Source organism: Kogia breviceps, chromosome 3 (genome assembly GCF_026419965.1).
Source record: "Kogia breviceps isolate mKogBre1 chromosome 3, mKogBre1 haplotype 1, whole genome shotgun sequence".
Classification (NCBI taxonomy): domain Eukaryota; kingdom Metazoa; phylum Chordata; class Mammalia; order Artiodactyla; family Physeteridae; genus Kogia; species Kogia breviceps.
In genome coordinates, this window is record NC_081312.1 from 187401707 (window position 1) to 188555139 (window position 1153433).

Sequence of the window (1153433 nt, forward strand, 5' to 3'; positions counted from 1 at the left end):
GGCTCCCGGAGCAGAGTCCGACTCTCAGTGGCTGAGCCCTGCTCTGGTCGGGACAGCGGTCCTCTCCCGACTGTCGTCCCGTGAACCTAACTCAGCCTCGACAGACCCATCCTGCCCGTTAGCTCACCTGCGCTTTTCCTCTCCGCTCTCAGGCATCAAGAGCCTAACCGTGCCCACGGCCCACGAAGAAATATTCCCTTTGAAAATCTTGACCAGGAAACAGGTGAATCTCTCAGTTTGCAAAAAGAGAACCCCCCCACCCCTAAAACGCTGGTTCTTAAAAAGGATCTTTTGCAGAAGTGCCCACTGATATGTTTATAGTGGATTGAGGTTGGGTTGCCTGACAATGGCTGCCTGGAGCTGTTGGCCACGAGAAACTCCTTCCCGTCTCCTTCTCTTTTCCCTGGAAACTGATGCGAAGGTCTCCTCTGGATCCTTAGGCCCAGTCTTCTTACCTTGCCCTGGTCTTGGTTCAGGGCAAAATCATCTGCGGCAGAACACATGGCGCCAGAGGAAAAGGGAGGGTGACGCTGTCCCGCCCCCCTCATTCCCATGTCCCCCGCTACTGCTGCCGCCTAACAAATCACCCCAAAACCTAACAGCTCAAAACAACCGTTTCTTTACGCCCACAAATTGTGTGGGTCAGGAATTTGGTCAGAGTACAAGGACGGTTGCTTATGTCTGCTCAGCAATATCTAGAACCTTAACTGGAAAAACTCTACAGCTGGAGCTGACGCAACAGCTGGAGACTGGAATCTTCTGGGGGCAGCTTCACTTACAGGTCCGGTGGTGGGTGCTGGCTGTCGGCTGGGACCTCAACCGGAGCACTTCCGAGCGCCCTCTCCCCCGTGGCGGGGGCTTCCTCGCTGCATCGCTGCCCGGGGCCCCGAGAGCGAGCGTCCCCGTCCATAGAGCAAAAGCTGTATCGACTCTTCCATCCACGCCACGAAGCTGTCAAGCAGCATTCCACGGGTTACAAGCAAGTCGCGAGCCCACCCAGGTTTAAGGAGAGGACGTGGACCCCCAACTCTCAAGGGAGTCGTCTCAAGAAACCTGCAGTCTTTTTGCAACGACCACACTTACCAGCACCATCCCTTAAAGGAAGCGATGTTCTTAGTGCTTTTTTCCAATCCACCTCTTCATAAGTCCTCACACACACACACACACACACACACACACTCTCCACCCAGGAGGCTCACGTCATGTCTTATTTTTCTCTGAAATATATCTGAAGTTTTCTCTTTTGTACAAAGTAACCCAAAAACTTACGGCTTAAAAAATTGAACCTGTAGGGAAAGACCGAACCAGGAACCAACAAGGAAGCCTCGCCTCACACCCAAATTTTAAACACAAACATGTGCACAGAAGCCCTCACTTTGTTTCCAGCAACTACAGAAAAGAATCTTGGAAACGTTCAACGAGCTGTAAATTTGCTTCAGGTACAGAAGGTTATGGAAGTAGTACCAAGATTATGGTCTATTTTCACGGCGAGATGAGAAAGAGAGTGTAAACAGCAAGAGCTGCAGATCGGTGAACAGACAGCCTGGAATCCTGGGGACACAGGCGGCCCCGGGGGCCAGACTGCACCGCGAAGGGACCCGAACGTGTGGTAAAAGACACCTCCCACCTCAGCCCGCCTGAAACAGCCCCACCCAATAGCACGGACACAGCGAACACAGGACTCCAAGGGGTCAGAGTTCAAATGTGCCATTTACTAGCAACACCCATGTACGCCAGCAATACCCGTGTATTGAAGATACCCCCGTGACGAAACTGAACTAGCACTCAGCGACGGCCACCTGGTGAGAAACGGCCGGATCCAGGTTCCAAATTTCTGCTCACCCCTGGGGCTCTCTTTACATGCTTCTTTCCCCTGACAGACTTCGGGCTCCTCCACACAAGTGCAGAAATCATTCATTCCTGAGTCTCTAGAACTTAGCACTGTGCCCAGCGCAGGACGGTGTTCAGCATACATTTGAAAATAATTGACAAACAAATGTCGTTCAGTCACAATAAACACATTAAACTCTGCAGCTCAGAGAGAAAGAGGATCGAAACCCAGGTTCCAGCTCAGGGCTGCTGACCACCTCTACGAGGTCCAAGCAGGTGAAGCTGAAATTCCTCCATGACGGAAAGCACCCGTGGGCTATGCTCAGATGACAATAAAAATAAATAAAACATCTATCTTGGTCCCAGACAGATTAGAAGTTCTTCATCTTTTTGGTCTCAGAGAGCTTTAGTAACTCTGAGGCTCACAGAGACATTGTAGGAACTTCTTCCGAAGCTCACTTATTCATTCATTCATTCATGGAACAAATATTTATTGAATTCTTTCTACGTGCAGTGATGTAAGCTGTGAATACAACGGGGAAAAATAAAGGCAAAGAAATAATAGAAGGTCTTATTTCCTAACTATCTTCATTAACTTGTCTCATCTCTGGCATTAAGACCCTTAATGGTCTAGATTATAAAAGGTACAGTAATTCAGGGCTTCCCTGGTGGCACAGTGGTTGAGAGCCCGCCTGCCGATGCAGGGGACGCGGGTTCGTGCCCCGGTCCGGGAAGATCCCACGTGCCGTGAAGCGGCTGGGCCCGTGAGCCATGGCCGCTGCGCCTGCACGTCCGGAGCCTGTGCTCCGCAACGGGAGAGGCCACAACAGTGAGAGGCCCGCGTACCACAAATAAAATGTACAGTAATTGAAAAATAAAACTTAATTCCTTTAACCTGCAAATTGCATCATCTTCTAAGTTAAATAACATGTTTGCCTTCAGTATATTATCTCAGAGGCCACGTAGCAACTGCTCTTTTGTGCTATTGGATAATCTGAAATGGAACAAAATTCCCCAAAACATATTCCTATTCTACTCATTTCACAGGTGACCACGTGCTCTTGATGCCAGCATTTTAATTTCGTTACCCGGTTACAATTTAAAGCCCACCAAGAGATGGCATGGTTTGGAAAATAAAATAGGCAATGTACAATTACGCACTGTATATTTTTCCCCAATTCTATAATGACACAATTGGCTGAAGGCCTTTTACGAATTAAATCTACAGTGAGAGTTACTGCAAATGAGAATGTTTCCATTTTCAAAGATTTCCCATCATTAGTTTACAGAAAGTAGCAACAGAATTTCCGCTCTTTGGGATACAGCATTCACGGTGCTCCAATCTTCATCATGGTTATATGTATGATGATATTTATAACAACAGATCCATTTGAGATCGCTAAAATGCCAAGTAACTATGTTATTTCCATTCTCATTCAACTCAGGAGCATGAAAATAACATTTTGAACTCATACGTATTTCTAACTAGTATAAGGGAAAAACGGCTAATGCAGCAGTGTCCATAGAGCTTCATCATATCTCATGCGAATGTATATCAATGTATAAATATTAATATAAGTATATAAAGAGACAGAGAGAGATTTTGCCTTAAACCACTTTAAGAACATTACATTATTACAATATTTGGTAAAGGACGCCATCCATCCATCCATCCATATAGATTTGGAGTTGGGCAAGATTCTGAAGATTATTGAATGAATGTTGCCAACTTCCGAGGCCGCTGAGGCCTCCTCTCCCAGCTACTCTTCCCACGACTCACAATATCTCTCGACAGCTGTATGTTTTCATTCAACGCAGATAAAAGATAAGAAGAAATTCCTATTTACTTTAATCACAGGTCTACAGGGGATGGTGTTCCTCTAGCACCGAGTAACTCTGGTCTCATCCTACTTCATTGTACATTTCCTCCACTACAAAAAAAAAATCAATGTCAAGGTTCAAACTATCACATATTGAACTTCCTTTCCATGTTGAGGGAGTCCAGAACTGTCTCCGTTTTGAGAATTCCCAGGGGTTATTAAGGGTTGTTCAGGTGCAGAACAGATGCGGATGCCTTTACTCCCCCCCCTGAGCTCCATCGAGACCTCGCTGCCCCATCAGCCAAGTTCCAGGGGACCAGGCTCGAGAGATGAGCCTCGTAGATTCGCTATCAGTCTGGAAAGCACGAGTGTGAAATGGAAGCCAAATTCGCTTCGTTTCCTTTACAGAAGTGTCGGTTCCACTCAAAAACCCAGTCTTCCCCGCCAGAGAAGGAGAAGAAACTGCTTTGTCTCATTCACTTCATCACATAAAACCATTTGATGGGCTTGACAGCTGCTGCTTGCTAATTACGGGGCAAACTTCTCAGCGGGCGGGAGCGCTGTTGCACCAGCGGGTCCCGGGAACAATCCAGCAATTGTTTGCGGGGGAAGCTGGGGCACTTGGGGTTGAGCATTTCCATGTCAGTGACCCCCACTGGCTGTCAGGACTTGGAGCTGCTCTAGCGGAATGAAGAGGCGAAAGTAATGAGGATCTGTGGGGCCGGCACACAGCTGATTGGCTCTAAGGACATTCTGCTTGCATCTCTGTTTCCGGCTGTTGAAGATATGATGAGAGGGCTTGGCTTCCCGCACCACCCCTGCTCCCGGAAAACGCTCAACAGCTCCCATGTACATAGAAAAGGGTCAAGGAAATGTACTATGTTTTCAAACCAGTGTATGTGTTTTGGAGATGTGACATTTTTGAAACAAAAGTAAAAAGGTTGAAAAAACGAATTCTCTTTATTTTGGTGCAGGGGAAGGTAGAGAGGGAGGTAAATAGGGAAGAGAAGGAGAGACGCAAACAACACGTTTTCTTGGTGGAATCTTGATGTTTGAAAGGAAGAAAATCTCAAGAACTGAGCAAAGTTTAGTGGAGAGTGCCAGCAGTCTACCAAAAGCCAAAGTCTCCCCGAGCACGAGTCCAGGCTTCACTTCCAGCCACCCTTCAGTCAGGTGTCATGGTCCGGTCCAGTGGCCCCCGAGCAGAGCCGAGTTACCCTGCGGGGCACAGGCAGCCCTCCCCCCCCCCGCCATACTTGTTCCCTTTCTCCCAAATGTACACTTGGACGTGGCTATAACCAGCTTCAACCAGGCAGATGAGAGTTCTTCCAGGGAGGACACAGCAAAGACTTGGAAGGAACCTATATCCTTAAATAACTGTGGAACTGAGCAGCCTGCATCTGGAATATTCACCTTGCACTGTCATATGAAAGAAAGAAACATCTCTGTCTTTTAAGCTACCACACGGGTGGATCTCTTTGAACAACTTAGCCTTTCGCCCTAAAACAGAAATGATTCTCAGATCAGATCAGAAGAGCATTCCCCAGGTCCCCCCCCCCCACTTCTTTACCAGTTCTTAAGATATCACATAGCATCTTGCAGAAAGCCAAACCTTTGCCAAGACCAAGGGCAATGATTCCCCTAGCCTCCAAAATGCTTCCTCAGGGAAGCAGCTCTCTCAGAGCCCCAGCGATGCCTTCAGCACCTTCCTCGGAAGAGTTTGCTGCCCTCAGCTGTGGCTGCGGCCAAGGGCTCTCAAGCTGTGGTGTGGAGTGACCTTCCTTCCAACTCTCCAGTCCAGGGAGCCTGTATCTCCTACCAAGAGGCCAGCAAGGAACTGTGAATCCGGGGTCATGAACTGTGTGGAAACTGCTAGCATGCCTATAGCTTTTAGATTCAAACGTGAGAAGAAAACAGTCACTTTAATAAATTAGATCATGGGCTTCCCTGGTGGCGCAGTGGTTGAGAATCCGCCTGCCGATGCAGGAGACGCGGGTTCGTGCCCTGGTCCGGGAAGATCCCACATGCCGCGGAGCAACTAAGCCCGTGAGCCATGGCCGCTAGGCCTGTGTGTCCGGAGCCTGTGCTCCGCAACGAGAGAGGCCACAACAGTGAGAGGCCCGCATACCGCAAAAAAAATAAAATAAAATAAAATAAATTAGATCATGAATATACTGTGGGGAATTCTGTATGGAGGGTTATTCATAGAACAGGGAGTACTGTACTTCCCAGAGACAGGCAATGAATTTAACAATCATTCCCTGAGATGATTTTTTTTATTGCGAAAAGTGATAGAGATCAAAGAACTTGATATGTTTGGGTTGTGAATGGATTGATATATGTTAATATATAAACTATCAATTCATATATGTTTCAAAAGAACGTTCTATAGGGATGGAAATAGTCTATCTGCACCGTCAACATGGTGGCCGGAATAGCCACAGGTGGCCAGTGCCAAGGGGGAACTGGATTTTTAATTACATTTAGTTTTGAAGACATTTGCATTTGCCTTGTCACATGTGAGTAGTGGCTACTGTATTAGACATCACAGCTTTGGACCAAAGGTCCACCTAGTTCTCTGTAAATGGTCAGCTAATGAATATTTTAGGCTTTGGGAGTCACGCGGCCTCTCTGGAAACTACTCAGCCCTGATCTTGCAAAGCAACAGCAGCCACAGTGCCACGTTAACGAAGAGGCACGGCTGCGATCCAGTAAGACTTGATTTGCAAAACCGGGGGGGCTGCTTTGGACTCACTGACAAACTCGTTAATTAATGCTTTCCATGACGTTTCCAGCTACTAAGGGTAAGAAATAAATTCACACCAAGGTGTTAGTGACAAGATCTGGATTTTTCCCCTGGGGAGAGGTGCTTAACCTAGAAGATTTCATCTCAGATTTCATCATCTCAGACCCCGTGGGACTTGGTAGGAGGAAACAATGGGAGAGCTGAGTGGCTCTCCTCCCGTGCGCTCCCACAAACCACACCCAGCACGGAGAAGCCCCGGCTGGTCTGTCTCCTCGCCAGGGCCCTGCGCTCACCCCCAGGGTCCTCTCCAGACTCAGAAGACATCTGTTCCCATTAGACCTTGATTCCCACACAGCCCAGAAGTGGATGGAAAACGCCCCGGCCATTTGGTTACAGAACCAAAACTATCCTTTCAAAGCTCATTTTTCTTGTCACTTTTATTTGGGGTCAAGATTTGAAGATTAAAAAGGTAAATAAATCAAAGCCTTTTCACCACACAGTAAAGGCAAATCGATACACTGAATTTTCTAGAGTCTCAGAGAAGCCATGTTTCACTTTTAAATTTTACCTCAAAAGCCATAACTGGTGAACACAGGATACACTATTTCCTGCACATTAGGGCTCAGTGGGAAAGAGAAATTGAAAAAAAAAAAGAGGGCTTTGGGGCCAAAGAGCCACAGGAAACAGACTCAGTAGGGAAGAATCCAGAGCAGTCTCAAAGGCGATGCTTTGCACAATCTGACTACTGGTTTAACATTAATTAAAGCAACACTGAACTTCAGCCCACATTTGTACCTTCAGACATTGCTATGTGCTTAGGGAAATGCCTCTTTCCCTGCCCAAGAGCAACGGAGATAATTATAGCCTGGCGAGTAAATACAAATCCTAGGAAAGTACACTGAGGATGCCCTATCAGAGTCACGCCCTTAACAGTTTCCTTTTGTAGTCATTCTGGAGGAAAATGCGTCTTTCGTGCAGTTATAACACTGTCAATGTTGAGTAGAGACGGTGATGTGCAGATGATCCCCGGGACAGATCAGACAGAAGTCGTTAGACTACGGATACACGGTGTTGCGTCTCCTCCCGCACTTAGCAGGAAGAGCTGGGGACAAAGCACTGCCTGGCTGTGATGCTTCTTAGAGCCTCGCACAGGAAGGGTCCCAAGGCCGCGGGAACAAGGTTAAAGCGAGGAACCGCAGCAGTGCCGGGCCCCTCGGACTGCGTCCTACTCTCTCGCCTCCTTCTCTCAGTGCCCCTTGCCTTCTAGACTCCCCGCCAGGAGCGCAAGCGCCCGCTGGGCCCGACGCCCCGTGGCCACTCCGCCTGTGCCAGCTGGGGAGCGGCCGGGGTCTGCCTGGCAGCGTCGAGTCAGGGTCAGCGGGGCCAAAGAGCGGGCACCCTCTTAGAATGGCCGACCTGGGCCTGTGGAGCCGGCCAGGGTGCCTGGAAGCCGGTGATGTAATCCTCCGTCAGGCGAGTCAACAAGTACGGGCGGAATGGAGGAGGGCAGTGCAAGAAGGGCCCCAAAGACACCAGCCCGTCTAACGCTTTGGCAAAGAAAGGGCAAGTCCAGGAGGAGAACTCCCTGCCCCAGAGGCGCCCTGATTGCGTTCTCCTGTTCACCTCCAGGCCCTCCCCTGTTGGGGCTCCGCCCGGAACCCCACGCTGCAAACCCGCCCTAGAAGGCATCTCAGAGCGCGGTCATCGGTGCAGGTCCCGTCGAGGGGATTTATCTGCCGGAAGTGCCCACGAAGATGTGCAACTCACAGTCACAAGGACGCCACCTCCCTCCCTGGGTCCGAAAGGCTGGGATCGCGCCCAGCTCAGAGCACTACAGCCGGAAGGGCCTCTCGCCCCACAGAGCCAAGATGTTCACTAAAGGGATGACAGACGTTTCCTTGAACCCCTGCCCCGCCAGGAGAAACACCTTCCCCACCTCGTGCCCCACAGAAGTCCGCTGGGGCTCTTGGCATCCCTGCTGGGTTGTCTTGGGCAGAAGAGTCTCACGGCCCCTGATTCCAAAGGGTGTGAGGTGTGAGAAAGCCCAGGAAATCCAGACCCCGTCAGCCCTGCTCCAGACACGCTCAAGAGCCACCGGCTACACAAACCCACAGGAGCTCCTTACTCTTGCTTAGGGCTTGCGGTGTGTTCTAATCGCCACAGACTCTCCCAGTCCCTGCACCCACACCTTCCCCCCAGACCCTAGCCACTGGCCAGAGAACTTGGATCTCCTGGCACGGCAACTGTTCCCCGAGTTCTGGCTCAGAAATCCCAGTCTCCACCGGCAGACGGGGCGTATCAGTGAACTTGACGGAGACGAGCTGAGTTCTAGCCCGTCATTGAGACACTCAACCGCTCAGCGTCTTCGTGCGGATTCAGGGACAGCTGAGGGAGCGTCCAGCTCTCCAATTCTAGGACTCTAAAAAGATGACCAGATCTCGGATGTCAGAATGTATTTTACAGAGATTGCCAAAGCCCTGAGCTGTGGGATAAAAACAAATACAACTGTCCTAACTAAAAGAGGAAAGGCGGCCAAATTATCTAGCTTTTATAGAGTTATCTGACAACTGGAGTATCTGATAGTTAGAGAAGTGAATACCTAAGAAAGTCAGGGTCTCAACAAGGACTTTTAGGTAAATTAAAGAGTAGGATAAAAACCTCTGAAGTTAACTCAGATCTAGAACGTAAAGCAGTCCGGTGTTTCCTTCCTATTATACAAGAAAAAGTGCTTTAGGTAACTGATTTAATAAGTGGTCCAGGGCTTCCCTGGTGGCACAGTGGTTGAGAGCCCGCCTGCCGATGCAGGGGACGCGGGTTCGTGCCCCGGTCCGGGAAGATCCCACGTGCCGCGGAGCGGCTGGGCCCGTGAGCCGTGGCCGCTGAGCCTGTGCGTCCGGAGCCTGTGCTCCGCGATGGGAGGGGCCACGGCAGTGAGAGGCCCGTGTACCGCAAAAAAAAAAAAAAAAAAAAAGTGGTCCAACCAGCGTGAAACGTTGTTCGTTGGATAAGAGAACATTTCCATGAAAGTTGAAAATTTGGAGAATTTTCAGGTGTGAAGGTACCGAGAAGAAGCACATGATTCTCCATGGAAATGAGATTCCACAGGAAGCCAAGGATCTGGGCATACATTTCGGTGATATCACAGGCCCCAAAGCCACCGCTGCTGCTATGGAGCCATCCACAAATTGGGGGCAGAAGTTCCAAACCCAGCTGTCCTTACATACTGTGAAATATATACAAGATATAAATACCAGGCGTGCTTTGTCCCAAGCTCAAGTGATTGGTGCAGGAGAAAGGTCACTGGCCAGCAGTCAGGGAGGACCCCAGCAGGCTCGGCGGGGAAGGCCTTCTCAGGCCATCTTCTCCTCCAGGGAGGTTTTGACCCAAGGCAAGGGACGCGCCCTCATTGTGGCCATGTGATCGGCCTCACGTTAGGTCAGGCACAGGCATCCTATGAACCCCTGGACGCTAACAGGCAAGAATTTTTTTTAAAAAATTAAACACCACCTGTATAGACAATTTTGTAAGCTCTAACTGCATTTCTCTTAGGCTGGAGGACAAGAGAAAGTGAAGCAGGCAGTTGGTGCGCTAGCAATCACCCTACAGCACGTTAGCCTGACCTTATTCTCTTAGAAATAACAAGAAGCATACGCATAAGGAGCTACACAACGATGTTTATTTGCAGCATTTTTGTTTTACTAAAAAAAAAAAAAGAGTCTAATCACCAAATGTCAGTATGGAAATGATAGAATAGTTTAGAGTTTATCCGTAACACAGGATACTATGATACCAGTAAAAAAATAATAAAGCCCAACCTTTGTACCGAAGTGGAAGAAACATCTCTAAAATATGTTGACATACATTAAAACAAACAAGTTATAGATTAAGACATACAGTGTGATATGGTCTGTATTTTTTTTTTTTTTTTTTTTTTTTGTGATATGCGGGCCTCTCACCGTTGTGGCCTCTCCCGTTGCGAAGCACAGGCTCCGGACGCGCAGGCTCAGCGGCCATGGCTCACGGGCCCAGCCGCTCCGCGGCATGTGGGATCTTCCCGGACCAGGGCACGAACCTGTGTCTCCTGCATCGGCAGGCGGATTCTCAACCACTGCGCCACCAGGGAAGCCCTGGTCTGTATTTTTTAAATCCCACAATAGGAAATCACATTACATATAAGTATATTACAAATGCATAAAGACAAAGATTTGGGAAACTCCTAAGAGCAGTTGTTTCTGGGAGGGGGGCTAGTATGAGATAGGGGGGTCAAGAGGAATTTCAACTGCATTATGAAAATGTTTTCAGCTAGAATACATGTGTGTGACATACGACAAAATGGTCGAGGTCAAGGGCTTTGAGGCAAGATTCTTTTTTAAAAAATGTCAGCTTCAATATTTAGTAACTGAAGCTAATCATTTAAGCTCTTTGAGCCTCAGCTTCCTCGCCTATAATATGGGGGAAAATCATAGCTCCTCCCTCACAGAGTTGTTATAAGAATAAAACAGCTATATATACACGTATGGACATATACCGTAACTCTGAAAACATGTCTCATAAGACCAAACAAAGGCTTCAAAACCAATCGGTGCTCAGGACAGCCAGGTCATGACCCGAGGGGCGTGAACGTCCAAAGTCCTGAGCCTGTTCCGCTCTGGAAAAGAGCGCTCAGGTTATGAGACCAGGGAGGGACGGGAGAGGGGGGAAGGCCGGGGCTGCTCCTTCTTTTATCTTATAAGTACGCTTCTTTTTTTTCCAGAAACCTGGAGTTAAGCATGCTTAATCAGACGGAGTAAATTATGCCTCAATATCTCAAGCTAGTCCAGAAGCTATTAGGCGACAAAATCATTTACTTTAATACGTGGTACACACACAGAGGCACACAAAGGGCCACAGTCCTGTCAAGCTATCAACTGCTGTATAGCCATTAGAAACCAAAGTATTTAGAATTAGTCCTTGACACAAGCGGAGTGATTCAAAGGCAATATGGAGATGTAATATACGGTTTATCTATCAAACTTTTATTCTTTTCAAGAGAAAGGGGGAAAAAAGGCTCATGTGTGACAGCACTCTCCTAGACGTTCCTAAACTTGAGGTTTTTTGAAAGCCTCCAGATAACTCCTTGAGACTAGCAGGGGCCAAGGATGTACTTAGATCAAGTGTTAAGTTCTAGAAGGGGTTTAAACTAACTAATTATTAACTACATTGTTAACCGGGATAAGATCTCATTTAAAGAGGTGGTGCTTTTACTCTTTGAGTACAAACAAGGAAACGCTGTAATACCTCGGTCGTATTTGCTGTCTGGGAAAACAAGAAGTGAATATGTATTTACTGAGAGAATTCAGTTCTCCGAGCAATGGCAGAGCGTCATTTTTTAAATACTCAACTTGTTCGGTCTCAGGGAGAATTTCTAATTACAGGGTTTACTGTTTGTTTTGTATTTATAATGACCTTGCAAAGAGAAGAGGCTTGAGGACCGTTGGACGAAACTCTTTCAGAAGCGCTCAATGTATACAAACTGTTCATTAACAAGAGCAGAAATCTCCCTTGAGATAAAATTTGGATTTCTGAAATGTGAGTTTTATTATATTTGGAGCCAAAGCACAGTAGGAATACGTATCAGATCATAAAAGAGAGATAAGATTTGAAATTCAATTATGGCAAGTACTTGAATTTCAACAGCTCATGAGCAAACTCTTAGAGAATATATCAAATGAAAAAAATGACAACTCGGAAACGTTATTATTAGAATAGGCTATCTGAGGAACGCTTTAAGCTAACTGGAAGTTTCTGTGGAAGATTAATTATTGTGAATATAAGCAATTCCAGAGATAATGGTTAAAGGAAGCATGAACTTCAGTGGAGGATAATCTGTAATTGCCATCCACTCTCGATATTTATCCATCTCCCCTTTGCACAACACTGTACAACAGTGCAGAGGGGATACGGCCAAGAAGTTTTCTCAAGGAGTCGGTGTTTTTTAACAGAAAACAAGACAAACAGACATGATAGGTATGTAACGACACATAGATGAATGATATCCACTGCATACACAGAAAACCCACCACTGCCTGGAGCACAAAATTATAACAACTCTCAAGAAAGTCACGATACTGCTTGAAAAATAAAACAGACACATGAAATAACTATTTTTGCAATAACTAAATATCAATATGTCAGAATCTCAGCATCCTGGAGGCACACGAGAAACTGGAAATGACAGACTAACCCTTTAATAGACGAAGAAATAGAGATATGCAGAAAAGAAGGGGAAAACTAATATTTAATGAGCGACTCCTCTGACACAGGTAGCATATGGTACATTATCTTATATACATGGTCTCCCAGATACTCGTGAGAGCTCTGTGAGGTACGCGTATTCCCCTCCTTTGACGATGAGGGGCCAGAGGGTTGGGGTTGAAGCGAGGCCGCACAGCCAAGAGGTTCCCGTCCCCTCCCTGCTCTCCCCTCAGACCACGCAGGACGGATTAAGAGCCGGATCGGAGCCCCCAGTAACAACGTGAATGACCGTCATGTGTGAGCCCGAGGGAGGTAAATCTGGGAAGCGTTCCCAAGAAAGCTGGAATCTGCACTAAGATGTAAGAAAAACACAAACCGGAAAATGTATTAAGAATAAAGTGAGTAGCAGCTGAGATGGCCTCTAGCTTCATGCTCGTCTGTCTCCCCGATAAAAGTGTAAACTCCTCAAGGGCCAGGCATGGTCTTATCTCCTCGGCAGCTTCAGAATCCAGCACCTTCGGAATCCAGCACGGTATCTGGATCACAGAACACTCAAGAAATGCGTGTTGGACCCCCAAATGCAGAGAGACCCGGCTATGATTCAGAGAACCTGATGTGAAGTAGCTGAGAAAGAGAAGGACAGATGTTATCTGCATGAAGAGGTAGGAAACTGGAAATGTGGAAATTTGACAGATTTATCCAATTACGGCGTCCCTGCTGCTGCCCTTCTAGCGCACGTGGGCGGCCAGCCTCTGACCCTGGCTAGAGGAGTGTCCTCTGTCTTCCTTCCGTGGCCTCTGGGGGGGCAACGACCACATCACCAGCTCAAAGGTGCAAGACGCTTCCCACCCCCGACGTCCTAAGAAGCCAGAGTGGAGGGGGACCCGGGACTCCCAGCCCCACCAGAAAAAACGCCGCTGACCCAACAGACCTGCCAGTTGCAAAACGCTGGCTGGCGACATTCTCGAGGGAGAGGTGGGCAGATGTAACTGGGGCAGAAGGGAGGTTACGGAACATGTTTAAATTGAGAAGACAATCTGTTTCAAGCAGGAGCCGTCTAAATCCCAGCACTAGGAATTAGGAACATCAAAGGCTCCGCCCTCACCCAAGTGAAAAGAAAAACACGAAGGAAAGCAGCCGTCCCTCCAACGCTCCTGAAACACGGGGCATTTGCGCTGTAGCCTGAGCCCACACAGGGGGTTCTTTTTCTGAAGGTGGGAGAGGATTCTTCCTATAGAGCAGTCAGGGCTTGTGAGAGTCTGAGTTCAGCTTCTCGTGGCCGGTGGGGATCGCACTCACATGATCCCACCTGAAGAGAAGAGATTTGCTCAAAACCGGAGGTAAAGGTGTAACAGGCTTCCTGGAGCTTCTCCAAGCTTTCCCCACCCGAAAGCATTTTCCTCATTTCTCTAACACTATTCTCAAAATATTATCACCTGTCAGGAATAAAGAACAAACTGTTCAACCCTATGAAGCTGTATCTATGATGGAGGATCTACCATCGTTGTCAGTTTTGACAACGTGACCATTTCTTTCCAGTTTGGGACGTGAAAGCCTCAAGAGTTGGTGAGAAATGAACAAAGGTGAACTTAAGTTGACCAAATATTTCAATTAGTGAAAAAGCTCGTGTCTGTAACCAGGAAACCTACCACTCAGAGGCTGGGCAGGTCACACACTTCGTAGAGACTGTTTACTTCTCTGTAAAGTGGGAGTAACACCCCATACGGTTGATCTGAATATTAAATGGTAGAGCATATGTGGATGCATCTAAGCCAGTGTCCGCTCCCGGCCGCATTCAAGGCTGTTTGTTAACTCACCGCCTTGTCTGAACCCCCAGTGCCCACACAGACACGGGTGGACACCGCCAGGGCTACACACTGCGCACAGAGAGGTGGGTGGCAATAACCTTCCAAGTTAAAGGAGGAAGTTCAAGTCTAATGGAGCCTCCGCGATGCAAGGCAGTCAGGAAGTAGTGACTAGCCCGGTACCCGTGAGAACACGAACGTATTTATTAAACTTTTGCCCCTCGTCCCATTAGATCTTTTCATTTTAAGGATATTTCTGTTGATCTCTGCAGGGAAATAGACAAGATTAAAAAGTCAACTTTTTCTTTCTGTTTTTTTAAGATAACTAATGAGAACCTACTGTAACAGCTCAGGGAACTCTGCTCAAGTGCTCTGTGGTGACATAAATGAGAAAAGTCAACTTCCTTAAACCTTGCTAAGTTTAAAGAGAATTTAAGTTCTCAGCTCGGAAGATATTTATTTTGCTCTTGATTCACATAAAGAGGGGAAGGTCAGAAGCACACAGAGAAGGAAGGTTGATCTAGTTTACTGGTAACAGGACAAAGAAGAGATGCAAATATATGCAAATGAAAGGCAAAACTTGAAAGGCTGAAAAATGGACAAGCTGTAACAAAATGAAATACAATGACCAGAAATGTAAGGCCTTTAATTCAAAAACAAAAATGGAGAGAAGGAAAAACGAAAGAAAGGGGGGAAAGAAAGGAAGAAGAAAGGGAAGGAGGGAAGGAGGAAACAAATTTTACAAACACAGTAAGAGGGCACCTCACTAATTGGGATGGCTTTGAACTGCATAAACGTACAGGGCCAGGGAGCAAAGCAGGGGTCCAAATCCAGCCCTGCTTTTCTTGCCAAGCTGTAACCATTGTCTACATCATCCCACAGGGGGTACTTTTTCCTAACAGCTCCCCCAGAGAGGGCGCCCTTTTTCTAATTCACACGCCAACCTCACATTAGCTAGCTATGTCCAAGCACAGATATCACATGTAAATAAATGAATAACAATTAACAGGTGCATTCGCAGGAAACTCTTGGCTTCCCAGTGTGATGTCACCGACCTAAAAGCCAAAACCATCTCAAGTTATGATTACAGATATTTACAGTCTAGAAAGATGGAGACGGGCATCCCATTCTCCAGCCTTCTGGTACCTACAGTATCCTGTTCGTTTCATGGTGTTATATTTTCAAAGGCAGATGCAGCAAAGGGAAATGGCAAACTGGAAAGCACCCAGAAAAGATGGGAAAACACGGCATCTGAGGAAGCCTTGAAGCTACAAGGGACGTGCGGTATAGACAGGAGAAGATAGTGCGTGAGGAGTGCCAGACCGGGACGGCGCCCTTCAAACGTCTCCCATGGAAGGAGCTGCCTCCTGTCTCCAGCGCTAGATCCAGAAAGCTTCCGAGAAGCAGGTTTGGGCTCAACAGAAGGAATGACTTAACCTAGAGGCAGAGGTCGAGTGGGCTTCCTGGGAGGAGACTGAGATCTCCTAATTGAAGACATTGGAACCAAACCATTTACAGCACCGTATTTACAACCCTTCTTTTGTTTTGTTTCCTGGTCTCAACTCTTGTTATTTCCCCCGTCAGCTCCCACAGGCAAGGCTCTTCCAGGCCCTTCGCCCTCCAGTGCGACGCCTACTCCTTCGTGTGCTCCCCGCCCTGCACAGCCTTTAACGGGGCGTCCTTACACCGTCCCAGCACCTGCCACGCCCTCGGCTGCCCTTCTGCCTTTTCCCGGAAGCCTCGCACGCGTGCACCTACTGCTCTGCGCAAGTGTACTCGGCAGAGCTTCCACTTTGACAGCCAGGTAACATATTCCAAGACGTGTGGCTCGTCTGTCCCTCCCGCGGGGATAATTAGGCGAGGAGACACCGGACGGACGTGGGGAATAATGAAGAGACAAAGCGGATGAAACCCGAGGAGGGACCAGAAAGAAAGCTGAGAGAAGTGAGCCGCAACCTCGGAAGCACGTCGAGGAGCCCGGGGCACGGGAGGACGTAAAGGGGCGCAGAGAGAGTGGACCGTCTGTGCCTGGAGTGGGGTTATGATGGTTATCGATGAGAAGATTACTCTTTTCTCTGTTTCAAACATCTATTTAATACATCACTTTTTTTCCATAGACGGAAGACAAGAATTCTAAAATGTTAACCACAGAGCACTGGTCACACTTTATGGAAGAAGAGCCAGGAAGACCTTCCCTTCAGAATCTTGGTCTAACAAGCAAAATCAGTTATAAACTGAACATCTTCTGGTAGATCAGTGAATAAAAATGGAAAATATCAATAGAACAGTGCAGGCGCTAATTGATTTAAGTTTTAAATTTCACCTTTTTTCTTTTTGTCTTAAATTAAAAATGTTTACTTGTGTAATATTTCAAAAATTCAGAAAAAAAATGGGCTCATGCACTGGTTCTAAGACCTGTTTGCCTTAACTGAAGTTTGGCTTCAGTTACCTTTTTCTTTTAAGAAAAAAAACATCTAGTGACAGTTGAAGCACACACTTCACTCCTCAACCTCCACCACCAGAGATGAAAAATAACTTGACTGTGTTTTATATTTTACATAGACATAAAACTTTAAGCAATGTATAGTAATGTTTGCAGATCTTTAAATGTTCAAATGTGGTAAATTACATTAAAAGATTTCCTAATGCAAGTTACTCTGCAACTTTGAGATAAACTCTCATTGGACAAAAATGTCTTTGAAAAATATTTTGATGGATTTAGTTCGCTAATAATTTATTTCAGAGCATTGCCTTCATGTTCATAATTGTCAATGGCTTACAATTTTGCTTTATTTCACCTTCCTTGTTCAGTTTTATTATCAAGGCTATATATGTAAAATGATGTGGGGAGTTGTCCTTTTTCTAATCTTTGAAAATGTTTATGCAAAGTCGAGCTTATCTGTTCTTCGAAGATTTTGTAATCTTGGCTGCGTCTGGCTTGTTTTCTGCAGAGGAAGGGGCTGGGGGAAAGCTGTAGATTATTAACTTGATTCACTTCTTTTGTGATTATAGGTAGATTCCATCTTTTTGTGTCATCAGTTTTTTGTAACTGACATTTTTCTAGGAAACTGTCCAGTTTCTCCAAGTTTCCAACATGCTGTCAAGAACTTATTCAGAGTATGCTCTGATGGGCTTGGAAATCTCCCTCTGTAGTTACGTCCTTATTCAGAGAATATGCTCTGATGGGCTTGGAAATCTCCCTCTGTAGTTACGTCCTATTTCTCTGTCATGCCTTCCTTCTTCCTGCTTTTGGTCGTTCTCACCAAGACGGCTTTATCACTCTTTTCAAGGAACTAGCTTTTAGTTTGGTGGATTTTCTGTATTATTACTTTGTTTTCTAGCCCATTAATTGCTACCCTTATCTTTATGATTTCCTTCCTTCTGCTTTCTTTCTGCTTGCTCTGTGGTTGTGTTTTTACTGTATTGTGGACAGTACTTAGCTCATGAGTTTTTAATCTTTCTCATTTTCTAATGTATGCAATTAAGATGATAAATATTCATTTAAAGTATCATTTAAGTGATACTCTGCAGGGCTTTTCCTGTTTAATGATTTCAAAATGTATACTATTCTTTCTTTCACTCTTATAGCTTTTCATTCTTATTGTGGAGAATTTCAAATATACACAAAAGCAAACATTGAATCATTCTGGAATGTTCCTAGTTCAACACGGAAACGGCCTTTGTAATATACGCTCTGAGGTAATAACGTTCCCTGGTTGTTTTTATTGTAGAAATCCACGTGGATGTCTTACTTCTTTTCCATGAAGACAAAAACTATACCTTACGTAAACTTGTGTCATACGTAGTAAGTGCTCAACAAAATCTGGGAGGATCAATTTCTTTAATTCCATAGGACCATATTCAAAGGTTATTTGACCAAAATGCAGCCTCAGCGTCACAGATGGTTAAAAATACTTTGAGAAATATAATTAGCATTTTAATGAGCACAGTTCCCATATCTGAACATCCACAAAAGTTCAGGAGCGTTGCACAGACGCCGTTTTAGGAGCGATAAACACGGCGGCCGCGGCCTCAGAAGCCAGCCGTGCTTTTTCCTCTGCCCGCCACCCTGGTCCCTGTCCTTCCTGCTTCGTGTCCAAAGGCTTCAGTGTGTGAGCTCCCGGGGAAGAAGCAAATCCGAGCCGCATCAGCCTCACGGAAAAGAAGCGGTTGCCACATGAAGGAAAAGGTTCCAGAGACTTCGGCCTCCACCACCACTGGCTCAACTGTTTCTAAGAATAGCATGAACTGTGGGAAAAAAAGGAAAGAAAAAAAAAAAAAAAAAAAAAGCACTGGCACCAGACACTAGTCTTTCATTGTCTCCAGGCTTTCAAATAGCAACAGGCTGAAAGGGAACTGGCCCTGGAAACCGTCTCCAGGCCTCACTCGGAGAGGACGGGATGCGGCTCCGGGGATTCTGGCTCTGCGGCCAGGGGGGCCGGTGCTCCCATCACCCAGGCCCCACCCCGGGGCAGGTCCCCCAGGGCCCAGGCCGTCCTCGGGATTCTCAGAGGTTCTCACTGGGCCTCTGCAAGGGAGGCCCTGGGAGTGTGAGGGGATTCCCCACCCAAAAGTTCAAGCTGGGTGCTGAATGCTTTTCTCTCCATTTCATTTTCATAATCTTAAAGGTAGCTTATTGGTTCGCAAAACAGATTTTGCAAATAGTTCCTCGTCCTCAGAAAACAACTGTCAGCTTTTCTATCAGGAGACCTCCGCCTAGAGGAGCCTGCGCAGTTGGGCCCTGTTCCGAGGTTGACTGGCCTTGTGCAGGTGTGTACAGTCAGTTGCAGAACCCCGCAGACACCATAATCCAGGGACGCTCGAGTTCCTTATACATAGTGACATAGTATTTGCCTATAACCTATTCACTCCGTATACTTTAAATCATCTCTAAATTACTTATAATACCTAAAAACAGTGTAAATGCTGTGTAAATAGTTAAAAATACAATGTAAAGGCTATGTAAATAGTTGCTGGCCCGTACCTAATTCAATTTTCGCCTTTTGGAACTTTCTAGAATTTTTTTTTTTTTTCCCGAATACGTTTGATCCCAGTTGGGCTGAATCCACGGACACGGAACCGCAGAGACAGAGGGCCGATTACACAGGGTTGAAGAACGTCACTCTTTACTTGCAGCGGGCGCCCGGCTGTGGGTTTTGTCCTAAGGAGGATGCGACATTAGTCTCAATACTAGACTTCTAACCAGAAACAAATGCCCAGACTTTGGGGACAGCTTCTGAAAAGAACAGTTCTGCATGCAGAAAGTCCAAAATATCCAGTTCTAATCTCTATGCATTCAAGTATCTCTTGACTATTAGATCCATCATTTAATGACAATAAAGGGGTTTTTTCCCCTGCAAAATTTCTAGTATTTATGTAATTACCCTTAGTTGGAAACATAAAATAAACCAACACTCAAGCTTCCTTTTTTCCGATTCCTAGACAAACACACTAGTGAAGAGGTTTGCTGGACTTGGGGCTCCCAGAAACCCAGTGCCAATTTCTGATGGATTACTTCAGCTCTGCTCCTTCCGAAGTGGCTAATTGTTGACCCAGTAAGAAAAAGAAGGAAAGAAAACCGACCTCTTTCTCTTTCATTTTCATTTGTGTGCTTAATATTCTGTAATGCCTCGAGGTCAGTGGCTGCTTCACAGGTGGGTGGTTGGGGGGAGGGGTGCACAATCAAAATAATGGAACTTCACTTATCAAGTCAAGAACTTAATTGTCAAGGCCCACATGGCTCCAGACGGTAACAGCGTGTCCCTTCGACCCAGACTCTAGGTTAAGACCTCTACTCAGCAAAGTCAGCGTGAAAGAATTCTGCTTTGGAAACACACAGAAAAAAGGAAACCCAGCACCGGGGCGGGGGGGGGGGGGGGGGGAGGGGGGAAACAGACAAGAATGGGGCTGGCCCACCCACGTGGAGCATTTAAGTCGTGGGTCTCCCAGGGGCCCCGCCTTTGGTTACAATCATCAGCACAGGCAGAAACTGATCATCCCCCACCCAACCCCCATCACAGTTCTCCCTGAGTCTTATCTGCCCAAGCTGGGTCACTAAAGCCAGAGCAGAGATTGACTGCCCTTCCCCAAGGTCAGCAACCCGAAGTCAGTTATACTTGTCCCATGCTAGGCTATCCCCAGCCCAGAAATCTGAGCGCGCGTAGCTGCACGTCGCAGCGACTCTACAAACGTGTGTTGACTTGAACGCCATGGCTGCTCTCGGCTGGCGGCCACTGCTCACCTGTTTCCTGATATCCAACTGATCCCTAATATCAACCACCACCCATCACTTGGACTTCTCTTGCCCACGTTTGCCAACAAGGTTTATGTCTTAGGATGCCAGCTCAACTCTCCTTTCACACCTTGAACTTGCCTGTTCTCCACTCCGACACCTCAGAGAGACCTGAGCTTTGACTCAAGACTCAGCTGTCTCCACCCACTGACATCTCCTGATCTAGCCACAGCCACAAATACCCAGCTGTGACATTCAGAGGTGGGATCAAGGAGGGGAGGGTGATGAAGCAAGAGGTAGGTACTAACATCTGTTTTCCCCAAAGATGTGTCTGTCTCTGTGCCCGGCCCTGACACATGTGAGATCTTTCCATTCTATCTCTAAAGAACACCAGGGAGCAAGGAGATGGTACCTTTTCCACTGCCTGATAACCAAGATCCCACATGATATCATTGGTGGAAACTAAACCATTCCCTTAAATTACTGATTTTCATTTGCAGGTCTGAGACTGGAGGAATATCCATAATGAAATATTTACCCACCTACAACAAAATGAGAAAAATAAGGGCAATGAAATGTATTTTCCATAGGCTGAAATATTCTATGTAAAGGATTATCCTTTGTTCTGAGACCATAGTGGAACCGTATCTTAGGATGAAGTAAAGTGATTCCTTATTGCAAAAAATTACATCCAGCTAAAATTACCCTTCAGAATTTCTTAGGAAGGTACAAAATGAAGTCCAAGCCAGTCACAGCCTGTTTTTCCTATAGCATGGAATAGATTGCTGGTTCTGTGGCTGAGCATATCTGATGAAATACTTGGCTTTCCTTTAAGTGCCACAATATTTTAAAAAACAAACAAACAAAACAAATGGGACCTAATGAAACTTAAAAGCTTTTGCACAGCAAAGGAAACCGTAAACAGGACGAAACGGCAACCCTCAGAATGAGAGAAAATAGTTGCAAATGAAGCAACTGACAAAGGATTAATCTCCAAAATTTACAAGCAGCTCATTATCAAAAAAACAAACAACCCAATCCAAAAATGGGCAGAAGACCTAAATAGACATTTCTCGGAAGAAGACATACAGATTGCCAACAAACACATGAAAGAATGCTCAACATCATTAATCGTTAGAGAAATGCAGATCCAAACTACAATGAGATATCATCTCACACCAGTTAGAATGGGCATCACCAAAAAGTCTACAAACAATAAATGCTGGAGAGGGTGTGGAGAAAAGGGAACCCTCCTGCACTGTTGGTGGGAATGTAAATTGATACAGCCACTATGGAGAACAGTATGGAGGTTCCTTAAAAAACTAAAAATAGAACTACCATACGACCCAACAATCCCACTACTGGGCATATACCCTGAGGAAACCATAATTCAAAACGAATCATGAGGCTTCCCTGGAGGCGCCGTGGTTGAGAATCTGCCTGCCAATGCAGGGGACATGGGTTCAAGCCCTGGTCTGGGAAGATCCCACATGCCACGGAGCAACTGGGCCCATGAGCCACAATTACTGAGCCTGCCCGTCTGAAGCCTGTGCTCTGCAGCAAGAGAGGCCGCGATAGTGAGATGTCCGCACACAGCGATGAAGAGTGGCCCCTGCTTGCCACAACTAGAGAAAGCCCTCGCACAGAAACGAAGACTCAACACACCAAAAATAAATAAATAAAATTTAAAAAAAAAAAAGAATCATGGACCACAATGTTCACTGCAGCTCTATTTACAACAGCCAGGACATGGAAGCAACCTAAGTGTCCATCGACAGATGAATGGATAAAGAAGGTGTGGCACATATATACAATGGAGTATTACTCAGCCATAAAAAGAAACGAAATTGAGTTATTTGTAGTGAGGTGGGTGGACCTAGAGTCTGTCATACAGAGTGAAGTTAAGTCAGAAAGAGAAAAACAAATACCGTATGCTAACACATATATATGGAATCTAAGGAAAAAAATGGTCATGAAGAACCTAGGGGCAGGACAGGAATAAAGACACAGACCTACTAGAGAATGGACTTGAGGACATGGGGAGGGGGAAGGGTAAGCTGGGACAAAGTGAGAGAGTGGCATGGACATATATACACTACCAAACGTAAAATAGAGAGCTAGTGGGAAACAGCTGCATAGCACAGGGAGATCAGCTCGGTGCTCTGTGACCACCTAGAGGGGTGGCATAGGGAGGGTGGGAGGGAGACGCAACAGGGAGGGGATATGGGGATATATGTACATGTATAGCTGATTCATTTTGTTATACAGCAGCAACTAACACAACATTGTAAAGCAATTATATTCCAATAAAGATGTTTAAAAATATCTTGAACTATTACAAAACAGAAAAAATAAAATAAAAAAATAAAAAAGAAACAAACAAACGTCTTAAAGACTTGAACGACACAATGCTGAGGAACAAGGGACTTAGAGGAGCAGAAGGTTCGCTGTAGACCAGCCCCAGCAGGAAAAGGGAAGGGTCACATCTTCCACACCTCATCACTCCAGAGCACATACTCTGTAGGTAGAACCACGGAAACATCGACAGACTCCCACACTCTTTAAAGTATTCACTTGTGAACGTATGTAGTTGGAGAGAAGTCACAAAAGTTAAGTGGCTGTGGGACACTTTGTTCCTCTCTTTCTTTTTGTTTTTGGTGAAAAAAAAAAAACCCACAAAAACCTTCCATTCACGACATGAGGTTGAGATCAAATAAAACTTATAGTTTAAACACAGTTGAGAAAATAAAAAAATTGGCAATCTTATGTCAAACCCTTTTAAAGGATACTTGTTTATGAAATTCAGAGATCTGAAGGTCATAAATTTAATATTAGAAAAGTAAGCAGGTGCCATATGAAACAGGGAAAAATGTTGTAGCCAATATCCTAAGGTCACACCTGGATTCCTAGAGAAATGATCAATCTAAAGACTGATTTTCAAAAGTGCTGAATTTAAGTACTATGACTTTGAACCTATTTTTCTAACTTACCATGGTTCTTTCTTGCAGTAGAGTTGAAAATTGAGCAAAAGGATAGATTTACTGTATAAAATCTAGTTCTCACTCCACTCGGATAAACCTCTTCTCCACTTCAGTCAGTGGAAACCCCATTTTAGCCACTCAACGAAAGCCTCTGAGTCATCCTTGTATATTCTTTCTCTTTCACCGGTTTCCAATCCAATAGCGAATATAGTCAGTTCTCTTCTTAAACCGTATCCAGATTCTAACTACTGCCCCCCACCTCCAAGGCACCGAGCGTTGTGCAGATTACGACCGCTTCCTCGCTGGCCCTCCCATTTCAGCCTTCACCCGTTCTCAACACAGCAGCCTCGGTACTCTTATTAACGTTTAAGTTAGATCGTCATTGATCTGCTCAAAACCTAAAAGTGGCTCCACATCACTCAGAGTCCAGAGTTCTTATTCTGGCCAACAAGGACACCATGTGCCTCGATCACCCATTTGTCTCACTCTTCCTCTCTGACCTCATCTCTTGCTGTCACCGTTTAATGAACTTGGAGCAGTGCCTGGCCAAAAGCAACTGTTAGACAACTGGTATTTACAACTGTTATATCATTATTTCTATTACTGCTACTACCACGACTATTAGCCCACCCAGCAGTTGCTCCTCTCCAGCCACTCCGCCTTTCTTGTTGTCCCCAAACACACAGAGTAGAGCTCTGCCTTCAAGCTTTGTCTCTTCCCCTTGACTAGAACACCTTTTCCCCAGATATCCACCAGACTTTCCCCAGATATCCACTTGACTTTTCCCAGATATCCACCAGACTTCTCCCAGATATCCACCAGACTTTCCCTAGATATCTACCACTTTCCCTAGATATCCACCAGACATTCTCCAGATATCCGCCAGACTTTCCCCAGATATCTGCCAGACTTTCCCCAGATATCCACCTGACTTTTCCTAGATATCCACCAGACTTTTCCCAGATATCCACCAGATATCCACCAGACTTTCCCTAGATATCCACCACTTTTCCTAGATATCCACCAGACATTCTCCAGATATCCGCCAGACTTTCCCCAGATATCCACCTGACTTTACCTAGATATCCACCAGACTTTTCCCAGATATCCACCAAATATCCAACAGACTCCCCCTAGATATCCACCACTTTTCCTAGATATCCGCCAGACATTCTCCAGATATCCGCCAGACTTTCCCCAGATATCTGCCAGACTTCCTCACTCAACACCTTCACCTCAAATAGCCACTCAGTAAGTCCTTCTCCGATCTCCTTATTTAAATTGCAACCTCTCCCTCTAAGAATCGCACTCCAGCCCCTTTCCTTGCTTTATTTTTCCTTACAGCAATCACCTCCTTCTAGTATAATATATACTGTATCTGTTTATGTTTGTTTATAAGTTGTCTCCGTACATTACAATGTAAGCTCCAAGGGGCAGTGACTTTGTATGCTTTGTTGACTGCTGTATACTGGCATATAGTAAATATTCAATAAATATTTGTTGAATGAATAACATTCAAATTTTCATATTCAGATAATTGAAAACCCTAAAAATTTAGTAAATTTAATACCCATTCATGGTATTTTTTAAAACCCCCAGCAAACTGGGACTATATGAATACTCTCTCAAATAAACAAAGAGCTGCTTCAAAAACATTCTACGGCTCAGATAACTTTTAATCATGAAATATTACATTCCTTCCCCCCAAGTTTGAGCATATAACAAGGATGTCCACTCTCACCATTTCTGTTCAACATGGCACCGGAGGTCTTAGCTAACGAAATAAGGCAAAAAGGAAAAAAAAAAGCATTAATATAATTATGGATGAAGTTAGACTATTTTATTCGAAGAAGACATGATTGTCTACGTAGAAAATCCAAAGGAATCTACAAAATTTTAGGACTAGGTGAGTGAATTTAACAGTGTCACAGGGTGTAAAGTCAACACCCCAAAATTCATTTTTTAAACTGAAGTATAGTTAATTTACAATGTTGTGCTAATTTCTGCTGCACAGCAAAGTGATTCAGTTATACATATATATATACACATTCTTTTTTACACTATTTTTATTTGTAAATACTAACAACAAAAAATTGGAAAACAAAATTTAAATATATCATTTACATCCTCAAAAAATTAAACATAAAATTAGCATACAATCCAGTAATTCCACCTCTGGATATAAACAAAAAAAATTGAAAACAGGGACTTGAACAGATATATGTACACCAATCTTCATGGCAACTTTATTCATAATAGACAAAAGGTGAAAATAATCTGCATGTCCATTGATAGACGATCAGATAAACAATATGTGATCATATGTACAATGCAATATTATTCAGCCAGAAAAAGGAACTAAATCATGACACAGGCTGCAACGTGGAGGGACGTTAAAGACACTATGCTACGTGAAATAAGGCACAAGAGGAAAAATACTGTATGATTACACGTATATGAGGTCCCTAGAACAGTCAGACTCACACAGACAGGAAGCAGCGATAGGGCTGCCAGGGACTGGGGGGTGGGAGTGGAGAGTTATTATTTAATGGGGACAGAGTTTCTGTGTAAGATGTTGAAAAAGTTCTGGAGCTGAATAATGGTGATGGTTGCAGTTAATGTGGGGACTTAATGACACTGAACTGTACATTCATAAATGGTTAAAATGATACATTTTATGTTACGTATATTGGATCACAATAAAAAATATCATTTACAGTATCATCAAATCCTTGGAATAAAATTAATGAAAGATGTGCCAATCCTCCACTCTGAATACTACAATTGCTGAGTGAATTTTACAAAAACATGAATAGATGGAGAGAAATACCATATTTATGAATGGAAAGACTCAATATTTTTAAGATGTCAAGTCTGCCCAAGTCAATCTATAGATTCAATGCCATCTCTGTCAAAACCCCTTGCTTTTTGCCTTTGAGCTTTGCATTTGCTTTGGAGCTACCTTTTAAATAAACAAGCTAATTATGAAATGTATATGAAATGCAAAAGATCCAAATAGCCACAACAATCTTGAAGAAGAGGAGGAGGAGGAGGAAAAGGAATAAGAAGATGATTAAGAGAAAAAGGAGGAGGAGGATTTACACTACCATATTTCAAACATACTACAAAGCTACAGTAATTAAGAGTGTGATGGTATTGGCATAAGAATAGACAAGTAGGTGAAGGGAACAGGATAGAAAGTCCAAAAATATACCCACACAATATGATCACTTGATTTCAACGAAGACACCAATGAAATTCAGCAGGGGAAAGAAAACTCTTTTCAATATAAGAATAATTGGATATCTTTATTACCCCACACCCCCCCAAAAAATTAATTCTCAATGGACATGAATCTAATATCTAAATGTGAGGGCTAAAACTATAAAGCTTTTTGGAGGAAATCATAGAATGATGTGTTTGGGAACTGTGGCAAAGATTTCTTGGCTAAGATGCAAAAGGCACTAATTATAAAGTAAAAAGACATGATAAAATAGACTCCATCAAAATGCAAAACTTTTGCGCATCAAAATCATCACTAAGAAGTGAAAAGGCAATCTACAGACTGGGAGAAAACATTCCCAATACATATATTTAACAAAGGATTTGTATGAAAAATACGTAAAGAATTCCTACAAACCAACAATGAAAATATAGTCATAAAAAAATGTAAGAATGGCAAGTAAGTACATGAAAAATACTCAACATCATTCATCATCAAGGAAAGTAAGTTAAAGCACAGTGAGATATTAAAAGATCCCCATCCGAATGACAAAGTTTGAAAGACCGGTGATCCCACGTGTTGGAGAGGGCACAGAGCAGCTACAACTTTTGTACATTGCAGCTGACAGTGTAAAATGGTATAATGAGTTTGGAAAACTGGTTAGCGGTTGCTGATAAAGTTGAACTTACACTTTAATTATGATTTAGCAATTCCACTCTTATACGGCAAAGAGAAATTAATCTCTATGTCCACAAAAAAAGCGTACAAAAATGTTCATAGGAGCTTTATTCATAACGAAAAAATGGTCAGCGCACAAACGACCATCAGCAGCGGTATGAATAATAATGTATCTTTTTTTTTTTTTTTTTTTTTTTTTTGCGGTACGCGGGCCTCTCACTGTTGTGGCCTCTCCCGTTGCGGAGCACAGGCTCCGGACGCGCAGGCGCAGCGGCCACGGCTCACGGGCCCAGCCGCTCCGCGGCACGTGGGATCCTCCCGGACCGGGGCTCGAACCCGTGTCCCCTGCATCGGCAGGCGGACTCTCAACCGCTGCGCCACCAGGGAAGCCCCTGAATGAATAACTATGATACAAAGGAACAGTGCTGTGCAGTTCAAAGGAAGAAACCATTACGACACATGGAAGAGTCTCAAATGCCCTGTGCTCAGTGAGAGAATCCAGTATCAGAGGTGACATTGGGGGAAAGGCAGCACTAGGGATGGAGAACAGCGCCCTGGTGGCCAGGAATGAACCTATGTATGTGTTAAAGCTCATGGAACAGTATACACAGGAAAAACTGATTTCAACTGTATGTAAATTTAAAGTCATTTACATCTAGTGAAAGAAGCCAGACACACTTCTGCAAGAAAGCATAGCATACAATTCCTTTCATCGAAAGCTGAAAAACAGACTAAACGAATCTAGGGGAAAAAACTCAAAATAGTGGTTGAATTGGGGTGGTGATGCAAAATGAGAAAGAGAACTCTCCAGGGTGACAGAAAGGTTCTAAGTCTTGATCTGTGTGGCGGTCACGTGGCTATCTACGTACGTATGATGTCCTTGAGTTCGATACTTAGACGTGTTCACTGTAAAGTGTTGTAAAAAGTGTTTACCATGCCCGGCACACGATTATGAAGCAAATCCTCAAACGTTCTTCCTTGTTGTCCCACCGCTGAATTTTAACCAATACATTTAAATCCCTAAGTTTTTGAGTTTTAAGCTTTCTCCTTGGCAGGAAATTAGGTACCTAAAGAAGCTTCTTAATTCTGTCAAATATTAGGTTCAGAAGCCAAAACCGTCTACAGATCTCTAACCTCTTATTACTCAAAACAGCCTCAGGGGCCAGGGAACCTGGGCTTCCCTGTACTTTATGAGGCTCTCCTTCATCTTAGCTAAAATAACTCAAAATCAGTATGTGACTCAGTCAAAGAGTAACTAACCCAGAAGGTAGACGTTTGCTTTCTGGGTTAAGAAGAAAAATGCTATAATAGTTAAGTTAAAAAAAAATCCCTCACATCTCCCATGAAAGGTGTGCTAATTCCTTTTTTAGTTTTACAAAACAGAAAATGTTCTAAACCTAGATTTTAAAAGAATTCAAAGCAACAGTTCATTGTTAGTATGAAAAATCTAGAAAACGATACAGTAGGAAAGCATTAGCCATCAGATTAGCTATTAAATAGACTACTTCCTTTCACCCTCTCAAATCACAGCCCCCATGGGAGAGTTTAACTTCAGGGGCCAAGTTCACATTAATTAAGCTTAACTGCCCTTGACCACTTAAACCGCTAATCTATAAAAAAATTTTTAAATTTTAAAAAGCAGTTGCTTTTGGAGGTATAGAAATCTCTCTCTCTCTGAGATCTACCTATAGATGTGCAGATGTAGGTATGTGTGTTTACATAGATATGTAATTATTGACAGCTTTTTTCTTTATTTTAATATTCCCATTGCTTCAGACTGCACGACAAGCACGCATCATTAGCGGATGAACTCCTAACGGTAAAGCATTTGCATTCACGTGCGCCGTCTCTCGTGCGGAAGAAAAGTGCAGCGCTGGCCCATGAACAGTGACTCCCTAGCCTTCCACCGCTGAGTAAGGTCAAGCGGGGCGTCCGTGCCAACCGTGAGACAGCCGGACACAAAGAAACATCAGTGTCCACCACCGTCCCTTGTCCACCGGCACCTCCCGCTCTGTTACTTCTCCCCCGGTCTCGTCAAGCCGAGCCCCCCAAGCAGATCGCTCGCTGCGCGGCAACCGTGCACTCAGCAAGCGCACTGCCCGTGCCCTGGGCCCTCCGCCCCCGCCGCTGTGCCCTGGCCCCTCGGCCGCCCGTGCCCTGGGCCCTCCTGGCAGCCGCCGGTGCCCTCCCCACGCTGGCCTCGGGCCCTGCTCTCACCTCGGCCCGATCCGTCCCCACGGCGCCTGAGAATGGGCTGCTGCGGCCGGCGCGCAAGGACGCGGCTCCGGGCCCGGCCCCTCGGCACAGGAAGTGCTAATAACCGTCGGAGTCCCGGTGAGGGCACGGCCGCTCCATTCCGTGACCGCCCTGTCTGGGCCGCAGCTCCCTCGGCCCTGTGGCCCCGAAGATGCCAAGGGAAGTCGCCCTCACAACACGCTGCCTTGGATGCATGTGCGGGGGCGGGGGGAAGGGCCTGGGATGAGTGTCCGTGACCTGGAGCAGCTCGAGCAGAGCCGGGCAGACCGCGGTCCCCGGGGAGGCCAGGGCCAGCGCCCCACAGGCGCCCCAAGTGGGGGACGAGGAGTCGTCGGCGCCCCGCGCACGTGCCCTCCTCACTTGGCTACGCGTGGTCAGCGGTCGGGAGACGTTGCTCTACGTGGTCCCTAACTGGACGCAGACGCGGCCACAGACACCGTGGGGACAGTCAGAGTCCCAGGCGGAGGCGCACGGGCGCCCAGAGTCTGTGTCCACTTCACGTCCGTCCTCCTCAGAACACGGAGGCTTAAAGAAACCAAGGCGCTTCCGCGGTTTATCTCCACTGATCATACCTTCCTCTGCCTCTAACCGGCTGACCCAGAGCATCTCCAGTCCCCCTCTCCTTCCTGCTACCGGATGTGCCAGTGCTGGACGGAGAAAAACACCGGGGCGCGGGCAGCACCTCTGCACTCGTGTGGAAGCGCGTGGACGGGTTCTCCTGGAGTCTGTGATAGGGGGATACGCTGAATCCGAGGCTAAAGGGGACGCCCCGCTCCAGGGCCCGTGCAGTTTCAGCAAAGACGATCGCCTACGTGACAGGGACACGCACACAAGTGCACAAGACCCCAGGGCCCAGGCCATCTCTGCCCGGCGTCCGCTCAGCCCTGAGGACAGGCCTCCCTGGGCGGTGCTGGCTTGAATCATGACTCGTCACCCCTCACCCCCCGCCTCGGGACCTTTGTGCTGGCCCCTCCCTAAGGCTCACCAGTCACCTCCCTACCGGGGTGCGGCGTCCGGAGAGCACACACCACAGTCAAAAATAATTTCCTCAAAATGCCTAGGGGCGTATCTGTTCTCAATCAAAAATATATCCGGAAGCCAGAGATCTTGATTTCCAACAGACACAGTGGTACAAAAAGAATTTTTAGCACATAAGATTTAGTACATAATAAGGGACATAAGGTTTTGTTAGAACAAATAAGTGTTAAGAATATATATAATATATACTAGGTATATGTATATATACTAGACAACCTTTTATTTAATAAAAATACATCATGTACCATGCAAATCCACTGAAGCATGCACTACTTACTGTTATTTTGTGTCAGTCATAAAATTCTAAGCTTGGCTTACCTGAAAATGAAAAAAAAAAAAGTCATAACATTAAACTATAAAAATTAGAGACAAAAAGTAACTCAAACTTTGTATTTATCCAATGCCGCCAGCCGCGGCGGGTCCTCAAAGTGTAGCAACAACCGACGAGAGGGGGGGTAGGGAACTGAACGCACCAAGGTATGGGATCAGAAGGGCACAGCCAACTGATGGTTGCAAGGCAAGTTGAATAACAAAGCGTAGCCGTATATATACCCCTAAAGCAGGGAATTTGCTTAGTCACGCCTTATCGGCATCAGCTGGTTGATTGGCTTCTCTGCTTAGTCACGCCTTATCGGCATCAGCTGGTTGATTGGCTTCTCGGCTTCTCCCTCAAAGGCACCAATTTCCCCTCCAGGGTTGCTTTTCCTAGCTTTAGGGAACAACCAGGGACTCCCAGTAACTGAGCAGGTCCCTGGAGCGATTTGGCCAAAGGCCATCTCCTTTTTTACATTCCTACCATAAAGTCCAGGATGCATACCAAGGAGAGTACAGTCGGGCCCTGAGGCTTATGAGGGTCTTAATGGCGCCTTCCTCAGAGGGCAATGCTCGCCACATTTCCCCCTCTTTTATTTTTTAAAGCTTGATAATGCAATTTCAACCCATACACCTCCTGACGAAGAGCAGCGAGACGGCCAACAATAAAGCGTAATAAACAAGCTAATGCAATTAACATCAACAATACACATGACCCCACGGTAATCAATCCTGTGAGTCCATTTTGAAACCAAATGCATTGGGTTTAACCATTGAAGCTGATCCAAGAGTCCTTGAATTAATTGTTGGGGCCTGTCTTCTCGTAGAGGAGTTTGAATTGCTTGTATTTCTGCATTAAGTTTTTGTATGTTCAAACTAATGTGTCCATCAGTCCATACACTTATTCCAATGAATCGTTTAGGTCTTTTTAAAGCTTCAGATAATTCTAGCCAAGCTTGCATGCTAGTACTATGATACCATGGTTCAGAAATATTAACAGGCAGCATTACATAGGAAGGTTGTTTTAACATCATAACAGAAAAAGTTCCTTTCATAGGCAGAAGGCTAGTACTAAAAATACAATTCTGACAAGTTATATTATATCCTAAGGAACCAGAAGTAAACTCAATCTGTAAATCTCCTATTAGCAAGGCATATGAGGGTGTAACACAAGTAATAACCGGTTGATAAGAATAAGACAATGCAAACTTCCCCAAATCCCAATGCTTATAAAAACCAAACTATTATTCGTAACAGAAACTGAAGAAATTAGAATGGTACCATTATTATAATTTAAGGTGCACCAGATTTGAGAATTCAAAATCAGATTGGGGAAAATCAGAAGGAAAAAAGGAGGGAAACTTCAAGCTTGTAACAGCTTTACCTACCTTTAAACTATGGCCGGCCAGTAAAGTCCCTTGTCCTCCTACATATATTTCAACACAAAAATAGTATCTTTACCAGTCTCATTCTTTCCATTTTTGTTATTGTTGCCCTGTGAAATCATTTTTTCTAGAACAGCAAGAAAATGTAAAGCTTTCTCAGCTTGGTAGGTTAATATATACAGGTCTACCAACAAAAAACACACTGCTTGGGCAAATTTTTCTTCAAAAGGTTCTATGAACTGATAAAGTTTTTCACCAACGGATATGGCTTCTGTATACTGTCGGACATGATACAGGATGACTGCTTGATTGTAATACAACATACTGTTTTCAAGATCATCTAGTCCATCCATTTCTTCAACAGCCGAGTGCACCTGATGCTTCAATTGGTTAAGTGTCTGTCTTAAACTATCTGTTGTTATCTGGTTACTTTTGAAAAACTCAGCTACTGCCGTATTCAAAATTATTTTATAATCGTCTTTGTTTATATCTTGTAGGCAGGCAAGATGTTGCAGACAGACATCATAATTTCCAGCTGTCAAAGCCTGGAAAGCACTGGTGGACAACTCCTTCTCTTGATCAGTGATCTCAGGTCGCTTCTTGGATACTTTTTGTCCTATATTTTTTTACTTCTGACTATTGCCCCGAGTTACTATCAACTTTACTATGTGGCCACACTTTCACCCCTAACTCCGGGGATTCACCTACCGAGATTCAGATGTCCCTCTCGTCCGGTCCCTGCTCGGGCGCCACTTGCCGCCAGCCGCGGCGGGTCCTCAAAGTGCAGCAACAATCGACGAGAGGAGGTAGGGAACTGAACGCACCAAGGTATCTACATCCCCCTAAAGCAGGGAATTTGCTGAGTCACGCCTTATCGGCATCAGCTCGCTGATTGGCTTCTCGGCTTAGTCACGCCTTATCGGCATCAGCTGGTTGATTGGCTGCTCGGCTTAGTCACGCCTTATCAGCATCAGCTGGTTGATTGGCTGCTCGGCTTCTCCCTCAAAGGCACCAATTTCCCCTCCAGGGTTGCTTTTCCTAGCTTTAGGGAACAACCAGGGACTCCCAGTAACTGAGCAGGTCCCTGGAGCGATTTGGCCAAAGGCCGTCTCCTTTTTTACATTCGTACCATAAAGTCCAGGATGCAGACCAAGGAGAGTACAGTCGGGCCCTGAGGCTTATGAGGGTCTTAGTGGCGCCTTCCTCAGAGGGCAACGCTCGCCACAATCCAATACGACCACACAAAAAATACAAGTTTGCATTACACATTCATTTACTTAACAGAGCTTTCAAACCACCATAATGAAATGATAGGAAATCAAACTTCCTGTTCATCCCCAGCAGCGGTGCGGCAAAGCCACGCAGGGGCATTTGTAACATCATCTAACAAACCAGAGCGAAGAGCAACGGAGCCCCGTTGGGAAGTCGGGGAAGATCCTAGTCTTTCTGCGGGTTTTCTTTCAAATTCTCTTCAAGCTTATACATCTGGACTGTCCTCTGCTAAATAGTAACTAAACATTGTTTTGTAACATTTATGAGATATTCGCAGGAAACGGGGACGTTTTGGATCCATTTTACGCGGCCGTAGACTGTGGATTCGTTTCCATGACAACACCAGCGGCTCCGTCACATCTTCACCCCTCCCCCTTCCCAACTGCCATGACCCACAACAAGCCATCAGTCAATTTCTAAGTAGATGAGCATTTAAAAAGAAATCTTTGAGGGGGCAATTCTGCTGTCTCGATGTCTCTAGTATTTAAATATCTGAAGAAACGGGTTTCTTCTCTATTTTGTAGTTTAGTGGCAGAGGGCGATTGGGTTTCTGAGCGCTGGGAGTCAGTCATTCCTGGTATCTTGGCATCATGATTTGGTAGAGCCAGCTTCCTGGGGGCCTTTCCGATGCATGTGACCTCCCCGCCCCCAGCATCTTTACAGATACACAGACTTAGACGCATTCATCACAGCAAGAACATTCTTGAGGCAGTGCGGCAACTGAAGCTTCATTTGTTAAAGGTTAATCCAAGTCTGCAGCAAAAATACTCAATAAGGGGGTTATGAAATTTTCCTATGAAATGTCATCAGGGAGCTTTGTTGTCTGGATGTCAGGTTAAAGCCACGACTGGGAAAAATTCTTCTGAGGACAAAAAAGCACGGTGGTATGACTATCAGCATATATCAAACTACTCTGTCACTTGAACTTGAGAGTTCTTTCATCTTCCTGAAAAGTATCAAGTGTTGAGTGTGCCTTTTACAGCTCAGAGCCATCAGCCGGGGGTTTCAGAGACGCCCTTGACCACAAAGCCGCTGACTGGGTGCAGGGGGTTGACAGGAAGGTGACAGGCCACTACGCCGTATCGGACCACGTTCCCGTTAGGGTCCCCTCCCCACCGGTCTGGATCGTGCAGCTAGAGGACTAGCCACGCAGGTGTTTCCGAATAAATTCCCAGTAATCACAGGCAATCAAGAACCTCACAGGTCACCTGTCCAGACCATTTATTTTATAAATAAGAACTCAGACACCCAGAAGAGGGAGATGGATCTCAAAATAAGGCAGAACCCAAACCAGAAACCGTGTTCCCAAATGTTGTCCCTTGCAGGAGACAAAGAGGCACCTGGGCAGCACAGGGGGTGACGAGCCTCGGCCAGCGGTGGCCCCCGGCAGCCGACAAAGGGGCCCGAGCGTGAACACGCCCAGCAGGCGACACGGAGGCTGAGAAAGGAGTCCAGCGGCGCCCACCAAAGGAGGGGGCCCGGGGCGGGGGGCGCCCGACTGGCTCTGAGCTTTAGGAATGAGCCCAGGGACGCCAGGATGCAAACCGGGTGGCTTAAAGAACACACGCTTCTTTCTGCCAGTTCTGGAGGTTGGCAAGTCCAAGATCAAAGTGCCAGCAGGTTCCGGGTTTGGTGAGGCCCCTTTTTCTGGTTCATAGATGGCTGTCTCCTCAGGTGACAGAAAGAGGCGAGGAACCTCTCTGGGGTCTCTTCTGTAAGGACACTGATCCCATCATGAGGGCACCACCCTCATGAACTAATCACCTCCCAAAGCCCCCTGCCGTCTAATACCATCACCTTGGGGTTCGGGACTTCAGCGTAGGAATTGTGAGGAATACAAACATTCAGGTCTCAACAACCCTGAATGTTGATTAGACTAATTTGCACAAAAAGACTCTCACGCACTCACACTCAGTACCAGATGGCGTTTAGATTTATTGTAACATGACTGAGTGAAGGAGTGGGTGCAGGGAATACACAGCTTTCTGAAGGGCCGTATTTCAGTACTTCTTGGTATCAGTAGGATGTTTCCAGCTCTGAGTAACAGGAAAGCACAACTAAAAGTAGTTTTAACAATAAGGAAATGTGTTCTCTCGCATAACAGGAAGTCCCAAGATAGGGCACGTCCTGGGGTGATGTCAGGGCCCCCGTCCAGGTCTCCGCAATTCTCTCCACCGGGATCCCCTCTGTGTATTGGCATCAACCCCAGCTGGAGACAGGGTGGCTCAGGCCGTGCCAGGGCTCATCATAATTCTCAGAACCCGAAAGCTTTGTTAAATACACGAAGCTCACTCACAACCAAAAGCATCTAGAGAAAGAAGATAAATTATCTATTTCTTAAACGGCTTTTAGGGAATTTGGAATTTTTCCCTGAAATCTCCCTCAGGCCCGCTCCCCACCCGTGCCTTTGACTTGCTCTCATCTCCGCTGGCACTGACTCGTATTAGGTCACTGTCCTGTTCCTAAACCGGTCATTGGTGTGAGCTCTGCGGGTACCGTCATTGGCTGAGGCCAATCCTTTGAGGCAGAATGGATAAAGAGGAGTGACCACATCAGCCACGACAATATCAAAACCTGGACCTAACAATTCCACCTCTGAAAGTTTATCTAAGGGAAGAATTTCAAATCTTCCCACCGGAACTATATTCAATGACTTGTAATAACCTATACTGGAAAAGAATATGAAAAAGAATATATGTATGTATATATGTATAACTGAATCACTTTGCTGTACACCAGAAACTAACACATTATAAATGAACTCTACGTCAATTTTTAAAAGTCTTCCCAAAAGGTCCATGGACCTGTCAGGTGATATTAAGCTTTTCTAGCCATACTTCCCCTTGGGAGGACAGAGCACCAAAGAGTTTCGCGCCGTCGTGGAAAGCTTCCGTCCCCAGTAGCTATTGCTCGTGACAACAACCTAAGACACCAGTCCCAGAAACGTGCTCTAAGTAGAACTGAGTACCAAGCTACCCTGAGGAAACATCAGAACAGATCTCACCACGCCCCACACACGGCTTTTCTTGGTGACCGAGGCCCAAGGTCAGGTCTCATCCTGCAGACTCTTGTCCCCACACACAGCCCTGTACACCTTCTGCTCTGGCCAATGTCACACCCGTGCCAGATCCCACAAAGGCTTCCACTTTGCCTTCGGAAACTCCTGGTCTAGGAGGACATAGCAATTCTGTAGCCTCCACCCCTTCTCTTTAAGGCTCAAACCCAAGCCTACATGGTTGGTTTTCTCTCATACATTCTGGGCTGAGCCCGGCAAAGGCTCTTTCTTCCTCTTTGGTGCTGCTTCCAGACCACGGGGACCCCTTCTCCACGACAGTCCCGGCCCCCCTGAGGGGCTCGGCATCAGACCAGACCTGGAGAAAGGACCAGGCGACACCGCCCTGGGTCCCGTCCTCCACGGCGCCGCCTTCATCCCCTCCCTCTCCTTGGAGACTCAAGCTCCGGGGTCTCTGTCTGTATCTTCACCACGTTTCCTGTCGTCATTCACGGGGAGTCCCACATCGAGGGCAACGACTCCTCCCATGCCTTGTTTTCTCATCTCCTCAACCTTCTCACCTCCAGTGCCACTTGCCTCCCTGCCCACTTCCGCCAGCCACCCCCGAGATCACACGTCTTAGAATGTCAGTATAAGTAACTGTACTTCTGCCATAATCTTAGTTTCAAGCGCTTCGCTTTCTAGACACCACTTCCTACGCGTGCAGAGACCCCCCGCCTCACTCCCAGAGCTTTTCTTCCCGCTGGGGTCACCGGGGCGCTGACCTGCGGCCGCCGTTATCCTTCGCCTCCCCTGTGTCCTCACATGCCTCCTCCTCCAGCGTAGACTCCGTGGTCCATCGTTTGACGTATTCCCTGGCACACACTCTCGGCCTCTTTCCCCCATTGGCACACTCAGCTGGAACAAAAATCAAACCCAGCTCACTGCTTAAACTCAACTCGCAGCCTCGTCTAAGCCTCTGCCCAAACAAGTGGCACGGATGGAGAAAAACAAGCCCACCATGGTCGCTGGTCTCATCTGCGAGACCACACACTTCAAATGAGTCCGTAAAGCTGCCCGTCAATCCCAGCTCATTTCCCACCTCTCAGCGGCGACTATTTCCCATGTTGTCTCTTTTCTAACCCTCCGCTCACGTCAACCAACGGCCTGGCTGCGGAGAAGGCTGGGGCCCTCGCCATCGGCTCGGCTGCTCCGGTTCTTAACCTGCGCGGCCTCCCTCCTTGTTTCGACAGCTGGGCCGCCCTTTCTCTCGCCCTCAAGGCCCGTCCTCTTGGACTCAAGACCTCCTTCAACTGTCCTCTGTTTCTTCTTCATTCATTGTTCCTCCCTCTCAACTGGAGCGTTCCCATCAGCACACAAACATGCTGCGATTCTTGGCCATTTTTAGAAAACAAAAACGAAAACTCCCTAAACATCAAACCCTTTCCAAGTCCATCCGCTTATTTCTGTTCCCCTTTGAAACAAAACTTCTCTGACCAATTGGTCTATGTTCTCCTTTCTCAAGCTGTCAGGAATCTACTCCATTTCAAGTTTCACCCCACTACACCGCCCTAGCGCGGTCACCCATGACCTCCACGTTGACAAAGGGAACGGTACACGTTCTCGACCTATTCTATCAGCGGTGCTTTGCACAGTTGACCAATCCGCCTTTCCTGAACACTTCCTGCGTTTGGCTTGGCTTTCTGCAAGACGCCGTTCTTCTTTATTTCTCCTCCTATTGCCTCCTCTCCACCGACGGTTCCCCTCCTCGTCCTAACTTCCGAAACAGTGGTTCTCAATCCCCACCTGCGCATTAGAACCACCTGGGAAGTGCCGACCACGTTCTGGTGCTTGGCTTCTGTACCAGGTAACGGATCCAGGAGCCCTGGGGGGGGAGCCCAGATACCACTACATGTTTTTCAACCTCGAGGGTGATTCTCCGATGCAGCCGGGGAGAAGATCGCTGCGCTACACACGGGCGTGCGCTCGCCTGACGTCCTCAGGCTCCTCTGTCTTCTCCATCCAGACTCGCCCCTACGTGGATGATCCCCTGCCGACGGCTGCCAGGTTAACACCTCTCCCTTACCTGACTCCCAAACTCCATACTCCCTCATACCCCACTGCCTACTAGACAAAACCTCCTCAGATGAAAACATAATTCCCCCAGAGCCCTTTCACAGTAAGAATTCTCATGAGTCTAAAAGCTTTTTAAATACACAAAGTTCATTCTCAATTCTTTGCCAGCTTTACCTGTTTTCAGCATATGCTCGTTAAACGATGGTGACTGATACACTTTTCTTTGTTCACGGAAGCAACATATGAATTTCCCTCAGGTTAAAATCCAATGCAAATGAAATGAACCAGACGATTCCACAGATAGAACACAAAATGGTGCCTAGAATTTAAAGGTTAAAATGAATTATAGAATAAAATGAAGAATTATATTGCATTCATTCACCGGGAAATGCCGAAGAATAACGGTGCGTTACTTTGTAACCTGGAACTGAGCTAAGACTGTTTTTCATGCTTTAGGTCTTATTCAAGAACAACCCAAACCACAAGTGTCTTCTTCAATCATCAAAACACAGTGAGCGCTGTCCCAGGGCTCAGGAGAACTGGTCCTGGTCCCAACAGCTCCCAGCTTTAGGCAAGTTCAGAGTTTGAATTTCTTCCAGCTTCTGTACAAAGGGGATATGTCTGCATGGCCCGTCTTACAGGGTTTTGTGTGGGTAAAACTAAGTATTTTTGGTAATAGTCCTCTGAAGACTATTAAAAGTGATATTACATTTATTATTACTGTACAACCTAGGGCTATATTTAAGAACTAATTATTTAAAATAGTGCTATGTTAGCACAGGGAGTTCACCTCTGTGCTTTGTGACCACCTAGAGGGGTGGGATAGGGAGGGTGGGGGGAGGGTGACACAAGAGGGAAGAGATATGGGAACATATGTATATGTACAACTGATTCACTTTGTTGTAAAGGAGAAACTAACACACTATTGTAAAACAGTTATACTCATATAAAGATGTTTAAAAAAATTAAAAAATAAAATAAAATAAAATAGTGCTATGTTAACAATTTATCCCAGAAACCCATAAAAAAAATCTTAAATTTGAGAATGTCTGATACTTGAGGTTTCATTTTCCCCATAATAATCGCAACAATGATTTTGTAATTAGCCCATGTCCAAAATAATTAAGACTACCAAGAAATTCCTTGAAGTTGGTCAAGCTCATTTTAAAGTACCCATTTTCTGCCAACATGTTGCATTATCATTATTATTACTATTTATCAGCCTTTTAATTCTGTGGATTCTTTTACACTGAAGTCCAATTAGGCAAAGTTTCCTGCCTTACTCCCACCAAATCCTTACAAAAAACTATCCACTTACCAAATGTTTTAGTTTCTCAAATAAGCTTTAAGAAACACTTTTATTTCAAGATGTAGTGAAGATTTCACGACACTCACTTGGGGACCACCTCTAGGTCACGCCTTCCCTGACTCCGGTGAGATTCCACGGTAGTTCCCACCTTTAGACTATACATCCTGTAGTTACCTCTATGCTCTACTTTGGGGCCAGAGCATTTATTCCTAAAATGAATTGTTTGACATTGCTCTATAATCATCAGTTGCTTCTATGGCAAACACAAATTTGAGATTGACCATATTTGAGAAACTTCTGAATTTTTTTTCAAAGTGAATATATAAATGTTTCTGTAATGAATTTATTTATTATTTATTTTTGGCTACATTGGGTCTTCGTTGCTGCACGTGGGCTTTCTCTGGTTGCGGCGAGCGGGGCCTACTCTTTGCTGCGGTGCGTGGGCTTCTCATTGCGGTGACTTCGCTTGTTGCAGAGCACGGGCTCTAGACGTGTGGGCTTCAGTAGTTGTGGCACGCGGGCTCAGTAGTTGTGGCTCACGGGCTCTAGAGCGCAGGCTCAGTAGTTGTGGCGCATGGGCTTAGCTGCTCCGCGGCATGTGGGATCTTCCCGGACCAGGGCTCGAACCCATGACCCCCGCATTGGCAGGCGGATTCTTAACCACTGCGCCACCAGGGAAGTCCCTGAATTTTTTAACAGGGAAAACAAAACGTGTTCCCAACAATTCCTTGGAAACTCAATATGTGTACATTCATACCTCCAAATAATCGTAACATCGTAAACTTGTTTCACAGCTCAAAGTGGGCATTAGCCAGAATACTGAACCTTTTCCTTCAGCTACATTCCACGTCTCCATCAACTGCAGTTCTGATTTTACAATAGCGGCACTGAATGCTTTTGTCTGCATTGGGGTCCACAGGGAGTCCCCACGTTTCAAACTTGTCTGGCTCAGGGAACTTTTCTCTCATTCTGGCTGCAATCTGTGTTGGCGTCAGATTCACTCCAGCTTCGAGGGCCTTGGTGTTTTCTTCTCAGGCATCAGACCCTTTCCGTTTCTGGAGTGTGGACCGAGGTTCCCAAGTACCCAGCCTGAGCAGATCCGTGGCACTGCCGCGTTGTAAACCAGTTTAAACGTGAAGAGCTACTCCTTTCTCCTTTTCATCCATGAGGCAATGTCAGCCTAATACTTTCAAAGATATTTTTATTATCTCAAGCCAACAGGAGAACACACATCCCCAGAACTTCCCGGGTCAAGGGCAGCTGGGGCCTCATCTTTTTACTTTATTGTTGAGGTCATTGCTTGGTGTCCTGTTCTCATAATTTATCAAGAATTTCATCAGCAGGGAAAGAGCCTCACCAGGAAAGATCTCTATGATCTTCTCAGAGTCTGAAAATCACAATAACGCTTCAAGGCAAAATATCATCCATATCACTTTGTCACAGAAAAGGGTAAACTGACTTCTAGGTAACAAAGAGTCACAGACGCACGGCAATTTAATTTCTCCATGTCTGGGTTTCCATTTTAAATATCAACACCCAGCATTCTGGAGACTAGAAAAGGGTTGTATTGCAACACAGCACCCTCTCCTGTGACGGGGGGGGGGGGGGGGGGCACCTTTTGTGCTGTGATTAGGCTGGCTCTGCTGGAGTCTGATGCTTGTCCCACTGAGGATACAGGGTATGAGCCCGGGGTACAGTGAGCCCCCGCCTGAAGGGCATGGATGCTCCAGGACCATGTCTTGCTTATTGTAACTGCTGCTGCTAGGAACGTGGGGTGCGTGTGTCTTTTTGAATTAGAGTTTTCTCCAGATACATGCTCAGCAGTCAGATCGCTGGATCATACGGTAGCTCTATTTTTAGTTTTTTTAAGGAACCTCCACACTGTTCTCCATAGGAGCTGCACCAATTTACATTCCCACCAATCGTGAGTTCCCTTTTCTCCACACCCTCTCCAACCACTTGTCATTTGTAGACTTTTTAACGATGTCCATCCGGAACAGTGCGAGGTGGTGCTTCACTGTAGTCTTGATTTGCACTTCTCTCATAATTAGCAACCTTGAGCATCTTTTCACGTGCCTGTTGGCGATCTGTATGTCTTCTTTGCAAAAGTGTCTATTTAGGTCTTCTGCCCAGTTTTTGATTGGGTTATTTGGGGTGTTTTTTTAAACAAAAATGGAAATTTTCAGGTTTGCTGTTAGGGAACAGGGTGAAAAATGTAGTGGACACACAGCGGAAAAGGATCTATGTCTGCCTGAGAATTCAGGAAGATACTCCTCACTAAGACTCATCCTCCATCCCATTATTTGGGGGCAGAAATTGCTTTCTTTAGCTTAGGCCCAACCTCTGTGGCCACCACATGTCCCACTGGTTATCCAAACTTGGCCACGATTTAAAATCAGCTGCCTCAAATGCATACAGTCTCGTTGCAAAGAAACAGTTCATCTCCACTCCGTCTCTCTGCTTCTTTTTTCCCTTTTGCCTCCACCCCAATGCCCATTGGGAAATGAGTGTGAACAGGGTCCATCTCACACACAGAAAGGAAACTAAAGCCAGAGATCAAGTGTGTCTCCTGGTCGTCTCGTTGTTTTGATTCATTCGAACTTTAATTCCAAGTAGGTGACAAACCACCTGGATTTTCTCAGGACTGATGGGTTTTCTGGGACTCAAGACTTTCAGTTTTAAAACTGAGACAGTCCCAGGCAAAGGAAGACCATTGGTGACCCTAAGTCAGCTGGGCAGGAGTGGGTTCAGGCCATCTTGAGGCTTATGCCAGCTTTCTGTAAGGAAGCTCCCCTGAATTCATGATTTCCAAAGCAATCATCTCAAATCACTGCTTTATGAAGTCAGGTTCTTGGCAACAAGAGGACGAAAGAGCAATCTTACCTGCTTTGCCTTGACCCCCATGTACCATTTTTAATTACAGCCAAAGTGAAACACAAAAACACCCCTCCAAGCCAGGTTCCAACTTAATTCTAAATCTAACCAGACCTGATTAAACCTCTCAAAGGATAACAATTAAAACAAAGGAGCAGACATACCCTTGGGCTTGGGATTAAGGCAAAGGGGAGTAAACACTCCCAGTTATTGCCTGGACAATCTCCACCAAAGCGAGCTTTGGGGTACAGTACAGCAGGTGCCTTAAGACCAGACCAGAGGCCACCTTCTTTATGTTTAGTCCTTGGGATTGTCTCTGTTTTAAATTAAATATGAAATTACTCCCACGGCTCTTATTGTTTTAGCGCCCTAAAAGCCAACCATTAGAACATACTGATTGCCTGTTTGGGAGTGAAAAGTTCCTTGACCGGAAGAAAAATACCTCAGTGCTCAAGATTGCCAAGCTCTGGGTATGGGGTCTGACTCTTGTTTTCAGCCGCTGGCCACCCTTGTTGGAGCAGTGAGCCAGTCCCAGGAAGGAAGCCACAGTTCCCTGGATTTCCCTTAGGTTATTGAGGAGATCCAAGCATAGAGCCCTCAGCAAACCTTCAGAACAGTCTGTCATTTCAGATCCTCTGACTCTGAAACCCCTATAGGGAGAGAAGTGGCTACTGAGTGAAGGGGATATGGGAGGAAGCTCTGAGAGCCTTGTCCTGACTGCTTTATCTCACCCCAGCGCCTTCTCCCTTTCAGCTCCCGGCCGTGCAGTGGTTACTGGAGACTGCACGTCAGGGCGACCGGGCACACTAAAGCTTGCCAGGAAGAGCGTGGAAAACTCTGAACTTCAGAAGGGCACTGAATGGGGGCCATTTCAGCAGAGAGAAAAGGCAGGAGGGAGAGACCCAAGTCTTAGTGAGCCTGCGTGCCCTCCATAACTATTACAGGAGAGGTGACTGGGGTAGAAAAAGTAGCCGAGTGGGAAAGAGGTCAGAGACCGAAAGCAGCCCCCCCCAGACCCACACACACACACTAGTGCCTGCATTCTGAATGCTCCGTTCCGAAGCATCTAAGTATCTGTTATAGAAAAGAACGCGTGCATCGCTGAATCGGGGAAGAGGACGGTCACAGCCTGGTGGGCTTGCTTTTTTATATTTTCCAAGCCTCCGCCCCACCCCACCCCCCGAATGACAGCCGCTCAGGACAGACAAATGCTCCCCGCCCAACACCAGGGGAGGGGTATTTGCAGAGAGAGGCCCCTGCCTGGTGCAGGGACTAATTAGAACACGTGGTCCTCTGCGCTTCTGTGCTGTGGGTTGGCCTCTGGATGGATTTTCCATTTGATCTTTCTTTTTTTTTCTCCTCACATTTTCCACCCTGAAATAAAATTACTCTCCAGAAAAGCATTTATCTTTCCTACTGCTGCTTCACAGCCTGTCCCCATTAGAGGATTTTCAGGAAGGACTAGCTGGTACCTGTAAAAATATCCACTGGCTTTCACAAGTGGAACTTGCCAAGAAAATCCTATTTTCTTTTCTCCTCCTATTCCTTGCCAGCTACCCGCTCAACTCATCAACTGAGGAAAAGGATTTCATCCTTTTTCTCATTTTTTTCTTCTACTATTTTTTTTCCTTGGTTGGGGAAGATTTATTTCAAGAAGCTTTACTTCCAGTACCTGTAGCCGGCTTCCAGAAACCGATGAGAAAACTCATAGCGAGACACCCAGCCTGTCCTGTGTACAATACCAGTACCTGCGTGTGGATCAAAGAACTATTTCCCAAGTTTATTATAAAAAATAATAAATCCATGATGGGATATTGGAAATATCAAAATAGGAAAAAAAAAACAAACTTTCACCAAGCTAAAAGCTAGAGATTACCGATATTAATATCTCAGCATATTTTTCCACTATCCTACTTCCTAAGTTACTGTTTTTAAATGCTGTTTTAGGTTTCTGTAGAGGTTCATCAACTCACTTCAAATATTTCCTTCTCTGAGAACCTTTCCTAAGCTTCCTCGGGCCCCAGAGTCGGCTTCCCCTCAGCATCGCACCTACCACATCAAATAGCAAACAGTCTCTGTATACACATTCGTGTCATTCACCAGACTGAGAGCTCCTGTCTGGCAGGAACTTTCTTTGGCTCACTCCAGGATCTGGCGCACAGCAATAAATTCAGCAATCAAAGCAAATATTTGTTCACACAGTCTCTGTGTTGTGGGCAGCTACCGGAGGCTGAGTACCCATCGTTGAACCAATGGAGCACACGTGAAGGGAGCAGCCACGGGCTGCGTGATGAAGAAGGAGGGGACCGCACACGAAAAGAGGGGCTGAAGAAAGGCGAGAGGCAGACCACATAGGGCCACGGGAGCCGTTCAGTGGGGAACCAGTGAAGGTTTTATGCAGGCAGCACACTTTCTCTGGGTGCTACGTGGTCGTGGGCTAGAGCTGCCTTCCCCACGCGGAAGCAGGGGACCAGTGCCGGAGCTGAGCGTGGCTTGGGCTACGGTGAGAGGAGAAGGGGGGGGGCTAAGTGGACCCGATCAAGATGGGCTTTGGAGATGGGCTAGACAGGAACGTCTGACAGACTCTGAGGATGAGACAAGTAGGTCGTCCACATTTCTGGATGGAGCAACTGGTGGGTGAAGGTGTGATTTATTGAGGTGGGGAAGACGGGGGACCCAGGGACTGAGGCGGCAGAACGAAGCGCTCATCCCGGGACCTAGTCATTTTGAGATGCTTGTGAAACAGCTACGTGGGAACGTGGAGCAGGCACCGAACGCAAGAGTCTGGAGTTCAGAGAAGCGGTCCGAGCTCAGGCTATAAATTCAGGAACCACCGGCAAATCAATGTTACTTAAAGATCTGGGTCAGGTTGAGCCCACCCACAGAGAGGGTGGCAAGAGAGGCGGGGCACAGGAAGGGGAGAGAGATGGGCTGGTAGATGGGGCAGAGCCAGAAGGCAGCCCAGGCAGGGCGGCGAGTGGGGCTGAGCAAAGCGGCGGCCAACGCCCACCTCCGGCAGGGCTAGTGCAGCCAGGCGGCAGAGGCGGAAGCCTGGTGCGCGGGCGAGGAGGAGAACTGAGACGGCGGGACAATGGCAGACAGCTCTGCAAGGACTTTAGGCGTCGAGAACAGAGATAGGGAATGGCAGCTAGAGATCCTTGGAAGAACCAAGAAGAAGATGAAGAATGTTTGCATGCTGACGGAGTGATCCCGGACAAAAGGAGGGCTTGTGCAATTGAAGATGGAGGCGGATAAAGGCAGGAGTCCTTGAGCAGGGGAGGGGGGTGATGTCCTGGGCAGAAGCACAGGAGTCCACCTTTCACGGGGAAGAGACATTTTGAGACTCGCGCCTGGAGGAAAGGAGGAGGGGCCGAGAGTGCTGGACCACAGAGCAGATCTGGTCGGGAGAGAGTTCCCGGTCCTCGGAGAGGCGTGGAGTGAGGCGTCAGCTGAGATGAAGGGGGAACCTGGGGTGAGCCCAGTGCAGGAGCACAAAGCAACAACCGAGCCCGGCCTTGGGGACACGGGACGTCTGAACGCAACACGGAAGGAAGAGTGAAATCTGCCTAAGACGAGCGGAGCAGAGAAAGAGGCCTGCGTGACCATGAGAGACGAGCCAGGCAAGGAAGGCTGGGCTCAGGGCGTCCGGGCTGCCCGAGTGTGGACGGGGCGACAGTGAGCCGCGACGGGAAAGCTAAGCTGGGTCTCTGCGCCCCACGGTAAGAAACCTGACTTGATCCCAAAGGTGATAGATTCTGGAGGATGCGAAGCAGGGAAGTGACCTAAAGAGACTGGAGTCCGAGAGAAGATTCCGGGTGGGCGTGGGCAGCAGCCTGGGGGTAGGCGGTAGGACCGGAGTGAAAGAGACAAGGCCAGAGGGTGACGAGGTGAGGTTCAAGGTGGGAGGGCATGCGGGCCTGGCAGGAGCAGTGCTGGCGACGGACAGAAGTGGACGGACTGAAGAAATACTTCAAAGGAGGGGCCAGCAGACTTGGAATGGGAAACATACCGACTTAAAATTTCCGCAAACAATCATTCTTTGATTTTAGATCACCAGGTATTATCACACGCACTCCGCGTAGTGTCCTCTCTGAAGTCTGACAGGACAAGCAGGCATCTGTACAAGTGGCCTGGCCGACTGGGCTGTGTCTCAATGCCCCCACCTCCACTATCCTGCACACGGCCGGGTGCACAGCTTTGGTTAAGTGATTTCTTCCCGCCAAGTTAAGCTGCCCGAGGGTAGGAAGGCACCTGTTCCAGCCCAGCCCTGCAGGAGGCGCTGCCAGGCAGAGTTCAGAGTCCCTGGAGGCTGTGCAACTGGGTCACACATAACAGTAAAGCCAGTCACGCCCTGTGTGTGTGCGGAACGTTACACAACACAGCAGGCTATCGTTTGGCATCTCTTGATCCTGTCCACCCAGAGACAAGGGCAGAACAGGATTGATTAGTCCAATGTTATAAAAATACTGAAAGCTTAGAGAGACTACGGGAATACCCTCACTTCCCAAAGCCAGGAAAAAAGGAGGGGCCCAAATCAGAGCCCAGGATCTTGTTGACTGGGGGCCTCAGTGTTACCCCTTATTTGGCCTTACACATTGCAAGCAGTGAGTTTTTCATCTTAGGGCCATACGCTTTAACATCTTCCACCCACAGTGAAAATATCTGACTCTGGATTCTCAGCACATGTGTTCTCGCTTAAAACCCTCCAACCGTACAGCTGGAAGGGCCTCCAGACCTCAGTGGCTCCCAGCCGGCACCCACACCATCAGAAAGACACCATTCAGTGTCTTCCTCTGCTTTTTACTATCTTTCAAAGGAATTTATTTTCAAGGGATGAACTGATCTTTTTCCCTGACTTAGCCACTAGGTTGGGTAAATCAGGGGATTATTCTATAATTTTCAGAGAATAATTTTCATCCATAGCCTCCAAATCCAGCATCACTCATGCAAATAGCTCACCCAAGAAGAAATGACAAACTCTGCCTCTAATCTAAGCTTAGGCTAATGGGATCACGAATACACCGGCCCTCAAAGACCTGCTCTCTTATCTCGAGTCTCTCTTGCTTTCATTGGAAAATAAACCTTTCGGCATCCCCTTAATTTCTTGTTTCTCCTTCCCATTTCCCTTCTGAGAGCTAGTAGAAAAAAGCTGGAGGGAATCAGAATTGAGAGGACAAAATGTCAAAGAAGTGAAAAGGCGCAAGGCGAGACCAAAACATGGAGGCCCGGAATAAGGGGGAATTGAACCCATTACGTCAGCTGTGACAGCATTCGCAACTACGGACAAATAGCTCCAGAGGCAAGGGCTTTTAAAATTAAAATTGTTTTCAATAGATTGGAGAAGATTGGTTTTTAAAAATTATGATACTTTTCTGAAAGAATGGCTTTAACGAGATGGAAATGATGGCAATGGAAGTTCAAGTATGGTGGCAGGATCCACTCTAGGGAGTCCTGAGGGGGCAAAGGTCAGGGAGCGAGATAGGAAGAAGGACGTGGGGAGCCCCGCCCTAAGGTTATGGGTCAGAGGGCACAGAGCCAGCCAGCCAGCCCAGAGGGCCAAGCAGGAGAGACCACAACTGAGGGGCGCAGGGGAGCCAGAGAGCAGTCCCCATGAACACCGTTCATCACCTCTTTCCTTTTCGGTCTTCAAATCATGTTAAATGTACCGCTGCTCATTCTACTTCAGACATTTCCCCACACCCACCCCATCGTTCGGTTATGGCGCCCTCCTCATTTGCTTTATCAACCTTGGGAAATGTTTAGGCTCGAGGAACACAAGACCACAACTCAAAGTGGCCTAAACAACAAGGGAACCTCTCAACCTGACAGCACGCCTCCCACTGAACGCATCTCTAGAGCTGTGGCTCGTTCAAAGGCACAAGATGCTCAAGGACACAGCCCTTTGGGTGCCCCTCGGCAACGCACGCCGCACTGGTTTCCCTCACCGCCTCCCCTCGCCGCTCGGGACGGCGGCCACAAAAGCCCCAGGTCCCCTGTTGACACGGTCACCTCCAGTACCAGACGCCTGGGCCCTCCTCCCGAGAGCCCCGATCAGTCAGGGTTTGGGCAAGGAAGCCGCGGCGCGCTCACAGAAATTACCTGCAGTGAATACGGTGGAGGGATTATTCAAACAGCATGAACAGAAGAGCGAGGAGGGCAGACCAACAGAGAGGTGGCGGGCCCGGGATCAGCAGCCGCAGGCAGCCATTACTACTGCTGGTTCTGAGGGCACGGAAGAGGAAATGAGATTCGCACCCCCGTCACGAGAGCTGCTGCTGGGGGAAGACGTTGCCCGACAGGTCCTGTGCCTCCGAGGAGTGAAGCTGCTGGCAGGGTCGCCCCAGGAGGAAGGGAGCAGGGGCGGGGCGTCATAAATACTCTTAGCTCCCAGCAGCGCCTCCGTTAGCCAGCCCCAGGGGAAACCAGCGGACGAGGAAAGCTTCCGGGGGCAGTGCTTAGAGGCCAGAAAGGCAGAAAAAGCAAAGGATGCTTCCGGATGCAGAGAGGCAAACGGTAAACGATCGGCATGCCTTCCAACAGCCCCCTGCATGCCCATCCTCGTCCACAGTGGGATCACGTGCCCGTCCTTAAGCCAGTCACCGTCTGGGATAGGATCATGTGCCCATCCTTAAGCCAATCACTGTCCCGAATAGGATCGTGTGCCCTAAGCCAATCACTGTCCCGAATAGGATCACGTGCCCATCCTTAAGCCAATCACTGTCAAGGGCGTGGACTTGGAACCTTAGAGTAGTCAAGGTTTAACTATGACTCACACGGGAGGGGGCAGACACGCAAACTAAACTGGAGTTTAGTTTGGAGGAAGGAGGAAATAACATCTGCTAAGATAGATAGTTCTAGAAAAAAGATATAGGTTTGATGATTTTTATTTTTTTTAACTTTTCTAACCTGGCCAAAAAAAAAAAAAAAAAAGTTATAAGCCAGTGTTCAAAATATTTATTGGAAATTTACTGGTCCATGAAATCTAAAAGTTTTGGAACAACTTGTATATACGTGTAAAAATAAAAGGCTGTTTAGTCTCATTAGGATTTGGGGATTGAGAGTTAAAAGAGGTCTGGAGGGCTTCCCTGGTGGCGCAGTGGTTGGGAGTCCGCCTGCCGATGCAGGGGACGCGGGTTCGTGCCCCGGTCCGGGGGGATCCCACGTGCCGCGGGGCGGCTGGGCCCGTGAGCCATGGCCGCTGACCCTCTGCGTCCGGAGCCTGTGCTCCGCAACGGGAGAGGCCGCAGCAGTGAGAGGCCCACGTACGGAAAAAAAAAAAAAAAAGAGGTCTGGAGCCTAAAGGATGCAAAATACAGATCCCCTTAATACTCTGGATGGTCTTCTGCGGAATGTTCGCCGGCACTTAGCTAGAGTTTTAAGTGGCTCACAGAGTGGTGATTCCCCGGAAGACTGAAACATTTCCTCTCCTGCTCTGAAATAGGTCACAATATGCAAATGCAGTTTAATCCTCCCCCAATGCAACGACTATAACAATAGCCAAAATGCAAAGAGAACGGTTTAGCACAGAGCCTAAGGCCCTCTGATTGTGACCTCTTTATTGAAAGAAGAACAAACCAGGAAAGCAAACGCGTGCGTTGCAGTCATCCAGAAGCAGCCTTAGAAAGAGCATCATTTAACCATCTTATGAATGGCTGTTCATTCCATCCAATCACAGTTCACAGGACATTTAAAACGTTGTCCTTCTCTTCCCGAGATGCAGATGTTATGGCTGTGACTAAATTACTGTGAAACTTCCAGCTGACTTTCAGACAATTCTGGTGTGAAGAATGAGGGAACGTTACACAGAACAAAAGCCAAATAATTTGGAAACATTTATTGAATTTTGACAATGTCTTAGTCTGTTTGGGCTGCTATAACAAAAATATCATAGACCGAGTGGCTTATAAACAACATAACTTTATTTCTTACAGTCCTGTAGGCTGGGCAGGCCAAGATCAAGGCACTGGCAGATTCAGAGTCTGGTGAGAGCCCACTTCCCGATTCACAGGTGACCGATCTCGTGTCATCACATGGCAGAAGTGGGGAGGGAGCTCCCTGGGGCCTCTTTCATAAGGACATTAATCCCATTCCTGAAGGCTTTGCCCTCATGATCTAATTACCTCCCCGAGGCCCCACCTCCAAACACCATCGCTTTGGGGATTCGATTTTAACACTAAATTTTGTCGTGTGTTGGTGCAAATGTTCAGTCTATGCCCGGCAGTACCAGGAACTAGGAACAAAAAGGCAAAAAAGAATGCTAGAGGTGTGGGTTAGTGCGACGATAAGTAAGTGGGTACATACAAACAGCTTGGTATAAGTTATGTTTCCTTATATATATTCTCATAGGTATGTTCTAAGTACAGGACCAACAGCAGCTAACCCTTCAGCACAAGAGAAGTATTGGCCAGACTTTGACTCATCACTCTGACTACTTACAGTATAATTGTTAACTTAAGTAAATCCCTTAGTTTTGACAGCACGTAACTGTCTAATACTCACAAAAAAGCCAAAACATTCCCTCAATCTACAAATGAAAGGTGGTGATTTTCAAGCATATTCTCCTTCATTCACACACATGTGGGAAGGTGAGGAAGGCAGGGTGGCTTGACTGTATTTATATGAAACAGCCAGTTGCTTCTCTCAAGTACAGGCATTATGCTTCCACCAAGTTCAGGTCTCATTACACCTGTCCAAACAAGCTCACGGATAAGGAAGCATTATGATAATGACCAAAGAAGGGGAAATCATTTGGAGACAACTAGAATAGACCTTTAGGAGGAAATGGGTCTTAAGAAGGAATCTGAAGGTTAAAAGAGATATTGGTAAACCCAGGAGGGCTGGCAAGCAGGCTGGTAATCTTCAGCATCAGAGGAAACAGGGCGAGGGATGTTGAAGCTGTTGTCTTGGCTGGAATATAAGGTCTGAGAAAACGTTAATAAAGAAAAAAGGAGGAGAGTGACAGACAAAGATGCAGTAAATTTCAAAGTCCACGTCTGATCGCCTATGTCCCCTGCAAAACTCACATGTTGAAATCCTAATGCCCAGTGTGATGGTTTTTGGAGGTGAGGCCTTTGGGAGATGATTGGGTCATGAGGGTGGAGCCCTCATGAATGGGATTAGTGCCCTTGTAAAAGAGGCCCCAGAGAGCTCCCTCACCCCTCCACCATGTGAGGACACAACAAGGAATCTGCGACCCTGAAGAGGTCCCCACCCTGGTGGCCGGCACCCTGATCTCAGACTTCCAGCCATCAGACTGTGAGAAATAGATTTCTATTATTTATAAGCCACCTGGTCTGTGGAATTTTATTATAGCAGCCTGAACAGACTAAGACATCATGGCTTGAGGGTCTTAGAAAAAGGAAAAGGAAAATGGGTGATGGGAAGTCAACGAAAGGATCTGAGAAAAAAGATTACATTCTCTGTATAAAAGTAATTTTGGAAAACTGATTTCATCCAGTAAGTGTCTGGGGGTGAAGACAGAGAAAGAAGGGCTGTCCTCTACCACTCTTGTCTGGAGCATCGTGATGAGCCATGTGACGTCTTCTGGGAGATATTGTCAAGGACCTTGAATATACAAAAACGTGGCAGCCACTTTTAATGCCATTGTCTGAGCCCACTGAATGTTGAAGATCATGGTGTCACAAATAGTACTAGGAAATCAGTAAGGCAAGAGAGGGTTGAAATGGAAAGCAAAGAGTTTATCCACTACCATCTTTAATTTTGCGTGACAGTCATCCAAGAGGAAGTAGCTCAGCCACAGAAGGTGTTTCATCTAAACGTGAGACCAGTTTAGTTTCGTTGCCTCTGAATTTAGCTACTTCAAAAACATATAAAGCACATTCCATAATAAGCAAGAAAAGTGTGTGTGCCATCCATAGAACACTAATCTAACTCTGGGTAAAGAAAGTGGGGTGGGTAGTGCTTACATTTCAAACAAAAATTTTGCATCTGTAATTAACTTAGATCTAGCTTCAATTTAGTTTTCCTGTTCAACTTCCAGAATATTTTAACTGTAAAAGTCCCTGAATGAAAAAAATTGTAATAAGAAAATCTGGTACTACTTTGTGAATCAACACTTTAAATGGGCATAAGTATTTCCATGTGTAAGCACGCCTCTGCTAGCCACTTACTGCATTGCACTGCCCTTATCTGCAGCTAAAAGCCTACAACCAGCTGGCTAGAGCATTGCATTGATGGGTCCCCCAGGAAAGCAGACAGTGAGGTTGAGTAAGAAGGACAAGAGATTGCGGATGGGGATGACGTTTGTGAAGAACACCCAAGGAGGGATGAAGACGACCCATGGTTCAGACCATGGTTCAGATCTGGCGCCTGTCAACGGTAAGGGGGTAGGAAACAAGATGGAGGAGAGAGAGACTCAGATCACGGTGGAGGGGGGGGTGACAAAGTTTTGGCCAACCCGATGGAGGACCCTGGAGCAAGATGACCTACTGGACAGACGGTGCTCAGTCATTGGCTGGATGCTGTCCGGGAAGTGTGGTCTTGGCTCAAAAGTCGAGGCAGATCCTAAAGATGCCGCAGCTGGAGGTGGTCAGCTGACTTCATCCTTGCATCCGCCAGGTGTGTTCTTTCCTGAATCGGTATCTGAGCAGCGCACCCGATGCCTGCCACAGCGCATCCCTGCATCGCATGGATTTACTTCTCCACACACGTGTTAGGAGCAGCTCCTCCACAAGTCCAGTGGGGCTCTCTTTGTGAGGGGAAACTTAAAAGAGGGAGTTCATGGGGCAGATTGCGGCCCCGTCACTGCCGTTGGCCTCGGGGCGGCCACTGCTAGTCTTCTTCCCTCCCCTGCATTATCCACTTTGAATTCCTTCACCCTGAGCTCTTACCTCCACTGATCTTGGTGACTTTCCTGGGGTACGAGCTGTGCTCTCGTTTCCTGAGGGATCCTTAGCGACCGCAGGCTTCTCAGGCTGGGGTCACTGCTCTTGTCCATTTGCGGTCATAAGTGGTCTAAGAAGCACCAAGAGGCATCCAAGTCATTCCCCTGAGTTCACACCTATTCCTCTCTGCTGCCTTTGGGTATCTTCCTTTTGATCAGACTCAATTATCTCTGCCAAGATGGCAACTCCTTTTCTTGTCCAGGGAGCAGCCATGGCTCATAGTTTGCAAGAACATTGTTGAGTCCCCTAGTAAGAGGCCTCTGCCTCTGAGGGGTCCAGATTTCTGGGGATAAGAAACACAAAGGAGCCCAGCGGGTCACTGTGAATGATGACAGGGGGCCATTCCATCTACCCCCCCCTCAGTTCCAGATCCCATGTATTCTTCCTACTGGGGACACAATGCCAGATAGGGATCTCTGATTCAGTAGGTCTTGGCATTCTCGGCAAGGAAGGCACCCCTCCTCCCAGAGCATGGCCTCCAAGCCAGAGCTCCAGACAGCAGCCCTGAAAAGTGTGGCATGTGATGAGACCAGTGCATGGCATGGCATGAGCCACTCCTGAGCCTCCTTTGCTGTGAAGGTGTTCCCTGATGGCCATTATGTTGTGTGGGATTCCATGCCTGCAGGTCAGCCACCCCATAAGCCACCAGAGAGTGGTGCTGGCTGAACAGTTACGAACAGGGAAAGCAAACTCATCCCCGAAATATGTGCCCATTTTTGTGATAACAAATCATTGGCCCTTCCAAGAAGAAAGAAGAAGATGTTGTAGCCAACTTGTCACCAAGAGGTTGGCTCGTCTTCTCGAGGAATTGTGACATAGTGGGGACTCAGCATTAGTCTCTGCTGCTGGCAGAGACAGCAGTGGCCAGGCCGGGCTTGGTGAGTGGGAGGCCACGGTGCTGGGCCTGCGTGCATCTCCTGTCTCTGCCACCGTGGCCACCCCGTCCACGTGCCCACGGGGCCATTCTAGGGTGGCCAGTTGCAAAGACAGGCTAATGTCGACTGGCGACATCATTTGGTCCACTTGGTTGTTCAGTGTCCCTTCCAGGACCAGTGCTTTCTGGCGGCTGTTAATATGTGGGACAAAGCTCTTCAAAGTTTATGCCCCTCTCCAAGGTCCATCTACATGCTCTACCCCAAGACTCCCTTGTCTGACTTCCCAAGCTTTGTCTTTCTAGACCTTTACTCATGAATCTGGATATATTCTCACCCCAGGACACTTCTCCTTCCACACGAAGCGGATAAACAAATATAGTGCTCAAAGCTCAGCCCACTGGGGAGATTTTCTGCTGCCACCATCTGATTTCAACCTGCACCCACCTGCCGAGCCAACCCATCCGGAAACCAAGTCTGGACGTCTTCTTCTTCCTTCAGCTGGTCATACAGGCCACATATTAGTCAGGGTTCTCCAGAGACACAGAACCACTAGGATTGGATAGATGGTAGATAGATAGATAGATAGATACGGACAGACAGGCAGACAGATACATACAGAACATGAGTCTGACCACTGGAGGGTGAAAAACATTACTCCAGTGGCAGGTCCCTAAATCTTGAAGGGTTTATCTCAGCCTCTGGAGCACATGTTCCTCACCAAGGCCCCTATCATTCTAGCGCCATCTTCCTCACCCTGTCTAGCCAGCCAGCCTGATGTTTTTGAAGTCGTGGATGGTTAGACGGTTTCTAAGATGAAATCTTCAGACTCTATTATGACAAAGTGAGCGGGACACTCAACCGAGTCTGGGGGCCGCTCCATGAGGTTATTACCTCTTTCTGACCCTGTTTCTTGATTGGGGTAGAAGAGGAAGCACACACCCGGATCAGTGGCTACACAGGAGCTCCCTGCGGCCGTATTATTCTGCTCCAGCAGAAATACCACATTGGACACCGTGTGATCAGACCTACTACTTAGCTGACTATTTGGGAGTTTACAATCATTCTTCAGGACCCAGCCATTTCTGCAGTGGTCAGACTAGCGCAATAAATGGAGATAAAATAGCAACGACCACCCATGTATCTCTGAGGTCCTTAGGAGTGCCTTTTTTTTTTTTTAGCATCTTTATTGGAGTAGAATTTCTTTACAATGGTGTGTTAGTTCTGCTTTATAACAAAGTGAATCAGCTATATGTATATATATATCACCATATGTCCTCTCTCTTGCATCTCCCTCCCACCCTCCCTATCCCACCCCTCTAGGTGGTCACAAAGCACCGAGCTGATCTCCCTGTGCTATGCGGCTGCTTCCCACTAGCTCTCTATTTTATATTCAGTAGTGTATATGTGTCCATGCCGCTCTCTCACTTTGTCCCAGCTTCCCCTTCCCCCTCCCCGTGTCCTCAAGTCCATTCTCTACATTTGTGTCTTTATTCCTGTCCTGCCCTGAGGTTCATCAGAACCTTTTTTTTTTTAGATTCCATATATATGTGTTAGCATATGGTATTTGTTTTTCTCTTTCTGACTTAACTTCACTCTGTATGACAGTCTCTAGGTCCATCCACCTCACTACAAATAACTCAATTTCATTTCTTTTTTGTGGCCAAGTAATATTCCTTTGTATATATGTGCCACACCTTCTTTATCCATTCATCTGTCGAGGGACACTTAGTTTGCTTCCATGTCCTGGCTAGTGTAAATAGAGCTGCAATGAACATGGTGGTACATGACTCTTTGTGAATTATGGTTTTCTCAGGGTATATGCCCAGTAGCGGGATTGCTGGGTCGTATGGTAGTTCTATTTGTAGTTTTTTAAGGAACCTCCATACTGTTCTCCATAGTGGCTGTACCAATTTACATTCCCACCAACAGTGCAAGAGGGTTCCTTAAGGCGTCTTTAATCTCCAATAGCCTCCACTCCTACTTTAAAATATAGTGTATTAATAGAAAAGTTGAGGTTCTGTAAGACAAACAGATCAGGAGACAATTGCCATTGGAAAAAAAATAGTTTGTTACCCGCCATTCCTAAGAGTGGGCACAGGTCACCACGGGGGTCACATGGGGCAGCGCCTGGGTCCGTCAGGAGGCAGAGGGAGGGCATTGTGGGTAAGAGCCTTGATTGTATCTTCCCTGGGAAGGAACGGGTGAGGCAGGGTCAGCGGGCTTGGGACTGGCTAGCTCCAATACTTTCAGCAGTTCTGCGACGTAGGGGGTGTGCCTAGCTGTGTGGTACGGGCTCTGGGGTGATGGCGCAGGTGGATAGTGACCTGGAATGTGAGCGCCCGATGAAGGAGAGGATTGGGCCCTGGACTGGCTGGTTTGCGTTTGAGACGCGTTCTCACAGACAAGTCGTTTATAACCTTAGTCGTCGGCGAGCCCTGGGAGGGGCAGTCCCTCCAGGCCCCAAGATGCCAAAGCCTCAGAATACAGAGAATAAAAGCCATGATTAGCATAATCCTAGGATGCAATATTGTTCTCTTTTTACTCTTTTGGCCCCAAAGAGCAATCTCAGCGGCTTCCACTTGGCCTTCGCTACTAAGTATGACTAAAGATTAACCAAGGACCCAAGGTCAGGGTTATTCCAATGGCCAAGTATGTCAAGACATTCTCCAGGTACATTCAGAACCTGGAGAAGTGACCATCGGGGCAGGAGGTCCGTGAGCAGCGATAAGCTGGACTTTGACCAGAACTCCATTCATTACCTGGGGCCCATACGCCATCCTTCTAATGGTGGGCTTATAATCACGCTTCAGGCCTCCAGCATATCAAAGCCCGCTCGGAACCTGTGTCCTATAGTCCTCCAGATGTTTGCAGATGTTTCCCCAGAGTAGAGTCACATCTGAATAAATGGTCTTTGGGGAAGGACGAGGGGGTAACTCCAGTGCAGCCCTGCTGTGGTTACCGGGTCTTTCCTCCCGGGAACCTGGTCACCTTTTTGACCAGTGGGTTCCGGGTCGAAACTGCGTGGAGGTCCAAAACTAGACAAGCGATTACAAATCCAGAGCCGCCACCCCCGGCTTCCTGGGCGTCCATTCCGGCTTCCTTTTGATTAGACACATAAGAAGTGGCCTCGCCGGCTTCCCATGTGTTTCACGCCATCGCCACTGCTGTCCGTTGGCTCGGCTCGGTGACAGCCCTCCCCATCCCTCGTGTCTGCAGACGGACAGCCACCACCAACTTTCCCAACGGCCCGGCCTGCCCACGCGACTAATCCCCGGGTGGGTTTCTGCTCGCGGTGTGTCCCCCCCAGCACGTCCCCTCCCCTGAGCCTCTTCACCCCTCCCTACGCTCTCGGCCACGACATTTTAGACTTTCCAACTCCACTCAGCACAGGCCTCTCTCCAGTCTTTTAAGAATGAGCCAAAGGGGCTTCCCTGGTGGCGCAGTGGTTGAGAGTCCGCCTGCCGATGCAGGGGACGCGGGTTCGTGCCCCGGTCCGGGAGGATCCCACGTGCCGCGGAGCGGCTGGGCCCGTGAGCCGTGGCCGCTGCGCCTGCGCGTCCGGAGCCTGTGCTCCGCAACGGGAGAGGCCACAACGGTGAGAGGCCCGCGTACCGCAAAAAAAAAAAAAAAAAAGAATGAGCCAAGCAGCAAGTTTACACCATCCTCGGAGGTTTTTGCCCATATCCTGAGACAGTGCTCCCAAATCCATAAACTCTCCTTTATTCGGTGTTACGATCCAGCCCCCTTGATCAACACACTCCAAATCCAGTCCCGATTCCCGCCAGTGTGTGTTGGCTCATTGTTGCCGTTCGAAGGGGCGGTGGTATGGTCTCTTTCTAACTTGCCAGGCTCACCAGAACGGCCCTGGCTTGGTTACGCTGTGCCTTATCTCCAGCGATCAGCGTGGCAACCAGCAAAGGAGGTGGGGTGCTGAGGAGGCCCTTCTTGCTTCGTGGGGACGCGGTCTGCGGTGTCCTCCCACGCCAGTGGAGTGCTGGCCCATGAAAGACAAAGGTGACTGCCTCTGCAGGCCCCAAAGGTCCAGAGGGCCCTGGGGGTGAGAATATTTGGAGGCACCCAGCCAGGTATGTCCATCCCATGGGTACGGGTCCCGTATTTTCCCAACCAGGGCCCTGACCTTGGCATAATGGTTCAGTTATCTTTGAATAATTGACATCTATTAAATCCTGAGTTTGGTCTTCTACTTCTTCCATCCTGACTACAGTAACAGGTCTCTCCAAGAGGAGGGAAGACCTCTGGCCTTCACACTTGGTCCTCAACTGTCCCCCAACTGCCTGCAGCTTCCCCTCAGCCCACCACAGGCCACCAAGGCAACTTAGGAACAACCGGCGGGCTCTACGGTCCTTGTGTGCCCTGCATCTCCTCACCTTCCCAAAGCCCCGAATCCTCTCTCCGGCCCGGACGCCCCCTCTGCTGGAACATTCTCCCGACTCACCAGCAGTGGCAGTCTTAGCAATGGGGTTACCACCTTGTGCCAGAGATCACCCACGCTCTGGGAACCCCTGGAATGGGGTCCTCACTGCCAGCCGAGGGAGGGCCCGCTCGCAAAGGCCGGCTCACCACCTCCTCCCTGGGGTACACCAAGAACCACCTGGGCTCTTCGGGAAGCAGACACCGTGAAGTGAAGAGGGTAAGCGGTTTATTGGGGGCGGGGGGGACACTCGTGAAAGCTAAAGGGCCCGATCCGACTCGGGCAGGAAAAACATTCAGGTCCTGACGCAGAGCTGACACCGGTGGGAGCACAGGGGAGCAGGTGGGCCGGAAGCACCCAGCCCACGGCGCAGAGCTGACACCGCCTCAGTCGGCAGGGCCCTTGCCTGGCAGCTGCCCAAGAGGTGTGCGCCGGCACACCTGTTTTCACACACACACACACACACACACACACACACACACAATGGAATACTACTCAGCCATAAATAAGAATGAAATTTTGCCATTTGTAGCAACATGGATGGACTTGGAGGGCATTATGCTGAGTGAAATAAGTCAGACAGAGAAAGACCAATACTGTAAGATATCACCTATATGTGGAACCTAAAACATACAACAAACCAGTGAATATAACAAAAGAGAAGCAGACTCATGGATAGAGAGAACAAACTAGTGTTACCAGGTGGGGGGGAGGGGCGATATTGGGGTAGGGGATTAAGAGGTACAAACTATTATGTGTAAAATAAGCTACAAGGATCCATTGTACAACACGGGGAATGTAGCACATGGTTCATAATAACTAGAAATTGAGTATAACCTTTAAAAAATTGTGAAGCACTATATTGTACAACTCTACTTGCATTTTAAAAATTTAAAAATAAAAAAATAAAACAAATAACTGAAGCCAAGCACTGACAACAATCTGTTTATATGATTTCTAGGAGAGTTGGTGGTTGGCCTTTCTTTTAATGTAGATCAAGTCTCTCCCTAAATTGAGAGTTTGGGATTAGAAGGTGCAAACCATTACGTATAGGGTGGATAAACAACAAGGTCCTACCGCATAGCACAGGGAACTCTATTCAATATCCTAATATAAACCATAATGGAAAAGAATATGAAAAAGAATATATCTATACACATATATATACATATATATATAACTGAATCACTTTGCTGAACAGCAGAAATTACTACAACATTTTATCGATATAATTCAATAAAATTTATAAAAAGAATAAAGAAAATAAATTCTGCCCCTAAAATACGAACAATCCATTCTGGAAATACAAGAGACATCCATTGTGGAAATGTGTTATCAAGCCTAAAGTGTTTTTTTTTAAGTAGAAAAAAAATACTAGCGTGATTTTTTTAAAGTTTTGTCTAATATCATTCCCGATAGTAATAAACTCTCTATAACTTTGTCTAATAATTCAATTCATATACATACAGAGAATACAATTCATTTGAAATCAAATATTTCTACTTCATGACGCCGCATGCAACACATAATGGATTAATGAAGCAAATGCTTGTAGGTGTTAAAACACAAAGCACAGTCGCTGTTTTCATACAATGGTGTCTATTCCCCACCACGCATTTAAGTCGGGTCAGGGCAAGGACCACCCCCTGCAACGGGTTACAGGATAAGTGGTAAATGGAAGTAGAACAAAAGTCCAATCATTCCTCTCAAGCTTTTCAGAAATCCCTTCCATTAATATCAGTAGCCAGTTTTCTTTAAGGCTTTCGTCTGAAGGAATATATTATCAGCAACTGTGACCAAAGATGTTGCAGTTTATATACAACCATCTCCAGACTGTACATATATTTGCTTTGACACACTTCAGAAATTCAAACAAAGCAAAGGTACAGTAGGTATATAAACAAGCAAGTCACGGGGTTCATATGGGATTCCAGCAATGATGTCTTATTTTTACTGCTCAGATAGCACACAAAGGTAGAGGAAGTACCACCTGGAAACAACAAAAGATAAACACTTCCCTACACAGTCAACCAGTGTGGAGCTTCCAAGAGATGAAAAATTATTTAATCGTTAAAGCAAAACACACACACCCCCCCCCCACACACACACACACACACAAAGTAAAGCCAGTAAATAACTCTTATTTTAACCCAATGAACTCTGCCCAGGGCCCAGAGGATGCCAGAGGGATTGACTCTTTCCAATTTTTAAATGAATTGGTAAGTATCACTTTAAAACTCACTTTATGGAACAAAAATCATCTCTTGACAGATCTGCATTAAAGTCTTTTTTTTTTAGTGTATTAAGAACCCCTCAGAAGATGGTATTTCTCAAATCCATTCATCTTTAGGAATGCATCTCACGTGAAGGCATCATGCGCATTATGGTGAATGATATTCGAGGGGAGGGAACATTGGCCAGGACCTGGGGTCTCTCCTGCCTCGTCCACCTCAAGACAGGGCTCTCCGGGGGCCCGGGGGCCCCCTTGATGCCCACAGCACGTGGCGGGGTGCACAGCCCAGAGCAAGGGCTCGGCGAGTCTTGTGTGGAATTTGAATTAAACAGGCGAGTCAAGGTTGAACCCTCACTCCTACCAACAATAACTGTGCGCCCTCTTCACTAGCCTTTTCTTAACTTCAAGTCAAAACTCCCCATCTGGGAGACTGGGAAAGTCGTCATACGGAGCAGGGCCGTGGTTACAGAGCCCCGAAAACCCAAAGGGCTGTACGACTCCATCCAGGCCCGGGCATGTCTGAGAAACTTGGATCCTAGGCTGCAGGAGGGCAGCTCCCATCCCTACACGTGGGAAGAGAAACAGAACACAACTAGCGCCGGGAAAGACGCTGGCGGAGCGGCCCCGATTTAGTGGGCGTGGCTTCCTAAGGCCCCGGTGCCGGCGGCGGCGTCAGCGGCGCCACGTCGCGCCGGAAGCCGTGCTCGCAGGGAGGGGAGCTCTTACCCGGAAGCGCTGTGTGCCCAGCGCTGTGTACGTTGGCAGCGGTTCTCTCTCTCCCCTCACTAATTAAATGAGGCTGATGAGTCCACAGCCGCGGGGAGATCGCGGGAAACCGTGCCGTCTCCAGGCCCGGCCTCCCCTGGCACTTCTTTCGTTAATATGGGGAGTAGATTTCACCCACATGGCGGCCCAGCAGCGCAGCTCGGGAAGAGCGTCAAATTTCCAATCAGCGTTTTCCTCTGAGCAGCCCTCCGTCAGCAAGAGTATCTTCACTTCTCAGACATCAGCCGCGTCTGCCCCACGGCCCCCTCACCGGGTGACAGACCCGTGTCCCGGTCCTCATGCTGCCCCCAGAAGAGCCTTCACCCCGTATTCTAACGTGGCCTCTGGAACATAAGGCTAAACACCCCGTAACACTCAAGCTCGAGTCCACCGCAGGGAGCGCTCTCCGTGAGTCCACGGTCGCGCTGTGAAAGCAAAGGCAATCCACAAGCCCGCAGCCGATCGCCTGTCTTCTCAAGTGATGAAGCTTGTTGAATGATCCCCCAAAGGACCCGTGTAATATCGCGAGGCGCCACTGCATTAATGCGTTGATAGCTTGACAAGAGCTCTACGTGTGTGTATGCGTGCGTGCGTGCACCTACGACCCAGGTCTGGCTTCAGATCTTCTAATTCAAAACACAGCCTTTATAGTCTTAATTTCTTCATTTTAGCTCTAGGCTCAACTAAAGGGCACACGGCAAGAAACTCAAATGCTGCGCCACATTTAATTTAAAAGGACAGATCTCCCCAAAACTTTCTTCAGGTGAGTCGTAGGTTAAAAATAGCTATAGGTCAGATTCTGATCTAAAATAACCAGAGAGTGGGGTCACCCTCCATGTCACGTGTCCATGGATCCCTCATAAACACCTATCAGAAAATAGGCATCACCCCAGCTGGGAATTTCCCATCTTCTTGCTGATGTTAAGAATTATTATTTATTGTAAAATTATTATTATGTACAAAATTTTAATAATTATTAAAGTTAATTATTTACTGTAAAATAACCTGACGGAACAAGCACACGTTGGCATCTCCCCGCATTCATATATTTACTACCTGGTTCTGTAAAGAGTCTTCGTACACACGGGTCTCCTCCAGACGGAGTCCATCATTTCCTCTCTCGGCTCTTAACCTGGGGCTAAAATCCTTTATTTCAAGTGTCTGCCTCTCCTGCAAAGCTTTGGCTCAAGAGTGCTTCATTCTAACCACGCACCTGAGTTTCAACAAAACTCTTTATCATAATGGAATAAATCATCTCCTTTGATCCTTGCAACAGGCCTGGGAGGTGGGCGGACGAAAAGGCCGGAGCTGGGAGGGGTGAGTAGCTGCTGAAGGTGTGACACAAGGTAAGTGACAGAGGACAAAGGCACGTGGTGCTAAATCTCATCTCACGTCACCACCCATGCACCTGATTTCACTTACTACTTAGCCGGTCAGTCGCCCTGAAACCTCAAAATTAGTTTTCACTCTGATGTGTTTTATGTCTCCACATACGTTGTCATTTCTCTGAGGGCAGAAGATGTTACATTAATAACACACAGTGTCCATTCGAGTTGATCTTGACACAGTTTGGATTCCTTACTCATTACAAGGAGTATGAAAACTCATATTTAATCACATCAACATAAACCTTAATTTGTAATTTATGAAAATTGTCCTGTGCCACTAAGAGAAATAACCATTGGGACCCACAGGGAGTGAGACCCGTGCCCCCTATGCCTGGCCTTCAGGCCACCAACCCCTGGGACTTTTCTCCCTCACTTTGTCTTTCTAAGACTATCGGCTTCCAAGCTGGAGACCAACATGAGCCTAAGGCTGGCAGTTCAACATTCCAGCTTCTTCTTTGGAAATGCTTATTCCGCCCCCAAACGCCACCCCAAGACTAGAGACGCAACCTCCCCATGATTCCCAGTCCTGGGAAAAGAGGTTCCAAGCTCAGACGGAGCCACTGTCACCGCGGCAACCTGCCACCTGTCACTTTCACTACTGAGCTTGGAGCTTCTAACGGGAGATGAAGTAAAGTTCCATCAGTGAAATCCCAACCAGCAGAACGAACCTTCGGTTGGTTCAGTGACTGACGTATCCCAAGGCTACATTCATTGTCATCCTCGCAGTATTTTTGTTTTGATCCCCGACTAAGTGCTTTGCTTCTACAAATTCTCATCATGATCCACTCGATTGACTTAGATTTTCCAACCCAGCACCCAACATTCACATATGTGGTTTAGTACATAGGAAGTGTTTCTTATGTATCTCACATACGCCTGTTCTGCCTTCTCCCACTAGGTGGTGAATAACGTGAAGGGGGGGGCGGTGTGGGCTGCCTCCTTTATTCTTTTGCATCTCTTTTACAACGCCCAACTTTGTGTAGCAGGAGTGTTCAAGACAGGCTGTTTACTCAGGGTATATGCCAGGAGTGGGATTGCTGGATCATATGGTGGCTCTATTTTTAGGGGTTTTTTTTGTCTTTAATTTATTTATTTATTTATTTATTTTTGGCTGTGTTGGGTCTTCGTTTCTGTGCAAGAGCTTTCTTCTCTAGTTGCGGTGAGCGGGGGCCACTCCTCATCACGGTGCGTGGGCCTCTCACTGTTGGCGGCCTCTCCCGTTGCGGAGCACAGGCTCCGGACACGCAGTTTCAGTAGTTGTGGCACACGGGCCCAGTTGCTCCGCGGCACGTGGGATCCTCCCAGACCGGGGCACGAACCCGTGTCCCCTGCATCGGCAGGTGGATTCTCAACCACTGCGCCACCAGGGAAGCCCTATTTTTAGTTTTTTAAGGAACCTCCACACTGTTCTCCATAGTGGCTGCACCCGTTTACATTCCCACCAACAGTGCAAGAGGCTCCCCTTTTCTCCACACCCTCTCCAGCATTTGTTGTTTGTAGACTTTTTTTTTTTTTTTTTTTTTTTTTGCGGTACGCGGGCCTCTCACTGCCGTGGCCTCTCCTGTTGCGGAGCACAGGCTCCGGACGCACAGGCCCAGCGGCCATGGCTCACGGGCCCAGCTGCTCCGCGGCATGTGGGATCCTCCCAGACCAGGAAACGAACCCGTGTCCCCTGCATCGGCAGGCGGACTCTCAACCGCTGCGCCACCAGGGAAGCCCCTGTTTGTAGACTTTTTGATGATGGCCATTCTGACCGGTGTGAGGTGATACCTCATTGCAGTTTTGATCTGCATTTCTCTAGCAATTAGTGATGTTGAGCATCTTTCATGTGTTTGTTGGCAATCTGTATGTCTTCTTTGGAGGAATGTCTATTTAGGTCTTCCACCCATTTTTTGATTGGCTTGTTTGTTTTTTTGATATTGAGCTGCATGAGCTGTCTGTATATTTTGGATATTAATCCTTTGTCAGTTGCTCCGTTTACAAATATTTTCTCCCATTCTGAGAGTTGTCATTTTGTCTCGTTTAGAGTTTTCTTTGCTGTGCAAAAGCTTTTAAGTTTAATTAGGTCCCATTTGTTTATTTTTGTCTTTATTTTCATCACTCTAGGAGGTGGGTCAAAAATGATCTTGCTGTGATGCATGTCAAAGAGTATTCTTCCCATGTTTTCCTCTAAGAGTTTTATAGTGTCTGGTCTTAATATTTAGGTCTTTAATCCATTTTGAGTTTATGTTTATGTATGATGTTAGAGAATGTTCTAATTTCATTCTTTTACATGTAGCTGTCCAGTTTTCCCAGCAGCACTTATTGAAGAGACTATATTTTCTCCATGGTATATCCTTGTCTCTGTTGTCATAGATTAGGTGACCATAGGTGTGTGTGTTTATCTCTGGGCTCTCTATCCTGTTCTATTGATTTATATTTCTGTCCTTGTGCCAGATTAAAATAAGACACATGCACCCCAGTGTTGATTCCAGCACTATTTACAATAGCCAGGACATGGAAGCAACCTAAGTGTCCATCGACAGATGAATGGATAAAGAAGATGTGGCACATATATACAATGGAATATTACTCAGCCATAAAAAGGAATGAAATTGGGTCATTGTAGAGACGTGGATGGACCTAGAGTCTGTCATACAGAGTGAAGTAAGTTAGAAAGAGAAAAACAAATATTGTATATTAACGCATATATGTGGAATCTAGAATCTAGAAAAATGGTACAGATGAAACTATTTGCAGGGCAGGAATAGAGACACAGACATAGAGAACGGACGTGTGGACACGATGGGGGGGGGTGGGGAAATGGGGGTGAGATGAATTGGGAGATTGGGATTGACATATATACACTACCATGTGTAAAACAGAGAGCTAATGGGAACCTGCTGTAGAGCGCAGGGAGCTCAGCTCGGTGCTCTGTGGTGACCTAGATGGGGGGAAGGGGGGGAGAGAGGTCCAAGAGGGAGGGGATACATGTATACATAGAGCTGATTCCCTTCATTGTACAGCAGAAACTAACACAACATTGTAAAGCAACTATACCCCAATTTTTTTTAAAAAAAGAAAGGCTGTTTAACTAGGTTATTTTCTAGAATTTGGTACAACTTAAACAGAGATAAGAATGTGCCTTACATGCTCCATAGAACAGAAAACACACCCATCCAAATTCTATCACTGTTCTAAGGCTTCATTTCTTTAAGAGCATGGACATAAAATATACACAGAACAACTCTCTTGTCCGTAGCCACCAGACTGCACCCTTAAAATGTACCCCAGGGCTTCCCTGGTGGCACAGTGGTTGAGAGTCCGCCTGCCGATGCAGGGGACGCGGGTTCGAGCCCCGGTCCGGGAGGATCCCACGTGCCGCGGAGCGGCCGGGCCCGTGAGCCGTGGCCGCTGCGCCTGCGCGTCCGGAGCCTGTGCTCCGCAACGGGAGAGGCCACGGCAGTGAGAGGCCTGCGTACCGTAAAATAAATAAATAAAATAAAATAAAAATTTTTTTTTAATTTAAAATTATATATATATATACCCAGAACAATCCACAAAAGAAATCAAGACTCCAGCCATTACATTCTGAGTTGCACCAGAGCTGAGGATGGGCAAGTAAAAATGTATCATTAGGCTTTGAAATTAAACACTAATCCCCCTCAAACGGGTTTGAGAACTAACGCAATAGCCACTGAAATTTAAATTCTTGTTTCCACGGTGCAATCCCTCCAAAGCTGCATTTTTCCTCTTTAATAAAACTGTCGCTGGAGGCCGCGTCTGCCCAGTGTCGTGTGTCCAGACGTTCCGTCCACGAAGTGCAAACCATCAAGAAAGCAAGGAAAACAGAAGTCTGCACCTGAAACATTAGTATATGTCTGAGATTAAAATATGCAATCCGGGCTTCCCTGGTGGCGCAGTGGTTGAGAGTCCGCCTGCCGATGCAGGAGACGCGGGTTCGAGCCCCGGTCCGGGAGGATCCCACGTGCCGCGGAGCGGCTGGGCCCGTGAGCCGTGGCCGCTGCGCCTGCGCGTCCGGAGCCTGTGCTCCGCAACGGGAGAGGCCACGGCGGTGAGAGGCCCGCGTACCGCAAAAAAAAAAAAAAAAAAAAAAAAAAATGCAACCCGTTCTGCCAGCTCTGTTTCCAAACTTGTGTACTTTTCTCCTGTGTGACCATCATCATCCTGTCACTACATCTCAAAACTGGAAACATCAGAAACTCATCACTCAAGTTTTGAATCTAATTCTCTATCATTCACTCAGTTTTCATTGTGGGCTACAGGCAGCGTTACGTGGCTATGAAGGATTAGTCACTAGATTAAATATACTATATAGTAAATGAACACTCAACACCTTTAGCAAAAGGAACAAGAAATTCATTTTAACCTCATTTTGGCCCATAGCTTCCTAACCATCCTCTATTTTTCTTCAAGTGATCCACAAGGACCAGACACATTTACATAACCCATGGCAGGTCAGCTGGCAGAACCCAGAACCTGAACTTGGCACCCTGCCCGGCGTGTGTCTACACCACGAGACAATAAATCAGGCAAAATGACAGACACCGTGGCCCTTGCATAGTCCTGTCCCTGACGACTGCAGAAGTCGGCCTTCCCTTCCCGTTCCTCAGCCATTTTTGCATAATTTTATTCTAGCCTCTGCCTATTAGCAAACAACCGATTTGGGAACATGTCATGATCTTGGTTGTGAAAACTCTGGAGTGTTAAGTAATTGCTAGTGTTTTGATCATTGTTGGTATGGCGTGCTTGGGCACACCGCATAATTTCCTTCATAAACATCCCGATGTGAACTTAATTAAGTTCTGGTGTGAAAAAGCAACAACGATCTCAAGAAATAGATTATTAAGAAAACTGCAACCAAGTTGGTTCTTGGCTCTGGCAAAACGGAGATTTAGATTTACTATAAATATACTCAATGATGCATACTGCCAAATACTGTATTTCAGTGTTTGTCCATAAAACATAATTTGAAATGCATGCAGGATGATACAGCCCTTTCTGTCAAAGGAAGTTATTATCTGTGATAAAAAGTGGTTGTTGACATTGGAAATGCAGACGCATGGATCCAGACGGGAAATTTAATAAAAAGCAAACAACTGTAGCAGGAAAAGGGGGGGTTAAGGACATGGCAAAGCCAAGCCAGATGTGATTGCAAATATCTGCCTGCAGGCCGAACCTGGACTCCTACCTTTCAGATGCACCATCAGCAGCCAGGAGAAGCAAAACACCGCCCCGGATTGAGGAAAGGAAAATGGACTCCTCAATGCATCACCGCTTGCCGTGCAGGGCTCCTGGGAGGAGTGGAATATGCGTTTGTTAATTCCTCAGCACCTTCTTCCGGTGTCTAATGTTAACTGCCTGTGGATCTCCACGTGGCCAGCCTGCCCTGCCCGGAGTCCTCAGCAGGCCCCATCCAGTAGTCTGATGAACTGGCTTTAATTATATTCCCCAAACAGTTGCAAAGATCTGAGACCACGCCGTAGGAACTGTATTTCGACATGTTTTACTAGGCTCAGATAATCTGTTAAATGTTCGCTTATTTAAATAAAACCCACTGGAAAGTTCTCCTCTCCCCACACCCATGCGGTCCTCATCCTGGAAATTATTATCACGGATCACCAGGACCGTGAGAGACTCCAAGCGTATCTTCCAATCCTCACCAAAGTCAGTTATCACAGTGGACGCAGCCCCTGGCGGGTGCCATTTGGAGCGAATGTTTTTCGTATTTCCTTTAAGACAAATGTGGTTTTCAGCTAGTGTTTTACCCCGGGCTGTCAGTGGCACTACTTTTTCCTTCGTGTCCAGAATAATTCCATGCCTACGCAAATAACTGAAAAGTCACAGATTCTTCCAAAAGGGGTTTGTGAGGCACCAATTTAAATTTATCACTGGATTCCAAGCATTTAGTAGAGTTTGGCTTTTAGGTTAGGGATTCTTTCTAAGACCCAGAAAGGATATACTAAAAGCATCATGAAAGACAGGTTTTCTGAGATACTTTGGTGCCAGTGCAAGCCTCTCAAGATGGAAGGTTTTGTATAGCTCTCCAACCTTCAGCCTAAGTTAGCAAACCACACAACAGTGCGCTTCTGGGTTTGTGAATTCCTATCGCTCGGGACAACCCGTAATTTTGAGTATTGCAGAGCCACTGTCTGTCCCTTCTCTTCCCAAGTGAGTTGCTGGAAGACTCCAATTATAGTGGAACTAATGAGCATGAAGCTCGTGGGTGGTGTGGAAACACTTGGTGCTGCATCAAACCCTCAGAAATTCCAGAAAGAAGGCAGCACCCAAGGGTGTGCACGGGACATTGTTGAAAAGGTCAGACCTTGCGATCCAGAAGGATTGGTTAAATTTCCTGAATCTGTATGTCCAACAGCACAGAAATGTTTCTAATAACGTGATGCTTAACAAGAATCAGACATTTCTCAAGTCTTGCCATGAACGTATTTGAAAACAACGATAGCCACGTTAATGGAAATTAGATCTGGAAAGATCTACCCAGGTTGTTGTATGGGTATCCAGGTTAGGGAATGTAAGAAAGTTTACTAGACCTTGAAACAAAGTCTTCTAAGCAATATTCATGGCACCCAATTGCTAGTTGAGGCCAATAGCGTTGGCGGCGGGGAGGTCCTGTGCTGAAATTCTCAGTCCTAGGGGCCGTTTTCAGCCTCTGGGTGGAAAGCCAGAGCTGGATCTTTGGGTCTGCGACTGCCTCTCTGCTGACATGGGCCGGCACTCCCACAGAGCGAGCACATCGTGGGACCAGCTGGTTAAACTTTGGCCCAATAGTAACCTTAGAGTGGGCACGCTGGGAACACGGGTGTGAACACATAACCGTTTCTTTTCAAGGTTTCAAACCCGTAGGATGTTGAATAAACAGGCGTTTAAGATTAGAAAAAAAGCAGATCTGAACGTGAACCTCAACTTCAAAGATATGTAATAAGCCCGTTTGTGATAACGCTGTCCTGGCTGTGACACAAAACAAGACGGTAAGATGCAGAGATACTAGTCTTTCATTTTAATTCTAATGATCTGCAACTTTTCTTATCGCAACAAGAATACATAAACATGATACAAAATGTTGAACATTGCCGTCCTCCCTACTCTTAGCGCACAGAGGTAACCGGTGTCGGGATTCTGGTGTATGTCATTCGTTCCTTTATTCCTTTATTCCTCATTCATTTATTTAGCACCAATTAAAGGCCAGGAACTATATATATCCTTTCTATTCTTTATCTATACATAAATATGTATATTTTTAAAACATGGACTTATATTCTACACAGGACTTTAACCTCATTTGTACTAAATAATATATCAAGAACTTTTTATTTCATCATCTACTTTACACCATATTAATAGCAATATACTATCCATTAAATTATAGATGGACCATAGCTTATCTAAACAAACCATGATTGTCAAGTATATGCCTTTTACGTAATTACACAAAGTACTGCACTAAGTGGGAATCTGTACACACATCTTAATGGTTTTATGATCATAAGTTCTAATAGGTAGACCTACTACATCAAAGACTACATTTTTTAGGACTTTCCACACTTACTATAGAACCAGCCGCCGCTTACAGTCTGCATCCCCACAAACAATATGTGGTTTCTCGTACCCTTCCAATGATACTTTTTCAAATGTTGTCAATTTGCTACGTAAAAATTCACATCGTTTCGAACAGCAGTGTTTTTACTTAATAGGGAAATTGAACTTTTTCTCCTTTGGCTAGCTTGTCGCTGCACTCAACTATAAAAGATAGTTACTGAGTGCCTACTGTGATACAGAGCAGTTCTAGGCACTGGGAAAGATAAATGCTTTGCAAATCATATAAAGAATAATAAAATACCAGGAGATACAACACGAGGAAAACAAGACATGGAAAGGACAGTCATTTCAAGAGGTACAGTATGAAAAGGAAATTGGACTGGATGCATTTTTTTTCTTCTTGTAATCTCTATTTTTTTTTACTTTTTGTTTTGTATGTATACAATATACAAAAGAATACATATAACGGGCTTCCCTGGTGGCGCAGTGGTTGAGAATCCGCCTGCCGATGCAGGGGACGCGGGTTCGTGCCCCAGTCCGGGAAGATCCCACGTGCCACGGAGCGGCTGGGCCCGTGAGCCGTGGCCGCTGGGCCTGCGCGTCCGGAGCCTGTGCTCCGCAACGGGAGAGGCCACAACAGTGAGAGGCCCGCGTACCGCAAAAAAAAAAAAAAAAAAAAAAAAAAAAAGAATACATATAACATATATGGACGCTTTAATGAACGATACTTTTAAAAATAAATGCATCGAATGCCCATCACCCAGCTTAAGAAACAAATACGACTGATTATCCTGACGCCCTAGGAATGCCACCACCTTCCCTTCCTTCCTTCTAAGACTTAACTCCTGAGTTTTATGTAAAACACTCCTTGATGTTCTTGCTAAATTTCCCAGACGTGCGGGCATCCCTGAATAACACACTGCTGAGTTTTGCCTGGTTTTGAATTGTGTGTAAGTTCTTCCGCACTTCAGTATTTTGTTTGTTTTGTCCCGTTCTGGCTCTTGCCTCCACTGTGTGTCTGACCCGCTCTGTGCTGAGTGTGGACTCATCATCTCTACGGCTCCAAAGTCTTCCATTACCTCACACGCCCCACTTGCTCATCCCCCACGTGCTGTCAGTGGACGTGGAGATTTAGGACGTGTTCTTTTCAGAGGTGTCACAGGCAACGTGGCTATGAATCGCCCTATGCGTGTCTCCCAGTCAAAAGGCGGAAGCGACCCTGGAGGAGATCTCTTAGATCCAACCACGTGAAATGGTCATTTCTGAAAGTCAAAAGTGGTCGAGTGATTGCTTTCCAGGATATGCATGCACTTGACCTAATTCCTAATAGGTTGTTTTCTAAAATGGTTTCACCGGCTTGCATGGGTGCAGCGGTGTGTGAAAGTCCCTTTGGTTCCATGCTCCTGCCACCGCTTGTGGGGTGAGACTCCAGGTTCCGGTATCCACGCCCCACTCTCACCCCACAGACTGAGGGTCCTCAGTGTTCCTTACCTGGGGGTGACAGTCTTTGTTGGCTTCCCTTCACCCTGGCTACATCTTTCTAGTCATCAGACTCTACGTTGAGGGTGCTACCAGTTTCCTGTAGACATCCCAACTGGGTCCAACTCTGTGTGTGTGTGTGTGTGTGTGTGTGTGTGTGTGTCTCCGTCCATGTGTGTGTGTGTGAGTTCTCATAATTTGTAGATTCTTTCGCTTTTTCTATATGGAAAAAATCATGTCATCTGCAAATAGTGATACTTTGCTTTTTCCTTTCTGAGCCTTGCACTTTGCTTATTTGACTGAGCTGGCTTATCCTCCACAGCAACGCTGATTAGCAGGGCTAAGGGCAGCCACAGCCCTTGTTTCACCCCTAACGTTAGAGGCGTTGCTTTTCATAATTTTCCATTAAAAAGTTATTTGCTGTAAATAAAGGAGGTTCCATCCTAAACTTAGCTTGCTAAGGTTTTATCATGCATGGTTGATGGATTTCATGAAATGTTTATCCGAATCTATTGTGATCACAAGATTTTCCTCCTTTAAACTGTAAATATGATGATTTACATAATACATTTTATGATAGAAAGTCAATCGTTCCAGAAATAAATGCTATTTGATCATTGCTGGCCCTAGTTATCGAATAGTTTATTTAGGATTCTTGCCTCTAGATTCACGGCCAGATTGGTCCATGGTTTTCCTTCTACTTTTGGAATCAAGGTCGTATTAGTCTTGTGGGTGAGAAGTGCTCTCTCTTTTTCGGCTCTTTGAAGAGTTTGTCTAAGCCTGGAAATATCTGTTCCTTGAAAATAGAGTATAAACAACCTATAAAAACATCTGGAACTGGTATTTATTTTGTGGAAAGATTTTTAACTACTGACTCAAATTCTTTCACAATTATAGGGTCCTTCAGGTGTTTGTTACTTCTCAAGCCTTTAATAATTTACACTTTGCTAGGAATTTTTCAACTTCATGGACGTTTTTAAGTGTTTGACATCAAGTCGATCATCATATTCCTTAAGTTTTCATCTCTGCTGCATCAGGACTTACGACCTGAATTCATCCTGATACTGTTTGTGACTTCTCTTTTTTTTCTTGACCCGTCAGAAGTTTGTCATTTTAAGCAAATTTGGCCTGGATGATTTTGTGGGTTTCTTTTTTATTTAATTTATTGCTACTCTTATTTCTTTTCTTTTTTCTACTATTTTTGGACCTATTCAGTTATTTCTTTTCTTCTGTCTTCCTAAAATGGACACATAGCTAATTTCTTGTCATCCTTTCTTCTTTTCTTTCTTTTTTTGTAGCTTTAAATGCTACAAATGTCACTCTAAAATATACTTTAGCCATGCTTGCCAAGTTTTTATAGCTAGTAATCCTGTGCTCATTATCATTCAACTTTAACTACTTTCAATTTCCATAATGATTTCTTCTTTGAGCCGTAGGTCCTTTTTTGTTGTTAATTTCCAAGTATATGAGGTTTCCTTTAAGTTTATCTTTTTGTTGTTAATTTCTAGTTCATTTGTATTGTGGCTAGGGACTTTGAAATTTGTAAGCTTGGTTTATGACTATTAAGAAATAAATTTTGGGGCTTCCCTGGTGGCGCAGTGGTTGAGAATCCGCCTGCCAATGCAGGAGACACGGGTTCGTGCCCTGGTCCGGGAGGATCCCACATGCCGCGGAGCAGCTAAGCCCGTGAGCCATGGCCGCTAGGCCTGCGCGTTCGGAGCCTGTGCTCCGCAACGGGAGAGGCCACAACAGTGAGAGGCCCGCATACCACAAAAAAAAAAAAAAAAAAAAAGAAAGAAATTTTTAAATAAGTCCATGTGTGCTTAAAAAGAATGTGTAATTTCCAGTAGCCAGGTGCAGTTGATACATACACATGTATGAACACATACGTGCATATATACATATGTGCGTATGTTTATGTCTCGGTAGGTAAATACAATATTGTTCTGTTCCGATCACCTATGTCCTTGTTGATGTTTTACTGGATCTATCCATTACTGAGAGGCATATTTTAAAACAGGTCAAACATCTCCTGAAAACAGTCAGTTTGGGCTTTATATATGATTAGGTGCCTACAAGTTTCGAATCAGAGCTTCCTGTTTGACTGAAACTTCTACCAGTATGTTGAAACTCTCTAATAAATTATTTTGCCCTTAAGGCTAGTTTTTTTCTGATCCGGTCCTTTGCACCTGATCACTGAGGACTCCGGCGTACTGACCTAGTTGAGTAATACAATGAACTCGAAGCCATCTGCCAGGCAGACAGGGTCCATAGCTTGATCACAATCTCCGCCAAATTTGACGGCTGAAATGCTACTTTGCTTTGCAGCTTTCCCCTTATCTCCATGCTCTGTAATTTGCTTTTCTTTTTTATTCACTCTCCATTACTTAAGTGCCTCTTAGATGAAGTCGTTCGGGCCAGGCTAATCATTGGCCAGCTTGAGACGCAAAATAAACTTCTCGGAGCCACACGTGGTTCTCTGACCTTGGTTAAAACACTACCAAAAAGCCTTTTTCACTCAACGTATTTTCAGGCCAATTAAAGACACAGAAATGTAAAAAATTCTCCAGGATGCCAACGGGTCCTATCATGTGGGGTTCTTTCCATTCCGTGAGCTTGAAAATCACGTCCACCTGACCTTGGTGGGAAACTTGTCCCAGAGGACAGAGGCACCCGCTGCAGCCTCTTCCTCAAGGTATGAACTGTGCTGTTTCTGGGGCCGGGGAAGAAACCACAAGACGGAAAAAGCTAATGCTCCCCGAGAGGAAACTGGCTTTCCGGCCACGTGTGGTAAAACAGAAATTGGCCTTCTGGGGTCTGGGTTGAGGGTGACTATGAGCTTGGGCCCCCTCCTCCTAAGAGGGGCGAGGAAGAGACAAGAAGAAGGACATTTGCCAAAGCAAAGAAATGTAAGGCAAACTCATTTCAGCTCCTTTTAGAAGCGTTTTCCCAGGATGTCTGCTGTTCTCCACCCTGCGTCGCTCACCCACGTAAACGGGTGTAAGTGGCCCTCCTCCTCACCCAAGGCTTCCAGGATGTTCCTCCTCGTCTGTAACGGGGCCTCCCGCCCCTCCCTCTAAATTAGGCTCCCACTCCCCATTCGGGGTCCCATCAACTTCCTTTATCGTCCTCGTGGCACTTCTAAAACCATCCTGTTCATTCATTGTCGTATTAGATTATTTGTCTCACCGACTAGGAGACGCTCCCCGTGACTGGGGACCTCTCTTGATCGCAGAGCCGGCCTTTCGTGGGCGCTAAATAAGTCATTGTTCAATCAGCCCACGAATGCATGGGTGAGCCCGGCCGCCGGCTGACTGCTTAACGGGCCGACGCCCAGCCGCCATAGCTTTCGGGGAGGAAGGGGCTATAGTCCCACTGTTGTTTTGGTTTTTCTTTTTCATCCTCGAACAAAACCGCGAGGTTATAACCTAGAAAAGCAGAACCCAGAGAATCTATCCCGTCAGTCTAGTCCATTGCAGAAGCATCCTGTCCCTCCTTTGAAAAACGGCGATTTTAAGGAGGAAACATTAACACTCTTGCTGAAGGAAAGCATTTGGATGGGCTGAAATTTGGATGAAGCTGTCTGTCGGGGATTCCTCGGGAAAAAAAAGTTATACATGCTGCCTGTGGTTGAAGATCAAAAAACAAACTTAGAATCGAACATTTTCTTGCTCTGTCCAATGTGTGTCTGAGAAGATACAGTGGAAGATAGAAATTGAAGTGACATGAAAACATTTCATTCCTCTCGCCTCAAATTAGTTTGCTGTCTGCAAATTTCAGAGATAAAATAATCGGGGTTTTCAGATCTTGTGACTTACAGGGAAGGAGGGATGGAAGGAGAATCAAAGACTAATGGGGGAGAGAAAGAGAAAATCAGAGGGAATGAGAGACAGAGGGAGACAGGGAGAGAGAGGAAGCAGACACACAGACTGGTATAAAGAAATGTGGGAGGGAGGGAGGGAGGGAGACGCAAGAGGGAGGAGATATGGGGACATATGTATATGTATAACTGATTCACTTTGTTATAAAGCAGAAACCAACACACCACTGTAAAGCAATTATACTCCAATAAAGATGTTAAAAAAAAAAAAAAAAAGAAAGAAAGAAAGAAATGTGCTCCCAGCCAGCATGGGGAGGAAAGGGGAGGAAACCCTATACCTTTGAGGTTTGTTTGTCTCTTTGTAAGTCCTGGGGAGACTAGATAAGGAGGTAAGGGACCCGGAAGAGGAGAGGGCAGAGAAAGTGTAACACATTTTAAATGCATTACGTGGGGGGAGGATTCCAGTGCTCTGGCTGAGGGTTCTTTCCTTGACTGAGACCAGATCCTGCTCAAAGGGGCCTCGGCGTTGCCCACCTCCCCTCCTGTCCCCGTGACAACCCCCGGGACATCAGTGCATCGGTGCATGGTTCACGGGCTCTGTTAGCCTGAGTGCAAATGGACACTCACCGCAGCTCACAGCCTCCAGCCCCGGGACCTCTGCCTGGTGGGCCTTCTAGCTCAACAGTATCAGAGAGCAGATGGAAATGACCCTCGCTTCAAGCAGAGAAAAGCAAAAGCTGCCAATTCACAGGAATCTGGAGAAACCCTTGCAGACCCAGCAGTCCTCGTGGGCGTCCAGCAGCAGCACTTAATTTATCCCAAACGGAGCGGACATCTCTGCCCTGCTCTCCCTGAGGCAGACTTCGTTGTAGGCTTAGCCCCGAAGGCCCAACTTCCCCGCCCCGCGGGGCTCGGAAGGGAAGGGGCCGTGCCTGACTCGCCTTGTCCATAGAGCGACTCCATAAACTGAAAATGGAACTGACGCCGGGGCCAAGCAGGAGGTCACACGGCTCATTACTGGGTCCTCCGAGGTCTCCTTCGAGCGCTCCTTCGCCCTGGCCCTGGCCTCACGCAAAACCCCAGCCGCCCTTCCTTCTCGCCGGCGGCAGAAGCGCTTTTGCTAGTGTTCCATCAATCACCGTCCACGTTCCAGCAACTCCCTATTTTCTTACGGGCCCAGCCGTTCATCTCGGGCCTCTCTCTCCCGAATCCATACTTTGCAACATCTCCAAACTAGCACTAAGCTTACAACACATACAAAAAAGAAAAAGGTCACCTGAATTAGACTCTCTGATGTCACAAGGATAAGACACACGGGTCGTCTTTCGTGATGGGACTTGACCTTAAGAATGAACACACTGGGAGCTGAGCCGGCCCGAAAGCGATCTCAGCAGCAACACGGGCATGAGAATTACAGCATCTCCACGTCCGAGGCGCTCCTCAGGCTTCAAGGAGTACTGAGACGGAGCTCACTCGCTGCTCTCAGCACGCCCGGAGCTCTAGGCCTAGGTCACCTGGTCGTCCTGGCCCAAGAGGAGTCTGCTGAGGTCAGTTGTTTCTCCGTCCAGTACGGACCCATCTTGCCGGGCAGAATTCCTTACAGGATAGGCCTCCCTCATTTAGATCCTTTGGTTCAGTCACTGAATCCCAGACAAACACCTGACACCTGGAAAGCAGCTGTGGCACTCAGTATTTATCTCTCTATCTATCCATCTGTCTTTCCTTCCTTCCCTCCATCCACCTATGTATCTCCTGGCTCTGCCTCCTCCTGTGTTGATGTCATTCTCAGGCAGATTCTACCCACGTGGTCCGAAAGCTGGTCCCCAGTAGCCCTGGAGTTTTATCTCCCTTGCAGAGACCATCGGAAAAAGGTTTCTGTCTGGCCTGACTGGTCCCATGTCCCCCTGCGGTGGGAGGGGTATTGCGAGCACTTAATTGACTGACCCACCAAAATGGTACAGAATGCAAAGGTCCTAAAGAGAAGAACAGTCCGACAAAAGAGCAAGAGATAATCCACTGCCCAGGCCTTCATTCTGTTGTAACGAAAACGGTTTTCTCTGTGATATGCAACTGGCATCACAATGTATCTACACAAATTGCCTCAAACTGGGACAGATATTTCAGTGTGCTTACAGGCAGTTTCCCATCACACACACACACACACACACACACACACACACACATTGGCTCCTGCAAAAGTATTAACTTAAAACTTTATTTGGGGGCTTCCCTGGGCTTCCCTGGTGGCGCAGTGGTTGAGAATCCGCCTGCCGATGCAGGAGACATGGGTTCGTGCCCTGGTCCGGGAAGATCCCACATGCCGCGGAGCAACTAAGGCCGTGAGCCATGGCCGCTAGGCCTGTGCGTCCGGAGCCTGTGCTCCGCAACGGGAGAGGCCACAACAGTGAGAGGCCCGCATACCGCAAAAAAAAAAAAAAAAAAAACAAAACTTTATTTGGGGACTTCCCTGGCGGTCCAGTAGTTAAGACTTCGCCTTCCAATGCAGGGGGTGCGGGTTCGATCCCTAGTCGGGGAGCTAAGATCCCACATGCCTCGCGGCCAAAAATCCAAAACATAAAACAGAAGCAATATTGTAACAATTTCAACAAAGATTTTTTTAAAAAATCTACTTCAAGGGGCGTTGGAAAAGCATTTTCCCAGGGATGTAAATCAAGTGTGACTTTACTGGATCTCAGAGCAGATCATTCTGATTTTTAACAAGTGCATATAACTGTAGGAGAAATACTCCTCGGCTGGCAAAAGGGATGGAATTGGTTTCCCTGCTGTCCTGCCCAAGGGCCATTTTTTAGACACTACATTCCTTCTTCCGCTTAGAACGGAGAAGCAAAGTTTGCACGGAATGAATGAAACCCAAATGAATTTCCCAAAGGGGGAAAGATTAAAAAGCCTCTGGATTTTGATATACAGTGTGGAGAGTACAGGTCAGGAGAAAAAAAGAGGGTCATTCAAACAGAGATACCCAAGAGGCCTACAAATGTGTCTCATTTTTTGAGCATTACACATTGTAAGGAGGGGAGCTTTGTTGGATACTGATTTATGCACCAGACCACCAAATGTAACTTTGGGGGATTTTTTTTTTATTTTTTAGGAGAATGAAATCCAACTAGCCAGCTTTCAATCACGCAGGAACTAACTGTCCTGGTATGAGTTGCCCAATCCTTTTCCCCACTGGCCACTGTACAGTTACATCACCCTGAGGAGAGCACAGGAGAGGAAAGAAAGTGAGGTCTGAAAATATCAGCTCCGGTATCGAGGCAGTAAGTCCACCAGCTAAGGTGGCAGCTATGAGCAGAGGGTTGGAGACTCTGCTCAGGCCCTCGACCCTTCCATCCCTGCACAGACTGTGAACAACACCCCTTGGGAGGCTGCCTCACCCTTATCAGGAAGGGGCAAGGCCCTGGGGTGGGGCGGGAAGGGTGGCCAGAGGTTGTGATGTCGAAAGGAAATAAATCCTTCCAGACAAGAAGGCAGAAGAGGACTCCATTACCCTGGTGACTAAGAGTGCCTGAGGCCCTTTACATTGCTTAAGTTTGGGTAGAGTGTCTTCTTTCTGAAAAGTGCACCAGATAATAATGTCATCTTCTTAAAATAATGTTTAATTACTTAACGAAGAATGAATATATTCTTCTAAATGTTCATACAGTACGAATTACAGGCACACCTCCGTTCGTTGCACTTTGCTTTAGTGCGTTTCGCAAATATTACTTTTTTTACTAATCGAAGGTCGATCAAGCAAGTCTATCGGCACCATTTTTTCAACAGCCTCTGCTCACTTCCCGTCTCTGTGTCACATTTTCGTAACTCCTGAAACCTTTCCAACGTTTTCATTATTATTACACTTGTGGTGATGATCTGTGATCTTTGACGTTTTTACTCTCACTGCGGCTCGGGTGAGACTTAGCATTTTTCAGCAATAAAGTATTTTTAATTAAGGTATGTACGTTGCTTTTTTAGACATAATGCTATTGCGCACTTAACAGTATAGTCTAAACATAACTTTGATATGCACTGGGAAACCAAAATTTCATGTGACTTGCTTTACTGTGACATTGACTTTGTTGCAGTGGTCTGCAACTGAACCCACATCATCTCCAAGGTTTGTCTCAACACAGGATTAAATTGTATGTATTGTTCCATCTGTACTCTTTCACATAGACATATATCTTTTTTTTTTTTTTTTTTTTTTTTTTTGGTATGCGGGCCTGACACTGTTGTGGCCTCTCCCGTTGCGGAGCACAGGCTCCGGACGCACAGGCTCAGCGGCCATGGCTCACGGGCCCAGCCGCTCCGCGGCATGTGGGATCCTCCCAGAGCGGGGCACGAACCCGTGTCCCCTGCATCGGCAGACAGACTCTCGACCACTGCGCCACCAGGGAAGCCCGACATATATCTTATAAATCTTTCCATGTGAACACTATAAGTCTACCTTATTCTCTTTTACTGCTGCATTTTATTCTGTAATATTGGACATATCACAATTTATTTCCCTAATTATGGACGTTTAAATGCTTTCTAATTTTTTGCCATTATAAACCATGCTGCACTGAAAATCTTTATCGACGCTTCTCTGTACACATGTGGAAAGAATCCTCTTGGACAGAAACAAAGAAGTAGAAGTGGTGGTTCAAAGAATACAGACATTTTTACTTTTGATATATACTTTCAAGGTGACCTCCAAAAGACTATACCATTTTATGCTCCCTCAACATTGAAAGCAACAGAATTTTTTAAAATTTCCAATCTAATGGGTAAAACGTGATCTATCATCATTACTTCGATCTTTGTTCATTACTTACTGAATAAGCATCTTTCCGCATGTAAATTGGTCACTTTTACTTAGATCAGTGACCGGACTGTTTATATTTTTGCCCACCTTTCTACTTTTTTATTTTTCTTATTTATTTTTATGAGCTCTTTATGAATTCTAATCTTTATTATGTAGCTTGAAAATATTTTAGCCCAGACTGTGGCTCATGTTTTATATACCTCACTGTATTGAAGCTTAGGGTGTCTAATATAGCCTTTAAAAAAAAAAAAAACTGTATCCTGTATGGGTTCTGGGTTTTACATCTTGCTTAAAAAAGACATTAGCCATCTAAGAATTACAAAATTTCTATTTTTGCTAATATTTTTATAGTTTTACTCTAGATTTAGCTCTTTAATCCATACAAAGTTATGTTTTTGTATTTATGGTGAGATTGAAATTTCCTTTTCTTCTTAGTATCCTGACACTGTTTATTGAATAGGTTCTCACTTATTCATAATTTGAAGTGTTACTTTTGTATTAAATACTAAATTCCTATGTAAACATACATGGATCTATTTATAGACTCTGTTCCATTGATCTGTTTCTCTACTCTTGTGTCAACAACACTGTTTTAATTGTTAACATTTTAAAGTATGTTTTGATATAAAATAGGATAAATCTCCTATCACTGTTCACCCTTTTTCAATAAACTTTTGATTAATCTGTGCATTTTCTAGTCTATATAAACTTGCAGATCAGCTTGTCAAGTTTCAGAAAATATCCCCTTGCCATTTTTCTTAGCATCGCACTGACTTAGTGGATTATCTGGGGGAAGAACTGACACCTTCACAGCTCTGAGTCTACCATCCAACACAGCGTGTGTCTCTGCTTATTCAAGTTTTCTTTGGTCCTTCAATACAACGCTATGGTTTTCTTCACATTAGGTTTATTTCTAGATTTTTTTTTCTCTTGCAATTAAAATATGTTCATGGCGTCCTCTAATTGTTTGTTGATAGCACATTGGATTACTAATTTTTCATCTATTCATTCAGCAAGTATTTGTTAAACGCTCACCGTGGGGGACACCCTGCAATCCTAACTCTACCGTAGGTATGCAGACAAATGATTGATTTTTGTATTGTTGAAAGAGAAACTGAAGCATATTAAAACCCTTCAGAGTTTACTTAAGCAAAAGTCGCTTATAATGGAGCTGCCAATCCATCAAGGGTTAGGAGCGCTCCACCGACAGGAGCGCGGAGACTTTTACACAGAAGGCGGGTCAGCAAAGCGAACACAGGATGTGATTGGCCCGGAGCGGCGCCTTCCTTGCTCGGAAAAGCCTGCTGGCTCTTCTGGCTCCCTCACTGCCTTAGGCCTCGGTTTGCCACCTGCCTCTCGTGGCCTCTTTGCTGAATTCACTTCGCAGCATTGCTCATCTCTCTATGAAAAGCTTCAGAATGAAGTATCAATGAGTACATTTTAATAACCGAAGCAAGTGGATACACAGGCCAGAAAGTTTAAAGGAAAAGCAAAATGGTTAGAAGACCTCCTGGAGTACATTTTCAACCCCATTTCTAGAGTGTTCTATAGAGAGAACAGCTTCTCTTGTTCTGTTGATGTGTTTTGACTCCGCAATTCTGAGTGACTCAGACGTCAAAACAACTCGCTTCTGGAGGAGAGGCCCCCGCGGGAGCTGCTGCTGTAATTTAGGGGATGAGCCTCAAATATGAGGCTTGGACGACACAAAACGCCAGAAGAAGCTGGGAAGCCATGTGAACTTACACGACAGGTTTGCACTGTTTCCACCTCTCTGCCTTCCCTTCCCCGTCCGCAGCCCCTGCCATCCACACCGCACGCCCTCCAGCTAAGCTTTCCTATTGCCAACGACCAGAGACACAGGATCTGCAGAAAAGCCCTAGGCATTTCCTCTGCTCCCAGCCCCGCAGACAAGTGCATCCTGGTTTGAGACCCTCGTTACCACCAACGGTGAAGCGAATAAGCGTATCTGATGTGTGAAATTTGAATAGAAGAAAATTACAAACTAATAGATAAAAACAAAGAGGTGCATTGTTGTGCATTTGTGAAGGGCGTCACCAGATGAATCACTGGCCTTTAGATTTTTTTATATCACGAGGCTTGAACAAGAGAACAATAACAAAGGATTTACCACCCCCCAAAAAAGTGATCAGGACAACCTCTGCAAAAGATTTTTAATCCTTGAATAATTCAGAACCCAGAGTCTGCTGAAGCTAAATTCCAGCAGAGACAGAGACAGAAGTGAATTTTTCCCTACAAAAATTTCTAGAAGAATCAACTGACAAATTGTCAAACCAAGTGGCCAAAGGAGAACTTTTCCATTGGGTTTATTGAATGCCGGGCGGTGTTACTTCAAACGGACTCCAGGCACTTAGTTCGGATTGCTGGGTGCGTGTGCTTTGTCCTTTTTTTTTTTTTTTTTTTTTTTCTACAGCTGATGTCAAGTCCAAAGTGGCTTGAGACGGGAGAATGACCTCCTAGCCATCCCCTCACCTTAATAAAGTCCTTTTTTTCCCTCAGCATTTTTATTCTTTAATAGCATTTCACCTGACTACAGAAGTAATGCATATACACTGTAGACATTTTGGAAAACACTGAAAATCACAGGGAAGAAAAGGTTAAATCATTTCTTTTTCCAGCACCCATCAATAACCACTATTAAGATTTTAGTGTTGAGTCTTCTAGCCTGTCCTTCTCCATGTATATATTCATATTCTTCACAAAAATGAGAACGTGCCACTTTTGTTTTTTCATAAACCATTGAAAATACTCACCATCATGGTTGCAATTAGATCCCACCCCTTGATGTGTCATAATTTTTTCAACCCATCCCCTCTTACGGAGCATTTGGGTTTTTCCTGGTGGCTCTTTTAAGCATGGGGTTCATGGTTAAAGATGTGAACAATACATATAAAGTGTATCTTAACTCACCCCCACGTGACACTTCCAGCTCTGTGACCAAGAACCCTCGTGGGGCACAGACCTGATGGGGAAAAAATTACAGGAATATATTTTACACACTTTGGGGGAAGGTGGCTCAATGAGAAGGTGGCGCCCTTATGAAAATGTCAACAGCTCATTGACTACACATACGGGGAAACAACCCACCAAAGAGGAAAACAATTCTTCTTGAGCCCTCAACTTACATACACTGTGAAAGTGCTCTGTTCCCTAAAACAGTGCGAGGCAAGGTCACTTGCACCTCTACATCCCTTTTATTTTTTTATTTTTTGTACGCGGGCCTCTCACTGTTGTGGCCTCTCCCGTTGCGGAGCACAGGCTCCGGACGTGCAGGCTCAGCGGCCACGGCTCACGGGCCCAGCCGCTCCACGGCACGTGGGATCTTCCCGGACCGGGGCTCGAACCCGTATCCCCTGCATCGGCAGGCGGACTCTCAACCACTGCGCCACCAGGGAAGCCTCCTGCATCCCTTTTAAATGCAACGACCTCCGACATTTGAATGTTCCCCTCCGACGGCACCTCCTCCATAAACCCCGGCCTGGGCCACGTCTCAGCCCCCACCCCGTCCCCACTGGATCCGCTCCTGTTGGTGACAGTCTTCAGTTGCTGCTGCGTCAGGGCGATTAGAAAGGACCCCTCTTCAGCTCCACCCCCATTTTCCCTTCCGCAAGAGTCCCTGTCTGATTCAGGGGGTACCTCCACGCAGCAGGCGCCCGATAAATATTTGCCGAGTGATTCTTTCAAGGCACCTGGGTGAGGGCCCCGGGCACTTTTTCTGCGTTTAGGTCTCTCACAGGCTGGAGGCCACAGTTCAGCAAAGCCAGGGCAAGGTCAGGGGGGCCCGGGAAGGCAGCTTTCAAGTTGAGTAATGAAAGGCGATGTTAATTACCGACATGGGCCATTTAGAAGGAAGAAAAATGCTATCTCTTATTAATTTTGCTGAAATGGACACACTCTTGTCAGTGGATAATGGTTAACAAAGCCGTTCCTTTCTGAAGACAGAGCAGGAAAATCTCAGAAAACGAGCTGGGGGCCACAGAGCGGAGGCCAACTTCTGCCCCCCGCGTCTGTGCAGGGCTGAGATAACGTGACTTGCTTTTGTTTGGGCTTTTTGTTCCTGTACCAAGTTAGACACAAAGCCATCCACGAGAGGTTAAAAGGTTCATTGGTACCAAGATGTTTAGGAAGGGCTTACAGGGAACCTCAGTCACCACCAGGCTCCCGCTGAGGACACAGGAATCGAGTTCACATTTTACTGCGGGAAGGCGAGAGGTAGAAAGAGAACAGAAATCAGCTTGTGGGGTGGGAATGCCTTCTCTCAGGGCGAAGCGCTAATTTAATCAAGAAGAAAGGCTCTGTGGAAGCAGCACTTTCCCTGGGATTTCGGGCTCCTGGATAATCTTGAGCGGACGTGCATAAACGCTTCTCCAATGCCCCGCGCGCTTTCCATCTGAATGCTGCCTTTGGCAGTTGTGAACTTCAAGTGGACCTATTTAAGCTGATCAGAGGAAACAGGCTGACAGTGAGCTGATTAGAAAGCTCTTAGAGACCCTGCTTTAAAGAGGGAATGGAGTTCTTAACTTTTTTTCCATCAGCTTTGCAGAGGGCCTGGGAGCCCGGAATAAACGAGAAAGGATGGGGTTGGGGGGAGGGGAGGAAAGCGTCCATTTTCAAACACGAAGAAAAACAACCTCCTTGCCAGACCTTTGCCAACCTTCCTGTTCTTGTCAAGCTCAGCTTTGAGGGAATGTTTGAAGATAACAAGAAAGGAAATCATGAAATGATACGGCGAGGCCGAGCTAGACTTGAAGAGACAAGTGCAAGCTGTTTCCTTGACCCGGGCTTTTCTGCAGGCTGCCAAAAAGGAACCATCTATCAGACCCATAAATAGGTTAGGAACCTCGGAGTAAAATGCTTCTTTTAACAATAAAACGATGATATCCCAGTTTGTCTAGAAAACAATGTTACAGCCCTAATCGGTCGCCTTTTCCATGATACACACAAAAGTGTGCTTTTGTCTCCAGGGATGGAAAAGGTGGGGTTGACCCCTTTCAAAAAGCTGAATGTTTATTAGGAGCGAGCAGTTCTATTTGAGAAATGTTACAAACATATTAACGTTTGGAGGGAACCTTTCAAAACCTCTCCAGGAAAATAGGAGTTGCTGACACGACATACATGCAGGAAAAGATTCCACTGCAAATTCTAAAGAAATGAGTAAGTTGTCTCTTTGCCATCCGCAGAGCCCTTATCAGCAACAAAAAGTCCAGGTTAAGGGATTGCTTTCCAAACTGATAGCCCCCAGCTGACCTAAAATCAAACAGGCAGTTGGGAGCTGGGGGGTCTGGGGGCGCGTGGGAAGAAGCCTGCACATCTGACCGCCTTTAAAACGCGCAGAGACTGAGCTGCCATCTGCAGGAAAAGAATAGCCATTTAGGTTCCAGACCTTAAACTGAAAGTGATGTTTACAAATTAGCTCTGAATAAATATTATCCTTCCCGTGAAGAGCTGCAGCCCCAAGTGAAGCCAGATTCGAAAAAGACGCAATGCAGCTCCTACATACACAGAACCAAACTAAGCCGACCTAAAACTGGCATATTTCTCTCACTCTTTCAAAATAGCACGGTGATGTCATGCTTTTCATCGTTCCCCAAAACCAACCACTTCTCCTTCCTGAAAATAGCTTGATACAGTTCTAAAGGAAAGGGAAAGGGGGAGTCCAATAGAAAAAAAATTTTAAGTTTAAACCAGCAACTAATAAAAGTCAATCTTTTCTTTCCTGTTTACTCATCTCCCCGACTCTGTGTGTGTGTGTGTGTGTGTGTGTGTTACTCCCAAAATCCCTCTGAAATTTGTGCAAGAAGGAAAAACTGTCTCCACAATAATTTACATAGTCTTACTTCTGAAGCGTTCTCATTTTTGTGAATTTCCCCTTTGTTCTTCACCAGTGAATGCACTGGAGTTGGGGTGAACCAGATTCTTGTCTTGGAGCCCTTGGAAAATTATAAACGTATTTGGAGGAAAGAGGAGCAAATTAAGGAAACTGCAGTAAATATCAGGGGCTGGGTCAATGGTTGTCTGTGCTGTGTGAGCCTCGGGACACCTGTAAGGCTTTAAGCTACAGACTCATAGGACTTGCTGGGGACCCATTACATCATCTGACTAAAGCCCAGGCATCTGCATCATTCAAAAGGAGCCCAGGTGACTCAGAGACACAGTCAGCTCTGAGGACCGCCGATCAGACTGGAGGAAGACCAGCGTTCCACAGAGCAGGTACTCACATCCCTCCCTCACGCCCTGTCCCACCTCTTACAGCCAGAGCAGAGGCCGGATCTTCCCATAGATTCACCACTTCAGACCCCGCCCCTTAAATAGCTTAGCATCCTCTCCTGCTTCTTTTGTTTCTCATAAATTGCTATAGATTGTCTTTGATCTCAGAGGCGAGCTCCCTATAAAAAGGAGGCAAAGGAACAGAGATGGAGAAAACTTGACCCAAGAATCCAGTAAGATTAGCTAGAAGGACCCCTGCCAGAGATGGAAGCTTTGGGTCAGTGAGTCTCGACTGGGGATAAGCGGAGAGAGAGGGAGGGGGAAGCACTTTGAAATGACACCCGCCACCCGGCTTACGACACTGTCAGGTACCTGAGGGCTAAACCAGAAAAAATCCAAGTCCAAAAAGGTGATTTCCAATAATGAAAAGATCTCTGTTTGGGGCGGACTTCTTAACTTTGTCCAGTACTTCTCCGTCTCTGTTTTTATAACAAATTCCATAAATAGCTATACGCTCACACAAGATCTGTTAGGCGAGCGAGTTTTAAGGTTGCTTTCATTTCGCAGCTTGATGAAGCGCAACAGGAAAATTTTCATGGGATTATGAAATTGATTTCTAAATTCCAGTATGTTTTTAATTTACTTTTCTAATTTTCACTTTCTCAAGCCAAATATCTGTCTGACATTTTAAAAGCTTTGCGTCTTTGGGCTACGGCTGACCATGAGAGTGCGGCGTGTTTTCCGACTTCTGGCTCTGGCGGAGCCTCTCCTGCAGCATCGTAGCCAACCTGAGAGACGCCCGCCGTTGAGGCCATTTCCTCACCTCCCCTGGCATGCCGTGCCCGTTTTTCTACCCTCACGTGTGGCCACGCAGACCGGGGACTTCATCAGAAACACAGATTCTTGTGAAATTACCTTCGATTTTTCCCCCTTCAAGTGAACTACCCCTGCTTCTTCTAAGCCCGCCCAGCCATCTGGGTTTCGAGCCTCCCATCACCCGCTCGGCCTCCTCCGACACCTCCAAGTCCCGCCAGGCTCCTCCAGGACCGCCGTGAGCTGCCCAGGCAGGAACGGGGACAAACGGGGTCGTGCAGGCTTCCGGTGACTTGAAAGGTCAGAGGAGGCGGCGGGTTCCCTGGCCACAAGCCCACCAGGGAGACCTCAGCGGAGGAGGCGGGTCCCGACCTCGCGTTCAGAGGGCAGGTTAGGACCGGGGAGAGGAGACTGCAGCTCTGGACGAGAAACCTTGCAGGTTCGCCGCACAACGGCCCTGGGACGGGGCAAACGTGGGGCGGGGCGGCGGTGCCACAGGGGACAAAACAATTAGAAGGCTCTTTGCGCCGGAGAGCTGGGTCTGCAGGAGAGCCCTAGAAATGAAGTTGGAAAGAAAGGGTGGCTGAACACCCGGTGAAGCTCAGGGCTAAGCCAAGGGCCTTGGCAATCCCCAGAAAGGCAACCGAGAGGCCGCTCTTGGATTTCGAAGGAGAGCGTGGCGTCGGGGACGTCTGAGCCGGCAGCCGTGTGCCTGAAGGGCCCGGGGCGCACTGGGGTAAGTGAACACGGATCTGCGTGTGAGGTTTGTTGATACGCGCGTTGCCCACCCGAGACGGAGTCGAAAGTCCCGCTCAAGTCGAGCTAGGTGACGTCTGTCCGTTGCCTTGAACCCAGCAGGCCAGCCGAGGTCTCCAGGGAGGCAGAAAGTTCATCTGACGGGTCTTGTTTCTGCAGCCGGGTGAGTCCCATCTCGCCTCTCAGAAAACACGCGCGGATCGGATGATCGTTTTCCTCCCGCCACTGCTAGGACCTTCCCGACAGAATCAGCTAAAAATATTTGAACCATGGAACGTTAGGACTCAACACAGCCTCAGGGATTGGGTGGCTCCTGTGACACGTGGCTTTGCACCGAGAGCCACCACGTGCCCGGAACTGTGCCGGATCGCAGCGGAAGCACCTCCCACGGAGCACACCACCGGCTCGTGCAACCCCTTCACCTCACAGACGGACAGAGCAGCTGCAGAGACGCTACATGACATGCTCGCCGTCACACGGAGGTTACGGAGCCAGGTTAAAGATGCAGGCAGATGAACGCACACAAGGAGGTGTCATTTTTATATGCACCAAGTGGAGACACTGTACATTTATAACCCCCCTGTCTACTTCTTTTGTGTGTGTGTATGTATGTATATATAGATATACATGTATATAGGTACACATATATGGGTGTGTATGTATGCGTATATAAATATATATGTGTATGTATGCAAAAAGCTCTATGGTAGCTGAGATTATCAAAGAGTTAATACGTATGCAACCTAATTTGGCATCCAGACAATGCAGATGGGGAAGCTTCCCTTTGATTCACTGACTTACGGAAAAAATATGAATGATCTTTATCGCTGGGCTTCCTGTGTAGACGTCGCCTGGGATCAGAAGGGGTGGCCTTTTAAGTAGCCCTCGCGTTTATTGTTAGTATCGCGCGTATCACCGCTCTGAGCGCCCCCCAGCCCCCAGCGCAAGTCGCTACAAAGCATCCACTCTCAGGATTCACTTTCCCATCCCGGAATGTTTGCACTTAAAACAGGCAGGAATTGGTTGCATCGGCAGCCAGTGGCAGCCCCGCTGATTGAGGCGTGGTGGCTTGTTTCCACGCTCCTTCGGATTTGGCTTTATCTGTGGGGCAGGACCCAGGCCCTGCCGATCTACCTCCCTTCCCACGGAATGAGAAGATTTGAAAAGCCATGTAGTAATAACTCGAACAACCAATTTTCCTCACCCGTGGGCCCCAGTGAAGTTGCCTGAATTTCTCACCTGGGTGTGGGTGTGGCTGTGGGTGTCTGGCGGGGACTCCGGTGGCCCCTGAGCGGGAGGACGCTGCTGGGAAGAGCCTGCAGCCGGCAGGGCTCAGGCCGGGGCCCCGGAGGCCGAGGGAAAAGGGTTGGTCATGATTTCGCTGCAGGTCAGACCAAACCTAGAGGTGAAAAGACGATCAGCACAGCCACAGTGTTGAGACTCCGGAAATGGAAACCAGCTGTCTCTGAATGAAACTCTGGCTGCGCCTCCGTACCACGGGCAGCCGAGGATTAGGGTTGGTTGGTGAGAGAGAGACACAGAGACCCAGAGACACTGGGTGATTAACCAGGCTTCCTGGGAGGAGAGCAAAGGTGGACGGAGAAAGAGTAAAGGGCAGAAACAAAGAAAGAAGAAAGCAATTCTGGAGAAGAAACGCTCAAGTTTGCTTACAACGGAACCTCTAGCTATGTGAAAGAACAATCTGGAACCTGGTGACTGTGAGCCCTTAAAGATCTGGGAGGGATCAATATAATTCCAGCCAGATTCTGGAGAAATTTGCTCAGGTATTTAAAAAAGGGTCTTCGGCAGCGTGAGGCCAGCTGGAGGCGTGTTCAACTGAAATGCATATGGTTTGGATGATTTTCAGCTGAAATGAAAATTTAGGCTTTCAAGGTCTACTTAAGAGATTTTTTTTTTTTAACCATCCCAAAATATAGCTTAAAGAGTAGAAAAACAATTGCACCAGGGGAAACAAACAGAGGATGGTTAAGAGAGAAAATGGGGAGAGAGGACACGATGGTAAGCATGAGTGAGGCTACAAAACTTTCCCCAGGGAAGCCCTGGGTTTCGTTTGTAATATTTAATAAATCTTTCTATATCAAAAGAGCTCTGGGGCTTCCCTGGTGGCGCAGTGGTTGAGAGTCCGCCTGCCAATGCAGGGGACACGGGTTCGTGCCCTGGTCCGGGAAGATCCTACATGCCGCGGAGCGGCTGGGCCCGTGAGCCATGGCCGCTGAGCCTGCGCGTCCGGAGCCTGTGCTCCGCAACGGGAGAGGCCACAACAGTGAGAGGCCCGCGTACCACACACACACAAAAAAAAAAAGAGCAAAAAAAAAAAAAAGAGCTCTGATAAATTAGGAGTTTGGGATTAACGAGTACACACTACTATATATAAAATAGGTAAACAACAAGGACCTACTGTATAGCACAGGGAACTATACTCAATATCTTGAAATAATCTATAATGGAAAAGAATCTGAAGAAGCATATATATGTGTGTATAATTGAATCATTTTGCTATACACTTGAAACTAACACAACATTGTAAATTAACTATACTTCAGTTTTTAAAAATAGACTTAAATTTTTTTAAAAAAAGAATCGAAGCACACACACACACACACAGAAAAAAGAGCTCTGAGTACAAAAACTTTACAGAAGCAGGAAGGGTTCAGGAGTCGGAGAACGTCATCTCCAGTGCGGTCCTAGTCTTAGAAGAGAGAGGTTACCTTGTGGACACCCAGGATAAGGCCCCAGCTCACCTCCAATCCCAGAGGCAAAGCAGGCAGCCCCCGCTGGTGACACCCTTGCCAAGTGGCACCGGAGCCCAGAATGAGATGTGTGTGCACACAGCCATGACTGCTGCACATGGTCTCCCAGGACAGGGGGACAGGCTGCCTTTGTCCTTTCGTGACAGAGGGTCACAGAAACAAGGAGCCAGGGGTGAGGAAGGAATGGAGGAAAATTATATGTTTGAAGGCAGAAGATGGAGACTCCGACAGCAAAGATGAACATTAAAGAAAGGGGGGGAGAATACAGATCTAGAATTTCTAAATTACCCTTGGCTCAAAGGTCTGGTTTACCACTGAAACAGTATAATTATAAAGTTGGCTTAAAACAGACCCGGGATCTAGTTACTAATTTCTTACTAGCAATAGCATCAAAACCCTTTCTGCTGGTAGCTGGTCTCTTGACAAAAACCGTGTGTCTCATCCATGATGTGACCTCTAGGGAGAACTGGTTTGAATCAGGGGGATCTATAAAGTGGTGTGCAATTGTGGTCTCCCTTCTCAGATGTCGACCAGAGCAGGGGAGAAAGTGAGGGCTGGAATTGTCAGAACAACTTGGGGGGGGGGGGCCGACATTTTACATAAATGCTCCCTTGTCCTGCAGTATATAGGCTAAGCGTGTCAGAAAATGCAGTGGGAACCCTCTGGTGCATTTGAGAAAAATGACCAGAAACATTCCGGTTGTGTTCATGTTTTTGGACCAGGTTCTGCTTGGCCTCTAAAAGGAGATTCTGGCCTGGTTACAGCCTTAAATGGGCGCTCAAATCCCTCGAATATTCATTGCAGAAATGCTTTCATTCTTACCCCACTTTAGTTAATAAGATCACCAGGCATCAAAGGCACATAGGCCTTGTGGTTTACTTTGGCAACTATATAGCCAGCATTCAAAGGAAGACCTGTTTATTTCTAAGGTACAAAATTCCCATTTGTAAAAATCTTTCTAGAATTTATACATGGTAAGCATTTTTGTCCCTTTAACTATTACTTTTGTTTCCTAGGAAAATGTCAGATTGCAAATACAGATTAAAAACAACAAAAACAACATGGTAGCCCTTTCAAAATCAGGATCCCAAGTTCTTTCCCCATGTAATTAACGAATCAGTCAATGATTCCTAAGAATTAACCACCACCCATTTTTAAAGGCACATCTCTGGTGGGAGGATTGTCACTGAACCCCAGGAACTCGGCGGAAGCGGGGTCGGGAGACTCCGGGAGGACCCGTGGAAGGTGATGTGTGGACAGCACCGGGAAGCTGGGGGAGGGGACAGAGAGAGGAGGCGCCGCAAGAAAGAGAAAGCCTTCATTCCATTTTTGCAAGGCCTCAGGTGATGCTGAGTGTCCCGTGAGAAACTGCAAGTAACCTTGTCTCAGCTTTGTATTAGTGAGACAGTTGTACTGGTATATTCCATGTTCCTAGAACAGGGATCCAAAGACAGACAAAAAACCTCAGTGAATTGGTGAGCCATTCCCATTATATAATACATAATATATAATACACATAATATTATATATTCTAATATGTAATTAAATAGAATCCATCCATTTTTATAACGGATGTATGCCCACCATGTACCAGGAACTATCCTAGATATTAATGAGAAAAAATGATTTTTATGCCATACCAATCGTACTATAATGTAGAAGCACAGTGTATAAAAGAGGTCATAATGGGGAGACCAGAATTCATAATTCTAGGAGTGACGGCTGAGCTAGACCTTCAAGGAAAACCACAGTTTGGCCGAGCGGAGGAGCTGATTGCCGCAGAGTGCTGGCTGATGGGAAAGTCCAGGACCCCTTCTTCCAAGCACACGGCTAGACTACATTTCCCAGCCTCCCTTGCAAATTCCGGGTGGCCCTGTGACTGAGTCCCAACCAATAGGATGGGAGTGGGAGGGACCTGCATCATTTTCCGTCCTGGCCGTGAACATCTCCTTCGCGTCCTGCCCAAAGGCTCTTTGCTCCTTTCGTCAAGCAGATTGGCGATGATCCCCGGGGCCGTCTGGGAAGCCGTCTATCAAGGATGGCAGAGCCTCAGCCACGCTAGAATCTGAAGGTCTGACATGTGGAAGGCTGCCTCAGCAGCGTGTTCAACCCCACAGTGCGTTACGTGAGCAAAAATAAACTTCTGTTAGTCTAGGCCGACGTGCATTGTCTGTGCGTTGTGGCAGTCGGGCCTCCTCGCTGCTGAAGTGCCGAAGACACAGCACGTGACGCTCGCCCAGGTGCTGAGGCGCGGGGCATGTTCAAGGGTGTTCAGGTGAGGCGGTCAGCAGGCCGGCAAGGCGGAGAGCACAAAGCACAGGCCAGTGGTTCTCACCCAAGGGCGAGTTTGCACACCACCCCCGCCTCCCAGGGAGCATTTGTCAGGGTCTGGAGACATTTATGGTTGTTAAAACCAAGGTCAGAGCAGGGGGTGCCACTGACATCTGTAGGTGGAGGCCAAGGGCGCTGCTGGACATCCTGCAATGCACAGGATAGTCCCCTACGTTAAAGAATTATCTGGGCCACATGTACTGAGGTTTAGAAACCCAGCCAGTCGGTGGGGCAGCAGCAACAGTTCTTAAGGGCAGAGGACCATAATCGTACTTGTGATCTGGAGAGAGATTTCTGGTAACAACCTAGAAGAGTCGCCGGAGACGGGAAACAGCAGTTTCATCCTCTGTTTATCAAGTACCTACCGTGTGTCAGGCACCAGGGATACAAAGGTGCATAAGTGGTAGTCCAGCTAGTCCCATAACGACGGCTTTTACGGGACTCGGGAAACCCCGACCTCTAGCCTCGGGGCTCCGTCTTCATCTTCAGCAGTGGCAGCAGCCGTGGCCGTGGCCTTTTGTTACCAGTGAAGAGCCGACTAAAGTAAACCAAGAGAAGGTCCTGAACTAGATCCGCGGTGAAGAAATGGAAAAGAGGGACTTATTAGAGAAACATTTCAGAAATTAGATAAACCAGACTGGGTGTCAGAGTGGATGGAAAAGCTGAGAGAAGTGGAAGCCAGCTCTGAGGAGACAGTGGTGCTAATAACCAGGACGTAAGGCGAACAACTGGCCTGGAAGGGCTGTGACATGCATTCTTCTTGAGACCTGTGAAAATCGGAGATTCCTCTAGGACAGGTACAAGCGACTTACGTAAGAAATACCAACGTCCGATAAGCATTTTAAAAGATGCTTCATTTCACTAATAATCACAGAAATGGATAGTAAATCAAAATGCTCTTTTGTATTTTTCAGATTGGCAAAAAATTTTAATTATTAATATCCGATGTTAGCCCTGATAGGAAACAGAAATTCTCACGCTCTTTTGAGTGGATGCATAAATTTATTAAACCTTACTAAATGGAAAATTGATTATTGACACCTGAAAAATGTATATAAATATATATGCTATATTTACATATATATACACACACTATTTAATCCAGTAATTTCACTTCTAGGAATAAATTTGAAGGAAATAATCAAATGAATATAAAAAATGTATACATGCCCCCAAATATTTAATATAGTATTGTTTATATGGCACTGGAAACAAGTGTCCATAAATAAAGATGGTTAAGTAAATTCCAGTACTTTTTGGAATAACGGAAAACTAGGTAGCTACTAAAAATAACATTTATTAAATGGAAAGATATTCACACTATTAATAATATTAACAAACTAATCATATTAAAGTGACTAAAATCAGGCTACTAAACAACTTGTATGGTCGGATCCCTTTTATGTTAAAAGATAGATAGACAGATAGATGGTTAGATAGATCGATAGATCATCTCATAAGAACAGAAGAATTTACATTGGTAGATTAAAAAAGGCAATAATGGTTGCCCGTGGGTGATGAGATTGTATGTGATCTTTCACTTCTGGGTGAATGTGTATAATCAACTCACTTTTTGGTTATACATATTATCGTCTGACGGTTTTGGTGAACATTTTTTTCTTCGATGCTGTAGAAACGGCACAAGTCCTTTAAAATGTACTTAAGATCCCCCAGCCCCCCAAAAGAAACAAAACCACAAGACAGTGGCCTATTGAATTCTTTGTGTTCAAACCGTTAGCCACGAAGACAGGTTCAAAGGAAGTGACCGTATGTGCTGGGGATCCCGTGCCGGTGCTGGGGTGTGCCCGCTGTCCTGGCCACTTATGAAAGCTGTCCACTCCCGCTCTCAGAGTTGCCTGCTTGGAGGATAACCTATACGACCATTCTATTCAAAGAAGAAACCTACACATGTGGCCCTGCCCGATCTTTACCCTCACAAACGGTGTTGCCAGCCCCCCAGAAGCTCCGTTCGCATCCCCAGACCTCTCAGCCTTGCTACTCTCGTCATGTCATGTATTATGTACGGAGGAGGAGACCCAGCTAAAACAGCCTGCCCTTTGGTTTCCTCTAGCCAGCAGCTGAAGGAGTTTGAGTCTCTACCAAAGACTAACTTGTAGCATTTAGGCTTTCATCTAAATCCTGTTATTTTGACTTTTTGACTCGCTTGGCACTCTCTGATACATAAAGTAGCAACACTCTCTACAATGAACAACTGTATTTGTTCACCAGAAATTCTTTCTGTCCCTCAGACTTCTTCCCAGTTTCCTAATGGTTATGTATTTGAAATTTTGAAAAATTGCCTGGCATGGTTTGAGTTTAACGGGCGCGTTTAAACAGACCTTCTCTACAAAGCTTATCAGTTAGTTACTTAACCTCTATGAATAGGTTAAATATTTTCCACAGTATTTATATAAATATGATACCTGGTTTCAAGTTAAACCTAATAAAAAGGACGTTATTCTTTACTTAAATTACTCCCGTTTCTTTTGGTTTTTTATCTTCCCCTTCTTTACGACCACTTGACTAAGAAAGAACCTCACAGGGCAGATGTGGAAATGTCACTTTATAAATACAAGATGCAGCCAGTACCCTGTTGTTGTCCTTGTTGTAGGGAAAGAAAAGGTGACTATTCGTCCAGCATGTATGCTTTGGCCGTGGAATTGAGGCCTCAAATCAAGTCAAAGGACTGTCGAGTTTAAAAACAACCTGGAAATAAAACAATCTGCGTATTGAATTCAGAGTGAAGATGCAGAGGCTTGTGTGACACACAGAAAGCATCCCAGCGCGCTCTCAGCTCTTAACAAAGCGCTCCTTGTTTCCCTTATTTCCCAAAGGCTCCGAGCAGACATACGCTACAAACTCCCTGCCAGTGGAGCAACGCTCCGCTAAGCGCTACATTCATTCCCACAGACTATCTTTATCCATTTTTTTCAACAAAGCGTGGCATATTGAATGTGCGCTCCTGGAAATTCCTGCAATCCATTCGTTAGGTTCTCAGCTCGTTTCTCAGACACCTCCACACCCCAAGAGCCAGCTCTGGCCAGCCCGAGTCCCAGACGCTGCAGAATGAGATGCCTTCAGTGCAGCTGCTGGACACGGGAGGCCGAGACTGCAGGACGGTCAGTCATCAACTAGCCCTGCGCGTCGCCTTTCGACCCACAATAAGCCCAGTCCCCTAACTAGGACACCACCCAGGTTACTGCCTCCGTCTGCAGGTCCTACGCCTTCTACCTTCTACCGGTTTCCCTAAGCTCAGAATAGAAGCCGATTAGACCAGCGTACATACGGCTGACACGCTTCTGTGATCTGGGACAGCCCTTGAAAGTAGGCAGGCGGGAGGGAGAAGTTTCAGGCCGGTGGGTCACCCACTGGAGACAGCTCACCCTCGCTCATCTCCTGCAACCCACGAGATGGTGTGGCATTCAAAGGTACGCAACAAAGACCTCGACAGCTCAAGGGCCACCGTGCACCCGACACGTTAACGTATCGCAGTAAACAGGAAAAGCAACTCCCCTGGAAATGCATCTAAAATTGGGCAGTTTCTCAGAATCCCGGACATAGAGAACAGACTAGTGGTTGCCAAAGGGGAGGGAAGCGAGGGAGGGCTGGACTGGGAGCTTGGGGTCAGCAGATGTGAGCTTTTATATATAGAATGGATAAACAACAGGGTCCTACTATATAGCACAGGGAACTCTATTCAATATCCTGTGATAAACCATCATGGAAGAGAATGCGAAAAAAAGAATGTCTATGTATGTAAAACTGAATCACTTTACTGTACAGCAGTAATTAACACAACATTGTAAATCAACTCGACTTCAATAAATAAATAGGGCAGTTTCTTACAGAACTAGAACTGAGAACCTAAACTTTAAAAAAATTACATTTTCCCATCTGTAAAAAGTTCTAGTCGGGAAAGACTATAGTTCTAGCGCTTTAATTTACCTATAAAACCAGAAACACCACTAAATATAGCTAGTAACATGTGACATCTTCAAGATGACACAGCTGATGTCTACAACGGCAATAGGCACATAGGGAATATTCCTCAAAAAAACAAATGTAGAGACGAATGAATTACCCAATGAACAAAAATAAGAGGGGACAATGCAAACGTCATTATATGAATGTCTCCACATTGGGGGTCCTAGGTGTCAAGTCCTGCTCTGGAACCCATATATGTCCTTGAACAAGTAATTTAATCCCTCTGGATTCTATGAAATAGAGGTTAGATTTAATGATCTCTAAAATCTCCATTCTGCTTGAAAGTTATATTGTTCTATAAAAGACTGGATTTTAAATGGAAACCCCCGTAGCATTGCAAAGAACTGTGACGATGACTTCTCCCTTCCTTCTCACCCAGAGTCCACAGGCTGTTTCTTAGATTCCCACGCCAGGTTGCCTAGGTGCTCGGCTGTTCTGGAAAATGCCAGAAACTTAGAGGCAGGGGCTTCTCTGGAGCTGAAGGAACGAAGGGTGCAAATACTAAGATGAAATGCTGTGATTTTCACTGAAAATTACCATATCCCAACAAAGCAAGTATTCACGCTTTCTTCTTAGCCTGGAGGTCTTTCCTGGAAAAGAAAAATCGCCAGCTAAACAACAGCCCCGAATCAGCAGGCTCTAAACCAGATCTTTTTGCAGCAACGAGGAAGGTTCAGAGGAGGCTGAGTTGCACTCCTGGGATGCCCAGCCGCCCAGCGCCCAGCACTTGCTCCAGGGGTAGTGAGGGAGAGAGGCCAGCCCCCCACAGCCTCCCCGCCACACCCCGCTTCACATCAGTGGAGAAAGAGAACCGGATTCTGGACCCCCCCCCCTGCACAAACCACAACTACCCTGATTCTAGCCCTTAAATCCAGTCTCCATTAAGAAGCAACCAGAAAATGTGGTTTGTACAGACTGATTCTGAACAAGGGAGGGCGGGGACGGGTGACCTTCAGTGAATCCAGAGCAGGGGAATGTCTTAAGCCAGGGGTCCCCAACCCCCAGGCCACGGACCGGTAACGGTCCGTGGCCTGTTAGGAGCCGGGCGGCACAGCAGGAGACGAGCGGCGGGCGAGCGAGCGAAGCTTCATCTGTATCCACAGCCGCCCCCGTCGCTCGCGCCACCGCCCGAGCTCCACCTTCTGTCAGATCAGTGGCGGCATGAGATGCTCCTAGGAGCGCGAGCCCTGCTGTGAACTGCACGCGTGAGGGATGCGGGTTGCTCGCTCCTTATGAGCCTGTAACGCCCGGTGACCCGACGTGGAGGCGAGGCGGTGATGCTGGCGCTGCGGGGCGGCTGCAAGCACAGGTTATCGCTAGCAGAGAGGTGGGGCTGCACAGGGAGCGTCCTAAATCCATGGCTCGCAGACGCGTAACCAAACCCTCTCGGTGAGGGGCAAGTGCCAACGAGCTCCCGCTGATTCTGCATTACGGAGAGCTGTATGATTATTTCGTTACATATCACAATGTAAAAATAACAGAAATAAAGTGCACAGTAAATGCAATGTGCTCGAATCATCCCCAAACCTTCCCCCACCCCATGCAGAAACTGTCTCTCACGACACAGGTCCCTGGTGCTAAAACGGTTGGGGACGGCTGTCTCCAGCTACGACAGAAAGCACTTGGGTTCAATAGTACGGCTATGCTTCGTGAAGGCTGAGATGGTCAAAGGACTGGGCGAGTCTCAGAAGGCCTGATAGATCGGGGGTCGGTCTGCATGTGTCAGGAGGCGTTTGAGGGCCCGGGATGGGACGCATGGCTCCTTGCCAGCAAATCCCAGCCCACGAAGCGGACAGGCGGCCAGCAGCTAGAGGACGCACAGGAGGAGAAAGCCACGCCTCTTCACCTCAGCTCAGCATGTCGGTGCGGGCGGACAGGAGGGATCCTGCATCTTCGGGGACTTGAGCGTGCATTCCCCTTCGCACGGGCAGTAGACTTCAGGCGGGCGAGCTGGGGCCGGGGCTCTGGAGCCAGAAGCTGCAGAGAACAGATACTTACTTTCCCTCCACGCTTGGTAGACGCAGAGGACAGGACGAGCCAAGTCCAGCCAATCTGCTCCCGAGCCGGAGTCGTGAGGAAGGACAGGGGTGCTGCCGGGCCATCGCAGCAGGGACAGCTGGGGACCCAAGGGGGCAAAGTCTGACCACGCTGTGCTGGTTATAAGACACTTACACGTCTTCCTGCTTCTTGGGTCTTTGAAGTACCTGTGGATCCATTTCCAAGGATCGTTCCCGTGGGTTCTGTGATCTGTGTTCCCTGCTGTTTCCCACCCTCCATGGCCGAATCGTCCATAAAATCCCCGTTTGCTTGTGTCAGTCAGAATCCTGTTCTGCGGCTGCAACTCAGAGCCCGGCGGGGGTTGGCCTATGGCTGTTGCACCAGCATTCTGCTGGGTAAAAGGCACGCGTCTTTAGACTCAAGCTCTGCAAAGGGAGCACTGAAAAATAAACAGAGAGAGCGGTGTCTCCATGCAATGGGGAAATGACCAGACGTAGACAGCAAGAATCCATAGATAAATAAATAGGGGGAAAGGTCCGAGGGCCTAACCTCGGGACACAGCTCTTTTCTTGGTCATTCGTAATAATAGCAACAATATAACTAATATTTACTGAGCTCTCACCACATGCTGGGCTCTATTCTAGAAGCTCTCCTTGCTTTAATTCATTTAATCCTCAAAGCGTGGTAACGGCAGTTATGGTGAAGACTCCCACTGCACAGGTGAGGAAGTTGAAGCCCGAAGAGGCCCACTTACATCCCAAGGTCCCACAGCGGGTAAGTGATTGACTCAAAATCCAAACCCAGCAGCTTGACTCTAATCCCACTGACTCACTCCTAAGCCCCTACCCCCCCCCCCCCCCCCCACAGCTCTAAAGCTAAAAGATTACAGGCCAAAAACTTCAGGACGGTGAGCTCAGTGTTGTCTGAAAATAGAGCACATTGGTTTGGGGATGGTTCTGATAGCAGTTGACAACTGCACAGACATAGGACAAATGTATAAATGTTACATATTAAAGCATTTTCTTTGGCCTAAAAGGTCGTTTGTTTTCCCTTCTGACTTTAAAAGAAACGTAAACATTGCTGCAGGCGCCTAAGAGTACAGCGGCCGAGCTCTCCGCCTCGGCAGGAAGACGGCCGCCTTGGTCACTGGTTGCACATGGGATCCATTTCGGGGGGCGGGGGGGTGGGTTACAACGCTCCTTGCCTTAAGGGAAGCTTAATTCCAGAAGCAGTGGAAATCCTGTACTACAGGCAGGCCTCGGTTTATTGGGCTTCACTTTATCGCACTCAGAAGATTCTGCGCTTTTTACAAATGCAAGGTTGGTGGCGACCGTGCCTGAAGCAAGTCGATGGTGCCATTTTTCCAACAGCGCTGGCTCACTTGGGTCTCCTTGTCACATTCTGGTAATTCTCACAACGTTTCAAACTTTGTCATTACTGTTACATTTGTTACGGTGATCTGTGATCAGTGATCCTTGACGTTATTACTGCAAAGAAGATTATGACTCCCTGGAGGGTCACGCGACGGTTAACATTTCTCAGCAATAAAGTATTTTTTAACTAAGGTACGTCCGTCGGTTTCCTAGACATAACGCTATCGCCCACCACAGAGTACAGTGTAGTCCACACCTAACTTTTACACGCACTGGGAAACCAAAACCTTCACGTGACTCAATTTACTGCGACAGCTGCTTTATTGTGGTGGTCTGGAGCCGAACCAGAAACATCTCCGAGGCCTGGTTATACGCTCCCCGGGAGCGGTGGGTGACGAGAAGGCCAACGGGAAGAAACCCCGGCGTTGTCACTAATATTCACGCGCCTCGACAAACCCTTTGCTGGCGCCTTAACAAAGTGCGTCTGTGTCTCTGGCGGCCCACGTGGTGACAAATGGCCCGGTAAGTTCTCTTGAATCCTGGTGCCACCATCCGGCCTTGGGTAAAGTCACTAATCTCTATGGTGTCTTGTTTGCAAAGTGACATGATAAACGTCTGTAACTCAGAAGGCTGCCGTGGGGACCACACGGAGGGAGCCGAGCGGAGCCGAGCGGAGCCTCTGACGCACGGTCGACGCTGGATAAATGTCAGCTAAAGCGACGACGACTTCTCCACGACCGTCATCGACGCTGCTGCCCACTGGGACACAGAGGAAAACACTCTCACGTGGAACGCACCCGGCCGGCTGAGAGGTCTGGGACCACACGGAGGCATCAAGCGGAGAGTCTAAGGTCCAAGTGTGTACCTCTGACTCCTACATTTGGACAGATTCAGAAAACAGCCAACGGACGTTAGAAGGGATAATACAGCACACAAACAATTTTTAAAAAACAAAGTCCAAAGAACAGAGCCACTGACTAAATGAGCCACGGCGAAAGGAGGAGACACGCTCGGGGGAAAACACATATCAACGAGGGTACTCGCACGCTCAAAACTAACGTAGGTAAACCAGGACGAGGCACGATCCGAGGAGGCCTGCGCCCTACCAAGCACCACCGAACGGGAGCCACTTACAGCTCCAGCTGCAATGCCAAATTTTTATCAAGTAAAATCGCAGGAGGAAAACAAAAGGCAAAGTAGAAGATTTAGCCTGTTGTCACAGATACTTGAAGTATTTGAAAACACATCTTAATCAATCCGAAGGAGTAACTCACTATTCAAGACGTAATTCAAGAAATTGCCAGAAAGTGTTTGAGAAGGAAACAAAAGCAAAACGGGCAGGAATGCTACCCTGGGAGGTGCAAGGAGATCCTGAGACAACGTATTCACATCCGGGGGGAGGAACTGCCCCTGAAGATGAAAGAGGCGCTTCCAGAGAGGGGAAGCTAAACGATAACGGGGAGGCGGGGGGAGGCCTGGGATACAGCCAGGAGCTTGAGAAGCCTAAGCGACAAATGCAGGGGAAGAGCGCGGACCCCGCTGTCTGCCGGGAGGCGGCCCCGTTCCGGCAAAAGGAGGCACCGAGCGCAGAGGCCAGGACGTGACCCGGCGCCGCCCAGGGTCGCCCGCCGCTGCCGCGCCAGCCGCGCCGAGAACAGGGGAGCGGCCCGCCAGCCAACCACAGAAACGGGGGAAGGCGCGACGCTCGAGCTGGCCGGCACCTGGCGCGATTACAAGACAGCGGAGCCGGCAGGCGCACCGAGACGCCCGGGGGGCCTGCTGGCTCTATCTTGTGCTTCTGATTGAATTTGTATTTTGTACTTTAGAAACGAGGTGATTTACAGCGGTGTGTTCGCCTCAGTTACATAGACACACACGTCCGTTCTCTTTCAGATTCTGGTCCCACACGGGTTGTCACAGAACACCGACTAGAGTTCCCTGTGCTGTACGGCACGTCCTGCTTGCCTATCCGCTCTCTCTGTGGTCGTGTGTGCGTGTCAATCCCAGTCTCCCAGTTTATCCCTCCCCCAACCTTTCCCCTTTGGTATCCCTAAGTGTGTCTTCAAAATCTGTGCGTCTGTTTCTGTTTTGAAAATAAGTTCTTTTGCATCATTTTTTTACATTCCACATATAAGTAACATCATATGATATTTGTCAATGCTTATTTTGTAGAAAAAAGGAAATTCTTTGATGCCAAAGGAAAGGACCCCTGACGTAGCCCGGTGGGAAGCCCGAGCAGGGGCGGAGGCCCAGGAGCTGCCCCGGGGAGAACCTGGCAGGTGGGGCCAGCGGGAAAGGGGTGTGCAGTGTCCCCCAGGCTGAAGCCCTGCCTGGACGAGTGGCACATACCGCCCCCCGCGTGTCCCTCACACCCCAAGTGGACGAGAAGTCGCCCCGTGGAGTTGGTGGGAAGGAAAGGAGAGAGAGGCGGCACCCTCACGTCATCACGTGCGCGGATCCAGCCCAGCTATCAAGAAGCACGTGACGCCACCCCGGTCCCCCCCTTACCGCCTGCCCCTGGACTATGACGATTAGGGTCTTCCTCTGCCTGTCCCGCCCCCGATGGAGCTCTCCCCGCGCCGCCCAATCTCTCTGCCACCCTGCCTGCCACCAGGGCACTCCTTCCGACGCCCCCATCTGACAGCGGCCCTTCCTGCTTCAGAGTCTCCAGTGGTTCCCATGGTCTACACGGCCAGCAGGCTCTGTGGACCCAATCCGACCTGCAAGTCACGAATGGTTCTTACGTGTTTAAAGATCTGTAAAAAAAAAATAAAAATAAAAAAGGAATAGGAGACAGATGTCTGCTCCTGGCCAAGCCTGAAATACTTATTCTCTGACCCCTTTCAGAAAGTTTGTCACCCCTCATACCTCCGGTAAAGAACAGAAGTATCTTCCACGATCTTTGCCTCTACTGCTTCTAGACCTCCTCCTGCACCTCCCTCCTTGCTTCCGCCCTCCACAGGTGCAGAAACCTACGCTCTCCTGCTGTTCCGTCCCCACGTCTTGGAACGCCAGCTCCCGACAGACGCTAACTCATCTGTCAAGCTTCACTCGCGGACTCCGGACCCTGTGAGACCTGCCTCGACTGGCTCAGTGATGTACCCGCTGGAACCAGGTGCCTCGTCGGTCCCCTCGCACCAGCACCGTGTAGCTGCGTCTCGAGCGCCAGCTCCCCGGGACAGCAGAGGCCACGGCGCCATCGCTGCAGCCCAGCCCCAGGCTTGGTATGTCGTCCACACACCATAGGTGGACATTTGCTGTATCTGTTACCAAAGAGGAGTTCATCTCACCCATGTCAATCTCCCTTTTCTCATCTTTGAAAGGAAAAGTTTGAAACCAATTACTTTTAAACACTTGTAGCTCTGAAATAATACGATTCTATGAGAAAAATAGATTTTAAAATGGAATGTGAACTAGAGAAAGATGTCTTGCCTGTGTCTCCTCAAAGAAATTCAGAAACTAGTGCTAGCCCAGCTCTTGGCAGAGAGTTTTCTTTGCTGTCTGGTGCATCTTTGAAAAGAGCCTTTTTTAAGAGAACTTAGGTTAAGGGGCAGAGGACACATGTGCTGGCACATGTGTTGATCTTACATGGAGGTTTGGTTGTGGAAGCCAAGCCAATGTTCGGCTATCCTGGTCCTGAAAAGCCCATTCCCGGATTATCTTTAAGCATCACTTCTCTAACTTTCTCTTACTTTTTAACCAAAAGATAAAATCCTTTTTTTTTTTTCTTGCTAGTAACGAAAAGATAAAATCAGGCAAGAGTCTGTCAATTAAAACTCTTGTAAACGTTCGGTAAGAAAGAGGTCAGAACTGTGGTTTAATTTTTATATAGTAGATGCCTACTCCGTTTAAAAAGTAAAAAATAACAAAGGATAAATTTTCTTCCCGTTCATGACCCCAGTCCAGCCCCCAAATAATTGTTATGAGGTTTCTGGATATCTTCCCAGAGATATTCTATGTATACATAAGAATATAGATTAAGTATCTATCCTCCCCCCCGTTTTTTTTGGTCCATCATCAAAAAGAACACAAATAACAAATCCTGGCAACAATGTGGGGGAAAGGGAACCCTCCTGCACTGTTGGTGGGAATGTAAATTGGTGCAGCCACTGTGGGAAACAGTATGGAGATTTCTCAAAAATCTAAAAATAGAACTACCATACGACCCAGCAATTCTACTCCTGGCGATATATCTGCAAAAACCAAAAACACAAATTCCAAAAGATACATGCACCCCAATGTTCATAGCAGCATTATGTACAATTGCCAAGATATGGAAGCAACCTAAGTGTCCCCGTGAGATGATGAATGGGTAAAGAAGATGTGATATATATATATATATATATATACACACACACACACACACGTACATACATACATACAATGGAATACTACTCAGCCATATAGAAGAATGAAATTCTGCCACTTGTAACAACATGGATGGACTTGGCGGACATTATGCAGAGTGAAATAAGTCAGACAGAGAAAGACAAAAACTGTCTGGTATCACTTATATGTGGAACCTAAAAAATACAACAAACGAGTGAATATAACATAAAAGAAGCAGACTCACAGATATAGAGGACAAATTAGTGGTTACCAGTGGGGAGAAGGAAAGCGGGGCCAATGTAGGAGTAGAGGATTGAGAGGTACAAGCTATTATGTATAAAATAAGCTAGGGATATAGTGTATAACACCAGGAATACCACAAATATTTTATAATAACTAACAATGGAGCATAGCCTTTAAAAATTGTGAATCACTATATTGTACACCTGTAACTTATGTAATATTCTACATCAACTGTACTTCAATACATTTTTTTATTTTTAAAAAGAATGAAAAACAAACAAAACAAAGCCTCTCCCATTTTTTTACACAAATGGTGGCATTCTGTTCACAACATAAGGTACTTTGCTATGTTTGCCTAAAAGTATATTCTAGTTTAGAATACTGAGTAATATTCCTCCAAGGACATCCACGTGCTTATTCCAAGAACCTGAAAGTCTCACACGGCAAGTGGGCTTGGTTGATGTGACTGAGTGAAGGGTCTCGAGGAGAGATTATTCTGGACCCTCCTGGATCACCCAGGAGGGCCAGTGTGGTCAAAGGGGCCTTGCAGGGAGAGGCAGAGGAAGACACGATTATGGAGAGTCACAGAGCAGAGTCAGAGATCTGAAGATGCTCCACTGCCGGCTTTGAAGATGCAGAGGGGCCACAAGCCAAGGACTGCAGGCGACCTCGAGAAGCCCGAAAAGGCCAGGAAATGGATTCCTCTCGAGAGCTCCCAAAGGGATCAGTGCTGCCGACGCTGGACTTCTTTCTGCCCAGTGAAACTGCTTTTTTAGACTTCTGACCTTTGTCTTAAACCACTGAACCTGTGGTCATTTGTTACCTCAACAATAGGAAGCTAGTACACCTAGGATTCTCCCATACCAGTACATACAGATCCATCCCCCTCCTTTTTACTGCCCACCTAGTGTTCATGCGTCTGAATGAACCACAACTTAAGAACATTTAGGTTGCTTGCCATTACAAATAGTGCTGCATGGAATATCCCTGTACATAAGTATGTACACACGCATGTGAGAACATTGTAAGAAAAAGTGAAGTTGCTGGGTTACGTTTTAATAAATACTGTCATATTTCCTTAAAGTGACATTTTTTGTGTGAGTGTGTGTCCGGTAAAACTTCATTTATGGAAATTTGAATTTCATATAATTTTCACATCACAAAAAATTCTTTTCATTTTTTCTCAGTCATTAAAAAATGTAGGGCTTCCCTGGTGGCGCAGTGGTTGAGAGTCCGCCTGCCGATGCGGGGGACGCGGGTTCGTGCCCCGGTCCGGGAGGATCCCACGTGCCGCGGAGCGGCTGGGCCCGTGAGCCGTGGCCGCTGGGCCTGCGTGTCCGGAGCCTGCGCTCCGCAACGGGGGAGGCCACAACAGTGAGAGGCCCGCGTACCGCAAGAAAATAAATAAATAAATAAATAAACAAACTAAATAAAAATGTAAAAATCATTCTTAGCTCAGGGGCTGTATATATCAGGTGGTGAGCCAGATTTGACCTTACCGGCCATTGTTTGCTGGGCCTGGTTTAGTTTAACCAGTCTATTTTGACTAGAAGTCTTAAAACAAGAAGCTTTGGCTACACCTATCTTCCCAACAGAAAAGTTCCATTTAAAAGAACAGGTTTTTGACTTATTCAAAATGTTTTTGAAAAAAACATTCGATAAATTTAGTCTACTAATGCAAACCACTCTGAACATTTTTTTACCGATTAGCTTGAAACAGTTCATGTTAATTTCTTTCTTTTTTCAGTGTGTTAATTTCCATTGCAAAAGTTATTAATACAGACTCTGACTTTATATCAAGATCAGCAAAATTTTGTTATGTGAGACCATTCTTGAGGTTATTGAAGCTTCTGAGCCCCCAACCACTAAAGCTTTCTGGCTCTGCTAAACTAATAAGCCCCACAGTATGACGGAGGTGCGAATGGGGCTTTGCAGGAAAAGCAGGAGTGGATTTGGCTTCTCATCCATCTTATTTTGCTAAAAGGTTCAGAGATGTATAGGTTTATCATTCTCTCTCTAAACGGATTCTCTCTCTCTCACTTCAACACTTGGTGTCGCATTTCCTTGTTTTTTCATGTTCCTTGAAGCTTTGTGCTGGTCTCCGCATTTGAAGAAGCGGTCACCTCCTCCAGCCTGGCTTCAGGAGAGAAATACCTTCTGTCCGTCCCACGAGGGATGCCGAGCCTTTCTCGGACTTTTCTGTGGATACGCCAGTCCACACTTCTGCCTCCTCGTTGTGGGGAAGCCTCACAGGCTGTGTGCCTTCTCTAGATCCTGTGAAGCCAGGCCGGGAGCTGACGGCCCCGCTCACTCTCTCTAGGGCCCTGCGGAATGTTCAGCCTGGCACACCTTCTCCCAATCCCACTTCCTGACATCTGCTGAAGCTCGCACCCCCGCCCTCAGCGGCACACACGGAGCGCCAGCCACCGGGTGAGGGCATGCGCGTGAGATGTGTGCAGGCTTCAGGGGCTCGCTCTCATGCTCTCACTCTGCGCTCTGGGGAAACCATGGGAGGAGGGCTCTCTTGGCCCAGGGCTGTGCTGCCTGGAGGAGGGGTGGGAGTCACTGGTGAAGTGGAGCTTCCTCTTGAGAGGGCTGGGACCCGGGCCCTTGGCTGCAGGGCTGGCACCTGGACACACGTCTCCTCCAGCGATGAGATACAAAGAAACTCTACGGGACTAAAAATAACTGCGTGCATGCACAACTGGGGCACACTATGGACAAGAAGACACAGAAAGACAAGAAACACAACTGCCACCTCTGAAGAGCCGGGAGCCAAAGCAGGGCACTGCGCACGCCCCCTGCACACGGCACCACCTGAGGGTGGGCAGACCGCCTAAGCCACGCCTCCAGCCCCACCCCTGGACACGCCCCTGCCCTCACCCCGTATATGAGACCAGCTCGCCCCGCCTGCTGTGTGCTCTCTCTCCCCGCTGCTGCAGCAGGGGCCCCGGTAAAGCCGTGCCTGCATTTCTTGTCTGGCCTCTTATCAATTTCTGTTGATTAAGGAGGCCAGGAACCCTGGTCGGTAACACTCTTACCCTCTTCATCGCGTCCAGTCTCGTGCTGGAATTTCTCCACTGCCCTCCCCAGGCCGCCACAGAGGCCCTCTGGTCTACAGGTGATCGTCAACATCAGTGTTCTTCGCGGGGAAGACGGGAGAAAACTCCGATTCCATCGTTTCGATGGTGTCCTTCTCTGTAAATGACGTTTTCACGTCTTCTGGGGCTTCCCTTTGCCTGAGAATTGCTTAAGCGGATACACGCAAAGGCTCGCGAGTCCTGTGCCAGGTTTTCTTCTGTCTTCTTTTTACTTCCATCATCAAGAAGCATCTTGGGGGCTTACTGGTGACATGCCAAGAAAAGTCACCTCGGAGATTTGGCCTGTCACCATCCCTCTACAAAAAGCCCCCTCGTTGACTAGAGAAGCCTGGCGCAGGGGAACCAGGGGCCCAGCAGTGCCTGCGCCCGCAGCCTCCACCTTCCTGTGTGGAAACAGAGCTGGCTGTGTCCTCCCGGAGCAGCCTCTCCTGTCCGGGTTGAAGCCCTTGAGGGTCAAAGTCCCTCAGCCAGCGCTCCCTGCCAAAGGGACTCGACACTGAAGTACTTCTGCGGTTTTTCTTCTAAATCAAGCCAGTCCTCCAAGTACAGCAATGTCTGAAATCAAAGTTAATTTACACAACACAGGGAGAACCCAGACGCACTGAAGCTGTATAATATTTTCTTTTACAAAGAAAGACGGCTTCAAGAGACAAATTCTCCAGTAATCCGGGCTGACTGCTAAGGCAATTAAATGGGGGCGGGGTGGGGGGCTGTGAAGGAGGGCTGCGGAGCAGATCCTCTCCCAGGGAGAGGGAGTCACAGAGACTTTACATAAATCTCCTCTCTGGCAATTCAAACCCAGAAGGAGATAAATGACTGACAGACCCAGCCATGCCTGCTTTCGCAGTGACTAAGCCATGGCCACCGTCCCTCCAATCCGGAGGAGGGAGTCTCCCTTCTCTCTCCATGAGGTCACAGTCCTCGGTCTCCTCGGTCTTATCACCTGACGCGGCCGCATCAGATGATTCCGCTACAGGCGCGGATGCGGAGCGCCGGGGCTCGCTCTGCCCCACGGAGACACCCACACTGCTTCCGCGGTGAACTGATCCAGCAAGCTTGGACTCCACCCCAGGCCCCAGCTTCCAGACGGGGACGCTCCCCCAGCCCACAGGAGCAGTTTTCTTCATCGTGCACTGACGTCTGCAAGCAGACCCGGCACGAGGCGGCAGGCGGTCCTTTCAGGTGCCCTTCTCGCTCGTTCATCCGCCTCTTGACCCTCAGAGAACGTCCTCTGTAACTGCAGCCCGAGCGACGGATAATTGCCCTCTCCAAGACCCAAGCCCCAAAGCCAAGTTTCCCTGCATATCTTGCTCTCTGGCCACAGATGCGGTCTGTCTCAGCCTTCCTGCCTGGAGAGGGAAAGATGAAGACAGTCCCTGTCCTGTTCCAGCCCATCCCCTCAGATGACTCCAAGGTCAGATGGATTTTCCATCCTGCAGAGAGCAGAGACTGAGTTTTCAAAGAGAGCAGGATTTTTTTTTTTTTTTTAGCCAGAGCCCCTATCCGCCGCAGTTGTTGAACCTGAGACGATTTTAGTAGTGCCCCCCAGAAAACAAGCACAGCGCGCATGTTCTGAAAAACGGAATTTGCTCCACTAAGAGTTACTCGCCTACAGTTTTCACCAGTGACTGATTTCCTCAACTCGGAGCTAAACTTCCGCCATTCTGTGCTCATTTCCTCACCTGCATACCTTTTCAAAGGCATCTCCCACTGCACGGGGGAGATTCCCTCACACCATCCCACCTGATCTTCCAGCCTGGTGTCCACACCCCGACGTTCACATCACCTGCATCTCTCACCTTCCTCAGAGTGTCCAGCTAGACTGCGCCTGGTGTTTCATGTAACTATTTCATGAGGGTCTACCGTATCTAAAATTCGGTTATAAATTCCTTGAGGACAAAAATGTTCATTTGCCACCTCTTTCGTATGCGTTTCATACGATTACCACATTCCCTCACATGTGGAAAATTACACATTTCTTTTTAAACTTGAAATTACTCCAAATGAGAAAGCAATAAATACGAGAGTGCCAGTGATCCTTTTCAATTTGTACTTCATTCCAGGGAACTTGATTTAAAGCCACTCACTTATTTTTTTCTGCTGGTCCAACATTTAGGGAAAATTTTATGCAAAGCGTGAGATCTAGAGACTTAGGGAAATGATTCCATTTCCCGAGGAGCTGACTTTCTCACCTCATCTCTCATACCCGATCAGCCCCTCGGCAAAGTGTGCTTTTATCATCACGATGGTAAACATTTCATTGACTCATCCTTGTGGGCTGGGTGCCAAGCTAAGGGCTTTACACGCCTTAATTCACTGAATCCAAGATAGGGGCTGGAATCACGCTCATGTCACAAAGGAACCAACCCGGAGATATGAAAATTGAGCTCCTTGTCTGAGCTCGTACAGACCTGCAATGGATAAAGCAAAAATGCAAATCCAAGACTTGTCTACACCGTGGTTACTCACTGTGTCCCTTGCCCAGCAGCATCTGCAGCCTGTGGGACCTTCAGGGATGCAAATTCTCACTCCTGCCCTAGACTCATCTCATCAGAAGCGCTGGGGTTGGGGCCCGGCAATCTGGGCTTTAACAAAGTCTCGGGCCATTCTGATGCATATGGCAGCCGACAAACTTTTTCCTAGAGAGCCAGATAGTAAATATTTTGCAATGGCATATGCCATACACAAACGCAGCCAGAGAGGATACATAAACAAACGCATGTGACTGGGCTCCAATAAAAGTTTATTTACAAAACCAGATGCCCAGTGACAGGGCTGTAATTCTTGTATAAGAAGTGTTCTGAGAGTAGTTGAGAAAAACATTACCTTATTAAAGATAGGTCGTAGTCTCCGAGTGAAAGTTTTGTTTTTATTGGACTATAGCTGATTTACACTGTGATGTTAGTTTCAGGTGTACAGCAAAGTGATTCAGTTATACATATATCCATTTTTTTTCAGATTCTTTTCCCTTATAGGTTATTACAAAATATTAAATATAGTTCCCTGTGCTATACAGTAGGTTCTTGTTGATTGTCTTTTTTACATATATTAGTGTGTAGATGTTAATCCCAAGCTCCTAATTTATTAGGAGTAACCGTAAGTTTGTTTTCTATATCTGTGCCTGTTTCTGTTTAGTAAATAAGTTCATTTGTATTTCTTTTTAGATTCCACATATAAGTGGTGTCATATGGTATTTATCTTTCTCTGTCTGACTTACTTCACTTAGTATGATAATCGCTAGGTCCATCCATTTTGCTGCAAATGGCATTATTTCATTCTTTTTTATGGCTGAGTAGTACTCCATTATACATATGGACCACATCTTCTTTATCCATTCATCTGTCGATGGACATTTAGGTTGCTTCCATGTCTTGGCTGTTGTGAAGAGTGCTGCTGTGAACATAGGGGTGTGTGCATCTTTTTGAATTACAGTTTTCTCCAGATACATGCCCAGGAGTGGGATTGCTGGATCATATGGCAGCTCTATTTTTAGTTTTTTAAGGAACCCCATACTGTTCTCCATAGTGGCTGCACCAATTTATATTCCCACTGACATTGGAAAAGTTTTTATTAACGAAGGTTAGAGTGGTCCAGAAAAATATTTTAGAAAATTTTGTCAATTTTCTTTTTAATTAACTTGCCCAGTGAAAAATTATAAGAATGTTTTTGGCAAATCGACTTTACTACAGATGACAGATTAAAACTTTTTTTTGTTTAACAGCCTTTAAGCTAATTTCATGTAATAAAGTCCCTAGCCCTAAATGGACTTTCAAGAGAGGTTTTTTAATAGTACTATTTTGTAAATTAAGGTAATACTTGTATGTGATAGAAAATTCAAACTATACAGATGACAGATTAAAACTTTTTTTTGTTTAACAGCCTTTAAGCTAATTTCATGTAATAAAGTCCCTAGCCCTAAATGGACTTTCAAGAGAGGTTTTTTAATAGTACTATTTTGTAAATTAAGGTAATACTTGTATGTGATAGAAAATTCAAACTATAAAGAAAGAAGTAAAAGTTCAATTAACCCACCTTCCCTATATGCCCACCCTCACATTCATTCACCAGAGGTTAACAGTTGACTTTTAGCTCTTCTGCTGATGGCCATGGTAACTCTAAACAGTACATGTCTACTTGTATTTCCTGAGTCCACTCTTTTTTCACCAAAGGTAAGAAATTTTGTGCACCTGTACTACTTCCCACCTCACCTCCTGCTTCAATCATCCAATTTTGTTAGTTACATTATTTTTCTGTCAAAGTTTATGTATTTACATCAGTTAGTGATTACGACAATATCATCAGTACTTTGTCCACTTATTAATTCTAAAATTTTAATCTCATAATACAGTACTTATGTCATTATGACTACAGGCAGACCTCAGAGATACTGCAGGTTCAGTTCCAGGCCATTGCAATAAGGCAAATATCACAATAAAGTGAGTTACACAAACTTCCTGGTTTCCCAGTGCATATAAAAGTTATATTCACACTATACTGTAGTTTATTAAGTGTGCAATAGCATTATGTCTAAAAAAATAATGTAGATGCCTTAATTAAAAAATACTTTATTGGGGGCTTCCCTGGTGGCGCAGTGGTTGAGAGTTCACCTGCCAATGCAGGGGACACGGGTTCGTGCCCCAGTCTGGGAAGATCCCACATGCCGTGGAGCGGCTGGGCCCGTGAGCCATGGCTGCTGAGCCTGCGCGACCGGAGCCTGTGCTCCACAACAAGAGGGGCCACAATAGTGAGAGGCCCGCGTACCACAAAAAAGAAACCAAAACAACCCCACAACTTTATTGGTGAATAATGCAAACCTTCACCGAGTCATAGTAGTAACATCAAAGATCACTGATCACAGATCGTCATAACAAATATAACCATGAAAACATTTAAAATATTGCAAGAATTACCAAAATGTGATACAGAGACAGCAAGTGAGCAAGCACTGTTGAGAAAATGGCACCATTCACTTGCCTGAGGCAGAGTTTCCACCAACCTTCAGTCTGTAACAAAAATCGTGATAACTATGGAGCATAATAAAGCAAAGAACAAGAAAAGGAGGTCTGCCTGTATTTACATATTATTCCAAGAAGAATTAAGTAATATGACTAAGCCCATAGAGAAGGGAAAGTAACCAATCCTAGGTCATAAACCATGGCCACTTTAAGGAGAATGTTCCAGACTCCCAGGTCATGCTCAGCTGCCGCTGTTTCTTCTACCTCATCTCACCCTCACTTAGCCTTTTTTTGTTTTGCTCAAACAAAACTTCTTGAGTATTTTTTTTCATATAAGGTGCCTGGTTATGAAACTTTCTTCTGAGTTTTTGCTCTCCTGAGAATGTCCTTATATTGCCCTCATCTCTGGTTGACAGTTTAGCTAGGTACAGAATTCTACATTCAAAATCAGGGGTTGGCAAACTATGGCCCGTGGGTCAAATCCAACACAGCCATGCTCGTTCATCTACATACTGTGAGGGCTGCTTTCGTGCTACACTGGCAGAGTTGAATCGTTGCAAAAGAGACCACCTGACGCACAAGACCACCTTACTATCTTGCCCCTTAGAGAAAAAGTGTGTCTACCTTTATTTAAAATCGTTTTTATCTCAGAACGTTGAGGTGCTGCTTCATTGTTTCTTGCCGATGAGAACTCTGTGGGCTCCGCATTATTGTCCTTTGCTGATGTCAGGCTGATTATTAGGCATCCAGAATAATCTTGCTTTTTTCTCTCTGGAAACTCTTGGATTTTTTCTTTAACTTTGTATATACCTCAAGAATCACCAGGTTTTGTCTTATTTTTATTGTAATTTACCTTTTTTAGTATTTAGTGGGACTTTTCCAATTAAAGAGTCATGTCTTCCTTTACATAAGGCAATTTTCCTCTACTATTTTTTTTTCTTTATTTATCCCCTTCATTTTCTCTGTTAGCTATGTCTTTCCTATGAGCTGGATGTGAAACCTCTGGTCCTATCCTCATACTTGATAACTTTTCTCTCATTTGTCTTTTTTTGTCTTTTTGCTCTACATACTAGAAGCTTTCCTTTATTTTCTTCCAAGTTATTTCTTTAGTCACGTCCAACATACTTTTCAGTCAGTTGTTGATTTCTTATTTTAACAACCTTATTTTAACTATCAGAAGCTCTTCTTATTTTCTGATCTCTCTTGTGTCATATCAAGTTATTCTTATTTTAAGGATATAGTATCATCCTGAATTGCTCTGAGAATGCTGAAGAGAATTTTTAAAGGTCTTTTTAGCTCTCTGACTTTTATCTGTTTTCGTCAGGATTGGTTGGTTATTCTATGCGTTCATATTAATCCTTCTCTTTCAAGACCTTAGTATTGTCAAACATCTAGTGCTACAGCTATGGCTGAAGGACGAAACGGGCCAGCACAAAGACATCGTTTCTCAGCGCTCTGTTAAATGATGGAGCTCCATGCAGACGCTGGGTGAATGGCAGTGCTGACCAGCGAGATTCCCGGTTGTACAGACCAGGCAACCGGGGAGCCCCCAGGCTCGCTCAGGGCATGAAGAACTCAGGCAGATGTGTCTCTGGGCAAAGCGTCCGTGTCCCAGCATTTGCTACAGAAGCCCAGAGTTACCTCCAGCTGTTTTGTTTCCGGCCAGCACCCACGCTGCCCTCCTCTTCAGCCTTTAGAAGTTATTTGGTTTTATCCAAGTGACACAATTTGTCCATGTTTGTTGTGAAACTGAGGAGCGGAGCAGAGAAGGAAGAGTGGGGAAAGGGAGTTCTAGTTGAAGAAAGGTGCCCCAAAGATCTGAATTCCGAACGTTAAGTAAACGCTCTAATGACCATCCTCCCCTGTCCCCCACCCACTCTGGTCCTTTGTGTCTGATAACTCCAAGCCTGGAGCTTCTTCAGCGGCCCTTATCTCTGGAACCCCCCTCTCTGTTTTTTTCTTTTGTTTGCTTTTCATGTAAGTCCATCTGCTTTCTATTTACTAGCATTTATTCACACTCTGTGGTTCCTTTATTGATGTCCAGACTGTTGTGGCTTCATTCGATAGATTTATGGATGGACAAACAGACAATGCACAATTAATCATGTCAGTCTTTCAATGGGACCTTGAGGAAGGGTGAGGTTTGAGGCACATGGTCTTGAACCAGACACTCAGCAAAGTTTAAAGCGTACAGAGTTGGTTTTGGGGGGCCATCTTTACCTTTCCTTCCTTCCACCCTGTCCAATTATATTTTCAGGAAATTATATGATAGATACACATACAATAAATATATTATCTGAGAAATACTTCTTTCAAATACATACACACACAAAGATAATGGGAAATTTTAGAAACTAAAATTTAGTAGAAACAAAAGTCTTGGGCTTTAAAAAAATGAGTTCTCATTTGAGAATTTTAGGTGCCCTGGAAGTGCAAATATTCAAACATTTTATGGAAATTTACCTTTTATTGTGACTTTAATTGACTTAGATCAATGAAGTTTCACTCTGAACATCTATCAATCAGATGAACTAATGACTTTTTGGTGGTATTTATGATCAACTAAAGAAGCAAGGTATATTTTAAGAAAAGCCATAGAACAGACCAAACCACATCAAGGTAATTCTAGACATCTCATTTTTCAAAATGTCTAATACTGCAGGAATCTTTAGAAGTCCATAGAAAAGAAACAGTGATAAATCTACATATATTTCAAACTTCTAAACCAAATAGTTTGCATCATGATAAATAATACCTTATCCAGATGTGAAAAAACCAGAACCAGGATACAGAGTTAGAATTGAAAAAGATAAAGGTGGCAAACAGATATAAACAAACAATTCTAGGGTAACAACTAAAAGAAAAATCACCTCTGGATTTTGAACTCTCACTTTTGTTCTGAATAGAAAAGAAAACACATAAGCTAACAGTAACGGTTGAATCTTGGTAATTTCACCCATTATTCAAAAGATCCTTGATTCTACTGTAACAGATGTATATTCTAATGCACTCATGTACGTTACTGTAAATGGCAGCTGTAGGACGATTAAGGTATAGGAACCTTTTTTAAAAGTTGGCGGTTGCCAACATTCTTTGGTCCCCTTCGCTCGGCAAAGAGACAAAAGTAATTTCTTAGCTCTCAAACCCATCTTAAATTCCGAACCTTTTTGACGCTGAAGCTGGTCTTGTCTCTCTTTTAAGCATGTGCGGGCACACACATACCCCTTGCTTTTCATATCGATGGTTGGGTGGACAAAGCCTATGGCCGGCTTCAGCTACACTCCACAGTTATCAAGCATGACAGAGCTGGAAGGGAAACATCTGCTCCAAGGCTGCTGCCTGCCTCTGTGGCAGAGAATCTCCTTTGATCTCCATCTAGAGTTCTCTATGGAGTCTAGCAGATCAATTAGTTAATAGCTCTTTCCCACTAGTAGTCCCACTAGCTGACTACCTAGGATAGAAAGAAGTTCTATTCACCAGTCCTTCGTTTCCCCTTTTACTTTAGGCGGATCCCCTTTTCCCTTGAAATGACATAATTATTAAACCACTTCAGTCACTGCTGTGATTAATGATTCCCCTCTTTCATGCTGAACCCCGCAGTGGGTTTTAAGTGCACCGCTCGATGGCTACAGTTTCATTCTGCGCTACAATTAAGGGTAGGAACAGCTTGAAATACCATTATTAAAACCAACATCTTGCCCAGGTTTTCCTAGTTCCCTTGGGGAATTGGAATTATCATCTTAGTATCTATTTCTCCAAAAATTCAGGGAAGCAGTATTACGTTTTCACCTGGATTTCATTCTAACAAGCTTGGTTAATTTTCCTTATATTACAAAGATCGGTTCTAAGAATTTAAGCAAACACATATTACCTTTCCCTAAGAATTTTTTTTACCCCGTTTACAATAACATTACTATCAGTGCTATTTAGGAAAGAATAATTACCTTCAGGAAACCAAACTGAATTATTTGGGGTCTTACACATAGAATTTCAATTAGCTTTAATGACTTTACTGGGGTCAAAACATTATACCTGAACTACGTTTTTTCACCTGAACACAAAATCATTACCTTGTACCATTTTAAGCGGTCCAAAAACTGCTCTAAAAGAGTTCCCTTTCTTAAAAACAAGATCAGGCAACTGACTGTACTTTTCAGGCACAATTATGCCAGCTGTGCCCGGAAGACACTCGGACACACGATGCTCCAGTGAGCTAGTGTCTGCTGCTCAATGTCTTTTACTGTAAGAAACCCCAGCCTGAGACCCCAGTCTGATCCAAACGCTGCGACCGAAGTCAAACTGCGCAGCGCTAACGCTGGCCATGATGATACCAACCCGGGGAAGAAACACGGCTCCCGAGGGCACGCAACACACAGGCGGTGCGGAGCGGTGCCCCGGATGCAACTGCAAAGGGAGTTTCCGGAGGCAGAACGTGATTACGTCCCCTTTGGAGTCTGGCGCGTGGACAGCAGGGCTGAACACTGCTGTCCTTTGTCCCCCAAAGAAAGCGTGCCGGCAGAGCTACGACAGACACGGGCAGAAACGTGAGGAAGGAGCTTGGAGTCTTGTTTGCTTTCGGTGCCCCATTTTTCACCTCCTTAGATAGATGCCTATGTCCTCGGACCACTGGAACAGTCCTCAGTGTGGCCCCTTGTATGCCACGTTACCACCACTTCGAGTGCTCTTGAGAAGAGGCTAACATAAATGCCCAACAAAGTCCTGTGAGCCACGCTCTCTGAGCCCAGTTAAAAGGAAGAAAAACTCAGAGCACCGGCCTCCCAGCTCTGCCTTGCAGAAATCTCTACACCAGGCGCTAATATGAACCTTCCGCAGAGGCCGTCTGAGGCAGGAACTACCCACGTCACTATTCTCAAAAATAGACATAAGGCGGCTGCAGACTCCAAAGGCCGTCCGGTAGCTCATTTCCATAAACTCTGTAATAATTAACACTTGTGATTAAGGTTGTAGGGGATTAACTGCTGAGGGTGGGTCTCGACAGGGCCACCATTGGGTAGCTTCAGAGAATTACTGAATGTCACTTAGCTGCTGGATTTACGGCAAAGTACACCCTCAAGGGCAGCAAGGCCAGGACACAGCAGAAGCCACCTTGGGCCGCCCCCGTGTTTCCTGAACACTGATCTGACTCCCTTTGCTGAAGGTAGCCCTGCCGTGACTCCCCTTCCCACCCTCTACTTCCTGTTTGGCTCTTCTGAGAAGGTCATCGACCTAAATGACTTCGTGCCGGGGTCGGACAAATGACTGCTTCTGCCGTCGTCTGACCCTGGTCCAACCGGCACCGCGGTGACAGCATAGCCCGGGTCCACGGGCCTGCCTCCAAGGCACAGCTTGCTGATGAAAGCTAGGAGACAGAATTCTAGGAACCCCGAGGTTAACTCCCACCAAGGCCTAAAACCTGACTTTCAAATTCGTCGTTCCCAAAAGGAAAAATCTCCCAAGCTTCTCAATCATAGCTAGTCCTGAACCACCTAATACCGATATGTTATAGCTGACTGGGTGAAACAGACATCAAACCTGGACTCGGGTCTCTACGGTGATACATTTTCCTTTAGACTTTGTTCTAGATAACAAATATCCTCCCGAGGATGGAACCAGTGAATTCCTCTTTCCCAAGAGCCATGCCTCATCAGGTGGCCCAGGTCGAATTTTATGACGTGCACACACAGGAGGGAGTAAACATCATGAGGGGCCAGCACATTTCTTACTGGTGCAATTTTGTCACCTCCAGTAAAAATGTTTTAGGTCACTTTCCCACAAGAAGAGTAGAATTGTGGTTCTAAGTTAGTCCTAAGTAAGTAAGTCTTTCAGGTCAACATTTTGCTGCCCCATTTTGATCTCTTTTTTTTTTTTTTTAGCAAAAATCTTGAGTTTTTTTAATCCAAAAACTGAAATGCTCAAAATAGGCAACAGATAGAATGTCTTCTACATGATGGTCCCAAAGGCATTGGTTGGTGTTAACCTCGGGGTTTCTAGAATTCTCCTTCTGTGAGGTCATCATCAGGTGGACTTCTTTGGGGAGGCTGAACTTTAGCCAGTCAGGGTGACCACAACATTCCACCCTGATGGAACTAAGGAAGCCCCCGCCCCAGTCCTGACACTATGCCCCTGAACTGTTCCCTCACGCCCCGTCTCCACACTCTACTTGCACTGTCTCTGGGAGTCTTTCTCTAGGCGGGTCTGCGTTTCCGAACCTTCTCATTTCTTGTGTCTTGGGAACGTTCTGTGTGATGCTCACTCCTCCCAGCTTCATGGGATACTCTCCAAGCGTTGGGTTTCATCACATATGTGCTAGCCGAGAGGCCTGCTTAGCAAACTCCTCTGGCTTACGGCCTCTGGAAAGCCCTCTGAGAAAGCAGCCAACCTTGAATGGGGCCCCTTCCTCCTGCTCTGGCCAAAGCCAGGTTCCCTGTTTTCTACCTGAAGTTCGTGGTGAGTTAAGTTTCTTTTTCGTACTTGCTCAAAATTCTTGTCTGATCTTTAAGGAGGACTTGTGAGTTAATGACATGTAGTCTAAGTAAGTACACTGAACGCTAATTAGGGGAGACTCCGAATTTAACACAAGCCTCCTAGGAAGACTAGAGGTTCCCTGACATCCCCAGGATTTGGCTCAGAGGCTCTGTGACCACAGTTCTAGAGTCCAGACTCTGTTTGGCCCCGGATGGACCGCCCATGGACCCGGGGTGTCAGGACATTACTTTAACCCAGGATGAACAGACACCTTCACTCTGGATGAACTGATGGGCTTCTTCCAGTAGTGTTTTTTGAAAGTGGATGCGTGTCACCTGGAAAAAGGACCCAAAAAGGTTCAAAGGTCAAATAGCTTTCCTTTGAGGCCTGTGTCCCAATGTTCTCATTTTTAATGGAAATGTGCAAGCTCATTTCTGTCTGAACTTTATTTTATACACATCAACCATTAACAACTTTTCAGTCCGGGGCCATAAACGATGAGAAAGCACGGGGTACTCAGGAAACCCTAACTTCTGCACTCAACCTTGATGCTAACTGTACAAGTGTCCCTGGGGAAGTGACATAGCAAGTTGACTTCTCTGCAAAAGAAGCCCTTCATCGGGCTGATCGCCTAGGTCCCTGTACCCTTAGGGAAATCAGACGGCTCTGTGCCAGCCCTGACGTCTGCCACCTCACACCCGATGCGAAGTTTTGTGGCAGGCGCCCCCGAAAAGGCACGGGCACCGCCTGGGAGCGAGTCTTCACGTGACCACTTCACTTTTCTCTCCGTCAAGAGACCATGACAGTCCCTTTGTAACAACACTACCAAAACCCCAGAAACAGGAGGGAATCTGGAAAGCTGCTCTGTAAACAGAAAACATCCCCATTGTAAAAAGCCTGCCTTGGAACAATTAAGGTAAACATCTTTGGGACTTGCTGCTGTTGACAAGATGTTTTCAATTTGCAACGCAAATTCATCGGAAGCCTTTCTGCCAGGGAACCGGATGGCCCAGGGAATTGGTAATTGCTAATGAGTCGTGCAGACTTTCAGGTCTCTGATACCATTCTGAACGGAGCCCAGAATTACCTGATGCTGCTGGAAACCCTTGCAACATGAGCCAAACCCCTAGATTCAATCCTCAGCGTAAAACATGAGCTAAGACAGTGTCTGACGGGCCTGTTTTTAAATATTTATTTTTGTCTTGGAGTCTAGTTGCTTTACAATGCTGTGCTAGCCCCTGCTGCCCAGTGACGTGAACTGGCCGTACGCATACACGTATCCCCCCTCCCTTTTGGATTAACCTCCCTCTGATGAGCGTTCGTATGAGGAGGGTTAGGAGAGAACCATGCACAGGGACAAAAGCGGACAATGAGAGAATAAACTCGGTGTTTCTGCCTTAAAGTCTGATGTTTTCCCCCCCAAGACATTCCAAGGGAAATTTCCAAGGAATGTCAGACCTAGAGAAATGCAATGAACACCCACCTCGCATTCTTAAATGGTCAAAATTCCAGTCTTGCAGTTTTCATTTCTTCCTAATCACTCTCCCAGTCCAGAGGGTCAATCTATTTATGCAGCAATTTTCAAGGTGAAATAGATTTTACTCTTTCTTATTTGTTCTATGAGCCCAACTTTCCCTTAAAAAACTAAAGAAATGCATCACTAGAGCTTTACAAACTAGTCAAAATCACGAATCTTCTTTTCCAAGAGTAACCAAAACGAATTTCCTCCTTAGGATCTGGGCTACAGCATTTTATTTTCAGTATTTGGTAGTTATCCTAGGGGAACCATCCAGCAGAACAAGAGAACTTTTGCGTCGCTAGCTTTCCCCGGCTATCCCAGTTCCATATTTATATCACTATTTTCCTTTACACTCTTTGGTTTATAGTAGCAGTAATTTCCCCTCCTATATGGCCCAACGAAGAACCAATTAACAAATGCCCAGAGCAGCAAGCGTTCTTGGCTGTCCTGCCTGGTCAGTCATTAATTTGGCGAAGGAAAGAGTAACAAACTCATAAAGAGGAACTTGAATTTTAGAAGTTAGTTCAATTTTACATTATTAAAAAGGAAAATGTAGTAAAAATAATAAGAGCTTTGCCAAAACTCCACAGCAAAGTCAATTAGTCTCACAAAGGGCCTGGGAGTCTGCAATCTGAAGTTGCATTTGGAACCACTTAGCCTATTAAAACAACTCCAAGCTTCATCTCTCACAAATCATATTTCAGTGCTCGTGGCTGGATCCTAATGAGTAAAATTCTTTCACCATTCTTGGTGCAACACAATTTAAAGTATTCCTTGTGTGTCTGCCTATTTCAAGTATACACGTGTGACTTCATATGTGCATACTTTCATACCCATATATGTACACACCTACAATAAAAGTATATTCCTACGCTAAGTATAGCCTTATACAACATATAGTAAAATACACGCTGCATTATATATTACCATATACCTTTAAGAGGCCTTTAGAAGCAAATTAACTTCAAACAGAAAAATAGTAACACTGACATTACAAGTCCACAGCAAAAATAAAATGGGTTGTATTCAGAAGACTTTTACAATTTTACCATATTTCAAACATGAGGGGATGCTGTTTCTTTAATTAAGACAATTTGGTAATCAACTAAAGACGCGTCATTTCTTTCTCAGTATACTGCTATGGGCAATAAATATTTTATTTTGCTCTGACTGATCAATGGGGAAAAGTTAAAACACTAAGTGAGATTATTTTCATAGATAATTCTTGTAAAATAGTGTTTTCCAATCAATTATATTCACTAACTGATAACGATTTTTAAATATTCTATTTCATTGAAACCTAACAAAAATCCTCCACATTCCTTAAATGAAAATGAAGTTGCATCATTTCAAACCCATGCTTCCCAACTCTTAGCCTCTATAAAAATTCCAAGCAATTTCTATAGGTTTTCCAAGGAAGCCTCAGCTCTAATTAACTACAATTTTGTCCCTATTTTGTTTTTCTCCTACACTGAAAGAAGAGCAGGGGGTTAGCCCTGCAGAAAAGAAGATTATTAAAACTTTAATAACACCAGCCTTTGAACCTTTCCAAATTCTTTACAATTTTCTCGCACTTCCAGCCCAGATGTCTACGTGGAGGTATAGTGAGTGCCAACATGAACTTTGTGTTTACAATTGTATTCACCTTGATTATTACCGCCTTAAAAAAAACCCCAAAACAGAAGAACACACAGTAATTTTACAGCTCTTCCAAACAAAGGAATTAAGTTATTCTTAAAAATAAATTTGCAAGAATGATTTTTTAATCCGTTTTTAAGTTGGATATTTCCAACAACACAACTCTTTCTTCCCTGCCGCTAGAGGTAAGTTGTTAGGCAGCCTAGCAACGGTGGCCAGCTGGATCACAACATTTTTTCCAATCAAGCTACAAAGCTTCGAACTACTGAAAAGATAGTTCACTTTGGAAATTTGAACTCTTGATATTGTTACAAAAGAAAGACAAAAAAGGAGGCATCCTTTAAGATAATTAACTGCTTGCTGTTTCCCCAAAGATGGGGATATTTGCATACCACAAAAGCCCTCACAGAATTGCCTTTCATAGACCTCAATATGGCAGCTGTGTTATCCCAACTCCAGATACTTGTAGCCCCCCAAGAGCCAATTATGACTTTTCTTTTAATGAAAGAACCCCAATTATTCTAATGAATTCACTGCCACCTAACTAAATGATTGCATTTCACAAGCATCTTTGCTTTGTAACCAAATGCTAGCATGTAAAATGTGAAATAGGTGTGTTGAAGGGTACTTCCAGGAAGTTTCCTAAAAGGGAGCCAGTGGACCTGCTTCTTCCCTTCCTCTTTCTGCTGAATGGAATGTTAATGTGATGGCTGGAACTTGAGCAGCCATCTTGGACCATAAGTCCAAGGGAAAAAACTACGAAAGACAGAACACCGAGATAGCCAAAGCTCGGGTCCCTGGTAGTCATGGAGCTACATTTCCAGCTATGCAAGACCTACTTCCAGAGCTATTTTATATATGAAAGAGAGCTAAACATCTTTATTGTTTAAGCGTTATTTGGGGATGTTGGTTTGTTTCATGTGACAAAACATAGTCCTAACTCACATATCACCTGATTGAAAGTTAGGCTGTATGTAGAGCTATATTCTGCTAGTTGAGGGAGAGAAAAGCAGTCCGTGACATCTAGGAGCTGGCCTGGTACTGTCAGCCAGGACTTGGTGTTGCTAGAAGCTGCCCCAGAATTCACAATTAAATCTTGGTGTTGAAATTAACATAAGCAATTTCACAAAACTTCAACCTCAGACAAGGCTACCTGTGACCATGAAGCATGAAGACAGAGTAAGACCACTCCATATCGTGTCTGAGCACAGACAAAGCATGAACATCATCGAAGCTTCAAAGTTTCACATCTCCCCCCCTATCCTGGCTAATGGGACGCTATTCTTTACCAGTCACAGCTCTAGCATGGCTTCGTTTCTCCTGCCTTCTAGATAACATTAAGATGCCCAATTATAGAATTAATTCCACTTCCTGACAGCATCCAGTTCAGACCAAAACATCACCTCCTTGAACCCATTCCCAAATCACCTAACACAGTCTAAATCCTACAATGTCTTTGCTAACATTCTCCTACCAATACTCCATGGTTTCCCACTGTGTGAGTTCTCCCCCGTTACTAGAAGTCAGCAAACCCAATTTGTTCAACTACAGGTGTGCTCCCGGAGGGCGGACGTTGACTAGCTATGCTTGTGTCTCCCTACGGCAGAAAACGCAAAATAAATCTACCATTGTATCCATCCATAATTCAAATGATCCCACCCGAATGGAAAGCCCCAATTCTTCAACCAACTCCAATCATTAAAAAACCAAAACATCAATTTGTAATCATCAGATTCATTGAAATGATCCCCTTGTGGTATTGCCATAGCTTGAACCACAACACCCAGGCTGAACCCTCACCGTGTACCAAGTTTTCAGGAACTACAGCCAGTTCAAAGCTCCTTCAAGTAAGGAAAGTCTGCAGTATGAGAGGTAAATGCTGCGCTCCATCTGCTTTTTCTCCCTTTCTTCCTTTCCTGCTTTTCTTCTCCCAGCTCCTTCTCTCTCTCTTTTTTGATTTCTCCCTTGCTACTCTTCAAACTTTTCAGTGGTTCCTGAGCCGAGTTCACTGAGAGTTCTAAGTGGCTCAGTCCTGGACTAAGTTCTGAAATCACAGTTATCACGTCCATCACTCCACGGCAGCTCTTGCTGTCCTGCCACACTTCTGTTTGCTCTTCACCTCCTGAAAAATGACAATCGCTTATCTTATCTTCTCAAGCAAAGTCACAATCCCCGGCAACTGTTTCAGAGAGGAAAGCTAGAGGTAACTCAATTTCTCTTCTAATGAAAGCCGGATCCACAGGCTACGTTCAAAACTTCTAGAGACGATGCCCTTGCTCTTCTTGTGCACATCAAAGTTACAACTCTCGAGACTGACGAGCAGGAGGGTAATACAACTTGCCCGTCTGAGGCAAAGAGTTTACAGCAAGTAGTGTCTTCATTTGCCTCTTCCCCTTTTGCTCCAAATAAGCATCAGTGCTAAATTATCACAATATTAAATGATGCTTAAAGTTCTTTGAGTCCCTGGTCCCACGTAAGACCTGGACAAAAGTAGGTAGTAAATAAAATTGGTTGAATGACTTAATTTATTAGTCATCAGTGCTAACAACCAGCACAGCCCACGTTAACCCAGTAGAAGAAAAATCAGTAGGGTGGGCAAGGAAGAAAGTGCCATGAACCAAAGACAAAGGGTCATTGTGCTATATTTTCTCAAGAAACAAACAACAGATTGGGAGTCTGGTTGTCCCGGCTTGCGGATCTTCCGAAGTTTGTTTGTGTTTTACTGTTCCTGCTTTGTATCTATATTGAAGGCTAACGTATGCAAAAAAGGAAACAAACCCTAAGTTCATACAGCTCAAAGAAGTAGCGCACAGTGAAATACACCTGTGTTGAGTACCATCCAGGTCAAGAAATAGAACATTACCAGTTTCAAAGGCTAACCAAAGACCATCATAGGTTCTATATTGAGGCTGAAAGGGCAAGGAAGAACCACGTCACTCTGGACGGAGATCAGAGAGCTGAGTGTGTGAGGAGAAGACACAAAGCGAAAAGAAAGGAGTTCCTTCCAAAGGACATCGGCTCCTCTAAGATCGTTTTGAATTGATTACAGAATGTGATTGGTCAGACATGTGGGCAGGCATTACACCCCACCCAGCTCTCGACAGGTTCAAGGGTCCTCCAACAGCCAAGCCCCAATGGACAAGTTCAAGGTTCCAGCAGGAGCTGACCTTGATCTGACACACCTGAACCTCTCTTCACTCCTCTTCCGACCACTGCCCTCTCCCTTCTCTCCAAATGAAACCACTACCCTAACTTCTGACTCCAAAAACTATTTGGACCCGTTTTTCAACTTTAGATAAATATACTAATATACTATATGTTCTTTTTCACTTTTTTTGAGGTAAAATTCAAAGGGCATAAAATTAACTATTTTTAAATGAACAGTTCAGTGGCATTAAGTACATTCACAATATTGTGCAAACACCACTTCTATGGGTTCCAGAACTTTTTCGTCATCCCAGAACCCATACCCATTCAGCCCTTGCTCTGCATTGGTCTCTCCCTCTGCTTCCTGACTACCACCATCTGCTTTCTGTTTCTATGAATTTATCTATTCTAGATTTTTCATATCAGTGGAAACATAAAGTATGTAACCTTTTATGTCTGGCTTCTTTCACTTAGGGTAATGATTTTGAGGGTCATCCACATTGTAGCAAGTATTAGTACTTCATTCCTTTTTATGGCTAATTATATTCCCCTGTATGTATGTATATACCACAATTTATTCATTCATTGATGGACATTTGGGTTTTTCCACCTTTGGTTATTATGAATAATGCTGCAATGAACATGTGTGTACTTGTTTGAGCCCCTGTTTTAACTACTTTGGGTACATACCTAGGAATTAAATTACTATGATAATTACCTATGATAGTTACCTATGATAATTCTGTTTAGATTTTTGAGGAATCACCAAATTATTTTCCATAGCAGCTGGACCATTTTACACTCCCACCAGAAATGTATGAGGATTCCAATTTTGTTATATCCTCACAAATCCTTGTTATTTTTCATTGTTAAAGTTATGGACATCCAAGTGAATAAGAGGTGGTATCTCATTGTGGGTTTGATTTGCATTTGAATAACTAATAATTTTGAACATCTTCACATGCTTGTTGGCCATCTGTATATCTTCATTGGAACAATGTCTATTCAGGTACTGTGCCCATTTTTTAAGTGGCTCGTTTGTCTTTACTGCCGTTGAGTTGTAAGAGTTTTTTATATATTTTGATACATGTCCCTTACCTGGCATATGATTTGCAAATATTTTCTCCCATTCTGTGAGTTGTCACTTTTCACTTTCTTGATCATATCCTTTGATGCATAAAAGTTTTCAATTCTGATTACATCCAAGTTTATCTATTTTTTTATTTTGTTGCTTGTGCTTTTGGTGTCGTATCTAAGAATCCATTACCAAATTAAAATCAGGAAGATTTACCTCTATGTTTTCTTCTACTCGTTTTATAGTTTTGACTCTTATATTTAGGTCATTAATCCATTTTGAGTTAATTTTTATCTATGGTGTGAGTTAGGGTTCCAAATGGATTGTTTTCTATGTGGATATCCACTTGTACCAGCACCACTTACAGGAGAGAGAATTCTTTCCCCATTGGATGGCCTTGGCACCCTTGTTGGAAATCAATGAGCCATATATGTATGGTTTATTTCTGGACTCTTAATTCTGTTCTATTGGTCTCTATGTCTATATTTATATCAGAACCACACTATTTTGATTACGGTAGTCCCTTCCTCTCTTTGGGAGATATATTCCAAGACCCCCTGTGGATTCCTGAAACTGTGGATACTACCAAACCCTATATATGCTATGTTTTTTCTTATACATACATACCCATGATAAAGTTTAATTTATAAATTAGGCACAGTAAGAGATTAACAAAAATAACTAATAATAGGGCTTCCCTGGTGGCGCAGTGGTTGAGAGTCCACCTGCCGATGCAGGGGACGCGGGTTCGTGCCCCGGTCCGGGAAGATCCCACGTGCCGCGGAGTGGCTGGGCCCATGAGCCATGGCCGCTGAGCCTGCGCGTCCGGAGCCTGTGCTCCGCAGCGGGAGAAGCCACAACAGTGAGAGGCCCGCGTACCGCAAAAAAAAAAAAAAAAAAAAAAAAAAAAAAAAAAAAACTAATAATAAAACAGAACAATTAAACAATACACTATAATGAAAATTATGTGAGTGTGGTCTCTCTCTTTCAATATCTTACTGTACATATTTAATGCTTTTCCATCTTAACTAAACATTTACCATACACTGAGGCTATAACATTTGCAGCTTGAGGTGTGACAGCAAAACTAGCACAAATTTCTTTTTCCCTCTTCACAATTTTACGGATAGGAGAATTGTTCTTACTGTAGATCTTAGCAAATTTAGCATATGATTTTTTTTTTCTTTTCTTGCTAAATTGAGAGTGTTCACCTTTTCACCTAAAGGAAGCACTTTATGGCTTCCCTTTGGCACATCCAAATTGCCAGCATCACTACTCTTGTGCTTTGGGTCATTATTAAGTAAAATAAGGTTACTTGAACCCAAGCACTGTGGCTGCAACAGTTGATCTGATAACCAAGATGGCTACTAACGGGCTGGACGTGCTGGACAAAGGGATGATTCATGTCCTAGGTGAGATGGAGCTGGACTGTGCAAGATCTCATCACACTACTCAGAACGGCATGCAATTTAAAACTTATGAATTGTTTATTTCTGGAATTTTCCATTTAATATTTTCGGACATCAGTTGACCACGGGTAACTGAAACCATGGAGAGCGAAACCATGGATAAGGGGGGACTACTGTACTATAACTTTGCAGCAAGATTTGAAATAGGGAAGTGTGAGTCCTCCAAATTTGTTCTTCTGTTTCACGATTGTCTGGGCTATTCAAGGCCTTTTACAATTCCATACGAATTTGAGAATTGGCTTTTCCATTTCCGAAAAAGAAAAAAAAGAGGCCATTAGAATTTTGGTAGGTATTGCATTAGATATCCAGATTGCTTTGGACAGTAATGCCACCTTAACAATATTAAGTCTTCCAACCCATGAATATAGGATGCCTTTTCATTTATTTAGGTCTTCTTTAATTTTTTTACGCAACATTTTATACTTTTCTAGTGTACAAGTCAGTCCCCTCCTTAGATTCCTCAGCATTTTATTCACGTGGATACTATTGTAATGAAATTATTTTTTTACTTTCCTTTTTGGACTGTTCATTGCTGATGTATAGAAACACAACTCATTTCTGTGTGTAGATCTTGGACTATGTGACTTTGCTGAATTTATTTATAAGCTCTAGTAGGTTTTTTGTTGTTGCATCTTTGGGATTTTCTATATATAAGATTTTTTACGTATTTGTCATCTGCAGATATATATAATTTTACTTCTTCAATTCTGATTTGGATGTCTTCCTTTTTCTTGCCTAATTCTCTGGCTGCACCTTGAGTGCAATGTTGAATTACAGAGGTGAAAGCTGGAAACTTTCTCTTGTTTCTGATTTTAGAGGTAAATCTTTCAGTCTTTCACCATGAGTATGATGTTAACTGTTGGTGTTTTATAAATGTTCTTTATCAAGTTGAGGAAGTTCCTTCTACAACTAGGTTTTTGACTGTTTCTGTCATGAAAACGTGTGGTATTTTGACAAATGCTATTTGCATCGATTGAGATGATCATGTGGGTTTTTTCCTTCAGTCTATTAATGTGGTATATTACACAGACTGATTTTCCTGTGTTGAACCAAACTTGCATTTCTAAGATAAATTCCATTTGGTCGTGGTAAATAATCTTTTTTAACATGCTGCTGAATTTGGTTTGCTAGTATTTTCTTGAGCATTTTAAAATCTATATTCAAAAGGGATGTTGGTCTGTAGTTTTCTTTTTTTGTGATGACTTTATTTGGATTTTGTATTAGTGTACTGTTGGCTATAGAGAATGAGCTAAGAAGTGTTTCCTCCTCTTCAATTTTTTTTGAAAGACCTTGAGAAGCATTGTTTTTAATTCTTCTTTAAATGTTTATTAGAATTCACCAGTGAAGCCATCTGGTCCTGGGCTTTTCTTTTGTCACGAGGTTTATGATTACTGAAGCTAATCAGTAATTAGCTTTTACTGATTAGCTAAAGGCTTGTCAATTTTATTGACCTTTTCAAAGAACCAAGTTTTGGATCCATTGATTCTATTGTTTTTCTATTCTCTATTTTGTTTATCTCTACTCTAATCTTTATTATTTCATTCCTTTAGCCAGATTTGGGTTTAGTTTCTTCTTTTTCTAGTTCTTTGAGGTTTAGTTAGGTTACTGGTTTGAGATCTTTCTTCTTTCTAATGTAGATGTTTACAGTTATAAATTTCCCTCTGTGCACTGATTTCATGGCATCTAATAAATTTTGGTATGATGTGCTTTCATATGTATTAATCTCAAAGTATTTTCTGATTTCCCTTGTGATTTCTTATCTGACTCATTGGTCCCTTAAGATTATATTGTTGAATTTTTACATATTTGTGAATTTTCTAATTTTCCTTCTGTTACTGATTTCTAGCTTCATTCCATTATAGTTAGAGATGATAATTCTATAAGATTTCAATCTTTTTAAATGTATGCAGACTCATTTGTGGCTTAATATATGGTCTCTCCTGGAGAATGTTTCACATGGACTTGAGAAGACTATGTGTTTTTCTGTTGTTGGGTACAGTGTTCTATATATTTTTTTTTAGGTCTAACTGATGTATAGTTTGTCAAATCTTCTATTCACTTATTGATTTTCTGCCTAGATATTCTATCCATTAATGAAAGTGAGCTACTGAAGTCTCCAACTATTACTGTAGAATGGTAGAATCTATTTCTCCCATCAGTTTTGTCAAGGTTTGCTTCATATACTGGGGGGCTCTGTTGTTTTGTACTTAAAACGTTTATAATTCCTGTATCTTCCTGATGAATTGAAACTTTTAGCAATATTTAATGGTCTTCTTGTCTCTTAAAACAGATTTTTACTTAAAGTCTATTTTGTTTGATATTAGGATAGCTACCCCTGCTCTCTTTGGTTACACTTTGCATGGAATCTTTTTCCATTCTTCCATTTTCAACCTATCTGTGATTTTGGATCTAAAGTTAATCTCTTGTAGACAGCATGTAGTTAGATCATGCTTTCTTATCCATTCTGCCAGTCTCTGCCTTTTACTTGGTGAGTTTAATCCATTTATACTCCAAGTGATTACTAAAAAGGAAGGACCTCTGCCATCTTTTGGTTTTCTATGTGCCATATATTTTTGTCCATCAGTTCCTCCAAAACTGGGTTCTTTTGTGTTTGGTTTATTTTTTCTAGTGCACCTTTTGGATTTCCACTTCATTTCCTTGTCTATATATTTTTTAGTTATTTTTTTTAGTTACTACTGTATTAGGCATTCTAAATTTGTAACAATCTAGTTTGCACTGATACCAATTTACCTTCAATAACATACAAACATTCTACTCCTATACAACTCTGCTCCTCTTGGGTTATTATTGTCACCAATTACATATTTATACATTGTGTGTCCATTAACCTCACTTTGTAAGTGTTATTCTATGCATTTCTCTTTTAAATAATATAGGAAATAAAAAGAGGAGTCATAGGGCTTCCCTGGTGGCTCAGTGGTTGAGAGTCCACCTACCAATGCAGGGGACACGGGTTCGTGCCCCGGTCCGGGAAGATCCCACATGCCTCAGAGCGGCTGGGCCCGTGAGCCATGGCCACTGAGCCTGCGCATCTGGAGCCTGTGGTCCGCAATGAGAGAGGCCACATCAGTGAGAGGCCCACATACCGCAAAAAAAAAAAAAAAAAAAAAAAAAGAGGAGTCATAGTCATAAGCCAAAACTTCAATAAAACTGTCCTTTTATTTACCTATACATTTACCTACCAGAGGTATTTTTTTATTTATATAGCTTCAAGTCTCTGTCCAGTGTCCTTTCATTTCAATCTGAAGGCATCCCTATAGCATTTCTGGTAAGACAGGGCTGGTAGCAATAAAATCTCTCAGCTTTCATCTGGGAATGTATTAATTTCTCTTTCATTCTTTAAGGATATTTTGGGGGTACAGAATTCTTTATTGACATTCATTTTCTTTCAACATTTTAAATATGTCATCTCACTGTCTTCTAGCCTGTGGCTTCTGATGAGAAATTGGGTGTTAATCTTATAGAGAATCCCCTGTATGTAATTAGTTGCTTCTCTCTTGCTGCTTTCAGGATTCTCTCTGCCCTTGGAATTGACAGTTTGATTATAATTATCTCGGTGTGGATCTCTTTGAGTTTATCTTAAGTGGAGTTCACTGAGCTTCTTGGATGTGTAGGTTCATTTCTTTCACCAAACATGTGAAGTTTTTGGCAATTATCACTTCAGATATTCATCTTGCCCCTTTCTCTCTCTTTTCTCCTTCTGGGAATACCATGTGTATGTTGGTACACTTGATGGTGTCCCAGAAGTTGTCTACCCTTTTCATTTTTCTTCATTCTTTTCCTTTCTCTTCTGATTATGTAATTTCAATTGTTTTATCTTCAAATTTTCTAATTATCTATTCTGCCAATTCAAATCCCCTGTTGAACACTTCTGAGTTTTCATTCCAGCTATTGTATTTTTCAGCTTCAGAATTTCTATTTGGTTCTGCTTTATAATTTTTGTTTCTTTATTGATAGTCTCTGTTTGTTCATACATTGTTCTCCTGGCTTCCTTTAGCTTTTTGGTCATTTTTAAGAGAGTTTAGTTAGAGTCTTTATCTAGTAAGTCCAATATCTGAGCCTCTTCATTGAAAGTTTCTGTCAATTTTATTTTTCCTATGAATGGGCCATACTTTCCGGTTTCTGTGTATGCTTTGTAATTTTTTTAAAAAATATGGACATTTTGAATAGTATAATGTGATAACTCTGGAAATCAGATTCTCTCTCTCCCCAAGATTTGCTGTCACTGATTGCTGATAGCTGCAATTATCCATTTGTTTAGAGACTTTTCCAAACTGTTATTGTAAAGATTGTGTTGTTTGTCATATGTTGTCACTAAAGTCTCTGTTTCATTACCTCAGAGGTCAACCAGTGACATGACAGAGATCCTTAAATACTTGGAGCCCAAAAGAAAAATCCTACTTCCCTGGTCTTTGCCACGTGGCTCTGAGCTAGGACATTCCTCCAACACTGTCAGGACATCTATAATTCTTCCTCAGCCTTCACCTCTTGATTTCATGGACCCCACTGATCCACCATAGGTGCAAGCATAGGGCCCTCTCAGATCTTTTCTGAGCACACACCCAGACCTATGCATATACGTTTCACTCCAGCTTCCCCACGTATATATGAGAATCCTTCCAAACCCTTATTCCCTCAAGAAATTTCCTCCTCAGTCTCTGCTCTTCTAGGCTTTTGTGTCCGTCTGGGGCTTGCTCCATCCACCATCCCTTACTCCAAGTGGCTATAGGTAGTATATGTCTTTTAAACTTATTTTTAACTAAACACTGTGAAATTCATTCATACTGTTGCATATAGCCCGAGTTCAATTTTTCAGCAAATTCTGCTGCTGTCCAGAAAACCACTGTAGCCCAAGGTGGACAAAACAAAGGCCAGCCTCTGTGCCAGTCCATCAGAGAACTCCCAGACAGGTCAAAACACACAACCACATTACTGTAAGAACAAGTCTGCATTAGGTTCCTGGCACCAGCAAGTCACACCAGGAAAAATAGCCACTGTCCCCATGGCTACCACCATTCTGGGAAACAGAGGATATTAGGCAGATGAGCAAAAACAGGACAGTGCTTTCTTCCTAAAATTCAGCTGCCTTTTTCTTCATTAAACACTCCTTTGGTTGTTATAAATTTTTATCAGATTCCACAGCTCTGAAAAAGTTTTTCATATGCATAAATATACTTTTTTAAAATAATAGCTTACTAAAGTAATAAACAAAACATTGACACCTCTCCTGGAGCCTTTTTATGCTAATGCAGAGCATTTGGCTTTCCTGAGCACATGTCTATAGAACTTTTTTTAAGTGTAATTAATTGAATCTTCACCACCCACATCATTTCATGTGATTATCCAAAACATGTGACTTTCTTTTGCAGGCAAAATAAGGATCTTCCAAAGATGTGGAGCATTCTGGGACATTCTAGGTTTTCCAGTCATAGAAAAACTGGGATATTGTTATCAGACTTGGGGGTAAACAATCATAATAAAAGATGACCCTTAATCACGTTGGAGCATATGAGCCGCTATGAACAAGTGGATTTACCTATATCTACCTACAGACATGGCTGATTTTGGAACCAAGCTGCAGGTTCTTATAGTACAAAATTCCAATCAACAAGCTTAACCTAAGTAAAGAGGACAGCTCAGACAGTGGTGTTAAATTTATCATTATACTTCTAGCCAAACATGCATCAACTGTGCATTCATTTGAACAAAAACCATACTGCACTCAGGAAGATGGCAGCCTCATGGGTGTAGGAATATGTAGCCTGAAAATCATCGTAAGAACAGCTCAGTAACTGTCCTGCTGCAAAGTGTGAGGACAGAGCCCTCTCAGAGGCACAGAAAGTGGTTTAAGAATAAGAGAGCTCTTCTGCCCATTGTCTCAAGAATGCTGAGCTCCTGAGGAAAGGGAGGAGGAAGCAGCAGGACCAGGTGGTTTTCAAACCTGAGCCACAAGGCATGAGCTCGTTCTGTCCTTGTCTGGCTCCTTTCTCTGCCCTCAGATGTTTGCTCTCGCCCAGCTGGAGCTGTGTATTCAGTTGCAGGAAGAATGAGTAGAGAACACTGAGGAGGGTTTGTTTAACTCTTGTTTCTCTAGGTTTCCATCTCTAAAGTGATTCAGCAGAGGGGTTTCTTACTTAGAGTCAGCTCTCCCCCACAAGAGTCTCAAAGAGACGTATAGAAATCTGCCATTCCCAAATCATGCCAGTTCAAGCTTCACTTAGGCTGCTGGCTCACAGTCATTCTCTGCCAGCTTTCAAGGTGACTGAACAATTGCTTTTCCTTAGCTAAAGCCAGACCTCAGCCACACTCTGACTCCCAGATAGAGGACAAACTGCAGAGACCCCCATCCTTTGGGGCAAAGTCCATCGCAGTGAATGGCCCATGACAGACAAAAACTACCTGTGTCTGTCACAGGTATTACTTTATAGTAGACCATAGGTATTACCAATAGACTTGGAAGGAACCCACAGACTGATTTCCATCGAAAACATAGTAGTGTTTCCCAGAAGCGAGGTTTCCTGAAGTTGTCACTTATACCCATGCCCTTTGCAGCCGTCAAGGTGCCTGCTGGCACCTTGGCAACTTCACATTCTCTCAGCCTCACCTGTTTCTTTTTGCCACCACTGCTACTGGGACCAGTTCTGTGTAGTATCTGACCAGCAGGTGCAACCAGACAGCAGCCAGGCTGAGGCACCCACAGCCAGCCCTGGCATGGTGGGTGACACGTGAGAACTAGCTTGGTGTTTGCACATATGCAAACTGGGAATTGGGGAGACGATGATTAACGTCCTATGGGCAAACATTTAGCTGGGAGGGGAACAGAACTGATGGATAAATGTGCCCCCCTTTCTTCCCCTGGGCTGATCGTCTCCAGACACACCTCAGGCAGCCCCACAGGGTCAGGCACAGAAGCTGTGCCCAGGTGGGCAACACGTCTTTCTTGCATCACATCTCTGACCTTCACTTCTGCTCCTGGATCATACGCCCCAGCAAAGCATGTGCACTTGAGCCTGACTACGTTGCCATATCTGCTTTCTGGAAAACCCAGGCTAAGACACTAGTCTATTAGCAATCTCCCGCATCTCTGACTGGGTTTTCATTTTGAGAGAGAGAGAGAGAGAGAGAGAGAGACCTGCTCCAAAATTATTCTATGCTCTCAAGATCCTGAAAAACAGTAGTCCTCATGTTTTAGATGGAAGGAAAGAAGGAAGAATGGAAAGAAACAAGGGAGTTAGAGAGGGAAGAGAAGGAAGAAGAAAAGAGAGGAAGAGAGGCCAGGGGACGGGAGGGCAAGGCTGAGGGAGGGAGGGAGGGGAGGGGAGGGGAGGAGAGAAGAACCTAGATCCCTCTTTATTCTTTACTCAGGAGAGAGCGGCCTGGCTCCCCTGCTGGGCTGCTTCTCCTGCACGTCCTGCCCCTGCTGTGTTGCTTCACCTCATCTACATCTTTATGCAGAATGTTTGCCCTGTTTTACCCTGTAAACTCACTCTCTTCACTTTAGGACCTTGCAGGGGGCACGATGCACTCAAGTTATTGCCATTAAGGAGCGAAGCCACGTACGTTTAATAAATTCCGGCTTATTCCTAATGAGCTGCTGTGCAAACACTACATTGATTTCTCAATCTTTACATACTTTGAATGATGGAAACAGAAACTTGACTAATCTTCTCAAATACCAACTTCATCACACCCCTCACCTGCACAACACGTGCACCTGTCCCGCCATGGCTTCGAATCCTCAGCCTCTCCATCTCTACACTTGTCACCTCTGAGAGTCCCCTGGGCGTTACACTCAGGCTTCCCGCTGGTCCTCCTTCCTGTCTTTCTCCAGCTGTGCCCCTCCCCCAGATCCAAGCTACGCTGTTGTCACAGCACAGGTAATGAGCCAGTTCTGCCGGCAGGCCTCCCCTGACCCGCTGTACCTTCTCTGGATGCATCTGATCCGCCACTGTTCTACCTCCTGACAACAGCCATACGCACAGTGGGTGTGCAGTAGAGACCCTCGTTACGGAGACAGGGAGAAGTCATCCCACGTCCTCCCACGCTCGTGTCACCCTACTGGACTTAGATGTTTTCATGCAATACGTATTTGGAATGATATTTATCTTCATAGTAGATTACCTATATATCATTTAGCAACTGGGAAAGTTGTTTTTATTTTCATTTTCTGTGTATCTTGCATCTCTATCCACAACCCAAATAGGACTTTATTTTTCCTACGCTTTCACACGCCATTCTCAGCTCATCCCCACACATCTGAGTCTCAGGCCACACCGAGGACATGTTCACTCAGTAGGTCGGAAGGTGTGCAGGGGTCCCACCCACATCCCAAGCCAGGCAGGCCCTGGGAAAGCTGACCCCTGGTCCCTCTCCTGACCATTTTTCTAGGAGTCAATGTTCATCTTTTGTCATCTGTGGAGACAAATACTCTGAGTTTTAAGCTAGAGAAAACATTTTCTAGATACACACACATATGTACATATGCATGGAGGCATGTGTGTATGTGTTTTTCCCCCACTTTGCTGATGGTAAAGTCAGTGCCTAGGATTTATATCATCTCTGCAGCCCTTGAACAACACCTAACTGATGTCATCGCATTTGTCCCGTTCCCTGACTGCCTTTCTGCTGCCATGAGGGCGTTGCCTGCTCTCCTCCAATTGCTGGGACCTAAACCTGGAGGCACCCTCAGCCGTTCTTTCTCTCACATGCCCATTCCTTCAGCAAGTCCTGTTAGCTCCGCCTTCCAAATACACCCAAACACAATGCGTCTCCCCACCCCGGTCCACACCTCCATTGTCATTCCCCTGAACTGTGTTTTCACAGCCTGCAAAACATTCTCACCACCTCTCCCGTCCCCTCCCCCTCAGCCTATCCTCCACAGAGCCCCTTGTGCGATTTCATTAAAACGTAGCTCAGATCGTGTCGCTCCTCCTCTCAAAAACCTTGCATGGACTCCAACTCACATGGAGCAAAAGCCAAAATCCACAAAAATGTCCTATAGGTCTGTCAAGTTAGGGGCACACCCAAGGTTCAGAGATTGGTTAGAAGGACTCAGAACCCAGCGATAGCTGTTATACTCACGGTTACGGTTTATCACAGCAATTCCATCAGCTGTAACACAGATTAAATCAGCCAAGAGAAGAAGGGTGGGGGGAAAGCCCAGGACAGTTACACACACGAAGCTTCCACTCACCCGCTTCCCGTGGAGTCCTGAAGAGCGTGACATCACACCTCGAGTACCGTCACCCAGGAATGCTCACTGAAGACTTGGGGTCCTGAGTTGTCATTGGGGCTCAGTCACAGTGACACGACTGACTGCCCACATGGCTGTGCTTCATCTCCAGCCCTTCCAGAGAGCAAGCTGATACCATGTGACCCAAAACTCCCACCCTAAATTACACTGCTGGACTATGGGTGTGACCCATGACCCGGGCCTAAAATGACATTCAACCCAAGGCCTTATAGATCACCTCCCAGGAGGCGGGGGCAAAGCCAGACCCCTCTCTGGGTCTTTCCTACGCAGGGTCTATGATGCGTCAGGTCCCGACCAGCGTTTACAGTCCAGGTTCAGGTTCACCAACTCTTCCTCTTGTTCATGGCCTCTCAGCCACCATCACTCTGCTGTCTCCCCACTCTCACTGGCCGGGCGGCCGCGGCCCCCAGGACACGGTGGCCGCGTCTGAGGGGCAGGAAGAAGGGAACGGCGCCCGACTCCTGCATCAAGTGTCAGCTTTCCCTCCCTGGGCCTGGGCACGTCTGAGGTGGGCGCGCAGCCTGAGAACGGCTACGCCCTGCGGAAGCCGCCTCTGCGGCTTTTTCAGTGGAGAAACTAACTTTTCCCGTGGAGAAACTTCCAAGGTCCCAGAGCTGCGCCCCTCCCAGACCCTCGGGCGGCCACCGACCCGCTCCTACAGCTGCCGTCCGCCTCCATTCCGCGGAGAAAGGCCCCTCAGCCCCTGTCTCCCTAAAGGCCACCTGTCAGAGCAGCTGATCCGGCCCGTCGTCAGGCCAGAGGAGCGAATTAAACCAGCCACACAAGGCCGGTGTCACAGGGCCAAGCATAAGCCTGCCCAGAAGCCTCCCGCACGTTAAGGGCAAAGAGGGACCTTCGGGGCTCAACGACCCCCTCTCCACGGCCCCCAGCTGCACATTAGCATCACGGCGGCGGCTCTTCTACAGACTCGGGCGCCCAGGGCCGTCCCAGGCCCACAGACTCGCGGCTCAGGGGCGGAAGGGGCGGGGCGGAAGGGGGCTGGGGCGGGGCGGAAGGGGCGGGGCGGAAGGGGCGGGGCGGAAGGGGCTGAAGGGGCTGGGGCGGAAGGGGGCTGGGGCGGGGCGGAAGGGGCGGGGCGGAAGGGGCGGGGGCCCGCGGTGCTCAGGGTTCCCAGGGGAGCCAGTGTGCAGCCGGCGCGGACCCTGGGCTACGGCTACCACGGGCCCTCTGGCGCCTCACCCCGCCGAGGCATGACCCCAGAGAGAACCGCCCACCCGTCAGATGGGCCCAGCTCTGCAGCTTGGCAGCTCTGCCCCGTGGACCAGGCGGCAATTTGCGGGGAAGGGCCCAGAACCACGTCCTTTCAGATACTGGCCGTGACTCAAAGCCAGGAGGTCTATTCATTGCTCGGCCCCTTTACTGGCCCCTCGCAAGCCCCTCAGCTGCCACCACGCCCCACCTCACCGGGGAGATTGTGAGCCCGCAGCCCTGCGTGTCATGACACAGAAAACCGTCTCAGCAGTGACACCAGGGAAAGGTGGGGGTGTCTGTCCAGACCTCAGCAGCATATTCTCAGGTGGCAGCGGCAGGCGCTGTCAGCTGCACGGCCCTGTGTCCAGCCGTGCTGCTGCAGGGGACTGAAAATTAAAGCAAACAACCCTCAGAACTCGTAGAGACAGGGATGCAGCCCCCCAAATTAGCAAAGGGTCCTACAGCAGAAAGGGAGAGCACGTTCTCTAGCCAAACAGCTCTGGGCCCATCCACTGGGCCTGACAGGGTTCTCTGCAGCCTGGCACGAAAGCTCTGACCCCTGGGGTCTCCCGATGGGCCCCTGTGATACGTGTGTGTAGGACAGAGTAGCAGAGAGCAGAAAAGGGAAAGGCAGCCCAACGTTGGCTCATTCTTTCCCTTTGGACCTGTCAGATGACATACAGTAGATACTGATCCGCATGGGTGTGTGTACCTGCTGAACCACCAGGCATAGACTCACTCAAATGTCAGCCCCCATGCCTGCCACGGACCCGCTTCTGTGCCCACCCTCCCATTCCATTGACGGGTCCCACTTGACCACTGCGTGGCGCTGGACAGCAGTGACCACTTCTTTCTTGAAACTTGCTCACCTGTGGCTTCTGCGAGGTCTCTCTTTCCTGATCCTCCCCTGGGCCCTCTGGCCGCTCCGACTCAGCCCTCTGCCTTCCCCCTCCGCGCCGATGCTCTGCGCGCTCTGCCCCGAGCCCTCTCCCATTCACACGCAGCCACGGCTCCACACACCGCCTCTGCCGAGGACTCGCACATTTCTCTCTCGCCTTCTTGAGTACCAGAGCGGTGCGCCCCCAAAGTCAACCTGCGCCCGACTGAACGCCCCTCCCTGCGTCTCCCAGCTCAGCCAAGAGCGCTCGCTCCGTCCTGCCGCTTGGGGCTCCTCCACCAGCCCACCCAGGACCCACACGTCGTCAGGGACCTGCCTCTTCGAGCTCCTCAGTCTTTCAAGGCCATTCCTCCCTCTACCTCCACACTGCGACCCCCTGACCTCCAGCCTCCTCATCGGTGTCCGGACTCCTGCGATGCTCTTCAAACAGGTCGCCTCCTCTCGACACAGCATCCCCCGCCCTTCTCCGCGGGTCACCGGGTCACCAAAGCAGCAGCTCCAAGGGGCAGGCTGGCTGTGCTTTTCCTCAGCCCGCCTGCAAGCCCTGCACCGGGAAGCAAAGCTTGGGTCTGTATCTGTCATGCTGTCGTAAGGCTTGTTGAATGGGGGCGGTAGCCGGGGTGGGGGATCAGTCAGGGTCCAGCCAAGAAAATGAACACTATTCTAGACACCTCCGGCTGAGGGAATTTCATACAGAGAAGCGGTTACGAAAGTGTTAGGGGGTCCAGAAGACAGCGAGGCAATCAAAGGATTAGCAAGGAGGTGGCAGCGTGACCCAAGCCCAGAATCCGGGGCCACCCAGCAGAAGGGATATCTCTAGGCAGGAGCCCAGAGGAGAGAGTCACTGCTGGAGGTGTTGCCTGGAACAGAGGAAGAACAGAAAACATCCGGGCTTCTCCCAACTCTTTCCCCGCAAGCTCACGCCAGCACCTCCTATTGGCCACACCAGCCGGAAGTCAGCTAAGGAAACCTGGGACATGCAGTTCCCTGCAACGCAGAGCACAAGGGAAAGGTGGAAAGTAGATGTGACTATTTAAACAAGCAAAGACTAGCATAGACATGTAGGGCATTCATACATCTGCGCGGGATGGGGGTGGGGGGGCTTCCCAGATAGAAAACTCAGTCACAGGACTGATTCCACACAGGACCTCGGGAAACCTGCCACTTCCTCAGCAGCCATGGCTTGTACAAACTTACCTTTCCAAAACCTCTTCAAACCAGGCAGCTCACATATTTGGCCCCTAGACACGGAATGAATTTTTCCTGGGTCACATCCTTTCCTCCTGCCTGGAATAACATTCTTGCTCTCCCTTGTTCCTTAAACCCAACGCACCTTTGAAATCCTAGTTTACTTTCCATCTCTTCCGCTAGCATTTCCTGACCACTACCACCAGCACAGGGTCGGTGCATGTTACCGATTCTAGTTGAACGTGGTACGGCCGCAAGTTGCAGGATACACAATTTAAATCTACTCGCTGTAACATTTGAGGGACTTCTGATGTTTCCTCCCATGTGAAAAGACTGTCATGTAATTTCTGGCCTCTCGCCACCTCTTACTCTCTCTGTCTAAGAGAATGTGGAGAGGCTTCTGAGAAGGTACTAGGTGTGCTTGGCTCAGCCTCACCTTTTCTCTCCCGGAGTTGAACTTGGCTGCAGGCGCCAGGAGCTCCCCGCTCCTCACTCTCTCACCTGGTCCTGGCCCACAAGGGTGTTGAATTTTGGAATTCTTTTGCAGTCCACTTAGTTCTCCCGATGGTCTACGCCTTCTAACTTAGCCTTTGATAAAGGACTATTGAGGCCCCACATCTGCTACTCTGAATGTCTCCGTTTTTTCAGAACTTGAGCAGGTTAGAGGGGGGCTCTTCCTCAGTCCCCCTAAGAAACTCTTACATATGACTTTTATCTCAGACTCCTAGCCATAGATTCTTTGATACCCGCTTTTCGTTTTTTAATAAAATACATCTCAATCTGTGACCTACTTCTTTCCGGACTTGGGCTCTGACCTGGCATTTTTCTGTTTTGAAACATCAGCAAAGTAGACCTTCACCTCTCCCTCTGCTATGACTGCTCAGGTCCTGAGTAATCCTATGATTACTAGGATGCCTTCAGGTCCTGCTTCCTTGCTCTTTACTGCAACAACCAACCCCAGTGGGACAAGTCATTTCCAGCCCACGGTGAATCTCTGGCTCTTCTGAGACCTTGGCGAGGCATCATAGTCTGGTGGCTAAGAACACGGGCTCTGGAACCAGACTGCCTGGGTCTGAATGGCTTCCCCACTTAACAGCTGTCTAGCCCAGGGCAAGACACTGAAACCCCCTATACTGCGGCGTTACATAATAATTGTTCTTCATAAAGAGGATGCGAACCCCCAAGAAAAATTCAAAATCTGTTCAACGTGCTTTAAGAAGGTAGAAAACACATTCTAGAAATATCTATATCTACAATGGTTTTCAAACTGTTGGTGCTTAAACGGCTAGGCTTTGATTATCTTGAAAAACAATTTAGAAAGGATTCACCATTTCTTGACACAATTATATAACTGAAGCTCAAAAGCTGAAACTTTGAAGGGGCCACTTAGTGCAGGGGAGGAGGTCTGGACTCAAAGGCAGACCTGACGCTGAACCCCATCTCTGGCACTTGGTGTGGAAACTCAGGGAAGCTATTCTACTTTCCTAAGCTCATACATAAAAGGGGACGTAGAAATCACTACCTTGCAAAACGGTCTTGAAGCTTAAATGAAGTAATGCAGGTGCAGGAAGGCACGTGGGCGGGGAGCAGAGCGTTCTGACCTCACCCCCAGCTCATTGAGATCTGGGCCCTGAGCGCTGCCGGGTGGCTTCTGTCCGTCCACCTATTTCCCCATAGAAACAGGGAGGCCCCTTGAAGAAAAAGAGATCTCTTCCCTTTATAATTCAAAACCATTTAAGTTTGTCAAATGGCCTTGAAAGTACCAACCAAGGCCTGATTACAGAGTACAGGATACTAATGTCCCTGAGAACGCCTCACGAGGGTAGGAGGAGGTGAATTACCAACGTGAGCCTCTCTCTTATCAAGAGGACAGAAAGGATGACGCATTCAGTCTGGGTCCATGAGGCTTAAACGCCATCCTGACCCAGCCACCATGGGGACAGGCTTATGCCTAGATAAGAGGCCCTGTGAGTGAATCTGAAGAGCTTTAATGAAGCCGTATGAAACCCACAGAGTGCATCCAAAGGAGGGCTCCGAGAGAAATGTATAGCCTTAAATACAAGAAAAAGTGAAGTATAAAACATTGTTTGATGCCAGTCAAACTGACATATAAAATTCACTGCCACACCAAGTGAACAGTAATCATAATATATTTTTCCCAGAGTAGTAGATGCCAGGGAAAACCTCTCCCAATCTCTTGTCCAGTATAATAATAGGATAACATGACAAAAGAACAAATGGTCCTTTTGGTTATTCACCCTGAAGTGTCTTTATAAGCTGAAGTCAGATATGGCCTTTTTGGCCGGGAGAGGCAGGAGCATTTCTGTCTTGTCTCTCCAACCAGATTCTGAACAGCTTGGTAAGAAGCATTGTATCTCAGACCTTGTGCAAAGCTCTAGGATTTGATATTGGGCTCAGGACATCACAGGAGATTCAACTATGGCATTTCTTTGGATTTAAAGTTGGATTGGCTTTTCTCTGAAGTCTGTCCTCAGACTTCTTGCTGTAGGACACCCCACAAGCAATACAAAGGTTATAGCCACATAATGATAATTTTTATATAAATTTCTAGGGTTTTCTGGTGTTGAAAGTCAAGAAATACGGGTTCCTGCCTCCAAAACTTTGAGAAATAAATGTTGCTGTTTAAACTTTAAAAAAAAGAAAGAAAACGACTTCCCTTGTGGTGCAGTTGTTAAGAATCCGCCTGCCAATGCAGGGGACACGGGTTCGAGCCCTGGTCCGGGAAGATCCCACATGCCGTGGAGCCACTAAGTCCATGCGCCACAGCTACTGAGCCTGTGCTCTAGAGCCCGTGAGCCACAGCTACTGAGCCCGTGCGCCACAACTACTGAAGCCCGCACGCCTAGAGCCCGTGTTCTGCAACCAAAGAAGCCACCACAGTGAGAAGCCCGCGCACCACAACGAAGAGTAGCCCCCGCTCTCCGCAACTAGAGAAAGCCTGAACGCAGCCACGAAGACCCAACGCAGCCAAAAATAAAATGTAAATAAATAAACAGATTTATTTTTAAAAAAGAATTATAACCAAAAAAAAAAAAGGAAAAGGAAGGAAGGAAGGAAGAAATACGGGTTCCACTGGCTCCTCTATGTCAACGATTTATCTGCCCCCTCCCCCCATGTTAAATACAACAGAACAACCCAGATCCTAAGCAAAGTTCTCATGCTTTCAGGAGAGTCTTGAGAAGCAAGAAGGGGGCTGCAAGAGTTTGAATCGGCTTTCAAGCCTACAGAGTAAAGATCAGTTTGACCATTTGGTTTTATTCTGGGTCTGAGTCCGCTGCATAATTGAACTCTGACCCCAGGACTGGCAACCAGAGTCCCTCCCCACCCCCAGCCCTCCCCAGAATATTCCAGCGCTGCTCCCCCCCCCCCCCCCCCACACACACACACAGACAAGAAGCACGAACAGCCCAGCTGGGAGGCCCGGGCCCAGCAGCTCACACCCCAGTACAGAATCCATTGTTCTCTTTGGAAGAGAAAATCATGCAAACTGGAGGACCACTGGCCTTCAAGAGGCCTCAGGCAGGCAGCTCTGCAGAAACAATTACCTCCCACACTGTGGAGGCACATTTTTTTCTTTCTACTCTTTGGCAAGACAGCCTTTAAGAAAAGTGACTTACTGTTGCCTAACAGGATTAAATTCTTAACTGAAGCATTTTCATCTAATCCATCCACTACTTTCTAATCCCCTGTGAGTCAGAATGTAAGGAAAAGTTTCTATCTTGACTCAAAACCCACATTCTTAGAAGTCCTCACACCCTGGCACGCTTCGGACCCTCCTTGCTCAACAGAGCGACCCCACTGGCCTCTCCAGCTGGAGGCCTGGGAAGATTCACAAAGGCACTGGCTCGCCCACCCTCCCCCACCCGGTGCGCTGCTCCGTCTACCACCGACCTTGCCTTGGGCCTTGACTTTTCTCTTTTCTTTTCGTTCTTTTTTTAATGCACACACATCAGAGATGTTCCTTCTTGAGGCAAATAACATTCCAGGGGGCTTTAAAGGAAAAGGCCCCCTGGAGGAGGCTCCTTGTAGATTCACTCCATGTTTCATTCTATGATACAGGTTTTATTTTGAAGGTCTTAACCAGAAACATAAAGCAACACCAACTCATTCAAAATTCCCTATTATGAGAAACGTAGCCAAAATTGTATTGAAGTCGGAATTAAAATATCTAGATTTTTAAGCCCAGTTCTCCTACCTACCAGCTGAGTCACTTAATATATCTGAACCTCAGTTTTCTCATCCATAAGGAGGGGCTAATCATACCCACCCAGGAAGCTTCACAGGTGGGGAAGATGATCACACTAGCTTCTGTATATGAAAGCGTCTCATAAGCTGCAGTGCGCTCTACAAATACAAGGTATGCATATTTTCCACTCTGAACTCTGCTCTTGTCTAAATTGCGTGGCGTCCCCCTCGCTTGCTGTCAACACAGACTGCTGTTCTAGTGTGATCTTCTGCAGGGCCTACCCAGCCACAAAAACCCCAGCTGTCACGGATCTTCTGGGCCATCCTGCCGGCCTCCAAAAAAGATGCTATTAATGTTATTGACTCCTAGATTATCAAGCGTTTTCTGTTTGGCAGGTGTTACTGCTGTGTTGGCATAATGTTAGACTATTGGGCAAGGTAAGTGTTTTACAGACGTATTTATTTCTCTTGCAGAGCAGAAATTTGCACAATTAATTCACTGGAGCTATTCACATTGATATACACTATGATTCTTCCCCTTGAAATACTGCCATTGCAGAGCAAAAAAGTAAAATCAATCCCTACTAATTGAGAAGCATTTTGGAGTCCCACTGAGGCAATGGGAGGGAAGAGAAATTTGTTCTGAATTTCACAAGTGTTGCTAGAGACAGAGTTCCTGGCCTTCTCTGTGCTGTACTGAGCGCTTCTACTCCACAGGACACTCAGGGGCCTTGGTGGCTCCCAGCCTCAGACTGAAAGCACACAGACCCGTGTGCCTTTTTGTAGCGACTTTTTACCAAGGCACTTACAGTGCTTGAGAACAAGAAAAAGCACAGTGACAAATGGCAAAAGCCAGACCACCGGGCCAGTGGGTGGTGCGTCCCGAGGTGCTGGGGCCCAGGTATTCCTGCCCTCCTCTGGTTGGATCAGAGAACATTCTGGCTGACTTACGGGTGCGTTTATCAAAGGACAAGACCCAGAGTGTCCCACATTCACCATCCTCGTCCTCCTCGGCTGTGGAAAGACAGGCTTGCAAACTGTACTCCTGACAGGTAGAGAGAGCTGTGGCCGGCGTGCATCTCGCAGGAGTGGTTAATCCACTTATGGAAAGAAAGTCCTTCCCCTTCTCTGCCAAACCGAGATAAGAAAGCAACTTTCCTTGATCACCTTTATGAAAATATCTCTCCAAAGAGCTTAATCCCCATTGTGACCTTTATGAAAGATAAATGCGTAGGGAGAAAACCTTTGATAATTCAGATGCTCTGGAGAGAAGCCATTTTACGGGAAAGGCAAGTCCCATGTCCTTTCTAGAGCCTCCTATAGGTTAATAAAAGTTGCTCTGTCGAGGCCTGTGGGAAACCTGTTCTGATGTCGAGGTGACATAAATCACACGTAGCCTGCCATCCTGTGTCTGTGCTTTTGGTGTTTCTCAGAACCCGTGTGTTCTCTTTGATCCTCCTTCCCTCAATGATGACTCACAGGTATCTTAGCAAAGGCGTCAAATATGCAAATGTAAGCTTCAGTCCCACATCTTTTCAACCTGATTCATCCCCAAACCTGGCTTTGGGAGGTTTAAATTAATGAGGTTTTTTCATCTTCCAACCAGTGAGCGCCAGGAATCCAGTCTCTGCCGAGTATTGGCTGTCAGGCGGTAAAGCGCCACATGAATCATTGATCCGTGTGTCCTAAGGCATGTTCCACTTTGTAGGCTACATGAAATTACTAATCCCTACATCTTTTAAAGGCATAAAATTTAATACCCACAGATCATTCATACCAGATTCTTGTTTATTGTTTCATCATTTCTGAAATTGTGCTCTGGAGTGAAGGTTTCCAAATATGTTTGTGTGACTGTGCCACCCTGGGAAGAAAAAACAAACGTGAAATGGTCCTCTCACAATATGTGGCACCAGAAAAATCATTTCCTACGGAATCAACCCCTGTACCCACTATCCCCTGATGCCTGTTTTGACTGCAGAACTGGTAACTACCGACCTTCTCCGTCCTTGCCTTGCCGGCACTTTCTTTGCTTGATCGCCCAAGTCCTGAAGACGCTCGCAGTCTGCGGATGTTTCTTCTGAGCTGCTTCTTGTGATTGTTTTGCCTGAGCCCATTTTTGCTACAATATATTCAGTTCCCTTACGCAAAAAAGACGCCAAATGCCTGTGGGCCTTTCTGTGTAGGGGCAGAGGAGGGGGAAGGGAGGGGTCTGTCTTGTCCCCTCTAAAACATGCAGATGAGGATAAAAGCCAGTCCCAGAAAACAGGGGCAAGTCTGCCTACGGAGAGTTTTTATTTTTGATTCAAAGTCTACCATAAAACAGAAGGAACATGCCTCTCCACATAGGGTCAAGCCTGAAGTAGAACAGGTGACAGAAGCGTCTTTCGGTCTATTTTGTAGAATTCTCAAACGTCCAAAGTCCCAAACTCCCAATTTAATGTCTTAATCTATTTTTTTCTTACCATCATTTAAAAGCATTTTTGTTGTTCATTTTGTTTTGCGATAGGGGGAAGGAGAGAAAAAGAGTTGTACTCTATCAGTCTTAAAATTAGACATACACATAAAATTCAATTTCAAATTTTCTGCTGTCTAGTAATCTACAAAAATTCCTTTGTTTAAATTTCTGCCTCGTCACAGGCGTTAATGCCACCATGTTCTAAGCTTAACTTTCTCTTACGCCAAGTATTTAATGACCTAATGTACAGCACTGCAAAATTCCTTCTTGGCTAGAATCTGCCTCCAGCCGCTACCTCTGTCATTAACAGACTGTCAATGTCCAGCGATAAGGGCTCCCACTGAATAGCTGCTACAGGTCTCAGGAATAACTCAGGTTCTGGCTGGTGTCAGGGTTGGCAACAGAAGTCAGTGGAGATAAACCCCAAACTAGAGTTGATCAACAGGTAGTTTCGAACCTCATTTTCAAGCACCCAGACAACCTCACCCATCTCTTGCCCGGGCATAAACTGGAATTAAACCCACAAAACAACTTTTTAAGAAGGTTAAAGAGGAAGGTAGGAGGCTAAAATCTTAAATAAGACTTCTTCTTGCAAACCAGGATACCATGTAACTACCAAAAACATTATTCCATATGGAGAAAAGTGGAAGGATTTATGTATTGCCTCATCAAAGTTGAGAATCTGGATAAGAGAGCACATCACTCGTTTGCATATAAAGTGCGCTAAGTCAAAGTGGTCCCCTTAATAGTAAATTAATAGCATATGAAGATGCTTTACACGGGGAAAAAATTAATTCTTCAAGCATCAAAGGGAAAACTATAATTGTAGAAATGCGGCCAAGTTCATCAACTTGAAAAGCTGATGAACTTTGAGTGGACTGTATTGACCTCATCCGTGCTCCTCCTCCAGAACGAGTTAGAAACATTAAGGATTCTGCAGCTAAGGAGCCAAGCCAGCCTCTTAGTCATCAAGAAGGTGCGGGGACTGCGAGGGCGTGTTCTTTCTTCCAAGCTACCGGAGTAAAGTGATTTCACACCCTGAAAAATCCTCCAGCATTTTGAGGGGAAATGCCGGAGCCAAAGGAAAAGAAAGCTATTTTTTAATTAAGAAGTCAATGTAACAGCAAAATGCCTTTGGTCCGGCTTCTCCCCCAGTCGCTAGGCGACGTGGGGAAAAGCGTGGGGGCTGAGCCACCTTGAATAATGACCCCAGCCCTTCGGCGAGCGGGCTCCTCCTGGGTGGGCCTGCCCCTCCCCCTCCGCAGGAATGCGCGTGACCCCTCGCGGCTCACCTGTCGCCTGCAGCCAGGGCCGTCCGCTCGGAGAAGGGCACCCGGGGCGGGATGCCCTTGGCTGCGGCGCTGGGGAGAAGCCGGGCCTTGCTCCCCCTGTCACACTGCGGAGGGGTCTCGCCCCGGCCCCCTGCCCGCTGCCGGGGTGCGCCGTCTCCATCTAGCCCGGCTGGGGGCGGGGCGGGACCTCACCCGGGGCGGGGGACGCAGGGGTCGCGCCCCGGAAGGGGAGGCCCCGCCGTGTCTTCCAGGTGCTGCGCCGGCCAGCCGGGGAAGTTTCCTTCTCGACGAGCCCCGCCCCGCCCCGCCCCGCCCCGCCCCGCCCCGCCCCGCCCCGCCCCGCCCCGCCCCCGGTGCTCAGAAGCCAGTCACCGAAAACACAGCCCCGAGCGGCCGCCGCCGCCGGCCCCGGCAGGCGCAGCCGGGCCTTGGGGAGCCCGGCCGGCGCCGCGGCGCTGGGCCCGTCTCAGGAGCTCGTCTACCCGCTCCCCGCGGCGGCTCATCACAAGAGGCCCTCGCGGACGGACAGCCCTCTCCCTCACACACGGCGGTTTGGGAGCATCTGTTGCTCTCTGCTCCTTGCTTTAATCATTTGGGCTGTAAAGTCATTCATTAGAGGGAGAGATATTCCAAAAAGAAAAAGATCTGCAGCCGAGCTTTCTAATTCTAACGTAAGCACACGTCTCATTTCAGGCTCTCCCAAGAGCCCTGGGCAGGTACGATTTCAATCCTCAAAGCGCTTTGCAGACCTTTCCTGAGGCTCACTCTGGCCCCTGGATTGTTGGTTTTGAACTTCAGAGCTCACCGGTGCCACAGAGGGTGGGCGCCACCCCCCTGCCATCCATCTCCAGGCTGCTTCTCTGCTCGCTCACTGCCCTGGTGCGCTCTGACCCACCCCGTCCCATTCCCCAAAGCACTGCATGGGCAAAGGAAAATAGTGTTTTGGGGGAAGAGGAAGGAGTGGTAATTATATTCCTAATCACATGTGATTTAAGAGAAAATGAGTAGCTGCGAGAGGCCACCGAGCTCTTGCCTCAGTGTAACCCCCCAGTCTGGGACCACAGGCCCCCCGCTGTCACCTGGGTCTTTCAAAGGCGCCCGCAGCTCAGCAGCCAAACGGTTAATCACCAGAGAGGCGCTGCTCCCCGGCGGCGTCTGCGGGCCTGACTGGGGGAACTGTCATTAGACGAGAAGGGCGACCTTTCCCCAGACCCGAGCCTCCCTCCCAGGGATGCAGGGAAGCCCAAGAGCAGCAAACACAGGTGCAGCCCCGCTTCGGGCTAAGGGCCTGTTCTAAGGACTTGAGCTGGGGAACACGAGCGGTTTGCACAGTCCGGTCAAGGAACAAATGGATAATGCACTGAGCACCGACTCGCGGGGCGACACCCTGCAAAGCAGCCATCTATGTTAGTTCACCTGGGAAGCCAGTGGCGTCCCTGGGCGGGGCGGGGCTGCCGGGAGACCAGACGGGCTGATGCAGGAAACTGGACCACCGCCCGCTCCATGTTAACGCTTCAGGGTCCGCGAGGCTAAGTTGTGTGTCCAGTGTCTTCTACTTAGTATTTACAGCAATATTGTGGAGAAGATTCCATTCTCGTCCACATTTTACAGAGAGATTTGAAAAGGTGCCAAGGTCCACTTAGAAGTGGGATTGGAACTCAGGAAACGGTTCAGCAGCCTATTATGAAATCAAAACCTTATTGCAAACTATTACATATAGGATGGATAAACAACAAGGTCCTCGTGTACAGCACAGGGGGCTCTATTCAATACCCTGGGATAAACCATAATGGAAAAGAATATGAAAAAGAATATGTATATAACAATTACTTTGCTGTACAGCAGAAATTAACACAACTTTTAAACAACTATACCTGAATAAATAAATTTTTTTAGGGACTTCCCTGGTGGCGCAGTGGTTAAGAATCCACCTGCCAATGCAGGGGACACGGGTTTGATCCCTGGTCCGGGAAGATCCCACATGCCGCGGAGCAACTAAGCCCGTGCGCCACAACTACTGAGCCTGCGCTCTAGAACCCACGAGCCACAACTAGAGAAAGGCCGTGCGCAGCAACGAAGACCCAACACAGCCAAAAATAAATAAATAAAATTTAAAAAATAAAATAAATGTTCTGAAAAATCAAAACATTACTCTCTCTCTCCCTCACTGACCCTGCCTCTTTCTTATCTTCTACGTATAAAAATATGTATAATGTCAAACATCTTTAAATGAGAGAAACCTCACACAAACGACCTTGTTGTTATTGGAACCTAAGGATTATTACTTTCCCTCAAAGAAATTCTCTTTTCTGGACTCACAGAGCATTTACTATCTCTCACGTTACATATATATATATATGTGTGTGTGTGTGTGTGTGTGTGTGCGCGCGTATACACAGAGATTTATACAGCTATAAATCATCCATAGATTTTTTTATTACGAATCATGTTTTATTTGTATGTATCTTAATCTCCAAAATTGTGTCTGACCCCCTGGAGCAGCGTCATGTCTGTCCCTCTTGGTACACAGCCCCACACCTGGTACTTCGTGTGCAGTGGGCATGGGCGTTAATTAAATTCAAAACAAATCGATAAACACGCATTGAATGCCAGTGGAAGGCACACTCACCATTCTCTTTTCATCCAAGAATTTGTAACAGACCCAGAAATAAAAATTACAGAGGACTTCCCAGCATTTTTTACACTTGGAACCAATGCCAGATGCCCTTAAATAAATATCATTCTTTACTTGAATGATGATAATCTTTTAGATATGGGGGGACATGTGATACAGAGACGATCCAATAACTTCAATCACAAATATTTACCAAAACTGGCACCCATGGCCGTGCACTCTAAGTGAAATGCTAATAATCCATTGACTTCCATGGAGAAAAAAGCAGAAAGAGGTGAAAGCGGGGAGAAGTAGGCATTTGGTGTTGCCCTTGTATGTTATGGTGACTGAAAATAAAGGGAAACTGTAATGGTAGAAGGAAGGACCTATTTATTCAATATGTAAGTATCGATCATCAACTATGTCTTCCACATCGAAGGGGACGCAAAGACATTTAAGACATGATTCTAGTGTCCACAAAGCCCTTTCACATTTTATTACCTGACTTCAGTACAGGAGAGTAAGCCGATCTTTCCATGGGCAGAATGAACACGGCAGCTTCCAGGGCTTTTCCTTCTTTCAATTCCAAGGAAGCTTTGAATCTGACCACGACACTGAGGCTTTGCTCCTTGGCCATCTTCCGGCACAGAAGGCAAAACAGAGGCTGTGTGTTATTACTAGAGGCCAGTGGTCTGGAACCCTCCGCTTGAGCACATAGACTGAAGGAAGCCCACCCAAGGCCCTCCACGCATTCATTAAACAAACATTGCTTGAGCATCCACTAAGGCGGCTATGATATCAGAAGATGGGCACATACCATGAATAAGACACCGTCCTCTGCTCAAGGAACTCAGACGACACAACGTAGCTGGTGGACAGAGACCGAACGGAATGCCCTGAAAGTACAGGAGAGGGTCCCCTCTGCACTAAGAAGCTTGGCAGAGGAGGGGAAATTTTAACCGGGTCTTGAAGGCTCTATAAGAGCTGGCCTGGTAGAGCGGGAGAGAAGAGCATTCCAGAAGGAGGCAGCAGCATGTGAACACACAGGGAGGATAATACTGACGCGGCACTCTCATACTCATCATCTCACTGAGCGACTGCAGCAGTCCGAAGGACAAACATTCTTATCCCCCATTTTACAAAGTTGGAAGTTGAGGGCCGGAGCGCTCCACTTCCCTAAAAATTAGTAGTAGCAGGCCATTTAACAGCAAGTGCAGTGTTCCTTTCTCTAAGATAGACGTGAGCCTCTGATGAAAAGGAGGAAACGTTCCTGAGAGGACCATCTTAAATGTTTTAAAGTTGGAATCTGTCAGTGCTGAAAGGGACAGAGAATGTTCATAATTTAATGGGGCTTAATCATATTATGGCTGCAGGTAGCGGGGTAAGGGTCTCTGGCTGGATGTGACAGCTGCCTAACTCTATACCCGGGTGTCAGAAAGGAAAGGAGGACCACTTCATCCACTGTGCTTTCAGGATTCCCCAGAAGGGTCTACACTTTGAAACAAAAGGTGGTTTTAAGTCCGTGCCTTTCTTGGTTTTGGCCTCCGTCCAGCCAATAACAAGTTGACGTTACCCATCCCTCGTTTCCTCCTCAGCACCTGCAGGCGCTTCTTCATTTCTTCATTAATCATCCTCGTTCAATGCCTTCAAGAGCTGGATAGATAGATACAGCGCACATTTTTTATCAATCAATGCAAAAATGAATTAAGCCCTTTATCACATGCCAGTGGCACTGGAGTGGGGTTTTTTTTTTTTTTTTTTAACATCTTTATTGGAGTATAACTACTTTACAATGCTGTGTTAGTTTCTGCTTTACAACAAAGTGAATCAGTTATACATACACATATGTTCCCATATCTCTTCCCTCCTTTGGCCGTCAAACAGTGATTCCTCATTACAAAAAAAAAAGCTAGCTCAAAAAAATGTTGCTCTTCTCACTTGATACCTCAGGAGGAAAATTCCATCGCTCTTCCCCAAATTCCAAGACTTTTTGCTTAAAATTTTACTTTCTGGGCATCAGAAAATTATAGCAAGGGTTTCTTTCATTTTAGCTTTACTGAACCGTGAAACTTGCTCTAAAGCTAAGTTTTGCCATTAAAAGATGCCATTGTTTGGGCTTCCCTGGTGGCGCAGTGGTCGAGAGTCCGTCTGCCGATGTAGGGGACACGGGTTCGTGCCCCGGTCCGGGAAGATCCCACGTGCCGCGGAGCGGCTGGGCCCGTGAGCCATGGCCGCTGAGCCTGTGGGTCCGGAGCCTGTGCTCCGCAACGGGAGAGGCCGCAACAGTGAGAGGCCCGCGTACCGCAAAAAAAAAAAAAAAAAAAAAAAAGAAAATTAAAAAAATAAAAATTAAATTAAAAGATGCCATTGTCACCTGCACACAGAGTAAACAGACCCTCCCGCATTGCTGGGAGGGAACCTATCGTACAGACTTTACCTCTGCTCCCATCAAACGTCTCCAGACGGGGTCTAAGCGCTTGCTCCCAAGATTAGAGAATGAGTTGAAATACAATGTTTAAATTGCTCATCCACCAGGGAACCCATCTTGCAATAGGCAAGGCCAATCCGCTGTTTTGCAGACGTAGAAAACCAGTATCGTGGTCGACATACTTCCGAGTTGTACTTCCTGTCTTCGAATTAAAAAAAGCAATTCTTGGGCTTCCCTGGTGGCGCAGTGGTTGAGAATCCGCCTGCCGATGCAGGGGACACGGGTTCGTGCCCCGGTCCGGGAAGATCCCACATGCCACGGAGCGGCTGGGCCCATGAGCCATGGCCGCTGAGCCTGCGCGTCCGGAGCCTGCGCTCCGCAACGGGAGAGGCCACAGCGGTGAGAGGCCCGCGTACCGCAAAAAACAAACAAAAACAAACAAACAAACAAACAAACAAAAAATTTAAAAAAGCAATTCTTGTGTTCTCCTAGAGGAGGGTAACATCAACTTCAAACAGCAGGTAGAGATGTGATAAATCCACCAGGGCCCCAGCGACTCCCGCCTAAGGTACCACTTCATTTCATTGCTACAGTTCGCCGCTGCTGTCATCACTTTCATGCCTCTAATTACCTTCCATCTGTTTCACGTTTGAAGTTTACAACACTTGCCCACTTTGGCTGTGCTAGTTTACGTCTAAACCAAACACATGTTTATGTTTACCACATACCAGTTTTGCCTTCTTGGACTTAAAATTATGTCAATTTATAATCCCATTAATGGAAAACTTATGAGAAGGATTCGGCTCCTTTAATAAAACTAGAAAGAACAACCATTTGGATGCTGTTAAGTTCAAGTCCACACCAAAGGCCAAATGCTTCAATTAGACGTGCCCTGCTCAGAGAAGTGGGCTTCGAGAAACACTATCTTGGCTGCTGTGTCCAGAGTGCTTGGGCTGGAGAAGCCTGATGATCTTGCATTTGCCGGGGCTCCACGCTCAAGCCCCCGTCTTCCGTGGCAAGATAAAGAATGATCAAAGTGAATCTGGGTGTGCTTTGTTCAAAGTAGATCCCATTGGAATTGGCATCCTTGAACTTGGCATTTTTAAGGTCAAGTTTGTGAACAAAAAAGGTTTTCAACTGGGAGAATGAAGGGGGAGCCAGAGGGGCGGTAGGTGTTACCAGCTGGTCACAGCTTCCCCATATATAGCTCCCCAAGACGGGGCTGCATGCATGTCTGGACATCTATATCTACTGCTGAAGGGTTTCCAAAGAAAACTACAGATAAGAACATTATTTGGATCTTGGATCAGTTCTAAAGGGTTTCAGCTCTAATAAAAAATTTTTGAAAAAAAAAAAAAAGAACTTTGGGAACTCTAAGGGATTAAATTCTGCTTCCTTCCATTTAAAGGAGAAACTACACTTTCCCTTCAACCTACTTTGTGAATTTCAATCCTTTTGGCGAGGACCTGGCATCCCGCTCTCTTTTAAAGCCCCACATCTAGTAACAGGAAACCTGATCTTCAAAACCAGTAAATAAACAAGAGGTCTGATGACCTTTTGATGATCTTTCTGAACAGCATTCCTTTAAAACAAAAAATAGCCTTCTGTCTAGAATAAACAAGTGGGTGACTGCTGGTCTAGAAGTCTGGATGATAAGAGCAGTAGAATCTTGAGGGAAATGCACTTTGCAGCCTTCTTCAGCCTGCAAAGATGAATAAGTATTGCATCTTCTGTCACTGCCTCTCCTGGACGGGCAATGGGCCCCAGGGGCATAAGAATGTTACAATAAAAATCACAGACATCGAATGAGATCAGTTTGTCCACTCACATTATTCTAAGAAAGTACTGGCCGAAAAGCCACTCTGGGTCTGTCGGAATTTTACGGTCAAAAGCGTTTTCCTCTCACCTCGTGGCCCACTCCACCGGCACGGAGTCTGGAGAGCATCCCCACCCTGGGATGGACGGCGGGCCTGCCGTCACCCCACTCCGGGAGGACTCTGCAATTCCTCTTACGTGGGAGGCACATGCTTCTGGGTCCTGTTCACCTTGCCTACCTGTGTAGAGCCACAGCTCCCAGTCGGTCCCGAATAAAGATGTCCTGGGCGGCACAGCGCAAAAGGCTGGAGGGAGGAGAGGGAGGGGACAGGTCCCCCTTCGATGCAGTCTGCAGCTGGGCCACAGGGAAGGCGGCCCCAGGCTCATAATTCATGCTTGCAAAGCGTATCATTTCCTTTCATCTGGGATCCTTTCCTTACACCTTGGGGTTTTAAGTGGGAACCAGAAGATCCTTCAGGAGCCTATAGCCCTCTTAGAAGTTCTGCTTAGACCTGGGAGACTATCTTGAGCTGTGGACCACTCGGCAGAATTCCAGTCCAGTACAAGTTTGAGCTTCACAATACTTTATGAGACACCGTGTAGCACTGGAACCCCCTATAGCACCTCGAAAGCACCCTTCCCCACCTTCCACTCTTAGTGCAGGCGCATTCACACACACACACACACACACACACACACACACACACACATCGCTCTTTAGAACCAGATCCCACACCCAGCTACCTGCAGACTCCTGCCAGGGGGTGTAAACGGGTGAAGCTAGCCCTACGTCCCACTCGTCTCTTAGAATGGAAAGCTACGCCTCGGCTCCAGAGAACAGGGCCTTGCAAAATGGACCCAGAGATGGCAGGTCTTACACATTTCAAAGAAATGCTGGAAATTTGAATCTGTACATGAAATCTCCTGAATTTAAATGTTGGCTCAAAAATACCAAGCGCTGTGCAAGGCAAACAAAAGGTATCAGTAAGCTGCCTCGGGCTGGGCCTCGGCCTGTCAGTTTTTCACTTTTGCTTTCAAACCTGGAGGCGTTTTCTGGGAGAATCACACCTTTCACCCCCCCTCTCTTTCTTAATAATAACTCTTGATGTTTATAACCTACTGACGATGGATGTGATGCTTTCACATGCGTGATTTCATCCGAACCTGACACCAACCCTACAAGTCAGTGGTTTTCTTTCTTACTGTCATTTTCAGATTAGAAAACTGTGGCCCTACAGGCACAGGACATAGCGGTGGCCCACAGACTCAGCCGGGCCTCGGGCAGACTGACCAGTTACTAACTGGGTGACGGCGGCCCGTGTCCTCTGTGTCCTGATTTCTAACACGGGGCTATCGTACAAAGTAGGGGTCATGTAAAGAAGAACTTAGCCAGGGGCCCAGCACAGCGTGTCTCCTAAACGATAATGAATGGTGGCTATGATGATGAGGACCAGCCCTGAGGTCACAGAGCGGCTCTGGCGGACCCAGGGCTCCGGACTAGGTCTTCTAGCATCAAAGCCTCACCCTTCAAACGCGGGCCCGCCCCCTGGCAGAGGCTGCAGGCGTGAGTAGCAACGCTGCATTCTTCCGGGGGGGGTGCCAGCAGCTAGAGTGAAGACTTGCCCACGACCTGGCTGTCTCAGTCTAGTCTGGCTGCGAGAAGAAAAGACCCTAAACTAGGTGGCTCAGGAACAACGAACCCTTACCTCTCGCGGTTCTAGAGGCTGGGGAGTCCGAGGCCATGGTGTCGGCAGATTTGGCGTCTGTGCGGTGCTCACTTCCCAGACTCCGGAGGTCTTTTTGCTGTAAAAGCTCCTGTGGCAGAAAAGGGGCAGCAGAGCTTCCTCGGGCCTCTTCTATGAGGGTATGAATTATGTCTGGGAGGACCCTGCCCTGGTGACCGAATCACTTCCCAAAGGGCTCCCCCTCCTAATCACCTTGAGGGTTAGGGTTTCCGCAGATGAATTGGGGGCACGCGAATCTCCTTTCCACAGAATTACCACTTGTGTAAACTGAAATTTGTATCGATGTCTTCTAGATCTATTATATTTTACATAGAAAGATATGTATAATAACACACTGATCATTGAAAAACAGCTTTCCAAACAGCTTATACAACATGTAACCATGTTGCTTTTTTTTTTTGTGTGTGTGTGTGTGTGTGTGTGTGTGTGTGTGCCAGTGTGTACATAATAAAAAAGATCTGGAAGGACAAATATCAAAGTGTTAACAGCAATGGTCTCTGGGTATTGAGATCACAGTGGTTTTTTTCTAATTTTCTTCTTTTTCTGTATCTGTAATTCCTAATTTTGCTCACATGCTCATGTGATACTTTTGTAATAAGAAAAAGTTATTTTATCTATTGAGAAATGTCTCTAGCATGGAATTTCTGCCCAGCGAAACGCCTCAGGTTGGAGTTGTTCACAGGCACCGTGAGATTTTTAGAGTTTGCAGAAACTTCACTGTCGGTGCCAGCTAAGGCCCTATCCCACGCCACTTAAGAGGAAGTGGAACACAGCAGCCACTAGGAAGACTTAAAAATCCTCGTTTGAGACTCCCCAGAAGATCCACTTGTAGGAACAGCTTCTGTAACGGAGGGAGCTTCTCACAGAGAAGATTTGCCGCGAGCATCTTCATGCGTCAAGCATGAAAGCAGCCTGCCCACAGACGCGGTGGCCGTTCCCTTCCACGTCCGTCTCTGTGTCCCAAATGACGAAAACAGTCCCCGGAATCAGGGACCCGGGTATGGAGCTTGGCTTCTTCGTAAGGATTTGCTCACTGGGGGCTCTGAGATTGCCTTCAGGGTGTCTTTCAGTAAAAAGAACGTGTGACAATATTAGCAAAGACGTGTCCTGAGCCCCCAGCTCTAAGGTGATGGGCTTGGGGTCCTTTGGGGGAAAGAACCAAGCTTCTCTGAAGGTCTCCAGCTCAAGCTTGTTGCTCAGAGATTCCCACCCTCAGGGTAGCTCCTCCTGCCGGATAAAGGTCTCCAGAAAGAGGACCACGTTTATCCACTTTGCTCATCCGTCCACCCGTCCAGCAAACCTCGTCCCCTCTGGACACCTTCTATCACTAGTGCCAGAGCCTTGACACCATCTCTGCCCTCCCCTCCTCACTCCGCGTATCCTAGACCTAGATCGGCTTCTTCTTGCCTTTCCTGAACCCCCCCGGGTCTCTTTCTCCTCATCAGAATTCCAGCTCTCAGCTGACTTTCAAAGAAGAAGATAATGAACTTGTTCATTCTGAAACCGCCAATGACCAATGCGGGTTTATGGGTACGTGTTCTAGGGAAATTTGCTCTTAGAGGGAGAAAACAACGGGAAACTAGAGAGAGCCAGGCCTCACCCTAAGAGAGCGGGGCTGAGGATGTGCGTGCGGGCATCTTGGGCAGGAGGAGGAAGCTTTGGCCCACCTGCGCGGTCCAGGGCCCCTGAACGCAAGCCACAGCGGTGCTCGAGGTGCCCTGCGCTGGACGCGGCCGCTGCCCGCTCGTGCTGCAAAGCCCGCTGCCGAGAGGACGCTGAGGGCCCCCCCGCTGCTAAGGAGCTACAGCACACTCAGCGAGGCCTTTCCCGCCGCGCCGGGGGACAGCACGATGCGGGAGAAGACAGCAGGCTGGAAGCAGAAGACTGCTGCCGAGCCGCCTCTGCGCCACGTCGGCGAGCCCGCGGAAGCGCCGTGGGCTTGACCCGAGGCCTCCACCGCAAGACGGAGGGGCGACGCCAAAGGGGCCCCGGACTCTGGGCTTCTATAGCAAAACTTTTAAAAGAAAGCTTTTATTTTGTGTCGAAAAAGATACTTAAAAAAAAATCATCTAATAAAAGAAGGTATTTTATACCAAAAAGAGGAAAGAACAAAATCTCAGAGTCCAGATTGGTTCTTTGAATTGAATAAATATAGTTGCTTGGGAAAACCCACTGTGGCCTGAATTTTGCTCTTTACTTGGGAAAGGTAGACACTCTGGCCTGGAATGACCCCCGCGGGCCCTTCCAGCTTTGTATCCCAGAGAAAGGAAAATGAAAAAGAAAAAAGAGAACCTTTAGGGCAGAGTCAGAGCAGTTCCTTCAAAGCTCAGGAGGATGCTTTAGAGCTCGGGAAAATTTCAGGCTCTCCGTTTCAGTAAAGGCTCTGCAATCCAGTAAGACTTTAAGCACCCATCTGTTTGCCTTCGGGGGCTCAGAGCCAGGGCACAGTTTCAAGCTGATGGGCCCATGATATTATACCGCGTTCATTAGGCAATAAAGGATAAGCTAGATGACTGTATGTTTGAGGGCTACTCCAGCCTCTCATTTATACAGCTTTTGGGAAACTCACTTTATATGCCCTCAGCTGGAATGGCTCCTGCAAAGCCATCCCCCAGATTGAATCATTGTTCATTAAATGTCTGCAGGAAGAGGCTTCCACCTGCAGCCACGGACCCTCAGGAACATCTGTGGGAAAATATCTCTGCTCTTTCATTACATCTAAAATGTGATCGCCCGACATGAAAACACAGAGAATGGTTACATTTTAAAGGTGAACTACAAAACTAAATTGAGAGTTGACTTAATCCCATTTTTATGGGCTGATTAATGTCCCGAGTAACCAGGCTGGGGAAGAAAGTTAATGCCTATTTCCTTTCACGGAATGCACCAGGCTTCTTGGCTTTTATCATGACAGCGCGGCGCTGCCACTGTGAATTGGATACAAACAAGATTCAAAGCCATCGTCAGAACTTTCCTTGTGCCAAATGGAGCCCGAATGAATCACTCACCAAAATTCCTACCAGTCAAAGCTTCAATCCTTGAGGGAAAATAAAAAGTAAAATAAATCAGAGATTGAGACATCTTCGCAAGAGGCTAAAGAAGTATGTTGGCTAATGTGTATCTTTGTGAGAGCTTGAAATCTGAATTACGGTGAAAAGACAAATTCTGCCTCCGTAGTAACGATAATAATTGCTTGTCCAGGAGCTACTCTGTTCAAGGAACTGGGCCAAGCGCTTTGTGCTTCTCCTCATTTAACCTTCTGAGACAGTGGGTACGAGCCCTGAGGAGGGTAAGCTTGTCCAAGGAGCAGAGCCAAGCCTGCCAGGTGCACAAGGCCACGCGGGTCCCCTCCTGCTGGCCCCTGGGCTGTGTTGTCTCCACCTACCTCGGTCAGCTTAGCTGACCTGCCCTCGCGCAGCGGTTCAAAGAAGACATCCTTTCACTCCTTCATTGATTCATCAGCCAAGAAGTAGAATTCTTCAGAGCTCCTTCCAGAGGCAACATGGCCAGCAGCAACTTTCCTCCACACCCTTGTCCCCTGCCCCCAACACTGGAAACACGGGGCTTTTTATGCCACCTTGAGGAAGCGCGTCCATAACCAGCAGGCCGCACTCACGCCCCTTTTGAAAAATATCAGTTATCACCGTAGCATCACCAAAACGTGTTTAGAGCGCTCCGCGTGTTGGAGAACGCTTTCTCATAAACTATTTCATTTGATAAATTACCTCGAGCAGAGGGTGGGAGCAAGGCGATGAATTATTCGGGCGGGGATTGCTTTGGGGGAGTGGCCCTTATGCAGAGTACCCAGGCCCACAGGGCACGGGAAGGGCTCAGCCGGTTATTACGGAATTCACCATGGCCACAGGTTACTGTCACTTGACTGTATAGTATTTCGGTTTCCAGGAGCTCCTACATTAGGCTAAATTGGGAAGGAGGTACCTACCATCTTCCAACACACCGGCCTTTGAACTCTGACCTTTTTTCTCCCCAGGTCAGTATCTCCAATATCCATCCCACCCCAACTCCTTCCTCTACCCTCCAGTCCCCTTAAAACTCACTTTCAAGAAAGAAGAGAACCTATTTGCACTAAAGTATAATAACGGGCAATAGACCAAAATGTTAGCTCTTGCCCCAGAATTTTTTTTTCGTGGTACGCGGGCCTCTCACCGCTGCAGCCTCTCCCTTTGCGGAGCACAGGCTCCGGACGCGCAGGCCCAGCGGCCACGGCTCACGGGCCCAGCCGCTCCGCGGCACGTGGGATCCTCCCGGACCGGGGCACGAACCCGCGCCCCCCGCATCGGCAGGCGGACTCTCAACCACTGCGCCACCAGGGAAGCCCCTTGCCCCAGAATTTTTAATAGAAGTTCAATGTCTTAATCTAGAGGAGTAATTGCTAAAGATCAACAGCCAGTAGGGTAGGGGAACAGAGGGCAGAGAGCAGCAGAGCTTCTGCAATTACCAGACACACGGCTGCTGACAGCACGTTCCAGTACCAGCCGGCCACCTGCCTCTGGTCAGGGGAAGCACACCTGGCGCCAGGCAGAACCTCCAGGGAAGGCCAAGCCAGGAGCCAGTGCACGGGCTCTGTCCACGTCTCCACCTGCCCTGGGACTGAAGGGACCCAGAGAGCAGGGCTGCTTCAGGCTCACAGTGATCCAGCACCCCTGCTGACCAGGATTTGAGGCAAAAAGGGACACAGACCACTGATGCTACCTGCCATTTCCACCTCAACTGGTTGTTTTACAACAGTGGCACATGAGAAGAGGTTACATCAACCTTTTTTAAATGAATGGTACCCTTAAAAAGAATAATAGTCCATAACATCTAGCATGTATTTAACATTTACTGTGTGCCAGGCATTGTTCTAAGCATGTGTAATTCATTTAATCCTCTCAACAGCCCTTTGGTGTAGGTGTTATTATTGTCCACATTTTATAGATGATGAAACGGAAGCTCAGAGAGGTTAGGTGACTCTCCCAAAGACACACAGAAAGTGACAGCTGAGATTCAAAGGAAATGTAACTGAGTTCCAGTCCTAGCAATTCCACTAAGTAGCTGTGTGACCCTGGGCCAGTCACTCAACCTCTCTGGGCCTATGAGAAAAGGGCATTGGACTGGTTTACCTCTCGCCATACTTAGCTCTACAATTTGATGAATCTAAGATCCTTTGAGAAGTCCTTCACACCACCCCTGAGAGCTGGAAGGTAATTCATTCTCTTGGTAGGAGGTGTGAACCAGATCCTCCTGTTTTAAAGCCCAGTGGAATCCCAGGCATGAAATGCATTCTATAAATGTCCAGTTGTTACCGCTATTACTACTGCTTTAATGGGAAACATCAGCACTAACTTCCCCTGCCCCCTGCAGGGCCCTGTCGTTTCCCTGGATCCTTTCTCATTTACCACTTAGATGATATCAAGGGCCAAGATGTTATTATTTGCGTTGAGCATCTGGCTTTGGGCTCTCTCCCCTCCCCAAATGACCTCCACCTGCCGGCCCCAGTGGTGGATGATTTATTCCCATACTGACTGCTCTTTGCATCCTAGGCTTGGAAAGAGGGAGACAGCGCCGTGCCCTTCCAGCTCACACTCAGCCGTCGGATTGCATTTTCTCTTTTCTAAGGTTTTCTTCTCTCTTTTTCAAGCAGCATCTCTGCTGGAGGAGTTGCACCCTTTGGCCACCCGTGAAGATCCCATGCCCAAATGTTTCTTTTATGACTTTTAGATAATCCAGGTGAACTGGGGCCTAACTAAACTGAATGCAAAGCACACTGTGTCCCACGTCAGTCCTGCATTCGTCGCACCGGGGCTCTCTCTGCTGGCCTCCTGCCGTTCTGCACCAGGTCTGACCGGAATGAGGTCCCCCTTAGGCGCCCCAACCCACAGCAGTTAGAATCTGGAATTTATTCTGCCACAGTGATGGTTAATTGCATGTGTCAATTGACTGGGTCACAGGGTGCCCAGATATTTGGCTGAACATTATTTCTGGGTGTGTCTGTGAGGGTGTTTCCAGATGAGATTAGCGTTTGAATTGGTGGACTGAGTAAAGTAGATCATCTTCCTCAGTGTGGAAGGTGAATTTGCTCTCTCTCGGCCTGACTGCTGAGCTGGGACATTGGTCTTCTCCCGCCTTTGGACTGGGACTCACACCATCATTGCTCTTGGTTCTCCAGCTTACAGACGGCAGCTTGTAGGACTTCTCAGCCTCCACGATCGTGCGAGCCAATTCCTATAATAAGTGTAAATATTTTTCCTACTGGTCCTGTTTCTCTGGAGAGCCCTGACCTCTACAGCACGCGTGACCCATAGGGTGTAGACATTCAAGTGTGCCCTAAACCAGCCGACGGCGCCCGGGGGGCTCTCACACGCAACTTAGCTGTCCGTCCCGCTAAGGACTGGAAACCTGATCCCGCCCCCCAAACCAAAATCATAACTTTATATTTCACTGTTTGAAGAACCACCAAACTGTTTTCCACGATGGCGGCACCATCTTACGTTCCCACCAAACATGCACTAAGGTTCCAGTTTCTCCACATCCTCCCCAAAAGTTACTTTCCCCTTTTCTGTTGTTTCTTATTTTAATAATAGCCATCCTAAGGGGTGTGAAGAGATATCGCGTTACGGTTTTGATTGGCATTTCCCTGTTGGTTAGCGACATTGAGCATCTCTTCATGCGCTCATTGGCCATTGAACACTTCATTCCTCACTTACCTGAAGCGTTGAAGCACCTGAATTTGTCCTGAGAAGAAATTGTATTTTGAAGTTCAGAGTTAGAACGAATTTAATATACCATTCTCCCTGGGCCTGCATTTTAAAGTCATAAATAACAATCATTAAGAAACAAAACAAGATATACAGAAGGACTGAGAAACGCCATAATGAGTCTTCCCTTGCCATCAACCAATGAGATCTATGTATTCATTCAACAAATACTGATCTATTGAGAATTATGTGCCAGGTAATACTGTAGGTCATAGAATGATCACAAGTGTGACCAAATTGAATAAAGTTCTGTCCTCATGGAGCTTTTGTTGTAGCAGACGAACAATAAAGGCAAAGAAAAGCATGTCAGTGGCCGACAGTGGGAAGCTAACCCAAATGCTCTTTCTCCTTTCGTGGTATGCAGCCTCCAAGGTGGCCCCAGTGACCCCCACCTCCTGAAATCCATGTCCTTGTGGAATCCCCTCCCCTTGAGTGTAGACTGGACCTGGTGACTTGCTTCTAACAAACACAATACGACAGAGTGATGGGATATCACTTCTGAGCTTAGGTTACGAAAGGACTGTGGCTTCTGTTATTGGCACCCCCTTTGTCCTCTCAGCTGGCCCACGCTGAGGGAAGCCGGCTGCCTGCTGTGAGCGGCCTGGTGGGGAGGCCCGCATGGCAAGGAACTGACGCCACAGCCACTCTGGTGAACTTGGAAACAGCAACTCCCCAACTTGAACCTTGCACTGACCGCAGCCCTGGCCAAGCCCTGGACAGCAGACCTGGGAGACACCATGAAGCACAGGCACCCAGCTAAGCCGTCCTCATTACTCTTCCTGACCTAGAAGAAACGGTGAGATGAGACAGGTTTACGCCTTCAAGCTGCTAAGTTTGTGGGTCATTTGTCACTCAGCACAAGATAACTAATACACCCCTCACGCTCATAAGCTAGAGGGTATCTGATGTCACCCTTGAAAACTGGGTAAAGGTAAACTGTATTCTTACATCCACCTGGAAAAGGATTGGAACCACACAGAAGTAGCCAAGGAATAGTCTACTCTCCCCATGAATCCAGTACCTGGTGCCCTGCTCCAGGACTGGGAAGGAACAAAGCAAACCCACCTGCTAATACCCTCATCCTGAAGGAGACTGGTTGAGGCGCAATGAACTGGGTGCTGTTACACGTGAAGCTCTCACGGAATTTCATCACAGAGTAAAACTCCTTGGGGTGATGTTTCAAGGTCTATGAGACCAAGATTCCTGCCCAGCAACTTCTCTCCAACTGCCAGGTACAGGTCCCCACGGTGTCCCCCTCACTCCAGGGCTAGCAGCTCCCATGGGGCCTCATGCACTGTCATTGGTACCACACCTGACACCTGGCCTCTGCCTCCTCCCAGACCACCGAGTTCATCTTGGTCTCATCCTTCGCTGCCCAAAACATGGGAGCAGGGCTCACAGAACCCTGGGGCAAGGGTCCCAGGGAGCAGAGTTTCAGTGTCTTCTGGCTCTCCTCTAAAGCAGCTACCTCCAAATTAGGGGCTGGGGCACACAGGATGGCAGGAAGGAAAGCAGGGAGGAATAGTACGATTTCTAGTTTATTTTATTTTTAGCTTCACTAATATATACAACATATAGATTGATGGTAGTCATATGTATAATTTAGAAACAATGGGAGGATATTCAACTTTCTGGGTCCTTTGGATTCGTCTAATTCGGCCACCTCTGGGCTTCCTAGATCTGCACGTCTGTTTCTTTGCCCAGTTTAGGGACATGTTCAGCTGTCATCTTTTTCAATAAGTTCTCTGCCCCTTCCTGTGCCTCTTCTCCTGTGAATACTGGTCCACTTGATGGTGTTCCATATGTCCCTTCATCTATTTCACTTTTTCACTCTTTTTTTTCTTTCTGCTCCTCTGATTAGATAAATCCCACTGTCCTGTCTTGAAATCCACTGATCCTTTCTTCTGCTTGATCTAGTCTGCTGTTGAACCCTTCTATTGAATTTTTCAGTTCGGTTGTTATACACTTCAGCTCCGTGATTTCTATTTGGTACTTTCTTACATTTTCTATCTCTTTGTTGAAATTCTCACTTTGTCATGCATTGTTCTCCTGTCCTCAGTGAGCATCTTTATGACCATTATTTTGAAGTCTTTATCAGGTAAATCACTTATCACCATTTCATTAAGGTCTGTTTCTGGAGTTTTGTCTTGTCCTTTTTGGGTAACATTTTTCTCTGTTTCTTCATTTTCCTTGCCTCTCTGTGTCGGTTTCTGCACGTTAGATAAAGCAGCCATGTCTCCCTCTCTTGACAGGGTAATCTCGTGTGGGAGATGAACCTTCTGGTTCAGCCCAGCCTGAGCTCTCTTGGTTGTCTCTCAAACCTTTGTGATCGTCCAACCTGCCTGCTTTGTTCCCCATAGCTGGGGAAGAAGTGCCAAGACCCATTTCATTGTGGGCCTTTTCTCATTCACCTGATGTGTGCAAATCACCTAGTTTCTGGACTTCTTTCAGAGGTAATTATTCCATAGGTAGGTGTAGAGTCAGTGTGTCCATAGGAGGAAGTGAGTTCAGGAGCTTCCTATGTCATCATCTTGAATTTTTTCAAGTCCACACACCCAACATTCACCAATATAGGACATATTCTGGGCCATAAAACAAATTTTAACCAATTTTTTAGATTGAAATTATACAAAATATGTTCTTAGACCATAATGGAATTAAATAAGAAATGAATTAAAATATATACTGGTAAAAATCCCCAAATATTTGGAAATTAAATAACACATTTCTGTATAACCCATGGATCAGTGAAGAAATCACAAGAAAAATTAGTAAATAGTCTTCATTAAATGGAAATGAAAACACAATATATAAAAATTCATGAGATACAGCTAAAGCACTGTTTAGAGAGAAATTTATGGCATTAAATTAAATTAAATTAGCAAAAGAAGTCTTAAGTCAATTACATAGGCTTCCACCTTAAGAAGACAGAAAAGGAGAGCAAACTACATCCAACACAAGCAGAATGAAGGAAATAATAAAAGTTAGAGAATTAATGGAATATAACATTTTAAATAATAGAGAAAACCAAGGAAGCCAAATCCATTTTTATATCAAAAAAACTGACAAACCTCTAATCAAATTTAATGAGAGAAAAGAGAAGGAAGACACAAATTACTAATATGAAGAATAAGAGAGAACTTTACTACATATCCTACAAAAGTTAATGGGATAGTAAGGTAATGTTACAAATAACCCTATGCCCATAAATTCAACTTGGATGAAATGGACAAATTCCTTGAAAGATATCAACTCCAAAGATTACTCAAGAAGAAATGGGTGGCTTAAACAGTCCCATATCTATGTAAGCAATTGCATTCTTAGCCTTTCAATTAAACAAAACAAAAACAAAAAACCTCCAAGTCCAAACTGCTTCACTGGAATATTTTACAGAACATTCTTAAGGAAGATAAATACCAGTTCTACACAAACTCTTTCAAAGCAGCACTTCCCAACTCATTCCCATCTCCCAGCATTACCCACATACCCAAACCAGACAAAAACATTGCAAGGAAAAATAACTACGTACCAACATACACTATGAACATAAATGCAAAATCCTCAACCAAATACTAGCAAACTTAATTCAGTAACATATAAAAATGACAATGAACTTGAATAAGTGGAGTTTATCCTGAGCATGCAAAGCTGACTCGAAATTCAAAAAGCAACGTAGTTCATCATATCGGCAGACTAAAGAAAGAAAACCACATGATTATTTCTATAGATGCAGAGAAAACCTTGATAGAATTCAACATCCATTCAGGATAAAACCTTGCTGCAAACTAGGGATTGAAGGGACTTTCCTCAGTTTCATAAAGTGCATTCTTCAAAACTACAGCTACTATCATACTTAATAGTGAAAAACTTAGTGCTTTCCCCCTAAGACTGGGAACAGGGCAAGGATGGCTGCTTCCGTCACTCCTACCCAACACTGTAACGGAGGCCTTAGTCGGGAAATCAGGCAAGAGAAAGAAAAAAGATAATACAGATGATAAAAGAAGAAATAAAGCCGCTTTACTCTGGGGTGACATGACTGTCTCTGTAGAAAACCACAAGGAATCTATTTTAAAAACGACTAGACCAAATATGTGAGGTTAATAAGGTCACAGAATACAAAGATAACCATTTAAAAAAACAACTGTGTTGCCGTATATTGGTAATGAACAATTGGAAATTGCATTTTTTTTTTTTTTTTTTTTTTTGCGGTACACGGGCCTCTCACTGCTGTGGCCTCTCCCGCTGCGGAGCACAGGCTCCGGACGCGCAGGCTCAGCGGCCACGGCTCACGGGCCCAGCTGCTCCGCGGCACGTGGGATCCTCCCGGACCGGGGCACGAACCAATGTCCCCTGCATCGGTAGGCGGACTCTCAACCACTGCGCCACCAGGGAAGCCCCTGGAAATTGCATTTTTAAGTCCTAAAACAAGTATGTTTGAGAATCATTGCTCTGAAGAATGCCACTCGCTAGAGGTCATCATTGCTAACTGCGCTCTTCAGGGTGAGAAATGTTTGACCCTCTTTCGCTTCATAAACTCCATCCACATTTGGAAGAGGATGAAACCTTTTCCAAAAAAAATGATCTCCTGGTTCTCCAGAGCAGTGACTCTCAAACCGTCTGTGATATAAAGCCATTTTTTCCCCAACTGATATCACAGACTGATATCTTATAAAATATAATCAAAATAAATTACTGGTTGAAATTAAATTAAAACCAAAGATATACAAAATGAAGCCCCATTTTAAAAATTAGATTCAACAAGCACAAAATGACTCCATCAAATTGTTAAAGAAGTTTCTAGACGCTTACTCCCGTTCTGTGCTCATCTCATCATGAAGATGCAAAACACTTCACAGACCAGCTCCGGCCATGGACCACACTTCAAGTCCCCTGGTCCTACAGTTTTGCCAGTGGAGCCAAGGAAAATGAAAGGAGCTATAAAAAATGGCGAGGAACCCAAGAGTCTAGAAGGGCCGGCGTCTAACTTTGCTGCAAATCAATACACATCCTGGGGAGAGAGTCTTTGTTGGCACCCCTGCATCTCTTTACACCGAAGTCTGATCTCTCAAAGCTCTAGACGCCAGATTTAATTGCTGCTTGGGAGCCCACGTGGGACCCTGGGGCTTGTTTTATTAAATGTTAATCTGTTCCTTTTGTTTCCTTTTTCCACGCCCAAGAAAAAAATTTAATTTCCTCCTAGTCTTCTAATATTCCTGTATGTTTTCCTTCTTCCCCCCTCATTCTTTTTGTTTGTTTGTTTTCATTTCATCTCCCTCTCTCTCTCTCTCTCTCTCTCTCTCCCTCTCTCTCTGTATGTACATGCAACCATGGAATACAGAAAACCAAGAGGAGGCAGGTCTGCGTACGGAGCACATGAAGTCTTTTTGAAAATGGTTCTTCTCATTCTGCATCCGGAGCACCTTTGAATGTGTCGAAGTAACCAACCAAGAATTTTCTCTCTCTCCCTCTCTTATACATTTAACTTAAGCAAAACTTGGAAAAGTTAAACATTGACCGTTTATATGCTGGGCATGCTGGTGACCCTTTGTCTGCTAGACTCCATGTAACCTAACATCTTATCTTTCTGATTCTAGCATTTTATCAGCACCTGACAACTCTTTTCACACTGCTTCACTCTAGTTCTGAAATATCAAATTTTCATCTTTCTGTGAGAGGCTCAATGTCACTGGACTTTTTGATTATTCTGGCACGGAATGCTACTCTTCCATGAGTTGAATTGTATAAAAAGTTACCTGTGTTGTGATCACTGACTGTAATCTGAAAGGAAATACTTTTCAGATAGCGTTATAAGTCAAGTGAATGAAGATGTCCAAGCGCGACCGTGAAGAAAGCTGTTTGAGTCTCTTGCTGAAAAAGACACTGTCCAGATATAATTACAGTGTCCGAGTGCTACTGAGGCTTTAAAAATACAATTTACATGAAGTCTGACGTTATATGACTTTGCAAAATATATCCTGATACGATTCACTGAAACTGTCCCAGGAATCCCCTGTTCTTAGCTAAGAATTAAAAATCAAGACTCGTTATAAATTCAACACATCATTTTTTTCCTGCGAGTATGTCTATGTTTCCAAGGAGGGGGGAATCTTTCAGGAAGGTTCACTAATATAAACCACAAAGGTCACGCAAATCAAGAGATTTCTCCCTCTTTGGGCTAGAAGGGCGGTTTGTAAGAGGCAACCAGAGGTAAGAGAGGGGATGAGGCTTGACTTTTACTGCCTCTCTGCCCCTTTGGGCCGGAGACAGGCCAGTTAAGAGGGGCCTCTCCTTATCTCCAGAGTGAGGGGGTCATCAGAGAGAAGACTGAAAATACTTTCCCCGTTGCTGCCAGAACAACATATAAAACATGGGCTCTTCCCTCCAGGAATAAAACCTCGAAAGAAGAGAAGAAATTTCTCCTCATCCCCCAAACCCCAGAAATAAGCTAGGCAGACAATTCCTTCCTGGCTCCGCTGGGAGGGATGAGGTGAGACTTGGCAGAAATACTGTGACTGGGGTTTAATACGGTTTTGCCTTCCCGAGAGGTAGAGACCCCATTTCACACAAAGTGCCAGTGTCCAGTTTCCATTCAGAAATAAAACTCTGTGAACTTGATTTTCTTTTTCTCACAATCTCTCAGGACCTATTAGGAGAATGTGGCCGGGAATGTAGGCCTAGGCGGAGATCCACGTTCACGGCATTTGCCTGGGGCCAGCCATTCGGTCAGTTTCTTCCAGCTGTGGGGTGGGCAGAAAAAGACCCCAATTTGCAATATTTAAATATTAAACACTTAGGTGTCGGTGGACAAGAAACATAAATATTTCTTCCTGTGGTTCTAACCACGACACAGTCTACTAATCTTAACATTTCAGCTAACTGTGGAAAACTCTCAAAAACAAGACAATTTCATCGCTATATAATATTTGCCTTAAGTAGAGGAAAAGTACAAAGGTTAAGGTGATTTTTAAGCAGAATTCTAAGGTTTTTGTTTTGTTGTGTCATTTTCTTTTTCTTTCCTTCCTCTTTTTTTTGGTTGCTGTTGTTGCTGAGCTTGATGTTTTGTTTTGTTTCATTTTTATTCAGGGTATTAAGAAAAGTCAGCATGTTTGGTTCAAACTATACTCAACAGTGCGGCTACCACTTTTGATAATTATACTGTTTGGACTTTTCTCTCTACCCATCTTGGCCTAAATCCTAAGCCTGAGGTTTTCTGTAAATGTAAAGTCAATTAGAAACAATACTCCAAACAGGTAATGCTTGTATTGGTGGAAAAAAAGGAGAGATGGTCCTAATCTTGTGACTGCTATGTAAACATGTTCTGTCTCCTTTATGTAAATTTCATAGTTTCATTATAAATATTAGAGAGAGAAGAAATGATTCAAAACTGATATTGAAAGAGTAATAGAACAGAAAGTATAAAAGAAATACAAATACAGAAACACGAGAATCTTTCTCTTTATTTCAAAATAGTACCTTAACGGTGATTTTGATTTTATAGTGCCTTTCCCAAGGAGCTCAAAAGGCCTTGCTAGCCGTGCAGAATTCCCAAAGCACACTTGTAAGGTGAGAAGGAAACAGCGTTACCGTGACTCTCATTTTACAGATGAAAAAACAGAAGCTGCAAGATGGCATGATTGACTCAGTCTCACTAGTCAGTGTGGAATTTTTGAACAAATGGCTTCTTTTTCAAAAACTAGAGCCGACTGCATCACAGTTGCGCCATAGTGAACAGGGGCCAAGAGAAAGGCGTTAGCAGAGAAACAGCAGTAGCTGCGGGAGCTTTTATCGATCCCTGCGCTGTGCAGGGCACCGTGCTACCCGAAGAACGGGCCAGAACGCGCAGGAAGGCTCTGCAGCCCCTCTCCACGGGCTGCCAAGGCTGCGGTGCGCCCCCAACCAGCCTGAGGCCAGCACTGCCCAGACCCCGCCTCGGCACAGGGCATCAAGGCGCCTGCGGCGGAAGCCCGGGGGCTTTCTGGGGTGCACTTCCCCACTAGGCCTGGCCAGGGCAGGGTGCTCACCCCCTCTGACAACCTGGGTGTGAACCACCCTGCCAGGGGAGCCAGGGGCTGACAGCCTGACCAGCTGCCTCCGGGGGCCAACAGTTTGGCCAGAAAACCCGTAACGTCTCATCCAACCAGATCCAGCTGGAGGTTCCTGGGCCCATGAATTCCGGGAGCCTCCAGCCATGCAGAGCAGGAGCTCCTGGGAAGGCTCAGGCTTCCTCCTTTCTCCCAGCTCTACCAGGAGCGCCCCCTTGACTCCTTAGAGAGGCCTCCCCGGTGGGTGCGGAAGAAGACGTAGTCCTCCTCCTCACGGGCAACTTAACAGGCTGGAGGGGACTGGAAATGTCACCGACCCCGTTTCATCAGAGAGCCAAAGAGTGGATGAGCCTACATTGCTCTGCCTGCAGCAAGAAGTAGAGCAATTATAAGAGATTTCAGTGCAAACCGTCAGACCAGGGCCTGGAAAAGGCGGACATCCCCTCTTGTGATGAGCTCAGGGGCCACCAGAGAAACTGCCAGTGTGTCCTCACTCCCAGCGGTGCGGGTCTCCTCCCTCAACCACCGTCTTCGCCATGAGGACTCCAGCTTACCTCTGACGCCCTAAGCCCACAGGGTCCAATCCTGCATTATCATTGGGTAAGGAAGGCCCACCAGGAAATGTAGGGTTAGATGTGTCTAGGTGAGGTCAGTTAACGTGGGATCCTTGAGTGTGAAGCCGAGTTTGTATCTAAGCAAGAGTCCAGGGTTTCCAGACCCGGGCAGGCAGGTCCAGCCTCAGGCCTGGCCCAGCACTGGTTGGCCAGCTTGATGGTATGGCACCAGGGCTGACACAGAGAGCATCCCAGTTGAAGCCGAAGTCAAAGGTCTGTGTCCAATCATATTCTTAGGAGACAAACAGGCTAGGCGGAAAAGCCAAACCTAGAGACACGCTCACAGGAGAAACGTGACGTTAAGTCAGAGCAAAAGAGCTTGAAACCGGCCTGATGCAGAGCCCCGAGAGGTGGCCTGAGCTGTGGAGTGTCACGGGCAAGACACCCCGAGCCCAGGGGGAGAGACGGGGGCCTGACGTTAATCATCAACAATGCAAGCCACATCCAAGCGGCTCTGAAGAAACGAGGGGCGAGACCTAGGATGGGGGAGACGGTTCCAGAGCTAAAGAGAAACGTGCTGCACCTGCCATCCGCCTCTCACACGCAGGCGGTCCGGGAAGAGGCTGGCGCTGCTTGAAAGCGCTGTGTCGACGGACACGCGACCCACAGACAGAGCCCTGGGCTGGGGAAGCCCCGCTGCTCTGTCAGCTTCTTAAGTGACATGCCCACGAGGCTGGCCCACAGGAGCGCTCAGAGACACAGAACGACGGCTGTCACCACATTCCTCATAAGGAACAATAAATGACAAATTGGTGGATTTATGATCGGTTCTCCTATTGTCAAAGCCGCAGTGTGTTTTTTTTTTAAATAAATTCATTTAGTTTATTTATTTATTTTTGGCTGCGTTGGATCTTTGTTGCTGAGCGCAAGCTTTCTCTAGTTGCGGCGAGCGGGGGCTACTCTTGGTTGCGGTGCACGGGCTTCTCATTACAGTGGTTTCTCTTGTTGCGGAGCACGGGCTCTAGGCGTGCAGGCTTCAGTAGTTGTGGCTCATGGGCTCAGTAGTTGTGGCTCGTGGGCTCTAGAGCGCAGGCTCAGTAGTTGTGGCGCACGGGCTTAGCTGCTCCGTGGCACGTGGGATCTTCCCGGACCAGGGATCGAACCTGTGTCCCCTGCATTGGCAGGCGGATTCTTAACCACTGAGCCACCAGGGAAGTCCCTGCAGTGTGGTTTTAGGCCAACAGATTTCGTAGAAGCACAGATTCTCATGAGAGCAGTCCTCACTGAGCTTATGGAACCCAGGAATGGTCCGGAACAAAATCTTAATATGCCTCTCGCCTTCCTGTGGCGGTGACTCTCACCAGCTCGGCACACGGACCCCCAAGTGGCAAAACGGGGGGCCAGGCCACGTGCTTGTGCTACCTGGCCTCGAAGCTGTGGACTGTGGCTGGCCCCTCTGTCACTAGGTCAGCCAGGCAGACTGGCACACTCGAGAGGTGTGTATTCATTAACAGAATGTGCAAAAACAGGCATTTGTTGTCAGGGAGCAGATAATATGCCCTTCCTGATTGTGGAGAGTGTTATACAATCTGCTCTGTGCTGATGTAGACATCATAATGGTTCCTAATGAGTCAACTTTTCCTACAAGGGCTATTGTACTTTCCATATTTTTTTCAATTAAAATGAAGAATCTTCCTACTGTCTTGAGCAAACTATAAACATGGAAGGTTAACGTGGACAAAGTAAAGACACACATATAAAAACGATGGCACGTCACGGGATCTCTGAATCTATCCAGTCTGTCTCTTGGTCTGTAAAGTGGGCGTGTGGACCCCCGGCCCCCGTGCGTCTGTTCTAAGCATCGTGAGGGTTTACGAAGGAACAACACCTCGTCATAATGGCTGACATTTGCAACTCCGCGGAGGATTGAGCTAAACCTTTACTTTCATTATCTTAGTTAACCCTCCCAACAGCCCAAAGTGCTGAGAACGTTATATCTCCGCGTGTCAGCGAGGAAACAGTGGTCGGTTAGGCCGAGGTCCCACCAAAGGTAACAAGCCAAGTCAGGATGCAAACCCAGGTCCCTCACGAGCCAAAACCATAGCACCGTGGCCCCCGTAAAGGCGATTAAAATGCCAGGACGAGCCCTTTGAACGACCGCTTTGACTACAGCAAGTTCCCACAAAGACCCACCTAGGGAGAGACTTCAGGGCACATCTTCTCCAAGCCCAGGAAGGAGGGGCCTTCCCCCAGACTAGGTGCGGGGGGGAAGCCAAAGGAAATGGCCCGTTTATTTTCTTCCAGACTCAGTACTCATGGGACGGCTATTCTGAAGACAGGAGTTCTCCGCTTTCGGTTGCCTGCTGCTGGGGTGGCTCAGGCCCAGCCGGGAGCCCGGAGAGGAGCCCCCCCCCCACCTGAGAGCCCGCGGCTCCGGGGGCCCCTCCGGCCAGGTGGGTCCAGGGACCAGCGTGAGCGAGTGAGAGCGCCGAGGCTGTCAGTCACTGCTGGGCTTCGGGCGCTGCTGAGGCCACGAATAGGAGCCCCATGAACCTTCCCCCACCGAGAAAAGGCCGCGCTTCCCACGTTGCGACAAACTGGACGTTGCAAAGCCACCGCTTAGGCACTCACCCCGATTTGCATACAAATGCCAACCAACAGCCTCCTGCGGTCACACAAGGTGGGTGAGGATCCACCTCTAGCGCTTGTCGCAAAGCAGCGCCCGGAAAGACGGACCTCCTAACCCGCTTCACAATCAAGTGTCAGGCCCGGGAAATGACCCTTGACATTTAGCTTCCCGAAGGGACGGACGACCCCCTTCAGACAGCGCCCCGACAGCGGTGCCCCCTCCGTGCTTTGTCCTGTGACATCGCGGCGGGACACGAAGCGTCGCAGGATCGGATCGCTGCCGAGGCGGGTTTTGCAGAAAATTTGCCTTTGAAAGTGCTGCCCCTCAACAGTGCTGCTTCTGAAGAAACGGCGTTCCTCTTTTCCACGCTTCACTCGGATTTCCAACAAACACTGCCGGAAGCGGGGTGACGGTGCTCTGAGCCAGGACTCATGGAAAATATAAATGCAGGTGCGTATAAAATGTTTTTAAATACATAAAAGGAATATGGGAAACTAGAAATAATATACGGATTGGAAAGGCATGAATGATTACCCTCTACACATACATTTTTAAATGTACCTTTGGTTGTTTAAGTTATCTATGCATGACTAAGTTTCTTAAGAGAAATAATATATATAATATAATAAACTATATAATAATAAAAAAATAATGAAATATAAAATATCAACTATATTATGTATTATCTTAATTATTAATATATTTATACAATATATTAATAAAATTAATGTTATTAATGCTGTATTAATTATATCATAGTTATATTATATTGATTATAATATTAGTATAGTATGTAATAGTATAATAATCATATTAAAATAATATAAACTATATAATAATGTAATAAAAGAAAGCTATACAAAGTCTAAATTATAAAACTGTAAATGGATGCACCAGAACCACTTGACTTTCAAGGTAAAAGCATTGGGCTTCCCTGGTGGCGCAGCGGTTGAGGGTCCGCCTGTCGACGCAGGGGACGCGGGTTCGTGCCCCGGTCCGGGAGGATCCCACGTGCCGCGGGGCGGCTGGGCCCGTGAGCCGTGGCCGCTGCGCCTGCGCGTCCGGAGCCTGCGCTCCGCAACGGGAGAGGCCCGCGTACCGCAAAAAAAAAATAAATAACAATAATATTAATAAATGAAGTAAAAGCATTTTCAGATGAAAATGCTAAACGTTTGAAGGGGGCAGGTAGTTTATTTGTAACTTTTGGTGTGTCCTTGAATAAAAGACGCAGCAGACTATTCTTTGCCTTTATTACAGCATCTGCTCCGAGGCTCATTTCCAGGAGAAGACAAAGAATTCGCTGAAGCTGCCCCAGTGGGGCTGAGACAGGCCATCGAGGATGAGCTCGCGTGGATCCGCCTGCAAGTTCCAGATCCTCGAGCTGTGACGGGCACAGCCTCACGCGCTGCCTCTCGACTCCTCGGAGAAACCATATTTGATGGAAATCTTGGATATTGAAAAATACTAAGATGAAAGTACAGCTCTTGGTTTCATGGTGGGGGGAGGATATACTTTTTGGTGAGAATCAGTTTCCTTTAATTAACCTGGAGGCTGTGCTGACGTTAAAAGGTGGCCGAGCGGTGGTTTCTCCCTTCACCAGCGATCTGCTTTCCTTTCGGCTCCCCAGAGAAAAGAATCACACACCCGGGAAACAGTAGTTTGGGGCAGAGAATCAAACACAAGGACAATGTTTCTTTATTTACCGACAGTCTAAATCCCGATGCCTGTTGACAAGGAGCCTGGATCTGTCCTTCATGTCACTCTCTCCCTGCACTGTGGAAGCCACAGAGGTGACTGACGCCTGCTCCTCCCCACGAGGAGTTCACAGTTTAATCCCTAAATCCAGGCGAGAGAGACCCCATTTGCCAAGGCAACAGTGAGTTAAAGGCTATGGTATCAAGATTACATCCACCGCGCGTAGTAAAAAAGGTTTCCCCCCGAATGTCTAATGCCTGAAAAGGTAGAAACGGCTTCAAGTGTGGTGTTTCTCCACCGTCCTCACTAGTCCCCAGGGAAATTCCAAGGGGAAGAGACCAGGGATAAGGGGTTTTCTGTATTCCTCTGGGTTTTGACTGCTAACACAATTTTTGTCCCATTAGGTTTGTAACGTGAGATCTTTCACAGTAAACCCACACGACAGCCTCTGACTTGATTAAGTCATCACAACTAACACAGTCTTCAAGTGTCTAAAAACAAATCACTGACAAATTCCAACATCTACTTACACGCCCCCCCTGAAATCTGTTAAACGTAAAATCATTCCAGGATTACAAAGACCATTTGGCCGGCGTGGCCTGTGTGTACATATGGTGTGTGTGATAAACAGTTATTGACTCGTCTTCCCAGGGTCCTGCTCAGGCCTTAGTCCAAGAGCAATCTAATCTGTAAGATACAGGCAACTAAATACAATCTGAAATGTGGCCCCCGGAGGCCGTGGGGCCGCTGGGTACTAGGGAGACGGAATCTCCCTGAGGTCTTGAGGAATCTCCTTAAATGCCTTGAGATGGTACCGAACTGCTCATTCAACGTACCTCCAAGACCCTCAGCGACACCTCTCTGGCTATCCGTGTTCACATGCACATAAAGGGGAACGCTTGCAGCTGTAAGGTTGGTAGCCCTCCCTTAGTAACAAAAACTTCTAAAGGCTACACAGCAGAACCACTGGAAAACTGCTGCCTTGCTGCAAGTAAACCCTGCTATCTGGTGAAACTCAGCTCTGTCCCCCTTCCCAATTCTATGTCCAAACTTCTGGAATGTCAGACAAGTGAACGATTAGCAAATTAACAATTAGAGGCGCTAAGGTTGTGGTTAGTCTAAAACTGTACCTCAAATAAAGAGTTGTCAAAATTCGAAAGAGCATTTAATTTCATTATCGCATTGGATCTCAAATTCTCAGGCCGAGGGTGTGTTTTTTGTCAGCGGGGTGCGAGGGCAACCTCCGCAGAAGGAATTGGGTGGCGGGGAGTGAGCGGGCATCGCAGCAGTTATTCTTCTCATGAGGGCTCTGACCCACAGAGCAACTCACTAAATTAACTTCATCCAGGGAAATTCAGTAGATTGTTTACCAAGCAGGGTGACCCCCCCAAAAAAAAATTCACAAAGTCCTCCAAACCAGTGGAACCACTGTATTTTGTGGGGAACACCTACGGGGCAAATTGTAATCGATAGCAGCACTTGCTCAGAACGCATCAGACACAAACTGTTCCAGCAATTCTGACACACTCTGTCACCTAACTTGGCTTTTGTGGTTTTCTCAATGGATTGACCACCGGGAGCAGCTGAAACTCCAAGAGAACTTCCTTCTGTCAAATATGCAACGGAACGGGTACACACAATGAAAATGTTCTTATCAGTAGCCATCTAGATTATTACAAAAGGAAACAATTACAAACCAACATGATTTGTAGCTAGGAGAGGCTCAAAGCAGTCAGCTGAAAGTGAATATTTAAAAAGTTAAATCCAGTCTGCAGGCAGCTGAAGGGCTTGCAAACCTCAAATATGCAAAGATCTGAAATACTAAAGAGTAAAATAAAAATATCCACTGTATAAATAATAGGTACCAGTTCTCCAATTTTGAGGATTTGGGGGGGGGACTTGAGTTCGTCCAAGACTTGAGTATTAGCAGGAATACCGCCTCCTACACCTCCTCACAACAATCACAATAAAGTGTAACGACAGCCCCCCTTGTGTGGGGAACGGAACTGAGTATCCAAAGAGCCTAAGTCCTGTGCCCGAGTTCCCAAGTTCCCGCGTCCAGTGGGAACAGAGGAGCACAGGAACCCAGGCCGTGAGACCCCCAAGTGCTACTTGGATGAGTTCAACCTCATCGCGCCACGTATAGCTTTTGTATGTTTAAAGTGATGTGGGCTAAGAGACACAGAAGAGGAACAATTAGAGGCTCTAAGGAAAAAAAGCTGTCCTGGCCCCAAAAAGGCTAGTTCCAGACTCATGATACTAGATGCCACTGCTTTCAAGCTTTTAGTCTATAATCAAGCCATATTGAAACCAGATTTACAAGCTCTTCAGAGGAGAGCTTTGTGATTTTCTAAAGCAGACATGTTTGGTATTTTAGGAGGGAGGTCAAACCCCCTACGGTGCAGTGTTTTTAATAAAATCAGTTCAGCAGAAATTAGAGACACACCAGTCAATTTCTAGGAAGCCTCTGAGCCATTCAAAATAAGGGAGGAAAAATCACATAAAAGATGTAACCATGGACAGATCAATTTTTTCAAAAGGCGCAGCATGTTTAAGGGGTGTACATACAGAAACATCATGGCAAATTTGGTCCCATTTGTCTCTGGTTTGGGCAAATTTCCACTTAGAAAGGGAAAATTACTTTTGGGGGGAGTTCTATGTCAACATTAAACAAGGACCGTTCCTGGTAAGCCCAGCCGTGTCCTGACACCTCAGAGTAACGGCAAACATCTCTATGAGGGAAAAAGACAAAAATCCATTACCATCCTTACATCACCGAATCAGCTAGGTCATTATTTCATGAAGGGTCCTTTATCTCCGCTCTTGGCAACCTCTACACTCTCGTAGGAAACCAAAAGTAGACGCTATATTTAGTTCTTAGAAAAATCAAAGTGGAGAAACCTGCAATATTTTCGTCAAAAGTCCAAGTTATGTGCAGATCCGACTTGAAAACTGGTGGCAAGAACGTGTACAAATACTAAATAAGGAGCTAGCAAAGGGAGAGGGTGTGTTATTACGGAAAGAGCCAGGTCCTGCCTATTACGTGGCTACAACTTGAGGACACCCTGAGCACAGAGCCACCGTCCCACCAACGGGGAGGTGTAAACAGCCTCCTTTACGGAAGAAAGAACCGGAAGCAGCTCAGCCCAAACAGAACCACGTGGAGACACTTTGTATTCACCTGCCACCAAACGTCCGTGATCTTAGCACCAGCCCAGACGCAGGCCTTCCCGGAGGATGGAATTCACTGATTTCAAAGTGTTTCCAAGAGTATAAATTTCAATCCTTCACTGTTCTATTTATTTCCTAATGAATTCCTGACTTCCTAGTTAACTGGTATTTGGAAGAAATGGGGTGAATAAAGAGTAAGAGCAGGGCAAGCAAGGGGACAGGCCGCTTCGGCATCATGGGACTTGGCGTGACGCGCTCCCTGACACGAGAATGCAGAAGGGGCAGGAAGTCTTTCAAAATTAGACTTTGTAGCAGGCTACAAAATTACTGTAATTTGATCTAAAGCTTGGAAGAGGCGGTGAGGGTGGAAATTTCACCAACTGGCCATTTTGATCCATTCTCTTCTCTTAGGTTTGGAGAGTGAGGCCCCCAAATTCTTTGGCTCCCTCAAAACTCGACACACATAAAACTTAATACCTTTTATAAATTGTAAGTCATGCGTGCAAGAACTGTCAATCTCAAAAAGCACAATACGAATGCCATTTATTAAAACGCATATTTATTCCATAGCCTAATTTGTTTGGGGCTGTGGTCCATTTAGTTACTAAATAGCCTAGGTATTCATTTTTAGACTCTAGTCATTTCAACTCAGAGGCTTCCATCAACTGGGCGACTGCACCTGTCTTCTTAAGGGACCCAAACTATACTGATCCTAAAATATCCCAGAAAAAAAATGCAAAAAATCCTTGAACATTCGTAAAAGAAAACCCCACATGTACTCAAATATGCAGGCTATAGGTTAATTTTTAAGCAAAAGTTTCAAATATACAAAAGAACTGAGAAAAGAACCTACAAATTATTCTCACATTTAAGATAACAAAGACCCATCTCGGGGGAAGAAGTAAACAAATGTGGTGGCATGGGTTTAAATTCAGGCTGGGCTATATTGCCGAAGTCCTCCAGGAGTGGAAACACTGTTATATAGTGTGTTAGTGGCTAAAATCAAGTCTATTTGATTATATTAATAAAAGAATCATTTGGGGAGGAAATTGTTATTTAAATCTCGATATATAACGTTCACTCTTGAAAATCTTTCTAAAGATTGAGAAGTAAAAAAATAATAATAACACTGTGTGGAAGGAAGGCTTAAAAACTAGGAACATGGCACAGTCATGTTTGGCTAATTTGGGGTCCAAAGTATTTAATTAGGTTTGAGACAGAATAAACTGATGAATTGAGAAATAAAAGTAGACAGTGACCTACTTTACCAAAAAAAAAGTTTCATTTAGTAAGCTTTTTTTCCTTTTTTGATTGGAGGTAGACACATTTAAAAACATATTCCAGAGCACCTAGATCAAGTTGATAAATACCACTCTTTGCTCAGGCAGCTTCAGAAACTGATCGGTGATATCTGACCCGGTATAAATAAGTTTCTGATTTCTATTAGATGAAAGTTAAAAACCAGCATTATCCTAACAAAAAATTGTGGGTAAGACACTGAACGATGGGCAGTACACTTAGAAATTCTCCACACTGTAAGAAAATGACACACGTGCCATGTCAGAAAAAACAAGATCTCGGTCTTGTTTGAAAAAAAAAATAAAAATAAAAAAGTTAAGCCAAAATCTATAGTTGAGATCCTACTCTGGGCAATGATAGGTCTTCATCTGTATAATTAACATGTAGTTCCTTACCTTTCCTACTTAGTTTTTAATTTATGACAAGACACTGCTAGATTTCAGACAAAACATATATATATATGTATATATATATATATATATTTCAATCTCTATGATAAATCAAGATGTGGGAGCTTCCATAGAGCACACGTCCTTTTATTTAGGTACTCAATTCCTGCTCCCTGTGGATGCAAATAACCCTGGTAACAGTGTACAGAGTCTTCTCTTTGCTTTTTATACTTTTAAAGCAAATAATACATTTTGACTGTATTTAAGTCTGTGCAAATAATCCTTCAGAAGAAATATCCAAGATTCTGTTTGCAGAGGTCATTCTATCCCTCGAAGGTCATGACGCGAGTTTGTTTTTCTTCAGATAAAGTGCTCCCGTCCAGCAGAACTCAAAGGGTCCCAGAAGGCCAGTCCCGTGAGGCCCCGTCATACGAGCTCCAGCTTCCCGCGCCCACTGTACACGCCCCAGTGCACAAGCGACAGGATCCGGTCGTGGCTGAGATCAGCCTGTCTCATCCTGTCGCAGGTCAGACAGCAGTTCTCGTGGCCGCGTGCGGGCACCATGCACTCCAAGTCTAGCTTTGCCGCCGGCCCCTTTCTGGAGTGGGGCCCGTGAAAGCCGTAGTGCAGGCGGGACAGCATCTGCTGCCGCTGGCTCTGCAGCCTGTTGCTCTCACTCCGCAGCATCCTCAAGGCCAACGTAATCAGCAGCACTAAGACCAGCCCCCCCGCGACAGGAACGGCGATCACCGCGGCCCGGAACCACAGCTCTTTGGAGGACGCCAGCTCCTGCACTTTGCTGATGAGGTTCCTGCTCCCACCATGCTGGTACCCGCTCCCTTGTCCTGAAGGAACACAAGCAAAATCATCAAGCCCGCCTGCAGACGTTCGCGAGCAGCCCTCCGTTTTCATCGTGGCACCCCATCAAAGAGAAGCTTACAGTTCAACCAATACTAGAACAGAAATGCTGCCAGTGTGGCAGAGAAGCTTCCAAAAACATTTGTTTACCAACTGTCATTACCGATTAGTAACGGTCTCTTAGTGGCTTCGAAATGTTGGAAAAACAGGCAAAACCCATTATGCAGACAGACATCGAACGCTCACGCAGACGCGAAAGCTACCCAGTAGAGATGCTCCTCTGCACCCAGCCATGCTTCTCCCTCTGCTATAGCCCTAATTACACTAACAACAAAATCAGCAGCAGGCAGGCAAAGTCGTGGCTGTCACAAGCCTAGAGACCGGGCAAGGGTTCGGTCCGAGGGCTTCTGCCTACCTGAGGCCTCCCCCTTGGGAGGGGCAAGGACGTCCTGCAGCCCCCTGTAATTGCACATGTCCTCGTGGCAGCACTCCAGCGTGGGCGCAGTGCTGCCAGAGTGGTTGTGGACCTGTCTGGCCTGGCAGACATCTGCTGTGCTTGCGAGGGAGTCCAGGCAGCCATGCGTGAGAGGGGAATCTGTGTTCTGAGGATCAAGAAGTCTGGAGAAGCAGGCGCTCAGCTCAGATTTACACATATAACCAGTAGCCACGCAGTGGGCGGCATCGCAGTAGCATCTGATTTCACCTGAAAACAAGGGGAAACTGCATCAAACTGCTTCAGAGACCAGATAAGGCATCCACTTAAGCAACTGCTAACCCCTCCATCTCAAAGACACTCACTTTAGAGAATATTCCGCTGAGGGCTTCGAAGGGCAGTCCACGTGGACAGGGAAAGCCCTTTGTGCACACGCCGGTGCTTGAATCCCAAGCCCGGGAAATATCACCTTAGAAATGTATTAACCCACGTAGCAGAGAAAAGTTCAATTTAGGATAAGTTAGCAAATGATGAAAAATAACCCTTTTGTTTCTGAAGCAAAATAATCATCCCCATAATTTCTCCTACCGTAAGGTAAATTACATTATTTACTCATTTAATCCTACCTGACCGTACAACATGAAATGCTTCGCTTTTCGATTCTGTCAGCGTAAGTATTTGATCGCAGCTGCTGAACTGGTTACCACCTCAAAGGGCTGCACCGAGATGTAAGAGCTTTAGCTAACACCTCATAAAGCTACTAACTAGAAACACAGCAATCTAGAAGTTGCTCCGGTCAGGGGGTCTGAAAACGATGAAACTGGGTAGCTATTTGCAACCTCTCTAGAAAAGGCAAACTCTGCCTATAAAGATCTACGCATGCAGGGGAGCTTTCAGTCAGTATATTGTAAAACAGGAACTAGGCAGTTTACAATTAGTGGTTCGCTTGCCAAAGTCAATTTCTTTCAGCCCAAATGGAAAGTCATAAAACTGGGAGCAGGGAGGAGGGGGTAAAACTGCAAGGCTCCCCACCCCACCCCACCCCCCGCCCTCCTCCCGCCCCAGGCTCCCCACTTTTATGTGTAATTCAACATGGGATCTAAAAGGGGAAACATTGAAACTGAAAAGCCTCGGCTGGTTGAATGAAAAATCCTTAAGGAAACCTCAAATTTTTCTACAGGAAGTGATTAAAAGTTTCCTTTACAAAACTTAGTTTGTGAGTTGCAAGTCACAGCGCAAGATCTGAGGCTTCCACGTCAACTTCTCGTTGAAATTATCCGGCTCTGGGAGAGCTCGCTCACACGCTACGTGACCCGGTGGACCGCGGCCATCGTCACCTGCCACGGCTGAAGCTGCTGTGAACTGAACTCGGCTACACACCTCTCCCCAGCTTCCTCATCTGAAGTTCGGCCTGGTTACAGAAACCGCCGCCCTGAAACTGAACACCAACACCAACGGGGCTCGACCGCTTTGCAAACCTCTTGCCAGCCTCGCCTTTCTGTCTCCCTCCTCCCGTGAATGCCTGAGTAAGAGGTCTCATTGAACTAGCCGTCCAAATTCCAGGCCGGCGGGCCCGGACCGAACGCTCAGCTCTCACCAGCACGTGCTAATGCTTCAGGTCTAAAAAACCAGCCGACTACACACAGATCTTCGGCAACCTGAGTGCCACCACGCAAAGCCGGGGGTCTTGCTCCTGTCCTGGTCCTGGGCCCAGGTCCCTTCTCCAGTAAGTAGGACCTTCCAGCCAGAAGCCCGCTTTGCAGGCGTCCTTTACTCCTCTTTGCAAGCTTGCTCGCTCTTTCGCATAAAGCTCACCGGTCTTAAGTGGAGATGACGGCAGACCCGTTAAGTCTGACAATTTCCACACACAGATTGAAGGTAGACATAAAACAGATTAAAAGTCAGTTTTGATCCCAGTCACCTCAGACCCCGTGCAGAAAAAAAGCTGAATCCAAGGAGAATGCTGCTTCAATGTTTACGAGAGCCTATTTGAAAGACTGCGTTTTCAGTGACCTAAAACAGTCTAATAAAATTGACAGGTAACCAGGAAAGCTCTAACAACTTTTTTTCTTTAATTGGAGCCACATTTGAGCAAGTTGAATGGACTTTTGTGTTACTGTATCAAAACTCTATTTCTGCCGTTTCATAAAGTTTCTTCCTGTGGCACGTGGAGGGCCAGGAGGGGACTGGTATTTTGAAACAGGGAACAATGCTCTTCTGTCTGCCCCCCTTTCTAGTTACTGTATGCGGTGATTAAACAAAAATGTCTGCTTCAGTCCGGACGGCTACAGGAGAGACTGCGGGCTTCTTCCAAAGCTTTTGAAGTCCGCAGCAGTCAGAAACCTCTGATCCCCTAATTATATCATTATCAGGCACATAGTTTCGGTATCTGCGACTTATGTCAGCCGCAGTCCGGCCCCGTTCGGCCGGCCTTTGATAGGGCCAGGAGGCTCCCCTCTGCACGCCGCGAGGGCTGTTATTTAGGGTTGATTACAGCCTTCCTTGCTAAGTAAATAAATACTGTAGCACATCATCCTCGCTGGCCTGGCTTATCCTTCAACCTCATGACTGCTACATGGCAATTAGAGGAAAAGGGGGCGCGGGATGCGGGGTGGAAAAAGCTAAAAATGCTTCCTATTTTCTAAAAAGGTATCTGTTCGGAAAAAAAAAAAAAAAAGTATCTGTTCGCAGAGCAAACAGCAGGGAGAGTTCCTGGCGACGGAGGCTGGGGGACCTTGAAACCCAGCGGCAGTTGTTTGGGTTATTTGGACCTAAACGGCGAAAGCCTGCAGGGAAAAAAAGAAACTGACCGCTGCTTTTTTTTTTTTGAGTAGCGTTTATAAAATATGAGGTGAGTGGGAAACACGACCGCTGACAGAGCCCACACCTCCCAACCCCTGAGAAGCAACACAGCCCACACTCCTGCACACACGCACACCCCTCGGACGGCACACACGCTCGCGGGCTCACAAGCACCCTCGATCGGAGACACACAAACACTCACGGACAGAGACACTGAAATACAGAGACACACACTCACGGACAGAGACATTGCAATACAGACACGAACTCGCAGCAGAGACACACTCAAATACAGAGCCGCGCAGACCACCGAGACACACACTCACGACGGAGACGTGCACACGCGGGCACAGGGCGACGGGGGCGGGGTCCGCCGTCCCTCCCGGCCGCCTCCGCCCCACACTCGGGCCCCGCTCCCCGGCTGGAGCGCTCGGAAGTTCACGACGGGCCGACCTGCACAAACACTGACAACTACTCGCCCGCAGGCTGTCACTCCACCTCCGCGCATCGGGCCCGGGACACCCGGGAACGGCCGCGAAGCCACCGCCGCGACATCTAAAGACGAGCAACTTGTCGCGACCTGCGGGTCCCGCGCGGGAGGTCACCTCTCCCGCCGCTAACAAAGCCCTGGCGGTGGGCGCCCCGGGATCCCGCGGCCCTCCCCGGGGAGCGCGCGCCCCGCCGGCTGGCACCAACCTTTGGTGAGCAGCACGGCCATGGCGCAGAGTTCGAGCTGCAGCCAGATGAAGATGTAGCTGGAGTGGCGATCCATGGACGCCCCCCACGGCCGCGGCGCCCCCGCCGGCTCCCGGAGCCGCGGCGCAGCTGCAGCCTACGGCTCCCGGCGCGCGCAGGGCATGGGTGCTGCCCGGGGCGCGGGGCCGGGCCGCGGCCGGAACATGGAGCGCGGCTGGAGGGCGCGCGGGGCAGGGACCGACTCCGCAGGACGCGCTCCTCCGCTCCTCCCGCTCGGCGCGGCGCGGCGGTCGGGGTGGGCGCCCGGCTCCGCTCCCCGCGTTCGGCCGGCCACTCGGCGAAGGCGCGAGCGCCGGAGCGCGTAGACACCCCCTGCCGCGAGCTGCCGCCTGCACCCGCCCGGATCAGGCCGGCTCCTCGCCGTAAATAGCGCCCCGCGCTGGGAGCCGGCCGGCGCCGCCCCGCCCCGCCCCGCCCCGGGCGCGCCGGCGCCGTCCGATTGGCCGCCGGGCTCCAGCCGCTCCTCCCGCAGCCGGGGGGCGGGGCCGGGCGCGGGCTGAGGGCGCTGCCCCGCGGCTCCGAGCGGCGCCGGCGTCTGGGCTGCGGAGGTCGCCGGCCGTCTCCCGCGCTCCCCCTCGCGGAGGCCGCGCGCCCGTGACCTTCGGGAACGGCGGGTTGAGCCGGGCCTCAGGCCCTGCCTCGGGCCCCCGCCTCCGTGACCCTCACCGCGCTGCCTCGGGCCGGCGTGCGCCAGCGCAGGTCTTCCTCGTTCCCCGAAACTCGCGAGTGACCCGCGTGGCCGCCTTCGGACCCCTCCCGCCGCGCGGCGCGCCTCGGGAGCTCGGGGGAGCGGGGGCGGCCCCCAGCGTGAGCCCCGCGGGCCGGCGCGCGCCCGGGAACGGCGTCCGGGCGGCGGGGCCGGAAAGGGGCGCGTTCAGCCCTCCCCCGGCCCCCTCCGCGCGTCCGCCCCGCCGAGTGATCAATAAGGCCCAGACAGACAGGCTGTTGGTCAGCAGGAGCCGCCGAGTTCTCCCGGGTAGACGGGACGAGTAGCCGGCCACAGACACTTAACGAAAATTAGCAAATCCAAAAGCGCCCGGCGCCAGCGAGACGACACTGGCCGAGACTGACACTCAATTAACCACCCCCCCGAACAGTCGCAGGCAAACACACCGGCTGACCCTGCTCAGTACCAGCCCCGCGGGGAGGGCCCTTCTGAGATGCTAATTCACTTACTAGGACTTGGGGGGCGGCCCGCCACAAAGTGCCCAAAGGCGGTCCTGGGAGGGTTGCTGTTGTTTTTCTATTTTTGTGGAGAGGAAAATTCAGTTTGAAACTCTTATCTGAGGGAAGCTCTTTTCTCCCCTCCCCCCCAAACCTGGGGTTAACAAAAGTCAACCATTTGCAAAATTTCCTTTTAGGATCAGCCAACTTTCTGCGACCTGATAAAATGTCAAGGGGTGGGGCGAGGGGGAAAGGCGCATATAATGCTAAGACAGGAGAAGCAGTCAAACCCTTGAGGACTAAAGAATGCAGAAATTAAGACTAAGAAGAAAAATGTATCTATCTCTATATATTTTTTGTATACATATATTTTTTTCTGTGTGTGTGTATATATATATATATACACACACACACATACATATATGTCTCGACTGAAAATCAAGGCCAGCCTTGTAAATTAATGTTGTTGAAAGTCCACAGAGCTGCAGGATGTAGTTAATGAAATTGCCTTTGAAAAATAACGTGTATATGCAGAAAAATAAAATAGTTTCATAAACGGATGTTCTTCCCATTACCTCACTGGAACAACACTGCATCTAAAAGGAGAGGAGCGCCAGCCCAGCAGAAGTTTTAAGAGGCAGTGAAACTGGTTTGGGCACCAGCTAAGCAGCAGCGGGCGTTTCTTAAGTGGGGGGCTGCCCAGCAGGTCCTGAGGGGAGGTTTGGTTGGTACTTCCTGACATGTGAGTATTTGACAAGTTAACAGCTCGAAGGGGTTTATGCAGACAATACTTGTCTTGTAATGACACACTCTCTTTTAACTCTAGAGTCCATTATTAGCCAACAGGAAACTTTTCGAGCATATTCATCCAACTATTTTGGAGCACCCACGGTAGGCCAGGCTCACAGCTCGCGGGGTCCAAAAGATGCCAGAACCTAAATAGTAAATCGCAAACAAGGGATGATAGAGATTACGTGCACAGTTATGATGCATAAAGACAGCAGAGATAACTAGCCCAGGAAGGGAAACGTCCAGAAGGTCTGCTGGAAGCAGTGACATCCGCCGTGACGCCTAAAGGATGAAAGAACTGGGAGGGGGACCATTACAAGCCCAGAGGACCACAGGAACTTAGGCGTGGAATTCACTGCTCGCAAGGGGGCATATGGGCGGTAAGTAGGAGGCGGCTAGTCGGGACTACAGGCAAGTCTTTGTTGCTGGACCGCAGACGGGCAGCAAGGAGCGGGCAGAGATGCACCAGAAAATCACCATATCTGCCTGCGATGAAGATAGAAATGCCTGTTTAATGGAAGAGGGTCTAGCGGGATGCGTTGATGAAAGTCGTATTGTAGTAAACTCTTTGAATGCCTTCCCAGCCCCCTTCAGAGGACGCCCCCTTTCATCCCCTAGGCACGTCCCCTAGGCCACTGTGCCCCTCTGGCCATAACTAGTCACATGACCCCAGCTGGACCAATTAGGTTCTCTCTTCGGGGTCTTTAGACTGAGGTGCTGGTCAGTCTCTAGAGGTCACTTCACGAGAGACAAACAAATTCAGAGTCCACCTGTCTGCAAAGCAAGAAAAAAAGGACAGAGATGTGCAGGGTGGCAAAGATGTAAGTCCAAATGGATTCCCAGTCCTTGGCTTAACTTCCGGTCCTTAAGTTCCATCTCAGGGTTAACTCAGGCTCCTCGATAAGGTCCTCTTGGTACTTAAGGTTCTTTTACTTTCAACCCAAAGGGTTCGTACTCTGATACTTACATTTTACTGAATTAACATCAGCTGTTGTTATTCCAGGATGTGTACTTTTTTTGTTCCAAATACAATTCAGAATAAGAACATCGTGATCAGACAGTGATTCCGCCTCTTTTGTTTTCATTATTAATTTAATGGGCAGGCTTTTTAAATGGCTAAAAATTCATTTTAAGAGAAACAAGTCTGCACCTTATCTAAGGGTTTTGGAGCGGACATGGACTTTTCAACTAAGTGAACAAGAGTGTTTGAATCAATATGGAAAATCAAAATTGGTTTAGGGATAATATGTCAACTATGAGGCCATATCAATAGTTGAAAGAATAAGCAACCGTTTTAATTCAATTTAAGGCTCAAGGAAAATTGCTTCTCTACAGAATTTTACTTGTGTTTTGTATGTAATTTGGTTATTACTTTCCCACAGGTAGGTTGATAAGTAGAGGGGAAAATAGTAAAATCTAGTGGGATTTTTTTTTTTAATCAACAAATGAAATCAATGAACAAATTCTTTTTACTCTTATGAAGGAAATTGTGAAAATATAAGCTGGGAACCAGCTATCTATACCCAAGAACAGAAAGCTGATTTTAGACCTAAAACCCCAAATAATGAAACATTATAATAGTTTTATTTTATTACCTTTGAACAGTGTTCTAGTATGATGTATATGAACATATATATACTATATAATCACAACCTGCCACTATGATGCATTTTCATGGTTGTCCTATACACAGAAAAACTCTAAATTTTATTTTTCTTATAATAGGAAAAACAAAATACCTCAAGGGTTTTTATGGCCCAAGTCATTTTGTTAACAAAGCTGTAAATACTCTAGCAATCTCTGCTTACCCAAATAATGCCATTGTTCCCCCAAATTATATGTGATACCCCATTTCAGCAATTCCTCTCTCCTCGATACAGATGAAAAATAACTCGGTACATTTTGTTCAGACGCAGTTGTGTTCAAGTTCCCAGCTAGCATACAAACTATTGCAGTCTAGAGATAGAATCTAACATTTCTCCCTGTTATACAAATCTTCTACCAACCAACAATCCACAGAGGTTAGATAACACTTAGAATTCCCAGGAGCAGTTTTGTTTTTTGTTTTTGTTTTTTTTAAGTCATTTGTTCTCAGAAGTTAGGAGTGCAGAGCTAAAATTTACTTTCTTTGGAATATGGTCAAAGGTGAGAGATTAGCCCAGCCCAAAGGAATGAATGTCTAGTGAAGTTTTTTCTTTTCTTTTTTCCTCCAAAATGGAGAAGGAGATAAAGGACAGAGTGCAGAGTCCAGGACAGAGTGTGACAGGACCTAGAAAAAAAGGGGAAGACTGAAGCCCACATTCCCAAATGCCCAGCCTCCTACAGACTAGCAAAAATGCTACTGAGTTTTGCAAATACCACAGAGTATCTGTTGTGTTGAGACTTTTTAAAGCAACTACGTTTAGAATACAGTAAGAAACAGATTAAAAGAACATCGTGAACTTAACAATGGACATTATTTATAATCAAATCGTATCAAATATTTCTGTGTGATCCTTGATATAGCCTTTGTTCTATTGATTTATGTTAATGTAATCTCCAATTAAGCCAGTAGAACTTTTCGAAATTATTCAATAATTTCTGCTAGTTTTGCCTATCTGATGTCAAATAATGAGGTTGATTCCTTTTGTTCTTTTAACTAAAATGGTAAATTAATCTTTTAAAGCAGAGAAATTACCTTCAATTCCTGCTTAAAGGAACATCCTCGACCCAGAATGCTGTTCAGATTCAAGCAATGAATAGTATTTGGCGTTCTATCTCCTTAGCTGGCAATTCTTGTCTTTTTTTGGATTTTTGTTAATGTTCATGTACAAACCATTCAAATTAAAAGCTTTGATATTTTCATCAGACAATCAAACATTTCGGCTCCTGCTTGACGTTGGCTGAAGCCTCGCATCCTGACCCACCGCCCCAAACCGGCCTGCGTCTCCACTGCTCCACCGTATCCAGGCTTACCGGGGGCTCTATGTTCCAAGACCTTCAGTGAGTGCCCGAAACCGCAGATAGCACTGAACCCGATGTATACTATGGGTTTTCTTCCTAATCATACATACCTACAAAAAGGTTTAATGTATAATTTAGGCACAGTAAGAGAATATCCGAATGCCAGCATCACTCTTCTTGCCCTTTGGGGCCGTTATTGAGTAAAAGAAGGGTCACTCGAACACAAGCACTGCGGCCGGGACAGCCCCATCTGATAACTGAGGGATAGGACACAGGGAACAAGGACATGATTCACATCCCGGGCGGGACGGGACGGCGCTGGACACCACGAGATTTCATCACACAGCTCAGGATGGCATGCAATGTAAAACTTATGAATTGTTTATTTCTGGAATTTTCCACTTAATATTTGTGGACAATTCATCAGGTAACTGAAACCTCGGCTATCAAAATTGTAGAAAAGGGGGGACTGCTGTAATGACTTCTCCTCAATCCATTCTATTGTAACACTTGGATCTTCCGAACTGAAATCTCATTAACGGAACAGAATGAGGCCTTTTGCAGTGGAACTTTGAAATTACTGAGATTTGCCATCACGTTTCTGTCCCTGCCACTGTTTTTATTTCGCAACAGTGTCCGAGGAAATAATTAGCTCTACAATATTTGTTTTGCCGTTTACAGAGTATCAAGATGCACGTTAAATTTGATGTATGTGTTCAACCCATGAAATGAAATGCCATCCAGATGAGCATCTCTTCTAATAGTTAATGCATTTCAGTGAAATGTTTCCTGTGGGCAGAAGTCGTGAAGAGAGCTGCAGGGTTGCACTGAGATCATCACTGACCAATTCTTGTTTTTATCCTTGATATTAAGGGAAGAACTTACAGTGCATTTTTCCCCGTATTCGATAATCTTCCTTTGTTCCATTTGGTCACCTAACACATAAGCTCCTATTCTGCTGTGAATTTGTTTAAACACAAATAACCCTCACTGGCCCCTTCATAGTTTGGTGTCACTTACCTATATTTTTAGCCTATCATTTCAAAGATATCATTTAAAATATGCACATTTATAGCTCAGTCAAACTTGTTTAATTAAAAGAATGAGAGACCCACTTGAGATGACTTAATTTAGGAGGGGTTTCTTGGGAGGATACAATAGGCTTATTGTAAGGATACAGCCAGTTGGTAATTTACAAGCATTACTTATCTTCCCGCGAAGCCAGTATCCCTGAAACCGGAAACTAGAACACTTGGGTCTCATTTTCCCAGGGTTCTCTTTGCTTCTCACCTCTCTACCAAACAGCTGGCATACCTTCCCTACTTCTAGTTTTTGCTCTTCATAACTTCTGCTTGCTTTTATACAATCACAAGCCTCCGTTACACAGGTTGCTGTTCAGCTGAGGGAGAGATCATCTCAAAATGCTCAGTTTACGGTCTGAGCAGCAGGGCAGGGTCCTGGCTGACATAAAACACGACTGCTGCCCGTCATAAAGGTCGTGGACCAGGAGGACCAGAGGTGTAGGCAGGGCAGCACCATAAGGCATTTATATATATATGTATATACGGCATGTATACGATACACACGTAAAAACAAGGTGATCATTTAACTCGCCTTTTTGATTTTTATCTTTATTTTTTGTTTTTGTTAGAATTAGGCTTGAAAAAAAGATTCACACATTGTAATTGATTGATATGTCCTTAAAACCCTTTACATTTATCGGTTCCACCTCCCCTCTGTCTTGTCTTTTTTCTCTGCTGGTTACTTATGGAAACAATCGGATCATTTGTCCTATAGGGTTTTCTGTGGCCTAAAATTTGCCGATTGCATCTCCATGGTGTCACTTAACACGTTCCTCCTTCCTGCTATTATTTCCTGTGAATTAGTTGTTAGATCAAAAGTCTCCATCAGATTCGGACTCAGTTGGTAAGACTACCTCCCAGATGATGATTGTACCTCTCTCAGAAGTTCAATCTGTCTCTTTGCCTCTATTTGTGTGATGTGAAGTTATAGATAATCATTGCCTACATCCATTATTTCAGTGGGGAATGCAAAACCGTGATATTCTATTATTTTATGTTCATTTATTAGCTGGAACACTTCTATAAAAAGAAACTTGCCCCTCATCATTAACTCGCCATTTTATTTTATTATTATTATTTTTTTTGCGGTACGCGGGCCTCTCGCTGCTGTGGCCTCTCCCCGTTGCGGAGCACAGGCTCCGGACGCGCAGGCGCAGCGGCCACGGCTCACGGGCCCAGCCGCTCCGCGGCACGTGGGATCCTCCCGGACCGGGGCACGAACCCGTGTCCCCTGCATCGGCAAGCGGACTCTCAACCACTGCACCACCAGAGAAGCCCAACTCGCCTTTTTAATAAGAAAAGTATTAGTGAGTGGAATTAAGATCATTCCTTTAAATTATTAATTTAGTGTGTTTATCACTTGAGTGTCTGCTGTCATCAGGATTTTAGTTCCCTGACCAGAGGCTGAACCCGGGCCCCAGCAGTGAAAGCGCTGAGTCCTAACCACTGGACCGCCAGGGAGTTCCCTCATCAAAAATAAACTTAAAGGACTTCCCTGGCGGTCCAGTGGTTAAGACTCTGCACTGCCACTGGAGGGGGCATGGGTTCGATCCCTTATCAGAGAATGAGGAGCCCACATGCTGCACAGCTTGGCCAAAAAAAAAAAAAAGAACAGAGCCTCAGTGCCCCTGTGGCTACGGTCAACTGGTCTAACACACATGTAATTGAAACTCCAGGAGAGCGACTCAGAAAATATTTAAAGACATGAAAGTTGAAAAATGTCCAAATTTTAAAAGTAAAAAATAAAAAACTTAATGTAACCCAGTGAAGGTGGCCCATCTTACGTGGACTAAAGACTCAGAACATTTCCAGAATCCTGGACTGAAAAACCACTTTGAACTTGGGTTATTTTTAATAGACAGCCATCTTGAATATCCTGTCTTTTCAGTTGACTGCGGCAACTAAAAGAGCTTTTTTATCAGTTTCCTGAGAGAGGTGGGTATTTGGGGTAAATAATCATCTGGCTTTCTCCACACAGGTGGTTTGGATACCAGAGGCCAACGTGCCTTCCAGTCTGTATGTAACACATGAGCCAAATCCATCAACTTTACAACCAAAAAGCCAAAGTGGTCACTTGCTTCCTTGGAGTTCCACGGCTCTGCCCTACCCCACACCACTTAGCTGTTCCTCATAAAATCACACGAGTATGAAGACGGTGCTCTAAAGAAGCAGCACTGTTTCCATCGCTACTAAATTCTCCTTTTCTATCTGGCTCCTTGTGGAGTTTATAAACCGCGAAAGACGAGAAAACCCAGCTATCACTCCTTTATTCCCTTTGATGCGTTTCACAGTGTGGTCCTGAATACGTCTTATTTTTATTTTTTATTTATTTTTTTTTTTTTGCGGTATGCGGGCCTCTCACTGTGTGGCCTCTCCCGTTGCGGAGCACAGGCTCCGGACGCGCAGGCTCAGCGGCCATGGCTCACGGGCTTATTTGCTCCGCGGCACGTGGGATCCTCCCGGACCGGGGCACGAACCCGCGTCCCCTGCATCGGCAGGCGGATTCTCAACCACTGCGCCACCAGGGAAGCTCCTGAATACGTCTTATTTTTAAGAAGGAGATGCCAATGAGTGCATTTCCAGTGGAAAGGATGTAACTTTGTAGACGAGGAAACAGCACTAACCAGGAGACTGGAGACCTGAACTTGCACCTAGGCTCCATCATTCAGTGTGTGATCACAGGAAATGAACTGGCCCCTGTGTGCCTCACCTCCCCCTTCCCGTGAGGAGGGACAAGAGTGCTGCGTGGCCTAGCTGCCTCTGTTAGTCCTGCACGAGGAACGGGAGACCATCTCATGAAGTTTCAAGTGTGAAACCCTATAGAAATGTTACATGATTTTCCTTAAAATCCAAGGCTTTATTCAAATCCCTTTTTTAACCGTCTGGATACACTGATGATTGCTTCAGGGCTTTCCAGCTGGTTTTAGGATTTTCTTCTCCCTGGAGCTGAGGATTGGAGGTACAAACGATGCCACGGCCAAGCCAGGCTAGCAGGGTGATGTCTCCTAAACACAGCAAGACTCTTGCCAACAGAGTTCACCTCCCATGAATGTAGGTGGTCCAAGAATCAGCCGAGACAAATTGGTGGGCTAACTTATCATTACACAAGAAATATAGCTGCTCCCAGGAGCCAAAATTCCTGCCTCTGGTCTTCTGGGAAAGACGAGAAGAATCTTCCGCCTTGGCATAGGACTCCTTTGGATTACCCATCTCCAGTTCAACAGCATTTTTCAAAAAAGTCTGATGCTGCTTACGCACAGTCAGAAGGAAGCATCTCCCGGGAAAACCCTGATTGATGACGGGCGTACTTGCCACGAACTGCTCATGAGCCACGCTCTTTTTCATGGATGATCAGTAAGATTACGGAAGAGCCTCCTGCCCTCAAAAACGCTTTCAACCCTGCCATCCTTCTTTTAGGTGACTGTCTAACAGATGTCTGGAGAAACTGGGGGCGGGGCGGGGGAAGAGGGGGTGCTGATATGCTAACGTTACTTTTTCCCTAACCCTTCAAGTCATCCCCGGACACCCTGCAACTTTTCTGGAAATAGGTGAGTTCAGGCCCTTGATAGATGCAGATAATGCAGAGAAAAGAACCTATGTTTTCATATTTTTGTCTCGAGGTGTAATCAAAGCCCTTTCAGGTCTAAAATCTTTTCGTTTCCATCACGCAGCCAGGAGTCCAGCAAGACAAGGGAGATTAGGGGGCAGGCGGTAGCCGCGGAGGGGGCGAGGGCCATCTTCCATCTTGACAGATCCAGGAACTTTCTCGGGAGCGTTCACCACAGGCTCTGCACATTTGTACTGGTTCCCGGTTTACTGGAAGCAGAGGAGTACCTGGAGATACTAGTGTGAGCAGAAAATAAATGCTAATGCAGGTTCCTCCGAGTTTCCGTTGCAAGTAGAAAAAAGTAGCAGCAGCATCGCCGTGTGGGCCAGTCGGTGGGACGTAGTGTCTGTTCCAGGGAGGCCTCGGGCCGCAGAGGGTGGGACAAGAAAAGATGGAGAAGCGGCGGGCGAGGCTGGGGAGGGAGCGAGATCCCTGGGGGAAGAGAACGCGGGGAGCCCCGCACCCTCCTCCAAGGTACCGGCGCCTCCCGCGCCTCCGCAGGGACCCTGCGCCCCGCCCCCGCGCCGGTCCTCCCGCGCCTGCGCCCCCGCGCCGGTCCTCCCGCGCCTGCGCCCCCGCGGCCGCTCGCCTGCCGGCTCCGGCCCGCTGTCCTCTGCCGCCGCCCCGCCCCGCTCCGCCCCGCCCCCGGCTCTTCCCGAAGTAAACAAGCGGCGGGCAGACTCTCCTGCTCTGGACAGATGCCCCCAGGCTAGAGTCTGCAGGGATTGGCGATGCGACCCTTGGGCCATCGCGCCCCATCAGGCTGGAGTTCTCAGCCCTGCCCGCACCAAAACCTCCTTCCCTGTCCCCTTTAACGCAGGGAACGGACGTGGGTCTTCAGAACGAGCCCGGTGCAGCGGGGGAGTCAGGAGGTTGGTGGATGGGATGGGAAGGGCCTGTATTATTGTCTAGCTCTTGGTCAAAACGGGATCCGGGAATCATTTAATTATTGCAGGCAGTCGAGGGTGCTGGAATAGCCGTTCCTGACTGGCACCCTGCAGCTGTAGAGACGAGGCCAGGGGAGTTTACGTGTGTTTGGAAAAACCACTGTTGTATGTAAATATAGTTATAAAATATACATATTTTCCTGATTGCAAAAGTTATGCATCATCGAAGGAAACTTGGAACACACAGAAAAGAAGTGTGAAACTTCTGTGGCCAGGGCAGGTGGCGGGGCACTGTCCCTGGTCCACGTCCCTCAGGAGCTCCCAACTCAGGGAAGAAGAGGGAGGTGTTCCCTGCTCCTGGGGCTCCGCATAGGTCTCCGGCCAGCAGTGTGTGGTTTGGGCCAAACATGGACAACCCTCCCCAGGCCTGTTTTGTCGTGCATCAGGTATGACCAGTAGAATGATCTCTAAGATCATTTCCAGATGTTGTGGAAGAGCCTCAAAAGTGAAATCAGGGTCCAAAACAGTGAGGGCCACCTTCTCTATCAAGTCAAATAAAGTGGAATTACTACTTTTCAAGAAATGCTTTACGAAGTCCTCCAAAAAGCAGCCATCTGACCCTATCTATCACTTAGGAGCTCTGTCCCTTAAAAACAGACGCAGATAATAGCACAGGTATTTGACAAGGCAACTTGGTGCCAGTGCCAGTTTAAAAAAGTCCACCGCCAAATTATGACTGTCCTACTGGAAACTGCACCGATCAGACCATTCTAGAACATGAGCTTAATGCAGACGGAGCACCTTAAAAGGTCTTTGAGATCAAGTTGGTAAAGGCACTCAGTGCCACGCTTAACAATAAATGTGAAGGGAAAACTTTCAATGATAAAAAAAGGAGACTTGGGCTTCCCTGGTGGCGCAGTGGTTGAGAGTCCGCCTGCCGATGCAGGGGACGCGGGTTCGTGCCCCGGTCCGGGAAGATCCCACGTGCCTCAGAGCGGCTGGGCCTGTGAGCCGTGGCCTCTGAGCCTGCGCGTCCGGAGCCTGTGCTCCGCAACGGGAGAGGCCACAACAGTGAGAGGCCCGCGTACCGCAAAAAAAAAAAAAAAAAAAAAAAAAAAAGGAGACTTGCTTGTATAACTGCAGAAGGCACACCAAGGACCAGTGGGTGCCAGCAGTAAGCTGTCAAGAGCACTTAAAAGTAAGGAAGACCTTGCTAGCATGATTGCTCTTGGGAGCCGGGAGGGGCTGTGGTTCCCCAGCACTAGAGGAAGTCCGGTGAAGGACGCGTGAACCAGTGGTTGGAGCAAGAGACCCTTTAAAATCTCTTTCAGCACTAAGATGCTAGAGTTACAGCCACAGGTTCTGGTTATAGATGAAACGCTGTGTCATTTTCCAGAAGTAGGAAAAATGCTGGGCCCTGGAACTCATGAAGGACTAAGGACTGAGGAGTCAACTCAGACCGTGCCAAGCTGTTCCAGACCAAGGACGTCCTGCTGAGGGCATGAGTGAGGGCTGAGGTTCAGCTCCCATCCCCAGAACCACCGTGCACCCTGGGCTTTGCCCTGACTGCCTGAGAAGAGGTGCCTTTTTCTAAGTCACAAAAAAAGCATAGTACGACCCAGCCCTTACTAACCTGGCAGGCCTAGTTCGTCGGCAGGGAATCCTAGCGTGGGCTGCAAAGGGTAGATGGACCACAGGAAGACAGCTGAGAACTGGGCTCTTAAGTCAAGTCTGGGATCCACACAAGACCAAGGAGAAAATCTCAAAACCATTTCAAACTCACAGACATTCTCCCAAACCTGCATCGTGTGTTACCGAAAGGCACTTCCTTTCTCTCTGTCCTGACAGAGTCCATCTCCTTTCACTTGACAAGTGGACAGATTTAACTTTCTATGGGGATAAAGACTCAGCAGACCTTAACAAGCCTCCTCCAGAATCATTTCATATCCATAGCATAATTCGAGACCCCCCCCAAAAAAAAAGGCAGAGGAGGGTGGAAGGAGAGATGGGGGAAGAGGAGGTGAGCCGGGGACCCCACATCTTTCTTCACGGTGGTGCTGTAGTTTATTTTCCCAGCTTTTGCTAACACGTTATTTTTTTTCCATTCTTTTTTTAAAATTGAAGTAGAGTTAATTTACAATGTTGTGTTAATTTCTGCTGTAGAGCAAAGTGATTCACTCATACATACACATACATTCTTCTGTTATATTCTTTTCCATGATGGTGTGTCACAGGATATTGACTACAGTTCCCTGTGCTGCACGGTAGGGCCTTGCTGTTTATCCATTCTCTCTATATACACTAGTTGGCGTCTGCTCACCCCAATCTCCCAGTCCATCCCTCCGTTTTGGCAGCCGCCAGTCTGCTCTCTATGTCTGTGAGTCTGATCATGTTCCCTAGACAGGTTCATTTGGAACATGTTCTTTTAAATTCTTGATAAGTTTGCCTTGAGATGCTCCTGGGACCGGGCCCTGCAGAAGCAGGAACAGAACTGCCAAGCGCAGGCTGTGTCCTTCCTGCTGCCGAAAGCTCTGGCCTCGCAGCGTCCTCCCCGCGCGTCACGGGCCCCTGAGGCCACGGCAGCAGCGCGGGGAACAGGGCCTCTGCCCCAAACCACCAGCTGCTCTTTGATCGCACGTGTGGGTTCTTAACTGGGTATCATTCAAGTCATTTAATTGTGTTCACTCTCTAGAGAACGTAACAAGGGTTTACAAATGAAAAAGGAACTGCACCGGAACATACGCAGCCATGATCAGTTTTATCTTCCAGAGAAGACGCACTGTCTGTGCAGCGCAGAGCTTCCTCCCCTTGGAGGGGCCACACCCTCTGGCCAGGGGGCGCCGGCCCGGGCCTGGGTCTTTCTCGCCCTCTAGTGACCGGAGCGGAGCGGCGCCCACCTGGGAGGACGGGCGGCTGCCCTTTGCTGTCGACGCGGAAAGCGAGGTCCTGCTGGGGGAAACCGAGACTCAGCGTTTCAGGGAACGTGTCTCAGCGTCACGCGCCGACCCCAGTAGGAGGGCTGCGAGCCGCGTCCCCAGAAGCTCCCTCGGGCCTGGGACAGCAACGAAGAAGCCCCGCCGGGCGTGAGGCTGCGGAAGCCGGTGGCGGCCCGCGAGGCGCGGGCCACGCCTGCGACCGCCGTTCTGAGCAGAGCGCCCCCCCCCGGCGGGGCCCGCGTCACCCGCCGGCGGGCCAGGGCGCCTCCCAAGGAGGAGGTCACATTCTGGGCCACCCCGGTTCATTCGTTGGCTGTTTTGTATTTTTGATGGAAATGCGTTTACTGCACAGACCCCCCGAGAGGCACTGCCCCAAACCTCTGAGAACTGGATGTGCGCGTTGTTCCTACAAATCCACAAACTCTTGCGGCCAACTTCAACTTTCAGAAGCAAAGAGAAAACCTCCAGACACGTGACTTAAACAGAGAGCCCCTCCTCTCCTGACCCACGCGGCGCCGGAGGAAGGAGACCGACGTGCCCAGGCGCCGAGGGCGGCAGTGCCTGGTGCCCCACGCCCCGGCCTCGCGGGACCTGAGAACCCGACCCCCGTTTGGGTCGAGAGCAAAGCCAAGGGGCTAACGGGATCATTCAGGCTCCACCTGCACGTGAGCTGCCAGTCTCGACTGATGAAATTCATCAACCAGTGCCTCTGGTACTAAGGAAGAGCCGCGCGAGGCCACGCCCGCCTCTCTGAAATTAAATCATGGAGATGATCGCGTCTGTCTCTGACTTCAGAGCTGAGGAAGCGAGCGGAGGTTCACCCTCCACCGCGGGGCTCACAGCAGCCGGGATGCCCACGCCCAGCAGGGAAGGGGTTTCCAGGGAAGGCACCCCTCAGGGCTCCTGACTGAGGTCCACACCTGATTTCCCTCTTGAGGAGGGGGGTGGGAGCCCCACCAATCACGCCTGGAGATGACGTCTCTTCCAGGCCACCAGGAAGGCGGCCGCGAGCTCCCCTGGGGCCCTGCCCTCGGGGACCCAGCTTCCCACCTGACCTTGCCGCTCCGGGGGTCCCTCCTCCTCCGAGCAGCACGGACTTGGAACTCTGTGATCGGATGCGAGAAAGGCAATGTGGGAGAAGAGCCCCGGGCTGATGGCACCTTGATCCCAGCTCTGGGTTTGGATCCGCTCTCTCTGAGCCCCTTGGGGCTGCAGAATCCTCAGCTGCAAAATGAGCCAACCTGAAAACCGGCTTCTCGAGTCCCTTGAGGCTCTAGAATCCAGAGCCTCCCTTGTGATGCCCGCTCGTGTGGCGGAGGGTTAGTAACAGGCCGGCGAGGTGGGGTCCTTCAGGAGGAGAAAAACAGGTATCACCAGGTAGTGCTCACGCGTGGAGTCTAATTTTAAAATGATACAAATGAGCTTACTTACAAGACAGAAACAGACTCGCAGATTTTGAAAACAAACTTACGGTCACCAAGGGGGAAACATGGCAGGGAGGGATACATTAGGAGCTTGGGATGAACACGGACACACCACGATGTCTAAGGTAGGTAACCAACAAGGACCTGCCGTAGAGCACAGGGAACTCTGCTCAGTCATCTGTGATGACCTACATGAGAAAAGAATCTAAAAAAAGAGTGGATATATGTGTATGTATAACAGAATTACTTTGCTGTACACCTGAAACTAACACAGCATTGTAAATCAACTAGACTCCAATAAAATAAAAAAAAAAAAAGCGGGGCCCTTGTTCTTGGTTTCTGCAAAGGCTCCAAGACCTAGTTCACGGTTCTCAAACGTGAGCAAGTGTTGGAATCATCTGGAGGACTTGTTAAAACAGACTGATGGGGGACTCCCCTGGTGGCGCAGTGGTTAAGAATCCGCCTGCCAAGGAAGGGGACACGGGCTCGAGCCCCGGTCCGGGAAGATCCCACATGCCGCGGAGCAGGTAAGCCCGTGCGCCGCAACTACTGAGCCTGTGCTCTGGAGCCCGTGAGCCACAACTACTGAGCCCATGTGTCACAACTCCTGAGCCCATGCACCACAACTGCTGAAGCCCGCGTGCCTAAGAGCCGGTGCTCCGCAACAAGAGAAGCCACCGTGATGAGAGGGCCGCGCACAGCAACAAAGACCCGACGCAGCCAAAAATAAATAAATAAATAAACTTATTTTTTAAAATTAAAAACCCCAGATTGATGGGCCCCAAGCCGGGCCTGGGAATTTGCATTCCTAATAAGTTCCCAGGTGCTGCTGACGCTGCCATGCTTGGAGAACCTTCGCCCTGAGCTTCACGGGAGACACCAAGTACCACCCCCCAGCCCCCAGCCCCAGAAGACGCGGTGAGAGCCAGTTGAGGGATGGTACACCTGCTCCACCAGCAAGACGGAGGCTCCTCTAGACAGACGCTGAGACCACACCTGCCGACAGGTTGCCAGCTACCCCATGACCTGTCTGCTGGCGTTAGCCTCACGGAAAAGCATGTGGTGACAACGAATATTTAAGTGACGCTTTACGGTCTCTGAAGAGTTCTGCTTTACCTCGTTTGTTCACCCTGACAATCCTATGATACAGAGAGGGGAGGTATTATTATCCCCATTTTCAGAAGAGGAAACTGCAGTTCCTAGTGGTCCCGTCTTTGATCTGCATCCCAAAGCTAAAAGCCAATGGAGCTGGGACCCAGGACCCACCCAAGGCTTTAGAGTCACTTCACCAAGCCACCCTTCCAGATACTCTTCTGGGCAATTGGGGCACTATTTCTAACCAAATCATTATTTCTCTGAGGTGCTAACTTGGTATCATCTTAACACAGGCAAACCCATATTATTCAGAAAGCCCTTCTCTCTGGCCCAACTGTCATAACCCAGTAGAAACCTGAGCGGGAAGCCTTACGCTTGCATTAGAAGGTCAGCCACTCTAGTGAAATAGTAAATTAATTTAGATCATATTTCAACCATCATTAGTATCACATAGTTTTTCTGCGCTGCCCCATGTGCTAGAGAAGGGCTCTCCGGGTAAGACTGCCAGAGGGAAAATTTGATACTTAGTTCTCAGTTTTGATTTTTAAAATCTCTTATCGCTTTCTGGATTCCTTTCTGTGTTCACTTAACTTGGTTAACGGCAAGTCCTCGGAGACGGTTGGCAGGCAGGTGGCATAAAGGGACGGCTGCAGCTGGAGGGAATGAAGGCAGCCTCCCCTGCGCACGCCCTTCACCCCCAGTGGCCATGAGCCCCCCAAGCACGCCCATCGTCCCCCCGGGCACGCTGCCTGGGATGAGTCTTTCATGCTGGAAAGCTCGGAATGTGGACCTATCTGTTAGGATAAAGGAGCCACACCAACAAATATCCCCCACCATCTTAAATGTTTCTACTTGAGGACCGATGGACTGCCTTACAGGGACGGAACTGTGGTTGTCGTGTTATGAAACACTGACTCGGGATAGAGCTTTTGCAAAGGAGATGAAAGGCCTTGCTCCTCCTTCTTGAGATTTTCACGCCGTCACGGGGGCCCGTGCCCTCATCAGCAATGCAGCAAGGCCGGTGGAGCCCAGGTTCTCATCAGTGGGATCTCCCAAGCCACACGGTACCGAGAGAGTTGAGCTCGCTGTCTTACAATCAAATCCCCGTCCAAGCAAGCCTGAGGCCCTGAGACAAGATTCTAAGCAGAGAGGGAAGGACAAATATCGTTGGCCTCCCGGCCGACATGAAGGTTGGATCGTCTCTAAGCACCAGCTGGAAAGAGGTGGGCCTGGGAGAACGGCAGTGACCAAGCAGAGGAGGGGAGAGGCTGGGTTGACGTGTGGCCACAGGGAAAGGAGCAAAAAAAAATACTAAAATAAGTGTTTAGTAAAAGCTTATTAAAGAAGTTTCAGCAAAATGATTTCTAGCAAACTGGCTGAGAGCCACCCGGAGATGCCAAGCGGTCTCTCCCTTGACATCTTCCGAGCCTGGGTTTTACAAACTCAGCTGACCACCTTCTCACCTAAATTTGGTAGCAGTGATGCCTCTTCTTCAACTATTACCTTGGTTTAGGATACAAAGCACTGGCTTCTGAGTTAACGGTTCAACGAGGATGCTTTTCTGCCTGTAAACCTCCCTGGCTTCACACGCCCTAAGTGTTTCTCGCCCAGGGTTTTAGGGGGCAGTGGACTGGGGTGAGGAAGGCACACTTGGACCCCAAACGCCACCTGCACCCTGGCAACACCGTGACTAGGTCTGTGATTCCTCCAGTCTTTTATTTTTCTTAATAAAGATGGATTTAATGGAGCCGTTGGTCATACACTTGGTGGCAGTCTTCACGTCTTCCTAAGCCTTTCTTTGTTCGTTTTTAAAATGGGAAAGAAATAACCCTTCCATAAGGTTACTGGGCGGAAAAAGAAGACGTCACGTGCAACGCGCGTAGCCCGACGGCCGTCACGGAGGACGTGCTGCGTTGTTCTCTGATTATCTGGCGAGGGCAGCCCTGGGTTCTGAAGGTTCTGGCCAGGAGCCGCGTGCCGCACAGGTTACGTGACCCGAGAAGTGATGCCAAAATGTGTTTCCCGCCCCAATGTCTCCCTGCGTTTTCTCGCGGACCAGGTGCAGGTCCCGATGAGACTGCCTGCTGCCCGGGAACGTGGTGGGGGTCATAACTACGACACCACACGACGGACGGTCTCCTAAGCTGCAAACACTGGCTCCTAGTATTCTAAGGGGCTGACGTGTGAGGAGGGACCATGGCCAGGACAATGAGGACGAAGAAAGAGGCGCCAGGACGACACTGAATACAGAGCTTTCCCACCCTACACCGCGCCCACGGGCTGCCCCGGCTGTCCTGGCAAACGCCAGCTCCCCCGATTCGGTTGTGCTGCCGCAACGAACGGGCTTGTGCCAGAGGCAAACGGCTTGGCATCACTCACGCTTTAGACCGAGAGGCCCCGGACTCACTGCTCGTGTTCCCGGATCAACGGCGCGCAGGTGACGCCGCAGCTCCGGCCTCCGCATTGCGGGCCGTGGGGCGGCCGAGTGCCCCCCCCACTCCTGCTACAGGAGCGTCCTTCCCTCCCCACGCCCGCCAGCACCGGAGAGGCGGGATGGCCAGGACGGCGTGGCCTGCCACCTCCCCTGAGGCACTTCTGTTCCACCAGCCAAGGCCCGCCAAGCAAATGGCGAAGTATATGGACACCTGCTGTCCTGCCCAGACTGACCTTTGAACACATGAGAAAATGAATAACCACAAAAGAGTTAGGGTATCACAAGGTTCATTCTCTTCTAAAGCAACAAAAGTCACAACCAGCGTGTTGAAGTCTGATACCCTCTCCCCCTCCCCCTGCGACAGGGCCCTCAGTAATAACATTACGAGCTCAGGCTGGAATGTCAACTTGAACTTTAGCATTTGCAGCACAACCAACCATAACTCCGCTGAAGCAGACTTTTTAAAATTTGATTGAGCATTCCAATTTACTCTGCACTTCCTGAGGCCCCTGGGTTAAAACAACATGATCTAATGCAATGAGAACCAGCAAGAAAATATATTCCTTACTTCCAGTAGCACCGGGCCAACTGAATCCACCCAAGCACGCTTCAACGGTGTTAATCAGCCTGGAGATGAAATGGTTTTCTCTCCTTTCTTTATGTCCACACATTCAACTCAGAAGCCCGCCCCCCCATCCTACTCAGTCTTTTGATGGTATATAAACGTTCAGTTTCAGGAACAACCCAGCATCTCCTGGAGCTAAAAGGTAGTATCACTGAATAGTTTTGAGGCATATTAGACCAAGAAGAAAAGACGTTCAGCCTTCAGTAGTTAATTCTAATTCTACAACTCCTGCCAGGAGTGTGGGGTAAAAGAACTTTATAATATTCTTAAAAAAAAAAATACTTATTTATTTATTTATTTTGGAGGCCTCGGGTCTTAGTTGCGGCATGCAGGATCTTTCGCTGCGGCACGCAGCCTCTTCAGTGTGGTGCACGGGCTTCTCTCTAGTTGTGGTGTTTAGCGGTTGTGGTGCGTGGGCTTAGTTGCCCTGCGGCATGTGGGACCTTAGTTACCCAATCAGGGATCGAACCGGTGTCCCCTGCATTGCAACACAGATTCTTAACCACAGAGAAGTCCAAAACTTTATAATATTCTTGAGGACATAAAACCAGGAAAGGGATCCGGGAGATGTTGGTACTGACTCGGGCTTTAGAGCAAAGAGAGGACTTGGTAGATGAAAAGGAGAAAAGAGGATGAACTGGCGCGTGGGGCCACACAGTGAGGGCAGGTGAGCACGGCACGTGTGCACTCAACCAGTGTTAACAGGGCCTGTTCCGTGTGCCAGGAAATGGGCCAGATCCGGGAGCCATTGATGGATGCAAATATCTCCCGGAATCTGCACTCTCGTGAAGGCAGACAGACAATAAAAACTAGGTGAGTCATATGTGGAGATGCCAGAGGGTAACAAGGGCTCAGGTGAGAGGACAGAGCCAGGAAGGGAGAGGGGAGCTTGAGGCACGGAGTCACTCTTCCCACACAGTGACCGAGGGATGCCTCTCTGAAAAGTGACCGTCTCAGTAAGACCTGGGGGAGGTGAGGGAGTGAGTTCGACAGCTCGATGGGGGAAGAGTGTTGTGCACAGAAGGTACAGTAGGTGCAAAGGCCCTGGGGTAGAACTACGTGCAAAGAGAGAACGCACACATTCTCGACAGGGAGCCATCATCCAAAGGGGCAGAAAATTCACTCTCGGAGGATGAAAAACACTTACTCTTTTAATGTGTAAAGCAGGGGTCCCCCACCTCCAGGCCACGGACGGGTACCGGTCCGCGGCCTGTTAGGAACCAGGCCGCAGAGCAGGAGGTGAGTGGCGGGCGAGCGAGCGAAGCTTCGCCTGCCTGCCGCTCCCTGTCACCCGCATGACCACCTGGACCAACCCCACCACCCGCCCACGGAAAAACCGTCTTCCACAAATCCGGCCCCCGGTGCCAGAAAGGCTGGGGACCACTGGTGTGAAGCACAAACACAGAGACGGAAGCTAATCGAACGTAGTATATTCATGGCATTAAGATCTCACGGGGTGGCATAAGAGGGCCATTAGGAAAAACGTATCTAAATGGGCATTTCCCCTCTGCTGCCGGCGGAGGCAGTAACGAAAGCAAGTCAAGAAACACGAGCTGAGGAACAGGAAAGGGGCCGAGATGGCTAGAACGGGGTGATCAAGAGGAGGAGGAGGAGGAGGAGGGGACAGAGCAGTTACGGGAAATGGTCTGGCAGGTCATTGTCAGCCCTCTGACGTCGACTCCGAGGAAACGAGCGACACTGCGTCACAGAGCGCGATGCGACTTCGCGAGTAAGAGAGCCCCTCTGGCTGCTGCGTGGGGAGCGGGCCGTGGGGCGCCCGCTGCGGGCGGGGACGGCGTCCAGGCGGGGTGGCGGGAAGCAGCGGGGTCTGTGTCCGTTGCAGGTGGGACAGACAGGAGACGCGTGGATGGAACGTGAGGGCGAAAGAAGGAGAAGAGTCGAGCATGACTCCAGGCTTTGGCCAGAAGGCCAGGAAGGATGGGGTGAACGGTGGGCAGGAGAAGGGAGATGGGGGGGGGGCTGCCTCGTCTTAGGGGGCCCCCGAGAGACGGGTGGGAGAGGGCCGTCAGGAGACTGGGTTCAGTATGCGTGTGAGACGCCTGTTAGGTGCCCAAAGACACACGTTCAGGAGAGAGTTGAACTTCGAAGTCTGGGGTCCGGGCGAGGGGCCCGGGCTGCAGATATAAATCTGGTCCGTGAGGCCTGGCAGTGAGATCAAGAGGGCTGTGAGGTGGGCAAGAAAAAGGTACAGAAAGAGAGTAGACAAAGCGAAAAGAAACTGAGCGGTGGATCCAAACGCAAGCATGTCAGGAATTACGTTAAAGACTGATGGATTAAACGCTCCCGTTGAAAGGCAGAGAGTGTGAGAAGAGCGATGTTATATATACGCGCTGCCCAGAAGAAATGCAGGTTTACATAACAACACATGGAAGCTGAAAGTAAGTGGATGCAGAAGGGTACGTGAAGCAAAGAGCAGGCATGAGACGGCTCAGTGGCTGTCTTACTACAGACAAAACAGACTTTAAGACACGAAGTACTTCCAGAGACGAAAGGGGACGTTTCATTGCGATAAAATGATCAGCTCATCCAAAGTCATAGCAACCATACGTGTGTGTGTGTCTAACTACAGAGATTCAAAACCCATGAAGCCAATATTGCTGTAATTAAAGGGAGAGGGAGACCGCTCCACAATTCTAGTGTGAGATTCTAACAGCCCCCTCTCGGCAATTGACAAGATTGCTAATAGAATAACTAGGCAAAAATCAAGAAAAACGAGAAGACCTGAACGCTACCACCTACGTTTTTAGGTACCTGACAGGGGCAGAACACCGTTCTTTTCAAGTACTCATGGTACCTCTACCAGTATAAACTATACGCTGGGCTATAAAAAAGTCTCTATAAACTTTAAAATATTGAAATCATATAAAGTATGCTCTCTGACTACAATGAAATTAAATTAGAAATCAATAATAAAAATATAACTAGGAAAACCCCAAATATTTGAAAATTAAATAACACACTTCTGAACAATCCACAGATTGAAGAAGTTAAAAGGGAAATTAGAAAAGGTTTCAACAGACTCACAGACACAGAAAACAAACTTATGGTTACCAAAGGGGAAAGGGAGTTTGGGATGAACAGATACACACGACTATATATAAAATAGACAAGCAACAAGGACCTACTGTATAGCACAGGGAACTATATTCAGTATCTTGTAATAAACTATAGTGGAAAAGGATCTGAAAAAGAATATATATATGTAATTCAATATATTTATATATATATATAACTTAATCACTTTGCTGTACACCTGACACTAATACAACACTGTAAGTCAACTAAACTTCAATTAAAAAATAAAATAAAAATGAAAGCAAACAAAACAAAGAAGTTTTCGAACAGAAGGATAATAAAAATACAGCATATCGTAATTTGTGGAAGGCAGCCAAAGCAATACTTAAATAGAAATATACAGACTGCAATCTTTTAATTTAGAATCCAGAAGTCCAGCACAGGTCACCCCATGCTATATTTTTAGTGCTTCTGACCTTTTAATCCTCCCTCAACAAGGGAGAAGCTCTCACTGAATGACTGAAGGTCTGCAGGCTTATCACATGGTCCTACCCCCAACGCCCGGAAGCCCAAGTGTCTCCAAGCAAGATGCTTGGGCTACAGGAGAAGTCGGGGCAGAAGGCAACCCTCCAACACCGTAAGTGCGGGCTTGCTTTGATACAGATCTCTGGAAGGTTGGTGAATGAAGGCCATGAAATACAGTAAGTTTCTGCAAAGTCCAAGAACTTTAAACATCACCGTCCCAAATAAACTGTGAAGGAGGAGATGCCACCAGAAGGCTCTGCACACTGTGAGGATGTTTTCCCAGCTCTGCTCTAGATACATCACAGTGTTTGGTTTTAGGTCCAAGCCTGATTCAGTTTTCTAGATAAATAAACCCTCCCCAGCCCTGATCCTGCAGCTTTGCTTGAGCAGAACTGGTCTGGCGTCAGTGGAAGGCGTCCAGAGCAGGACTTCACAGCTGAGGCCGGGGCTCGTGTTGAATCAGGCGCCTACGAGCCTCTGGGAGAAAGATCAGGCCCCGTCAACAGGTCTGCTCGAGTGGCACCGGTGACACTGCTGGCCAAGGCACAGAGAGTATCTAATTACAGTATCATCACAAAACTCATATTTCTCGCTCCTCCTTTGAATCAGAGCGCGACAGCGCTGGATCTCACGCCGCCCCTGTGCACACCTGGCACGTCGTGCACACGCCCGTCTCTCAGCCGCCTGCTGGTCCGTACAGGCTCTTCTCCCCCCTGAACCCACTTCTTTGTTAACTCAGATCCCAGCGCTTCCCCAGGCTGGAAGAGGCCTCCACACTCACACCCCGCCGGGCCCCTCGGGCTGCCCCAAGCAGGCCCTACCTTTCTCTGCAGCCCTCCTGGGGTTTAGCGGCCCTCCTGCCTGGAAAGTCTTCCTTTGCCAGACCTACAAACTTGACAGGATTTTAAAAATTACCCGTCCCCTCGGAGCATCCTCAGCTGAGGCACCAGCCCTGCCGGGACGCCCCTTCACCTGTCTGGAGACCACTGGACGTCATGGCCCGAACCTCTCCGGACGTGACCCGCTCCAGGTCTCTGCAGCTCTGAGTCGGGCCGGGCAGGGCCCCGGCTTGCAGAGCCCAGGGCTGGGCACCACGCGGGCTGGAGACGGTGTGGCGGGGACGGGACACAGCAGCCTCAGCTAGGCCGCGGCCCCGTTCCCCCTCAGCAGCGCCGCCCCACTGCCCGTCCGCCCTCCCGGCCCGCCGCGGCCCTGGTCGCAGAGCTGCGGGCAGAGGTGGCCGGGGGGCGGGGGTCTCCGTGTGACGGACCACACGAATCCGCTGCCCTCACTCCCGGGCGCCCCGGCGGGGAGAGGCCTCGCTGGCCGCCTCCGCGCCCAGGCCTGACCTCCCACGCACAGCCCCCGGCCCCGGCCGCCCAGGGGCCGCTGGCCTGCCCGCGGGACGGCTGAGCGGGCAGCTCCCCGCTGCAGAGGCCACGACCCCAGGCGTCCCGTGGCGCGTGCAGGGCGCTCGTGACCCCCGGGCAGGAGGGCCGGGGCCTGGGACCAGGCCCGCCTCTGCCAGCCTCCCTGAAGGCCACCTGGCCCCGGAGGGAAAAGCGTTCCTCCCAAATGTTTATCTGGCACCCGGCAGAACAGCGGGCGCCGAGGGGTCAGGAGTTTCCCGCACGTCCTGCAAACCTGGGTTATGAGAGTGCGGTCAGGCCTCTCGCCCTCGTGCGTGGCGGCAACGTCCCCCTCCGTGTGGACGGAGGCTTATTCACGCCGGGAGTGGGGCCGGCCGCGCGGGCGGGGACGCCTCCCCGCCTCCATTTGCTCCTTCACTCCCTTCTTACCTTCCGGCCTTTTAATTTTATTCTATTTGACTTTAAATAGTATTTATTTGTTTGTCTGTTGGGCTGCGCCAGGTCTTAATTGCGGCGTGTGGGATCTTTAGATGTGGTGAGTGGGATCCAGCTCCCCGGCTGCGGATGGAACCCGGGCCCCTGCCCAGGGAGCGTGGACCCTTAGCCACCAGGCCCCAGGGGCAGTCCCCCTTCCTGCCTTTCTGGTGGGTTTCTGGAGGCTTCCGTGCGCATGCCCCGCGTCCACGACCCGCCAGAAGAGGCCTTCCTTTCCCCCGGGCCCTGACTCTTCTGGAAAGGCGAGCTGGGTTCACGGCGGGAAGCACTCGGCTGCTCGGACTCTGCTAAGCGGCTGCGGGCGCCGTGGAGAAACAGGCCTTGAGCGGGTCAGCGAGCCCTGAGCCCCGCTTCGCTCGGCTCTCCTTGCGGGCGGCGGGGGCGTCTGCTCAGCCGGCGGCGCCCCTGGCTCAGGCAGCGTCGGGCTGGCGGCCCCACAGCCCGTCACCCACGCGGGGGCGGTTCCGAGAGGGAAGGTCGCGGTCCCCGGAGGCGTCCGCGGCGGAGCTGAGCCGCGCTGCCCCGGGCCGCCCGAGCCGCCCCGAGCCGCCAGCCCGGCCGGACGCTGAGGTCCCGCAGCGCCAAGGTGCGCTTTTATTCCCTCTGGCGTAACAAACCTCGCTGGGCCTGGTGGGCAGGTGCACGGGAGCCCTGCCTCCCCGAGGGCCTGGGGCCCTGACAAGGCAGCGCCGCGTGGCCACGCCCCTGCCCCCACCTGCCCAAGGCAGGACCCCTCCCTGGCGCACGCACGCACGCACTCGCACACGTACACGTACGCACACGCACACACGTGTGACACGCACGCGCGCACGCGCACACACACACATATTCCCCAGCGGACCCACCTCACCCGCCAGCATCGTGCCCCCCTGAGCCCCTCAGGGCCGCAGGGACTGAGCGGTGGGAATGGGGTCCTTCCACCCGGCCCCGGGCCCTTCGTGGAGGCCACCGTCCCGCCGTGCCAGCGCTGCGGGTGCCCAAGCGGCCCTGCGCCATCCGCAGTCCTGGGAGCGACCGGGGCCACCTCCCACCTCTCTCCTTCACTCTTCCCGGGACGGCGGGGTCACCCCCCGCCCCCCAGCATCCAGCTCACCGAGCAGCGAGGTCGACCGCCTTCCCGGTTCCCCCCCGGCATCCTGCTCCCGTCACCGCCCAGCCCCCAGCACCTCGCGCCCGGACCTCGGCAGTCGCTCCTAAGGGCCGTGCTTCTCCCCTCACTGCACCCCCGTCCGGTCTGTCCCCGGCACACAGCCCTCTAAGACGTCAGCGTGATCCGCTCCAACCAAAACCCTCCAACGGACCCGGCTCACTCCTCACATGCCTCCAGGGCCCCCCGTGATCGGGACGCGCCACCCATCCAGGCTCCTCCGATCACTCCGCCCGCCCCACGCCAGGCTTGCTCTAGCCGGTGGGCCTTTGCCCGGGCTCTTCCTCTTCGGGACGTCCCCCAAGTCTGGGCTCCGTGTCACCGCTCGACCGTGCTGACCCCCCAACACACTATGTAAAGTGGCAACGTGGGGCTCCCCAGTGGTCCAGTGGTTAAGCACTCTGTGCTCTCACTGCTGGGGCCGCGGGTTCGATCCCTGGTCGCGGAGCTCAGAGCCCGCGTGCCGTGGGGTGCAGCCAAAAAAATCAAAAGACAAAATAATTTTTAGAGTGAAATAAAACGGCAGTCTGTGCCTGCACCGCTCACACATCTGGATTTTCTCATCCTGCTCTTCTTGTGCTTTATTCATATCACTTATCACCTTCTAACTCACCACGTAATTTACCCAAGTGTGATGTTTACCGTGTGTTGTCTGTTCTCCCATGGACGTGTGCGCGTTCCGGCGGGCAGGGGGGTTTCAGTTCGCTGATGTGCCCCAAGCACCGGGGAAATTTTCTGGCACACGAGAAGGTGCTCAATTAATGTTTGCCGCGTGAATAGGCAAAAAGAATGTCACCCTTTACCAACAGACGTTGCAGCTCGTACTGGGCCCCGAAGCTGCTCTGCCAGTGCTGCTGGGCCCCCCAGAGCCCATGGTGCGAACCCCCCTTCCTGCTAGCTCGTAGGTGTGTCGGCAGCTCGGCCGTGACTGCATACTGGGATTACACCGGCATCACCGGTTTAAGCCAGAGACGGAAGGAAACACAGTTAAGTCCCCTACATCCGAACGTGTTCCATTCCAAGGGCGCATTTGTAAGTCTGCTTTGCTTATAAGTCCAACAAAGTCAGCCTAGGTACCCAGCTAACACAGCCGGCTCGATACCTCTGCTTTCACGCTCGCTTCCGGACATCCTGGGCTTGAAATAAAGATGCTACATTACTGGGTCGGCACAGTCCTGTACAGCAAAGTACACAAAGCACGACCGCTTGCGGAGGACGCACACACGTGACAACGTACGCCGGACACGTGAACTAACTCACATGACTGGACACACGAACGCACATTCGCACCTGTCAGAGCTCGCAACCTGAAGGTTCGTATGCAGGGACCCTCCTGCACGAGGAAGGGCAGGAGAGCCCCCTGGGGGTGGCCTCGCCTGTGCGGTTCCCTGTCAGGGAAGCAGAGGGCGCGGAGGGGGCTTGGTCCGCTTCACAGACCTGGCCTAACGCCCCGCCCCTCTACCGCTGCCTGGGCGGGTGGGCGACAGGCGCCCCTCAGGGTCGTTAGAGCAGCTACGGAGATGATCTTGTGCGACAACCCAATCTGTCGTAGGGACTCGATCGATGACTGAACGCAGCGGCTGCCTTTGTAGCCCAAGCAGCGTGGCTGCATTTGCCTCGCACGTTGGTCCGGCATCTCAGGCTCGGCACTGCTGTCCCGGCACGACCGGCTCGGCTGGTAGCGACCCCACGACAGCAACACCCTGGCTTCGTACATGCGCTGGCCTGGAGTGGAAAGCTGAAATAGCAGAGGAGTGCAGTGCACGGAGCAGTCACTTATACAAAAGCAACCAGGTAGTTCAATTTGCTAAGCCCCTTCACCGCTTCTCACCATAGCACGGTGTAAAGGAAGGCCCGAGAGAGGGTGAAGCAAACACACACGTTCCTGGTGAAAATGAAACATCCGCAGGAGGTAACTGCTACATCAAACTCATATTCTCTTCCCCTTCGGGAAGATTTTTCAACTTCCTTCCTCTTCAGCTAGAGAAAGTCCCAAGCTTTGTTTCTAGAGCCACTGCGGTACTGCTCACAGGTCTGCAAATACCGGACCCCGTCCCTCCCCGGCCTCTCTCTTCGGAAAAGAGAGGCATCTGTTTCATTCTGTCGATTTGGCTTCTCCTGGCTGGGTTCTGCTGCCTCCTGTTCCCCCTGGGATCTGAGCAGAAAAGCAAAGATCAGACCGAAGCCGGTCTAGCCCATGATCCGCCTACTGAGGTAACTTTCCCCCCTTTTAAATTCTTGCCAACTCCTAAGAGATACAGACCCCACTAACAAGAATGCCTGCTTTCCCCCAAATTAGAGAGATAGTAAGTACCATCGGTTTAGCACCTTCTGTTACATCCATCATCTCTCATTTAATTGTCACTGTCACCCTTCAGAGCAGGTCACACAATCCCCGTCTTACCCGCGAGGAAGATCACACTCCCCAGAGCTGGTTTTCACGGGGTCGCGGAGCTAAAACTCCGCAGGGTTGAGATGTGAACTCAGGTCTAGCTGAATTCCTTTGCTGACCATTCGGTGTCCCCAGCGGAGATTAACCGCATCTCGCCCTGGGCTGTAAACCTAGCAGGTAAGGAAAGCCAGGTACCCAGGCGCCAGCTGACTCTCAGCCTGTCCCCAACATCCTCTCGGGGTGTGGCTGCCTTAGTTTCTTCATCTTCCAACCCAGACCCTACTGAGAACAGAGAGCCCAGCCCTGAACTACATTGTGAGCTTCTTGCAAGCCGGGAGCTTCGTGCCCCTGATCTGGGCGCTGAGTGTTCATGGTGGTTGAACTCGATAGACCTTGGTCCCCTTGCCCAGGATCTAGTCTTTTTTCCCAGTTCATCCAGGGTCCCACCCCCAAGGACCAGTGCTGCTCTCACCCCCCGGCGGGCGTCTTCCCGTATAAACAGATCACTGTCCACTTTGGGCTACCGTCCCCCTGGACTCCTGACCCACCCCACCTCCCCGCCGGCGCCCTCATCCAAGGGCCCACTTCCCCGTCTCCTGTTTCCAGCTGGCCCGGTTGTTCCCCCTCCAATCCAGTCGCCAGCACGGCGGTCCTGGCCCATTGGACACTCAAGCCCACTCGCATGGTGAGAGTGGGTGGTGAGTAGAACCCGCCAGCCAAAGCCTTTGGATTTTTCAGGGTGGACAGAAGGGGGTAGGCAGACGGCTCCCAGCAACAGCCCAGCACATCCTTCCTGCAGGCCCTGCGTTGCTCAGACGACTTCCTCCTGTGTCCTTCCCTCCGTCCCAGGCACTACCCGAGGCCGCTCATCTCCACATGGACAGCCCAGTGTTCTGTCCATAGGGACATCAGAAGAGCGCCCTCGAGGCTGTTCTCCAGCTCTGAAAACTCCAACTATACGACTTAAACACCAAACAGTAAACCTACAGCCGAAGAAATAGCCAAAAACAACCAAGGAACTGCCGTGCCCAAGGCAGGCATCTCATAGGATGCAAATCCGAGCTACTCTCGTGGGCACGGCTTACCCTCCCGACAGCTCCAGAACCAAGAGAGCCAACGCGACGGTGAGCGTTCAGATGAAGGGGGAGAGAACTTAGCAGAGGGTGTGATTGCTTCCAGTTAAGGGGTGGGGGGTTTACTCATTCATCAGACCCTTATTAAGCACTTGCGTGCCAGGCTGCCTGTCCTATCCTAGGCGCTGGGGACGCCGCCGGAAACAGACGAGACACACACGGGCCCTGCCTTCGTGGGGTTTACTCCCCAAGCGGCGGGAGAGAAGCCACAGAGACACGCGACTCACCCTCCTGGGGCTGCGCAGGCCGGCTCTGCACACGAGGCTGCCGCCCGCCTCCCGCGCCTGAAGGGGAGCCCACCGTCCGCCCAGCACTCAGGTCGCTCTGGACAACGGGCGGCTGGAGCAGAGGCACGAGGTGTTCGGGAGGGTAAAGCCACCAGGGACTCGATGCCGGGGAGAAGTGAGCGGCCGCGGCTGCAGGGCGCGGCTCGCGCGTTGTGTCGGGCACACGCTAAGGACTCGCCGGGCGTCGTCACGTTTGTCCCGCGCAGCAGGTGCTGCACACGATCAGCAACACGGAGCCTCCTCGAGTCTATGGCGAGTCAGCTTTGAAGGGGCAGAGCCTGGATTTGACCTCAGGAGGTCAGACTCGGAGACGGTGCTGACTCAATATCCCCGCAAAGGAAGTGTGTTCCCTAAAATAAGTTCTCCGCCATTTCCCCCTTCCTGTCTCTCCAGGGTCTGCTCTCAGTTCTAGCAACTTCTCTGAAAGCGTAACCATCCTACCCCCACCGCCCCAGCCCTCAAGTGTCTGGGGGACCTTCCTGCGGGTTTGGAGGATCCGCCTGAAGGCAGCGCAACGCTGCCACCTAGTGTCACCAGCGGGACGGCCCAGCCCGCCCCGTGCTCACATCTGCGGGGCCTGAGGCCGCTTCAACCCCCCCCCCCTTTTTTTTCCTGACTGCAAAAGATGCTTATTGTAAAACTTTCAAGTATGCTTGTAGAGAATGATTCTAAAAGCCCATTTGCACAGTGGAAAGCCAAAGCAGCCCTGATTTGACCTCCATGTGGACGTTTCTCGAATTTTCCTTAGCTCCCAAACTCCACCAAATGGCATCTGTTCTTGTGATACAGCGTTATTGGTTACGTGAGGCGCTATCCTTATCTGTGGGAGAGTCTCGCTGGAGTGTGAGTGCTACAATGTCTACAGCTGACTTCCAGACGGTCTGGGGGCGGGGGAGGGGAACGGGGCTGTGACAATGTTAGTGACCGATTCCGGATGGTAGCACACAGGTGCCCGTTGGACAGTTCTCTTCACGTCTCATATGTCTGACATTTTGCAAAATAAAAAGTCACAAGCATCGCTGGGACGGGCGAGGAGAGAGGCCAAGCATGTTCCCGATGTCAATATCCAGATTCAGGAGTGGGGCCCGTGGGTGCCCTCGCGTGGGACTCCTCGGGGCCTGTGTGTTGCTTACGGGCAAAGGGGACCCTAGGGGACTGGATTCCAGCCAACAGCCTCAAGGGCAGCCTTGCACCTTCTTAGAGATCAGTGACTTTCCCTGCTTGGTAAGTTCGGTAGACCCTGCAGGGCATTAGACAGAAGATGGTGGACGTGACTGACTGTTTGGAAGCAGAGAGGATGCAGGGAGATGGGTCTCGCGCCGGCCTGCAGCACAGGCGCTGGCTTGAGTCGGCTCGTCTTTTTTCTTTTCAAGATTTATTATTTATCCATATTTGGCTGCGCTGGGTCTTAGTTGTAGCATGCAGGGTCTTCGTGGAGGCACACGGGCTTCTCTCTAGCTGTGGCGTGCCGGTTTTCTCTCCTCCAGTTGTGGCGTGTGGGCTCTGTAGTTTGCGGCATGCAGGCTCTCTAGTTGAGGCGCGTGAGCTCAGTAGTTGTGGCGCGCGGGTTTAGTTGACCCGTGGCATGTGGGATCCTAGTTCCGTGACCGGGGATCCAACCTGCTTCCCCTGCACTGGAAGGCGGATTCTTTACCACTGGGCCACCAGGGAAGTCTCAGACTTGACTGTCCCTTGAGCTCAGTTTCTCTCTCTCCCGGTTGGTACACAGGTGCCGCTCCGTCCCCTCCCAATGCTGGACACAGTTTCCCTTGTAGATGCTCACTTTTCGCTCTTGATCAGCTGACATTCCTTTTCTATTTCTACACTCAAGCAGGAGAGGAGTCAGAAACAAGATGGCAAGTAACAATAGTTGAAGGGACTCAGGGAGGGGCCCCGAAGGGTAGGCTGACCCCTCCTCCCGTGGGGTTCGGGGCACAGGACACAGCACGTGTGCGAGAGGAGAGTCCTCCGGGCTCCTGACGGGGCCACGTGAGCCGGAGGTTCCGTCACCGCTGAAGTTAATCGTGCCCGTCAGCCGAACATTCTTGCTGTGGCCCAACCCCGAGCTAAAGTGAAGGGTTAAAAAAGTGCGCTACTTCTTCGCGTCATTGGAAGCACCGCCGAGGGGGGGACACGGAGGCAGGGGGAGGGCACTTTGCAAGCGAGCTTCACGCCCGGATCCGCATCCTTTCCCTCCAGGCCTGCAGCGCGGCTCCCCTAACCGCGGTCATGCACGGAGCCCGCGAGGCGCAGGAGGCCGGCCCGGCCGAGAGAGGGTCTGGCCCAGCGGCCCGCCCGCCGCCTTCCCCCCCCGGCCGGGGCCGGGGCAGGGGAGACCGGCCCGGGGTCTTGTCGTCGCTTTCGTGAACTAGACATTGGGTAGGGCGATCACGCTGGTCAGGTCTGCGCAAGTGTGCGGATGAATATACTTAACAGCAGGCCCGGGCAGGGCGGGAAAAGCCTGGTTTGAGGGTCCGTCCATTTCCGCGGTGTCCGTGTTTCCACCGTGGCCGGTTCCGAGCTGCCGCCGTGCGGTCGGTAAACAGAGGTGGGAAGACATGCGCACAGCGGCACGGCCAGCGGCCCCGGGCGCGGCTTCCTCGCAGCGCTGAAAACCGCAGCGGCGCCGCCCAGAGTACCCGGGTAACAGAGGTGGTAGGGGCGGCTTTCTGCCCACGAGGTGGTCCGGGGCGGCTTCCGTGTTGTGCCGCCGAGCCGCACGCGACGTGGAGCCGGACGCGCCGCTCGTTCTCCCTCCTCGCGGCCCGGCCCGAAGGTCACGTCTTAGGCGAGGCCTTTCCGGGCTCCGCTGGAAGCCTGGGAGCGGTAAACCCCTCGCCTCCCTCCCCCGTGGGGCTCTCACTTATTACCGTGTTTCGTTTTCTTCACGGCAACTACGTCTGTCTGCGTCAGGCATTTTGTATCGAATTCTGAATTTTCTGTGCGCTTACGGTTTCCAATTGTTTATGATTGTTCTGCCTTGGCTGCAGCAAGCGCTCGACCTGCCCATATGCAGAGCCTCTTTCTACCCATCAGCCTCCCGTTTCCTCCCTGCTAAGAAGCCAGTGGCTGCACCGCAATCTCCTCCCATTTCCTTACCCCGACGTCGCCGCGCTTTCCTGCATCGCGAGCCCCGAGCCCGACTTCTGGGGACGCAGGTCTCGGTTGCTTCCACGTCACCAACGGTGCTTTCACCCCCTTCTCCCTTCATCTCTTGGTTAGATCTTGTCAGCTATCGCTTTCTTCAAGGTCCCTGACCCTTTTATGCTTGGGAGTGTCTGCTGTCTTTATATTTGAACAACTCAGTAACTGTGACATTTGGGTCACGATACGGTTTCTCAGACATCTGTCAGAACTTCACAGACGGAGCTGCATCACGTCCTGCCGGGAAGCGTTGCTGAAATTGGCACACTTTCCCTCGTCCCCTGTTGTGCTCGAGCTGGTGATTTGCTCGCTTGCGTTGCTCTCCCCCCGTTTCTTCCCGTCTCAGGGCTGCAGAGCACGTGCCGGGCTCTCTTGCCGTCCGGCTTCTGGGTGGGCTCTGCCGAAGCAGAGGCGGGGCGGCGGGCCTTCTCCCTCTCCGCGCAGCTGGCATCTTCATCAGTGGGCTCGCCTTTGCCTCGGACCCGGCTCCCCGGGCGGGAGCTGCCCCTCTGTCTGCCCTCCAGTCAGGCCTGCCTTGGTTTACCCCCCGCCAGCTTCAATTTCCCGCCTTTGGAAATACCCAGGGTGATTCTATCTTCGGCTGGGCCCTAAGTCAGGGGTCACTGGACGTGCTCAAGTCCACCAAAATGTTCTATCCGCTTTCCTCTCCAGCCGTCACCTTTCACAGATTATAGGACAGGTTTGTGCTTTTTTCATTGTTCTGAGGTTTGTGGAGGAATATTTTGGCTCTTCCAATACTTTTGTTTTGTTAAGCATCGGGGGATATTTCATCAGCTATCTTATGCTGTATCCATCATCAGTATTTTATATAATATCTTTGCCACCCTTGTGCTCGTCAAACAGGTAAAGAGAGACGGAGCCTGAGATTCTGCATTCGGCATTTTAAAAATTAGAGCTTCTCCAACCATGGAACGATCTGCGTTATCACTTTTAACAGTTTTAGCTCAAAAAGATGATAAAATATCAAGTGTCAGAATGGAAAAAAAAGTGAAATTTAAGCAAGTGGCCTGTTGATATTTCACAATGACTGTTCAAGCTCTCCTCTTTAATCGTGAACTTTTTAAAATAAAAATGTTTGAATGCATTACTTTTAAATATTAAATACAAATTTGAGCAATCCTACAAATAGTTAAAAATGTTTACTTCACTCATTCAGGCAAAAATATTTGAGCGTACACTAGGTGCTGGGAATACACAAGAAAGAAACAAACACTGTCCTTGCGTTCTGCCTTTTTCATCCAAGGTAGTAACCCTGGGACCACCTCGACAGGATGAGAAAACTTGAGGCCGCAACACGCCCGCACAGGCTGGTCAAACTGGGCAATTAAACAGTAGGCACACGAAAAAGAAGAAGAAGACGCCTGTTTCTGAAGTGCACCCAGTCGCAAAAGCAGGGAATTCTCACACCGCAGCTGTTCTCTAGGGTGGATGTGTGTAAGAGAGATGCTCCACCACCAGTGACACATCTCAGAACGCAGTGTATGTGCTTTTCTGCCTAAAACACCCGTCCTGAGGGGATCTGGTTGGATGTCAAGGCATCATCTGAACCGAGGACACGGGCCTAGCAAACCTTCCCTCCCTGTGAATCATCCTGGGCCCGGCCTCCGGCCCCCCTCGCCCAGCCACGCCCCGCAGCAGCAGGGCCAGTTTCGAGCTTCTGCTGCTCCATCCCCCCAGCCTTACCCCATCAGAAGTAGCATCTTGCTTCTCAGTGGCTTATTTAATCGTACAGTGTGTTCAGGTTGACTAACCTTGCTGAGAGAGAGCGCGCGCGCACGTTTCGTAACGCTAGCAATTAAAATGGGTTCGGAGTTCGGTTTTGGTAACCAACTATCATTTCTTAAAAGGAAAACAGAACTAGCTGCTGTTCCGTTCCTATCTCCCAAGGTGAGGACCAAAATTAACAACTTGAAGAAAAAGCTCCGTAACCTTTGTCAATCAATCCTCTTAAACTGATTCTGTCCATAGCCTCTTAACACTCATAATTCATTAACTATCTTCTGAATAATAACAGCGTGCAGGCGTAGAGTGGGGCTCCGATTTGGATGGGAGCTCGGGGAAGGCCTCGGAGAAGAGACTGAATGGGCGGCCAGCTAGCTGCGCGGGCCTCTGGGAACAGAGCTTTCCGGGCAAGAGAACGGAGGACCCTGGAGGACCGACTGCAGCGAGTGAGGGAGGAACCAGACGTGAGACAGCGCTGACGTTCGGGGCTTGGACACAAAAGCCACGGGGGGGGGGGGGGGGGGGCTCTGGGTTTTGTTCTGAGCTTTGACACCACCGAGAGCGGGCTGTGCACGTGTGCACGTGTGCGCGCGCGCGGACAGGAAGGCAGGAGGCCGTGGCAGCGCCGGGTGCAAAGAGGACCGAGGGCTGGGCTGGAGGGGCAAACGTGGACAGGGGCTCTCAGGCCCAAAGCACATCATGAAGGCAGAGCACGTGTGAGAACAAAAACGTCTGGGTCTTGAGCAACTGGGGGAACCTCGGCGTCGGTCCCTGAAGACGGGGAACAGGGGAGGATGAAAGTCTTAAGCGCGAGAGCTCCTCTTTTTCTTAAGAGAATTTGCCGTGCATGGTAAGGCAAGTGTTAAACTATCTTGTTGGGAGCTCAAGGAAGAGACCAGGGCTGGAGATAATCTGGGTGAAACCGACCTAAGAGTGGGATTCTTAAAAGCCAGGGGCCTGGACGAGCTCACCAAGGCAGGATGCACTTTTAGGGTACTCCCAATGCAAGCTCAGAATCAGGGGGAAGGGGTACAGCAAATCATAACAGGATCTAAAGAATCCCAACTCTAAGCCAAGTTTTTCACTAAAGCGGTGCAGTTAAGAAATTATATGAAACATGACCGGAACACAACTATTTAAAAGTTTTGTAGTAACCTGGTATTTGAAGTTTTCTTCTTCAAACGCATAAAATTATGCGCTCTTTCAAAACAGACTGTTCTGAAGTAACTGTAGTCAAATGTAGTCAAAACATATTTATTACTTTTCAGTGTCATTTTGTACACTCCAGTACAAATACAAGAATAGAGCCATATTTACAGGTATTGAAAAGAAATCCGTATATTCAAACCCCACATCTAAACACAGTAGCTTTAAGTCCTGAACTACAATAGTTCTGGTTTGCAGTGAATTGCTTCTCGCCCTGCCCCCTCCCCCTTTGAAATAATCCCTTGAAGTTAAGGTTGTGTTTAAAGACAACAACAGATTGTTTCTGAAATGGGTTCACAATTAAGTCTTTGAAAAATTTTAAGCACCTCCTTTCCAAGATTGTACAACTGTGAAGCAGATACATAAAATCTGGAAGATAAAATCACTCATTTGGGCTATTAAAAGCAGCATAATGTCTTTAAAAAGGGCTGACAGAGTTTTCAGTGTGCTTAAAATCTGGAGATATAGCCCAAGTTTTAAAATTAAGTTAGTCAAACTAGTTAAACAGAAAACAAAGGGGAAAACGGTAGGGAGGCTGGCTCCTCGGGGATAAGACTCTAACAGACCCACCTTCACAAAATACATTGTATTACAACAACAGTTTTTAAGGTTTGAATGTAACACCACTCATGTCCCTTTTTAAACAGAAAAATAAAAACCCTGAGGTTTCCCAGGGGCTATTTGTATTTCTATTTGCAAACTATCTGAACCAAGGTGTCCACCAAAATGAGATACATGCTCAAAGCCATGGCAACAGGACAACTAGATAAAGAATATTCTGGGATACTATGCCTATTTTAATAAATATTCCCTGGTTACCTCAGGAAGGTTAGTAGCTGGACACCATGTGTGTATTAAAGTGCAGGATTTAAAGTAATTCACTACAGAATAAGTGAATCAAATATTATAAAAATATTTCCACAAAATTTTTAATTCTGTTTAAAAATTCACCGGGAAAATTTCAAATTAGGCATCACATATGTGTATGTGAGCAGTTCCTTTAGGGATATAAACATTTTTAAAAGTCAAAACAATGAGGTGACATAGATCAATAAACAATTGGCAAATCAAGTTCAAAGTTAGCTTAAATCACAAGTTGCCATCTGACTGGGAAACATCTGCCTACTTACATCATCTCTCCAGAAAAGATACAGCACTACATCAGTAAGGGTTCTGACTTAACATAGTTCTCTGGAGTTTCATTTACATGCACTAATCAAGTCCAGCAAATATCAACAATCTCACAGGTATTAACATTTCATGGCGATATAATTTATAACATTTGTTTTTTCTTACACTTAAAAAGTATCCTCAAAGTTACAATAAAAAAAAATCAGTTTCCAGTATGACTTTAATTCTTAATTACACTGGAACATTTTTGGATTTGAGAAAGTATCATCCATACTGTTGCTTACAGTTACCTTTTTAAAGTTTACTGAAAAATCTGAGCATCATCTTCTATGCTTTAAATGTGCTTCAAGCACAAGAGCAATCTGGGGTTTGAGCACCCCAGAACGCAGTTAACAAGGTGTAACGTCACAAAGTAAGCCCTTGGTGCTGGCAGTTCTGAAAGCACATGAATACATTTGCCTCAAGAGGAAAAAAAGTCTCTAAATTGGCTAAATTAGGAGGTTTTTCAACATAAAGAAACGCTTGCGATCTGATTTAATACTGGCAGTGTCATGCTAAGGCCATGTGACCAATATTTTAGCAAAGAAAAAAAAAAAAGGCCAAAGTAATTTTATAGTAGCAATAGTTTCTTTTTTTATTTTAATATACTTTAGGAAACAATATACAAAGCTGAGCCTTCCCACCATTTCCAGGTAACAGCAGGAAGCTCCAATTACACAAATTTAGCGTTTTGTGAGGGCTAAGCACAGCAGTCAGCACCAGACTTGAACAGTCAGCTACAACACAAACATCCTTCAAATGAAATGTCATTAACAGCAAGACAGGTAAACCAGGGTTTAACAAATGACAACCACTTGGGAAGTGACTTAATCATTCTTGCTGAATTTCATATTTCATTAAATATTCGTATACACAATTACCTGCTAATTGCTTTAAACAAAACCTCCCTTAAGGAATTACTTCAATTAAGTATAAATGTCCAACAAGAACAGTTCTGACAAAGAATCCCCAGGTAGTTCAAATTCTAATATGCATTGACCGAAGGTAAAGAAAAATAACAATTTTTGTTTGTTTTAACATGTTTATTATAACAGATACAATTCACATCTGACTAGCTGTTTCCTCTCCCCCCCCAACCATGTTCATTGGGCCATTTCCTTATATTTGAGCCATCAATGTACTTTCAGCACACATGCCCAGCAGTACTTTTAAGTCCATTCTTACAGGGTGCAAATGGATTTCAATAATTTACACAAACAAGTGGGTTATGCTCAATCACTGCAATTTTAAGCTACTGTACACAGGAATGAAAAGGTTATAGAAAAGTGCCATAGCAACAGTGCCTTAAGAAAGGAGAAAAAGAGGAGCCTTAAAAAATGGATAAAATCAGATCAAGGATTTCAGAGGGAAATGGAACACACGGGAAATGAAAAACATTTCTCTGCAAAACAAATGGAGAAGCACTGCTCTTGATCGGGTGCAAGTGTGGAAACAGTTGTTTCATGGTATTTTGTACACTGCCCATATGGTTCAAAATTGTATCCTTAGACACAGATCGCCTGGCGCTTGCACTGAATTTTTTGAAAATGCAAGATTTCTGAATGATAAATTAACCCCCCAAATTTTTCTTTAAAAAAGCTAATTTTGCAGACAGGTTTACATGTAAAAGGCTAGGTATTTAGCCACCTCAGCATTGATTAGTTTTGGATGTCTAAGCTCTGTTACACATGGCTTCCCATGGCTTCACTCTACAAAACATATTTACAACGTGAAGAATACATCTACAAGAAATCTACATTTCAAGGGTTTTACAAATCAATCTTGTATCTTTCCCCTGAATTGAATCTCACAGACCCCCACCCCTTGTCATTTCCTTTGCCCAGCTTAACGGTCCAAAGTCTACTTAAATGCAGCTCAAAAATGTTAAGACCGGGCAACAGATTTACAGTCCTGCTCTCACACCATGTGCAATTATCCACATCTTCACACCATGAAGGAATTCTGATTTTTTAGCTTTTCGAGTTCCTTAATTTGTTGTCTCAAAAATAGTATCCTGAAATATAAAAGAGGGCATTAGAACCCATGTGGTCATTATAAATGTTACAGAAAAACCAGACTTTTAACTGTAAAAATAACTTTACAAAGAAAATGAGTAACCTGCTAGTTAAAGATGAAGTAATTTAAAACTGATTAGTTAGGACAAAATCACCATTTATTACACATATTAAAGTATCAGGATGACAAAAGTTAGAAGGTTTCCTAGTTTTCTAAAACCTGTTCTCAATAATTAGTTTGAATATAATGACTGACTTAAAAGGTAACTGTTGACTGTATCATCACCAGACACAAAAGGCAGCAGATAACATGAGAAAAACTTACACTGCATGTTTTCTGGACCACAATATATATAGTAAGCCTAGAATTAACTAGTGGCGAGAGGCTAATCATTTCTGAAGAGCAATTCTCAACATAAATGTAGGTTCATAAAAATGGAGCAAAGTCCAATTGACATGTATACCTAAACCAAAAACGGAAACACAGATTCCACAGCTAACTCGATTTCCATGAACTCTGTTAACACCGTTCCTCTTCTGACCCCTTTCTTCTGCGAACTATGACGATGACTGCTTTGATACAGCATGGTGTCTGTGTACAGTCAAACACGATACGTGACATGTGACTGATATGATACGTGACTGTTTCAGTAAGCTGCTGTAACGAGTATCACCTGCCTAGCAAGCCAAACTAAAGTTAAGTTTCATGTACATTAGAACTACTTTCAGAGCAATCCTAGAGTAGAAAATTCCCAACTGATATTCAGCAAGTACCTCCAGACATTTTAGTAGTTGAAAGGTTAGGTTAGATAAAAACTCACTTTTCCAAGTTTACTGTAAGTCCCAACTTGGCATTTATTAAATTTTTGTGATTTCATGACAAGATTAACTACTTATTGACCCAGTCACTCAATACAGACAGGAAGTGAAGCCACTGAAAGTTACGTCCTCGATTTTGTAATAGGCATTAAACAAAATCTATACTATTTAACACGATATAGAAATCCTACTTGAGTAAGATATTAGATTAAGAAATATGAGACAGAGTTTACGTGAAAACAATTAAAGAAAGCAGATATATATCATTAAACTTCCTGGACAACTAAGTTCTTAATGTAACTGCCATGGGATCTACTGATGCTGCGAGGACAATGTAGACAGTGATTTGAATTTCCACTGAAATATGCACCCTCAGCAAGAGAGTGCTGCTCTCAACCGAACAGGGGGCTCCTGGTAACTGGTTGCTGTCAACACCCCGCTTTTTAAATAAAACATTACTGGTACCGTATACTGTCATAACGCAAGAAAAAGAGTCTAATAATGAAGCATTTACCATGGGTTAAGAGAAATACAATCTAGATGCCACAACCATTCGCCAGGAGTATTATTATGAAAACACGGTTTACAGTATCATGGAATGTGATATATCAGAGAACTTTAAATTCCAGAAATGAAATTCGACTTACGTTCTTTAGTCCAATTTAAGATCTAATTATTTTAAGATATATAATTTTTAGAATTACCTAAAAAAACAGAAAAAATTCACTTCAGTGAAAAGCTTACCTTTGCTCTCGCAAAGTTGCTTGAATTTCACATACTCGGACTAAGGATCTTAAATTTTTTAATTCAGTACAAATTTCTGACATATGAACGCTTCCCATGTTATGCGCTTCCTCTCGCAATCTTGATGCCTATAATGAAAGAAATGAAAATCTCATGAAATGTAAGTCATATCCACATACAAAAAATAAAACATTAAATTTGAGTGTAACCTTATACCAAGATTACAGAATAAATCTTTTCCTTTAAATCCACCAAAATTCTCATGAATCTAAGGGGGAAAATGATTTTCTTTTAAAAAACTGTCTCTAATGGTGGAAGGTGTTCATTTTAAGATTTCCCCCCTTCAGGTTTCCTTGGGAGGATAGTATTTCCCATCTCACAGTAGTTTAGTGCTGGGATAGAAGGACTCATGATTTGTGGTTAAATAAAGATGCTGGATCAGCCAAAGTAAAGTTCAGGTATTAACACTGATAAAAAGGGCCTACTGTATCCCTGTATCAAGAGATACACGTCTTTCCGTGAACTTACAGAACATTTCAGATGGTTAGTCATTTGATAAAAGGGAAAAGCCAATGGCAGTAACTACAATGTCCTAAGGTCCCTCACCCCAAAGCAGAAGTGTTTCCTAACTCCAGCAGCTAGCTAGTCTGGAGGGAGAGTCATAAGATTAATAGTACAGCTGAACCTTGAACAACAGATGTGAACTGTGCAGGCTCACTTACACGTGGATTTTTTTCAATAAACACCCCACTGTTACTACACGATCCACGCTTGTTTGAACCTGGGGGGATGACGGGCTCTGGACACGGAGGGCTGACTGTCAACCATATTCGGATTTTCGACCACGTGGAGGGTGGGCCTCCCAACCCGAGTTGTTCAAGGGTCAACTGCACTAACAGGTTCTAAAACTACCAGAGTGGCCGGCGGAGTAGAAAAAGCACAACAGCTTTGAGTCTGAACACTGCAGTAACTGGGTGACCCTAGTATAAGTCTATTTGGTCTTAAAGGCCTCACTAGTAAAATGGAAAACTCATTATCTGCACTGGTTAGTAGTTTTAGAAAGTGGAGAAAACAAACATAAAGCACTTAGCACAGAGCTAAATGCCGAGCACTTGATAATGGGAGCTATACTGATAATTAAAATATTTTATGTGAAACCACAAAAAGTTACCTCACAAACACCCACACCAAATATTTTAAAAAGTGACCACAGACAATCTGATTAGAAATTAGTTACGTTAAATACAGCTTGAATCCACTGGTCCAGATTAGATTTTCTCAAAGTAGAATTAAGCTGCCAGTCATCCAAAGGTTAAACATCTGCTGTGATCATGTAACATACCTGCTTCTCTGCATGATCTGCAGGCCATCCTTGAACATGCTTGATGAGATTTTCATTGAAGTGTGCTGCTAGCGTAGGTGTTAATGAACACGTAGGACGGGCAGATGAATTCTGTGGTACAACTGCTGCATTTGATGCATTACTACTAGAAGTATGATTTGGACCAGGTGACGGACTTCTCTGGCTACTAGAAGAGAAAACACAACTGAATGTGTAGTATGTTTAAAAGTGGTCCCTGGGTATGTATAACTGATTTAGTTTGTTGTAGAGGGAAAACTAACACACTATTGTAAAACAATTATACTCCAATAAAGATGTTAAAAAAAAAAAAAAAAAAAAAAAGTGGTCCCTGGGTATCCTAGACCCTGTCTGTCAATACCTTTCATTAATTTAAAGGTACACAAATTCCTAACAAAAATTTATTATTTTAACATCAAATAAATAGAACTTGAAATTCGAAGTATACTTATATCGTGTATTCCTAATACACTTTTGGGGGGTTAAAAGAGCCCCTTTTAACACTAACTTCAGAGTTGAATTTAAAGTACCAGTACTCTCCCAAATTTGACAGCAGAACCTGTTGACTTCGTATACTACAAACACTAACAAGAATGTAACTAAGCAATGGTCACATTTGAACATTTGTAGATATAAGGCACATTATTCTACCTTAAGTACATGGGAGGGGGAAAAAATACACTGCCTTTGATTTGACTGTTTAATATCAGAATAAAGTGCTGAATCAGAGCGTGAAATTATGTGAAGCAAAATACTTTTAACTGCAAAACAATGAATGAGTTTAGTGGCAAAATAAGACCAAAAAAAGCAACACTCTGAGGTTGCTTATCTTCTTCTAAAACTGTATGGCTTGGGCTAGGATTCGGGGATATAAATAATCACCCAAGTTGATTTCCTACCTGATTCACATCAGTTATTTCCAAAAACTAAGTCTCCCGAAGGATGAAGCGTTTTCACCACTGAGGATATTTATAATTATACTGCAGCCTCTAATATGTCAATTTTAAAAAAGAATCTCCCCCAATGCTCTGAGCAATGGCAACACTGCTGAAGTAGACAGCTGCGCCCCACAGCGGTCACTTCAGGGGACACTCTCATGTGGACGTATGTGCTCTGAAACGCTTGTTCAGAAAACAACAATAAAAACAAGTTGAATTATGTTGCCACCTCATAACAAGAAATAAAAATAGGAAAATCAATCAAATGAAAATCATTTAAAGTTAATTAACAAAGAAAACCGACAACACAGTACAGCTCTACACAATACAGCTCTATATCTGACAAGCAATCCGTACAGGGTCAGAGTTGAGGCTATTAGGAAAGAGACAGACACACACGTGGGCGGACACACACACACACACAGCCCAGATGTAACACACACACACACACACACACACACACACACGTTGTAATACTGGCCCAAGTTTTAGATGTGAGATATTTGGCTTTATCAATACATTCAAATCTAAAACTGCTATTAGGAAGTTAAAAATGGTATCATTTCCAACTAATGAAGTAGTATAAAATCATGTGCCCTCTACAAGTGTCACATATTACTACTCCCATCATATTTCACCAAGTAAAATTCTAAAGAAAGAGCCACTTTCTTCAAATTAACCCAGGACTCATTACTAGAGACAATCTACTTATTGTAATAAGATTTGGCTTTGTAAATTTTATAATACACAAAACCATGGTTAAGCTATTCATGGATTCTTCCAAGATCAAGTTCTACTACACACACACACACACACACACACACACACACACACACATAAAATAATATCCAAACAATATGGCAGTAGGCCACAGTCAGGAAAAAGCAACGTGGCCTCAACACACAATGCCAACTTACTTTGAGCGCTGAAGACTTCGAGGAGAGGCCGGCTCATGGCCCTGCTGCCTGTCAGCAGTTACAGGCTGCTGTGTGGCGGACTGTGAAACTGGTCCTTGCTTAGCTACCGGAGTACTAACCTGAAACATCAAAATCTGGTGAGACAAGGCTTCTGCCACAGAGGCAAAAAGCATGAAAACTAGATAAGAACGAAAGTTCTACCAATGAAATTATTTCTATTATTATTCTATTATCTTCCCAATTATTTCTATTCAGTGATTTTTAAGGTAACAAGAGTAGTCCTAACTGTCCTTACCTAGTAAGATCAGTATACGTGATACAGCCACATTTAATTATGTAAACTATTGTCATTTAGGGCCAAAATCCACATACTCCTCTAAGTCTAGTTAGTAATCTTAAACACTTTATAATCCAGACATTTAAAGAAGTAGAATCAAATGAGTTTCCAAAGGTCATGTAGTTAGAAGAAAATCAAGTTTTGAGACTTAGATCTAATTTCATCAAACAGCCCTGGGCCAAAAAATTACTTAGCAAACCAGCATAAGAAACTAGTTCTCCTGATTTTGAGCCCAGTTTTCTTTCCAGTACACTATAATACCTCTTCTGATTTACTGTTGTTTCTGTATCAGTAAAAATAAATACGTTACCACATCACAGAAATACAGCTGCTCAAATTTCAACCACATACGAAGAGAACGTATACACCGGTCTATCAGAGAATGAGCTATGGCCCATACACAATTCAACTGGAGTGGGCTTCAAAGAGATGTCACTCTATACAGGCAGACCAAGAGGTCCATGACTGCAGTGGGAACACATACATTAGGGTGGCCAAAAAGTTCTTTTGGGTTTTTCCGTAAGATGTTATGAAAAATCCGAACGAACAATCTTTGGCCAACCCAGTATCACTCACATTCAGATATGACAGAGAAAACAAGGAGTCAAAAATGGAAGCCCGAAATTAAGGCGCAAAGGCAGACGGAGGCACCTGTGATTAAGTCACGCCGTTCAGCAGCTGAGGCTGTCATGCGGGGAGTGGCAGGGGGACAATTAATGTTGCCCCAAACAACTCTGGTTAGCACCGCGACTTCTGAATATAGAAGAGCATGTTCTTTCATAAAGAATATTTTTGCGAGATCAAATGTCCACTTACTTTTAAAAACTTGTAAGATTTTAATGCAAAAATCTCAGAGCCACCTGCTTAAAGGATTTGAAGTGACAATGTCAGGACCTACGGTAAAGCCAACATTGTCACTCACGCCGCGTACTATCAGAAAACCACCGCAAGGTGAGCTGTAAGCTCTAAGAATAAGGTCTCTTTTGCTAAAACTCACCTTTTAATTCTTCTCCCATCAAAATACAAGCAAACAATAAGGAACTGCACAAAAAAACTAACAACTGTAACTCGAAATTTAAAATCTTAATCTAGACTGACCCCAAAACACACACACAGACAAATGGCTCAAGTAGGGATGAGCCAACAGAAGACCTAAGAGCCAGCCCACCACCAATTTCAAGCTCTTTCAATACATTTTTATTTTTAAGCTTCTGCTTACGATTTTATTTGAATAAAGAGTTCTTTGGCAGGAAAGTCTGAAACAGCCCACTGTTTTACAACTAAAAAGAACTTCCTCCTATAATTACCAGTAAGAGTTAAAAAAAAAAAAAATGAAACCTGTACATTCCAACTTCCAAACAGCTCAAGTTTTACTGGTGGTAAAACCACATGGCCAAGAGTGAGCGCGACCGGGAGCCGCTTCTGAACCCGCGCGCGAGGCTCAGGGACGTAATACAGGCCCGGCCGTGGCACGCGAGGTCCTGTTCACAGTCCAGTAGAAGAGAGACCACCACCTTCCAGCCATGCTCTGAGGAGGCAGCCGTGCGTGATTTCGCTGGAACAACCAGGCAGTGTAGCTCAGTGTTAATGAAGTGGGTTCTGTGCTAAGACCTAGGTCTCAAAATCTGACTTGACCACAAACATCAGACTTAACTGAAGATTTCATTTTCTAATAAATGAAGCAAGCAGTAGCTGATGTGAAAATTAATATAATACATATAAGGCTCTTAGCACAGAAACTGACTCATTTCTATAATTTGTAGAGAGGTGGATGGACCTAAAGTCTGTTATACAGAGTGAAGTCAGTCAGAAAAACAAATGCCGTATGCTAACACACATATATAGAGAATGGGCTTGAGGACACGGGGAGGGGAAAGGGTAAGCTGGGACAAAGTGCGAGAGTGGCGTGGACATATACACACCACCAAATGTAAAACAGACAGCTAGTGGGAAGCAGACACATAGCACAGGGAGATCATCTAGGTGCTTTGTGGCCACCTAGAGGGGTGGGAGGGAGACGCAACAGGGAGGGGATATGGGAATATATGTATACGTACAGCTGATTCACTTTGTTGTACAGCAATTATACTCCAATAAAGACGTTAAAAAAGGGCTTCCCTTGTGGCTCAGTGGTTGAGAGTCCGCCTGCCAAGGCAGGGGACACGGGTTCAAGCCCTGGTCTGGGAAGATCCCACGTGCTGCGGAGCAACTAGGCCCGTGAGCCACAACTACTGAGCCTGCGTGTCTGGAGCCCGTGCTCCGCAACGAGAGGCCGCAACAGCGAGAGGCCCACGCACCGCGATGAAGAGTGGCCCCCGCTTGGCACAACTAGAGAAAGCCCTCGCACAGAAACGAAGACCCAACACAGCCACAATAAATGAGCAAACTCCTCCCCGCAACATCTTCAAAAAAAAAAAGTATGGAGAAAATCACTGGAAAACATGTTCTGATATCTCAGTCTAAAAATTCTACAAATATTAAGACTCAATGAGTATACCTTCTTTCTCCACAAAGCCGCTGAAGAGAAGAGAACAGTGTATAAAAGTGGCACAGATGCAAACTCCCTCCTCCAAGCCATCAACTGAGAGTCTAACCTGAACCCATTCTCGCTCACCCGTCATTCCTCCCACCACTACCTCATTCCCCAAAGAGGGCTTTTTCTCCAATACGTATTCTAAAACATTAGGCAACTTGCTTTAACCAGAAGTGGTTTCTTTCCCAATTTCCCTCAAAGGCGACATACCTTTGGCTGTGATGAAACAGGAGGGGTACTAGTCAAAGGCTTGACAGGGACTGCGTTAGTCTGAGGTGTGCTTATTCTCGGAGACACATAGGATCTCGGGGACGATGCATCAGACGTCAAGGACATCGGTGACTGATTAGACGGCTGGGCTGTGAAGAGTGAAACAAACCAAAAGCCGCTGCGGTTTATGTGCAGGAGATCTTCACATCTCCCCACATGCCCCACAGCCCCAGAGAGAACAGCTGTGTCTCAAGAAGTCAGAATCTAAGCACTCGCTGGGGTCACACTGACCAAATGAGCTGCTGAGCGAGACCCGCACACCCAGTGCGGCCCCCACTGCGTCTGAGAACATGCTCACCCGGAAGGCCTCACCTCACCCTCGCGGCTTCCTTCTCACCCTACAAGTAGGCGCGACCGTGCCCTCAGGTCCCCGCCCCATGAGGCCACCCGAGGGCTGGCGGCCCTCACTGCACACTGCGTCACTAGGGCAGATATTCCTGCTTGCCGCAGCGGCTTTCTGCGCCGGGGCTGGGGGCAAGCCAGGCAAGCCAGGCAACCCTTTCGCTCCCCGCTTGCCCCTCCAAGCCCCTTCCCCGCTGGGCACCTGCACGGGGAAGAGGGTGGGCTACCTCAAGGCAGGGCTTGAGCACCTCTGCATCCTCTGGTCAAAACCCATCTAACACCAACTTGAAGCAAACTGCAACTCTTAAAACAGATCCAATGATTCGCAAAGATTGAGGGTATATCATAGTTTATTTTAGCTTTGGAGTAAAATATCTCACTAACGACTTAAATGCTGAATTAAATATAGACTATATTGCAGATACGATGGCAACAGTGTAAGATATATGTCAAAAGCTTGTTTCATCTAAAAAGGTAAAAAAAAATACTACTTGTACACAGCAGTGTTAAAAAATCAAAATAAAATCAATATCATAGCTATGCTCTCTTCAAAGACTAAAAAAAAAAAATCTGCTATGAACCCCACCTGCCGCCCACCAAGATACAATGCTAGAGGCGTCTAAGAGTGTAAATACCTTGTGTAGAGAGCTGAGCAGCTTGAGAAATCAGAGAAGTTAGGTTGAAAGCAGACGGTCCCGCAGTAAGAAACTTATGAATGATAGACTGCAGTGAGGCTTGGGTCACAGCTGCTGTAAGAACTATAAACATATTATATCTTAAATTCAAAGAAAAACACAGTGGCATATGTGGTATCAGTTACAACCTGAAAACTCAAAAGGAACCCAGAAAAAATCTGGAGTGTTTCCGTACTAGAACTCCCAAGATAAAAGTCTAGAAGATTGAAGTAATACAATGAACCTACAGATGTGAAGTGATCTGAGGCAAAGAAATTTAATGGCTTTATATAATAAAACAGTAGAGTTTCCTTTACAGTAAAGTTTAGGTGTCCAGTTAAAGGAAACTCCTCTATGAGACTTTTAAAACAGCACGGAGTATTCCCCGGAACTTCTGACTATACCAGAAACGTATCCGTACATGGGCAACGTCTTAGTACATGACTTGGAACTGGATGAACAGCAGTCATTTCACGTGATTGCAGTATCCGACCAGCTGAGCCCGCAAACCCTATATCAACACTCACCCACTACAAGCTTTCAAAAATGGATATTAAAAAGCTGGGTACTTTGGAATACCATGTATTTCTGAAGCATAAGATCTTTTATTATTGACATTTGCTTAGGCTATCATTTCTTCAAAATGTTTAAAAGCCCCACTTTGCCCAGTAAAATGTTTACCTATCAAACAAGAAAATACAGAAAAGCTGAAGAGAATAAGAATGGAAGATTGATGACTGACTAGCCTAAGATAGCTCCATTTTCAGGACAAAGGAAGAACTTAACCACTTATGTGGAAGTGTTCACAAACAGAAAATTGTGCGATGTTCACAAGGCTTAATGTTTCAATCTGAATGGTTTACGAATTAAAAACTACATCCACTTTTATTCAGACTTCTTTGAGGTGGCTGCCCAAACACTTTAGCAGTACACTGAAAAGCAAAGTTGGAATTAACAATGCAATTAACTAGGAAAAATAGCATAATGTTATCCATTACTTTCCTTCTCAAAAGTGTTTAAGTAGTTTAAGAACTACGGCTACCTAAATTCCTATTCTTAGTAATTAGCTTACTTTAAATATTCCAAATAATCATTTACCGATATACATGAGATTTCTTGAAATATGTCAGAAACCAGGTGTTTTCATATCAGTTTTAGCAAATATTTTTTCTGTTTTCACTTAAAAAGAAAAAATTTGCCATATACATTAAGCTGACGGAACACTTATCTCCAGTAACTACCAGGTACACAGCAAGTCTTGAAAAACATACAGAAAATCCAAGTATTGCTCATTCAATTACAGTAACAAAGACCTTAAGCTATGGGGGATATAAACTCCAAAGCATGACGTTCAAATATGAACTTCAAAATGAAACGAAGACCATTCCTAGACTGGGCATTTTACTAATTGCGTAACCTCGCACAACGCAGATGAGCTTTGTAGAAATTATCACAATGACAGTTTACCTTCATTTATCTTGGATATGTCCACGTTAGAATTATTGAGCTGCAGCGTGGCTTGCAAAGCAGGAAGCAACTGTCTGAGCAGATTAGGGTCCTGCAGTAACGGAGGTACCGGCGACTGTGGGACAGGAGAGAGAGGCATTGCCGAGGCGGAGGCGGAGGCTGGAGGAGCAGGCGTGGGGTTCAGTCCAGAGGCAGAAGACGTGGAAGGAGCTGTGCAAGAGTGTGACACCGACTTGTCTCCTGATGTAGATTCTAAAGAAAAAGGAGATAATAACGCTGGAAAACGTTACTTCAATAGAGGAAACCGGAACCGACATCAAACAAGCAACACCCACGTGGCAGGCACCTAACTCAAGTAACCTCATTTCATGTGTACGAGGTAGCACAGAGGGGGCTCAGTAAACATCTGGCCGACTAGATACGAGGCAGACATTTCATATCCTGATTTCCCAGATGAGAAAACTGAAAAAGATCACATAACTTGCATGAAGTCACAAAACCTGGCAAGGCAGTGACTCCACCTACCCATGTGTGAGTCTCACAGTGCCACACGCTATTAGTAATGCTGTCTCAAACACACGCACAAGCACACCTTCTTGTATTGCGTTTTGCCTTTATTGCATTTTGCAGTTGCTGCCTTTTTCTCCCCCCACCCACCCCGCCCAACAAATTGAAGGTTCTGCAGCAACCCTGTATTGGGCAAGTCTCTCTGCGCCATTTTTCCAATAGCATTCTTTTCAAATTAAGGTATACTTTGTTTTCTAGATATAATGCTGTGGCACATTTAATAGACTACAGTATAGTGTAAACACAACTTTTATATTACACTGGGAAACCAAAAAATTCATTTGACTTGTTTTATTGTGAGATCTGCTTCACTGTGGTGGTCTGGAACTGAACCCACAATATCTCCGTGGTATTGTCCTGTATTAACTACACTTTCAAATAAGCGTCCATTAGGATATACAGGGACAATACAATTCTCCAAGACTTAATTTCTATGCATCATAAAATAAGGTGAAAATGCTTATGACCACAAAAACAACGTACTTAAACATGACCACAGCCTTAATACTGATCAGGACAGGCACGGCGGTAAAAGCAACCCCAGAGTGGACTAAGGATGTGGTGCCTAAGAGGAGACACTCCTACTTTGAACTTTCGTCCTTACAACTGAGTTTCAGAATTACATACTCCTATTTCAGAATTAAATATATAAAGTGATGAACTACCTCTATTTGTGTCACTTAATGATTATTAGCACTAAAAAAGATAGTTTTAAAAGCAAGAAATGGGCTTCCCTGGTGGCGCAGTGGTTGAGAGTCCGCCTGCCGATGCAGGGGACACGGGTTCGTGCCCCGGTTTGGGAAGATCCCACGTGCCGCGGAGCGGCTGCGCCCGTGAGCCATGGCCGCTGAGCCTGCACGTCCGGAGCCTGTGCTCCGCAACGGGAGAGGCCACAGCAGTGAGAGGCCCACCTAGCACAAAAAAAAAAAAGCAAGAAACTCCCACAAGACCCCAACCTCAGTGTTTAAAAAGTATTAAACATGCATAAAAAATTATCCTTTGAAAGCCATCCCTGCAAATTACTTATATAGATTCAATGTAACTGAAATTAAAAGCCCAATAACATTTTGGTAGCATTTGACAAGCCAATTCTATAACTTATTTTGAAGACGTATGGGCTAGTAAGAGCCACAAAATTCTTTAATAAAAAGAACACAGCTACTAACATGCCTTGCCAGACATAAACATTTTAAACATTTCAAACAAAACCAATTTAAGGCAGGTTAGACTTCTGTATATACATTTAAGTCTTTAGAACTAGTGAATGAAAACACAGGAAAATAACTTTGATGTGAGGATGCAGAAAATAACAAAGAGCAAGACAATTACATCCAAAGTACTGGTAACCAAAATACTTTAAGAAACTCCTATAAATCAAAAAAGACAAACTAAACAATAGAAAGGTGAACAAAAGACATGAAGAGACAATTCACAGAAGAAACGTGAATGGCTTAAAAAACACCAAGGGGGCTTCCCTGGTGGCGCAATGGTTGAGAGTCCGCCCGCCGATGCAGGGGACACTGGTTCGTGCCCCGGTCCGGGAAGATCCCACGTGCCGCGGAGCGGCTGGGCCCGTGAGCCATGGCCGCTGAGCCTGCGCGTCCAGAGCCTGTGCTCCGCAACGGGAGAGGCCACAACGAGAGGCCCGCGTACCGCAAAAAAACAAACAAAAAAACACCACACACACACACACAAAGGATGCTCAATTTCATTGATAATCAGGAAAATGAAAATTAAAAAGCAACAGAATATTCTTTTTATGTTCATCAGACTGACAAAAATGTCCAAAGTGTAACAATACTGAATGATCTCAAGTAGTAATGGAAACACCTAACATCCCAGGTGGAGAATAAACTCACATAACCACACTGGAAAACAACTTGACATTATCTAGAAAACTTGGAGCTACATGCACTTCACGACCCAGTAATTCCCCTTAGACACCCTTAGAGAAACTCTAATGTACATAAATTTGGAGAAATATTCAATAATTCTCATAACAGTGTTATGCTTTTTTATTTTAGCACAAAACTAGAAACACGTGTCCACCAACAGGAAAAAGAACATAAACTCGTATATTTATAGCATGAAATTTTACAATACAGTCACCATAATAGAGGAAAGAATTAGAAATGGGGGTCCAATGGGTAACGACATTAAGACTAGATTATTCAAGATATTCATACATAGTCTCTTACAATCTTGGCTGAAAGGCTCTAGAATTTCCCATATATACCCATTTCTTGCAGATTTTCAAGCTCATATATACATTATATAACTGAATTAAGACTGCTACTATGATGTATAAAAGTTTCAGGAACACTACATTTGAATATTACACTGCTACCTAATAAGTATAAATCTTCACTCCCAATTCTAGGAACTAAACATTCATTAATCATCATGGCCCCAAAGAAGCCATGATGAAGGGAATTACTACTGAATAGCAAGTTTACTGCCAAAGAAAACCCACCTCCTCTACCGCCTTTTTACATTACTGTAATGGTCAAAAGACCTAGGGACAATAGCTGCTTTCCGCAGATTTCACGGATGTGTTGATCTCATATGATCCACGCAGAAGGTCTAAGACATATTCATTTTTGTAAGGCAGATATTTTCATTTTAAAAGGCACACATTTAAAAGGAGGGTCTCTAAGTCTAGCAGATGGCCTACCGTGTTCAGCTTTGCTGTTTTGGAATCATAAACAAGTATAAAGAAACCTGAAGGAAATAAGAGACTCCTTGTGAAAAGTCTCTTACTTCCTTGTGTCAGTTGTCACATTTGACGAGGCAATTAGAGCCCCTACAACAGCGTCCTCTCCAGCTCACATACCTCAAGGTTCAGTTTAAGGAAGAGAGAGTTCAGGGGCTTCTTCATGATGCTTAGAATGAAACAGTTCTCTGTTTTTACTTCCTGCATGAACAATTAAATTAGTACTTATATCCCTCTGAAATGACCCTTTTGTTACGTTTACTATGGTTTTCCTCTGCCTTTAATGATAGGAGTTGGAGAAGGTATAAGTTGTTTCCAAATTTGTTTCAATGCTGCTAAATCTATCCACAGATTTGAAAAAGTAACACAGGCTTGAAAATTCTTCAGTGTTGCCATTCAATCCAGGAAAAGGAAAACACTCTAAAACAGAAGATACATATCACCACAAAGAAATACAGTAACAATGTAAACACGTAAGTGTATCCGGAGGAGGGATTTCATTGGCAGTGTTGTGAGAGATTATTAATGAACAGTGTGGAAACCAGTTACTACTACTCAATACTTACGGGAACCTTGAGCAAAAGCAACATCTCTGAAGGCCAGAATTTCTCTTGTTAAAAGGTCTGACTTGGAGTAGGACTTATCAAAGTTTAAAAACAAAAAACAGATACCAGGGCTCCACCCCAGTTCTAAGGAATGGGGCGGGGGTGAGGTGTCCGAGCATATGGTGAACTTCCAAGAGTTCTACGGGTGATTCTGGCACACCTTGTTGGTTATGAAAAGATAAAGAACTTCCCTGATTCCTTTTAACTTTAAGAAACAAAAGGAAACAAAACCAAAACAAAATTTTTAAAAATATAGCACAGCACAAACACAGAGAACTAGTGGAGAAAGGGCAAGATCAAAGACAGCAAAGCTAAACTGCTTTTCCAGGTAGGTCTTCAGCATGCTATTTTCACACTAGTTATTTATTTTTAAAAACAGCTCCACTCACCCCCTTCTTCCTAAAGGACACACCCATACAAATGCCCTCTGGAAGTATGTTACATCTTAAAACATTTTTAATACGACTTGCCTCCATCTAAAAGTATAATTGAGAAAAATGACTGAGTGTGATAAAAATATAAAATGCTACCCTGAAAGGCAGTCTTGGTTTCATCATTAAAATATAAACGAAAGCTATTGGTTGGGTGCCACTCCTGTGTGTTCAGAGCGCCCTACCACAGACACTACCCAGCACCTCCTATTATATAGCTTATTATCTCTCTCCCTTCTATCAGAAAATGAACTCCTTCAGGAAAAGAATTTTGCTGTATTTATCTCTGTGGCTCTGGTGCAAAATGGGATCTGGAACCAAGATAGCATCAGCATGTACTTGTTGACTGGATGCGTGATTCGGCAAGAAAGGTTCAGGTGCCTGTGTCTGTGCTGTTTTTCTTAAGCTTTAGGTTTAAAACGTATAATGGGGAGGAAAAGCCTAAGGTCTCCAAAAATAATTCATTGAGCAGGCAATGAACAGCTCACTTTATGCTATTTTTTCATAAAGCTAAGTAATACTACATAGTCTTAGAGACAAATTTAACTTATTTAGGTTTATTTTAATAATCATAAAATCCTCAACCCCATTCTTCTTTTTTTAAACTCTCAAAGGCAACAAAGCAACTCTTCGGAACAAATACACAGTCATTAAGTGTGCTTTTTCTACACAGATATTTAATTTTAATTAACATTTCTATTTGTCTTTTTAATCCGGAATCTGTTACAATGTTAACATACTTCATGTTTAAACAGTTTTGTATCAAACTAAAATGAAAAATCTGGATCTTTGAAAATAAAGACAAATAATGAATTTAAGAAAATTAATGTAGTGTTTTACATTACAAAGCCATTTCAAAGGCTCTTCTGCTTTTTAACATCAGCCTCTAGTCTCACTCTTTAAATGCAAACTTTTCCAAGCATTAAAGAAACCTAGGTTGCTTTAAGCCTATTTTTTTCAGCTTTTGGCAAAACAACGGTATCCAATTTTAGCTCTAGCATGTTTATTTTTTTATTTTGTGTGTGCCTGTGTGTGTGTGCGTGCCTATGATTTTTTTAACGATATGTGGAGATGTCATCCTACGGTATTTTAAACTTAAAATGAGATTTAAGGTCACTTTCCTACCTGATGTTTTTCTATCATTTGTAGATCTCTAACCAATTCTTATGGTAAGCCATGAAATAAGTATGTTACTCTTTGATTTTAATTTAAACTGTGTATATTAGCTTTGATAAAACCTTTTTCTCTCCCTTTATGCTTGTAATTATGAATTATTCATTTATACTTCCAATTTTTACCACTAGGGGGAGTAACCTACCAAAGACTAGACTTCACAGAGAAATGTACTATAACCTAACTTTTTAAGGCTTACGGTAATAACCACTCACCTCTTCTAATTATAGGTACCCTTTCAAAATACCCGAGACAACACAGACCAAAGTCAAAATTTTCTGACCTACATTTTTCTTATGCCAAGTAACTCCTCCTCAATCTGCAATAAGATCTGAGATACTGCACGAAAAGAGTAAAAGGAACTGACTGACTGCATTTCTGAACATTAATTTCCCACAATGTTCTGACAATTGCCGTCATAATACTAAACAGGATATGGGAACAAAGCTCAAACTACTGATGCAACAAGGGCAGCCTGCTTGTTCCATTGTGTAGTAATGGTGTTACAACATGGAAGAATCATAAGGGAAAACAAAGTCTACAAGTGTAGTAGAAAAAACCATAAAATAACTAGGTGACAACACCGGGTATATAATCTGTGACTTCCATTTTAATTTATTTTTTACTCTAATTCATAATTTTAAATGTGTCTGTCCAGAACTTTTCTATGCATTTAAAATGTACCTAGGGCTTCCCTGGTGGCGCAGTGGTTAAGATTCCACCTGCCAATGCAGGGGACACGGGTTCGAGCCCCGGTCCGGGAAGATCGCACGTGCCGCGGAGCGGCTGGGCCCGTGAGCCGTGGCCGCTGAGCCTGCGCGTCTGGAGCCTGTGCTCCGCAACGGGAGAGGCCACAGCAGTGAGAGGCCCGCGTACCGCAAAAAAATAAATAAAATAAAATAAAATGTACATAAAAATAAGTATGGCATTGATTGATGTTTTGTAACAATTATGTTTTTGCAACTTGCTCTTTTATTCAACTGAGAAAATATGCTCATACAAAGGATAAGCCTATTTTAAAACTTTTAACAGATTTTACTTAAGTGACCTCCATAATAACCATCTTATACAGTCCTACCAGTTTTGTTTCCCTATATTCAACTGTTATCACCAACTTTAAGAGTGAAAAATCTCATTTTAATTTCCAATATTGTATTGGTAATCTTTCTCTTGAATTCTTTTATGCTGGTAAAATATACAACATACAATATACCATTTTAACCATTTCTGGGTTTACAATTCATTAGCATTAAGTACATTCACAGTGTCATGCAACCATCACCACAATTCACCTCCAGAACCTCTTCATCTTTCCAAACAGAAACTTTCTACCCAATTAAACTAGAGCTCCCCATCTCACAGGACCAAAGTAAGCACTATTCTAGTTTGTCTATGAATTTGCCCATTCGAGGTGCCCCATAAGTGGAATCACACAATATTTGTCCTTTTGTGTCACTTAGCATAAGGTTTTCACAGTTCATCCACACACACACACACTCATCACATTCTGTTTATCCTTTATCTGCTGCTGGTGGACACTAGGGTTGTTTCCACCATTCGGCTATTGTGAATTGTGCTACAACAAACACTGGTGTATAAATACTCATTTGACTCCTTGGTTTTCAATTCTTTTGATTACATACTTAGGCATGGAATCACTGGATCCTATGGTAATTTTATGTTTCACTTTTTGAGGAACTGCCAAAATGTATTCCACAGCAGCTGTGTTATTTTACATTCCAACCAGCAATACACAAGGGTTTCAATCTCTATGGCCTCAAAAACACTTGGCTTCTATTGTTTTTTTAAAAAATATATATACAGTAGTCATCCTAATGGGTGTGAAGTGATATTTCACTGTGGTTTGATTTTCATTCCCTGTTGACCAATGATGGTGAACACCTTTTTATGTGCTTACTGGCCATTAGACTATGTTCTTTGGAAAAACATCGCATCAACTCCGTTGCCCATTTTTGGACTGAGCTGTTTCATTTTATTGTTCAGTTCCAGGACTTTGTATTCATATATTCTGGCTATTAATCCCTTATCAGACGTAACTTATAAATATTTCCTCCCATTCCATGGGTTATCTTTTCACTCTAGAGTGTCCTTTGATGCACAAAAGTTTTTAATTTTGATGAGGTCCAATATATCTATTTTTTTCTTCTGTTGCCAGTGCTTTTGGTGTCATATCCAAGAAATCATTACCAAACCCTGTGTCATAAAGATTTTCCCTTGCTTTCTTACAGTTTCATAGTTTTTAGCTCCTAAGTTAAGGTCCTTGTTCCATTTTGAGCTGATTTTTCTAACTGTTCTAACGCAAGACTGGCAATTTAAAATTCCTCTTCTGTAACTGCCTGTTCATATACTTTGCTCATTTTTCTATTGGATTGTTTTTTTTATACCGCTTTGATGAATTCTTAATGTATCCTTAATGTACTGTTATTCATTTGTTGCAAATATATTCTCCCAATTTTGTATTTTTTTTTCCAACCTTTGTTTATTGTATCTCTGTCACAGAGAAGTTTTAAATGTCTTACGTAGCCAAATTTACCAACTTTTTAAGGCACATGTGTTTTGGGCTCTCATTTGAAAGGTCTTCCTTGCCCCTCAGGTTATAAACAGTATTTTCTAACATTCTTTCATCACAGGTATTGCCCCCTGCCCCACTGCTCAAAATGCCATCTTTATTATGTAATGTAATTTTAGTGAAACTTACTAAATCAGACTAACATCACATCCCCCCCACCCTGCCGCAGGTTAACGTCCTCAGTTATTCAACAAATAGTTAAGTACTTCTACGGCCAATTGGTCTAATTTTACATGAACATTTAGTAATCCTAAAAGTAGTCTGAAAAGTAGTTTAAAGCAAAGCAAGGAAGGGCTAAATGTGTCCCACTGACAGCCAGCTATGACCTCCTATGTGGGTTATAAAAGAGGACTGCTGTTAGTTAACACACTGGGAAAAGTCTTCAGGTTCATTTTAACTTCACCCAGTCTACAAATATCACCAAAACACGAAAAGGAAGTTTATTTCAAGTGACTAACTCACGTCTCACATTAAAGAATGACTAACCCCGCCCCCGCATTAGATTAAGGCTACACAACAGTATGGGACTCTGTGACTCTTGAGAGAGGCTAATTTTCTGAGCGCTGCCTTGAGGTCGCTGAATAGGTCTGCTTCTGTGGCTGCTCTGTTTACTTTTCAAACTTACCTCTGTTAATAAACCGTAACTCTAAATTATTAAATAAGAAACTTAAAAGTCATTAAACCCTTCTGACCCTGGCACTTATATGGCTAAATCAAAAAACAAGGACCCACGTTTCCTGCCTATTTTGTCATTTCACAAATCTGGAAGAGAGGCTGGGGGGTCACAGGACCAGTTTAGAATGGTCAATGGGTTGCCAGCCTATAAAATTCTGTTTTAGACTTTTTTTTTTAAAGCACATCAGCGTTTCCCTGTACTTTGTCATATGGCTGTCCAATAAAGGAGTCTTGCCAAGAGATGTTCAAATGTTACCATAAGAAACAGATATAGACCTAAAAGGAGGGAGGCACCTGGCGCCCTTGCTTCACCCCGCCTAACACCAGGGCTACTCTCTGCAGAACCGGAGCGCTTCACAGCTCCTCCACACTTCTGTCCCTCAAGCAAAAAGCACAGACTGGTTTACCTAAGGTTCTTTTTATCGAAAGACACACTGGCATTAAACAGATCTAAATCTGTTTCTTTAATTAGACGCACAACACATAAAACACTCTTCTTTTTCTCCAAATGCATCTTTTAAACCATGACCAATGTAGGTGCTTCCCCAACTCTCAACACATGCATTACCATTCTTTCAGTTATTTTTCCGTATACCACAAATACTGACTGCCTGCCCATTACCTGCCAAGTACTAAGGATACAGCGGTGGTTGGGACACAAAGTTCCTGCTCTGCTGTTATTTATTAGCGCGTTCTACTGCTGTCATCCTTAAATACAGTTTAGCTATACTATTAGCACTTAAGACCAACAGACCTATCTTATTCGAGCCATCAACCTCTTAATATAAATTATTAGTTAAGGAAAATCCAAACAAGGAAATCACTATGTTGATGAGAACAGTCAATAGGAAGCGTTAACTTAAATAACATGGATGTCGTCTCCACTGAGGAAAAAAATATACCGCAAATTAATGGACCTTTCACAAACTTAGACTAGCTGGAAAACAATGTGAAAAGATCCAAATTGTTATACAATTTATTTAAGGAAATAATACTGTCTTCAATTCACATGCAAGGGGAAATACTTGGTAAGGCTGTACTATTTTCCCTCTACACCTAGGCAATTCCAAGGTAATCAAGTTTCTTCCTGTAAGTTTAAAATTACTATATTATAAAATTTTCAAATAAACTTTGTGATCAGCAAACACACTTTGTGTGTTTAAACATGAATCACCTAAGATTTGTGAGGAGTTTTGAATTACTGGAGTCCAAACTAATATAGATTGGTGATGTCTTTCATTACATACAGTTTTATGGAAAGAACATGGATTTTGGAGAAGCAGCCTCTTACACCATATGTTTAAACTTCAGCAATGTGCAGGCTCTTCATATCTAAGACAATTCTTTCCCTCACAATGTTGTTTTAAGGAATAACCTAAAATATGTACAAAACATTTAGCACCAAACCTGGTACACAGTTAATCTTTAATTACATTAAGTTTGACAGGAATAGTGCTTGAAGCTTCGAGGGAGGGGTTAGGGAGTGAAAAAATGTACAAAATGCAATAAATCATAATGCCTGACCCTACAGAGGAGAGTCTAATTGAAGGAACTAAAATTATACAGTGGTAAGTGCAGTAACAGACAAAAAAATCAAAGTGTTTGAGAGGTTAACTGACACTGAGACCCCAAGGACATCAACGCTGGCCCTTAAAGAAAGAGTACTGAGTTCAACAGAATGGAAGTGGAGGAAAGAATATGTCCTTTTCAGCAAAGGATCAAAACATGAAAGAGCATAACACGGTCTAAAAAACTCTGTACAAGTTTGCAGCAAATGAATTATACAGGGAATGTTTAAGAGTGAAATACTGGAGATCAAGCTAGTAAGACAGGCTTGCAACCAGACTGTCAAGGACTTGCTATCATCTTACTGAGAAGTATGGACTTTTCCTTTGGATAAAACCATTAAAAATTGTAAGCAAGGAAACAGCACAGTCCAATCTAAATTTTATCATGATGTCACTGTAAGTGGATAGACTGGGTAGAAGGAAGCACAGCAGTTATCAGAAGGTTACTTCAAGAGCAGTGACCTGAGTCTCAACAATGGCCGTGGCAACGACGAGAGAGAGAAACGATGCACACCAACAAGACGCGGGAGCAAGAATCCAAGATTTGTGGACGGGGGGATGGGCAAGGATGCTGAAGAACATGCAACGGCTGGGAGGACAGTGTTGTCACTGAGAACCTAAAAACTGTGGGAAAAGGGAGGAATCTGGGACACACTATATTCTGGGGAGACGTTAACAAATACCAACTGCTTGGAGAAGGAAGCAGACGTGTGTGAGTTAGAAATAAAGATTTGGGAGCCACTTATGGAGACAAGGTAGTCACGAGAATTGCTACCCAGCAAAAGAGGACATGTTGGGCAAGAAAAAAGAACAAAACACAGAAAAGACTGAACTCTCTTGATATTTAAGGAGCAAGAAGAGAAGAGGGCAGGGAAGCTGAAGTGCAGCAGCATCCCAGAAGTCAGGGAAGAAACACATTCCAAAAAGGAGGTAAGAGCTAACAACAGGTAAAACGAGATAAAGACCAAAGATCTTTCTGAAGGCCCAAGGTTGTTTTTTCAAACTGAGAAGTGTTTTTTAAATAATTTTTTTCTGTAACCAAAATAAAACTGGCAAAACTGAAAAACCAAAACATCCTTTAGAAAGTAGTACTACACTAACAATTAATGCATTAATTCAGATTTTCTCTCTCAGGAATTCTCTTTTGTAAATTTAATTCTGCATCAGGGCAAACAGGACTTGTACATATGAATTTTGGTACAAGCCATCTCTGGGGAATCTGACAACATTTCGAATAACCTGTTTATGTACGATGCACTATATGATGAAAGTATGTTTAGTACTGTGTAACAACTGCTACGGGGAAATTCAAACGACATACATAAAAGGAGAGCAAACTAGAAGCAAAAGAAACCCAATTACTTAAATCCTTTGCCAACAAATCAAATCAATGTGAAATAACGAGTCAGACAACAGAGTAAAAGCTTAAGTAAAAGACTCACTAGGTCCACAGAGCATCTCCTAAACCCAAAGGACATAAAAATTCCTCAACATTTACTGATGCTAATCTGCTAATTCATCTGCTAAGGGGTCTACCCAAGGTGATTTATTTACTTAATGCTTTTCAAATTTCCTTTGTGCCTTAAAACTGGGTTAAGTCTGGGACTGTGGCTGGTCTACGAAGTAGGCTTATCCCATCACCCTGCTTCTTCCATTATGCATCGCCCCCCAAGTGGTGGTTGCCACAGTTTTTCTGAACCTTCTATGGTTACTGGCACCGAGTTGGATAAACACAATTTGGGTTGCAAAGTTCAACTTCTACGCTTCAGACTTAACTCATAATTCAGACATTAAGACTCCTTATCTTATGGCCCACAACTCAGTTTTCTAATTCACAAACTGAAACCAATAGTTGCATGTATGCGGAAATGACAAGTTTTTAAATGTCTCTATTCATAGTAAATTTTAATAGAAAACTGAGACAATTTCTAAACTATATCATGAAGACAATTATCACAAAAACAAAAAATTACTTTATACAAGTATGATGGGACAGTCATTTAGCTGTGAAAAGTTATTTTATCCATTACTAACTGTTATAAATTAAGCACTTGACTTCAAAGTGTCAAAGGCAAAAAACAGTTCTGAGGCTTCATAATTAAAAAGAAAAAGAAAAAAGCTAAATATGGCTAACTCTACATCTAAATCTATGCAGTAACATTCTAGAAGACTTTTTAAAAGAATTCATAATCAAGCGTCTTATTTAAGCTAACGGAAATAATGTAATATAATCAGAAACTCAAGAAACTATAGTTCAACGTGCAGCATCTAGTAATAATGGCATACCTTTTCTCTCTGTTTTCTGTGCAGGGACAGAAGATGTGGGTGTAGGCAGTTTTGATAAAGTAGATGCTCCATTAGCATCAAATGATTTCTTTGGCTGGTGATCAGACTGTAGCGTAAATGGACTAGAAGGAACAGTGCTTGGGGTAGCAGTTGGATGAACCACTGGTTTGATGGGGTGCTGTACTGGCGTAGAACTACTGTGAGTCTCTGCTCTTGGCAGTCTGTAGTCTCTGTCATTGTGTCTGCTTGTTTGAGACAGAATATTCTGTGGGAGCAAACTACTGGCATCACTGGAATGCTTGTCTTCCACTTTAGTTCAGAGTTCGGAAAGAGAGATGTTGGAAATGACGGAAGGGGAAGAAAAAAGATTACGTTAGAATCCTGCCTTTAACATCAGCTAGTTTAGCAACATACTTGTATTTAACATCTTTTTATAAAACTGCAAGCCCAGTTAGCGTCTGCAGTTTTACCACTAGCATATAAATATTCAAATACTGGAAGAGGAATTTTAGCTCAACTATAAGTACTTAATCTATACTGAGATTTCAAGTGGGCTACTAGTTTTGGGGGATTCTTTAGAACCACACCATAGTTCAAACAAAACATTTTTAAAAAGATCAATATATGGAGAGGTGTAACATTTTACTCAAATTAAAAAAAATTATTTTAAAAACAGAAAAGGTAAACGGTCCATTCTTTTAAAATATGGCTCTTGGTTCTAATAATTGACTGAACTGTCCGCAGTGGTTCAACTACAAAGGAATACGACGCTGTTGTTAGCCTGATTGTTCTGGACACTGAAGTGGCTAAGGAGTGGGCTCTAAAGTAGCTGGTACTGGGGCTTAAAGGACCTCATTTGGGGATGTGGCTGAATTGTATAAAGAACTCTGCATTCAGTAAGTAAATCAATTCATAGTTTTAATGATGCTAACGAATACCAGAGTTAGTTATAAAATCAAGTTATAATAATGCTATCTGACAACAGGAGCCCTACATCTGCAGCAAAGTCAGAAAAATATACTTGGTATTGTCAGTCATGTTAAAAACAGATCCTCTTCCAATTTAAAGCCACAAAAATATTTTAAACTCAAAAGTACTTCTGCTTCCGCAAAAAGAGTACAAAAGAAGGAAAATTTCAACAGTCACAGTAACGAAATTTGTATTTGTCAAACACTCTCCAGCCTAAATTACAATAGTCTCATCAGTAACTGAAGGATTAAAGCAACTTCCAAGGAGAAAAACACCTTAAGACTCAAGCACATGATATGTAATGACATGACCAAAGGATGCCCTTCCTGCTGAATACTGTGTCGTTTTGTCCAGTTCATGGTTCCTCCAAGTCTAGAGAGCACGCGAGCACAAAGAAGGAAGGAGGCTTAAAACGCAAAGCAGTTTTCAAGCTGTCAACGCACACCTGCAGCAGAGACACCACCGCAGAGCACTACAGCACACGAGGGCGCTATGGCGCCCACAGCTTTCTCCTGCTCGCGGCTCGAGACGCGACGCCGTTCAGCAGAGACTCCATCCGCACAGCCCCACGACAAGAACACTCAGCAAACATCTGCAGACACTTCTGGGTGCCACCACTGGGCGAGGAGAGGTGTGCTACCGGGGCTGGCACGGAGAGGCCAGGTGTAACGCTCTACATCCTACAACACAGGATGGAATCCACACGCATTCCCTGACCCCCAGCGCCATCCGTGCCACTGCTGAAGAACCCAAGTTAAAGTTTCTCTAACCACAGAGCAATCAGTCTCTGAGGCACCGATTAAAGGTAACAAAAATAATCAACAATACAACTACGCCAGTACAATGACAGCAGCAGTAATACCAAATTTAAAATTTCACCCCTACAACTTCACTGTCAAACTGTGGATATTATTTGCTACATTTCCAAAACTCCCGAAACACAGAAATGCTCTTTAAGAATCTCTTTTTCCTACCTTTACCTCTGTACGTATGAAATGTTCCCAACCCTCCCTGTCCCCTCCACACGCACACCTCTTTAGCTGGCTGCTCAGGACAACAGAGCTTTCGGCCCTACCCTACACGAACAGCAGCGTACCGGACGTACGGGAGACTCTGCGCCAGCGTTGTTTGGAGAGACAAAGTTAAGCACCTCAGTGCCTAGTGACCATTATTACTATCACGCCAAGTACAGTCAGTTGACCAATTTAAAAATAAGTAGCAGCAATACAGCTGCAGCCCTTTCTCAAACATCACTTAAAACTCAAGAAGTGTGATAAAGGAGCACATTTCAGCACAAAGACCCACCGACTCCTCATCCGCACTTCTAGGAATTGACCTAAGGAAGTAACCGGGGAAGCGGGCAGAAATAGGAACAATAGCACGGCTCACGGCAGGAGGAAAGGCTAAAAACCACGCGGGCACCCACGGAGAGAGGCTTATTTACGAATGGGGGCATGTCCAAACAGGAGCACCATGCAGTTAACATACATTGAACTATAAAATGGCAAAAGGAAACAAATCCTCGGAAAACATTTTTTTATTAATTTTTTTTGGCCGCGCCGCGCGGCACTCGGGATCTTAGTTCCTCAACCAGGGATCGAACCCGCACTCCGTGCAGCAGAAGCACAAGAGTTTTAACCACTGGATCGCCAGGGAAGTTCCATATCCTTGAAACATTACTGAACAAAGAAAAAGGTTAAGAACAGTAACATACAATCTTATTTTTGGTGTAGAATACATGCATATGTAGTTTTTATATACTTTCACATGCAGCTAGAAAAAAGTGTGTGTCTCCAAGTGTTCCTGAGTCATGAGATTAAAATACTTTCCCTCTTCTCTACTTTTAATAACAAACATGCCTAACTTCTGAAATCATAAAGAAGAAATAAAAAACTGATTTCCCTTTTGAAAGAAAAAGATGCACACAGATAATTTGAAACCACAACTCTGATTTTATTTCCTTAAAGATTTTTATTAAGCAGCCAAAAGTAGTATTTTCACTTCCATCAACTTTTCTATCAGACCTCTAATTACCCCAAGGGAGGACGAGTGACTAGGTTATTTTGCAGAGAACATACTAGGCTCTGATCTCTTCTTCTCTGGGAACCATCAGCCACTATGTGGAGAGGCCTGGCCCAACAACTAAATAACGTCAGTTTTACACTCATCTAGCCACTCTTCCTGGATACCCACAATTCGTTCAGGAGGACCACAAGCTGGGCACCGTATTTTTTTTAACCTGGAAAGGAAAACCTCTCATTTTTAGTTATTCGCCAGGAAGTCACAGTTACTTAAGTTATTAAGTGAAATGGGACTACAACCCAATTCTTCTGTCTCAAAATACAATACTCTTAAATTTCCTAACTTCAGTGCTTTAAACCATTGTTATTTTCTAAGAATTAAGTACAATTTCACTAATATAAAAAGTTAAATGTTCCAGGGAACATACTTTAAACATTCAGCCCTATAGAACTATATTATTTGTTTCATCTTAAGTAATTTCTCCCATCAAAAATTCAATATCCTTCACTGGGACCAAATATAACCCTACTTTTTTGTTTTCAGTTACAGAAGGAGAATTCAAATGCTTAAGTCTAAGAATTCCCAAAACACATCTAAAAATTCTCAAAACTTCAAAATGTGATGAAGAGCCTAAGAAATCTATGTGGCATTTAAATTTTATTCTGGGCAAGACAAGCCATTGGGAATAGAATATATTTAGTAAAATCTTCAAACTCAAATTTTATTTGAACTTAAAAATAAATGTATGTTACCCACATTGTCCAACTCGGACAAAATCTGACCTCAAAAGACCCTGAAGGTGCCCACAGGATGGAGACGGCACACAGATCTACGATCATGGTGAAACCCATTTCCAAACACCAGGATGAACAAGCTTCTCGCTGATGACACAGAAGAAGACAGGCACTTCTCGTCACTCTCTGTGTGCGGCTATCGTTCAGTTACTGGACTGAAACCCAGAGGGTTTCTCAGTGACCAGTGTAAATGGGGGTGGGGTCTCCTGTCAATCCACAGCATGAAGTCTCACTTCTCCACCCACTCAACGGCACTGGAGCCGTCACGCGTAGTGACGGACACCTCCACGTGCACCATTTCAAGAACAAAACGCTGCACGGTACGAGGACAGACCCAACAAGGAAAGCCTTTTGTTTCTATTTCTTTTAGTTTACCTATATAAACGGCTATGCACGTAAATCTGTAAAGTTAACAAACTACAGGAGTGAATCACACATTATACTGGTTCAAAGAAAGAAATTAAAGAAATTAATACTTACTTCCACTGGCAAACCCACTAGTGGCTGTTGCTTGCATCACCTCTCTTCTGTAATCCCTATCTTTTGGGAAGCTATTAACTGCCATCTTGTTTGCTTCTTTTTGTCTCTGTTCTCTAAAAATAAAAGACACACCCATAAAAATTACAAGAGATACAATGAATCTATATTTATCACTTCTGGTCAAATGCTCAACTAAACTGTACATGGAACATAAAAGAACAAGGCAGTAATATCATTCAACTGGTGTGGGACATGGGATACAGCAAACAACATTAATGTTTCTCACTGATGGCAACATTATACCAATTATTTACATGCCATTAACCCTACAACCAAAACTGTAATAATTCTACATATATGAAGGAAACATATTATTGTCCTACAAGAATGATAGTTTTCTAATACAAATTATAGGGAGGATGTATGATAGATTATAGAATATAAACTTTTAAATTACATAAATACACTGTTCACAAGGCCCTTGTGGACAGCTGCTCGTCTGCCCTCGTTTTTTTGGTTTTGCTTTCTAAGGTAAAGAGAAATTATGGAAAATACAGACGACGGGCGAACCACTGCAATCAAGGAGTGATGAGCACCGCACTAAGAAACCTAACCTTAGAACGTGTAGCGCCCTGAGGTGTCAGCTGGTAGAATCTAGAATGAGAAATACCGTTCAATTAAATGAGCAAATACCTTTCAAGCCACTCTTTGGGTTTTTCCCACTGTGAAACTTCCGTCCGACAATTGTAGTAGTATTTTTTCCCAGAGGAGCTAATATGCTCAGACCAGTCATCGGCAGAATCATAAGGCTTAAAAACACATTTTAGAAAATTAGAAAACATTAATGAAAATTTAATCACTTGGTATGAAATATCAAGAATGTCAATGGTTTTCAAGGCATACATATGGAAAAAGACTTGAGATAAAAGTCCCCTGATCTAAGATGTCTAAGATGTAAAATCTGCATATATATCTTAGGTCTGAGACCCTAGTCTATGAAAACCTTCAAGAATAACAATGGAAAACTCTATAAAATATCAAATTAAACAGATTAGCAGGTTTACGAGGCACAGGAAGAATGACACGAAACTAACATCATAGTGACCTTAGGAAAGCATTACAAAGCCCCCCATTACCAGTTTTAATTGCTGAAATCTAGTCACATGGAGAAGCCACTCTCAACCGACTGATCTGATGGCATGAGAGCACATCAGTTCTAAACACTCTAAGGCACAGTAATCACAAATAGTGTGACAGAGAACAGCCTGCCTGTATTCACTGTTACTTAGTGGGAAAAAAAGCACACACAAAAAAACTTTTTTTTTTTTTTTTTTTTTTTTGTGTCTCTCCCATTGTGGAGCACAGCCTCCGGACACGCAGGCCCAGCCGCTCCGCGGCATGTGGGATCCTCCCGGACCGGGGCACGAACCCGTGTCCCCTGCATCAGCAGGCGGGTTCTCAACCACTGCGCCACCAGGGAAGCCCACAAAAAAAACTTTAATGTAAACACAAAGCTAATTAAAAGTTATGGATTTGTTTCAACTTCAAAATCCATGAGATGGGTCAAGTATTAACTAAACCTTGTCTCACATAGTATATAGGGTTGGCAGGTTGCTCACTTTCCCATAACTAAAACTGGTCTGGGGCTTCGCTGGTGGCACAGTGGTTGGGAGCCTGCCTGCCGATGCAGGGGACACGGGTTCATGCCCCGGTCCGGGAGGATCCCACGTGCCGCGGAGCGGCTGGACCCGTGAGCCGTGGCCGCTGAGCCTGCGCATCTGGAGCCTGCACTCCGCAACGGGAGAGGCCACAGCAGTGAGAGGCCCGCGTACCACAAAAACAAAACAAAACAAAACAAAACAGGTCTGTCTTCCAAAAGTTCTCAGATACAGTCTCTTGCTAGTAATTTCGCAGGCACTGTAAAATTGTAATGAAGTTAGAAATATCTGAAAGGCCCACTTCTCATGGAACTAACCTCAACAAAAGTAATGTTTTAACTGTCTGCACCAGCTCCAGGAAATCTGGTAGAACCCCAAGTACACTTGTACATGAATTTAACTGTTTTCAAAGGAGCTTTGAGGCGAAAATGAAATAAGGTTATACTCTGGCAGTCCATCCTTCTTCTGGGCTCACCACAGTTCAAAGGAACACAATTTTAAAGCTTAAGGAAAGGGACTCTTATGTACTGCCTACCCAGCTTTCTTTAATCTACCATGTAGGAAACAAGCTGAAAGAACTTACAAGTTGTCCACAAGTCACAAAAGTAATCAGTGGCAGAAGAAAGGATCAAAACTCAGGTTTCTGGACATCTATTATTTCCACTAAGTCAATACCAATTTTGGAAATGTCGTAAGAATTTTGAGGACAGTTGAAGAAACGATGCAGATTATGCTCTCAGGCTGGTGTGGCAAAATCATGAAGCTGCTGGAAATCAGCCCTGTGCTTCCAAACCTCTAAAGATCAGTGGAGAGTTACGTCTCAAGCCCTCTAGCTTCCAGGAGGCTTTGCCAGGCTGCAGGAAACCCAATCACAGAAGGCCCAATTCAAAAGGTTCTTTTCCACCACCTACCACTCCCAAGACCTAAATTAGTATGCCAACTACGCCCCTCCACGGATGTATTGGGAAGATTTGGTTTGCTGGGCAAGTGGCCACGTGGGGTTACTAGTTTGGTCTGGAGAGGCAGGGGAACAGAGGCCAGCAGAGTGGAGCAGAGGGTGTAAGCCCGTGCCCCGCTCAGCGGTGCTTGTGCCGTCTGTGGCCTGTCTGGAGAGAAGAGGAGCCCGCGGCAGAGCACACGCTGACACACTGCTTCCCGGCTTCCCGAGCCGAAGGCCCGCTTTCAGGACACACGCTGCCACCGCTCAGCTAGGCAGTGTTTGATGGCAGTTCATTTTCCACTCTGGCACAACCTCCAGGACAGTTCAAAGTTCACAGACCAGAACCTTGAAGAGCATGGGTTCACCAAACCCTAGGTTAGTACTAGTTAATGTCTTACTTAACAGAATGTGCTCCAGGTATAGCACTGCAAGCACGTACTAGTAACTTAAGCTCATCTTCTCCACCCTACTTCTATCTTCAAAAAAAGGTTAAGGAAAAAATCTTTAAGTAACAGGGTAATGTTTTTATAAATGCTGATATGCAACAGCAGGTGTTAAATTCCCCCTCACCCCGTTGTATTTTTTTCAGCCTTACTAAGGTATAACTGACAAATAAAATTGTAAGACATTTAAAGCGCACACAGTAACGACTCAACGCCCACATTCACTGGGAAAGGGTTTGCTCATCTAGTTAATCATCACGTCTGTCTCATCACCTCACTCACAGGCACTTCTTTGGTGAGAACGCTGACGCGTAACAGATTTCCATTACACAGTACAGTGTCACCAACTACAGTCATCATGTTATATATTCGATTCTCAAGCTCCTTGATTAAAAAAAGTACCTAAAATTAAGAATTAAACAAAAGTTTTGCAACTTTTCAAGTTTTCTAAATTAGGCTTGCTATAGTTGCCAAGTGCTGCCCAGGAACCCTCGAGGGACCCCGAGATCATTCACAAAACCACAACTATTTTCATAATAATACTAGGATAATTTTGTCTTTTTCCTCCTCATTCCATCACAAGAACACAGGGGAGTTTTCTCAGAGGCTTTATGGGAGGTCTGATATCACAAAAGACTGAAAGGTAGAACAACTATGAAATTCTATGTATCTTCTCCCTACTCAGGCATTTAAAGAGATGCTCAATGTCTATTTTTCAAAAAAATATATTACATGTGTTGACATGTAATAGCTTTACAATTTTAAAATTATCTTTCAAATTTATCAGTTTTAATTTTTAATATGGTTACTCACGATGGAGTCCACATAAGCAAAAGCTCTCAATTTTCCTGAATATAGAGGCCCTGAGACTACGAAGCATGGAACGGCTGCTCGATAAGAACGGCACTGAATAGTTACTACAGCACCCGTCTACTCTTTCAGCTCAAAATGTCTTTTAGAACTCATATCAATGATGCTTTTCTCTTCTTAAATAAAAAAGCATCTCCCTATTTACTCTCTCCAAAATACAAAGTTCCACCACTACTTCTCAAAGTTAAACTATGGAAAATAAAGTGTTAATCTCGGAAGTTAATTATGCACTGTTAATAAAGAATAGCTCATTAAATAACATCAAAGATGGCACTCACTGTAACAAAGAATTTCATGGAGTCCTAAGAGTTCTATGGTTAAGTAGAATATCTTCAGTCAAGACTGGTTACAGAGAGTAGATCTAAAGAAGAGCCTCCAACTTGAAACCTCCAGAAGATATTTAATTGATAACAGAAGATATTTAATTCATAACAAGGGGAGCTGGAGTATAAATGCAAAGTAACCTAGGACTGAATTTAAAGCACCTCCAGCAAATCAAAATTGGTAAACGATACATAAGGGAAGATTCCAATGATAATGTCTTTAAATGGAAATAAATTTCTCTTCCTAAATAAACATATTTTCTGAATAAAGAGATCTCTTAAAGAAATCAGGAATACGCACAACATAATCTAAGGCAGCCTACGTGATGTCTGTAAATCCCACCATGATTTATGTTAGGAAGGAGGAGGCGTTCAACAGGCTACATATTTAAATTCAACGAGGCCTACATGTGAATATCTTCATACGAAAAAAACAAGGTAATTGCAACTCAACTTCCAACAGTTAACCTGATAAATATAAATCATCCATACAACCACATATCTGTGTGCATAGCTCCAAGTAATACTGCTACTGATTTTCAAAGACAGATTTAAAACTTAGAAAGCACGAAATAAAAACCCACTTAAAAAAAAAGCTATTCCATATTTTAACCTGGGTTAAAATAATGTGTTAACCTGGGTTACCTGACAGTCTTCTGTTCATCTCTTCTTCCATTATGAAAGTATTAATGAAAGGTGACTTTGTTTTACTTTACTACTCAAAAACCTTCCATTGGAAGTGATTTTAGGACAAAGTCAGTTTACAAGTAACCTTCAGAAATGTTCAAAACCCAGGCTCTCAGGTAACATTAAATTTATAGTTTGTAAAAATGTCATTCCCCCTGGGTACATTACAGTGAAAAAGACCACTACTTAATTATATACCTAGAGCTGAAATCTACAGAAAGGGGAACCCTCATATTCTGAAAACACATGACATTTAATCCGTCTTCAGTTTCCACTCACACAGTGCAGTCCCCTGACACCCTTTAGAATTTGGATCTTTCAAACTTATCTGATGCCCATTATTTACTCTTTCTGATTTCATTATGCCAATCCATTTTTTGAAAATCAAAATAATCAGCAACTGTTTTCCCTGAATAAGGAATTTTTTCCACCAAAACAATGTCCACATGGCCTGCCTCTGTCCTAACAGCAAACAGCAAATCTAAATTGTCAGTAATAAAGGGAACATTAGGTTAGTGCTAGCCTGTTAATTTAATGGGGCCATTTTTCACAAAAACAGAGATACTCACTGCAAAATCCTGAGTATATGTCTTAAGTGAAAGTCATTCCGCGCAAGTAGTGTGATGACAACACCTGTGAAGGTTCATCAAGCTGTTGTCTCAGTCTCGATACCACCCTTTCTCTATTCTGTGACGCTAAGGCTGAGATAACGCCAATTACATTCTGTTTAGCCAGCTGGCTTCCTCTTAGATTCTGCCAGTACCAGGCATTAGAGGAGGGCTGAAAGGAAGGAGGAAGAAGCCTTGCAGTGCAGCGGGTTCCAGTTTCCAGCTCTCAGCCCAGAATCAGAACCAGCTTCATGGTACCTCGCAGAGGTACCGTCACCAACTGTGCAAGGCTCCTCCTCTGAGCAACTGGGTTCTGATAACCCCAACCTCTCCCTTTTGCTCCCAGCCGTCAGGGGTAATCACTATATGTTCCTTTTCCTTTCCTGTATTTGAAATTCTCTACGCTAAAATAACCGGTATGAGTCCGGTTTTCCTAATTGGACCCTAATATTTAAAACTACTCTAAAATTTTTATGAAAGCCACCGGTGTCTCAATTTTCTATGGAAATGTACTAACTACACTGATTCAACAAGAGACAAATAACAATAAACCTCAAGGGTTTTCAATACCGATTAAGGTAAGCCGATCACCTGAATAGCCGAGGCAACGTCTGCTGGATTCGACCTGCACGTCTACAGCCTCCTAGTTGTTCTTCCTTCCTATGATGTATTTGCCATGTTTTCTAAATTGCAAACATGGTACTTCACTGATTACACCCTTTAGTAGCCCTCCACTGCCTTCACATATAGTTCATATTCCCTGGAAAGGCAGAGACTGCTTTATAATCCGGCCCCATCTCTCTGTGTAACCTGAGCCCCTGCCGTTCTTCCACACCATCGAAATCCGCGTTCTGCAAACACGGGGTGTTATTTCGTACTTCTGTGTCTTCGTAGGCGCTGTTCCTTCGCATGCTACGCCAATTCCAGCCTCTTCCACTGCACGGGTCACAGTGAGTCCGCCGGCCGGCACGCCTTCCCCAGCCAGGCCGCCGGGCCACCCCCCACCTTGAGGGCTCCCCAGCAACATTAACATGCAACATTTTAATGGTTGACTTTTCAGTCTCCGCCGTAGGTCCAAAAGTTCCTTTAAGATGGGTTACGTTTCCTTAGTTCTATACATCGACAACCTAGCATATGCCTAGGAAATTGAAACCTTATTTTTGAATGAATGTATTAAAACTTTTGTTTGAACCTTGACTCTAAAAAGTTCAACCTGAGTTAATAGTTACTTCATTAACAATTACTTCATTTTTAGAAATACCTACAATTCCTCACTGGGTTTCATGCCTTTCAGGAGAGGGACCTCTATGTCACTAGTGTCTTGTGGAGTATGTAATACAAGTACATTATACAAGTACATATACAAGTACATCAATAAATTTACAGATTTTTTTTTAACAGAAGTTTATAGATTATGAAAAGAAGAAGCTCAAGTTAAGCCACAAGTTTCACAATCTGAAGTTCTTTGTATCTCAAATATCACAATGGCAAATTCTGCTCTACAGAGAAATGCAAACAGTATTATTTCTTGGTGCAACGATACCAAGATGACATATTTGGACCATGCTCAGTTTGAATAATAAGGCCAGCTCATTAGTTCAGGTGTGTTAAGATCAACTTTGATTTTAAAAAAATATTTTTTGCAATATATTCCAGAAACACAAGATCGGGCGTGCGTATGTACTTACTGCATCTGAAGTTTTGCTTGGGTTATTGCTCGGGTTAGAAGAGTGTGAATTTGAGCTATGAAGAGCACTGTGGTTGTGTGAGTTTTCTTGGGGAGAGTAACTGGTCCCTGAGAAAAATAAAAAGCAAAGTGAATTATAAGTCATGTTTGATGTTTACACTGGTTTCCATCATACTACAGATCATCCTATATCACTAACTCATCGTTGCAAAACCTCACTTTTATCATTTCTAGCAACTTGTAGCTTTTTATAAAAGTTCTAATAAAGACACAATGTACATACAGAAAAAGGCAAAAAAAATTCAACTGACAGAGAACTAGAAGTCACAATTATCCAGTACATTTTTGCAATTATTTTTCAACTTCTTAAACAGTTTCCACACTTGCTCTTAATTTTAAGTTTTGCCAAATTTCAACTAAAACAGTATGAAGTTTTCAAAAAGTTAAGTTTCAGGGAAGGTGCCTGCTTTGAAGATGATGAAGATGGCCTCATATCTCCTCACAACAGGACTAACTCTTTCTATAAACTGCTTAAAAGTAACTCCTGAGTTTTATGAATAATCTACACATCTCAGACCATCAGGGATGACAGTTTCTACTGTCTTAAGAAAAACCAAGATATAAATATCCACACTTGATTAATGATACAAAAAGGTCCACTACAAAAGTCTAATTGTTAGTACTACAATTTCATTCCATGTATTTACTTTTCAGCATCAAGGTAACATAATTCAACTCCCCACCCCCAAAAACGAGCTGGCAAGTGGTATGAAGGCTACAAGACAACGAACAAAAACTGTTAGTGGGGCTTCCCTGGTGGCGCAGTGGTCGAGAGTCCGACTGCCGATGCAGGGGACGCGGGTTCGAGCCCCGGTCCGGGAGGATCCCACGTGCCGCGGAGCGGCTGGGCCCGTGAGCCGTGGCCGCTGCGCCTGCGCGTCCGGAGCCTGTGCTCCGCAAAGGGAGAGGCCACGGCAGTGAGAGGCCCGCGCACCGCAAAAAAAAAAAAACCAAAACAAAACACAACACACTGGAAGTGGGAAGAGCAATTTAGATGGTCCAGTGGTCCTGGAAATTAATTAGCAGTCAGAACCAGAGCTGTCATGAGAAGAAATGAATAAGAAGTAACCATTTCAATCAACAGGAACAACTACACGCCTACCTCTGTTTTACGGGGCTTTGCTTTACTGCACTTCAGTTACTGGGTTTCTTACAAATCGAAGGTCTGCGGCCACCTTACATCTATCGGCGCCATTTTCCCAACAGCGCTGGCTCACCCCGCGTCTCTGTGTCGCAGTTGGGCAATTCTCGTGGTATTTCAAACTTGTCCGTGTGACTCTCTCTGTTACAGCGATCTGTGGCCAGTGACCTTTGAGTTGCTACTGTCACTGCTCTGCAGCGCCACCAACCACCTCCACGAGACAGCAGACCTCACTGATAAAGGCTGTGTGTCCTGACTGCCCCCGCCGGCCCTGCCCCAGACCACGCTCTTCCCTGAGACAGCAGACCTCACTGATAAAGGCTGTGTGTCCTGACTGCCCCCGCCGGCCCTGCCCCAGACCACGCTCTTCCCTGAGACTCAGCAATGCTGAAACGAGGCCAGTTAACAACCCCGCAAAGGCCTCTCGGTGCTCAGTGACACGAAGAGCCACACGTCGCTCACTCTGAGTGAAAAGCCAGACATGGTGTAGCTCAGTGAGGAAGGCAGGTCGAAAGCCAAGACGGGAAACAAGCTGGGCCTCTTGCACCAAACAGTTAGCCACGCTGTGAATGCGAGGGAAAAGTTCTTGAAGGAGAATTAAAAGTGGTGCTCCAGTGAACACACGGAAGAAAGAGCAACAGCCTTAACTGCCGATGTGGAGAAAATTTTAGTGAGCTGGACAGAAGATCAAACCAGCCACAACATTCCCCTAAGCCAAAGCCTAGTCCAGAGCAAGGACCCAACTCTCTTCAATTCTATGAAGGCTGAGAGAGGTGAGGAAGCTGCAGAGAAAAGGCTGAAGCTAGCAGAGGTTGGCTCATGAGGCTGAAGGAAACGGTCTCCATAACATCCAAGTGCAAGGTGAAGCCACAAGTGCTGATGTAGAAGCTGCAGCAAGACACCCAGGAGCTAATATCATCCATGAAGGTACCTACACTCAACAGATTTCCAATGTAGACTGAAAGAGCCTTCTGTTACTTTCATAGAGAGAAGTCAATGGCTGGCATCAAAGCTTCAAAGGACAGGCTGACTCTCTGAGGGGCTACGGCAGCTGGTGACTTGAAGTTGAAGCCAACGCTCATTTACCATCTGAAAATCTCATGGCCCTGAAGAACTCTAAGCTAAATCTACTCTGCCTGTGCTCTGTAAATGGAACAGCAAAGCCTGGATGACAGCAAATCATTTTATAAACATGGTTTACTGAATATTTTCAGCCCACTGCTGAGACCTACTGATAAGAAAAAAAGATTCCTTTCAAAATATTACAGCTCATTGACAAGGCATCTGGTCACCCAAGAACTCTGATGGAGGGGCTTCCCTGGTGGCGCAGTGGTGGAGAGTCCGCCTGCCGATGCAGGGGACGCGGGTGCGTGCCCCGGTCCGGGAGGATCCCACATGCTGAGGGGCGGCTGGGCCCGTGAGCCGTGGCCGCTGAGCCTGCGCGTCCGGAGCCTGTGCTCCGCAACGGGAGAGGCCACAACAATGAGAGGCCCACGTATCAACAACAACAACAACAACAACAACAACAACAAAAAAAAAGAACTCTGATGGAGATGGACAAGATTTGTGTTGTTTTCCTGCCTCTGTTAACACACATCTATTCTGCAGCCCATGGATCAAGGTTCATTTCAACTTGCTGTTCTTCACTGAAAAATACATTTCGTAAGAGGCTATAGTTGCCACAGACAGCGAGTCTTCTGACTGATCTAGGTAAAGTGAATGGAAAACCCTCCGGAAAGGATTCACCATTGTAGATGCCGTTAAGAACATTCGTGATTCAGGGGAAGAGATCAAAACATCAACATTCACAGGAGTTTGGAAGAAGCTGATTCCAACCCTCACAGATGACTTTGAGGGGTTCAAGACTGCGGTGGAGGAAGGAACCGCACACCTGGTGGAAACAGCAGAAGTAGAAGTGGAGCTGAAGGTGGGACTGAATTGCTGCCATCTCGTGATGAAACCTGAATGGATGAGGAGCTGCTTCTCATGGATGAGCAAAGAGGGTGGTTTCTTGAGAGGGAATCTACTCCTGGTGAAGATTGTTTGAAATGACAACAAAGGATTTAGAATATTCAGTAAACTTAGTTGATAAAGCAGCAGCAGGGCTTGAGATCATAGATTCCAATTTTCAGAAACAGGTTTTTTTTGTTGTTTTAACATCTTTATTGGAGTATAACTGCTTTACAATGGTGTGTTAGTTTCTGCTTTATAAAAAGTGAATCAGCTATACATACATACATACATATATATATATATATATATATATATATATCCCCCCATATCCCCTCCCTCTTGCGTCTCCCTCCCACCCTCCCTATCCCACCCCTCTAGGTGGTCACAAAGCACTGAGCTGATCTCCCTGTGCTACACGGCTGCTTCCCACTAGCTATCTATTCTACGTTTGGTAGTGTATATAGGTCCATGCCACTCTCTCACTTTGTCACAGCTTACCCTTCCCCCTCCCCATATCCTCAAGTCCATTCTCTAGGTCTGCATCCTGCCCCTAGGTTCGTTAGAACCCCCCCCTTTTTTTTAAGATTCCATATATATGTGTTAGCATACGGTATTTGTTTTTCTCTTTGACTTATTTCACTCTGTAGGACAGACTCTAGGTCCATCCACCTCACTACAAATAACTCAATTTCGTTTCTTTTTATGGCTGAGTAATATTCCATTGTATATATGTGCCACATCTTTATCCATTCATCTGTCGATGGACACTTAGGTTGCTTCCATGTCCTGGCTATTGTAAATAGAGCTGCAATGAACACTGCAGCACATGACTCTTTTGAATTATGGTTTTCTCAGGGTATATGCCCAGGAGTGGGACTGCTGGGTCACATGGTAGTTCTATTTTTAGTTTCTTTTTTTTCTTTTCTTTTTTTTGCGGTACGCAGGCCTCTCACTGTTGTGGCCTCTCCCATTGCAGAGCACAGGCTCCAGACACGCAGGCTCAGCAGCCATGGCTCACGGGCCTAGCCGCTCCGCGGCATGTGGGATCTTCCCAGACCACAGCACGAACCCGTGTCCCCTGCATTGGCAGGCGGACTCTCAACCACTGCACCACCATGGAAGCCCCTATTTTTAGTTTCTTAAGGAACCTCCATACTGTTCTCCATAGTGGCTGTATCAGTTTACATTCCCACCAACAGTGCAAGAGGGTTCCCTTTTCTCCACACCCTCTCCAGCATTTATTGTTTGTAGACTTTTTGATGATGGCCATTCTGACCGGTGTGAGGTGATAACCTCGTTGTAGTTTTGATTTGCATTTCTCTAATGATTAGTGAGTGATGTTGAGCATTCTTTCATGTGTTTGTGGGCAATCTGTATATCTTCTTTGGAGAAATGTCTACTTAGGTCTTCTGCCAGGGGCTTTTTGAATAGGGACTAGATTTCTTTTTTTTTTTTTTTTTTTTTTTTTGTGGTACGCGGGCCTCTCACTGTTGTGGCCTCTCCCGTCGTGGAGCACAGGTTCCGGACGTGCAGGCTCAGTGGCCATGGCTCACGGGCCCAGGCGCTCCGCGGCATGTGGTATCTTCCCGGACCGAGGCACGAACCCGTGTCCCCTGCATCGGCAGGCAAGGATTCTCAACCACTGCGCCACCAGGGAAGCCCCTTGAATAGGGACTAGATTTCACATTCTTTGTAACAGATTTATCTAGAACACTTAGCAAAACTAACAACTGTAACTTAACTTAAAAAAGGAAATGAGGAGGAAAAGGAATTTAGAAGTGGATCAAGAAGTCTCTTCCATTAAAAAGATGGGGGCTTCCCTGGTGGCGCCGTGGTTAAGAATCCGCCTGCCAATGCAGGGGACATGGGTTCGATCCCTGGTCCGGGAGGATCCCACATGCTGCAGAGCAACTAAGCCCGTGTGCCACAACTACTGAGCCTGTGCTCTAGAGCCCGTGAACCACAACTACTGAGCCCACGTGCCACAGCTACTGAAGCCTACGCACCTAGAGCCCATGCTCCACGATGAGAAGCCTGCGCACCGCAACGAAGACCCAACACAGCCAAAAATAAATAAATTAAATAAACTGTTTTTAAAAAAAGATGACAGTTAGGGGACGCACATAGAATACAATACACAAGCACTGCGAGCTCAGAATGAAGTAACGGCGCAGCAAGAGAAAAGGTAGTGACCAAGATTTAATATCGGAGAGGACATGGCCTACTGGGGAAACCAGAAGCAGATTCAGACCCAACAAAGTGAGTGATGTGACACAAGAGAAAAGGGGGTTAAGTGCCCAACAAAGTGTAGGTGAGACAAGAGAGGAAATTTCTCAGCAAGACCACTGCTGGAGATGCCTGACAGTTTCTTCATCTACTTACTTTTAAATTTATCTTGCTGGATGGTATGTATTAATGTAAAACACCCTAAACTTTTTTTAAAAAAATACAGTCGTCAATGAATTCTTCACTAAACACTGTAAGAACGAACACGACTGCAAAAAGCAATGGGTCGGGAATAAGCTCAAGCATACAGGAACGTCCACACGGCACCCGAGACCGCAGTCCTCGGAAAAGCCTGCCTGCAGAGCCGGCCCTGGGCTGGCACAGTGACCCTTCGGGAGGACCCCACAACAGTGACCGGGCAGCGTGGCCGCCTGGGGCTGCGCTGTCGTGCGGACAGTATGGCTTGTGCTGAACACCTGCTCTCCCGCCGGGACTCCAGACTTCTGGTTAAAAGTAGGCAGAGATGCCGGCCTCAGAACCCAAATCCAATAAAAACCCTGGGGACTAAATCCCGAATAAGCTTCCCTGGTAGATAGACAACATTTCACCAGTGTTGTCACAATTCGTTGCTGGAGGAAGAAAGCATCTGCTGTGCGACTCCACTGGGGCAAGATTCTTAGAAGCTTGCACCTGGTGTCTTCCAGGTTTTGCCCCAGATGCCTTTTCCCTTTGCCGACTACATTTTGTACTCTTTCATGGTTCATAAGTCATAGCCATGTTAATCAAGGTCCTATGACTCCTCTTAAGAGGATCACCAAACCTGGGGGGTGGTACGAGGACCCCAACACATTCAGTTACAAAGAAAAATCAATACTCCAAATTAGACTTTAAGGAAAATCTCTGCTCTATGCCAAAATCTGCACTTTTCAGAGGTAACTCATGGATGTTTTTTTCCAAAAAATCAAGCTTTACAGCTGCATGCAAATAAAAAAGGAACAGTAATGTGGACTACTGTAACACCATACTTCTACACTGTGAGTTGGGATTTCCATGGAAATTTCCACAAATATGTTGGCAACGTTGAAGAAAAGGCCGATATTACTGACTGAAATGACCCCCAGAGTAGCTCACTAAGAGGCCTGAGTTAGATGCCCGAACATTTATTTGCATACACCCTTGAGCAAGATGTAAGTCTATGAGATAAAAGTGCCACACAAAAGATTTCTTACAAGACATGATAGGGAGAGTACTCTATAAGCCTAAGATTTATTAGAAACGAAATCTATTGATCTCTCATGAGGTTAAGATACAGGAATTCACTTTAGTGTTATTCTTCATATCCATGAAAATTCAAAAAATTGACAAGCACCCAATTAATTAAGCTCTTAACCTCTGAAGAAATGACATGTTTTCCACCAGCCTGATAGATGTTATCGGATAGTTTTTAGGTCTACTCTGAGTGTTTTCAGAGGGCATGACGTAACAGTTAAAAACCATAAGCATCAAGGCACACTAGAATAAGACTTTATAATCAAGAGAAAAACTCAATCAGCTGTTAAGAGGAAAGTCATTTTCAGAAACAGGGGCTTTTTAAATGGGGACTAGACTCCACATTCTACGAAACAGATTTATCTAGAACACTTCGCAAAACTCACAACTGTTAACTGAAGAAAGAAGTGAGGAGGACTTCCTTCCCTGGCAGTCCAGTTGCTAGGACTCTGCCTTCACTGCTGAAGGCGCAGTTTCTATCCCTGGTTGGGGAACTGAGATCCCAGAAGCCACGAGGTGTGGCCAAAAAAAAGGGAAAAAAAAAACAAAAAGTGAAGAGCAAGAGTAAGACACGGATATTTTACTGAAAGACCAGGAATAAACTCACATTCTTAAGGACCAAACTAAGTGCAAGATTTTATAGGAAGCATGATAAAGCAGGTAACAGAGCTTTAGGTCAGGGCCAGGAGGATGCATTTAGGAACTGAAGGCTGGGCAGCTTTGCCTCTGAGTATCAAGACGATAAGCCGAACAAGGTAACTCTCCATTTAAAAAGCTACAGTTTATATTATCTTCCAAAGCACTGGCGGGGGGGGGGGGGAGGAATTAAAAGCACTGAGGTTTTTAATTTCTCCATGTAGTTCTTTCCAAAATGAAGTAACATGCAAGCAGGAAAACAAGGTCAGAGCAATGATTATGATTTTCTACAGCCATACCTTTAAAGTGCTACAAAACAGTATTTCTCTGAAAACTCCTATTTTATCTTAAAAACTCACATAAATTTTTGTATCCTATTCCATGATGGACGGATTTGTATGTTTCAGGATAAGAACAGAAGTGTTTTTTTTTTTAAAGTTGTAGTAGTAGTAGTAGTATAATGTAGAGTCTAAAGCCGAGAGAAAGAATAAGTGATTTGAGGATGGTAACATATCCAAAGAAAAGTAGAGCCATGCATAAAACTTGAACTCAGATTTTCAATGCTAAATCCAGAGATTTACATACATATATGCTGGTGAGAGATCATCTCATAGATGCTGTTTGGCCCAACAAAGTAATGGAAGCAAAAATTTATATGTCTGGTGCCCTTTATGCTTTCTTTACATTACCAAGAAAAAGGCATGCTACTTTAAAGAAACAGAAATTATCTCCTTGAGAAAAGTAGAATTTGTGGCTAAGTGGGATAAAACTGGTTTTAAGTAATACACATTTAAACCAACCTTAAAAAGTTAAAGTTAAGACTGATGAAGCAAGTATTCAAGACTTCTAAGAAAGGGATATTACTGAGAATCACTTGGGGTCTTGCTTTCGGGAGGGGGCAAAAGGCGGGGTGGGGGGCGGTTTACGTTTATCCTTGCAACTTGATCAACCTACAGGAGTGGGCAAAGTTCTCCTGTGCGGAGCGCCAAGCCAAGGCAGACATGAAAAGGAAACGTGGCACCATGACGGGATGCGAGTATCAGACTAGAACACAAGGCTCAGCAAACCACAACCTGCTGGGTGTGTGGTGCAGCCAGCCGTTTAAGTACTGTCTACGGCCACTTTTGCTCTTTTCATTGTGGCAATGACTACGTGGGCTGGAAGACTAGAATTTTTACTATCCAGCCCTTTAAGAAGAAGTCTGCTGGCTCCTGGACTGGACAATGTTCATCTAAGATACAGACAGTTAACCTAACAATGTAAGATGCTGACTTCGTCCCTGACAGAATCTTCACTGTTTAAAAGGCAGAGTAATCCCACCTACTTGTCATCCTCTACATTTCAGAAGGCAGACCTTAAGGGTGAGAAGGATGTAACCTACAGTCTGAGAAAGATGGAGCCCTAAGAGAGTACTATGGGAAGTGGACCCACAAAATGTAGCAAAACTCACTTAACTCAGCAAGAAATGGGCGTTAAGCAATTAGATTGCCCTCGCATTGAGAAAAGGGGAACTTGGATAGTAGGTGGCAAGTGGGAAGTATATACAATTCTATATAAACAAACAAGGCTGGGAAACGCAACCAGCTTTTCTAAAGGTGAAACTAGTTTCCACTCTACTCAGGGGAAAAATATTACGGCATTTGTGTCCTTATTGAGAACAAGACGCCCACTAGAATTCCCTACTACATCCTCAGACTGAGAAATTAAGTCTCCAAGAAACTGGAAAGAACACGTAAGGGACACCTATAATGATAATGAAAGATTTCAAGCACACCCACCACCCCGAACTTGCTATTCAAACTAACACAAGCAGATAATAGGCATGACTGAGTAAGGTTCAGTAGTGGACCTCAAACTTCAGTCTGTTAAAAAAAAGTCGAATTCAAAGTTGAATTTCACAGAGATTGTGATTCACACTATATGAGACAGGACACCTCAAGACCTGAATTATTAATAGGCACTCCCTCTGTCAAGATGGTTTTGGTGGTCCATATCCAGACTGCACTTTATTCCAAGTGTCCTCCTCTCATCACTTGAAACCAGAGACCACAAATATTTAAAAAATAAAGGGATTTCACAAATGAAGTCATGTATCTGTAATGGGTATTTTCTGCCATAACATAATAAACGTTTTCCTGAAAAACCTTAAACTCTGCAAAATTGCACACTAAAAGTTTTATGGGAAAAATAGGGTAGGAGCAAATCACTCAAAACTATGCAACTTTTACCACCACCAGAACACTAACAAAAACTTGAACAGCACAGGCAAGCAGCTCAGCATGGTTGCAGATTGCTTCAGGGGATATTAAATTGCTGGGGTTGAGAACATGTAAATGAAATTCTGAGCATTGAGGCTACAGTCCAAATGGACAGAGAAGAGAAGTGCAACTTGCCACAGAGGGGGGAGCCATGCAAGATGAGGGGAGCAGACTTGAAATGTTCTTTAGGGGTCCTGCCTGTACAGCTAGTTGAGGGCTTTTTCTTTTTATTTGAAGGTTATAACCTTACGCCTACTGTTTTGATTTGCACTGCCTAGAAAAAAAAAATCATGTATGAACCAACAAACAACTTCAGTTTATACTGATGCCATTTACCAACTGCGTATGAGCTAACTGGTGGTGAAAAGCAAAAGTTGTAGCTAACCAGACTTTCTCCTGGGGAGAGGGGAAACAGATAAGATGATATGTCAACAATGGGCTGGCATCTGACACTCCCCTGTAGCTGAGTTACTACTCCCTACCGATCTGCACTATCCAAATGACAGCCACTAGCCTACATATAGCTAGTGAGTACATGACATGCAGCTCCTCTAAACTGAGATTTGCCATTATGTGTAAAATACACACTGGATTCAGAGACTTAGTACAAAAAGAGTAAAACAGCACATTAATACTTTTATATTACATAATATATTGGGTTAAATAGTGTACTAATAAAATTAATTCCAGACACTGGCTACTAGAAAATTTAAACTTGTATCCGTGGCTTGCTGGACGGCACTGCTCCAGGTGAAGATGCCCACTGACTCTTAGTGAGAGGGCCAGGGCTGACTGCTGTGCACAGGACATCTCTCAAAGAACTGCTGTGCATCTGAAAGATCAGCTTCTAAGTAGCTGAGCTGAGAGCCTGATTCTGCTTAATACAACCTGCTGAGTTTTCTAGGAATGTAACTGTTGCACAAATTGTATTATACTTAGTTTTGTTTTGAACTTTTACCAAAATGTTCACCACTTAGAAAACTCTCATCACTAATAATGCCATACAATACACCTGCACTTGTATTTATTACAAAGAAATGGTATCAAGGAGACACCCTTGTTAAGAGCGTTAGGACCAAAAATAATTAAACTAGTAGAGATAAATGAAAGATAACAGCTCTCAATGACTTTCACTAATAAAGACTATTTTAAAAATAGTACTGCTGGGCTTCCCTGGTGGCGCAGCGGTTAAGAATCCTCCTGCCAAGGCAGGGGACACGGGTTCGAGCCATGGTCCGGGAAGATCCCACACGCCGCGGAGCAACTAAGCCCGTGCGCCACAACTACTGATCCCACGTGCCTAGAGCCCGTGCTCCGCAACAAGAAGCCACCGCGATGAGAGGCCCGCACACCGCAATGAGGAGTAGCTCGCCGCAGCTAGAGAAAGCCCGCAGGCAGCAACGAAGACCCAATGCAGCCAAAAATAAATAAATTTATTAAAAAAAAATAATATTGCTATCCTGTATGTTTATCCCAAATGAATATGCTAAATATTTTCAGCAAGGTGATACAAACTACTTAGTGAAAATTACATTTAACATTATTTCCTTTGAAGCTGCCCATATCTTTCCTACTCTTACATGTGCAGGTAGCATATATTATTCACGCTTGTCTACAGGCTAGAAACAGGGAATTTACAAAATACTTGAGAAGGTGCACATGCAACAAAATAAACTGAGTTGGCTCCTTTCCTCACATCATACACAAATATTCAAAATGAATCACAGAAATTAATGTAAGAGCAAAAACTGTAAAACTCTTAAAATACAGGCGTAAAATACTGCCAAAAAACAAGCGAAAAGAAAAACAAATTAGACTTCGTCAAAATTAACAACTCTGTGCTTCAAACTGTGTCAGTAAGACAATCCACAGAATGGGAGAACACATTTGCAAATCTTATGCAAAGGACTTTTATCTGGTTCTACCAGTAGGAACTCTCACAATTCAATTAAAAAAAAAAAAGACTTCAGAATAGTGAAACTGGCTTTCTTGGTGGTCCAGTGGGTAAGACTTCGCGCTTCCACCTGCAGGGGGCGCATGTTCGATCCCTGGTCAGGGAAGTTCCGCATGCCACATGGTGCGGCCAGAAAAAAAGCGTGAAACATCCCAAATTTCCCCAAAGACGTACAAATGGCCAAAAGGCACATGAAAAGATGCTCAACAACATTAGCCGTTGGGGAAATGCAAATTAAAGCTGCAATGAGATACAACTTCACACCCATCGGGATGGCTACCATCAAAAAGACAGACTGAACAAGTGTTGATGAGGATGCAGAGAAGCCGGAGCCCCTCTACACACTCTGCTGCTGTGAATCGAAGCACTCAGCTGCTTGGGAAAACAGCCTGGCGGTTCCTGCAAAGGTGATACACAGAGTTCTCATACAACCCAGCAATTCTACCTCTAGGTACATGTCCAATAGAAGCGAAAGCATGTGTCCACAAATGTTCATTGCACACTATTCGGAACAGCCAAGACACAGAAACAAACCAAATGTCCCACAAATGATTAACAGATGAATAAAACATGGTATATCTATACTACAGAGTATTATTCAACAAAAAGGAACAAGTATCGCTACAGGTTATAACATGATGAACCTTGAAAATAGTACGCTAAGTGAAATATGCCAGTAACAAGACTACAACATACTGTAGGATCTCGTTTATATAAAACATCCTTAATAGAGACAGAAAGGAGATGAATGGTTGCCTAGGGCTGCGGGCACAGGGGAGAGGGGGACAGTAGGCGCTACAGGGTTTCTTTCTGGAGGACAAAAACATTCTAAAACTGGCTGTGGTGACGGCTGCACAACTCTAAATGGGTGAACTGTACGGGAGGTGAATTATACATCAATAAAAATGTTACCAAAAAAAAAAAAAACAAAAAGGCTACCATACCTTACATGTGACTTTCACTCGTCTAGTTTATACAGAAGTCCGTCATCATTTCTCAAATTCTAGTCCTATCAGATGCTTTGAATAAACCATCTTGCATGGTCATGTGAACGTGGAAAAAGCTGTATATGATACTGTCTTACAGAAAACTTAAATGTGCTTTAAAGGCTCTGAGAATTATCGTTAGTGAATAAACTTTAACCTGGGGGAGGGGGGAGGGAATTAAGTACATGATACAACATGAACGAACCTCAAAAACACCATGCTAGGTGAAAAAAGCCAATCACAAAAGACCACATGCATAGAATCCATTTCTATGAAATATCCATAACAGGACAATCTATCAAGACCGAAAGTAGATCAGTGGTCTGGGTGTGGGCGGGGCAGGGGAAGAAAATGGAGAACGACTGCTATCAGGTACGAGAGGTTTGTTCTGGGGTGTGGGGGTGTGGAGGGGTGGCAGGGACTAATTGCGTGGTATGTGAATTATATCTCAATTTTAAAAAATAACGTTTAAAATATGTATATATATATTTTTACAGGATGGGGAGGTTGGGCCTAACCCAGTCGAGAACCACTCATTTAATGAAGAGTCCGCAACCAGCCAACCTGGGCTTCAGTCAAGATTTTTCCTCTACTTTACTAAAAAATGAAGAGGTCATCGAACTTCTACAGTTACCTCCACTGGTTTACAGAGTGCAGGGCTGCAAGAAAGTCACAACTAAACCTGAAATGCCACACTTATGAACGTTAACAACCTCTTTTGACCTCTGCCATCTTACTTTTCACTATGGGATTAATGAAGATTTTAGAGTAAGATTTTTATCCTCCTTTCTGTTAGCTCATCATGAGGGCTGTATTAACAAAGTAACAATAAAAGCCTACAGCCTTCAAACTGCCTATGCCCTCAAGATTCAGCGCCTTTTACTTCTACTTGCCTAAAAAAAATTATCAACACATGACTCTCAACTCTTGTCTCAGTGGCCTCGGGCACCTGGCTTGCTACCACACAGAGCAAACAGGCAGTGAGCAGCACAGGGCTCTGTAGACTTGGTCCTGGACTAACGATTCCCGCCTCCTTACTGACTCCAGCAGGAATTCCCTGGGTTTACCGTTATATTCTAACTGCTCTCCCACTATCATTCTTATCTCCATTTCACAACACTCTCTACAGAATAGTCAAAGTAATCTTTTAAACATGTATCTCAGATCATGACATGTGTTTTGAATTTTAATGAGTACAGAAGGAAGCCATTCACTACACTTTGGCTACACTGGCCTCTTTCAGTTCTTTGAATATATGCCCAGTTCTTTCCTACCGGAGATCCTTCATACATTCTACCCCCCTGACCGCTTATCTCCCACTCTTTGTCTGCCTATTTCTTCAGGTCACCGTTCAGGTTTCATCTTAAATGCCAAATCCTTAGAAAAGCCCTCCCTGATCCCTCAATTTAAAAACAAGCCCCCATCACAGCACACAACTTTCCTTAATAGCTATTTTTATGCAGTGTAATTAAGACTACATCTCACATTGCTCCCTATGTTTTCTTGTTTTTGAATTAGCTGACTGGCTAGCCTAAGGACAGAATGCATTCCTTTGAGAGAAAAATATAAGTTAGTATGGAGAACAACAAGCACTTTTAGTTAATTTATGAAATCACTGTAAGATTCTAAAAGGGAGAGTAGGAAACAATGCAACTGAAAAACTAAGTATCCTCCCAAGCTGATGCCTTTAGAGACAGAAAGAGGCAGGTGCTGGCATGCCTAAATGTCTCTCTCCAAGTATTTTCACCTCCTGACTCTAATCAACTGAGCAGGAAGTGGCAGAGTTCAACTCTGGAAGCTTCATGGAAACCCCTCACTCAATCTATTAAAGGATGAAAAATGACCAAAGGAATCTTCAAGTATGTGCCATGTCCTAAATGGATTTCATACACTTAAAACTCTCAGTTACACTAAGATAGTGAGAAACTATACAGATCTAAGAGATTTAACTGGGTACAATGAAATGGAGAATAAACTTCAGTCACGGGAAACAATATGAGCAACTGGCATAAAAAGAGGTAAACAGAGGGGTTTAGAGGGCAATGAATAAAACTAGTTTGACAGGAACGTGCGGTTCCCAAATGAGATAAAAGGGAATAAAGCTAAGTTAAGCTAAAGACATCAAGGGCCTTGGAAATCAAACTAAGGGGAAAAAAAAAACCAAACAGATTTTTATCTTCCGGACAAAGGACTGTCAACATAAATAATTAAAAACCGATTTTTTGCTTTTGAGGTTTTTTTTTTTTTTGGTGCTTTTTAACAGTACTGGGTACATCATGAAAAAGCAGATTAAAAGTAGGCATCTTTAAGGATAACATAAAAGACTACAGAAGAGGTTGAAGAGGATTCTTCCTAGAGAAATGGTTGTCTAATATTCTCCCCCCAACTTCAAGCCACAGAATTTCTTGCTTACATGGCTGGCTGCTCATCCTTCAGGTGTCAACTCACAAGCTGCCCCTCAAAAAGCCCTTCCCTGACCACCTCCTATATCTGCCTCCCTCTCTCCTGCCATTACCATTTTCAAATCATAATTCATTTCCTTCAGAGCACAGATCTCAGTATGAAATCATCCTGTTCATCTACTTTAGATCGTGTCTCTTCCCCTACGAGGGAAGCTCCCTGTGCACAGGGAGCCTTGCCTGTCAGGCCACGCTATAAACCCTGCACGCAGTTACAACGGTGCTGGAGTTTCTCAACAGACTCTCAAATAGACACATGAATGGGAGCCCAATACCTCAACAGGAGGTGCTCTTCCTGCAATGGTGGTAGTGGGGGATTAAGGACAATAATTAGCCCAGTCACATTCTTGGAACCTCTGGGCTCCATACAGTATCATTTAAAAAGAAATGACATAATCTCCAGAGATTAGCTGTCGAAAGGCTGGGTAGCAGTAACAAGTTCTATGTATCATAAGCAGGTATATAAACTTCACCTGTTAAATATAAATAACATGACACAGCAAAAAGGTTTTAACAAGACACTCATGACCTGAAACACCCACTGAAATTGAAAATTATTCTCGACTTCCCTGGTGGTGCAGTGGTTAAGAATCCGCCTGACAATGCAGGGGACACGGGTTCGAGCCCTGGTCTGGGAAGATCCCACATGCCATGGAGAAGCTAAGCCAGTGCGCCACAACTACTGAGCCTGCGCTCTAGAGCCCACGAGCCACAACTACTGAGCCCGTGAGCCACAACTACTGAAGCCCGCGGGCCTAGAGCCTGTGCTCCGCAACAAGAGAAGCCACCGCAACAAGAAGCCCGCACACCGCCAAGGAAGAATAGCCCCTGCTCGCTGCAACTAGAGAAAGGCCGTGTGCAGCAACAAAGACCCAATGCAGCCAAAAAAATAAAGGAAGAAAAGATCACTGAAACAGAGCCTTAGGCTTAAAAAAAACCCCTTACCCTCCATTCTATTATCTGCACAACTTAATATAAACTGGAAAAGCGCTTTTCCCAAAATTTTAAAGTATATGAAAGAAAAAAAAGGCAGCATATTCCAGCAGAGTCACCTCCAAGAAAACAGTAAGTTTCCTCTTACAGATGAGACACTTAATATTGCTCTTGTGTGTCCAATAGAGACATATGCAAACAAACAGCATTGACTCCATCTGTTTTTGCTGGGTGGTCATCCTGCGTTGCATCAAGGCAGGTCTGAGTTTGGGATAAGGTACCGGTGAACTAACATTGGACACTTTGTACCTAGGTGTGCTCCAACTGTGAAATGGTTGTCTGTTAAAGGGAAAAGTCAACACTGCCATATCACCTAAACCAGTTTAATAAACATTTCAGTGGCATATGCAAAATACTATGCAGTATTTTAAAAATAAAAACAGAAGCTCCGAATGGTCAGGGGGAAGAGAAGCCGCAACAGATCGATGCCACTTGCGGACAGCGTTTCAGCCACACACAGATTCCACGACAACACGCTTCGGACAAAGGACACTATTTCATCATCTCTTCACGCTCCCTTCAGTCCCAGCTTCCTGTTCCTAACCACCCTCCTTGTCCAATCACAGCTCTAGCCAGACTTAGATTATATAGATTTATTGAGGAGCTGTTTCAAACTTTCAAGGAAAAAGTATATAATCTGTTCCAGAATCAGACTCAAACATAAAAGTAACCAACTGGAAAATCCCGGCAAACAAGAATTGCAGAGCAATAACAGAGCAACAGTTGAATACTCAAAGTCTTGCGTGAATATACACCTTGAATGTTAACTTTTTAAAATATGCTGTCAACAGACAATGAAGGGCATTGGATAAATTTCAAAGCATTAAACAACTAACTGTAGAAATAGATGGATGTTTCCTTAATATGAAAAAGCATCTAATGAGAAATGATCTTTACATAATGATCATCTTATCACCAGGCAATACCTTTTTAATACCAAGAACCACATCGCAATTGAGTCTTTTACTGTTTTTTAATTGCAATAACTATTATTTGATTTTCTAAAATAAAGAAGAGGTATTAATATTATAACTGGAAGCTACAGAAAAACATTAGGAAGGATAACTGTATCCTCACAGGCTTTTTTTCTGCACACATATGTAATACTCAAAAGATAGAATCACACTACTTTATATGTATTTTTCTACTTAAATGGCTGACAGAAGAGGGGAGGAGAGAGAGGGTCACTCGGCCCAACTGAGTAGAGAACTACCTGAATCAGAGGAGAGCCCTGCCACTCTAAAACCCTGCCTGGATCCACAGACGTGACTCCTAAAAGAGAATTAAACACAGTGGAAGTTCAGGGATTCCCTGGCGGCGCAGTGGTTAAGAATCCACCGAGCCCTGGTCCAGAAGATCCCACAGGCCGCGGAGCAACTAAGCCCGTGCACCACAACTACCGAGCCTGCACTCTAGAGCCCACGTGCCACAACTACTGAGCCCGCGTGCCACAACTACTAAAGCCCACCTGCCTAGAGCCCATGCTCCACAAGAGAAGCCACTGCGATGAGAAGCCCATGCACCGCAACGAAGAGTAGCCCCCGCTCGCCGCAACTAGAGAAAGCGTGCGCACAGCAACGAAGAACCAAAGCAGCCAACAATAAAATCAATCGACCAATAAAATTATTTATTTATTTTTAAAAAATAAATAAATACAGCGGAAGTTTGGAGAAAACAGTATGAACTGCTACTTTCCCATATTATCACTCTCCTAATAGACACCTCCCTCACCTCCTTCCCTGATCTGGACTCAGTTTAGAAACCACCGACTTCTAAGGTTACAATTAAGACAGTGTCCAGGAGAGTAAGAAACAAAGAGAGGGCTTCCCTGGTGGCGCAGTGGTTGAGAGTCCGCCTGCTGATGCAGGGGATACGGGTTCACGCCCCAGTCCGGCAGGATCCCACATGCCGCGGAGCGGCTGGGCCCGTGAGCCGTGGCCGCTGGGCCTGCGTGTCCAGAGCCTGTGCTCCGCAACGGGAGAGGCCACAACAGTGAGAGGCCCGCGTACTGCGCAAAAAAAAAAAAACCCAAAAATAACCCCCCAAAAAACCACAAAGAGAATCTAATCACACTTTACCTATATATACATACACACATATTTAAAACCCAACAGAATGACTTCACTCCAGTACACAGAAACCATTCCACAGAGAGCCTGTGCAGAGACCAAAGTGGCAGTATATAACCTAAACAGTTGAATACTTTGCAAGAAATCTCAGGAAACCAGTAACTTCTTAAACAAATTCTCTTCTATCTCAAGAAATAAAGAGAACATGAATTACACAAAACAAAGCAAGAGATAAAAGGATACAAAGTAGGGGGGTGGAATAAATAAGAGGAGGAACTCAGTGAAAAGATGAAGTCAAAGAAACAAAAACCACCTTTGAAGTAATGAAAGAATCAATACTGCTGCAAGCAATGTCAACCACAAGGAACACAGACCTGAGAAATATCACAAAATACATGGGACAAAAGGACAGAGATGACAGCATTTAGAGGTAAGATGCCAGATATGAAAGATGAAGCCAACATATGCAGAACTGGAGGTCATGAAGAGGAGGACAGAAAACAGGGAGAGCGCCCAAGAGAAAAGAAAGCCTCCCTGAAATAAAGGAAGATCTCAATCTGGAGACAGAAGGGGCTCACCATGTGGCAGGGAAAACAAAGAACCAATAAAAACTGACATATATCCTCACATCCTGGTGAAGCTGCTGAATGTGAAGCACAGACAGAATTCTTCAAGCATCCAGGCAGCAGAAGCATGTCGCTTTTGAAACAAAGAAGGGTTCACCGCAGACCTCACCACAGAAAACACTAAATGCCAAAAGATAATGAAGTAATGTCATCTGCTAAGAGGAAAAAAAAGGATGTGACCCGGAGAATGATTTTTCCAACTAGGATGTCATTCATGAGTAACAGCAGAAAGAGGACATTCTCAAATATTCAAGAACTCAAAACTTAAAGTACTCGTAATTAGGGAGGTGATGGAGTTAGTAGATAATCCTAGAAAAACCAAGACGGCCACTGGCCAGCGGAGAGAAGCTGTGCTTGCAGGACAGGCAGCGCGCACTGAACCAAGTTAAACGCATCTCCTGAGCATCTGGGATCAACAGCCGCACGTTATCACCAAGCGTTTATTCTGATACCTGCCTTGTGCCAAACGACTGACATTTAACAGCAAATCATCGTCAAAATATCCTCTTTAAACTTTTCCTCTGTTACTGCTTTATAAAAGCCGTCAATGACATGACACATCCACCCCCCCACACAGAGCGCTCACTTAACAGATGTTTCATTTACTGAATAGTTACTATATAGCACAGGACAGAAGCTGTTCTCCCTGAAGCTTAGTATAGCTTCCCAAACTTAACTACAAATTTGAAGAAACTGAGGTGCTTTTTAAACAGTTAAAATTCCAAGTCCCAGTCACCACTTTTAATAATTGGAGGATTTTTAGGTCTGTTTGAACTTCTCGGGTGATTCTGATAGCCAGGTTGAGGAGCTGCAGGTCTGCCACGGCTACAACACCCACAGCTGACCCTTGAGCAAGGCGGGTTTGAACTGCACAGGTCCACTTACACTCGGGTGTTTTCAGTAATACTACGGTCCTACAGGGTCTGTGGTCGGCTGAGTCTGAGGACTTGGAGGAACCGAGGCTACGGAGGGCCACCTCTAAGTCACACTTAACCGCTGTGCTGTTCAAGGATGAAATGTACTGCAACCTCTCCAGGTCTCCTCAATCTTCAAAGGCAGATTAAATAACATCCAGTGATCTTACTGTTGACTGTATTTTATTCTAAGTTTTTTGACAATAGCAGTACAGTTGGGATGGCACTTTGCTATGAATGTCAGAGCCTAGATTGTGTCACTGCTTCTTGAACACTTTTTAAATGTCTTAAAAACAGAGTGAGAGCAAAACTGACTTCTGTGAAAATATGTAACAGCTCAAGAGTTTAAGTTAAAAATAAATTACCTTAAATACATACTTAAGTATAAATAAATACAATATAAACACATTAAATGTGAACAAAGTATATCTGTTCCACGGAATACACTGACCAAATATGAAAGTACAGGTTATCCAGAAGAGTCGCCTATAGTATGACCTGAGCAAAATGAAAAGCAAATCTGGTACATTAACTATCACTCCGTGTTAGATACAAATATTAAACATTAAATTAGCACCTTTCCTTTAAAAATAATTCAGCTATTTGTGTAATGACTTACAGAAGAATGTGATTAGAGAGACCACAACAGATGAAAATTAAATTCTGGCAGCAGTTAACAGTTTGATAATTGATGACAATGAGTGAAGATTTTCCTACTTGCAACTATGACTAAAGAGTTAAGCAGCAATACTCCAGCATTTGTAACAGAGAAATGAAAAGTTAGTTCACACAAAAATCTGTACGTGAATGCGCAGCTGTATCCGTAATAGCCGAAAACTGGCAACACCCTCAATGTCCCTCAGCAGTGAGCGGTTAAACCAGCTGAAGCACACTGTACCACAGAGCACTACGCGGTAATAAGAGAGAAACGCGCCACTGACACACACAGCCCCTTGGTTCTCAAAGGGAGTCATGCCGAGTGAAAAAGAAGTCAATCCCGAAGAGTTACCTACCGGGACTCCACTTATATAACAATCTTGAAATGACAAAACTATACAGATTGAGAACAGATTAGTGGTTGCTGGGGCTTAGGGAAGCGTGGAAGGAGGGAAGTAACTGTGGCTATAAAAAGAATAGCACAAGAAACTGTGCTGAACTGTTCTATATCCAGACCTGGGCGGAAGTCACATTAATCTACTCATGTGATACAACTGCACGGAAGGCACATGCGTGCGCGTGCACGCACACACACAGAGCATGTAAAACTGGTAAAACCTGAACAGTTAGTGATGGTGTCAGCATCAATTCCCTGGCTGTGACAGCACACTATAGTTATGCAAAAGTGCTTTTTTGGTTTTTTTCTTTTTTAAGTAGCCAGCCAAAACCAAGCAGCGGGGGTGTGAACCCGAGGGTGCACGCTCCTCTTCTCCTGCCTGCTGACAAGCACAGGTGGTGTGGTTTTGCTCTCTCGCTGCCCCTAATAAAAGTCATGCTTGCTGGAGGTGCTCTTCCATCACCGCTCTTCACTCTCCCCGCCGGACCCCTCACCTCCACCAAGGCGCGTTTCATCACTCCAGCTCGCGCATCTAACCTCCACAGCTTTTCTCTCATTTCACTGCCACGGAATCCACGTGCATCAAAACATCCTCCAAATACATCATTCGCCTTCTAGAGAAGCCCCAGTTATCAGCCAATCATGTCAATGAACTCCACACAACACTTTCCCACTGTTCTTGTTCCTTAATTTTTCTTTCAAGATTTTTTTTTAAACGCTTCTAGATTTAATGCCATTTCAGAAAGAAAATCTCTATTCAAATAATGTTTTACTATAATTATCCTTAAAAATACAAGTCTTGTGTTGCTATCATTAAATTGCCATAGGTCTGAAAAATTCCCAAATCTGTTTAGTGCTATAAAATATAGTTTTTTTTTTTTTTTTTTTTTTTTTTTTTTGCGGTACGCGGGCCTCTCACTGTCGTGGCCTCTCCCGTTGCGGAGCGCAGGCTCCGGACGCGCAGGCTCAGCGGCCACGGCTCACGGGCCCAGCCGCTCCGCGGCACGTGGGATCTTCCCAGACCGGGGCACGAACCCGCGTCCCCTGCATCGGCAGGCGGACTCTCAACCACTGCGCCACCGGGGAAGCCCAAAATATAGCATTTTAAGAAACACTTTCAATAAAAGAAGAAGTGCCACATTTAACCTTCGCCCTTCCTTCAACTCCAAAATCTCACCTGTCCTACCTCCCAGGGCACAATCACTATGGATTGACTGTAAGCCAAAACGAAGGAACTGCAGAAATATTAGGCATTACTAAACATCCTACATAGGGAGGAAGAATCGGATTACTTGAAAAGAGTAATGATGAAAGAATATGGTTCTCTGTGTCTAAACGGCATCATAAGACAGAAAAACAAAGTAACATTTTTTGATGACCATTTTTTGTAGGAATTGTTACAGATTTCAAGCACATTATTCTATTTAATCCTCGAGCACATCTTTGAGAGGATAGTAGAAACGCCTGTGTTACAATTCATAAAAGAGAGAAGTTTAAACAATGAGGCCCGGGCTACAGAGCTACTGCGTGGAGGACGAACAGGCCCCTGGCCCCGATGCTCCTTTTACAGCATCTGCTTCGCCCCACAATGGCGCCAAGGCACCACTATCTACATAAGTGACAGCGGGTACAGGAAAGCCGATACTGAATTAGTTTAACCCCTTCAAATAAGGGATAGAATGAAATGCCCAAATACTGCTGATTTTATTAATTTTTCTCACCTTTCTGATCTCCTAAAAGTATATTCTTAAATTATATTCAAATTCAGAAACAACTATTAACCATAACTATTTGCTCATTAAATCACCATATTATTCAGCAACTACTGTGTTCAAGGAGAACATGTACCAGACCAAAAAGCATGCTGCAAACGGTCTGATCACTCTATTTGCATCAGATTTTCAATTAATGTCACTGCCCTTAAGGAACTGGGGGAAAAACACTTAGAAAACCTATGAGAAAACAGAACTCATCTGAAGTGCCTGCAGCGTATCATGTATCGCAGTCAGCTCTCAGCCCCCGGCTTTCTGCCCTCTACCCTCTTACCCTTAACGCCCCCCTTACCCCACTGAAGCCATAATATCTCACCCACCATCCCTCCTAATGAAAAACCTTAAAAAGATCTGCGGTCCCTGTCCCCCCCTGGGGTCAAAGCCCATTAAAACACACATACATCCACATACCCTAATGTAAACTAAGTTTTAAACTCTTCTTTTTAAAAACACCAGTTAAAAGTGAACTTCTCTGGTAGTTTCTGTCAAAGGAAAATCTACAAAGGGGCCTTTAAGAACTACCATACGACCCAGCAATCCCACTCCTGGGCATAATACCCAGAGAAAACCATAGTTCAAAAAAACATGCACCCCAAGGTTCACTGCAGCTCTATTTACAATAGCCAGTACAATAGCCAGGACATGGAAGCAACCCAAATGTCCATCCACAGAGGAATGGATACAGAAGATGTGGCACATATCTACAATGGAATGTTACTCAGCCATAAAAAGAAACGAAATTGGGCCATTTGTACAGACATGGATGGACCTAGAGACTGTCATACAGAGTGAAGTCAGTCAGAAAGAGAAAAGCAAATATCGTATATTATTAATGCATGTATGTGGAATCTAGAAAAATGGTACAGATGAACCGGTTTGCAAGGCAGAACTAGAGACACAGATGTAGAGAACAAACGTATGGACACCAGCGGGGGGAAAACAGGGTGCAGGGGGGTGTGGTGGGGGATGATGAATTGGGAGATTGGGATTGACATGTAGACACTCATATGTATAAACTAGATCACTAATAACCTGCTGTATAAAAATAAATAAAATTATAATTTAAAAAAATTAAAATGTATTTATTCAAAATAAATAAAAATTAAATTAAAATCAAAGCAAAAGTCAAATTCATGGGAATAACAAACATCAAAACGAGGACAATTATATGAAACTAATCCCTCCCATGTTTGACTTAAAAAATGGTACGGGGCTTCCCTGGTGGCGCAGTGGTTGGGAGTCTGCCTGCCGATGCAGGGAACGCGGGTTCGTGCCCCGGTCCGGGAAGATCCCACGTGCCGCGGAGCGGCTGGGCCCGTGAGCCGTGGCCGCTGAGCCTGCGCGTCCGGAGCCTGCGCTCCGCAACGGGAGAGGCCACGACAGTGAGAGGCCCGCATACTGCAAAAAAAGAAAAAAAAGGTACGGCAGTGCTCTCTCCAGCTATAAGTAAGTAAATGGTAAATAATAATCTGTATATATTAGAGTAGTATACACACACATACCCCTACTTACTATCAATGGACTGTTAATGCCCAAGCTAAGGCCACCCTCTACTCTGCACTCCACGTGATCCGGCTTCTCTTATTCACATGGACTAAGCGACTCCACGTCCTCCAATGGCTCTTCACCTTATTCAGGGCACAAGCCGGCATCCCCTCCATCCCCATCCCCTGCAAGGCCTGTACAATGGGCCCTGCTGCCTCTCTGAGGCCATCTCCTGCCACCTCCCACTCTCATACGCTGGTGGTTATATCTTGTTTCTCCAACACATCAAACATGCTCTCACCAGAAGGCCTTGACCCTTACCTTCTAGAATGTACTTCCTTCATCCTATATTCATATGCCTACCTCCCGTACTTCCAACATTTCCATCAAGCAGCCCCAACTTCCCAAGATTATCTTATTTCCTCTTATTCAGCTCTATTTTTCTGCAAGGCAGTGCTTTTCTCTAACTCATATATTATCAGTTTATTATCTCTCTCTCCCAAGAGAGTGTGAGCTTTTTGAGGGCAGATTTAACTACCTGCAATATCCACAGTGCCTGGCACATAGGAGGTGCTCATATATTTACGTGTACTCTACCAGTGTCTCAGGGAAATATCATGCTCCCCCAAAGGTTTTCTACCTTACACGTTCCACCTGTTGTATCAATAAATTCACCTTGGTGGATGTGTACTACTACACATTCTTCACTCTATAGTTTTCTGTTATCTTCTCACCTTTCACTTCTAATCAACCTTTGACTTCTAGGTGCCTGCCTATTGTATCAACTAAAAAGCCTACAGTGTATAAAAATTATGTTCTACTCTTTGTACAGTGTCTTTATTCCCCAGGACAGCCCCACCGTGGGACGGATTCCCTGAACTCCTTGAGCACACCAGATTTTACTGATTCTGAAGCAAAATCATTATCTTACTTGCCTTCACTAATTATCAGCAATTGCAGTCCCTGACACAGTAAAGTGCAGTAACGTGAGCCAGGAAAAATGGAAAACCGTGAACTTACCTAGGTCGGTTCACTTACATAAAACTTCTCACAATTTATATTTATAGGGACTTCCCTGGTGGTCCAGTGGCTAAGGCTCCGCACTCCCAATGCAGGGGGCCCGGGTTTGAACCCTGATCAGGGAACTAGATCTCACATGCTGCAACTAAGAGTCTGTACGCCACAACTAAAGATCCCGTGTGCAGCAATGAAGATCCCATGTGCCGCAACTAATATCCGACACAGCCAAATAAATATTTATCAAGGTAGTTTGTTGTGCACAACACTGGAGAACAAAGTAAGCGGCAGCAGGAAAAAAAATGAGGAAAAATAATTTCACAGAAGTTTCGTCTCTAAAGACCCAAGCTTGCTAAATCTCATATCCTTAATATAGGTAATGATAACATATAACATTAATACAGTTTGATAATACTGTTGTTACATTGCCTCAATGTGATTTTTACTGGCACTGAAAATGCATTAAGTTATGCCTCAGAGCGGGGTCCTCAACCCCCAGTCTGCCGCCCCCCATCGCTCCCCTCCCCCGCCCCGTGGGAAACCTGTCCCTGGTGCCACAAAGGTTGAGGACGGCTACCCAAGAGTTTATTAATTGATAACACAGGTACTCAAGTTAATTTCTGAACACCTCAGGGTATAGATAACCACGTGTTTTTATTAGAAAAAGACTGTTTCAAGTTAAATAATATTGACTTATGCAATTACAGTCTCAAATGTTTAGGACAATCTCCATCTTAAAACTGTTATACATTTAATGACAAAAATGTGAAGTTTTCATTTAAGGAAACTACTGCTGGCAGGCAGGAAACAGTCTTCTACAACCCAAAATAACCCATTCACATCCAAGCCAAAAGCTGAGTGCTAGTGTAAAACAGTCCACAATTACTGTAACAAATGCCTGAAATTTTCTGATGCAACGAAAGCACTAAGACAGAAGAGACATTTGCCTAGAAAGCAGAGGTTTGTAAAAATCTTTACACTGTCCATATGACTCCAACACACTGTTTGAATCACAGGTTATTCCAAAGTTCTCTAGTGTGAGACACTAGAGACAAAATGTCATTAAGAATCAGAAGGCGTGTGAGGGCTGACGACTCCAACTGGATCCTATTCAGCCCCAAAGTTTGTCACACTTGCTTCCAGGAGAAAATGAAGGATACTTCCACAGACTTAAAGGGCTCATGTTTGCTTAGTATCCAAGTTTTAACTTAGAGTTCTTTAAAGTTTTAAATATATTTAAATTAAAACATTTTTAAGTGTTGAAAGATTTCAAGTTAAAGCTTCCCCCAGACTTTCTGCCACTAACATGCCATGGGATTCACCATGGGACTCCATCATTCATACAGCACAGCGCAGTGGTCGTCCAACTTTTATGTGCACCAACCTGCAGGTTAAATTTGCTGACATTCAGGTCTCAGCACCCAGAGGTTCTGACTCAGGTGGAACTGAATGGCATTTTAAACAACCCAAGTGATTCTGGGGCAAATGGTCCCTGGACCACAGTCTGAAAAACAATGATACATGTTTCTGGCCATTGAAAAAAAAACCAACAGAACGCTTCTCTAAAATATGACAAACAGATTTCTCTGAAACATACTTAAGTATATTCTGAAGAACACAGAAAAACTGACAAGACTTAAAATTACTGGCAGTATATTTCATTGTATATGTTCACTTTTTGTTCAAAAAACCCTCTGTAGACCTAAGTAAATGCACCGGATTTAGTCTAAGATTAGCTCTTCAGTCCTCTGAGGGGAGAAGATCCACGAGGAGCCAAGCATTCAAACAGAGTCTGTTGCTGCCCTGGGGGAGAGCCACAGATGTCCCTGTCATCCTTTCGACTATCCCGTTTCAATTCACTCAGTGTTATTACTCCTTAGCAATTATTGTGAACGGCACATTTTTAGGTATCATTGTCAAACGAGCTAAGTGGTTGACTGAAGCTATCCGAGATACCCAGTAGGAAGGCAGGCAGACCGTGAGGCAGGAGGGTGCCTAGCGTGCTCGAGGAGAGTCAAGGAAGTCAGTGCTGTAATCTCAGCAAGTCGAGAGGAGGATCTAGAGACAGAATGTCAGAGAGGTAACAATGCTGCAGTCACAAATCACACACGGGACCTGCGGGCCATTGTTAAGGACATTCGAGAGGGTCTGCTGCCCTGAGAATAAACTGAAGAGTCAGAAGGTAGGAAAGCAGAAAAACCGGTTAGGAGGCTCAAGATTATTGGTCTGAGCAGCTGAGAGGCTATAGTTTCTGCTTATCAAAATGCAGACGACTGGGAAAAGCAGGTTTGAGAGGGGAAAATGAGCAGCTCAGTTTGGGACACTACAATATAACCATCATGAATAAAGTGTTTCCTGAGGTAACAGACGTGCTAACTAACCTAGACTGGAGATTGGGAGGTTAGAGAAGCGACCTCTAAATTGAAGCCTGAAAAACAGGAAGGAATTACCGGGGCAAAGGGGAGTGGGGGAGAGACAGTATTCTAGAAAGAAACAGCACGTGTAAGTTACCCCTGTGTGACAGATCTCAATTAGCTTCAGAGAACTACAGGAGGGCTAGACACAGAGAGGTGCAGCAAGGTGTTCGCTGAAACATTTGTGCTTTACCTGAAGGGCGCTGGGGAGACAAATATTTTTTCATAAAGAACGTGAGCAAATGTGCTTTTCTTAGCAGGTGCTTGTGGCTGCAGCGTGGCTAATGAACGGGGGGGAGGAGGGGACAGCAGACCCACTGCTTTAATTTAGGCAAGAGGGGGATCACGATCCCAGCTAGAAAAAGATGAGCAAGATTCAAGGCTATTTCAGAGGCAAGATCTAAGCGAGTCAGTAAGTGGATATTGGGGGTAAGGGAGGATAACAGCATTAAGAAAGTCAAGAGCGAAGCAAAGGAAAGGAAACCAAGATGCAGTTAAATGGACACCCAGGATATTTCACCCACACCTCAATGCTTATTCCATTACACAGTTAAGCTAACACAGCATTACAAAAAAATACTTACCCATGCTAGATTATATGCATTTTGAAAAATTCATTTTCACCAAAAACAAATCGCCAAATTTAGGCATTAACATGTACACTCTACGTACATACTTTAAACTTAAAAAACCAGTAATGACTCTTCCCTTAACCTTAAATGGCGCTCTATATAATTTCATGACACCTTTGTTTTATAATTTTGTAAGTATCTCATCTATTAAGTAAAAACAAGAAAAAGCCATATGTCCAAAAGAACATACACTAGAATACATAAAACAAAGAATACAAAGAATAAAGAATACACAAGAATTTCTGAAATATGAAATCAGTATTTCTTCCCTTTTTATTTTTATTTATTTATTTATTTTTTTGCGGTATGCGGGCCTCTCACTGTTGTGGCCTCTCCCATTGCGGAGCACAGGCTCCGGACGCGCAGGCGCAGCGGCCATGGCTCACAGGCCCAGCCGCTCCGCGGCACGTGGGATCCTCCCGGACCGGGGCACGAACCCGTGTCTCCTGCATCGGCAGGCGGATTCTCAACCACTGCGCCACCAGGGAAGCCCTCTTCCCTTTTTAAAAGTAAATCCACCAGAAAATGGTATTTGACCAACAGAGTAAGTTTAAAATATTTAATACTCGGCATCTCGAGAGTCAAAATGATTATTTCCTGACAAAGCAAAAAAATGAACACTATCGTTAGTGGGCAACTTAAAGACTTAAATTGGAAGCTGTATTGACAGAGTCACAAACTAAATCACTTTTTTACATAAACAAAAATGATTTTTAAAGTATATACCATGCAGTGAAAACTTTAGGGCTTCTGTTTATAATAGTCTTGAAAGTCTCAGGCCTTATTTCCCAACGTAAACTTAATGAAGGCAGAGGAAGCTATCATGCTGGTGTATCCTTCTCTATATACAGTGATGAAGATACAACATGAACACTGGAGAGAAGTATTCCGAAGGTCCCCACACAAACAAAAAAAGCCGTACATACACTTCTGGCAGGGAGAGAGTTTTGGTTACCATGCAATGGCAGGACAGACACACAGCAAATATTTGAAAGCATAAATTAAAGCACAAAAATTCAGAAGGTTCTCCTGCACACATTTCAAGCCATTTATTTGGACAGGACCTTGGAGATTATCAAATTCAACCTTGCTTAAAAAAGGGGAAGGAAAAAGCAAGCAGTCAAAAAATTACAAGATTTGCCCACAGTCAAAAAGCTAAGCAGCAGCAAACAGAAACGACAACATCCAGACCTCAAGCCTGGTGCCCCTTCACCTCACAATGTTCTCACCTCAATCCTTGTTACCAAGTTAACAATGCTCTCTATCTCTTAACAGCATGCCATCCAAAAGATATCCACATATCCAAACCCCAAAAAAGGAACTTCCTTACAATTAGAATCCAGTCAATATTCAAAGAGTTCTGGCTCTATGATTCAACGTTTTCTTTTTTTTAGGTTTCAGATTTTACTTGGTAGTAGTTCTTTAACACGATGCTTTGATATGTGTATTAAAAACCCAAATGCCACCCAATGAGCGCCTTCTGAAATAACACTGCAGAACACAAAACAGAAGGTCCCCACATGCTTCCTGGCCTTCCTCCGCTGACAGCGGTCTTAGTGATACTGAAAGGTTACAGAGAGGTAATATCTAGTATGTCCAAAAAGAGACGGCTAACAAACCCAACTTAGGCACCACTCTGACCAACAAGCCTGATCTTCTCCACCTGACAGAGGAGAAAGCAGGATGATACACTTTTCCAACATCACAAAAATAAATTGGTGCTTTTAAGCCAGAAGATAGCTTTTTAAAAACCACACATATCCTTACGAATAAACAGTGAGAGAAAAAATTGGAAAGGTGATCAATTATGTGATGATCTTTAAAAAGACAATAAACACTAGAATACACACATACAGAAAAGAAGATAGGAACCTTAAAAGCATTCACCTTAAGGAGTCTCCAATGATGAAAACTCTTACACCTACCTTAAGTACTCCTCCTTTGAGAGCCTAGAGTATATTCACTCAAATATCTGAGGCCAATTCTTTAATCGTTTAAGATGTGTTTGACTATTAAAAATAACTAATAATTCAGTGAAAATACTGGTAACTAAGGTAGGAGAAAAGTTGGCTAATATTGTTTGGTTAACACTGTTTCAGATCAAAAACAAAATGGGACTTAAGAGAAATTAAGATTGATCTGTTACTATGGCTCTTGATTTTCAACAAGATGTGAATTCAACCCCAAAAGATTTCAACTGAGCCACTGCTGGACTGAAATAGTCTATGATCTTTAAATGAATTTACTTTTAAAAGTCGTAATTTTACTGTCAAGAGCCAAAGTATGCCATGTTATGGTCGCATTCTTTTTTTTTGCTGATAAAAAATGATCTTCAGTTAACATTTTAGTCACTCTTAGGAATAAAATCACAACACAATGAATCACTAATTAAAAATAATTAGAGCAGTAATTCTCAAGGGTGAAAGAAATGGAGCACCACATGTGAGAATTTCTGGGAAATTCTTCATTTCAGTCAGCTTGAAAAACCTTATTGAATATTCAAATACAAGGAAATCTGGGAAAAAAAAAAAAAAAAGCCCAACAACCAAAAAAAAGCCCTACAAAAGAACAAAAACTCACCTTACAACTGTAAGATCTCCTTAAATAGTCAGTGGTGCATGAATTTAAAAGGATTTGAGAAACGATTTACAAAAGGAACATTAAAAACATTAATAAAGAGTCTGTAAAGTTTTAAATGTCATTATTCAAATGAAATATAGTATATTATAGTTTATCATAAGGCAAATGATAGCAGTCTAACTATGAAGGTGACTTAAAAGAACTGGCAATAATGTGTTGGAATTAACATACCAATTACTATACACAATTTTTTTTTTTTTTTTTTGGGCAGTACGCGGGCCTCTCCCATTGCGGAGCACAGGCTCCGGACGCGCAGGCGCAGCGGCCACGGCTCACGGGCCCAGCCGCTCCGCGGCACGTGGGATCTTCCCGGACCGGGGCACGAACCCACGTCCCCTGCATCGGCAGGCGGACTCTCAACCACTGCACTACCAGGGAAGCTCTATACACAATTTTTTTTAAGTTGATTTAGATAGTTTCCCAAAAATGTGAATAAACTGTTTTCTTCCTTCACAAACAGTACAAAAGCAACTTCAATCCAACCTAAGAATTCTAGAATAGTAAATGCACCTGAAAACAAACTGAGGTTTACTACCACTCACCCGTTTCTCACATGTACCAGATATGTAAAATGGCATGTAAGTTTAACAGTACTGAGCACCTACATTTATATGCCAGGCCCTGATACAATTAAAATTAAAACACAGTCTCTGCCTTCTAAGAGCTTAGAGTAGACAAACCACTTATGGGAACAATTACAATTCACTGGACAGGAACTGTAGGAGAAATAGGTTCAAGGAAGGCTTCATACAATACAAGAACTGGGATCCTGAAGGATTAAGAGGTTTGCCAAGAAAAACAAGGTGGGGTAGGAGTAGTGAGAGGACAGTTTTGGCTGTGAAAAACACATACAAGGCGGACAAAAGCATATGATGTTCTAGGACCGGGCAAGTAGTTTCTATGCGACTGTAGTAGAGAGAAAGAAGGGGGAGGGCTGAGAAAAGTTTGGACTCTTGGCCACGGTGACTCGAAAGATTTTCAGTTCTTCACATTTTCTAGCTACGTTTACAAGCAGAAACTCTATTCTGAGATGCCAACTTTCCAGCGTGAACATAACAGCAGTTTCTTTTCACCTCAGTGTCCCCTGTGGCAGGAAGACCACCCAGGGAGGCGTATGAGGAAGCAGGGAGGAAAACTCCCAGGTCTGCACAGTCGTGTTGCTCGTATGTAATGTGCTTAGATTTAGAGCCTCCACGAGGTCTAGGATTCCTCCTGAACACAGGAGGAAAGGAAAGGAAAAGGAATCAAGGATAACTTTCTCAGTATTAACCAAGACAGAGAAGACTCAAGTTAGGAACGTCACATGAAACATGCCTAATGAGCAAAAAGGCGGGCGGACGTAGAAATCCAAAGAGAGGGTGCACACACAGCAAGGACAGAATGCCGCAGAAAACACTAATGTGTCAGTACAGATAAATGAGACTCAGAGCTCAGGAAGAGCTTGTAACAGCAGCACGGAAAGGAAAGACAGCATAATGAAAAACCAAAAAACTACCAATAAGGAAGGAGAAATCACTTCAAAGGACTCAAGCAAAAGAAAGACTGGAAGGTTTTCAGTGGACTTGGCAACCAAGAGATTATTAGCAACTGCGAAAAGAGAAATCTCAATATTACAGAAAGAAGACACCATAACAGCAATGGGCTAAATTTAAACTTTAAAACACTGAGGGCTTCCCTGGTGGCGCAGTGGTTGAGAATCCGCCTGCCGATGCAGGGGATACGGGTTCGTGCCCTGGTCCGGGAAGATCCCACATGCCGCGGAGCGGCTGGGCCCGTGAGCCATGGCCGCTGAGCCTGCGCGTCCGGAGCCTGTGCCCCGCAACGGGAGAGGCCACAACAGTGAGAGGCCCGCGTACCACCAAAAAAAAAATAAATAAATAAAACACTGAAACTGGGCTTCCCTGGTGGCGCAGTGGTTGAGAGTCCGCCTGCTGATGCAGGGGATACGGGTTCGTGCCCTGGTCCGGGAGGATCCCACATGCCGCGGAGCGGCTGGGCCCGTGAGCCATGGCCGCTGAGCCTGCGCGTTTGGAGCCTGTGCTCTGCAGCAGGAGAGGCCACAGCAGTGAGAGGCCCGCGTACAGCACACACACACACACACACACACACACAAAAAAAAACCCCAAAAAAACAAAAAAAAACCACTGAAACTTCTTAGTTGCATTAGCCACATTTCAAGTATTCAATAGGCACACGTGGCTAGTGGCTACCATATTGGAGAGCTCAGATACTGAACACTGTCAACTACACAAACGTTCTTTGATACAGTGGCTACCTAACCTAGACTCTCCTTCCCAGATATGAATGGACAACTTCAAACAGCAAACGTACGAGGAGACCAGTAACATGGAAGAGATAAACCAAACCCAGACAGAAAACTTTCTGAGGACACATATTTGACATGGGAAAAACTAGAATATAATATAAAATCTCAAGAGTATTTCTACTGAATCAGAGTCATCAAATTACAATAAGTTATTCAAAAATTAAATCATCCAAAATAAAACTTTCAACAGGTAGACAAAATGAACACAGCTTTCACTGTAATTATGGCACCAGGAGAACCTGCCATGGGATTCTTCTCCCCAGAGTACAATGTACTCTCATTCAAAAAGTATCCAAACACCTACCTTTTTTTTTTTTTTTTTGCGGTACGCGGGCCTCTCACCACTGTGGCCTCTCCCGTTGCGGAGCACAGGCTCAGCAGCCATGGCTCACGGGCCCAACCACTCCACGGCATGTGGGATTCCCCTGGACTGGGGCACGAACCCGCGTCCCCTGCATTGGCAGGCGGACTCTCAACCACTGCGCCACCAGGGAAGCCCCAAACACCTACTTTTTACTAAGCAAGAGACAAGAAGAACAGAACCAAAACACATCTAACACAAACCCCAAAAGGAGAAGAGTCAGAAATAATTTTTTAAAAAGAGGGGGAGGGTGGCAGGAGGAGGAGAGAGGGAATGACCCTTTCTAATTTCTAAGGGTTATCCTCGGACTAAAACAGCCCTAAGCAGGAAAAAAAAAAAAAAGGACCACACTTAACAAGGAGAGACTGGTGAAGGAGAAATCCTAGACTCTCAAGCTGGGGGTGGGAGAAAAGAGTAAAGTGAGACACACGCATCGTAACGGGTTAAGCTACCTATAAAAAAGAACTAGGTTTGACGTGGACTTCTCATCTGCAACTATGAATAGTAATCAATTTAGAAGTAGCTTCAAAAAAAATTAAATAAAAATTTAAAAGATTCAAGGAAAAATGATTTTAATGTAGCCAAAAGATCATTCTCCATGTATAGAAACAAAATGAAGACATGTTTGGGCATAGCAAAGCCTCATATTACCACCCGTTAAAAAATAATAGTTATGAATCTTTATGTAAACATAAAGAAAAAAATGCTGTTAAAAAATAAGAAGTGGGCTTCCCTGGTGGCGCAGTGGTTGAGAATCCGCCCGCCGATGCAGGAGACACGGGTTTGTGCCCCGGTCCGGGAAGATCCCACATGCCGCGGAGCGGCTGGGCCCGTGAGCCAAGGCCACTGAGCCTGCGCGTCCGGAGCCTGTGCTCCGCAACGGGAGAGGCCACAGCAGTGAGAGGCCCGCGTACCGCAAAAAAAAAAAAAAAAAAAAAAAAAAAAAAAAAAAAAAAAAAAAAAAAAGAAGTGAAATCAACTATCATGCTGGAAAACTTTCTCACCTGTCAGAAAACAGATCAAGTAAACATTAAGAATAAAAGAATTTCTATTACGCAGTAATGGACGACAGAATTAAAGAACTTGATCTAAACAGTTCTTTGTACCGAAGAGAAAAATACATTATTTTTAAACATATCAAAAATATCTGCTGTAATTAAAGTATTCTGAGATAACGAGAAAAAAATCTTAATTCCAGAAGGCCAATAAAATTAGAATAACAAAAAGCCAAATAATTTTTAAAATACCAATTTACAACATTCATTTAGAAATTTGAAGGCACACTTCTAAATACTCCTGGACTTAAAAAAAAAAAAAGGAAAATCAAAACTGAAATCACCTTTAGGCCTGAATTAAAATGAAATCACTCTACATTAAAATCTATGTAATATGAACAAAGCAGCAAAGTTTACAAAATTTACATGTCAATCCATTCTACATTATCAAAGTAGGAACCAGAAGTTTCTATATTAGTGAAGTTTTGATACGGTTCCCAAAGAAGATTGTAAGAGCAATAAAGAGGTCCCCCAATGACAAACACACATCCAAACCTATCTATCTAGATTTGACACCAGAAATCTGTTTTGCCCTCAAAACATGCATATCAACTGCAATCCTCTTTAAATTCTACTTCTACCACCTTAATCCAAATCCTAATCACCTCAAATCTATAGTACAACAAGCAGTGCTAACAATACACGGCTTTATATAAACTAAGGTTGGCTAACGGGCCCCGCATCAGCACACAAAAGGACAACCTCAAAGCCTAACTGTACAGCGTGCCCATGTGCAAGGACACGAGGGGAAGTCGTGAACGGTGTGTCATCCCGAGCTAATAACGACACGGTGCTGACAAAAGTCCAACTGAACAGCGAGCAGGAAGAGCCACCAGTAGTTCTCCTGCTCTAAGGAGACCATACTTAATGAAAATGAAAATCAACTAATACATAAATTAAACAGTAATTCCCTATCTCTGCACTAAAAATAACAGTTTGACATTTAAATACTAAAATGAGTGCTACACTTAAAAACCTGTTCTTCCCAAGATCAAGAACATCCCTATTTTATGAGAGTCAGTATCAGGGACTCACCCAACTCCTTGTCAAGGTAATAATAAATCAATCTAGCCCAGGGGCTTCCCCGGGGGCGCGGTGGTTGCGAGTCCGCCTGCCGACGCAGGGGACGCAGGGGACGCGGGTTCGTGCCCCGGTCCAGGAAGATCCCACGTGCCGCGGAGCGGCTGGGCCCGTGAGCCGTGGCCACTGAGCCTGTGCTCCGGAACAGGAGAGACCACGACAGTGAGAGGCCCGTACACCGCAATGAAGAGTGGCCCCCGCTAGCCGCAACTGGAGAAAGCCCATGCATGGAAATAAAGACCCAACGCAGCCAAAAATAAATAAATAATTTTTTTAAAAAAATAAAATAAAAATAAATCTAGCCCAAATCAAACTGACGAGGAAATCTGGAGGGACCAAGTACCTTGCGTCTACTTTTGCAAAATAATCAACACTAACATTTAAGTTACATTACAAAGGAACTACCATAATTACACAAAAATACAAAACTGAGGTTGGTCTACAGCTTTAGACAGTACAGCCTTGTGACTTAACCCTTAAGAATATTCTTTATAACTTAAATATCCCACGATAAACGAGATTCATCTCTGTGCATAGAGTATTAAATACGAATGCTTTCAAACCCTGCTAAGGAGCCAACTGGCAGCAGCGACACATCGTCACAGAAAAGGCTGTGGGACAGTAGAGAACACCACTTCTAACAGCCTATCTTACTGTGTTCTAACTCCCATGTTTTCCCCAGGGCTTCAATGAGTGTTTTCATAATCCACCAGCACATACTTTTATGAAGTTGGAAGAGTCTGGAAACTTAGTCTTCGCAAATGCATTATTAAATGCAGAAATATTTACCATGATCTTCTCATCTGAGCCAAAATATTCCAAAATAACATCTTTTACTCGCATTGCTTTTTGGCTACCACAAAGGATGAGTTCTCTGGGTGCAGTACAGGTCAAAACCCTTCAGAAGATGCCAACACAACGCCATGCTCTTCGGGCACACCGTCATACAATGCATAAGTAATCAGAGATTAAACCAAAAGACTAGCACTATCTAAATACATCAAACATGCTCATCCTAAGTTTCCTTCAAAATGCAATTATAGTTGACCCTTGACCAACACAGGTTTGAATTGCATTGGTCCACTTCCAGGTAGATTTCTTCCCCAATATACACATTTCACAGCACTACACAAGCTGAACTTCGTTGAATCTGAAACGCAGAGCTGCGGGTAAGGACGCTCGACTGTGAAGTCATACACAGACCGGCTACGGGGGCTGCTGCCTGACACCCTAACCCCACACCGTCCAAAGGCCCGCTCTGCGCCTCAGGGTCAAGTGCAGGAAGACGGTCTGCTAGCACCTGAGGTCAGCCTGCGCACGCCACCTCGGGTCAAGGTTCTGTTCTCCGCAGAAACCACCACCGAATGAAGCTTAGAACTGGGCTGTCTCAGGAAAGCCTGACTGCACGGGAACGCGGGTGTGTGTGCCGGAGACACTCGATCCAAGTGAGAGCGGCAGCTTCAGATGGGACCCGAACATACCCTGCTGGCCTGGCTGCTAATACTGGTTAAAAACTCCTCTACCTCCCAGCATTAGTTCTACTCCAAAGCAATGGCTATTACATTAGATGCCACAGGATGCTAACTGAGCTATTTAATGCATAACTGTATACAAATTATACTATTGTCTGTGCATCAGAAAAGAAGGTGACAGAGAAGAAAGTTCTCTGAAACTCAAGAAAGCACACAGTACCTGGCAAACAACCACTATGACTTCTAGACTCCTAACGAGAAAATTCACATTCCTTCATGTCCATCTCAGAGTTCCTCCTCTTGTGCATACTCTCCCTAGGCCTACAGTCTGCATGTATCTACATTAAACCAGTGTTTATTTAAAAATTCAGTTTTCTCCCCTCCCCTCCCCACCCGCCCCCCACTGCTCTGACTGATGATAATTCAGATGGAGTCAGGAACCTGTAGCTCTAGAAGCTCCCTACGTGATTTCAACAGACAGCCAAATTGGGGGAAATTACCCTAAATGTGTGTTTTGGTTTACCCTTCCATCGATCCTAAAACTCTCTCAACTGCAGAGCTCTGGATGTGAGCAGGTAACACGCTAGCATGGCCGTGCAGTCCCTGCGTGTAACTCTCACCGATCAGACTCCTCACCTGGCAAGTGCAATACCCGGGATGATCCTCCCTAGGGGAGAAAGAAGCAGTAGCCTGAGACTCTGGGGTTTTGCTGGTCTGACACCACCTGCTCATTAGTCACAGGAATGAGAATAAACATAGTAACGGACTATGTCACAGTCTGAGCACTTGGCTAGATGCTTCACAGGTGTTCCAAGGTTTGTAATTTTCATTCAACCCCACAGCAATCCTAGGGAGTGGACACAAAAACACAGAGCGAGTGACATGCCTGAAGTCAGCACCCAGCTACCTGTATCAGCGACTGCACGAACACACAAATCTAACTGAAAGATGGCTCCACCCATTAGTTAAGGGTAAGAGATAAGTATTCACACTCTCTGAGCACTAACTAAGAGTATGTCTGGTCAGTCCTCTCAGACTGATACTGCCAACACCAAGTGTCTACTGAATCCACTGAAAATATACTAAAGACGAGCCAAATAACCCCATGATATGAAACCATTTTTAATAAAAACTGCAAAGGCCATGTACAGGATCCTTCTCCTATGTTATGGCACGAGAATGAGTCCTATGAAAACTACCAACAGGATCTGAGGTGATTTCATTTTCCCCCTTCTCTGCATTTTCTAGTTCTTCTAGAATAAACTCGTACTGACAAAGAAAAATTGTAGTACAAGCAGCACTATACAGTTCAAGGGCCCATTCATTAACTCCAATCCTGCCTGGCATAAAGATGCTGTTTCAGAAATCAAGCGGATAGAGAATTTCTTTAGAAAAACAGGAAAACGTGTTAAGCTAAATAGGTCAACAGGGTGACCGTACTCTCCGGAACTGTGCTGTACAATCCAGCAGCCATGAACCACATGTGGCAATTAGGCACAGGAAATGTGGCCGGTCCCAACTGAAATAGGCTATCAGCGTAAAATACCAGATTTCAGACTTTGCACAAAAAAAGGATTATAAAAAAAATCTTCATAGTTTTTAAAACATCCAGTGCATGCTGAAATGAGAATATCTTGGATACGTCAGGTTATATAAAATATACTAAAGCTCACTTCAACGGTGCTACTAGAAAACTTGCCTTTGTGGCTCACTTTGTTTCTACTGGGCAGTGCTGCTCTACTACCCGTCACTCACGTGTAGCCAACAACATGGCAACATCTGGGATCTTGTTAAAAAGGCAGACCCTTGGGCCCTACCCCAGAACTGCTGAACTAGAAAATGCATTTTAGCAAGATCCCCAGATGTTCAGCATATACATGCACGTCTGAGAAACACTATTGCAGAAAACCACAATTTCATGTCGCTTTCAATCTTGACAATCACAACAGTCTCTCATCTACCTATTTACTAAAATCTGCCAAGGTGTTAGGCACTGTTCTAGGCAACAGGGATCCAAGGGGATAAAGTCATCAACAAATTTACTCCCTGTTCTGGTGGAGTATATTCCAGAGGACAAGCAAAACCATCAGTCCTGCTATAACACTTTTTTTCGAAAAATGCAAATTTGTTTGAGCACTATTGATTTATCAGGAAACTACCTGAGCATGACACAGATTTCCCCACTTACCTACAAGCAATTTCACCCGGGAGAAACACGAGCTGCACCCAGCTGGACCAAGCTACACGGGGATTCATGGCACAGACACATATGCCTCTAATACCCGCCAGCTACCCCAGCTCAGCGTCCGGGTTATGGGTCACATCCATCCACAGTCAGTGACAATTTTCAAAGGGTTATTTCAGATAACCCCCCCCTTCCATCACTTCACAGTAACTCACAAACTGCAACCCTTCCACAAGCTGCTAACTTCAGGTCCTCGTCAAGGTAAAATGCCGCATCTACTGCATTGTGTACTCCTTGACCGTTTAACAAAGTTGCGCAAGATCTTCGCAAGGCTCCCCCTCCTCCTAACGTGCCGCCGACTGTGTTCTTGGAGTCCTGTGCCCCACCCACGCCCCCCCCCATAAACCCTGGGGTGCACTATGCATGGCACGGCAACTTCCAGGAACACGTGCTGTAACACAATGACGAGAAGGCGGAAACATCAGGTCACGAAAGAACAAAGCAGTGGGAAGGACAGGTGATGACAGGACGGCTGTCTGAGTGACCGGAACGGCAGGTAAGGCCTCTGGGCGAGGGTGGCACTTCAGCGGACACCCTACTGGAGAGACGGCACCAGGGGGACATACAGAAAGGTGAACATCCCAGAAACGGGGAGCATAACATGCAGAACTCTTGAGACAAGAACAAACCTGCTGCAAGGCCAGTATGGACAGAGCAGCACAAACAAGGGGAAGAGGCCGAAGAAGTACCCAGACACCAGATTACACAGGGTTTACTACAGGCCTCGGTAAGTAACACAGTCAAGGGAGGGTCTCAAGCACGACAGGGATGTAAGCTGTCGTTTTCACTGGACCACTCTGGCTACGTGCTGTGTGAAGCATAAAAGATGTGGGACACCATTCAAGAGGCTCCTGCGGAGCCCAGGTAGGAGGGGGAGGGAACAACAGTTTTAAGTACAGAGGGTCCCAGACTTACCACAGTTCGACTTAGGACCCGTTGACCTTACAATGGGGCGGAAGCCAACAGGCAGGCAATGGAACCACACTTGCCATTCTGAATTCTGCCTTCTCCCAGGCGAACCACATGCGGTAGGGTACGCCCTCGGGATCGGAGCGCCCAGCCAGCCACGTGACTAGAAGGCGAGCCACCCCGACACTTAGGGCCATCCTGCTTTCCACCCTCAGTGCAGCAGTCAGTAAGTGACACGCGACACTCGACACTTCACTGGAAAGCACGCTTTGTGTTAGACGATTTCACCCAAAATAATTTTGCTCATGTGAGGGTTCTGAGCACATTTAAGGTAGGTTACGTGTATTAAATGCATGTCCAACTTACGATATTTTCAACTTTTGATGGGTTTATCGAGATGTAACCCCACTGTAAGTCCAGGAAGATTTGTACTAAGTGTTTACAGCTGGAGTACAACTTTAAGGTAGAGATAAGGTTTTATGTGTAGCAAAAAGACTTGCTTTTTACTTTCAACAATAGTAAGCTAAATAATTAGATTATATGTTCATCAGTAAAACAGAAATAATCCTAATCAGACTAATTCAATGGGTTATGGGACCAAGTGAAAAACAATGTAAAAGGGCTTTCAAGATTATGAAGCATCATATAAATCATAAAAAGGAGAGTCTTCACAGGATATATTTTCAAGCCCTAAATAACTGGTTTTGAAATGACTGACAAACAATATCTCCAGTTCTTAGCACAGAGTCGCAGAAGCAGAGTCCAGGTACAGATGTGGTCCCAGGTACAGAATCTCTACCAAGATACCCCAGCTCATTGCTAGCTCCACTCTTTCCAGCATCAAAACAAAATGGTTCACTACATAAATCAAAACCATTCTGCACGACAGAATAAGACAAACAGAGCCTCGAGAGGAAGACAACCTAGAATATATAAATTTTTTGTGAATTATGGACCAGAAATCCTAAGTATGTTACACCAAGAACTTTAAATACATCTTGCACAACTAAAACAGTTCAACTGAGACTGCCTTAAAAGATCACAGTGAACCACTCCAAAATATTTGATTGTGAAATTGAAATCCATCCTACCATAAATACATAACCACCTTTTTAAGAATAACAAACACGTTAAAATGTAATGACTACAAGACAAATGACATGGTATGTGTTCAAACACATGCACAAATGTTTAGAGCATGTATTTCCTAAAATTCCTAAAAGGAAATGAAATAGTAAAACTGATTATCCACCAACGCTACTCTGTTCCTCTTGAAATGGAATACGTATTTCTTGTGATCTTTAACTGACCTATGGAAACCCAATGCAAACCTATCTGCCTAGTTTATTACCTTACTACACATACACTGGACCAATAAAAATAGGTAATACTTATCTATTTTCACTAGACAGAAAAACACTTAATTCAAGTATCAGTAAATTTTAGATTCTGTATGAAATTTCCAAGTTGCTTTGAAAACAAGCCTCTGTATACGAGGGGTTAACTTGAGAAAACTGGCTTCTTCCTAGTAAAATTGGCAAGCTTTCCCATTAAAACTTATTTTTAAAAGTACACTAACATGATCATCTGGTCTAGAACTACACACAAACACACCAAACACACACACACACACACACACACACACACACACACACACACACACACACAGTACCACTGTCAATGCCCTGATGTTGATACCCTACTATAATTCGTTAAGATGTATCCAAAGCATTAAGATACAAGTCATCTTTATACTGATTTATAATATAATAAACACCCACCAAATAAAGTTCAAATATGCCTGAATGTTTCATCTCCAACAGCGTACACAAGTTACCAGAGTAGAGAGGACTAATTTCTAGACCAATCTGTCACTATGGGTTCCTTTCATAAAAGTAAATCTTCCCTCATCTATAAACTGTAATACCAGGATACTATCTGTACTATCTACCTTCCAAGGTCAATGAGGATCAAATGAGACTGTTCATTTTTATAGTACTTTCTAACATTACAAATGCACAGCATATTTCGTTTTATTCCAAATGTAAAGTTATATGAATAACTGTAAGACCATACTATGCAATTATCAGTCTATTATTTAATGTGACAACACTAAAACACCACTAAATTATACTTTAGTAACTATAACACCACCAATTATCCCCAAATACTCCCAACTGAACAGTTCCTTCAAATGTTACAGTAACTGTCATTTGACAACTATATTAAATACATTTCCAAATTTCTCCAGATATAGCTAAATGACAATAAATAAATAAATAAAAGCTTTCATTATGCAGTTAGAAAGTTTAAAATCTTTAGAAATGTAACCACTAAGGGCAATTTTTCCTTTGTACTCAAAGGTATTTGAATGCTAACTAAAAAGCTATGCAAAATCACTGTAAGTCCCACAAATCAGTGAACCGATAGAGTATTTTTCAATTAACCAATTGAGCTAAGCTATCTCCCCCCAAAAGACGTTTCTAACAATATGTCTCTGACAGTTAATTCTTAGAGGGATGATGAGGAAAATGGGACAACCCCCAAGAGGCTGAAGTTTTGTGGAACAGCTTTAGCTTTACAGAAGCCTTGTAAAGATATCCTTCATCCTAAACTCATTTGTACCATCAACATTCTTAAAGTTACTTGGTAAAATTATCCTCAGAACTAGTTTCGTTAAAGAAAAACATACTTTAACGAAATGGAAAGAGTTTTAAACTTCCACAGAAGTACAAGTTCAACCAGTATTGTACTGTCATACTTCTGAGGTGGGGGGATGTAAGCTGCACCTTTAAAAACATGTCTAAGCTATAAAAACAAATCCAGTGTACCTTAAGATTCTTGTTTTTGGTTATTTTTAAACAAAAGATATTATGCTGATAGATCAGGGAATATATAAAAATAACTTATCCCACCAAGTTAAACAACCTTCTAGGTAAGTTATAATGTCACATAATTTCCCTTAATTATGACAGATAATCTACATTCCCTTTCATAAATCCTACGGGATGAAAACCTCTAATTCTTTTAACTGCACATACTAAGCTGCAATAAGTCTTTTTTAGCTGCAGATTTCTGAGTGATCCTCCTCAATCCCTGCTTTCTGACTTTTTGTGATATACCTTAAAGTCATTTTATATATTACTCTGAATTGGCACTTTTCTAGGAAATGCAAGGTGCCATGGAAGAAATCTAGTAAATTACTAAAAGAAAATATGCTGTTATGTGGACAGATGCCAGTAAAGCCCCATTTTTTTTTTGCAGGGGGAGGGTACACACATCCTTAAATTAGATACTTATTTAAATTATTAGATGTTTTTAAATCCTAAAATAAAAATCAATTTGAAATTAGTTCAGTAAATACAGTAACCTGTTCTTACACTAAGTTGTTACTTACAAATGCTGAGAGCACAGATAATCCAACTCACTTGCATTTCACTTTGGATAATGGTTTTGACTGTTATGTGAACATTTATCTAAATATATTTGAATTCATATTTATTTAAAGATAAAAACCTCAGGGAATAAAAATGCCTGTAATAAAATTACATATTCCCTTTAAAATCTCAGTTTCAAACTCTCATTAGCAAGGGGAAAAAAGCCACACCTGGAGTCAAAGTATAATGACTAAATATATCAGTATTAACTGAGGGAAGAATCACCACTTCACATCTTTAAAACACAGAATTAACATCAAAGATGCACTCTGAGCTCAAGAATGTAGATCTGATTTTATGGTATTATTCCCACCTAGTGTAAAGTAATATGGTAGCCAGGTATATGAGAGAGACAGTCAGGGTTGAAGTTAGTATTAGTTAAAAGCCTCCAGAGAAAGAAAAGCAAACAGCTAAAAAAAGCAAATCAGAAAGTGGGGTTTAACTGATCAAGTGACTAGATCAGAAAAATAAGTTTCTTTACAAATGGAGCTAAAGAACCATCAGCAAGCAGATGCAAATAAAAAGGAAACTAAAAGCAAACAAGAGATATCTGGACTACACACAGGAAGGAAAACTAAAATCAAAATGAAGAAAGAAAAAGTACAAAAAAAAGCAAGCAGCTAGACTACCACCACCAGCTCTCCAGAGTCAGCGCCTTTAAGAATAGCTTCAAGGCCAGGATCACATCTTAGCATTACTTCCAGGAATACCACACAACTGCTGACACACAGCAGATGCCCAATGTTTGCTGAATGAATGAGCAACAAAATGTTCTTGGGATTATTTCACCTGTAAAAGAATTTACCAGGCATGGTTCACTGTAAATGTATGAAAGCATTTACAGAAGTCAAGTTTCCTAGAGTACTTAAAATGACCTCCTTCCTGGATTTGGGGATACATGATAGATTAATCAGATCATAATCACTAGAAGAGAACCTGGGATACTTATCCATAAGGAGATGAGATGCCACATCCTATTTAGTCACAGTCATCAAAATTTTAAAGATAAAACAAAATATGGTGCAAATAGTACTGACTTCTAAGAGCTAACATTTGAAATGAACTCCGCTACAGAAGAGTGGTTGCTAATAGAATCATCCTGACTACACATACACTATGAAAATTTATCCACAAAATTAAAAACGTTAATAGTTTAAGTAATTCTGTCCAAGAACTTGTAACCCTAAATAACCAAACCCATCTGCTGTTACTTACAAAAATACAGGTTATCTGTGTAAGTAGCACAAAGCTATACTATATTCAGTGGAGAACTATAATCCCCTCCCGTTCAATAACCATCCAAACATTCCATCTCAATGCAATCTCCTGACCATTATTAATTTCCTCAACCCGGCAATTATATACAGAGGAGGCCAAAGTTTCTAATATCTCACCACACTGAGGAGAGTTGACTTCTACCCTAGGAGGCAAAAAAGAGGACCAGAAGATGCAGAATTTTTTTTTTTTTTGAAATAAGCAAAATATTGAGAAGCTGAAAATCAGAAAGCCATGCGAGACTCTACCGAGTTTCCTTAGAAGTTTACAAAAGCACAATCAATAGAGTGTATTTATTTCGAACACGTTATCTATTAAACAATTTTAGATCTTATAGCAGGGAAAAATAGAGATTAATTGCCTCAGCGAAATTGGTTTAACCCTCAATGCATCCTTTAGACATGAAATCTGATTATTTTGGTAAATTTTGGCCACATTAAATGTGAAAACAGTTAAGAGTTTGTTAACTTTTTTCTCAGCCTTCCCACCTACCACAAAGTACTTGAGGCAAAGGAACAGCTGAAGGGTAACACCACTGATGCTAACTTTTAACAAGGTAAATATGTGAATAAATATAGAAGTTACATAATAAGATCCTAGGGAAGAGGTAAAATCTCATTTAAATGTTCACAGCAAAAACTTAGGAAAAATTTTCTGAATCACAAATGATTTTTTTAACCTGTGAACTGTCTCAAAATACCTACTAAATTTTTAAATTTGTACTTTACCATTAGGAGACACGGCTGAACTCCTTAAAAAAAAAAAAAAATTCAAGCAGAAACAAGGATCTCAAAATAAACCAAGCCAAATAAACTGAAATCTTTACTTGAAGAGATGAAAGTTCCTTTCTTGGAAAAATGTCCTGCGAAATTTCCCTCACCATTAATAAAGTACTGGTAGGCTACATTCATAAATGCATTCTCTAATTATCACCTACTGGAGTCCAGTTTTGGATGCTCAGGTCAGCATCTGTTATCTCTACATCACTTGTTTGGGAATCAAATAAATTAATAAAATATTCTGATGACATAACCATGAAGTAACGTCTGCAAGCTGGAAACATGACTGACACCTTTTGTTTTATACAGAATTATCAAGAAAAACAATCGTGAAAGTTTCAACAAAAAAGCTACTCACCACCATCCCTCTCTCTAACTCTGTGAATATGCACATTTTTGGCCTTACTGTGACCTGTGCTGTCACTATATTTGTTTTCAGGACTATCAGATCTCCGCAACATTTTATTTGGTGGTGAAGGATCTGCGGCGTCTCGCATTTTTTCATGTCTGTGATCACCGCTACTGGGGTGACTCTTCGATGAATACTTAAGTGCCTGTAAAACATCACCCCCCCAAAAATAAGAGGATTAAAACATTGAACTCAACTTTCTGGGTTAGTTCTATCGTAAAACTTGGCATATTAACTTCATTCAGTTTTATGAATCTGTATCAAGAAAATTAAAATTTCCTTTTCCAATTCTGTCTTTAAGTTATTCAGACAAGACCTAAATGCCTAAGAGTTACTGTAAGGCTCCTCATACAAATCAAACTACCAGGTTCAAAAAAAAAAAGATCCACTCCACTAATTATCTTGTAAATACAAGAAATCAGACACTTTGGTAAATTAACTCAACAAATTTTTCTGCGAATCATAAAGTTTAATCTAAAGGACAGTGCTACCGTCATCCCGTTTTTGCTCTGCAACTGCTACGCTAGACACAAAATACAAGCAAGCACGCACAGGTTTCTGCAATCTAACAAAACAAAAGCATCACTTTCTCCATTCTTGGATTCACGCACGTAAAGCATTTGAGACCTGACTTCACTGCTCTTGCAGGTGTGGGAAATAATTTTAAGAGGCAGAAACGCTGGCTGGTATTTCTGACCTATCACGGCGGAACTTAATGGAACTCCCTCGCAATAACGTATCTGAGACAACCACGACATGGCAGTCTTTCAAAGCGCATCATCAATTATACTTTGGAGGGCCCGGCTCAACAGGGTTTGACCTCTGACTTATGCAAACTAATGAACACTGTTTTGCACATCAGGGGGCCTAGGGTTTTTAACTTGGGCTTTTAACAAATCATGCTGGCCAGTAACACAACCATCAGCTTAGAAACCTGCTCTCCTACCCGGTAAGGGATCAGACACAGAAAGTATTTCCTTCTAGTGTCATCTGAGCGCTGCCAACCATGTCTGAGACCCGCCCCACCACCGGAACCAGGGGCCACTTCTACCAGGACTTTTTTTTTTTTTAATTTTAAATTACAGGTTTACGTGCAGCCACCACAGGCACACACTAGAAGCACCTTCCTTACTTAGAACGGCTGCCCCAACACCCAAAGACCTCAACTCCAGCAGGAACAAAAGCGCCATCTTCCACTAGCAATGCACTTAACCGCCCCGAAAACAAACTGCGAAGGGAGAGCGCTCCACCGCGCGCCCACGAGTCGCAAACCCGTCGGCAGCCTCGCCCCGGCCTCGCATCTACTCTGGACACCTTTCCGGCAACTTCTCGTCGCCCCGCTACAAAGGAGCGTGGCTCCAGAGGCCCCCGCGCCTCGCCCCACCGAATCCCTCCCGCCCAGAGGCCCGAGTCCGGCCCCGCCCGGCCGAGAAGAGCTCCGCTCGCCACGCGGAGCTGCGCTTCCTCCAGTCACCTGTCAAGATGAGCGCCCACACCTCGCCGGCGAGCGCCGCGGGGGCCGAGCGCAGGCTGCGGGCGCCGCGGAGCCGTGGCCCCGAAGGGCCTGCAGCAGCTCGCGAAGCCTGCGCTCGAGTAGCGGCTCCTCCCTCCCCGCCGGCCTCGCCGGCCCCGCCAGCCCCACCGGCCCCTCCGGCTCGCGCCCGGCCCGCTGGTACCTGGTAAGGCTGCGCGTCCCCCCGCCGGTCGTGACAGCTGGAAAACAGGAAGAGAGGCGGCCTGAGGCCGGGGGCCCCGGCGCCCCCCCCGCGGAGCCCCCGGAGCCCGCCCGCGCGCACACGCATACTCGCGCCCGCCGCCGCCCGCCCGCCCGCGCGGCCGCTCCCCCTCCCGGCTGCTCCGGATCAGGGTTAACAACAAAAATGGCGGCGCGGCCGGCCCAGATAAGGAGCAGCCGCCCCCCCGCCGCCCGCCCCGCCGCCCCGAAACGAAAAGACTATTTACCCATCACTGAGTCTCTGCTGTTTCCTCGCATACATTACCATCAATGCCCGGCCTGTGAGCGTGTGTCGGGGACGGGGAGCGGCCGCGGAGCCGGGCGGCGGGCGGGCGCGCAGGCGGCGGGCGGCGCAGGGCCCGGCGCGCCCTCGGCGACGCTCAGCACCTCCCCGTCACTGGCGCCGGCGCTCCCGGGCCATCCCCTCCGTCCGCACCACGCTCACGCTCAGCTCGGCTCGGCTCAGGCCGGGCAGCGGCAAACCGGGGTAGGGGGCACCAAGACGCGTCCGGCTCGGCCCCGCGCGCAGCGACTGCCTCCTGCGCCTTCGCCTCCTCCCGCTCCGCCGCCGCCTCCCCTCCTCCCCCCGCCGCCGCCGCCGCCGGGTCCTCCTCCTCCTGCCGCCGCCGCCGCCGCTGGTGCCGCCGCTGCCGCTCCACCAACTACATCCGGGCAACTCGGCCGCTGCGGCCTTCGGAAACCCTCGGCACTTTCCGCCGCGCCCCTCCTCTCCCACCCTCGCGCGCTCCGGAACGCCGCCTTCGGCAAACCTCGGCTCGCCGCGGCCCTCCTCTTCCTCCGCGGCCTGGCTCGCCTCCTCGCGACCCGTCCGCTCTTTCCGGTCGCCGCTGCGGGCCCGCACGCGCGCGTCCGGTCGCCGCCCTTCCACTTTAGGGGTAGTCCGGCTCGGGGAGCCGCCCGAGGCTGGTCCCGGGGGCCCCGGGGCGCGCGGGGCGGGCGACGCCTTCGGGAGGAGGCCGGTGGGGCGCGCGAGGAGCCATCGCGGACTTAATAAGGGCGGCTGCGCTGCTGCGCGTGCGCCCGGCGGCGCGGGGCGGGGAGGCGTCCCGGAGGAGCGCGCGGGCCGCCGCCCCCGCCCCTGCAGGCTCCGGCCGGGAAGCCCCTGGTTGGGCCGCGGGCGGACGCTGGCACAGGCGGCCGCTCCGCGCGTGGGGACGCGAGCTGTCCCGGAGGCCCGCTCTTCGGAGCCGGACCCGGGGCCTGCGCGGCGGCCTGGGGCGGGCAGGGCGCGCCCCTGGGCCGTTGGCGTCTTAGAAGTAAGTCACCGCCGGAAGCGCGGGGCGAGGGCGGCGTGCGTTCCGGGTCACTGCGCGGAGCGCCCGGAGCCCGTGGGCCTGCGCCCACCGGGTGGGGGGTCCGTGGGGGAAGAGCGAGCGCCGCCCGGGCCGCTGATTGGAAACGCGCGATGCCCCTGCACGCGTGGGGGAGGGGGGAACCTTGGAAAAAGTGTTGTTTACTGTTTTCCACCCCTAGCCGCGCCCTCCCCTCGGTCTCCTTTCTTCGTTAACCATTTTTCTCTCTTCTGACTCGTCTTCGCTCACGTGCGGTCATTTGGAGGTTCTGCATGTGAATGAAGGCCTGGGGAGTGCTAAGGGAATTGCTGTCAAGGGAATTTGGTAGCGCGCTCCAGGCACAGTAGCAGAGTTGGCACGTTGAGAGGGAGAAAATCAACTCTGTCCCCCCTGCTAGGCTTTCCTGGACGGCGGTGGTATCCAGGTGGTTTTATTTCTCCTTCTGTTCTAAACTTCTTGTAAGGCACCACTGAATGAAGAAAAGTGTAATAAACATACACTAAACATCCAACAGTTTACATGGAAGAAAGAGGCAAAGTAGGAAACAAATCAGAAGAAACAAGGTCCTTCCGAAGAACTGATTTAATTGGTATCCAACCAGTTACATTATGGCTGGCCTAATGAAGAGGTGGAACGACGCGGGGAAGAAGGCCCAGAAATCACAGCTGATGGAAAAAGAAATAAAAAATAATTACGTAGTCTTATTTGCCACATCTACCTGCCAAAAGCTAAGATTATTGCCGTTTGGGAAGACTAGTAAAGTCCACGTAAGGCCCACCGAAGCCGTCAGAAACTAAGAAACTGCTAGTTCCTGAAATGAGGAAAACAAGAAAAGAAAAACCAGTCTTTTAAGTGCAGTTTCTAAACACTTCTGTGACAATTGTGCTGAAGACGAAAGACATCAGATTGGAAGAATACAGAAAGTAATACATAAATCTCATGCAGAAACTTTTGGAAAGCTGGCAGCAAAATTTACTAATTTCTTGTTTGATGATTAGATGCCTGCTGAACTTGCTATATACCCTTTGATCAAAAGCAGCAAACTGGGCTGAGACACAACAGCAAACAGCTCTAGGCAGTGTACAGTCGGTCTTCGTTATTCACACATTCCATGTCTGCGAATTCACCTGCTCACTGCAATGTATTTGTAATCCCCGAATCAGTATGCACAGGGTTCGTGGAAGTGAGCAGTGAAAAATGTGACTTGCCTGACAGGCACTACTGAGGTTAAAGGAGCCAACACTCAGGCTTGTTATGTCAGCTCTTGTGCTGTGAACAGGTGTGCTTTTCACTACAGTACATACAGTGTCATGTTTTTAGCAACTTTTTGTGCTTTCTAGTGGTGGCTTTCGTGTTTTACGTGTCTCCACACCCCCACCCCAGGCGTATTGCTGAGCTGCTGTCTAGTATTCCTAAGCAGAAGAAGGCTGTGTTGTTTGTGGAGAATACGTGTGTCCTGCATTGGGTTCATTTACGGTTATCATTAGTGCTCTTGGCTGTGATGAGGTCAGTGCTGATGAATCAACAGTATGTTAAATAAGGTGTCTAAACAGGAACGCACATAAACAAAGTTAGGTATCGGTCAGTTGATGAAAATGTGACCGCAGGATCTTAGGAACTTAACCCTGTGCTCCTCCAGGAGAAGTTTAGCGTTCCCGGTGACTTTATAGAACACAGCTGCCTCAGATAACGAGAATCGACTGTTTACTAAAGGACACGTCTAAATGTTACCCGCATCTTTTAAAATCTCATCTCGTCGCCTGCTTTAGATTCCATTATCTGTTGTTGTGAGTCGTCCTTTGGAAATACCTTCCATTGCCTTCGCCCTCCACTTTACATATCTAACCCACAGACCCGCTCGATTCCCTGCATGCTTGAGGAAAATGTTAACACTTGCTGAGTCTGAAAAGAGCTCCCTTTGTTCCTCACCCCCTCCCACTAACCTCCCTGATCTGTTTACCCTGCCCTCTTCAACAGCTGTTCAACCTCTTCTAAACCTGACAGTACATCCCCAGTCCTTGCTGGGTTGCTTCTTGTTTCTCTGCGATGATAGACGGAATCAGAAATCTGTAACAGCTCTGGCCGACGCCCACCTTGCGTCTACCAACCTTCCTCCATCTGAATATGCTGCTAACCTCCATAGCTGTATGGATGGTCCAAATTGCTGTCCAAGACCACAATTGCCACTTTTGCATTGAGTTCCATTTTACTCTCGGAATTGTCCTCTTTCCTTAGCAAATTTCCCCCTCTCAACTTGCTTGTTTTTGTCAATAGGTAACATCTTGATCATATCTCCCTCCAAATACTACCCGATTGCTCTGATCCACTCTAGTATACAGAAGAACTTCATTGGCACACCTGCTACTCTCTTGAACCCACAAGTCAGACTTGATCCCCAGACTCCACTGAAAGTAAGGCTTCGGATCCTCGGGAGCCTCCACGTTCTCAAACCCGACTTTTGTTTCTCAGTCTTCATCTCATGCCACCTGTCAAGCAACATTTGATACAGCTGATGACTTACTCTCTTCCTCTTGAAGCCCCTTTTCTTGCCTGCCAGAATTCCATCCTGTATTTCTCTCTTGCTTCCTAAATGACTGTTACTTAGTTCCCTTGCTGCTTCCCCTCTTTTCCAGCCTCCAAATGCTGGAGTACCCCAGGATTCGGATCTCACAACTTGGACTGCTTCTCCTCTCTGTTCTTTCTCCCTTAGCAGCCCCATCCAGATCTCTGGCCAAATGAAACCCACGTTTGAATCTCCAGCCCACACCTTTCCCGTATACACTAAACTCTCACTTAACTGCCTACTTTACAGCGCGGCTTGAATGTCTAATAGGCATGGCAGATTTAATATAGTCTAAACCAGACTGTTAACCTTCCTCCCACCCCCACAAAGAACTGTGATTTAGTGCTCCCTATTTCATGAAATGGCAACTCCATTCTTCCAGACTAAAAACTTTGGCGTCATCCTTGATTCTTTCATACCTCACATCCACTCCATCGGCAAATCCCACCAGCGCTATCTTAAAAATATACCCAGAGTCTGATCTCACCTCACCACCTCCATCACAGCCACTCTGATCCAAACCGCCGTCTTCTTATACCTAGACAATAGCAAAGGCCACCGAGCTGATCTCCCACTTCTGCACTTGCTTCCACGTCATCTACTCACGGCAGCAGTCAGGGTGATCCCTTTGAAAGTCAACATCATTCCTATCTTAAAGCTCACTGATGGCTTCCCATCTCACTCAGCACAAAAGCCGTGGTCTTCCATTCTTACCGTGGTCTGCAGGGCCCTGTGTAAACCGCTCCCGCCCATGTTACCTCTGGTTTCACATCCAGTATGACATTTTTGCGTGCTCGGTCTTTTCCCACCACTCCATCTTCCACTTTCCTCCCCTATACCAAGCATGTCTCTGTCTCAGGGCCTGTGCACTAGTATCCTCCTGCCTGAATGCTCTTCCCCTTGGTACCCACTTGACTCACACTGTCACTTCTTCAGGTCTCTGCTCAAATCTCTCATCAGAAAGGTCTGAACTCTGAGAACTATGTAAACAGCACCCCACCACCGTCTCTCTCCCTTACCTTGCTCTGTTTTTCCTGTACCACTTGCCACGTAATATGTTGTGTATTTTGTTTATTGGTTGTCTCCCACTAGAATGAAGGTTCTGTGTGACAATCAGATAAATATTTGGTGAGTGAAAGAATATTTACCTACAAAAATATATACAAAGAAAATAGCAAAATATTGTAATTCTCACGAAGAAAAAGATACGTGGTGTTATTTCTGCTTGCTCTCTTAAAGAATAGAATTATAAATTGAGTCCTGCTAGGGCTTCCCTGGTGGCGCAGTGGTTGAGAGTCCGCCTGCCAATGCAGGGGATGCGGGTTTGTGCCCCGGTCTGGGAAGATCCCACATGCCGCGGAGCGGCTGGGCCCGTGAGCCGTGGCTGCTGAGCCTGCACATCTGGAGCCTGCGCTCCGCAAAGGGAGAGGCCACAACAGTGAGAGGCCCACATACAGAAAAAAATAAAAATAAAAAATAAATAAATAAATAAATTGAGTCCTGCTGTCACAACTTAAATGGGAGTAAAGCTGGATTATTCCTAATACTCAAAATATTGTAAAAGGTAACATTTGAAAATTCATATAAATTCACATATATCGCAAATCTTATGCAGACTACTTGCATTTCTGTTGAATGAGAGATCTCAGATTTGTGAATGAGCAGCAAGATCCATATTTCAGCCAATAAATTAACACGTATCAACCATTATGGGGGAGATCTATCAGCCGGAAGGCCATAGGTGACCCTGATTTTAGTGTGACCCTGTTGGTGGAGGAAGAATCAGAAAGTCACGTCATCAGACCTCTAGTTGTGAAAGAGACTTTAAAAGGTTTGCTAAAATTTTTAAAGGGTCACAAAATGAGAATACATTCTCTGAAATTTTTACCAAGCGCTTTTCCTTTCTTTTTTCTCTGTCCTTGCCCTTCTCTCAACTTGGCACAGCTTAGTGTTTAAAAGCATGGGTTTGGGAATCAGAATGACGTAATGTGGAGCTCTGGCTACGTTACTGACTGACAGCAGTGGAACCTTGGGCTAATTGTCAGAGTCTCAGAGCTTATGCTTCCTCACCCCTAAAACTGACTTAATAGGGTATAGGGCTGTTTGTAAAAAGTTAATGAACTTCTGTAAATAATTTAGCAGCACATGGCACATACATAACTCCACTGCTGGTGGATATCATTCATTCATTCAAAAAAAAGCGTTACTGAGTTTCTGTGTATCGTGTCTTGGGAACATAGTGTTAAGCAAATTCACTTGGTCTCTGCTCCTGTGGAGTTTTTGTTTTAACTAAGTGCAGTACATAACTAAAAGGGGACCCTTTCTGTTCTCAGATTTGTGATGTGAGGCTTTCATTCAACTGTGTTGAAAAATAGCAAAAATGCAACAAAGATTATGATTTAGAAAAGGGGAGTAAAAACTTCCAGGACAGCACCATATCAGTATATGGTATATCCTTCTAAGCTGGGGGAATAGTGTAAATAATGGAATCAGCAGGTCCTGGGATTCCCACCCTCCCCACACCCCACCAGGATCCTTATTGACTCATGTATTCACAGTTGAGCTAAGTTCTGGATTTACAACTTGCCCGTTTTTGTAAGTTTCTCCCAGTGATAGATAACAAAGTGCAGCCAAGATTGAGAACTATACCCTAAACCCTTTGCCTCTGGGAAAACTTCAGCCTCGATTAACCCAACCATTCACTTTCTTTGTACCTGGAAGCGGTTGCATGCTGCTGAAGGCTGTTGAGTGAACTTCTGAATAGACCGATTCCACTAAAATCTCATGATCACCAAATAGACGGACCCTCAGTATAGTGAGGCAGTCTTAGACATTTCTCTCTTCGACCCCCTCATCTACTCCAAAAAGTTTCTCTAACTTCCACTCTCCTCTCACTGTGCTGCCTCCCCTTCACTTTCAGAAGATAGCACCTCCTTCCTCCTAAATTGAAGCCCCCAAATGGAAATTTCTTCCTGCCTCAAAATAGCCAAATTTACCTACACGCAACTTATCTTTCCTTCTACTTACTCAACAATTTACTGAGAAGCCACTAGTGCTGGGAATACATCAATGAACAATACAGACAAAATACTCCTGGGGCTTATATATGAGTGGGAAAAAACAAACATAAATAAGTGATATGGTAATTTGGAAAATAGTAAGTGCTATGGAGAAGAGTGGAGAATGATAGGGAGAACTAGATTAGGAATAATTTTTTTTTTTTTTTTTTTTTTTTTTTTTGTGGTACGCGGGCCTATCACTGTTGTGGCCTCTCCCATTGCGGAGCACAGGCTCCGGATGCACAGGCTCAGCGGCCGTGGCTTATTGGCCCAGCCGCTGCGTGGCACTCGGGATCCTCCCAGACCGGGGCACGAACCCATGTCCCCTGCATCGGCAGGCAGACTCTCAACCACTGCACCACCAGGGAAGCCCAGGAATAATATTTTAAACAGAGTGGTCATTGAGGTGACATTTAAGCAGAGACTTAAAGGTGATGAGAGAGAGGAGTGTTCCTGGAAAAGGGAACAGTGAGAGCAAATGTGCTGAGGCAGGAATGTGTCTGGCGTGTTCACGAGCAATAAGGAAAGCTGTGTAGGTGAAACATATTGACCAAAGGGGAAAGTATGAGGAAATGAGGTCAAATAGTTTAAAGGAAGGGATGGGGGAGTAGGTGATGAAGGATCAAATAAGCCATTATAAGAAGGCTGGCTTTTATTCTGAGACAGATGAGAAGCCACTGGGGAGTTGAGCAGAGAAGTGACACTGGCTACTGTGTTGAGAATAGTCTTTATGACAAGGAAGGATGCAGAGAAACTAGTTAGGATGCTACTGCATTGTCCAAAGGTCACTGTTTCAAAATAGGAGTTAAGCCTCATCTCTAAGGCCATTTCCTTCACATATGCTTTCCAGCTTTCCACTGTAAGGAACTAGAACAAGAGAAAAGTAAATCCAGCAATAGCAGGAGAAAGGAAACAAGGTAAGAGGAGAGATAAATGATATAGACAACAGAAAACAGAACAATCAATGAAACCAGAAGTTGGTTCTTTGAAAAGATCAATAAAATTAACAAACCTTTAAATAGAATGACCAAGAAAAAAAGATCCAAATTACTAAAATTAGGATATTATTACCAACCATTTAGAAATAAAAAGAATTATAAGAAAATACTATTAACATTTGTATCCCAATCAATTTGATGACCTAGATGAAGTGTACAGATTCCCAGAAACAAAGTACCAAAACTGACTCGAGAAGAAATAGAATAGACTTAACAATGTTACAAGTAAGAATATTGAATGAGTAATCAAAAAACTTTCAACAAAGAAAAGCCCAGAATCATATGGCTTCACTGGTGACTTCTATCAAACATTTGTGAAAACACCACCAGTCCTCAAACTCTTAGAAAAATTAGAGGAAGAGAGAACCTCTTCCTCTAGGCCAGCATTACCCTGATAACAAAGCCAGACAAAGACATCACAAGAAAATAAAACTACCAATGTAGTCCCTAATGAATATAAATACAAAAATCCTCAACAAAAGTAACCCAGCAGCATGTTTAAATGTTACATACCATGACCGACTGGAATCCACAAAATTATTAGCGCTAATAAATTTAGCAAAGTCACAAGGTACAGGATCAACAAAAACCCGTTTTCTTCCTATACATTTGCAATGAACATTCCAAAAAATAACACAATTCCATTTACAATAGCATCAAATAAAATACTATGAAATAAGTTTAAATGAGACGTAAACTGCGTTGAAAACTACAAAATGTTGAAATAAAGCTACACAACATTGAAAACTATTTACAAAATACTAAAGACCTAATTAATGGAAAGACATTCTTGTTCATATTTTAGAAGACAATATTGTTTGGATGCCAAACTGATCTACAGATTCATTGCAATCCCTATCAAAATTCCAACTACTTTTTTTGCAGAAATTGACAAGTTGATCCTAAAATTTGTATAGAGTTACAGGGGACCCCAAAACAATCTTCAAAAAGAAGAAAGTTGGAAGACTCATACTTTCTGATTTCAAAGCTTACTACAAAGCTAGTCATCAGCACAGTGTGGTATTGGCGGAAGGTTAGATTGATAAGTCAGTATAATAGAATTGAGAGCCCAGAAATAAACCCATACGTGTGTGTTAAATTGATTTTTTTTTTTTTTTTTTTTTTGCGGTACGCGGGCCTCTCACTGCTGTGGCCTCTCCCATTGTGGAGCACAGGCTCCGGACGTGCAGGCTCGGCGGCCACGGCTCACGGGCCCAGCCGCTCCGCGGCATGTGGGATCTTCCCGGACCGGGGCACGAACCCATGTCCCCTGCATCGGCAGGCGGACTCTCAACCACTGCGCCACCAGGGAAGCCCTTAAATTGATTTTTGACAAAGATGTCAAAAGATCACTGGTGGAAGACTAGTATTTTCAGTAAATGCTGCTGAGAAAATTGTATATCCATATGCAAAGTAATCCATTTGAACCCTTACCTCACACCATATAAAAACATTAACTCAAAATGTAAGAGGGCAACTATACAAGTCTTAAAATATTGGGGGTAAATCTACATGACTTTGGATTTGGCAATGTTATTCTTAGATATGACATCAGAAGCACGAGTAGCAAAATGAAAAGTAGATAAATGGATTTCATCAAAATTTAAAACTTCTGTGCATCAAATGACACTATCAAGAAAAAGCCCACTGAGTGGGAGAAATATTTGCAAGTCATATACATGATGAGAGTCTATTATCTTAAATATATAAATAACTCTCATAAAGTTATCAATAAAAAACAACCCAACTTTAAAATGGTCAAAGCACTTGAATAGACATTTCTCCAAGGAAGATATTTTAATGGCCAGCAGTATATGAAAATATGCTCAATATCATGCCATTAAAGAAATATTAATACAAATCAAAACCACAATGAGATACCACATCACACCCACTAGAATGACTATAATTAAAAAACCAGTGTTGACAAGGATGTGGAGAAATTGGAACCCTCATAAATTGCTAGTGGGAAAGTAAAATGGTGCAGCCACTATGGAAAACTGGTGGTTCTTCAGAAGTTTAAACGTAGGATTACTTTATGACTCAGCAGTTTCTACTCATAAATATATACTCCAGAGAAATGAAAACAGGTATTCAAACAAAAGCTTGTACCTGAATGTAGCCAAATAATGACCAAAAGTGGAAACATCCAAAGTGTCCATCAACATATGAATGGATAAATTGTGGTATATACATACAATGGAATATTATTCAGCCATAAATAGGAGTGATGTACTGATAGAGGGTACAACATGGATCAACCTTGAAAAACCGGCCAAGTGAAAGAAGCCAGACACACACAGAAAAACACATAAGATTCTATTTCCATTGGTGTGAAATGTCTAGAATAAGCAAATGCATAGAGATAGATTAGTAGTCACCAGGGACTAGGGAGACATAGGATTGGGGAGTTACTGCTTGATATGGAGTTTCTTTGTTGAGTGATGAAATGTCCAAATTTAGACAGTGCTGATGGTTTCAGATGTGAATGTACTGGAAGTCACTGAATTGTACATTAAAATGGTGAATTTTATGTTGTAAATTTTACCTCAATTTAAAAAAAAAAAAACACAAAAAAACAAAGAATCGGTGCCTCCCCTCACTATTTTCTTTCCAAGCACTCTTGTCTACTCCCATGGCCTCTCTGTATAGTTACCACCTATACACAGGTGGCTCACTAATTTGTATCTAGCTCAGATCTTTTTTCTAAGTTCCAGGCCTGAATATCCAACTACTTACTTACCTAACACCGCCACATGAAAGCTTCAAATGCATCTTTGAAATGTAGAAAACCGAGATCATTCCCTGGCCTTTCAAACTGGGTCATCTTTGAATGTTCCCTATCAGTAAAGGTTAAAAATAGTTCACACTCATTGAGGGTTCACCTCGTGTTAGGGCTGAAATAAGTGCTTTACATCCATCAGTTCATTCAGTCCTCATAAGAACCTTATATATTATCTGCTTTTCACACAGAGAAAATGGAGAGGTCAGACAACTTGTGGATATCACACACCATGCAAGTAAAGCTATCTTTGAGCAAGGGCATCCTGACTTCTCTCTTTTTTTAAAATTAATTTATATATTTTTTTGCTGTGTTGGGTCTTCACTGCTGCATGCGGCCTTTCTCTAGTTGTGGCGAGCAGGGGCGACTTTTCGTTGTGGTGTGTGGGCTTATCATTGCGGTGGCTTCTTGTGGAGCTCGGGCTCTAGGCACTCGGGCTTCAGTAGTTGTGGCACACGGGCTCAACAGTTGTGGTTCGCAGGCTCTAGAGCATAAGCTCAGTAGTTGTGGCACACGAGCTTAGTTGCTCTGCGGCATGTGGGATCTTCCGGGACCAGGGATTGAACCCGTGTCCGCTGCATTGGCAGGCGGATTCTTAACCACTGCGCCACCAGGGAAGTCCTATCCTGACTTCTCAAAGTCTATGTTCTTAATACTGCTGGACCATCATCTACGTTTTTATAGAAACCTAAAAGTCATCCTTGTCATTTCTCTCCTTTGCACGCCATAGCCAATTCATTATTAGGTCCTATTGACTTGATTTCCTAAATATCTCTCATTCTATCTAGTTCCTTTTATCTATACTACCACCAGCCTCATCCAAGCCACTATCTTTTGTCTATACAATGGCTTCCTAATTGCCCACTCCATGTCTAGTGAGAACCACCTAATGAAAAATAATTATAATTTTGTATCTTCCAAGTAGGGAGTTCATATTGTCTTATGCCCATGCAGCATTTACAAATATTAATCAAATTTGGCCACATAGAAAACCTTACTGAATTTCAAAAGCTAGTAATCTTAAAAGTTACTCTTAAGATCTCAGTGCAGTAAAACTTGAAGTCAACAAAGGTTACCTTTATTTCTTTCTTTTTTTTTTTTTTAGATTTGTTTTTTGACATGGACCTTGTTTTATTTTGTCTTTATTGAATTTGTTACAATATTGCTTCTGTTTTATGTTTTGGTTTTGGTTTAATGGCCACGAGGCATGTGGAATCTTAGCTCCCCGACCAGGGATCAAACCCTCACCCCCTGCACTGGAAGGCAAAGTCTTAACCACTGGACCGCAAGGGAAGTCCCCTATTTCTTGATTTTTTTTTTTAACTTCTGGTTCATCGTCAGTATCTCCAACACTTCTGCCTTCCTTCTTGGTGATTTTAATATGCATATCAATGCTCTAATACCTTGGCTCCCATCTTCTTGAACACCTCTCCTTTTCACTCTGCCTAAGTCATTCCCTTGATCATTCTCTAGTTGGAGCTTCTTATACCAGTAACTATAAGCCCTCCATGTTCTCCATTTCATGCATCCCCTTCTCTGACCATCACCTCCTGTTTTCCAGCTCACCCCTCTAGATATCTGATTCTCGACAATTCTTCAAACTCATTGAGAATTCCAGTTATTGATTCTATCACTGTTTCACTGCCCCTTACCCTTAGTTCCCTCTTTACCCTGTTTAAATTCCATAGTCAATCATTGATCACTACCTTAGATATTCCCTTGATTTCTTCTCCTGATTCCTCATACTCTCCTGGCAAAACCATAACTCATACCTGGCTCCCAGGTACCTGAACATGACTGGAAGAAAAATGAAAGCATGGTAAGAGGTCTCACTTTAAATTTATGAACACAAACCTCAGCTGATCTCAAAATTCTGCCAGGCAATCACTCTCCCCTTTTCTTACACAACTATTTGATATAGTTCTTCAAATATTTACTACTTTCTACTCCCAGTCTTACCCTCAGTGATAACTTTTCATACTTCTGGAGAAAACTGAAACAATCAGAAGAGAGCTCCTGCCACTGTATCTATCTGCCTGTCAGCATTTGAACTCATGTACTCTGCTTTCCAGCCCATTACCGTATGAAAACCATCCATGTTCTCCACGTTCTTATCTAAAATCAGCATCTCTGCTTGTGTACTAGATCAGGGATCAGCAAACTGCAGCCTGTAGGCCAAACACTGGTCTTTGTTTTTATACGGCCCATAAACCAAGAATGGTTTTTACATTTTTTAATGGTTGCGGGGGGGTGGGGGAAGAAGACTATACAACAGAGACCAGGAGTGGCCCTAAGTTATTCACTATCTAGCTCTTTACAGAAGTTTTCTCATTCCTATACTAAATCTGTCCTCACTCACCTATCCGATGATATTGAGTCAACAATTCTCCCTTTCCTCTCTTACATTAACAAGTTTTTCCCTCCATACTGGATTATTTCCATCATCGTTCAAGCATTCTGTTATTTCTCTCATTTAAAATAAGTACAAAACTTGATCTCCCTTCCCTCGCTCGTTACTGTCCCATTTCTTTGCTCCCCTTTGCAGCGCAGCTTCTTGCAATAACAGTCTACAACTTGTCTCACATTTCTCCCTTCTAATTCTCACTCGAATCTACTCCCAACTAGGCTTTCACTATCATCAAAACTGCTCCTGTCAAGGTCACTGATACCCTCCATATGCTAATTCCAATGGCTAATATTCAATCCTTGTATTAGTTGACCTAACAGCAACACCTGACACAGTGGTTCACTCCTTCCTGCTTGATACACTTTCTTCACTTGATTTCCAGGACACCATGCTCCGTTTTCTCCCTGTAGTACTGGTGTGTCCTTTACTGGTCTGGTGCTTCTCCCTGGTCTCACATTAGAGTACCTGAGGGCTCAGTCCATTCTCCATCTGTACATCTCGTTTCATGGCTTTCAAAACCACCTATTTGCTGGCAACTCCCAAATTTAAAACTAGCCTTGACTTCTGAAATCCGGTTTCCTATATCTAACTGCCTACTCAGCATCTCCATTTGCAAGTCAAATGAACGCCTGAAACTTAACATCCAAAAAGCCAAATTCCTGACCTTCAACCCTAAACCTATTTAGTAGTCATCCTCGTTTCACTGATGCTAAATTCCATCCTTCATGTTTTTGAGGCTAAAAACTTTAGAGTCATTCTTGATTTCCCTGTTTTACACCACATGCCCATTCTATCAAGAAATTCTGTTGGCTTTGCCTTTGGACTAGAACCAGAGTCTAATTACTTCCCTGTTCCTCCGCTGCCACCACCCCGATCCGAGCTGCTGCCATCCCTCGCTGGGCCGCTGCTCAGCCGCCTACCCCATGATCTCTGTTTCTACCCTTGCTCTGCATCGTTTGTGCTCCATACAACAGCCAGTGATGCTTTAAAAATATAAGTCTTACTGTGTCACTCATCTGCTCAGAATTCTCCAGTGGTTCCCCATTTCATGAAGAATGAAACCTAAAGTCTTAACAATGGCCTCCAAAGGCCCTACATAAACTGGGCCCTCTTGCCTCTCTGACCTCATGCCCAGTCCTCTGCCCGAACCTGCCCCAGTGGCCTCCTTAGTCTTCACGTACTCTGGAGTCCTACTGCATAAGGGCTTTTGCACAAGCTGCTTGCAGTCTTCTGCTGTGTGTGTACTTGGGTCTCCTTTGCCTCCTTTCAGTTCTTGCTCAAATTTCACCTTCTCAAAGAGGCCTAATTTGATCAACATATTTGAAATTGCAGCCCCCTACCTGCCCTTATGATTCGTCTTTCTCTGCTCTGTTTTAGTTTTACCTGTAACATCTACCATGTCCTAGCGTGCTATATAATTTACTTATTATGTTTATTGTTTATTGCCTACCTCCTTCCCACTAATGTAACCTTTGGAGTCTTTGTCTCTGTTGCTCACTGATGTATCCCAAGCATATAGCTCATAGTTGATGCTCAATAAATATTTGATGAATAAATGAACAAATTTTTTTTTAAACTTAACTTACTAACTTTCCAAACAGCCTACTACACAATTATTAAATCATAGCTGCGATTACAAATTTTATACAAATTGAAAAACTAGAACAGTTTATATGAAAATACATGAGATATGAATAAAACTTAAACGCAGAGGAAAAAATTGTACCTTTAAAGGAATATAAAGCCAAACATACAAATTCTTTTTTTTTTTTTTTTTGTGGTACACGGGCCTCTCACTGTTGTGGTCTCTCCCGTTGCGGAGCACAGGCTCCGGATGCGCAGGCTCAGCGGCCACGGCTCACGGGCGGGATCCTCCCAGACCGGGGCACGAACCCGTGTCCCCTGCATCGGCAGGCAGACTCTCAACCACTGCGCCACCAGGGAAGCCCACAAATTCTTACTGTGATCAGAGATCTGACTTGTGCTGTCTACCATCATCTGTTACATCCATCTCAGCCTAGCTACTGGACTTTCTCTCCCAAGGCTACTGCATTAGAACAGTGGTTCTCAAACTGCAGTCATCGGGCTAATAGCATCAGCACCACTGGGAACTTGTTAGAAGGCAGATTCTGTTTTGGGGTGTTTTTTTTTTTTCGCGGTACACGGGCCTCTCACTGCTGTGGTGTCTCCCGTTGCGGAGCACAGGCTCCGGATGCGCAGGCTCAGCGGCCACGGCTCACGGGCCCAGCCGCTCCGCGGCACGTGGGATCTTCCTGGACCAGGGCACGAACCCGTGTCCCCTGCATCGGCAGGCAGACTCCCAACCACTGCGCCACCAGGGAAGCCTTGCAGATTCTGTTTTAATAAGTCTCCAAGTGATTCTGATGCACATGATTGAGATTCAATATATTAGAATCAGGGAATTTATTTCTTACTGACTTTTCTCCTTCCAAGATCCAGGAAGAGGAAGAGAGTCTACTTTTGACTCAAATACTTTGCCTTGCATAGGGAGACAAATTTAATGGATCAGATAAGTTTATCATCTATGTTAACCAATATAAAATATCTTTAATTCTTCATGCATGTAAACTTTGAGTACCTTCTGTTTTTTAATATGAGGCAAGATAAAAATATTGTACAGAAGAAAATTCACAATCCTAGGCTTACAGCTGTCTTAGAGGTTTTTATCCTGATTGAGGTTGATAATCACAGTCAGATCCTTATAGAATAGCCTGTTTATTTAACACCTAAGTTTAAAAGAAGTACCAAGACCTATATTGAGAACATCTTAAGGATTTACAGAAGGATGTAAAACAATTTGACTAAATTGAAAGCCATTTAATTTCCTAGGTGGGATAACTTCATATTGTATAGGTGGACAGTGCTTCCAAATAAACGCATAAATGTAATGCAGTTCCAATCACAGTCACAACTTTGGGGCAGTGAATGTTGTTTGGGCAAATTCATACCAAAATTCATCTTGAGAAATGAACTCATTAAAAACTCAAAGTTATGAGAACGGAGAATGACGAGGGGGAGCTTTTCACGCCACACGTTAAAGTTTACTCTAAAGCAGAAGTAACTTAGATTGTATGTTATGGATACTGGAAGAGACAAATACAAATGGAATGAAATGGCCAAAACTAGATCCATGTGGTTACAACAAATCACTGTATTATAAAGGAGAAATTGGAAATCAGTTGTAAAGTGATGGAATATTCAAGAAATGTTGAGATAGTTACCCATTCTGAAAGAAAGAAAATTAGCTCCTCTCTTGGTATCATGCTCCAAAATGAATTCTTAGTGTATTACATCTCTAAATATTAAAAATTAAAGTACAGGGACTTCCCTGGTGGCACGGTGGTTAAGAATCCGCCTGCCAATGCAGGGGATGTGGGTTTGAGCCCTGGTCCGGGGAGATCCCACATGCCTCGGAGCAACTAAGTCCGTGCGCCACAACTACTGAGCCTGCACTCTAGAGCCTGCGAGCCACAACTACTGAGCCCGTGAGCCACAACTACTGAAGCCCGCGCGCCTAGAGCCCGCGCTCCGCAATAAGAGAAGCCACCACAGTGAGAAGCCCGTGCACTGCAACGAAGAGTAGCCCCTGTTTGCTGCAACTAGAGAAAGCCCATGCGCAGCAATGAAGACCCAACGTGACCAAAAATAAATAAATAAAACTTATTTTTAAAAAAGAAAGAAAACTAGGACAAATAGTTGGCTAAACTCACAGATATAATAAAAGCAGGAGGGCTGTGGCATTTGGGCCCTAGAAAATACCCTCTCATCCACTACACCATGCTACCTCGAAATGAATTAAAGCAGAATTTTCAAGTGTGAGCTGGGAGTAGTCAAGACCCTTTCAAAAGATCTCTGAAGTCAAAACTTTTCATACTAATAAAGCGTTATTTGACTTTTTCACTCTCTTTTCTGAGTGTACAGTACAGTTTTCCTGAGGCTACATGACAAGCGTTATCGCAAAAGGCTGAGTGCAAAGCAGGTGTGAGAATACAGCTGAGTTCCACGAAGGCAGATATTAATGAGACTCACAAAGATGTAGACGAAGCCACTCTGTGTTTTGAAAAATACTAAAAATGTTTATGTTAACATGTAGTTTATTATTTTAAATGAATTAATAAACATTTTAGAATGTTCTTAGTTTTAATTTCTAACATGGTAAATATCAATAGGTAAAACCCACATAAACAAAAGTTCTTTGGAGTCTTCAATAATGTTTAAGGATGTAAAGGAGTCCTGAGACCACAAAGTTTGAGAACTACCAAATTAAAGAATTGCTTTCAGGGACTTCCCTGGTGGCACAGTGGTAAGAACCTGCCTGCCAATGCAGGGGACGTGGGTTCAAGCCCTGGTCCAGGAAGATCCCAAATGCCACAGAGCAACTAAGCCCACGTGCCACAACTACTGAGCCTGTGCTCTAGAGCCCGCGAGCCACAACTACTGAAACACGCATGCCTAAAGCTCACGCTCCGCAACAAGAGAAGCCAGCGCAATGAGAAGCCCACCCACCGCAACGAAGAGTAGCCCCCGCTCACCACAACTAGAGGAAGCCCACATGCAGCAACAAAGACCCAACACAGCCAAACATTAAATAGATAAATAAAAATTAATTAATTAATTAATTAAAAAGAAAAAAAAATTACTTTCAGACAAGAGACAGTTATGTCAGTTGGGCCTCCATCCCCCTTTTCTGTGTTCCTCACATAAACAGAAGAGATTCCATGGGGGAATCTGTGGCTTCTCCCCCAAGACTAAAATCTTGAGAACTCTTTTCCAGACTAGAGCAGTGTTTTCTGAAATGTGGTACGTATAGAAAGTTACTTGAGATGCTACTATCCCACGGTCAGCCCATTTCTACTCCCTGGGCACAAATCTGTGTACAGCCCCCTCTGTTCAATCAATAGCCCCCAGCGTGCCAGCACATGTGACGGAGCGCCCTGTAGGCAGAGCACATGCTTCTCTAGGGCCCATGTGCCATCGGGGCAAGTCCAGGATGACCAGGGAGTAACTGATGTTTGTAACCTGCTGTGGCCAGAAGGGCCCCTGATTCTGGTTTTCCATTTACAATGCTGATTTTTAAAGTTTTCTTTTGCCCGTGAGCCATGGCCGCCAGGCCTGCGCGTCCGGAGCCTGCGCTCCGCAACGGGAGAGGCCACAACAGTGAGAGGCCGGCGTACCGCAAAAAAACCCCACAAAGTTTTCTTTTGAGATCAATTTAAGTTTAAACACTGAGTTGATTTAAAGAAAAGTGTTAGGAAAAAATGTTATATATTATGTGAATATGACAGTAAAGAAAAATTAGATATTCTGTGAACATGGCAAAATTTAAGTGAGGGAAGTTTGAGAAACGCTGCTCTAAAGCGAATCACTGAGCTGTCTGGGGTGGGTCTTTACACGGTTGTTGGGATCTGAGAAAAATAGGGCAAGACTTGAGGTACCTTCACACCCGTACTCTAGGGGAGATACAGAAGGAGGAGAGCTCTGCGCTAAGAGTGAAAGATCAAAGCCCTTGGGCGTTTGTGGGGGATTTCTAGCCTCTAGTTATTCCTTCCCCCAACGACACCTGCTTAGCAGTATGTTTCGTTCACTTACACAAAGCTTGTGTTCAGGGGCTTCCCTGGTGGCGCAGCGGTTGAGAGCCCGCCTGCCGATGCAGGGGACGCGGGTTCGTGCCCCGGTCCGGGAAGATCCCACGTGCCGCGGAGCGGCTGGGCCCGTGAGCCGTGGCCGCTGAGCCTGCGCGTCCGGAGCCTGTGCTCCGCAACGGGAGAGGCCACAACAGTGAGAGGCCCGCGTACCGCAAAAAAAAAAAAAAAAAAAAAAGCTTGTGTTCATCCCCTGAGTCTACCGTTGCTCAGCCATGGTGCAGACTTAATTACCCCTTAAAGCACCATGGGATATATCTGATAAGGATTGATATCCAGAATATACAGGGAGTTTTCTACAACTCAACAGCAAAGAAATCTGATTTTAAAATGCATTAACGACTTGAAGGAAATATACACACTGCCAATAAGCACATGAAAAGGTATGTAACATGACTAAGCACTAGGAAATGCAAGTCAAAACAACAGCAAGATACTACCTCACACCCAGCAGGATGTCTATTATTTAAAAATTATTAAAAAACAAGAAAAAAGCAGAAAATAAAAATCATTGATAAGGATATGGAGAAACTGGAGCCCTTGTGCCTTGCTGGTGGGAATGTAAAATTGCACGGCCACTATGGAGATTCTGCAAAAAATTAAAAATAGAATTACCATATGATCCAGCAATTCCACTTCTGGGTTTATGCCCCAACGAAAGCAGGAACTCAGACAGATATTTGTTCACCAATATTCACAGAAACAATGTCTGCAAAGGCAAAAGATGGAAGCAACCCAGTGTCTATTCATATATATGGATTTTTAAAAACTATACACACACACACAGAGGAAGGCACTTAAAAAGGAAGGCACTTCTGACATACACTACAACATGAACGGAACTTGAAGACATTATGCTAAGAGAAATAAGCCAGTCACAAAAGGACAAATGTATGATTCCAGTTAGATGAGGTAGCTATTGTAGTCAAATTCATAGTGACAGAAATTAGAATAGAGGATACCAGTGGCTGAGGAGAGGGGGGTAAGGGAGAGCTGTGTTTTTATGGATACCAACTTTCAGTACGGGACGATGAAAAACTTCTGGAGGTGGATGGTGGTGGTGCTTGTGCAACAACGTGAATTTACTTAATGCCACAGAATTGTACACTTAAAAATGGTTTGAATGATAAAATTTATGCTATGCTTTTTTCACCACAATCTTTAAAAAACTCAGTGTGAGGAATTATTACCCACAGAACTTAAAGTACAATCTGAATCATAATACTATACATCTCATGTGAAATGGATAATCAGACATATAGCACAGGTGACCCCAAGATACGAACCAATCCCTGCTCACAAAACCACAATATTCAATGTAATTTGCATGGCATTGTCTACTCATATGTAAGCCCGTTTACTCACAGACTAAAATTGTAAGTCTGATGGAACATTGCTTCCGGGTTCACATTTTAGACTTTACTTTTCGTCTGCAGCCCTGGGAAGATTACAGTAAAGCGGGCTGGATCCGAAAAGGCAGCACTCCGTTTTACCGGCAAGTTACCCCGACACGGAAGCAAACACTTAGTTATCCAACCAGCATATGAGGCAACACCTCTTGGTGAGGGAGTGAAAGTACTGTGGTGACAGTGCTCAGGCCTTACCTGTTCAGATCCCTGGTCTATCCAGATCGTTTTGCAATGCAAACTTGGCTTTGCCAACTTCTTTTTGCAAACCAGTATACAACCTTAAGAGAAAGCTGATTCTTATTTTGAAAGATGTTCATCACTTGATCTACTTTTTACCACTTACTCTTTTCTTATGAACAAATGGTATTTAGTTTTAAATTTTTTTTAAAAGTGAGGAACTACATAAACTAGCAACATTTCTCCAAAAAAAAGAGAGCTTATCACTGCCCCTAAGGCTTCTGTTTTGCCCTTCAGTTATTATCTGCCTTTGAAACAAAGCAGAGGGAAAGCCCAAAAGTGGTTTCTTGGGACCCTTTTTAGTCTCTTAACTTTTAGAGAGATGACACCATTTCGGGGTCTTTGGTAAAGCAAGATTTGCTTATAAGACTCTGGTGAACTCTAGAGGCCTCTGATAGATTTTGCAATGATTTCTTGTTAAAGTAGGGTTTCTCCAGATCCTGCAGCTGGCAAGCACCACCCCTGTCAACACTCTCCCGACAGGACATCACTTCTGCAAAACCTTCTGCAAAACCTTCCAAAATAGAGGTATTTTGTTCAGAATTTGAATTCCTGGGATATTGCTAGATTAAGGGAGTCATAGGCATACAGTGTAATCCAACTTAGGATAGCGTTAACATGGTACCCAGCTCTTCACGCAGTGTTTAAGGAAATGTTATGATGATATCACTCATGTCAATGTCCAGTACTTCCTAATGAATCAAGCTTCATTTCAAGGCTGTATGACTTCTGTAGGAAGATCCTTTTAGGCTCACCCTTGACCTGTGTTATGTGCATTTAGGCCACTGCAGTAAACGCACGGCAGCAGGGAGCACCCTTTGGCACACACGAGCGGGTCTCTGTCCTTGCAGCCCCACCCAGGAGGGACATATGACTCCATCGGCACGGCTCCAAACTCGTATCGGTGTTGACTGCTTGCCAGGTGGTATGGCACCAGATTCTCTCCTTTTAACATGTTGTTTTCCCATCTGGCTTTCATCCTTTCTTGCATCACAAAAGTATACTACTAGAAAAAGGAATATTCATCAGCTATATCAAAAAAGACAGGCCATCTTAAATCAACATCTAAAAAGATTAAATTTTGTCTGCAAAGTTCCAAAACAGATTTTTGATGTGTTCTACATGAAAGCTACTTTCCTGTTCCAAGGAATATTGACCTGTTTATATAGTGAGTAGATTTACCTATGGAACCCTACAAACAGAATAGCCCTCTGTGGCAAAGAGGCTTGCTGCCAGTATCTTTTCTCCTTTTCTTTCTTAGTACAGCCCTCGGTTTGTAGTGGGACCCATCTCTGTCCAGAAGAAGACTGTATTTCCTCACTTCCCTGTAGCTTGATGTGGTCACGTGACCAACGTCTGTCAAATAGGAAATAAACAGAAGCCGTGCAAGGAACTTACCAGGAAATCCTTCAAGAGAAGGGGCTATTCTCCCTCTCTCCTTCCTCTGGCACAACATGAATGTGATGGCTGGAGCTTGTATAGCCGTCTTGAACTATGCAGTGGAGGCCACGTGCTGAGGATGACAGAGCAAAAAGAAGCAGCCTGGTTTCCTGGCACCGTGGACAGGCATATCAGCCCAGGAGAGACTACCGCCAGATTTTTACATGTGAGAGAAAGTAATCTGCTATTTTGGTAAGCCACTGTAATTTGGGGTTCCTTGTTGCTCATAGCTAAGTCTAACTCAACTCGCGAATATGGAAAGAAATTACCTTCTTTTGAGAATATATCATAATGTGCTCTAGGTTGTTTAATTTAGGCTGATGGTGGCATCTCCATTTGATGAAGGAATTCAAATCTGAATGATGTCCCCGTAGTAAAACAAAATAACAGTACAGCTCACTTGGATTTCTCTCTCTGAGGGTGTCAGTCCCTTCACTGTGATGTTCACTTCCTTTGAAAGAATAACATGATCTGACAAGTGGAAATTGGTTATCTAAGGCAAATACCTTGCTGCTTTAAATCTGCTAAAAAACAAACTATTCATTTTCAATTCCTGTGTCTAAAGCAATTGTGGAAAGTTTATGTTCCAATGAATTCAAAAGATTAATGTTGAATTAATAGTAAGTGAATTTTGTACTGAGGATGGTTGCTTCTAGAGTGCTGCTAATTTATTTCTTGACCTAGATGGTGGTTGCTTACATATTGCTTTATATTTATCCACTAAACTGTACATATGTTTATGTACTGTTCTGTGTTATATATTTCATGATAATAAAGGATTAAAGACGTGAATTTTGTGATTTCTTTTAAAAATACACCTTTCACTTGTTTTGAAGCGAGTGTTTTGTTTTGTTTAATATTTATTTTCACCATACCGGGTCTTAGTTGTGGCACGCGGGATCTTTTTAGTTGTGGCATAAGAACTCTTAGTTGTGGCATAAGAACTCTTGGTTGCAGCCTGCATGTGGGATCTAGTTCCCTGACCAGGGATTGAACCTGGGCCCCCTGCATTGGGAGTGCAGAGTCTTAGCCACTGGGCCACCAGGGAAGTCCCACAAATACTTTGTTTTTGATGAAAAAATGTAAAATATAAAATTCATATTATTGTCAGCAAATTTCCCAATAAAAATGTATTGCTTTGATTAACAGTTTTTATCAAATATATGTGGTGTTTTCATTGAAACCATCCAGTAGTTTAACTAAGGATAATTCCAGAAAATTATCAGACTTTCTCTATATAACAACCACTTTAGCCAAACCCTTTAATAAATAGGATCTAGTTGAAAGATACAAACCTCACGTCTTTAGTAGAACAAACCTAGAATGAATGAATGGCTCGATTAGATTTTTTAAAGGTCCGGGAGCATTCTAAGACATATTTCTGTAAAAAAATATAGCATAGGGCTTCCCTGGTGGCGCAGTGGTTGAGAATCCGCCTGCCGATGCAGGGGACGCGGGTTCGTGCCCCGGTCCGGGAAGATCCCACGTGCCGCGGAGCAACTAAGCCCGTGAGCCATGGCCGCTGAGCCTGTGCGTCCGGAGCCTGTGCTCCGCAACGGGAGAGGCCACAACAGTGAGAGGCCCGCATACCAAAAAAATATATATATATAGCATAGTAAAGAGCATTGGTCTCCACTAGTGTGTTTGGACAGGGCACTTAAGTTTTTGAGTTTTAGTTCGCTCTATCTATAAAAGAGATATGATCATCTCTGCCCTCCTAGGTGTGTGAAAGACTGTTGAACAAGCATTTTATAAACCTGTTATTATTAATATACAGATTGGATTTAACATGGTTATGGTCCACATTGATCCAAGTTCTCTGAGGCTTTATATGCCAGCAGAGGGGATGTATTAGTTGAGTTAAGCCATACTAGCTGCCTTCGCAGGCACTCTGACCTCTCAGGGATTTAGCACAGCACAGAAGTACTCCTCCATCACCCTAATCCAGTGTGAGTCAGAAGGGTCTCTTTGGTGGCTGTCCTACAATTCTGGGGTGTGGGATGCTTACATTGCACAACTCTGCCGTCGTAAAGTCCTTCACTTCCAGCTCTCCTGATGGGAAAGAGAAGACGGAGAAGTCACAGCTACCCATTATGGTTCTGGACTGGGAGAGTCGTGTGTCCTTCCCCCCAGAGTCCTCGGGCCGGAGCTGTTTCTGTAGCCCCATCCCAGCTGCAGGGGAACACAGGGCTTACAACACTCTCTCTCAACAAGCAACTTACAAGGAAGCTACTTGATTTAAAGCCAGCATGCTTAATATCAAGTCCATGGAATGGCTTTAAGGGGCCTGAGAATCCCATTAGATTTTACACAAAATCTGCACTCGTGTTGTGATGTTTATTTTCCTAGGAAGAGGACCCATCTCTTTCTTTGGTCTCAAAGGGGCGCTCAAAAAAAAAGGAAAGAATTACTGATTTAAGGCAATAGGTAAGGGGAGAAAACTGTGGAATTGGCTGCTGTCCTTTCTTTTAAATTTAATATTGCCTACAGTTTACTGCCTACTTAGTATAGAAGACACGTGGACGGTAGAGGCTCCACGCACAGTGGATGGCTAGCTGTCACACCAGGCATTTTGCATATGCTACCTTTAATCTTCACATTCACCGCAGAGGCAGAGATTCTCATCCCCTTTGTGCAAATAGGGAAACTGAAGCTGAGTGGGGCCCTGTGAGGTTCCCAGGCACCGAGACCCTCTCGCCCCCCATTTCTTGTAGGCAAGACTCCAGCCTCCATGACCTCCCCTGAGTTCCAAAGGGCAGACTATGGAACAGTTGCTAATCAGCGGGGAGCAGCCAAGAAACCACTGAGGCAAGACTGAAGGGACCAGAGAAGCTCATCAAAACGAGGAGACCACCTGAGATGAGGGGTCAGGAGCACACGCCGTGCACACTCCCCACCCTGAGTCATGGTCACAAAGACCCTCATCAAATCCTCCGAGGCAGGGACACACAGTTTTTTGAGGCAGAAGCCGGTGTGGCCTGCTTTGCCTGGCAAAGTAATAAAGCTGTCCTTTTCTACTTCGCCCAAAACTCTGTCTCCGAGATTTGATTCTGCACCCGTGTGCAGAGAGACTGAGCTTTCAGTAACAAAACTAAGAAGCATAAAGATCACATAATATGCCTCAGATGACGCAGCTAGTAAATGCAAGGCATGTTGTGTGAACCCAGGACTGTTTAGCTTCAAAGTCCTCATGTCACACTGGGCAATTTAGGTGTTTATTATCCATTGTGAATGAGACGTAAAAGACAGTATGGCCTGGACGTATTCATAACTTTATTTTCCTGCAAACTGAACAAACCAGACAAAATACCAGTCTTCAGCAGAAATGTCATAGAAATTTCTGTGGTTGAATTGACAAGACTCCAACATTGATGCAGATCTGTTGTGCACACAACTGACTACAAATAGAAAAAGACCAAATAGCAAAGAAGAAAAGTGAAAGAATTTCTACCTGATTCATATTTAAATAGAGAGATGGATAGAGAAATAGAAATATGTGCTTAATGCTTTTCTGATTTTTAGATAACTTTTATTATTTTTTAAATTAATTTATTTATTTAACTGTGCTGGCATCTTAGTGGCAGCAGGCGAAATCTTTTAGTTGCGGCATTCAAACTCTTAGTTGCGGCATGTGGGATCTAGTTTCCTGACCAGGGATCAAACCCTGATCCCCTCCAATGGGACAGAGAGTCTTAGCCACTGGACCACCAAGGAAGTCCCTGATTTTGAGATAACTTTGCAAATTATTTTCAGTAGTTGCATTTAGCTGGTGAGAACTTTTAAAATTCTTTCTCGATTTTTTTCTGAATTTTCTAAATTTTCACTTTTAATATAAAAAGTCATTTAGAAATACGTCCCTGAAGTATCCAGAGTGACTCGTGACCCACTCGGCCACTTCAGAGAGCATTGTGGAGTTGGCACCCTGGAGCATTTTCAGCAAGAGAATCTGGATTTTTGTTTTTCTTGCAAACAATAAAAACCAACCCTGGCTATAGTAAGCAAACTGGAATTTATTGGAAGAGCTTAGAGAATTCCTGGAAAGCTGGGTCCCCCAACTTGGACAAAGAATAGGAACCAAGTTGATCTCCAGGGTCAGGAGGCACGTTGCTCTCGAGGGTCAGGAAGCACGTCGTTACTGCTGCAAAGGTCTTGCAGCAGTAACGTTCTGTCAACTTGTAACTGTTCTCATACCCATGCTTCACTGATTCAAAGTCTCAAAGAGGTCTAAATATCCAATCCTCCATCATAGGCTCAACACCCCTCTCTCTGCTTTTCCCCCACCCCAGCAGCCTTTTGTTCCTATAAGGGAAAGAAGCCACTTCCTCCAAAAATGACACACGATAAAGGGTTCTCAAAAAAGAGATTGGGATGCCAAATAGGACAGTCAAAGAATAACTAACTGCCCCCACTACAACCAGCCATCCCCAGCTCACTGACACAAGGCTCTTTGTGTACAAATTTTAGAAAAGGAAATTAAAAAGTGAAATGTAGTCGAATTTCTTAGTTACCTATGCTCAATGACAATATAATAAATGTATTCTATAAAATAATATATTCATTTGGAAATACCACTCATCTCTTAATCACTGCTGTTTCTTTCCCAATACTTATCAGAGGAACAAAAGCTGAGTAGAGATAGGTCTTTTAAAAGAATAGTATAGGAATTCGCTGGCAGTCCAGTGGTTAGGACTCGGTGCTTCCACTGCTGTGGCCCTGGTCCGGGAATTAAGACCCTGCGAGCCACGCAGCATGGCAAAAAAAAAGAATAAGATTGATTATACCAAAGGAAGTACAATAAGGAAAAGAACTTGTGAATAGTTAATAACAAAAGTAAGAGGTAGATAGAAAAAAGAAATAAGGGGTGAAGAGACAGACCCTGCAGAGGAAAAGAAAGGGAGGCTGTAGAGAGAAACATGGGTGCCAGTTTTTAGCAACCTCTTCCTGCAGCCTCACTCCTTCTGCTAGCGTGTATTCCTCATCACCCTTCCCTTCCTGTCACCATTACTTGCATCAGTCCCAGTGCAAGAGACAAACATACGCCCTACAGAGATTTAGGGATCATTCAGATTCCTACCAAGAGCAGCTTCCTTGCACTATCAGAACAGGAGCTCAGAAAGCCACAGCGCTGGCCACAGCAGCCCTGGGGGCCCGTCAGAAGCCTGGCAGACAGAGATGACAACAGCCATCAGAACCTGTTGCTCCTTTTTCCTTCTTTAGAGCCCTTCCGAACAAAGCTCTTCCAAAAGAAGGGAGAACCCTTCACTAGCGGAGCCCAGTGAAGCAAACCAGGGCTCACCCTCCCCTCTGGCCTTCAGCCAAAAGGAAATTCACCCAACCGCTAGCCTTCACATTCTCCTTCAAATTCAGCTAAAAAGAATCTTAGGCTTACCTCTTTGGTTTTCAAGTTTTTCTCCCATGAGCTTAAGTAAGAGGGACTGTTACAGAACCAAACTTGGGTGCATTTACCCACAGGCAGTAAAGACAATCTACTGACACCAGGTCGTGGTGAAGGAAAGCGCAGCACTTGTCACAAGGCGCCCGTGTTGGGCCAAGCAAGGAGCCTGGGCAGCTCGTGCTCAAAGGGCCCAAACTCCCAAGTGGCTTTCAGGGGAAGGTTTTTAAGGACAGAGTGAAGGAGAGGGCTTTGGGGTGTGTGATCATCTCCCGGACACTCTTCTGATTGGTTGGTGGTGAGGTAATTGGGTGTCAACATCATCAGCCTGTGGTTCCAACCGGTCTGGGGTCTCCGTGCGGGTGGGCAGCATGCAGCTCACGCACAGTGGCTCAAGGACGTGGCTCAGAAGAGTATCTACAGCCCTTGAGGAGGAACTAAATGTCCTTGACTTTGTTTAATGGCTAAACTATCATTATCTTGTCTTGCTTGACTGTTTTCCTTGTTTCTGCATTTTCTCACTTCTCTGATTAAATGTCTTCTTTGGAACTCAGGGAGGGCCTAGGAGGCTAAAGCTTTTCATAAACAAGAGGCAGGCGGAGGACATGGGGTGGGGTGGGGTCTACCCCAGGCAGGGCCCACAGGGTCCTGCTTGGTTCCAGGACTGCTCTTGACCAGAAACTTAACAGCAACATGACCACTGGTTACGGAAGTCCTGGGAAGTCCTCACAGCCCCTAAATTATAGTCTACTTTGAAAACGAATAGCTGTATTAGACAAATACAAAAAGCCTAAGAGTGGGATACTCCTAGATGTTTGTCTAAAGTAGGAAGTCCAAAGTAGGAAGAGGTAGAGAGAAAAAAATAGATTGTGATAAAATCTTTCCACTCTGTTTTCTCAAAAGAGGATTTTTCTTGTCCCTTTCTTTGGGAGTTACCCTATTAACTCCCTTTCCATATTAACAGTGTGTCTCAACTGCAGCCAAGTTTCGCTATATTTTGTAAATCACCTTTTTTTTTCCTATCAAAAATAGCAAGCACAGAAACTTTTAAAGAGGAATGACTGTATCAGGACTAAGCTTTGAGGAAGAATAAAAATAGGTCAATTTAGGCTTCACTTTACTGTATATGCTTTTTATAATATGTATTTTTCTTAAATTTAGCATACATTTTTGTTCCAGCACAGCAAAAATGTAGAGGAGGTTCTATATTTGGAAAACTGTTTGATAAACATTTTGGCATTTATTACAAAGAGTCAAAATCTTAAAAAGGAGAGCTGTAGACTGCAAATTCTATTTGAAAATGAATACAGATTTGGCAATATATCCTGATAATTGGGTGGTAGGCACATGACAGTATTGAATGCAGAAGACAATGGTTTCTAAGAAAACCAGAATATTAGCCTTGTGTCACTGAGACGGGCTGGTGAACATAGAGAAGAATCAAAATACCTTACGTTTTTAGAGCAACTATGCTTTCTGCATGGATGTAAGAGCCTGAAAGCAGGGACCGTTTAGGAGAGCTAAACCTGGCTCTGTATTCCCAGAAAAATGGAACTGGAGTTAAGAACATTTTGTAAGATTCAGTGTTAAACTGGGCAGGGGTGTATTTGGCTATCAAGAGTGCATTTTTTTTTACTTGGACTGGAGGCCAGGCTTGGGCTCAGATGAAAAGGAATGTGCTTCCCTAATACCCAGGGGAACTGAGAAAAAAGAAACTGAGCAGCTGCTTTAAATCCTCTTAGTAGCAGTCAGGGTATGTATCTCATCTAACTAACTAAATAAATGGCTCTGGTCTTGGCCTGGTCATGGAAAGACATGGACTAGAATGAAAACTGGAAGCAGTTTAAATGGCAGCTCTGCATGGGAACGTGAGTTAAATGGCTTTAAGCAACACATATGCTTATTCGCCTCTTTTGTACGTAATTTGTGACTAACGATGTGCCGGACTAGAGTAAACTAGTTTATACACCCTAAGTGGCTGATGGCGAAGTGGGTCTGGAGCGAGAGCACATGTGACACAACCCCAAGGACATCCCAGACCATCTCACGGACTCTCACTTCTTTCTGGCGTAACTGTATGTCTCTTTGCAACGTGAGTTTGCTGTGCCTCCCATCAGGAGACAGTCCTTAAATCTGGCCTTGATCGTGGGACTCCTGTGTACAAGGCCTTGCCCTCTCTTGCTGTGGGGGACTCTGCCTGTTACCAAGTCTGTGCTCATACTGCTTGATGCACGACAGGCCAGTCCATCGAGAGACAAGTTGTTGGGGCAAGTTATAGCGATTCTATTCCGAAAGCCAGCCAACTGAAAAAGATGGTGGACTCATGTCCCAAAGACACATCTTGCCCGGGTTTGGATGCTAGTTTCTTTTATGGAACAAAGAGGGGAAGGTGAGGAGGTAAAGTAAAAAAGGCAGTAAGTTGTTGCAGACATTTCCTGGTTCCAGCCAGCCTCCAGAGGGGAGGTGTTAAGTTCTTCTTTCCTGCAGCCATTCACAGGTGGACCTTGTCAGGATGTTTCCTGGGAGCCGTACGAAGCTATTTTTAACTTAACACTCAGGCAGGGGAGGCAGGGTTTCTGGAAATGGGCCGTTATTTATACTTTAAGCTGTAGGCAACCTCCTTTTAATGATTAACTTGTGAAAAAAAGCAATAGAATACAAAGGTTAAAGGACAAGAAACAGATCCACTATGGAGTCACATTTGTTCTTCCTTATCACCCGCCTGCTCCTCTTCAGAAAAAGTCCAGGCTAGTCTCACAGAGGACAAAAGAGTTCATGGAGAGAGGACCCGGCCTTGCCAGCCAGTTCAGCCTCTCCAGGTGAGACCTATACACAGACAGGGAACTGCCCCTGCATGGAGCAAAAACAGACCCAAATTGCTGACCCACAGAATTGTGAGCAAATAATGGGACTCTGCTTTAAGTCACTACATTTGGGGGATGACTGGTTATACAGTAAAAGTTAACACCATTACTAATAAGTTAATACCAATTATTATTAATTTTCAAACAGAAGATGTTGTTACCAGGCTTCAGCAAACATACATGACATGGGGACAATTTTTTAAGACTAAAATAAATCTAATATATCTTTATTTGTATACTAATTTATTATATATTTTAAAGAATAATAGAATTTAAAGCAGGAGTTAAAGAAGTACAACACAGCTACAATAAAGTAATTCAGTGGAATTCAAATATCTGCAATCATTTAATCCAGGGGCTAGCAAACTACAGCCTTCAGGCCAAATCTGGACCCTGAACTGTTTTGTAAATAAAGTTTTATTGGAACACAGCTGTGCTCATTCAATTATGTATTGTCCATAACTTCTTTAATACTATGACTGCAGAACTGAGTGATTGAGACAAAGACCATGTGGCTTACAAAGTCTAGACTATGTACTATCTGGCCCTTTACAGAAAAAGCTTGCTGACTCCTAGTGCTTGTAGTTCAATAAGTGTTAGCTGTCATCATCATCATCGTCATACATTGTCATCATCCCTATTCTTGTTGCCAATGGGATGCAAGTGGAAGTCGTTTTCCCTTGATAAAAGAGCAGACACCTAAACCTATAAAATTACTATTCCTATTACATGAACACTGTCATTGGCAGGTGAAGAGAAACATATACTCTTCTCCTTATCTGAGTAAGTATCAATACTAACAGAGAAATTTGCCTTGTATTAGAATGCATTTATTTGCCATCCAAGTCCACATGTATAATTTTTACATAATTGCAAAGATATGATACATTTAAAAATATTTTTAGATAACCATTAACCAAAATCAGCTTAAAATAAAATATGGACAAAAAAGAAAAATTAGGGGTTTCCCTGGTGGCGCAGTGGTTGAGAGTCTGCCTGCCGATGCAGGGGACACGGGTTCATGTCCCGGTCCGGGAAGATCCCACATGCCACAGAGCGGCTGGGCCCGTGAGCCATGGCCACTGAGCCTGCGCGTCCGGAGCCTGTGCTCCACAACGGGAGAGGCCATGGCAGTGAGAGGCCCACATAACCGAAAAAAAAAAAAAAAGAAAAATTAGGCTCGGTTTATTATGTGAAATTAATTGTTAGTGGTGTTTAGGAATCATATTAGCTGTTACTAAAAAGCTTAAATCTGTATTTCTACAGAGGAGTGCAGTATTCTGGGGTCCTCAGAAAAAAAAGATAATCCAGGAAAGGAAGGTGTCTGTTTTGCCTCCTTTCATTTTAATTTCTTCTTGACTTTCTTGGATATGATGATTTGAGTCTTTCTTGAATTCTGGGAAATTCTTAACCATTATATCCTTAAGTATTTCCTTGCCCCGTTCTCTTTCTTACTTCCTTCTGGGACTGGGATTATATGTGCAATACTCCAAGTCTATGTCTTTTAACTCCCTTTCACAGTTTCCATTCCCATTATCTCTCTTGAACAGTGTCTATTGAATAGCCAATCCACTGTATCTCTAATTTTATTTATTAAAATTTTAATTTTTAGAAGCTGTGTATAATACTTTTTTAATGCCAGGTTATTTTTTAGTCATAATTGATTGCCTTTTTGATTTATTTCTGCAAATTAAGCTTACTTAGTTTGCATTCCAAATCCAAAAAGTTAAACACTGTTAGTCTTTCAAGTCTGATTCTATTATTTATTATTTCTGCTGACTCTCACTCATTGTGGCTTATTTCCTCATACGTTTTGTGTCTTTTGATTGTGCATTAATATTTGTTGTAAATTTATCTCCTATAATTCTTTGAAATCTGTGTTTTAAGTTGGGTTCCTTCAGAATGGATTTATATTTGCTTCCTCCAGGTACCTAGGGACACACAGGTAGCATGAATTTGTGCCTTAAAACTGTGAGAGGACCTGCTTGTTGTTGGGAATTTTCAGTAGAACTTTACCTAACCACCTGCTTCCAGCTAGAGCCAAGGCTGAAATAGGTAAGTTCCATTACTATCTTACTGGAGGGGTTGAGTTACCAGATTTAGCCAGTAAAAATACAGGATGCTGGTTAAAAGTGAATTTCAGAAAAACAACAAATTTTTTAGTGTAAGTATATCCTTTTTCAGGAAATGGATCATTTTGTAATTCATCCAGCATAGTGCTTCCTTTCAGAGTATTCACTTCATGTGGTGGTCTCTGCCCTGACTTTCCACCTTGCATGGGCCCTAAACTATAGCTGATGTACCCCTCCAGTCTAGAGAAATCAGCAAATGCCTTCAGGATAGCTTCTGCCATAGTATATGCTTTTCTGGATTCACGCTTTCTTTTCCTTTTTTTTCTTTTGTTTTCCATTTTTCTTCCTTCCTTCTCTCCCTTCCTTCCTTCTGTCTCCCTGAGGATTTCTTTTGCTTTACTGTTATTGAGCTTTGCTTTAAATATTAGTGGGAGAAAAGTTACTTAAGACATCAAATGCTTGCCACTGTTGTATCCTGAGCTTTGTGTGTTCAGTAAAGCCTAGGGGAAAAGTCCATAATTATCACAAAGTGAGCCTGTAGGTCTTCTTTATCTTGCCAGTTTGGAATGGTTTATACCAATATAAAGAGTAAATTTTAAAGCAATGTATCCAAATTCCATGAGTTTTTGGAAATGAAGAGAAATGCATGATTTTACAATATTCAATACCAAGCTCCTTGTTTTAATGTGTATGTTTCTGTGTTTAAAGAATGTTCTTGGCCAGAAAGTTAATAAGTTTAAAAGTCATTCCAATTCTTCAGTTGAGAGAATATACATATGAGAAAATACAGGTGGTTTTATGGGTGACAAGATTTGAGAAGATAGACCCAAGAACTAAAATATGTATGATGATGAGTATGACAAAAATTGGAAAAAATTAAAATATGGAAACATGGGTCCTGTGCCTTATAACCCATTGTTTGTTTGTTTTCTTTATGTCAGAAAGCTTCTAAGAGTTCTTTGGAATTCTTGTAAAATTTCAGGAGGATGTGGCTAAGTATCAGTCTGTTCAAATGTATCGATCTTAGATGGGGAGATTTTCTCTGTTACTGCTTTCATTGCTATCTCTGTTCTTTTCCTGGAATTGTATTCATCCGCAGGGATGGATCCTGCATCTCTCTCAATCTGTCAGTCATATTTTCTTTCACTTTGTTATCTGTCTGGAAGTTTATGTTGACTTAGCTTCTTAATTCATGAATATGATCTAAATAAAAAGAAATCAGCTTCAGATATATCTAAATTCTCACTGAATGTTTTATATTTCTCTTGTCACAGTTAAGATATGTTAACTGAAATAGAGAGTTAATCATTAATAAATGTTTAATAATTTTCCTAAATTTTATAAAAAGTTTACGTATCAAAAAACCCAATGATCTAAAGAGGTTGGCTAATAATGGATACTCATTTCATAAATGACTCATAAATAACAAAAGTAACTAGTGGTAGAGTAGGGTTAAAATATATTGACTCTGAATTGGGTCTAAATGAGTCCACAGTGGGTAAGTACTCTTATCAGCCTACTCCAAAATGAATATATCCACTTCTAACAAATATATTGTACTTCCCTTTACAATAGTAACAGTTAATGAATCTTTTAATTACACTTATACATTATTCTCATCAGCCCAGCTCCCAATGGAAATATCAACTTTTAACAAATACCTGTCTTACTAATAAAGGGTAGCAAATATATAGACAAACACTTAAAACTGAAAGATACCTAGTCCAACCTCTTCATTTTTGGGGGGGGGATATTTTTATTTTTTATTTATTTATATTTTAAATTTTTAATTTATTTTTATTTGTGGCCGCGTTGGATCTTCGTTGCTGTGCATGGGCTTTCTCTAGTTGCGGTGAGCGGGGGGCTACTCTTCATTGTGGTGCGCGGGCTTCTCACTGCGGTGGCTTCTCTTGTTGCAGAGCACGGGGCTCTAGGCGTGCGGGCTTCAGCAGTTGTGGCTCACGGGCTCAGTAGTTGTGGCTCGCTGGCTCTAGAGCGCAGGCTCAGTAGCTGTGGCGCACGGGCTTAGTTGCTCCGAGGCATGTGGGATCTTCCCGGACCAGGGCTCGAACCCGTGTCCCCTGCATTGGCAGGCGGATTCTTAACCACTGCACCACCAGGGACGCCCCCTCTTTGTTTTAACAATGAGGAATCTGAATCACAAGGATTAAATGATTTGTCTAAGATAACAGGGAGAAACATGGTTTCTTGATTCCTACCTCATTCATAAACAATCCATTGTCTTAACCATCAGCATGACTGGTCTTGGTGACAGTGAGATGTGCCTTGGGAACAAGCCAGACTTATTCGAAAAGAAAATGCTGTGCACAGAGCTGCTTCTGGGTAAACCACACCAAAATAATCATCGGAACTCTGCAGGGCCCAGGCTATTAGAGATGCCAGGCACCAGACTCGTGAAGGTAGTAAATCAGAGAAAGGGATGCAGCATAGTGAGAGCTGTTACTGAAGAGGACTTGAGGCGCTATCAGACACACATACATAAAATCAATCTATAATGCGGCCCTGCAGTCTCTGTGCCACACCCACACCTACTTTTCTCTTATTCACTTCTCTCTCAAGACCTCTTTCTCTTCTGTGTCTCCTTTCCCCATCACTACTCCCTCGAAATCTAATTTTTAAAAAAATATTTATTTATTTATTTGGCTGCATCTGGGCCTTAGTTGCAGCAGGTGGGATCTTCGTTGCCACGTGCAAGATCTTTGCTGCGGCATGCAGGGTCTTAGTCGCGGCCTGCATGTGGGATCTAGTTCCCGGAGCGGGGTTGGAACCCGGCCCCCTGCATTGGGAGCACAGAGTCTTAACCACTGGACCACCAGGGAAATCCCTCGAAATCTAATTTTAGCTAGATTATATTTCCATCAGTATTTTTTTTTACATGGCAGGGGAGAGGGTAAAAAGTATACAACACATAGGCAGCATAATTTCCCCTAAGTCCTAAATTCTTTAAACTCGATCTTAGCTATGTAATTTCGTACTTTTCCCTATATATTTAATTCAAGGGTAAAGTTTAAAGCTTTAAAAATAAAGCTTTATTTTTTCCCTTTAAAAGAATTATAAGGTTGCTGCATTATGCACCTCATGATCTATATTTTGGAAAAAAAATTTGAAGAAAAATAAAGATATTCAACTTACCATACATTTACAAGACTGGAAGTATCTCTTTTTATGAATCCTGCTAATTAGAGGATTGAGTACCTTTAAAGAAATAATCTTTAAAGAAGTGCCTCTACTGTGAAATTTATCAGATAGAGGCTTAAGTACCTGTAAAGGAATAAGAAAATAGCAGAAGCCTACTCTCTAATTTTTTTTTCTTCTTCTAACATGAACTTTCCTCTAAATATGTAATATTCTGCCTTGATGGAGCATTAACTTAGCGCTTGGACTGTGCCTGGCGGTGGCAGCCGACACGTCAATGATATGAAAGGACTGTTTACTCTCACCACATTGTCAAAAGGTAATGAAAACTGAGAATTTCTCAGTGGTTTTGATGGCACGTGGGTACAGGCCAATTTACAGCTATTCCATGAGCCTATTTTAGTCCCCTGTTGATAATGGAGTCCTCATTGTGCTGTTTCTTTTAAAAATCTCATACTTTTGAGTAAGTTGACATTCAATGTGTGATATGTCTATTTCTGGATGTAGTGTTATTAAAGAAATTATCATCTGAAATTGTGAACACATAAAATTGTACCTCTAGCTTCTTGATGGTATGGTCTTCTGAACCTTAGGAGTTTGCTTCCAGGGCTGCTTAGCCCCTTTCTGCAAAGCAGGAAAGTTCCAGCTCAGACTCTGGAATAATTCAGATCCTCTGTAAGTGGTAGACAAAGAACCCTAAGTCCACACATCACCAGCCCAACATCGGATCAGACTCTAACTACTGATATTGTCTGACCATTTACCCCAGTATTGCCAGGAGATCGCTTCCTCATTTACAGCTCGCCTTCTTCGAAGGTGGGAAACTTGATTACTGCTTTTCTGCCTGTGCTTCACTGCCTCACCCCCTGCACACTGGGTACTCCCCCATCCCCATCGCATCCAGCCGAGTGAATGGCTTGCGCCTCTGAACATCACTGTTCAGTGACTAATATCCCTAGACCTCCTCTTTCTTTTGGAGCTTTTCCAACGGCCTGGGATTAGGACACCCACCTGCCTCACTGACCGCAGCCTGGCAGAGCTAAGGTTCATCACCTCCAAGGACTGTGCTTGCCTGCACTGGATCCGACCACTATCTATCCTGACATCTTTACAGCGTTCCCCAAATGACAGATCTGGCAGCGAGGGCTCTGCAGAGAAGCCCTCCTAAGAACACAGGCTTCCAAACCATCACCGTATGGGCAAAAGCCAGCTCCCTAGCCCAGTGGTGGCAGAGGTCCCGAGACGCGTGGGGCATGGGGGCAAAGATGGCCCATCAGAAGGTGACCTCATGCAGCAGCAAAGGCCAACTTGAAGCTCTCTCAGCCTATAAACCAGTCTATAAAAATAATTAAATAAGCCTTCAGAGTAACAGCCGTTAGCTCTGGAGAGTCAAACAGACATCCAACACCCAACATCCTGAATCCGTGTCTTTCTGAGGCAGAAGGGAAGTGATGCACCTACCGCATTTTGAAATGAAAGCAGAAGCTACTCTGCGGCCGAGCTATAGCTTAACGTTTTCAGCAAGACGGGGATCCTTTATTTGCTCTCCACTCAACGATGCTCTGACTGCAAGTCCTGTTCACAGTGAAGGGGAACTGAGACCAGGGTCCAGAAACTAAGCCCCAAACTTGCCTTGGGTCGAGCCACTGTTTCAGGTAAAATCTGGAGTTGCTCTGCCTAAATAATGCAAAGTATTGTGTATTGCGGCCCTAAGAATGAGCCTCTCAGACCTCCTAGTGCAGGAGGTATAACCAGCCTCCAGCCCCAGCCCCTGGCATGCTGGCGGCCAGGCCAAGCTTCCCAAGGGCTGCTCCGGGCAGTGCCCGGGCACGGCAGGGATGCCAAGGGGGCCCACAAGTGGGAGGCAGGGCCTCCTCCCATGGGCGGCTCTGGCTCAAAGACCCTTTCAACCTTGAGGGATTTTCTTAGAACCGCACAGCAGTCTACAGCTCTCCTCCACACCCTTCCTCCCCCTCCTTTCCTCCCACTCCATCCTCTTTCACTCCATCCCTCCTTCCTGCCCCCCTTCATGGGTGTCAGACCTGCATCAAGTCTGCTGGCTCTTCCCACCTCCTCCTGCTCCCTCCCCATCGTCCCTCACAGGTGTTTTCGCCAGTACATCTCTTATGAATACATCTAATCCCTTCTTGGCATCTGCTTCTCAGAGGACCGAGACTAAATCACTATTTAGCTATTTTGTTCTGCTTGTGCAATTTGGAAGCAAACATACTTTCTGAATTCAGATATCATTCATTAGAAGGAGAAAGACTTAGTAATGAAAGAATGTGAATGTGAATTACATATATTGATCAATTAACTCTGCTGACCTAAACATGTAGAAAGCATTTCAGTTCTGAGTAACTTAAAATGTCTAGAGCAAGGCGCTCTAGACTTGAAGAGCTATCATAGGAGCCACAAGGAAAGAGGTGAGGCCAGGCAGTCTCCCCGTCCTACATGCACTGGAATGAACTTGTAGAGGAGGTGGTGTAACAACTGAGAAAGCACAGACTGCCTCAAGGCTTGGCTGGGGGTGGACAGGGCTCTGAGGGACACACTGTCCCTCATTACCTAGTCACTCATCCATACAACAAAGTCCACTCAGCACCCGCTCCACAACGAGCTTGCCTTCAAGGATGATAGAGGCAGGCCTTTCCAACTCATCACTTTGCCATTTCCCTTTTGCTGGTGTAAAAAAAATCAATAATCAGAAACCTCAATTAAATAGAGTTAGGAGACCAGCAGGGGGGCACTCTCATGCATTGTGATGGCAGCAGAGCCCAGCAGGAAGAAGACAGACGCCCCGTCTTTCCTGGTGAGGACTCAGCCAACAACAAGCCCTGGGCTCTGTTTACTTCGGCCCTAGTAAATCTTCTCTTCCCCTCTATAAAAGTGGTCTCCTCCCCTTGCTGTGCAGGGACTTGCATGTGGTTCCCCATGGTTACAGACGTCGAATTGCAATTCTCTGCTGATCTCAAATAAACCCATCTTTGCAGGAGAAATATCTGGTCAATACTAGGAACACAGGTGTCCATCCATGTGTCTACCTTCTGAATGCCTGAGTTTTCAGACAGTATCCAGGAATCTACTTGACCTTTATCTGTTGTTAAAGTTTCTTTGTAAAAAGTAAGTATATGGGATTTGGTTATAGTTTGCTTTATATTTTTCTATTTGTTTGAAATTTGTCATATTAAAATTAAGTACAAGTGATCTCATAGACAGAAAAAATGTTTTCCCTTTTTTATGTGGAAATAATTTCACACTTACAGAAAAGTTGAAAGAATAAGAATAGTACTTTCTGATCTTTTGTTGTTAGTGAATAGGAATGCAAGAGATTTCTGTGCATTAATTTTGTATCCTGCTACTTTACCAAATTTTTTGATTAGATCTAGTAGTTTCCTGGTGGCATCTTTAGGATTTTCTATGTATAGTATCATGTCATCTTCAAACAGTGACAGTTTTACTTCTTCTTTTCCGATTTGTATTCATTTATTTCTTTCTCTTCTCTGATTGCCGTGGCTAGGACTTCCAAACCTGTGTTGAATAAGAGTGGCGAGAGTGAACATCCTTGTCTTGTTCCTGATCTTAGTGGAACAGCCAAAGCAATCTTGAGAAAGAAAAACGGAGTTGGAGGAATCAGGTTCCCTGACTCCAAACTATACCACAAAGCTACAGTAATCAAGACGGTATGGTACTGGCACAAAAACAGAAATATAGATCAATGGTACAGGATAGAAAGCCCAGAGATAAATGCACACACATATGGTCACCTTATCTTTGATAAAGGAGGCAAGAATGTACAATGGAGAAAAGACAGCCTCTTCAATAAGAGGTGCTGGGAAACCTGGACAGCTACATGTAAAAGAATGAAATTAGAGCACTCCCTAACATGATACACAAAAATAAACTCAAAATGGATGAAAGACCTAAATGTAAGGCCAGACACTATAAAACTCTTAGAGGAAAACATAGGCAGAACACTCTATGACATAAATCACAGCAAGACCCTTTTTGACCCACCTCCTAGAGAAATGGAAATAAAAACAAAAATAAACAAATGGGACTTAATTAAACATAAAAGCTTCTGCACAGCAAAGGAAACCATAAACAAGACAAAAAGACAACCCTCAGAATGGGAGAAAATATTTGCAAATGAAACAACAGACAAAGGATTAATCTCCAAAATACACAAAAAGCTCATGGAGCTCAATATCAAAAACACAAACAATCCAGTTAAAAAATGGGCAGAATGGGCTTCCCTGATGGTGCAGTGGTTGAGAGTCTGCCTGCCGATGCAGGGGATGTGGGTTCGTGCCCTGGTCCGGGAGGATCCCACATGCTGCGCAGTGGCTGGGCCCGTGAGCCATGGCCACTGGGCCTGCGCGTCCAGAGCCTGTGCTCCGCAACGGGAGAGGCCACGGCGGTAAGAGGCCCATGTACTGCAAAAAAAAAAAAAAAAAAAAAAACATGGGCAGTAGACCTAAATAGACATTTCTCCAAGGAAGACATACAGTTGGCCAAGAGGCACATGAAAAGATGCTCAACATCACTAATTATTAGAGAAATGCAAATCAAAACTACAATGTGGTATCATCTCACACTGGTCAGAATGGCCATTATCAAAAAATCTAGAAACAATAAATGCTGGAGAGGGTGTGGAGAAAAGGGAACCTTCTCGCACTGTTGGTGGGAATGTAAATTGATGCAGTCACTATGGAGAACAGTATGGAGGTTCCTTAAAAAACTAAAAATAGAACTACCATATGACCCGGCAATGCCACTCCTGGGCATATACCCTGAGAAAACCATAATTCAAAGAGTCGTGTACCACACTGTTCATTGCAGCTCTATTTAGAATAGCCAGGACACAGAAGCAACCTAAGTGTCCATCTACAGATGAATAGATAAAGAAGATGTGGCACATATATACAATGGAATATTACTCAGCCATAAAAAGAAATGAAATTGAGTTATTTGTAGTGAGGTGGATGGACCCAGAGTCTGTCATACAAAGTGAAGTAAGTCAGAAAGAGAAAAACACCGTATGCGAACGCATATATAGAGAATCTAAAAATAATGGTACAGATGAATCTAGTTGTAGGGCAGGAATAAAGAGGCAGACGTAAAGAATGGACTTGAGGACATGGGGAGGGGGAAGCTGGGATGAAGTGAGAGAGTGGTGTGGACGTATATACACTACCAAATGTAAAATAGTTGGCTGGTGGGAAGCAGCCGCATAGCACAGGGAGATCGGCTCGGTGCTTTTCGACCACCTAGAGGGGTGGGATCGGGAGGGTGGGAGGGAGACGCAAGAGGGAGGGGATATGGGGACATGTGTATGCATATGGCTGATGCACGTTGTTGTACAACGGAAAGTAACACAGTATAGTGAAGCAATTATACTCCAATAAAGATCTATTAAAAAAGAAAAAGTATAGTACTAAGAACATCCACATTGTTCCCCTATTATTAACATTTTACCTCATTCACTTTATCATTTGCTGTATCTCTTCCAAATATTTTTTCCTGAATTATATGAGAGTAAGTTACATACATTAAGGCTCTTTATCTCCATATACTTCACTGTTTATTTCCTAACAATTGCAGAGTTACTAACTTCAGTAAATTTAACACCATGCAATGCTTTTACCTAATCTAATCTATCATGGGTAACAGTATTCCAGTTTTGTCATTTAAATCAATAATGTCCCTTATAGAAGTTCTTTTCCCTCCAGTACACAATTTCATTTAGTTGTCATGTCTCTTTCAGTCTCCTTTTAATCTAGAACATTTCTTTAGCTTTCCTTGACATGTTCGAAAAATACAGCTCCCCACCCCCTTTTTAAAATAGAATATTCCTCACTTTGCTTATTTATTTATTTTTTTTGCGGTACGCGGGCCTCTCACCGCTGTGGCCTCTCCCGTCGCGGAGCACAGGCTCCGGACGCGCAGGCGCAGCGGCCACGGCTCACGGGCCCAGCCGCCCCGCGGCACGTGGGATCCTCCCGGACCGAGGCTCGAACCCGTGTCCCCTGCGTCGGCAGGCGGACTCCCAACCACTGCGCCACCGGGGAAGGTCCCCCGCCCACTTGGCTTTCTGCCTAGTTTCCTCATGATGAGATGCAGGTATACATTCTTGACCAGAATACTACACAGGTAAAAAACCCTTCCCAGGAGCACTTCCGGAGGCACGTGTAGTCCTCTGTTCCTCCCTGGTGGTGTTGATCTAGATCATATAATTTGCTGTTTTCTTCCCTCTTACACCCAATAAGTAGTCTCGGGGGAGACACCAAGCTCCTCATCAAAGTACCCGGGTTGAGCGTCTTGGTGATTCTTGCCTGATTCAGGCTTGACTGTGAGTGTCTCCAGCACACCCTTCACCCTGGTCAGTGAGCCCTCGTCAAGAGTCCTCTCTCATCCCCAGGTCCTTATCACTTATCACTGGTTATTATTATTACTATTACTATGGACTTGTGGATTACTACTTTCCCAATGGCTTATAATGTACTAACACAATTATTGGGGCGCCCACATTGTCCTAGGACAATAGCTGGAGAGACCCGGATTCGAAAGGCGCTTGAACTCTACTCCTCTGGACCACAAAATGGGGGAGGCGTATAAAGGCGAAAACAGCAAAATCACATCAGTTGTTTGTCAAGAGTGAGGCTTGCAGCTGGAAGAAGTAAGGGTGCTTGCTGCGTAAGGAGTGGCTCGGGTCTGAAACGGTTGTGTAGTTACCAGGGGAGACCCTGAGACCATAAGATTGCAGCCGGCAGCTGCCAGCAGATACTGGTTTGAGAACAGCTGGTGGTGTCCTTGAGTCTGATACAGTTCAGAAAATTCAAGTTCCCAGGTATGCAGGACGGTGTCTGAAACCACATCCTCAGTGGCCACCGGCTCCATATGTAACGCCTGAAGCACGGTCACTCCATTTTGATTTTCCAATGCATTCTTTCCTTTAACGGTTAAAGCAGACATACAATGCATGTTTAATAGGCCCAAATGACCTCCCCACACCTCAGTATGTGAAAGCTTCTCCCGTCACTACTAAGAATGCAGTGCCCCGGGCTTTGAAGGAAATGCCTCGTTCAGTTCTCTTCTTTTTTTTTTTCTCTTTTTAACCTCTCTTTATCATGCAACCCAAGTTATTCGATCTGGCTGAGCCTTGCCTTCTGCACCTGAAAATAGGGCTAATAATACCTATCCTGCAGGGTTGTTGTGATTATTAAATAAAATAACAGCACAAATTCATAATCTAGTCCCAGCCACATAGCAGCTACTCAATATACCTGAGCTCCCTGTTTTCAGGTCTCTTCAAATGACGGTCACCGCTACAGTGGATCCATCCTAGCGCACCTTTTGCAGCGGGATACTCATCCGAGAGTATTTGTTGAGCCCGTGGGTCATGCTGGAGGAGATGCCGGAGCCCGGCCCACTCTGCTTCTCTGAACGAGCTCCGCTCTACAGACCAGCCAGCTGGAGACCACGCATCCCCCTGTGTGTACAGTACAGCTTGGGTCCCACACGCACCCCTCCCCCCCCAGCCTCCACCCAGCAGCCGTGCACGCGCCATTTGTGGACGGTGGGGGGACAGAGGGCTGGGCTGAAGGCGCCTGCCTCGTAGTGGGGCCACAGCAGAAGCCGTGCACTCTCAGAGCTCACCCAGGGCTCTCCAGATTCCCATGTAACTGAGAAGGCAGTGCCTCCCTGGGGGCCAGTTCTGCGGTGTTGGTCTTGGCGTTAGTTCTGAAAGTTCCCCCAGGGTCTTCTCAGCCAGCCTTTGCAGTGATTTTTGTCGACCCCATTCCCTGTGGAATCCCCTTCTGCTTAAAGTGCTGGAGTCATTACCACTGAAGGCCGAAATGGGCTCAGACACGCGCGCAGAGCTGAAAGTCACGTGGTCCAGGAGGCTATAAGCTCCATGGGATTTATAGCCTCATGTTTCCTCTCTGCTCACTGTGGTCTCTCCACCGCCCAGGACAGCCGAGCACAAGTGCCCAGGAAATAATTGTGAAACTGTTGAACAAACTGGTAACATTTCCCTTTTATTAGTTATGGATCCCGTATTAGGCATCTGTTGCTGCATAACAAATTACCCCACATTTAATGGCAGAAAGCAACAAAGATTTGTTGCCTCGCAGTTTCTATGGGTCAGGACTCTGGGGTCGGTGTGGCTGGATGCTTCTGGGCTGGGGCCTCCCACAGGCTGCGGCCATCTCGAGGCCTGAAGGAGGGTCTCCTGCCAAGCCCCCCGCCCCCCAGGCTGTTGGCAGGAGTCCTCATTTCTCACGGGGCAGGTGGCTCCAGCTGCCGGAGTGTACTCACAGCCAGGCAGCCTGATTCTCCCCCATATCCTCCCTGCAAGAGGGCAGTAGATTTTCCCCAGCGTGAGCGATTCAAGGGGAGGAAAGACAGAGAAGGAGAACCACACACGTCAGAGACCAAAGCCACAATCTTCGAATGGCCTCGTCTTAGAGATGACATCTCATCTCACACCTATTAAGGTGACTCTTATCAACAAACAGTAAGCAACAAGCATGGGCGAGGATGTAGAGCAATTGGAACCCTCGTGCACTGCTGGTGGGAATGTAAAACGGTGCAGCTGCCACGTAAGACTGTTGGACAATTCATCCAAAAAAATGAAGCTTTGCATTACCACAGGACTGAGCAATTCCACTCACAGGTATATATACCCCAAAGAACTGAAAGTGGGACTTGTACACCCATGTTCATAGCTGCATTATTCATAACAGCCAAAAGTGGAAGCAGCCCAAGTGCTCACCCACAGATGAGTGGATAAACAAGACATGGTACATACACACAATGGAATATTATTCAGCCTTAAAGAGGAAGGAAATTCGGACACACACTGCAACATGGGTGAACCTTGAAGACATTATGCTCCGTGAAACGAGCCAGTCACGACAGACAAATACTGTACGATTCCTCTTACAGGAAGTACCTTGGATAACCAAACCCATAGAGAAAGAAGGACGGTGGCTGCCAGAGGGTGGGGCAGGGAGAACAGGGAGTTGTTTAATGGGTACTGAGTGCCAGTCTGGGGCGAAGAAACTGCTCTGGAGGTAGACGGTGGTGACGGTTGTATAACAATGTGACTATCTCTGGACCAGACCTTGCACTGAAGACACCCACTCACAGCTCCTGTGGGTCAGGAATCTGGGAACAGCTTAGCTAGGCGGTTCTGGGTCAGGGCCTCTCACAAGGCTGAACTGTACACTGAGCTGTATACTGAAAATGGTTGAAATGGTACCACAATTTCAAAAAATAAATAAAAAATAAGAAAGGAATGACATCTCATCATTTCTCCCCAATTCTACTGGCCAGAAGGGAAACAGTAGATCTGGCCGACACTCAAGGAGAGAGGAACTAAGCGCCCCCTCTTGAGGGAGAAACAACAAAGGATTTGTGGGTATATAGTTAAAACCCCACACTTACGAAAAGCTTCCATTCCCAAACAGGCGTAATTGGTAGAAAAGCAGAAAGACACACCAGCTACTTAAAGTATGCATCACAAACTACTTCAGGGGGTGGACTTCATGCAGAGACTGGTCTAGAAGTCAAAGATAAGTGTTCATCCTTGGCTTGTACTTAGATTATCTCTTCACACACGTGGGACTTGACATCTAAACTGAGAATAAAATACTGATTAGGAGATTAGTATCCAAACTCAGTGAGTCAAGATTCTTTTAGAAAGAAAACTCTATAACTCATTTTCTTCTCTATTACGTGGCACCCCTACCTCCCAAGACTGTCAGCCAATCAGGCTCAAGGCCTCTTCTGGCTGATATAATGTTAACGCTAAGAAAAGAAACCTTTAACACAGGGAACTAGACTCAGTATCTTGTAATAATCTATAATGGAAAAGAATCTATATATATATATTTTAGATTTATATAAACTTTATATATATAAAGTTTTACATAAAGATTTTTATATATAGAAACTTTGTTTAAGCTTTTTATTTTATACTGGAGTATAGTTGATTCACAATGTTGTGTTAGTTTCAGGTGTACAACAAAGTGATTCAATTATACATAAATATGTATCTATTCTTTTTCAAATTCTTTTTCCAATTAGGTTGTTACATAATATTGAGCAACAGAGTTCCCTGTGCTCTACAGTAGGTCCTTGTTGGTTATTCATTTTAAATACAGTAGTGTGTACACGTCAGTCCCAAACTCCCAAATTCTCCCTCCCCACCCTGGTAACCATAAGTTTGTTCTCTTAAGTCTGTGAGTCTGTTTCTGTTTTGTAAATGAGTTCATTTGTATCATTTTTTTTAGATTCCACGTATCATTTTTTTTAGATTCCGCATATAGATATCATACAATATTTCTTTTTCTCTGTCTGACTTCATTCAGTATATAAAAACTTTATATATATAACTGAATCACTTTGTTGTACACCTGAAACTAACACAACATTGTAAATCAACTATATTTCAATTAAATATTTTTTAAAAAGCAACCTTTTAAAAATAAAAAGAAAGAAAATTCTACCTTTTATGATTTCAAATCAAATGTAATTACCTAAAGGACTGCATTTGAAGTGGTACAATATTTGCAAGGACAACATTCAAAATTTGCAATCTGCGATTTTGTTGAATTGTTAGGAGTATAGAAAATCATATTCTAGAGGCTTCTTATTAGATTCCCCCATGATCACCCCGGGCCTCTCAGTCATAGAATGGAATGCGGGTGATCATAGGTCAAGGGGTGGTGGTCACAGGAGGGGGCGTGGCTGGAGAGAAACACATGCCTCTGCTGATTCCTGTACTAATGCCTTTAAAATTCTTCTCATGGTAGAAATCAGATGGAGAACACTCACGAGGCGGCATTTCCCACTTCTTCCCAAAGGAATCGGCTAACAAATGTGCTTTTGATAAGTTCTCTCAAGTAGCTTAATTGTTTCTGTATATAATGAGAATTTGATTGTTTTTGTTTCTGATTATTCATCTATTTCTCCCTACGTTTCTTTTTCCCTTCTGATGGCGACCAAACCATTTCCGACTTAAGCTGACGCCGCAGAGGCTTTTTTGCGATATTGTAGCTGCTTTCCTTCCTCTTCTCTTTTCTTTCCCCAGAGCGTATTACAGAAGGGTTGCAGCTATTTCTTAATTTTAAACCGTGGCTTTCTGGGGAAAAAAAATCAGGAAGAGAATAAACTTAAAAAAAAAAAGTCAGCACCTCTCTCTCTTGCTTCTTATGATTTTATTTGTCATTTGACATGCCCGTGGTTACAGCTCCTTCAGGACACCACAGATCTTCATCAAAAGAGTTATACATACATTATGGCCATTTTTAACCCAAACTGGGGTTTTGATGTGCCAGGGGCTTCCTGCTATCGCCTTTCCCCAGATCTTTTTTTTTTTTTTCCCCCGAATTCCCCCCCTCCGTTTCTCCCCATTTCTCCCCCTCCCTCTCCCTCCCTCCCTTTCTCTCCTGGAGGTAAAGGGGTGCATCCCGCTACTTCTGTTTCTGGCGCTGACCCACAGCCCCCCCCCTAAAGGCCACCCACGCTGCTCGGTAATTACCCAACTTCTACACAAGTGCAGGCGCCTTGGGGCAGGAGGCCTCTTCCTTCTGTCTCTGCTGGGGGGCTTCATTTGGGGGGTTAGCTAGCACCCCCTAGCTAGTGGAGGAGAAGACAGGGGTTCAACTAAGCAACGACTGAACATTTTAAAAGTTACTGGCCCTGAGCCGGGGCTCACTTGCCCGGGGTTGTTTGTTCCCCGACATCTCCTGTTGCTCAGCACGTGAGCGTCTCGTCCTAGTCCGCTGAACCGCTCACACTCCAAGGTCACGTCCCGGATTACGAAGCCTTCCCTTCTTAAGAGTCGTTTTCGAAACAAAACTAAACAAGAATGAGCAGTTTCGTCGTTTCTCTTCGAACATGAGCTCAGTATTAACCGTCAACAATCAGAAGTTGTACCATACCTAAGAGGGAGTTCTGCCCAGAATTCGGAAAGTGTGCGCTCTTGTTCTCTGGACAGTGAAACAAACGCCGGTGCTGAGCTTGGGTCCCCAGGAAGCCGGCTGCGAGCTGGAGACGAGCGCGCATTTGTGCGGGGCGCTCCCCGCACCCGCCCGGGGAAGGAAATAGCGCCGGCGGCACGTGGTTGCACGCTGGGCTCCGAGTCCAGGAGGCCCCCCCCCCGGAGCCGTCCCGCCCGAGGGGGCGGCTTGGTCCGCTGGGCCTTGGACGCGGGCCACGCAGGGAGCGCTGGGTCCCCTCGGACGGGGCTGCTCGCCGCCGGCGGACACAGGCCCGCAGCCCTGCAGGGGCTCTGCTGGCGCCCGGCGGCGCTCGCGACCGCCACAAGCGCGCAGCGCACCACGAGGCTGAAGGTGGACTCGCCGTCCCCGTCCCGAGGGGTTCTCGGGGTGCAGACAGAAGCCGCCGAGCCGCGGGGCTGGTCCCCCGCTGCCGGGCGAGCCCCGACTCAGGCGGCACGGAGGGCGGAGCGGAGCCGGAAGCCGCGCTCACCCCCACCGCCTCCTCCGCGCCCTCCCCATCGTTCTGGCGTCTCCGGCGGCCACTCGGGCGACCCTCGGCCGCCACGCGCCCAGGGCGGGGGAGCCCTGGCCTCCCGGCTGGACGAAGGCAGGCCCGGCCTTGTGCCCGAGTTACGCCCGCCTCAAGTTCCGGCCACACAGATCCCTCGCCTTTCCCGGACCTAAGTCCCATTTACTGTTTTCTGTGAAAACCTGGTCCAAGGTGAGGAAGGGGAGATCGTTCTGGAACTATACGTCCCCTGCTCTTCTCTTCCCGTCCCTGCTGAGTCCAGTTAACCCTGTGCTGGACGCCTTCGCAGCGGGCTGGGGCCCTCAGGCCTCCGGCCCCCACTCAGCAGGGCCCCTGCGGCCAGTGCCGTCTCGGGGCAGGGGTGACGGAAAGCACACACCACCCTCTGACACCCTGGAGTCGCCTGTGTTCAACTCACAAGCGTACGCGGAAGAACAAGGCAGAACCTCTTCAAAACCGTGAGAAACCACTCTTTCACGGAAAGAGGGCGTGCATCCCCACCTCCCTCCAAAGTTTCCTTTTGGCGTTGAGCTTCGTTCGTGAAGAGGGATATCAGAATACATTATAGGTTCTGCGGCTTGTTGATATTTACAGAATAGCATTTTACTTTATATGTTATTTGAAATTTTTGGTTTGGGGTACTGAGTAATAATATACCCCTGCCATTTTGGTCTGGCTACAATCAGATACAGCTTTGGGTGTATGCAGTACTCATTCCTCGGTCCTCTACAGCTGGGGGTAGGGGTGGGAGGTTCGGAAGGGTTGGCACTGCTTTTCAGGCTGGGCCTAAGTTTAAGTGGCAGATACGACTGAACTGAGCCACAGCTAGAGTTGAGTAAGATAATCAGAAGTGAAAAAGCCATGTGGACTCAACAAGAAGTGATGTGGCAGGTTAAATACAGTCCTCCCTCGGTGTCTGTGACCCCTGTGGAAACCAAAATCCTCTGGATGCTCAAGTGCTTTGTATAGATGGCGTGGTACGCGGTCTGTCCTCTGTATCCGCGGGTCCACATCAGTGGCTTCAACCAACCCCGGATCCCGTTTGAATAGAATTGATACTGAACTCGCGGATATGGAGGGCCAACTGTAGATATTGTTTATAGTACATGTGCATTTTGGATTTAAGAGAAATTTGGTTTCCTGTCATGGTTTAGTGGTAGAGATTTGCCAACCAGGTAGCAGAGCAAGTTCTGGGTTCTTTCTCTAGGTCAACCACTGACTGACTTATTTTACCTCATTTACTTTTCCCAGGGCATTTAGTTTTCTTTTTCACCCACAGAATTTTTTTTCTCCCATTTGCACAGATTAAAATGTGGTAAAATTAGTTACGAAGACAGGAGTCGATTTTAGGAAGTCAATATTCTAGTAAAGCTCAGATTTATAGAACTGGAGAATTCTTTTTATAACTTAAAATGAACAGAAGACACTCAGATACACCGGTGCATGAACAAGAAATCGAGGTTTTAGTTTTATTATTCAGAACAACACTAGGTCTTGCTGCAGTGACAAGTAACCTTAAAATCTCCATGACTCAGTCCGAGCCTACATGGCACATCCAGGGAAGGGTGACAGGAGCTTTGCTCCACAGACCATCAGAGACTCAAGCTGACATTGGCTCCACGCTCATGACGCTGCATCTCAGCATGTGGCTTCGAGGGCACCACAGCAAAGGCACGGTGTGGAGGACTCAGCTAAACCCCTACTCACAGCCCAGAACTGGTCATGTGGCCCCAACCTAGCAGTAAGCGACTAGGAAGGAGAGGAGGACCAGAAGTGGTGCTCTTGTCATCTCTACCACGCTGTGGTTTTCGGATCCGTGCAGTGTCCCTGTCCCCATCAACCGGGAAACACGATTAATAGAATCTTTATTTAAAAGGCATGATAGGAAGGGAGTTACTGTGTCAGTCTACACGGAGTTGAGCTTTGATATAGCATTTGAAACAATGTACTTTTTAACAAGTACCAGAATCATTAGAGAGCTCAATAAAACAGAGATTCCTTGTCCCCATTCCTAGAGATCTTTAATCCAGCAAACCTGAGGTGCAGTCCAGGAATGTGGATTTTAACAAGCACCCCTGAGTGTTGTTTTTCTGCAGGTGGTCTCCATAGTTTGATGAACACAAGGTGATTGGTTTCTGCCTTCTGACATTGATACATCAGGGTTTCAGCATGCACGAGAGAGAGAAAGAGAGACAGAGAGAGATTTTGAGGAGTAGAACACTAGGAAGCAGGTGGCTATTACTTATCTTTGATGTCTAGAGACAAAAGCCTTGGTAGAAACGCATCCCCAAACTTCAGAAGTGTGTGGGAAAAAAACAGCCAAAAATGAAAGAGAATAAGTGGAAAGTGCATTGTGAGAAGCTGTGGAGGGTGCATGGACCATGAGGGGGTGTAAAGGAAGAGAGGAAATGAGGATAATGCACATCCCTGGTGGACCAATCACGTCGCTCGTTGGAGGGATTAGTGTATCTGGGTCAACATACGGTCTGGCGGAAAGAGAAGGTACCCAGACTGTTCCACAATATGGCAAAGGAGTTTCATGATGGTTTTATTTAGAACCACTAAACTGCAGAACTAAGACAATGCCGAGAAGGGGCAAAGTACAGTTGAACTTATCATTGTTGAAAATGTGATCACTCGCTGAAGAAATCACCAGAGATGTGTACACGTATTACACACATAGTTTTTGCAACATTTTTATAATGATAAAAAATTGGAAATCACCTGTCTGCCAGTTGGAAATTAGTTAAGAACATTTTGCTTTATCCGTGGGGTTGGGATGCTATGTAACCATTAAAATGCTTCTGGGGTGGGACTTCCCTGGTGGCGCAGTAGTTAAGAATCTGCCTGCTGGGCTTCCCTGGTGGCGCAGTGGTTGAGAGTCCACCTGATGATGCAGGGGACACGGGTTCATGCCCCGGTCCGGGAAGATCCCACATGCCACGGAGTGGCTGGGCCCGTGAGCCACGGCCGCTGAGCCCACACGTCCAGAGCCTGTGCTCCGCAACGGGAGAGGCCACAGCAGTGAGAGGCCTGCGTACCACAAAAAAAAAAAAAAAGAATCCTCCTGCCAATGCGGGGGACACGGGTTCGAGCCCTGGTCCATGAAGATCCCATTTGCCGTAGAGCAACTAAGCCCGTGCGCCACAACTACTGAGCCGATGCTCTAGAGCCCATGCACCACAACGACTGAGCCTGCGCTCTAGAGCCCATGCGCCACAACTACTGAGCCCGCATGCCACAACTACTGAGCCCGTGTGCCACAACTACTGAGCCCGCATGCCACAACTGCTGAGCCCGCGTGCCACAACTACTGAAGCCCACACGCCTGGAGCCCGTGCTCCGCAACAAGAGAAGCCACCACAGTGAGAAGCCTGCACACCTCAACAGAGTAGCCCCTGCTTACCACAACTAGAGAAAGCCAGTGCACAGCAATGAAGACCCAACACAGCCAAAAACTAAATAAATGTAAATAAATAAATAAATAAAATAAAATGCTCTGGGGCAATCAGGAAAGACTGGATTATATTAGCAGGCTTACAAAAATCTCCTTCCAATACTGGAATGAATAAAACAAGATACACCAAAGAAAATACCATCCAAAAACAAATCTAGGAAAATTTCCCAACCTCATACCACAGACTTCAGGAAATACAAATCTAAATACAAAACATCTGATATATCCAAACTACAAAACAATCAAGCCCAAATGGATATAAAATCTGGGAACCAACCCATAGCTCCCTTTTTGGAGTGAGCCGCACAATGTGGTGAGAAGAGGCCCGCTAAAAAGTTTTCTCACTTCGGAGGGACAGGAAATGGGGGCTTGAGTTGGCGAGAGAGAAGATCTGGAATGTTCCACCCGGGGCCCTTTTTCCTAAGTGAAAGCCAAACATCAGCCGAAGGTCACAGTGGTGGGAGAGAGGCCAGAAATGAGCTTCCAGCAGCAATTCTCTTTGAGGGGCCAGCAGCTGCGGACAGAGCAAGCTGGGTGGGGGGCAGTGCCTGAGGCCACACCAGGCAAGGCGTTCACACCACTGGGCTGGGCTCTGACCACAGCTTCCAGCAGCCAGAGAGGGGAGACAAACCCAGACCTCCAGACCCACCACCATCCCCAGGACAGGGCAGGCTCTATTCACTGGGCCGGGCCTCCAGACAAGGGTTTCAACAGAATCAAAAATAAGATGAATGTGAAAACAGCTCCCAGCTTTGAGGGCTCGTAGAAACACGCCCCTCCCCACTCTTCTCGGGTGGGCAGCTTGGGACCGACAGATACAAATGATGCTGAGCCAAGCCCCAGCTCACTCACCCTCCTCCACTCACCTTCCTCTACAGGGAAGATGCAGATCGTGTTAAACAGGGAGTAAACAGGGAGTAAAAGACCACGCAGATACTGTTTTGGGCTGAAAAGCAGCCCATGTAGAATGGGCACTATTTCAAAATGACTAAGCAAGAAGAACCCCAGCTTGGGGTCTGTGCAATAATTCTACCCCTCATCCCCTTAAAAAAGAAAAAAAAAAAAAGGAAGAGGAGGAGAGGAGTGTGTTACATTCATACTCTGCTCACCCACAATAAGTCAATAAGTCAAGAGACAAGTTGCTGGGGCAAGGAACAGCGACTTTATTTGGAAAGCCAGAAGACCAAGAAGATGGTGGACTAGTGTCCCAAAGAGCCACCTTACCTGAGTTAGAATTCGGGCTTCTTTTATACTAAAAGGTAAGGGGGTATGGCTGGCTGCTGCAAACTTCTTAGTGCTGGAATCCTTTGTTTTTGCAGCTGTGCATGTAGGTCTGGTCAAGATGGTCCTATAAACCTCCAACAAGACAATTGTTTTTTTTTCTGTTCTGCAGCTTTTTATCTCTGTATGAATGGGAAAGTGTAATTCCTTTAAAGGTCAGAGCCTTGAGAATGGGCTCTCCTGTATATATCAGGCTACAGGCAACATTCTTTTACAAAAGGTGCAGAGCCAGCATGACTCAGCACAGGCAACAGAGCACAGGGGTAGAGCTAACACAATGGATCCAGTATGGAATCAGGTTTGCTCTTCTCTGTTTCGGGAAGTCAAAATGCATAAGAACAAGCAAAAGCTCACTTTGGAAGAAAACTTCAGAAAATTGCTTCTACGCTTAAGTAAGTTAAAAAGAAACATTTGATCAAAATAACAGAATGGAAAAGACTGCGCACCTCGCGGAGTCGCAGGACTTACAGTGTATGCAGTGGCTGACGACTCCGCCATACATTCAGCCATGCATGTGGCTCCTCCACATACCCCCCCAGTCCAGGTTCATCAGCGAATAGGACTGCCCTGCTGATTGCTATTGGTCAGAGAGAGCATGTGACACAGGTTGACGCAATGAGGCTGAAAGAACCAGCTTCTTACATTCCACAGCAGGGGGACATAAAGAAGGGACTGTGCAGCCTTGGTTGCCACTGGCAGCCATCTTGTGACCATGAGGAGAATGACCTTGTAGATGAGGTCAGTAAACAGCAGAGGAGACAGATAGAAAGACCCTGGGATCTTGATGACATCTTTGAGCTCATCCTAGCTCTGAACTTTTTGTTGTTTATGTGTTTATGCCAACTGAAGTCATGGTTTCCTAACTCAAATACTTTGTTTTCTTTCCTTTTTGTTTTTTCTATATGCTTCCATATTGCTTGCATTTCTTTTACACTCAGTGGTTATTCTTTATGCAATTGGGGGAAAAGCTGTTTATATTTTGACAAGTTAATACAGATGGAAACAAAGATACTGAAAACTCTTTAAGATGTATTATTGAAAGATGTAAATTTAATAGGTAGGTTACAAAATTTTCGATTGAGATGATCCAATTTTATTTTTAGAGGTATAAATAATGTTATAGATGCATAGAAAAAATCTAAAGGAATGCATACTGAAAAAATGGCAATTATTTTTGAGTAGTTGGATTATATGTGACTTTTTTCTTTTTGTCAGGTTCCTTCCTTCTTTCCTTCCATCCTTCCTTCCTTTCCTTTTTTCTTTATTCGTTTTCTTTTTTTCTTTCTTACCAATGAACATGGAATGACTTACATAAAGGTACATAAAGGTTTAAAAGATAAATAAAATTGTAAATAAAAAGTGAAGCACTTTGATTTGGCCAACAAATAGTCTTAGTTTTATATCCTCTCAGATTTGAGTTTATAATATTTTGCAACTACTAAAATGAAAGGGGGGGGGAAACTGGAGGTGCCTCCTCTTCTCCCAACCCCAGCATTAAACACAAGCAGACTCCACCCTCTTGTTGGACGCAGGTATCGCTGGCTCCCCCGCCACCCTCACAGCTCTTCTGAGCGGACACTGAAAATGTTTCCTCTCTCTTCTCATGGGGGTGAGCCTTCCCAACACTGGCGGTGTTAGGGTCTTAGCTGGTATCAGTTTGCCCTGTGGGGTTCAGCTTCAGATCTACAGTAAATCCAGTGTCTGGTCATAGGACCAGCAATTAAAGCAAGAGACGGCTTTCCATGCCCTGCAAACAAATGTTTGATCCAAAATTGCAGTGAGAGATTGTCTTTAGCATCTTCCTCTCTTCATTTTGGTATTACTGCTCATTTTTTCCCTTATTCTTATTCTCATACTCTATGGCAGGTTGAAACCGTGGGTAACCACTAGTTAAATCCATTTCAACTGCAAGATAATCACAATTGTTTTCATTGTTGCTACAAAAGACTTGGGTCCTCGAAGCAGCACGTCTAAATAGTAAGAGGTTTGCCTGAGTTGTTTTCTAGGAACTTGGCGTCAGCTGTGTCTAGTGGGAGCTGAGCTGGTTAACAGCGGATGGGACCTCTGACCTTCCACCTGGGCACGTGAGAGCATCTGCTCTGCCACCCAATGAGGCCAGTAGTGGAGCTACACCTGTGCAGAAAGGCCGCTGTCACAGCCGTTTCCAATCACCTTTCCCGGGCGCTCCCCACGCCTCCGACCGCCCTGCCCTGCTTCTTTACTCTAACTCCCATAGACATCCCAGCCCCTTGCCCTGGGGTGGGGGGGCGATATGTGAATAGCTCTCTCTTTGCTGCAAACGTCGGGGTCTCAGCATTCCGGTGTGCTTCACCACGGGCAAATGAACCTGGTTTGGTGACACGGGTATTTGATAGACATTAAATCATTTCACTCTCATAAAACCTCTGTAAGGTTGGTATCATTAAAACGATTTACAGATAAGTCTTGAAGCAGAGTTTCACAGGCACTACTGGTATCTGGGACCGGATAATTGTTTGTCGTGGGCTGTCCCGTGCCTTGTGGGATGCTGGGCAGCATCGCTGGCCTCAACCCACTAGATGTCAGTAGCACCTCACTCTCCTCCCACCCAGCTGGGACAACCGGAACTGTCTCCAGCCATTGCCAAGTATTCCCTGTGGGGCAAGGTCCCCCTCAGTTGAGCATCGCTGCCTTGGGGGTTAACGTACCCAAGTCTCATTGTAGAGGAGGAGTTTGATTTTGAATTCCCGTCGGACCCAAAGCTTATGCTTTGCAGCCATGATGTGCTGCATTGTTTTTCCCACCTTCACCGCTGGCATTGCTCCCCCCACCCCCAAGCCCCCAAGTACATCGTACTCTTCTCCCTGCCATAATCTGGAAGTTTCTTCCTTTCCCCGTCTGGCTGGGGCAGTTATCAGTAATGAAGAGATAATTGGACAGAGCTGTCCTAGAGCAGCCTCACCTCCACATCTGAAAGATCATCCGTCAACCTGTGATCGGAGCCTCCATGCCCTCTGTCTTCCTGCAGACCAGGTTCTGGAGGGTCAGGACCGCAGCTGCCGATGTACTGTGGTTTGCCTAGTGCCCGGGGTATGGGAGAGATGCCCGTATTTGTTGGATCTAATTAAATTGAAGCCCATTGTGCTTTCTTCTTTATCTTATGAGAGAGATCTATTCCCTCAACCCTTCTTTTTTTTGCCTTAGGTATTCAGTGGACAGTTATTTACCAGACAATTACCACATGCTGTATAGTCCTGTTCTCAGAGACGAAGGATGCAAGTGATTGTTTACACTTTAATGGGGCTGGTGGTGGAAAATAGGCAGTTGTTACAATAGTATAGAGCACTCTATACATGAAGAGGCTTTTGTGGTTTTTTTTTCTACCCAGATTAGATCCCACTTGAATCGCCTTCTGCCAAGGGTTCTGGAGTCTCACATCTCCTCATATCTTACACATTTGCCTTGGAAACCACCGGATGGAGGCTGTTAGGTGTTACCCTTACCTTGGGTGCCACCGAAATGGAGAAATGGAGTCTCCGCCGTCAATAGGACCATAAAGCTCCCCACCTCTCGAGCAGGAGACGCCCTCACGTTCTGCCTGACCGGAAGTCGTCTTCCCGCCCCGCCCACACGCTCACCTGCGCCTGCGCACACCTGGCTTCCTGCCCACCGGTTCAGAGGCCGCGCCGTCCCTGCCTGCCTCACGGGAGCCCTTGTCTGTGGGCTCCGCTCTCTCCCTGGGCCATCGCCTCGTCAACTGCACGCGAATAGGCTCACGTCCCCGGAGTAAAGCAAAACCTGTGCACACGCCTTGCTTCTACCCAGATACCAGGCCGGCCTCCCTTTCGGTTGCCAGCCCCTGGAAGGCGTCGTGTTCCCTCCCTGCCGAGTCCCTGGCCGCGGCGACCCGGGCCGGGGCCCACGAGCGCCCGCCGCCCTGCTGATGCTGATGCTGGAACCGCCGGTCCAGGTCCACGGCGCGCGGGGCGGGCAAGGCTGTCCTGCCATCCTGAGCGCCCCGTGCCGTTGGCATTCGACCAAGGTAACAAGCCCCATCTTTCTAGGGAAGGAACTCCAGCGTTTTCACTTCTTGGGGGGTTTTAAAAATTGCAGCCACTCTATCTAGAACCCATTAAACGATGCATACATTTATGAGGAAAAAGTGAGCATTCCCGCTCGCCCGATGTGAAGCTTTCCCTGTGAGGAAGCTTCCGCGTTGTCTCCGCCCGCATAAACCCGCGCAGTGGGAGGGTTTCTCTTCCTCCCCTCGCCCCCCGCCCCCGTTATCTTCCTTTCATTAGATGTAAATTTGTTGTTCCTCTGGGTTGTTAGCGGGAACGCGTCCTCCGCCTCCCGATGGATGGTTCAGTCCATGCGAGGGGTGTGGACCTTCTCTACTCTCTTTCCCGCCGCTTCTCTGCCCACGTGGCCCGTCTGATAAAATGGAGAGACTTCCTTGCTCGTCTTCTCCCCCTTCCCTCGTGGGGAGGGGCTGCTCTGGGGCAGCACTGCTCTGACAGGTCACATGTTGCAGGATTCGCATGTCCGGAATTGGAGGACATTCTTCTCTCACGCTCGACCATGTCTTCCAACAGAGACACGCTAGTCCATCCTAAAGGTGGGGTTTGGCTCCCTTCCGCCGTACTTTTTGTCATATATCTCAGTTTGCTCAGAATTCAAGTCAGAAAGGGGGTGAGATAACATTTATTCAGATGTATGTTCATGAAAAATTAATAGTCAATCTACGAAAGAAAAGGACACTTTTATTTGAGACAAAGTAGAGGATTATAACCGGGAACAGCCCCTCAGAAACCTCCAAGAGCTGTTCTGTCTGTTAGAAGTCAGAACACAGTTACATAAAATTTTTGAGACAGAGACGATATTAGATGACGTCTTATTGACAGCTTACACAATCCAGATCTGTAAGTACAAAGTATGGGGTCATCCTGACCCCCTGACAAGATCAGGAAGCATGTTATCTTTAAGGAGTTGTCTTGTTGGTGCTGGGAGAACGTTGCTTCTTGTGCTTGAGCAGGTATTTCTGCCAGTGGGGGAGCTTTTTCGATGAATAAGGCAGATACAAAATGCACAGATGGGGGAGAGAGGAGGCCAAAGGGCAGAGAAAAATTGTTTTATGTTTAAATTTTTCTTGCTATAAAATATGAAATTTATTTTACACATTTCTACATTTAATGAATTGTCCTTTTTTATCAGTGAGGGTAGCCCTTTGTATATTAGGTATAATTATATTAGGTATAATTCTATCTCATGTACCTCAGAGTATATCATTTGTCATGACTTTGTTAATGGTTTTTCTCCCTTTACATAAGTGTCTAATTGCTGTGCAGTCAAATATGTTGGCCTTTTCTTTTTTGGCCTCTCCCACACAAAAGTTACACATTCTCCTAAATTTTCTTTTAGCATTTCAGTGTTTATATTTTGATCTTTAATATATCTGAAGCTTATTTTTGCACATAGTTTGAAGTAGGGGGTCCAGTGTTTTAGTTTTTCCAGATGAATAGTCAATTATGCCAGCACTATTTACTTTAAAAACCAACCTTTCTGGGCTTCCCTGGTGGCGCAGTGGTTGAGAGTCTGCCTGCCGATGCAGGGGAAATGGGTTCGTGCCCCGGTCCGGGAGGATCCCACGTGCCGCGGAGCGGCTGGGCCCATGAGCCATGGCCACTGAGCCGGTGCCTCCGGAGCCTGTGCTCCGCAACGGGAGAGGCCACAACAGTGAGAGGCCTGCGTACCACACACAAAAAAACCAACCCAACCTTTCCTTTTTTTATTTTAAAAATAAATTTATTTATTTATTTATTTTTGGCTGCATTGGGTCTTTGTTGCTTGGCTTGGTCTTTCTCCAGTTGTGGCGAGCGGGGGCTACTCTTCATTGCGGTGCGCAGGCTTCACACCGCGGTGTCCTCTCTTGTTGTGGAGCACGGGCTCTAGGTGCACGGGCTGCAGTAGTTGTGGCACACGGGCTCAGTAGCTGTGGCTTGCAGACTCGGTAGTTGTGGCTCGCGGGCTCTAGAGCGCAGGCTGCAGTAGTTGTGGCGTACGGGCTTAGTTGCTCCACGGCATGTGGGATCTTCCCGGACCAGGGCTCGAACCCGTGTTCCCTGCATTGGCAGGCGGATTCTCAACCACTGTGCTATCAGGGAAGCCCCCACCCTTTCTTTTATCAAAGATCTTTTTCTAATACCCAAGAGGAGCCTCAAATTTGAGATACTAATTAACTGTTCCTGCTCCTACATTCTTCAGTTAATCAGAGGTACCTCCACCTTCATGTTTGTCTTTCATGTTTGCACCATCACCTGACTACTAGCAATGTCTCAAATACCCGTAACTTAAAAAAACTTAAAGCAGTTAAGTGTTTGATATAGAAAAATTAGAAAATACAAATAAGCAAGAGGAAGAAGGTGAAAACCTTCTTTATCCCCAAAGAAGGTTGTTAATGGTTGTTATTCATTATCCCCAAACTCAGAGATGACCTTGTGGTGTCTATCATTGTAGACGTCCCCCCCTTTTTTCAACAGGAGTCCAGGTAGGATGGCTTTATGCCTGTTATCTTCCTTTTACTCCTCCAAATCCACCCTCTGCCACTGTGCTCTCAAGTCTCTGCCCCAGGAGCCTCCCTGTATGAACGACATCAAGTTCCCTTACTCTCGGGCTTTCTGTTGGGTTTGGCCAGTGGGGACTCCAGCCGATGACTGGCGGGTGGGGGGAGGGAATGAAGTCCGGGAAGTGGATTCCTAACTCCCCAGATTCCTTGCGTCCTAAGTGCTCCTCCGGGAAACCTCTCTGCGTGACTCTCTCCATCTGGGTCCCCAGGACTCCCTCCCCCTCATCCCTTTGGGTTTGGGGTGGTAACATCACTGTCCTAAGTGGTTGTCCTGAACCCTACCTGTAACTTTATAACTGTCCCTTCATTAAACCCTCCTCAAATCATCCTAGGTCATGCCATCTGTTTCCTGGCTGCTACAGGGGGGCAGTTTTAAAAAAACGGGTAACACAAGTAATACCTGAATATATTCGTGCTGTAAGAAAAAAAAAAAATTGAACAATACCCATGACGTGAAAACATCTATCTTAACTTTCAGTGCCTAATTGGAATCCTCGCCTCAGAGGTAACCATTGTTTTCAGTTTGGCGAATGTCTTTCCAGATGTTTATTTCTTGCATTTACTTACACATAAGAATATATGGACAAATACAGGTTCTCGTGCATAGATTTGGGGTGTGTGAGTATATGTGTGTTTACATAAGTGATATCGTACTGTATATATTGTTCCCATATTTTGCTGCTTTTTTTTTTTTTTTTTTTTTTTTTTTTTGTGGTACGCGGGCCTCTCACTGCTGTGGCCTCTCCCGTTGCGGAGCACAGGCTCCGGACGCGCAGGCGCAGCGGCCACGGCTCACGGGCCCAGCCGCTCCGCGGCACGTGGGATCCTCCCGGACCGGGGCACGAACCCGCGTCCCCTGCATCGGCAGGCGGACTCTCAACCACTGCGCCACCAGGGAAGCCCCATATTTTGCTATTTAAAATTGATGTTTGAGGATTTTTCTGCTTCAGAACAATATAAACTGTAACACATTTTTAAAAACTTGCTGCCTAGTGTTTTGTAGTGTGGAGATGCAACTGTTTAGTTAACCCCCCCCCTATTGACTGACATTCAGGGTATTTCCAACTTTCCACTCTCGTAAACAACATAACTAAAAATCTGTATACACCCCTTTTGATGTGCATGGAGCATTCGTTTCCTAAGACAGGTGCTGCAAACGCAAAGCCTGGAGAAGCTTCAGCACGTTTCCGGGCGGTGTTCGAATGTGCACCATGGAAGTGTCTCCCTCTTGTCCTGCGCGTAGATACACGTGTACACGTGAAGGACGCCCTGCAAGACTAGCCACAGGGCAGTCGCTTCAAAAAGAGCGACTTTTAGTTACGAGTTGCAAGAACCTGGAACTCTGACTCGGGTCCTCGGATTCACTGTAAGGAGGGCACTCAGCTCAGCTCACCATCTCAGGTGTGCAAGATCTGTCATCGTCTTCACAACCGTTTCACTTCTCTGTCAAGTCCCCTCTGCCTGGCAGCATAGGCAGGGTCGTCGTGGGCGCCTGGGCGCTTTCTTCGAAGCAAGGAGGAAGAGGAGGGGCCCCCCGGCTCCCCAGCACGTCCTTGTGGTTTCTCGGCTTGGTCCTGGCTTCCGAGCGGGGAGCTGGACCCTGTGTAGGGTGAATACAGGTCCGTCTGTGCGGCTTCCCCGGGACAGTCCTGGCTGGTGCCTGCGGTCCAAGCATCGCTAGCCGAAGCGCTCTCTCTCACTTTCCCAAGTGTCCCAGTTTGACTGTTGATCTGTAGGGTCACCGTCCCCGCCCCCAACCCCAGAATCTCATTTCCCTGTTTCCTTTCTATCTCGCCTCTCTCCCCTCCCCCAACCTAGAGAATGTGTGTCTCATCTCAGCTTGGAAACCCTGACTTTCACCGTCACCTCATATTCTTTCCAGTCTAGTGTTCTTGTCGTAAAACTGACACCGTGACTCTTTCAAGGCCAGGCTTTTGATACTGAAAAGCCAAGATGTATGAACCTCCAAAAAGCGTTTCCTCTGCTTCTCTGATGTAATCACCCTTCCCTGGGATGTATGACGGTCGCCTCACAGTGGACTCTGACTGCTAAAGGGCATTGGATAAAAATAAACTACGGTAATGAGAAACACAAGGTATAGGAATCTAGACACATACCCACCCTTGCGTCATTCCCCTTGTGTCCCCTTGTGACGCCCTACCCTGTGTCACTCCCCCTGAACCCCTAGAGGAAGCTGACTGCTCTCAGAGCTGTTCTCTGCTACCCCCTCCCCAGGAAGTAACCTGTGTGAAGCTGGCTTCCCTGAGGAGTCAGTTCCACTGCAGGGACCCAGGTGGGGCACTGGTCCAGGACCGTCCAGGATGACTTCAGCCAGCAGCTGGCCAGATGCCAGATCAATAGTGCCCCGCAAAGGCCCAGGAGTTGGACACTCCTGGAAAGAGGGAGACTCTACACTGAGTGAGGTCACCCTGAACTAAGTGGAAGGAAGTTTCTGCTACCTAGTGCAGTGGGCACAAAACATTAAAAAATAAGTAGACTTAGGGGAAAATAAAGCCAGTTACGTTTTTTGCATATCTGAGCTGTGGCCTGAGATTCAGCCCACTGCATGTCGGGATTCATGTGGGATTGATATATTCCTAATAATAGTAGTATTTATCGATGGCTTACTGTGTACCAAGCTCTGTCCTAAGGGCTTTACATGTAATGTTATAGATGCGATTCACCCCATTTTACAGAAGATAATTGAGTCGCATAGGAGATTAAAGGATTGTCCAAGGTCAAAGTACACATTGGCCCTACAGACTGATGACCAACCTTGGAGTGGAATTGGGACAGGTCACCCCAGCACACGAGAAAACTGGTGTGTGGAGATGCGGCGAACTTCTCAGAAGTGTGTTGACTTAGAGTATTAGTGGGCCAGGGTGAGCATGCTTTTGGAAAAAGTGCTGTTGTCTCTGAGTCTATGCAGTATGGTCAGCAAAAAGAAATTTAGAGGTGAGAAGAGGAGCCTACAAAGGCTCTTCTGTGACTCCTAAGCGAACTGAACTTTGTCCCAGAAAGGGGTGAGTTTTGTATCTTCTGGCTCATGACTCCACCTCCAGGACCTCAGCTCCGACCACCCAGGTGGAGGACCCCAGACTGCAGGCCCACTGGCCCCCTTAACCTGCCGTGAAGCCACTGCAGACAAGCTGCGCTTTGAAGGGCGAACCCAGTTTCCCACACCAGAAGGGGAAGCATTCCGCATCCTAAAGGGGATGAGGTTTTTCTTTTTGCTTTGAGACCACCTCTAAGTTTCCAGAAGCACAAATGCCTTCTCTGCTTCTCTTGATTTTGTCAGCGGCAAACGGAACATCGGGCAGTGGACTGTCATACAGAAATGAGAGTGGGTGTGAGGACTTCTGCAAACTGGAAGGAACCCCGAAGACTGCAGGGGTCCAGGCTCAGCCCCCTCTCCCTGTCCTGAAGGAAGGGGAGGGGAGAAGGCACTGCTGGGCATCAGGCTGAGGAATCCACCTGCATCAGCGCTCCCCTTAAGGAAAGGCAGTCACTCGCAGCTCCACACTCCAAACTCGCCAACAGTAACTCCCAGGTAAGTGAGGAGACCTGGCCGGGAGGCCGTGGATCTGGGGGTGGCGTGGGGCGGCAGCCTTGGGAGCCTCCACGCAGCGTGGCTCGGGAGCGGTGAAAGGGAGAGGGTCCCAAAGGATGCTGGAGCAGCTGAGCCTTTCCCTGTGTGGCTGAGGGCAGTGTGCCTGCAGCCGGGAGGGCCAGAGGCCAGCGAGAAGGCGCTGCGACCCAGCCCGGAGGACTGGGGATGCCTCGGACGAGGCTCCGGGGAGATCAGGCTTCTCCTACCGCAGACTGCAAGTCCCACCCCTCCCCAATTCCCAGAATTGAGATGCAGCCCCAGGAGGGGCGGGCGTACATGACCTGTTGAGAAATCATGATCTGACTTGGCTAAGACCTCATTTCTGCCACCCTACGGAATGAGGAGTGGTGGTCAGTGGCGACTGTTTGAGACAAAGACATCATTGCTATAAAATTTTATGTTTCCTGTACACCTTAGTTTAAGGCCTGAGTAACTGGTACCCACTCTGCTAATAGGAAGTGTACTAGAACAGACCCTTTCCTACTACGAAAGGAGCCCTGTTACTCTTGAAGAAACAGGGACGTCACCATTCCCTGGAAGGTGATGAAAAGTGCTCTGCTTTGGTGATGTCTGGTGCATTTGGGCGAGTGGCGTTTGTCTTGATTTGGAGTGTGAGGGTGGAGAGGCTTGGCTCTGTGGGAATGAAGTTGGTGCAAGTTCCCGTGGAAAAGGGCTTTTATTAGCGTTTTGATTGCTGTTTGCAGGCAAGAAACAACAGAAGTGTCTGCTTTGAGAGAGACTCTGGGAGAGCGGTAGGGGCGTGCAGTGTTGCGGTGGTCCGGGCGACAGTGCAGGGGTGGGTCCCAGCCCCTCCCCGGACTCTTGGGGTATTGTGTGAAAGGGCAGTCTGCAGGGATACTGGTGACCTCGTGCAAGGGCAGCAGACGGGCCCCTCTGGGTGGCCTGGTGGGCAGTAGATATCAGACAGGAGTGAGGGGCTGGGACGGGGAGTACAGCAGCAGGAAGACTCGGCCGTGGGTGTCGTGGAGGGTAACGTTTCAAGGACTCTTGGTGGACCTGGAACCTGGAAATGTAGGTTATGCATGATGAGTGTGAAGAGCTCCGTGATACTTAGGTATAAGAAAACCTTTTTCTTTACTTTTCTACATAAAATCAAATCTGGCTCAGAGTTTGTTGGCTTGGCTGACAGGATGTCCCAGTCAGTCATTTTTGGAAGACTGTCTCCAGGCAAAAGCATTTCTACTTCAGGTACCAAAGTCTGCCAGAGAGAATCTTTGAGTAAAGGAGGCAAATGGTTTTGGGTAAGTCAGTAGCTTTAATTTTAACCGTCACCACTTGCACTCCCTGGGTCCCTGGCCAAATGTATTCTGGGAGCACTGGGGAGAGCATATGCTGCATCCCTGTACGGTGTTTCTCCAGCTGGTGTGGGGACTGGCTGCCCACAGGCCGTCCCTCTGTACTGCTGAGCTGTCTGCTTCTGCTGTTGGGATGCATAATAAGGTTAGGGAATCTCATGGCCATGAGCCTGTGGCCTGCTTTTTCTCTGTAAAATGAGTTCCATGGTCAGAAGTGATGTCGTGTGGGAGAATATGACAGAGTGTAAGCCATTCAGCAAGTCCGTAGAGAGAGTGCTGGCAGCAGCGTGACGACAGCCAGGGAACCAAACCCAAATCGGGAACAAGTGCCTCTTCCAAAGGGAACGGTCGCCCTTTCCCTGATGGAAAGTGGCCAGTGCAGTCAGCCTGCCACCTGGCAGCTGGCCCTGCCCCAGAGTGCCTCACTGCACTAAACGGCACCGCTGGCCACTCAGTCGATCAGGTTAAAATCCTCAGAGTTCGCTGTCATTTTCCTTCACACTCAGCATCCAATCTGCCAGCAGGTACTACTGTTTCTACTTTTAAAATGGCCCCCAAATCTGATTTCTTCTCATCCACCTCTGCCTCTGTCACTCTAATCCAGGCCATTATTGTCTCACCTGGACCACTGCGATATCATCCCAGCTGGCCAGCTTGCTTCTAATTTTTCCTGTCTACAAACTTCTCCACACAGTGATTAAATTTTTTTAAAATTGTGATAAAATATGCATAACAGAAAAATGGTTAAAATAGTAAAATTTTAAGTGTGCGTTTCAGTAGTGTTAAGTACATTTACATCTTTGTGCAACCAATCTCCAGACTCTTTCATCTTGCAAAGTTGAAACTCTATACCCATTAAGCAGCATCCCATTTCCCCTCCCCCAAGTCCCTGGAAACCACCATTCCTTCTCAATGAATTTGATTGCATGCCTCATATAAGTGGAATCATATAGTCCACTTTTTTTTGGTGACTGGCTTATTTCACTTAGCCTAATGTCCTCAGGGTTCGTCCATGTTGTAACGTGTCAGGAATCAAAACTCAATAAGGAAACATCAGCTTTAAATGACACATTAAATCAGATTAACTTAACAGATATATACAGAACAATCCATCCAAAAGCAACAAACTATACATTTTGAAGTGCACAAGGAGCATCCTCCAGGACAAATTGTATGTTAAGCCACAAAACAAGTCTTGATAAATTTAAGAAGATTGAAATCATATCAAGCGGTTTTTTCTGACTGCAGTGGTATGAAACTAGAAATCAATCGCAAGAAAACTGGAAAGTTCACAAATATGTGGATAAAACAGCATGTTACTGAACAACCAATGGGCCAAAGAAGAAATTTTAAAAAAATACCATGAGATAAAAAAGAAAATGGAAATGCAACATACCAAACCATATGGAATGTGGCAAATGCAGATGTAAGAAAGAAGTTCATAGAGATAAATCCCCAATTCAAGAACTGTGACAGATCTCAAACAACCTAACTTTACACCACAAGGAACTAGTAAAGAACAAGTGGAGCCCAAAGTTAGTTGAAGGAAGGAAATAACAAAGACCACAGCAGAAATAAATAGATACTAAGAAGATAATAGAAAAAAATCAAATTAAGATATAGTTCCTTGAAAAGATAAACAAAATTGACTAAACTTTTAACTAGACTCACAAAGACAAGACACAAAATTAGAAATGAAAGAGGAGACATTACAACTGATAACACAGAAATACAAAGAATCAGTGGGAAGTAGCCGCATAGCACAGGGAGATCAGCGAGGTGGTTTGTGACCACCTAGAGGGGTGGGATAGGGAGGGTGGGAGGAAGGGAGATGCAAGAGGGAAGAGATATGGGAATATATGTATATGTATAACTGATTCACTTTGTTATAAAGCAGAAACTAACACACCATTGTAAAGCAATTATACTCCAATAAAGATGTTAAAAAAAAGAAATACAAAGAATCATAAGCGACTACTATGAACAGTTATACACTAACAAATTGGGTAAGCTTGAAGAAATGGGTAAATTCTTAGAAGCATTCGACCTAACAAGACTGAATGATGAAGAAATAGAAAATCTGAACAGAGCAATTACTAGTAAGGAGATTGAATTAGAATCAAACACCTGCCAGGAAACAAAACTCCAGGACCTGATGGCTTCACTGGTGAGTTCTACCAGACATTCAGAGAAGAATTAATACCAGTACTTCTCAATATCTTCCCCTGCAAAAGGAGAGAGCACCTCCAAACTCATCTTATGAGGCCAGCATTCTAATACCCAAACCAGACAAGGATGCCACAAGAAAAGTACCAGCCAATGTTCCTGATAAAACATAGATGCAAAAATCCTCAAACATCAGTAAGCCAAATTCAACACTATGTAAAAAGGATCATAAACCATGATCAAGCAGGTTTTATTCCAGGAAGGCAAGAATGATTCATTGTCTGCTAATCAGTCAACCACTATACACCACATCAACAAATGAATAAAAATCATATGATCATCTCAATAGATGCAGAAAAAGCATTTGACAGCATTCAACATCCATTTTTGATAAACACTCTCAACAAAGTAAGTGTAGAGGAAACGTACCTGAACATAATACAGACCATACATGACAAGCACACAGCTAACATACTCAACAGTGAAAAGCTAAAAGCTTTTCCTCTAAGATCAGGAACAAGACAAAGATGCCCACTCTCACCACTTTTATTGGACATAGTATTGGGACTCCAAGTCAAAGCAATTAGGCAAGAAAAGAAGAATTAATATTGTTAAAATGTCCATACTACCAAGTCAATCTACAAATTCAGTGCAAACCCTGTCAAAATTCCAATGACATTTTTTCACAGAAATAGAACAAACAATTTTAAAATGTGTATGAAACCACACATACACACAAAAACACCCTAAAGAGCCAAAGCAATCTTGAAAAATAAGAACAAAGCTGGAGGCACCATACTCCCTGATTTCAAACTATATTACAAAGCTAGTGTAATCAAAACAGTATGGCATTATTGTGGAGAAAAAGGAACCCTCCTACACTTGGTGGGAATGTAAGTTGGTACAGGCACTATGGAGAACAGTATGGAGGTTCCTTAAAAAACTAAAAATGGAGCTACCATATGATCCAGCAATCCCAGTCCTGGGCATATATCCGAACAAAACCATAATTTACATGCACCCCAATGTTCACTGCAGCACTATTTATAATAGCTGAGACGTGGAAGCAACCTAAATGTCTATTGACAGATGAATAAATAAAGAAGATGTGGTACATGTATACAATGGAATATTATTCAGCCATAAAAAAGAATGAAATAATGCTGTTTGCAGCAACATGGATGGACCTAGAGATTATCATACTAAGTGAAACAAGTCATACAGAGAAAGACAAATATCATATGATATCACTTACATGTGGAATCTAAAAAGATGATACAAATGAACTTATTTACAAAATAGAAACAGACTCACAGACATAGAAAACAAACTTATGGTTACCAAAGGGGAAATGTGGGAGGGATAAATTAGGAGTTTGAGGTTAACATACACACACTACTATATATAAAATACATAATCAACAAGGACCTACTGGATAGCACAGGGAACTCAACTCAATATTCTGTGATACCTATATGGGAAAAGAATCTGAAAAAGAATGGATATATGTATATGTATAACTGAGTCAATTTGCTGTACACCTGAAACTAACACAACATTGTAAATCAACTATACTCCAGTATAAAATAAAAATTAAAAAAAAACAGTATGGCATTGTCATAAAAGCAGATACATAGATCAATGGAACAGCATAGAGAGCCCAGAAATAAATCCATGCACATATGGTCAATTAAAGGATCCAAGAATATACAATAGGGAAAGGGACAGTCTCTCCAATAAATGGTGTTGGGAAAACTGGACCCCTATCTAATATCATACATGAAAATTAGCTCAAAGTGGATTAAAGACTTGATGTAAGACCTGAAACCTAAAATCACAAGCTCCTTGATATAGGTCTTGGCGATGGCTTTTTGGATCTGACATCAAAAGCAAAGGCAACAAAAATGAAAATAAACAAATGGGACTACCTCAAACTAAAAAGCTTCTGCACAGCAAAGGAAACCATCAACTATATGAAAAGGCAACAAAAAAAAATGGGAGAAAATATTTGCAAATCATTTATCTGATAAGGAGTTAATATCCAAAATATACAAAGAACTCACATAACTCAATATCAAAAAAAGATCTGATTTTAAAATGGACAAAGGATCTGAATAGACATTTTTCCAAAGAAGACATACAGATGGCCAACATGTACATTAAAAGGTACTCAACATCACTAATCATCAGGAAATGCAAATCAAAACCACAGTATCACCTCACACCTGTTAGAATGGCTATTATCAAAAAAACAAGAAATAACAAGTGTTGGTGAGGATGTGGAGAAAAGAGAACCCTCCTCCACTATTGGTGGAATGTAAATTGGTGCAGCCATTATGGAAAACAGTGTGAAGGTTCCTCAAAAAATTGAAAATAGAACTACCATATGATCCAGCAATTCCACCTCTGAGTATGTATCTGAAGAAACAAAGACACTAACTCAAAGATAAACATACCCCCATGTTCACTGCAGCATTATTTACAATAGTCAATACATGGAAGCAATCTAAGTGTCCATCCATGGATGAATGGATAAGGAAGTTGTGGTGTGTGTGTATATATATATATATATATATATATATATATATATATATATCTCAATGGAATATTGTTCAGCCATAAAAATGAAATCTTGCCAATTATGACAGCATGGATGGACTTTGAGGGCATACATAAAATAGGTTAGAAAAATAAAAACTATGATTTCATATGTGAGATCGTACATGCAGGTATATGTATACACATACACATATACATATATACATACATATACACATGTGGAATCTACAAAAATAAAAAAATAAAACTCCTTGATACAGAGAACAGATAGACAGCTGCCGGAGTCAGGGGGTGGAGGGTGAGTGAAATGGGCAAAGGGGTCCAAGGTACACATTTCCATTCTAAAATGAGTAAGTTCTAGGGATGTGCTAAGATCGAACTGTACGTTTGAAAGTTACTAAGAGAATAGACCTTAAAAGTCCTCATCGGGGAGGGGGAAGGGTGAGCTGGGATGAGGTGAGAGAGTGGCGTGGACATGTATACATTACCAAACGTAAAATAGATAGCTAGTGGGAAGCAGCCACACAGCACAGGGAGATCAGCTCGGTGCTTTGTGACCACCTAGAGGGGTGGGGTAGGGAGGGTGGGAGGGAGACGCAAGAGGGAGGGGATATGGGAATATATGTATACATATAGCTGATTCACTTTGTTATACAGCGGAAACCAACACACCATTGTAAAGCAATTACACTCCAATAAAAATGTTAAAAAAATTATCATCACAAGAAAAAAATTTGTGTGTGGATGTTAACTAGAATTATTGTGGTGATCATTTCACAATACATCCAAATGTGAAATCATTATGCTGTACACCTGAAACTGTTATCTGTCAATTATATCTCAACTTAAAAAAGACATTACAGAATCATTAACCCGTACTCAAAAAAAAGTATGTGCTGATTCCCATAAGCAGGTATAAAAAATTCAGTTGTGGGAAATTCAGAGAATTCAGAAAGCAGCAATGGGAATTCAGAGAAGAAAGAGATGATTTTCAGCTCTAGCAGTTAGAGATGTCTGGATGAGGCAACCTTTTTTGAGCCAGGCTTTGAGACAAGGGTACCATTTTAACAGGAAGAGAGATGGAATGGATCAACCTATAACTTACAAGATATTAGTAAATTAATAAATAAGATATTTTGTCTTGTAAAATATAAGAAAAATACAGGTGTATGAACCGTCTGGGGCTCCTGTTAAAATATAGATTCTGATTCAGTAGGTTTTGGGTGTGACACTTCTAACAAGCGGGCAGGCGCTGCTGAAGCTCTGGTCCATGGAGCGAGGGGTGAGGCGCTGCGGGTGGATGAGACGCGCGGGTGGGGCTCCGAGACGGGAAAGAGTGACAGTTTCCCAGAAGCCAGAACAGCCCGGTTAACCCGCGTGTGATTGTGTTTGGGAAGCTATGGGAAGTAAAGCTACAAGGCAGGTCAGATCCAAGCCGTAGAGTGTTTTCTTTTTTAAATTGAAGTCTAGGTGACTTACAGTGTTGTGTTCATTTCCGCTCTACAGCAAAGTGACTCAGTTATACACACACATATATTCTTTTTCATCTTCTTTTCCATGATGGTTTATCACAGGATATTGAACATAGTCCCCTGTGCTCTACAGGAGGACCTTGTTGCTTATCCATCCCATATATACTAGTTTGCAGCTGCTCACCCCAAACTCCCAGTCCGTCCCTCCCCCACACCCCCTCCCCCACACCCCCTCCCCCACACCCCCTCCCCCTCCCCCACACCCCCTCCCCCTCCCCCACACCCCCTCCCCCCTGGCAGCCACAAGTCTGTTGCAAACTGTAGAGTGTTTTTTTTTTTTTTTTTGCGGTATGCGGGCCTCTCACTGTTGTGGCCTCTCCCGTTGCGGAGCACAGGCTCCGGACGCACAGGCCCAGCGGCCATGGCTCACGGGCTTAGTTGCTCCGCGGCATGTGGGATCTTCCCGGACCAGGGCACGAACCCGTGTCTCCTGCATCGGCAGGCGGATTCTCAACCACTGCGCCACCAGGGAAGCCCCTGTAGAGTGTTTTGAATGTTGAGTTTTAAAATGTGAACTGTGTCCCAGCAAGAGGGGGAGTGTCGAGAGGGGAAATAACAGGATCAGAATGCAGGTTAGCAAAGTGAATCTGGCTGTGGGCTGCAGGACCAGTTAGAACGCTAGCTGTAATGCTCCACGGGAGCGGTATTGAGGGCCTAAGGTGGAGAGATGCCAGCAAGACTGGGAAGGAAAAATTATTTTTATGTAGCAAACAGATGCTCAAAAACTAAAAATTGGATAAATAAATGAATCAGCAAATAAGATAAAGAGCTTACCATAGGAAGAAGGCACAGGACATGGAGGTGGACATGTGACTGTCGCCTTGATGTGTGGGAAAATGATGATGCCATTAACAGAAAACTGAGGAAGGGGCACTTGTTTGGGGAAAACATGATCCTAGCGGTACTCATTGAATATTCCCTGTGTGCCGTTTACAGATTCGAATGCTTTTTTTGCTTTGTCTCACTTAGTCCTTTACCACAATCCCATGAGGACATACCATTTATATGCCCTCTTTTAAGGATAAGGAAACTGAGGAACAGAGAGATTAAGTAACTTGCTCAAGGTCACACAGCTGGTAAGAGGTGGAGCCAACCTCAAGCCAGGCCCTCTGCGTCCAGTATACAGCTCCTAACGGCCATTCTCAGTCCCATGGTGCATTAGACGTGTCTCGGGGTGGCTCCCCCAGCTCCCCTTGTGTGGGGGGGCTGGCCTTTGGCTCCCATGCCCCCAGCCACAGCCAACTGTCCAGGGGAGGAGACCTGGTAGGGCAGCCTGTGCCCTGGTGGGAAAAGTGAATTGAGCCGACCTAGTTCCTCTCCTGGGAACTTGGAACGGGGAAAGGGATGTTGATTTGGGGAGATAAGGGGACCCCTCGTTCCCGCCCCTGAGACTGTCCCCAGGGCCCTGCGATCTGGGGCCCGTCATTAAACCCCCGCTATTCCTGAGGTAACTTAGTCTCTGTTCTTTGTACCCAAATGATCCTGACTTCAGCTCAGTAATTTACTTCCTTCTAAGAATTTGTCCAGATCCATTGAAAAATGAATACAATACTTTGGTAATGCTAGGTGAACATTAACCCTCTAGTTTTCCCATCTGTCAGTTAAAAAATCAGCAGAAATCCATGGGGCGACGTGCACTGGCAGCATTCACCAGCGAGAGCTTAGGGGTCAGAGCTCAGCCGGCACCAGCAGGAGGGGCGAGAATTGGGGGGGTCCCCAGCCTGCAGGATCGAATCTCTTTCAAAAGAGCCGCACAGCACTGTTCTCACCGTGGTGCCAGGACAGGGACAGAGACGGGCGCGAAAGGTCTTCCACTGAGGGCAGCGATAGCTAACCTACCAGGCAACGGGCATTTTTCAGAATATTCTAGAAGACAGGCCTCCTCAACTTTTGTGCCATTAAGAGTGGGAACAGCTAGAGCCAGAGCGGGGTGCTGGTGGAAAGGTGATGTGACCTCAACGTCCGTCTCTCCGCTCATGGCCGGGGCTGGTGCTGCCCGTCGGGGTGGGCGCCCTCTCCATGCCCCCAGGGCACACGCCCCCTTCCCCACACGGCTGCTTCACGGAGCGGGCAGACCTTCCCAGACAGGCAGGCGCTCCTCCACCGACGTGCGGCGGTGTCTGTGCCCCTGCCGGGACCTTCAGGTATACTCCAGCGGTGCCTGCACGAAGAGTGTGAGTGGGGAAAGCTTCTAAGGTATTAGACACGAACAGTCTGAACTGAGGTCGCCTCCCTGCCGAAGGATCATTTATAGACCCCCAGTACCTAAAATCTGAGCTTTGAGCAGTTGCTGAGAGAGAGAGAGAAAAGCTGTGTGTAATTAGCTGGTACTACCTTGTACTACTGTTTATTTAGACTGAAAAAGCCTTTGCATCTGTGAACCTCTGGAAAACCTTGACTCAGTCTTCAACTTAACTTCAACATCATTTCCTCCAGAAAACCATCTCTGACCTTCCCAGACCCCGGTGTTTCCTTCCCCGGGCTCTCATTCAGCCCTGCACATGCGTTTAGGAGAACGGTGTGTTCTCGGGCCTCTCAGTCAGGCACTGTATTGTGTTTCTCTTCGTGTCCAGTGCCTGGCACAGAGTGGTTGCTTGGCCAAATAAATGAAAATGTGATTACAGAAAGATGCCCCATCCCAGTGCACTTGCCTGTGTGAGACAAGAACAAAGAAGACACCATAGTCGAGGGAGTTTGAACATTGAGGGTGAAGGAAAGCTTGGATGACAGCAAAAGGAAGATATCGATTGAAAAGCCACCTGTCTCTGGACCCAACAGGAGGAAATAAGACAGAAAAAGGGGCTTCCCTGGTGGCGCAGTGGTTGAGGGTCCGCCTGCCGATGTAGGGGACGCGGGTTCACGCCCTGGTCCGGGAAGATCCCACGTGCCGCGGAGCGGCTGGGCCCGTGAGCCGTGGCCGCTGAGCCTGCGCGTCCGGAGCCTGTGCCCCGCAACGGGAGAGGCCGCAACAGCGAGAGGCCCGCGTACCGCAAAACAAAACAAAGACAGAAAAAGATTTTGAGAGACAAAGGCCCTAAGACTTCCTAACTGAACAGAGGGATTCAGCCCTGCTGTGAAGACCCGGTTGTTATTTCATATTTTCAAGGCAGCCCCTGTTAGGTGCGGGCAGGGCTGGAGAAGACATGGACACAAGGAAGGAAACCAGTCAGAGTCCTGAGGATTAAGTCTTGAGAAAGAAACAGACCAGAGGTTTGCTACATTTTCCGAGGAAATTACAGATTCAAGCACACCAAGAGCCTCACCTGAACAGAGCCTTGCGCTTGAAAACGACCCTTGGCTTTCCTGACGTGGAAGGGCCGTGAGTGCTACAGCTTCTGAAGGAGATGCACACCCCGTGCCCTCTTAGGTGGAGAGCGAGGGGCAGCCCCTCCCCGCCGGCAGCCCGGGCCGAAGCAGGGGACTTCCTCTACTGCCAGCACAGGGGTCTGGCCCCGCGCACGCCATCTTGGCTGTGAGTCAGTCACTCACGGGTGTCTGCCATCCTGCCCACTTCCAAATGGGAGCTTTCATGGTGGCTGACAGGACCCTGCCCTGGCGCTGTATATCCAGGGTGTATACGGGAGGGAGGGGGTGGGCTGATTTCATTTTAGTTCATGGCTCACCAGACCACAGAGAGCCGCATCCGAATCTGCGGGAGGAAACTGTGCATCAGAGAGAGGTTCTGGAGCACGGGCTGCATGCAGGAGCCGGTGGCGCTTTCCACCAACAGCTTTGGGGGCACGGGCGGGGGGTCTGTGGTGTAGGAAGGGGGCTGCAAGTGATTGTTTGGTGCCAAGAGGAGCAGGTGGCAGAGACCGGTAGCGCTCAACGAAACCCTGTTCTCTTCTCTCCGGGCACACGGTCAGCCTGCCTGGCAGCGAGCTGTGACCATGTCATGACTTCTGACTGAGGGTCTCCCTTGAGAGCATTTCCCCTTCTGCTGGCTGGATGTCAAGGTCACCTTGGGAGGTGACCGAAGACAGAGCTACTCTCCATCACCTGACCCCCGAACAAGGAAGACACATTTGAACTCCTCAGTGAATGAGAAATCACCTTGTCCTGGGTTCAGCCACTGAGAATGGTGGGTTTATTACCGCAGGTGCCAATCCCTGGCTAATGCGGAGCTTTCTGCTTTTCATTACTTGAGGCAGCAGCAGCTAAGACTGATCGCCTGCCTAAAGCATTCTTGGAGTTCTTTGTGGTATCCTGGGAGAGAAGACCCCTGAAGAGGAGAAAAAATTCTTCAGCTGGTGAGATGGGTTTTCAGAGAAATCTGATTAGACCATTGAGAGAGATTTGCCCTCCTCTTGGACGTGAGGCTGGTAATACAGGGCACAGCTCAGTTACCTTGTGGCTTGTGGTCAAAATTATAGCATTCAGGATGGATGGACCTGAGATGCTGCTTCAGAAAAAGGTTCGTTTCTGTAGGAATGATGTTTACATCATAAAAATAAAACATTTTGTTTTATTTCTCCATTTTTTCATTGATCTTAGTATGGAAGAGAGTACTTAATAACATAAGAAACCTTTCAAAACAAATTAGGTGGAAAGGGCTACTAATAAAATAGCATTCTCAGCATAATCCAGATTTTAAAAAGCAAGCCATGAGTATACTTATATACACATTGACCTAGGAAGATGACACCAAAATGCTGAGTAGTCACTTATGGGTACTAGTAAGTGCGATTTTTGTGTTTGTCTTTATTCTCTTTGATATTTTTCAAACTCTTCTCAATGGACATGCACCATCTCCAGATTAACAACAACAACAAAGGCAGTAGAAGTTATTTTTAAGGAAAAGACAAAGAAAAAATGTCTTGGAATAAAACAATCTAGTCTCTTCACTCATCATTACTGTGAGTTCTCGGTCAAGGTTATATCCCAGCAGAAAACTGCGGAACCTTGAATTCATCAATAAAATCAAAGCTGCAAACAACAGTCTTGTATTTGTGGTTGAATGGAGTCATGAGTGTTTAAATCCAGACCTTGAAAAACACGGTGATTTTACTGAGAGTTGGTATTTTCAAGAGCTGTACTTGCTTTCCATTTAAGCCTGCCTGTGCGCTCCTGTTAAACTTGGGGAATACACTACTCCTTTCTTGGACTTCAGTGCTAAACTCAGGCAAATCTACTAGTGTAAGTATCACAGTGTCAGCCCATCAAAACTCTGCTTTCCTTCTGTTTATATTATCGCATCCTGGTTAAGAATGTGTTGGTGGGGCTTCCCTTCCTGAGACAGAATTCCAGCAGCAGGTTAAAAATCATTCGCATTCCAAGGAAGTGGAAGGACCAAAGAGAGAGTTTCTGGAAGGTTAGCTACCAGGTTGGGGCCGAGAAGTCAGTGCCCCTCCCCCTCTGCCTTCAGCCACCCGGCCTTCAATGTTCCTGCTTTATTTACTGGTTTATTTTTGGCAGTGCCCAGGGGGCATGCGGGATCTTAGTTCCAGGACCACTTCCCCTGCATTGGAAGCATGGAGTCTTAACCACTGGACTACCAGGGAAGCCCTTTGCTTTAGAATTTGTCCTGTGGCGTGGACGTTCTTTTACTGGGACAGGATAAAGCTGTGGTCTTCGTATTGGAAAGTCCTCCACTTCAGGAAACTTTACAGCTTTCTGTTTGGACAGAAGCTGAGGAAAAGGCAGTGGGGTTAGATTAACATTTGCCCACAGGACTTCATTGCTCTGTAAATTCTAAGCATTTTCTATGGAAAGATTCAGACAGTGAGTGATATAAACGTGAGAAAATACATTTTTGGCTGAAGTATGGATTATTGGAAAAGGTATAGACTTTGGAGGCCAGCAGACCCAGGGCCAAACCCACTCACAGGTGGCGTGACCCAAGGCCGGCTTTCAGCTTCTCTGAGTCTGGTCTTTCACTGGGAGAAGGAGGGTCCTCGGACCTGTCTTGAAGTGTCGTTGGAACGAGGTGAGAAATACATGGAAGCACCTCACCCAGTACCTGGCACACAGCACACGCCCCGCTGCCGTGGCGTGTTAGCTGCCAAGCAGGAGGTGAATGCGTAGAAAGAGAAAGACTTTTACTTCGAAGCATCCCGCAGAAGCAGATGGGAGATGTATTGTGAGGGCTGCCAACAGGAGGGCCAAGCAGAACTTGCCCTGAGAGTGACCCCTTTCAAGGGCCAAGGATGGACCGTAACTAGTCAGCTCATGAAAGCTGCTGTTTTTCATGCTGTAGCAAAGAGAATTTTTCTTTTCTTTTTCTTTTTTTAATGATCTTTTCCCATCAATTAAAAAAAATGGAAGTCTAGTTGCTTTACAGTGTTGTGTTAATTACTGCTGTGTAGCACAGTAGTTCAGTTTTACATATACATACGTTGTTTTCTTTTTGAAATATTCTTTTCCGTTCTGGTTTATCACAGGATATTGCATACGGTTCCCTGTGCTCTACAGCAGGACGTTGCTGTGTATCCACTCTCTGTGTCCGTGAGTCTGTTTCTGTTTCATAGTTAGCTTCATTTGTGTCATATTTCAGATGCCACATATAAGCGATCTCATATGGTATTTGTCTTTCAAAGACAGTTTTTCAAATGGCAGTTGTCATCATCACAGTGGCCACATGAATGGGGGGAAAAGGAAAAAAGAAAAGGTTAATTGTGAATGTACAATATTCCTTTCACATTTATATTAATTAAGGAATTCCAATGCCATTTAGAAATCAAGCTTCATGGATTGCGTAATGTACGCGTTCAGATCGGGATTATACTGTTTTCATTTCTTAGCAATTACATGTGGATACACCCCTTCCCAACGATCTGATTTAGAATCAGCATTTGATATAAAATTAGTTAATTCAAGGGAGTGCCAGGTCAGTTAGTCACTCTGTGTTGCTAATTCAAATCCAGATCTGAAGAGTAACTAAGTAAAAATTTCAGTTGACCCACTACACTTCCATGGAAGTGAGCTTTGGCTCCTTTGATCTTTCAGACCTATCCTTCCAAGTGACTTCATTGCTCCCTCGGGGCAGAGCTGGCTTAGGTGTCCCTGTGTGGAGGAGCTGGATAACTAAACTTTCATTTCAGTATTTTAAAATTTTTATGTAAGGAATTTGTGCTTGTGTATGTAAAAAGCACACATCTGCATATGGCAGAAAGGGAACCTGTTTATCTTTCACTTTCCTCCATCAGTTTCTGTCCCGGGGGGACCACTTCTAACAATGTAGCATGTTATACATTGACACATAGATATTTTTATGTGATTATACTATTCATACACATATTATTCAACAGCTGATTTAAAAAAAATCTTAACAGTATCATGGATGTCTTTTCACATCGGTAAACACACATTTTCCTCATTATGTTTACAACAGCACAGTGAGAGGAGCGGTAGGTTGCAGCGGTAAGAGTGTGAACTAATGTAAAGTGTGTTGTGATAAAATGCCTTCAGTGGGGACTGAATGAATTAATGCAGATGAGACAAGAAGACCCGCCAGCAAGTACACTGTATCCATCACCCCCTCCATCATTTCCTCAGTGCAGTGCTGTCAGCTCTTTCTAAAGTGTGACTAGTACAAGGAGTGCTGTGATCATTCTTGCACACGTAGTTTTGAACACTTACTAGTGTTTTTACAGAAGTGAGAACGAGGGATTATGTAGGAGGTCCACACAGAGTTATGTTTGCCTAACCGCTCTTCAATTTACACTCCAGCCAACAGTGTATATAGGACGACTCATTTCTCCAGACTTTTGCCCAAACTGGATTTTCTTTTTTTTAATGTACTTTTTGGCTGTGTGGGGTCCTCGTTGCTGCTCATGGGCTTTTCTCTAGTTGCAGTGAGCAGGGGCCGCTCTTCGTTGCGATGAGCAGGCTTCTCATTGCAGTGGCTTCTCTAGTTGCGGAGTACTGGCTCTAGGCATGCGGGCTTCAGTAGTTGTAGCACACGCGCTCAGTAGTTGTGGCTCGCGGGCTCTATAGAGTGCAGACTCAGTAGTTGTGGTGCACGGGCTTAGTTGCTCCACAGCATGTGGGATCTTCGGGGACCAGGGCTTGAACCCATGTCCCCTGCATTGGCAGGTGGATTCTTAACCACTGTGCCACCAGGGAAGTCCCCAAACTGGATTTTATAATAAAAAATTTTTCTTCTAATAGGTGAATATAACTGATCTTTAACACACTGGATTACAATATAATGAATACTTTACCCAAAAAACCCACAAGGCAACCAAACTGAGCAGACACCATACATTATACACTTAATTTTTTAATAGAATGTTCTCACCTTTATCTAACATCAAGATTTATGAGATTCTTATCTTTTCTTTCCATAATGCTTCTATGTGCCTTCATTTGGAACCTAGGGTATATGAAAATCAATTTCTTTCCTTTTCAAATCTGAGGACACTTTGATTACTCAAGCGTTCAGGGGAGGTTAGGTTCTAGTTGCTACAAGCATGCAAAGTCCTATCATTAGAATGGAAATATGTTGGTGTTCTCCACATGATACATCTTCCCCAAACTGGTCTCCAGGAGATTGGGATCTGAGCGGGTCCTGGCTGCAAAGGATTTAGTCTTTACCACAGATAAATCTTCTAGAAACAACTTGAATATGCCAGGGTTAAGTCAGATTACTGTTCAAGACTGTGTTTACTCTTTTCTCAGTTCTTGAGTTAGGAATCCTGTTTGCATTTGGGTTCTGTGTGAACTCAATAAACTCACAAAAAGCCCTCGTCAGCCTTGTCCATTTCTCTTGTTTTATCTGTCATCTTGTCCGCCCTCTGCTGGTTGTTTGGAAGAAAAACATGAACGATTAGAATTACTCTCTCTGACTCTGCGAGATTTCTCTTAACTTGTTTCTGTCTTGGGAAATCAAAATTCCAGTTGCACTCCCTAATTCTAAAAATGTTAAAAGAAGATGTGCATTTTAGTGGGTTAGGTTAATTTGAATTACTGAGGGTGTTTGGATATAAGGCTTGAGGGTGGACCTGCTTGACCTGTTTTTATATATGTTTTGCTGTTTGGCTCTTCACCTATGGATTTTCTCACATGTATAATTGTAGTTACATCACAAATTCAAGGAGTGGCATGGACATGAATATCTTCTGCCAATCTGGGGAACCCCGAGCTGTAAGCATCCTGAGAGACTGAAAAAGGACACAGAAGTAGACAGTTTCCACTCATTACCAGACCCGTTCACTCAACAAAACGTTGTAGAGTGCTTTCAGAGTCCCAAAGCTTCCGTTTGACTTGTAAGCTCTACACAGCACCATTCCAGGAAATGCTCAAACTCGTAGGCATTACAGTGATACCAACTCATTTAAGAGCCAAGTACTTCCAGCGTTCTGGCGCACCTGGGAAATGTAGACAGGACGGCAAAGCACTAACAAGGGAGGTGACAGTCTCCACCACTAGCCTCCGCTCTTCACAGACATCGTCTTCTTTGTCTTCTTCTGATAACAGCACCACTGTCCCGTTGGGAAAGTGCCCTTTCTCCTCCATGTGATTCCAGGGGGTTCTAATCATGTACCTTGGGTCCCTGGCCACAGGGTTGGACACAGAAGCAAGGCCTGAAAAATCACCGTATCACACCTCCCTGGTCAAAATGATTGGCAGATGGCCCAAACCTGGCCACTTCCCTGGGATTTTATGTGTTAATTCTGGGAGAGAGAAGCTCTCTCCTTCCTCTAGGGATTAAGAAGCCTGACCCTCTCCACGATCCCTTCTCTGCCACCCGTGTCATGGTAGACACCCAGGAGAGTAAATGTGGAGGGAGAGAGATGGAGCTGAAATATATTTGGAAGTAGAATCTCTGAAGGATTGAGCTGGAGGCAAGAGATGAGCAACAGGAGAGCCCAGGGGCTTCCCTGGTGGCGCAGTGGTTGAGAGTCCGCCTGCCGATGCAGGGGACGCGGGTTCGTGCCCCGGTCCAGGAAGATCCCACGTGCCGCGGAGTGGCTGGGCCCGTGAACCGTGGCCGCTGAGCCTGCGCGTCCGGATCCTGTGCTCCGCAATGGAAGAGGCCACGGCAGTGAGAGGCCCGCGTACTGGAAAAAAAAAAAAAAAAAAAAAAAGAGGAGAGCCAAGAATAACTTCTCGATTTCTAATTTTGGTTCCTGGATGAACGTGTTAGCATTTGTTAATATAGGGGGAGAACCGGGAGGGGGATTGGAGAAGAAACCAGAGCTGTGGGGTGACAGTCAGGAGTCCCTGGGCCTGGAGGCATCTGTGGGACACCAAGTGGAGATGCTACGTGTGCAGTTGGATGTGTGACTTTGGAGCTGGGGAGAGAGATTTAGCTGAAGGTATCGATTTAGGAGTGGTGCCGTGTATAATGTAAGTGAAGATATGGTAGTGGATGAGAATATTAGGTATAGAAGACGGTGAAGCGAAGAAGCCCCAGGACCAAGTTTTGAGGAGGTTCAAATTTTAATGCCTGAGTAGAGAAGGAGAACTTAACAAATGAGACTTAAGAGGAGAGGCCGGTAGAGCAGAGTGAGAAGAAAGTATCATAAAACTGGAGAGAAGAGTTTCGAAAGAGGATAGTGGTTGGTCAACTAAGTCAAAAGCTACTGAGAATTGGAGAAATTTGAGGTCAGAGACACATTGGGTGTGGCAATACGGAGCGTGTTGGTGAAGTTGACAGGCATTTTCAGTGGAGTAAGAGGTGTGAACGCTAGTTCAGAGGTTAGGAGGGAATGACAGTGACCAACAGTGTAGATGACCTTGTGAGTTCATGGGAGACTCCTTAACCCTCACCGCACACACACACACGCACACACTCACCGCAGGACCAGTAGCAGTGACTGATAAAGTATTTTTAAAAAATTGAGAGACTGTCATTGTATCTCCTGGCAGAAAAATTCATTCCTTGGGTAGTTTGACTCCTAAACCATCAGTACCTAGAATCATGAAGATTGTAGCAAAAATATTGAGGGGATTCTTAGGTATAAAAATGGAGATGCTAATCTCACTTATCCCATCTACACATGCTTCATTCTTCAGGGTAATAATGTTCTATAAAGTCACCACTAACACTGAATCCACTAATACTGAGCTACTTGCTCCAGGGAGGAACACAGGGTTAGGTTCCTGCGAGCTTCTGGCCTCAGTGTTGTCATCAGTATACCACGCTTGTTCTATATTTGCCAACATCCTTGTAAAAGAAGCCCATCTCATCAGTCCTGAAAACCTTCTCATCCACAAAACACTTAGCGGGCATTTAAAAATTACTTCCACAGCCTCCTGACCTGCAGAATCTGCCTTGCCTGCAAGTTTCACATTTTTCATGCTGTACTGGCTTTTGGAATGTGTGAGCCAACACTGGCCCAGAAGAGTTTAATTAACGTTTTCCTGACCCTGGGTAGTGTGATTGTAAATTTCTTCAGCTTTCAGCCTCACAGCAATGGTGTGCACTATGCTTTTTTTTTTTTAATGAGTCCTCATTTTTGAATCTGTTATCAAATCTAAGCTCATACTGCTTGCCCCACAACAGGCCAGTAAGTCAAGAGACAAGCTGTTGGGGCAAGGAATAGTGACTTTATTTAGAAAGCCAGCAAGCCGAGAAGACGGTGGACTAATGTCCTAAAGAACCATCCTAGCTCTGAATAGCATCCAGGCTTCTTTTATGCTAAGGGAAAAGGGGAAGCAGGAGGGCTCAAGATTAAAGGGTAAAAGCAGATTGCAGACTTCCTGGAGATACTGGCCTTCAAGGGAAGCATAACATTTCTCTGTTCTTCCGCTTGCTCGTATAGGCTGGATCACAGGGCTCCTGCAGAAACTTCAAGTTGTCAGCACTTATTTTTACTTTACACTCTTATCTCTGTTTATTAGCAAGCCTTCTAGGCTGAAAGCAAACTTCTCTACATGTAGCAGCCATAACTAACCCTGGCCCGTGTTATGGGAACTTTCTTCAGGGACCTTAATAAGCTATTCAAGCATAAGCAGCATTTCTCTGATATTTAACTCTTTATGTGCAGGGCTTAAGTAATAGAACACATAGGCTGAAGTATGAGGGAGGCGCTTCCAGCATGGTGATAGTTCTGTTCTTCCTCTGCTACACATTCACAAGGCTAGCCCCTTTTCCATCTCTTCCATAGGTTCATCACACACTACCGATGTTACGTTAGCACTTCCTGGAGTGGCCCGATGCACAGATCAGAGACTTTCTTCTTCCTTTTTGTGGATGTCCCATATGATTGATGCCTTAACTTTAAACCTACAGACACAGCGCTGTAACTCAGGCCTGAACAAAGCTTATTAAACACATGCATTTTCTTCAGAAAGCACATCACAACCTTCTTGTGCTCAGAACATCAGACAGCACTCTGCTTGGGGGCCATTTCAAACAGAACAATCACCAAGCAAAAGCACGGAAATGTGAACGACATGGCACTAAAAAGGCTGCAGGAAGGACACTTGTTCAGCGTGAGCTGAAACAAAAAGGCAGTGTTGCCTCGTTCAGTCTCAGCTGGAAACGTTGCGCAGGGTGACTGTATGTGTCCTCAAATGATGGCAAAAGTGCCGTCAGTATCAATATCGTGGTCACAAATACATTTCAGCAAGTAGGCAGATTTGCAAAAACAATCTGCAAATGATGAGAATTAACTTTGGGAAGGATTGACTTTGGCTTTGGGGAGACCAGTGTTTCAGTCCTTCTGTGCTATGTGTGATCCCTCACCACCTACCCACTTCTCCATCCTCTTCTCATGCCTTCTCTAGTTTGCTCACTCAACTCCTTTCAGTCCCTTTATCCCACTAAGTTCTCTGCTGCTTTGCAGCTTTCACACGTGCTCTTTCCTGGGCTTGAAATACTCTTCACTCCGTCACTGTGTAGAAAATGTCTATTCATTCTTCAGAGCTCACTGTCGAAGCCCCTTCCTCCAGGAAAGCCACTCTCTCATCCAGGGTCGGGCTCACCAATACATGGTCTCCTGGCGCCAGTTAACGCTGCCTTTATCGTACTCGTCACAACGGTAACGAACTGTTATATTCATCACAACTTTAATTGTGAAAGTAGGCAATTCGAGAAGATTGGCCGAGAAGAGGAGAGATTTCCATTTTGGACGGATTGAACTGGGTCCGCCTGTGTGGTGTTGAAGTGGAGATTTCCAGAAGAATCAGATACAAAAAGCGCGAGCTGGAGGGACATGTCTTGAATGCAAAAAATATGTTGGGTTTGCAACAGTCTTTCAGTGGTTGTTGAGACCTGAGGCTAGACGAAACCACCAAGGAGGGCTGCGAGGGGCAACCACGAGGGACAGAAACCAAGAGCCGAGAAGAATGCAGACACTTAGGGGGAGTCAGAGGAGGAGGAGTCTCAGAGACTGACGCGTGATCGCTGGCGACTTGGGAGGAGAGCCTGGAGAGCAGGCGCTAGACACCGAGAAAGGAGTGTTTCACGACGTGCAAGATTCTGTGCACAAGTCAGATCAAGACTGAAAATGAATCTTTGGATTTAACTCTGAAGATCACTTAGGACTTTAGCGAAAGGAAGTTCTGTAGGATATTAGAGTTAGAAGCCAGATCATAAGAGGTTTATTCAAATATTGAGAAGTTAGGTTTATAAAAGCAATGAACATTGACTTCATTTTTTTTAATGTAAGTTTCAGGTCTACAACATTGTAATTCAACTTTCACTTCTTTTGAAAGAAGTTTAGCAACATACACAACAGAAAATCAGTAAATATTCATGACATTAATATAGTATATCAATATAATTCTACTTAAAATAACACAATAGGTTATTATTAGTTATAGTAAATAAAATAATTATATTAATAAAATATCAACGGATTTTTTGTAAATATTAGTACAGTTAATATAATACACTATTATACATAATCATCATTAAATAATCCATCTGTACACTATTATTAATAATATATAGATCTGTTATATGTTATATCACATTATTAATTGCATTCTCTTACGTGCATATCAGCATATTATTGATACAATCAATATATTAGCTAAGATACATTAGTGCCCCTTTAAGGGTCTTAAGCATATAGCTGGGGGGGGCTTCTATCATATCTTTGTTAGAGAAGATTAATATGGCTCATGTTATGCAGCCATCGACTTGGCAAATGTCTTTTCTATCCCAATCAGAAAAGAGGATCTGAAACAGTTTGCAATTATGTGGCATCAACCATATATCGATACATTTACAGTTTTTCCCTGGGGCTAACTTAACTTACCCACTGACTGTCATAATCAGAAAATATCTGGATCACCTGGACATCCTGTGGAACATACTGACCTATTACAAACTGACCTGTTACACTGATGATATCTGCTCATTGGACCGGGTGACCAGGAGGTGCTGGCAGCAGAGACCTTGTCAAGACCCATGGGCTCCATGGCACAGGAGATAATTGCTATGAAGATTCACAAACCTGCCACTTCGCTAAAAAGTTTGAGCGTCTGGGGGTTGAGGCATGCCGGGACATCCCTTCAGGGTGAAAAGACAAATTGTTACATCTTGCATCTCTTCCCACAAAGAAGAAAATACTGCCCCTCTTAGGGCTCTTCACATTCCATGCCTAGGTGCACAGCTCCCAGTCATGTACTGGGTGGTCTGAAATTCTGGCAGCTTTGAGTCAACTCTGCAGCAGGAGAGGGCTCTGTAGCAAGTCCGGGCTGCACCACAGGAGTCCTGACATTTGGCCATTCAGTATGGCAGACCCTGCAGTGTTGGAAGGATGGGTGGGGAGAAAAGATGCTATAACGAGTTTAAGGCAAGTTCAAGAGGAGTAGCTCTTTTGTCTGTCTAGAAATAATTCCTGGTGTGTCACTGGACCCCGGTAGAGGCAGAATGCTTTACCGCGGAGCACTGAGAGGCCCATATGTCTGAAGCTGCCCATTGTGGGCTGGGTTCTCTTGAATCCGCCAGTCATTAAGTCGGGGGCTCCCAGCAGCCATCCGTAATACGGTGGAAGTGCTGTATCATCTCAGTGATTGAGTTTGAGCAGTACTATTAAGATGTACTATTGGGACTTCCCTGGTGGTTCAGTGGCTAAGACTCCATGCTTCCAAGGCAGGGGGCCCAGGTTCGATCCCTGGTCAGGGAACTTGATTCCACATGCTGCAACTAAGTGTTCGCATGCCGCAATGGAAAGATCCCGCGTGCCCCAGTGAAGATCCCGCATGATGCAACTGAGACCCAGCATAGCTAAATAAATAAATAAATAATTTTTAAAAAGAAAAAAAAGATGCACTCTTAAGCCCAGACTCCCCCTTCTCCCCACCGGAGTTATAAAAGCGTATTTCCTATATGGCACATTTGAACATATAGGGCAAAGTAAGAGACGCCGGAAGAGGGGGAAAGCTTGAATTTGGTTTATGGATGGATTGAATTGGATAGTCTTGTTATGTGGGTGCAAGCTTAAAATGGATCGCAGATGCATTTCACTCACTCAAGGGTAACCTTAAAAGAGAGTGTTGAGGGAAAAATCTTTCCAATGGGTAGAAGTTTGAGTCATCACCTTTTCATCCACTTTATGTAGAAAGAAAGCAGTCCAAGGTGAGATTTTTTTTTTTTTTTCGGTATGCGGGCCTCTCACTTCTGTGGCCTCTCCCGTTGCGGAGCACAGGCTCCGGACGCGCAGGCTCAGCGGCCATGGCTCATGGGCCCAGCCACTCCGTGGTATGTGGGATCTTCCTGGACTGGGGCACGAACCTGTGTCCCCTGCATTGGCAGGCGGACTCTCAACCATTGCGCCACCAGGGAAGCCCCAAGGTGAGAATTTATATGAGCTCATAGGCAGTGGTGAATAGCCCGATTGGCTGATCAAGAGCCTGAAAGAAAAGGACTGACAGATGGGAAACAAAGAAGCATGGCCTGGCGGCGTGGGAAAGGACATTCCAGGCAAGTGTGATGATCTTCCTGTGTGTCCTTGCAGTTCCTGCCATCAAGAGGTGGGTCTGTCTCTCCAACTCTTAAATCTGGGTTAGGCCATGTGACTTTGGCCAATGAAACAACAGCAAAAGGATGCAAGTATAGGCTTCAAACATGCTGGGGCATTGGGGCTTGCCCTCTCTTGCTTCTAGGAACTCTTCTGCCACTTATGGGAAAAGCTTGGCCCAGTCTCTTGGATGATGAGAGCCGCCACCAGCCCGCGGCCGTCAGCCAAGGTCCAAATGCACGAGTGAGCCCCACTGACATGACATGGAGCAGAGGCAAAGCCATCCCAGCTGAGGCCCACTCACGTCCCCAACCTTTAGAATCAAGAGCAAATGAATGCTTGTTGTTTGAAACCAGTAAAGGCTAACTGATAACGCAGCTTCCTAGGCTTTGCTCCTAATCTACTAATAGGGTTTAAGGAACTCTCTTGCCAAAGACTGGCTTTGGGACTTGATTCTGAATCAGAAAGTCAGATACGAGATTCAGACTTGATTAAAACCTTTTGTCCAGCACACCTGCCTTCCTTTCCTAGGGCATTAAGCCCCATGCATCAGTCTTAGAGGCGGAAGTCTGCAAGGGAATATGGTTTAAGGGAGAAATTTGACGAAAAACACTTGCTTGATATTTTCAAAATATTATCCCTATTACTGTAGTTAGCAAGAAGCCAGGGGAACAGTTACTCTCACGCACTGCTGATGGTAGAATAGATTATATGGACATTTTGGAAGGCACACTGGCAGCATTGACCAAAAAACCAAAAAAACAAACAAAAAAACCCAACCATGAATCTACTCTTTGTCTAAGCAATTCTGTTTCTTTGTATCAGTTCACGATATGAAGAAACACGTGTGTTCAAAGAGACATACACAAGGTGTTCATTGCAACAGTTTAATAGCAAAAATATTGAAAATAGAAAAATAATAATGTGTATGATGGTATGCCTGTATTGTGGAATATTAGGTAGTAGTTAAAAAATGAGGTAAATCTATTTGTACTGGCTAGGAAATATCTCCAAGATATATTCTCAAGTGAATGTATTAGTTCAAGGAATGCTAAATTCTCTTAGAGGGAAATTCCAAAATCTCAGTGGCTTAACAATGGAAATTTTTTCTTTCTTCATACAAACTACAGTGAACAGCAAAGCAGAGGGTGGATCTGCTCCATGCAGCCATTCGGGGCTTCAGGCTGACAGACTGTCTCAACCTTCACCCAGAGTTTCTCAGGTCTCCCTGGGCATTTGTCCAGCCAACAGTTGGAGGAAAACAGAAGAAATCCTTGGAGGGACTTTTTATGGTATCAGTCCTAGAATTGACACCCATCACTTCTGCCCATATTTCGTTGGCCAGAATTCAGTCACACAGCCTCATCTAGTTGCAAGGGTGGCTGGGAATGCAGTCTCGTTGTGAGGAAGGAGACCGAGTAATGAACTTGGGCGCGCCCAGAGGCTGTTAGAGTCCATGCCCACACCCTTACCCCCAGCTTCCCTGGATATTTGTTGCCGGAGTCTGATTCCTCCGGAGTGGTGCCTGCCTTTTCCATGCCTACTGTCTGTACTTGCCCTCCAAGGTTTGCGGGGATCTGATTCTAGTTTGGGTCTAGAGGTCATAAGAGGTGGAAAAGGGTGGGTTTCGAGGATAATGTGGCATCTCTTTGTAAGAAAACTATCTCAGATGAGGGCTCTGCCAGGTCTTCAAGCAAGAGGAAGTTTCTGTTCAGACAGAGGAAGGAGCTGCTTCCTTGCCAAGGGGTGTCAACTCTGTTCAGATTCTCTGTAACCACTAGGATCCCACTCTTTCCAAACCAGGTCCGTAATTTTAGCATAAAAAAGAGCCAGAGAAGCTGTGAATTCAGCGGAGGTTATAATTTTGAAATCTCTAGTCTCAGACATTGGGTCTGTTTTTCACACACCCTGGCTTCACGGATATGAGAGACCAGAGACCCCTTAGGTCCATCTGAGAAGCTCCCTGGTCCTCTGACCGGACATTAGTTGACAGTTCCAAGCCCTGAGCTTGCCTCTTCCTTTCTTTTCCTCTTGCAGGGCAGTCCAGGGGACCCGCCCACGTTCAATGCCTTAGTCTTCACTTCTATCGTTGCTGCATCGCAGCAGCCTCCCTTTTAAGACGCTCTTCATTCCAGACAACTTCGGGTGATAGTTTTAAAATGCACGTGCTGCTCCAAGCCATGGACTATAGTATTGCATTTTCCACAGCCTTCGAATCTACCAGATCAAACACTAATCCTGGAGCCCCATCCTTGTGGATCTCTTTCCCGATACCAGTTCTGGATAAAACATTCTACCAGTCAGGGTTCGGTCAGGAAAACACATCATTCAGGTGATTTAAACCATAAAACACTTAACTCAGGGGATTCGGGGCTCACACAACTGCTGAAGGACTTCAGGAGCAAAAGTCAGGAGAGGCCGTGCTAGCACTTGCGGAATCAGGCAGTTCAGGAATCGCGGGAACATGGCAGTGACGGTCCCAGCTGCCTGCAGCGTCCGGACAGCTGACTCCCAGGAGGAGCCACGTCATGCCCAGCACCTGTGCTTCCGCAGAGGCCTGCTAGCCCAGCCTTGGTTCTAAAGCAGTAATGGCCTCTGCTTCTCTCCCACCTTCCAGATCTCAAGCAAGGGCTGGAAATTAATGGAAGCTAAACTGGAAACATGGGGCAAGGGAGCCTGGGAAGCACACTTTGCAGGCTTCCAGGCCCTGCAGTGCCGGAAGAGCATAGGAAGGAACTGAGATAACAAGTCAATCTACAGAAAAGGAATGGTGCTGCTGAGATAACAGTCAGTCCACAGAAAAGGAAAAAAAAGAAACCAACAAAAAACAGTCGTGGAACAATAGGCACAAAATCATGCCATTTAGGGGAGAATAAAATCTTCACACAATCAATCTAATTATAAAGCTGAAGAGATACACAGACAGAGTCTAGAGGGAAGCACCAGACTTACTCTGTGGCTGCCTGGTATGGGTTGAATCACAGGCAGATGAGTTTTATTCACATTCCTGGTAATTTTTTTACAATGAGAGTATGTGTTCAGGTAAATGAAATAACAGGTGATAAAAGGATGGAGGAACATAAAGTAAAAACTTGAGAGAGTTTGGATTAAGAAAACTTTCTTTAATTTTTTTTAAAGGATGCAGAATCTTATGTACATGTATGGACTCGGGGAAGGAGCCAAACCTTCCGAAGAGGTTGGACATAAGGGTGCAGGGACGCGGGGGAAGATCTTGGTGGAGGCTGGAGGGGCTGGGCTGCAGGTCCAGGCGGGGACCTCAGCCGCGGAGACGGAGGCTGCCCGGGCCAGAGCAGGTGCTGCTGCGGGTGGTGGGGGGCAGCCCACAGGGACTGGGCTGGGTGGCCGGTGACGGGGTGTCAGGCCCCCTGGGAGGGAGGGCGGCCACTGCGCCTCTGCGGCACCTGCCGAATAGGCTGCCGTGCGTCTCAGGGCACGGGGAGCCCGAGTCACCCGGCGGCGTGACCTCGAGCCGAGAGGCAGGCCCGGTGCTTCCGAGGATGACAGACCTCTCCCATGACATCACCAGGAAGGCAGGTTTCTCGGGCTCGGCATCACTACCCCCTGGGCTCAGAGAACTCCTGCCCGTGCTGGGCACTGGCCTGCACGCTGTGACGTTTAACAGCATCCCTCCCGGCCTCCGCCCACTGGGCGCCGGGAACACCGCCCAAACTAGTTATTTCGACCGACAGCATCTCCAGACACTTTCAAACATCTCTTGGGGGAAAGGGGCAAGATCTCCTCTGGGTCAGAACCACCGATTTCGAGCTAGACTTCGTGCCCGCAAGCCGGGTGCTTCTCAGGACGGTGCTGGAGGCCCTGCTCCCGGGCGCCCTGCCTGCCCGCGCCGCGAAGCCGGGCCACGCTCTCCGTGCCGTGCCCGCCCCAGGTGCCAGCGTGCGCGTGTCCCCCGGCCAAGGCCAGGTCACCCACTGGCCAGTCCTTCCCTTAAGTCGCTCCTCACTGTCACCACCTCGAAGAAGAGAAAAAGAAAATTAAGTCAAAGGTATGTATCACAATTTTCATCAAAGCATGTCACGGGATATTCCCCTTCCTCTTCTGGAATCTTCCTGTCCCCAAGCCCCCTCCTTTATCTTGAATGTATTGACACCTACTGCTTTCCAGGCATTGTAGCAGGGCTGGGCACTCAGATACAGCAGGTGTGCTCCCTGCCCTTGAGGGTTTCGTATCAAATGAGTGTAATAAAAAGTGATAAATATTAATCAACCCACACACCCAGTATTTCATAAGCACGGCCCAGGGCAAATCCCTGCAGGAAGGTGCAGTCACGGAGGAGCCTCAGAGGTGGAGATGTTTCCGTTACGTTACGTCCTGAAGGCTGCTTAGACCTGCTGTGGCAGGAGAATGGGTTATGCAGACAGTGAGGCATAGCCACGTGCTGTGTGGAGAAATCTTTGAAAAGGTAGAGGCAGCTGAAATACGGTGAGTGGGGTGGAAATCAACCAGGGAACAAATTGTGATGGCCCCTGCCAGCCGTGTGAAGCAATGTGGGCTTGTCCTGTAAGTGCAAACTTTTAGGCCTGGGAGCCTCGGCCCTGCTTGGATCTTTTTTTTTTTTTTTTTTTAATTTTTATTGAAGTCTAGTTGATTTACAACGTTGTGTTAGTTTCTGCTATACAGCAAAGTGACTCAGTTATACATACATATATTCTTTTTCATATTCTTTTCCATGATGGTTTATCACAGACATTGAATATAATTCCCTGTGCTACACAGTAGGAGCTTGTTGTTGACTCATCCTATAGATACTAGTTTACATCGGCTCATCCCAAACTCCCAGTCCACCCCATCCCCCTCCCCTGTCCCCTCCTTGGGCCCTGCTCTGATCTTAACCTTTCTGGGTGGGTCACCCTTTCCTCCTCTCTTTTAGTCCAAGACCCAACCTTTAGCTTCAGTTAAGTATAACCCAGCCGGCCACTTGAAATCCCACAGAGAAATTTCTCCACTATCTTTTTTTCTCTTTCTGTTTTTACCTCTGCAAAACAGACCCCATAATTTCCGTCAATACACCTCCTGGTGTCTTCATAACTCTGTTATGCTCTACTTTCTGCTTTTTAGAATCCACAGTACCCCTGCCCCCACAGACTCCTAGCTTTTGCCCCAATTCATTTCCCTCTCCCCATCGACATAACCAGGAAACCTTCATTACCACTACTGGGATATCATATTCCGAAAATGATAAATTTCCAAGCCCCAGTTTCTGGGCATGATTCTTTTAGTAAAGACTAATTCCCCTTGCACCAGTCATGCTGGACATAAGACTTTATGTAGTGATTTTTCTAGCTATATTTTCTTCCCCTTGGAGAAAGTGGCTCTCAAGGTGAATGATGTTATAAGCACAGAGCAGGCTGCACTGTTGGTGTCTCTCACCAGTCGGTCCTGATGTGTGTTTTTAATTCTGAAAGTACCTCCAAAGAGAGAATACATGCTCAGGCTGTTACCAGAGGAATTCTTGGGCGTTGTTTCATAGCAGCTAGCTGAGAACAAGTTGCTGCAGGAAGGGGACAGGTTGGGAAGTGAGAGATCAGAGACAGAGACAGAGCCAGAGCCAGCTTTCCCCACATCATAATTTGCTCCTACGGCGTTCTTTCCTACAGAACATTGATGTGGGATCAGGCACAGAGCGCGCTCACTCTGAACCCTGAACCCTGCCCTCTGCACGCTCTTTGTACCTGTTCAGTATCACCAAGACACACCCAGCTTATCAGGAGGGCTGGAGCCTCAGAGGGGGCAGGGGGGTATGCAGGAGGAGAAAAATGGCTCGGCTTCTTCTGGCCCTGACTTCTGATGACTTTCCTTTATATTTCCCTTGTATTCTTTATTTTTATATTTTTTTCCTTTCCTCAAAGTGAAAGGCATTGGAGGAATAAAGCAGATGATGTAGAGCAAGAATTTGGAAGTATAGTCAGCAAATATGGACGTTTCTAAATTATCAGTAGTAATTATGGGTCTGTATGTCTGTACTGTGCAATTTCCATAAATTTTTAAAATGGAGAGGACAGAAAGATGCCTCCAGAATTTTCAGGGAGGGTCAAAAATTGATAAAGAAGTCTAAAAAGGTATTAATACTTTTGTGTCTCTCTCCCAGTTCTCCACTGATATGGCTCAATCCACGTAGCCAGGAAAAAACCTTTCACAACTCTATCCCAGAAAAACTGTCCTTCTCCTGGAGATACAAGTTTAGGCTTTGCCGAGCTGGTCCCAGCAAGGGTGGAGGGCAGGCCGTGAACCCAGGGAGGGCCGTCACCCACTGGGACCACCTGCCCTCAGCTCGCCCCCAGCCACTCGGACGTGCCCTGACCCTGACCGTGACTGCTGTAGAGAGGTGTGGGCTTCTGGGGGCTCAGCCCGGGACTTCACCAATCCCCGACAACCTCTCCTCTCACTAAGCATATATCCTCTTCTCTCTCTCTCTTTTTTGACCTTGCCTTTTGGCGCGCGCGGGATCTTAGTTCCCCAGCCAGGGATCGAACTTGTGCCCCCTGCAGTGGAAGCACAGAGTCGTAACCACTGGACCTCCAGGGAAGTCCCATATCCTCTTTTCTTTTCCATGGTAATTCTCTGATAATTTCTCTCTCTTTGTGTTTTGATCAGAATTCTGATAGAATTCTTCAAGTTGATTTTTGGATTTTTTTTTTTTTACAGAAATGTTCACTCTGTTAATCATTCCCTTTATTTGAGGTTTTATGTTTGTTTGTTTTCCTTCAGAAATAGAAAGAAGAAATTGTAAAGGAAATAGATTATAGACTTGGCTATCAATCTATTTTTTAATAAAAAAAATTTAAACTTCCCTGTCAATTACCCCAATACAAAAATTAATAAGCAAATGGACAAACTAGAAAAAAGTATTATATGTATATATGTGTGTGTGTGTGTGTGTGTGTGTGTGTGTGTGTGTGTGTGTATTTATTTATTTATTTATTTATTCATTCAAAGCACTTAGAACAGTGCCGGGCTCAGAGTAAATGCCCAACAAATGGTAGTAACATTAAGTAATGATGACTTGCGGGAAAAAACAACCTAGTCGTCTTACTTTATACCAGAAAAAATTTCAAAGAGATTAAATCATACATAAAACATGAAAATAAAAGAATTAAGAACAAAGCCCAGAGTTGAGGTTGAAAGCATCACGTGATATCCAGAAGCCCAAGAAAAGTGATACATTTGTTTGCATCTTTAATACATTTGTTCCATCTTTAATATGGAAAAAACCCACAAAGTTACAAAATAAAAAAATGGGAAAAAATACCTGCAACAGATATGTGAGACAAACGGTTACTCTCTCTTCCATACAAAGAACTCTTTCAAATTGATAAGACAGAACAAGAGCAATATAGGCAAAGGTTATGAATAGAAAATTTACCAACAAAAATATGAAAAAATGTTCAAACTCCCTGAAGATCAAAGAAATGAAAATGAAGTCAGGATAGCATTTCCCTATCAGATTTGTCATGATACTTTTGATAAAACCCATTGTTGGCAAATATGTGGTAAAATGTACAATACCATAAAATATTGATGATACTACAAACTGTTACATTTTTATAGGGCAGTTTGGCAGTATCTATCAAAATATAAAATATGCATATCCTCTGATACATCATTCTCACTTTTGGAAATTTATCACTAGAAGATAACCCCACAGTTATGCAAAGATGAAGTATAAGGATATTCAGTGTAGTATTGTTTGTAATAGCAAAATGAAAACAAATAAACAAACAAAAATAGTTTAAATGTTAAATTGTTAAATCAATGACAGGCACATAAAATAAAATATTATTCACCCTTGGAAAAGTATGATATAGAGTCGTGTTCACTATGAGGAAAGATACCCACATGCATATCCTCAGGGCAATGTTCAGGGCAGCAGTCGTGGCAGAGCAGGTTATAAAGCAGTAGTAAGAGCCCACTTTATGGGCTTCCCTGGTGGCGCAGTAGTTGAGAGTCCACCTGCCGATTCAGGGGACACGGGTTCGTGCTCCGGTCCGGGAAGATCCCACGTGCCGCGGAGCGGCTGGGCCCGTGAGCTGTGGCCGCTGAGCCTGCGCGTCCGGAGCCTGTGCTCCGCAACAGGAGAGGCCACAGCAGTGAGAGGCCCGCGTACCGCAAAAAAAAAAAAAAAAAAAAAAAAAGAGCCCATTTTATTTAAAAAGTAAAACTACACACACATACACACAATACATCGTCACCATATTTGTGTGTATTTATATACATAAATATATGTATGTAGATATGTGTAAGTATTCATATATATCCCATTGGTATGCATGCATGTATATGAAGGAGAAAGAAAATATTCACTAAAATATTGGGTTATGGATTTATGAATGACTTTAATTTTCTTCATGTTTTTATATATTCTGTTCTTTAAAAAGTTATTTAGGGTTTCCCTGGTGGTGCAGGGGTTGAGAGTCTGCCTGCTGTTGCAGGGGACATGGGTTCGTGCCCCGGTTGGGGAAGATCTCACATACTGCAGAGCGGCTGGGCCCGTGAGCCATGGCCGCTGAGCCTGCGCGTCCAGAGCCTGTGCTCCGCAACGGGAGAGGCCACAACAGTGAGAGGCCCGCGTACCGCAAAAAAAAAAAAAAAAAAAAAAAGTTATTTAATTTCAAAAGGAAGTTATTTAATTTTTTTTTAATTTTGGAAAAAAAACCCTTGAAACTCCAGAGACCAGAGAGCTGAGCTAATTCCAGAGCCAAGATTCCCAGTGGGTGACTAGGATGCTGTACCAATAAGCACAAAGCCTCAGCTCGATCAATTTTTGTTTTGAATTTTATTATTATTTTTTTAATACAGCAGGTTCTTATTAGGTGTCTGTTTTATACATATTACTGTATATATGTCAATCCCAGTCTCCCAATTCATCACACCACCACCACCCCTCTTTTGTTCCTTGTTTCTCCTCTACATCTGTGTCTCTGTTTCTGCCTTGCAAACCTGTTCATCTGTACTATTTTTCTAGATTCTGCATATATGCATTAATATACAATATTTATTTTTCTTCTTCTGACTTACTTCATTCTGTATGACAGTCTCTAGGTCCATGCATGTCTCTGCAAATGACCCAATTTCGTTCCTTTTTACGGTTGAGTAATATTCCATTGTATGTATGTACCGCCTCTTCTTTATCCATTTGTCTGTCGATGGACACTTAGGTTGCTTCCATGTCTGGCTACTGTAAATAGAGCTGCAATGAACATTGTGGTACATGACTCTTTTTGAATTACAGTTTTCTCTGGGTATATGCCCAGTAGTGGGGTTGCTGGATCATATGGTAATTCTATTTTTAGTTTTTTAAGGAACCTCCATACTGGTCTCCATAATGGCTGTGTCAATTTACATTCCCACCAAGAGTGCAAGAGGGTTCCCTTTTCTCCATACCCTCTCCAGCATTTGTTGTTTGTAGATTTTTTGATGATGGCCATTCTGACCCGTGTGAGGTGATACCTCATTGAAGTTTTGATTTGCATTTCTCTAATAATTAGTGATGCTGAGCAACTTTTCACGTGCCTCTTGGCCAACTGTATATCTTCTTTGGAGAGATGTCTATGTAGTTCTTCTGCCCATTTCTTGATTGGGTTGTTTGTTTTTTTTAATATTGAGCTGCATGAGCTGTTTATATATTTTGGAGATTAATCCTTTGTCCATTGATTTGTTTGCAAATATTTTCTCCCATTCTGAGGGTTGTCTTTTCGTCATGTTTATAGTTTCCATTACTCTGCAAAAGCTTTTAAGTTTTATTAGGTCCCATTTGTTTATTTTTGTTTTTATTTCTGTAACTCTAGGGGGTGGGTCATAAACGATCTTGCCGTGATTTATATCAAAGAGTGTTCTTCCTATGTTTTCCTCTAAGAGTTTTATAGTGTCTGGTCTTACATCTCTAATCCATTTTGAGTTTGTTTTTGTGTATGGTGTTAGGGAGTGTTCTAATTTCATTCTTTGACATGTAGCTGCCCAGTTTTCCCAGCACCACTTATTGAAGAGACTGTCTTTTCTCCACTGTATACCCTTGCCTCCTTTGTCATAGATTAGTTGACCATAGGTGTGTGGGTTTATCTCTGGGCTTTCCATCCTGTTCCAGTGATCTATATTTCTTTTTTTGTGCCAGTACCATATTGTCTTGATGACTGTAGCTTTGTAGTATAGTCTGAAGTCAGGGAGTCTGATTCCTCCAGCTCCTTTTTTTCCCCTCAAGATTGCTTTGGCTATTTGGGGTCTTTTGTGTCTCTATACAAATTTTAAGATTTTTTGTTCTAGTTCTGTAAAAAAATGCCATTGGTAGTTTGATAGGGATTGCATTGAATCTGTAGATTGCTTTGGGTAGCACAGTCATTTTCACAATATTGATTCTTCCAATCCAAGAACATAGTATATCTCTCCATCTGTTTGTGTCATCTTTAATTTCTTTCATTTGTGTCTTATAGTTTCTGAGTACAGGTCTTTTACCTCCTTAGGTAGGTTTATTCCTAGGTATTTTATTCTTTTTGTTGCAGTGGTAAATGGGATTGTTTCCTTAATTTCTCCTTCTGATCTTTCATTGTTAGTGTATAGGAATACAGGAGATTTCTGTGCATTAATTTTGTATCCTGTAACTTTACGAAATTCATTGATTAGCTCTAGTAGTTTTCTGGTGGCATCTTTAGGATTCTCTATGTATAGTATCATGTCATCTGCAAACAGGCATGGTTTTACTTCTTCTTTTCCAATTTGTATTCTTTTTCTTTTTCTTCTCTGATTGCCATGGCTAGGACTTCCAAAACTGTGTTGAGTAAGAGTGGCGAGAGTGGACATCCTTGTCTTGTTCCTGATCTTAGAGGAAATGCTTTCAGTTTTTCACCATTGAGAATGATGTTTTCTGTGGGTTTGTCATATATGGCCTTAATTATGTTGAGGTAGGTTCCCTCTATGTCCACTTTCTGGAGAATTTTTATCATAAATGGGTGTTGAATTTTGTCAAAAGATTTTTCTGCATCTATTGAGATGATCATATGGTTTTTATTCCTCAGTTTGTTAATATGGTGTATCACATTGATTGATTTGCATATATTGAAGAATCCTTGCATCCTTGGGATAAATCCCACTTGATCATGGTGTATGATCCTTTTAATGTGTTGTTGGATCCTGTTTGCTAGTATTTTTGCTAGGATTTTTGCATCTATATTCCTCAGTGATATTGGTCTCTAATTTTCTTTTATTTGTAGTATCTTTGTCTGGTTTTGGTATCAGGGTGATGGTGGTTCGTAGAATGAGTTTGGGAGTGTTCCTTCCTCTGCAATTTTTTGGAAGAGTTTGGGAAGGATGGGTGTTAGCTCTTCTCCAAATGTTTGATAGAATTCACCTGTGAAGCCATCTGGTCCTGGACTTTCATTTGTTGGGAGATTTAAAATCACAGTTTCAATTTCATTACTTGTGACTGGTCTGTTCATATTTTCTATTTCTTCCTGGTTCAGTCTTGGAAGGTTATAACTTTCTAAGAATTTGTCCATTCCTTCCAGGTTGTCCATTTTATTGGCATAGACTTGCTTGTAGTAGTCTCTTAGGATGCTTTGTATGTCTGCTGTGTCCATTGTAACTTCTCCTTTTTTGTTTCTGATTTTATTGATTTCAGTCTTCTCCCTCTTTTTCTTGATGAGTCTGGCTAAAGGTCTATCCATTTTGTTTATCTTCTCAAAGAACCAGCTCTTAGTTTTATTGATCTTTGCTTTTGTTTTCTTTGCTTCTCTTTCCTTTATTTCTGCTCTGATCTTTGTGATTTCTCTCCCTCTACTAACTTTGGGTTTTGTTTGTTCTTCTTTCTCTAGTTCCTTTAGGTGTAAGGTTATATTGTTTTTTTGAGATTTTTGTTTTTGTTTCTTGAGGTAGGATTGTATTGCTATAAAATTCCCTCTTAGAATTGCTTTTGCTGCATCCCATAGGTTTTTGATCACGGTGTTTTCATTGTCATTTGTCTGTAGGTATTTTCTGATTTCCTCTTAGATTTCTTCAGTGATCTCTTGGTTATTTAGTAACGTACTGTTTAGCCTCCATGTGTTTGTGTTTTTTACATTTTTTCCCTGTAATTTATTTCTAATCTTATAGTGTTGTGGTCAGAAAAGATGCTTGATATGATTTCAGTTTTCTTAAATTTACCAGCTTGATTTGTGACCCAAGATATGATCTATTCTGGAGAATGTTCTGTGTGCACTTGAGAAGAAAGTGTATTCTGCTGTTTTCAGATGGAATGTCCTATAAATATCAATTAAACCTATCTGGTCTATTGTGTCATTTAAAGCTTGTGTTTCCTTATTAATTTTGTGTCTGGATGATCTGCCTATTGGTGTAGGTGAGGTGTTAAATTCCCCCACTCTTATTGTGTTACTGTTGATTTCCTCTTTTACAGCTGTTAGCATTTGCCTTATATATTGAGGTGCTCCTATGTTGGGTGTATATATATATTTATAATTGTTATATCTTCTTCTTGGATTTATCCCTCGATCAGTATGTAGTCTCCTTATTTGTTTCTTGTAACATTCTTTATTTTAAAGGCTGTTTTATCTGAGTATTGCTACTCCAGCTTTCTTTCTTTTTTTTTCCAGCTTTCTTTTGATTTCCGTTTGCATGGAATATCTTTATCCATCTCCTCACTTTCGGTCTGTATGTGTCCCTAGATCTGAAGTGGGTTTCTTTATAGACAGCATATATATGAGTCTTGTTTTTGTATCCATTCAGCGAGCCTGTGTCTTTTGGTTGGAGCATTTAATCCATTCACATTTTAGGTAATTGTCGATATGTATGTTCCTATTACCATTTTCTTAATTGTTTTGGGTTTGGTTTTGTAGGTCTTTTTCTTCTCTTGTGTTTCCCACTTAGAGAAGTTCCTTTAGCATTTGTTGTAAAGCTGGTTTGGTGGTGCTGAATCCTCTTAGCTTTTGCTTGTCTGTAAAGCTTTTGATTTCCCTGCCGAATCTGAATGAGATCCTTGCCGGGTAGAGTCATCTTCGTTGTAGGTTCTTCCCTTTCATCACTTTAAACATATCCTGCCATTCCCTTCTGGCTTGTAGAGTTTCTGCTGACAAATCAGCTGTTAACCTTATGGGAGTTCCCTTGTATGTTAATTTGTGTTCCCTTGTACGTGTATGTGTATATGTTATTTGTGTTCCCTTTTATGTTATTTCCCTTGTTGCTTTTAATAATTTTTCTTTGTCTTTAATTTTTGTCAATTTGATTACTATGTGTCTGTTTCTCCTTGAGTTTATCCTGCCTGGGCTCTCTGCACTTCCTGGACTTGGGTGGTTATTTCCTTTCCCATGTTAGGGATGTTTTTGACTATAATATCTTCAAATATTTTCTTGGGTCCTTTCTCTCTTTCTTCTCTTTCTGGACCCCTATAATGCAAATGTTGGTGTGTTTAGTGTTGTTCCAGAGGTCTCTTAGGCTGTCTTCATTTCTTTTCATTCTTTTTTCTTTATTCTGTTCCATGGCAGTGAATTCCACCTTTCTATCTTCCAGGTCACTTACCCTTTCTTCTGCCTCAGTTTTTCTGCTGTTGATTCCTTCTAGTGTATTTTTCATTTCAATTATTGTACTGTTCATCTCTGTTTGTTTTTTTTTTAATTCTTCTAGGTCTTTGTTAAACATTTATTGTATCTTCTCGATCTTTGCTTCCATTCTTTTTCCGAGGTCCTGGATCATCTTCCCTATCTTTATTCTGAATTCTTTTTTCTGGAAGGCTGCCTATCTCCACTTCATTTAGTTGTTTTTCTGGGGTTTTATCTTGTTCCTTCATCTGGTACATAGCCCTCTGCCTTTTCATTTTGTCTTTCTGTGAATGTGGTTTTTGTTCCACAGGCTGCAGGATTGTAGTTCTTCTTGCTTCTGCTGTCTGCCCTCTGGTGGATGAGGCTATCTAAGAGGCTTGTGCAAGTTTCCTGCTGGCGGGGGGACTGGTGGTGGGTAAAGCTGGGTGTTACTCTGGTGGGCAGAGCTCAGTAAAACTTTAATCCACTTGTCTGCTGATGGCTGGGGCTGTGTTCCCTCCCTGTTGGCTGTTTGGCCTGAGGTAGCCCAACACTGGAGCCTACCTGGGCTCTTTGGTGGGGCTAATGGCGGACTCTGGGAAGGCTCACGCCAAGGAGTACTTCCCAGAACTTCTGCTGCCAGTGTCCTTGTCCCCACAGTGAGCCACAGCACCCCCCGCCCCGGCCTCTGCAGGAGACCCTCCAACACTAGCAGGTAGGTCTTATTCAGTCTCCTATGGGGTCACTGCTCCTTCCCCTGGGTCCTGATGTGCACGCTACTCTGTGTGTGCCCTCCAGGAGTGGAGTCTCTGTTTCCCCCAGTCCTGTCAAAATCCTGCAGTCAAATCCCACGAGCCTTCAAAGTCTCATCCTCTGGGAATTCCTCCTCCCGTTGCCGGACCCCCAAGTTGGGAAGCCTGATGTGGTGCTCAGAACCTTCACTCCAGTGGGTGGACTCCTGTGGTATGAGTGTTCTCCAGTTTGTGAGTCACCCACCCAGCAGTTATGGGATTTGATTTTACTGTGATTGCACCCCTCCTGCCGTCTCATTGTGGCTTCTCCTTTGTCTTTGGATGTGGGGTATCTTTTTGGTGAGCTCCAGCGTCTTCCTCTCGATGATTGTTTAGTAGTTACTTGTGATGCCAGTGCTTTCACAAGAGGGAGTCATCAATCAATTTTATTAGTAGTAAATAAATGGGAAATTGGCTAAAGTATAAAATGATTCAGTTGCTTTTTACTTTGTCTGGAAAAAGAGCATATTCATAAAATGGAAATTGCTGGCACAATCTTCATAGTGGATCCCCCAAAAGTAAATGTTTCGTTGAGCTTATTGGATATTTTCTGAGTCAAGAGAGGTTAACTGCTGTAAGCAACAGTCTTGAAATAGTGACTGAGCACAATAAAGCTTGAGTTCCCCGTCCCACTGGGAGTCTGTTAGGAGTGGGGGTGGTTCCCCATGCGGCCACTGAGGGATCCAGGCTTCCCCAAAGTGGTTCCAGCCCAGGGTCTCTGCAGGATCTTCCACAAGGATGCTTAGCTGGTTTAGGGAACCCCACAGCACCGTGTCTGCCAACTGTCCAGGGAAGTAAGATACTGAATCTGGCAGATGCCCGTCTTTTACCCGCTTATGGTTCAAGGTTGGATATTAGCTCCACCATGTCCTGGAGGATAAAATATCCCTCAGGAAAATCTATCTCCCATTGCTCTAAACAACTTTCTAATAAATAATTTAATGTCCTACCTACCTTGGTATCCAAAAGGAGTCAGACGCTGCCAGCACTCCTATCACTAGAAAGGAATTGGTTACTTCCCTCTCTCGCCACTACTGTTTAAATAAGTTCTCTTTCTGGTTCACGCATCTGTAAATTTTGAGATGGAGTTTCCTCTCAAAATAGAGTTTCTGGACCTGGAAGCCAGTGGGACCTGAAACACGGTGACCAGGTGACTGTTTTGCCATCCCGTGGGTCTCTCTCTGACCTCTCGGTGTCACCTACTCCAAATGCAAAGTGACTCTTCTCAGTATTATATAACAACCTAAATGGGAAAAGAATTTGAAAAAGAATAGATACATGTGTATGTGTAACTGAATCACTTTGCTGTACACCTGAAACTAACACAACATTGTTAATCAACTGTACTCCAGTATAAAATAAAAAGTTTTAAAGAAGGCATTGCTGAAAATAAATAACTAAAGATATGGAATTTTTTTTAAAAAGCAAAGTGAAGCTCAGAGTGGGGCAGGCCCGAGCCCTTCAGGAGGCAAAGGATTAAGCCCAGAAAATCAATTAAGGCAGGGTCAGAAGTAAAGCCAGGAACCCAAGATCTGAAAGCTGGACAAAAGAGGCTGACATGATCTCACTGCCTAGGGAAGGGGAAGACGTTTAGGCAGCTGCCTTTTCAAGCAAAGGTCTCTCCCACGCTGGAAGTGGCTCGGAGCCTGTGGGGAAGCCCGACCCTGCAGCGCTAGGTGAGCTGGGCTCCACCAGTCGGGGCGGAAGGAGGGCTGAGGGGGGCAGAGCCGGGGGCGTGGGGGGCAGCACCCCTGCCCCGGATTCTGGAGCTTTCCAGTGACACCAGCACTCATGTAGGCCTCTTCTCCCCTGCATGTTCATTTCTGCCCTGCCGTCGCTGAGGAGGGCGTCATAAGCACGTGCTCGGTGGAGCGTGCTTAACAAGCTCCGTGAGCGTTCTCTCTCCTGCTCCCCAGCTTTACCCACATACAGCCTCCCCCGTTTAGCTGCCCTGAGCCTCTGGGCTGAGGCTGGTGGAGAAGAGAGAGCCCAAATGAGGGCCACTTTTATTCACTAGGTTTTGACTCAAGAGCCTTTACTTTGGAGTGCTTGGCTTTCCCTCGGGGCGCATGCTTTTGGGCTTGGAGTGGTTAATTGGGAATGAGAAGGTCTGATCGTGCTCCCGGGAGACGCAGGGAGTACACGTTTCTGCTCGAGGAAGCCCTTTTTCAAATGTTTCCCGGCAGACAGTGGCTCTAACGCTGGGCTCTTAGCACACGAGAAGAACTGGCTAGGGCATTCCCTGGAGGTCCAGTGGTTAGGACTCGGCGCTTTCACTATGGGGGCCTGGGTTCGATCCCTGGTCGGGGAACTAAGATCCCACATGCCGTGTGTGGTGTGGCAAAAAAAAAAAAAAACACCTCGTTAAATAATTTGTGGGACCCAGTGTAAAATAAAAATATGGTGCCCTTTGTTTTAAAGTGTTTAAGACTTTCAAGATGGCAACAGCCGGGCATTAAACCAAGCGTGAGGCTCCTCTACGTGTGGGACCCTGAGTGACCACACAAGTCACAAGCCCCTGAAACTGGTCCCGCTCACGGGTTATTTTCAAATTCTACACTGTCAAACTATTGATAAATGCCAGTTTTTCCTTCCTTGGACATATTTTTTCTTTGTGTACTTACTATCATATTTAATGGTGCCGCTGTCTACCGGGGCAAAAACCTTGGGGCTTATCCCAGATTTCTCTCTCTCCCTCACCCCACCTTTCAGTTAGTGACTGTTCCTGTGGATGTTACCTGGAAAACTTTCTTCTTCAGCAGATCTTCTCATCCTAATCCCTATATCCTGTTTCAGACTCTCACGATCTCTCACTGTATCTGCCTGCCTGAATGATCTCTCTAAATTGCTAATCTGACCACATCATCGCCCTAGTTAAAAACCTTCAGAGACTTCCTAGAGCCTACAAAATAAAACCCAAGTGACTTCGCATGGCACCTGTCATTCTCTGCAAGCCGGCGCCTTCCTCCTGCCGTACATCCGAGGCTCCAATAACAGCACACTGTGAACGGCTCCCACGGCTCCAAGCTGAGCCAGGCCGCGAGCCCTCTTAGGCCATTCCTTCTGTCAGAATACTTTTTCCAGCTTTCTGAGGTTACCTCCTGAGGCGGCCTGCAGGGTGGCCCCCAAAGATATCCAGCTTCTAAGACTTTGCAGATGTGAGCAAGTTATGGGTCTTGAGATAGAGAGATTATCCTGAATTAGCTGGGTGGTCCCTAAATGCAGTTGGATAGGAAGGAAGTAGAAGGTTTGACTGCACAGATGAGGAGGGGAGGTGAAGATGGAGAGACAGAGACTTGAAGACGCTACAGTGCTGTCCTTGGGGATAGAGGAAGAGTCCACGAGCCAAGGAGCGCAAGGGGGGCGGCCCTAGAAGCTGGCGAAGCGAGGAAAACCCCGTAGGCCAGCCGCCTTCTCCACGCCTGGGTTTCTACCCAGCGGGACCTGTCTCAGACTTCTGACCTCGGACCTGTAAGAGGACAAATGCGTAGCACTTTCGGCCACCAAGCGTGTGGTTATTTGTCGCAGCAGCGCTCCCACGGGCCCCGCCAGGGCCGAGCGCCCCTCCCTGCACCCCGCCCCCCATTTCTAAATTCCCCACTGGGTCACGTGCTCTCAGAAAGCAGAGAGCACGTCCTGTTCCTCGCTATAACCCTGGCACCCCATAAATCTTTACTGAGTTGAACTTCCCCACAGGGTGAGAAGCAAAGCGAGGCGAGTGATGGGGAGAGCAGTCTACGTTCGGCTGGAGGAGCTACTCTTCCTTCGCCCACACTTTCGTTGCTCTCGTGGCACCAAGCGTAATCATCCCTTAGATTCGGCACTCCTGTAACCCACCTTCGCTGCCCGGGCGCCTTTAGCTGTTGCTGCAGAAAAACTCCGTGAGCTCCAAGTGGCGCGCGGCCTGGACGGAAAGACGTTTGCCCAGTTGCTCTTCAGGAACATGCAGTCAGCTGTGTCCAGTTCAAGCTCCAGCCGGTTGAGACTGGTTCGGACCCCTGATCCTCTAAGTGGGCATGGCTAGTGTTCGCTCGGTGACATTTGGCATCAGAGGGTCCCAAACTCCACCCTCAAAACCTGCTCACGCCCCCATTTTCTGAGCACGCGGCCCGTGAAGAAGCCGCGGCTTAGGTGCATCTGTGTGGAACGACGACGACCTCACCTTTTTCTTACTTCCAATCACCTCTCCCCACGCTCGCCAGGCCTCAGCTTCATCCCATAGATACGCTGAGCCCCTGCCCTCAGGGGAGGTGGATTTCAGATTTGCTCTCCCGTCTTCTCGCGGGGCTGCCTCATGGGTAAACTCGTCTCTGCTGCACCGTTTGGCCGGCAGCACGAGGATGGAAGAGCCCAGCGGAGCAGCACAAGTCGTGCGGAAAAGAGCAGGCAGATCATAAACAGCCAGGGGGAGGGGGAGGAGCTCTCCAATGGGAAGAGAGACTGTCCTGGAGGAATACGGTCACCTCGGTGATTTCGGTAGATCACTTTCTAGAAAGCACAGTTCTCAGGTCAGCACTGGAACATCGCTGATCGAAGTCTATGTCCACTGCAGTTTTTGAGGACTTGCACAGGCGGAGGCTGATGTTTTGTGCCAATAGTACTAAGGAGTCGGATACCCGGGAGTATAACACCGTGCACAGATTCACTCAGGAACATGCAGACAGACATCCGCAGAACTTGGAAAAAGCAGGCCAGGGATTTGGGTCTAGAGGAGAGACCGTTCTCTTAGCCACACTGACCGGGTTTCCAGAGGATTCCCGGTGAGCTGGAGCTGGGAATTCGCATCGTAGTCTTGCTGCCTGCTAGGTCTAGTTAGATATGGGAACTTGTCATTCTTGCAGAGTAAAAATTGTGTCCGTTTCTACGACATAATGGACTGTCATCAGCTGTGATCAGCCTATCTTCTGTTGCCTTTGTAAATCCTGGAGTAATGAACACCCTGAGGTACTGTTATTGAAACTTCTCTGGCCTCCGCATGGACCCTGATGACGGGTTGCCACAGGGATCCGGGGAGTGAAGGAAGCAACGCCTTCCGGAAGCCTGCTTCAGCAGCTCATCTCTGCCTGGTGGGCTGCACGTCGCCAATGTAGAATGCAGGAGAGCTGGAGAGTGCTTGTGTGTGATACGACCCAAATTATAATTCACTGTGTTAAAAGACAAACGTGGAAACGATGGGGAAATTCCGAACCTCAGAAAATGCTGACTCCCTGAGAAAACTCTAGTCTTAGAAAAAGTACAGTCAACACTTACAAACTAAGCTCTGATCCCTGTGCCACAGCAGTAAACAGCGCAGCAAACTTGGTGTCTGTAAGAACTGGTGTTGGCCCTTCCTCTGGCCCTGAGGGCACAGCCTCTTGCCATCCAGGACTTCCCTAGTAAAAACCGAATCAAAGTTCACCTTCTCCAAGAAATTTACTCCTGTTAAGTGGCCCAAAGCCATAAAAATGCATTGCAGAGACAGCACTGTCAGTGATGTCCGTTACTGCACAGGCGTCGACAATTACTCAAAGAGATGTGGAAAAGCAGGAAGAGAATTACGCTGATCGTTTCATGAAGAGTCCGTGTTTCCAAATAGGAAGCCCTTCCTGTAGACGTAGTGGGCTTTCTAGGGTATCCAGTGTGCTGTAGGTACTCAGCAAAAACGAAATTAACCTATCAAGACATCCAAGGGAAAATGCATTTTTTAGACATAAGAGAACACAGCTGTGTTTGGGGTCTGTTGATGATCTTGAGTTATTTTGAAAGTGTTTTGTTTTGGTAACCCATCTGGCAAATTCTCTTCCCCTTCATATTTATACCCGTGTGTATTTACGGGAGAATTTAATCCATATGTTCCTGATTCAGTTACACTTGACTCATCCCAGTATTGCTTTTTGTAAAAGTGATTTGCATGCCAAGAATCTTGCAAGTTTCCTAACAATCTCTGAAGCCTTTGTTGTATTTTTTTCCCCAAGGACTAAGAAATGTACTTTTGTTCGTCCAAAGTTCTGAATAGTTTTCTTAAGGAAACCCGTGGACTTTCACTTATCACTGTGTTAGCATTTAGTTACAACTTGGGGTGGCGACTGGCAGGAGGATGACCGGATTACACTGCGCTGAGCGCTGGTCATTGGCGCTCCCGTGACACAGCTGTCCAAAAACACACTTACCCCGAAAGTAGATCACTGTGAGAATGATTACACTCTCGAAAGCTCTCTTCCCGGTCCAAGTCAATAAAATATTGAACAGCAAGAAAATCAGGTCACTCTGCTCCTAGAGCAGACAACTTCTAGAATGTCTGCCCTTTCCCAAATTAAACGCTCCCACCTGCCTATCCCCTCACAATTCATCAGGGGAGCTCATGGCATCCTGGTGATTATTGGACTGGGTGCGTCCTTAACTCAGATGGGCCTGCCAGGGTCTCTCATGTCAACAGTTTGAATTGGGGGATTGGGGATAGAGAGGGAGCAGGAAAGGGAGGAGGAGGAGGAGAAAAAGGAGAAGAGAGAGGTTGGTTTTGTCTCCGTGTGACTTGTATCTGTACCTTCTAATGTTATGCCGTAGAGTTTACCACAGGGGCTCAGGGAGGCGAAGGGACTTGCACACCGCCGTGCAGCTCAGAAGCCCCGCGTGCGGCCACAGCTCTAAGGGCCGTCCTTTTTCCGCCGCAACCACGCTCCCTTTCGTGACTACATCATGATCAGTTACTAATACACGCAGTAAACCAACGGCCTAGATTTTTAAACTAAAAGACTAGAATATTATTTTAAATCTTAAAAGGTGGGGGGAGTGCTCCTTTCAAAAAGGAAAAGCTGGGTAACTGTTGCTCTCTTCTCTCCTGTTGCCAGAGACCTGTACCTAGGCTCTTCCTATAAGGCGGTGCTCCTCAAAGAACATCTGCAATAGAATCACCCAGAACTTGTTACGAATGCAGATCCCTGAGCTAACCCTTGTATGGCTTTTCCTGGACTTACAATGGGGTTACATCCCGATAAACCCATCGTAATTTGAAACTACCATTAAGTTGAAAACGCCTTTAAACACCTAACCGACGTCATGGCTTCACCTTGCCTACCTTCACTGTGCTCAGAACCCTCACATGAGCCAAGTTGGGTGAAATCGTCTAACACAAAGCGTGCTTTCCAGTGAAGTGTCGAATGTCGCGTGTCACTTACTGACTGCTGCACTGAGGGTGGAAAGCAGGATGGCCCTAAGTGTCGGGGTGGCTCGCCTTCTAGTCACGTGGCTGGCTGGGCGCTCCGATCCCGAGGGCGTACCCTACCGCATGTGGTTCGCCTGGGAGAAGGCAGAATTCAGAATTGCAAGTACTACAGTGTCTGCTGAGTATGTATTTTGCTCTCACACCATCATACGTGGAACCATGGTGAGTCAGAAACCGCCTGCATGAGTTTTCCTGTTGCTGCTGTCACAAATGACCACACGCCTCGAGACTTAACGGGACACAAATGTATCTGCTTACAGGTCTGAAGGTCAGGAGTCAAGGAAGGGTCAGGCATGCGCATGACTCGCGGACGTTCTAGGGGGAAGATGTCTCCTTGCCTTTTCCAACTTGTAGAGGCCACTGGCGTCCCTCGTTTCCGTCCTCTGCTTCTGTTGTCACAGCTCCTTCTTGGCCTCCCTCTTTCACTTATAAGGACCCTTGGAAGCAGGTTGGGCCCTTCAGACAATCCAGGATAATCTTCTGATCTCAAGAACCTTAGTTCAATGACATCTGCAAAGTCCCCTTTGTTATGTAGGGAAGCGTATTCACAGGTTTCAGGGGGTTCGGATGTGGATGCCTTTGGGAGGCCATCGTCCTGCCTACAAGGATGCCTGGGGATTCCTCTTCAGAAGGCTGACGTGGACCCCAAGGGTCTTCGTGTCTGACAGCCCGCCGGCTGTGGTTACACTCTAGTTGGAGAACTGTTACTGTAAATGAATACACCCCCTTTTATAAAAAGCAGGCATCTGAGGGGGTCTAATTACCTTCCTCAGCAACCTATTTTAAGCCTAAATTTGTTCTATCAAAGTGAACAATTAAAGGAGCTTAAAGTACGCCTTTTGCCTTAACCCTGTGTTCTAATGTTAGATTATTTGACAGTATTTTAAAATCTCCTACTTTGTTTTCTACACTTTAAGCAGTCTATCTTCTCCCTTTTCTTCTTATATAGGCTTCTTGTATTTCTTTTCTTTTTAAAAACTTATTTATTTATTTTTGGCCATGTTAGGTCTTAGTTACCGCACGTGCGATCTTTCATTGCAGCGCTCGGGCTTCTCTCTAGTGGTGGCAGGCGGGCTCCAGAGCACAAGGGCTCAGTAGTTGCAGCACGTGGGCTTAGTTGCCCGTGCTGCGGCACGTGGGATCTTAGTTCCCTGACCAGGGATTGAAACTGTGTCCCCTGCATGGCAAGGCAGAGTCTTCACCACTGGACCACCGGGGGAGTCCCTATTTTACTTTCCCTTTACCAGTATTTTAATAACAAGGGATAAAGCGCCGGGACGCAGGGTTCCCTGCTAAGATTTCACAGCAGACTTCAATTGTGTACAAGACCGTGGTTAAGGGCGTCAACTCTACGGCCAGCCAGCCTCGGTGCACATCCCAGATCGGCCACGCACAGGCTGTGTCACCTGGGGTGAGCTGTGTGACCGCTCTGTGTGTGGACTTTCTCTCCTGTAAGACAAGGATGACAGTAGTCCCTGTCGCTTAAGGCCGTTGTGAGTGTCGCAGGAATTACTACGTATGAAGCACTCAGACCAGCACCTGCTCATTAGCTGTCATTAGTATCCTTGAAGGGTAATGTGTTCACCATATTTGCATCTCTTTGTGTATTATTGCTATGCCTTCAGGGGTTAACGTACACATCCCGATCTCTGTCTTCACTAAGAGTGACGGAGAATGAACAGCACGTGTATGCTGGAGTTTCCGGTGGGGCTGCTTGTTTCTCTGTGGCCCTGGCGCTCAGTGCAGATGACTTGGGAGGCCTCACAGGCTGGGAGGGTAAGGTCGGCCCTGCCGGGAAGGGCTGTCCCCCTGAGAGGAGGGCGAGGGCGGCGTGAGACATTGGTCGCTCCCTTGAAGGTCAGAGGTCAGAGCCATTACATCCTGTCGGTAGGAGGGCAAGAGGGACCCTCGAGGAGAGCGGTCGGATCTGCCAGGAAGGAGGCAGCGCATCCCACCTGGGATCATTTTAGGAGCATTTAATAAAGGGGCAAAAGCGAGCCGGTGAAGGGTCCCAGGACCCGTAACAGCAGGGCTGCCGTGACTGTCCCTCAGGCCACGGGCTGGGCGGGCCAGGATGCGGAGCGGCCCGCTCTGGGCCCCTCCTGGGAGGAGGTGGCAGGGGAGGCACGCTGACCCCAGTCTCCTCCCTCTCCTCTCCTGCTGGCCAAACCCAGCTGGAAGCCAGGCGAGCCGTGGGTGCTGCCCTCAGGCCAGGCCCTGGGGCTCAGAGCAGGGCTGAGGTGGGTGAGTGGAAGATCTCCAGGGTAAGAAGTATCTCTGGCCCTTGAGAACGGGGTCACCGCCGTCCCCCCTGTGAACCAGCACCCCAAGGGGGGGGCGGAAGAGTGACGGTCCCGGGGACGCTCAGTGGGGAGCGCGCTGGGGTAGTTGACAGGTCTTGTGTCTTGACGGGTCCCCCTGGGGCGGAACCTGTGCCGGAGACGGGGGGCGTCCTCCAAAGCTTCTGTCAGGGTCACAGCGCTATTTCATCATCATCAGGAAGAGAGACCTTTGCTGACAAGCGAGAGTGCTTAACGGTCAGAAGCCCTGAAATGCTGCAGGGCGAGTTTCCAAGGCCCCAAGCAGAGGCTGGGCCAGTGACCGGTCCTCGGTACCCTGGGCTCACCCGGGACCAGGGCTGCATTCTCCTCTGCATCACATCCAGATGTTTAATGGGCCCCAGGAAAGAAACAGTATTCTTTTAGGAGTTCAGAGATTCTAGATGGGCAGACGGAAAGCAAACAAAAACAGCAAGAAGGAAAATGAAAAGGTTTTAACCTGGAAAAAAAAAAGTGGAGCAATTTGAGAATTTGGTGGGACACAATTGTTACCAGTACAAACCTCGGGCAGAGTGATGTCAGGAGGGAAGAGGATGCTCCAGGCCAGGAACACTCCCCTTCCTGCCTCTTCTGTTTAGCTTCCGCCACTATTTTAAAGAGTACTCTTTAAAAACTGCACATCTGGTAGTGTCCCTCATATGCTTGGAAACTCTCAGTAGCTTCCCGCAGGGCTTTGAATCAAACCCGACCTCCTCACTCGCTCTGAATTCCCTGGGTGAGCTCTCCCACACCTGCTGCTGCTACCTTAGCTCCCGTCCCTGGCCTCCACTCACTGCATCGCCAGCGTTCACACCACTTTCCTAAAACCGCACGCTCTCGACAGCACTTGGAGTTCCTTCTGCCAGGGCGCCGCACCATTTCCCCCACCAGCTCCCACAGAGCAGGGACCTCCCTTGACCAGCTGCCCTCTATCTCTGCTCCTTATGTGCTTCCTTCATAGGGCCTGTCTCAGTCTGCCGTTTTTATTAGCTTGTTTACTTGTTTATGGTCTGCCTTTCCCATAAGAGTATAAGCTCCATGAGGTCAGTGTTGAGTTCTGTTTTGTTTATTGTTGAATCTCTGTTCTCCATGCCTGGCATGGGTGGGTGGATGAATGGATGGGTAGATGGACAGATGGATGGGTGGATGGATGGATGGGTGGATGGATGGATGGGTGGACGGATGGATGGACAGATGGATGGATGGGTGGATGGATGGATGGGTGGATGGAGGGTTGGGTGGATGGATGGATGGACGGATGGATGGATGGGTGGACGGATGGATGGACGGATGGATGGATTGGTGGATGGAGGGGTGGGTGGATGGACAGATGGATTGGTGGATGGATGGGTGGCTGGATGAGTCTTACAAAATCTAGTCTTTGCTCTCTCTGCTTGCACTTGAAAACTATCTTACTTAATGTAGGATTGGATTGGATTTTTCTCCGCTGGACACTGCTCAAAAGTTCTTGGCACTTCACAATCAGAAAGAAGCAAAACAATTAGAGACAGTGCAAGAAGTATTTGGACAAGGGGAAGAAGTTACCTTTATCCATTCCTGAATAATTATTCTAGAAATAATAGCTCTTACTTATCTCAGAAATTTCAGATTTGCTTTACAAAAAGAAAAAATCAAAGCCTAATTTCCGTGTAGGAGAGATTATAATTGACCTTCTGCAGGTGTGTGTGCATGTTTGTGTGTATGTGTGTGTGTGTATGTGTGTGTGTGTGTGTGTGTGTGTGTGTAGCCTCCATGTACACAAGTAATGGAAGGATTTGAGGCTTACAGAAATTCTGCCTAGTGCTTTGGCATAAACAGAATTTTCTGTCTTTGCAAAAAGCTAGAAGAATTCCAGGCAAATCTGGAAAATCTGTTTGTGTCTCAAACCTCTTAGAGCACTTTCTCAAGGATTTATAATGTCTGAGAAATTTTATACCTCGAGACATGGAAAGCCAAGATGGTCAAAAATTAGGAGTCATTGGAAAGAATTTACCTTGATATACCATTCCACCTCTAAATTTGTTATTTAATATGGGGCTAGGAAAACATGTTAAGGAGGGAAACCTCTCTTTACCTGACTACAGAACTTACAGTAAGGTGGTCCGACAGAGGGGAAAAGAAGCTTTATGAAAAAAGCCACAGGACAGATCAGGGAATGAGAGCAAGGAATGGACTTCATCGGAGCCAAGACCAAGGAGAGCCCAGCTGCAGGGTCTGTGCCTTGTGGGTAAGACCAGTCTGGATTTGGCTTCTGAATCATCCGGCTTCAAGTCCAGGGACAGTCACACCAACTATGTAACCTTGTTCCTAATTGTCTCTGAGTCTCAGTTTCCTAACCTGTAAAATTTCTAATACTGCTATTATGAAGAATAGATGAAAAACCAGAGTCCATAGAACCCTTAGCATAATACACATGTGAAGTAACGCTTAGGAGCCAGTAAGCTCTCAAAAAACATTGGCCATAATTGTTTGCCGAGCTCAGCACTGTCCAGGAGAAAAATAACATGAGCCACGTGTGTGATTTAATTTTTTTCTAGTAGCCACATTGAAAAAATTAAACAGATGAAATTCATTTTAATATTTAATTCAATATATCCAAAATGTTATCACTTCAATATATAATCAATATAGATAATTAGCAAGATATTTTACATTCTTTTTTTCATACTAAGTCTCTGAAATTCAGGGAGTATTTTATACCTACAGCAAAAGTCAATTCAGACGGACCGTATTTCAAGAGCATAGTCTCCGGGCTTCCCTGGTGCGCAGTGGTTGAGCGTCCGCCTGCCGATGCGGGGGACACGGGTTCGTGCCCCGGTCCGGGAAGATCCCACGTGCCGCGGAGCGGCTGGGCCCGTGAGCCGTGGCCGCTGGGCCTGCGCGTCCGGAGCCTGTGCTCCGCGATGGGAGAGGCCACAGCAGTGAGAGGCCCGCGTACCGAAGAAGGAAAAAAAAAAAAAAAAAAAGAGCATAGTCTCCATCCATGGCTGGTGGCCACTGCGTTGCCCAGTGCAGGTCCAACTGCTGGGCCTGAATCCCAGAGAATGACCCAGATGGAACGGCACACAACTCCCGTTCGACAGGACACGTTGCCGATTCCAGCTGGAAAAGTCTCTCCACGTCCTGCTGCCGACCCCATGTCACAGAGCAGCGGCCTGGGAGACCGCTGAGCTCAAGGGCGAAGTAATTTTCTGTTTTGGCTCCTGCACCCCGTGTGTCACGCCCCCTCCCTGGAAACTCTGCCGTCAGGGCTGTGAAACCAGAACGGGATTTGTTTGTTTTCTGAATTCTCCAGGCCGCAGAGGACTTTTGTTGCCCCTCACTAGAATTAAAGTGTCCTGTTTGTTCACTCAGGAGCCTTTCTAGAATTCAGAGGCTGCAGTCCACTGCCGGGTACCCAGAGAAAGGGGCTCCGCACTTCCTTCTTCAGGTTTATCGTGGTGTCTTCTGGGAGGCGATCCACTAAAGAGAAGGAGGTAGCAAGTGAAGAGGGCCTCTGCAGATTTCACCCTTTCTTTCCCATCAGTATTGGTGGGAAACCAGCAGATGGCAGCCTAGTACCTTATACAGTCAGTTTCAGCCCAGGGAAGAGGTGCAGAAAACATCAGTCCCCTGTGTCTGCTGAGACAGGCAGTGGTCGGTGCCTGGTCTTTGCCTGGAGTTCCTGAGATAATTACAGGATTGTGACGTTACAGTTAAGGCAGAGGTGGACATTCCAACATAATTCTCTCTTCTCTGTCTTCACTTAAGATTTTTTCTCTCATAAGATCTTTTAAACTGCTTTTGGGATTCTTTTTCACATTTACTTTTTCAGCTCAAAAGACAATTTACATAATTTGAAACATGGGGTTCAAAGGCACAGGGAATGTTGTCTATTTCCGGCTGAAATAGTCACTGTCTTTTTCCTCTTTCTTCCACACCATTCGCTCTCTGATAAGCTTTTAAAAAATGTTTAACGTGTGTAGTTGGGTGTTTCTGGGGAACACTTGCTCTGTGAAATCGGAAACTTTGTAGAGTGGCATTCACATTAGGCAAGGTTTTGAATTCCATGCAGTAAACCCGTGGCTGCTGCTTTTTCCATAATTAAATAACTTTGCCGAGAGTGTGACTTTTCAGGAGGCTGTCTGAGAATTAAAGCCACCCCTTATCAAAGATCAGCTATCTGATCACACAGTCAAGTAACACTCTGGAAATAAATACTTGCAGGGGTCAGTTCTCTCTCCTGTCAAAATCATTGGCTTATTGCAACTTAATAGAAAATAGTTACTTAGGTGATTAGATGATTACAAGGGATCATTATTTTGGGTAAAAGATGATATACAGATAGTATATGTGCACTTCCTTAAAGAGTTTTTCTTTAAGTAATAAAATTGCGGAAATTGGTAAGTAAACACTAGTTATTTTCAACAGAAAGGTAGAAACAATGAAGGATTCTTAGTTGTGTTTACTATATTCACTTATTAACTTCTCATTCTTGGGTTCAACATGTTAAGTATCTGCTGGGTATCTATGAGGTGAAGGCGCTGTGCTGGGTATTGTGGGGATAGGAAGATGGTCCTTTCTCAGACGCTTCTGTGTGGTGGGGTCCACTGGAGGATGTGGCATTTGGAATGGATCTTTATAGAAAACAAACCTGTGGTCACCCAAGGGGGGAAAGAAGGGGGAAGGGACAAATCAGGGGCATGTGATTAACAGATACGTACTACTATATATAAAATAGGTAAGCAGCAAGTATATAACAAGCACAGGGAATTATACCCATTATCTTGTAATAACCTATAATGGAATATAATCTGCAAAATACTGAATCACTATTCAGTACACCTGAAACCAACACAATATTGTAAATCAACTATACTTCAATAACAATTAAAAAAAATGGATCTTTGAAATCCATTAATAGACAAATGGATAAATAAAATGTGGTAGATCCACTAAAGGGAGTATTATTCAGCCATGAAAAGGAAGGAGAGTCTGCCATGACATGGATGAACCTTGAAAACATTCTGCTGAGTGAAAGAAGCAAGACACAAAAAGACAAATATTATGTGATTCTGAAACTGCACTGCTGCCTGGATGGGACTGGAACGCAGCCAAAACTCAGACTGGGACTCGAACCCTCGGGCTGAGACTCAAATCCACTGTCTTTTAATTGAAACTGCTTGCCTGGTCTCAGGACTTACTGAAGCTCAGTTTCTTTTTTCTTGTCACAGAAAGAATTCAGTGTGAGGCAAAGCGATAGGCAAAGAGTGAGTTGGTTAGCACAGGACGCTGGTGAGAGAGACAAGGGGGCCAGCAAGGGAGCACAGCTCTGAGAACAAAGAGGGCTCCTTTTTATAACCAGAGAAAGAGTGGAGAGGGAAGAAGACCACCTTCTTGCTCATTCTTGGGCAGACATCAAGCTGACAGCATTGGTTCCTCCTTTGACCCTACTTGGTTTAACTGGGACTGCCATGGTGCTATTTAAATCATATGTGCATTAGCAAAAGGGTGGTAACATACACTACAATATGGTAATTTGTCTCAGATTTCTGTATAATGTCCCCTTTCACCTAGATTGCTGTTGGCTACATGCAGATATGCTACTTGTCAAGGACCTTTAACTCCCTGACTTCAGGTAACAAGGTTCAGACCCCATATCTATTGTCTTGTTTTTTTTTTTTTAATTTATTTAATTTATTTATTTTTTGCGGTACGCGGTCCTCTCACTGTTGTGGCCTCTCCCGTTGCGGAGCACAGGCTCCGGACGCGCAGGCTCAGCGGCCACGGCTCACGGGCCCAGCCGCTCCGCGGCACGTGGGATCCTCCCGGACCGGGGCTCGAACCCGCGTCCCCCGCATCGGCAGGCGGACCCTCAACCACTGCGCCACCAGGGAAGCCCTGTCTTGTGTTTTAACTATCGGGACTTGTGGCTTGGGTGTGCCTGGCACTTGGATGTACCTGGTCCTCCTTCACGGTAGAGTAGATTGTTGCTAGGTTACCGGATTCTTTTCCTGAGTGGTCAAGAGTTTACAGCAGTCTCCCAGACTCCCTTCAAATTCCTCTTCTGTTTTTAACCGCCTAGTGGGATTTCTAAACGAACTAATTATCCTACTGTATCCCTGTCAATTGCACTTGTATGGGGAGCCTAGAAAAGGCAAATTCATAGTCAGAAAGTAGACTGTTGGTTTCCAGGGCTGGGGGAAAGGAGGAACAGGGAGTTAGTGTTTAATGGGGACAGAGTTTTAGCTCGGGGTGATGAAAAGGTCTGGAGATGGATAAAGTGACGGTTGTCCAACACTGTGAATGTACTAAATGCCACTGAACTGGACACTTAAAAAATGGTTAAACCGGTCAATTTTATGTTATAAATATTTTACCACACTAAAAAAAAAAAAAAAGATGGGTAGGAACTTCATGTTCACCAGAGGTTCTGGGCAAAAGGAACAGTATAACCAAAGGCTAAAGGGCAGAAGAGATTGAGGGAGAGTTTTCTTGGGCAGAAACTGTCGAATCTCAAAGACTCCCAGGTACCTTATGTGATGTCTGGCAACGCAGGGCTCGCAGGCTGACGGCGGAACGGGTCTGGAAGAGAGGGTGGGGCAGGGGGTGTGGGGTCAGTGTGGACAGCCAAGGAGTTGGTCACCTCCAGGACGCGGGGGGCTCAGGCGGTTCAAGGGGGTCCGATTCGGCGAGCAGAGCAGTGCCCGGGGAAATCTAGCTGTCGGTCCGATAAGAAGTCCAGAGGGCCGGGTGGGGTCCGGCGTAAATGCAGCCGGAGTTGTGCAGAACACCGGGTCATCGGCGGACAGCGGCCAACGCAGAGCAGAAGAGGCCCGCGCAGTAGGCTGAGGGCTCATCTAGGAGGAGGGCTGGTGATGCTGAGGCGTCCTCGGGCTCCCCGCCTCCCAGTGCCGTCGGGCCCCGGGCAGGGCAGGGCTCAGCAGCCCGGGGCGTCTGGCCAGGCCAGCGGACGTCGTCTACAGGAGTCAGGAGCGAATTCCAAACCGGTCCAGAAGCTGGGCTCAGGCTGCTGGCCCCCACTCTGTCAGGCTCACCTGGGGGCTGCCTGGGACAAGGAAGGAGCCGGGTGGGGGACCGACATGGGGCTGCAGGAGTCACAGGGAACACACAGGGGAAAAGTGGAAGAAAAGCCTCCAGGGAAGGCCCGGGCCAGATCGTGGACAAATTTAAGTCCAGGCTAAAGCGTTTAATTGAATTCCATGAGTAACAGGAAGACAGAATCCTCTTAATAGGGAAGTGATATAAAGAAAATATTGTCTTAAGAAGATGGATCTGGCATGTGGGATGGTTATACAAGTAAAAGTCAATATGTAGGTGGGAGATAGGGGGCCAGGATGGGGAAATGGGGTGGAAGATTTATCTGTGTAAATTATCTTTCTGCTGGGGCGAAGGACGTACACTGCAGTTGTATTTTCCATGTTTCAATGGATTGCAGTCATTGAAAAGTGAAACGTGAAATGTATTGGTTTTCATTATAAACATTTTAAGAGGAAATGTGGAAAATCAAAACAGTAGAGGATAGAAAATAAAGTTGCTCAGCCCTTTCTGCACCCAGAATAATCACTAGTGATATCTTGGTGTATTTCCTTCTAGTCTCTTTTCTCTACCTAGTTACTTAGATTGTTTGCTTGTTTGTTTGACGTCACATGTTTGACGTGTGATTATGTGATACAGACAGCTTTATATCAGTTTTTCACTTACTGTCTAGTGAGAAGTTTTATATAGGATAGTGGCTGAGAATACAGACTCCAGAGCTGGCTGCTTGGGTTCAAATCCCAACATCTGCTGTGTACTAGCTGTGTGACCTTAACCTCTCTGCCTCAGTGTCCGTAGCTATAAAATGTGCTGATAGCGATAGCCATTTCATAGGGTCGTTGGGAGCATTAAATGAGTTAGCTTACGGGAAGCCCTTAATACCCGGCACGCAGTAATCGTTACACGCGTCAGGTACTAAACAAAGTGACTGCAAACATGTGCGAGATGGTTAGAGGATTTTCCCTCCAAATGGAAACTAGGGAAATCCACAAAGAATGGTGATGTCATTCTCCGACTCTGCTTCCCTGGCGCCCTGCCAAGCCTCCTCCGACTGGGGTTCCCCCGCACAGCAGGAGACCTTGAAGAGCTGACCCCGAGGAACCCCGCGGGTTAAAGGCAGTGATGGAGGTGGGGGAGGAATCAAGGAAGAATGCTTCTATTTTGTGTGTCACACGGCGGTCACACCACCCCTTTAGGAGCTGCTGCCATTTCTTTGATAACGATCATCTCCCTCCTGGTTCCCTGATGCCTCCAAACAACATTGAGAGGGTCTGTGTCCTGAGCAGGACAGAAAGAAAGCACGTTCAGTCACACTCATGCTCTGTTCCTTGCTCTACAAAGGTCACAGCGCAGGGGGTACCACTGGAGGTGTGAAAGGTCTCTGAAGGTGCAGCCGCAGTGGGGCGGCTGCACCTTCAGAGACCTGCAAGAGGACGGGCAGTTTTTGAACAAATATGGAGAAGACCGAAAACACATAGAAATTTGGAATCGTCGAGAAGGATCCTGGAAGGAGTCCCTGTGAGACGACTTTGGTCTGAAGTGTAGACAGACCTGTAGTGCCGTTTCTGCATCTGTAAAAAAAAAAAAAAAAAAAAAGAGTGATGATGATATTGTGTATTACCTGGTAGCCTTGCTCTGAGGATTAAATGCATGACTGAGGCTATGTGTTAACTCGTTTTGGTCTAGATAATCGGACCAAGGTGCGTCAGATAATCTTGGGAAAATCTAGTGATGGGGGCAGAAGAAAACCCGTCTTGCAAGCGATGAGGGTGATCAAGGCAGACATTCTGTCCCGGGCAGTTCCGGGCCTGCTTCACTTTTCTTTGTTCCCCTTATCGCCTCTGCAGGGATTAGCACCGTCGTCCTTCCTCCACTAAAAATGTAAGTTCCCAGAGAACAGGGATTTCGGTCTGTTTTGTTCACAGTTAACACAACAGCTGCATAAGTAACTAACTAATGAAAAATACATTCGCTTGTAGGGAAGCTGGTTCAGAACTGAGCCTGACTCCTCAAGGCACAAGAGTGGCCAGGGAGGAGCGATGAAACAGGGGTGGTGACCCAGGAAGGGGTCTGGGCGGGGTGGGGGAACAGGGCAGATGAAAGCAGGGAGGAAGCAGAGGGTGGGAGTTCAGGGCGCAGAGATGCAAACAGCATTCTCCAGTGTGCACGGGAGGGTTTAATGGGACCCAGGCCAGGGAAGTGCGTTCCTATTTGGTCTGTTCCCATTTTGCATGACTTCTGTTGCCAGTTTTTGGGAAAGAACATTTGTCTAAGAGAAAATATATATTCAGGTGTTTATAGCGGTCTCCTTTATTTCATCTATTCCGTAGCTTTTCTTATTCTTTCTTATTCTTTTTCTTCTTTCATTTGTGCTTCTTCTCAAAGAACATTTCAGGATTCATCTATTTTGGTGGGCAGTTTTCTTATTAAAGGAACCCCACTGGAATGGGGTTATAAATCTAAGTTACTCCCTCGTTTTTAACTTGTTCATTCGTAAATCACCTTGCTTTTTTCCTTCTCATGTCGTTAGGATTTTATGATTTTCTTTCCTTCTTTTTCTAAAGTCTCGAGGTTAGTGTTTAATACTTTAAGAACAAGATAGCTGTGTGGTTCCTGAAACTGACCTTGTTTGTGGGCCACCCCCCCCTCCACCCCGCGGCCAGCTGGAGATTCAGGGCAGGGAGGGTCAGACAGGGACAGAAAGAAGGGCCGGCCTTTGCTAATTTGCATCTCAGTTGCCGGAATTTTAAAGTGGCTCCTGATGTCAACCCCGAAACTATGATTTCCTTCACAGACCTCACTTGCCTTGAAATTACTGTGTTTGGTAATTTTCAAGGCGGCCTGGCTTTGCTTTCTCTGCCTCCTCTCTATGCCCGCAGGCTGAGGCCCCGCCCGGGACCGGCCCTGGGCTGCTGTGCGGGTTTCTCACCGACGTCCTGCAGGCAGAATAGTCTGTAGTGATGAAGGGTAGAGACCCCGGACTCCAGGGATCGGGGTTCGCTTCCCAGCCCTGCGGCCGCCGCCTCACCGCGGGAACTTGGTCACCTTATTTGACCCAAGCCTCAGTTTCCTCCTCCGTTAACTGCGGGTGATCAAAGCGGCTCCTCACAGAGCCGTTGTGAGCATGAAAGGAGGTGATGCATGTCAAAGACTTCTCCCTGGAGGAATATTAGCGGATCTAGCCTGTTACACTTGATGTCATCCACGCTGCCCTATGGTTTAGGTAGGGCAGCTATTATTCCTCCATATCACGAGGAAAATGACACACACACACACATTAAAGGCAATTTCCGTGCTTTATAGCTAATAAGGACTAGGATTTGCGATTCCTAGTCATGCGCTCTTTCTAAAGAGTAACTTAGCTCTTAGCAAAAACTGGGCAATAAGGGTTTTCCAGCTGATACTTCACAAACGCCCCTCCTCATGTTCTCTAATTATTCCCCAAGCGTCTTTATCCTCCTGCTAAAATCTCTGCAGGTAACGTTTAACATGTCGGATCTCCCAGCAGGCACTTATATTTCATCAGTGACTTCTTGAAAAATCAGGAAGTCTTCAAGGGGTGAAGACTGAGCCTCTGAAAGAAATTTCAAGGCCAGGAACAGTGCTGAGCGAGGGCCTTTTCCACGAGTGCGCTTTCTTACTACACGCGGTGGTCGGTGCAGTGACGCCCCTGCAAGCACGTCCACATCCCTGGAAGCTGCCGTGTCACTTAACGCGGAGAAAGGAATCTTGTAACTGTGCTTAAATGTAGGCTCCCGAGATGGGGAGATTACGCTGGATTTTTCAGGCAGACCCAGTGCAGTCACGGGGGCCCTTCGAAGAGGGTCAGAGTCGGAGGAGGAGTGGTGACAGCGGAAGCAGAGGCGAGGGGACAGAAGAGAGGGACTTGACAATGCCATCCTGCTGCTTTGAGGGTAGGAAGGAGGCGCGAGCCGGGGAATGCCGGAGGCCTCTGGAAGCCGGAGAGGCCACGGAAGTGGATCCTGCCCTGGAGCCTCCAGAAGGGATGTGGCCCTGCCCACGCCTCGATTTCAGGGCTCTGACCTCCAGGACTGGAGGACAGTGAGTCTGTGTTGCCTTAAGCCACCAGGTTTGTGGTAACCTGTTACAGCAGCGACAGGAAACTAAAACCCATCTCACACTCCGTCTGTGGCCAAGCTTCCTGGTCTCTCCCGCCAGCCCACCATTTCCAGCGCAGACCCAGGGGCTCAAAGGAGCGTCGTGGCGCACAGCTATGCAGAGGGAGCTGTGTAATCAGAATTAACTCGGGTTCAAACACGAAACCAATGGCCTGGAGCCTGTAGGATCATTAGTAGGGGAGGTATTGTGGGACAGGAAGACACTGTTGATCCTGGACCATTGTGTGTCCTTGTGCAGACTGGGCCCGGGCACACGACACCCAAGGAGGTGAGTGAGAGCTTCAATCCTGGCCAGGCCGCACCTGCCAGGGAGCTCGCCCTGGCGTGGGTGGCGTTTCCGAGAGGAAGAGACACCTTTTCCGAATTTGCCCGAAGGTCCCAGGCAGACCAGCAGCAGTTCTAGAAGACTGATCGTGATTCTGCCGAGAACCCATGAGGTGGGCTCACCTAAGTCACTTCACTGTCCAGGTTTGTTACCAGTAATCCTTTTGGATAGAAGCGACAATTGATTAGGGAATTGAGCTCTTTGTCATTCAATTCCTTCACTACAGAAGTGGGGGGACCTCAGATGAATGAACTCACCCTCACCAGCTCCTCTCCAGCCCTGCACGAGCATTTTGTATCCTGCATATGCTTCTCCCCTCAAGCCTATATCTGCCACCTCAGGGTCTTTGCACGCACTGTTTCCTTCACCCGCACACGTCTGTCTTCTCCTTTCTTGCAGGTCTCGGCTGGAAAGGCACTTATTCAGAGAGGGCTTCCTTCACTGACCATTCTATATAAGACCATCACCCTTATATTTTCATGCCCGCTCTGCTTAATTTTTTTTTTTTTTTTTGTGGTACACGGGCCTCTCACTGTTGTGGCCTCTCCCGTTGCGGAGCACAAGCTCCGGATGCGCAGGCGCAGCGGCCACGGCTCACGGGCCCAGCCACTCCGCGGCACATGGGATCCTCCCGGACCGGGGCACGAACCCGCGTCCCCTGCATTGGCAGGCGGACTCTCAACCACTGCGCCACCAGGGAAGCCCCCGCTCTGCTTAATTTTATTCCTGTTACTTCTTACCAACACCGTACTGTTTATTTGTTTGCTCTCTGTGTCCCTGACTAGAACAAAGGCCTGGAAGTACAAGAACACTGTGTCGTTAGCTGCTGCACCTTCGGTACCCACTGCCTAAAAGCACATAGTAGGTGTTCAATAAATATTTGTTGAAGGAGTGAACTTCTCTCTTCATGTTAAAGATGCCTTCCACAATAAGATGCTTAGGTGTTTCATGGTTTTTTTGTTTTGGGTTTTTTTTTTTTGTAATTTTACTCCCTGGCCTGTATGGAGGTGGAGGTGGGGGTGACTAATGTGTCACTTCAGAATTTGTCCTGGTCCCCTTCTTCCTGGTGTCACCAGCTTTAAAGACATGACCAGGGCATAGTGAGGCATATAAAAAAATGAAACCTTTTGGGCTTCCCTGGTGGTGCAGTGGTTAAGAATCCGCCTGCCAATGCAAGGGACACAGGTTCGAGCCCTGGTCCGGGAAGATCCCACATGCCGTGGAACAGCTAAGCCCGTGTGCCACAACTACTGGGCCTGCGCTCTAGAGTCTGTGTGCCACAAGTACTGAGCCCATGTGCCATGACTACCGAAGCCCACGCGCCTAGAGCCCATGCTCCGCAACAAGAGAAGCCACCGCAGTGAGAAGCCCGCGCGTGAAACAGTAGTCCCCGTTCGCCGCAACTAGAGAAAGCCCGTGTGCAGCAAAGAAGACACAACAGAGCCAAAAATAAATAAATAAAATAAATTTATAAAAAAAAAACCCTTTGCTTAAAATTCATCGATGTAAAAATGTCTACTTCCTGCCTTGTTCATCTTCACTCACAAAAAGACACACTCTTCAGATTAAAACTCATGCTTAGCAATGAAAAATGTGACATTTTGCATTAAGTCAATCATCTGAAAAGTAATCTCTAAGTTTTCATTCCAAGAGCCCAAGTCAATATGTGGAAAAGAGCCACTCTCGCCCCTGACCTTGACCCGCCACGATCTTTCCCCCACTGGCCCTATTCCCGTCTCCCTGAGCCTTCGTGACAAACCCCTGCCCTTCAGCCCAGGTCTGGGGAGCCCTGCAGGTGGGCAAGACGCAGACGCTCGCCATCTCCTTTCTTTTCTCAAGAAGCTAAAGCCACTCTAGTCCCTATGGTTTGGGTATTTGCATTAAATGTGAGCCTGAGCAGACAAATCGCCCCGTCTTCTGATTCTCCTAACTCGGTAGTTTCCGTTTGTGCACAGGAGTAACTTGGAGCTCTGCCTTTGAAATCTCCTGACTTTAAGGACGCCCAGGAGGTGGGAGGTCTATAGAAGAATTTATACCACGGAGACTCTCGCTGTACATTTTTCTGTCAGTTGCTCCTTGTGAGAAGGTGCGAGTCTTTAACGATCAGGCTCCTTGATGCCGCGTCACAGGGATGTGGCTCCTCCTGCGAGGTTAGCGTTCTGTGTGGTACGGATGGTGTCGGATTCCCAGTCCAGGATCACCCCTCTTTACCGTCTTCAGCTTGTATCCGGAAACACTGGCCACCCCTGGAAGACACATAAACTATAGATCCCCGTGTGAAACACCCTATTGACCTTTTCACTGGAAATTTGCCTGTTAACAAGGGGCAGATAAATTGGGAGAGAAACTTGGGTCTAACTTTGATCTCCATCAAACAGCTGCATTCCTTCCTTTCGGCCATGGGAGTGACTGTGTCCCTTAATGGCTGAGATCCACGCCAGTTTGAACAGATTCGTGTGAAGCAAAAGTCCAACTTCGTTATCTGGGCAAAGCAACTTGGCCTCACTGTGGGAAATTCATTAATTTCAAATGGAAAATAATCAGCTCAGAAAAGGATGGGTGGGATTCTGCCTTCCTCTTTTTCCTGTAAATTAGAGGAACAGGAGTTTTGGCTGAAAGATGGCTTGGCAAGAGGTTTGACTCCAAAGGAAACCCTATCTGTCAGGAGCAGATAGGTGACGACTGCCCAGAAAGCGAGTACAGAAGAGGCCACGTCTCTGTCCCTTTGCCCCCCACTTTAGAAGCTGGCAGTGGCCTCGGCTGCGTCCACCACGGGGGGTTTCCATCAGGCTCTCCTTTTCCAGGCGGATGTTCTCCAGCAGGTGTCCTCTGTAACAGCCACAAGCCGTTCGTGACTAGATGCCCATCTGCTTCTTTCTCTCTTTCCCCTTTTTCTACATCAGCCTTGTGGATCGGTGAGAAGAGGCTGCGAAGTAAAAGAAAATAAGTTTCTAGCTTTTTAGCAGTAATAATAAAAGCACACCTTGAAAACCACTGGGTCGCGTGCCCTGATCTGTAAAGACAGACGCGCATTGCGTTGTGAACAGTCTCTGCATAAGCGGCTCATTTTCAGTTCCCTTTACATTGTTTTCACCCCTCTTTCTCCTACATACCATTTTTTTTCTCTTCTATTTTCCTCATCCTGTTTTGTTTTTTTTCTTCTCCAACTCCTTCCTTGTGTGTCTTTCTTCTTCTTATTCTCTTTCCTTATATTCTCCTTTAGACTCCCTTTCTTCCAAAATTCTACCCTCCACTCCCACCCCCCAGCTGTAGATAGTAAGAGAAAGTTCTGGATTTCATGTCATAAAGCCTGAGACTGGAAAGAGGTATGAAGCCACTTTGGTTCACGTGGTAGCAACAACCGAGTCTTTCTAAACATTTACAGGGACGTGAGGAAATGCATAGGATAAAACCTATTTTAATGTCTCCATATGATCCTCTTGCATTAGAATTTTTTTAAAAAAATTACACTGTCATAACAGTTATTAAAAATAATTTAAGAATTTTCGGCTTATAAATATTTCAGGATTATTTCAGAATCGAGGCTAAGATTACAAATATGCCCAGTAGCTTCACACTTACGGGTGGATTTAGGTCTTACCCTACCTTTAAAATTTTCTTCACTAGTTTTTTTTTCCTTTTTTTAAATTGAAGTATAGTTGGTTTACAATATTGTGTTAGTTGCAGATTACAGCAAAGTGATTTGGTTATACATATATATACGTGTTCTTTTTCAGATTCTTTTCCCTTATAGGTTGTCATTAGTTTTTTTTTTTTAAGTTTTTCAAAATAATTGGTATAATAGACCATCACAGCAACCTCTGTATTAGGAAAAAATTCTTAATTCTAATCATTAAGTTGGCTAATTAGTCATAATTTTAAAAAATCGTTTGATGATGTTAGTAGTTGAATGACGGCACCTTTTATTTTATTCTTTTGGAATATGTTATTACTCTTGTGGCAGTGCCCTCTCACCCAAATTCTGGGGCAGCCCGCTCCTTTGCCTACAGGAAATGCTGGTCCTGAGTGCCATGTTCCCTCATCTTTTTATGGCTGCCTGAGTAGCCCTTTGCCCATGTCTTGTTTACAATCCTCCATATTCCTGCCTTGGATGGTGTGATGGTTCGTGTCACGTGTCAGCGTGGCCAGGCTAGGGGATGCCCAGCGAGCGCATACAGCGTGACTTCTGGGTGTGTCTGTGAGGGTGTTTCCAGAAGAGATCAGCCTTTGAATTGGTGAGTAAAACAGGTGGCCCTTCCCAATGTGGGCAGAGGGCCAAGCCCTTGAGGGCCTGCGTAGAACAGAAAGATGGAGGAAGGGCAAATTTGCTCTCTGTTGGGCTTGGGACATCATCTTCTCCTGCCCTGGGACACAGGTGCTCTTGGTTCTCAGGCCTTTGGACTCAGACTGAATGACACCCCAGCTTTCCTGGTTCTCCGGGTTGCAGACAGCACGTGGTGGCACTTGTTGGCCTCCATGATTACGTGAGCCAGTTCCTATAATAATGCTCCTTATACATATATGTGATATGTAATATATATTATACTCTATCGAATCTGTATCTAAATTTGTAACTGTATGCATACCTTCTCCTGTTGGTTCTCTGGAGAGCCCTGACTGATGCAGATGGGACCACCACGCTTCTTCACTTACTCACGGGGCCTCTCTGTGCTGGGCCCTGGCAGTGCGGGATCCAGTGAGACCACAGGCCAACTGTGGATCCTGAAGGCCCCCAGCATTCTGTTGGTCTGGGTAAACATTGCTAATTCTCTCTTTTTTGTTCTTCTTTCTAATTTTATTTAGTTTTGGCTACGTTGGGTCTTTGTTGCTGCACGCGGGCTTCCTCTAGTTGCGGCGAGCGGGGGCTACTCTTCGTGGCGGTGCGCGGGCTTCTCATTGCGGTGGCTTCTCTTGTTGCGGAGCACGGGCTCTAGGCGCATGGGCTTCAGTAGTTGTGGCACACGGGTTCAGTAGTTGTGGCTCACAGGCTTAGTTGCTCTGCGGTATGCGGTATCTTCCCGGACCAGGGATCCAACCGGTGTCCCCTGCATTGGTAGGTACATTCTTAACCACTGCGCCACCAGGGAAGTCCCCAAATTCTCTTTGCACAATTGTCCTTTTGCCTGCAGTGGAAAGTCGAATACATTCCTCATCTTCATAGGAATGTCTCTAGACTAGGAAAAGTATAAAAATAAAATAATATATGGTGTCATCTTCCAAGAAAATACCTAAATAAAATAGTTTGAAATTAGCAGATATTTGCCTAACATAATGCTGGCAATAAATCCTTAGAATCATCGTTGGACTCACTTACCCCTTTGTATGCTCAGGCATTGCGAGAATCCAGCACGTAACAGGCTCTTCATAAATTATGAATGAATATATGGAATAAAGATTTACTTTATTCAAGAACACAAGAGAAAGAGAGATACAAAAGAGTACAGGGAAATCAGTGATATTTCAGCATCACTTAATTATCTATATTGATTAAAGACATCATTTACTACATATGAACAAAAATAAGTCAAATAAATCAGGAATATACAAACTTTCACTAAAGACTGTTAAACAAATTGCAAATTACAGTTCAAGAGCAGACACTTTTCTCAGATGAATTAAACAGGATGATGTTAAAAAGTACTCTGGCTTTTTAAAAATCACAGTTTAATTGAGGTATAATCAACATACAATCAACAACACATTTCAGAGGGTTGGACTGTTGATACACACAGCAGCATGGATGCGTCTCACACTAATTATGTGGCATGAGAGAAGCCAGCAAACAAGAGCATATAGTGTACGGTCCCAGCGCTACAAAATGCTAGGAAATCTGCTAACTTCTGACATATGTATCCATCCGTGAAACCATCACCACAACTAAGATAATGAATATATCCATTACCCTCAAAAGGTCCCTCGCATCCTCTTACGATCCCTCCCCCCCGCCCCCGTCTCCTCACTTTCCATCCCCAGGCAACCACCGACCTGCTTTTGAGTCACTATAGATTAATTTGCATTTCCTAGAATTTTGTGTAAGTGAAACCATACGGTACCATTTTGCATCCTCACCAGCCGTGTATGAGAGTTGCATTTAATCCACATCCTCTCCAACACTTGCTGTGGTCAGTATCGTTAACTTTAGCTATTCTCATGGCCACATAGTGGTTTTAATTTCCATTTTGCCAGTGACTCATGATTTGAATGTCTTTCACATTTTTGTTTAGCATTCGTTTGTCTTTGATGACATGTCTGTTCAACTCTTTTGCCCATTTAAAAAAATTGGATTGTTTATTTTCTTAGTGAGTTTTGAGAGTTCTTTATGTTTTCTGGATCCAAAACCTTTATCAGACATGTGATTTGCAAATGTTTTCTCCCAGTTTGTGGTTTGTTTTAAAAATTTTTGTAATGATGTCTTTCAAAGAGCAGAAGTTCCTAATTGTAACCAAGTCCAACTTATCGTTTTTTCTCTTATGATCATGTCTAAGAAATGTTTGCCCAATCTAAAGTCACTAATATTTTCTCATGGAAGTTTTCTTTTAGAATTTTTATAGTCTTATGTCTTACATTTAGGCCGATGACCTGTTTGAGGGATTTTTTTTTTTAATGGCATGAAATGCGAATCAAAGTTTTTTTTGTTGTTTTGGTTTTTTTTGCTTATGATTACCCAATTATTCCTGCACCTTTCATTGAAAAAAGAAAATCATTTTTGCACTAATTTCCCACTGTGATTTGTTGAATATCAGTTGACCCTGGATGTCTGGCTTCATTTATGGGCTTCCTACTCAGTTCTAATAATTTGTCAGATTGTGTTCTGTTTTTATTCTGGAACTTAATGGGTTTTGTTTGCTAGTTCAACAGAAAAATAGGGGACTTCCCTGGTGGCACAGTGGATAAGACTCTGGGCTCCCAATGCAGCGGGCCTGGGTTCGATCCGTGGTCAGGAACTAGATCTCACATGCATGCTGAAACTAAGAGTTTGCATGCCACAACTACGACCTGACACAACCAAATAAATAAATAAACTAATTAATTAATTTTAAAAATAGAAGGCTTTTTAAAGAGATTATCACTCACACTACTGGACAAATCATTATTGGAGAAATTTTTTTTTTTTTTTCGGTACGCGGGCCTCCTACTGCTGTGGCCTCTCCCGTTGCGGAGCACAGGCTCCGGACGCGCAGGCTCAGCGGCCACGGCTCACGGGCCCAGCCGCTCCGTGGCACGTGGGATCTTCCCGGACCGGGGCACGAACCCGCGTCCCCTGCATTGGCGGGCGGACTCTCAACCACTGCGCCACCAGGGAAGGCCTGGAGAAATTTTTAATACAGATTGATGTTTGGTTTTATTGGGTTTTTTAAAAAAATAATCTAATCAATATTTGATAATCTATCTACGAAATGTCTCAAAAAGATTAATGGGGCTTTTTTGAGGGGGAAGGTAAAGAAACCTTTGCAATCCTGAAGAGAAAAATATTACATAAAACAAATAGTATTGGCACAAAACCAGAAATATAGATCAATGGAACAGGATGGAAAGCCCAGAGATTAAACCCACGCGTCTATGGTCACCTTATCTTTGATAAAGGAGGCAAGAATGTAGAATGGAGAAAAGACAGCCTCTTCAATAAGTGGTTCTGGGAAACCTGGACAGCTCCATGTAAAAGAATGAAATTAGAACACTTCCTAACACCATACACAAAAATAAACTCAAAATGGATTAAAGACCTAAATGTAAGGCCAGACACTATCAAACTCTTAGAGGAAAACATAGGCAGAACACTCTATGACATAAATCACAGAAAGATCCTTTTTGACCCACCTCCTAGAGAAATGGAAATAAAAAAAATAAACAAATATGACCTAATGAAACTTACAAGCTTTTGCACAGCAAAGGAAAACATAAACAAGATGAAAAGACCACCCTCAGAATGGGAGAAAATATTTGTAAATGAAGCAACTGACAAGGGATTAATCTCCAAAATTTACAAGCAGCTCATGCAGCTCTATATCAAAAAAACAACCCAATCCAAAAATGGGCAGAAGACCTAAACAGACATTTCTCCAAGGAAGACATACAGTTGGCCAACAAGCACATGAAAGGATGCTCAACATCACTAATTAGTACAGAAATGCAAATCAAAACTACAATGAGGTATCACCTTGCACCAGTCAGAATGGCCATGATCAAAAAATCTAGAAACAATAAACGCTGGAGAGGGTGTGGAGAAAAGGGAACCCTCTTGCACTGTTGGTGGGAATGTAAATTAATACAGCCACTATGGAGAACAATATTGAGGTTCCTTAAAAAACTACAAATAAAACTACCATATGACCCAGCAATCCCACTACTGGGCATATACCCTGAGAAAACCATAATTCCAAAAGAGTCATGTACCACAATGTTCATTGCAGCTCTATTTACACTAGCCAGGACATGGAAGCAACCTAAGTGTCCATCGACAGATGAATGGATAAAGAAGATGTGGCACACATATACAATGGAATATTACTCAGCCATAAAAAGAAACGAAATTGAGTTATTTGTAGTGAGGTGGATGGACCTAGAGACTGTTATACAGAGTGAAGTAAGTCAGAAAGAGAAAAACAAATACCGTATGCTAACACATATATATAGAATCTAAAAAAAAAAAAAAAGGTTCTGACGAACCTTGGGGCAGGACAGGAATAAAGAGGCAGGCGTAGAGAATGGACTTGAGGACACACGCAGAAGGGTAAGCTGGGACAAAGTGAGAGAGTGGCATGGACATATATACACTACCAAAGGTGAAATAGGTAGCTATTGGGAAACAGCTGCATAGCACAGGGAGATCAGCTCGGTGCTCTGTGACCGCCTAGAGGGGTGGGATAGGGAGGGTGGGAGGGAGACGCAAGAGGAAGGGGATATGGGGATATATGTGTATGTATAGCTGATTCACTTTGTTATACAGCAGCAACTAGCACACCATTGTAAAGCAATTATACTCCAATAAAGATGTTAAAAAAATAGTATGAATAGTGACTCTGCTGTTTTTAACTAGAGGAAATGGTTTTCTTTTATTGGTTCTCTGAAATGTGAATGATTGAGTTAATCAAGTATATTTTAGTTGGGGCTTCAAAAATTTTAAATTTCCTTAATTTCCCTTACATTTCAATCTGTGGTCATAGAAGCACGTCATTCCACAAATTACGAAGTAAATGCTCAAATGTATCGTATTAATGGATATCAATATTTTAAACAGTGTTTTTCTACTTTGTAAGAGTGGATGCCCTGTAGTGGCACATCCCTGGCTATTCGGAATAAAGGGGTTGATTTGGGTCCTGGCAACCGGTAGTCATAGGATGTACAACAAAATTGCCCTTATATTTGGTTAGTGTGTTCTATCACTTAATTTGCACATAGGTAGATATTTTATCCAGCTGCTGAGAGCTTAAATGGTAGCACTGTAACACTTATGCTGCACTGAAAGAAGCTGATATGAACAACTGAGACCACATGCATTTTCCATGTGTGATTTTGCTACAGCTCCATGTTTCAAAACAGGAAGTTTATAAAACAGGAAAGACTAGAAATAGGAGGTCTTTTTCCACTTATAATATTGTCTGACTTTTGATTGTGGATAATCTCTGCCTGTTTTCTCATCTGTAAAGTGGGAATGATTCCACTGGTAATACAGAGACACTGTGAGATTACAAGGTCTGTCACGTGACAGGTGGGAGAAATTACGCAGTGATGCATCTCATTTCTACAGAGTTTGGCCGTTTTTAAAGAACTTTCACAATCATCTTGACAATTTGAATCTCCCAGTTACCAACAAGGTAGGCAGGAGGGAATCAATAACTCTACTTCATGACTTCTAAAGGTGATTGCAAGATTAGAATAATGAAAGTAACAATTGAAAAATAAGTGTCCAGGTATTCAGTATAATTTATTATAATGTAAGGCATATGTCTGTGTGAGTATTTTCCTCTGTTAAATTCTGTAGACTTATGAATAGTAGCAGAAAATGAGTTAGACGGTTTGTTTAAAAGGCGATGTGACATCACGTTATAACCCTCGTGACCATATTCTTTTGCATTCTGTTTTTATAAAAGTAAAACGTGCTGCCTATTTGGGGAGGAGAGGGGTGATCTGAAAGAGCTCACGTCTGTTCTGAGGGGATGAGGATGGCGGGGGCATCGGGGTGAGCCTGGGAAGAAGGGTCTGGAAGCTTGGGGAGGGCAGCGGCTATGGAGCGTGGGAAAGCACGCACCGGCTCGCGCTGGGCAGGGGCCGCGCTGCGGACGCGGCCGTGGCGGAGGAAATGACGCACAGGGGCCGCACGAGGGGGCGCAGGGGACGTTAGAGGAAGCAGTGTGTCTGCTGGCTGCCGCCCCCACGGTTGCTCCACGTGGATAAGAGGAGTTGAGCAGATGTGAAGAAGAGGAAGAGGGGAGGAGCGGGGGAAAGAGGACAGACCGTGGGACAGCTCGAGGGACAGTTCATTGTTTCTAATGAGCTCCCAAGAGGTCGGTTGTAGAATCTTAATCATAATATCTATGGGATTAAAAAGAAACGAAATTGAGTTATTTGTAGTGAGGTGCATGGACCTGGAGTCTGTCACACAGAGTGAAGTAAGTCAGAAGGAGAAAAACAAATACCCTGTGCTAACACATATATACGGAATCTAAGAAAAAACATGTCATGAAGAACCTAGGGGTGAGACGGGAATAAAACACAGACCTACTAGAGCATGGACTTGAGGACACGGATAGGGGAAGGGTAAGCTGTGACGAAGTAAGAGAGTGGCGTGGACATATATACACTCCCAAACGTAAAATAGCTAGCTAGTGGGAAGCAGCCACATAGCACAGGAGATCAGCTCGGTACTCTGTGACCCCCTAGAGGGATGGAATAGGGAGGGTGGGAGGGAGATGCAAGAGGGAAGGGGATATGGGGATAGATGTATACGTATAGCTGATTCACTTTGTTATACAGCAGAAACCAACACACCATTGTAAAAGCAATTATACTCCAATAAAGATGTTTAAAAAAATAATAAGATCTATGGGATGATTCCAAGAGGCAGTTTCACAAGGCCCCAAATGCCAAGTATGAAAAGGGAAGAATTTCAGGAGTCGGCCATTACAATCTATTGCTCAAGGAGTCCCTAAAAGAACAGAGGAGGACGCTGGCAGAAGGCTTTCACAATGCCAGGGCACTGCCGAGGACAGAGTCTCTCCTCTCGTCCCCGAGATGTGAAATGGTTGCCGAAGATTTCGTAGTTAATTAGCTAAAGCGAATTGCAGAGTCCCCTCGGTGGAGTGAGAGGATGGACAGGGACAGGGCAAAGAGGGGAAGGGTGTGTGAAGAAGAACCATGGAGAGTAGAAATGGGGATCTTCTGGGACGCGTTACCCGGAGTAGAGAGACTGTGGATAGATTACACAATAATATGTCTCCATCGATATCCACCCTGAGAAAACCGAGCGTTAAGCTGCTTCCCAGGTCGCTTTGAGGACGAGAGCAGGGGTGGAATCACCCTGGGGCTGGGTGTGGAAATGAAGCGACTCAGTGTCTGCCGACCACCCAGCAGGGCAGGGGTTGTAGGAACCACTCGCTGAAAACGCACGAGTGTCGAGCACGCTCCCGTGTAGCAAAGTCCACTAGCCTAGGTCAGCAGCGCTCTGTGTTCGAAGAAGCCAAGTTGCTCATCCTCCTTCGTGTCTGTCCTTTCTCACACTTCCCTAGTGTCCTCAGGGTTTCATCTGTGATGAAAGATAATAGTAGAGCCCATCATCCCATCTCACACACACACACACACACACACACACACACACACACACACACACACAGTGTTTTTGAAAAGCAGATGAGATCATGAACATAAAGCAACCGGCTCATAGTAGGACCTTGATATGGATTAGACTGTAAGCCCAGAGGGACCGTTCTGGTTATTCACCATTGGCTCTCCAGTGCCCAGCACAGGGCCTGGCAAGTAGTGGGCGTTCAACATATACGGGTGGGATATGGAGGAATAAAGGGACGGCTCTTGCCACCACCGTCACGGCTCAGGTCCTTCACCTTTGTTTTGGTTTGTCACAGCAACCTTCTCGTGGGTCTTCTTGGCTCCAAGGTCACCTCTAATTAGCCTCCAAAATGCCCCCAGAGTTTTCTGAAACACCTGGTGACATCATTTTCTGCCTAGTTTTGAAGAGGCTCGCCACCCCACCACAGATAAAACCCACTCTCCTTAGCATGGCTTAGAAAGACTTCCATCTTTGGCCCACGTTTACTTCTCTTTTCAGAAAATCCCTTGAGAGCTTGGGGCTCCTTGACACAAGATAATTCTTCCTCCTCAAGGTCCATTGATTAGGAATTGAATTTTGCGGCCGAAAACACAAACCTAATTGCATTGGCTTAAATGGTATTTTTTCTCTCACATAACAGGGAATCTAGAAGTGGGCAGAGCTTGCTGAGCTGTCGACTTGTAATGGACTCGGGTTTCTTCTTAGGCTCCACTCACCGTGGAGAACTGCAAACACCTACAGGAGAGGAGGCGGGCTCGCAACGGGCACCTCCCGAGCCAACTGCTGGGCTGAAAAAAATGAGGATTTGGGAACAAAGGGTGGATGTGGAACTGCTCAACCAGGCCTGGCTTAGTTGTCGGTTCTAGAAAACTCCGCCCGCGGAAGTAACTAACCGGTATTTGCAATACCTCTGCTGCTTCAGGAAATTTATGCCTGTCAGTGTATCTGAGACCACGGTCTGCTCACTTGGGCGGACAGATCACTTTCAGCGACAGTTTTCTTGTCAAGACTCTGCTGCGACTGCCAAGGGGCCATGCTCCCGTCCTGCAACGAGTTCTAATCAACCGAATGTTGCTTCATTACCCGGTTGCCTGGTGATCTTTGGGGGATTTCAATACCTTCCTTAGCTTGTGGTTTCTGTCCTCTATTCAGAGATAACATATTTTTATCCCAGGTTCAAAGAAATGGCGAAGGGTAAAGGGTGAAAAGCACATGCCAACAAAATCTTACCTTTTATTAACAACTTGGATTGTTGCAAAGTGAGGGCTGCAGAACCACCGTGCTGTTAGGAAAACCAAACTGGTTTCCTTTGTTCCGTAACATGCCCCTCGGAGTGGCGTGTGCCCTCCTAAGCCAGACTCCTATCTTCTTACCCTGATATTCTCTCAGTGCCTAATGTGAGGACTTGCCCTCAAGTATATGTTCAGGAAAAGATGGTTGAATGACATAGAAAATTTGCATGGAGTGAGATACCTTCACTGTGGAGCTCTTTAGATGGGAATTGTCAGAAACAACTACTGACCCCCCAGTACCTGCGGCAGCGATACAAATGTATCTCCTAAGCTAGCCCTCCCTGGGATGGCCTCTGTGCACCTCCCACAAAAGTTGGGAGAACCAGCTCTGTGGAGGCTGCATGCTCGGCAACTTCGAAGTCCCAGTGGCGGCTTACGGAGCTCCCATGTCTAGAAAGAAACCTTTTGCCAGTTTCAAATCTAGCACGTGCTTAGTGCAGAAATTTACACATTGTTCAATGAGAACTCTCCCTCCCCAAATTCCATAAGCCTCTCCACCCCACTTCCCACCAGACAGTATTGGTGGTAATCCTCCATTTATATCCTTTCAGAGAGTTCTCAATGCCTTCAAAAACATATGTGTACGTACAAACCAAACTAAAAAATAATTTGTTATATAAATCTTATCACATAACATTTTCCACAAGTTCGTTTCTTTCTATTATTTTTTAGAGAAGCTTCCGTGCCAGCGCGTGCAGCTCAGCTAATTCCCTTTAGTCACTACAGTTTCTACTGCAGGAAGGCATCGAACGTGCGTAACTCAGTCCGTCCCCTGAGCTGTTATTTTCCCCTCCTCCCCATTTTTTCCCTTTCCTTCTTTTCCTTTTGCTGTTACAAACAATTCTGTAATCAACTTCTTTGTACCCAAGTTTCTCTTCTAACAATTCTTCTTTCAAGGTTTATCAATGTGATGGGTGAAATGTGCGATCTCCTTGTTTCTTTCACTTGCATTTCCTTCCTATGAATGAGGTGGAGCATATTTTAGTCTGTTGGCCGTTTCTACTGCTTCTGTGACCTGTTTAGATCCGTGCCATCCAACATGATAGCCACGAGTCAAGTGTGGCTGTCGAACACTTGGAATGTGCTAGCCTGAACAGAGACGTGCTATCGGCACAAAAGGCACAAGAGGTTGCAAAGAGTTAGCCTAAGGGTATAAAATACTGCAGTAATATTTTTCTATCGACAACATGTTAAAATAATAAATATTATACACATGCTGCTTTCGATCATTTTCATATGGCTACTGAAAAATTTTAAATTACACGTGTAGCTCCCATGATATTCCTGCTGGACAGAGGTGGTTTCGATTTTTCGTTTAGGTGGGTTATTTTCTTTTTCTTAGTGATTTGTAGGATCTCTTGATATATTGTTAGTACCTATCCGTTGACCACTATATTTGCAGCAAATATTTCTTCTCAGTCTGTAACTTAATTTTTAACTTGAATTATGGAGTTTCTGGCCATACAAAAATTGTTTTTCAGAATCTGTCCATTGTTTCCATTATCACCTCCAGGTTTTGTGTCTTGCTAAGGAAATCTTTCACCATGTCCAGGTTATAAAAATAACTTCCTGTATTTCTGTAAAGTCATTTCTTTCTTTAATGGTTGCGTCTTCCTGGCATCTGGAATAATTTTTTTTGTTCGATGTGAGATAGCAAGTTTTCAAACTTTTTATTAAATCATAGGATAGAGAATTGCACGCCTTCCTTTCCTCACTGATGTAAATGAGTTGCTTCCTTCCGTGTAATTCAATATTTCTGTAACAGGTGAAACATTTTGGACTCTTTCTTCCATCTCACCAATATATTTGATTATTCCTGCACCAGGATCTCACCATTTTAAATACCAGCATTTTAGAGATAGTTTGTATATTTAGGCGACTGAGCGTTTCCAAGAATTCATTCATGGGCACGTTCTTTCCCAACGGACTTCAGAAGCAGCTTTTGCCGATGACATAACATCCTGTTCGAGTTTTGATGGAGATGGTGTTGAGCGTATAGATTACTTGGGGAGAGAACTTACACCTTTACAATATTAAATACATCCACGCAGGAAGAAGATGCATCTCTCCGTTTATTCATGTCTTTCAAAAAGTGCATCAGCAGAGTTTTACACCTCTCTTGATATATGCCTTGCTCATTATGTTTCAGGCTTCTTGTTAATTATTTTCTTGTTCTTGTTGCCATCGTGAATCAGTGTTGCTATTTTTTCTCTGCATTTGATAATTATGTTGATTTTGTATCCAACAACGTAACCTTCTTTGGATCTGTTAGTTTTTCACTTAATTCTCTTTGCTTTTCTTTGCTTTTCTAAATACACGATTATCTGATTCACAGTGCTAGGGCGGGCTGATCCCACTAGCTCAAGAGGGTCAATTGTTAAGTTTTCGGGGATCTGGTGAGGTGTTTGGTAAATATAGTCATTAATAAAAATTAAATGATAGAAGTCTACAGGTAAGGAGATCATATTAAAAACAGAGATAATGAACGCGCAAAACTCATCATGTCCGGATTATTTCGCTTACTTACGCTCTTCCCCCGCCCCCTTTCCTGCGCCCCGGCAGCTCCGGGACGAGGTGGACACCGGTCGAGGAGCCGGTGAAGACGGGGGCGGAGTCAGGGTTGGGCCTGGGCCCTAACGCACCGCGTGGGGCGTGGGGCCCCGACCCCAGCAGGCCGGCGGTCTCCCCGGCCCCAGGGCCCCGCGCATCTGTGCGCCGCCCCGCTTCGGGCTCGCGGGCGGCTCGTGCGTGCGTCGGAGCGGCTGCTTGGGGGCCGGGGAGCGCTCTGGTCCTCGCCCCCAGCATCACTGCTCCTGCAGGCGGCAGGCAGCGGCTCGCCTTCGGGGGGCTCCTCCTTCCCCGTTCCCAGAGTCCGGGCAGCTTCCTCCGGAGCCCCCAGGCTTTGGCCAGCGCGCCCGGGCCCGCTGCAGCCAACAGCTAGGGAACAGCCCCGGGGCACGGCGCGCCGCAGCGCGGCTGCCTGCCCTTGGGGTCCCCGGCAGCAGCGGGAGAGGCCCTGGCCTCTTCTCGGGGCCCTGGAGAGGCGGGCACCTGGCCTGGGACCTCAGAGCGCTGCGGCTGCAGCTTCTCTTTGTTCCTGGCACCGCTCAGCCGCCCTGAAGCTCCTGCACTGCGTCCCCTAGGGTCCCCCTTGGGGTGTGGGCGAAGCCCGGCACGCTGGCCCGCCTCATCTCAGTGGGGGCGTCCGTATCCCAGTTCCCTCCCGATGGCCCCGGGGGGCGCAGGGCCTCGGGAGCCGGAGCGCCGGGGAAGATGAGCTCCTCCAGGGCGCCTGGGGTCAGGGGCTCGGAGCGCCGCCCCGACGCTCTCCCTTCTGCTGCTGCGCTGCGCGCCTCCAGCGGCTCGTCCCTCGGCGCAGCTCTCAGCCGCCTCTTAAATGCGTGCTGAAAGTTATGTTGTTTTAATACCTTAAAGTTTTTTTTAGTTAAAAAATGTTTATTTTATATTGGAGTAGAGTTGATGAACAGTGTTGTGTGAGTTTCGGGTGTTCAGCAAAGCGATCCAGGTGTACATGTGCAGACACCTATTCCTTTTCAGATTCTTTTCCCTTAGAGGTAAGGAGTATTCTGAGTATTCTACTCGGAATACCGAGTAGAGCTCCCTGTGCTGTACAGTAGGTCCTTGCCGATTATCTGTTTTATATATAGTCGTGTTAAATGTTACCCCCAACCTCCTCATTTTTTCCTAGTGTTTCTGTACAGTGGGAATTCTTTGTAAGTGTGGGCTACTGTGGACCTCTTCCAACCTCACGTTCAGTGAGTTCACATCGGTAACTTGAAAGGAACCACGACGAGAGTACTGACAGCACGAAAATCAGCAAACTCTACAAATCAGTTCTTCACTAATCGTTTTGTTAATTGTCCAGCCTTAACAAAGTCATGGAGAAAATGTCAGGAATGGAGATTAAATTTTAAAATGTGTCACATCTGTTATCATTACATTGTGAATAGTACCCAAAAATTGGGGAAATACTCTTGCAGTATTTAAAAACTATTTTTCAGTTTCATCAAGAAGCTCACATTGTGGGCCAGCAAGTGTAGTTAGGACAAGTTGTCTAACCATTTTAAAAAATATTTTTATTTTATATTGGACTATAGTTGATTTATAATGTCGTGTTAGTTTCAGGTGTACAGCAAAGTGATTCAGTTATACATACACACACATCTATTCTTTTTCAGATTCTTTTCCCATTTAGGTTATTCCAGAATATTAGTCAGAATTCCCTGTGCTGTACACAGCAGGTCCCTGTTGGTATCTCATCTATTTTATATATAGCAGTGTGTCTGTGTCAATCCCAGACTCCCAGTTTATGCCTCCCACGTTGTCTTGCCCACTAATGGAAACAAAAACATCTATAGGAACTACACTCAGAGAACCTTCTCACACATATCACCACACTCCTGACGTTAAAGAACGTAAATAATCAAAGTCTCTCTTCCTTTCAAAAAGTACATCTCATTCACTTAGTTGCACCTACGGCAGGGTACAGTGCGGAATCACAGAGGTGTTACTTGGCATTGTTGATTTGATCCTTATATCAAGATCTCTATTTTCTCATTGAGAATGATGTTTACTCTGGTTTCTGGTAGATACTAGTTAGCATTCTGGAATTTCATTTGAATACTTTCCTACACACTAATAGGAAACTTCTGCAGCCTGTTCTTAGTAAAATTTCCTGTGTGAAAAAAGTTCTTCCATTTCTACGAATCTCTATGTTCTTTCCAAAATTTTACGGCCATATGGATTCCAGAGCCCTTGCAGCATTCGGCACGATCGCACCGTTAAACACAACACCTCTTTATGGCTCCTCCAAAAACTCGCTTAGGCTCATTGTTTCTACCTCCCAGCCTGCCACGTCTCTTCTGCCCACTGCATTTGTGCTTTTGTCCTCACGCCAAACCCTGCGCCACTGAAAGCACTCTTGCCAAAGTCACAGAGGCTCCACTTTGCCAACTCCGAGGGCGACGCTCTGTCCCCCTCTCAGCAGTAATATTACTGTGCCCTTGACCATCTCTCCTTGAATCCCTTTCTCGTCTTGGCATCTGGACACCATGCTCTTCTGGCCCTATTCCCACCTCATTACCCCTTTTCACTTTTCTCTACTTGCGCCTCTTCCTCAGCCCGGGGCTCAGCCCTCAGCCCTCTTCTCCATCTATTTCCATGGCTTTGAGAGCAAAATATTTGCTGGTGATTAGCACATTTAGATCTTCGGTGAACTCCTGTCTAGAGTATTCAAATACTTCCTCTTATATCCATGTGGGTATTTCATCGGCGTTTCAACCTTAACAAAGCCCAGACCGTACACTCAGTCCTCAGCCCCTTCCCCTCACCCACCCCACCATTCCTTTCCCAATGAGTGGTATTATTAGTTGTTCATACCACAGCCTACGACTCCGCAGCACGACCTTCAGGAAGTACTGTGTTCTTTTCTTTTTAATGCACACCCCAATCCAGCCACTACCGCCAACAGCGTCACTTCGCATTCAGTCCTGACCCCAATCCCATCTCTTCTCTGGCTGCTGCAGTAGCCTCTGAATTGTCTCTGCTTTCATTCCTCCTCTGGCAACCACAGAATGAGTATATATTGGGGCTGTAACTGACACAAAACATTCCATTAGTTAATGATTTGCTCTTTATGTACGCGGCAAAATGATCACCACACCAAGTCTGATTCACATCCATCACTACACATAGTTACAATTTTTCTTCTTGTGATGAAACTTTCAAGATCTATTCCCTTAGCAACTTAATATATATATATTTCATGTCATTCCTTGTGCAAAAAAAAAAGAAAAAGAAAGAAAGAAAAAAAAAGAAACAGTCTTCTGTGGCATCTTATTATACTTAGGAAAAATAATTCCCCACTCTCTGATGGCCCGCTGAGTCTCCCATCTGTCCCTGCAATCTCGTACCGCGCCCCGTCCCTCCTACTCCTCATGCCGTCTCTGCACTAGGTGTCCTGAAACAGACGGAGCTTTTTCCTGCCTCCGGGCTTTAAACGTGCCTGCAGTCCTCTTCCTATAGCGTTGCCATGTGTCTGGCCCCTTCTCATCGTTCTCGCCTCTCCTCAGAAAGGTTTCTTCTAACTGCCCGATCCAAACCCCTGCTGTCCGTCACCCTTGGCTTATTTGCTCATCCTTACTGAACAGTATCTGAAATTACAGTATTTATTTAACGTGTTTATTGCCTGACTTTTTCCGTTGGAATATAAGCTCCATAAAATCAGGGTGCTCGTCTGCCTCACAGCCTGGTTTATCCCCAGATCCTAGAACAGTGCCTTATATACAGGAGGGCCCAATCCATGTTTGTTGAATGAAGGAAGGAATAAGGAAATAAATGACTCGTTTGATTACAAATAACTCAACTGAAATATGCTCAAGTAAATGAAAGAATATATAGGTTCAAGTACGTGAAAAGTCCAAAGGTAAACCCTAGCTTCAGGCTCCCCTGGATCCAGGAGTTCAAATACTGTCATAGGGCCTCCTCTCTCCAGCTACTGGCCATGTATCCCTCCGTGTTGGACTGCGCTCCCTTCAGGGCCTCACGGCGCCCGCAGCATCTCCATGTCTCCCTCTCCTGGTTGACAGTCACAGGAGGGAGCAGTGATTTTTCTCCTCCTGACAGAGTCACAGAGCCCTAGTTTTGAGTCTTATTGGATCTGACTGCACCATGTGCCTTCCCTGAACCAAAACCCATGGCCAAGGAATGCGCTGCTCTAATTGAGGGGTTCGCAGTGGCAACCGTGGGCCGAATCCAGTCTGCGTTCTGTTTCTGTAAACACAGTTTTGTTGGAAAACACCACACACTTCAATGCATTTTGTCTACAGCAGTTTTTGTGCTACAGTGGCAGAGCTGAGTATTTGAACAGAGATCATTTGGCCCCTAAAGGCTGAAGTACTTACATCTGGTGCCCACGATGGAAAACGTGTGCCACTCTTTCTCCAAATTGGCCAGAATGTCACTGACCCAACCGCAACCCCTGGACGGACGAGGTTATGAGCTGTGTGTCTCCGTTATCCATTGCTGTGTATTAAACCACCACCACACTTTGTGGCTTAAAACAGTGATCTATTATTTCTCATGATTTGTGGATTGGTCCATTTTAGTTTTTATTTGAGTTTTAGTTTTTATATATATCTTTTCTCTTTTGTTCTCTTGATCAGACTTTCAAAAAGCTTCGCAGTTTTTGGTCTTTTTTTTTTTTTTGCAGTACACGGGCCTCTGACCGTTGTGGCCTCTCCCGTTGCGGAGCACAGGCTCCAGACGCGCAGGCGCAGCGGCCACGGCTCACGGGCCCAGCCGCTCCGCGGCACGTGGGATCCTCCCGGACCGGGGCGCGAACCTGCGTCCCCCGCATCGGCAGGCAGACTCTCAACCACTGCGCCACCAGGGAAGCCCTGGTCTTTTTAAAGAAACAGCTTTTGGTTTTATTGTTCATAAGTACTTTAAAAAACTCTTATGTCAAACAAAAGCTGAAATTAATGAGTTTTTATAATTATTTGAGTTAAATGTTTAGATAATATATTTTCCATATTATGGATTTTCTAATAATGAATTAAGGCTATAAATTTTCCTTGGACTATTAATTTGACAACATCCATAGGTTTTTATATCCAGGATTCTTGTTTTTATTTATTAATTTAATTTAATTTTTAATTTTTTTTTTTTTGTGGTACGCGGGCCTCTCACTGCTGCGGCCTCTCCCGTTGCGGAGCACAGGCTCCGGACGCGCAGGCTCAGCGGCCACGGCTCACGGGCCCAGCCGCTCCGCGGCACGTGGGATCTTCCCGGACCGGGGCACGAACCCCGTGTCCCCTGCATCGGCAGGCAGACTCCCAACCACTGCGCCACCAGGGAAGCCCTCTTGTTTTTATTTATCTATCAATATTCTATAGTTCCATTTGCTTTCTACCCTTCCAAAAGTCCTCTTATTTTCTGGTCTTCAGATGGCTGCCATGTCTCTTTTACTGTGCTGATTTGGATTTTTCTTTTTGTGGTGCCCAGCCTCCGAGATAAGCCCCCAGTGATCTCCTTGTCCTCGTATTCACATCCCTTTGAACTCCTCCCTACTTTGTATCAAAGTTAGTCTGTGTGATGAAAAGATGCTCAACATCACTAATTATTAGAGAAATGCAAATCAAAGCTACAATGAGGTATCACCTCACACCAGTTAGAATGGGCATCATCAGAAAATCTACAAACAACAAATGCTGGAGAGGGTGTGGAGAAAAGGGAACCCTCTTGCACTCTTGGTGGGAATGTAAATTGATACAGCCACTATGGAGAACAGTATGGAGGTTCCTTAAAAAACTAAAAATAGAACTACCATGTGACCCAGCAATCCCACTCCTGGCATATACCCTGAGAAAACCATAATTCCAAAAGACACATGCACCCCAATGTTCAATGCAACACTGTTTACAGTAGCCAGACATGGAAGCAACCTAAGTGTCCATCGACAGACAAATGGATAAAGAAGATGTGGCACATATATACAATGGACTATTACTCAGCTATGAAAAAGAATGAAATTGGGTCATTTGTAGTGAGGTGGATGGACACAGAGACTGTCATACAGAGTGAAGTAAGTCAGAAAGAGAAAAACAAATATCGTATATTAACGAATGTATGTGGAATCTAGAAAAATTGTACCAATGAACCGGTTTGCAAGACAGAAACAGAGACACAGATGTAGAGAACAAACGTATGGACACCAGTGGGGGAAAGCTGGGGGGTGGGGGGTGGGGGTGGGATGATCTGGGAGACTGGGACTGACGTGTAGACACACTAATATGTAAAGAAGAGATAACTAACGAGAACCTGCTGTAGAGCACAGGGAACTCGACTTCACTTTGCTGTACAGTAGAAACTAACACAACATTGTAAAACAACTACGCCCCACTTTTAAAAAAAGTTAGTCTGTGTGACTAATAGAAGCTGGACTTCTGAGGCTAGGTCAGGAAAGACACGCTGGCTTCCGCCTTGCCCTCCATCTCTGGGGTCACTCGAGCCGAGGGAAGCCAGGTGCCACGTCAGGAGATCACTCAAGCAGCCCTGTGCAGAGGCCCCATGGTAAGAAGCTGAGGCCTCCTGCCAACAGCCACGGGAGGGAGCTCGACAACAAGTCCCAGGTCCGTCCCGCCTTCAGGTGGCTGCAGCCCAATCCCCGGCCCACCCAACATCTTGATTACAGCCTCGCGAGAGACCCTCAGCTGGAAACTCCCAGGTAAAATGCTCCCTAATCCCCACCAGACTATGGGACACCAAAAAAATATTTGTTGCTTTCAGCCCCCAAGTTTGCTCCACAACCGTAAATAATGTAATTTTGGATTACATTTCATCTCATAGATAGATTTTGGAAAGGAGCAAAAGAAAATGCATGTGTTCCATCTGTCTTGAACCATAATCCCACTTTCTCTTTCACTTAAAGTATTCCCTAGCTATTTGGACAAAACATGTATTCATAAAGAGAGAAAGGTTGAGAGAAATAGAGGTCCATAAAGGGAAAATATCAATATTAGAATTGCACAAAATATTTCAATCCCTGTAAGTTTGTATACAGTTTGTATCAGAGCAAATAAACATCCAGCATATGAACATAAACGTAATGGGAAAGAACATCTAAGCAAACACGTTGCTTGGCAACTAAAGAAAAAGAAACAAAACCTCAGCTTCAAGCAGACACCATGCCATCATCTGATCCTGGATTCAGTTGTGGTGAACAGTTGAGGGTTTAGAGGGCAAAACACAAACACGTATGTTTTCTTCTGTTTCATCTAGATTTTTTTTCTTATGTTTAGTATTTTGAACTGGAACTTTCACTCAAACTCCTTTTCCTAAGTTGTTCTAAAACTTTGTCCTTAGAATTCCTCCTTCACTCCTTCCTGGTGACCCCCATAACCAGCCCCGCTCCCCTCAGGGCCCCCCAACTCGCCAACACACACACACGTTTCTCCCAGCCCGAAGATATTTTATGTATGTATCTGAGTTCAGACGTTGGGGAGAAACCCTCTGCTTTTCCTTCGTTTCTAGATAGACTTAACAAAAATCAATTCCAGGTGCTTTCCAAGTCTCTCTTTAAAACGTGTCTACATGGGCCTCTCTTCAAATGGAAACTGTTTCTTTGAAAATGCTTGAAAAAATTACATTCTAAGAAAGGAGATTAAAGTTGTTTGTACTGCCATATTTTTAGCAGACTTTAGTTACATTATTTCCTGTGTGATGGTAGTTTCACAAATGTATAATGTTGCAAAACAGAGCATCACAGAACTGCATGTAACTGTTTCCTGTTTCTTCTGAGTGAAAGATTTACTCCAGTTGAAAATTTATGACCCGTGTGCTAAACAGGGCCATATAACTGCATAACTCAGGAATTAGAACAACACATTCCAGGATACTGGAATTTTAACACATTCTGCTAAATTAGGAGAATTCTCACAGTGCTATAAGCACAACCTTTGCAGCCAGACACTTTGAATGAGTTCAAATCCTGGATGTATGTATCAGCCGTCCGCTGTTTGGTGTGGCGCTTAATCTCTCTCTGACCCAGTTTCCTCCTCTGTAAAAAGCAAATGATAATATGTACCTTGCAGAATAATTTGAGGGTGAAATGTGGTAATATATTATAAGCTATATAGAAATTATAGAAATACATAGAAAATATATTACTACAATTTCAGTGCTCAATAATGTTGATTTTGTACATACCCACGACATACTATGATAAAGTTTTCTAGCTATAATAATTCTAACAGGCTTATACTATTCATATTCTAAATTACTATTTAGGTTATAAAATGTGTCTAAACTGCCAAACAAAACAAAACTGTAAAACGGTAACTTTAAAACTCCCATGCTTCAAAAATATTTTAATGATGTCCTTTCAATTTTAATTCACATCATAAATCACTTAAATGGAGTGAGGGCAGGATAGGGTTAGGAGAGTCCTCAGGGAATAGATGGGAAGTAGAAATACTGTATCAAGATTAGCCACCTGTAATTTATTAATCACACACAGACACACACACAGAGACACACATTTGACACACTGGCAGTGCATGTGTCTCAAATATTACCTAAGTTTCTTAAAACACGGTGCTAATGAAACCAAGATTTGTAGGTCACTTCATTTCTATAAGAATAAAAACTCCTCAGTGTCTTAGGGTAGCTGGAAAGAGAGCTCGGGGAAAGGGTAGATGGGGTAACCCAAGCCAGTACCACAGCTGAATACACAGAGCAAATGGCTGCTCAATTAACAGAGTCAGTGGCTCCCTACTCCCATATCGAGGGTACAACATATAATTTCTAAATGTCTAAAGCCTGTGTCCGTGACCTCAGTAACACCAAGAGATGAAATGTGAGAATAAAAATTGTTCTAATTTTCTAGGTAAAGATAATATTTTTAAAACTACAAACTGAACATCACTTTTTGGGATAGCATCTTTCGCTTGTATGATCATTTTTTATCTCGGGCTGATTTGCTAAAACACGGGTGAACAAGACCAATTACTGGGATTGAATAGTGAGTGCACTATGGTACTGAGGATGTGGTTTCTTGCCTTACAATTCCTATCATGATTTTTAGCTAAATTTACTTAAAATTGTTTCTAACGACCTCCCCGGAACTTCACATCAGGAACTTATAGCTTTACTTGCTTGAGGCCCGTGTTCTCGGTGAGATTAGCGTGGGGTAAGAGATGGACGGCAGGTCCACTCACTGAGGAGCTGGGGAGTGAGGGGGGCTCTACGTGAATCTGAAGATGTCTCCCTCCATTCGGTCATTTATCAAATATTTGCGGGGCACCTACAGTGTGCTGGGTCCTGAGCTGAACAAAATTGCTGTGACTCTGCCCTCACTGAATTTATATTCTAGCAGGGAGATGGTAAATAAACAAGTAAAAAGTGCTTAATTCCAAATTGGCATAAGTCTCACAAATTGAATAGGGTGCTAAGTAGGAGAATAGCCAAGATCAACTTCAGACGAGGAAGTAAGGGCAGGCGTTTCTGAGGAAGTGGCCTTCTCAGTGGAGATCCACAGGAAAAGAAGGAGTCAGACGTTTGATAAAGGTAGGAGATCACTTCACAGAGAGAGAAAGAACATATTCCATGAAGGTGTCCAGCTAGAAGAGGAAGGAGTTTGCCATACTAGTGTTAGCGTGTGCAATATTGGTGAGACTGGAATATAATCATCTAGGGGAAGAGTGGTAAGCAGTGAGATTGGGGAAATAGGGTTTCGATTGTGCAGTAAAAAATGTGAATTTTTATTAGGTGTGATGGGAGCTATTGAGTTAAGTAGGGAAGTAATGATCAAATTTATATTCTTTTTTTTTTTTTTTTTTTTTTTTTCCGGTAGGCGGGCCTCTCACTGCCGTGGCCCCTCCCGTCTCGGAGCACAGCCTCCGGACGCGCAGGCTCAGCGGCCACGGCTCACGGGCCCAGCCGCTCCGCGGCACGTGGGATCTTCCCGGACCGGGGCTCGAACCCGCGTCCCCCGCATCGGCAGGCGGACTCTCAACCGCTGCGCCACCGGGGAAGCCCCAAATTTATATTCTTACATGGTCACTGTGGTTGATGTGTAGAGAAAAGCCGAAGGTGGGCAGGAGTGGGGAGCAGAGAAACCCAGTGAACACCCGTGTCAGCAGTTCTGGCACAAAGATGATAACAGCCTGAAACAGTGCTGACAGTGGAGACAGAACCAGTCGTTCTCGGGAGGCTGGATGTGGGAGCGAGGAAAGGGAAGAACATGAAATGACTCCCAGGTTTCTGAAGGGACGTAATGAGGCAGGTGGAGGTGCCGTTTGCTGAGATGGGGAGGAAATCAAGAGTTCAGTTCCGGGGAGGTTGAAGAGCCAATGCCTCCGCTGGTCCTGTGAGCTCCCCTGCTGGGTCCGCACGGGTGTGCGCGTTGCATCTGCAGGACCTGGACCGGCTACGGGCAGCTCTGCGTCTCGGCGTCTCGCGTAAGCCGGCCGCCTCTTGAGTCCTGTGCTCGCTCTTTGAGCCTTTTTCCCTCCAGTTCCTTTGCTGCCGCATTCCAACGACGGCAGGTTTTGATCTCTCTGGAGCCTCCACTTTCTAACCCTTTCGGGTCTTTTGGCTCAGTTCATCCACCTTCTTCGGGCCATGCTTTGGCTCCTATTGAGTCAGCAGGTCGGTAACACGAGCCACTTTTCTCAGGACGCTTCTCAGTCTCCCGTGTTCTCTTTCCTTCAGATTGTACAGTCGTTCGTGCAACTGATTTTTGTAGAGGGCTCTACCTTACCGGGGAAGTACAGGACCGTTTCTTTGTTGCAATTAGGTGGCCACCTCCGAGAAACTGACAGATGCCTCCAGGCACTTTCCCCTTCACTTGGGATCGTTTCCACTGGATCAACGAGGATGGCGCTGAGATTCGGGGGGCCGGGAGGAAGCGGAGAGGTGGCCCCAATGAAGCTGTTCATCCAGGAAGCGAGGTCTTTCGGAAGCAGGTCTAAGAGAGCTCACTGAGCCATGAATTGATCAAATCTTGATTTGGATGGAGTCCTCAAAAGATGTCCAGTTACACCCTTTTCCTTGACCTCTTTTGGATCCTTTTTCTCTTTTGCTTCAGGTGTTTTCTTTCTGTTTGTTGGTTTATTTTTGTTTTTTAAGATTGGATAAGCTCTACTGATTTGGGTTCAGATTCACAGACCCTTCCTTGTGCTGCGTCATTGGCTGTGAAGCCCATCCAGGACGTTTTTGTCCTTCCAGATATTGTACTTGTCAGCTCTAGAGTTTCATTTTGGCTCTCCTTCCCTCCCCCTTGTCCTCCTCTTTAAAATATAGTTTCCATTTCTTTTCTGAGATTTTCCATTTGCTCACCCATTATGGCCATCTTATCGTTTATTTTTTTGGAACTTATTTATAACATCTGCTTTAAAAATTCATATCTGCTAATTCCAACATCTTAGTCATTCAGAATATATTTCTACGGACTGATTTTTCTCTTAACTGTGGATTGCATTCCCCTGTTTCTTCACATACATAGTAATTTTTTTATGGTATACAGGACATTGTAGATGATACATTGTAGACACCTCAGAATCACTTAATATTCCTTGAAGAGTGTTGATTTTTGTAATAGCAGGCAGGTAAATTACTGAGTGACCTACTCTAGCTTGTGGAGTCTTGGTTTAACACGTAATGAGGCCAGGTCTGTTTTGGTTTCACCCTCACTCCTGGGGTGAACCCTGCAGTGCTGGGACATAACGTTTACTCTAACGGAGGGCCCTTTTATGGTTTCAGAATAACTCTGAGATGTTTACCGAACCCCTCTAACTTGGTAGGTTTCAAAACTCTAAACTTTGTTTGCTTTGTGGTGGGAACAGCTAGAATCTCTCCTCATCTCTTTGCCTCGTGCCTTTTGTTTTCCGCTAGATGTTTTGCAGTCCAGCCAACGCATGCGCAGTCTGAGTCAGTAGAGGGTTTGAGAGGAGTTTATATTCCGACTTTGCAGGTCCCTCTGTTCCAGGATTTCCACCCTCGGTATCCGCCACTGCACTGCCCCATTCTCCAGCTTCTACCCCGCAGCCCAGTGAGTCTCTGCTTTCTTCTTGACTCCCAGCCACCCCACACTGCCTGACGCTTTCAACCAATTTCTCCCCAGTGCCTTCAAATCATTAAAAAAAATTTCAGAGTTTATAATTGCTATATCAAACGTAAGGCAAGTACAATACAAGCCACTCCACTCTGACCAACACTAAAACCTGCAGGTAGCAGTCTTATTGGTGAGTACTGGCCGGTGTGTTTGGTGGATGCAGTGTGGTATCTGTTGGGAAGCTATTCACAGCACCTGGCTTCATTGTCTCATTCATCCTCATATCACCTCAAAGTAGGGAGAAAAGAGGAATTATCACTCTTTCCATTGTACAAAAGCAAAAACCTGTAATAAAGAGAATGGGGGGCTTCCCTGGTGGCGCAGTGGTTGAGAGTCCGCCTGCCGATGCAAGGGATACGGGTTCGTGCCCCGGTCCGGGAAGATCCCACATGCCGCGGAGCGGCTGGGCCCGTGAGCCGTGGCTGCTGAGCCTGCGCGTCCGGAGCCTGTGCTCCGCAACGGGAGAGGCCACAACAGGGAGAGGCCCGCGTACCACAAAAAAAAAAAAAAAAAAAGAGAATGGGAAAAAAGTGCTTATGATCAGAGTATTTTAGCCAATGGGCCGAGAGTGGGCCCTACACCTTCATTTTTATTTTGTTCCTGTTGGACAAGGTTCAAATCTGTAAAGATACGAAAGCTAAAAAGATGTGTAGAAATGTGCATGTCCTCCGTTAGAGCAAAACTTAATTATTTCAGACTCTATATTTTGATGATTTAAAGTACAAATGTGACTCAGTTTTGCATTATCTACTAAAGAAAGTTTCACAACTGAAAAACAATCAGAAATATTAAAAGAATATAGCAAAGCTGTTAGTTTTAAAGTAATGTGCAAAAAATCAATACTTTCCTAAACTCAAAAAAGAAAATGAAAATATCAAGTAAGAGAGCATTCACTCAGTCACAACCAAAAACCTTAAGCATTTAGGAATAAACTTCAGGAGGATCTATTCAAGGAATACTGAATATTTTTATGCTTCAGCACAAGGAACATTTTGAAATATTTGTACTATCCAAATTAATAAATTAATAGATATCCCAGTCAATTGGAGTAGAGGGAGCCGGCCAGAAGACTTGATCAACTAGACCACAGATTATTAAGAGGTTCAAGAGTAGCCAGGGCCATTTTGGAAAAGAAGAGAAAAGATGAACAGTATCTCTTTATAATACATTTTAATATATGGTATAATAAATATAAAATGTGTTATGATATCATACAGTGGTTAAAACAATGTGACCACATTAAAAATACACTGGTTAAAACAGTGGTAATTAAAATAGATATGGCAATGGCAAAGCACAGAGAGGCCGGTATACATAAATCTTAGTCTGTCATAGAAGTGTTTCAAGTCAGTGCCACATTGTATTTGGACAAATAGAAAGCCATTATACAGAACTGGGTTTATACTTTATTCTTTACACCAAAATAAATTCCAGCTCTATAGAAAATGTAAATGCTAAAAATAGAACTACAAGGTATTACAAGAAAACATGGGTCAAATATTTATAATTATGGAAGTCTTCCCTTGGAGGAGAAAAGCATGTAAACTTTTCTTCTGTCAGGTAGAAAAATAAGATCAGAGCTATGAGTTTCTCTTTGGGGAATGGAAGTCAACTTTTTTTTTTTTTTTTTTTTGCGGTACGCGGGCCTCTCACCGCTGTGGCCTCTCCCGTTGCGGAGCACAGGCTCCGGACGCGCAGGCTCAGTGGCCACGGCTCACGGGCCCAGGCGCTCCACGGCATGTGGGATCTTCCCGGACCGGGGCATGAACCCGTGTCCCCTGCATCGGCAGGCGGATTCTCAACCACTGCGCCACCAGGGAAGCCCGGAAGTCAACTTTTAATCAAAAAAATAGTTAAGGAAAAGTCTCAAGGTGGAAGGATTTTACTTTTCTTTTCTCCGAAATGACTGAGCAAACCCCTGACGCTCAGAGAGAAAAAGCTGAGAATCCTACCAGCGCTGTTATAAATTCACAAACCTCATCCTTGTCGTATTAAAATTCTGCCCTACTGAAAAGAAGGAACATCAGGGATAATGTTCAGTTTCAGGGGATTCACACTTTAAAAACTGTAAAATAGACCTTCAAGAACAATTATCCTATACTTGTTGAAGATGTGAAATTGAACACTGAAACTATTTATTGCATGTCGGTAAAAGTTCTAATGAGACTCAGTTTTAGTTATTCTTATCTTTTATTAAAAACTCAAAAGTAAATCCCAACAGAGCTGAGATTTTTTAGTAACCAGGCATCAAGGGTCTATTCTATTAATGAGGCACTAGAAGTTGAAGTCGAATAAGAAAAGCATTCATGGTTCCCGGGACAGAACAGCACTGTGCGCGAGGACAGGCGCTTCTCTGCTGATTGAATGTGGACCCAGACCACGTCAATTTCAACAACTGCAAGATACAAAAGCGCGTTCTTGTCCGCCAGGTCAGGGGACGGGGAAACCCCAAGTCAAATGCCACTTGCTTCCTCTTGTCCTGTAAGGACTTATTATCCGAGCTATTTTTGCTCTGTGGAACCCTTCCAGTCACCTCTATTCTGTGTAATACAATCAGCGCACGAAGGCCCGCACCAAGCCAGAGCACAATGGCTGCTAGTGTGCTGAGCTTCTAGGCTCTGGTTTGGGAATCAAAATTTCACTTGGGTCTTGACTTGAAAAGTCATGTTCTAGACGTATCCCTAAATGGTCAAGGGTGATTCACCCCCACTGGTAAAAATAGAAACCTCACTGGAACAATGGGAGATGGATTAAACAGCTTCTGTGAAATAACGAAATAAACAAATTAGAGGGTGGGAGGGAGGGTGACACAAGAGGGAAGAGATATGGGAACATATGTATATGTATAGCTGATTCACTTTGTTGTAAAGCAGAAACTAACACACTATTGTAAAACAGTTATACTCAAATAAAGATGTTATTAAAAAAAACAAACAAAAAAACACAAAAACACAAACAAAAAAAACAAATTAGAGCTCCAATAAATCTGAAAATCTGAGTCCTTAAAAATCATTAAATATAAAGCACAAGTTTTCGTTTCCACTCTTCCCATTAGCACATGTATTGAAGAAGTTCTCTACTGAGTTACACGCTGATCTGCCAGTTTTTCTTATTATGGTCAAACAAGAAGAAAGACATACTTTTTTTTTTCTAGCTGGAGATATTTTTCATTCTTTTTGCTGATGACAGTCAAATGAATATGAAATAAGCCAGGTAAAATGTAGAACACTTGTATTTTTAATCTCTCTTTCCAAGGCAGTTTCTCTCAGTTGAGTTAAAACACTTTTTAACCTTTTTGGCCGGTTGAAATCAAAACCTGAGGGGCCCTAAGGCGCTGCCTTGCTCCTAGTTTGGTCTGTGCTGTGTGACGAGCTATTTTTACCGTCGGCGTGGAGCCATCTGGTTTCTCTGCGAAGGTTCACGATGGTGTTTTTTCAGTGCAGCTGGTCACATGTGCTCTTTTCCCAAGTCAAGCCTGATGACCTGGAGAGGAATGTGTGCAGACGCTCCGGCATCTTCGACGTCATCGTACTCTCTGCCGTTAGCTGATACTGTGGGTCATCAGGTCTGAACGCCGGGCTTGGCGGCCACCAGCACCTCCACTCCCTTTTGCACGTTAGTCCTGAGGTTTGTAGGTAGAGCCTGGGACAGGGGTTCACAGACCGTCTGGTGAATCGATTGGCATTTGCCGTCACGGTGGGGCAGGGCACACCCGGCCACGTTTCCTGCCTTGCTGATGGGAGCAGTGTGCCAGGTGCATGTTAAGGAACCAAGTGCCTTGTCACAGGAAAAATATGCCGTGGACAGAAATTAGAAAAATGCCTTCCAAGGCAGACTTAGGGGAAAGAAGAAATTGTCACGCTGCTCCAGCGGCCTCGGGCAGGACGCTCTCACTCCTCTTGAGCAGCGAGCTGCCTGGGAGCTGTGCTGGCTGTCACCCCGCACTCACGATCTGGACTCCTCTGTTGGTCTTTTCCTTTAAAAAAAATTGCAACGGAAGTGTGGCTTGTCGCCATTTGGAGAAGTGTAAGTTTCTTTACCTTTTCAACGCCTTTCAATTCAATGACTATTTATAGGGCGCCTGGGGGACCTCCTCCATCCCTGCACCTCTGACCTCTCGTGTTTCCAGATGACAGCAGGGAGAAAAGCAGCCACCCTTCTCTGCAAGAGGAAAAGTGTTCTTCTTCTTCTGCCACGATGATTTAGGTGCTAGGGTCTTTTGGTGACAGTACCTACCAGAAGTACAGAAAAATCCCAATAATTAATGTGGGGCTATACAAATAGAAATAAGAGGTTTTCGTCAACCCAAGAACGTTCCTCTGCGTCATCACATACCCCAGAGTCTTTGGTGTTCAGCTCCAGAATGGCTGCTCACAGCCAGGCAGCACTGGGTTTGGACGAGCCTCCTAGACTCAGGATCAAGGTAGGCCCGGTGTCCTACCTTGACTTCATTGCTACACAGTGGAGTTTTTCCCTTTAAGGGTTTTCTTAATATTGGTACAGACTATCCCTCATCCCCTAGATACATTCTCTTACTAACGCTTCTACTACGTATTCAATTACTCCTTTCAACTACCAGCCAGTGGTATTGACCCTGACCATGAGGCAAGCCCCGACCCCAACCTTACGCTGTGTGAAGAGCACTGGCTGCGGAGCGGATCGCAGCTCCATCTCTTAGGAGCCGAGGACAAGCCACGTGACCTCGCGGTGCTGCAGTTTCCTCGTCCACAAGGAGGAATAAGAATGATACTACCTACTTCATAGGGTTATGATGATGGTTGAATTAATCCTGGGGTCTACAAGCCAGTGGATGCCTGTGAACTTGAATGCGGAAATTAGTTACATCTGGGCTCGTTAGTTTTTCCAAGTTATGGTATCATTAAACGTGTCACTGGACCTTATATTTAATGTGTTCAGAAAAAAAGAGGCCCTTTGATTATCATATAACTTTTCGTCGTTTTGGCAACCATCTCAGTATATTCTGTTTCTCTTGTGTCCCATCCCTGATAGGTTCCACTAGACGGCCAAGAAAAAGGAAAGTCTCCTTGAATTAATAAACATGCCAAGTACTTACATTCATTCTGAACATAATAATCGCGACATAGGTGTTCAGCGTTATTATTATTATCTCATTGAATTCTCACAGTAACAACTACTAAGAGGTAAATGTGGCTGTTATCATCCCAGTGGAAGGTGTGCTTATGAGGGCAGGGATTGTTTTCCTGTGTTGTTCATTGTGTATCCCCAGAACCTAACATGGGCATGGCACATAGTAGACGTTCGATAAATCTTGGTTTAATGAATGTCCAGGTCCCAGTTTTGCAGATGAGGACACACCAGGGCGTTGAGGGCTGACATTACACGTCCGTGGGCAACCAGCACCTACGTCATCAAGCCCCATCCATGCGGCTCCAGGGCTGGAGACTGAACTTCCTCATCTGCTGTTTCCTGGTCATTTCATAATTCTTCAAGCGGCAATCTCTCCCCAGCATAGGGCTGGGGTTTGGGAAAAACAGTGCCTCGTTTTGGCTGAGACTTCTTAGCGGAAGCAGAAGAAGATGCTCGTGCAGAATTGGGGGACCCAAGTCTCACCTGGTAAAATGGCAAAAGTAAAGTCCCGTTAACAAGTGAGCGTTCATGGCTTTTCCCCTTTTACACCTGCTAAAGGGAATTTTGTCTTTCTCAGCTTAGTTCCTGGGCTTTCATGGTGCTGGACTTGGGTTTAGAGAAAATGGAGAAGTGACAGCAGGGATGGAGTTTCACCCACGGGAGAGGATGCTGAGTAGAAGTCAAAGGCAAGAGGCCGCGTCAAGGAGAGACAAGCGCCGCCAGGCCTGGGTGCCAGGGAGAGCTGAGAGTGACAGAGAGAGGTTCGGGGGCTGCGGGGCCGCTGGGTTTGTGGAGAATGGAGGTCAGGGGTGGGCGTGGGAGGATTTTTCAAAGTCTTGTCACGCAAAGCTTCTTGCCTTCCTCTCTCTCCCCGCTCTTGAGTCGTGAGCATTTCCTTTCGTCACGAAGTAAAGACGTTAACTCCTAGGCCTCTGAACTGATGGTTAGCTCAGTACTACTTCCTCAGGACAGGGAGTCCGTACGCTCCAGCTTTCATATGGTCAGTCAGCACACGGTCGCCACTGGCTTCCCCTGCTCTACTTCTCCTTGTCTGGGTCAGTGCTGCTAGGTTCTCCCAGGTCCTGGAGCACAGGACTCCTTACATGAGTTGGAGGCTTGGCTCTTTCCTTGGCTGTGTGATTCATTTCATCATGTGGCCCAGAAGTGGCCCCAAATGTATCCACTGTTTCTCTAAATTTCTCAGGAAAGCAGGGTTTTTTTTTAATCTTCTGTGAGTATCTGCAAAGCTAAACACGCACATCTACGGAAACAAGTAATGGCTTGCAAACATAGTGCAGTCTAAATAAATTCTTTAAAGAACAATTCTATAAAGAAAATGTAATCTGAAGGGTTAAGAGTGACAGTTGAGGGTTTTGACTTTGACTTGAGGCAGACAGGTTTAATCCCCAGCTCTGCCAATTATTAATCATCTAAATTTGGGCAATTGGGAATTGCCTGGTGGTCCAGTGGTTAGGACGCCATGGTTTCACTGCCGAGGGCCTGGGTTCAATCCCTGGTTGGGGAACTAAGATCTCACAAGTTGCATGGTGTGACCAAAAAAAAAAAGGGGGGGGCAATTAACATAATCACACTAACCTCACTTTCCTCATATGTAAAATAGAGATGATAATATATAACCCATGGCGTTGGCCGTGAGGACTGAATGCCAGAATCCAGGTAAGATATTTACCAGGGGTTCACTATTACTCTTACTTAACAGGGAGCAATTTAGATGTACAGAGAGAGCAATATAGCATGAGAAGGTCTGCCTCATTTGGTGTCTATTTACAGATCTGTAATTAGCCTTTTTCTGGTTTTCCAAAACAGACTGCCCCACAGATATATTCTGGTCTCTCTCTTTTGCAGGATAGAAAACTGCTTACATATGTGAAATGCCAGCTCTTCTTTCTGGCTTGCAGTAGCATGATGAAGGTTTGAAACCTTCCAGATCCAAGTTCGGGTGAGGTATAGATCTGGGACTGGTGAGCTTTCTGGGTGCCCTGTGGGAAGGAAGCTTCTTGATCAGAGCGTTTCACAATGGGCTCTGGGCCCTGAGGGGATCCCAGGGCAGGCCTCTTCCTCCCGGGATGCTGAGCTCAGGGAGCGCCCCGTTTTCCCAAGATCACTTCCGGTTACAGTGAGGGGGCCAAGGTGCACCCCGGGCCTTCCCCAAGGCCTTCATTGGCAACAGACCGCCGTGAAACACACACACACACACACACACACACACACACACACACACACACCAGCAAACACATTGGAAATTGAACATGTGGAAATAGATGATTGGAAAAGAAATGAATAGAAATTAAATAATCATTTTAAATTACTGAAAAAAATAACAACTATACATCAACAACTGAACAAAGATTTGGCACTCAGCCTGAATAGTAAGAGCGTGGAAGGCAAAGGGGGTATGAAAGACTATGCAATCATTTCAGCATGACCAGCTCCACTATCCGTAAGTAACTGGTGACTTCAACAGTCTATTTTTTTTAAGTAGGATTATTGTAAGGGTCCTCTTTCTCACTCGTATTGTAAAAAATAAAAAAATAATTTCAATGAGTTTACTTTGAAACAGTCTTTTTCCCCCTACCAGATTAATTTTCCTTAAATGCCAGTTTCCTCACAAGCTAAGAAGCTTTAGCAGCTCCTGCTGGCTTTCAGACCTGATCCAACTCTCTCAGCCTGGAAATCTAGATCATCCCCTCGTGGTCCAACCCGTCCCTACAGAAATCTTCCATCCCAGCTGGGATCCTCATTTTTCTCCAAACATACATCTCTCGTTGCTGCTTCAAGCAGTTTAGCCATGCTGAACCCCGAAGGAAGTCCCTCCTCCAAGGTATTTCTCTTTTCCTTCAGTTCATGTTCATGTCTCAGACTTTTCCCCTCCAGAGACACTAACTGATTCCTTTCCGCGGAGAAGTGACTAGAGGAAGTAAACAAACGATTCCCACAGTGACCGAAACAGAGCAGTTTCCCTTCTGGAGGCGACGAGGGGTGCCAGAAGGTTCATTTGTACGGATGAATGTGTCTTTTTATGAATGGCATTTTCAATTTTCAATACTTAAATACCCCCTCTGAATTTGTGTCCTGAATCGCTCCCGTGTAGCCAAACGTAACTCAAAATTCAGCTAATTTAAGACACAGTTTTCCTTTTTCAAGGAAAAAATGGCTTTGAAAGGGATTTCTAAAGCTTCACTACACTACATGTAGAAATTGGTTCTCTAGTGAATAAATAGAAGTCATAACCTGCTTCTTGCAAAATACAATTCTCGAAGAAAAAACACCCGTTGCCTGCCGATGGCGTTCCTCTGGCTTTGGGCGGGTAAAACACCGCTCCGCGTCCCGGCGCGCAGAGACGGAGGGCTGTGTATCTGAGAGCACGTTCAGGAGAGCAGTCCTGTGGCTTTTCATCAGAGCATCCCAACCTGGTCTGGTGAGCCAGACATGCGATTCTTGATGCAGGGAAGGGGGAACCCGGAATCCCGGGAGACCTCGTGGTCTGCGAGGTCCCGCGCACAGTGCGTTGATGTGTTTTCCCACGTAAAGATCCTAACAGCTCAGCGCCACAGCTGCTGTTACCCCGTTGTCACGGTTAAAGGCATTGCAATGACAGGATCAGTGCAAGAGTTGCGTTCTTTATTTCAGTCCAAGGTAAACACAGCAACGATTACCTGTGACACTTGGAGTGCCCCCTCTGTTGCGAGAATCCTATACAAGGAGGCATGAAAGTGAGCTCAAGCTTGCCAAGCTCTGAATAAACGGCCCTCGCTCGTAACAGACGGGGGCACCCAGAGTGACAGCATGGGGTCACGTAGCTTGGGCGGCGCACAGGCAGCCGTGGTTACGTCATAGGTGTCACACGTTTGTAGTTTTACTATTCCCGGCAGGTGGCGGTGAAGTGTCTTGTTCTACCCAAAGCAGCACATTACGGCAAATTTCCAGCAGATGGAAGTGAAGTATCTTTTTTTTTTTTTTTTGCGGTACGCGGGCCTCTCACCGCCGTGGCCCCTCCCGTTGCGGAGCACAGGCTCCGGACGCGCAGGCGCAGCGGCCACGGCTCACGGGCCCAGCCGCTCCGCGGCACGTGGGATCCTCCCGGACCGGGGCTCGAACCCGCGTCCCCTGCATCGGCAGGCGGACTCTCAACCACTGCGCCACCAGGGAAGCCCTGGAAGTGAAGTATGTTGAAGAGCGGTGTCTCTGCCTAATTTCTGCCGAGGCGCCAACCACGTGGCCTGGCAGAGGCGGGGGGCGGCCCTGCAGTCGTGGACCACCCCAGGCCTCTCCCAGGGGGTCTCCACTGCACTGCGCTCCCTGCCTCTGCAGCGATGTGGCAAAACTTCCATGGTTTCCATCACCGTGAACCTTTGTAGACTTCCCTTAAAATAGTTTTAAAAAGTTAAGGAGTTGTATTTAGAAGTCAGGAGAGTTGGCGTGAGTACTTGGGGGCTAAACCAGGTTTTTTTTAGAAATCAGTTTTTATGAATCTTGATTTCATAAAATTTAGTAATCAACAGAAGAGCTTTTCTAGCATGTAAAATGACAAAGGCAAATGACAAGGATGCTCCTTTGTCCTTTGTTTTGGGACATCTGGCCTTGAAGTTTTAGGATATTGACTTTATCAGCTAAGCCTCTTCTCAACTTACGGCGTCTTACTCAGTATCTCCAGAAAGGGACCTGCCTGGGTCACAGCTTCCCGTTTTATGAACTGGTCGCCTGGACACAGGCATGGGGACAGCAGCCGTGATTCTAGCACCACAACCCGGGCAGGGTGGAGACAGCCAGGCGCAGGCGATGGGCTTTCCTCTTTGGGGACTGAAACGTGGGACTGAGGGACACGGTGCCCGAGGGGTGACAGAGCTGAGTCGCCCTGAGCGCGGTGCCGTGGTTGAGAGGCTGCTGCGGACCTGGCTGCTTTTTCCCAACCTTGGGTGCCCAAATCTTCACTGAGCTCTTGAGCTACTTCAGTATCCTTCGTATATACATATATACACATACACATACATATGTATAATCTCTTAAAAGTAAACTTCATTTTTAAAGCGGTTCTACCTTTATTGAAGAATGACAAAGATAGTACAGAGAGTTCTCGTATACCACACACCCAGTTTTCCCTTTTAGGAACAGAGCACGTTTATCACAATTAATGAACCAATACTGACACATTGTGATTCAGCCAAGCCCATACTTTATTCAGATTTCCTTAGTTTTACAAGGTGTTCCTTCTCTTTTCCAGGGTCCCATCGAAGCTACCGTATTCCATTTACTTGTTGTGTCTCCTTAAGCTGCACTTGGCTGTGACGGGCTCAGACTGGTCTTGTCTTTGATGACCTGGACACTTGTGGGTAGTACTGGTTAGCTATTTTGTAGCATGCTCCCCTGTTAGGATTCGTCTGCTGTTTTCCCCACGCTTAGACTGGGGTTCTGGGGTCTGGGAAGGAAGACCACACGCACTGTCCACATGACTTGGCATCACTCTTGACATTGGCCTTGATCACCTGTCTCAGGTGGTATCGGTCAGGTCTGCAAGCTCAGATTTATTATTATTCAGTGTGCCTCTCTCCTTCTTTTTGGCTTACATGATTTCTTTTTGTCTTAATCTTAGAATTTAAATTCAGATCTCAGAGACTTATCTATTAAGTTCCTTTGTTTCCTGCTCACTTACCAGGGAGAGGGAATTTGGGGATAAAGGTGTAGTCGTGAGAAAAGTACGTGAGCTAAGAAAATGGAGGCAACGACACGAGAGTGCCGTCTCCTAAAGCGCCGCCTTTGCGGGCAGCGCACCGTCCGTCTGCGCACACCCTCAGATCGTTTCTTCGGCTGCAGCGCTAAGGCTTTCCATTCTGCCATGGCGCCTCCTTACACGTTTCGTGGTCTTCTGTGTACAAGAAGGAGTCACTCAGCTTCCAAGTGGCTTGATGAGGAAGCTTCTCATTTCCGGGGCAGCACTAGTTAATGACGGATGGTGGATCGTAGGCTCTGGGGAACATAAGTAGAACAAGAGTGATTTTGCTTGTGACTCTCTCCCTTGTGAGCTCAACAAGGTAAGTACAAAGATGACTGTTAATTAAATGTAAGTTCTGAGTAACTCATTTCACTCTCCCTGTATTTTTTCTCAACTTTTCTGTCAATGCCTTTCTCTCTCAATGTGAAACACTTGTTCCAATCATAAGCATTACGGAGGGAAGGTATTCTTTGTTCCTTGGGGCTGTTCTTGCACAATGCGTGTGGCCAAGTAGAGACAGGACTCATTTGGGGGTATGTTATCATTGTTCTCACTTTATAATCGTGGCGAAAAGAGTTTGGGTCTTTTTCAAAAATGCCAAATGCAATTAAAAAATTTTTGTCTTCTCCTCACCTCGAATGCCATGGATTGAAGAGTGTTTCAAAACTACTCCAAACTCCTTCAAATTAACAGCTTTCCCAACTTGGGAGGATGGAGGCATATTTGATTTAGAACGAGGAACTTAAATGCGTGCGTGTGTGCGTGTGCGTGCGTGTGCGTGTGTGTGCGACCCTCGGATAGGCATGTCTTACAGGCGCACCTGAGACCACACACAGGCTGAGGCTCCGCAGGCGAGCACCCCGGCATTTAAGCAATTATCAGTCTCTTTAACGCGGCTCATGAGCCCAGAGGGGTCCTTAACTGTCTTACTGTAACACGCTTGGGGACACCTATGCTGAGCCCACACGCAGCCTGTGTTCATGGGATCGTTGGTAACCAAGGTGCACTCACCCACGTATCATGCTGTCATTCCTCACCCCTCCTCCTAAGAGGCACCAGACAGCTTTCAGTGCACACCTAGGAGTCCTTGAGGAGAAAGTCAATTGCCAACTGCATCAGAATCCAATCTTGAAAAGTCGCCAGATAGACCACAGTCCACTGTTAGTCGTTTAGATGAGCGCTTCTTGCTCAGGTACAATTGGTGGCTTGAAACCCTCCCGTCTTAAAAAGAGTTCCAGAGTAATTCATTTAGCAAACGTTCCCTGGGCACTGACCCTGTGCCAGACTTGGTGAATAAGTCAGGCAAAGTCCCTGTCACCATGGGGACAGTTTCTTTCCTTTCACCCACAAGCAACATCAAGCTGGTGCTCTGAGCTCAGAGGAAAAATATCCCCCCAAATTTATAGACCTAGAATCGTGACGAAGGGCCTACCGGATTCGTGAAGGATAAAGCAGAGCTTCTCGACCTCCAAACATACCTGCAGGTACTCTACCCTCACCAACAGGGTCACTGCTGGAATGAGTTAGTCAAATATGCGTATTTGGGGAGAGAACAGCAGGCAAGCTCGTAGCAGTATCTCAGGGCTTCTGTAACTTTCAAAAGCCCTTCGGGTAATTTTAATACTCTTCAGGTAAGCAGACGTGAGTTTCTGCAGATGCTCATGTTTATGGTGTTTTGTGTGCTATATAATTGTAGTTGCGGGATTGGGGCTGACCGGTGACGGCACAGTGGTGGCAGTGGGTGTGTGGCGCTTGGTGCGGTGAAAGGAGTTGCAGACGTGACAACAGAGCCTTGCGGACCTGGGAGCTAGTGACCTGATCCGGGAAGAACTGGTCATTGACGATAAAGCGCAGCAGTCAGACAGCATCAGAGACAAAGCTGAAGCCTCGCTTGGTCAGGCTTCTGACCTTGCGACAAGGGAGCCCGGAGAGGACCTCCCCAGACCAAGGAAGAGCGGGGTTACTGCAGGGGGTGTGGGAAGGGTGGAGTGGAGGTCAGATTTAAGTGAAACTGTGGAGTGCTGGGCTCAAAGCAGAGCAAGCCTGCCGGTCATTTTATTAACATTTTAAAATATTAAATTTAATATTAAAATATGAAAATACTTTTGCTGACATCAAATATGAGCCGAAAGGTGGGTTCAGAGTGCTGTCTCCTTGGCAACCATAAAGTTAAGGTAAACATGGAGTGCTGTCTCCCCAGATCTCTTATCCGAAGGTCTGCACCTGAGGAAATCAAGGCTGCGTCCTTGTGTCAAAGGGACACACAGGCTCCCATCATCCAGGAAAGGGTGACTCTCCCATTCTCAGTGATACTGAAACAGCTAAGTTTCTGACAGCCTATGATTTTAGAGGACAAGTCTTCATCGCTCTCTGTCCTTGGTGTTAAGAAAGCAGTTTTTGGAGACTCACCCTAGTATGACAAGATGCAGCTATAAAATTTTGACGGAGGCACCAAGAGACGACAGACGTAAAATTCTGAAAGTTGCCAGAGCCAGAAGCAAACCTCAAAGGAAATATCTTAGCCCTTTGAGGACTCTGCAAAATCCCTCGCTCAAAGTCGGATAACAGGGCGGAAGTAGAGATTAGGGAAGAATCTGTGGACGTTTTCTTTGAGGGAAGCGATGCTGAGCCCCGCATGACCACTCGTCCAAGCTCGTTCTGTCTATGTCACGAGAGAGGGGCGGCAAAAGCGCCACGAGGGCAACTTGGTCTGTGTCTTCCGGTACCTGGAACGCCTGACTTTCTCCCGAGGCATCCAAAGCGGAGAGGCCGAGGGCAGCAGCTTGAGGCAGCGGCTCAGAGAGCGAGAGGGCAGGGGAGGAGGGCCGTGGGCTCTGGGAGCACCGGCACGCCCGCCACTGTTGCCGGTAAAGCACGTGTGGGTGTTTCCTGGGGACCAGGGGACAGAGCTGCGCTGGAGATGCGGAAATCAGAACGCCTGGAGAGGTCTTCTCCGGTGGGAACACCTATGGAAGGTGGCCTCCAGGGGCCAGGAACTAAGGGGGTAGCGACCAGAGAAAACTGCGTGGTCCGGGTCATGAGAGGCACAGCCGGATGTTTCAAGTTCAGGTCAATGAAGCGTGAAGTGTTGATCAACGTATTGGCATTCGTATCAAAATTTCTGAATTCAAACTGTATCTTGTGGCTTAAACTGATCAAAGGACTTTTAATACCGAACCGCCATCCGCACAGTGGCGGGACCGCATCGGGGCAGGGGCCGGCTCCCCTCTGAGGGCTCAGGGCACAGTGCTGGGCACAGCTGGAGTCTGCTTGGCCTGCACGCTGCCCTCATCAGAGCCGAGAGCAAGGTCACCAGCTTGGCAAGTGCTTTTGCTCTTTAAATACGCTGAGGTCAAGACGTATCCTCCAGAGAGGGGGATGTGGAATTAGCAGAAGGCCAAAGGCAACTTGAAACTGGAAGAGACCAGGGTACTTGGTGTCGGGAAGCCACCTGGAGTAGGGAGATATCAGGAAAGCTGGCAGTCACCGTTGAGGACACTGGCCTTGGCCCGGGGGCCTCTGTGTCAGTGTGAAAGGACAGGGGGAGACTGTCACTGAGCAAAGAACGGAGTCTCATTGACTGGGGGACATGATGAAGGCCTCTCTGGTCATCTGCCCAGTGCCTGCTCACCTGGACATCTCTGCCCATAGGCAGGGACGGTGCTTAGCGGCCATGCCGGCGACCTCCAACCTGCCCACGCCATAGGTGCTGGGAGGGCGGAGGGGGAGACCAAGCTGCGCCAGTTATACCTTCTCTCCATAGAACTTGGGATTGCGTCAAGGGAGTGGATTCAGTCGTGTGTGTGTTTGTGTGCGTGTGCGTGTGTGTGTGTGCATGTGTGTGTGTGCGTGTGTGTCTGGGGTAGCTTTACTCTTACTTATGGATACAGGAGCCTGGAAAGCTGTTTTCTGGAGAAGAATAGAGCAGAAGTGTAGAGAGAGGCAGGTCTGAAGACAGAGAAAACTTCAGCCGAGTTTCTCATGGCTTTTCAGCCTCTGGCTCCCAGCCTTCCTGAAGACTGGCTTATTTTTGCTCATACTGGGTTGGCCAAAAAGTTCATTCGGGTTTCCCCACAATATCACCCGAATGAACTTTTTGTCCAGCCCACTCTTTGGCTTCTAGAAGACACCCCTCTATCTTTATAATTAATTTTTGAACTGTTATTAGGGTAGAGGAATTACTTTTCAGTGGCTTTGAAGCACTGCGTCAGACATTGCAAAGACTGCATTTTTTTTTTTTTGCGGTACGCGGGCCTCTCACCGCCGTGGCCTCTCCCGCTGCGGAGCACAGGCTCCGGACGCGCAGGCGCAGCGGCCATGGCTCACGGGCCCAGCCGCTCCGCGGCCCGTGGGATCCTCCCGGACCGGGGCTCGAACCCGCGTCCCCTGCATCGGCAGGCGGACTCTCAACCGCTGCGCGGCCAGGGAAGCCCCCAAAGACTGCATTTTTAAATTTCTTAGTTGCTGTATCTTTTGACGCGCCATCAGCCAGATGTGCTGAGATTCTATGACATTTCCCAGCCTTTCGTGTGATTGGCAGGGGCTGGCTCTCTTCCCTCATGGGTATCTGCTAAGTGTAACTTCAACTGAGAAAGAGTGCACCGACAAGCACAGGGAAAGGCTGGAAGTAGCAGCACAGATCTCTGCCCCAGGGGCTTTAGCTCTGTCCTAATTCTGGTCAAATAGGATTAACACTTAACCCATTGCTATCCAAAGAAGAATGTCATAGTGAAAAGTGGGTATCTCCTCATTTGAATGACTTTTGCGGAAGACACGAAGGAGATGGCGATGTGACACAGCGACCAGCTTCTTCACTCTCATACTCCGTCAGCCCCACGCCTTCGGAACGCTGCCTCTCAGTGGGTCTCTGTTTCCGCCTCCGGGCTCCACCCGAGCAAGGCACGCTGGTGATGCGCGGAGAGTTTGATTTTTTTTGTGCCACCGTCTCTAAGGCTTCGCATCCGATTCCCTTCCTCCCGCCTGCGGCCCGGCGTTCATCTGCTGTTGCCCCTGGATCTGGACCCTTGTCCCCTGTCACTGGGATGGGTCCTGATTGAGCGATTCCTCATCCCCTTCCGGACTGTGTTCCCATAGCCCCCCTGAGTTCCCCCGTCGCCTGTGCACAGCTCCACCCGGGGCTGTGTCACACCCAGCCTGTCCTTGGCAAATAGTATGCTCTTCATAGATCTATGCTCGATAGACTGACTTAGTCAATGAACACCCATTTAGAAAGTTAATGATTGGGCTTCCCTGGTGGTGCAGTGGTTGAGAGTCCGTCTGCCGATGCAGGGGACGCGGGTTCGTGCCCCGGTCCGGGAGGATCCCACGTGCCGCGGAGCAGCTGGGCCCGTGAGCCGTGGCCGCTAGCCTGTGCGTCCGGACCCTGTGCTCCGCAACGGGAGAGGCCACAGCAAGTTAATGATTTTATTGCAATATTAGCAACTTAAGAGAAAGAAATCTCCTTTGCCTCTTTCTGGAAGAAAACGGCCCACCTGGGGAAGTGGAGAGAAAACCTACCTTTCACTGACTCTTGACGTATTGATCAACACATCAGGAATCCATGCAATAGAATTCAAACTTCTCGCCATTGCCTACCAGGCCCCACCGTCCTCCCTGCCCTGTCTGGGACCACCCTCCCGCACCAGCCTAGCCACCTGGCCCTCTCTCTGTTCCTCTAACACATCACTTTTTTTCCTCCTCCAGGGCCTTCACCCTGCTGTTTCCTCTACCAGGAATGTCATAGCCTTGCGGGTTTGTAGAGCTGTGGTTTCTCACTTAGGTGGCACCTCAGATCTTAGCATTTCTCCTTAGCGTATTCCTGTCTCTTTTCCCAATTTAAAGTCACCCCCCCCATCCCTCAGGTCACTGTTTCCTTCTTTGCCCTGATCCCTTTCTGTAACTTTATCTGTTTACTGGTTCATTATCGGTCTTCTCCAACTGGTAAATAGCTTCCAGTCTGTCCTGTTCAAGACTGTACTTAGTAGAGTGCCTAGTTCATGGCAGGAACTAGTAGTACTTGGTAATTAATATTGATTACATGTTTGGTGAGTAAGTGAATAAAAGAATAATCTCTGATTTAAATTACTTAATATCAAAGAGACAATGTTAGTGACAGAATCTTAGGCGTTATTGTGGAATAAACTACTAGGAGTGCTAAGCCCTTCTCATCCCTACCCCCCCTTCTTCTTGTTTTAAACATAACTAGATCTCAACACTAAGTTTCTTTCTCAGAATACTCTGGGACACATATTTTCAGACTATCATCTAGAATTCCATTTCTTACAAGGGTTCTATAAAAAAGTCTTTGTTAGGTAATGAGGTTACTCTGTCCTCCAAAGAGCTTTACCTTATTCTCCAGAAATGAGAGAAAAAAAGATTTGTCTCATTCTTTGTATTAGGTTTCTTGTCCTTACATCACTTCAAGTTCATGTTTACCTTAACATTCCTTTCCTTCCTTACGTTTGACTTTTGTCGATCTCCATTTTTTCTCAACACTATAAAATTTATGGAGCTGTTGGGTGAAGTGCTTCTCTTCAAATAGCCTATTTCAGAACCTCGTGGGAATGACAAAAAAGAACAAATAGAAGAGGAAAGCAGCTAGAGAGGGTTAAGCGAGTGTGGTCCCCAGGTGACATATACTTCGCCCCCTTTCTAGACTGGCTGGCGTGGTCTGAGAGCTCAGATAGACTCTAGGTCTTCATCTCCACTCCCTCCTCCTCCCTCTGTTTCAATCTTCAAAATCTAAGTCTCATCTCCGAGGGCTGTCGCGTTCCTTTCTTTCTTAAAATTCTCTCCATTAGCTGAGTCTTCCAGTTTATCTTCTAAATTTCTTTCCGTAGTCTACTTTTTTGATTAAAGCTTTATTGTGTATTTTGTATTCTCACTTCTTGCTATGAATCTGCTTACTGGGCAGTTCATTGTACACTCTATGTTGGGTAAATAGTAGTTATATGGAAAGAGTATTTATAAAGTTCTTTAAGACAGCTCAGTCGTATTTATAAAGTTCTTTAAGACAGCTGAAGGGGGCTGATACCAGAATGTACTTTTTTGATGGCCCTCAGGTGTTGCATTTATTACTGTATTTTCTTCTGTTGTGGAAGGATTAGTTCCCACGGATATCCTCAAAGTTTGCCTTTACCATTCTGTGTACCTTTTTCATTTCCTATTAAACATTTTTTTTCTAATTATACAAGTAATACACGTTCAATATGGAACACGGAAAGGTAAAAAAAAAAAAAAGAACACAGCATAATCTCGCCAGGGGTGAAAACATTTCACACCTTCTTTTTGCATATGCCAATCTCCCTGTGAATCTTAGGCAGCATTTTAAAAAACACCCAAGAGGTCGCTCTAAATCTAAGCGATGTTAACGATTAGCTGCTATTCAACAAGTTCATACGGAAATCAAAGACTCTTGGTGGAATAAGGAAGCTCGCTTCTAGCAAAGGAACCTGGGCATCCGGGGTCCCCTTAAGGAAGGTAGCTAACTGGTCCACGGAACAGCTGGTTCTGCAGCCACCCGGGGGCGGAGCGGGAGGAGGCGGAGCTTCGATGATTGGGGTAGGGGGAGAGGAGCTACAGGGCTGCCACCAATCAGAGCTCTGCTTTGTTTTCACGTACAGACCAATGAGGGAGCGCTGCTAGCGAGCCTGTCTTCAAATCGGAGACGTGCACCCCTATCTCAGCCAATCAGCAGGCGCCTCTTACACAGCGTCCGCCGCGTTCTCGCCCCGCGGGCGGAGCGGCCCCGCCCCGCCCCTCCTCTCCCCTCCGGCCGCGGCCCCGCCCCGCCGCGGGGCTGCGGGGCTGGAGCTGGAGCCGGGCTCCCGGGGTGGTGCGTCCTGCGCCCGCGGCGGCGGTGCCGAGCTCCGCAGGCTGCTGATTGTCCTTCGCGGCGGCTGCGGTCGCAGCCTCCTTCCCTCGGCCGGCGCTTCCTGCGCCGGAGCGAGCGCGCCTCCCGCGGCCACGGCCGCCTGGAGCAGGTAAGGGGCGCCGGGGCTGCAGCGCCCGTCCGAGCCCGGGCGCGGGGCGGGCTCCCTGGCTCTTTCGCAGCTGCGGCGGGCAGGTCCGCGTCTCCCGGAACCTCGCGCCCGCCTCGGGGCGCCTCCGCCGGGAGCGCGCGGCCGCTGCACCTGGCGGGGCGGAGGGGGCGGGAAGCCCTGCAGGTGGAGGGGAGACGCTGAGTTGAGTCAGTCCGGCTTGCGGCGCAGGAGACTTGCTGATAAGGAGCGATAAGCCGAGTGGCTTTTTTTTTTTTTTTTTTTTAAAGCGGGAAAGGTGTCTGTACTTAGGTGGTGTGAGTTACAGCCTTCGTGGACACGGGCGCTTTGCAGTGCGTTTAGCCAGGAATATGATTTACTTATTATTATTTTAAAATTCGAAACAGCCTTTAACGTGAACTTATTGGGGTTTTTTTTCTTCCGTGACAAGGTGACCCAGCAGTGTGACTCACCTTTGTCTGGGCTGCAGTGCGGGCCGTGCGGTGGGGACGAGGGGAGCAACGTGGATGGCGGTGCCGAGCTAGTGCGCAAGAGCCTGGGGGTGGCACCTTGTCTCTGTCTCTCCTCGTGGGTGGGTGTAGACTTGAGATTCGTTTTCGTTTTCTTATTTTTTAAACATTAGCATTCGAATAAAAAGAAGCTTTTCTAAACACAGCCTCCGGGCTTTAGGTTTTAGGGATGCACCTGCTACCCACGCAGTAATACTTTGCAGACAAGTCCTAGGCAGTTAACTACAGTGATGTGATTTACCTGTAATGAAGCACCTTGAATTGCTGTTACCTTTTCTTTGACTTGCGTAATAGCTTTTTCTCATTCACCATGTGTTCACAAGTGAAATGAAGGTCATGAGTTTTAGCGGAAATGGCACAGTGAGGACTCTTGGAGCAGGTCCTCCCTTCCAGGTGCACTGCATTTCGGCCTTTTAATCGAGCAGCTCCCTGCACTGCATCAATATCGGTAGCTCTTACTCTCCAGAAGCAGGTGGTGCACTTCACGCCCACTTTGCAGGTACATAAACTCAAGAGCCCTAGAGATGAAGGGTATTCTGCCCCAGGTTTGTAGACTCCTGCTATTATATACCTGTTATGGGTTTAATGCACGATCCAGTAAGGTTCCCACCGTCAAGCAAGCGTCTGCATACCGATTTGATTCCCATGTACACCAGTCAGAGGTGGTGATGGTTTTTTCCAAGTCAAATATTCTTAGGCTTTTTTTTTTTTTTTCCTCCTAGGTTGCTAAGATAGTTTGAATTTCACCAGAAAGGTGATTTTTCACACAGGTAAGAAAACCTGGTGGTGCTATGTGAAAAATCTCTATTTTAAGTTTTGGGAGGTTTTCCACATTAGAAACTCTTATCTTCTTTGTTTGCATCTCTGGCTTAGCATTGGACTTGAGTTATTCATAAGGCAAGTAAAACTGAAGCATAACACATTTTGGTTATGATTTTGTTTCAGGAAGTTTTTACTGTAAATTTAGAAGTGTCGAACATGGAAAAATCATCTCTTCCTTGATGAGAGTAAATCAAGGGAGTTTGGGGGTTAACGGCACGTGGGGTTAGATGGGTAGTTGAGAGGGTACCCTTGAATAATGTCAAGGCTTGGGGAACCCAGGGAGTTGTTAGGTTATGTTAAATTTATTAGTCATCAGGAACATGGAAGTGTCTTATTTATTACTGAATGGAGCTGTTTAATCATGAAGCAACATCTTGTTTTCATGGCAGGTCCTCTGCTGGATGGAACATGTACATTTCGACATAACTTATTTGTCATGTAAGGCATCCCTTACATATAGGGCTTGTCCATTCGGCTCTGATTCTGTTTACTCATTTATTTGTTTTTGCATTAAGTTTCACTCCTCTGGTCAAATTAAAATTTCTAGCACCCAAGCAGAACATTCCGTAAAGAAACCTTTATCATCTGCTAATTTGTACAGAAAGTGAGATCTCTTCTGATGAGCACCCCTTGCAGTGTGGGACGTTGGAGAGAGATTGCGGCTGCGTGTAGGGTATTTACCTGTATTCTTAGCTAGGGCCTGTAGCCCCCATGCGATTTTCAGGGTTTCTACCCTTCAAAAAAGATTTAATTACGACATTACACAGCTTCCACTAGATGGTGCACTGGGTGTTGTTTACTGGAGATTTCAATCAGATTTTTTTTGTTTTTATTAAGAGCATTTCACTGACAAAGATACACATGTGCTGCAGCTGTCATCACTGAAATTCACACAGGTCGCGGTCAGTGATTGAAGTCAGCTTTATTAAATGAGATTATTTGGAAGGACATGGCAGCTTAATTTAAAGTGAGGGAAGTTGTTAGTAATTTTAGAAACGACAGCTAAAAAGCTCTCGGGTTCTTGCTGTGCTGAGGAACCTAGAACAGAGCGTGCATTTATTGGTCCTTATTTATGTACCCTTGAACTGGTTTGTGTTTTGTTGAAATCTGACGTGAACTCTGATGAGCTGTTTGAGCGTGCTTTTATGCTTTGCCTTCTTAGATTACTGATTCTTTAAACGAAGAGGTAGGATAAAGTGGCTATATACAGCAAGATTATTTGATGCCTGCTATGAACGAATACTTAAACATCTTTTTTTTTTCCAGGCACGTAAAACAGTTTTTATTCCTTGAATGCTCACTTCGTAAATCTTCCCATTCTTTTGGGAAAGCATGATTGTCAGCTTCACTTAGGAAAGAGCGGGGAGCTTGCTTTCTCCCTTGGGTGGCGGAAGCTTGCTTGTTCCTGGCCTGGTTACTGGTTAAATTGCTTGTCACCGATGGTTACAGAAAGGAGATGAGAAAGCACAGCCGCGGCTTTGGTAAGATGCCGTGCCGTTTTAGGGTTAGAAATGGCAGGGTTAGTGCCCAGGAAGGACTAGTTAGGGTGACTGCATTTTGTGACATGTTTTGCGGAAAGCACTGGACTTTTAAAAGGCAGCGCAAAGCACTCAGGTGAGAAGGTCTGTGGGCGGTCGGTGTGTGTCCGTGTGACCCAGTTCCGCCGAGCTTTGTGTGGGCAGGAGAGCTTGGGTAGGTCGTTTGCTTCTTGGAACCCGCTCTGGTCCTCAGGGGAGCTGAGGGTGGTTTGGGAGGGGACAATAAGTAGGTGCCGCTCCTTGCAGGAAGGGAACTCCTGGCGGGGCTGCGGACGGAAACGCTGCCTGAGCGTGGGCGACCCCGAGTCCGGGAGCGCACGCTCGGAGTCAGGGTGACAGACGCCCCGTGGTCCAGGCTCGGGCTGCTTAATGCTGCCGGCTGCAAATGTATGTGAAAGAAGTAGACTCCTGAGCTTGGTGAAATGAATGACTTGTGTTTGCAAGTGAGTGGCTTAAGGGAGTCATTTGGCCTGTGATAGGTTCTCCAACCTGGGCTTGAACTTACCTCTGATACTCGGTCTTCCATTCCCTTTGGAAAAACGCGTTATTAGAAATAGGGAAGCTTGAGTACGCATGGAGCTGGGGTGTTCATATTGGGCAGCTGATTTGGGGACGGAAGAAGGCACTGGTCTGAATACTGCTTTGAGAAGAGAAGGGTCCGGTAGGGTGCCCTGGAGGGCTGGTCCAGCCAAGGGGCAGGGAAAACTTTAGCTCTTACTGCTGTAGTCTGTACAGTAAAAGCCTCTGATTAGCTTCGCTCGTGATGATCACAACGTATAAAAGACAGTGCCTCCATATGTGTACTCACAGCAAGTTGCATCACGAGAATCAAACATTTCTGAGGGTTGTAAACTTCTTTTTTTGGCGCTTGGAAGTTTGTGGAGATGAGGTTGTAAAAATTTGGAGTGGAGCTAAGGATGGAAAGGATTGTGGAGCCATGGACCAAGATTTGCCAAGCTTCTGTAGCTGATATTCAAAATATTTTTTTTCTCTTCCTAATATGGCTTGGGATTTAAATTGTGAAGATTGTGTTTGGACCTCTGTGCTCCCTTGCGTGTTTGGAATGTAGCTCAGTCCCCAGTAAGGCCCATCAGAGTTGACTAGTTTTTAGACGGTCTAATCAGGGTACAGAGTCCAGGGGGAGGAGGTATCATGCTGTGGGGGACGAGGAAATGAATTAATATCATTTAGATCTTTTTAAAATAGGGTCACAGTTTCGCATTTTGGAATTTTCAAAATGGTAGTCTTGTCACCTTTAACACCCGTAGAGCTGAGCCTGAAAACTTTAGCGTGAGCTTCTCAAACTTCATCATTCCTCAGAGTCACCCGAGGGCTTGTTAAAACTCAGCTGGCTGCTTCATTCCCGCAGAGAACCACTGACAAGATTCCAGCGGGGAATGTAAACGTGCTGGTTAAGAACCCAGGCTTTGAATCCCTGCTTTGCCTGTTATTCCTTCTTTGACATCAGGAAACTTTCTTACCTCTGGTTTTCCATGTCTAAAGTGGGAATCATGTAGTATGTTGTTGGGAGTATTTCGTGACCTCACGTGTGTATACAAACTTGTAGGACATTGCCTGGAGCGTTGCAAGCATGCAGTAAAAAATGCTGGCTTTTAATCATAGAAGTCAACTAGTGAGTGAAATAACTAGAATCCTGAACGTTGTGAAGTTGAGCTATGTTCCTTACGGACAGAAACTTTTATCTTTATCCTCATTTCCCTGCCGTGTGCTATGGGAGGGATACGTGAGTACTCAACTTCTGTTTAATGAATGAAGGGAAAGTTTGTGGATCCTAATAATTTTCCAGAAACCTTTTTAGAGACATAGAACATTCACCTCGCTGGTGTCTTTTCCCCCCTCTAAAAAGCTTGAACTCTTTGGTCAAAATATATTGGACTCGAGCTGTAATCACTGTAGTCCATACTTTACAGAACAGGAATCTTAAAGGAGGTTCCTTGGGGTTCACTTACAGTGCAGCACCTGGATGTTCTTCAGAACATCTGCAGTCTCCCCCGGAGAATGGTGACTGGACTTGATGCCCTGGATGCAGTTCCTGGAGATCTTCCCGAAGCTTGCTGGATGCCTGGTTCCCTTCCCACGGCTCTCTGAGAGCCTTCTTCTCTCTGGCCGTCCCCTGGATAGGAGCCCCTCCCTTCCCATCGCTTCCTGCCACAATCACCCATTTTATTTCCACTGTAGCAGTTGTCACACGCTTAACCATAGCTTTATCTGTTTCCTCTTCATTGTTTCCTTCACTGGAATGTCAGCTCTGAGGGCAGGGACCTGATCTTCTCTACTGTGTCCCCAGCACGGGCGCAGTGCCTGGTGAACGGGCCTGCCGGTTCAGTGAAGGGGCGTGTGAGATGGAGAGCCCTCTCCCAGATCAGGTGTGCAGACCTGAGTTAGTGGTCCTCTGTCACTACTGGTCCATGCAGAGCCTCTCGTGTTATTTTATTGCGTTTCCCCCTTTTCTCCTCACAGCACCCTGTCTCAGGCATAGGTGTGATTTCCTGGAGTTCTGCAAGGTTATTAGCTGGTCTGGCTGTGCCCGGTTTCTCTTCCCACATTCTTGCTGGCTCTTGATAATTTCTGACCTTATGATTTTTTTCTAACCTGATGCCACAGACGGAGCATCTGGGCACGTATGTTACCGTTCTTGTTTGCAATTCTCTGATTACTGGTGCAGTTAAGTGTCTTATCAGACGCTTATTAAGTGTGTGGGTTTCCCTTTCTGTGAATTGGCCCTGACATATTTGTCTGTATTTAATTTCTTTGCAGGGGGAGCAATCTGGGATATTTTAATGGCTGGCTTTTCTTTGGGGTGTTCTATGAAGATGACCATTTCATCTTTACATAATGGCCATTTGTCATGTCCTTCCAGTTCTTGCTCTCTGTGTGTGTTCTTGCCTCACTGCATTTGTCTCGACTTGCGATGACGCGTTGAACATTAGCAGAGATGGTGGCCGCTGGGTCACTTTAATACCCTACAGGGAGTGCATTCTTAGTTTTGCCTTTAATTGGGAGATTTCATTTTTTTAAATTGTATTTGATTTCATTTTTTAAAACTTTGTTGTGACTTCACTGTCGTTTAAAAAACTGGAGAAGTAAGCAGAGAATTCTCTTCCTGATCTTCGTAAGGAAACTGACCTAGATGGTACATAGCTCTTAACCCTGAAAAGTTACAGTTGTCTGTATTGAGGTTTCTAAATTAAATATTTGAATTATTTTCATCAGGCTTTTCCAAAGTAAGTTGTATATGATGCCTCTGGTTAGTTGAAAGCCATCTTGGGTTTGGAAAAACAAAGCAGAAATCGTTATGCATCTTATACCGTGAATTTTAAAAACTTTATTCAAGTGTAAGATACACCTAGAAAAGTACGCACACCATATACCTAGAAATATGTAATGCATCTGTCCTAAGTGTGTGGCTCACTGAGTTTTCACAGAGCAAACACACTTGTGTAACCAGCGTTCAGGTGAGGAAACAGAGCGTGGCAGGACCCCAGAGGCCGTCTCCCTACTCATTTTCCTGACCCTGACTTGTAACGATGTGGAGTAGTTTGGGTTCCCCGTCACCCGGCTCCCGCTGGGCTCCCAGCTTTGTTCGAGGGAGAAATCAAAGTCACGTCTGAGAGCTTTGAAGAAGCATGACCTCGACTCCAGTTCTCACAGCTGTTGTTTTCAAACCTTTGGTCACAGTACCACTTCACACTCTTAATATTAAGGATGTTTTGTCTGTGTGGGTTGTATCTATGAATATTTACTGGGTTAGAACTTCAAACAGGAAATTTTATTTATAAATTCATTAAAAAATAATAACCCCATTATATGTTAACATAAATAACTTCTTTGTGAAAAAGAACTTGATTAAAATAATTGAGAAGTGGGACATCATTTTACATTTTTGCAGCTCTTTTTAATGTCTGGCTTAGTAAAGACAGCTGCATTTTCGTATCTGTTTCTGTATTCAGTCTGTTGTGATTTATTGTTTGGCTGAAATATATGAAGATAATCCCACCTTATACAGACCTGCAGTTGGAAAAGAGAGGAGTATTTTAGTATTCTTTTTAGGTAATCATTATTTGAGCCTACACTAAAACTCTGTAAGTGGTGGTTCCTTAAAGTTGAGTTGCAGGGTAGAAGCTGAACCCCAATCAAAGTTTTCTCGCTCTGTTACATTTAAATCTATCGGTCTTTCTTGTACTTTGAATCTTTTTACCCATACGTGATTGAGAAAATATTCATTCATGGAATTATATAAATCTGCCAAATATTGGCATGTGTTATGATACCATTTGAAAAAAACCATTTGTAGGCTCACCAGTGAGCCCATCGGAAGAATCTGTGAGTACTGAGAAGGCTTTCAGGAAAGTTCCTGGAGGCAGGTATAATTTTTCCGAAAACGGAATTTCTGCTTGAAAGCTTGAATTTTATTATTGGCAACAAACATTTCAGGTGTTTTCCTTGAAGCGTCTGGCTCACTGGGTTCAGTTTTGAGAAAATGTTTACCATGTACCCAACTTTGTCTTCCAGTTATTTATATAAGAATTAACTGCTCTGTGGGCGCTCAAAACTGCTAGTTCAGCGCTTACACGTAGAGCAACTGGCACAATTTCTTTTCCTCGAGATGACCGTCCTTCTCCAGTGGACAGCTCAGGCTCTTATGGGCACTTCCTGTATCGTCACGCAGCATATTAAAAAGATATGCATTCGAGGGTCAAGATTTCACCCAGTTGTTAGTTTCCACCGTTTCTTCAGGGATATTCGTAGGTGAAACTGGTGCTGTCTCCCCCTTGAGTTCCTCATGGTGAGGACTGCAGTTTTGCCCGGCACAGTTGGTGCCCCTGCCCTGCTTCGTGCTAAGGTGCCAGCGATTTTACACGCCCGGCTTGAATATCATCAGTGCGAATGTCAGTGTAGTGAAAAGCACGACCTCTCAGCGTTGTTACACAAATAGTTTTTATGTCCTGAAAGGTTCTTAGAAGTCCCAGGATTTCCTGGACCCTGAGAGCAAAGAGCTGGCACCTAGCATGTCCTCCAGCGCGGCGGAGGGCCAGCCCCTCGTTCTGATGTCTCCCTGGCGGTGCTGAACCAGACCCAGCTTCTTCGCCTCCTTACTCCTAACGCGATCTTCTTAGAAGCAGGGCCTTGCCGCTTCTCGGCTCAGCTCGGCTGTATTTTTCCCAGTGAAAGAAAGTTTAGTAACACTAGAAAAGCAAATATTTCTGAGATCAGCAACTCCAGACGTATATGAAGCTGTGCATTTTGCTGTCGTAACGCAGTAAACACATCCACAAACATGCTATTACTTGGTTGATTTTTCAGATCGTTTTAGATGGAGATAATCACAGAGACCTGGAAGAAATGTCCTGTGCGTCGTGTATCAAAAAATATTTGCTTGGTAACATCATAATTAAGAAGAATTATAACAGCTAGTAACCTGTTGTGATGCTCTCAATTTAATGCGTGGTTTAACCTGTGCTTCTGTTCTTTTATTTCCTGTAAATGCTAATCTGATCTTGATTTGATTCAGTTTCTATTTTTTTTGGCAAAATTGCTTCATAGCTGGTTGAGTGTACTGGTGGCTGGATTCAGGCGGTGTTGGTTGTCTCTCTGTGATGTTCCTGGTCATTGATAATCATTGCCTAGATCCATTATCTTATTAGGGGTTTGCAAAATCGTGATATTTAAATTCTGTCTTCCTTTTAAATTTATTAGGATTTTTTTTTTTTTTTCGGTACGCAGGCCTCTCACCGCTGTGGCCTCTCCTGTTGCGGAGCACAGGCTCCGGATGCGCAGGCGCAGCGGCCACGGCTCACGGGCACAGCCGCTCCACGGCACGTGGGATCCTCCCGGACCGGGGCACGAACCCGCGTCCCCTGCATCGGCAGGCGGACTCTCAACCGCTGCGCCACCAGGGAAGCCCCTAGGACATTTTAATAAAGGGAAAGTATATTATTTGAGATGTAGTTAGTAGAGAAAAGGCAGCTTAAATGTTCGATTCAAAAAAATTAGTTTTCAGATATGTTCAGGATGAAGAAATTGGTCTGTCATTTTTCTTTGAAACACCAAGCTAAATTGCACTGGTTTGTAGAAGTAGGTAAATCCAAAGGAAACGATTAACAGAAAAGTCCTTTTGTTGTATTCTTCAAGTAGCTTAACTCATTTGAAATAAAATATAATAGTAGACACATCTTGGTGCTATTAAAGGAATTGGAATTTTTTTTAGTTAAACCAGGATTTTTCTTGCCTCTAGAATAATGTATTTATTGCATGTAATTATCCTTTTACGTATCTTACATTGTGTTCTGAGAGCAGATTTGAAAGTGTGTAAGGCATCCTGCCTTGAAGGTGCCGATGGTGCAGTAAAATCGGTGAAAAGTTGACCGTGTATATAAATTTGTCACTGGCATTCTGTGGGTCACAATATTTCCCCCTTAAAAATTTATAATGCTGAGCAATGGATGATAGAAGTTAAAGCTTTCTTTGGAAAAACGAAAGCAGTAGGTAAAACTGATTGTGTGAGGAGCAAGTTAAATGGAACTAGAGTGGCTGTTGGATTCGGGGGAGAGGAGGAGAGGCAGGGGCCTCCCGTCCTGCCCTGCAGAGGTTCACCCAGATTCCTGCCCGGCCCACGACGACTGGCTTGGGGCAGGTCCCTCAGCTTCAGGTCAGGCTGGTTTTTCGCTGCCCCTCCCTCCCCGCCTTCCTTCTCATAACTTGAGTGATTGCTGAATGCGCGATACTTAGTACCTAGATGACAAAAGATCACAGAAATATCTGTACGTTGGTGACCCTCCTGGGCCCCGAGTCATACCCGTGATCGGTAGTGGGATATTCTTCACACACTAGTTGGTCCTGCACCCTTTCCTCGCGTGTGAATTTCAGATTGGTGTCCTCAGCAAAGTGCTTTATCTCATTACCCTGGCACATAGTTTCAGGACTACGATTTGTTAACTTGTTTTCGGTGCAGTGTCTCACAATTTGTAAATGACAGCTAAAGTGATTTTGATTTGGCTTCTGGTGTCCTCCGTGTTTCTGATCTCCAGAGGACTCCAGAACTGGGTAATTAAATTCACTCTTTTGCATATGGAGCCTAAAGTATCCCTCAGGGACAGACTGTGACTGGTAAGGCGGGACTGCTTATCAGAATAGACATTTTCCTGTCTGAGAATAATTGTGGACTTAATCAATAAAAGCTTTGGAATGCTTTAGCAGACTGGCGACAGGCTTGGAGTTTACAAATGATCGCTGCCGTTTTTCGGTCCCTTGCTGTAAGCCAGGCAGGCACTGTGCTGAGCTAGCTCTCCTTAGATACTTATGCTTAATTCTTACAGCAGCCCTTTAAGTTATTGTCATTTTTATTTTGCAGACGGGATAAAACAAGTCATGGAGAAGTTAAATAATTTGCCCTGAGTCATATGACTAGGAAGGGGTAAAAGCTTGGATTCAAACCCACGTCACCTGTTCTTCTAAACATCAGAGAGCAGATGGTGTGAGAGTATCATATGATTTGAACTCTTAGCGGAATTTTTCTCTCCTTTATACATCTTCAGTCTTTCTTTGTTTGGCTCCTTATCTTAACCTGGACAAGCACAAGTCTAGCAGTTTCCACCAAAGTGCAGCCCTCAGTGACAGAAGTTTGCCCGGGAGAAGTCTGAGGGCTCTTCGAAGAGTAGCCCCCCACAAGCACAAAGCTGTTCTGAAGTGTATGTTTGACCTGATGGGTTGAACGTCACTTGCCATTGTGTAAAGTTGACATTCCGGGAGGCTGTGTCATTTTTACGCCCACCCTTCATCCTCCACAAGAGACCTCAGTTTGAGGGCAAGTCCGTGGGACCTTGCGGAGACGTCCTGGCCACATGTGGGCTCTGGGTGATTCTCCCTGTTGGCGTGGTGAGGTCGGGAGGGCAGCAGGGCCCCGGCACGGTGTTGGGGGGACACTGGTGAGGGGGCGACTTGGGGGGGCCGCCGCGGCGGGGCGGGGCTGGATGCGGATCCGGGCGGAGGCTGAGTGAGCTGATGGCCGGGTGGGGCGCTCACTTCTGCTCCTCAGACGGTGTCATCTCTTCTCCGTTCCTGCTGCTGGCTCCTCCTCTTGCTCCTGTCCCTCAGTTGCGGCTTCAGTCCTCGATCTGTCTTCAGACCCCGCCCCCCCCCCACCGCCGTACGCGCGCATGCGCACGCGCACGCGCACAGCGTGGCTTCGCCCGCCGCCTGGCTTCCGGCCGCGCTCTCTGTGCGAGCAGCTCCGGAGTGCCGGGGTTCCAGCAAGCTCGGGTCCGCTGGGCCCGCCGGAGCCTCGTTGGCGGGAGTCGGTTTGCAGTTGCTTTGTGGCATCCCCTGCATGTTTGAATGTCTCAGAGTTAGCGCTGGTTTCAGCTGCTCTTCCCCCTGAGACCGACTGTGACGGGTTTATTGGGCCGCCTGCAAATGGGCAGGAAGGGAACATTTGCATGTCCGCTGTGGGCTCCCCTCAGACCCCTGTTTAATCAGCCAAGGGGGCAGAACTCACTGGAAGTTTGAGCCGAGGAATTCCCTTCTCCGGCCTGTGGTTCCCGGTGAAGCGTGTGTCTGCCTGCGACAACCTCAGGGCTGACGTCGAGTTTCCAGCGGATCTACGGGAACAATCGAGTACTTCCTTTGACGAGAATGTGCAACAACACGAGGTTCTACGATTTTTTAAACTAAGCTTAGCTTCTTCAAGGCCAGAAGCCTCCTCGTGAGGCTGCCGGGCTGACGTTCTGGATGGTGGCTACACCTCCCGTCTCCCGTGCCCTGGGCAGTCTGCGTCTCCAACTCGCTTCCTAGTTTAGTTGATATTTGTTGCCCTGGTCCCTGAAAACCTTAAGGCCATATGCACATATCTTAATGGTTAAGGATGTAGACTGTAAAACAGAAACATTGTTTTGCAGACCACTTGCTTGAGGTACGACTGACATACGAAAAGCGGAACGTACTGGATGTCTGCAATTTAATGAGTGCACATTTCGAGATAAGTGTACGTCTGAGAAATCATTGGTACACTCTGTGCCATGAACCTCTTCATCACCTCCAAAAGTTTCTTCCTGCCCTCCGTGTTATTATTTTTCGGTAAGAATACTTGGCATAAGGTCTGCCCTCTGAGCAGATTAAGAATACCGTGTGGTGCTGTATCTGTAGGCGCTGTGCTGTGCAAATGTCTGGGACTTGCATCTCCTGTAACTGAAACTTTGTACCCTTTGTCTCATGCCTCCCCGCGCCCCCCTGTCCCCGGCCCCTGGAGACCACCGCTCCACTCTTTGCTCTGGGAGTCTGCCTTTTTACATCGATCACCGAAGCAGTGCCATGTAGCGTCTCTGCCTGTGCCCGGCCTGTTTCACGCACCGCAGGATCCTCCAGGTTCATCCACATCGCCAAATGGCCAGATTTCCTCCTCCTTTAAGGCTGAGTAATATTCTCAACAATTTTGGATTCAAATTCCAGCTCTGCTCGTTGCCGGTCTTAGGAACGAAGGCACATCATTTGCTCTAAGCCTCCGTTTTCTTACCTGAAGCCGGCTGGCGGCAGTGCCTGCCTCCAGCGAGGGTGGCGAGAGCCCTTGGCGTCGCGTCTGGCACCAGTCGAAGGTCCACAGTGGCAGCTGCTATTCCTTGTTAATTAGCAGTGCGGTTGGCGACCCTACAGGGCCGGTTTCCCGTCTCTGCCGTCCGTCAGCGAGCAGATGCCGTCACGTCTTCCTTCCCGGGGTCTCGCCGCCGCCGCCTCGGAGAGCTGTCCGCCTGGTCTCCCGTGCAGGCGGCTGTGACGGCTCGCCCTGCCCTTCACGGTCTCTCCAGCTTCCGTGGAGAAGGTCTGCCGTCCGTCCTTCGCTCTCCCCCACCGGGCCCACGTGTTATTCTTTCTTCCCCGCCGCCCACTCTGGTCACGTGTAGGGCCGCGTCCCGGGACGTGCCTCGTGCTCTGTGTTGTCTTTGCTGACATCCTGGCTTTGCTGCAGGTGCCCACCGTCTGTCACGGGCAGTCGTGACCTTGCTGTGTGCAGGGCTCCCGGGTCGGAGGTGCTCAGGCCTCGGGCCTCACCCCCCCGCCCCCGCCCCCCGCGCGTCTTGGCTGGGCCCTGGCCTGCCTTTAGAGGTCCAGAGTCTAAGAAGCTTCATTAGTCTGTTGCTGTTATTAAACTAGAGTCCAGAGCACTAGAAACCCACCTGTCTCCTTTATGCCTAAACCCCGTGAAAAGGAATTTCACTCCCGGAGATGTGAGCTGCAGTATCACTGGGTTGCTTCTTTCTGTCTCAGTCTTCCTAAAACTCAAGTGTTGAGTGGGTGCACAGTACTGTTTCCTTTTGATGTGTTTTTGTTCTCTTAGTTTAAGGGATCTTGGCAGTGGCTAAAATGACTCTCTTGTTGGTTAAAAAAAAAAAAAGTGGGGGGATTGTGAGATGCACGAACGAGTTCATCTGTTCCTTGTGTGGAATCCCTGCTGACCTGGACGCCGCCGTGCCAGCCCCTGTTGCGTTCTGGGCGCCGCGGGGAAGCTGGGGCTCCCAGGCCTTTGTCCATTCAGGTGGCCTGACCTGCACCGCATCCTGCGTCATGATCGTCTTACGGGATCGTGTCGCTACGGGTAAGATTGAATTTCCTTGGCTTTGATGCGCGGGGCGGCGGCGGGGTGGGGGTGGGGTGGGGGTGGGGTGGGTGCATCTTAAGATTAAGAGACCGAGAGGAGGCAGCGTGTCCTTGAGGGCGGGGCCTTGCCCTCTTCTTGCTTCGCTGCTGCTGCCGCCGCCGTCTGGGTTGAGGGATGGCGGAGCGAATGCGTGGCTCTCCTCCGGAACGTGCTGTGTGCATCTCAGAGTGAGCACATGAGGATGCTGCTGCGGAGGTTTGCCCCTGCGCTGCCGCGCGCCCGCTGGGGCCTTGCGGGGGGGAGGCCGGGGGAGGGAGGGGAGGGTGGGGAAAGGGGGGGGAGGGCATTTATGCAGAGTTGTCTCCAGCAGCCTCTTCTTCCTTCTGGAATCTTCCTCTCAGCTCCCCTGGGAGACACGGAGGCCAGTGCTCTTTCCTAGCTGTCGCCGCTGAGGACTCACCCGTGATTAAGGCCCACCAGATAGAGAGGAATTCCAGGGTACTGAGCCCAGGGTTCAGACCTGCTCATTACACCATTGTGTTTCCAGAAATGCGTCCCAAAGAGAAGCTGGCTGCTGGGTGAAGTGAGTTTCACCCAGTGGTGCTGGGGTCACCCAGGCAAGACAGGTCAGACATGCTCTGTGTGGTAGTATTTTCATTAGGTGAGAGATTGGATCCTTTTTTTTTTTTTTTTTTGAATAATTTGGGTAAAATTTCAGAAATACTGAGTGGCGAAGAGACCAGGGTAAATACCATATGAACTTCACCCCAGATTAACAGACATTAACATTTTGGCGTATTTGTTTCAGATTTTTTTTTTAATGAAAGAAAGGAAACTGTAGATAAAGTTGAAGCATAATTTGTTGCCTTTCCCAGTTCTCTTGCCTTTTCTTCCCCACAAACAATTGCTAATATGAATTTGTATCCTTCCATCTTTTTCTAAATGTGCTTTTACGTAGAGATCTTTCTATCCTTTTAAGGGCATATACGGTGTTAAAATGATCCGCAGCAGAAAAGATATACTGCATGTTTTGTTCTGTTACTTGTTGTTAAAAAATTGTCTGTTTTGAGAGTAGCCAGCCTTGGAGACACGGAGATCAGATGACATTTTCAATTCTAATTTTTTGTATTGTCTGCAGATGTCTTCTGTTTGTACCTAAAATTGCTAATGGAAATCCATCATTGGTTTCCTGATATTTAATAGGAATCCTTATTTGTTTGTAATGCCTTAAATTGATTAGAATTTTTAAAAATTGCTACCATTAGTAAGTTGAAAGCCTAATTTGTGGCTAAAATTTCCACATTACTTCAGCAGATGGTCTCAATATTCTGTGTTTCAAAAAGATGCTGCAAAGATACTGCATTGGGTGTGGAATCGTTGGTAGGGGGTGAGTGGGTGGCCGGGAGTTCTTGTCTTGAGCTGACACACGTAGAACCGCTGTTGCTAGGGCCGCTCAGGGAAGGTGCGATTGTGTGGGGAAGTGTGTTATTAAATGTTTTTTCCCTTTTTTTGGCTAACAGTTGTTAGTTTTTTTTAACATTAGAACATGTCTCCTTTGGTGTAAGAAATATACCTAAATATAACATTAGTACTTATCATATGAATCTTGCCTGTTCTTCTCGGCAAGCTCCGGTGTCACTGTCCCCACTGCCTGGTGGGCGTTGCACGTGAATCTCTCATCTTGACCTCGTGCAAAGACTAAAACTGGAAAAACAGGTCCACTTTTAAATGTACCCAATTCCTGTTTATGGCATCACTATCCTTTTCATATCTAAGATTAGGAACTGTAGAGTCGTCTTTGAATTCCGTCTCTTTATTTTTCACTTTTAGATCTGCTTTCCCCCCACCCCCCGACATTCTACTGCACCGATCTCTTGTGTTCTAATGGCATTGCTGTCTTTCTGGTCTAGGTCTGCTCACCTCTGACTTAGCTCACTGCGGCTGCTGCTTTGCTGAATATGCAGCCTTCGGTGTCCCCTGTACCCAGTTATCAGATTTAAAAACACTGCCCACATTACCCTGTTTGCAAAGAGGACTTCTCCCCCATGGACCCTTAAGGGCTCTGAAGTTGCTATAATCAAGCCCCAGTTCTCTCGCTTACCAACTCTATGACCTTGAATACGTTGTCAATATTCTGAGACTCAGTTTCCTCACGTGTAAATTGAGGCAGTAACAATAGTGTTTAGGGTAGAGGGCTGTCAAGGGCGTGAAGTCAGAGAACACACCTGGAAGTATGGTAGCAGGCGCGGTCCAATGTTTGGGCAGTAATTACTAATCAGATCAAGTTTTTAATCCTTTTACCCAGGTTTCATTGTTCTTCATATTGTTCTGCTCTCTAAGTAGTCAGCTGTAACCGTCTAAAACTATAAACTGGTTGTGTGATCAGTTTAGTCTCGTTGAACTTTAACCCCTTTCCTTCCAATCAGACCTTTGCATGCGTGTAAACCCGGGATCCTGTAAATACATACACCCGCAGGATGGGGTGCCTCAGAGTTTTCTGCCTGTAATGTCTTTCTTTTTGTTTATATTCTGTCCATTCTTTAATAATCAAACTCAGAGGCCCTCGTTTCTGTTTTTATGTTCCCCCCTTTTTTTCAGCACTAACTTACAGCAATGGATTATTCTGTTTGTCTTTATATAACACCTCCTTGTTAGTTTCGTACCTATCTCAGTTATAAGTCCCTTCTGGGCTGGGCCCGTATTGTGAACGACTCTCGCAGCCTAACCATTGCTGAGTACTTAATAACGTCTTGGTGACGCTTGCCACTTGGTAACATTCGTGCTTTGGGGTAAAAATCGTGGCGCTCTCTTTGGCCAGGACTGCTTCACACGTGAAGGAGCGTTGATATGTGTGGACTCAGCAGAGCCGTGCTGCAGGAGTACGGTGGCGTGTACGATGGACAGGGTTTCTGCTCTCCTTTGAAGGGAAGGCCGCCGTCAGACACGAGCTGGGAGGAAGTGAGCTCAGCAGGGCACAGGAGGTACGGGTCGTAGCCGGAGCAGAGGAGCGGAGCGAGGCCGGGGCTCCCCCTGCGGAAGGGGTGGTCCAACAGAGGCTCGCCGCCTGCGGGACCTGGAACAGTGTTTGGGGCAGAGGGGACAGTGTACGTGGGAAAGAGGGGCCGAGACAGAGCTCGGCGCGGTGCAGACTAGACGTGCTTAAGACCGGAGCTCTGTTTTGTGTTTTCCGCATCTTTTTTTTCTGGAAGTCGAGTCGATTTCCAGTGCCGTGTCAGTTTCTGCCGTAGAGCACAGTGACCGGGTCACACACACGCACACAGATGTTCACACACACGTGCTCGTTCATGTTGTTTCCCAGTGCCGTTTATCACAGGATACCCGTTGAGCGAGCGCCCTGTGCTCTACCGTAGGACCCTGCTGTTCATCCGAGGCTGGAGCTCCGAGCGTGGCCTCCGTCCCGGGCGAGCTGGTGAGACGTTGGCCCCCGTCTTCTCAAGCCACATTCCGGAGTTTTAGATTAGATTCGAAGAGCCAGTTTCCAGGGAGGGAGGGAGGGAGCTAAGGAGCCTGTAGGACCCATGTGTGGGTGCGGACGTGCGCGCACGCTGTGTTTAGCGATCGCGGCGCGGGGGCCCGTGGCCGGCGCGTCGCGGGGGCGGCTGTAGGCGCACGGCCAGGCCGGGGCAGCGGCGCAGGGCGCCAAGTGGGCTGATCCCGGAGGCATCGGGAAGGTGGCGGGACGCGGCGATCGGCTCCATGTAGGAGGGTCTGCGTGGGCATCTGCGTGGATGCGAGGGTGCGGGGGTCGGGGCAGGTTTGGGAAGTAGCGGAAAGACGTTCCGTTTTAAACGTGGTGAGTCGGAGGGGGCCTCTGGCGTGAAGCCAGGGCGGCGCTTGGTCACACGCTGGGCGTTGGGCCGGGGAAGGCCGCGGGCGGGGGGGCGACTAGAGATTGCGCTTCCAGGTGACAGCTGCAGCCAAACTTGTTATTCTCCAGTGGCAGCGTTTCCAGGTTCAACGATACCTTTTAGGTGTGGAGCTTCACGATTTTGGCTGGCTGTTTCGCAGAGATCTGTTGCGTACCTGTGACTAAAAAGGCACAACGTTAAGCTCTGGGCAGATGCAAAGAAGAATATCTGGTTTTCCTCTTGGGACTTGAACGTCGAAGGATAAACGACCTAAAAATTGAGCAAAGCACAACGGAGCATGGTTTGCTGAAAGGCACGTAGCGAGGGTAGCCGTGTTTGCCGATTATTTACGGTGTAGGATTTGAGGGCGTGGTGAGGAAGGTGGTTGAGTTTTGCAAGAAGGCAGGCCTCTTTCCCTTTGGGTAGCAGGAAGCAGGTCGAGGTGGTGCAGGCGGCTCTGGGGCGGAGCCGTGACCCTTGGGTCTGCGTGGCGTGGACGCTGCGTGAGCACCGGATGCGACGCGTGGCTGGGATGGCGCAGTAAACCCGTTGTGTTACTGGTCGTGGAGCCGAAGCGCCCTGGTCCGCTGAGAGGCCATGAGAAAGTTGGCGTGTTTCATGTAACTGTATTGTTTCGTTTCCATGGTGTTACTGTGGTGTGAAACGCTTTTGCTTGTTGACGAGTACGGGGCAGAGTTTAGGGAGCCTTCGTGACTCTAGATGCAGTGCTTTCTCACCGGAGTTCTGAGATCTGTGTCTCTGTGGCTTTGGTTATTCGTGCGGGGATGGGAGTAAAGGTCTGTGAGGTCTGACAAGTGCAGAGCTCTCAGCGGTGAATGCCAAGAACGCCGTGCTCCGGTGGAGAGGAGCTGCTTTCACGGCGTCGGCGTCTGCGTCTTGCGATCGCCCTCTTGATGTCATTTGTCTTTAAGCCGACGGAAGACTTTCAGACTCTGCGCTTTCGTGGGCTCTTCTTCTGATCCCTGAAGCGTCCAGGTGGGTGTGGGTGAGAGAACTGGGTGTGAAGGTGGGTGGGTTTCTGTATTTCCCTGAGGTTGCTCTTCCTACTGTGCTGGGTACCTGCTTATATGGATGTTTTGCGTTACTTTATAGCCGCACCAGTAAAGGGTCCGCCTGAGAAATCTCGACAGAGGCGTCGATCTGAATGCTTTTACTCTGTCTCAGGCTGTCATCTTTCTCTTGATAGAATTCTTCTGTGATGGTACCAGATGACACAGAAAAGACTCCTGGTTAATTTAGGTGGCACTGACTTACCAGTCTCTTTCGGGCTGCTCCGGGTAACGGTAGAACCGTTTACACCAGGTAGTTTTGTTCATAAAATGACACTGTGGGTTGTTTCACTCGGCTGACGACGAAACCATTATTCTTCATAGGAGGCAGTGGTAGGTGGTAAGATTTAACCAGTGTGTGAAACACCTGAAACTGCGCCAGCACCTCCAGGCATCAGTGTCCCGGTAGCCTTTCACCTTCCAGTTCTCTTTCTTTCTTTTTATAAAAATGTCCGTGTGTTTCTAAAAGTAAAAGTATATACAACATTAAAATCCAAGCAAATCTTTATGAAAATTCAGTTAATGAGAAGATGAAATCTAGTGGAGGGAAGCCTTTCCCTGTATTTGATGACTCATCAGCAGTTGCTACTGGAACTAAATTATTTTCTAGATGGTGTTTCCAGCTGTTAGATGGTTGCAAATAGCAATTCCTTGAAATGTCATCTCTTTTCATTATTTGAGGATCTATCAGTACCTGCCATTACCTCTATTAATTATTTTATATATATACACACACATATATGTATATGAATTTCTATCATACATATTTAATGTATGTACAGAAATAGATAAAACTTTTACAAGTAGGCCACATAAAGTGCCCATAATTTTCACAAGGTGGACACACCTGTGGAAATAGCAGGTGTATTTGAGTATATTTGAGTGTACTTTACAAATAATTATCTTTGGTTTGTGTAACAGGAAGAAGCGTTGATTAAGCCATGAATCTCAAGGTGCATTTTAGTTTGGCTGAAGATGTCTGGTTATTCATATCTCGGGTGTTTTTCTGACTTAAACGGTCAAGGTCAAGCTACGTGGGTGAGAGCCTTGCTCACTCGTTAGTGGGCCTGAGTGTCAGAGGTGAGTCTTAACCACACCTCCGTCAGCTGCCCTGAAGGTGAGGCGCGTGGGCGCTTCATTCACAAGGGCATTGTTGTTGCTTCCCAGCTCTATGGGAGAATCTTAGCCCTGCCCTCAGACTTCTATCAGGGCAGGTGGATTTGTGTATGTCTCACAAAAGTCTTGTTAAAGTGTTGTTTGAAAGAAGTAGTATTGAGGGAGGCGTCTTAAAGGATATGTAGATCATACATTATACTAGCTATTTTATTTTATTTTAAAAAATCTTTCTGTTATTTATTTATTTGGCTGTGCCAGGTCTTAGTTGCGGCTTGTGAGCTCCTTAGTTGCGGCTTGTGAGCTCCTTCGTTGCGGCTTGTGAGCTCCTTCGTTGCGGCATGCACACGGGATCTAGTTCCCCGACCAGGGATCGAACTTGGACCCCTGCATTGGGAGCGTGGAGTCTTAACCACTGCGCCACCAGGGAAGTCCCACTAGCTATTTTAAAATACACTCCTGTATCAAGCCAGATTCATCTGAGCACAGCATCGTTGTATCATGTTTTATGGACAGACCAAGTTTTACTGACTTGTTAGTTGGTGTGACGTTGGCGGGTGTTGTCAGGAAGTCCCCTAGACATGTTACAGATTCTCTGGCCACATCACCTGTTAGTTTACCTTCTCAGATAAAGCAGATGGGTTTCAGAGTCTGTGACCGTTGTCTGTACTTAAGTGAAATATTCTGCGGGTTTCCCTGCTCCTTCCAGAAGGATAGGCTGCATATCTGCAGGGAGCACCTGGCCGGTGTGGCTTGAATCCCCTTTGCTTAGAAATTGTTTGTGAGCACCTTGGTGTCTTTCTGAATTAAGCACATGAAAAAAATTTCATTTTTTCTTCAAACTTAATTTTTTTAGATCACTTTTAGTTTCACAGCAAGACTGAGGGGAAGCTACAGAGATTTCCCCCGTACTGCCCGCCCTACACGCACAGCCTCCCCACCAGAGGCTGCGTCTATTACGGTCGAAGACCCTACATGGACACGTCGTAATCCCTCAGGTAGCTCACATTACGGTCCACACTTGGTGCTGTGCATTCTCCGGCTGGGGATGAATGTACAAGGACGTGTCTCCATCATTATGGATATTGTACAGAGTATATTCGCTGCTGTAAAAGTCCTCTGTGCTCTGTCTTTTCGTTCCTCTCCGCATCTCAACCCCTGGCAGCCACTGACTTTTTTTTTTTTTTTTTACTGTCTTTGTAGTTTTTTCTTTTCCAGAATGTCATATAGTTGGAGTCATAGTATAGTGGCTTCTTTCATTTAGTAATTTGCATTTAAGCTTCTTCCATGTCTTTTTGTGGCTTGACAGCTCATTTCTTTTTAGCTCTGAAGAATATTCGCTTGTCTGGATGGACCGTAGTTCATAAATCTGTTCACCTACTGAAGGACATCTTGGTTGCATCCAGATTTTGGCGGTTATGAATAAAGCTGCTGTAAACGGGCCTCCCTGGTGGCGCAGTGGTTGAGGGTCCGCCTGCCAATGCAGGGGACACGGGTTCGAGCCCCGGTCCGGGAGGATCCCACGTGCCGCGGAGCGGCTGGGCCCGTGAGCCGTGGCCGCTGAGCCTGCGCGTCCGGAGCCTGTGCTCCGCAACGGGAGAGGCCACAGCAGTGAGAGGCCCGCGTACCGCAAAAACAAACAAAACACAAAGCTGCTGTAAACATCAGTGTGCAGGTTTTTGTGTGGACATACATTTTCAGCTCCTTTGGGTAAATACCAAGGAGTGTAATTGTTGGATCTTATGGTTTTGTAAGGAACTGCCAAAGTGTCTTCCGAAGTGGCTGCACCGTTTGGCGTTCCCACCGGCAGTGACGAGAGCTCCTGTCGCTCCCCATCCTCCCGGCACTGGGTGGCGTCAGGGCTCTGGTTTTGGCCACTCTGATAGCTGTGCAGTGGCGTCTCATTGTTAGTCGCATTTCCTGGATGACATATGCTGTGGCCATTTGGCTTCTGGCTTGTCTTCAGATTCTCTTGACGTTGTCTCTTGTAGAGCAGAAGTATTTAATGACGTGCGTGCAGCTTGTCAACTGTTTCTTTCACGGATTGTGCCTTTGGGACTGTATCTAAAAGTCATTGTCACACCCAAGATCATCTAGATTTTCTTCTGTGTCATCTTTTAGGGGTTTTATAATTTTGCATTTTACACAGAGGTGTGTGACCCACTTTGTGAAACATTTTGACGAACATAATTTTTCTTGAGTGATTCGTGATTTTATTTTATTTTATTTTTTTAAATTTTAGTTTAATTTATTTATTTTTGGCTGTGTTGGGTCCCTGTTTCCGCGCGAGGGCCTCCTCTAGTTGCGGCAAGCGGGGGCCACTCTTCATCGCAGTGTGCAGGCCTCTCACTGTCACGGCCTCTCTTGTTGCGGAGCACAGGCTCCAGACGCGCAGGCTCAGTAATTGTGGCTCACGGACCCAGTTGCTCCGTGGCATGTGGGATCTTCCCAGACCAGGTCTCGAACCCGTGTCCCCTTCATTGGCAGGCACACTCCCAACCACTGCGCCACCAGGGAAGCCCCTCGTGATTTTAATTGAGCATTAATAGCATGCCACTTTAAATTAGTGTTTGGGGTGATGTTTATTTCTCTCCTTTTGTACTTTTCCTTGTTGCTTACATTGTTTATAATGACTGTTTATCATTTTTCCCCCCAAACGAGCTTTTTTTCTAAATCAACTTCATTGAGGTACTATTTATCTACAATAAAATGCACGTTTTAAGTGAACCTCTCAGTGAATTTTGACAAATTTAGACCCTCAATCAAGACATAGGACATTTCATCACACAGACCTTTCCCAGTGAGTCCTGCCACCACAGCTCCGGCAACGACTCATCTGCTTTCTGTCACGTTATATTAGACTTGCCTCCTCTAGCAGCATGTAGATGATATAACACAGTGTATATTCTTTTTGTGACTGCTTGCCTCTGGTCAGCATAATGTTTTTTAAAAATTAAAAAGTTTCTCATACAATGTTTAAAGGGTACTTTTCATTTACAGTTATTACAAAACGTTGGCTCTTGATTAATATAATTTTTTTAAAAGATTAAAGCACACTAGTTGCCGTTCGTGACAAGGTAGAACAATTCTGCCTTAGGTACTGTGAATCTGCTTCTCCGGATCCTGCCGGCTGTTCAGCTTACTGTTGTACTAAAACATCCAAAACGCAGATGGCTGGGGGCAGCCCGTCCTCGGCCTCATTTCGTGTTATTCAGGGAAGTGTAGCGTGTGCTTATTTCAGAGAACTTGCGTCTCCAAACGGCTCTCTCCTTCTCAAAACCAGTAGCCCAAGCAGTACAGCTGCTGGTATCTGATAAACCCCAGTCCAGCAGCTTCCTCAGCGACGTGTTTAACTTGCGGTCACTTGGTATTTTTATACATCTTTTACCATAAACACTTCCATTTCCTACCGAACGTGTAAGAAAGTAAGATGGAGGGTCCTCACGCTGCACACTGGCGGTGCCTGGTAACCGAGTCGTGAGGTGGACACGTGCGCCCTTCCCCGAACTCGTCTGTTTTCCCTCCCACCCTCCCTCCCTCCTTCCCCTTCTTATTGAAACGATGGCTTTAAATGTCACTTAAAGCCTCTGAACCGCCGGGTGCCTGTGTCCTGTGACTGCAGTGGCCTTAGAGGAGAAGCAGAGACTTTGTGCCGAAGGAAAGTGCAGCCATGATGCTCTCAGCTGGGATTTGCTGCAGCTTCATCCTTGCACACGCTGGAGTCTGCACGTCCCTCACAGAGAGCTCACGTATGCCTGGATCCTCGAAGCTTTTCACCCTCGTAACTGGCCGTCTCAGAGTCCAGCGGCACCTCCCGGCCTTGAGTCATCGAATGGAGCAGCTGGAACGGGTCTTGGAGATGCTGGGATTCGTCTAGTTAGCCCTTGGGATGGGAGACGCCAGCGGAGGCCTGAGCGTGGGTCACTGTTACCGGGAGAACCTCAGGGCCAGGACTCGAGCCCTCTCCGCGTGACTCCAGCTCAGGTCTCTCTCCTGGGCTGAGCATGTCTGCTGCCATTTCAGTAAACAAAGGATGCTGTGGCCCTTAAGCCCTCAGCCTCGGCCGGTGTGGCCCGAGGGGACTCAGGGTGGAGAAAAGCAGGACACCGGCCCCAGCGAGCTGAGGTGCACAGCAAAGGAATGAGTTCAGTGAGCCCAGACTCTTGCATCTTCCTGTACAGAGAAAAGTGCTGACTTCATTAACTCGATACCTGGTTTTCTTTAATTAACAGCCTTCTTTTGATGTTCCCATGGCCTCTTTGTTGTTGAAACTCCCACATATCCTGCCCCCCCAGCCCCCCAGCCCCCCAGCCTCTTTAGTCCCTCAGGGCTACCTGAGAGGCTGCCTCCTGGGCTTAAGTCCTCAGCAGGTCTGTTGCATAAAACGTAGCTCTCAACTTCCAGTTCATGCATTTTATTTTTTTTATTTATTGCGGTACGCGGGCTTCTCACCGTCGTGGCCTCTCCCGTTGCGGAGCACAGGCTCCGGACGCGCAGGCGCGGCGGCCACGGCTCACGGGCGCAGCCGCTCCGCGGCACGTGGGATCTTCCCGGACCGGGGCTCGAACCCGCGTCCCCCGCATCGGCAGGCAGACCCTCAACCACTGCGCCACCAGGGAAGCCCCCATGCATTTTGTTTTAGTCGACATTAGTATCCTGTCGTTTTTGAACTCCTCAGTCTTATGCACACTGAGTTAATCAAAGTGCAAAGTAAAGTGATCTGACTTCATGTAATTTGAAGCCCTGCTTAATAATTTTCAGTTTAACACATTCAGACGTTGAACACCGATTGCTCTGGGTAGTTCATGATGGATTTTACGTGTAGTTCAGGATGGTGATGGAGAGACTGACTTCTCTGCTAAAGGGCCCTGGTTCCGAGGTTCGGTTCCGAGGTGCAGCGTGCTCTGCTCCTGCCTGCATTTCCTTCCTGGCTTTATCAGAACTTTGCTCTGGCTCTTTATGTTCCAGCCACAGCTTCCTTTGAACACGTTGGGGTCTTTTCTTCCCGGAACCTAAGCCTGTGCTGGATCCCCTGCTGGGACGTGCTCACCCCCCGTCCTCGCCCCCCCCCCGGCCCCCCGTGATTCACTTTGTTCAGTTTCACATTCTTAGAGGAAGGTGCTCTTTACCCACTGGAAGCTGCGTCTCCTGCCTCTGCTCGTTCTTCTCTCAAATTACACTCTTTACTTTCCTTCCCAGCTTATATCACCCTGCGTGGTTCGTTTGTTGCTCATTTGTTCGCTTGACTACTTGCACGTGCTTTGTCTTCTTTGCTTGCTAGGCTGGCAGCTCTGTGCAGGCACGGGCGGGCCGGTCTCTTAGTCACCACAGTGTACCCAGCACCGAAAGGCAGGGGCGGCCTCCTAGGAAACCTTCTAATGTCTGTTGACTCACTGAGCGGATCCAGCCGATGCAGAGCTCGGCAAAGATTCCGCGTAAAGGGCCAGGTAGGCACCGTACTAGGCTTTGCGGGCTCTGCGGCCTCCGGTGCAACTCCTCGGGTGGCCGGAGACCGTGTGGGTGGCGAGGCTGCGCTCGGGTAGAACCTAGTTGTGGAAGCGGCCAGCGTGCTGTGACTACATTATCTGCTTAGGTTCCTTTTGACTCAGGTCTTACACCGAAGGCAACCCGAGCGCGTGGCGCACCTGAGCCGCGTGTTGACCAGAATTAACAGAAACAAGAACCATTTCTTGAGCGCTGACTGTGTGCCAGACACCCTGGAAACTAGGACACAGAGACCCGGCGTCCCGGCTCGGAGGAGCCGGCGGGTGAGCCGGCCATGGCGCAGCGAGGCCTCAGGGCTGCGAGGGGTACACAGCCTGTGGGTCTCGGGGGCCTCGAGGCCGCGGGACGATAGGGGGGGTGCCGTGTGCTGAGGGCTATCCGTGTGGTACCGGTTTTACTTCTCCACAGGAAGACGCTGGAGAAGGCGTTACGAGGATGAGAAGCTCAGGGAATCGGGGGTACAGTGAAGGGTTATTTTGGCGTCAGACTCAGATTCAGGTCCTGCCCTCCCTCTTTCTTTGAACTTGGGCCAGTTGTTGAACCGTAGAACTCAAGAGGGTTACTGTGAAGATCAGATGAGTCTTGGAAATCACTGGACTCAGAAGCACTTATGCTTGTAAATTTCCAGGCCACGAGGTGCTCGTGTTGATGTGCTAAAAATGCCTTTGAAACACAGACCTGGACAATTTAAAAACCCATTCTCTCCCCGCTGCTGCACTTACTCTGCGCATTACCTTTCACTTAAAAACAAAAAGCCCAGGGCTTCCCTGGTGGCACAGTGGTTGGGAGTCCGCCTGCCGATGCATGGGACGCAGGTTCGAGCCCCGGTCTGGGAGGATCCCACGTGCCGCGGAGCGGCTGGGCCCGTGAGGCGTGGCCACTGAGCCTGCGCGTCCAGAGCCTGCGCTCCGCAACGGGAGAGGCCACAGCAGTGAGAGGCCCGCGTACCGCAAAAAAAAAACAACAACAGCAACAAAAAGCCCAATTTGTGTTAAAGTTTATTAATTGACTGGATAAAGTTAAAAAAGCTACAGAGTCTGTTTCTTGGTGGTTGAACAATGGAACAGAACATTAACACACTGAGAAATTTATCGGGATTTCACACTGGGAAACTCTCCATTAGGAAAAGATTCAAAGTAGAATTAATCTTCTTAGGTGTAAAGGCCTTCTGGTGTGAACTGGGCCCATAATCCTCTTCCTTTCAACGCTCCTTGTTTTGTCACTTCCCAGTGTTATTTTTTACATCTTTAATCTATTGGCTCAGGTCTGTCTGTCTTTAAAAACCCAGTGTCTCTATGGGAACTCGGGGACTCTCTCTTCTCTTTTCATGCCTGACTTCCCGACGGGCTGTGTGTGCGGAGCGCTGCTGTTTCCTTAGGACGTGTTCACGGTGCGTGAAAACAACTTGTTTTTTTCCTTCCTGACCACTGTTTGCAGCTCTGTCCCCACTGGGTTCTGCCCTCGACCTGCCTTCCCCCACCCTCCACTCTAATAACACTGATACAGGCAGTGTCTTCTAAGCAGTATTTTTGTAACTCTGAGTATTGACAGCCTTTGGAGATGAAGTGATGCCTTCTTCCTGAAACTCCCTCCCCCTTGACATCTACAGTGGTGCCAGTGAATTCCTCTTTTAGACCCGGTTCTGAGCACGTCCTTTCCATCCTGCACGCCCTCGCCCCCTGTGAACTCCTTGGGCTTGCATTCAGGATCCGTCTTCCCTCATCTTATCTCCCACTTTCATCCCAACACTTACCTTGTGTTTTATCCCAACTGTAATAAACAGTTTCCCAAACGTGTCTCCTGCTTCCCACTCCCATATGTTTGCTCAAGCTGTTGGGAGACGGCGGAGATTCATGCCGGGGCACCGCAGACTCTCCTTGCTTCTCTTTAACACTCAGAAATGGTATTTTATTTCTGAAGAACGCTCCGAGGCCAGGATTGGTGTCTGTCTCACTTGTCTCCACTCTAATTTGGTGGTCCCAGCAGACACCAGGAAGGCAGAATTAAAAACTGAGACCCCTCGCCTGCCCTCTGGGCCGTCCTTTGGCTCCGGTGGTTGATTTCAGGTCGGGGTGTAGGTTTCCTGCACGTACTTACTTGGTTGCTGACCAGATCAGGATCGGGGCTTGTCCAGCTCAGTTACTGCTCTTGAGAGCCAGTCCCTGTTAGGATGGGGCTTCTTCCTTACTCAACCCTCCTTTTCTGGGGATGGAAGCTCTGGTGGAGTCTGGGGCTCGGGGCTCTGTGGAGCTGCCTTCCTGGAGGGTGAACACACACACCTGATGGCCAGGTGCTTTAGAGCATCTGCGTGACTGGAGATCGTTACCTGACCCAGGAAGGCCCGCTCCCTGTTGTGTGTCCTCTACTCTCAGTGTCTCACTACGACACCACTTCACTCTCAGCACCAGATGCGTGGGCTCTGTCCTGTGGCACCAGACGGGTGTTGCATTTTAACTCAGGTCTGACTCTGTCTACCTGGAGGCAGCATCAGATCAATCCCACAGGACTGCCCTCCCCCTCACGCCGGGCGCAAGTCCAGGCGGCCACCTGGGCTTCTGACTCTCCAGCAATAAATGGGAGTTTCCCATATAATCATCTCGTTAGATGCAGAAAAAGCTTTTGACAAAATTCACTACCCCTTTATGATAAAAACCCTCCAAAAAGTAGGCATAGAGGGAACTGACCTCAACATAATAAAGGCAATATATGACAAACCCACAGCCAACATCGTTCTCAATGGTAAAACACTGAAACCATTTCCTCTAAGATCAGGAACAAGACAAGGTTGCCCACTCTCACCAATATTATTCAACATAGTTTTGGAAGTTTTAGCCACAGCAGTTAGAGAAGAAAAAGAAATAAAAGGAATCCAAATCAGAAAAGAAGTAAAGCTGTCACTGTTTGCAGATGACATGATACTCTACATAGAGAATCCTAAAGATGTTACCAGAAAACTACTAGAGCTAATCAATGAATTTGGTAAAGTAGCAGGATACAAAATTAATGAACAGAAATCTTTTGCATTCCTATACACTAATGATGAAAAATCTGAAAGAGAAATTAAGGAAACACTCCCATTTATCATTGCAACAAAAAGAATTAAATACCTAGGAATAAACCTATCTAAGGAGACAACAAAAGACCTATATGCAGAAAACTGTAAGACACTGGTGAAAGAAACTAAAAATGATACAAACAGATGGAGACATATACCATGGTCTTGGATTGGAAGAACAACATTGTGAAAATGACTATACTACCCAAAGCAATCTACAGATTCAGTGCAATCCCTATCAAGCTACCAATGGCATTTTTCAGAACTAGAACAAAAAATTTCACAATTTGTGTGGAAACACAAAAGACCCCGAATAGCCAAAGCAATCTTGAGAACAAAAAATGGAGCTAGAGGAAGCAGGCTCCCGGACTTCAGACTATACTACAAAGCTACAATAATCAAGACAGTATGGTACTGACATAGAAACAGAAATATAGATCAATGGAACAGGATAGAAAGCCCAGAGATAAACCCACGCACATATGGTCACCTTATTTTTGATAAAGGAGGCAAGAATATACAGTGGAGAAAAGACAACCTCTTCAACAAGTGGTGCTGGGAAAACTGGACAACTACATGTAAAAGAATGAAAGTAGAACACTCCCTAACACCATACACAAAAATAAACTGAAAATGGATTAAAGACCTAAATGTAAGGTCAGACACTATAAAACTCTTAAAGGAAAAAATAGGCAGAACACTCCATGACATAAATCACAGAAAGATCCTTTTTGACCCACCTCCTAGAGAAATGGAAATAAAAACAAAAATAAACAAATGGGACCTAATGAAACTTAAAAGCTTTTGCAAAGCAAAGGAAGCTATAAACAACAAGATGAAAAGAGAATCCTCAGAATAGGAGAAAATATTTGCAAATGAAGCAACTGACAAAGGATTACTCTCCAAAATATACAAGCAGCTCATGCAGTGCAGTATCAAAAAAACAACCCCCAATCAAAAAGTGGGCAGAAGACCTAAATAGACATTTCTCCAAAGGAGATATACAGATTGCCAAGAAACACATGAAAGGATGCTCAACATCACTAATCATTAGAGAAATGCAAATCAAAAGTACAGTGAGGTATCACCTCACACTGGTCAGAATGGCCATCATCAAAAAATCTGCAAACAGTAAATGCTGGAGAGGGTGTGGAGAAAAGGGGACCTTCCTATTCTGTTGGTGGGAATGGAAATCGATACAGGCACTATGGAGAACAGTATGGAGGTTCCTTAAAAAACCAAAAATAGAATTACCATACGACCCAGCAATCCCACTACTGGGCATATACCCTGAGAAAACCGTAATTCTAAAAGATTCATATACCACAATGTTCATTGCAGCTCTATTTACACTAGCCAGGACATGGAAGCAACCTAAGTGTCCATCAACAGATGAATGGATAAAGAAGATGTGACACATATATACAATGGAATATTACTCAGCCATAAGAGGAAACGAAATTGAGTTATTGGTAATGAGGTGGATGGACCTAGAGACTGTCATACAGAGTGAAGTAAGTCAGAAAGAGAAAAACAAATACCATAAGCTAACATATATATATGGAATTAAAAAAATGGTTCTGAAGAAGCTAGGGGCAGGACAGGAATAAAGACGCAGACATAGAGGATGGACTTGTGGACACAGGGAGGGGAAGGGTAAGCTGGGACGAAATGAGAGAGTGGATATATACACTACCAAATGTAAAATAGAGAGCTAGTGGGAAGCTGCCGCATAGCACAGGGAGATCAGCTCGGTGCTTTGCGTCCACCTAGAGGGGTGGGATAGGGAGGGTGGGAGGGATATGCAAGAGGGAGGAGATATGGGCATATATGTATACATATAGCTGATTCACTTTGTTATAAAGCAGAAACTAACACACCATTGTAAAGCAATTATACTCCAATGAAGATGTAAAAATATATGTAAATAAATAAATTGGAGTTTCCCACGACCCCCTCCTTGGGTTCAATTTATTTGCTAGAGTGGCTCACAGGAGTCAGAGGAACATTTTATTGACTAGATCACCCACTAGAAAAGGATACAAGGCAGCAACAGCCGGGTGGAGGAGACGCACAGGGCGAGGTCTGGGGAGGGGCAGGGCTGGCGTGCCCTGTCCAGGCTCCACTCGCCCTGCGCTAGCCCGCGAGCTTGCCTGACTCTGTCCTTTTGGGGTTTTATGGAGGCCCCGTGACACAGGCATGGTTGGTTAGTCTCACTGGCCGTTGGTGACTGAACTCAGCCTCCAGCCCCTCTCCCGTCCCTGGAGGTGGGGGCAGGACTGAAGGTTCCTACCCTCCAATCGAGGTTGGTCCCCTGGCCACCAGCCCCCGTCCTTAGGGTCTTTCTGGAAGTCACCTTATTCCCATAAGCTCAGGTGTGGTTGAAAGGAGTTTTTGTTTGATCAATAACAAAGGACACTTTTATTGTTCTTATCACTTACAACATTTCAAGGGTTTGGGGAGCTCTGTGCCAGATAAGGGCGGAAGATCAAACGTATGTTGATGCTAAGTCGTAGTGTCACAGGCCCCCTCTGGAAGATTGCAGCACCTGAATCAGGACTAGGCTTCCCACAGTCGTCAGACGTTTTGCCTTTGCTCCTGTTAAAGAAAAAATAGTATTTGAACGGGTAAAAAGTTTCTGATGCTCATGAAAGTAAGGCAGGCTTTGTTCAAGAGAGGCCATTGTGATGAGTGGAGAGACCTCCGTGGTGAGGGGCTTGGAGTTGGGGAGGATCGGGCTCAAGTCCGCAGACAGCTTGGGCACGTGGGCACTCACGGGTCAGCACGGATGTCCCTGTGTGCAGATTTACTAAAAGGAATATCTGGGGTACGGGGGATTCTGTCCAAACCAACCTAACAGGATTCCCGTTGCAGGCGGGCCGGGGCGATCGGGCCTCCCCTGGGGGGTGGAGGGAAATGAGGAGCCCAGTCAGATACTGAGGGTGGCAGGTTCTGGTTAAACTGGCTGATAGGGATTCTTGCCAAAATTGTGCAGTGCAGGAAGCCCAGGAGTGGGCCTGGTTGAGAAAGACTTCAGGGAGTCCTGAGGTGAGTTCAGTTAATGAGAAAATCTTCCATGTGCAAGTCTGAGGTGGGGGCCTTCTCATCTCCCTGCTGCCCTCCCCTCCCCTCCCCCCTCCTCCCCCTCCCCCCTCCTCCCCCTCCCCTCCCCTCCCCTCTCCCCTCCCCTCCCCTCTCCCCTCCCCTCCCCTCCTCCCCCTCCCCTCCCCTCCCCCTCCCCTCCCCTCCCCTCTCCCCTCCCCTCCCCTCCCCTCTCCCCTCCCCTCCCCTCTCCCCTCCCCTCCCCTCCCCTCTCCTCTCCCCTCCCCTCCCCTCCCCTCTCCCCTCCCCTCCCCTCCCCTCCCCTCCTCCCCTCCCCTCCCCTCCCCTCCTCCCCTCCCCTCTTCCCCTCCCCTCCTCCCCTCCCCTCCTCCCCTCCCTTCCCTTCCCCCCTCCCCTCCTCCCCTCCCCTCCCCTCTCCTCTCCCCTCCCCTCTCCCCTCCCCTCCTCCCCTCCCCTCCTCCCCTCCCTTCCCCTCCCCTCCTCCCCTCCCCCCTCCCCCTCCCCCTCCTCCCCCTCCCCTCTTCCCCCTCCCCTCTTCCCCCTCCCCTCCCCCTCCCCACTGCTGAGGAGGGGCAGCTCCAAGATCCCTCCCCTGCACTCCTGGCTGCTTGGGTTATGCTTCACAGCCAATTCCCGAGGAGGAAAATACTCCAGTGTTGATTTTAAAGGTCTTCTGTGTATGTCTCATGAGCAGATCTAATTTTTCATCACAATAAACAGTGATAGAAAAATGTAGCATTGTAGTATTTTAAGACCCCACCGACAGTGGTGAACCAAGACAGGAGAGGTGTGCTATAATCCCCCGCCCCCATTATTTGATGTGAACAATTGCCGTTTTCTTAATATTTGTTTGGAGAGCTATGCAAGCTCAGTCTCAGTACCTGTGACTCCGCCTCTCCCCATCACATCACACCCCTAATTCCTTAAATCCAAGAGCCCCTGGTGGCCTTTTCAGTGTATTTAGATAAAAAGCAATTTGAATATGCTGCCACCAAAGAATTTCAGTTTTTCTTGACAGTATTTTATAATTGCATCTGACTTAGATGTGATCAGGTACTTAGACATGCAGAGAAGCAGCAGCCCGAGGCATCTCGTCTCATCTGTGAGATCCAGCAGGTTCTCGACCTGTGTACACGGACAGACTTTAGAGTCTTCTGGCTCCACAATCTGCCTGGATTAGGTGCAGCTTTCTGTGTATCTTTTGAACGTTTCTGAGGACAGAGAAGGTCCATGGTTTTCATCTGATCCAAAAATATCCGTGGCTCCTGAAATGCCAAAGGCCATTGTACTGCAGTATTATTTATGTAACCGAAATGGTAACATAAAACACGGATGACTTTTTAAAAGCGCCTGATTTAGGACCTGTGACGGTGGGTACCTAGCGCAGTGCATTGCGCCGATTTTTGAGCTATGCTGTTTCACCCTACTTTGCTAGTTCAGTCAAAAATTATAAATAGAAAGATAAACTGGTCTCTCAGGGTCCGGAAGCTTGTTGATTATCACAGGACCAGACGTTACCACCTCACCAGCTGGAGGCTGTCCCGCGTCACTGTCACTGGAGCTCTTTCATGCCCACCCTCCACGCTCAGGGGTCACCTGCAGGGGAAAGCTGTACTGTTGAGGAGAAATGTATTTGGAGGTCAGAGGAAGAATGGAGGGTGGTGTTGACACTGAACAAGTACTGTGACTTTTTTACTGGTTCCTCGTGTTAAAGAACAAAATTCAATGGAGTACATTTTAAAGATCTCATGGGATGTACTCAGTGATTCATGGAACAGGCAGCAGCCACCTGGCAGACGGAAGTGAGCCCTGAAGAGCTGTACAAGGCGACAGGTTTTACAGGCCCCAGCGAGCAGGGGCACGGAAGTTACCCTGGGCGTTTGCTGAGTGATTAAAGCAGGCTTACTTTCCTTGTATGGAGCAGGGGAGAGGCTTGGAGCTGACTGCTTGGCCCGGGCCTTCCTTTCCTGGCAGAGCTGAGCACAGGATCTTAAATTTTGGTTTTGCTGATGTGGGGCTTTGCACAGACGACTCCATCTTGGGACCAGTCTGGTTACTTCAGTGCCAGTATGGCCATGTTTAGGGTCTAATGGTAGGGACAGTGATTTGCCTTACCGAAGTGCTTGTGTGGGTCTCTGCCTTGGGTCTGGCCTGTTACTTGTTCCAGGAGAAAAAGCGCTGCTCAGGGGGTTGCAGAGCTGCTGTGCTGATGGGCAGGTGCATTTGTGATAAACACCGTAGAGTTCCAACCCCAGTGAGCGACTTGCAGAATCTTATATAAATCATGGTTCAGTGTAACAGCTCTCAGTTAATTCTTTGTTTTCTCACTTGTGTGTCGGACCTGCTTTTGCTAATGAGCGTAAATCATTCTGACTGTTAAAATGGTCAATTCTGGACGGCGAACTAGTGAGAAAGTAGATAAGAGCAATTTTTCTTTCTTTGTTGGAAGATTAAAGACTCTTAGTTGAATTGAAGATCCATCTGGCTTTGCAGTTTGCTGAATTGACTTAAGAAAACGAATTTGCTTTGGTAAGGAACGAAGCTACTTAAAGAATAATTTCACAGTGTAACTTTTTTAGGCAACTATAATTGCAAAAATTATTTAAATTCCTTCTTTAATAGGAATTGGGCATAGAGTAAGTCTCAACACTGAGTTAAAATATATCATGTAGAAAACAGCATTTTTATTTTAAGAACATTAGAAGAGAGATACTATTTGGGTAAAATAGTTAAATATGTTATCTAGTTGTTTTCATATGTTTTTATTCAGTAATTTCTCTATCTTGACAGGCGATTGAAGGAAAGAACCGTCTGTCCATAGGTATGAGGAAGATTGCTGTAATGATTTCAGATCATTAATAACTAGATATAGACAATACATTCATTGGTAGCTTGGGAGACCGAAATAGAGTGGATTTCCACCTGGAAATCATTGATGCCTTTTTAGGTTAAAACATATTCTAACAAGTAGAAAAAGGAATCGACACTGATGTAGCCACCTAATAACGCCATCAACATTTACTGTTTTTACAAATAAGGAATTTATAAGTAGCTGATAAATTTTTTTTTAAATTGGTGTTTCCTAGGTGTGGGCCTGCAGGGAAATGTTAGCAGTTTTCTAACGACCAGTTTTTGTTTTAAACACTATGCCTTTATTTTCATGTGTCTTAGAAAACATAAAACTAGCTCATCAAACTCCGGGTTTCACTGCTGTTTGTTTTAAAAGGGTCCAAAGCAGGTATTTAAGTTAAGAAAGACTTGATTGAAGAAAAATGTTGAGTTTTTTCTGTAATGTAATTGTTGTCAGGGTGGTGTATGAATGAGGGAAGTTTGGGAGCTGCTGATGTTGATTGTTGATACACAGCTTTCTGTTTAACTTTGAGTTGATGTAATTTTTTTTTTTTGCGGTATGCGGGCCTCTCGCTGTTGTGGCCTCTCCCGTTGCGGAGCACAGGCTCCGGACGCGCAGGCCTAGTGGCCATGGCTCACGGGCTTAGTTGCTCCGCGGCATGTGGGATCTTCCCGGACCAGGGCACGAACCCGTGTCTCCTGCATCGGCAGGCGGATTCTCAACCACTGCGCCACCAGGGAAGCCCTGAGTTGATGTATTTTAAAGAGTGATGATGAACCGGGGAGTCGGGTGGGGTGCTGCATTTGAGGAGCAATCTCACCTGTGAAATTGGGCCCTGAGCCTTTCCATGCTCTGACGCAGGCCCTTTCTTATTTCCCCTTAGCTGTTTAGCGTCGTGGTGACCTGGTATTTCCGCAGCGTCGTTTCCACTTTTCCGCTTTACGTGGAACTCTCTCCCCCGATACGCAGCGTGCTCTCAGAGAGGGGATTATACCGTCTTCATCTGTGATGATATAGTGCCTGGTAGTTGCTGACTGAGACATGTGGCTCTTGTTCAATAAAACTAATAGGTGTAAAGCCAGATATTTAATTAGTCCTAAGTTAAAACAACAGTCCCTCTCCCACCCCCCAAATCACCAGATAGTTTTATGAATAGGCAAGCTGCAGACTTTTGGTACTAGGAGCTCAAAAAGAAAAAAAAAAAAAATCCCCCCCACCTTAAAATTGCTCTACTTTTCTGTCTTCCTCGTGGTATCACCTTGACTCTGCTTGGAAAGACAGCACCAGCGTGATAGAGCGCCTGGAGCCCTGGGTCTGTCCCCATCCCCTGTGGACCTGGGACAGGAGTGGTGAGGTGAGGTATAACCTGTGGCAGAGGGGCGTGGGTCAGATGAAGTCATGGCTGTGTAAATATTCAGTATTGCCAGGACCCACAAGAGTGTGTGTTTTTATTTTTACTCTTAAGTGTCAGCACATGACTATACATACCTTCCCTAGAAATTTTGTATCCACCCCTCCCACACATAACCGGTCTGCCCTTTCCTTGTTGAAAAACAGAAACAAAGCCCCCATCCACAGACAGAAGCCCACCTCCTGGTTTATTGGCATCTCTCTAAGCTACCTCAGATCTTTTTGGGGGAAGGAGTCAGAGTATGAATTTATACATACTTTTTTTTTTTTTTTTTTTTTTTTTTTACTGTTTATATAATATTTTTTTCTGAAGAGCATTGGTAGTTCCAGAATACATTATTGGTGACTTAAAAGCAAAACAAAAATAAACATAATTCATTTCATCTTTGAAAGAGACTTTTGTTAGGAGTTGATAGTGGTGAATTATTTTCTGTGACATGGAAAGAGAAAGTATGCAAGAAACTTACTTGGTCCTGGGATAAGGTAATTCTGATGGACCATTTATTGACCATGATACACGACTTAATGTTTATGACTGTTACATGTACTGTGAAAGGCATTTGCTTATTACATTGAACACTTTAATATATTATTATTTCTGTTTAGGGGGAAAACAAAGTTGCTAAGTGGCAGAGCTTGGATTTGAGTCTAGGTTTGATGGACTCAAAAGCCCAGTGGTTGTTCACCCTGGCTGTGTACTTGATCCACTGGGGAACCTTACTGGTGCTGGTGAGGTTCTCCTTCATGGTTTACATTTTCTTCGATATAAACTGATTGTGATTAATAACGTTCATGTCTGATGATTCCAATATCTGAATTACCTGTTAACTTGTTTCTGTTGTCTTTGTCTGTTGGCTCTGTCTCTTGATGTGTCTAGTAATTTTTGGTTGAATATTGGACATTGTGGAGAATTGTAGTGGTGTGGTCCCTTTGGGGTCCCAACTGAAAGCTGGTGGGATTTAGTAATGTTCTTCTACCTTGCTGAGCCCCAAACTCCAATTTTTATCTTTCTAGCCTGGTGGGATAGACTGTATCTCTGCTCAGCTTCTCAGTCACTCACCAGCTGCATTGTTTGACTTCTCTATCCTGTGGTTTGGTTTACTAATGAACCAGTGAATGCTTTGAGAAGAAAAGCAGCTCAGACTGCTGGACTCACCTCTTTGTGCTTTTCTTCTTGTGGGACTTCTGGCCTCTCAAGTGCTAGCCGCCTTATTAGGCCTGAACTCCATCTTTTGTCTTCCCAGACCTGTCAAACTGACCGAGGTTCTCTTCAACTCCTCTTTTTAACAGTCATCTTCTCCTATCTTCGTAACCTCTCCATCTACACCGCTTATGAATTGAGAAGTGAGGAAGCAGCGCTGGGTGCGTCTCAAGAGCCTTTGTCTCCAGGATCTTGGCTGTTCAAGTCCTACTTTGGGAGGTGGTTTTTTTTTTTTTTTTTTTTTTAGCTTTCACACAGATTAAAAAAAAGGTTTATCCATGCTTTCTAGCTTTTTTAAAATTCTTATCATTGTCATCTGGAATTAGTTGTTAGGTAGAGCATAAAATGGTTTTTATTAATTTCTGTAATTGCTGCATTTATTTGTACTTGGCTTTTGAAGTTGACGATTAGCCAAGGTCTGATTTCAATGGAATTTTATGACTTTTTTAAAGAAATAAAAATGTTTATTTCTAAAAATAAATAAGTGAACTTAATTAGATTTCATTAAAGGGACCATTAGCTGTAAAGCTTTATAAAAGTAATTTTCCCAAAGTCTTGATTATATACGAATGTAATTTTATAATTTACTACTTTCCCAGAATTTTAATTCAGTTAAATGAAAATGAACATTTTATCTCTTTCTATTTTGCTTACTGTGAGACTATTTTAAACATTCTTAGATTGAAAATTACCTAAAAGTATTTTGAAAAATTGATATCCAGAAGCTGTAAATACTGAAAATTCCTTTAAGTACTTCATATTGTAAATGATTTAAATTAAAGATACTTGTTTTCCCATCATAACGAAAAGCTTTTGAATTAAAGCCTGAAAGTAATTAACAAGATAAATATAGAAGCCTAAAATTAAGAGTTTGGCATTAATTAGGTAACATAGTAAAAGATGATCTCAAATTTGAACTTGCATACCTTGATAATTCTTCTCTTTCTCTACCTAAGTACCTCTTTTATGGAATGTTATTACATGAAGCAGTGGTACTAAGCAGACTGTTCTGGTACCTTAAAACAAAGTGTCTTTCTTATGCTGCATAGATGGGTAGTTTTTCAAACGTCTGGAAAAGCAAAATAAGAAGCGGAATTCTTTTTTGAATTCAGTATAACCCTTAGAATGAGTCATGAAGCTAGTTACACAATTTGTCACTAAAACTCAAATACACCATTATTATAGAGCGCAGAGTTGCTTAGTTTGTTGGCCTGTCAAGGAAACTTTGAACACTGGGTCAGGAACTAGTGAAGAAATTTAAAACATTTTACTTCTGGATAATATTTTTAGTAGACTTTTTGACGATAAGATTACATGGAGACAGTATTTATCCAGAAGATTATGAAATCACAAGAAATTTCAAGATGAATCAACACAAGTTATTAACTAAGATTTACTAGTAGCGCTCCATAGACTCCTTGGAGACACACACCTGGAAGAACATTATTTGCACATTACTACCAGCACACTGCTGGGCTTGAAATATTCTTAATGATCAATGAGCAAGTCAGAGCAGATACGATGCTATAGAAACCATCACATGTTTGTCTACTGACAGTGTAGTGGCCCTGATCAAAAGTGTAAAGTTGTTTTGAAAAAAGAACTTTGATTCAAGTTATGTATTATTTTAATCACAGAGAAGCTTTTATATTTTATATAAAAGTTTGCTATAAATCTGAATTCTTTATTAACTGATGTTATAAAAGTTAGTGACTCTAACAACATCCTAGCCCTTAAAGTTTAATCCTGGCCCTCCATCTCCCCCCATCCCCTTTCCTTGACTTTGTACAAAGAAATGGGACCAGTGTGCAATTTCTGCTCTTTCACACTTCAGGTGTTAGAAGACCAAAGGAAAGGTTTTGTCAAGAGTTTGCGTGTAAGGGCTTCCCTGGTGGCGCAGTGGTTGGGAGTCCGCCTGCCGATGCAGGGGACGCGGGTTCGTGCCCCGGTCCGGGAGGATCCCACGTGCCACGGAGCGGCTGGGCCCGTGAGCCGTGGCCGCTGAGCCTGCGCGTCCGGAGCCTGTGCCCCGCAATGGGGGAGGCCACAGCGGTGAGAGGCCCGCGTACCACAAAAAAAAAAAAAAAAGAGTTTGCGTGTAAGAAGAACTAACTTAACTTGTGTGTGTGTGTGTGTGTGAGTGGTTCTCACTTTGTGGATTTGTAGAAAGACAGTTGTTAAGTTGAAAGATGGCTTACTTAAGTAAAAATATATCATTGAACATCTTAATCAGCTTAATAGAAAATTGTAAGAACTGTGTAGATATGTATTACTTTTTAGTGACACTTGAGGGTAAAAATTCAGCTTAGTAAAAATAAGATTAAAATGGCCACCTAATGATGTTCAGTGAATAGAAAAGAGTTTTTTCCTGTTTGAGGGAGAAGAATGTTTGAAAATTGACTTTATTCTTCAGACCAGTTCTGTTTAGAGCCGAACTGAGTGGAAGGTGCAGCTATTTGCCCCCCACATGCACAGCCTCCGCCAGGTCCACACCGCCACCAGGATGGTATATGTTTGTTGTAGTCGAGGAACCCACACTGACACAGCATCATTATCAACCAGAGTCTGTGGTCTATATTAGGGAAGGTTGATTGGATTTAAAGTCCATTAAAGTCACAAATGCATGAAAGAGTAGGAAATGTGAAATCCAATTAAAATTTTTGAATGACAGTAAGAATGATTTTAAATGTATCACCTTGTGTGAACCAAGTTTATTGTTGATGGGGCTCCGTCTGAAATTTGAGGAGCTCCATCAACAAGCACAGAACTCGGTGTAAAAAAAGTTTGTTCATAGAAACAAGCTTAGGTTTCTCATGAAAAAAATGTGAGCACATTTTCTTTGGGAGTTTTATATAAATTCTGGATTTAATATCTTCCCTAATACTTTGTATTTAAGCTTCCTGATCATAATTATAGGATATAAAGAAAGTATAATTGATTTGTTTCACCAAGAGCAGACTTCCAGGCATCAGAAAAAATATTTCCAATCTGTGCCATGACATGAAACACTGAACTGTATTTGCTGCTTTTTAACACCATGGAGTCCCTTAGTTTTTAATCTAAGTGGGTGGTCTTGGTGAGGGATAAATTCCATCTAGGGAACCTAGACTCTCCTACAGGACTGTGGAGCTTTTTGAAATGTATACAGTTTCTTGAGAACCATCTGTATCCTTCCTGTTGGTCAGGCTGACATCGCTCGGAGAACTTCCAGTCACCACCTCAGCTGGCTCTGGTTGGCCCGGTAACCTTAGGGCACACATGTACTTGCTCATTTGTCCACTCAGCATACATTTAATGAGCATCTCTGTGCCAGCCATTGTGGAATATAATTTATACTTTCTTTGTGTGTGTGTGTGTGTGATATGCGGGCATCTCACCGCTGTGGCCTCTCCCGTTGCGGAGCACAGGCTCCGGACGCGCAGGCGCAGCGGCCACGGCTCACGGGCCCAGCCGCTCCGCGGCACGTGGGATCCTCCCGGACCGGGGCTCGAACCCGCGTCCCCTGCATTGACAGGCGGACTCCCAACCACTGCGCCACCAGGGAAGCCCCTATAATTTATACTTCTTAAGAAATTTATAATTTCATGGAGGGGAAGGTCACACAGATACTGACATAAATGTTTAAGTACGATGATAGAGTAAATAGGCCTTGAGACCCACAATGGAATTGTGAAATTTTGAAAGATTGCCATAGCATGTATGATTTTTTTCTATTTTTAATTATACAAGAATTGAATAAGTACTTGTGAAATTTAAAAATAAAAAATCATAGTCTAAAAATTTATTCCCATTTTATACCCCACCCTCCCTCCTGGTTCCACTTTTCATTCATTGTTTTAAACCATTGCCTGATGGATGGACATTTTAGGTTTTTTCCTTTTTTCTGGTCATCAGTGATGCTTAGTAAGTTTCCTCGTCCGTACATGTTTGCACGCACGTGAATTATGTTTCTAGTGAAAAGTCTTAGGAGTAGAACCCTGGCTGAAGAATGTTTCTCTGGCGTGTTTGTCGCTGGCACCCTCAGAGCCAGTAGGCTTTTCTTTTAAAGGTAACGGAAGAACTCAGGACGCTGTGGGCGCTGGGGTTGCAGAAACCGTCCGGAGGACCGCAGTCCCCGTGGTTTGGCGGCAGCATCTGCAGAGCTCTGGAGCTGCGGGGTGTCCGCATTGTCCCTGGTTCATCTTCAGCTGCCCTCCGGGGCCCTCACCTCCTTCTCCGGCCCCGGCGGCCACCACTGCCCTCCCGCCCCGTCTCGACATGCTCTTCCCCACGCTGCGCGCTGCCCGCCTGCCCTGCGCGCCTCGGTCATGGCCGGTTCCCATGGCCGGGGTCTAACGTCGGTGCCGGAGTGTGTACAGGCTGACGTTTCGCTCGTCCTAAAGAGGTGACATTCCTGGGCTGGAATGTCCCATTTACTGTCTCTTCCTTCTCTTCTCCTACTCCAAGTGCTTCTCCACAAACTTTTTGGGATGTAGCTAGCGACACCCAGAGATGTTTCTGGTGGTTTATGAGGTATTTCTCTGGGTCGGGGCGCTCTGTGATCAGAATTTTGTTAGCTGATTAAAATCGACCAGGAACAAGCCTTTCAGTAATAATTTGTAGAATTAGGAAAAAATGAGTTCCTGCCTCTTTCCTATACATTTTTTTTCAAAGTACCTTTGCACTGCGTTCGAATGAGCACCGTAATTTGCAAATAAAAGGGGGAAATGCTAAAAGTTCAGTGCTCTCTGGATTCCGTGTTGCAACAAGTTCATGTTTGTTGTTTGGTTGCAGATTCCCGCTGGAACCCCCCCGCCCCTCTCCCCTCCCCTCCCCCCACTCCCCTCCCCTCCCCTCCCCATCTCCCACCCTCATTCACTTGTTTTCCAGCCTGCGATTCGTGGCAATTTATGGGGGCCTCAGGTGTGGAGCCCTTCCTTGGTACGGGCTTCTCTGTGTGCATTCCGCGGTGCTCCCCAAGGCCCCCCCGAGCTGGCTGTGTGCCGGGGCGGGACACCGAGGCCCCCGGCCAGCACTCTGCTGTCCATGACCTTGACAGCAGGTTTCACCTCGTTCTTCCTCGGCCGTTCCTGCCCTTGTGGTTGGGAGACCCGGTGAGAATACGGGCAGCAGGATATGACTCAGTCAAATGCAGTCTGTGCCCCAGTTTTCATTTTGAGATAAATGTTCTGTATGGTTGTTTGCATAATACTCATTATTTCCACCCACCGTAATTCTGTTGGGTAGGTGTTAAGTAATTATCTCTAGTCTCTCTTTTTATTTGCTAGTTAAGGGATAATAAATCTAAGAATCCTTGATATTTAGAAAGGTAAGATCAGGTATTTGCTCAGGATGACTCAGTACTGTTTTGCTAGCTGTATTCCTCATAGCCTTGCAAAATCAGTACTTCAGAGCAGATGCTCAGTGGTTCGAGGTCGCCCCTTCCTCCGTGAAACGTCTGTTACAACAATGTCATTGCTTTCCAAACGTGACTTTTTATTTTATTGGGCCGGTTCCTTCCCTCTTTCCTGTCTATAGCAATTTACTCTTCAGGGATCAGGGCGAAGAAACACAGCCCTTGAACCAGAAGACAAGCAGGAAAGACCGCCGCCCTTGAACTTCAAGACACGTTTAGCAAGATTTTCAGAATCTCTACAGCTGCGATTTTTCTGTTAGAAATCTTGGCTCCTTTGTGAAATTAATGGTTTTAGGAATGTTCACAAGCGGTTTATGGGAGAGTAAAAAGAATCTTTCTGAGACATTGTCACATTTTTTTAATCCAAAGAGATTGCAGTGCAATTGAGGACAATCCACACAGGAGTGGACATCGCAAAAGTATCTCTTTTTAGTAATAGGGAAATGATGTCTTGAACCGTCAAGTGGACACAGTTGCCTGGTCTGCTTTGTGTAACCGTTGCAAAAGTGCTGGAATTGCAAAACCAAGACGAAAAATGGATGAGGAACTAGTTTAGGAAACTGTAGAGGGAAGACCCAAAGTGAAACAAAGCACCAGGGTGTGAATGAAGAGGTGGTGGGCGAAGTGCCTCACGTTTCAGTGCAGACACGCTGGAGCCGGGACCCTGTGCGTTAGTCAGACCCACGTTGGTGCTGTGAGTGAAGCAGTGGCCGCAGTGAAGATACTGTCCTTGGAAACCTGGACCTCTTCCCGGGCGTGTTGTACTGTACATTGATTGATCCAGTGTTGCAGACTTGTTTATGTCGCCGGGTAAATTCCTACCAACGAGTTGAGTTGTTGGTTCAGAGGGTATAATAAACACTTAGAATTTTGGTGGATTATCATGAGGTTTCTTTCTTAAATGGGAAAGAAAGACATTTGTTCACATTACATCAATGTTGGATGTTTATTTTCATTTTCAAATTTCTAACTTATTAGAAATATAATTTTTAGGGCTTGCAACAGAGCTGAAGTCGTGCAAGTTGCTTTTGTTAATATGACTCAAATTTTCTTTTTTAAAAGTGAAATTATGGCACCCTCTGCTGAATTTGAAAGGAATTGCTGAATAGTAACGTACAGGTTTGACTACAAGAATGTATAAACGTGTACTTTAGACTTTCTTGTCCCTTATACGGTGGCCCTTTTTGTTCACCCTGGTCACCACTAGGCCGTGTGATGACGGACATTTGACTAAACCCATATTTTGAAGTGGGCAGAAGAGCTGGCGTGAACAAGTCCACAGAGGCAGGAAATAACAGAGGCCGCGTGTATTCGGGGTTGTTTCATAGAAACGTTGAGAGAGGGTGTCCATGTGATTCTGCAGTGAAAGAAACAGTGAGAACAGAGGGCAGGTATCACTTTTGGAATTTCAACTTTATCATGAGCGTGCCGCTGAGTCATCAGATAGGTTTTTTTAGAGCAGTGACACGGTCCTTTGAGTATCTTAGAAAGATGATGCTGTGGGTTGGAGGTGGGAAAGGACAGTTCGCCCATCAGTGCATTTGCTGAGTGGGGTCCCAGAGAGAGAGAGAGAGACAGAGCTCTGGGAAGCTGGTTACATGGTGGGTTGGTTTGTGAACACAAACAAAACTTCACCAAAAAACTTCAAACGTACCGAAAAGTACAAAGAATAGTACAGTGAGTACCCATAAGTCTACCTTAGGCCCAGCCGTTGGGAACAGTTTGCCCGGCGTGCCCTGGCCCCTGCTCCGAAGTCCTTGGGAGTAGGTTGCAGATGTCTTTACTGTGTACCTGGAGGTACGTCAGCAAGCATCTCTACAAAGTGGCCTCTGGGGAGACATGCTCAGGGGGACACAATCTGGAAAGCTTAGGATTGGGGGTACAGATACGAGGTCCTGTTACACCCTGTGAGAGATGGCACAGAGGCACAGAGGCTTGGTTTACTATACTTCATTTGAGGCTCTCTGGCGTTTTCCACGTCTCTGTTTGAGACTCTGGGAGATAGGTGTATGGTGAACACTGCTATATTTTAAGTAGAAACTTTTAAAAAAGTTTTCTACGTTTTCTTTCTTTCTTTATCAGAAAAAGTTCCAAGCATGCTCAGTGGTTGAAGAGGCCGGCATTCTTGGGTGAGGTAGCTTCTCCCTGGGAAGAGAGAGAGGTCACTGCAGACGAGCTGGCCAGCCTCGCCCTCAAGGAGGAAGAGGGGCCAGGCCCTTGGTCTGTGCTGAAGGCCCAGCAGTGTGAGGAGGCAGGTGTGTGCCCGGTGCGAGTGCGGGAGGCAGTGCACCCGCAGGGCCTGTCTGCCTCGGGGTGGGGACGCCGGGGCAAGCGGAGAGCCGGAAGTGCCCGCGGGTACTGGGCATAGATGCTGACCTCTTAGTACCTTTGATTGGTAGGGAGTCTGCGTACTCCGATGTAGTAAGCGTTTTACATCGTGATCGGTGGGCTTTGCAGCTCTCCCTCCTTCGCGCAGAAGTAGCAAGGGTGTGGGCAGAGGCATGTAATGCCCACCCTACTGTGTGTAAAATAGACAGCTACCAAGGACCTACTGTGTGGCTCAGCGAGCTCTGCTCAGTAACGGCCTGTATGGGGAAAGAATCTCACAGAGTGGATATGTGGATACGTGTAGCTGATTCACTGTCTGTACACCTGAAACTGACTCCGATAAAAAAATAAAAATAAACCAACGAAGTATCATGGCAGGAATTGGTAATGGGTTCACCATGGACTCATTCATTCTTTCATTCATTCAACAAACACTAGGGAGCCACGTCTTACTGTATACGGCCAGCTCGATTCTCAGACGCCAGGAATTCCGGCAGCCATACAGGCAGAAGTCCCTGCCTCTCGTAGCTGACATTCTAGCAGGAGAGACAGACCGTCGACTCGGTAAACGAAACCCACATAGCGGTTAGACTGTGACGAGCGTGAAGAAGAGACATCAAGTCGGGCTGGGGTTTGTGGGGAGATTGTGCAAAGGGGCCGCGCAGGGAGCCCACGGAGATGCCGTCTGGGGAGAGGCCCGCGAAGGCCGCCCGGGAGCCGGGCCCGCGCCCGGAGTCCGTGTCATGCGCTCTTTCTGCAAATGAGGGGCCCGGCCGCTCAACGGCGCGTGAGGGTAGGAAGCGTCTCACACCGGCCTCGCGTGGCCTTTCGTTTTTTTTCTGGCTCTGAATGTGCTGTTTTTCCGGTCAGGTTCCTCTTCTAACCCTCTGATTTCTTGACATCAACGGATCATAAAGGGAGTGTCTCCGTGTCCCATCGTGTCTTCCAGAGTGTGTGTTAGTACAAGACAGCGTGCTTGCAAGTCCCCGCAAAGGCTTTGCAGCGAGCGCTCTGTGGAAGGTTCTTTTGCGTAAACGTTTCCCGTGCTTTCTGCACAAGGGCTGGCACGTTACTTCCCTTAGCAACTTAATTTGTGTTCCTTCTTCACGTGGAACTTTGGAAATGTTAGCCTTTTCTCTTTTCTGTTCATTTCATTCTGGAAATGAAAATAACCCTTTTCAGAGCTATGATATGCAGATTAAAAATGTACAAAGTATAGTCAGTAGATTCCAGCAACTAATATTAATGGTTTAAACACTGAGGTAGTTGAAGAAAATAACATTCAAAGGTATATGAACAATGAAATACTCAAAGTTAATTACCCTTGGGTATAACTGACTGAGCGTGAGATTCTCTGCTATTTAATACCTGAAGGGCCAGTACAGAGCAGATACTCTTTTCATCAATGTAGGATTCACCGTTTTTCTGTACAATGTAACGTTAGCGTTTTGAATTAGTCTTACGGGGCTTATTCTCTTCGCTTTCAGCTTTGGATGTCATTGAAGTAGATGACGTCAGTGGTGATGCAGATCTACCCAAATCGGTCAGTAACTGGGGAGATCTCTGTAGCGCCAGCAGGTAGAGGAGTTTATCTTTCTGTGGGTCTTGTCCTTTTTTTTTTTTCCTTTTTTTTTTGCAGTACGCGGGCCTCTCACTGCTGTGGCCTCTCCCGTTGCGGAGCACAGGCTCCGGACGCGCAGGCGCAGCGGCCATGGCTCACGGGCCCAGCCGCTCCGCGGCACGTGGGATCCTCCCGGACCGGGGCACGAACCCGTGTCCCCTGCATCGGCAGGCGGACTCTCAACCACTGCGCCACCAGGGGAGCCCTTGTCCTTTTTATGTTAAAGAAAATCCAATTTGTGTTTCTTTTTTTTTTTTTTTTTTCCTGTACGCGGGCCTCCCTCTGTTGTGGCCTCTCCCGTTGCGGAGCACAGGCTCCGGACGCGCAGGCTCAGCGGCCACGGCTCACGGGCCCAAGCCGCTCCGCGTCATGTGGGATCTTCCCGGACCGGGGCACGAACCCGTGTCCCCTGCATCGGCAGGCGGACTCTCAACCACTGCGCCACCAGGGAAGCCCCAATTTGTGTTTCTTTATAGAGAAATAAATGATCAGGCTATACTTGAGGTTAGAGGCTTCCTTTATTTTTATTAGCAAATAAAATTAACTAATTTCCTTGTTTAAAACCTGAAATACATACTGTTTACTATTTATTTTTCAATACATTGAAACTGACATCGTTGTTTCTTGAAGCATTTAGTTACAACCTGAGTGAATAAAGTTACTTCATTTGTGGAAATGCCCCCCACCACCCCGCGCCGCCCAAATAAATAAATAAAGTAGATGAGTATGTAAGAAAATAGGACATATAGGGACTTGAATAAAGTCTCGTGTGCAAGAAGCTGAGGATTTCCGTTAAGAGTATTGAGACCACCGTGGAGGAGAACTTAGTACAAAGCTGTCTGTATTATAAATGAACAGGGCTTTTGAATTAGATATTTGCTGTTGTCACTATCTATGATACATGTGTAAATATGCATTAACTTTAAAAAATACATGTGTAAATATGCATTGACTATAGAGTATTACATTTAGTTTCACTCTTTGGTCCTGTCCTTATTTAGAAAATACAGTTAATTTGGTAGCATGACATAATTAATATTTTGCAAATAAGAATTGATATTTGGGAAGCTTATCTTTTGATGGTTCTGTTGTAGGGCCTGAGAAACTGATGAAAGTGGACAGTTTGCATGATTTCTGTTGTCAGTAAACGGAATCATGTTTATAAATGTCCAGATTCATTGCAGATGTTTCTGGGAGGCTACATTTTAAGCAGCTATTGTGTTGAACCACACAATATTTATTAGTACCCAGTAAATACCGGTGTGTAAATGCTTGCATGATTTATGTTATTTAAAAATGATACCAGCGGTTTCCGTACGTGATCAATTTATCCGTCAGGAAGGGCTAGGTTGAGCTTCAGTAGCAAACGGCTCGAGCCCCGCGCTCACCTCTTGTTCATGCGGCGTGTCCGTCGCGTGTCGGCAGGGGGCGCTGTTCCACGACGTGCTCTGTCGGGCAGCTGGGACGCTGGACCGCTGTGAAAGGCGAGGCGTCGAATGTCATGGTGGCTCTTAAATGCACCTTCCTGGAAGTGACAAACCCGTCTCCTTCGTGTTGCCGGTCAAGGCATCGGGGTCTGCCGGAGAAGGCGTGAAGTCTGGTGGCCCAAGAGCAAGCTAGAGGGTGTGGATCTGAAATGTGCAGTTTCCTTACTCGTAAATAAAGAGGATCAAATAAAAGAAGGATATCAAGCAAAAGACTGAGAGAGCGGGGCAGCTAATATTTGAGCATCTGTTGTGTTCCCAGTGCTTCAGATACGTCTCATTTGGTCGTCACAAGACGTAACGACTCATAGAAATGATTTCCATTTGACACCGGAGGGAGCTGAATAGACGGCATTGAATTGAGAGTGAAGAGGCAGCACCGAGTGGTGTGGTTAGCAGCGTGGGCGCTGGATTCACACCTGCTGATGGGAGACTCCCTTCAAGCTGTGGCTTGGAGCAAGTTGCTTAGAAGTCAGTGTCCTCATCTGTAAGACAATGATAATAGTCCTTATGTGATGAGATATTGTGAGAATTAAATCAGACGTTGAGTTTTTAACCTAATGTCTGGGAAATTGGGTGCATTCAGTGTTATCTGTTGCTCACATGTGTGTGTGTGTGTGTGTGTGTGTGTGTGTGTGTATTTTTTCTTTTAATTGTTTTATTTGGTTTCCCAAGGTCTCCTATCTTGTAAGTTGTGTGTGTGTAGTAAGTGGTAGAATCAGGAGACTGGAGTGTCTCCTGCCAAAGCCTGTACTCTTTTCATTAGAGGACCTTTAAACGTTTGCTAGATTAGAGGACGTGAAGTAGAGAGTGAGGCAAGTGTGGTTGAAAGTTATTCATAGAAGCTGTCATCTGTTGATTGGCTGCTATGGGTTAGGTGTTGTACTTACGTCGTTGCATGTACTCTCATTTCATTAAATCGTCTGGCCAAGACCATGGAGTCAGGAAGGCAGGGCTGCGCTCTCATCCGAGGTCTGTCCTGTGTCCAAACCTGCGTTCTCTTCGTTAGGCTGTGCTGTCTCCCCGTAAGTAACATAGCGAGGTTACGCTGGCCTTGAAGGATCAGGTCAGAGCTCCTGGCAGGCTGGGGTTGGTGACATACAGAAGCACTTCTGACTGGGGGCTGTGATGCAGTTTTGAGGACATATGATGATACAGTACAGGCTCCATCCTCAAGGAGATCTAGTGGGGGATTGTTAAGCCCAACAGAGATGCAAAATTACATCGACGTATCTTAATTATAAAAAATGATCGGTTTCTTCAGTAGAGGGGACTTCAGGGAATGCTGGTGGATTGCTGGGGAGGATCTGGGACTGAGAATTAGTCGCGGAAAATGCAGTGCAGAAGTTATCGTTCTCCCCTGCCCCCATCAAATAGAGGAAAGAGTTTAATACAGCAAACAAGTGGTTCGTCTATGGGTGATAGTGTAATCTTGAAGACTGTCCGGGACTTTTTAAAAAGCAGTGGGTGGTAGAAGATGAATATAGTGAGAAAAGGTCGTTGTCAGAAGAGCCGTCTCACCGTGGGGCTGAGGCTGTGCACAGCACGGGAGATGCACAGCACGGGAGATGCACAGCACGGGAGAGGCTGCTGAGGGTCCTGAGGGCGTCTGGGAATAAATAAGCACAGGGTCGCGGTGCCCTGCTTGCGGCCGCGCTTCAGCTAGTCTGGCGCGGGGTCACGGCTGGCGAGCACCAGGTCGCTCCTTACACCCGGGCTTCCCAACGAGCGGCAGGTGAGGAGTCGTGTGGCGCGAGCCGCGCAAGCCCTGATGCTGATGAACGGGGGTCAGTGCCCCTTCCCGTCCGGTGAAGCCCCGGGGTCCTGGGGCTCCTGCGACTTCCCTGGCAGCCTTGAAGCCTGACTCCTAACCTGGGGGGTTATAAAGCATTGTTTCTCTCATTTCCTCTCTTAAGTCTTCAAAGGTTTATAAATTCTTTCACTGGGAGTCCTCTTTGCTGTCGCTTTGGTTTTTTCCCTTCCATTTGTGATATGTAAGTTTTGTATTACGTAATAATTGAACCCTGGTGAGTTTGTCAAATGTGAGATGTTTTATTTTTTTGTAATTGCCCCCCCCTTTTTTTTGAAATCTCGGACTTTCTGCGTTTGGTTGTATAAAGCATATTTTTGTACATATGGCACCCTATTGCCTTGCCAGTTGTAAGTATATTTTTTTATTGTCCCTGTGTAGACAGAAATTGTAGAGAATTTTTTTATTGTCTGACAGAGTCTAAGATTCTTGGAATAGACAAAATTGAAATGTGATTTTGTTTATGATTAGGAATTGCATAGGTTAAAATTCCGTATCTTTTGTTTTGCATACATTTCTGCATAATAGAAAATTGACAAAAATTTGAACTTTCTTTGAATATTTAAAGAATAACCAATAAAGAAGTTGCTGGAAAGCGTGCTCCTGTTGGACCCTGAAGTCACTGGCAGATGATAGGGTATAATGTACAGGACGGTGTCAGCAAATCTGACCCTCTACTTTCCTGGAAATAAAATACTGTGGGAACAGGGTCACACCCACTCATTTGCGTATTGTGTGTGTTGAGCCTGGAGACCACAGAGCCTAAAATGTGTACTGTCTGCCTTTGGTAGAACATTTGTGCCTGCTCTGGCCACAGACAGCAGTTCTCAAACTTTGGGGTCTCTGGACCTTTTTAGACTCTTAAAAATTATTGAAGACTCCAAAGTGTTTTGTTTATGTGTGTGATATTGATATTTACTGTATTGGAAACTAAAACAGAGAAATTTTTAAAAGTTTCAATTCATTTAAAAAGAACAATATTAAACTTGTTATATGTTAGCATAAATCATGTTTTTATGAAAAATAACCGTTTCCCAAAAAACAAAAACATGAGTGAGTTGGGAATTCCTCTAATGCCTGCCCGAATAGAAGACAGTTACATTCTCAGATGTGTATACTTTTCATTTGTTGCTCTTTTAGTTGAAGGATATGAAGAAAAACCAATCTTACACAGATCTGTAGTTGGAAAAGGGAGGAGTATTTCAGTAACCCGTTCAGGTAATTGTAGATGTTCTTTGTTGCTGCAGTTGACCCTTGAACAATGTGAGGCTTAGGGGCGATATTATCGTTCATGAAGTTGAAAATCCACTTGTAACTTGTAGTTGGCCTTCTAGATCCATGGATTCAGTCAGCTGCGGATCCTGTAGTCCTGTTAAATCTGTGTATAACTGGAGCCGTGCAGATCAAACCCGTTGTTCTTCAAGGATCAACTGTACCTCAAAGCTCGACATGTGGTAGTTGCAGTGTTGCAGTATGGAATCTGAAAGCACATCAACAGACGTATCACATTGGAACTTTCAAATCTGTTGGTCTGTCCTGCGTTTTGACTGGATCTTTTATTCACACATTATTTTTTAAAGTATTGTGCATTGATAATTTCAAAAATATTGGTTCACTATCCACAGGTTGACACAATATAAAAAAAAGCACATTTGCTCCTATCACCACTGATCTTGGAAGAGCCTGTGGGTTTGGGGAAGCTGGTGGACCTGTGCAGAGCGGGAACTGGTTTCAGGGTGCTTGCATGTCGGTGAACACGGTGCCTTGCAAAGCGAGGACCACCTCGAGTGGACACAGGTTTTATACAATTCTACTTTTGTGCTTGAGTGTTTATGCTTTATCATTAGCAATGCCTTGAGTCAGTTATTATTACTTTTATTACTTCATTAAGGACATTCTAAAATCAATGCCCTTCCGTCTTTTTTTTTTTTTTAAATGAGACTGCTTGGTAGTGAAGAATTAACTAGGACGAATAGTTTCCATTTGGTACTGTTATCTTGATTTGTGCTAAGGTACCCATGGGTTTGTCCACCAGTACTTTTCATCATTGGTGCAAATGTCCACACATTGCAAAAGGCAAATAACATCTTGATGGTTTTATGAAAATAGTTTGACTTCAGGGACGCCTCTGAAAGGATCTCAGAGACCACTGGTGTCTGCAGACCAAACTTTGAGAACTGATGGTATAAAAGGTTTAAGTACCACTTTCTGTAAGCAGATTGATGCCACCTACCTGTATTGCTTCCTGTATTTTCTAACAATTATAATTTATGAAGATTTGCTGCTTGCATTGGCTAATACAACTCATGCATCTTTCAGGTAGAGTTTTTTTTTTTTTTAATGTCAGGTTTGTTAAAAAAAAAAAAGGTTTACTCTTTTTGTGTGTGTTATTGCTGTTAGGTTTTGAAAGTGTAAGTTGAGAGTATTTGTAACTCATGAAGTAATCTACCATTGGATTACTGGGCACATTTACTGTCTCTTGAAATGATGGGATGTTACTATGATTATTAGTTTATTTATGATGACAGATAATTAAAAGTTTTCATATTCTTGAATACTCTTACAAATAGAGAAGGCGTGAGTTTGGAAAATTAGGTCTGGTACCTGATTTCTCATTCATCTGTGTTAACCTCGTGTGTGTGTGTGTGTGTGTGTGTGTGAAATATTGTGATTTATATAATAAATATATATTTGGTATTCTGTGTAACCGTTTCTGCTTCTAAAACCCTTGGAATTTCCTAAGTGATAAGAGTGACAAAGGTGTCTTTCATTTTTCCTAGCTACGTTCAGCCATACCTTTGTTTATGTGACTTTTGGGAAGCCCTTATGGATGGGGGCTGGTGGGGAGGGCAGCCAACCTTGATTGGAGGGTTGGAGCTTTCAGTCCCACCCCACAACCTCCAGGGAGGGGAGAGGGGCTGGAGGTTGAGTTCAGGCACCAGTGGGCCAGTGATTTAATCAACCAAGCCTGTGTGATGAAGCCTCCATAAAACCCCGAAAGCCTAGGGTCTGGAGAGCTTCCAGGTTGTGGACCCGTGGAGATTTGGGGGAGGGCGGCTCCCAGGGAAGGGGTGGGAGCTCCACCTCGCCCTGTGCAACTCTTCTGTCTGGCTGTTCCTCATCATTTCCTTTTACAGTTAACCAGTAACCTAATAAGTAAATGTTTTCCTGAGTTCTGTGAGCCCCTCGGGCAAGTTCAGTGAACCTGAGGGAGCTGGGGGAAACTCTGATATGTAGTCAGTCAATCAGCACAGGTGACAACCTGGGTTTGCAGGTGACATCAGAAGGGGGCCAGTCTTGTGGAGCTGAGCCCTTACCTTGTGGTATCTGGCTCTATCTCCAGGGAGACTGTGTCAGAACTGAGTTTAATTGTAGGTCGCCCAGCTGGTGTCACAGATCTGCCTGGGGTGTGGAAAACCACCTCTGCTGTCAGAAGTGAAGTATTGATAGTGGAGGAGATACACAGGAGGAGTGTGTGCGTGTGTGTGCGTGTGTGTGCGCGCGTGCGCACACATTAATAAAAGTTTTTGCAGACGCTTGTTTCACTGGGTGCAATTAAGACTTTCTTTAGGGAAAACTCAAAAAACTTTCTGCTACAGACACTTGCACTTCTCTGGTTGACCGCTAGATGTCATGAGTGCCCCGGGAGCCCTAAGGGTTGCCCAGGGCGGGTAGAAACTGAACATTGTAGGTTCTAGACCTTCACTGTTTCCATATGACGGATGCCAGAAGAACCTGATACAGTGTGATATATAGAAGCACGGTATGACTGGAATAATGAAATTTCAAAAATAAGCCCTTTTAAAGGAGGGTTGTAATAGTTCTATTGAGGATCGTAAATGCTTCAGGTGCACTTGACGCTGCAGTTTCGTTCCTGGCGTTTGGGTCGCTCTCTTTTTTATGGAAAGATGGATTGAACTTCAATTTAAGAATATTCGGTAATCCCTCTCAGGACGTACTGTAACAGCTGGTATTTTTGTGTTGTAGTAAATCGATTCCATACAACAGTCAGTAATAATCATGGCTGGATTCTGACATTCCAAAGCATTTTAAATAAGTTTAGCCAAAGAAAATAACATGATTACTACAGAAATTCAGCTCAGTTTGAAAGTTAAACCCAGAAACTCTGCCTCGTTCCACAGAATATTAACCATTTTCCTGGTTGGGATTTTATCAAACCATTTTTTTTATTAATATACTTGTGTATGTTCTGAGAAGATAATTATCTTGTAGCATATATTTCTTAAATAATATAACTTTGGAAAAAACTTAACCTTGATTGTTTATTGTGAAATAAAAGATGAGAAATACTGTTATAAAATCTTTTTTATATGGCGTACGTGGAAAGCTGCAGCATCAACTCAGGAGGATATTTTGATGTGAAATGTAAGGTGGTTTTAGTATTAATAGGATGTTTGTTTTAAGCATAAATTGGCTTATATGGTGTATGTGGTTTATGAAATTGAAACATTGTAAGTTCTTTAAGGCTTGAAGAAAGTTGTAGTTTACATGGTATAGATTATATGGTATGTGTATTTCTGTAGTTAGGTAATCTGTACCATACAAATTATGATTTATGGCATAAAGAGCTTAAATTACATACATACACACTATAATAAATACCTACCTACATACCTACATGTATGCCTTTTGTCCTAATGGTAGAAATATGTGTGCATATACTTTACAAGTTATAACCGTTTTTCCCTTTTTTCTCAGCAGCAAAACAAAAGTTTACTAATTGAATGCGTTTTTTAAATTATGTATGGTCTGTTTTTTATTTTTTTTGCATTTGAATCGAGGAGCACTTTATGTAGTTGAATCTTAATCCTGATTGTTAGGATAACTTACGAAAACAAAGCAGAGTTGCCTTTTAAAATTATTAGGGAAAACAGCTTCAGAGACGGGCACTAATGAAGCCTTGCTTTACCTTTTTCTGTCTTATTTTTAGCTTAGTGATTTATATTTTCACTTGGTATTTAAAACAACTGCCTTCATATTTTCAATTAACACAGAGGATCTCTGTACGAATTTGTATGTGTATTTTAACTGTGTCAGCCTTTGTAATGTAAAACAAAACTCAAGACGTTGCACGGGGTTGCCAGGTCCAAGATAGTCTATTTGATGGTGAATATTTTTATGCTAACGTTTACTTTGTTAATTAAAAAGCTAATTTAGAAGGCTTTAATAGAATCTTATAGTTCGAATTTTTTCATGAGGAATTTGGCAAGCTCATTTTCTTTATTCTGTAATATGAATCAGCAATTTAAAGGCTTTAAGAACTGAAGTGAGCCAGTTTTTCAAATGTTTACAGTATCTGTTTTTCTTGTTAATATACGTTAAAATATGCTTTTAAATCACCGAAACTTGCTTTATAGAGAACTGGGGAAAATGCATTAAAAAGTGAATTTAAACATGTTGTGTGGTTCTTCTGATTTCTGCGAAATGTAAATGCGGTGTATTTTCCGTTATTAGGCAGCCGTGGTCCAAATTTAAACCACATGGCGTCCTCCTAGGTGTAGGCCAATGTAAATTTTAATCTTGCTACTTTTATGTTTTCATTTTATAATCTCATTACCTGAATTTTAAAAACCCAGTCGTAATTAGTTAGCATTCATTGTTTGAAGGGTGTTCGTTGGATTATCCAACAGTTCTAAATTGCTGTTCTCTTCATTTGCATATAAGGAAGTTAAGGCTTAATAAGCTTAAATAACTTGTCCAAGATCACAGAGCTATAGCAGGATTCGAGATTAAGCAAACACTGGAGCCCTGGCTTTTAGTTACTCTACAGTATAGTGCCTTTACTGCTTATTTGGGGTAAATGTTACTTAAAATAGTTATTTAAAAAATTGATATTTTCCAAGATACATCAAAGCTTAGTTTTTACTAAAACAGTTTATTTTCATATATTAGCTTGGATTGCTAGGTTTAGTCTAGATTATCAACAGTTCTGTAAATCTATAATATCTTGCTTCAATTCTAGTATTCTTTCAAGGTTGTTTGTAATCTTCAGTTAGAGAACTTTGCAGTTGTTGTATTAGGATGAGTTACTTTAAAAAATTACAATTAGTTATAAGTTGTTGACAATTGAGAGAATCTCTGCTCTACATTTAGGAGTACAGTTTTGAATTCTAACAGAAGGGAGGAATTTAAGGTGACGTTGGCTTACAAAAGCTTCCTCAAGTTCTCCATCTATGCAGTCAGTGGTTCTCAAACCAACTGTAAAAATCTTTAAGGAAACCTTGACACATTCACGAAGAACTTTCATGTTTTTAATTAGAAATCCCACGTCGAAATAAAAAACTCTCCCATTTCATATTTGTCTGTGGTCTGTAGAAGAAATTGTGAAGATTGTGCTCTCCCTAATAAAGTGTTGGAATCAGCATTTTGAATTAGTTACAGAAAGTTGCAATTTAGTAATCTTGCCTCTTTTATTTTTAATGTGTTCCTTTTCTTTGTAGAAACGGACTGCAGGAGACATAGATCTGGGCAGACAGCGTGGCTGCAGGCCTTGGGGTCGGCATCCCTGCCGCCTCTGAACGGAGCGTGTTGGCGGTTCGGGGCCCAGCTCAGCCCACATCCCGCATCCCGCATCCGCATCCCGCATCCCGCATCCCGCATCCGCATCCCGCATCCGCATCATGCCCGCGCTGTCCGCAGGCTCGGGGAGCGACACAGGTATGGAGCCCGTGAGGGGCACTTTTCCTCCCGTCCTCACGGATCGTCCAGGTCACAGTGAAAACCGGCATTGCTTTAAGCGACTGCAGACAGGCTTGTCTTTCTGAAAGCAAAGTGAGGGCCATCATGGCCTCAGGATAAACTGGGGGGCGTGGGCGGACCGCTTTCTCGGGTCCTGACGGCCCCGGGCTGATGCCCTTGTGCTGCCTTGCATTTTGGAATAATGCCGTACATTTACATTTCTTTTCTTAAAAAATAAGTATTTTAAAGATACAGAAAAGTGTGGACAATATCACGGTGCTCGTATTACCTGTCACTCTACTTTAATCATAGCTGTGAATTTTGGGGGGCCGTATTTGCTCAGACCTTTCATTTTTCCCCCCCATTTTTCTATTTTCTTTCTTTCTGTCCAGAGGTGAAAACTGTTCTGAACTTCATATATGTCATTAAAGAACTCAATTAAAACAAGCACATTGTTGTCAGTTGTAAGACGTAGTGATCCTTAAAGATTTACAAGAAAGGGAAAAAAACTCATGCACGTATGTATGTGTGAAATCCCCTCTTTCTGACCTGATTTAGAAGGTGGGGTGGGGGTGGTCAGTGCCCCTTGGAAGCCCTTTTCTGGGGTTCCCCGGAATCAGCACTTTAGAAAAATGTAGATTCCTGGACCCTCCTCAGAATTATTAAAACAGAATGTGAGTGGGGTTGGGGAGCTGTAGCTTGCTTTTTTTTTTTTTTTTTTTTTGCGGTACGCGGGCCTCTCCCCGCTGCGGCCTCTCCTGTTGCGGAGCACAGGCTCCGGACGCGCTGGCTCAGCGGCCACGGCTCACGGGCCCAGCCGCTCCGCGGCACGTGGGATCTTCCCGGACCGGGGCACGAACCCGCGTCCCCCGCATCGGCGGGCGGACTCCCAACCACTGCGCCACCAGGGAAGCCCTGTAGCTTGCATTTTTAAGACCACTCGGAAGAGGGGGTGGCACAGAGTGTGGCTAAAGGGATGGGCTTTGTTGCACTGACCACACGGAGTTCGTTGGCCCCATTAACACCCTTCTGTAACCGGCTGGGGTATGTCTTGTCCTGGACAGTCACTGGCACCCTGATTTTTAAAGAGCCGAATCACGAATGTGATTTTGTGCTGTCTTAGGTGACACTGGCCTTCTCACGGGCACTGTTTGCCTGTATCATTCTTTGCTATTTCAAGCAGAGCCATACTTAACACTTTGGCAAGTTTTTTCTTGTCTTTATCCATCAAGAATGATGTTTGTCGACTGTGATTTGCCCTGAGGATTAGTTTTTCTTAGGAAGTGAGTTTGATTTTCAAATTACATAAAAATCTTTTTTTTCTCAAGACGTGAACTTGGAAGCCGCTCCTTTGGACAAATTTCTTTTTTCTTTTCAGTTTTTATATAGTCCCACATTGTGTTCCACTATATAAAATGAATGACTTAAGTTTCCGTAGTGGTTTGGGAAATTATAGATAAAATTTATTTGAACCATAAATTTACTACAGTTTATGTAGTAAATAAGTTTTCTGCCTTGCCGTTCACCAAAAAACACCTTAGTTTAATTGAACGCAAAATATTGTTGGTTACACGTAACGTGGGGAATGATTAAAGTGGCAGTTTAGGCGTCAGTCGTGAAAAATGCCATAGGCTGTTTAGAATGGAAAAAGGACTCTAGCACGCATAGCTGTGGCCCGCTTGGTGCAAACCTAAAATACTGGTGCGACTCACTCCCGGCTTTGCAATCGTTTTTGACCAGTGTGTCCCTATAAGGTTTGCATTGGGCAGAGGAGGTTGTTTTAAGAGTCACTGCATTCAGGGGGGCCCCAGGGTGTGGGCGCCCATCAGAGGCTATGTTCCCTTGTCCTTCCTTGTAGACCAGAGGCCATTGATCAGTCAAGGGTCATTGTTACTGTCAGCAGTGTTGCTTAGCGATGGTCTCCAGGGGAACAGCGTTAGCGTAGCCGAAGGGCGATCTTACGCAGGGGGAGAGGGTGCGACTCACAGGGGCCCCAGTGCGTGCGTGGCGCTCACATGGGGAGGTGCTTGCTGTGTAAATGTAAACTTCCACCACTTCCTCTTCCTCTGAGAGCAAACAGTTAGTTACACAAGTAATACGTAAAACTACACAGATAAATAAAGGAAAGAAACCCTTCTACATGCTCTTCCCCTTCCCCCAGTCTCCTTTCCTTTCTCAGCTTGATTAGTTTTCCTGCAAGAGTTTTCTGTACATGAAACACTTGTGCGCCTTCGTAAGTAAATGTGTGTGTACATAAGTGTATTGTTTTGTCTTTTTTTCTTATGTTTTAATCACAGATTCTGTCATACTTTATGGATTGTTGTGTGACTTTCCACACCAAGGACAGTCTCGAAGAGGTACTTCTGTGCTGTGTGTGTGTGTGTACACATCTGTATATATAGGTAAACATAGGTCCTCCAAGTCCTCTTCAGCTGACGCAGTTTTCCATTGTGTCACATCACATTGTGTGACGAACGAGACTACTCAACGAAAGCCCTGGTTTTGTTCCTTTTGTAATGTTTCAGGAGAAGAGATGTACACATTTCATGGATGTTGTCAGATCGTCCCCCAGAGGTATTAAACCACTTAATCCACGGACAGTATCTTACAAATCGTTTCCCGCATTTTCTTGGCAATGTTCAATATTATGCCCTTATAATTTTTACCAGTCTGATGGGGAAAATCTGGCATCTTAAGTGTGAAATGTGCATTACTACCAGCATGGAGCACATTTCCCTTTGTTTACTGGCCATTATTCCTCTGTGATTTGTCTGTTCTTATCCTTTCCCCATTATTGTATTGATTTATCATTTTCTTATTTATTTGCGGCATTTCTTTATTTGTATTTTGTGTATTAACCCTTTGGGTCATTTTAGGTTGAACACCATTTCCTCTGGTCAGTCATTTGTCCTTTTTTTCTTCCTTAAATAGTATCATTTTTGAAATAGAAGTTGAAAACTTTTATATGGACAAATCAATATTTTCTGTATGGTGAATGCTTTTTTCCTAATGCTTAAGAAGGTCTTTCCAACCTAAGGCAGGATTGAGAAGATAGTCTCTAAGATCTTCTTTTAATAATTAAAATTTTGGGACTTCCCTGGCAGTCCAGTGGTTAAGACTCCGTGCCCCCAGTGTAGAGGGTGTAGGTTCGATCCCTGGTGGGGGAACTAAGGTCCTGCATGCTGCATGGCATGGCCTAAAATAATAATAATAATAATAATAATAATAATTTGTTTTTACACATTTGGAATTTCAGTCCAACTAGTTTGCATGTGGAATGAGACAATAATCAAATCTTAACATATTTCCCACGTGAAGAGCCAGTAGTTCCAAAATCACTCACTCAATAGCCCAGCCTTTTTACATAAATGTGTGTTAGCCCCTTTCGTGTATACATATGTTCTGGGTTTTCTTTCTTAGCTATTATGATCTGGTGATCTTATTTTAAAAAATTATTTTTAAATGAACTTTATTTTTAGAGTAATTTTAGATTTAGAGAATGATTATGAAGACAAGACAGAGAGTTCTAATATCCTTTATACTTGTTGCCCTGATTATTAACATCTTACCTTAGTTTTGTACATTCATTTCAATTAGAAAATCAATACTGATACATTATTATTAGCTAAAATTTATACTTTATTCAGGTTTTCTTAGTTTTCCGTTAATATCCTTTTTTGGGTCCAGGGTCTCACATTATATTCAGTTGAGCTCGTCTCATTAGGCTCCTCTCGGCTGTGACGTTTCCTTAGGCTTTCCTTGTGCTTGACGACCTTGACCGTTTTCGAGAGCAGTACTGGTCAAATATGTAGTGGAGTCCCCTCTGTTGGAATTTGTCTGACGTAAAGCGCCGCTGTCGTCGTGTTGTATGTTAAGGGGACGTGCTGTCGACTCGGTTTATGACTGTCGATGCTGATTGAGCGGCTGACGTGATGTTTGCCCCACGTCCCCACCGCGAAGCGACCCTGTCTGCCCACCCTGTCCCGCTGTGCTCTGGGGAAGGGCGTCTGCGTGCCTCTCACATCGAAGGGAGCGTGTCCTGCCCCCTCTCCTTCAGGGTGACGCATCCCTGTAACTTATTTGGAATACTTCCTCTCTTCTCTCCCATTAATTTATTCAATCCTTTTTCATATCCGTGTGGACTCTTGGATGTTTATTGACACTTCGGGACGTAATTCTACTTCACTTATTTTGTTGGTCAAATTGTCGCAGCTTTGGGGCCACTGGGAGCTTTTTCAGTTGGTTTCTTTGACGTATCCCTATCCACGGGGGCTTTTGTTTTCAACGCTTCCTTACTTCGGGCGTGATGGGATGCTCCGGGTTAATCTTGCAGTGCCCCATCTAGAATCAGCCATTTCTCAAAGGACCCCCAGCTCCTTTTATTAGGAATGGGATTAGAAGCCAAGATCTGGATGATAGGTTTGCACAGTGTTTTTTCTTTTAGTCCCTCTCATCTGGAAGAGCAAAGAAATCCATGTGTGTATACTGACCTGTGCTGTATATGCACATACATGAACATTTCTATGTGCAAACATCTGTAAGTGTATTAAGCTACATGTGAGTTCTTACTGGCGGCTCCAACTCTGATGCATAGGAAGTGGATCACTGTAGCCTCCTTCCCTTGTCTAGAAATTCACTCCGGCGACCACCACCCACCACGCACCATCTGTCTACTGAATTATCCTGCCCACTGTGCATGTGTAGTAGTGTCCAAACTGTTACCTGTCCCTCCTTGGGACACAGCTTTTATCAGCTCGAGAGTTCATCTTGTTTCGTTCCTGTGATAGTACCATTCTGTTCTTCATCTTGTGAAATCGTTCTTCTCCTGCGTAGTACCTGTGTTAGTTTTACAAATTCATGAGGTCTGAATTTCACAAATATCATATAATGTGGAATATAATATATATACAGAAATGCGTATAAAACTTTCATAGCACAGTTTTAAGAGTGATTATAGGGCTTCCCTGGCGGCGCAGCGGTTGAGAGTCCGCCTGCCGATGCAGGGGACACGGGTTCGTGCCCCGGTCCGGGAAGATCCCACGTGCCGCGGAGCGGCTGGGCCCGTGAGCCGTGGCCGCTGAGCCTGCGCGTCCGGAGCCTGTGCTTCGCAACGGGAGAGGCCACAGCAGTGAGAGGCCTGCATACCGTAAAAAAAATAAATAAATAAAAAATAAATAAACAGTGATTATAATGCCAACATCCATGTGGCCGCCACCTGAGGAAAGAAACTGAACCCCTGAGAGCATCCCGTGCACCTCCTCCGCTCACTGCCTCCCCAGCCGCCATGGCAACGGACAAAGAAGGAGATCCTGCCTCACAGTGTACACAAAACATATGTTTTAAGCATCCCTAGGCACTTTGGTTTAATTTCGCCCATTGTTGAGCTTTATAAATGGATCTACCACATGAACTTTTTTTAGGTTAGTGGTGACTATTTAGAATGAGGAAAAAAGTAACAAATTACGAATTTTTAACAGTGGATACATAAACTAAATATTACAAAACCCAGGGGAAAAGCATAATATTTTAGTGAACCGCCTGACATACCTCTGTACTTGGTTTTCTTCTTTATTTTTTGCCTGTCTACTTTTTGAGTGCCTCTTCCTATGCCAGTGAGTTTGCAATATTTACTTTAAGAGAAGAGAAAGGCGGTCCAGCCTGCAAAGGAGAAGTGGAGGATACTTGTGTAGACAGTACTCCTGACACACCGTAGCTCTCACTCCGGGTGTGTGGGTTTCCCTGACACCGAGCGGTTCTCTGCAACACCAGCCGGATGTCCCAGAGCTCTGTTCTGACACACGCTGGCGGTCACGCAGACCTCACAGGCTCAGTCCCCATAAGACGCCCCAACTTCAGATACCAGTTACAAGTACTAGGCCTCCAGGTTGCCCACAGCTTCTGTCTAGCGTGGCTGCAAAGTGGGGTCCCACAGCCTCCTTCTTGCATTCTGTCCTTTGCTAGAACAGCTCACAGAACTAAGGGAAAGATTTAACTCATCCTTGTCAGGTTACTGTGGGATAAAGGACACAGCGGAGGAGATATGTAGGGTGAGGTCTGGAAGGGTCCAGAGATCAGGAGACTCCGGCCCTGTGGAGTTGGGGTCTGTCACCCTCCTGTGTGTAGAAGTGTTCACCGACACAGAAGCTCGCTGAACGCCACAGTACTGGGATTTTTATGGTGGCTTCATCCCGTGGGCGTGACCCATTATTCACTCCACATTCAGCCCCTTTCCTCCTCCAGGACGTGGGAGAGACCCTGTCACTCCATATTCCGTATCTGTTGCTCATGCTGGTCCATATGTAGTGGTAGCTCGTGGTAGTTTCAATTTGCACTTCTTGGTTATTTATGAGGTTGAACGCATTTTCACATTGGCCATTTCGATTTTCTCTTCCGTGAAGTACCGATTTAAATCTGCTTATTTTTCCATTGCCTGGTCTTCGGTGTAGCACATTCTTCTGTGTTCTGGATTCCGTCCTTTGTCAGCTTTGCTAGCTGACAGCCGTTCTCTCTTGTTCCGTGGCCTGTCTTCTCATTCTTCTTGCCGCCTGCCCTAGTCCATGGGCAGAAGTCACACATTTCAGCGCAGCTCATCACCACGTCCTTTATGGTGAGTGATTTCTGTATTTTATTCACGAACGATTTCCTTAGCCTGTGGTCAGGAAGTTATTCCTTTTTCCTTTTACATTTTGATATTAATACCGTAGAATAGATTTTTGTGGAAGGTGTGAAGTAGGCTACAGATTAACTTTTCCCACGTGGATGTCCAGCTGTCCCACCCTGACACTGTAAAGACTGTCCCTTCTTCCCTGTGCGCAGGGCTGCCACATGGGACCTTGATTACAGAATTGACTGTCGGTGTGACTCTCAGCATCCTGGTTTTTAGTTCTAGATCTCAAAAGGCGTTACTTCAGCATTTCTTCTTTGTCATGCTCGCTCTAGGTTTTTTTCATATATGCCCTTTATTAGATTAAAGAAGTTTCCTTTTATTCTTAGTTTGCAGAAAACTTTTTAAAAACCACTAGCCATTGAATTTTATCAAGTGCATTTTATTTGTTCATTGTAATCATATGATTTGTTTCCTGTAAATCTCAATATAGCAAATATCACTGACTTTTTAATGTTAAGCTAACTGGCGTTTTAGGGATAAGCCCAATTTTCTCTTAGTTTATTACCCCTTTCATATAGCCTCCTGGATTTGGCTTGCTCATATTTTATCTACAGTTGTAACATCTGTGTTTATAAGTGATTTTAGCCTGTAATTTTCCTTTCTCGTTCTCTTGTCAGATTTTCACAGTTATGTAGTGTGTTGGAAAGAGTCTTTACTCCTGTTCTCCTCTGTTCTTTTGGGTTCGTTAGAATACTTCTTTTTATCATTTTAGATTTCCCCTTAATTATTTTGAAGTTATACATTCTCTCTATTTTTAGTGGCTACCTTAGAAATTACAACACGCCTCCTTTATTATAAAATCCCCCGTTAATCTGTACCTTTATGGTCATCCTGGACAATCCAAAGACCTTACTTAGAACACTTTTACCCTGTATGCTTCCCTCCCCGTTTATATGCTATTGTGCCATGTATTCTAATTCTCTATTAAAAAACAAAACCGGGCTTCCCTGGTGGCGCAGTGGTTGAGAATCCGCCTGCCGATGCAGGGGACACGGGTTCGTGCCCTGGTCCGGGAAGATCCCACATGCCGCGGAGCGGCTGGGCCCGTGAGCCGTGGCCGCTAGGCCTGCGCGTCCGGAGCCTGTGCTCCGCAATGGGAGAGGCCACAACAGTGAGAGGCCCACATACCGGAAAAAAAAAAAAAAAAAAACCCCAAACCTTGAAGATGTCAGCTTCATCGCATCTTACAACTTGGCATTTTCATCCAAGATGACTTTTCATCTGCTTAATGTAAAAATCTTTAGAATTTCCACTATTGAAGGTCTACTGATGTCCAACTGTCTCTGTTATGTTGGACATGCTTTCATTTGCCTTCATTTTTTTTTTTTTTTTTTTTTTTTTTTGCGGTATGCGGGCCTCTCACTGTTCTGGCCTCTCCCGTTGCGGAGCACAGGCTCCGGGCACACAGACCCAGCGGCCATGGCCCACGGGCTTAGTTGCTCCGCGGCATGTGGGATCTTCCCGGACCAGGGCACGAACCCGTGTCTCCTGCATCGGCAGGCGGACTCTCAACCACTGCGCCACCAGGGAAGCCCTGCCTTCATTTTGAAAGGTATTCTTACTAAGCATAGAATTCTAGGTTGGCATTATTATTTTTTTCAGTGTACTAAGAATGAGAAGACAAATGATATCTTTAAAGTTGCTATTTAGAAATCAGCTGTCAGACTCTCTGTTTTAAAGTAATCTATCTTCTTTCTCTGTTTCTAAGATTTTCTTTTTTGATTTGGATATCTATAGTTCTATTCTTGTGTGTCTAGGTAGAATTTCTTTTTTTTCTATTTTGCTTAGAATTCTTTTGGCTTTTTGGATGTATGTGTTCATGTATTTTGTGAATTCTGGAAAATTTTCGGTTGTTATCACTTCAGATATTACCTGTACTCCATTCTTTCTCTCATTTCTCTTTCTGTGTGTCAGTTAAACATGTGTGAGACTTTTTCTGTGTCCCTTATTTCTCATGTCACTCTTCTGGATTTACCTCTCTTGGCACTCTCATTCTTTTCTCTGAGTAACTCTCACCTGTCTTCCATTTTTAATAATTCTTTCTGGAGCTCTATATGATCCCCTTTACATCCCTGCATTAGGTTTTTAATTAATTAAAAAGTTTTTAAAAAATAAGTTGTTTAGTTCTTGAAAATGTTGTTTGCACCATAGATCAGTCTTGTTAGGAGATCTGGCTAACCTTATTTCCAACATCAAAATCATGATGTTTTTATCTTTAAAGTGATAGATTCATGTTCTTGGAGATACTGAGTATATCACTGAGATACACCACTAAAGGAAGCCATTTGAAATAACAAAGATGGACTTTATTAGCATTGTCTGTCATGAAGGTATTTTGTTCTCATCTTTCACTTAAAAGGCTAATGTGATCATTTCCCCCCTTGATTGTTTGTACATTTCATTGATGACCTTGCTGCTCTTTTCTTCTGATAGTTCCCCAAAAGAAGTATACTCTGTAGCTTTGAGCTGACCACGTTCATATTTTCACAGTTCCCTTCCTCAGCAAGTTGAGCTCATTAGGCATGTGGTTGACGGGTAGCTGTTATGCGTGAACAGAAAGCAGTGGGTGAACCCACATTTGGGTACAAGTTTTTTTCTTTTTGGTAGTAGTGTACTTCTTTGTGCATAGAGCTTGTGCTCCCTTAAAGCTGAATCAGTACACTTATTTCCATCCTCGTCTCTGCTCACAAAATGTTTATGAACTAAGTGAAGAAGTTGCTCTCCAGGTAGTATGGGTTTTTCAGTGTTTAACAGAAAGATCACTACGTGGCATTTTCTCCCAGTGGCTCACAGGTGGAGACTGTGTCTCTGCTTCTGTCCTGCCGGTAGTTTCCTCCAGAGGTACAGTCAGCACGTGCCAGCATGCCTCCATGGTAGCAATAACTCTTCCACAGTGCATACCTTTGCTGCTACAGAGAGTCCCACAGAGTCATCTCATGTAGGAATTTTGCCAGTAATTTTCATTCATTGCATAATATTTGTCTTTCATCCTGAGGCTCATTTTATAATCTTTACAGCAATAGTGTGACCTCTGTTTTAGCTGTAAGGAATGCAGTATTTAGTGAGGTCTATATAGTTTTGGGTTTTTTTTTTCACTTTTAAGTTTTTTTAAATTGAGGTAAAATGTATATAATATAAAATTTGCCATACTAACCATTTTAAATGTACAATTTAGTGGCATTAATTATATTCATATTCAAAACGTTATGCAGACATCACCACTATCTATTTCCAAAACATTTTCATCACCCCAAACAGAAACTCTGTATCCGTTTAGCAACAACTCCACTTGCTCCCGATTGCCAGCTTTTGACAGTCACCATTCTACTTTCTGTCTCTCGATTTTGCCTATTTCAGATAGTTCCTGTAAGTGGAGTCCTGTAATATTTGTCCTTTTGTGACTGATTTACACGACTTAACATAATGTTTACAAGGTACATCCATGTTCCGATCCATGTATCAGAACTACATTCCCTTTTATGGTTGAAGAATATTCTTTTGTATGTACGTACTGAATTTTGTTTATCCATTTTTCTGCTGGTGGACACTTGAGATGTTTCTACCTTTTGACCATTGTGAATAATGCTGCAATGTAAATTGTTGTTCAAGTATCTGTTTGAACCCCTGATTTCAGTTCTTTTAGGCATGTGCCTAGGAACAGAGTTTCCTGGTTGGATTCTGTGTTTAGCTTTCTGAGGAACCACCAGACTGTTTTGTAGTCTGCACCATTTTATATTTTCACCAGCGATGTATGAGAGTTTATATCCTCGTCCATACTTGTTATTTTACGTAGTTTTTTTTTTTTTTTTTTTGGTACGCGGGCCTCTCACTGCTGTGGCCTCTCGCGTTGCGGAGCACGGGCTCCGGACGCGCAGACTCATCGGCCATGGCTCACGGGCCCAGCAGCTCCGCAGCATGTGGGATCTTCCCGGACCGGGGCATGAACTCGCGTCCCCTGCATCGGCAGGCGGACTCTCAACCACTGCGCCACCAGGAAAGCCCTATTTTACGTAGTTTTAAAATTATAGTCATCCTAGTAGGGGTGAAGTGATAGCTCATGGTGGTTTTTGTGTGCATGTTCCTAATGACTAATGATGTCGAGCATCTCTTCATGGCTTGTTGGCCATGACCAGTTGACCCTTCAGTGACACAGGTCAGTGTTTGTTTGTTTGTTTGTTTTTGTGGTACGCGGGCCTCTCACTGTTGTGGCCTCTCCTGTCGCGGAGCACAGGCTCTGGACGTGCAGGCTCAGCGGCCATGGCTCACGGGCCCAGCCGCTCCGCGGTATGTGGGATCTTCCCGGACCGGGGCATGAACCTGTGTGCCCAGCATCGGCAGGCAGACTCTCAACCACTGCGCCACCAGGGAAGCCCTATCAGTTTTTTCTTACATTGCTTATGCTTTTGTATATTACATCCGCATGTCTTACTCTTTTTATAACTGGAAATTTGTACCTTTTTACTCCCTTCACTCATTTTGCCCGTCCTCCACCCCCACCTCTGGCAATCACCAGTCTGTTCTCTGTACCAGTAATCTGCTTCTTCTCGTTGCTGTGTTTAGATTCCACATATAAGTGAGATCATACAGTATTTGTCTTTCTCTGTCTGACATTTCACTTAGCATAATACCCTCAAGGTCCATCTGTATTGTCACAAATGACAAGATTTCATTCTATTTTTAATGGCTGAATAATACGCCATTGTGTGTGTGTGTGTGTGTGTGTGTGTGTGTGTGTGTGTGTGTGACATTTTATCTATTCATCTGTCGATGGACGTTTAGGTTGTTTCCATATCTTGGCTGTTGTAAATAATACTGTAATGAACATTAGGGTGCATATATTTTTTTGAGTTAGTGTTTTTTGTTTGCCTTGGGTAAATAAATACCCAGAAGTGGAAATGCTGGATCATATGGTAATTCTATTTTTAATTTTTCTGAAGAACCTCCTTACTGTTCTCTATAGCGGCTGCACCAATTTACAATCCCACCAACAGTGCATGAGGGTTCCCTTTTCTCCACATCCTTACCAGAACTTGTTATTTCTTATCTTTTTGATAGTAGCCATTCTAACAGGTATGAGGTGGTATCTCATGTGGCTTTGATTTGCATTTCTTTAATAATTAGCAGTGTTGAACATCTTTTCATGTGCCTGTTGGACCTCTGTATGTCTTCTTTTGAAAAATGTCTATTCAGATAATCTGCCTTCTTTTTAACCCCTTATGATATATATAATATACAAATATTTTTATTTTATAGGTTGCCTTTTGATTTTGTTGATGGTTTCCTTTGCTGTGCAAAAGCTTTTTAGTTTTATGTAATCGTGCTTGTTTATTTTTGCTTTTGTTGCCTTTGCTTCTGGTGTCAAATCCAAATAACCATTGCCAAGACCAGTGTCAAAGGAGCTTCCTGCCTATGCTTTCTTCTAGGAGTTTTATGGTTTCAGGTCTTACATTCACATCTTTAATCCATTTTGAGTGAATTTTTTGTGTAAGGTGTAAGATAGTGGTCTAGTTTCATTTTTGTTTTTTGTTTTTTTGGCCTGTGGCTGTCTAGTTTTTCCAGCACCAGTTATTGAAGAGACTCTCCTTTCCCCATTGTATATTCTTGGCTCCTTTGTCATAAATTGAATGAGCACAGATGCATGTTTCTGGGCTCTCTATTCTGTTCAGTTGATCTATGTGTCTGTTTTTATATCCTTACCATACTGTTTTGCTTACTGTATCTTTGTAATATAATTTGAAATCAGGGAGCATTATGCCTCCACCTTTTTCTTTCTCAAGTTTGCTTTGGCTATTGCAGTCTTTTGTGGTTCCATACAAATTTTATGACAGTTTGTTCTATTTCTGTGAAAAATGCCTTTGGAATTTTCATAGGGATTGCACTGAATCCATAGATTTCTTTGGGTAGTATGGACATTTTAACAGTATTAATTCTTCCAGTGCTTAAGTGTGGAATATCTTTCCGTTTATTTCTGTTTTTCAATTTCTTCCATCAGTGTCTTAAAGTTTTCAGTGAACAGGTCTTTCACGTCATTGGTAAAATCTATTTCTAAGTATTTTATTCTTTTTGATGCAATTGTAAATGGGATTGCTTTCTTAATTTCTCTTTCTGATAGTTTAGTGTATGGAAACACAGTAGATTTCTGTACATGATTTTGTAACCTGTAGCTTTAATGAATTTATTTATATATTTATTTATTTATTAAGATGTTGGGGGTAGGAGTTTATTAATTAATTTATTTTTGCTGTGTTGGGTCTTCGTTTCTGTGTGAGGGCTTTCTCTAGTTGTGGCAAGCGGGGGCCACTCTTCATCGTGGTGTGTGGACTTCTCACTATCGTGGCCTCTCCTGTTGCAGAGAACAGGCTCCAGACGTGCAGACTCAGTAGTTGTGGCTCACGGGCCTAGTTGCTCCGTGGCATGTGGGATCCTCCCAGGCCAGGGCTCGAACCCATGTCCCCTGCATTAGCAGGCAGATTCTCAGCAACTGCGCCACCAGGGAAGCCCCAATGAATTCATTTATTTATTGTAACTTTTTTTGGTGGAGTCGTTATGGTTTTCTATATATAATATCACATCATCTGCAAAGAGTTACAGTTTTACTTCTTCCTTTTTGATTTGGATACCTTTTATTTCTTTTCCTTGTCTGATTGCCATGGCTAGGGCTTCCAATACTTTGTTGAATAAGTGGTGAGAGCGAGCATCCTTGTCCTGCTCCTGATCTTAGAAGAAATGCTTTCAGCTTTTCACTTTTGACTATGATGTTAGCTGTGGGTTTGTCTTACATGGCCATTATTATACTGAGGTATGTTCCCTTTATACCCACTTTGTTGAGACTTTTTATCATGAAGGAGTGTTGAATCTTGTCACATGCTTTTTCTGCATCTGTTGAGATGATCATATGATTTTTATTATTCATTCTGTAAATGTGGTGTATCACAAATTGATTGATTTGCGGGTGCTGAACTATCCTTGCATTCCTGGAATAAATCCCACTTGATTATGGTGCATCACCTTTTTAATGTATTGTTGAATTTGGTTTGTTAATATTTTGTTGAGGATTTTTACAGCTATGTTCAGATATCAGCTTGTGATTTTCTTTGCTTGTGTTGTCCTTGCCTGGTTTTGATATTAGGGTAATGCAGGCCTTGTAAAATGAGTTTGGAAGTGGTCCCTCTTCTATTTTTTGGAAGACTTGAGAAGGATTGGCATTGATTCTTCCTTGAATGTTTGCTATAATTCATCGGTGCAGCCATCTGGTCCTGGGCTTTTGTTTGGGGGGAGGTTTTTGATTACTAATTCAATCTCCTTATTAGTAATGTCTGTTCACATTTTCTGTTTCTTTATGATTCACTCTTGGTAAGTTGTATGTTTCTAAGGAATTTACCCATTTCTTCTAGGTTGTCCAGTTTGTTGGTTCGTATTGTTTGAAGCAGTCTTAACGATCCTTTTGTTTTTGTAGTATCAGTTCTAACAGCTCCTCTTTCATTCTTGATTTATTTGAGTCCTCTCCTTTTTATTTCTTGGTGAGTTTGTCAGTTTTATCTTTTCAAAGAACCAGCTCTTGGTTTTATTGATTTTTTTTCCCTCTTGTCTTTAAGTCTCTAATTCATTTACTTCTGCTGTAATCTTTTCAAAATTTCCTTCCTTCTACTAACTTTGGGCTTTGTTCTTTTTCTTGTCCTTGAGTTATAAAGTTTGTTTATCTGAGATTTTTCTTGAGTTTTAGGCATATCTATGAAATTCCCTCTTAGAAATGCTTTTGCTACATTACCTAAGTTTGGGTATGTTGTATTCCATTTTTATTTGTTTTTTGATTTCTCTTTTGATTTCTTCATTGACCCATTAGTTGTTCAGTAACATTATTTAATCTCCACATATTTGTGAATTTTCCATGTTTTTCTCTAGTAATTGATTTCTAGTTTCATACTATTGCAGTCAGGAAAGGTGCTTGATATGATTTCCATCTTCTTAAATTTGTTAAGACTTATCTTTTGACTTACCATATGATACTTCTGGAAAGTATTCTGTTTGCACTTGAGAAGAATGTATATTTGGTTTGGTTTGGTTTGGATGGCATGTTCTTTATATATCTGTCAAGTTCTTCTGCTCTAATGTGTCAGTGAGGGCCAGTGTTTCCTCATTTATTGGTTTTCTGTTTGGATGCGCTATTCACTGATGAAAGTGGGATATTAAAGTCCCCTACTATTATTGCATTGCTGTCTATTTCCTCCTTTAGGTCTGTTAATATTTGCTTTCTCCTATATTGGGTGCATAAATATTTACAAATGTTATGTCCTCTTGTTGGATTGACACCTTTATCATTATATAATGACCTTTTTTGTCTCTTATTACAGTCTTTGTTTTAAGGTCTATTTTGCCTGATGTAAGTGTAGATACCCCAAATTTCTTTTTTGGTTTCCATGTGTATGGGATATCTTTTCAGTCCGTTCACTTTCAGTTTGGGTGTGTCCTTATGTATGAAGTGAGTGTCTTGTAGGTAGCAAATAGCTATTGATAGGTCTTGTATTTTAATCCATTCAGGCAGTCTTTAGTTTTTGGTTGGATAATTTAGTCTGTGTATATTCAAAGTAGTTATTGATATGAATGTACTTACTGCCATTTTGTTAATTGTTTTTAGGGCTGTTTTGTAGTTCCTCTCTTCCTTTCTTCTTCTCTTGCTCTCTTCTTTTGTGGTTTTATAACTATCTTTAGCAGTATGTTTAGATTCCTTTCTCACTGTCTTTTGTGTATCTCCTATAATTTTTTTCCTTTGTGATAACCGTGAGGCTTACATATAATAACTTACATTTATGATAGGATTTTAAGTTAATAACAACTTATGTTTGAATGCATTCTAAGGCTCTACATTTTTACTTCCTCCACCACTCTTATGTTTTTGGTGTTACATTTTATATCTTTTTATCTTGTGTATCCCTTAACTAGTTATTGTGGTTACAGTTATGTTCACTGCTTTTGTCTTTTAAACTTCCCACTGGCTTTATAAGTGATTAAATTCCCTACCTTTTCTATGTATTTACCTTTACCAGTGAGATTGCTACTTTTATATATTTTCCTTTTACTAAGGAGCATCATTTCTTTTCAGCTTAAAGAAGTCCCTTTAACATTTCGTTTAAGGCCCGTTTAGTGGTGATGAACTACTTCTGCTCTTGCTTGTCTGGAAAACTCTTTACCTCTACTTCATTTCTAAATGGTAACTTTGCCTGGTAGAATATTCATGGTTGGAAGATTTATTCTTTTAGTGCTTTGAATATATCATGCCACTCCCTCTGGCCTGCAAATTTTCTGCTGAAAAACGTGCTTATAGTATTATGGGGGTTCTCTTTTACGAAAGAAGTTGTTTTTCTCTTGCTACTTTTCAGAGTGTCTCCTTGTCTTTGATTTTTGATGTTTTAATTATAATGTGTCTTGGTGTGGTTCTCTCTGGGTTCACCCTATTTGGACTTCTCTGGGCTTCCTGGACCTGGGTATTGTTTCCTTCCCCAGGTTAGGGAAGTTTTCAGTCAGTATTTCTTCAAATAACTTTTATGCCGTTTCTCTCTCTCCTTCTGGGATCCCTGTATTGTGAATGTCAGTCTGCTTGATGTTGTCCCACAAGTTACTGAGCTGTCTTTATTTTTTTCTTCTTTTTTTGATTTTCTTCTCCTTTGAGTTCCTCTTCACTTTGAGTTCACTGATCCTTTTTTTCTGGTTCATGTAGTCTGCTGTTGAATCCCTCTAGTGTCATTTTTAGTTCGGTTATTTTATCCTTCAGCTCTGTTACTTCTCTGTGGTACTTTTTGTATTTTCTATCTCTTTGTTGCAGTTCTCACTGTGTTCATCAATTCTCCTCCTGAGTTAAGTGAGCATCTTTATCACCACTACGTTTTCCCCTTTTTGAGGTAAATTACATAGCACTGTTCATTTAGGTTTTTTCCTTAGGTTTTACCTTATTCTTTCATTTGGGATGTATTCCTCTGTATCTTCATTTGCTTGACTCTGTCTGTGTTGGTTTCTGTGTATTCGATGAAATAGCTACCTTTCCAAGTCGTGAAGGGTTTGCCTTCTGTAGGAGATGAACCGTATTTTTCAACCCTGCCCTAACTGTTGTCTCTCAAACCTTTGTGATTTTCCAGCCATCCTATTTTATTTTTAGTGGCTCCCAGTAGTTGAGGGTGTGCTAAGACCAGTCATTGTCCCAAAGGAGAGGATCTCAGCACCTAGGTTCAGGCTGATTGGAAGCCAGACCCTCAAGCAGCAGCTTTTTTTTTTTTTTTTTTTTTTTTTTTTGCGGCACGCGGGCCTCTCACTGCTGTGGCCTCTCCCGTTGCGGAGCACAGGCTCCGGACGCGCAGGCTCAGCGGCCATGGCTCACGGGCCCAGCCTCTCCACGGCACATGGGATCCTCCCAGACCGGGGCACGAACCCGTGTCCCCTGCATCGGCAGGCGGACTCTCAACCACTGCACCACCGGGGAAGCCCAAGCAGCAGCTTTTAAAGAATGCAAATACATATCCAGTCTTGTGAGTGTAAAAGCCCTGCTGTCCACAGACCAGAGGATCTGGAGGGGTCCTCTGGGTGGCAACCAAAAAGTCAGGGCTCCAGATGAGTGTATAAGCTCCTTTCTGGGAGTTACTGGTGAGCTGTAGTGAGGCAGAGGGGAACAAACAGATGTCTGTGCCTGGCCTGCACCTCCGTTGCCTCTAGATGTGTGACACACCTGAAGCCTGCACCCAAGGCTGAAGCTCCAGAACAAGCAAGCTGGCCTCGTTCACAGAAGGGCAAGGAGTGTGTTTTCAGTGTGCTGGTCGTGCGGTGCCCTCGGGGTGGGAGTTGGCCGAGAACTCTGTGACTGTTACGTCATGGGACTCAGGAATGGAAGCCCCCTGGCCTCTAGAGCCAGGCACAACAACTGGGTCACCAGGTATATGTAGAAACTTCCCCCGGGGGGATGCTGGCACTCTGGAGCAGCACGGAGGGAGAGCGTGAAGATGTCACACGCTGCCTGGAATGAGGCAGAGGAGGTGGACAAAGCTGGCATCTGCCGAAAAAAGGAAAAAAGAAAAAGAAGTAAAGAGAAAAAAAAAGATGGCACCCACTGTTTTTAGCAATGCAGAGGGAGAGTGTGGAAGGTGACACCCACCAGAAAGAAAGGAAAAAGCAGCAGCACCTGCTGGCTTTAGCAGGTGTCAACTGAAAAAAACGCACAACCTAAAAGTGGAGAATTATGTTTTATTTGGCGAACTTTCTGAGGACTTAAGCCCAGGAGGCGACCTCTCAGATAGCTCTGGGGAGCTGCTCTGAGGAGGTGAGGGGGAGCCAGGATCTATAGGAGTTTCTGCAACAAATCACCGTCCAGGTTGTGGGAACTTCAGAAGATTAGTGTTAATGAAAGAGAACCAGACATCTCAGTTAAGGAATTTAGCCCTTTTCTCCGTATGGGAGGTGCAAGAATCTGGGCGCATTGAACTCATTCCATCGACGTGCACTCGACGTGCACTTTATCTAGCGCCAGGATCCTGCTTTTCTCCATCCTGAATCCCCTCAGGGTGCACGGTCAGGGCGGCTGCAGTGGCTGAGGGCTTGATGGCCGCAGCATCCTTCGTGTACTGACATGGCATTCTCCGTCCTTGCAGAAAATTCGAGTGGGCCCCTGCCACCCAGACCAACACTTTAAAGTTAGCAGCGGAGTCTTTTAAAAGTCTGGGTGATTTTTCAAAGGGCTGCTTCTGCACTGGGCCCCGTGTCGGGTGAGTCTGTGTAGCGGCCCTTTAAGGGCTGTTTCTCAGCTTTCCACAGCCTGGTAGACCTCATGGGCGTGAGCCCCATTGTGACCGCATTTTAATTAACAACATTTTAGGGTATAATTGCAACTCTGTGCTAGTCTTAGCATGAACAAAGAATGGAGCCTGCTGAAATTTTCTTTGTTGCCATAAAATGGCTGACAACATTTTATAACAACACTTTTTAACTTTTCCAGCAGGATAATAAAAAGTGCACTTGAACAAAAATATGTGGAGTCTTCAGTTTCTACTGAAGTTTTTTTTTTTTTTTAGAGTTTGGTATTCAGATTGTTCCCTCTTGAAGTGCAATGCAGTGTCAGGCCTGTTCGTTTCTTCTTCCTTGGTTGGCAACTGGCCGACAGAGCTTTTTCGGAAACTCACACATCGTTTCTGGTGGTTGAAGCATGTTTTCACGTTTACCTTTGTCGGCCCTGTGAGATCCTGTAGCTTTGCAGTGATGTTTATGGTGTCCAAGAAAAAACCAGTGGCATTCGTGTAGCGGGCATGTGTTTGCTAGGAAAGGATATCGAATGAGGGCTAATATTGTGCGTTGTCAGTTTATTAGTGAACGTATCATCGTGTTCACTTGCCTTTGTGGCCTTGTAACGTTTGGTACTCAGATCATCCTCAGAACATTGGGAACCTCTGCGTTTGTGTCACTGTTTTCTGTCACTGTTTTATGCTTCTGTGAGCGAATTTGAACAATTGACTTGATATCATTATAGTTGTTTGATTTTCCAAACACAAATGGCGATAAGGAGATGCGATGCCGATGCAAGTTGATGAGAAGGAACAAGGGTTCTGACAGGCATAACTGCTGCAGCACCTGTGTGGCGTAGGCAACAGTGACAGCACTAGATTCCTGCGGAAATCATCACCTTGTTGCAAATTTGAACATGGGTCAACCGCATTTTGATTTTTTCCCCCTTGGACAGTGCTAAACTCCCGGTGGGAACGAGTGCCTGTGGACCGTGTAAGGGACCGTCGGACCCTGTAATTGTCAGCAGGTGGCAACTTAATCAAGAATTGATCTACTCTTCCGTTACGTTGTACACATAAAACTAATGCCACGTTATATATGTTGTATGTCAATTTTATCTCAATAACAGTAATAAAAAAGAATTAATCTGCTCTCTTGCACTGTTTCCTCAGAGGCTTGAAGCCCAGTTCCACATTTGGAAAAGTCCCTTCCTTGCCCCCTTGGCAATCTCTTGATTGGTAGAACATGCTGTGCTAAGTGACATTTAAATTAAAGGGGGCATTTTTTGGTGTTCTTCTTATGAAATAAATGAGAACCGTTACATCAAGAGTCTGTTTTTAATACCCAAATTCCATATGTGCTTGTGTCTATACATGCTAACTAAAATTAGCCAAATCACTAGGCTTTATTTTGCAATGTTCTTCCTTATCACAAAAGAGATTTTGCCTTTTAAAAAGAATTCTGAATACAATCTTAGGGTTTAGTTTTAAAAGGGGGATATTGGCAGTTTGAGTGATCTTGGTAGATTTTAAATCCCTGTTGCTGTGGAATTGTTCGTTACAAAATATTCTTTTCTCTTTGGTAGTAAGAACTCTATTTAGTGGGTTTATATTGCTCTTGGAACTTGGCTTCCATAAGATGTGACTCTCTTTTCCTTTTAGAAGAGACCTTGAGAGATACCCAGTGAGCAGTTATACTAAAAATGGAGACCAAACTGTTACTGAATCGGTTGACTGGACCCAGTCAGGGTCCTAGCCTGGGCCAGAGCCCCATCCCAGCCAGGGAGGTTCTTTTTCCAATTGGATTCTTGCAGCCAGTAACGACATCGGTGCCGATACTGGAACGGCACCAGCTTTATTCGAAGGATGGAGAAGTGGGAACCTAGTTTGCAAATCAACTTCTCAACCCAATCCAGGTGGAGACACCCCATACATAGGAGGGTCGAGGTGAAAGGGAGGGAACTGGGGAGAGAGGGAGGAATATTCATGAGGTTTTCAAGAACAGGGGTGTGGTTTGGACCCAGAACTGAGGGAACTCTCCTTTCCAGTCCTTGTGTGGGCTTTGCTGGTTGTCATGGCAACTGTCAGCTTCCATGGGCTGATGGCTGTGTCATTTAGCTAATGAATTACAGTGACCATGTCATGAGGCGCAAAGTCTACAGGAGGTCACATCTTCCGCCATCTTGGGTTTGCTTGGTTCCAGCCAGTTCTTGTTTTTCTCTCACAGCTTCCTCCTGAAACTTAGGTAAGAGCAGTTGGTTTCCCTTTGAGGAGGGGCGGCGGGGGGGTAATGACTCTGGGGCAGCAGCCTTGGTAACAAAACCAAGAAGATGGTTTTATGCTGTTAAGATGTAAATGAACAGCTATTATAAGGCTATTGAAATCAATACAATTTAAAAAATATTTTATTTGCCAAAACTCACATTAAATGTTAAACTTCTCTTTCTGATGTAGTGCACTTGAACCTCCTAAATTTTTAAATACTGTTCCAGAAGTGCATGTGAACGTGTTTTAAGGTACGGGACGGAGTAGCTGAAGTCTGTAAGACTTCTTGACAAGTGAGGATTGTGAAAAATATCACTCTTGTAATTATTGTGAAAGGATTTTTGTGATAGCAGATATTTCTTAGGCTGAATTTTTATGACACAGTTTGAAGGCAAAGATGTTATTTGGGATTGCCTTCATTATGTAGGGATCTAGTTTAGTCTTTGATTTCAGTTTTTCCTGAAAGGGTAATCCAGGGATGCAGCACTCTTAGTAGAATAATTTCTCACTACTTCCCTGGTTTTAAATGCTACCTTTATCTTATACTAAATTCTTTACGTGTACTAGGTCTCTTTTCTGGATATTCTCTTACGTTTCAGCGGCTTTAAACTGGCCAGTCTTGGAGTTTTGAGGGTGGGGTTTACCCCTGATGATTATGATTTCTGTTACAGACGAAATTTCAAGCAGTTCAAAGAAGATTTGTGTAGGCTGGAAGGGTGGGAAGCATTTAGGTTGGTGGTTATCAGTTTTGAACCACCAATTTATTATTTTTAGCTTAAAATAAAATGTAGTTACGCTGTGGATTATTCCATTTATTATCAGATTCATGCGTGGAAGTACGTCGTCATCACTGTTTGGAAACTGTCTCACCTACCACATCTTTTCCCCATGGAAGCAGGGTTTTTATATGCTTTTGATAACACAGGTTTTCATAGGAGCACAGCTGTTGCATTACTGTGGAGCAGATTGTTCTCGGGGATGTCATGAAGGATATTTCAGGAGAATCCTTGAAAAGAAAGCCATTGAAGTGATTCTGTCTCTTGAACTCTGCTTTCCTTTCACTTAATTGCTTATTAAATTCAACTAACAAGCCTCCAAGAGGAAATGATAAAAAAGATGATGGCATCTACTGTGTAGCTCCTAAGGGCGGCCCAGGAGCCAGATGTGTTTTGCATTCCTTCCACTGTAAAACAGGGAGGTGTTAAGTTAGGTGCTGAGCGCTTGTCCTTTATCTCTGCCGATTCTTGCAGTAGTCCTGGGAGAAGGGCTCGCCCCTCCTTCTGTACAATCAGTGAACTGCCTTCTGCTTACTTGCTTTCTCTTGCAGTTCCTTATTCTCCTGATGGGTGTTGGTACCTACTGCTGTGTTCACTACCATTTAATACACCGAATAGTAGCTACAGAAGTTAGAGTTAATATTAAGTTAAGATTAGGTTGCCGTCCTGCAGTAGTGTAAATTAAAACCCAGATATGCTATTTGGCTTGGTCTCACTATATGTTATGCTAAATTTTAAATATATTATAAATGTTGAAGTAAATGGAAATAAATCCTATCGTACTATTAACTGCAATAAAACAAATACAGTGCTTTAGCTTTTGTAGCCAATTGTTCCAGGCCAGGAGGCCCTGTAACTGGTTAAATACAGTATAAGCGTGTATCCGGTTTTCTAGAAGACAGCTATTGGCCGTACTTTATAAGAGTTTTACAGGTAATTTTCACTTTGCTATGCCTTCATCTTCTGGAATCAAAGTGTTGTCACATTGACTGGTGTGGAGGCCGCCGTCTTGTGAGGCCGCCACGGCCAGCGTGCACTTAGTTGGGAATTGGACCCGACCTAGGTTTAGAGGTGGCAGCTAAACGTGGGGGTTCTGTGCAGGTGTGTGCGCTTACCTCTGTTAACTCACCCTGACTTATAGCCTTTAAGGCACCCGATACCTCGTTTCGGTGCGCTTCACAGATACTGTTTTTACAAATTAAAGGTTTGTGGCAACCCTGCATTGTCAGATGATGGTTAGCGTTTCTTAGCAGTAAAGTATTTTTAAATTAAGGTATGTATATTGGGTTTTTGGACATAATGCTATTGCACACTTAATAGGCCGCAGTGTAGTGTAAACATAATTTTTATGTGCACTGAGAAACCAAAGAACTCCTGTGATGCAGTTTATTGCCATATTTGCTGTCTTATAGTGGTCTGGAACTGAACTGTAGTGTCTCTGAGGTAGGCTTGTAATTGTATAAGCTGGAACTAAGCAATCTGCCGTTTTATAATTATTAAAATTATTTTGCATATTTAAAAACGCAGCCTGCCGAATGCTTTAATAAGTTATTTGCAGTTGAGGGAGAGTGTAAAAAAGAGAATGCCTGTATCGGGGTTGAAGTAAAATATTTTAGTAGTATAGGTAGTTTTGGAAATAAAACATAGTTTAAAGGAGAAAAATTGAGGCCTGTTATGAATGGCACCGAATTGTGCTGATTATTTTACCTTTGACAAAGGGGAAAATTTAAAGCTTGGTGTATCCCATTTTATTAATATAATAAAGTTTTATAGTGTTGTTCTGGGCGTCGATATATGTTCTTCAGTGTTTATTAGCCCATGGTTACAGTAAAACGTTTTAGTCCTGTGCCCGGCCGTACTGTATAGAACACAAATATCAAATCTAAGGAAAGAAATCGAATACAGATATTTCTCTTTCCCAAGCCTTTTTCTATATGATTTCTCAGTATTTTGGTCACGTATGGCATCCAATACGATTGGACACAGAGAACATCTTTTTTATCATTTAACATAGGTTTATAGCTTTCCCAGACTTGTTCTAATAATGAAGCTATGAGGGAAATGACAAGAATGGTGATATTAAATTTCTCTAGACTCACAGTAAATTTTTCCATCCTGATGGCAGGAATGCAGAGCATCTGGAATCTGCGAGAAGAGTGAATCGTTTGCTGTGGGAAGACTGTCATCAGATTCTGAGCCATTTATTCTCTTAGGAACTACTGTCCTGTACAGAATGTTACATTTTTATAGAAACACTTTGCTGGAACTGGAAAAATGTCTTCACTTCTTCATGCTTCTGTGTTTTTTTTAGATGTTATTGTTTTGAGAATTTTATTTGTGATAAAATGTCACTTTTTTTTTTTTTTTTGGGGGGGGGGTTACGCGGGCCTCTCACTGCTGTGGCCTCTCCCGTTGCGGAGCACAGGCTCCGGACGCGCAGGCTCAGCGGCCACGGCTCACGGGCCCAGCCGCTCCGCGGCATATGGGACCCTCCCGGACCGGGGCACGAACCCGTGTCCCCTGCATCCGCAGGCGGACTCTCAACCACTGCGCCACCAGGGAAGCCCAAAATGTCACATTTTATCATTAATTTCCTTTGATTTAAAAATTATTTATATTTGTCCAAATACAGTAAAATAGCAAGAGAAAAATAGATTGTCCTAAACAAAGATTTCTTTACAGTTTACATGGGTAAATCTATGATACATACATTGTCATCTCCGTTCTTGGATTTTCAGAATATCTACAATATGTATAGCGATACCTTCTCCCTAGATTATGGCATAGCTGTAATTCTACAGACTTGCTCTGGAGGAGGAGGGAAGGAATGTGCGAAATTCTCTGTTGGTTTTGGTGAAAACATTTCTCAAATCAGGAGTTAAGATTCTAATTAGCCCTGGATCATGCTGGGTATTTACAGCAAATTTAAGCTGGTAGAAGTTTCTTATTCGTTTCTTTTTCTTTTTAAAAAAAATTCTAGTGTGTGTGTGTTTAGGACAACAAAACCTTTGTCCCTGTTTAGTACATTTTTACTGAGTTAGACTCCCGAGTCTTGGTGTTTTTCTGTCCTTGTGTTTGGAGGCAGTATTGCTGAGGCTGCTTTGGTCGCCACAGCAGGTGGCTGTGATCGCCGAAGACGCGAGCCAGAGCCTCTGGTTAGAACGCTCCTGGGCGCGTTCTGTGATCCCTTATGCAGGTGTACAGCTCGCTAGTTGGTTCGCCGAGATGAGATGTTCTTCTCCTCAGTCTCGCGATGTCCTGTCGGTGTGTGTCTGCCTCACCTGCTCTCCGTCCTCACCCAGGCTAAACACGGGGCCGATGGGGCCGTGGCTCTGCCTCCCACCCACAGCCTGTTCCTTGCTGGGAGCACGGGTTTCCCAGCGGGCGAATAGCCTTTGTGCCCCGTCTGTCCTTTACTCCCAAGCCTCCTCCCCCTCCCCTAGATCGCGACGCTTCACGTTCTAACCGAGCCTGGCGCTGCCCAGCGACGCTCCGCCCCTTCCGCCGCCTCAGGTGACCCGCGGCCGCTTGGCAGTCAGGCCGGAAGTCCTCTCCCCACCGACGTGAGGTGAGTCACCGTCGCTGCTGTGACTGGTTATCTACTCACCTCCTTGCTCTGGCCCCCCGGGGACTTTGGTTTCATTTAGGCGTCAGGTCTGCGCAGCAGCCGCGAGCCGTCTTCTGCCTGACGAGTTGGTCCAGTCAGAGCTCCCGCCGCTTGCCCACTTCTCTTTAGACTTTCCGCACCCCTCACTTGAGTAGGTTTAGAGGCTTCTGTTTTCTGCTTTGCCCTTGGATCACTTTTGATGTAGTCTAGGTGGCGTGTCTACACTTTATAGCCTCCTGGATAAAAAGAAACTCCTCTGTTGTTTGACAAATGTGACACCCTGGTCACTCTCCTCTTTCACAGAGCGCGACGGCCTTTTCTCGTCTGTGCAGGAAATAAACACGCTGCCCGATTCCGCTTTTCAATCCATTATTTGTGTTCCCTGCCCATCACCCTAGTTTAATGACTCAGAAGAAAATTTTTATAATAAGGATCAGTTTGGTGAAGTGATCTGTGCCAAGTGGTAAAGTCTTTTTGTGACTTTTCGGGGTAAGTTCTTGACCGATGCAGTTTTTCTGACTTCTGAGGGTGTTGTATTCTCTGTGAAGGATGTCCTTGTGACGTTTCAAATTCCAGAATGTTTTGTATTTCGATAGAACTGTGTAGCTTTGAAGTGGAAGATAAAAGTCTCTCAAAAATGTTTCAGCACTGAAACTCTAAACAGGAATTCTTGACTTTTTTCTTACGAAGATGTTAATTATATCAAGAATCTTACGAAGATGTTAATTATATCAAGAATTATTGGGGGGGCTTCCCTGGTGGCGCAGTGGTTGAGAGTCCGCCTGCCGATGCAGGGGACGCGGGTTCGAGCCCCGGTCCGGGAGGATCCCACGTGCCGCGGAGCGGCTGGGCCCGTGAGCCGTGGCCGCTGCGCCTGCGCGTCCGGAGCCTGTGCTCCGCAACGGGAGAGGCCACGGCAGTGAGAGGCCCGCGTACCGCAAAAAAAAAAAAAAGAGAATTATTGGGAAAATTGCTGCGAGACCCATTGTTAAAAGGCTCAAAAACAAGATCTGTTTTTTAAAAAAAAACCAACTACTACCTCTTGAGATGAATTATACTGCTGGCTGGTTTTGCACTTTGTCTGCATGCAGCCAGGATTCCCTGATGCTTCGTTTTGCCAAAAGAAGGAGAATATGAGTGATTTTATGACAAAGCTGATCCTGTATCTGATGCACCTTTTTCCGTTGTCACTTCAAGAGGCAGCGGCCCAGAGATCCAGAATGATCGAATAATTGGAATGAACATTTGTGGTCAGATCTGCTGTGAGTCATTTGTTTTCGCAAGGCTACTGCGGCGTGGTGTAGCTCTTCATCTCCAGAGTGTTTCCTTGCTGTGTCTACGCCTGGCAGGCTGGAGAGAGGGAGGGGTATATAGAATTAACTCAGTAAAGGGATTCCTGTTACTTTTCTGTGGTCACTTGAAGCATTTGAGGATGAGTCCAGTTGTTCGGGACGTTAGCGTAAATGACAAGTGATTGGTTCCTAGGAGCTTCAGTTTGGGTTTTGAATTAGGACCGTGCATCAACGCGATTTACACAAGCCAGTGTTGTAAGAACTTTGTCAGTGAATACACGACATTCACTCACCAGAATTAGAGTTAGTGCCACTTCTTACAAGTATTTGTTGCATTATGCTCATCTTGAAGGTTTTAATGCTGTTTTAGAGCTGGGACCATTTGTCATCTTTCTTCCCACTTTTCTTTATCTACTATGCAGATGTCTAGACTGACCTGAGTCGGGGTATGTGATCACTTTCTTCATTTCTCTTGTCGCTAGTTCACACTTTACCCAGTACATGGGGTCCATCACTGCCCGTCTTTATTGCCTATCGTGGAAAGCTTTTCTCCAGCAGCGTAAACTTACATTTTCTATTCTGTCTCCTTGATGCCCCGGCATACGCATATGTTTTAGGATTAATTTGGAATTTAGTTTTATTTTAAATGCATAGGATATACAGTTAAATGAGGCATCATTCAGAGCTTTGCAGATGACTCATTTAATCCTTATTACAATCCTAGTAAGCCTAGGTCAACTATGCCTTTATACAGTTTAAAAACTGGATGCACAGAGATGCTAACCAGTTAACAGTTGCAGAGTTGGGATTTGTATTTACGTCATTGGCTGCGGATGCTTAGCCGTCTAAGCATCTACCCCCCGGGCCTTCGTGCGTGCATTTCTTTTTCCTGTGGGTCTACCTCCTCCCCACTTCATCATCCCCAGCCCGCGTCTCTACTTGGAGCATCTCAGCACAAGCGTCACTTCCCTGGGGAAGCTTTCCCTGAGGCTGTTCACATCTCACTGCCACGCTTTCCCCAGCCGTGACCGCCCCCCTTCCCCTGCGGCCTGTTCTCAGTTACAGCTCCGCCTTTATCCTCGAGACGACGTCTGATGCCCCTCTCCCACACTGCCCTGGGGGGTGGCTTTCCTCTCTCTCCCTCAGCCTTGTATCCCCAGCTTTAAGCCTTCATGGCGGCACTGGGTATTTGTGGAGGGGGCAGGAAAGGATGCAGAGGAATTTTGAAATGCGGAGGGAGTTTCCCAGCTTCCTCCGCGCACTTGACACGTTGTCAAGTGTGTTATGTAAACCTGTTCGTGAGAGTTTGAGGTCAGACCGTTACCACGCTTGTTTTGTCTTCCAGATAATCTCGGGGGTCCTGGCGGAGGGGACTGTGACAGCACTAGAGATCACCAGGAAGTTAATTATCTAGCGAGTTGGTGTGAGACCGCAAGGAAACAGCTTTCAGGGGATGGCAACTGGCGGCCCACCGTGGCTGGGGCGGAATTAGGGGGAGGTTGTGGGCCCTCGTGCTGGGAAAAGGTTTATGTCACAGTAGTACCCAGAAGTGAAACGTTTGAAATTGTGAAAGTAGCGTCTATTTTGTAAAAACTCCAGCAATGCAGAAATATATACATCTGGATATATATCTAAAACATGAAATAAACGTGTACACACACGCGCGCGCGCATAGTGAAAATGAAAGTAGTGGTTTCCTGTTCGTTCTGGTTTCTCGTCCTGGAGTCAACGCTGGTGGAGCTGGGTGTAGGTCCAGGCCCCAGGCTCCCTGGGAGTGGAACGGATGTGTGAACGAAGGAGCCGGCTCACAGGGAGCGCGTGGAGGCAGAAAATCTTCGTGTTGCCAGAACCATGCCTGCTTTATCCATTTCTCCATTCTCCCCGCTGACTCCTTCCCACCTTCTCTTCCGAGCGCAGACCTTGGCTCCCTGTCCTCACTCCCCACAGGAGTCACAGGTTGCAGTGAAACGCCGCTGTGACGGCGGGAGAGCCCTCCGGCCCCTCTGCTGCGTCCCCCGGCCCTGCCGCCCTCCTCGGAGCCGTCCCTGCTCACCTCCTCAAGGCGGGGCCGCCCATCGACGCCCTGGGCGCACAGACGGGCTGACTTTCTCGTCTTAACGCAGCTTCTCTACCCCTCCCTTCCCTGACAGCTGACGACGCTGATTCTGTTTCGCACCGGCCCTCCTAAGCGGCGTCGGTATTTGCTCTTTCCAGCCTGTCGCTCCATCTCGTTACTGCTCTGTGGCCACCCCCCGTCGCGCCGTCGGGGTCAGGAAGCTCCCCGCGGCTGGATGCGAGGGCACCTCTCACGGTGGCCTCTGCCGCCCCGGTCGTCCGCCTTCCCCGCCACACCAGGCCCCCGGGAGAGCGGCCCCCGCGCTCCCGCGCGTCTGCTCACCGGGGAGACCCCGGGCCGGGTCCTCGGCCTCCGCTCTGCTGCGTGCCACTCGCGTGCCCGGGTCTCAGCCCGGCTCGTGCCCGGGGCACCTGGGTGTGCGCCTTCAGCTCGGCCTCCCTGCGGGGCTCCTGGCTCCTCCGTCCCGCTGCCGCCTCAGCTCCACCTGGACACCCTGTCCGCATCTTCAGCTCACCGGGCCCAACACGGGACGTCCCCGTCTCCCTTGATGGCAGCATCAGTTCCACGGTCATGCTTGTTTCTTTTCTTGTCCTCGTACCCCCCATTCAGTCCGACAGGAATGCGCGATCGGCCCTTGCTGCGGAGTCTCTCCAGAATCTGAGCGCCCTGCAGCTCCCGCCCGCTGCTGCTGGGCGCAGGCCGCCGCCCCCTGTGGCCCGGGTCACTGCCTGACCCTCTGACTCGTTCTCTGCCTCTGCTCTTGCCGCCCTGCCCTCTCTTCTCAATTCAGCAGCCAGAGCCGTGCTTCTAAGGCGTAACTCCAACCGTTTTACTCCTTTACTCAAAACCCGGCAGTGGCTCCGTCCCTATAAAACAAAAGTTAAGTTCTTTGCAGTATTTGTCCTGCAAGAGCCAGCGTGACCCGGTCCTCGTTTCTCCCCTTAGACCATCTCTCCCTTCCTCTGCCCCGGTCAGCCTGGGTGTCTTGCCTTCCTCAGACACTGCGGGCACACCCGGACTTAGAGGTGGGGTTTCTGTGCTGTCTGACCCCTCTGCCTGGACCGCTTGTCCCTCACATGTCCGTTAGCTCCCTCGCCGTCCTCCCGTCTCTGGGTTCCCTGGCCACCTCGCCTGTCGTGGCCTGTGCCGGTGGTCCAGCCCTGGGTCTGCCTTACGCTGCTTGGTTTTCTCTCTTTCTCTCGGTGTCTGGTACACACTGTGTAATTGACTGACTTACGTTATTATTTGTCTTCCCCGTGGAGTGTCAGTTACCTCCACGAGAGTCGGCATCTTTGTGGGTTCGCTGCTCTAGCCACACACCTTGGACAGCACGTGGCCCAGAGGACTTGCAGTGGTCAGTGGAGGCTACGGACTGAACGAGTGTGTATCCCGCCAAATGACTGCTGGATGTGTCTGTTCTCATGCCATTCCTAAGACTGGGTGTTTGCAAACTTATCTCCTAAATTCAGGAAAGAAAAGTGATATGCTTTGGCTCTTATGAATCCTTTTATATTACTTCTTAGATTGAACACTGCTTTATGTATTGATTTTTGGGTGGGGGGGGGTCATCTGTTTCTTCTACCACCGTATGCCTGTTCATGTGCCATTGCCCATTTTTCTCTTGGTTTACTGATCTTTTATTATGCTTAGTATCAGTCACTTGCTGGTTGCAAATAATTTTTAGCAGTTTCTCTGCAAACTTCTGTGGTTTTTTTGATGCATGAAAATTTTGTCACAAAGTCTGTCAATCATTGCTTTTTGTGATTTCTAGGTTCTTTGTGTGCAAAGAAAAGCGCTTAACTCCAACATGATAAAAATATTCTCTGAGATTGTCCTCTAGTTTATATTTGAAATATTTGATCCATCTGTAATTTGGGTGTCCAGTTGGACATTTAACTTTTCTCTTGAGGGAGCTCTTGAAGGTTTTTGAGTAGGAGATTTAAATGATGGGGTTGGTTATATGGGAGACATGGGCCAGAGTCGAGTTTAAGTCCTGACTGTGCCACTTCCTAGGCGAAAGGTACTTACCCTCCAGTAAAATGGAGGTCGTAATAGGACCTGCTTACAGGTCCTGTGAAGCACGTTACCACAGCTTATACCATAGTATTAGGTACGGTGAACACTTCTAGGTATTTCTGCTGGTAATAATTTTTACTAAGCATTATTTTAGGAAGCTTTAGGAGTTGGTGGTAGGAAGGGTAGATTAAGGAAGGGGGACACAAAAGAAATAAACGCAATTTTTAATATTCCATAGCTAGTTTTATTAGGCAGGGTGCAAATCGCTAGGGGTCTCACTGTGATGATAGGAAGCTTTACCCACAGTTAAAATTGCTATCATATATTTAAGTAAATTGGTGAATCTTATAAAGTCATGAAATTTTAATGCAAGATGATGACACTTCACCTTCTTCAGTGTATTGCAACTTCGGGTGAATTGCTCATTCAACACGGTTGGGTCAGTGTTATCTGCCTTCCGCAGTCCTTGATCAAGTCACCTGCCTGTTACTCACATACAAGATCCTGATAGGAAGTGTGACTGTAGCTTTACAGTACTAGTCTTATCTAGATATTGAAGAAAAAAATTGCAGGACAACTTACTTGAAGTTGCTAAAGCACCAGAGTATTAAGTATTTATATCTGTGTGTAAAATACTACTGCTGACCGTCTGTCACTTGTGTTGCCTCAGAAGGCATCAAGAACATACTCTGACCATAGGTTTTGTTGAGGGAGAAAAAGCACTTACACTTGGCCCTTGAACAATGCGGGTTTGAACTGTCCAGGTCCACTAATAGGCAGATGGCTTCAGTAAGCACAGTACTACCTGGCCAGCGTTTGGTTGAATCTGCTGTTGTGGAACCACAGATATGGAGGATGGCTGTGGGACTTGAGCTTCCATGGATTTGGGGATCCTAGGCGGGTCCTGGGGCCAGTGCGCCACGGATGCCAAGGGACGACCGTAGTTTTGTTATCTTTAAGGAAAATGACAAGTATTTTACCTTTCGGTGCAGCCAGGCTGCAGAGAAGCCAGCTGTAGCACGTGGAGCTCCAATCAAGTACGTAAGTGATTGACGTTAAATTAAGATCGTGGTCCACACGTGCGCTGGCTTAACGAACTGGCTCGCGGGGAGGGCAGTTTATACTGTACGGAACGCATTCTCCTTGGGATATTATTCTTCATGACGTTAGACAGCCAGCATTTGCCATCTAACCTTCCTCTGGAAAGGGGAGAAGAAATTACAATACTTCTTTGTTCCTAGACAGCAGGCTTCAGGAACAAACTCAGAGATCTTAAAAGTATCTTTGCATCTCTCTGCGATTGGCTCCTATTACTGTGAACACCTTCATTAGCCCTCAATTGAGAATCAGCCTTCTGGGCCCTGTTTTCCCCCCTTCAGATCCCAGCCTGTATCCTGCCAGCTCCATTAGAGGCTTCTCTGACCTTCATTGATTGCTCTCTTCTTAAAACTGCTTGAATAATTATTGCACATATTAATCGAGTCACCCTCGACCTATTTTAGTTTTGCTCTTATTGATTTCTTTTCTCTCAGTATATAAAATACACTAATTTAAAAATACTGCTTTTTTTCTGTTGGAATATTTTTAATAAATAAGTTTATTGAAACCCACAGGCATCCTTGAAGTGTCTCATATCGTATGTGCCCAAATATAAGGTGAGTTTTTCTTTCCCTCTGTAAAACGATCTCTTAGAGAAGAGAGAGCTGGCATATATTCAAGTCCTTACAAAATCTCTTAGAGAGAACGTTCTCTGTTTATTCACGTGCACAAAAATGTGTGTTGAATGGAGAAGCCAAAATTACTCACATATAACCGAAATTCATAATTTGGGGGATTACTGAGAGCTCCCTTGGCAGAATTGTTGTTTAAAAAAGGAGACAATCTGGTTTAAACCAAATTTAATTATTCCTTGGAGAAGGGTTAAAAACCTCACATTTGCAATTGATAGAATTTTAAAGAGTAGGTAAGTGGTTTTGTTGATCAAAAATGTAGAGCCACAGAACAAATGAAAAACCAGTCAGCTTTACCCAGATTCGCAGTGAAGGCATCTCCCATATTCAAAACAGTGCTGTATCCCAACTGACCTAGAAGCGAAAATGATCTCATGACGAGGAAGAACTTCACTCTGAAGAATTTAAATAAAATGGTTGCGTGAAATGTGCAAATGGGGCAACAACTAAGTATCTGAGTTAATGTGTTTTACTTAATAGGTAATTCAAAGTGTATGTTTCTAACTAAATTGCAACTTAAACGTTAGAGGCAGTCCTGAGCATCTTATCAACATCCCTGAAAATTAATCATTTATTTCATCAGCTGCCTAAACATCTATTTATTTCACTTGGAAGAGAAAATGTTTTGGCTGTTTACCTGGGCAAATAGGATTGCTTGATGTTTGCTCATATATGAGATGCATTCTGTGTCATCCAGGACTGCAAGGTCCCCGAGGAGAGGGTGGTATATTCTACGCTTAGTGCTGTCCCCAGGACTCCAACTCTGAGAGCTCACCCATGTTGATTCTTGGGCCTGCAGCCCTCTCAGCCCTGACTCGGGCGTTGTTCCTGCGGAAGGGTCTCCCGATGTTGTCCCCTCCCCTGGAGGGACCGGCCCCTTCCCTTGCCTCCACAGCCCGACCCTGTCCTGCACTCACTTTGCTAATAGCCTGTGTGTGGTGTCATCTACGCTGTAGACACCTGCAGACAGGAATCACGTCCGATTTGTCCTAGACCTTCAGAGCTAGTGATGCGCTGGGTTCACAGGTGCCGTAGACGTTTATTAGAATGAGCTGGGGTGACTGCAGAGGAGCACAGGATAAGTTTCACGGCGCAGGGAACAAGTGGATTTAGGTAAAATTTTTAAAGACACGCCGAGCTGTCTTGACTGTCTTTACTTGCCCTCTGAATCCCAAGGACCAAGACTATTTGGATTTCATAGTATTCTTCATGGTTGGGACACTAGGAAGTGAATATAGGAATACTTTAAAGCACACGTAGGAACCCAGACCCAGTCTTAGAGATGGACTGAGGTGCCTCCTGGGGCCTGGGTTGCCGATTGGAGTGGAAGTGATGGTTTCCTCGTCGCCTGCGTTGACACTAGTACACGCAGCCCTGGCCTAGGAGCCCTTTTAACCATTTCTGATTGTCATTGCCCCGTCTCCTCTGGCTTTATTCTCTGGCACCAGATGTGGGAGGCGAAGAGAAGCAAGTGTTATTGCCACTCGAGGACCCCATACAAATGAGCGTTGCATAAAGCTGCAAAAACACAGAAAGCTCAGTCTTCCGAGCTTTGACCAACAGAGAAGTTATTACTGTTTGAAAATTAAACGCAACGTGGCTTATTCCCACAAAAAGCTAAGGTGTACATGGGTAAAGTGAACAATTCCCATATGTAGAAGACGTGGGTGGTTTCATTTCTGAGCATATGGTGTTATGTCCAGTTGGCAGGTATCACTAAGCTGTTGTTTTCCCTTGGAAACAATGCACTGAGATGTTCATTGCAAGGAGACATACTAAGGAAAGAAGAACATCGTTATTTTAATCAAGTGCCTGCCCTGTGAATTGTTCCTGTGAATTCTTACAACTGTTGTAAGTTTCAGCTTTATTTGGAGATAATTAGAGTCACATGTTGTAAGATACAGTACAAAGAAGTCCTGTGTACTCTCACCAGTTCCGCGCGTGGTAACACCGTGCATAACTGTAGTAGCGTGTCACAGCTGGGAGACCGTCAGCCATGCCACGGGTTGACGTTTTTCAGATGTCCTCAGTTTCACATGTGCTCCTGAGTGTGTGTGTGTGTGTGTGTATTTATTTAGTTCTATGCAGTTTCACCATGTGTACGTTACCATTTCTTTTTCAACATGTGAGGGAAACAAGGTTCAGATAAGTAACGTGAAATGCGTAAAGTATAGACCTGGGGTTTGAATCTAGGTCTGTCTGTTTGATCTGAACTTTTGCATTTTTAGTAATGATAATGATGAATAACAGTCAAAATCAATAACCCAATGGCTGAAACTCAAGTTACATATGAAACATTGAGTACTTACCACGTGCAGGACTGTTCAAGTGTATTGACTTATTTAATCCCCCAAGAACTGTACCACATAAATTATATCACAGTTGAATTAGTATCATTCAGCTCTAATGATATTACTAAGGAATAGGTAATCATTTTTACTCTTCCTGAAATCAATAATAAAATAGTGAAATTCTACCTTCTTTTTACATAATTTCATGTTTTGAATCTTTGATCTTGGCGATTGTGATTACTTTACATTTGTGTGTGTGTGTGTATATATTTGTATAAAGTGAGACCTGTATCATTATACATTGACTTAAGTTGAGCTACCGTAAAAATATTTTTACTGAATTGTAAATAAGAGCTAGTTTAGGCAGGATGCCAGGTTTTTATAAGAATAAATATAAACCACCAAGAATACTTGAGAATGCAGTTGGGAGAAGGTGTGGTTTTTTTTGTTGTTGTTGTTTTTTCCCCCTGCCTGGAGTATTTTGGATCTTTTTGGCCAAATACAGCCCCAGGAATGTTTCAATTTAATCAAATTTCTCAAGCTTCCTATCTGACTTCCAAAGTGGTACCCATGCATGTGGTTGTGAATTATCACTGGTTATCAGAATATTATAAGGCTTTGGAAAGATAACAGACGCGCTAATTAGAATTCTGTAATTTACAAGTCTTCGCTGGTTACATATCTTGTAAAGCTGTCTTTCTAATGAACAGCAGCTCTTATTCAGACTAGAAATAGCAACAGTCCCATGTGTTGTAGACCCCAGGAGGTCTCGGTGTTTTTGTAGACAGCAGACAGAAATAAAAAGAATTTTGTCCTTTTTACCTCATGGAATCCCGCTGAAAAATGAAACACGAGCTCTGAGTTGATGCTGACTTCTGCCAGGTCACCTCCCTGAAGAGTCTCGGGCAAGCACTGCTGCAGCATTTCTTGGGCAGGAGTCTGCCGGCCCCGGGACGAGACGGATGGTCTGTGCAGGCTGCTCCCGGGACACTGCGCTACCGTCTGCTTGCAGGGAGCTTCCAGTGAGAGCACGTGCAGCCTGCATCTGTTGCCTTGACTTTTTCCAGGGGAATCACGTCCCTCCAGATCAGAGTCGCATGTAGCCTAAGTGCTACGTAGTTTGTTGTTGTCATTGCTTAAAAAAAAAAAAAAAAAAAAAAAAAAAAAAGCGTGGCTACAAATAATGCCACACCAAGTATGGTTTATTCTGGCTTACTTTTGGGAACTTGATTTTGGATGTTCAGTAACGCAAATTTTTTGAAGCTATATATTATTAGGAACTCTTTGGAAACCACAAAACCATTTTAATGGACCATGCTATCAATTTTCTCTTCTAAAGAAGTTTTTCCTATTCATGACTCACTTCATTTTTTGGCTGACATTGAGGGAAATGTAATAACGATTAGGGAAAGGAATGTATGCATTTTCTTCTTCTTTTTTTTTTGAAAGCTTGTACACATTTTCTGTCTCGGGTTATGTAAACTTGGAGGACTGTAAAATGACCACCGCATAAGGTAAAAACAGGCCTGTTAATACATACATCTTTGGAATTTAAAAATCCAAAAGCTTCCCTTGCTTCTTTGGAGAAGAGTTTTGCTTGATGGCCCAGAATACAGATACAGTAAAAGCGACATGTTCCAGCCGTCAGTTTCACACACCTTAAGCGAAATTAATGAGATCACTCTAGGGTGACGCTTTGTGTTTTATTTCCATTTTATAGGTCTGTATGAGCTGCTGGCAGCTCTGCCAGCCCAGCTGCAGCCACATGTGGACAGCCAGGAAGACCTGACCTTCCTCTGGGATGTGTTTGGTGAGAAAAGCCTGCATTCACTAGTCAAGGTAAACCATGCCGTTGTCAGATGATATTCGCGGAAAAACATATGGAAAAATATTTTGAGCGCCATCTAGTAAACCAGAGATCAAATTGTTGCCCTCTGAAAACAAAACAGCCTTGTTCCATTTCACTGCCAGGCGTGGAAGTTGTTAAAAGGATTCCACCAAAAGTACATAGATGATTTCACTTAATGGTGGTGATCTGGCCGTGCATACTGATGGAGCACGCCCGTGCTTGCCCTTGTTTAGAAAAGGAATGTGAAATAGTAGCAGGAAGGGTTAGACTCCTCATGGTCAACATTCATGAGCTGGAATTTAACTTAAATAAATAAATGTTCGCAGCAAAAATTAGAAGGAATATATTTTCTGAGGTTCAGGATGACAGCTGTTCAGCAGCTACATTAATTTAAAATAATTTCCTCTAATAAACTCAAGTGAAATTCTAGCAAAGCTGTTTCTTCTCCTGACACAGTGCCACTGAAGTGGAATTTCGTATATAAATACAGGGACGCTAAATAGGAATTAAAAACAGTGTGTGGAGACGGTTTTAGCCAAGCGTCACGCCGTGGAAATGATCAGCCACCAGAAACCAGATCTTGCCACACAGCAATGCTGGGAGTGATCAGAACTCTTAAAATAGTAAGACGAGAATAAGGAACTTACTGGAAAATATGCCACTCTTGCTTCTGGAAATATGAGTTGCATTTTCTCTCTTTTAACTCAAGCTGAAAGAAATTTAGAGTCTTACTTGAGTCTGGACGAGATGGACACGTATGCCTCAGCAGTATCTGATCCCATCCTCCATTCAGCTCAACCTGTTATGGTTGCCTGTTGTGATAAGAGGCTTTCTGACCGATGTATAGTATTTGGAAATGAGTGACTTCTGAGGTACGGTTGCTTCACAGGACAGGAGAATTCTTACTGTATTTTCTTCTTGTCAAATTTGCTGAAATTTGTGTGCTTCAAGCAGTGGCAGTTCTCAAGAAGTTAGCGTGTTGATATGTGGCACGCTCCTAGCAATACATTTAAGGAGTGCTTTATTGGTTTATTTAGTTTTTCTATAATTGCCAAGATATCTTTGTATTCTGAATAATTTTAGGTCTTCTAGTTGCTCTCTTGGGATGTGTTAGAAATGGTTTTGGGCTTATAATTGATGAAGTTTATCACTTACTGAGGCAGTCATGAAAATATTCCTGTATTAAATGTTTGGAAGTTGGATAGTTATGGATTTGATTAGATTGATTTGATCTCTTGAGAGAAGGATTAAAACACGTTTCAACTGGCATCATCACTCCTTAATCAGTAAGCAAACATGCCCCCCAGACAATGGATGTATGTGTGTTTGTATTTATTTATAATGTGGCTACTATCTCAGTTTCCTTGCCTATAAAATGGAAATTATAGTACCTATTGACAAGTTTTTTTGTGAGTTTCAAATAAGATAGCAAAGGTGGTCTTAGTTCTTTTTATAGCTATATAGGTTAGGCAAATATAATTATTAAGAAAAAAATGAATTATCATAGCATGTGAAGGACCAAAAAGAATTGACAGAGATGGTTGTTATTTTTATTAATAGAATAAAATTAACGTGTAAAAAACTTCTTCATTACACTAGCTGTTGAGTTTTCAGCATAGGTCGTTATTCCAAGTATGTGTCCATAATTAAGTGGCTAGGAAGCAAACTGTTATCGATATCTGGTTTATAAAAACAGTGCAGCAAATGAATTGATGTTGCTAGTATTTTAAATAGCATAACAACATGTGTACTGTTCCAAACGTTTTTCAGTAGTTGCCATAAGTGTATTTTGAAAATCAGCTTTGTTTGTAACTCTAGTACGTCCTGCCTTTCTTAACAGCTCCCCACTCCCCGCTGTTCTCAGGGCGCGGACTCCAGGGTGTCCTCTGACTGACCCGTTATGTTAGTTTTCAAGTAGGAAAGCCTAGGATGCCCTGCAGGAGGTAGGTCTCCTGGGACAGTAGTTTAAACAGCCGGGACAGCCTGCTTAGCTGTCTTCCAAGTGCCTCTACTGAAGGGTGGAGGAGAGGAGGCTTCGGCTTCTGTATGTAAATCTCAGCAGAGCAAAAGGAATTTGTTTGAAAAGAGTTGTTTTTAGACTGAATCAAAATGTGCTCTGATGTTACGCTCTTTTGCCTGCAGTTGACGCTGTTGGTATATGGGTTAGAACTGGGTGAATGTAAAACCCGATTTTATTCTAGCCCCAAATTTTCACAGTTCTCATCTTCTTTTAGGTAAAAAAGAAAGTGGTCGTTAAATCAGCACACAGTTTTGAATGCACACAATTTGCTGGTCTGATGTAAAATGTACTTAAGAAGAGGTACGTTTGGTGTCAGGGTCTGTGGCAGGTATGGCACATGCCACCGTAGGATTTCGAGCTCCACTCTGGGGGAGTCCTGGAGGTTGTGAGCTTGTCACTGGACAGGAGCTATGATGATCCTATACTGTGTTAGCTGCGGATTTGTTTTTTTAAAGAAAAACTTCTAAATAGGGAAGTTGAATAATAAAAACTGTGAGCACGAGATCCCGAAAAAGGGTTAGACTGGGGGTGAGGTCAGAAGAAAGATGGTACTGGGAGAAGACCTAGGAAATATCATATATAATGTGAGGCAAGACGAGGATATCCATTTTCACATGACCTAGTGAGGTTGATAGATGATCAGTCAGCACAGAGCCACATTCTGGACCCATGTTTTGCAAAAATACAGAACCATGAAGCATGCAGTTTGTGTCTGAACCTCATTTCTAAATTTATCTCCTATCCTTGTGTTTTTTCCTACTGAGATTCCTTTACTTACTTTAAATTTTATTTTGTTCAGTGGCGTTGTATGTTTTTTTATAATCTGGTTTAAGTTCACTTTAGAACAAGATGTGGCTTAAAAGACTTCCATAACTGTATTATATTTATTTTAAAGAAGCCTGGTAGTTTTGTTTCTTCAAGAGATTTTTGTTCTTATTTCACAATTGTGTTGGATTTCTAGGATAAGAATATCAGATTTTTAGTACCTTTTAAATAGCTGTGTATGCTTTTTCTCCCCTTTCAAATAGTTGCATACATGTATGGGGACAGGAGAAAAAAAAGGTAGCAATCTGAATTTTATCCTTTTGGGATTCTGAAGTATTTCAACGAAACACGAATTGATTATTTTCAAGAAAAATTTCCTGATGTGATTGAATTACTGTGTGTATTTCTGTGATTTCAGTCTGACAGGAGTAATGATAAAACTCACTAGACCCTTATAACATTGCGTTAGGTAGTTTTAATTTCCGATGATTGATTGCTTTGTTGGTGCTGTCTTTGTTGATGTCTTGCTATGTGCCAGGCACTGTGTAGGTCCCCAGGGCTAAGCTTTCCGGCAGAGCGGGTGCAGCCCCTTGTTTCCTGGCGTCTCCAGCCCCCAGAGGGCTTGTAGAGGCAGCGACGGGCAGTTGCAGCGTCCCGGAGCTGCCCGCGGTTACAGCTGTTACGGGACGCGCGGGGTGTCTCCCTCAGTGCTGGCCTCCGAGAGGTGCTCAAGGAGGATTCGGTCGTGTAAGCTAAAACCTGCGTGTTGAATTAGAGTTGCTCGGGTAAGAATTTATGCGGGAGGAGGGGGAGGTCAGGCAGAAGAAATAACTATGTTGTACAAACACCAGGAGGCAGGTGTGAACCTCATGTCTTCAGGATGGAGGCTGCCAGCTTCTCGCAGCTGCAGGTTCTCTCTTCACCCAAGTCAAGGAGGTCTTGGTTGCATCTAGCCTTGGGCAGTTATGAATAAAACTTTTTTGTTTTTTCGGTACGCGGGCCTCTCACTGCTGTGGCCTCTCCCGTTGCGGAGCACAGGCTCCGGACGCGCAGGCTCAGCGGCCACGGCTCACGGGCCCAGCCGCTCCGCGGCACGTGGGATCCTCCCGGACCAGGGCACGAACCCGCGTCTCCTGCATCGGCAGTCGGACTCTCGACCACTGCGCCACCAGGGAAGCCCTAAAACTTTGATAACCATCTGTGTGCAGGTTTTTGTGTGGGCGTTAAGTTTTCCAGTCATTTGGGTAAGTGCCTAGCAGCATGATTCCTGGATCATATGGTAAGACTGTTCAGCTTTCTGAGAAACTGCCAGTCTGCCTCTCAAAGTGGCTGCACTATTTTGCATTCCCACCCGCAGTGCCTGAGACTTCCTCTTGTTCTGCATCCTTGTCAGCATCTGGTGTTGTCAGTTTTGTGGATGTTAGCCCTTCTAATAAGTGGGTAATGGTATCTCATTACTGTTTTAATTTGCAATTCTCTTATGTCGTGATGTTAAGCATCTTTTCATATGCTTATTTGTCATCTGTATATCTTCTTTGTTGAAGTGTCTATTCAGATCTTTTGTCTGTTTTTTAAATGAGTTGTTTTCCCCGTATTGTTGAGTTTTATCATTTCTTTGTCTTTCTTGGATACAAGTCTTTTATCAGACATGTGTTTTGCAAATATTTTCTCCCAGTATGTGACTTGTCTTCATTTTCATAATGGTGTCTTCACAGAGCACAAGTTTTTAATTTTAATAAAGTTCAACTTAAGTTTTCTTTCATGGATCGTGCTTTTGGAGATGTATCAGAAACTCATTGCCATACCCAGAGTCACGTGGATTTTCTCTTCTGTTATCCTCTACAATTTTTACATTTAGCTCTGTGATTGATTTTGAGTTAATTTTTGTGAAAGGTGTAACTTCTGTGTCTGCGTTCAAATTTTTGCGTATTGAATATCCGATTTTTCTAGCATCAGTTGTTGAAAAGACCATCCTGTCTCCATTGAATTGCCTTTGCTCCTCTGTCAAAGATCAGTTGACTTTTATTGTGTGGATCTATTTCTGGGCTCTGTATTGTGTTCCTATTTGTCTGTTTTTTCACCAATACTACCTTCTTGATTACTGTAGTTTTTCCTTTTCTTTTTAAAAATTTTTTTGGCTGTGTTGGGTCTTTGTTGCTGCGTGTGGGCTTTCTCTAGTTGTGGCGAGCGGGGGCAGCTTTTTGTGTGGTGCGTGGGCTTCTCATTGCGGTGGCTTCTCTTGTTGCCGAGCACAGGCTGTAGGCGCGTGGGCTTCAGTAGTTGTGGCGTGCGGGCTCATTAATTGTGGCTCGCGGGCTCTAGAGCGCAGGCTCAGTAGTTGTGGCGCACTGACTTAGTTGCTCCACGGCATGTGGGATCTTCCTGGACCAGGGCTAGAACCTGTGTCCCTTGCATTGGCAGGCGGATTCTTAACCACTCTGCCACCAGGGAAACTTGATTACTGTAGCTTTACGGTAAGTCTTGAGGTTGGGTAGTGTCCATCCTCTCACTCTTCTCAGTATTGTTTCAGGTATTCTGGGTCTTTCGCCTACTCATATAAACTTTAGGATCAGTTTGTCATATCAACAAAATAACTTGCTTGAATTTTGATTGGGATTATGTTGAATATATAGATCAAACTGGGAATAATTGACATCTTAATATTATGTATTCTTGCCCACGAGCATGGAATATTTCTCATTTATTGAGATCATCTTTGGTTTCTTTCATCAGAGTTTTTGTACTTATTTATATTCTGTACATATTTTGTTAGATTTATACCTAATTTTTGGATACTAGTTTAATTTCAAATTCCAGTTGTTCATTGCTGGTGTATAGAAAAGTGATTGATTTTTGTAAATTAAATTAAATTTGTATCCTGAATCCTTGCTGTAGTCACTTAGTAGGTTTCAGAGTTTTATTGTTGATTCTGTGACATTTTCTATTAATACGTAGATAATCATGTCGTCTATGAATGAAGACAGTTTTATTTCTTCCTTCCCAATCTGTATACCTTTTGTTTCCTTTTCTTATAGCATTAGTTAGGAATTTCAGTAAAGTATTGAATATGAATGGTGAGAGGGAGGGGACCTCCTTGCCTTGTTATTGATCTTAGGGGGAAAGAATCTAGTTTTTCACCATTAAGTATGATGTTAGCTGTAGGTATTTTATACATATTCTTTATCAAGTTGAGGAAGTCCTCTCTATTCCTGGTTTGAGAGTTTTTATCATAAATGGATGTTGGATTTTTTTAATGATTTTTTTGCATCTCTTGATATGATCATATGACTTTTTTTATCCTGTTGATGTGGTGGATTACATTATTACATCTGAATATTGAACCACCCTTTGCATTCCTGGGAAAAATCCCACTTGGTTTTGGTATATAATTCATGTTATACATTGTTGGATTTGATTTGCTAATGTTTTGTTGAGGATTTTTACATCTCTGTTCATAAGAGATTCTAGTCTGTAGTTTTCCTTTCTTGTAATGTCTTTATCTGGTTTTGGTAGTAGAGCAATGCTTGGTATATGGTTAGGTATATAGTTAGGAAGTGCACTCTCTGCTATTATTTTTTCTGGAAGAGCTTGTAGAGGATTGGTATGATTTTTCCCTTAAATTCACCAGTGAAACCATCTGGGCCTAGTGCTTGCTGTTTTGGAAGGTTATTAATTATCGATTCAATTTCTTTAATAGATATAAGCCTACTTAGATCACCTATTTATCTTTGTGTGACAGTTTTTGTCACTTGTATCTTTCAAGGAATTGGTGGAATCATGTAAGTTATCAAATTTGAGGGTGTAGAATTATTTATAATCTTTTGTTATCTTTTTAACATCCATGGGATTCATAATGATGATGACTCTTTCATTTCTGATATTAGTAGTAATTTGTATCTTCTCTCATTTTTTTTCTTGGTTAGCCTGGCTGTAGGTTTATCAGTTAATCTTTTCAGAGAACCAGATTTTGGTTTCATTGAGTTTTCCTGTTTCTTGTTTCAGTTCTATTGATTTTCGCTTATATTTTATTCTTTTTTTTTTTCTCCTTGCTCTTTTTTTCTCTAGTTTCCTAAGGTAGACACTTAGGTTACTGATTTTAGTTCTTTCTGTTTTTCTTACCTTCAATGCTATACTTTCCCTCTAACCACTACTTTTGCAGCATCTCACAGATTTTGATAAGTTATATTTTCATTTATTGCAAAGTATTTTAAAAATTTATCTTGAGACTTCTTCGTTGACCCATGTGTTATTTAGAATTGTTGGTTAATTCCCAAATATGTGGAGATTTTACTGCTATCTTTCTGTTGATTTCTGTTTTAACTCCATGTGATCAGAGAGCATACACTGTGTGATTTCCATTCTTTTAAATTTCCTAAGGTGTGTTATGGCTCGGAATGTGGTCTGTCTGTCTTGTTCTATGTGCACTTGAGAAGAATGTGTATACTGCTATTGTTAGATGAAGTATTAGATTCAGTTGCTTGGTGATGCTGTTTGGTTCAACTATCCTTACTGACTTTCTGCCTGCTGGATCTGTCAATTACTGATAGAAGAATGTTGAAGTTTCTGAGTATAATAGCGGCTTTGTTCATTTCTCCTTGCAATTTTAAAAAAAATAAATTTATTCATTTATTTTTGGCTGCATTGGGTCTTTGTTTCTGAGCGTGGGCTTTCTCTAGTTGCAGCGAAAGGGAGCTACTCTTCATTGCAGTGCATGGGCTTCTCATTGCAGTGGCTTCTCTTGTGGCGGAGCATGGGCTGTAGGTACACGGGCTTCAGTAATTGTGGCTCATGGGCTCAGTAGCTGTGGCTTGCGGGCTCCAGAGCACAGGCTCAGTAGTGGTGGCACGTGGGCTTAGTTGCTCCGCAGCATGTGGGATCTTCCTGGACCAGGGCTCGAACCCGTGTCCCCTGCATTGGCAGGTGGATTCTTAACCACTGTGCCACCAGGGAAGTCCTCTCCTTGCAGTTTTACCAGTTTTGCCTCATGTATTTTGACACTGTCTTGTTAGGTGCATACACGTTAAGGATTGTTATCTTTTCTCAGAGAAATGACCCCATTTTCATTATGTAATGCCCTCCTTTATCCCTTATAATTTTCCCTGTTCTGCTCTTGCTTTGTCTGAAATAGATGCAGGTACTCCAGCTTTCTTTGCATGGTTTATCTTTCTCCATTCCTTTACTTTTAATCAATCTGTGTCTTTATATTTAAGGTGGGTTTCTTGTAGGCAATAGGTTCTTCCTTATTTAATCTACTCTCACAGTCTTTGTCTTTTAATTGGTATATTTAGACCATTCATATTTAAAGTGATTGTTGACATAGCTGAGTTATATTTGCCATATTTGCCACTGATTTCTATTCATAACACTTGGTTTTTTTTTACATTTTTATCACCCTCTTTCTTCCTTCTCTGCTTTTAGTAGAACACCTTATATGATTCCATTTATTCTTTCTTAACATATCAAAGATTCCTTAGTGCTTACCCTAGAGTTTGCTGCATACATTACAACTAATCTAGGTCTACTTTCAAGTAACACTGTACCATTTCACAGGTAGTTGCAGGTACCTTATAAAGAATATTCTTAATTCCTTTTTTTCCCATCCTTTATAACATTGCTGTCATTCATTTCACTTATCCATATACTGTAGTCCCCCAACACATTGCTGCTATTATTTGAACAGTTATCAGATCAATTAAGAATAATAAAAATAAAAGATTTTGTTTTACCTTTATTTACTCCTTCTCTGATGCTCTTACTCTTCTTAATGTATTTCCGAGTGCCTGACCAACGTCACTTTCCTTGTCTCTTGAAGAACTTCTGTTAACACTTGTTGCAAGGCAGGTCTACTGACAGTAAATTTCTTAAATTTAAGTTTGTTTGTTTATTTCTCCTTTACTTTGTAAGTACAGCTTCACTGGATATAGAATTCTAAGGTGGTGTTTTTTCCTTTCAACACTTTAACTATTTTACTCCAGTTTCTTCTTGCTTGCATAGTTTCTGATGAGGTGTCTGATGTAATTCTTGTCTTTGTCTTATATAGGTAAGGTGTTTTTTCACTTGAACTTCTTTCAAGATTTTCTCTTCATTTTTGGATCTTGCAGTTTGAGTATGATATACCAAAGTGTAGATTACTGGCGATTTATTCTGCTGTATGTTTTCTGAGCTTCCTGGATCTGTGCTTTGGTGTTTTGTCATTAGTTTTGGAGAATTTTCAGCCATTATTGCTTTGACTATTTCTTCTTTCTCTGTTCTCCTTCTGGTGTTTCCATTATGTGTATGTAACACCTTTTGTAATTGTCCTGTAGTTCTTGGGTATTCTGTTCCTTTTTAAAAATTTCATCCTATTTCTCTTTGTTTCAGTTTGGGGAATTTCCATTAACATATTTGCAGTCTTACTGATTCTTTCCTTGGCCACGTCCAATCTACTGATGAGCACATCAAAAGCATTCTTCATTTCTGTTATGGTGTTCTTCATTTCTAGCATTTCACTTTGATTCTCTCTTAGAGTTTCCATCTCTCTGCTTACATTTTCCATCTGTTCTTGCATGTTGTCCACTTTTTCCATTAGAGCCCTTAGCCTATTTATCATACGTATTTTAAATTCTCTGTTTCATAGTTCCAAAATCTGTGTCAGATCTGAGTCTAGTTCTGATGCTTGCTTTATCTCTTCAGACCATGTTTTTATTGCCTTTTATCATGCTTTGTGATTTTCTGTTGAAAGTTGGACATGATGTATTGGGTAATAGGTACTGAGGTAATTAGGCTTTTCATGTGAGTTTTTATGTTGACCTGGCTGTGTTAAATGTGTGCTGTAGCTCTCAGTGTCTCCCCTCCTCTGTCCCCTTTGTCTTTCCTTAAGAACTCTCTTAGAGTCTGTGTCTTATGGCTCTCTCAGTTATAATCCGCTGTTATTTTACTGGAGCCCTGTTGATGGTGGTGAGTTGTAGGGGAGAGGAATTGTTATATAATCTTCTGATTAAATGTCAGCTCCTGGGCTCTGAGGACCTTCAGAAACATTTCTTAACCTCTTTTTTTTTTTCTCTTTCCTTTCTCCCCGTATTTGAGACAGGAAGGTCAGAGGGGGCTAGAGTTATCTTACTGCCCTTTCCCCAGGTCAGATAAAGCTCTGGTAAATAAAACCCCTCCATTAGAGGGGAGGACTTTGTTATGGAGAAAGCTCTTGGCCTTTGTATTTCAAAATGATTACCTTTCTCCTTCCCCTGCTTGAAATAATAGGGGATTTTTCTCCCGTCACCACGAGAACTTGGTGGGGCTCCCGGAGGGAAGTGCAAGGGTCTCCTCCAAGACTGGGTCTCCAGGAGTTTTTAACCCTCAGACTATTCACATTTGCCCACCATCACTTTGTCAAAATCACCAGTTAAGGATCCCTACCAGTTTCTGGCTCCAGGAACATCTGCCCCTGCTAAGCTGATTTCAGCCCCGACTCTCTGCATTCCTGTCTGTCCTGATTTCAGAGTGGCATTGTGTCCTGCACCTTCCATTCTCCTTACATGTCTGAGCTGAAACCAGAAATCTCCCTTTGCCCTCTTTTTAATTTGGCTGTCATTTGATTACTGATGTGTAAGAGTTCTTTTTGTATTTCGGAGAGTAGCTCCTTACCAAATTACATCTGTAATTGGAAATGTTCAATTTCTCTTCTGAAAGATGTCTTGCAATTTTGTTTTTAATGAAACACGTGACACCGTGGGCAGAGTAGTTGAGAAGTGCAAGCAAGGTGTGAGGGGTAACTCAGTGGGGGGTTTATTTTCAATCTCCACATTAATACGAATTCATGAAGCTTTTAGTGCTCGTGAATTTAGGTAGAATTTTAAAAGTGAAAATCTTAATCTTGAGTCTGAAGATAAGTCTTGAGCAGATACTCAGAAAGCAACCTGTGAATGAGAATGTACTTTAAAAATTTTATATCTCCAACCTGGAAACTTCAGGAAATGAAAAACCAGCTTGAAGGTAATGCTTGATCTTAATCTTTCAGTAATTCCAGTTTTCTTAATCATTAGCACCATGAGACTTGCTTGGAAAGTAGTTATTTCCAGGATAATTGATACAGTCAAGCTATAAAGAGAGAGAGAGAGAGAGAGAATTTTATTGAGCTGTGGTTTTATAATCATGCAGGCACTCCATGTTTTTCTCTTCCTTTAATCTAGAAGCAATGAAAAGCATCATATTGGGGGGAAAGGTGATATTTATACAGTAGTAAATCAGACTCAAGGCTGAAAGGCTATTTAACAAGACACTGGTCCCAGGCTCTGCAGAAACAAATTGTGCTGTTTTGGAGGGGAGAAGGGGGTGTTAGGTTCAGAGAGGAAACCCGTTGGGGAGGTTATGTTACTTGCCTCTGCAATACCATTTGCCTTGGGTGGAAGGAAAAGGACAAGGCAGCCGACATTGCAAATGATCCCTGGCCACCTGGTCCGACAGAGCGGAGATTTGGGTATCAGCAGCTGGTTACTCTCCTTGGCCAATCAAAGGTAACTGTTCGGCCAGCTCTGTTGGAGCAGCCAGACGAAGTTATTTCTTACGTTATAGCTTACATTTTTTCAGGCACAGAAATGTGTCAGGTCTGCCGAAGATATGAATTCCTGAGACCCTGAGTAAATTGTTGCCCTTGTAATTCACTCTCTCAAAACAGAGGCCATATGTAACCCTTTTTAGAGATTTGCTTGGGCCTGGGGATGGGTGAATAGGAGCAAGGACCGTGGATACTCCATGGGGCTGTTTCCTCCTGCCACGTCTGTGTTTAATATACTGGAAGAGCATCTTTTAAAAGTTACTGTGAGATTTATATATTTATTTGAATACGCTTAGCTTTAGAACAGTCATCTGAATTTGCATTTATTCATATTTGACTGACAGAACGTACATTCTCCACAAACATGAATGTACAGGGTATCCTACCTGACTTAAGAACAGTTCATTCCCTAGAATGGATGGGGTCAGGAGGTCAGTAACCCTCTCACTTCCCTGTGGAGGTGATTCCCGTGATTCTCCAATTTCAAAGACTTAATTCCAGTAGGGAAACATCCAGCTTCTCTAGGTTTTTCTACCGGACAGTGGCGTTGCTGGGCACAGAGACGTGCCTCTCCCTGCTTCCTTAGGTTTTGCAAAACCGTGCTGCAGGTGATGGGACGTAGCCGGCTGGGGAGTGATTGGCTTAGTGAGTTGTGTGTTTGCAGTCCTGGTACCCTGGATCACCCCTCTCTATCACCCCACCTCTGGGCCGTGCTGCTTTTGGAGGCCTTCCCTTAATGTGAGAGCAGGCGGTCGTTTGCGTCCTCTGGCCGCGATGCTGTTGAGCCGTGAGCGTGGCCCTGATGCTCTGAACTGGTTCTCAGAGTACATTGACCGAAGAGGGTTGGGGAGCCAGAGAGAAAAAGGGAGCCGGCTGTTCCCCAGGGCCCTGACGCAATGTGACGTGCAGGGTCACGTAGAGCTGTAGGTCCTCACTTCTCTAGGTTGTGTCCGAAGGTGTATAGGAACACATACGCTGTTCACAGAAAACTCCAGGTTCAGGTGAAATTTCACATGCTTTTGTGGGCTGGCTTGGAGACCTAGCTGCCATTTTAAACAGTATTTCTAGGGTATGTGTCCCCAAATCTAAAAAAATTAGAATCACAAGTAAACTTCTGGTGTAAACTCCATTTGATTTGGGGGGAGGGACTGGATAATGTTCCCTGAAGTTTATTTTGGTACGTTAGGCACTCCGCTCAGAATCATTAAGTGAACGAGTGGTTTCCATATGTGGCTGAAGGAGACCAAGGTAATTTCTAGAGGGAGGAATCTTGTAACCTCCAGGACGGCTTTCATCATGCAGATTAACTTCGGGCCTTTTGTTGCTTCTTTTCTCCTTCTTTTTTCCTTTTGCTCTCACTCTTGCGATCATTTCGCTCTCATTGTATTTGTCTAGTTGCCTTGTGAATATTGAGGCGGGTTCTGTGTGTCCAGGTTCGCAGCTGGCCCTTCTTGTGAATACACGTCTGAAGCAGTGGTTTAGAGCTGGGACCGCGGGGCCGTGTTGCTTGGTCTCGGGTTCTCGCTGTGCCAGGCACACTGTGCCAGCAGTAAGACGATAGTAGCAATCATAGGATTTTACTTCACCGTGTCCCCTTTTCCTTATATGTTAAATGGAGACAGTAGTAGTACCTACCTTGTATGCTTCTTACGGGGAGTGAAGGACTTAACATATGAAACATGCTTTCAGTGGACCTGGTACGTGAGTCACTGTTGTTATTATTATCATCATAAACCTCCTCCATTTCTTTCTTTTTGTTAGCCGTGTTCAGTGCTTTATCCCAGGATTGCGCTCTTCTCATTATCCCTTTGGCTACATTTCTGCTTTTTCAGGATGATGTTTTCTTGCCTTAATAAACGTTTGTTCTTGCCTTTTTATTTCATCTCTCTCTGTTAAATTGCGATGGAAATTAATACACTCTATGATTTGAAATTCTTGAAAAAGTTCTTGAGTTGGCTAATTGTGTTTTCTAACTTTTCCTTCACTTTAAAAATGTCATAGAATATTTTGGGCATTAAAAAAGGCAGAACCATAGCTTGAATACCCACATATTCACCACGCAACTTAAGAAAGAAAATACTGCAGATTCAGTTGAAGCCTGAGTGGCCCTTCTTGCTTCCATTCTTTTCCCTCACCTGCCAGAGGTCACCTTATCTTGAACTTCTGTTCCTAAAAAATATAAAGTATTATTTTTTCTGTTTGAAAACTTTTTATAATTAGAATCATACTTACATCTTTTTGCATTTTTTTTTTTTTTTTTGCTTAACATTTTGGTAATGCACCAAGACCGGGGTGCATCTCACACTTTTTAAGGTATTACCAGGTTGCTCTTCTAAGATTATTTCCTTTCACACTCCCAGCAACAGAAGGAGAGCCCCAGTTGCTTTACATCCGTGTTAACACTTGGAATTAATTTTTGCCAACAGGGTCAACTTGAAATACTGTGCCTTTATTTTAGTTTCTATTTATTTGAATATTAGAGATTGAGCTGTTCCAATTTCCTTTTTGTGCCTTTTTATATTCTTGGCCTGCTTTTTCTCTTTGGTTATTTGTCTTTTTCTGGTTGATTTGTAGGAATTACTTTATATATGTGATACTGGATCTTTGTTTATATGCATTGTAAGTATCTTCTGGTCTGTGTCCCATCTACTTTTTCTGATAGTTTATTGTGTTGAAGCATACATACACACAGATTCTTTTTGTCTTAAATGCAGAAGACAGAAGCATCTTAGACAGACCCACTGTCCAATACAAAACCCTTAGCTCATAGATCTTACGGAGAACATGTGTTAGGGTGTGAGGTGTACATAGCTGCCGGCCAAGTCTGAGGTCTGATTTATTTTTATATTCTGGTTCCAGAGAGGTTCTCCATGGCTGTTTGCACTGATCGAATATTCCCATTTGGTTGTGAGCATCCATGTAGCATATTTTTGGCACGTGCTGTAATTACGGGTATAGTTGTTTGTTGAAGCCAGTCCTTTTTGGGCAGCAGCTGTGTGTAGTTCATCCCTGCATATTCTACATGGCTTACAAGTGATGCAGGTGTTCAAGGGAGGGGGCTCGGGCTCTTAAGGGAGACTGGGCACCTTCCTTTCCAGGCTTCGTCTTTCCCAGTTTGGTTTTCATTTATTTCACAAATTCTTGAGTGCTCGCTGAGGGCATAGTAAGAGCTGCTCACATCCCACTGGCTTTGTTTATTGAAATGCTATTATGCTCCTTCGTAAATAATTGAAAACGTAGTTTGGTTTTTTAAATCACTTTCACTTACCTCAAGTTGTTGCATAAGTTGTGTCGTCTTTATTACAGATAGGTGACAGTAAAGAAAGATTTTTAATCCACCTGTTTTAAAATGAATGTTAGTTAATGTTTTTTATATGTCAGTAAAGATAGTAGGAATGAGGGGTGTTCTTTGGTGGTCATGATTTGGAAATCATGTACTGTCGATTTTACAATTCTTTTCATTTTCACGTAAAATACTTAGAAAATCCTTAACATTTTCAGATTAAGTACTTTTAAAAGTTTCAAAATGTTGTTTAAAATGCTCTATTGGAATATTATAAACAGACTTTAATGCAAATTTATTATTTAAAAAACCCTCAAAGTGAAATCGTAGGCTTTTGTGTATATAAAATGGAGTTAATTAATTTGAAATGATTTCATTCTGAATCACAAAAGCATCCATCCTGCCATCCTGCGTCTCTCCAATGTAATACAGTTCGCAGGCACCTGTGAGGTCACCTTAGCTGTGCCCCCTGGCGTTAGTCGTTAGTCGTGGCCATGAAACTTGGGGAGTCAATAAAATGTGAGCGGAGGTGAGGTATGGCTGCAGGGCAGAAGCCCTGGAGAACAGGGGCGGAGTTGGCCTGGCCCCCGGCCCCCTTGGTGACGGGGCGTGAGATGCCGGGGGCACCACCTCCCCCATCCGGTACGTGGGCGTGTGAGCAGGGTCCCCAGGACCTGCGATATCAGGCGACAACCTGTTAGAAGCCACTAAAGACTTGGGGGTGGTTATCGCCCAGTTTACCCCACTGACTCCCAACGGGTTCCTTCACCGTGTGGTGTTTCTGTTCTGTTTTTCATATACAGCTCAGTGACGTAGCGGTGAAGATAAGTGTGTATTAACATCCGTGAAGTTCGTTACTTTAAGTGGTTGCTATTGATCTGACAGTTGCACTGTAAAAAGTTAGTGTTTAGTGTTTTCTTTCTTGATACACACGCACCTCCCTCTGGAGAAAAGTGGACGTGTATTTTCGTCTCGCTGTTTTTTGTGATCTCCCAGTGCGGTGGGGTGTGCCATCCTTGGTCGTCCATCTCTAATCGCACGTCCTTTCTCATCATGACGGCCGTGTCTGTATTATTCTCATAGTCCCCTTGTTTTCTTCCTAAATTTCATGAGGTTATTTTGGCTGAACGAGCGCAGGCTTTCAAGATCAAAGTATAAAACACATGCACGCACACACCCCTTCTGATAAAGCGCTTTCCTAATTTAAAAAAAAAGTGGCCTTTAATACATCAAATCATATATTTCATATGCAATTAGTGTTTCAATGGTAACTTCCTTTTCTTTTGCACCTTGGGAGAGTAGAAGCTATAAGTGCTTTTTTCCTCATTTTCATTTCTGTGTTTAGTTCAGTTAGAAGCTAAATTAAATGGTGTTAACTGCCAACTTTAAAAATACATTTTATTTATAAATTTCATTTATTTAAACTGGTGTGTTTTACATTATGCAGATGATAAAAATTTGATTTTCATTACTTGACAAAGTTGATATACATCTTTAGTTTCTATTTTGAGTAAATATTTGCTAGGTCTCTATTTCGTGCTTACTAAACTTTAGATAATTGCCTCAAGTTGCCTTTTAATCTTATGTCCTTCTACCAGGTGACACTCATTCCTTTAGGAAATCTGAGATTTAGTTCAAGGAACTTGTCAGTTATGTCACTGAGGGGTTACAAATAAAAAGAAGCAAATGCAGGCCAGAACAGTATGAAAAACTTGTGAAATTTCCTTATGTCATGTAAAGCGCCATAGGACTTTGTGGTAGAGGTAGTTGTGATTAATAATGTATTATATTGACAAGGAAGCAGTGATTTTATTATATGGCTCATTTGTACAAGAAGTACCTAAATGCTTATCGTACCTTATGTTAGGTGATTGGGATACGATGGCAAAAAATAGACATGGTGGTCTGTTCTTTAGCTATGTGACCTTGAAATCAACACTCAAATCATCACTTAAATAAGGGTAACATTAACACCGAGATACAGACAGGTTTTTGGTACTTAGAGTGTGTAATGGGGGTGGTGGGAGTGTTTGCTCACATTCTGGGAGTGTTTTGTTGGAGAAGTGACTGCTGAGCCTCATTAACTAAATGAGGTCGGAGGGCTGCCTGAGAACTAACCAGGTGAGAGTGGGTTGGGGCAGGAATTTCACAGTAAGCGTTATTGTTTTGGGGGTTCCCTGTATGCACCCCAGTGTTGCAGTGGTTGGATCCCATGGGCCTTTTCAGTTTGGAAACTTTTGTTCTTCTGCTCTTATTTCTTTGATTATTTCCTCCCCTCAGCTCTTTTCTTCTCCATCTTTCTGGAAGTTATTTTAGGTGTGTATTGGTCTTTCTGGATTGGTAGTCTATTTTTTTTTTTCTTCTGCTCTTGCTTTTGGAGAGAGATCCTCAACTTTTACTTTCCATCTTTCTATTTAATTTTTAAAGAATGTGCTGTCAAAATTGTGATTCCAGTAAGTTTGTGTGTGTGTCTGCGTGTGGGTGTGTGTTACAGTTCCTTTTTCATAACATCCTAGTCTTGTCCCATGGATATACTGTAGAATCTAAGAATAATTAAAGCAAACCAAAATAAGCCCCACCCCTTATGTATTGATTCCTTACTGTGTGCCATGTGCTTTTCAAAGTTTTAAATACCTTGTTTACTTCTTCTAGCAACTCTGAGATATGTGTACTAATCTTTATCCCCATTGTGAAGATTAGAAGAGCATGGTACTGCTTTGACTAAGGTTACACATGCAGTTAAGTGGTGGAGCTGGCCTGGAACCCAGGCTAGTTCTGTGGCTTTAACATGTAGCTCTTCTGCAGACCTAAATAGATATTTCTCCAAAGAAGACATACAGATGGCCATGAAAAGATGCTCAACATTGCTAATTAGAGAAAGGCAAATCAAAACCACAATGAGTTATTACCTCACACCAGTCAGAATATCTGTCATCAAAAAGCCTACAAGTAAATTCCAGAAAAGGTGTGGAGAAAATGGAACCCTCCTACACTGTTGGTGGGAATGTAAATTGGTGCAACCACTATGGATAAGAGTATGGAGGCTCCTTAAAAAACCAAAAATAGAGCTATAATATGATCCAGCAATCCCACTCCTGGGCATATATCTGGAAAAGATGAAAACTCGAATACGAAAAGATAGCTGCACCCCAATGTTCATAGCAGCACTATTTACAATAGCCAGGACATAGAAGCAACCTAAATGTCCACTGACAGATGAATGGATAAAGAAGATGTAGTACATATACACAATGGAATATTACTCAGCCATAAAAAAAGAATGAAATATTGCCACTTGCAGCCACATGGGTGGACCTACAGATGATCATCCTAAGTGAAATAAGTCAAAGACAAATATCATGTGATATCACTTACATGTGGAATCTAAAAAATGATACAAATGAACTTATTTACAAATGAGAAACAGACTCACAGACATAGAAAACAAACTTACGGTTACCAAAGGGTAAGGGGTGGAGAGAGGGATAAATGAGGAGTTTGGGACGAACAGATAACACACTACTATATATAAAATAGGTAAACAACAGGGTACTAATGTATAGCACAGGGAACTATATTCAGTATCTTGCAATAACCTATAATGGAAGAGAATCTGAAAAAGAATACACACACACACATATATAAAACTGAATCACCTTGCTGTACACCTGAAACGAACACAATATTGTAAATCAATTATAATTCAATAAAAAAAACCCACCAAGCTATTCTGCCGGTTGATGCATACTCAGTAGAATGGTTTTGATTTCGTTTTCAGTTCTCTGCTGTTTCGTTAATAAATCCTTATTTCCTCTGGGACTTTTTTCTTTTTGTCTGCTTGGTGTTTGTCCTATTGAAGGCTTCTGTCCAATGTGTTAATTCTTGGTTATCTGCCTGTATTTACTAGTGAGGTGTAAGAGGCTGATGGGAAGCTCCTTGGCCTCGGCAGGGCCTGGTGACCGGCGGACTTCTCTTCAGAGCAGTGGTTTTCAAATTGAGAGAGGATCTGGAGGGCATTGGGGGGGATTTTGCAGTACTTGAAGACATTTTTGATTGTCAGGGTCGGAAGGGAGGGGTTCTGCGGGCATTTAGTGGATAGAGGCCAGGGATGCTGCTCAAATGCCAGGACAGGCTCCCACAAGAAAGCATTATCCAGCCTAAAATATGAGTAGTGTCAAGATGGAGAAACCCAGCTTTGGCGTGAAGGGATGAAAAACCAGCTACTGTTGGTCGTAGAAGGTTGCAGAGTATAGAATGTAGAGGCCTTTTCCCCTGCGGCTTTCCAGTTTTCTGTCGTAGAAACCTGGGGTCTGCTCCCTGGCACCTACGTGGCTGGCTGCACGGTGCTCTGAGGAGGTGGGAGGAGAAGACCCCCGCCAGGGTCTGGGTGTTGGCACCCCTGTGCCTGGCGCTCTGAGTGCCACAGTGTTCCTGGGCCGTCTCCCAGTTTGCTCTGACTCTGTGCTCTGGCTTCCCTTCTCTGGAAATTCGTTGTCTAGTCTTCTGAGGGACACATATCCACGGTTTTTCATTGTTTTAGAAAAACATCATTTTAGTGCATCTGAGGTTGAGGAAGAGATCCCTGTCTTGTTCATTTAGTGATGAAGTTTCAGAGGCATTATTGCTGTAACCCGTCAGCTACTCACACCACCATTTACGTAATCATTTTCTTAGAGTTAGAAGTTTTTCTTACCAATTCATAGGTTACTCTGAAATACAGCTTATGGTGGAGCCATAGGCTAAATGCTGGAGTCTTTCCTTTAACTTAAAATGTGCAGACCATTGTTTCGGTGCCCTAACAGTCTCCAAAGTTAGTCAGTAATCTTTTTTTAAATTTTAAGTATCATCATGAACTCAAGGATTTTTTCTGTCTGGGAGGTGTCAGTCCATCGTAGTCAGTCGTTTTGGTGGTCGCATCACCGCCTCTTTGACCCATGGGCGCCCCTTCAAGTTTGCTTCTGGGGCTTTTGACACAGCCCCACTGGGCTTTGATGGTGCCCTTTTGCTTTTCGGCCCGACGGGGTGTCTCAGGCTTATTTTACACGTTTCCTGCCCGGTGTGTTTTAAGAGAGATTCATAGAAATGAGGCTCTCTTTTTTTCAGATACTGTCTGTTGGGTCCTAGCAGTGACCAGTAGGTCTTCCCAACTTCTAATTTACTTTATCCTAATTTTTACTTCCAGTTAATGCCTGTCAGGCGATCAGTGCACTTGTTTATTTTCCATGTATTCTCTCCCTTCTCTTTCTCAATTTTGGTGCTTGTATTGGACTGCCTTTCCAGATCTATTTTTTTACCCTTAGCCTGGTTAAATAAGTTGCTTGTAACCATCTTTATCCTGAAGCTTCTGTAATTGTTTCAGAAATTCATCCTCTCATAGCTTTCTCATGGGTAGGGCTCAGGGGAACAATTTTCCTGAAAGTTCTTCTTGTGGTCTTTGTATTAATATTTGAGGGTCAGTTTGTCTGAAATTGAAATGCTGGGTTTCACTTTCTTTTTTGAGTATCTTAAGTATGTTTCCTCGTCCTGCCTGAGTCTGATGCCAGTATAGCTTCTTTCCTTTTCATGTGTTTTTGTCTTGATGATTAAAGGATATTTTTCTTTTCATTTTCAAATCCTTAGAGAATCGTTCTCAGTGTTAACTGTTCTGTTAGTTTTCCCAAGTATTCAGCGTGCCCTTCTAATCACATGTTCACGTGCTTTTATCTTATGATAGTTTAAAAAATTCCCCCCAAAGACCCCTCATGGCCGTCTCTCCTTCCTAAGGGTAAACCGCTATTCTGACTTCAAACTTGTATGGATTGTTTTGCCCATTCTTGGAAGTTGTAATGGAACGTCACAGTATGTAATTGTGTGTCTGTGTCTGTTTTCTCTTACTCAAATGATGGTTGTGTGGTTCACTTATATTGTCAGTAGATAGTTCATTCATTCTGTTGCTGAAGGATATTCCGTTCTGTAAGCACACCACAGTTTATTGAGCTGTTGATAGACATTCTGACGGTTTCTGATTTAGACCATTGTGGATAATGCTGCTGTACAGGTCTTTGGTTCGTACCTGGATGTGTTTCTGTTGGAAGCGTAGTAAGGAATTTGTTGGGACATAGTGTTTTCATTGAACTATTTATGTACATTCTTCTGGAGTGTATGTGCTTAGCGATGGCAGCAGCAGGCAGTAGGGTCTTGTTCAAAGCGTTTGCTCCTGTTTGCACCACAGCGCAGGGCTCCACTCGCACCCTTAGCAGCCCTTGCTGTTGAAGGGGTTCTGTTTCATTTTATTTTGTTTTTAAACTCACGTTGGTGGGTTGTGATGGTATTTCAGTGGGTTTTAAATTTGGATTCCCAGATGACTGGTAGGGTTGGGCACTTTTTCATGCGTTTGTTGGCCATTTGGGTATCCTTTCTAATGAGGTGCTTGTTTGGGTCTTCGGCCCGGTTCTCTTCTGCTTTTGGGTATTACAGAGATCTCCTATCCCTCTGTGGCTTTTCTTCTAAACAGGGTCTTCATGAACAGAAGCCCCCAGCTGTAACACAGCAGAGTTTATTAATCTTTCCCGTGGCAGTTAGTGCTTTCTGTGTCCTGTTTAGGAAAGCCATATGTACTTCAGATCGTGGAGATGTTTTCCTGTATAACTTATAGTTGCTATATTATTTTACCTTCCACGTTTAGATCTACCGTCTCTCTTGAGTTGATTTTGGTATATGGTGTGAGGTAGGAATCTATTTGAGGAAGGGCCAGCCTTTCCCCACGGCTCTGCAGCATGAACTTCCTCATTAATCATGTGTCCAGATATGTATGGGTCTGTTTCTGGGCTCTCTCTTCTTTTCTGTCTTTCTGTCCTTATGTCAGTGTCATACTATCTTAATTATAGAAAAATCTGTTGGGGTTTTTATTGTTATTGCATTGGATTCATAGTTCAATTTGAGTAGAATAGATATCTTTAAATATTGGGTCTTATAATTCACAGATATGGCCTATCTTTCCATTTATTTAGGTTTTTAATTTCTCTCAGTAGTACTTTATAATTTTATTTTATATGTCCTGTCTATCTTTCATTAGTTTTTTCCAGGTATTTAAAATGTTATTTTTTAAACGTTTGCTGCTGGTACATGGAAATATATTGATGTAATATAGTGTCCTTGTACCCTGCAATTTACTAAATTCACTTAGAAATTTGATTAGTTTACTACAGATATTTTTTGTTAATGATGGCGATTTTGTTTTTTCTGTTATAATCCTTATACTGTCTGTTCCATCTATCAGCCGTTTATTTTTCTGTGTATTTACACCATCTTGTTCAATCCAGGACCTGTAGGGCATTGTTAAATGGGCATTATAATACTGAGCCTTTTTGTCTCTTTCCCCATGAATTCTTTTTCCACCTTTCTTCATTACTACTTGATCTAAATTTTATTTCTTCATTGTATCATTTATTTCCCTTAACTGTAACTTCCATGTCTCTTGTGTTGCTTCTAGATTGGTCCTTGTCACTGAAACAAATGTTTCTCCTGTGTTCCATTTCTCTTCATATCATCCTGTTTTCTTTTTTTTTTTTTTTTTTTTTTTTGCGGTACACGGGCCTCTCACTGTGTGGCCTCTCCCGTTGCGGAGCACAAGCACAGGCTCCGGACGCGCAGGCTCCGCAGCATGTGGGATCTTCCCGGACCGGGGCACGAACCCGTGTCCCCTGCATCAGCAGGTGGACTCTCAACCACTGTGCCACCAGGGAAGCCCCCAGAAAGCCCTTTTTGGGAGGAATATTGCATTCCTTAATATTTTATTAGATTTATTTTTCTTCTTTGAAACTTGATGAAAAGTATTATTTCATCTCAGCTGGAAAAGCAATTTTCTGCTACCTCCCATTGGCAAATATTTGTTATACCCACATTATCTTGGTGTCACAGACCCTTGATACCTGAACAGTAGCTGCTTTGGCAGAAGTAGAAATATAATACATGTATGTCTAGGGCAGAACAAGGGTCTAGAATGAAATAAGATTTGTACATGTGCTACACAGAGCTTTTTAATCTTCCTATATAAATCAGAAGTGGGAGAGGATTGAATAATGTCTCACTTGTTTTTTCTTTCTTTTTTTCTTACAGTTCTAACAGTATCTATTTCTAAGTCACAAATTTTACCTGGTGATGTATTTATTTCTACTATATTAAAAAAAATTATCCATGGTGTGTTGAGGTCCTAACTTACATTTTAGTAAAATATACTCTTGAAATTCATTAGGACAGTTTGATTTGGTATCTTGCAACTTGGTGAAACTGTGCTGCTGAGGTCCATGACATCACCCTCTCTGTAGGCCAGTGAAAGTCCATTGCATCATCTGGGTCTGGCAGTCCGCACATGCTCCCTCGTGCTGCGGGATAGTGATGACTGCTGCTTTGGCAAAGTTACTGAGCGCGTCCAGGGAAGGACTGTAAGGGTCTCGGGGATGGTGGAGCCACCGGGATGGAAAGATGTTTGGTTCTTGATGGGCTACATGAGACAGGGAGACCAGCCATTCTCCCCTCTTTTCTGTTTCTCATGAGACCCTCTCTGGAACAGGACATGAGCAAGACGTAAGTGAGCCAGAAAGGAAAGATGTTACAGAACTATAGAAAGTCTACTGTGTAGAAAGACTGAATAAAACTACAGAATTGCAATGCAAGCATAGGATATCATAATTGAGATTTACATGGATGGTGTGCAAGCATTACCAATGATTTGCTTGTCTGAGGGTTCCATGAAATTCTTACTTCACCTGCCAAGTTGGAAATATGGTATACTTAAAAAGTTTGGTCCCAAGCATACTCTTTTAACCACAGCCTGTTAGAAAGCTTCAGTATATGTGTAGAAAAGACCCAGCTAAATTTTCATTGCTCTTTCCATTGAGAAGACATATTTTACTTTTTAACTTGACTCCAAAGTTTGGCCTCCTTCACTTATTGCCACCAAGCCTAACCAGAAACGTTTTTCTTCAGCTATTAAAATACAAAACCAGAAGGAAAATAGTCTTTTCCCACAGCATAGGATTCTGAGGTTAAAAATAAAAAGAAGACAAGTTAGAGGTTAGCATGGACAGAAATTTCCCTGACTTTCCTGCTTCTGATTTTCATTAACTTCATTAATTTCTTTTTGTTTTTTTGTCTATATCTGTTTCTTTTTTTTTTTTTTTTTTTTTTTTTTTGCGGTACGTGGGCCTCTCACTGTTGCGGCCTCTCCTGTTGCGGAGCACAGGCTCCGGAAGCACAGGCTCAGCGGCCATGGCTCACGGGCCCAGCCGCTCCGCGGTATGTGGGATCTTCCTGGACTGGGGCACAAACCCATGTCCCCTGCATCGGGAGGCAGACTCTCAACCACTGCGCCACCAGGGAAGCCCTCTTTATTTGTCTTTAGGAGAAAATCGATTGAAAAGCAATTTAAAACAACTGTAGTTAATTGTAGTTAGTTGCTTGTCAGTCCCTCCAAACAGTATGCTATAAACTTCAAGAAAGTATCGTATTTATCTTACATCTCTTGAGTATCCTTGATCCTGATGTGTCACATTACTTGACACCTAGTACATACTTATTTATTTGTATTTTTATATTTAGTATGACATTCTCAGAATTTTTGTAACAGTTTATCTTTTGCAGCCATTGTGGAATGCTGAAGTTGTTTAAATCATTTTGGAGTGATTTTATTACATCACTATTACGTAATGATGTCAGAGAACACCTTCCTAAGCCACTACTGAGCTAGAAACTGAAAGGGAGAAAACAAAGATATAAAGGATGCTGTCCCAAAGATGAGCTACAGTGAGAGATTATTGGGAATTAACAGGCAGATTTGGGTAGAAAATGAAACTTCTAAAAAGGTAATTGTTGGGCTTCCCTGGTGGCGCAGTGGTTGAGAATCCGCCTGCCGATGCAGGAGACACGGGTTCGTGCCCTGGTCCGGGAAGATCCCACATGCCGCAGAGCAACTAAGCCCGTGAGTCATGGCCGCTAGGCCTGCGCGTCCGGAGCCTGTGCTCCGCAACGGGAGAGGCCACAACAGTGAGAGGCCCGCATACCGCAAAAATAAATAAATAAATAAATAAAAATAAAAAATAAAAAGGTAATTGTTGAGTTAAAAATCTCAGTGGATTTAATGGCTTAAATTGTGAATTAGATACAGCTAAAGAAAATTAGTGAACCTTAAAGTAGATCTGAAGAAAGAGGAGACATTTGAGAGTGAATGGCTACAGGTTTTCCAGAACCGAAGGAAGCCATGACTTCACAGATTCAGGAAGCACAATGTATCAAAAAATATACATAAAATAAATTTTAAAATATCTCTGTGTCTAGATGCATTGTTATGAAAACACTGAGCACTAAAGGAAAAGAGAAGGTCTTAAAAAGATCCAGAGAGAAAGGACAAAGAATGACAATTCGAGCATCAGTAGACTTCTCAAAAACGAAAATATGAGCCAGAAGATAGTAAAAATCTTCAAAGTGCTGAAAAAAAAGTACTGTTAGTCTAGACATACCTAGGCAGAACTATTTTCAAGAACCGAGGTGAGTTAAAGTGCTGTACAGTTGACACTTGAACAATGCAGCTTTGAACTGCCCGGGTCCACTTATATTTACTGTTTTTCAATAGTAAATACTACAGTCCTGCACAGTCCGTGGTTGTTTTAATCCAAGGATGCCGAGGGCACAGTGTAAGTTATATGTGGATTAATCCCTTCGTTGTTCAAGGGTCAACGCGATAAGGGGAGCTGAAAGAGTTTACGACCTGAGGCTCACACTGAAGGAACTTCTAAGGGATGAATTTAGGGGCAGGCGGAATCCCAAATGGAAATGGATGACCTGAGATGCAAGAAGGAATGATGATCAAATAAAAATAGTCATCTGTGTCCATCTGAACAAGATTGGTTACGTAAAATGACTTCTAACAGGTCAAACTTGGTGGTCTAAAATAAAGGCAGAGCTAGGATACTGTGAGCACCACTTTTGGACACAATAGCATTTGAGTTGGGAGGGAAATGATAGGAGTTAAAAGTGTTCTAAAGTCCATGTAGGGTTTGTGATAGATGGTGTTTCCCTTTATGTTAAACATGCATGGAAAAATGTAAGGTGACTCTGTAGGTAATAGAGATCATAAGTTTTTTTTTTTTTTTTTTTTTTTTTTTTGCGGTACGCGGGCCTCTCACTGTTGTGGCCTCTCCCATTGCAGAGCACAGGCTCCGGACGCGCAGGCGCAGCGGCCACGGCTCACGGGCCCAGCCGCTCCGCGGCATGTGGGATCTTCCCGGACCAGGGCACGAACCCGTGTCCCCTGCATTGGCAGGCGGATTCTCAACCACTGCGCCACCAGGGAAGCCCGATCATAAGTTTTAAACCATTAGGAGAGGAAGGAAAAGAAGAAAAACAAAAGAAAAACAAACAAAAAAAAACAACACACACCAAATGAGTCAGTCAATCCAAAAGTAAGTGCAAGAAAAAGTATTACAAAAAGAAACAAAAAGTGAGATGTAGACATGAAGTTCACATGTATCAGTGGTCACAATAGATATAAACTTAAGAGTTAAAAAAACCCATATATAGACTGTTAACAATATAATTTAGTTATATGCTATTTGTAAGAATAGCATATATTTGTTTTAGGCAAAACCTAAGGCCATGAAACAGGTTAAAGTAAAAAGGTAGAAAATTATTATTAGGGCATATATTAAACCAAAAGAAAGTGAAGAGAGCTATAATGATGTCATACAAAGTAGAGTTTGAAATAAATATCATTATAGTATTAGAGATGGAGAGAAGGTTATTATAAAATCATGAAAACCAGTCACTACTTTTTTTTGGCCATACCACATGGCATGCGGAACTTCCCTGACCAAGGATTGAACCCATGCCCCCTGCAGTGAAAGCGTGGAGCCTTAACCACTGGACCTCTAGGGAAGTCCAGCCATTCACTTCTGAACTTGTGTACATGCAACAAAATTACCTCAAAATAAATAAGCAAAAATTGATTAAGGAGAGATAATTCAACAGGTTCATTACAGTAGGATATCAACACATGGGACACATATATAAATTGATCATATATAAGTCCATAAAGTGAGTCTCAACAATTGTCAAATACTAGGTATCCTACAGACCGTATTCTCTGGCCCTTTATCAGTCAGGGTCTTTTTAGGAAAACAGAAACCATGATAAGTAATTCAGACTGAGATGGTTCGATAGAAGGAATGGTTATGTCCACGTTAGAAGGCTGAAAGAATGAAAGAGGTGATAGCCAACATATTACTATAGCAATTGGCTCCCATTGGCCGAGTCTTAACAGGAAGACAGTAGGCAAGGGGGTCTGGGGAATCTGGTCCGTGGCTCCAGTACTCCCACCAAAGAGCTGAGAAAAAGATAAACAACTGACACGGACCCCATGCATTTAAGGTAGAAGTTAGTCATAAATAGGAAGAATAATTCCACATATATTTAAATTTTTTATTTATTTATTTATTTTTTGTGGTACGTGGGCCTCTCACTGTCGTGGCCTCTCCCGTTGCGGAGCACAGGCTCCGGACGCGCAGGCTCAGCGACCACGGCTCACGGGCCCAGCAGCTCCGCGGCACGTGGGATCCTCCCGGACCGGGGCACGAACCCGCATCCCCCGCATCGGCAGGCGGACTCTCAACTGCTGCGCCACCAGGAAAGCCCAAATCCTCATATATTTTAAACTTAAAAATGCATAGAATGAGGTTCTGTAACTCATGGGCCACACAAGAAATCATGAGAGTTTAAAAATACTTAGAACTGAATGCTAATGTTTACATATCAAAACTTGGGGGCTGCAGTAAAAGGTGAACTGTTTTTAAGGAGACATTCATAAAATGCCTTCAATGCTTATATTAGGAGAGAAGAAAGGATAAAAATAATGAACTGAACAGTCACCTTAAGAAGTTTTAAAAGAACAACAGAATAATCCCTTCACGAGGAAATCATAAAGGGTAGTTATCAGCGAAAGAGAAAATAGAGACGACCAATGAGGCCAAAACTTGTTCCTGTTGTTTTTAAAGACGAATGGAATAGACAGTCTTATGGCTAGAATGATTGAGGGGGAGAAGAAAAAATACCAAAAAACAGTATTAGGAATGAAAAGAGGGCTACAACTACAGGTCCCGCAGAGATTACACTGATGGAGAGCCCTGTGAACAATTTTAGGGCAATTAATTTGAAAAATTAGATGAAATGTAAGAAGTTCTAGAAAAGCACAACTTACAGAATTGTCAGGAAGAAATAGCAAGTCAAAATGAGATAAAGAAATCACCAGGCTCAGAAGGCTCTACTGATGAATTCTACCAAAGTGTCAAGGAGCAGGTCATTCCAATCCTCTGCAGATTCCTCCAGAAGATAAAGGGAGTATGCCTCTCTCCTTCCATGGGACTTGATATGACCTTGACATCAGACCAGACAATATCAGTACAAAGAAGGAAAGTTATAGGCCAACCTCAATTCATGAAATAGAGGCAAAAATGTTAGCAAGCTGGAAACCAGTAGTGAACCTAAAAAATAATATACTGCAATCAAATTGGATATATCTTTAGAAAGTTTATAAATGTAATTATTGCATATAATTATTTTGATAGATGAGGGAAAGGCAACAATATAACCTTCATTTATGAAGTATATAGGAAAGATACACTCGGCTCTCCATATCCATGGGATTTGCATCCACAATTAAACCAACTGGAAATCAAAAAATGTTCAGGAAAGAAAAGATCCAGAAAGTTATGAAAAACAAAACTTGAATTTGCTGTGGGCAGGCAGTTATTTGCATAGCATTTACATTGTATTAGGTACTATAAGTCATCTAGAGATGATTTAAAGTGTGTGGGAGGATGTGAGTAGGTTATATGCAAATACTCTGCCTTTTTATATAAGGGACTTGAGCATCTGAAGATTTGGTATCTGTGGGGGTCCGGAACTAACCCCCCATGGATACTGAGGGGTGACTGTGCTCTTAAGAAATAGAAATGGCAGGAAACTTTCTTACAGATATCTACCAAAGTTTACAAGTAATTCATATGCTTCACATGGAAAAATTAAAACCATTCTTTTAAAGTCAGGAATAAATAAAAAATATTTTCTATCATCACTTAAAAGATTTTTTTTATAGTGGAAATCCTAATCAAAGCTGTACACAAGAGATCCGGGGAAGAAGGTGTGGGAAAAAGACACAAGGCCGGGACTCCGCTGTGGCCCAGGGGTAGAGAATCTGCCTTACAGTGCAGGGGACGTGGGTTCGATCCCAGGTCAGGGAACTAGGGTCCCACACGCTGTGGGGCAACTAAGCCCGTGCGCCTCAACTAGAGCCCGTGTGCCGCAAACTACAGACGTGCTCTGGAGCCTGTGCGCCCTGGAGCCTGCGGGCCACAACTAGAGAAGAGAAAACCCGCACGCCACAACTAGAGAGAAGCCCCTGTGCCTCAACAAAGAGCCATAACTAACTAACTAAATAAATAAAAATTCTAAAACATAATATTAAAGAAAAAGACACAAAGCTGTCATCATTCACCAATGATATGATTGTCCCCACAGAGACAACCTCAGAAGAATCTACAGACTGTTAATAGAGAGGTTAGCACAGGTGGCTGACTGCAAGGTCGGTGCAAAAATCAGTTGTTTGTAGAGTCTCCAGCCACCAACAGACAGTGAAAGAAAGGAATTTTTTTAGCTCTGTCAATAATTGCAGCATTCCTAAGAATAAATGGAGCAAGAATGTTGGACTTGTACACAAGAGATTATGAGCCTTTACTGAACTATTTTAGAGAAGACTCAGAAGGTAGAGCGTGATGCCCTGTTCATGAGTAGGAAGACTCAGGATTGTGAAGATGCCACGTGTCTGCAAAGTGTTGTATAGCTTCAGTTTATGTAGACCAGCAAAGTGCCAACAAGAGCCGGCATCTCCTGATGCAGGTGGTAAGGGCTGGGGGTGGGGATGCTTTCTCTACCAGGGGTCAAGGTTTATCATAAAGTCTGCATCGTGAAGATGGCCTGGTATTGGCACAGGTATGGAGTAGAACACAGGATGCAGGAGCTCCTGGTTACAGACCTGCCGTTACAGGGTCAAAGTAATTTATCCATATAAAAAGGAATGGATTTGGGTCTCTGACTCACTTCATAATGAAAATCAGTTTTCAGTGGATTATAGATCCAAATGTGAAAAGTAAAACTTCAAAAGTTTTGGAAGATGAAATGGGAGAATATCACTCTATCATAAAAGTAGTGTGAAAATTTTGACTACAGTAAAACTGAGAACTTCAGTTTGTCAAATTATCCCATATGTATGTGAAAAGACAAGCCATAAATTGGGAGAGGGGTTATAAAACTTAAAGCGGACAAAGGTTTCATTTCCTGAAAATATAAAGAACCACTGATAAGAGTGATAAAAACAACAGAAGTTCGTTGGGCCAAGAGACATAGAAAAGGTAATCTCATCAGTAACCGTGGGATGCAAGTTAATACCACAGTGAACTAGCTATTTGTTTACCCCTACTAGATGGGCAAAAATTAAGAATCTGTTAAAAGCAAGTATTGGTTGAGTATGTGGACCAGCTTTGCCCTTTTGCTAATGGGGGTGTAAATAAATACCACCATTTTATTTTTTTATTTCATTTTTTAACATCTTTATTGGAGTATAATTGCTTTATAACAAAGTAAACCAGCGATACTTATACATGTATCACCATATCTCCTCCCTCTTGCATCTCCCTCCCACCCTCCCTATCCCACCCGTCTAGGTGGTCACAGAGCACCGAGCTGATCTCCCTGTGCTTTGCGGCTGCTTCCTACTAGCTATCTGTTTTACATGTAATACCACTATTTTAGAAAACAATTTGACATTAACTCATCAAGTTAAAGATAATTATACTCCTTGACCCAGCAATTCTCCTCATAAGAATATACCTTAGGGAGTCTCTTACATATGTGTACCAGGGAATATTTGCAAGAATGTTAATAGCAGCAGAGTTCTTGACAGCGGAACAACTGGAAGTAACTCAGATGCCCACTAACAGGAAAATGGATAATAATTTGGGCCTTTTTGTGCAATGAAGTAATATGCAGCTGTGAAAAAAAATCTATAAGACGTGCAACAAAACGGGTAATTTCAAAACATAACGTTGGGTGTAGGAGGAAAGCAAGTCCCAGGAAACTGCTTACAGGTTGATGTTATTTTTCTGAATGCTGTATCATTGGAACATTCGCATACAAGTTATAAAGTTGGGGTTTTTTTTAAGTGGAAAGATTTTGTTGGTTTGCCTGGAAGATAAAGACCTTCAGGACCATGTGGGAAACCAAATTCCAGGTCTGATTTTATTTTGATCGGTCTAACAGAGTCAGTGCTTATTACCAAAATGATTTTTGGAAGGTGTCATGCATGCCCTTGTCCTTTCGTGATTGAGGTGATGAACTGATAATGGCTGCCTTAAAAATGTTTGAGGCCAAAGTCATCCGGTCCTTATACTGTAGAAGGGGGCTCATTTTTAATGTAACCCACTGGAACCATGTCTTCGCATGACTGTCCTTCTTTGACTTTCCCCTTTTATTTGGTGAGTCTTCGTTTATAAACATGGGGGTCCAGTCTGACAGGTGTGGACTCTTGGTTTGGCCACGTCTCCCTTGTAAGCGTGGTGGGTGTGGGCTTCCTGGGCTGAGTGGGCCTGAGAGGTCACCTAGCTTCTGGTCCCTCCAGTCAAGGTGGGTGCCGGGAACCGGGGTATTTTCTGAGACCCAGGATGCTTTGTTGTCTGTAACAGGTAAATATTCTGAGCAGACGCCATAGTCTGCTACACTGGTATGCTTCCTAAGCTTCCTTAATCTGTGCCCTGTACTACTTTCCTATTGCTGCTGAAACAAATTGCAACCATCTCGTTGGCTTAAAAGAACACAGATTTATTCTTTTAGAGTCTGGAGGCCAGAAGTCTCACTGAGCTAAGATTGAGGTGTCCACGGCGTGGTTCCTTCTCGACCCTCCGGGGGAGAGTCCATGGCCTTTTCCAGCTTTTAGATGCCGTCCTGGTGCCTGTGGCCGGGTCTCACTGTGTTTCCCTCCTCTTCGATCACCACATAGCCCCCTTCTGTCTAATTTCGCGTGTCCCTCTTGTACGGACCCTTGAGGTTAGCTGTCCCAGCGCGTCTCCTCCTCTGGCCTCTGCCCCGTGTTCGTTCGGAGCCCCGGGCGTTGGCGGCTCACCGGGTAGACAGCATGCACCCGCCCCTGCCCACCGGGAACGGGAGCCTGTCTTCCTGGGTTTGGAGCCCGGCTGCCACACTCTGCTTAGCCGCCGGCCGAGCCCGCGGCGAGGCGGCGCCCGCGGCCCAGTTCCCGAGTTCCTCCTTGCGTCTCTCGATAAATACCCTCGAACTCCTCTTCCCTGGGACTCAGAGACCCGGGATCCTGCGGGCTCCCGCTCCCTCTAGCGGCTCTCTTTGCGCGGGCCTCCCCGCCGAGCGAGGGCGCTGCCGCGGCCGGCCGGGCCCCTTCCCCTGGGGGCACTCCTGTCCTTGGGCTCCTTGCAGCCCCCACGGCCGTGCCCTGACTCTTCAGATGCTTGCGTTCAGCCTTGGCCTTTGCTTAGAAAGCTGGGCCCGTGTAGTCCGACGGCCGTTCTCCTTCTGCGCCTGGCTCCCCTTGGGCCGGCGGTTCTGCGCTTGGGGACGTGGGAAGGACGTGGGACCCGTCCTGGGCAACTCCTGCCCCGACCAGAGGCAGCCGGGCCCCGGGTGCTTTATTCTGCGTGATTTATTTGTCTGGTGGATATTTGCCCGGGCTACGGCTCTTGCACGGCTCCAGGCCCTAGGCACACATGCCTTTCTCATAGAACAGACATTGAAGAAGTAACAAGTAGATGAGAAAGGTAATTCCCAAGAGTGAAAAGTGCCAGGAAAGCAGTGGCACGGGGCGATGTGAGAAACGGTGATACAGGATCGTGGAAGACCGCTTCGAAGACGCGGTGTGGTTTTCATTGACTGAATTGAAAATGTTGATATCTGTATACATTGAGCAGTGATCGCCACAGTAAGGCTAGTTAACGCCTCCATTGCCTCACATGACTGCAATTTCTTTTGTGGTGAGAGCCGTTAAGGTTTGCTGTCTTTGCGGCTCTCACGTCCGTCATGCGGTGCTGCTCCCCGGAGTCGCGTCGCACTGCCTGTCACAGACCCGAACCTGAGGGGGGATATTTTCACGCAGGCCGTAGTGACAGGGAGCGCAGCGCCCTCTGTGGACACAGGGAGTCAGGTGCAGAGCCCCGAGCGGGCGAGGCCGGCGGGCAGCTGCCCGCACGGGAGACGGGGCCAGGCCACGTGGGCCAGCGGAGCCCGGTGTGGGGGACAGAGCACTGCTGGCTCGCCTCAGGCTGTCCACGTCCTCATCCCCAGAACCTCTGGATATGTCCCTTCGCAAGGCAAAAGGGACTCAGGTGTGACTGAATTACGGATTTTGAGGTACGGAGATAATCCTGGATTCCGTCGGGGGTCCAGTGTAGCCCCAAGATCCTTGTAACAGGGAAGCAGGAGGGTCAGTGAAGAAGGAGCTGTAAGGATGAAGGGGGATGGGGAGAGTGTGTGTGTGTGTGTGTGTGTGTGTGTGTGTGTGTGTGTGTACGTGGCCAGCAAGACAGAAGTCACGGTCTCATCATTGGAGCTACGTCCTTGGGTGCAGCACACACACGAGGGGAAATGATTACACGACAGAGTCCATACAGGGAGGGAAGGATCTTTGAGGGTTACTTCGTAAGCAACCTCCCACAGTCCTTAATGCATTATTGTTGAGTAGCGAACAGGATAATCTCTTCCTCGCTCTTTTCCCGAATCCTGCTTCCCAGAGCTTGCGGTTCTCCGACCTCTGATAGCAACAAGCCCACTCCCTTCTCGGGGCCCTCTTAGCCTGTGAGTGTAGAACATGATGATACAGATAGGCTTTTCCTACTATTTTATCTTTATATTTTCTAGAAATGTTCCAGTGGTTCCTGATCTCTGGATGGCATTTTTCTCTGCTACCATGCATTAAAAATTTTTTTGTAGGGCTTCCCTGGTGGCGCAGTGGTTGAGAGTCTGCCTGCTGATGCAGGGGACACAGGTTCGTGCCCCGGTCTGGGAGGATCCCACGTGCCGTGGAGCGGCTGGGCCCGTGAGCCGTGGCCGCTGAGCCTACGCGTCCGGAGCCTGTGCTCCGCAATGGGAGAGGCCACAACAGTGAGAGGCCCGTGTACGGCAAAAAAAAAAAAAAAAAAAAAAAAAAAATTGTACATTATTTGGTCATTTCAGTGGGATCCTGAGTAATAAGGGTGATAAATTTATGGACATAATTCACGCTCTCAGAACTGGAAGGCCTCGTTCTGTATTTTCAAGGAAGCTCTTCTGTCCTGGAGTGGAATTGTTGATATTTCCACAGGTAAAATGTTAAGTTGATGGAAAAACTGTTCTTTTGTTCCTTCAAAGAGTGTATCTTTCATCTCTTGAGCTCCAAAGCTTCTTCCGTTCATGTTTTAAACAATACTTTGTTTTAATTGATCTGGGGGGAATGTTCAGCTTGATCTCAGAATAGTAAGATTTGACAGATTCAGCCCTAAAGATGGAATTCAATTGCACTGTGAATTGTGACGTGGAATTTTGGAGGCCTAAACTAAGCCAGTAATTATGTGTTAACCTCTACCATTTAAAAATAGATTTTATTTACCTTTTGGTATCTGAGATAGTTTTAAAGCTAGTAGAAAGGCATACAGTTTTTACAGTTTCATTTCTATAAAGGTGTTTCACATATACCCTTACAATTCTAAGGACTTGAGTGAAAAGTTAGGAAAATAATCTTGGAAAATTGAGGTTTCTTTTTTTTTTTTACTAGAAATAAATTATAAATACTTAAACTTATACTTTAGAAGCCTAGAATGTTCGGCTTTGAGGTGGTAGGAAAATTTTGTTTTGGAACAAGATTAAAATGGTTAATTTTGGTCTGAGTTTCTCCTGCCCACCTAGGGGCCATCTTCCTGTATAAGCAAAGTCATTAGAAGTTTTTGTTTCTTACTGACCAAGAGGTATATTTGATTACTCATGTCTGCACAGTCTCATATAATAGCAGCTCTGTTTTTCTATTTAAAAATGCTTTTTCATAGAAAGATAAACATTTTCGGTAACTCTGCCAGGAATAGGAGGGGAGTGGTGAGCTGTGTTTTTATATAAAACTTAGAGGGGAAGAAAAGAATGCCATTTTTTAGTTGTGGTACAGTTGCGATTAGCTTTGCTGCAATTACAATTATTTAAGCGAGTTAAAGTATCCCGGCTGTGATGGTAGTAGAACAAGCAAATGCCTTTCTATGTTATTATACAAAGCAGAAAAATAGAATAGCATTTTAGACATAAAAATACATAAAAGGAAAAAATATAAAATTGAAAAATTTATACAAATGTGTGAGAGAAAGGACAGTTTTGAAACGGTGCAATAAATAAAAGAAGATGATAAAAGCAGTCTTGGGCTGATGCCAGAGGCACTTGGTCTGGGACACTGTTATAAATCGCTTAGGTTTAAATGTACTAACAGTTGCAGCAACAAGCCAGAGTGAAAGACATCAAAGCCAGAACTTCGAAAAAATGTGAATAATGAAACATTAAGGGATCGAGCAAACTTAAGTTTCATGGAATGCTGAAACCTGTGTGTCTGTGTTTAAGTTAACTCTTTAAAGTATACTAGTCTTTTACTTAAAGCTTCCCGTCACCACTTTGCAGACCTGGAATGTGTGGCTTTATAGAAAAGTACCACCTGGTTCTGAGAGTAACAGGTCTCATGAACTTGGACCTGTGGTTTTAGGTCAAATGCTAAATGCCAAAGAAAGTGTGCGTAAAGTAGAAAAAATTAACATTCCTATGCTAGAGTCCTATAATTCACCGTGTGGGTACGGCCGGCCACAAAGAAGTATTAGCTTTGCTTCATTTATTACATGCTCTCAGAATTTTAAATGGTGGCGACTCTCAAAGTGTGGTCCGTGGAAACCCCGAGGGTTCTGGAGACTGTTTCAGGGGTCAGAACTATTTTCAAAGCAAGGTCAGCAAGGTCAAAACTATTTTCATAATAATACTATGATGTGGTTTGCTTTTATCACTGGATCGGCCTTTGCACTGATGGAGAAAAGCAACAGAGGGTAGGACAGCTGGTGCGTCCACAAGTCAGGGCAGTGGCCCCAAATGGTACTAGCTGGTTGTCACTATGTTCTTACCACTGTGCACTCACAGTAAAAAACAAACGCCAGATTTAATTAAGACTGTGCTTGATGAAGCAGAAAAGACGATTGATTGCATTAAATTGTAACCACTGAGGGCATGTCTTTCTGCTCTCAAGTCCTTGTAACATAGAAGACGTGAGATGTACTCAGCACTTTGCCAGGTATCAGAGCAATTGCAGGATTATGTGTTTCGAGAACTAAACCAGCTGCCTTTTTTTCATAGGGTACCTTTTGTACTTCTAAGAATGACTGACACAGAAACAGTGTTTATCCAGATTAGGTGATGTTCGGAAAACATCTTCTCAAATAATTGACGTGAGCCTGTCGCTTCAAGGACAGCAAGCAACTGTAGTGTTGCCAGTGATAAAATCCAAGCTTTCATGCAGTTACTAGAATCTTGAAGACCTTGTATCTGCCACTGTGAGGCTGTCACTTTCCCTTTTGGGTGACATCAGTGGTGATATTAACAAACATGATTTTGTTGTTGTACCATGAAATGTGTAAACATTTGGAAAACCCGCATAACTCATTGAAGCACAAGTTTCCACGTGACCGATGCCTGCAAGTACAAAATCATACGTGGGCAAAGGGCCACGTGGAGTGCAGAGGAGGCCCGTGATTGTGATGTAATAGAGTCTGGAAGGCTCATGCATGAGGCCTCAGACTTCACATTGCAACTCGCCTCTGAACAGCTACCACCTGTAGCTATCTGGTGTTGAGTCGATGAGTCTCCACAATTCGCTGAAAAAAATATGACTCTGTCTTCCCAGTTTATGTGAGGCCTGGTTTTCTTCTGCTACTTCAACCAAAGAAACATATCCCAAGAGGCTGAACACAGAGGCACACTGGAGAATGTGCCTACTTCAGCCAGAACTGAAAGATATCGACAAATTTGTAAAGCAATGTAACTCTTCTCTCTAAAATTATTATTCTGGAAACTATATTTTTCATGTTATGAAAAATGTTATTTTAACATATTGGTTATTTAATTTAATTAATTTATTTATTTATTTTTGCGGTACGCGGGCCTCTCACTGCTGTGGCCTCTCCCGTTGCGGAGCACAGGCTCCGGACGCGCAGGCTCAGCGGCCACGGCTCACGGGCCCAGCCGCTCCGCGGCACGTGGGATCTTCCCGGACCGGGGCACGAACCCACGTCCTGGACTCTCAACCACTGCGCCACCAGGGAAGCCCCATATTGGTTATTTTAAATTAATTAATAAAAATTTCAAAATTCTTAGTTTTAATTTCACTGCTACAGACATCAATTAAAAAGAGTCACCTAAGAACTCTTTGAGGTTCTCAGTGAATTTTAAGAGGACGAAGGGGTTCTGACACCAAAGGTGTTAGATTGCTGTTGGTCGGTGCTAGTGCGGTCAGCACAGGAAACAGCTCAGTGCAAATAAAAGGCAGTTTTCATTTTCTCCAGTCACTGCGCCATAGTGTGATACATTGAAACTAGCTCTTCTTTCTCTTAAACAAAATTTCTTGCCAAGTCTATATAACTCCCAAGACCTTTTCAGTTATTAAAAGACCAGTTTAAGACCCCTTTGTCATATCAGATTTGAATCTCACCACTTGCCTTCCCTAGTGCCAGCCAGGGGTAGCTGAGTTGATGTGGGGTTGGGCAGTGTGTTCTTTCATCCCCTCCCACCCCCTCCTCTCCCTCCCTCTCTCCCTCCCTCCCTCCCTCCCTCTCTCCCTCTCTCTCTCCCTCCCTCCCTCTCTCTCTCTCTCCCTCCCTGCCTCCCTCTCTCCCTCTCTCTCTCCCTCCCTCCCTCTCTCTCTCTCTCCCTCTCTCCCTCCCTCTTCGCCCCCCCCCCCCCCGCCCCACCTTGGGACATGGACTGGTTTACTTCTGGGAGGAGATCCAGCTTTTCCAGTGTGTTGTGGCTGGGAGCAAACAAAAAGGGAAAGGGGCAATATTTTTTGCTCAATTGTCCATATAGTTGCTGCTTCTCAGGTGGACACTTCCTGGCATCCTTACCTCTTTGTGTTAAGCGCACAGATGCTGCGTGTCTCTGGGGGCACAGCTGGTGTGACCCACAGCCTTTGCCGTGCGGCCGGCTGGATTATCAGCGAGGCAGCTGAAGCCCAGCTCCCTGCAGTGAGGGCCACTTGCCCCCCGCAGTGGCTGCCCCCCGACCGCTCCCTCGCTGTATTCTGCCATCTCTCCTCATTGCTCTTCATGCCCTGAATAGAGCAACACAAAGGCTAAACCAGCCAGCCAGCTGCCTGAGCTGGAGGGTATCTTTTCAGTGTCGATATCTGCACTTGATCCTCTGGTTAGCAATTCTCTGAGAGGCTTGCTTCACTAGGCTGTAGACTGCCTACTCCTATTTTTCTCTTCTGTCTTGATAAGACAATTTTTCTTTCTTTTGTCCTCTTTTATATAGGATTACACATATACATATACTATATATGCGCACACACAGAGGGAAGGGGCAGATGGGACAGTAGGGTTGGTTGATAGTTATATTTCAGCCACCTCTTAAGCTCTAGACAGATATATTTCCAGTTGTTGGAAGTTTTCCTTAGAATGCGGACTTCATACTTTTTCTTCAGCTTTGGGCACTAGACATCAGTTTGGAGGCAAGAAGAAAAAAATCACACTCACCATCCTCTTAAACTGTGATCTCAGAATGTTACTGGCTGGCTGGGATTGCAAGAATCATAGATCCATTTATCATTAATTAATAATAATTATAACTTTTGAGCTTCTGTTTTATGAGAGGTATTGGTCTAGGAGCAAGGGATATGGTGGGAACTCTAGGGACATTGTCTCTAGTTTATTAATTTCATGATCGAGTGGAGACTGGTGTGGGCAGGTAAAGAAATGGATCCGCAAATCCGAAATCTGGTGAGGGTGATGATCAAAAAGAACAGGGAGCCATCAGGACGAGTAGCAGGGGAGCGCTGACGTGACTGGGTGGGGCTGTTGGGGACTGTGTCTGTGTGTAAGTGACATTTGAGCCGGGACCCAAAGGTGAGTGTGGACACCTGGCGCAGCTCAGCGGCACTGCAGGCAGAGAGAGAGCCTGGAAGGTCCCTGTGCTTGGCGCGTGGGGGAGAGTAGCTTGAGCTGGAACCGCGCAGGGGCTGTGGGTCCTGCAGGAGCCCAGCTATCTTGAATTTCGAAGTGCATTGACAGGCAAGCCCTTAATCTCAAGTGCAGTGGCAAGGCATTGACAGATCTGAGTAAGGAAGTGACAACTAATGTATGTTTGCTAGACATTTCCACGGTGAGTGAAGTCTGGTTCCTGTCTAACACTCATTTTCCATACAGTCACAGTGGAATGTACTCTGCTTTCCCTACCAGATCCTACCTCATCTCAAAACTATGCGTTTCCTCATTCACTTCAACAGAACTTGCGATTGTGGGCAAAGGGTCTTTAAATTCCCACAGGGAGGTGACGGCTGACAGTGTTGGCTGGCTTGCTCTGGTCTCGGAAGTAATTCTGATCGTTACTGTTTTTTCAAGAACCCTTGCATCCAGCTGTGTTAAACGTTTTCCTGTGTGAGGAGTTTGTCCTGTCTTCTCCCCAAAGACAGAACTTTCTCCTTTGGGAACAGGGCAACTAGGATGATGGCTGCTTTAAGACAGGTCCTTTTTGCACATGTTAACATATGTGTCGATCTACATTTTTCATCACAAACCACATTGTGCCCGGAAATCTCACTGATTTTGCACTCTCTTCTGTCGTTCGCTGCTTGCCGTGGTCAGAATTAACTTCTGCCTTTTCTGCATCCACCCAGGCTTTCTTAACCCTGTGGCCACTGCCTTCATTCAAGTCCTTTTCTTCTTTTACTCTGACTGTTCTTGAAGAAATGCCAAAGGGGGTGGCATTTAGTCAGAAATGTGTATTCTCTACTTGAGCAGAGGTGGTAATTCTGCTTTGATGTTATCTTTAGGCATCAGTTATATCTTATGTGTGTGCGATGTGATGTCTGTCGTCAAGGAGAAACTAACGTGTCCTCTCCCTGGAATGTCAGTGGAGGGTCTGAAGGAGAATCAGGACATGAACTACCATTTATGGGGTATCTTCTATTTTCCAGAGACAGCGTGAAGGTCTTTTAATGGTTACTTTAATTTTCACAGTAACTCTATGTAGTAGGTACTATGATTATCCTAGTCTAAAGATGAAGGAACCGAGGTTTAGGAAGTTAGATTTATTAGCTCCTTTAGGCTGCCTTAACAGAACACATGCACTGGGGACTTGCAAACAGCAGAAATGTATTCCTCACAGTTCTGGAGGCCGGGAAGTCCCAGATCAAGGCACCAGCAGATTGGAGGTCTGGTGAGGGCCTGCTTCCTGCTTCATGAACACCCCTCTTTTTGTTCTGTGGCCTCACACAGTGGAAGGGGGAAAGGGGCCCTCTGGGTTCTCGTTTATAAGAGCACTAACCTCATTCAGGAGGTCTCTGCCCTCAGGACCTAATCACCTCCCAAAGACCCACCTCCTGGTAACATCACACTGGAGGAGTAAGTTTCAACTTATGAATTTGAGGAGAAACATTGTAAACATTCATCCCTTGCAGAAGTTAAGTAAATTGTCTGACTGGCAAGTAAGGTGCAGAGCTGAGATTTCGACTCAGATGTATTTGAATCCAAGGCTCTTAATAAATCAAATGGATATTTCATTTTTAACAATTGTGAGAATGTTAGAAATTCTTCATGTTTATTTTTCTTTGCCCTTGTCCTTTGCCCTCATGTGGATAGCAGTAAAACCCCGAAAACATCATGGACCTGTATGCTTATCTTTGGGGGCAGCAAGAAAAACAACAGCTGGGAAGTTGATTGAACCCACGGACCGGGGAGCTTGCGGATAGGGAGGGCCAGCTGTGTTCCCTGCTCCCCGCCACTTTATATAAGGGATTTGCGCATCTGCAGACGTCGGTACCCACAGGGGCTCCTGGAACCAATCCCCTGCGGCTACCGAGGGCTGACTGGGAAGGGATGGAGTCTTTTGGGCCTGAGGAACCAACAGAGTAACCTGCACTGAGCAGTGCCAGGTTCTGCTGGGATTTCTTAGCGCTAGAGCGGTGACCCCCTAACTGGTTTCCTGTTTCCAGAGCAACTCCCGCCCCCGCTCCCCCATCTCTACAAGGAAAATGGAGGAAGGCACAAACCCGGCCTTGGGTTTCCTGTTTAATGGCGTTTGGGGAGGGTGAGGTCTCAGCCTCTTAGCATGAATCGTCCAGCTGTGTCTGGGAACCTAGAATAAGAATTTTTAACCTTTGAGTTTTTGGTGAAAGTTTTGGATTAGTTTTCGAGAAAAATACATGCAAACAATCTGCATAGGGCTTCCAGGAGGCTGCAGTCTGCTGAGAGCCATCCACCCCATAACGTGGACCCTAGACATGCAATTTGCCACTTTTTAAAGACAGCTGATGCCATCTTTTGTTCCTAAAAGACTTTCTTTTAAAAGCTGTAATTACAGTGCTTGCTTGTTAAAATGTAAACTGTTGGGTTGGCCAAAAAGTGCCTTCGGTTTTTTTAAGTAAAAATAAAAGACGCGTTTTTCATTTTCACCAAGAACTTTATTGAGCAACGTATTCACCCTTTTGTTCCACTACCTTCGGCCATTTTCCAGGCAACTTCATAATTCCATCTTCCCAAAACTTTTTATCTTTTTGAGCAAAGAACTCTTCCAGGTGCCTTTTACAGTCTTTCAGGGAATTGAAATTTTTTCCATTGAGAGAATTTTGTAAAGGCCAGAATAAATGGAAATCTGAAGGTGCAACGTCTGGTGAATACGGCGGATGAATCAGAACTTCCCAGCCAACCTGTAACAGCTTTTGCCTGGTCATCAACGGAACATGTGGTCTTGGGTTATCCTGATGGAAGATTATGCGTTTACTGTTGACTGATTCTGGATGCTTTTCGTCGAGTGCAGCTTTCAGTTGGTCTAATTGCGAGCGGTACTTGTTGGAATTAATCGTTTGGTTTTCCAGAAGGAGCTCATAGTAGAGGACTCCCTTCCAATCCCACCATATACACAACAGCACCTTCTTTGGATGCAGACCGGCCTTGGCTGTGGTCGGTGGTGGTTCCTGTCGCTTGCCCCGCGGTCTCTTCCGTTCCACATTGTTGTACAGTGTCCACTTTTCACCGCCCGTCACAGTTTGTTTTAAAAACGGAACATTTTCATTATGTTCCAGTAGAGAATCGCATGCAGAAATATGGTCGAGAAGGTTTTCTTCGCTTAACTTATGTGGAAGCCAAACATCAAAGCGATTGACATAACCAAGCTGGTGCAAATGATTTTCAGCGCTTGATTGGGATATTCTCAGTATGTCGGCTCTCTCCCGCGTGGTATAACGTTGACTGTTCTCAGTTAATGTCTCCATTTGATCGCCATCAACTTCAACGGGCCTGCCTGACCGTGGAGCATCACCCAGCGAGAAACCTCCAGCACGAAACTTCACAAAGCACTTCTGACACATTCGGTCAGTCACAGCACCTTCTCCATACACTGCACAAATCTTTTTTTGCGTTTCAGTTGCATTTTTACCTTTCTTGAAATAATAAAGCATAATATGCTGAAAATGTTGCTTTTTTCTTCCATCTTCAATATTAAAATGGCTACACGAAAGTTCACCAATTTTGATAAGTCTTTTTTTAAACGCACGCTGATATGACAGCTGTCACATACAGTCTAACAAAATTGTTTCGAATGAAGCTAAAGACAACTAAGTGCCACTAGAGCCATCTTACGGAAGAAACCGAACGAAACTTTTGGCCCACCCAATACAAGCAAGCCTAGAACACAGTGGACCTGCTACTTGTACGTTGAGACCTGCCCAAGTTCCATGACCTCATACCCCACCCCATCTGCCATTCGTGGTAACATCCACCATCACTCTGATAAAGATTGAGCAGTTCCCAGCTTTTCAATTAGTATTGAAATACAAAATTTTTTAATGGCAAATCTGATCATTTCACTATGAGGGCAGGAATGAAAGAGGTATGTACAAATATTGGACAGTTTATATATTTCTGGAGTGAATAATTCAAGTTCAATTTTTGTTGAATCACTAACACATTCCAAAGAAACTTTAATGCCGTGGCTACTCCCTCTAGAATATTGTTCTGGGAACTAAAGGAATCTGATCTGTGGAGAAAGTTCTGGGAAGTGATTTCAAATAGAATCAGTACATAGTCAACCAGAATCAAAAGGTTGATGGTTTGCTGCTTTTTATAATTTATCTTAAGCCTAAAAACTGTTTTTGGTGCTTATAACCACTTTATCCCATGTCTGTTATAAGAATCTCTGTAGCAATGCTTCAAGCACCCTGGCCTGACTTGTAGGCAAAGTACCAGGGGCTCCCAGTGGTCTCCTGTGAAAAGGCTCCCTGCACCCCGCTTCTGGCTGTATCCCTGGAGTAAAGTTACTGCCTCAAAGCTCTGTTTTTGACTGTGCTTACAAGCACAATTATACCCATAATCTCACGCCATAGAGAAGGGGGGTCTAGAGACAAAGACATTATAAGGATCTCTCCTTTAACCATGAAAAAGTAATTCCAAATTAGATGAACTGTTCTTTATAACTTAAAAAAAAATTAAGATCAGGTAGAATCACTGACCAAAATGGATCTCGCCAGCCAGATGAACATAATTACTCATGAAAATTCAAATATAGAGGTTCTTAGACTCTCCTCCTGGAAGTGAAAAGTGATTTTTTTCCCCTTTATAGTAGCATTGCACAAGGGAACTGGTTGCTACCTTGTTAGAGGCCAGGATTAATTTATATTAACTGACCAACTCAGCCTTCTAGTTCCTACAGGGAATTCTTAGAAGTTCTGGGTAAGTAATTGCAAACGTTCTTTTAAATGCATTTCTGAACTTGTAAGAAAGAAAGGGAAATCCCTTGCTTTAGAAGTGAAGTGGAAGCCAGTTGCTCTGCAGGTAACTGACTGCTTGAGCTTCTGCTGTGTCTGTGATACAGGAGCCTTGGTCGGAGCTGGGGTTGCGGGCCACTGTCCTGACATTCCAGCTGCACGAACGGCTGGGAAACACAAAACACAGAAGACAGCGACTCTCCTGGGCTTACTCTGTCAGCGACTGGGAAGGAGTGGAAGTCGCCAGGTCGCTTTCTAGGGAGAGGGTGAAGAATCTGGTCGGCCTCACCCAGGGATTAGGTAGGAACAGAAGAAAGTCTGCTCTAAGAATTTGTAACCATGAATCTGTTGGTCCATGGCTTGGGGTTTGAGTTTTTTATCTGCAAAATCCAAGAGTCCTGAGCTGTGAAATCAGCCAAGGGGCTAGCGCCCTCGGAAGCAAATAAAAAAGCATTTCTGAAAAGGTATACCTCTCACCCACGACTCCCTCATATAATGCCCCAGATTACAGAGCATTTGAGAAAACAATTTCCCTTCAGCCTGCAGTCAGCAGACACCACCAATGGCAAGATTAAAACCTAGGCATTCGATGTAAACAATACATGTCTTATGGCTTATAAAGTAAGTACGCTTAAAGTGGTATTAGCGTGAAGGAAGGCCTCGATCATAAGAACACTAGGTGCTAGGAAAACAGAACAGAAGGATTTGTCAAACTCTTTGAACTATAGGAATAAAAAGTACAGTCATTTAAAAAAACACCCAAAAAACTCTGTGGCTGGGTTCCGCAGAGATTAGACACAGCCTAAGACAGAGAGTAAATAAGATAGATTTCGGGAAAATTCCCAGAGTGCAGAGAAAGAAGAGGTTAAGACATGCCAACTCAGTTTTTCATGGAATATGGGATCCATAATGCTTTGCATAAGAATAAAGGGCTAAGAAGTTTTGCCTTACTAAATATCAAAAGTGTAGATAAAACTACATTAACGGCATTGGCTTAGAGAGACAAATCAGGGAACAGAATAGAGAGCTCAGATGCAGACGCTTGTATGTGGGAGTGTCATAAGTAACAGGTAGTAATATTACCTGGCAGTGTGAAAGGATTAAATGTTGTGTCCTTTTGGGAAAAGATAAAGGTCGAGAGCTCCTCATGGGTGTGGGTTAAGACTTCAGTGTTCAAAGTAAAGCGGTAGAACTTTAAAGAAGTTACAGGAGAATCTCGTTATTACATTAGGATAGGGAATGTTTTATTAAGAAAGAAAATGCACAGCCATAAAGAAAGAGCTAGATGTTTTTGGCTGCATTAAAATGACTTCTGTTTGCCTAGGGCCACCGGTTACTGATTTAAGGTAGGATCAGCAATGGACCGATAGTCCAAAAACTGGACTGGTTTAGGTGCAATAGGGTATTTCTCACTCAGTTATCACTTGGAGGGATTTGCCTCACGGATGCGTTACTCTCCTTCCTGAGGCATTTGGGGACCCAGCTTCCTTCCATCTGGTGGCTTTGCTGTCTCTTTAAGCCCTTCTCTTAACCCATCTCCGGGTGGAGGAAACCAGCCGGTTTCCTCACTGAGAACTTAACACTTACGGTCCTCGCTTGACAGCTGATCACACGCGTTCACCTGGCTGCAAGGCGAGGGAGGAGCGGACGTCCTCGGAAGTGCGGCCCTTGACCCGCCGCCCCTGTCCAGCTGCAGGGAGCCCCCATGGAGGGACAGGGGTGGTGTCGGAGAGCAGCTGTCCGCCTCAGGAACTGTCACGAACAGCATTTCACATCCGTGTCACTGGCAAAATGTCTGCCGATGCCAAGTATTAGCAAGGGTTCTGGGGCCACGGGGAACACGCACACACTTTCAGGCACCCGGGCAGGGCAGAAAGGAGTCATGTGAATGGATATTTAATAGCAAAATGTGTTAAGGGCCAGAGTGTTTTTTCCTCAATTGAAAAGTGGATATATAAACTACTGTTGATTAATATGATGGAATATCGTTCAGCTGTCAGAATGAATGAACTGGATCCGCATGTATCAACACAGATATGGCAGATTGTATTGAATGAAAACTCCAGTCGTAACAGAAACAGTGCCACTTACGTACGTTTAAAACGGTAATAGAACGTATTTTTTTTTAATTGAAGTATAGTTGATTTACAATGTTTCAGGTGTACAGCAAAGTGATTCGGTTATACATATACATATATATTTGTCCCATTTGTTTATTTTTAACATCCAAAATTTTTGAAAATGGTTTCATTATTAATGTTCCATTTTAAAACACTTTAGACATATAAAAAATAAGAAAATATGATAAATAAGCTGCATACCCAGCATCAAAATTAAAGTGATATTAACCTTGTATATTTTCTTCAGATACCATATGAAATAAATCATAAGAGGCATGGCTAAAGGCCCATGCTGAAACTGCTGGATATATTCCCATACACACTTTCATATTTTTAAACATATATACATCCATAAACAGTACGTGCTATTCTGTTTACAGTTGCCAAGACATGGAAGCAACCTAAATGTCCATCAACGGAGGAATGGATAAAGAAGATGTGGTACATATGCACAGTGGAATATTACTCAGCCATGAAAAGGAATGAAATTTTTGCCATTTGCAACAACATGGATGGACTTGGAGGGCATTATGCTGAGTGAAATAAGTCAGACAGAGAAAGACAAAAACTGTATGATATCACTTGTGTGTGGAATCTAAAAAACACAACAAACTAGTGAATATAACAAATAAGAAACAGCCTGGCAGATCTAGAGAACAAACTAGTGATTACCAGTGGGCAGAGGGAATGGGGGAGGCGGAGGGGTTAAGAGGTACAAACTATTAGGTATAAAATAAGCTACAAGGATCTTGTACAACACAGGGAATACAGCCAATATTTCATAATAACTAAATGGGGTATGACCTTTAAAAATTGTGAATCACTATATTGTACACACCTATAACTGATACAATATTGTACATCAATTACACTTCAGTAAAAAAAAAAAAGGAAAATATTTAGAAGTAAACAATAGTGCACTCTACACAATGACTAAAATTTTTTAAAAACACACATGAAAACCACTTTTGGCATTTCTTATCATTAGAAGCATCACCTGATGCAGAGATGAAAAGAGGGAGAGGCAAGCACATGCGCTCACTTCCAGTTTCCTAGTGGACAGAGTGAACGGACAGCGAGTCCTCTGTCACCTTCACGCCACCAGCAGAGCGCGGGTGGTCTGAGGTGCCGCCCTGTACTGAGCACTGTGAAGTGAGCGCTAAAGTGCACAGCAGCAGAAATGGACAAAAATGTCTTCCTTCTCATCTCTTCAGTTAATGAATAATGAATGGAAGAGGGACAAATCATATTTAACTTAAACAGATCTCCTGAATCTCCCCTTTGTGTGGTTGTGCCCTCTTAGCTTTCCCCCCGTTGCCTTTCTAAATAGAAAGGTTAGAAGCACTTACACTCTTGCCATATTTTGTCTCCAAATTGCCGCTGAGTATCTTTCTCCTGGGATGGGTGTTTATTTCATTTAATATTTTATGCGTGAGTAAAACTCCGATTAGAGTAGTGTATCTTTTCTTTTGTCCCCAGTCATTTGTATGATGTATGTGTGGGGCTGGGTCAAGTAAAGAAGGAGGGAATGAAGTAAGATAAGAACAGAAAAATATTAGAAAACAAAAATGGTAAAAACTAATGAATCTAAAAGGTGTTTCTTTGAAATCACGGTAAAATCAGTATTAGTTAACTAATGTAGGGATGAGGGGTGAAAATAAAGTTATAAACACCAAATAAGAGATGGTAACGAAGAAAAAATTATGGAGTAAATTCAAAGACTTCTAAGAGACTATTTTGCTTAAGTAGCTTTAGGTAGCTTTGTTTTAAAGCCAGACAAAAATGGATAATTTTCTGGGAAATAGTATTTTCTGCAGCTGATACTAGGAGAGATAGAAACACCTAATTGGAGAAATTGCTGTGAACAAACCAGAAGAAATAAAATACCAAAATATATCAGAGACAGCTGGTTTCTCAGGGGAATGCCACCAAATATTTAAAGAAGAGATCATTCCACTGGTATTTAGATGTTCCCAGAGCATATAAAAGGTAGAAAGCTTCCATAATTTAAAAATAACGAAATGAGTATAACATTGATATCAAGACCCAGTAAAGGCAGGACCAAAAGAAATGTCATTCTTAATTATGAATATTGGTGCAGAAATTCTAAATAAAGTATTGGCCAGTGGAATTCCACGCACATTAAAAGAACAATACATCGTAACACATGAAGTTCATTGTGGGTTGGATGGGTTAGTATTTGGAAATTTATAAAGAGAACTCATATTAACGGGTCAGATAGGAAAAACTATGTATATACTAAAAAACATTTTGTGAAATTGAGCATTCATTCTTTAAAAATATTCTTGATACTTTTAGAATGCATCGGTCCTGATTTCATGAGATAATATTTATCTGTGGCGATGTGAAGCCAGAATTTATCATGTTAAAGACAGGGACAAAACAAGAATGTCAGCTCTCATCAGTTTTATAAGATTTTTTTTTTATAAGATTTTTTTCTGGAGGTGCCAGCCAAGAAAATTAGCCCAAAGAGGGAGATTAGTAGTAGAAAATGGAGAGGAGGACATTCAGTTTGCACTACTGCCTCTCTTCTTTGTTGTTTTCTTGTTTTTCAGTTTTAAATTTACCCTTCTCTTTCTTGTCTCTTTTTTTCTCTTGAGCTAAAGTTTTTTTCTTTTTTTTTTTCCTTTTGGAGAAAGATTAAATTATTCTTTTTAAAAGAGGGTCCCAGCGATTAGAATACTTTCACTTTTTTAATCTTTACACAATATAGTGTGTAATTTTCAGCTCTTCTAGGTTGTCATTGTGATTCATGGATCTTCTTTTAATACTGAATTTCCTCCTCTCCATGTTTTTAAATAAAGGAGGGAGATAGCGGTGTGTGTGCGTGTGTGCGTGTGTGTGTGTGTGTGTGTGTAGCGTCTGTGTGCACACATGTGCCATTTCTAGGTTGGGTACTATGATTAACAGCAGAGATTCAAACCACTGTGCTTTTTAATAACTCATAATAGAAGGCAAAAGGATTTTACAGCTTTGGTTTATTTAATATCATTTAGGTAACCTTGACTGTGGTTTTCAGTTTACCTCTACACATCATTGAGAGGTTTAAAACAAATGATTGCATTGAGATTGGTCAAGCTTTATTTATACTTTTGTTATTGAAGCTTCATTTAAGGCAGTTTCTACTGTACGTGTACCGAAATTAGATTACTGACACCAGATTTCCTTACAGAAATTGAACATTTATTTTCAAGATGTGAATGTAAATGAAGGTACCTATCTATAGCTTTCCTATAAGCCTTGGTTACATATACAAATGATTTTTATTTCAACTGACTTCTTCTGATTAGAAATGTAATTACAGAAATCAAACCCTTATGGACACTATTTAATAGAGCATAAACGTATATACATTTTGAGTTGTCCTTTTTTTCTTAATAGTGTATTTTAAACATTTTAGCACATGCCATTCTTTTTTAGGATCTTGTTTTTGAATAATTGCATATTTTTCTATCATATGAAATTAATGTAACCAGAGTCTCCCCTTCTCCCCAGACCTTTTTTTTACCCCTAGGTCCTTTCTCTCCTCATTTTTGCTCTCTTCTTGTTCTTCAAGGGAGAAAAATGAAGTACACTTGTATTATGCCGTTGAATCTGCAAAGGGAAATGTTTATTTAAAATAAATGAGATTTTGCACATTTGGCGATGCATACTATTTAGTAAGGGATGCTATTTGCCTTATTGCTAAAGCCACGACTTTGGTTATATATTTGTCTATGGGATTCATAATGTTACCCCTCAGGGAAACTTGCCAAACTGTATATCAGAGTGAACTTTTCTGGGGGGTAAAGGGAAATTACATAGTGGATAACATGAAGTGGTGCCATGTCATCCAATATAGAAGGCACTGGCCACACATGGATGTTTAAATTTAAATTAATTAAAATTAAAAATTCAGTTCCTCAGGCCCACTAGCCACAGGCTAAGCGCTCAGTCCAGGAGCCACACAGCTGGTAACTCAGCATAGCGAACAAGCAGAGGATGGGTCCAGCATCAGAACGTGCTGTTGGGCAACCTTGGGGTCACGGCTGTACATGTTACCTGTTTTTATATTAGAGTTTTTACATCAGTTTGGTTTTAAATTTTTGTTCCTAGTATTATAAATACTAGTAAAAAGCAGAATTTCAAGATGTTTGCAAACAGTGAACAGTTCAAAATTATTTAGAGTAATTTTTACTTTGCTAACCAACTTAAATTTTAAAATTATGTACTGAAGTAAAACACATCTGGACAAAGGGTTGCCAGCATCTGGAAATTCTAGGAGAACATTTAAAATATTCTTGATTTAGTACAAAGTCCAGGGACTGGCAGGGGAGGGTGGGCTCTGTATCCTTGAGTGAGGGTCTTGGAAGGATGATGGAGAAAGAGGAAACTGTTTTTAAAAGACACTCAGAAGAAGTAAATTACATGGAGAAATAACATTTATTGGGGGCATGTAGTTTTAGGTTATAATTATAGTAGTTTGATAAATCTAGAAAAATTAGAAACCATAGGAAGGGAAAAACCAAGGGGGAGGGGTGGACGGAAACCATCAATCATCCTGTTGTCAATGACAACAGCCGTTGTGATTTGTCACCTCTCTATCCAGCCTCCTTTCTGTCATATTCATTCAACAGTGAATGAGGTCAGTGGAGAACGCAGAAGAGACCTGAGAGGCCAGTGGGGTGATTAAGTGCCCTGAAGCTAAGCCAGATGGCCTGAGTTTTAAATCCCAGCTCTGCCATTTGTGGAGCCATAGCCAGTTATTTAACTGTGTATCTGTTTATCTGTAAAACTGGGACAACAACAGTGCTATCTACCTTTTAATGTTCTTGTGAGGGTCACGGAATTAAAATACTAAACTCAGTGAAGACCATGTTATTAAGAGTCCTGATAACTAGGCTGAGGTAATACAGGCATATGAGCTTCGGGGCTTATTGTTGCAGGAAGGCAGACACTTAAACACGTAGTTGCAATAAAGTTAGATAAGTTTTATGAGCGGGTAAGTTTAGTATTCTATGATAGTATATGTTCAGGTGACCTAATTCTTGATAATTATTTAAGCAAAATTAGTTTAGCTTTTAGGACAGTTGGTTTCATTTTAGATTACATTTTGTTAGTTTCTTCAAATCAACTGTTACTTGTTTCATGGCTTGTATTCCGTAAAAATTGTTTATTTCCACAATGTGATAAATGTTGAGAGCTTCCAAGAGATAAAGTAAAAATGTTGCCCTGATCATTCTGGTAATATCATAAGTGTCAAAACTCTTTCCCTGATGCTTTGCGTTAGGTACCAGGTTGCCAAAAAGGTAACAGAATCCTCTCTTAGCAATAGCATCTGCCTAATCAAAATAAAATCTATCTTCCAGACTTTTTACAAGAGACTTTGGTTAGCTTTGAGCATAATTAAAAGAGTATTTTACTTGATACCTATTAAAAACAGGAAACAATGAGGTACAACTGTTTTTCATATATAGTGGGGGGCAATCTCCTCAACTGGAAATAAGAAGAGGCTAAAGTAAGTTTTCAAGCATAAAAATTTAAGGGCGCCAAGATTGGTTCAAGGTGGCGGAGTAGAAGGACGTGCGCTCACTCCCTCTTGCGAGAACACCAGAATCACAACTACCTGCTGAACAGTCATTGACAGGAAGACACTGGAACTCACTAAAAAAGATACCCCACATCCAAAGACACGGGAGAAGCCTCAGTGGGACAGGAGGGGCACAATCACAATAAAATCAAATCCCATAACCGCTGGGTGGGTGACTCACAAACTGGAGAACAATTATACCACAGAAGTCCACCCATTGGAGTGAAGGTTCTGAGCCCCACGTCAGGCTTCCCAACCTGGGGGTCCGGCAACGGGAGGAAGAATTCCCAGAGAATCGGACTTTGAAGGCTAGCGGGATTTGATTACAGGACTTCAACAGGACTGGGGGAAACAGAGACTCCACTCTTGGAGGGCACACACAAAGTAGTGTGCACATTGGAACCCAGGGGAAGCAGCAGTGACCCCACAGGAGACTGAAGCAGACCTACCTGCTAGTGTTGGAGGGTCTCCTACAGAGGCGGGGGATGTCTGTATCTCACTGTGAGGACAAGGACACTGGCAGCAGAAGTTGTGGGAAGTACTCCTTGGCGTGAGTGCTTTCAGAGTCTGCCATTAGCCCCAACAAAGAGCACGGTAGGCTCCAGTGTTGGGTCGCCTCAGGCCAAACAACCGCCAGGGAGGGAACCCAGCCCCACCCATCAGCAGACAAGCAGATTAAAGTTTTACTGAGCTCTGCCCACCAGAGCAACACCTAGCTCTACCCACCACCAGTCCCTCCCATCAGGAAGCTTGCACAGGCCTCTTAGATAGCCTCATCCACCAGAGGGCAGACAGCAGAAGCAAGAAGAACTACAGTCCTGCAGCCTGTGGAACGAAAAACATATTCACAGAAAGACAGACAAAATGAAAAGGGAAAGGACTAAGTACCAGATGAAGGAACAAGCTAAAACCCTAGAGAAAAAAACTAAATGAAGTGGAGATAGGCAGCCTTCCAGAAAATGAATTCAGAATAATGATAGTGAATATGAGCTAGGACCTCGGAAAAAGAATGGAGGCAAAGATTGAGAAGATGCAAGAAATGTTTAACAAAGACCTAGAAGAACTAAGGAACAAACAGACACCTAGAAGTATTAAAGAAAAAACAAACAGAGATGAGTAATACAATATCTGAGATGAAAAATGCATTAGAAGGAATCAACAGCAGAATAACTGAGGCAGAAAAACGGATAAGTGACCAGGGAGACAGAATGGTGGAATTCACTGCCATGGAACAGAATAAAGAAAAAAGAATAAAAGGAAATGCAGACAACCTAAGAGACCTCTGGGACAAAATTAAATGCACCAACATTCTTATTATAGGGGTCCCAGAAAGAGAAGATAGAGAGAGAGGACCCGAGAAAATATTTGAAGAGATTATAGTCGAAAATTTCCCTAACATGGGAAGGGAAATAGCCACCCAAGTCCAGGAAGTGCAGAGAGTCCCAGGCAGGATAAACCCAAGGAGAAACACGCTGAGACACCGAGATACATAGTAATCAAATTGACAAAAATTAAAGACCAAGAAAAATTGTTAAAAGCAACAAGGGAAAAACGACAAACAACATACAAGGGAACTCCCATAAGGTTAACAGCTGATTTGTCAGCAGAAACTCTACAAGCCAGAAGGGAGTGGCATGATATATCTAAAGTGATGAGAGAGAAGAACCTACAACCAAGATTACTCTACCCGGCAAGGATCTCATTCAGATTCGGCAGGGAAATCAAAAGCTTTACAAACAAGCAAAAGCTAAGAGAATTCAGCACCGCCAAACCAGCTCTACAAGAAATGCTAAAGGAACTTCTTTAAGTGGGAAACACAAGAGAAGAAAAGGACCTACAAAAACAAACCCAAAACAATTAAGAAAATGGTAATAGGAACATACACATTAATAATTACCTTAAATGTGAATGGATTAAATGCTCCAACCAAAAGACACAGTCTCACTGAATGGATACAAAAGCAAGACCCATATATATGCTCTCCACAAGAGACCCGCTTCAGACATAGGGACACATAAAAACTGAAAGTGAGGGGATGGAAAAAGATATTCCATGCAAATGGAAATCAAAAGAAAGCTGGAATAGCAATATTCATATCAGATAAAATAGACTTTAAAATAAAGAATGTTACAAGAAACAAGGAAGGACATAATGATCAAGGGATCATTCCAAGAAGAAGATATAACAATTATAAATATATGTGCACCCAACATAGGAGCACCTCAGTACATAAGGCAAATGCTAACAGTTATAAAAGAGGAAATCAACAGTTAACACAATAATAGTGGGGGGAAAAATAATAATAATAATAGTGGGGGACTTTAACACCTCACTCACACCAATGGACAGATCATCCAGACAGAAAATTAATAAGGAAACACAAGCTTTAAATGACACAATAGACCAGATAGATTTAATTGCTATTTGTAGGATATTCCATCTGGAAGCAACAGATTACACTTCTTCTCAGGTGCACACAGAACGTTCTTCAGGATAGATCACATCTTGGGTCACAAATCAAGCCTCAGTAAATTTAAGATAATTGAAATCATATCAAGCATTTTTTCAGACCACAGTGCTATGAGATATGAAATTTACAGTGAAAAAAAAACCGTAAAAACACAAACACATGGAGGCTAAAGAATACGTTACTAAATAACCAAGAGATCACTGAAGAAATCAAAGAGGAAATCAAAAAATACCTAGAGACAAATGGCAACAAAAACGCGATGATCCAAAATCTATGGGATGCAGCAAAAGCAGTTCTAAGAGGGAAGTTTATAGCAATACAATCCTATGTCAAGAACCAAGAAAAATGTCAAATAAACAATCTAAGCTTACACCTAAAGGAACTAGAGAAAGAACAAACAAAACCCAAAGTTAGTAAAAGGAAAGAAATCGTAAAGATGAGAGCAGAAATAAATGAAATAGAAACAAAGAAAACAATAGCAAAGATCAATAAAACTAAAAACTGGTTCTTTGAGAAGATAAACAAAATTGATAAACCTTTAGCCAGACTCATCAAGAAACAGAGGGAGAGGACTCAAATCAATAAAATTAGAAATGAAAAAGGGGAAGTTACAACAGACACCACAGAAATACAGAGCATCTTAAGAGACTACTACAAGCAACTCTATGCCAATAAAATGGACAACCTGGAAGAAATGGACAAATTCTTAGATCCTTCCAAGACTGAACCAGGAAGAAATAGAAAATATGAACAGACTAATCACAAGTAATGAATTGAAACTGTGATTAAAAATCTTCCAAGGAACAAAAGTCCAGGACCAGATGGCTTCACAGGTGAATTCTATCAAACATTTGGAGAAGAGCTAACACCCATCCTTCTCAAACTCTTCCAAAAAATTGCAGAGGAAGGAACACTCCCAAACTCATTCTATGAGGCCACCATCACCCTGATACCAAAACCAGACAAAAATACTACAAAAAAAGAAAATTACAGGCCATTATCACTGATGACTGTAGATGCAAAAATCCTCAACAAAATACTAACAGAGAATCCCACAACACATTAAAAGCATCATACACAATCAAGTGGGATTTATCCCAGGGATGCAAGGATTCTTTAATATATGCAAATCAATAATGTGATACACCATATTAACAAATTGAAGAATAAAAATGATATAATCATCTCAGTAGATGCAGGGAATCAGACTCCCTGACTTCAGACTATACTACAAAGCTACAGTAATCAAGACAATATGGTACTGGCACAAAAAACAAAAATATAGATCAATGGAACAAGAGAGAGAGCCTGGAGATAAACCCGCGCACATATGGGCACTGTATTTTTGATAAAGGAGGCAAGAATATACAATGGAGAAAAGACAGCCTCTTCAACAAGTGGTTCTGGGAAAACTGGACAGCTACATGTAAAAGAATGAAATTAGAACACTACCTAACACCATACACAAAAATAAACTCAAAATGTAGTAAAGGCCTAAATGTAAGACCGGACACTATAAAACTGTTAGAGGAAAACATAGGAAGAACATCTTTGACATAAATCACAGCAAGATCTTTTTTAACCCCTGTCCTAGAGTAATGGAAATAAAAACAAAAATAAACAAATGGGATCTAATGAAACTTAAAAGCTTTTGCACAGCAAAGGAAACTATAAACAAGACGAAAGACAACTCTCAGAATGGGAGAAAATATTTGCAAACGAATCAGAGGACAAAAGTTTAATCTCCAGATCTCCAAAGAAGACATACAGATGGCCAAGAGGCACCTAAAAAGCTGCTCAACATCACTAATCATTAGAGAAATGCAAAGCAAAACTACAGTGCGGTATCACCTCACACCAGTTAGAATGGGCATCATCAGAAAATCTACAAACAACAAATGCTGGAGAGGGTGTGGAGAAAAGGGGACCCTCTTGCACTGCTGGTGGGAATGTAAATTGATACAGCCACTATGGAGAACAGTATGGAGGTTCCTTAAAAAACTAAAAATAGAACTACCATCTGACCCAGCAATCCCACTCCTGGGCATATACCCAGAGAAAACCATAATTCAAAAAGACACATGCACCCCGGTGTTCATTGCAGCACTACTTACAATAGCCAGGACATGGAAGCATCCTACATAACCATGAACAGATGAATGGATAAAGAACGTGTGGCACATCTATACAATGGAGTATTACTCAGCCATAAAAAGAAACGAAATTGGGTCATGTGTAGAGATGTGGATGGACCTAGAGACTGTCATACAGAGTGAAGTAAGAAAGAGAAAAACAAATATCGTATATGAACGCATATATGTGGAATGTAGAGAAATGGTGCAGATGAACCAGTTTGCTAGGCAGAGATAGAGACACAGATGTAGAGAACAAACATGTGGTCCCCAAAGGGGGAAAGCAGGGGAGGGGGTGGTGGTGGGATGAACTGGGAGATTGGGGTTGACATATATACACTATTTGTATAAAATAGATAACTAATAAGAACCTGCTGTATAAAAATATAAAATTCAAAAAAAATTTAAGGGCCCCTGTGTAAGAGCTGAAATAGATTAAACTTAGGTGCCAACAGTTACAAATTTGTCAAAGCTCCCCTCATTTCTTAGCTATCATTCTAGGTTTTTTTTTTTTTTTTTTTGGTTTTGTTTTTTGTTTTTTGTGGTATGCGGGCCTCTCACTGTTGTGGCCTCTCCCGTAGCAGAGCACAGGCGCCGGACGCACCGGCTCAGCGGCCATGGCTCACGGGCCCAGCCACTCCGCGGCATGTGGGATCTTCCCGGACCGGGGCACGAACCCGTGTCCCCTGCATCGGCAGGCGGATTCTCAACCACTGCGCCACCAGGGAAGCCCCATTCTAGGTTTTTTAAAGGAACTCAGTTAGTCTTCTAATGCATTAAAATGTATTCTTGCTTTGTATTTCTTTGGTCATGGTGATGGGAAACAGACAAAATTATCTTGTATTAATAGAATTTTACTGGTTTTACAAAATGAAAAACTGAAGCTGAATAGTTACGAGAGATGTCTCTAGTTAGAGAAATCCCTTTGTTTTGTAGAAATTTGAGTGGCGGGGGGGGGAAGCTGACTATTTGGAAGGAAAAAAGGAGAGAAGAAGGGAAAGGAGCTGTGTGCTCCGTGACGTCTTCCGGGAGCGCTGGCCCTCGGTCTGCGCGACGCCAGGTTCTTTGCTCTGGGTGGTTATTACACACCAAACTGTCAGAACATGGCTGCCAGCTTCTTGCTTTGCTTTAATCACAATTTATGCTTTTAGCAGGTATATAACCTACAACCGCTGCTCGAAGTATTAAAGCAATTATGTTTTAGAAATTAAAGATTTTATAAAGCTAATGTTTGTTTGGGGAACACAGTTTGGCTTTTGCGTGGGTTCTGTTTAATGATGATCCCACCCCCCAGTTTGACTTCATGTTACAAGCACTGAAGCACAGTAATAGATGACTTAGGCATGCCTATTTGTCATCTGCAGGTTTACAGAAACATGTTTAGAATGTTTAGTAGATGAGTGGCTATTGAAATGATCCAAGTAGTTGAATGTCTCAGGTTGCTTGCTGGCAGGTGAGCTTATGTGCCTTTGCTTTCCTTCCAGATTCACGAGAAGCTTCACTACTACGAGGAGCAGAATCCCACACCCGTCCTCCAGGCTGCGGCAGCCTTAGCTGGTGACGTAAGTGTGTCTTTCTGAGCTCAGGGAGACTCGTCCTCCGTGGCCCCTTGGGGGCAGGCCTCACCCTAGTGCAGACAGAGGCATGTGATCCTAGGAGTGAAAACCGAAGGAAGTTGCAAGTATCTCCAAAAGGGCTGTCATCCCTGAGTTTACACTGACACTAGGCTGATTTGTTTGTTTGTTTGTTTTTGCGGTACGTGGGCCTCTCACTGTTGTGGCCTCTCCCGTTGCGGAGCACAGGCTCCGGGCGCGCAGGCTCAGCGGCCACGGCTCACGGGCCCAGCCGCTCCGCAGCATGTGGGATCTTCCCGGACCGGGGCACGAACCCGCGTCCCCCGCATCGGCAGGCGGACTCTCAACCACTGCGCCACCAGGGAAGCCCCACTAGGCTGATTTTCGTTCACTTTCCTGTCCTAAAGATTTTGCATGGAGATAACCCTCTTGGTCCTGCCTTGGTAACTACGAAATAGAAATTTTAGTCTGTGACTCTGTGGGGAGAGATGCTATCAGCTGTTAGAGTCAGAGAAAGTCACAGGCAAGAGAAAAGCTTTGGAGAAATAGAGACAAGAGGGCTGTATCGCTGGCAGTCCTGAAACTGACAGACAGTAGCATAGGAATGAGGCAGACGAAATACGTAAAAAGTCAGGGTTGTGTTTTAAATGGATTGTAAAGCATAGTAGTGATTTATGGATATTAGACCTTTCCAAATTACCTTCATAAAAAAATAAATTTGAGCAGCAGTTGGCATTGATGGAGTAGTTAATTTCCTGTAGCTATAATTTTATTTTAAATCTGGGTCAGGGAACTAACTTGCTGTTTCTTACTGTTGACTTCTGGACTCAGATGAACTGAGCACAGACCTGGATGACACTAAGCTGGACAAGAAATACATGTGGCCTGGAGGCTGCTTTTAGTGACACCCTACAGCCTATCTGTTGTTTTTTAATCTTTTACGTTATTACAGTAAAACAAACTATAGTTCCATTTAGTAAGATATTAGGGCTGTAGGTATAATGAAAACAACTGACCATCTTCAAGGGTTGCTTTTCTTTGATAATACCGTGTATTCTAGTTTAGAAAATAAAGCATGTGTAATGAATCTCCAAGTTGTGTGTTACCTGTTTAGTCCCCTTTTTTTTTCTTCCATTTCTACAGAGATTGCAAATTACAAGCATGTTGCAATATACATGTTTTGCGAAGAAGCTTACCTCTGTGTTGCAGAACCAAAACACTTGACAGTTGAGAGAGCCTTGAAAACCAGTTTTAAAACATTTATTGTTGAGGGTTTGGGGAAATATTTATTTATAAACCAATGTAATTAAGGCCCAGTCATGTTACAACAATATTGCATTTTTTTTCATTAGAGATTTTTATGTAAATATAAACATAGCATTTTGTAATTCATCAGAACAATGTATTTAAATGTTTGACTCAAGAGTGCAAAGAGCCTTTTGTGTCTTTTTGTAAGTTAAAAATTCTGGAAAAAAACGTTACCTTGAAAAAGGAAAAGCACTTTGTGAAGTGTAATCAGTGAATATATCAATTTTATCTGATTTTATTTTTTGTGTATAATTTATATTACACCCCTCGTTTAGAGAAAAGTCCTTTCCAGAGATAAGAGCAATTATTTTTAGTTTGTTAGAAACTACAGGGGCAAATGGAACTTTCATGCAGTGTTTTGAGAAGGGTTTTTAAATGAAAGTATATGTACATATTTTGCATTCTGTGCTGCATTTTTTCATAATTCTAATCTTTTTTTCTCTTTGAATCTTGATGTTCTTCTCATGAAAATGATATGATCCTTCTTATAGCCTAAGATTGAGTAGAGCTTTTGCTAGAGGCCTCTTAATGCAGAACGCAAGGCAAGTTCCAAGCTCCACCCCTTTCTTCTTCAGCTTCAGCTGGAACCAGCAATCGAAGTTTATAGCCCTGGTGGTAGAAAACAGTCAGCACCTGAGGTAGCAGCGTAGTTGCCAACCTGTTATAAGTCATTTTATGATTAACCTATTTTATATTTAACAGACTGTGTAGGTAAACATAATAAAAGCTTCAGATCATTTGCTCTTTTAGAGGCATTCTAGTTCTTTTTGCCCCAGCTCTAAACCGCAAGCTACTGTGGGTTTTTAGAAACCCTGTGGATTTCACCACCTCATTCAGAAGTTCTTTTTTCTGTTTTTTTCTTTTTTCTTTTTTACAATGTCAAAGCTTGATCCGGTCCTTTTTACAAGTGGTCCTTTGTCTGCATGCGAAAGACCATTTCGTAGATGAAGTGCTGGGATTTGCCCCCTGTGCAGTAAATCAGAAGGTGATGTAGCTGATATGATTTCTTGAGTTGTACTCAGCTGAGAGCCTGGGCTGGGATCAGGGCTACTAAGAGCCTCAAAATAAGAGCAGTGATTGATAGTCTGTTTTCTTTCCTGCTGACTTGTGCTTAATCACTGAAAAAGTAGCAAGAGAGAGTCTCAGTTGTCACACGTGGGTTCCCCTGCTCTTACTAACTGTTCTTCATGTCAATGTGATCTCCTGTGCAGCTGGCGGAGGAGCTTCAGAACAAGCCATTAAACAGTGAGATCAGAGAGCTGTTGAAACTACTGTCAAAACCCAATGTGAAGGTGAGGACGTGTGACACCTGTAATAAATATATCCGAAAAGGGCCACTTTCTGGGACTTCAGATGAATTTTCTTTTGAGCATCAATTTTCAAGTAAATGTATTTTCAAATAGTGCACAGTATTTTAATCGCCTAAATCCCGTTAAGGAAAAAGAGTTGAGCTTTTGATGAGAATGTTGTGACAATCTATAAAATACTTAAATTGGGAAGCTCAGGATTTAAGTTGGCAAATATAATGGAGCTTCAAGGTCGTTCGTTTTTCTTTTAAATGAAGTTAAGAGTACAGGATACAGGACCTATTAGCGATTTTGTTTAGGTTCATTTTGCTTGGCTAGTTAATGGTGTGCCAGTGTATTTGACAACAGTATGTAGTTTTCTGTGGGACTGTCTTAGCATTCCTCTTCCTCTCCCCATTTCCTGCCCTCTCTTCTGCCAATTTGTGTTTTAGTGCATCGTACCATTTTACAGAGCAGAGCATTTTTCCAGTGTAAATACCAGTAAAATATTGGCAGATCCATTTTGAGTCTCTGTTTTTCTTACAAGTTTATCACTTATTTTTCCTCCAGGTGTGATGAGTCAGTGATGTGATTTGGAAATTTTCCTGTTGATTCTAAGGTCATTAATGTATTAAATTCTATAACCCATACATTTTGTACTTGATACTACCGCACTTGTATGTGAGATATTGTCCAGGAGTCAGAATTACCTATAGATCAGTAATTAGGTAATCGAAATGATCAGTATGTCATGATTTCTGTTCAGCATATATAGACTGTTGAGTGAAAATGTCCATCTAGAGGCAAAAACTGATTTATTTCTACCTTCTTTGAAAAATCTCCTTTGGAACTGTGCTATATATGGTCTTAAACTGATATTCAAGCAAATATTAAATAAAAGATAAAGAGAGAACATGTATGGACTGTGATTTCTAAACCATGTAAGTAAATATAAAGTACATGAATGTATTTCTGTAAAGGGTAAATGAACTATGATTAGTAATATGAGAGGAATTGACTGGTGCAGAGGAAATTGATTATACTTTAGTTCTAGAAGAATAAGGATCTGGTTAGTGCAGAAAGGTCGCTTGATGCTGAAGACGGAGTGCACAGAGAGTGAGCAGCTTGAAGGCGATTTGTGAATGCTCTGAAAATGTCTTCGCTTTCCTTATACTGCACTTGGGAAGTTGATGTTCATCAGAGCATGGCAAGGGTACCCATGAGGCGCTTGGTAGGCTCCTTTTTGAGAGCGTTATCTTGGTTTGAATTTTACAAATTAAAGAGGCATGTTTCTGACCCCCCAGAAACAAAAAACCTGATTTTGGTATTCCGTTCAAGAGTGTTTGAAATGGAATAGCTAATAATAAAGAGGTTATACTGGATGGAAAATGGTATTTGGCGGGAAAGGGGGTTGCGATCTTAGGTGGTTATGAGATCAGAGAAGATATGTACATTTTGGTGTCTGCCCCAGGTTCCTGGCCCAAAGCTTACAAAACCCTAGTTAATTTCCTGAGTGATAAGAACATGTGAGCATCTATTGTACTTGTATTGAGTTGTCTTTGACCCTGTCCCTGACACAGGTCCCCTCCAGCCCTTGTAAATGTTTAAGTGGTGAGAGTGTCGGGAGCATCCTTTGTCCTAATGAGGTGACTCTGGGTGGCTTCTGGCTGGCCACTGGTCACCAGCAAGACCACACCATGATTAGAAGCTTGGAATTTTCAGCCTCACCCCACCCCTGCCACTGTCCTCCAGAGAGGGGAGAGGGGCTGGAAGAGGAGTTAAGAATTGATTAGGCCCACGTGAGGAAGCCTCCCTGAAATCCTTAAAGTGTGGTGTTCAGAGAGCTTCTAGGCTTGGGGACACATCCGTGTACCAGGAGGGGGATGCACCTACCTCCGCAGGGATAGACGCCCCTACCCTCCAGACCTTACCCTGTGTGTATCTCTTCGTCTGACGGTTCATCTGTGTCCTTTATCATATCCTTTAATAAACTGGTACATGTAAGTGTTTGGCTGAATCCTGTGACCTACTCTAGCAAATTAATTGAACCCAAGCAGGGAGTTGTTGGAACCTCACATCTGCAGCTGGTTGGTCAGAAGCACAGGTGGCAGCCTGGAGTGGTGACTGGTGTCTGAAGTGTGTCTGGCGGTGGGGGAGCAGTCTTAAAGGATTGAGCCTGCAACCTGTGGGAGCTGATGCTCTCTTTGGGAAGATGACCTCAGAATTGGGTTGAACTGTAGGACGCCCAGGTGGTGTCACAGAGAATTGCTTGGTGTTGAGAAAACCCCTCACGCGTTTGGTGATCAGAATTTTGTCTTGTGTGAGCAGTAAAGGAAACACACGCAGAGAAACACAGCAATGGAAGGAGAAACTCCTCCAGAAGGAAGAGAAATGTGGGTTTTCTTCCCTTTACGACGGCATCATGAAGCACCATAGGATGCAGCTTTTAATTGAGTACTTAAACTTTGTTACGGCAAAAATACCTCAGACGAACGATTTTGTCTATTTTCACATTTACGTAGCAGTGTGACTAAGGAATGGTGAGAAGTCAGCATGAAAGGTGTATGTTCAGGACATAACGTGTAGAAAGTGGGTGATATCGCAGACACTCGACGGTACAGTCGACAATGGCAATTTCTGGTTCACCAATCTTGGGAAGAAAATACTTTTCTTCCCAATTTGACCTAGCATTTAACATTGCTTTCCTTGAAATCATTTATGTTAACAACCATCACTTTGAATCTCACTTTTGAAGGTAATTACTTTAAGAAGTGCAGTCCCCAAATAAGTTTTAAGCTATTTCAGAATATGATCAAATACTCCTTTTTGTCTTGGGAATAAATGAAAATATTTGCTTTTTTCTGTTTTAAGAGCAGAAGCAAAGGCACAGTAGAGCGTAATATGTGCGCGTGAGCTGTTCGTTGAACTGACAGTTAAACTATGAAAAATGTAATTCCAAGGTGTTAACTTGAATATTGCCCTTAAATTTCAGTGGATGAGGGAACTAATTATTTACTTTCTGAAGATTGCTCTTCCATTTAAAATATTTAATTCACAATACTGAAAGGAAACCTGAAATGTACCTCCAAAGTAATAATGATTTTTTAAAAACACACATAGGTATATACAACCAAGTGTGTAGCCAACTATGAAATGATAATATGTGCTTTCTATAGACGACTCGTTTGGAAAAGCATTAAAACTTTCTTTGGTAATTTGTAATTGTCCCCAGAGTTGGATCTTCATTCATTCATTCCTACATAAATTCAGCATCTACTCTGCCAGTCCCTATAGCTAGAACTTGTGGAAGTTGTATGAAGATACATGAAGGTGATAGAAATAGTGGGTAAAAAGAGGGAACACCCAGAAATGGTGTGGAACACATAGGAGTTGAGCCAGTGCTGAGGCTGGGTGCGGGTGGGTCGAAGAGGACTGCAGAGGAGATGGTCTATGCCAGGTGACGCCTGAAGGCTGGTGTGAGGTGACCAGAGGGGCAGAGGAGTGAGGGATGAGTCGGCAGGGGAGGTGAGAAATGAAGGTTTCCGGTATGAAGTCCTACAAAGGAAGTAACTTGTCACATTTGAGGGTGTAAAGTAGACTTCGTGTGGCTGGGCAACAGCATGTGAAAGAGGGAGGGGCCGGAGCTGGACAGTAGAGCTGTGAGTCGGGGCCGACCTCCTGGTTTACCCAGGACAGCCTGGTGTTTGCCTGTAGTTCCAGTGTTGTTAATATTAATAGCCTCCCTTGTAATTTCAGTGGTTTCCTTATTTAGATGATAAATTATATGGCTACTGTAATTGCGAGCATATGAAAAAGTTTGAATATTGTCCTAAGAGCAGTAGAAAGTCATTGGAAGGATTTAAATAAGCAAGCGATGCCATCAGTCTGTGTGTAGTATGCACAGCAGTTCCCCGGGTGGGAAGGCCAGCTGGGAGCCTGTAGAAGTAATTTGGGTGCAGCGTGACTGTGGTCCTAACAAAGGATGTGAGGATGGAGACAAGGAAGTGGGGGATGGGTGGGATTGGATGTAAATTCAGTATGAGGTGTTGGGACAGCTGGTTAATTATTTGGGGAAAAATAAGAAAGACCTCTACGAGAATGAATTCCAAGTAGATTAAAGATGGAAGTGTAAAAATTGAACCATCATCATGGGATAGAGTAAAAGCATTTACAGCTTCAGGGGCAGATGGACACACACACACATGAAAAGTTAAAAAAAAAACAATCCATACATGAGGTTGGAAGGAATAACTTATCTTTATAACCGATTTACGATATTGTCTTTAATAAGATGTGATAGTTTATTACTCTGACTTTAATTTTTACCTTTTACAAAGTGACTTGATAAAAACTTCTGAAATTAAACAGAAAAGAATTTTGGATAATACATAACTGTGTTCTGAATCTAAATTTTAAAATAGAAGTCCCTATCCTTGTTGCTTTATTAGTGAAGATGAGTATCGTTTCATATGCTTAATGGGTTTTTATTTCTTCTGTGAATTGTGTGTTCATATATCTTTAGGGATAACTACTCTTCATTGGCTGCATTACCTTTCATTCCTTTTTGTGTACAGAAATATTACATATACATTTTCTTCCATTATAAGTAGGGTAATAGGATGCACTACTTACTGTATTGGAATACACCCAGTCTTTAAAACTTTGGTCAGTCACCATATACAAAAAAAATAATTATTATTACTCAATAATGTCTACAAAATCCAGTCTTATTGTCCAGATCTTACAGTCCAGGAAAAATAACAAAGTATAAAAGAAACCACATGGTGAGAAAAAGGTAATGATAGAGTCACAAGAGGCCTGCGTAGATGTAACAGACTCTAAAGCTTGCTGCAGTGGGGGAGGAGCACGGGCCATTTAGGGGGCACTGTGGAAGGGACGTTGGTCTCTACAGAGACTTTGTTTCCGGGGAAAGCAAAGAGAGTCATCAATAAATAAAAACCACTCCTAGGCATCACATTGCCACATTAAAGGCAAATCATCCTCTCTGAGTTGTCATTCAGTGGCTCATTTTTGATAGAAGTGAGGTGACATCATCTCTCGAACATGGTATTATAATTTAGGAAGTCAGGGAAAATTTGGTAGATTTTTTAAAAGGCAATAAAATAGAAAGATGTGTTGTAATTTTTCAGCTTTCCAAAACATTCACTTACCAGAAATTACTCACTGCCCGGGCATGCGGAATGGATGAGACTTCATTAAAGCATAATAAATGGCAAAGTTAAGCTTCCTTCTGGAAGAATAAATCAGTGTTACTCATCCTTATGAGTCAGACACTTAATTCTAAGGATCTGACAGATATTTAGAGCATAGAATTGACTCCAGGGGGTCTAAGGCAGGGAGAGCTTGGGAGCCCGATGAGTTACAAAGCCCAGTGTTCAATTTCCTGCAGATTCCTCTAAGCGACAGGTAAACCCATCAGCTCTGATCGGTGGCATATGGAAACACAATTTTCATTTAGGTACTGTCTCCTAAAAGAATGTTTGTATAGTGAAGAATAAAGTCACTGCAGTTAAAACAGGAAAATGGAATACAAAGTTACTTTTAGTTGTCCAAAATAAAAATGTTGCTAACCAAAACTATTTATAAAGCAAAGCTGTTAAAAATAATGAACTTGATATCTGTAAATTAAAGTATTTTTTTTTGGAATCCAGATATGAAAGTACAGAGCTAAGGAGGAAAAATAATAGCTGGTGTTTTAACAATGCCTATCAACTATAATATTCACTTTATTATGAATTATATTCATTAGCATTCACTGTTATTCTTACCATGTGCAAGATAGTCACCCTAGATACACAGATAACGGCCATTTCTGGTGCTCTTTGTTCCTCTTTACAGGTCTGTGTTCCCATCTGCAGTCATTCCTCTTGTCTGAAAGAACTTCTTATAACATTTTTGGTAATGCAAGTCCGCTGGTGATGAATTCTTTCACCTTTTGTATGTCTTTAAAAAGTCTTCAATATTCCTTCTTTTTAAAAGGCATTTTTGCTGGGTATAGAATTTTAGGCTGATGGTAGTTTTCTTTGAGTATTTTAAAGATGTTGCTCCATTGTCTCGTGGCTCACATTGTTTCTAAATAGAAGTGTGGAGTCATTTTTATCTTTCTTCTTTTGTGTGTAGTGTGGTGTGCTTTTTTTTTTGGCTGATTTTAAGATAGTCCCCTTTTCACTGGTTTTAAGCAGTTGGTGTTATGTCTGTTATGTCTTTTCTGTTTATTGTACTTGGATACATTGAGCTTCTTAAACATATGGGCTTTTTTGTTTCCATCAAATTTGGAATATTTTCTGCCATATTTCTTCACATTTTTTTTCTTTAACACCTCTCCCTGTCTTTGGAGATGCCAGTTAGGTGCATATAATAGACCATTGAAGTCCCACAGCTCAATAAATGTCTGTTCATAATTTTTCATTATATTTTCTCTTTGTCTTTCATGTGTTTCAGTAGTTTTATTGCTTTGCCTACAAGTGTTAGTCTTATTCAGTGTACTGAATGAAATGTATTTTCACCTTTTACCTGTAGAAGCTTGGTTTGAATCTTTTTTGTATATTCCAAGTCTCCTGTTCAGCCCTTCTTCTAGCTTTTTGAACATTTGGAATTAGTAGTAACTGTTAATTTCCTTTTCTGTGATCTTTCCGTAATTTCAGGATTTGGTTCTATATAATTCTGTCATCTAATTTTTCAGGGTTTAGTTTTATAGCTTTATATTTTTCATCACTATGCATAGTAGTTTCTGATTTTTTACATGCCTAGTAATTTTTGATTGACTGTCAGTCATTGTGAGTTTTACTTTTTTTGATGCTGGATATTTTTGTATATTTATAGATAATATCCTTGAGTTTAAATCACACCATTAAGTTATTTGGAGGCTTGCTTTTAAGCTTTGTTAGGTGAGATCTTAGCAGCATTTAATCTTGGGCTAATTATTTCCTGCTATTAAGACAGTACCCCTCTGTTAACTCTCCTCAATGCCCTGTGAATTGTGAGGCTTTTCCTTGTAACTGGTGGGAACAGGAGCTATTCCTGCCCTGTGCAAGCCTCGGGAATTGTTTCCTGTAATGCAGGGTTTCTCAACCTCGGGACTATTTAAATTTGAGGACTGGATACTTATTTGGCGGTGGGGAGGGGATTGTCCACTATGGTATCAGATGCCTCGGAGCATCTCTTGTCTCTGTGCCCCAGACAGCAGTAGCATCCCTCGAATTGTTACAAACCAAAAATGTCCCCAGACAGTCATATGGCTCCCAGGGAGTAAAATCGCCCTCAGTTCTGAACTACTGCTCTAATCCTTCCTGGAAGTTGTTCTGTATGCGAGCCTTGGCTAAGGACTCAAGGAGCTCTGTGTCTGTGCAGTTCTCTTCATTCTCATCCCTTCCCTGAGGACGTTAGCCCCTTGATCTCCCTGGGTTCCCAGCTCTGTTGTCCTCGGTTCCTTCTTCCCCTGACATAGCGGGAAATTCACTCTAGACAGGAAGCTGGGGGCAGTCTTAGGGTTCGCAGTTGTTTCCTGTCTCTCAGTGATCACTGTCCTTCTTTGTCTCATGTCCAGTGTCTTCAAAAACCATTGCTTCATTATCTTTCTTTTTTTTTTAAGTTTTCTCCAGTGGGTCCCTGTTAACTTCACCTTGGTTCTCATCCTCATTCTTGACCTGTACTTTTGCTGGATACACAATTCTGGGCTGACTGTTACTCTTTTTCTAAGCACTTTCAAGGTGTTTTAACTATCTTCTAGTTATCTTGCTGCTTGATCAGTCAGTTCTCAATTACTTTTTTTCTTTCCTTCCTGATGATCTGTGTTTTTCTCTCTGATATTTTTAAGAACTACTTTCTGTCTCTGGCATTCTGTCATTTCACTATGATGTATGTAAGCGTGGGTTAATTTTTATTGTTCCTGCTTCCTAAAGGATACATTGGAGTTCACGAATCTTCAGACTGTGTCTGTCATCAATTGTCAAAAATTTGCAGCTGTTATATCTTCAGATAATATTTTATCATCTTGATGATGCTGTTCATTCTTTCCCTTTGAAACTTTTGTTGGATACCAAAAAAAGCACCAACCATAAAGGAAAAAAATATTATTGGGTTCATTAATTTGGATCCTTTTTTGATCAAAGAACACTAATAAGAAAGTGAAAGGGCAAGCTACCAGATGGGAGAATGCATTTGTGGCACCTGTAACCAACAGAGGCTTGGATCCAGTGTGTTACAAAGAACTCTTACAAATCAAGAAGAAAAAGACAGATGGAATAGAAAATTGTGCACAGATCTTGAACAGGCATTTCACAAAAGAAGGTATCATGCTGAATAAAACCCTTGAAGACCGGTTGAAACTCGAAGCGAAAAATGGGACATTGGGTGTATCGGACCCCACGGTTGGCAGCAAACAATTGGCATTTACGTTAAAGAAGTTAGAACAGCAGAAGCAGCATCAGGAGGCTGAGAAACTGCACCGACAAGCGAGGAAGACCCTCCGCCGGTCAGCCGGTCCCCTGAAGTCCCGGCCTCGGAGAGGACGGCCGTTCCACTGAGTCTGGAACTAATCCCACGCGTGATTCAGAGCAGCCCACCTCCCCCACTTGATCATCGTTAGAGTGTATTAGCCGTGCCGGGGACATGCGCTGCTGAAGTCCGTGGAAACCCTTGCTGCGTCTGCAGAGGTCAGCGTCTGGCAGCGGGTCCCAGGCCTCTGGTCAGACCGCAGGGCTGCGCCCGCTGGCCACGCAGCACCCCAGGGCGCTTCTGTGCTCTGTTGCTCCCCGAGAACATTGTCCCTTTCCCCTGGTTTTAATCAAGTAAACAAGGTGGGGGTTTTGTAATACTGTGAAACGTGCACCATGAAATGAGAGGCTCTCCTGTGCTGAAAACCAGGACCGACGGTCTTCCAGAAACTTTCTTGCCCTGCCTGCCGCCATCCATGAATCAAGCACCCAAGATGCCATTCCTGTCTCACCTGACTTGTGAGCATTGGTCGTGTTCATGTTTATAAGGATATGCTGGTAGCTGTGTTGCTTGTTTGTGTGTTAGTTTGGGATTTTTAAAGCATATTTTTATACCAAGAGAATATAAGGTAATGGTAATAACAGTCTGAAACAGCAAGTGGAAGCTACTGGATATTCTTTTAACTTGGCACAAGATGAAATACATATATATTTTTAAAAATTCTGTTTCTTAAGTGCAGTTAGAGATATACTGGCTGGAGAAAACGTTTATAAAAAGAAATGCTTTCATTTGAACAGCAAAGAAAAAAGAAGATATCATGAGTTATAAGAAAGGTGAAATTTCAACCACGAGAAGCTATCACTGTGTACTCAGAATGGCCAAACTTAAACTACTACTGTAAACTGTTGGATCCCGTGATGCAGCTAGAACTCACACAAGCTGTCGGTGGGAGAGAAGCTGGAACGACCCCTTTGTCTCGTCTGCCTGTGTTGAATGACCTAGATTTCCACCCTTAAATGTACTTAACCCAGATTTGTGTGTCGATGCATCAGCTGATAGGAAGTATTTACAGCAGTACTGTTTACGATAGCCAAGAGCTGAAAACAGCCTGAGTATCCCCCAAAGGCATAATGGGTAAAGAAACTATGAAAGATGTACATGTTGGAGTACTGTTCAGCCATGAAAAAGGAATGGCTACTAGTAGCAACATGGATGAACCTCACCAACTTAACGTCAGGGAAAAAAGGAAGATCCCATTATGCGGTATTTAAATAGAGGCAAAACTACCACCTTCAGTGGATTAGAGGCCACGGTGGCTAGGAAGGAGCATATTTAGGGGCCCCTGGGGCTCAGTTAATGTTGTGTTTCTTGTTGGGGTGATATTTACAGGGACATACTCATTTTTGAAGATTCTTCATGCAGTATGCTTATGAATTGTGTGCTTTTCTGTATATATGTTATAGTCAATAAGAAAGCTTCATTTAGATACCATTTCTTCTCCATCTTGGAGCTTCTGTTTCAGTAGAGAACAGATATTAAATAGATGTACATAAAAATGGAAACACGGGTAAAAATTATGAGCATGTATGAAGGCAAAGAAGATGGTGCTATGAGATCAAGTAACCCGGAGGTCTACATTTATATTGGATGTTTTAGCCACGCCTCTGTGAGAAAGAAGCCAGGTATTTAAACTGAGTGAGGAAGACATGGGTGTGAGACAGAGTTGGAGGGCAAATACAACACTAGGACTTGCTCTTCACCCCAAACCAGTGGGTGGGTAGGAGAGTTCTTAGTAGACCACTTACGTGACTTACTCTGAGTTTCAAAGTAATTACTCTGGACACACTGTGAATCAGGAATTTGAAAACGAGCCAAAGATGAATACAGGTGGACCATTGAAAGGCTCCAGGTAAAAATGCTCGAGGTAGAAGATGGTGATCAATGATCTAGACCAAGAGTCTGCCAGCTTTTTTATGGAAAAATGTCTGTGGCTTCTACTGAGTTTCTCATCGCAGCGTGGCAGGCGCCGTAAAGCACACATCAGTGAACAGGCATGGCTGTGTTCCAGGGAAGCTTCACTTACGAAAACAGGTGGCACGGTCGGCCACCGTCTGCTCGGGCCTGGAGAGAAGATAACAAATGTTAGCTTACATTCTGGAAGCAGGTTTAACAGGATGGGGGTTGGATGTCGGGAGTGTAGGTAAGGGGGGTTTCAAGGATGATTTCCAGGCTCTGGCTGGAGTAATCGGTGGATCATATGATGCTGCTGATTAGGGAACAAATTAGTTAAAAGTCTAGACCCAGTCACCCCCAATACAGTGACATGTCATGTTTTTCTCATCTTTGGTCTCTAGTGACAATATGACCGTTTTGTGGAGTTTCACCACCACAACCGTCATGACTAGAAAGACTTTTATTCTTTTATACACATAGTCGGCTATTACATCAAAAATTAAGAAGTGAGAAAAATCACAGAAGAATGAAAGCTAGTCAGTTGTATTGAGCAGTTCTTTCTGTGTTTTCTGCTAACAGAAGGAAAGAAAAAAAAAAAAAAAGACATGCGTCGTTGCCTGACACCTGCCAGCCCGTTGGCAGTCTATCTGTAGCCTCATTTTCCTCCCTCCTTTCAAAAGTAACGCTCCCTTACCGACCCCCGACCCTCCCGCCAGCTGCCACTTGTATACGGATGAACCGGAGGGCGCTCAGGTTGGCAGACGCTTCACGCCGACGCTTGCCGCACCCCGTGGCCGAGGAGGGTTGCCTCTGTTGTTCTGCAGCTTCCCCTCGCCCCGTTTGCGAGAGGCTCCTTCCCAAGTAGTTGCCTTCTTACCGTTGAGCTGTGGCAGAACTGGAACATCAGTTTGATTTTCCTTATACTGTAGTCAAATATAAAACGCCAAACACGCGCAACTACTGTGACACTTTTTACCTTGGACTTTGATAGGCTTTGCTCTCCGTCCATGATGCTGTGGCTCTGAAGAACTATGGTCCCGTGTTGCCTCCTGAGCCTGACGATATTGATGAGGAGGAAGACTCGGTGAAAATCATCCGCCTGGTCAAACACAGAGAACCGCTGGTGAGTTCTGGTCGACACTGTATGCTCAGCTATGCGCAGATACCATGACAAAGCCAAATCTGAGGGGCACATACCATTGATTCCTCTCTCTAAAATGGACTTCCTCTGTGTCCTCAACTTCGAAATACATGGAGCATATTCACACCTAAAGCATATGATTTAGAAAAATTAAAATGGAGCCAAATAAAATGGCAGGCATTCTTTTGGTTATAAATAGCAATAGTTTTCAAAATGTGACCTGCTGACATTTATAAAAGACAGCGTAACGTGCACCAGTTACAGCTGATTTGAGATTTAAAAGTGCAACTAAAAATAATTGCTTATGGCTTTCCTAGAAAGCCGATTGATTTCAAAGTGAGGAGGAGAAATTAATCAGGTATCCGATATTTCAAAATGTAGATGTAACCATTTGTTTTAGCCCCAGAATTTATACAGTGCTGAATCACGTCACGGTCTGGGGTAGGCCGACGAATGCCTCGCGCCTTCCCGCGGTGATGTCGTGTCCTAATCTTCAGAACCTGTGGATATGTTACCTTAAAAGACACAGGGAGCTTTTCATGATTAGTTAAGGATCTTGAGACGGGGAGAGTCTCTTGGGGGTAGTCATGAGGGTTCTCATTAACGGGAAAGAGGGAAGCAGGAGGGTCAGAGGTACAGAAAGAGATGTGATGGTGAAAGCAAGTGTGGGAGTGATGTGGCCAAGAGCCAAGGGATGCCAGAAGTGTCTAGAAACTGGGACAGGCAAGGACCGGATGCTTTCCTAGATCCTCCAGGAGGAATGCAGCCCTGCTGGCACCTTGATTTGGGCCTGTAATACCCATTTTTGCCTTCCTATCGATAACCTCCAGACCTGTAAGGTGATAAATGTGTGTTCTAGTAAGCCACTAAATTTGTGGACATTTGTTAATAGCAGCAATAGGAAATGAGTACAGAGTGTATCCATATTTTTATGAAACTATATTCAAAAGGAAAATAAATGTCACAGCCTTGCAGTTGACTTGAAATGTGTTGTGGCCCATTTATTCTAATTAAAACATTTTTGTGTTCTTAAAGTAAATGGCGGTTGACAATACAGTAGTTGCTGGGCACTGTGTTCTATGAAATGTGTTGACTTGAAATATGTTGTGGCCCATTTATTCTAATTAAAACATCTTTGTGTTCTTAAAGCAAATGGCGGTTGACAGTACAGTAGTTGCTGGGCACTGTGTTCTATACTTTACATCCTGATTATATTTAATCCTCACAGTTGGCACCATTTTTCTGTTTTTACAGACTAAGAAACTGATATTCAAAGAACTAAAGCAACTTAACCCAAAGTAGCACAGCTATTGAGTAAAAGGACCAGGATCTAAACTTGACTCTCTTTCTGCAAACACTAGTTTTTTCTTCTACACCACATTCTGTCTTTATACTTTTTGGTAGTTTTTATCTTCTTCTTTGGTTTAAAGGCAACTGTGGAATGTTAATAAATACACTGGACACTCTTACCCTGAACAATATACAGATAACTTTGCTCATTACAGAAGGATAATTGAGCCCCCGAAGCTCATCTGTGGGTGTTCTAAGGCTCCCTGTAGCCCCGGTTAAGATTGTTTGGTTTAGATTATACACTAATGCTTTTCACCTGTGGTTATAGTTCTCTGCTGGTAACCTGGGTATGGTCTTTATCATGCAGGTGATGCAGGTAAGGGTGGATGGTACGCAGACTAGATGGAGAAAGAGCTCTCTTGGGACCTGGCCACCATAAAGTGACTAATCCTTGGTGGGTTCTGTGTATCTACCAATAAGAAGTATGTTTCTGTTTGGACAAATTCAGTCTCTTAGAGAGAGAATTCAAAGACTGGCCATCGTGAGGAGATCAGTGATTCATTACTAACAATTTCTTTGATCAGTCATAGTTTTCCAGAGGTGGTGGTCTTTGGTGAGCTGACATTTAAATGGTCATCAGCAGCATTTAAGTTCCATGCTTCCTGATCGAAGAAGATCTTCAAATGTTTATCAGAGAAATTAGGCATGTACTGTGTGGGGATTTCTCAAAAGTTTTAACTGGACCTGCTGTAAATTAGTTTCAATTTAAAAAGAAATTGAATGAAGTATATAAAATAATGTAAAGTTGTGTTTTCACAGTCTGTTACTGAATAAATCACACCGTTTAGCTCATAACAAGCATGTAACACCTGAAATAATTAGACGTAACTTTGAGGTGAGAATTCTTTGTCATTAGCTCTCTTTTGTTATAGTTTATATAATACATTAAATTCATAGTTTAAAAATGAGAAACTGGGGAACTTCCCTGGTGGCGTAGTGGTTAAGAATCCGCCTGCCAACGCAGGGGATACGGGGTTGAGCCTTGGTCCGGGAAGCTTCCACATGCCACAGAGCAACTAAGTCCGTGCACCACAACTACTGAGCCTGCGCTCTAGAGCCCGTGAGCCGCAACTACTGAGCCCACGAGCCTAGAGCCCGTGCTCGGCAATAAGAGAAGCCCGCACATGGCAACAAAGACCCAACACACCATAAACAAACAAACAAATAAATAAATTTATTTTTTTTAAAAAGTAAATTAGCCAAAGGTTTTTTTTGCCAACATATGCAGTTAACTTCTTTAACCTCTAGGTTTCGCTTCCTGTATTTAATGCAATTTAAAGTAATTTGAGTCACTGGCTCTTCTCCTTCCTGGCGAGCCACAATTCGATTGCGTGATTTTTGTTCAAGGGGCTGTATTAAAAATAAATAAGAACTTCATGTAGAAAGCAGAACCTCTAACTGGGATGAAGAAATTCCCAAAATTACTTGTTGGGACTCCTGAAAAAAGTATTAAGATTTTAAATATTGTTTTAACACTGGAATATGGAATCAAGTGAGTGTTACTTGTCTTGAACTTTTCTTCATCCAAATGCATAATTACTGTATTTTCTTTAGTTTGACAATTATTGTGAAAGTGAAGAAAGATTATTGGGTGAATAAATTCATAGTTTAAAAAATGCACGACCCAGAAAAATGGAAAGTATTTATTTTGAACAAACTCATCATTTTATATTTGTCAGTTGTCTTCTGTCATTTTGGGGAGGTCATTGGAAAAGCCACAGCTGCCGAAGGGGGGCCAGGGGAAGCAAAGACCAAGAAAAGATATAGAATCTAAGGCATCTTTGGGAAGAATGGGTCTGAGTAGTAAAGACTCAGAAATCGTCAAGGTGAGGGAAGCCAGGCTGAAATAAAATTCTAGCCAGTGGATGGGTGGTCAGGAGCTGTTTGGCAAATGATTCAGGAGGAAAGTCCATAAGATTAGCAATCAAGAGGTTAGCTTATGAGTGTTATTTAAGAATGTAATTTTGTTGTTAGACCCAGGTGTAATGTGTGGAGATAAGCACCGAGCTTGCATTAGGTGACCTCAGTGGGAGGTTTGCTCTGTATCCTTAGAGCAGCAAGTCAGGCTCCTGATCAGAAAATCAGGAGATAAGCCTCTTTTGTGAGTGTTTTGAATATCAACGGACATCTATTGTGTTGGAAATGCTGTGTTAAGTTCTTTACATTATGCCAGCATCGAGTGACATAGAATGATCAGGTAGAAGCTAGTTGACAACTAGATTTACAGAGAGAATGGTTTCCTGGGGGAGAGGCAGTGAACACAGATCATGTAGGTATTTGGGAATGGAAAGGAGAAGGGGTGATAGTTTGGGGGGGGGGATGGATGAAAGAATGGGGAGAAGGACACTGGTCAGGTTGCAAGGAACAGGGCTATTCTCCCTCGCTGTGAGTTTGGAGCAATTTATCCCTATTTTATCTAGAAGATTAATTTTTAGACCGGCTGAAGAAAATGAAATTCTCTTAGTGAATGAGTGGATTATGAGCCTTAATTTTCAGTGTTTCTTGCGTGGATTTTCCTTTTACTTCTTTTAGAACCGGGGTTCTCAAACTCTGGTATTACTAGGGTTACCTGAGACGCTTACTTCAGATGCAGACTGTAGGGCCTCTGCCCCCGGGAGTCCACGTCATTAGCTCCGGTCGGGCCTGGGAATCAGATGGGTTGTAAAACGTGTCGCAGGCCTTCTTGATGCCAGTGTTTGGTCAATGTACACGAAAGCCCTTGTTTCAGAAGCCCAACCTGAAATTGACTGTGCCACCTCTCTAAGGAGGTCTCAGGGCGTTGGCAGTTGTCTCCGAGGGACAGTTCTTATTTGCATCTCACTGCTCCTTGTTTCTAAACCATTTTACAGAAGTAACAAGCAAAGTCTAACCAGAATGTTAACTTCTCAGTCTAACCTAAAGCTGTCTACACTCTGTCTGTCATCAAAATCACATAGAATAAATTAAAAATAATTATGTAAGAAAATATGTAAGTATTAAAACATTAGATTCCATTTTAATTTATATTTCATTTCAAACTATACCGTCAGAATGTCGACTTTTGTACAGTATCACATGAAATGTGCTCTGTGTTATTGGGTTTTGATCTTATTCCTAGTACTTTGCCCGAGGAATACATCAAGGAATTGTGATAATAAGGGTTTGGAAAGCAATATGGAAATAGCAAGTGTTCAAGAATGTAGGGCTCGAAAAGAAGATTGAGTCAAGGGCTAGTATCCTGTAAAAAGTCAGAGACCGTTTCTCAGCTCCGTAGTTTCTGCTTCAAGGGTAGGTAGAATCAGCAGAGAGCAAGCATCTCTATTTCAAGGTCCTATCTATAGCGGATAGGTAAGTATATTTCGGGGCCTGTAACAAGTCCTGTAAGCGTTGGAATGCTTTTCTCCCTCCGCACATCCTGGAAGTGATTTCTTTCAGCCCCTGGCTTTAAAAGCCGTTTGTGTGCCAGTGACCCCCAGGCCCGTTTCTCTTCCAGACCTTTCCTCTCATCTTTAAATCTGGACGTCCGTCAGTCTGCCCAGTATCTCCGTTTGGATGTAGCGGGCATCTCAGTCTTCACGTGTCTGCAAGTTGACTGATCTTTGTCCCCAGTCCGTTCCAGCCCTGTGGTTCCCCCTCTCAACTGATGGACAGTCCCGTCTCTGCAGTTATTCAGCCAAGAGCCGTAGAGTCTACCCTTGCTACCTCTCTTTCTCTCACGTCCTATTTCCAATCCACTGGGAAAGCCTGTCAGCCAATATCTTCCGACGCATCTGGACCACTTTTCATCACGGCTCTTCCTGCCAGTCCCGTCCGGGCCTCCGTTGTCTTTGCCCTGCATTGTTGTGACAGCCTCCTCCTCGTTGGCTCGCTTTAGCCCCTGCGTTCCTTCAGTCTCTTCTTAACAGCGGGTGGGGGGACCCTTCCGGGTCGCGTCGCTGCCGCTGTCCGAGCTCTCCCTGTTTGTTTCACAGCGCGGTCCGGAGTCCTCGCGGGGGCCTGCAGAGCGCCGCGCCATCCGACTCCCGCTCCGCCGACCCCCTGCCGTCGCTTCTCCCCTTTGACGGTGCCCCAGACACAGTGGCTGCTTTGTTCTTCTCTGGTCGTTGATCGTTCTGCTTTGCCCCGGCTCTTTCCACTGTTCTTTCCCTTTGGCTGACCCCTTCGTCTCCTTCCAGCCTTTTCGTTGAGACTGGCGTCTTGACACACTGTCTCTCCTCTCCCTGCCCCGGCACTCCTGCTCTTCTGCCCTACCCGCTCCGGGTCGCCATAGCGTTTACCACCTTCTAACATACTGTAGGATAGATCTAATTGTTTCACCTTCTGTCTGCTGTCTGTTTCCCCTGTGAGAACGTAAGCTCCATGAGGGGGAAGAAACTTTTGGGTTTCTTTTTTTTTTCAGCAGTGTGTCAGAAACCCTTAGACCAGAAGGTGGCACATAGTAGGTTCTCAATAAACATTTATCCACTTCATTGAGCGCAGCAGACTGGATGGTTCCATACTGCAAAACTGTAATCCATAGTGGAGCAAGAGATTCGTTTCAGTTACCTAATTTTGTGTTACAAACCACCACCCGTAGTTTGTAGCTGAAACAATAATATTATCTCTCACAGTTTTGGAGGTTGCCAGGCTCAGTTGGGCAGTTTTTCCTTGGAGTCCCTCCTGTGTCGTTAGACAGGGGCTGAGACTGGAGTCACCGGAGGGTTACTTCATCCCCAGGACTGGTGCCTGGGCTGGGTGACTGGAAAGCTGGGGGCTGGTCAGGCATCTCCACCTGGCTGGCCTGGGCCTCCTCACAGCGTGGCTGTGCGTGTGATTTCTTACACGGTGGCTGACACTCCACAGAGCCAGCATCTCAAGAGTTCCAGAAGGTTAGCTGCAAGTCTTCTCACAGCCTTAGGTGCCCCAGAACCGTTTCACCACTTGACGTGGGGATAGGGCAGGCACACACCGAGAGGGGAGGATTGACGCTCTGCATCTGCAAAAGCGGTGGTTAAGAAAGCAACTCTCATCAGTTTGCCTGAGACAGGTTCTGACGTTACTGCATACTAGTTGTCTGATCTCAGGCAAACTATAACCATTTGGCATTCAATTTGTCATCTATGAAATACAGGTAAGCAATCTTAAATTAGATAACTAGCCCCTTAGGACAGTAGGCACACTTGGGTGGGAGAGTTTGAGACGCACTGTTAAGGAAAGTGACAGTTGACCTATTAGTTATATTAAGGATATGACATTTCCAGGCCTCTTGGCTACAAGTTACCTGTTTAAAAGCAGAAGATACCAGTAATTGGAGAATCTAAGGTTTATGACCATGGAGAGATACTCATTCAAGTCTTCGGCCTTGAATGCATACGTAGGTGAGGAGAAATGCCACAAAATCATCCTAACGCTTAATTATTTAATTTTTTTGCTATTATTACATATGTATTTGATAGCTGTCATATACAAAATAAATGTCATATAGAAAGCACTTACTACAAATGGATTCCTAATTTTGTTTCCATATCTGTTGGGTAACGCTGTAAACGTGTTTGTTGGCAAACGCGAGAGGAATTCCGCCTTCTTGGGGGTGCGCTCTGCCTCCACCTGACCTGCGCCTCTTCAGCGCGTGCTGGGATGCAGACGGGTCGTCTAAACCCCTGCCAGTTTCTCGGAAGCAACGTCATGAAAAGGCGTTCAAAGTAACCGTGTGTACCTGATGTTCTGACAAAGAGCATGCAGTTAATTTGCTTCTCAACATCCATGAGTAAAGAATTTCTGGGTTCTTTTTGAAATTGTTTCCTAAGCTCATGCCAAAATGTTAGTTCTATTTGGACCTAGGTGCAGTCCTAGTACATAAAAACCTTGGAGTAACAGATCCCCCCCCCCCCCTTTCTTTATTATCATTGCTGAGTTCCTTTACTGTAATGTAATAGTGTAATAGAAGGACCGCTGAACTAAAGGTCAGGTGATCTGGGTTTTAGTTTTCTAGTTTATATAATCTTTTTTCTATTCACTTCACCTTCTCTGTTTAGTCTACCTTCTCATAGGGTATTGTAAAGATAAAGTGAAATGAGGAAACGCTGTAAAAGGGTAAAAACAAATAGTATTCAAATACAAGGTATTATAACGGAAAGAAGATATTTGTACACTTTGCATAGTACTGAAGAGATTAAAGATTTCAGAAATCTTTGTGCTGAAAACCTTAGACGATCTGTGTGGTAGAAAGTGTGTGTCTAGTGATAAGTATTTGTGAGCAAATGGCACGTCTGTTCCTCCTTCTTTTACTTTTTGTAGCGTTTTTACTTTTTCCAGATGAATATCCTTATTTCTGCCCTCTTTCCTACCACCCAGTACACACATTCACCCACAAATACTATTTTTTTTCCTTAAAAGGGAGCTACCATTAAGAAAGATGAGCAGACCGGGGCCATCGTTGTGGCCAGAATCATGAGAGGAGGAGCCGCAGACAGAAGTGGTGAGAGTTTAAATGTTAGGCGGGCTTGGACAGGCCGCGTGGATTTTATGTGTCACATTTCCAGGACCTTTTGATACAATACAGCAAAACAGTAGCAAGATATTGTACTCTGTTAAAATGTGGGAACCTATTTAAATAAACGGTAAATTTCATTCTAGAATACTTTACGGTCTTAGCTTATATGGGCTTCCAAGGTTATATTAAGACTTATTTCAGTGTTTCTAATTTGAAAAGTACTACTGAAAGCATGCAGCCTTTTAAAAAATTATCTTTAAGATGAAAGTAACGTGCATCTCTAGAAAAAGACTGAGATGCCTGTGCTGTTCCTTTGGCAGCGTTGTGATGTTATGGCCTTGGAGAGGCTGGAGGCTCAGCCTCTGAAACCTCAGAGGCCTGAGATGTGTGTCCTTGCGTGCACTGAGGGCCCCACACGGTGCTTTCAGGATGGGCACCCTGCAAACCGCGCTTTCTTTTGTACGCAACACGCTTACTTTCTGAATTCGCGATTTCTCAGGTCTTATTCACGTTGGCGATGAACTTAGGGAAGTGAATGGGATACCTGTCGAGGATAAAAGCCCTGAGGAAATCATTCAGATCTTGGTAAGCTGAAAATTTACTTAAAAACTGCAGTGAAAATGAGGTTGAATCACTGTATTTCAGACCTGGTTATGAACACAGGATTTGGATTTAATAGTCCAGGGTTTGGATCCCAGCGCTGTTACTTAATCCCCGTTATGTCCTTGGAAAATAACCTTAATCTTTTTATTTCCTCCCTGTTTTCAACTACAGAATGAGAATAAGAAGTGGCAACTCTCTCACTGGAGTGTCTGGAGCATTAAATGGGCTAATGTAGATCAAGAGTTTGACAGGGCCCATCTCAGATTAGGTCCTTAATACATGGCACCTACTCTGTTGTTGAGGGTGGATTTATCTCTGTCTCTAGGTGCTATGCTTTCCGGGTATATAGAAAAGTGAAACTAACTAGATGTCTTATGAAATCTAAAACGAAACGAAATTATTATAAGCCTTGGCAATATAAATTCTCAAGTTCATTTGTAAGGATAGACTAAAGGGAGACTGTCCCTGTTACATATGAAAACATGTTATTAACCTGTAGAGAGTTTAGTATCTTAAAATAGATCTCAGTATATATGAAAATTTAGTGTATGATTAAGATGGCATTTTTAAATCAGTGTGAAAGCAGTGAGATCATTTCATAAATGGTATTGGATTAATTGATTATTCAGGTAGAAAAAATAGTCCTTATTTTACAACTCACAAAAAAATAAATCCCTTCAAATCAAGTAAGTTTTTTAAAAAGTCATAAAAAGTAGAGAAAGGTTTTTTTAACCTTGATGTGAAATTCAAATAGAAAAATAACTGACGTGATGCCTAGAATTGAAAACTTTTTCTACAGTAAAAGACGCTGTCCATAAAATTGAAAAGACAAATGAGATCGTGGGCAAAATATTTTCAATTTTATGATAGAAGGCTCATATTTTAATGTATAGAGAGAGTTCTTAAAAATCATTAAGAAAGAAACAGTTACAGAAAAAATCAGCAAAGTATATGTACAGAGAATTACAAAAGAAGACATGATGTCTGAAAAATATCGGATTGGTGGTTATTTGAAAGCTTGGTAATGTCCACAGTTAGCCAGATTATAAGGCAATAGATATGTTTATATGTTTTTTTTGGTAGGGTAAACTAACCTTTTGGGATAGCTATCTGAAACTATCCATTTTAAATTTGCATACCCCTTAATCAAGAAACTCAACTGTTGCAAATTAACCCAAAGGAAATAATTTCAAATGTGTGTAGACAAGATATTTTTAAAATATTTAGAAACTCTCAAGAAGGTTGAATTGATTGCCGTTCATTCACGCGCCGGATTACTGGGAAGCAGCCACAGTGGCTGATAGACCTCTGTGACTTAGTGATACTAGTAATTGCTTACATCGATTGAGCCCTTAATGGTGCTGTTCTAAGGGCTTTACTTACATTGAAGCAGCCGTCCCCAGCCTTTTCGGCACCAGGGACCGGTGTCGTGGAAGACAGTTTTTCCGTGGACCGCAGGGTGGGTGGGGGAAGGTTTGGGGATGATTCGAGCACATTGCATTTACTGTGCACTTTATTTCTGTTATTTTTACATTGTGATATGTAACGAAATAATCATACAGCTCTCCGTAATGCAGAATCAGCGGGAGCTCGTTTGCACTTGCCCCCCTCACCGAGAGGGTTTGGTTACGCGTCTGCGAGCCATGGATTTAGGACGCTCCCTGTGCAGCCCCACCTCTCTGCTAGCGATAACCTGTGCTTGCAGCCGCCCCGCAGCGCCAGCATCACCGCCTCGCCTCCACGTCGGGTCACCGGGCGTTACAGGCTCATAAGGAGCGAGCAACCCGCATCCCTCACGCGTGCGGTTCACAGCAGGGCTCGCGCTCCTAGGAGCATCTCATGCCGCCGCTGATCTGACAGAAGGTGGAGCTCGGGCGGTGGCGCGAGCGACGGGGGCGGCTGTGGATACAGATGAAGCTTCGCTCGCTCGCCCGCCGCTCGTCTCCTGCTGTGCCGCCCGGCTCCTAACAGGCCACGGACCGGTAGCGGTCCGTGGCCCGGGGGTTGGGGACCCCTGCATTAAAACACACACACACACAAACTAGAAGAAGGGGAAGGGATTATAGAGAAGACTTGCTTCCTTTCTACTTATGCAATTTAGTATTATATAAATCCTTAATAAGGTTAGTGAGTTACTTTTATCATAAGCAATAGCAGTGATGTTACCATTTTGGAATCACTCCTTTATAAGATTCTGATATTTATACTCTTAAATCCCCATTTTATGTGAGCCTCTTTGCTGCACTGGAGCTGCTTCCATTTGCTGACGAAAGCTGATTCAATGCAACTTTTCCCGTCCTGGCTTTCAGTGACTTCATGCTGATAAATTGAAACTGGCTGTGATGAGAGTATTCACACCATGGAAATTGGCAAACAATATCAATCAGGGCTTTTTTTTTTTTTTGCGGTACGCAGGCCTCTCACTGTTGTGGCCTCTCTCGGAGCGCAGCACAGGCTCCGGACGCGCAGGCGCAGCGGCCACGGCTCACGGGCCCAGCCGCTCCGCGGCCCGTGGGATCTTCCCGGACCGGGGCTCGAACCCGCGTCCCCTGCGTCGGCAGGCGGACTCTCAACCGCTGCGCCTCCAGGGAAGCCTGCAATCAGGGCCTTTTGAACAAAGTGGAGCCCTGGTCACCAGCACACGCTGATAGTGAGCGTCAGGGAGGTCCACCCACCCCTCCCCCTCTCGCCTTTCTTCCCTGTCCTCCTAAATATGTACTTAGTGCTTTCACAGAGCTTACAATTTAGTGAGGGTAACAGACATTAAGAAATAGTTGTGTAAATAAATATGTAGATAGGGTTATGACAAATGCTAAAAAGAGAAAGAATGACGTAAGAGTGTGTTAAAGGCAGACCTACTCTTAAAAAAATTTTTTTGAAGTATAGTTACTTTGCAATGTCGTGTTAGTTTCAGGTGTACAGCAAAGTGATTCAGTTACACACATACACACACACACGTATATACATATATATATTCTTTTTCAGCTTCTTTTCCATTGTAGGTTATTACAAAATATTGAGTAGAGTTCCCTGTGCTACATAGCAGGTCCCTGATAGGAAGACCTACCCTTGTCTGAGGTAGTCAGCAAAGAATTTTGGGTATTGTTGCTTGCTTTAATTAAATTAGAATAGACAGTTTTTCATCTTTTAATTAATCTGCTACATTTGGTACTTTCCTTACTAACAAGAATATAATAGAGATGTGAGTGTTTTTCGTTGTTTTTCTGATGAGCATCGCAACTAATTGATTCCTGTATTTATAGCCACATTACTGGCAGTTGTAGGAACTTTGTCCCTGAAACCTGGCTGCTGAGCCTTAGATGCAATGGTCTGAACCTTGCACACGGTCTGTTCTTGCCATCTAATCCTGTTTAAGGCACTGTGCATATTCTGTCTATTTTGAAGTAACTCAACATGGATGGTGATACATTCATCAACATTTTTAAAGTGCACAGGAGGTAAAAGTGGTTTAGTGGTTAATGTTTTTTAACATATTTGACAAACTTTAGTGCCTTCTCAAGTTACAGGAATTTCTACAAAAATAGTTTCCTCGGTTTGTTCTGTCTAAGAGTAGAAACCCCAAGCTTGTAAATTTTTAGAATCGTTTCATTGTCTACCTATTTGACTTTCTTCCTCCTTGGCTCCAGAGGTTTTCTTATAACCCTTTCTCTCCTCTGACCTCAGGCTCAGTCTCAGGGTGCAATCACATTCAAGATCATACCCAGCACCAAGGAGGAGACACCATCAAAGGAGGGCAAGGTAAGCATTCCTCAGAAACCCTTTTTTGTGGGAACCAGTGTTTCCCCATTTACTAAATATCCTCTCTGTCGCAGCAAGTTTATCTTCATATTCGACTTCTTAAATAAATCAGAGTTAGAAGAATGCTGTCCACTTCACATTTATTTTTTACATTTATTCATCTGAAACGGAACTGTCTTCCAGATGTTTATCAAAGCCCTCTTTGACTATGACGCTTATGAGGATAAAGCCATTCCATGTAAGGAAGCCGGGCTTTCTTTCAAAAAGGGAGATATTCTTCAGATTATGAGCCAGGATGATGCAACGTGGTGGCAGGCAAAGCACGAAGGAGATGCCAATCCCAGAGCAGGCTTGATTCCCTCAAAGCATTTCCAGGAAAGGTGAGTTCCTGGCACAGCATCATGGCCTGTCTTCAGCTGACCTTTTGTTCTCTGCAAAATATCATTCCAGCATAGTTGTGATAAAATAAGCACTAAAACCTTGCCTTAGAATTCCTTATCCCTCAGGTTTGGATTTCTGTTTTGTCTAACGAAGTATGAATAATGACCAAAAATAATATGACACTCTCAGGTCATATGCAGTTTTTGTTACGAAACAAATGGAAAATAGCACATTAATATCTGAAACTGTATTGATGTGAAAGATGGAAAAATAAAGAAGAGTGATTTCAGAGTGGGGAGAATTTATAAAAATTTGAAAGTAGAGGATTTATTTCTTAATTTGAGGAGATTGCATTGTGTTCATTTTTTCCTCCAGCGTTCCATTTTTTTCTTAAGGCTTTTAATGTTTTGGTGTTGCATTAATCTTGGATCTGTACTGAAAATTAATAGGCATATTGACCTTCTCCCCCAGGAGACTGGCTCTGAGACGACCAGAAATATTAGTCCAGCACCTGAAAGTTTCCAACAGGAAATCATGTAAGTTTGTTCATCAGAATGCAGAGTGACTAAGTCTTGCTGTTTACTTTGACTATTACAGCAGGTGTTTGTGGTAGAGTAAGAGGTCCTGTTACCTGTGATAGCGTTTGGATCATCATTTCACAAGAGGCAACCAGTAAGAAATTCATAGTGGGAATAGTAAAGTGAATCTTTTGAAGAAAGGGGTGTTTGGGGTTGTTTATAATAAACCCATGACTCACTCTTTAAGAAAAAAACTAGTAACTACGACTCTCTTTGATTCTGAATTTAGGTATTTTATAATGTAACCTAAAATGCAACTCTTATTTCTCTAAAGCTAGGAGGTTTGGATAAGACATTTCTTGGTAAAGATTGGAGGAAAAATATCCATCACTTTCTTGGGCACAAAAGCAATTGTGCCTAAAACAGTCATTCTTGTTCTACTTTCTTCCTTGCTTATTTTGACATCACAGTAACTCTGACCTTCAACCGGTCTGTTCAGAGTTATTACCGAACTAGATTAAAAGAAAATAAGAAAAACGATGATGTAGGATTACTGGAAAAGATAGTATGGTTTTTCTTTTAACCTACCCTTCTCTCAGATTCTCTTTACTTCTCACTTCCCACCTCTTGTAAGTCCCCGTCCTACTTTATCTTCTCTGCTTCATGGTTCTAGGTATTTTAAGAGTTAAAAAAAAGCCCTTTTGTTTTCAGCATAGAAATCGTACGCTAAAAGGTGAAATGAGCAAATAAATGGTCCTGGAATTTCACACCAACATCTGTTTTTAGTATCGTTGCATTTTTTCCCATCTCCTGTTATTTCTGTTAGTTTGTAGAAGCCTAGAGCCCAGGAATCATGTTATAAGGGAGCCAAACTACAGTCGAGTATAAATCTCACAAGCAAGCTTCAAGTAGAGCACTGATTCAAAAGCCTGCTTGTTCTTGCTCTGTTAAGTCTGGGCAGAAGGGAAAAGCACTTGTCATAGAACGCCACGTGTCCCGGTGACATCGCAAGCTTCACGTTTAACCAGAGCGCTGCATTGTTCTTAAGTGTGATGAATTTTCACTGGCAACTCATCCAGTGGAAAGGGGCTCTGAGGCCTCTACCTGACTTGCTCTTTGAGGGTTTTTTGAATTGGGGGCCTGCACATTTCTTATACATTTGGTGCATGTGGGATAAAATGTATCTAACTTGAAAATGAAATAAATGTGATTCTACTTGAATCTGAATCCATACTCTGATTTGCTTGAGTTTTAGGCAACTTAGAAGTGTGTAATTGGTTATAATTATGAATTTTCACTTACTTAAAATTTTTGATGTATTTTTTTTGTTTTAAAGAACTGTGCAAAGTAGAGAGATTGTCTTCTTAATAGCTCTCCCCAAACTGGTTTCAGGATAAATGAGTGTGAGTGTGTGTGTGTGTCTGTGTAGAGCACTTATTGTAATGGAGGCTATTTTGTCTTTGAATTTACATAACTTCTTTTTTTTTAATTTAATTTAATTTATTTTTTTATACAGCAGTTTCTTACTAGTGATCTATCTTATATACATCGGTGTCTACACGTCAATCTCAATCTCCCAATTCATCCCACCACCCCACCACCCAACCCCTCTTTCCCCCACCGGTGTCCATACGTTTGTTCTCTACGTCTGTGTCTCTATTTCTGCCTTGCAAACCGGTTCATCTGTACCATTTTCCTAGATTCCATATATATGCGTTAATATACGATATTTGTTTTTCTCTTTCTGACATACTTCACTCTGTATGACAGTCTCTAGGTCCATTCACCTCACTACAAATGATCCAATTTTGTTCCTTTTCATGGCTGAGTAATATTCCATTGTATATATGTGCTGCATCTTCTTTATCCGTTCGCCTGTTGATGGGCATGTAGGTTGCTTCCATGCCCTGGCTATTGTAAATAGTGCTGCAGTGAACATTGGGGTGTATGTGTCTTTTTGAGTTATGGTTTCCTCAGGGTATATGCCCAGTAGTGGGATTTCTGGGTCGTATGGTAGTTCTATTTGTAGTTTTTTAAGGAACCTCCATACTGTTCTCCATAGTGGCTGTATCAATTTACATTCCCACCAACAGTACAAGAGGGTTCTCTTTTCTCCACACCCTCTCCAGCATTTGTTGTTTGTAGATTTTCTGATGATGCCCATTCTAACCAGTGTGAAGTGATACCTCATTGTAGTTTTGATTTGCATTTCCCTAATATGAATTTACATAATTTCTTTTACATGTTAATACTCTAGTGTTTGAGCTTCAGGATTTGTCTTTATGGAACGTGGTCATCCTTTCACCCTTTCTTCCTTTTCTTCTCTCTCTATTTTTAACCTAGATTTTGATTCACTGAGAGATGCATTGTTTGTTCTCATAGGTAGATGTTCTTTACTTTTAAATAAAAAAATAAATCTGATCAATATTATCCAAAGTAAATACAGCGTGTAGTAAATACAACCTCGTTCAGAGAGACCATATACTTCTGTGAAAATTAAATAGAAGGCCACTGTCTCTATTCTCAAAGAATTGAAATTCCATTTGAAATTTCTTTGAGTGTTGTCTCATAAACCCCTGAACTCAAAAGTTATACAAAAATCATTGCACTGGATCTGAACATTTTAAAATTTATTTATTTTAAAATTTATTCATTTGGCCTCACTGCACGGCACGTGGGGCGATCTTAGTTCCCTGACCAGGGATCAAACCCACGCCCGTTGCATTGGAAGCGTGGAGTCTTAACCACTGGACTGCCAAGGAAGTCCCTGGATCTGAACATTTTTAAAAGCATTTAAAAGCACTTTGTTTTGTAACCTGTGTATTTGAAAGTGATTTTTTTTTTAATTTTATGTAACTAAATCTTGTAAAGACCATCTGACTCAACACTTCCGTACTGAGATTTTTGGAATAGGAATTCGTTATCATGCCCTTTGCTAAATTATAGAATAATACTATGAAGAAAAGCAGAAAGTTGATATAAAATCCTTTATTTTTATATTATTTTATTGAAAAAATCTACTGTATATATTTTATAATCGATCTATTTAATTACATTGAATAGTCATGGAATAGGTTTTAAGAAAATTTCTGATTTAATATAAAATCTCTAAAAGAAGAATAATTCTCTCATGTTGGTGTTTATAAATTCATGAAAAATACTCATGTTGATAAAAATTTTCTGCCCTAAATTTCACAAGTGCTCTTAATTCCTAGGAAGATATTGGTTAAGCATTGAATTTAAAATAATGACTTAAAGGTCATTAGCCAGTTAACTTTTTTGACAAATTGATTGCTTTTGTATTAGTAGGATTTTACTCTTTATTTGATTCACAGTGTATCATCATAACTGAAGTCTGCATGGAGGAAAAGTTCATGCAAGATGGCTCTGGCGCTGTAGGGCTTCAGCTAGTGTGCACACAGAGGTCAGAAAGGACTGGAGCATCCCAGTGCTGTTACCTCTGCCTTTATATTTGTGCTAGAACTCTGGGTCCGGGTTCCATGGTTAAAAAATCAGAAGCCATGGTAGTACCGACCTCCTCAGGCTTTTAAACTGGCACCTTACACAAAACTCTGAGTGTGGGTGGTATTCATCCTTGATGCTTGGTTATTTCCTCTCCTTAGGAATCTTGGCGTATCTAATGCATATACAGAAAACAGGCTCTGCAAACGAAGTAATTTGCGTCTTACACATTCCTAAAAACGAAAACATGAACTCTTAAAACTAAAACATGCCTAGATCTTAGAAGCTTGATGTAGGAACTCATCTCCTCCTCTTTCTTCCTGCTCCTCCTCCCATTTTTTGGAGGAATAGCATATCCAACAAAGAAATTTATGATAGAATTTTATCTTCCCGCACTCCCCCTTCATCCGGTGCTAGGTTCTCGCACAACGGGTTGATGTTAGTAATACAGACAGAGGAACAGACCAGAAAGGCTGACAGGTATTCCTTGCTGTGACCAACGTTTAGATTGTTATCAGAAGGACACGGGGTGCGTGTTTGGGGCCCAAGTAAGCCTCTCTCTCATGTCTCAACTAGCACGTACAGGCAGTTCTCCTGACAGACACTTAGTAGCTTGCAGTTCTTGTGTCGATAGAAATTACCCTACGACTTTCCTGCCAAAGCTTATTTTTACAGTTCAGTTGCATATATAAAGCCATATGATAGCACCTTACCTTTAAAAAGAAATATGAATTTCTTTGATTACTTGAAATATTGTTTGTTCCCTTTCTATTGAAACATAAGTATGTAAGTTAGGAATTAGCTTCTTAGTAGCATAAACATTAACTTTAACTTCAATCCTATGTAACATATTTAATTCGAGTTCTTATTCATGTACTATATTTTACTGCAGAATGTTCAAGTATGATACTTGTAGTGCTTGGTTTCCTTTTTTTAGTTATCAAAGTATAAATAGCTGAACATTTCTAATAATGCTGATTGAATAATATTAATGAAGACATTTTCTTTTACAAAATAGCTCTAATAGAATTCTAGTAATAAATAAACTAGAAATCAAAAATGTGCAATTTATTGACTTTTTAAAAATTAGAAGGTTGGGGCTTCCCTGGTGGCACAGTGGTTGAGAGTCCGCCTGCCGATGCAGGGGACACGGGTTCGTGTCCCTGTCCGGGAAGATCCCACGTGCCGCGGAGCGTCTGGGCCCGTGAGCCGTGGCTGCTGAGCCTGCGCGTCCGGAGCCTGTGCTCCGCGACAGGAGAGGCCACAACAGTTGAGAGGCCCACGTACCGCTAAATAAATAAATAAATAAATAAATAAATAAAAATTAGAAGGTAAAGACACAAAATAGTTTAGAATTTGTTTTAACCAATTTTGATGGTTATCATGTGGGTAAAAAAGAAGATATTTGACTGCAGGCAAAAGGTGTCCATTCAAAGAGACTGTCACCAAATTCACTCAAAGACAAGTATTTTGTGGATTGAAGATCTCAAGCTACCAATAACAGAATTTAAACATTGAAGAAAAGAGTGAATTCATTCTTCATGGTACCAGTGTTGTGGAAGACCAAACTTTTGAGAGTACTATATATATATCATTGCTCTACAGGTTGTTGTAATACTACTTTCCAAGTTAAATAAGCACCTTCTTCCTGGCACCTTAGATAATGTTTATTTACTGTGTTCACACATACATTTAATTCAGAAATGAACAAATAGATTGTTTATGTTCTTAAATTTCTGTATCTAAAACTTTGTCAAACATTTTCTTCATATTGGTGGGATCATGTGTGACAGAAACACGGGGTTTTAAAAATACTGGAAACATTTTTTTTCCCCTGATGCTCCTTGGGAGATGCCGAAGATCACAGCTCGTGTAGAAAGAGGTGTAGGCGAATTAAATTGTCAATTGCACATCTGGTCGTTCACACCACGAGGCGGTCGAGGTAGAGGCGTTTCTTGTTGCTTATTTTTCGTCTGGGATGTCCTTACACATAGAAAGATAACACTGTCGGGGTGTGTGTGTAGCTTTTCCATCTGAGAGGTTCTAAGCCATATGGTCTCCGGGGAACCGACGTCATGCAGGTAAGAGGGTTGATCAGCGGTTAGGGGTCTGGTCTTTGGTCATGGGCCACTGCAGCCTTTTGGGGGAGATGGCATTGAGGGCTGAGGGGTCTGAGAAAGCAGTTCCGAGAGTGGGGCTCTAACTTTGCCCCAAAGACTATCCCACCGATAGAGACCAGTTTCTCCACTTGTCAGGAGTATCAGACGTGTCGCACGCGGGGTGACCTCCAGTGACCGGGAAAGTCCCTCCTGCCTGGTGCGCAGAGCTCATCAAATGCTTCTCATGCGAGCCTGCACACTCCTTTCTCTGAGGATGGCAAGTCTCTCTTTTCGTGACCTTGGCCTCTCTCTGTGCTTTTTATAATTGTCACATCCTGCACGTCAGTGCTTGATGACGTAGTGTGAACTCTTGCTGCGGCCGGGAGAGGAGAGGGCCCCTCCCCAGCTCTCCTGGCAGAGAAACACCTGAGAGGTTGATGTTTCGGGGCCGGCCAGAGGCTGAAGCAGCAGAACGTGGATGGAAGCAGTCGGGAAACTTGAAAGAAATTTGTTATTTCCGATGACCTTTCCCCTGACGTGCGTTTTCTGGCTTGAAGCTCCAGGTATTAAAAAGTGACTTTTGATGTGATGGCGTGGCATGGTCGTTCAAAACTCACACTCTGGAGCCAGACCACACGGGTCCACAGCTCCATCCCTCTCTGCCTCTAGTTCCCCATCTGTAAGATGGGGATAATACTTCCGACCTCATAGAGTTGTTGGAGAACTAAGGTTATGCTTTTGACATCCACGCAGCAGTGCTTTACCAACGGAAGAGTGCTGCCACTTTCCCAACTGTCTTTTGAGGTCTGACCTTCTCCCTTTGTTTTTCCTACTGGATGTCTATTAAGCATGATACTTGCTACTGGATATTTACGTGTGTGTTGTATCATGCGAAAACTACCATTCTCTTCCTACTTAAGAACTGCAAGGAGGAAATATTCTTTTGAATATTTATGGAACATATTTAGGACCTCTTATTAGACTATGAAATATACATATACTACATGTAATTTAAGTTACAGATTTTATTTTGTGGATTGGCTTTGGTGTTTTAATTTGTGTGTGTGTGTGTGTGTGTGTGTGACATGGCTTTTATCATCTGATTTATGTGACATTGAGTCTTTAATCAAGAGTGCAATGCTCAATGTATCCTGCTGTTTCTGTCAGAAGATACACTCTGTTTAACAATCACCTTTACAGCAGAATGTCTGAGAGCACACAGGTTGATCAGTCTTAAACACAGCTTGCGTTATTTCTACCCAGATGCCTGGCTTGGCTATCCTGTGTCACATCATTCATTGTTTGTTTTCTAATAATTTGTTTCAGTTGCACATGACATTTCAGAGCTACTAAGAAATGAGGATAAATAAACTCACAGCTTGAGTGACTCATACTGTGAGCCTGAATAATAATGATTTGCTTGTCATTTTGGCAAATACTGTCCAAATACAGCTAGCGCAGTTTGAAGGCCCATAGGTATTTGAAAAGTAAAAATAGGCTGTTGTGCACACTTTCTCCTGAGTGTTTTCTTTGGCTGCCGTGCTGTATGTGAAGAGAGAAGTGAGCAGAGAGAACTGTTCTAATCGGTCCTGTTCACTCTGTAAGGTCGTGTCGCAAAATATCTCCTATCCTGACTTGTGGTTACAATTTGCTTCTGTTAAATTTCCAGTTCTTTTTCCTCCCTCAACTGAAGATGTGTCTCCTAGGTCAAACCTAACTCATAAAATGCTGTCTTATTAGTAACTTAAGAATTATTTCAGATTACTTCTTTTTTTTTTTTTTTTTTTTTTTTTTTTTTTTTTTTTTTTTTTTTTTGCGCTATGTGGGCCTCTCACTGTTGTGGCCTCTCCCGTTGCGGAGCACAGGCTCCGGACGCGCAGGCGCAGCGGCCACGGCTCACGGGCTTAGTTGCTCCGCGGCACGTGGGATCTTCCCGGACCGGGGCACGAACCCGTGTCTCCTACATCGGCAGGCGGATTCTCAACCACTGCGCCACCAGGGAAGCCCGAGATTACTTCTTAAGATACCTTTCATCAAGTAATATAGACAGAATGAAAAGAAAGGGTTCTGTCTGATTCATTTCATATGTGTAATAAGTTGACAATTGTCACGATATTGTTAAATTTACAGGATATATAGACATTTTAAAGGCAAAATTTGTTGTTTCTAAAATGTTTACTTCTTTTCACTGTTTCCATCATGAAATATCCTCAGTTCTAAACAGATTCGTTTAGAAATGGAACTGTTCCATGAAAATAAATATAATCCCCTTATTGAAGGTATTATTTTGAAAAAAATACTGATTTTTTTCCTGGTTATTTTCCCCTTTGGGGTATTTAATAAGCTATATGAAGACTTTGTGTTTTTACTGCTTAAGTGTATACGTTATTTTTAGGCCATAACTACCGTGTAGTCTAAAATGTAGTTTTTCACAAATGCTATTTAGTCATTGACTAATTACTTTGAAATATTTAAAATACGTTTGTTTTTTTCCTTTGGCTTTTCTAAGATGAGGAAACAGTTGAGTGTGGTAGGTGGATTTTTTTTTGTCCCTTGGATGTAACATCTTCCTACTTTAATTGTATTTTCTACACATTTAATCATATCCTCTTTGTTTTTTTTTTGTGCTTCTCAGAGGAAATTAAAGGTACATGTATAAAAGTTTCCCCGCGTAGTCTAGTAACTTTGTTTAGTACACGTATGTAGAGGATTACGTTGACCATAGCAAGCGGTTTGTAAAAGATCATGGTACATCCCAACTTTCATTGTAACATTACAGTACCAGCAGTCGTGGTTGGACTTTGTTTTTGAAAGAAATGTACACTTTTTTTTTTTTGCTTCATATAGCAGAAATATACACAGTATTCTAATGTAGTACATTGTTTTTATCTGTCAGTAGTCTGGAATAAAGATGAGTGAAGAAAGCAATGTTATTCAGATACACTGACAGACTTACTATTACGTAAGGATGTGAGGAGAGTCTTCTCTACTATTTGATTTCAGCACGGTCTGTGCTGTTAGCATTAGAAGTATATTTATATAAAGATTAGAAGTATATTTATATAAAGATTAGAAGCCTAAAATAAGTAGAACTCCATGACTTAAATTAAAATTTTAAGATATGCATAACCCAGTATTCATTTAATTCCTGGAAATAATTAATAGCACATTGTTTATTTTAAAATGTTTTCATCTGTTCATCTTTTTAAAACAAAATAAAAATAGAAGTACTGTGCCTTTATTCCTTCCCCGCATGGACTCTTTTTATCAAAAGAAAGGCTGTATTTTCATTTTAACCTTTCTGTCTACTCCAGTGAGCCAAAATAAGTGCTATATTTTACATATTATCAAAGAGCCTGATTTACAAAAATAAATTTACTTTGGGGATCAAGTGTTGTAATTTTCTTGACTGTGAAAGTATAAACGTATCAGGCAAGTCTGTTATAATTTTCTTGGAACTGCAGTAAAGGCACTTCCAAAGAAGCTTGAAAAAAGAATTGCATGATGTTTCAAAATGTTACTGTAAACTTAAATATAAAACAAGATGTTTTATGTTTAAGAGTAGCATTGTGAAGGCTCTTCTATGCTGTGCTTTATGATTGTTTGAAGTGATTTATTTTTTTGCATCTGTGGCTGGGCTTCTAACTGTTCTGCTTTGTTTCTTGGCTTTTGTTCTGTCTGCTTTTACACTCCATCCAGAAGATGCTGAATATGGTGGTATCAGCAGTGGAACCTATCTAGGTGAGCAATTGGTCGTGGAAGAGGATTTCTTTCTTTCTGTTGCTTTCTTTAAAGGCATTATACTGTTTGTCTTAAATTAGTATATTTGCATTAGCAAGCTCTGGTATCAGCAGGGAGTAGCAAGAATCTTTATTTTAAACTGGCTCAATTGGTTGGACACAAAGGAAGTCAGTGTGTGCTTTCGTTTATTATTCAGGAAGCTTCCCAGATGCTCTATTTTTGTAAAGCATCATATATTTTTTGATAGAGGGTGAAAAAGCATCTGTATATGCTAAGTACGTTTACTGAATTAGTTGTATCTGGACTTTTCTAAATTATCTGGTTAGCTGTGAATTATTCAAAGCTTCTGAATAACTTATGTCTTCGTAAGTAACTTTCTGGTTCTGTTTTCTAATGAGTTATTATTCCCATAACACTCCCAAAATAACCATCGACTGACCAGTTTCCAGGACAATTAAGCCTCATGGTTAACTTGCTCATCCGTTTTGGAAGAAAACTTTCCAGTATGGAGGTGTCAAGCGACGTTAGAAACAAAATTCATGATATCCGGAGACTGTTAAGGCATCTGAGTCATCTTCGTCTCCATTCAGACCTTTCCCCGCTCTGTTGTGTGTTCGAACGCTGACGAATTCTCCACTTGCAGTAGTGAGAGGTAGTGGTGTGGAAACTCAGCTTGAGAGAGAAATCCTTCAACCTCCTTATTTTCAGATTAATATTATGTACTTGATGATAGTATCTCTTGGTTATTGAAGAAATGTGCCAGATACTGTATTTGGTATTTAGTGCATCTTATCTCTTATACGGTGAGATTGGAGTATTTTATCCACTTTACAAAAAGGAAACTGAGGCACAGAAAGCTTAAAGGATTTACGAAAGACAGTAAATGGTGCATCCTGGTTTCAAATCCACATCTATGTCGATATAATACCTACTCTGTCTATATCTACGTATATCTATGTACATCTATGTAGATATAATACTTACTGTTTCTTTTACAGTATGCTGCCCTATAGCTTTTCATTCTACAAAACAAATTTTTAAAAACCGTGTAGAATATAGTGTATTCTAATTTTTAGGCTAGAAAAACTATAATTTACGGAGAGAACTGGATGGTCAGAGAGAGGTCACCCTTTCGGTAATTCTTCTCTCATTTCAGTACAGTACACAGTGTGCCAGATTCTCTGTGTATCGATTGATCCCCACCCTTACAATCTTGGAAACCTTCATGGCTTTTCAAATAGCAAGCATTTCGTTTTCTCCTGTGGTCAGCTGGGCAGCTCTGCTCTGTGTCAGCATGGCGAATTGCTGCAGCCTGGCTGTCTGGCTGGCGTCTGGTCGGTCCGGTGGACAGGAGCGCTCAGCTGGGCGAACTTGTTTCTGTTCCACGTAGCTCTTCACCCTCCAGTAAGCTGCCCACGTGGTGGTCTCCGGGTTCTGGAGAACAGCAGAGAAAGCCACCTCCAGTATGTAAGTGCTAGGAAGCCTCTGCTCACATCACATCCTCTGATGGCCCATTGGGCAGAACAGGTCTCGTGGCCAGGCCCCGTCGGCGCGGGAGGGGCCTGGCCAGGAGTCGGCAGACAGGGAGAGGCCGTCACTGCAAGCCTCTGCCTCTCTCCAAAATGGAAAGAGGGACACCCATCCTCCCCAACTTTCAGGGCTTGTCTTTGGTCTGTGAGATGGTAAGTGTATATCCATCCAGGGAAGGACTGTGGCCTAAGGCAGCATCATTTGATGAATGTCACATAAAATGCTGTAATTGAGAAGGAGTGATTGAGGATCCGCTCAGCCTGCGGCAGTGAGGACTCAGCCCCGCAAGAGGTGATGTTAGAACTGGTGCCGGGGTTTAGGGGGAATTACAGTTAGACCAGAGGATGAGGGTAGAGGTGAGAGCATGGGCAGAGGTGACTCCTGCAGAGCACAGGGCGTATTTAAGTTTGGGTGACATGTAGGCGATAGCGCTACAAGATTAGCGTGGCGCTCGATAACGTGAGATCTTCAGTGACAGGCCAAGTGACCTTGCACATTTTATTAACGTTTGCCTGGTTTTTGCACTCATTCTTCGTGTAAAATTTTATCCAAAGAATGAAACCTGGGTTTTAATTTACATCTCTCTTATAGAATGTAGAGTTTTATAAAATTAATATTTAATCAGAAAATATGAATTGAAGTACAGAAGCAAAGGTGGTCAGCATGACAGGCTTCCAAGGGAATGAGCTCTGATGAGACGCCACTGCCTCCGGAGACTCAGTTACTGGCAACGTCTGAGCAGTGAGTTCACAGGGAGCCAAAGCCTTGCAAGTAAGAGCAGACACAGGGAAGGAAGAGGTCAGCTGAGTTCAAGGTGGTTTGTGTTGGTCGAGGGTTAGGAGTACTTAGTGGGAGAGGATAATCCCATCGCTTCTGTAGCAGAGATGAGGGACTGGTGACAAAGGATTGAAATTCTGAGATAGGAAGTAGTTCGTTGGTCAAAGCCCCAAAGCAGGTGAGATGGAGTATAATTAAGACTATGGGATCTTAATCACTTTGATTAAGGGGTTTGGCGTTAGGGGCTGAAGTGAACCATGCAGATACCCCAGGTCCCAGGAAAAGATTTCTTTGGAAAACGTAGAGGGCTTCGTCCTTCCAAGACACCACTCTGCACCCCCCAGTTACAGATGAAACTAGGGCACCATCCAGGTAAAATGGGAATCTCATGAATCATGTAATAACTTGTATCCAGCTGGGGAGCTCACAGTCTTCACACTGTGTTTAGGCAAAGGATATATTTTTGTTAGACCCACAAATATGAGAAATTTCATGGAAAAGTTTTTGGCTCCTTTGACAAAAGATTTGACCAAACTAGGCCTTCATTTCACAGTGTTAAGAATTAGCCGGGGCTGAGTTACAAGGGACCCCTTAAATGAACACGGCCCTGCTGCTCTGCGGGCTGGCCAGCACTGAGACAGGGGTCCCCCAACACTCCCCAGCAGTCGTGTTGATGCTTGTACTGTAATAGTGAAGTATTTCTTTGTATCCCTGTCCTCAAACGTGGCGAAAAAAAAATAACCAAAGAGCAATTAAGGGAAAATGGGACCACCTAGTTCTTCATAGGAGTAATGTTGTACAAAATGCATCGACAGGGTGCAATTGAAGATTTTTCTGCCATCTAGCTGCTATTGGCTTTTGGATTTTGCAAACTCTGATTATAGAGCCTCACTATCGACTCCATTCAACTCCTGGTCTTGGAAACGAGTTTTCCTTTCCATACCTGACTGTGACCAAGAGGAAAGCACGGTCGACATGTTTTGGTAGATGTGCATTATGACATCTTTTCTTTCTGGTCTAAATGCTTGTTCTGATACATGTGCAGCAAGAGATCCGCAGATTCAAGGCACCTAGAGGTTCATTTAGCTACAGCTGAGGTCAGATATCTGAGAAGAGAAGCATGCAGTAAGATGACTTTGTATTCAAAAAAGGATATGGAGCTTCCCTGGTGGCGCAGTGGTTAAGATTCCGCCTGCCAGTGCAGGGGACATGGCTTCGAGCCCTGGTCTGGGAAGATCCCACAGGCTGCGGATCAACTCAGTCCACGCACCACAACTACCGCGCCTGCGCTCTAGAGCCCGTGAGCCGCAACTACTGAAGCCCGCGCGCCTAGAGCCCGTGCTCCGCGACAAGAGAAGCCACTGCGATGAGAAGCCCATGCACCGCAACGAAGAGCAGCCCCCGCTCGCCGCAACTAGAGAAAGCACGTGTGCAGCAATGAAAACCTAATGCAGCCATAAATAATTTTTTAAAAGAAAGTTTATTTTAAAAAAAAGATATGACATAATAGGATACAGAAATTAATAGTGTTTCTGATAAAAGTTTTTTCTTTTAAGGAAGCCCTTCAGCTAATGACCACAGATCAGAAATTGTTTCTTTTTCAGAATACACAAGTTTGATGGTAGTTCTCTGGTTATTTTTTGTAGTGTTAAAGAGTTACTTTGTTACAGATAGACTGAGCAAATTGACTGTTTTGTGGAATTCTGTTTTTTCCCTCCAAAAGCCAAACCCTCAAAATGCTACATATTTTTATGCATTTTTTAAAGCAGTGTCATAAGCAGCATGCTAACATTTATGGCAAAGCTGTTTTTTGGTAAAAGTATTATTTGGTAAACACCTTTAAATATAGTGACTTAATGCAATACTGCGGCTTTTTATTAGCTTGTCTTCTTTTTTCCCCTTGAATAATCCTATCTGTACCTATTTTTTTCTATCAGGTTCTTTATCAGTCTCCTGTTAATGCGATGAGCCCTTTCTGTATCATGAATATTAACCCTCTCTTTGCCGTGTGCATTTTCTTCTGGTCTTTTGGCTGCATTTTACCTTTTTTTAAGGCCAAGTTTATCATCATGTAGACATTTTAATTTTTGCGTAGTTAAAATCTGTGAATTCTTTCCTTTGTCTTCTGAGTTTTCGTTTGTATTCCCCACACCAAAATTATTTAAAATAATTTTTAATTTATACTTTTATCAAAGTAATATGTACATTAGGTTGAAGCATGTGAAATTGCTGTTTTTTGTAGGTCAAAAGGCATTAGAATGTCAGCAGTTTCATCTGGCTCTATTTAATAAATTGTTTGAAGAGTCAGACAGCATCAGAAGTCTTGCAGCCACAAACAGGAGCCCCTTTCCCTCTTTGTCCTGAGTGCCGTGTCCTCCCTCAAGAGACGCCCACTTTAGCTCTGCTTAACAGTTTCTTCTGGTATTTGCAGAATAAAACTTTCTTATAATGCTATTCCTAGCGTTTTCTTCCTAATATTTATTGAGCGCCTGTTATGTTCCAGACTGTTCTGGGCGCTAGCGTTTCAACAGAGATCCAAGGAGACCCCCTTCGATAGCGCTTCTGTAAGGGGGTGGGGTGGAGACAGGTAGCTAAATAAATCATATGATACACCCGATGGTGAGAAGTGCCGTGAAGAACAGTGAAGCAGGACTGGGCGCCGGGGCAGGTGGGGGCTCGCAGGTCTCAGCAGGGTGGCCACGGAAGGGAGCCCCACTGTGCAGACGGGGCCCTGAAGCGTCTGGAGCAGGTAGGAGAGCAGTGTGGCCGGAGCGGAGTGAACAAAGGAGAGGGCGACAGCAGGCGAGGCCGGCGAGGCAACAGGATGCTGGCGCGAGGGGCGCTGAGCCCACTTCTTCGGCCCTCGGTCTGGGGGAGGTGGGAAGTCTCGGAGGGGTTGGAGCAGAGAGCAGTGACCTGCCCTGATGCGTACTTAAGGGACCCCCGGGCCGATCTGCTGAGAGGAAGGCCAAGCGGGCAGCCGCGTGTCATCCAGGCCAGGAGTGACTGCAGCTCGAACCCAGGCATCGTAGGTGGAGGTGCGGGGACACAGGAGACTCTGGGTGTGCCTTCAGATACAGCTGACAGGGTTTTCAGACCAGTTGGGGAATCAGGGATGAGCCTGGTGACTTCAGGATGGAGTGAGCATTGGCTGAGCCGCTCAAGACAGCGGAGGAGGGTATTGGGGTGGGGAGAGTTTCGGGAATTCCGTTGGGATAGGTTGCGTTTAAGACGTCAAAGAGAGATGTCGGATAGGTGATTTGCAGGGGCGGCTCTTGCAGTGAGGCTCTTGATTTTGGAGTTGTCGATATTCGATCAAATTGAAAGCCGTGAAGCTAGATGAGATCACCAAGGAGGGAGTGATGATACGGGCAGGAAGAGAACCCAAAGTGAGGTAAGTAGAAGAAAAACCGGGAGTGTGACTTTTTAGGAGCAAAGTAAAAATAACATTTCGGGGAGGAGGAAGCCATCACCTCTGACAAATGTTGCTGATAAGTCAAAGGAGAGGAGAAAAAGAGAACTGACCGTTGACTTTGCAGTGGGGGAGTTACCAGCAGCCTTGGTGAGCAGCTTTGGTAGCTTGGTTGGGTCAAAAAGCATTTGACAAAATCCAACACCCTTTTGTGATACAGACCGAACAAACTAAGAATGGAAGGGAATTTCCCCAGCCCGATAAAGGGCATCTACTAACAGCCTCCTTAATGGTGAAAGGCTGACTGCTCTCCGCCTGTGAGCCGACACTAGACAAGGATGTCCACTCTCGCCTCTTTACTGGATGTGATACTGGAGGTTCTACAGCGGTTAGGCAAGGAAGAGAAAGAAAAGGCCCCCAGACTGGAAAAGAAGTAGTAAAACTATCTCTGTTTGAAGATTACTTCATTTTGTATATAGAAATCCCTTTTTCTGCACCAATTGGGATGATCATGTCGCTTTTTTCCTTCAATCTACGAATGTAGTGTAAACATTGATTGATTTCATACGCTGACCTTGCATTCCTAGGGTAGATCCCACTTGCTCATGGTGTATAATCCTTTTCAATATGTTGTTGAATTTGAGTTGCTAGTAGTTTGAGGATTTTGCATGCATATTCATAAGGGATATTGGTCGGTAGATTTTTTTTGTTGTTGTGATATCTTTGTCTGATTTTGGTATCAGGATGATACTGGCCTCATACACACCTCATGAGGTGTGAAGTCTTCCTTACTCTTATATTTTTTCAAAATATTTGTAAAGTATTGTGTTAATTATTATCTAAACATTTGATTGAGTTCACCAGTGAAGCCATCTGGTCCTGGGCTTTTCTTTGTGGGAAGTGTTTTGATTACTGATTCAGTCTCTTTGCTTGTAAGAATCTGTTCAGATTTTCTCTTCTTTTTAAAGTTTCAGTAGTTTGTGTCTCTCTAATAATTTGTCCATTTCATCTAGATTATCTAATTTGTTTTTATAATACTTTCTATTTCTTCAAGGTCAGTAGTAATGTTCAGTCCTAATTTTAATAATTTGGGTAGATAACAGTTTGTCAGTTTTATTGATCCTTTCAAAGAACCAAATTTTGGTTTTATTGCTTTTCTCTATTTTAAGGGATGCTGAAATGTTGCAATTAATTTCTCCACTAACTAAGAAGTGTTAGTTTATTCTAAAATTTTAATATTTCCCTCCTAATTGTTTGTATTAGTCGGGCAACAGAATGTGTGTACATACACACACACACATACACACACGTACACACAGAGATTTAAGGAATTGGATCGTGTGATTGTGGAGGCTTGATAAATCAAAATCTGCAGGGTAGGTGGCAGACTGGAGACCCAGGGAAGAGGTGCAGTTTGAGCCCAAAGGCAGTCTGCTGGTGTTGCCGAGACCAAGCACGCTCTACTCGCCGCACGACGGGCCAGCGAATCGGAGATGAGGTGCTGAGGCCAGGAAGACGACGGAGAAGACGGCAGACTAGTGTCTCTGAAACACCATCTTATCGGGGTCTGGTTGCCAGTTTCTTTTATAGAATCAGAGAGGGCGAGGTGGTGAGGGAGTAAAGTAAAAGGGCCATCAGTCTTTCAGAACATCTCCTGAAATGACCAGCCTCGGGGAGGGGATGTGTTCATTTCTTTCTTCTTGCAGCCATTCACAGGTGGGCAGGGTTCCCTGAGGGCAGGCCACTGTGTAAGATTGTAACAACAAAAGCAACGAAAAGCAAAGGTTAAAGTAAAAGAAACAGATCCAACGTGGAGTCGGATTTATCTCTTCCCTGTTACAGTTGCAGAAATCCTTCTTGCTCAGGGAGCAGTTAGTCTCTTTTCTAGTAAGGCCTTCAGCTGATTGGATAAGGCCCACCCACATAACGGAAAGTAACCTGCGTTATTGCAAGTCTCCTGATCTAAATGCTAACCTTATCCAAGAAACACCTTTACGAGAAGCATCCAGAATAACGTTTGACCGTCTGGGCACTGTGGCCCAGCCAAGCTGACACGTAAGATTAACCGTCACATTCTCCATTCTGTTATTCTACTTTACCTATATCTGTGGTAATTATTGCAATGAGGAAACATTTACCCCTTGGAGATTTAATATGTCTTCCACATCAAACGTTTCCCTCACTAAAAGAAGTAATTTAAACCGTACAAGTCAACAACATGGAATGGATTTGTGACGTTTCAGTCGATGACCGCCTGTCCTACGAAACACCCATAGTATTCTGGTGACATCAGACTCCAGCCTGTGCCCCTGCGCTCACAGACAGGCGGTAGCGCATCGCAGCTGACAGACACCTACGTGCGCAGGACACGCCTGCATCCACCGTCAGCACAGGGCACTGTCTCCGGTTCTAGGGTCACTCTGGCACATAGCCACGGGAGTTCCGAGAAATGCTGCCGTCTCCTGAGGTCTTTCCCCAGGACTGTGTAAACGGAGGAATTTCTGAGACCCTTCGCCTCGCCCCTCATCTGCCTCTACACTGTATCTCCTGAGCCCACAGAGGGAGGAGAGAGGCAGAAGGGATTACTGAGCACCCAGAACACCCTTGGGGCCCCAAATGGGAACGCCCAGGGCCCTGTTGATCTGAATGAGGCCTGTACTCAGTGGATACGTTTGATTATTTTCATTTGCTCTGATGTGCGTAAAATCAAGCACAAAACAGCGTATATAAGTAGCCCTTTCCCTGATGACTGGTTACATTTTTAAACGATACATTCCACGTCAAAATGATCAAAGTTGACTCTTTCGAAAAAGTAACATTGTAACACTCCAATAATTGAATGTCTGTGTAAGAATTATATCTTAAAACCATATTTAAAAAAAAAAAAACCATATTTAGTGAGCCATCACTGATATAAATGTACATTGGTTTGTAGTGTAACACGCTGCATTTCTTAAATTCAGCACATTTATCGATAAAAGAGGTTTGGCTGTTACTAGTGGAAGGAAGGAAAAAGCTCACCGAATGGGCAGTGTAAGTTGTGTACTGTTTGCATAAAATTAATAAAGTGAAGGTAAATGGATAGTATGCTGTAAATATGAATTGCAAAAATTGCACCTTTGAAAGTATGTGTGTGTGTGTGTGTGTGTGTGTGTGTGTATACTTAAAGCATGTACATATGTATATATACCCACACGCATGAATTATTAGAAGTAATTCATTTCCTGCTATAAGCTCTCAACAACTTCCTTTAGCTTTGGTGGATGGTGTGAAAGTTAGTGGTTTTGGTCTGTGAGTCTGTGCACGCGCACATATGCTGGCTTCCAAAGGGTGATTGCTTCTCAGTGGTAGAAGCACAAGCTTTAAAGATTCTCTCTCCTTTTTCCTACTATCATACAAAATAGTCCATATGAAGAGTAATTGGTTTTTTTCTTTAATTGGTAAGAATTGCAGAATGTTTTTGCTCTGTATAATTCATTATAGAAATTGTGTTACAAACATTTCACAAAGCACTGCTTATCATGCATCTGTCTTCAAACATAATTTCTTGCAAATGATCTCCTAAAAAATCATCAGTTTTTCTCCCCTTCTGCCCCTGCTGGAGCATGTCATGCATGTTTTTAAAACAAGATCAGTTTGAGGACTTCTATAAGTTAAAACTGTTCTTTCTGTTTAACTAAAGTGTTTACCATAAAGTTCAATAGAAACGAAACCATCCATTTGCTGTTATTTCTTTTAAAAGCTATTATTCATCCATCTCTACTTTTGTGTTTCCTCCTAACCCTGTTTCTTATTTGTCCAGTGTTGAAACACCAGTGGGCCTCTAGTTACGTCGCCTATTTTATAAATCTAGCAAAAATCCCCATTTGTTCCAATATTCAGTCATTCTATTAACGAATGTTATGTAGGTAACTACAGCTATGTCAAAATTTACTGCCTTCATATTTTTTCCAAAAAAATAAAATTTATACAAAGAGAACATTTAGAAGCATTCTTTCAAAAGTGGTACAGGTTATTTCTTGAACAAGAAAGAACTCTGCGTAATCTTGACATGTCTGGAATACTGCTTGGAAATATTTTCTCGGACAGAAAGAAACCAGTTCTGCTTGGAGAATTTTAGGTTGCATAGAGTCAACTTAAAAAAATACATTAAAATTTCAAATCCAATTTTACCCCTTTCAGAATTATATTTTTATATTAATTTTTATGTGTGCTTACTGTATTTTCTCATAATTTTGAAAGAGTAAGTTAGAACTCATTTCTTTATTAGCTGGCTGGAAGAAGATTAAATTCTCGTGTGGTTTTCCTTTTTTTTTTTTTTTTTTTAAATGGTAATGCTGGGCCCTGCTTTAAAAATACATTGTTGATGGTATCAGGAAAACTTTTTAAGACCTAGGTAATTTTTTTTTCTTGGAAATTGCAAACTGATATTTTATATTAGCTTCCATGATTTCATTAGGTACTTTGAGTTTCTATTTTTATTTTTAGCTGGAGATGAGTTGAAAGATTCAAGGGTAATTATGGTGTTTGAACATTTCTTTATACTGAAAGCAACTGTGTATCTGTGACATTCCAGAGGTGAATTTTCCTTGTTTGAAAGCCATTTCCCCCTTTATATACAAAATTAGCATATGTATGGCTAGTTAATATAAACCATGATAACATTCAGCTTTCTTTCTTTTTTTTCCCTGACACTGTTTTATAAGATGGATGTAGAAGGTGACTAATCCAGCCACTCCAGATCTCAGTAACTTTTATAGTTTACTGTTCGCGTTGCTTTTCAGTTTAAACTTCCTTCCAAAAATTCTTACTTGTTTGTTGTTTTAAGATGTTCTTAATTATCTTTCTTTGTCTTTGGGATAATTTTATGATGGGCATACTATGGGAGCATCACTTCAACAAGTTTGTCTTAGGATAATGTTACTACATAGTCTTTACATGTCTCTTTATGATTTATATCATTATAACAAGATTGGCATTTTCATGGAAATTTCCAACATTTTGTTGTCAGGAGCCTATTGTTGTAGGCTCCTGTTAAAGTCTTCTTTAAAAGTTCATTCATAGTAATATTTTTCTCTTCTTTTTTTTTTGATAAATTTACTTATTTATTTTTGGCTATATTGGGTCTTCATTGCTGCGCGCGGGCTTTTCTCTAGTTGTGGTGAGTGGGGACTACTCTTCCTTGCGGTGCGCAGGTTTCTCATTGCGGTGGCTTCTCTTGTTGCGGAGCACGGGCTCCAGGCACACGGGCTTCAGTAGTTGTGGTGTGTGGGCTCAGTAGTTGTGGCTCACGGGCTCTAGTGCGCGGGCTCAGTAGTTGTGGTGCACGGGCTTAATTGCTCCGCGGCATGTGGTATCTACCCAGACCAGGGCTCAAACCCTTGTCCTAGCATTGGCGGGCGGGTTCTTAACCACTGCATCACCAGGGGAGTCCCTCTTCCTTGTTTGTTAAGGTACCTATTGAACTCATTAAATATTTGATTGGTCAAATTAATCCACTGTTTTAAGAGAATAACTTTCATCCAACGTTTTTGGCAGTTCTCCCAATTTTTTTTAAAAGCACATTTTATTATATTTAAGGTGAGAAAAAAATAATTAAAATGCTTATTTTTACCTTCTTTTAAGAAACTAGGCACTTTTCTTGATTGTGTTAAAATAAATGTATTTCTTCCAAAAATCAGGAAGTTTAGAGTGGACCCTTCTATGGATCTCTAATTTTTGAGGTGCCTGTGACCGATATTGCTCTGTTATAATTCAAGCAGCTTTCACTGAAACTCTTCTTTCCCTATCTACCAACATCTGTAACATTTAACATATTAAGAGCTTATATTCTTAAAAACATGGGGGATGCCTAATATCTGATGTTATTATATCGGATTGGTTACAGAAATGTAACCAAAGATGGAAACTGTGCCATTTGAAAAGTCCAAGCGGTCACACAATAGGATTTATTTTCTTGTAGTTAACAGAAAGGCAGGTCACACTCTCATTCACACCTGTGATTTTTGAGACTCTTGGTATTGGTGGTGAGTTACCTTGGCTCTGCTGAGGGGTCGGGGTCGGGGGGGGGTCTTTTGTGTTAATGGAGATGACCGCCCATAAGATGATCATGTATTTTTTTTTTATAAAATGTCATCATAAATGTCAAAATTTTATGAGAAAGTAAGATCATTAAATTATAAAAATTTACACTGAAGTTATTTATGGGAGCCAAAGAATATGATAACAATTTGTGATTAAAAAAATTTATTATCAGTTTGATTAGTTTCGTTGTACGTTTTCAAAACCCAGACTTACTTCTCTTTTACCATCTTTCGGGCCTCTCACTGCTGTGGCCTCTTCCGTTGTGGAGCACAGGCTCCGGACGCGCAAGCTCAGCGGTCATGGTTCACGGGCCCAGCCGCTCCGAGGCATGTGGTATCTTCCCGGACCGGGGCACGAACCCGTGTCCCCTGCATTGGCAGGCGGACTCTCAACCGCTGCGCCGCCAGGGAAGCCCCCTCTTTTACCATCTTCACTTCTTAGGTGAGACTGCTGGTTCTCTATCTATTTTCCTTGACCTTTGATCTTCAGTTTTTATACTGTATTCTCATTAAAATTTTTTTCCATTGTTTTTACTTTCATTGCTTTTTAAGTATTTTAATTTATTGGCTATTTCTAACCTTTAAGAATATAAAACTTTGATCTCTTACCATAATCATTTCAAAATACAGAAGAATGGAACCTGCCTCTGAGACACAGTCAAAACGTATTTTCTGTTATATGTTGGTATAAGCACACAAATACAACTCCCAGTACCGGATTTCATTTGTTTGGTGTTTTTGTGTGTGGTTTTTTTTTTAATTGTAAAATTATGTAATATTACGGAAACTTTAAAAAAAATAGGACAAAATAGTTGCCTACAGCCCTCTTTCCCTAATACAATCATTGTCTGCTTTTATACTTTTTTCTGTATCCATACCAATTTTTATATTAGTAAAAGTAAAACTCATAGTATAACTTTGTTGTATATGTCCAGTTTTTTCCATTTATTAGTATAGGAAATGCAGTTCTTATGGTGCCGTATAGTTTTTTTAAAATATTTTATTCTATATTGGGGCATAGTTGATTAACACTGTTGTGTTAGTTTCAGGTGTACAGCAAAGTGATTCAGTTATACATATACATGTATCTATTCCTTTCAAGTTCTTTTCCCACTTAGATTATTACAGAATATTGAGCAGCGTTCCCTGTCCTATACAGTAGATTCTTGTTGGTTATGTATTTTAAATATAGCAGTGTCTTCAGCCCCATTTCTTTGAAAAGGTGTTTCATAATTAATCATTCCCATACTTTGTATATTTTGGATGCTTCAAGGTTTTTTTTTTACTATTAAAAATATCACTAACATTTGAAATTATAGGATGGTTAGGAATAATATTTATCTACAATTTGAAGCTAATTTTAATACCAAATGAGTCTTAATTCACATATGTAAGCTTTAAATTTAATACCCTTTTGATGAATGGTGTTATATCAATAAATATAGTGAAGTAGCTTTGAAAATAACCAAATCACAGCTGCCTGAGTTTAATTTTTTTTTTTTTTACTTAAGAGAAATGTCAAAGTCAAATCAGATTAGAAGTACTTGCTAAAAAAAATCTTAGTTTCTACTCCTGAGCCTATGTTGTGAAAACCCTTAAATTATAAGTATTTGGAATAATTTCTATTCCCCTAGTAGATCAGGAACTCTTTGAGGGCAGTGACACTGTTTTATATATTTTGTATTTTACACATCATCTTAAATACAGAGGAGTATCAAAAATATATTTAATTATATTTGAAAAATATCTTCTAACAGAAAAAGAGCTTAAATTTTTAATCCCTAAATTAAACTGCTGCTTCTCTTTGATAATTTTTTCCTGTTATTTCATAAAGTCACTGAAGGCTCACCAGTTTTTCTCTCATACATCTATGTGTGTGGAATAACATTTCAAACTTTCTCCTTGACTTTCTTTCATCTTTTAATATTTGAGCCAAGCAAGGCCTTGGCAATTGTTTTCTTTTTCTGACACTAAAAGAAGAGTTACTTAAACCTGTAGATTGTTATGCCTGCCTCGTACGTTGCTGTGAGAGTTAAATGAACTAAACGCACGTAAGTGCTTCCGATGGCGTCTGTCATCCAGTAAGTTCTCAACAAATACCCACTAGCACCACCACTTCTTCTGTTGTTTTGGTATTAACATTACTAATAAGGGAATGATCTAAACTCAGGCCAAGACTCACCTTTTTCTGGTCATGACATCATAATTAACTATCTGGTGCTTCAGTACAAAGTATGTATTCGTATCAAGTAGGAAAAGGATTGTTCAGTAAGTATTTCTGGGACCACTGGTTAATTACTTAGAAAACTATAAAGTTACAGCCTCACCTCACAAGCTTGATCTCATAATCACAGCTGAGTAATTCCAGATGGATTTTAAAAATTAACTGTAAAGCCATGTAACCTCTTTTTTTTTATTTAAGAAAATGTGGGTATTTATCAGACTAAAGGGTAGGAAAGTCATAAAAACAGTGGAAGAAATGACAAACAGAAGTTCACAGATTCAAATACATAAACCTTTAAAACTTCTTTGAAAAGGAAAACCGAAAATCTTAAAACGTCTTTCCAACAAATAGGGCCAAGGGCTGTGACCTTAAAAAATACATGTATGTGTATGTATATTTATGAAGACCCCAATCAAAAAGTGATCGACATGTATTAACCAACAATTTGCAGAAGAAATAAATGCAAATGAGTAATAAACGTGAAGGAGCGTTTAACTTTACTAACAGTTAAAGTGAAATGATACAGAGCTTTTCACTTGTCAAATCACTGAAGATTTTTAAATGGTTAGGAGTCCTTTAGTGAAGGAATGGTAATGCAGGCAGTCGTACTTGCTGCCAGGGGAAGTGTACACTGTTGTTAGCCAACCTGAGAAGCATTTGGACAAGACCGCTCAGGCTCCTTGCAATCTGCCCTCATGAAGTCATCAGTGACATAGAGCAACAAGGATGTACAGGGATGTTTATCGCTGTCTTGTTGAAATAAGGAGCAAATAACAAGCAACTTAAATGTCATCTTTTATAATAAAAAGTAAATTTACTTTAAAACAGAACCATACAACTGAATAAGTTAACAAGTCATCGTGAATTATTCCTGCTGGAAAATATTAGATAAGAAGTGTCTGCGTGTGATGAAGGACTGACCTACAGCTGCAGTCTCACTGTGAAGCCACTTTTCTATTGTAATAAAGTAAACATGCTGTTCCTTAAAAAACACAAATCTTTAGCAGCTGTGGGTAAGAGCCCTGGAAAAAGCCTGTCTGTAAAAATGTTGAGCCAATTATAAATTACAAAAATGTGAGATATAAGGAAAAATACATTTTGTACGAAACTCTTCCCTTACTCCAAATTCCTTGTTACTGCTCCTTTCCTGCTCCTTCTTTTTAAAAGCCAGCTTTTGCTAAGACTTGTGCACAGAAAATGAACTATCATTAAGTACATTCTAGGTTATTTATTCACATTTATTGGAAAGAACCTTCTGCTTGCTTTCAGTGTAAGTACACATTCTTGGTCATACTTTTAATCAGAGGACCACCTAAGACCTCAAGGCCAGGAATTATTAACCCCTTTTCCTGACATAAAGGTCACTGTCCTTTAGGCTTAGACTTAACCGAGGTGTGCCGACGACGCGTCACTCACTGTGGCACTGAAGTTTGAAAGTTACGGTCTCTTTGTTGCCTTGAACGGCAGGCCCCCAATATGCCAGTACCTCTGGCCACCTGGTTTGGTTTTGATTTTATCTGAGAGGCAAGTTAACTATTCTGGATTTCATACCTTTTGTCATATCCTCTGTTGTTCTGGCTTGGGGATTTTCCTTTCCTTGTTTTCTGACTCTATTTTTGTGTATGCACATATATGTATGTACATGTGTATGTGCGTGTGTGCATATGTATGCGTGTGTGTGTGTGTAAATGTGGTACAGGTATGGACCATATATAGGTGTGTGTGTTGAGGAAGTGAGGGATCATGGGTAAGGAGGACAGGAGGGAGGGATGGTCTCTAGATTTAAATATAGGAACAGAAGTAGCGCAGCTCTAGAAGGAGTATCTAAAAAAAATGAAAGGATAGTTAATGTACACTTAAGTCTTTGTTTTATTTCTTTAAAAATACCTTACTACTTTAATAAGGTACTTTTAATATTTAACATATTTAAACCTGGCTTTACTGTTTTGTGTCTTTTGTAGCATTACCCAGTTAAAAACATATAAGCCCCTTAATTTGTTTTTCCCATTCTTGCTAGACGTGTGCTGTGGGAACACAGGGGACACAGCATGGACTTTAAGTTTAGGTGGGACGTAGTCAGGTACTGATCTCTGTCTAGTCTGTAAGGCCTTTGCCATATGCTAGGCACTGAGCGAATGCTTCACATGGATAGTTTAACCTTAATAAGCCTGTGAGGGGTTGACAGTATTATCCTTATGTTAAAGCTGAGAAGTGAGCCTTAGAGAAGTTGTTAAACAGTTGGCAAGTCACCCAGTTTAGTAAGTAAGCCAGTGACCCGGGCCTGTCCCCCTGCAGTCTGAGCCTTTAACACTCGGGGAGGGGAGCTCCGATTGGATCCGTGTGGACCTGGCTGACTTTTCCCTTTGTTTTGTAAATGAGGCACGGGGCCAAGGTACTCAAGCCTCAGAACCTTTGGGAATTCCACTTGCCTGGTCGTGGCCACCTGGAAAACACGTGAGCGAGGCCAGGGCCGTGTCATGGCGCGTGGGCGCATGTGGTGACGTGACATCCCTGATGCTCTGGCCCGGGCGCAGGGGCCGAGCAGCTCCAGTGCACCCCGGGGCTGCTTCCAGCTCAGCCTTCATGGATGCAGTGTTTTGTCCTTTTGTCTGCCTCTTACATTTCTCTTGTGAAAATACCAAATGCGTCCTGCTTTCTTGAAATTTATGTTAAGAAAATGAAACAGGAATGATAGTGGAGTTTTGGGGGTTGCCTTTTAAAAATTCTGTTCAGAAAATTTACTTTTTACTTTGATCAAGCACCTATTCTGTACCAGGCGCTGTACAACTCGCGTCACCAAGCTATCCTGTAGGCCAGGGTCCTCCGTCCTTGGTGTCCATCGAATCTCACATTAGCAATCGGGTTCCCTTCTCTCTGTCGCCCACCATCTCATTATTGCTTATGATGGAAGTGAAAACTGCAGTTAATCATAAAGACTCCATTAGGTAAGCGCTCTCACTGAAATTCAGGATTTCGCGGGGATTCGTGGATCAGGAATTTTTCCGGTTTTCACTTTTGGGTTCATTGTGGATGAGGCATTTATGTCTTAGATCCATTTCTGTGCTAAACATTTGTAGTGACTTGAGGAAAACCCTCCCTCCACACAAGGAGTAATTGTGAAGGAATTTTTAGTTTTACCTGCTAGTCCTACAAGGTGTGTGGGAACTTGGAATTAGAACCCTGACAGGCCAGAAGAGCAGAGTTAGAACAGCTAACATGTAATTTCTGTGCCAAACTGGAAACCGCCTTGTACCGGATCCCAGTCCGGGCCAGCGGTCACAGGCAACAGGGGTGTGGAGGGGCTGGGATGGTGTTACTAATTTCTGCACATTAGGAAGATGTGATGGTCTGAGGACCACTTAAGCATCCGGGCAGTTGTAGAATCTCGGCAACTGCTCGTGTGGTGCTGGAGGACTCAGATCTGAGGGTCCTTTTCCCAGGTTCTCATGAGTCTAACCCAATACCCTAGGAGACCAAGGAAACAAAACATAATTACAGTCTGTCCTCTGACCCTTGCCATACAAGTTTGACTTGTCTCTGCAGGTGAGATCCTAAAATTCACACATCTTTTCTTCATCGTAGGACCAGGATGGCACATTTCCCCTTTCATTTCCCCTTTCTGGTCCCTCCGATCGCATCTTTCTCTGTAAGATGCTAATGTGTTTTATCATTTATTCTGTTTGCTTTTTCCTTTTGTCTTCGGTAAGAGAGCTTTAGAGCAGTTGTCTTCCTTGTTTCACATTCTTTGTAAATCTTTTCCCTCAAATAATTCGAGTAACTTCTCAAGATCAGAGTGTTTCTTGGTGGGTCCCAGGAACATACTATCAGATGAACTTTTATCACTCCATTCTTAATATCTTGATTGATTTTTATTAAACTGTGAGTCCATAAGGTGAGTGATATAACTCCATAGTCATTGATAATTGTTTTTTCATATTGCCTTTATTTTCAATATTATTAATTTTTAAATCCAATAGTAATATTTTTCATGTACCCTAAAATTCACACAGATCAGTTATTACATTATTATGTTTTATTATAAAATACCTTTATTAAAGTTTTTTTCTATTTATCAAATGTGATCAGTATTCTTTTGAAAGAGAATCTGTCTTTATATGTTTTCTAAGATACTTGGGTTTTGTTTTGTACGACGGAGCTGATATAGAATATATATCATATTTTAATAAGCAGGCTGTTTCCCCTCCCTTTAAAGTCTGTATTTGGAGAGTGTTGGTTAGGCCAAGAATTCTTGAATGGTGTGTACGGTAAATATCACTATTCTAGAAAAGGCGTAAAACCAGAATGATAAAACAACATGAAGCAGAAGCAGACTGAGATGGGAGTTGACTGAGAAAAGGAACTTTTGCAGCTGCTTTTCTAAGCCAGCGTTTCAAGTGACAGTGCTGAGCTGGAGGGGACCGTTTAAGCAGACAGGAAAAAGCTGTTCAGTAAAAGATGACATGGCGTATTCGTAAGAGTGCACACTTGTGGCTCTGAAACTTATTTCCAAATTTCAGTAGCCTTCAAATTATAAAAGCATAGAATTTCTGTAGGAGAAAAGGAACTTGGGGCTTGGTCATTTACTCCACCGCCTGGGGCCTCATAGCAGTTAAGCAACTTGCTCTTAGTGACAGGCAGGTTCTGTCTGCCTGGTCTGTGCAGAGGCCTGTTTGACGCTGTGCTCTCCCTAACTTCAGTTTTCTTTCTGTTTAACAATAGATGCTGTCTGTGGCACAGGTACGCTGTTAGGCTGTGCTCAGAATATAGCACAAAAGAGTCTAGTATTTCTGAGTAGGAAAAATTCAGCATTTATATTTAAAGTGGTTTTAGTACTTTTAACTTTTTCTTATCAAATGTGTTCATCACTCAGTCTGAAAATTTTTCTGTATGATGTCTGACCTCCTTATTTTGTTTTATAACATAGTTATTTTGGTTCCTGATTTCTGAAAAGAACTCTTTATTATTTGGAACCAAATAAAATTTATGATATTATAACTATATAATTAAATGTTAGATGATTCTCTTATCAGTTGTTTTAATGAAATAGTGGAACATCTATTTACCTTTATTCCTAAGTGCATTTATAATGATATTATGGTGAATAAAATCCAACCCAACTTTGAGGGTGTTTTCTTTCTGTATTGTGGTGGGGTCTCTTTTTTTAGTTCTAATGGCTAAAAATAGTTTTTTGTATTTGCAGCTGGTTTTAGAAGAAGTTTCCGTCTTAGTAGAAAAGATAAGAAAACAAACAAATCCATGTATGAATGCAGGAAGAGTGACCAGTACGACACAGCCGATGTGCCCACTTATGAGGAGGTGACACCCTATCGACGGCAGATGAATGAGAACTACAGACTCGTGGTCTTGGTTGGTAAGTGATCGTTTTGTGCGTGATGCTGAGGAAATACGTGAGACAGTGGGAATTTAACTTCGAAGAGAGCAATGCTAGAAACTTTCAAGCTGCAAAAATCTCATCTTAACACCTGTTGTTCGGCCTCTAAAATGAAACCTTTAGTCTTTCTGTACTTGTGACATCGACGAGAGTTTCAAGGCCTCTGGGCCACGGCGTTGGCATTTTACTGGACCCTCCGTGGGAGAGGGGAGAGCAAACGCTGTCACAGTGTATTCTGCGTATCAGGGCAACTACGTAATAGAAATGAAAAAATGTAATGTAATCACGTTTCTTTTGATTCATTTTGAGGCAGTAGCCATGGTATGAGCTTCCTATGGGTTTAGATCTTTGGTTAAGTTCTAGGGTGTTGAAAGCTAGAGAGTTAACGAAACTGCAAAAAATAAGTGTATGCGGGGATTTCCATAAATATTGGTCTGATTTACATAAACACCCTAGCAGACGTCTTGTCCAGCCTTTAAGCTAGGAGCAGACACAGCCTCTGTGTCCCCGCCCCACCCTTGTTTGTGTTTCTTTAAAAGTGTGGTGACAGGTGTATAGGCTGCAAGGATCAAAACCAGTGATGTGGGGGGGAAATTTGGAGCGTAGAGTCTGTCTCTTGTTAATTGTGCCTTTATAAATTGAAGGTGACAGTTATGAGCATGAGAACGGACGGAAAAGCTAAAGAATCGCCCTTTTTATTAAGATGGGGTCCTTTGAAGGTAACGGCGTGCTCGTAACAGTCGGTAGGTGACCGGGAGGAAATGACGCAGTTTCTCACATCCAGGGGCTCTGGAGGGGACCATGGCGTCGTTAGCGTCAGCTATTCCCACTCTTTGCACTGTTTAGAAATACGTACTCCCACCCTGCAGGGTTTCCTTTACTGACCGTGCTCTCGTCTGTGTACACTGGACCCTCACCTTCTCTCCAGCCCTTCTGGAAGAATGTTCTCCGTAGGTCTTTTTGTCGACTGCAGAGCTTACGGTGCCCGGCCTCCCTCCTTGCGCAGCTGAATGCGCGAGAGCCCAAGCCTTCCCCCCGTTGCGAGTCCTGCTGCCGGTACTTGGGCTCCTCGGACCTCCCGCTCCTGTCCTCACCCACCCTCCGCGAGCCGCCCCTCAGCGGCACCAGCCCCTGCAGAGCCCCCCCTCCAGCCCCGTGGCGCACCGGCTCTGCCCCAAGTCTCCTCCTCACCCGAGGTGAGGTACGCTTTGTGATAAAAGGGCAGAGAGAGTGTGATTTCCCGTGTCCCCTGAAATCTAGACGACCCTCTCTGGTCCGGGAGTTATTATTACAACTGTGTAACTTCCGGTTTTCTCTGCGGGATCTAATTGAAAGAAAAACGTAGGATAAACCTTGCCTGTTTTTCTTTCCTATAGGTGCTAACAATAAAGAAAACCCTTTCCTTGGGGCTGAGGAAGGGGAGACAGATGAGGATAAGCTATCAGTCTGAATGGTAATCCAGGGAAGAATAAGGTTAATCACGGAAGGAACCAACCATAGTTGGTGCTTATGGAAAGGAAGTAGCCACTCCCTAGAATCTTCCAAAGGAAAAGGGGGTGGGGAAAGCTCGGCCTCACGCAGATAGAGTTCATCATGGGCTTCTGTTAAATGGCACTGTATGCAGATGTCACTCCCCAGCCCTTAAGGAAATTCCTAGTATCTATTTTGTAGATGCCTTGACACTTTTCAGGAATAGTTAATCCTGTTATCTGTGAATAGAGACAGTTTTGTTCCCTCCTTGCAGGAAGTTTGTAATTCTTGCCCTTTACTGTGTCTCCTCCTTACTCCAGGCTCCGCGGCGGTGGCACTGCTGCTCTGTCCTCCCTCTCACTGAGGCAGTGGTCAGTCTTCACCGGGAAGTGTGCTGATACTGGCTGTAGGGTTTTAGTACATGCCCTTTAGCAAATTAAGAAAATTCCCTTCTATTATTAGTTTGCTGAGAGTATATATCATGAACTGATGTTGAATTTCGTCAAGTGGTTTTTGTCTGCATCAGTTGAGATGATTATATGTTTTCTGTCATTTGATCTGTTGAAATGCTGACTCGTATGGATTGATTTTTGAATGTTGAATGAGCCTCGCCATTCCCAGCACAAACTCCGCTAACTTGTGACGTATTAGTCTTTTGTATATAGCACTCCATTCAGTTAGCTGGCCTGCAGTTGTCTTACGATGTTTTTGTCTGCTTTTGTATCAAGGTAATGCTGTACTCATAAAACATGTTGGGAACTGTTTCCTTCTCTTCATTTCTCTGGGGAGTTTCTGTAGAATTAGTATTATTATTTTTTTTAATGTTTGGTAACATTCCCCAGTGAAAACACATTTGGGTTTGGAGCCATCTTTTGGGGGAGGTTTTTAACTACAAATTTAATTTCTAGTTAAAAAAAAAAAAAAAAGGGGAGAGGAGAGAGAGAAGGGGTAGAGAGAGGGCAAGCAAGCATGCAAGAGAGTGCATCTCTACACACACACACACACACACACACCACATACCGCACACACCCCCCCCACACACCACAACCCCCACACACACACCACACACACACAATACACACACACACACCACACACACACCCACACACACACCACACACACACACCCACACACACCCCCACACACCACACACACACATACACACACACACCACACACACACACCCCGCACACCACACACACACACCACACCACACACACACACACATCACACACACACACACACACAGACCACACACCCCACACACACCCCACCCCCCACACACCACACACACACACCCACACACACACCACACACACACATACACACACACACACCGCACACCACACACACACCCCCCCCACACACACACCACACACACACCCCACACACCACACACACACACCCCGCACACCACACACACACACACACACCACACCACACACACACCCACACACACACACACCACACACACACACACACACCACATGCACACACACACCACATACTCCACACACAACACACAGACACAATGACTGTTAGGTTATCTTCTTTTTTATTTTTAACATCTTTATGGGAGTATAATTGCTTTACAATGGTATGTTAGTTTCTGCTTCATAACAAAGTGAATCAGCTATACATACACATATATCCCCATATCCCCTCCCTCTTGCATCTCCCTCCCACCCTCCCTATCCCACCCCTCTAGGTGGTCACAAAGCACCGAGCTGATCTCCCTGTGCTATGCAGCTGCTTCCCAGTAGCTATCTATTTTACGTTTGGTAGTGTATATATGTCCATGACACTCTCTCACTTTGTCCCATCTTATCCTTCCCCTCCCCGTGTCCTCAAGTCCATTCCCCACGTCTGCGTCTTTATTCCTGTCCTGTTCCTAGGTTCTTCAGAACCATATATATATATATATATATATATATATATATATTTTTAGATTCCATATATATGTTAGGATACGATATTTGTTTTTCTTTTTCTGACTTATTTCACTCTATATGACAGACTCTTAGTCCATCCACCTCACTACAAGTAACTCAATTTCGTTTCTTTTTATGGCTGAGTAATATTCCATTGTATATCTGTGCCACATCTTCTTTATCCATTCATCTGTCGATGGACACTTAGGTTGCTTCCATGTCTGGCTATTGTAAATAGTGCTGCATTGAACATTGGGGTGCACGTGTCTTGTGGAATTATGGTTTTCTCAGGGTATATGTGCAGTAGTGGGATTGCTGGGTCATATGGTAATTCTATTTTTAGTTTCTTAAGGAACCTCCATACTGTTCTCCATAGTGGCTGTATCAGTGTACATTCCCACCAACAGTGCAAGAGGGTTCCCTTTTCTCCACACCCTCTTCAGCATTTATTGTTTGTAGATTTTTTGATGATGACCATTCTGACTGGTATGAGTGATATAGCTCATTGTAGTTTTGATTTTCATTTCTCTAATGATTAGTGATGTTGAACATCCTTTCATGTGTTTGTTGGCAATGTGTATATCTTCTTCGGAGAAATGTCTATTTAGGTCTTCTGCCCATTTTTTGATTGGGTTGTTTGTTTTTTTTATATTGAGCTGCATGAGCTGCCTGTATATTCTGGAGATTAATCCTTTGTCAGTTGCTTCATTTTTGCTCCCATTCTGAGGGTTGTCTTTTCATCTTGTTTATGGTTTCCTTTGCTGTGCAAAAGCTTTAAGTTTCATTAGGTCCCATTTGTTTGTTTTTATTTCCATTTCTCTAGAAGGTGGGTCAAAAAGGATCTTGCTGTGATGTATGTCATAGACGGTCCTGCCTATGTTTTCCTCTAACAGTTTGATAGTGTCTGGCTTTACATTTAGGTCTCTAATCCATTTTTTTTTTTTTTTTTTTTTTTTTTTTTTTTTTTTTTTTTGTGGTATGCGGGCCTCACTGTTGTGGCCTCTCCCGTTGCGGAGCACAGGCTCCGGACGCTCAGGCTCAGCGGCCATGGCTCACGGGCCCAGCCGCTCCGCGGCATGTGGGATCTTCCCAGACCGGGACACGAACCCGTGTCCCCTGCATCGGCAGGCGGATTCTCAACCACTGCGCCACCAGGGAAGCCCTCTAATCCATTTTGAGTTTATTTTTGTGTATGGTGTTAGGGAGTGTTCTAATTTTATTCTTTTACATGTAGCTGTCTAGTTTTCCCATCGCCACTTATTGAAGAGGCTGTCTTTTCTCCATTATATATTCTTGCCTCCTTTATCAAAGATAAGGTGACCGTGTGTGTGTGTTTATCTCTGGGCTTTCTGTCCTGTTCCATTAATCTATATTTCTGGTTTTGTGCCAGTACCATACTGTCTTCATTACTGTAGCTTTGTAGTATAGTCCTAAGTCCAGGAGCCAGATTCCTCCAACTCCATTTTTCATTCTCAAGATTGCTTTGGCTATTCGGGGTCTTTTGTGTTTCCATACGAATTGTACAATTTTTTGTTCTAATTCTGTGAAAAATGCCATTGGTAGTTTGATAGGGATTGCGCTGAATCTGTAGTTTGCTTTGGGTAGTACAGTCATTTTCACAATGTTGATTCTTCAATCATAGAACATGGTATATCTCTCCATTTGTTTGTATCCTCTTTAATTTCTTTCATCAGTGTCTTATAGTTTTCTACATACAAGTCATTTGTCTCCTTAGATAAATTTATTCCTAGGTATTTTATTATTTTTGTTGCAATGGTACATGGGAGTGTTTCCTTAATTACTCTTTCAGATTTTTCATCATTACTGTATAGAAATGCAAGAGATTTCTGTGCATTCATTTTGTATCCTGCTACTTTACCAAATTTATTGATTAGCTCTAGTAGTTTTCTGGTAGTATCTTTAGGATTTTCTATGTATAGTATCATGTCATCTGCAAACAGTGACAGCTTTACTTCTTTTCCGATTTGGATTTCTTTTTCTTCTCTGATTGCTTTGGCTAAAACTCTAAAACTGTGTTGAATAATAGTGGTGAGAGTGTACAACCTTGTCTTGTTCCTGATCTTAGAGGAAATGGTTTCAGTTTTTCACCACTGAGAACTATGTTGGCTGTGGGTGTGTCATACATGGCCTTTATTATGTTGAGGTAGGTTCCCTCTATGCCAACTTTCTGGAGAGTTTTTATCATAAATGGGTGTTGAATTTTGTCGAAAGCTTTTTCTGCATCTATTGAGATGATCATATGGTTTTTCTCCTTCAGTTTGTTAATACGGTGTATCACACTGATTGACTCGCATATATTGAAGAATCCTTGCATTCCTGGGATAAACCTCACTTGATTGTGGTGTATGATCCTAATGTGCTGTTGGATTCTGTTTGCTAGTATTTTGTTGAGGATTTTTGTATCTATGTTCATCAGTGATATTGGCCTGTAGTTTTCTTTCTTTGTGACATATTAGTCTGGTTTTGGTGTCAGGGTGATGGTGGCCTCGTAGAATGAGTTTGGCAGTGTTCCTCCCTCTGCAGTTTTTTGGAAGAGTTTGAGAAGGGTAGGTGTTAGCTGTTCTCTAAATGTTTGATAGAATTAGGCTCTGAAGCCATCTGGTCCTGGACTTTTGTTTGTTGGAAGATTTTTAATCGCAGTTCCAATTTCAGTGCTTGTGATTGGTCTGTTCATATTTTCTGTTTCTTCCTGGTTCAGTCTCGGAAGTTTGTGCATTTCTAAGAATTTGTCCATTTCTTCCAGGTTGTCCATTTTATTGACATAGAGTTGCTTGTAGTAATCTCTAATAATCTTTTGTATTTCTGCAGTGTCAGTTGTTACTTCTCCTCTTTCATTTCTAATTCTATTGATTTGAGTCTTCTCCCTTTTTTTCTTGATGAGTGTGGCTAATGGTTTATGAATTTTGTTTATCTTCTCAAAGAACCAGCTCTTAGTTTTATTGATCTTTGCTATTGTTTCCTTCATTTCTTTTTCATTTATTTCTAATCGGATCTTTATGATTTCTTTCCTTCTGCTAACTTTGTGGGTTTTTTGTCCTTCTTTCTCTAATTGCTTTAGGTGTAAGGTTATATTGTTTATTTGAGATTTTTTGTTGTTTCTTGAGGTAGGATTGTATTGCTGTAAAATTCCCTCTTAGAAATTGCTTTTGCTGCATCCCATAGGTTTTGGGTCGTCGTGTTTTCATTGTCATTTGTTTCTAGGTACTTTTTGATTTCCTCTCTGATTTCTTCGGTGATCTCTTGGTTATTTAGTAGTGTACTGTTTAGCCTCCATTTGTTTGTATTTTTTAAAGGTTTTTTCCGTAACTGATATCTAGTCTCATAGCGTTGTGGTCAGAAAAGATACTTGATATAATTTCAGTTTTCTTAAATTTACCAAGGCTTCATTTGTGACCCAAGATATGATCTATCCTGGAAAATGTTCTATGAGCACTTGAGAAGAAAATGTATTCTGTTTGGGGATGGAACGTCCTATAAATATCAATTAAGTCCATCTTGTTTAATGTATCATTTAAAGCTTGTGATTCCTTATTTATTTTCATTTTGGATGATCTGTCCATTGGTGAAAGTGGGGTGTTAAAGTCCCCTACTATGATTGTATTACTGTCAATTTCCCCTTTTGTTGCTGTTAGCATTTGCCTTATGTATTGAGGTGCTCCTTTGTTGGGTGCATAAATATTTACAATTCTTATATCCTCTTCTAGGATTGATCCCTTGATCATTATATAGTGTCCTTCTTTGTCTCTTGTAATAGTCTTTATTTTAAAGTCTATTTTGTCTGATAGGAGAATTGCTACTCCATCTTTCTTTTGGTTTCCATTTGCATGGCATATCTTTTTCCATCCCCTCACTTTCAGTCTGTAGGTGTCCCTAGGTCTGAAGTGGGTCTCTTGTAGACAGCATATATACAGGTCTTGGTTTTGTATCCATTCATCCAGTCTATGTCTTTTGGTGGAGCATTTAATCCATTTACATTTAAGGTAATTATCAATATGTATGTTTCTATTCCCATTTTCTTAATTATTTTGGGTTTGTTGTTGTAGGTCTTTTCCTTCTCTTGTGTTCCTGCCTAGAGAAGTTCCTTTAGCATTTGTTGTAAAGTTGGTTCGGTGGTGCTGAATTCTCTTAGCTTTTGCTTGTCTCTAAGGTTTTTAATTTCTCCATTGAATCTGAATGAGATCCTTGCTGGGTAGAGTCATCTTGGTTGTAGGTGCTTCCCTTTCATCACTTTCAGTGGGTCCTGCCACTGCCTTCTGGCCTGCAGAGTTTCTGCTAAAAAATCAGCTGTTAACCTTATTGGGATTCCCTGTATGTTATTGGTTGTTTTCCCCTTGCTGCTTTTAATATTTTTTCTGTGTATTTAGTTTTTGATAGTTTGATTAATATGTGTCTTGGTGTGTTTCTCCTTGGATTTATCCTATATAGGACTCTCTGCGCTTCCTGGACTTGATTGACTATTTCCTTTCCCATATTAGGGAAGTTTTCAACTATAATCTCTTCAAATATTTTCTCAGTCCCTTTCTTTTTCTCTTCTTCTTCTGGGACCCCTATAATTCAATTGTTGGTATGTTTAATGTTGTCTCAGAGGTCTCCGAGATTGTCCTCAATTCTTTTCCTTCTTCTTTCTTTATTCTGCTCTGTGATAGTTATTTCCTCTATTTTATCTTCCAGGTCACTTATCCGTTCTTTTTTTTTTTTTTTTTTTTTTTTTTTTTGCGGTATGCAGGCCTCTCAAAGCTGTGGCCTCTCCCGCCGCAGAGCACAGGCTCCAGACGCACAGGCTCAGCGGCCATGTCTCACGGGCCCAGCTGCTCCGTGGCACATGGGATCTCCCCGGACCGGGGCACAAACCCGCATCCCCTGCATCGGCAGGCGGACTCCCAACCACTGCGCCACCAGGGAAGCCCCCTAGGTTATCTTCTTGAGTGAGCTTTGGCCATTTGTCTGAAGGAATTTGTCCATTTCATCTAAAGTGCCAATTATATAAGCATAAACTTGTTCATGATGTTCCTTTATTATCATTGAATGGGCTGTAATGTCCTGTGGTAGTGTCCCCACTTTCATTCCTGATACCATAATTTGTGTTTTCACTCTTACATCAATTATCAATTGTTGTATAATAAGTTACTGCAAACTTAGTGACTTTCACACAGCAAAATGTGTGCTGTAGGAAGGTTTCTGTGGGTCAGAATCGGGGAGTTTGGTCATGACTTAGCTGGTCCTCTGTTCCATGGCCCCAATATGGCTGCAGACGTATCTGGGGCATAGGCAAGGGTCTCATTTGAATTCTAGACCGATGAAGGATCTGCTTCCAAGGACATGTGGTGTTGGCAGGATTCACAGGCCACCCCCAATTCCTTCCCACTTGGGAGCTGCTTCATCAAATTGTGTGAACTGAGAAGGTAATCGAGAGTCAGCCCAGAGCTGAAGGCCACAGCCTCACACAGCCTGGCAACACATCCCACATTCTGTTGGTTAGAAGCAAATCACAGGTTTCACTCACATTCACAGAGAGGGAGTTTACACAAGGGTGTGAAGAGCAGGAGGTGAGGGTCGTTGCTGGCCTTCTTGGAGTCCACCTGCCTAGCTCACTGTCCAATTTATTGGTCTTTTATAGCACCAACTTTAGGTTTAAAATTTTAAAAACTTTGCTTTTCACAATTTCATTGATTTCTGCTCTTTATTATTATTTCCTTTCTCTGCCTACTTTGGATTTATTTAATTTTCTCTTTTTTTGTTTTATCAAGTTTTTCTAGTTTTATCAAGCTGAATCTTAGATCATTGAGCATAATTAATTGTGCATAAATTTAAATTTCCCTCTAAGCACTGCATCCTACAAATTCTGATCTGTTGTGTTTTTATAACATATCATTCAGATCAGAATATTTTCTAAATTCCTTTGTAACTTCTTTGACCAGTGAATTGTTTACAAACATGTTATTTAATTTCCAAATACTTAGGGATTATCCAGATATCTTTTGGTTATTGATTTCTTGTTTAATTTCATTATAGTCAGAGAATATGCTTTGTATGATTTCAATTAAGTTTGTCAGAATTTTTTTTTTTCTGGCCCAGAATATGGTCTGTGTTGTTGAATGTTCTGTGTGTATTTAAAAAGAATGTGTTCTGTTGTTGTTGAATAGAGTGTTTTATAAATACTATTTAAGTCAACTTGGTTGATAATGTTATTCAGGTCTTCTATATTCTTACTAATTATTTGTCCATTTGTCCTGTTAATTGTTGGGAAAAGAATTAAATTCTCTGTAACTGTAGCTGTGTCTGTTTCTCTTTTTACGTCAGTCCACTTTCGTGTAATAGATTTAAAAGCTCTGTTACTAGGTAGATACACATTTAGGAGTATTATGTTTTCTTAATGAATTCACTCTTATTATGTAATACTCTTTTTTATCCCAGGTAATATTCTTTGTTTTGAAGTCTACTTTGTATGATATATAACGTAGCCACTCAAGCTTTCTTTTGCTTATTGTTTGCCTGGTACATCACTTTCTGTCTTTTTACTTTAACTCATCTATATGTTGATTTTTTGAGGGTTTTTTTTTTTTTTCAGACAGCATAGTATTGGGTCTCATTTTAGTTATCCAATCTCACAATCAGTGTCTTTAATGGATATGTTTAAACTTTAACATATATGTTTATATATATTAAATAATGGTTGGATTTAAGTCTACTGTTTTATTATTTGTTTTCTATTTGGCCATTTGTATTTTTAAAAATTTTTCTTTGTTCCCATTTCTGCCTTTTTTTGGGTTATGTGACTATTTTTTCTTATTTGATTTTAATAAATTTGATGACTTTTTGGCTCTATCTCTGTGTATTTATTCTCTAGTTGTTTTCAGGTTTTTTCCTTATCTTTGCTTTTTAACTGTTGGATTATGATGTATCTTTTATTCTGAGTTTAACCAGTCTGGATTTCCTGGACTTCTCAAATCTGAAAATTTATGACATTCACCAAATTTTAGAAAATTTTGGCCATTTTTCTCAAAGACTTTTTTGCCCCAGCCTCTTTCCCCTCTACTTCTGGGGCTCCAATAGCACATATGTTAGACCCTTTACTGTTGTCTCACAAGTTTTTCCAAGTGTTTCTCATATTTGATGATTTGTATTGGTTTATCTTCAAGGTCTCTGAGTCTTTCCCTCATCATCTCTGTTTTGCTGTTTAGCCCACTGAGCAAATTTTTTTTCTTTCAGGTATTGTATGTTCTTCAATTGGGAAATTACCAGTTCTTTTTCATAGTTTTTGTTTATCTAGTAAGAATTTCATTTTCCCATTCATTTCAAGTGTGTTTACTTTTACCTCCTGAAGCTTAGCTGCTTTCTTGTCTTGGAAAATTCCAACATCAGGGTCATCTTGGGGTCAGCATCTGTTGTGTTTTTCCTTGAAAATTCGTCACCTTTACCTTGTTCTTTGTATGTTGAATCATTTGTTCTGTACCCTGGATGTTTTGAACATTATTTCATATAGACTTTGGGTCTTATTATATTCCAGTGGAAGATGATGAGTTTTTTAGCAGGCTGTCAACCTGGCTAGGCTCCCTCTACATGCCTCAGTTCAGTTTTCAAGTCTTTGCTCTGCTGCTTTGGGTCTGTGCCATGCGTGTAACACTTGGGGTAGTCAGAGGCATTGGTTTGAATCTTAGTTCATTTTTCCAAGCTTCTGTTATGCTGCTTTCGGTTCATCTCACTCATGCACAGCTTCGGGGTAAACCCACATCTTTGTGGGGTCTTAGCTGTGTGGCCCGCTGCTCCACGGTTCAGCTCTGAGAGAGAGACTCACTCTCTGGGCAAAGCCCAAGAAGAGATACAAAAAATAAAATGGGAAACTTCACCCCCTTGGGGGTCACCTCTCCAGACCGGACTTCCTTTTACTCTCTGCCTGCTTTTGTTTGCTTTGCCAGAGCCCCAGATTGTTGCTTTTTGTGTGCCATCCAGAGGTTTTAGTTGTCATCGGTGGGCCAGGTAGGCTGTATTGAGCTTACCCCACTGGAGTGGAGCTAGAACGCCCGGCATATACAGCTGTGCAGACTGGCTCTCCGCCTTCAGCCTCCTCAGAATTGGGTAACACAGCCCTAACTTTCGTGTCTCCTCACAGTTTCAAAGGGTCATCAGGACAGAAGAAAAACACAGCATCATCCCAACTACATTGTAAGGTAAACTAATGGTCCCAGAAATATGTATCACAGCATTTCACTGTGAGCCCAAAATCACAGAGTGATCTGCAGTGTTTCGGCTTCTGCTTCACATGAGTATTGATTGTCTAGATCCACAATCATTGAACTAAAACATATCTGGGTGAGACCTTTCATGAAGAGGTTAGTTTAATTGTAGGCACTTATCTTACCCTAAATCCCCTTTGCCTCTTGATCTTCAGGTTCCTGGCACCTGTCTCTAAATTGAATGTGGACTCTGTCTTGTGGGCCAGGTGTCTTAGTTTTCAAACAAGCACACAACTTGCTCTTGTCACTGTATATTTACATTCCCAGCAGGATCCTAGAGATTTCTTAATTTTAGTTGTTTAGCATGAGACATCACTCAGACTGCAGGAACTGCTCTTTCTCTGTCTCCTTTTTGGAATTCCTTAGGTTTCTGAGGCCTGATTTTCAGGGGGAAATTTCCCTTTTATCTCCATAAAGGAGTGTTACCCTCAAGCAACTCCTACACCAGAGATGCTAAATGTTGATGCTTCAAAGTGGTACAGTCAGTGAAGATTCTTATTTCCTGTGCTATGTGCTTCTCCCCCACTAGCATTTCCTTACTTTTTGGAGTTTTCCAGGCCTTGAGTGAATAAGTAATTGCATTACTTCAACAACAAGCAAAATATCCTTTTTTATGACTTAGATTTCTCTCTTATGTACTAAGATCTAACTATAACATTTTATCACTCTCTGATGTTCCCAACTGCGTTCAAGGTGTCCCAACTGTTTTTCAATTTTAACTTGTTTCTTAAGTGGGCCCTGACCTTCCTCTGCCCTGCGTAATAACAGTAGCTAATATGTATTGAGTGCCCCGTGTAATAACAGTGGCCAATATGTATCGAGCACCCTGCGTAATAACAGTAGCCTACACGCGTCGCGCGCGCTGTGTAATAACAGTAGCCAACACGTGTCGAGCGCCCTGCGTAATAACAGTAGCCAGCACGTGTCACACGCCCTGCGTAATAACAGTGGCCAACACGTGTCGAGCGCCCTGCATAATAACAGTGGCAACACGTCGCGCGCCCTGCGTAATAACAGTAGCCAACACGTATCGAGCGCCCTGCGTAATAACAGTAGCCAACACGTATCGAGCGCCCTGCGTAATAACAGTAGCCAACACGTATCGAGCGCCCTGCGTAATAACAGTAGCCAACACGTGTCGAGTGCCTTGCATAATAACAGTAGCCAGCACGTGTCGAGCGCCCTGCGTAATAACAGTAGGCAGCACGTGTTGCGCGCCCTGTGTAATAACAGTAGCCATTATGTATTGAGTGCCAGGTGCTGTACTCAGTTCTGTGCTTGTATTATTTCATTCAGCCCCCACCATGACTATGAGGTAAATACTTTTCATATCTCCGTTCTGCAGAGGAAACTCAAGCACAAAGAGGAGAGAGGTTAACTTGCCCAAGATCCAGCTACTAAGCTATGGAGCCAGTTCAGACCCAGACAGTTCAAGACCAGAGCCTTGTTCTTTATCTCACTGTGGAATACTTCTTCTAATCTGTAAAATCAGGGCTGTGCTGACACTGTTTGCTGGTTCCAAATATCCTACTTTTCTCTTTTGTTATTTGATTTAGGGCCCATCCATTCCTTTTCCTGACACATAGCTCCATGTTTTGTGGAAGTTTAGATCTGAGTCTACCAAGAGCATCTCTCATGCAGGAGTCACGTTTCCACTTGGGGCCTTGGGGTCAGGCCAGCCCTCCCTTCCCTCCCTCCGCCATCCACTAAGGGCCACGCGTTGCACACAGCGTCACTGGTCCACTTACCTTACTGGTCTGCTTTCCTGCTCCTTATGTTTGCCAGCTCTTCCCTGAAGTATCCTAGCAGATTTGCCTGCTCTTTCCCTCTTCGATCTCTTCACATGTTCAGCAGCCCACCTGGGTAGCTCTGCCGGCCACCAAGGAAGAGCTCCGGGCTTGCTTTTACCGTCTCCTCTGTCTTCAGGCTTCAGCCTTAGCCCCCAGCTGTGTTGTGATGGTGGAGACAGACATCCCACTACCCCAGCGGGGTAGCCTGCAGCCCTTGCTCCGGCACTTCCCAAACTTTAAAAGGCATTTGGCTCACCTGGGGATCTTGTCCATATGCGGGTTCTGAGCTCATACCCTAGGGCAAGGCCAGAGAGTCTGCATTTTGCTTTGTTCCTGGTTATACTGAGGTGCTAGCGCCGTGCACCCGGGGAAGCCCATTGCTCTCTTTGGTTGGGTTCAGTTGCCGTTACGTTCTTTGTTGGTGTTGCCAGCTGGCTGCAATTTATTTTGGTTTTCTACTTTTCCTAGCATCACACTTCCATTTTGTGCTTTTGCATGCATGTGTTATAATGATGGTTTTAAAACTTCTGATTTTTCTTAATCTGCTATTCTGGAATATTTTAGGTTTGGTCTGTCTGTTTAGAGCAACTGATTTATTATTTTTTAGCCTTTATTCTGAAATTCCTATTAGAAAAATAAGTTTATTTGAAACTCTTTAGCTCTTAACACTTTATTTCCCTATTTTGGAGCAAGTGCTGGTAAAAGGTAATTTTTAATAATGCAGAACTTTTTACTATTGCATTACAACAGAACAGACTTAATGAAGAATATTGGTCTTATTTTTTTGTGATGTTAGAGTACATATTATACCCAGGCAAATAGTAGATCCTGTATCTCTACATGAAAAATAGAGAAAGAAAATCACGTAAAAATATTAAATTCACACAAACTTCTTATTCTGTTTCTACTAAAGGAAGGGTTTATAAACTTTTCAAAATCAGGAATGCCTGCACAGATGGAGGCCTGGAAATTGCATTAAGCTGGTGTCACTGACTGAACATGAGCTGTGTCTTCTGTCTTCTGCCTGCACTGTGGCCTTCTGTAGACTGGCCTTCTGAAGAATTTCCCATTATTCACTTTCTTCTATGTGGTCACCACTCAGAATGCCTTCCTGCTTGTCCCCTATGGCACAATTTGAGGTATCAGAAGTTTAGAGTTTGTCTCGAGAAATCTCCGTCTACTAGATCCCGTGATATAGTGCAGGATAGCGTGGATGGGAAGAAACAGGCCTCTGGGGCAGGACAGGCTGAGTCCCCATCCAGTTCCGCACTTTGGTAGCTGATGACACCTGCACGTTTCAGATTTTCTCTGGCTTCAGTTTCTTCATCTAAAAAATGAAAATAATACGATCACCTGCTTTCTAGGTTTGTTTGAGAGCTAAATGAAATATTTGCAAAGGGTTTAGGCCAATTCCTGGCCCTACTAAAGTTTTAATAAAATATAGCTCTTATATATTAGCTAAAAATACTAACAAGATAAACATGAAGTGTTCAAACGTGAATAGGCCTCTGCTGATTTTGAAGCTCAGTGTTCAAAATGCTTAATAAATTAGATTATTTAGCACTTTATCATCTGAAAGAGCTAGTCAAGCAGTGGACTCCAGTTTTGGAAATTCTCATTGTTCCTGCATTAACTGTTTACTTTTCTTGACTGTAAAAATTATATATTTAAGAAATAGTTCTTGGATCCTGTCACGTGTACAGAAGACGGAAAGAGTCTAAGCATCGTGGCCCTCAGCCTCAGTTGTTTTCTCTCAGTGTTCACAAAGCCATCAGGAATAACGGTATTTGCCCTGAAACTGTTAGATAAATATCGTTAAGGAGCTACCCAGAATTATTATCTCTACATTTTTACCATAATATCACATGACTTTAATTCTCAGACGTAATGTTCAAGAAGTTAAAATTATCCAAGTTGTTAACATGGCAAAAATATGACAGGGGAGGACTTGGAGCCTTGATTGGAAGTATTTAATTTTCTCTTCATTTTGAAAAGATGCTGTTCCAAGCCACATTTTAGCAACTAAAACATCTCAGTGATGGTTTCTGTTACATGTCCTTCTGCATTTAAAAGTATTTTCCGAAAAGTATGTTAAAACCAAATGACAAGCATTTAGTACATTTTTCTACATAAGTTTTATCTTTGGTGAAACCTGACTTAAAGGTGAAGTAATGAAACCAAATAATGTGTGTGTGTTTGCGGGACAGCTACTAAAACCCTTCACAGCTTAAGGCAGTAAAAAGCAAGGCTTATCTGGTGGGTGGTCAGACCTTTGGTGACTTGTTCTGTCTGGTTAGGAGACAAAAGAGGAAACTGACAATGACTCTTTCTGTATGTTTCACCTTCCACCTCCCAGCGTGAAGCCTATTCTGCCTCCTTCTTTGTGCTGACTCTCCTACTTTGCCTAAAGACTGCCTTGTGGGAGTAGTTTGAATAAATCAGCATTTGTAAGACTGTCGCCATTTTCACATAAAACTGGCAGAGCAAAAAGTCTCCCACATAAAGCAGAAAGAAAAGTAAGCAATCATGACTAAATGTAAATGTTAATATGTTTATTAGGATTCCCATAGCTTTTGTTGAACGTTGATTGAAGGTTTGTGGGAATTAGAGTCTGCTCTGCGGGATTTTAGATAGACAACTATAAACCCAAAAGTTATCGTTGAATCTATGAGTGTGTGATAGATTTAAAATGATAATCCTTGTATATAAGAGATAAATATGATCTTTATTACAATCACAGTTGGCTGTCGGTCTATCTTAAATGTTTACACTCTGGCTGACTTCCTGGGCATAAATCACAGTTATGTTCGTTTGGGGCATGGATTTGTTTGGGGCACGGACTGTGCCAGGTACTGTTCTAGACATGTGAATTCATCACTGAAGAACACAAACATTTTTTTCCCTTGGGGTGTTTACATTCTAATGAAAGGACATGTAGACAGAAAACATACTCATAATAAATTAGTAATAAATAGTAAAGTCAATTATATTGTACTTAGAGGGTGATAAATGGTATAGAAGAAAGTAAAAGCAGAGCAGAATCAGGGGACTTGGGCGTTGGCCATTTTGAGTAGAGATCATGGGAGCCTCATTGGAAAAGTTGCAGTTTTGAACAAACTGGAAAGGAATGGATAAGGGAATTATCCATCTCTCTTCTGCTTAGCTAAGGAAGACCCAAGGATGGTTTTATGTTGCCTTTTAATTCCACTGCACTCTTGTCATAGCCCTGAGTTAGAGGTGAGACGGGTGCTTAAGTCGAAGTCTGATGTAAAGAGCTGCTTTGGAAAAAATAATGCCGTTTCAACAAGCCTCCTACTTTTTCTTTTCTTTCCTCTTCTCCTTTTCTTCTCCTTCTCCTCCTCCTCCTCCTTCTGACATCAGCATAAAAACTGATGCTTCGTTAATTGCATTTTTCTTCTATTATGAAAGCAACAGAGGAAAGAAAATCAGAATCTCTAACAAGGTTTGTTATGAACTGCGAAGTTGCTGTGTTTTCTCTGTAGTTTGATTCCCAGGGTTTTATAAGCAGATTTCTCACTCTCCAACACAAAAATCCAGCCACACACTAATGCGATCATTATAAGATTGCGAGTCAAATATAATAGCATGATTGTTTTTATTTTATGCCTAGAGCAGCAAATATAGTATATAGTGCTGCAATAGGATAAGTAGACGTTTTATAACACGTGTCTGATCTAAGGGATACCTAGAGATTTCATTGGATTTGTTCTGCAATAAATCAAATGAGTTAAGTGTGGTTTTTTTAGGTCACAAAAGCAGTTTGGATTTTTATTGCATTCTCCAGTAATTCTGATATTTTTCACTGGATAGTAAGAGTAACAAGTCTGGCCAATAGCATAAAATGTCTGGGGGAAAATGTGGAAGAATTGTCATGTTAAGTAGTGCAGGTACACTGGAGGTAAACGTAATAAAAGCTGCATCTGTGTCAGTAGCTTTGCACATAATATACCATCTTTGTTTTTTTTTTGTGGTACGCGGGCCTCTCACTGTTGCGGTCTCTCCCATTGCGGAGCACAGGCTCCGCACACGCAGGCTCAGCGGCCGTGGCTCACGGGCCCAGCCGCTCCGCGGCACGTGGGATCTTCCGGGACCGGGGCACGAACCCGTGTCCCCTGCATCGGCAGGCAGACTCTCAACCACTGCGCCACCAGGGAAGCCCTATACCATCTTTATGTTTGTGCCAACATGTTCAAAGATCAATAGCAAAAGTGAATAGTACTTGGTCAGAGCAACAGATTTCTTTCCAATATATAATTTAATATTAGACATAAATAAACACTGATTTTATTATTAATATACTATGTCTGTTACATGAATATATAGTATGTTAAAACTAATTGGGCTAATCTCCACCTACCTGTGTCTCTTTCTGAGAAGTTTGTTTCCTAACAAATTAATACTATAATTTTTAGCATATTGACCTTTTATGTGTAAGGTACCACCCATCCTTATTTCCATTATTAAATTCAGTTTGATTCTCATCAGCCTTAAGAAAAACTACAATTAAATTCTGTGCTGGATATTTAGAAATTAGAAATTACTTTATGTTAATTCTTTGTAGGACTACATGAGTGTCATTTGAAAAAAAATACCACGTTTCATACATTATTTTCGCAATAGTAATACATTATTGTTCTACTCAATAATTATTCAGTGACTCAGGATCTGTGCTAACACATAAATAAGTAGATGGTTGAAGATTCAAAGTACAATGTCATAGAGCTGTGCCATTTTTTTTTTTAGAGTAAGAATATCATACCAATATTTTAAAGCATTCTTTTGTTCTTACAGTTTCACAGTTTCAAAGTGCTATTGTAGGCACTAACTAGTTTTACTGCCTCAATGCTTTCTTCACTCATTTAGCCTTTAAAAAATTTTAACTGTACATGTCTATTTCAGATTCAGAAAGTAGATCTTTAGGGGGGCCATGTTTCCAGAATGAAAAACTTTTATGCTCAACTAACTATGAATTAATTTTGAAAGGATATTTTGCTAGCATTCTAATACAAACATTTCTTATTTTCTACACACAAACAAATCATAAATCCCTAAAAATATTCATGGAATAAAAAGAAAATAATCTGAAAAGATAACAATGGAAAAAACCTCAACCTCTCATAATTTCATAGATAATGAGTCAATAATTTCAACAGACTTTGGGGTCATTTGGGTGAAAGTTGGCATATGTCTTAATTCTCCTACATAAAAACTGAGAATTTACATAAAGATTTTTTCAAATCTTTAAAAATATTATAAATTAATTTTTTATTCCATATTTTTCATTTCAAAATGATCACCAAGATAAGTCCAGTTACCATCCATCACCATGCAAAGTTGTTACAGTATTATTGACTATATACCCTATGCTATACATTATATCCCCTTGACTTATCTATTTTATAACTGGAATTTTGTACCTCTTAATCTCCCTCACCTATTTCACTTATCCGCCTGGCCCCCTTCCTTCGGGCAACCACCAGTTTGTTCTCTGTATCTTTGAATCTGTTTCTGTTCATTCGTTTTGATTTTTAGATTCCACATATAAGTTAAATAATATGGTATATGTTTTTCTCCATATGACTTATTTCACTTTAGCATTTAACTCTCTAGGTCCACCATTGTTGTAGCAAATGGTAAGGTTTCATTCTTTCTTATGGCTGAGTAATACTCCATTGTATGTATGGACCACACCTTCTTTATCCATTCATCTATCAATGGACACAGGTTGCTTCCATATCTTGGTATTGGAAATAAGGCTGCAGTGAACACAGGGATGCATATATCTTCTTGAATTAATATTTTTGTTTTCTTTTGAAAACTATCCAGAAGTGGGATTGCTGGGTCGTATGGTAGTTCTATTTTTAGTTTTTTAAGGACCCTCCATGCTGTTTTCTGCAGCAGCTGCACCAGTTCACATCCCACCAATGGTGCACCACATCCTTCCCAACAGCTGTTATTTGTGCTCTTTTTGATGATGGACATTCTGACAGGTGTGACGTAGTATCTCATTGTGGGTTTGATTTGCATTTCCCTGATGATTAGTGATATTGAGCATCCTTTCATGTGTTTGTTGGCCATCTGTATGTCTTCTTTGGAAAAAAAATCTGTTCTGTTCCACTGATGTCTATGTCTGTTTTTGTGCCAGTACCATTCTGTTTAGATTACCATAGGTTTGTAGTATAGTTTAAAATCAGGAAGCATAATACCTCCAGCTTTGTTCTCCTTTCTCAAGATTGTTTTGGCTATTTGAGGTCTTCTGTGTTTCCATATGAATTTTTTTCTTTTTTTTAAATTAATTAATTTTTTTGCTGCATTGTGTCTTTGTTGCTGCACGTGGGCTTTCTCTAGTTAAGGTGAGCGGGGGCTGCTCTTCGTTGCAGTGTGTGGGCTTCTCATTGTGTGGCTTCTCTTGCTGTGGAGCACGGGCTCTAGGCACGTGGGCTTCCGTAGTTGCGGCATGCAGGCTCAGTAGTTGCGGCTCATGGGCTCTAGAGCGCAGGCTCAGTAGTTGTGGTGCACGGGCTTAGTTGCTCTGAGGCATGTGGGATGTTCCTGGACCAGGGCTCAAACCTGTGTCCCCTGCATTGGCATGTGGATTCTTAACCACTGCACCACCAGGGAAGTCCCTCCATACAAATTTTAGAATTATTTGTTCTAGTTCTGTGAAAAATGCTATTGGTATTTTAATAGGGATTGCACTGAATCTGTAATTTCCTTGAATATTATGGTCATTTTAACAATATTACCTTTTCCAGTCCATGAACACAGTTTATCTTTCCACCTGTTTGTGTCGTCTTCAATTTCTTTCATCAGTGACTTATAGTTCTCTTAGACCAGGTCTTTTACCTCCTTAGGTAGGTTTATTCCTAGGTATTTTATTCTTTTGATGTGATGGTAAACAGGATTGTTTTCTTAATTTCTCTTTCTGATAGTTTTTCATTAGTGTATAGAAATGCAACAGATTTCTGTATATTAATTTTATATCCTGCAACTTTACTGAATTTATTGATGAATTCTAGTAGTCTTTTAGTGGTGTCTTTAGGATTTTCTATGTATAGTATCATGTCATCTGCAAACAGTGACAGTTTTATTCTTCCTTTACAATTTGGATTCCTTTTATTTCTTTTTGTCTGATTTCTGTGACTAGGACTTCCAATACTATGTTGAATAAAAGTGGCAAATAAAAGTTTTTTCTTGTAGTTGATTTCTAGTCTAGTGGTTGGGAAAGATACTTGACATAATTTCAGTCTTTTTACATTTATTGAGAGTTGTTTTGTGGCCTAGCATCTGATCTATCCTAGAGAATGTTCCATGTGCAGTTGAAAGGAATTTTCTGCTGCTTTGTGGATGGAATGTCCCCTATATATCTATTAAACCATTGGATCTTATATGTCATTTAAGGCCACTGTTTCTTTATTGATTTTCTGTCCAGATAATCTGCCCATTAATGTTAAGGGGTGTTAAAGTACCTTACTATTATTCAGTTACCGTCAGTTTCTCCCTTACGTATGTTAATATTTGCTTTATGTATTTAGGTGCTATTATGTTGGGTGCATATATATTTACAATTGTTATATCTTCTTGTTGAATTGATCCCTTTATCATTATGTAATATCCTTCTTTGTTTCTTGTTGCAGTGCTTGTTTTAAAGTCTGTTTTGTCTCATATAGGTATTGCTACCCCAACTTTATTTTTGTTTGCATTTGCATGGAATATATTTTTCTACTCCCTGTCAGTCTGTGTGTGTCTTTAGATCTGAAGTGAGTATCCGGTAGGCAGCATATATATGCGTCTTGTTTTTTTATCCAGTAATACTGTATGTCTTTTGATTGATAAGTATGTACTTATTACCATTTTGTGAATTGTTTTCTGGTTGTTTTTGTAATTCTTTTTTCTTCCTTTCTTTACCTTTGTTCTCTTCCCTTTTGATTTGATGACTATCTTTACTGTTATGTTTAGATTTCTCTCTATTTTGTGTATATGTATCTATTATAGATTTTTGATTTATGGTTATAATGAAGTTCATATGTAACCACCTGTATATATGCATGATTATTTTAACTTGATGATCTTAAGGTCTAATGCATTATAACAACTCTGCGTTTTTACTCCACCTCCTCCCATGTTTAATGTTTTTGAAAGCATATTTTACATCTTTTTGTGTATCACCTAACTACTTATTGTGGATAAAGATGGTTTTACTACTTTGTTCTTTAATCTTCCCACTAACTTTATAAGAGGTTGATCTACTGCCTTTACTGTTTGTTTGTAGGAGACTCCAGTGGGACCCCGCAGCACACTCCTCTCTGGTCACCAGAGCTGCACGCTCTAGGGGTGCCTCTGTGTGTGCTGCGGGGGCCCTTCTGTCGTGGTGGGGCTGACTCCTGTGGGCACGCTGGTAGGTGGGGCTGACCCCCAGTCCAGTGGGCGGCCCGGCCCTGCCTCATGAGGTGGCTGTCAGCCCAGTGTTGCGTGGCGCTAGGTCCTAGCATGGCTGGTGGCAGCCTGCCACTGGGCAGGTCAGTGCTTGGTGCTAAGAGGCAGGAGGAAGGACTCCAAAACAGCGCTTGCACTTCACTATGGTAGAGTGAGCTCCCCAAGTGGCCTCTGCCTGCATCTCTGTCCCCAGGGGTGTTCCAAGAGACTCTCTAAGACCAGCAAGAGGGTCTCATCCAGGCTCCTTTCAAATTACTGTCTCTGTGCTGGGATTTGGAGTGCAGGAGATTTTGTATCTGCCCGTTAAGAGTGGAGTCTTGGGCTTCCCTGGTGGTGCAGTTGTTGAGAATCCACCTGCCAATGCAGGGGACACAGGTTCGAGCCCTGGTCTGGGAAGATCCCACATGCCATGGAGCAACTAAGCCCATGTGCCACAACTACTGAGCCTGCTCTCTAGAGCCCGCTAGCTACAACTACTGAGCTCGCACTCTAGAGCCTGTGCACCACAACTGCTGAACCTGCGCTCTAGAGCCCGCGAGCTGCAACTACTGAGCCCACGAGCCACAACTACTGAGCCTGAGCTCTAGAGCCCGCGAGCCGCAACTACTGAGCCCACGAGCCACAACTACTGAGCCTGAGCTCTAGAGCCCGCGAGCCACGGCTACGGAGGCCCACGCGCCTGAAGCCCACGCTCTTTAACAGGAGAGGCCACCACAGTGGGAGGGGGCACTGCAGTGAGGAGTGGCCCCTGCTCACCACAGCTGGAGAAGGCCCATGCACAGCAACAGAGACCCACCTCTGCAGAAATTAAAGAAAGAAAGAAATAGATTTAAAAAAAAAAAAACAAAACGGTGGAGTCCCTATTTCCTATGGCCCCCCTGGCTCTCCTGAAAGCAAGTCCCACTGGTCTGTAAAGCCAGAAGTTCCTGGGGGCTCATCTTCTTGGTGCAGGAGCCGCAGGCTGGGGAGCCCAGTGTGGGACCTGGATCTCTCGGTCCTTGGGGAGAAGCTCTGCAGTTGTAATTTTCCTCCTGCTTGTGGGGTATGGGTCTTGACTCTACCTTGCCTCCACACCTCCTACCCACCTCACTGTGGTTCCTTCTGTGTATCTTTAGCTGTGTACGATCTCTTCTGCTGGTCTTCAGGTTGTTCCCATTGGCGGTTGTTCTGTCAATACTTGTAATCTGGCTGCGCCCGTCAGGGCGGGTGAGCTCAGGGTCGCCCTTCTCCACCATCTTGGCCACACCCTCCAAGGTCTCTGTAAGAGAAAAATAAAGGCGCTTTTACATTTAGCTAATGGGAATATTTGCCTAAAGGTAAAGCTTTAAATAGAAGCTTTCTAGCATCATTTTATTAACCCCCAAATGGGCTGTATTTCTGTGGCTGCAATGAATAAGGCTTTATATAAAATCACACACAACACATTTGCCTACTGTAAGGAAGGAGTTACTCATTAAATGCACACAAATCATCCAAAGTGATGTGCCTTTCTAATTATCGTATCCATTTGATGGATTGTTTACAAGAATTTCAACTAGCGCAGATTGCTGCTCATGGCTTTATTCTTTCCAGAATTTGCACACAAAGTGATTTTCTAAATTCTTATGAAAATTTTAAAAACAGAAACATACTTAGTTACATTTCTGCTTCAAATAGAAACATTCTTTTATTTTTAAAGCTAGCAAGCCCATCCACTTTAGTGAACTCCAAAATGATTTTTTAATGTGCTTTTTTGGCTTTTCCTTTGATATCATCATTCTGTTTGAGTTTCCTTAGTCTTGAATCAAGAACCCTCATAGACATGCCCCGTGTCTGCTGTCCAGGCCTGGGATGCTTGCCATCTTCCTTAGGTTTAGTTTAGATTTCTCAGAGGCTCTGCACAGGATGAGTTTTGAGTTCACCGGATTTGACTTCTGCCACTTTTTGTAGCCTGAGTCTTGTATTCCACAAGCATAACTTCGTCACTGTTTAAGGTGTGGGACAGCCTGGAATGGGGTGAGAGACTTTGTGAAGTTGTGGGTCACAGCCGCAAACAGCTGAGCAGCCAGCTACCTGAGCCCTATCCTGTCCTCGGAATTCTTTTGTTAAGATGACGGATGAATGGACGGAATGCAGGCTCACCGGCTTCTGAATACCAGTGCAGCCCTACTCCAGATGTGCCGTCTTGGGAAAATTACCCTTTCATCGTCTCGGTTTTCTCATATGTAGAACAGGGATAATTATACCTTTCTTGCAGGGATGTTTTGAGGATTAGTCATGGTGTATGTAAACCATGGGACACAAGCCTGCTGCACAAAAAGCCCTCCTTGTGTCGTCATTGTCCTTCCTTTTGCAAAGCCTGCTGTCTGTGAATTAAGTACGTGCTATTTAGGTTATCTTCTCTGCTTCCCTTTAGCATGAACAAGCACAGCTGGAAACAAACTCTAGAGGAACTTATTTGTATACTTAGGTGTAAACGTGTGTCACCAATTGTGGTAAAAGCTTATACATTGAAGAGGAGATGAATGTGTCCCGTTACAGAGACATTTGAGTAACCCTAACTCAGTGCATCCCTAAACCACCTGCGGTGTAAGTCGTCTAAATACAAACCAGCCAACTGAAAATGTGAACTTAGGCCCTACCATAGACAAAGGACGCAGGACAGGAGTGTGGATGTAAGAGGTGATCTTAAGGTCAAGATCTAAGAGAGGAAAAAGTCTATAACTTCACCTGTGTGGATGGCAGAATTGATCCAAGGGCCTGGCTGGGAAAATGCTGTTAAGTGGTCTGCCAGGCAGTTTTGTAGTAAGAATGATTAAAATTATGTCCCTGTTTTAATCTTGTTGTGACAGTATCCCACCTTGAAGATGATGGCTTCAAACAACCTCACCTATAGGGGAAACTTTTAAAATAGAAGTATTTGCCACTGCACATCCTTGGCGTGGCCTGTGGGTGTGCGGTAAAGCAGGGTCCCCGGTAAGAGTTAGCTTATGTAAGGGCTAAAACTGAAAACAGTCCAAGTTTAAGGGTATCACGTGAGCAACAGCATATACTTTCCCCCGCTAACTCAAACATACCTACTTTTTTCCTCCAGAGCTAAAATAAATCACTGTGGTTTTTTGGCATGGGTAGAAGAAGAAAGAAAACAATGCTAGACTTTCACTCAGCAGATTAGCTCACACTCTGGGAAGTACTCCAGAGCCCAGACCTACTGAAGGGACAGTGAATTCACATCCCGCCTTGGTCCTCGGTGCCTTGGTGGGGAGCGGGCATGCGGGCCAGGGCCTGATATTTAAGTGGTAGTGTTTTGTTTGCTCCCTTTTTTTGGAGCATATATAATGGGGTTTGCATCATCTGCAAACCATGGTAAAGCCCCTTCTTCTTCTCGTTTGTTTTCTGTTTATTTTAAAGAGTAAGTGTTAGCACTTACTCAAATCTTGTTTGTCCCTACAGAGTAGACAAGACACACGAGCCCCTGCGTGGTGCCTGGCGCTTTGGAGACAACCAGTAAATGCTTAGCGCCGCGCCGCCCGTCATCCTGCAGCCTCGCTTTACCTTGGTGCGATTCCGTTCACAGGGAGACCCCAGCCTGCGTCTGAGGCACACCGCGGTCCTTGTCTGAGTTTAGGCGGATGGGTTTCCGTCCCTTCAACTCAGTCTTCCAGAGCCAAAGTAATCCCCTTCCCTTCTGCTTCTCTGTATCTTAAGATCAAGGAGGCAGGTTCAAACGTGAGCCCCGCCAACTTCTGTTACGACTTGGAGCGCGTTCTCCAACCATCGCGTCCAGGCATTCTAGGTGCAGATGCTTCTTGCTTTAACTCCCGCGCCTTTGGTTCTTTCGGCAAATAGCTTTACCTCCATCACAGCGTAAGTCACCGAGCGCAACTTAAGTAAACCAAGCAACCTGACGAGCGCCTCCAGTTTGCCAGCTAGGGAAACAGCTGGTGAGCAGATAGATGACACCGCTGTCTTCACGTCTGTTCGAGGGTGAAGACAAGTATGCAGACAGTCACGACGGAGTGTGTGTGATCGGCCCTCTGACGCGCAAGGGCGGGGGACACAAGCACTCGGCGCCCGACCCGCACTTAAAGTGTCAGGGAAGAATCCCTAGGGCGTATCTAAGATGAAGGCTGAATTAGACAGGAGAGAAGAGCAGTGTTTGTGCACAGGTGAGCGGCACGTGACGAGGAGCCACGCAGCCAGGGTGTGCAGTGCAAGGCGGGAGTGGCGAGAACGGGCGTCAGGGAGAGAAGCGCAGCTCCCAGCATGCAGTGCGGGTTCTCTTCCCAGTGGAGGAGTGGGCGGTGCCGGTGAGAAGTGACGCCGTGCCGGGGACAGGGCCGCACGGTGCAAGGAGGACAGTGCCAGGTTGAGGAGGGTGCTTCTTCGTTTTCTTGGTCATTCCGGCTGTCTTAAGGTGGGAGACCGTGTGAATTTCCAGTACTGATGGGAAGGAGCTCGAAACGGAGTGCGAGAGAGCTGCAGACGCAGGAGGAGGCCTCCCTACGAGGAGGCTGCGGCTGGCGGCTGGGTGGAGACGCGCCGCTTTGCGGAGAGGACGCTGCGGAAGGGCGCGTGTTGGCGTCCTCGGAAAGACGGTGCTGGCTGCTGACAGAGGTGTGGGAGCTGCTCGGAGGCTGACGCAGGAGAGGGGCACAGAGGAGGTGCCCGGGCAGCGGCGGCACGCCGTAGCTCCGAGGATCTTCAGGAGGGAACATCGACAGCCTCTGGCAGTTGTCCGATTAGAGGGGAGGTTCTAGGTGCGAGGAGGGAGCAGACTGGAGGGCTGAGACGGCCACATGGTGAGCCGGGAAATACAATCAGGAAAACTGGGGAGCCCAGAGGTCTGAGCTCTGTGGGGAGCACAGTGTGTGCGCCCGTCGTACGGGTTTTCTCAGTCCAGGCGCAGCCGTGAGATTGACCTTGGACTGGAAGTCTCCGCGACGAGTGTGATAAAGGCCGGCCAACGCGCGTAAGGGCTTTGAGGGTATTAGCAAGATAGTGGGAGATACCACAGCCCAAGGAAGTGAAGACCCGAAGGGCTGTTAGAGAAGAAGAGAGGAAAGAAAGACAACACTGGAGGTCCTTTTGTTAAGAGAAGGAATAACTGAGCGCGAGGGCTAATGATCAGGGACTGGGGCCACGCGGGGAAGCCTGAATTTACTATTGTAGTGATGAAATGGCTCCTAGTGAGGCAGAGTCAGGGTCTGCGTGGTTTGTGGTTGAAGTGGAGAGGAAGCAGGCTCCCTGCAGGGGTGTTGAAGTTGCCCCCCATGACGGCAGGATTGGGGCGCAGAGGTGACGAGAGCACTGGCCCCAGCCCGGGCGGGACCACCTGCCGCGGAGCATCACGGCCTTTTGTGAGGGCACCTTTTCTTTATGCAAGTGGCTGAGGACGCCGAGGATGTACACCTGACGTTTCTATGGAAGAGAAACTTGTCCTGCTTCCCACACGACTTCCCAGTGCCATATGCTAGACGACACTGAGGCACCGATAGATGACTCACCCGTCCCACCTCAGGGGAATTATTTTTACGCTACACTTGCCCATACACTGCACCTTCTTTGTAAAAGTTTTATTTTCTTCACTTTGATAGCCTTGATGTGTTGTATCCCTACTTCCTTATTAAGGCTGTTTTTTCCTCTCTTTCCTTATCATATTCCAGTAAGACCCATCCGTGGTTTCCATCTAGTTGCTAGACTTTATTCTGATGTTTACCTGTACCCTTGGGCTTTCATTCTCCTGTACTTTCTTGTACAGAATGCCTCCTGATCTTTTTATTACGCTGAAGTCCAAACTTATTTAGAATAAGTAGGTGCAAACATCTGGCTTCATTTTCTCCAGTCATGCCCAAGCATTTGTCTTATTGTAAATTACTTTTTTATCTTTCATATATTACAGCTAGGCCGTTATATTAATTTGGAGGGAGAAAGCGTATATGCACTAGCAAGTTACATCAGCTGTGAATGCCATTTCAGGATAAAACTGGGATATTACAGAGTATTCATTTTAAAAGAGAGACTCGAGGACCACTGTCTTGGGGCAGTTCCCAGAGAACTGGTACCCAGCAGCGGTGTGTGGGAGGGTGGAGGTGCCGGTGCATGACCGGCAGGGGCAGGTCCGTCTGTACAGGTGGAGGCCCAGGAGTAGCGCTGAAGCAGAGGAGGGCATGGTCCCCGCCCGCCTCTTCGTCTCGCTCCCCGCTCAGCCTCACCCAGACCCCAGCCTGCTCCGCCCTGTCCTCCTGGATGCTCTTCACTGGCCAGCGTAAAACCTTATTCTTTTCAAAGCCCGGAAGAGTAAGTAGGCAAGGGAACGAACCCTTGAATACCTGGGCTCTGTGCTAGTTACTAGACGTGGGTTTTCAATATTCCTCCCAAGAAAGGGAGCGTGATTCCTCTTAGGATTAGAATGCAGTCCAGCCAAGGCTCAAGGATGAGAACTTGTCCAGTGTCTTAGTCCTTTCAGGCCCACACAGCAAAATATCACAGCCCAGGTGGCTTCTGGACGACAGACATTGGTCTCTCACAGTTCTGGAGGCTGGAAGTCGGAGGTCAGGACGCCAGCAGTAGGGGCGAGGGCTCTCCTCTCCTGTGTCCTCACGTGGCCAGGCGCTGGGGCTCTGTGACATCTCCTGTAAGAGCACCGAGCCCGTCTAGGGGGGCTCCACCCTCGTGACCTGAGAACCCCCCAGAGACCTTTGCTCCTGACAGCATCACGTTGGCATGAGGGTTCCCACATGTGAATCTGGGGGGGACACAGAGCACAACATCAGTGTCACCAGGTGAGGGAGCCACGAGGATGGGGATGTAACGGAGGGCAGTCTGGCCCGGCAGCTTGTGTTCTGCTCAAGGCGTGACACCACCACTAAATAGGCCTCGATGGCAGGGCTGCGAGAAGCCAGCCATCCGGGCCTTGTGCCCTTCTAACTCTTGATTTCGGACTCATATTTGGAACCACTGTTCGTTTTCTGGCCCCAGCCTGTTCATCATTTTGTGTGACTCTCCCAACCCAGTTACTTTCTCTGAAGGCAGACTTCACTTATCTTTTCATCTTCACAGCATTTACCATATGCCTTGTTCACGATAGGTGTTTTAGTATGTGCACGCTGATTGAAATACATAAGGTCTATGTAAGTTTTCAAAGGCTTAAGGACCAACTGAGAATAAACAGTGTTGCAGAGGAGCTTGACGTTGCACTGATGGTTTTGCAAGTTTAAAATGCGTGATTAGGTTTTTGCACCTAAAATAAAATCAAGGTTCAAAGATTTTCTTTTATTAGCATCTAAAAACATTTAAAATTGAAATGATCCCTGTCCAGACTGTGTATTTCCGTTTTTTTAGGTGCACCTATTTTTTAAGCTCTTCTGGATACCATTACCTGTTAATGTACTCAGATACTCTTGTATATGTTTCATTTAAAACAAAGATTTCTAATCTTTTTAATGGAAAGATGGGGATGTAAATTTAAAAAGTAGAAAAGCGAAATACAAAAATACAGGAAAAATAAAGAAAAAGTAGAAAAGCAAGCAAATAACTCCTAGTTATTTCTTACGTACAACTGAACTAGAGATAATCTCTTGACTTGGGATGCATGTGAAGTTGGATACACGTTTTCAGTCTGTCTTACGGATCATGTCAATCATAGCAATGTTTAAATGGCGTTCTGTTCACGAGTGAATTTCTGTTTTCCTGTTTTTCAGGTCCTGTAGGAGTAGGTTTGAATGAACTGAAACGAAAGCTGCTGATCAGTGACACACAGCACTACGGCGTGACGGTGCCCCGTAAGTTCTGTGCTGTTTGTTGCTACTACTGCCTGCCCAGCACATACACAGCGTGTGTGCTGCAAAGCCCTGCTGTCAGCACGCACATGTAGACCTCACCGCAGCCCCGGGGAGGAGGGAATGACGGTGTCCACATTTTACCCAGGAGGAAACTGAGGCGCAAGAGTTAAGAGGTTTGCCCCAGATGACACAGATCATTGGCGAGGTGTTTGTTGCTCTCAGCTTCCCTACTCGCATTTTTTATGGTGGATTTTAGTACAGGGATGACATCAAATTATTACTTACAAGTTTTCTGCTCAGTAGAAGTTTATTCTTTTTCTTCAATTTCCAGAGTTTTCAATGAGCTTTAAGATTAGAAGGGCCAAACTGCAGAGAGCTGAAGGAGGCTTCTTATAAACGTTTCTTTATTACTTTTCATATTGTAGTGATTGGCATATAGTAATTTTTCATGGCCATATAATCCAAACGTGGTAGGCTTCTTTTCAGTATACAGAATTAGGTCTGTTTTTATAAAAGTGGTTTTCACAGGCATTCTTACAAGTGAAATGTGATCCTGGAAGCATTGATACCCAGAATAAATGCCATTTGACTACTTAATAGGTTGATGTTAGGGAACCATCTAAAAGGCTAGATTAAATGTTGGCTTTTTAAGTGGTTGTAGTAATGTTTAAAAAAAGTCATCTGTATAATGCCCTTAGCAGTATTCTCTAGTTTTGGACTAGTTCAACTTTATTTTAAAATTATAGTTTTCTGTTACCTTGTTACGCCTTGTTACTACATTTTTCCAAGTTATTGTTTATGATCATTTTCAGCCGAAAGTTATAGGGCTGCTGGTTTCTACCAACAGAGATGAAAGTAAAAGAAACTAGAAATTGGAATTAAACAGTTTCTTTTTATTTCTACTTTAATTATGTACTTATCTCACAAAAGCTGAATTGCAATATACAAGTCATTAGAACATTTTACAAAACAACTGTCAAGCTTACAGGTGATCAATTACAGAAGAAACCTAGAAGATGGAAAACAGATTACAAAGGAAAAACAACAAATTTATTAATTTCCTACTGTGTCTTCATTACCCTTATTTGTCTTATTTTGCCCTCCCAACAACGGTGTAAGATGGGCAATATCTCCGTGTCACAGAGGAGGAAACAGGTGAAAGGATACTTCGATTGGCTCAGAGGTTCCATAGGCAATAGCTGCACTTGGATTTGAAGCCAGGTCTCACGTTCTTCCTACCATATAATGCTGCACAGCCCTTTCCAACCCCAGATTCTCTTCACTGTAGCCCAATTAGTAGTAAAAACTAATTTCTTTTGAAGATGATAAAGGTTAATAAGGCTGCCTATCAAATGTAACCCTCCATGATAGTTTTGGTATTACTCAGGGCACTTTGGACTCAGTTAATCCAACTATTAAAATACTGTTTGCATCTGAAGTTGTTATAGAAGTTAACAACATCCAGAAATGTTCTGGGGCTGAGACTCTCCAAAGAAATCCCTAAAAGAGTAATTTTCCTTTTTAAATAGGTGTTAATGTCAAAAGATCCCCAGAACGCAGTGTTTTCCATACTTGCCTGATAATAAGAGTCTCTTGAGGTTCTTATGAAAAGATTCCAAGGCTTTTCCAAAGAGATTCTCCTTCTGGAGACCTGACAGAATTCCTGAAAATCTGTATTTACAGCAAGTATCCCAGGTGATTCACTGTGTCAGACATGTGTGAGAAATACAGCCATAGCATCAAATGAGGATTTAATTAATTAAGAAGATATTTTAAGAGCAGTTTTGGAATTTTAGATTGCTTTGCTTTGTTCGTAAAAGACTTTTAGGTAGAGTCGTGATTATCTGGGGAAAAATTATTGCTTTGATTATACCACCAGTGTTCTGTTTGATGTTTAAATTCTCCGTTCCAAAAAAGGTACCAGATATCCACCAGAATGGGTAAATGGGAACTTCTCTGTATATTTTAATTCAGGCTTTTAAACATAAAAAAGAAACACTTGGTAGTTAAGTTAATTGTTTGATTTAGTTAATTTCCTGGTTTTGATATGTACAATAGTTATGGAAGGTGTTACCCTTGGAAGAAGCTGAGTGATGGTTACATGAGGCCTTTATGTGCTATTTTTGCAACTTATTGTGAATCTATGATTATTTCAATTAAAAAAAACTTTTTGAAGGGATGCTAAATTAGGTAAATGCTATTTCTTCCATGCTAAAATGGATGAACAAACTATATGATCTTTAAAAATGATCCATATGGCCATATTAAACATGCCAGGTTGCTTTTAAAGAAAGTGGTCAGAGCCCCTGATTTCTGCCTAAAAATGCTTCCATGTAGGAAATTTCATCCTTGATAAGCAGCATCAACATTGTTTTAAGGCCACAGTTTATCATAACAAGTCTATATGGCTGTTAACATAGTTAGTCTTTCAGAAGGCTTTTTCAGTAAATTAAAAGAGTTAACAAAGCACATTAGAGTGGATATCAGATACTTGATGGATTCCAGAGTGTTTATAGTCTGGAATTTGGGTGCTTTCTCAACCAGCCACACCTGTTAATCACTCTCTGTGGTTTCTCGTGAAGGTATATGTTACAGTTATGTGTTGTCAGAGGTTTCAAAGTCCTCGTATGCTCTGGAACACTTCTGTGTAGATAGGATATCTCTGTTGAGGTTTCTAAATATATATGTATATTGCAAGTTAGGGGACCAGCTTAAACTTTTTTTTCTTCTTCTCTCACCGTGGTGGTTATTCTGGGGTTTTGTTGGGAGCACGGAAGGACAGTGGAGTTCGTCTCATGTTTGTTTGCTGTTTTTCTCTTAAACGATAAACATGGCGCTTAAACAGTGCATCGTGGCGGGGTAGTGGCCTGTGTTGTGGTTTGATGCCCATCTTTGCCTTCTAATTCCTTCTCATAAGAGTTTTCTGACCCCCGATTCAGGATTGTTCATGTTAATGAGCTTATGAGATTCCTATGGTGCCTCATTACAGTTAGGCAGTAAAATTCTTCACCAGTAAAACCACATCAGACCTGGATAGTTCAGGTTGATCATGATAAGCAATTTGGCTGTAGATGTGTTTACCTTATAACTGTGTTTAGCGGTGTCATAAATGTCTTAGTCACTTGATTTGGGTCTAATGATATTTTTAACCCTCCCAGGGGGACTCCATGTGTCCATGCAGTAACCCTTAAACTGTGTGTTCCAGATTTTCAGTGTTCTGCCAGTAAAACTGCATAGTTTTATTCAACCTTTTCTCAGTTCATGAGAGACAGATTACTGCACAAAAAAATCCTCGGTTTTGATTGTCAACAATACATTTTTCTTAAGCCTACTATTTGCTAAAGGAATACCAGCAACAATAATAACAATTAAGTAATAAATGAATATCAGCCCTAAACTCCGAAGTAGGGTCTCGTACTAACTTGAATATCTTTTATATTCTTGTATGCATATTATGTTATATACACTTTAATAGAGTCTGTTTTTCTGCTGTGAAATTCATTCTCAGCTTTTATGGTAGAATTAAATTTATCGGTATTCCGTGATGTTCAGCAAAGCAAGTGACCTTCCGTAAAGGACAGCACCACCTCTTGATGCCCCTCCAGCAGCTCTGAGCATTGTGTTAAAATACGCTTGCTAACTAAATAGAAGGGAATTTAAATTTTGAATGTAATTGTAACTAATTTGGTTTTATAAATCTATTCCTTTTTGTGTTCGGTTACTTTTTTCCCACTTCCCTTATTTTTTTCCTTTTATAACATTATTGACATATAGTTAAAATAAATAAACTGCACATATTTAAAATGTACCATTAGATCACCTATATACACACACGCGAAATCATCACCACAGTCAACATACTGAAATTTCCATCTCAGAAAACGTCCCTGGGCCCTTTGTAATCCATCCTTCCACCCCTATCCCCAGTCCACCACTGATCTGCATTCTGTCACTGTAAGATTAGTTTGAATCATCTAGCATTTTTTATGAATAGAATTATACAGTATGTTCATCCATTCTTTTCTTTTTTCACCTGGCTTATTTCGCTCACCGTGATGAGTTTGAGATTCACCCATGTTGTTTCATAGATCAATAATTCATCCCTTTGAATTGCCGAGTAGTCTGCTGCATGGAAATACCACAGTTTGTGTATCCATCCAGTCACCTGTTGATGGATACTTGGGGGTTTCCCCACAGTTTTGACTATTACAAGTAAGCCTCCTATGAGCATTGTATTCAAGTCTTTTGATGCACATACTGATTTGTTTCTCCTGGGTAAATAAGTAGAAGTAGAATGGCTGAGTCATACGGTAACTGTATGTTCAGTTTTTTAAGAAACTGTTTTCCAAAGTGGTTATGCCCTTTTACAACCGACTAGCAGTGTATATAAGATCCAGTTGCCCCACGTCCTTGTCGACACTTGGTATAGTCAGTCTTAAATTTTTGTCAGCGCAACATGTGTAGTGATGCCTCATTGTACTTCAGTTTGCATTTAACTCGTGACTCTGATGTTATCATTTGGGTTGTTATTGACTTTTGAGAGTTCTTTGTATATTCTGAAAGTGTTCTTTATCTGATAAATGTGTTACAGATGTTTTCTTCCAGTCTGTGTGGCTTGCCTTTTCAGTTTTTAATGATGTTGTTCAAAAAGCAAAAGTTTTTAATTTTGACAAAGTCTAAGTTATCACATATTTTCTTTTATGTTTTGTGCTTTTTTGTTCTATCTAAAAATTTTTTACTATCTCAAGGTCACAAAGACATCCTCCTGTTTTTCCTACAAGTTTTATAGCTTTAGGTTTTACATTTGGGTCTTGATCCATTTCAAATTATTTTGTTGTGTTATTGTTTAGCAGATTTGCCGTGTTCCTGACTTCAGGAGAAATTCAGTCTATTACCATTAAGTGTGATGTTGACTCATTGATGCCCTTTGTTTGTCAAGACCTTTTATCACAGATGGGTGTTGAATTTTTTTCTAATTCTTTTCCTGCATATATTGAAATGATTGTGTCTTATCTTTCATTCCATTAATAGGGTGAATTCCATTGACTTTCAAATGTTAAGCCAACCTTTCTTATGATCTGGAATCTTTATATATATATATATATATATATATATATATATATATATATATATACACACACACATATATACACAAATAGAATTTGACTTGCTAAAATTGGTAAGGAGTTTTGTGCCTAAATATGATGCATATTTGTCTATAATCTTATTTTCTAATGTGTTACATTTTGCTATTATGATTGTACTAATATCATAAAATGAATTAGGCAGTGATTCCTCCTCCTACCTGCAAAAAGTTTATGTAAGACTAGTGTTATTTCTTCCTTGAATGATTGATAGGCATCATCTGTCATCTAGGCCTGAAGCTTTCTTTTGGGGAAGGTTTTAAAAAATAAATTTGATTTATGTAATAGCTGCAGGGATATTTAGATTTTTTTTGTCTCCTCTTATTTCAATTTTGATTCATTGTATTTTTCAAGAAATTTGTCCATTTCATCTAAATTATCAAATATGTTGGCATTAAATAGAACAATATTCTCTTATCCTTTTTAATATCCATAGGCTCTGTGGTAATAACCCCTTTTTCATTCTTTATATAGGTGATTTTCTCTTTTTTTCTTGATCAGTGAAATTTGATTTTAAAATTTTGTTTGTTTTTCTTTATTGTCTTTCTATTTTGTTTTTTTCTGTTAAAATTATATTTTTTGTCTCAGTTTTACTGAGATATAACTGATATATAACACTGTGTAAGTTTAAGGTGTACAGCATAAGGTCTTCACGTACATATATTGCACAGTGATCACCAACATAAGTTGAGTTAATGAATCATCTCCTATAGATACCAAAAAAAAAAAAGAGAGAGAGAAAAGGTTTTTTTCCTGGTGATGAGAAATTTTAGGATCCATTCTCTTAGCAACTTTCAAATATACAGTGTTAAGTATAATCATCATGGTGTACATTACATGCCCAACACTTATTTATCTTATAACTGGAAGTTTCTCCCTTTTGACCACCTTCATCCTGCCCCCCTGCCTACCTCCAAACCCTCCCACCACTTCTGATCATTACAAGTCTGATCTCTTTTTCTTTTTTTAACATCTTTATTGGAATATAATTGCTCTACAATGGTGTGTTAGTTTCTACTGTATAACAAAGTGAATCAGCTATACGTATACATATATCCCCATATCCCCTCCCTCTTGAGCCTCCCTCCCACCCTGCCTAACCCACCACCCCTCTAGGTGGTCGCAAAACACCGAGCTGATCTCCCTGTGCTATGCGGCTGCTTCCCACTAGCTATCTATTTTACATTTGGTAGTTTATATATGTCCATGCCACTCTCTCACTTCACCTCAGCTTACCCTTCCCCCTCCCCATGTCCTCAAGTCCATTATCTACGTCTGCGTCTTTATTCTTTTCCTGCCTCTAGGTTCGTCAGAACCATTTTTCTTTCTTTATTTTAGATTCCATGTATGTGTTAGGATACAGTATTTGTTTTTCTCTTTCTGACTTACGTCACTCTGTATGACAGACTCTAGGTCCATCCACCTCACAACAAAAAACTCAATTTCGTTTCTTTTTATGGCTGAGTAATACTCCATTCTATATCTGTGCCACATCTTCTGTATCCATTCATCTGTTGATGGACACTTAGGTTGCTTCCTAATGTCCTGGCTATTGTACATAGAGCTGCAATGAAAATTGTGGTACATGTCTCTTTTTGAATTATGGTTTTCTCAGGGTATATACCCACTAGTGGGATTGCTGGGTCATGTGGTAGTTCTATTTATAGTTTTTTAAGGAACCTCTATACTGTTCTCCATAGTGGCTGTAGTGATTTACATTCCCACCAACAGTGCAAGAGGGTTCCCTTTTCTCCACACCCTCTCCAGCATTTATTGTTTGTAGAATTTTTGATGATGGCCATGCTGATCGGTGTGAGGTGATACCTCATTGTAGTTTTGATTTGCATTTCTCTAATGATTAGTGATGTTGAGCATCTTTTCGTGTGTTTGTTGGCAATCTGTATATCTTCTTTGGAGAAATGTCTGTTTAGTTCTTCTGCCCATTTTTGGATTGGGTTGTTTGTTTTTTTGATATTGAGCTGCATGAGCTGCTTGTATATTTTGGAGATTAATCCTCTGTTAGTTGCTTCATTTGCAAATATTTACTCCCATTCTGAGGGTTGTCTTTTCATCTTGTTTATGGTTTCCTTTGCTGCGCAAAAGGTTTTAAGTTTCATTAGGTCCCATTTGTTTATTTTTGTTTTTATTTCCATTTCTTTAGAAGGTGGGTCAAAAAGGACCTTGCTGTGATGTATGTCATAGAGTCTTCTGCCTAGGTTTTCCTCTAAGAGTTTGATAGTGTCTGGCCTTACATTTAGGTCTCTAATCCATTTTGAGTTTATTTTTGTGTGTGGTGTTAGAGAGTGCTCTAATTTCATTCCTTTACATTTAGCTATCCTGTTTTCCCAGCGCCACTTATTGAAGAGGCTGTCTTTTCTCCATTGTACATTCTTGCCTCCTTTATCAAAGATAAGGTGACCATATGTGCGTGGGTTTATCTCTGGGCTTTCTGTCCTGTTCCATTGATCTATATTCTGTTTTTATGCCAATACCATATTGTCTTGATTACTGTAGCTTTGTAGTATAGTCAGAAGTCCAGGAGCCTGATTCCTCCAGCTCCATTTTTCTTTCTCAAGATTGCTTTGGCTATTCAGTATCTTTTTGTGTTTCCATACAAATTGTGAAATTTTTTTGTTCTAGTTCTGTGAAAAACGCCATTGGTAGTTTGATAGGGATTGCATTAAATCTGTAGATTGCTTTGGGTAGTAGAGTCATTTTCACAATGTTGATTCTTCCAATCCAAGAACATGGTATATCTCTCCATCTATTTCTATCATCTTTAATTTCTTTCATCAGTATCTTATAATTTTCTGCATATAGGTCTTTTCTCTCCTTAGGTAGGTTTATTCCTAGATATTTTATTCTTTTTGTTGCAATGGTAAATGGGAGTGTTTTCTTAATTTCCCTCTCAGATTTTTCATCATTAGTGTATAAGAATGCCAGAGATTTCTGTGCATTAATTTTGTATCCTGCTACTTTACCAGATTCATTGATTAGCTCTAGTAGTTTTCTGGTAGAATCTTTAGGATTCTCTATGTATAGAGAATCATCGGTAAACAGTGACAGCTTTACTTCTTCTTTTCCGATTTGGATTCCTTTTATTTCTTTTTCTTCTCTGATTGCTGTGGCTGAAACTTCCAAAACTATGTTGAATAATAGTGGTGAGAGTGGGCAACCTTGTCTTGTTCCTGATCTTATTGGTAATGGTTTCTGTTTTTCATCGTTGAGGACGATGTTGGCTGTGGGTTTGTCATATATGGCCTTTATTATGTTGAGGAAAGTTCCCTCTATGCTTCCTTTCTGCAGGATTCCTATCATAAATGGGTGTTGAATTTTGTTGAAAGCTTTCTCTACATCTTTTGAGATGATCATATGGTTTTTCTCCTTCAGTCTGTTAATATGGTGTATCACATTGATTAATTTGCATATATTGAGGAATCCTTGCATTCCTGGGATAAACCCCACTTGATTGTGGTGTATGATCCTTTTAATGTGCTGTTGGATTCTGTTTGCTAGTATTCTGTTGAGGATTTTTGCATCTATGTTCATCAGTGATATTGGCCTGTAGTTTTCTTTCTTAGTGATATCTTTGTCTGGTTTTGGTATCAGAGTGATGGTGGCCACATAGAATGAGTTTGGGAGTGTTCCTCCCTCTGCTATATTTTGCAAGACTTTGAGAAGGATAGATGTTAGCTCTTCTCTAAATGTTTGATAGAATTAGGCTGTGAAGCCATTTGGTCCTGGGCTTTTGTTTGTTGGAAGATTTTTAATCACAGTTTCAATTTCAGTTCTTGTGGTTGGTCTTTTCATATTTTCTATTTCTTCCTGGTTCAGTCTCAGAAGTTTGTGCATTTCTAAGAATTTGTCCATTTTCTCCAGGTCGTCCATTTTATTGGCATGTAGTTGCTTGTAGTAATCTCTCATGATCCTTTTTATTTCTTCAGTGTCAGTTGTTAGTTCTCCTTTTTCATTTCTAATTCTACTGATTTGAGTCTTTTCCCTTTTTTTCTTGATGAGTGTGGCTAGTGGATTATCAATTTTGTTTATCTTCTCAAAGAACCAGCTTTTAGTTTTATTGATCTTTGCTATCGTTTCCTGCATTTCTTTTTCATTTATTTCTGATCTCATCTTTATGATTTCTTTCCTTCTGCTAACTTTGAGGTTTTCATGTTCTCCTTTCTCTAATTGCTTTAGGTATAAGGTTAAGTTGTTTATTTGAGATGTTTCTTGTTTCTTAAGTTAGGCTTGTATAGCTATAAACTTCTCTCTTAGAACTGCTTTTGCTGCATCCCATAGGTTTTGGGTCATCATGTCTCCATTGTCATTTGTTTCTAGGTATTTTTTGATTTCCTCTTTGATTTCTTCAGTGATCTCTTGGTTTTTAAGTAGTGTGTTGTTTAGCCTCCATGTGTTTGTATTTCTTACAGATTTTTTCCTGTAATTGATATCTAGTCTCATAGCCTTGTGGTCGGAAAAGATACTTGATACGATTTCCATTTTCTTAAATTTACCAAGGCTGGATTTGTGACCCAAGATACGATCTATCCTGGAGAATGTTCCATGAGTACTTGTGAAGAATGTGTATTCTGTTGTTTTTGGATGGAATGTCCTATAAATGTCAATTAAGTGCATCTTGTTTAATATATCATTTAAAGCTGTGTTTCCTTATTTATTTTCATTTTGGATGATCTGTCCATTGGTGAAAGTGGGGTGTTAAAGTCCCCTACTATGATTGTGTTACTGTCAATTTCCCCTTTTATGGCTGTTAGTATTTGCCTTATGTGTTGAGGTGCTCCTATGTCGGGTGCATAAATATTTACAATTGTTATATCTTCTTTGTGGATCGATCCCTTGATCATTATATAGTGTCCTTCTTTGTCTCTTGTAATAGTTTTTATTTTAAAGTCTATTTTGTCTGATATGAGAATTGCTACTCCAGCTTTCTTCTGATTGCCACTTGCATGGAATATCTTTTTCCATCCCCTCACTTTCAGTCTGTATGTGTCCCTCGGTCTGAAGTGGGTCTCTTGTAGACAGCATGTATACAGGTCTTGTTTTTGTATCCATTCAGCCATTCTATGTCTTTTGGTGGGAGCATTTAATCCATTTACATTTAAGGTAATTATTTATAGGTATGTTCCTATTACCATTTTCTTAATTGTTTGGGGTTTATTATTGTAGGTCTTTTCCTTCTCTTATGTTTCTTACCTAGAGAAGTTCCTTTAGCAGTTGCTGTAAAGCTCATTTGGTGGTGCTGAATTCTCTTAGCTTTTGCTTGTCTGTAAAGATTTTAATTTCTCTGTCAAATCTGAATGAGGTCCTTGCTGGGTAGAGTCATCTTGGTTGTAGGTTTTTCTCTTTCATCACTTTAAATATGTCCTGCCACTCCCTTCTGGCTTGCAGAGTTTCTGCTGAAAGATCAGCTGTTAACCTTATGGGGATTCCCTTATGTGTTACTTGTTGTTTTTTCCTTGCTGCTTTTAATATTTGTTCTTTGTATTTAATTTTTGATAGTTTGATTAATATGTGTCTTGGCTTGTTTCTCATTTGATTTATCCTGTATGGGACTCTCTATGCTTCCTGGACTTGATTAACTATTTCCTTTGCCATATTAGGGAAGTTTTCAACAATAATCTCTTCAAATATTTTCTCAGTCCCTTTCTTTTTCTCTTCTTCTTCTGGGACCCCTATAATTTGAATGTTGGTGTGTTTAATGTTGTCCCAGAGGTCTCTGAGACTGTCCTCAAATCTTTGCTTTCTTTTTTCTTATTCTGCTCTGCAGTAGTTGTTTCCACTATTTTATCTTCCAGGTCACTTATCCGTTCTTCTGTGTCAGTTATTCTGCTATTGATCCCTTCTAGAGAATTTTTAATTTCATTTATTGTGTTGTTCATCTCTGTTTGCTCTTTAGTTCTTCTAGGTCCTTGTTAAGCGTTTCTTATATTTTCTCCATTCTATTTCCAAGATATTGGATCATCTTTACTATCATTCTGAATTCTTTTTCAGGTAGACTGCCTATTTCCTCTTCATTTGTTAGGTCTGGTGGGTTTTTGCCTTGCTCCTTCATCTGTTGTGTGTTTCTCTGTCTTCTCATTTTGCTTAACTTACTATGTTTGGGGTCTCCTTTTCACAGGCTGCAGGTTCGTATTTCCGTTGTTTTTGGTGTCTGTCCCCAGTGGCTAAGGTTGGTTCAGTGGGTTGTGTAGGCTTCCTGGTGGAGGGGACTAGTGCCTGTGTCCTGGTGGATGAGGTTGGATCTTGTCTTTCTGATGGGCAGGTCCACATCTGGTGGTGTGTTTTGGGGTGTCTGTGGCCTTATTATGATTTTAGGCAGCCTCTCTGCTAATGGGTGGGGTTGTGTTCCTGTCTTGCTAGTTGTTTGACATAGGGTGTCCTGTGCTGTAGCTTGCTGGTCATTTTGTGGAGCTGGGTCTTGGCATTGAGATGGAGGTCTCTTGTGAACCAGTGTCCTGAACTTGGCTCTCCCACCTCAGTGGCACAGCCCTGACGCCTGGTTGGAGCACCAAGAGCCTGTCCTCCACACGGCTCAGAATAAAAGGGAGAAAAAAAGAAAGAAAGAAGAAGATAAAATAAAGTAAAATAAAATAAAGTTGTTTAAAAAGTAATTATTAAGAAAAAACATTTTTGAAGTTAAAATAAAAATAGAACCCTAGGACAAATGGTAAAAGCAAAGGTACACAGACAAAATCACACAGAAGCATACACATACACACTTACAAAAAGAGAAAAAGGGAAAACTATATCGTTGCTCCCGAAGTCCACCTCCTCAATTTGGGATGACTCGTTGTCTATTCAGGTATTCCACAGATGCAGGTACATCACGTTGATGGTGGAGATTTAATCTGCTGCCCCTGAGGCGGCTGGGAGAGATTTCCCTTTCTCTTCTTTGTTAGCACAGCTCCCGGGGTTCAGCTTTGGATTTGGACCCGCCTCTGCGTTGTAGGTCGCCTGAGGGTGTCTGTTCTTCGCTCAGACAGGACGGGGTTAAAGGAGCAGTTGATTTGGGGTCTCTGGCTCACTCAAGCCGGGGCGAGGGAGGGGCACGGGTGCGGGGCGAGCCTGCGGCGGCAGAGGCCAGCATGACATTACACCAACCTGAGGTGTGCCATGCATCCTCCCGAGTAAGTTGTCCCTGAGTCCCGGCACCCTGGCGGTGGCGGGCTGCACAGGCTCCTGGGCCGGGAGGTGTGGACGGTGACCTGTGCTCGCGCACAGGCTTCTTGGTGGCAGCAGCAGCAGCCTTAGCGTCTCATGCCTATCTCTGGGGTCCATGCTGATAGCTGTGGCTCGCGCCTGTCTCTGGGGTTCCTTTAAGCGGCGTTCATAATCCCCTCTCCTCGCGCCCCAGGAAACAAAGAGGCAAGAAAACGTCTCTTGCCTCTTCGGCAGCTCCAGACCTTTCCCCGGACTCCCTCCCGGCCAGCCGTGGCGCACTAGCCCCTTCAGGCTGTGTTCACGCCGCCAGCCCCAGTCCTCTCCCGGCTTCCGACCGAAGGCCGCGCCTCAGCTCCCAGCCCCCGCCCGCCGCGGCTGGTGAGCAGACAAGCCTCTCGGGCTGGTGAGTGCCGGTCGGCGCCGATCCTCTGTGCGGGAATCTCTCCGCTTTGCCCTCCCCACCCTGTTACTGCGCTCTCCTCCGAGGCCCCGAAGCTCCCCCACCGCCACCCGCCGTCTCCGCCTGCGCAGGGGCTCCTAGTGTGTGGGAACCTTTCCTCCTTCACAACTCCCTCCCACTGGTGCAGGTCCCGTCCCTATTCTTTTGTCTCTGTTTTTCCTTTTGTCTTTTGCCCTACCCGGGTACGTGGGGAGTTTCTTGCATTTGGGGAGGTCTGAGGTCTTCTGCCAGCGTTCAGTGGGTGTTCTGTAGGAGTTGTTCCACACGTACATGTATTTCTGATGTATCTGTGGGGAGGCAGGTGATCTCCGCGTGTTCACTCCTCCGCCATCTTGAAGCTCCTCCTTTTCTCAGTTCTTTTCTGTTGAATAATAGAACACTGCATCCTGATATTACGAATGCAACGTTCTGTTGACCCCATGTCCTGTTATAATAGTCTGGAAAACGGTGATGTCTTATTTTAGCTAGTAGCCGACTAGTTTATGTTTAGACTGTAAGTTTTACCTCATTTTCTGTAAGTTATGGTTTAAATCTCACTTCAGTTCTCTAAACTTTTGCTGTGTTGGTTTGGGTCTGCCCTGTCATGTGTAGTTCAGGGATTAGTTTGCAACTTGTACGCATAGTGCAGATCTCAGCTCCGTCTCTAAGCCTTCTCTCCATTGGTTTGGGTGTGTTCTGTACTTCCGCTACTCACGGATTAGGTTGAGACTTGTGTATTCTAATCTCAATTCACTTCTTAAAACTTGGCTATGCTGGTTTGAGTCTGGGCTGCATGTGTACAGCTTAGGGGTTATTCTTAGGCTTGTGTTGGTTTGTGTGCAGAATTAGAGTATTTCCTTCTCTAGCTCTCTCCCTTCCTGGATTCCTTGCTCACTCTTCAGCTCACAGGGGCGTTTTATTTCCTGGTCCTTTTCACCGGGAAGTCGGGGCTTCTATTGGAATTTAGACACACATTCCTCCATTCTGCTCTGTGAATGAGCCCACCCCTAGGGCAAAGCTAAAAGGAAGTAAAAGTTAAACCTTTCCCCAGGGCGGTTGACTCTTCCAAAGTCTGCCTGCTTTTTTTATTTTCAAAGTGCTCAAAACAAAAATAGATGTTTTGGGTTCAGAGGTTTTAGTGGTAATCAGCAGGAAGGATGGACTGTAGTCAGTTTTTCACGTGCCATATCAGCGCTGCAGTTCCTTAGGGTTTTGTTTTTGTTTTTAAAGTTATTTTCTGCTCCATTATAATTCAGTAGCAAATAATTAGGCAAAATTGCTGAAAGTTTAGAAGTTCACTTGTATTTCAAGAAGATGTTTATGATTTTGCAAAGGAGGAATGAATAGCACATAGAAGTCTTTGACTTTGACTGGGAAAGCAAAGCATTGATGGCATACACCATGTGCCCTGTGCAGAAAATAGTAAAATAATTTTAGAGTTTACCTTTCAACCTAGTGGGCAGTAGACTTGCTTACAATGAATAAAGAATCAATAAATGACAATAATAAGCATATTATTTGCAAAAGAAGGGAGTTTCTCCTCAACGGTTGAAATACCATTCTTGTTTAATTAACATATTAAAGCCCCTTCAGAATAATTAATGGCATAAACGTAATGCAATTTCACTTTGAATTCATCTTCAAATCAATATAACTTTAATATCAGTGGAAAAACTGAATTAATGGGATTCTTATATTTTATTAGCTAATTTGCTTTTTAAGTTTTAATATCTTGTTTAAGAAATGTCCTTTAATCAAATATATGATAATTTCTTTTTTAGTATTTTCCTTAGGGTGGCTCATGCAGACTTTTCTGAACTCTTTTTAATTAAATCACAGACACCACCAGACCAAGAAGAAGCCAGGAGAGTGATGGTGTTGAATATGTCTTCATTTCCAAGCATTTGTTTGAGACCGATGTACAAAATAACAAGTATGTGAACTTCTTTTAGCATCTTTGGGAACTGTTGTTTATAAACATGTGCCCATATGTCTAGTTGTAGACAACTGAGGGTTCCCTTCCGTTTGAAATGAATTTTCATTTTTATTATAATATTTGAAAATGATAAAAAGATAATTCAGTTAGTGGTTATTACCCATCTTTGCCTGTAATTTTTAATAACCTAGAGCTGTTGTGTATCTGGTAAATTGAATGTATCAGGATTATTTTGCTAGTGTATTATTGTGAGATCGTCCTACCCCAGTAATTGAATCTTACCGTAGAATTTAGATAGAACTTTATTGTAGTAACTAATAACTGTGTAATAGATCCCTAGTTCCAGTCTTTTCCACATGCCTCCCTCTCTCTCATTGGCTCTTCAAAAAAACAAAATAATCTTAATCATCTTGCTTGTACCATATCCTCTAGAAAGCGCTAAGTCTCCCAGCCCCTGGTTTTCCATTTGCTGAAGCATGGATATTTTAGGGTATCAGGGAGCAATGTGTGTTCTAATGAGGGATTGTGGGATTTTATTGAAACATCAAAATGCTTTTTTTGTGTTTGGCACAGTGATTGAGTTGTGGTGTGTTGGGGTTTTTTTTTGGTATTTTTCTTTTGCGGTACGCGGGCCTCTCACTGTTGTGGCCTCTCCCGTTGTGGAGCACAGGCTCCGGACGCGCAGGCTCAGTGGCCATGGCTCACGGGCCCAGCCGCTCCGCGGCATGTGGGATCCTCCCGGACCGTGGCTCACGGGCCCAGCCGCTCCGCGGCATGTGGGATCCTCCCGGACCGGAGCACGAGCCCATGTCCCCTGCATCGGCAGGCGGATTCTCAACACTGCGCCACCAGAGGAGCCCAGTGACAGAGTTTTTATAGCACATTCTCAGCTGTCCTGCTCACGTTAGCCACCAGCCAGTCCTCCTCGAGTTCTGAAGCTGAGCTTGGTTGTTCTTTCATGTGCAGTGAAATTTCAGTGGTTTTTATTGTTTGGCTTATTCACTGTTTTATTGCGCTGCATTAGTTCTGAAAAAGAGGTGATGGAAAACATTAGAGTCATGCTGGACTAAAGTACTTTTTTTCTGCTTAAGTGTAATACAAGCAAGTGTTACTGATTTGAAAAAAAAATAGAAGATTTTTTAAAAATTGACATTCTGGAGTACTTGGACCTAGTTATTTTATTAAAAACAGTTTAAAAAATTACATGTTCAGCAAAAACATCTTTTATATATGAATTATGTCTGCCATATATAGGTATATATAATTCACAAATGATTCTAATTTCTACAGGTTTATTGAATATGGTGAATATAAAAACAACTATTACGGCACAAGTATAGACTCAGTTCGGTCTGTGCTAGCTAAGAACAAAGTTTGTTTGTTGGACGTTCAGCCTCATGTAAGTGAACAGTGACCTATTAAACACCCTTCAAGCCCATGTAATCTACCACATTTGAGCATTTCAGTATGCGGTAAATCTGAAATCTACTAACTTTTGGCATATAGGTGGCTTTCCTAAGGTGACAGAAGCATTTAAATATAAGTTGAGAAGTTTCTGCTGAAATAAAGCCCATGTTGTTGTTAGGAAACAGGGGTCGTGGAAGCCTCAACATTTGTGTTTGTAACTCTTATTTAGATTCAGTGTTTGCCAGGTATAATGTCTCTTAGATATTTCTTCTATGTATTTTGTATTTAAAAATATGTTGCATTATATGTATAATGTATTTCATGTATGCATTGTTATAAGTGTTCATAATTTTTGACAATGGACATTTTGGTTCTCAGTCCTCTTTCATTGATTTTGGTTCTATAAACATTCTAGAAGTGTAAACTGCCCGGCAAGAGCCGCGGGCTTGTCACAGGAACTGTACCAGGTACAAGTCACCAGGTAGAGCTTGCCTGGCACCCTGGGAACTCACGTCACGTGGACTTAGTGCCAGTGGGCGCAGCAGTTCACTTCCCTGTCTCACCGCCGACCCCCCCAGAGACGCAGCCCAGAGCATTCTCCTTGTACCCAGAGGCCGTGCTGACGAGCTGCGTGACAGGCAGGGGGCTTGCCCTTCCTAGGGGACTCTGGAGGGCAGAATGAAAGAGGAGGGAGACCTCAACCTGAGATCAGGAAGAGACTTAAACAGGACGGTTGGAAGACTTTCGTGGAAAGAAAGTTAACTCATAGCATCTTTGGGGTATTAGATCTAAAAACTAGTTTTCTGGTATTTTTAGCTGCTTCTCTTCAATATTAATTATGGCATATTTCAAAGCGTTTTAAAGACAGGTTACATTCTCCATCGTTTTAGAGGTGTCTAGTACATTTAATTGTCAACAACTGATTGAATAACAATGTATTGAAAGACCTGCTAACTTTAATTAGGAAATAATTTCAAGGAATTTTCTCCTTAGAAAGAAAATTCAGTTTTGTTATAAAACTTACTCATGACATTATGAAGAAATGTAAGAAAACTTCTTCTCTTCATTGCAGACAGTGAAGCACTTAAGGACACTAGAATTTAAGCCCTATGTGATATTTATAAAGCCTCCATCAGTAGAGCGTTTGAGGGAGACAAGAAAAAATGCAAAGATTATTTCAAGCAGAGATGACCAAGGTGCTGCAAAGCCCTTTACGGTAAGTATGAGGACGCTTTACTGAAAGTACACAAGCAGGACTTACCATCATCTGTGCAGTAGTGACTACCTAAGGGGACTGCAGTAGCTGCAGGTGTGACCCAAACACCCTCACGAGACAGAACTGTATTTAGGTGCGCGCATTTAGTGATTGCACTGCAGCTGCTTTCTGTGCTTCTGTGAACCATCTTCATCTTACACTGACTTAGAACTCTTTTGTATGCTATTATGTGTACTTATAAAATTTTTGAAGGCACATGTAAAAAGCTAGACCACTGAATTTTCAACTAGCCTTATTTTTAAAGGGAAAAATACTGTCAGTTACTATTACTCATTAATAGTCTAGATGAAAATTTAATAATCTGCCTTGTCTGTTTGTATCAACATCATATTTAGCATAGTGAAAGAAAAAGCATCATTTTGGGTGTAGGACAAGTAGACTTGTATTATTCCATGTGTATTTGTATTTCCTTTGACTGTTATTAGAAATGGCAGCTGTGGTTTGTTAATGACTAGAATGACTCTGGCAGTGCCTTTCATTGTGTTTGTTTTTAACCTTAAGACGATGTATTCTATTTTAGGATCAAAAATAAAAAGCAGAGAAATTTAATGGCAGAAGGTTTTTCCCCTCCCTCTCTTAATTAACTCATCTTTAACTTTAGTCTATATTAATTTGTAAACTATTAATTGTGGGTACCAAATACAGATAATGTTTTTGATTCCCAGTATTTTTTAAATATCTTTTTTCTAAAGTACTGACAATACACAGCCATACTGAACAGGTACTGTTATATGAGGTTAATTACTCAGGGCTCTGGATTAACACTAAAATTAAAATTTCTGTTGTGAAAATCTTCTATGACATTGAAATGTAGACTCTGAAATGACTCCAGGATGTCACAGTATAAGGAGTTACTGTACTGTTTATTACAGTATTGTACTATGTGAAGATTTCTCAATGAAGATAATAAATGGTAACATAAGATTTAACACATTTATGTATATAGTCTTGTTTTATAATCAACTAAAATTCTTACTGGTTTCAAAAATGTGAGTATGAAGGACACCTGACCCACTTCCCACGTTTACTGAGACATAGAAGGACGTGATGTAAGTGTCCTTTCATAAATGTATCCAACTCTGAAAAAGTAGTTTGTTATACATTCCTTGCTATGAATAAATGTGAACAAGGCAGGCATAGCCTCAGGGAAACAATTCTACTTTAATACTGAAATATCCCTGCAATGATAAGCGAGTGACTAATTATCCTGAAATTTAGGTAAGGCAGGAGTTTTGACTCTTGTCAGGGCAGTTTAGTTACAAGCAAATAGAGAGAGAAGGTATTAGAAATTATGGCTTCTGAAGAATTTATAGTTAAAGCGGATCATTTTCTTTCGTGGCTGAGGTGAAATAGTGCACGCAGAACAACCTTAGATAAACCAGTTGTGCAATATGTGCATAGACGTGACATGATAAAATTGCCTGGTTAACCAATTTTTAAAAATACTTCTTTTTGTAGGAAGAAGACTTTCAAGAAATGATTCAATCTGCCCAGATAATGGAAAGTCAATATGGTCATCTTTTTGACAAAACTATAGTAAATGATGATCTCGCCATGGCATTCAGTGAGCTTAAAACAACTTTTGACAAACTGGAGACAGATACCCACTGGGTCCCAGTGAGCTGGTTGCATTCGTAACTAAGGGAAATTTCCATCATTATCTTTTCTGTAGGGTGCATGAGTAAATCAGTTACCATTTTGGCGGTAGGGTTTTTTAATCTATGTCACTGTTAAGACGTGCAATCTTGGTTAAAATTGAATGTTGGTTTTGTTTGTGTCTTTTTACAGCCTTATTTCAAGCACAGTGTTTGAGTTTAAGGTCCAGAGTCAAAATCTGCACAGCACTGTATTCTGAGCAAAGCTTTGAGACTTTTGGTTGTCTTGACTGTGTAGCTCTATCTCCAACAAGGGGTTGAACTTTTTAGAGAGACATAGCTGGAGAATGTACACGGGAGTTCAGTGCTTCAGCTGCTCTCTGACGTCGTCACTGCCTTGGAGTTTGCATGTCAGCCGCTGCATACGTTCAGCTCACAGTCTTCAGGAGTTCCAGACATCATCATAGCGGCGCCTGGGCCGGCAGTAAGGCTGAGTCCTCTTACTATTCTGCAAGTGCACCCTTTTTCTTACGTAGACACAATACATTCACAGTTACAGTTTGAGAAGGCCTCATGAGTGCATATATCAGTGACTCAACAAATGTTTAATAAGGGAAGATGGGCTTTTAAAAATTATTTATGAAACTAAAAACCTTTCTTTATGGCTTAAGACTGGTGATATCCTGGGGCAAGTAAGATTACAAAGGACATTTTTATTTGTAAATCCTCAGACAACATTTCTGGACTCACCAGAAATTCTGGAGCCAGTTATCTCGCTTTGGATTTTCCCAATAAATTATAAGAATGATTCCTATTCTAAAAGTAGGTTTTACATGTTACTGATACAGTTAAAGAAAATGTGATCATTTTTCAAATGTGTGCAGTTGATCACAATATATTTAAATTGCACTATAAGATATATTTTAGAAAACTTTTCATGTAATGTTAACTTATTTCTTTGTCATCAAAATATTTCTTAACACTGGCCAGATACCATCCTAATCTTGCCATTTTTAAAGAAGTTTAAGAAAGACTCTTTTGTTGTAAATATTTAGATGGTATCTCTCATTTTTCTTTAATGCTACTCATCTTCAGTGAGTAAATTTTATAGCTCAAAATACCAGAAATGTCCATAGTTGTATAAGAGAACATGTCCTCCCATTCTTGCATGCCGTAAGACCCTGTCAATCAGAAATCATTGCATCTGTGACTTTCAAACAGAAAAAACAATATTTTTTGTTGATTTGTAAAGAGAGCTTAGATGTCCTGTTTAAAGAAAAATAGTGTAGTGAAATTTTATATATTTATGAAATATTTGAAAGGCATATTTTTTTAATTATCAAATGAGGCTATTCATTAAATAAATTGTATGTAAAGATGTCATAATTTAAGATAGTGGTTTTATAAGTCAGGGTCAACATTCCATGTAAATATTTGACCTTTATTCATATGCAGATCCACAAGTGTGTTCTGTGTGCACATTTGATAGTATCACTCACTGAGTTTCCTTCAGACGTGTCAAATTTCATACCTTGATACACACTCACAGCTAAATAGTTAGATAACCAGACATTGTTACTTGACAGCATAATCCAAACAGCAAGTTCTAAGTTAATTAACTAAATAGCAAGCAATTTAGTTTTAAAAGGGGTTGGTGGGTTGCCAGATCTAATACTGAAGCCATACTTTATAGTTGTGTGGCTGGTCTAAGAAAGTACATATCTTCCTTAGGTGGTTTGTGTAGAATATTCTCTTTGAACATTGACTGAAATTTCCGAAACATTAGGACTTCCTAGGAAATGATTTATAATTTAGGCAGTCCAAATTCTTTGTTCAGAAATAATACATGATTTGCTTTTGGTTTTGTTTTTTTTCATTTACAGACAGTTGCCTCAGTTCTTTCCTGCGGAGGTAGAGATAGTGTAACATGGTAGAAACGGAGTCCTTTTTGGTGGTGGTGGTGGAGGTGTTATAGAAATATAATTGTCCAGCCTTTCGCCCTTTTTACACGAGAGCTGGGCAGTATTTTTTTTAATAATGAAAAGAGGCACTTCAGCAATTTGAAAAATCTTTCATCAGGTAATATACATACGTGGTCTTGCAAGTGACGTTTACATGGCCACCTTGATGCTTAGAAAGAGATTTGGTTAAAATTTAATGCAGCAGGGCCAACTCCATGGCCTTTGATTAATGTTGCAAAGGGCCCTTGATTCTGTACTTTACGCATCCTCAGCTCCCTCTGTAGCAAGGACAGACTAGTTCTTTAGGCAGCTTGCTTCTGAGACAGTGTCAGCCACTATTTGAGAGAACAGGAATATTGTTTTTTGTAAGTCCATATATTTAAAATCCAAGATCAAGAAGATAATTCTATGTTCCCATCATTAACATACTGGAATCTTTTTTTTTTACCATTATTTTACTTACCAATATAGACATTATCGATATCTTTAAGGCTGACCTTCCTGGTATTATGTAATGATTGAATATATCTAAATTGTAATAATTTAAAATTGACAAACATGTGAAACGAAATTATGTTGTTAAAAGTTTCCTGAAGATATAGATTTTTATTATTTATTTTTTTGACTAGTAAGAGTTTATAAATGAAAGTAATGGAAAACCTTTGAGCTTAATAAAGTATCTTCAAATTATGTGTGTACTCTCTTGAAGATGGCTCTTGCACTTGCTATCTACTTCACTGTTTCCAGTGGTGGAAAAAATTGGTTTTTTAATGACACCAAGTGATATATTTGAACTGGCTCTGTCTAAAATTAAATTTCATATGTGTTTCAAACATTAATCGGTTTCATCCAGGTTGTTGGAGAGGTGGACTTCACTAGCCTTGCTCTTACCCACACGGTCCAGCCATTTAAAGATGTGGAGCAAAGAATGGGATGGTGGTCCCAGCCCGTCCATGATGGGAACACCCCGCCCCGCCTCTTCCCATCAGGCATTGAGCGTCACCCACATCCTCTGCCCCTGTTCCAGGTAGGCAAAGTAGACTTTTCCTAGGGGCTTCCCTGGTGGCGCAGTGGTTGAGAGTCCGCCTGCCGATGCAGGGGACGCGGGTTCGTGCCCCGGTCCGGGAGGATCCCACATGCCGCGGAGCGGCCGGGCCCGTGAGCCGTGGCCGCTGAGCCTGCGCGTCCGGAGCTTGTGCTCCGCAACAGGAGAGGCCACAACGGTGAGAGGCCCGCGTACCGCAAAAAAAAAAAAAGAAAAAAGACTTTTCCAGCTCTGCATGTGAGGACAGACTGCCACCTGCTTATACAGACAGGCTAAGTGGCACTGGCCTTGCTAAAGCAGCTGAACAGGTTAGCCCAGCTCTGCTTCCACTGAGAGGCTGTAGGATGTAGCAGTTAGGGGCGTGGGATCTGGAGCTGGATTGTTGAGTTCAGATTCTGCCTATTACGAGTTTTATAACCTCATTTAATCTCACTGTCGTTTTCTCACCAGAAAATAATGGAGATAATAAGAGTGCTTACCTCATAGGATTGTTGTGGGCATGAAATGAAAGAATTGATCCGTGTAATGTGCTTGGAACAAAGCCTGGGCTAGAAGAGCTCACTGATGGTAAGCTCGCTTCACAGCGATCACTCTCACATCACACAGTTTAAAAGTAGCTGCAGAAATATTCTTAATTACTCCACACATACAGTTCTCCTATTAGTAGATTCACAGGAAGCTTCCTAAGTAATTTCTATGACCAGCTTTATTGTTTTATGAAAATACCATTACTTCCAAATGATACATCCAAAATTCTTTAGGTGATTCTCAACAAGAAAGTGAACCAATTTCTATTTGCCACCACTAGTATGGAATATAACTGATATCAGCTGAAAGAAATGTCCCTTAATTGTATCCCAGCCCTTTCTTCTGCTACCGCACTTCCTTTCCAAATGCGTGCTCACTTACACTTCAGCTTCTGGGGGGCAGGGAATATTTTTACTTTTATAACAGCTGTCTTATTCACATACACCTACGTGGGCCTACTCACTGCCAGACCAAACTGTCCTTATTAACATCAGACATCTGTATGATTTGTCTACGATTTCATTTAACCCTTACAGCTGTCTTGTATGGGAGTGGTAGCTTCGTATTTTACAGTTGAGAAGCCCAAGGTGCTGGCTTCCATACCTGGCCCGAGATAGCAGGTGATGAGTAAGGAACCGGGGCTTGCACAGTGGTCAGGCGTCCTCCAGGCCCACACTATCTCACTGCGTTGTGCTTCCTGGTGGTGCTAGAACTTGAGCCAGTTCTGCAAACAGGTGAGATTTGGTCATTAGGGGAGTGATTGTCCATCCTTCTGATGCACAGCAGTTTACAAAGAGTTTTTTCAGAACACTGTTGCTTTAGTCAGATATAACTTGATTTATTTATGCCTGTATAATGAGCTGACTTTCAAACAGTGGCTATTATCAAAAACTTAGCATAATATGCAATATTTCTATTTTGTCTGTCTGAGTTCCAGTCCTTAGTGATGAATCATGATTGGTCTAATCAATCATGACAGTCCCCTCTTTGCAAGCATGGATCTGAGTTGGTCTTGCCACCCAGTTGGAGGTAATGTCTGTCGTAGGAGCTATGAGTAGGAGTCGTTTCCCTGATTCAAACAACTGCATGAGGTGAAAACCTTCTGTGCTCCTGCCCCCATGCTTCCTGTTTGAGATGCTTCAGTCATGTTGAGGTGCTTGCAGGGATGACAGCCATAACCCTAACCCTAAACCAATGCATGGCTGAGGCCGATCTGTAGATGAATGAGTAGAAAAAGGAAAAGATCCTAAATCCATAACATCACTGAGCTGCTGAAAAAAATCCTGGGACCTCCTTCCTCTAATTACTGGAAAAACAATGTTCTTTTACACTCTGTTGGTGAGAATGTAAATTGGGGCAGCTGCTATGGAAAACAGTATGACAGTTCCTCAAAAAACTAAAACTAGAACTACCATATGACCCAGCAATTCCACTTTTGGGTACATATCTGAAGAAAGTGAAATCGTTATTTTGAAAAGAGATCTGCACTCCCACGTTCCACGTTCACTGCAACATTATTCACAACAGCTGAGACAAGGAAACAGCAAGTGTCCCTCAACAGATGAATGAAGAATGGGGAGATGTATACACACACACACACACACACACACACACGAAGATTATTCAACAGTTAAAAATAAGGAAATTCTGCCTTTTGTGACAACATGGATGTATCTTGAGGGCATTATTCTAACTAAAAAAAGTCAGAGAAAGACAAATAACTATATGTTATCACTTACATATGGCATCTACAAAAGCTAAACTCAGAAATAGAAAATAGAAGGGTAGTTACCAGGGGTTGGAGGGAAAAGGTACAAGCTTCCAGTTATGAGATGAATAAGTTCTGGGGATGTGATGTACAGCATGGTGACTTTAGTTCACAACACTGTGTAACATGCTTGAAAGTAGCTAAAAGAGTTATCAACAGACACACACACAAGTTAATTATGTGAGGTGATGGAAGTGTTAAATAACCTTATTGTGGTAATCATTTCATCATACATACATGCATCAAATCATCACACTGGGGCTTCCCTGGTGGTGCAGTGGTTGAGAGTCCGCCTGCCGATGCAGGGGACACGGGTTCGTGCCCCGGTCCGGGAGGATCCCACATGCCACGGAGCGGCTGGGCCCGTGAGCTGTGGCCACTGAGCCTGCGCATCTGGAGCCTGTGCTACGCCACGGGAGTGGCCACAACAGTGAGAGGCCCGTGTACCGCAAAAAAAGAAAAAAATCATCACACTGTACACCTTAAACTTACACAATGTTAATTATATCAATAAAACTGGAAAAGATGTTCTATTAAAAAGCATTAATATTAAGCTGTTGTTTACTTGCTGCTGGAAGCATTCCTAATGGAAAGCAGTATCCTTGACAACCTAGGCCACTCCCAGTATCTACGTTCACTTTCCAAAGGTGTCATGTGCCCTGCAATGATGCATTGAGCTTTAAAACATTCTGGAACTTGTAGCAAAAACTAAAGAGATCCCATTTAAATTTTATTTTTCTTGGGTTCCATGGTGTTTTCCTCCACAATATGGATAAAAGTTAAGTTTGGGGAAAGTCGTTCATATGTTTTTGGGTTTCCAAATTTATCATGGTTGTGAGTCTACCATTTTGAACGAAGTAATACCTCTTTAACTGTTTAATCTGACCTGGGTATTAGTAATACCTAAAGGTTCCATTCATTGGGCCCCTGCTCTGTGCCTGGCACTCTGCTAGTTAGTAGTAGGTCAGCTGTTTGTGATCACTGGCTCCACTTAAACAGAGAAAAGACCTAAATAGCAATATGTTTAAATAACAATGGCTACAAAATGTAATTATTGTACATTTCAATGAAGAACTATATAACATAAAGTAATAACTTAGGAAAATACATTGCTCTTAGGAATATAAAAAATACCAAAACAACTGAGGATTAAAGAAAGAAGGAAGAAATATAAACGTGCTTAAATATTAGTTAAATTTTAAAAAAGTATTTGAAGGCAGTCATCTGTGGAATTGAAAGTAAATACAAAGAGGAATCAGAAAGAGACTCCATTAAATGAGATGACAGAAACAAGGCCAAATGGGTCTCTTATTACACATTTAAATGCCATAAACTCATGTATTGAGACCATTTTTCAACTACATCAAAAATGGACATCAACCATATTCTTCAAGAAGAGAAAGATTTAAAGTAAGAGGACTGACAAAAATAAGCCAGGCAGATGCAAACAGAAAGCAAAAAAATTTAAAAATGAGAAAACAGAAGGCACAATAATAATATCAAAATTGAGTTCAATGTTTATCAGTTGGGTCAAAAAGTCATTCTTTAGTAATCAGTGGTATAAGCCACAAAAGGAAGAGCATTGAAGACACAGGGTAAAACCTTGAGAAGTGCAGTCAATAAAACCATGTTATTTGATAATCTTTAAAATACTTCTCTTAGACCTTGAAGAAAATAGTTATAGAAGGTCCATATATCACAATTCCTCCGCCAATCTCATAGCCATGGAAAGAATGATTTTTCCTGCAAACTGAGATTATACCTTCTATTCAGGAGCCACACTGAGCATTTATAAAACCCAGTCCTCAAGTAAGCTACAAGAAAAACCTCATTAAATTCCAAAATATTTAAATACTTCAAATTACATCTAGTGACCACAGTCTGATAGAACTAAAAATGAATAACAAGTAGACACCAAAAAAAGACCTCTTAGAAAAGCTCAAAATTTAAAAATAGTATTCTGATCATGGACTAATTAAAAATAAAATTGTAGATTATTCAGAAAATAATAATGTAACTATCAGAATCTATGGACTAGGACTAAAAACTTGAGCTCAGGAAAACTTGTTGCCTTAAAAGCTTTTCAAAGAAAAAAAATAAAAATAAACACTGGCTCAAGCAACTCAGGAAAGAATAACATGAGTGGTATTTTGGCTAGGTTGTAATATACACTGACTTTTCCAGGAATGCGCTACCATGTAAATCAAAGGAAGATAGTATTTCATTTTTTCAGAACTTTACCAAGAGTTTTTCACTATTTTGGAACATCATGTCACTAATGGCAATACCACTCATGCTGTCAGTCTCCAACATTGCATGTCAGGACACACCCATGCCACGATGTGTGAACCTACCCCATGCACGTGATAACTGCTGTCTTTGGGGAACTGCTGCTTGAGCATTTACATCTCACAATGTGAGCTATTTTACTTTCCATTGCTCTCCTTTTCCTTCTCCCTTATATTACAATGGGGTTCCATTTTATTATTTTATTTTAATTTAGTATTTTATTTTGCTGCACCGTGTAGCATGCAAGATCTTAGTTCCCCAACCAGGGATCGAACCTGTGCCCCCTGCAGTGGAAGCGTGGATTCTCAACCACTGGACTGCCAGGGAAGTCCCTGGGGTTTCTTTTTAACTGTGCAGACTACACTATATCTATGGATTTCATTTCAAGATAGCAAAAGGGAAGTCACAAAAATCTCTCTTATAGGAAGAGACTACTGAGTATGATAGGAGTGATTATTGCTGCTTCAGATGGACGGCTATTCAAATCCCATCTATTTTGCACCCTTTGAGCTGTACTGCTCATCCTGTTTTAATATTGTGCTTTGATAATGATTAATATGTGACTGAGCATTAGGTACTATCCTTGGAGATACTGCTGCAGAAGAAAAGAGCTTTAAAGTTGATAATATTTTCCAAAAACATATAATGAGATTATATGAGAGTAGACATTACTGCAGACCCAAATACTAAATTGAAAGATCACAGACTCTCCCAGAACATAATTTTAATAGCATAAGGATGAAAACTGAGAAAAATTGTGAGACATGGCAAGTAAATCCAAAGGGAGGAGATCAAGATGGCAGAGTAGGAGGACACAGAGCTAACCTCTCCCCATGAAGACATCAAAATGCAGTTACACGTGGTGCAGTTCTCACTGGAAACTAACTAGAGGCTGGCAGAAAGACTCCTGTGCAACCAAGGCTGTAAGAAAGATCCACATGGAATTGGGTAGGAAGGAAAGAGAAGCGAACAGATTGGAACTTGTGCCCCTGGAAGGGGACCCAGAAGAAGAGGGGGATTACATGGGCGAAGATTCCCCCCGGGGAACGAGGGCTTCAAGCCACATATTCTGAACCCCAGCCCTGGGGTCTGACACTGAAAAGACGAGTCCCCTTGGCTGGCTTGAAAATCAGTGGGACTAACAGGAGGGCTGTAAGAAACCTAGACTCTGCTTGTGAGGAGAGCGCACAGACTCACTTACTCCTGAAACAAAGTGGAGAAAGCAGACTGAAACTGCATGGGACTCTGGCTGGTTTCCCCCAACCACCCTGCAGCATGCCCCAGCCTGAGCCAAGCGCCCACTCAGGCCCCATTTGCTCTGTGACACAGCTCCACACTAGGATGACAGCAGCCATGGAGGAGAGGAGTGCTCAGTTGTGAGGGACGGAACTGGCTTGGAACTGGAATGGCCTCTGAATGGGGCAGGGACAGCCATTACTGGTGCTTAGAGGTCCAGGACTGCCACAGTCCATACCCTGATCCCACGCCAGGCACCCACTCCAGCCCCTCTTACTCCAGTGCTTCTCCCCTCTAGGGCGAGGGTGCTGGTGCTAGGAGACAGGAGAATACACACTTGACAGAACAGAGTCAGCTCGGGCCTGAGCCTCAGGACTTCTGTTTCAGCAACTTGGGACCTGAACAACCCTGCAATAGAGTGATGTTGGCCACTGACCAGAGGAGAAGCCCTGGCACAAACGCCTGGCCATGGCTCTAGCCTGTCCATCTCCGGTCCCAACTCTTACAAGGTGACAGGTGCCAACACACCCTGGAGGAAGCATGACTGGTGCTCACATCAGATCCCACTCTCCTGCCAAAGCTACAGGGCGTATGCAACTGTACAGGGATGCTCCCCTATGGGGACATCCCTTCAAGGCTGGAATAGGTAACTATTTCACCTAAATTCATAGACACAGAGAAAGATGAGCAAAATGAGAAGACAGAGGAATTTGTTTCAGTTGAAAGAACAAGAGAAAACCCCTGAAAAAAAACCGAATGAAACAGAAATAAAATTTACCAGATAAAGAGTTCAAAGCATTAGCAGTAAGAATGCTAACTAAATTAAGGAAAAGAATAGGTGAACACAGTGAGAACTTTAACAAGGAGCTAGAAAATGTAAAAAAGAACCAGTCATAAATGAAGAATATAATAACAAATGAAAAACACACTAGAAGGAATTAACAGGAGACTAGGTGATAGAGAAGAATGCACAAGTGATCTGGAAGACAAAGTAATGGAAATTATCCAATCAGAACAGCAAAAAGAAAAACAAATTTTAAAAAATGAGAACAGTTTAAGGGACCTCCAGGACACCATCAAGTGTACCAACATTCACATTATAGGGTTCCCAGAAGGAGAAGAGAGAGAGAAAGGGGTCAGAAATGTATTTTAGGGCTTCCCTGGTGGCGCAGTGGTTGAGGGTCTGCCTGCCGATGCAGGGGACACAGGTTCATGCCCCAGTCCGGGAGGATCCCACGTGCCGCGGAGCGGCTGGGCCCATGAGCCATGGTGGCCGCTGAGCCTGCGCTCCACAACGGGAGAGGCCACAACAGTGAGAGGCCTGTGTACCGCAAAAAAAAAAAAAAAAAAAAAAAAAAAAAAAAAAAATGTATTTGATGAAATTAGGTTGAAAACATCCCATACCTGAAGAAGGAAACATATCCAGGTACAGAAAGCACAGAGGGTACCAAACAAGGTGACTGCAAGACATGTCATAATTAAAGTGGCAAAAGTTAAAGAGAGATTCTGAAATCACCAAGAGAAAAACAAAGAGTTATATACAAGGGAACCCCCATAGGTTATCAGCTTCTTCTGCAGAAACTTTGCAAGCCAGAAGGGAGTGGCAAGGTATATTTAAAGTGCTGAAAGGGAAAACCCTGCAACCTAGGATAGCCTACAGAGCAAGATAATCACTTAGAATAGGAGAGAGAAAGAATTTCTTAGACAAGCAAAAACTGAAAGAGTTCATAAATAGTAAACCTACCCTAAAAGAAATGTTAAAGGTTCTTCTCTGTGTAGAAAAGAAAAGGTTACAAGAAGAAGTAAGTATCTATAGAAAAGGAAAAATCCCAGGAGTAAAGGCAAAAAAATCAACCACTTAAATAAGCTAGTACAAAGATTAAAAGAAAAAAGTGTAAAATCATCTAAAACTACAATAAATAGTGAAGGGATAAACATGAAGATGTAAAACATGACATCAAAAACACAAAATGTAGGAAAGGGGAGTAAAAAATGAAGATCTTTTAGAATGTGTTTGAACTTAAGTGACTACCAGTTTCAAACGAGTAGATTTAGTTACAGTCAACATATATGAACTCCTTGGTAACCACAAATCAAAAACCCATAATAGATACACAAAAACTAGGGGAAAAAAGGAACACAAGCATGCCACTAAAGAAAATCATCAAACCATGAGGGAAGAAACAAAAAGAAGAAAAGAACAGAGAACGACAAAAGCAACCAGAAAACAAATAACAAAATGAGAATAAGTACATACCTATCAGTAATCACTTTAAGTATCAATTAAAGTGCTCCAGTTAAAAGACATAGGGTGGCAGATTGGATAAAAAAATAAAAAAGACCCATATACTGCTTACAAAAGTCTCACTTCAGAGCTAAAGACACACACACACTGAAAGTGAGGGGAAGGAAAAAGATATTTCATGGAAATGGAAACAGAAGGAAAGCAGGGATAGCAATACTCCTATTATATGAAATAGACCTCCAAACAAAGTCTATAACAAAAGCCAAAGAAGGGCACTATATAATTATAAAAGTATCAATACAAAAAGAGGATATCACAGTCATTAACATATATGTACCCAATACAGGAGTACCTAAATACAGAAAGAAAATACTAACAGACATAAAGGGAGAAATTGACAATAAAATAATAATAGTAGGGGACTGTAACACCCCACTTACATCAGTGGACAGATCATCCAGACAGAAAATCAATAAGGCAAAATTTGTCTTAAATGACACAGTAGATCAGTTGGACTTTATAGATATCTACAGGACATCTCATCCCCAAACAGCAGATTACCCATTATTTTCAAATGCACATAGAAAGTTCTCCAGGATAGACCACCTGCTAGACCATAAAATAAGTCTCAACAAATTTAAGAAGATAGAAATTACATCAAGCATTTTTTACCACCTCAGTGGTATGAAACTAGAAATCAACTACAGAAAGAAAAATGAGAAAAACACAAACATGTGGAGACTAAACAACATGCTACTAAAAAACCAATGGGTCAATGAAGAGAGAAAGCAGAAAATCAGGAAGTACCTTGAGACAAATGAAAATATAAATACAACACTCCAGAATCTATGGGATGCAGCAAAAGCAGTTCTAAGAGGGAAGTTTATAGCCACACAAGCCAACATGAAGAAATAAGAAAAATCTCAACCTAATCTACCAGTTAAAGGAAGTAGAAAAAGAACAAGCAAAGCTCAAAGTCAGCAGAAGGAAGGAAATAATAAATATCAGAGAGGAAATTTAAAAATAGAGAACAACAAAAATACAGTAAATAGGATCAATGAAATCAAGAGCTGTTTTTTTGAAAAAATAAACAAAATTCATAAGACTTTAGCCATGCTCATCAAGAAAAAAAGAGAGAGGACCCAAACAAATGAAAGAAGAAATGAAAGAAGAGAAATAACAACTGTTACCACAAAGATTCAAAAAAGCATAAGAGAATACTATGAATAGTTATATGCCAAAAAAGTTGGACAACCTAGAAGAAATGGACAAATTCCTAGAAACATACAACCTTCCAGACTGAATAAGGAAAAAAGACAATCTGAACAGACTGATCACTAGTAGTGAAATTGAATTTGTATTAAAAAAACCTCCCAGCAAACAACAGTCCAAGACCAGATGGCTTCACAGGAGAATTCGACCAAACATATAAACAACTAATACCTATCCTTCTGAAACTATTCCCCCAAAAATAGAGCAGAACACTCCCTAATTTATTCTACAAGGCCACCATTACCCTGATACCAAAACCAGACAAAGACATGAAAGAAAGAAGAAAGAAAGGAAGAAAGAAAGAAAAATGAAAGAAAGATTAAAGAAAATTATTACAGGCCAGTATCTCTAATAAATATAAATACAAAAAATCCTCAAGAAAATATTAGAAAAACAAATTCAACAATATATAAAAAGGATCATACACCATGATTGGGATTTATTCAGACATGCAAGGATAGTTCAATATCTGCAAATCAATCAATGTGATACACCTCATTAACAAAGTGAAGAATAAAATCATGTTCATCTTAATGGATGCAGAAAAAGCTTTTGACAAAATTCAACATCCATTTATGATTAAAACTCTCAAGAAAGTGAGTATAGGGGAACATAACCCAACAGAATAAAGGCCATATATGGCAAGCCCATTGCTAACATACTCAATGGTGAAAACTCGAAAGCATTTCCTCTAAGATCAGGAACAAGACAAGGATGCCCACTCTCACCACTTTTATTTAACATAGTACTGCAAGTCCTAGCCATGGACATCAGACAAGAAAAAGAAATAAAAGACATCCAAATTGGAAGGGAAAATGTAAAACCATCACTATTTGCAGATCACATGATACTATAGAGAAAACCCTAACGTCTCCACCAAAAAAATATTAGAACTAGCCAATGAATTCAATAAAGTTGCAGATTACAAGTTTAATATATAGACATATGCTATTTTCTATACACTATTAATGAACTACCAGAAAGAGAAAACAAGAGAAGCCCCATTTAAAATTGCATCAAAAAGAATAAAGTATCTAGAAATAAACTTAACCAAGGTGGTGAAAGACCTATACTCTGAAAATTATAAACCACTGATGAAGGAAACTGAAGATAATACAAAGAAATGGAAAGATATCCTGTGTTCATGGATTGGAACAATTAATATAGTTAAAATGTCCATATTACCCAAAGCAATCTACAAATTTATACAAACCATATCAAAATACCCATTACATTTTTCACTAGAACTAGAACAAATAATTCTAAAATTTTTATGGAACCACAAAAAACCCCAAAGAGTCAAAACAATCTTCAGAAAAAAGAACAAAGCTTCAGGTATCATGCTCTCTGACTATACCACAAAGCTACAGTAATCAAAATAGCATTGTACTAGCACAAAACTGGGCACATAGATCAATGGAACAGAATAGAGAGCCCAGAAATAAACCTCTGCACTTACAGTCAGCTAATCCACAACAAAGGAGATATATAACGGAGAAAAGACAGTCTCTCCAATAAGCAGTGCTAGGAAAACTGGACAGTTACATGTAAAAGAGTGAAATTAGAACATTTCCTCACACCATATACAAAAACAAACTCAAACTGGATTAAAGACCTAAATGTAAGACCTGAAACCCTAAAACTCTTACAAGAAAACATAGGGAGACACTATCACATAAATCATAGCAATATTTTTTTGGATCTGTCTCCTAAAGTAAAAGAAACAGAAGCAAAAATAAACAAATAGGACCTAATTAAACTTAAAAGCTTCTGCACAGCAAAGGAAGTTATCAACAAAACAAATAGACAATCTACTGAATGAGAAAAAATATTTGCAAATGATATGACTGATAAGGGGTTAATATCCAAAATATATAAGCAGCTCATAAAACTCAATATCAAAAAAAAACCCAATTAAAAGATGGGCAGAAGAGCTGAATAGACAGTCTTACAAAGAAGATATACAGACAGCCAACAGGCATATGAAAAGATGCTCAACATTGCTAATCATCGGAGAAAGGCAAATCAAAATCACAATTAGATGTCATCTCACATCTGTCAGAATAGTTGTCATCAAAAAGAACACAAATAACAAATGTTGGTGAGAATATGGAGAAAAGGGAACCCTAGTACACAGGTGGTGGGAATGTAAGTTAGTGTAGTAGCCATTATGGAAAACAGTATAGAGATTCAGAAAACTGAAAATAGAACTACCATATGATCCAGCAATTGCACTCTTAGGTATATATCCAAAGAAAATGAAAACACTAATTCAAAAAAATATATGCACCCCAATTTTCATAGCAGCATTATTTACAATAACCAAGATATGGAAGCAACCTTCATGACCATCAACAGATAAATAAAAAGAATGAAATTCTGCCATTGGTAACAACATGGATGGACCTAGAGGGTATTACACTTAGTGAAATAAGTCAGAAAGAGAAAGTTAAATACTGTATGCTATCACTTGTATGTGGAATCTAAAAAATAAAACAAATGAATGACCATAGCAAAACAGAAGTAAACTCACAGGTATAGAGAACAGGCTGGTTGTTACTAGTGGGGAGATGGAGGGGGTGAGAGGCAGGAGTGGGGTAGGGGATTGAAAGGTACAAACTGCTATGTACAAAGTGGATAGGCTACAGGGTTGTACAGAGCAGGGAAATATAACCATTATTTTGTAGTGACTTTATTTATTTATTTATTTATTTATTTATTTTTTGCGGTATGCGGGCCTCTCACTGCTGTGGCCTCTCCCGTTGCGGAGCACAGGCTCCGGACGCGCAGGCCCAGCGGCCACGGCTCACGGGCCTAGTTGCTCCGCGGCATGTGGGATCTTCCCGGACCAGGGCACGAACCCGTGTCCCCTGCATCGGCAGGCGGACTCTCAACCACTGCGCCACCTGGGAAGCCCTGTAGTAACTTTAAATGGAGTATAGCTATAAAAATGTTGAGCTGCTATGTTGTACACCTGAAACTAATACGATGTTGTAAATCAACTATATTTTAATTTTAAAAAAAGAAAGGAGATCCAGGAGATCCAGTATCCATGTAGTACAATTTCTCATTAGGAGAAAATTAAGCTAAAAATATGAAATAAACAATATATTTACCTAAATTGAAGGTAGAATCACTTTAAAGTTCTAAGTACTTCTTTCATAAATTTGTGAACCTCAGCAATAGAAAGAGTCCCACAGCATGATAGAGTGGGGGAAAGAGAGATAGAGAGATTACCTAGAAGGAAATGAAAAGCCTGCTGGGCATCCAATGTCTCATGTGCAATAGGATATTAGATAACAAAGGCACAGCAAGTACTGTGGGGAAATGAGTATAAGTCTAGAATTCTATAACCAGCTAGACTATCATTCAAGAGTGGCAATAAAACAGATTCACTTAGGTGTACAAGGACGTAGCCAGTTTTGCCACCCTTATATTCTTCCTGGAAGAAAAGACTCAAAGATGTACTCCAGCAATGAAAATGAATTTATGAAAGAGGAAGTTATGAATAAAACCAAGGGTGGTAGGTAAAAGAATCAGCAAAACTTACAGACAATAATACATTTAAAGTATTTGGATTTAAATCACTCCTGTATCACTTCTTAGCTATGTTACCTCATTCAAATTACTCATCCTCCCTGCACCTTCATTTCCTTATCTATAAAGCAGAAGTAATAGTAACAGGACAACACAGTAGGGTTTGTTGAGATGTTTTACATAAAGCCCCCAGTACAGTATTTGTATCTGGTTAATGTTCAATAGATATTAGCTATTATTTTATAGTGGTGGGCTTCAAGTTGCTAAAACATTTTTGCAGGGCCATTTTGCAGTTCCCTTAAAATTTAAAATACACTTGACCCTAGACCAAACAGTTTCATTTGCAGACTCATATTTGTACAGGAATGTCAAGTGCAGTAGAATTTATTTTGGAAAAATTATAATCAGTCTTACTATTAGCAGTGAGAGAATGATATACAATTGTAAAATATAGTTTTGACCACTATGCCACTGTTGTAAAATATGAGGTGGTTCTTTCTGTATTGTTTTAGTGTAATGTACATATTAATAATGTATATATGTTGACCTGAAAGGATGCTACATTCTTCTACGTAAAGGTTTATAAAAAATGATATGAAGCTGCCAAACCAACTGTTAATGTGGTCCACCTGGGGAGAGTGGCGGTACTGAGAAGTCTCGCTTTTTAGTACATAACTTTTAATATTATTTGAATTGTTTTTTATTAGGCACGTCATGCTTTTGTAGTTCAATTTTTTAAAAAATGAATGGATGCCTCACAAATATCACACCTCAACTTTGGTTACAACATATTCCAGAAGTTCTTTATTTTGTAGAAAGTGTGTCTTGACATAGAATCTAGTGTATGGGACATGCACCTGTTTGCCCTTGTTAGAAAGCTAGGTTAATCTGTGTCCTACTGTGGAGTCCTGATGTATTACGAACATGTGTTCTCCCAGTTCCCTTTTCTTTATTCCTCACACTCTGTCCACCAAGGTGGTGCTTCTTCAGTTCCATCTTTCCCCATCTTTCTTCTTTTCCCTGGACAATCTCATTCTTCCCTGTGGCTGCATCTACTGGAAAGCATGTTGGGCACATATTTTGTTCTAGGAACTTCTAACATGTATCCTCATTCCCTGTTCACAACAATCGGAAAAGGAGTTGCATATAGTCTAAGAAACTCGCCCAAGGTTATGCAGCCAGATACAGCTTTTAAAGTCTGAGTTGCCTGCTGCCTAAACCACGTTTTGCTAGCCTTTAAACCATACTGTCTTCTATACACTGAACTTTCAAACCATACTGTCTTCTATACATTTAATCACACTGGTTGTTCATATGTTCAGAGGCATAATACCTATTCACTCTGTGTCTCGGTCTTCTCATCTGTAAAATGTGGGTTAATAATAATAGCACCCACCTGACTACTGTTGTTAGGAGGGGGAGAGGAACCCAGTATAACTAAACCTTTTCTTTGGTCATCCTGCGGAGATGAGGAGGCAGGAAGCAGAGAAATTTAGGTGTAAATAACTATGTAACTGAGTTAGTACCTGTGATGACGCCCGGAAGTATGCTTGGCACATCGTGAGTGTTATATAGGTATTTTTTTCCTTGAGTTCTAGACCCTCATTTCCAACTGAATCTGATTTCCTTGATTGACTTTCATGTGCAAAAATGGTCACCAGCGCCTCTCAGTTCTACCTCAGAGATGTCTCTCCTTAACCCAATGCCACTATCTTAGCATCTCTTGCTGGACCTATTCCAGTAACCCCGCTGGCCTCTCTTCTGCAGGCTGGTCCTGGTGTGACTCAGCCTCGGTATTTCCTGCTTGAGTGATTTTTCTAAAACACAGATTTGATTATGGCGGTCTCTTGTTTACATCCCCCCAGTGTCGAAAACTCAATAATAAAAAATGGGCAAAAGATTTGCACAGATACCTCACAAAAGAAAAATATTTATGGCCAATAAGTATATAAAAATATGCTCAATGTCATTAGTCAACAGGGAAATGCAAATTGAAACCGTGATGGGACACCACTATTCAGCCTTTAGGTTGGCTGAAATGAAGAAGCCTGACCATCGCACGTGATGGCAAGGCTGTGGAGCAGCTGGGACTCGCATTCGTTGCTGGAGGGAAGGAGAAAATGGTGCAGCCACCTTGGAAAACAAGTGTGCAGTTTCTTTTTTTTTTTTTTTTTTTTTTTTTGCAGTATGCGGGCCTCTCACTGTTGTGGCCTCTCCCGTTGCGGAGCACAGGCTCCGGACGCGCAGGCCTAGCGGCCATGGCTCACGGGCTTAGTTGCTCCGCGGCATGTGGGATCTTCCCGGACCAGGGCACGAACCCGTATCTCCTGCATCGGCAGGCGGATTCTCAACCACTGCGCCACCAGGGAAGCCCTGCAATTTCTTAAGTTAAACATACTTCTGTCACACAATGCAGCTCTTCTACTCCTAGATATTCACCAAAGAAAAGCAAAAGCATAAGTTCACATAAAAACTTGTACACAGATGTCCATGTCAGCATGATTTGAAATAGCCCCAAACTGGAAATAACCTAAACGCCTATCAACAGGCAAAAAGGATAAGCAAATTATGGTTTATCCATTCAATGGAATAGAACTTCACAATAAAAAATAAGCTAATGAGACATGCAACAATATGGATGAAACTCAAGATGGTCACGGTGCATAAAAGAAGCTAGATAAGAGAACATACTGTATGGTTTCATTTATGGAAAATTTTAGAAAATTCGGGGTAATCTGTAATGACAGAAAGCAGATCAGTGATTGCCAGGGTGAGGGGAAGGAAGAGAGGAATTACCAGGGGCCGCGAGGAAACTTCGGGGGATAATGGCTGCGTTTGTTATTTTCGCTATGGTAACGACTTCAAAACTGATCAAACTATACACTTGAAACATCATGCAGTTTCTTGTACCTAAATGTTACCTCAATAAAGTTGTAAAAAAAATAAAAAGAGACAAATTCTGAAATTAAAAAAAAACCCCACAGATAGAGAACTGGCTCCCAGGCATCTATAATACAAAGCAAGATAAAACAAGCCAGTCCTCGTATGAAAAGGCTTTCATGATCCGTCCCCTGGCTGGATTTTGACCTTCATTTCCATCCTTGATCTCTCCAGCACCTCATGCATACGTGTATCAGCAATGGGCCAGTTACTGTGCAGTTATTTATCCTTAAGTGCGTCGCCTCCTACGTCCTCATCTCTGCAGGATGAGAGAAGAGGGTTCGTTACACTGTCTCCTCTCCCCCACCTGCAATGCCTGGCATCTCAAGAATTCGTGGGAAGGTGGGAGGAATCATGGAAAAGTATTTAACTAGACGGTGGAAGGCCGTTTTGTAATCTCTGGACGTGCTGCCCTGGGTAGTTGATAGCTTAGACTTACGGATAGGTTTTGGTGGAAGAAGGAACATTACCTTGCAACCTCTCACTCTGAGGTCTTCCACTGGTACAGCGCCGTGATCCAGCAGACTGCCGTTTCCTGCCATGGGGTGGAAATACCAACTGTAATGAAAACTTGGGGCCAGGTTCTCTCAAGAATTAGAGAATAAAACTCTGGGCCCCCATCCTCGGGCACATTTTATACCCATTATGAGTTAGAGAATATTCTTTAGAACTTTCAGAGAGCTGAGAGGAGCAAAATATTTTTATAAAGTATAATTATTTTATCCCCATATTCCCTAAAGATCAGCTCCTTTTAATAACTTATTTTTTCACCAATAGTTTTCTATTCCTCAGAAAGAAAATACTATTAGGGCTCAGCCCTTATAAGGCAGGCTGGCAGGAGATAGTCTTATGTACAAAAAATTGCTTCGTTGAGATTTTTTCTTTTAAACTGTTTATCTCATGGATTCTAAATCTGAGCTCACCTTCGCACCAAAACTCTTCCACCTTCTGTGTTTTCCGCCTTAGTCAGTGGCTTCACTGACCCTCCAATGTCTCCAGCTAGAACTCTCCCAGTCTACCCTCACTTCTCTACTGTGTTAGGCAAAATGTGGAGATGACCCCCAGAATCCCCACCCTCTGGTGTACCTACTACACCTTCTTCCGGTGGCTCAATCAAATACGAATTTAGGTGCTCCTATAAAGGGATTTGGCAGATGGAATTAAGGGTTTCTAATCAGGTGCCTTTAAAAAAAGGGATTTACCCTGGTCTAATCAAGTATGCCCCTAAAAAGTGACTGGGCTTTTCCTGACAGAAAAAAAAATAAAAAATAAAAAAGATTTGAAGTGTGAGAAGGATTTGTTATGAGGAGATTCTCTGTTGCTGGTTTTGACGATGGAGGGGACCACAGGGCAATGAATACGATCAGCCCCTAGGACCTGAGAGCAGTCCCCTGCGGACAGCAAGAAAGCTAGGACCTGGGTCCTACAACTGCAAGAACTGAATGCTGCCTACGGCCAGCTGAGCTTGGAAATGGACCTTGAGCTCCAAGTGAGATGAGCAGTAAAAGCCCTGCTAAAACCTCGGTGTTAGACTTGTGAGAGCTGAGCAGAGAACACAGCCAGGCCTCGACTTCTGACCTACAGAGCTGTGAGCTAAAAGTGGGTGTTGTTTTAGGGGCTTCCCTGGTGGCACAGTGGTTGGGAGTCCGCCTGCTGATGCGGGGGACGCGGGTTCGAGCCCCGGTCCGGGAAGATCTCACATGCCGCGGAGCGGCCGGGCCCGTGAGCCGTGGCCGCTGAGCCTGCGCGTCCGGAGCCTGCGCCCCGCAACGGGAGAGGCCCGCGTACCGCAAAAAAATAAATAAATAAAAATGGGTGTTGTTTTAAACTACTAAGTTTAAACTACTAAGTTTGTAGTAAGTGTTACACAGGAATAGAAAACTAGTATGTTCACCCCCTACAGACATTCAGCCACTGAATCCTATCAGAAATCTCTTAGCTCCATCCTCTCTGCCCTCTCTCTCCCTCTTTTATTTTATTGTGGTAAGAACACTTAAAATCTACCCTCTTATCAAATTTTAAAGTTAACAGTACACTATTGTTATCTATAGGCACAATGTTGTAAACAGATCTCTAAAATTACTCATCTTGCAAAATAGAAATATTATACCCGTTGATCAGCAACTCCCCATTTCCACCTCCCCGCAGCCCCTGACAACCACCCTTCTATTCTTTGCTTCTAAGAGATTGACTATTTTCCATACCCTAAAGAAGCGGAATCATGCAGTATATGTCCTTCTGCGACTGGCTTATTTAACTTAGCATAGCTTCCTCAAGGTTCACCCCTGTTGTCATATATTGCAGGATTTCCATCTTTTTTAAAGCTGAATAACATTCTGTTGTACGTATATAGCACATTTTTTAAAACTCCATTCTTCCATCGATGGACATTTACATTGTTTCCACATCTTAGCTATTGTGAATAGTGCTGCTATAAACGTGAGAGGGAAGAAATCTCTTTGAGACCCTCATTTCAGTTCTTTTGGATAAGTAGCCCTAAGTGGATTGCTGACTCATAAGGTAGTTCTATATTTAGTTTTTTGAGGAACCTCCATACTGTTTTCCATAGTGGCTGTACCATTTGTGTTCCCAGCAAAGGAGTACAGGAGTTCTGATTTCTCCACATCCACAATACTTTTTGTCTCTTTTGTTTTGATTTGCATTTCCCTGATAATTTGTGACATTGAACATCTTTTCATATACTCTTGGCTATTTGTAAATCTTTGGTAAAATGTCGATTCAAGTCCTGAGACCATTTTTAAATCAGAATTTTTTTTTATTTTGCTATTGAGTTGTGGGAGTTCCTTTCATATTTTGGAACTTAATCCCTTATCAGATATATGGTTTGCAAATATTTTCTCCCATTCCACTGGTTGCCTTTTCACCCTCTTGGATTTCTTTTGCTGTGCCTTTAAGTTTGATGTAGTCACACTTATCTATGCTTTTGGTGTCATGTCCAAGAAATCATTGTGAAGACCAATGTCATGAAGATTTCCCCCTGTTTTCTTCTAGGAGTTTTATAGTTTCAGGTCTTATGCTTAGATCTTTAATCCATTTTGAATTGATTTTTATGTAAGGTGTCAGATAAGGGTCCAATTTCATTCTTTTGCATGTGGATATCCAGTTTTCCAAACACCATTTGTTGAAAAGATTATCCTTTCCCTATTGTGCATTTTTGGCACACTTGATAAAGATCAGTTGACCATATATTTGTGTGGATTTATCTCTGGGCTCTCTCTTCTGTTCCATTCATCTATATGTCTGTCATTATGCTAGTATTTATACTGTTTTAATTACTAAAACTTTGTAACACATTTTGAAATCAGGAAGTGCAATGCCTCCAGCTTTGTTCTTCTTTTTAAAGATTGTTTTGTCTACTTGGGTGTTTTTCAGTTTTATATGAATTATAGAATTTTTTTCTGAAAAAAATTACCATTGGGATTTTAATAGGGATTGCATTGAATCTGTAGATCTTTTTGTGTAGTATGGACATTTTAACAATATTAAATCTTCCAATCCATGAACACAGGATGTCTTTCCATTTGTGTGTGTCTTCTTTAATTTCTTTCATCAATGTTTAATAGTTTACAGTGTACAAGTCTTTCACTGTCTTAATTAAGTTTATTCCTAAGTATTTTATTCTTTTTGATGCTACTGTAAAAAAGATTGTTTTCCTAATTTCCTTTTCAGTTTGCTGTTAGTGTATAGAAATGCAACTGATTTTTGTATGTTGTATGCAACTTTACTGAATCCATTTACTAGTTCTACCAGTTTTTCTATGTGGAGTCTTTAGGTTTTCTACATATAAGATCATATCACCTGCATACAGGACCAATTTTACTTCTTCCTTTCCAATTTGGATGCCTTTTTGCTATGGTCTGAAAGTTTGTATCTCCTCAAAATTCGTGTGTTGAAATCCTAACCCCAAATGCAGACCCTTTGGGAGGTGACTGGGTCATAAGTGTGGATGGAAATCTCATGACTGGTATTAGGACTCTTAAAAAAAGAGATCCCACAGAGTTCTCTAGCCCCTTCCATCATGTGAAAATAACAGTGAGAAGTCTGCAACCCCAAAGAGGGTCCTTACCTGATCACGTTGTCACCCTGATCTTGGACTTCCAGCCCTTAGAACTGTGAACAAAAAGTTTCTGCTGTTTATAAGCCACCCAGTCGGTGCTAGTTTGTTATAGCAGCCTGAAACAGACTAAGACGCCTTTATGTTTCTGTTTTTGTTTGTTTATTGCCTAATTGTTCTGGCTAGGACTTCCAGTGCTACGTTTCATAGAAGTGGTGAGAGCAGGCCTCCTTATCCTGTTTCTGATCTTAATGGAAAAGCTTTCAGTTTTTCACCATTGATTATGATATTAGCTGTGGGTTTTTCTTACATGGCCTTTACATATACCAAAAAACTACAAAATCTAGAAGAAATGGATAAATTGCTAGAAATATGTAACCTACCAAGATTGAATCATGAAGAAATAGGAAGTCTGAACAGACCTATAAATAGCAAGGAGATTGAATCAATAGTCAAAAGCCTCCCAATAGAAAAAAGCCCAGGACCAGATGGTTTCACTGGCGAATTGTACCAAACATGTAAAGAAGAATTAATGCCAATTCTTCTCAAACTCTTCCCAAAAAACTGAAGAGGAGGGAACACTTCCAGATTCATTTTATTTTTAAAAATTATTTTATTTTATTAGTATTTTTTAAATAAATTTATTTATTTATTTTTGGCTGCATTGGGTCTTCGTTGCTGTGTGTGGGCTTTCTCTAGTTGCGGCGAGCGGGGGCTACTCTTTGCTGCAACACGCAGGCTTCTCTTTGCAGTGGCTTCTCCTGTTGCAGAGCACAGGCTCTAGGCACGCGGGCTTCAGTAGTTGTGGCTCGCGGGCTCTAGAGCGCAGGCTCAGTAGTTGTGGCACACGGGCTTAGTTGCTCCGCGGCATGTGGAATCTTCCCGGACCAGGGCTCGAACCCACGTCCCCTGCATTGGCAGGTGGATTCTTAACCACTGCGCCACCAGGGAAGCCCCCAGACTCATTTTATAAGACCAGAATTATCCCAGTATCAATGCCAGACAAGGATGTTACAAGAAAATTACAGACCAATATCCCTAATGAATACAGATGCAAAAATCTTCAACAAAATACTAGCAAAATGAATTCAGCAGCAGATGAAGAGGATCATACACCATGATCACGTGGGATTTATTGCTGGAATGCAAAGGTGGTTCAACATATGAAAATCAATTAATGTGATATACCATATTGGCAAAAGGAAGGATAGAAACCACATGAACGTCTCAATAAGTGCAAAGAAAGCATCTGATAAAATTCAACACCTTTTCATAACAAAAACTCTCAACAAACTAGGAAAAGAGGGGAAATTACCTCTACCTTCTCTGCTACCTTCTTTGTTCAGAAGCTCATGATCTCCTTTCACCACCATTATAATGGCCTTCATGGCCCCTTTTCCATGGGCATCTTCCCTTTCTGTTCATCCTTAACACTGTCACTATTTATCTTACCGTCCACCTCCTCCCTGCTCTCTTACCATTTGCCCCTCTGCAGAGAAACAGCTGTAGCAGAGAAACAGCTAGCAAGGATAGGGAAAACAAGTATGCACACTTCACTGATGGAAGAAACATTTGAGTGCCTGCTACCTGCCCAGCCTGTGCTTGGGATGGTGACTAGTGGCTTGGACGGCGCACAGTCCCTGACTTTAAGGCGCTCACGTTGTCGAGGGAGAATAAGGCACACAGATTAGGAATTTTGAGAACTGGCATAAGAGCAATAATGGAGACACACACGTGGAAGCTCAAGAGAGGATCTGGCCTGCTGAACAGAAGAAAAGATGTGGGAGAGAAGAGGATTTGGAGGGTAAGACCTTAAGGCTTGCTGTAAGAGAGGAGACATGAGCTGAAGATCTCAGTGGATACATATGAGATAACCAGGCACTGGGGGTGTGGAGTGAGTGGCAGGGTCTGGGTGTTTCAGTAGTGGCATGAGCAAAATCATGGAATGAGACACAGTGTAGTATAATACAGCCATTTGGGATTACAAAAGCATGGAGCTAAGGTCAGGGAATAGAAAGAAAGAAAGTGGGAGGAGCAAGGGCCAGGATCGGGAGGGTCCTGGTGTATCCCTGGGCCAAAGGGTCCAAAATTTAAATGAGTATATCACTGAGACACGTGTGAAAATTCAAAATTTCTAGGCACCCGCTGGAGAGTATGATTTGGTAGGACTGTTGTAAGGTTCCGGAATCAGCACTGTCACAAGTACCCCAGGTGAGCCTGGTGAGGACATTCTCGGGTTGACGACTTGAGAAACACTGTTGTCAGCAATAGGGAGGCAATGAAGGGGGCTGAGCAGGATGGGAGGCAGTGGAGTTTGCTTGGCTGTGTCTCCATACTAGGCCTTCTGGAGGCTTGTAAAATGCTTAATTTGAGGGGAAAAAGAAAGACCTAATCCATGGAGAAAATGACAATAATCCAAACTATGGTTTGGATGTGGAGAGGCGGTGAAGATGGAGAGAAGAAACTCTCAAAATTCCGGAAGTCTTTGGTGGGCAAAATCTGTGGGATGCACGCTGGATTCGAAGTGAGAGGTCAGGAAGAGGGAGGAACCGAGTTTCTAACCTGAGTGACTGGGTGGTGGTGGTGTTGCCAACTGAACTAGAAAATGTAGCAGGAAGATCTGATGGGGCTGAGGGAGTATGACCGGGTCAGTATGGGATGTGTTGGGTGTGAGATTAGTAGACGGCTGTCAGAGGCGGAAGCTTAAGGGGAAATGTGGGGTAGGTATCCAGACTCTGGAATCCACGGAGCACAGGGCTAGTGGAGACCTCAGAAGGGATGGCATCATCCATGGAGAGGAACAATGTGCTAAGAACGAATCCTAGATAAGCCAACTTCCACCAGGTGCACAGAGGAGGAGGTATAAAGGAGGTGGTGAGGGAAAAGCTAAAACTGTGAAGAGAGTTAGGAGAGAGTGATATCGGAGAAGCCAAGGAAGTGGAAAATACCAGGAAGAAAGGGATGACCAATGATGTCAAACCCAAAAAGGAGCTCAAGAAATGTCCACTGGATTCATCACGGTGCAGGCACCGGTAACCCTAATGGAGACAATTGCAGGTAGGTGGTGATGGGAGAAGTCACACTGGAGTGCACTAGGAGATGAAGCAATGGAAACAGTAAATTGATGCTACTTTACTTGCAAGGTTTGAATGAGAGTGGCGGTTAAGCTGGACTGTACTTAGAGGATGGGAGACTTAAGCATATTTATGGACTGAAGGCAAGGAGGCTTCAGAGACAGAGAGGTTAGGATACAGCAGGGAAAAGAGTGACCTAAGAAGCAAGGTCCTGGGAGACGCGGGAAGGCAGAGGGTCAAGAGCACAGGGGCTGAGGAAGCCCGCCGCAGGAGTCATCACCTTATCCCAGGGTGGAGGAGGAGAAGGGCCATGTTGATAAGAGTGTCAAGTGTCCTTAATTTTCTTCATAAATCAGGAGGCAAGGTTCTCTGCTAAGGCTGAGTTCTCATTAGGTTAGTGGTTTCTAAAAACACTTAACTTCACTGACTGGCTTAGAATAGTGTTTGCATGTTTTATTCCTTAGAATTCCTTCAGTCTTAAGTGTCATGGTACCCAGGCCAAGCTGGCTTCAGTAAAAAGGTAATCCGCGTTTGTATCTGGATAGCCCACAGCAGAGCTGGCTTGAAGTGGTCTGGATGTCGGGCTCCAGCGGCATTATCGGGAGCTTGTTCTCTCTGCCCAAGGCACAGGGCTTGGCCTAGCTCACTCGGCTTTCTTCCACTCACTGGCTTGATTCTCAGACAGGTTCTCCACTTGGGATTACAAGCCAGCTGTACAAGGAACTGAGTCCAAGGCAGCTGGAAGAACAGGAGTCTTCTGGGAGCCGCGGATAAAGTCCTGACGTTTACTTTAACTGGGCAAGCACAGGTTCTGTGTACTACCCCTGATTTGGGGTGCCTGAGATTAGGGAAGGGAGAGGTTGCCCATGGTAGCAGCATCAGAATTACCTAGAGAGCCTGTTAAAATACTGGTTTCTGGGCCCTGCCCCAGAATGTCTGATTAAGGAGGTCTGGGGTGGGGCCTGAGAATCTGCATTTCTAACTCACGCCCAGGTGAGGCTGGTACTGCTGGTCCAGGGACCACACTGGAGAAGCGCTGATCTGCACACAGGAAATTGGGGTGCAGCTGCCCAAGAAGAGGAAGTGCATGCTGCACCCATTCTCTGACCTCCGGGGCTGTATCTATTCTACATCTGGCTCGTTCTGCAAAATGAGGCTAGAGAAACATGATTTCTTCCATATAGAATGGAAGCCCTGCTCAGGCAGTTAGAAGCAGCCTGGTGAAAAATACCAGGGCACAAAGCACAGTGACAGGGACTCAAGTGACGTGACACAGTGGGAGTACCTTTCTTCACAGTCGGAGTTTTTGCAGAATTCTTCCAGGCTGTTGCCAGCAGCACAGTGAAAAATGTTTTTATTATATTCCTGATGTGTGGGTTTCTGCTCCTTTAGTCAATCACATGAAAAGGTCTGTCTAGATAGTGAATTTTGACACTCATGAATAATATCCTCTACTCTTGTTCTCTTATTTTTACCCAAATTTATATTTTCATCAAGTTGATTTAACAGTATAAAGTAAAATATACTGGTTGGGAAAATGACTTCCAGAAGCTGATGTCCTATTTGTGTGTATTTTCAAGCTCTTTCCCCTACACAGACACACACACACGCACACCCCTCAGGTGAATTAATACAAATTTAAACTCCAGATTTCTTACTCATATTTGAATAGATTTTCTTCCATCCTAAGAATAATTTTTAATCTCTAATCTTCAATTATAAGTGAAGCTAAGGTCATCTTTAAGTGGGGTTATCACAGTGGATGTTGAATGGACTATAAGCCTGCCCTCCAGTCCATGGTGGTCAGGTACTTTCTGTAGGGCTGAGGTCAACGACTCACTACAGTGTGGTCCTCCCATCAGGAGTGCATCAAGAGCCTGCAAGGCCTTTGTGGGGAGACAGAGCTGGGCACTCACAGATAACCATTCCATGCACAGGACATGAGCTGGACGGTCATCTCTAAGAATGAGGACAAAGTTGGGTACAGAAACTGCAATTTGATTTGATTATTGTGATTGCGGAGATCCAGCTCCTTATGGAAACCTGGGAGATTTACTTGCCCCAGATTTCAAGTCAAAAGTGCCTAGAACTGGCACTTCCTTGGTGGTCCAGTGGTTAAGAATGTGCCTTCCAATGCAGGGGCACGGGTTCGATCCATGGGCAGGGAACTAAGATTCCACATGCCATGGGGGCAACTATGCCTGCGTGCTGCAACTACCGAGCCCGTGTGCTCTGGCGCTCATGTGCCACAACTAGAGAGAAGTGTGAGCGGCGCAGCTCCTGAGCCCACGTGATCTGGAGCTCATGTGCCACAACTAGAGAGAAGCCCGTGTGCCACAACTACTGAACCCACATGCTCTGGAGCTCATGTACCACAACTACAGAGAAGCCCGCGTGCTGCAGCTACCAAGCCCACGTGATCTGGAGCTCATGTGCCACAACTAGAGAGAAGCCTGCATGCCAAAACTAATGAACCCACATGCTCTGGAGCTCATGAGTCACAACTAGAAAGAAGCCCGTGTGCCACAACAAAAGATCTCGCATGTGCTGGAGCTCATGTGCCACAGCTAGAGAGAAGCCTGTGCACCACAGCTACCGAGCCCGCGTGCTCTGGAGCTCATGTGCCACAACTAGAGAAAAGTCGTGCACCGCAACAAATGATCCCGCGTGTCTGGAGTTCATGTGCCACAACTAGAGAGAAGCTGGCGTGCCACAACTACTGAGCCCACGTGCTCTGGATCTCAGGTGTCACAAACACTTGAAGAGAACAGAGCCAGCTCAGGTTCAACCCTCACTCAGGGCTTCTGCTCCAGCAACTTGGGATCAGACCCTGTCCCCTATAGGGTGGTGATGGCCACTGAGCCAAGGAGAAGTCCTGCCCCACACCTGGCTCCAGCTTTACCCCACCACTTCCAGCTCCGCTTCCTACCAAGATGAGAGCTGCCCCACACCCTGAGGAAAGATGTGACTTTTGTCCATGTCAAATCCAGCTCTCCCACCAAAAGCACTGAGCATATGCAGTCTGTACAGGGATGCTCCCACATAAGATCACCCCTTCAAGACTGCAATAGGTAATTGTTTCACCTAAATCGATAGCGATGGGGAATAATATGCAACATAAAAAGGCAAAGAACTACTCTCAATTGAAAGAGCAAGAGAAAAATCGCTGAAAGTGTAAACAGTGAAAGAGAAATAAACAATCTACCAGATGAAGAATCTTAAAAGTAGGCAATAAAAATGTTAACTGAATTAGGGAAAAGAATTAATGTACACAGTGAACACTTTAGTAAGGAACTAGAAAATATAAAAAGACCCAAACAGAAATGAAGAATTTAATAGATGAAATAGAAAACACACTAGAAGGAATGAGTAGCAGACAAGTGACACAGAAGAATGCATAACTGATCTGGAAAGTTGGAATAATGGGAATCACCCAACCAGAACATCAAAAAGAAGAACAAAGTTAAAAATGAAAACAAGAGATCTCTAACATAACGTTAAGCATACCAACATTCACATTATATGATCCCAGAAGAGAGAGAGAGAGAAGGAGATTGAAAATGTATTTGAGGAAATTATGGCTGAAAAATTCAAACCTGAAGAAAGAGATATCCATGTGCAGAAAGCATAGAGGGTCCCAAACAAGAAGAACTGAAACAGACCCACACCAAGACATATCATAACTAAACTGACAAAAGTTAACAAGAGAATTCTAAAGGCAGCAAGAGAAAAACAGAGTCAATATACAGGGGAACCCCCATAAGGCTACAACCTGATTTCTCTGCAGAAACTTTGCAGGCCCAAAGGGAGTGGTATTATGTATTCAAAGTGCTGAAAGGGAAAAACATGCTACCTATGATAATCTACCCAGCAAGATTATCATTTAGAAGAGAAAGAGAGACAAAGAACTTGTAAGATAAGCAAACTCTAAAAGAGTTCATCAATACTAAAACCTACCCTAAAAGAAATGTTAAAGGGTCTTCTCTAAGTGGAAAATAAGTAAGAATCTGTAGGAGAGGGAAAAATCTCACCAGGGAAGGCAAATATCTAGGAAGGACTGAGGATCAAACTATTAAATAAGCCAGTATGAGGATTAAAAGAAAACAATTGTAAAAGCAACTGTAACTACACCTTATAACTCTTAGAACTAATAAATGAATTCAATAAAGTTGCAGAATACAAGATCAATATACAGAAACCTGTTGCTCTTCTAATACTAATAACGTACTCTCAGAAAGAGAAAGAGGGACTTCCCTGGTGGTCCAGTGGGTAAGACTCTGAACTCCCAATGCAGGGGGCTTGGGTTCAACCCCTGGTCAGGGAACTAGATCCCGCATGCATGCCACAACTGAGAGTTTGCATGTTGTGACTAACAGTCTGCATGCTGCAACTAAAGATCCCGCATGGCATAACTAAGACACAGCACAGCCAAAATAAATAATAAATAAATAAGTAATTTTAAAATAAAATAAAAAAAATAATTGTTCAAAAATAAATAAATAAATCTAAAATTATTTTTTTAAAAAAAAGAGAGATAAAGAGCCCAGAAATAAACCCACACACTTATGGTCAATTAATATATGACAATGGAGGCAAGAATATACAATGGAGAAAGGACAATCTTTTCAATAAGTGGCATTGGGAATACTGACAGCTACATGTTAAACAATGAGATTAGAGCATTTCTTCACACCATATACAAAAACAAACTGAAAATGGAATGAAGACCTAAACGTAAGACCTGAAACCATAAAACTCCTAGAAGAGAACATGGGCAGAACACTCTTTGACATAAATCAAAGGAATATTCTTTTGGATCTGTCTTCTAAGGCAGAAGAAGTAAAAACTAAAGTTAAAAAATGGGACCTAATAGAATTTTAAAGCCCTTGCATAGCAAAGGAAACCAGGGACAAAATGAAAAGACAACCTACAGAATTGGAGAATGTATTTTCAAATGATATGACTGACAAGGTGTCAATATCCAAAATACATAAACAACTCATACAACTCCATTAAGCAAAAAACAATAAAAATGGACAGAAGACCTGAACAGACATTTTCTCAAAGAAGATATACAGATAGCTAACAGGTACATGAAAAGATGCTCAACATCACTAATTGTTAGAGAAATGAAAATCAAAACAACGAGGTATCACCTCACACCTGTCAGAATGGTTATCATTAAAAAGAACACAACAATAGATGTTGGTGAGGATGTGGAGAAAAGGGAGCTCTCTTTTTTAAAATAAATTTATTTATTTATATTTGGCTGTGTTAGGTCTTCGGCTGCATGTGGGCTTTCTCTAGTTGCGTTGAGTGGGGGCTACTCTTTTTGCAGTGCGCAGGCTTCTCTTTGTGGTGGCTTCTCTTGTTGCGGAGCACGGGCTCTAGGTGCATGGGCTTCAGTAGTTGTGGCTCGTGGGCTCTAGAGTGCAGGCTCAGTAGTTGTGGTGCACGGGCTTAGTTGCTCCACGGCATGTGGGATCTTCCCGGACCAGGGCTCAAACCTGTGTCACCTGCATTGGCAGGTGGGTTCTTAACCACTGCGCCACCACGGAAGCCTGAGAAAAGGGAACTCTTGTACAGTGTTGGTGGGAATGTAAATTGGCGCAGCAACTATGGAAAACATTATGGAAATTCCTCAGAAAAACTAAAAGTAGAACTACCATATGACCCAGCAATTCTACTCTTGGGTGTATATCTGGAAAAAAACAAAAACACTAATTTGAAAAGATACATGAACCCCGATGTTCATAGCAGCAGTATTTACAGTAGCCAAGATATGGAAGAAACAACCCTAGTGTCTATCAATAGACAAATGGAAAAAGAAGATGTAATATATATATTTCATTATATATATGTATATGTATATATAACGAAATATTACTCAGCCATAAATAAGAATGAAATTCTGCCATTTGCAACAACGTGGATGGACCTAGGAAATAGTATGCTTAGTGAAATAAGCCAGACAGAGAAAGACGAATACTGATTTGAATCACTTATATGTGAAATCTAATAAATAATACAAATTATATATAGCAAAACAGAAATAGACTCACGGGTACGGAAAAGAAACAAGCGTTTACTAGTGGCAAGAGGAAAGGGGGAGGGACGCATTAGGGGTATGGGATTAAAGTACACAAAGTATTATGTATAAAGTAGATAAGTGACAAGGATATATTGTAAAGCACAGGAAATTGTAGCCATTATTTTATAGTAACTTTTAATGGAGTATAAACTATACAAATACCTAATCACTATGTTGTACAGCTGAAGCTAATGTAATATTGTAAATCAACCGCACTTCCAAAAGAAGAAGAGAAAGAGGAAGAGCATGGCTGGAGCACTATGAGTGGGGGTGTTAGGGTCGGATGCTAGGCAGGCGCTGGGGGCAGATTTCGGAAGGCCTCTCAGGCAATGGTCGGGGCTTTAGGTTTTGCCCTGAGTAAGATGGGAAGCCGTTGGAAAGTGTAGCAGAGAAATGATGGATTTGATTTGGGAGTAAGGACACCTCTTCTATCATGACAGGAAGAGGGTGCAGAGTGTACAGATTAGAAGAAAAAGGTTGACACGAATTCCCATCCAGTGTCTTCTGAGCTAGGAGCAGAGGTCAACTTCTAAAAGGGACTTGGGAAGGGTTGAGAATGGAGTAGATTGAATACGTGTTAAAATAACACTGTAGAGATGCATTTCTAGAATAGTAGAGTGAGGACCACTGAGAATCTGCAATGAGACACTGGCTAAAATGGTCAGGATCAACTTTATTCGAAATTTGCAAGTTCACCAAAGACTTGCAATAATCTAAGGAGTGTTTACTCAAGGGGAACAGATGAATCTAGGCACAAGCAGAAAGCTTTGTGATGTATCCTATTCCTCTCTCCCTTGCCCCAGCTTCACAGTAATCTTGGAAATCAACATCCACATAATCACAGTGAAAACCAGCAACCTAGCCAAAGGAGATGGCACAGAATGGGGTTAAAACTCTCCTAACACCCCATTCCTAGATAATTGTCACTATTTGACCTGCCTGGTAGCTTCCCCAAAAGCTATATTCTTGGGACTTTTCTTTAACCCAATTCAGAGCTTACTCAATCTAAACAGCCCTATCATCAGGGCATTTGTAGAAAACAATTAGTGGCAGTGTTTAACACTGCTCCTGCCTGAAACCGCAATACAATTTGGGGCTAGTAAGAGGCTACCAGAAAATTCAAAAGGAAAATTTGGGAAATGAGATGTTCAGAGGGGACTTTGAAAATCTCTGATATTGCTGGAATTTTAGAAGAACATGCTCATGTGCAGGGCTGTGCACATGCATAGGAAAGACCTGAGAAGATGAGACCTAATTTCTAACCTCTGGCTGACCTTGAGGCACTGCACAATTGGGAAGTGAAGCCTAAGCCATAGTTAAAGCCTGCATGTCAGAGCCTTGCAGGCATACCCCTACACACAGATTCCTTGGCAAAGAATGGAGAATTATTGGTCCAAGGCATTTAAGGAAATCTCTGTTCAATCATTAGCTGACCATTAAGCTAACTGAATAGAGACTTGTTTTGTTATACACTAGAAAGAATAGAAATTTTTACAGAATTAGTTCAGGAAAATCACTAAATAAATAGGCAGTGACAATAGCAACAACAACCAACCTTGGCAGGGGGGAATATTATTTCCAGAGTTACCACATGATATCATTTTAAATGTCCAGTTTCTAACAACATAAAATTACAATAGGAAAATATGCTCTTCCCCACTACCAACACACAGGAAGCAATCAGTAGAAACTGTCCTTGATGAAGCCCAGACGTTGTACCTACCAAAGAATTTAAATAAACTATTACAGGGCTTCCCTGGTGGGGCAGTGGTTAAGAATCCATCTGCCAATTCAGGGGACATGGGTTCGAGCCCTGGTCCAGGAAGATCCCACATGCGGTGGAGCAACTGAGCCCATGTGCCACAACTACTGAGCCTGCGTTCTAGAGCCCACATGCCACAACTACTGAAGCCCACGTGCCTAGAGCCTGTGCTCCTCAACAAGAGAAGCCACTGCAATGAGAAGCCCGTGTACCACAACAAAGAGCAGCCCCTGCTCACCACAACTAGAGAAAGCCCACAGGCAGCAACAAAGACCCAATGCAGACAAAAATAAATAAATAAATTTATTTTTTAAAGAAAATTATTACAAATATGTTCAGAGAACTAAAGAAAACTACATCTAAAGAACTAAAGGAAAGTATAAGAACAATGTCTCACCAAATAGAGAACACAAATAAAGAGATGGAAATTATAAAATTATAAAAAATAACTAATAAGGAGATAGAAATTATTAAAAAAGAAAAAATAGAAATTTACAGAGTACCAAAAAGTACAGTAACTGAAGTGAAAAGTTCATGAGTGGAAAGTTCATGAGAGGATGTCAACAGAAGATTTGAGCTGTCAGAAGAAGGAATCGGCAAACTTGAAGGCCAGTTGAGGTTCAATCTGAGGAACAGACAGAAAAAAAGAATGAAGAAAAGTAAAGAGATTCAGAATCATTTGGGACCCCATCAAGCATGCCAAAACATGTACAATGGGAGACTTAGAAGGAATGGAGAAAGAAAAAGGGGCAGAAAGAATATTGAGAAGTTCCAAATCTGATGAAAATCATTAACTGCACATCCAAGAAGCTCTATAAACTCTAAGTAGAATTAACTCAGATATCCACACCTAGACACATCTTAGTCAAACTGTCAAAGACAAAGAAACTTGAAAACTGGAAGAGACAAAGGACTTATTGTGTAGATGGAAATTCTCACTAAGATTGACAGCTGACTTCTCATCAGAGACCATGGAGGCCAGAGACAGCAGGATGAAATAGTCAAAGTACTGACAGAAAAAGCATGTCAACCAAGAATCCTATATTCAGTAAGACTATCCTTACAAAACAAAAAAGAAATTAAGGTATTCCCAGATAAACATGACAGGAGTGAATTTTTCACTAGTAGACCTGCCCTACATGAAAGCTTGAAGGGAGTCCTTCAGGCTGAAATGAAAGGATACTAAACAATAATTCAATCCACATGAAGAAATAGAAGAACTGATAAGGACAACTATATAGGTAAATATAAAAGGCAGTATAAACGTAGTTTTGTTTGTCACTCTTTTTTTCTCTTATCTCATTTATATGAAAATTGTGGAGACTTATGTTTCTTAGAACATGGAATAGATGTACTTTTTCCCATTCTTCCCTCTAAGTACAACTAAAAACCATGGGCATGACTTATAAAATATATATTAGAAGACTCTGAAAGTTGGATGGAAGAAGGCAGACTGGCAGAGGACCTCAGGACCTGAGGAATGACACAGTGGTGAGAGCCCTTGTTTTTCTCTTGCCTCATATATCCCAGACTTGATCTGAAGAAGCTGGCAGCCCAGAAACACTGATTGGTAAAGACAAGAAAAAATCCTCAACTAAAACCTGCTCTCCTTTGCCAAAAAAACAGGATAGGGGACACCTAGCAAGACAGAGAGATTTTAGAAATAACTGCTCTACTTCAGCCAAACACCCTAGAAAAAACTATGGCCCCAACCCTACCAACAACAACATAGTCCAAGTGGGGAGGCCTCATCTTCTACCCTTATGAGGCTATAATGAAGTGCCCCAACTCCTGGGGTGATATCAGAAAAGACCAAATAGGGATCCAAGACTTTCATTCCCACCAGCCGGTAATGAAGCCCAGGTGGTTTCAGTGGGGATCAGGTGGGAAGCCTGGACTTCCATGCCTACTGGGAAGTAACAAGGCACCCTCCCCATATTTGCTTGGGTGGTGTCAGAGGAGGCCTAGTAAAGAGTCAGGAATTTCACCATTGCCCAGTGATAGCAAGGCCACCCCCACAGTAGTCAGTGGAGACCATGTAGGAGCCAGAAGTTCCTCAATCCAGCAATACTTCCTTGGGGACCAACGGAGACCAAGTGGGGAATCTGAACTTTTACCTACACCTGACAGTAATGACACAGTACCATCTCCATCCCCTGCCAGAGTGGTATCAGAGAAAGCCAACTAAAAAAGAAGGTTAAAGGAGATCCTGAATCTCATGACATCATATGAAATATCCAAGTTTTAGTTAAAAAATTATTCGTCATACCAAGAACCAGGAAGGCCTCAAACTTAATAGAAAAAGATAATTAATGGGTGACAACACCAAGATGAAAGAGATGTTAGAATTGTTATCAGAGGTTTTAAAGCAGTCATGATAAAAATGCTACAACAGCAAACACAAATATTCTGTAAATAATGAAAAAATACAAAGCCACAGGAAGGAAATAGAAGGTCTCAGAAAAGTGATAGGAAATATAAGGAGGAATCAAATGGAAATATGAGAAATGAAAAATACAATAACCAAAATAGAAAGCTCAGTTGATGGGCTCAACAAAAATTATGACATTCTCTGATGTGATTCTAAAGGAATATACCAAAATACTCAAGAAAATTAAACATGTTAAAGGTAAAGGGATGTAAAGGAAGGTAAATATTTCTAAACTTCACTTAAACTAATAAACTGATCGCACCAATAGACTGTGATAAGTTATATATATACAAAGTATTACATAGAGAAACTGACTAAAAAACTATACAAACAGATCCCTAAAAGACTGTAGAGATAAATCAAAATGGAATTCTAAAACATGTTCAAATAACTCACAGAAAAAGAAAACAGTGAAATGAAAAACAAAAAATAAAATTGCAGACATAAGCTCTAACATATCAATAATTACATTAAATGGAAATGATCTAAATATACCAATTAAAAGACAGAGATTAGCAGAAAGAACTGAAAAAGGTATGACTTAACTATATGCTGTCAACAAAACCTCATTTCAGTATAATGATATAGGCAGAGTAAAAATGAAAGAATGGAAAAAGATACATCATACAAATATTAATTAAACTCCAGCAACATGTCTTAATTAATAACAGATAAAATAGACTTCAGGGCAAAGCAAATTACCAGGGACAAAAGAGGACATTATATAATGATAAAAGGATCTATCCACAAAGAGCTAGTAATCCAAAATTTACCTGAACCAAAAAATAGGATTCCAGTTATGTGAAAATAAAACAGGTGAAAGAACTAGACAACTCCACAGTTATAAGTGGAGACTTCAAAATCCCTCTCTCAACAACTGATAGAACAACTAGAACACAAATTATAGAACTGAAAACACTACCAACCAACAACATGTAATCCATATTTATAGAGCACTCCACCCAACAATGTCAGAGTACTCACTCTTCTTAAGCACCCATGCAACATATGCCAAGAGAGCTTACATCCTGAGCTATCAAAGAAACCTCAACAAATTTTAAAAAATCTTCATTGAATTTGTTATAATATTGCTTCTGTTTTTCTGTGTTTGGGATTTTTGGCCACAAGGCATGTGGGACCTTAGCTCCCTGACCAGGGATCAAACCTGCACCCCCTGCATTGGAAGGCAAATTCTTAAACACTGGACCACCAGGGACATCCCCAGCAAATTTAAACAAATTGAAATCATAAGAATATATTCTCTAACTCCAATGGAATCAAACTAGAAATCAATGACAAAAAGATAAAAGGAACATCTTTGAAAACTTGAAATTAAATGATACACTTCTAAATAAACTATGGATCAAACAGCAAGTCTCAAACTGGACAGCTACATGTAAAAGAGTGAAATTAGAACATTCTCTAGCACCATACACAAAAATAAACTCAAAATGGATTAAAGACCTAAATGTAAGACCAGATAATATAAAACACTAGAGGAAAATATAGACAGAACCCTGTCAGACATAAATCACAGCAAGATCTGTTTTGATCTACCTGCTAGAGTAATTAAAATAAAAACAAAAATAAACAAATGGGGCCTAATGAAACTTAAAATCTTTTGCACAGCAAAGGAAACCATAAACAAGACGAAAAGACAACCCTCAGAATGGGAGAAAATATTTGCAAACGAAGCAACTGACGAGGGACTAATCTCCAAAATATACAAACACTCATGGAGCTCAATATCAAAAAAACAAACAACCCAATCAAAAAATGGGTGGAAAACCTAAATAGACGTTTCTCCAAAAAAGACATACAGACAGCCAACTGGCACATGAAAAGATGCTTAACATTGCTAACTATTAGAGAAATTCAAATCAACACCACTATGAGGTATCACCTCACACCGGTCAGAATGGCCATCATCAAAAAATCTACAAACAATAAATGCTGAAGAGGATGTGAAGAAAAGGAAACCTTCCTACACTGTTGGTGGGAATGTAAATTGGTACAGCCACTATGGAGAACAGTATGGAGGTTCCTTTAAAAACTAAAACTAGAGCTACCATATGATCCAGCAATCCCAGTCCTGGGCATAATCCTGAGAAAACCATAATTCGAAAAGATACATGTACCCCAATGTTCATTGCAGTACTATTTACAATAGCCAAGACATGGGAGCCACGTAAATGTCCATTGACAGACGAATGGATAGAGAAGATGTGGTACATATATGCAATGGAATATTAGTCAGCCATAAAAAGAATGAAATAATGCCATTTGCAGCAGCATGAATGGACCTAGAGATTGTCATACTGAGTGAAATAAGTCAGAGAGAGAAAGACAAATATCGTATAATATCGCTTATATGTGGAACCTAAAAAATGGTACAAATGAACCTATTTACAAAACAGAAATAGAGTCACAGATGTAGAAAACAAACTTATGCTTACCAAGGGGGAAAGGGGGGATGGGATGAATTGGGAGATTGGGATCAACATATACACACTACTATATATAAAATAGATAACTAATAAGGACCTACTGTATAGCACAGGGAACTCAATAGTCTGTAATGACTTATATGGAAATGTAATCTAAAAAAAGAGTGGATATATGTATATGTATAACTGATTCACTTTGCTGCACATCTGAAACTAACACAACATTGTAAATTAACTATACTCCAGTAAAAATTAATTTAAAAAACCCAGGAAGTCTCAAGGGAAATAAATAAAATACACTGAACTGAATGAAAATGAAAATACAACATAATAAAATGTGTGGGACACAACTGAAGCAGTGCAAGAGGGATATTTATCACTTAATGCATACATTCAAAAAAAGGAAAAGCCTCTAATCAATAATATAAGGTTCAACTTCAAGCACTTTCAAAAGAAGAGCAAAATAGACCCCAAACAAGTACAAGGAAGGCAATAATAAAGTTTAAAGCAGGAATCAATAAAACTGGAAACAGAAAAAAACTGAAGAAAATCAATGAAGAAAAGAAAAAAAAAAAAGGAAGAAGAAGAAGAGGAAGAGGAAAGAACAGCAGCTTATGCCAAGCTGGATTTCAGAATTGCCATGGATCAAGGGCTTCTCTGCACATTCCATTTTCACCGCTTTTAAACAGGATTGTATTATAGTGGTTATGCCGGGCCCATCGCACCATTGCAGGTTGGCTGTGGGAGAAGTAGTTATCTTGTCTCTTCAATTCATAGGTCTTCAGTTTGAATGGTATTAAAGGAGCTATACTTAAGGGACTATGCCCAAGGAGTCTCTTCAAACCTGGACCTAATTTTGAAGCCAACATTCTGGATTTTAATCCAATAATTTAGATGAATGAGACTCTCAGAGAGATAAGAGGAGAAGTTTTGTGTATTTTGCATGTGGAGGCAATATAAGCAATTTGTGGCCAGAAGAACTGTGGTGGTTTCCAAATGTGTCCTCTAATTCTTTGATACTCCTCCCTTCCAAAGATGGAGTCAATTTCCTCTCCCTTTAAGTGTGACCTGTACTTGCTTTTAGCAAATAGGATATAGTAAGAGCAACATTATGTGTTAGCTGAAGTTAGGACTTAGAATGGGCTACCCCTCCTTAATCTCTTTCTCTCTTGGATCATCTCTCTGGGGGAAGCCAGCTGCCACACTATGTGAGCACTCAAGCAGCCCTATGGAGTAGCCTGTAGTATGTAACTGAAACCTCTTACCAATAGTCTTAATAACCCACAGGAAAATTAGTTAGTGAGCCCTCTCGGAACAGATCCTCCAGTCCCACTCTAGTCCTGAGATGCTACAGCCTTGGCTGACACCTTGAGTACAGCTTCATGAGAGACCCTGAATCAGAGCCACCCAGATAAGCCATTCTAAATTCTTGGCCATCAATGCTATGAGATAAGAAGTATTTGTTGTTTTAAACAGATGTCTTAGTTGGTTCATTAATCTATTACACAGCAGGAGATAGCTAATACACTGGGTAATTAAAAATCTTTACTTTTATTCTTTCAGGGCCAGGTGCTATGGTAGGTACTGGGATATAGTAATGAACAACATAACCATAATCTTTTCTCTCAGAATAGAGTAGTCAGGAAGGCAGGTATTAGCAAACACATGCATTTGTATTTACAGATTGCGATAAGTCTTGAAAGAAAATAAGCAATGAGGAGAAATGTGGGAGAAACATAATTTCAGTTTGGAGGCTGTCTCTAAGGATGTGGCATTTAAGCACAGATCTAAGAGAGGAGCCCTGATTTAGCCGGGTAACAATGGTGGGAAGAGGCTTCCAGCCCGAGGGAACAGCGTGCACAAAGGCCCTGAGGTAGGGAAGGGCTTGGATGGGTCATAGAATTCAGGGGGTGAAGGAGGCATAGTGACTCAGTGTCATGAGGCAGAGGGAAGTGGGGTAGAGCTGAGGCTAGAGAGGAGTCCAGAAGCAGATCCTGCAGGAACGTGTGGTCCACGAGGAGGAAAGCCTCCGAAGGGGTTCAGACAAAAGAATGACATGATTCCATTTACCTTGTTAAAAACTCCACTCTAAAAGTCTTGTGGGGGACTGACTGGAAGGGGTCAAGAATAGAGGGTGGAGCCTTTGGATGTAGTCCAGGAGGGAAAGGAAAGTGGATTGGCCTCTGTGGTGGGGATGGAGATAGTCTACAGGGGTCAGAATCAATAAGACATGAATCCATCACATCCAGCAGAACGAGCAAGACAATTAAGATAATTCAAAGCAAAAGCCAAACCCCACAAATTTTTTTCTGTGAGTTATTACCTAATAATTGACTGTTTAGCAATCATCCTGCCTTTTCTAAAATGACTCTCCCCAAACATATGAACTCTAGTGTTACTCAATGTCTAAGGGAAGGAAACAGAGTGATAATTTTCTGGACTTCTGTCCAAAAGTTTGAATTATTAACCCTTTTATAAAATGATCCAATTACATAGCTGCAGCACCAAAGAGGTGAGCTTAGGTTAAATAAAATACTATTTGGGAGGAAGTCAGTTGTTTGTTTCCATTTTATTGCTATTTCTATAGTCATGTGAAACCTTGAGTTATGGCGTTTTTACCTGGCTACCACAATAATACAGATAAAATACACCTAAGATTGCCAAAATAAATAAGCTAAGGGTGATCCTTTAAGAAAGCTAGACCGAGCTTCCCTGGTGGCGCAGTGGTTGAGAATCCGCCTGCCGATGTAGGAGACACGGGTTCGTGCCCTGGTCCGGGAAGATCCCACATGCGGCGGAGCAACTGAGCCCGTGAGCCATGGCCGCTAGGCCTGCGCGTCCGGAGCCTGTGCTCCGCAACGAGAGAGACCACAACAGTGAGAGGCCCACATACCGCAAAAAAAAAAAGAAAGCTAGACCCATTCTATAGGGTCAGTGCCAAAGATGTTGCAGTCAAGGGGTATGTCTTGAGTTAGATGTTTCCTGTTTTTGCTACACAAACTGCACCACCCCTAGGTTAAATACCATGTATCTAGGTCTACAGTAGGAAAACTGGAAAGGAATAAAGACAAAAATATTTGAATGCATATTTTAAAAACAGGTTATTCAATTAGGTAACTGCTTCAATTGCCTATGTTTTCAGAATGTTTTTCTTCAAGAGGAGACATTTACCCTGTAGAGTAACATCCCTCAAAGTGTGTTCCAGGGGCTATCTGCATGCATCAGCATCACCCGAGGTGCTCATGAAAATGCAAATGATGATTCAGTGAGTTTTAGCTGGGCCCTTTGCATATGTGTCTTAAAGAAACATTGAGATAATACCTATTTACATACACTAGAATTTAAGTACCTGCACTATACAATACACTATTATGATTCACATAAAAACTTTAAAATGCAAACTTATCTGGTCTGATAGCCAAATGACATCAAACCATTTCAAAAGAAAGAGATTTTTGGTGAGAATTATAAATCCACTGTTTTACTTTATGAGGAAAGTAACAGTATTAAACACACATAAACCTTTCAAAATCTTCCTTTTTTTCATAATTGGAAAACTTACTTCTGGCAGTTGAAACTAAATTGGGACAAAGGGAAAATCAATGAAACAAAGCACTGGTTCTTTGAAAGGATCAATGAAATTGACAAGTCTCTAACAAGACTGATAAAGATAAGAAGAGTCAAGACCCAAGTTACCAACATAAGGAATAAAATAGGGAGTCATCATTACAGGCCCTGCAGACATCAAAAGGGTAATAAAAGAAAACTATGAATAACTCAATATACACAAATTTGATAAGCTAAATAAAATGAACCAATTCTTTGAAAAACAAAAATGCAACTCATCAATTATGAAATAGAGTATCCCTTATAACTATCAAGAGAACAGAACTCAAAAATTTAAAACTCCCAGGCTTCCCTGGTGGCGCAGTGGTTGCGAGTCCGCCTGCCAATGCAGGGGACACGGGTTCATGCCCCAGTCCAGGAGGATCCCACATGCTGCAAAGCCGATGGGCCCGTGAGCCATGGCTGCTGAGCCTGTGCGTCCGGAACATGTGCTCTGCAACGGGAGAGGCCACGGCAGTGAGAGGCCCACATACCACAAAAAAAAAAGAAAAAAAAAATTTAAACTCCCAAGAAAGAAATCTCCAGATTCAGATCATTTCACTGAAAAAGGATGTAAAACATTAACACCAATTCTACACAATGCCATTGAAGAAACAGAAGAGGGAGGATTATCTGTCAATTCATTTTATTAAGCTATTATTACCTTGACACCAAAACCAGATAAAGATAATTAAAAAAAAAACAAACTACAGACCAATATCTCTCATAAACATAATCACAAAAATCTTTAACAAAGTATTAGCATTTAGAATTCAGCAATACCTAAAAAGCATATACACATAACCAAGTTGGGTTTACTTCAGGGATACAAGGTTGTTTGAATCTCAAAAATCAATCAATGTACCAGTACGTTAAAAGGCTAACTTAGAAAAATCATATGATTATATCAACTAATACAGAAAGAGTATTTGATAAAATTCCCCACTCATTCATGATAAAAAAGAAAAATATCTCAGACAAATAGGAAGAGAGGGGTACATCCTCGATTTGATAAAGAATATGTACAAAAAATATATAGTTAACATCACATTTAATGACAAAACACTGAATGCTTTCCTTTTAAGACCTGGAACAAGACAAGGATATCTGCTCTGACAACTCTTGTACAACATAGTGCTGGCAATTCTATTCAGTGTAATAAGGCAAGAAAAGGAAATAAAAGATATAGAGATAAAAAAGGAAGACATGTATCTGTCCCTATTTGCAGATGAAATGACTGTCTACATAGAAAATCCCAAAGATTCTACAAAAGAACTAGAACAACTAAGAATTTAACAAAGTCACAGGTTACAAAAGAAAGATGAAATATCATTTCTATATACTAGCAATGAACATATGAACACTAAAATTAAAACTCCAATGCTGTTATAATCACTGAAAATATTAGGTAGTTAGGTGTAAATCTATCAAAACAAGTGCAGGACTTGTATGCCAAAAACTACACAATACTGATGAAAGAAATCAAAGATGACCTAAATAAATGGAGAAACATGCTTTGTTCATGGATTGCAAGACTCAGCATAGTAAAGATGTTAGTTATCCTCAAATTGATATGCAGGTTTAATGCAATTCCTCTCAAAATCCCAGCAAGATTTTTTGGTAGCTATAGACAAAATTATTGCAAAATTTATATGGAAGGTCAAGGAACTTTAACTATTTTTTTGAAAAAGAAGTATAAAGTATGAGGGCTTATTCTACCTGATTTCAAAACTTACTTTATTGCTACAGTAATCAAGACTGTGTAGTAGTTGGACCTGGAGGGTATTCTTTTTTAACATCTTTACTGGAGTATAACTGTTTTACAATGGTGTTTTAGTTTCTGCTTTACAACAAAGTGAATCAGTTATACATACACATATGTTCCCATATCTCTTCCTTCTTGCGTCTCCCTCCCCCCCACCCTCCCTATCCCACCCCTCTAGGTGGTCACAAAGCACCGAGCTGATCTCCCTGTGCTATGCAGCCGCTTCCCACTAGTATCTATTTTACATTTGGTAGTGTATATACATCCATGCCACTCTCTCACTTCGTCACAGCTTACTCTTCCCCCTCCCCATATCCTCAAGTCCATGCTCTAGTAGGTCTGTGTTTTATTCCCATCCTACCCCTAGTCTCTTCGTGACTTCTTTTTTCTTAGATTCCATATATATGTGTTAGCATACGGTATTTGTTTTTCTCCTTCTGACTTACTTCACTCTGTATGACAGACTCCAGGTCTATCCACCTCATTACAAATAACTCAGTTTCATTTCTTTTCATGGATGAGTAATATTCCATTGTATATATGTGCCACATCGTCTTTATCCATTCATCTGTCGATGGACGCTTAGGTTGCTTCCATGTCCTGGCTATTGTAAATAGAGCTGCAATGAACATTTTGGTACATGACTCTTTTTGAATTATGGTTTTCTCAGGGTATATGCCCAGTAGTGGGATCGCGGGGTCGTATGGTAGTTCTATTTGTAGTTTTTTAAGGAACCTCCATACTGTTCTCCGTAGTGGCTGTATCAATTTACATTCCCACCAGCAGTGCAAGAGTGTTCCCTTTTCTCCACACCCTCTCCAACATTTATTGTTTCTAGAGTTTTTGATGATGGCTGTTCTGACCGGTGTGAGATGATATCTCATTGTAGTTTTGATTTGCATTTCTCTAATGACTAATGATGTGGAGCATTCTTTCATGTGTTTGTTGACAATCTGTATATCTTCTTTGGAGAAATGTCTGTTTAGTTCTTCTGCCCATTTTTGGATTGGGTTGTTTGTTTTTTTGTTATTGAGCTGCATGAGTTGCTTATAAATTTTGGATATTAATCCTTTGTCATTTGCTTCATTTGCAAATATTTTCTCCCATTCTGAGGGTTGTCTTTTGGTCTTGTTTATGGTTTCCTTTGCTGTGCAAAAGCTTTTAAATTTCATTAAGTCCCATTTGTTTATTTTTGTTTTTATTTCCATTTCTCTGGGAGGTGGGTCAAAAAGGATCTTCCTGTGATTTATGTCATAGAGTGTTCTGCCTATGTTTTCTTCTAAGAGTTTGATAGTGTCTGGCCTTACATGTAGGTCTTTAAGCCATTTTGAGTTTATTTTTGTGTATGGTGTTAGGGAGTGTTCTAATTTCATACTTTTACATGTAGCTGTCCAGCACCACTTATTGAAGGGGCTGTCTTTTCTCCACTGTATATTCTTGCCTCCTTTATCAAAGATAAGGTGACCATATGTGTGGGGGTTTATCTCTGGGCTTTCTATCCTGTTCCATTGATCTATATTTCTGTTTTTGTGCCAGTTCCATACTGTCTTGATTACTGTAGCTTTGTAGTATAGTCTGAAGTCAGGGAGCCTGATTCCTCCAGCTCCATTTTTCGTTCTCAAGATTGCTTTGGCTATTCGGGGTCTTTTGTGTTTCCATAAAAATTGTGAAAATTTTTGTTCTAGTTCTGTAAAAAATACCAGTGGTAGTTTGATAGGGATTGCATTGAATCCGTAGATTGCTTTGGGTAGTATAGTCAGTTTCACAGTGTTGATTCTTCCAATCCAAGAACATGGTATATTTCTCCATCTATTTGTATCATCTTTAATTTCTTTCATCAGTGTCTTATAATTTTCTGCATACAGGTCTTTTGTCTCCTTAGGTAGGTTTATTCCTAGATATTTTATTCTTTTTGTTGCAATGGTAAATGGGAGTGTTTTTTAATTTCACTCTCAGATTTTTCATCATTAGTGTATAAGAATGCCAGAGATTTCTGTGCATTAATTTTTTATCCTGCTACTTTACCAAATTCATAGATTAGCTCTAGTAGTTTTCGGGTAGCATCCTTAGGATTCTCTATGTATAGTATCATGTCATCTGTAAACAGTGACAGTTTTACTTCTTCTTTTCTGATTTGGATTCCTTTTATTTCTCTTTCTTCTCTGATTGCTGTGGCAAGAACTTCCAAAACTATGTTGAATAAGAGTGGTGAGAGTGGGCAACCTTGTCTTGTTCCTGATCTTAGTGCAAATAGTTTCACTTTTTCACCATTGAGAACGATGCTGGCTGTGGGTTTGTCATATACGGCCTTTATTATGTTGAGGAAAGTTCCCTCTATGCCTACTTTCTGCAGGGTTTTTATCATAAATGGGTGTTGAATTTTGTCAAAAGCTTTCTCTGCATCTATTGAGATGATCATATGGTTTTTCTCCTTTAGTTTGTTGATATGGTATATCAAGTTGACTGATTTGCATATATTGAAGAATCCTTGCATTCCTGGAATAAACCCCACTTGATCATCCTTTTAATGTGCTGTTGGATTCTGTTTGCTAGTATTCTGTTGAGGATTTTTGCATCTATGTTCATCAGTTATATTGGCCTGTAGTTTTTGTTCTTTGTGAGGTCTTTGTCTGGTTTTGTTATCAGGGTGATGGTGACCTCATAGAATGAGTTTGGGAGTGTTCCTCCCTCTGCTATCTTTTGGAAGAGTTTGAGAAGGATAGGTGTTAGCTCTTCTCTAAATGTTTGATAGAATTAGGCTGTGAAGCCATCTGGTCCTGGGCTTTTGTTTGTTGGAAGATTTTTAATCACAGTTTCAATTTCAGTGCTTGTGATTGGTCTGTTCATATTTTCTATTTCTTCCTGGTTCAGTCTCGGAAGTTTGTGCATTTCTAAGAATTTGTCCATTTTCTCCAGGTCGTCCATTTTATTGGCATATAGTTGCTTGTAGTAATCTCTCATGATCCTTTTTATTTCTTCAGTGTCAGTTGTTAGTTCTCCTTTTTCATTTTAATTCTACTGATTTGAGTCTTCTCCCTTTTTTTCTTGATGAGTGTGGCTAATGGTTTATCAATTTTGTTTATCTTCTCAAAGAACCAGCTTTTAGTTTTATTGATCTTTGCTATTGTTTCCTGCATTTCTTTTTCATTTATTTCTGATCTCATCTTTATGATTTCTTTCCTTCTGCTAACTTTGAGGTTTTCATGTTCTCCTTTCTCTAATTGCTTTAGGTATAAGGTTAAGTTGTTTATTTGAGATGTTTCTTGTTTCTTAAGTTAGGCTTGTATAGCTATAAACTTCTCTCTTAGAAGTGCTTTTGCTGCATCCCATAGGTTTTGGGTCATCATGTCTCCATTGTCATTTGTTTCTAGGTTATTTTTGATTTCCTCTTTGATTTCTTCAGTGATCACTTCGTTATTAAGTAGTGTATTGTTTAGCCTCCATGTGTTTGTATTTTTTACAGATCTTTTCCTGTAGTTGATATCTAGTCTCATAGCATTGTGGTCGGAAAAGATACTTGATACGATTTCCATTTTCTTAAATTTACCAAGGCTTGATTTGTGACCCAAGATATGATCTATCTTGGAAAATGTTCCATGAGCACTTGAGAAAAATGTGTATTCTCTTGTTTTTGGATGGAATGTCCTATAAATATCAATTAAGTCCATCTTGTGTAATGTATCATTTAAAGCTTGTGTTTCCTTATTTATTTTCATCTTAGATGATCTGTCCATTGGTGAAAGTGGGGTGTTAAAGTCCCCTACTGTGATTGTGTTACTGTTGATTTCCCCTTTTATGGCTGTTAGCATTTGCCTTATGTATTGAGATGCTCCTATGACGCATATAGATGCAAACATCCTCAACAAAATATTAGTGAACCGAATCCAACAACACATAAAAAGGATCCAGTTGGATTCACCCAGAATGTCCTCAGAATGTTCGTGGGTATAGGTGTTGCCCTTAACCCACCAAGCACACCTGTTCCCACCAGCTGAGTTTTATGGCCACCCAACTTACTTGTGTCTTTTCCTAAATTTATTTATGCCAGTTATGTTTATTGTAACATAATAATTTAGTAAGTAATAAAGAATTACAGAAACCAATGAACTATGAGTATGATGGTAGAGGGTTTTTTTTTTTTTTCCTAGGAAAACTAGATTAAATGCTTTGGAAAGACTTGATAAAAGTCAACTGCTTAAAAATTGCTCCCAAACTGTAAAAATTGGGGGAAATTGTAAAAATTTAAAAGGATTTTTCTCTCCTCTACTTCACAAATTCCTTTAAATTCTCACTCCACATTAAAAGAAAACAGAATAAAAGAAACTGTAAATCTTATGCTTCGATGCATTACGTCTAAAGTTTAATATGAGAAAAGACCCACACTTGAAGAAAAAGCCTTGGCTTCATACCAAACTACTGATGAATGGATGAATAAAATAAAATGTTTATAATCTATTTGTATCCTTTTATGTTTCCTTCTGAATTTAAATTGACCGATAAGCAGTCCTTACCACAATGGTTAAGAGGTTTCCACGGTCTGGCTTTGCTAAGAGATACTTTTCTAGGGAACTGGCTGTCTATGGTGTCTGGGGGGCCCAAACATTTGGAGCCTCTCAAAGCTGGAAGAGCTAATTCCCCTTCACAAGCTGAGGTGGTGCCAGAGAAAGCAGGAAGGCAGGAACTTCTCAGAAATATGAGTAAGCTTAGTCCTGACCCCTCCCACCCCCGTGTCCATTTCAAGCACCTTAAGTTATGCAGTAGCGACCAGATGAATGGGAAGGAAACAGTAAATTTTTAAGGAAACTGTACTTCCCAAGAAGCCCAAGCCTGGCCAGTAATTGTTGGTGGCCTGAAGGTCTTGTGTCAAGGGAAGAGGTCTTCTCTCTCCTCGCAGACAGCCCACTGGCAGTCCTTCCACAGCCATGAGCCAATGGTGAGGAAGGCATGGGTCTGGGGATGTCACTGGGCTGCAGATCCAGACTCGCCTGAAGGTCACCTTGACTCGTCTTTTTTTTAAACATATGAGTCAACGGATTTCCCTTACTGTTGGGATTTAGTTTTCGGTTTGTTCCCAAGAGCAGTTTTTGGCTGAGGTCATGGACGAGGCAGTGTCTGAAAGTGGTTTCAAGCGTTCTACCAGATAAAGTGTGTTCTATCTCCTTTGAAGGAATTTGGGGAAATGCAAGGCCTTTTTTGGTTTGTTTTTTGGGTTTTTTTCTCCCCCCAGCTAGTGACATTTCCAGCGATGTTTTAATGCCCCATTGATCTCTTAGCGTCTCTCATTGGTTGGTGTTATGGACAGCTGCTCAGCTGGGCTTCCACTTAACCTTCCTCTGGAGTGGTTGTAAAGTGTGCTCTGCCCAAAGGTCAGTGGATGAATTACAGCAGGACACCCAGAATACAAGCCAAATGAGCCCTTTAAAAAACATGTACAGCCAAACTGAAATATTACTTTAAGTAATGCAGCAGAGAAACACTGTCAAGACACAAGGAGCAGTCAGGGGTGAATCTACTTGCTTTGAGCAAAGTGTCGCGCAGCAGGATAGAGTCCCTGGTCGTCCTAGAGCCATGCACATCCCTCCCCGTGGGAAGTTCTCCCCTGAACATAAAGGAGGAAGGGTGTGCATCTGCTAACGCAGACAGCATTTGTGCTGGTCCTGGCCCCGTTTGCCCTGGGATCTATCTGCTCCCCTGCACTGCGGGACAGATGAACCCTGTGAGCTAGTTCCCCAGCTGGGACGCAGCACAAACACTGGCAGGAGGTCGGGGAGGAAGGAGGCAGAAGCCAGATCTCTCCTGCTTCCTTCTGTCCCTGGGAACATCTGATGCAATGGTGGGCCGCGTCCAGCTCCCCTCCGCTTACCCGTGCCCTTTGCGTCCCCACTCTTGCCCGGGGATGGTGGTGGCTTCCTGCTAGGGTTAACCTTGGGGCGTCTCCCTGTCTGCTGTTGGGCGTTTCAGCTCTGCCTTCCCCTGGGTAACCGGTTCCCTGCATCAGGCTCTCTGTTTTAAATACTCAAGTGATTTCTCTTCCTTGAGGAGGTCCTGACTGATACAGTATATAACTCAAAGCCTTAGGCCGGAGGTTCTGAAGGATGGGTCCAGAATATGCTGTCATATTTGCTCTTCTACATCTGAAGGCTTTTAGTCTATTTGTTACACATTTATTAAGTGCTCATGATTTTTCCCCCTTGCATTCTCAACATTTCTTCTGTTTATGACTGAAAGTTACACTTCAGCTTATAAATGGACTTTCTTGTTTTCTAGTTATTACATCTTGGCATAATACTTTCCAAACACTGTTTTATTATGTTCCACACTTAAAAAGCCACCTGGAGAGTCTCCCTTTCTAGTCTTTTTGTTAAACTATCTTTAAGCCCCCTTGCATGGTTTTGTAATGTGTAACGCAGACTCTATTACAACAGAAAAGTTTCAAAAGACTTGTGCAGCTGGGAACTTTTTGATGATTTCATTTTATAAGTCCTTTGGAATGAACGTGGGCATTAAAAGGCACAATGAATACAATATCAGTTTAACAAGATTCGAGTGGCCTTATTTTTACGGAGAAGTTAACGTTTCTAGACATTGCAATTCCACCAGTGGCTTTCTCTATGTTTAAAATATGGAATTTAGCAGACATATAAAATGGAAAACAATAGAAGAGTTGTCATAAATCTTTTTTACTAAAGTGTTTTGTGATTGTTTCACAAAGAAACGAGATGAGAACGTCCAGGTGCTATTTGTTAAAGTATAGGGTTGATGTTTCAGCATCTCAAAGGGACATCATGAAAGAAACTAAAGAACATAGGTCATATGTGATGGTAACTTGCCAGAAAAATCAGGTCCATCTGGCTTCTCCCCAAGAAACAGGAATACATGCAGCCAAAGCAGTGAAAAGTGCACAGTGTGGCCGAGTTCACCAGACACTCCCGTGTGGCAGGTCTCAGCCTGCCCCCGTCCTGGCCAAGGTACTGCTCCGTGTGGGTCATAGCAGGACAACCTGTGGGCAGCTGTGGAGGTGGGCTCTGCTGGCTTCTGTGATTACCTGCTGTGGTGGTCGCATCAGCCACTTTTTCCACGAACGCCATCTCCCAAAAGAAGATCGCGTGGCCACAGCACTTGGGCTGGAAAGGTTGGCAAGCCCTCTCAAGCCTTGCTCCCCTCTCTTCAGCCCGTATGCTGCTAAAGGCCAAGAGACTTCATTGCTGGGCCAACTGTCCTCCTCCATAGTCTTGTTTTTTTTCTTTTTAGGGTCTTTGGTTTAGTAGATAGCTTGCACTTTACCCTCTGAAAAACACTTATCTAATATCTTGACTTAAAAGAAAAAAACTATATATTTTGAGAGCTTTCTAGATTAGTGTGATCTCATTCACTCTTTTAAAATAGCCGTGTAATAGTCCTTCCCATGGATATACTGTATTTGTTTAAACCAGTGCCATATCAGTGGATACTCCAGATATTTCCAGTTTTTTGCTATGACAAACGCTGTTGCAGTAAATGTCCATGTACATTTTCCATCGGTGAACTTTCTTGACTGATTCTATAAGATGATTTCTAACTGTGGGATTTTAGGCCAAAAGGTACATATATTTTGCATTTTCAGAGAGACTGTTGTATTCTCTTCTTGGAAAAATCAGGCCAGTTTACACCCATAGTGAGGGGGGTTCCTGGTTGACTGCAAAATCCTTTTGTTTCCTGAGCACCTTGACAGGATGGGTTTGATAAGCAAATGTAGATGCAGAAGGTAAGGCATAGTTGAACCTTCCTAGATAGTTTCAAGAGAAAGAAACTTGACAGGGAAGTCGTGGCATTCTGGAGACCAAAGGCCGAGCAGTGAGGTGGCAGGGAAGGGGCGCGGTGAAGAGGGAAGGACGGAAGAAGAGCCTTCCTGGTACTGAGGCACAGAAGGGATTCTGGAGAAGAGCATTCAAAGGGACTTTCAAATTCCAAAGTGGGATGAGCGGTGAACGTCTCTTTTCCTTTCCTACCAAATTGCCCAAACACTGCACATTGATCACTACGTGTTTTTTTGAGTCAAGTCTTTCGGGATGTTCGATAAAGCAGACAAGGGAGTTTTGAATTACAGTAGTATCACCACATTGCAGAGCATTTGGAAAGTCAAGACAAAGGCAAGCAAAACACCGTGGCTCTGTAACCCTAGCGTAACCACCATTACGATTTGAGTGGATTCCTGGCCTCCCTTTTTTTTTCATATGCATTTTTTACACAGTTGCAATCATAGTTTACATATACTTTTTGTATCCCGTTCTGTGAATTTAATGTGTGTGTGTGTACTTATAAACAAAACAGCAATGGAGAAACAAACCTTTTACATTCTTATTTTTCACTTTCATTTGAAAGTTTTGTTGTAGTCAGAAGTAATTATAGACATATGTATGTAGTGAATGTTTGGGATTCTATTCTCAGGGCTGAAAGTTCAGTGCACATGTTAAACGGATGTGTTTGGAGACCAAAAATATGACAATAAGTAAGTTGTTGAGGGCTGTTGATGTCACTTTCTGATTTTAAATATAGAAAATGGTATTGACTGAAACATCTACTCCTTCAGCTTTTGCAGATGTAAGGATTTTGTTAGTATTTTGGTTCTAGGTCAGATTGAATTAATTTTTAATAGACAATTGCAAGTTAATTCAATTGGTTATATATGCCAGCTTGAAAATGGAAGACTACAATATTTTCTCCCCAAGGTAGTGTTTTCCCAAAATGTAGTTTTACTTATTGATTTTCATGCCTTGTTGAACTTTGCATGTACTGATTTAAGTACAGAGCTAGGTTAATTAAATATTTTTATAAAGCAAAATGTAGAATTGACAAGATTCTTTGCTTACACATTGCCAAGTACTACACAAATTATGGTATTTAGTTTGTAAACAGTCATAGAAATTGCTTCTAATAAATATTTAGCATAGACCATGAAAAGATTTTTAAAAGAAAAGTATATGATTGTCTTCATGATATGTAAATAATAGTAAATAGTTATGTATGCCAAACACAATACTTAATGTGACTGACACATTTATTGTTATGAAGTTTAGGGTCAGTTATACAAGCTAGCTTTCCAGTTTTACTAAGACTAGGACATATTTTCAAGACTCCTTAGGGTAGCTGAAGATTTCACCTTGGGGCAGATTACAAGGTAAGGCCCTCTTCTCTCTTCTTTCTGTGATAGTATCTAGTATCTCTCTGATAGTGGGCTAGGGTAAAAGTGTAACCCATTGAATTCTGCCTACTCACCTTCCCTGTAATCTTGGATGTACTGGTGTAATTCCAGAGGCCCAAGTTCCTTCTTTTTTTTTTTTTTTTTTTTTTTGGTACATGGGCCTCTCACTGTTGTGGCCTCTCCAGTTGTGGAGCACAGGCTCCGGACAGGCAGGCTCAGCAGCTATGGCTCACGGGCCTAGCCGCTCCGCGGCATGTGGTATCTTCCCAGACCGGGGCACGAACCCATGTCCCCTGCATCGGCAGGTGGACTCTCAACCACTGCACCACCAGGGAAGCCCCCCTACTTTTGATTTGACCTGATTCCTACACCAGAATTTCTGAATTCTTCTTCTGTTTGCTTTGTTGGCTCCCTTTTGATTTTGATCTCTTCTGGCCCTGGCTGATACACTACCCCTAAATCCAAAGAATTCCAGAAGTTGCTTGATAATTTAGGTAGGTAATTTTGACTTGGATGCATCAGGTTCCAAATAGTCTGATTATAGCAATTATAAGGACCAACATGTCTTACAACACAGCAGTTAAATATGCTTTCATTGAACTGAGGAAGTCCAAGGTTTATAGTTCTTATTAGTCAGTAACTTATTTTGAGAAAGCCAATTATGTGCAGTCATTTATTCTTTCAGGACATTTTCATACTGAAGCATGGACAGCAATTCAGTATCATCCTCCCCTACCACCCTGTCTCCTTTTATTAATTTTGAATGATCAAATGGATATGAGTTTTAAAATATATATTTTAAACTTTTGTAATCTTAAACTATATGTTCTGAAAATAATAAATAAGAAAGAATACTTAACTTTATTTAAATGCCAAAGAATGTTTAAACTGTTTAAATCAGATAGTCAGTGAAATACAAAATTTGCTAAGACTTTGTCATCTTTTTAACTTTTGGATCAGTCCTGAATCAGATGAATTTATATATTTGTTCAGCATGTTTATCAGTAAGTTGCTTGGGAAAATTCTGAAAAATATAATTTCTAAGCCCAGATGATTCTTAACCAATTTTATTTCTTAACATATTTTATTTTTAAGAAAATTTACACACTCCTCCTCTAAATACTTATCCAGTTTGAGTTGGTGAAGTCCTAAATGCTCCTGGTTTAAATGCACTATATAAACTATGAATTCAAAGCAGTTTAAAAACATCTTTGATGTTATATCATTTCATATGGTATGTCTTCTATCATTAAAGAAAGCATTCCTATGGAAGAATAAAAAACTTTCTATAATTTTCAGTTTATTTCAATATGCGAAGTCAAATTTCTCTCACATCATAGAAACCTATAAAAATTATCAGTAGCTGCAGTCAATGTTTTATAATTGTCAGAAAATGGCTTTCCCAGTAACTTTGCAAAAAATTCATAGCCCAAAAGAATTAACTGAAGAAGCCAAGTATGAGTTTCATAAGAAACAGAGATTTGAACAGTCATTAGAAATAGTAGACATTTTCCAAAACAGTAAAATATGCATTAGTAAAACTTCAAATTCCAACAATGCTATAATCTCTCTCCAACAATAGTTGTTAAATATAAATATTACTGCTTTAGATAAATAATGAAGATGGAACCATCTGGTGAAAATTAGTTACATGCTAAACACTTAAAGTTAAAAAAAAAATTAGGGTCTCTGACAATAAGTATATCTCTAGTAAAGCATTAGAAACCTGACTAGAAATAGCTCCCTAAGTATGACTATTAGTACATGAATCTCCAGCACTTTTTTAAAAGATTGAGGAGGCAATCAGGTTAAATTTTCTCAACAATAAAATATACAATCACTACTCACTGGTAGGCTCTTTTGCCTCAATTCAAATACCCACTCACTTCAACTAAAGCACTCACTTTAGGTAATGACCAGAAACAGGAAATTAAAAAATACAAATTCTAAAAGTAGTCACAAAGAGCACTATAATATTCATGGTGTAAAATTTGAGAATACCAAAGAACGGATGGAGGGGACTATAACCACGTACACTGTTTACAACAATTATTCACTGCATATCTTTGCCCCAAGAACAGTATCTATTATGAAAACATTTCAATTCTAATTTATACTAGCTCATATTTACATTGTAAAAGTTATTCCTGGATCATATGTTGAAAAGAAAGATGTTAAAATTTGTAAGGTTCAAGACTATCTACAAATAAGAAAATGACTCAGAAAAAATTATAAAAATGGGCAAAGTAAATGAACAGCAATCGTACAGAAGAGAAAAGCAAATGGTCAATAGAAGTAAGCACATATGTTCAGCCTCATTAGTAGTAAGATATCAGCAGATTAAAACAGTAATATTCTCTCATCAGATCAGCAAAATTTAAAGATTGATAACATCTAGTGTTGTCCGGGGCCTGGGTATATATTGGTGGGCTGTAAATTGATAGAATCTTTCTGGAAGGTCATGTGTAGTATGTATGAAACATTTTTAAAGCGCACATTTTCTTTGCCATAGCTTTCCAACTTCCTGGAATGAATGTATATACATATATATACTTGAAATGAATACATTCAATATATATTATTGAATAATAAGTGAACATATATGATTAGAGGATAAACATATATATAAAGTTAGAGATGATTATGCAAGCATGTAAAGCTATGTACATAAAGATACACATTTTCCGTGATATCTACTTAAAAGTCAACAGTTGAAGGATTAAATAAATTATAATATAGCCTTATTATAGAATGCTATATGACATTAAAAATAGTGAGTAGGTGAATTTGTCTAGAATGATGGACATTTCATGATACACTGTTAAATGAAAAATTACAGATCAAATGTATAAGATGATACCAGTAGTTTAAAGTAGTCTTAAACATATAGTACCCTAGGTATCTGGCAGAAGCAAAGGTCAATCTCTGGTTGAAGCTTTTTTTCCCAGTTCCCAAAGAATTCCTTGAAAAACAAATTTCCAAGGGAAATGAGCAGCTCACAGCAAAAAACCATTCAACACACAGGGAAACAAGGTACCATGATTGTGAAGCAGCAAGAAAACAAGACTTCAGATATTGTTATTATAAGAATATAAAATAATTATGTTTAGCATGTATAAAGAAATAAAAGTTTGAAAATCTGTACAGAGAATAAACTATATAAAATGACCAAATTTGAGCAAGAACCAAATAAAGCACCTGGAAATGAAAAACCTAATAAATGAAATGAACAAAATAAACCCTCAATGGATGGGCTTAACAGTAGATTAGACACAGCTGAGGAGAGAGTGATCTCAAAGACAAACAGTCATGAGGAAATTATCCAGAAGGTTGCACAGAAATGACATGCAATATATGGAAAAATAGGTTAAAAAAATTTGTGCATAGAGTACATATGTGCCTAATCGGAGTTTCAGGAAAAAAAGAAAGAAGGGGAACAGAGGTATTATGTGAGAATAAAATGGCTGAGAATTTTCCAGAACTGTTGAAAAGTATCTTCTGTCAGACTCAATGGCACAGAGAGAATCAGGCAGATAAATACGAAGGAAACCCACAACTAGAAAAATCATAGTGAAAGTGTAGAGCACCAAAGAAAAGAGAAGATCTTTAAAGGAGTTGTACTATCTTCAAAGGAGTAACATACAGACAGCTGCTTTCTTGATGGCAAAAAGGAAGCCAGGAGACTGTGAAGTGATATATTCAATGTACAAAGGGAAAACTATTTTTAACCTAGACCTCTATTCTTAGAAAAATGTATCTTTTCTGCATGAAGCCAAACTGATGATATTCTCAGGCCATCAAAAACTGAGGGATATTTCCCATTAGTAGACCTTCACTAAGGAAAAATCTAAAGAGTGTAAAAGAGAGAGAAGGAAAGTGATCTCATATTCAAAGTCTGAGATACAGGGACTTCCCTTGTGGTTCAGTGGGTAAGACGCTGAGCTCCCAATGCAGGGGGCCCAGGTTCGATCCCTGCTCAGGGAACTAGATCCCACCTGCTGCAACTAAGAGTTCACATGCCACAACTAAAACCAGATGCCGCATGCCGCAGCAAAGATCCGGCACAGCCCAATAAATAAATAAATATATTTTTAAAAACAACCCGAAGTCTGAGATACAAACACAAATGGAGAGAGATGTTCACTAATAGCTATGGCACAGTAATAGGATTTGGATTTAGGCTCCTGCCTGAAATACCACCGACAACAATAAAATAAAGAGGTAGGAGTGAAGGATTAAAAGGGGCCTGAGAAACATTTTGGAGGAGACGATATATTCATTCTCCTGGCTGTAGTGATTGTTTCACATATGTTGAAACTTTTCAAACTGTACACTTTTAATATGTACAGTTTATTGTATGTCAATCATACCTCAATGATTCTATTTTTAAAAGAAATGGAAAGCAGAGAAATTGGTAAACATATGCACAGAAACAAACAATATGAAATGATGACTGTATAAAGCAGCAACATCAAAGTTTTAAGGGGCGAAAAGAATTTAAACGCGTGAGCAGAACAGCATGTTATCCCAGAAGGGACACAACTCTGACAGAGATGAGGGCTCAGCAGGTGGACAAAGACGCTGCTTAACTTGAGACTTTGGTAAGTTGATGATGCCTGTTATTTTTGGGGAACAGTATCAGAGTGCACAACTTCCAAATAATAGTAGGTAAAACGGAGTTAGAAAAAAAATTAATCCATTCGAATAGAAGGAAACAGAGGAGAGAAAAAGAATCATAGAGAAGATGGGACAAATGGAAAGCACAAAATAAGATTTCACATAATGTAAATAAATTAAATGCCTTCATCAAATGCAAAGGTTGTCAGACTATATTTTTATTTTTTTACTTTATTAAAAAATTTTTTATTTTACATTGGAGTATAGTTGATTAACAATGTTGTGTTAGTTTCAGGTGTACAGCGGAGTGATTCAGTTATACATAGACATGTATCTATTCTTTTTCAAATTCCTTTCCCGTTTAGGTTGTTACAGATTACTGAGTAGGGGTCTGCGTGCTCTACAGTACATCCTTGGTGGTTGTCTATTTTAAATATAGCAGTGTGGGGCTTCCCCGGTGGCGCAGTGGTTGAGAGTCCGCCTGCCGATGCAGGGGACACGGGTTCGCGCCCCGGTCCGGGAAGATCCCACGTGCCGCGGAGCGGCTGGGCCCGTGAGCCGTGGCCGCTGAGCCTGCGTGTCTGGAGCCTGTGCTCCGCAACGGGAGAGGCCACAACGGTGAGAGGCCCGCGTACTACAAGAAAAAAAATAATAATAAAATAAATAAATAAATAAATATAGCAGTGTGTACATGTCAATCCCAAAGATTGTCAGATGTATTTTTTTTAAATTAGCTATATTCTGTTATAATGAACATATCTAAAATGTTAGTTTCCAGAAAAGTTGAAAGTAAAAGGATGGAAAAGATACCCCAGGAAAACACCAAACAGAAAGTTGGTGTACCTCTATTAAAATCAGAAAAAAATATACTTTCAGGCAAAAATCATTACTAGAGAAAAACAGGTTAACCTTATAATGATAAAAGGGTCGGATCCTTAGAAAAAACAAGAGACTTCCCTGGTGGTTCAGCAGTTAATACTCTGTGCTTCTAGTGCAGGGGGTGCAGGTTCTATCCCTGGTCAAGGAACTAGGATCCCACATGCCACTTGGTGCAGCGCAGCCAAAAAAAAATTTAAATTTCTATGTACCTATTACGATAGCTTCAAAATGTAAAAAGCAAAAATGTTCCATTTGATTAATTTTGGCCATTGAAATATAAGCAGAATTGAGGTATGGCAGTTTCCTTTAAAGGAAGCCAGTACACGACCTTTGCCCCTTTTCATGCTTTCCTCCCTCCTGTTGGCAGGAATGTGGTCCTGATGTCTGGAGATGGAGCAGACCGTGGAAACGTGGGTCCTGCCCAGGGGAGGAGAGGCCTGGGTTCCTTAGGACTTGGCATCTATTGAGGTCGCTGGCATCTGTTGAACCACTGCTGCAGACTCTTGTGGTAAGAAACTTCCGTCCTCCGTAAGCCACTGTTTTGGGAGTCTGTTTCTCACACCAGAACCTAATCTTAACTAATACAGAGTGAGTTTACAGAAACTAAGGCAGTAGACAATTTTGCAAAGGAGGGAGGGAGAAAAATCATCATGGCTTTCCTAATCCCAAAGAGCTCCTGTGATGTTACTATAACACTTAGGTAATCAATAAGATAGAAGAAAAAATAGTTTCCTCAAACGACAGCTGGCAATATATTGCATATGGTTTATTAATCTGTGCTTCTGCCTCTTACGGCTGATTTGCCAGTTAGGAAGGAAACAGAAGATTAATTAGGTTCATTTAGACTTCTTTTTTTACCTTAAGAACTTAAAGTTCATGGAAATTGCAAAATGGCCCATTTGTGCTTCAAGTCCTCTATAGGAAATTTAATTGAGTAAATGCAGTATCTCTCAGAGAGGATGCACACATTCTAATTTCTATTCTGTGATACCTGATTACAATCTGTTTGCGATCCCTAGAGACTAGTTTTGTTCCTGCTGCTATTGTTTTCTAATCCAGTGACAAAACCCAGAGCAGAATGGCTCAAGCCCAAACACTTGCCAGGTAATATTACAGGGATGAGAATATGAATCACTGAGAAAGGCAAAGGAAGGTTTCAATATGGAAAACCAAGGCCAGCGACCTCAGTGCCCTTCAGGACCCCAACTCTGAAAGCTAATAAGTTCTGGCACATTGTGATTGGTGCAAATCCACACTGGAGCTCATCGGAGGGTGTGACCTAAGACCGCAAAGGGCACAGGAATATGGGGCACGAGGCGCCCCATCGGTGAACCGAGTGAGTGGTTTCCAAACTGGGAACACGTGAACTCTTGCCAAAGGGTCTGTGGGTGTAGGTGCTTTATAGGAAATCAGTTTCCAGGTTCCAAATTGTTTCTGAAATTTATGTATCTAAAAACGTTCCTATGCACTAAGCCTCAGCCCGGTTTTCTCATCCTACCTTTTTACAATCATCCTTCTTCCACTTTACAAGACTCCGAGATATACTCCAGTCACCAAAGAAGACAAATCATCTCACCGTAAAACCCTAATTTATTTATTTTCTTACAAAAATCACACTGAATGGTAGAACTAATTTTCATCGCAAATAATGGTATCCATCATTCCATTATTCAAAAAGGATAATGCTTTTGGCTTCTATATCTTTAATAATATTACAGAGTTGAAGGGCAAAAGACGACTAGTCACCCAAACAATGCTTCTTTTCTCAAAATAAGTAATATCCTCCTTAAGCCATGTTCTCATTTGGTAGAGACACATGATTTACTAGGCATCTGGAAGCCATTCTTTTAAGACGTCTTCACTGTTTCCTTTGGTGTTTTTGGGAGACATCACCCGGATATTATTAATCCTCAGTTTGTTTTTCCAAAATATCAAGTCTCACATTAAATCCTTTATTCTCCATGAGGATTTCTGGAGTAATCACTTCTTGGCTAGACTACACATTTTCTATATCAAATAACTTTCCCTGCATTCCAGTGTATTTGCCCTGAGTTTCTACTTTTTAAAAAATCCAGAACAGGGACCAAGTGCTACTTGACATAAAATGGGGTTAAACATTTTTTAATGGTATTCTGTTTTCTTACTTAGATAAAAGAGAGCATTTAGAACAAAAAAGAGAGAATGAATAAAATAATTTATAAAAAGATTTTTTAAACACTCAGAATAATTGCATAAAAATAAAGAAGTAGGGCTTCCCTGGTGGCGCAGTGGTTGAGAGTCCGCCTGCCGATGCAGGGGATGCAGGTTCGTGCCCCGGTCTGGGAAGATCCCACGTGCCGCGGAGCGGCTGGGCCCGTGAGCCATGGCCGCTGAGCCTGCGCGTCCGGAGCCTGTGCTCCGCAACGGGAGAGGCCACAACAGTGAGAGGCCCACATACAGCCAAAAAAAAAAAAAAAAAAAAAAAAGAAGTGAATCACAACACTTCATCCTAGGCATTCTTTTTTTTTTAACTTATGATCACAATGTGTTTAAATTATTTGCAGACAACCTTAGATATTCCTGCTAGAGGAGAGAGAATATGATAAGGTGACAGAACCGCCATGATAATGCACTGGGAGTGAAGACCACAATTAGAACCCACTTGATGAACGATACATGAAGAAGGGTGCTTTCGTAGACTATTAGTTCCAGGGATTTCTTCATTCTGTTGAAGTGGTGTCGGATTATCCACACCCTTGCCATGATTTCATGGTGGGCAAATAATAGCTCCCAACCTTTGGCTTTGCGCTTGGCCATGGGACTTTTTGGATCCATGGGACGTCAGTTGACATGATGCAATCAGAGGCTTGGGATGTCCATGAAAGTGACTCACCACAACAAGTACATCCCACAGGTAGCCACTGCCCCTGAGCCCGAGTTCCGGAACAAGGCCTGGAACCAAGCCCAGAAGCAGAGCACTTACTCAGGGCTCGCCTAAGTGAGCCAAGCTACAAGAACTGCAACTGACCTGAAGCTCTGTGAGTACAGATCCATGCGTACCACTGAGCTTGGGGCTCTGTGTCTTGCATCATTCTTGCAGCACTAGCTACTTGTCACAGAAGCTTTGCCCTCTCCAACGTCTGAGTTCATCAGGACTGGGTCTCTTAAGTCTGTGTATGATTAGCCAGGCCTGGATGATGGAGCACAGCCTTTCCACAAGGTGGTTGGCCCTGGGTTTTCTTGAGAAGTTGATTGGATCCTGTTTTTTTTTCTTCTTCTTTTCTTAAAAATCACGGTGATGGGCAAGACTCTTCCTTGTCTTTGGCATTGCTCAACATTTCCAAACTTCTGAATGACATGCTTAAGCTGCTACGGCTTGGTTTTTATTTTGAGAGATTACTGTTGACTCTTTACTCTGGAAATAGAGGGTATAATTCTGTTGCCACCACTCCTGCCCATGCTGCCCATACACGTCCCCTCTTCCAACAGCTGTCTGTTTGACTGGAAGAACTCTCAAATGTCAGCACCTGTGGATCTTTGCATTCATGCTGGTCAGTGTCAGATCTTCTGCCTGAAGATGGAAGTTAGGTAGCCAGCGCGAGGAAGGGTCCAGGAGCGGGGGCGGCGGGGCTGGTCGGCGTTCCGGGAGCCCAGATTTACTTAGTTCCATGATTTCCGTACAGGGTTTTCAGCTGCCCCTGGCGCCCTGAGTGATAAACCTCTCTGGCGGGGAGAAGGTTTATAAGTCCAGCTCCTCCTTGAACAAGCTTTCAAGCTCTTTTCCTGTTTTCAGTCTACTCTTCACCTTTAGAGATGCCTCCAAGTTCTGAGTCTTTCCAGGGTCTATTTTTCTGCAAATGTTTTATTTTTATTGGCTTTGATCCCTTCAAGCTTTTAGGTTTCAGCTTTCTCCTCTCAGCTAAGCCATTTCAACCCTTCTGTTTTCTATTACCCCCATTTTGTGGACATGTTTCACCCATTTCATCTTCCGTCCCATTCTCTTTCCGCACTGTCATTTTAGTGACATAGCATACAGGTTTAATTAACCCTGTAGGCCAGTTTTTTATCATTTCTATAGGTGTGGCTCAAACTGATAAGAGAATGTACCTCTATGGGTTTATTTTTTCATTTATACAGAAATGAAGCACACAACATGCCTGCTTTAGTCCTCCCCAAATTCAGTTTGAGATTCTGTCATTTTGATTATCTTCTCACTCAAATTTTCCAATCAAAAGGCCAATCAATTGCACTACATGTATATATGAGATAAAGATCCGAGAAAACACTTGTGTTTCCTTCAAGTCAAAATGTTTAAGGCAATCCTACACCACTTTTACTTTAGAATCAAAATCATTTTGATTAATGCATATGAAATGACCTTTGATATTTGATATATGGCCTAATTTTGAACAATCTGTATATATATAAATTACTCATATGTTCTATGTCTGTTGTTTCTTACACAGTCCTAATCATTTACTATAGGAACACAGGCTCATTGTAACACATCAGGAGATAAGGAGGTATATAAATAAAAACACTAATAATTCTTCCCCATCCATTCACTTTCTGAGGCAATGTATATTATTGATTTGCTCTGAAATCATCCACAATTTGTACATATACCTAAGAAATAATATGTTAAAATTGTTTCACTAATTCAAGACATTGGGATTCAAGATACAGTAGACAATTTATTCCAGAGTAAGGCACTAGGCTGAGATGTAAAATTGTAAAGGTTATAACTGGAAAGTCAATTTCCTGACTCACCCATATTGAAGTTATAGAAGGGAAATGAGTGGATTTCCAGGGAAGAGCTTTTTGGAGAGAGCTGTGCTAGCCACCTTTTTTGTACTCACCTGCCCCCCAACCTCATTTCAGAAGGAAGGAAGAAGAAGGACTTTAAGGAGACTACTCAGAGAGCTTAATATGTGTCCTTTATCCCGTGCAGTTGCGAGGAGGGGAGATGACTGGCGAGCCTGGGGGTGAGAGACAGGCAGAGTAGAGTGGCTCTGGCAGCAAAGTGGAGGAAAGCATCTATTGTGATAGGACTGACCTGTGCTCTAGAGTTTGTTGAGCAAATAATGTGTGAGTGCTTTCCATGGGCCAGATTTTGGCTGTGGGTGAAAAATACACTGGGGGTTGGAGGAGGTGGGATGGCAGCTATAAGACCTCAGCAGAAAGTAAATGTCTGAACTGTAGGTTCCCAAGAATGTAGTCAGAAGGAAGAAGGTTATTTTGGGATGGAGCAAAATGCAGTGGGAAGGGCATTGATTTTTCTCTATTTTTACTTTTTTTTTTTTTTTTTTTTTTTGCGGTACGCGGGCCTCTCACTGCTGTGGCCTCTCCCGTTGCGGAGCACAGGCTCCGGACGCGCAGGCTCAGCGGCCACGGCTCACGGGCCCAGCCGCTCCGCGGCACGTGGGATCCTCCCGGACCGGGGCACGAACCCGCGTCCCCTGCATCGGCAGGCGGACTCTCAACCACTGCGCCACCAGGGAAGCCCTATTTTTACAATTTTGAATCTATATGAGATCATGAATGTTCACTAAACTTATTGTGACAATGGACTTACTGTGATAGCTTTGACAATCACTTCACGATGTATGTAAGCTCACGACGCGGTACGCCTTAAACTTACACAGTGCTGCATGTCAATTACCTGTCAGTAACACTGGAAGAAAGAAAGATTAACTTAGTGTGTAATGGAGGTTATCAACTAAATACAAATTTAGCTGTGGGTGGAGAAAGATATAAAGATAACGAGATATAAAGCCCCCCCCACAAGAGCCCTCTCCTCGATATGGGAAAACTCTGTAGGGCCCTCCAGACCCAGAGCTCTCCCTGGGGTAGTGGTAACTGGACTGCAATTCAGCCTTCCTCTGGCGCAGTCCTGCTGCCTTCACGCCCCCGGGAAGAGTGCCCAGCACTTGTCTCACAGGCATCTCTCCATCTTGGACTCTGTTTCCTTAGGGACCTGACCAACAGTGGCTTAGTAATAGTCTCTCCGCTTCTACTCTTGCACCTTAATAGCCAGGATAGCTTCTTAGCAACACGAGTCAGATCATGCCACGCCCTCCTTAAAATCCTCCAATAACTTTCACTTGCTTCTGGAATAAAATCGGACTCTTTGTCATGGCTTCAAGGCCCAACCTTCTGCGCTCCTGCCCACCTCACCATCCTCTTCTCTCTCTCTGCGCTCCTGTCCTCCCCGCCGCTGGCCTTCCTTCTGGTCCAGGGATTTTCAAGAGAGTGTAATGGGCTCTTTTTTTTGCCAGTACTTGAATTGGAAAATCCAGTTCTGCCCACAGACTGCCTAGCACATACCGGTATCCAAAAAAGCACTTACCAAACACATAAATATCTAGGAAGTTAGACTCTAAAAAGAAAGAGCCATTTCGTTTCTGACCGTGGTCTTGGTCCATAGTATATCACTGAGAAGGCCGCTGAGGCTGGACTTCTTTGATTGTTTGTCTCGATCTGTAAGGAAAGGTTGGACCTGGGGAATTTGGCCAGACCTCGTGCAAATTTTCCTATCATCAGAATTCTGTTGAAATCTCCTGAAAAATTCCGTTAAGAGGCAATCTTGTCCCGTAATGAGACTTAACTCCATGACTGCACAATATAGTGATGGTACTTTCCTGATTAATGATGTTCCACGGTCAGTCCTTTCCCGATTGAGGTATTGGACACGCAGACCAACCTTGCCTGTCACCTTCTCCTGGTTATGGCCTGTAAATGCTCCTGTTGGCTGCCTCACACCCCTGGGCCTCACTCTAACATCGATGAATGGGCCCCTGAAACCCACTGAGCCCCCCATTTACAGAATGTCATGTTTGCAATTGTGTCCCCCACTCCCATCCTATGTCGAAGTCCCAGTTCCTCAGAATGCAGCCTTGGAGGAGAGAGGGTCTTACAGAGGTCATGCAAATTAAAATGAGCTAATGAGGATAGGCCCTAGTCCAATATGACAGTTGTCTTTAGAAAAGGGGGACATTTATGCACAGAGACAGGTATATGGGGAGGACATCCCATGACCATGAAGATGGCCATCACAAGCCAAGAGAGGCCTGGAACAGATCCTTCCCTCACAGCCTCAGAAGGAACAGACACTGCTGACACCTTGATTTTGGACTTCTAGCTTCTAGCGCTGTGAGACATATGCTTCTGTCGTTCGGCAACTGGAGCAAATACTGCCGCAGCATCCGTTCCTCCTCTGCTGTGCGCGGGGGCGCTGAGCCAGGGGGGCTGGTCTCGCAGGGAGCACATTCAGTTGGCAGAAGCTGGTGGGGGGGGGAGTCAAACATGTCCAAGCCTGTCTCAGCTGCCCGTGGCAGACCTTCTCTAAAGCCCCACTGGACAGAACTGGGTCATGTTCTAGCTGCAGGCAGCGCAGGGAGAGGCCTCTGCCTCGGCCAACGGCTGGATGCTCTCTGTGCTGAAGGCTCTTTCCCTAACACAGCCACTCAGAACCATCAAAGTGGCTCATCAGTTGTGTCCAGGGAAATGTGGGCCTCACCTTTCCGGCGCCTGGCTCCACAAAGAACGTCAGGTAGCACGCCATCTCTGAGCAGATGATTCATCAACTACGCTCCTTTCGCGGGTCAGTCTCCCTTCTAGCTCTTAGGGGTACAGACTTGAAGAAGACAGAAAAGGTCCCTATTTCATGGTGTTCACTGCAGTGGGAGGGGACAGGCAAAGAGACAAAGACTAGTTAAGTCCTCCTGGGGGGCTTCTTTCGGTGGGGTGGTCAGCACTCTGAGAAGTGGTCAGTTAAACTGAGCGCTGAGGGACAGCCACGTCAGTGCTTCCACATGGCAAGAAAAAACTGGAAGAAGCCAGCTGGGAATTCTACAAATTTAAATATTATTAGAAGCTTTCTTTCTTGGAAAATCTCAAGGTTAATAAATTCCAGTAAATTCCAATTTTGCAATCAGATTAAGCAATGGGAGATTCTGCCCCTTGGCATGAATTTGGCACATGAGGACACAAATGCTCAGATCTTGGATGGTGCTGGCTTTTCCCTCCTTTGCAAACCAACGTCAATTGTCCAGAACTTTGTAGATCTCTGGCCAGTTTCTACATAGGGCCCAGTAAACGCCCTCTCATATTATACAGCTGATTAAAATGCACAAGTGAAATAAAGTACCCAAAGAAGTTGCCCTGCTTCCAGGACCACTCCAAACGCCTCTGAAAGGTGGACCCTCCCCAGCTGGCTGACCTTCACCAGTTTGTGGCGTGCGTCAACTCTACAGCTAGGATGCTGTGACTGTCTTCGAGGGTAATCTCCCTACTTTTTTTTTTTTTTTTTTTTGAATGGGCCCTTTACACCTGTCGGCTTGGGATCTTCCTTCTCCTGTTGGCAACTCTAGGCTTCTCTGGAGGTAGAGTCCCCTTCGGGCAAAATGATCCCACTCCTAACAACTTTCACATTCTCAACAAGAGAAGAAAACCCCCAACAAAGGTCAAATCGATCTTGTTTCTTGATGTGTCTGCAGAAAGGCTGTTTTTGAGCAGGGACAGCCTACCACCCTGACATGTGACGCCTAACATCCTCACACGCCTGCCTCCCTGGCTTTCAGGAAAAGCCATCCAGTTCTAGTTCCTAAACACTCTCCCCCTGGGTTGTCCAGCACTGTCCCCAAACACTCCACCCCCAAGACAGTACACTACTCACTCCCTCTCTCTTTTTTCTCCACCAAATATTTTTTTTTTTCCGGATGTGCAGGCTCAGCGGCCACGGCTCACGGGCCCAGCCGCTCCGCGGCACGTGGGATCTTCCCCGACCGGGGCACGAACCCGCGTCCCCTGCATCGCCAGGCGGACTCTCAACCACTGCGCCACCAGGGAAGCCCCAAATATTTTCTTTTTTCCCACTCCCTCATTCCCCTCTGGCTTTTCAAGGTTGGTCTCTTGTTGGTAGAGTGTCTACTGGTGGGATCAAGGTCATGTTAACGCACAAACGTAAAAACAGGCATTTAAAAACACCTGGAGTGTTCTCACTCCATTCCAGTTCCCTGAACTAGAGTATCCAAGAGCAGTTTCTGCTTTTCCAGCGAGTGTTCGAACATTCTAGCTTATTTGCCTTCTGGAGAGAAAAATGTGCACCTCCAATATCCTGTGAGAGGTCTTGTGCTATTTTTGAGAACCCAGTGAAGCTTTCAGGTACACAGAAGCCCTCCTGGAATGCTATAGGACTCCTGTCTGGAAGCCTGTGGGGAAGCAAAACGGTGTTTCTAACGACCATTTTCCATTTGCTATCGGTTCTACCCGTGAAGTTTCTGCTAAAACCTCCCTGTGCCTTAGGGAAGGTGAAGGTTTCCTACCTGGTGGCCTGAGCTGGGACTCGCCCTTGAGGAGGAGGAGGAGGAGGAGGGGGAGGAGGAGGAGGAGGGGGAGGAGGGGGAGGAGGGGGAGGGAGGGGGAGGGAGGGGATGGAGGAGGGGGAGTTGGAGGGGGTTGGGGGGGAGGGGATGGAGGAGGGGGGAGGAGGGGGAGGGGGAGGAGGATGGAGCGTGTTTCCAGGGAGGCGCGGGCGGGGGCGCGCGGGCGGGCTGGGGGCGGGACGCGGTGCGCGCGGCCCGGTGCCTTGTTTACCCTGCGTCCTAGCAACCGGCGGGTGCGCGGGCGGAGCGTGGGGCGCGGTGCGGGCGGCGAGCCGGGCGCTGCGGGTGAGTGCGGCCCGCGGGCGCCGGTGTCTTTGCCGCCGTCCGCGTGGGTGGGTGGAAAAGCGGGAGTCGCGCTCGGGCCTCTCTTCTGGCCCTCTCCCCGGCTTCCCCGTCTCCCCTCGGGCCCCAGACGCGTCTCCTGCCCGTGTCTCTCCCGCGCCCGTCCCGCCCTGCTTCCCCGCGGACACCCTGCTCCTGCCCGGGCCGGGCCTCCCGCTCCGCCGCCGCGCCCGGCGCGCCTGCCCGCCCGGGCCGCACCCTCGTCTCCCGTGCCCTGTCCCTTCCCCCTCCGCCTTTGCCGCTCTGCCTGCGTCCCGGCGCCGTGCTCGCTGCCGCCCTCCCGCCTCCCCTCCCCGCTCAGCCTGGGAAGCCGGCCTCCCGCTCCAGCGCGTTCCGCCCGTCAGGGGGCCGCTTGGTGCCGTCATCGCGTGTCTTTACACGGGCTGAGTTTGCCTCGATTCAAGGCTCGGTTCCGGGCAGTTCGGAAACTGATTTTTCTGTAGGTCTCACCGCCTAGCTTCCTCGTTCTCGGGGTGCCAGCGTAGGCACTGTCTCCTAACCCGCTTCACCAGCCACGGTTCTGGATCTTAGGGTGGGCGCTTTTATTCCTGTAGTCTCATAAAGAATTTGGATTTGCTTTTGCTCAAGTGTTACAGAAATTATTCACAAATGGGTTTCATTTTATTAATGATCCTGGAGGCTTGCAACGGACCCTTAAAAAAGAAAAACAAATTGTTGTAACCATTGGATGAGTAGAGAACAGGAGTGTAAAGTGATTCTCAGTTTATGGCAACAAACACATGCGCTAAAACTTTTTCCCCTGTAATTGTTAAACTTTAAAATCTTCAATTAATTCAAAGATATGTACTGTGTATGCACATGTGTTCATTGTAACCATGTTTCTCAGGCCCTACGAACTCATGGATTGGCACTGGGTGGAAACGTGCCATCAGCCTGTCTTGATAAAAAATGTTAGTTTTTGAATTTTCACCCGAGTTATACTGACCATTTTGCAACATCACTGGAATTAGTGGAATAAATGCTGTAGCTTTGGTTCTCTTGGTAAATTAAGAGGCCGTTAGAAATTTCTCATACTTAAGAAGAAAAAACATACAAGACTACCTATTTTTTCTTTTAAAATTTCAGTCATTTGGGCCTCCAAAGTCTTTTTTTTTTTTAAGATCTTTTATACATGGTCTTCTCTTCTTTGGGATTTTGTTCCACTTTTTATTTTTCGAATAATATTCAAATAATATTGTACTTGCCTTCTGGATGCTCATAGGCCCCCAGAGATTTTCTTAGGCCTTCTTAAATCAAGCCTGTCCATTGCTGAGGCTCCTGGTTTATTAGACTCAGAAAACCAATTTGAATAGAGTCAAATATGTTACACACATTCCTAGAAAAATGTATCACGATGAAAAGAACTTTTTGCCTGTCGTAGCTCCTTTGTAAGTGTCTTCCAGGAAGTTACTCTATGGCATGTTGACTGCCACAGCCTTATGTAGTTTCACATTTTTCTTTTAAAAGGTGCAAGAAGGAAATGATGCGTACAGTACAGCTTTATAAACCAAAACAAGTTTGTACTTAAGATTAAAAACAAATAGAACTGTCCCCCTGAGCCTTTCCATATGAGATAAATCTATTTGCACTTATTCTCGTAATACTGGGAAACTCAGGAGTGTCACACATAAACATCAGCACCTGTTTTGTGTTCTGAATCTAGCAGTAGAAACAAAGCACTGAAATACTAAAACTACTGCACACAACACATTCGTACCTTTTTTGGTATACATTTTATTTCACTAGCACGTTTTTAGATCTATATGTATGTACATATATATGTGTATATATATGTTGTTCTTAACCTTACCTGATCCAATACTTGCTTTTTATAACAAATAGTTTGTAATGCACACTTTACTCTTCTGAAATCAAAATCATAGTTTAAAATCTCAATGGCGCTCTAACTATAAAATGAAGATAATTGTAATAAAATATCAGCATGTAAATGCTCAGGTATATATATATATATATATATATATATATATACTCAGAATATATAATGAAGTAATCAGTTGCTCCAGCCTTACATAGAATTAGTGTGTATGCAGTAGCTCCAAATACAGACGTGTCACTGAAACTTAAATTGTGTGACTAACATTTGAGTCAATGACATGATTTTACCAACTGCTGGCCTCTTGGTAAAGTTCTGTGTAAAATGAAGTATATACAACTGTCCTTTGATTTATATAATAGTTTCAATTCTGGAAAATTCAGTGCATATTAAAACTGTGAAAAAATCCTTCATGATTATTTGTAAAATAGTGATAGGTTGTAGGCTCAGGTATTAATTATCTGAAGTGTTTACGTACTAGATGCTGGAGATTGCAGCATAATTCTTCCTTCTGGGGGACTGTCCTGCACAGTGCAGGACATCTGGCATTCTTGGTCCTCATTACTAAATGCTAACAATGTTCCATTCTTATCATTTTGATAATGAAACATCTGTACAGTGCCTCTCCGCTGCTTCTCAGCAGCCAGTACTGCCCATTTGAGGACCTCTGATCTAGATGTCCCTGTTACTGTATTTCAAGATTTAATACACGATGGAAAGTAAAATCTCCAAATCATTTCTGTAGAATATTGATACTGAGCTTTTGTAATAATGATGGGTCGAGGGGGATGCTAATTACATTCTTTATTTAACTTTTTAAACCATTCTTCTCATATTCCAGAAGAAAGGTTTTAATGATCAGTGTTATTACAAATGAGAAAATAAACAAGTATAGATTATCTGAAAAAAAAGTCTTAAATGTCCATTATGTATTAACATCAGAACTTATTTATTAGATTGGCTCTTATTTAAGTTTACAGATAATGTTATCTTTTCAAATATCTTCTTTTAAAGGCTAATTTCTATTTAGCTAAAGTAAAATTTATTTCAATTTCTGTTTTACATTTTAATGCTAGACTCTTGGTAATCTAGTTAAACAGGCTAAAGAGATTCTCATTTGTTCTCAGATTTGCTCTTAAGAAAGTTATGAATTACAATAGAATATTCTGGGCAGGATATATGGGCAGGGAGTACGGAATTTGAACTCTGATCAAATATTTCGATTAATAGGGTCAATACGCACTTTACCAATTTTCAGAAAAAAATTAAAGTTCTATGTCACTTAATGTTTTTATTCTGTTTCTTATGAATTCAGAAGGCACTTGGGGGACATACAGAGCTCTCAGGCTCATTTTCATGAGCCATCATTGCACGGACGCAGATGTATGATGATGACAAAGAAAAACAGAAGTCAGTTTCATAGCATGATTCTAAACAGCGTGTGATCCGGCTCCAAAGAGCGTCGCTCACTCCACCTCTGGCCCCAGCACAGCTGCAAACCAAAGGCCCTGATGCCAGCCTCCTCCGATCCTTTTTGTTCCGCTCTTGGACTTTCCTGTTTCCAACTTCTGCCCAGCTATGTGAATTCTCTCTCTTAGGCCCAGGAAAATGAGAAATCAGTTATTCACTCCAGGGCAGGCAGATACTGGAAAACCCTTAGGTCCTCATCAGTTTCACTTAGCGCTGGTTCAGGGAAAGTTAACTATTTTATTGAATTGAAGAGCAACTGAATAATTTTAAAAATCCACCTCTAAGATCAATAAGCAGAATGCAGGTTGGGTAAGTGCTAGCTTAAAATCTTGAAAATGAGAAATGTTCCGGGGGAAAGGTGGATGCTATCGTCTCTCTCTCTGCCTTGACGCAGTGTGCGCGCTGAGCCCGGGGCTGAGCGTCGAGGGATCCCATGGGCACGGCACTGACAAGGTCCGCGCAGTGCACAGCTGCGGGGCACGGGGCTAGGGCCCTGGAAACTACCCCTCGCAATGAGGCGATACTGAAGGAAATTATTGTGTTTGTGGAGAGTTCTCTCTATAAACATCCCCAAGAGGCAAACTATGTTTTTGTAGAACCACTGGAATGGAAAACCAGTTTGGACCCCTCAGCCTTTGGATCAGGTTATGTTGTCAGGTAAGCCAGTGAATTGCTTCCGGAGTTAAATATCTCCAGTTGCACGTTCTTTATTGATTGGTTGTAGGTTTGGGGCAAGTCGCTTAACCTCTGTGAATCTCAGAAATCTCAGAAAACCGGAGGCGCTCGGGTGAAATCTGAGGATATTTTGTTTGGCTAACACACTATCCAACTTATAAATTTGAATTTTCTTTCCATGGGGATGTGTTCTCCAGGTCACCACACTCCCAACGTTTGTTGTTGCTTTGTGACTGGTCCTTCCACTCGTATGAACTGCCAGATGCCACTAGGCATTGATTTTGTGATCTCAGATATAGGCAACATCCCTTCTGATATTTAAATCCGTAAAATCTATGGGGTGGCAGAGGGCGAGTGGTACATTTTGCTTACTATAAGGGAGAGACTTCTTAACAATTAGCATTGTCCTCAAATGAGAACTTTCCAAATCTGAGATTTAAAAAAAAAATCCTACCTCCACCTCAAACAATGGGCTATCAGTTTATGTCTTTTGAACATAGCTAAATATATGTCTTATGTAAATTACATAAGTTTATATAACTATATTATACTTATATGAAATACTGATATATAAGTATAAATTACAATTGTAAATGATACATTTATATAAATTCATATATACTTTTTTTTGGTCCACCTCAGTTTATGTGTCACTCCAGGCATATTCTGATCTTCTTTTCTGTATCTCTGTCTCTCTTTGGTTTTGCCTGTGAACTTTTTTTTTTTTTTTTTGCAGCACGCGGGCCCCTCAGTGTTTTGGCCTCTCCCATTGCGGAGCACAGGCTCCGGACACGCAGGCGCAGCGGCCACGGCTCACGGGCCCAGCCGCTCCGCGGCACGTGGGATCCTCCCTGACCGGGGCACAAACCCGCGTCCCCTGCGTCGGCAGGCGGACTCTCAACCACTGCGCCACCTGGGAAGCCCTGCCTATGAGCTTTTAAAGTCTGATCTTTTTTTTTTTTTTTTTTTTTTTTTTTCTGTTTAACATCTTTATTGGAGTATAATTGTTTTACAATAGTGTGTTAGTTTTCCCTCTACAACAAACTAAATCAGTTATACATACACACATGCTCCCACATCTCCTCCCTCTTGCATCACCCTCTCTCCCACCCTCCTAAAGTCTGATCTTTTTAAAAACAGTTCTCTAACTAGCCAAAGTTTCCTATAAATGCCTTTTCCATTTTTTCCCTTTGGAATTATTTGTGAGGATAAACTCAGAATTTAATTTTTAGAACTGTAAAACCATTTTTGAACTGTGTTTCAGAAGCTCTTTAGTTCTGGTATCATGATCTATTTTCTCTCTGAATTTTCTGAAATCTTTTTTTAATCATATTTTTAACCGTGCTTATGGTCACTTTCTCCCAAAGTGCTACATTGCTCCCACCTAAGTTCAATGAAGCATCGCACATTGTTTTTTCTAATTTTTGAAAGATGAACTCATCTGTAAAATCAATTAAAAACATGTGAACTACTTGGTGCAAAGATGAATTTAAAGCAAGTGTCAGAAGAGATCAAGATTGTTGTTGTATCTTGCCTCTGTACTAATTTTGTGTACCGCGTGCAGACGTGATCATATCTGTGCCCTAGCTGGGGGAGCTGACATACATATAATGTATCACTATTTCTCTGTCCCTGTCCAGTTTTTTTTGCTTTATTGCTATTCTTGTATCTCTGCATACGGTCTCTAGATACAGTGTTCCCTCAAGCGGGATGTTTTGACATTTTGACGCCATCTACCCCTTGATTGTCTTCCTTCTGTCAAATTTACCACATGCAGCTTTTCCATGGGCCGACTTTTCTAGCTGTCACTTTTGTTTCTGACCTGTGTTGATGATACCTTTGATGCTGGAAGGGATGAGAGGGGTGTGATAGCAGCGCTTGTTGCATAGGAAGGAAACCATGCCTGTGAGTCTTGATGCAAACCAGGTAGGCACTGACTGCCCCGAAGAAGGCAAAGGATACAGCTGAGATTTTGTTAACAGTGGAGAATATACCAAATGCTTTCATATCCAGGTCTTGACCGTGCCCCAAGGAACTGTCAGCAACCCATAGCCACTTGGTGTCTGCTACGTCCAGCAACATAAGAAGTGAGGCAAACCAGGGGTGCCCTCCAAGGCGAGAAGAGTGTGTTGTGAAACAGCCCCACTGCCTCATTCTTCGCCCTTTGGTTCGCATGCACTCTTTTTGCTTAGCTGTTGAACCTTGGAACACATTTATTCATTTATTTAAAGTGGGGGAAGCCCACTAGTCAGGATTCATGTCTGTAAGTCCATGTGGATAGCCAGGTCATCATGAGGAATTTACGCCTCGAGTCTCTGGATGCATTGCTACCAAGCAGTAATATCCTTGCATGTTTTAGAATAGAGGCGGATTCTTCTTGGGGATATACACCCTCTCAGCCCTCTTGTTCCAAAACAAGTCAGTTGTATCTATACTGACACAACGCTCGTTGATCTCTGCGGATATTTGGGGGGCTGTGTTTATACCCGTGGCCTCACTTCTCGGCTGATGCTGTGCACCTCCAAACGCCCTCTCTGTAGCCGTCAGCACAGCTGTGACCAGCCGCCTTCTGATTTAGGCTCGTCGCATCTGACGTTGAAACCCATCCTTTAGTCACACGGTGAGGAGGTTGTACGTTCCACCCACCGCCTTCTTTCCTTTTGTGCAGATGGTTATTAATTGGCTAGATAAGCACAGGACTTTCCACGTGGCCTGATTCACTCATTTCCTTTGGACTCATTTCCGACGTGTAGCTGCTCATCCTGTAGTATCACCTCTCCACGTTCGAGTTTGAGGGGACAATACCTCTACTTTCATTTTAACGGAAATCATAGGTCTCTTATCACCATTTCCAGTTGCTTTTGTTGTTATCACACAGGATGAGATTAACGATCTTCCTAAAACACCTCAGAATGAAGCCCAAGTCGCTGTAAATCAAGGACAAGTGACACTACTCAATGGTGACACCATGTGTTGGGGGCCCACAGAACTGAGGTGCTTGAGTCTCTAGAATGTAGCTTGGGTGAGCGTTCAGAAGTGCTCTGTGAAAATGTTGTTACCTGTTCTCTCCTTTGGTAGAACTATGATTTTCGAATCACGTCTGCTTTAATATCACTGTATGTCAGTCGTGAACCGCAGGCTGCTGTGTCTCAGTTATATTCGTGAGTGGGGACCAAGTGATACGCCGGAACGAGTTCTGTGTGGGTGAGACGTCAGGACGCCTGAGCAAGGGCCCCTCCCCTAGACACGCACGCTTCACACACAGTTCACACCTTCTTGGTCCTTAGTTTTCTGATCAGTATCACTAGGGCTGAATTACATGCTCTCCAGCCTTAAGATGGTATTGTTTTATGAGACAATAATGATCGTATTTTGGTAAAATTTCCAAGTCACAGTATTAAGGTCGGTGGCCCAAAGTTCTGTTATTGAATTCTTTGTCATCCCTGAGCATTACTAAATAGTTCCTCAACTATGGACTTATCTGTGGAGTAATTACTATGCTCTGGACGTGGAATCCGACACTGAGGATTAAATAAATCAGACCCTTTTTTCCTGCTCTCTATAACATAAGCTGAGTGTTTTTAGCTCCCTCCTGCAGTTCCAGTTTAAAAGTCTCTTGATCAGGTCGGTGGATTTCATTTATTCTTTCTTTCATTCTTAACCTTATCAAGGTGGCTACAGCAGTTTTCTTCCAAAGAGCTCTTTCCTCAGGGCCGGCAGACCGTGAGCCTGAAACGAGAGGCTGCTTTTCAACCATCCTCTCCATCACTGGCGTTTTAGTTCCTCCTGTTCTCCGTTCAGCTGCAGGCTTCCGCTGGCAGGAGCAATGAGAATGTCCTATGCCCTGCTGTTCTCCTGGTCTCCCCAGGAGTTTCACCTTCTCAAGTTCAGGAGCTTGGTCCTGTGGGCGTTCAGTCTGCCTGTGACTTCGTCCTTTCCTCATCCGCTCAGCACCAGCGTCCAGCCCCGGAGCAGACCTCTAAGAAAGCTCCTCGATCCTTAGGGCGTTCTTCCAAAAGCTTTATTCCTGGGAAAGTATACATTTTGTAAATGATGCACGTCCCTGGCAAGTCTAAAAACATTTTGCTCCTTCATTTATGAAATAGTAGCAGATTGTCTTGAGTGTCAACATTTCACAGCTATTTATCTGTGTGACAATTTAAAATGTCAGGTCTTAAGATGTGGACAGTTTTGCCAGAGATATCAGTATGCAGTGGAAAACTAGGCAGTTTAGGTAATGTTGTAAGTGGCAGAAATCTAGAGATATATCACTGCCATAAAAACATCTTAGTCTTTTAGAAATGCCAACCTAAAACAGTTAGAATGGGCAGAAACGCCAATCTAGGAGAGCTAATAATTTCTGATCAGGAAAAAGCCTAGTTAGAAAAATGGCTTGTTATCCTAAAGTAAAGTAAACCAAATTGGAGGTTTGGAGTGGGAAAATAATCCATTGAGGGGATCTAGTTTGTCTTTTTTCATAGCTTTTTTGCTCATCAACAGAGTAGCCAAGAAAATTCCTAACCACGAATTACTGTGGTATAAAAATTGTATAAATTAAATAACATTAGAAATCCAAAAAAACATGAAAGGTTCTGTAGAAACAGTGATTTTTAAAAACATGTCCAATGCATTATTAGAAAAACAAAACCAAAAAGTGTGATTGAGTTCACATAGGTATTCAAGAAATTGTGTAACCATTTTCTTCCCGGGTGTATGTCACACTGCTAGTAAGTCTGGGGACTTAAGGGCCTGAGTGTGGATGAAAGTGGGAAATAGATGAGCTTCTAACAAGACGTATTTATATTCGCTGTGCTTTATCATGAGACTTGGAAATAATTTGTTGAAATGTCTTAAATTTAACTTCTACTGGCATCCAGGTTAACCTTAAGCTTTCAAAAAAATTTTTTTTCATTTTTTAGTGAAACAACAGTCAAGTCAGAAGAAGCTGATAAAAATGGACAGCCTTTGCTATTTCTCTCTGTACCACAGATTAAAATTAGGAGCTTTGGGCAGCTGTCACGTGTGTTATGTATTGCCAAAAATACAAAGCTGAAGGAAGCACGAGCATGTATTGAAGGTGATATTTACACTCCAATCTGTGATTTGCACTTTCAGAAACTTAATCTTGGGGGCGGGGGAGGGAATCATTTGTTACAGTCTCTTGAAAAAAGTTCTCTAACCTAAAAGGTAAAAAGTACTATGTTCAACTTCATAAGAATGTCATTAGTTTATTTTGGCTGAAATCTTATGCTCATATCAGGTTTCTACTTTAAATGAAAAGCCTAATGCTTTACCATTAGTAAGCTCTGAGATTTCTAATTTTAGTGTGTGGTTTAAAGAGAGCCTTCTTAGCTCCTGGAAAGACCTGACACCTTTAAGGTTCATGTTCGGGGAAAAAACCGATGTCCAGGGCCAGCACCAGAATCCACCCTCTCCTCTTGCATTCTGCTGTGACGGATGGTGATTTGTTTCCTTTACAATGAATGTAGCCTCTTCCTTTAGCATACAGCCCATAATAATCTCACTTTCCTTTTGTCTCAGCCCTTTGCATTGTGGAAATACACAGCTCTCTGTGGATAGTTATATCATTCAGTGGGAAGTATTTTTCCTCTCTTCACTAAAGTTATATAATGTTCTTACTATTGTCTAATCATCTAACATGCAAAAAAGAATGTGATTGATCACCCGCTATAATCGGGCTCTAAGTATTGCTTCCAGTAGAAATACCTGACAGTAGGTAATTATGTCATGTATGTGCTCTACTTCTTTGGAACCGTGTGACCAGGGGGTCCCTCATCTGTCTCTCATCATTCTTTGCCACTGTCCGTGGCTGTGAGGTGGAAAGTTAGTCCTTTTTTTATTTATTTTTATTTATTTATTTTTTTTTGCGGTATGCGGGCCTCTCATTGCTGCGGCCTCTCCCGTTGCGGAGAACAGGCTCCGGACGCGCAGGCTCGGCGGCCACAGCTCACGGGCCCAGCCGCTCCGCGGCACGTGGGATCTTCCCGGACCGGGGCACGAACCCGCGTCCCCCGCATCGGCAGGCGGACTCTCAACCACTGCGCCACCAGGGAAGCCCGTTAGTCCTTTTTTTAAAAGATGTGAACCTTAGAACAGCAGCTTCGTTTTACATCTTGACTGCTCTCCCTGTACATCAAAGCTACTTTTCTGAGAGCGATTAAATCTTGAGAGTAAAAGTGAATTTAAGAAGAGTCAATAGACACATGGCTGTTCATTAAATTCAACTTAATATGTAAACTTAATACATAGAGTGTTGTCCACCCAATCTGGCTAAATATGTACCCTTTGCTGCATTTTGCCTTTCTGTAAGAGTTCTAGGTACAGCTCTTAGTTTTTGGTCCAAATTGCGTGGTACCTGGCAGTTTGGAAGTCAGCTTTGTGTCTTTCCCCAGAATTCACCTAGTATCTTTCTTCATACTCTTTCGAGAGGACACAGCTGTAAGGTGAGCAGGGGAGAAGCTCACTGAGTGGTTGGTTCCCAGGCTTCCCTCCCTCTTACTCCCCACAGGGCTTTCCTGCTGATGGTCCGCTTCCTGCGGGAAAGTGAGGGCCATTGCTGCGCTCCTCTTCCTTTCCATCAGGTCCGGCTTTCTGAGTTAGTCCCATAGGCATCCCCCAAGCTGTCCAAAAGCATATATATTTTCATCTGAGTTGAATTCCTCCTTGCTAAACATGGTTTTGCCCCTTTCTCCCTCATTTTCAACCATATAGTTTTTTGGCCTTTATTAACTTCTGTTTTCAACATCTCTAGGTTCAACTTTCAGCCTTGATCACAAGTTGGTATTTAAAATTTTCACTATGATTTTGGCGTGTATGTAAATACTGGTTAGATTTGTTTTCCCATCTAATGTCAAAAGACATTGGAAATGTAAGCAGTTCAAACAGGTGGAAAAGATTGGCAGTAGATCTGTAGACTGAGAAAAACATGCTATTTTGGGGAGAAAGCATTTGTGAATACTGTTCACTGGTACACACACACACACACACAGAGTTCTAGTGATCATTCTTCTAAGGAGACCAGTATTTCTCTATCTTCAAATCAATTCTGAATGTATTGATTGAATACTTATTCTGAACAATGCCTCACAGTCAACTTAAAACAAAATAGACCTCTTAGCTTCTGTCCTATTAGGGTGGTAGCATATAGAGATGATATTACAGTACAAGGTAAACATCTCAAGAGGTGTGAGAAAGTTTCTAAGTACAGTAAAATCTGAGAAGTAGAGAATAATTCAAATTGGGTCAATCAGAGAAAGCTTAATGAAAGAAACACATCTGAGTGGGCTCCAAAGGATTTGATAGTCTTTATGGTTCTTGCAGTAGAAGACAAGAGGATAATTTTTTTTAAATTCACTTTTTTGATCAGCAAACAGAAACCCCATAGCAAAAATCCTGGGCTTGGATTATAATATGATAAATGAAATAAATGAAGACTCATCTGTATTAACTATTCTGGATAAAATTACCAAAGATGATGATCCTGAAAGTGAGATTAAGATGAAGATTGCCCTGCTACTCAAGCAGCTGGATCTGCACCTACTCAATCGTTCTCTGAAAAATATTTCCTTGTGAGTCTTTTTTTTCAAAAAGTAACCTCTAAAAATTGGTTATAAAAAGTATATTCAGAGCTTTAGGGAAAAGACACAAGAAAAATAAAGTTTGGAAGTGGTTGCTATTGATTTAACATTTTATTTTTGGGAATAAAATTTTAGTTATTGCATGAAGATTTCCAATTCTAAACAGTACAATTTTCAGTTAATATGGCTAAAACATTGTAGTGAAGTTTCATCTAATTCTGAAGACATTAAGTGGTCTTGTTATTTTCAAAGTCTCTTAAACTATTAGATAAATTTAAAAATTATAATGCAATTATCGTGTAGAGTTTATCAAGTTTAAAACTTGTTCATTTGTCTAGTCTTTTCTAGTACTTTGGAATTATCATTAAGAAATGAAGTGAATATTGAAATAAGTATATTTAATGTTGCATTCAACGCGAATCACTGATTCTTTGATGTTTTGACAGTGTTATAACACTGTAACCTGGTTAAAATTCACTGTAATGTTGTTGTTGTTTAATTTAACTGATACTTTAATTACAAAAAAAGATGTTCCCCCGATATAATGAAATGTTTTCATGTTGTTTTCTGTAGATTCTGTTTTAAAGTATTTAAAATGAATTTCTAAACATTTGTTTCAGAGAAGTACGATTAAATCCAGGGACTGTTAAGAATGATATAGAGCTGCTTAAACGGTTCTCAGGAAAGGGAGAACAGACAGTCTTGGAATCTATCGAGTACACCTCAGGTTCATTTTATATTATATATATTTTCGTAATTATATTTTCAAAATGCTTCAGTAGCTACATTAAATATTTAAGAAATGAAAACTTAAAATTTCAACCCTATTTTTTTGAAGCCAACCTATTTTACAAGTTGAGGTTAACGAGCTCCTTTTAATTGATTGATAATTGGTTTCAGACTACGAATTTTCAAACGGATGTCGAGCCCCGCCTTGGAGACAAATTCAAGGGGAAATTTGTTACGTGCTGGTGAAACCACACGATGCTGAAACTTTGTGCATTACTTGTAGCAAAGAAGGAGTGTTTTTAAATGGTGTAAGTAATTTTTTAAAAACTGTATTGACTTCGGTCTCCGTCAGTGCAGGCATGTCTCCAGGATTGAATCCCAAAACCACAGAAAATGAAGTCTGTGCTGTGGGATTCACGCAGCTCCCTTTGCTGTGTGTTTGCTGTCTCTGTGTCCCCTTGCAGGTCCTTAAGTCAGTATTCCAGGAAGTGGCCTTCAAAGTGACCCGTTCCACTAACTACAGCCTCTTTCACATAATCAGTCTGCTGATTAATGACACAAGTATTTAGGGAAAGACAAGTCGATAAAGGAGCACCGAGGTGACGCGGAAGCGGTTGGAAGAGTTGAGGGGCCGCAAGTGCGGGAGCCTGGAGGACGTGGCCCCTGGGTTGGGGCCTCCGCGGTCTGGGGCCTCCGCGGCTCGGGGCGGGGCCTATAAGCGGCTCCGGGCGGCGCCTGCGCAGACTGGGACTCAGAGCCCTGAGGAGCGGGCCCTGCTTGCGCGGGCGGGGCTCCGCCACGGGACTGGGGTTCGCACGTCTGGAGAATGGTCCCCTCGGAGCCCAGGTGTCTCCACGAAAGCGGCCCCGGAGCCCTGAGGAGCGAGCAGCGCCCAGTTAGCGCTGGTAGTGCAGGGGCTGGGGCAGGACGGGGCCTCGGAGCCTGGCCTCTGAGGGTGGGCCTGGGGCGGCTGTTAGTGGGATTTCTGAGGGTCGTGGGGAGCCTGGTTCTGGGCCTCCGGGTTCTTCTGGGGGAAATTAGAACCAACTGTTGCTCCTGGGAGCAACTGCCACTGCCGGGTGCGGGGCCGTTGCTAGGCGGCTCTGACAGGATGTGGGAGGGAGCGTGTCCCTTTTGCCTGGTCCGGCCTCCCCCCGCCGGCCTCTCCCCGCCTGCTGCCTGAGACTCAGCCGGCCTGGCAGCGGAGAAACACAGCTTTGCGGGCTCCCAGCCCGAGGGCCGGAGTGTGGGCGGTGGGCCTCGACTGAGAGAGACGGCACATGGCCTTCCGGGCCCTCTGGATTAAAACCTTGACACTGAGCCTCAGGTCGGCTGACGGAACTCGGCTGGAAGGAGCTCAGCTCCCCCCCTCTGAAAACCCGGCTCTTGCTGTCCTCTCTGTAAAACTGGGGCTCCCAGCAGAATTCTGCAGGGAGGGTCCCGATCCTTAGTGGGGAGCGAGCTATCGCAGGGCGCCGGTGGAGCCCTGGCCTGGGCTGCTCTCGACAGGCAGCCGTGTTCTCGGCGGTGGGGCTTGTCTCGACCTGCCTCTCGCGCTTGTCCCAGCAGCGTGGTCCTGGGCTTATCTCTGCACAGAGGAACCAGGCAGCCTAACTATGATTTGCTTTCGGTTCGCTCTGATGCTTTAGAAAAGCGAAATCTCTAACCGGAAAGTAAGGGCTTAGAGAAAAAAAGGAATGCTTCTCCTGGGCCTTCCAGAGTGGGGCGAGGAACCTTTGTTTCTCTAAAAGGCTGTTGACACACGTACAACTTTATGTGACATGGAAACATCTGAGTGTTCCTCTCAGTTTAAAGAATGAAAGACAAGGACCTGGAGCTGTTCGGTCGTTACAATTAAATGTATAACACACTACAGTTCACATGTATCTGTATGTTTTACATATATATACAGCTGTACATGTAACACTACAGTTTTTATGTGTGTATATATATATGTGCAAACACACACACACATGGGGTGAAGGAAGAGTAACAGAAGTAGGAAAGGAAACTGAAATGAGGAACGGAAAGAGGTAAGAGGAGAGACAGGGGCTGAGGGTGGAGGGACAGATGGTCACATAGAGGTCCCGCCCCTAGAAAATGAGCCTATAGCAATCTTGCTCCACGCACAGCAGGGGACGGGTGAGACGAACAGAAACACAGCCTTTTATGTCATGACATTCTAACCTCGAGGCCTTCTATGACTTCGTCAAAGGCTCTTGAAGTCATAATGCATTTTCACAGGAGAGAAGAGGAAAGGGAGCTTTCAGGTCTCTGCTGGATAGCAGCGTGCCCTGTGCGTCTAGGGGGCACTTGGTAAAGACTTGCTGAACGAACGAATGAATGAATGAACAAGTGAACGAATAGGTAACATTAAGAGAGAAGGGTGTGCCTGCACATTTCGTGTATAAAGACTACGCATGGATCCTTTAGAGAAGAAAATAATACTTGTGCTTGGGTTGTGATGTACTGATCAGGTTCTTACATCGCTCATCCATTAATTATAGCACCGAACTTTTTCTTTCAAAGGGCAAAACAGATGATGAGGGGGAAATTAATTATGAGAGAAAAGGAGAAATTTATAAAGACCTTGTCACACTTTTAAGAGAAAAATCAGCAATATTTTCTGAAACTATGTCTCAACGGGTAAGTTTTACAGTCTCTTTTGAACTCTCATAGCATTATACTTTTTGGCTACAACTTTCTATAGCATAAAAAATTGGAGAGTAATTCTGCCTTGTTTTGGACAGTACTTTCAATTATTAGAGTGTTTTCCACAATATAAAGTAATAAATACCGTAAATGTAGCAATCTGAGAATGTTTCTGGTTTTCTTTAGGTGACAGGTGTAATATTTCAAAGTGCTTTCTAAACAGGACTTTTTCATTTTCCATTTTGAATTAACTATACTAAGAACAAGGGACTCAGGTCTGTTAATGAAGCCTAGATGTTCTGATTTTTTTTTTTTTTTTTTTTTTGGTACGCGGGCCTCTCACTGCCGTGGCCTCTCCCTTTGCGGAGCGCAGGCTCCGGACGCGCAGGCGCAGCGGCCACGGCTCACGGGCCCAGCCGCTCCGCAGCACGTGGGATCTTCCCGGACCGGGGCACGAACCCGCGTCCCCTGCACTGGCAGGCGGATTCTCAACCACTGCGCCGCCAGGGAAGCCCTGTTCTGATTATTTTTGTCCTTTCGGGGAATCCCATGACTACTACCTCGTTGGACTGTCTTAATAAGCGTGTCAACTACGTGTGTATAAAAACTGTGCTTTTGTGTCTCCCATGGTTTGTGAAATAGTGCTGGACAAAGAAATCCGTCAATATAATATTCTGTGAAAAAAATTTGGTTGAAGCTGATGTAGGTAAGAAATGGTATGCAGGGAACACTAGTGTCGTTCACTTAGGCTCCGGCCTGACCCTCAGGCCGAGGGCGACCCCGCAGAGCCCGCAGAGCTCACTGATCGGGTCCATTGTCTTTCTGACGCTGCCGCTTGTGGGGCGCTCCGTTTTCTTGTCAGACGGCTGGCGCTCTTATCCTGGCGCTTTGTCATCATTTTGTGAATTCTTTTTGTTTCCTGGTGTTTGATCGTGTCCTGGACCCCAGTTTTCCGTTGTCGTCGCATTGCTGTTATTGTCATAAAGTACGTATATACATAAAATATCAAATTTGCCGTGTGAACCATTTTAAGTGTATCACTCAGTGGCATGAGGTACATTCACAAGGTTGTGCAGCTGTTACTACTATTTCCAAATCTTTTTCATCATCTGAAACTGAGCAAAAGCTCTTTATTCCTCCTCCCCCAGCTCTTGGTAACCTCTAATCACTTTGTCTCCATGAATTCACCTATTCTAGGTATTTCATATAAGTGGACTCATACAATATTTTATCCTTTTGTTTTGGCATATTTCACGTACCGTAATGTTTTCAAGGTTCATCTGTGACGTGCCTGAATCCGCACTTCATTCCTTTCTAGGGTTGAATGATATTCCATATATGTATATACCAAATTTTGTTTATCTGTTCATCTACTGATGGACACTGGGCTTTCCCACCTTTGGATATTGTGAAAAATATTATGAATATTGGTGTACAAATATCTGTTTGGGTCCCTGTTTCCAATTCTTTTGGGTGTACACGTCGGGGTGGCATTTCTCAGTCATATGGGGGTAATTCTACGTTTAACTTTTGGAGGAACTTCCAAGCTGTTTCCACAGCAGCTGAACCATTTTACATTCCCAGTGCGATGTATGAAGATTCCAGTTTCTTCACATCCTCACCAACACCTGATATTTTCTGTGAATGTTTGTGTTTATTATAGACATCCTAATAAGTGTGAACATGGTGTTGCATTGTGGTTTTGATTTGCATTTCCCTAATAATTAGTGATGTTGAGCATATTTACATGTGCTTATTGGTCATTTGTATATCTTCTTTGAAGAAATGTCTATTCAAGTCCTTTGTCCATTAAAAAAATTAAATTGTCTTGTTATTGAGCTAGAGTTCTTTATATACTGGGGATATTAATTCCTTATCAGATAGAAGATTTGCAAATATTTCCCCCTATTCTATGAGTTATCTTTTTACTCATCTTGATAGTGCCCTTTGGTATACAAACATTTTAAATTTTGATAAAGTCTAATTAATATATTTTTTTCTTTTGTTACCTGTGCTTTTGGTATCATATTTAAGGAACCATTGCTAAATCCAAGGTAGTAAAGATTTGCCCTTAAGTTTTACACTAAGAATTTTTTAGTTTTAGTCCTCTCAAGTTTAGGTCTTTGATTCATCTTGAGTTAGGTTTTGTATACGGTGTAAGGGACAACTTTCATTCCTTTGCACATGGATGTTCAGTTTTCTCAGCACCATTTGTTGAAGACACTGTTCTTTCCCCACTGAGTGGTCTTGTCATCCTTGTTAAAAATCAACTGACCATAGATTTCAGGGTTTATTCTTGTGTTCTCAATTCTATTCCTTCGGTCTGTATGTCTATCTGTATACCAGTCCCATACTGTTTTGATTACTATAGCTTTGTACTAGTTTTAAAATCAAAGTGAGTCCTCAAACTTTGTCCTTGTTTTTTAAAGACTGTTTTGGTTATTTGGGGTGCCTTGATTTTCTATATGAATTTTAGGCTTGGTTTTACCATTTCCACAAAAAACACCATTGAGATTTTGATAGGGATTGTATTGAATCTGTAGATTGCTTTGTATAGCACTGTCATCTTAACAATATTATCTTCTGATCCATGAACATGGAAAGTTTTTCCATTTGTTTGTGTCTTCTTTAACTTCTTTCAGCAATGTTTTATAGTTTTCAGTGTATAAGTCTTTTGACTCCTTGGTTAAATTATTCCTAAGTATTTTATTCTCTTTGATGCTATTGTAAATGGAATTGTTTTCTTCGTTTCCTTTTTGATTGTCCACTGCTAGTGTACAGAAATACAACTGATTTTTGAGTGTTACAATAAGATTTGATTTTTGAATGTGAAGTTCAAAATTGAATCCTGCAACTTTGCTGAATTTATTTAATTCAGTTTCTTTTGAATCTTTAGGTTTTCCTATATATAAGATCAAGTCATCTGTGACCAGAGATAGTTTACTTTTTCCTTTCCAATTTGGATGTTTTAAATTTCTCTTTCTTGCCAAATTCCATGTCTAGAACTTTCAGGACTATGTTGAATAGAAGTGGTGAAAGTAGATTCCTTGTCTTACTCCTTAGGGGAAATGCTTTCAGGCTTTTGCTACTGAATATGATGTTAACTGTGGGCTTTCCATACATGGCCTTTATCTTGTTGAGGAAGTGCCCTTCTCATCAGTTTTCTTTTTCTTGGTCCACCCCATCATCTTGGTAACGCTTCTTGAGTAAAAGAGGCACATAGGAGGGAAAAAAATTGAAGGTTAGCATGTTTGAAAATGTCTTTATTCTTCTCTCTTAGTTGTTGTTTCTATAATGACAGTTTGAAAATAATTTTTACTTAGAGTTTTAAAGGCATTTTTCCTATGTGACCTGTTTGTTTTGGCTTTTCCCATATAGTGAGGCTTTAGGATTTTCTCTTATCCCTGATGTTCTGTAATTTTCATGATGATATGGTTGGTGCTGGTTTTTGTTTTTCATTAATGATGACATATGTCCTTCAGAACTGGAAAAATATTTTTGTATTATATCTTTAATCATTTTTTTCCTCTCTGATCTTTTTGTTCTCTTTTTGAAACTTCTAGTTGGATCTGGGGCCTCTGAGACTGATCCACTGATTTTCTTTTCTCTCATACACCCCACCACACTTTCTGCAAATATTCCTTTACTTTGTCTTCCAAACATTGTACAAATCTTTAAAATTTAAGCTCTTATGTTTTTAATGTTTTGTTTTGGGGTGTTTATTTTTACAGACCACATGCTTTCATTTCTCTTGGGTAAAACCTCAGACTGAAATGGCAAGGTTATATGGTGGTTATATGTTTAACTTTTTAAGCAATCGGTAAACTGCTTTCCAAAGGGGTTAAAACCATCTCCATCCGCTCTGGCAGTGCATGAGATTGACAGCTGTGCCACATACTCATCAATAAGTGGTACGGTCAGTCCTTTATTTTAGATGTTCTAATAGCTGTGTACGGATATCTCACTGAGTTTTAATTTGCATTACTTGAAAGCATCCTTCCATATGCTTATTTCCCACTTATATATCTTAAGTGGTAAAGTGTGTATTCAGATCTTTTGCCCATTTTTTATTGGGTTGTTTGGTTTCTTGTTACTGAGTTGTGAGATATACATACATACATATAGACTTATATATTCTTTCAGATACAGGGTTTGTAAATAAATATTTTCTCCCAGTTTGTAGCTTGTTATTTCATTCTCCAAAAAAGAGTCTTTCAAAGAGCAAATGTCCTCAATTTTGATGAAGTCCAACTTATTATTCTTTTACAGTGTTGTATCTAATAAAGCTTTACCAAACCCAGTGTTACAAAGATTTTCTCCAGTGCTTTTTTATACAAGATTTTATTTGGTTTTATTTATTTATTTTTTTTTGCGGTACGCGGACCTCTCACTGTTGTGGCCTCTCCCGTTGCGGAGCACAGGCTCCGGACGCACAGGCTCAGGGGCCATGGCTCACGGGCCCAGCCTCTCCGCGGCATGTGGGATCCTCCCAGACCGGAGCACGAACCCGTGTCCCCTGCGTCGGCAGGCGGACTCTCAACCACTGCGCCACCAGGGAAGCCCTTATAGAAGATTTTAAATGTTAGGTTTTACATTTAGGCCTATGATCCAATTTAATATATTTTTTGTACATGATATGAAGTATGGATCAAAGTTCATTGTTTTCTTTTGCATGTAGATATCTAGTTGTTCCAGCATCATTTGTTGAAAAAGAATTGTCCTTTCTTTGCACAGTTGTCCATTTATCTGGGTGTATTTCTGTTCCATTATCTATCTGTCTATTTTTATACCAGAACCACACTGTCTTGATTACCTACTTACTTGCATTAAGTCTTGCGTCAGGTAGTGTCAATCCTCTGATGTTGCTGTTGTTCTTTGGAGTTGCTGGCTATTCTATATCTTTTGCATGTCCGTTCGAATTTTATAGTCAGCTTGTCAATTTCTTCATAAAACCCCAAAGGAATTATGACTGATCTTGTGTTGAATCTATAGATCAATTTAAGAACTGACATCTTAACAATATTGGGGTTTCCAATCCATGGAACACAGTATATCCCTCATTTGTTTAGTATTACTTAGCATGTCTCTCCATCTTATTTAATTTCTCTCAGCATTGCTTTGTAAGTTTCGGTGCACATGTCTTACAAATCTCTTGTGAAAACTTATCTGTAAATATTTCCTGTTTGGGAGCTATTGTTAACAATAGTTTTAAAATGTCAATTTCTGGTTATTTGTTGCTACTATATAAAAATACACTTGATTTTTGTATATTGATTTCATATGCTGAAACCTTGCTAAAGTCACTTATTAGTGTTGTCTGGTTTGTAGATTCCTAAGGGTCTTCTATGTAGATAATCATATTGTCTATAAATAAAGATCATTTTACCTCTTCCTTTACAATTTCAGTGATTTTATTTCTTTTTCTTTCCTTAATGCACTAGCTGGAACCTGCAGTACGGAATTGAATAGATGTGGTTTCTTGTTCCTGATGGTAAAGGGAAAACTTTCAGTTTCTAATTATTGTTAGCTGTCGGTTTTTCATAGATGAAGTTTATAAGGTTGAGGAAGTTCCCCTCTATTCCAAGTTGTTGAGAACTTTCTTAGGATTGGATATTGGATTTTATCAAATGATATTTCTGTACCTATTGCATTAATCATGTTCTTTTTTTCCTTTTTTAGTTTAACATGGTGAATTATATTGATTTTCAAATGATAAACCAACCTTACATTTCTGGGACAAACTTCTTTTGTTCAGAGTGTATTATCCTTTTTACATACTTTAAAAATTTAATTTGCTAAGATTTTATTAAGACGTTTTGCATCTATGTAAGATTATCAATGTGTAGTTTTCTTTTCTTCAATATCTTTGTCTGGTTTGGGTATCAGAGTAATACTGGCCTTATAGAATGAGTTGGAAAGTTTTATCTCCCATTCAATTTTCTGGAAGAGTTTGTGTAGAATTGCTATTCTTTCTGTCTTAACTGTTTGGTAGAAATCACCAGTGAAGCAATCTGTGCCTGGAGTGTTCTTTGTGGGAAGGTTTTTAAGTACAAATTCAATGTCCTTACTAGTTCTAGGACCATGCAGGTTATCTGTTTCTTCTTGAGGGGGCTTGCTAGGTTGTCTTTAAAGGAATGCATCCCTTTCATCTAAGTTGTTGAACTGATTGGTATAAACTTGTTTATTCTTTTATTAAACTTTTAACAACTGTAGCATCTGTAGCTATTGTTACTTCTTTCATGCCTGATATTAATCATTGTGTTTTATTTTTTCTTGATCCAACTGGCTAGAAGTCCATCATTTTTCTCAGTTCTCTCAAAGAATTCACTTTTGGTTTCATTGATTTTTCTCTATTTTTCTTTTTCTACTTCACTTTGGTATTTATTCTTTTCTTTTTACTTAGAGTTTCATTTACTCTTATTTCTCTAGATTTTTAATCATACATTTAATTTAATCTAGTTATATTTGCATTGAAAGGAATTTTGGTGATTTCAGGGGTGAATAATATTAAGAAAGAATTCTCTTAAGTCTACATTCATCTACAGAGAATTTGTCTTTTGGACAAAGACATTCAGAAACAAGTGAGCTCCTCTCTGGGGCAGGACAGCAGTAAGATGGAAGGCAGTCTCCACTCTCCTGCTCTCACCCTAGCGCTGACAGTTCAGAGGTGCATCTATTTTTACATCCTTCTGCCTGTTTTGAGTTTATGTTGCTCTTCTTTTGCTAGTTTCTTAAGGTGGCAGCTTAGACTCTTGATTTGAGAGTTTGATTCATTTCTAAGGTAAGTGTTTAGTGCTATAAATTGCCCTTACAGAACTTCACCTACCTGTCACATATTTTGGCGTTATATTATCGCTGTTTTCATTTTCATTCAGTTTTATTTTTAAAAATTCCCTTAAATCCACTATACCTCAATAACGATTTTTTTCCTTGAGACTTCCTCTTTGATCCATGATTATTTAGAAGTTTGTTGTTTAGTGTTAGATTTTTCTATTATGTGATTGACTGTTAGTTTGATTCCACTGTAGTCAGAGAACACACTCTAAATAAATCTTTATAAATTTGGTTTTTGGTGTGGTTGAGTTCTTCATATCCTTGCTGATTTTCTATCAGTGTTGAGAGAAGGATTTGAAATCCTCCAACAATAATTGTAGACTTGTCTGTTTCTCCTCTTAGTTCTATCTGGTTTTGTGTTTGCAGCTCTGCATACACATTTAGGTTCATGTCTTCTTGATTGACCATTTTATCATCATGTAATGTCCATCTCTGTCTTTGGTGATTTTCTTTTTTCTGAAGGCTACTTAATCTGCTATTCATATAGCCACTCCTACCTTTTTTTAAAACTAACTTTTGCATGGTGTATCTTTTTCCCTCCTTTGACTTTCAAGCTACCTATATCATTATATTTGTAGTGAGTTTGTGTAGACAGCATGTAGTTGAGTCATTTTAAAAATCCATTTTCTGAAACTCTATATATTGATGTATCCATTGGTGTGTTTAAGTCATTTACTTTTTTTTTTGCTATACGCGGGCCTGTCACCATTGTGGCCTCTCCTGTGCTCCGGACGGCGCAGGCTCAGCAGCCATGGCTCACAGGCCCAGCTGCTCCGCGGTATGTGGGATCTTCCCGGACCAGGGCACGAACCCGCATCCCCTGCATCAGCAGGCGAACTCTCAACCACTGTGCCACCAGGGAAGCCCAAGTCATTTACTTTTAATTATTGATATGTGAGAACTTAACTCTGCCAGCTTAGTTTCATTTTCTGTTTTTTCCTTTTGTTTTCTGTTTTCTTTCGCTTTTCTTTCCCGTGGTTTTCTTTGGATTACTTGAACATTTTTTTAAAATTCCATTTTGATATCTCCATAGTGTTTTGAGTGTATCTCTTTGTGTAGAGTTTTTGGTGATTGTTGTAGATATTGTATTATACATAATTTATCATAATCTACTGGTGTGACATTTTACCACATGAGTGAAGTATAGAAACGATATCTCCCTTTAAGTCCCTTTACCCTCTCTCATTTATATTTGCCTTTATTTCCTTCACATTGATAACTGTATGAGACAATGTTATAATTTGTGCTTCAACCATCAAGCATCATTTAGAAAACTCAAGAGGAGAACGAAAGTCTTTTGTATGTACCCATGCTTTTATTCTTTCTGTTGTTCTTTTCTTCCTTTCTGGTATTGCCAATTTCCTTCTTTTATCATATCCTTTCTGTTTAAGAACTTCTTATTCTTTGAGGTAGGTCTGTTGGTGACAAATTCTCTTAGTTTTCCTTTATCTGAGAACATCTTGAATTCCCCTTTATTCCTGAAGAATATTTCCACTGGATATGGTATTCTGGGCTGACAGTTCTTTATTTTCAGCACTTGAAAAATGTTGTTGCAGTCTTTCTGGACTCCATGGTTTCTCATGAGAAATCTGCTGTTATTTTAATTGTTTTTCCTTTGTAGGTAAAATATTGTTTCTCTCTCATTGCTGTTAAGAATTTTTTTTGACTTTAGTTTTATGGAGTTTGATTATTATGTGTCTTGGCAGGAATTTCTTTGGGTTTATTCTGTTTAGGGTTTGCTCAACTTCTTGAATCTTAGATTTATGTCTTTTTCCAAGTTTGGGAAAATTTCAGACATTCTTAGAATGCATTTTCAGTCTGACCTGCTTTCTCCTCTCCTTCTGGTGCTCTGATTACATGACTGTTGGATTTTTTACTATGGTCCCACAGATCTGGAGGCCCTGCTTATTTATTAAAAAAATTTTTTTTTCAATATATTTTCTCTTTGTTGTTCAGATTGGGTAATTTCTGTTGTCTTCAGGTTCATGGTTTCTCTCCTATGTCTTCTCCATCCTGTTGTTGAGCTATCCAGTGAGTTATTTTGGTTTGTAAATTTCATTTTCAGAATTTCTATTTGGTTCGTCTTTATATCATCTATTTATTTGCTGAGACTTTCTGATTTTTCATTTGTTTCAAGTCTTCGTAATTTATTATCAAAGCATTTTTATGATGGCTACTTTATTTTTTTAAAATAAATTTATTTATTTAATTTATTTATTTTTGGCTGTGTTGGGTCTTTGATGCTGTGCGCGGGCTTTCTCTAGTTGTGGCGAGCGGGGCCTGCTCTTTGTTGTGGTGCACAGGCTTCTCATTGTGGTGGCTTCTCTTGTTGCAGAGCATGGGCTCTAGGTGTGTGGGCTTCAGTAGTTGTGGCACACAGGCTTAGTTGCTCTGTGGCATGTGGGATCTTCCCGGACCAGGGCTCAAACCTGTGTCCCCTGCACTGGCAGGCAGATTCTTAACCACTGTGCCACCAGGGAAGCCTCATGATGGCTACTTTAAAATCTTATTCCAACATCTATTTGAGATTATTTCATCATCCATTTTACTTCGGTATAAGCATCCATTCATCATCCTTTTTCATTCAGGTTGTGACATTCCTTGTTCTTGGTATGATGAGTGATTTTTTGTGTTGTCTTGGACATTTTTGGATTATGCTATGAAACTTTGGATTTTATTTAAATCTTTTGTTTTAGCAGGACTTCTCTAAGTGTAGGTCTCATGGTGTAGGTCTGGGGTACTACACGGTGCATGTAAAAATCCAAGTTTCCCACTTAGACTCCATTGAGAACCTGGTGGTGTAGGGTGCCTCGTTACCACTGGGCAGGGGGTGGAAGTTCGGTCTCCCCACTGGGCCTCTGCTGACACTCACCTGGCTAGGAGGGGGAGGGTACTTTATTACATGCTTCCCATGGGGCCTCAACTTAAACCATGGGAGATGAGCCTATTACCACTTGGAGGTGGCGATTTTACTGTATCTCGAGATGATCACATGATTTTTCTTCTTTAGTCTGTTTATATGGTCATTCTTTTTTTTTTTTTTCAGTATGCGGGCCTCTCACTGCTGTGGCCTCTCCCGTTGTGGAGCGCAGGCTCCAGACGCGCAGGCCCAGCGGCCACGGCTCACAGGCCCAGCTGCTCCGCGGCATGTGGGATCCTCCCAGACCAGGGCACGAACCCGTATCCCCTGCATCGGCAGGCGGACTCTCAACCACTGCACCACCAGGGAAGCCCTGGTCATTCATTTTTGAATATTGAGCTAATATTGAATCCCGGGACTGGGATTGGTCATGATGTCTTACCCTATTTGACATTGCTAGATGTAATTTGATAATATTTTGCTGAGGATTTTTGCATCTATAGTCATGAAGGATACGAGTTAGTAGTTATCTTTTAATGTTTTTGTCTGTTTTTGGTATCTGGATAATGTGGCCTCAGAATGAATTGGGAAGTATGCACTACTCTTTTCTTCTTTCTGGAATTCTTTATGTAGATTGAATCTTATTTCTTTGTTAAATGTTTGGTAGAATTTACCAAGGAATCCATCTCTACCTGAAGGTTTCTTTGTTGAAAGGTTTTATGTTGAGAATTTTATTTCTTTAGTAGATATAGAACTATTCAGATTTCTTTCTCTTACTGAGCTTTGGTGGTTCGTGTCTTTCAATGAATTTGCACATTTTATCTAACTTACTTCATATATTGGCATCAAGTATAACACTCCACTATTATCTTCTGATGTCTGGAGGCTCTGCTGTGATAACCCCTCTTTCATGCATAATATTGGTCATTTATGTCTTCTTTTTATTCTTGACTAGTCTGGAAAGAAGTGATAAATTTTATTGATCTTTTCGAAGAACAGCTACTTGTTTCATTGATTTTCTCTATTGTTTGCTTTCTATTTTATTTTGTTTCTGCTCTTTAAATTTTTCTTTCTTCTGCTCTCTTTGGGTTTAATTTGCTCTTCTTATTTCATTTCTTAAGTTGGAAGCTTAGGCATCGATTTGAGACCTTTATTTTGTAATATAAAGTTTTATGCTGTAAATTTCTTTATAAGCAGCATATGAACTGTGTCCCATAGACTTTGGTATGTTTTCATGCAAATCAATATATCTGATTATTTTCCATATATCTTCTTATGGATTTGTAGCTTACTTCTATTTTATTATGAGACGATGTTGTGTATGATTTTAGTTCTTTTAAATTTGTGGATGTTTGTTTTATGGCTTAAAATATGGTCTGTTTTGGTAAATTTTTCCTTGCTCATTTGAGAAGAATGTGTATTCTCCTGCTGTGTGTGGTGTGTTCTATAAATGTCAGTTACGTCCATGTGGTTGATAGCCTTCCTCAGGTATTCTATATTCTTATTAAGTTTTGTTTTGTTCATTCTGTTGATTACTGAGAGGGGGGTTTTGAAGTCTCCTAATTGTGGATTTATCTGTTTTTCCAGTTAGTTCTATTGTTGCTTTACATCTTTTGAAATTCTATTGTTTGGTGAACACACAGTTAGAATTGAGTGTAATTGGCTCTTGGTCATTATATGTCTCTCTATCTCTGATAATATTATTTGTTTTGAAGTCCATTTTGTCTGATTTTAATGTAGCTATTCCTGCTTTTTTTGATTATTGGTTTCATGGAATATTTTTCTCCAGCTTTTTACTTATAGTGTATTTATATATTTATATATAAAATGGTTTCTTTTAGACCACAAATAATTGGATTTTCCTTTTTCATCCACTCTGACGATTTCTTTTAATTGACGTTTTTAAATCATTTTCATTTAATGTGCCTACTGATAGAGTTGAATTAAATTTACTATTTTGCTTATTGCTTTTATTAGTCCCATTTGTTCTTTGTTCTTTTTCTCCTCTTTTTCTTCCCCCTTTGAATTAACTGAAGTTTTAGAAATGATTCCATTTTGTGTATGCAATTAGTTCATCAGTTATACTTTTTAAAAAACATCTCAGTTGGGCTTATAATATATGTCTCTAATTTACCTTGTCTGTCTTTGAACAGTATTATACGGTTTCACAAGTAGTCTAAGAGCCTTATAAGAGTGTGCTTCGAATGCCTCTCCCTGTGTTTGTACTATTGTTGTCATACATTTTACTCTGACATGCTATCAACCCCTTATCACAAAGGATCTTTTATATTTATTTTTACCAGTTCTACATTCTTTTGTGTAGATGTGTGTTCTGTCTCGTATGAGATCCCCTCTGATTGAAGAGCTTCATGAACAATTTTTTTAGCCTGGGTCTTCTGGCAGTGAATTCCCTCAGCTTTTTTTCATCTGTGAAGTCTTTATTTTACCTTCATTTTCAAAAGATTTTTTTTCTCTGTATAGAATTTTGGGTTGACAGGATATGGGATTTTTTCCCTTTAATCACTTTAACTATATCACTCCCTTGTCTTGTGGATTGCACTGTCTCTGATGAGAAGTCTCTTTTAATTGTTATGTTTCTTCCTCTCTCTATAATCTGTCTTTTACTTCTGGCTACCTGCAAGGTGGTCTCTTTATCCTTGGTCTCAGCAATTTGACTAAGATGTGTCCCAGTCTTTACAGGGTTTAAGCGTAATTTTTTTCTGGTGGTGGTGAGGAGCAAGTTGGTCCAGTCCTGCTGCTGTATCCGTGTGGGCTGCAGCAGGGCTGTGAGCTTAGGATCATCCCATCACTGTCAGCCTAACTCCAATAGAGGCCTCGGTCTTGAAGTTGCCCAGATTCAATTTGTGTTGCTAAGCAACACAAGTTAGAGCATCTTGAGACTTCCTGTCTGAATTTATCACCAGGGTTAATTTTCAGATAACATGAGATAATTCAGAAGTGATATCGCTGTAAAAATATGCTCTTTTTTTTTTTAATTAAAGGAGGTTAGATTCAATGAAGAACGGCAAAAGGAAAAGGATCAGCCTAATGAGGCACCTGAGGAGGAAGCAGCCGCGTTACATAAAGCGAGCACTGCTTGCTGCAGGAGTGCCCTGGACAAGAAGCAAATCAGTTTGGGAAGGAGCCAGATGACCAAGAGATTAGAGCCAAGTTTAAACTGGAAGACCACTGTTGATGCCAAAGAGTATGTAGACACTTACATGATGGGTTTTCTGATACATCCTTGCTAACCACACAGTTGCCCAACTTTTCACATAACTTAGTTTCCTCAGAGAAAACTACAGAGGAGATACTCACACCTTCCTCCATAATACCAGTTGGTTCCTTCCTGCCCTCTTCATGTTCCAGGCAGAAAGATTTGACATCAAACAGTGTTTGTGTGCAGAGCACCACGGAGGGAGAGCCCAATTCACTTTCATGTGGTTGGTGGGTCAGGGCAAATAACACGTGAAAAAGATGATAAAAACACATGGAAGAATCCCATGGGAAATGTAAACATTGTGGTAGGGACATGATTAAGTAAGTGTTAGAAGAATTCCGATTTAAATTATGTGATTAAATGTACAATTATGTGTAGTTAGTTAGGGAAATCTTCATAGACGTGATATCTTGTATATTAACAGAACTTTAAGTAAATACTATAAAAAAGGATAGAACCACAAACATATGAATGGTCTGAGTAAAGTGGACACTGCTTTGATGAACGTCTGAAATATACAAGCCTAGTTCCATTTAGGACCCTCTGTAAATTGGTGCCAAAGCATAGATTAAGGGCCAATGTTACCAACACGTAGCAGTCAGAAGCACCTAGAACACTTTTTAAAGCTTAGCAAATAGGTTAAAAGTTACAGCCTATTTTTATTCCATGTCATCACCTTATTGGGTTAAGAACTGGGTCCCTACTGGTCACATGGGTCCCTCGCCTACAGAGATTCTGAGAACCACAGGTGATTGTATTTTGAGTGCAAACTCAGGGAGCTGACAGAGGAGTCCTGTGGAAGGAGGAGACAGCTTGGTCCTCTTGAGTCTCACTGATTTTGGGGTGTTTGACCTTTGTGGCTCTGTTTGAAAGGGTGAGTCTGAAAATGACAAATGTCTGGGCTACTCTGTTAATGGGGGGGTGAATTATAAAATACTGCTTTTCGCATGTGCTTATTTTCTTCAATTAAGAATTCACTAAACAAGTATTTAATGCAAACCCAGTACATGCCACGGCGTAGACTAAGCTTGAGAATATCCAGAAAATCAGGCACAGGACCTGCTGCAATGTCAGGTGGGCAAGGTGGAAAAACAGGCAACAGTGATCCAGGACACACTGAAGGACCTTCCCAATGATGGCAGCCTATGAAGACCTGTTTCTAGCGCAAAGAAATACTGGACAAAGTGTTTCTCCGTTACATAAAATGCGAGGCTGTGCTTGAAGGGCAAAAGCGGCCTCTCAGGTGTCGGATGAGACTGGAGCTCATAGTCATTCTCTGGGTTAGGAAAACACATCGTTTGGATGCATGAAAATGATGCAATATTTGTATACATTTCTATTTTAATTTCCTGTTAGTCAGCGTAAAGTGATTAATGAAATTAATATTTCTTTAGGAACAAGAGCTCACTAAGAGCCACCCAAGAAGAAAAACATGGAGGAAGACTTGAGAAGTCCAGACCATCTACTTCATCTGGAAGAGCACAGTTAATTCGGTGAGTTTCTGTTAACATGACCAGTTCTTTAAAGCCGCCCCTATGCAACAGGCTAGTTAATGCTGCTTGATGGTGTGTTACTTTCACATGAGGGCCCTAAGATACCTATATTGACAGTGAGTAGGAATGCTGTAAAAATGGTCATAGTGGATTTCTTTAAATCTGTTTACAGAATATCCTTTCAATGTGGAGTTACTTTAATACAGTGATGTACTGGTATTAGTTAACTCTTGGCAAATGAATATATTTGATGCAAAAAGCAGTTAACTAAGTGGTAGCAAACCTGGGCTCTTATCTGGTCTCTGGCCTCTGAATAATCATGTTGTAGCAAAATTGTCATCTTTCTGAGCCTTACTTTACTGGTCACCGATGGCTCTGCCAATTCTAAAGTGACAAATGTTATTTCTCATTAAAACAGCCATTAATAGAAGGCCAACTAATAAGCTTCTTACCCAGTTTTCAGTTTGATGACAGAAGTGACATATCTCGGGAGAACTTTCAGCCATTTTTACTCTAAGGTGGTGGTGGGAAGAAATGACAGAAATTTCACATTTTGAATTTGCACACTTGGAAAAAAACAAACTTTAAGACACTCTACAACATGTATGCCATTTTGGGGAGTTAGACATAATAAACTATTAATTTTTTGACAACTTATAAAAATTTTTTATTTTGAAATAATTGTAGATTCACAGAAAGTTGTGGAGATAGTGCAGAGAGGTCCCATAGACCCTTCACCTAGCCTCTCCCAATGGTTAAATCCTACAACCTACGTAACTGTGGTACAAGATCAAAACCGGGAGATTAACACTGGTACAATGTATAGGTATAGTTCAATGTCATTTTACCCTGTGCAGGTTTGTGTGATGACCATGGCGACCAGGCTAGAGCACTGTTCACCCCGCACAGATGTCCCCCCGCTGCCCCATTATAGCCACAACCCCCGTCATTCCCAGTTCCTAGCAACCAATCATCTGTTTGCTATTTTCATAATTGTGTCATTTTGGACCGCCATATAAATAGATTCATACATTTTTTTATATTGACTTTTTTTCCAACACCATTATATCCTTGAGATCCACCTAAGTTGTTGCATGTATTAATAGTTTGTCCCTTTTAATTGCTGGGTGGCATTCCATTGTATGGATATACCACACACTGGTAGTTTTTAAAATTATTCACATATTAAGGCACCTTTCAGTTGTTTGCGGTTTTTGGCTATTAAAAATAAAGCTGCTGTGAACAATCACATACAGGTTTTTGTATAGATGTAAGTTTTCATTCCTCTAGGATAAATGCCCAGTTGCTGACATCGATAGTAATTGTGTGTTTAGCTTTTTTAAGAAACTGCCTACCTTTTCCAGACTGGCTGCACCATTTTATGTTCCCACCAGTGACGTATGAGAGACCCAGTTCCCCCTCATCCTCGCCAGTATTCGGTATTGTTGCGTGTTGTATTTCAGCTGTTCTAAAAGCTGTGTAGTGATAGCTCATCGTGGTCTTAGCATTTCCCTAATGGCTCATGATGTTAACATCTTGTCACGAGCTTATTGCCATCCCTTTATGCTCATCAGTGAAATGTCTCTTTATGTCTTTTGCTCATTTTCTAGTTGAATCATTTGTTTTTTAAATGTTGAGTTTTGAGAGTTCTTTATCTATCCAGGATATCCTTGGTTATATATGTAGTTTGCAAATATTTTCTCCCTTTCTGTAACTTGTCTTTTCATTCTCTTAATAGGGCCTCTCAGAGAACAATTTTTAATTTTGATGAAGTCTGATTTATCAATTTTTTCTTTTATGGATTGTGCCTTTGATGTCACGAAGCCCTTGGTCCTGAAAATTATCTCCAGTGTTTTCTTCCTAAAAGTTTAATAATTCTACATTTTCTATTCAAGACTGGGATCCATTTTGAGTTAATTTTATATAAAGTATGAGACCTATTAGGTCAAGATTCATTTTTTTTAGCCTATTGATATTCAGTTTCTCCAGCACCATGTGATGAAAAGGCTATCTTTCCACCTTTGACTTGCTTTTTCACCTTCATCAAAAATTAGGTGGGTGTACTCGTGTGGGGCTATTTCTGGGTCTTTATTCTGTGCAGCTGACTTTTATGTCCAGCCCTTTGCCAACACCATACATTCTTGATTACTGTAGCTCTATAGTAAATCTTGAAATCTGGTAAAGTGATTCCTCTCGCTTTATTATTTTTCTTCCCCAAATCATTTTGACCTATTCTAGCTTTTTTCCTTTCCACATACATTTTAGAATGATCTTGCTATATCTAACAGAAAAAACGTACTGAAGATTTTGATAGAAATTGCATTAAAACTCTGTATCAATTTTGAGAAAATTGATATCTTTACTATGTAGACTCTGCCAATCCATGAACACTGTATGTCTATTTATTTAAGCCTTTGATTTCTTTTACCAGCAGCTTGTGATAGTTTTCAGCATATAAGTCCTGTACATGTTTTGTTAGATTTACATCTAGAAGTAGAAACGCCAGTACTATGTTGACTATCAGTGATCAAAGTCCTTGCTTTTTCTCAATCTTAGGAGGAAAGCATTCAGTCTTTCCCCAGAAAGTATGATGATAGTTTTTGTACAGATATTCTTTATCACGTTGAGGAATTTCCCCTCTATTCTTGGTTTTCTGAGAGTCTTAATCACCATTGGGTGTTGAATTTTGTCACATGTTTTTTCTACAGCAATTGGTATGGTCATGGCATTTTTCTTCTTTAGGCTGTTACTGTGGTGGATTACAACGGCTGATTTTTGAATACTGAATCAGCCTTGCATTCCTGGAATAAACCCCACTTGGTCATGGTGGGCTCATTCTTTTTATATGTAGCTGAATTATGTGTGCTTAATAGTATGTTAAGAATATTTGCACCTACACTCATGAGGGATATTCAATAATAGTGTCTTGTTTTTGTTTGCACTTTAGTTTTGATATCAGGCTTCATAAAATGAGTTCCCTTCTCTTCTATTTTCTAGAGGAGATTGTATAAAATTGGTGTTAGTACTTCTATGCCTGTTAAAATTCTCCAGTGAAATCATCTGGAACTGGAGACTTTTGCTTTGAGTTTTAAAATTATGAATTAATTCCATTAATAGTTGTAATGCTGTTCAAATTATGTGCTTCATTTTGGTTAAGTTACGGTAGTTTGTACCTTTAAAGGAGTTGGTCCGTTTTATCTAAATTGTCAAATTAATGTTCAGTTGTTCATAGTTTTCTCTTAGTATCCTTTTGTTGTCAGCAGGATCTGTAGTGATATGCTACGTTTCATTCATTTCTGGTACTGGAAATTTGTGTCTTCTCTTTTTTTGTCAGTCTTGCTACAGCTTTGTCAGTTTTATTGATCTTTTCAACAAGCAGTTTTTTGTTTTTATAGATTTTTCAAGTTGTTTTTCTGTTTTCAATTTTATTGATTTCTTCTCTTTATTATTTCCTCTTCTCTGTTTTCTTTGGGTTTGTTTTGCTCTTCTTTTTCTAGTTTCTTTAGATGTGAGTTTAGATGACTGAATTGAGACTTCTCTTTTCTTATGTAGGCCTTTAGTGCCACGTAGTTCTCTTTCTGCACTGCTTTAGCTATGTGCCAAAAAACGGATATATCTTTGTGTGTGTATGTATGTGTGTGGCTTTTTTCAGTTTTATTGAGATATAATTGACATACAGCTCAGTATAAGCTTACGGTGCACCCTGTGACTTGACATACGTGTACTGTGAAATGACTGCAATAGGCTCAGTTAATTTACATCCCCTTATGTAGTTGCAAATAACTCTGTTTCTATGAGGAGGACCCTGAGACTTACTCTCTAAGCGACTTTCAGATACACCACACTGCAGTGTTAGCGTCGTCATCTCGTCATACACCACAGTCCCCAGCACTTACTTATCAGATACCTGTGTGTCGCGTTTGACCACCTTCCCCCAATTTCCCTCCCTCCACCTCTGGTAACCACAAGTCTGATTTCTATGAGTTTGGTTGTTGTTTTGTTTTTGTTTTTTATTTTTAGATTCCATGTATAAATGAAATCATACAGTATTTGTCTTTCTCTGACTGATTTCACTTAGCATAATACCCTCCAGGTCCACCCAGGTTGTCACGAAAGGCAGGATTTCCTTCTATTTTTACGACTAATATTCCATTGCATGTATGTATCACGTCTTCTTTATCCATTCGTCTGTCCATGGACACTTAGGTTGCTTCCATGTCTTGGCTGTTGTAAATAATGCTGCAGTGAACATTGGGGTTTACTTCATTCTTAGGTAGACCCAATCTACCAGATTTTCCTCTTTAACCAACGCAGGTTTCCTGACATCTTTTGGACAAGAGGATACATAAAACTGAAACTCAGCTCCAGGCACTTCAGTTCAGGATTTCCTCCCACTGTGGCCCAGAGAGCACGGTTGCACCATTCTGCACTTTTGAAAGTACAAGAATTGGAGCTCTCTGTGCTGAAAAACCTTTGAGAAATTAAGAGAATGGTACAACCTTAAAAATAATGAAACTTGACAATTACCCATCCTCCGACTATGCTTCCAAATGGAAACGACTAGGAAAGAGTTTTATGGAAGAGAGCACCTGGGGGGGATGGAGAGAGAAAAGGAGGGAGAGAAAGAAAGAAGATAAGGATGAATTCACTGTGTTCCCAAGGGCTTGAGTGAACTAGCCTGTGCCTGTGACCGTGATGTTCAGCTGGAAGCCTCTAGAGCAGTGAGGAATACAATGAACTCTCTCTGGTGAGGGAATAAATGCCTTCCCCTTAGGGCACCGGCAGCACTGCCCAACTGAACTTTCTGCATTAATAGAAATGGTTTATTTCTGAGCTGTCCTGTACGGTAGCCACTAGCTACCTGATTATTGAGCACCTGCAATGTGGCCAGTGTGACTGGAGAACTGAATTTTTAATTGTATTCAATTTTAAGTAAGTAAATAAAAGAAATGTAAATATAAATAACCAATGTTAAGTTATTTAACGGCTATGACAAGTTGCAGTCTTTGGTCATTTACCTAACACCCTTGCCATTTCTTGCTATATTCTTTATTATTATTGCACCCATAGCAATGATACTGAAAAGCATCTGCTACAGAGACGTGTTTACTCACCTCCTCATGTAGATATTTACAAAGATCTTCCAGAACTCAGAAGGCGTTGGTACCTTATCCGTGGCTTATGTACATGTTGCTGAAATAGTAACATTATAACCATGTCCATACTGTAGCATAAACATACTTATTATATGTTTTTGTTGTTGTCCTTAGTAAGAGTGCTGAAAAGATTGAGGAAATTATTAGTGAGAGCTCCTCAGAGAGTGAGGAAGATGAAGAACCACCTGACTATCTTCAGGAAGCAAATGCAGATTTGCCATCAGAATACTGGCAAATTCAGAAGCTGGTGAAATATTTGAAGGTGAGAGAGAAAACTTTTGTACTATGTTTGCAATGTTTATTTAAAATTTTTTCCTAAAAATGTATGTTCTGCTTCCAAGTTGACTATATATTTCTTTCAAGTAAGGGTAGTAAGTATCCCTGTTACTACTTAAGTGTGCACAGGGGAAGGTCCTATTACCCTGAGGATAGTGAGGTTTGTCCTTGTGGAGCAGCTGGGCTGTCAGGTACCAGCCCTCTCCCCCAGCTGGAGAGCGGGCAGCGGGCCATGGCAGCCGTCAGATATTGTGACTTGCCACCATTTTACGATCTGCAGTGTGATGGAGACACAAAAGTATATGAAAAGTCTATGAAATGCAAAATTGAATCTCTCTAGGTAATCTCAAAATAATACACCTGACATTATAATTTACAAGATTATGCCTTAAATGTAGATTTCAACCAGCAGAGAAATGTTCACGTTGACCTGACTCTCCACTTACCATTTTCCAAGTGCAGCAATGTCTGTGATTGTTGAAAAATGTTGATGCGTTCATTAATACCCAAACAAGTCAATGAATGACACAGCTTAGTATTTATCCAGAGCTATGAGCTCAGGTCTTGGCATAGCATAAAGGGACTTAGTCTTCAATTATTTGGCTTTGACGTACGTTCATTTCAACTTGCAAGTTTTGCATCTGTATATATGCTTTTAATCTGGAGTTTTAGAACACAATTTAATTTTTAAACCTTCCACCCTCTGTTTCTCCGCACAGCCGATGACTCTGTACCCTAGTCCTGAACGGAGCGATAAGCTCCTCTTCCGCCGCCCTCTGCGCTTACCTTCTGCCATACCTATCACAGTACAGCTTGTCTGTCTTGTCAGCTACTCCTTGAGTGGGGAGACCGCACTCAACTCTTTCTGGGTCTTGCTGGTAAACACAGGGCTGTCCGTCCTCTGCTCAGGAGGGACGGTGACAGAACAAGGCTCCCGAGGGGCCGGGCTGTCCTTCACTCTCAGGTCCTTCAGAACAGCTTTTCCTCCCTCTGAGCCTGAGTCGTCTGTTCCCTCTGCCGTGGATGTCTTTCCCCACCTCCTCTTCCTCCCCTTCCTCCCCCTTCTCCTTGTAGACATACTGTTTCCTTGCCGCATTTGCCCGCTCTGTGTGGATATTATTTTCTCCCCTGTCCATGGTTGCTTCAAAATCTTGCAATGAAAATATTTTGCTTTGTATCCATCCCAGCGATTGGGCGAGACCGTTGTTAAGGCGTGCACCCCACACTAACACTGTGAGTGTCTCTAAAAATACAGTAAGTTTCACTCACTTCTAAATCAGAAATGTATGGAACGCCTTTGTGCAGTAGGAGGAGAGTTGGAGGATTTTTTGTTGTTTGGAAATGGTGGATTTCTTCATCACAAGTATTCTAATATTATTATTAATGTAAATAGGTACTCTTTAGTAACACGAGATAAACTGTTGAAAGGTCATAATTATATGTAGATCTGCATTTCATGCCCCTTTGTGTAAGTATCCTTAAACTGAAGAATGAATTTCTGGACCCATAGTTGAAAGCCTGCTGGAATCCATTTCTATGTGGTTTGAAGGTAGATTGCGTATGGAATTTAATACTATAGGATCAGGAAATCCAAGAGAAAATTGAGGAGACTAGAAAATGGTTGTTGAGCTTTCAGGCAGTTCGAAGGGATCTCAGAGGCTGGGTCTAGAATCATGCTTTATCTCCCCTCTGGGCATTTCTTAGGGCCGTTACTTGAGGATAAGCTATCTGCACTGTCGGCTCCAGGCTCAGCTGGGATAGTGTTAGCCAGCGGCTTTGGAGACGTCTGCCCCTACTCAGCAAGTGCTTCGGTCGGCGGGGCTTATGCCTGAGTACTTGCTGCAGTAATGGAGGAATCCAGGGTTCATGCCTGGGGCCACTTCCCCCGGTGTACCACCTCCTCACCTGGGGAAGCAGGAAGATGAAAGCATTCATTGAGAAAGCTGAGTTCAGCAGCAGGTGGTTTGCAAAATGAATCCCAGTGAGAAGACCGGAAGCCGGTGACGTGCTGCCCTGATAGAGTGTGTTGGGGACTCGGAATAGGGCAGTGTCCTTGGGAGCAGCCGAGAAATGGCCGAGAGAGGAGACCGGCCAGTTTGTGAGCGGGGTCTGCTTTGGGGCAGTTGAAGTCTGAAGACAGTGAAATGTCCAAATAGAAAGGCCTGTCCAATAGTTGGAAATAAAGCACTGAGGCTCCAATTATTCATTAGAAATGGGGCTACCATTTTGGGACCCAGAGGAATGAAAGGCTTAGGAAGGAGTGTGGAGCAGGTGGGCATGTTTGTGTTGTTTTAAATTCATGATTGCATGTGACCTCTTAAAAGCTAATCAGAAAGTAGCTGTCTCTCACTGGAGTTAGCACATACAACTAAGGCAGTGTTTATGGATCAAAATATTTATGTTAAATGGGCAGTCTTTCTTTAAATATTAGTTTGCCATCTTATAAGTTGATCGCTTCGTTCACCTTTTTTTTTTTAAATCTTAAAGAAAGTAACATCTTATTTGGTAATTTTATGCAACCAGTTAATGGATTATAACGATTAATTAAAGGAAGATAAATAGTTAGGAAGGTTTGAAGCAAAAAGAGAAAAACGTTTACTTTTAAAGTAATTTTCCCTCCAACTGACTGTTCCTACGCGCTCACACTGGGAAGGCCAGGTATGAAGACTGGGGAAAGATGGGCTTTTTTTTTTTTTTTTTTTTTGCGGTACGCGGGCCTCTCACTGTTGTGGCCCCTCCCGTTGCGGAGCACAGGCTCCGGACGCGCAGGCTCAGCGGCCACGGCTCACGGGCCCAGCCGCCCCGCGGCATGTGGGATCTTCCCGGACCAGGGCACGAACCCGTGTCCCCTGCATCGGCAGGCGGACTCTAAACCACTGCGCCACCAGGGAAGCCCAAGATGGGCTTTTTAATGTAAATTCAGAAATGTGGTATCAGCCTGGAGTCTGATATTGGGGCCAACTTTGTTTTCAAGTTCTAGAGGGGTGATGGTGTTACCTGAACACAGGTCAGTCAGTGGAGAGTGGCTGGCGTGGACTGCTGAGTGACAGCTTACGATCACGGTGGCAGGGGCATCCCGTACGAATCCTCTCCCCCGTCCACCATGCGTTGGGGAGGGGCAGGGCCTCACTGATTTACACTGTGTGATCAAGCTTGTGTTGATTTCACCTTTCACGTGAGCCAGGCATCTTGTTAGGTCTTCTGTTATGTATCCGCAAACTCAGAATTCTCCGGCCATGAGAAGTGAAGGTGTGTGGTGGTGCCCCCAGCTCAGCAGTGACAGGGCTGTACTTCGGAGTGACGTCTAGAAGACGGTCACATCAGGAATCCCTGGAGGCTTCTGAAGAGACTTTCCAGGCTCCCTTGCTGGAATGTTTTGGACTTCCTCTCTGGAGGGGCAGTCCTGGCAAAGACATTTTCAGACTTGAAAACCTTTGTTAAAGACTCTGCTTTTGTGGGGCTCGGTTCCCTCATGATCTTCCGCGAACTGATTAAAACACACACACACACACACACACTCGCACACTACCTTAGTTGGTTAAGGGGTTCTTCTAAGTGGCAGTTGGGAGTTATATGGTTTTTCATCAGAGGAATTTGATGTACTTTGCAATCAGCTACAGTTAATTAATTGCTTTCCCATGACTTGGGTTTGGGCTCTGGGGTGGCAGGTAGTGTGACCCCTGTTTCGTTGGTGGAAAAGCTGAGAAATACTTCGCTCCAGGCTACACAGAAGGTGGCTGTGAGCCGGGAAGGCGTCCAGGGGCCTCTGCTTATTGCTCATTGCCTGGTTATTCTGTCCCTCTGTCCAGAAATTCAGGGCCCAGGGGGCCTGAAGCCTCACCGTTGAACATTCCTATTTTCTCTCCTGTTTGAGTCAGAGGCTAGTTACACATGGAGCACTTCTTCACAGAGGAATTCAGCGTTCAGTTTTTGGAGGCAGCAGCAGAGTGCCCTAGGTGTTTACTTAAAGAGATGGAGAAAAATGTGATAGTGCAGTGTTATTGTTGTTAAGAAGACTCTTTCAAAATTGGAAAAGAGTGGTTACTGCTTATGCAGCCAGATGAACTCCGGTAGTTAAAAAGAGAAATTAGAACCACTTTCCTGAGAAACAACCTTTAAGTTAATACATATGTTGTTACACGGATGTAGTTAATTTTAAAAATAGTCTCTAAGACAAAAAGGGTAGGAGGACTTTTGTACGGAAGAAAAAATTACCTGTTACTAATCAGAAGATATTTAAATTCCATCTTCTAATGAAATTTCTACTCGGCAGAGTCTGCACTTGCATTTTCTTAAATAAGAATTTTACTTATTCAGATGTGTGTGACTTGTATGTTTATAATGCCCACTAAGAAAGGATTTGTCCTCTTATTTTTATTACAGAGGACATGGTGGGAGTGATGGAGGGCCTCATCTCCAAAGGGGAATCCATGCTCTACAAATACAACCGTAACTTGTTTTCAGTTCTGAGCTTTAAATTCGCTTTGCCTCTTGGCTATCATACATAAAGAGAAGTAGAGAAAAAGCAAAGATAATTGGATGATTATGATAAATACACTATCAAATCGTAACAATGTATACCTCCCCTAGCCAGCATTATACAACCACATCAACTTAACTACTGAAAAATGACAATATGAAAAATCTCTGGGAAGGGGTGTTAAGCTTTAACTCCATTCACTTCTTCATGGACACATACTATTAACTGGTCCAGCTAGAGCGTAATTAGAGCCTTCTCACTGCTGTCTAACTACTCATTGAGATTTCTGACTATAAAGAATGTTGATATCTAAGGCAATTTAATGTAATGATCTGAAAATGTAATAGATCTTTTCAGGGAATTTGTTGCCTGATGTATTTGCAACAAAAATAGTTTTTATTCCTCTAAGCATGCTTTCCCCCCAAATTTATTTGAGAGGCTAAATAGAGAAAAGAAGCTTTGCCTAGTTCCCAATTTATATAATGCACTAGGCTGCTTTGCTTTTTGTTTTAAAAACACACATTCAAGTCCTGTTACAGAAATTTGCATGCTAGAAGAATTTCTAAGTATAAGGGTCGAGGAGTAAGAGGTACCAGATTTGGTATAAATGATGTTTCATTTTATATATGTCTATAAATCTTTTGTCCCTTTTTGGTCCGCTGGCCTTTGAGATTCCTGCTGACAAGGGCTGTGGATCCTAACCCAGCTCTTGGTCTGGCTGGCTGTGGCCTCCTGATATCTCTGTGACACACAGAGCGTAGCGGAAGCTTGTGTTCCTCTGCTGGTCCATCCTTTACTCTCTTCTGTATTTAAAATATTAAAGTATTATAACATAATGCGTTAACATATGCTCATTGTAATTATTCAAGCCATGCAGAGGAATAAAAGTGAAAGCCCCCTTCCACATGTTTGTTTGTATACATACACATATGTGATCTTTATACATAAAATGAAGTCAGACTGTGATTCTACATTGTACCTTTTGTATTTAATGCTATGTCTTGGCGATCTTTCATATCAGCCTTACTCCTTTTAATTGCTCCATAGTATTTCATTGTACATAAATCAGTAATTTATTTAACAGTTCCCTTACAGATAAGTGTTTACGTTGTCTCCCCAAATCATGTAATTACAAGAATGCTGCAGCAGATATTTTTACATATGCTTTGGATACGCACACTATTTCCGTAGGATGGATTCTCTGAAATGGAATTGCTTGGGTCAAAGAGTGTGCACATTTCGAATGTTGATAGTTCTAATGGGCAGTTGTTCAATGGGTGTAAAAGTTCAGTCACGCGAGATGAATAAGCTCTAGATCTGCCATACAACACAGTACCTACAGTTAATAATGCTGTTTGTGCACTTAAAAAATTTAAGAGGGCAGGTCTCACGTTAAGTGTTATTAACAGACAAAAAAGGGGGAGGAAACTTTGGGAGGTGAGGGGTATGTTTATTGTCTTGATTGTGGTCATAGTTTCACAGGTATGTGCATATGTTCACACTCATCAAATTGTATACGTCAAATATGTGCAGTATTTTTGTATATCAATAATACCTCAATAGAGCTGTGTTAAAAAAAAAGAATATATGCACAGTAAAGTCTAAGTACTGCATTAATTTTTTTTTTTATTTCAGAGGGAAATAGTGAGAAGTGATCAACCAGGCTTGGTTTATGTAAAAAAATTTTTGATACTCCCTACAGAAAGCAAGCATCACTTTACACTCCATCAGTAATATACCAAAGGTTTTAACCTCAGCTACAGAGTGAAATCAGCCCAGCTCTTAAAAACAAAACAAAGACCCTGGTGCCCAGGTACCATTTTGGAATGGGGTCTGGGTATTGATGGTCTTTAAAATCTCCCCAGGGTATTAAAGTTGCTCACCTAGGATTGAGATTAACTGCTATAAATTCTAATCTGCAGTCTTTTTGTTTGTTGGTTTAATAGGGGGAAAATATATCTTCTGTGAATTTACCTATTCCTCATTGCTAGTGAGGTTCATAAATTTTTTCATACGTCAAGTAGCCATTGTATTGTATACCTTGCCTATTTTCCTATGTGGTTGTGTTTTGATTCTTGATGCAAATTAATCCTTTGTTTTTTATGTGCAAATAATTCCTCTCCGCTTGTCATATGTCAAAGCCAGATGACTGGCTCCCCCATTCTTTCCTCCAGTGATTGGAGATGCTACTTTTATCAAATATAGTCATTTCACTTTTAAGAGCTTGTTTCCAGATCTTTCTCTGTTACATTGATTTATTTGGATGTTCCCATGCTGTTTAATTACTATAGCTTTGGTATATTTTAATATTTGATTGGCCAGAGAGTTTTCTTAAAATATTTTAAATTACTTTTTGCATATTTTCCATTCCAGATCATCTTGAGAATCAAATTAAAAAGAAATCTAAAAAATGCTGTTGGGATTTTAGTTGGCTTACATGAATTTGTAAATTATTTCTGGATAAATTACAGTTTTAATAACATTGAATTATCCTATTCAGGAATATGGTATGACCATTCATTAATTTAATCTTTTATATACTTCAGTGAAACTTAATAGCTTTCCCCCCATATATTTACAACACATTTCTTGTGAGATTCACTCATAGATATTTTTACTATTATTATTTTGCCAATACTGGGATGGGAACTTTTTTCAAATTACATTTTTTTTTTTTTTTTTTTTTGCGGTACGCGGGCCTCTCACTGCTGTGGCCTCTCCCGTTGCGGAACACAGGCTCCGGACGCACAGGCTCAGTAGTTGTGGCTCACGGGCCCAGCCGCTTTGCGGCACGTGGGATCTTCCCGGACCGGGGCATGAACCCACGTCCCCTGCATTGGCAGGCGGACTCTCAACCACTGCGCCACCAGGGAAGCCCCAAATTACATATTTTGATTTGTCATTCTTAGTGTATGGAGAGTTACTCATTTTTGAATATCCAGTTACACTCGTATCGAGTCACTTTACTGAGCTACTTTTATTAATTATCATAATTATTCAGTTCATTCTTCTGAATCTTTTTAGAAAGACTATGATATTTCCTACAAATTTTTCATCATTGCAGTAACATTCCAGTAGATCATCAATTTCTGTCAATGTTCCATAGTGGTTTGAAAAGAATGTGTGGGGAATCCTTGAATTGTTCCTTACCCATTCCTGATTAAAAAAAAAAAAAAAATTCTTAGCAAGCCTGCAATCCAACAATCTGAGTCTAATTTCTTTTTTCTTCTGGAACAGCATCTTCTCTTTTTCCTTGGAGGTTCCTTCTGGTCTCATCTCTTGAGCCCTAGGTTTATGAGTGCTGAATTATCAGCATAAAATTGGCTTGCAAATAAACCGAAGGCAAAGCAATGTATTTTACTAGCTTGACTTACGTGGTTCTATGCCACTCACTTGGAGCTCTGACTCTTTACCATTTCTACTCTGAGAGATGAAGAGCATCTCTGAGCCAAGCTCTGCGCCGGGCGCCAGCCCCTCTGTCATCATTAATAAACAGTCGTTGGCAGGCTTCACGGCTCTTGCTCTATGAGTGGCATGTTTGGAGGAAAAAATGCTGAGAACATTGAAAGCCAGCTGGACGGCTGTGATGGCTGTGTCACCTCGCCGGGTCTCACCCGCTGCCCCCTGACTGCAGACCGCGGGGAACAGGGGAAGGAGACCTCTGTTCCGCCTCGCACCTCTGCCTGCCGTCCTGCCTCACTGGGCCCGACAGGACGCCCGGAAGGATGGCCCTGTGAGCGTGCTTGCCGGTGCACTGCCACCTCCCAGCTTCTGGCACCCTCTTCGGACCCGAGCTACTCGAACACATGATGGGTCACCTCGGCCTGCCAGCCCCTTGTCCCCTGCTCTGGATTCCTGCAGTAATCGGAGTGCTCTCAGCTGTCCACGCTGGCCGGCTCCAGCCAGGGGCCTCTGCAGCCACAGAGGGACCTGTGAGAATGTAGTCAGCTCCCGTTATAGCCCTCTCCTTCCCCCCAGACCAACCACCCTTGAATATTTTCTGTCGGTGGTGAACTAAAGGCGAAAGTGCTCAGCCTGGCCTTTGGCCCAGCAGGTCGTGTGGCCCGCCTGGCCTATCTGCTCGCCTCGGCCTCCGGCCTCCTCCTGGCCTCCCCTACGTGGCAGCGCCCACGCCTTTGACTGCGGCCTTCTGTCACGCCGGCGCCTCCTCCCGTCGATGCCCCGGCCCGGGTAAAGCCCCCGTTGTGGGTTTCCCTAGCCCTCTGCCCCTCTCCCTTATGGCACCTCTTGGACTTAAAATTTCCATTCATTGGGATAGGCTTTAACAAATTAAAATCGTTCATCTCCACTGAACTGCGAGCTCCAGAAAAGCAAAGACCGTGTCTGTTTTTGTTTACCAGGATGTCTCTAGGGCCTGGCATCGGACTCGGCAAAGAGTTAAGCAAATAGGAAGCAAATTTGTTGAATGAAAGAATACAGAAGTGATTTCAGGCAGCTTTCTCCCTGTTTTACTCTTGAACACATGCTTCATCTCAGCTTAGTCATGTTTATTTCTTCCTTATCAGCAGTAAGGGGAGGGGATTACTCTCTATACCGGATAGGGTAATACTTCTTTATTTCAAAGATTTTATTTAAATCCAGGAAAAACATTATTTTAAAAAATGTCCTCTATTCATCTTTAAAGAAGAAATTTTGAGAAAAGTGAGAGATAGCAACATTCGTCTGATCTCGGCCTGTTTGAAGCGTGATCGCGACCACGAACGCCGGCCTCCTGGTCGTGGAAAGGAACCTGAGCTGGTAAAATATCCAAAGGCCGGTAGAGCCTGGAGATGTCTGAGAAGCAGCCGGGGACGGAGGACAAGTAGCAAAAGAATTGCGTTAATTCAAGACGTAGGAAAGCTTATTGGAAGCATTCTTCAAAACCCTTCAGAAGCTAGTAAAATAATATTTTACTGCGTTTTTCTCCGGCTCTTAAAACCTCACAGATGCAAATGCGTGATAAAATGTGAAAATAAGTATTGGCAACTAATTACGTTCTCAGGGGAGATTTAATTGAAAAGGAGCATATTCGCATATTTGCACTACTACTCTTCAGGAAGATGTTTATGGCATCTGGTCAAAGTAGAGCGGACATTTGAAAAATCCTTTGACATAGCTGGTATTTAAAGAATACAATTGGCTAACATTTGTGGCTCTGTACATTGAATATTTTGGCTCCCATCCGCTGGTATTCATTCTGAAAGATTTACTATCCTTTGGGGAGTGTGGTCACTGACAAGAGTAGAAATAAATCCTGAAATGTGGAAAAACTAACTTTCCCTCATAAAAAACTGTTCTAAAAAAATCCCTCAAGCCTATGAATATGTTTCCAGATTTTCAGAAAAAGCTGATGATTTACAGAAAGGTATATTTTTTCTATAAGGATCTAACTTCTTAATGATGAACGTAAATTTTCCATCATGTGGCTTCGAAAGTGGCCTAGAGATAATTCAGCAAAATACAGGGCCTTACCTTTTGGGCATCAGCTGCAGTTACATGACTTTTAACAGTGTGTGTCGTCAGTTGTAGTGTCAATAATGAAATAAAACTCAAACGGTGGAAAGAGTCTACAAGAGACAAATGAAAAGCACTTGAACTAGGAAGCAAAGCTTGGGCTGCGTGTCTAAGTAGGAAAGTGCCATCATCACAGCAACTAGAATGCAGGCATAGGGGTCAAGAAGGTCCTCCATCTCGTGTGACTGAGAACATCAGGACGGAGCACCCCCGTCCAGGGAGTGGCCTGGGGGGCGGGAGTGCCGTTGGACGACTTCTCGCCTCCTGCTTGTGCTTGAGTCTCTGGAGCCGCTGTCTCAAGAGCCCTCTCAACCTGAGGCCCTTGGCTTCCATGTCAAACCTCTAATGTAGGGGCCCACCTCTGTTCCTGCAGGTGCTCCGGGAGGAGACTTCTGCCTCCTTTCTCCATTTAAATTCAGAAAAAGAGCCTTGTTTACTGAGTGTTGCCCTTATTTTCTTTGCTTTTCTTTTTTCTGTATTACTTTCCTTAATTAATTATGGTTAGCACTTAGATTCTTCCTTATGGTTTACAAAATATCTACCTTTTACTAAGAGGTGCTGGCGTGTGGGGTCCTGGGTCTGACAGCCGTGACAGAGGGTGTATTGCGTTATGTTTTAAAACCCACTGTGGAGAAATTGGTGGTGTTGAAATTTCTCTTGATAGCGAGAAAAAGATGCTAAAAGCTATAAGAACAAAACTTATTATTTTAAATGTAAGTAACAAAATTAAGGCTCTTGTCATTCTAAACTTAATCTTGAATATGGTGGACAGCCTAGGGTACCCAGGGGGAAAGTTAGAATGAAAGCAGAAATGGCGCTCATAGCATTTTTAGAGAAGTGGAAGGAATGTTCTGGAAAGGAGTTAGTAGGAAGTCGGAGCCTAAGCGTTTCCTTCTTCACTTTCTGATGCTCTCACCCTCTACTGATCCCACTTTAGTTTCTTATGTTAAAAGAAACATACTGTGTTGAATTCACAAAAGGATTGGCACGTGTGCATTCATGTGATATGAAGGAGGGGGTGGGTAGCTTGAAGATAATTTCCATTTTTTGTGCTAAGGCTATCTATGTACATACACATGTATGTAACATATAGCAATATGAAGTAATGATTTGCAAATGATAATAAATATAATTTGAAGGTGTCTTCCCTCAAAAAAGAGAGATTGATTTGAGGCCATTGCTACTATGTTTTGAGGTAGAACTCCAGGGCTGTCGTTTGTGAACACCTTTTACAAAAATAGTTTATTCTTGGCTCCATTAGAAATGTTGCTCTTGTGTCTTATGAACTATTTTGGACACTCTTATTTGCCAACCACTCTCAACAGCAGTAGAAGTAATACGTACTATGCTGTGTGCTTCAAAGATTTTCAAAGCGTTAATGATCAGTGGACATTGCTTAAGAATTCCTGCAATGAATTCTGATTTAATTTCCTGGCAGGCCTGATTCACCGATCAATCATTAAAAATCTTTGAATCTCTTGGCTTTTTAAAAAAAGCAATTCCCTACTACTCTTCACTTGTGGTGATTAGCTAAACAGACACTGATTTGCATGTTGGTGGGCCAGCGTTTCGTTCACGACAGTGAAACTGTCTTTCTTCTCCTTCAGTCCACCCATCGGTCGGCCCCCGGGTTTAAGGGAACCGCCTTCTCTTTCTCAGCCCCGTGGCCTCACTCCGCTTACTCTCGGTCCCAGTGTGGAGGGCTGTGCTGCTTCCCACGTGGCTTTACTTTCCCCAGCTTTCCTCTGTCCCAGGCTGTTCTGTGTACATGGGTAAGAATAATTTTCAGACACGGTTTGCATTGCAGGGTACACAGCTCAGGGACTGCCTGTTACCCCTCCACATAAAACTCACGCTCCTCGGACCATCTCTCAAGGCTCGCCCCCGGCTCTATTTAATATCCTAATGCCACCTAATGTCGCGGCTGTTTAAAGCAGACAGACCACCTTTTACGTGCTGACTCTCGACTGCAACGGTATTTTAGGACGCCCTGCACAGCTTTCTTGTGCTTCAGCTCTGCATGATTCATTTAACAAATTATAATCCACTCAGAGAATTTAAAAGAATTGAACGTGCTGTGTATGGGGACACACCCTTCCCGGTTCATGGATTCACCACCCTTTAGCAAATTTCTGTGGGAGTGTGAGCTTATTTAACCTTCCTGTGGCCTTGCGTCTTTGCAGGGAGGAAATCAGACGGCTACAGTGATTGCACTGTGTTCAATGAAGGACTTCAACTTAGCGCAGGAGACCTGCCAGTTGGCGATCAGGGATGTTGGAGGCCTTGAAGTTTTAATAAATTTACTTGAGACAGATGAAGTCAAATGTAAGGTGAGTGGCTGGATCGCAGCGGATGGGGAGCCTCGTTCACGACTTCACCTGCTTCTCTTCTTAGTGCTGGGCGTCTGCCCGTCCTGCTGCTTGTTTCTTGTCTTTATTATTACTGACGACCCGCTTCTGCTGTTAGCTGTTTGCTGCTCTTGTCAACTCTCTGCTTTTCTTCCTTCTCTTTTGGCCCTTTTCCATTAGCATGTGCTTCTTAAATGATGAATGTTTGGTTACTTAATTGAAGGAAAATGCGGGGGGACATGTATAACACCTGGGAATAGAAACTTAATTGGGGAAGGATTTTAGGTAGGCTTGGAATTTTTCAAAAATATAGCACTGGTTATGCATTAAGCACCCATTCATCTATAACTTTTTCTTCTCGTTTAGATTGGTTCCTTAAAAATCCTGAAGGAAATCAGTCATAATCCTCAAATCAGACGTAATATCGTTGACCTTGGGGGCTTGCCAGTCATAGTTAAAATTCTCGACTCTCCACATAAGAGCCTGAAGTGTTTGGCAGCTGAGACAATTGCGAACGTGGCCAAGTTTAGGAGAGCCTGGCGGGCGGTGAGGCGCCACGGGGGCATCACCAAACTGGTGAGTAGGGGCCGCTCGTGGAGGCGGGCACCCCGCCGTCCTCCCCGGCCCCTCCCGGGCGTCACATAACCCCTGGGCGTGCTCCGGGGATCTTCTTCTTGCGTAACGTGTCCTTGAAAATTCTCTTTGTGTATTTACATTGGCAAGTGGCCAGAAAACATGTTCAACCTCATTTTTCAAAGAGATACAAATTTAAACAAATAGAAGTAATTTTCACGTATCCCATAGGTAGGGAGACATTCGTGGGGGGGGGGCAGCATCGGTAAGAGGGCGGTGACTGACTTCACTCGGTCTGAAGCCATCACAGCGTGGTTAGTCAGCTGTGCTCCAGTGTAAAATAAAAAGTTAAAAAGAAAAGTAGAGGGTGGTGAGACCCTCTGCAGGGGAACACTGTCTGGTGGCCCATGTCCTCTGCCGGGGTGACCTCACTATGAGGAAGTGTCCTCCCTGCAGACAGTCAGAGCTGCAGGCACTTACTCGTCTCATTGCTACTTAGAGGAGTGACAGCTGAAAACAGCATGTTTTACAGTGTGAGGTTAGTCAGATAATAGGCATCGTATCCATAAGAAGCATCACCGTCAGCTGTCCGTAGTGCGTTTGCAAGTTTATAGAGTAACATGGAATGTTTAATATTGTATTATATAAAATCATAACAGGATTAAAAACTGATGATACCCATGATCCCAACTTTTAAAGACCAGAGCTAACAAGTATAGAAAAATCACTTGAAATAAATACACAAAATTGTTCATCAGGGGTTTTCTCTGAAATGACTACCAAATTTCCTTCCTCCTTTCCTACATCTGCCAGTTTGTTGTGTGTTACCTTTATATTCAGAAAAAATGAGTATTTCAATAACTATCGCTGAAAGAAAAAAGTAGGCTCAGTGCCCCTGCCACAGCAGGAGGGATCTTGATGACGTGCAGGATGGAAGTGCGTTTGTATCCGCACTGGATCTTGAGTCGCTCCCACGGCTTTTGTCACGCGGGATTGTCACCGCTTCCCTACCTTAGGTTCCTGAAAATGAGAGACGTGTCTTATTCACCTTAGTGTCATCCTCAGCACCTCGCCCAGGACCTCACACATACAAACAGTTCATAAATATCTATCGGATTAATATGGATTTAACGTGAATAAGTACACAGTGAAACACGTTCAGAAATTTACGGAACGAGAGTCTGTGTGTTCACTTTATCCACCTGTGATCTGTAGAGCACTATACCTCATAATCATTTGCCTCAAAACCAAGGTGGACTTATGGCTGGATAGATGGATGAATAGATACTTAGCTATGTGATGAGACAGACGTGGAAGAATGTTAATCATAGAATCCAGGGGGTGGGTATGTGGATGTTGCTGTATTCGTTCAGCCTTTGTGTGTGTTTGAAAATTTTCGTCATAAAACGTTGGGGGGAAAGGTAGTTATTACTGTGATTATCATTGTCCTGCTTAAATAATGAAATAGTACGGTAGGCTGGCGTGGCTGTCCGCTGAAACTACTCCCATCGGAGTGAAAGGCAGACCGCTAACATATGTTTTTATGGACACCTTACGCGTCATGTTTAGGGGCCTGGAGTTTGGACAGTTACAGTCACGTAATCAAAATAATGACATACATTTTAATTTAATTTAAATAATAGCAAAATTAGGAACAGGAAAGACCATTAATGGATAAACTTGAAATTGCTGGGTTGGGAACACACCTGTCTTCTCAACCAGGATTGGGGATCCACTTTTGGTTGGGTACGTGTGGGGCGGGGGGAGTACGTGACACGCAGGCAAGAGTCCCCAACGAAGACTGGAAGTGAGGGACATCGCACAGTACAGAGGTGGAGCCGTGGGCTGATTATGGCCCCAGAGCAAGGGAGCCAAGGGCAGGATCAGAGCAGGCAGGAGGGCACTGGCCGCGGTGGGGTCTGGGCACCTAGACGGCGTTCGGGCTCTGCAGGGGCAACTCGATAAGACCGGGCGGGAGGTGTGAGCCCTGAGCGAGCGGGGAGAGCGCAGCCGGGCGGGGAGCACTGCACGTCCCGGGCTCACGCGCTCCTGCGTGTGGAGAGGGTACTTGGTCCTTTCACTGAAAACCATTTCAGATGCCTCCAGAGGTGTAGATCCACAGAACGAGGTGGTGGGGATACAAGTATAAATACAAACGTAAATAACTTTTTGTCCCCGGCCACAGTGACGTCACAGCCTCATGCCCACGGGGGTGTGAGGGCAGTGGGGATATGGGCAAAAATATAAGCATAGTGGTGAGTATATTAGGTATTTCGAGGCAGTCAGCACTGGGAAGAGTGGAGGAACGGAGCGGGGGGCGGTCAGTCAACTCTACCTGGAGAAGGAGGGTCCGGAGACAGATGAATGTAACAAAGCACAAAGACACAGGTGCAGAGAACAGACGAGTGGTTCCCACCGGGGAGGGTGGAGGGGCAGAGACAATACAGAGGATTAAAAGGTACAAACTACTATGTATGAAATAATCAAGCAATGAGGATCTGTTGTATGGCACGGGGAAATGCAGCTATTATTTTACAAGAACTTTAAATGGAGTCTAATCTATAGAATTATTGAATGTTGTACAACTGACATTAATGTAATATCGTAAATCAACTATACTTCAATGAAAAATTTAAATGAATTAGTTAATTAACTAGGACAGAGAGAAAATTTTTTTAAATAATTTTTTTTTTGAAAAGAGAGGCTGGAGAGAGGAGATGTCACCTTTCCCGAGTCTTGAAAGTTGAGTAGGTATCTATCAGGCAGACACATCAGGCAAAAGCTTGTAAAGAAGACGAAGCCATGTTGGTAAAGGCCCGGAGCTGGGAAACAACACTGAAGGTTTGGAAACTGAGTGGTGTGACGTGGCTAGACCTTGGGTGAGGTGGGCGGAGTCGTGGGAGACGAGGATTGAGGACCACGGGCATCACACACAGTCTTGTCCAAGAGCTCCCGAGTCTGGACTTTGTACAGATGACGAGGGAATAACGAGTACATAGACAGGTACTTTTAGACTGTCTTCCCTGTGTTCGAGCCCATTGTCTTGGTTACCTGGAAGCCATGTAAATCGTCTTCACCCCCGTCCTTGGGCCACAACTAATTAGACATGAGTGTCCTCCTGATGCAAATCAGTGTCCTCCCTCCAGGAGTTCGGAGTTAGGAATCCGTGACTCAGTCCGGGCTCCTGCCTTCTGAACGGTGGCCGTGGTTAAGTGGGCAGTATCGTGGGATCTGGTCTCCGGTTATGCGTGGGATTAAGACAGCTCTGGGAAGCCTGGCTTCACTTCCTCTGCAGCCACCCTGCCGTATGCATGCAAATTGCCTCTCCCTCAAGGGCTTCAGAGACTTTGGTTACTGCAGAGGAGGGAAAGGATCCTGGCTGCTGTGCGTCTGGTTTAGTTGGTTTCTGTAGCGCAGGGGGAGGGCCATGTCCTCCAAAGAGGCCTCGTGGTTTTAAGAGCGTTCAGGACATTCAGCTCTCACTGGAAAGTTCTCCTGGCTTTCTGGAGCCTACTTTTCTGAGATACCAGGGATGAGGGTGTGCTTTACAATGTTACTAATGTAAATGTTAGAGCTGTTTTAAGAAAATACTCTCTTGGGGGGATTGAATTCCTTGTGGGAAGGAAATGTAAAAGCTCCCAGATCTGGAGGAAGGTGTTTCGAAGGTTCTGTTTGTTTCTTTGACTGCTGTGTGGTACGAAAGTTAATTTCTTAAAGGATTCTTACTTCTGAGGAAGGTGAGCTCGGCAGCAGCCGTGCAGCGGTTGCGGGGTGGGTTAAGTCTTATCTCCAAGATTCCCTCTTAGGCTGCATTGATCTGTTCCCGTAGGTCGCTCTGCTTGACGGGAGGCAGCACTCCACAGAAGCTGCCCAGCCGAGCCTGTACGAGGCCTGCGATGGGGAGGCGGCCCGCTGCGGGGCACTGGCGCTGTGGAGCTGCAGCAAAAGCCACGCGAATAAAGACGCCATTCGCAGAGCGGGGGGCATCCCTTTGTTGGCTCGGTTACTCAGGACTTCTCAGGAAAGCACGCTAATCCCGGTGGTGGGGACATTGCAGGAATGTGCCTCCCAGGTGTGCAGGCCAGCTCTGCTTCCCTTGATCTCCTTCACCTTGACTTTCTTTAGAGGAAACATAGGTGTTGTTTTTTTTTTTTTGGCGGCACGCGGGTCTCTCACTGTTGTGGCCTCTCCCGTCGCGGAGCACAGGCTCCGGACGCGCAGGCGCAGCGGCCACGGCTCACGGGCCCAGCCGCTCCGCGGCACGTGGGATCCTCCCGGACCGGGGCACGAACCCGCGTCCCCTGCATCGGCAGGCGGACTCCCAACCACTGCGCCACCAGGGAAGCCCCGGAAACATAACTTTTAAGGTTAACATGACTGCTAAGGAATTTTTTTTTTAAGAAGTCACCCTTCTATTTGAAAGAGAAGATCAAACTAATGGAAAATTAATTACATTGATACCTGGATGATCTGTATTTGAAAATGTTGACTAAATTCTCTTATTGTTATAACGGTGTGTTAAACTTCGACTGTGGTGTTTATTTACTAAGAAAGTTTTGTCAGTGTAGTTGTTAATAAATGTGTGAATAGACACTTACATTTATGCATATTTTTGCGATATGTAACTATTAAAGTTTACTGTCCTAGGAGAACTACCGAGCGGCCATCAAAGCTGAGGGGATCATTGAAAATCTGGTGAAGAACCTCAGCAGTGGAAATGAGCATCTGCAGGAGTGCTGCGCCACGGCCATCTGCCAGGTACAGCGGGCTCTTCTCCACGGGGCGCGAGGTGCTGGCGCGAGGCCCCATTCTCTGGGGCTGGGACTCAGGAGTCTGCGTGTTTAACAAGAACCCCTAGGGATTGTCCTGCACGCACAGGTCTGAGAACCACTGTCCTGTGGTAATGGCAGATGCCTTTAAATGTCAGAGAGAAAGCTGCCCCAGCATGTCTGATTACTTACAATTCCGTAAGACACTTACATGTCTCTGCCTGCTAAAATGATGTACTTTTGGTGTAAAATAGCCAGATATGGACATGGTGCCTCTATATCGCCTTTCATATATCCTATTCAAACACAGTGGTCTCGGGAAATATGTCTCCCAGCAAGACAAGATAGATGCATGAGTGTGTGTGTGTTGTGTGCGTATGCCTGTTTTATCTTTTTATTCATTTGCTTATTTTCATCTTCATTAACTTTTTGTGGGTTACAAGTTTCATAGTACACATAAAAAACAGAATTGAATGGTAGGGGGGAAGAAAAGATGGCTTTGACAAATCCATACTTGGCTGGCTACTGGCAGCACCGCTTTCTACCTAGTTAGAGTAGATCTCCTGGAAGAATGCATCTCAAAATGTGCGAAGTGAGAGAACGTGCCAGAAAGATGGAGTGAGAGAGGGGTTCGGGTCAGTCAGCAGAGGGTCGCAGGAGTTCTCTGCGGCGGCCATAACTGTACACGCTGGGTGGCCTAAACAACAGCAACCTGTTTCTTCACAGTTCTGGGAGCTGGAAGTCTGAGATCCGGTGTCAGCAGGGTTGGTTCCTTCTGAGGAGTCTCTCCTTGGCTTGTAGATGGATGTCTTCATGCTCCCCTGTCATTCTCCCTCTGTCTTCACATGGTCCTTCCTCTGTGCCTAATACCCTCTTGTTAGAAGGACACCAGGCGTTCTGGATTCGAGCCCGCTGCAGTGATCTCATCTAACCATAGTTACCTCTGTCACATTCTGACGCACAGGGGTGAGGACCTCAGCATCTGAGTTTTGAGGGACACAGCTCACTCATAACAGGGATATGTAATAGTCTTTTTTATTTTTAATTTTCATATAATTTTAACAGTTACTTTTCCATTTACGGTTATTACAAAATATCGGCTGTCTTCCCCATGTCGTACATACATCCCCGAGCCTGTCTCACACCCAGTAGTCTGTGTACCTCCCACTCCCCGACCCCATGGCGCCCCTCCCCTCTCTCCCCACTGTAATCACTAGTCTGTTCTCTGTATCTGTGAGTCTGCTTTTTGTGTTATATTCACTAGTTTGCTGTAGTTTTTAGATTCCACATGTAAGCAATAGCATACAGTATTTATCTTTCTCTGACTTATTTCACTCAGTACAGGGATGGCCCTCCAAGTCCATCCATGTTGCTGCAGATGGCAGAATTGTGTTCTTTCTTATGGCTGAGTAGTATCCCATTATGTATTATATATACATGTTCCACTTCTTCTGTATCTATTCATCTATTGATGGACACTTGGGTTGTTTCCATTTCTTGGCAATCATGAATAGTGCTGCCATGAACATTGGGGTGTACGTATCTTTTTGAATTAGTATTTTTATTGTTTTGGGATATATGCCCAGGAGTGGAAATGCTGGGTCACATGGTAGTTCTCTTTTTTGTTTATTGAGAAACCTCCGTACCGTTTTCCACAGTGGCCGCACCAATTTACATCCCCACCAACACTGTACAAGAGTTCCCTTTGGCTTGTATATATGCCTCATATGAGTATATTTTAAGGGTCAGCTAGAAATCGTGATTAATTTTTTAAAGTTGCGGTTGAGCCAGAACGGGAAGTCACTAATAGACGGTAAACATGGCAGGTGCTGTGAGATGCATTGTGATGAGGATTTCTTGTCGGGCCCCATGGATGATGCATGATGTGCGGCTCATGGCCTTAGAGAACAGCTGCACACTTAGAATACCTGTGCCATATCAAACCTGTGCTGAACTTGTCATCTTTTGGCTCTGTAAACTGGGAAGGATCATCTGTTGGGACCATCTATGCAGCCTGTATTTATTTCAAAGGTTGACACAAGCATGTGGATAAAAATGTTTGAATAACATATCAGTTGCTGTTGATACAACCCACTGCTCTGGGCATAGAAACTCTGTTGGGGAAATTCCTCACTTCTTAGATTTGGGGGGTCATTAAAGATCTGACTGAATCCCCATCACTCGTCCATCTTCTCTACTATGTTTTCCCAAGGCTCTGGGTTACATCACTGCAGAAATCCTCCATCCATGCCTGTGGTATTCTAGGTTCCTTACCAACCTCTGCGTCTGTCTTGGTAGAAGCCCGGGCTACCCCAGAACCGGCTTGGGAGGATTGCCAAGTATGTAGAAACCTCTAGACATTGCCAAAACCCCGTAAAGGAAGAGCGACACTGTCAGATAGCTGCCAGTATAGACGAGAATTGTATTTTACTTGAAGCCTCCTTCAGAAAATGATACTCTCTGAAAAGAAGTTTCATAGCTACTAGAATGACAGCCTCTTTAGCAGTCACCGAAAGCTTGATACGCCTTGATCAGTGACAGCGTCTGATTTGGCTTTTGTGTAGTGTGCAGAAGACGAGGAAACCCGTGACCTGGTTCGGCTGCGTGGAGGACTCAAACCCCTGGCTTCTCTCCTCAGTAACACTGACAACAAGCAACGGTTGGCCGCTGTCACAGGGGCCATATGGAAATGTTCCATCAGCAAAGAGAATGTGACCAAGTAAGAGAAGGCATTCAATGTTCCGTGTTAAAATATGGCCATCAAAACACATTCTTCTGTTTTCATGCTATTTTAATAGAGTTGATTCTGATGCTACTCGTATAGTTTTCAAAGCTGTACATTCTGGACTAAGTTGGAAGAGTTAAGAGATTCTTCCCATCCCGCCACGCGACAAGGGTTCTTGTGCCTCAGTAGGAGAAAGGGGGTGCTGACATACGTCACTGTGCCAATGGTCTGTTTTGCATGTGGGCAGCCAGGTAAACGAGAAGTATCCCAGATATTTCCTGCAGAGACCTATCAAGGTGAGGGAATGAGTCTCCCACAGAATCTTTAGAGGTGGAAGTGGTTTTATTCTTTTTCTTTTTCTAAAGATAAATGAGTCAGCTCAATGCCAACTAACCAGGTTAGTCTTAAAGGGTAGTCATTTTCAAATACGATTTCATTGAATTTTAAAGTATTTGTAAACTTTATGACCATCTGATTGATTTTAATCTTTGAATTTATCTTTTTATATATTTTTAGAGTTTACACACTCTATGATGGCTGTTCTGGGGCAACTCTTTCCCGTTTCAGGGTGATGACTTTCTTTAACAAGAAACTCACATGTTCTGTTTACCACACAAAAAGGTTTATTTTGCTTTGTCCGTGTAAAATAGTTCCTGTAGCCTGAGGGAAATCCCTTAGCGCAGTGGGATTGTCGACACTCAGATTTGGAAGCAGTTGCAGCGTCTTAGGGGCTGTACAGTGTGGCACTTAAGGGCACAGAAGGTCGGGCGTGGATGTTGACTTCACTGTTTACCAAGCTTCAGATTAGCCTTTTGACAGCGGGGTTGTAACAGCGGCCATATCACAGGGTGGCTGTGAAGATGGAATGAGCGTACGGTCGGCATTTAGTAAGTTTTAGCTATCAGTATTATCACTGACATTATTATCAGCTACCTTTATACCAAAAATAATGCTGTTCGCTTCTTTCCCTCCCCTCCCACCCTCTTTTGCTTGTGGTGAACTCAGGTTGCGGGAGTACGAAGCCATTGAAGCCTTGGTGGGACTTTTAACGGCCCAGCCCGAGGACGTGCTCGTGAACGCAGTCGGTGCGTTGGGCGAGTGTTGCCGAGAGCCCGAGGGCAGAGTCACCGTCCGCAAACGTGGCGGCGTCCAGCCACTCGTGGACCTCCTCGTGAGCACAAACCGAGCTCTACTTGTCAATGTCACAAAGGCGGTCGGTGCCTGTGCAGTAGAGCCCGAGAGTATGATGTAAGTGGCCCTGAAGGCTGAAAGCTTTTCTTTGGGAGAGTTGGGGGAACGCTGGAGAGTACGGAATGGTGTCATCTCTTAGAACTGGTGTGCACAAGTGACGGAAGAGTGAAATGTGCCCACATATAAATAACACAGGGTGACCAAAGCGTGAATTACAGAGCCACATTGTTCCCTCGGATGAGCTGGAGGGTTTTGATTAAAATAGCCAGTAATCAATCAAAACAGTGGGGGATTTGTCATTAGGGGAATCACCTATACTTTATGTATATTGATAACGATAATATGATAATACAACTGACAAAAAGAGAAGGGTGGATGGGTAGGTGTGCACATTTTATCTCGCAATAAATAAATCAATAGATAGTATTTAAAACATAATTTAATCTATCCATCCATCCATCCGTTTATCTATCTCTATCTCTCTCTCTCTTTTTAAAAAATATTTATCCATTCATTTTGGCTGCGCTGGGTCTTAGTTGTGGCACACGGGATCTCTGTTGCAGCGTGTGAGATTTTTAGTTGCAGCACACGGGCTTCTTAGTTGCAGCATGCATGAGGGATCTAGTTCCCTGACCAGGGATCGAAACTGGGTCCCCTGCATTGGGAGCGTGGAGCCTTACCCACTGGACCACCAGGAAGTCCCATTTATCGATCTCTCTTACCTATCCATGTATCCTTTATGTAGCTGTAGGCGTAAAGAGATACCTGGAATAATTTATATTAGCTGTTAACAATGATTATTTCTGGATGGTAGGATTTGGGATATTTTCTACTTTCTTTTTTATATTTTCTATATGATTTGTATGATGAATATGTATTATCTTTAAAAAAGTTAAAGTTCTTGTTTAGTACCTTGCACAATATCATTGTATTCTGAACAGTAGTGTATAATGGCCAAGAGTGTAGATTCTGGAACCATTGCCTGGAATACCAGTCTCGCCACTTACCCACTATGTTTCCTTCAGCAAATCATTAAACTACTTGGTGCCTTGGCTACCAAATACATAAAATGGGGACAGTCATGGTACCAATCTCACTGGATTGTTGTAATGGTTGAGTGAATTAATATATGTAAAATGCTTGATACATGATAATGCTAGGTAGATGTTGGCTAGTATCGTTCACGTAGCAATAGCTTTAATGAATAACAATTTAAACCAATAATACATAAATACAAAAAAAAAGTCAGAAGGTCCAGTATCTGTACTCATCTGTAGAGGAGTCCCTTCGTTCTGTGTTTCTCTCTTTTTAAAAATAATTAATTAATTAATTAATTAATTTTTGGCTGCGTTGGGTCTTCGTTGCTGCGCACGGGCTTTCTCTAGTTGCGGCGAGCAGGGGCTATTCTTCATCACGGTGCGTGGGCTTCTCATTGCAGTGGCTCCTCTTGTTGCAGGACACAGGCTCTAGGCACGTGGGCTCAGTAGTTGTGGCTCATGAGCTCTAGAGCGCTGGCTCAGTAGTTGTGGTGCACGGGCCTAGTTGCTCCGTGGCATGTGGGATCTTCCTGGACCAGGGCTCGAACCCTTGTCCCCTGCATTGGCAGGCGGATTCTTAACCACTGCGTCACCAGGGAAGTCCCCTGTGTTTCTCTTATATCAAATTCATCATGTTATTTAACTTGCTATAAATCGAGAACAAGAGGACCCTAAATGGGATCCTCTCAGCTGCAGTCAAGGAGCTTTGAGGGTGTGGCATAGGCATGTCAGTAGGCAATTATAATTCAGGCCTTTATGCATCATGCGAAGTTTGAATTTTGCTTTAAAGTCAGTTGAAGGTTTTTAAAGGGTTTTAAGCATAACCTGAAACAGAGAAGCTTGTTTAGGAGATCACTGCCAGCCAGAGGTGAAGGTGGTTTAAACTAAGCCTGTGGAACATATTATACTAAAGAACAAAAAAAAATGACAGAGTAAAGAGAAATAAAGGGAGAGAATGGATAAGACCAGGTGAGTGAGTGAGCACGAGTTGTAAAGAGGAGGGGGGAGTCATGAGTGATATTTAGCTTTCTGACTTGGGTGACTAGATGGATAATTGTACCACTTGCTGTTATAGGGAATTCAGCTGGAGGACTGGTGAAGGCAGAATGAACGTTACTAGGGGAGAAACAAAGTCAATTTGTTCGTCATGATATATTCATTGTCTAACCCAGTCCCAGGCTCAGGGTAAGCACTCAGCAAACATTTCTTGTGCACTAAGTGAATGTTGAGTTCAGTTCCGTCGGGTACACACTGAGGTTCTCATGGGACGTCTCTGTGGTGATGGCAACTAGTCAATTCGATATTCATTCATGTCTAAAGCTGAGCATAGAATGCGGGCTGGGCATATAGCATTATGAGTATTTGGTAACTTAAGTGATGAATATATGTGAGATTGTGAGGAAGAGAAAGAATGGGAAAAGAGAAGGACAAGAACAGAATCCTATTGCGTCCAATCTTTTAAGGAGAATGAATGGACCAGAGAAGAGGTGCCTATAAAGAAATGCAGAAGGAACAGCCAGAGTTGTGAGGGAAGCCAGAAGACTGGGTCACTGAGCAAACAAAGGGAAGAGAGTGTTTAAGGAGAGAAAGTGATCAAAAGTGTCAAATTCTATGACAAAGCCTCATGAGATAAAGACTAAACCGTTGCTTCTTGTGTAACACGGAGGTTGATGAACCCTTTTGTATTTGTGAAGATGGTTTTCCCACAGATGGTTTTAGAAACACACAAAGTCAGTTTTAGAAAACAGTGTTTTGAGGTTGGTAAGAATCCAAACAGCATTACATTTGGCATCATATACCAGACATGGCTATTATTGCTAGATTTGCAGGATTTATTGAGTTTTCAAGCTTTAAGTTAAATGGTAAGGAAATGAGAAATAACTTTGCCTTGTGTAAGGCTTAAATAATTCATAGGTTAGGAAATTGTTTTAATGATTAGCAGTTTTATGTTTTAATGACACCTAATGTCTGTGGCTATGGCTAAAGCTTAGGTTGCATGTGAGGATGAACATACATACTCAGAGCAGAGTTTTATTAACTCTGTGTGCTAGTATGCACCGTTTTCTTCCCATATCTATTTCTCAGTAAGAATAAGAAGCATTGTAATAATAACAGTTTGGCTACTGATTCCAAAATGATTTTTAAGACAATGATTTCATAAAACTCTACTGACTTTTCTCAGTACATCAGACTACTGCTTTCAAAGACTCAGTATAAACAGTTTCATATTAATTATACCCTTCCCTAGGAACTAACATGGAGCAACAGGTATCCCAACGTAGTAGGTTCATGAAAAAGTAGATTTATTCATGCTGAATTTTCTTTTCTTGTTGACTTTTTAATGTCCATTTGATACGTACAGAATTCATCTGGAGGTAATTTGGCCTTCAAGTATATAAAAATCCCATCAACATTGCAAAAAACAGTTAACGTTTGTGTTTTGAGGAGTGCAACTTTCTCATAAGATACTATAACATTTCAAACAATTAAAAAGTATTGATGCTGAGAACTTAAATATCTAAAATTTCTTTTCCACACCTCAGGATCTTTACTTTCTTTTAAAATTTTTTTCATTTTTATTTTTTAATTGAAGTATAGTTGATTTACAATGTTGTGTTAGCTTCAGGTGTACAGCAAAGTGATTCATATATGTATATTCTTTTTCAGATTATTTTCCCATACAGGTTATTACAAAATATTGAGTATAGTTCCCTGTGCTATACAGTAGGTCCTTGCTGATGATCTATTTTATATATAGTATTGTGTATATGTTAATCCCAAACTCCTAATTTATCCCTCCCCTCCTTTCCCCTTTGGTAATCACAAGTTTGTTTTCTATGTCTGTGAGACTGTTTCTGTTTTGTAAATATAAGTTCATTTGTATCATTTTTTTTAGATTCCACATATAAGGAATATCATATGATATTTGTCTTTCTCTGTCTGACTTACTTCACTCAGTATGACAATGTCTAGGTCCATCCATGTTGCCGCAAATGGCATTATTTCATTCTTTTTTATGGCTGAGTAGCATTCCATCTTAAACATGTACCACATCTTCTTTATCTTTTCATCCATTGATGGATATTTAGGTTGCTTCCATGTCCTGGCTATTGTAAATAGTGCTACTATGAACATAGGGGTGCATATATCTTTTCGAATTAGAGTTTTCTCTGGGTGTATACCCAGGAGTGGAATTGCTGGATCATATGCTAGCTCTATTTTTAGCTTTTTTTTTTTTTTTTTTTTTTTTTTTTTTTTTTTTTTTGCGGTACGCGGGGCTCTCACTGTTGTGGCCTCTCCCGTTGAGGAGCAAAGGCTCCGGACGTGCAGGCCCAGCGGCCATGGCTCACGGGCCTAGCCGATCCGCGGCACGTGGGATCTTCCCAGACCAGGGCACGAACCCATGTCCCCTGCATCGGCAGGCAGACTCTCAACCACTGCGCCACCAGGGAAGCCCTATTTTTAGTTTTTTAAGGAACCTCCATCCTGTTCTCCACAGTGGCTGCACCAATTTACATTCCCACCAACTTTACTTTTATTTTGAAATAACGTAAGACTTACAGAAAAGTTGCAAAAGTATAGAGTGCACGGTACAGAGAGTTCCCACATACCCTTCACCCAGCTTCCCTCAACATCCTACACAACCATAGTGAAATTATAGAAACTTTTCATTTGTTGAAGTCTAGTTTTTTTAAATTTGAAGATTGTTGTATGTGGATTTCGTGCATTTTTGTTCAGTTCATTCCTAAGTATTTAATCTTCCTCGTTGGTGGTATAAATGGTTTTTTACTGCCATTATGTGCTTCAGTTGATTGTCTATATGAACGCTATTGAATTTTGTGTATTAATTCTCTATGTGGCTACCTAATGGAATTCTCTTATTGTTTGAGTTCACTTTATTGTTGATTCTCTAGCACAACTGTTGACATACTACAGCACATGGGCCAAATCCTGTTTTTGTAATTAAAGTTTTATTGGAACATACTCACACTCATTCATTTATATATTGTCTTTGGTGGCCTTTATGTTACAATGGCAGAGTTGGTAGTTGCTACAGAGACCAAATAACCCACAAAGACATACTTACTACCTGGCCCTTTACAAAAAAATTGCTGAACTCTGCTCCAGGATATTCCCAAGAAAGTTTTATTTCTTCTTTATAAATTCTTATTCTTTAGATTGCTTTCTCTTGTCTAATTTCATTAGCTAATTCTCTACTGCAGTGTTGAATAGTAATGGAGATAGCTTCTTTGCCTTGTTCCTGATTTTAGTAGAAATGCCTCTAGTGGTGTTCTATTATGTAAAATAATGTCTTGAGGACTAAAGTATATATATTTTATCATAGTTTAAAAAATCTCTCAATTTCTGTTTTTAAAGAGTGTTTTTAAAATCAGAAACGGGTATTGAATTTTGTCAAATCCCTCTTTAAGCATTTATGGAGATTATGCTCTGTACACTCCATTATGATTTTTTCCCTTATATCTATCAATATGTTGAATAATATTAATGGGTTTCCAAACACTGGACCAACCTTGCATTCTGGGAACAAGTTTCACTTGGTCATGATGTACTATTTTCTTAATGTGGTGTAGGATTCTGTTTGCTAATCTTATTTAGTATTTTTGTAATGATATCCTTGAATTATATTGGTCTGTAGTTTTCTTTTCCTTCCTTTTTTTTAACAACTATCTTTATCAAATTTAGGTATCAATGTTATACCTGCTTCACGAAAGGAATTAGGAAGTTTTCTTTCATTTCAATACTCTGGAATAATTTATTGAGCAATGGGACCATCTAGGCTTTAAAGTTGTTGTTTTTTTAAAATTTATTTAATTTATTTATTTTTGCCTGGGTTGGGTCTTCGTTGCTGTGCACAGGCTGTCTCTAGTTGCAGTGGGCGGGGGCTACTCTTTGTTGTGGTGCACGGGCTTCTCATTGCGGTGGCTTCTCTTGTTGCAGAGCACGGGCTCCAGGCGCATGGGCTTCAGTAGTTTGTGGCATGCAGGCTCTGCTGTTGTGGCTCGCAGCTCTAGAGCACAGGCTCAGTAGTTGTGGTGCACAGGCTTAGTTGCTCCGCGGCATGTGGGATCTTCCCAGACTGCGGCTCAAACCCATGTCCCCTGCGTTGGCAGGCGGATTCTTAACCACTACGCCACCAGGGAAGCCCTAGGCTTTAAAGTTGTGATAGAATTATACTGTGCAGTCATCTGGGCCTACTCTGTATGTGTGTGTTCTGTTAGTTCTTTACTAGTTTTCTCTAGTTCTTCTATGAAATCTAATCTATTTATGCATTCTGATGGGGTCAATTTTGGCAATCTGCATTTCCTTATAAAATGATCAACTTCATTTAGATCATCAAATTTATTTAAATAATGATCTGCAAAACAATGTCTTATTTTAAAATTTTGTCTCATTTCAGTGGTTGTTTTCCACTTGTCATTTTATATTTGTGTTTGTGAGCTTTCTCCTGTTTTTTCCATGATCTAGTTATCTAGTATAGTTTCTCTATTTTGATTTTTTTCTGAAAAAGTTTTATTAATTAGATATACTGGTTTTTTATTCTCTACCTCATAAATTTCTTTTATATTTATTCCATGTTGCCATTTTTGAGTTTATTTTGTAACTATTTTTCTAATTTTTTTGAACTGAGAAGATACTGATTTTTATTCTTTTTTTTTCTTTCTTTTTTTGGCTGTGCCATGCATCTTGTGGGATCCTAACTCCCTGACCAGGGATCGAACCTGGGCCCCCTGCAGTGGAAGCATGGAGTCCTAACCACTGGACTGCCCGGGAATTCCCTCTTTTTTTAATAATAAAAATATTTTGTCCTATGAGTTTTTCTTTGACACTTCTTTAAATGTCCCTTTTACATTCTGATACATAGTGATTTCATTATCATTATTTTTAAGAAGTTCTTTAATTTCAGTTTATATTTTCCCTTTAGGCCAGGTGTTGTTTAATAGAATTTTTTTTTTTAATTCCACAAAGAGGGACCTTTTTATTTTTTGTTTTTGTTAGATATTTCTTACTATGTTGCAGTTTAGTCAGTGTTTTATTTCCACTTTTTAATGGAACTTACTGGTGTTTTCTTTACGACTCAATATAAGATGAATTTTTACAAAGCATCTATAGGTGCTTGGGGTGAAGATGTATCCTCTTTCAATAGAGTGTAGAGTTTGATGTATATATATATATATACATATATATATATATTTTTTTTTAAATAAATTTCTTTCTTTCTTTTTTTGGCTGTGTTGGGTCTTCGTTGCTGCACGTGGGCTTTCTCTAGTTGTGGCGAGCAGGGGCTACTCTTCATTGCGGTGTGTGGCCTTCTCATTGCAGTGGTTTCTCGTTGCGGAGCACAGGCTCTAGGCGTGAGGGCTTCAGTAGTTGTGGCACGTGGGCTCGGTAGTTGTGACCCGTGGGCTCTAGAGCGCAAGCTCAGTAGTTGTGGCACACGGGCTTAGTTGCTCCGCGGCATGTGGGATCTTCCCGGACCAGGGCTTGAACCCGTGTCCCCTGCACTGGCAGGTGGATTCTTAACCACTGCGCCACCAGGGAAGTCCTGATGTATATTCTTAAGATCTATTTTATTAAGTTATGTAAGCCTTCTATCTCTACTTTCTATTTGTCATGCATTTGATCTGTCTCATACTGAAAATGGTGTATTAAAATTATTAGTGTGCTTCTGCCTATGTCTTCGTAGAACTCATGTAGATTTTGCTTCTTAAAAGTAGGCACTATATTATTTGGTGCATAAATGTTTCTAATCATTGTGAATTGTGGATTTTAATTTTTCAAGAGCTCTTCTTTGTCATGTTTAATGAGTTTGGGCTTGATATTTCTACTTTGATATAAGGATCTTTACCCCTGCTTTCATATTTTTTCCATTTTCCTGAAATATCTTGGTCTACCTTTTATTTTTAGTCTTTGCTGAACCACTTTCTTTTAGGTGTGCCCTTTCATACAGTATATAGATGGGTCTTGCTTTGTATGCCAAGCTAAAAATATTTTTCATAAGTGAGCTAAACCCATTCACACTCATTGATGTTTGTTCTCAACAATGTCATAATATTTTATAATTATTCATATTCTTTTATATTTGCTCTTCTCTGTAAGATTTGTAATCTTTGCTCTTTAATTTTTTGTTGTTGTTATTTAGAAAAGTTTGCATTTTTATTTCATTCTAGTCACTGTCTTTGTACCTGTACATTTTTCTAATGCTTGCTTTCTCCTTTCTGTTATGTAGTTATTTGCTCTTTAGTTTCTCAGTTCTTGCTGGTATCTTTTAACTCCCACCCATTGTCTATATAGTAATCAATGGGCTTATTTCATTTTTCTCTTTCCCTCTTCCTTATCCTCGCCACTTTAAAGTGCATTGTTTCTACTTTGTCATAACATGTAAAATTTGGACATTACTATTCTACCCTTGACCCTGCCCCTGTTTTAATCTTAGACCAACAAACATATATACACATATACTTATTATCAGTTTTTGCTGCGGTTTTACAGTCATAGTTTAATTTTTGGAGCCCATCCCCTGGTAGAATCTTCAAAAAGGGCTCATGGGTACAGAATGCCCTAAGTTTTTATATGTTTAAACTACCTTTCTTTTTTTCAGCTTTATATAGGTATAATTGACAAATTTAAACATTATGTATATTTAAGGTGTATGACATGGTGTTCTGATACAAGTATACTTTGTGGGATGATTACAACAACCAAGCTAATTAACCTCATCTCACAAAGATACTTTTTTGTTTGGTGTATGGCAAGAACACTTAAAATCTACTCTGTTAGCAAATTTCAAGTATACAATACATTATTATTAATACAGTTACCATGCTGGTCACTAGGTCTCTAAAGCTTATTCATCTTATAACTGAAACTTCATACCCTTTGGCCAGCATCTCCCCATCTCCTCCACTCCCAGCCCCTTCACCATTCGAATCACTGTTTCTCTAAGTTCAACTGTTTTAGACTCTACATGTAAGTGATTTCACGCAATATTTGACTTTCTGTGTCTGGCTTATTTCATTTAGCATGATGTCTTTCAAGTTCACCCATGTTACAAATGGCAGGATTTCTTTCTGTTTTAAGGCTGAATAATATTTCATTGTATAAATATACCACAACTTCTTTATCTATTCATCTGTCAATGGGCACTTAGGTTGTTTCCATATCTTGGCTATTGTAAATAATTCTATAATAAACATAAGAGCACAGATATCTTTTCTAGCTACTGAATTCATTTCCTTTGGATATATACCCATAAAAATGGGATTGCTAGATCAAATGATAGTTATATTTTCAATTTTTTGAGGAACCTCCATACTGTTTTCCATAATGACTATACCAGTTTACATTTCCACCAACAGTGTGCAATGATTTCCTTTTCTCCACTTCTTGCCAATATTTTTTATCTCTTGTCTTTTCAATAAGAGCCTTTCCAATGAGGAGTGAGGCAATATCTCACTGTAGTTTTGATTTGGATTTCCCTGATGAATTGTGCTGTTGAGCATTTTTTCATATACCTGTTAGCCATTTGCATGTCTTCTTTGGAGAAACGCCTGTTCAGTTCCTTTGCCCATTTTAAAATTGAGTTATTTATTTATTTTTTTGCTATTGAGTTGTATGAATTCCTTATGTATTTTGAATATTAACTTCATATCAAGTGTATGGACTGCATATATTTTCTCCTGTTCCATAGATTGCCTTTTCATTTTGTTGATTGTTGCTTTTGCTGTTCAGAAGCACATGTTTATATCTAGTGAAGCTATTTTCCTATAAATACTTAGAGGACAGCTTTGCTAGATATAAAATTCTTGGTTCCCACTTTCTTTCTTGAATTAGAAAAATTCTGCTCCATTGTTGTCTTACTTCATACCTTTTTGGAGAAAATTCTGATGTTAGTCGAATTCATGTTTTTTTGTGAGTTATTTGAGCTTTTCATTTGGAGGGCGTGAGAATTTTTTCTTTACCTTTATAATCTAATACTTTTACTAGGTTTATCTTAGAGTTGATTGCTAACCATTTGGTTAACCTGAAATATAGTTAATACAGGAAAATCAGGATAAATGCTTTTCCTCTTGAAAAAGTCAAATTTCAGATATATGAGTTGTCAGGAACCCTAGCAAATACCAATAGTGATAATAAGGGCTGTTTTTTAGACTTCTTAGGAACTTGTAGATCCTCATGATTTATTTCAGTCTCTACTGTGTCTTTAATACAAAACTCCTAGCATACGTGATTCAAAACACGCTAAAATTCTAATGTCCTAAGTTTTTCATTACTTCAGAATAACCTTAAACCTGAAGGTCAGCTTTCAAATATAAGTGCCTGACTACAAAAGAATTAAATTTCATGTTCTCTAGAAAATAATCGAGAAAAAATGTTTCTATTAATATTCTGTAAATACCCAAGATTCTAAGAAGTTTTACATGACAGTTTACCTAAATAATAGACTAATTTCCTACAATTTATCCTGTAAAATATTTTCCTTCCACACGTTGTAAAACAAACATTTGCTGAACTGATTGTTACATAGTCCAGTGTTATGTGATCATGTAATGAAAGACTCTTTTATAAAACATATACACAAGGATAGAATTAAAACTTACCATGGAATCTATAACTCTAAATTTCCTGTCTTCTGTGGTTTAAACATAATTATGTTGTATTTACATAGTTTTTTTTTTACATTGGGTTTATCTGTTCTTTTTAAAAAGGGGGAAAAAAATAAAGCTATGCTTGTTTGCATACAAAAGAGATTTAATCTCTTTGTGGTTGCCCAGAAATTTCATTTACCACAAAACCAGTCCTTGTGACATTTTAGGGTTTATGCAAGATATAAAATAGAATATATGTTTTATATGTTTGTATCAATAAGAACATTTTTCCTTCCTTTTACATTTTTTAATTTGTTTTTCATCTGTATACTTTTAAAAGCATATGGATTTAACTGAGATACTGAAATGCCAAATGAAAATTAATTATGTGAATAATTGAATCTTCTGAATCTTAGTTTTCTCATTTTAAAACAAGCTCTGGGGATGTTTAATTTGACGATTGTGTGGATTTTATTCATCCACATTATATATCTCATCCATCCAGTTGTGATGTGTGCTTAGTTCCATAGCTGAATAAATTGGCTTTTCAGTACTATTTCCTGTGTGTGTGAGTACGTGTGTGTGTTTACAATGAAGTTAAAACACATTTTTAAAACTTTTAACTTGTGAAATATAATATACATAAAGGAAGGTGCATGATGTAAACGTACACATTAGTAAATTCTTGAAAAGGGAGGACTCATGTACCTGCCACCCAAGCCAAGAAGCAGAATACCATCATCACCCTACAAACACCCGGGCTGCCTGTCCTATCACGGCCCCCCAGTGCCCACTGCCCTGCAGTCTGGGGAGAGCCCTTCTCTTGCCTTTTATGGTAATTCATATCTTACTCTGTTTGCATCATTTTATATTTGAGAATGCCTCCCTAAATAGTTTTATTTCTATTTGGAAACAAATGGAAGCATATAATATGTGTTGGTTTTCATCTGAATTTTTTTGTTCAAAATTATAGGTTATTTTAACACTTAATTGCTCAGTTTGATGCGTTGTAGCAATTGTATACACGCATATGACCACCAGCCAAAAGAAGATATAAAACATGTCCTTCACCCAAGAAAGTGCACTCATGCTATTTCCCGTCAATCTCCTCTCCCACCCCAAGCAACCACCTTCTGATTTCCATCACTATAGATTAGTTTTGCCCTGTTTGGGGTTTGGAATTTCTGAGTCATAGGGTAGAAGTTTAACTTTATTAGAAACATCCAAATGGTATACAAAAGTGGTTGTACAGTTTTACATTCCCATTGGTGCCAACATTTAATGTTGCTCTTTTTTTTTTTTTTAAATTTAGCCCTTCTAACAGTAAAATTGTATGTCATTGTAGATTTCATTTGCATTCCCCTGATAACTAACGATGGTGAATAACTTTCCATGTGCTTATTTCATGTGTATATATGTTATTTTGTAGTCTAGTCAAGTTTTTTGTCCATTTTAAATTTGGATTGTTTATCTTTTTTGGCAGTTTGAAGAAGTTCTTCACATATTCTGGATACAAATCCATTGTTCGATTTATGTGCTGTGGAATGATTTTTCCCAGTCAGTATGAAGGCTGTCTTTTCAGCGGAAAGTTTTAATTTGATGAAGTTAAAGTTATCAATTTTACTTTCATGGCTAGTGTACTATATGATATACCTCAAACTAGTTTCTAAGTGTGGTGTGGAAAGGGGAGTCCAAGTTAATTTTTTCATATGATAGTCAATTGATCTAGCATCATTTACTGAAAACACGATTTCTCAGTTGATTAGCTTGGTCCCTTGGTTGAAATTCAATTGACTGTATATTAGCAGATCTATTTCAGAACTCCTTTTTCCATTGATCTATTTTTCTATCCTCATGTCAGTCCCACACTATCTTGATTATTATAGCTTTGTAATAAGAGTGTTAAGTCCTCCAACTTTTTAAGATGCTTTGGGCTATCTTAGATGTTTTGCATTTATATATAAATTTTAGAGTCATCTTGTCTAAATCTTTTTTAAAGCTTTATGGAATTTTAATAATTGTTGTTAAGAATCTATAGATCAATTTAGAAAGAGTAGAAATCTTAACAATATTGAGATTGCCAATCCACTAATATGGTGTATATCTCCATTTATTTGGGTCTGTTTTAATTCTAGTAGGATATGCAGTCCAATACTCTCTTGTGGTGCTGGGCGGTGGCAGTGAGCTGCAGCCCCAGTCAGCCATGTGATTAGGAGGGTAAACAACTCAAACACTCACTACCATTCTGTACCCATCAACCATTCTGGTTTTCACTTTCAGTACAGTAGTCAATACGTTACAAGAGATATTCAGCACTTTATTATAAAATAGGCTTTGCGTTAGATGATTTTGCCCAGCTATAGGCCAATGTAAGTGTTTTGAGCATGTTTAAGGTGGGCTGGGCTAAGCTGTGATGTTCGGTAGGTTAGGTGTGTTAAATGTGTTTTCCACTTGTGCTGGGTTTATTAGGACACAGCCCCATGGATAAGTCAAGGAAGGTCTGTACAGAGAAAAGAGGGGAAAGTCAAACAACACCTTGAGGAAGCAGTCAGCCAAACTCAAACTGTGGGACTTTCTACAAGAGTCCTGATCTCTTAAAAGAGTCAATGGCATAAACATGTTCTAGATTAAAAGCGACTAAAAAGATATATCAAAAATACAGTGTATGATCCCTTTTGAATCTAAGTTTTGTTTGTTTTTTAAAAAGCTCTAAAGAAAGTTTTACAAAGAAATGGGAATATTTGAATATGAGCTGGACCTCAAAAATTGTTGGGAATGCACAACTTTTCATATGAATGAATAACTGTATGTATGAATGAATAAGTTTTGAAAGCTTTTCTGTCATAGTGCTTACACAACTATGAAAGGATAGACTATCTATCCTTCTACTCTACCAAAGCCAAGGAATTCCGGGACACACTTGACATGCATTTCCAGAGGCTGCCGCATTCACATCTTTTCTCCCAATTTGGTCTCCCATAGCCTCTTTAAAAGAATACACAGAGATATAAACATTAAAACTCTGAGAATTTTTATGAAAATGTAAAATTCTTTTCTAATCATAGTTTTTCACAGGGATTATTAATTCTGACATCCATTTATGTTTCCATTTTTGTGGAATTGCCAACTTGGTTTTAAAACCTATAGATTTCAGTTGCATCTTACAATGTGGCTTAAGAACATCATGTTCCTTTAGGCTAACCACATTTAGGTTGAGCCATATAGCATTTATCAGCATTATTTTCAGCAAATATTGTGAAATTTTTAGAAAAGATGCAAAATTATGGTTTCAAAATAGATGTATTGGCATTGCCAGGAAGAAACTGCAACCTCAGCCATGCTGGCTGTGTGGGTGCAAACTGTTCACATTTGTTCATATATGTGGCCTCAGTGGGCAGGCCAGCCAGCCAGACTTGTTAACAATCCTGACAAGAGGTAATAGAACAAAAGACACGGAGGACTGTAACAAGCAGCCGTGTCTTGTTTGTTTGTTTGTTTTTAAGAGCCAGAATATGAATATGTAGTTGTCTTTCAAGAGCTGTTATTTTGTCAGCCACACAGTTTGATTTCTATGATAAAGTTGAAGATTCTGGAAACATATAGTTTTGTTTTTATAATATCAAAGTATTAATGTAAAATTCTATTGACAATAAAAACAGAAAGAGTTAACATACTGCTGGAAGTGAATTCAGAGCAAGATGCTAATTAAATTAAAGAACTATACAAAAGGAGATAGACCCACTGAAAATGGGCAGTGATGTAATGAATACCACCTACAAGCCCAGCGTTGTGTACTCAAAAAGCAATAAAGTTGTAAAGAAGTTCTAGGAAAATGCACTTTCAACTTAGAGGCAACTCCAAAGAAACATTTACTGATTAGATTTTGAATTTGAACATGCACTTTCCAAGTATGAGGTTAAAAATGAATGTATTTGTGTTGGGAGAGATTCTTGATTCATCAAAAAAGGAGTAGGCAAAGGCTGTCTTGTTTCAGGTCCATTTTTAACCAATACTCACTGTCTGCGGGAGCTGCCCTAAGCATGGCGGGCGATAGCAGATTCCTGCTGTCAAGCAGATTACACAGCACTTGGGGAGATAAGAAGCACATGCACCTGCCTACAATGCAAAGCAGTGTGTTATGAGTGCTAGAAACGAGGGCAGCAAAGCTCAAAAGAATCTCAGAGGAGGGAGAAGCCAGAGGACTTGGGGAGAGGTCTTATGGTAGACCTTAAAGTATGGATTGTTGAAGCAGAAGATGGAGATGGCAGGGCAAAGACTTGGTCCTGGGAGAATTTCTGTGGCTTGTGAGTTAACGGTGTCTGCCCTCTGTGTTCACAGGGAACCGCATGCCCGCATCTATTATAGCATTCACCAGAATAGATTATTATGGTCTCTTTAACACACTCGCTAGACTACAGTTTCCTATAGGACAATTAAAATCCTCATTATTTGCAGATTCAGTATTTGTGTATTCATATCCTTGCTAAAATGTATTTGTAATCCCCCCAGTTAATCCTTATAGCACTTTTGCAGTTATTCACGGACACGTGTGGACCCACGAAAAATCTGAGTTGCCTGGTGCACATGTTTCCAGCTGGGGTTGAACAGGACCACACTCTGCCTTCTTGGTTCCGCTCTCATTTTGTAAACAAGTGTCGTCTTCACAGTATTTAGTGCCACGTTTTTTGCATTTTCATGCTTTGAGCTGGTGATCTTCCTGTTTAAAATGGCCCCCAAGCATAGTGCCAAAATGCAAGAGGGCTGTGATGTGCCTTACAGAGAAAATGTGTGTATTGGATTGCCCGTGGGTTCAGTGTTAATGAATCAACAATGTGTGTTAAGTAAGGTGTCTTTAAACAGAAACACACATAAAACAAGATTATGTATTGATAAGTTAATGAAAATATTCTCACCAGAGGCTCTTAGGAACAAAACTTTATATTCCCCTAGGAGCAATGATTCGATATCTACAAATTCACTGTTTGCAGTGACTTTATACAGCGAACTACCCTGAGTAATAAGAATTGACTGTATCTGTCACTTCCGTATGCTTAGCAAGCACTTAGTGTTTAGTAGATGGCCAAAGAGTTTTATGAGCAAACACCTGAATGCAGGGAGTTTGGAGGAATAAACCAGCTCATTGGAAATGTTAAATACTGAATTCAGGAACTGGGGTGTGACTACCACGCGGGCAGCGGGGAGCTGTCGGAGACTGTCTCCTGGGAGGAACCTCTCAGTTGTGAACTGTTCACCAAGCGTCGACTGAACGTGCTGGGTGGTGTGATGGACAGAATGCATGTCCCCGGGGCCCTGCTGGCAAGGAGATACTGCGGAAGCTCTCAGAACTCCTTCAGCAAGATGAACTTCCCAGGGATTTATGGGACGGACTGGAATTGAGAGAAACTGGAGACATAAAACCAAGTTAGGCAACTACTGTAACAATCCTGATATGAGGTAGTAGACACCAGGATTAGGATGCTGGCAGGGAGAACAGAGAAGTAGGGGGAGATACTTGAGTTATTTGAAGAAAATCCACAGTATATGACTCGATACAGAGGATGAGGGAGATGGAGGGACAAAGTTAAACTCTGAAGTTTGCTACCCATGACTTTGTTAGTTCCTGTGTTTGCAAATGTTTTTTAAAAATGTTTTCCTCATCGAATGTACTTACTCTGTACTGTGCTGTCTTTTAAGACATCTGTAATGGGGTCACAGTCCTCATCTGTTGTAACTCAGCAGCTGATGAATTGCCTAGGGTTTGGGGTGACGGTCAAGGACAGTACATCTGGTTTTAGAATGAATAGTGAATGTTTATTGCTAATTGTGAAATTTTTCCTGGGGGGATCCAGAGTTGAATTATGCCTCTTTTTAACTGAAAATATGTGCCATCCAGATGACTTCCACTCTGGTGACAAGCTATGTCCCTCATTGTATGGCTAAATATTTCCAATGCAACTATCCCTACTACATTAGTGAGAGAGTGGGATGGATTAACATTCACTATTGTTCTTTTAGAAATTGCATGTGAAAAAATAGAGACCCAAGGATCTCCATTAATTACATTTTCTGTGGCATATGTAAACCAGTAAGCTTTTTTAATTTTGCAAAGTAATTCCTTTATTGTGAAGTACAGTGTGTTCAGTATCTTTCTTTATAGTTTCTATAAATCAAGAAATTAAACTTTTATTTTCCCTCAGCATGATACAGACAGAAAGCTTTAGTTTTAGAAAGCTATTTAGTTAAACTTTGGGTTAAAATACTTTCTCAATGTGCTTTTTTCTTATTAAAGATCATCTTTTAAAGAGATAGTTTATATCTTACTATAAACTCTTTGCATTACCAACTGTTTTATAAGGTTATGGAAAACATATCCAACTTGGAACCTTTGGAATAATACATGCTTTTTTTCCTGGCATACTCAGATAATCAAGAAATGTAGTTTTTTACTGTCAATTTTCAAGAAAAAATTTGAATGGTGCCAAGCTAGTAGTATTTATTCTATCTGTGGCTAAGTACTACGTGTATTTAACTCAACTTGAGGTTCAAAATCAAAGGAATTTTGATGTTCTTTATCTTTTTGCATATGCTCTGAGTTTATCTTTCTGAACAAAGCCATGTTTGTAAAGGATATTAAGTTTTGTTTGACCTTCTTCTCAACTGCAAGTACTTGATGGACCTTAATGCAAGGTTATGCTCCCTGGACTGATTGATATATAAACAGAAGACAGATGGCGTGGAGATGACTCTGATGCTAATTCATTTTTCAGCTAGTCAAGAAGATACTTTGATTATAGTGTGTTTAAGTAACTATAACACAGTCTGCAATGTTGGTCTTGCTGGGAAGGGAGCACATGGAAAACAAGTTATGTGTTATTCGTGCCCCACAAAGGATGCAGTGTGTTGTACTGATTTTAATTCCTAGTGCTAGATTAGTACTGGAAGAGGTTAAACTGTGTCATGCAGTACGGTAAGTCAGTTAAACACAGACCAAATAGAAAAGGTAACTGCACAGCTTTGAGCCATAAATATTTGTCTTGGAAAGTATTTAGATGTTACTATATGAAAGAAACCAGTATTTTTACATTTAGGTAACAGTCTGTATACAGCTAATTAAAGAATTACATGGTTTGATTTTCAGTTTATGTGAATCGTAACTATCATGGAGCTTGCTTTCTGTGTCAACGAGTTTAAAACTGAAATCAGAGAGCTGACAACTCAACAGCATGTTATGTCCCTGCTGTTGTTAAAGTTTTGAAAAAAAATAGCTAAGCAAAATGTCAAAAGGAGAAAAAATAATTATAATTGTGTGAATAGATAGGCCGTTTACATTTTTATTTTCATGTACTAATTACAGTCTCTACCTCTGTTTTTTTGTTTCACAATAGGATAATTGATCACTTAGACGGAGTTCGTTTGTTGTGGTCCCTACTAAAAAATCCTCACCCGGACGTGAAGGCCAGTGCAGCTTGGGCCCTCTGTCCCTGCATCCAGAATGCAAAGGTGAGAAGAGACTGCAAATCAATCCATTCTAGAATCTCTAATTCCATATTGAATAATATCACCACAGGTCACTAATTGCTTTTCACTTCTTTTTGGTCAGATTTATCTGGGGGGAAAATGTGCTGAACGTTTGTGCCAAACTAATTTTTGAGCAATACCTTCTCCTGGTCAGTTTTTATATGTAAAATGAAACTGGGCTAAGATGGCAGTGCTTATTACCATGTTCTACATGGCTGGTGCAATCAAAACAACTACCCCAGGTAAATTAGGGGGAGGAAAGTTGACTGTTCTTATCTCTTGGGTGAAAAGAAAATTGCATTACTGCTACTTTCAGAAGCTCAAGATGACTTCTATGTTATTTATTGTCTGAATTACTACAATGAAAAATCACTAAGTTCTTTGTTACCTTGAGAAAGTCACATAATTTCATGAATCCCACTTTTCTTATCTGTCAATAAAGACTGGACATAAAACCTATGGATAAAATTCTTATATGAAAAAAGACTGAACTGGAAATTTCTGAAGTCTTTTAGCTCTTCATTTGTAAATTTTATTATTTTCTTTGAGGATCTCTTTTCAGCCCATTTCTGTTATCTTCACTTAAATTTCTTTTCCTATAGGTTTAGGGATTTCCCTTTAAGATCCTTGTTGCTAGAGATATTTCTCTCTGTTGAGTATTTTTATCTAAAGTATTTTTATTTAAAGCATTTAATTCCTGTAATAAATTTAACATGCCTCTATCTTTCTAAATATTTGTGACTAGAAGTAATCTTTTGTAAAAAGTGAATTGTGATATATAGCAATAGTAGAAAAGACTTATTACAAACTGGTTAATGGAACCATTTTTTTATAACAACAAAAAAGGAAAAATAAAAATAAAAACACCTCAAATGTCAACCTACAGGAAAATGGACAACAGGATGATAGTACAGTCATAACATGTCATACAATGCAGCAGTGAAAAATGAATGTATTTCAGCAATGTGTTCATCAATATCGATACATCACATAAACATACCGAGCAAAAAAAAAAAACAAGTTTCAGAAGCAGACATACAATATAATCCTATTATATAAGGTCCAAAGAAATTTTTTAAATGCAAAATATAAATGATATTATGTAGGGAGCAAGAAAGAAGCCTACTGGAGAAATATTGCTACACATCCTTAAAGAATATCTTTAAGGATATTTTATAAGAAAGACCTTAATCTCCTTAAGGAATCTTTAATATCTTTAAGGATCTTAATTATCTTTAAGGAAGGTTAATGGTATCAGAGGCAAGCCAAGATTAATAAGCAGAACTAACTTCAGAGGAAAGAGATAATGTAAAGAACAGAAGATAGGGCTTCCCTGGTGGCGCGGTGGTTGGGACTCCACCTGCCGATGCAGGGGACATGGGTTCGTGCCCTGGTCTGGGAAGATCCCACATGCCACAGAGCGGGTGGGCCCGTGAGTCATGGCCGCTGAGCCTGTGCGTCTGGAGCCTGTGCTCCGCAACGGGAGAGGCCACAGCAGTGAGAGGCCTGCGTACCACACACACACACACAGAAAAAAAAAGAACAGAAGATAACATTAAATTTTTAAAATTAATGTCCTCAGAATGACCCAAGGGATACTACTAGGCCCAAAAAGCCTGAATAAAAAAGAAATATTCATAGATTAAGAAAGAACTTTTGGAAATTAAAAATATATTTGACAAAACAATAAATTTAATAAAAGATAAATACTAGGTTATGTGTGATGCTGGAATATGACTATGTAATTATCTGGATGATAAGGTCTAATTAATAGCTAAAAATGTAAAGTAAAAGTAAAAACTAAATAGGGATTGCAAGCACACAAAAAGAAAGAGAGCAATTGAAAAGAAGAAACAGTCTTTTTTTTTTAAAGGGTGGTGGGGTGGTTTCTGTAAGCTGAAGAGTTGAAGAAAGACCCTAGTCTTCAGATTGAAAAGTTCCATTTAGTGCCGGGAAAAAGAAGTTATCTATGCCTGGACACAAATTTAAATTTGGTGTTTCCAGAAATTAAAGGAAAGGAAAAAGTTACGTAAGAGTAAGAATCACACCAGTATTAGGCTTAACATCATTCACAATAAATTCTACAAGAAAAAGGAACAAAGCCTTTACTGTCTTTAGAGGAAAACACTTTTTATGCTGGAATTCTATACCCCGCAAAACTAGCATTCCAGTGAGAGTAGACTAAGGACAGAATAAAGACATTGAGCCTTTAGAAATGTCAGCACTCAGGAAAGTTATCCCCCAGGGGTCTTCTTTGAAAAAAAATTACTTTACAATGTTTTCCAGCAAAACAGAAGATTCTAAGGAAGAGAATAACATGAGTTATAGAAACAATAATGAACAAATAAATCATTAGAATTTATAGCTAAGTATGAATTTGTGTTGGTAATATGGCTTTCAAATTTTGTCAGATTATTAAGAAAGAATTTCTTTAAAAGTAATGGCATAAAGTAAAATGAAAGCAGATGGTGTTGTCACAGTAACAATCTGAATCTAAACTACCAGATGATTTGGAAAGCATGTTAGGGAGTGGAAGGTAATAGGTAAAAACATGCCAAAAGTCTTTCCTTTTCCTAGAGAAGGGTGTTAGAGATACTGGTTAAATCTCAATCATCATTAAAAATATGATGAATTTAATATTATCATTGGTGAGATACCATTTTGTATAGATAACATTTCTATCAGTGCTGTTATTACGTGTAAACTGCGTCCTGTATTCATATGGACTTCAACTCCAAATCTGCCTATTTATCTATTATTAGCTTTAAAAGGTATTCCAGCATTTCCACATTCATTATTCTTGCCCAGGATTTCTGTCCCAAATATCCAACTGGTCTCCTTTGCTAGCAACCCAAACTGAGCCACACTCAGACTTTAAGAACAACCCATCTTGTCTGTGTTTAAGCCCTTGGCCCCAAGGCCAGTCTACACCCGAGCCCTCATAAAGAGCTCCATTTCTCCTGAACCTCTCCTGCCTTGCACTGCTCTCCTCTCCCACCAACTCAGCATCTTTGAACTCTTCTCAGCTCCCTTCCTACCACTCCTGGGAGAAGGACAGACCCATGAGCATCTCTGCTTGTTCACGTCTCTTACCAAGAACTTCTGTATGCATATTCATTTGGGTAACATGAACATCTGAAGAGTTTTGAACAGGAAGAGATATAAGCAGATTGGCTCACTAGAAAATGTGTGAGTGGATGATTAATTAGGCTATTACCATGATTCAGAGGAAAGTAATTGGAGTTTGACCTAATACAGGGGCAGTGTGGGTGAAGAGGAAGAGCAAATACAAGAAATGATTGGGAAATAGAATCAGAAATTGGTGAGTTATTGGATGTTGGCTATGAGAAAGAGGTGAGAGAGAGTATGAATTTTTGTTTTCGTTTTGGTGTTTTAGCTTTGACAACTAAGTAACCTTAGTTGCTAACCTTGTTAGTAACCTTTACCAAACATGGGAAGAACACAATTTGGGGAAAAGATGGGGGATTTGCTTTCACCTATAGGTATAGATGTCCAGTCATTTGAATATATGAATCTGGGTGTCAGGAGAGATTCTGGACTGGAGATATATCTATATATGGGAGCTATCAGTATGTAGGAGGTGGTTGAATTCTTGAGCAAAGATGAATGGCAGAGGATGTGGGTGACAAGAGAAGACCAGTGACAAAGAGCAGTCACAGAGGAAGAGCAACGTGTGAGGAGATCAGCAGGAGAGGGCAATTTCAAGAAAGACAAGAAAGGAAGCAAAGCCAAGAAAGGAGGAGTGTTCACCAGTATCATTTGCCCCTGAGGTCATTTGCCTTTGAAAACTGAAGAGAGTACATTAAATATGGAAATTAAGAGGTCATGGGTCATAGACATTTCAGTTGAGAGGTGAGAGTTTAAGTCTGTGGTACTGGGGTGAGAAATGAATTAAGGGGAGAAATAGATACAAAGAGGATTAATAGTCCTTTCTGGAAGCTGAGCTGTTAACAGAAGGAGCCAATATGAAATCCGGAAGACAGTTTAGGCTGAGGGAATGACTAATATGGGAAAGGCATGACAGATGGAGAGGGTGTGTGTAGGTAGTAGATGGAGAAAGGAAGAATGGATGCATGGAAGGAAGGAAGAAAGCATAGCTCTCACTGTTCCTAAACCTTATAAGCACATTGCTCTAAGTAGAGTAAAAAACTTCTGGAGCACCAAGCAGGACAGTTCTAGAATACATAACTCCTGAGGGTGAGCCCTGTGAGAGGAAGGACTTCTGGTAAGAAACACTGAAAAAAGCAACTTCTTACTTCATCCAGGCAACAAACACATGCCCAATCTCCTGTCTCCCTGTCTGTCTATCTATCTATCTATCATTCTATTATCTATCTCTCTATCTATCAATCTTTCTGTCATCCAATTCAGAAGTGACAAAGTTATCAAAGGGATCTGAATTAATACCCTTCTGTGAATTTAAAGACTTGAAGTCACACGTTTCTTAGCTGACAGTAAGTATAATTTGGCTGGTTATTTCAACAATGAGGACTGGCTTTTCTGATTACATAATATAGAAGACATTTCCGTAAATTGAATTAACTAAATATGCAGAGTCAAAATTTGATGTCAAATATATCACAAAATTCATCTTTTATGACTAAATTTATGATGAACATTTTTAGAAGTCAATTTGAAATAGATGAGGAGGATGCATACCTTTTCAAAAATGTATTGAGATATGTGAGCAAAAATTTTGAAGACTATTGGTCTAGTATATCAGGTCTGGCCCTTGAAATGGGAGAGAAGGAAATTTAAAACATCTTTCCTCAAGAAAATACCCTAATTTGCAAGATTCTTGTCCTTTTGAAAACTCCTATGTTCTAGGACCAAGAGGTGAATATTATACTGGTTTCCTTCCTTGCATACTTCTAGAACAAAACTCATCTTCCCAAGGCAGAAGGATACCTCAGGGGTCAAGTGCAAGAGAGGTCATGTGCTCAGAAAGGCAAGAGGAAAGAAAGCATATTTATATTAAAAAATAATATCTCATTATTCATATAGATCCCAATCAAACTGCGGTTTCAGACAGCTCTATCTAATAGAAATTTCTGTGATAATGGAAATGTACTCTTCAGATATTGCAACCAGTAGCCATGTGTGGGTTTTGAAATGTGAATAGTCTGACTGAGGAACTAAACTTTTCATTATATTGAGTTTTAATTAATTTAAGTAGCCACATGTAGCTAGTGGCTATTGTTTTGAATATCCCAAGTCTAAAGTATGCAAATAATGGAGAGTTGTTTTTGAAAAGCAACTTCTACAAAAAGTTGTAAACCTCAAGAATTATATAAGTTGGCATATGGTTATATATTCACTATGCCAACTTTAGAAAATAAAGAAAAACACAAAGGAAAGTGTCTTTTGTGTTTCCATATAAATTTAAAATATTTTTTGTTCTAGTTCTGTGAAAAATGCCATTGGTAATTTGATAGGGATTGCATTGAATCTGTAGCTTGCCTTGTGTAGTATGGTCATTTTGACAATATTGATTCTTCCAATCCGAGAACATGGTGTATCTCTCCATCTGTTTGTGTCATCTTCAATTACTTTCATCAGTGTCTTATAGTTTTCCAAGTACAGGTCTTTTGCCTCCTTAGGTAGGTTTATTCCTAGGTATTTTATTCTTTTTGATGTGTGTTTCCTTAATTTCTCTTTCTGATCGTTTGTTGTTAGTGTATAGAAATGAAACAGATTTCTGTGTATTAATTTTGTATCCTACAATTTACCGAATTCATTGATGAGCTTTAGTAGTTTTCTGGTAGCGTCTTTAGGATATTCTGTGTATGGTATCATGTCATCTGCAAACAATGACACTTTTACTTCTTCTTTTCCAGTTTGTATTCCTTTTATTTCTTTTTCTTCTCTGATTGCTGTGGCTAGGACTTCCAAAACTATGTTGAATAAGAGTGGTGAGAGTGGACAACCTTGTCTTGTTCCTGATCTTAGTGGAAATGGTTTCACTTTTTCACCATTGAGGATGATGTTGGCTGTGGGTTTGTCACATATGGCCTTTATTATGTTGAGGAAAGTTCCCTCTATGCCTGCTTTCTGCAGGGTTTTTATCAAAAATCGGTGTTGAATTTTGTCAAAAGCTTTCTCTGCATCTATTGAGATGATCTTATGGTTTTTCTCCTTCAGTTTGTTGATATGGTATATTATGTTGATTGATTTGCATATATTGAAGAATCCTTGCATTCCTGGAATAAACCCCACTTGATCATGGTGTATGATCCTTTTAATGTGCTGTTGGATTGTTTGCTAGTATTTTGTTGAGGATTTTTGCATCTATGTTCATCAATGATATTGGCCTGTAGTTTTCTTTCTTTGTGACATCTTTGTCTGGTTTTGGTATCAGTGTGATGGTGGCCTCATAGAATGAGTTTGGGAGTGTTCCTCCCTCTGTTATCTTTTGGCAGAGTTTGAGAAGGGTAGGGTGTTAGCTCTTCTCTAAATGTTTGATAGAATTAGGCTGTGAAGCCATCTGGTCCTGGGCTTTTGTTTGTTGGAAGATTTTTAATCACAGTTTCAATTTCAGTGCTTGTGATTGGTCTGTTCATATTTTCTCTTTCTTCCTGGTTCAGTCTCGGCAGGTTGTGCATTTCTAAGAATTTGTCCATTTCTTCCAGGTTGTCCATTTTATTGGCATAGAGTTGCTTGTAGTAATCTCTCATAATCTTTTGTATTTCTGCAGTGTCTGTTGTTACTTCTTTTTTTTTTTTTTGCGGTATGTGGGCCTCTCACTGTTGTGGCCTCTCCTGTTGCGGAGCACAGGCTCAGCGGCCATGGCTCATGGGCCCAGCCACTCTGCGGCATGTGGGATCCTCCCAGATGGGGGCACGAACCCACGTCCCCTACATTGGCAGGCGTACTCTCAACCACTGTGCCACCAGGGGAAGCCCAACTTCTCCTTTTTCATTTCTAATTCTATTGATTTGAGTCTTCTCTCTTTTTTTCCTGATGAGTCTGGCTAATGGTTTATCTTCTCAAAGAACCAGCTTTTAGTTTTATTGATCTTTATTATCGTTTCCTTCATTTCTTTTTCATTTATTTTTGATCCGATCTTTATGATTTCTTTCCTTCTGCTAAATTTGGGGGGTTTTTGTTCTTCTTTCTCTAATTGCTTTAGGTGCAAGGTTAGGTTGTTTATTTGAGATGTTTCCTGTTTCTTAAGGTAGGATTGTATTGCTATAAACTTCCCTCTTAGAACTGCTATTGCTGCATCCCATAGGTTTTGGGTCGTCGTGTCTCCATTGTCATTTGTTTCTAGATATTTTTTGATTTCCTCTTTGATTTCTTCAGTGATCACTTCGTTATTAAGTAGTGTATTGTTTAGCCTTCATGTGTTTGTATTTTTTACAGATCTTTTCCTGTAATTGATATCTAGTCTCATAGCGTTGTGGTCGGAAAAGATACTTGATATGATTTCAATTTTCTTAAATTTACCAAGGCTAGATTTGATCTAGCAAGATATGATCTATCCTGGAGAATGTTCCATAAGCAAGATATGATCTATCCTGGAGAATGTTCCATGAGCACTTGACAAAAATGTGTATTCTGAATTCTTTTTTAGGTAGACTGCCTATTTCCTCTTCATTTGTTAGGTCTCGTGGGTTTTTACCTTGCTCCTTCATCTGCTGTGTGTTTTTCTGTCTTTTCATTTTGCTTATCTTACTGTGTTTGGGGTCTCCTTTTCGCAGGCTGCAGGTTCATAGTTCCCGTTGTTATTGGTGTCTATCCCCAGTGGCTAAGGTTGGTTCAGTGGGTTGAGTAGGTTTCCTGGTTGAGGGGACTAGTGCCTGTGTTCTGGTGGATGAGGCTGGATCTTATCTTTCTGATGGGCAGGTCCACGTCTGGTGGTGTGTTTTGGGGTGTCTGTAGCCTTATTATGATTTTAGGCAGCCTCCCTGCTAATGGATGGGGCTGTGTTCCTGTCTTGCTAGTTGTTTGGCATAGGGTGTCCAGCACTGTAGCTTGCTGGTCGTTGAGTGAAGCTGGGTCTTGGTATTGAGATGGAGATCTCTGGGAGATTTTTGCTGTTTGATATTACATGGAGCTGGGAGGTCTCTTGTAAACCACTGCCTTGAAGTTGGTTCTCCCACCTCAGAGGCACAGCCCTGATGCCTGGCTGGAGCACCAAGAGCCTTTAATCCACACGGCTCAGAATAAAAGGGAGAAAAAATAGAAAGGAAGGAAAGAAGGAAGGAAGGAAGAGGAAGAAAGGAAGGGAGGAAGAAAGAAAGAGGATAAAATAAAGTGGGATAAAATAAAATAGTTATTAAAATAAAAAATAATTATTAAAAACAAAAACAAAAAAACAGAAAAACCCCGGGATGGTCAGAACGCTAGGACAGATGTTGAAAGCAAAGCTATACAGACAAAATCTCTCACACAGAAGCACACACATACACACTCACAAAAAGAGAAAAAAGGGAAGAAAATAATATATTTTGCTCCCAAAGTCCACCTCTTCAATTTGGGATGACTCGTTTTCTATTCAGGTATTCCACAGATGCAGGTAATCACGTTGATTGTGGAGCTTTAATCCGCTGCCCCTGAGGCTGCTGGGAGAGATTTCCCTTTCTCTTCTTTGTTAGCACAGCTCCCAGGGTTCAGCTGTGGATTTGGCCCCGCCTCTGCGTGTAGGTCGCCTGAGGATGTCTGTTCTTCGCTCAGACAGGATGGGGTTAAAGAAGCAGCTGATTCGGGGGCTCTGGCTCACTCAGGCCGGTGGGAGGGAGGGGCACGGGTGCGGGGCGAGCCTGCGGCGGCAGAGGCCGGCGTGACATTGCACCAGCCCGAGGCGCGCCGTGTGTTCTCCCGGGTAAGTTGTCCCTGGGTCCCGGCACCCTGGCGGTGGCGGGCTGCACAGGCTCCCGGGAGGGGAGGTGTGGAGAGTGACCTGTGCTCGCACACAGGCTTCTTGGTGGCGGCAGCAGCGGCCTTAGCGTCTCATGTCTGTCTCTGGGGTCCGCGCTGGTGGCCGCGGCTCGCGCCCGTCTCTGGGGTTCCTTTAAGTGGCGCTCTGAATCCCCTCTCCTCACACACCAGGAAACAAAGAGGGAAGAAAAAGTCTCTTGTCTCTTCGGTAGCTCCGCGCCCGTCTCTGGAGCTCCTTTAAGGGCGCGCTTAATCCCTTCTCCTCGCGCCCCAAGAAGCAAAGAGGGAGGAAAACGTCTCTTGCCTCTTCGGCAGCTCCAGACCTTTCCCCGGACTCCCTCCCGGCCAGCCGTGGCGCACTAGCCCCTTCAGGCTGTGTTCACGCCGCCAGCCCCGGTCCTCTCCCGGCTTCCGACCGAAGGCCGCGCCTCAGCTCCCAGCCCCCGCCCGCCGCGGCCGGTGAGCGGACAAGCCTCTCAGGCTGGTGAGTGCCGGTCGGCGCCGATCCTCTGTGCGGGAATCTCTCCGCTCTGCCCTCCGCACCCCTGTTGCTGCGCTCTCCTCCGCGGCTCCGAAGCTCCCCCATCCGCCACCCGCCGTCTCCGCCTGCGCAGGGGCTCCTAGTGTGTGGGAACCTTTCCTCCTTCACAACTCCCTCCCAGTGGTGCAGGTCCCGTCCCTATTCTTTTTTTTTTTTTTTTGCGGTTGCGGAGCACAGGCTCCGGACGTGCAGGCTCAGCGGCCATGGCTCACGGGCCCAGCTGCTCCGCGGCACGTGGGATCCTCCCGGACCGGGGCTGGAACCCGCGTCCCCTGCATCGGCAGGCGGACTCTCAACCACTGCGCCACCAGGGAAGTCCCCGTCCCTATTCTTTTGTCTCTGTTTTTTCTTTTGCCCCACCCAGGTATGTGGGGAGTTTCTTGCCTTTTGGGAAGTGTGAGGTCTTTTGCCAGCGTTCAGTGGGTGTTCTGTAGGAGCTGTTCCATATGTAGATGTATTTCTGATGTATCTGTGGGGAGGAAGGTGATCCCCGCGTCTTACTGTTCCGCCATCTTCTTTCCTCCTCCTGTTACTTCTTAGTAATTGTGAAAGACAGCCCCAGAATATAAAATGATGCTGGTGAAGAACATGTTATAGTTTTAATAATTAGTAGTTAGACTGGGTTTATATTTCATAAGCATTTACATTTAAATTTTCATTTTGCCTTGAGCTTCATGACAGTACATGAATATAATAAAATTAAAAGTTAATAATGATTAAACTCAATCTCCAGGCATGTCAAATAATGTCATTAATTCAACATTTGTTTAGCACTAACTGTTTGCCAGACCCTGTGCAGGTGCTCATTACATTCTGTATGCCCCTTTTTTTGCATCTTAACATAAATGCATGATATTTATGCAATTAAGCTTCTAGTGTTAAAAAAAGAGTGAGGTTAAATGAAGCAAAACTTCCATCATTTGAGCCTTTCTAGAATGTTCCTTCACATAGGGAGAGAAAATAAAGTTACCTATGACCTATTGGTAGAAACTTGAGCACAGTTCCCTAGGGATGTGTTTTATAATTGACATTGTGTCCTAGGTTAACAGGCAGTGTTTTCTCTTCCTTGGTGGTAAATATAAAATACTAGCACATTTTACAATCAACTGCCTTTTTGATAAGCTAAAGTAATATAGGTAAAGATACTTATAAATGTCTGTATGCATTGAGGTTATGTATGCTTGGGACTCCTTTAGGGTCTCACGTGTCTTATATTACATCACTATCCAAAACGGAACCCACTTGGTTATATTCAGGTTAGCATCCTGAATGAGCTAACCTCATCCTCATGCTTGAGCATCCTCAAGAATATATTTTGTATATTCTACTGTTTTAGGTAAATTTAAATTGTTTTCAAATAAGAGTATATGTCCTATGGGAGAGTAGAGGCAGGAGACATTTTTGGAATATGCTGGGCATCCAGCTTGCAGTAAAACAACAGAACCAGAAAAGATCTTGCCGGATATTTTGGCCCATTCTTCCCTCTCCCCCCTCCCTCCCGCTCTCTGCTTCAGGTAAGTTAAAGACTCAGCTTTCTAGGGAAGATTTCCTTTTATTTTATAAGAAAGCATTTCCACACTTTTCATGTAAATGCTTTTGCAAGTCACTTTAGAATTATTAGCTTATGACTTATAGGAGTTGGCATCATTTAGAAGTAAAGCACGTCTTTGGATGGCTGGCACTGACAGTAATGCTGCAGAAACCAGCCACTGTCAGTGACAGCTAGGGGCTGTGCCAGTCTGAGCACGCTCTGTGTGTGTCCATGTGGAATGGACGTGGTGAGGTGTCAACTGTTCGAGACAGATGTTACCCATTTTTTATACTGTTAGCAGCATACACATTAGAACACATTTTCAGATCTGTTAAGAAAATAAGATGTGGAAATTACTTGTATTGGATGGATTGCCTCTTTTCTTGCTGGGAAATATTTAACGCTACCTATCAGTGAATGAGTGAGACAGCAAAGTATTTCAGTAATGAATTGTGGAATAACTGTGACGAAGAGTCACAAAGTAAGTTGGCATTGTGTTTGCGTTGTCATTAGATGTACTGAACAAATGGACGGTGGGATTTTTGTAGTAAGAAATACTGACTCTTTTACCAGGAGGCCAGTGTCTCAACTAGAAAACTTAAAATTTTCCTTCGTTCTGGAGAAAGTCAGTATATTATAGTTTTTGAAATGTACTAAGTGAAAAAGAAATGTTTTGCCTGCTTGATAATTATCTGTCCATTACTTATATGATTCGAAAATCAGGGTGTGAAATGTAAGTCTGTTTTATGGTCTTATATTAAACCTGAAAGAATATTTAAGATAGGAAATAAGCATCTTCAGTTTAAAAACTACTCAGTATTCTTCAGTCTATCAAGAAACTAAACAACAGAGGCTGAAGTAAAACTGAAGTAATTACAAAAAATTCACTGCATATTTTTCTAAGTAGCTTTATTTAAAAGGTTTTATTTAAGGCTTAAGGAAAGTTTGTTGTTGTTTTCCTGTGAAGATTACTAAAAAGGACAGAGATCCTAAGATGTGACATCTGTAGTGATGTTATTTGGTAAAATTCATGAGCTGCAAGTCTGGCTGCAGATGAAGAGCTGCTTTGTAAAAAGTGTGAGAGATTTGTAAATGGAAGTGAAAAGCTTCTCCTTTCCAGCTGAATGATCAAACACATTTTTGGAGGAAAACAGTGGTTGAACAGGTGTTCAGTATTATGAACTTGTGATGTAAAGAATGCAACAACTGAATCTGGCAAAGATCCACGTAGTAAATTCTTTGTTCTTAAGAACCAAAATTTCCTGCTGCAGAAAATCAACTCACATTTGTGCTCCATGAAAAATAAGATATTGAAAAATTACAGAATTCACATAAAGAATGTATAATTGTGTTACATCACTTACTTTCAAGCTTTTTGCCAGCATTTATAAGAATCATGTTTCTTTCTTAAAATATCACTGCATTTTTAATATTTTTGTGAATGCTGTAAGATAGTATTTAATCCCATTTCTTCTCATTAATGACTTTTTAAAGTTTTTAAGAAAAAAGTAGAAGTTTACATATATTTAATTGACCTTTTTATAAGAAGTGATTCACATAATTCATATTAATTTGTAATCACCACTTCCTTATGAATTAGATGGGAAACAGGTATTTTATTTTAGAATAAATACCCTGTATAATAAGTCAGCTGTAGCATTAGGAAGAAAACTCAATCTGTCTTCCAAGTCAGTAATATATCCATGAGATCGCTTGGCCTTGTAACCTTCTTAAATCTAATTTTGCTACTTGTTTAGAAAATAATGTCTGGTTGTGAATTTTGATCTCAGAGGGGAAAAAAAATCTCTAGTAATTTCAAAACCAGCAACCTGAGGATCTGCCCCAAACAGAGAAGTCAATTAAAAGATGTATGAGAGGGCTTCCCTGGTGGCGCAGTGGTTGAGAATCTGCCTGCCAATGCAGGGGACACGGGTTCGAGCCCTGGTCTGGGAAGATCCCATATGCCGCGGAGCAGCTGGGCCCGTGAGCCACAATTACTGAGCCTGCGCGTCTGGAGCCTGTGCTCCGCAACAAGAGAGAGAGAGGCCCGCGCACCACAATGAAGAGTGACCCCCGCTCGCCACAACTAGAGAAAGCCCTCGCACAGAAAAAAGACCCAACACAGGCCATAAATAAATAAATAAATAAATAAATAAATAAATTTAAAGCAGGGTGGGAAACAGGAGAAAAGCATCAAGTAGGATTTATAGGAAATGAAACTTGGTAATAAAAGTTAAAAAAGAAAAAAAGAAGATGTATGAGAATGATCCCCCAAAAGAGACAAGGAAAAAGTTAATTTCTGTGAGGCTGAAATACAAGCTTGGGCAAGTTTAGCTTCCTGACTACAGGTGTGACAGAACACAGCTGATCAAACCAGGCAGGAATTTGACATCACACTCTGTTTAATTTCAGCGGCCCAATGAGCCATGCCCACTCTGGAAGCCAGAGAAAACCTGGAAAAGGAACGTGTAGGGCTGTAACTTCATACTTAGAAGACTGCCATGGACACGGCTTAGGAGCTTGGATTTGGTCACGTTTGGGCCAAAGAATGTATAGCTGTCCACGGTGTGCCAAAAAGGCTGCATAGGGCTTCCCTGGTGGCGCAGTGGTTGGGCTTCCCTGGTGGTGCAGTGGTTGAGAATCCCCCTGCCGATGCAGGGTATACGGGTTCGTGCCCCGGTCTGGGAAGATCCCACAGGCCGCGGAGCGGCTGGCCCCGAGAGCCATGGCCGCTGAGCCTGCGTGTCCAGAGCCTGTGCTCCGCAACAGGAGAGGCCACAGCAGTGAGGGGCTCGCGTACTGAAAAAAAAAAAAAAAAAACTACAAAGGCTGCATAAGTTTTTCAAACATTGAAAACCTGTTTAAAATGTAATCCGTGTTTGGCAGCCCACCTATTTGGGGTCGGCTATCATTTTTAATACGTCACCAAATAGTTCAAAGTAGGCTCCTCATCTGGCCCCCAGTTTCTAAACTCCTATGAGCGAAAGTGAACTATATTGCAGGTAGTTTTTCTGTGTGCGGATTTTCGTGTGGGAACTTGAAGGCCCAGATAAAAGTGAGGGCGTGACAAGGTTGTCTTCAGTATCTATGGGTCACGTTGGTTGCTTTCACCTGGATCCCCTTCTGTCCTGCTTCTGTTTCCCATTCCATGCTTCTCAGCCCCAAAGGGGGCTACAGTGGAGGTTGCTAGTTTCGGAAGGGGTAGATCGACAAAGGTATAATATACAAAATGGCAAGTAATGACTAAAAGGTATGGCTTGTTCTAAACAGGAGTGCCACCAATAAGCTGCTCAGGAAACCGTGTAACCATTTTATTTGGAAGTACAGTTTATCGGTTTCCAGTTACTTTATTAAACTAATAATCTCATCCATTGAGTTAATCGTATCATTATCTCCACCTCAGCCAAGAACTCCCGGGACCACACACTGCACTCGATCACCATCAGAAACTGTGTCATCTCACAGTTCATGGGTTTGGACCACAGTTTCTGATGCAACGTTATGTCCCTCTTTCTCTCTGGGCACAGAGCTTTGTTTGTTTGTTTTGTTTTGTTTTTAATTTTTCTAAATTGAGGTAGAGTTGTTTACAGTGTAAGTTTCAGGTGTACAGCACAGTGATTCACAATTTTTAAAGTTATATTCTATTTATAGTTGTTATAAAATATTGGCTGTATTCCCTGGAAGCAGGCACACTTGTCTTGTTCCTGATCTTAGAGAGAAACGTTCAGTCTTTCACCATGGAGTATGATCTCAGCTGTGGGTTTTTCCTACTTGGCCTTTATTATGTTGAGATCATTTTCTTCTATTCCTAGTTTGTTGAGCTTGTTTTTTTAATCATATGAGGATGTTGAATTTTGTCAAATACTTTTTCTGCATCAATTGATGTGCTCTTATGGGTTTAACCTTTATTCTGTTAATGCAGGGTAGTATACTGATTTTCTTGTATTGAACCACCTATACTTTCTAGGAATAAATTGCACTTTGTCATGATGTGTAATCCTACTGAATCTGGTTTGCTACTGTTTTGTTGAGGACTGCAGTGTTCATTTTTTATACTGTCCTTATTTGGCTTTGGTATCAGAGTAATGCTAGCCTCATACACTGCATTTGGGAGTGTTATCTCCTCTTCAATTCTTTGGAAGAGTTTGAGGATTGTTGTTAATTTTTATTTAAATGTTCAGGAGAATTCACCAGTGAAACCATCCAGTCCTGGGCTTTTCTTTGTTGGAAGGTTTTTGATTACTGATTCAGTTTCCTTACTTATAACTTATATAGATCTGTTCATATTTTCTGTTTCTTCATGGTCCAGTCTTGGTAGGTTATGTGTTTCTAGAAATTTATCCATTTCTTCTAGGTTATCCAATTTGTTGGCATACAACTGTTGATAGTATTCTCTTACAGTCCTTTTTATTTCTCTAAATTGTTATGTCCCTTCTTTCATTTTGGATTTGAGTTGAGTCTTCTCTTTTTTTCATCATTAATCTAGCTAAGGATTTGTCAGTTTTGTTTTGAATAGCCAACTCTTGGTTTCATTGATTTTTCTATTTTTTTCTTTAGGAAATAGAGTGATGTCTTCTTTAACCCAATAGTTATTTACAAGTGTATTGCTTAATTATCACATATTTGTGTATTTTCCAGTTTTCCTTCTGTTGTTGATTTCTATTTTCATTCAGTCATTGTGTTCAGGAAAGGTACTTTGTATGATTTCAATCTTTTTTTTTTTTAAGTTAGACTGATTTTGTGGCCTAAAATATAGTCTTCCTGGAGAATGTTCTATGCACACTTGAGAAAAATGTATATTCTGCTGTCGTTGGGTAAAGTGTTTTATATATGTCTGTTAGATCCAATTGGTCTATAGTGTTGTTTAATTCCTCTATTTCGTTATTGATCTTCTGTCTGATTGTCCTATCCATGATTGAAAATGGGGTATTGAAGTATCCCACTCTTGTTTTTAAGGAGCTGTTTCTTCCTTCAGTTCTGTCAATGTTTGCTTCATATATTTTGGGATTTATACAGATGTTTATAATTATTGTATTATATCTAGTTGAATTGACCCTCTTATCATTATACATCCTTCTTTCTCTTTTTAAATAGTTTTTGACCTTTCATGGAATATCTTCCCATAGTTTTACTTTCAATCTATGTGTGTCCTTAGACCTACAGTGAATCTCTTATAGATATCATACTGGATCTTTTTTTAAAAGTCCATTCAGCCATCTGTGTATTTTGATTGGGGAGTTTAATCCATTTATATTTAGAGTAATTACTGATAGGGAAACACTTACTTTTGCTATTTTAATATTTGTTTTCTGTATGTTTTGTGGCTTTTTCCCCACATTTCATTCATTAATGCCTTCCTTTGTGTTTAGTTGATTTTTTTGTAGTGCCACATTTTTATTCCCTTCTCCTTTCCTTCTGTGCATATTCTATAGATATTTTCTTTGTGGTTACCATGGGGATTACATATAGTATCCTCAAGTTATGACAGTTTGCCTTAAATTGATACTAACAACTTCAGTTGCATGCAGGCACTCTACTTCTTTACAATTCCGCTTTCCCACTCCCCCTTGATGTTCCCAATGCCACAAATTACATCTTTACATGTTGTGTACCCAATAACATAGATTTATAACTATTTTTATGAATTTGTCTTTTAAATCTTATAGAAAATAAAAAGTAGAATTACAAACCAAATTACTATAACACTGCTATTTGTATTTTTCTATTTACGTTTATCAGGGGTCTCTTTAAGTTTATCCTAAAGTATATTGAACCTCTTGGGTTTGTATATCCATGTATTTACTCAAATTTGGAATGTTTTCAGCCATTATTTGTTCAAATAATCTCTCTGCCCCTTTCTCTCTCTCTCTCTCTCTCTCTCTCTCTCTTTTTTTTTTCTCCTTACATTTAGTAATTTCAAATGTCCTGTCTTCAGGTTTACTGATTCTTTCTTCTGCCTATTTGAGTCTGTTATTTTATACCTCTAGTTAATTTTTCAATTCAGTTATTATATTTTTCAGTGCTACAATTTGTATTTGGTTCTTTAAAAAAATTCTATCTTTTTGCTGATATTCTCATATTATTTCTATATAATTTTCCTTATTTTCTTTAATTCTTTGTGTATTTCTTGAGCATTTTGAGCATACTTAAGATAGATGTTTTACAGTCTTTGCCTGATACATCTGTAAGTCTGATACATTTGTTTCTTCAGGGTTGGTTTCTGGAGATTTACTTTGTTCCTTTGAGTGAGCCATGTTTTCCTTTTTCTTGGTGTATCTTGTGGGTTTTTTGTTGAAACTTGGGCATTTGAAAAAACAGCCACTAGTCGTTTCAGATTGGCTTGGAAGACCTTCATTAGTCATTCTTGTCATTCCTATTGGAATTACCTAGGGTAAAGGTGTAAGGTCTTCTCAGATCTTTTCTGGGCATGTGTTTTATCTGGGCCAGTGTGTCTGTCTACTTAAAATTTCCCCCATATTCATAGCTGCTTTTAAATGTCTTAATTTCCCAAAGAGTCTCACCCCAGCTTTTTCTTGGGGCCTTAAATGTTCTATTTTATTCCTCTTCTTATAACTTCTTGCCCTGAGGTGTCTGTGAGTCTACAGTCCCCCTGCAGTTTTCACACCCCACAATGAGTACCATTGTCTTCCACAGCTTCTGCCACCTGAGGTCCAGCATATGCCACAATTTCGCATCTAAGTTCTTAGTCACATGAGACAGGGACCAGTCTCTCAGGTAGCTCATCCACAGGCCAGAGTGTTGCAAGTTGTTTCTACTCCTCTTATTCTGGTCAAGGGAGGGGACTGGGAATTGGCCCGCTTCCTCCTTACCTGTAGCATTGCCAGGAAGGGGATGGGACATGGGCAAGTAAAAATGCCAGGAAATTTCCTGAAGTTCTGAATGTGACTTTATCTTGGTTCAGTGTTTGTTTATTTACTATAGATCTCTGAATTGGTTTTCAGAGCTCCTATAAAGTTACTTTAGCCAGTCTGTTAGTTGTTTATTTAATGTTTCCATGGGGGAACAAGTGTCTGGTGCTTCTAAGTCCACCGTCTTGGAAATGTTTCCATGCTTTCTGATGAGAAGTCAGATACTGGTATTAATGAAGTTCCCTTGTACATGATAGCTATGTACAACTTTCAAGTGTAGCCTGCAACTTTCAAGATTCTCTCTTTGTCTTTTAACAGTTTAATTATAATGTGTCTAGGTGTGTATCTGAGTTTATTATACTTGGAATTCCTTAAGATACTTGAATATATAGGTTAAAATTTTTTTCTCAAATTTGTGAAGCTTTTGCCATTATTTCTTCAAATATTCTTTCTGTCCCTTTCTCTTCTTCCAGATCTCTCATATACAAAGGTTGGTATGCTTGATGGTATCATATAGGTCTCTGAGAATGTGTTTATTTTTCTTCATTTTTTGTTTGACTCCTCAAACTAGATAATCTGAACTGACCTATCTTCAAATTCACCAAGTCTCTTTTCTGCCCGCCCACATCTGATGTTGGGCCCATATAGTAAATTTCCCATTTCAGTTATTGAACATTTCAACTCCAGAATTTCTAATTGACTTTTTTTAATAAGCTAAATCTCTTTATTAATGTTCTCTACTTCTTGAGACATTGTTCTCAAACTTTAATTGTTTAGGCATGGTTTACTTTAGTTCCTTGTACATATTTATAATAGCTGATTTAAAGTCTTTATCTAATAAGTCCAACATGGTACAGGCTTCCTTACAGTCAGATTTTATTGACTGCTTTCTTTCCCTGGGGCATACTTTGTGGCATACTTTTCTCTTTTTTTGTATGTCTTATAACTTTTTATTGGAAACCTTATATTTAAAATAATATAATTTAGAAACTCTGGAAATCAGATTCCCCCCTTTTCAGGGGTTTTATTCTTGCTGTTTGTTGTTGTTTTTGCTATTGTTTGTTATTGACTTTCTTGGACTAATTCTGTAATATCTGTGTTCCTTCTCAGTGTGACCACTGAGGTTTCTTCTCAGTTAGCTCATTGGACAACTACTGAGTTGATAGAGGTTTTCTCAAACACTTTGCATCATTGGATTTCTTACCGTTTGGTGTGGGGCCCTGTGTACATTCTATGGCAGACATTGAACACTAGCAGCTCACACATCTATCTTACCCTTCACTTCTCATGTAGGGCCTCACGGTCAGGTCTTTTCTGAGCACGTGCATATCCCTACACTTGCTTGTGGCATTTTAAAGTCTCAGGAATATGGTGGAGTTTTCAAATCCCTCTATAGACCTCACATTTCCAAGATTTTCCTTTTAATTTTTTTTGTGTGTGTCCAACCTTTTGTTTGTCCCAACTGACACTGCCATCTTAAACAGCTTTTATGTTCAATAATTGCCACTGATTTTGTTTTTAAGACACACCCTGAGGATAGGACTTTCCTCATTAAATGAGTCCCGAGGTAAAGACAAGCCTTTGGAGCTTTTCCTAAAAGTTGCCATTCAGGTCAAATAGTGACCATTCTTTTGTAATGAGGCTTTTGGGGGAGCTCCAGATCCATCCTTCCCCCTCATTTGGCTGCCAGGCTGCAGGTTTTTCACAGATACCATGGTTTCCAGGCCACTGGTTTTCAAGGCTACTGCAGCGCTGGGGAGAGGAAGGTGGGAAAGTTACGATGCCACAAAGCTCACTGTTCTTACTGAAGTTCAGCTGTTTTTCTTGAATAAACACCCCTTGTTACAAGCCTTTCATTAAATTCAAGAGTTCCAAAAATGTTGATTTTGCCATATTTTGCCAGTGTACTCGCTGTTGCTATAGACGATCGGATCCTTACCCTCCCATTCCACAAGCACTTGGGCATTTAAGTTAATCATTTTTGCACTGATGCTATGATTTTGGAAGTAGTAGCAACACAATTTGATAATTATCCAGATTGGTTATTCTCCAGTCTAGATACACATCATCTTCAGAGCTTTAAAAAAAATATCCTCATGCAAGAGTCTTAATCCTTGTTCTGTATATTGAGATTGAGGCCTTGGCCTACATATTTCTAAAAAATAACCACAGGTGGTTATGATGTGAAACCAAGGCTGAGAACCACTGATCTAGATATTATTTATTTTGAATCCCACAACGTAAAATAGTACCTTACATTTCTGAGGTTCCACACGGATATCTCAGGAGGTAAGAAGTCTGCCAGTCTCTATTCTAGTCAGACCACATCTGGAGCTGTGTTAAACTCGGTGTGTTCTCAGAGAAACTTTGATAAATGAGAGGGAAGGCCGATGAAAACCATTTACTATGAAAATTAGTTAAAGGTACACACAGAAAATGAGGGAGACCAGGTAGCTGGCTTCAAATGTTAGAAGAACATTCATGAAAATGAGGATTAGTTGCAGGTAGTATAATGTTCATTATGAGTTAAAGAGATTCATCTGATGAACTGGGAAGCTAATCACATATTTATAGAAAAATATGATGTAACAGACCCAACAAGTAAACTTTTGGAAAAGAACCTCTTCATAAATTAGAGACTCCCTGTTTTTTGTAGTTTTTTTTTTTTGAAGTGTAGTATTTCATACAGTTAATTATTTTTAGTCAAGATTATGGTTTCAAGTATTATTCTTAGCCTGATCTACACAACTCACTGATTGGATCTTAACCAGAAACTGGTTTACCCATCTTAATCTGTGGGTTATTGACTACAAGTGGGAAAATTCTAAATATATATATGCATATGTATATGTACACATTTACATGCAATAGGTACTTTATGATAATATGTCTTATATTTGTTTAGCACCTTGTACTTACAGACTTCTTTCAAATACATCATTGGCTAGGAAGGTCACTTAATTACCTCCATAAGCCTCTGAATACACAATGGTGCTTCACTAATTAGACCTCCTCATTAACAGAATATGGCATCTTAAGCAGAATCAACACAGGACATAGTAAGATCGAAAAGTCACAGCTGACCGTGATCTTTTTAGTGTGTGTGTGTGTGTGTGTGTGTGTGTGTGTGTGTGTGTGTGTGTGTGTGTGTGTGTGTGTGTGTGTGGTACGCGGGCCTCTCACTGTTGTGGCCTCTCCCGTTGCGGAGCACAGGCTCCGGACGCGCAGGCTCAGTGGCCATGGCTCACGGGCCCAGCCGCTCCGCGGCACGTGGGATCCTCCCGGACCGGGGCACGAATCCGTGACCCCTTCATCGGCAGGCGGATTCTCAACCACTGCGCCACCAGGGAAGCCTGACCGTGATCTTTTTAAAAATTATCTTAAATTAGGCTAAGAAGTAGAAAAAAATCAGAACCATTAAATTTTTAAAAAATTTATCTCGTGAATTAATTGGATAAAGCCACCTTCAATGTTTAATACATTTTCTGCTACATAAATCTAGACTGTGAGCCACCATGTCATTTATGTCACTGGAAATTAATTTATTGTTCCTTCAGTTCAGAAGGAAAGGAATAATCAGCGATGTTCTACTTTTGATTTTTGAAGAACTACATTTGAAAGTGTAAAGTAATTCTAGATCAGATATATAAATATATTTAAGCTGTAGGACTTGTTAACTACTAGGAACAGAACAAGGATCTTGTTGTGATAGAGCCACACAAACTGTCTGTTCTCCTTGAGTATATAGAGGTATATTTAGAATTTGAAAAGCAATTTATTGAATATACCTTTAGGACAAGGTCTGCCTGTTCAGTTTTGGTTTCTCTGACATGCTATTCTAATGTGAATGTAGCATTTTTGAAATTTTTTATATGCAATGTACTCTTTCAAATATTATATTATGCATTGTATATGCTCTATATGGCACAGAGCAGTGTTTTTATAGCCCTTCTGGTCAAAAATTTTTGTCTTAAGTCATGTTACACTTGTCGTGCATGTGCTTTAAAGTTGCATTCTGTGTACAGCACCTCCTCAGAAAGCTGCTGGTTCTTTTTTGCTGGAGACAAGAGAGGGCGTTTCAAGCCTGTTATTTTACCTGCTCTGTGCCAAACATCCGGGTTCCTGTTTTATTCATTAATCCCTAAATAATAATCTCTCCAGTATTTTCCTATTAGTTGAATTTTAACCAAAAATATTTTGCTACTTTATATTTTCATCACATTTGTGTATTTGACTTAATTTTGTTTAATTTGAACTTGACACCTTTTCGTACTTATTCAACCATTCAAGCTTTACTTTGATAGCAGCATGAAAGTGTTTCATATTCTCTTTTTCAATTATGGTTTTTGTTTGTCTTGGGAAATGTCATTGGCAAAAGAGCTTCATCTCTTTTGGAATTAACTCTCTAAATTGGGAAGCTTCTTCTGACTGTTTATAAACTAACTGTAATGTGACAGCTTCAACTGTTGGCACTTCCAAGTCCAAGCACACAGTGTGTAGTGAAAAGACACTAAATGAGAAGTCAGTAGATATAAAGTTGCTTTTTGGCTTTGTCACTCATTGTGCATGAACCTTTAGCCTTCCTATCTATAAAATGAGGATGTCATGACTTCTTAAGGCAGAGCTGTGAGCATCAGATGAGATCATGTATGCAGGAGTCCTTTGTAAACTGCAAAAGAATCAGGCTGTTGTTATTGTATTACTATTAGTTATTTATTTATTTTTATTTAAGTATGGTTGATTTACAATGTTATGTTAATTACTGCTGCACAGTAAAGTGATTCAGATATATATATATATATATATATTCTTTTTGTTATATTCTTTTCCATTGTGGTTTATCTCAGGATATTGCATACAGTTCCCTGTGCTCTACAGTAGGACCTTGTTGTTGATCCATTCTCTATATACAAGCTCACATCTACTAACCCCATCCTACCACTCCATCCTTCCCCCAACCTCTTCGCCCTGGCAACCACCAGTCTGTTCTCTATGTCCGTGATTCTGTTTTTGTTTCGTAGATAAGTTCATTTGTGTCATATTTTAGATTCCACATATAAGTGATATCATATGGTATTTGTCTATCTTTTTTTACTATTACAATTATTACTATTATCATTATTATTATTAAAGATTTTTCCATTACAGGTAAGTATTTGAATTGTCTATAACCCATATTGTACCAGTGGTGAAGTGGGCAAAGACTAGTTATTAAGACACATGAGAAGGTGGGAAATGTGGTGGATTTCCCAGCTGCTTAGCATTTAGTGACAAGCAAGTCTTGGTGGAGGAATTACTTTTTCCAGCCTCAAATATACTGTCTTCCTTTCCAGAGAAACTATGTGAGGCAAGAAGTCATGTGTCTAAAATCTTTAAAGCTAAAAAGGAAAAAAAAAAGTCTCACCTTCAAAACAAATAAACAAACTTTGGAGGGGCCTGTAGGCTTTAGTGTAACACTTCACTGTCCCACAGATTATAAACGTTAGGGGACCTTGGTGAGCCGCGCCCACGACCTCGCTGACACCGGCTCGCTGGGTCTCCTACCACGCGCCTCAGGAAGTTCTTGGATCAGAGGCAGATGCGATCACTCTCGTTATTCTTCCCCCTGCCGCCCCAGTGCTGTGGCTCATGGGATCCACTGACAAAACAGTGAGAGAACCAGGAAGTCACTAGAATGGGAGGCTAAGTGATCTGATCCATTTACACTCCGTCTCAGAGAGCTAACGCTCTTTTCTTTTTAGTGCTTGTGATTGTGGTTAAATATCTTAAAGTTATAGTCCCCTTATTCCCTTTATTTTTTCATAATTCAACAAACATTTATTGAAAGTCCTCTGAGTGACAGACACCAGACAGCATCCCAAGTGAGTGTCAAAGAACAAGACCAGTTGTCTCTGCTCTTGAAGAACTCACACGGTAATGGGGAGAGGACCCGTGAGAAAACCATTACAGTATTGATGAAAAGAAACCAGCTACAGATGCCTTTGGTTTTCAGTAGCCAAACTGGATTTTAGGACGAGGTGACTCAACAGCTCAACAGTGTCTTCAAGGACCAGGCTCTTGTCCTCTTTCTGGTCTGCCATTCCCAGTGTCGTCATAAATAGGGAAACTTTTCCAGAAGATTTCTGAGTTGTCATCTCAGAAGTCATTAGCCACAACTGGGCCATATCTAGGCCACCCCTAAGCAAATCATTGGCGAGGGAAAGGAGACTTCCAGGGCAGGCTTAGGCCTCTGGGGTTAGAGACACTCTCTCCCGATGCTTGTCTGTGAGAATCAGACAACCAAACAAAATCAAGACTTGGCTGATTCATTTTGCTGTGCAGTAGAAGCTAACACAACATTGTAAAGCAACTGTACTCCAATAAAAATTAGTTAAAAATAAAAACTAAAACTGATTACAAACTCTATCTAAAATATAGTTGTTTGATTTGATTTTATCTTTATTAAAATTTTATTATATGTGAAAATATAGTCATATATTTATTAAATAACATATAAAAAGAATATATTTTTTAAAAAGACTTTGCAAACACGAGAGGATGAGGAAATGAGTTTTTGGACAAAACCAGCGACAAGAATATGGAAGGCAAGGGGTGACCAACACTGAGAAGGGGAGTGGGGGAATTTTCATGGAGGAGCTGTTATTTCAGCTGCTATTAAAGATGAGTCAGAGTTTTCAGAGCTGAGTGGGAGTTTGTAGTTTGGTAGGGCTAAACTCCAGGTAAAGAAAATAACTTGGTCAAAGATATAAAAGAACATGGTACTTCGGGAACAGCAATAATCCTAGAGGCCAGAGTATAGCTTATGCAAAAGAGTATGGGAAAGAAGAGGTTGGGAAAATACGTGAATGTCATTTAGACCTGATCCTGAAGGAAATGAAGCCAGTAAAGGATTTTAAGAAATCTGCTGTCCCTTTGTCAACGTCTTTCTAGTGTTTTTGGAGGTCTGATACTCATTCCCAAGTAGGTGCCTCAGGAAGGGCCTGTGTTAGAATCACTCCCTGAAGTCATCCATGTTTATAACAGTTTTATCCTTGAAGGTCATTGGGCTTCAAACTTTTGGAAGTTAGAACCTTGCTTCACATTTTCTCTTGAGTAGCTCACATGTGTTACTCTCTTTTCCTCTGCATAAACCATTGCTGTTGGAAAGTCTAAGGATAATAGCTTATTATTTTCTTTAGAAGTGGCTTGGTCCTTTTGCCTGGAAGACCAAAGAATCTTTTTCTTTTTTATTACTGTCCGGCAGTTGTACTAGTATTTGTCTTTATGTTAGCCAATTCTGGGCCAGTTTTCCATGGTATATTGAGTGACCTTTCAATATATTCTCAGGTTTTATTTATTTCAGGAGAGAGTTTTCCTGAATTAACAGTTTTTAAAATTTTGCTCTCTTGTATTGCTTTGTTTCCTTCTTGGGGGCTCTTACTGTACGTATGTTAGATCTTCTCTGTCAATTTTGTTCTCTTGAAGTTTTTGTTAGCTCTTTTCCCATCATTTTGGATTTTTCACATCTTCTGTTTATTTAAAGATATTTCCCATTTTGTTTATTCATTCTTGTGTTACTTCTAGTTTACTCTTTATTTCCAAAATGAATTTTTATTTTATTTCTAACTTTTTATGGATCTTTAAAAATGGGTTTTTACTGAGCACCTAATTTGTGAGCTTTAATAATGCTAATCATACTTTCTATGATTTTCTCTTTTTTTTTCATTTTTTTCTTGTAGTAACTCCAAATGGAAATTGACTGTGGTCTTTTTTTTTTTTTTTTTTTTTTTTGCGGTACGCGGGCCTCTCACTGTCGTGGCCTCTCCCGTTGCGGAGCACAGGCTCCGGACGCGCAGGCTCAGCGGCCACGGCTCACGGGCCCAGCCGCTCCGCGGCACGTGGGATCTTCCCGGGCCGGGGCACGAACCCGGGTCCTCTGCATCGGCAGTCGGACTCTCAACCACCGCGCCACCAGGGAAGCCCGACTGTGGTCTTTTTATATTGTGCATTTTTTTTTTTTTTTTTTTTTTTTTGCGGTATGCGGACCTCTCACTGTTGTGGCCTCTCCCGTTGCGGAGCACAGGCTCCGGACGCGCAGGCCCAGCAGCCATGGCTCACGGGCTTAGTTGCTCCGCGGCACGTGGGATCTTCCCGGACCAGGGCACGAACCCGTGTCTCCTGCATCGGCAGGCGGATTCTCAACCACTGCGCCACCAGGGAAGCCCGACTGTGGTCTTTTTATATTGTGCATTTTTAATTGAAATGAGTTTTCATGGTCTTTTAGGAGAGAGATGTGGGCCAGGGTAGCATTTTAAATTTCATGGTTCTTAAGATGTCATTTCTGCTATTTTCACAGTGATCGAGAGTAGGTTCAGACTCCTGTGCTATCTTGCCCTCTTTTTATCTGGACTTTCTCTTCTCTTCTTCCTGTTATCCTTGCCTTGCTCAATTAGGATGCAACCCCAGTAGTTTCTCCTCAGTGCTGGCTTTGTCCTGTGAGAGGGCTTCAGTTTTAAGAATTCATGGGACTCAGACCTATAGAACATTCTAGCACCATCATACCTGTGTGTCCTTTTAGTCTTACCCATCCATCAGAGCCTGAAAAGTCAGCTCCCAGCTTCTGTTGCTGTTCCTGAGCTTTCCAATGAGACCTAATGGCAATTTGGTTTCTCTTTGCTTTTCCCCTGTGGATTTCAGAGTTTCTTAGAGCATGTGGGCTTTGTAGCACTTGGTAACTTGTCCTGATCAGCTTGTATTAGGGGGTTGGTGTAAATATCTAGTCGCTGAATATTGTTGTATGTGTTGTCCCTTTTTTGTTTTGCTATAATACTTGCTCTGTTTCCATAGGGAGATTCAAAAACTGTGCCCACCGTCGTCTTTCAGGAATTCCTCCAGTTTTTTCTCAAGAAAAAAGCTGTTAGATAATTACACAATTGATACATTTATTAGAGTAGTGATGCATGTAACATCACTTAGAAAAGGTGGGCACGTCTGGATTCAAATCCCACTCCTCCCACTCGTCTGTTTTTCACGTATTAATTCATTTCTCTGAGGTTTTTCTCACCTGTAAGGTGGAAATACTACTGCAACCACCACTACCAAGTACTGCCTCAAAGAGTAATTTGGATTAAATTAAGTTGGATGTTTGACCAGAGGTTAATAAATTCACATTTATAATCTTTTGATTTGATTGCATCCTAAAGCACAGAAGTGTAATAAGGTGACAATGTAGAAAGATAATTTCTTTGGTATTACTTAAAAACCTTTATTGTAGAATTTTAGAAAGAAATGGCAATTAAATATTTGCAAAATAATTTTATCGATACATCAGAATTAGGAAGCGTGTCTTAATTATCAGAAATCAGATTTAAATTTGACATTGAGAACAAGCCCATCAATATTGCTGATACCATCTCACCTAGCAATCAGGAGAGGCAACATGTTGTGGACAAAGACGCTTTGCCCTTAAAATTAGGAAGAACCTGACTTAGGCCCTTCCTTCATCATTTCCTAGAAGCTTAGTTTGGTTTGTTATACCCTCAGTGAAAGTTTTCCTTCCATAGCTACAAGTTTGCATGTAATCAAATTCAATAAATGTTAACTGAGCGTGTACTCACTGCTAAAAACTGGCTTAGGCACTGGACCGAAAACACTGAGCTAGACAGACAGAGTCCTTGCCCTCCTGGAACTTACAGTTCAAGGTCAAAGGTAAACAGATAAGCTAATACTGCATAGAGTATTATAAACAGAGAAGAGGGACTTCCCTGGTGGCGCAGTGGTTGAGAATCCGCCTGCCAATGCAGGGGACGCGGGTTCGTGCCCTGGTCCGGGAAGATCCCACATGCTGCGGAGCAGCTAGGCCTGTGCGCCACAACTACTGAGCCTGCGCTCTAGAGCCCGTGAGCCACAACTACTGAGCCTGTGTGGTGCAACTACTGAAGCCCACGCGCCTAGGGCCCGTGCTTCTCTATGCGAGAAGCCACCACAGTGAGAGGCCCGGGCACCCCAGCAAAGGGTGGCCCCTGCTCGCCACAACTAGAGAAAGCCCACACGCAGCAACTAAGACCCAAAAATAAATAATAAATAAAATAAATAAATTTCAGAGAATAACCAGGTATTATAGGAGGAGCGGCTTAACTCAGACTTGAGGTTCAGGAAAGGCTTCCCGAAGAAAATGGCACATCAGCTAGTAGCAGAGGATGTGTTGGAATCCCCAACCAATAGGAAAGCAGACAAAAGGGCACGTGCAAAGGCGTGGAGACACGCAGGCGGCACATCTGAGGACGTGAAACAAAGGACTAATGCATAAGCAGTGCTTCCAATACTGGTTGAAGTTCAGACTCACCAGGAGAGTTTTTAAAGAATCAGATTTTTTTTTTTATAGGCCCCAGCCCAGACTTGCTGAACTACGTTCTCAGAGAACATTTCAAGATTCTGGTTGTTAGCTCCTCTGGGGAGCCACTGGCTTGGGGTTTGTGTGGGGCTGGGGAAGGGGGCTCAAGCTAGGGAGGGCGAGGCAGGGAACCCAGGGGTGCACCGGGAAGGGCTGTAAAGCATGTGTGGAGTTGGGATTTTATCCTAAGGGTGGGGGAGCTGTGGAAGGACTGGGGAGGAATGGGAATGAGGAGATCAGATTCATGACTTACAAGGTTCACGTAGTTCTCTAAGGCATGGCCCCTGCCGTCCTGAGTGATACAATCTAGTTTATGAGGTTCAACATCTTTTTTGTTGTTGTTGTTTTGCGGTACGCGGGCCCCTCAGTGTTTTGGCCTCTCCCGTTGCGGAGCACAGGCTCCGGACGCGCAGGCCCAGCGGCCACGGCTCACGGGCCCAGCTGCTCCGCGGCACGTGGGATCCTCTCGGACCGGGGCTCGAACCCGCGTCCCCTGCGTCGGCAGGCGGACTCTCAACCACTGCGCCACCGGGGAAGCCCGGTTCAACATCTTTGAACCTCAGTTTTTAAAATCAAAAATGGAAAAACAGTATTTACTTTGCATGGTTATTTGGAGGTTTCACTGAGATAATTTATGCACAAAGTGCCTGACATATATATAATTGGTACTCAAAAGATGTGAATTTCTATTATTTGAGAAAACCATGGAGCCAGATAGTTGGTGGACATCACGCAGCCGCTGTCCGACACCAGGGGAGGTGCGGGTTCTGCTTCGCCATCTGTCTCCAGGTTCCTCTGACGAGTTCCTTGCCTCTGCTCACACGGCCCGACCGGGACAGAAAGCCGCTCGCTCTCACTCACTTCCTCAGTTACGGTCTTTTCGCTGATGACTTCCAAGTCTCTACCTCTAGCCTGGCGTTCGCTGCGGAGCCCCAGGCCCTCAAAGCCAACCGACTCCTTAAGTGGATCCCTCCATTAAATGTCTCGTGGGGACTTTTTCTGTTACCTAACGCCACCCTTTCCCACACCAAGAAAACAAAACCAAACCCCGCTTTCCGGCGTTATCAGCACCACTAGGTCAAGTCAGAAACATGGGCATTGAATCACTCGTCCTTATCTTCTGCAGTTAATCCTCCCAAGTCCACACCCTTCTCTCCAGGCTGGAGCATCACCTCCTCCAAACCTCCACCACCTGTTACCTGAACTTGTGAAACAGCCTGAGTTCCCAACGCCATTCTTTGCCCCAACCCTGCAGTCTTGAGGGGTCTTCCATGAGGCAGAATGGAGAAAGTCGCCTCTCCTGCTTCGCCACACACAGTTAATCAGCCTCTTCAGCGGCTTTTCAGTGCCCCCGAGGCGGGTCTTCTGGTCTCCCCTTCTCCCTCTCCTTTGTTACACTCTAACCATCCTGACCTAGAAAAAAAAATTACCGTGTCTCCCACTCTCGGCTCCTCACCCAGAATCCCCTTCACACCGGATAACTCCTCACCCCTGAGGTCTCAGCGGGCAAACATCACGGTGGAGGGGCGCCCCTTGAGTCTCTACACCAGCCAGGAGTCCCTTGTCACACGTACTTGTAGTGTCTTTCCCTCTTCTCCATTAACGCTGCTCGGTCGACCTGTAGCTTCCAATGCCTGCCGTCCCCACTGGGCTGTAGCGGCCTGGCGGCTGAAGTCAGTGCACAGTCAGTGCATATCACAGGCAGTGCAGTGTTCACGGAGTCTATCCGGGGAGTCACCTACTTGCTCACATTTTTTGTGCCCCCCAAGCCAGCACTCGGGCACTTTCTCAGTCATTCTTGGACACGCACAGAAAAGGAAAATTTTAAGTTGCCCGACGCACTCACTCTCAGCGGAGGATGAGCAAAAAGCTGATGCTCTGCCCTCGTGTCTCAGCCCTTGGACCATCAACAAGCCTCCGTTGTGCAGTCTGCTTAGTGCCACGTCTTCCACATTTTCGTGTTTTTTGTTGGTTTCACTGTTGAAAATGGCCCCCATGCATAGCACTGAAGTGCAGTCTAGTGCTCCTAAGTGCAAGAAAGCTGCGGTGTGCCTTATGGAGAAAATACACGTGCTAGATAAGCTTCATTCAGGCGTGAGTTATAGTGTGTTGTCTGTGGGTTCAACGTTCATGAATTGACGTGTATGAAATGAGATGTCTTTAAGCAGAAGCACACATAAAACAAGGTTATATTTTGATCAGTTCATGACAGTGTGACCAGAGGCTTGCAGGAAGCCAATCCTGTATCTCCCCTAGTAGCAATGGTTCAGTATTAGCTAATTCTGTTTCTGTGATGATTCAATGGAACATCACTGCTGCGATAATAAGACTCAATGTGTTTTGTTAACTTCTATATCCCCAGTACTTATCACAGTGACTCTCAGGTAATAGTTGTTCAATACACATCTGTGGAAACGGAACTGTCTCTGTGTATGTGTTATACATACAAACATACATACATGTATGTATGTGTATGTGTGTATAACATAACATGTAAATATTTATATAACATATAAATAAACTGAATGTTTTTCACACCGAAGGTATACCTCACAGCCTTATCATTACTTTGTGCTTTAAAAAAAAATGCTAAACATAGGTTTATTTTTGATATCATCTTTATTTTTATTGTTATCTAGGATGCTGGAGAGATGGTTCGTTCCTTTGTTGGTGGTTTGGAGCTTGTTGTCAATTTACTGAAATCAGATAATAAAGAAGTTTTGGCGAGTGTATGTGCTGCTATTACCAATATAGCAAAAGATCAAGAAAATTTAGCTGTTCTCACAGATCATGGAGTTGTCCCTTTATTGTCCAAACTAGCAAATACAGTAAGTAATGTATCTTTTTATTTCAAAATGCATATTGTCATAAGGTATCACGGTGTAGTAGCAAAAACGATGAGCTTAAAATCCAGAGACCTGGATTCAAGTTTAATATCTGTCACTTGAGAGGTATGAGATTTTAGTGAATTTATTTTAGTTTCTCTGAGACTAATAAATGTGAAAGTATATTTCAAACTGAAATCATCACCATCGTCATTATCACGAGCCTTAAGATAATTGTTCATGCCAAATTTAGAAGTTAAATGCTCCTCTCTCAGCTTAGCAAGCTTGGGTCGCTGGCATTCTTGAGCTAGAAGATTTTGGCAATTGCTGTATTGTTTACCCAGAGTTGTGCCAGATAGAACAAGCAGCCTTGAGAGATAATGACTTCACCATGACCAGAGGTATTTGAGCATAGCTTGAACTTGGCAGAAAAGTCGTGGAGCAGAAATTCAATGATTGGAAGCCTGCTTGGTCTAGAAGACTTTTGGGCCAGTCTAATACTAAATTCCTGAGACTATCTGCCAGCTTCAGTTAAGGACACCAAGTTGTGACCTGAATCAAGAGAACAGTACAATGAATAGACAGAAAATTATAGTGTTATTCAGTTGTATTAGACCTAGATGAGGTAATTACATCCAAAAAGAAGTATGTGGTCTGCATAAAAAATACAGAAAGGAAAATGGCAGACTCGAAACCTGTCCTCGTTTGCTGCACTGTCTTCTCCCTCTTGGGAACCAAGGTGTATTCCTGATGTGGAAGTATTCGTAAGGTGAAGAAGTAGAATTGATCCACTTCCCCCAGTTATCTGGCAGGCTCCCTTCAGAGTGTCCAGTATTCCTTAGTTGTTTTTATTACTCGGCCACTCGCTGATCGGTAGCTCTGTGTTGTGAGTAGACTTACTCAGAAGGAAATTGAGCCTCGAGCAAATAACTAATGCCAGACACCTGGTCACCTTTCCCTGCACGCACTCCACTCAGTTCATAAAAAGAAAATGCAGGATTGAACCTTGATGCACTGGTGACCCACCAGATTACTAGTTCCCATCAAGACACCACCTGAGCAGCCAGTGGGTAATAATCACCTAGAGCATATAAAGCATCACAGGGTCATTATGATATGCACGTATACCGTAACCTGTTCTCCTTGTGCAGACTGATGATAAACTGAGACGTCACCTAGCAGAAGCCATTTCACGTTGCTGTACGTGGGGCGGAAACAGAGTGGCCTTCGGCAAGCACAAGGCAGTGGCCCCGTTAGTGCAGTACCTGAAGTCAAATGACACCAGCATGCACAGAGCAACAGCCCAAGCCTTGTACCAGCTCTCAGAAGATGCCGATAACTGCATCACCATGCACGAGAATGGCACAGTGAAGGTACTGTTGACCACCTCTGTGGTTTAGTTCAAGTTATGTCAATGTAGGTTGGAAAGAAACTTAAGTGATGTTAGGGTTTTACCGAAAGGGGTATTTGAACACACAAAACCGCCCACTTGTTGCATCATGGCTGCAGATGGGCCGTGTGTTATCATTATCATGATTTGTGCTGCAGAAAAGTTGCATGGAGACAGAATTTTTCTAGATTGAAAACTATAAAATGTACTCAGTTAAATAAGTACAAGTTTCATAATCTGAATTGGATTAAAGAAAATGTATAGTGCATGAATAATCAGTGGTATTCATAATTCTGTTTAATATTTTATTTACTTAGCACTTAAATAATAAAATATAGGCACCAACTGCACAGCAAAGGAGCTGACAAACAGCAACTAGACAGTCTTGCCAATCTTAACCATAAGCAAAGAACGAATTCAAAGACATGTTGTTTTAAAAAACTGTGCATTGAATTTTCTTTGCCTTTAACTAATATCCAGGTGGGAGAGTTTCTGCACGTAGACTTTGATATATCTATACATTGGAAACCACCTAGAGCTTATTCTGAGTGGCATATTTTGATGACAACAGATAGAAAAATACTTGAGTAGTGAACAGCTTACAAGTATTAGGAAAAATTGATTTCAAATTCTAGCTCTCTTCTATGGCTTGTTTCCTTGTACAATGTAATTTTACTGTCTGTTACCTCAGTTTGGAGCCTATGACAGCCAGCTGCATTTACATTTTGAAATGTATACCCACAGTTAGCTTGATCTTTTAGATAAAAGCTAATAAAATCTTAAGTTAATCATAACTTGTCAAACTTATACATGCTGAATATGAAACATCTTTGGAGGAATAAGACTCTTAGAATGCCAGTTGGTAATTTTTTGAGGCCATTATTTTAATTTATCCTTTCAACCTATTATAGCTGAAGAATACGATGTTAATTTTTCTGAAATTAAACCCAATTTACATTTAAATGTGTCAACTTTTCCATTATAAATCCATTTTTACAGCACATAAGTTAGGCCGTATTAATTTTTTCAAGCAAAAAACTGGCATAAAAAGCACCTTTTAAACTAAGCACTAATTTTTTAAAGTTAATTATAAAAAATATACTGGAATGTTTACTTCAAGTTACTAAAGAATGGTAAAAATGCCATCACTTTTATATGATTGTGTTCACACTTCAAAAAAGAAGATTTTCTAATTTAAAATTATACATTCTGTTATTGAACAAGGACAATCTGATATGCACAACCTAAAGACTTTTAAAGAAATGAAGCTATAAACTTAAGTAGCCTGATAAAGTGTCTGACATAACATGCTTAGACAATTGTCAGTTTAAGAGCAGAATTTCTAGACTACTCAGAAAGTTTTCAAATTTAATAGGTTTACGTGTTACCATTCAGTTGACATATATGCCAGGTATATATGCAACTCTCAATTATTTCTCCTAATGCAAGTCAGTAGGCAATCCAAAATCATTTATGAATTGTATTCTGCTATGAAAAATGTTGAAACTGTGTTCACCCACACAGCTTATATAAATAAAAAAATAAAGCAATAAAAATGATTAGGGTGAGGGGACAGGATAGAGAAAAACAGAGAAAGTTGGGTTTGTTGCCCTTGAGACCCTTTCCGGGTCATCTAAGGGTATGTTGAGGGCCTCTCTGTCTTGCCCATCTGCATTCCTGACTACCTGCTATTTCTACTGGAGGATAAGTGTAAAGAACCGATTCTTGTAAGTTTACTGTAGGCTACTCCGTCACGAACAGAGGCTGACCTCATGGTGGGCTCTCCCTCAGGCAGCTGTCGGGGAAGCATAAGGACCTGTGTCCCTTCTTTGGTTTTGAGGTAAAAAATGTGGATGTAGTGTGGTGGGTGTTGGTAAATCCAGTGTGGTTTGATAGTTGCTTGGATATGGGGAATAAAGGAAAGTGTTGAGTCAAAAATTACTCCAGACTTCAGGCTAGGTGAAGAGGAAGATTCCATTAGCCAAGACAATGCAAGAAATTATGTAGCGCATCAGGGTGATTAAGGCCCCTGCAGTGAATGTGTCACGTTGTGTAACTGTAACTTTCTGACTTCAAATGCATATGAGCTTTATCCACTCTTTTGGCAAATCCCTGACTGTTTTTGTTCCTAAATGCTACAGCACCTCTCTAGTCAAATGCTTAGTCGGCCCTTCATATTGGTGGGTTCCACATCTGCGGATTCAACTAACCACAGATCGAAAATATTCAGAAAAAAAAAATTCCAGCAAGTTCCAAAAAGCAAAACTGGAATTTGCCACATGTGCTGGCAACTATTTACATATCATTTACATTGTATTTACAACTATTTACATAGCATTCACATTGTATTTACAGCTATTTACATAGCATTTACATTGTATTCAGTATTATAAATAATCCAGAGATGATTTAAAGACATACAAATGGCCAACAGGCACATGAAAAGATGCTCAACATCATTAGTCATCAGAGAAATGCAAATCAAAACCACCTCACACCTGTCAGAATGGCTATTATCAAAAAGACCACAAATATCAAATGTCGGTGAGGATGTGGAGAAAAGGGAGCCCTCTTGCACTGCTGGTGGGAATGTAAGTTGGTGCAGCCACTATGGAAAACAGAATGGAGGTTCTTTAAAAAACTAAAAATAGAACTACCATATGACCCAGAAATTCCACTCCTGGCTATATATCTAAAGAAAATGAGGGCTTCCCTGGTGGCACAGTGGTTGGGAGTCCGCCTGCTGATGCAGGGGATACGGGTTCGTGCCCCGGTCCGGGAGGATCCCACATGCCGCGGAGCGGCTGGGCCCGTGAGCCATGGCTGCTGGGCCTGCGCGTCCAAAGCCTGTGCTCCGCAATGGGAGAGGCCACAGCAGTGAGAGACCCGCGTACAGCAAAAAAAAAAAAAAAAAAAACAAAAAAAAACAAAAACGAAAATGAAAACAGTAATTTGAAAAGATACATGCACCCCAATGTTCATAGCAGCATTACTTGCAATTGCCAAGATATGGATGCAACCTAATTGTCCATCAACAGATGAATGGATAAAGAGGATGTGATATATATATAAATATATCTAAATATATATATATATATATATATATACACACACAATGTACATATACACAATGGAATATTACTCAGCCATAAAAAAGAATGAAATTCTGCCATTTGCAACAACATGGATGAACTTGGAGGGCATTATGCTGAGTGAAATAAGTCAGATAGAGAAAGACAAATACTGTATGTTGTCACTTATATATGGAATCTGAAAAATGCAACAAACTAGTGAATATGACAAAAAAGAAACAGACTCACAGGTAACAGAGAACACACTAGTGGTAAATGGAGGGGAGAAAGTGGGAGGGAGGGGAAAGATAGGTGTGGGGATTTAAAAGGGGCAAAACTACTAGGTATAAAGTAGATAAGCTACAAGGATCTACTGTATAGCACAGGGAATAGAGCCAATATTTTGTAATAACTATAATAGAGTATAATCTTTAAAAACTGTGAATCACCGTGTCACACATCTGAAGCTAATATAATATTGTGAATCAGCTATACCTCAATAAAAAATTTTAAAAATTAAAGTACACAGGACAATGTGTGTAGGTTACATGTAAATAGTACATCATTTTATATGAGGGACTTGAACATCCATGGAGTTTGCTGTCCGTGGGGGTCCTGGGACCAGTCCCTCTTTGACACTGAGGCACAGCTGTAGAGAGTTATTTCCTGGTCCTGCAAACATTCCTGCAGCAGCTGCCCATGAGCAATGTGGACAGGTTCTCTGACAATTACCAGAGTCATCCTGTCACCCTGTTCATAAGTGATTTATTCTAGAGTTAGCTCTTTCCCTGGACATTTCCTCAACAGTAGCAGCTGACATTATGCAGTGTATCTGTGAATGCCAACTGGTGTTTATTCTGTAGTAACAAAGAAGGAGCAGGTTTGAGGGTCTGGAATAAATTAAGTTCAGTTTCTAATATTTTCCATTTATTATTTTTAAAAAATTTTATTTATTCATTTTTTACATCAAAACCCACGCACAGGGGCTTCCCTGGTGGCGTAGTGGTTGAGAGTCTGCCTGCCGATGCAGGGGACGTGGGTTCATGCCCCGGTCCGGGAAGATCCCACGTGCCGCGGAGCGGCTGGGCCCGTGAGCCGTGGCTGCTGAGCCTGCGCGTCTGGAGCCTGTGCTCTGCGACGGGAGAGGCCACAGCAGTGAGAGGCCCGCGTACTGAAAAAAAAAACAAAAAAAAAACCCCACGCACATATGGTCACCTTATCTTTGATAAAGGAGGCAAGAATGTACAATGGAGAAAAGACAGCCTCTTCAATAAGTGGTGCTGGGAAAACTGGACAGCTCCATGTAAAAGAATGAAATTAGAACACCTCCTAACACCATACACACAAAAAAACTCAAAATGGATTAAAGACCTAAATGTAAGGCCAGACACTATCAAACTCTTAGAGGAAAACATCGGCAGAACACTCTATGACATAAATCACAGCAAGATCCTTTTTGACCCACCTCCTAGAGAAATGGAAATAAAAACAAAAATAAACAAATGGGACTTAATTAAACATAAAAGCTTCTGCACAGCAAAGGAAACCATAAACAAGACAAAAAGACTACCCTCAGAATGGGAGAAAATATTTGCAAATGAAGCAAGTGACAAAGGATTAATCTCCAAAATATACAGGCAGCTCATGCAGCTCAGTATCAAAAAAACCCCCAAGCAACCCAATCCAAAAATGGGTGGAAGACCTAAATAGACATTTCTCCAAAGAAGATATACAGATTACCAACAAACACATGAAAGGATGCTCAACATCACTAATCATTAGAGAAATGCAAATCAAAACCACAATGAGGTATCACCTCACACCGGTTATAATGTGTTCCATTTAAGTGGTCAGTTTGAATTTTAGGTCTAGAGCAATGCTATCCAGTAGAAATGTAATGTGAGCCACATATGTAAGATTATATTTTCCAGTAGCCCCAATTTAAGAAAAGATAAAGAAACAGGTAAAGTTAATTTTAGTAATATATTTAACCCAGTACACCCAAAATATTATTTCAACATGAATCAATATAATAAAATACTAATATTTTACATTATCTTTTTTTGGTACTAAATCTTCAAAATCTGGTGTGTGTTTGTACACTTACGATACATCTCAATTTGGACTGGCCACATTTCAAGTTCTCAGCAGGTGGTTAGTGGTTTTCTTGTTCCACAGCATAGTCTAGAGACGGGAGAGGGCAGATTCCGGAAGTATCATTGGAGAGGTATTAAGCCATGAATGAGGGTGGATAAGATGTTTTTGGATGAGAGTTTAGAGAAGCCTGGGAAATGTCTACATTTTTACTCACGGAGCATGTAAACCAGGAAGAAGAACTGTCAAAGCAAACTCAGGAAGTCAGCCCGTTAACCAGGGGTCCTAGAAGCCAAAGGAAGTCTAGGTTTCCAAAGGGTTTGTGTTTGAATACTGCTAAGCCGTCAGTTATGATGAAAAATGATCCTTGTGGTAGAGGCTCTCCCGGCAAGCATCTCTTCAATAGGAACTAATAAACCCCCTGCTCTGATGCATACAATGGGTAGAAATTATCCAGTCCTTACCCTCTTTATGGTTTCACACAGACTTCCTTCCTCAAAGTATCCGCCCAGGGTCTGGGTCATTACAAAACCTTGCAAACATGGAAGCAGAGCTGTTGGCAACTGTATCGAAAATATGAGACACCTAGGAGACATTCCAAAGTCATTGGCTAATTCTAACAAAACTGTAACATAGGAAAGTGATGGAATGAGTGATAGAAGAAGTTGCAGAAAAACTGAGCAAGACAGGCCCTTTCCTAAGACAGAAAAAGTGATCAAATAGAAACAAGATGAGCACCTTTAAGAAGCATGAAACTCCCTCCTCCCCATCGTGACATTGGGTTTGTTTTGCAAATGTCTATACCAAGCAGGTAAAAACTACCACAACTTTCTGGAGGGCAGGAAATTGAAGAGACTGAAGAAAATGCAACCTGGAGTACTCCCAGCAGGGGCAGAGTGACGGAAGAGTGGTTCAATTTGAGCGGAGCTAAAAGGGTCGTCTTGGCTGTTCCCAGACTCAGCATGCATAATGGCATCCACAGTACCAGAAGCTAACACACCCCTTGGTTTTTGAAGCCTGGCACAGGGAAAGAAAAATATCACTAATGCTTTTGAGTCAAGTAAATGGACTTTAGGTACTCAGATCACTCAGGAACTCTCATTGTCCATATGCAAGTCTACATAATGTTTGATTGAACTATAATATTTTTGGTTAATTAAAATGCTTCAGGGCTTCCCTGGCGGCGCAGTGGTCGAGAGTCCGCCTGCCAATGCAGGGAACGCGGGTTCGTGCCCCGGTCCGGGAGGATCTGGCTGGGCCCGTGAGCCATGGCCGCTGAACCTGCGCGTCCGGAGCCTGTGCTCCGCAACGGGAGAGGCCACGGCGGTGAGAGGCCTGCGTACCGCAAAAAAAAAATAAAAACAAAAACAAAAAAAAACGCTTCATGTAACTTTATGGCTTTGAGTACTTTCCTCACATTTCAGATATTCCCTGGAGTGCTGGGAGTAGTTCACTGGATGATATGCAATTAAATTACTTAGTTAGGACTATTAGGTATCACTGAATATATTACAATACCACACATAGAGTCATATTCAGATTTGTTTCTGATTGACTTTTTTCTTGTTACAGTATTTGAACTTTTCCTTTAAAGTGAGAAAGAAATTTATGATTACTTAAGGGTTCCAGTAAGTTAGATTTTAGTTTATCCTGTTTAACTTTAATATTATTCATATGCCAAACATTTTCCTTATTTCATTTTTGTTTTTTAACTTAAAAATATAATAGCTTTATTAAAGTGTAACTGACATATGCATGCACATAATTAAAGTATACAATTTGGTAAGTTTTGACATATATATTTATATATTGTACATACACATACTCACATGAAATCATTACCAAGTCAATATAATGATCCTACCAAGTTTCCTGCTACCCCTTGGTAAAGCTTCTTTCCTGCCTCTCTCTGTCTTGGGGCAACCACTGATCTGCTTTCTATCAATATAGATTAGTTTTTATAGATTAGCATTTTCTAGTTTAACATAAATAGGATCATACAGTATGTGCTTGATTTCTTTGTTTGGCTTCTTTCACTCAGCTTAATTGCTTTTATATTCATCTCTGTTCTTACATGTATCAATAGTTCACTCTTTTATTGCTGAGTAGTATTCCATTGTATGGATATACCACAATTTGTCTATCCTTTCACTTGTTGATGGACTTTTGAGTTATTTCCCATTTGGGGTTATTACAAACAAAGCTGCTATGGATATTCATGTACAAGTCTTATTCATGTGTGGACATGCGCTTTCACTCCTCTTGGGTAAATGCCTACCAGTGAGTGGCTGGATCATATGGTATGTGTGTAACATTTGAAGAAATTGCCAAATCTGCTCTCCAAAGTGGCTGTACCATTTTGCATTTCCACCAGCAGTGTATGGGGGCGCCCTTATCACACTTGGTGTGTTCAGTCTTTTTTATTTGAGGCATCTTAATAGGTGTGTAATGGTGTCTCATGAGTTCAATTTCAATTTTCCTAATGACTAATAATGTAGAACATCTTTTAATGTGTTTATATGCTAGCTCTATAACTCCTTTGGGAAAATGTTCAAATTTTTTGACCATCTTAAAATTTCATTATTTGTTTCCTTATTATTGAGTTTTGAGAGTTCTGTATATAGTCTGGATGTAAGTGCTTTACCAGATGTATAATTTGCAAATATTTTCTCCCACTTTGTAGCTAGTCTTTTTATTCTCTTAACAGTGTCTTTTAAAGAGCAGACATTCTTAACTTTGATGAAATCCAACTGATCTTTTTAAAGAATGGATCATGCTTTTGCTGTTATATCTAAGAAATATTTGCCTAACACATGGTCACAAGGATTTTCTATGTTTTCTTCTGGAAGTTTTAAAACTTTTGGTTTTTACATTTAAGTCTGTGATCCATTTTGAGTAAATTTTTGTTTATTATGCTGGGTAGGAATTGAAGCTAATTTTGGAGGGCATAAGGGCATCATTTGTTGAAAAGATTGCCCTTTCTCCACTGAATTTCTTTTGTAGTTTTGGAAAGAAAATCAATGAATACATATCTGTTTTGTTCCCTTGTTCTATTTGTGTATATTTATGCCAATACCACACTGTCTTAAATACTGTAGCTTTGTAATAAATAAGCCTTAAAGTTAGGTAGTATAAGTATTCCTACCTTATTTTCTTTTATTTTTTTCAAAGAAAGATCTTTTTATTTATTTCTACTTTTTTTTTAACATCTTTATTGGAGTATAATTGCTTTACAATGGTGTGTCAGTTTCTGCTTTATAACAAAGTGAATCAGTTATACATATATACATGTTCCCATATCTCTTCCCTCTTGTGTCTCCCTCCCTCCCACCCACCCTCCCTATCCCACCCCTCTAGGTGGTCACAAAGCACCGAGCTGATCTCCCTGTGCTATGCGGCTGCTTCCCACTAGCTATCTATTCTATGTTTGGTAGTGTATGTATGTCCATGCCACTCTCACTTTGTCACAGCCTACCCTATTCTAGTTCTTTTACATTTCCATATGAACTTTAAAATCAGTTTGTCATTCTCTACATTAAATGCTTCCTAACATTTTTGATTGGAATGACATTAAATCTATAGATCTTTTGGGGAAAATTGATATCTTAACAATATTGAATCTTCTGACCCATTAAAAAGGACTGTCTTTCCATTGAATTAGATCTTATTTAAAATCTCTCAGCTACATTCTGTAGTGTTCATCATATGGGTTTTTCACATAATCTCTATGTAATCAATACAGATTATTTCCTATGTAATCAATATTTTTTGATGCTACTGTAAATAGTACTTTTAAAATTTCAATTTCTGATTGTTAATTGCTATTATAAAGAAATGTGATTGATTTTGTATACTAATCTTGTATTCTACAACCTTGCTAAACTCACTTATTTACTCTAGTAGGTTTTTGGAGATTCTATCATATTTTCTATATAGACCGGGGTAGGCAAACTTCTTCTGTAAAAGGTCAGATACTAAATATTTTAGGCTTTATGATAGTCTATGTTGCAGATTCTTCTTTCTTTTGTTGTTGCCATTGTTGTTGTTGTTTACCACCGTACAAAAATGCAAAAGCCACTCTTCATTCTGTGAGCCATACAAAGACAGATTGTGGTTTGCCAGCCTCTCACATAAACAATCATGTCATCTGCAAATAAAGACTTTCTTCTTTTCCAACTTAGATGCATTTATCTTTCTTTCCTGATTGCATTGGCCAGAAACTCTGTACAGTGTTGGAAAGAAGCAGTAAGAGCATATGTCTTAGTCTTATTCTTTATCTTAAGGTAATGCATTCAGTCTTTCACCATTAAGTTTAATGTTAGCAGCAGGTCTTTCATGGGTAACCTTTATCAGGTTAGGGAAGTTCTCATCTATTACTACTTTAATGAGAATTTTTTATCAGGAATAGATGCTGGTTTTGTCAAGTGCTTTTTCTATATCTATTGATATCATCTTATGATTCTTCTTTTTTAGTTTGTTATTATGGAGAATTACATTCATTTTCAGATGTTAAACCAACCCAGCATTCTTGAGGTAAACTCACTCTGTCATGATGTATTATCCTTTTCATACACTGTTGAACTTAATTTGCTGAATTTTTGCTTAGAGTTTTGCATCTATATTCATTTTTATAGTATTTTTTTTTTCTTATAATGTCTTTCTCTGTTTTGCTATCAGGGCAATGCTGGCTTCAATGAATGAGTTGGGAAGTGTTCCTTCCTATTCAATCTTCCTGAAGAGTTTTATAGCCCTTGTACTATTTCTTCCTTAAATGTTTGGTAGAATTCACAAGTGAAGCCATCTGGACCTAAAGTTTTCATTTTTGTAAGTTTTAAAACTACAAATCCAATTTCTTTAATCAATATAGGGCTGTTCAGGTTATTTATTTCTTCTTGAGTGAGAAGATTTCTTCTGTTTCTTCTGATATCTTGTGTCTTTCAAGGAATTAGTTCATTTCATCTAAATTGTCAAATGTATTGGCCTAAAGTTGTTTAAAATATTCCCTTATCCTTTTAATATATATAGAATCTGTAGTTTTGTACCAGTTTCATTCCTTATATTGGTAATTTTTGTCTTCTTTTTTATCCTGATCAGTCTGGCTAGAGGTCTATCAGTTTTATTGATCTTCTCAAACAACCAGTTTTGTTTCACTGATTTTTCTCTATTGCTTTTTATTTCATTGATTTCCTTTGTGATCTTTATTATTTCCTCTCTTCTGATTACTTTGGGGTTTCCTTTTCTCTTCTTTGTCTAGTTTCTTAAAGTGGAAACAAAGGTAATTGGTTTGATACCTTTATTGTTTTCTAATAAATGTGCTTAGTTGTCCCAATTTTCCTCTAATACTGCATCCCAGAAATTTTGATAAACTGTTGTCTTCATTTTTATTAAGTTAAAAATACTTTCTTAATTTTCCTTTTGATTTCCTCTTTGACCCATGGATTATTTAGAGATGTGATATTTAGTTCCCAAATATTTGAGGATTTTCCAGTGGCCTTTCTGTTATTGATTTATAATTGAATTCCACTGTAGTCTGAGAACACACATTGTATTACTTGAATATTTTTTAAACATTTGAGACTTGTTCTATGACCCAGAACATGGTTTATCTTGTTAATGGTCCATGTGCACTTGAAAAAAATGAGTATTCTGATGTGATTGGGGTAAAGTGTCCTATAAAGTTTAATAAAGTCAAGTTGGTTAATATTGTTGTTCAGGTATTCTACACCTTTATTGATTTTATCATTACTTGTTCTATCAATTATTGTGGATTTGCCAATTCCTACTTGCAGTTCTATCAGTTTTTTTTTCCCTTCACATATTTTGAAGCTCTCTTATTAGGTGTATAAATATTTAAGAATAGTATGTCCTGTCAGTGATCCTTTATCACTATGACATGATCTTTATCCCTCATCATATTCTTTATTTTGGAATCTACCATCTCTGCTACTAATAGAAAACCTACTATTTTTTCTTTGGTTAGGATTAGTATGCTAAATTCGATATCTTTTTCTATCCATTTACCTATTTGTATATCTTTATTTAAAGTGGCTACTTATAGGCAACGTATATTTTGGAGCTTGCTTTTTTATTCAAATCACAATCTCTGCCTTTGAGGGGGAAGTATGAGGGGGGACTTATACTATTTACATGTAATGTGCTATTGACATGATTGGCTTTAAATTGATCAACTTACTTGTTTTCTATTTTTCCCATGTATTCTTTCTTTTCTTCTTCTGTCTCCTCTTGGGTTAATTAAATTTTTTATTATTCCATTTTATCTCTCTTGTCACTTTATTAGTTATGATTCTCTGCTGTATTTCAGTGGTTGTTTTAGACTTTGCAGTATACATATTTTATTCAGAACAAGAGTGTACCTTCAAGTTATAGCATACATAGAAACATATAGCTTAAGAATCATATAACATATTTCCATTTCTGTCCTCTCAGCTTTTGTGCTATTGTTGCCATGTACTTGACTCCTACATATGTTAAAAAATCAACAATACATTGTGCTTACTTTTGGCTGTAAATAGTTATCCTTTACAGAGATTTAAATCAATAGCAAAAAGTACTATTTATTCTTTTCTGTAATGCGTATTTTCATCTGGTGTCCTGTTCTTTCTGCCCAAAGGACTTTTAATATTTCTTTTTAAATTTTTTAACATCTTTATTGGAGTATAATTGCTTCACAATGGTGTGCTAGTTTCTTCTGTATAACAAAGTGAATCAGCTATATGCATACGTATATCCCCATATCCCCTCACTCTTGTGTCTCCCTCCCACCTTCCCTACCCCACCCCTTTAAGTGGTCACAAAGCACTGAGCTGATCTCCCTGTGCTATGTGGCTGCTTCCCAGTAGCTATCTATTTTACATTTGGTAGTGTATATATGTCCATGCCACTCTCTCACTTCATCCCAGCTTTCCCTTCCCCTCCCCGTGTCCTCAAGTCCATTCTCTATGCCTGCGTCTTTATTCCTGTCCTGCCACTAGGTTCTTCAGAATCATTTTTGTTTTTAGATTCCATATATATGTGTTAGCATACAGTATTTGTTTTGCTCTTTCTGACTTACTTCACTCTGTATGACCATCTCTAGGTCCATCCACCTCACTACAAATAACTCAATTTCATTTCTTTTTATGGGTGAGTGATATTCCATTATATATATGTGCCACACCTTCTTTATCCATTCATCTGTTGGTGGACACTTAGGTTGATTCCTATAGTCCTGGCTATTGTAACTAGAGCTGCAATGAACATTGTGGTACATGACTCTTTTTGAATTATGGTTTTCTCAGGGTATATGCCCAGTAGTGGGATTGCTGGGTCATATGGTAGTTCTATTTTTAGGTTTTTAAGGAATCTCCATACTGTTCTCCACAGTGGCTGTATCAATTTACATTCCCACCAATAGTGCAAGAGGGTTCCCCTTTCTCCATACCCTCTCCAGCATTTACTGTTTGTAGATTTTTTGATGATGGCCATTCTGACAGGTGTGAGGTGATATCTCATTGTAGTTTTGATTTGTGTTTCTCTAATGATTAGTGATGTTGAGCATCCTTTCATGTGTTTGTTGGCAATCAGTGTGTCTTCTTTGGAGGAATGTCTATTTAGATCTTCTGCCCATTTTTGGATTGGGTTGTTTGTTTTTTTGATATTGAGCTGCATGAGCTGCCTGTATATTTTGGAGATTAATCCTTTGACAGTTGCTTCATTTGCACATATTTTCTCCCATTCTGAGGGTTGTCTTTTGGTCTTGTTTATGGTTTCCTTTGCTGTGCAAATGCTTTTAAGTTTCATTAGGTCCCATTTGTTTATTTTTCTTTTTATTTCCATTTCTCTAGGAGGTGGGTCAAAAAGGATCTTGCTGTGATGTATGTCATAGAGTGTTCTGCCGATGTTTTCCTCTAAGAGTTTGATAGTGTCTGGCCTTACATTTAGGTCTTTAATCCATTTTGAGTTTATTTTTGTGTATGGTGTTAGGGAGTGTTCTAATTTCACTCTTTTACATGTAGCTGTCCAGTTTTCCCAGCACCACTTATTGAAGAGGCTGTCTTTTCTCCATTGTATATTCTTGTCTCCTTTATCAAAGATAAGGTAACCATATGTGTGTGAGTTTATCTCTGGGCTTTCTATCTTGTTCCATTGATCTATATTTCTGTTTTTGTGCCAGTACCATACTGTCTTGATTATTGTAGCTTTGTAGTATAGTCTGAAGTCCAGGAGCCTGATTCCTCCAGCTCTGTTTTTCTTTCTCAAGATTCCTTTTGCTATTAGGGGTCGTTTGTGTTTCCATACAAATTGTGAAATTTTTTGTTCCAGTTCTGTGAAAAATGCCATTGGTAGTTTGATAGGGATTGCATTGAATCTGTAGATTGCTTTGGGTAGTATAGTCATTTTCACAATGTTGATTCTTCCAATCCAAGAACATGGTATATCTTCATCTATTTGTATCATCTTTAATTCCTTTCATCAGCATCTTATAGTTTTCTGCATACAGGTCTTTTGTCTCCTTAGGTAGGTTTATTGCTAGGTATTTTATTCTTTTTGTTGCAATGGTAAATGGGAGTGTTTCCTTAATTTCTCTTTCAGATTTTTCATCATTAGTGTATAGGAATGCAAGAGATTTCCATGCATTAATTTTTTTTTTTTTTTTTTTGTGGTACCTGGGCCTTTCACTGTTGTGGCCTCTCCCATTGTGGAGCACAGGCTCCGGACGCACAGGCTCAGCAGCCATGGCTCACGGGCCTAGCCACTCCGCGACATGTGGGATCTTCCCGGACCGGGGCACGAACCCATGTCCCCTGCATCGGCACACAGACTCTCAACCACTGCACCACCAGGGAAGCCCTCCATGCATTAATTTTATATGCTGCTACTTTACCAAATTCATTGATTAGCTCTAGTAGTTTTCTGGTAGCATCATCGGGATTCTCTATGTATAATATCATGTCATCTGCAAACAGTGACAGTTTTACTTCTTCCTTTCTGATTTGGGTTCCTTTTATTTCTACTTTTAATATATCTTATAGTACACTTCTGTTGATGATAAATTCTTCCAGCTTTTTTTACATTTTAAAAAGACTTTATTTTGTCCTTGTTTTTGAAAAATATTTTTGCTAGGTGTAGAATTTTACATTGACTTTTTTTTTCCTTTCAGAACTTTAAACGTGTTGCCCCATTTTATTCTCACTCACATTGTTTCTGAGAAGAATCTGCTACCATCTTTATGTTGGTTTGCCTGTATGTCATGTGTCTTTTTTCTTTGGCTGCTTTTTAAACTTCATTATTTTCAGTGATTTTGTGCAACTTGATTATGATGTGCCTTGGTGCCGTTTTCTTCATGTGTCTTGTGCTTGAGGTTTATTGAGCTTCCTGGATCTGTGGGCTCATAGTTTTCATCAAATTGGGAAATTTTTGAGCCATTATTTCTTCAAATACTTTCCTTTTCCCCTCTCTTTCTACTGTCCTTGGAAACTACATTTTCACTGATATTTGGGCTACTTCAGGTTTTCCCACAGCTGCCTCAGGTGCTGTTCGTTTTTTTAGTCCTTTTTCTTCTCTGTGTTTTAATTTGGGATATTTCCATGTCCTCAAGGAGAGTAATTTTTTTGCAATGTTTAATTTGCCTTTATTTGCACTGTGTGTCTTACATTTCAGATACTATAATTTTCACCTCTCAAAATTCAATTTGTGTCTTCTTGTTCATCTCTCATGTCCCTACTTAACATGGTGATTCTTTCCTCTGGCTTCTTACACGTACAAAATCCAGTTCTAATTACAGTTCTAATATCATTGCTGCCTGGATCATTGGACATCAGACAGTGAATTTTAATGTGTTGTGTGTTGGATATCTTATTGTGTGTGTGTGTTTCTATAAATATTCTTTTTTAAAAAAATATTTGTGGTATGCAGGCCTCTCACTGCTGTGGCCTCTCCCATTGCGGAGCACAGGCTCTGGACGCGCAGGCTCAGCGGCCACGGCTCACGGGCCCAGCTGCTCCGCGGCACGTGGGATCTTCCCGGACCGGGGCACGAACCCGCGTCCCCTGCGTCGGCAGGCGGACCCTCAACCACTGCGCCACCAGGGAAGCCCTATAAATATTCTTGAGTTTCATTCTGGGATGCAGTTATGTTACTGTGAAACAAGTTGATCTTTTCAGTTCTTGCTTTTACACTTTGTTGGCAGGACTAGAGTAGGGCTAATTCTTCCCCACTTCGAGGCAAGACCCTTTTGTTTATTCCACCTTACACCCTGTAAATTGTGAAGTCTTCCACTCTGAGTAGAGGGATTAGGCACTATTCCTCACTGTGTGACCTTCAGAGATTGTTCCATCTTTCAGGTGTCCTTTTCCTGTCCTCACGTGGGCTCCTTACACACAGCTGATGGTCAGTAGTGCGCTGGAGATCCAGGGACACTGATGCAGGTCTCCAGAAGTCTGCCCCCTCCTCTCCAGTAACCTTCCCCGAGGACTCTAGTCGTCCTGATCCCCCCGACTCCCAGCTCTGGCTCCCAACTCAGGGAGATGGCCACGCTTTGTGTGGGTTCTCTCTTCCTGCACCGCAACCTGTAAACTCTCTCCAGGCAGCAAACTTTCTCTAGGCAGCAGGCTCGGACACCTGAGGGCTAACCACTTTTGTTTTCCTTTTCTCAGCGATCACTGTGCTTTGTTTGTTGTCTGATGTCCGATGACTTGAAAGCCATTGTTTTTTATTTTTTTCTATTCTTAAATTACTTGAGACAGGAAGGTATATCCAGTCTCTGTTACCCATCTTGGCATGAAGCAGAATTCTTATTTCCCTTTTAGATTTTCTCTTATATAATAAATTCATGGAAAGTGATAGCTGGTAGAGGTGAGTTATCCATTTTAAACACACATTTTGCAGATGAGGAAACAAAGGGCCAGGTAAGTGAAGTTTCTAACACCACACAATCATTATAGGGCATAACATCATTTATGATTGTGATGTATAGTTTAGTGCTGTTTCCACTAGATGAGTGAATTTCAAACGGCGTCTCATGGACCCTTAGGGTTTCCCCCAGGGAGAGATCAGCGCCTAGTACTCAAGGGCCTGGGGAAGGGGGTAGGGTGTAGTCACTGAAGTCACCTACTACAGTTAGAGTGGTTATTTTTTCCATTTTGTGTATTGAAAATATGCATGAGATTGCTTCGAAAAAGCTTTTGGCTGCTTTAAAAAGCATTGAAAATTACTGCACTAGGCCATGCTGCCCTTTAGTAGTTGTTTATGAAGCCCAGTAGGAGCCATCCTTGTCATATTTATTTAGCACTTTGCTTTTCTTTGATAGAAAGGTTTACAAAACAAGAATCTCTCCAGTAGGAATTAAGAATTATAATCTTAATTCGCTATACTCTGACAAGTTTAGTGCATATAGAAATCTGATATGAGGATGACTCTTAAAAATGACTTTTTTTTAGTCTAAGTTTTCCTTGGAGAGCTCTAGGCAAAGCCTTTGCCCTTGAGGTGATTCAGCGGTCTTCTGAAATACTCACGGAGCACTTGGGAAAAACTGCTTGTACCTATAGGAGGGTCTGAGCTAACAGAGTGCGTGCATTCTTCCACGCCAGCTCTGCTTCACCAGACTGAATCCTCCCTGCTTCTGCTACCTCGCTCCCACCCGACCCTGAGCAAAACGAATCCCCACTTCTTTTTTTTTTTTTTTTTTTTTTTGTGGTACGCGGGCCTCTCACTGCTGTGGCCTCTCCCGCTGCGGAGCACAGGCTCCGGACGCACAGGCGCAGCAGCCATGGGTCACAGGCCAAGCCGCTCCGCGGCACGTGGGATCCTCCCGGACCGGGGCTCGAACCTGCGTCCCCTGCATCAGCAGGCGGACTCTCAACCACTGCGCCACCAGGGAAGCCCAAATCCCCCCTTCTTGAAAGCTAAAGGTGAGAAAAGATGAAAAAGCTGCATGTAAAGCAAAAGCACTAGATAATAATGAAAGTAATATCACTTTCATTTATTCAGCTTCTTATGTGCAGATTCTATTCTAAAAGCACATTAACATATAGTCTTTCACTCATTTTTCTCCATTATCCAATGAGATGGGAATCGTCATTTTCTCCATTTTACAGATGAAGAAACGGGGTCTCACAGAGGTTAAGTAACTTGCCCCAAATCATCCAGGTCATAAGGAAAGGACCCAGGAAATCTGGTTGCAGGGTCTGTTCTCTTCACTCCCATTGCAAGGTCAAGCTGAAGTCCCCTGGGGCAAATGTGGGCGTGGGCACCTGTGCTGAAGGCTGTGTTCAAAGGGCTGAGTCTGGCTGCGGAGCTGCTGTATGAGGCAGAGTCCCTGTCTGGGACGCGCAGACAGGACCGGAATGTGGCAGAGGGCACGCCTGTCTTGTGGCAGACTGGGTCACAGCCCTGACACCCTCTCCTGAATTATGTCCCCAGTGCTGTACCTTCCTCCTTCGTCTTCATGATTTTCCAGCCTCTCCTACTGTCCTGGAAGCTCTTGCATATTCTTCATGTATCCCAATTAAACATTATTACTAGAAAGAGTTATAGTATATAAAGTTAATACCAGATGATTTTGTGATTAAAAAATTACATTGCTAATCTTTACATAGATTTTAACAAGGGTAGCTGTATTTTCCAAAGGTAATATTAGTTAATATTGCTTAATTTAGCTAATATGAATGGCATTTTATGCTCTGTGTATGTGTATACTTGACATTTTTAGAATTAAGAAAATTACAGTTCCATTAAGTTTTGGGCTAAATTTAAACCTTTTCACTAATCTATAGCAAGTTTTTAGGTCTACATGAGCTATATTCCAAAAGTCCAAGATCTTTATATTATTTTTACTTTTAAAAACATCTCCTACCACCAAGGGGCGTACTTCTAGGTATTATTATAAATACCACTAATTATGACATTATAAAAGGAGAAATCCCTAATCAAAAAAATTAATTTGAAAATCTAAGGTTAACCTGGAAATTTGGGACAAAAGTCTCAGGCCTCTTAGTATATCATGAGTAGGAGTGTCCATTCTTAAAAGTCATATGACTTCTTATGAGTCAGAACTCTCCTATCTCCTCACCCAGTATCCTGAGTATCAGGGAGCAACCCCACCAGTTATTCCTGGGCCACGTGAGTGCACTGTGGTCCGTGACAGCAGTCTTTCCCAAAGCATGGTCCACAGTCTACTTGTCTCGAAGCAATATGGGGCTTGTTTAAAAACACATACATTGCTTGGCCACAACCTAAATCGACTGACACGGAGTCTCCGTGAGCGATACCAGGAAACTGTGTTTTAACCAAGTTCCTAAGGTGATGGGAAGCACACGGAGGTTTGAGGAGCACTGACCCACCTAAGTTTCAATGGCGAGGGTGCCAGACCGTCACTGACATTTGCCATCCTCTGATGCTCAAAAGTCAACCTGTTCACAGAAAAAGGTTAGAGAACGCTGATGGTGATGAATCCACCGCATGGAAGCTTTTACCCCACCCAACAAAGACTGCTTGTGCGCTTGGAATGCACCCGTGTGGGACGTCGTGCTGAACGGGAAAAGCGGGGCTCTCGTCCGAATGGAATTAGCGTGGGCAGGTAGTTGTGGAGCTCTGCTTTGCAGCACCTCTGCAAGTGCGAAGACAGTCTGTCTAGGACGCTTTATTTGCTCCTCATCAAAGACAAGACGAGGAGGACTTTCTGCTAATACTGTAAAAATGTAATTTCCTCGAACTGCGAGAGGCCTGAATTTATTTGTTACCTACTTTAAAATACTATCTTCAAAGCTATAAGCTTTGCAACTAGGAATATAAGATCTGACACAGTATGCCAGAGCCTTGGCCAATCCAGCTAATTTAATTGCCTTTGAAAGGGTATCAAAGTATATGCTGTATATTTGTCCTATAGAATAGTGCTTCCTAAACTTTCTTCCTGTCATCAGGAAAACACTCAATGTTTGTCAATGGACAAAGCTATTTGTGGCCTGGAGGCAACTGGTCTGGGGCCTCTCCTGGCGCCGTGGGGACTGAGGGCTTGCTATTCAAAGTGTGGTCCCAGACACAGAGCAGCACAGAGGTGTCTGTTAGAAATGCACAACCTCAGACCTTATACCAGACCGAAGGGATCAGAATCTGCATTTTAACGAGATTCCCAGACGATTCATATCCACGGTAAAGTTTGAGAAGCGCTGGATAAGGCACGCCCGCTCCGGCAAACTTAGAAAAGGAACCTGCACTATTGCAGATCGGTTGCCTTTACTAGCTATTCAAATTTGATATAGTTTAAACATGTTCTAAAAGTTGACTTAGGTGTAGTTTTTATGCGATTATAAAACTTTTTATAGAAATTGCTAAAATTCCTGACTTGGGATGAGAACATGTGGTCACTATAACTTTTCTAAGCCCTTCTTAGGTATTTCACCTATCTATCCCCAACCCCCCTTTAAACAAGAAAATCCTTAAATCTTCTACTGTCAGTATAAAGCAGTTTTTATTTTCCCTAATGTTGCTAACACCATAGTTGAAAAGGACACCCTTTTGTTCTAATATTCTGGAATTCGATGAACTAGTCCACATTTAGCCTACCTAGTATTCTTAATTAATTTATTAAGTTTAAATGCAAAGGTTTATAGTTACCTCTCAAGTAATCATATATATGGAGAGCCACTTCCCATAAGCCAGTCAGTTACTTTTCTAACTCAGTTACACTGGGTAGCGCACCACAGCATGCACTACTATAATGGTATCCATCCACTGCAGTGGTTTCCAAGGAAACAAATTATTATTATTATTTATTCAGCTGAATCTTTTCCTAACCCTCAGGATTTTCATGCACAGATTCGTGTGCAGATAGGCTGTTTCTATTTTATTTTTAAGACTTTATACTCCACAAGTGGCTTCAGCCTATTTTTTTAAAAACTATGACACTAGTTTCCAATTTATTCCAGAAATGGTTTTCTAATTTATTTTAGATACCAGTTTCTAATTTATTCTAGGGAATATATATTATTTTATATATAATTGCAGACATTTAGTTACAAATTATACAGTATTTATCCAACTTCTGAAAAACTTGTGAATGGATAATTTGAACATGAAACATTTTTTAAAGAATCCTCTACCTGTTAGAGTGAAAATGAGTTGGGTCTGTTACAAATGGTACTTCTGTGAGCATCCTTGACATGATTTTTTGGTGGACACAGCACTGATTGAGTGTATGCTGAGGAGAAGAAATGCTGTATATGTATAATTGGTTTTATAATTATTATTAAGTGATTACTTTGACTCCACTGATACCATGCCAGATGAAAGTTCAAATATAAAACTTGGATAAATATTTTTATTCAGAATTCTAATCAATTATCTGACTTTACCTTTCAGTTTATCATTTAAATTTATTTAAAGATTTTACTGTGAGAAATTGATTTCTACTTGAAGTTAATCTGTCTGGAAATGGTCCATGGTTTTATAGAATCTTTTAAAAGATAATTTTATATGCTTTTGAATTCTCCTTTTAACAAATTAATCCTTCAAACGGCAGAAGATTGATAACTATTTGTGAAAAGAGGTGATTCCATCCTACTTCATCCTGATATATTGGTTATTAATTTATTGAAATCAGAGGAAAATATGCATTGCTAATTGGGGGCAAAACCTCTTAAAAAGTGTAGTCAAGAATGGCCACATATGTTTAGTGCTGATTTAGGAAATGACTCCACCTTTGAAGGCGTAGCGCTTTTTTCAAAGGAAAGGAATAGAGTGTACAGATTCTATACATAGGCAGGACCTGGCCTTCTACCCACCACTCCCAGGATTCAGGAGGCGAGGGCAGCACCAAGGGTCCCATGCCCCTCTTAGGCACCGTAGGAAGGAGCTGGTCAGCAACAAGTAAACGGACAAAATAATTACCAGCGTGCTGATGCGACGAAGGAAACAAATAGGGTTGAACGAAGAGTAGTGGAGCCATAAGCTACTTTAGACCAGCAAGTCAGAGGAAGCATATCGTGGAGCAGGTGCACCTCAACTAAGATACGCAGGATAAAGGACAGCAAGTGTGTGCAGAGGACATAGGGTGGGCATGTGCTTAGCGTGTCCAGGGACCTGCAGGAAGAGCAGGGTGGCTGAGGCTGAGTGGGGGAAGGGAGAGTGACTGACGCAAGGTGTGCGTGGAGAGCTGGATGGGGCTGGACCGCGCGGCGCCTGCCAGGACGCAGAAGGCAATTGGGGTTCCATTGCAGTACTGAGAAGCCGCTGAAAATGTTTAATTAGAACAGTGACGTGATCCCATTTGTGGTTTTAGAAGATCTGTCTTGGAGGGGTGTAGAAAATGGGTCAGAAAGAGTGGAAGCGAAAAGCCCTCTAGGGGCTGGTAGGCAGTCAGCGCCCAAGAACATGGCGGCCAAGACAGGACTTGGCTACAGATTGGATGAGAGATTAAGGGAACAGGAAGAATTAGGGGTCCATTCACAAACCTTGTTTTCCCTACTATAAAGAGGGAAATAATCATAGTGATAACAGTTGCTCACAGCCCATTTTCATTTTATATTTTTATTTTTTATTTTTTAACCAAATATCACATTTACTCTTCACAGCAATCCTATACGATACTCAGCATTATTCCCATTTTTACAGCTGAGGAAAGAGAGGCTCAGAAAGATTAAGCCTATTGCCTGAGGTAAAGCAGTGCATTAAACGACTTGAATTCTGATCTTTGAGGATCTGCCGTATGTCATACTACATGTCATACTGGCTTTAACTTGAATACACAGAAAGTACATGCATATATATATATAATATGTACACCTGCTTATGTATAGTTTGATAAGTTTTTAATCTAAAATGTTTTAGAAGTTTTGGCCCTTATGAAAGTCTGATTACAATAATTCACAAGGGCATTTTGCATAGATATGTTAGCTAGTGCTGGTAAAGAAGGTCCAATAGTCACTGACTGATTTTGAAAAACTCAACCAGAATATCATGTTCAAAATCTTTTGACACCTCATGACTGGATCTTACAGTAGGTCTCAGAGAAATGGTGTTTACAAGTCAAATAATTCACTTCTAGGAGAGATTTATGAAAGCTTATAGCTAATACGTATGTTCCAGAAATTGGGCCTTAGTGAACACAGTTACAAATTAACTGTATCATGTGGCAAATGCTTGATTTTTTCCTTTCTTAAAAATATGATTTCAAGGTCCCTGGCCTTCATTCTGTCTTTTTTTCCTGTTTATTTATTTATTTTTTAAACATCTTTATTGGAGTATAATTGCTTTACAATGGCATGTTAGTTTCTGCTTTACAACAAAGTGAATCAGTTAAACATATACATGTGTTCCCCTCTCTCTTCCCTCTTGCGTCTCCCTCCCTCCCACCCTCCCTATCCCACCCCTCTAGGTGGTCACAAAGCACCGAGCTGATCTCCCTGTGCTATGCAGCTGCTTCCCACTAGCTATCTATTTTACATTCAGTAGTGTATATATGTCCATGCCACTCTCTCACCTTGTCCCAGCTTACCCTTCCCCCTCCCCGTGTCCTCAGGTCCATTCTCTACATCTGCATCTTTATTCCTGTCCTGCCCTGAAAACCATTTTTTTTTTTAGAGTCCATTTATGTGTGTTAGCATACGGTATTTGTTTTTCTCTTTCTGACTTCCTTCACTGCATGACAGACTCTAGGTCCATCCACCTCACTACAAATAACTCAATTTCATTTCTTTTTTGTGGCCAAGTAATATTCCTTTGTATATATGTGCCACATCTTCTTTATCCATTCATCTGTCAGTGGACACTTAGGTTGCTTCCATGTCCTGGCTATTGTAAGTAGAGCTGCAATGAACATTGCGGTACACGACTCTTTTTGAACTATGGTTTTCTCAGGGTATATGCCTAATAGTGGGATTGCTGGGTCATACGGTAGTTCTATTCGCTTTTTAAGGAACCCTCCATACTGTTCTCCATAGTGGCTGTATCAATTTACATTCCCACTAACAGTGCAAGAGGGTTCCCTTTTCTCCACACCCTCTCCAGCATTTATTTTTCCCATTTTCATTTTAAACTTCACCAATTTGGAGTCACCCCTTAAATGAAAACTTAACAAATATTAGACTATTAGACAATAATATGAGGTTGCAGTGCTTTTCTTAGACCAACACTTAGTTACTGTGAATAACTTATAAAATGCATGTTACAGCGTAATCTCCTCTTAAAACCGAAACCAATTACTTAGCGTTTTCTGCTAGGCTAGGTGCTCTCACTGTATCCACAGTCACCCTGTGACACAGGCATTCCTGTCCCCATTTTAAAGATTGGGAAGCTTTCGTTCAAGCGTCTCATTGATGTGGCCCGTGTAGCACAGATAGAATGCAGGATCCATTAGGATTCAATAAATTACAAGTAACACAACTCAAATAAGTTAAGGCACCAAAGGGGATGTGTGGGAGTTTGACAGAGCTCATGGGCCAGAAAACAGCAGAGTCCTAGGAAGACACTGGAGAAAGGACCAGCTAAAGATGCTTTTTAGAATCTTTTCTTTCATCTGTCACCTCACTTCCTTTCGGTATCTGTTTCATTCTATTCTTTCTCTGTGAGCTGGCTGTGTTTCTCCACATGTGTCTCCACTGTTTCTGCTACGTTTCCTCTCCAGTCACCCAGGGAGGTCACATATTATTTTCACTTTCAATTCAAAGATCTCAGGGAAAGGAATCTGATTGGCCCAGTTTGGGAAAAGCACCCACTCTTAGTCCAATCAACTGTGGACAAGAAAACAGTGTGGTATCTTAACAAATGGCTCCCCAGGCGGCCCCTGGGGGTGAGGGACAGGGACAGTTCAGGGCATTCCTGGCGAGCTGGGAAGACAGTGTAAGGTGTACACGAATGTGTCAAGCCATGGTTTCGATTTCTGGACCAACTAACGTGAGAAGTTGTTGGCTCGGTGGACATTCACTGTATTATCATGTTATTATTGGCAGTGTTTAGAGTTATATATACTTTTGTTATGACATTATCACGGCAAGGCTTTCAAAGACGTATAGAGGGCATTTTACCCAACGCTTCTAAAATGTTGTGCCTTGTTTGTTAAAATTATAAATTCCTGCTAACAGCTTTGGCCAGCTTTATTTATTATTATTATTTTATTTTTATTAAAGAACTCTTTCACAAGGCAAGCTCTGTGAGTTAAATGGATGTAAATTATAAAATGTGAGAGGTAATTATTTATAATTTTTATTGAAAATATTCCAGATCTAGCTATTGCCAACTGCTGGTATGGATTTAGCATTCTGAAATTTAAACGGTAACTTTTGGCTCTTTTTTTGTCAGATACTTTGTGATTAAACTATTAAACTGTCAACCTAAGTTTAAGAAAAGACACTCCTTCACCATTTAAAAACCTATGCAAAACAGTCTTCATTTTATGCACATATAAACCTGTGAAGCATTCACATGTTGGTTTTGGGATTTTAAACTTGGCAAATTACAGATTCTTATTTTTATATCTGTCACTGATGGCTCCAAACTGTACATTGAAACCACAGAGTTTATCTGGCACTCACACCAAGCTAATGCTTTTCCTTTGCTTTAAATTAGCTGCTACTTTATGATTAAGAAAGATGCACAAGATGGCAAATAACATCAGAACAATAATATATCCAAATCACTGTCAAGTATACAAAGGCTGCTTGAATTTTTGGCTGTTTAAAAACCAAACACCTGTCCATCATGTCGTGTTCAAAAACTTCACAGCAAAAGATGAACACACTAATGTTTTAAAATTTTCGTTTAGTTGAGAGGAAATCAATGAAAGGTTAAAAACAAAAAGTCATTTCCATCTGAGTGCATGAAAGACCTCTCAGGTGTGAGCCTCCCTTCCTGAGTTGGGTGAAGCCGGAAACCATGACCTTGACATTTTTAGAGCTTGTTACTCATATATCCTAATAACTTTACAATAGAATCACTGCCAGATAAGAAAAAATTTAGGGTTAAGGGGTGTTGGAGTCCACAGAATTTAGATTCGAGGCTGGAGAATTAGTCTTTCTCTTAACCTAATCATGTCACCAAAATTAGGAACATCAGGGTACATTACAGTTTTTCTGATCACAAATAAAAGAAAATGACAGGACTGGGTAGTTTATCTTGTCTAAACTGTACAGTCCAGGACTCCTCAAATTTACATAGGTTTGGCTATCAAGGCACAAGGTTGGCATAAGATGCTCTTGGAACACGTTAAAGCATCTCTTGGTCTCAGAAAAAGACACTTTTCCTGCCGAGCTGTAGGTCCGTCGGAGTCCTTCAACGGTAGCTCTGCCCCACAGCTTTTGTGGTGATAAATGATCCGTTTCAAATAAATGAAATTACAGCCAACTCTGCAGAAATAATCACCTTTCTAAAAAAAGAGAGCCAGTTTGGGAGGGTCAAAAATGCACAAACAGTATGGTAAAATAAAGTATATGCTGCTCCTTTTAATGGAAAAGATTGCTACTGGTTACGTTTGCCAAATTCAATCAGCCTGCCAAAAAGTCGAGGAATCTGGCAGGGGTTCTAGAGAGCAGTTCCATGTTTCATCTGTATTTCTTCTCTGTATTTATCTAGCTTCAGAAAATGCTGGGAATGTTTTTTCCTTCCGACTTGGCCCGTTTTTGAAACCACAGAAATACACCGGGCAGCTTCTTGTAATTGTTTGGTTACTTACAGTGCTGTCAGTCTTTAAACTTGTGAGAAACAGATTGTTTCCATTGGAAATTTATAAAAAGCACCAACAAACGTTTGTTTCCATTTTCTGAAATTTATCTTGGGAGCAAAAAAGAGAAAAATCAATTTTATTAATTGGCAGCTACTGGACTCGATACACAAAGGCAGGAGGCCAGCTCATTATTTTTGGCCTCCAGCTGACCCAAAATAGTTCTCTCGTATAAGAAGCTATTCACAGATGCTAGACATAAGAATTAATAATAATAATGGTATGTCAGACTTCATGAATAAGTAGTTTTTGGCACTCAGAAAATATCTTGTTTTACCCTTGAAAACAGCAATCCTGTTACATACAAAAAGTAAACAGTGCTTGAATTAGCACGTTGAAGTCTTTAAGGTACCAAAAATATGCATGCATTAACATTCCCTTCTAAGGCTCCTTTTTTTCACCTCCTTCAGGATCAAACTTTGTTTTGTTTTGTTTTTTTGTTTTTTTGTTTTTAAATACAAAACTCTTCAGTTCATAGAGGGTGCGATCTCTGTAATTCCCAACCCATTGATGGCCGTGGCGTAAGATGTCTCCCTTTGAAATGTCTTTGGACAGAAATTTAAAAGTATCGGTGCTCAACAGAAGTTACGTTTTTGAAACCAGCTTAATTATAGTGTGTGCATATTTAAATTAGAACAACGATTTCTGTGGTTAAGGAGTGATCAAACATAATGGCTTATGCTTCTGGTTAACGAGTCTCGACTTGTTTATAATATCCTAGTTTGCAATATGCTTTCAGTTTTTCAATCACTTCATTCTCTAGGTCTTTGTTTACCTGTGAGGAAAAGTAAGAAAAATATTTCTAAAGTTTAAGCTAACATTCTTTATAACCCAAGTTTAAAGTTTGAATCCCTGAGGAGGAAAAAAAATCCAGAAAAGCACCCCTAATGCTCCATCTACAGCAAGGAAAACCGACGTGCAGTTTGAGGGGATCTCTTTACAATGTGCGGCTTAGTATTTATTCCTCTGCTTATCGTAAGAGCTAACTTAAAATGTGCGTACAAACTACTGGAAATGTTGATATTTTTCACTAGACCGTGATTTTCCGATTGGGGGGAAATCTGATCAAATTTCTGTGAAATTAAATTTCTAAGGTATTTTTTTCTTAGATGGTCACTTGCCAATGAAACTACACTTGTCACAATGTTGACCCAATATTTTTCATTCCAATTTGCATGCAGAGAAGTAAAAATGAAAGCCTCTTTGAATCTTGTCATCTTTGCCAAAGAAGGGTAGAAACACTCATCCAAGATGTGTTGCTGGTCACCTAGAGACAGGTCTGGGAGAGCCACCCACGCGAGGTCAGAGGGCAGCACAGGTGGAAATGTGGTGTCCTCCCTGTGACCGGGAGAGGCAACAAAGTTACTGGCTTGCTTAAAGTGAAATTGTCCGTTGACAACAAATTATCCTGTATCTATCTGGACATATACCTTTCTTGTGCCAGAATATGCCCTCAGCTTTGCTTGTACCAGTCCTGGAAATCCTCACAGTGGGACGGTTTGGGACCTGGGAGGGGGCACTCAAGAGCCTGACTGAAGCCATACGGGGTCCAACTTTTTTCTGCAAAACCAGTGCAAGTCCCCATGTACGTATATGTGTATACATACATACATATATACATTTTACATCTGACAAAGGACTTGTAGTATTCAAGTTACGTAAAGAATTCTTACAGGTCAAGAAGAAGATAACAGCTCAATTAAAAATTCACAAAATATCTGGACGCTTCAGCAGAGATATATGGATGGCAAACGCAAGTACATGAACAGACGCTCAATACCACCAGCCGTCAGGGAACTGCAAACCAGAACTTCATGAGACACAGCCACATACTTACCAGAATGGCTAAAATGGAAAAGACTGATGAATTGAAAGGCTGACAAGGATGTGGGGGAGCCAGAACCCTCCCACACCACTGCCAAAAATGCAAAATGATACAGGCCCCCCACCCCCGGAAAACAGTTTGCCAGCTCCTCAGGAAGTTAAGCATGCCACACGGCCTTGCACCTCCACGCGCAGGGGCCTATCCAAGAGAAACACGAAAACGCGTGTGCACCCCAAGATCTCTCTGTGAATACTCTCAGCAGCACTGTTCACAGTCACCCAAACAAACAGTCAGAATGTCCCTCAACAGGCGAGTGGATCGACAACCGTGGGTGCCTTCGTACCATGGATACTGCTGAGCAACAAGAAGGAACGAACCGGTGACGTGGGCCACAGCACGAACAAGTCTCAAAACACACTGGGCTAAGTGACAGAAGCCCCAGGCTGAGTCGTGACTCACTAGACTATCCTCATTAGGTGTGACTTTTATTAAATTGGTCCTCCATGCTTCCGCACCATTTCAAGTTTTAGCTCTGCTAACTGTTCAATTAAATTAATAATAGATTAGTCAGAACTTAATTATTAATCAATCAATTGATAACCCTTATCATTAATAACTAAATGAAAACCACTAGTGTGGCTTACCCGTATTTTTCATATCCATTGAAATCCTAAGAGAAGTGATGTCCTATCATAAAAAGAATGATGTGGCAGTGAGCCGTGAAAACAAGGATCCTGACAGCATGTAGGCACTCAAACTACCACAAGCCATTTTGCAAGAATGAGAACATCAGAATTTTCTGATGTACTTTTTATAGGATATAGCCAGTGATTTGTAGGCAAATTTAGGTAGGTTTTGAAATCATTTTAGGTGGCACAGATATATAATACATATAAGTATAATTTAGACAGATATCCCAAAGTTAGTTCATTAATGCAATTTAGAAAATGGATGGGGCTTCCCTGGTGGCGCAGTGGTTGAGAGTCCGCCTGCCGATGCAGGGGACGCGGGTTCGCGCCCCGGTCCGGGAGGATCCCACGTGCCGCGGAACGGCTGGGCCCGTGAGCCGTGGCCGCTGCGCCTGCGCGTCCGGAGCCTGTGCTCCGCAACGGGAGAGGCCACGACAGTGAGAGGCCCGCGTACCGCAAAAAAAAAAAAAAAAAAAAAAAAGAAAGAAAGAAAATGCATAAATCTGAGGGAGAAACCTACTCACTAAATAAATAACACAGGGTACAGAGAAATGAGCTTGTGTTTGGTGCCAGACTAGACCGGGGTTTGAGTCCTGGCTGTAGGTACAGCTTCAAGGCACCCAGCTTCCCTAGCTGTGTCCTCACCCCTTCTGTAAGGATGATGACGCAAGGAGGATGAGAGGCGAAGAATGGATGTTCGGAGAGAGTCATACATAGAGCGAGCCTGACGGGCGGGGGTGTATCCACGCGCTGCTGCTCTTCTCATCAGGAGCACAATCCTGCCAAGCCGGGTGGGTGCTGTGAGTGGGGGGTAGGCGGCTTTCTGAAGCGGTCCCGCCTGGAACCGAGTCCCCTTTCCGTGCGCTGAACCGACTCAGACAGCAGCTCTCGGGGCCGGGGCCTCCACGTTTTCAGTGCAGACAAGAATCCGAGGTGCTGGCTTCCAGCAGCGCCCCTCCCGAGGGGCTGAGTGCCGCGTGGATGGGCCCTGCATCCTGGGCGGGACCTGGCGCTCTGCAGAGACGCTGCCCTCAAGGGTGGCTCGGTCCTCCTGCGACTCGGCCAGGGCGCAGGCCACACTCGTATCTACATCTGCGACTACGCCGGTGAGGCCACTTCTGCACCCGGGCTGTGTGCTTCGTTGGGACCTGTGACCGTCGTAAACTCAGAGCACATCCGAGGGTCACTGCGGGCGGAGGCTGAATAATACAGGACACCCCAAGTTTCCGTCTATAGCCACCAGCACCTTTCTGTTGAAACATAAGCTCTCGGGCAATTTCTTCAGAGGCCGTGTGACTCAGCTGTGTGTCCTCTGAATGCAGAATTTGGATTGTCTGGATGATTAAATGGGAGACTCACTGGGAAGCCTTGTCTTGTGTCCACCCGGATTCAGCCTTTTCTGCGAGCAAATTCCCCTCAATGTGCCCTTGCACCTTCTACGACGCTACGTGGTTTCCTTCGCTTTGAGCAGGACCCTGCGTAATCCCAGAACCCACCCCGAGACCTGCCTGCCTCTCTGCCCCCGTCCGCCCCCCCCCCCCCGTCCGCCTACCTGTGGCACGGACGGCTCAGGACGGGTTCAGCACAGCACAGGACACGGTTCTCAGCCTCCCCCGACTCTCGCTGTGACCACGGGGCTAAGTCCTCCGGGATGGGACGTGTGAAGCAGTGACGTGGGCGACTTTGTTTCTTGCCCCCCGTCAGGGATGCCAGCGTATCCCTGGGTCCCTCTCCTACCTCGAAGGCTGAGGGGCAGGGGCCACTGGGGCAGCTCTGGACTCAGAGTTTAGCCAACACGTTGAAGATGGCAGGGCCGCGCCACCAGCCCTGGACCATCGGCGGCGTTCCACGAGGGAAGACAAACTTCTAGGTTGTTTAAACCACTAAGTTTGGGTTAGGGTTAGGGTTAGGGTTAGGGTTTGAGGGTCTTGGTGTGAAAACTGTTTGTCCTGGACTCAAATGAATATACTCACGGGACATGGCTTGGTGGCGAGCATTGTCCACTTCTGTGTGAAGTGAGCCCGCTCTCCGGGGCCGGCCACCAGCCAGGGTGTCCGAGGGGAGAGCAGGGCGGGTGCGGGGCCGGCCGCCGCGTCTCTGCGGGCGCCTCTGCGCTCGGCAGGTCCCTCCCTGTCAGGTGGCCCCACCGTCCCTCCTCTGCCTCGAATGCCACGCAGATCCCTGCACCACACTGATTTTTCTTCTGCGCAGCCACAGAGCTCAAACTGTTTAAGTTGTGAACAATATAGACAAGGGCTGAATTCCTCCGATGCAGTTGGTTTTCAACTCTGCATTTTCCCCGCTGCTACAGAAGTTTAATTTTTCCCTTTGATTTTTTTTTTTTTCAGCTTGTACCCTGGAAAAGTGAGGTGATAAATACAGACAATGATTGTCAAGTGTGACTCTTGCTGGGCTAACGTTGTCAAATTGCTGAGGATTTTTAGGGCCACCACAAACTGGCCGCACTGTCAGAAGCGTTTGGCAGTCATAACTGGCAGCAGGAAATGAGACTGTAGATTTAGAAGTCACTGCACCGTGTTTGGGAGTGAGCCTGAGCCACCTCCAAGTATGTCATGGTCACGTAGCTGGGGGTTCGGAGTGAATTTAACTGCCCTCTATTATGTATTTTGTGGTACATAAAAAACTGCAAAAAGCATGGCTGGGCAATGGAGAAAGCTAGTCTGTTGCATTTAACGTAAAAATTTCATCACAGCTTCCACCTGCCACTGCCAGGTTGGCAAAGCCATTCTGCACTGACACTTTCTTCTCGTACCCTCAGACTTTATTGAAATAATTTTAAAAATTATTTCTATTATTTATTTCTCTAATGCTCATTAGGATGATTTTCACAGCAACTGCCTATGTCAGAGTAAACTGACAGGCCGAAAAAGAGGTGTTGAGTTTTACTGCGCGAGGGCCTTAACGTACCGCTGGCTCATGGAGACTAAGATTCACGCTGTTAACGAACCGAACCGCAGCCTCTTGCGATGCGTCATGAAGTCGTTCTGGCTTACGTATGAAGCAGTAAAGCTGGAGGGGAAAAATTAGCATTGCTGGTTACCTAATTTGGGTGATCCATGCAACGTGCTCACAGATAAACTTATGGGCTCCTTGATTGCCCCCAAAGGGGCAAACTGGTCATTATGTAGATTTCTAGGACATTTGTGACAAAGTTCTACACCAAAGCAATTCAAAAGAAGTGTGTGTGTGTGTGTGTGTGTGTGTGTGTGTGAGGCGTAACAACACGGGGGCAGGGAGGGGTATTCTTTGTCATGGTTAGGGAAGCTGACAAGGGGACAGGGACAAGAGACAGAGTAGAGACAGGAAGCAGCCGTTCCTTGGCAACACTCTTCCAGGGTCAGTACTAGGAAGAACCTTATGGGACAATTTGAAAAACAGCACACGCAGGGGAGTGCAGTCTGTGAACACGGTAGAAGCTGTTAGGAATATTAAACCAGAGAGACCCAGTCATGGTGCCCAGAAGAGTGGAAAGAAGGACTTATAAGTTTTATCTTTTGCACCAGAGAAAAATAACTCAAGTACATTTAAAAAGGGGTTTAAAAAGGGATGTGAGTGGGAACGAGTGGAAAGATAGACGAGTGATTTCGAAACCTTCTCCGCCTTGTTTGTTGCTGGAGCTGAAACATGCAGAGCGTCTTAACTTCAAAATGGTGTTGATTCGCATTACCTCTGAGGACACACAGAGAAAGGAAGGGATTCGGCCTTCAGGGGAAGCTCTGAGTGTGCTGGGCTGCAAGTCCACAGTGGTGCAGGGGCAGTGGCGCGCCGCTGGTGGAGCTAAATGCCGGGGCCTGCCCCCCAGATTGCACTTGGTCTGCAGAAGCAGAGAGGCCCCTCTGAGTGGAGTCATCGCAGGTGGAGCCCGTTGACTGTGACTGCAGATTTCGGCACTGGGCGTGGGCGTGATGGCCCGAGGGGATGCAGCACCAGGGGTTCAGGGTCCGGGCCTGACCAGCTCCGTCTCCGCGCGCGCGCACTTCTGACAAGAGGCCGGCAGTGCTCGCGATGGGTGAGGGCATGGGACCTGGAGCTGACGTTCAAATCCTGCTTTCCCAAGCTCTGCGACTCTGGGCAAGTGACTCAGTCTCTCTGTGCTGCCGTTCCCTCATCTGTAACCCTAGAAAATTAGTAATGTACAACTCTGGGTTTGTCGGGAGCATTAAGGGAATTAGTACTTACAAGGCACTTGGATGGTGTGTCATATGCAGTAAGCACGAGCCGCTGGTTGAAACGCTGACCGTGTCATTATCATCCCCTTCCTTGCGGGATACCCACCCTCCCTACCTTTCCTGGATCCGTAATGGTGGAGTGGGTGGGGAACGTCATTTCTGGTGGAGGTTGGGTGGTGATGAACTGAGAGAAGCCTGCCCGAGCTTTAGCTTGTGTCCTGCCTAGGCTTTGCTTTGTGAAAAGGGAGAGAGGCCTCCCCCGCAACCTGTTCCTTGAGTCTGGGGACACAGGGCTTGTAACAGCCCAGAAAGCTGGGTCCTCTGGCCGGAGGCGGAGGGAGGGCTGTGCCCTGGGCTGCCCGCCACATGCTTCACTCCTCACCCTCTTCCCGCCTCGAGGGCTGGACCGTGACTTCCTGATGGTGCCTTCCACATCCCATGGCAGGTGACCAGCAACATCTTTTCCTGGTAGACAAGGAAACAGAGACCTGCCCGCCTGTGCTCATCACATCCAAAAAGATGTGACAGAGGAGATATTAATTTAAAAGGAAAATCTTGCCCGACGTGGAAGATACACGTTGAAGAAAGCTAGATTAACACAAAATAAGTGTTGACACAATAAGCTACTTTAGTACCCTGGATCCAAACTGACGTTCAAGTAAGATTGAAAGGATGACTTTATTAATGCTCTGGGTTGGCCCTGGAACAGGCTCAGGGATGTGAGCCGTCCAGTTCCCTCAGGAGGACTCTGAAATCGGTCACACAGAAACAATGTTCTACATGTATCATTTCAGGGGGGCCCCAAAGACCTTCCTAAATCCTGAGGAAGAACTTCCTAAATCCTATATCCTAATGTGCTGCCTAAGATGTATCACTTTGGTATATAATTTGAAATTTTGTAAGCTAAAGATTTAGCCTAAAAACACGAATTTTGAAATCCGGGAAGCACATGCAAAGCTATCACTCATTTAAAACTGAGCAGGAATGTGTCTAAACTGTTCCTTTCCGAATGTCTAGCTGAGACGCTCAAAACTGAGGGAACGGCAGTTTTTAGGATTGTGGGGCGATGGTTGGAGGAGTGAACGTGGACATAGAAGACCTGTGTGGACAGAGCCGTAAAGGGAGCTGTTCTGTGGTGAGAACGGAGATAAAGAGGTGAGGAGGTCAAAGGCTATGAGCATGGGTGCTTTGTTGTGTATCACAAAACCGGAGACAGTACCCTGAGGGTCTGTATGGCGGACAAGAGGGCCAGGCAGAGCTCTAGGAACCCACGCCCTGCTTTCCCTTCCGACCTTCGGTTTGCCTTACACAGGCTGTGCACGAATCAATCTAGGTGGACTTCATAGAAGAGTTGAGTTTTTGTTTGGGGGAAAAAAGGAAAAGAGTTCTTCCACTCTTTAAAAGTTTCTGGGACTTTCTATTGCTAAGTCTTCCTAGAACTTTAGAAAGATTATATGAATTTATGTATTAAGAAAGAAACTACTAAATCATATAAAGTTTGATGACCAATTTCAGATGTGCAAGAAAATATATCAAAACTTTTCAGAGTTTAATGGATTTATCTGTTTTTGAGAACTACATTTAAAAGAAAGATGCTAAGAATCACTGCATAGCTAAGGAATGCTTCCACTTAAATTGAAACAAACAGTTTTCAAAAAATTATATAGGTATTACTTTTACATAGTACATCTAGACATTAAATTAAACGTTCTTCCAACTCAGGACACTGGTAATAAAAATTAGAGGAAATATACCTGATACAAAAAATGCATCTGCATTTGGTAGAGACATATTTCTTCATTCCAATTTGTACTATTAGCTTTCAGTCCTTAATATTCTTAGTATTGCAAGATAGCTCCAGGATTAATAAAATTATATTTCTCTTGCTACTTACTATTTTATGACAAATGTGTGTACATTTTGCTTCTGAATATGCTTATGCCTGGAAATGTGATTTTATATTGTTAATTCTTACATCAGTTCATAGTGATAAATACTTGGTAATTTTTTTTTTTTTAAGAAAGGAAAAGAGTTCCACTGCTGAAGAAAATGTTTTCTTTAATCGCTGGCCTAGCTACCATGCTTAGAGCCAACCCTGCAGTTCTGAACAGCTAACTTGGTAAAAATAATGCAAGATGGGCTCTGAAATGCACATGGTCTTTGCCAGAAGGGGAAGAGGATTGTTCTGTTACGAAACTCATTCCATTTCTTTCACTGAAATTTGAAGTTCTTGTATAGATGAGACTAAGAAGTATCATTTTATACAATTTTAGCAAAACGAGAAGATGAAAATTAACATGTTAGTTACGTATTAAAACTTTTTAGAGGGTTATCACAGTTTTTCTCAAAGTTGGTAGAAGCATTACTTTGTGAAATGTTGTGGTAATATTTTTTAGGTCCCATTTTTAAAGATCTTAGATGTCAGAGAGAAGTTTTTAAAAGAAATGAAGGAAGCACACTTTTGACTTCTTCCTGCCCACAAATTGTATCAGAGAAGGAAAACATTCCCGAGATGGGTAGCAAGTGCCGAGACCGCCTTTTAGGTACACTTGATACCAGTAGGGTGTGATGGAAGGGAGGGCAGAAGAGGCCTTGAGAATGAGGTTAAGTCAACTGGAGTTTAAGAAAAGCAATCATTGGGCCAAAAGAATCTTTCACTTAAGGTTATTTCCCAAGAAATTAGTCATTTATTTTCAATCTTATGAGCTTAGTTCCAATTTAGTAGGAGCAGGGAAAGCTATTTCTTTGACACTGAAGAAGAAAAATTGTGGCTCCTTTCTCCAGGCTTGTGCTTCGTTTTTCCATATTAATCTGCTTTTGAAAGCTAAAAAGAAATCAAAGTAAAGTTGGGAAAGTGGTTTAACTAAAGGTTTTTTTTTTTTTTCCTTTTCAATTCTTTGGCTTTGTCTCTTCTGGATATCTTTCCATGTTTACTCCTATGGGGAATGAATTCTCTATCCAATGAGGTATTTTAAATATTATCATGTTTTTGGTTTTGAATTCCTTCTAATAATGTGCCAATTTTTAGAGATAAATATAAATGCAAACAAGATAACATTAAGAATTTAGACTGACTAAAATTAAGGAATACTGTGGACATTTTTTTTTAACATCTTTCTTGGAGTATAATTGCTTTACAATGGTGTGTTAGTTTCTGCTGTATAACAAAGTGAATCAGCTATACGTGTACATATATCCCCATATCTCCTCCCTCTTGCGTCTCCCTCCCACCCTCCCTATCCCACCCCTCTAGGTGGTCACAAAGCACCGAGCTGATCTCCCTGTGCTATGCAGCTGCTTCCCACTAGTATCTATTTTACATTTGGTAGTGTAGATATGCTGTGGACATTTTTATCCATTTTAATATATCCATATTTAGATGATTCTTGGCCTGGCCTTATTTTTAAACAATTTAGAATTCTTGCTTAGCTTGACAGAATTCAGTTTTATAGATTTACCTCAGATTTTATAAATTCTTAGCATTTCCTAGAGCAAAGTTGTAAACCAAAACAAAATCCTTCCATGGAAAATGCCTTTGTATAATTAAGGCAATGGTTTTCTAATAAAGAGTTCTTCATGTCTCTTATTGTTTTAAAATACTTCTATGTGAAATTACCCATTATAAGCCTATGTGTTAAGTAGGGGTACTTCTCACATGAACTTGCCTTCTATATTAAAAAGAAAATGGAGGTTATAGGCAGAAAATACCTTAACTTCCAGTCCCTACGAACTTACCTGTAGCGACATTCCATAGAAACATATTCTCTCTGGTATCTCAGCATTTCTTCTCCAGGCTGTTCCCACCCACTGCACCCATGATCCCATTTTGTCTCCTTCAGAAGCTGGAAATTCTGACATTAGCTATTTCTTCTAACTTCTGCATATTCAGTCTTCATACATTTTTATCAAAGTAAAATTGGTATATAACATTATATATGTTTCAGGTGTACATTGTAATTCAACATCTGTATACACTACGAAGTGATCACTACCAAAGGTCTAGTTGCTATCCATCATCATGCAGTTGACCCACTTCATCCATTTCGCCTGCCTCCTAACCCCCTTCCCCTCTGGTAACCACCAGTCTCTTCTCTGTATCTATAAGTTTTTATTTGTTTGTTCATTTTGGGGTTTTTGTTTGTTTTTTAGATTTCACATGAGTGAAATCATGTGGTCTTTGTCTTTCTCTGACTTATTTCACTGGACATAATACCTTCAAGGTCCATCTATGTTGTCACAAATGGCAAGATTTCATTCTTTATTATGGCTGAGTAGTATTCCATTTTGTGTGTGTGTGTGTGTGTGTGTGTGTGTGTGTGTGCACGTATACATAAAATATCTTATTTATCCATTCATCCACTGATGGACACTTAGGTTGTTTCCATATCTTGGCTATTGTAAATGATCTATAATGAACATAGGGATGCATATATCTTTTCAAATTACTGTTTTTGTATTCTTTAGATAAGTCCCAGAAGTGGAATTGCTGGATCATATGGTAGTTCTATCAATTTTTTGAGGAATCTCCATACTGTTTTTCACAGTGACTGCACGAATTTACATCCTACCAACAGTGCATAAGGGTTCCCTTTTCTCCACATCCTCGCCAACACTTATTTGTTGTCTTTTTGATAATATCCATTCTAACTCTAACAGGTGTGAGGTGAAATCTCATTGTGGTTTTGATCTGCATTTCTCTAATAATTAGGGTTACTGAACATATTTTCATGTGCCAGTTGGCCATCTGTATGTCTTCCTTGGAAAAATGTCTATTCAGGTCCTCTGCCCATTTTTAAATCAGGTTGCTTTTATGTTGTTGAGTTGTATGGGTTCTTTATATATTTTGGATGTTAGCCCCTTACTGGACATATGATTTGCAAGTATCTGCTTGTATTCAGTATGTTGCTTTTTCATTTTGATGATGGCTTCCTTTGCTCTGCAGAGGCTTTTTAGTTTGACGCAGTCCCATTTGGTTATTTTTGCTTTTGTTTCCTTTGCCTTTGGAGCCAGATCCACAAAAGCCTCACTAAGATCAATGTCAAAGACCTCACTGCCTATGTTTTCTTCTAGTAGTTTTATAGTTTCAGGTCTTACAGTCAAGTCTTTAATCCATTTTGAATTAATTTCTGTGTATGGTATAAGATAATCTAGTTTCATTCTTTTGCCTATGGCTGTCCAGTGTTCACAACACCATTTACTGAAGAGACCATTCTTTCTCCGTGTATATGTTCTTGACTGTTCTGTTGTAAATTAATTGTTCATATATGTGTAGATTTGTTTCTAGGCTCTCTATTCTGTTCCATTGATCTCTGTGTCTGTTTTTATGCAAAACCACACTGTTTTGATTACCATAGCTTTATAGCATACTTTGAAATCAAGGAGTGTGATCCCTCCAGCTTTGTCCTCCTTTCTCAAGACTGCTCTGGCTATTTGGGGTCTTTTGTGGTTCCATACAAATTTTAGAATTAATGTTCTATTCCCATCAAAAGTGCCCTTTGAATTTTGAAGGGGATTGCATTAAATCTGTAGACTGCTTTATACAGTATGGACATTTTAACAATATTAATTCTTCCAATCCGTGATCACAGAATATCCTTCCATTTATTTGTGTTTTTTTAATAGATCTTTATTGGAGTATAATTGCTTCACAATACTGTGTTAGTTTCTGTTGTACACCAAAGTGAATCAGCCATATGCATACATATGTCCCTATATCCCCTCCCTCTTGAGCCTCCCTCCCATCCTCCCTATCCCACCCCTCTAGGTCATCGCAAAGCACTGAGCTGATCTCGCTGTGCTATGCTGCTGCTTCCCACCAGCCAACTGTTTTACATTTGGTATTGTATATATGTCAATGCTACTCTCACTTTCCCCCAGCTTCCCTCTCCCACCTCGTGTCCTCAAATCCGTTCTCTACATCTACATCTTTATTCCTGCCCTGCAACTAGGTTCATCGGTACCATTTTTAAATTCTTTTTTAGAGTCCATATGTACACGTTAGAATATGGTATTTGTTTTGGTCTTTCTGATTTACTTCACTCTGTATGACAGACTTTAGGTCCATCCACCTCACTACAAATAACTCAGTTTCGTTTCTTTTTGTGGCTGAGTAATATTCCATTGTATATATGTGCCACATCTTCTTTATCCATTCATCTGTCGATGGACACTTAGGTTGCTTCCGTGTCCTGGCTATTGTAAATAGTGCTGCAGTGAACATTGTGGTACATGTCTCTTTTTGAATTAAGGTTTTCTCAGGGTATATGTGCAGTAGTGGGATTGCTGGGTCATATGGTAGTTCTATTTTTAGTTTTTTAAGGAAACTTCATGCTGTTTTCCATAGTGATTGTATCAATTTATATTCCCACCAACAGTGCAAGAGGGTTCCCTTTTCTCCACACCCTCTCCAGCATTTACTGTTTGTAGATTTCTTGATGATGGCCATTGTGACTGGTGTGAGGTGATACCTCATTGTAGGTTTGATTTGCGTTTCTCTAATAATTAGTGATGTTGAGCATCTTTTCATGTGCCTCTTGGCCATTTGTATGTATTCCTTGGTGAAATGTCTATTTAGGTCTTCTGCCCATTTTTAAATTGGATTTTTTTTTGATATTGAGCTTCATTAGTTGTTTGTATATTTTGGAGATTAATCCTTTGCCTGTTGTTTCATTTGCAAATATTTTCTCCCATTCTGAGGGTTGTCTTCTTGTCTTGTTTATGGTTTCCTTTGCTGTGCAAAAGGTTTTAAGTTTAATTAAGTTTGATTTGTGTATTTTTGGTTTTTATTTCCATTACTCTAGGAGGTGGGTCAAAAAAAAATCTTGCTGTGGTTTTGTCAAAAGAGTGTTTTTCCTTTGTTTTCCTCTAAGAGTTTAATAGTGTCTGGTCTTACATTTAGGTTTTTAATCTATTTCAAGTTTATTTTTGTGTATGGTGTTAGGTAGTGTTCTAATTTCATTCTTCTACATGTAGCTGTCCAGTTTTCCCAGCACCACTTATTGAAGAGGCTGTCTTTTCTACATTGTATGTTCTTGCCTCCTTTGTCGTAAATTAGGTGACCATATGTGTGTGGGTTTATCTCTGGGCATTCTATCCTGTACCATTGATCTGTATTTCTGTTTTTGTGCCAGTACCATACTGTCTTGATTCCTGTAGCTCTGTGGTATAGTTTGAAGTCAGGGAGCCTGATTTCTCCAACTCTCTTTTTCTTTCTCAAGATTGCTTTGGCTATTCGGGGTCTTTTGTGTTTCCATACAAATTATAAATTTTGAATTGTAAAATTTTTATTCTAATTCTGTGAAGAATGCCATTGGTAGTTTGATAGGGATTACATTGAATCTGTAGTTTTCTTTGGGTAGTATAGTATAGTGATTTTCACAGTATTGATTCTTCTAATCCATGAACATGGTATATTCCTCCATCTGTTTATGTCATCTTTGATTTCTTCCATCAGTAGTTTATAGTTTTCTGAGTATAAGTCTTTCACCTCCTTAGGCAGGTTTATTCCGAGGTATTTTATTATTTCTGTTGCGATGGTAAATGGGATTGGTTCCTTAATTTCTCTTTCTGATTTTTCGTTGTTGGTGTATAGGAATGCCAGAGATTTCTATGCATTAATTTTGTATCTGGCAACCTTACCAAATTCATTGATTAGTTCTAGTAGTTTTCTGTTGGCATCTTTAGGATTTTCTGTGTATAGTATCATGTCATCCACAGACAGTGACAGTTTTACTTCTTCTTTTCCAATTTGTATTCCTTTTTTTCTTTTTCTTGTCTGATTGCTGTACCTAGGCCTTCCAAAACTGTGTTGAAAAATAGTGGTGAGAATGGACATCCTTGTTTTGTTCCTGATCTTAGTGGAAATGCTTTCAGTTTTTCACCATTGAGTATGATGCTTGCTATGGATTTGTCATACATGGCCTTTATTATGTTGAGGTAGGTTCCCTCTATGCCCAATTTCTGGAGAGTTGTTATCATAAATGGGTGTTGAATTTTGTCAAAAGCTTTTTCTGCATCTATTGAGGTTATCATATGGTTTTTATTGCTTGTTAATGTGGTATATCACATTGATTGATTTGGGTATATTGAAGACTCCTTGCATTGCTGGGATAAATCTCCTTTGATCATGGTGTATGATCCTTTTAATGTGTTGTTGGATTCTGTTTGCTAGTATTTTGTTCAGGATTTTTTCATCTATGTTCATCAGTTATATTGGTCTATAATTTTCTTTTTTTGTGATATCTTTTCCTGTTTTTTTTTTTTTTTTTTTTTTTTTTGTGGTACGCGGGCCTCTCACTGTTGTGGCCTCTCCCGTTGCGAAGCACAGGCTCCGGACGCGCAGACTCAGCAGCCATGGCTCACGGGCCCAGCCGCTCCGCGGCATGTGGGATCTTCCCAGACCGGGGCACGAACCCGTGACCCCTGCATCAGCAGGCGGACTCTCAACCACTGCGCCACCAGGGAAGCCCCCTGGTTTTGATATCAGGGTGATGGTAGCTTCGTAGAATGAATTTCGGAGTGTTTCTCCCTCTGCAATTTTTTGGAGGAGTTTGAGAAGGATCCGTGTTAGCTCGTCTCTAAATGTTTGATAGAATTTGCCTGTGAAGCCATCTGGTCCTGGACTTTTATTTGTTGGAAGATTTTAAATTATGGTTTCAATTTCATTACTTGTGATAGGTATGTTCATATTTTCTAATTCTTCCTGGTTCAGTCTTGGAAAATTGTACCTTTCCAAGAATTTGTCCATTTCTTCCAGGTTGTCCATTTTATTGGCATATAGCTGTTTGTAGCAGTCTCTTATTATCCTTTGTATTTCTGTGGTGTCAGTTTTGATTTCTCCTTTTTCATTTCTAAATTTGTTGATTTGCATCCTCTCCTTTTTTTTCTTGATGAGTCTGGCTAATGGTTTATCAATTTTGTTTATCTTCTCAAAGAACCAGCTTTTAGTTTTATAGATCTTTGCTATTGTTTTCTTCATTTCTATTTCATTTATTTCTACTCTGATTTTTATGATTTCTTTCCTTCTACTGACTTAGATTTTCTTTGTTCTTCTTTCTCTAGTTGTTTTAAGTGTAGAAATAGATTGTTTATTTGAGAGTTTTCTTGTTTCTTGAGGTGAAATTGAATTGTTATAAACTTCCCTCTTAGATCTGCTTTTGCTGCATCCCATAGGTTTGGGGTCATCGTGTTTTCATTGTCATTTGTTTCTATGTATTTTTAAATTTCTTTTTGATTTCTTGAGTGATCTCTTGGTTATTTAGTAGTGCACTGTTTAGTCTCCATGTATTTGTAGTTCTTAGTTTTTTTTTTCCTGTAATTGATTTCCAATCTGATAGCATTGTGGTCAGAAAAGATGCTTGATACGATTTCAATTTTCTTAAATTTACTGAGGCTTGATTTGTGACCCAAGATGTGATCTACCCTGGAGAATGTTCCATGTGCACTTGAGAAGAAAGTGTATTCTGCCACTTTTGGGTGGAATGTTCTATAAATATCAATTAAATCTATCTGGTCTATTGTGTCATTTAAAGCTTGTGTTTTCTTATTTATTTGCTGCTTGGACGATCTGTCCATTGTTGTAAGTGGTGTGTTAAAGTCCCCTACTATTATTGTGTTACTGTCGATTTCTCCTTTCATGGTTGTTAGCATTTTCCTTATGTATTGAGGTGCTCCTATGTTGGCTGCATAAACATTTATAAATGTTATATTTTCTTCTTGGATTGATCCCTTAATCATTATGTAGTGTCTCTCCTTATCTCTTATAACAGTCTTTATTTTAAAGTCTATTTTATCATATACGAGTATTGCTACTCCAGCTTTCTTTTGATTTCCATTTGCATGGAATATCTTTTTCTGTCCCTTCACCTTCAGTCTGTATGTGTCCCTAGGTCTGAAGTGGGTCTCTTGTAGACAGCATGTATATGGGTCTTGTATTTATCCATTCAGCCAGTCTGTGTCTTTTGGTTGGGGCATTTAATCCATTTACATTCAAGGTTATTATCCATACGTTTGTTCCTATTACCATTTTCTTAGTTGTTTTGGGTTTGCTTTTGTGGGTCTTTTTCTTCTCTTGTGTTTCCCACCTAGAGAAGTTTCTTTAGCGTTTGTTGTAAAGCTCGTTTGGTGGTGCTGTTAGCTTTTGCTTGTCTGAAAAGCTCCCGATTTCTCTGTCGAATCTGAATGAGATCCTTGCTGGGTAGAGTAATCTTGCTTGTAGGTTTTTCTCTTTCATCACTTTAAGTATATCCTACCACTCCCTTCTGGCCTGCAGAGTTTCTGCTGAAAAGTCAGCTGATAACCTTATGGAGATTCCTTTTTATGTTATTTGTTGTTCATCCCTTGCTGCTTTTAATATTTTTTCTTTGAATTTAATCTTTGTTAGTTTGATTAATGTGTGTCTTTGTGTGTTTTTCCTAGGGTTTACCCTGTATGGGACTCTCTGTGCTTCCTAGACTTGGGTGACTATATCCTTTCCCATCTTAAGGAATTTTTTGACTATAATCTCTTCAAATATTTTCTCAGACCCTTTCTTTTTCTCTTCTTCTTCTGGGACCCCTATAATTTGAATGTTGGTGCGTTTAGTGTTGTCCCAGAGGTCTCTGAGATTGTCTTCAATTATTTTCATTCTTTTTTCTTTATTTTGCTCCTCGGCAGTTATTTCCACCATTTTGTCTTCCAGCTCAGTTATTCGTCTTTTTGCCTCTGTTACTCTGTTATTGTTTCCTTCTAGTGTATTTTTCATTTCAGTTATTATGTTGTTCATCTCTGTTTGTTCTTTAGTTCTTCTAGATCTTTGTTAATCATTTCTTGTATTTTCTCAATCTGTGCCTCCATTCTATTTCTAAGATTCTGGAATGTCTTTACTATCATTACTCAGAATTCTTTTTCAGGTAGATTTCCTCTTCATTTATTTGGTCCTGTAGGTTTTTACCTTGCTACTTCATCTGTGACATACATTTTGCCATCTCATTTTTTTAAATGAGTGGGATTGTGTTCCTGTCTTAGTGGTTGTTTGGCCTGAGGCTTACAACACTGGAGTTTGTAGGCTGCTGGGTGGAGCTGGGTCTTGGTGCTGGTATGTGGACCTCCGTGAGACCTCACTCTGATGAATATTCCCTGGGGTCTGAGGTTCTCTGTTAGTCCAGTGGCTCTGACACAGAGCTCCCGCTGCAGGAGCTTTGGCCTGACCCCCACCTGTGAACCAAGATCCTGCAAGCCACGTGGGGTGGAAAAAAAAAAGTGAGTGAGAGAGAGAAGATAACAAAGTAAAAAATAAAATTAGACTAGGAAACCAACAGATATGTTAGAAAGAATATAAAAATTAGAATATAGATGAATCAACAACTGGAAGGTACAACCATACCACAATTGTAAAAGAAAGGAGGAGAGTAAAGAGAAACAAAAAAAAAAAAAAAGAAAGAAAGAAAAAAAGGGGGGGGGGAAAGGCCTTTGCTGTGGAGGGCAGGGCCTAAGCAAGGGTGAGGTTTGGGCAGTGGGCGGGGTCAATGCTCAGGACCCACAGGGCTGGTAAAGGCCCAGGGGATTGTAGGGGGTGGGGCTTAGGCTCAAGGAACAGAAGGGGCCCAGGCGTGCCCCCCACCCCTGGTCTCAGAGGGCAGGGGACCTCACCTGGGAGCCCAGCAGGCTTCCTGGGCTCGAGTGGGTGGGGCAAATGCCCTCCTCTCCTGCTCCTCCCAGAGGGTCCCTCCTGCCTGCCTCTCCTGATCTCCCCTGCCTCAGGGGTGCCGATGCAGCCTGGCCTCCACTTCTCCTTCCCGCTCTGTACCCCACTTCCTACCGGTTCACCTGGGGGTCCCTCCCGTCTCCCTGGGCATCAGGGTCCCCCACCAGCAGCCGGCAGGCACCCTAGTTGTGGGAAGAGGCTAACTCAGTGTTATCCCACACCGCCATCTTGACTTCACCCCCTCCATTTATTTGTTTATTCTTCAATTTCTTTCATCAGTGTCTTATAGTTTTCAGTATATAGGTCTTTCACCTTGGTTGAAGTTATCCCTGGGTATTTTATTCTTTTTGACACAGTTGTAAATGGGATTGTTTTCTTAATCTCTCTTTCTGATAGTTCACTATTAGTGTATAGAAATACAACAGATTTCTGTATATTGATTTTATATCTGGCAACTTTACTGAATTCATGTATTAGTTCTAACTAACAAAATTTTTTTTTTACTGGACTCTTTAGGGTTTTCTATATATGGTATCATGTCATCTGCAAATAGTGACAATTTTACTTCTTCCTTTCCAATTTGGATGGCTTCTATTTCTTTTTCATGCCTAACTGATGTGGCTAGGACTTGCAATACTATTATGTTGATAAAAGTGATGAGAGTGGGAATCCTTGTCTTGTTCCTGATCTTAGAGGAAAAGCTTTGAGCTTTTCACCATTGAGTATGATGTTAGCTCTAGGTTTGTCATATATAGCCTTTATTTTTGCTGAGGTACATTCCCTCAATATTCACATTGTTGAGCATTTTACCATAAATGGGTATTGAATTTTGTTAAATGCTTTTTCTACATCTATTGAGGTGATCATATTTTTTATCCTTCACTTTGTTAATGTGTTAATCACATTGATTTGTGGATGTTGAACCATTCTTGCATCCCTGGAATAAATCCCACTTGATCATGGTGTATGATCCTTTCAATGTGTTGTTGGATTCGGTTTGCTAATATTTTGTTGGGGATTTTTGCTATGTTCATTAAGGATATTGGCTGGTAATTTTTTTGTGGTATTCTCTGGTTTTGGTATCCGGGTAATTAATGTTGGCCTCTTAAAATGAGTTTGGAAGTGTTTCTTCCTCTTCATTTTTGGGGGAATAGTTTGAAAAGGATTGGTATTAAATCTTCTTTGGATGTTTGATAGAATTTACTAGTGAGCCACCTGGTCCTAGAATTTTGTTTGTTGGGAGGTTTTTGATTGCTGATTCAACCTTCTCACTAGTAATCAAGCTATTCAGATTTTCTGTTTCTTCATGATTCAGTCTTGGAAGATTGTATGTTTCTATAAATTTACCCATTTCTTCTAGGTTGTTCAATTGTTGGTGTATAATTGTCCACAGTTGTCTCTTATGATCCTCTTTATTTCTTTACTATTAGTTGTTACTTCTCTTTCATTTCTGATTTCATTTATTTAAGCCCACTCTTTTTTTTTTTCCCTTGGTGAATCTAGCTAATGGTTTGTCAATTTTGTTTATCTTTTCAAAGAACCAGCTCTTAGTTTCATTGATATTTTCTATTGTCCTTTCAGTCCCTATTTCATTTATTTTTGCTTTGATCTTTATTATTTCCTTCCTTCTACTACCTTTGGGCTTCATTTCTTCTTCTTTTTCTAGATCCTTTGGATGCAAAGTTGGATTAGTTATTTGGAATTTGTCTTCTTTCTTGAAGTAGGCCTGTATCATTATGAACTTTCCTCTTAAAACTGCTTTTGCTGCATCCCATAGACTTTGGTATATCATATTTCTGTTTTCATTTGTCTGTAGGTATTTTTAAATTTTTTCCTTTGATTTCTTCAATGACCCATTGATTGATCAGTAGCGTATTATTTAATCTCCATGTTTATTGTTTTAGAATTTTCTTCCTGATTTCTAGTTTTATACCATTGTGGTCAGAGAAAAATGCTTGATAGGACTTCAGCCTTCTTGAATTTCTTGAGACTTGTTTTCTGGCCTAACACGTGATCAACCCTGGAGAATGCTCTATGTGCACTGAAAATGTATACTCTGCTGCTTTTGGATGGAATGTTCTGTATAAATCTATTAAATCTCTGGTCTCATATGTCATTTATGGCTGATGTTTCCTTACTGATCTTCTGTCTGGATGATCTATCCATCAGTGTAAGTGGGGTGTTAAAGTCCCCTACTCTTATTGTATTGCTGTCAATTTCTCCCTTTAGGCTCATTAATATTCACTTTAAATATTTTGGTGCTCCTATGTTGGGTGCATATGTATTTATACATGTTTAGATCTTCTTGCTAGATTAACCCATTTATCATTATGTAATGTCCTTTTTGCCTTTTATTACAGTCTTTATTTTAAAGTCTATTTTATCTGATATGAGTATAGCTACTCCAACTTTCTTTTCATTTCCATTTGCATGGAATATCTTTCTCCATCCCTTTGCTTTCACTGTGTGTGTCCTTACTTCTAAAGTGAGCCTCTTGTAAACAGCATACAGTTGGGTCTTGTTTATTCACCCATTCAGCCACTCTGTGTCTTTCAATAGGAGCATTTATTTTTATTTATGTTTTAATTTTTTATATGGACCATTTTTAAAGTCCTTATTGAATTTGTTACAATATTGCTTCTGTTTTATGTTTTGGTTTTTTGACCATGAGGTATGTGGGCTCTCAGCTCCCTGTCCAGGGATTGAACCCACACCCCCTGCATTGGAAGGTGAAGTCTGAATCACTGGACTGCCAGGAAAGTCCCCTCAATAGCAGCATTTAGTCCATTTACACTTAAAGTAATTATTGATAGGTATGTATTTACTGCCATTTTGTTAGCTGTTTTCTGGCTTGTAGTTTCTGGTTTGTAGTTCTCTCTGTTCCTTTCTTCTTCTCTTTCTCTCTTCCTTTGTGGTTACATTTCTTACATGGAATTTCTTTAGTGTTATGTTCAGGTTCTTTTGTCATTTTTCTTTTTGTGTATTTACTATAAATTTTTGCTTCGTGGTTACTGTGAGGTTCACATATAACATCGTATGTATGTAATAGTCTGTTTTAAGCTGATAACAACTTAAATTTGAACACATCCTAGAACTTTTTTTATTCCCCCATCATGTCTTATATCACTTTTTATATGATATAAAAAGTGATATATCACTTATGTCACTTTTTATATCTTTTAATTGTATGCATCCCTTGACTAATTATTGTAATTTTATTTTTGTCTTTAACTTTCAGACTTGCTTTATAAGTGAATGATTCATTACCTTTACTATATATTTACCTTTTCCAGTGAGATTTTTTACTTTGGTATGTTTTCTTGTTATTAATTAGTACCATTTCTTTTCAGCTTAAAGAAGTCCCTTTAACATTTCTGACCTAGGCTCTCATTCTCCCAGCAGATCACTTAAGTTGTCTTTTCTCTTCTCTGCCTTTTCTTCTTAAAAGAAGGAAAGATTCTCCTAAGTTACCAAAAAATCTGAGGGATTTAGTTTTCTCTAGGCTATACCTTCAAAGTCAGCCCCAGATCTTTTTTGCATATCAAAAACTTAGCCTAATTATTATATTCAGGCAAGAGAGAATAGTGACTCAGACCACTGCTGTGGAGGTAGTCAAAAGAGGTCCAACTCTGGGCACATTTTGAAGGTGGAGCCAACAGATTTGTTCATGCCTTGGATGAGGGCCATGAGCAAAAAGGAAGCTGAGGACACTCCAATGTCTTTGGCCCAAGCAACTGGAGAGATGAGTTGACATGAATTGAGATGGAGAGGCTGTGAGAAAACGGGTTTCAGGTGGGAGAATCAGGAGTTCAGCTTTGTCCATGTAAAATTTAATGTGTATTTTTATATCCAAGTGGAGATGTCAACTAGGCAGTTAAATGGTCAGAGTTCAGGTCAGAGCTGGAGACTTAAATTTTATCATTTCACTCCTTGATATAATACACATTATATGTACAACTTATATTCGTCATATATATGTATACACACACACACAGTTGACTTTGAACAACATGGGTTTGAACTGTGTGCATCCACTTATTTGCAGATGTTTTTCAATAGTTGGTTAAATCCATGGATGTGGAACTACAGTTACAGGGGACCAACTATGGGACTTGAGCATCTGTGGATTTTGGTATCCGTGGCAGGTCCTGGAACCAATCCCCTATGGATACTGAAGGATGACTGCATATATGTATATATATTTACATACACACATATAACTTGTCTCCAAAAAAACTTACTTCTAAATATTCTCTCACAAAAGTGATTTAACAATAGGACACAGACAGCCACATGGACTTTCAATCTATTCCCAAAGGGAGAAAACACAAGTTAAATGCAGGCACTGTATCCAGAATTGATAACAAGAGGGCATTTTTCTTAGAGTCTGGAGGAAACCTATGGACTATTCCAAGTAAGATAGCAAATTAAACTCGTGAGTTAAATTTTTCTTCCTTCTGAAATCTACTAACATTACATTCAAGAAACTTAAAAAAAAAAACACAAAACCAACAGGGACAAGGAAAATTGGAGAATTGCAGAGGAGAATATAATAAATTTGTATATGTTGAAATTCAGTGGGAGAGTGGCAACTGCCCAGCAGATCTGAGGAATCAGAATGCAAAGTCAAAAGTGAGGAAAACTGAGACCAAACCCAATTTACAATGTGGAAGCTTCAAAATATCAGGAACTAGTAGTACTAAGTACCTCTGGAACTGTTTGGTAGGGTTGACAGTGCAGGCTCCAACAAGCAAGACTGGGTGGAAGCTAGAGCCCCTTGTCCAACTCCACCCCACAGAGTCACTGCTGTCCCCAGCCCAGCATCTGTCTACAGAGGGTAAAACAGTGTCTCTGGGCTGGAGGACAGCAGCCACTGTGAGGTGTGGCTACTCTATCCAAGATGGAGATTAAGCTCCATTGAATGGAGCTCTGTGTCCTACTCACTCACAGATCTCTCAAAGCCAATCCTTTACTCTGCTGGCTAGAGTCTGAAAAGCTCTTTCTTGCAGAATTTGACCAGCTCAACACAAAAGCTATCAAGATATTGACCTGAGGAGAACTTCAGCCAGCCTTCCCAGGGCCTCTGCTGGCCTGTGGGAAACTGTTGTGTGGATTGGAAAACGTTATTTCCTCTGGGTAGATGAAGCTTTGCTAATGTCAGACTTGAAAAGCAGATCACAGTTTTGTGGGAGGAAAAAGGCATCCCTTCTTTCAGGAAGACATAGCCTCTGACCGGGGTTCATGAACTGGTAAGTAAGTGAGGGCTGCATTTCAGCCCCCTTCAATCTGGTGTCTTCATAGAGGGCACCATTGTAAGTGGCCCTGAGACCACCCTGATCACCCTGTAGTAAAGCACAAAGTCAGCAAGCCCCACCTACATACTCAAAATCTCCAATCATCCAATGAGTAACTGCATCTAGAGGATGTCCTGAACCTGTAAGATAGAATCTGAAATAAACAGAAATGAACAGATCAATCCTTGGAATAAACAAAGTGTAGCACAGAGAAGAAAAAAAATCAACATCCTCAGGTGATATAAAAGTTATCACATCCATGAAACCAGAATAGGACTCTAAAAAAAAAAAAAGCATTCAGGAAGCACAAATTCAATAGAATAGTTGGAAAATAAAGGTAAAGAAACCTCCCAGAAAGTGGAGCAAAAAGATAAAGAAATGAAAATAGGAAAGATTAAGAAAAAGAGAACCATGCAAAAGACATAACTTCGGAAGATTGGCTTCAGAAGGAGATAATTGAGAAAACGGAGAGGAGGAAATGGAATGAAATAATTGGAGACTTTCCCAGAACTAAAGTGCATGAACCGCTGGATTGAAAGGGACTATCAGGTGCCTGTATACAGTGGATGAAAACAGGCCTATGATGAAATAACGGCATTGTAAAATTTCAGGACGTTAAGTACACACACACACACATGATTTTGTAATCTTCAAAAGAGAAAGAAGGAGAGAGAGAGATCACAAACCAAACATCAAGAATCACTTTGGACTTCTCAACAGTAAAACCAGAAGCAAGTAGAAAATAGAGCATTACCTTCAAAACTCTTCCAACTCCTCAAAAATTACTTCCAACCTAGAATTCTATACCAAAGCAAACTGTTAAATTACGTATGAAAGAAGTCATGTAAGTCTTAAGAGGTTTACCTCCTTTGCACATTTTTCAAGAAGCTACTGGAGGATATGATTATCCTTTTAATATCTCTTTCAAATGTCTTCTAAATCTTCAAATAGAATATTGACAAGCCCAGCTCATATTCTAATTCATGCTTGGTCTTGTTTGAACACATATTGGTGAAGTTCCTGACTGCTCTATTTCAAGATCATCTTACCCCACAGAAGTGTTCTTTGAGCCACTAAGAACCAGAGGAAAGCTGTAGTGAAACTCAAAGCAAAAATACAGAGCAGTCTCTTCCTTCTTCTGCAGCACCCGGCCTATATTCCGGCCACCAGAGCCCCCAAGGACTGTGAGCCCTGTCTCTCGGGTCTCCCTGATTTCTCCAGAAAGGACTCTTGGAACCTATCACAGAAGCAGAACTTGACAGGGACTCAGAGACTCTATCCCACCAACCTATTCCTGAGAAACTTTGCCCTCTCTTTTACAGAGGTGCTCATGCACGTGACCCAGCCTCCACTGCCCAGGAGCAGCCTGACCTCTTCTTGACAGGGTCAGTCATTCCAGCCAATTGTAGACACTTTTCATCACTGTCACTTGTTACTAGTGTTGGCATGAGTGTACAGCTCCTGAAGTGTGTTTTCTACTAGAGTACTAAGGGCTAACAACCGGAGAGCAGTTACTGTGAGCCAGGCCTTGCTCTGAGAACCTTAAAAATATAACTTACAGATAATAATAAACTCGGGGTCATCACAGGTGGCCTCCCATGGCCATTCCCCATGGCCTTATCCTAGATTGCACCTTCTCCTAGCTCATCCCTGCCCTGCTCTGAGAGCAGTTGCAGGCTGGGCACTTATCTTTTTCTTATCACATCTTGTAAAGGTCAGGCAGGGGAAGAGATTAATAGCAATAATTTAAAATATTAAATTATCAGTTTATTTCCCTTCTCTACCATCTTCTCCACCTTCCTTCACTTAGACTGAGTTACCTTTAACATTTTCCAACCCAATAGGAAGAAAAATACTTGAGTGAAAATGCATTTGAGTTCTGGCCAGCCTTGCAACTGAGTTTATAGGATAGTCTTTTGCAGGAAGGAGGTAGAGAAGTTTTATTCAATTATTCTAATAACACAAGAGGTGTGGGTGAGCTCTGTTTTTTTATAATATAAATTAATAAGTTATATAGTTTAGCCTTACCTTTCTGTGAATATTTAAAACTCCACTGACCATTTCCATATTCATCCAACTTCTATTTCCCATTGCAAATATATTCCAGATCCAAGGCATTTATCCCATTTTAATTATCTACTATATGCCTTTGTTCATCCATGGGGGTCTGATGTCCTTCTGGGCTAGAGACTGATTCAGGAGGGGACTCTAATCTGAACAGAACTCATCATATATTAGAATGAACACAGACTTGTGTTAGTGCAACTTCCTTGCCTTATGTTTTTGTTCACTTAATAGGACACCACAAACCTCCTGTTAACATTAATTTCCAATACAATTAGATTAAAATTGCTTATTTGGATCAGTCCAGTTGGAACTCTAGCAGAGAAAGGGAGCTGACAGCAAATTTTATTTGACTCTCTCTACTCAACAACAACCTCCAGTTCACAACAATAGTAATAAAAAGGATCATCATTTATGAGCATGTAGTATAAACACTTTACATTCATCATCTCATTGAATCCCCACATCTATCCCATTAAAATGGCATTATTGCAAACCCTAATTTTACTGATAAGAAAACTGAGGCTTGAAGATGGCAGAGTAGAAGGATATGCTCTCACTCCCTGTTGTAAGAGCACTGGCATCACAAGTAACTACTAAACAATCATCGAGAGGAAGACACTGGAGCTCACCAAAAAGATACCCCACATCCAAAGACAAAGGAGAAGCCACAATGAGATGGTAGGAGGGGTGCAATCACAGTAAAATCAAATCCCATAACCGCAGGGTGGGTGACTCACAAACTGGAGAACACTTATACCACAGAAGTCCACCCACTGGAGTGAAGGTTCTGAGCCCCACATAAGGCTTCCCAACCTGGGGGTCTGGCAACGGGAGGAGGAACTCCCAGAGGATCAGACTTTGAAGGCTAGTGGGATTTGACTGCAGGATTTTGACAGGACTGGGGGAAACAGAGACTCCACTCCTGGAGGGCACACACAGAGTAGCGTGCACATCAGGACCCAGGGGAAGGAGCAGTGACCCCATAGGAGACTGAATAAGACCTACCTGCTAGTGTTGGAGGGTCTCCTGCAGAGGCCGGGGCGGGGGGTGCTGTGGCTCACTGTGGGGACAAGGACACTGGCAGCAGAAGTTCTGGGAAGTACTCCTTGGCGTGAGTCCTCCCAGAGTCTGCCATTAGCTCCATCAAAGAGCCCAGGTAGGCTCCAGTGTTGGGTCGCCTCAGGCCAAACAACCAACAGGGAGGGAACCCAGCCCCACCCATCAGCAGACAAGCACATTAAAGTTTTACTGAGCTCTGCCCACCAGAGCAACAGCCAGCTCTACCCACCACCTGTCCCTCCCATCAGGAAACTTGCACAAGCCTCTTAGATAGCCTCATCCACCAGAGGGCAGACAGCAGAAGCAAGAAGAACTACAATCCTGCAGCCTGTGGAACAAAATCCACATTCACAGAAAGATAGACAAAATGAAAAGGCAGAGGGCTATGTACCAGATGAAGGAACAAGATAAAGCCCCAGAAAAACAACTAAATGAAGTGGAGATAGGCAACCTTCCAGAAAAAGATTTCAGAATAAGGGAAAGGAAATAGCCACCCAAGTGCAGATAGTGCAGACAGTCCCATACAGGATAAACCCAAGGAGAAACATGCTGAGACACATAGTAATCAAGTTGGCAAAAATTAAAGACAAAGAAAAATTACTGGAAGCAGCAAGGGAAAAATGACAAATAACATACAAGAGAACTCCCATAAGATTTACAGCTGATTTCTCAGCAGAAACTCTACAGGTCAGAAGGGAGTGACATGACATATTTAAAGTGATGAAAGGGAAGAACCTACAACCAAAATTACTCTACACGGCAAGGATCTCATTCAGATTCGACAGAGAAAGCAAAAGCTTTACAGACAAGCAAAAGCTAAGAGAATTCAGCACCACCAAACCAGCTCTACAACAAATGCTAAAGGAACTTCTCTAAGTGGGAAACACAAGAGAAGAAAAGGACCTACAATAACCTAAAACAATTAAGAAAATGGTAATAGGAACATACATATCGATAATTACCTTAAACGTGAATGGATTAAATGCTCCAACCAAAAGACACAGGCTCGCTGAATGGATACAAAAACAAGACTCATATATATGTTGTCCACAAGAGACCCCACTTCAGACCTAGGGACATATACAGACTGAAAGTGAGGGGATGGAAAGATATTTCATAGAAATGGAAATCAAAGGAAAGCTGGAGTAGCAATACTCATATCAGAAAAAATAGACTTTAAAATAAAGAATGAAGGGCTTCCCTGGTGGCGCAGTGGTTGAGAATCTGCCTGCTGATGCAGGGGACACAGGTTCGTGCCCCGGTCCAGGAAGATCCCACATGCTGCGGAGTGGCTGGGCCCGTGAGCCATGGCCACTGAGCCTGCACGTCCAGAGCCTGTGCTCCGCAACGGGAGAGGCCACAACAGTGAGAGGCCCGCCTAGCACAAATAAATAAATAAATAAATAAATAAATAAATAAATAAATAAATAAAATAAAGAATGTTACAAGAGACAAGGAAGGACACTACATAATGATCAAGGGATCAATACAAGAAGAAGATATAACAATTATATATGCACCCAACACAGGATCATCTCAATACATACGGCAACTGCTAACAGCTATAAAAGAGGAAATCGACACTAACACAGTAATAGTGGGGGACTTTAACTCCTCACTTACACCAATGGACAGATCATCCAAAATGAAAATTAATAAGGAAACACAAGCTTTAAATGACACAATAGGCCAGATAGAGTTAATTGATATTTATAGGACATTCCATCCAAAAACAGCAGATTACACTTTCTTCTCAAGTGCACATGGAACATTCTCCAGGATAGATCACATCTGAGGTCACAAATCAAGCCTCAGTAAATTTAAGCAAATTGGAATCGTATCAAGCATCATTTCTGACCACAGTGCTATGAGATTAGAAATCAATTACAGAGAAAAAACGTAAAAAATACAAATACATGGAGGCTAAACAATATGTTACTAAATAACCAAGAGATCAATGAAGAAATCAAAGAGGAAATCAAAAAATACCTAGAGACAAATGACAATGAAAACACAACAATCCAAAACCTATGGGATGGAGCAAAAGCAGATCTAAGAGGGAAGTTTATAGCAATACAATCCTATCTCAAGAAACAACAAACATCTCAATTTAACAATCTAACCTTCCACCTGAAAGAACTAGAGAAAGAAGAACAAACAAAAGCCAAAGTTAGTAGAAGGAAAGAAATCATGAAGATCAGAGCAGAAATAAATGAAATAGAAATGAAGAAAACAATAGCAAAGATCAATAAAACTAAAAGGTGGTTCTTTGAGAAGATAAACAAAATTGATAAACCGTTAGTCAGACTCATCAAGAAAAAGAGGGAGAGGACTCAAATCAATAAAATTAGAAATGAAAAAGGAGAAGTTACAACAGACACTGCAGAAATACAAAGCATCTTAAGAGACTACTACAAGCAACACTATGTCAATAAAATGGACAACCTGGAAGAAAAGGAAAAATTCTTAGAAAGGTATCACCTTCCAAGACTGGACCAGGAAGAAATAGAAAATATGAGAAGACCAATCACAAGTAATGAAATGGAAACTGTGATTAAAAATCTTCCAACAAACAAAAGTCCAGGACCAGATGGCTTCACAGGTGAATTCTATCAAACATTTGGAGAAGAGCTAACACCCATGCTTCTCAAACTCTTCCAAAAAATAGCAGAGGAAGGAACACTCCGAAACTCATTCTATGAGGCCACCATCACCCTGATACCAAAACCAGACAAAGATAATACAAAAAAAAAGAAAATTGCAGACCAATTTGACTCATGAATACAGATGCAAAAGTCCTCAACAAAATACTAGCAAACAGAATCCAACAACACATTAAAAGGATCACACACCGTGATCGAGTGGGATTTATCCCAGGGATGCAAGGATTCTTCAATATATGCAAATCAATCAATGTGATATACCATAGTAACAAATTGAAGAAGAAAAATCATATGATCAACTCAGTAGATGCAGAAAAAGCTTTTGACAAAATCCAACACCCATTTATGATAAAAACTCTCCAGAAAGTTGGTATAGAGGGAACCTACCTCAACATAATAAAGGCCACAGCAAATATCATTCTCAATGGTGAAAAACTGAAAGCATTTCCTCTAAGATCAGGAGCAAGACAAGGATGTCCACTCTCACCACTATTATTCAACATAGTTTTGGAAGTCCTAGCCATGGCAATCAGAGAAGAAAAAGAAAGAAAAGGAATACAAATTGGAAAAGAAGAAGTAAAACTGTCACTGTTTGCAGATGATATGATACTATACATAGAGAATCCTAAAGATGCCACCAGAAAACTACTAGAGCTAAGCAATGATTTTGGTAAAGTTGCAGGATACAAAATTAATGCACAGAAATCTCTTGCATTCCTATACACTAATGATGAAAAATCTGAAAGAGAAATTAAGGAAACACTCCCATTTACCACTGCAACAAAAAGAATGAAATACCTAGGAATAAACCTACCTAGGGAGACAAAAGACCTGTATGCAGAAAACTATAAGACATTGATAAAGAAATTAAAGATGAAACAAACAGATGGAGAGATATGCCTTGTTCTTGGATTGGAAGAATCAATATTGTGAAAATGACTATACTACCCAAAGCAATCTACAGATTCAATGCAATCCCTATAAAATTACCAATGGCAATTTTTACAGAACTAGAACAAAAAGTCTTAAAATTTGTATGGAGACATAAAAGACCCCAAATAGCCAAAGCAATCTTGAGGGAAAAAAATGGAGCTGGAGGTACCAGGCTCTCAGACTTCAGACTATACTACAAAGCTATAGTAATCAAGACAATAGGGTACTGGCACAAAAACAGAAATATAGATCAATGGAACAGGATAGAAAGCCCAGAGGTAAACCCATGCACCTATGGTCAACTAATCTATGACAAATGAGGCAAAGATATAAAATGGAGATAAGACAGTCTCTTCAATAAGTGGTGCTGGGAGAACTGGACAGCTACATGTAAAAGAGTGAAGTTAGAACACTCCCTAACACCATACACAAAAATAAATTCAAAATGGATTAGAGAACTAAATGTAAGACTGGACACTATAAAACTCTTAGAGGAAAACATAGGCAGAACACTCTTTCACATAAATCACAACAAGATCTTTTTTGATCCACCTCCTAGAGTAATGAAAATAAAAACAAAAATAAACAAATGGGATGTAATGAAACTTAAAAGTTTTTGCACAGCAAAGGAAACTACAAACAAGACGAAAAGACAACCCTCAGAATGGAAGAAAATATTTGCAAATGCATCAATGGACAAAGGATTAATCTCCAAAATATACAAACAGCTCATGCAGCTCAATATTAAAAAAACAAACCACCCAATCCAAAAATGGGCAGAAGACCTAAATAGACATTTCTCCAAAGAAGACATACAGATGGCCAAGAGGCACATGAAAATCTGCTCAGCATCACTAATTATTAGATAAATGCAAATCAAAACTACAATAAGGTATCATCATCTCACACCAGTTAGAATGGGCATCATCAGAACATCTACAAACAACACATGCTGGAGAGGGTATGGAGAAAAGGGAACCCTCTTGCACTGTTGGTGGGAATGTAAACTGATACAGCCACTGTGGAGAACAGTATGGAGGTTCCTTAAAAAAACTAAAAATAGAACTACCCTATGACCCAGCAATCCCACTACTGGGCATATACCCAGAGAAAACCATAATTCAAAAAGACACATGCACCCCAGTGTTCATTGCAGCACTACTTACAATAGCCAGGACATGGAAGCATCCTAAATAACCATCAACAGATGAATGGATAAAGAAGAGGCGGTACATATATACAATGGAATATTACTCAGCTATAAAAAGGAATGAAATCGGGTCATTTGTAGAGATGTGGATGGACACAGAGACTGTCACACAGAGTGAAGTAAGTCAGAAAGAGAAAAACAAATATCGTATATTAACGCATATATGTGGAACCTAGAAAAATGGTACAGATGAACCAGTTTGCAGGGCAGAAATTGAGACACAGATGCAGAGAACAAACGTATGGACACCAGGGGAGGGAAAGTGGCAGGGTGGGGTGGTGGTGGGATGAACTAGGAGATTGGGATTGACATGTACACACTATATGTATAAAATGGATAATTATTAAGAACCTGCTGTATAAAAAAATAAATAAAATTCAAAAAAAAAGTATCATGCAGAAATCCTACTTGGAATAGTATGCCACAATAAAGCGAAAACATGTACTTATACAAATGAAAAAAAAAGAAAAAAGAAAAAAACTGAGGCTCAGGGAAAGGTACCCCAGGTCATACACACTGAGGAGAATGTAAGACTGAAAACCCGACTGTCTGAACCCAGAGTGTGAACTCACAGCCGCTACATCCCATAACCTACGAGCACGTTCTGTTTTCCTTTTTACTCGAGAGAATTATCTTTGTCACTTTGATCTACCCAATAGCAAAATGCAATTGTAAACAACCGTGTCCCTGTGTGTCTTTTTATCCATCCTTACCCTATCTTTTCTTTGTCATTCTTATCTGGGAAACCTCCGTAGACACAAATGTTCTCTATATTTGATAGGAAACAAAATGGAAGAGTGACTTGAAGCTGCTCCATGTGACACCATGAGCTTCTGCCCAGGGCGTGCAGAGACTTGTCACTTCCTTTTCCTCTAGAAGAGAGCAGGGTCCCATGAACCGCTGATCCAGCCAGAAACCAAGTCAGTCTCCATTTCTGGCATTCTGTAGAAGAGGGCCGTTAGGGCACTCTTTGTCATGTGACCTATTTCTCCCACCCAGGACACCAGACGCAATACTCTAATCTCGTGTGTGTGTGTGTGCGCGTGTGTGTGTGTGTGCGTGTGTGTGTGTGTGCGCGTGTGTGTGTGTGTGCGCGCGCATCTGGGCACAACAGTGCTCTAGTGGAAGGCTCATGTAAAGACAACTCGAGGGAAAACCAGAGGACAAACCTACTCCAGGGCGAAGGAGCGTCTACACAGAAAGGGCAGTGGATGGAAGCAGCAGACGCCTCCCAAGCTCTGTGGCCGTGGCCCTTGGGTCACAGGGCATGCGCTCCTGGCACCCAGAGGCAAGCAGACACCACGCAGAGGCAGCTCCTTGCTTCACTTCCCCGAAAAGCAGACTCAAACGTTTTGCCCCAACCAGCAAACGTAAAACGTGTTTTGAGGCCCATGGCTCTGGGGAGGTGCCACGTGAAATGAGTTAGCAAGGCTCAGAGTTGGGGTCGGGACCCACCGAGAGTCTCTGCAGCAGAGCCCAGCCCGCCCGACAGCCAGGAGGCCACCAGCCCAGAGGACAGGGTCCAGAGACATCGTGCGTTCCTGGGTCGCGCAAACCTCACCTCACTGCCTGGGAAACTGACAGAAGAGGAAGGGTTCAGATCAGCTCTGGGAACACCAGGGTTTTCTGGAAAACCCGCCGAGCTCGGCGTGCATGCAGGTTTTTCAGCGCTCCTCCGGCTCTAATGAGAACTCCTGTTCCCAGCCTGGGTTCGCCCAAACCATGTCAGGTCCAACCACAAGAAAATCTGTTATCCCTCAAATTGGTACTTTTCATACATACTTTTCATACAACTGAAATATTACATAAAGTCATGAACTGTTAGTTGTAAAAGTAGCAATTGGACGCAGACTCTGATTCCCTTGCTACCTTCGTCTCACCTTCCAGGGGATGTGAAGCTCAGGTCACAGCTGCATTCTGAGCGCATGTGCCTTGTGACCAAAGCCTTTGCCACTGGAAGCGCTTGTGCGCCCAATCCACAGACCACTCTCGGTGCACCTCCCCGTGTCCTCGTTCACACCAACGCTATGAAAAGTTATGTGTTTGAATGATGTTTTAAAGTGCTCTGTGCGGGCTTCCCTGGTGGCGCAGTGGTTGAGAGCCCGCCTGCCGATGCAGGGGACGCGGGTTCGTGCCCCGGTCCGGGAGGATCCCAGGAGCGGCTGGGCCCGTGAGCCGTGGCCGCTGAGCCTGCGCGTCCGGAGCCTGCGCTCCGCAACGGGAGAGGCCACAGCGGTGAGAGGCCCGCGTACAGAAAACAAACAAACAAAAAATATAAAGTGCTCTGTGCAATTAAGTTCTAAAGCAAGGGAGCTGGTTTTCCTTCAGTGTCTATATGAAACTCCCACTAAATTTAAGGTCTCTGGGTATGTTTGGGGGAGGGGGAGGATGAAAAAGAGGAAAGTTTTTGAAAGTAACAAACACTTCAAAAAGGTAAATCTGAGGTGTTTTAACTCCTTATAAGATTTTAAAATGTTTTTATAGTTGGAAAAAGTCTACAAATCAAAAAACATATACTGGAAAAAAAATGCATACCAATTCCATAACCACTTGTACCCAGTTTGCATCTCACCTTCCTAAGGAAAGTACTCCTTTTAAGTAATGATCTCAAAGTATCACATACCACCTTCCCCTTGCCATGTGTGTTAGTGATTTGAAAACATGCTGTTCTTTACTTTCTGTTAGCTGCCCCTCAAATGCAGGATTTTGCACTGTTTCCGTTATGTGGCTGTTTATAGTCGTTTTAAAGGCATTCCTCTGGGTGCCCTCGTTTGCTTGTGAAGCTCTTACGAAAAACATATTCCTGAGCCTAATTCAAAACCAAGACACATACACAGTACATGTTGTTCGGATAATGGTTTGGGAAAGTCGCACATCCTCACTCAATTTGTAAAGCAGCATTCGCTACGCGGCCTCTGGATGTCTTAACAATGCAATGAGTCGCATTCATTAACGGCAAAATAAAGTTCAGGGAAAATAACTTCAGAGAGCAGCGACACCCAGGGAGGGTCCTAGGAGTGCCTCCCAAGTATCAAGCCCTTCAGACCTTTAGCAGGCAGAGAATGTTACACTTCCAACGCTGTACCCTTGACTGAGAATGTTCCTGGGTAAGGAAAATGGCCCGCGCAGGATAAGGTCAGCCGCCAAAGAGAAGTTCCCGGTGCCTGGCACACAGTAAGCTTGGTAGCTAACAAATCCGCTTCACGCTGTACACACATCAGGCAGCCTGTGGCCCGAGGCCAGTGAGTCACTGGAGCTATGTTTAAGGGGGCAGCTGTCACCTCTACCACATGTACCTTTCTAAGCCATGCTTTTCTCCTTTCATCTATTTTTAAACCTTTCACCCTTGTCTACATTTTAGTCACTTGAAACACTGGACTGCTGGGCCCCCCCGATCAAGTTTTTAGGCTAAACATTCACTCACCAGCGTGTTGGAGGTGGAAGGGAACCTCATGGTGAGAGCAGGAAACTGAGGCGAACTTAACTCCCCAAAGAGCAGTAGCCCTTTCAATGCGCTCAGGAGTAGAGGTTCGGTAACAGGCAAAGTCATTGAGGCAGTTGGGTCATAAAAGGTACCGGCATCGACTGAACACTGTACCCTAACATAGTGTGTGTGCTGGCACAGGGCATGGCCTCTCAGCAGCCCTGTCCGGTAGAGACCAGGGGCCGCCAGCACGCCACAGGCTCTGTCACAGACACAGGTGCTAACAGCGTGCCTGGCGTTTCACGCTCACTGTCCACTGGTTTATGTAATTTGAAATTATGTAACCGGCATCAAAGGCTCGGGAATAAATGCATCTGACTCTTGGAAGGCTGGAGAGGGAACCACAGAACGCCACCCAGGTCTGAGGGGAGTGTGGGCACAACACCGGTCCGTTTTGGGCAGGCATCAGCCAACGGGCAGGGAGCTGTGCCAGGCAGTAGTGGCCAAGCGAAGCCTGGAGCGTTGGCACCCACGGACTCAACCAGAGACAAGGGAGGGCCTGGAGCAAGTGCTGATCGAGGCAGGCGGACCGCAGGGCCAGAATGCCTGCTTCCTTGTGCTTCTCAAGCTAAGCAGGGCTGGGGTCCAAACAGTAAATGCCAGAACTGGACTTCGGCACTGGTGAAGAAAGCACCGCGATCCCGGATGGCAATTACACAGCACGCACTTTGTCCTGGGCCCTTGGTTTACAGGATTCGGTGCATAACCTGTATGAAGCAGGGCCCCTCGCGGTCCATGCGTGACTGGGCCGTGCGTCTGAGCCACGCAAGCCTGGCCGCCAGGGAGCAGCTGAAGGTAACCGCGATCCTGGTTTCCCTCTCTCGAAGCGCGGGAGCACAGTCGAGCTCCGTCAAGCTCTTTAGAACCCCCGACCTCTGTTCCGCTCCGCATCCCTCTCTCTGAACTTGCTCCCAAATAAGCCCCTACTCCAAGCTCTCCAAACCGTCTCTTCAAAACCGGGTGGATCCTCTGCCCTCTTTCTGCCTTTGCCTTTCCTTCCCATCCGTTGTTGCTTCTCTCCACAAGGGATCCTCTGCCCTTTCTGGGGTAAAGTCTCCCTGCCTCTGCTTCTCCAGTTTCCCCCTCACACACGGCCTCAGGGAACAATCGGACAAAACTGGAAGAGGGGAGCGGCGGGATACGAAGATCACAACATAGAGAGACCGCAAGAGCCTGGGAACACAGGCGGTCAAGCACTTTTAAAGGTGTGTACTGTCTCATCCGTCTTCACGATGACCCTCAGAGAGAGGTGACCCCATTAAACACATGAGAAGGCAGAGCTGAAAGGATCCATAACTTGCCCAGTAAGTCGAGAAGTCGGGATACAAATCCAAGGAGCTGCAAAGCCCACGGCCTGACTACTACTTGACACTGCCTTCCCCATGGAGGAGATGAACAGGATAAGGAGGCGTCTAGCTCCTCACTCAGGCAGTTGGGGTTCACAGCTAGAGCTCCATTTCACTTCTCCCTAGATTTAGAAAACCAACAACGAAAACTGCTGCAGGAGAGGCCCAAGACGAGAGCACAGTGAGGCAGGCTGTCCCTGCGAGGCAAGCTTAGCTGAGTTCTCTGTAGCAAGTCGCTGCCCCTGTTGTCCTCCAGTTTTCTGAACAGCATATGCAGGGCGGTTGGACACTGGACCATTTCTACATCCCATTTGCTTGTAGAAATAAGCTTTTAAGGTGGCATCAGACCCCCTAATCCAGGGCCCAGAAACAGCCACAGGTAACTGACGTTATTCATTAGGATGACATGACTACAATTTTAAAAATTAATATAGTAATAAATATTGTCTATTAAAGTGATTTAGACTGGTGGGAGAATGTTAATGCTATATTTTAGAAGACGGTGGAATCAACGAGGGAACTCATGAACTCATATTAATCATCTATTGTACTTGGGAAAAGGAGGGAGAAAACCCTCAAGTGATTATATAATTTGCCAAGAAACTGATTGGAACGTTTGGTTTTGATAAAATAACTAATTTGAAGATTGGAAAGTAGAATGAAGGGGAAAACAGGCCCCTCTGAGAATAGAGGAGTATGTAGGCTCCCTCGACGTCAAGCCTGGGATGCTCTTAGTTAATGATTTAGTAACGATGCGGCAGCGTGAACTCGCCACGTTTACAGCAAGCGCTCCACACATGAAGATGATGGAAGGTTACAGTGATGAGGTGGGAGACTAAAATCTGTGAGAGCATGAAAAAGAAGTGGTGGATGAACTGTGCTAAATACGCATTCAGAAGAGACAGTCTAAATTTCATATCGTCGTATCTGCTTTACAAGTTTTCATGTAATAGTGAGGTGAGGCATAAACAAATAAGTCGATTGGTAAAAATACCAAACTGTAGATCAAGAGTTGAAAGTTGCAAGCTAGGAAAGGGGTTCAAGCGTGAGCTGCTATAAAAAGACTTCTAGGCTACGTGCTGCAGTAGCCAGGGAGAGCCGACTACTACTCTGTTCTTTCCACTTTTCCACTATTTCCGCTTTCTGCAGAGAGGAAGACAGAGAATGAGAATATAAATTAAGTGTGTGTGTGTGTGTGTGTGTGTGTGTGTGTGTGTGTGTGTATATAAAACTGTAACAATCTTATACTGACGTATATGCCCATGGCCACATCCCGGACTTTGTCAATTCTCAAGACAACCTTATCTATAAATCTTCAACTCCCAGTAATCCCTCCTCAGACCATAATGTCCTGTTTTTCAACTTCTTCCTATGCTTCATTCCCACTAACACTGTTTTCACTGAAGTCTCTCTTCCTCATTCTCCCGGATTATCAGTAGACTTCTGTTTTACTTCCCTTCCAGCCCAGCCCAGCCTTCATGGCTGTTCAAATTAATTACAATCCTTTAATATATGTCCTCTGTCCCACATCCTACACCTAGGTTACTGAATGATGCTGGAGAAAAACTCTCAATAACACTCTTAAAAGATAAGCGGAGGCATTTACAAGAGTCTATTTGAGCAAACATTGATTCAAGTCAGGCGGCACCAAATTGAATACGGTTAGTAGGGCTCCACCAACAGGAGCCAGGGGATGGTTTTTATAGAGAAGATATGACCAAAAGTGGGGTCTGGCTGCTTGTCACTCAAAAGCCAATAAAGAGGTAAGGTTGGTGGAAAGGAAAGTTTGCTTTATTTTGGATGCTGGTAACCGAATCGGGGGTGGGGGGAGGGTGGACCCCTGTCCAAGGGCCAACTCCCCTCCACACCCACCCTGACAATCGAGGGGCAAGAGCTTTTATAGACGGAGAGAGGGGGCTCCGTGCAGAAACAGCACGGTCAGCTCTGACGGTCATCTTGACATTGGCCACGCGGTGGTCTGACCAGAGTCATCTTGATTGTACAGTTAGTCTTCAGTTCCAGGGTTGCTTTGTTCCCATTTCTTGGAGGCCAGCTCTTGGAATCGTGGCAGCTTCTGTCACGGCTACAGTCTGGTCATCATGTGGTTCACTCCTCCCACCTGGTGGGGCTTCAGTACCTCCAGGACATGGCTCAGAATAGTACCTATAGCCCTTGAAGAGGAACTAAAGGTCTTTGACTTTGCTTAATGACTAAATTATTTTTATTTAGTCTTGTTGGACTGTTTTCCTTTGTTTCTGCATTTTCTCACTTCTCTGATTAAACTTATTCTTTGGCTAAAGTTTTTCTACAGACAAAAGGCAGGCTGAGGACATGGGGGACAAGGACCACAGGGTCCTGCTCCGTTTCAAAGAGGTGGAAGCAAAGCAAGGAAGTGACTTCATTGGCCATAGCTTAAGTAGTTGCCTTATTTGGGAAAGCCTAGCTGGTGATTTGTGATTGGTTGTTTTTAAGTTGTATTTTCTCAGATTCAGTGCATTGACTCTAGCTGAGGTTTTGCTCTGCTTACGTAGGCTACCAGGGCGTTAGAACCACCTCATCTAATGGCCTCCTTGTCTATGTTAACAATGCAAAACTCACAGGGCACGAGCTCCCCCAAAAGGCCCTGTTTCCTTGACTCAGAAGAGAGTAATTCTTTTTCTTGAATCTCAGAAGACTGGTCATGTCTCATTTCCTTTTTGTTTCTCTAGAATTTTTCCCTTTGTTGGTTAACTTCACAATTTAGGAAATTACTCTGGTTGCGGTATGAACAATTAATTAGAGGGAGGCGAGAGAGGCTGCAAGGAGGGAGAGAAGCTGTTGAGTCTGACTTTGCAAGGGTGGTGCCAGTGGCAATGGAGGGAAGTGAATGACTTTGAAATAAGTGTAGGCAGCTGAATCACAAGGATGCGCTGCTTAGCTGGTGGAGTGAGGGGATGAGGAGGGTGGAAGTGAGTGTGAAGCACGGAGACTGCTGATTGAGCAACTAAGGGACAATCCCTGTTACTGATCTGGCAGCATACTGGGGGACCCCAGTTTAGAGAGAAAGTATCAAGCTTATGAAGGAGCCCTTACAAGTTATCTGCTGAGGAAGAGTTGGTGATTAGGAAAGAATGGAGAAGATTTTATTTTTATTTTATTTTATTTTATTTATTTTATTTTATATTTTATTTTATTTTATTTTATTATTTATTTATTTATTTATGGCTGCGTTGGGTCTTCATTGCTGCACATGGGCTTTCTCGTTGCGGCGAGCGGGGGCTACTCTCCATTGCGGTGCGCGGGCTTCTCATCACGGTGGCTTCTCTTGTTGCGGAGCATGGGCTCTAGGTGTGCCGGCTTCAGTAATTGTGGCACACGGTCTCCATAGTTGTGGTCCACGGGCTTAGTTGCTCCTGGACCAGGGTTCGAACCCGTGTCTCCTGCATTGGCAGGCGGATTCTTAACCACTGCACCACCAGGGAAGTCCAAGAATGGAGAAGATTTTAAATGGGCATTGAAAAGAACAAGGAAGTGACATAATTAGAGAGAGACATATTCAGATTGCTGGGCAGTGAGAGGATCCAGTTGGGGCTGGATTTACGATGGGTTCACTTGCCTTGTTGCACGCATGTTGTCTCCAGCAGGGCTCGGTTAGAGGTGAGGGCACGGGGAAGACAGAGTGGGTTAGGGTTTTAATGGATGGATGTCATGAGGAGGCTCAAGAAACCGGTAAGAGAATGAATGAAAAGATGGACTGTAGAATCTAAACTGGTTATGGAGGAAGTGAAGACAGGAGATGGGTTAAGAAAAAGACCACAGGCCAGTGGACTAGAGGTCGTGATGAGAACAAGCAAGTTCAATGGCCAAATCAGAAGAGAAGTAATTGTTATCAGAGAGTCGGGAGGTTGGACTGTTGAGAGTGATGAAAAATAAGAACCAGGGTGTGACCCCGGAAGTAGGGGCTAAAATGCGGTGAAAATCATTGACATGAGGAGGTCAAGAAACGGAGAGGCCAGACACCCTTCAATACCCCAGTGTGATCAAGGTCTCCTCTTGTACAACTTCCTAAACGTTTCACGTTTTGCTTTCTTATTTAAGTCATCAGTCTACCTGGAAGGGATGCTCATATATGAGACTACCATTTTCATTTTCTTCTCTTTGGATACCCAGCTGTCCTTGGGCCGTCTGTTGAATAGTTTAGTCCCTAAATATCCCTTGAACTCATTCCTTCTGTGCTGTTCCTGGTTGTGCTTTACTCAGTTCTTATCACCTCTGGCCTGAGGTGTTGCAGTTCCCACCAGTCCCCTCTCTCCACAGTCCTTATTCTATTAAGTTGCCATAAAATTTATCTTTCTAAAATACAAATATGACCATGTCACTCTCCTGATTAACGTGCTTCAACAACTGCCTTTTATAACCTGCAGAATAAAAGCCAAACTCCTAAGCCTGCCATATTTAAGATGTTTCACAATATTTTTCTTTACAATATTTCCTTCCTTATCAAGACATCCTCATTCTGTGACATTATCCACATTTGTACTCAAAGGCTACTGTATGAAAAATGTTCAACTCAAATTACATTTTAAATCTTTCATCAGAACTATTAGTTAGAATTACAACTGATAGATTTTAAAAGTTCTAATTAATTTATTTGATATTTATTTGGCATCTACCATCTATCAGGCACTGTATGGTTTTATAAGATTCTTCCAGAGTTTACAATCTAAAGTAGGACAAAAAGCATTAATACAAGTCTGTGAAAAAGGGAAGAATTCAAGTATAGCAACAGACATTTGAGTAAACAACTATGAGAGTTCTGATGAGGGAGAAATGGCATTTTGCTTGACAGAATCAGTGGCGGCTTTGTAGAAAAGTTAGCTGGGTCATGAAAGGTGGATAACAGAGAGTCAGAGAAGGAGACGGGAAGGCATTTTAGGTAGAGTAACGGCACCATTCAAGGCAAAAGAAGTGGGAAGCGTGGCCTTGGAGTACAGGATGGAACAGGAGAAAGATGAATGGCTAGAAAGGTAAACGGAGGTCAGAGCACAGAAACCCTTCAAGGACAGGTTAAGAGACTGGGCTGTAGTTAGCTGACCTGGGGAGTCAGTGCAAGTCTCTAAGGGACTGATATAATTAGGTTGTGACACGATGGGGTAGGCTGGAATGCAGAGAGATTAAGCCGCGGAGGGTCCTCCAACAGTCTAGGCATGACACGCTGCTGGCTGGTGTCCAGAGGTGGCAGAGCCACAAAGGATGCAAGAGAAACTTCAAAGCAGAAATTTCGAGCAGTTAGATGACCAAAGAAAGGAGGGAGAAACAGGTCTAGCTCAGCTCCATTAAATAAAAAGGTAAGGATTTCATGAGAAATTCCTGCATCTGATTAAGTACCATTTATATTTGCATTTGCCACAGTGGAATTTCTCCGCCTTTTTTTTTTTTTGGTGACTTAAAAAGCATTCCATATTTAACCTCATTCTTATCGTCTAACTTTATGTGTTTAGATTAATGGTTTTATTCTTATTTCCCTTCTCCCCTGCTCTTCCGTGTGTGGCAGCTTCTACTGCATATGGTGGGGTCACCCGACCAGGAGCTCCAGGAGGCCGCAGCTGGCTGTATATCCAACATTCGCAGGTTGGCTCTTGCTACAGAAAAGGCGAGATACACTTGAAACTTGAACGGACATTATAGCTACCAAATGTTACACGACACAGGCCACGTCACTCCCAGGGCCAGGAGCCTCAACTGGGAAACATTTCATAGCAAATCCTTTACAAACAAATGTCTGAAAACACAGGAATTTAGAAATGCAAAGGATGCTGTTCATCTGAAAACTGTATGGGTATTTTTGTTCTATTTTAGGGATATGCCACGTAATGACATGTAAAGCCAATATATTTGCGATAATTTTCCAGGAATTTGAGAATATGTGTATACAGCTTGTGTGTGTGTGTGTGTGTGTGTGTGTGTGTGTGTGTGTGTGTGTGTGTGTGTATCGGCGATGCTTTTGTACTTGTGGTGATTTTAATAACGATATGGCCTTCTCGTTGTGCCTTTTTAGAGTCATTCATGAATGTCTTTAGAATTCCCTTTCTGTTAAACCAATCTAACTGTCTTGACACTATGGTTTTGTTTGTTTGATCGCTTGCAACCCACGGGAGAGCTCTGAGGAGATGTGCTGATTTCACACACTGTTATGGAGTAGAATTCAGAGTTAAGCAGCTGGGCTGAGAGAGAGCATCCCGAGGTCATTCCAAGTTTCTCCTAAACTATCAAACATCTGAGAAGACAACATATAACTGTCACTGTACCAGATAATGCAAATCACAAAAACATAAGCAATGAGTGAGATTTTCACTTTTGGATTTCCAAAGTATAAACAATTAGATGTTTTATTTCCCTCACAGGATTCACCAACACTTTTATTGAAAGAATTAGTTTATGCTGATGTAAGGATAATATTACTTCACAGAAAATTGCTTTGAATTTCTGAACTTGTTTTCAGCACAAACAATACTTTTTAAAAAGTGGCTACAAAGGATTAATGGCATTTTATCAGGTTATAGAAACATTAGAAGCCACTTAAAAGAATCACATATGTAACCTTGGTGTGCTGCAATGTTTGGGAACTAACCGTCCCCAGCATCTAAAACTAGCTAGGAAAATAGCTTTGTATGCATGTACTCAGTAAACCGACAATCTCACTAAATGCTTTAAAGAGCAGGCAAGGTTTTATTGAAAAATATTAAGTACTGTGTATGTTTTTCATCATTTAGAGACGATCATAAACTTAATTGAATTAAATGTAAATAATTTGTATGAAATGAAAAGCCTGTACAGGATGAAAATTATACCAGTGATAGATTCTCCGATAGAAAGGTAAGGCATTTCTGAGAACTTTAAGGTTTTGTAAAACACCAATTCATCCTCACTGCTTTTCAAAGGTTATAAGAGAGGGTAACAGAAACAAGGAAATGGCATCAATGCTAACAAAGAACAGAATTTAAATAATAGTGTAAATCCTTTAGCTTTCAACAGTAGTTATTTCTAATGCTAAAGTCACCGGTTAGCTGTTTTACTAACATTAAAAATACATCTAGAAATCATGGATTATGACAGCTATAGAAAATTAATAAATATATTATTGTTACACTATTACTAAAGGAAGCTTTCCCCATCATTTTAAGATTTTTAAATATTCTTGGAATTAGTGGGTCCTGAGAGTGGAGGGAAGCAGCAGAAAACAAACAAACAAATAAACAAAAATCAGCAGCAGCACTAAGAACTGGATGGATGGGTGAGAAGGATTGTTCCTTTACCAAATGCAAGCTTGGGGCTTTGGTTTGCATGATTACTAAATGCATAAAACAAGAGCAAAGTACCATTTTAAAGGAAACTAAGCTTCGGGAAACAGATACAGTAAGCTAACGTGAAAATCATCTTGTGCAATTCTAAGATTTGTTCCTTTTAATTCTTGAGCACAAGGAATGCAGTACCTTTAAAGAAAACAAAAGAGAAACTGAATTTCAAGGTCAGTTTTTGGCTGTGTGTGTGTGTGTGTGTGTGTGTGTGTGTGTGTGTGTGAAGTGGCATAACAGAAAATTCTGGCCTTGCTAGGAAAATGTCAAAGGCGGTGAGGGAAGGCGCCCAGCGATGTCAGAGAACAAACATGCCGAGGTCATGCTATTTCTTTGCTACTCCTTTTGCGAAGACACCATCTTTTCTCCCTCCATGGGAGAGCACTGCCTTTTTTTTTTTTTTTTTCTTTAGTTTTTGTCTGCGACGTTTTGTTTTATAGTTGTTTTCTGTTTTAAAGCTGACGACATGAATTCTAAGTTTTCAGCGACAAAGTTATTTTGGGGGCTTTATTCTTCCCCAGGACATCCTGGGAGTGCAGCATGTCCTTCCTGGTGGCTGGCCGTTTCGGCCTGAAAGGCGTTTCAGGCGGGAGCAATTGTAAATAGATGCTCTGCGATCCTCTGCTGTCGTTAGCTCGCAACGTTGCCCTTTGGAAATCCTGTTCCCCATCACTCTGCGCTGTGCAGTCACTATTATTGTGCCTCTCGGGATGACTTGTACGAAAATAGTTTCTTTTTAAAACGTCTCTAGGTTCTGAAAGTGAGTGGAAGGTTAGGTGTCTTAGGGAATGACATTGCAAATCCTATTATTTTGATAGATTTTGGAATCACCATTATGTATCTTTAAGGCATTTTCGTGGACTTGAAAGTCAATGATTCAAAATATTTAGAAAATTTATTTCCACTTAGGGAAATGAGAAACTCAGTTGTTGATAGACAGACAGCCATCTGACAAGATTAGGTTAAAAATAATACAGAGGGGCTTCCCTGGTGGCGCAGTGGTTGAGAATCTGCCTGCTAATGCAGGGGACACGGGTTCGAGCCCAGGTCCGGGAGGATCCCACGTGCCGCGGAGCAACTAGGCCCGTGAGCCACAACTACTGAGCCTGCGCGTCCGGAGCCTGTGCTCCGCAACGAGAGGCCGCGACAGTGAGAGGCCCGCGCACCGCGATGAAGAGTGGCCCCCGCTCGCCGCAGCTAGAGAAAGCCCTCGCCCAGAAACGAACACCCAACACAGCAAAAATAAATAAATTAATAAACTCCTACCCCCAGCATCTTAACATAATAATAATAATAAAGAAAATTTCATAGTCCAAATAATTGAAGGTGTGTAATCACATTCCATAAAAGACAAGAACGGAATAGGCTACGTCCATTCTTACAACTCAGTGAAAACAGTAAGGACAGCCACTTATTTAAAAACCTCACTGCCTCAAATGCATTCAGTGCACAAAAGACACCTGTTCCTCCTGCACTTAAGTGTACAAAGTGGGAGTCTCTTCCTCGGTGAGAAAGGAGTAGAAAGAGAACAACGTTTTACGCGATGCTACCTGATGCTGTCGCTGCGTTAGGTACGTGCTACGTGTGATCTCATTTAACATACAGGCGAACTGGTCAAACGGCTAATCTCGTACCATACTAGGGTCTGTCTAAGTGGGCACAGTTATTCTGCAAGGACAATTCGGCGACGCACACCAGAAGCTTTTTAATTCTTTGTGCCCTTTGGATTATGCCCAAGGGTGTCACCACGTCAGTATTTATAATGGTAAAACTGTTAGGGAAAAATGGGTTAATTCAATTATGGCGCAACCTCGCCATGAAAACATGTTGTAGACTAACAGTTAACGACATAGAAAGCTTTTCGCAAGACACTGTTCAATTGGAAAGCAGGTTCTGAAACAATGTATACAGTGTGATCCCATTTTTTAAATGATATACATGTAGCTAGTCACAATGAAAGAAGATGGGACTTACACACAGCACACTGTGATTAGTCAAAGAAGTGATTATTTCTGAATGGTGAGTAAGAATGATTTTTGTTGTCTCTTTTGCTCATCTGTATTTTCTCAACTATTTTACAATAAACATGAATTATTTTTTTAAATAAAAACACTCCCAGTGAATTTTACTTTTTTATTCTTTGGAAACTTCTAAGGCAGACATTCTTCCTCATACTAACTTTAAAAGAGAGATCCTCAGTTTACAAATGGGAGACACAACCCATAAATAAATTTTTTTTTTGACAAAAGAATGGTCGCTTCAACATCTAAAACACTATAATATACTCTAACCTACAAAATGCACATTTGTAATAGCTTTCAATTACAACTAATAGTAGTACAGCATACTTGAAGCATGCTGAAATGGCCCATAAGTAAATTCTGAAAAATTTTTTTGTCTAAGCAGCTGAATTCTATTCCAAGAGCACCAAAAGCAGACAAATGAAATAACTCAAAAAGTCATTGATAGATTGCTTTTTACACACTGTTGTTTTGAAAAGAATGATTTTGATCCATTCATTTGTTTATTGTTATAGATTCCTAAGACAAACAATATTGGGATTTACTGTTTCTTTATATATTTTGCCTGAATTAGTCTATACACTTCCAACCAATAAATAAATATAGTACAGTTTCATAGACTTCTGTTCTCCTTTAAAGCACGGTGTTTTTCTCCTTTGCACTCTTTTTTTTTCTGCTCTGTTACATTAATTTCCCCTCATTCCAGCAACTGTTTTCCGTTTTTTTCCTCCATTTTACTTTCCGTGTCTCTAGCTTCTGCTCCCATTTTCTCTGATAAATGGTTGTTACATTTTCTGGCTCTTAAAATGCCTTATGCTTTGACTTCCATAAATGCAAGATGTAAAGGTAATATTTCAATGTTTCTGATGCACAGCTCTCATGGCTGACTTGAAATCATGTAACAGATGGAATCCTTATACTCCCAATCCATTTTTTTCAAAATTTCAAGTAAAAGTAATTATTCTTTATCTGCATCTATCAAGACAAAGAGGAGCTTTTCTTTTGCCAGTTCATGCCACCCTGATTCATTAGCTGATAAAAGACATCCTTTGCGGATTACATAATTGGCCCATGATGTTCAGAGTTAAGATTTGTCATTTCAGTTTAGATTTATGTCCTAATTTATTTTCATGATTGAAAGGTATATTAGTGTTTATCAGCATGGTTCATACATATTCAGAATCTACAGCTGATTAGCTTGCTCATAAAGAAAGACTATATATCAAAAGGGAGTTCAGACAAGATAGTGTGGATAGTTAAATGCAAATCCTATTTCATTACTGGAAGAAAACTGACCTTTCTCAATAGATTAGTTACATTATCAGTTACAAAACTAAATCCACAATGGTAAGTCAAGTAATGTAAATGAGTGAAAAGAGCTGGATTAAAAAATAATACTACTACTGAGACAATTGCCAATTGACCTTTAACCTCCATGTCTGGGAGACAGAAGGGAGTGGTGGAGACTGTGGAGAAATGGAGAGTGCAGACAAATTACTACTCATCTCTAGCTAACTGTAGCCAGATCTTATGATTTTTCAAGAGAAATTCAGACTTTTATAGGCAATCACCCAAATTTTAAGTATTGACAATTTCATTGCCATAGCAGAATACAAGAGACTGGGTGGCTTAAACAACAGACATTTATTTTCTCACAGTGCTAGAGGCTGGAAGTCTAAGACCAAGGGGCTGACAGGTTGAGACCTGTCTCCTGGCTTGCAGACAGACACCTTCTTGCCGTGTGCTCACCAAGAGATTCATCTCTAGTGTCTTTTCCTCCTATAAGGACACTAGTCCTATGGAATTAGGGCCCCACCCTTATACATCATTTACTTTTACTTATCTCTTTAATAGGCCTATCTATCTCCAAATATTGTCACATTGAGGGTTAGGGCTTCAACATATGAATTTGGGGGTGGGGGACGCAGTCCATAACAGCAACCATGCAGAAAAATCAAAAAGACTCTGGGAGCCAGACATGGCCTTCAGCTCATCAGTCTGCAATGTCATCACCTTCATCTATTAGCATGAGAGTTTAAGTCCTGACATTAACACCCCTAAAGATGCCTGGAGCTAATCAATAGAAAAGCAAGAAAAATAATTTATGAAAAAGAGCACATGTCAAAACCGTCTTGGCTCATGTAGATTCAAATTATGATGTCAGCACTACAAAATGCAGCATTGCACAGGATGACTTCCTCAAACTGACCGAAGCTTGGAAAAATTACTCTGAGGATATAGATAATCATAATTAGGTTAAGGGTCAAAGAATAGCAGAGCTGGAGACACCTTTAGGGCCAACTCCCTGCCCTCTATCAGGCAAGTATCAAAGCTGCTCAGGACAGAGGCCTATTCTCTTCCAAAGGTTCTCCTGGTATTTGCTTCCCATTCTCCCTCAGACAGATTGGACTAACCGGCTTATGAAGATAAAAAGAGCCTTGAGAAGTACTTTGAGGAATCAGCTTAATCCCACGGGCCAGTGTTCCCCAGGCCCGTGCATGATACTAGTCTGGGGTATCCATTGAAATGCAGTCTCAGTCCTGCCCCCAACCTACTGATTCAGAATCTCTGGGAAACCCGGAATCTGCAAACTTCCCAGATGTAGTTACTGGATTTGGGGCGTGGCAAAAAAATGTATACAACGATTTTCTCAAAGTTAATCCAGTAGAGGTACAATGAACAGAATACAGAGAGGAAATGAGAACGATGAAGAGCTTGTTGTACTGGGCCTACTATACAGTAGACGGCTAAGCCTAGGGAGTAGGAAGAGAAAGGTATCAGAACTGACAAAGTCTTAAAAGTTGGTCTCATACCTTAGAGAAGGAGCCCACAGCCATGAAACGAACTCTACCTCTATGCTCTTATACCATGAACTACCCCACACACCTCACCTCTACAGCAGAAATATAAGACGAACCACTGTGTAATTTAAAATTTTCTGCTCAACATCACTAACCATCAGGGAAACACAACTCAAAACCACAATGAGATTATCATCTCGGAGCCATGAGAACAGCGATCGACAAAAAGACAAGCAATAACAAGTGTTGGCAAGGATATAGAGGAAAGGGAGCCTCTCGCACTGTGGGTGGGAATGTAAATTGGGACAGCCCCCATGGCAAACAGTGTGGAGTTCCTCCAAAAATTAAAAATAGAACTGCCATATGATCCAGCAATTCCACTTCTGGCTGTTTATCTGAAGAAAATTAAGATGCTAATTTGCAAAGATATATGCACCCCGTTGTTCACTGCAGCATTATCTACAATAGCCAAGATATGTAAACAACCTAAGTGTCCATCAATTCATGGATGGGTAAAGAAAACGTGCCGTAAATATATACAATGTAACGCTATTCAGCCACACTAAAGAATGAAGTATTGCCACTTGTTACAATATGGATGGGCCTTGAGAGCATTACACTAAGTGTAATCAGACAGAAAGACAAATACCATATGATCCATATATGCGGAATCCTAAAAAAAAAACCCAAACCGAAAACCCCCACAAAACTGAACTTACAGGGCTTCCCTGGTGGCGCAGTGGTTGAGAGTCCGCCTGCCGATGCGGGGGACGCGGGTTCGTGCCCCGGTCCGGGAGGATCCCACGTGCCGCGGAGCGCCTGGGCCCGTGAGCCGTGGCCGCTGAGCCAGCGCGTCCGGAGCCTGTGCTCTGCAACGGGAAAGGCCACAGCGGTGAGAGGCCCGCGTACCGCAAATCAACAACAACAACAAAAAACCCCCAAAACAAAACAAAACTGAACTTACAGATACAGAGGGCAGTTCACTGGTTGCCAGAGGCGGGGGTGTGGGTTGTTATAAAATAAATAAGTCATTGGGATGTAGTGTACAGCGTGGTGACTATAGTTCATCACACTGTACCGCATATTTGAAAGTTACTAAGAGAGTAGATCTTAAAAGTTCTCATCACAAGAAAACAAATTTTTGTAACTATGTGTGGTGACAGATGTTAAGTAGACTTATTGTGGTGATCATTTCACAATATATACAAATATCAAATCATTATGCTGTATACCTGAAACTAATATAATGTTACATGTCAATTATATTTCAATAAAGTACATACATTGCATACATATATAAAATAAAATTTTCTAGTAGCTGTAGTTAAAAAAGGAAAAATAAAACAGGTAAAATTAACTTTATTATGCTTAATTTAACCAAATGTATCCCAAATATTATCATGTAAACATTTAATGAATAAAAATTACTCATGAAATATATTACATTGTTTTTCACTAAATCTTTGAGGTTGGTGTGTATTTTACAGTTATAGCACAGTTCAGTTCAGGCTAGCCACATTTATGTGGCCACTGGGTACCTTGTTGGTATGTCTTAGTCTTACACACTTGGTTAGGTTAAGGGGTTTCTTTTACCAACGCTGTTTCCATTTATGTGACTTTTCACTCTTTCTTTGGGTTATGCCAGATCACCAGGCATCGCGTCTTAGTGCTTTTTCTCCTAATGACAGACCTCTCAGAGGCATGCTATTTCTGTTGGTGTAATGACTTTTTAAATTCAAATTGATATGAATTTCAAAGGCAATTCATCTAGAAGACCACAGTCAACATTATATTTTGTGTACAGTTATTTTTAGTTTTTTTATTGTGGCAAAATATACACAACGTAACATTTACCATTTCAACCCTTTTTAAAATTGTTCAGTTCAACAGCATTACGTGCAGTCACACTGCTGTGTAACCATCGCCACCATCCATCTCCAGAAGGTTCTCATCTTCCCAAACGGAAACTTTGCACCCTTTAAACACCAGCTCCCAGTCTCCCCTCCTCCAGCCCCTGGTAACCACTTTCTGTCTCTATAAATCTGACGTCCCTAGCTACCTCATATAAGCGGACTCGTACAATATTTGTCTTTTTGTGTCTGGTTTATTTCATTCAGCACATTGTCTTCAAGGTTTATCCATGCTGAAGTGTATGTCAGAATTTCCTGCCATTTTACAGGGCAATAATATTTCATTCTGTGCACATACACCATTGTGTTTATCCGTCCATCCACTGGTGGTCGCTTGGACTGTTTCCATCACTTGGCTATTGTGAATAATGCTGACATAAGCATGAGTGCACAAACATCTGTTCAAGTCCTTGCTTTCAATTCTCTTGGGTATGCACCCAGGAGTGGAATAGCTGGATTGGATAAAATTATTTTTAAAGCCTAACTAGTCAAACCTATAATGAGAAAAGGTGGTACAGGGCACCCTTACCAGCAGAGTCAATGGCCTTGAGACGTGCTCCACAGCGTCTCCAGCAGGGACTCTATCTGTTAAGCATCCCAACAGTTTCAGTCACTGACTCGCGGACAAAGAATCCTCTCAAGTTACCTCAGTCAGTTCAGTATATTTTTAATTCTGAATGAGCCAAGTTCTCCCAGTGTGTGATTCAGTGGGTGCAAATTAGGCATTTAAGAAGATATAGTCATACTTTTGGAAAAACAGTAAGGTCTCTTAACGGTGCCACTAATCTACCAAAATGGCCTAAACAATGAACCCAACTCTCAAAAGTTCCACTGTGTGGTTGTTTAGGTTGTGCTAAAAGGCAAATGTGAGTTTTCTGCAACTCCCATGTACAATTCAGCACTTTTAGAGAGAAAAAGAGGCTGAAGGGCTCTGAAAAGTTTGTGCTGGGGCTGTGAGAAATATTTCTAGGCTGGGAGCTGCCCTGAGAATCTGCTCAGTTTGCATTGTGGATGTGCTCCAGGCACATAAAGATGGCGAGCGTGGTCCCTGACAGCTTGCAAATGCGTCCCCTCCGCTGCAGGGAAACGCTGGCCCCAACCAACCCGCGTCCTGCTTGAACCTTGTGGACACAGGGGGAGGATGTCACAATTGGCCCCCGGTTTTGCTTTGAAGGAAATGTGTTGTTTTTTTCAGCTCTGATGGTCCTTCCTAATCTGCACTCGCAAGGTGTAAAACATTAAGGGAGCACCTTAATTATTTTGTCCCGTTTGAAGCAACAGACAGCTGCTGACGCTGAATTTAAAATAGAAGACAAGCGACCCCACTGTAATCTCCGAGGTTAGTTTATCTGGAGTATTCTCTGAAACTGACCTGGCCATGAGCTCCGACAACAGAGGTGAAGGCGTGGAGGCAAGGCGGGTCTTCTTTCCTGCCTGGAGCGTCGTGACTCTGGGGACACGTGTGCCCCTCGGACTCGGGCCGACCCTGCACGGGGCCCAGGGGTGCTCGGTGCGCTCCCGTGCGCCCACTCTGGCTGCGTGGCCCTTTCACCCGGGAGGGTAACGATGTGAGTGCCTTCCTCAGCAAGGGGATTTACTCACGCCCTCTGGGCGGAGCACTGACCTTTCAGAGGAAGGCTGAAAGAACTCCTTAGGAGCTTTAGACAACCCTCGATTCTTTTTGCTTTTTTATAAGCGCTTTATCGAGGTTTGATTGAAATACAAAGAACTGCACGCTTTTAACACGCGCGACTGGGGGAGTATGGTCACGCCAAACAGCAGTCTCGCTAGCACCACGGTCCGGGCAGGAGAAGCACCCACGCCTCCCAGAGTAGATGCACACGCGGGGCCGACTCACTTTGTTGCAGAGCAGAAACTAAGCCGCCATCGTCCAGCAGCTAGGCTCCGGCGAAGGTGTTACAGCGGAACACCGAAAGCGCCTCCCGGAGTCTGCCTGTCGCCTGCGTGCGTGCGTGCGTGCGTACGCGCGTGTGTGAGATGGCGGCGGAGGGGCACTTGCCGTGAGCGCGTCAGAAGCGCACGGCGCCGGGACCGCGCGCGGCCCGTCTCAGCACTTGGTCCCGCGGCGGAACTCAGCCCCCGGCCGCCCCTGGCCGCCCCCGCCGTGCGCTCTGCTTCTAAGTAGCCTCACGGAGGCGGGATCGGGCCGCGTTCGGCCTTCGCGGCTGCCTCGTTTCGCCGAGCATCGCGTCCCCCGGGAGGAAGCCCTCGGTCCGCTGTCGCCCCGTCAGCGGCAGCCCGGCCTCCTCACGGACGACCTCCGCGCCCTCGCCCCGGCCCGTTCACGCCTCCACATATACTCTGCTGGGACTCCTCGCAAAAAAGCCACCAGCGCAGACTCAGACGTGCAAAAGCGTGCGTAGCTTCCTTCAAGTTTTACCCGTCTCCCCCGACGGCGGCCGAACGTGACCTTGCCAGCTGGGGGGCGGGGGCGGGTCTCGCGGGGGAAAACAGCCCCTCCGCCTGGGCGGCGGCCATCTTCTCACGGCGCACGTTGACAGGAGGCCGTCGCGCCGCGCCTTCAAGAGATGCGACTGTTGCCCATTACACGTCAGTAAAGCTTTAAAAGGACCGAGTAGCGTAAAACGGCGCCGGGGCGCGAACGCCGCATCCTTCGGGCTGCGTCAGGCCCCCACGAGGCGGCTGCCCCGGGCAGAGCGGCGGGGGGCGCAGCCGGGAGGGACCCCCACGCGATGCCCGGCCGCGCGTGCGTCCCAGCCCGCCAGCCTCCGGGCCCGGCCCAGCGCTGCCTGCCCGGCACCCCGGGGCCGCGGCGGGGGGCTCGGGGGCCGCCCGGCCCTCTCCCGGCTTCTTCGGTCCCACAGGCTCCCAAGTAGGCCCAGCATTTAGGGCGCCTGTGCCCGGCGCTCAGCCCTCCCCGAGCAGAGGCGCTTACTCCCCCCTGTGCGGCTGGCACTTAAGGACACATGTTCGCCTTCGTCCTCCCCGAAGCCAGGCCTCCAAGCTTGTGATGTAGGAAGTCTGCTGGGGCGGGTCTGAGAAAGCACCCTACTCCTGCTTGCAAGTCTAATTGCTTGAGACTGCGATGCACCTACCGACTTTACATTAAAAGTCCAGTTTGAAACTCAAAGCTGAGCAAGGCTTTCTTTTGTTCTGTGGCGTCCTGTCTCCCCTTCCCTGTAAAAAAACTGTCTTCAGCTTCTTGGGTCAATGGAGGGGAAGCTGCAGGGTTTTAAAAACAACCAACTAACCAACCAAACCAACCAACCAGCACAAAAAGCAGTTCTGGAACTACTACGGAGGAAAGAGACATCGTGCCGCATTTCAAAATCTCGCCCACTGTAACGGGCCAGGCTAAACTGTTTCTCGTCCCCCAGATACGCCCGTCGGCCCTGCTTTTACACATCTTGCCTGCGTTGCTCCCCCCCTTCAAATACGTCCAAGAATTCAGTTTTGACTTCACACTTGCTCTGCTGTTGTCTGGCTTTTCACATTGGTTCGTGAGAAATTTTTCCTTCGATTCCAGATGTATTAAAAGCAAGTTAGCAATGAAGCGATGAAAACTACTTCTTACTGATTCTGGAGCTGAACTTACACGCCACACGGTTTCAAAATGAATGAAACACAAAACAGTATGTACGGTAGAGAAACTGTATAACCCGACGCCAGCTCCTAGTGGCTGAAAGTCCTCTGGTTTGTGAGGGTGATTTTACCCACTAAGATTTAGACGGGACTGGCTTGAACCTCTAGAGACTGAAAACCTCAACACCCTTGAGTGTTTCCAGGAATTCCTGTGCAGGACATACTCTTCTACGTCACCTCTCGATTCTGGTCATTGCCGCCTCCCCAGCCTCCCGTCTGGCAACTGTTCCCCTTTCCTCCCTCCCTCCCTGCCCTTGTGAGCGCAGATACGTAACACAGCTCCTTTCCTCTGATTTCTGAAAAATGCCGCCCATCCGAGAGAAGTATGAGCGGGAGCCCTTTGCGGAAGGTTCTGGGGATAGGGCAGCACTGAAGAAAGCTTCCCTCTGTGAGAGCAGCCTCAGCGCTGTCTCAGCCGTTCTCTCCATCAAGAACCTCCCACTCCTGGGCATCTATCCGGAGAAGACTCTATAATTTGAAAACATACATGCACCTCAATGTTCACAGCAGCACTATTTACAATAGCCAAGACACAGAAACAAACCCAAGTGCACATCAACAGATGAATAGTCTAAGAAAATTATATATATATATAAATATCTCATGTATATATTCCTTTATATATATAATGGAGTATTACTCAAGCATAAAAAAGAATGAAATCTTGTCATTTGCAGCAATGTGGATGGACCTAGAGATTATCATACTGAGTGAAATAAGTCACCAGAGAAAGACAAATATATGATTTTGCTCACATATTGAATTAAAAAAAATACAAATGAACCTATACAAAACAGAAATAAACAGACAAAACAAACCAAAGGGAAAGGGGGGAGGGATAAATAAGGAGTATGGGGTTAACAGATACAAACTACTGCACATAAAATAACTAAGCAACAAGGATTTACTGTATAGCCCAAGGAACTATAGTCAACCTCTTGTAATAACCTATAATGGAAAATAATCTGAAAAAAATACATATATATACACACATAACTGAACTACTTTGCTGTACACCTGAAACTAACACAATATTATAGTAAATCAACTATATTTCAATTAAAAAAATTAAAAACCTGTCACTGGCATCACCTGCCTTGTTGGGCTCTTTCTCCCTCACCACCTATGTCTCTTCCCAGAGTCTCGCCTATTCCCAGCACCAACTCCTGGCCCTGGTGATGCTATCTTCAGAGATTTAAATGTTTCTGTATCAATTAGCTCTTATTGCTTCAAGCCTCCCTCGCCCCCGTTCCAAACAACTATGCATTTAGCTCGTGAGTCTGCTGGGCAGCAATCTGGGCTGGACTCGGCTGGGCACCGCCTGCGTCTGCTGGCAGGGCCAGGCTGGCTTTGTTTTAGAGGCTGGGCTCTGGTGTGTCTAGGGCCTCAGCGGGACAGATGGGCTGACTTGAATCTGCCCCATGCAGTCTCTCAGCCCCCAGGAGGCCAGCCTGGGCTTGTTCCCAAGGAGGTTGGGCTGGGTTCCGTGAGACACAAGCAGAAGTGCCCAAGGCTTCTTGAACCTTAGGAACAGCTGGTCCACCCACTCTTCACCGCGTTCTGTCGGTCAGAGCAAGTCCAAGGTCTCCGCTCGATGGCGTGAGCTACAGGTCACACTGCAGCAGGTGTGCCTATCGCAGGCTACCTACTGCAGTGCCTTCCTTCTCTGACGGACAGCGATTTAATTCTCTGTGCCTCACCCTGCCCCCGTCCACGACAAACCCTCAGGGCTGTCTGTCCACAATCAACAGGCCGTAAATTGTTCTTACAAAAATTACATTTTCCCCCTCAGAGGAATTTTGTGGCCACCTCTTAAACTTCTGGGTTGTTTCTTCCCAAGAACACGTAGAAATAGTGCCTGTGTGTGTGTGTGTGTGTGTGTGTGTGTGTGTGTGTGTGTGTCGACGGGTGGGGGGTTGTTAAAAATAAGTCGTCGTTTTGGCTCCTGGGATTATGATGATAATTTAATTTTTAATTTTCAAGACATGTTATTGTAGCGTCTTTAAGATAAGCCAACAGTATAAATACATATTTACAGCTGCTTTATTTTGTTTTATTCAACACAGAAGTACATGAGGACATGCATCCTCATACTCCAGTGTGGTGATCAGACAGGTTTCTAACTATCCTGATACTTGCTGTAGAAAATAGGTCACACACAAACTGTGAAATAGATTTAAAGTCCACTGGAGATAATTAATTGTTACAAAATACATCAGAAGGCAAAGATCCTTTCTAATTCAATTTTCAATAATGGCAGAGTTCATAAAGAACTGAAAGAGAATTGAAACTTCTGTGAAAGTAATAATAATAAAAAAAGGCATAAAATTCCTTTCCTAAGGAAAAGGAAAGAAGCTGATGAGGAAAAAATAATCAGTTCTGGGAAAGCAAATTTTAGCAAGTTTAGGGCACTGGCAAAAAAAAGACTTGGGAAGAAAGGAGTCCAAAGAGCTGGATGGCCTTTAAACAAACAATTTTGGCAGGTGAACAAACTATATGGGACATGAAGGACAGGGAACAGCCTGCCAAATTGGCAAAACGGAACTATGCAAAGTTCTGAAAGGCAAATTAGGGAACTAAGGAAGGATGTCCAGCCAGATCACCAAGGATGGACAAATGTGTGGGGACCACATCAAAAGTGAGAAAGATAATCCAGCGGAGGGTGGACACAAAAGACATCAGAAAGCAGTTAATCGGCCACACTAATAAAAACCAAGTCACTATTGACTATGGTATCATCTGGTTGAATAACCACCCCGGATTTCACATTTTTCCGTGCGGGCCTGTTGCCTGGCACCGTAGGAGGCCTCTGGGAAGAAGGGTTACCGAGGCCGTGCGAGCATCGAAGGCGAGGGCGCTCCACTTTCAATAACCCTGGACGACACCCAGCCAGGTGGATCGCTGCCCGCCCGCCCGCCACCATGGGCTCCATCCTTGCCTGAAAAGCTGACCGCCTTGCTGAGGTCCACGAAGAAAGAAGTGAGTCCCGCGCCGAAGGGCTAGGATGGCTCCCCAGAAGCTCCCAGCCGGCGCGCGACCGAGAGAGGAGGCGGCGTGAGGCGCAGGGCCCCGGGGGCCGCCACGCTCCTTCCTCCGCGGGCTCAAGGCTCGGGGCTCCGCACAGGGCAGAAGGGGATTCGCCAGCCCGCGGGCAGGAGGCGCACACAGAGAAGCGGAGAACGGGCAGCTAGAGAGGTCCTGAGTGCTTTGGGGAAGGTGGCAAAGAAAGACACATGGGTCCAAGAACCTGAATCAGAGGGTGCCGCCGCTGCAGACAGCACCCACACCTGCTGGGAGAGGAACCTGCTTCCTGACACGGGCCTGCTGAAGAGCACCGGACTTTCCACGTCGATAACCGCCCGTGGTTGGTGGTGCACAGGTTCAGGCTGCTGACCCCGTCCTGAAGTTTCGGTCTCACGCTCTCTGCTTTCTCTTTCCCAGCATCATAACAAGGAAGATATTGACAAATTCAAAGGCTATGTCATCGGATTATCTTTAAGTGCACGGATTTAACCCCTCAGTTTAATCTCAGCGTATCGCCTCCTTAATTTCAGTAAGATCAAGCTCCATCGTGTGATTTGTCTGTAGACCAACTTGTGTTGATTAGTAGCAAATAACTTTGTTATCAATTTCTTAATTTCAAGAAGTTAAAGTTGATGTGCTCATAAGAAACAAAAATATCATTATGTAGTATATCAATATATAAGCAATATATGATATCATCAGAGAACAGTGGTATCATCGTTACCCCATTTTACCTGTGTTCACTCAGGCCTCAGACTACAGCTAGGGGGATTGGTAATATTTGTTACCCCATTTTACAGAGGAGGAAACTGAGGCACAGACACTAAGGCTATTGGTTTCTGAAGGCATTTGAAGTGGCAGAAGTTTTTCCTTGGTAAGTTACTGAGTAAAAGTCACGCGCCATAACTTCAGACTTACTGGTCTCTTTTACTTTCCTTGAACATTCTTCTGCTGTGTTTCAACTGAGTACTAAGTACCCCACCAAATAGGGTACTTAGTACTCAGCTGAAACACAGAAAATGCACGAAGGAGAGACTGTCTCTGTTATTCATCCCTGGCCAAAGCTACCCTTGTGGGCTTTTATTGTCTATGCAGCTTCTATCTTCCGGTATCTTCCCTTGGTGATTTTTAGTTTAAAGATTACATAATCTTACAGTTAAGCTTAAACATCTAGCCTTAAAATTATATTTAAATATGTGGCACTTAGTAAATGGTCATTAATATTGATTGAAGGAATGAATAAATAAAGCATGACATGGGTTTTTAAAGGAGAAAATAGGCTTCCTAGAAAAGTGGAAACCCTAATTCTTACACCACCACTTGGGCCAATGATAAGACTAAAGGAATACAAAAATGGGAGACAGCCTGAACTAGCTGTGGGAACTAGGAAAAGGGGGCATTTACATGTCAGAAACTTAACCGAATTTCTGCTAAATATAATTGGAATAGGAACAGACTAAAGGAAGTCACAGAAGGTCAAATGTGCAGAGTTTCCAAACAACTTTTATCATCTAGCAGTATATCTTAAAATTTTTTCTAGGTGAATTACCACTTCAATTGCTTATAAACAACCCATTCTTTGTATGTATGATAATTTATTTAATTCTTAGTAACATTTAGACTGCATCAAGTTTTGCTTTTACCAAACTGGAATGGAACATCAAGAATTTTCCTTATTTTTAAAGGCAACTGCTTGCAGAATGAAAAAAAAATAGAATTTTCAAAAAATATAAGGAAAAAAGCAAATAAAACCAAGTACGTATAACAGAAGATTAAAAAGCAAAAGGAATTGCAAAGAAGTTTAAAACAGCAAAATAAGATGACAGAAGAGCAAATATACTACTAAATGTAAGTGGATGAATGTACCTCGTAAGAGGTTTAAAAAAAAGCCCTCTGTGTGTGTGTCCAGACCAACTCAACGTTGTTCAGTTTATATAAGGCACTCAAAAAAAAGTTACACATAAAAATTAGAAGGATACTCAATAAGAAATTATGCAAACGTTTGTATGAAGGACCTGGGTTCTTTCCTTCTCTCTGCTTTGTGTTGGCTTTTAGGCTTGTAGCAAGACGGCTGCAGCAAACCCAGGGGTGACAGGAGGAACAGCCATCGTCAGGTGGCGGGGGAGACCACGGCTCTATTCAGAAGAAGGACGCTTTCCCAGAGGCTCCCCGCCTGTCAGCACACTTCATTCTGGCCGACGCTGAATCTCATGCCCAACGACCAACCAGCTGGAAAACAGAATGCACTCACCCATAGACCAACCAATCTGAGACACGTAGCCGTGTGAAAGAGAAACGGGTGGCTACCTGAGCAAAGCTGAGCTTCTATTGGAAGGAAAAGGGATAAATGGATTTTGATTAGGCAACCAGTGATGATCACAACACCAGAGAAATGTTGATCAAATGAAAGCTGATATATACTCAACAGACTTAAGGGCAAAAAAGCATTATTAAAGACCAAGAGTTGCTTTACTTAATGATAAATTCACCAGGAAGACATAATTATTCTGATTCCCTATCCTCCAAAAAAAAAAAAAAAGACATAGCCTCAGAATATATGCAGCCAAAATCAAAGCAGAAGCACCAGGGGGAAATTAACAATTTACAATTACAGGTCATAGTGGATTGAGCAGACCAAAATTTAGAAAGAAATGAGAAAATATGAACCACAGAATTAAGCTCCACATAACTGATATGTATGTGTATACACTGTATATGTAGCTAGTCCCACAAAAGTATAGTAAATACATATTATTTTCAAGTACACATGGAACAGCTTCAAAAATTGATCCTATTCTTGACTCTAAGGCACTATCAACAAAAAAAACCCCCAATGCATTAAAATCAGAAAAACAACCAACAGCTAAAGATAGCCAAGAAATCAATATATTCAGAAATTTAAAAACCCACTTCTAAATAATTCATGGGTCAAAAAGAAATCATATTGAAAACAGCCAAATAGAACTGATTGACGATGTAAACCCTACATATTAAAAACTCACACAGGATTATTTGCAGGGAGAATTCTTTCTAAGCAAACCCGAGCTAATCTTTTTTTAATAGCATATTTCCATCCAAAACGTTGACATTGATAGAAGAATTCAGGGAAACATTTTACTTCTTCCATGCACACTGGGAAGACTGCCCTCAGTTCTTTCTTTCCCCGGGTGTTTCCATGAAGTCTCAGCTAGAGTCTGTAGGCTGTTCATTTTATTTAGCATTGTTGTAGCAATTTTACAGAACTAGCCAGTCCAGTAAAGGTCAGCCCTTCTGTACTGCCCCCAACGCCACCGCAGAGGAATGTTTTCTTTATCCTATCAGGTGGTCATCAGAAGAGTCTCTCACTCCCCTCCTGGACCACGCTACCAGGAAATCGAGATTGCCTCAGCTATTGCCAAACTAAACATCTCCGAGTCAAGAGTCGACTCTTACCATTAGCTTCACAACTCTGCACAGTGGTGACCTCCTCTTCCTGGAACATCCTCATATGTGTATTTGAAAATCTATGGGTTTTAGTTATTCTATTAGTGCAAAGCCATGCAGCATTTCCCTTCTAGCAGTAACTCAAATGAACAGCGTGACCAACCTGATGCAAGGAAAGAGGAAGAAATTAACATTTCAGTGTCTGCCCTAGAGAGGGTTTGCAGAAGAGTCTTTCACTTGGCTTGTCTAATAGGGCTGATAATAAACTCAAATAAGGAAGATGAATATAATGACTTCAGCTTCCACGTACATTATAAAAATAATACATTCTTGTTATATTTTAAATTGATTTCTTCTCATGGGTATTTAAAAATCCACAAATATTTTTACAGATCATCTGCTATGATAAAGAGTGATTTTGCACATGGTTGCATTAAGGAAAACCCATTTTAGTTTCCTTTGACTTCATCCTAAGATCACAAATGTTGGCACTCTTAACCGAACAAAGGATAGACTTCCTTAAGCATGTTTCATGATAATAGCTTTCATTTTATTTTGGTTGGCTAGATGTATATTGCCTCTCCAAGACCTCAATTATATAACCTGGGATTTCCACATTGTTTTTGACAGAAAAGTAGAACAAAAATAAGTTATGCAGACTAAATTTGAAACACATGATATGGAATTGAAAGGACTTAGTGATGAAAAAGTTGTCTGAGTTAGGGCAATCAAATCTTGAAATAGATTTCTTCTTAAACAAGCAAACAGTTCAAAGTATTTGGCTACGCATCACTGTTTCTCAAGCTTGAAAAGATTATATTGCTCCATCTCTCAACTATAGTGTATTTACAGCTGGACTTTGAAGCTGATGCAGTAAACATCAAACTCTTACCCCAGTCTTGGGTTATAGTCTCCATTAAGCCTCTGTGAGGCTCTGGCTTCAGTATCACGGACAGCAAGCAGAATTTTGTACACTTGAGGAAAAATAGCAAGGTTTTGAAAACCATGGACTCTTGCAACAGATGTTCTGCTTTTGTCATTCCAACAGGATTAAGCTGCTTTAATCTGCTAATGTTACAGAGCCAGTCTTATATGAGACTCTTATTTAGTACCTATTATTCAACACCTTACAGGTTCTTAACCTATTTGGAGGTCATAGACACTTGTGTACATCTGATGAAAGCTGTGCATCTGCATTCCCGAAATTTTGCCTGTCATTTCTATCCACATTACAGACCCAGAAACCCACTCATGGATCCCAGTTAAGAATCTGTATCCTGGGCTTCCCTGGTGGCGCAGTGGTTGAGAGTCCGCCTGCCGATGCAGGGGACGCGGGTTCGTGCCCCGGTCCGGGAGGATCCCACGTGCCGCGGAGCGGCTGGGCCCGTGAGCCGTGGCCGCTGCGCCTGCGCGTCCGGAGCCTGTGCTCCGCAACGGGAGAGGCCGCAACAGTGAGAGGCCCGCGTACCGCAAAAAAAAAAAAAAAAAAAAAAGAATCTGTATCCTAAGGAATCTGAGAATGAAAACTCTGGGAAGAAAAGAGGATTCTGAGTAGTTTTTCTTTAACTTTTGGAATACCAGATCCTCTTCTTGAACACTGGATGTATATAGGGGCCGTCCATTTTTAGGTAAATTTCTTTAAAAAGATTCGTAAGGATTAAAGAAAAAAGTATGTAATTGTTGAGGGATTTTAACATTTGCAATCTTTTCACCAGAAATCCACATCAATATCACAAATGAATAGCTAAAATGTTAGGTAAGGGTCCAGGTCCAAATGGTTTTGCTTTTTTCTTCTTTATTCTACCAGATAAGAAAATTCTAACTCACAATTACAGATCATCAGAACTGGCAGAAAATGTTTTCTGGCTCTGACAAATGGATCTGGATATCTGGATTGAAATTATAGAGAAATTTCCAACTGAGGACTACTTTCAGCATTCTGTCAAAGACTAAATCAAGGAATATAACACACTCAAAAGCTGGACTGTTGTACGCTTCCACTTGGGAGTTAGGGGCAAATGGTTTCCATTCTTTGGTTGCATTTGACTCTGGAAAGCATTCCCACTGTTACAGCATATGTATGTGGTTTTATAATGTGCCCAATATGATGTCATTATTTTTTTCCTCTAAAGATGGAAGAAAATCGAATATTTGGTGTTTGAAAAGTCATACACACAGTGATAGAGCTGTTTGCAGCAGAGTTTGGTTTCCTTAAGAAATTCTCTTACCTTCCACATTAAAATTTAAGTTAATTTTGGCTCTGAAGTGACAGAATCAGGCTATTAACAAAAACAACGAGATTGCAGCACACGTTCCTTTAGCAAACCACTGGAAGTCATAGAAACGGTCTTTATTTCCCCAATACCTAATCCAGAATAGGAAGCATATTAATGTCCACTATAACACTTAGGACATAAATATGTTTCAGGTCAAACAAAAACACAGAGTCTGGAAGAAGAGAGGTGCTTATTTTTCCGCATCACGCAAATACCCAAGCTGGTACCAAAGCTCTGTCCCATACAATCGTCAGATGTCCATACTCTTTCTCTCTCTGAGCTTAGTGCTCTTCTGGAGTGTTGCCCTTGTAGGCATAGCTCAGGGGAGCCCACCGGATTCAAAATTAGACAAAAGAATGGCAAGGTACCAACCTCAGAGGTTGTACGTATGATTTGTGCATGTATCTCATCCGGGTGAGCACAGCCATTCGGCCACCCCTATGGCAGGAGAGGCTGGAAAATGCCACCTTTACTCCGGGCGCCGTGTGCACAGCTAACAGCCTAACACCATAAAAGCGAGAGCAAGTGGATATCAAACACGTTTAGCAGTCTCTGCCAGAGCTGCCAACGAGTCCCTGTGAATCAAGCGTTACGGCTTTGACCTTCCATTGTAACCTTTTATTCCCAAGCAACACCTGTCTTTGCACACAGAACTTGTGCTCCAACAAAACTGCTTCTAACTCAGCTTTTTTTCTGGTCTTCATCATGGATCACAATTGTAAACAAAAACAGATTATTTGTCTATAATAAGGGTTTTCAATGATAAACAGAATTTTTTAAAAAAGTCATTGAGCACTTTATCCCGATACTTTCACAGCACGTATTAATATTAAACATATACATAATTTAATCCAATTGTAAAGTGAAATATCTGCAGACACACATACTCAATTAGAGAGTTTTCTTTAGTTCCATCTGAAATTGGGAACTTGTTGGTTCTGGTAACAGGATCCTCCAAGGGAGGAGCCTGGTTTCCAGCACCCGTTGTCTAGAAAACACATTTGGGGAACGGACTTAGGGGTAGGTATCAGTTATAGTCTTTTTGTTGCAAACAATAGCAATGGACTCTGGCTAGCTTTAAGGGGAAAAGAAAAGAATTTATCTCAATGGTGTCAGGGTTACTCACAGAAAAGAAGAGAAAGATCTGTCATGAACGACAGAAATCAAGACAGGGCAGCCATGGGGATCTAATGCAAAGACCCCCCAGGACACTTCTGCCCTAGTGAATCAGCTCTTGTCATGTTTTTCCCTGGTCATTGTGCTCTAGATTCAAAGTCCTGGGAGAAGAGTCTGGAGCTTGGTGTATGGGCTGAATTGTGCCCTCCCTCCCCCCATTCCTATGTCAAAGCCCTAACTCCTAGTACCTCAGAAGGTGATGACTATATATGAAGAGAGGGTCTTAAAAGAGGTAATTAAGTTAGAGTGAGGTCATCAGAGTGGCCCTAATCCAATATGACTGGTGTCCTTATAAGAAGAGGAAATTTAGACAGAGATACCTATAGAGGGAGAATTCCATGTGAGCGTGGAGGTGGCCGTCTCCAAGCCAAGGAGAGAGGCCTCAGAAGAAACCAGCCCTGCTGACATCTTGATCTTGGACTTGTAGCCTCCAGAACTGTTAGAAAATAAATTTCTATGGTTTAAGCCACTCAGTCTGTGGTGCTTTGTCAGAGCAGAGACCGAGCAAACAAATTCATTGGGCTTATCTTTTTCTTAAGACTGCACGCGCTGAAGCAGAGCAATCTGCCAAAGGAAGGGGGAAAGTAGAAGGGGGGCAGGGAATGTCCAAAGTACAAAACATTGTACGTTTCTTCCAAACAGTTGAAGGCTCCTCAGCTGGAAAGAGATATTAAATTTATTCCATGTTACTCCATAAAAGAAAATTAGTGTAACTGGAAGTTCTAAGAAAATATTTAATTACCTAACTGTAATAAAGAGCTGCCCAATAGAACAGAACAGAACCAACTGCCTTGTATTAGAACAGAAATGAAAGCAGTTACAATCATTATTATAGGCAACATTTACTGAGTGCTACTATGTGCCGAGAACTGGGCGGGATGCTTCCCCACATCATGTTATTTGATTCGACTGAGAACCTCATGCGCAAGTGAACGTTACTACACCTCCGTTTTAAAACGAATGAAACTAAAGTCAGTAAGCGATAAAACCAGATTTTGAACCCAGGCCTAACTAAACTGGGAGCTAGAATTCTTACCCTAGCAAGCAAGCAATACTAACACTAAAAGTATTCAGAGAGTAGTTCAACCTGCTGTGGAAGGAGAAATTATCATTGTCATTTTCCAACCCTGTGATCTTTGCTTCAGCCCTTGATTTCTAGAGGCTCTGTACTTGTCTTTGTTTCAGCTCTGGTTAGTATGTTCTTGAGAGAAGCAGAGAAGCAGATGCTTAAAAAGCAGTTGTTAGTGAAAAGCTCTGGAAAGTTAAGAGATTGTTGAATATTGTGCTGTACTCCTTAAACCAGGTCGAAATTGTTAGAGTAAAACACATGTTGGGAATAGTCACAAGATATTCAACTCCTACCTATGTCAGGAGAAAAGGCCTCCAAGTTAGATGTTTATAGGTTTCATATCTTAAAAACATTCTGTTCTGTATCTTGTAAGCATAGAGGTGACCCAACACTAAATTTTTTATAAGAAGTCTACTTGTGGAGGTCAGACTGAAATGTTTAGCACTATCGCCTACATAACATGCAATCATTCCAGTTACGGTTGCACCTGCCGGCCTAGGCTGTGCATCAAAAAACCTGGGAAAGCTGCTAAACAATATATAAGCCTGCGCTTCATTCCCAGAAGTGGTAACTCAGTTGGCCTGGAATTGGGCCTGGGCATGGGTATTTTTTGGAATGCTCCCTCATTGCTTATAATATGCAACCAGGGTTGAGAACAACTGCCTAAGAACTATATAATCTAACTGCACCTAGAACTAAAAATGAAACTCCATTTTTCTTTAAGTAACCTACCTGATTTTTTTAAAGTCAGAAAAGCATCAAACTCTGACTCTGGCTTTTATACTACCTGATAAAAGATCTGATGGTGTTAGTAACTCCATCCTGTCAAACAACATGAGTCTGAAACTTTTTCTTGTTCACTATCAATGGTGCAGGAGATTCCTGACATAGGTGCCAATTTTCACCAAAAGATACCTCTATAGTTTTTGTTCTAGATTATTACACTTGCATATTCTGCTTAGTTAAAAAAAATTTTTTTTATGTACATGAAGGGAAGTTGCTTAGAAATGGGACTTAAGTTAATGTGTTCTTATCTACTGCAATAAAAAACAGCCACAAACCTTCACTGGCAGAAAACATGAAATGTTCACTGTTCATGCATCCAGGGTGACTTAAGGATCAGCTCAGTGGTCCTGCTGATCTTGGCTGGACTAGTTCACACATCTGAGGGTCAGCTGGCCATTGGCTGATGCAGCTGACTGGGCATGACTGGGGTGACTTGGCTGTGCTCACATCGCTCACATCCTCCAGAAGGTTCGCCTAAAGATATTCTCACGGTGATGGCAGAGGTGCTAAGAGGAAGCCACAGATGCAATCCCTTTTCAAGACTTGGCTTGTGTCCAGTCAGCTAACACCCATCAGCCAAAGCATTCACCTGAGCCCATTCACCTGCCCTAAGGGGCGGGAAGTCACTCCGCCCACTTGCAATGAGAGGGCAAAAGGTGGGAATACAGGGAGGGAGAGAGAATTGGCGCCATCATTGTAATTCTACAACTGTTGGAAAAAAACAAATCCAATAACATCAAGCCCTGTGACAGAGGACAGGGAATAGAAAAAGATGATGATATGGTGAAATACAGTGTTGGAAATACCTCAACACAATGAAGGCTATATATGATAAACCCACAGGTAACATTATACTCAATGGAGGAAAATTGAAAACTTTTCCTCTGAGATCAAGGAACAAGAAAAAGATGCCCTCTCTCACCACTCCTATCCAATATGTTTGCTAGTCCTAACTAGGGCAATTAGCAAGACAAAGAAATAAAAGACATTGGGCTTCCCTGGTGGCGCAGTGGTCGAGAGTTTGCCTGCTGATGCAGGGGACACGGGTTCGTGCCCCGGTCTGGGAAGATCCCACGTGCTGTGGAGCGGCTGGGCCCGTGAGCCGTGGCCGCTGAGCCTGCGCATCCGGAGCCTGCGCTCCGCAACGGGAGAGGCCACAGCGGTGAGAGGCCCACGTACTACCACAAAAAAAAAAAAAAAAAAAAAAAAAAGAAATAAAAGACATCAAGATCAGAAAGGAATAAGTAAAACTGTTGCTGGTTGCTGATGATATAATTTTATATATAGAAAACCCCAAAGAGTGAACCAAAAAAACTGTTGGAACTAATCAACAATTTCAGTAAAGTTGCAGGATATAAAATCAACATACAGAAATCAGCTGCTTAGTTGTATTCTTTTACATGAATGATGAAACATCTGAAGAAGAAATAAAGAGAACTATCCCATTAACAATAGCATCAAAAACAATAAAATACTTAGGAATAAATTTAATCAAGGAAGTGAAAGCTCTGTACAATGGAAAGTACAAGACTTTACTGAAAGAAACTGAAGAAAACAAACAAATGGAAAGACATCTCACACTCATGGATCAGAAGAAATAATACCGTTAAAATGTCCATACTACTCAAAGCCATCTAAAAATTCAACACGCCCCCCCTGCCCCCCCAAAAATACCAAAGGCATTCTTTACAGAAATAGAAGAAACAATCCTAAAATTTTCATGGAACTGAATAGCCAAAGCAATCCTGAAAAAAAAGGACAAAATTTCCCAATTTCAAATGACACTACAAAGCTGTAGTAGTAAAAACAGTATGATATTGGCACAAAAATAGATACATAGACCAATGGAACAGAATAGAGAGCCCAGAATTAAATCTCAGCATACACAATTAACTAATATTAAACAAGGGAGTCAAGAACACCCAATGGGGATAGTCTCTTCAATAAATAGGCTGGGAACACTGGAGAGACACATGCAGAACAATGGGATTTGACCCCAATCTCAACACCAGTCACAAAGATGAACTCAAAATGGATCAAAGACTTAAACACAGACCTGATACCATAAAACTCCTAGAAGAAAATGTAGGGGAAAACTCCTCAGTATTGGTCTTGACAATGATTTTTTGGAAATGACACCAAAAGTTCAAACAATATGAACAAAAAATCAATAAACTGAACTACAATCAAACTCAAAAGCTCCCGCACAGCAAAAGAAGCAATTAACAAAATAAAAGGAATAGGAGAAAATTTTTGCAAATCATATATCAGATAAGGGGTTAATATTCAAAATATATAAAGAACTCATATAACTTAATAACAAAAAACCCAAACAATCCAATTAAAGAATAGGCAGAAGAACTACATAGACATTTTTCCAAAGAGGATATCAAAATGGCCAACAGACGTAAGAAAAGATGCTCAACATCACTAATCATCAGGGATTTTGAAGTTGAACCCACCATGAGATATCACCTCACACCTGTTATAATGGCCATCATCAAGAAAACAAGAGACAAGAGATGCTGATAAGGATGGTGAAAAGGGAACAATTATACACTGTTGGTGGGAATGTAAATTGGTCCAATCACCATGGAAAAAATATGGAGGTTCCTCAAAAAATTAAAAATATATCTACCGTATGATCCGGCAATTCCACTACTGGGTATATACCCAAAGGAAATGAAGACAGTATTTTAAAGAGATATATGCACTCCTATGTTTACTGCAGCATTATACACAATAGCCAAGATATGGAAACAACCTAACTGCCCATCAGCAGATGAATAAATTTAAAAAAGATCTGGTATATATAAACAGTGGGATTTTATTCAGCCGTGAGGAAAGAAGATACTCCGCCATTAGTGACAACACAGGTGGACTTTAAGTACATTATGCTAAGTGAGATAAGACAGAGAGAGAAAGACAAGTACTGTATGATTAATCTTATACACAGAATCTAAAAATGTCAAACTTGTAAAAATCAGAGAGTAAAATGGCAGCTACCAGGGGATGGGGGTGGGGGGATAAGATTGATATTGTTTAAGTGTACGAACCTGCAATGAGCAGTCAATTAGTCACAGAGATCTATGTACAGTATAATAAATATAGACTACAATATTGTATTATAATTATGTAATGTGATAAATATCACTACAATGGCAATCATATTACATTATACAAATGTATCAAAGCAACAAATTGTACACCTTAAATGTACACAGTGTTATATGTCAAACATATTCAATGTAAAAATGTTGGGGACGTCCCTGGTGGCATAGTGGTTAAGAATCCGCCTGCCAATGCAGGGGACACGGGTTTGAGCCCTGGTCCGGGAAGATCCCACATGCTGTGGAGCAACTAAGCTCGTGCGCCACCAACTACTGAGCCTGCGCTCTAGGGCCCGCGGGCCACAACTACTGAGCCCGTGAGCCACAACTACCGAAGCCCGCGTGCCTAGAGCCGATGCTCAGCAACAAGAGAAGCCACCGCAATGAGAAGCCTGCACACCGCAACAAAGAGTAGCCCCCGCTCGCCGCAACTAGAGAAAGCCTGCGCACAGCAACAAAGACTCAATGTGGCCAAAAATAAATAAGTAAAAAAATAAATAAAAAAGAAAAAAAATGTTGGAAAGATAGAATTTTTAAACAGAAATAGAGACCAATGGTTGTAATTTTGTTAAAAACCAGAGAATAGAAAGGACTCGGCTCCTTCTTTCTACTATCCATCATCTGTCTAAATATGACTGTTAAACCCTACGAAATATGAATAAATTATAATGCATTCAAGGAAATGTGAAGAAAAAATGATACTGTGAGTATATTTCCAAGCACACAATTAAACTGTATCATAATATATCAGCGAAGACACTGAAATTATCAGGGAATAAACATGTATTTGAGTCAACTACTAAGACATACATGAATTAGGTACAAGACACTATATTCTTAAATCTCTTAATAACTTGACAGTCAAGTTTGAGTTGCTATTCTATCAAATTTCATATTATTTGTTTACCTGACTTTAAGTAATAAAACAGATGCTTGGCAGATATTATTAAAATAAGGAGCCTGGCATCTTCTTAATAGCTTAGACTACAGTTCATTTGGTCTTCTCAATTTCAGTTAGGTATTCCTTTAAATGATTTCATTTATAAACAAATCCAAATAAATATGGTTCTTAGACCTTTTATCATCCCCAAATTTGGCCCGGCTCTTGATCTGAATAAACAGATACAGTTTTTTAAACTTTTCAAAAATACTTTGAACTGACTGCATGATTTTTAGTGAAATTATCACAATATTTTGAAGATTTGGAATACAAAAGATGAGTTTCTGCGTAAACACTAAAACTGCTTTCTGTTTGGATCAGATTAATTACAGAAATAAAGGAACAACTTATTACTAACTATCCCCACATAGGACACAGAAGAATGGAAATCTGTGGTAGAATTTTAAAATCTGGCATAGTTAAGATAATAAGAAGTTACAAAGTACACATGGTTTTTTAATGCTTAGCTATCACTTTTTCCACATTAAAGAGTACTTTCCATAAATGTGTTACATACATGTGGTACTAGAACATCAGTATACTTTTTAGACAAGAACAGTTTTGTACTTGAAGGAAACTTAGAGGTCACCCTATTTAGCCCCTCAATTTATAGGGCTGGAAAGTAATTGTCAAGTAAGTTGAAGTGATTTGCCTAAAATCATGCAGCAGTTTAACCATCATCATAATACCTAACACTTATGTAGTCTACAAAGCATTTTACATCCACTACGTCCACTAATTTTGATAACAGCTCTGTTAAAGTATGCAGTACAGTTTTCATCATCTTTATTTTTTAGATGACCTAAACCAAGGCACAGAGATATTAAATAATTTACCCAATGTCACCAAATTACAAAGGGACAGAACAGCCCTTATATAACTCTGCTTCATTACAGCATCAAAGTAACCCAGTTGGCAAGCTAAAACCACAGTGAGATCCACTACACACCCATTAGAATTAGAATTTCTAGACTCAAAAGACTGACTGCACCAGGTGTTGGTAAGGATGTAGAGGACAGGGGACTCATACTTTACTGGTGGGATGTGACACAGTGCAGCCACTTTGGATAGCAGTTTGGCAGCTTCTTTAAAAGTTAAGCATACACCCACCTGTGGCCGACTCTTTCCACCCTAGGTATTTACCCAAGAGAAGAGAAAGCACATCTCCTACACAAGCTGCATAGCACAAATGCTCACAGCAACTTTTCTGGAATAGCTCTGAACTGGAAACAGAACATAGATGACTCTCAGAATAATTATGCTGATTGAAAGAAAAGCCAGACACAAAAGAGTAGCTGATCTATGATTACATGTACTTAAAACGTTCTAAAATTCCAACTAATCTTTAGTGACAAAAAGCCAATGGGGTAATGGGAGGGCAGGAAGGATCTGGAAAGAATACAAAGGGCCAACAGAAAACCCGAGGGTGGGGCTTCCCTGGTGGCGCAGTGGCTGAGAGTCTCCCTGGCGATGCAGGGGACACGGGTTCGAGTCCTGGTCCAGGAGGATTCCACACGCCGCGGAGCAGCTGAGCCCGTGTGCCGCAGCTGCTGAGCCGTGGAGGGCTGTTGAGGCCCACCTCAGCGGGAGAGGCCAGCGCGGTGAAAGAACGGAGAGCAGCCCCCGCTCTTCGCAACTAGAGGAGGCCTGCGTGCAGCAACAAAGACCCAACGCAGCCAAAAATAAATAAATTAAATAAATAAAATTAAAAAAAAAAAACCAAAACGAGGGTGATGGAAATGTTCATTATTGTCTGTAGTGATGCTTTCACGAGTGTATACATGTCAAAATCCATCAAATTGTACACTTTAAAATAGGCAATATGCTCTGTTTCAGTATATATGTCTACCTCAATAAAGCTGTTAAAAAGTGGCCCGGATGAAGTCAAGATTCTGAAAAATCTACTTAATTATACTCAAACTTGCTAGCTCACACCGATCCAACAAACGTCTTTCTACCTTTTGTGTTGAAATAAATAATTTAAAAGTACACATATAAAAAACAACAACAATAATAATAACAACAGCACTGTCACACTTTTATGCCTTTTAAGGCAATTGCAATTATCTCTCCTTTTTCTAAGCCCCCATAACACTATAAATTCTAACAAAAGTTAGTTGTGCATTTTGTTGATCTGCTTTGTTTTAGTAAAAGCAAGGATTCGATTGGAGAGGCATGCTTAACCCATGCTGGTGGGGGTGCAAATTAGAACAATCTTTTGGGGACACAATTTGGCATAGATGTTCCAAGGATCTTAAAAACTATCCTAGTTTTTGGTCAGATAATTACACATTTGGCAGTTTAGCCAAAGAAAACGATCTCAAAACAGAAAGATTTTTGCAAAGATTGCTCCTCCGAGCATTATTTACAATAGCCAAAAATGGAAACAAATTTAAGGTCCAAAAATACGGGGAGTTCTTTAATAAATCATGTTACGTTCACTCACTGGACTATTATCTAGCAATTAAATAATTTGTAATTTTTTTGGAGAATCACCTGAAGACTCCCAGAAAAAGTGAAGCCAATATGCAAAATGTCCTTCCCCTTAAAACTAATGAAATGAGCAAAAATAGGTAAAAACAGAAGGAAAAAGCCAGCACTCAGAAGATCAACTTCTTATAATAATGCTTGAAAAGTGGTAGTCAGGGCAAGAGAGAGACCAATAAATTATGTCATCTGGATGAGTTCCTAGCTCTCCAGACAGTGGGGAAGAGAAAAAGGAGAGCTGATGGCATCCTAAACATTCCTGTGACTCCTACTCAGCTTGGGGAGAGGCTCATTTGGGATAGAGGAGAGGCAGCGCGGACAGGAAAAGCAGCAAACTCCTGCAGAAGGAAGAGCCCTCTGTCTGCACCTCGCCACCGACGGGGGACAGTGTCTGGCTCTCTGTTCTCGATTTTCTTGACCAGGAGAAGACGTGGTAGACCCTGGGGGGCAGCCAGCATGAGGTACAGAGAGAAGTAAATGAGGACCAGCCAGGACGGGAAGCAGAGGAGAGTGGACAACAAGGCAAGTCCGCTTGCAGGAGTAGGAAGATGGAGCGGAGACACCCAGGGGAACCTCCCACAGCCCCGTCTAAGAATTCCCGGACTAAAATCCTTGCGATTTTCCCCTCTTAAAACCCCTGAGACATCCCAGCATTATTCGAAAAAGGTAAAAAGTGGAAACAACCCAAATGCCCATTAACTGATGTTGAATAAGCAAAATGTGCTCCAGCTATAGAACAGAAGAGTATTTGGAAATTAAAAAAAGATGGAACTTCCCTGGTGGCGCAGTGGTTAAGAATCTGCCTGCCGACGCAGGGGACACGGGTTCGAGCCCCGGTCCGGGAAGATCCCACGTGCCGCAGAGCAACTAAGCCCGTGCACCACAACTACTGAGCCTGCGCTCTAGAGTCCACAAGCCACAACTACTGGGCCAGCGAGCCACAACTGCTGCAGCCCACGCACCTAGAGCCCGTGCTCTGCAACAAGAGAAGCCACTGCAATAAGAAGCCTGTGCACCGCGACAAAGAGCAGCCGTTGCTCGCCACAACTAGAGAAAGCCCGCACGCAGCAACGAAGACCCAACGCAGCCATACATAAATAAACAAACAAACAAATCTTTTAAAAAAAAGGGATGAAGTACATGCACATGCTACATGCTACAATGTGGATAATGACAATGCGGTTTATACATACAACTGAATATTATTCAGCCTTAAAACGAAGGAAATGCTGCCATATGTGACAACATGGGTGAACCTGGAGGACATCATGCGCCAAGTTAAATAAACCAGAGTCAGGAAGGGACAGGTACTACATGACTCCACTTATGTGAGGAGTCTAAAGGAGTCAAATCCAAAAAAGCAGCTCATAGAACAGTGGGCCCCAGGGGTTGGGGTGGGAGAACTGCAGAGCCGCTCGTCAGCGTGTATAAATTTCACTTATGCAAGACGAGTAAGTTCTAGAGAGCTGCTGTACAACGCTGCGCCTGCAGACAACGGTACCGCAGTACACGCACAGAAATCTTCTAAGAGGAGAGCCCTCACATTAAGAGTTCCTGTCACAGTTAAAAACAACAGCAACGGGGGCTTCCCTGGCGGCGCAGCGGTTGAGAGTCCGCCTGCCGATGCAGGGGACGCGGGTTCGTGCCCCGGTCCGGGAGGATCCCACGTGCCGCGGAGCGGCTGGGCCCGTGAGCCGTGGCCGCTGCGCCTGCGTGTCCGGAGCCTGTGCTCCGCAACGGGAGAGGCCACAGCAGTGAGAGGCCCGCGCACCGCGATGAAGAGTGGCCCCCGCTCGCCGCAGCTAGAGAAAGCCCTCGCCCAGAAACGAAGACTCAACACAACCAAAAGTAATTAATTAATAGATAAAAATTTTAAAAACCCCAAAACCAAAAACCAACAGCAACAGAAAACATGGGTGAACCTTGAAAACATCATGCTGAGTGAAAGAAGCCAATCACAAAAGGTCATATACTGCATGAGCCCATCTATATACAATGTCCTGACAGTGCAAATCCATAGAAAGTAGATGAGTGATTCCCAGGCAAGTGGGGTGCAGGTGAGGGAAGAAGGGACAATGGGAAGGGATTGCTAATGGGGGGGGTTCCTTTTGGAGATAACGAAACCGTTCTAAAATTAGTGGTGATGGCTGTACAACTCTGTGAATATACCCAAAACACTGAGTTGTACACTTTAAAAGAATGGATTTTAGGGCGTGTGAATTCTATTTTAATAAGACTATTATTTTATAGAAGAAGCCAAAGAAGAGGACGGACGTCTCCTGGGGCAAGCTGCTGGGAGTGAAGGGAGTGACTTAGCTGAAGGACTACATCCTGTCTAAGAGCCTAGGACACGCCACTGCCTGGATGGAATTAACCCATTACAGGGCTTTACGTTAAACTGCACAAGAGAGACCCGAACTCACTCACTAAATATGATTGATCGGGTGTTCACTGCACTTTCCCTCTTTATCCAGACCCTCGGGCTTCCAAAAAGCAGCCAGAACAGCAACACCCCACTCCGACGTTCCGAGATTTCAGAAAAGTCAGAAGGGAACCAAGATGACTCACTAACCGATGAAAGAGAACACCGTGGTAGAGTTGCCTACGGTAAAGAAATAACACGTTAACAGCAAAGAAAATAACGGAAAGCATCATCGAAAGATAAAAGGGGAGCAGTCCTTGGTCACAGGAAACACCACTCAAGGACTAAAAGAAAATTCCATTTAAAATAATAAAACAACATGCTCTAAAGAACATGAAAGGACATCATTTTAAAAATAATACTTTAGAACCATGGAAATTGTGGTTTAAAAAATAATACAGTCAATACAAAACAAGCAATTACAGTAAAAGACACTTCTGGTATAAGGCTAAATTTAAAAGATACAAATATATATACATATATATATATATATTATGATTACAAATATTTATTTAAGAGGATTACAGGAAAATTCCCAAGCCTGATAAAAGTCACTGTTTTGAGGTGATTGGATCTTTTTTCCTTCCTTTCATGCTTTTGCGTTTTCCCAGTTTTCTCTAATATGCAGGTATTACTTTTATACTGCATATCGTAAAAGACACTGGTTTCTAAGTGGCACGTTGGAGGACATGCTTGTTCACACAAGTGCCATGTGAACACCGTGTGGCAGCAACAGACTCACAATTTAACGGCAGACGGACTAAAACTATGTGCAGGTTTACGTACTTTTTCCTCCCCAAATCTCACGGAAATTTCAAAGGGAATAAACGCTAAAAGGAGTGAGTCCGTGACAGTGCCAGAAACCAAGGACAAGTATCATCCTCAAACCACATATGCTGAAGAATTTCTGTAGGACAAAAAGCAAATGAAATTGGGTTTAAGAAGAAACCAGAGGTGATTGTCCACAACGCAAGCACGTGTGGGTGAGGACTGTCAGAGAGCGAGAGCCATCGGCCTCCCGTCAAGAACATTCTCGGCAGCCTCGGTTAAGGGTTACAGTGAGCCACGCACTCTTAGACAGGCGCTCACTTAAAATTTTGCAGAAGTACTGAGCTGGGACCCCACAGAAACCGTGGCATTTTCACCTGAATAAAGCCTGAAAAACCGTTCTCTAAATAAAGCAGGGAAACTATAACTGTGGGATCCTTATGGAGCCAGAGGGTAAATTTGGCTATTAAAAAAAGAAAAGCAGTGAAAGAAGCTCCATACACTTAAGAAAGACAAATTTTCAGATTGAAAGATATCCCCAAGGCAAGATGGGCTGAGCAAAGATAACAAAGAGCAAGACAGACGGCTAGACTTGGCCTGTTTCTCAGAGAACAGAAAAAAGAAAAACAAAAAACCCGAATTATTTTATGAGGCTAGTATATCCTTGACACCAGAACTAGATAAGGACAATAGAGGCATAAAGAAGAAATTGATCTCACCTTGGATACCGATGCAAAATCAAGTCAGCAGTGTACAAAAATAATAATACAGAATGACATTAAAGATTGTACCCTGTTAGCAACAAGGTGTTTCAACTTTAGAAAAATCAAATAACGTAATCTAACACATCAAAAGATTAAAGGAGGAAAAAACGGACACTTATTTCCATAACTGCAAAAATGTTTGATAAAATTCGAGTGTGCATCATTAAAAAAGATAAACCCCTAGCAAACTAGGACCGGAAGGTAGAAAAAAAAATTAGTTGTGCCATCAGCCCCGTGCACTTCTTCCCTCCTAAAAGAGCCGCCACGTTTATTCACTGTCCTCTCGTGGCACTCGTGGTGGTGTTCCGACAGGTCCACAAGAGCTTTGCTTGTTCTCTCTCAGAAGTGGAGCCCACCTAGTGACTGAAGTGAGACCGGCTTGAGAGACTTGAGAGATCATGTCACAACCAGCAGCGCGGCTCCTTCCCTGCTGCCTCTGGGGGGCTTTGCCCCGTCCGGGCAGCCCTAGGGAGGGGCTCCGCGGCACGAACGGAGGCCCCCGGAGGCCACGGTGGCGAGCCGTTCTGGAAGAGGGCCTCTGTCTGACAGCCTGCGTAACCTCACTGAAGACCCCTCGGCCATAAGCGCCAGCTAAGCACCCCGGAGTCCGGGTGTCACAGGCTGTGCGAAATGATGAGGGGTTGCTGCTTCTGCCTGCTCAGTTTGGTGAGTGATTTGTTACGCAGCGCTAGATAACTAATGCAATCAACCTTCCGGGAAGGCTGGGCTCCCCCAGACCCAAGGGCAGGCCTTCCCTAAAGCAAGCTGGTCATGCTGGCCTTTCGTTTATGACTCAATTTTGGACAGTGACACATTAGTGTTAAGTATGCTTCAGAGGGCTGGAAAGGCTTCCTCACTCTGAAAAAGTCACAAATACTCTCACTTCTGCCTCAAGGGTTGCTATCGGAGTCAGACACCTGGAACAGTGGCAGCGGTGTCTAGACCACGAGGAAAGGCAGGAGCACCTAAATGGTAATAAAAGGAGCTGAGAGCTGCAGAGCGAAAAGAGACAGGAACCCAGCCCCGCATTCCTGGAAACGCGGACGTTCTTAAGGGAGGGGACAGATGCCTTTAGAGGTTCAGCCCGTTTTAACTGGGCTTTCTGGTTACTTGCAGCTGACAGCACCCCGACTGACCCAAAAGAAACCTCTTGTATTAGTCAGCGCGGGCTGCCATAGCAGAACACGACTGACTGCGTGACTTAAGCAACAGAACTCTGTTTCTCACCGTTCCTGAGGGTAAAAGTCAGGGATCAAGGTGGCAGCATGCTCTGGTGCTGGGGAGGACGCACCTCCTGGCTCACAGATGGCCACTGTCCCACGTGTCCCCACGTGGCAAGACCCCTTCTGCTTATGAGGACACTAATCCCATCACGGGTGCCTCGCCCTACGACCTCATGTAAACCCACTGACCTCCCAAAGGCCCCGCCTCCAAGCATCAGCACACTGCGGCTTAGAGCGTCAGCATGTGAAATTCGGGAGGACACAAGCATTGAGTCCCTGTTACTCTCTTAATCTGACAAAGGATATCTCTCAAAACCCACAGTAGATATTACATTTGCTGGTAAAACTATAGAAACAGCCCCACTAAAAATAAGATTGAGACAAGGATGCTTGATATCATCACTTTCATTGAACATGCACTTGGAAGTCCTAGTAAATGGAAGGAGAAAAAAAAGTATATGACTTGGAAAGAAAGTGTTAAAATTGTCCTTTTTATGGTAAATGGATATGATTGTACAAAAATCCAAAGGTAGTTCAGAAAATTTTTAAATCTATTTTTGATGTAATTGTAAACTGGTAACATTGCTTTGGAGAATAATTAGAAAACATCTACTAAAATTTTAAATGCATAACATCTAATCTAGTATATCACTTGATTCTAGGACGGTTTCCTGCAAAAATTTCTCAAGTGTAAAAACGTATACATACACACTTGTTTATTTTAACATTGTTTGCAATAGAAAATTAACTGGAAATAACCTAAACACCCAATCGATAGAACACAATTAAATAAATTTTAGTACATACAATACTATGTAATTGTTTGGAAAACTGAAGTCAATTTTTTTTTTTTTTTTTTTTTTTTTGCGGTACGCGGGCCTCTCACTGTTGTGGCCTCTCCCGTTGCGGAGCACAGGCTCCGGACGCGCAGGCCCAGCGGCCATGGCTCACGGGCTTAGTTGCTCCGCGGCATGTGGGATCTTCCCGGACCAGGGCACGAACCCGTGTCTCCTGCATCGGCAGGCGGATTCTCAACCACTGCGCCACCAGGGAAGCCCTGAAGTCAATTTTATGTACCAATGAAAAGTAGGGGAGAAAAGCTTGTTAAAGATCCATGTGTGTACAAATGCACCTGTAAAACTATACACCAAAGTGTTAAACAGCTACCAGGGAGATCTGAATATTTCGTATATACCTCTGAGTTATTTGAAATTTTTCAATGAGAAAGATTTGTTTTAAATTAATTTTTGTTGGAGTCTAGTTACTTTACAATGTTGTATTCGTTTCTGCTGTACAGCAAAGTGAAGCAGCTCTACATATAAATATATCCCATCTTTTTTGGATTTCCTTCCTGTTTAGGTCACCACAGAGCACAGAGTAGAGTCCCCTGAGATATACAGTAGGTTCTCATTATATGTCAATCCCAATCTCCCAGTTCATCCCCCCCTTCCCTCCTTGCTAGCCATATGCCTGTGTCTCTGTTTCTGCTTTGCAAATAAATTCATCTGTATCCATATGTCTGTGTCTCTGTTTCTGCTTTGCAAATAAGTTCATCTGTATCATTTTTCTAGATTAGAAAAATGTGTATTAATTTTGTATCCTGCAACTTTGCCGAATTCACTGATTACCTCTAGTAGTTTTCTGGTGGCATCTTTAGGATTTTCTGTGTATAGTATCCTGTCATCTGCAAACAGTGACAGTTTTACTTCTTCTTTTCCAACTTGGATTCCTTGTATTTCTTTTTCTTCGCTGACTGTGGTTGGCTGGGACTTCCAAAACTATGTTGAATGAAAGTGGTGAGAGTGGACATCCTTGTCTTGTTTCTGATCTTAGAGGAAATCCTTTCAGTTTTTCGCCACTGAGAATAATGTTTGTTGTGGGTTTGTCATGTATGGCCTTTATTATGTTGAGGTAGCTTCCCTCTATGCCCACATTTTGGAGAGTTTATACCATAAATGGGTGTTGAACTTTGTCAAAAGCTTTTTCTGCATCTATGGAGATAATCATATGGTTTTTATTCTTCCATTTGTTAATATGGTGTATTGCATTGATTGATTTGCATATATTGAAGAATCCTTGCATCCCTGGGATAAATCCTACTTGATCATGGTGTATGATCCTTTTAATGTGCTGTCAGATTCAGTTTGCTAGTATTTTGTTGAGGATTTTTGCATCTGTGTTCATCAGTGATAATGGCCTGTAATTTTCTTTTTTTGTGACGTCATTGTCTCGTTTGGGTATCAGGGTGATGGTGGCCTCATAGAATGAGCTTGGGAGTGTTCCTCCCTCCACATTTTTTTGGAAGAGTTTGAGAAGCATGGGTGTTAGCTCTTCTCTAAATGTTTGATAGAATTCACCCGTGAAGCCATCTGGTCCCGGACTTTTGTTTGTTGGAAGATTTTGAATCACTGTTTCAATTTCATTACTTGTGATTGGTCTTCTCACAGTTTCTATTTCTTCCTGGTTCAGTCTTGGAAGTTTGTACCTTTCTAAGAATTTGCCCATTTCTTCCAGGTTGCCGACTTTATTGGCATAGAGTTGCTTCTAGTAGCCTCTTATGATCCTTTCTGTTTCTGCAGTGTCATTTGTAACCTCCTTTTTCATTTCTAATTTTATTGACTTGAACCCTCTCCTTTTACTTGATAGTCTGGTTAAAGATTTATCAATTTTGTTTATCTTCTCAAAGAACCAGCTTTTAGTTTCATTGATCTTTGCTATTGTTTTCTTCATTTCTGTTTCATTTATTTCTGCTCTGATCTTTATGATTTCTTTTCTTCGACTAACTTTGGGTTTGATTTGTTCTTCTTTCTCTAGTTGTTTTAGGTGTAAGGTTAGGTTGTTTATTTAAGATTTTTCTTATTTCTTGAGGTGAGTTTGAATCGCTATAAATTCAAACTCTTAGAACTGCTTTTGCTGAATCCCATAGGTTTTGGGTCGTCGTGTTTTCATTGTCATTTGTTTCTAGGTAGTTTTTGATTTCCTCTTTGATTTCTTCAGTGATCCATTGGTTATTTGGTAGCATTTTGTATAGCCTCCATGTGTTTGTGTTTTTTACAGTTTTTTCCCCTGTAATTGATTTCTAATCTTATAGCGTTGTGGTTGGAAAAGATGCTTAATACAATTTCAATTTTCTTAAATTTAGCAAGGCTTGATTTGGGACCCAAGATGGGATGTAGCCTGGGGAATGTTCCATGTACGCTTGAGAAGAAAGTGTATTTGCTGCTTTCAGATGGAATGTCCTATAAATAGCAATTAAATCTATGTGGTCTAATGTGTAATCTAAGGTTTCTGTTTCCTTATTTTCTGTCTGGATGATCTGTCCATTGGTGTAAGTGGGGTGTTAAAGTCCCCTACTAATATTGTGTTACTGTCGATTTCCCCTTTTATAGCTGTTAGCATTTGCCTTATGTATTGAGGTACTTGCATGTTGGGTGCATAAATATTTAGAATTGTTTTATCTTCTTCTTGGATTGATCCCTTGATCATCATGTAGTGTCCTTCCTTGTCTCTTGTAATAGTCTTTATTTTAAAGTCTACTTTGTCTGAGTATTGTTACTACAGCTTTCTTTTGATTTCCAATTGTATGGAATATCTTTTTCCATCCCCTCACTTTCAGTCTGAATGTGTCCCTAGGTCTGAAGTGGGTCTCTTGTAGACAGCATATATATGGGTCCTGTTTTTGTATCCATTCAGCCAGTCTGTGTCTTGGTTGGAGCATTTAATCCATTTACATTTAAGGTAATTATTGATATGTATGTTCCTATTACCATCTTCTTTATTGTTTGGGGTTTGTTTTTTGCAGGTCTTTTTCTTCTCTTGCGTTTCTGGCCTAGAAAAGTTCCTTTAGCATTTGTTAAAAAGCTGGTTTGGTTGGTGCTGAATCCTCTTAACTTTTGCTTGTCTGTAAAGCTTTTGATTTCTCTGTTGAATCTGAATGATATCCTTGCTAGGTAGAGTAATCTTGGTTGTAGGTTTTTCCCTTTTATCACTTTAAATATATCCTGTGACTCCCTTCTGACCTGCAGTGTTTCTGCTGACAAATCAGCTGTTAACCTTATGGGGATTCCCTTTTATTTGTTGCTTCTTTCCCTTGCTGCTTTTTACTATTTTTTCTTTGTATTTAATTTTTGTTATTTTGATTAATGTGTGTCTTGGTGTGTTTCTCCTTGGGTTATCCTGAAGTGCACACTGCCTGCGCTTCCTGGACTTGGGTGACTATTTCCTTTCCCGTATTAGGGAAATTTTCGACTATAATCTCTTCCAATATTTTCTCAGATCCTTTCTTTTTCTCTTGTTCTTCTGGGACCCCAAAATTTGAACGTTGGTGCATTTAATGTTGTCCCAGGGGTCTCTGAGACTGTACTCATTTCTTTTCATTCTTTTCTCTTTATTCTTCTTGCCAGTTATTTCCACCATTCTATCTTCCAGCTCACTTATCTGTTCTTCTGCCTCAGTTATTCTGCTAGTGATTCCTTCTAGTGTATTTTCCATTTCAGTTATTGTGTTATTCATCACTGTTTGTTTGTTCTTTAGTTCTTCTAGGTCCTTGCTAAACATTTCTTGTATCTTCTTGATCTGTGCCTCCATTCTATTTCTGAGATCTTGGATCATCTTTACTATCATTACTCTAAATTGTTTTTCAGATAGGTTGCCTATTTACTCTTCATTTATTTGGTCTTGTGGGTTTCTACCTTGCTCCTTCGTCAGCAATGTATTTCTCTGTCTTCTCATTTTGTTTAACTTACTGTGCTTGTAGTTTTCTTTCAGCAGGCTGCAGGGTTCCTCTTGCTTCTGGTGTCTGCCCCCTAGTGGGTGAGGTTGGTCCAGGGGCTTGTGTAGGCTTCCTGGTGGGAGGGACTGGTGCCTACACTCTGGTGGGTGGAGCTGAGTCTTTTCCCTTTGGTGGGCAGGGCTGTGTCAGGTGGTGTGTTTTTGGGTATCTGTGAGCTTATTATGACTTTAGGCAGCCTGTCTGCTGATGGGCGGAGCTGTGTTCCTGTCTTACTGGTTGTTTGGCATGAGGTGTCCAGCACTGGAGCCTGCAGGCAGTTGGGTGGAGCTAGGTCTTGGTGTTGAGATGGACATCTCCAGGAGAGCTCATGCTAATTAACATTCCCTGTGCCCAGGAATTCTCTGGTGGTCTAGTGTCTCGGACTTGGTGTTTTTACCCCAGAGGCTCAGGCCCGACCCTGGGCTGGGGAGCCAAGATCCTACAAGCTGTGTGTCCACTAAATAAAAAAGAGAGAGTGAGAGAGAGAGAAAAAAATCAAATCAACAAACAAAACCGAAGGCAAATGATAAAACCAAAACCAAACCAAAATAACAAAAACAACAACAAAAAAGAAATAAAGAAAAAAAACAAGAGAACCAAACAAAAGAATTCAAAAACAAAGAGAAACAATAAAAACCAAAGTAACAAAAACAAAACAAAAATAGGCAGCAAACTAAAAAAGCAAAGAAAGCATAAAACAAACACACAAAAATGATCAAAAACAAACAAAAAGCAAAACAAAGAACAAAAACAAAAACAAGAAAAAAACCACAAAATCATAAAGTAAAAATAGAAAAATTAAAATATATTAATAATTTTTAAAAGAAAATAAATAATAATAACACCCCCCAAACAACAACAGAACAAAATGAAACAAAAAACAACAAAAAATTGTAATACTAATATTTCCCTGGCGCCTCCTCTGTCAGTGTTCTTGCTCCCACAGTGAGCCACAGTCAGTCCCCGCCTGCCCAGGAGGCCCTTCAATACCTCTAGGCCGGGCTCTGCACCCACCGTGGGCCCTGTGGCGGCAGCTCAGGCTCTGACCTGGCCCAACTCCTGCATGTACTTGCCCCCAGCGTCCCCTGCCGCTAAAGCTAGGCTGGTTTCAGTTGTGGGGACACTCGTTGTCCGTTCCGACATTCCACAAACGCAGGATTCACCAAGCCGACCACGGGGATTCAACCCGTGGCTTGTGCAGCTTCGCAGAGAGATTTCCGTTCCTCTTCCCTAGTCGCACAGCCCCTGGGGCTCGGCTTTAGTCTTGCCTCTTCGTGTGGGCCGTCCTCCGGTGAGAGGGGCTGAAAGCAGCGGCCGACTGGGGCACGTACTCGCTCAGGCTGGGGAGGGATATGGCGGCCACGACTGGGGCGTCCGCAGACTGCCTGCAGCGGCAGAGCCCGGCAGAAAGCTGCAGCGGACTGGGACACGCTCGCTCTGGTGGGACCCCCTCCAGAGCCCACGGATGCAGGGGCCAGTGGGCTGGCAGGGGTTTGCTAGGGCCTCCCCGCTCCTTGCGTACCTCTCAACAATGGCGCCCTGGTTCTGTGGTCCCGGGCTTCTTCCAAGAACTTTCCCAGTCATGGGGCTCCTTACTCCTCAGGCTGTCTCTTCACAGCCAGCAGCTGTCCCCTCCCTGGGCTCGCTCTGCAAACCCCACTCTGCAGCCCCTGGCCCCTCCGCACCAGGAGACACACGACTCAGGCTGGGGAGAGCAGGGCTGTGGCAGGGACCTCGTGTGCAGCCCTTACTCTGTCCTGCCTTCCAAAGACCACCTGCTGTGCTCTCCTCTGAGCCCCCAAAGGCCCTTTTCTGCCCCAGCTGATATCCGCACCGAGAGGGGCTCCTCTGGACGTGGAGACTTCTCCTCACCTTTAGCTCCCCACCAGGGGAACTGGTCCCTTCCTGTTTCCTCTTTTCTTTTCCTTTCTTTCTTTCATCCTACCTGGTTGTGTGGGGAATTTTCTTGTCTTTTTTTCGATAAAGTTTTATTTTTAATAAAAATAAATTAGTTAAAATACTTGGTAAAGAATAATTTTGAAAGAATTTTAAAACAAAAAGAACCTAATATATCTACCAAAATGAATTACTAAAGACAAAGATCTGTACAGTGTCCCACATAAGGCAGAACTATATCCGTTTTCAGGGTTAATTTCAGATTTATGCCTCAGAGATAAGCCACATTTTGTCAAGTATCTAACAGTTATTGTAATCACTTCACATCTAACTTTAGATCAGAGAAAACAAAGCCTAATTCAGTAAAAAATATTAGACATGTAGTTTGAAGCTTTTGAGAATATTGTGATATTTCACTCAAATATGTTTTAAAATTGTCAAAATGCATGTTTACATCGATTTTACTCCTATCAGTTTGTTTCAAACATCTTAGAAGCTCAACGTGACGTGGGTTTTAAAGAAAGTCTACTGCAAAAACTACACCGAGAAGACGATTGATACCTCCCTCCTTCCCAAACTCCCAGCGACACTCCTTTTCTGTGTCTCTGTTCCCGTGACACGAAGAACTGAACTAGCACTTGCAGAAAAGAGTGGGGGAAGGTAGAAGAGGCAGAGATGGAGGGGTGGCCGCACCTGTGGTCATGGAAAGAGCAATCAATCCATTAATCAATAATTAAAGCATCTGTGGGAGTCTCAGTTTTGTCCAAAAAAAATCCTTGATTTTTATCGATGTTGGTTTGAGGGGCTGAAGTGTTATTTTCCTGAGGATGTTGCAGAACAAAGCCTGCCCTTGCTCTCTGTCCCAGAGGCCATCAGTGACAAGGGGCCAGGACAGGGGACTCGCGGAGAGAAACTCCAAACTTCAGGGGGACCTTCCCAGGACAGTGAGTGAGCTGCGAAGGGCGGCCTCTGGAAGGAGTTTCACCTCCCAAGCCTGAACCACGGTGCTTGTGCTTTTCCTCCTGAAAGAGACCCCCAGTCCATGGGGTAACTGTCCTTCTCATTGAAAACTGCTTCCAGGGCAACTGTGTCCCAGGGTGTCCTGCGAAAGTGGGGATTTCTTTTCCCAAGAGATGACCAGTAAATTAAGAAGTGGGCATCTTTTGAGATGTTTCAGAAATAAAGAAGGAGTTTTCTCAAGTGACAGAAATTGGGTATCAGTGGTTGGGGGAGAGATTTAACCTCCCCCTTTTCTTATGAGTTTCCCCAGTTCTTCTTTTCACTGCTGAGCACTCCCCCAGCTTTCCTTGAGGAAGCAATGCTCATCAACAACACATTCTTGTTATCAACTCACCTCCGTGTACTCACCGCAGGTCCCCCAAGACAGACAGGGCGGACCTGGGGCTGCTGACACACGTGTGGCGTTTAGGGTCTCTCCTCACCCTAAGAGGCAATGATTTAAGGAAGCAAAGACTCTCACCACGGCCTGACTGACGACAGGGTTCCGAACACACAGTGTATGAAAAACTATCCCAAGGACCTTATGAGTTTCTTCCACGTTTAAAAGGGCCTGTTAGCACCAAGCCATGTGAAAAAATAACACTCTAGAGGCGTTTTCCCCCCTTCCTGATGCGATTCACATCTGAAACTACTCAAATTATGCTCCAATGAGGAAAACTTAAACAAGAGAATCTCTCTTGAACGTTAAGAGAACCTGCCCTTTGGTTTCCAGGCCCCACTCCACGCTGCCTGCAGCGCGGCCTTTCTCAGGCTGCACACTGTGATGTTCGCGTTGAAACGGGTGAACGGTCACAGGTTGTGAAGTATTCTGAAAGCAGTTCTTAGCTGCTAAGAGTCGAGACACATGAGACACAGTCCTCTGATGGTGAAAAGATCTGACAGGATTTGGAGAACTCTAGGTTTTGCTTATAGCTACTCTGCCAGGTCTCATCATTTGAATCTGGCAGTTTATCTTTGTCCTTTCTATCTTTCCTTTTGGAAAACATTTTTTTGTCTTTGCTTTGATCTCTGTATGCCCTTATGTCAAATTTTAATTTAATAATCACCTAAACAAAAGGGAAGTTACTTAAAGCTAATAAAAAGCAGCAGTAAGGTGTATAGTAGAAAAATCTTTGGGAATTCGCTGGTGGTGCAGTGGTTAAGAATCCGCCTGCTAATGCAGGGGACACAGTTTCGAGCCCTGGTCCGGGAAGATCCCACATGCCGCGGAGCAGCTAAGTTCGTGCACCACAGCTACTGAGCCTGCGCTCTAGAGCCCACAAGCCACAACTACTGAGCCCACAAGCCACAACTACTGAGCCCGCAAGCCACAACTTCTGAGCCCGCAAGCCACAACTACTGAAGCCCACGCACGTAGAGCCCATGCTCTGCAACAAGAGAAGCTATCGCAAAGAGAAGCCCGCGCACCACAACTAAGAGTAGACCCCGCTCACCGCAACTAGACAAAGCTCGTGTGCAGCAACAAAGACCCAACACAGCCAAAAATATATATATATATATAACAGTTCTTATAAACTCCTATGCCCTACTATATAGCATTAAACTATATAAATAAAAACTATGAATAAAAGATCTCATTTTTAAAAAAATATCTAAAAAAAATAAGAAAGTGACAGTTTTGCCAATGTTTCACTGCCACATAATACAGGTTGCTTTTTCCCCAGCCTCCTATAACATTCTGTCTTCTCTGGTGGAAGGTACTGCAAAGGCACAGGACATACCCCTGGCTGTGTAATAACAATAGAGAAGGACTGAAAAGTTGGGAAGAATAATCCAATTTCCCACCCTGATATAAATCAACACAAATTGGTAAATTTGTTACAATACTCATAAAAACAACAAAACTCAAAGAAACGGCATTAACGGGGTGATGGTATTGTCTTGTTTGTACCCAGCTATTAACATGGTACTGCCGTGATGCGTGTCCTTTAGAATATGGCTTTGCTACCACATGCCAGGTGGTGACTCAAATCTCTTAGCCCTATTCTGAATCTAAACTCCTGCAAAGCCACCATTCCTTTCATACGATATGAGATCTTTTGGCCTCTACTTGGCATACTTGTGTCATTTATTAAGTCTGCCTCTGTGCCCTTCTCATCAGTCTACCTCAATTAAAGTAGCACACTGAGATACTGTGTGACTCTTTGGCTATATGTGTTGGATGATAAAATAAGTCCTCCTGATGGTCCAGAATATGCTTGTGGGCTTTGTGTTGGTCTCGTCCTGTTGACAGTGATGCTATCCCCAGGATCGCCAGAGGGCATTCACCAGGGCCCACATTACCTATGGCAAGGTCCCCAGACATTTACCAATGAGAGCCAACGTAGTGACTGGACCAGCCCTTGTCATTCTGATTATGATTGCAAGATGTACCTCAGCAACAAGCATCAGGGCACTGGGAAAAACACGGTTTATTCCTCAGGTTCTGGTGGGTAGGGAGCCACACGGCAAGGTCACGGGTAGAGAGAGAGGCCGCGTGCACCTGTGGCTCCGCCTTTACTGGGGTCTCAGGGTGGGTGCCTGGGGCTTTATGGGTTCATTTTTTATTGGCAAATTTAAAACATGAGGTGGGAATTAGGGTGCAGGAGGGAAGAGTGGGTTCGCTCCAGCAGTCAGTTATCGAGATTACCCAGGACTTTGTAAAAGGGGAACTTCACGGGAAGGGGGTCAGCCTAGTTCCTCATCTAGTTGTTTAGCTACTAACCGTGTCACACAGCTGGCAATCTATTTACAGGAGACGATGTCTTTGAAATGGACGCTTCTGTGATCAAAAGCTTAACGTCAGGCACTTACGTTCAAAGAGCTTATTGTCAGGCATTTGCACTACATCGTGTTAAACATTTTGATATTATTTTCGATGGGAACACACAAGCATTTTAAAACCTCACCACTCCTGAAATAGCAAGAATACGGTCTGTAGGTCTCCAGGCTGAGAACACTGATCCGCAGGGTTAATGGGGGGTTTAAATGACACGACACTGTTTAAAGAGCTTAACACAATACTTGAGTAAGTGCTCACAGGTCTTTAGTTCCCTTCCCTTCTCTTTGCGCTTTACAGATTAGAGTTCCGAAGCCCACCGTGAGCATTCATTTGTTCAGCTCTGCCGTCAGGTGGGACACCTGTACAAACCCAGCTCTGAGACTATTTTTACACGGAGAGACTTGCCATCTCTTCTGCAGTCATAGCCGTCCACACTATCCTCACGAGAGCTCTTAATAACACATGTATGGTGGAAACAAGGCGTTTTAACGCATAAGCGTTCACAGCCTGCTTGTTCCGTCTGTGCAGACACCCCCCCACCCCCATCTCAGGCACCCTTTCTGTGCCAGTCTAGTTCTTGGTATTTCTGTGATGCAAAATTAGGAGACAGAGATGCATGAAGAACAGGGCAGGGGTTTTGCTTCCCGGGTCAGCCCTGGGCTCATTCTTGAGGACAGTCCAGGTGATGAGCAAAGCAGAAATGAAACTATGAAAAGAAGCTCAATTCTAAACGGATCTAAATAAGAAGGAGCCACATGTGAGAGCAGGAGGTCGAAGACAGAAGCCATAAAAGGTGGACGTCGGGAACATGCAGAGAATGAAAGAGGTGTGGACGACAGATAATATCTTAAGACAATTGTGTGGGTTATAACACAGATCTCCTGAACATTTCTTTAGAAATGCACATAAAATATTAAAATTCCTTTTAAGTTACTTTGGGCCACTGCACTATATATTTCTTCAGATGGAACACTATGTTAAAACGGATTCATCTGAAACCATGTGCCCCCAAACACACACACACACACACACACACACACACACACACACACACACACACACACTTCACATTTCGATCACATGCAGTATTTCCTAACTAGACAGCAAGCATCCAGATTACATACTGATTAGTCTTTGAAACTCCACAAAATCACTAAAGTGCATTTTCCAGAGTGTCTTCTGTGTATTTAGTGGAAGATGTTCATTTGAACATACTTTTAAGAAGAGAAAGTTACTAATATTGCTATCACCTATAAACACAGGTACTTTTGTTGGACTTCAAAATGCATTTTAAAACTTCTAAGCAAGGCTATGTTCTCCACAGGCACAGGGTCACGCGGTGCTAGAGGATATCGTTAATTCATCCTCAGTCCATCCTCCTGATATCCAGCCACACAGCTGGAGACTACATTTACCACCCTCCCTCACAGTTAGTTGGCCATGGGACTAAGTTTGCGTCAGCAGAGGTGAGCAGAGGTGGTTGTGCAAGTTCTGCATCGCTTACAGGAAGATTGCCTGTCCTCTAGATTTTCTCTTTCTTCAGGCTGAAGTGTGGACAAGGAGCTGAGCCCATTTCAAGCACTTGGACGGAACAACACTGCAGCAGCCAAACACAGGAGGACCCAGCATGATCAATACATGTAGAATATGTCGCTTTTAGTTTAGGGAGTCATTGACTAAAATGGGTACTATAACTTACACATGCTGCTTTCTGTGTCATGCAAACAATCTGGTAAAATAGTCGATCATAGGGGGTCATCATCGTGTTTAAGAAGCACCTTTCGCTGGTATGAACATGCATCTCTTCCTGTACAATTACGTTGTGATTGATAAAATACAGTTCAGATTTGCAAAACTAGAGCAACGTGTAGTGAAGCAACCAATAGCTGTCCATTCCTACAGCATTTATTCAACTAATTTGTAAAAAAAATCGAAGGACTTCCAGTTTCCAGCCCAGCAAGTAAGGAGCTTGGAAGTCATCTCTCCCATCGACTCAAAAGAAAAAAGCTGAACAAACAGAATCTATCAGAGAACTGAGGTCACGGGGCAAACCTCCAAAATTGCAGACAGATGGGTGGATGCCACCAGGGGAAATGTCCTTGGGAACCAGTGCAATGGCAGGAAACCTAAACTGTAACTGACAAGTTGCTGGAGGCTCCATGTGGACAAGTTTGAAAATTACAAACTCTGGAGGTTCGGGGGAGAAGGGGGCAGGGTCCTGCCTTGTGGGGTTGGGCCTTGGGTTTTACCCACAGGTTCTCACAATAAATACCAGAGGGAGTTCCCCTCCTGTTTCTGGCATGGGGGAGGAGAGAACAGCCATTCTAAATATGCCCAGTGCATCTGTCCTGACCTCAAGAGAAACTACTTTTCAAGAGTCTTAGCTACAGAGGTTATATCGGAGCCTGACTGACCTAGAGGAAGGGAAACACCCAACTCTCTTCCATTCTCGAAATCCTGTCCACCTAAGGTAGGGAGACAGGGTCAGGGGAGGCCATGCAGCAGCATATGCGGAGGTCACGGCCCAGGGGCACAGGCTACTGAGCACTGAGACCTCATCCCAGAAGGTCAAGGATGCTTCCCTCACGCCACACCTCCCCGCCCATCAGTAGGGCCCCTGTGAAATAACTGAGGAATACAACTGAGAGAACTGCACGGCTCAGATGATATTTGAGATCGAGTCTCCAGGGAAACCTAAACAATACCGAGTGCCTTACTAGGTACCAGGCCACGGCTCTGTTGGAGACATACTTATGTTAAGTGAAAGCTCTCCGTCCCGGAGCTCACACGCTCCCTCCCGGAAAAGCAGGACAAAGACAACCTAATTTCAGTCAGTGGTAAGCGATATGAAGAAAAGAAGGTACAGCGGGGCCTGGGAAGTGCTGGGGAGAAGGGCGTAGTGTTTCGGCCCAGGTGGTCAGGGAGGGGCTCTCTGAGCTGAGGCCTGGATGGATCAGATGCTCGCACCATTACGGCAGAGAGAGCTGCACTCGGTCCACTCACACTTTTGCTCCTGACCCTCCAGGCGTGCGAGACCACCACGAGTCCCCACGACGCGGACGGAGACGTAGTCCGACCTCTGATGTATCAGGAAGATCAAGTGCGTGATCTCGGATGCCTAAGGGTATTACAGGGTTATGTTTGATGAGAAGAAAGTCATCAGATCCCTGCATGAGTTATGTAGTGGGTCTGTGACCTAAGCTTCCAAGTCCAAAGGTCTGTCAGTCTTTCTGAGAAGCCCTTCTGACTTTTGTGACCTATTTGTTGAGATTGTTTCTCATGGGCTGATGGGTTAGTTCCAGAATCATGTTCCTTATTAAATAAAACGTGTTATGATTTGGCTAATACATCTTCCCATTTATTTGAATAATATGACTTTATTTTGATATTCTAATCAATTATACTATTTCTATCTGGTTAAACATTGTACCTGTAGTAATTTTTATTTCAGAAATTGGGCTTTTACTGAGCAACCTTAGTCTCTATATTAACATTGTTCCTATGGAAAAGTTGGACTCAAATGAGAGCAAATTATATCACTTTGACAGTGTTCTCTCCAGAAAAAGAAATGGGATTCCATACATAATACATTAAAAATCTGAAAACTATGGTTTTTACACTCTTTCTGAGCAGTGGAAGTTCCACATGTAAAACATAAATTCTCTCCGAAGTGCAATAGGGAATCAGAACCTGCCCTCCCCACCCCCTTCTGTTGTTCCAGGATTTATCTCTACTTGTAATATTCATTTTTTATAGCTTTTTACATCCCAAAACCAGAGGAGAGGGCATGTTAAAAACCTATGGTTGGGACTTCCCTGGTGGCACAGTGGTTAAGAATCTATCTGCCAAGGCAGGGGACACAGGTTCGAGCCCTGGTCCGGGAAAATCCCACATGCCGCGGAGCAACTAAGCCCGTGCGCCACAACTACTGAGCCCGTGCTCCTCAACAAGAGAAGCCACCGCAATGAGAAGCCCGCGCACCGCAACGAAGAGTAGCCCCCACTCGCTGCAACTAGAGAAAAGCCCGTGTGCAGCAACGAAGACCCAACACAGCCAAAAATAAATAAATAAATAAAATAATAAATTTATATATATATTTTAAAAGCCTATGGTTTACAAACTGTGCTTCCCAGAAATAGCTGTGTGGAGTTGGGTAGGACCAGGGAGAGAGGCAGTAGAGACAGGTGGTGACTGCAGGACCCCAGGCCCACTGTGTCAAGAGAGACAGGCTCTGTTGTGACAACACAGGGTCTTAGCGGCTTCATACCATAGACATTTACTTCTCTTCCCCCAAACAACCAGTGCAGTCACATGGTCCCAATCTAACTGCAAGGAAATCTGGGAGACATAAGCAAGCATCTGGAATATACGAGGAACACAAAATACTTCAGCCACAAGGCCCTGTGGCTGCCTCATTGAGAGTAGCTATTTATTTATTTACTTGTATACAATGTTTCCAAGGGACATTTTATATGAAGAAAGTTCTCTGGCAAAAAAAAAAAAAAAAAAATGTATGAAGGCACCAGTTCAACAATAAAAATGATTATGTCAAATCTAAGATCACCTGATTTTGGTATACTTCTGAAAATATAAAACTTTCATGGCTTGATCAAGTTGAGGGAGACTGTTGATAGATTCACATACTGACTTGTCAGAATCAAGAAAAAAGGACACCGTCCCATATAAATGCTGAGTTTCCGTTCTAGTTCCCGAACAAACATGAAGTATTGGTGCTCAACATCCACTCCACCCTTTCTCTAGTCGGCCTCCACACGCTACAGACACTGGAAAACTGAGATCTACATTTCCCAGACTGCCTTGCAGCTTGAATTCTCTAAATGCAATTTAGATTTGACAAATTAGATGCACCTGTGTGAGATCTGGCATTTGGAAGTAAGGTAGAGGCCCTGCCTGTGCAGTTCTGCTGTTTTCTCGCAGACCTCCTCCCAGAGACATCTGAAGTTTTTTGTGCCAGCGTCAGCACATGTTCCAAGGCCCACACACAAGGTCCACGGGTGTCAGAGGCACCGAGCAGGCCACTGATGCTCGTTGTGTGAGTCTTAGTTCTGGAGCCAGCAGAAGTGGTGGCTTGTAATCACGGCGTTTCCTGACTGTGCCACAGAAGTGGTGGTGGATCAGGGACAAGAGAGAAGCCCTTCTGGTGGCCCTGCTCTGTGGTGTACGTAGTCATTTCTGAAAAATCTACCTAGAGTTTACTTATTTGGCGCCTCCCTTCTCACCACCCTAAGCTCTTAGTGATTTTGTGTGTCATTTAATGTCCTGTGATAAATCCCTTCCTGATTATCCTAGCTAAAGTGGATTCTGTTTGCCTCAATTTTGGCCAGACTGATACAAGACCCAAATGTCGAACAATTATAAATCTTACCTTGATAAAATAAAGAAAAAGACAGTAATATGGGGGAACATCTTGGTACCTTACTCCTAACATCCGGTACCATGGTAAGTGCAACTCAGACCCTACTTCCTAGCACTTTGTAAAGGCTGCTGGATTTTATAAATGAGCTAAACTTGGCTAAAGATGAGAGAAGAGAGGGCAATCGCCTAAGAAATGTAACAGGGGCTGCAAGTTGTCCCTCCTTTTCTCTCACAGCTGGGATCAGCAAACATTTTCTGTAAAGGGCCAGACAAAAAAGATTTAGACTTTGTGGCCCATATGATCTCTTTCTCAACTACTCAGCTCCACCACTGCACAGAGATTAACAGTGGACATTATGTAAATGAGTGGGCGTGGCAATATCCGAATCAAACGTTATTCACAAGATTCAGCCTGCTGACCCCTCGATCCCTTGTCCTCCTCATTTTGTAGATGGGCATTTGGCCGTCTGCAACAAAGACTACAGTTCCCAGCCTTCCTCAGCTAAGTATGGCCATGCGATGACATAGCATCTATGGGAGCCAAAGAAAGGTGGTGTGGGAATGGAGGAAGCAGGCTTTTTTATCTCCTGTTCTCCCTGCCCTCTGGATGGGATGTGGTGGTAATGGGTGAGACCCCAGCAGCCATTCTGGACCAGATAATAATCTCAGGACCGAAAGCCATGCATTGGGAAGCAACAAGGCAGAAGGTTACTAGACCTTTGACGTCTTGGAATGCCAGGTGGACTCCTGGATATAAGAAAGATGTAAACTACTATCTTGTTTAAACTATTTTTATTTGTTTTTTTTCTGTCACTCACAACCAAACAATCCTAACAGATCAGGAAAAAAATTCCAGAAGTATAATAAATGAATAAAGAGTTGCTCAGTAAATAAGTTTTGCTGAATTAATAAATGACCATGAATTGAAGTAAGCACTACATGAAATAAGGCTATTGGGGCTTGGCTCAAAAGAGCTAAATGCCAACTTTGGGTATAAAATATATAATTTTATTGGGTTTACAGTATTTGCAATACCAAATTTCTGTATGTGAAGTTCCTTTGTAGAAAGTGATTTGGTATTTTCATGATAGAAAATAGAGAAAAATACATTTCCTTAAAGGGGAATAAAACAAGTCTAACTCTACATATAAAGTGTGGATTAAAAATTCAAACTAAAACACTAAGCAGTTAGGGGCTAAGCTGCCATTATAGATAGTGTTCAGATTTATAGCCACATTCTAGTCACTGTGCTACAGAAAGAGCTTTCTCAATTAGTTTTACAAGTTTTGTTCATTAGTTTACCAGTAGCCTTATTAATTAGTGTTAATTAGAAATTCAAATATTTCACTATACCAATAGTACTATAAAGGTATTTTTTCTCATCCCTACCCATGTCCACACCTCTCTCTATAATGATAGTATCTCATTGTATGCTATTTGTTTTTCTAGGTTAAGAAAAGAAAGGCTGAATTAGGCTGTAGGTAAATTCTTTATAATCTTGCTATTCAAAGTGTAGTCCCTGGACCATCAGCACCACCTAGGAGTTTGTTAGGAATACAGAGCTTGGGCGACCTTTGCACCAGAACTGGATTTTACTAAGACCCTCCAGGTGATTTTGCATGCATGTTAAAGTATGGGGACACTGCTTTTGAATTCTTCTACACTTCTACACTTCAATACTTCTACTTTGCCAAGTGGCAAATACCCTCTAACTTCAGTTAGCGCTTTCAATCTCAAAAATACTAACCACCTAAATAAAATACTTCTAATCCCTAAGCTACCCACGAAATGCAATAACTCAGGTCAAAGATCTGGAAACCAGAAAAGGGACTAAAATTAAAACATATGTCTCATAGCATCATATTCTTTCCCTTTTATGGGCTCAAAGCACTTTATTTATTTATTTTTTTGCGGTACGCGGGCCTCTCACTGCCGTGGCCTCTCCCTTTGCGGAGCACAGGCTCCGGACGCGCAGGCCCAGCGGCCATGGCTCACGGGCCCAGCCGCTCCGCGGCACGTGGGATCTTCCCGGACCCGTGTCCCCTGCATCCGCAGGCGGACTCTCAACCACTGCGCCACCAGGGAAGCCCTGGGCTCAAAGCACTTTAAAAAAAAATCTTTTTTTTACTAGAAAGCATCCAGGATTGGACTCCTCTCTGGCCCTGAGATGAAGAATGGGATTTTAGTGATAAATCCTAAGAATCAGATGTCCTACCTGCAGAACCATTTGGAGATCCCACAAAATCTATTAAACTCTGATAAATTAAACCAATAGTTTTATTCCTTGAGACATGAATTTATTAAGGGTTTTCAACAATAGGCTATTATATAGTACTTTGTTCATTATAAATATGTCAGTTTCATGAGCGCTATAATTCAAATATAAAAACTTGTATTACAAAGTAGAAATTGTTTTCTCCCAAAGAAAAACCTCTGCTTGCAGCCCTGCTTGGTTAATACACCCACATCTATGCTTCAGGAATTTAGAGGAGAGCCACAAGTGTAACTAAGGGTCTGAAAATACACTTTGAAAAATAATTAAAAACTTCTAGAATTAAAATACTGAGAGAGAATTGAAAAATAATCTCTAAACTTTTGTTAAAGAATGATGCCCTACTGTTCACAATTACTAGCATCAACCAGAGAAAAAGATTAGTCTCCTGTAAAGCATGAGAATTTCAGGTAAGATATAAAATTAAAAATAGAATATTCTCTTCTTTGAGGGTATTTAAAAAATATATTGGGTAGAATCCCATCATGGTCTAATTGTGGCCTTGACTAGATATGGAAAACAGACTCTATAACTTTTCAAGGTCCCTTTCAATCTAACATTCAATGAATAGTCTCTATAGAATAGTACTTACTATAAATAAAATTCCATAGTGAAAATCAACTCAAGCGCATTTTACCTCACACCATTCCATTTTCTAAGCTTTGGCTGAAATATTCAAAATATTGGCAACTACATTACCTCTTCTAAAGTACTTAGATACTTGGACCCTTTTATACTGGCAGTTTTAGACACTTTTAGTGCATTCCTGATATTTCAAACAATTCATATGTACTTAAAAGGTAATTTTCCTGCCAGTTTGACATATCAATTTGTTTTTGAATTAAAGCCTTCATTAAACATTTGAGTTAAGACCAGGAAGATCCATCAGAGATCTGTTGCTTGAATGCCAGGCTGTTTCTCATTCTGACAACTTTCGGGTGACCAACCATCCCCTTTTGCCTGGGACTGGAGGGTTTACTGGGACACGTGACTTTCAGCGCTAAAACCGAGACAACTGGTCACTCTATAATTTAGTAATACAGCTCTCAGTGCGCGTGTGTGTCTGTCTGTGTCCGTGTGCATACTCACACGTTTATCATTATCATTTTCTTCTGGGTTTAACATCACTTTACACAGCAGAATAATGGCCAGATATAAAGCTCTTTTCCATGGATGTGCTACGTAATGAACTGTGCGATTAAGCCAGCAGTTGGCTATTCGGCAACTCGTCTTTTTAAAAAGGAAAGAAAAAAGTATAAAGTTCAATAGCCTCAGTGTTAAAGTTTTAAAAAATTCCCCGAATAGAAACTTCTTGTCTGGACGGTGGTACAGGTGAACAGTTCTTGAAATGGTGTTTCTCTCTAAGTCTCAGTGAACCCATCTTCCAAGAGTAAATTAATTTTAATCACTTGAGGCTGACAGACTGAACATTAGACACCACACCTGGTGGAGGGCATTTTCTGGGCTGCGTGACCCGTCATGTGTAATGAAAGAGATTTTCACTTTGGTCAATCTCATTGTTTCAAAATGTTCATAAAATTGTAGATTAGGCTGTATCTGAAAAACACCAAAGAGTAAAACAACTGATACTGAATTATTCAACTCACAACTTCTTAGACCAAAAATGTTACAGGGATGCAGGGGCATTGATTGAATCACTGAAAATCCATGAATAGATAATGATACTCAAAAAAAAGAAAGCAGCCTCCAACTTACATGTCATCATTTGAAGCAGTTATTAGGTCACCTCCTTCCTTTGATAACATGTATCTAGTGGGAAAAATTAAACATTTATCCTACGTTTCCACGAAGACTATATTTCATAGTAACCAAAAAACAAAAAAAAAAAACCCAAAAGAACTTCACGTGATGAGAGAAAGCTTTATTTTACAGAAGTATGCCACCTATTAAGAGAAAAGGAAGGATTAGAGTTTAATCACTGTCAATCCCTAATGAAATTACTGACCCAGGCAAGGGTAGTCGACTAGTGTTTAAAGCACTAAGTGCACGGTTTATGGGGAATCTGACATTCCCAGGTTGCCAATGTCACCCCACAAAGATTTCCTTCTAGCCACAGGAGTAAACCCTAAGTGTAAGTTCACGGAGGCATCGGATTTTCATCACCCTGATGCAGTGGTCAAATTCAGCCCTGTGAACGGCTGAACCATCAGCTGCTGGGCCTCCTCACGGTCTCACCCGTCGTGCTACACAGTAAAGTACAAACCATCAGCTGTGGCAGAGTCTAGTCAAAACGTTCAACGGGAGTCCAGCAAGCGTTTAGACTTAATTTTCACCATAAGAAAACAGAGGGAATAGGGGAAGTTCAATGACAGCACCAGAAGGTACCCAGACAAATGAAGATGGTGAATCGTCCTTTGGGATCCTTGGTCTGGTCTATCCACCAAGTCAAGTGTGTGATGGGAAGACAAATCGGGGATGATTCTACATTAGAAGAAAACCGAGGGACATAACAGCTAGGCTCCATCTGTGGGCCTGAATTCGACTCACATTTGGGCAAACTAGCTCTAAAGGGTATTTTGGGGTTAATTGAGGAAATTTAAATATGGCTATTAGACAAACCGAAATTTTGAATTGCAGAGGTAAAGATCATTAACCTATACAATCAGGATATAAAACAACCTGCAAAGTATTATCTCATCTTAATACATACATACATACACTCATACATGTGGTACCTGAAAATGTAATCAAAAAGGTATTAAAGATAATCTCCAGTGGTAGGAATCCAGTGCTTTCATTTTCTTATTTTTATCTTATTTTCTAGCTTTCTCAAGGCACATATACAGCTTTTGTAACAATAACACATATTTCTTTATTAAAAAAAAAACAAAGAACGAAAAACATTGTGTGCTGAGGGTAGGAGTGCCTTGATTCAATGACCTTAAAGTTTTAGACCTTTCTGTTACCTGGCACTGATTACTGTAGTAAATTTAGATGAATTTAAACAGAAAACTTTTCATCCTAGGTAAGGACTGTTGGTGAAGATTTGCTCCTCCCCATCGCGTTTACTGCTAATAATACATCTTCTGATGATAAGAAAGGAATTCTGTTTTACTAAAAGAAAGAAAAAAAATAAACAGAAGTGTGGACAGGAGGAAATTTGTGAAGAGGAAATGGGGACGGAAAGTGGGGAGTGAAAGAGAAAAGCACTTGATATCCATTTTCAGGTACCGTGATAAACAAATGAAAGAAGGCCACCACTCCACCCAGCTGACTGCAAACCATTCCTTCTGGAAGCATTCTCTGTCTTCCCAAGTCTGTGCACAGCCATTTGTCCCTATAAACAATGTCAACGTGCTGTATGAACTACACACCCACTTACCTGTTTCTCTCTAGACTGCACTTTTCCTGAGAGTAAGGGACAGATCTTTGAAACCGCTATATCTCAAGACTCAACACAACGCCTGCAACAGGATGGATGCGTATACATTGACTCCTTTGGAGGAAGCGGTCCAAGAAAACACAAACTAATATTTATAACAATCAAAGAAAATGCCCCCGCCACTAATATTACATCTCTATATATGTCACAGAAATGAAAGAAACGCATTCTGAAGCAAATGATATCCAAAACAACCAGACAGAGAATTCCTGCCGAGAAGTCTGTAGACCTCAGGAATTCCATGCCCCACAAGCTCAGCGGACGGTTTCAGATACTCCAGCCTCTGCTCTGTTCGTAGACGGAAGGTTGCAGAGGGCACCTTCAGCGAGAGGGAGGTCTGCTTCCTGAGTGGGTGGCGTTCAGCCCCCAGGTACCCTCAAGTACCCCTTCCATCTGACTGGGAAGGCAGATTGAACCGCAGTGAGTAGCCCACGGCCAGACAGCACGGTAACTCCCCGCCCCACGCTCGCTGGGCTCCGGAACGCATTACGCAGCAGCTGCGTGACCCTGAACTCAGAGTCATCATCCATAAAAAGTCTGAGACGCTGGTGTGAGTAATGAAGGAAGTGCCGCAACACAGGAAAGCCCTACCGTGCCTGCCCCTAAGGGCCCCGTTACGATTAGCTCTGGTCACTGTTACTATTCTCTCTCACGGCGAGGATTCTACCATCTACCCACCTAGGGCTGAGAAACATCCCATAGGCCCTGTTCCCCTCCACAGTGAATGGGGTGTCCATGATTGGCATTTACGATTGCTCCGGTTTTCTAGGATAGAAATGAAAGTCTTGGGCATGAAACAGAGGCCTCACATTATCTAGCCTTTGCCCATTTCTTGGCAGTCTCATGATTTTCACTATTTCCTTAATATCTCCTCAACTTCAGCCTTAAACCACAGTAATTTGTTCACCTTTTTGAAAATGTGACTTTCTGTGAGCATCTACTTTATTTAAAAACAAAAACCATAAAACACTCTTTATCTGCCCCCTTCAGGTAAAGATGACATTTAACAACGATGAGAAAGTTATTGCTTTCCAAAACACACATGATTAAAAAACGTACCCATCACCGTGTGATTTTGTTCCTGAAAATGACTGTATTGCCTATTGAAACTCACCACATTTAAAAAACGTGGAAACAGAATTTTCAAATCCATTTTAAAATCTCTCAAGGAGTTTCAGCAAATTATTAAAGTCAATTTTTGAAAGTAAAAATGTAATACTTTGTGAAAAATTTATAAGAACTGATGGATCTCAAGGAAGACTTATAAAGACAAACTCTATATGATTTTGTCGATAAGACTGAAAACAGGTACAAATACAGTCAGAAATCCACCTCTGCTTTGTGAACCTGGCTTGTCCTGAAGCATCTCTTTTAAAGATGACATTAAAAACAAGTGTCTAATTCACCTGAACTTGAATCTCAATCTTTATATCATTATTAAATCAAGATTTTTTAAAGTAGAAAGCAATTCAAATTACATTGCTTTCACTAAAAATAGCCTGTTGATCATATTATTAATTATTTATTCATTAACAGCGACATTTTGGTGGGAGCAAAAAATATTTTGTATCATTGACAGATAAAACAAAATTATTTAAAAATACTGTTTATTTCATTTTTGCCTTTTAGAAAACTTTGTTTTGTGTGTTTTACTATTTACATGATGTATTAGCATAATAGTACATGATACTGTTTATACATAAATGACTATATATTAGATCCACCTGCCCAAGGTATTTTAATGATAAGGGAGTATAATAAAAACAAGCTTAAGGGTCATTGATTTAGACTAATTTTTCTCAAATCCTGGTTTGAGAAGCATCTGTGTCAGTATCACTATAGGGCCTAAGCTCAGAAAACCTCACTTGGAGCATGTATAGTTGAGATCTGGAACATGTATTTTTAACAAGCACTCCTACTTAAGGTGGTTCATAGGCTACACGCTGAAAAAAATGGCCCTGAAGGAAATAAAAAGCCTTCTCTGGGGCCCACAGTGCCTGTGAGCAAGGTGGTTAAGTAGTAGCCAAGGGCCACAGGCAGTGCCCACAACCAGCTGTCTCCTTGTTCGTCCTGCTGAAACTCAAAGGAAAGACTTTGCAAAACTGACCTCTCCCAAGTGTACAAACCTCTGACCCTCAGTGAAGACATTATTTCCTAAAGGATGATTCTTAAATAATTGGCCCTGTTAAAAATATATGTCACCCCCAGAAGGGCCTTAAAAATAACTCTGCTTTCTGCAACTTCAGAAGTTGTGGTTTGTATTAATGACTGCAGGATCATCAGGGGAAAAACTCATGGAAAGGCTCCCTTAAGAGTGATTTCATTTCGTTGCATCAGAGGGTCCAAGTTTAATACTTAAAAGAAAAAAATAAGTAAAAAGTATGTCAATAAATAGTACTTATTTTAAAACATTCCCCAAACCAGTACCACTCTTAGACCAAGGCAAAGGGCCACTGCCCTGAGCCCTTCTTTTAAAGGCCCTACGTCACACAGCCGTGCGCGCACGCGCACACACACGGAGCTTAAAGAACGTATGATGTCTCTGTCACTGGGGATTTAGGGCTCAGCAGGATACGGTGCAACGTTAAACGCAAACATCCGCTCTTGCGACCAGCACCACTGAGGACCCACGGAAATGCTTCCACACGTAGCTTGCTGTATGTCCTCAAAGGCAAAGGCGATCACACCCAAATGGCCTAAAGGCCCGGGCTGTGCTGGTAAGAACACTGCTCCCAAGAACAGGCAGAGAAGACCATTAATCAACCTGGCAGATCGCGCGAATGCAACTAGCCTTTCCTCATGCACTATCGCTTCCCAGGAGGCCTGGCATTGTTTTCTTGCTTCTCCAGTGCATGGCTTTGCAGGTATTGAACATGTAGCGACTCTTTGCAACAGCTGCACCTGGCAGCAGAGGGACATTTTGCAATGTTAAACAATTCATATCACTCCTGGGTTGGTAAGTCTATAGATCTACACAAATAATTCATGAATCTAACGCTAATACTTCACCTTGAAAACCAGCTGCATTAGCAAATACCTTTATTTGCATAAAATATTTCAAATTTATTTTCCAAAAAATGAAATAAAATTTCAGCTTTATTTAAAATCTTATATTCATTATTTATAATTTTTCTTTTCTATTTGTATATGTAACTTTGAATATTTTAGAATAAAAATAGCACTTTATAAATACTATGTATTAAATAAATTTAACATTAATTTTTTCTATATTTATATTAATGTACATTATTGATAAAAATATATTCAAATCTTGGACACTTTTAGTAGGATTACATTTTATTTGTAATCCTTCAGAACACAACTTATGATGGAATATTGATAATGACACATTAGTGATTTCTGCTGAAATGAAGACAAAAAAAATCAATCTAATGGAATATATAGTAAATTATGAATTATGTCTCTTTCATTTTATTACTCTTCTAAACATTTGCAGTCCAACAACAAAACACTGGGACATACAATAAAAATTACGCTGATTTCTCTTTGATATCTTCCCACCCAAACACGTAACTTTACATACTTTTCCTTTCTTCCTTCTGATGGTATATTTGTCAAGGTAGAAGGATGGAACATACTTTATGTAACTGTGTTTTAGCTGATTTTATAACTTTTAAACATTTAGACAGGTGGTATGTGGGCGTTCACTTGCACTCTTGCCTTGGGCTATGCAAATGTAAGAGGCAGGACTGACAAAGGAAAACAAGAGGAAACAAAACATAACAGAGACAAAGCAGCAAGACAGGATTAGGAAGTTGTAGGGACCGCTGCCATCTTAATCAAAGCTGCTGCTTTTTACTGCACTCAAGATACACTGCTTACACCATGCTGTGTCCACTCCTGCAACAGAGCAACTATTTCAGCCTGCCTTGGCTGTTCTAAAGCCTGCTGTTTTTCATTGCTGAACCACTTCACTCCCAGTGGGAAGGATGTTCTCCAGATTTAGAGAACCTGCAGAAGATTCAGAAGTCACTGGCTTTTGAGTGTGAGCTCACACAGGAAGGTCCACGTGAAGAATAGCCTTTTCACCACGATGTCACAGCCAAGGGACGTCATTTTCCAGGTGACCCTAAGAGTCCAAAGAGTCCACTTTCCCCCCACCCAGGATGAAGGGCACGTACGGAAGGGAAATGAACACATTGACACTGAAGGCGCCGCTCTTTAAGTGAGAAGCCAAAAGGTGCAGCTACACAGTCAGCTGGGCCCACAATTACGCCGGCACGCATTTAAAGTTCTCTCTCTGTGTCCTTCCTACGCACCTGCAAAGAGGCAGTTAGTCAGGCAACCGAGCAAACAAGCTCTGGCATCTGCCTGATTCCATTCAGATCCTGGCTCCACAGTTACCAACGTGTGACTTGGGGCAACTCTATGCCTAGGTGTCCTCTTCTACAGAATGGTTTCTAAGGGGTACTTACCCCAAAGGGTGGCTGCCATGATTACATGGGTTAAGTTCCTAGAATAGTGTGTGGGCCTGTAGTAACTGCTACGTGTGTATTATGCAAATAAAAGTATCCTTAATTATGCCCCCATTTATGAGTCTGCAAGAGTAGTATTAGGACATATGTCTTTTTTAAAATTAAAGTATACTTGATTTACAACATTATATTAGGTTCAGGTGTACAACACAGTGATTTGATATTTTTATAGACTATACTCCGTCTAAAGTTATTATATAAAGTGATATTCCCTGTGCTGTACATTACATCCTTGTGTCTTATTTTATACATGGTAGTTTGTCTCTCTTTTAAGGCCCTACCTGTCTCGCCCCTCTCCCCATGGTAACCACTCGTTTGTTCTCTATATCTGTGAGTCTATTTCTGTTTTGTTATTTTCATTCATTCATTTTATTTTTTAGATTCCACATATACATGAAAACATACAGTACTGGTCTTTCTCTGTGTGACTTATTTCACTCAGCGTAATGCCCTCCAAGTCCATCCATGTTGTTGCAAAATGAGGTCATATGTTTTGAGCTGACCACTACTGCAGGTCCAAGGAAAAACAATTTGTGCTACTTGGCTATTGTATGGCTCCCCTTACCCTAGACTCTGGGCCATTTAAATGGAACAATCAAGTGGCATAGCACCTTTCTCCTTTTTCGCGTTCTCATAGCCCAAGCTCCCCTCTAAACAATATTTGTGGTAGCCTACAACACCAAAGCCCACTCCACAAAGTTCAATGAATACCAAAACAAAGAGGAGGTGAATTACTTAGGATCACAATGTAGTCCAAGGTGCAGCTGCCTGCCCATGGCTCTGTGGCCCAGATACATGGGCCAGAGTTACCCACAACTTCTCCCCTCCACCCCTCTCTCCTTTCAACACTTTACCAAAAAGTGTAAAAGTGGAGGAAGGTTCGAGGAGGCCTGGACAAGGGAAGGAAGAAAGATGGTGCACTAACCTCAGGATATTTATTTACTCTTACTGTATTTTTTTCCAACAGAAGCTCTAAAAATCTCTCTTGAAACCCAGAGGTTTTGGGTATAAAACTGGAAAAAGTCTGATGTAAGGGGTGAAGACGCTGTTTTTCAATCAGGCTCAAATTTCTGAAATAATGATCTCTTTTTGCATGTTTTGGGGAAGGACTGTCTGTATACGGTTACAAAATTCTTAGCAGACACACCAAATGGCCCTTCTGTCATTTTCAAGGTCCTCGTGCGTTTCTACAGATGATTTGCAGGTTACTGGATTCAAGCAGACATCAGGCACCCTAAAACTTTTTAGGTGAGGTATATCTGTTTCCCTGTGTTTTCTTAAACAGTCTGTAAACTAGGCAAGGATCATGTCTTTTAAATCAAATTTGATGCAGTTCTTGGCAGGATTTTTGCATGCAGTTGCCCCATAAATATTTATTGTTGATTATTAAAAAAGAAAACAATGAAAAAATGGTTCAAATTTTGTGGGGTTTTTTTGGGAGGGAGGCTAAGCCAGAAAATAGCAGTTCTTATCAAGTAATCACTATTTTCCATGACTACAAAAAACACAGGTATCAAAACCCAAATATCAATACTGGGTCTAAAGGTATCTCAATACCTTAAAAACAAGTGGTTAAAATTTGAAAAGTACCTGGCGTAAACTATTGTGAAAATAGTCGACTGATTCTCTAAACACACGCAGCGTGGCCGAAGGAGAAGAGAGGGGAAGGCAGTTTGTCGCTCCAACTCCTTCCAGTTCTTGTTTATGGCAGCCTCGAGCGATGTAAAAAGCACTTATCCAAGTCCACCCATGGTGACTAAGACCATCTTCGCACAGGTGTGTATTCCATAGAGTACCGGCTAAGTTCTTTTAGCCAGAAACCCCAAAACACAGTGACAAAGAAAAGGAAGTTTACTTGTTTCCCATTAGAGTATTACAGTCCAGGGCTCAGCAGCCTAGATCGGTGCAGGGGGTGTGGGTAGGAGCCAACAACACAGCCTGGGGTCAAATCTAGCTCGCTGCCTGTTTCTAAGGTGAGAGTAGTTTCTACATCTTTAAATGGCTGAAAAAAGATCGAAAGTAGCATACTTCGTGGCACATGAAAACTTCATAAAATTCAATCTTCAGTGTCCATTAAATAAAATTTTACTGGAACTTACCCACAACTCATAGTCAAGTATTATCTACAGCTACTTTTCACTACAAATGGCAAAGCTGAACAGAGACTTTATGACGTGCAAAGCCTAGAGCATTCACTACCTGGCGCTGTACAGAAATAGTCTGCTGAGCCCAGGCCAAGGCGATCTCACTCAAGTGGTCCATCCAAGGCCCCAGGTTCTTTTCATCCTGCGCTGGCTCTGCTGTTCTCCAGGTTGCTACCTGATTGGCAGATCTGGGCCACTCCCACATCCACGTTCCAGCCGGTCTGTGACAGGGTAACAGGGAGCGGCTAAAAAGAAGGGCAACCCATTGCTTTTTTTTTTTTTTTTTTTTTGCGGTACGCGGGCCTCTCACCGCTGTGGCCTCTCCCGTCGCGGAGCACAGGCTCCGGACGCGCAGGCGCATTGGCCGTGACTCACGGGCCCAGCCGCCCCGCGGCACGTGGTATCTTCCCGGACCGGGGCACGAACCCGCGTCCCCTGCATCGGCAGGCGGACTCGCAACCACTGCGCCACCGGGGAAGCCCCAACCAATTGCTTTTTAAGTATGCTAAGCAGAAGTTGAACACATCACTTTTGTTCACATGCATTCTTTTGGTGAACTTATTCAAATATCCTGCACAGTACGGTTTGCTGTACAGCAGAAACTAACACAGCATTGTAAATCAACTATACTCCAATAAAAATTTAAAAAAAATCTTACACAGAGATGAAGGCAATGAGGCTGAAAATGAAAGCAGGGAGGATGGAGAGAGGAGGGGGTGAGGTTCAACCAAAAGCTTGATACAGCATGGAGCACATACAGTAACTAAATCTCAAAAATCTATTGAGCACCTTAAGTCCATTAGGTTCCAAATACAGAGTCATGCTAGCCTATGATGAAAAGCCTTCACTATATTTATTAAAATGGCCACTTTTTGATGTGAAGGCAAATTGATTTTCAAGCTAGAATAAACTTCTGCAAGAAATTCTTGTATTTCAATGCACATGTTGAGGAGAAAATGTTGTCCAGGTTCCCCTCAGGACCCATGTAGTGAAGACTCAGTATTCGTTGGCAGTTACTGAAGATATTTTGGAATCAATAGAAAAGATGGAGTCTCAGTTATGGCTGCAGGGTTACTTCAGGCCCTGTCTCAAGCTCTATAAACTAGAAAAAGACATTCACCCACCTGGATCTCAGCTCTGCTGACTGCTTATTACCTGTATTTTCTGCACTTATACATAGCTAATGTTTTCTAGAAATTTCAGTGATAAAGTTTTTGCATTTTTGTCCAGAGTGAGTTTGCCTAATTTGCAATCATTTGCCTTCACATTGAAGGTTCTCATCTTGACTGGCTGCTTGGTGAAAAAAAAGTAATTCACATTCCATAAGGAATTGAGCAAGAAGAAAGATGAATTTCCCTTTTCAAATCACAGATGGCAGGGAATCATCACTTTTACAAATAACCTTCTGTTACTGGTGGTTGGCTGTCACTTGGTTACATGGTGTGTTTGAAGAGCTCTGATCAGGGTACTCTATTCTGGAGAACATGGCTGCCTGAAACTACTCTCCTGTTTCTAAGCAGGACCACGACAGAAAAAACGGCACCTTCCTCCTAGAACAGACTGAATTAGCCTTTAAATTGGAAACATAACCAGGCCACGCACATTACTATTCCGATACTTGACATGTTCTGAAATTAGAAACAGAATAATATTGGAAGTCTTTGGAGCACAAGATGGTTTTAAAAATGTGAAGATTAAATTTATTACAGTCTATTGGGTGCAACATCTCTCAAAGCCTTGTTAGACCAACCTACATATGGAAAGGAATTCACCACATATATGAGGAAAGTTATTTCAAATTGATGGGGGAAACTCTCTAATAAATTCCATAGGAATAACTGACCATTCAGTTGGAGAAGAAAAAAATCAAATTCGACTTCTCCCTTACAACATACACAAATTCATTCCAAAAGGATTAAGGAGCTGAGTGAAAACAATTTTTTAAAGTATTAGAAGAAAATATAGAAAAAGCCTTTGTGAGGAAGGCACAAAACCCAGACTCCATACAGAAAAAGACAGATCTATTGACCTTTCTTCATGTTTAAACCTTCTGTAAGGCAAAAGACAAACTAGGTAAAAGGCAGTCTTCTCAATGCATATTGTCAATACATAAAGTATATATTCCATGGAAAAGTGTTTTTTAAAGAAACTTTTATAAACGAATAAGGCATCTAATAAGGATATAAGCAAAGGATATAAGCAAATTTCTTCAATTAAGAAATGCATGCAACTGCTTATAAATAAATGAAAATTTTCTCAAACAATGAGACATTACTTTACTCTCCATATAGGGAAACATAATGAAGACCAAACACATGAAGTGCTACACAGCATGTGAGGAAACGGGGACTTTGTGGGGCTGGAGGTTGGGAAGAAGTTTGTAAGGACCTATCCAAATCTTACAATCCTGTTTCCTTCAGCTGAGCAATTCTACTTCTATGTAGTTACGCCTGGAGAAATACTTACACACGTACAGAAAGAATCATATACAAGAGTATTTAACGTTTATAATAGTGAAAACTGAAAAGACAGCAACGTTCATAGGAGGATGGATAAACAGATTGTGGAGCATTATGTACCAGTTAAAAAGATGGAGTTCCATTTATATGGACCAATATGAAAGTGCTCTATGAAATCATGGAGTGAAAAAGCAAGTTTCAGTTTAATATTGTGTGTGTGTGTGTACACGTATGTAAAGTACGGTCTTGTTGATTTCAAAAACTCACACAACAAAACGATAATGATCTGTTTGTATTCATGTCGGGGACTGTGTGCAACAAAGGTGAAAGGACGCCCACCTCCTGCTCATTGCCTCTCAGGGGTGTGACTGGGTGGAGGCTGCTGGAGAGGAACTCTCCCTGGTACTCTGTTCTTTGACGTTTGAGGGCGCATTTATGGAGAAGGCCCTCACTGAGAGAATTTATTCTGTACTATGTATGCAATTAAAGTTCAATTATAAACAAAGCAAAAGTGAGATACTGAGGGGCCATCCATCTTCCTAGTTCACTCATGATGTTTCTGCAGTGGAGTCTCTCACTGCTTGTTCTGTTGGCCCACTTACACACTCCGGTGTGTAGCTTTACAAGACAAACTGGCCGAGGGTGAGGTGGAACGCCTATTTGTTCATAAATTTACTACCTTATACCATTTGGAGGGGAAGCAACACTCATTCCCTGGCTTTGTAATTCATTTCATTGCTTATAAGTAATAACTGGCAAAGAGAGTTTAAAAGCAATCATTATTTTCAAAAACTTTGACCAATATTTGTTCTGAAATGTCAGGTTCCTTGGTAAAATATCAAAAGGCTTAAAATGTAGGCTTATTTTTTTCTTTATTAGAAAGTTAACATTACTTACATTTATAACTACACTCAAAGTCCAATAGACTGGATTAAGATTTCTGCCAAATGCTCTTACTTAACATTTTTTGAGTTTTAGCAATAGCAATTGTTACTTTCAAATTAAAAAAAAACTTAGTAGCGTAAGGCAAGTTTGTGGAAAACTAAGTATCTTCATTTTACACTTCAGTAGATTAAGCTTAAACCAACAACAAATTAATCAGAATTAAGATTAGGGCTCAAGTCTTGTGACTTGTAGCCTAACTTTTGGGTTTTTTCCCCCCATATGTGGCTGGTGCCCACAATCTACATACACTTTCTTAAATCTTCTGATAGTGCTTCTAAAACTGAAAGCTTTACTTCTGAGGCTTCTGATACAGTATTTCACATACTGAGATGGGAATATAGCAGAAGCAGCTGAGTAAAATTCATTTTAGGAAAAGATGAAATTTAAGATAATGATAAATGGATCTGTATTGTGCATTAAAAGGAAGAAGGAATTTCTCTCTAGCATAAAGGGTGACCGTTGCAAAAATAAAATTCTGGTCTATCACACAATAGATGCTCATTTGTATATTAGAGAGGGATTCTCCACAGTATTTCATTTTTAAATGGACCCTCCATTGTTCTTTTATTTTTTTAAATGGACTCTAATTATTAACCTATAGTCTAAATGAACTAAAATGTATTAATTTTTCAGTGACTTAATTTGAGACTAAGGTGTATGTTATTCCTATAACAAATTTAAAATATTTTGCAGAAAGACTTTTTGCTGTATATATCAGATTTGTAATGATGCCTTAAATCAAAGTCCTCAAAATGCATTTTAAAGTTGAGTAAATACAGTTAAGACTAATACAACAAAATTCACTTGTCCTCTACTGGCCTATATACTACAACAAACAGCTAGGTAAGTCAGCAGAATGCTGTGAAATTGCTAGCAACGGCATACATGCCTGGTGCTTTATCCAGCACAGCTGAGCAAAATAAATGTCAGAGGGGCGTGTTACAGTTAGTTTCATTATAACGTCTGGTGACCACCATCAGTCAGAGTCTTTAGAAGAGAACCAATCTCTTTCCTCCTCTGAATTACAAATTAGATCTGCTTTTGGTGTGAAACTTATTCGCTGCAAGTCGGTGGCTGAAATTTTATGATGTATCCCTGACTTTAAGTCCCCACGGCGACGTCTGTAGACGCACGTCTGCACTGAACCCACCCTGCAGAAGTCAAGTGCAGCGCCAAGGGCAAGATGCGGCAACGCCACAACCGCAAACCGTACGATAAAATAGAACCAAGGACATCTGGAAACAGGATCAAACGACAATATTTATCTGCCAGATGCGCAAAAATTTAAACCCACGCCTCTTTCTGCTTTAGATTGTGCCCCTGCCCGGTGCGCAGTCACGTTTTGGAGGTATAACATAATGGAAAATTCGGGGGCGATTAGTGTTGGAAATAAGAGATTTACTGTACATTTTAACCACTTCCAAGCCAAATAAAAAGAAGCGGCTTAGGTGGGCCACCGCGCCAGGACGGCCAGCCACCCTTAGGGGAGAAAAGAACAAATGATGTCATAACTTTCAGGTTTGGGGGAAATCTACTTTTGCTCTTTAAAAAGAGATGAAAGGCGTCGCTGCCGCAGTGAGGCCCGCGGCGAGAACGCGGGCGCCTTGGTGCGCTCGGCGCCGCGAGGATCACCTAGGGTGCGAGAAGCTCCGAGCTTCCAGTGACACCTAAACCACAGCTTTCGCTACTCTCATATTTGGGGTGATAGTGGGAAGGCAAGTATCACCTCTAAGAGAATCGGATAGGATTCTCTCCCCTTGCTCTGTGTCCAGGCTCGGGATTCTTCCAAGTTCCCTCCCCTTTGCTCCATGCAGATCCTGGCCCTGCCTGCACCCGCCGTCTCTCCCACACCTGGGTCGCCGTGGGTTGAGTGCCTGGGCCCGCCTCGACCCCGCCCTGCCTCCCTCCTCTCCGGCGCTGGCTCTGGAAGGTGACTGTGTGCCTGGCTTGGAGACACCCAGGACCGCAGAAGCCCAGTGACACGAGATAAGGGGCGCAAGGACCTTCTGCAACCCGTTCTCACGCGTTACGGGCACAAACCGAGCTCTAACTAACCTCCCTCCAGCTAACCGCGAGGGGGAAAACGGGCGCGTCTCAGGGCCCCCTCCAGCCTAGCCACGCGTGGTGAAATTTCCGGCGCTCGGGGCGGCTAGGACACGGGATCTGCACGGCAGCCGCTCAGCTCCCAGAGCCCGCGCCGGGCGCTGCTGCGGCTCCTCCAGTCGCTCCCCAAAGTGCGAAGGCCATCGACCCTTTCGCTGCGCGCCTGCGAGGCCGGAGGCTCTGGGAGCCGCGCCCGGCTGCGGAGCACTCGGCGGGCCGGGGGCTGCCCGGCGGCGCCGGCGGCGGCGGCTCCTCCGCCAGGGTTAACAGCGGTCCCCGCGGAGGCTTCCTCCCGCCGGCCCGGGAACGTGGATACCGCGACCGCAGGATGTTCGCCGGCTGGGCCGGGCAGCCAGGAAACATGAGAAGGCCTCGCTATTCCTGTTCCCGGGCCGCGCGCGCCCGTCTGGGTAAATAAAGCCGCGACGCCGGCGGCGGCAGCGGTGAGCGCGCTGGAGCCCGCGCGGAGAACATGCGGCGGGGATGGGAGCGCGCCTAGCCTCGACGCGGGAGAGCCAGCCGCCCTGCCGCCGGCCGCGGGCCCCCCCGCCACCGGTACGGCCCGCGGTCGCCGCGTCCCGGCGCGGGGCCGCGGGAAGGGGGCGCTACGGGTCCCGAGCCGCTCCTGGCCCTGCTCCGCGCGCCTGGGCGCTCCCCGCCCTTCCCCCACCTCCTCCGAGGCCCTTGGGGACGCGCCCGAGGGGGTGGGGGCGGCGGCCGAGGCTGGCCCGAGGCCTGCGGGGAGCCGGGGAGCCCACCTGGTTCGCGGGCGTGGGGCGGGGCGGTTCCGCAGGGAGGGAGCTCCCCAAGCCACAGTGTGGAGTGAATCCGGGTAAGTGGGGAGCACGGGAGCCGAGAGGCGGCGCTGGGGACCGCGCGGGGACCCAGCTCCCGGCCCTTGGCCGCGCCTGCCGCCTGCAGACGCAGCCGCGCCGGGGTCTGTGGTTGCGACCTCGGCGTGGGCTTGGGACAGCAGGGAGGGCCCGCGTGGCAACCTTCACGGCGCAATGGCCGGGGAAACACGCCGTCGCCGACCGGAGAACAGGGCTGAGGTGGGGACAGACAACGGGGCTGGGAACGGGTTGCTTCACAAATAGAACAGCCTGAGCGCAAATCACCGAGCGCACGGATTTAAAAGGAAAAACAAGGCGCCTACTGACGCCTCGAACGAGGGCTGCGAGCACGGACCTTTGCTCTCACCCTGGCCGCGGAGGCTGCGCTGACGGTCCAGACACGTACCTGTCTGCGGGGGGCAGCTAGCGGAGGTCTGTCTTCACCTCCCCGCGAGCACTGACGGGGGCCGTCGTTTAATTTCTGCGGTCACAGCTCGACACGTCGCGCGTGGCCGCTGCTGCGATGGCCGGAGGGCGGGGCGAGCGTGGGCATCCGGCGTGGGTGCGGGGGCGGCCCTCGCCGGGGCGGGGCGCGGTGAGGGGGCGCCGGCCGTGAGGCGGGGGCAGCTCGGAAGCAAAGCGAGCTGCCCCCCAGGCGCGAGGCAGGGAGGTAGGGCGGGCTGGGGCTGCTGCGCGCCTCCGGGCGGTCACCCGGCTGCTCCGCGGCGGCGCGGACCGGCCCCCGACGCTCACGCGCGGCGGGCAGAGGCTCCGGGCCGCCGCCACCCGGGAGGTGAGCTGGCGGTTTTTTCCGACGGGGGCAGCCGCAGGCCCGGCGGTGCGCGGACCGCGGCGCCTCCTCCCGCTCCTTAACTCCTTCGCAACTTCTGAAATGGTTCCCCGAGACCCAAGAGAGGGGTGGGTGTGGAAGGACTCCGAGCTCGCGGCTCGCACCCGCGCTGCGGAAGAGGACAGCACTGGCCACCGGCTCCGGGGGTGGGGGGGTGGCGGGGGGCCGGACCCAGCGCGTCCGGAGCGGGCTGCGGGGTAGTAGGAGACTCGGAGGGAGGGGAGACCATGGTGAATTTGTCCCTAAGGCCACTTCACTTTCTAGCTCTGGAATCTTCTAACTTTCCTGCCCTCACCCCCACCCCAGGGGCTGTAGCCGGAAAAGGGACGCAGGGGTTTCAGCCAAACCATCCAGGATCTAGAAAACATGCAAATCCCCGAAATCCCAGTGCGGCCTGGGACTCGATGACTAGGGCTTGCGAAATTGGTTGTTCATGTTCACCCCCCTCAATTTTTCCTTTCTTCCAACTCCTCCTTTACGACCCCGAGTGGGAGCTCTGAGAGGCTTTAGTCTTCCGTTTCGACTGAAGAACCCCGCGCGGCCCCGCGCCTGCCCTCCGCTTTCCGGAGCGGGCTTCATCCAGATTAAAACCAACTCAGGCAAGGCTCCTTGAGGAGTCACTTTGCTTCGCCCCCGCAGGTTAACTGTTGCCGGTTGAGCTTCTTTGGGGGCTGAGTGGCCAGGCCTAAGAGGAGGGTGGGTACCTGCCCCGGGAGCGTTCGGGGGCGGGTGGCGGGCGTTGCGGCGGAGCGGTGTAACCAGCCAGGGGGAGGCGGGGGTTCCCGCGTTCAGGTGCCGCGGCGGCGCTCCTCCCTTGGGCTCCGCAGCCCCGCGCCGCGGCCAGGTTCGGGGCTCGGGATGCTCAGGAGGGTGAGCGCTCTCGGCGAGTAATGTACTGCATCTTGATCTCCTAGAACCCGAGCCCTGCGGAGCTCCCGGCGGCCCGGCCCCAAGGCGCTGCGGCCGCGCCGCGCGGCCCTGCCTGCGCGCGCCATGAACACCATCGTCTTCAACAAGCTCAGCGGCGCCGTGCTTTTTGAGGACCGCGGGGCTCCGGAGCGGGAGCGGGGCGGCAGGCCCTACGGCGGCGTCCTGGACAGTACGCACGCTCGCCCCGAGGTGGGCATTACGGACGGCGCGTCCCTCAAGGACAACCTGGGCCTGAGACACCGGAGGACCGGGTATGCGCACCCTCCCGGGGCCCCCCGCCCGCTCCGGGAGAGGTGGGGGCGGTGAGAGGCGCGGGCGTGCTGGTGACAATCGGGGCCTGCGCTTTAGGGCCCCCGACTTTTCCGGGAGGAGCGGTCTCCGCCTCCTGGATTCGCGCATTCTCATTTTAAGGGAGTAGTTGCTCAAAGTGTGAGGGTTCGATTCATCAGAAGGGCTCCAAAGAGGCTCGTTGGAAACTGAGGACACCTGAAACCGCCTCTTAGTCCTCAGATGCCCGGACCTGGGGGCGGGGGTTACGTGCCTCTCTCCCGACCGCGGGTGCAGACGCGCGGCCGCTGGGGAGGCAGAAAGGGCTGAGCGGGATGCACGGGCGCAGAGCAGGGCCAAGTAGTCGGGGCTCCCCCCCACGCCCCCCAGGTCAGGCCAGCCCCGTGGCCTTCCCCCCTTGTGTCACGACAGGGCCTTTTATCGGCCAAGGTGTTGGGAAGGTCGGCTCTCCGCAGGATGCCGCGGACGCGCGCGCGGCTTGGCGGGGCCCGCCGCGAGCCCGGAGGGGGGGGCGGGCCGCGGGCCTGCCGGGCCGGGTTTCGGTTTAGCGGCCTGAGGGGCTGCGGGGGTGGGGTGGGCGGGGGCGAGAGCTCGCGGGCCACCAGCGGCTCCGGCTGCGGAGGAGGGCCGTCTGTAGCCCCGCCACGTCCCGCGGCTCCGGGAGCGCCCCGCGGGGGGAGGGGCGGCCGTCCTGGCCGGTCCACCTGAAAGATTGCATCAGCTGCTTGTTGTGCAGCGTTGCTGGTTAGGGAAATAAAGATTAGGTTTCGTCAAAATGTTACTACCAGCCCTCTCGGATGGAATTGCATTTCAAAGTGTTTAAAGAGGCAGAAGCCCCGGAGGCTGCGGCGCAGGCGCGCGAGCCTCGCGGAGTGGCTGGGCGCGCGGGCGGCGGCGCGGCGACACCTCGCGGAGCCGCTGGGGAGCGCAGCGCCGAGGCCCGGCTCCCGGCTGCTTCCCGCTCTTCCTCCTTTGAATATGCTTTTCCCGAAGTCTTTTTACGTTACCCGGTGGGACAGACCTTCCATGCTTTTAAGCTCGCCCTTTTGTCGTGAAGAGCCCCCTGCAGTGTTTTGGGTTTTGTCTTTTCTCTTTTTCGTGTGTGTTTTTCTTTTCGGTTCCGCATCTTTCCTCCACAAACCCCTTCTTGGAAAGCTTCCCCTTTACCCGAGGATCAAAGGGTACAGGGGAGAGCTTGAAGAGAACCAGGGCAGCGGGGCGGCCATTACCCCTTGCTTTGTCCCCAACGTCCAGTGGGCGACGGGAAGCCCCGAGCGGCGGGCCTGAGTCCCTAAAAGAAAATTCGAGAGCCGGCCGCAGCCACTACTCATCGGCTGAGGCCAGGGCCCCTGGAGGGCGCGGTGCAGGCGGGCGAGGGACGGTGGCGGCCCTGCTGCGCAGGTCTGTTGCTTGAATAATAAAAGACCTTCCTTCAGATCACCTAAATCTCTAACCTCTGGCTTCAGGATTTCCCCCTTTTCCGTATAAACCTGGCGGCCTTCGCCGCCTCACGTCCGTCCTGTGCCACCCGGGCCGGCCCCGCGCGCCCTGACCCTGTGCGGCGCCCACCCCAGCCTGGCCTCCGCGTCCGGGCGCGTGGGGCCGGGGTCGACGCGGGCTGAAGCGCGTGCGGACCCGGGGGCCCGGCGGGCGGCGCTCGGCCGCGCGGCTCACCGGGAACCCCTCCTCTCCCGGTGTCCCAGGGCCCGGCAGAATGGCGGGAAGGTGAGGCACAAGCGGCAGGCCTTGCAGGACATGGCGCGGCCCCTCAAGCAGTGGCTGTACAAGCACCGCGACAATCCGTACCCCACCAAGACGGAGAAGATTCTCTTGGCGCTCGGCTCGCAGATGACGCTAGTGCAGGTAATCGCGGCCCACGAGCCCCGGCCCTCCCTCGGTGAGGCTGAGCGGCGGCTCTGCGTCTCCCGCCGCTGGGCACGGGTGGGCCCCAGACCGGCCGTCCGGACGCTGCGGCCGCTCTGCCTGAGGCTGGTGCGGGGTGGGCCCGGGGCCGGAGCGGTGGTCTGGGGAGTTTCCGCGTCTCCGACCGTCTTCCGGAGGCTTGGCGCAGCAGGGGTCGTGTGGCGCTTGCTAAGGAGGGCAGGGCAGAGGCGAGCGAGGAGCTCTGAGAAGGTGTGCGGGCCATGCGCGCGGCCGTGGCCCCAGCGGGCACTACCCCGAAGTGGTTTGCGTCGGGGTCGCCCGAGGGCTCGTTAAAACACACACTGCCGCCGTCCCCCACCCGGCCCGGAGTTTGCAGGAGGTCCTGGCCGGGGACGGGGCTTTGTATTTCTAACACGTTCTCGGGGTGATGAGTAAGCTGCTGGCCGCGCACCACACTTTGAAAACCAGGCAGAAGGGCACCCCACATTGGGGCCCCATGTTAAAGGTCAAGTTACAGGGTACCTTTCAAGTTGACTGCTCCTGATAGAGCTAGTAGGTGGGCTGGAAGGGCCAGAAGCGAGTTTGGGAGGGTTTTCTTTTTTAATAAGAGGCACCCTGGGCCTTAGCTAGACTCCACGCGGCTTTGCTGGCGGTATCTTTGTCCTTGGGTTAAGGGGCAGATCTCAGATGGCGGGTACCTGGTCAAGTACAGAGGGGCGGCCTAGGCTTGCTCCATGAATAGCGAGCAGTGCTGCTGTGCACAGGTTTCCCTCCGTGGCTGCATCTGATGCTGGCAAAACCCGGTGAGCTGTCAGCATTTCGCAGGTGATGCAACCAAGGCAGGAGAGGGCTGTGTTGAGGGGTAGAGGTGGGCCTGGAAACGCCGCGGGTCCATACCACGTGCTCTGGCCGGCACACCAGTTTCCCTTCATAAATGCAGTGACGTGAATTTTTATGCGTGCAGGCAGAGCAGATTCACTCAGAAAGAGGAGAGGAGGAGCTACCTGAGCTGAGAAATCTCATCCGTTGTAGTAGCCCTGCATCACTGCATTTGTGAAACTTTGGTCGTTCCGTGAAAGGTATAGTAAGTGAGAACCCCAGAGTAACAGGGAACAAACTTTAACTACTAGATAACTTAAAAATTGCTTTCCAGGGTATTTAAGATTGTCATTTTAGGAATTACTAGAAAGTTGGACGAAGCATGAAAATTGACTTGTACTCAGACTTATTAAACTACAATATGCATTTTCTGCTTATTTTCAGAATACAGTTGTAGAGAAAAACAAACGTCTCTTCTGCTTTATATTAACAGGCAATAGTATTAATAGTGATTTGCCGCAGCACTGGAGGGGAAAATTAATTTAGTGTTCTTGGCTTAATATCTGTTTAACACAAAACTATGAACTTTCAGTGATTTTCAAAAGTAGTTTTTAAATAAATAATTCCAGCCAGAAAAACTTAAGAAAATAAATGCATACATTCAAATTTCACTTTAAACTGGTATGCTCTTTATTTTCAAAATACACTGATTTATAGAACTATTTGAATAGTTCACTCTGATGTCAACAGTCAAATATTAACTTATTGATTATGTAGTTCCATGTTGAATACTTGCCATTCTTTCAGACAGAAAGCAACAAACGTTTATGGCATATTTAGGACATTTTTAGCTACAAAAGGTATTATTTGTCATTAGCAGAGACATTTAAATTTTCACCTGCGGTAGTTTTTCTAAGTTGCAATACGAGTAGCTGTCATATTCTAATACAGAATCAAATTATTCTCTACCTGTAATGATAGTTCAAATACAATTAATTATTTTTGCGTTAAGATCGTGGTAAGACTATTGCATTTTTCTAATTTACATGAAGTTTTGGTTCATGTAATGAAAGTCTTTCCCATTATATTTTCCTCAGTAGTCTTCAGCAAAGAAAAATGCAGGTATGTCATTTTAAAATGGGGCAAAGAACGATAATTATTTATAATTATAATTGATACCTATTTAATGATTTCCAAGTTTTATAATAAATGAAGTTGGTTTCTGGAACTTTAAAGTGATAAATGGAAAGCATCAAACGTATAGAATAACCAAGGGACCCTTATATACCATTCAAGTTGGGTCCACCCCTTCTCCATGAGACACAATGGAATGTCTGTGTAAGAAAATATATATACATATATATTTATGAATATAAGGGGTTTCTATAAGTCAGACATTTATTAAACATCCAAAGCAAATTCTGACTCTGTGGAAACCAAATAAATTATGTCAATACATTTCACTTCTGGGGAAAAAATATCAAGCTGTGATCTGAATACAGCTTTTGAGCCCTGCAGATTAGACCCGTTTCATGAATCAGGTTCTCCCAGTGAATAAATTTCTCTCGTGGAGTCAGCCTTCTTGAGAAGAGTGATCATGTCTTCATCTTAATCCTCCCATTTCACCCCAGCCCAGTACTTTCCATATAGTAAGCTCTTCATACGTGTTTGCAGACTGAACAGGTTCTCACTGGGGAATACTACCGTAATCACCACGTGACTTCCCCAAACATGTTGTGGAAAACTGGAGAATGTCTTGAAATCAGGCTAAGATATTCTAGTTTTAAAATCCATCTCATTGTAGGGAACACACAGAGGGAAGCTCGTTAACTTTAATGGTACATGTTAGTTCTACAGAACAAGCATATAACTTACCGTATTATTTTTAGTATATCTGGAAATATGTCATATTTTATGTCAATAGACAAGTATGGAGTGTTCCCCTTATTTCTAGCTCCAGTCTCTATTTCTTGTTTATTATAATATCTCCTGGCTCGGCTTCTCATAATTTATATTAATAAGTTGTCAGCATAATTATTTTGTTCCTTAATACAAGGGTGTCTTTTATTTTTGAACGTTTCTTTTACCCTTCATATTTCCCTTTTGGTTGTGTGTCAAGCTATCAAACCTTTCATAAGCAGTACTTTTGCCTTATTTTGCTACTCTGAAGGGTGTAAAACTTGGTCAGCAATCTCCATTAAGCCTGCAAACAGAATGCTGAAACTTTAATGAGGGAATTTTTTTAGGACCACAGAAATTACTTTTCCTGATAAACAGAAGCTCTAAGGACATAAATCAACACTACATTTTGTTCATTCCTGAAAGGTGAGGCAGAGAGAGGTATTTATGCAGCTTTCATTTTTTTTCTACTCACTAGACTTAGCAACTTGTCTTAATTTACTATAACTGTTTGCATTATTAATCTTCCATCTTCCCACTAAGATATAAGCATTTTTATAAAATTAACAGGAGGATGATTTGTGTGTATGTGTGTTTTCACTTTAACTAACCGAAATACTCCATTTTGCTGGGTTCCTACGACTGACCGTTGTTCAAACGTTATAAAAATATACTCTCTACTCTCAAAATATAACCAGCTTCCTTGTGGAATAACAGATAGGCTATTGGGGTTTTGTAGTACTGTAGGATATGGAGCTTACCCAGGGAATAATCGCCCCTGAAGAAGATTTTTACAAGAAGGGCAGATGGGGGCTGTACCTGGTTTCAATATTTCCCATTGTTTATGCGTATATATTTAAAATATATTTATGTTTTTTTCTGGATTACAATGGTGAAATGATTTTTTTTCATGATCACATTACAGAGTGCAATGCCAGTGGAGTTTGAGACTACATTTTAGTGATTGGATGTTAATGCTCCCTTTTCTTACAGTAGAAGTTTCTAATTCCTGCGCTACAGCCGTGTACCATTTGGTGAAATCTGCTGTGTTGCAAGATTTTGCCCCTGTGTTGACATAGCTTTTGCTTGGTATGGAGTGCTTCTGCTGAGATGTGTGTGTTCTTATCAACTGCAAGAATTATGACTACCGTTAAATATTCAACAAAATCTCAGATTGGTCCTTGTACGTTATTCTCAGTGTCAAACTACATGGTGTAGAAGTGAGGTGTTCGATATTTCAGTTGAATGACCGAATCTGCGTTGTTAATTCTGTGTGTTCAAAGGTGGACAGATGCCAGAGTATCCCCTTGGGTTTACTATAATGATTGCCCTGCCAGTGTGATGAATGTAAACATTGCTGCGTAGGATGAAAGCTACTTAGCTTTCTCTTCCAGCTTCTAGACATTTGGTTCTCTAAGCCTTCGCTATAAAATGCAGTGTTTTTAAAGCTCTGAGTTTGACGTTAAAATGCCATTGCAGAACCTATCCTTGGTAAGGAGGCCTGTTTCATGTAAAACAGAATTTCGAAAGAATTTGAATGATAACCTGAAGGAATCCGTAGTAAGTTAAAGGTAGAAAATTTGAACTGGTGCTTTTACCTTCAGTGAAACAGATGGCGTTTGCATCAGTTCATCAGGAAAAAACTTGTGAGATGATCATCGTGCAGATTTGTTCACCGACTATTGTCTCTGCTGTTTGCATGACTTATAGCACAAGAAGGTATTCAGCACCCCAGACTATATCCAGCCCTTAGGTTGTACTGTAAATAGCTGATAATAAAACACTGGCAGAGTAAATGTATAAGTAGATTGGGTGCCGGTCAAACTTGTGAAATCAGTTTGGACACAACCAGTTAGACACCACCAAACCTTTATGGAAAACCTTCTGATGTATAATTAATGTACTCTGTTAAGATCTATGAGTATACAAGACGTAGAAAACGATACGGCTCCTGTATGTGAAAAGCTAGTTAATGCCGCCATGACATTTAAAGGTCCCTATTTCTGTATGTTAGAAGAATAATTGATTTTTTAAAAAATTTGAAGTCCATCGTGTTTTAATAAAAATATGAAGAGTTTGGATTTTACACTATGCGGTACTGTGTGTTGGTTGCACTAAGAGTTAAGGTCAGGGACTCCCCTGGCGGTCCAGTGGTTAAGACTTCGCCTTCCAATGCAGGGGGTGCGGGTTCGATCCCTGGTGGCGGAGCTAAGATCCCACAGCCCTCGCAGCCACGAAACCGAAACATAAAACAGAAGCAATATTGTAACAGATTCAATAAAGACTTTAAAAAGAAGTGTTAAGGTCAGTTAAGATTAAGATTAGCCTCTGAATTATATGATGTTTAGTAAAGAAAGTAGCAAAAAAAGTTTGGGAGTTGGATTCTAATAACTATAAGTGACATAGGCATGGGGGAAGTTGCAGGCTGTCCTCTGTGTGCGAAAGGAACCGGGAAGGATGTAAAACACCTCTCTGATTGCTGAAGAGAGTAGTGGTCAAAAGCAGAAGATAGGTTGGTACCAACCATAAAGGAGATGAATGAACAGGGATGACAGTCACAGATCTTAATTTTCAGAGTTGGCAAGGATGTCAGGGACCATGAAGTTCTGAAAAGATGAATGAGTTTTCTAAACTCACAGCCTGGTTTTGGCTAAGTCAGAGCAGGAAACCAGGCCTCTTTCCATTATACCACAGTTAGAGGATGACAGGGCACGCATGAGGGTTTGAAGACGTGAAGTAAGTAATTAAATCATAGCGGTGCACCAACACTTGAATTTGATGATGGTTGGTAAGGTCCATTCAGGTGGCTAGAGTGGAAGATAGGGAAGTTCGGAAAAAATACTGCTCTAAAATTCCCAGTTGGTACTAATGCGGACATGGACGAACATGTTGGCCACGACTTGGAGAATAGAGGGAGGTTTGAGAGGAAACGGGCCAGGCATTTCATCCTTCCGTAGTGCAGGCTCACCCAAGTATCATAGTTAATCACGTATAGCTCTTCACTTCTAGTCCTTCTGTATGTGCAGGGGACAAAGTTTATTCATTCCTAGCACTTAATACCATGGCTAAAGCGCAGGAGCTACTCAGTTTGTGTTTGTTGAATGAATAGTCCCGGAAGCTGTCTGTTTGTAGACGTTGGAGGAGACTGAGTGAGGATTTAAAGTCAGACTAAACCGTAGTAATGAATAGCACAGCTTGGCAGGAAGCGGGGTTGGTGGAGTCTAAGGCTTCTGAAATGCCGTGGTAAGATATTACACCACTGCACATAAATTTGAGGACAGTTGTCATTGCTTAAGACACAAAGGGAGGTGACACTGAATATATATTATATGTGATATGGTTTGTGCATATAAACTGGGGAGGGCTACCATGCTTTACCCATGGGGAAAAAAAGAAAAAAATTATAGTTTTGCTTTTTCTTAATGTAGGATTCACCACAGGTTCATTCAATAATTAAGGCTTGAGTAATGTGCAAAAGTTGTGTATTTAGAGTATAAATTTAAAAAGAAAAATAATTCCAGTGCAAGCATCACCACACAAACCATGAATATACTGTGGAGTCATGTTATGGAACAAATTGGTAGAGAAACGTAATCCTCTTTCCACTTTTCATCTTTTTAAAGGCAAATATTGGCCTTTCATGTTTTTAATATATATTTTCTGATGCTACCTTGATATTTAAAAAGAAATGTCAAGTGCCATTTTAGCCTCTAGAAATCCAGCAGCACCTTAAACAAAAACAGTGGAACTAACCTTGTTTTGCAGCGTCCATTTCTTTGCCATCACCTATTTGGAAGCACTGGATTCTTAGCTTAAAGCTGGATATTATTTGGCTTTATTCTCTCTCTCGGCTTGTCTGATTGCTCTGTCTCTGACTGTTTTGCCAGCTCCTACCTCCTTAATTGCTGGAGGTTTCCAGGGTTTGGTCCTTGACCCTCTTTTCGTTCTGTCTGCTCTCGCAGCTTCAGCTCTCACCTCTGTGCATTTGACCCAGATCTGATCTTCCTTTGCCCTTAGATCTCAGATGCCATTTTTATTGTCTTGCTGCACATTTTACCTGCACGCTTTTCTAGTACCTCAAACTAAACATTCCCAAACCAAACGCATCATTTCACCCTCAAACAATTCTACTTTCTCAAATTGGCACTATCTTCTCTTCTTACACAAGTTTGATTAACTCGAGGGCCTCTTTCTTCCTTCTTCGTTACTTACCACAGTGTCTCTGGAATTTGACTTATATTTGTTCCCGTGTCTTCTTTGTTGGAAACACACTTCCCTACCCATTATCCCTGACCTATTCCTTCAAAATCTAGCTTAAATTCTTCATGAAGTCTTGAGTCACATCAAAGTAACCCCTCCTTCCGTTGCACTCCTGTTACATTATATTTTAATGTGTCTTAAGCCATTTATCACTTTCTTTCCTATATTAGTTATTTGTTTTTTAATTGAAGTAAGTTGGTTTACAATGTGTTAATTACTGCTGTACAGCAAAGTGATTCAGTTGTACATATATATATGTACACACACGCACACATATATTCTTTTTTGTTATATTCTTTCCCATTACGGTTTATCACAGGATATTGCATATAGTTCCCTGTGCTATACAGTAGGACCTTGTTGTTTATCCATCCTGTATATAAAAGCTCACATCTGCTAATCCCAAACTCCCGCTCCGTCCCTCCCCCAAAACCCTCCCCCTTGGCAACCACCAGTCTGTTCCCCATGTCTGTGATTCTGTTTCTGTTTCATAGTTAGGTTCATTTGTGTCATATTTTGGATTCGACATATAAATGATACCACATGGTATTTGTCTTTTTCTGACGTACTTAGTATGATATCTCTAGGTCCATCATGTTGCTGCAAATGGCACTATTTCATTCTTTTTTATGGCTGAGTAATATTCCATTGTATATATGTACCACATCTTCTTTATCCATTCATCTGTTGATGGACATTTAGGTTACTTTCATGTATTGGCTGTTGTGAATACATACTAGAGTTATTTGTGTACTCTCCTACCTTTCTTACTAGACTGAAAATTTTATGGCAAAGCCCTTCAATATGTTTTTAATTCCCAGAATACAGTTAGTGCTCATTCTGTGCAGTAAGTGCTCAGCACGTTTGTTGAATGAATGAATGAAAGGATATAAATGTCCAATACTGTTATGTCATGAGAGTATGTAATGATCAGAGATTATGAGAGAGGCTTAGGTCCTTTCTGGGAAAGTAAATGTATGATGGGTAATTTTTTTATGTTGTATTAATTGAGAAATAAAACTTTTTTAGGTGTCAAATTGGTTTGCTAATGCAAGACGTCGGCTTAAGAATACTGTTCGACAGCCAGATTTAAGCTGGGCCTTACGAATAAAGTTGTACAATAAGTATGTTCAAGGAAACGCTGAGCGGCTGAGTGTAAGCAGTGATGACTCATGTTCTGAAGGTTTGTTAGTATTTTTATCTTGCTTTCTTTGCTCTGCCTTTGTAAGGGGACATTCACTTCAATTGCTGTTTTTAAGGTTGATCCCACAAAACATGATGGTTCCATAATGGTTCTTTTTTATTGCATGAGGTAACTTTATTTTTACAATACTGTAAATGACCAGCCAAATTATGGCTGCTTCCTCTTGTTCATAGATTTATCATGTGTCAGAATAACATTTTTTATGAAGTTCATTAACATTAACATACCAAAGGGAGAGATTATATAGATTCCTGCTTTCCTTTGCCTAAAAATTAATCTTAAATATCAAAGATAATTTTATACACTTGAAATATTCTTCCTATATATTTTTAAGATCATTAAATGTAACAGTTGGGTGGCTGGGGAAAAGTATGTGTAAGTACTACCTGGTGATATTCTCCCCCCTTAGATGGAGAAAATCCTCCACGAAACCACATGAATGAAGAAGGCTATAATAATCCAGTTCACCACCCTGTGATTAAAAGTGAGAGCTCAGTCATAAAAGCGGGAGTGAGGCCAGAGTCACGGGCCAATGAGGACTACGTATCGCCCCCCAAGTACAAGAGCAGCTTGTTGAATCGTTACCTTAACGACTCTTTGAGACACGTCATGGTCACAAATGCTGCCATGATGGGAAAGGCAAGGCAGAGAAACCATTCAGGATCTTTTAGTTCCAATGAATTTGAGGAGGAATTGGTGTCTCCCTCGTCGTCAGAAACCGAAGGCAATTTCGTCTATCGCACAGGTAAGTCTGTGCTTTTTGTGGTACCTTGTTTAAGACAGAATCAAACCTGCAGCAGAGGGCTTTCTTTTGACAGGTGTAAAGGCGTAATTTTTATTGCTTGTGCATCAGATTATGTACAGATTATGGCCTGTAATTCAGTTTGAAAGCTTTCGTTTTGTTCTTAATTAGCAGATAGGCTTGTTAGTAGATGATGGTTTACTGGGAAGTTTTCATCCTTAATAGAAATTTTTAATCTTAGTGATAAACATTCTTAGAGGAGATATGTATTGGCTTTATGAATAAATTATAATGGCGGAATATCCCGGATTATAACCAGCCATGCAGATACTCTGTACTCCATCTTTTCTCTTAAGTTCTTTGGTTACTTATAGTGATGGACAAGGAACAGAAACTAGCATGGGCGCCAAGACGTTTGTGAAGGAAACATGGCTTAAATTGCTTTGGAAATTTTACTTTTATTCCTGAAATGCACAAGTAGGGCTATAAGTAGCTTTGAAATGTTTGCTTTTAGTCCGCAAATAGTGAATCAGTTTCTACCTGTCCACAACTTTCAGATGGAGTGGCAAGTTCGGTAAAATCTTCTGTCTTGACTTCAGGGCTTCATTACAAAGGACTGTGTGCCCTGCATCTGGTGTAGGTAGACTCCAGATCCTGAAACGCCAGGCGGTGAGATTTAGAAACGTTACCCCTGGAATTAGTAACTTCAGGGAGCGTGCAGCCCAGCCACATTATGTCACAGATAAGAAAGCCCCGGCCAAGAACACACAGCGAGTCACTCTTCTCCAGATCAGTGGTGTTGCTGAGCCTGCGCAAGAGGTTGGAGCAGCGTAACCACTGCTAGACGACTGTTACCGCTCTTATTACACATACGCCACCAGCCACTTATTGAATAGTTGTCATATGCTAGGTTCTATGCTAAGTACTACACAAGTACTACTACGTTTAGTCCTTATAACATCAAGGAGCTTGATATGTGAACAGTAGAGCTTTATAGAGAAATTTAAAGTTGGTCTGTTTAATATATCCTTAAGGTTATTTAGCCAGATATCTGATTTTTAAGTGTCTACAAATATGTACAAGATCTATGAGGATTCAGAGGAAATCTCAATACGTTTTGGACTTAATCTCATTTTCTGTTTGTATCTCCAACTCCAATAATGAAAACAACTCCAAACACTCAGAAATACATAGCCTTGTAAATAATAAATCGGGTCTAGGAAGAAGTGAAAGATGCGATAAAAGATAATTTAGCCAATAATGAAAAATTTAAAACTATCTACTAATACCTAACTGACAGAACTTGTAAGTAATTCAGAATGTTTGAGAAAAAGGAAAATAAACCAAGTCATTCAAGTACAGATAATTGAAAAAGAATAAACAGAAAACAAAAAGTGGTAAAATGGAAGGCTGAAAAATAGATAAATAAATCAAGAGTTGGCTCTTTTGAAGTCAGTAGTAAAAAAAATTCAAGCAAAAGTGGACACAAATTAAAGTTGGAAATAAGAAAGGATTTATCAATCATTATATAGTTATTAAAAATATTTTTTAAAATTATGATAAAGTACTATGCACAATTGTTTGACAGTATACTGTATGCAAATATATGGATGAAGTGAATTGCTATTATTCACACAAATTAAATTATTAATTCATAATAAGAAAAGGTTTAAATGACCACTAATGCAGGAAAAATTAAGGTTTTTAGTAAACTCAGTTCCCAAAACACTTGATAGATAACTTGACAGATCCACTGTATTTTTTTTCAAACTTTGAAGAAATAATTAATTCCTATGCTTTATACATTTTTCTGGAACATATAAAAACATGGGAAGTATCCCAGCTTTGAAAAATGTAAATGTTATCCTAATCCCAAACCAGATTAAGATAGCATAAAAGTCAAAATTTTTATTTGTAATACTGATACGGACTATGAAACAACATGGGAAATATTGTAGTGTTAAGTGAAAACAATTTAATTGTGGATACACTGAGTATAATTATGACAAGTGTGTACGAACAAAAAAAAGAGATAAAAACAATGAAAATTACAATTTGATGAGGGGGTGTAATTGAAGGACTGTTGTTTAAAATTTTTTTTCTTGTACATTTATGTTGCCCAGTAAAAACAAGGTCACGTGCCTATGAAATTTCCCCAGTGTGCTGGGTCTTCTGAGAACCCGTGCTCTTTTCCAAGGTAACAAAATGTAAAGCTAAAGAGGGACTAGCATGCCTGTATAGTTGATGCTTTTCGAAGTGAAGTAACTTGGCCATGTGTTCTTATTAAAGCATTCCAAATGCACTTGGCCCGTGTCATGGACTATTCATTTGCCAAATTCTAGTTTTGAATCAAACCTATCTTTTCGTTACGCAAGCAATGAGATGGCAGCCTAGACACGTAAACTTCTGGATTTTCGTGCATATATATAAGCTTAAAAAGAACAGAATACAGTTTTGGGGTTTGTGGATGGAGAGTGAGGAAAGACTGGTTGGTCTCAAACTGGTCTACCAGATTTCAGACGGAGACAGTAAGTGGCTGTCTTCTGTGGGAATTGAGTGACAATGCTGATGCAGTTGTATCTGGGTTCGCAGTCATGCATAAGTGGTGGAACAGAGAATTTCAGTAAGTACTTTCTGAACAGCTGCTTTGGTTTTCTGTGGCATACAGGCTATTCTGAATCCCTTCAGTTCCTTCTGGTTGTATCTTTCCTTCCTCATCCAAACAGCCACCTTCTAAGTGTGCTCTCAGACACGATCCCCTCCACCACCCTAGTTCTATAGTAGTACAAAGATTTCGGCTTTTAATTTTTTTTTTTTTCAGAAGAGATCACCTTTAAATACAATTTATTGGTTTATCTGTGTTGAGAAATCGTATCCGTTTTTCCACCCATTTTTGTAAGACAGCTGCTATCTCATGATGCATTTCACTAAATATAGGGAGTCAAAAAGCCAAGTGAAAGAAAGAGTTGGTGTTTGGAAGGCTAATATATCACTGAATTTCATTTCACTTGTCAAACTCTAGCAGGGAGAAGCCTGGTAGATTATAAAGCAGTAATCCCAATTGAAGATATTATTAGACACCATCCAAGTAGATGCAAACATGTTTTTATTGATTTTATGTAGACATTAAATATTTCTCTCTAATCTGCAGTCTCCCACAACATGCAGGAAAACAAGAAAAGATGTTCTTTTTTCAGGGGCATGGTAGGCTCTCAATAAGTAATCTGACAGCAGCAATGATAACATTAGAATTGATCAGAATTATTAAGGTTATTGCTTCTAAATACAGTTAAGTAATACACAAGAAAATCTAGTCACTTAGTGTCATCTTTTGAATGAAGTCACCTAAATTAAAATTACAATCCTCGGGCTTCCCTGGTGGCGCAGTGGTTGAGAGTCCGCCTGCCGATGCAGGGGACGCGGGTTCGAGCCCCGGTCCGGGAGGATCCCATATGATGCGGAGCGGCTGGGCCCGTGAGCCGTGGCCGCTGAGCCTGCGCATCCGGAGCCTGTGCTCCGCAACGGGAGAGGCCACAGCAGTGAGAGACCCGCGTACCGCAAAACAAAAACAAAAACAAAAAATACAATCCTCTTCGTCATGTGAGGTGAATGGATGGTAATTCTCAGATATCCGATGGAGCAGGTCTTCTCTCTGAGGTGTCAGGATAAGGACTCTAGCATCATACGTACCTCCACTGCTGTTGACTCAGGGCTCATGTCCCCAGATGGGGCCATCCGTGAAGGAGCCGGCCGCCATCTGCGGCATCTTCCAGAGTGAGTCCTCACTATAGGCTTTCCTAACTTGGGTTTGACTTTAATTTACCCTAAACCAAGACTACTAAATTTCCTTCTTCAGTGAGGGAGAAAGGAGACGTTTCTAAGAAGTATACTTGGTGAGGGGGCTGTCAGGCAAGTCTTGAAATAAAGCGCGTGAACGTCCCTGCTCTGTTGCTGGCACGAGGACAAGTTCCTATTCTCTCTCCGCAGCTCACAAGGGACCAACTTACAAATGTCGAGCACACTCTAATGGGTACTCTCAGAGCCCCACTGCTTCCCACTGCTTTATGAATTTATATAATTCATAAATTGACTCTGCTCCCACAAGGCTGAATGTTGCAACTTCCTCTTGTTAAACTGCCTAAAATCCCTTTTAATTATGCACATCTGGTATAGCAAAAACATTGGCGGATAGAACTCTTTTCTATGTTAGTGTGAATTAGTCAGATTAGCTTCCCCTCCACTTGACTGAGGCGAATACCCTGAAGAAATGGAGATTTTGACGGACCGAAAAAAGAAGTCATTCATTTGGTGCACAGGACCCTTTGGGAGGTGGAGTCCATTTGAATGGCCGGCCAAATGGGGCAAAATGAGGGAACTAGGGATTTGGGTTACTGGGGAAAGACAAGGCAGTAGAAAGCAAGTCTGGGAGAATGACAGAAAGCTAAATGCCATCTCCGAATGTTTTTTCTTGGCTAATGATGACCCTGGTGGGTGGTGGAGATGTTCTCTTTCCGTTCTCTTCCTGCACACTTGTGTACTTTAGAATTTAAGCTGGTGCTATCAGTAGTAAGAGCCAGGGATGCTCATGGGTTCAGTAAACCATTGGATTAGCCTGGGATTTAACCTTAATTTATAGCAGAGTTTCTTTGGCACAATGGCGCTCTCCATTCTACACTTCTGACTTCACAGTAAACTTCTGGGGGCACAAGTCCATGTACGAGGTGCCCTTTCATGCCTTCAGACCGCAAACGAAAACGTTCTAGGCTCGCTGGAGCCCTGGGCCTTACTCATCAAAGAAATCGTAGTTTAAGTGAAACAGAGGAAAGATGTAAAGAACTGCCTTGTCAGATCCTTTCGAACAGTGAGTAATCATTCCTACTTTGTTTCATCAGTTGTAGGTGTTTGGGGGTAGCTTACGCCTCATGGTGGTTGACAGAAGGCTTTGTCAAGAGCCAGCTGTTAAGGATGGCATGGGTTTCTGTGTACACGCTCGTTTCTCTTTGGAATTTTGTTGACCAGTAAGTCGACTTTGGATACTTTCGTCTTCTTTTATTTCCCGTTTTGTGCTTGTCACTTCCTTGTTTTTAGCGAAAGATTAAGCTTAGCCCTGTTGGATGACTCCAGACATTCTTTTCCTGGCATGCAAATGACTGTTGCTGTACTCCAGCAGAGAATAATAACACCCTCTATCACCAGCCCAGTTTGTGACATTTAAAGGATACTTGAAAGGTTATCCAATTTTTTGTCCTGTGTCTTTACTGCAATAATACCTCACCTATCAGATACCATCTGGAAATGAGGTTTTCCACCTAAGTGAAATTTCCAGATAGAAATTTAAGGACCAATTTTAAAAAGATAGGATTTTCTGCTCTCCTAGACTTAACAGTAAGAAACACAGCGTATGAGGTGTGCTTCAGCACCCTCTCCTCTAAACTTCCTCCTCCTGTTGCTTTTTGTATGTTTCCACCCTTCAAATCAGTAATTTTAGGATTAACCACAACTCTAAACTTGTTCCTGATGCCTTTGAATAAAGAACAGTGTCTTTCTGATGGCCTTTTAAAAAGGGATCTTTCCTAATTACTTATTCCAAAGCAGTAACCTTCGAAATGAGACTTTCAGAAATTCTGAGCTTCGGGGAGGCTTGGGGTAGAATTATAAAAACTTAAGCATGATATTCTGAACACTATAGATTATCAAATGTTTATCAGTGATGATGATGGCAAAACACATTCACATGGGTTATTTCTGAAATGCACATTAGCTTGAGCTTTGAAAGTAAATTTTCTTTATGGATTCACTTGCAAAATTTAAATGAAACTGTGTAAGTGTAAGTGTTCCACCTACTGTTAAAAACTGAGAGATTCATGGCAGACAGAAATAGAAAAAGGAACACATGTTGGCATAAGCAGTTTGCTGGCTCCTTCAGGGGTTAGTTTTTCATTCACTTTTCTTTGTTATTCGGTATCTTGTGAGAGCCTGAGAAAGTCAATACGTAGAAGCTGAGACTTAACAGCCCCATTCAACAACCTGGCTTACAAACAAATCAAAAATATACGGCAGGGCTTCCCTGGTGGTGCAGTGGTTGAGAGTCCGCCTGCCGATGCAGGGGACGCGGGTTCGCGCCCCGGTCCGGGAAGATCCCACGTGCCGCGGAGCGGCTGGGCCCGTGAGCCATGGCCGCTGAGCCTGCGCGTGCGGAGCCTGTGCTCCGCAACGGGAGAGGCCGCAACAGTGAGAGGCCCGCGTACCGAAAAAAAAAAAAAAAAAATACGGCAGCCTAGCTTAGAAAAAGTATGCATTTTTAGGGCTGTGTTTGATCCTGGGTTTTTTGTCCCTTTATATTGTGTTCCCTCCATGTGGTGCCTTAGAATGACAGCAGCACGTTTCAAATTTGTGTGAATACAGACAGATTGCATCTGAAATGCAGCTGCATCCTATCTCTTCTTTCGTGCTGATACTCACTGCCTTGTGTGTATTAAAAGCTCTCCGAGGCCCTGAAATGGTATTTTATTCATTTTTATAGTCCGTCTAGCACCTAATAGTGTCTTTCGCATCTTTGCTCCGGAACTGTTTCTCAAGTCAGCGAGTTAGTGTTTTCGGGATTTAGTCTCTGCCTCTTAAATCATGAAAGACATTTTAATGTACCGATGTACATGTGGATCTGTGTCTGCGAACATGACAAGAGAAGGAAAGTGGTCCTGAATAAGTCTAAATGGGTGAAAAAAAAAAAGGCAAATGCAAAAAAAGTTAAAACCGGTAGAAAAAAGTAAACAGAATGAAGCTTAAAATTGAGATGTTTAAGAGAGTTGAAATAAAAACTTAGAAAGTATAAAATGAAACTAAACCAATTTTCAAGTTAAAAGAGTGACTTTCAGGAAAATGCAAGGATGATAAATGGAAAAGTTTAGTTGGTTTAAAGAAAATCCACTGAAGAATAAAAAGTATAGCAAACAGGCAAATGAAAAGAAAGGGAACTTCTATGAATTTGACTTCACTAAGTAATGGTACCTGTTGTCTACTTATCCAGGTCACTGCCTTGTGGGTGCGATTTAAGAAACAAAGCACAGATTTAGATCCAATGATTTAAACTCTTCTGGCCCATTCACTCTCGGGGTTGACGTGACTACTTGGGCTTTTTAAGAATGACTATTTTTAATCCTGTGATAGAATTGGAGAACATCGATGCAGAAATTTTACATTTTCTCTTTCCGCCACATGTAAGAGTAAAGATCCCATACATTTTACCTGTTTTTCTGTTAAAAACAGGTTTATCAACATGACATTTTGATTCTGCAGGGGTGTCCCCTATATTTTGGCAGGACTGTCTCCTGGCATTCAGTCTGTTGTAGCTGATTTTCCGCCACTGCATTTCGACTGGCTGGAGTGGTCAGTCCCACCTGGTGCGGTTTCATAGACGTGCTGGTTCATGTCACTGTATTGCAGACTGTGTCAGTATTTCCATCAAGAGACTTTTTTCATTCCCTAGGGCTTCTAAATAAGTCATAAATACTCAAGCCAAACTCGAAGCTGGCATAAAAGGACCTTTTTCCCCCTTCTCCTGTGTATAAGGAATATAAGTGCCTAACTCCCACTAATTCTGACTTCAGTCAGGTCTGTAAACTCTTTACACACTGACAAGACCAAACAAGACCCGTTGACACCTCTCCAGCCTGGGCCTGAAATGGGTGTCAGAAAGCTGTTACTGTCTGTGAAAATAACAAGACATTCTATTTAATGAGTGTGGAAGTGGTTTCTTTTCTTTCTTTCTTTCTTGGTGCGGCTCAGTTAGTTTTTCCCTTCTGCCTCCCAACTTTGTTTCTAAAATTAAACAGGTATTTTTCTATGTCAAACTTTGTCTTGTTGATGTAACAGCATTTTTACTCAGAATAAATATGTTTTCTTCTAGTCCTGAATTTTGGTACTTTGAAATTTTGGAAGCTTGTGTTCTTGTTTTTCTATTAGAAATTATATCATTTATAGTTGTGAGTTTTGAGGAAGCAAAATAATAATAACAATTTTCACTTTGGTTTTTTTCACATTTGAATTTTTTATGGTTTTCAGTTTAAATGAAGGATGGCATGTTTAAATAGCAGCTGCATAATGAACCTTTCCTCTCTGTGTTACCTAATTTATCTTATTTTCATTGTACTAAAGAGGAAAACAGGCAAGGATTTTTATAAATTCAGCATTAAACATTAAAGGATCTTCCAGTTCAATCCCTTAATTTGCAGATTAGGAAATTGCTTTGGGCTCTACAGTGGGCATTGAAATTGTTGGGTTTTTTGTATGCAAGTTGCTGGGTTGCTTGGAAATGCAATCCTGATCATTGGTACAGTAGGTCTACAGCTTTTGGCAATTTCAGGTACTTAATTGACTTTTACTTTGAAAAGCTTGTCATTAGTGTTGAACTTTTCAGAATTTAGGATAGGTGTGTGTGTGCATTTTTTAAAAAAACTAATCTATTTTAATGGCTGCAGTGGAAAAGTCTTCACGCACGTTGGTAGATTATAGATTGTAATAGACATCTGGTATTACCTGTGTTACTAAGGGAAAGAGGAATGGTTTGTAGATCTCTAACAGTTAACTGCTGCCGGGCAAAAATCTCTTGGTGTGTGTGTGTCTGTGTCTGTGCGTAGCAGTAGTAGTAGTAGAATTGAACATAGTTGGGAAAAGAAAGTGGCTTTTGAAAATGACCAGTGGTATCTTCCCCCTGCCGTGGGTCTGCCCTGGAGACCTTGAGTCATTACCTGAAAGTGGTCTGAAAAAATGTGAGTGATACCAACAACCCAGTTGGAAAGTGGTTTGGGGAAGATCCATTGGACTCAGCTTTCAGCACCGACATCTCTCATCAGCTTCTCACAGTGCTGAGTCTTTTTCTCAGGCCAGTAGGTGCTGCAGTGCAAGATAACGCTGAGGTGCTTCGGGGTCGGATTCACCTGTAGCATTTCCTCAGATCAGACGCTTCACTAAATGTCACGTAGGAAAAGCTAAATTGCACTGTAGATGCCACCGGGCCACCGATGGGGCAGCAGCTTGCTGGTGGCCAGATGGCACTGTAGGTTTGTGTGCCGTCTTCCACAGTCACTGGACTGCGGATGGGGTTAGAAACAGCCTCTCGTGCACTGACTCAGTGCTTTGATACAGTGACCAAAATGGACCTCTTTGACAGAAAGACTGTGTTCCCTTTTTGGTATCATCATATAAAGCAATGTTGCCTTTGATCAGGCTTCATTTAAACGAAGAGCAGAACGTTTTCTAGAATAGTGGTTTTGAGAGGACCAGTTTGGTGAGATGAAATTAAAATGGAAAAACAACGCAAGTGAAAAGGAAACCTTTTAAAGTGCTGAAAAGTAGTCGGAGACAACCATTCACAAAGTGGGATTTCCAAGAAACAGTTGCTGTTTAAGCTTTCACATAGTTGCCCCTGGATTTAAAATTCAGAACGGTAGCCCCTCGATCGGGCCAGACTCAGGTTACGATGGACAGAGCTCTCAGTATGGCAGAGACATTTGAAGTAAGAATGCCCTGTGCTGCCAGGACTGTCATTATGACACTAAAACGCACCCTTTTGCTGAGGCCAGGATTCAGAGTTGCCGCGTCCAGTTTCTGCACTGATTTAGACAGCAGATGTGTAAAAGGCAAAGTGGTATTTAGGATCGCTTGTCACATGGCTTCGGGGCAAGAGGATGGGTATCTGGCAAGAACAAGAACCCTTAAATGTGACTGGGTCTTACGTTTCTAAACGTACAATCCCTGACCAGCAGTCGCTTGGTGCCAAGTGCCTTTGCTGTGATATCTTCGCCCAGCGCAGAGCTAAATGGCTGCTTGAGAATCCACCGGCCTTCGCTAGTTTGCAGCCGAGGCTGAGTGTTAGCATTGTTTTGCATTTTCTGTTATCCTCTTGGTTGCATTTGGTCTCGCTGTATTTTTTCCTTCTTTACTCCTCTTCTGGGCTGCTAACTCTATCCAGATGGATCAAGGAGTATTTTTACAACTTTGTCAGTAGTGCAGTTGGTCTTTAGTTTTTACTGTGTCTCCTGGGTTCCTTTACTTTAGACCTATTCAGAAATCGTGGTACCAATTCAGATTTACTCCCAACCCATGGGGCCTCCAGTTTATCTAACCTGTGTACTTTTTTCTTCCAGAAGATTTTTTTTTTTAATTTATATTTTGTTCTTAAAATGTCCTTTAAAAAGTGTAAACATAAATCATCTGGAATAGTAATTCTCAACTATCTTGAAAGGTGTTTGAAGACTATTTCACGGTTGCTATGATTGAAGCAGTAAAATCTTAGTTTATAGTTACAGTAACTTTCCTCTCATTAGGAAAATATTAAAAAGCTCAATTTTATGATTTCATGACATATTACCAACCCCCAAATACTGTTCCTAATCCCTGCCCCCTTGCACACGCTCAGTGAAATGCTAATAGGAAGCTCAGAGAAGACCCAGAAAAGTGAATGATCTATATTTGACCTCATTCTCTCAGACGCTTTAATTAAAATGATAGTATAAAGGTCTGGGTGGAGGCCCAGACCAATGGAAGCATGACAAGTTTAATGTATATTTTACTATAGTTAAATATCTGCTGCTTCATCTGTGGTTTGGAAAAGGACTTTCTGTATCCAGATTTTCTCTCCATCCTCCCTCCTTACCTGACCTGAAGTTACCCACTTGTAGATTAAGCCCCAGGAAGTTATAACGTGGAAAGAGCAGAGAGCATTGCCTTATAAATCAGGAGCTCTGTATTCAGCCAGAACGGCTAGCAATTGGGTATGTGTTCTAAGGCAAGTGCCTTTATTAACCAGGGCCTTGGCTCCATTAGCCATCACCTGAGGGCTGTGATAAGATGATCCGTAAGTACCTTATCACCTCTGATAATCTGAGGTTCTGTGAAATTTCTAGGGAGAGAAGGAGGCCCACAGTGTACTGAATGTCATAGTTAAATACAGACCATGTTACCTCTGTTAGAAGCAGAACTTGGGCTCTGAGCAACAGGAGGAACATCTCTCAGGAGCGTTACGGAGCCCCTGGTGGCAGGTAGAGGACCTGCCTGGGGTGCTGGGCCCTGAGGTGGGGAAGGAGGCCAGGAAGGGAGGGGACCTTGGGTTAAATCTGCACGGGCTCCTTCTGTCCTGTGTCATGCTGCTGCATTTTCTTCTACTGCTCTTATTATTTTAATTGTGCACTTATATGCTCAGAATCTACCTGAAATGTTTTTATAAATGATATGAGGTAGTGATCTGATTTTTTTTTCCAGATTGGTAGCCAGCTGTCCTCACACAGCATCCCGAGTGCTTCCACCTTTCCTTACTGCTTCCCTTCGTGTGTGTGTCTGTTTCTGGACTGTACTGTATACCATCCAACTTAAAAGATACTCCTCTGTCAGCAGCTGTTTGCAGGACGGTGGCTTTGTTGTGCATGTTGACGTCTGGCAGAGGCTATGTCTACTTTATTTTCACTTTTTTCAAAATACTCACCTCTAGACTATTGAGTGTACTTCTCTAGTTGGACTTTGGAATAAGTTTGACAAATTCTATTTTAAAAATTCCATTAATTAATTTAGGATAGCACCGTATTTAATATCCTTATTATATCAGATCTTCCCCCTCAGGGACAACGTTTCTTTCTCCGTTTATTATGATCACCGCTCATGATATTCAACAAATTTTTGTAGTTTTTCTTTACATAGGGTCTGCATATTTCTCATAAGTTAATTACATCTTTTATTCTGTTCTTATTGTTTCTATTGTGGATGACTTGTCTGTTACATTTTGTAATAGCCACATCACTAATATATAGAAATCTGTTGGGTTTTATATATTTTCCTTATATCCAGTTGGATTGTCAAAGGACACACAAGCATATTAACTTCACATAGTAACTGTTTTAGGCGTTTATTCTCCTCTTTCCCTCCTTCTTTGTTTCCAGCTCTTGCACTGCACTGGCCAAGTTTTCCAAAACAATGTTGAGTGATAGCACTGATGACAGACATTAAAGGGAATTTTCCTCATATTTTACCATCAAGTATAATTTTCACGGAAAGCTTCTGGTATAAACACTTTGTCGAGTTAAGGGATTCTCTTTCCATTCCTAGATTATTTAATAAGGGGTCCCTCCACCCCAAACACACATAACTAAATAGAGTTATTGCATTTTTCAAATGCTGTTTCCACAGTTTTTAAGAGCATCATGTAGTTGTCCTCTTTTAATCTCTCTAGAGCAAATTTCTTAGTGTTCAACTGGCCTTGAATTCTTGGGAAAAGTTCTATTCCATCATGATATGTCATTCTTTTTAAGAAATTTCTGGATTCAGTTTATTGGCATTTTATTTAGTAATTGTCTATCAAAATTCTCAAGTGAGATTTCTTTTTCTCATGCTCTCCTTGCACAGTTTTGATGTTAAAGTTATACTGGTCTTGTGGAATGAGCTGGAAAGTATTTCCTCCTTTTCTACTCTAGAAAAGTTTAAATGAAGTATGGATCAGCTCTTCCTGATACCTGAAGGTCTGAAAGAATTCACATGTAAAATGGTCTTGGCCTGGGGTTCCCTGGTCCTCTCCTTTTCCTCTCACAGTTTTCATCTTTCTTATTTATTTTATGAACGGTTTCCTCAACTTCCTCTCCCGGGTCACCGACTTAGTCTTCAGCTGCGCGACTCCCATTCTGTTAATCAGCCTTTCTACTGCAGTTTTAATTGTGGTGTCTTGTTTTCATTTTCCAAGAACATCTTTTTTTCTTACTGCTCCTTTTTCATAGCAGCCACGATGCCTGTGGAGATTAGAAGTTGCCTGAATCTCCGCTCTGCACGTCTTCATGGCCTTCATGCTAGGAGCCCGCTTTAGAGAGGTTTCCTGAATTGTTTAAAGAACATTTGCAGAAGCTGTGTGTCCTGGGGCCTTCTGACCCAGAGACACCCTATTGGCTCAGGGAGGAAGCATGGCCTAGCTCTTCCGATGTCTGTCCCTTGACTGGTAACCTTTAGGAGTCCCCTGCTGGCCCACTTGTTCTCCAACTTGGAACACCTCCTGTGCCTGCTGAGAGCAGCGGCCCACACTGTGCTGAGGTCTTGCCCTCCACCCGTTTGGAGCTGTGGTTCTCTGCTTGGATTTCCCCCCCCAACTCGATGCTATATGCATTTCATCTTCCATGAATTTCTCAACTCTTCTGATTCGGTGATGGTACCCTTTACTGTTAGTGAGGACTGCTAGGCATTTATTTGTTTTTAAATTTACAGTCTGTGATTTTAATGGTATTTTGAGAGAGAAGCAAGTAAAGCTTATTCAGTGTACCATCTTAAAGGGTACTCTGTAGTACAGACTTTCAGCAAATGATTTTATCATAAAAGATGTTTCCTTTGTTTCTGGCCGTTTTCACTGGGAATTTGCACACGTTCAGAATTAGGCATAGATTCTGAGTATCAAAGGAATAATAAAAATAGAGCTGTTGTGCACAGAGTGGGATGTGGGAACTCCTGGAAAATTTCTGATGGGTGTCATGTACATAAACATGACACGTTATGATGGGTAAGACTTTCCAAACAGTAGTGCTTGAAAGAGAGAGCTAACTATAATTTAGTCAAATAAAAAAATGCCTCTAATTGTACCACTATGATATGTGCTACTTGGCAGCCATGCCCCTAATCAATACGACACTTTTGAAATGTGATTAGAATCCAAGTGGGTTTTACTCTGCAGTGAGGCATGTGGCAGGACACGTTAGCAATGACTTTTCTTTTTGTCTTTCCAGTGGAAAACTGAACTTCTTTGTTTGAGTGAGTACCGTTGGGAATTTTTAAGTAAAAACAAGAAGCTAAGAATTCCATTCCTTTTTGCCAGTCTTTCCTTCTAGCAAAATTATCAATTAATGGAGCATTAAATAATCATTTGCCTCATATTATTATTCTTACCCTTTCATACTTGGATTATTTTAATAATTTTTAGCTAGTGCTACAAATGTATTTCATTAAAGTTATGCATCAAACTAAAATAATGACATGGGAAGGAAAGGGTTATTATGTTTCAAAAGTATATTAATAAAGTACATATTAAAATTTGAATATTCAAGTTATTTTGAAAATGTCAAAATATCTTGTCTTCCCCCTAATATTTCTTTCCTTTCTTCTTTCGCTCTCTCTCTCTCTCTCTCTCTCTTCTTTCTTCTCGCCTTCCTTCCATCCTCCCTCTCGCCCTCCTTCCCTTTTTCTGTCTCTTAACAATAAAGTCCCTTGTCTTTGTTCAGCGCCCTGCCGTCCAGATTCTTTCTCGGTTTGTTTGACTGTGGCTCAATCGACTGATATTTCACTATATTTCTGTCTCTGGGCAGCGGTAGACTGACCACAGAATACTTCTCTATGAGTTTTCTTTCTTCCCTCAGGGATATGCTTGATTGTCTAGCTGTCAGCATGTGGACACTGTGCTGATTAAACATTAATGAATTTAAAATGGGCCACTGTTGCCGTTATCATTCCTAGAGCAGCACCGTCTCTTGCTGGAGCACCTAACATTCCCAGAGTCCTCTGCTTACAGCCACTTTATCTGGTATCTATAACAGATATCAGTATCTGTTAATCTGGGAGGAGGGGTCCTTTCCCTGGATCACGTAGCGAATGCTTTGGCACATCCTTTGAGGCACTAGAATCCTTCTGAGGAGGATGAGGTCAAGAGCTTCACATAGTATCGCTAGTTGATCTCGCCATCGGGCAGCTGCATGATCAGGAAATATCCAAACACAATTCTTAGCTAGGCATGACATCATACCCCTTCACAAGGCTTTTCCTGGAATGTAGGGATTTGAAGGGTGTTCTCTCGCAGTGGTCCTGCACATCCTCTGTTAGAGATGCTAAATGAGCAACAACAGATCCAAGCACTTATTTTAAGAAAATATTCAGTGAAGCCCCTGAAACTAAGACAGACAGACGCCAGAAGACTAGCTTGAGATCATGGCACGTCCATTGCCAGGAACGGCGGCTTGTATGTCACAGTCAGGAGTGGAGTGTTTGCTGTTTTTTAATTAATTAACCATGACAGGTTCAAAAGTGATGACTGTGGTTATAAGTCAAAGACTCTGGTTTTATGCTTATATTTTGGTTTTCTGTTGCTGCATAACAGGTCACCACAAACTTAGCAACTTAAAACAACAGTAAATATTATCAATATTATCTCAGGTCAGCAGTGTGACTCAGCACAGCTGGACACTCTGCTCAGAGCCTCACTAGGCTGACACCGAGGTGTTGGTGACACTGGGTTCTGCCCTGGTGGTACTGGGAAAGAACCCGCTCACAAGCAAGCGTATTTAGGCTGTTGGCAGAATTCATTCCCTTGTGGTCGTAGGACTGAGGTCCCCCTCCCCTTACGTCTCAGCTTCTAGTAGCTGCCCCATTCCTTCTCTCCGGTCCAGCAACAGCACGTCCCGTCCTCCTAGGCTTGAATTTCTCTGCCTTCCTGTGGCCCCAACCAGGAGAAAGCTCTGTGTTTAAGGGGCTCACCCTTCATTTAATTTAATCACATTGAATCACCGTTCAATGTGATTACATTGAGCCCACCCTTCATTTAAGGTCAACTGATGGGTAATCTTAGTTCCATCTGCAAAATCCCTTTTAACATGTAACATAGCATATTCACAGATGTGACACTAGGGGGGAAAGTTATGGGGGCAAAATTCTGCTTATCCCAGCAGAGCTCACAGCAGGAGGATTTGGATGAGGTCCTGCCCGTTCAACCTCAAATGTTTAGACTATAAGCATGGTCGTTAGTGTGATCTGTCAGTGGTAAAGTATAAGAAAGATACTGCTGTAAGTGCTTTGGGTATGGATAATCTGTAAACTGAGGAGTCAAATCTTGCCTAGGTAAATTAGTTGAAATTTAAATAATTATTTATATGTGAGCACACACAGAACCCCACACATTTATTCTCTTTATACATTTGGTTATTAGCCCTGCTTCTCTGAAGGGGACGTACGTGTCGTCTGTACCGTGCACGCACGTATCAGGCAGCTGCCAGTGCGTTTCCAGGGTAGCTGGCTGGACAGTGGTCTGATGGGTGTTTACCGCACGTACCCACAACATCTGCCATTTACTGAGCACTCACTATATGCCTGCACTGTCCTCTACCTACATGTGTTATTTATTTAGTCCCTGCGGTGATTCCGTGGTATACGTGTTTGAGGATGAGCGAACACACTCAAATAGCAGAATTTGCCCACATGTGTTGCAGAGCCCGGATTCAACCTCAGATCGGTTTGACTCTAAAACTTTGCTCTTGACCACCGTCTTCTACCTCTTCCCAAACCTGGGGAAAGTTACCCAGATGGTGGTTTACCTTTGAGAGGTCTTCCACCTCTGATTCTCACTCTTCTACCTCCTGGCTCCTTTTCACCTCTCTCCAAAGGAGCCTGTGTCCTTGTGCTGTGCTCAAGCCCCAGCCAATCATGTAGGGACTCTGCTGCCCCTTCGGTCCTCCAGAGCTAGTGGGTATCCGTGTCTCCATCAAACACTGCAGGCCTTCATCTCAGGACAGCTGATACCTGAGACGCTATGAAAAGAGCATGGTCAAAATAGCTTACACCAGGGCACGATAAAGACAACAATAACAATAGCTGGTGATTATTGAGCGCGTATCATCAGTAAAGGCCCTGCCCTGAGCCCTTGGCGAGCGTGTTCTTACTTGACCCTCGTAACCACCTCGTGAGGCAGATACCATTATTATCCGCATTTCCCACAGGGTATCCTGCGTGCAGAACTTGTAGGTCACCAAGTGATTGAATGTGTGAGAGGCTTTTAAGGGAGCCTCCTTGGCTACTCTGGGCCATCCTCATGCTTTCTCCACGCCAGAGAGTAGGAGCAGCCATGGGGCTCCTTCATCTTTGGTTACAACTTTCAGCACAGAACTTATCTCACCTCTTCGAGTCTTTCTTTCCGAGTCCCACTACGGGCATTTGAGGCTGTGGATGGTGCCATCTCTGTAGGGCAGGCGATGCCATTCTGGCCTTAGAATCCCAGGAAGGAGCACAGACCATCTCTGTAGAGAGGAGAGGGAATCCAGGGACATAAAGCGGCCGGAGGGAGACAAGCGTCTGCCCGAAGCAACCCTCCTGAGAGCTGTGGAGCCCAAAAATGTGGTGAAACGAGATAAAACAATCACACAGAACAAGGTTGATGGGGTAGGGGGAGCTGTTACTTTGGAAGGGGCAGCAAAGCTGTTGAGAAAACAAGCAGACGGCAGTCGGATCCCTTCCTGCAGCATCCTGAGTGGCCTCAGCGCGCCGAGGGTGTGAGCAGCCGCCCTTGCCCAGAGCCCGGGGTCCGAGCCTTTGCCGACTGCCCTCCCGGTGCACTGACTTGAAGTTTCTATTTTAGGCCACTCTGTATAAATCCACAGAATATAATAAACTTGTGCATTGAGTTTTTAAATAGATTCATTCTAAAAATATTAGACTTAAATTGAATCAAGTTTTAAGGATAGCGCAGACACTTGGTATTTTAAAACAGTCCTGCAGTGAATCCTTTTGTTGTATGAACAATAGAACTCAACTTCTGTGTTTCACAAATTTAGATTCCATTAGGCTTTTCTAACCTTTAAGGGTAAACAACACTATCAACTGCCTTTTATTAGGTCTGTCATTGTTTCAGCAGTCGTGCCTGGTAAAATATTGCATCCTGGTCATAAAATACAACTGAAATCACTGGAAAATATAATACTGAGTAGATGAACTGTGACTATCATAGTTTAAAAACCACAGAAATGTTGTCTTTATGTGTGAGTGTGTGCTCTCAGTTTTTGATCTTCCTATATTAATAAAGATTGTTACTTTAGGAGAACTAATTTTTTTTATTTCAAATGCTTTCTCCAGAATTGGGACTCAATAGCATTCCTTAAAAAAAACCCAACCTTTCACTTTGAATCTATAATTAAAGCCAAAGTTTTCTTTTAATTTTAAAAGCTTGTCCTTGAACTAAAATAACATGGAACATTTTAAAACATGGCTCCAAGTTACTGTAGATACATTTTATTTAGACCACAGAGACTGCAGCTAAATTTCTCAGTGCCAGACAGACTGCAAATTATAACTGTAGCAGAAGTGACTATGAATTTCTGGATGTTGTAGTACCGGCAAGGCTGGTTGTTATTTTGGAGTTGTTCCTCCCTTTGGGCTCTGCTCATGAATGACTTAATCCCTATGTAAGATCAAATGTCACGCGTGTTGCCACGCACAGAAAAAAACCAGGAAGGCTTCCTCTGCGACCGCACAAGTGCAGCAAGCGCCTGCAGAGGGCGCTGGCAGGAGGGAGGAGGAGCCACGGAACACGTTGGAACGTGAGGCTAGAAGACGGTGAAACTACCAAAGTTGGGTCAATGATAAAAATATCCTTTAAAGCTGAATGCCATTATTCAGTATGGCAAGAAAAGGGGATAATCTCCACGATGGAATTGTAAAAATATTTTCACTAAGGTCATTTTTGTACTTGCTATTCTGGTATTTGGTTAGCAAATCTAACGCCAGATCGGATCTAATGATATAGTGTGTTGCTCTATGTACTGTAGCAAGTGCACGGGCATCTGTCCTTCTACTGGCTCCTCACTGCAACGCTGCGGGGTACAAATCAGGATGATTATCTCGGCTTTCTCGTAGGATGGGAGGGAGGGACCCAGCGGTGCACAGCTACCTAACGGCAGAGCCAGAGAGAGAAGGTGAGTCTCTCAGCTTCTCGTTCCGACTCTTTGCACTCGAGTTTACGGTGTTTTCCATCCTCATTAAGTGTACTCAGATTTTTAAAAAAATAATCGTTTATGGAGTTGCCCTCTCCCAAACAGTGACTCTTAACTTATTTGGAGCTGTTCCTCCTTTTGCACATGGACTGCTTTGACGATTGGATAAAAAGCCTTGGATCCTTCTCCAAAGACACAAACAAGCACTTCCCCACCCGACACTTCTCTGTAACTGGGATGGCAGCAGGGGTAACTCTGATCCTTTGGATCTAAATAGGGTTCTCTTGGACACGGTTCCTGCTGTGGAAGCTCAGACCCTTCTGAAGATTTCTGACGATGCCCAAGAGTTCTGTCTTTGAAGCGTGTCGGGAACATTTACTTTCCAAAGTGCGTTCAGCTTGTGGTCACGCCGCCACCCCACACGTGTGGTGCCTGTTCTGTATCACGTTGATTCAGAGGTGCCATGTGCTCCCTTCCCCAAACGCCAGCAGATCCCCCCACTCTCAGAAGGGGTGTGTGTGTGCTGGGCTATATGGAGAATTTGGAGGGAATGAAGGAGGGCTTCACATGCCAGCAGTTCACACGGCTTCCTACAGCGCGCTGCGTTTCCTTGTTCTTGAGCGCGGTCCTTGGCCCTTTCGCGTGGGCCTCCTCCCTGCCTGCTCTGTCCCACGTGGTCCCCACGGCAGCACAGAGTCTCCCAGCTCCACGCCTCCCCCTTCCGTCCTTTCCTGCTTACCACCTAATTCCCCAGCTGCTCCAGGATCCCCGGGTCGTTCCCACGCCGTGTTGTGTAATCCAGCTCTCTCCTGCTTCAGCTACAGAACTCTGTCCCAGGCCTACTGTGTGCGCTCGACCCACTCCCGAGGTACTGAGCAAATCCGAAGGGCCTTGCAGTTCAAACCTTCACTTTATAAGACATTTGTGATACTAAATGGCAACTGACTTTCTTCAGTTATTCCTGTTGTTTTAGGGGTTTCAGAGATGTCCTAAAACCCCCCTAGGCTTGGAACCCCATTTGGGGGTAGCTCTGGGGCTTCAGGCCTTCCTGGGGCTGCGTGAGTTGAGGACTTAACTGGGGCTGCCCTCACGGAGGCGGCAGGGTCGCGTCTAGTCGGTGTGGCGCCCTCCCAGGAAAAGTGAAAAACATGGTCTAGGAATGGCAAATGGCCCCAAATTGTATAATAAAGTACACAGTGATTTTAGGAAAGGGCTCTTTTAGGTCATTTCTTTCATTTGATTTAAATTTGAAACTATGTTATTCTGAGAGATGAATTCTTTTCCCTAGTGATGGAGCTCCCCTCCTTGGTCTGTGATTTCAAAGTACCGCTGCTTGAGGTCTCCCTCTATTTCAGGGTATTCTGGCCTGTATGGTCTTGTTCTTAGTTGTGACTGAGCAGTCCCGAAAGATTTTCATCCTACTTGAAAGCAGCGATATGGTTGGGCTAGAATTTATCATATTTCTGAAGGAAACTCTTTCTTCAGTACCGTGATATGACTTGGAAATATCACTGGTGAACACAAATGTTAAGAAACTGACAAGAGATCTGGAGCTAGGGATAGAGCAGAGATGTTGTTGTACCCACTGCAATTCTGAAGTTGCACTGCAGAGGTAGAAACCCTCAAGCTGGACGTGGCGCCCTGTCCGTGCTTCCATCCAGCACTGGCGCCATCTGTGGTCCCTGATGCCCCAGTCCACTCCCTGCTCAATTAGAAGAAGCCTGGGAGGAAGCAGTATCAGAGTGTGAAACCAAAGCAGCAGCTTCGGACACATTTTGTCTTGTCTAACCAGCTTGTCACGATTCGACTGGCCTCTGCAAGTCCTTCCTGCCTTCGTAAAAAGAGTCAGCCAGGGTTAAAAGGCACTGGGTTCACCGCTTTATTTTAACCACTGACCATTTAAATTTGGGTACTTGGGACAATTTATATATACCTTTCTTTCCTGGGAAGGAAGGGCTATCTTATTATTTGACTATGTATCAGATAAATATATTTTGATAAAGAGTTAGAGAATCTGATTTTGAGAAAGAATAATCCAGAACAATGATATTAAGTATAAATATGATTACATGCCAGGTATAAGAGATAGAAAGAAAAAAGAAACAATGAACAATAGCAAAGAAAATCGAGAGGAGAAAGATCCCAGAAAACGTCGTAGTGCTGTGGGGAAAAGGACCTTTGAAAGTTGCTGGAACTGCAAAGGAAAGAGCTGGGGAAAGAGGGGAAACTCGGAGCGTGGCAGGGCAATGACCCTTACTCCTGCATCAGGCTCTGCCTGCTGAGGGTCAGAGGGCCGTCAGATGCCAGGGGTTACTGACCGGTTAGGCCTGAATGGGCTCTTGAAGGGATTTGTGGACCCCGTGTTGAGTAGTGCTGGTGAGTCTTTCAACTAGTATTCTGTACTTATTGATCACTGTGGGATTTACTTTAAGTCTTTTGTGAGTTTGTCCAGTCCTCTCCCAGGGGCCCATGAACAAGGTGGGCCTTTAAGGGAAGAAGAATTATTGAAGTGTGCTGAGCCAGCAGTGCCGGGAAGTAGTCCCTTCTCGTGCTAGTACAGAGACGAAGGCAAACGGGCAAGAGGGGAATCTGATCCGGTCTTTGTGACCAATCAGTAGTGAATCCAGAATAAGAGGTTCCTTTAAGCCAGAGTTTAAGAATAGGAAGCAAAATACATGGTCACGAACCAAGCCCTACCTTACCTTCAACTTTTTCATTGTAGGACGATTCTAGGAATCTCTGCTCTCACAGGAATTCTATAGGAAACTGCGGACATTTCTGTACTTTTGAAGATTCCTCAGAATTCACTATGAGATTTAGGGAATAGCTCAGGTGTCCATCCTATGTAGAGTTGCTTAGAACTGTGCTGTCCGATAAGACAGCCACTGGCCGCGTGAGGTGACAGAGCCCCTGAAATGTGACTAGTCCAAAGCAAGGTGTGTTAACACGTGTGGTGGGGAAAGCATGGGAAATGTCTCATTGGTAATTTGTGTATTGTTTCCGGGCTGAAATGATAATATTTTGGCTGTATTGAGTTAAAGAAGATATTTTATTAAGTCTGTGTTTTCTTTTTCCTTTTCCTTTTTCACGCGTGTCTACTAGACAGTTTAACATTGCTTGTGTGGTTTGCATGTGTGGCGTGCAGTATAATCCTGTTGGAAAACAGTGCCTTAGTGGCGGCGGGAGGCAAGCGGATGAAAAGCCTCCTCGTTACGGCTCGAAGGTGTGGAGTTGACCTTCAGGAAACCGTGCTGTCCTCAGGGTCCTTCGTGCATGTGGCCTAGAGCCATATTCATGTGCCTGCTCACCTTTGTTTTATTATTGTTACCAGACCTCAGAAATCAGTGTGAAGAACAGAAGTAGTTTGCTACGCTCCTTAGATTCTGACTTCTCTACAATACAGAGTCTGTCTCATTCCTCTCCAGCTCCCAACGTATCTGGTGTAGAGTTGGATTCATGTGTGTGTTAAAGAAGTACAGTGGGGCTTCCCTGGTGGCGCAGCGGTTGAGGGTCCGCCTGCCGACGCGGGGGACGCGGGTTCGTGCCCCGGTCCAGGAAGATCCCACGTGCCGCGGGGCGGCTGGGCCCGTGAGCCGTGGCCGCTGAGCCTGTGCGTCCGGAGCCTGTGCTCCGCAACGGGAGAGGCCACAACGGTGAGAGGCCCGCGTACCACAAAAAAAAAAAAAAAAAAAAAAAAAAAAAGTACAGAAATGCATAGCTGAATGGTGCACAAGAAAAATATAGGTTCAGGTAGATAATCGAAGACGTTGTGACGGTCAGTGAACGGAATCAGGGGAGAAAGCATGTGAAGTTGGGGGCAGAGCTTTGCCTACGAGAGGTGTTAGGTATCGACAGTGCACACGGGCGTCCCCGTCTTTACAGCCAACACATCTTCGAATTGGTTGGTGTACGTGCCGTACCAGCTGTTAAATTCTTTAATATTCTCCGGTTGGAAGTATCTCTTAAGCTTTAACAAATTTTTTCTTTAAATCAATGAAGAGAGGTAATGGTTTCCCTCTTCAGGGAAAGAATGTAGGAAAACATTATTTAAACATTTTATAAAGGCTGGCATCCTCCACTTCCCCGTTTTTTAAGGGCACAAAGTTGCCATTGGTTTAACCTGCTCATTTCTGATAGAATGATGCAGAGGCCAGTTTAATTTCATCTGTACACATATGACACGAGTCACTGTGCTGTCAAACGAATTTTAACAAAATAGGATATAAGCTTTCATTTAGAAAAACGTGTTTTTTAAAAAAAATTAATTTCCCTTGAAAAACAAGTGGATTAACTAGAGGAACATTTAGGGTAGGGCGGGAAGAAAGTTCTGTTTTCTTTTTGTTTTGAAATTCAAAACCCAAGTTAGTTTTGCAGGTCTAGCCCATACGTAACGCGGTGGTCGCCAGGTTTCTGTGGCGTATTTGTCAGAGGGCAGAGAGACGTGGCGCAGAAGCGGGGAGCTGAGCTCCAGACGGCTGGGCCCCCGCATCTTCACGTTGCCTCCCTGTCCCCAGGACCACGGCCTTGGGCGTCCTAGGCCTGCTTTCTTCGAGGAATCCCTCCCATTCCTCTACTCTTTGCTCATCCAGGGTCAGATGCACACTGCACACAGTAGCGCAGCCCTCTTTAATTTAGTGCTTCCATTTTCATTTCTTTTAAAATCAAAAGAAAAATGAGTATAATAACAGTGAACGTATGATAGGTTTTTTAGGGAGGAAGGAGTCCACGAAGGCAGAAGTCCTTAGAGCCCACAAGTCATGACGCAGCCCTGAGCCCACCCCTTAACTCACCAGGATCTTTCTTCCTGCTTTCCATTGGGACTGCTATTATGTTCTGACAGTTTAGCATCCTAATCACCTGATGTATTCTGATGTGATACATTCCTCTCTCTCCATCAGTTAGTCAGCCTGTTTGCAAAAAATCATTGAGAACCCTTTCTGCTACATATTGGATGTAAAACGGTGAACGTCACAGACAGCATATTGTGGAAGGCAAGTATTGAACAAAGAAGTGTGCCAGATGCTACAGAGAAATACAGGATACCATATAATATATAACAGAGGGATTTTGTCCAAGTACATTGTTAAAGTATTTTTTAATGTATCCTTACAGAGAATCTTTATATATTTAAGAGCAAATATGAATGTAAATTCTTTCTTTCCCCCATTTTTATATAAAACATAGACTATTCAACTCAACAAAAAAAACAAACTCAATTAAAAAATGGAAAAAGGTATCTTTAGGATTTTTTATGTATAGTATTATGCTGTCTGCAAACAGTGACAGTTTTACTTCTTGCTTTCCAATTTGGATTCTTTTTATTTCTTTTCCTCTCTGATAGCCATGGCTGGGACTTCCAATACTATGTTCAATAATAGTGGTGAGAGTGGGCATCCTTGTCTTGCTCCTGATCTTAGAGGAAATGCTTTCAGCTTTTCACCGTTGAGTATGATGTTAGCTGTGTGCTTGTCATGTATGGCCTTTATTATGTTGAAGTAGTTCCTTCTGTGCCCACTTTCTGGAGAGTTTTTATCATAAATGGATGTTGAATTTTATCAGAAGCTTTTTCTGCATCTACTGAGATGATCATATGGCTTTTATTCATCAAAAAGAACACAACAAATGTCGGTGAGGATGTGGAGAAAAGGGAACCCTTTGACAGTGTTGGTGGGAATGTAAATTGGTGCAGCCACTGTGGAAAACAGTATGGAGGTTTCTCAAAAAAACTAAAACTAGAACTACCATATAACCCAACAATTCCATTCCTGGGTACATATCCCCCCAAAACCAAAAACACTAATTGGAAAAGATACATGCACCCCAATGTTCATAGCAGCATTATTTACAATTGCCAAGATATGGAAGCAAGTGTCCATCAGCAGATGAATGGATAAAGAAGATATGGTACATGTATACAATGGAATATTACTCAGCCATAAAAAAGAACGGAATTTGGCATTTGTAGCACACGGATGGACTTGGGGGGGGTATTATGCGATGTAAATAAGCTAGACAGAGAAACACAGATACTGTATGATATCACTTATATGTGGAATCTAAAAAATACAACACACTGATGAATATAACAGAAAAGAAGCAGAGTCACACATATAGAGAACAAACTAGTGGTTCAGTGGGGAGAAGGGAGGGGGGAGGGGCAGTAGAGGGGGGCGGGCAAACTATTAAGTGTAAGATAGGCTCAAGTGTATATTGTACAACACAGGGAGTAGAGCCAATATTTTGTAATAACTATTAATAAGTAACCTGTGAAAATTGTATAAAAATTTAAAAAATAAAAATAAAATTAAAATGTTTTTAAAAATGGAAAACAGATTAATTAGACATTTCTCCAAAGAAGATATACAAATGGCCAATAAGAACATGAAAGGATGCTCAACATCACTAATTATTAGAGAACTGCAAATCAAAACTACATTGAGGCACCACCTCAAACCAGTCAGAATGCTATTATTAAAAAGTCTACAAATAACAAATGCGGGAAAGGGTGTGGAGAAAAGGGAACCTTTCTACACTGTGGGTGGGAATGTAAGTTGTTGCAACCAGTATGGAGAATGGTATGGAGGTTCCTTAAAAATCTAAAAATAGAGTTGCCATATGATCCTGGCAATCCCACTCCTGGGATTATATCTGGAGAAAACTCTAATTCGAAAAGATACATGCACCCCTATGTTCATAGCGGCACTATTTACACTAGCCAGGACATGGAAACAACCTAAATGTCCATTGACAGATGAATAGATAAAGAAGATGTGGTATGTATATATACACAATATATAATATTACTCGGCCATAAAAAAGAAGGCAATCATGCCATTTGCAGCAACATGGATGGACCTAGAGATTATGATACTAAGTGAAGTAAATCAGAGAAAGACAAATGTCATATATCACTTACATGTGGAATCTAAAATATGATACAGATGAACTTATTTATGAAACGAAAGCAGACTCACAGACTCAAAACAAATTTATGGCTACCAGTGGGAAAGGGGGTGGGGGAGGGATAAATGAGGAGTTTGGGATTAGCAGATGCAAACTACTGTATGCAAAATAGATAAACAACAAGGTCCTACTGTAGAGCCCAGGGAACTGTATTCAATATCCTGTAATACACCATAATGAAAAATAATATGAAAAAAATCTATATATGTGTATAACTGAATCACTTTGCTGTACATCAGAAACTAACACAACATTATAAATCAACTCGACTTCAATTAAAAAAAAAAGTAAACCCAAGAAGAGATGCTACTTCCCACCAATTAAGATGGCTGTTGTCAAAAAACAGAAATTAACAAGTGTTGGTGAGGATGTGGAAAAACTGATTCTCCTTTTGACTTTTCCCCATGTAGCCTTTGAAAAAAATGTAATTACATTTATTGATATTTCTTTGGCTGCTAGATTTTAAGTGATAGAACTTGCTCACTTCAAAACCCTAAAGGGAGTAGTATCCCAGGTTTTCTTCTGGTATTTCTGTGAGTCTCAATTTGTACCTTAAATATTTTATTTCTTTGGAATGTATCTTAGCTTGAGAAATGGTATAATATAGTGTGAAGAAAATGTCCCATTTTATTTTTTTCCATAGAGCTACCCAGTTATTCTAATACTGTTTATTGATCTGTCTTTCTCCTCCTTCCCTGGTTGGAAATACTACATTTTAAGTTGAGTCTCTCTTATCTTTCTGGTCTTGATTTCTGTTTCTCCTCATGCTCCAATCCCACACTGTTTTAACTATTGAGGCTTTAGAATATGTTTAAAATCTGGCTATGCTTATTCTCCCTCCATCTTCTTTTGTCATAGTTTTTCTAGCTATTGTTGCTTGTTTGTTTTCCACTATTAACTTTAGGATCAACTTGTCTCTTCAAAAAAAAGGTTTGTTATTTTTATTGGGATTGTGTTACATTTATGAATTAATTATAGAAAATTTGATTTTTTAAAAATATAGAATCATCTTACGCAGAAGCTTGGTATGTCTGTTCATGTCTCCTTTTGTGGCCATTAGTCGTGTTTAAAATGTTCCAAATAGGTCTTGAACATTTCTTGTTAAATTTAGTCCTAGACCCTAATTAGGGTCCTTTCTTCCATCACTTTTTTTAACTGTTGCTTTTACATGAGGAAGCCATTCCTTTCTGTAATGTTAATATTGTACTCTGCTACCACTATGAATGTGCTTATCATTTTTGGTAGTTTTTTCAGGTGACTTTCTTGTGTTTTCCAGTAATACAATTATATTATTTGCAAAGAGGAATGATTCTACCTGCTTTCTGAAATTTTTGCCATGAATTTTTTCTCTGGCTTATTGCTTGAACTGTATATCACAAGTAATGGTGGTACACATTCTTGTCTTGTTTCTGACCTTCCTGGCAGTACTTCTAGTGTTTTCCCATTACTTGTGATGCTGGCTTTTGGGCTTCAGATTATGGTTTTAGACTTTAAAGATCTGGGTTCAGATTTTCTTCTCTACCAGTAACTAACTAAGAAACATCAGGTAAATAATCATCTAACTTATCTGATTTATATCAGTATCTATAAAATGAAGGAAAGAAAAAATCCCTACCTCACACAGCTATTGATAATTGTGAAAGCACTTGATAAATTGTGGGGATAAATGTCCCTTGTTATTCCTGTTTTCTCCTGTACAGAATGCTTCCCTATGGAACACTTGAGAATTGTAGAACTGGATTTCCCCTTTGTGGCTCTGAGCTGTCCTGTAATTCCATTCACAACACAGTTCCTACATATACTCCAAGGTTGGAAAGAAATAGTGCTGTTTGAATGATGAGCAAATTCCTTTGCTGACATTTAACCAAAATGTATTCCAAACCTGAAGCTTTTTGGAAGGCTAAGAAATGTTGGTCACCGTCTTGTAAAAAAGTGAAATAAAAAATGTTTATGTACCTCAGCCCTTCCTGACTGAGCTGGAGTGAGTGCACTGAGGTGGTGTTATTCTATGGTGTTTCAGTTCTGGGAAAAATGAAACCAAAAAATATAGGAAAATTTTCAAGAGTTTTGGTTGTGAAAGCTTTCCTTTTTTTTGTCTACTTTGGTTAACATTGAGAGGGCCGTATAAATTTGATTCAACTGCAGCTCTTCTGCAAACTGATTGCGGCCAGCGATCCGTAACTATAAATGTTGCTTCTGTGTGGAAGTCTGCGTTTTAGAGAATGAACTGTGTGTCCAGAGATACTGGTGGCTGCGCTCCTTTGTCAGACGGTCTCCCAATAGCCTCGCCCACGTGTACAGTAACTGGCGTGTGGAGGAGTTTTGTATCCTCTTAAAATGAGCTTCCGTATTAGTTTCTGTGCAGAGTTGTGTCTTGGTCCAATCTGATAAGATTTGCAAATGTACTTTTCCTTTGTAAGAAGCCACCCACAAGTAGCTCCCTTCCTCAAAGGGTTTTTGTTCCTTGAAGTGTATCAACTGCTCCTTCCCTCCATGCTTGAAAAGTGAAAGGTGTGGTCATTTGAATGTCCCTTTTGTTGTCTAACACCACTTACCTTCCTCTTTTAGACAGCTCTCAGAGGACCTAGGCATTAAGGTGATAAAGTTACTTTTTCAAGCTGCAGCAGCCTTCTTCACCTGGTTTGCTGGTACATCTGTGGCTTTGGAGATGCCTCTGGCTTTGTCACGTGGCTGGGCTTCGGAAGAGAGCTGCGTACTCCCTCATTTTCCTAGATTCCCTTCTCTGACTACATGTCGAATCTTGAGGAACCTGCCCTTTTCTAGAATGATTGTGGATGCAGTTTTGCATGAAAAGCTAATGAGGCCTTAATGTATTCTCTCACAAATACTAGTCTGAAGACACTCCCGTCTCCAGCACGTGTTCTGGATTTGTTAGATGATCTTTAAAGGCATGCACATTTGAAAACATATTCCTTCTGTATTTATATATGCAAAATCATCCTTTGTGAATCGACAAAGCAAACGCATCATGAGAGAAAACAATGGGAGAAGGTGCCATAAGGTCCATCACTGGATTCAGTCCTTTCAGGGAAATTTGGAAACCCTGGCTTAGTAGGCGTGGGCGGCAGGTGCTCCAATAGCAGCAGTCCCGTCGTTTACATTATTTCACTTCACGAAGTGCTTATCAAAGCAAATTTAGTACATTAGAATAAAAGCCAAACTAGAGAGCATCAAATGAATCACTCAGAGACCAGCCCCATTACAGACAGAGCCAGAACTGCTAGTGGGACCTGGCACAGCAGAGTGTCTGAGGCTCCCTGAACACACCCACCAATTCCAAATGAAGGGGACCCCATCCCTAGGTTAATTCAATAATAAGACAGGAGTCAGGGGAAAAGTGTGTTCGTTTCAGTGGGGGAGCATGCTTCCTCACTGTATAAAGTAAAATCAACAACCTAGAGAATGACAGTCTGTGTTCAATGTATCATTTTTCTCATTAGACAAACTTCAGAGGACAGAAAGCATCTTCTTGGGCACTACTGTATTACCGGCTGTTAGCAAAAGGCAGTAAAGATCTGTTGATTGATTGGTTCATTGATTGATCGCTGGGGGATATAATGAGTACTTCCACCTTTGAAACAACCTTAGTTTGGAGGGGAAAGTATGTCTATCGTTCGTTATGTAAACATAACAGCAAGCAAAGTAAATAAGATGGGCCAGAATCAATTCTTAGGTAATCAGGAACAGACTCTCTGACATGGAAATGGTTTACATTACTCCAAAAGCAAAATTTTGCATTTAGTGTAAGAAATAGTGGTAAAACACCAAGCTTTTGCTTTCTACCAATAGTGTAAACATTACTCTAACATGTAGTCTCTGGAAATAATTTAGTTAACTCTTATTTTTATACGCATGTTCTGTTCTGGAGACGTGATGCAGAAGTACTGACGGAAAGTTTTTTCTTTAAGTGACAGTTTGTTTACAGAAATCCCTTGAAATCTTGATGTTATTGAAAAGTCTGAAATAATTGTTGCCTCGAAATTGCCTGTTACAGAGCAGTTCCCCACTTTGTTAGTAAATCGCCTAAAATCCATGAAGGTCATGGAGACTGCGCCCTCCGTGAGACGAAATATTTATGTTCCGATCCCCCAAACATATTGCGGATCATTTTGGTGTTTTAAGTTGAGGGTACGTAGTAAATTATTCCAAAATTATGGAGGCCAAATGTCATTCCGTCCAGAAGTTTGTGTCATATCTATGTATCTGCGGGCAGATGACTGTTCAGGATAATCAGACGCAGGCTTTGTCAAGTTCAGTCTAAGTAAACACAGCTGAACATAAGCAAGTTGGACTATAAGGGTTTTTTGAGCTTTGCCAACAGCATATGACCTTGGAGAATGCTTTTTTTTTTTAGTAGTCTGCTTTCAATGGAAAAGAAGAATTCTTTTTGTTTCAGATTAGCAAGTGATGATTAGAAGCTTGTTATATTCTAATTTTTAGATGCAAGACAAATGAACATCATGCACATACCCAACAGAAAGCTGCCTTCCTGAGGGAGTTAGGCCCCCCTCAAGGAACTGAATTTAAACCGTGAGAGTGGAAGCCCATTAAATGGCGTTTCTTTCTAAAAGAAAACGTTTCTTTGTTGTTGTTTATTTGTATTTTGGTTTTTGTCTCTGTGCCATTTCAACAGATTAAAATTGTGGCTCCAAATATGCCACTAGAAAATGGACTTTACTGACTTATCCATTCTTTAAGAAGCATGTGTCCCTCAGTAGGAAAGAAACTTTGCATTGTCATTAACGTTTGGTCTTCAGGGGAAATCCTCATTAACTGTTTTATGCTTTTCACAAGTCCTTTTTTTCTTCTTTCTTTCTTTTTTTTAAAATACATGTTTATTTTCATTTACCTAATATGTTCTTCTTTTAGCCTAGTATGGAATCCGATGTTACTTTTTTTTTTTTTCCGGTGCGCGGGCCTCTCACTGTTGTGGCCTCTCCCGTTGCGGAGCACAGGCTCCGGACGCGCAGGCTCAGCGGCCACGGCTCACGGGCCCAGCTGCTCCGCGGCACGTGGGATCCTCCCGGACCGGGGCTCGAACCCGCGTCCCCTGCATCGGCAGGCAGACTCCCAACCACTGCGCCACCAGGGAAGCCCCGATGTTACATTTTTTTAAGGGCACTTCGTGGTTAAAATAAAGTTCCTGTTAAATATTTCATGTCAAAAGGTGGACTTTAAGTGAGAACTTTGGTAAAAGGTGGATTAGTAGAGATTTGCCTTGAAACTTGTAGCTTTTCAGTGCCCTCTGACTGGCAGGGAGCCAGCTACATGCCCTGCTCTTTCTGTTCTTCACTTAAGGAAACTATTTCTTTCTTTTCACCCTTCGGGTGTACATTTCCTCCTGAGAGCAAATGCAGTATGGATAAAGGGTGTGACTAATAAAGTTTTAAAAATAATTCATCTTTCAAGACTTTGGTATTTGACACTTTTTAAAATCACATGCTGGATAATATTAGCCAGCATATGGGAAAATATTTAGATCTATGTGCTAAAACATTATTCATGTGAGACCCATCCGTATTTATTTCTTTGTGTACCTCTTACCTACATGCTGATCGATTTCCGTGTTGTGATGCTTGCAGGAGATAGTATCCCAGTGTTTCTAAGCATGTTGCTACGTCACGCGGCCCGCTGAGCCCTCTCCCCGTTCAGGGCGGCGTCCTGCACCCCTGAGCACGTCAGCATCCGCATTCGAGGCCCTCAGAGCACTTCCTGCCCGCAGCGTGTCACAGTCAGGCTGCCGACGGCCGTGCCCTCCGAGCTGAAACGTGCTCCCCCCCCCAACCCCCGCCTCCCGGGCCCAGAGAATCACCACCCGCCCAGTCCCGGGGGGCAGGCAGCCCCCGAGGCACCACGTGCCCGAAAGCAAGGCGGCCCCCGAGCGAGCGCCCCACGGCTGCGTCCTGCTTCCCCACCCCCCTCCCGCCTTGGGTTCCCGCCACCACCTCACCTTCCACTGGGGCGAGGGGGATCGTTCTGGAATCCGGGTCCAGGCATGTCGCTGTTGCACACCCTTTCGGGAAGGAGTTCACGTTCCTTCTCCCGGCGCCCGGCCTTTGGTGATCTCTCACCCGCCCCTCCGCACGCCTCACTCGCTTCAGCCGCACGGGAAGATGCGACGCGGAGGTGAGGTGCCGGCACGGCCCTGCCCTTTCACGCAGTTGCTGCTTCCCCTGGAGCCCTGCTCCCCGTCTTCGCCTCAGCGGCCCCGCTCACCTTTACCCTGGCCGGTGCTGGCCCGTCTGTGCTGTGTCCCGGCGCCCCGACGGTGCCGACGCCGGCTGCGTGCAGGCGGCAATGGCGGAGGGTGCTTTGCCGGACTCGCTTGCCCACGGCCTCTTCTCCGCCGCCCCGGAGGCGCCTCCACACTCGGAGCCCCACTCAGGGCCCCCAGAGCACTAGTCACCCTGAGCGCTTGCCATTTACTCAGTGAGTTGCTTGGGGTGAGACCCATCTGTAATTCGTACGGTATGTCCCCTGCCTACGACCCTTCGGGTCGCGAGCTTTCAAAGATGCGAACATGTGTTCACGTGTCCGGTCACATCGGTTAGTTGTCACGCGCGGGCGTCCTCCGCAGGCGGTCGTGCTTTGTGTACTTCACTGTACAGGACTGGGCGGACCACGGTAGTGCGGTATCTTTACTTCAAGCCCAGGTTGGCTGGAAGGAAGTGTAAAAGCAGCGGTGATGTAGCCGGTACTGCTGAGACGTAGCGGCGATGATGTAGCGCCTCCTATTGCTGACGAGCTGCTTCAGCTCCACCGGCTCCCACCTGCCCTCCGTCCTCCAGTCAGTACGTTTTCTGTCCCGTTCCCTCGATGCAGCCCCTGCGCGCCAGCCACTGTACCGGACTACTGTCCTCTTCAAGGGACTGTACTCTAAGATTAAAAATGTTTTCTTTATTCGTCTGTTCGGTTTTTATGTGTTATTTGTGTGGAAAGTACTGTAACCCTATTACAGCACAGTACTGTAGAGCCGACTGTGTTAGCTGGGTCCCTAGGCTAACTTCGTTGCACTTAACAAACGTGCTCTCGGAACAGAACTTTTTCGTGTGTATTTCTAGGGCCTATCACGGTGCCTGACATTTAGAGTGCATTCAGTAAATGTTTGCTGAACCAACCAATGAACCTGTAAAGCAGTAAACGAAGACACCATGGAGAAGAGCCCAGTCTATTGCACTTAAAAGATTGGGCTTCTAGTACCAGCCCTATTGTTTATTAAGTTTAGCCTCGGACCTGTCAGTCAGTTTTTCTGAGTCTCAGTTGTAAAATGGGGGAAATGATACAAGTGTGCACAAAAAGGAAATGAGATTAATTGCACATTTATGACTTGCAAAATGCTTGATAAATATTGTCACCACTGTGAATTGTGTTAAGTTGACCTGGACCTTAATTATGCCCCCCCAAAGGGGGGGGGGTAAAATGCTGTGTACAAAGTGTAATTTTCCATTCGATACTCAAAAAAATTTGGTTTTTACTTGGTTAAGTTCAGCTTCACTGTAGTGTTGTTATCCGTTCTCTCTGAAAGCACCAGGCATCCAAAGATGGCACAAAAATTTCAAGGGAAATTGAGTATCTCTCCCATTCTGCTGTGCGGTGGGAAGAACTTTTTAATAAATGTTGGTATCTTGGTGAGATATCAGGAGCACTGAGATAGCCTATATATCCTTACTCCAATTTAAGGATACCAAGTACAGCTGTTTAGGATAAAGCAGTGATACAATTAAGGTCTTTTAGGTAATGTATGTTTTAAGTAGTTATTTTTTTCCTTGTGGAATTGTATCAGTGAGCTCTTCATAGAGATTTTTTAATAACAAAGATTAGAGACCTGTCTTTTAAGAACTGGGCATTTCCAAAGCTGTTCCCCCAGATCCAAATGCCATATTCTATCTTGAGTAAAGATCTTCAAAATTTAAAACTTTTTCCAAGCAATTAAGAGTAAACACGCTAGCATACCTATATGATTGCGTGGATAACACATGCAAGCTGCCAGTCCAATAACAGCTACGTGCGCCAGCCCCAAAAATGAACAGCGAAAGACCAGTTGCTGACATAATCCTGGAATTTGCCTTGGTACGCTCATCATTTTCACTCGCATCGAAGACTCCATTCTAATGTTTTGCATATTATGGCTACTAAGCAACTTAAGTGACCTTCTCCAAGCCATTGCAAAACTGAAGTCTCCATAATGTGCAGTCTTGCCCTTTGGGGAATTTTCCACACTAGAGTGTCAGAGACATAACATGCCTGCCCATGACCCAGGGGAGACGATTCAAATAAGAAACTCTTTTGAATGGTTGTGTTATTCATTATCTGTTCCATTTCAGGGTAAATCTTCAACACCGCAGCCTAGTTTGCTGCCACTACAAAAGGAGTTCGCAACTGTGGGATAATTATAGCTGCTCTTTATTGAGAATTCCTGGCTGCCTGGTGTTTTGCAGTGATTATTACTAATTTCTGCAACAGTCTTCATTGTTCCGTATTTTGTGTCTATTTTACAGATGAGAAAAAAAATGAGACGCAGAGATACTGACTTTCCCCAAACCAGATGCTAATAAGCAGCAGTACTGGGATTCAGACGCGAGCTCTCTGGTCCCAGATCTACTCTCTCCCCATTGCACGTTACTGGTGGAGGGGTAAAGTGTGATTAAGTGAATTCCACCCTTCACAGTTCACACTGATTAGCAGTGAACAGGTGCACTCAATTTCTCAATTCAAGATAAACCAAAAAAAGGCACTAATCCCATTAAAAGCAGCTGTAGGAATTTGAGTAACTAATTGGGTTATTCTCTTTCTGTCCTAAAGACTGCTAACATTAGCATGGAATTTCCATTTGAATAATTTTTCAATTAATCATAAACTGGGACTCCCATTTCTCAAGCAGCCTTTTGACAGATGCTTTCAACACTTGCCCCACACGACTCCCATTACCTCCTTTTTTTTCCTCCAGTATAAAAATAATCATCTTTTTTTCATTTCTGGGCCCACTTTCTGCTTTTCCTAGCCTGCTAATTATTTTTATGATGATGGTGATTACTTGTGAATAATTAATTCAGTGCATTTTCATCATTACACATCCTTCATTTCTTTACGCTTCTCCAAGGGGTCCTATAAATCAGCACAAACACAGATTCCTTTGCCTTTCACTTTGAAAGAAAGGATTTTTGTGCATCCTTTTGTCCAAATAAGAATCTATTATCTATTATCCAATAAGCTATCTAATAAAATAACTTAAAAAATTTTTTTAAATTAATCTCATGATTTTATTATTTTTTTATAAGAAGATCATTCAATTTTAAAAATTGAAGTACAGTTGATTTACAGTATTTGTTAGTTTCAGGTGCACAGCAGGGTGAGTCAGTATTTGTGCAGATTGCACTCCGTTAAAACTTATCACAAGATAATGGCCACATGCCCTGCGCTGTACAATAGACTCTTGTTGCTCATCTACTTTACACACAGCAGTTTCCCCTGCCCCTCCCTCTCCCCCCTGGTAACCACTAGTTTGTTCTCTCTGTGAGTCCACTTCTGTCTTGCTGTACACATTTGTTTGTTTTATTTTTTAGATTCCACATATAAGTGATATCATTCAGTATTGGTCTTCGAAAGTAGGCTGAAAATCAGTTGGATAATATATCCAGTTACTTAGAGTTTGGAAAATAAGAGAAATATATTTTTTTAAGAGCCCGACCGACCCACTCCTATTCGCATCTGTGCTGAGGGCTGCGTGATTCAATGCCGCCCGAGGCCGAATGGAACGACGGCTCACTTCTTCCTGCGTGTTTGTAACGGCCTGTGTTCAGCGCCTGTTGCGGTGGCCTAGGAAGGATGGTTTCTTCTCTCTTGTTCAGTGGATGCTTTTAGCTCCCCTGGCTTTGGACCCACGTGCCAACCGCATGTGTAGTGAGTGGCTCGCTCCTGCTGGCTTTAAGTGGGTGTGCGTCTAACGGGACAGACCTCTAAAACAACAGGGGACACAGTGAGCAGCGCTGTGGCACATGGGTAGTTTCAGGAGCCTTCCCAGCTCTTTAGTCTTCGTGAGTAACTGTTCTGCCCCTTTTGTGTTCTCCTTCTGAGCGTGGCGAGTCCCCACTAGGGAGGGGGGAGACCACATGCCTGCGAGAGCTGGGAATCTTGCAAGGAATTACGATGTTCCCGGCTGTCGCTACCCAAAGAAGGGGCAATGTTTTGTGCCCTCGTGATGAAAGCATGTAGTTTGTTCACCCTTGAGCGTGAGACCCAGGCTCTGCTGTGTAGCCCTTTGGTTCAAAGCGATGCCTGTGCTCTTCTTCACAGTGTGTGCTCGTTCATCAGCTATTCCCGGCTGTCTACGGAGAGTATTTAAATCACCCTTGAGTATATAGAGTTTATCCCATCACCCAACCCCAAAGTGTGACTGAGTGGGTCTGGTCGGTCCTACAAATGTAATTTTTGATTCTTTTCTCTTTTTTTGCACAGCTTCATGCTTTTCCCTGTCTCCCTTTTGTTTATTTTAAAATGTTTACACAACTGATTGTTAAAATATATTTCCCTCTAAAGTCACCAGAAAGTATGTGAAAGGGTAGAAAATATCAGGAATTACGGAGGATTGCCTTTAGTCCAAAAGTAATATTGGATTCATTGTCCATTTCTCTAAATCGGTCATTTTTAATGATTAAAACAAATATGTTTTCTCTTTTATTTTTGAGGTGTCTTATTTACTTTTAAAACAGGCTATGACATTTGCACAACATTATGTATGGCAGGTGCTTGGCATTTAAATATATTTAAGTCATGCGAATGTGCCATTCTTCTGCATTTAAATTTCCATGAAATGGCTTTACAAGAACTTTTCTGTACGCTATACTCATTCTTCTTTCTGAGAGTCGTCAAGCTCTGGTATTTTTTCTTTTAATCTAAGACCCTAAGAGTGTTTGCGCGCTCTCTCTCTTTACGGTTTCTTTGCTTCGTGTTTAAGCACACTGTATTTTTACCGTCTTGTGACAGAAACACCCGTGCTGAAGGCTGCATTGCTTAAGGCTGTGGTGTGGAGCCTATGTGTCTAATTGGGTCGGCGGCGGCAGGTGGTGGTCCCGGCACAGGAGGGACCCACGTGCTCTGCAGAAAGAAGGGGCTCAGCTCGCCCTCCAGCAGCCACGCCGAGGGTCCTTCCTAGGTCTCAGCCTGTCCCTGGACCTCTGGGTGGCTTCGAGGTGACGACCATTAGCGCTTCGATCCTTTTAAGCCCTTTGGGCCCAGATGCTCTGCCATCTGTGCTCCTGGTCAAAAGCAAAGCCGCCAGCAGGCCTCGACAGGCCCCTGTCACGGCTCAGTCCAGCATCCTGACCACTGAGCTCGACTTCGGTGATTTTGGTCCCGGGGGTGGCCACGCTGTTTGCGTGATGGTTCTGTTCCCCTATCCCTGTTCCTCTTTAGAGATCATATAGCTCCAGTTACCTCTCAGGGCTGCTTTAAAAATAACAGATTAAAAATAACCAAAAACTGTTTGTAAACCTCATCACAGTGTATAATAACACCGTGCTCTGTTCTTTTTGAGGCAGGCCTGAACAAAATATTCTTCTAAGGGCAGCAGAAACTAAGTTTACTTGAGTTTATAAAAGCTTTTTATCCTACCCTAGAAAGAAAAAAAAATCCACATTAGGTTGAATAATTACTTTTTGATGACCCCCATCTGGATTACCATTTCCCAAAGGAAAATTTAAAAAAATATAAGACTCCCCAAAATAAAAGTCCCCACCATCACAGCAATATAGAGCTGGGCCTACGTGTTTATTTTCAAAACAGAAAAACACAGATCTTATAACAGTCTGTTATTACCATAGCTGTTCCAGTTAGAAGAATGAGGGTGATTTGATTATACTGAAGTATTGTGTAATATATTACAATGAAAGTCTTGGGTCCCTTTATCCTCAAGTTTGTATTTGTAATGACTCTCCCTGAACTATACATCACAGCATAGCAAAAACTGTAATACCTGGGGAAAGTAATGCAAGTAAACTTTTATTACACTATCCCCCCCAAAAAAAAGGGCATTTTTAAAGTGGTATTATATTCATGTTTAAGCAAAAATAGACAAAAGCATTTTGAACCTAGAGTCACCCATTTCTGAACGGCATTTTCCTAATACAAATGTTATATCTGCTACTGATACGAAGGTAGAATCAGGAACTTGGTTCATTAAACGCAGCCCCGACGGATCCTCCTGAGCCATAGGACCCTCGGCACCCCCAAGCGACCCGGGGTGGCCCCCTCAGCTGGTGAAAGTCGACTGACAGCTTCACTTCACTCAGGGAGTTGTGACGCCGAAGCCCCTCCTGTGCACCAGGCTCTGTTCCACGAGCTTTACGCTGGGCACCTAAGTCAATCCTCACCGCAAGCCCGGGAAGGCGGGGTCACTGTTATCTCCATTTTGTAGGTGAAGCTGAGACGCACATAAATGACTCACCCAACGTCCTGTTCCTAGTGAACCCGCCAACTATCTTCTTAGGGCCCTAAGATACATCCTGTGCCTTAGAGAAATTATCGTACAAAAAGGTGCGTTTGATCTATGAAATATTTTTGTTTTCTCCGCAAATAGATCAACTTGTTAGGTGAAAGCAACTTATCCCCTACTCTCTTCTAGAAATTTCTTGTATCTACATTTTGGTGATAGCAGGGAAATAGGATCTATATGCCACTGGAATTTAATGAATGGTTTGGGGTGTAGATTCCTAGTGATTATCTGGTCTTCTCTTGGTCAGATTGGGTCATCAGAAGACTTCTAGACTAGGGACACTTGGACCCATAGCCACAGCCCAGGCCTGCAAGGCCTTCTTCCTCATCTTTCCGCCTCTCCCTGCTTTTCAGCTTCTCCCACCTTCAACGCCATCAACAAAAATCTTCCCAATTTTCATTTGAAAGTCCTTCCCCACCCTAGTTTAGACTTTAAATGACTGTTTCTGAAATTAAAAGCAGAAAATCACAGAACCTTTAAATGTAGAAATGTGTGAACATAGAACACTGACATGCCAAGTATAATTTTAACATTTTAAGTGTATTAGGAGCATCAAAATGTATTTGAAATGTAGGAGAAGGACTGGTAATACTGTTCATCTTATGTCTAAAATATGCTTCTCTTCTATTAACAAGCACAGCAGACGAACTGTGAGGAGGGAGCTGTCACTTGCACCTCTTCTGAAAGATCCAAGGGGTCGGCGAACGGCGCCGCTCTTGTTGTGTCGTCTCTGGTGTTGATGCATTCAGACAGGTTTAACAGCAAGATCTCCTAGTCTGAAGTGTCATTTCTGGTAATTTAAGGAATTTGAAAAGCATGGCCATAATGTGAGCCAACTCAAAGCTACACTTCAGTTCATATATCAAAGCAAAAGTACTTTTTGATGATTTTTCAGAGATACTGAAGAGCTTGAAAATACATGGATGGAGCCAGACTTTCCAGCCAGTTTCTAGATCATAGCAAATGCACATTTTTCCATTTAAAAGGACTTTTTTTGCTGAAGAAAGTCGTATTAGTACGTTGTAACCTAACACTATTCAGCTACATATTTATTAAACATCAACCTCCTAGAACTGTGGTGTGGCGGCTGTTATGTAGTCCTTGTGCTGTTGCAGCACTCAGAGGATGAATGTCAGTGTCGGAACATTGGGACAAAATTAAAGTTTAGCTGAGAGTCGGAGTAAGACACCCTGTTTTCAGAACTAGTAGCCCAACTTGCATGTAGAAGGGAGCACTTGTATAAACAATTAATGCTCCTTGCAACATACAGGCACACACAGAAGTTATTCGTGTAGACTTAGCAAGTCATTTTCTGAGACTCTGGCTAGAAACCTAGCTTGCATGGATGAAACATTTGGGGTAACATCTCCAATATTCCCCTTGAGAAAATGAAGTAACACAATCCATTAGACACTTAAAGTTAGTAGATATTCTTTAATGTGGCTCCAGTGTTCTTTGTCTTGGCATGTTATAGTGCTCTGGCACAAAATAGCATCAGAAAAGCCATTTTGTCTTTGAAGATGATAGATTCTGCACAATTAATGCATTAATCTGAGCTCATGGGCTTTGGCCAGAGTTAAGATATTTCATCCTTACATAATGGTTTTCATATTAAATCTCTGAACAATACTATTTTTTCTGATGAGTACATGCAGCCCCATATTCTAGATGTAAAACATACAGTGAGAGGAGAGGTTAATTTTTAGAAATTTTTACGAGGATTTCTCTAGTTCCTGGTATACATGCTTAAGCTTTCTTCTGAGTGTTTTAGAAAACCTGATAACCTGAGTCTAGTGCGATTAGCCCTGCTTTCTAGGGGAGACAGTCGGAGCACAGAGTAACGTAGCGTCGAGGACCTTTAATATGGTTAGTGGAAAAGATGGAAGGTGGAGTTGGGACATTCTAATTGGGTGGCCCTATGCTTACTTGAAAGGTCACGGTCACGTTACAGGTCCCACTTCCTGTGCCTTTCGTCCTCCAGTCCAGACTGATGAGGTCAGAATAACTGTGCGTTTTACCAGAACAGAGGTTCAGCTGGGAATTAAGAAGGAGCCACCAGCCTCCAGGTTTTTCCTCTGCATAATCAGAAAAGCCGCAGGAAGGCTCTGCAGCTCCCTAACTGACAGAGAGCCCATGGGCACTTAGAGGGTTAGCCGCGGTCGTGGGCGCTCCCGGAACAATAAAGATGTCCTGCTGTTGGTGATGGAACTACAACCTGTCCTGAAAGCTTTGAGATGTCAGCTACCCCAGTCTTCGCTCTTGGTCCAGAATAGAGGGGTATGGTTTCTAACTCTTTTATTTTCAGGGAGGAGATAGAGAGGAGGGTGCATTGACAGAAAGGCAGCTGAAGGTGGGGACCCTGCGGATCCAGGACATCTGGGCACTATTAGCTATAGTGAGAGGCCAGCCCACGTGAGAGGTGGCAGGAAGGAAAAGAATCTTTCTCCAGATGGTGGAAGTCATGGCTGGAGGAAACCCTGGCTTAATTTTTAGAAAAGATTTTCTTTAAACCCTGAAATAATTTTGGAAGCCACTCATTCTTTAAGGCCTCGGGATAAATAATTTAACTAGTATATCGCAAAGGGAAAAGAAATACCAGCTCCATCCATGAAGATGAGGCGGGTTTCATTTTATAATTTTCACTATTCCGAGAGGCTCCACTAATCCTTCCACGAGGAATAGCCTTGAAATCCACCGAGTTTCGGTGCAGTCTCTTCCTGTCATGCTGAAGCTTTAAAGTGTAATTCCCCTTCAGTCCATGGCATTGGAAGAAGCAGTTTCATCATCAACAGGTAAGTGTTACAGGTTGTTGGGTAGGTTTTTTTCCTTCCTTTTTGAGCAAAATCACTTGGGATGATTTATCTTTACTTATTCAAAAGCTCTAACTACCCCAAAGAGAGGATAACCACAGACATTTCCCCTACAGTGATGCGGCAGCAGCTGTCTAGCAGTTACTTCGCAGTAATGCAGTCCTGGCAGTGCAGCAGTGATTTTAGGGATCTCACATCTATTCAAATGTCTCTCTAATTTAAAGTCTGAGGGTGAGCTCAACAGAGCTTTAGATTTCCTGTTCTGTGATTTGGACTGACTTTTTGATGTTACAGATTAAATAATAAGGAGGAAAAAAAGTCATTTTTTTTATCTCTATGGTCTAAAATACTAGCAAAAGGTATAGAAAAGGTGTTTAATAGGTTTTGAATAGGCTTTCTATGTAAATAATGCATTAGACCTCGCCATGGTCTTTGAAGGTGGCTTTATCAACTGAGATTGCTTAAATGATGAAATGCTAGTAATTGTTGTTTTAAAGATAACCCCTTCTTGTAACATTCGAGACTCTCTAAATTCAAGTTTAAACTGGGTAAAGCTGGATTTTGAATTCTTTCAAGCCGTTTCTTTTTCACAGGCGAAAAAACAAGAAACAAAAAAACAAAACCAAAAAAAAAAAAAACATTGCCACATCAGGGGAAGCCAAATGATAGATTATTATCTTATTTGTTAACAAACGGGTAAGGAAGAAGTAGAAGTTCAGTGAAAAAGCAAGTTCTAAAACGCATACAGGGACTTACATAAAACAGAAGCAATATTCTAACAAATTCAATAAAGACTTTAAAAATGGTCCACATCAAAGAAATCTTAAAACACGTCCAAAATGACTCCTTTTAAAAAAATGTATATAAACTTGCTTTGGGAGTCGATACATCCAAATATTAATTTGAGTTATCCAACAATGCCCTCTATTTTCTCTTTTACAATTCTTCCTGGATTTTCTGCAGCGAACCTGCATGCCTTTCTTATTAGAGAACAACAACAAATGCTATTTTTAAAAGTAAAGAAATGTCCAGCCGCGGTGGAACCAGTCTGTAGGGGTACGTGAGCCCAGCCCAGATCCAGTGTGTGGGGAAGCAGAGAGGGACAGGGTCGGTGCCGTCTGGTGTGAGTTCCTGCAAATCTGGAGCGATCGGTATTTCAGAATCTGCAGTGAGGCTTTATATCTACCCGACTCACCGGGGTCTCCTGCTTTATCTCAGTTGTTCCAAGTATGTAAATAGCTCCAGAAGCTGGTCATGTGCGCCAGGGTCTCTCGGGACCCCTGAGACCAGAAACGCTGAAGCCGGGCTGTGCACATCTGCTCTCTCCAGCAGCGGCTCCAAAACCGACCAAGTGTGAGAAGGCACATTTGTCAAGCGTCTGGAGCTCTCTTTCCATTTTAATTTAGGGAAACATATATGATTTTTAGATTATTTAATTAAAAATACTTGTTTTCTTAATCTTAATTTTGTTTACGTTTCAGTGGTGTGAGTAGTATTTTGTGGAACATTTTACAACAGGACTTACTGATTAAATTTGAAACAAAATCTCAGTGCAAAAGATGTGGCCATATTTTTATCTCGTTTTATGACTAGAATTATTACCTCAGGAATATATAGCAGAATGAATATTTCTAAACGGCATTTCTCAAACTTGAGTGGACACTTTGCCCGCAGGGCTGTGTGCTTTGCACATCTCAAGTTGCAGTAGAACTGAATTTTCTTTATAATTGTTTCTCTGCTTAACTTTATAAGGAAACACATGTCCAAACTGAGGATAGCCCCATTTTAAGTTTCAACATGGTTTGGGTTTTACAGTATCCAAGATTTTCCTAAAGACGCATCTCTTTTTTTCATTCCTTTTCTTTTTTGGTCTTAAAACACGCTCTTTTGGCTGGTTCAGTACGTTGTTCCTGCCAACCAGTTGCTTTTATGATAATTGACAGCGTAGCTGATTTTTGGAACCTTGGGATGTAAAAAGGCATTTTAGCTCAGACGTGGGGCCGGCAGAGCCAAGCTACTTGCAGAGTGAGAGACGCAGCTGAGCTGGCCTCGGACCCCGGCCTGTGCCGGGGCAGTGACGGCGGGCGGCCGTCTGCTCAGACCCCTTCCTGCTCCTGTCACATCCCCTCTTGAGCTACTGGGCGCCGCTCCTGCAGGGGGCTGGCGAGAGACCTCCGCTCTGCTGAAGGGGCATCGGGCGGTGGCCCGGAAACCCACTGCTGCTTAAATACTGACCACGGGCCGAAGAGACGCAGAATACTTGAGCCGGATACGAGCCGGTGAGTTTATACCTCAAAGGAAAAGCGCACGTGAGAAAGAACACTTCACACTTAGCACATTTCATAGAACGAGCGGATTGTAAATTCTCCGAGCCCCACTCAAACGACCTCCGTTCTCTACAGCCGCTGGGGCGTCTCCCCAGATTTCATCTCAGCATCAGGAATAGAAAACAGTCTCCCTAGATTGCCAGATGCTTATAGTCCTTTGCTTTCCTACAAAAGTAGAAATGTTTCAGCGTAGAAGGGCCCCTGTCTGCTGTCTTCCTCCTGCTGGCGCTTCTGGGGACCCCCACTCTGCAGGAGGCGGCGCTCGGACGCTCGCAACCCCAGCGATGCGGGCAGCCCGCCAGCAGCAGGAGAAGCACGCCCTGCCAGCACCAGTTTATGTTTTGTGCCAAAACCACCCTCGGCACGGAGACGCCCCCAAAGCAGCTTTTGACCCCCCAGTAGTCAGCTTTTGCTTGTTGGTTTGAAACCTTTGACGTTGAACTTTGTTACGCGCTGTTGTCACATTTACTACTGATAGAGAAGCAAAGCGGGTCTTCCCTTCATTCCTTTTTATGAAGCCTTTTCTTCTGTTGCTGGGAAAGGAACCTGAATCCACACCAAAGGACACTGAACTAAGCGCCCTCTCTGCCTTAGAGGGAAATTACGGGATTCATCTTTGCTGCGAGGTCATTGTTGAAATTCGTGAAACTAATTGAGGATACCCAAAGGGGCATCGGCGGGGTCTCTGTGTTTACACTTCAAAGGTATCTTCACAGGCACCTACCTGTAAAACACATACACCCCAAGAGTAAGCAGAGTTTTATAACTTCGTGGTTGGCCGTAGTAGACTTGCTTGTTGGTGGCAGGGTCCCGGCAGGCCGCGGGGATGCAGAGCATCCTCGTTCACACTTCACCTCAAACCAGCTCTCGCGGACCTTCCCGGGGACCTCCGTGTCCTCCTTCCACCTAGAGAGTCAGCAGCCGCAGGCTTCCTTCCCGTCGTCTGCACCCTGTTGACCATCCAGGTGGGGAATCGGACGCTGGTCCCCTGTGTACACGCGAGACAGCTTCGTTCGTAAGCCAGAGCATCAGTTACACGGTCTTTTCTAAATTATGTTTTGTTATTTCCCTAATGTTATTTAACCTTCATGGAACTTATTCTGCTTTTGCCAAGTCTTTCCATTGGATAAATATCTCCATAACCTATTGCTTCACTTTGGCAACAGAATTGCTGCAATTTGTGGGCAAAATTGAGCAAAGGCCTAACTGGTTTTTTTTTTTTTTTTTTCTCTCTGTAAAATGTCCAATGTTGTTAGTTTTTCTTGTCCTAAACAAAGGCACTGACTTACTCTCTGTTCTGGTAATGCCTTGTTTCTGTCACTATCGAGCAAAGATTTGCAGTTAATAGCACCAAACAGAGAAAGACTTGACAGACAGCAGACACTGATGCTGAACAAGCTACGACACGAAGTGCTTGGAAGTGTGCCCACACGTAGGATGTGATCTGTCAACTGGGATTGTGAGGGTTCTGCGAATTCAAAGTTGGCATTCTTTTCCTTCTGTTTATGTAAGCAATATTATCATTCCAAAATTATCAAGCAGCAGAGGTGTAGCTAACCATCCAGGCCTACCTCGTAGGGGCCAAAAGATCCAGAGGCTAACAGGGCTCCAGAGGGTGACCAACTACTCAGGAATCCAGTTATTTTTCCAAAGATTCCCTAAAACGAAAGGAGACCAAAGGGACTAACATTTATTGTTCCATCTGGGGCCAGACGCACTTAATCTCATTTACTTTTTTGTAACAGTCTTGCCGTTTATTCGCTATGCGCTTCTGTTGTGTTTGCTTGTCTTCTTTCTCGGCGGGGTAGGTAGGGTGGCCCGGAGTGAAAGGCTGTGCAAAGAGCTCACAGTGACCGTTACTATCTCCTGGTCTACACCGCCTGGCCTGACTCAGGATGTATCGACAGCTTTCCCTGATTCTTTTCATCCATTGAGGGCATCAAGGTTTAGCTGCCTTGTCGACATGGTCACGTCCCTGGGAAAAGTCGCCCTGGTTGGACTGTATTGTGATCATGTCCCTGGTCTCCGCCCCCCCCCCCCCCCCGGGTCTCTCCGAGTTTCACGACTCTCTGGGAGCCCAGGGCTGGAGATGAGGCTGCACCGCGGCAAACCAGCTTTGAGCACTGCCGGGGAGTTAGGGGAGGAGAACGAAGGGAGAGAACTGAGGGCAGGGAAAGCCAGTTTTCCAGAGGCCGTGGAGCTCAGAGATGCTGTGAGCAAAGTCCCTATTCTTCGTGCTTCTCGCGTGGGGTGCGGGGCTTCGTTCCGTAGGTTCTCCATGGTGTTTGTCGCCGGTGGTGCTGGTGCTGGTGGCGGAGGTTTAACCGCTGTATTTCTGGCGTCTCTAAGGCTGCTGGGAGCTCCAGCCCCACTCTTTGTTCTAAGCTTCCGTGCCACGCTGCTGCCCCTTTACCCTCCGGAATCTCTCCCTCCAGCATGTCTATTTTTGCGATCCTGATACCTTGTTCTTTTGACCAGAGGAGCTCCCCCAGAGAGGTTCAATCCGGATCAAGAACCCATTTCGTCTTCCTTTATAAGGGGCGGTGTTGATAGACATTCGTGCTCTGAGTGAAGCGGCAAGCCTGACTTTCATGTCCTACAGGATGAGGGGTCCGTGTGGAGCTCACAGACCAGTGCCTGCTTCTTCCAATCCGCCAGGAATCCTGCGTTGCTGTCAGCACTGGGTCTGTTACTCATCGGCTAACTCGCCAGACGGGACTATCTGCCAGCCCTTTTTCTGAGATGAAGGTTTGATTTCCATGAAATCACAGACTGCTGAGGCACAGGCACCCAGAAGATCATCTAGGAACCCCTTTATTTTATAGTTCAGGAAGCTGTACCCCAGACCTCATGCGGCATCACGATCTGCCCAGAGGCACACGGCCGGCGAGTGGTGGGCGGAGACCAGAATCTGCCCCGGAACGGTCAGCACCCTTTCCCTGTGCCATCGCCCTTCTCACCAAAACGCCCGATCAGTGTCTCAGAACAAATTGACCTCAGATGTTTGTATGTTTATGAGAGCTGCTTTTTATTCTTTATTACCATTCTCATCTTATTCCTGCTTCTTTTGCAAAGAGATTTTTTTCACATCTTTGTAAAAAAAAAAAAAAAGTGTAATCGATTTTCAACATGTTTCCTGACGAACTTTCGTTCCTTGTAATTAATGATGAAAGGCCCGAGATTTAAAAAGATAGCAAAAAAGGAAAGTAATCAAATTTTTGCTTTTCTTTACAGACACTCTGGAAAATAGATCCAATAAGGGTGACAGGTGAGCGGTATGTTTTTATTTGCCATTTGTGCTTTTCAGTGATGGTCTTCTCTACATACGCCGCAGTGAGTTTGATCATTTTCTTTCTGTTCTGCTTAAATCTAGTGCAGCTAATAGAAAGGGACCGAGCAAGGACGACACGTACTGGAAGGAGATCAATGCAGCCATGGCCTTAACAAATCTCGCACAGGGAAAAGAGAAGCTGCAGGGGACCACCAGCTGCATCATCCAGAAGTCGTCCCATATTGCAGAAGTGAAGACAGTCAAAGTGCCCCTGGTTCAGCAGTTTTAAGAGTTTGTCACTTTTCAGATCAGTGGCTGTTCTTCGCATCAGTGTTTTTTCATAAACCCTCATCCTAGCAGCTGGAGCAGGAGTGAAAATGACTCCTTTTCAAACCTCTTCTTATTTTTAATCGTCCTAAATATATCACTTAGTTGCTTCTATAAAAGACGTATAAATTATAAGACCTCACTTTAATCAAAAATATTAACTTATTTTATGTTACTCCAAGTATGCATAAAATGTCTGCATTGCTATTACAGTAAGTGCCTTGCTTTCCCGAAAATAAGCTGAAACGTGGGCACAGTAGAGCAGCTGTGCCTCAAAATGACGACACCACAATGCTCGTTAGACCGTGTGTGCCATTGCGGATGGACCTACCCACGCCAGGACTGAAACCATAATTGCTGAAAGCCCTTGAAATGTATTCACTAATTCACATGCTAAAACTTGGAAATCTGTTCGGCCCAAATGAAATGTTCCTTTAAAAAAAAAATTCTGAAGTATTTAAAATTGTTCAGTGTGCTTTGCAGAGGGACAGTGAGAATTTTACGCACGTATCTCGCCTGCATATCTGGTTGGTTACAAACTTCCAAAATAAAAGGTTCGGGGATCACATAATGTGTACATTCAAGAAACATGGCAATGAATGTGATCAGAAAAAAAGTTTTTAAGCACTGCTGGAAAACACCACAATGCTCTTCAGAATTGATTTGGATTTTCTTTTTCTCAAGTTTTGCCGAAGTTTTCAAAAAGTTTATTATCTAAATAACTCGAAATGTTCCCGTATAAAACTAAAACTATAGTTTAGGTTTAAAACATAATCCTGTTCGCATTAGAGTTCAGTGTTTTTTGTAATGGAAACTGATTTTCATATGGAATAGCTAAAAACCTCATATTTGGTCCATTTCAAATTACAGTTGCTGATGGACAACTTATATTGCGTTGAGAACAAGGTAATAAAAGAAATGTATCTCGATGTGAATATACATATACACACAAAATTGATTTTTAAATTTAAAACATATGGGAAACAAAACATTCTCTGAATTTTGCCAAATAGGACATTAAGGTGAAATCATGTATTAAAAGAAAGAACATTTTGTTTCTAAATTAGACTATCATGGAGTGAGAATAATCAATATCAAGAAAGCTCTTTTTCAATCAAACGTTAATATTCTAATCAGCTTGGGGAGGCTTGAAGTTTGAATAAACAGTACGGATGCCAAATATAACAGAATATTTGTGCTCAGAGAAGTAAAAAGGATTTGTCTCTTTTATGGTGGGATGTTTTTTCTGAGTATGTAACCTATTTTATAATTTTTTTTTTAAACTGGAAAGCGTTCTTGTGAGTGTGAATGACAGCCAACAGTGCAGCCACGTGGTGACATTTTTCTTTATTTTGCAAAATGCTTTTAAAACCAGAGGCTGCTCTAGTTGATATATGGACAGTATCAGTCTTGATAGACATTGTAGGACACTTTTTCATGTAACATAACATTTGGGGATTGGGTTTATTTAGTGTAATGAAAATAATTTGATATTAAAATATTTTGTACATATATATATTTTTACTTTGTTTTCTAAATTGCTGTTTGCAGTAAGAGTAAGTGCAAAGCAAGATATGTAAGTTATGACTGTATGATCAGATGAAGTATGAGTTCTTCTGGTTTACAAGATCCTTAAATAGTTACAGATCCATGATAAAACTTTGGAATCTTTATAAAACAATTTTTCGAAAATGTGATCATGTCAGTGGAAACTAAGGACAAGTACTTCATTCTTTTTCATACTATTATAAGTTATTCTGGTATTAAATATTTTAATAAAATTGTTTTTGTTTTTACATATTTCAGTTAGATGAATGGATGCTGGTTGTTTTTTTTTTTATCTGAATTAGTCACAATTCATTTTTACCATCTTTTCAAAAAGAATCAACAAATTTGTTCTATGTTATAAACCATGGATGACAAGCCAGTATAGGACAGCTCTTCACATGATTGTTTTTAAATACCAAAGCTTGGAGTCTGGCCTATAAATACATCAAGGCGATTTGATAATTAGCACATCCTGGCATAATAGCTCCAATACTTTATTTTTTCTTTTGCTGCTTTCACATTGTCTGGAAATCAAAGTCCCCCCAATCCTTTAAAAGCATCTTCAACAATGCTGAGTCAGCTGCTGAGACTCTAACTCATAATTTATGTTGTAGAGAAATAGAATTACCTCTATTCTTTGTTTTACCGTATGTAATCATTTTAATAAATTTAATAACTGCCAGGAGTTCTTGACAGAGTTAAAATAAAAGTTAATTTCTAGACCTCAATGATCACATGAATTTTGTTTTCCTTTGAGAGTTGACCAGGTGGAGAGAGCAGTAGACAGAAGAGTCCATTATATGCCGTTATTCTCCTTAGCTTGGTCAGGGGTATGATATCCGGGCACTGCGTTTGTGTTCGGGTTGAATTTCATCACCTTAGACCACCAACCCACCCTTGAAGAGCCGAGGAAAAGTATGATGCTAACTGTTAAAATACATAACTTTAGAATGAACATTTTCATCAAAAACCTTCTTCCAGTAGCTCGCACAATACGCACCATCACCGGGTGCTGCGCACTGGCGAGAACCTTGGCTTTGGGGCCGAACAGACGTACGTCTGCATCTCAGCTCTGTCACTCACCACTGTAGGGTCCAGACTCAGTCACTCTCAGCTTCAGCTTCTTCATCTGCAAAGAGACAGTAGTGAGTTTTACCCTGTAGACTTTGCTGCAGGGTTCAGAGATAATATACAATATATAAAGTGCCTACCACAGTGCTTGGCATTTAATAGGTGCTCAATAAATGGAAGGTGTTATCACATAATTTTAATTCCCTTATATAGGGTTTATGTGCAAGAAAGTAGAAATATAAATGGAATGTGAGATGTGGGTAGTTTAATAAAGAGCCTTGAGAAATGGAAGACTGCAGTGAAATGGTAAAAGTTGGTATCAGAATGAGAACTTCAAGAAAGATCATTTTATTGTCATTAGTTTGAAATTCCTGGAGAAAAGCTCAAAGTCGAACGAAGTTAGGGAAGAACAGACATGGCCACAGGAAACGCAGCGTGTGCAGCGCCTTCATTCTGAACAGCAAGAATTGCTTTCGCCTCTGTTTGTGCTGCTTGATCCTGTTCAAGACGACTAAGAACTCAAGCTGCTGTCTGTGCTCTCTGCTGCTCCAAGTAGCAATGTTTAGCAAACAGCGGCAACAGCCGTGGTCTGCTTTTAAACTCATCCAGCTCAGAGGCAGCACATCATGCAAATAAACACAGAAAATAAGAGCAAGCTGCGCAGACTCTTCTGTCTGGGGCTGCTTGGGTCGACCATGCCTTGTAAGGCAGTGTGGGGTGGTGATAGAACCTGGGCCCGCGCAACCTGGCTTTGCCTCTTCACTTCTGAGTGACTCTGGCGAATAAGCAGAAGCCTTCTGCGCCCGGTGACGGCATCTATAACATTCGATCTATGAACCCCAAAGGTCTGTTATGCGGATTAAGTAAGACAGTGGATAGAAAGGTGCTTTGCAAACTGCATGGCGCTGTACAAATGTTAACGATTATTAATGAGTTCCAGATGACTCTGAAAGGCCTAATATCCCATAACTTTTAGCAGAATGTGGTTTCCGTGAAGCATATATGACCCCTAGATTTTGCAAAGACTTGTTATGTTCCACCATCTTTGGGCCTTCTTGAGTACAGAGTCTTTTGGTCCTGTGCTTCTTTATAACAGTTACGATCAGAATTAGGTCATCGGTTGTCACACTGCAGGGATAGAGTCCTGACTTCACCGCTTCCTAGCTTTGAGACCCATCCTAGAGATGAACTAAAAATTTGGTTTGGGAGGTGTGTGCATTGGCCATAATAAACTTTTTTTTTAAGGCAAGAAAAAAAAGGATTTCTGAGTTTGGAAAAACAAGCTGATGTGTTGTTACATGTTTACACAAATGACTCCATGGAAATTCATCGCATGTAAAGATTGTCTCAATAAGTCTTCTGAAACAAATCTCAGCCCAAATTTCCAGTTTCTGGAAACTCGATCTGTAGTGAGCCTGATTCATGACTTCTAAACAAAAATTTTTAATTCATGTTTTAAAACATTATAATTGGAGCTTGTGCTAGTTGTCGAGACATTGAAGCAGTATAGAGGGACACAAGATAAAAAGCCCCATGCCCTATCTATCTCTCCACGATCCCAATCCCACATCCCCAAAATAACCATGGTTCACAACGTCTTGTGTATGCTTCCAGAAACTCTATGTACATACAACCTTGTGCTTTTTCATCTAGTACTTGGTACTATATTCCTACTGCTTTGCAACATTTTTTACACTCCATCCTGTGTGTGTATACATATACAGTATATATACATGTACACTATATGTAGCTTTCCTTATTTTAAATGAATGCATAGGATTTTGGTTTCAGGTTATTAAATTTATCCAACAAATACCCCTATGGACTTAAGAGTTATTTCCTATTTTTAGTTATTATAAACTAGTGCTATTCAAAGTGCTGTTTCACATTGAGATAAGGAGGTTTCATCAAAATACAAATCAATATACTGTTTTCTTAATCAAGAAATTCTATGAAAAAAGATTGTCACCTGAACTCACAGTGCTCTTAGAAGTGTAGTTGACTTACATTCTGGCCCCTGCTCTCCCAGCAGACGGGTAACAAGCCATCTGTGGATTATCATTGCTGCGCAGACCATGTTTCAGTAGCACTGTTATAAATACCGATGCAGTGAACCTTCTTGTGCGTATATGTCTTCAGCCACTTATATGTCTGTGGAAGTAATGTGTTGAATGATAGGTACGTTAAACATTTTGATAGATGTTGACAAATTACCATTTTAGAGTTTTACCATTTTACACTTCTAACAGTAGGGTGTGAGTGTCTTTTCTTCCAATTGGTCAAAACACTGAATATTACTAAACTTTTCAATACTTGACAATGTGGTAAGTAAAAAATGATATCGTTGTTTTAAATTATACTTTTTTTTTTTTTTTTTTTTTTGCAGTACGCAGGCCTCTCACTGTTGTGGTCTTTCCCGTTGCGGAGCACAGGCTCCGGATGCACAGGCCCAGCGGCCATGGCTCACGGGCCCAGCCGCTCCGCGGCCTGTGGGATCTTCCCGGACCGGGGCACGAACCCGCGTCCCCTGCATCGGCAGGCGGGCTCCCAACCACTGCGCCTCCAGGGAAGCCCTAAATTATACTTTTTAAAGATGAGTGATATTGTGCATAAGCTTATTGGCCTTTGGTATTTCTATTCAGTGAACTGCCTGTTTATATCTATCTGTCTGGTTTCCCTCCCTTCCTTCCTTTCTTTCTTCCATTTGTTAGTGATTTGTATGAGCTCTTTGCAAATTTAAAACTTCAGTACCTTGTCTATAATACAGGTTGCAAGTATTTTCCCAGTTTTTAGTATATTTTTTACTTCTCTTATAATATTTTTTAAAATTCAGAACTTAAACATCACATGTGCATATACACAGGGTGTATAAGAGGTACTACATATATTTGGTCATCATAGAAGCAGTGTAGCTTTAGAGCCAGAATGCTGAGGCTCAAATTCTGTCTCTTCTGCTTACTAGCCCTACAATCTTAGACAAGACACTTAACCTCAGTTTCCTCATCTTTAATATGAATCATAATAATACTTACTTCCCAGTGCTGTGAGATTAAATTAGTTATTATATACAAGAGCACTTACAACAGTAGTACCTGGTACATAGTTAGCACCTAGATTGTAAAAAGATTCACCCAATTTTCTGCTATTAGTTTTTTGGTTCACTTTTTTCTTTTTTTAAATTAGTGATCTAGTTTATACATATGAGTGTCTACATGCCAATCCCAATCTCCCAATTCATCCCACCACCACCACCACCTGCCCCGCCCCCCGCCCCTGGTGTCCATACGTTTGTTCTCTACATCTGTGTCTCTATTTGTGCCCTGCAAACCGGTCCACCTGTACCATTTTTCTAGATTCCATATATATGCGTTAATATACGATATTTGCTTTTCTTTTTCTGACTTAATTCACTCTGTATGACAGTCTCTAGGTCCATTCACGTCTCTACAAATGACCGAATTTCATTCCTTTCTATGGCTGAGTAATATTGCATTGTATATATGTGCCACATCTTCTTTATCCATTTGTCTGTCGATGGGCATTTATTATGTTCCTTCCATGACCTGGCTATTGTAAATAGTGCTGCAGTGAACATTGTGGTACATGACTCTTTTTGAATTATGGTTTTCTCAGGGTATATGCCCAGTAGTGGGATTGCTGGGTCGTATGGTAGTTCTATTTGTAGTTTTTTAAGGAACCTCCATACTGTTCTCCATAGTGGCTGCATCAGTTTACATTCCCACCAATGGTGCAGGAGGGTTCCCTTTTCTCCACACCTTCTCCAGCATTTATTGTTTGTAGATTTTTTTGATGATGGCCATTCTGACCAGTGTGAGGTGATAGCTCATTGTAGTTATGATTTACATTTCTCTAATGTTTAGTGATGTTGAGCATCCTTTCATGTGTTTGTTGGCAATCTGCATATCTTGTTTGAAGAAATGTCTATTTAGGTCTTCTGCCCATTTGTGGAGTGGGTTGTTTGTTTCTTTGATATTGAGCTGCATGAGCTGCTTATAAATTTTGGAGATTAATCCTTTGTCAGTTGCTTCATTTGCAAATATTTTTTCCCATTCTGAGGGTTGTCTTTTCTTCTTGTTTATGGTTTCCTTTGCTGTGCAAAAGCTTGTAAGTTTCATTAGGTCCCATTTGTTTATTTTTGTTTTTATTTCCATTTCTCTAGGAGGTGGGTCAAAAAGGATCTTGCTGTGGTTTATGTCATAGAGTGTTCTGCCTATGTTTTCCTCTAAGAGTTTGATAGTGTCTGGCCTTACATTTAGGTCTTTAATCCATTTTGAATTTATTTTTGTGTATGGTGTTAGGGAGTGTTCTAATTTCATTATTTTACATGCAGCTGTCCTGTTTTCCCAGCACCAATTATTGAAGAGGCTGTCTTTTCTCCATTGTATATTCTTGCCTCCTTTATCAAAAATAAGGGGACCAGGGCTTCCCTGGTGGCGCAGTGGTTGAGAGTCTGCCTGCCGATGCAGGGGACACGGGTTCATGTCCCGGTCCGGGAGGATCCCATATGCCACGGAGTGGCTGGGCCCGTGAGCTATGGCTGTTGAGCCTGTGCGTCCGGAGCCTCTGCTCCGCAATGGGAGAGGCCACAGCGGTGAGAGGCCTGCGTACCACAAAAAAAAAAAAAGGGGGGGGGGACCATATGTGCGTGGGTTTATCTCTGGGCTTTCTATCCTGTTCCATTGATCTATATTTCTGTTTTTGTGCCCGTACCATATTGTCTTCATTACTGTAGCTTCCTAGTATAGTCTGAAGTCCGGGAGCCTGATTGCTCCAGCTCCGTTTTTCTTTCTCAAGATTGCTTTGGCTATTTGGTGTCTTTTGTGTCTCCATACAGATGGTGAAATTTTTTATTGTAGTTCTGTGAAAAATGCCTTTGGTAGTTTGATAGGGATTGCATTGAATCTGTAGATTGCTTTGGGTAGTAGAGTCATTTTCACAATGTTTATTCTTCCAATCCAAGAACAAGGTATATCTCTCCATCTGTTTGTATCATCTTTAATTTCTTTAATCAGTGTCCTATAGTTTTCTGCATACAGGTCTTTTGTCTCCTTAAGTAAGTTTATTCCTAGGTATTTTATTCTTTTTGTTGCAATGGTAAATGGGAGTGTTTCCTTAATTTCTCTTTCAGATTTTTCATTATTAGTGTATAGGAATGCAAAAGATTTCTGTGCATTAATTTTGTATCTTGCTACTTTACCAGATTCAATAATTAGCTCTAGTAGTTTTCTGGTAGCATCTTTGGAATTCTCTATGTATAGTATCATGTCATCTGCAAACAGTGACAGATTTACTTCTTCTTTTCCGATTTGGATCCCTTTTATTTTTTTCTTCTCTGATTGCTGTGGCTAAAACTTCCAAAACTATTTTAATAACAGTGGTGCGAGTGGACAACCTTGACTTGTTCTGATCTTAGTGGAAATGGTTTCAGTTTTTCACTACTGAGAACGATGTTGGTGGTGGGTTTGTCATATATGGTCTTTATTATGTTGAGGAAAGTTCCCTCTATGCCTACTTTCTGGAGGGGTTTTTATCATAAATGGGTGTTGAATTTTGTTGAAAGTTTATTCTGCATCTATTGAGAAGATCATATGGGTTTTCTCCTTCAGTTTGTTAATATGGTTTATCACATTGATTGATTTACATATATTGAAGAATCCTTGCATTCCTCTGGGATTAACCCCACTTGATCATGGTGTTGTGACCCTTTCAATGTGTTGTTGGATTCTGTTTGCTAGTATTTTGTTCAGTTTTGCATCTCTGTTCATCAGTGATATTGGCCTGAAGTTTTCTTTCTTTGTGACATCTTTGTCTGGTTTTGGGTATCAGGGTGGCCACGTAGAATGAGTTTGGGAGTATTCCTCCCTCTGCTACATTCTGGAACACTTTGAGAAGGATAGGTGTTAGCTCTTCTCTAAATGTTTGATAGAATTCGCCTGTGAAGCCATCTGGTCCTGGACTTTTGTTTGTTGGAAGATTTTTAATCACAGTCTCAATTTCAGTGCTTGTGATTGGTCTGTTGATATTTTCTATTTCTTCCTGGTTCAGTCTTGGCAGGTTGTGCTTTTCTAAGAATTTGTCCATTTCTTCCAGGTTGTCTATTTTATTGGCTATAGTGGCTTGTAGTAATCTCTCATGATCCTTTGTATTTCTGCAGTGTCAGTTGTTACCTTTCCTTTTTCATTTCTAATTCAAATGATTTGAGTCTTCTCCCTTTTATTCTTGATGAGTCTGGCTAATGGTTTGTCAATTTTGTTTATCTTCTCAAAGAACCAGCTTTTAGTTTTATTGATCTTTGTTATCACTTCCTTCATTTCTTTTTCATTTATTTCTGATCTAATCTTTATGATTTCTTTCCTTCTGCTAATGTTGGGTTTTCTTTTTGTTGTTGTTGTTCTTCTTTCTCTAATTGATTTAGGTGCAAGTTTAGGTGGTTTATTTGAGATTTTTCTTGTTTCTTTTTTTTTCTTTTTTCTTTTTTTTTTTTTTTGCGGTATGCGGGCCTCTCACTGCTGTGGCCTCTCCCGTTGCGGAGCACAGGCTCCGGACACGCAGGCCCAGCGGCCATGGCTCACGGGCCCAGCTGCTCCGCGGCACGCAGGATCTTCCCGGACCAGGGCACGAACCCGTGTCCCCTGCATCGGCAGGCGGACTCTCAACCACTGCGCCACCAGGGAAGCCCTCTTGTTTCTTGAGGTAGGATTGTATTGCTATAAACTTCCCTCTTAGAACTGCTTTTGCTACATCCCATAGGTTTTGGGTCGTCGTGTTTTCATTGTCATTTGTTTCTAGGTAGTTTTTGATTTCCTCTTTGATTTCTTCAGTGATCTCTTAGTTATTAAATAGTCCCATTTGTTTATTTTTGTTTTTATTTCCATTTCTCTAGGAGGTGAGTCAAAAAAGATCTTGCTGTGATTTATGTCAAAGAATGTTCTTCCTATATTTTCCTGTAAGAGTGTCCAGCCTTACATTTAGGTCTTTAATCCATTTTGAGTTTATGTTTGTGTATGGTTTTAGGAAGTGTTCTAATTTCATTCTTTGACACGTAGCTGCCCAGTTTTCCCAGCACCACTTATTGAAGAGACTGTCTTTTCTCCATTGTGTATCCTTGCCTCCTTTGTCATAGATTAGTTGACCATAGGTGTGTGTGTTTATCTCTGGGCTTTCTACCTGTTCCACTGATCTATATTTATATTTTTGTGCCAGTACCATATTGTCTTGATTACTGTAGCTTCATAGTATAGTCTGAAGTCAGGGAGTCTGATTCCTCCAGCTCTGTTTTCTTTCCCTCAAGACTGCTTTGGCTATTCAGGGTCTTTTGTGTCTCCATACAAATTTTAAGATTTTTTGTTCTAGTTCTGTAAAAAATGCCATTGGTAATTTGATAGGGATTGCACTGAAACTGTAGATTGCTTTGGGTAGTATAATCATTTTCACAATATTGATTCTTCCAATCCATGAACATGGTATATCTCTCCATCTGTATGTGTCATCTTTGATTTCTTTCATCAGTGTCCTATAGTTTTCTGCATACAGGTCTTTTACCTAGTTAGGTAGGTTTAGTCCTAGGTATTTTATTCTTTTTGTTGCAATGGTGAATGGGATTGTTTCCTTAATTTCTCATTCCGATCTTTCATCATTAGTGTAAAGGAATGCAAGAGATTTTTGTGCAATAATTTTGTATCCTGAAACTTTACCAAATTCATTGATTAGCTCTAGTAGTTTTCTGGTGGCAACTTTAGGATTATCTATGCATAGTATCATGTCATCTGCAAACAGTCACGGTTTTACTTCTTCTTTTCCAATTTGTATTCCTTTCACTTATTTATTTTTTCTCTGATTGCTGTGGGTAGGAATTCCAAAACTATGTTGAATAAGAATGGCAAGAGTAGAAATCCTTGTCTTGTCCCTGATCTTAGAGGAAATGCTTTCAGTTTTTCACCATTGAGAACGATGTTGGCTGTGGGTTTGTCATATATGGCCTTTATTATGTTGAGGTAGGTTCCCTCTATGCCCACTTTCTGGAGAGTTTTTTTCATAAATGGGTGTTGAATTTTGTCAAAAGCTTTTTCTGCATCTATTGAGATGATCATATGGTTTTTATTCTTCAATTTGTTAATATGGTGTATCACATTGATTGATTTGCATATATTGAAGAATCCTTGCATCCCTGGGATAAATCCCACTTGATCATGGTGTATGATCCTTTTAATGTGTTGTTGGATTCTGTTTGCTAGTATTCTGTTGAGGATTTTTGCATCTATATTCATCAGTGATACTGGTCTTTAATTTTCTGTTTTTTGTAGTATCTTTGTCTGATTTTGGTATCAGGGTGACTGTGGCCTCATAGAATGAGCTTGGGATTGTTCCTCCCTCTGCACTTTTTTTGAAAGAGTTTGAGAAGAATAGGTGTTAGCTCCTCTCTAAATGTTTGACAGAATTCACCTGTGAAGCCATCTGGTCCTGGATTTTTGTTTGTTGGAAGATTTTTCATCACAGTTTCAATTTCATTACTTGTGATTGGTCTGTTTATAGTTTCTGTTTCTTCCTGGTTCAGTCTTGGAAGGTTATGCCTTTCTAGGAATTTGTCCATTTCTTCCCGGTTGTCCATTTTATTGGCATAGAGTTGCATGTATTAGTCTTTTAGGATGCTTTGTATTTCTGTGGTGTCCATTATAACTTCTCCTTTTTCATTTCTAATTTTATTGATTTCATTACTCTCCCTCTTTCTTGATGAGTCTGGCTAAAGGTTTATCAATTTTGTTTATCTTCTCAAAGAACCAGTTTTAAATTTATTGATCTTTGGTATTGTTTTGTTTCTATTTCATTTATTTCTTCTCTGATCTTTATGACTCTTTTCCTTCTACTAACTTTGGGTTTTGTTTGTTCTTCTTTCTCTAGTTCCTTTAGGTGTAAGTTTTGATTGTTTATTTCAGATTTTTCTTGCTTCTTGAGGTAGGGTTGCATTGCTATAAACTTCCCTCATGGAACTGCTTTGGCCACATCCCATAGGTTTTGGATCATCGTGTCTTCATTGTCATTTGTCTCTAGGTATTTTCTGATTTCCTCTCTGATTTCATCAATGATCTCTTGGTTATTTAGTACCGTATTGTTTAGCCTCCATGTGTTTATGTTTTTTATGTTTTTTTCCCTGTAACTGATTTCTAATTTCATAGCATCGTGGTCAAGATGATTGATATGATTTCAATTTTCTTAAATTACTGAGGCTTGATTTATGACCCATGATGTGATCTATCCTGGAGAATGTTCCATGTGCACTTGAGAAGAAAGTGTAATCTGCTGTTTTTGGATGGAGTGTCCTATAAATATCAATTAAGTCTATCTGGTCTATTGTGTCATTTAAAGCTTGTGTTTCCTTATTAATTTTCTGTTACAGCTATTTGCCTTATGTACTGAGGTCCTCCTATGTTGAGTGCATATATATTTATAATTGTTATCTCTTCTTCTTGGATTGATCCCTTGGTCATTATGTAGTATCCTTCCTTTTCTCTTGTAACATTATTTTAAAGTCTTATTTTATCTGATATGAGTATTGCTACTCCATCTTTCTTTTGATTTCCATTTGCATGGAATATCTTTTTCCATTCCCTCACTTTCAGTCTGTATGTGTCCCTAGGTCTGAAGTGGGTCTCTTGTAGACAGCATATATATGGGTCTTGTTTTTGTATCCATTCAGTGAGCCTTCGTCTTTTGGTTGGAGAGTTTAATCCATTCATATTTAAGGTAATTATTGATATGTATGTTCCTATTACCTTTTTCTTAATTGCTTTGGGGTTTTTTTTTTGGTAGGTCTTTTTCTTCTCTTGTGTTTCCCACTTAGAGAAGTTCCTTTAGCATTTGTTGTAGAACTGGTTTGGTGGTGCTGAATTCTCTTAGCTTTTGCTTGTCTGTAAAGCTTTTGATTTCTCTGTCGAATCTGAATTAGATTCTTGCCAGGTAGAGTAATCTTGGTCTTAGGTTCTTCCCTTTCATCACTTTATATATATGGTGCTACGCCCTTCTGGCTTGTAGAGTTTCTGCTGAGAAATCAGCTATTAACCGTATGGGAGTTCCTTTATATGTTATTTGTTGTTTTTCCCTTGTTGCTTTTAATAATTTTTCTGTGTCTTTAATTCTTGTCAATTTGATTACTATGTGTCTCGGTGTGTTTATCCTTGGCATTATCCTGCCTGACACTCTCTGCACTTCCTGGACTTGGGCGGCTATTTCCTTTCCCATGTTAGGGAAGTTTTCGACTATAATGTCTTCAAATTTTTTTTCGGGTCCTTTCTCTCTTCTCCTTCTGGGACCCCTATAATGCAAATGTTGGTGTGTTTAATGTTGTCCAGAGGTCTCTTAGCTGTCTTCATTTCTTTCTTTCTTTTTTTTTTTTTTTTTTCAGTACATGAGCCTCTCACTGTTGTGGCCTCTCCCGTTGCAGAGCACAGGCCCCAGACACACAGGCCTGGTGGCCACGGCCCACGGGCCCAGCCACTCCACAGCACGTGTGATACCCCAGACCAGGGCATGAACTTGCGTCCCCTGCATTGGCAGGTGGACTCTCAACCAATGCGCCACCAGGGAAGCCCTTTTTTTGACATTTTAAGTGTAGTTTTTAAAAAACATCTTGATTGGAATATAATTGCTTTATAATGTGTTAGTTTCTGCTGTATAACAAAGTGAATCAGTTATAGGTATACATATATCCCCATATCCCCTCCCTCTTGCGCCTCCCTCCCACCCTCCGTATCCCACCCCTCTAGGTGGTCACAAAGTACGCTGTGCTATGCAGCTGTTTCCCAATAGCTATCTATTTTACATTTGCTAGTGTATATATGACAGTGCTACTCTCTCACTTCGCCCCAGCTTACCCTTCCCCCTCCCCGTGTCCTCAAGTTCATTCTCTATGTCTGCATCTTTATTCCTCTCCTGCCCCTAGGTTCATCAGAACCATTTTTTTTTTTTTTAGATTCCATATATATATGTTTGCATATGGTATTTGTTTTCCTGTTAAACATTTCTTGTATCTTCTTGATCTTTGCCTCCCTTCTTTAACTGAGGTCCTGGACCATCTTCAGTATCATTATTCTGAATTCGTTTTTTGAAAGGTTGCTTATCTCTACTTCATTTAGTTGTTTTTCTGGTGTTTTATCTTGTTCGTTTATCTGGTACATAGTCCTCTGCATTTTCATTTTATCTATCTTTCTCTGAATGTGGTTTCCATTCCACAGGCTTCAGGATTGTGGTTCTTTTTGCTTCTGCTGTCTGCCCTCTGGTGGATGAGGCTATTTAAGAGGCTTGTGCAAGTTTCCTGATGGGAGGGACCGGTGGTGGGTAGAGCTGTGTGTTGCTCTGCTGGGCAGAGCTCAGTAAAACTTTAATTTGCTTGTCTACTGATGGGTGGGGCTGATTTCCCTCCCTGTTGGTTGTTTGGCCTGAGGTGACCCAGCACTGGAGCCCACAGGCTCTTTGGTGGGGCTAAATGGCAGACTCTGGGAGGGCTCATGCCAAGGAGTACTTCCCAGAACTTCTGCTGCCAGTGTCCTTGTCCCCATGGTGAGCCACAGCCACCCCTTGCCTCTGCAGGAGACCCTCCAACACTAGCAGGTAGGTCTTATTCAGTCTCCTATGGGGTCACTGCTCCTTCCCCTGGGTCCCGATGTGCACACTACTTTGTGTGTGCCCTCCAGGAGTGGAGTCTCTGTTTCCCCCAGTCCTGTTGAAGTCCTGCAATCAAATCCCGCTAGGCTTCAAAGTCTGATTCTCTGGGAATTTCTCCTCCCCTTGCCAGACCCCCAAGTTGGGAAGCCTGATGTGGGGCTCAGAACCTTCACTCCAGTGGGTGGACTTCTGCGGTATAAGTGTTTTCCAGTTTGTGAGTTACCCACCCAGAGGTTATGGGATTTGATTTTATTGTGATTGCACCCCTCCTGCCGTCTCATCGTGGCTTCTCCTTTGTCTTTGGATGTGGGGTATCTTTTTGGTGAGTTCCAGCGTCTTCCTCCAAACTCTGGAACTCCACACTCCCATACTCTGGAAGCTTCCCTTTGGATGTGCTGCATCTCCCCTTCTGTGCAGGTTCTTCTGGTTCACTTTTGTATGTTTAAATCTTGGCAATTTATTTTGGCATTAAACCTGAGCTGGGCACTCCTAAAAATTAAATACTTATGTATAAATCTAACAAAATATGTATAAGATCTCTATGAGGAAAACCACAAAACTCTGATGAACAAAATCAAAGATCAAAGAAGAACTAAAAAAATTGTTCCACGTTAATGGTTGGAAAGACTCAATATTGTCAAGATGTCAGTTCTTCCCACTCTGATCTATAGATTCAATGCAATCCCCAGCAAAATCCCACCAAGTTGTGGATATCGACAAACTGATTCTAAAGTTTATATGTAGAGGCAAAAGTGCCAGAACAGCCAACAATATTGAAGAAGAACACAGTTGGAAGATTGATACTACCTGACTCTAAGACTTGCTATAAAGCTCCATCAGGGCAGTGTGGTGCTAATGAAAGAATAGACAAATTCAACAGTACAACAGAATAGAGAGCCCAGAAATAGACTCACACAAATACAGTTAACTGATATTTGACAAAGTAGCAAAGGTGATATAATGGAGAAAAAATAGTCTTTTCAACAAATTGTGCTAGAACAACTGGACATCCACATGCGAAAGAAAAAAAAAGACTCTAGACAGAGTCCTTTCACTATTCACAAAAATTAATTCAAAATGGATCACAGATCCATTTACATAAAATGTAAAACTATAGAACTCCTAGAAGATAACATAGGAGAAAACCTTGAGGACCTTGGGTATGGTGATGATGCATCAACAAAGGCATAATACATGAAAGAAACAACTGATAAACTGTGCTTCATTAAAATGAATAACTTCTGAAACACAATGCCAAGAGAATGAGAAGACAAGCCACAGACTGGGAGAAAGTATTTGCAAACAACACACGTGATAAAGGTCTCTTATCCAAAGTATACAGAGAACTCTTAAATTCAATAAGAAAACAACCTGATTTTAAAATGGGCCAGAGATCTTAACAGACACCTCCCTCACTAAAGCAGATATACCAATGGCAAATGAGCATATGAAAAGATGTTTCACATCATATGTTATCAGAGAAATACAAATTAAAACCACAATGAGATGCCACTACACACCTATCAGAATGGCCAAAACCAGAACACTGACACCACCAAATGCTGGTGCAGATGGGGAGCAACAGGAAGTCTCATCCATTGCTGGCAGGAATGCAAAATGGTGCAGCCACTCTGGAAGACAGCTGTGTGGTTCCTTGCAAAACTAAACATACTCTTACCACGTGAACCAGTAATTGTGCTCCTTGGTATTTATCCAAAGGAGTTGAAACCTTGTCCACACAAAAACCTGCACATGGATGTTTATAGCAGCTTTATTCACAACTGCCCAAACTTGGAAGCAACCAAGACACCTTTTAGCAATTTAATAGATAAATAACCTGTGGCATAACCAGACAATGGAATATGATTCAGCACTAAAAGCAAATGAGCCATCAAGCCATGAAAAGACCTGGAGGAATCTTAGAAGCGTGTGACCAAGTGAGAGAAGCCAACCTGAAAAGGCTGCACACTGTGTGATTCCTACTGTATGAAACTCAGGGAAAAGCAAGACTATGGAGACAGAATAAAGATCAGAGGTTGCCAGGGGTTCAGGGATAGGGAAGGATGAACAGGCAGGGCACAGATGACTTTTTAGGCCATGATACCATAATGATGGATACATTCCACTATACATTTGTCCAAACCTATAGAATGTACAACACCAAGAGTGAACCCTAATGTAATCTATGGACCTTGGGTGATAATGATGTAGGTTCATCAGTTGTAGGTTCATCAGTTGTAACCAATGTACCACTCTGGTGGAGGATGTTAAAAATAGGGGAGGCTATGCATGTGTGAGGGGCAGGGAGAATACTGGCAATCTCTGTACCTTCCCCTCAGTTTTGCTGTGAACTTAAAAGTGCTCTAAAAAGATAAAGTCTTAATTTAAATAAATAAGTAAGTGAACTAGATATCTAGCTCTCCCCCCAAACACCCCCACTCCTGCAAAAGAAAATCTAGCTGGTGTCTCAAAACTATTTACTAGATAATCCACTAATCTAAATATTTGCTTCTCAACTCTTTATTCGGTCTTTTACTACAGTAGTGAGTATAGAATCCTTCACTACTATTCTTTTTTCTCAGAATTTTCCTGGCTCTTACCTCATCTTAACTTTTAAAGATATACATGGTGAATTATTTTATCAGATCCCCACTTTCCCCAAAATTGTGTTGGTATGTGTTAATCGCATGAAAATATAGATGAATTTACACTTTGCAATACTGAATTTTATTGTCCAATTTTCTTCTTTCATTTGTTTTGTTTTTAATTAATTAATTAATTTTTGGCTGCGTTGGGTCTTCGTTGCTATGTTCAGGCTTTCTCTAGTTGCAGCGAAAGGGGGCTACCCTTCATTGCGGTTCATGGGCTTCTCATTGAGGTGGCTCCTCTTGTTGTGGAGCATGGACTCTAGGAATGCGGGGTCAGTAGTTGTGGCTTGCGGGCTCTAGAGTGCAGGTTCAGTATTTGTGGCACACAGGCTTAGTTGTTCCGCAGCATGTGGGATCTTCCCGGACCAGGGCTTGAACCTGTGTCCCCTACCTTGGCAGGTGGATTCTTAACCATTCTTAACCAGAAGGAAGTCCCTCTTCTTTCATTTGATTCTCAACAACTGTATTTTTCTTCATATGTCTTATTAATTTATTCACTGGTATTTATATTTGTGTTGCATTGTAAATGGGATTTTTCCATTTTTATGTAATCTTAATTATCGTTTGTTTGTAGGCAAACTATTGATTTTTAAATATTATTTCTCTTAGCTGGCACCTTAATTAGAAAATTTCAAATTAGTTTTCCAGGTGTTTCACTTTGATTTCCAGGTATACAATCACATTTTTCCAAACAATGAAAATTTACTGACCCTGATATTTGTACTCTATTTTTCTTAACCTTCTGGCATTGACTAACATTTCCAGAATAATTTTTAATGATGGGATGACAGGCCCCTTGTGTATTTTTTCTTCCATTAATGGGATCATGTCTAGTGTTTAAATATTGTATATAATAATATACACTGGGTTGAGATAGTTATTCTTTTTAATATTTTAAGACAATATTCTCTCATTCTTGATTTACTAAAAGATTTTATTATAAATGGATGTTGAATTTTTTCTAAACATTTTAATTAAATTGTAGCATAGAAAACTTTACAAACCATAGATGCACAATTCAATAAACTTTTACAAAGGGAATATAATTGCATGACCAACACCCAGATCAAGATAAAGAACAGAAAGTATTCCAGAAGCCCCCCAAAGGTAAATATTTTTCTGACTTTTGTCCATTTCTGAAATTTAAACAAATGGAATCACAGAATTACACTGTTGTTTCTGTCTTCTTTTACTCAATATTGTGTTTGTGAGATTCATCCATCTTGTTGCATATAGCAGCAGTTCATTCTTTTTATTGGTATATACTATTGCATCAATATGTGAATATACCACAAATTATTAATATATCCTACTGATAATAGACATTTGTATTGTTTTCCATTTTGAGGGCCATGACAAATAATGCTACTATAAGCATTCTTGTACATTTCTTTTGGTAACTTTATATATTTTTTGCTAGGTAGGAGTGAACTTGTTATGTTCAGTTTTAGTGGATATTATCAAACAGTTTTCTATAGTAGCAACACCAGTCTGCATCTCTACAAGCAGGACATCAGAGATCTAGTTACTCCACAAAGTTTTTGAAGCAAATTGTTTTAAATGTTTTAGCCATTAGGATAGAGTAGCAGACGCACCTCATTGTGGTTTGAAGTTGTGGTTTTTTTGTTTGTTTGTTTTTGTTTTTTTGCGGTATGCGGGCTTCTCACCGCTGTGGCCTCTCCCATTGTGGAGCACAGGCTCCGGACACGCAGGCTCAGCAGCCATGGCCCACAGGCCCAGCCACTCCGCAGCATGTGGGATCCTCCCAGACCGGGGCATGAACCCGTGTCCCCTGCATCCACAGGTGGACTCTCAACCACTGCGCCACCAGGGAAGCCCTGAAGTTGTGTTTTTAATATGAAAATAAAATAATATTAAATATATCAATATTATATAGCACTAATATTTAATTTGTGTTTCAACATGTATTGACTATTTGGATATTGTGGAGTGCCTGTTCAAATTTTTTGCCCATTTTTAAATTGGAATGTCTGTTTTTTCTCAGCGATTTTCAAGTGTTCTTTAACACATTCCGGATATGAATACTTTATCAGATACACAAGTGTGTGTAGCAAATATCTTTCAGGAAAAAAAATGTTGTATAACGCTACAACTGAATCTCCTTGAACATATTTGTTTATCTTCAATCTGTAGTAGTTCTCATCCAACGGTTGCTTCAGTAGAAACTGCCTGCTCTGGATACTATTGTTATTATTCCTCAATCTGGCTGCTCAATCACCAATTGTTCATTGCATGCTCAAGACTCTCTTCAGTTAGAAGCCCAGGTCCATCTTAAGCAGTGGAAAGCTTATGATAGGGGGTGGGGCAGACATTTTCAGCCCTTGGGATCAGGAGGTCGCCCAGTGGCATCCCTTGGGCTCACAAGGCTGCATAATTCTGCAAAAAGTAGGAAGAACTCAGCCAATTGCTCAGAGGGTCAGGACCTCACCCCGTCTAATTGCCTTCTTCTCAGAGATCTCTGTATGTTCACCAGCCTGACTTTCTCCATGAGCTAGAGCTTGCTGCTCACCTTGGGGTTCTCCTCTCCAACACTTCAGGTTCTACTCTGGACAGAGGAAACAAAGAAACGACCCCCCTCCCTCTCTTCCTCCCCTCCTCTCCCTCCCTCTTTCTTTCCCTCTCCCCTTGTCCTCCTCCTCCCTCCTCCAAAGGGCCAAGTCCTTGCTCAACCCCATGGCCTCTGACTGAGAACTCAAGCTTAGGCTCCGTGAGGAGCTCATCTGAAGCTGGCAGCAAGATGTACACTTGGGCTGCCATTTTCCCAATCCCTATGCCTTGGGCTGCACACGTTAAGTACTCTCTGTTGGATCCTCAGTATGAAAAATAAAGTAACTTCCTCTCATTCTCACATGCCATTTAAACAATTTTCTTAAGTTTACATTATCAGTATCTATGCTACTTAAATTATTCTCTAAAACCGTAACTCCCACAGTTACCGAAATGGCTTTAATGCTGACTGTGAGTCCTTTCACATACTACTTCCTCTTCCTGAGTTCTCTGCTTTATCCTTTGGTCGGATGGATTTGGTCATTTTTTTTCATTCAAAAATGAGCTCATGAATGCTGTATTCCCTCAGGTTGAAGCTGTCTTCTGTTCCCTTACACATTCATGATAACCTAGATAAGAATACAAGTCTGGGGTCTTACTCTTGCCCTTGGAAATCTTGTTATTTCTCCACTACTAAGTGACAAATTGGATATTGTTGTGGGGAACTCTGATCCCAGCCTCATTTCCCCTGATACATTACTCGTAGTTTTTTTTTTTTTTTTGGCCTGAATGCCCGTACAAGTCTTTGTTCACACATAAAGTTGAGTGACTTAATGAGAATGTATTCAGTATCTGAAGTATTCTAGAGCATTCTCTGTCATTTAAATCTCCAAACTGAAATCAATTTCAGGAAAAAAATTCTTATATCTGAATTATTTCTTTTTTTACTTTTTTTAAAATATGGAAAGATTCCGTATACTCCCCATAGTTGTCTTTATTTTTATTAATTAATTACTTTATTTATGGCAACACAGCTTGGCTTGTGGGATCTTAGTTCTCCAACCAGGGATTGAACCTGGGCCCTCAGCTGTGAAAGTGCAGAATCCTAACCACTGGACAGCCAGGGAATTCCCCTGAATTATTTCTTAAGTTACCTTTTCTTGTTATCTTCTTCAAAATTACCATTTTGCCTCATACATTTATTCAAATATATGTACTATGCTATTCCAGGTACTCTCCTAGGTGTTGAGTATCAGTAATGTATAACAGAGTATAGCAGAATTATAGTTAAATCCTTTGTGTCCAGCTTTCATACCTATTTTTAGCAGTGTCAAATTATCCTTTGGTTGTCTTCACATCTCTGTATTTTTTTAAAAATTATCTTCTATTTTCTTTCCTGCTCTCAGAGGCTCACTTTTTTTAAAATAATTTTTTTAAAAATTAATTAATTAATTAATTAATTTTTGGCTGTGCTGGGTCTTCGTTTCTGTGCGAGGGCTTTCTCTAGTTGCGGCGAGTGCAGGCCACTCTTCATCACGGCGCACAGGCCTCTCACTGTCGCGGCCTCTCTTGTTGCGGAGCACAGGCTCCAGACGCACAGGCTCAGTAGTTGTGGCTCACAGGCCTAGTTGCTCCATGACATGTGGGATCTTCCCAGACCAGGGCTCAAACCCGTGTCCCCTGCATCAGCAGGCAGACTCTCAATCACTGTGCCACCAGGGAAGCCCAAGGCTCACTTTGCATGTCCTTATTATTCTCTCCTCTGTGACAGTTATATCATTTATATCTTTTTTTCAATGGTATGGATCTCATTTATTTAAAACAGTATTTCTAACCTTTCTCAAATGAAGACTGCAAAAAATAAAATCAGTGCTTTATTGAGCTGTCGTTAACCTGCGAGAAGTGCTGCTGTGTGTTTATTTATATCTTTTTGAACTTTTCAGGACGTATTTCCTTTTTAGCCTCTTTGAGTATGTAAAGTAATATTTGTCACACATGTTCTACTTTTCCTGGAAAATCTACTTTCATGAAGGTTCTTCATTTGCTTTTTGCTCATTATGTTTGCTTTTTTTCCTTTTGGGGAGTAACATTCAGGTCCCATTTTTTGTCCTTTATACTTATTACTACTCTTTGCTGGTTACGGAAAAGGGTCCAGTGTTGACTATGAGCTCTTTCGTACACACTTCCCCCTTCCTGAGTCCTATTTTGATTTACTCGTTGTTCAGGAAGGACTGTTGGGATGGGGCAGACACAGGGTCCCTGGCAGCTGCAGTCCACGTATGTGTTCAGAGCAACACCCTCCTCCTGTTTTTACCAAATCTGCTCCATGTCTGTAGAGAGGGCATAACTCCTCTCCCCGGGAGGGGGAGGAATTGAAGACACTCATAGTGAAATATTATTCACAGATTACTTCTTTGTTCAAATGACCCAGGTCAGCAATTGCAAACTGGCTCATTGTTTTCTCTCTTTTTACAGGCCTGTCTCACTTCTAGTCCATTTCTTGAGAGGAGAAAATAAGTCTTGCAGTTAGGAAACTAAATGCCCCTTGGGATTTACCCCTTTTCCTGTGGCCTGCTTAAGACTCAAGCCCTTGTCTTCCTAAGTAAGGGATTATTCATTGGCTATTTTAGCATTTTGTTTCACTTACTTTTAGAGCAACCTACAGCCCGCTTGAGATGGAGAGAGGCAGGCATCAACTCTTACATTTCACTTCACGTGGTCCAAGTGTCACTGCACACAACGCGTAGTCTTCATCTTCCATGGCTGGGTCCAAGCCACGTCTCATCAAAGGTGAAACTCTGCCCTCTGCTCTTCTTCTCGTTGGTACTTGTGGGAGAGTCCTCCCTGGCCGAGGACTCAAATAAACATAACTTTGCACTGTCGTCTTCTACCAGAAGTCTCAGGGGAAATTGCAGTCTCATTATTTTTCTTTATTATAGTCTTAAAAATTCCTGTTCTGATATTTCAGTTTTACTTTTTTGGTAAAGTTTTTTGTACCTTTGCTAGATTTGTAGCGCTCTCCAACACTACCCACACCCCACTCTTGCTTTCTGCCTGACAGTATCATGCTACCTGCAACTGATTTCTTCCTTTAAATAGCCTCAGTCTTGCCTTGCCTAGTATGTCACAAGACCCCCTGAGGTCACTATGAATGGAGTGGCTATGAAGAAGTGATAACCTCTATTTCCTGTTCACTTTCTCACAGGCAGTTAAGCTTAAATGTGTGCTATAAAATCGCTTTAACCAACAAGCCCAACCATTTATCACTATAGTCTTAACTACCTCTGCGTTTGGATATCTTAACTCCCCAAAGGACTGTCAATTTAACCATAACTACCTAACAAACTGCCAAGCGTCACTTTATGAGCTGCTGTTGAGAGTTTAGCTATTTAAAGCTGATTTTAAAAAATTTTTATTGGCACCTCATGGCATTTGCTTGATTTACTGTGCTGCAAATAACCACAAATTAGGAACATTTCTTTACTTTAAGGTGTAGGCAAAGATTAAAATAGATACTGAATCATCTTTTCTCCATATTATTAACTCCTTACTGGGTCACTCTTCCAAGTTTGCCCAACTGGAAAAGGTCAAATGTGGTCAGCTCTTGACCGAGACCCCTGTGGGTTCCCTAACCCGGCAACTCTTTTCTTCCCCAGCCTGACCTCCAAGGAGCTGCTTCTCCACCAGCCCCGGTGTCTTTTCTTAAGGCAGAGGCTTTGATGACACGCGTGGCTTCACACGTCTCATCGAAGACCTTGTGTTTTTTGCAAAGGTATCCAAAGTGGGAAAAATTCATTTGTTAAAAAAGAGACATTGAACATTATTTAGCCATAGAAAGGAGTGAAATTCTGACACATGCTACAACATGGATGAACTCTGAAGACACTGAGTAACGTAAGCCAAACACTAATGGACAAATATTGTACGCTTGCCCTTAAGGTACCTAGAATAAGTGAATTCATAAGGACAGAAAGTACATTATAGGTTAACCAGGGGCTGGGGGAAGGGCAATGGGGATTTACTGCTTAATGGTTACGGAGGTTCTTTTTGGGGTGGTGAAGTTCTGGAAATAGACGGTGGTGATGGTTGTACAACATTGTGAATGCAATTAATGTCAACTGTGCATTTTAAAATGGTTTACATGACATTTTTAAAAGACTGGGGCTTCCCTGGTGGCGCAGTGGCTGAGAGCCCGTCTGCCGACGCAGGGGACGCGGGTTCGTGCCCCGGTCCGGGAAGATCCCACGTGCCGCGGAGCGGCTGTGCCCGTGAGCCGTGGCCGCTGCGCCTGCGCGTCCGGAGCCTGCGCTCCGCGACGGGAGAGGCCACAACAGTGGGAGGCCCGCGTACCGCAAAAAAAAAAAAAAAAAAAAAGACATATACTTCTTTAAAGTGAGATGTGAGGACGTCATTTCAGGACTTCCACCTCCTCCACACTCACCCCTTCTGCGGGGACCGGGAGGGTTCTGCCCTTGTCTTCACTCAGAGCTGAAAGCCCCTGGCCTCTGTCTTGGCAGCTCTCTCTCCATCGCCCTCCCCCCTTTCTCCGGTCCTGGCTCTCCCTCCCGGAGAGGCCTCACCTGACTCCTCTCTCTCCCATCCTCCCTCTCTCTGAAGACTCTCCGCTCACTTCTGAGGCTGAGTGACCCTCCCTGCAGGAGTCCTCCGGCGTGGGAAGGTTGGTGTGACAATTCCAACCAAGGCCAGCCGAGATCTGACAAAACGCACTCACCCGATTCTGTACTGGAGCGAGGACCTTTGGGCAAAGGCCAGCACGGCTCCTGTCCCTCTGGAGCCGCTCTGAGCGGCACGAGAGATGGAAAGGCACTCAGATTGGCCGCCTCCTGAGAGTGGCCACGAAGAGCCACAGCCTCGGCCCTGCCGGCCTCCCGGGGACCAGGCCAAATCACTGGAGCCGGTGTTCCAAATCACCGAGTGGGCTGGTGACCAGTTTGACTTGTGCCCCAGCCCTAAATCCTTCAAGCCAGGGGCGCTAGTTTGCTGCGCTTTCACTGCCAGAAGCAGGGGCAGGTCCAGGCCCGTGGAAGGGCAGGGCCTCAGGAGCAGCTGCGGGGCTCGGATCAGCCAAGACAAACAGTGCTTAAAGAAGAAGGCCCTCTCCTCTTTCTAAACCACGACAGCGGCAGCGGCAGATGCTGCTGCAGAAGCCCAGGCCAGGGGTCAACTCTGCCAGAGTAGGAAAGACAGGAAGCCATCTCAAAGCCGCAGTGACAAGGACAGAGGTAGGTAGGGTAGGAGACCTGTGCAGAAGCCCAGGCACAACCAAAATCAGGGGGAAATCCTCATTAATTCAGGAAAGTAGTCACGGAGTGAACTGATGCTTAGTGAATTTGCTTCTGGGTAACTGGAGTGTCTAGCCCAGCAATTCTCAGTTAGAACCAACACTGGTTCTTGTAAAGTTGATTTTCAGATTTCTCAAAAAATAGAATTTGTCACATAACCACAGCAGGAGAGAAATAATATGCCAAAATATTTACTAAAGTTCTTTTACTTAGTGATGACAAATAGGTTCCAGAGAACACAGGAAGTAGAGTTTTATTGCATACATCTGCTTAAATTTGTTAAGAATCATCAGAGGAACTTTCGCATGAGCAGGTGAAGGTGGCAAGAAGCGGCCGACCTTCTGAGGCAGTGTGGCCGCCAGAGCCGCACATGCGCAGGAGCACCAAGGAGGCTGCGTATGAGCCTAAGAAAAACATCGTTAGCAAGGAGACCTGCTACTGAAAGCTCCACCGTCATGTATCACGCACCCCAAAGCCAAATACACTGGAAGGGTGTGTTTATCCAGTGTCTGGAATTTTCCAGACTTTTGCCATTGGCCAATGGAGAAACAGCCTCAGCTTCGAGCTGGCTCATTAAGACCTTTCAGAAAGAAGCCAGTGGATTTTAGCATCTCACCCCAGAGGGAAGGCTCCTGATCACATTAAACCAGAGCGCAGCTGACGGCTTCCTGCACCGCCCTCTCAGTTCAAAGCACAACAGCACTAAAGAACCTGGGATTACATTTCACTTTCTTTTCTGCCACTGTTGTCCCCCAAAATAGCCTACACAGCAGGATGTTTCTCTAACTGGACGCCACTCTTCTATTTCTCATTCCCACTTTTCTTTGTTTGCCCATCCTCCTCCTCCTTTTCCTCCTTTTTCCTTTGCCATTTTTGTCTCGGAGTTGAAGTCAGCGCTCTGGTGGTAAAAGCAAACATAACACACACACTATGCAAAACCCCAGCAGCTCAAGTGTGAAAACTTTCTGGAAACTCTGCCTTACTGTATCTGGGTATCTTGTAGAATGAAAATGGCAGGATCGTGTTGTGTTTTAATATGGTTTTACTGTTGAATCTACAGGGGTTAGATTGCACCCTCGTTGCTAGGTGGAGTCTCACTGGAAAGATGGAGTGATTCCTGGGCCAACTTCTTTGGGAAAGAAGCTTGAGCCTCAGAAAGGGAACAGGAACTAAGAGTACGGACCCAGTTAGGTGTAAAAGAGGGTCCAGTTTTCCTTGGCCTGGTGTCACAGAGTCTAATATCTAGGGGACCGCTCCTAAATGGTAGTTGCTAAACATAGCATTTTCAGACTGTCACCTGGAAAAGAAAGTCTCAGAACAAGGCTGGATGTGATGCTCTGGTATCCCACATGTGGCTGTGACCTTTGGGTCACAAGCTCTACTTTGCAAAGCGAACAAACTGCCACTGCTTTCAGTATTTTCTACATTTATTTCCCTTTGGTTATCCCCAACCATGATTAGAGAATTTTTCTCAGGGAGTCAAGGAAAAAATCTCTTTGCCAATGTTCAGGTCTCAGTATCTTAAGGATTCAGTGAGTCCCTGAGGCTGCATGACCCTACGGAGGAAGGTCTATGGCAGGAGCAGACTTGGGGTTTCTCCCCCAAATGAGAGTCCCCTTCTGACAGTAACCTGATTCTTTATGGAAGTGTTTCTTTTGCCTTCTCCTGTCCAATTCACTTAATGATCTCCTTCTTCCTTCTCCAGATATTTCCAGCCAGTTACTAATTTTTGCTCAATAGAGTAAACTCTGCCCCACAGAATCTGAAATTAGGGTATGTTGCCACTAGGTGGTGCAGTATTGCAACTTTTCCTGGAAACCAGTAGTTTTAAAACCCTGGTCCTGATCAGCTATGTCAAAAATGAACTGAGATCATTAAAAAAAAAAAAAAAAAAAAATTACAGATTCTCAGGCCCTGTCCCAGACCTACTCAATAAAATCTCTGAGAACAGGATTCATGAATTTGTGTTTAACTGTTCTCAAGTGAATCTGATTCACAATTGGTTTTTAGAATTCCTGGCACAAACTATGACACACTTTCACATTTTGCTTAGAATCCAACTTCAAAAAAAAAAAAAATTTAACCAAGGTCCCTCCGCTTTATAATAAATTTTCCATCTTGCATTTACCAAAATATAGAACTTTATACTAAGTTTACAAAGATGGCCTCTAAAACTACTTTCTCGGAATATTTTTTCCTTCTTTTCTCTTCGTTTTGAGAAATATTTTAAGCTTGTCTTCCACATTACCAACTTGATATCACTCCGGGAGAGGAATTCGGATCTTTCATTTAACGTTGTATTTCATAGCATTCTTCCTTACCCCGTTTAGCTTTTTCACGAAATCTTAGCTTGAGGACCGATTTCAGTCCTATTTCATAGGGTCCACATTTTCTTAAATTTTATTGAGGGTCTTGACTTCCTTCTCCTGCAATAAAGCTTTCATAAAGTTAAGTTCCCTCTGCCTTTGGACTCCTGTGTTTTTCTTATCAGAGTTTCTTCCTAGGCCCGTATGAATCCGGGTTCAGGCAGGAGAACATAAGCATTCTGGATGTTTCGGACAGGAAAGTTACCGACGTTGGTGACGGAGGAGGAGAGCGGTCACACAGGGAGGCTGCGAGGGCACCGAGACGGAGAGGCCGCAGCCCGGCCGTCCGGGGACGCTTGGGGCCTCGGCCGCCTCACGCCGGGGCGCGGGGCGTGCTGGGGAGGAGGGGTGAGGGCGGGAGCGGCGTCCCGCGCGCTGGGGGCCCTCCGGGCCTGCGGTGCTCCCCCAGCTCCCACCCTCCGGCCTCTCCGCGGCACCTGCCGAGACCCAGTAGCGCCGGAGGCGGAGCTCGCGGCGGCGCCGGTCTGCGAGCGCCGCCTGCCCGTGCTCGGCCGCCCTGGTTTCCGTTCTCCTCTTTGGTGGACGGCGAGGGGCTGGCAGCTGTGTGCCGTTCTGCCCAGGGCCGGGGTCAGAGGACTCCGGACGGGGCGCCCCTTCTGCGTGTGGCCAGTGCCCCTTGCCCGGGGGCCCAGAGGACAGTCGTGGACTTTGAGAGCCTCTCCGCTGGCTTCCTGCGAGGCCGCCGCCACCGGGGACGCCGGGCGGCTCGGAGGACACGGTTCCCGCCCCGCTAGGAAGACGGGCGCGTCAGGAGGACAGAGGCGGGCGGTGTGGCCAGGCTGCTGCTGGCCACGGAGGCCCAGGGAACGGCCGGCCTCTAAGGTGGAGGCCTGAAATCCGGAGAGAGCCAGGGGCAGCCTCGGGTCTGCACGGCGGGGGAAGAGCAGCCACGCGGGTGTTCCGAGAGGCCTGAGAGCTATGGCACCAGGTCGTTCAGTAGGTGCGCGAGGGAAACGGGACTCCAGTGGGCGCAGGCCAGCATCACAGGAGTGGTTTAGCACGACACCCTCGGGCTACAGTAAATACAGTAGTTTAGAGACCCGGAGCCCAGTTGGAAGGTCAAGGCATCCTGTGCCGGCGCGGCAGAGGGGATGGAGAGAAATTGATGGTTCAGGAGAAACTGCAGCACCCTCTGGTTGACTGGGTGTGGTGTCAGGGAGAGAAGCCGTGAGGGCGATCCTGAGGGCTTTCTGGCTTGGGTGACAGGAAGAATTAAAGAAGGACTGAGCTAGCGAGCAGTGAATGAAAACCAGGTCAGTGGGATTAGGAGGCAAGGTCTGATTGCTTCCCCCCTCCCCCGCCACCCCCCCTTTTTTAACTTGATGAGTTTGAGACGCTTGTGGAAAATCTGCTTAAACTATATGTTTCTGGAGTGCAGACATTACATACAAATTGTAAGAATGCTTGTGGATCTAGATAATTTTGAAGTTCCAGCTAACAATATTTCATTACTCTATAAACCGCAATGTGTGATGCAAGGGGCAAATAATACTGAAGATGCTCTGTCTCTGCTTGGAAATGATTACTGATCATGACAGTGACAATTTTAATGAGAGCTTTAAAAAAGGACAATTTTTGTTAGAGCATGTCTTGTGGTGACGTATTCAAAGTTCTATTGGTCAACAGATCCACCTAGACTCAGAAGATCGATTTGAAACACATTGAAAGGGCAGCCGAAGCATCAGCCTGCACGCACATAAGTCCCTTGTGGAACTGGCTGGTTCTCAGTAAGCTCTGGCTCACAATGACCAAGTAGGACACACAAGTCTGTCTCTCTGAGCAAACATGGCCAATTCAGGAACTGCAAAATTTGGTCTCTATCAGAAAAAGTCCCCAGACAGCCTGAAACTCATTTCAAACTGTTTCAGGGAGAACCCTTTGGAGGAACATGACTGGCCTCGTACAGCACGTTTAAAATAACAACCTTCCATTAAGCTGTGAACACTAGGGAAAACATTTCTCCCAAAATGTTTTTAACCATCTTCCAACAGCGCATTGCCTTATGCAGCTTCCCTGGCTGAAACACTGCTTTCATTCCATGAGGGGCTATAGGACCTCCTGCAGACAGAGGCAGGCTCCCAGGGCACGGCCCTTTGCAGCTTTTTTAGGAGCAAGATGGAGTGAGAATTCTCCACGTCATTTGTAATATTCCTTGGCTCTGTTTCATTAAAACATGTACTAGAATGAAAATAATGGTAAGATGAATATGGGTTTACTATTGAAATTCCATTCTTCCTTTAAAAAATTAATTATGAGCACTTACTAGATGCCAGGCACTGTTATGGGTGCTGGTGATAAGAAGTTAACTGTAAGGTGTGTCTGTTCTCATGAAACTCACATTCTGATATGGAGAGAAAGAGTTAGCAAGAAACTACACATGAACAAGAAAACGTCAGCTTGTGCTGGGTTGCATGAAGACCTGCGTCGAGGGGTACGGAAGAACATGAGGGGCGGGGGCGTGTGTGCAATTGAAAGAGCAGTCAGCATTTCACTGAGGGGAGTATTTCATGATGTGAAAATTATATAAAGTTCAAAATTTAGCACTCATAAAGTTTCTGTGGAACTTGGCCATGTTTATGTGTTGTCCATTGCTAATTTGTGCTTATAACAGCAAAGTTGAGTCATTGCAATAGACATAGTATGGCCTGTAGAGCTATTTTCACTTTTCTTTTTTTATATTTTTACCTTTACTGTGTGGTTCTTTACAGAAATAGTTTTCTGATCTGGTCTAGATTTAAGAAGACGAGAAGGAAATGTTAAGAATGCAGATACTTAAATGTTAAGATCAAGAGTGTTGTGTCTTTTAGTGTTATGTTATGAATAGCACAAAAACTGGGAAAAATATTCTCCCAGTATTCAAAAACTACTGTCCAATTCAACAAATAAATCTCTGACATCTTTACCAAACAAGTAAAGATCTGGCATACTTCTGTGTTGCTTCACTTTTTTCTTAATCAAGATAAACAAAATTATCAACTGACATTCATGGTGTGAGTGATTTCTTTGCTGAATCAGACAGTAATCAAGCATTATTCCTAGCCTGATGTTATTGACACTATTGTTGGAAATACTATAAAAACAGAGAGTGGAGGACTGACATCAGGGAGGATGGTAGAGTAGGAATCTCCAGAAATCCACTTCTCCACCCCCAGGACAATTGTCCTGTCCCAATCTGTCTGATGTAACTATGTTGGAACTCTTGAGTCCATTCAAAAGCTTTCAGCTTCCAGGGGAGGCTTGGCCTGTAAACTGAGGTTAATTTCAGTCAGCCTGTAAACTGAGGTTAATTTCAGTCAATGTCAGCTCTCAGTAGGGTGAGGGGCTACCAAGGTCCCAGCCCCCAGCCCCATAGCAGGCAGCCATGCCAACATTCCTGAAGTAGCTCCTGGGAACCAGAGAAGCCAAGAATGACCTTGTCCCTCAGATATTGGGGGCCTGTGTTCTGATCTCTTATTGCTGTTTCTGATCATAAAGTTGCAGCCCCAGAAGTGGGCCACCACCATTGCAGGATACATCCATTGACAGCACTGTCTTCCAATGGATTTAAAGAAACAGAGCCTATTTCTCTCCCCTTCATTTTTCTCCTTTTTCCCTTTTGGGAGCCTGACATTTAAGGATTAGGACATTTAAAAGCAACCACATGTGTGGGACAATTTATAAAGTCACTACACATGCCCAAGGGAAAGACACAGGCTCAGAAAAAAATCTGAGGAGGTCTTAAGTTTATGCCTCAGGCTATTCCCAGGCAGAGATACCCTATGAGAATGTCTTAAAGCAAACCCTGGGGAAGGAGGAGAATCTTATTTCCAGAGTTACCACATTATAAAATTCAAATGTTCAGTTTTAAATAAAAAAATTACAAGACACTCAAGGAAACAGGAAAATATGGCCCATTCAAGGGAAAAAACAATCAAAAGAAAGTACCTATGAGGAAGATCAGATGGCTGACTTACCAGAAGAAGGACTTTAAAACACTGTCTTAAAGATTCTCAAAGAGCTATAAACTAAGATATAGACAAATTCAAGAAACTGATGTATGACTAAAATATAAACATCAAAGACATAGAAAACAAAAAACATAACAAGAAGGATTTTGTAGCTGAAAATTGCAATAACTGAAATGAAAAATTCACTAGAGAGATTCAAAAGTGGATTTTAACAGGCAGTAGAAAGATAAGTGAATTTAAAGAAAAAACCCCAAAATATCAAGTCTGAGAAACACAAAGAGAAGAGACTCAAGAAAAGTGAACAGAGCCAAAGGGACCTGCAGGATGTATCAAGCAGACTGACACATGCACTGTGAGAGTCTCATAAGGAGAAGAGAGAGAGAGCGGCAGAGAGATAATTTGAAGAAGTAATGGCCAAAAACTTCCTGAATATGATGCAAGATATGAATACAAACCCAAGAAGCTAGAAGCTGGATGAATTGCAGGTATGATAAACTTAAAGAGACCCCCAGAGAGACATATTATAATCGAACTGTGAAAAGACAAAGAGATAATCTTGAAGATTCGAGAGAGTGACTTGTCACATGCAAGGCATCCTCATTAAGATCATCAGCAGATATCTCATCAGAAACCTTGGAGGACAGAAGGCAGTGGGATGATACATTCAAAGAGCTGAAAGAACTTTCAACCAAGAACTTTACATCCAGCAACACTGTCCTTCAAAATATGAGGGAGAAATTAAGATATTCCTAGATGAATGAAAGCTGAAGGAATTTGTTACCACTAGACCTTCCTTACAAGAAATGCTAAAGGGAGTCCTTCATGTTGAAATGAAGAGGTGCTAGACAATATCTAGGAGTCACGTGAAGAAATAAAGATCTCCAGTAAAGAGAAATATATGGGCAATTATAAAACTAGTTTTATTGTAATTTTGATTTATAACACCACTTTTTAATTTCTACATTATTCATTAAAAAGTATTAGGCCAGGGCTTCCCTGGTGGCAGAGTGGTTAAGAATCCGCCTGCCAATGTAGAGAACACGGGCTCGAGCCCCGGTCCGGGAAGATCCCACATGCCACGGAGCAACCAGGCCCGTGAGCCACAACTACTGAGCCTGCGCGTCTGGAGCCTGTGCTCCGCAACGAGAGGCCGCGATAGTGAGAGGCCCGCGCACCGCGATGAAGAGTGGTCCCCGCTCGTCGCAACTAGAGAGAGCCCTCGCACAGAAACGAAGACCCAACACACCCAAAAATAAATAAATTAATTAAAAAAAAAAAAAAAGTAAAGGGTGATTATAAAAAATAAATAAATAAATAAATAAATAAATAAATAAAAAGTATTAGGCTGTGTTTTTGGACTCACAGTGTATAAAGATGTAATTTATGACATCAATAACTGAAAGGGGGTAGGGACAGAATGATATTGGAACAGAGTTTTTGTATGCTACTGAAGTTAACATCAAATTAGAGTGTGATAACTTTAGGGTGTTAAATGCAATGCTCATAGTGACCACAAAGAAAATATCTATAGAATATGTACTAAAGCAAGTGAGAAAGGAATTTGAACATTTTACTGCAAAAAAATTTAACTAAGCACAAAAGAAGACAGAAATGAAGGACATGAGAGACAAAAAGTTATAAGGCATATAGAAAACAAATGACAAAATGGCAGAAGTCTTTCCTATCAGTTATTACTTTATGTGTAAATGGATAAATCTGTCTAATCAAAGGCAGAGATCCACAGAATGATTTTTAAAAAATGATCCAGCTATATCCTATATCCTACAAAAGACTCACTTTAGATCCAAAGACACACATAGGTTAAAAAGTGAAAGGATGAAAAAAGGTATTCCATGAAAATAATAACTAAAAGAGAGCTGGGATGGCTATACCAAATCAAAAAAAAAAAAAAGTTTAAATCAAAAAATGTTACAAAAGATAAAGAAGGAAACCATATATTACAAGAGATGAAAAAGTAAACTATATATTAACAAGAAAAAGACATAAAAATTATAAACAAACATGCATAATAATTCATCCAAAAACAACAGAATTAACATTCTTCTCAAGTGCTCATGGGATATTCTTCAAAATAGGCCATATGTTAGTCTACAAAACAAGTCTCAATAGATTTAAAAAGATAAATATTATACAAAGTTTCTTCTCCAACCATAATTAGATGAAATTAGAAATCACTAACAAAAGGAAAACTGGAAAATTCACAAATATGTGGAAATGAAATACCACACTCTTAAACAACTAATGAGCCAAGGAAATCACCAGGGAAATTAGAAAATATTTAGAGATGAATGAAAACAAAATCACAACATATCAAAACTTATTGGATATAGCAAATGCAGGGCTAAGAGGAAAATATATAGCTGTAAAAACTTACATTAAAAAAGAAGATTCCAAAGCAACAACCTGATTTTATACCTTAAGCAACTAGAAAAGAACAAACTAAACCCAAAGCCAATGGAAGGAAGGAAATAATCAAGGTTAGAACAGAGATAAAATAGAGACTAGAAAAAAATAGAAAAAATTAACAAAACCAAATGTCTTTTTCATTGAAAAGATCAACAAAATTGATATAACTTTAACTAGAGGACTAATTACACAAAGATTAGGCTAAAAATACTAAAATCAGAAATTAAAGTGAGGCTACTACTACTGTTTCTACAGAAATAAAAAGAACTATAAGAAAGTACTATGAACAACTGTATGCCAACAAATTGGATAACCTAGATAAAATGGACAAATTCTTAAAAACACAGAACCTAACAAGACTAATTCAAGACAAATAGAATATCTGCATAGACCTATAACATACAAGTATGGAAACAGAATCAGTAATCAAAACTTCCCAACATAGAAAAGCCCTGAACCAGATGCTTCACTAATGAATTATACAAAACATTAAAAAAAAAAAAAAAGAACAACAATCCTTCTCAAATGCTTCCCAAACACTGAAGAGGCAGAAACACTTCCTAACTCATTCTATGAGGCCAGTATTACTCTGATACCAAACACAGACAAAGACACTACAGACAAAACAAAACAGAAAACTGCAGACCTATATCCCTGATGAGTACTAATGTAACAATCCTCAAAAATATACTAGCAAACCAAATCCAACAACATATTTTAAAAAGTATACACCATGACTAAGTGGGATTTATTCCTGAGACATAAGGGTACTTAAACAGACAAAAATATCACACCGGTCAGAATGGCCATCATCAAAAATTCTACAAACAGTAAATGCTGGAGAGGGTTTGGAGAAAAGGGAACCCTCCTACATGGTTGGTGGGAATCTAAATTGGTGCAGCCACTATGGAAAACAGTATGGAGGTTCCTTAAAAAACTAAAAACAGAGCTACCATATGACCCAGCAATCCCACTCTGGAGCATATATCTGGACAAAACCATAATTCGAAAGGATGCATGCACCCCAGTGTTCACTGCAGCACTATTTACAACAGCCAAGACATGGAAGCAACCTAAATGTCCATCAACAGAGGAATGGATAAAGAAGATGTGGTACATATATACAAATGGAATATTACTCAGCCATAAAAAGGAATGAAGTAATGTCATTTGTAGTGACATGGGTGGACCTAGAGATTATCACACAGAGTGAAGTAAGTCAGAAAGAGAAAGATAAATATCATATAATATCGCTTATATGTGGAATCTAGAAAAAATGGTACAGATGAACTTATTTGCAAAGCAGAAATAGAGTCACAGATGTGTTAATAGAAAACAAATTTATGGTTACCAAAGGGTAAGGAGGCATGGGATGAATTGGGAGATTGGGATTGACATATATACACTACTACATATGAAGCAGAGAGCTAGCAGGAACCTACTGTATAGCACAGGGAACTCTACTCAATGCTCTGTGGGGACATAAATGGGAAGGAAATCTAAAAAAGAGGGGATATATGTATACCTAGAGCTGATTCACTTTGCTGTACAGCAGACACTAACACAACATTGTAAAGCAATGATACTCTAATAAAAAAATTTTTTTAAACATACAGAAATTAATCAGTGTGATACAACACATTAATAGAATGGAGGAAAAAAATCCACATGATTATCTCCATTCATGCAGAAAAAAATTGGAAAAGTGCAACCCTCTAATGACAAAAACACTCAGCATACTAGGAATGGAAGGAAGTTGCCTCAACACATCAGCTTTTCCTTAAAAGTAAATCAGAATCAAGTTTCTCTCACCTCCACTGCTACCAGGGTTTGCACCCTGGGTTTGCACCCTGGTGCAAACCTCCACCCTGTCTCATCTACAGAAGCTTCATAGCTGGTCTCCTTGCTTCTTCCCTTGTCTGTTCTCAGAATGGAACCAAAACGATCCTGTTAAAGTTTAAGTCATGTTGTGCCCCCTCTCTTCACAGATTCCTCCCGTGGCTTCCCATCCCACATGAGGAAAAAGCTCGAGTCCTCATCACAAGCTACATGAGCCCCGCAGCCTCTCCGAAGCGCCTCGTGCTGCCCTCACCTCACTCAGCACCCCCAGCCACTCTGGCAGTCACCTTCTTGCTCACGGCCGCCCCTCGGGGTCCCCTCTACCGAAATTCTCCCTTCTTATGTCCTCCAGGTCTTTACTCAAGTATCTCAAGTATCTCCTCAGTGAGAGCTCCCTGGCCACCCCGTCTAAAATGTCAACCACCTCCATCCATCCTGACATTTCCGATCTGTATCCCTGCTTCAGTTCTAAGTCTTAGCATTCACCACTATCTCACTATCTAGTATGTATCCACCAGATTGTAAGCAACATGATAGCAGGATTTGGGGCTCTGTTTTGCTTTATCTCTCTGTAGCCCTATATCCTCAGCACTTGAACAGTACATGGTACCTCGTGCTCAGTAACTATTTGTTGCATAAATGTAATACGTGGCAACTGCCCTTAAGTGGGTGCTTGTGTGTTTGGACCCAGCATGGAACATTTCCACTGTAGCCTGGGTTTTGTGATTCAAAGTAATATCGTGCCGGCCAGGTGGTAGGGACCATGCAGCAGTCATTTTGAAAGGAATAATCATTTCCAAACTCAAACTTTCTTCAGAGGCTGCAAGTGAGGGCAAAGATGAGGTGATATTGGTCGTATTCAAGATTCCCATTTTTGAATATATTTTTACCTGTATTAGGATTAGAGGGATCAGTGACGGGCTGCCTGCAGCAGAGAGAAGGCCTGTGAGCAAGAAACAGGAGAACCCTTATGTGAGGCAAAAAGATGGGGCAAGGCCGAGAGAGAAGTGAGAGCAAAGGGCCAGGAGTGATCCAACCTTTGGCTTTTGTGGTGTAACCCAAATAGAACTGAAACCCACTTGGCTTGGCTTCAGCACATACATTTTGATTCAAAGAACCACACTCTGCTGAAAAATATAAATGAAATCAGTTCCAAATTTTACTTAGGGAAGAATTGCCAAGACGTAGAGAGAGCCGCACTTCTAATGCACAGCCAGTCGTGTGGCGCCTCCCCTGCCCCCACCCTCAGGACTCACCCCAGAAGTCGCAGTTGCCCAGAAGCCTTTGGTGCCTCGCCTCGGCCCCAAGTCCTGCTCCTCTCCTTCCTCTCTCTGTCCACCCTCCCTTCCAGCTCCAGTGTTCTTTCTCATGAATAATCTTGTCCTTTCCAACGTACACCCCACGTCCTGGCTCGTCCAGTTGTGTGTGTGTCTCACCCATTGCCTCAATTCCACATCATGCACTCTGAGCTGACAAAGCTAGCTTCTCAAGACAGGCGGGAGGGGTTCTGGAAAGACTGTGACCACAAAACATTAATAATTTTCTTCCCCGTCACAGTAGAACAAAGTCTCTTTTCCCTCCCTGGATTTCAAGTATCTTAAAATATCTGATTTCAAAAGAAGGGGGAGGAAGAGCCCTTGGAAAGACAGAAATACTAGTGAAAAGAGAAATCCCTCTTGTTGGGGGTTTCAGCCAAGTGAGCTAAAAAGCCGGGTTCTTCTTAACCGTCCATGCCACAAGATGTAAACGAATCTATTTACTCAGCAAAATATTTCCTTATTACATTTTGAGTAATTTCCCATTGAAAACAAACAGTGCATGTCAAGAAGCTCCAAAGTCCCTGAGGCCCTCGAGGCTGGAACGGCCTCTTCCCAGTCTCTTTCCTCTTCCTTCAAGGGAGAAAGGCAAGTTTATTTTTACTTTTGTCTTTCTATTTTGACTTACCAAACACCACTACTCAATTGAGCTTTGAAAAAGACAGACAAAAGCAGCGACCATCTTAGTTTAGAGTGACTGCAGAACACTTGAGCTGAGAGGGGCTTCACTGGCAACTCACTTGATCATGTTTTCTTTGCTGGGAAGGTAGCTGGGAACAGTCACGGTTACCAACTTTCACACAGCGTGCCCAGCTTTCCCCAACTCTTCATTAATAAACCGCCGAAAAAGAAATACAATCATTTTCCTTTCCTTTTTCTAATGGTTACCAACACAATTCATGGGACAATCTACTCTTTCTCTACTGATATAAAATGCCACTTTTGTCATCTGCGGAGGTCTCATATTTAATTCTACTCTGCTATACTGAACTGTCCTTTCTGGCAGCAGAGCCTCACTCTTTTAATTCCTGTAAATTTATGATTAATTTTAATAGCTTACAAGATAAGTAAGGTATTATCTTTTATATTTATTATTCCAGGTGAAATTTAGGATAATCTGACTGATTTCGTTAAAAACGATTAGGATTTATATATTAAATTAGGGAGCATTTAACAACATTACAATTTGTCAAAAAATATTTCTCTTTTAAAATTTTGCTGTTTTCTACACATAGGTATAATCCAGATGTCACGTGCCCTCCACACATTTTTTAAACATTCAAATTGAATTGTCTTAAACCTTCTCCCACATGGAGTGGAAAACCCAGAGTAGGCGGACCCTCGAGGACAGGTTGGGATATTGGTTAAAAGCTCTCCAGGTGATGTGCAAAATCTTCAGAACCAATAGCCTGTGCTCCTCTGCTGACTGGATGACTCAGTTGGGTCCTGCTGAAGGCCAGTTGCTTGGGCTTCAAGAACACAGGGATCTTGCAAGGAAGGGTGAGAGCAGTCTTTTCATTTGGGCTGGGCAGTTTCCTCAGAAAGGAATCAACTAATCTTCTGCTGGACAGTTCATGCTGGCTGTTAGTTTTCGGAGACCCAAGTGAAGGAAAGGGGCCAAGGTCTTACCACGGAGGACGTCAACTTTCATCTGATCCTCTGTTTTCAATATGGCACCTCACTCTCACTTCTCTGCGGCGTGGGGTATCCCCAAGTTTGGAACCTGTCAGATGGACCGTCTCCAAAGAGAAAACTTTCAGAACTTCTACTGAAAATGGGGAGAAGCAGTGATGTGACAGTGTGAGGTCAGGGAAAGGATCCAGGAGTCTAACTGTTCAACATAAGGACTTTTAAACAGTCTTCCTGATCTCAGCCACTTGCTATACTCTTGTCTTCCTGAGCTTTTTGGAGCCATGTGTGGAAACTCTCACTTCCTGTTGGTTTCTCTGCCCTATAGGCTTAGATTTCAACTTTCTCTCTACTTTGTTAAGTCAGTCACCATTTTCCTGCTTCCAAAATGTTGATATATATATTGTTTGCTATTGTTTTCTATCCTTTACTTCTTGTCCTTGTGGATTTAAACCTTTCGAATATTCTTTTACAGTCATTTCAGGGGGATTTCAGGAGAGAGTGGAACCCATGCTTTCAATACACCATGTTTCTGTTATGTATTTTTTAAACTTTTCCTATCACTTATTTTGAGATGTGTCTTTTGAAAACAGATATAGTTGCATTTTTAAACTCATTTTGAGTCTGTTATTCTTTCTTTCTTTCTTTCTTTTTTTTTTTTTTTTTTTGAGGTATGATTTACATAAACAGCTGAAGGCTGCTCACTGACGGCACTCCCGGCGGCTGGAGCAAAAAGTCCTTCCCTGAAGGGGGTCTGGGCAGTACCTCCTCGTGTCTGCCATATCCTCCTTCTCAGTAACTCCCAAGGAAAACATCATTCTCACTTCTATTCCCATAGATTAGTTGTGCTTAATTTTTAATTTCATTTAAATGGAATCACAGGGCGTGTACTCTTTTCATTCTTGTTTATTTTGTTCAACAATATGTCTCTGAGATTTATCATCTTGCTACATGTAGCAAAAGGCATTCTTTTTCATTGCTATATAGTATTCCATTTAAAACCCATACTACAATTTCTTTATCGACTCTTTCATTAATGGAAGTTTGGGTTGTTTCCATTATGGCTATTATTAAAAACGTTACTATTAACATTCTTATACATGTCTATTTCATGTCTTATATACATCCTATTATAGAGGACATAAAAACTAAATATTCTTGGTATGTATCCCAAGAGCAGAACTGTTGGATCATAGGATATACCCATGTTTACCTTTAATAGATATTGCTAAATAGTTTTCTTAAGTGGTATGTACTGTCAATTTGTTGATTTCATTTCCATTATATCTTTGCTATCTATGTCATTGATTTCTGCTTCAGCTTTATTTTTCCTTCCACATACTTAGGATTTAATTTGCTTTTTATTTTGTAATTTCCTAAGATGGAGACTTCAATCATTGATTTCCAACCTTCCTTTTTCTAATATATTCATTTAAAACTATAAATTTCTCTTTGGTCAGAAACTGCATTCCACAAGTTTTGATATGCCAAATTTTTATTATTATTGAGATCAGAATGTCTCATAACTATTACTGTGATTTCTTTTTTGATACATGTGTTATTGAAGTTGGAGGTTTTCTACTTATGTTTCTGTTATTGATTTCAAGTTTAATTCTACTGTGGTCAAAGAGCATTTCCTCTATACTCTCAGTCCTTTGAAATTTTCTGACTTACTCTATGATCCAGCATATGGTCTATTTTGGTAAATGTTCCACATAAACTTGAAAAGAATGTGTTCTGCAGTTGTTGGGTGTGATGCTCTATACAGTATTTGTCAATTGGGTTCAGATCTTCCATGTTTTTATTAGTTTTTTTCTCTATGTATTACTATCAATTATGATCAGTTACTGAGAATGATGTATTAAAGTCTCCAAACTATAATTGTGGATTATCAATTTCTGCTTTTAGTTCTATCAACTTCTGCTTGATATCTTTTGTCACTATTAGGTATATACAGGCTTTAAACTATTATGCCTTCTTGATGAATTGGCTCTTTTATCATGGATGTCCCTCTGTCCTTGTTAACATTTCTTGCCTCAAATCCCATTGTTTGCTATTAATAGAACTACATCTATTCATGTAGTGTTAGTGAGTTGTTAGTGTTTTGTATGGAATCTGGTTGTGGTTAGGGTTTGCATGGAATCTCTCTTTTGTCTTCCTATTTTTCCACCTTCTTGTGTCCTTATAAATAAAGTCTCTTGTAAACAGTCTTCTATTTAAAATGTGTCTCTTGTAAACAACACATAGTTTCTTTTTTAAAAACCAAATTGGAAAATGTGTTCAGCAAAAAAAAAATAGCTGGTAATTGCCAGATGACCTCAGAACTGGAATTCCAATTCATCTAGTTCTGTTTCCACAACTGTCCTTTGTCTTTGAATATATAATTTTGGAAATTTTCAGGATTTTTCTAGTTAGTGTAGTGAGAACATTGGGTGGCTATGACCTACTCTATTCTGCCATAAACTGCAAGTCCTGAGTCTTTGTCATCTAGTAGCAAGTTTAACTACTCACATAACTATTTTACTTGCTCTAACTTCTTATATCTTATTTAATGCTTTGTGGCTATTTTTCATTTTACTTTTTGATAGATTTATCTTTTTAACTCTAATACTGTAGACACTGTGTATACAGGTATCACACGACTTCTTGATATTTGAAAACAGTACAAAACCATTGACCCTTGCTACCACATTCAATGAGAAATCTAACATCCTCTCCACGATTTGGACAAATTTATAGGCACTTACATTTTCATGACAAATTTTGCTTCTGATTGTCTGTGTCTTCCATATTCGACATCTCTTGAGCACTTTCCTTGGCTGTGCAATACCCACAGCTTTGTCCTGGCCTAGATGTTTCTCTATTCCCTTTCGCTTTATTCCCCCCATCAACCTCTCCACCCCTCCAAACTTTATACTAAACTTTTAATTACTTCCAAACCTTCTGCAAAGCTTTTACTGAAGACTTGAGGTGACGAAGGGATGACCAAACTTCTCTGGTCATCCCGACATTATAGATTCCTTACGAACCACCTTCCCCCACAGGGGACTGTTCCCTCACCATGTAAAGCTGACATTGGACATTTACTTCTGCAGGTAATATTTGAGCTCTCCACCCCTAGTCAAGCCTACCCACATTTGTAGATCCTAAAATCATTAACATGCTATGCTAGAAAAAGGACATGCATTTTATGGGTCTCATGCTCACCAGCACCCAAGTATTTGCCTGTGATTTTAAGTTTCAGCCTCTGCCCCAAATTGTCACTCTATGTTGAAAGGACCAATAGAAAGGCTTATTTTTCCCTTTGACATGACTTACACTACATATATTTTTTTACCTCTCTCTATTCCTATGTTTGTTCTATAGGAGGTTGCCTTTCAATAATATTTGAGCCAAAATTCTTGGTCACATCAAGCAAAAAGAAATCACATCTACTCATTGCCCCTCTCTCGTGTAAAATAAGACACTTAATAGCATTTTATGTCATATGCCCCAGCTCCAAACTGCTGTTGAAATAATCTAAGCTTTTTGATCCAAATTACTAATTTTTTACATTATATATATTACCTTTCAAGTAACTTTTATTAATCTGCCCAGGAGTTGCAGTCTAAAAAATATTAGGATCAACTCTCCCTCCATTCACCGCTCTTTTCTAACTGTCATACTTGCTTTTGCAGAAACCACGTAAACACTGATGCAGATTTCTCTTTTATGTATTTATTTGGTTATTTCAATGGGAATTTGGAAGGGAGGGAAAATTATCAATACCTGCATACTTAAATGCAGGGGAGGTTATCTGCATCTTGAACTAGAAATCCATTTGTTTACTTTTACTGAAGCAAGGTCTCCTACTAAAACTCATTCCTTATATGATATCATGTCCAATTTTTAAAGTTATATTCACGCTCCCTTCCCTAATCCTACCTAATCCTTCAACTTTCTCCTTCTACAATGACCCTTCCCTTACACTTTTAGGCCACCATCCTGATACTTACCTAGTAAGAGTTTATTCAAAGAATACAAATTAATTTTCATATTCACCCCAGTCTGTTTTTATTTTAAAATGCCTACTGCATTTTTACTGCATAACACAGACGTTACTTCTAAAATTCTGTTTAAAATTGATTTTTTTGGTAAATTAAATGCACTAGCAGAGCTGTTATTTAAAGAAAGATTTCAGTGAATCATTTTGCAAAGTAAAGAATTTTTATGCAATGTGAATAAACTCCTATCCCAACTCATTTCCACTCCTCTTCCCACTAACAACAATAACAACAAAAAAATCTGTTTTGTAAATCTGGAATTCTGAATAGTAAATAGGGTTTACCATATTTCATTTAAAAACCATTTACAGACTCCGCAATAAGGCTCTCTCATATCCGTATAAATAATTATGCATTCTCTTTATTTGAGAACTTGCTATTTAACGGCTTTCACTTTCTCTTTTTTCTTCTCCCCCCACCCACACTGTGCAGATGCTTAATGGGAACTAAGAGACAAGAAAGATTCGAGAGAAATAATGTTTTTCTTTGTAAACGTTAAAAACGTCTTAATTTTTCTTCCGGGGCTCAAAGCTCCTTCAGCTTTCTTCTGTCATTATTATTGGCCTTCAGAGATAAAACAAATGTGCTAAATAGCATGGACCCACTGGCGGATTTGTGTGTTTGCTGCTTTCTCAGGCAATGAAGCCAGCAGCCTAGGATAATCAATTCATTTGCTCGAGTTTAACTTTTTGGCAGAAACTCCCACTCCAGCATGAATGTCCGTTCCCATTTCAGGAACTTCTTTGCATGGGACCTTTCCCAGCACTGCACTCTTGATGAGTTAGTAATGATGACTGTAATGGGAACGAAGTTTCCCAAAATGAGAAAACCCTGTAGTGAAAGGTAAGCTTTTGCAGTTGTCCAAGAAACATGATGAAGTGCTGTTACCGAGCGGCGGTGCTCACTAGCGGACCTGCTTCTGATGATTAAGGGAGGGAGCTCAGTGGGCTTCATGCTGAAGTAATTAGCAGAATTTTTGATTATATTCTGACAAGTTCAATACAGAGTTGTTTGGTTAGTTTCTACAGTCGCAACACACATGGAAAACACATGTGGCATGGACTGGAGTTCCTGCTACTTTAGAGGTATTAATAAAATATTTTTTTAAATGTAATTCACAAGCCTGTAACATTCCTCAGCCTTACTGGATGTGAACCTACCTCCCAGTCAAAGGGCAAAGTCTTTGCCAAGCACCCCAGTGTTACCCAGCTGTCTGTACCACCCCAAATCAGCACCACCCTGCCCCAGCCCTGACCTTGGCCTCAACCCAGGCCACTGCTGGGACCTGGCGCAGCACAGGAAAGCTTTGCATTCCAGAGACGGAAAACACCAAGCTGGGCCTGCTCTCATTCTCTGCCCTTCCAGCTCTTTCAAGGCTTCTGTGCTCCTTGAATCCGAGGACCAGGCTGCCAGCAGAATCCAGTGTTAAATCTTAGAAGGCAATATATAAATGACCAATGAACACAGAGTAAACACAAACACCAAGTCCTTGTGATTCCTCTTCTGAATTCATCTGTCATCACGATCAATCTCTTAACCCTGGCCACCATCACCTCTACCTTGGATGAAGGCAATCATCTCCTAAAATATCATTCTTTTCTCCAAAACGTTCTTCTACTGCAGCCAAAGTCATATTTCTACAATGCGAATGTGATTGTTTTTCTTCCCTCCTCAAAGGCCTTCAACACCTCCTTGGGCCTTGAAGATTGAATTCAAATTCTTTGGCATGGCTTGAATAAGGTGACTATATCATTTTGGGGTCCAAACCAATCACTACTGAGGGTGAAGGAGCGGAGAGGGTGGCTGTTATGCTGGGATAGCAGGTGTGAGTGGAGACTACCACAGGGCACATGCGGACATCTGGTCACCCAGAGCACAAGGGCTCTTCATGAGGTGATCCCAGCTACTCTCTCCTCCCTCACTCCACTCTTTTCTTATTTTTGGACATGCTGTTCTCACTGCGTTGAATTCTGTTCTTCTTACCACCTACCCCTTCACCTGGTGGTCCTCCAGGACCCTGCTGAGGCTCTTCTTCTTCTAGGAAGCCTTCCTCAAACTTTGAAGACCAAGTGCTCCCTTTTGGGTACTTCTCTTCCCCTGTGCTAACTACAGCTTTAGCAGAGACCACACCCTATTGTTTCCTTGTCTTTCTCCCCCTGTAGATTGCTAAGCTCCTTGAGAGCAGAGATCCTGGTATTGGTTGGCTCTCAGTACATATGGACTGAGTGTTTGTGTCCTCCCAAAATTCCTATGCTGAAATCCTAATCCCCAAGTAGAAGGTATTAGGAGGTGGGGCCTTTGGGAAGGGATTAGGCTGTGAGAGTGGATCCCTCATAAATGGGATTAGTGCCCACATAATAGGGACCTCTTTCACTCCTCCCATCAGGTGAGGAAAGAGAGAAGACCAAGAATCAAGGTCCTCACCAGACACCAAATCTGCTGGTGCCTTGATAGTGGACTTCAGCCTCCAGAACTGTGAGAAACGAATTTCTGTTGTTTACAAGACACCTAGTCTTTGATGTTCTGCTACAGCAGTCTAAGACACGTATAAAATGAGTAAATGGATCAACTCCAAGGGCCGCTGGAGTTGAGGAGACAGCAGTCTGGAGAGATCCTGGGGCCACGGTGTTCGTGCTATGCTCCGTGTGGCGCTGGGCGTCTGAGGAAGGCTCTGGGTGCACAGCACATCCCTGGCTTCAACTCACTCTGCCCTGAAGTTCTGGCACAAAATAAACCATTATCATCTTCAGGGACTGACAAGAAAATTGTAATTTAGGATATAATGATGAGAGGAAGAGGGCAGTGCCTGGCACGGAGCTGAGTGAGGCTTCTGGGTGCTGATCACACAGACATGTTCAGCATGAGAAAGTGCACTGACCCGAGGGACACGCTTCTCTGCACGCACCTTATAAGACGTTCTCAAGTAGGATGAATACTTCCTAAATCCCGTCTCCAAACGGGATCCCTCGGGAATCTTAGGACATCGACTCTAGCAAGTCCCGCCTCCATGCTGCCCCCTAGCCACGGCACGGCTCTGGAAAGCCTTCCGTGGGCTTAAAGGGATCTGACCACCGCCGCAGCATTAGGGCTTGGCGACCGGGCGCCACAGCCCAGCAAATCGAAAGGAACCGCTTGCTAATTGCCCGGGTGCACGTTCAACGTGTCTAAGGTATGCTTTCATTTTTGTTAATGGCGCATGTGTTTCCAATGAACATTCCAAATGCGTGTTCGAGCCCTCCGCCCTTTGGGGGATGTTCACAAACAGCCTCCACTATACCCTGCATGTGCGCGCTCACATTCCATTTGAAACACACACTGCCCAGACATGCATATTTATGGCTGCGCCTCTGTCTTCAGCCTCCCTGCCCCCCTCCTCTCCCAGTCCCCTGCCCCCGATTTCCTTGTTTGCTTCCCTGGAAGCAGACTTGTCCAGGAACGCCTGGGATTTTCACTGGCCCGTCTCCGTGGTCCTAATATGACCCGGGCTGCCGACATCCAGTGGCTGCCTGGCTTCATCACAGATGTAGTATACTCTGCCCGGTTATGCTGGACCCTGTCCCTCCTAAAGGGAGCCCTGCCCAGAGCTGCCCAAGTGACCCCAGCCAGAGGGAAGGGTCACAGCTGCTGCCCCGTGGTGAGCAGAGGCCCTGCGGCGCCTGGACCGCTCCGCGCGGACTTCGAGGGGCGAGGCAAGCGCCCGACCACCCAGGGCAGCCGAGCAGCCTCACCCCCGCGAGCCCGTCCCTGCCCCTTCCTCCACCGTAGAGGCCTGACCGGCACTCATTTCCTGACAGAGAGTTCAACTTGAACTGTGAAACAGAAGCCATTTTAAAAGAAACCGACTCCGCGTTTTATTATTTTTCCAGAGAAAACAGGTTCCGCCTTGGCCGGGCCTCCGAGCCGCGCGGGACGCGCCTCCGCCCATCCCCCTCCCCACCCCCTCCGCCGGTCGGGGGCGCGTGGGCCACGAGGGGCTTTATTTCAGAGGAAATCCTTCTCTTTGAATCCGAGACTGAGGGAGGGAGAGAGAGGCTATAAGAAGGAAAAAAGGTTGGTTTTAATATGTGAAGCTGGTGCCCCTGGGGGAAACTTTAATTCTTGTCAAATGTTTCGGGAAAACGCAAAAGGGAAACTTGCCACGTTTGCACATGCCTTTCACGGCTCTCCACCGAGTCTCTGTGCAGAGCCTCTCACTCGCATCCAAGGAGATGCCAGGGGGAAGGAGCCCCCCGCCGCCCCCCACCCCATGGCTTGGGAAAGGGAAATGAAGGGACGCCCAGCAGGGGACAAAGCGGCTGTGCCGCCGCCGCAGTCAGCACCCCGTGCCGAGGGGGGAGGCGGGGGGGGGGGTCTCAGTGGGCGGCGACCGAGGCAGAAGCAAGGCGAGGAGCGGGGCTGGGGGCGTTCAGGGGCGAAGCAGCCCCTTCCCAAGATGGGCAAGGCTGGGAAAACGCTGCTCACCCACCTGCGCTTCTTCACAGACTCTGCAGCTCTAGGGGCTCTGCGTGCCAGGAGACCCTAGAAGACAGGGCCCTCCACTGATCCCGCGGGGCCACGTGGTGGAGCCATGGTTAGAGTCGTCAGAAACCCATCTCCCAGCCCTAGTTTCTGAAATCTAGCCCTAGTTTGCCCTTGGGACAAAACAGTCAGGAATTCTAATTCTAACTGGTTACTTTGGGGGCACTTCTGGGCATAGCTGGGGTTTTGAAGAGGAAGGGGAGACGGTGGGGAGAGCTGGCAACTCCAGAGATGAGAGGGACACCCTGCAGACATTTCTCCTGCAAAAATAAATCACCCTGCAGGTTGGTCAATACTCTGCAGATAAACAAAGGCTGTGACAGCCCCAGAGTTTAAATTGAGATGGACTGTGAAATGAGATCTTATTAGATCCCCTGCCCAAGACACACATGGCGCCCTCAGCCTCGGGGGACTTCAAAAGGGTCTGGGGGCACAGGACTCTGGGCATGGTCCCCAAGGACCGCTGGCTTCTCTTGGGCTCTTAGGTCCATTCAGGTGATCTCTATCACCTCCCACATCATTGCCCTGACCTCTGGAGCCAGGTAAGGTCTTGTCCCTCCCGTAACTTCCTTCTCACACTGTCATTTTTCTGTGTTTAAAACCCGTCCTCCTAGTTGGACTGGTGACTTCCCAAGGGCAGAGCTCTGCTGTGTTGCTCACCTCTGAATCCCCAGTGCCTACCTCAGGCTGGCACATGGCAGAAACTTAACAGCTCTTTGCTGAGTGAATGAATGAATGAATGAATGAACCCTCCCGCTTGCTGCTAGTGAAGGAGAGTGTTGGGAAGGGAGATGCGAAAAAAGAAGAGGTGGAGGTTTTTAAACCCCTAACCGGCCTGACTTGGTTTAGCGCAGTTTAGGAAAGAGCTTTGAAGGCATAAATCCCTTGGGGCCATTCCCGATACTGCCTAAAAGCAGCATGGCCTGGCGACCCGTGGAGGTTCCCACTGCGCAACAGGAGCGCCTGTCTGCCATGCTGGGGGCAGGGTTTGGGGAGCTGGTTGCACAGTGAGAGTTGCCAGACACCCAAACAAGCAGATTGTGAGGAGAAGGCCAGCTTTATAGAATAAGCAGCAGCTCCCAGGGGATGTGACGACGCCAGTCCCTGGTGTGAGCACACATTCCCCAGCCCCATTCTTTTGGGCTGAGGCACAGAAGGCTGCCATTAAAATACAGGTGTTATCTTGGAGGACACGCTAACAGGAATGTAGGAAACGAGTTAGGTAAGTTCTTTCATGGTCCATGAAAAGCATCTTGGTACTTAGAACAAGGAAGGAAATGGATCCAAGAGGGAAACCAAGAAGAATGCCAGCAGCAAAGGCAGTAAAGCAAATAGGTGCATGAGAACGTTATTTAGAAAAGAAAGCTTCTACCCACATGGCCAACACAGGTTCCTATTCTAGATTTAGTTCCAGTTTTTACAGCATCTCCAGGCTGATAGGTGCGGAAACTGTAGTGGACATGCTATGCAATGATTTCAGCAAAACATGTGACAAAACGTCCAACAATAGAAAGTGTGGTGAAGTATGTGCTGGATGATAATAAGTTTAGCTGGATTTGAAATGGATAAATTACTAAATCTGAAGAGTGATTAACAGCCTGATAACATCTAGAGAGTTGTTTCTAGACTTTAACTTTTTAATCAGTCATTTTTATGGGGAAAATATCAATGTTCCAAGTGAAAAACGTCAAGAGAGACAGCTGGTATTATAGATGACAGACTCAAGATTCAAAATGCCATCAACAATCTCAAATATTGGCTAAAATTGATGGAATGAACCTTAACACAGAAGGAAGATGATAATGTCTTATATTTAATCTCCACAATAAATCACAGAAAAACAGGATGGAGGAGACTCAGGTTGACATGAACTCATAAGAAAAAAATCAGGGGGCTAACTAAGAACAACTAAAATGTAAGTCGAGGAGAAAGAGAAAAAGAAAAACAAGAAATGACTGAAGAAATAGGATGTGCTACCTGGAAAAGACAGTT

The 1153433-nt window shown here is 43.3% G+C and overlaps 5 protein-coding genes and 2 long non-coding RNA genes across 19 annotated transcripts; 4 read left to right on the forward strand and 3 right to left on the reverse strand.

Annotated features, from left to right (window-relative positions):
- Window positions 1-100273: 100273 nt before the first annotated feature.
- On the reverse strand, window positions 100274-138778 carry LOC136793883 (uncharacterized). Its single transcript, XR_010839971.1, has 3 exons — window positions 138730-138778; window positions 101406-102448; window positions 100274-100640 (listed from the first exon to the last, which is right to left on the reverse strand). It is a non-coding gene; the product is annotated as an uncharacterized lncRNA (long non-coding RNA).
- Window positions 138779-182751: 43973 nt separating this feature from the next.
- BAMBI (BMP and activin membrane bound inhibitor) lies at window positions 182752-188364 on the reverse strand. 2 transcript variants are annotated; one of them, XM_059058694.2, is made up of 3 exons: window positions 187969-188364; window positions 184453-184740; window positions 182752-184024 (listed from the first exon to the last, which is right to left on the reverse strand). In XM_059058694.2, exons 1-3 carry the CDS (start codon window positions 188042-188044, stop codon window positions 183606-183608), a joined length of 783 nt encoding a protein of 260 aa, XP_058914677.1. In that variant the 5' UTR covers window positions 188045-188364; the 3' UTR covers window positions 182752-183605. The 2 variants fall into 2 exon arrangements, with proteins under 2 accessions (XP_058914677.1, XP_058914678.1); XM_059058695.2 differs by lacking the exon at window positions 187969-188364 and adding an exon at window positions 184836-187355.
- A 36867-nt stretch (window positions 188365-225231) lies between these two features.
- On the reverse strand, window positions 225232-309858 carry WAC (WW domain containing adaptor with coiled-coil). Of its 4 annotated transcripts, none has more exons than XM_059058686.2 (14): window positions 309579-309858; window positions 308750-308786; window positions 307023-307218; window positions 261169-261275; window positions 254645-254760; window positions 253952-254064; window positions 249687-249995; window positions 237079-237330; window positions 235573-235695; window positions 234536-234684; window positions 231456-231574; window positions 229583-229769; window positions 228241-228368; window positions 225232-226676 (listed from the first exon to the last, which is right to left on the reverse strand). In XM_059058686.2, the coding sequence occupies exons 3-14, from the start codon at window positions 307159-307161 to the stop codon at window positions 226607-226609; spliced, it is 1812 nt and encodes a 603-aa protein (XP_058914669.1). In that variant the 5' UTR covers window positions 307162-307218; window positions 308750-308786; window positions 309579-309858; the 3' UTR covers window positions 225232-226606. The 4 variants fall into 4 exon arrangements, with proteins under 4 accessions (XP_058914669.1, XP_058914668.1, XP_066886692.1 ...); XM_059058685.2 differs by lacking the exon at window positions 309579-309858 and adding an exon at window positions 309036-309381; XM_067030591.1 differs by lacking the exon at window positions 249687-249995 and having other exon boundaries at window positions 309579-309849.
- Window positions 309859-309877: 19 nt separating this feature from the next.
- MPP7 (MAGUK p55 scaffold protein 7) lies at window positions 309878-734177 on the forward strand. Of its 7 annotated transcripts, none has more exons than XM_067030594.1 (18): window positions 309878-310085; window positions 371347-371598; window positions 532705-532921; window positions 569140-569258; window positions 626731-626808; window positions 629340-629420; window positions 640816-640947; window positions 648670-648751; window positions 649266-649351; window positions 653054-653128; window positions 653312-653508; window positions 653981-654045; window positions 682556-682726; window positions 712333-712413; window positions 727012-727105; window positions 728399-728507; window positions 729588-729731; window positions 731250-734171. In XM_067030594.1, exons 3-18 carry the CDS (start codon window positions 532885-532887, stop codon window positions 731427-731429), a joined length of 1731 nt encoding a protein of 576 aa, XP_066886695.1. In that variant the 5' UTR covers window positions 309878-310085; window positions 371347-371598; window positions 532705-532884; the 3' UTR covers window positions 731430-734171. The 7 variants fall into 7 exon arrangements, with proteins under 7 accessions (XP_066886695.1, XP_058914675.1, XP_066886696.1 ...); XM_067030592.1 differs by lacking the exons at window positions 309878-310085; window positions 371347-371598 and adding exons at window positions 476775-476972; window positions 478222-478269 and having other exon boundaries at window positions 731250-734177; XM_059058692.2 differs by lacking the exons at window positions 309878-310085; window positions 371347-371598 and adding an exon at window positions 476768-476972.
- LOC136793957 (uncharacterized) lies at window positions 493333-494482 on the forward strand. The gene is made up of 3 exons (XR_010840061.1): window positions 493333-493449; window positions 493840-493898; window positions 494427-494482. It is a non-coding gene; the product is annotated as an uncharacterized lncRNA (long non-coding RNA).
- A 68814-nt stretch (window positions 734178-802991) lies between the features above and the next one.
- Window positions 802992-1031425, forward strand: ODAD2 (outer dynein arm docking complex subunit 2). Of its 2 annotated transcripts, XM_067030599.1 has the most exons (20): window positions 802992-803803; window positions 808741-808898; window positions 811209-811410; window positions 812040-812146; window positions 812320-812456; window positions 814678-814794; window positions 827497-827699; window positions 829109-829207; window positions 834478-834625; window positions 846817-846963; window positions 847348-847557; window positions 851384-851626; window positions 852202-852312; window positions 854888-855042; window positions 856054-856296; window positions 874270-874384; window positions 905256-905444; window positions 906593-906814; window positions 1027581-1027612; window positions 1031390-1031425. In XM_067030599.1, exons 1-20 carry the CDS (start codon window positions 803580-803582, stop codon window positions 1031391-1031393), a joined length of 3066 nt encoding a protein of 1021 aa, XP_066886700.1. In that variant the 5' UTR covers window positions 802992-803579; the 3' UTR covers window positions 1031394-1031425. The 2 variants fall into 2 exon arrangements, with proteins under 2 accessions (XP_066886700.1, XP_066886699.1); XM_067030598.1 differs by lacking the exons at window positions 1027581-1027612; window positions 1031390-1031425 and adding an exon at window positions 974683-975068.
- Window positions 1031426-1044738: 13313 nt separating this feature from the next.
- MKX (mohawk homeobox) lies at window positions 1044739-1106852 on the forward strand. 2 transcript variants are annotated; one of them, XM_067030601.1, is made up of 7 exons: window positions 1044739-1044785; window positions 1046551-1046817; window positions 1048558-1048717; window positions 1056746-1056899; window positions 1057330-1057665; window positions 1104215-1104248; window positions 1104354-1106852. In XM_067030601.1, exons 2-7 carry the CDS (start codon window positions 1046630-1046632, stop codon window positions 1104538-1104540), a joined length of 1059 nt encoding a protein of 352 aa, XP_066886702.1. In that variant the 5' UTR covers window positions 1044739-1044785; window positions 1046551-1046629; the 3' UTR covers window positions 1104541-1106852. The 2 variants fall into 2 exon arrangements, with proteins under 2 accessions (XP_066886702.1, XP_058914676.1); XM_059058693.2 differs by lacking the exon at window positions 1044739-1044785 and adding an exon at window positions 1044801-1045005.
- Window positions 1106853-1153433: the final 46581 nt, after the last annotated feature.

Excerpts from the sequence above, each read along its gene's own strand:
- BAMBI (XM_059058694.2), bottom strand. The coding sequence starts at position 188,044 with ATGGATCGCCACTCCAGCTACATCTTCATCTGGCTGCAGCTCGAACTC. Across the intron at positions 184,741-187,968 it reads GGCCGTGCTGCTCACCAAAG|GTGAAATCAGATGCTACTGC; the intron begins GTTGGTGCCAGC and ends CCTTGTTTTCAG. Across the intron at positions 184,025-184,452 it reads TCCCAAGGGGGAGGCCTCAG|GACAAGGGAGCGGGTACCAG; the intron begins GTAGGCAGAAGC and ends GTGTTCCTTCAG.
- WAC (XM_059058685.2), bottom strand. The coding sequence starts at position 309,076 with ATGGTAATGTATGCGAGGAAACAGCAGAGACTCAGTGATGG. Across the intron at positions 229,770-231,455 it reads CGAAGTCTTCAGCGCTCAAA|TAGCCAGAGAAGTCCGTCAC; the intron begins GTAAGTTGGCAT and ends TTTCTCTTCTAG. Across the intron at positions 228,369-229,582 it reads CAGATCATGCAGAGAAGCAG|GCATCAAGATTGCGAGAGGA; the intron begins GTATGTTACATG and ends CTTTCATTATAG.
- MPP7 (XM_067030594.1), top strand. The coding sequence starts at position 532,885 with ATGCCCGCGCTGTCCGCAGGCTCGGGGAGCGACACAG. Across the intron at positions 654,046-682,555 it reads AGTTTCCAACAGGAAATCAT|CTGGTTTTAGAAGAAGTTTC; the intron begins GTAAGTTTGTTC and ends TTGTATTTGCAG. Across the intron at positions 728,508-729,587 it reads TGTTGGACGTTCAGCCTCAT|ACAGTGAAGCACTTAAGGAC; the intron begins GTAAGTGAACAG and ends TCTTCATTGCAG.
- ODAD2 (XM_067030598.1), top strand. The coding sequence starts at position 803,580 with ATGGGCACGGCACTGACAAGGTCCGCGCAGTGCACAGCTGCGGGGCAC. Across the intron at positions 811,411-812,039 it reads TCTCTGAAAAATATTTCCTT|AGAAGTACGATTAAATCCAG; the intron begins GTGAGTCTTTTT and ends CATTTGTTTCAG. Across the intron at positions 812,147-812,319 it reads ATCTATCGAGTACACCTCAG|ACTACGAATTTTCAAACGGA; the intron begins GTTCATTTTATA and ends AATTGGTTTCAG.
- MKX (XM_067030601.1), top strand. The coding sequence starts at position 1,046,630 with ATGAACACCATCGTCTTCAACAAGCTCAGCGGCGCCGTGCTTTTTGAG. Across the intron at positions 1,056,900-1,057,329 it reads TGATGACTCATGTTCTGAAG|ATGGAGAAAATCCTCCACGA; the intron begins GTTTGTTAGTAT and ends CTCCCCCCTTAG. Across the intron at positions 1,104,249-1,104,353 it reads AGATCCAATAAGGGTGACAG|TGCAGCTAATAGAAAGGGAC; the intron begins GTGAGCGGTATG and ends GCTTAAATCTAG.